This window comes from Epithele typhae (assembly GCF_022376455.1).
Source record: "Epithele typhae strain CBS 203.58 chromosome Unknown BXZ73scaffold_5, whole genome shotgun sequence".
NCBI classification, from domain to species: Eukaryota; Fungi; Basidiomycota; class Agaricomycetes; order Polyporales; family Epitheliaceae; genus Epithele; species Epithele typhae.
The window spans coordinates 334,499-1,343,829 of record NW_025954196.1 but is presented as its reverse complement, the minus strand read 5'-3'; the positions used below and the strand labels follow the sequence as shown (position 1 = coordinate 1,343,829).

The window sequence follows — 1,009,331 nt, the reverse complement described above, 5'->3', positions numbered from 1 at the left end:
GCGAGGAGCTCGCGATCCTCGACACCACGACCGGAATCGTGGTCGCCGCCGCCTCGTTCGACCGGTGTGGGGATTCCTTCGCGTAGTCTTCAGACCTTGTAGAAATGTTCGCGTTGAACGCGACTAGTCTGAGCGCGACGGACGCGCGTTGGCTGATACGACGGATAAACGGAAAGACGGATACGACGGATACGACGGTTACACGGGCACGGATAAGACGGATGCGCGGGGGAGAACGAGCAGCGGACACGACAGAAACCGAGTGAGTGTGGGGGAGAGGAACTGACATTCTTCGTGTGTGCGTACTACTTTTATACATGTGCAGGTACTACTTCTTCACCAAGTGTGCTCGGTGACTTCTGGCCGCTCGGACGACACGTGACCGCGTTCTGTCGCGCACGCACGTGCTTCAGAGTGCCCGCGAGCGCGGGACTCCTACAACTGGGGGGCCCTTGAGATCTCGACCCCGAGATCCTGACAACCATCAAGGAGACTCGTCCATCGCGGTAGCCTCGCGAGTGTCGCCATCGGGAGTGAAGCGACTGGAAACTGCGTCGTAGACAGCACGGACCTGGGGGCGGGGCGCACGTGGCGGCGGAGTCGGCGGTCGGGGGCCGAAGGACGGACCGGCGTAGGGCCACGCGACGAAGGACTTTGCGAGCCGACCCAGAGCGATCAAGTTGGAGGGGGAATTGACAGTGAGCCAGGGCGTCGCGCCGAGAGGGTCGACTGCGGGGTCGAACGTAGTGGTGTAGAGCGTTGGCGGGAAAGACAGGCGCAGGTCGACATTGATGCCCGAACCATCGTCGCTATCAAGGAGGTAAGGTTCCATATCAGGCGCCGCGAGGCATGCGCCGTCACAGGTTACGGACGCGCGACCGTCGCCGAAGGCATGTTGGACTGGGTTGCAAGAGTAGGTGATGGGCTCGGAACGCGGCGGGCAGTGCAAGCGGTTACTGAGGGAGAGGACTTCGATGGGCGCGGCGAAGGCGCTCACGTAGCTGGAAGCCGCAGTGGAGCGAGGCACGATAGGGAACGTCGTCTTCACGGCCTGGTAGTCGTCGCGGTAGTAGAAGAGCTTCAAGCGCGCACCTGGCGCGGTATGACGCATTGGCGTGCCGGAGATCTCGCGCAGCTTGTAGGAACCCGAGGTGAGGCGTTCATCGACGATGTAGGGACCGGCCCAGCGGAGAGCACCCTTCATGCCCATCTGAGTATCGAGCCAAGACTCGAGCAGCAGGACCCAGAACCCGGGCTGGAAACCTTCCTTGTTGATGAGGGACTCGTACCGGCGGTGGAAGTCGTCGATCGCCTTCCGGCGGCTCTTGGTCAGCTTCTGTACGGCATCGTCCAACACGGACTTGTGGCGGGAGATCTGCAATAGACGTGTCGCGAGAAGGGACACGTCGTCGGTAGCTTCAGCCCAGTCGAGCGCGAACCAGGTGGCATCTTCGAGGTCGAAAGGGAACATGCACTCTTGACCGTAGACGAGGTAGTAAGGCGTGTACCCAGTCGCGCGGCTAGTCGTAGTGCGGACGGAGAGCAGAGCGGAGTTCAGAAAGCGGTACCAGCTGAAACGGTCACACTTCGTGAGGTCGCAAGCACGCCAGATGGCTTGTTGAAGAGTACGCCCAGAGCGTTCTGCGATCCCGTTGGCCTTCGGGTTGTACGGAGATGTACGGATCACTGTCACACCATGGCGACGTAGAAGGATGGCGCAAGCGCCGTCAAACTCGGGGCCGTTGTCGCAGACGATGACCGGGATGCAGCCGAAGCGGCAGATAATATTCTCCCACAAGAAGGCAGCCCAGGCTTCAGCCGTGTTCGCTTTGACAGCCTTCGCCTCTTCCCAGTGGCTAGTGGCGCAGACAGCGTGGAGGAGGTAACGGAAGCTGCCGTTCATGAAGATGGTGTCGATGTGAAAACGCCGGAGGACACAAGGGGTGATCTTGGTCTTGGACGACAGCGGCGCTAGCTCGCGGTGCTGGGATCGGAACTGGCAGTTGAAACAAGAGCGAACGAACCAGACACAAGCTGCATAAAGATTGGGGAAGAAGTAGCGCTCGCGGAGCAAGGCGAACGTTGCCGCAGCGCCGCGATGGCCAGTGGTGTTGTGCGCCGCAGCTATGATTCGCTTTCGAGCGAGGGTGTCCGTGACCACGAGGAGAGGGTGCCGGTTGGCGCGAACGCGCCAGATGCGCCTATGCCCCACGATGTAGCAGCGACGCATGCGGGCCACCCGCGCCCTCAAGGCGGGGTCGGTGGGCTCGATGTTCTCGACTTCCGCGCGCCAGAAAGCGGCCCATGGAGGTTCGCGGTCGCCAAGATGTGCCTCGTGGAGGGTGTCCCCCGGAGAGACAGTTGTCGTGGGAGCGGGAACCGTCTTCGCCTGTAGCGACGAGGTGAACGTCGGGATCTCGTCGCCGAATTGTTGCGGAGCATGGTGGGGGCCGTCCAAGTCCGCTGGCGGGAAGTAGGAGCGCGCGGAGAAGCCAGAGGGCAGAGAGTGTCGCGGCTCGCGGAGCATGGGTCTGTAGATGGTGATTGGGAAGACACACGCTTCGCCACCGAGGTCACATTCGCACTCCTCCGGTTTTGAAGGCACTGCGCGGATGCGCCAGTCGTTGAAGAAGGGCGCCATCGATGCGGAGGACAACATGGATGACGAGGGGGAAGTGGAGCTCCAGCCGTCGGTGTAAACAGAGAATTGACTCAAGTGCACGGGCGCAGTGTGTGAGAGCCCCCCAAAGGTAAGGCCGACGGAAGGGTTGAAGGCGTCGTAGCCCCAGCTGGAGCGTCGCCAGAGAAGGTCGGCCGCCGGTACTTGAGCCATAGTGCGGAGACTCGTGAGGATTGAGTGGACTGTCCCAGATGAAACAACTGCGGAGACGACGGCGGGGCGAAGGGAGGGCACTGAGCGGGCAGAGGACGGGCACCGGGGGCGAGGCGCAGCTGCCGGTGGGTTTAAGAGGGCAACCGCACGACCGAAGAACTCGTCGAGGTGCTTCTCACCATCTGATTCGTCCGAATCGTCGGGAGCGGGCGGCCGACGGGACAGGGAGTCCTGGGGAATCCCCCTTGTGGCTGGGATGTGCTGGAACGCAAAAGTGAAGAGTGCCAGCATCAGGAAAACCCCAAAATGCTAATTAGGACTAATGGCACTAATTTACTTGATTAGCAGTCATTAGCTCGGATTATCTGTTAGTCACTAATTAGATCGGTCCTCTCCTAATTACGACCATTAGACAGAATAGTTACAGAATACTCACACAATAGCTTCATCAATACTGCCTGAGATAACGTGATTATGACTTCATTAGTTGCGCAATATCAGCTTTTACTGAGTGAATATCACAGCAGTAGCAGAACACAGACCACAATTAGACCAGCTTATCAGTTACTATCGGGCCATTATCACACTTCTCCGAGTACAGCGAACAAATTAGTGGGATTAATGAATGCACTAGTAAGGTAAGAACAGCACTATCAACAGAGAGATCCGACTGCCGATAGGGTATCACTGGAGATATCTGGCATGTCAACCTATATACGTGTCAGAGCGATGTACAGCACAATCATATACAGGGCTGCGCAGGCGGGCTGGCAGCAGCGTCAGAAGTCGGTGGACATGGCAGATAAGTCGAGGAGCTTCTTGGTGGTGAATTCGGAGGTCTTATCGGTAGTGGGATCAACGGCATCGGAGCTATGAAGCGAAGGTGTGTTAGCACGCAATGACAATCAAACTCAAAATGAAGCATACGAGACGCTCCGCTTCCAAAGACCATGCATCAGAGAGTGATATCTCTTGTCGTCAGGCTGGATAGTGCACAGGAGGTCGATGATGTCCTCATACTTCGATGTGAACAAGTTCGAAGCAAAGTCTTGGCCCTTGCGGCGCTTGTCAGGGTTCTTCGTCTCCTGGAGCACTGCAAAGATCTACAATGCATATTTGAATGAGATAAGCATGACACAGCGCAGTGTGGACCTTACCGCAGTTGCGACTAATGCGAGCATCGGTGCGGGAATTTCCTTCTGGTGAGGGTGAGAGGGGAGCGATGACTTGAACTCCGAAGCGAAACGTTCGCCGTATGAACGAGCCTTGTCGAAGAAGCAGGCGTTCAGAACCTGACTGTATATAGGGTGACCAAACGGGCGACCCGTATCCACATTCTCAGTCTACCAACACATGTTAGCTCTGCAAGGCGAGATAGCGTAAGAGAACGGAGACTGACCGCGAGATCCTTGATATAGATATACCGCTCATTGTGCTGCAACCAAGCAGCCTTCGTAGCGTCAATTATCCTGACCCCAAAAGCGCCACACATAACATTTGCAACGGTCGCCTTGACCCTCCCGCGGAGAAGTGTGATGCGATGAAGAGGCTGATAAACGTGCCATAGGGTTAGCATAAACGAGAGGAATAGAGAAGACACGTACATGCTTGGCTAACTTCTGACTGTAATCGTCGTCCCGAGTGATTCGGCGAGCAAGTTGGGGGTCTCGTTCGCGCTCGGTGATCGCAAGGAGCATGGGGCGCATGGCATCGTCCTTCTTCGGGCCGTCGGGGAATGCGTGAACAAAGAGTGCATGCTTGAGAGCCTCCGGCGTGGACAGCTTGAGAATCTTCGAAACTCGAGCTGTCTGGTCGCCGAGATTAAGCCGTTGGTTGACAATCTTGAGCTCGATGCCGATTTTGGGTTCGGTGTCAGACCCATCAGTCTCAGTTTCACTCGAAGCGTCGCTCTGATCAGTGTCGCGTGCGCCAGATGAGATGACTTCGGTTCGAAAAAAACCAGGTAAACTCACGGTGACAGGCGTCTCTGACCGGGAGGCTGTGGATTTCTTTTCACGGCTGCCAGCTTCAGGTGCGTCGTCAAGAATCTTCGGTTGCTGCAGGGAATGTCGATAATGTATCACACAGTTGAAAAGAGCGACACTTACTTCATCAACCTTGCGCGTTGACGCGGGAGCGGGCCGCGAACGCCAATCGGAGGAGAGGGAGGGGTGGATGGGTGTAGATGGAGGTTGGATGACCTCGATGTAGTGGTGCAGAGGCGTTGCCGGCACTAGGCGCAAAGCAGACGCAAACTAGAGTCACACGAGGGATGTCTAGCCCACAAAGACCAAGTTAACATAGCTCTACATACATACAGGCAATTGAGATACTCACCTAGCCCACAAAGACCAAGAGGTCGAGATGAGGGCTAGGACACGAAGTGCAAGTGCTAAGAGAGTCCGCGATACGGGCGCTTAAGCGCGGGAACAACCTTCCAATATAGTAACAGGCAGAGAAAAGGCAGAGAAATGGCGAAAAATAATACATAGGGCGAGTCCAGAGTCCGTTCCATGACACGCGTCTTCGGCTTTGGTGCGGCATCCTTCTTGCGAGCAGCGGTCTTGCCAGGGTTCGCCTTGCCACCAGAGGTCGACGTAGAGCGTGGAGTATTGGGCGATTGAGTCGCGGTACTCTTGCTAGGCCTTGAGGGCTTCATCGCGGTCTTGTTCCTCATGTCCTCGCTGTTCCTCGCGTCCTCACGGTGAACCTGTGTTGTCGTCATGCATTTACACAATAAGTGACAAGTCTGCGATGCGCACCTGAGACAGACGGGAACGCTTTCGAGTGGATCAGCATGTGTGCCGACTATTATGAAACAACCAGGTCATACCTTTGCATCTGGCTTCGACCTTTTGTCGTCGTCAGAGTCGTCCTGGTTCCCGCTCACAATCAGATCGCCCTCATCGTCGCTTAGCCTGTGCTTGCGAGATCGCTTGGGAGCACCGCCGTTCTGCTGAGACAAGCCTCGCGCATTTGAGGATGGTGTAGCTTCCGAAGCGTAGACCTGCGTAGATGTGTGCTATTCGCTACGCATCAAGACCGATTTGCAAGTAGAGCTGACTGCAAAACATACCTTCGCACGCGCGCTGCCATTCTGCGCACGCGCGTGGCCATCCGTTGTGTGTGCGCGGCCGTCCGTTGTGTGCGCACGGCCGTCCGTTGTGTGCGCGTGGCCGTCCGTTGCGTGCGTGCGGCCATCCGTTGCGTGCGAACGGCCACCCTTTACGCGCGAACGGCCGCCCTTGGTTTGCGCGCCACCATCCTTTGCATGTGCGTGGTCGTCCTTCACCAAGGCTCGTGTGCTCAGTCTCGTTCGATTGTAGCATCGCAATACAGAAAATTAGAGCTCACCTGTGATCCAGAGTCGGGATCCTCCATGTTTGACTGCTCCGTGACCTCACTGATCGTCTTTGAGGACTTCGTCTTCGTTTTTGGTGTTAGTCTAGACTTGGAAGCCTTCGATGGCTTCAACACCCCCAGACTGCTCTCAGTATTTATCCTCTGCGCATAAAAGCATCGAACTACACACCTGGAATACGTCGTCGTCATCAAGCTCCCCATTCCCATCGCCCGCATCCGAGTTCTCCAGAATGTTGGTATCCTGTGGCCGTTCCGCATACAAGGTGTCGTCCTCTTCCCATAGTAATGTCGGAGGGGTTGTGTTGCAGCGACGAATACGAGAGAGGGTAGGTGGGGAGTCATCTTCACTCTCAGACCCACCGAGCAAGGTGGCAGTCTGAGAAGAGAATGTGAGCCAGGACGTGTGAAGCGAGAAGACACGCAGGCTGTTGACGTGCAGCCACACTCCAGATGCGCCCACTCACCTCACGTTCGAGCGTTCGCGCGACTTGAGTTTCCGTTCCACCTAACGCATTTCCCTCTTCCTCTTCTTCTTCACCACTGCTGTTTGGCTCACTGATGTCGCCGCCTCCATCACCGCTCATGTTAAGATCTTCGTCCAATGTGCCTTCAACGGGATCCTCAGCACGAACGGGTGGTGCACGCTGGTTTGCCAGTGCAGTGCCATAATATATTCGCATGATGCGCTTATTTGCGGTGCAGGAATAAGCAGATGTTCTGCTTATATGCACTCAATTGAGCTTGACATCTGTTTTCGATATTCCTGCTCATATGAGCTTATGGTGGTAGACAGTGCTTTTGCTCATGTGAGGTGCTCCCCCAAAATGTCCGAAATCCTTCATAATATCAGTTCAATTGAGGAAGGTGTTTTTAGGAGTGCTCTGCTCATATGACGGCCATCATTTCACATGAGACATGCTCACATGAGGTCAGCCTGTGCATGAAAGACAGGCTCATGTGAGCAACAGTCTGTTCACATGGCCTTCCCTTATTTGAGGTCAATCTGTTGAGCAGAGGCTTGCTCATATGAGGGCAGTCTTACATTAGAGTGCTCTGTTGACAGGAGCACTCAACTGAGAGTCGTCTGTTCATGATAGATTCACTCATTTGAGTTGGCTGGGTACTAGAGAAACCCGCTCCCATGAGCCGTGACTGGTTTGGGGAATATTCGCTCATGTGAGTGGCACTCAGTTCGTGAGGGATACGCTCACGGGAGCCTCATGGTGAGCGAAACATGCGTTCAAATGAGCAGCGAAAAATTGACATTCTGTCTGCAAGAACTACGCTCATCTGAGTAACTGTCAGTTCTCAGGAAATTCGCTCATGCGAGTGGGATTCAGTTTGCAACAAATTCGCTCATGCGAGTGTGATTCAGTTTTCAAGAGATTCGCTCATGCGAGTGGCACTCAGTTTTCAAGAGATTCGCTCATGCGAGCCGACCAGTTTGCAATAAATGTGCCCCATGAGCTGATTATTCAGCCAATCAGCCAAACAAGCAGCCAGTAGTGCCAATTGGTTCCTGATCTGATCACTTGAAATTTTGCTCTACAAAAATTGAGCTCTGGTCAGGGAAAGTCCAGAAAATGAGGCTATCAAAGAACTGGAAAAGAAGAAAAACTTTTTTTGCGGTTTCTAGAGACAGAAACCTAATTTTTGGAAGAACGGGAAAAGAAATTTCATATTTGGGGTCTGTGGAAATACTCTTCAGAGAACTGGAAAAAAAACTTGTTCTCCTAGATCCTATGGAAATCCCGTAAAATTTCTCATGAACACAAATACTGATATAAAGCTAAGTTCAAGTCCTCCGGGCCAACTTTGACAGAAATCGGGTGGTTTGGATGCCTCATGAGGCTGGCAAGAGAGCCGAGGCAGGCAAAACAAATACAGGTTGTGGCCAAGCATGGAAGCACACAAGCCTGATGCTGCTGCATAGAGGGTTCAGGCGAGGGAGATGCCAATATGTAGCCGAGGGTCAGAGCACATCAGGTGGGCTTAGTGGCAATGCAGGCGAGACGAGGACGGGTGACGCAGGCAGAGGAGGCGGCGTGGGCGGAGGAGGTGACGTGGGCAGGGAAGATGCGGAGGAGGGGGAGATGGTGGTGGTGGGCAATGTGGAGGGCCACAACGCAGCAGCAGAGATGTCCAACGCGGGCGGAGGTGAGGGAGGCACCAGGCGATAAGGGCAGACAAGGCGGTGAGCAGGTGGGTGAGGCAGAGGGGGTGAGGCAGAGGTGGGCGACAGGTGAGGCTAGAGGAAGAGGCCGACACCCCATGGAGGCAGGCGATGCGTGTGGGGGTGGGCAACTGTGTAAGGCTGTTTGTGGCCCTACCCACGGATGATCCACAGATCATGTGATCTCCTGGGGCTTGATCCAGAGCCGCGCGGCTCAGAGCCTCTGGAAGAGCCGGAGCCACGCGAGCTGGATCCGTGATCCGTGGGTGGAGCCACAAACTGAGCCGCACTCTGCGCTCATTGTGGGTCCATGGATTCTACGGATCCTTCCCACTCATGTTGTGTGATTTAAGGCAATAATTCAAAGTACACAGAGGCTATATACATCGCCCAGAACAACCGGTGGTTGCTGGGTACAGCGGCTACACAGCAAGGTGGTTGATGCGGATGCGAAGCCCAGGCAATGTGGATGCGCGAGGTCGGCAAGTCTTGTGAGGCTAGCGAGAGTCGAGGCCGAGCCCTGCAACGCGGGGCAAGACAAGCGCCACGAGGACGAGGGTGAGGGCGGGTGACGTGGAGGCAGGCGGGCGCGACGTGTGCGCGACGTGAGCAACGCGGAGGTGAGACAGCGGTGAGGCGTGCTCGGGGCGGGCGAGTTGGAGGTGAGGCAGACGAGGGCGGAGAGGGCAAGGCGAGTGACGTGGGGGTGGGCGAGGGTGACGCGGGCGATGCGGAGAGGGCGACGCGGGGGCGACACGGGGGAGATGCGGGAGGCGCGGGCGATGCGAGAGAGGCAGGGGATGCGGGCGAGGTGGGCAACGCGTAGACGCGGGGGTGGGACGGACGACGCACACGGCGACGCAGGATGTGCGCGACGTGGGAGTACACGCGGGCGATGTGGCGACGCCAGGGTGAGACGAACGATGTGGGGGTGCAACAGACGACAGGGGGGGTGAGACGTCGGGGACACGGCGACGCCGGGACAAGATGGACGAGGGAGAGAACGAGAGGCGGAGAGGGTGACGTGAACACGGGAACACGGATGAGCGCGACTAAGGGTGTTGCCCGCGCGCGCCGAGGCCAAAACCTAAGAGGGGGGACAACGGGACGAGCAGAGGGGAGCAGAGAGAGCGGGGAAAACTCACCAGGGTTGGGGCGAGGTCGGAGACGCGGAGCTCGGCGGGCGGGGTAGGTGCGGGCGACGTAGGCGAGGGGGCGAGATGCGGACGACGTGTGCAGCTGAGGGCGACACGGGGCAGGCGGAGGACGGGGTTGCGGGTGCGGGCGAGGTGGGAGACATGGGGGTAAGGCCGGCGACGCGGGCGTGGCACAGCGGCGGGCGAGGGCGAGCCGGACAAGAGCGACGCGGAGGTCGTGGTAGGCGACGTGAGGCGGAGGACGAGGGCGAAATGAGGGCGAGGTCAGCGAGGACGCAGGGAGCAAAGGAGAACTCGCCAAAAGACATCGGGGACGCGGGAGCTCACCACGACCCCACAGAACCGCGCATGCGCCCGCGAGATGACGCAAGGCGGGCGACGGTGGGGCCGTCTAGCACGCATCGGGACACGCGGGGGCGACCGAGGGCGACACGGACGAGGGCGACGCGGAGGCGAGGGTGAGCGAGGCGGGCGATGTGGGCGACACGAGCGAAGGCGAGCGGCGCAGAAGAGATCGGGGCGGTGAGGGCGACGAGGAACACGCGGAACACGGGCGAGGTGGGCGAGGTGCGGACGAAGTGGGGGCGAGATCGACGGGGCGGGGGCGGGAAACGGCGCCCGCGGAGAGCGCACACTGGAGGGCGCGATGCGGATGAACGTGAGATTACGCAAGCGCGAGCTGGGCAAGGCGTGGCTGGAACGCGGAGAGCAAAGGGGGCGGGTAGAACTCACCAGCTGAGGAGGTCGGGGCCGCGGGAGCTCACGGCGACCCCACGAAACAACTCTTAGGCTTGAGGACGGCCGCGCGCGCACGCGACGACGCAGCATGGACGGAGGGTAGAGGGTAAGCGGAGGACGAGCGAGGCCTCGGCCTTTCGCGCAGATTGACGTGCAGTAGCCCCGACTCGGGAGCTGGACCAGCTCGCGTACGCTGCCGCAATGCCGTAACGCGGGGTACACGCTGTGGGGGGAGAGGAGGGAGAAGGACAAGAAGACGAGGGCGTGGGCAAGTACCGCGCGCTGGTAGCGCAAGGTGAGCGCGTCAACGACGGAGGTGCATGGGGCGGATACACAACAGATATATAAGCATTCCGGCGAACAGAGGGGCAGCAAAAAGACGGCGTATGATACAAAAACCTTTCCAGTGGCCGGATATAATTAAAATCGTCGTTTTCGACGAGTGGAGTGCGCCTTGCTGAGGTTCAGTCAGACTCAGGGCCAGTCTTCCTCCTCCTCCTCCTCCTCCTCCTCCTCCTCCTCCTCCTCCTCCTCATCCTCCTCCTCTGGCTCGACCGGCGTCTCCTGCTTCTTGCCGGGCGGAATCCCCTTTGCCTGCGTCACCTGCTTCGCCGCCGTCGGCGTAATCGGCTCCCCCTGGGTGGGCCGCGGTGTACGCGCGGCCGGCGGCGGTGCACGCGCGGCCGGCGTTGCAGCAGAACGCGCGGCCGGCGTTGGCAGCGGAACGCGCGGCGGCGGCAGCGGAACGCGCGGTGGTCGGCGCAGCGGAACGCGCGGTGGTCGGCGCAGCGGACGGCGCGGGAGACGGCGCGGAGACGGCGCGGTGGGTGGCGCAGCAGGGCGTTCCAGGACATATTCAGGGGGCTGCGGGGTCGGCGCGGTGCGCGTCGAAGCAGCAACCGCATCCAGCATCTTCACATCGAGATCCTGGATCGGGACTGCGGGTGCGTTGGTGCGCAACGCCTGGGCAAAAACGATGCCGGCTGTCTTCACCCAGGTGAGGAAATCCTCCGGATTTGCGAATCCATTCGGGCTAAATGAATTGCGGATTACTTCTTGGCGTCCTTCGGCGTGCGCAGCGACCGATTCAAGACCCGATATGGCGGCCTGCATCTCACCCCGAAGCCGGTTGAAGTTCGTCGCAGCGCTGAGGTAAGCCTTGCGCAACTCGCCATCGATCGAAAGGTCGGCCTGTGCAGGTGTTTCGGCGGCCGAGCGAGTGGCGGAGGACGCCAGGGACGACAAGGGAGGGCCGAACAGCGACATTGACGGTTCCAAAGGCGACAGGAAATGCGCGTAGGACGCCGACGAGGACTGCGTGGATCCAGTTCTCTTGGGGCGTGGCGGAACCTCGATGTAAGGCACGGCGCCGGTCTTCAAGCGCTTGGAGGGCTTCGACGTGGAGGGCGGGGAAATAGGGGCGGTGCGTTTGGATGCTGCCTGCGTCGTGGCCCGTGTGGTACGACGAGTCGAAGACGACTGCTGGGGTTGTTCGTCGTCCGACAGCTCGATCACTTTCGGCGTGCGTTTCGGCCCCGCGGCTGCCTTCGACTTCCCTGCAGGCTTCTGCTTGCGCTTGCGGGGGGACTTCTTGGTAGTTGTGGCAGTCGTCTTCACCGTCTTCGGCCTGGATTGTGGACGGGATGGGCGGAGCGCACGGGCTTCCTCGTCCGGAGCACAGCTATCGCGCACGCATTCGCGGCGTCTGCCGTGGATTGTCTTGAATTCGGCGGCCGTAACTCCGATATGCGCCCTTGGTCGGTCAACAAATAGGTGTCGCCAAGCGATTCGGCGGCTGTCAGCGCGATGGTACTGCCATTTCAGCGTTGTGACCTTCTCGGGAACCTCGATGAGGTCGGACGTGAGGAGCGCGAAGTCTTCCTTCGTGATAGCGTGGAGGAGAAAGTCGATGTATCCCTCAGCGACTGCAAGTTGTGCGCCGACCAGCGCTTTGAGGGGATAAAAGGTCAGGCCGTCGAAGAACGCTATGACACCGAGCCGTTTCACTGACCGCCAAACGTCAGGATGTGGCTGTATCGAGGTCGGCAGATGCGACATACCAAGAACCCATCCGTCCCCACGGATCCCAAGCAACGAGCAGCGGATCTTCTCCAACTTGCACAGTCCGCATGGTTGCACTCCGCCGTAGCATGTTCCTCGTCCATCCGGCATCTTCTTGTGGCAGTTGTCACACTATCACAATAATCGCACTCAATACATCTTTGGGGTGCGCTGGAAACGAGTGAAGTACTTACAACACGGCGAAAGTGAATGAATGTCGTCTCGGGAGGCCCGGTCGCATTTTCCAACGAGGCGACTGTTGATGTGGACTCGATTCGGCAGCCGGCGTCGTTGGAATCGTCGTACTCAATCACCTCATCGCTGCTTGCTTTGTCGACGTCCTGTTCTTCGTCACTGTCCTCTTCCTCGTCGTCGTCGGACTCGTCGACCCAGTTCTGTGCGTCTTCGGACTTCGAGGACCCATGTGCGTCGCCGAGATCGAAGTCCGGCTCGGGCTCGTAGGAGAACACCACGCCAAACTTCACGGCGATACTGGCGGCGGTGTGCGCGCGCATCGCCTCGAAGTCCGCCTCGGATGTATCGAGTTTGAAGAATAATGCCCATAGTCGGCGTTCCTGGGATGTCATAACATCCCCACTGCCACGGAGGACGATAACACGGCGTGGATACGCCGTGGTGACATCAACAAGATCGAAGGTGGAGGGGGATTTCGCGGCGCGCCTCTGGATAGCGTCGAGGTCCGCTTTCATGAAGTCGGACAGGATGGGGGACGAGAACTTCGCAGATTCAGAGCGATATCGGCCTGCCGATTGCACCATGACGCACCTTATACAAAATGCTCCCAGCCGCCTTCCCAAGTTCGGCAGCCTTCGGCCGCGTCCATTGCCCCATCGGCCCGCTAGGGATTTTTCCTGTGAACGTTTCATGAATCCGGCGGGCTCTTTCTCCCTCGATAGGCTCGGGGGTGTTGCCCCAGGTCGGCAGCACATGGGTAGCGCCGAGACGGGAGGGGAATGTCGGCGGCATAGACATGGTAGGGGAAGGAACGGCGAGTTCAGTGAGAGGGAAGAGAGCAGCAGAGGCTGGGGGGCGCGTCGGTGAGCCCAGGGCTTATCTGACCCGCCCGCGTGAAAGAAGCAACGACAACGCCAAACAGCACAAAGTTCAGAAGCGCAAAGTGTGGCCACGCGAAACTGCAGGGCACAAACATGCGCAAATACCAGTGGAATCTTCGCATTAATCTGCTCACCGCTCCTCTGGAGTGTTTTATTCTGTTCCGCCAGCCACCCATCTCAGTTCTGGCAGGTGTAAGTGGCTGACCTACCTGATTCGGTGTCGGTTCCGGCAGGTTCCGGCGGTGCCCACGCCTGCTCATTCCTTCCTCAGAAATCGGGTATTTGATATATGCAGGGCTGAACATGGAAGTGCCTATACGAAGCCGAAATCACTGATCTGCTGAACTAGGTAAGTGAAATGGGGAAGCGGTGGAACAGAGAGACCCAGCGCAGCGGACCATGCCTCAACTACCTCCCGACGATTGTACCATGAAATACAAAACCGCTCGCCATCCTTGGTTGGCGGCGCACCATGTTCTAGAAGCTTAGTGAGCATTAAGAGGACAGTCCCAGGTTCATACGGAAGTGCCAGCCCGAGACTCCGAAGTGATAGAAATGTCCCATCATAATCCCCCAATGTAAGCAAAAGATCGTAGAACCAGTCAAAACTGTTGAGGTCCCGATGATAAGGCGTCTCCCGGTTCGCTATAATTTGGAGAGCGACGGCGGTAACCGGCCAGTCCTGGAATGCAGGGCTGAATGCATTGAACATTTGAACCAGGGCTTTGTATTGCTCAGGGGCCAGAACGGCTATGACTGCATCCAGCACCGCAGCGCAGCACTCAAAGGATTTAAGCCAAACTTCCGTGCGGCGTTCTTGATGGGGTCGCCTGCGCATGAGATTTAAAGACGGTCGTATATTTTCAACCTTGGTGATTTGGTAAGCGATATTCCTGGGAGTGGACGATGTTCCCTCACCAAGTTGGATAGACCTTGCTGTACTAAGGCTGTTTGCGGCTCGATCCACAGATGATCCGGATCCGAACCCACGGATCATGTGACATCTGGGGGCTTGATCCAGATCCGCATGGGTCAGAGCCGCTGGAAGAGCCGGAGCTGCGAGATCCGGAGCCGTAATCCGCGGATCGAGCCGCCAACTGAGCCGCACTCTGTGGCTCAGTGCGGCTCAGCTGCTTCTTGCGGATCATTCTCACTCGAGTATATTATATCGGACCATTCATGGTTGTGAAGAGCAAGCAAGGGGGTATTTCATTGACAGATTACTACTCTACATAGTAAATACATTTGGTAGATGTATTGTGGGCTACAGAAATATCACTACAACACCAGAGAAGCGGGTGAGGCAGGCTACATAGGCAATACCGAGGCGAGATAGAGGTGAGGCATGGGAAGCGGACGAGAAGCGAGGTGGACGCTGGCGAGCGCGACATGGGCAGTGGGCGCGCGAGGCACGCGCGCAAGGACAGATGATGTGGGTGAAGCGGGCAAGGGCGACGAGGATGTGGGCGAGGGTGGGCAACGCGGGCGAGATGAGTGACGTGGGTAAGACGGAGACGATGCGGGCGACCTGGGCCCCAACGCGGGTAATGTGGGCACAAATGCGGGCAAGGGTGATGCAGGGGGGAGGCGGGTGACACGGGCGACACAAAGGAGGCGTGTGGGTGATGCGCGCGAGACGGGTGCGAGGTGAGGCGGGCGGCGCGGGGGCAAGACGTGGGCGACGCGGATGAAGTGACGACACGGGCGAGGTGGGGTGGACGACGTGGGGGAAGGACGTGGGAGGGTGAGGGCGGTACACGGACGATGTGGGCGATACGGGCGAGAGGCGGACAACATGCGGGTGACGTGGGGGACGCGGAGGTTGGCAGGCGAGGTAGGTGCGGGGGACGCAGGCGGGGGAGCGAGGGCAAGACGCGGACCACGCGCGGACAAGGTGGGTAATGCGGGGGACGCGGTGCAGGCGGGGGACACGGTGCAGGCGGGGGACGTGGGGGACGCGGTTGAGTGCGAGATGGGTGAGGAGACAGGGACGACGCGTGCGAGGTGGGTGACGCGGGAGCAGCACAGGCGAATGCGAGCGAAACATGGCGGAGAAGGCGGGCAAGAGCGAGGTGGGCAAAGTGGGCGAGGACGAGGAGGACGAGGAAGAGGGCGACGCGAGGCGGAGCCGAGGGACGCGGAGGTGAGAGACGCGGGCCGGGATGAGGCGGAGGAGGTGGTGGGCGAAGGCAACGTGGAGGACAAGGGTAACGCGGACGAGGCTGAGGACAAGAGCGAGGTGGGTGGGGACGTGCGCACAGAGCAAAGGGTATAACTCACCAAGGGAGATCGGGGTCGCGGGAGCTCACCGCGACCCCATGATGGAAATATTGGGCTTGAGAACAGCCCCGCGCCCGCGTAAGGGCAACGCGAACGGGGGGGCGATGTAGGGCGAGATGGGTGACGGAGAGGTAGCGAGGCGGAGAGGTCGAGAGTGAGGTTGACGTGGGCGACGTGGGCGACACGGGGACGAGACGAGCGAGCACGATGCGAGCAAGAGCTTTGCCGGCGCGGCTGGAACATGAGGGGGAGGAGGCGACGTGGGGAGCAGAGAGGGCGGGGAGCACTCACCATAAAAAACTGGGGCTGCGGGAGCTCACCGCGACCCCACGACGTAGCTCTCGGGTTTGAGAACGGCATGGTGCCAATGCCAGGGCGGAGGACGTGGAGGGCGGACAGTGTAGGCGCGAGGAGGGTGAGACAGGCGAGGGCGCAGCAGGCGATGTGGGGGCAAGATGGGCGAGGGCGAGGCGGAGAACGCGAGGTAAACAAGGGCAACGCAGATGAGCCCGACGCGGACGAGCGCGAGCGCGAGACGGGCAAGGGCGTTGTGGGCACGGCCGGAACCTGGGAGGGGAAGGGGACGCGGGAGCAGAGGGGGCGAGAAGAACTTAAGTACTCACTAGAGGAGGCCACGGAAGCTCACCGCGACAGCCAGGCGCGCGAGCGCGATGGCGCCGGGTGGACGAAGGATCAGACGACGCGGGGCAGGCCTGAGGCTGGGGACACGGGCAACGCGGGCGAGGGCAAGAGCGACGCGGAAGATGCGGGAGACGCGCGGCGGACGTGAGGCGGATCCGGTTGATGAAGCGGACGGCAGCGTGGGAGGAGGGCGAGGAGGCGGAGGCAGAGGACGAGGGCTCGCCAGGGGCTCGCCGGGGGATGGCGATGTGGCAAGACGGATAGGCCCGAGCGTGAGGTGGTGGACGAGCGCGGGACGAGCGTGAGCGCGAGCTAGGACGCCGCGCGGGAGCACTCAGCAACTCACCAAGGGAGATCGGGGGCGCGGGAGCTCACCGCTACCCCACAAAACAACTCCTGGGCTTGACGACGGCCGCGCGCGACGACGACGCAGCATGGATGGAGGGTAGAGGGTAAGTGGAGGACGAGCGAGGATAGACTGAGGAGGACTCGGATTGAGGACGAGCAAGCGGCGCGCGAGATGCCGCGTTCAAATCCGAACATTGCCCGATCTGGACGGATTCCCGCGTGCAGACGCCAGACGCGGGCGCCAAATGCACTCGAAGTGAACATAGGTCATGTTTTGTCTGTCACTCGGTCAATTCTTCGCCAAATCACACGAATATAATATCGTTACAACGACGCTTCAAATAGCTTTCGAACGGTATAGGGCTTGTAGTACATAAGTACAAATATAAGCTATTACTCAAGAATCTGCGGATAATCCGTGGATCGAGCCGCAGATCCGCCAAATTTCAGCCCACTCGATCCGGAGCCGCTGGGAGCCGGAGCTGCAGAGAGCTGGAGCCGCCCGGCTCATGATCCCTGGCTCACGGCTTCGGATCATTGCGGGTTTACCCGCGAAGTGAGCCGGAGCTGCAAACAGCCTTATGCTGTACCATCGCTCGGGCGATTAAAATAGTGCCCTTTATTACACCCTTTTCACTAGAGTAGAGGACAGTGTTATCCCACCACACCTTGCTGTTCTCGGAAGGCTTTTTAACCTCCCGAGCCAAAAGCCACTGAGTTGCAGTGAGAAGCTCATGCTTGCGGCCACTGGGTTTCAGTAAGTGCTGTGTCGTGGAGTGATACACACACCTGCAGCTCTCCGGTGAGTAGATCCGGCAGATACCATGCGAGGACCTTGTCATGGATATCCACTGCCACAAACCCAGACTCAGGTCGCTTCAGTTCTCCCTCGATTGACGAGAACAATGGGGGAAAGTTGGAGGAGAGCTTCTCCCATTCTTCAGGTGTCGGAAGCCCATGCCCCTTATTCATAGCCTTATGATAATCCTCTGCAGCCCATGCTGTCTGGTCTAATGAGAGTAAAAATGAGAATGAACATTGAAATAATGTTCATGAGGACTCACATTTGTGTTGCATTGCTTCAAAGATTGTATCCGCAGCATCAACGCACCCATGCCAAACCTTTAGGTTGAACCCAGGCGGACAAGGGCAAAGGTTCTCGGCCCGAAAACCACCAGTGCGGCCTGGGGTGACCCACCATTGCAGGCGGGCAGCTAGGACATCTTGAAGAAGAAGAGCAGCTTTTTCATGGAGGGGGCTGTCAGACGGGACGGACATCTCCCCAGAGATAGAGAAGGGTGGAAGAAGAGCTATTTCCCAGTCAATGTTCCCACATACTATTTTAGAGGGCCGCAAAGCCACGTGATATCACTAACGAAAGGTCTGAGGCTAGGATTGTAATTTTTGATGCAATGGAGCACAGCAGAGCACCACAAAGACATCTGGCGAAACCTAGCGGCACCCGGCAATTCGGCATGTCTCAAAATCGCACTAGCGCTCGCCGGCGGTTTCCCGCATGTGAGAACCGCCCTAGCGCTCACTGGGCACATTTCCGTGTCCAAGCCACCCTAGCGCTCGCCGGGTGGTTTCTCGCGTGTCAAAACCGCCCTGGCGCTCACCGGCCAGTTTAAACGGCCCCGAAATTTCGGCCCAGGCCAATATGCCTGTGGCGAGTACAATTCGGCCTGGCACTCGGTCACAGGAAACCGGTGGGGTACGCACATTGTGGTGCTCTTTTCCTTACCGACTTGCCTGAATTTTAAGAAACGTAGCACTGAGCGTTCTGGAGTAGCTGGGAGGCTATCCATGTCAGAGTATTCAGCTGTTCAAGAAAACATTTCATCCAGTCCAAAACATAGGATGCATCTGGATTATGGAGACGAAAATACAACAGACTAAGTGAGGCAGTTCTAAAATCTACTTGGCGACATATAGGTATGGGCAGGTCAGGGGATGAGATAAACTCCCCAATTACTGGGCCTAAGAATGGAATGCTGACGTCCATGGCACGCGCAGGATCAATGGGTGATTCTGACCCAGATGCTACAGGGGGGGGCTGGGGCTTCGAAATGTCTTCTCCTTGGGGCATTATATCAGCAAGCTAAAAATGAGTATCAGGCAGAGATATGCCAGATTGATATGAAAACCCACTGCTTTTTCATCAGTGCCTGGGGGAGCGCGACTGGGATCCGTCGAAGGGGCCTCCATTTCTCCGTCTTCCAATGAAAGAAGAATAGCAGTTAAAGGGGAAAGTGAGGCCGTCGGTGGGGAAGATGGCCCGGCGGCCAGATCGGCGGTGGTATTCCGCGGCGGATGTTGGGGATGGTGGAGAGAGACAGCCGGATCAGTGGATGAGGGGCCGGCGATTGGAGTTTTAGGGGTATCGGCCGATGCATTCTCAAGCGCATCCGGCTGGAAGAACCTTGCCAAAATTTCGGAAGGGGATGGATCCAGCAAAGGGGGATTGAAGGGAGGCTCATTGCTCTGGTGAGTGAAACTATGGCCACCGGGCGACATATCGGCGCTGTGTTTCATGAGCGACGTCAGTTCGACCTCTGGAAGTGACGAATAGTCGGGCGGATTTTCCCTGGTCGTCTGCACAAGCGAGCACCAGGCCGAGACATGGAATGCGATGTGCTTGGTGAACTCGTTGTGAGAGACCATGGAACGAGCGGCGTCCTCAAGTCGGCTCAGTCGGGAGGTCGACGATGCTTGCTGGGAGCGAAGTTCTTGCAAGGAGCGGTTCAGACTGGAGCGATGTAGCTGAAGTCGGACCAGGAGCTTTTCATAGCGAGTCAGCATGGCCTTGTCGGTGCGTAATTGACCGGCTTGCGATTTCAGCTTCTCCAAGACGACAATCGAACCCTGTTCGAGTTGAGAGACGGACACAGTCAGTGCCGATAACCTTTGATCCTGACTTTGGTCGGTTTCTTGCGAGGCTTCAAGAACCCGCCGAAGAGACGCCATCTCCTCAGTCAATGCATTGAATGAGTCATTTGTCAACTCAGCCTCCGTTTTCATCGCCTCAACAAAGGCGTCGTACTTGGCCTGAGACGCTTGGTCGTTAGCGACGACGGCTTTTGCTACTGTTGCCACCTCTCTCGTCAGGACGGCAGTTGACGCTTCCATGGCTTCGGACTTAGTGGCTTGTTCAGCGACTTGCTGTTGCAGTGTCTCCAATTTTGACCGCGTTGCGAGAAGCTGACTGCGGAGTTCAGCAATCTGCTCGGTGCCGGTGTGAGATTCAGCAGCGGCTTGTTTGGAAAGCCGGATCGCCTCTTCAACCTTCTCAGAGAGCATCCGACGGCCCCTGGCAAGATGAGGGGCAATCGCATCAAGAACAGGCTCTGGTTTGGGTGCAAGCGAAAAGTGCTCCACTGATCCACCTGCGGGCGCGGAGTTGGCGTGGCGTTTTTAATGTGAATGCATCGGAGAGTACTCACCAGGTGGAGGGGAAACTATGTTTTCCTGGATATTTCCGCCGACGTTCCGATTCTTCTCTCGTTCGGTTGACTCGGAAGGGACAGCATTATCACCCGGCCGGGCGCGAGATACCCCTGTTGATGATGAGCCTGCGACCAGCGCCGAAGAGATATTCGGCCGCTTCTTGCCTGCCATCTTCGAAGGGCCGGCGACTGATATAAATGAGGGAGGATAAGCGACAATGCAAACGGCCGGCTTCAAATGCAACGCACCGTCCGAACGGCGGAAATCCTCCAAAGGGAGAGAAATATTTCCTGGCGTCGCCTTCGCTTTGCCCTTCGCTTTTCGGGCTGTCGTCTTTGCGTCCTCGGAATATTCGTCAGACAAGGATGAGGAAATTAACATTTCCTCATCTGAATCGACGACTGCTAATGCCACGGAAGATCAGACGAAGTACACATTTCGGCCCGATGGAGAAGCGGCACCTGGACTAGCCTTGACGCCGGCGTTGGCCCTCAAACGGGGATTGACCCCCCTTCTTTGATACGGCTCGGCCGCATCCTCTGCTTCGACTGGGGCCCGCGATGCAGTTTTTCGGTTTTAAACAGCATAGTCCGCGGCAAAGGCGGCAACCCAGAATCAGCTACAAATGATGAACCGCCCGGTTATCCTCGGTCGCACGCGCTGAGGCTCTACAACGCACCTGTCTTGTGAACACGCTCCGTGTCTTTGCTAAGCATAAACTCGGACGAAAATCCTTGCGTGTCGGTAGATGCATCCATTGCTTCCTTTGCTGCGTCCTCTTGAAACACGGCGAGGGGCTCTTCGTATGCGGGACTAACAACAGTCTGTTCGCATTAAAACATAAAGTGAGTCCGAATATATTCTATGTCACGAAATCAGCTGACCTTCATATCGAAATTCTTGAGTTGCCCCATGGGATCCTCTCCTTCCAATGGGCCTTGCACAAACTGCCCGCCGACACCCGCAGCGATATACTCTTGCCGTATCTCTTCCTGCATTATCTCGTCAGATGTTTGATGGCATCTAAAAATCACGAAATCGGCTTACCCATGGGACTTCTTCATCGTCGGCCGATGCCAAAACATCTGGGGAAGAAGCGGCCGGATACGGGCGAAGTAACGCAGGATTATCGAGGCCGAGACAGGTATTCCTGGTCTCATGAAAAACGTCACACCATGTCCCGTAGAACGTCGGCACACCGTCACGGCCCTTGATTTGTCGAAGCGCTTTGGGAACGCGGACGAACTTCCCGGAACGGCTGTGATTGGTAATTGCGACTCCGAACTCAAAGGCGCGATATGCTTGCACCAGAGGCGAGCCCCTCCATCCTGAGATGTACGCATTGGAACACCTTAGATGCGCCTTCTTGCAGCAGATACAGGTAGAGCCGACGAGGATAGCCATGAGGCACCTATGCCCCCCTTCTCGGCAACGAGTGCATCGGTGGTCCAGTCCGTCAGGCCCCTAGAGAATATCGGATGAGAACCGATGAGACGTGTGCATGCACAAGTGGAATGGCCCACCTTCTCCGGCATTTCTACCACTGCCCACTCGCCGTCGACAGATTCAGCAGGGGGAGGACAAGACGGCCGTGGAGGAACAAATTTGTTTTCCCTCGATTTCCTCACAGCTTTCTTCCGTGAGCCGGACACCTTGCGCGCCTGCCCAAGCACCCGTTTTTTCGCTTGCTGATTCGGCCGTTCTGACGAGGAAAATGAGCGTTGACCAGCCGACTCAACTGATTCATCGGCTAGCATGGTGTCAGAAACTTCGGAGCCTGTGGTGAGTTTTCCCGATGTTGAAGGGGCACAGCCGGCCGGAACGGAGGATCGAAGGCGTTTTCGCGGGGTAAATCGGCTGGCCTCTACACTGGCCGCATCGGCCCGGTCTCCATCAACTGCACTGGGGCCTTTGTGGGAAATAAAATATTAGTCGGGGACGCGAAGCCTCTGCCCGAACTGGTACTCACCAGGATTGGCCGATTCGCGACGCCGCCGCATCCGGCCAGATGATGTGGAGTACACCTGCTCCTCAACGCCGGCCATTGCATCAACTGGAAAGCCGTCAGAACCGTCGCCATAAAATAGTCTAGGTTGAGCTCACCTGGAAGAAACCACTGATCCACAACCTCTTCCAACAAGAGAAGTTTGATGTTCCCTTGGTCGTTGCCAGCTAACCGCATCCCGTCCGCATAGGTTACGTACTTCTCAGGGAGCGGTTCCTTATCCTGCACCGGAATGATATTTTGAATGGATGGGTGGGTGTTCTCAAAATGCGCCTTCTCCCATTCGTAGAATGCTCCGAGGGCCGAACAAGGTAGAGTCGAGAGGGAGCTTCGATGGACCTGCACGTATCGCCTGAGCAGAAAGAGACGACGAACAAATTTCTTTTCCCAGGCATCAGACTCCTCCTGCGATATGTCTTGAGACGGACGGTTTTGCAGGGCGTAATGGATCTCAGAGGCAAGTTGATGCATTTGTGGTGTGGCGGATTCAAGCGATTCGGATGCAGAAGGTAGGCCGATGCAGCCGTGCGGCGGCAGTGTTGAATGAGCAGGCATGGCGATGTAGAGAAGACGAATTGAGCAGGAGTGAAGTCGGCGCGACGGGGAAGCAAGCGGGAGCGACTGCGAGGAAAGGGGGAGGGCAGGCTGCAATTCGCGAGACGGGTAAGATTAAAGCGGCCGGCGTGCGACCGCCTTAGCGCTGATGGTTCTGATTGTGGGTGCCGGATTGGCGTCGCTTCGGGAGGATCTACATCGCTTCGCAACGTTGCTGATCCTGGGCGCTCGGCATTCTCCAAATGCGGCTGCCGTCGGCCCGGATGCATCATAAACCCCGCCCAGGGACCTCCGCATGCCTCAAAGTGACTTTCTTGGTGTTGCAGCCTGGTCCCTCAACCGATACCCTCTATGACTAAGAAGACCATGACGGTGAGTGTTCGGATGCCATATGAGTGGGAGAGGTGCTGAAATCGGCGAAGTTGGATATCTTCCCTGGCCGACTCCTGATCCGTTGCCGTTCAATAGGGTGAAGGCGAACAAAGACTGCCGCAAGGTCCCGGCGGGTGTGGCCGAAGTCTTTGCCATGCCCACCTCTCTGACGGTCTCCGAGCTATTGAAGTGGAAACCGCTGGACAGGCCGACGGACAGCCGAATCGGGCTGGAGCAATTCTGTACCACTCATCGGATGCTGTAGGGCTGAAAGAAATCCCCCGGTACGTCTATCATTGCAACCCAACTTGGTTCAAGGGCGAAATACTCGACGGTGCTGCGATCAAAGCCCACAGTGAGAAAGGCAAGCGGTCATTCGATCACCCTTGCGCTCCTGGTATCCTCCTCCCCCTCTGGATGTTCAAGGTTTGGAGCATAATATCGCCTCTCCACGAGCCACGCCATGGACTCCACCGAAGCATCAACTGGGTGAGGAAAATGGCCGAAGAGGAGAAGTGGTCCACCGGTCTCTCAGATGCAGTCATGGCCGCCATCCAGAACGTTCCTATCAAGAACAGGACCCTCGTGAATACCATCTACGAGCTTCTGTCCAACCGCATGATCTCGGACGAATCTGTCACGGCGGCATGTATTTCGATCAATATCCTCATTCGCCGACACCATCAGCACCCATCCGCTTACGTCGCCAATCCGTACGTCGGCACACAGTGCCTGGGAGGTCGAGAGGCGAAGGCTGTCTCCGACATCTTCAAGTTGCATAAGAAGCAGGCCGATATACCGAACGCATCATTGTCCCCTGGTACTTCAAACCCGATGACCGCAGGCCTGGACACTGGGTTACAGTCATTCTGGACTTGGAACACACAACATTCTTAGTCGCTGACTCCCTTCCGCACTACACTGAGCAAATAATTGGCGCCGAACTGGTAAAATCCGCTCGCCGATTCGGAGAGATGTTATATCAGAAGCGGCATTCGGCGCAGTCTGGAAGTCTAAGACGTCGCCGGAATGGAGACAGACGCAAGACATCGACTTCACTAGCCCTCGTCAGAACGATAGCATCTCCTGCGCAGCCGTTACGCTTAACAACATCGTCGCATACGTCTTTCCCGGTGCACAGCGATGGACGGTAGACAACACCTGGACCTCACATCAATCAGGTCCCCTTAGCCTGGGGCACGGGGGGGATGGCCCGGGCTAAGGAGACCTGAATCCGTGCTCCCGCGCATGTTTGAATAATGTCCTCAATAAACCCGAGGCAGTTTCCCTGAAGGGAAGTATTCGAACGCCCTCCCTTCCAAGTCCCCCAGCCCATCACGTGTCCCCATCCTTCAGATCTCCCATCAGTCCGCGTTATCTCTCCCGCCCCCGCACGCGTTATCTCCCGCGCCCGCGCCCACGTTATCTCCCGCGTCGGCGCCGCGCGCCTCCCTGCCCCGCCACCCGTGCTCGCTGTGCCCGACAGTGAGCTCGCTGTCCCTGCACCCTGCCTCCCCCTCCGCTCCGTTTCCCTCCGTTCTTTTTGTAATCTACTTGCATTCACAATGCGCACCTAATGGTACACAATTCAATGGCCACACCTTCCTGGGTGTGCCTGCACTGAGCCCTCAAACCTCCCAAAATGCGTGCAATACAGGAACATATACAAGCACTCAAATGATCGGCTAAGTGCTGCATCAGATAGTTGTAGATGAGAGCTACTCTATCATAAAATCGCAGTTGGATAGCTAGAGGGGTGCAGGTATGATGTCATATGTTATTTCAGAATGACATACCCCACAGTGATATGGTATATGCATATATCGTCTTATGTACACCCCGAATCGTACCTAGAGGTCATTCAGAGCGCGTTGCAAAAAGAAGCAAGCGAATAAACGATGTCGTGGTGAGGATATGACATATGCACAGAAGGGGGAGTTGGCTCGAAAATGCGGCCTTCATATGTTTTTGTGTAGACCTCTGATCACTTCGCATCTTGTTGCATTACGTTTATATGTATATGGAGAGCTCAGATCGTCAGTTTTATGCTTATCGGTGAAGGATTGAATACAGGCCATGATATGTCATTATTCTATGACATAGAGTATAGCGAGATAGCATGCGCTCCGATTGTTGTTCTGAAAGGCGGAACAGAACGGGGTGTTCTTCTGCTCAACGATGCAGAAAGAATATTGAAGAATGGTCGAGAAGTGGTTGAGATATGCCATATGAGCTTGAAGTGTGCAAAGTAGTGTAGGTGGTTCAAGGGCGTCCTTTGTGCAACCTGCCGTTCTAGACCCATCTGACATATCTCAACCACTTCTCGACCATTCTTCAATATTCTTTCTGCATCGTTGAGCAGAAGAACACCCCGTTCTGTTCCGCCTTTCAGAACAACAATCGGAGCGCATGCTATCTCGCTATACTCTATGTCATAGAATAATGACATATCATGGCCTGTATTCAATCCTTCACCGATAAGCATAAAACTGACGATCTGAGCTCTCCATATACATATAAACGTAATGCAACAAGATGCGAAGTGATCAGAGGTCTACACAAAAACATATGAAGGCCGCATTTTCGAGCCAACTCCCCCTTCTGTGCATATGTCATATCCTCACCACGACATCGTTTATTCGCTTGCTTCTTTTTGCAACGCGCTCTGAATGACCTCTAGGTACGATTCGGGGTGTACATAAGACGATATATGCATATACCATATCACTGTGGGGTATGTCATTCTGAAATAACATATGACATCATACCTGCACCCCTCTAGCTATCCAACTGCGATTTTATGATAGAGTAGCTCTCATCTACAACTATCTGATGCAGCACTTAGCCGATCATTTGAGTGCTTGTATATGTTCCTGTATTGCACGCATTTTGGGAGGTTTGAGGGCTCAGTGCAGGCACACCCAGGAAGGTGTGGCCATTGAATTGTGTACCATTAGGTGCGCATTGTGAATGCAAGTAGATTACAAAAAGAACGGAGGGAAACGGAGCGGAGGGGGAGGCAGGGTGCAGGGACAGCGAGCTCACTGTCGGGCACAGCGAGCACGGGTGGCGGGGCAGGGAGGCGCGCGGCGCCGACGCGGGAGATAACGTGGGCGCGGGCGCGGGAGATAACGCGTGCGGGGGCGGGAGAGATAACGCGGACTGATGGGAGATCTGAAGGATGGGGACACGTGATGGGCTGGGGGACTTGGAAGGGAGGGCGTTCGAATACTTCCCTTCAGGGAAACTGCCTCGGGTTTATTGAGGACATTATTCAAACATGCGCGGGAGCACGGATTCAGGTCTCCTTAGCCCGGGCCATCCCCCCCCGTGCCCCAGGCTAAGGGGACCTGATTGATGTGAGGTCCAGGTGGTAGACAAACGCGGCTTCCATAGGGCGAACCTATTGATCGCAACCACAGAAGCGGTTGCTTTGGTGCGTACGCTGTTCAGCTCCTAAAACATTGAAAGTAACGGCATTTCAGAACGATGGGGCTGGAAAATCTCTCTCTGAGAAATATCTGGGGTTGACCAGCCAAAGCATCGTAATCGAGTCTTCGTCATCATCGTCTGACACCAATGGAACATCTGCTCCAAGGGCGTCTGGTACGAATACTGCTGCGGAAGATGAAGGCGATCTGGAAGACGGCTTCTCCGATCTGACCGACGGTGCGGAAGATCCAGCCGACGATGAGGATATCGAACCGGCCGAATCCGGCGAGTCGGATTCCGGCGGAGACTCGGCGCCCCCTCTGAAACGCAATTCACGATCGCCTGCCCCCTCCGACATCAAGGGAAAGCGCACCAAAATGAGCGAAGCTGAGGACGACCTCATGGATCTTGACGACGATGCGGCCTGGGAGCCCATGAGCCGACCCTCCGACCATAACGCCCCCGCCTCCACACTGCCATCTAATCCTTCGAACGATACAAAGCCACCGGTGGGCCCTACTGACCTGTTCTCCGACAAGAACGACGGAGCCGCGACGGGGAACTCTCCTGCACCCGAAACCGCCCATATGGGCCCCGAGTCCTTGCACGGGCCCTGGTTTGTCAACCAAGGCCAAGTCCCAACGGCGAGAGCGAAGCCTGTGGCCGCCTCACGCTTGACGCACATCATTGGGGAGCCTTCCAGCGTTTCGGCACAATCGTCCTCGGCCCGCCCCTCCTCCAAGCTAGTTGATTCCGGAATCAGCCGTTTGCCGATTCCACTTCCTTTTCAACCAACCGGGAAGCGGCGTGAAACACGGCAAGACAACCCAGCGTTGGATCCTTCGGTTGATTTACGCCGGCCGCATTCCGGCGGGATCGGCACGGAGGACCTCGCGTCTCCAATTCCTCTGAGCCGGCGGGGACGTTAATGTCTCCAGAAACCCTAGGAACGCATTCGGCAGCTCTAACTGGTACGGCCATAGCAAAAGAGATAGCCCCACCCCCCTCCTTCCTCGGGTCAACTGCAAGCGTTGAGCCGGAGCGCATTTGCGATCACAGGGCTGCCACATCCGCAGGCCCCTCTGGAGGCTCTGCAAACCGCCGTTTACCGGCTTCGCCCCTCCCCTCGTTTCCCCACTCTGGCAGCGCATTTACGAAACCCGACGGATCGCGACTCAAAGCAGACGAATGGGAATGTGGTGCTTGCGGGCGAGTCTCAAAAGTGGCCGAAACTGCAGATGGGGAGCAATCCCTTCATTTGGCGGAGGAAGGGTCGGCCATCACCTTCCATATTCAGGCGATCAGAATGTTGGAGAAAGAGGCCATCAAGATGTTGGACAAAGAGTCGGCCAATCCCAGGGATTCTGCGGCGGGACGGCCGGGTGTTCTGAAAAGGATTCGGGGGTTGTGGCAGGCAGTGGATGGTCACGTTTCTGCGTTAGAGAGTTATGTTGACCCTAGTAAATAGGTAGCCCAGTAGGTTTTGTTAGGCTGTGAAGAAATGAGAATGGAAAGAAAAGCGAATCCGGCCTGATTTGGTGGCTGGCTTTTCTCCGTGCAGTGGGAATAAAATCTGAGGAAGCCTATGCAGCCGAAAAGGGAATATGAGGTGTCCTTCGTAGCCGAAACATACTATGAGACGGAATTGGCAGTCGAGAAATCAATCTGAGTCAGCGCATCTGAGCATCCAAATTCAGTTTCCTAGTGCTTAGCATTTCGGCCGCTTTTTTGGCTGAGACCTACGATGCCGGCCTGAGCGCTCTTTTTGGCTGAGACCTATGATGCCGACCTGAGTTGTCCTGAAGAGAAAACAGACGGTTTTCCCTTTCTTATTCTCCTAGCGCCTCCAATTGCCCATGAGAAGATTACCCATTAGAATGAGATGCATCTTCTTGCTCTGTCAGTGATTGTTTGATTTCAGATACTCTGTGTGCTTGAGGTGGATTAAGCCTAGGCCAAGAAATTCCCAGAGCTAGTGAGTCCGGCAAATGCCGACAATGCGAGCCATATAAGAACCTTGCTCTTTCTGGCCAACCTGTTTCGCTGTGCCCAACAACCTCCCCTCTGCCTATTGTCTTTCAATCTGTCTATTGCTCACTGAATTAGTCAAAATGAACCATGTCTCTCTCACAGGTAAATACTCTTTCTAGTGCTTGAAGTGTCTATTCCATTGCTCACTTGTAGAAACAGTTGGATTTCTTCCCTGGGCGACTCCAGACCCCTTGCGGCTTGATACTTGGGTTTCTAAGAAGCCTAACCGTATACCAATGCCAGTCTGCAAAGTATTCACCCTCTCTGAGAATGTCACAATCTTGGACATCTTGCAATGGACTCCTATTCAGGACCCTTCAGTCAGACTTGAAATGACAGGACATCAACCTGGTGGACTTGTTTTCTGTGACTCCCAGCCTGTTAATCCCAGCCAAATTCCGATATATGTCTTTCACTGTCCCCCTTCCTGGGCTCCAAATGCCATTCCTGATGACAACACTGTTCGGCTGGAAATCCGAGACCGAAACACCCATTCTCTTATACATCCGGATTATCCTGAGCTCTTGCTTCCCCTCTGGATCATCAAAGTCTGGAGGGCCATCAAGCTCATTCTGGAAACTAGAGCAAGGCTTCAAGACTGCACAACATGGGTTCACCAGGTCTCAAAGACTGAGAATTGGCCTTCAAGCTCATTGATAACCCTGTTCGAAGCATTTGAGAAGACCCCAGTTCTGCTGGGTGGCATGTCATGGCCAGTCCTCCAAAACACTATCATTGGGGTTACTACCGAACTTCTCTCAAGCAACATGATCAGTGATGATAGCGTCACTCTTGTCCGGAACCAGTTCAACCTCTGGATTAGTTTGCACAAAGGGGCATCCAAGAGACTCTTTGTAGCCAATGCCTTCTGTGGAACTCTAGCTATGCAAGGGAAACACAGAAAAGCAGTATCAGGTATTATCAAGGAGAGCAGGCAATTGGGGTTCTTCCCTGAGTCTGTGATTGCTATTCCTTGGTTTGTCCAGGGGAATCAGCCATTTGGACACTGGATTGCTGTATTCCTTGATCTCTCAGATGCCACCATCCATATTTCAGACTCTTCATTTACATTCACCAAGGAGGCTGTAGGAAAAGGAGTAGAAGAAGCGGCTAAAAAACTTGGTCAGGCCTGGGATGAAGAAATCTCTGACCTTGGTCGTCATTGGAAGTTGGTCCAAAATTCCAACAACCCCACTGTCACCCAACAAGACAATATCTCTTGTGGCCCCATTTCTCTTAATTCAATATTATGTGCAGCCTTCCCTGCCATAAATGCCTGGAACCATAGTCAGAGGTCCTTTGTTAGGAGTTTTTTATGGCTCACTGCTATGGAAAAGAGTGATCTGGTCTGTTTTATTCTTTTCTCTGTTTTAGATCACATTGTGCTTATATATTCTGTATTCTTCACAGATACTGGGTAGCTTTCTTGGACAGCCAGCCAATGTTCCTCTGTCATTTGTTGAATCCTGATTGGGACTGTGATGGACGTGCACAGAGTTTGTCTCTAGTTTACTGAAACATATTTCTAAACACCCTATGTTGTTTTCAAGTGTTTCAGAAAAAGAATTTCTATGTGTAGAAACCAAAGCATTGGTTTGATTTTCCAGTTCTTTACTGGGTTCATTTTTCTATTGTCTAGTGATCTAAGTATAAATCAATTGGCAATGCCCGTTTGTTGCAAACCTATCTCTTGAACATAGAGCATCACTCAAATATGGGGGAGACTTTAACAAACTGTTGGCTGCCCTAGTAGTACTGGAGTGAATTTTAATAGAAGGGAGAAATTCAGCAAGTGGTGTGCTACACAACATAATGTGACTATAAAAAAGGGTTCCACCAACCAGAAAATACCACCCTGAAAAAGTTCTAAGAAATCTTACAGAAGCTGGGGCCTGCAGATCACATTAGTTGGCGAGAGTAGAGACTCTTGCATGAAGTTCTCTCTTAGCCAATCTGTATTGTAGGTAGTCAAGAAAAAAGAAAACATTGCTATAAACTCATCTTACCTCCATTCAAGATATTAGCCCACAGCTGTCTCAATAATTCTAAGAGATCTTTTTCTATGTTTGAAATCATATGGACATAAAACATGAATGGAATAACAACTACTTGGATTTCTTTAACACCTTTTGAGCTCTCTTCTTGACTGCCTTAGCCTGCTCAGAACCCAAAACTGATTCACTAGAGTTTCCTCTAGGTCGTTTACGACGTTTCTGAGCCACAGATTCCACACTGCCAGAAGAGTTCCCAATAACAGGCAGACCAGAAGGACCAGACTCTGATGAGTAGACTCTGGAAGGAGGGGGCTTTTTGATTCCTAGAGCCTGAAAGGCTGCAGCTCCTCTTTCAGTCTGGGCGCGACTTCTTGGTGGAAGCTCTTCAACCTCCTCCTCCTTATCCTCCTTGCTAGACCTAGACTTTGTCTTCTTGGTTAAGGAGTCGGCCTTCTTAGTGGAGGGGATGAAGGAGCCAGACGGCTTTGGGAGCAGCTCCAGTGGTGTGGATATCTTCTTGTCTTCTATAGGATTACCACAGACAAAGAGAGCCATGTCTGCAGCCTTCTCTATAAGATTATTGAGAAGATGATCATAGTCTGTAGGTTTGGGCAGCATGTTGATTTTTCCTTGTTGCAACATGTAGTGAAGCCTAGTTTCCATAACACCTGATTTCCTCTGGGTGGGCCGGTAGGAATGCACTAATTCCAGATCTCTGACCAAGAGACCAATTGCAAGAAGGAACTGTTGAAGTTCATCATCTTCCAGTGGGGTGTCTTTCTCAGCAGATTCCAGAAGATCTTGTAAAGCATCCATTACAAGTTGCAATTGACCAGGTTTTTCATGGATTGAAGAATCTATATGCCCAAACCCATTTTGCCACGTAGCCCAGCTTAGAACACTATCGTCGTCAATGGGCAGAGGCTCAGAAAGCTATAAGAAAAATCAGTTGAAAGCTCAATAAGTATGGTTTCAAGCATACCTTGGATGCCAACAAACTTAGAGCAGTTTGCCATTGTTTGTTGTTTGGAATCAAAGACCTGAGATAGAAATAGGGCTGAATAGATTCTGAAAAAACAACACTTGGAGGGGTATGCTCTAAACCAGGCTCTGTGTCATGGTGGCCAGTGGAAGTTGAACCAATGATGAGGGTAGATGAATGTGGAGAAACAATGGTGGAAGAAGTTATTCGAGCCATTCTAGCTGGAACAGCGTTGACAGTGGATGGTGCTTCTTGAATAGGATGATCATCTAAACCAGAGATATCATAAACCTCTTCATCTTCTACTAACGGGGTGAGGTTGACATTTCCAAAAGGAGGAGAATGAGAGGAATGAGAGCTGCCTCTATGAGGGGGATCAGAATATTCCTTATTTGATTGGTCAGGAGCCTTTTCCCGTTGACGAGCAGTTAACGTTGATGTTCTTGAGAATGACAGAGGGCCCTGCACATCTATAGTCTGAGGTTGGGGAGTTTGGCCCATTTCAAGAGACGACAAAAGTGGCTCCCCCATATTGTCAATAATTCCCTCAGACAGATGGCCATTAAGAAAAAGAGACAACCGGTCTTCAGCTGGATTTTCATCTAGGTGGGATTCAAGTATTCTTTTTCTTGGCCTTGGTCTTGGTGGTAGAGCCTTCTCTATAGTTTTGCCATTGGACTGCCCCTCTCCTGTTACGTCGAAGTCCGAGTTCCGTCGGGAACGAGGCCTAGACGCCGAGTGGTTATGTCCGTGAGAAATCTCTTGATGCCGACGCGAGTAAGCACGGTGCACTATCGAGTGGACCGGCGAGCGGGCGAGGTAGAAGACAAGTAAGAGATGTATTGGCACTAGGCCAGAGGGACGTAGCTAGACAGGAGGTCGAAAGATGGGGAGCGCTATGCTGCGTCGTCCCTCTTATAAGTACAAGGCCTTGAGGCCACGGTGTGTGAGGGGTGAGGTAGTGGTGCGTGTACAACGAGTCCATACGAGTCAGCACGAGTCATGGTAACCGTATGTAAGGGGTATGGTACCGTGAGGTTGCCATGAGGCGTGTGCATGTCCGAAGCAAGGCTGCGCAGCAGCATGAGGCAGGGGATAGGGGTAGTGTTACAGTAGCCCCTGAGGGCACGAGGCATAGTCCGTGACGGAGATGACGAGGGGGGAGGAGAAAAGGGTAGGCGTACGCATGGTGTTCATAACATCAGCTCCCCTCTCGTGAGGGTTGTCCCAACCCTTAGTTACCGAAGATGTCGTCGGCGTCGAGGTCGGGGTCTTCACGAGGACGGTACCCGATCTGGCGAAGTCGTACGATCAGGTTGACGATTACTTCGTGGACCGTCCCTTCGAGCGACATTTCGGGTTCGCCGTGTAGGGGGATACCCGCCCGTCGGTACTGGCTGTAGTACGTGAGGAATCGTCGCCAGTGTCCCGCGTCGATTACATGGTCGTCGACGACTTCTTCGCAGTGGGCGTTGCACCATTGCGCTACGATGTTGAGGACATGGAGCTCAAGGCTGAGGCGGATGCCTGGAGCTACGTAGGGGAGGGCGGCGGCGATCCTCAACTCGATGTTCTCGGGCGAGTACTGTGCTGGCCAATCGAGAATGTACACCCCGATGAAGTGGTTGGCGGAGAGGTAGCCGCGGAGGGCGTAGCGGCTAGTAGCTCCCTCTAGGCGAAACGGTTGGGCCACGGGGTTGTAGGCACGTAGGAGTTCCATGCGCGGGGCGTTGCTCTCATCCTCGTGGTCGCTGGAAGAGGCTTCTCCCCCTTCCGAATCCGCCTCGTTGCCCATGTCGTCGTCATCGTCGTACGGGGGTGGGGCCTGGACCGGGACGACGAGTTCGTAGTGTACTTCATCGTCTGCGTAGTGGTGGATTGTTCGTGCGTCCGGGGATGGTGTAGATGGTGTTGGGGTGGGAGGACGGGGGGTGGGGTGTGGGACCCACGAGGTCCGAGGGCGGCGATCATGTCGGAGAGGGTGAGACCCGGAGTGGGGGTAGTGGGTTCCTCGTCGTTGTCTTCTTCTTCTACTGGCGACCCCCATTCGACGGCTGAACTCTCCATGCCCATCCATCCTCCAGCGACGGCGCGTTCCCGATATTCCTCCTCTTCCCATGCAGCCCTGTTGCGTTCGGCTTCGTTGGGGGTGGGTGACGCTTGCCCGTACCGCGTGTGGTCCGTGTGTTGCTTGCGACGGGGAAGGAGGTCGGCGAGGGCGCGTCCCACCTGGTAGGTGGCTAGTTGGCGTACTGCGAGTTCAGCACCTCGGATGTGGAGGTGCATGGTAGCGCATGCGGCCCGTTGTGCGTTCTCCTTGACTTGCGCTGGTCCAGCTGCACGGTGTACGAACGTGTTAGCTTCTAGGTGGGTTTGGTAGGCGTCGACAAAGATCCGGTAGGTTTCGATGGCGTAGGTGGCCCCGGGATGTGTTCGGTGCGTACGCGCACTTGGTCGTGGAGATCGGGGTGTGCGATGACCCATCCGATGCGAAGACCGAAAGGGGCAGGGGCGTCGTTGCGAAGGAAAGTGACGGGGAGGTGTTGGTACGAGATGAGGGGTCTATCGGTGATAAATCGCGGGACGGTACGTCCAGTGGTTGAGCCGGGGAGGGGGCAGTGGAGGTCGCCCGTGAGCGAGTGGAGCGTGAGTTGGAAGTGGGGTTGCGAGTGCGAGGCATGATTGTGGTGGTGCGAGTTTGTGTGATCGAGTCAGGTGTAGCGAGTGGGGATGGGGGTTGGTTCATAGTCGATGCTTCCTCTTATATGCGTGGAGAATGTCTGGCGCATTGGTCAGGTGGTGTTCTGGTTCCCATGAGTTTTCTGCTGGTTCCCAGCCCTTCCATGCGACGAGATAATGGAGCTTCGGTTTCGATCGGCTTCCCCGCAGTTGGTGTTTGAGAATGGCTTCCACCTCGTGTTCTTCTTGACCTTCTAAGAGGTCAGGTGGTGGTCTGGGCAGGTCTGGGCCGTGTTCTTTTGTCGTCCGGTACGGCGTGAGCAGCGTGGCATGGAACACGGGGTGTATCTTCCAACTGCGTGGAAGTACAAGTTTGAATGTGACTGGCCCCATGACTTCGGAAATAGGAACGGGCCGAGTCGCTTTGGCGCCAATTTCCGATAGGGGTATGGAAGCCGGAGATTTGTTGCTTCTAACAGCACTTTGTCGCCCTTCTTGAATGTGATTGGGTGTGCTGGTGACCGTCGTGCCATTGCTGCGGCAGCCTGATTGTGCGCGGCGATCGTGTTTTCCTGATCGGCCTTGAGCTGTTTTAGCCGTTCCTGCGTGCTGGGATGTTTGAGGTTGCTGCGGACTGTCCCTACTATGTTTGGCTGGTATCCATAGAGTAGTTCGAATGGGGATTTCCCCGTTACTGAATGGGTGCGTTGATTGTGTGCGAATTCGAATTCTTTGAGGCGGTCAGCCCAGTGGTCTGGGTCATTCGCAGCGTAGATTCGTAGTGCTAAGTCAAGTTCTTGATTGACTCGTTCAGTTTGTCCATCCGTTTGTGGGTGATAAGCCGTGCTCATCGTGGTTTCAATTCCCATGGCCTTGTGTAATTCTTTGAATGCTTCTGCTGCGAATTGTGGACCTCGGTCTGATATGATTTTGTCGGGGAGTCCGAAACGGCTGAAGACTTGTTCCCATAGGAGTTTGGACGCTCCCACTGCTGTAATAGTTTTTGTGCATGGTGCAAAGATCGCCATTTTGGTGACGTCGTGGTCAACGATTACTTGCACTGCATCAAAGCCGTTTGAGGGTGGGAGATCGGTGATGTAGTCGGTGGTGATTACTCCGAACGGCCGTGTATTGCCGCTATGTGCGATAGGGATCAGGCCAGGTTTCGTTGGGTGTGTGTTAACTTTGAGTGTCTGGCATTTGGGGCATCCTCGGACGTATTGTGTGATGAAGTTCCGCATTCCGTTCCATATATACTCTCTTCGGACTAGGTCGAACGTCTTCTGAATGCCTGGATGGCCCATTACTGCTGGGTCATGGTAGAGTTTGACTATGTCTCGGTAGAGTTCTTCATCTGGAGGGACATATACTCTATCCTTGAAGAGTAAGAGTCCGTCTTCTTCTGTCCAATCTTCGGGGTTTCCCCACGTTGGTTGCCTCGTTTTTGCGTCTTTGGTTGTGAGGAAATGCACTAGATCCGCGTCTCGTGCCTTGTTATTGCGGATTCGTCGTTGTAGTTCGATATTGATTGTATTGATGGTGAAAATTTGTTCTGGTAGCATGACGATATCTTTGTTATCATCCTCCCCCTGTTCATGGTCTGTTCTCCTGGACAGGGCGTCTGCTTGTGCTATCGTCTTGCCGGGGTGGTGCTTCAGCGTGAAGTGGAATTCGTTGAGGTAGCTATGCCATCGTGCTTGTCGTGTGTTCAATCTTTGAGCTGCTCTGAAGTACGTCAAATTTTGATGGTCCGTGATGACGTCTATTGGGTGTGGTGATCCTTGAAGCAAATGTCTCCATTCCTTGAATGCTCGTACGATGGCCAGTAGTTCTCGATCATATATTTGATAGTTCCGTTCTGCTTCTGTGAACGATTTGGAGAGATAGGCGCAAGGGTGCCATAGTCCATCTGGTCCTTGTTGTCGGAGTACCGCTCCGGTTGCGACTTTCGACGCATCACACTCTACTTGAAACGGTCTGTGTGGATCTGGCATTTGTAGTATCGGTCCGTTGGTGAAGCGATTCTTGAGTTCTTGGAACGCTGCTTCGCATTCCTCGTTCCATACAAATGGTGTGTCTTTCTTTGTAAGCGCCGTGAGTGGTTTAGCCACCTTCGAGTAGTCCTTGATGAACCGTCGATAGAAATTGCCGAAACCTAGAAACGCTTGTACTTCCTTGAGTTTCTTGGGTGTTTTCCATTCCAGTACTGCTTTGACTTTAATTGGATCCATAAGGATTTGGTTTGGTCTTATGATAGATCCTACGAATTCGACTTCGGTGACATCAAATTCGCATTTTTCTCCTTTGACGAATAAGTCCAACTCTTCAAGTCGTTTGAGGACTCTTAGTGTTCGTTCGTGATGTTCTTTGATGTGGCGGGAGAAAATAAGAATGTCGTCCATATAAATTACGATCCATCCTTCACGAATCATGTCTTCGAATGAGTAGTTCATCATGCTTTGGAAAGTTGCCGGGGCGTTGCATAAGCCAAAGAACATGACCGTAGGTTCAAATAGACCGGAAGGGGTGATGAAGGCAGCCTTCCACTGATCCCCTTCTTTGATGCGTACGTTGTTGTATCCGGCCCGTATATCCAATTTGGTAAAGAAGTTTGCTCCTTTGAGTTTGTCCATGAGATCGCTGATGAGAGGTAGTGGGTACGCATTTCGTATAGTGCCTTCATTGAGTGCTCGATAGTCTTGGACAGGTCGTAGTGTACCATCCTTTTTGGTCACGAAGAAGAATGGTGACGCGATGGGTGACTTGGACCTCTTGATGTATCCTTTCTCTAGGTTCTCGTGTATGAACTTGTCTAGTTCGTCTTGTTCCGTGAGCGTCAGAGGATAGATTTTGTTCCATGTACGACTCTTGTTGAAATCAAAATCTGGTTTGAGATCAATTGCATGGTCCCATGGTCGTGTTGGAGGGAATCGTGCCGCCGCTTTCTTTTCGAATAGTTGTCGGTAGCCTTTCACAAAGTCTGGTAGTATTTCGTCTAGTGTTTTCTCTACTTTCGCTTTGCTTGCTTCGATTGCAATTTCCGCTGATTTGGTAACCTTCTGGATTTGTGCGGTTTCGTATAGTCGCTGGATGATTTTGGAGGGGTAGTGTGTGAGTCCTTCATCGTCTTCATCTATCTCCAGATAGGCCAGTAATCTGTCCTGTACTTCGCCCTGGAGTGGATAACCCCACAGTCTTCCTTCTGGAGCTGGCCGGCTTCGTCGTAGTTTGTCAATCTGCTGCTGTCTTTTGATATGCGTAGCGTCGATGGTTATTCGTCCTGATTCCCAATCGATCGCTGGGTTGTATTTTCTTATCCATGGCATGCCAAAGATGACGTCGTCTCGTCCGATGTTGGCGACATACCAATTTGTTGGCAGCAGCTTGTTCTGGAGTCGAAAATGTCCTTCTACTCGGTGGGTGATGTTTCCTGTACTGTTGATGGAGTCGTCCGCGTTTCTGAATCGTATGGGGACGGGGAGTTGGACGGTTGGGAGATTGTATTTGTCCACCAGTCTTTGATTGACTATGACTGCGTCTGCTCCCGAATCGAGGAGTCCTTTGATTTCGACGGCGATTTTTCCCACTTCCATGTGACCAGAGAGCAAGAGCGCGTGCCTGCGTCGCTCTGTATTTGATACTAGCGTTACATGAAAGCTGGGGGTACTAGGCAAGTCCGGCGTCGACTCGTCTTGCCTGTTCAAAAATCCTGTTCGTCGTCAAATCGTGCTGCGTTCACTTGGACATCTCCGTCACTCTCCCCTTCCTCGGCCTCGTCTTCTATGGTGACTTCTCTGATCTTCTGTTGCGGTTTTCCCTTCTTTTTGTTGGGGCAGAACCTGGCGAGGTGTTTTCCCTTCTTGCAGAAGAAACAGAGTCCCTTATTCATCAACTCCTTCTGTTCCTCGGCTGAGAGTGCGTTGACATTTATCTCGTCCGTTCGTGTGGCCTTGACAACTCTGGTTTTGTTTCTGGGTTGTCGGTCGAGTGCCTTGTCCAGCTCCTTCTTGAGCTTCCAGTTGCGATCTGAATCCACTGCTCTTCCCATCCATCCTTCGAGATCGGGTGGCGCTGGGAGTAGACCCATAATCTTATCTCGAATAACTGGTGGCAGTGCTTGTTGGTACCAGCCAAGCTGTGCTTGTGGGTCCGTGATACCCGACTTGCGTATGAGATGGATGAATTCTCCGTTGAGATCGTCGATGGAGTCGAACTGTTTCTTGCCGAGCATTCGGAGTTGATTGGCTGCGGCGAAGGCTTCATTGATAGGGGCAAATGTAACCTGGAGTTTGTTGAGGAAATTGTCCCAGGTTCCGTAACCTTGCCTTCGCCCTGCCGCGTTTCTAACCCATGCATTGCGTAGGATAGATGTCTTCCAGACTCCTGCCGTCCCTCCTTCCATGTAGGAGAGGGCCGTGGTGATCATTGTTTGATCGTCTGGGAAGTCGATAGGGCGGGCGTTGAACATGAGTAGGAGTGATTCGACAAAAGTGTCGAGTTTGTCGCGTGTGCCGTCGAATACTTCTGGTACTTTGACTTTGCCCTTGCCTCTTGGTATTCCGAATGGTCCTCCTGGGGGGTCTCCTCCTTGGTATCCGTCTCCTCCCCCTCCTCCTGGAGGGTCATTTCCTCCACCGGGGGGTCCTTGTGGTTTTCTTCTGTATGGGTCTCGTCGTCCCCTCCTGCCGCCTTGAGAGTTGTCATCGTCCGATGGTTCGTCATCTGGGTCTCCCCTTCAGTGACGATGGTGACCTCTCCCCCTCGGATCGTGTCTTTCTGGTATAGGGTCGAGGACGACTGCTTGAGGGCGGAGTGTGATGGTGGCGAGGCTCGCTGCCGATTCTCCTGCATCTGTTGGTCTCCCAATTGCATAGCTTGGGATTGCTTGTCGGCGGATTCCCGATAGGTGTCGGAAGTGAAAATCGGCTTGATCCCTTTCTTCTTCCATCTTGGCTAGCTTCTCTTTCATTTTGCGTATTTGCTCTTCCATGTCTTCACGCTTTCTTTCAAGCTGTTGTCCTATGGGTTTGTTGGTGTCTATCTCGTCCTCCGGTGTGGTGAATCCAGAGGTTCTCGGAGAGCGAGTAGGGGGGTGTCGTGATATTGACCCTGGGTCTGGTACCGTTCCTGTCGGTTCTGTCATGGTTTGAGTGGCCATGTACGCTTCTTCTGGAAGTGGTTGTGCGTGGGTGGAGAAGTTGCTCTCGGGTTCTCCGGCTGGAGCCTTCTCTCGGGCTTGTGTACTTGGTCCTGGTTCGGACAAATCTGGTAGCGGGGTAATTGCTACTGATAGTGGTGAACTCCTTGGTGTGTTTTGATTACTGGATGTTATTCGTCTGGTAGCTCCTATCCTTCCTGTTTGTGGGGCTTTGAAAATCGGTTTCTGTTGACCGAATATTTTCGTAATCGCTCTTTCCTGTGCTTCAATACAGGCTTTGTACTTGTCGTCTGTTCCTGCTGGAAGCGTTTGCGCGTTCCAGTATCTAGCTGGGCACCTTGCTGATGTGCAGCTGCTCCACGTTCTGTTATTGTGATGTACGTCTCTTCCGGTGTCGGTATTGAATGCGTGAATTCTATTCTTGCAAGCCGTGTCTGGTTCAGTCATGGAAGTAGTCTTGGATAACTCCCAACGCGGTCCGGAACTCTTGAAGCTCCTGTAGTCTTCCGAGGTATTCCGGGTGAACGAGGTTGTTGGGGAGGTCGAAGACAAAGTTTTCAAGGTCTTTGATGTCGTACTCGAGCCTCTCTGTTAGGACGTGAATGGGAGCGGCGGGGTTCAGGGGAAGCTGGATGTGGTCTGGCGCGTCCTGCGGTGCTTCTGGAACTTGCGGGAGTACGTTGATGATGTTCTCGAGATCGCGTAAGTGACCACCGAAGTCCAGGAAATCCTCTTCGTTGAACCTTGCGAGTAGGAGTGGGTGGTCTGCGAGAATTTCAAAGTTCTGCACTCCTTGTTGTACCGCTCGAGAGAATGTGTGGAGGTATGTGTCCGAGCTTCCGCTGTTTGATGTCGCGACGAGTGTTTCTTCGTGTTCCTCGTTAATAGGTAGGGTGTGACCGCTGCCTTCCTGTCCTGGTCCTTGCAGTTGTGCTGCGTGTCTTTCCTCTGGGGTTGGTGTGAGGATAATGGGGAGTGGGTGTACTCGAGGGGTGTCCTGTCGAGCCTGGGTGTTCTGTGTGGAGTCCGTGGTGCCTGTTCTTCTATTGCGTTCTGCTATCGAGCAGTTCGCAACCTTCTGTCCTGGTAGATGGGTCCTCTGCACTTGAATAAGTGGAGGGTTCAATCTTTCGACCTAATGTTACGTCGAAGTCCGAGTTCCGTCGGGAACGAGGCCTAGACGCCGAGTGGTTATGTCCGTGAGAAATCTCTTGATGCCGACGCGAGTAAGCACGGTGCACTATCGAGTGGACCGGCGAGCGGGCGAGGTAGAAGACAAGTAAGAGATGTATTGGCACTAGGCCAGAGGGACGTAGCTAGACAGGAGGTCGAAAGATGGGGAGCGCTATGCTGCGTCGTCCCTCTTATAAGTACAAGGCCTTGAGGCCACGGTGTGTGAGGGGTGAGGTAGTGGTGCGTGTACAACGAGTCCATACGAGTCAGCACGAGTCATGGTAACCGTATGTAAGGGGGTATGGTACCGTGAGGTTGCCATGAGGCGTGTGCATGTCCGAAGCAAGGCTGCGCAGCAGCATGAGGCAGGGGATAGGGGTAGTGTTACAGTAGCCCCTGAGGGCACGAGGCATAGTCCGTGACGGAGATGACGAGGGGGGAGGAGAAAAGGGTAGGCGTACGCATGGTGTTCATAACATCTCCATCATCATCACCACCATCTTCTGATCCTTCCTCTGAGCCATCTGAGCCATCATCATCATCGTCATCATCATCATCATCATCATCTAGCTCTTCCCATCCATCAGAGTCCGAGTCAGATTCTGAGCCAGCATCAGAAGCTGGAAGAAACAACTCTTCTTCAGAGTCCTCAATAACTATAGCCTCTTTATCATCAGCCATGAAATTGTCCTAAAAATTATTGAGCAAACAGCTTTTGAAAGGAAGAAAAGTGATAAAGCACCTTGGAGGTTTTATTCTCCTTTTTAGCCCTGGCCAGCTTTTTGGCCTTCTTCTTCTGTTCCTTCTTGGAGGCTCTCTCGGCCCTTTTTGAGGAGTTTGAAGCAGGATTAGGAGGTTCTTGTCCAGTAGCCAATTTGGAAAGCTCCTTCAAAGCCTTTTTCCCCGCTGCTGCAACTCCAGGCCCTTTCACAGCTAGATTGGGTTTTCCAGAAATGGTGATTACTCCAGGTTCCTCTCCCAGATGCTTATAGATATCCGGGTAGTTAGCTGGTATGGTGACCCTCTTTCTATAAGTACCAGCAAAGGTTTTGAGAAGCTTGAACCTTTGAGGGTTAAGGGTGCCATCTGGATCTTCTTTTTCAGCCACCAGTTGAAGAAATTCAAAGACATCAGAAGAGTCCATATTCTTGACTTTGGAAAACTTTTCAAGAAAATTTTCAGAAACCCATCCAGAGTCGAAGATTTCTTCCTTCTCTTTGGAAAGTAGCCCCCAAGGAACATCTGTTCCAGGTAAACCCAATCCTTCGTTTGCTGCTCCTAAATGCCAGACATATTAGTGTAGGTAGACCAAAATTCCAATTTGGTGTAAAATTGGCCATGAGAAAGACAAAGACAATGTTAGAACTCAGGAAGATTAAAAGCAGAGATCAAGTATCTTTCTGAGTTGAAATGGAGCTGATTGTTAAAGAGAGATTTTCTTACCTAAGTGAACTCTGATAAAAGCCTCACCCATCTCCAAAATATGAGAGGCTAGAAAAGGCTTTTCTCCAGGGCCAGGAAGTTGGATTTTAGGGAGGCCAGTGTCTTGATATTGTTCAAAAATGATGTCTGCCTTTGCTTGAACTGCCTGAAAGTCTTTCATGGCCTATAAAAAGTGTTAAAAAATCAACTAGAAATAGAGTTTCTAAACGAACCTCTAAAGCAGCCTCAGTCATATTCTCTGGAAAAAGTAGAGGTCTATAAACAGTGCCCAAGGTCTGAAGCATGTTTGAAGACCAGTCCTTTTTGTCGGTGAGTTTAAGAATTGGACGAGGATTGTCTTTCTTCATCTCATCTCTCTGAAGATAAGCTGCTGTATCCACACTGGAAGCATTTTGAGAACTGGAATGAGAGGCCGAACTAAGTGACATACATATGGATTTGCATCTTCTTGGATGATGGGCTTCTAGAAAACAGAGCCCCTCCTAGAATCATACCATATTGCTTATACATATAGTTGGCCATGTTTTCCATAGTTCGAACTCCATGTTTGTTGGCCTGACTTCAAATACCACTATAAGTTGAAACTAGTAATGAAGATATCAGGAAATAAAAGCCTACCTATGTTGAACAGCTGGGGGAGGGCCTTCTTCTTCCCACAACTCTGCTTTCCTCTGGAGTTCATCTTGCTGGTCAGAAGGTAACAATTCCAGTCTTCTTCTAGCCTCATTCATATAAAGATCCACTCGGCCTTTCGTCTTGGTTTTTTCTGCCCAAATCTGCAGGCTGGACTTTACCTCATCATCTTCAATAAAGACAGAGAGCTTGTTCCAAGGTTTACGTCTGTTCCATTTGGCCTTTTTCTTCTTCTTCCTACGAGCGGCAGTGTTGTTTTGTAGCCAAGTTCTTGTTTTCTTTACTGATGTCAGTGGCTATGGAAAAAGAAAGAAACCATAAACTCACTTGGAGAACCATTGCTGGCAGGTGAGGGTATTCTTGGGGAATATCATGGGCTTTCAGCAAGGTGAAAGTGAGCTTTTCTTCGAAATTCCAACGTTCTTTTTCCTCTAGAGACTTCCAAGAGTCCTTGTGACTATGAAGCAGCTCCAAATCCTTCTCTGTCCAGTTCCATTGTGCAAATTCAGGCTTTTCAGGCCTTTTCCGAGGGTTGGGGTGACCGACAGGCATGATAGGGATAGAGTTGTTGTTGGCAGTGAGGTGTTGTTGTGTTGAGGTTGATGTTCACTGCCTTAATGATGGTGCCTAAGAAGCCTGCCCTTAGTCATTATTGATGTCACATGACCAGATACCATATATCTGACAGGCCAGGGCCAGTGTCTCTTAATATTGATCACATGGTCAGTCAAACAGTTTTATGTTCTCACTAGTGCTAGACTCTTCCAAACCTTCAACAGAGTCAATAAGTACCGCAGTAGTGTGGGTAACGGTAACCTCCAGTCAACGGGACAGGCATAGATTATGTAAGATGCAACGAAAGTGAATGAGCACATAATGGATATGGGGTCAGCATATCGAGTTTGTGATATATGTGGTGAAGTTGGTAATATGAAGGGAGGAAGCATGGCGCCGCAGTAAAGAAGGCCTTGCCGAAGATTGGGGAGCGAACTGATCACAGCAGGAAACCGGGCGTTCAAACGGGGTGATAGAAGGGAAAAAAACGGGCCGAAGCACATGCGAAAAGACATGCAACAGGCGAGATGCGAGGGCAGGACGAAGGGACACAGAAGGAAAGAATATGGCAAGGCAGACACGCACAGATCGGCTTATCATTGACACAGACCATGAAGATCCGTCAGAAAGGTCTTGATGGGAGGACAGAAGGAACCAGACCGTGTCGCAAACGAGCTTTGAACTATCGAGAGATGGGGCATCAAGTCAGCGACATACCAAGCATTCTTCTTTCACACAAGACAACTCGCAGCCGATGATGCCGGGCGGATCCCGAAATGGAGCAGCCCTTCGGAAAGAGAGGGAAAGCACGCACAAAAAAAACCAGATGGGCATTGAACAGGGGAGAACACGGGGAAGGGCAGGGTCACAGTCAGCTGGAGGAGTACCTGGGCTAATGCGAAGGTCAGGCCGATGTCGAGAAGTGCACAAGAGGAAGCGCACAAATGCCAATCACAATGTGGAAGCACTCACAAGGAAGCCTATGATGACGGCTTTGAGGCGGTAGTGCTTGTGTCGGCGAAAGAAGCCAGGATCACCAAATACGAACCAATGGGGGCATGAGATGCCGTGATAGGTGGGAGGAGAGCAGTCTTTGAGCACAACTGCCTGTGAAATCCGGCCAGCAGAAATCGGCTGTTCCGGGCTCGATAAGACGGAGGGCGCGAGAGATTTCGAGTGCGAAAAGAACGAAGCGCGTGCGACAAAAACCGGCCGAGATACGGCCGAATTTTCACTCCCCTGGTATCCCTGGAATAGCTCTTTGGGTCCTCGGATGACTGTGTGGCGAGTTAGGGGCGCATCGATACGATAAAGGCATCTATGGAAAGGTATTGATGAGACGGATCGAATGGTACCAGGGGCCGAGGTGAACGGACGGGCTGAGGCAGAGTAAGCAGAAATGAATAGAAACAGCAAAATGCACAAGGACTGAGCTCTGATAGTGAAGTGGGGTGCTCAAATCTCAGGGGAGCCCTAGAGGAGGCCACTGTGCTAAGTACATGGCTGACTAATAAAACCTTAATCTAGCTCTAAATGATAGGGCAGGGCCCTACACCGAAAAGTGGCTGAGATACAGTATGAGCGCTCCCTGCCACTGGTGCCTTACTGGGTCTCACTTCTTTCATTTGATCTGAACCATCTACCCTCATCCCTGTACAACCACTAGAAGGAACCAGACTGTGAGGAATACTGTCAAAACCTGCATAAGCCTTACTTACACTGAGTATGATTCAGCATATACCATGTCTAGGAGGTCTTATCAGGTCCATGTTGAAGACTTCAACGAAAACGGTGAAGAGATCTATGGCACTCCGGAGTATACAACTTCAGGAAGAAGAAAAAAGGCAGCTAGACTAAGGTCCTTTAAAGAACCTCCCTCTCAGCTCCCTCAGCTTTCTGAAACAAGTTCCCAAAATCCAAGCTCATACAATGATTCCACTCAATTTCTGTTTCCAGATATACCAGCTCTCCCTGTGGACTTGGGGAACAATGTGGAATGGGCATTGGCATATGACGATCAACCCAAAAAAAGAAACAAGGTTGGTGTTCGCTGTGAATTTTATTAGCTTCATTAATAATTTTCCTTCAACGAAGTCTCAGGCAGACTACATGAGGGATTGGCTGCCTTTCCAGAATGACTTCTTGGTGACTCTTATAGAAATGTCAAGGCCTCCACACCACAGTACCTCCTCTAAATGCGACCCAAGCCATGGAAAGATAGAATGGAAATGCAAATCCTGTAACTCCTATCCTTTGATGTGTACTACCTGTTGTCAGGAAATCCATCAAGACCAACCTTGGCACCGGCTCCAACATTGGGAGGGGAATCATTGGAGAAAAGCGTCTGTACAAGAGCTAGGGGTTCAAGTTCATCTAGGCCATCAAGGATCACCTTGTCCTCTTTTAACTCCTTTGAATGGCCTTAGAAAGGAACTTGGAAACATATCTGATGACCTAGAGAATATGGAAGACTCCACTTGGATGACTATGACAACAACCCAGAATGGCTAGATGAAAACAACGACCTAGATGGCTCTGCTGAGGACAATCTTCAAAAGACAGACTTTTGGTTTGAAAGTCAAACTATCATGTCAAAATATTCAGGCGGGGTTCCCTTGAAGGTTGTGCACACCAATGGGATTCATCGGCTGCTTTTCACATTTTGTGAATGCCCAAGCTCCCCCCCTCATAGGCTTCAACTCCTGTCTCTTGGTTTCTATCCTGCATCTATGGAAAGGCCTAGAACAGTTTTCACTCTGGCCTGCTTGGAAGACTTTCTTCTCACAAATAAGGAATGCAAAACATCACCTCTTAGTTATCATACCAAGCTTCTAAGGGCTACACATGGTGCCTTTTTTGGATCAATGAGAGTGAGTTGTTTAAGGTCTACTAAAATCATGGAGCTCATTCAAAACAGGTGGCCTACAAGTCCTTTTTGAGAGTTACAAGACAGTATAGAGTGCTCAAGTGGAGAATGTATGGAGGGGTGGCCTATCAAGACGGACCCATCCAGCCAGGGTCTTTAGCTTTAAGATGCCCAACATGTCCATTCATTGGAGTTAATACCCCAGAGAAATGGACTTCTGAGAGCCAAAGGTAGCTGGGGCTCTCTTTCTGACCAAAGCTTTGAACTGACTTCATAAAGGAAAAACTTCCCTATAGGAATTGTTACAGATGCCTCTTTTTCAGCCCAGCACACTAGAATGAAAGACTCTGGGAATAATGTGCCTTTGGCAGAGGGTCATCTTATTACAGTTGCTGATCAACCTTACAAGAAACATCTGGTTGATGCTTCCAAAAATACTATAGAGGTTGGTCTAGGCTTGAGGTTTGTTTTGTAAGCTTCTAAAGATTATATTCAAACAGACTATCAAGGTTACATGCAACGACCATAAGGCTGCTCAAAACAATCATGGTTCAAAATCTAAGAGCCATCTGGATGTTACAGGCATAGGTGCTGCTGCATGTTCAAGACATGGCATATTTCTCCCTCACACATGTGTGGATCTTCAATTAGGAGAAGCGTGGGTTTATATTTTGCTCTTTTTGAACTGTGCCGTTAATATACTGTATTGAAGCCAAAGGAACATGGACTACTGTCTATTTTGGGCTTTTCAGGCCTTCCCTGGAGTTGCTCTCTTCATTCTCATCTATGACATTGTCTGTCAATATCACATCAATATGCGCAAAAGGTTCAATCAGTACTCCGAAATATACCTCCCTGAAACTGCAAGGTTTCTGTGGTCTATTGGACAGTTCCATGTACATGGGCATATAAACAAGTGCTTCTCCAGGTTTTCTCTCAACTTTGTCAAACATGCTGGTGCTCAAGATGGTGAAACCATGGAAACCTTATGGCCAGATGCTGTCAACGCTATTAAGGATAGCACGAGAGGAATGACAGACTCCCATCGACATGAGGTTCTAGATGATAACATGACAGATTGGAACTGGAAGAAGTTACTCAAAATGCGTAAGTTTCAACATCCTTAAAGTTTTATATAAACTGATGATGAAAATCCTTTGTAGCTGACACCCTTATTGGGAAATGGAAAAGGGCTATCATAGAGTCCAAGGCAGCAAATGAGGCCTTCGAAAGGTTCAACAAAGGAGCTACAGAAGCTGAAAGGAAGGACTGGCAGAAAGAGGCTGAAGAAGCTCATAGACAGAGGGAATTAAATGAGAGCTCTGAAAGCATGGATATCTTTAATGCTGAGGAAGCACTTCGTGAGTCACTAGACTTCTAATCTAATTCAAAAGTCTGATTTTTATTTAGTTCCAACTCTGAAGGAGACTGCTCACCACATGATTCTAGCTGAAGGGAAGGCCTCAGCAAGGGGTGATGTTCAAGCTGTTTCCTCCCCTGATGCCTCATGGCTTTCAGAAGGAATACTCATTGAACATAGAAGGTAAGTTTATCAACATCTTTTGGTTGGTATTCAAAGGTGGTTGCTTGAACTAGCCTAAGGCTATTTTAAACAACCATTTCTTCATAAGTCTCTTTGAACATAAGAAGCTCTCTTGGAAAACAAACTACTATATTTCTGTTTTTCTGAACCTCTAATAAAAGTTCCTTTGCAGACTAGAAGTGGCTCATTGTGCTAGGAAACTTGGTCCCAATCCTTCTGACAAGGCAAAGCTTAATCTCGCTCAGAAAAGACAAAGACTTCAATCAGATCTTAAAGACTTCAATCTCAAAGGCTTTTCTCGTTACAACCTGGAAGGGTATCAGATTCTTGAAAGCCTACCAGGGGTGTCAAGTCTTGGAGAAGCTTGGGATGATGATGAGGAAGAAATAGCACAGGATGAGCTTTTAGGACAACAGGAAATCCCCAACCACAGCAACCTCACAACAATCTCAGAAGAGCCATGGAATCCAGAGAAACAGCCTGCTGCTATGCCCTCTACCTTAGGTTTTCCATACATGAAGAAAATCCAACGGGTAGATTTGGTTCAAAAGGAAATCAAGCTCAGAGTAGCCGAGATGAATGACTGCATCACAGCTATTAGAGAGGGAATAGTGGCAAGAACCTATCTCTATCAAGGAAGGGTCAAAAATCCATCATCCTACAGAACTAGGCTGAGATCTCAAAAAGATGTTCAAGTGGCAAGTGAAGCGCTTATGAGACATGTTCGGTTCTACACTGGAGCTAGACAATCTTTATTCAACCTATATGACAAAGAGGATGAAGAAGATACAAAGGCCCATAGTGCAAGAATGGATTTATATCCTGAACTGACAAGTCAAGACCTGAAGGCCAACCCCGTATTGATGGAACCATCTACTTCAGGACTAAGAAATGAACATGGTTCTTGGATCTGGAGTTTTTCTGGTGGGATAGAGGAAAGAGCTAGTTTTGTTCAATCAAGTAAGTGGAGTATTTTATAAAGTTTTGGATCTTTACTAACCAAAGTGAAGTCAAAAAGTCTATGTGGCTTAGAGCCTATGAACGAAAATGCAGATGGGAAGAGGAGCTCTTGTGGGTGCCTTTCGAGATGGCATGCACTGTCAGATCCCAAAGAATAAGGCTGAGGAGTGGAAGTCTAGGGCACAGCTTACCAGACTGGATGATGAGGGACTTCATGGACATCAAGTATATGCTTATGGTCAGGCAGCTACTTGGGAGAAGCTTGCCGAGAATGCACATAGAGACTTTGTTCAGAAATGCCCTCATTATCAGCTTTAGATAGTTGACTTGATTCAATCATGTCTATGTTTTTAATAAATCTGAGAAGGCCTTCCTAATTCTACTTTCCGTCTTTATGTTCAAATAGTGGTCCCAAAAATTGATGCCTCTCAATGTTAGTCCAGAAGACTTTCAATGAAAAGCCTACTAAAACTCTTTTGGTTTCCCAAACTGAACTACAATCATTTACCATGATCGCCCTTGGCCTTGGTATAATAACAAAAAGAGCCTCTAGGCAGTTCACACAACAATGCACTGATGAAGGGACAAAAACATTTTTCAATGTTTCTCTCAAAAGAATCTTGCAAAAGATCAACACTAGTTTCTTAGTTGGTCTCTTCTATGAGAGAGCAGTTCTAAGCCTCAACTATGTAAGAACATCTCATTTTCTCTACAAGAAAACATCATTTCTGTCCTGAGACTTTTTTGGACTTATTATCAATGTAAGAAAATACTGAAGATCTGTGTTCTATTTTTCTGCCCCTAAACCTTTCATATTTTTGTGAGCCAAAAGTTTGTCAAATTTTCACTTTTCCCCATATTTCTTCCCCACCCCCCTAAAAAAACCTATATCTGTCTTTCTGTGCCTTTGTTCTCACGGAAAAAAAAAACTTCACTTGAGAGACTTTTTCAAGGCATGTTTCTGATTGCCTGGGGCTACAATATGTTTGACTGTGCAATAGCTCTTGAATCAAGTTGAAACATATTTTGAAACATTGGGAAGTTCTGACTAATCAGAAGAGGCACAGTAGCTGTACTTTATTCATAAACCATGGTTAAAAATGACTGCCTTCAAAGCGGAATCTATAAATAGAGCAGTCAGTAAGGAGAAAGATCAATATGAATTTAGGAAGCTCTGACCATCTTTACAGAGTTCATCTTTTTCAGCATGTAAAATGCCATCTTCTCCAATGATGCCTCTTATAAAGACTTTGTTTCCAACCTCATAGAAGATGTCCTAAGAATTATTCAAGGATCAGTAAAGGGGCAACACTTCTGCACTAAGAAACTCACATCTAGCAACTCCACAGGAGAAGGTTTATTCACCAACTTCATCGAACTTAAAAAGGCCTCCTCATTCCTCTCCACCCAATTCAGACCAACCACTGGTCCAGTATTGACATACATGATGTCCTTGTCCTCATCAATCTATGAGAGTAACTCAGCAAATTGATATAGTGTGATAAACATAACACATACAGAGACAACGACACCAACCATACTAATGGTGCATCCATGAAAGAAGGATAAAAGAGTAGGCATGGCAGAAAACCTAGTAAGGAAGAGTATCGATCTGTCTGTGAGAGTAGAGTGTGAAGTGAAAGAGACCTGTGAAAAATGATGGACCCATGGTTTTAACTACAGGCACAAGGTTTTCTCACGACCAGGTGGCTATAGAAGTTGTTGAGAAATCACTAGTGTTTCACCAACTAGAGAGTCTCAAACAAGCTAACCTCCCAGTGATCATAGAAGCTCAACCAAGGCGAGGCCATCAGAAACTAGAACAGCTCAATCAAGGTCAGCCATCAGAAACAGGAACAACTCAATCAAGCCAGGTATTCGGCAACCAGCTTAGCTCAATTAAGCCAGGCAACCGGCAACCAGCTTAGCTCAATTAAGCCAGGCAATCAGTGACTGACTTAGCTCAATCAAGCCAAGCAGTCAGTGACTAGGTTAGCTCAAATGACTAGTAGTCTCAATAAATAGTGTAGCTCAATCAAGCCAATCAGTCAGTTACCAGCTTAGCTCAAATGATCAAGAAGCATTAGCATTTGATACAAGCCTTGCTATATCAAAATGTGTATGGGTCTCATTTGAACAAAGGTACTGCCAACTGAGGAACGTCTCAAATGAGTAGATCTATCAAGAACTGATGAATGGCTCAAATGAGCAAGAACATCAGTAACTGAACACCAGCTCAAATGAGGGCAAATAAGCGAATACATCAGGGATTTATGTCACACTTATAAGCGAGTCCTTCAGTGATTGTGGGGCAATCTGGTGAGTATGGTGGACCGCTTAAGCTGCAGCATGGCGATACGGGTCGTGCTGCAGCAAGGAACTTCCCTGCGGCGTTAGCGCGACGCGAAGACCTGTGGGAAACCACTGACAGTTCGCATAGGTGACTGGGAACGTCGGGGACGGTGCAAAACAACTCACCAGGCGGACGTAAACAGGGCCGACACGTCGTGGGGTGCACTGACGCAGCTGGAAGCACAGCGGTACGCCACGCAGCCGCGCTGCAACGACGCGGTCACGCACCGCGAGCCGCAATGACATACTGCAGCAGTCCGCCGACCGCACATGCGTCCCATGGTCTCGCCGATCAAAGCCAACAGCTCATCGCCCAAGTCCCAGAGTAGAACTTCAAAGTGCGCAACTGCACACAGCGCCAACACGTCTCGATTCCTTGCCGCATACCACTCAACGGCACCCAGTGCCAGCATCTAGGTGTCGTCCCCAGGGAGCCTGATCCGCCGCGGCGTTGACGTGTGTGCTGAGCGTGCACTCGGTGCGGAAGTGACTGGGGACGAGGATGAGCATCAGGCAAAAACGACTTGTCTCCAGAGTGCACCGGAGTCTCCAGAGTAGCCAGAGCAGCCTGAGACAAGTACCCTTTTATGGAGCATCCCGGAGCTTGGCAGGCGGCTCCCGCGTGCTCTGGAGTCTTGGCGCCAGCTTACCGAGTGCTCTGGAGTAGCTCCGAGCACCCTCTCCAGAGTACTCTGGAGCAGTCGCGAGTACATTTGCACCGGAGCAATTTATGGGGTCTGGTCATCCATATCACACATTCGTTGAACAGGCACGAAATATATTGATTGCTACCAAGTACTGAACACTGGTCACCTACAACACTAACGAGGTAACGACACATCTGACATGGTACTACCTCCTACCCACTCCCTGCAGGCCTCGCGGGTGGAAGAACGGCTCGAGCGCGCTGCACTCCATCTAACTCACCATGTGGACGTCCTGGTGACTACGAACCTTGTCTCAAGCTCGATGTACGCGTGCTCGCCGCCACCGCGCCTTGTGCAGAGCACACCCTCAGCTCCGTTGCACCGAGCGATCCCCGCACCCCTAGCCCGGGGCACCTCTCCCTGGCCCCAACAACCACGACCTGCACGACGTTCAGGCGCAGCACAGCTCCATGTGCCGCATCGCCCGCGCCCTCCGCCCGGACCCAAACAGCACCCCGCTCACTGGCGATGCGTTCTTCGCACTCCAAGCTCCATCTCCGTGTCGCGCCCGACGACCGTGGACTGGCGCCTGCAGGCGATCTGGGACCGCTTCGGGCGCGGCGACGCGCACACGTTGGTGCGCACGTAGTCGTGCTCCTCGGGCTTGTGGCCGCATCGGGCATGGCCCAGCACTTGCTCCAACACCGTACGGAAATGACCGTGATGACGAGAGGCGCAGCGCCCATCTCCACTGTTGTGGGCCTAACCGGGTGTGACGTGCAACGGCAGCTCACCGGAGGAGCGCACGAAACTACGAGTTCCTATCTGTCAAAGACTGTCAGTGAGGGAGAGGGAGACGAGCGGGAGGAGACATACCTTATGGGCGTGGTGATGTTATTGTATGCGGACACAAGCAGAGGCCGACTGGGCCGGAGGGGATCGTGGAGGTTGCACATGAATATGCAGGTGCAAAGGAAACGTGCAGAATTTGTACTTACATATGGAAAGAACACAGCCGCTTATCGTCGTCGAACAGGGAGGGTGGTGTCGGGCTAGGGCATCAAACAAATTGCGTGTCAGACGACAATGCGGGCTGGGAACACGGTAGCGGAGCATCAGAAGGGGGAAAGGCTCACCGTGTCAGTCTCTGCGCGTTAAATTATGCATGTCGCGCCATTGCATTCGTGTCGCCCCCGAGTGGCGTGGGAGACGCTTTCAGTCTCCGTTATAGAATAGTGTGTGCGGAGCGCTATGGAGATGGTGAGAATCGGGGTGGAGGGGTAGCTTGAGAGTCGAAAGGAAACGGGTTTTTAAAGACAGGCCTAGGCACATCGAAGACAATGCGTGGATAGAGACGGTGGAGATGTCGTGAATGGGAAGGCTGTGAGGGAGGCCGTCGAGAAAGGCGTGGTCGGGGGCGATAGCGACAGGCGGAGAGGAGTGGCGAGGTGGAGGAAAACAAGAAGAGATGTGTGCGCTGGCAACGCCGACGGCGCACACGCGGCCTGCGCTTGCCGTGGGAATCACCTTCCCCCACCAACACAGATCTCGTCTCCCACCTCGCTCAGGCTGTCTACTTCGCTGCGCTCAAGATGTCCGTCTCTCCACGCCTGTCTCGCCGCGCTCAACGCGTACACCTCGCCACGACCAACACGCCTACTTCACTGCACTCAACGTGTTTGTCTGGCGCCCTCAACGCATTTGTCTCGCCACGACCAACACTGCAGTCTCGTCATGCTCGACGCGTCCACCCCGCCACACTCAACGTGTCTACCTTGCCGCGCTCAATGCGTCCATCTTGCCGCGCTCAATGCGTCCGTCTTGCCGCGCTCAATGTGTCTACTTTGCTGTGCTCGACGCCGTCTTTCACCTCACCACACTCCGAAACGCGACCACCTCGCACGCGTCCACTTCCCTGCGCCCGGGGTGCTTATTTGAACGTTACACATCCAGTATCTTCTATGTAATAGTACACTACTTCATGCAAATGCCGTTTCTAAATCGAGCACATTTACTATTTGCTCACGTCCGTCAAAGTTCCCGATGCGAAACACCCGAGCACCCGGAAGCTCCTGACCCCTGGCTGACACTATCGAAACATCCTGAGTGTCCAGCTGAAGCTCCTGAGATCCACCGTGCACCCAGCAGAACACTCAAGGCCAACTGAGCGGTCTGCAAGACTCTGAAGAACGCCAGAGTCTCCCACACTGCTCAGGCGCCCTCGAGGTCATCGGTGGTTGCTCCAGAGTGCTCCGGAGCCCTCCCGCGCATCACTCGGGGCACGTGAGTCTCCGCGAGTTCGGCCCGGCGCTCTCGTGCAAATGGTTTTTTCCTGATGAGGTGGACGACATGACTATCGAGAGGCCAGGTGTGGTGGCAGACGTTTGTGCGGCTTGCGGTGCCGAGACGGTGAGGGGCCGGACTCGAAGGCGTGGTTGTCGGTGCGCCGGCTCCCAACTTGCTAGTGGTCGTTTGAACGCGTACCGTGCACGCGTGCTGTGAACACAACCGCGGCGCGCGGCGCGTTGCAATCGAATCGCTGGCTTACACGGAGCCGTTCGGTGTCTTCAGCGACAACTGCTGCGCGAATTGGTGCTGACGGCGACGGCACGCGGGACAAGCCTGTCCGCACGCAAGACGTCAGCTCGTGGACGACACAAAGCACCTACGACGCGCTCCAGAGACGGAGTTTCGAATCTCCCCTAACCAAAATCACGCACCGGGACTAGTGTTGCGACAGGCCGCACGGGCGGCCACGGCGTGTCAAGTGACAGACGAGGATCGGTTGTCAAGTCGTGCGAGCAAGGTCGGATGGCGATTCTGTTCTGCATGACGGCCGTGTATGGTACCGTTAATTGGGTGCGGCTGCTGGGCAGATGGTTGACACGGTACGTTCCGAGTCCGTGGGTACCACCTGCAGAGAAGCGTCATCGACATTGTACGAGCCCGCACAGGTTCCTGATCGAGAACACGCGCATATAGCCACCACCGCGGAGGCATGTTAGTGTGTTCTGCAGGCAGGGCCACGGTGGGTAGAGTGCTGGTGGATATCGCGCTGAGGGCTGGGCCACGGGCGCGGTCCATGCGATGAGCAGAGGATTGGCAGCATCAGGCGCGACGGGCTGCGCGTCATTGGTGCGGACGAGCAAAGACGACACATGGATGATGACGGGGCGGCGGCCGCTTGAACAGGTGGGTGTCGGGCAGGGCGCGAGAGTGTGGGCAGGACGTCGCCGTCGACGTCGCTACCGAGCCTGTGGGGCTCAAGCACGTCCTGCAGCCCGTTTAGCGATGTCAGTCACCGTGCACAGCGGTGGAGCGGAGGAGCGGAGGAGCAGCTTGGCCGGTATCCGTGGTTGAAGCAAACTTGCGGGCGAGACCCACGGTCAAGGTACGCGCAGGCAGTGGACATGTTCGGGTTCCTGTGCGAGTGAGGGAGGTCAGTTTTGTCATGGCGATGGCAGGAGCGGGCAGGGGCGTGCGCGGAGAGAAAGAGCTGGGGGAGGGAGGGAGGAGGTACATAAGCACACGCTCGGGAGGGCTCGTCCCAGCATGAGAGGCCCGTGTTCGTCACTGTGTCGGCCGCGCAGAGGTCGTGAGTGTGTGAGGGTGGGTGCGGGCTGGGTACGGGGCGAGAACGAGGTGCGTCGGACTGCTGCAGCCCGGGTGTTTTCGTCACTGACGGGGCGTTTTCGCGTGCACAGGGAGAAAGACGGCGGGCGAGAGGGCGGACGGAAGGGACGAAGGCCGAGCGGACGGCTCGAGACGGGCTTCGCTGGCGGTCGGAGGTGGCTGTATGCGCCTGGCGGAGGTCGGTGTATGCGTCTGGCTGTATGCGGTCGAGCTCGGCACGGGCACGGCGAAGGCAGCTCGTGTGCGCATCGTCAGCGCGTCAGCACCCGTCTGGACGTCGGAATGGAGCCGGTCCCGATCTCGCACGATCTGGGGGATAGCGGGCAGCGGCTGTGCCTTCAGAGAGCGAATGGGCGACCCCGCGCTTCCCCGCGCTCTGGGACGCGCACGGACGTGCCGTCATCCGGCCGAAGGCTCTGAAAGCTCGCTCCTCCGTCATAAGTGCCGTTTGCCACTCCATCCCACCTTCACCTCGGCCCATCCACATGACCCCCCCGCTCGTCTCCGTTCCTGATCCTCTTCCTCCCTCGCGCGTCGAGACTACCAACGATCGGACACCTTACGACGTTCACGGCGGACCCGCCTGAATCACGGACGTTCGCCCGCCAAGGCGAACTCCCAAAACTCCCCATACCGTCACTCGAAGAGACGTGCCGACGATACCTCCGCGCGCTCGAAGGTCTGCAAGACAAGCGAGAACATGAGGATACGAAGCGTGCGGTCGAGGAGTTCCTGCACAACGAAGGCCCGCGCATACAAGAGAAACTGAAGGAGTATGCGAAGGACAAGGCAAGGTGCGTGTTTCCACTCCCTCGGTCCCCGCCTTCTTTCGCTCACTCGCGGTTGTCCACGATCAGCTACATCGAAGAGTTCTGGTGAGTTCATTTCGGTTGTGTGTCCCCTGCTCCTCCGACTTACTCCTCGGCAGGTACGAATCATACCTCTCGCACTCCGACCCCGTGGTCCTTGCTCTCAATCCGTTCTTTGTGCTTGAGTGAGTCTTCTGCCCTCCTCGCATCTATCCCACCCCACGGCGCTCTCTACCCCGCATTCACTCTGTCACCTTCGGAAACCAAGTTCCGAGATGCGCAAGATCGGGCTATACAGTGCAGTCGCTCACTCCCTTCCCTTCTCCCGTAGGAACGATCCAACCCCCGATCGCGGCCAACAGCTCCCTCGCGCCTCGTCTCTCATCGTCTCCTCCCTCGGCTTCATCCATGACCTCCGCGCGGGGATGCTCCAGCCCGACACTGTTCGCGGCGCCCCGCTCGACATGGACCAGTACTTGCGCCTCTTTGGTACCGCCCGCATTCCCACCGAGGTACGCCGTCTGGCCTAATGCCTGCCTGACCGTAACTCTGACATGCGGGGCACCGACAGCGCGGCTGCAAGATGGAGACCCACCCGGAGTCGAGGCACATCATCGTCCTCCGCCGCGGCCAGTTCTGTGCGTCTCCCCTTCTCTCCTTCTCTCTCCCCCGCTCCGCTTCCACTTCCACTCCCACGCCGAGTCTATGTGACCCCGGTCTGCGTTGCACTTCTCCCTCCCGTTGGGTCGTCTAACTCCGCACTTCCCGGACATGCCTCGCGGACCACGAACGCTGACATGCCTACGTTTTCCCTCTCCCAGATTGGTTTGACGTCCTCGACGCCGAGAACCGGCCGCTACTCACCGAGCGTGAGATCCTCCGGAACCTGCAGGCAATTGTGTCTGACGCCGATCAGCTGCCAATCCACGAGGTGCGCACTTCCCTTCTCCCCGCACGAGCGAGGCGCTAAGAATACCTTCCGTTCGCCTTCCGCGGCTTGCAATTCAACGTAATATTGGGCACGTAACAGGTTGCGCGCAACGCCATAGGAGTGCTCTCGACAGAGAACCGCAAGATCTGGTCGAGCCTGCGGAAAGCCCTCATCAGCAACCGCAACAACGAGTCGTGTCTCGAGGTCGTGGATAATGCGCTGTTCGTCGTGTGCCTGGACGACGCGGCCCCGGAGAACCTGGCGCAGCTGTGCGACAACTTCCTCTGCGGGACGTACGACCTCAAGGGCAGTACCCAGATAGGTACCTGTACCAACCGGTGGTATGATAAGGTGCGTCTCTTCTAGCAATTCTCTTTGCGTAGTGTGCTCAATCATCGTGCAGCTTCAAATCATCGTCTGCGCAGACGGGGCTGCCGGTATCAACTTCGAACACACCGGAGTCGACGGTCATACCGTCCTCCGGTTCGCTGCAGATATCTTCACAGAAGGCCTCATGCTCCTCGCGCGTTCCATCAACCCCTCCGCGCCCACCCTCTTCCACGCCCAGCTCTCTCCCTACGCCCGCTCCTACCGCCCCCCACGCGGACAGTCCGCGCCCGCCCACCCCGCCTCCATCATCGACACCGCCCCCAAGAAGCTCGAGTGGACGCTCTACCCGAGCTGCGCGCCGGGATCCGCTTCGCCGAGACGCGCTCTCGGACCTCATCTGCCAGAACGACTGCCAGGCGCTCGAGTTCAAGGCGTACGGCAAGAACTTCATCACCGCGAACGGCTTCTCGCCCGACGCGTTCGTGCAGATGGCCTTCCAGGCGGCGTACTACGGCCTCTACGGCCGCACCGAGTGCACGTACGAGCCCGCGATGACCAAGGCCTTCCTCCACGGGCGCACGGAGGCGATCCGGACGGTGCAGCCGCACACCGTCGACTTCATCCGGACCTTCTTCTCCGAGGCGCCGAACCAGCAGAAGGTCGCGTCCCTCCGCAAGGCGTGCCAGGGCCAGGTCGAGCTCACGAAGGAGTGCAGCAAGGGCCTCGGCAGGACCGGTGCGTCTCCCGCTCTCTCCCGGGCTCGCGCGTCCCCGGCTGACCGCCCGCGCAGGCACCTGTACGCGCTCTACTGCCTGCTCCAGCGCGAGCGCGAGGCCGCGGCGCGCGAGGCCGCGGTCGAGGAGGAGGGGCGGCCGACGAGCCCGGCGAGCTCCGCGTCGAGCGGCGAGCGCGAGAAGGTCGCGCTCCCCGCGATCTTCACCGACAACGGCTGGCTCGTCCTCAACCGCTCGATCCTGTCCACCTCGAACTGCGGGAACCCGGCGCTGCGCCTGTTCGGCTTCGGGCCCGTCGCCGCGGACGGGTACGGGATCGGGTACATCATCAAGGACGAGGGGATCTCAGTGTGCGTTCGCTCTCCCCCCTCCGGGCGGTGGTGGCTGACGGCGGGTGTTTGTTCGTTCGCAGATGCGCGTCCTCGAAGCACCTCCAGACCCGCCGCTTCTTGGACACCCTCCAGGGATACCTGCTCGACATCCAGCGCATCCTCATCCAGCTGCACCTCGCCGCCAACCAGCGCGCGGAGCCGTTCATCGACCACGCCGGCGTCCTCCGCGACTCGAAGACCGGGCGGCCCATCAACGGCCTCCACGGCCGGGAAGACGCCTCGGGCGAAGGCGAGGCGTACGACGACATGATGCGTGCGTCTTTTTTCTTTTCTGCCACTCTGGTTTGTCACGACGTCCGGCTGACCCGCGGTCGCCCTTGCGCCAGCCGGCTACTCGTTCTTCGACAGCAGCGAGGTCGCGATGCTCGGCCGCCGCAAGACCCGGCCTTCGTTCTACAACACGGGCAAGATCATCCCCATCGCCGAGTACTAGTCCCCCGGAGCCCGCTCGCGCTTTCCCGCCGCATCGCCAGACATGTGTGCTTGTACGTTTTTGGGAGGGAGGGTGTACGATGCGTCCGTAGCAGCCGCGCTCTTGGATACCGTCGACCGACGGGAGGCGCGCGGTGTGTACCAGTATAGTTCAGTTCAGTCCAGTTCCGTCCCGGGGGGCGTTTTGTACGTATGTCGCTGTGTAAGGATGCCATGATGTACCACTATTGCTGTTTATGAACATATGTAGCCATTCATTTCGGACTCGTGAGAGCCTAGTCCGATGGCGCGGGGGGAGGTGGAGGACAGCCCTTGGTGGCTCGACAATGCGGGGCACGCTGAGGCCTCGACCGCCACGTGCGTACTGGCAGGGAAGCCGCGGGACGGTGCACCGCGCGCCCTGGGAGCCCGCTTCTCGCATCTCAGTCGTGACGCAGCGCGCGGCGCTCGCGGAGCTCCTCCTCATACACCAGGTCAGGGTCGCGCCCGCGGACCTCGGGCAGGAGGAGCGTGAAGCCCGCGCCGGCGATGCAGCAGCCGAAGAAAACTGCGACGAGTGGGTCAGCGACGTCGCGCGTGCCGTATATGAAGACGGGAAGGGGGGACGGGACGCACTCCAGAGCACGGCGGGGGTGCCGATCTGCTTGGAGAGCGAGTTGAAGGCGAGCGCGGAGAGGATCGCGCCGGCCTTGCCGCACGCGGCGGACATGCCGTGCGCGGACGCGCGGAACTTGGTCGGGAAGACTTCCGCGGGGTAGCACTGCGAGGGGGCGGGGTCAGGTGGGAATGTGCGCGGGGTGGGGCGTTGCGCCGAGGTGGGGTACGTACGTATGTCGTCCTGGAGGAGAAAGAGGTGTCAGCGTTCCGGGCTCGGCGGGATGAGTGGGAGGACGGTGGAAGTACGGGGGACAGAAACGGCACGCACGTGTTGGCACCGAAGTTGAAGAAGAACTGGAGGAAGGCGAAGCAGACGATAAAGGCAGGGGTGCTCAGTTCATGGAACTGGCCAGCGAGGATACCCACTGTGCGCGATGGATGTTAGCATCCGTCGCACGGTCGCCGTGCAGGCTGCTGAGACCCTTGTGCTTACAGAAGAGCGCGGCGAGGAGGAAACCTTGGATTTGGATCCACTTGCGGCCGAGGTACTCGATGGTGAGCACGGAGACGTAGTAGCCGGGCACGAAACCGAGCGCGGTTATGATGAGGCTGCCCACACCGATCTTGAAGAGACGTTCCCAAGGGGTCCCGCTGGAGCCGTCGAAACCGATCTGCTGGAGTACCACGTTCTGGTTGAGGTTGATGCCGTAGAACCTGGGTGTATGCGCGTCGTCAGCGCTCGTGAAGACGAGAGACCTCCCTCGATCGGCCGCTCACGCAATATCCAGGAGGAACCAGCAGGTGCAAGTGCCAATGAGGATTTTCAGATGGCGCCATTCTGAGAAGTAGGCGAAGAACTCTTGAGGTGGTGCTTCTTCGCGGTGGCCACCGTCGCAGGTTGGGTCGTCTCGGACGTCGGTGAATCGGCAGGCTTTTCGGTCGTCACTGCGTTCTTCTTCTCGAGGTCTTCGGCCGATCGGTCGTCAGAGTGGGGTTCTTGCGACTTTGTGTACCGAGTGGATTCGGGCAGCGTCAGACGCTGGTAAAGCGTGCCGAAGGCGGGGATGAGCGAAAGTCCGACGAGGATGCGCCATGCTGCCGTTGCCAAGCATAGAACGCGAGCACACGAGACGGGTGGTCAGCACTGAATGTGACGGACCGCGGGCAGCCTATTGCCGCATCGGGTAAGTCTGGCGCACCTCCGTCGACCTTGCTCGTGTGACCCCGGCATCCATGGTGGGCTTGTAACAGAGGAGGATGATGATGAAGGCGAGGCTGCCCACGAACGAGCCCCATCCCTGGTTGGCGAAGATGTAGGCGAGCAGGGTGCCGCGGCGTTTTACATTTGCGCGGTCGGTCGCGACCGAGGCAGACATGGGGTAGTCGCCCCCGACGCCAATTCCGAGAATAATTCGCCACACGCCGAGCCAGATGAGCGCACCGTTGGCAGATATTGCGCCTAGCAGGCAGTGTCAGTGGGCGTGCATATACCTGGTTGTGCGGGGCAAAACACACCAGTCGGATCGCAGATGATGCCGATGGTGGCGAAGATGATTAACATGAGTTCTTTGCCGTCTGGGGGATGTTTTAGTAGCAGGACGCGCATACGATGCTATCTTACTCACAAACAGCCTTCCGACCGAAGTAATCTGCAGAGTAGCCTACGGACGAAGGAGGGTCAACGATTTCCCAATGCCAACGGGCACAGATCGAGATGTAGATAACTTACCAAACGCGAATTGACCGATGACACTGCCGATGTTTGCCCCTGCCTTGATGAAGCCTTCAAGACCGGGTGGGAGTGAGTGACCGCCATAGAGACGATATTGTAGCATTGTGGCGACAGGCTAGAGAAGGGCGTCATTGGGGGGTGAGATCGGGACACGTAGCGGACGCGTACGTTGATAATAAATAGATCGTAAGCTTGGAGGAATCAGAATGAATTTGGACGGAGAGAGAATGAACAGAACAAACCATCCAAGAAGAATCCGACCTGCGGGGGATGCGGGTGTCAGATACGGAGTGGTCGTGTGAGCAAGAGTGGACGCCAAGACTTGTGCTTACGCCAGCGATGCCAAGCAGCTTGACCTCGGTGTATGAGAGGATGAAAGGGAAGCGGGGATTGTGCTCATTCTCCAGGTCCTCCAGGTTGGAATGGTGCTTGCGTGCCGGAGCGGTGGAGTGAGACGAGGCGTCCTGGGCATCGGATGAGGCTGGCGCGGACTCGGCTGACATGGCGGGGAGGAGAAAGGGGACGGCAAAGGAGAGACTGGTGGACGGGGTGAGTATATGACGGCGTCGGCAGAGGAGAAAGACGCACGTTCGTCTGCTCTTTGCGGACGCTCCACCGCGACTGCAAAGCGGCCGTCGGAAAACTGGGTTCGTCAGGCGCTTCCTCCTTTTCTGCTCCGCATCATGCGACCACGTGATATCCCGGCGCGCCATTGCACAGCCACCTGCCAGCCTCGATCGTGGGCCGACAATCGTCGTGGCCCGGTCTCGAACCCCGCGGCTGAGATTCGAGATCTGTGGACTGTCCCTCAGCCAGGTCCTCTTCGACGATATGCGAATCCCTGGCTGCGGCACAGAGCGTGCCTAGCTTCGGATATCGCTGACGTCGACTCCCCCCGCTCATCGCACTGTCAAGTTTCGTCACAATCAGCTTCTCAACACTATGATTGCCATGGACGCAAGGCGATGAAATTATAACAGCTTACCCACATGGGCCCCATGTTGGGCCGTTTGAAAACCGCCTCCTCCACGCGGTACACGACTCTGCCCACACACGTCCCGACTCCTGACTGTTCAGGGCGATTTCATCATCCCTGGTTGAGAAGCGCCGAGTGTCGTTCAGCGTATCAAACCACGCACGTTCGTTGACTGCCTTCCCCATTTGGTACACAGCAGCAACGTCGCCGTCGCCCGGGCCGCCACATCCTGTCACTCAGGCTTCTGCGGTCTCTGGCTGTGTTGTCTTTCAGGCGTAGGTGTCTCTGGCGACGTCAAAGTTTTCGACCGCGAGTAACCGGATTGCGAACAGTGCATTAGGCAGTTGACCGGAATGTTTTATCGCAGTAAACATGTACAGCATATATACTCACCTGGTGCCTGACATTTCGACGTTGGATCTGCCAGTGGCAATGGCATAGACAATTCAAGGGGGACGGGACATCCCCTGTAATGTCTCGTTCGTGGAGGCGGCTATATCCGTGCATTGACGCCGTATCCGCAACCAAGTTGAGTAAGTATATGAATCTATGATCTCGATCCATTCTCAAAGCCAAGCCGTGGCGTCGAGATATCGATCGTTGGAGGGATTTTGGGCACAGTGCGAACAAAATCACAATCCGGACATCGTGTGTCAGCCTTGAGCAAAGGATAAGTTGCGCCTCAACATAATATCAAAAACCCAAGAATCAACCAGCAGCAGCAAAGGTGCTGATATGGCCGAGTCGTTAAGGCGAGTGATTTGAATGCACATTCAGTTATCACTTGGGCATTGCCCGCGTAGGTTCAAATCCTGCTGTCAGCGTAGTGGTTCACTTTTCGAGCATCAGTGGCTGCATGCAGTGACTTGGCCTAACTGTGAGCACAACAGCTTAGGTTACGCACTCGTTTTGTGCATTTCGGACATGTTCGGGTGGGGCTTTAATACCAGTACTGCTTCGTTGTTGTGGAAGAATGCTCGAACATAGGCGGATGCAGTCCGATTGCCCGGAGGAGTTCCGTCTCTGCGAGAATGCTCTGCGGTGTACGTATCTACGCGCAGAGACCCGGCCACTGGTGGTGTATTGTGGGCAGCAATCGATTATCGAGGCTGACCGGAATGATGGAGAACAAATTGTACTCCCACGAGCGCGGCACAGTACTACTAGGGAGCGTCCTGACGCGATTTGTGGGGGACGAGAGGAGAGAAAGAGCGGGCGATGCTATGAATTTGCATACAGGAGGAGAAACATGGAGCGAGGAGCGGCCAGAGTGGCGGACAGGAAGGCCGTGCCGGAATGGAACTCAGGTCAGCACGGCATTGTCCCGGAAAGGAAGTCTTTCAGACTCCGACTGTCGAGCGGCTGGGAGGGTCGTCACGCCGTCCGTCGTCTAAAGACCTTCCGCCAACGTTCTCGTCGCTCCTGCGACAACCCCCGTCCCCGCCGACGCCCCCACCCATCCCTCCTTTCTTCTGCTCCGTCGTTTCTACTGCCTGCGCTCTCTCGGAGGTCGCCGAGCCATGCTTCGCCTGACCTCTGACAAGTTCCCCGTCTGTGAGTACCCTCCTCATCGCCCTCGGTGCTCACACTGAGCTTCCTCGTTCGCAGTCGTGCCATTCGGGGTCATTGGGTGAGTGCCCTGCACTTCTTTCTTCTCTGCTTGCGCTGACATCTCTTCAGCTTCTATCGATACTTGTGGTACCTAATCCGTATTGTCGCCTCTCTGGTCTACCGCCCTATCCCCATCCCCGAAAACCCGACGTACATCGCTGAAGAGGATGTCACGATCATCGTCCCCACCATCGACGCCGGCGAGGAGTTCAAGGAGGCTGCACACTCCTGGCTCGTAGGCAAGCCCAAGGAGATCATCATCATCACCGAGGAGAAGATGCTGGGCCCCCTCCAGGACCTCGCCAACGCCGTCGACCCCGAGCGCATCCGCGTACTCACCGTCCCCTTCGCCAACAAGCGGCTCCAGATGTCCCACGGCATCAAGAACACCACCACGGACATCATCGTCTTTGCTGACGACGACGCTATCTGGCCCCCCACCCTCCTCCCCTCCGTCCTCGCATGCTTCGAGGACCAGAAGGTCGGCGGTGTGGGCACGTCCCAGCGCGTGCAGCCCGTCGGAAATTCGATGACGGTCTGGGAGGTTCTCGCCGCCTTCCGGCTCTCCATCCGGAACATCGAGATCATGTCCTCGACCCACATCGACGGCGGCTTGCCGTGCCTGTCTGGCCGTACCGCCGCCTACCGCACCGTCATTCTCAAGGACCCCGAGTTCCTCCACGGCTTCACCCACGACTACTGGCTCGGGAAGTACCAGCTCAACTCCGGCGACGACAAGTTCCTCACCCGGTGGATGGTCAGCCACGGCTGGAGCACCTACGTCCAGTGTTGCAAGGAGGCGGAGCTGCTCTCGACGATGAAGCCCAACTGGCGTTTCCTCAAGCAAGTACTCCGGTGGACCCGTAACACCTGGCGTTCCGAATTCGATCGCTGTTCACGGAGCGCTACATCTGGACCTCACACCCATACGTAGCGTACACGATGGTGAGTCGATCTCTCCATGTGTTCCTGCTTGTCCCCGTCGTCCCCGCTCGTTGTCGTTTCTTCCACACGTTGCGATGGCCGTTCTCGGCGCCTCGCCCACACGTCGTTACCCGGCTGTTGGCTGTGGAGAGGCGATGATGGCGTATATCACAGCGCGCTGACGTGACGGGCTTGGCACAGGTCGACAAGCTTTTCAACCCCATCACGCTACTTGCAGGCCCATTCTTCGTCGGTGTTGTCGTCTACAAGTCGACGATCCCGGTGGAGCAGGGTGGTTTCCACTTGCCGTGGTGGTGAGTCTCTTGCACACTCAATCTAGGCTGGAAGCCTTGACGATTCGGATGCGCAGGAATGTCGTCGTCTCCTACTTCGTGTGGCTGTTTGCAACCCGTACCGCGAAGCTGCTCCCCCATCTCTGGAACCGGCCGCAGGACATAATTCATGTCCCGGCGTTCATTCTCTTCGGCTACTATTCTCTATCATGAAGCTTTACGCCCTCTTCACGCTTCACGAGGTACGTGTCTTTGCAGATGCGGCTGTCCGTCGTACCGTGCGAGGCTGACATGTGCTGTCCAGACTGGTTGGGGTACCCGTGCGGGTATTGGTGATGCGCGTGCTGCCACCGCTGCTGCGGACGGTCCTGCTCCGGCGGCCCCGGCGAACCAGGGTTACACGGAGAAGCTGCCATCGACGCCGAGCTACCCGCAGTCCCAGTACCCTGGACAGCCGTTCTCGCCCAACCCGCCACAACAGCAGCAGTACTACCAGCAACCGGCTGTGGAGTTGCAGTCCGGTTACGCGCGGTGAGCCGTTCCGGTCCGCGACGGGGAGGAGGAGGAGGAGGGGAGGAGGGCAGACGACTCGAGCAATGACTATGTGCTGCTACCCGTACTGGATAGACTGGACTTTGACTGGACGCAGAGACCGAGACCGTGCGCGTATTCGTGTGTTCGTGGCGCCCCTCCTCCCTCGCTCTCCCTGCCCCTCGCCCCGCCCATACCCATTACTGCCACACGGTCCCCTACAACCCCGATGCTCAACGCACCGAACCAGAATATACCCACCGCCCGCCCCCGCACCGCCCGGGGCGGGCGCACGGATATCCATCGTTCGCGCTCGCTGCCCGCCACCCACCGTCTCCCCCGCCCTTTCCCCGTCGCGTCGTCCGCCTAGACCTCTAATTCAGCCTGTTGCTTCGGGGTACGATTTGTGCCGTGCGGGTGGTGCGCTTGTAATGTGTACAGTCCCTCTCGTATCTTAGTATCTCTTATGGACATTTTGGTTATTCTGCTCCAGTTGTTCTGCGACGTCGGCGTGCGCCCGAAGAGACGAGCTTTCGACTTCGGTCAGCCAAGGAACTGAGATCGCGATCCCGAGACGCAGTGGTGCTTGGGTATGTGATCGTACGTACTCGAGACGAGCCGCAGCTTCGCGGGTCGGAAGTGGGCCACGGCGGCGCACGCGAGTCCACCGGTCGGCTGGTGTTATATTGGTGGTGATTTGTGAGTTGCAGTGCGGCGCGGTTAAACGTTCAGGCCTCAGCTCCGTGCAGAGCCGAGCGTAAAAGCACCGCGTACGTTTGCACAAGCACAAGCGCGTCGGGCGCGCCGAGTGTTTGTCTGCTATAGCCTATGTGCGTGGGGCGCGCCGCCTCGAAAAGCCTCCGATCCCAACCCCTCCGTCCGCGGCGAAAAATGGATATGTACAGCAGTAACACCGGTGCTCTCCGAGCGGCCCCGGCTCCTCCACAATGCGCATATGCGTCGCGCGCGACACCACGGGCCACCGCGATTCTGCGACACACTGGGACGCGGCGCGGCGGACACGGCGCAGAGCGTTCGCATATGTATGCATGGCAAGAATCAAATCCATCGGCAGCGACGCCGCCCAGCGCCGCCCCCGCTCACATATGATGCAGCCCCGCAGCCCCCTCCCCACGCTAACGAGCCGATCGCTGCCGCGTCGCGTCCGTCTCCGTCGCGTCGCCGCGGTTCGTGATCTTCCAGATCCAAAGCTTCTGCAAGCGCATCATCGTGCGTAACGTACCCGCCGGGGGCGACCGCGCTGGCAAGCCGGGACCGGCGGCGTGTGCCGCGGCGTCTCTGCGGCCTGTGCTGGCTGAGCCTGGCGGTGTTTGGCCGCGGGCCGAGCGGCGAGGGCGCGAGCAAGGGTAGATGCAGGGCTGGGTGTGGCGTGGTAGATGGATGCCGTACTTATGCGGCGTGCAGAAGGCGTGGTCAGGGTATGTGGCTGTAAGCAATGGTACCGTCGGTGTCCCGATAGGCGGCGTGGTGCTCGTTGTTGTACCCATGCGATCCGTGTTCGGGTGGGTCGGGTGCTGATGTTGTGATTCAATATCCGCGCGTCCCGAGTTCGGTGAGTGGTACATCAAGCACTTCAAACCCTGAGCGGGAGGGGCGAGTTGGTAGCGCAGTTCCGATTGAGAGGAGGATCAGAGCTTCCCACGGTTTGATTCTGCGCCGGGCTAGCGTCTGCTAGCGTTGAGACGTTGAGATGCCGGAGGTGGCTCCAGGCCGTTGGAGGCTGGTTGAGGCTAGCGGGCGAGCCGAGCTTCTAGGACGAGCAGTGTGTATACGCCGTGGTCGGATGACAAGCTGCGAGTGCGGCCCGCGGTCGGCCGACGGCGTGCGCGCCCCAGAAGTTCTCCAGCCGCGGGCGGGAGGATGTCGGATGATCTGGACTGGTTTGCCGGAGATGGGCTTCGCTGTAATGGCGGGGCACGTGCCTTGCCTCGCGTTCGGCGTCCCGCCTTCTTTCGCCCACGGTGCGCAACGCCGAGCGGGCCCTCGCCGCGCCTGGGGCGACCGGCGAGTTTTCATGCCCGAGCGAGGGTGCGTATCGTCCCTTGCTTGTCGCACCCAGACTGGCCCTTCCGGACGAACAGCATTCCAGCCATTGACTTTGAGTAAGCGCAGTGACTTTGATTGGTCCATACAGCCAGTTTTGTACCGGAAACCTGAAGCTTCCAGAGTGGGCCTGAGATTTGCCCGCACGAACCGACAGCCAATTGCAAGGCAGATGTGCGCCAACAACTCACCAGGGACCGTCCATCGCCCGTCGTCGTCGCCGTTTGCCCACCATCCAGGCCACACGAATGCTTCACAGTACTGCGTGGTGTGATACCAGAGAGAGATGGAGGGAACAGATCGCGATTCGCGAAGCGGAGAAGTTGCCAATCGGTGGGCGATTCGCGGGATGGGCGAGCGAAGCCGGCTGCCCACGTTTTCCGCCGACGAAAGATGGCCAGAGCTGCATAGACCGAGCGGTGGGAGGGCGACAGGCAGGCGAGAAGGCCAAGGCGCGCGCGAGTCCCCTCCCGAGATTCCATCATACGTCCCGCTCTACAAAACCCGCCCGTACCTGCTCCTCGCTTCCTTCTTCCCGTCAGCTCCCTCCGTCCCTCTCTTCCTCCGCCCGCTAACATCCCTCAGAGGCCCCAGCGCATTCTGCCTCACCACCCCCGCCTTCACGCTTCCCACATCCCCACCGCCCTGGTTATCTGCCCTCCACCTTCAACCTACACAAGCGTGGGACGTTCTCCCGAGCTTGGCCTCTATGAACTTCAACATGAACGGAATCCGTCCCGTTCGCCCCCGCTCTCCCTCGACTTTCTAGTGATCGGTGGAGGTAGTTGCCAACATCCACGCCACTATCCCGATCGCGTCTCGCCTTCCCCCTGTCCTGCCCCTTGTTTTTTCCGTCACAGCCTGAGCGCCGCACTTGATGTATGCGCATCAGTGCGCGCTGCGCCTCGTCCCGAGAGACCACCCTTCGCCACAACGCGTTCGCTGACCTGCGTTCTCGTTCTTCCAGGCGTCGGCGGCCTCTCAGCCGCATACACCCTCTCCAAGGCAGGCCACCGTGTCATGTGCTGGAGAAGGCGCCAAACCTCGATGCGTCCGCACAAGGCGCAGGAGTCCGCATCCCCCCGAACATGTCCAAGATCATCCGCCGCTGGGTGGACGAGGAGGAGCTGTTGAGGATCTCCACGCGCTGTGTCGGCACACCCTTCCACCACCGTGAGTCTCCCTCCGTTTGGCGTCTCGATTCCCATCGTGCACTCCGGCTTCCTCTGCTTCTACCGCCTTCCCATCCCGCACTTCTTCCCATCCCGCGATCTCCACTTCTCTCCCGCATCGGGGCCATCGTGGGCGTCGCTCCGCCGTAAACCCTGGCGATCCCCTTCTAGAGCCTCGGTGCGGTGCCCGGAGACCCTCGTCGCTGAAGGTGTCTTTTCATTTACACCATCGCACCGGGCTCCGCGCGCCCCACTCCGTCTCGTGTATTTCTGGCGCAGGCGTCCCGCCCACCTCGTAGCGGACGTCGTCCGCTTTGGCGCTTCCCCACGGCAGCATCCCCCGGATGCCCCGGGGCCGTGCGCGTGATCGCAGGCCCCTCCTCTTCCGACCGACCCAGGACGCTCGCTCGCGCGGGCCTGCCGTGCGTCGCGCATTGCATCAGACGGTCCTGACGGCCCCGCGCTCTGCTCTCGAGGGGCTAGCATGTGAGCGCAGGCACTCCGCCCGTGGACCCCCGCGCGCGGCGGGGGACACGCGGGTCCGTGCCTCGATCTTCCCCCGCTCCGGCGGGTCTAACGCGGGCAGCGGACGATGACGGCTTTTATTGCGCACGTCCGGGTGATCGGTCGAGGCCTCGGCCGTGCCCGCAACGGAATGGGATTGTTTCCTTTTGATGCCCGGGCGGCGGCGGCGGCGGCGTGCTGGTGCGGATGCTGACTTGTTCGCTCTTTCGCAGTGAAGGACGGCGAGTTCGTGGGCTACGTCCACTGGAAACCGGCCGTCATGGCCGAGACCGGCGGAGACTTCCTCGTGACATACGTGCGTCGCTCATCATTCTCGCCCGGCGCGCACAATTGACGGTGGGCGCACAGCGGGGGGACCTCATCCGCTTATTGTACAAGACCGCGAAGGAGGCCGGCGCACAGATCACCTTCGGCGCCGAGGTCGTGTCAATACACAAGGCACAAGTTCTCTGCCGAACCCCAGCGTCACCTTGGCGAACGGCGACGTGCTCACCTGCGATATCCTCATCGGCGCGGACGGCGTCCGGAGTAGGGTGCGGGAGGTCGTTCTCGAAGATGATGACGATTGTCTCGAGCCCGCGGGGATGACTCTTTACACTGGTATCGTCGACGCTGAGGACATGCTCAAGGACGACGATCTCCGGCCGTTTGTGCTGTCGGACGAGGTACGTGCCTGTCGCTTGTGCGCGCGCTGTGCTGACCCCGGCCGCAGTGGCCGATCTGGATGGGTGAACATCGAAGTCTCGCCGGTAGGTCCCACAGCGTGCCTTTCTGCCCGTCCCCCGACCTCTAATCTGTGCCTGCCCATCGAATTCTCCCAGGCCACCCGATGGTGAGTGCTCCATCGATCCGCGCGTCCGATTGATGGGGCCTGGCTGATGCCCGTGCGATTGCAGTGCGGGAAAACAAGTTCTACTTCCACTTCTATTCCCATCAGCACGACACGATCCCCAAGGCACGTACGAGGGCTGGGACGAGGTCGTGCCCAAGAGCACGATTGACAACTTCGACAAGCTCGGCCCATAGTGCGTGATCCATCGCACGATCCCGCCCCCCTTGCTGATGTCCGATGCTTCTTCGGGCACGTTGCTCTCCGCAGCATCCAGCGGTTGATCAACTTGCGCCCGAACTCGTCCGCACCACCTCCATGCGACACGACGACATTGACGACTGGATCGATGCGACCGGCGCATCGCCCTCCTCGGCGACGCGGCACACCCATCAATGGTGCGTCTTGTGCCACTCGCGCCGTGCACTCCGAACCGCACGCTGACCACGCGTGCCGTCTTGTTCTCCCGCCCCGCCTGGCCCGCCCGGCCCGCCTGTCCCGACTCTCGCCCGACAGCCCGGCGGCTCGCACGCGTGCTCGATGGCGGTGGAGGACGCGACGGTGCTCGGCTCGCTCTTCTCGCGCATCACGCTCCTGGACGAGATCCCGACGCTGCTCTCCGCGTACCACGAGCTGCGCGAGCGGCGGGCCGCGTTCGGCGCCGCCGCGGACTGGTCGAACGCGCGGATGCTGGTGTGGCCGGAGGGCCCCGCGGCGGCGGCGCGGGACGAGGACATGCGGCGGCGCAAGGACGAGTGGGACGAGGGCACGGTCAAGAAGGAGTTCGAGGAGATCGCGGAGCTCTTCCTCTACGACGCCTACGACGCCGCGGAGGAGTGGTGGCTCAACTGGGGCCGCTTCTCCGAGAGCGCGCGCGCGCGCCCCGCGCTCTCGTTCGACTTCTTCGCCGTCAGCACCGTCCAGTGCGAGTCGTGAGCCCCTTTGCGCTCCGTCTCGCGTTCGGCGGTGGGGGTGGGGATGACGGACGATGACTGTGGTGGGGGCCCGTCCGCGGAGCGGGGCAGGGCGGGCGGGCTTAGAGGCCCGGGCGGGGGACGCCCGGGTGTGTACGGCATGACTACGACGCTCTGCATGATTTTCCTATCCTTTTCCTCCACACTATCTCTCCGGTCGCTGTCCAACTTGCTCTAGGTAAAGTCCACCATCTATCCTGCATATAGCACCCATGGTTCTCCTCCTTCTGGTGTATACCTCGTGTCGCTGGACCCTTGGGTTCGGTCCTTCGTCGGATTAACATGTGTACAATGGTTCCAACACCTCGCTCAAACCGCGCAGGCTCACGACGAGTGCTCCCAAGCGACTGAGTGCAGTCGGCTCGGCATCCGCTCCAACAGCTCGAAGTCACTCTCACCGACTTGGACGCAACAAGCTTGAATGTGCGACAGCCCGCGTCCCCCCAGCGGTCCAAACGAGAGCGCAAACGTTACAGCCAGTGCCCGAGAAAGCGCAAGAATAAGTACACAACCAGGAAACGAAGCCGACGACCTGGAACCACGACGGACGTCCGCACGCAACGCAATCCCCAACCGCCAACCACCCTCCTACGAAACATACTCCGGCGGCGGCGCGAGCCTCTGCCCGCGAGCTCGTCCATCACCGCCCGCAGCTGCTCGACCTCCTCCCGGAGGTCGGACATCCCCCCGCCGGACGTCACCGACTGGTCCTCCCAGTCCCTCCCCACCCCACATGCGGCGCTGGGGCGCGGCTGCCGTCCGACGAGGCCGAGTCCGGGTCCGAGGCGGAGGCGTGATGGTGGTACTGCGCCTGGTTCATGGCCGCCTCGCGCGCTTTCGAGTATCTCCCTCCGACCGTCGCAGGCGGGGGCGGGGGCGGCGCGGGGCGGCGGTTGGGCACGAGGGGTGCAGGGGCGCCCACGGAGGCTTCGGGGACGTACAGGGAGCTCCAGGGCGCGCTCTGGGGCGATCGTGCGGGAGAGGTGCCGGTGAGGAGCGTCTGCGTCTCGAACGAGGCCGGGCCGCCGGGCGGGGTGCGCGGCGACGTGAAGGAGGATGCGGGGTGCGTCATGGACGGCGGCACGGTGCTGCCCTCGGAGCGGGTTTGCGAGAACAGGGGCGCGGCGCGGTCGTACGGGTCGGCGACGGCGTCGGAGGAGGGGGCGCGGCGCAGCCGTTGGAAGTACCAGAAGGCGACGCCCGCGATGATGAGGATGACGACGCCGCCGACGACGCCGCCGACGATGGGGCCGACGTTGGACGTCTTGGAACCGTTGTTGTTCTCGCCGTTCGGATTCCCGCTACCGGTCCCTGTGGAGGTGGAGTCCGTGGCACCGGTGGAGCCGTTGAATGGAACGTTGATAGAAGAGCCGTCCATCACGTTCAGGGCGAGGTGTGCGTACGTTGCGCCCAGTCCAGGCCTGAGTTGAGGTCAGTACATTTCGCGCGTGCAGAAGGCCAGTCACATACCCTGCCGCGCCAGTACCACTGGCCCCGGTCGCGCACTGGTAGTCGTCGGGCATCGCACCCTGGACGCCGTTGTAGGAGGCCCGATTCCATGCCCCGGACATCATGGAGTCTCTGATCGATGTGTCGCTTTCGGAGAGAGTGGCGCTCGTGAACAAGAGCCAGGCTAGATGGACTTGATTAAAACGAAGCGCAGCGGGGGCACAGATGATATAAAACGTACACAAGCTGCACGCGCTATTTGACGTCGAAGTGATAGGGAGTCCGTAGATCCCAGCTGACGGAACAGCGTTCAGAAATGATTCGTGTAGGGAAACAGCTAGAAGGCTCACCGTCGTTCTGAAGCAGCGATTTGTAGTACTGTGTCTGGCTGGCAAGAAGCTGTGGAGGTTGAGCTACAGGGATATTCGGGAAACGCGGCAGCGGTACTGACCGATTGCGGAACGAGGCCTGTCCCGAGCAGCACATCGGGGTAAAGGTTGTACATGAGCGCCCATGAGTCGGAGCTCCCGTACTGTCCGAGAATGCGCTTGCTGGAGTCGCTAGATGTCGCGAGGGACATCCACGTCTGCACCATTGCTGTTGCGTTGCTCTGAGAAATTCCCGTGAGCACGCAAGCCACCATGGAGGTGCGGAGAGAGACGTACGTCGTACATGTTTGCGTCGTCGACCGCGCCGAACACGCGACTAATCTCAGCCATGGCCTTTATTGCGATGATACCCTTGATCGCGAGGTTCGTCATGTTGGCTGCTATCATGCCGTCGGGAGACACTCTGACTAGCGAGTGGTCAGTCACCTCTGTCGCCGCGCAGACAGAGATAACGCACTGGTTGGGTATGAGGACGGCATTGTTGTTCGACACAAGGTAGTCAGCCCACTTCTTGGCAAGATGGTACTGTACAGACGTGTGGCGTTAGCGCGATGAGCACCTAGGGAATGCTGAACGTACGTTCTGCGCGAGCAGTGTGCCATCGCCAGAAGCCTTGGCGTGCGCGTACATCATGATCAACATATTTCCGGTCTCTGCAGACATATAAAGTCAGATGGAGTCGAGCGAGGAACGGTGTCGGTCACACCTTCCACGCCTTCGGACTGTCCTCCTCGACCCCCCGAAGCGATGGGATACTGCAAACCTGTGCAAATCAATCGGTTTGAGGCCACTACAGTTCGACAATGAAATTGCGTACCGAGATCTTGCACCGCATAAGGAAGCGTCAGTTGCGATTGCGACTGCAGCAGCGGGCGCAACATGGCCCCAGCGAGCGACGCATTTAGATAAAGGAATGCCGGGAACGAGGCGTACATGCGCTCGACAGGGTTGATGCGCCTGAAAGAATTGACGTTCACAGGATGAACAAGATGATCCAATTGAGAGGCGAAAAGGAACTACGTACGACGAGGTGCCGATGTCGCGCATGAAGACCATCACGTCCGACGCATTCACGCTACCGTCTGCGTTCCGGGAAACAGTGATGTCGAGAGTCGCAAGCACCGGACGCGTGCTGAGCGAGACCAAGTCGACGTATTCGGACGAGATCTTGCCCGCGTCTCCCGTGATCTTGTTGTCTAGCGCAATCGCGCGCGCCAGAGCATCCGAATAGCCGGTGGTGAACGCGTCGATCTGAACGAATCACATCAGCAGGGCAGTGGGTGTGATTGTGGCTCAGCACGGGGTACGTACCACGTCGGCGGCAGACGAGTATTGCGTGGCGTAGTAAGGGACTCGGTCTTGAGTCTCTCCGGTGGGTGTCACATACCGGATTGTCGGATTGCGGAGGTTCCCCACCACCCAAGACACAGGCTGCGAAGTCTTGCTGATTGTGCCCAGGTCGATGGCGAGGCCGAAGGCGAGGAAGTCGCTGCAACAAACGAGTCATTTGGAATGGCTCAAACACCATGCATGCAACTTACAGCCCGTCGGATGGTTGCGAGGTCAAGGCAGTGTTGGGCAGACGGCCGTTTGTCTTGAAGTTGTTGTGGACGATCTGAAACTCTTGGATCTGCCATGAGAGGTTCGGTACCTGACAGTGGAGATAAGATCAAATGTCCGATGCGCTCGGAGACAGCGACTGTACGCACTGCTGCCGTCGCGTGGAACGCGCGCCCGTCCATCGCGCGGTCGCTGAACTCTGTGAAAGGTGCGGGGGTGATGAAGTCGACTTCGTGGTAGACGCTGCTGCTCGTGGTCACCGAGGTCCAGTTCACCGGGCTGGTCAGGTTGGGCGAGAGCCATTCTTCGAACACAGCATGTCAGCAAACGTCCACATGGCGATGTCACAGGGACGCACGGACGGCCGTGATGTCGCTGTATACTTGCACAGTGTGGACCGCGTTGTCGTTCGCGGTCGCCTCCAAGGCAACGTATGACAGAGGAATGGACTGCTTGACCCAGTCGGAGGGCTTGCGAGGTCGCGTAAGAAGCGTGAGACACGTGAACGACGATAGCAGCGTACCTCGAGAGGGGATAGGAAAGTGATTGTGAGGGTCATCGGGCCCACCTGCATGGTGTAGATACTTCTTGTCGGGGTGACTTGCACAGAGGTGATGTTTGCTGACGGAGAGTCGAGGTCGCGGCCCATCCAGGTGTACATCGTCCCGTCAATCCGAACCTTGCCTCTCCAGCCCACGTCCGGACCCTGCCTTTCATGCTCGAGGACAAAACACCTGCGCAAAAAATAGGACGTACCGTTTGAGACCAGAACTTAGGCCACGAACTGGAGAGTGGTGCTGATCCATTCGTCGAGATCTGCCAGGCGTTGACATAGGGGGCGCGAACTGCAAGGGGGATGCTGGCAGGAGTGAAGGAAGCAGCGCGTACTTTGGAGCAAGCAAAGAGCGGAAGGACGGCGAGAAGGAGAAGAGGCAGCATACTGAGCACGGCGTTCCCAGCAGCTGGTGGAGAGAAAGGATGTCGGCGTGTCGGAGCAGCAGATCCTCTTCACGGCACGGCATCTAAGTTGCAACTCTATTAATTCCGCAGCCGGATTCTGGGTTTGATGTCGGATGTCATGATCCTGGAAACTTTGAGCTTGGCCAGAATGGGCTAATTAAGTTAAAGCGTGCTGGCAATGAGGCACTTCACCCCTTCAAGTTCATCCGAGACGTTGGCGTATTATGTCTAGGACGAAGACCTTAGCTCCGTATACAAGGACGAGAGAAGGGTGGAGACAACGCGCCTGCAACACTCTGCAACATCGCCAATGACCGATGTGCGTTTCGCACGGCTGTCAACGTTCAAAGTTCAACAGTGTTCCCATTGTTCTACTTCATGATGGCGGCTGCCATTTGAGGTTGGGAAAGCGCGCGAAGATTAATGCAAAGAAATCGTCCGGCGAGGATTCCAATGGCACACACACCATCTTGAGGTGCTCGACGGGTTGTGGGAGCAGCGGCAACGAAATTTTGAGCAAGCGGCGTGGTTTGACATCGAAGTGGAAGTGCGAGAGCTTAAGAGTGTATACCTATAGCTAGTTCTGAAGGCGTGCCACAGTGGTGAGTCCAAGTCAGGACCGCGGAGCGCCCGGATGTTCACATTACCTGGCGCTTGTGCGCCGAGACACAGCACGACACGTTTTGTACACGATTCCCGGATACATGACCTCGAACACTGCCAGTACTTATCTACCACTAGAGCCACAAACTGTGAGTCCTAAAATTCTTTCATTCTTTCCTTCTGTTTCTCTGATCCATTCATCCCCTTTAGCGAACAATTCAACACATCACTCCCCGCACCACTTCCTCGCGCTCTGGAACAGCTGGAACCACGGCCCCACACCCTTCCACGCCTCCGCCAGCTCCGGCGGATACCAGCTGTTGCTCTCCATCGTCACGACGCGCTCCGGGTGCGGCATGAGCGCGAGCACCCGCCCGTCAGGTGTCTGCACGCCCGTGATGCCCCCAGGGCTCCCGTTCGGGTTGAGCGGGTACGCCTCCGCCTCCGCTGGCGCGCCCTTCCCATCGACGTACCGCACCGCGACGAGCCCGGCTTCCTCCAACGCCGCGCGCTGCCCCTCGCGCGCGAACACCGCGCGGCCCTCCCCGTGTGCGACAGCGACGGGCAGGCGCGCACCCGCCATGTCCCGCAGGAAGACCGAACGTGCAGTTGCGGGCCCAGGTACGACCTCGACGACGGCAACGCGGGCCTCGAAGCGCTCGGAGCGGTTCGCGCGGAACGCGGGCCAGTCCGCCGCGCCGGGGATCACCTCCGTGAGCGCGGCGAGGAGCTGGCAGCCGTTGCAGACCCCGAGCGCGAAGCTGTCGTCGCGCGCGAAGAACGCGGAGAACGCGGCGCGCGCGGTCGCGTTGAGGAGCACGGAGGACGCCCAGCCGCGCCCCGCGCCGAGCACGTCGCCGTAGGAGAAGCCGCCGCAGGCGGCGAGTCCGCGGAACGAGGAGAGCGAGACGGCGCCGGAGAGGATGTCGGACATGTGCACGTCGACGGCGTCGAAGCCGGCGGCGTTGAAGGCCCAGGCCATCTCGATGTGCCCGTTCACGCCCTGCTCGCGCAGGATGGCGACCTTGGGGCGGCGGAAGAGGTTGCGGGACTGGTGCGGGGAGAAGGTCAGGTCGTAGTAGAGCCCGCGGTGGTCGGGGGATGATATGAGCGCAAACTCTTCTTCTGCACAGTCCGGGTTGTCGCGAAGGGATTGCATCTGGTAGGACGTTTCGGTCCATGCCGACTGCAGTTGCGCGCGGGTGCTGGAAAACACGTCGCCGGAAGACGTTGAGAACTTGACGGTCTCCTCACGAGTCACGCTGCCCAGAACGTGGATGGAAGACGATGGGAAACCTTGCTCGACGAAGACTTCGGAAACAGTGGAAACGCTGCGCTCGAGTACCTGAACAACCGCCCCTAGTTCTTCGTTGAAGAGTGCCGAGACGTAGTCCTCCTGTGCGACGGCGTCGAGCTTGATGTCCACTCCGCATCGTCCAGCGAAAGCCATCTCCGCGATGGTCGTGAACAGGCCACCGTCGGACCTGTCGTGGTATGCGAGGATGGCACCTGGATGGCTTTCACGAATGGCCTGGCACGCCTCGAAGAACGTCTTGATGTCCTGGGCCTCCACCACATCCGGGGCCTCCGAGCCGACCTGCTTGAACACCTGCGCGACCGCCGAACCTCCAAGACGCTGCTTCCCGCGCGCAAGGTCGAAGAACAGCAGCACCGTCGGCCCGTCCACGTCCGTGCGCAACTGCGGCGTCCACGTCTTCCCCACGTCCTCGACCGCCGCGAACGCCGTGACGATGAGCGACAGCGGCGCGCTGACCTCCTTCCGCTCCCCGTCCCGCTCCTGCCACCGCATCGACATCGACATCGAGTCCTTCCCGACCGGGATCCCGACCCCGAGCGCCGGGCAGAGCTCCATCCCGACCGCGCGCACGGCGTCGTACAGCCCCGCGCCCTCGCCCGCCTTGCCCGCCGCGCACATCCAGTTCGCGCTCAGCTTCACGCGCCCGAGCGCCCCAACGTGCGCCGCAGCGAGGTTCGTGAGCGCCTCCGCGACGGCCATCCGCGCGGACGCCGCGGCGTCGAGCACCGCGAGCGGCGTGCGCTCCCCAACGGCCATCGCCTCGCCCGCGCGGACGTCGAAGCCGTACGACGCGCGCGTCACCGCGACGTCTGAGACGGGCACCTGCCACGGCCCGACCATCTGGTCGCGCGTGACGAGCCCGGTGACGGAGCGGTCGCCGATGGTGATCAGGAACGCCTTCGAGCCGACCGAGGGGAGGCGGAGGACGCGGTTGGCGGCTTCTGCGAGGCGTGCGGGTGCGGGGGTGTTGGGAAGGGCGGCCGCAAGGTCGGGCAGGAAGGGCGTCGCGGGCGGCGGGACGTGCGCGTCGCGGCGGTACATGCGCGGGGGCTTCCCGAACAGCGTCGACATCTTCAGGTTGATCACGTCCTGGCCGAGCAGCCGGTCGGTGACGACGAGCGCGTCCGAGTCCTGCGCGGTGCCGACGACGGAGAACGGGCAGCGCTCGCGGGCGGCGACCGCGCGAAACTGCGCCTCGCGCGCGGGCGCGACCGCGAGCACGTACCGCTCCTGGCTCTCGTTGCACCAGATCTCCATCGGGGACATGCTCGAGTCCGCGACGAGCACGTCCCGAATCTCGAACGTCGCGCCCAGCCCGGAGTCGTGCACGAGCTCCGGGAGCGCGTTCGAGAGCCCGCCCGCGCCGACGTCGTGGATGGACTCGATCGGGCTCGCGTCCCCTCGCGCGATGCACGCGTCGATCACCTGCTGGCAGCGCCGCTGCATCTCCGCGTTGTCTCGCTGCACGCTCGCAAAGTCGAGCTCCGCCGACCCCGCGCCCGACACCTGGCTGCTCGCCGCGCCGCCGCCGAGTCCGATGAGTAGTCCCGGTCCGCCGAGGACGACGATTTTCGCCCCGTTGGAGATCTTCGACTTGTGCGCGAATGCCGGGCGGACGTTCCCGAGTCCTCCGGCGAGCATAATCGGCTTGTGGTACCCGCGGACCTCGGTGCTGCCGTCGGGGAGCCGGACGCGCTCCGCGAACGTGCGGAAGTAGCCCGCGAGCGCAGGGCGGCCGAACTCGTTGTTGAACGCGCTCGCGCCGAGCGGGCCGTCGACCATGATGTCCAGCGCAGACGCGATGTGCGCAGGGCGCCCGAAGTCGGTCTCCCATGGCTGCACGAACCCGGGGATGAGCAGATTCGAGACGGTGAAGCCCGCGAGTCCGGCCTTGGGCTTCGACCCGCGCCCGACCGCGCCCTCGTCACGGATCTCTCCGCCAGAACCCGTCGCGGCCCCAGGGAAGGGCGAGACGGCGGTGGGATGGTTGTGCGTCTCGACCTTGACGAGAATGGGCATGTCTTCGACGTGCGAGCGGTACGTCAGCGCGGCGGTGGGGTCGGTGTCGTCGGACGCATGCGAAACGGAGAAGCGGGGTGCACTGTGGCCCTCGAAGACGGCAGCGTTGTCAGAGTAGGCAGAGATCGTCCCAGTGCTGTTCAACTTCTCGGTGTTGCGGATCATTTGGAAGAGCGACGTGTCCCGGTCCTCGCCGTCGATCGTCCACGACGCGTTGAAAATCTTGTGGCGGCAGTGCTCGGAGTTGACCTGTGCGAACATGAAGAGCTCCGCGTCCGTCGGGTTGCGGCCCATCGCTGCGGGGCCGGAGACGTAGGCGTCGACGAGATAGTCCATCTCGTCAGCCGAGAGGGCGAGGCCGAGCTCCTTGTTCGCGACGGCGAGCTTGTCCCTAGCTTCGTCACGAACGTCGGTGGTGACGAGATCGATGGTGAGGAGGGGACTGGCCCCTTTGTGGGAAAAAATGGCTTCTTCCTTTGGGGGGGTTGACTGGACGACCTGGGTCATTCGGTCATGGATGAGCGGTGAGATGATGTCGATGAGAGCCTGGCTGAGATGTGAGTCATTATTGAAGGTGAACACGTAGGCGACGCCGCGCTCGAGACGCTCGACGTGATGTTCGAGTTTGCAGATGGTGGCAATATCGGTCGCTTTGCTGGACCACGGCGAGATCGACCCCGGTCGAGGAATCACGTAGGCCAGATCGCGATGCGATTCGAGGGCGAGGTGGGTATTTTCGAGCTGATTGCTGTCCCCGTAACGTAGGAGCTGGTCTAGTGCACAACGTGGCTCCGATTCTAGATTCTGCAGCTCTTCTTTCGCGACGGTGGACCGGCAAGAGATGAGGTGGATGAAGACGGCATCGACCGCGGCCACTTGGGGGCAGACGTCCTGAATTTTGCGCGCTAGGGCGTCGCGTTTGGACGGAGAAATTGCGGAGCTGCCTGGCAGGACCAGCATCCTCGACTGCGCGCGTCAGATGAGGGCATGTGTCTTGCTGTCGCTACTCACTGGGTGGTGGAAGGAAGAAAGTGGCTAGGGCACTGCATGGCGATCGACCAGGCGGAAAATTCCTCTTGTTCTTATCTTATCTCTCGGGATGGGCGGCCCGGTCCCAAGGGCGTCTAGATGCCTCTTCAGATCTTGGAATGAAGCCCTACAATTGTTAACAAAACCATAGATGATCAACGTGTACAGGTCACTCGGAATATAATCTCCGAGGTGAGAAAATGCAAGAGATGAACACAAAGCCTTTGAATTGCGCCTGCAGCGATCGCATCTTTGGACGCCGAGACAGGAACACAGGTACCTATGAGCGGATCTTGACAAACCGTATATGACAGGGATGCCCTTGACAGACTGCAGATACTGGAATGCTGACTGAGAAATGCAAAGATTGAAACCCAGTCCTACAATGAAATAATTGGTGCACTTTGCAAAAACCATGAAGAGCTCACAAACTTTGGGATATCATAGTTTAAGACCATTGGAAGGTGTGTCAACCTGGGCATTGATAAAAGTGCTCGGTAGTCGAGTTTGGGGTATCCGGGACGAGGAGTGATATGTTCGAGCAATAACTAAGCTCGGTGTTAATCAGCTGCTACACTGTGCCTACACAAGGATTTAAGGACACGATCTTGTCAGACAAAGCAGTCAGCTCAAATTACAAGCGCCGAAGGCCAGACCTGCTGACAATGGGAGGGAGGAGGAGGGACGGCGTGCATCACGTGCAGCCGTGCGTCCATGCGCGCCACGCGTCCCTGCCGCCCACCAAAGCGCGTCTCCCGTGGCGCCTATCCTGCTGATGAGCATTGGGATCGGATGCTCCCGGCGATTACGAGCTGCTCGAGTCATTCGCCCTCTTGCCTCCTCTTGCACGTCCGTCGCGCTCAGAAAGTTTGTCATCACTGGACATCCAGAACTGTCATGACATTACGTGTCGAGGTACAAGAGGCCGACGGGGGTGCGTATGAAGCTCTGGCCAGCATGACCTCACAGTAACAGCAACAATTACGCAATCCACCCAACCACCCTCCAACACCACTCAGCATGTCTACCGTGCTCAAGGCTTCCACGTCTGCGCTTTTCCAGCCCATTCGCATCGGCGACATCACTCTCGCCCATCGCGTGGTGCTCGCCCCGATGACGCGGTACCGCAACGACGACGCCCACGTCCCCACCGACCTGATGGTCAAGATGTACGAGCAGCGCGCCAGCGTCCCAGGCACGCTCCTCATCACGGAGGCCACCATCGTCCACGAGAAGGCGGGCGGGCAGCCGAACGCCCCAGCTATCTACGGCGACGCACAGGTCGCAGCGTGGAAAAAGGTGAGCACGTATTTCAGCGCTTCCAGTGAACGTTCGCCGACAATCAAGGCGCAGATCGTCGACGCAGTCCACGCCAAGGGCTCTCACATCTACCTGCAGCTTTGGTCTCTCGGGCGCACGGCGCGCCCAGACCTGTTCAACAAGGAGTTCCCCGACTACCCCTACGTTGCGCCTTCGCCGATCGCGCTCAAAGAGCACGCCGAGCACGCTCCTCGCGCCTTGACTGTCGAAGCTACGCTGTTTTGCAAAGCCTGATGCGGATCTCCCGTAGTTCTCACCATTTCACCCACAGAGATCAAGGAGTACGTCCAGTGGTATGGCCAGGCCGCGAAGAACGCCGTCGAGGGCGCGGGTTTCGACGGCGTCGAGGTCCACGGCGCGAACGGGTACCTTGTCGACCAGTTCCTCCAGGACGTCTTGAACACCCGCACGGACGAGTACGGCGGCTCGATCGAGAACCGTGCGCGCTTCGCTCTCGAGGTCATGGACACCATCGTTGGCGCCGTCGGTGAAAGCAAAGCGGCGATCCGCCTGAGCCCGTGGAGCACGTACCAGGACATGCGCATGGAGGACCCAGTGCCGCAGTTCACGTACCTCGTCGACCAGTTCAAGCAGCGCTTCCCGAAGTTGGCGTACCTCCATGTCGTCGCGCCCAGCGCGCTGGAAAACGTAGGGCCGAAGAACCCTTCGGTGCGGAGTGCGGCTTTTTTGGCGATGGTTCCGAAGCTGATGAGGCATGCAGCAAGTGAACTTCATTCGTGACCTCTGGGCGCCCCGCCATATGATCTCCACCGGTGGGTACGACCGCGAGTCTGGGGTGAAGATCGCGGAGGAGACGGGGCAGATAATCGACTACGGGATGTCATTCCTCGCGAACCCTGACCTGCCCTTCCGCCTGAAGAAGAACCTGGCGCTCAACGCACCGGACTACAGCATGCTCTTCACGGCGAAGACCGCGGAAGGTTACACAACATACCCGTTCTCGGAGGAATTCTTGAAGACGCAGATTGCATGAGCTCGGGCGATGTAACTTACAGCAACCTCCTGATGGTCGTGGATTGACGGCATTATTGGCGCGCGTTGATTGATGAATGTTTTTGCACTTTCTGGTCGTTAACGCGTTGACTACGGTCCACTTTCCTTCCCGCGCTTCCCGCGTTTCGCAAGGGTCCGTGTTCTCCGCTTGGCTCCGAGGCGTCAAAGGCTACCTGTGCTCTAGGACAGGCAGGTGGCAGGAAACCTATGGCATGTCTATGTATGCGACAGGAAAATGTGATGTCAAAGGTATGGGCACTCGGGATTGGCTCAGCGGAGCCACGGCCACCGCCGACGGCGGTAAGAGAAGTGAGTGGGAAAACATCCATTTTTATAAGTTACGGACATTCAGAGCCCACAAACCGTAACCCAATGTGAAACACCGCTCAGAAGGCTCTTCCCGTCTGCTGGTCTCGTCCGCTCCTGTACCGCACTCCACCACCGCGTGCATTCCGACAGAAGCCTCGTCTTGTCTCCCTCTCAATGCCGCGGGCGCCTCCGCGCGCAGATTGCGTCGACCAATCGCGCATCATGTCGTACTACACCCCCAGACGGCGCGCCGCCGATTTCTTGCTGGCGCCCCGCCCGCCAGAATTCCGGTGGAAAGACAGGTGGATTCTACGTGGCTACCGCTGGATTCCACGGGTGCGTCAGGAAAAAGGAAATCCGCCATAGCTCGGCGCCTCCGCCATGTACCTCCTGTAGTCCGTGTAGCGCACTGCCGCCGTCCCGTAGCCCTCCATCGCGGCACATATCTGGCTTCCGTGAGAACTTAGCACACGTGTAGCTATACTATAGATGAATTATATCTCTCGCGCACATGCATACCACGATTCGACGCAACCAGCCGTGTCATCTGGAATCAGAGGACCGCCGCTTGAGCTGCCTGGAGGGCGCTGTTGGCTGCGCGCTCTGCTGATTCCGGACGACGCGCCCAGAAGCGCCGCCTCACGATAGGCAGGTGCAGACTCGGGTACTCCAAGTTTGTGGCTGAGGGGGAATACGAGGGAGTGTGCATGCACGCCCGCAGTTCGTGACGCATGAGCCAGCTCATCCGGCCCCCTGGCCGCATCATCCTGTTGAACGGCGCACTCACTGGGCTGTGGCTTGGGGCGAGGTTCTTGAACAACGGCGGATGGGAGGGAGGGAGGGAGGGAACTTGGCGGAGAGGGACAGCAAGACACAAAGAACCTGGATGGGCAGAGCGAAGTGTCATTGATTGCACTCCGCCGCGCGCCCGGGTCCGAGCTAAGCATCCGCAGCGCCGCATACGCCCTCACATTCAGGCGCACGGCATGAACTTGAACTGCGGCCCCTCGCAATCGGGAACACACTCACTCTGCGCCCGAGAGGTGTAGAGTGTCGGCCAGGCCTTGCACCCGAGCGCGAGGTGCGCATGCGCACAGGAACGGGGTGGCCCCCTGACATCGTCGGTGTGGGCGCTGCCAAGCGGGATTCAAACGAAACGTAGTAGTGTTCAGTACTGTAGTAGAAATTTAGAATGCATATATCTATGTATCGAGCGAGTCTGTATGTCGAGGGTCAAGATATCTAAATAGGACGAAGTCGTGATGTCGAAGATATGGGTTTACATAGAACCGAGTACACATATCGAGCACGTTTTCCGACGTCCACGAAGGGTTCATAGTCTTCCCAAACACAGGGATGAGATGACACGTACGTATAATGCGGGAGATAGGAATTATTGATACATTACGGAGATGCTGACGAGTGGAATGAGATACAACGTACATCCCGGTCGGGTTGTCGTACACTTGCAACGGCGTGAACCACTCGACATACGCCAGTGGTTCTTGAAGACCGAGAAGAGCGGCGTTGTAAATGGATGGTGTATTGAAGATGGCGCGTACTCGAGCCACTTGAAGTCCTGGAGTAGTGAGATCAAACCGTTAGCCAGGCCGCACGGCGACGCCAAAAGCGATTCCAATGACGTCACCTCGCAGCGGGTTGGAAGGGTCGAACGGCGGCGACGAAATGCCAGGAGCTAGATCAGGGTCAAGCACGAGAACTGTTGACATGTTCGCTGGAGTTGCGGACATTCCGGAGTGAGCAGCAGCGTGCTCAGGTGAGGCGTGAACGGTGTCCACAAGCACCCCTGCTGAAACTTGACGGACGATTGGAAGATCCAGCTTGAACTGGTGGTAGCCAGAGATCCAGCTCCCGTTGTGGAACAAAATGTCGTTGATATGCTTGAGGCGTTGTGGGTGGCCAAGCGCGACCTTGCGAAGGAACACGTACCATGCGGGGAGAAGCTGCAGCGTACCGTGACTGTCTATCAGCTCCCGAAGCGTCTTCTTGAATGCTGGAGACTTCGCAACACGCCGTGAGTTGTGGTCCTTCCGGCCATCAGCCGATTTGGTCGCAGCGGCGGTGGCGGAAGCGGGAGCCCGAGGATGTGAGGTGCGAGGTTCTAGCCTTTCTCCCGGAAGGACAGCAGCCGCAGACGATGTGGTAGTAGCTGGATGCTGGATAGTATCGTAAGACAGATTGTAGAGCATGTCAGAACGAATAATTACTCACATTTGTATACAGCTCAGATGACACGCTCGGAGGATCAGCGGCGAGTTGAGCGGCACTGATTCCCCTCCACTCCAAATACGACTTGAAGCGTTCCAACGCCTCCTGCCGCTCGAGCCAAAGCGCCATCTGTTTGAGGTAAGTATCTTGTTTGTTGCTAGCATTGTACGGAATCTTCGTCAGATCGATGTGGAGGCGTTCAGACTGTTCGGTGTTGAAGCCGTCGGCAGTTCCGCTCTGCCGGATAGAGCGTTCGTAGTGCTGCATCGAGTGCGCTTTGGGGAAATTGAAGTGTTGGCGAATGGTGAGGTCGACAAATGCGTGCTTGAAGCGATGGTAGTGCTGCCAGGCAGAGTGAAGACGGTGGAGGGAGGAGTCATCTTGAGTTTCGAAGTGAGCATAGTGGATGAAGTCGAGGATGGCGCGCGCAGCGCGCGTCACATTCTCATCGCACGCGCCAGCGATGACGCCGAGGAAGACGCGCTCCATATTCTTGTACTCCATCCCCGTCCACTGAGATACGCCAGAGATGCCGTTCTTGAAGTGGCGTATCCCAGCATGTTTCGGCATCGCCTTGAACCTCCGATCGACCTCCTTCTCCCCACCTGGACCTAGCGCTTCCGTGCACCAGCTGACAAGGTGGTCTTTGAACATGCCCTTGTGAAGTTGATGCAAGATATCGGGAGTGATGGCGGTGAAGATGTCGCAGTGAGGTAAGTCAACCCAGAACGGTTCAACAGGGCGCAAGCCTAGGTTGTCAAGCTCCGGAGGCTGAAGGCCTGCCCAGGCACGGCGATAGATGGTGTGGATGGCGTCGGGTTTCTTCAGAGGGTGAGTTCCTGGTTCACCTCGCTCGTTCGGCGGCACTGAGCACTTCGGACAGAAGTTCTCCTTGCATCCGGACACCATGCATTGTTCTGGATGGTCCGCAATATACGCCGCCAGGATAGGGAAGACTCGCCGAACATATCCGTCAGCGCAGACCATCTCCACACCCTCCTCCCCCGCCTTGACCAACGACCGAAGCATGGAGCTCATGCACCTATGGAAGACGCGGTTGATTGCTATCGACTGCTGCGCTTTGGAGAAGCACGATCCCAACTTGGTGGCAGGGAGATACCCGAGAAGGAGCGTGGCACGAGACGATGGCCGCCGACGCTCTTCTTTGTCGATGTTGCCAATGGTGAGATAGACTGGCCACCCAGTCTTGTCCCCGCTCATTCTTGACAGGTTTGTCTTGTCCGACGCGATAATGACAGGCGCAACTGTAGCACCTTCGGGAAGTTTAAGCTACAACCGTCCGAGACCGTCACATGTGAGCATTTTGCGCTCCGAGTCCGAGATTATGAACTGATATTCACCTGTACCGTCCACCACCAGTCTGCTGTCTCCATCCCACGATACACCCTGCACCTCCCCTCGCGATCCGCGTACTCCCTCCTTGGCTCAAAGTGTATGGACTTGCAGAATCGGGGATCGCCAATGAGTTCTTGGACACACTCAACTGGGTCGCGCATCCAAAGTTCGATCGTCTCGGTGAGTTGCTTTCCTGTCTCCGGGTCCACCAGGTCTCCCTCCACTTCAAAGATCTCCACTTTCCAGGATGCGTGGCCTTGCGGGAGGGTGTCGACCTTCTTCAGCAGCGTGTATGCGCTGGTCCAAGACAGCTTTGATGCGCTCTCGGTGATCTGTGCAGTCGGTGAGCCACATCTGTCATTGAAATCAAGTATGACACTCACGATGTCGAGCTTCATTAGTTCATCTATCGCACTATGGCTCACCCCGGCAGTCCTCAAAATCCACATTGCGAGCTGCCAGTCTGCCCTAGACTTGAACGGAGCCCACGTTGGAGAACCGGAATTTCCAGCCTCAGCACCACCACCGTGTTGAGCTGCATGCGCCCGCTGGATCTCCTCGAACTTCGTCTCACCCATGCGAAGTGGTTCTCCTGCCCGAGCCGCATCGTCGAAGTCTTCGGTCCACAGAGTGCGGGCCATCCCTCCATCGTCGACGTCCGGAACATCTTCGACGGTTGTCGCGCGCCGGTTTGACGGGCTTTGAGTTAACCCCGGGCTGTGGTCATCTTGAGCGACACAACTGGATTGGTGAGAGTTTGTTCTTGTAGTAACGATAGGCTGGTGTGTGCTGAAATTGTCGTCCATTTCCACAGGAGAGGATATCGGTGACACCTCTTCGGACCCAGGTATTGGCGACGTCAGAGTGGGTACGTTGGTGGTGATAGCACCGACACTGGCAGCAGCCGCAGCCGCGTGGAGAGACACAATAGCAGCCGTTGTTTCGGAAGCCTGGGTGAGTTCGTGTGCTTGGCGGCATGGTTTCTTCAGTCGAATGTGGGCTCTGAGGCCTTGTACAGTGCTGAGAGTCTCTCCGCAGTATGGGCAAGATGTGGGCATGATAGGGGATGGAGAACAGTGTGGAGTAAGGAGGAGGAGATTTCGGATTTCAAGGCACGAGTCGGCGGTGAGTTGTAGCCCGAACCCCTAAATTCGAGTCCCGCGCTTAAGCCAATCACATCGCAGCATGCACACTTGCCCCATTTCAGGGTGCATTCCGCTGGCAAACCTTTCACCACCACCATCCCCCTCCACTGTCGCCACCCTCTCCCATCCTACTCACCACACCGACATGGGGCCGCGCGGCCCAAAGCCACGCCGGACACGCGCTGTCGACAACCCCAACTTCCCACCTGCCCCTCCGCCACTACCTGATCAGACTGAAGAACCAACAACGAGCAGCGCTGGACTTGAAACCACCGCCCCACCTCGTCAATCTACTCGGCCACGCACTGCGACTAAAAAGCTGGCACAACAATGTGATTATCTCTTTGTTGCTCATCACCGCCATTACCGTTGTGGTTGTTCTTCAACGTAACTGAATATTTCATACAGATACAGACCAAGAAGAGGCTCTTCGTGCTCAGCTCGAGAAGGAGAAGCGTCGAAACCAGCGCCTTCAAGCCCGGCTCCTGAATCAACAACTCCAGCCTGACGCGTCGGACCATGGTGACGACCGACCCGAGGACATCGAGAGCGAGGAAGAGGATCCGACTCACAGTGATGTGAGGCGGTATAAAGCAAGCGTAAGTACACCTGTCTATCTGTACGAGTACACCTCTCTGATCTTCTCGCAGATGGAGTCAAGAGGCATTTACGACCCACAGCCAGAACGGACAGCGAAGCGACTCCGCCCCAGCACTGCACCCCGCCTTCCAGCACCGTCTAGTGTACCCGCTGCCACCAACACATTACCCGACGGCCATCTACCATCTGCCCCTCCACCTCCGCCTCCTTTCACAATAAACTCTGCGAGATCATTTCGTCACACACCTTCACCGCCCCTGCCGATGCTCAGCTTGTCCGACATTCCTCGTTCAACTAGCCAGTACTACCGGATCCGCGATGACGATATAGATCCAACATTGCGGTGCGATTTCGCTATCTTGCCAGGATCTGTGTTCAGTGGTCTGAGAAATCTACAGATCCTTCTCGGATGCGACTCCCTTGTTTGATCATGCTGACGACTCTGTTATTATTCCTCACGTCCCCCTTGTATCTCGTTCTAGCACACCATCTTCAAGTCGATCTTCCCTCCGCAACGTGTCCAGTCCTCCGTCAAGTCGAAGCCCTAGTCCTGGAATCCGGCATGGGATTGGCGCACCTACGCAGCATGGTGAGATTTGTTCCGTATCCCCTATGATCATGGTGACATGTGTATGTATATTCACACACAGAATTGCAGGTGTGGGACTCGCACCTCAACGTCCTCAATCAATTGAGCAGCCTCAACAGCCTCGCCAACCGCACCCGAATCTGCCGCAGCACAGACCGCCACCTCCACCCCTCCCTTTATTGCCACAGCACTCGCCGCCACCAGTGACGACTCCCGCTCAGCCCATTATAGAGCCCCCTTTCCGCGACAACCGCCCTCCTCAGGGCGAACCGAAGGCTACTGATTACACGGTGCATGTGGCCACAATGATTCGTCACGCATGTCACCTCTTTCAGGTTCTTGTCGTCACCCAGGACGCATTTCCAGACACGGAAACTCAGTCCAAATGGGCAGCTAAAGTCTGGGAAGAATCGTGCACGAAGAGCAAGACTTTCTACATTCTCACTGATCGTGTGAAGGGTCTCGTGAGTGCACTCCCCGTCTGACTGTTACGTATCCTTGCTGGTGTCGCTCTCAGCTGATGGACAGACAGATAACCGAGAGGACAGCGAATGCCCGAAGCAAGGTCCGGAATGCCGTACTCCCACTCATTGCGCTCAGCTATGGGTTTTCAGGTGCATTGACCGAGCCAGCCAAGAGTATGAACCGTGCTCTTTACATCAAGCTACTCGATCTCGATGCAGCAGAGGCGGACGTCCGCTTTCATTATAAGGTAACTGGTCAGTGCCACTTGTACTATCGTGACGCACTAACGATTTTCACGAGGCAGGACGTCGACGCACGCAAGGGATTTGCTCAAAATGACATCATTCTCGCCATCATCCAGTCCGCGTGGTTCGCTCCCGGAAGCAAAGGCAAACATCCACCCGGGGTTGAATTCTCAACGTATTTCTCGCCAATATCGGAGGTTACGTTGGCCCTCGTGTTCACTGCGGTACGTGTTTCTATCTCATTCAGCATGCACACACCCTTCTTCGCGACCTGGCAATGCTGGGTTGCCATGTTGGATAGCGAAGCATGCCTCGAGCTGAGTCGTGCTCTGCTTTCCTGCATGGCATGGCACTCGGCCGCATTTCGTCAACGCGGGGCCACCACGCGGACGATACTCTCCCTCAGTTGTTCCAGGCTCAATATGCACAATACGGCCCGCGTTGGCGTTGAGGTCGCGCGCTCTGTGCGCGGCAGGTGGGCGCAGCGCTTGCGAAGCCCGCGTTCTTTGAATGCTCGTGCACACACGCGTGGCCGTGCGCTCACTCGCGTTGGCCTGTGGATGACGATTGCGCCGACTGTTGTGGTGTTGAGGTCACGCGCTCTGTGCGCCGTGGGTGGGCGCAGCGCTTGCGAAGCCCGCGTTCTTTGAATGCTCGTGCACACATGTGTGGCCATGCGCGTGCTCGCGTCGGCCTGTGGATGACGATTGCGCCGACTGTTGCACCTGCCTCCTTTCATTGAGCATGGCTGGTCGCGCGCGCACTCATGTCAGCCTGTGGACGATGACCGGCACACCCGTCGTTCCACCTGCCTCGTTTCCTTCCCGTTCTGTCCATGGCCAGCAGCGTCACCCGTGGTATCATCTGCCGACTCCCTCAATTGGGACGCTACGCCTATGGACTCCGGGAGCTCACGGCTTCCGATGCGGCAGCGCCAGCCTTCCCACTTGTTCGTTGTGCCCACTGCCGGCTGGCGCACGCGGCGCCGTCCGGCGTGGGCATTGCGCACCGCTAGTAGCAGCAGCATTACACCATCATTGACTTGTGTACCACAGGTCGATTTTGGACTCAACCAATGGGGAGATGGAGTGTTCGTCACGGATGGCGACCAAGCTCATTTCACGGAGAAGATGTACAAGTCGAAGTACGACACATACCTCTCTGAGATCCTCGAGTGGAGCAAGGAGCTTGCTCCGACTAGGTCGTTGTCACTGCGGAGAAGTTTGTATAATCAAGCCCGGTGAGTCTTCGTGGTCATTAGATGTGCTAACGAGTCGCTCTGACACCTCAACGACTGTAGTGAACGCGCGGGGGCTCCGACTCAGCATGCACCGAGACGAGGGCTATCCGAATCTGCCCGTCAAAGGCTCATAGCTGAAGAGTCCGAGGCTGCTGATGAGTGGCATGGTAGTGATCACTAGGTCTTTTCGGTGAGTTTTCGTTTGGATTTGCTTGCAAGATTGATCAGCTCTAATATCGGATCCCTGCGCACTTAATGACAGACAGGGGTCTTCTGGTCCCGTGTGGCACATGCTTGAGCACGCAGCGGAGTGTGCACGTGTGGCCCTGGGCTTTTTAGAGTGCGACACATTACTTCATAGACTTCGTTGAGCTTGTGCTGGATATGATATATGCGTACAATTCATACTCGACCCCCGCTCTATCGTGCTCGATGATAGATATGAGTAACAATGTGTGATATGCGTCGCTACGTCATCTCTACGGTGTATCTACGGCCCCGCTACCGAGCACCTACAGAGAAGTGGTGGGCGGCTATGAGTCGGTACGGAGGCGCAGCTGCACGCGACTCGCGGCAACCAACACGGGGGGTTGTCTACGGCGCTACCGCATCTCTGTAGCCTCTGTAGACGCACATAGCTAGCCCCATTTTTCCTGACGTGGGGCCGCAACGTTGATTCCACATTTCATCAAGCAGAAATCCACCTGTCGCTCTGCTTGCTGCCAGAGGCCATCATGCCCTCTGTTTTCATGCTGCTCGTCAGCCCGTTTTCCAGTACAATTACGTACACATGACTGAATCGACGAGTGGCCGCGGAGATCCTTGGAACGGCTAGGCGCCCAGCCAAACCTGGGTCCAGTGTGTCACGCTCGAGTACAGTGACACAGAGAATCTCACCGTACTTCATTCTGCATGAGAGTCCTCGATATTGTCCTCCTATATGAGCAATAACGCGCCGCACGAGGTGTGCACAAAATTTGTTCACACTCATTTATTTTCCCACAATCAGGAAGCCGGTAACTGAGGACTTAGGAAACGCCAACGGCGAGTTTGACGGCATGAGACGGTCGAACCCCATCTGTGGAAGGTTGTTCCCACGCACAGACCTTTGGGCCGCAGCTGCCAGCAGCGCGCTGCGCGGCTCTTGTTCGTCTTCAATCCCTCCTCGCTGTTTCTACCGCCACCTCCGATCTTGCACCACAGCTGCTTCCTCCTAAGGGCTGTTTCACAGACATGTAAGCCCAAATTTTGCTCATGTGCCTTACCTGATAGAACGTCACATGAACAGGCTACCAAAGAAGAAGGACAGCAGCTTGAAGTCCCCATTATCGACCGGAGGACATGTCAGTGCCGAGAGTTATCGGGTTACGTCGGCACCACCCCGGTATGTAATGTCCACTGTGCAATCACACATGTCTACTCCCCTTTTGCTGTCAAGGACACCGCAGTTGTGCGAGGTCTGAGCGGCTTCGTGACCTGCTTCTGGCATCCATCATCCTCAGCCCACTGACAACAATGCCACTGAGCGGCTCGACGACCTGGGTGATCTTAGTATAGAACCCCCTCCTGTAGTCGTTCCTTCACTGCTGTCTTCGATAGAGGTCTAATGCATTTGTTCTTCGAGTAATTGCTAGTGCGCGGACCAGTTTCGTAGCTCCCGCGTGATGCCGAATGCAACCGACACGGTGGCTGACAAACATATGTCACACTGGTCACTATTTTATTCATTGTGACTCTCAAAACAAAGGGCCTGCGCGGTGTCGGGTACCTTTATCGGGGGCAGATCTGTCAGGTGGAATCCACGTATCAACCAGCTGTTTACCACCTGTCGAACACCCGACTTCCAGCCATCCCCTCCCTGGAAACTGCGTTGCGGCCCGACAGCTTGAATCCACGTTTCGTGCGAGGAATTCCCCGCCCGCATTCTTACACGTTGTTTCCGGCGGCGCGCCGCCTGGGGGTGTAGTAGCTGTTCGCTCAGCCGTATCGCATCGCGCACCGCGTTTCTCTTCCCTCCGCGTCCTCTAGCCTCCCGCTCCTTCCCTCAGCCTCTCCTACTTCCCGGGTAGCTTCGGGAATACGTCTCCGGCCCGCGGAGATGGGATTTCGGCGATCTCGAAGGAGGCTCGGGCCATGCGGGCACTCGGGCGGAATGAGGCCAACTCAAACTCTATTGGATCCGGACAAGTCGGCGATCTGCGCGGGCGGAGACGCGGGCGGCATGTGGAGGGCCGAGTCCGAGGATATACTATTTGGAATTTGGGGACAGGTTTCCCTGTCGAAATGCGCCAGACGTTCGTGTAGGCGCTGGGGTTAGTATCGGTTCAGACCCAGCGCACAGGGCTCGGTGGCTGAGATCTGAGACGCATCTGACACCCGCGCGTCTGCGCCTCACGCTATCGCCGCGTGTGGCACGCGCCCGTGAGTAGGTGTTGTGCCACCATCCCATCCGCCGTTTCTCAGTGCTTCCCTGCCTCCGCTGCTGCCCCCCACTCGCCCCTCCATCACTTGCACTGGTTCAAGGCATGGGCGCTGGCCGAGCAGCGCGGATTCGTCAAGCACGCGCTGCCGATCTACGGTTTCAGGCGTCCGCCACTATCCGTAAGGATTGTTCTCATAGATGGTTCCCAGTACGCCGCGCGTTCAGAGAGGCCCCTGTTCTGCTTCGCTGACAACGAACATTGATTGTGGTGGCCGTCCTATGTATAAAGAGCTGAAATTAAAACGCTTCTCCCGCGCTCGTGGCCTGGCCCGCTCCTTTCACCCTACCCTGGCCCCCGTACGTGTCTCGCTCGTCGTAACAGACGGAATCCCCTTCTTCTCTGACGACATACCCTTTTTCAGCTCACTAGCGCGACAATATGCGCCTCCTTGCCACCGACACCGGGCTCATGTCCGAATTCACAGACCCGACTGAAGTCAAGTATGCCATCCTCTCTCACGTTTGGGCCAGGAAGACGAGCGACAACGACACATCCTACGGGCCAGAACTCACCTATGACGACTACATCCGCATTCGCACAAAGCAGGGCAACAAACCCATCTTGAAGAAACTTCCTTCGAAAGTACGACGCTCTTGTGAGGTTGCCAAACGTCACGGCATCTCCTTCATCTGGATCGACACCTGCTGCATCAACAAGTCAAGCAGCTCCGAGCTTTCGGAGGCGATCAACTCCATGTATCGATGGTACAGCCTCGCGCAAGTCTGCTACGCCTATCTCTACGACGTCGACCACGCCAAGACCAAGTTCCACGATAGCGAATGGTTCGAACGCGGGTGGACGCTGCAAGAACTCATTGCGCCCCCAGTAGTCCTCTTCTTTGACAGCGAATGGCAGATGATCGGATCGCGCTACGACCTCTCGGACGAAATCCAGTCGATCACCAACATAGACCGCGCCGTCCTCCGGAAGGAGCGCCAGATTTCCGACGTCTGTGTCGCTCAACGCATGTCGTGGGCGGCATCCCGGAAGACGACACGCGAGGAGGACAAAGCGTACTGCTTGGTTGGAATCTTTGACGTCCATCTCCCCCCCTCTACGGCGAACGCGAATACGCCTTTATCCGCCTCCAAGAGGCCATCCTCGCGAAGATACCCGATCAGAGCATCCTGGCTTGGGGCCTGAACCAATACGACAAGGAGCTCACGCTCGACAGGCCCTATTCATGCGCCCCCTCCAAAAGTGTATCTCTCAAACATAGTCCTCAGTCCTTCCTTCTCGCTCAATCTCCCAACGACTTCGCGAAATGCCACGAAACCACCAACATCACCTCCGACACGCTCACCTGCACTCTCGGCTGGTCCAACATCCCCTACGCTCGCTTTACAGTGACTGCGAACGGAATCTACGTCAAACTCCCTCTGATACCCTGCTATGATCGCTCAGGGGCCCAGCATTGTCTCGCCATCCTCACCTGCCAAGTGCCTTTACCCCCGAGAGACGAAAGCCAGGATCACCCTGATCGCTTCGAACAGCGCAACCCTCAAGTTGTATGCTTAGTTCTCCGCTCGTATGGCGAAGCGCGACCGAGCGAGAGCACGGAGATGTTCGTAGGACTCGGCGCGTCCACCGCTGGCAGGTTGCAAATCGACGCTCGGAATCCTACCAAGGCCGCGCTTGACAACATGGCGGGCTACTTCCGCCTGGCAACGCTTCCTCTAGAACGCCTCAAGGAGTTCCGCGATAACGCTAAGGTCGAGTCAATCTACATCCACCATCTCCTCTCCGCTGGTCACCACGACCAAGACAGCCCCGAGTCCACTTTCCTCCTCCAGACGCTTGCACGAAAAGGCTCGGACGATCCCGGGTTCGAGCTGACCAAATGGTGCTCGGAGGTTCTCACCAAGCAGGGCTTCACCGTCAGCCAACCCCGCGCTCAAACGGCCACGATCTCCGACGTCGCGTCGAGGTCGGAAGAGCTCACCATCGAGCTCACCCGCTGCGACTGCGCGGGTCACTGGTACCGCATCCTTCCCCGCTCCAACAGCATCGACTCAGTATCCCCGCCGCAGTACTGGTCGTGGGACACCGCCGCAGACTGCCGCGATGCCGGCTCGCGCACAAACTCGAACTGCTACAGCTACCACGTCTACTCGTGGGACATCAAGGACGGCGTCGCGCACCGCACGTTCAAGCCCCTGACCCGGCGCAGGATCGAGCGCATCAGCATCCGGGTCAGGCATGTCCCGCAGACGGAGCGCTTCGTCGTCGACCTCAAGCTCGTCCGGCCCCGGTCTGACGAGTCGGCGTTCCAGCAGACGAGGCCCGCGGGGGACTTCTCGCCCGGGCGGCCGGCGGCCTCGTCCTCGCTTGCTTCGGAAAGACCTACTCTGAATCGAGCCCACACTGTGGTCCCCCAGCACGACGAGACGTGCGAGCCCTCGACTCGAATCTCGAAGCTCAGAAGCGGCCGCTCGCACACGTGGGCGTCAGAAGCCATGATGGCACAGCCCTCAGGGAGTCAACAACCGCCTGAGCCGAAGCGGGAACACAAGCACACCGCTGCGTCATCATCTTCATCTTCACCCCAGCCGTCGGTGGCTACATGGTTTCGTAAGTCTCCGGTTCGCTCTCCAAGTAAGCGTCGAAGCTCATAGTCCAGTAGCGTCGAACGATGGCAAGCCGCTGCTTCCCGTTGCCGACTCGCCCGAACCCTTCGGTGGATCAAGTGCTCGAATGCCTAACACGAGGGCCAGCCCAAATACGGGAGAGGCTAGGTATGAACGTCTGAACTCTCGTGTTGTTGGACATACCTAATTTTTACGTCCCTACGTAGAACGGTCTCGTCGACCGAGCCGGAAGGTCCCCTTCCACCTCCGGGTCACAGACTCACGCTGCCCGTAGCGAGTATGCCACCACCGCCGAAGATTGGTGACGAGCTCAAGAAGCGGCGCACTGCCAATGATGCTGCAAGTCGTGGTGAGTATGGGATCAAGTACCTCCGCGCTGCCCATCGTTTAAAGCTGAGTATATCAGGTGACTCCAATAAGTCCACAACCCCCCGACCTGCTCAAGAAACTCCCGCCGCATCCCCCGTAAACCAGCCTGCAGTGCCGACCAACCCAGACATGCAACCCGTTCAGAATAGTTCCGCTGGTATGAGACCGTTTGATTGGATGATGGCGGCGATGATGGTGTTTATGGTGGTGGTGATGACGCTCCTTGTAATACGTGCTCCGCCCGTAGAACACTAGCCATGACCATGTATTTATATGCCATTCTCACGAACAAGTGACGACTAGAGCGCTTCTTACGGCGTCCGTAACGCGAGGAACTGCATCAAGAAGGGGTACGTGGCGTATCCCTTTTCTCAGTAGTCGGGTCGTTGGCTGGAACGGAACACCAAGTGATCAGGCTCCAAATATTGGCGTCAGATTTCCTCTCCGCGCATACGGTCTCAATGAGACTCACCATCGGCAGGAACATCTGTCCTCCATGTCTGCTCCTTCTGCTACGCCAGGCTCAACGCCATCTCCCGTGTGTATGTGCCTGCGGAGATTAGTGACTACGGCGTCCAGAAAATTGGTAGATGAAGTACAACCTCGGATCCTTGGACGAGCCTCCGCCGAGCGCGTTCGCGGTGACGTGCCAGGCTGTCTGGTATGACAAAGCGTACGGATAATCGACTGGAACTGTCGTCTGTGTTGTCGCGGCAGCCGCACAGAACTTCAAGCAAGTGAGCGATTGAAGTCGCGGCCACGTATACCGGTGCTACTAATTGACACCTGTGCATCGTCACATCGCCGAGTGCTTGTGGAACACACTGCACCACTACAGTCCTCTGTGTCAGCTCACAGACCCCTAAACTCGTACGTGTTCATGCTTTCCGATAACCTCCTCACGCCTCGGCCAACTCTCTGTCTTCCTCCGAGAATCCGTTCGTTCCTCCATCTCGTTCTCCCACGAATGGAAGCACATCCACCTCGCACGTCGCCCCTTCCTCCGGCAGCACCCCCTCGTCAAATACCGCCTCACCACCTTCGCCGTGCACACCGACGGGCTGCTCGTCGAACAGTGCCCGCGCTCTCCTGCACCAACAGCCCCGCGCCCCCAACCGCGCCCCGTCCTCCTCGCCTGCGCGAGCGGCGTGACCGGGTCGAACCTGTTCGACAGCAGCAGCAGTGGGTGCGCCGTGCGCTCCGCCGCGACCGGCGCCGTCAGCCTCCTTCGCGCGCAGCGGCCACGCCGCGCAATGGACCCACGACGTGCCCCACACGGGCGCGAGCAGCGGCGAGGTCTCACGAGGGCGTCCCAGACGCGCGCGAACGCGGTCGCGTTGTACGCGTACGCGTCCCGTCCGCGCACTCCACCGCCCAGCGCGCCTCGTTCGCCACCGCCGCGTGCGGGCCCGCCTCTGCGCACGCGCACGCGGTCGGGGAGACGATCGAGGGCGCGAGGGCGCGGAGCGCGGTGGCGTTTCCGGTCTCGAGCGCGTGGTAGGTCGCGGCGACGACGGGGAAGGTGTAGATCGGGCGGTAGGTCGCCTCGAACAGCTGCTCGGCGAGTGCTTTGCGCGTGACGACGAGCGGCGGTTCCGCGAGGGGGATGGCGACAGGCGAGGCGGTCACGGCGTCCAGGATGGCATAGAACCGGTCGCGAATCTTGGCGGGCGTGCTCTCGTAGAGCACGCACTTGTCCGCGCCCGCGGCGTGGCAGAAGGCGAAGAAGGTGTCTGCGACGTTCTGGACGTCTTCGATGTCGGTCTCGTAGCGCGCGCGGCGGTAGCTGTGGCCGTCGATCACGCCATCGAGGATGATCCGCTTCACGTTCTCCGGGTACATCGCCGCAAAGTACTGTCCCAGCGCGGTGCCGTAGCTCTGTCGGAGGTGAAATCCGTGAGTTAGGTGCTAACTCCACTACCAAAACGCACGCACGAAGCCCCAGTATTGCAACTGTTCCTGCCCGAGAATCTTAGTCATCTCGAGCATGTCGCGCGCGACGTACGCCGTGCCTGCGAACCGTCCAATGCCCCACTCGCCGCCGAGCTTCACAGCACAACGCTGTCCGAGCGCTTCCGCGCGGGAACGGTAGGTCGCGAGTGATGCATCGGTGAAGTTGAGAAGCATGTGGCCCTCTTGCGTCTTCCAGATATCACGCTGCGACTTGGAGTCGAAGCAGCTTGCGAGAGGGGTCGTGTAACCGATGCCGCGAGGGTCGAACGAGAGCACATCGTACGCCGGGCCCAAGACGCGAGAAATGTCCTTCCCGGAACGCTCGATGAGGCGATGCCGGAGCCTCCGGGCCCGCCGGGGTTGAGAAAGACAGTCCCTCTGTAGTTCTCCTTGTCCGTGGCGGGGATCATGCGGATGGCGATGGCGGTCGTCGGTCCGTCGGGGATGTCATGATCGAGAGGAAGCAGAAGACGCGCGCACTGCTGGTCCGAGTAGCAGGGCACCCATTGGAGGTCGTGCGTGGGTTCGACCTGTTCGCATGAGGAGTTAGCACATAAGGAAACAGAGAGCAGGAAGTAGCTGACTTTGTTCCAGTTGAATTCGGATTGATGTGCCAAGGAAGTGTTGACGTTCTTTTCGTCTGTGACAAGCCCGATGTTGAGATAGACGACGGCGCCAAAAAGCAATGCCAACAGCGCAGACGGAACTCGGCCGCGAGTTCGTGGTCGACTTGGCTCAGAAGACGGCATGAGAACTGTGTTGTCCCCGTATAACTTCTCCATACCGCTACGATGCGCGTGAGCTCGCGGGACGACAGCAGGAGAAGGGAAGCAAGCAGATCCCAGTGCTCCAACAGCCATATATGTACTTGATCCATGTGAAGTGAATGATAAGCAGAGAGCGATAACACCAGGAGTAAGCGTGAACCGTACACCCGTGTTCGGTGACTCTTTACCGCCACCATCCTCCAGGAACGGAACTGATAAACGAACGTACTGATATACCCATGTTTCTTCCTGCTCTCTGTAGTCCTCACGCGTGCGAAGGGGAAGTGGGAGGGAAATTAGAGACGATGAGGACTAAGCTGAGCTGTGGATGAATGAGTCAGCAATCAAATCTGCATAAGCGCCAAGTACTGGGTTGGTAGCAGTCTTTGGCGCTTATTCCTCTTCCGCTAACTCCGTCACTGAGCAACGTGAACATGTGCATGAACGGCCCTGAGGGTGCGCCGAACGTGAAGAAGAAGTCCTACACATCTTTCGGCAAACTTGGTATGTACCTTCTCCGCCTGACTATCGCAATGCACAGTGACTCCGCACACAGTATGCCAGTGGTGTGCGTAGAGCAGGTGTCAGAAGATATCTCAATGAGTCGACTACCTGAAGCACTGCTCACATATCACGTCAAAGGTCGTTCCCCTCGGCTTTTTAACCTCTCCAGGTATCAATGACCATCTGCCACACGTAAGAAAGCGGGTTTTTGATGTGCGCAAAGGCGGTGTTTCGACCCCCAAGCACCACAAGAACCTCCGTCCCTCTCTGCCGTCAAAATCCAATGCTGACACATGCCCAGAGTGGGGGTCGCTCAAGGAACACAACCGTTGGAAGTTTCGCGCGAAAGCCATCGAAGCTGACGCGTCGCGTTGAGACGGAGTCTCCGACCTCACTTGGTATAAAAGCCTGCTCTGTCTGCCTTTAGTCCAGCACCACTGCATCCTCACCTCTGCTCTCAGTTGCGCCGCACCTCATTTCCCAACGATGTCTACCCCCAAGCTATCCACCCCCATTAAAGTCGGCGACATGCAGCTCGCCCACCGCGTAGTCATGGCCCCCATGACGCGCTATCGCAGCGACGACGACCACGTCCCGCTCACCGACATGATGATCGAGTACTACACCCAGCGCGCATGCGTGCCCCGCACGCTCATCATCACCGAGGCCGTCTTCGTCCAAGACAAGGCGGGCGGGATGCCCAACGTCCCCGGGATCTACACCGCCACGCAGATCGCGGAGTAGAAGAAGATGCGTGCCCACCGACCCTCACCCTGTCGACCGTTGACTCGACTGACCTCGCTGCACAGATCGTCGACGCGGTGCACGCGAAGGGCTGCTTCATCTACATCCAGCTCTGGGCCCTCGGCCGCACCGCGCGTCCGGCTCTGTTCAACAAAGAGTTCCCGGACTACCCCTTCGTCTCCGCCTCGGACATCCCGCTTTCCGACTAGCCGGGCCACACGCCCCGTCCTCTCACCATACACGGTACGTTCGCCACTCCCCAGCTCATCGTATTCTAACCCCTCCTGCGTAGAGATAAAGGAGTACGTCTCCTGGTTCGGCGAGGCCGCCAAGAACGCCGTCGACCTCGCAGGCTTCGACGGCGTCGAGATCCACAGCGCCAACGGCTACCTCATCGACCAATTCATGCAGGACGTCACGAACAAGCACACGGACGCGTACGGCGGTTCTGTCGAGAACCGCGCGCGTTTCCCACTCGAGGTCGTCGCCGGCGCGATCGGGGCGTCCAAGACCGCGCTGCGGCTCAACCCGTGGACGCGGTACCAGGACATGCGGATGGACGACCCGGTCCCGCAGTTCACGTACTTCGTCGAGGAGCTCAAGAAGCGCCACTCGGACCTCGCCTTCGTGCACTTCGTGAGCGAGAACGCGCTCGGCGGCGACCCGCCCGAGGACCCCAAGCGGGAAGACTTCATCCACGACCTGTGGAAGCCACGGCCGCTGGTCTCGACGGGTTCGTAGACGCGGGAGACAGGGCTGAAGAAGGCGGAAGATACCGGGCAGATCATAGGGTTCGGGCAGCTTTTCCTGTCGACGGTCAGTCTCCCTCGTGGGTGCGCGTGCGGTGATAGTTCTGACCTCGAGGTTTGCAGCCCGACCTGGTGTTTCTCTGCAGAATGATATTCCGGCAACGCCCCCGACTACGCTACTTACTATGCTGCGAAGGCCGTCGAGGGATACACCACGTACCCCTTCTCGGAGCAGTTCCTCGCATCCCAGAAGGCGTAGACGTCGCTCGTAGCAGCTTGCCGTGGACTATCGTATTGTAGACGTGCTCAACTAGACAATGTTCAATTGTTCCCAGATACAGCTCGCGAGTGCCCCGCCAGGATCCCTGCCTGGTCAAAGTTCCACCAGTTGCTTCACCCTCCAGAGGGCATCCAAGTTCCGCAACTAGGCGACCATGAAACACGATCAACGCTGAATTCCCGCAATGAAGCGCCTTGCTTACCAGCTCCATAAATCCCTCTTCGCGCACCACTTGCGAAACCAGCACCTCGAGGTCCTCACGCGGAAGGTCGTATACACCCGCGCCCTCCTTCAGCGTATCAAGCACATCGGAGCGGAGCGTAGTCGACGTCGAAGAAGGTTGAGTAGACGGCGGTACCAAGCCGGAACACGATCCAGCGCCGGTCGCATTCATAGCTAACGATTTGGCAGGCGGAGTTGGGTCAGGACTAGGCAGCGACAATGCTGGAGGAGCAGAAGGAAATCCGGATCGTGCTGCTTGACTCTGAGGTGGGACAGGCGGAGGGGGCATGCGTCGCGGCGAGTCACTGGATGGCCAGACAGGCTGGGGAGACGAAGACGGGAGTGGGGTACTAGAGCCGGCGCCGGCGCTGGAAGAGCTTTTGTTAGACGATGAGGACTTCTGGGGAGGAACTGGATCTTGCGAGCCTCCGAGGACGGTGTCGAAGAATCTAGACGCGGAAGGCTGGCGAGACAGAGCGGGCGTCGGGATCGGGTCCGAGGGGGGCAAGTCAGAAGACGGGTAGTCGGCGACAGCAGATGAGGGGCGAGATCCGGAGCTGTGCGCATTGGAGTCGTTGGCTTGCCGCTGTTCCAGTCCCTTGATAGAAGGCAAGTCGTCCCAAGAAAGCCGGCGTTTCGGAATCTCCCACGCAGACGGCGTTGTCATGGTCGTGGCCGGACGCAGCGAGAACGAAGGAGTAGGAGCAGGGACGCGTCGCCGCGCACTTTGAGGCGCATTTGAGACCGGTTGCACCAATGGGGGCGCTGGGGTCTGAGAAGAAGCAGAAGCGGGCTTTTGAGTGGCTGTATGCGCGTTATCCGAGCTTTGGCCAGAGTCGAGAGGCCTCTTCCGGCCCTTGACCGCCGGTGGGGGACGCTGAGTAGTGGGGTTCGGGACGCAGACGCATATGAAGCGAATGGAGTTCAAAAAAGCGCTCGCGGCTCCCTCGTCTTGAAAAGTGATCTGAAACCTGCGATATTGCTGTTCAGGACGAGTTTAGCAACGCATATAGTCAGAACAATAGGCGTGGGTCCTCACTGGAGCTTGTCCGAAAGAGACGTCGCGTGGACTGGGATGCTGATAACGGAAGCCGACCATAGGACCTTCGTAGACCGCTTTGAGGGGTGGTGTAAGGGCGCCTGCAGATCGGGCACGGATGAGTACACGACAAAGTCCAAGTCTTCCTGCAAGGTGCATTCAGCAGACAAAGCAAGGAGCAGTAATCTAGGGTACGCACAAATACGATCTCTTGCTGATCTACGTCCATCGCGTCTCGTCCGAGAGGGCATATCCATATAATTTTGACTCTGAAAGAGTGGAGACGGCCGTCGGGTGCTTGGTGGCTTCAATCGTCAGGCGTATGGTCGGGGTGCTGAAGGTCTGCCATTCGCCGTTTCCTGCCGTGCTGGGACCCGCATTGCGCGCGCGCGAGTACTTCAACAGCTCGCGAGAAACCGTGGTGGTTGTGGAAAGGACATGGCAAAAGGACCGAGTGACAAGTAGAAGAAAGCAATTAGCCACGGAATAGCATCAGGAGAGGCCGCGCGCGGTCATGTGATCGAGTCCGATGTTCGAATCCCGTATACGGTATCATCCAGACATACAGATTCGAGGATTTTTGCAAGAGCGAATCTGACATACATAGAATACAATCCAGGCATAAATCAAAAATTTCACTGCTGGCGCGTCTGAGGGACCTGAGCCGCGATCCACTCCCCAGGACTTCAGGGTTCCTGACTGGATGTACACCGTTCCGGGCCCAGTGAATCTGTATCGGGGACCTCGAATAGCACACTTCCCTCACGGGGGAAACGAACGTGGTGGGACGCACCGGCACACAAGCCCCTCGTCCGTATGCGAGCTCGAGAGGAAGCCCCCGGCGCCGATGCGCTCAACCTTGTACTGCGCCGTCCAAGCGACGAGATGGCCGTTGTCGACTGTAACGCCGCACATCAGCCATTTCCAGTGCGAAAGTAAGGAGGCAATGCAATGCCGATGACGCACCAATCCACTGCTCGCCTGGCTGGAGCGTGCGCGACGTGACGGCACCCAGGCTCTGCACCCACATCACGCCCTGGCCGGTGGCGTGGTAAACAAATAGGCCCTCTCCGGAGACTGGACGTGCCGATAAACGCAGCAGTAGGGCGGGAACGAGGGGAGAATAAGCGAGGTTAGCTCGGACAGCGCTCCAACAAAACGGGGTAGGGTACGCACAGAGAGCCTTGCCAAAGCCTTGGCTCTTGGTGGTGCGCGCGACGCCGCTGGTGCAGGCGAGGAACGCATCCTTGCCGATCATCCATGGAGTCTGGCCGTCGAGGTGGATGGGGACGATGTCGCCCCAGGTCTCAGGCGCGAGCATGACCTCGCCCGGGCCGGTGAACGTCGACTCAGACATCTGCGCAGCCGTGCTCGTCAGTCTCGGTCGTCTCCAGATCCGGCACAGTGTATACGCACATCGCCCCCAGTAAGACCTTCTTGAAGCTGAATTTGAAGTTGCCCTTGATCTGCACGGATGCATCCATGGCGACCATGCTCCCGGGTTTGCCCTTGATCTCGTACCCAGGCTGGAGGCGGAGGTAGAGCATGCTGTTGCTGTCCCGGTGGTCGATCTTGTATGACGCCCCCTCGACGTTGCCCGTCAAAGGGCCACTGGTGGTCCCGTGGCTGGCAGGCGGGGCAGGCGAAACAACAGGGCGCGAGCTCGGTGAGGGCATGGGGGGCATAGAAGGTTGGTGGTGACCGTGCTGACCAGGGTATCCAGGCTGGTAAGACATGATGAACGGCGAGAAAATGTGCTGTTGGTGGGAGATGGGATGGCGAGGGTGATAACAATCGAGCAGTGGGCTTGCTTGTTTAAGTAGTGTTGTGCGACATGAGCCCCTGATGGGCAAGCGCCGGATGCTGTACGTCGCTCGCGGCTAGAGCGCACACTGAACGTCGCCGAGTGGAGGAGGCGATGAGCGGCAGGGCGCTCAATGCGCCCATCAGAGAAACTGAACGGGTTACGGAGCGAGGCGCTGTGAGTTGTGCAGGGTATGATGAGTATCCATGATCCGGTCGGTGATAGATGCGTGGCAGTACTGAGGCGTAGGCAGCCGCAAAGCCCGAGTCCTCACAGTCATCAGCGAATTCAACTCAAGGCTGCTTGTCCTTTCAGAATGCGCTTTTGGAGCACCTGAACTCTGAGGCGGGTGCTGCTGTGTGCTGACAAACCTCTTTCGGGCAATCGTCCGAATCGCGCGGTGCCGTCAGTATCACCTTAACGTCAACAAACCACACTCAAGACGTCGATCGAAAGGATTTCGAGGAGCTCACGAGAGGAAGGAAAGAAGTTCGAAGTTCAAATATTGCAACTCGTGCCAGCATGCAAGATCTATTATCTAAGTCTGCACAGTAGATTAGATAAACTAGACGCTCTTTCGAGCGCTCGACGACGTTGCCCGCGGTGGTCTCCTATGTCATGTCCTCCGACCTGGGGGCTTCCATCCTCCTCAAGGCCGCAACTGTTCCTCATCCTCCGTCGCCTCCGCCTCCTGCCCTCTTCCTCCGGCTTCTAGCCTTCCCTTCTGGCCGCGGACCTGGCGTATGCTGCTGCGGCCTGACGTCACTGCCGTACCGAAAACTCCCGCCACAAGCGTTTGAGCTCCAGTCCGCCGACAACCCTCCTCCGCTCCCGTCCACCAGGACCACCCCATCCTCCCCATGCCTCCCGCAACGTCAATAATCGATGCACTCACGTCCTCACAGTCCGCAGAGATCGCACTCCACGGGTACGTCTCTCCTCACCCACCCGCACACACCCGCCCGACTGAAACCCTGCCCTCGTCTTCCCTCCTTTTTTCGCCCACCCAACCCCGCAGCCAACGTGCGCTGACGCCAATCCTCTCCGGCGCCATCTCCGGTGGGCTCGTCGGCGTCGCCTGGATAATTGGGATCATCGTCTGGCTCTACAAGCGGCACCGCCGCTCGCGCGCGGCCAAGGCCGCCGGCTTCCGCTCGCACCGCGAGTACCTCAAGCCGGCGAAGAACGAGGACGCGTTCATCCTCCCGCCGGACCCGGCCGTGCTCCGCGGCGTCGCGGCCCCGGGAGAGAAGTTCATCGTCGAGGAGGACGAGGACGAGGAGGGGGCGGCGGCGCATGGCGACGGGGAGAAGCACCACCACGGCAAGCGGAAACATACGCTCAAGCACGCAAGGACGGTCCCGGAGGTCGAGGCGGAGGGCGAGACGAGGGTGCATGGGGAGAAGGAGCTCGTGCCACCAGGGATGGACCACCGCTCGTCGGCGCCGACTCGGCTGCCGGATGTGCATTCTGGTGAGACGAACGGCGACGGTAAGACGCCATGATGTGCGCCGGGTTCTGGTTGGAGTTTGATGGTGTGTGCAGTGCGCGTATTGGTCATTTGCCTCTGTGCGCTGACCTGGATCCTCCGGTCTTTGCAGATCGAGTTCCCGTTGATACCGACGCCATTCACGACGCTCATGTTTCGGACTTTGTATCCCTAGGCTATGGCCGTGTAATGCCGTGTAATGTCTTCCTGCTTTTCATACCCATATTTTTCATAGATTCTTTGAGAGGCCTCGATCACATGGCTGTCAGTCTGTGAAGAAATCGTTCGTTTTGGTCAAGAGACTAGTTCCCATACATGAGCGGAAAAGTGACATCTCGGCAGTCATCAAATACAGAATCAAAAATTAAACTGTTCTACATATTCCGACTGCTGTATCGCGAATCTCACTCGCTGGAGTCGGCAAACGCAGCTGCATGAACAGAAGAACTTCGATCGACATGCGGGACTTGCACCCCCTGACGCGTATTGCTCCCGGCTCTATCTGCCAAAGCACTACCGCGAGGCGCACTGGAAAGTTGTGATGCAAGCATGATGCATGATGTCGGGTTGTATACAAGAGTGAGTACATCGTTGGTTTCAGCGCTCCATGAGCCATGTCTACAGCACAAGCCCCAGCTCCCCCAAGCTCTGCCTCCACCTCAATCGAGGTATGCTCCAAAGTTCGCGGGCTGCAAACGCACTCCGTCAGATCACGCCGCAATGACACGATCCACCGTGAAGAACTCACCGCAACGTCCCTCGCGTAGCGGTACAGCACCCCGCGCTTGATGCGGTACTCCCTGGGCTTCCACAGCGCGCGCCGGCGAGCGATCTCCTCGTCGCTCACGAGCCAGTCGATCGCGCGAGTCTCGGCGTCGATCACGATCTTGTCGCCGTCCTCGACGAGCGCGATCGGACCGCCGACGAACGCCTCGGGGACGACGTGGCCGATGATGAACCCGCGCGACGCGCCGGAGAAGCGGCCGTCGGTGACGAGCGCGGTCTTGCCTCCGAGGCCCGCGCCCATGAGCGCCGCGGTCTGGCCGAGCATCTCGGGCATCCCTGGGCCGCCCTTGGGGCCCTGGTAGCGGAAGATGAGGACCATGCCGGCGGTGATCTCGCCTCGCTCCAGCGCGGTGAAGAATGGCGGGATGGAGTCGAAGCATTTGGCCACACCCTGAGGGAAATCGGGAATTAGCAAGCGAGGCGGGGGCAACAATAGGGGAGCGCACCTCGAAGCGGAGACCCTCCTTGCCGGTGATCTTCGCGACTGCGGTGTCGGGTGCGAGGTTGCCGCGGAGGATGGTCAAATGACCGGTCGCCTTGATCGGGTTGCTCAGCGGGCGGACGACGTCCTGGTTGTCGAACTCGAGGTCGGCCGCGTCCGCCACGTTCTCCGCGAGGGTCTTTCCCGTCACCGTCATTTGCGTGCCGTCGATCAGGTTCGTGTGCTTGAGCAGGTACTTGATGACGGCGGGGATACCGCCGACCTTGTGCAGGTCCTCCATGTTGTACTTGCCGGAGGGCCTGTGGGGACATGAGGTGTGCAGGACAAGCAATGCGAGGAATATACTTACTTGAGGTCAGCGAGATATGGGGTCCTATCCTTGATCATTTGGAAGTCGTCGATGCTAAGGTCGATGTCGGCGGCACGAGCCATGGCGAGCATGTGGAGGACCTGGTAGACTGTGAGTGTATGCGCCCATAAAGACATGGTGTTGCGTACAGCGTTGGTTGAGCCGCCAATGGCATTCACGACGGTCATGGCGTTGAAGAAAGACTGCCGGGTGACAATGTCCCTGTGTTCACTCCGTCAGTAAGAGAAGCGATCCCAAACAATCGACACATACCTCGGCTTGAGGTCGAGCTCGAGGAGGCGCTTCAGATACTTGGGGACCTTGAGACACTCCTGGACCTTTTCGGGGTACGTCGCGGGGATACTAGCAGAGTAGGGAAGGGAGAGACCGATGACCTCGAGGACACTCGACATGGTGTTGGCGCTGCACCCGGCATATGAGCACGAGAGCCACATGGAGCGCCCTGGAACAGCACGTACGTGAACATACCACCGCAGGCACCAGGACCAGGGCATGCGTGGAGGACGTGGTCGAGACGTTGCTCCTCGGTCATCTTGCCGGTTGCGTACGCGCCGTAGGACTCGTACACATCGCCGATGTTCGTCTGATCGCCCTTCTTCGCGTTCATGGCAGGGCAGTCGTCGTGCCATACACCCGGCTGGATCGTGCCGCCGTAGATGAAGATTGTGGGACGGTTATGGCGTACGGCGGCCATAAAGACGCCGGGCATGTTCTTGTCGCATCTGTGCGGGTAGATGAACACGGCACGCTCTCTGAAGGAGTATTTGGAGGCCTACCCAGGGATAGAGACATTGCCGTCGTGATATTGTGCCTGCCTAATCGTCAGCACGTTCAGGGGTGTATTTGCAGTGGCGTCCACCGACCATGGTGAGCTACTAGAAATGAGCGTCTGCACAACGGAAGGAGACGGAAAACGGCTATACCAGTTCGATGGAATCTGCGATGAGGTCTCGACTGGGGAGCCTTTGTTGTTACCACGTCAGCTTGGAGTACCCTCCATCTTTGCAAGCTCCTTACGAGTAGCACATAGCTGAGATGTTTTGTCAGTCTCTTCACACTTCGGACACAATTCAGCAAGGCAACTCACCGTCGGTACCCATCGTGATACCGTCACTAGACAACCAAATAAATCACTGTCTATCCAAAACCAAACCGTACACTCACCTGACACCGACGGTGCTGTACATCAGCCCGACAAGACCCTCGTTCGTGCACCCCTGCTTGACATGCTTCGCAAGGTCGAGCTGCGCGTGTCTTCAGCACCCCCTTTCCCTCCACGGACACGCTGCACGACGCACCAGATGGGTGTTGCACGGGTTTCCTGGCCGCCCATCAGCGCCCGCACCCCCTGTACGCAGCAAGCGAGCGAGCACTCACCCTCCCACCAGACGGGCGAGATGCCGATCTGCACGGATTACGGCACGACTCGCATCAGACGCACGTCGCAGAGACGAGGGGACGGGGATGGGGAGTCGGGACGAACCTGCGGCTTCGCCAGATCGTCGACCTCCAGGCCCGCGCCGAGCACTGCCGCGCACGTCCTCCGTCAGTTCCTCCTAGATGCAGAGGTAGCCATTGAGGACGCACTCATCGACTGGGCGCCTCCGCGGCGCTGCGCGATCTCGGCGTCAGCGACGGGCGCATATATATGGGCAGAAGACGCGTACCTTGTCCTGTGTGAGCTGACTGGAGATCTTGTTGAGCACCGCGCCGCCCTCGGCGGGCTTCGGGATGGAGTGGCTGCGCGATAGGTGGAGGTCGGAACACGACGATGAACGTGAAAGGGCTGCACGCACATCTGGACGTCGCCGTCAGACATGGCTGCAGCGTGGGGCAAGGTGGAAAAGAGTAGGGTGGAAGGGAGGAGAAGAGGCGCGTCGAGTTCTTATGAACAGAGTACGCGCACGGGTTGAGGAACGTGTGCGTGCGCCGCGGGACGACCACGGACGAACGGTTTCCTCCTCTGACCCTGCCCGGCGGGAGCGGGCCGACATGCGGGCCCTCATTCGCGTCAGATCGATCTCTGTCACGCCATTCTGGGCCGTTTGCGTCTTCGGCCCGTTATCAATTCCGCACGTTCCATTGGCTGCGACCCCGCACGAACCTCTGTGCAGTACCTGACCTGCTTGCAATGATGCGCCCAACCTGGAGCCGTTTCATGGAGAAGGAAGCATAATACTGTGTTTGTTCAAAGCACTGGCTGCGTTAGATAGAATAAGTCCTAGTTAGTGTTCAACGACTCTAAGACAGATAGTACAATGCGCTTCGAAACACGTTACCCCTCCCCAGGCCTGCATCGTGACCCCTATCGTGATTCGCGTGCGTCCGCACGGAACCCCGCGCACCGCCGTTCACCTGCGCGTGACGATCTCCGTGTCCAGAGGAACAACTCAGAAATCATAGCCCTTGTCGCGGAACACATCCAGGCTTGTGCCAGGCTTGGCCAGATCAACCAGATCCGGCATGTTCTAGTCTCGACTGTCAGTTGACCGGAAACGATGACGAGCATCAGTGACCGGAGGGGGGACGTACGATAGCCTGGAACGCCCGCCGCAGCGTCGTCCACAGCTGCTCACTCTTCTCGCCGCCTGAAGACTCTTGAAGAGCGAGTGCGCTGAGGAAGTGCTCGATCGCCTCTTGGTGCGCTCCAATATTCAGGCCTGGATTGAGAAGTAGTCATCAGCACACGACTCAACCTAGGTGTCTGAAGCTGGTACTCACAGGCAACGCCCACGTTATATATAGCGCGAGTATATGTTGGGCGGAGCTGCAGAGCCTCGCGGTAAGCTCCCAGGGCCTCTTCAGGCTTGTTTCCATTCGAAAGCGAGGATCCAAGCCTATTCCAAAGCGTGTAGTCCTGGTGTCCGCTGATAAGTAACCGGATTCCTGGGGTGAGTCCAAAGAGCACACGAAAGCTCACCTTAGGTCTCATGCTCAGGGCGGCTTCGAAACAGTCCTTCGCGCGAGCGTAGTCACCAGTCGTGTAGAACAGCACCCCCAGCCCGGTTTGTACCTCGGGGTCGAGCTCGCCGCGTGCATACTGTTCGCGTGTGACCTTGAGGTACATCTCCGTGACCTGCTCTTGCGAATGCCACGCCGAGTTCTCGAGCGACTTCCACGCCTCCAGCGTGATGCCGGCGTCCGGGAACCGGGCATTGAGCCAGCGAAGGAGCATCGAGTGCGCACCGCGCTCAATGGACTCGTTCGTAAACGAGATCGCGAGGGGCTAAAAAGACCCATGAGGAAAAGAGTGGTGTGGGGTATGTGACTACTCACCAGCATCCCTTGCCCCGCCGCACCGGCAGCTTCTGCCCTCTTGACACCCTCCGTGAGCGCAGGCATGGCCATGTCGTCACGCTCGTCCATACTCCGCGTCTCACCAAGCAGAATCCAAGCTTCATACCCTCCTTCACCAAGATCCCCGTGCTGTATAGCAGCTTCTAGGAGAAGCGCCGCCTCAGATAGAGAACCGTTGGCCGCTAAAAGGTCCTTGGCTTCCTGGAGCGACGACTTTGAGTGTGACGGGTCGAGGTACTTGTTGTCCTTCTCTGCGGCAGATCTTAGAACGACACCACAATAACGTCACAAATACTCACCAAACTCGTAAGGCTTCAACTCTGGGATTCCTTGGGCGTCGAACTGCAAAGGCGGCTCCGTGGAGAAGTCCGAGTTTGGCATCCGATCCCAAGCGTCCTGCATCATGCCCCCGTAGTCGAAGTCGAGGTCTTCGCGACTCTCCGCCATCATCCGGTTGAACTCGGCCTCCCACTTCGCCATGTCCTCTTGAGGTGGGGGGATGTCCGAGTCTTGTAGCTGCTTCCACACCCTGCGCGTTTCTCGAGTCAGCATGAAAGTACTTGCAGCACGGTGACAAATGTTCCGACATGGCCGGAATATGTGGCCAGATACTGGAGTCTCAGCCGCAGTAGCGTCATGCCAGGCACGAAACATGACACAAGGCTAGGCATGGCGTAGACTCCGTCGAGTTCAGCTGTCATACTGCCTCCCATGCGAAGTCACTGCGAGACCGCGACGGTAGCTTCCGGAGGCTGAAGCACCACGTCCGGCCCAGGGGGACACCAAACACCACACACGAGATATGGCAGAGCACACTCACTCGCCATATGCGGATCCCTCTTCCGCCTTCTCCTTGCCCTTGCCCAAATTCGCACTCTTCATATCTTCCACCAACACGGCCAAATCGTCGCCCTCCGCCACCTCCACGATCCGGGCGCTGCTGTCCTGCTGTTGGGCCGCGAAGGAGGCGTGGGCCTGCGCAAACGCCGCCTCGAAGTCGATCTGTTTGCCTTTCCCCTTGCCCTGGTCTGCGACCATCTGCGGCACACCCATGCCGTATCCCTGCATACCAAACTGCATACCACCATAGTTTCTCGGGTAGTAGGACTGCGAGACTAGACCGCCCGCGTGTGCACATCTCAACCTCGGATGCACAGGTGACGGGTGAAAGCACGGGACTCACAGTTGTTCTGCATCGGCATCCCCGACTGCTGCATCTGACCTTGAGGGGTGGGATGCGCCATCTGCGATCCCCCATCGAACTCCGCGCTCCATGCCCCAGGGGCGGCCATAGGTGCGTTCACGCGAAGCATCTCGCCGTGAGGCATACCACCGTGAGACGCCTGTTGCCCGTCGTTCCAAGCTTTCATAAGATCAGGACCGGCGTCCTGAGGGATGTTCATGTGGTGTTGCGGCATCGCGAAGGATGGGTGCGCGCCGGCGTGTTGAGAGCCGCCCTCAAAGAACTGGCGCGCCGCGGCCATGTCCTGTTGAGAGCCATGGGAGGACGATGAGGGGAGATGATGCAGCTGAGAACAAAGCGACAGTGAGAAAGAGAGAAAAAAAACAAAAAGATGGGGTCGTACTCTAGAACCCGACGGTCCTGCGACTCTGTCCTGGCGAACGCTCAGCTTATGAAGATCGGTGCGGGTGCGCAGACACGCACCTGCTGCAAGCTCCGATCTCCATCTGTGTGTTTGAGCACCTGGGAGAGCGGGTTGAACGGCACAGCGCATTCTGAGCCCGAGATGAGACCTTGGAGAGACATGGTGGTCGAGGGGTGAGGAAAGACGAGGTTGCCGGGAAGACCGGAGAGCGTAAGTCCGGCGGAGAAGCGGGGAGCGGCAAGCCGCGGCATCCTCCGGACCCCGCACACGTGAATCCGGCTTGGCTCCTCGAGGCGCCCGATAGACGCGCGCTCTTCGTACTCAACACCGTATGTAGTTGACCGCCCTGGACCGAAACAGGTGCAAGTCTACAGCAGGAGAAGCGGCGGAGAGCAGAAGCCCACGGCTTGTCCCCCGCCAGCACGCTCCTCCCGTCACATCGTCCGCCTCGCGCCTCCGCCTCTGCCTCCATCCATCGCCATCGCAGCAAGTTTCGACCCGCCCTCCTACTCCTTTTTTCTGCTCTGTCCCGGGTCACTGACACATTTAGTTTTTATTATGGCAAACCCTTGCCCCCGCCCCGTGGTCGGGACTCGTCACTCAACTTCCTGTCCTCAAGTTGTACCTCAGGGCGCGGCCGCAAGCTTGGCAGCGGGTCTGCGCGTGCCCCGCGCGGCGCGCGCGAATCTCAGTCACGCGCGCGGCAGCGCTGCAGAGCCGCGGAGCATGCGTCCGCTCTTGTTCCGTTTAGCGTTCGCACTGTATACCTCAACTGTGAAACATCACTGTCTTTCATGGCTCGCCCATCCGCCAAAGTGCGTCCGGAGCTGGACGGGTCTAAGGCAAGTGAGAATTCTGAAGAGGTGCCCCCACTCCGTTCTTGCGCAAATTTGGCCGACGAGCAGAGTTTACATCTCAAGATCTCACCACAGGAATGGCATCAAACCACTTCTCGACGGGCTCCACTTGCAAGCTCCCAAAGTCCGACCTTTGTCAGTCCGCCTGACTCAAGACTCGTCATCGTCCGGAGTGCTCGCATATAGTCATCGGCAGCGATCGTCAAGAGATTCTTGTATGAACCCAGCCGAGCTTTGTGAGCTCTGAAAACCTCTGTACGCGTGTGATCTGCGTAACAATCACGACTACACCTCTTTGATGCAGTGGAGCTCATCAAATTTGCGCGGTCACCGACGGAAACGCATCTGCGTTGTAGCTCAGTCCGACTCCCGGGGCATCCCCGCGGCTAATTCAAAAGCGCAGCCTTACGTTCACCCTCCGGCATTCCGACTTGAACTTGAACCATCCCTTGCCCTTGCCCTGTCCCTCCTTCCCTTCTATTACTTGCTACTCGCCATGCCCCGCCTCAGGTCGGCTAGTATTCTAGCTCTTTCTCTTGCGCTCTCAATGTGCGCCAGGGCCTCGGATGCTTTATCGGACTGGTTCCCATGCCCAGATACAGACACCCTTTCCTGTGCATACTTTTCTATTCCCCTCGACTACAACGACGCGTCAGCGGGAAATGGCCAGCTTCTCGTCGTCAAAGCAAATGCCACCGGAGCAGAGCCCAAAGGGACAGTCTTCCTTAACCCCGGTGGGTTGTCCCTTGCTAAGTTCTACATCTGGACCTTGTTGACGCTGTCTTTACAGGTGGACCCGGGGTGTCCGGTCTCCAGTCGCTCATTGACGACACCCCCGCGTTGATGAACAGGACCGGTGGAGCCTACGACTTCGTCAGCTGGGACCCTCGTGGCGTCGGCCCGTACACTTAGTGAGCGGATCTGGCGGAATTCCCCATCACCTCATCGGCTAACCTCAGTCGCAGCCCAGGAAACGTCTACTGCATCGGCGACGAGGAGTACGACTACTTCTGGGCAGGCACCATCGAAGCCGACGGTCTCAACTCCCTCGGCGACTTCTCGAACTTCACCGACCTCACTACGCTCTACGCCCAAGTCCCTCTCATGACCGAGAAGTACGCCGCGCTCGGGAACAAGTGTCTCCAAGGCCCCAACGGAACCACCCTCGAGTACGTCGGCACCGCCGCAACGGTGCGCGACATGGTCGCGCTGGCGGACGCCATCGTTGGGCCCGACAGCGAGATCAACTACTGGGGCCTTTCATACGGCACGTACTTGGGCATGGTCTTCGCCAACAGTGCGCCGCTTTTCCCCTCGAGCATGCTCCACTCGCTGATGGCATGCTTTCTTCGTACACCCAGTGTTCCCGGAGCGCGTCGGGCGCGTTATCCTCGATGGCGTAATCGACGCAACAAAGATCGCCACGCTGCAGTCTCACCTGGTACCCTGCCTCCTCCTCGTCCCGCTTTCTCCTCGCTGACCGAACGATACACAGCTCTGGCGGGACCAAGTCGCGTCGACCGAGGACGTGTACAGCGCCTTCGCAAATGCGTGCGCCATGGCCGGCCCCAGTGGGTGCAGCCTCGCCTTTGATGGCGTTTCTGGGGCGGACGTCGTCAGCCTGCTCTCCACTGTAGTTGAGGTACGCGCCTCCGCAACGACGCAGCCGGCGAAGATCTCACGAATCACCTCGGCTGCAGGAGCTGCACGCCCATCCTAGTGATGCGCGCTTGCGCCTGATGCGGGGTGTGTGTCCGAACCCCCGGATTCATTCGGGTCCTTTGATTCCTTCGAGTCCTCCTTACTCATCTTGTCTGTGCGCGTTTTGTAGGTGTGATGTATGGGAGCATGTATCAGCCTCAGATGTGGACCGCCGTTGCGAACGAGACGATTCCGCAGACGATCAAGGTGGTGCTCAACGGCACGGAACTGGACGATACGTTCGCCAGGCGTCGCTCACTCGCCAAGCGTGACACGTTCACTCAGAACAGTTTCACACAAGCCGCGGTCGTGTGCGCGGACAGCGTCGACGCAGATCTGGAGGTCACGATGTCCGTGCTCTTCGACGAGATCGTCGAGGTCACCAAGAATGTCTCACATACCTGTACGTGTTCTTGGCTTTTTGGGCACGCGCAAAAGACTCAATTTCCACCCACAGTCGGTCCCCTCTGGCCTGTCCCATGGTTCCATTGCTCCACCTGGCCAGTGCGCGCCGTCGAACGGTACCAAGGCCCGTTCAACGGCACGTTCGCGAACAAGGTCTTGGTCATCGGCAACACGGTGCGTCACTACATTCATCGCGTCTACCATTCACTGACCTAGCATATACCCACAGTATGACGGTGCGACCCCGTTCTACGAGGCACAGGCGACTGCAGAGGTGCTTGGCGACCAGGCCACGCTCGTCCAGCAAGATGGATTTGGGGTACGTGCACTCCTGTGCTCGGCGTAACACCCCACCGTGAAAGCTGACGCGGTTTCCGTGTAGCATACCACTCTCTACCAGTCGTCGCAATGCGTGACAGACATTATCACGGCGTATCTCGATGATGGAACGGTGAGTGTTTTATTCGCGTCTCTTCCTGCTACCTCAGTGGACTGATGATGAGCAGATGCCCCCTGGGACTGCGGCGATGCCGACGGTGTGTGCGATTGACGAATCGGTTGAGCTATTTCCGGGGGTCACTGATCCGTGGACGTCCCCGCAAACGGCACGCTTGCCGATAGGATGTGATGGACATTTAGGCCGTTCGAATTCTCTCACTTGGACAGTGGACGCTTTCCAGAGTTAGTAAAATGCTACAGATAAATCATCTGCAGGTCACGGTCGGTCGAAAGCGCCGAGAAGCATACATGAGGTTATAACAAAACGAGAAGAAAGGTAATGTGCGCGTAGGCTGTGTCTCCAACCACGTTCCAGCCCGTCTCACCCCCTCTGCACGATCTCATACCCATGATGCGTCCTCCACAGCACGTCCGTCACATACGCACTAAACGTGCTCCCCTCCGTCCCCACCACCGCCCACGCCTGCCCCGCCACCATCGCGTCCAACAGCGGCATCAAGAACGGGCCGAGCGCCACCCCGTCCGCGGGGTTGCGCAGGCCGCGCAGCGCGCCCGTGTACCGCGTGTCTCCCGCAAAGTCCTCGAGGAAGAACGCGCAGGGGAAGGTGCGCACGAACCGCCACAGCGGCGCGGCGAGCGTCGGCTCTCGCGCGTCCGTCGCGACGTACAGCGGCGCGTTCAGCGCGCGGAGGTGCGGCGCCGTGTGCAGCGGCCCCCGGCACTTCGGACCATCCTCGGGCACGCCGCTCCCCCACATGCGCTGCCCGCGCACCGGGGCAGGCCATGGGAACGGGGGGCGCGGGGGCACGGGCGCGCGGAGCGCGGGGACGTCCGGGGACAGGGCGGGAGGGGCCCCCGAGGCCTCGTTCGGGAAGAGCGCGAGTTCGAGCGCGGCGACCGCGTCGTCGTCCGGGAACGCGTCGCCCAGGGGCCCGCGGAGGAGGCGCCACCACGCCGCGCGCGCGTTCTCGTGCGCGTGCCACGCGAACGCGCCGTCCCCGACGCGGAGGTGCACGGCGAGGTACGCGCCGCGGCCGGCGGGGTCGAGCGCGCCGCGGATGCGGGCGGCGACGAGGGCGAGGGGCGCGTTCGCGAGGGCCATGTGCGCGCGGATGCGCTTGCGGAGGAGGTAGTGCGCGGGGGCGCGGAGGTGCAGGCGGGAGGAGCCGAAGAGGGTGCCGAGGACGAGGAGACGTTCGGGGCGGCGGGCGAGGGCGGCGATGTGGATGCTCTCGTTGTACTTGCGGAGGGGGGTGGGGTCGCGGCTGAGGAAGTCCTGGAAGGAGTAGTGGTTGCGGTTGGCGTCTTTGAGGTAGAAAGTGTCTTCAGGCGGGATGCCGAGAACACCATGAAGCCAAGAGTCGGTGAAGTTCCAGCCTTCTAATAGATGTTGGTGTGTTCGAATGCTAGATAGATCCACAAGCCAGCCCCATGGAACGTAGGTATAATCGCTGTAGCCTTCGCATTCTGGGGATAGAGCAAGATCGTCCTGTAGGAGACGAGGGCAATGATCCAGCCCAACTTTGCTCGAATTTGCAGACATTGCGTACAAGTCGTCGAAAGGAGCATATGTGAGGGGGGCACCAAGGCGGACAGGAGGAATCAAGAGGGTGCGATTCGATGCTTCGGCCAAGAACAACGCATTTTCCAGAGCGACGCGTTGGTTGTGGAATCCGCTGTGCGGAAGGTATGCCAAGTATTTCTCCGTTGAGGTAGGCGGTGGTGTTATGTTGTGCCGAAAAGGAAGAAACCCCGACAGAGAGTGAAAATCTGGAGCCTCCTCGTACAGGCTCGCCAAAGGGATGTGGTGCCAGGTCAGACGTAGAGAGCACTGGTTGAACAGCGAGAGCGAGAAGGTGCCGGACGCCGACGCCACCAGAGCAACTAGTAGAATCGCCATGAGAATCTTGCAGCCGGAACTCTTCCTTGGATTCGCCCTCTCTTGTGACCTTTTCCGCGGGCTGAAGGAGCGTTTGCAGGAACCTCGGGGCTGAGAATGAACCCCGTCACGCCGCCATGAAGCGGAATTCTCGGGGTATCCGGTAGGTTTTCCGCCTACGCCTCTCATGTGTCCAACCGTCTAGTGAAGTAAAGTGTATGCCCCGTATACTGAAAGAGTGTCGAAGTGTTGTCGTGAGGATCGGGGTAGTGAGTAGCAGAGAGTGAGCTCACTGTTCGTCAGCCCGCCGTGCCGCCGGCGTACTGTCATGGGCGTCTATCTAATCTACCACGCTCTGACAATCGCAGGCCGGGCGCGTCACCCTTTCTTTCCACATCCGAGAGCGACGCTACCCAGTTTTATCACATTCCGATCATCCAATTCTTTGGTAGCTCATGAAGATTCACGTTTAACGTTAAACACTGACCACTGATCAATGACCCGGTCAACGTCGACATCGCAAGCCAGCAGTAAGACGCCTAGAAAATGCCACTGTCATGAACTAGTTACAAGTTACAACCTACAAGCCTGCCTGCCCAGTGTGCGCTTTCATCATCGGGAAATATGTAGCGCGGCGAAGCTCACCTCATAAGTCCTTCATATATAGTACTTGCTAGCCAGTGACGCTCTGTGTAAAATCAGATCACCGGGTAAATGCGGTGCGCTCAGCCCGCGCTGGTGGCGACGCAGTAGGGACCGTAGTCAATCAGATATCTCAAAGAGCTCAGTATCTGAAATTGGGAATGACTCATCCGTATGATGAATCCGGTGGAACGACTGAGTACTGAGTACTCACTCAGTGACCGTCTGCCTTGATCAGATCTTAATCGATTACATAAGCCATAATGCGCTGGATGACTTGAAGCAGCGCTTGCGTGAGAGTTGCCATCCTGTCATAACTCCCTCTTTATCCGCAGACCAAGTTGTGTATCATTCATCACTAACGATTCTGCGTAACCATTTACCAGACCAACAGGAGTCAACCTACATGTTCCAACTTTGCGTCTTACGCCGTACGGTTTCCATCATTGCTGGGTCCCCCTCACAACAGCATACCACGGCGGCGCAGAGGGGACAGACAATTTCCTCGACTGACGACGACAATAGTCCGCCAAGACATGGGCAACCACGGCCGGTCACAGAGTGTCTTTCGTCTTCACCGGCGCGCTCTCTCAATGCGTTATGTGAATGGTGCAGTGGGGCGCGAAGAGGTCTAAAGGATCATCATCCCTTGTATGTTGTGGACCTGGTCATCGCTTTGACCGGGGCGTTCACACAGGTCCGGAAAACGCCTGTCACCGACGCCATCTTACAGCTTCCTGTGCGGCGTCTCGGTACAGCCATTGCGGACGATGGTGTAGTCAAGGATACCTAATGCCCCCCTGCCTGCGGACACGGACATTTCTACTCCGTGTAATTGCCCCCAACTCTTGAGTTCACGCCGTAACCATTTTGATCAGCCTGCGTTTTGCATCCGAAATCCGTCGTTATTGATAGTTGCATCAAACAGAAGACAGCTCGCGATGGAGGTGGTACATAAACCTACTTAAACCAAGAACTCAGCTTGTGTGGTCGTCGCCCTCCGTCTTTCGCCCTTTACGCCTGTCCTTCCAATTTCAGAGCTGGTCTCTTCTACCCCCTTGTTGTATTTTTCACGATGTACGCCAAATCTTTCGTCGCCATTGCTCTCATTTCCCTCTTCAGTGCGCAAGCTGGTGAGTTTCCTTTTGCAATACGTGTTGGTGATATCTCAGATACTCTCAGGTGCTTCTCCCATCTCGTTGTTTATCCCTGACAGTGGGAACAGCATCGATGTACCCTTAGCGGCGTCGGCCATCGGCACGGACAGCACTGGACACACAACCTACATTCTCGGCGTCGGAACAGCGAGTGGCTCGCTGACCGCGACCCCCACAATACCGGTCACAGCGAGAGGTGAGTCAATTTCCTACCAGCGTCGTTTGCCCACACTCATGGTTCTCTCTCACGCGCAGCGACGCTCGTTGTGGGTGCGACCGATGCCCACCTCTTTGAAGCGCTTCCTCTCGCTGCTGGAACCGGCGTGATCCAGGACGACTGTTCGATGTCCAACGGGGTCGCGGTGTGCACCGCAGTGCTCTCCACGAGCGGCGGACCCCCTTTGCCCCTCCAGACCACCACCGAGACCATGGTCATGCTCGAGGTCCAGGTGCGTCGAGTCTTTTTTCTGACCGCATTGATGAAGCAAACATCTGATCCTCACGATTTCCACGACCAGAACCTTGTCGCTGCTAGTGGGACGGACTCTGTGTCCGGATCAAGTTCGGTCTCCTCAACAAGTTCGACAAGTGCGACTGGGACGACGACGACGGCGTCGAAAGGGAATGGAGAGGGCAAGCTGACGGGGAGCGCCCTGCTGATCGCTGCGGGTGTCTTTGTCAACGCTTTGCTTTGAATGTAGGACTCGAGCCAGACGGCGTGGCTGTACTGTACATAACTATGGCGAATTTGATGACGGCGTTGGGTGAAAGTCGCGATGAGGTTTGCAGGCCGACCGGCGGGCCGCCGACTGCCCGTGATGTCGACGTGGTCAAGACTTGGTGGCTGCTGCATAACGATCTCGTGTCGGCTTCAGGCGCGAAAATGCAGCAAATGGGGACGAGACACGACTGCAGTGGTGGTGGCTGGAGACGAGCTGAGACGAGTCGCCCGTGCACGAGGCGCCGGTGGACTGATCCGACGTCGGCGGCTAGCGTCCAGTGGCTCGATCTCGAGGGCAGCAGCCTCCATCCTCATCTCCTCCTCCCCCGCGCTCCCGAGAGCATGTCCGCCCGCCCGCCGCCTGCCCGGCCACACATCGGCCTGAACCCGACGACCAAATTCTCGTCCTACTCCATCAACGACTGGGGCGAAGACGACGCCTGGGACTCCGCCTCCGATTCTGAGTCGACCTCCAAGCCGGACTGGAAGCGCACCAACGCCCGCGCGTCCGCATCGACCGCGACCGCGACCGCTCCCAAGCTCGTGCCCCGCTCGCCGACGGTGCACGACTCCGACTCGTCCTCCGCCCTCGCGTTCTCCTACACCCACGTCCAGGCCCCGAGCTCGTACCCGCCCAAGGGCGACCCGCCCGGCGGTGGCGGCAAGAACGGCTGGACGATCGTCCGCAAGTCGACGGAGCGCGGCAGCGTCGACTCGCTCTCCGCGTCCGCGTCCGCGTCCACCGCGGCGGCGCCGTCCCACAGCGCGGCGTCGAACGACTCGCTCGACGCGGGCATGGTCGTCGGCGACATCGAGCCCGACCCGGACTCGGTCGAGGCGTCCGCGGGCCCGGCGAAGCGGGGGTTTGCGACGGGCGTGCTGCGAGACGATGCGCAGGCGATCGCGCAAGGTGCGACTGGTCTCGGCTGCGCTGTTTGCGTCGTCTGACTGCCCTTGTTCGTTGCACGCAGATCCGCTGCGCATGGTCACCCGTCCCAATCCAAACCTAAGCAACGGCAAGGGGAGGGCGGATGCGTATCCGGGCGAGTCGGAGAAGGAGGCGCGAGAGCATTCGATACGAGAAAACAGGCGGCGCAAGTTCATTGACTGCATCGACAGGGAGAACGTGGACATCGGTGCGTGCCATTGCCGCTGTGGGTGCGTATACATGGGCTCATGCGGGTCTCGTCCTTGTTCAGCGCATCTGCGGAAGCTGGCGTGGAACGGAGTGCCCGCCGATCTGCGACCTCTTGTCTGGCCTCTGCTTCTGGTGGGTGCTCTTTTCCACACATGCGCCACATTTGTCTTCATGGAAGACATAGGGATATCTCCCACTCCCAAAACCCACACGTGCGTCAACAGTCGCCCGCAAACGGCGAGAATACGCTTCCCTCGTCGACACAACGTTTGCTCGCGGCCGGGACGGACTTGACCAGCAGATCTGGCACCAAATTGAGATCGATGTACCAAGGACACGCCCTGGGGTGATGTTGTGGATGCAGGGGTCGACACAACGGGTGAGCTTAGCAGCCGTGATGATATATGCCCACGTGCTAACTTGGTGGGAGTAGAGTCTGGAGCGAATCCTGTATGTCTGGGCGATCCGCCATCCGGCGAGCGGGTACGTGCAGGGCATCAACGATCTTGCGACACCCTTCTTTCAAGTGTTTCTATCCGCATACATCGGTGCGTAGACCCTGCTGATCGAGTCTCGCGTTTGTTTCCTGAGCCGGTTCTCTAGACTCTGACCCTGAAGAGTTCGACACTACACTCCTCCCCGAGGAGATCCGAAAGGCCGTTGAAGCCGACACATTCTGGTGTCTATCACGACTCCTCGACGGCATCCAGGACAACTACATCGCTGGGCAGCCTGGCATTCACCGAAGCGTAAAGCGGATGGCAGAGCTGGTGGCTCGAATAGACTGTGCGTTTTCGTCTTCCCCAGTTTGAGATTCATGGATCTGAGCGAGCAATTCGTAAACAGCACCGCTTGCGGCGCATCTGGAGGCGGAGAACGTCGAGTTCATGCAGTTCGCGTTCCGGTGGATGAACTGCCTGCTCATGCGCGAGATCAGCGTGCAGAACACGATCCGGATGTGGGATACGTACCTCGTAAGTCCTGTCGCTTCCACCTGTTTTAGTCCCATCCATTCATGTTTGTGATGTCTAGGCGGAAGGCACGGACGCATTCTCGCAGTTCCACCTGTACGTCTGCTCCGCGTTCCTCGTTCGGTGGAGTAAACGACTACGAGAGATGGATTTCCAGGTATGCCAAATCCTCCGATATCGTCTTCATCCTCATGGGCATGCTTCCAGGGCATTATCATGTACCTTCAGTCCCTCCCCACGTCTGGCTGGTCTGATCATGAAGTCGAAATGCTCCTCAGCGAGGCGTTTGTGCACTATTCGACGTGGCACAACGCGCAGAGTCATTTCGGCAGCTAATTACGTTCTCGATGTGGGCTCTCTGGCATATCAGCGAAAGGCGGCAGTATATAACGCATGTATCATTGTTCGGGCTTCAGGCAACAGCGAATCATAACACCACCTAACTCTTCGGCTTGTGCAAGCGAATGGTATAGGCGGACAGCATACCAACAGGTCTACATGACGTGGACGTATGTAGGGGTACATGGGAGAACAAGAAAGCATTATGCCGAATCCTTGGCCTTGACGAACTCGATCTCGCGGTTCACAGCTTTGAGGAGCTCGTCGGCCTGGTCCGTGGTCTTGGTGCGTATCCGGTACGGTGTCTGCTTGCCGGCCTCGTGGCCCATGAAGGAGACGACATTCTTGGCCACACTCGCGTTCATGCCTGAGTATATACGGAAGTTCTAAAGACACACGGTAGATGTCAGCCCAATCCACTGCATGAAAGAACCGGCGCAAGAGACAAGCGAAACGCGAACTCACGATCGTGATTTTGCCCGTCCCGCTGTTCCGCAGCAGCATCCTCCGCGCGTCCGTCTCCTTGTCGCGCTTCAGCCGGAGTACTCCAACCCCCAGGTCGCTCCACGTCGGGTTCCCGTCCTTGTCCGCCGACATCCGGAACACCTTGGTCTTGATCTCGTGCACCGTCTCCTCGCCCTGCTCGCCCTCGCCCTCGGCGTCGTGCGCGGACTGCGTCGCGAGCAGCGTCGTGCTCGAGCCCGCGGACCCGTCCTGCGTCTGCGACTCCGTCTGGCTCGCCGGGGGCGTGGGCGTGGACGTGCCCTCGTCGCCCTCGCCCTCCGACGCGAGCGTCGGCGTCGCGGACTTGGACGCCGGGCCGAACGAGAAGGGGAGCGCCTTGATGGGGCCCTGCGCCGCGTCGCCCGCGTCGGGGGTCTTGGGCGGACTCCCGCCCCCCGCCCCGAACCCGAACCCGAAGCCCACCCCGAGCGAGCCCGCGGGCTTCGGCGGCGCGAACGAGAAGCTGCCGGCGGGGGCTCCGAACAGCGAGCCCGCGGGCTTGGACTCGCCGAACGCGGGCGTCGAGGCCCCGCTGCCGAAGGGCGACGGCGAGGCGGGGGTGGAGCCGAAGATGGAGGTGGGTGCGTCCGCGGGTTTGTCTTCGTCGGGCTTCTTGCCAAAGAGCGACCCGGCGGAGGACGCGCCGCCGAAGAGGGACGAGGGCGTGGACGCACCCATGCCGGACGACGAGCTGCCGAACGAGAAGGCGGAGGGGGCGGAGGGCTTGCCGAAGATCGAGCCGCCAGAGGTTGAGGCAGGTGGAGCACCGAAAGAGAAGGAGGAGGATGTGGGGGCGGGGGCGGTCGTGGAGGTGGTGCCAAAGGAAAATGCGGACTTCGGAGGGTCGGAGGGTTTGGGTGGGTCCTCAGAGGCGGGTGCTGGCTTGGGCAGGCTGAAGGGGCTACCTAGTGAAGAGGTACCAGTGTCGAGCTTGGGTGTGAACCCAGCGAAGGTCGAGGTGGTGGTAGACGAACTCGACGATGCCGTAGCACCTTTCGGGCCTCCGAACGAAAAGCTGGAAGGGGCCGAAGGCAGAGAGAAACTGGGTTTCGGCGCTTCGGGGGCTGGAGCAGGGCCTGGGGACTTAGTGGCGGGTTTCGATTGGGATTTGTTGTCGAAATCAGCCTGTGTGGTGATGCGTAACGCCTTGTACCGCTCGAGGATTTCGGCGACATCGACAAAGGGATCCGATTCGATGGCCTTGTGTAGCGCTGAGAGGAAAGAGCTGTTGAGACCTCGGAGAGCCTTGTAGTACTCAACTTCGCTGTCATCATCCTTGGCTGCTCCCTCAAAGGTCTTTGCCGTCACAGGTGGTGTTGACGAGGAGGAAACGATGGATGCAAATGCCTTCGTTGCCGCAGAGGCAGTGGAGGAAACCGATGGCCCAAAGGTCGAGGGCGTGGCTGTAGTCGAGGTCGAGAAGGGAGATGATGCGGGGACAGCTGGGGAAAGCTTGGGCGCGCCAGGGGGAGGTCCGAAGGAGAAGGCCGACGACGGACCGCCTGTACCAAAACCGCCAAAGCCATTGAATTTGGGGGCAGGAGGGGCCTACTAGTGTTGCCTGAGCATACACCCACTGCATATGCTGACTTGGGAACGTACCTCTGAGTCGCTTGAGGCGGGTGCTGCTGCCGCTGCTCCCTTGCGTTTAGGAAGCCCTCGAAACCTATCCACACGCCTCAGACAACGAGAGAAGCCGGCCATCATAATACGCACTGTCTTCCAGCGAGCACAGTATCGTCCGCCTTCTTGAAGGGCCCTGAGGTCACTTCCTAACCGCAAGTTTAGAAGATGTGAAGCTGGAAAAGCGCGATATCGCTCACTTCGATGTCGTTTTCTTCATCATCGGCATCCTTAATAAGCTGCTTTTCTGCCGCGCGTTTCATACGGAAACGGAACGGGCGTATAGGAAGTACAGAGGAAGGTTGGAGGAAGGGGTTGGAGGAGGACGCGAAGGTGGCGCAAGACACGACGCGCCCTGGAGCACGTGCCACGTGCCTTGAGGACAGAGGCGCAGTCGGAGTTGGATTCGGAGTCTGAGTCTCAAAGTTTCTGTTGGATCTCAAACTTTATGTATCACACCAACGACAAGGCTCACTACGCGCTACGCAGTAGTGGCTTGTAAGTACTAGCTTGCAACGTGCAGCATTCCTTATCGCCATTCGCGCCCGCGGTGCTGGTGCCCTTGATGACTGAAGCGCTGAGGAGTGATCGCTGAGTATTTGTCCCAGAGGGATTTTCTTACCCGCGCGGGCCTGTCATTTTACCGCGTTTATACGAACGAATATTGTATGTCGCAACACGTAGCAAACAGGTAACATAGCAGGCAGCTTGAGCATGCCAATGGCGTCATGTACGCTTGGCGGGCGCTCAAGGTTGCGCTGCGCTTCGGTGGAAGGATTGATGGGCGTCTAAGAGGCACGGCAGCGATCTTTTTCTCTACGGAAAGACTAAGCAAGTACTTGGAGAGAACGGGCTTTGGACAAGTATGATTTTAACATGCGATGAAGGCACTCATGGGATGAGATGGGTTGAGGGCGCAGTGGAATCCGAACACAGATGCCGGTCCAGCCGACGTGGCTCATGGACGCTTAGGTCAGCAAATGCGCGTCCCGTTAGGGGCCAGCTTCCGACCCGACGCACCAATCTCTCCGCCGTCCACCATGTCCTCCTCGTCGACGACCGCATGCTCGCGGTCTCCGTCCCCCGTCCCCACCACTCCTGATGCTTTTGACGCACGCAGTCCGGAGGAGCTTTCTTCCTGGTGCAAGTCGCTCCCCAGCACCGAGTTCCTCCTCAGCAGTGGACTGCAACTAGCCGCGGACCACGCGATCCGCAAGACTGAAGAGCGGCCATCCCTCAGTCTAGAGGATCTGTTGCAGGCGCATGCATATGAAGAGTGAGTTATCGCTTCTTTGGCTCCTTCTCCCGCTTGACGCGCGTCATCAACAAAGCGCAACTCCCGCCGCCCGCGACCTCTCTCCAGAATCCATGTTCTGTCCGGTAGTCAGCCCGTCATCCCCCGCCCCATCGGCCGATTATGCACCTGGCCATCGTTCTTCTATTTCCAGCTTAAAGCCCATACCACCTCCCGCACCCGTCCGTAAGGATCCCCAACACTTCAACGCGTCGTCTTCCCTGAGAAAGCGTCATGCTCAAAGTGCGTTTCGTCTCTTTCCATCGGTGTTAGCGTTCATTGCGCATTTTTGCTCATCGGCTGCTTGCCTCAGTCTTCCCATCCTGTTTCCAAGTTTACCCGACAGCGGCACCAAGTCTCGTGTAGAGACTCAGATTCGTCTCACCGTTGACCTCGCACACGCGAGCGCTTCATCCGGGGAGCCGCTCAAGTACGACAAAGTGGGTAGTTGGAAATGGTTGAGGCTCCCCAAAGGTACCACGACGAAGAAGCGGACAAGGAAGGAGGGCAAAGTCGGTGAGTAAGACTCGATCATCCCCAAGAAACCGGCCTGACGGAGTGCCCCAGACGCGCCTCTCGAGGAGTGTCTCTATCTCACGGCCGAGATAACGTGCGCTACGCCCCCTCATACCCGGGTGACAGTCTGTTCGAGTTGCCAGACTCGCGAGGTGAGTCGTATATATCCAATGCGTTCAGTTGTCTCCGTGCCGGTCTGTGTTAGTGTGGTCTACGTGCCTAGCGATAGCCGGCCACGGAGGCAATAAGCATTCGACCTGGTTCTCACCCTTTGTACAGGCGAAGAGAGTTGCGCGCAAAATCGCTGCTCGTGTTAGGCCCACGCGCTCCGACTCCGAGTCGGCAGAAGAGCCGCGTGTCCTTCCCGGCCAGGGCAAGCATGAAGACACATCAAACATCATCCAGTTCAACTGTCCCGAGGTGCTCGACTTCTCGTCGGGTTCTGTTGTTCTTCCCCTGCGCATCACATGTTACTGCCGGCACCACCGCGAGAAAATAGGCTTTAACCTACGCTTCTGGATGCTGGACCACACCGGGCGGATCGTCGGCACCGGGACCACTAAGCCAATCATGATCACCGATGACCACAAGAGCACCGGCGTCAACACGGCGAAGGCCAACACTGAGTTCGGCTCGAAGCTCGACTGGACCGTGTCTGGGATGGAGCCTCAAGCAAGCGCCCCGAAGCGCAGGAAGGCCGGCGGGTCCGAGCGGGCCAAGAAGCGTGCAAAGCCGTACGACTCCAACAGCCGGCTTTCACGGCTCCAGCGACAGAGTAGCAGCGGAAGCCTGCAGTCTCCTTCAGAGATGCCTTCGGCTTTCGCTACTCGAGCGTCGTCTCCTCAGCTGCACCTCCCCTCCCAAATCATCACCTCCGTCGTATCCCCGTCCCCCTCCTCTTACAGTGTCGGCGATCAGCCACATTCCGCCTACCCGGATGAACCTCAGCCCCTTCTTTCCCCTTCCTACGACCTCCACGAGCCGCTTGCGCACTCGCCATACGCTGTCCAAAGCGTCCCACCGCCCCTTGCCCACCCCTACTATGGGAACGAACAACCTCTTCAACCTACGCAAGGAATGATGCCGGACTCGCTCGACAGCTCGGCTTCCACTGCGGTCGCTAGTCCGCTTTTGTCGGCGTACGACTCGAACCCCTCCATGGCGGAGATTATGCACTCCAACTTCAATATGGACGTCGTCATGCCAGACCTCGAACCTCCCATGCCGGCCTTCCAAGACCCTTCCACCTCATCCTACGTACAATCCCCTCCCGAGATGGCGCAGCAGTCGGCGGTCGAGCCAATGAACCTCGCGATGTCACATGCTCCCGCCCCCACCCTACCACTGCCATATATGCTCTTCAAACACGATCCGCCGCCGCCTGTCACACTCCCTCTGCCCCGCATTCATCGATTGATTCCTGCGGCCGGACCGACCTTCGGCGGTATCGAGGTTACGGTTCTCGGTGCCAACTTCCATAGCTCAATGCCGTTGAACTGCGTTTTCGGTTCCACCGCGTCGACGTCGACACAGCGCTGGAGCGACAACACTCTCGTGTGTATTCTACCGCCCAGCGTCGTCGCGGGTCAAGTGCATGTATGGTTCGAGGGTCTCCCGAAAGAGGAAGACGGCACTCCAGCGTGCCTGTTCACATACACGGATGAGACAGACAGGGCTCTGTAAGTACCATTCTGTCCAACCCGGCGCTTTTCGAGAGCTCACTCGCTTCTCAGCATGGAGCTCGCGCTTCAAGTAGTTGGTTTGAAGATGACTGGCAAGATCGAAGATGCCAGGAACATTGCGATGCGCATCGTCGGGAACACTGGCGGTCCGGACCCCAACGCTAGCATGCCCACAGAGAGCGCAGGAGGCGCGATGCAGCTTTCGGCGCGTCTCCTGCTCGGCCGCGCCGGTGAAAGCAGAGACTTCGAGAAAACCCTCTTGGACTTCCTCGCTCTTCTCGACGTGCCTGTCGGTCCCGACACGAACTCATCGGTCCTGTCCAAGCAGACCCCCAGTGGACAATCGCTCCTTCACCTCGCCGTCCTTGCCAAGTTCCCGACGCTCACTCGCTTCCTGCTCTCGCGGCACATCGATATCGATGCTCGCGATAACAACGGCTGCACGGCACTCTTCCTCGCCGCTCTCACCTCCTCTGCAGAGTGCGCACATGTTTTGGTCGAGGCTGGCGCCGCGATGGACGTTGTCAACGCCGCCGGAAAGACGCCCGCGGAGGTCGGTCCGGCCGGTTTCTTCGACTTCATCACCTCCGAGAGCGAGCGCTCGTTCGGCGCGCCAGACTCTGACTCGGACGACGGGGCCTGGGCGGACATCGACGAGCAATCAGAGGACGACACCGAGCTGCGCAACGCACTGAGGCGCCGCCGCGTGCGCAGACCATTCAGCCGGAGTACGCACCCACGCTCGACTCCCCAAACATCGACGGCCCCTGAACGTGTCACGCCTGCGCCGCCCCCAACGGAATGCAGCGTGGGCGACGCGCCCCTGCCATCACCCCCAGCCCCCTCCCCGCCCGCCGAGAAAGCCGCGCCGCTCCCCAAGTCCGAGAAGGCTGCGTTGGGGGCCGTCGTGGACGAGAAGGAGGCCGCCGCTGCGGCCACGTTCACGGACACGCTCTACCGCACGCTCGCACAGCTGCAGCACCCGCAGGACATGATCGCGCAGATGCAGATGCAGATCCCCGGCCTGCCGCTCCCCGCGCTCGGCCTACCGACGGCTGCGTGGGGTGCGCTCCCGCAGGTCGCGGCCGTGTTCCCCGTGCTTGTCGCGATCCAGCAGCTCTGGGGGGCGCGCGCCGAGGAGAAGGGCAAAGGCGTTGAAGGCGAGGGCGAGGGCGAGGGCGAGGGCGCGCAGATTCGGCAGGATTGGAAGGCGTTCTGGGAGAAGTGGATGTTGGCCGCGTCGCAGCAACAACAGGGGCGCCGCGAGCACGAGAACCCGCCGCCTGCGTACACCCCGCGACATGACAACGCGGACTCGTTCCCTGCGGACACCAAGTGCCCTGAAGGGCCTAGCGCAGAGCCCCAGTCAAGCATCGTCGAGGTCGACGCCCCCACTGTCGAGGTGGAGAAGAAGGAGCAGCGCGAGAAGGCGGTCGCGCCCCGGCAGGCGAGGTACGCTGCCGCTGCAGTGCCCGAGGAAGAAATGCAGCTGTATGGATACAGGAAGCCTGCCCGTCGGGCACAGAAGAAACGTACGTTTCCTTTCTTACTCAAGCTCCGGGAAGAGGCTAACCTGTGTTGAACGCAGATGACCGGATGTTGGTCCTCTTCTGGATCCCCATTCTTATCGTCGGATTCGGGTGGGCGTGTCTGCACGCGCTCCGCATCGCGCTCCACGCCACGAAGACGATCGTAACCTTGAAGGTCTCCACCGGACTCCACGCGTGAGCGTAGAACCGACAGTGCCATAGCACCCCCTTCTTGGAACCCCTTCGCTTCGCGTCGGTGTATGATACATTCGAATATTGTCTCCCTGTCTCGCTGTTCCCCAATCCGCCGATACACATAGGATCGTATAACGCCCCACAGTCTGTTTTATTCCCCGTTCGCTCGCATCTGCCGTCTTTACTCGAACACCCTCGGCTCCCTGGAAATCTGTTGCCTACTTATCATCCGACCCCCGAGTCCGTCGCTGCGTTGACGCCAGCCTCGCCCACAGCTCTTTTCCGATATCCCTCGCTTGCCCCGTGCCCCCTGCTCCCTCCCACTCGCTGACACGTAACGTTATATGCCGAACTCCCGTCTGTCCCTCCATGTCTCCATAGAAGCACACGCCGCCCTGTACGTATGGCCGTTCTCGTAATCCACTATGCACCTTGAGCTCTCGCATTGAGGCCGCCGATCCTACCCGTCCTGGATCTAACGCGAGAATGGGAGCCCTGAAGAACACGTGCCTTTTTCCTCTCCAAGGGCCTTGTCGACATCGGAGATCATCCTGAGCTGGCTGTGATTGGGTACGGTTCGCTGCCTCTAAGCGCCGTTTCGCGGGTACCGAGCTCAACGTCCAATGCGGCTCGACACCTTGCATAACCGTCTCGTCCGCGTCGTTCAACCATGTCACGCATCATGTCTCTTCACCATCAGTCCGCGTAGTATACTTCATGTGCCTACTGGAACCCCGTCTTCGCGGCGAGAAGTTCCATGAGCGTACGCATGGTGTGGGGGACCACTTGGACTAAAGTTTCGACACCACTGTGTCTGGAATTAGCCTCTAATGCGATACTCTCACGGAAAATCAACTCCTCGCGACTTCACGGACTCTATTCCCTCGCCGTTCTGGGCATCCAGAAATGAAGCAAAGGTGATGAACGAGTGTGGCAATTAGCAGAAGGTACATTGAATCCGATCCTCTCTCAATTATCTATGCGTTGATATTCCTCCAACACTGGAAAAGACAGGCAGCGCTCAAGGAGTGCAAGGTCAAAGGCTCATAGCGGAGCGTCGAGCACGGTGGCCCGCGGCTCGACGCTGCACATGGAGCGCGCCGGACGCCTTGGAGGCGACGCACGCCTCCCCGTCTTCGGAGAGCGCGAAGCCGGACGCGCACGATTCTGCACAAAAGCCCCACCCACATCAGCCTCGCCGACGAAGCACCGGCGCATCGGGGGGAAGGGGCTCACCGATAACACACGCACCCCCACGGCACGCCACCCGCCCCGTGTCCGGGATCGCGCTGCAGTCGCGCCCCCCATCCGCGTTACGCGCGCCGAGCGGCGAGTCGTCCGCGACACACCCGCCGCAGCTCTCCAGGTCCGTCCGGACGTCGACGCACTCGCTCCCACGGACGTACCCGTGCCCGTTCGCGGAGACGCCGTAGACCGGGCAGCTTCGCTGTCCGAGGGCACACGCTGCCCGGCGTCGGACGGGGGCTTGGTGAGCGAGGCTGGAGGGGTTCGCGCCGCCGACGTCAGCTGCGGACGGGACGAGACGTCAGTACATGGGCGAAGAGCAGGGAAAGTGGAGGGGGGCGCACGGCAGGTAGGCCCGGAGCTGGGGCAGGAGAGCTGGCCGCCGAGATAGTAGGAGGAGCACGCCGACGCGGAGGTCGCCCCGACGACGGAGTATGCGCCGGCCGTGGCGCACTGCGTGCAGCTGCTCGCGCCGGGATGGTCGGAGTAGAACCCGGAGCAGCTGCGAATAGGTGTCTGTGAGCACACGCGCGCAGTGTACAGCGGATGGAAAAGGACGCACCAGGAGCAGCATGCGGATGCGCCCTCCCACGAGAACTGGCCCGCCGGGCACTCCTCGCACTGGGTCGCCCCGTCGCCGCTGTACGACCCGGCGGCGCAGGGCGTGCACGCGTTTCCGTTGAGGTATGTCCCCGCTGTGCACGTAGGGGGGTCGGCGATGCAGGTGGCCGAATCCGCGTCGTAATAGGTCCCGTCCGCGCAACCGTGGCAGGACGATGAGGCGGGGTCGCTGACCTCGTTGCTGGCGCAAGGAACGCACTCGGTACCGTCGTTGGAGTAGGTGTTGGCCGGGCACGACGAGCACTCGCCGTCGAGCGGGTACTGGCCGGGAGTACAGGTGGGTGTGTCGGTGACACAGGTGGCCGAGTCCGCGTCGTAATGGGTCCCGTCCGCGCAGCCGTGGCAGGACGATGAGCCGGGGTCGCTGACCTCGTTGCTGCGGCAAGGAACGCACTCGGTACCGTCGTTGGAGTAGGTGTTGGCCGGGCACGACGAGCACTCGCCGTCGAGCGGGTGCTGGCCGGGAGTGCAGGTGGGTGTGTCGATGACGCAGGAGCCGGAGTCGTAGTGGGTACCGAAGTCGCAGGCGTGGCAGGACGAGGACCCCATGTCGCTGATTTCGCCGTCGGGGCAGGCCACGCACGAGACGCCGTCCGTCGAATACGTGTTGGCTGCGCACTCGTAGCACATGTTGTTGTTCACGAACTGGCCCGGGGTGCAGGTGACGGCGTCGACGACGCAAGCGCCAGAGTCGTAATGGGTCCCGGAAGCGCAGGCGTGGCAAGAGGAGGACCCCGCGTCGCTGACTTGCTGGCCGGGGCATGCCGTGCACGACGTCGCGAGAGGGCCGGAGTAGGTGTTGACTGGGCAGGACGGGCAGCCGCTGCCGTCGAAGTGCGTGCCGGGCGAGCAGTTGTTGTAGGGCGTGCACGAAGTGCTGCCGGGGGTGCTGATCGAGCCGGAGGGACAGGCTGTGCAGCTCGGTGCCCTGGCCGCGCTGTAACTGTTTGCGGGGCATACTGAGCAGGATGCGGCGTTCCCATCGTTGTAAGTGCCCGCTGGGCAGCTCAAGCACCAGGTACCGCCAAGGAGGTAATACCCGGGGGAGCATCCGGCAGCTGAGGCTCGCTGTATGAGTGTGAGCACGACGACGAAGAGGGCGGTCGCCGTCACGAAGGATCTTCCCGAAGTCTTTGACATAGTGCCGTGAGTCAATCCAAAAAGAGTGTATGGAGCCTGGTGGCCCGGAGGGGAGAGCTGAGAGGCAGAGAGGGGGATCGGTGACGAGAATCGAGTGCAATGTCCGAGGAGCTTTGAGGTCGCCGGGACTGGGCAATTTTGCTTCGGGCGAAATGGGACAACTATGTCCCAGACAGCTTGTGACGGGACGGCGGTTAATGTGGCAGAGGGACAGTTCCTGAATATCTTGCAAAGTGGGTGGCTCCGACGATTACGAGTCCATCAAACCAGACGGAACTGCACGAAATGTCGGCGGAGTCATATACCTTGACGGTCATCGGAGACTCGGAGTCTTCGCGTTCTCTGAGCAGAGAGTTTCCCTCGAGTAAGCCAGAGCCTGGCTGTGTATGACAGCTGAGTAGAGTGCTGAGCGCTGAGTCCACAACAGCGGCCGCCGAGTCGATCAGTAGCACACGGCCGATTTGGGCGGAGTTTGATCCGGCGGAGTCTGTGGAGAGACCGGCAACCGCCGCGTCGCTCTCCCACGTCCGGGAATCCTCCGTTCCTCGCTCTCTTTTCTGGAGGGGGCACATGTATGTAGGGGTGATGTTTCGGTCCACACCGCCGAATATCCTGGCAGGCAACCGTGCCGCCAATGCGCGCAAGGCGGAAGCAGTCGCGCATACTTGCCTGGCTCTACGGTCTCTCATGGGGGTAGAGACCGCCCCCGCCCACGCTCGCCTCCTGCACAACGCGCATGTTGATCCACATCTCGTGAAGGGCGCCGTGGTCGACGTCGCCCGATCAACGGATGACCTGGACGGCCTTGTGCGGGTACAGCGATAGTTCGCTCGACGGGTGCTCAAGCGCTCACCCTTCCGGTCAACTCCACTGTCTCTATCATTCATACCGACCTTGGCCTTGGCCAATACGACACCGCCGTTTATTGCTCGCCATCCGCTATCTGGAGTACCTCTGCGCAACAACGACTGTCCTGCCACGAGCTGCCCTCTCAACAGCTGTCGCTGTAGCACGCGCAAGACACGCCACGTGGTACTCTGACCTCCTGGGAGCGCTTGCGGGCCTTGACCCGCCAGTGCTCCTCGCCCTAGTCTTAGCTAGACGTCGAGCCGTCCCCCGAGGTCTGCTCAGTCCTGCAGGCGGCGCTACAGGCGTCCCTCGCGGAGGCTCTCGTGCGCGGGGTCTCCCAGAATGCCCGCCTCAAGGTCTGGCGCGAATGCATTCTCCCCTCGCTTGGCCGGGCCCACAGCCCACGCTTGCGAGGATTCGCGCGTACCGATCCTACCTCACGATCCTCCCACGGGACGACCGCTCGGCAGTCGTCCACCTCCTTGCGGGCTGCCACCCCTATCATATCGAAACTGGACGCCATACCGTACCCTACACTGTCAGAGAGGTCCGCCTCTGCCGCTTCTGTGCACGCGACGCCGTGGAGACGGAGCTCCATGTCCCCCCCGGCTGCGACGGGACGGCCATCTCCGAGGCTCGAGATGAGTACCTAGTGGCGCTGGAGGAACGACAGCCGCGCATATACCACGTCTGGGTTGAATCGGAGGGCGACGAGGCGTTCCTGGCGGCGTGGCTGGCGGCCGACGAGGTGGTCCCCCTTCTGGGCATGCGGGTCCGCTGGACTTTTGAGCAGTGCGCGGCGATCCAGCCGCGACGTCGCGTCCCGGACGGGAACTAGTATGTATCAGCATCGGACATCCTGGACTGGTGGTGGCTGGGAAGTCATCAGCAAAAGGTGTTTTTGACGGTAGCGCCCGATAGCACGCGACACTGCCATATCGGGACAGGTCGTCTATTGTCTGCGCAACAAGTGATGGTAGCAGAACGGTAGCAGCTGGTATTCATTCGTCTTTACTATGAGGTTCGATCAAATATTGTGGCCGCAGACAGGATATGATGGATATACTACAGGCACAAGTAGCTTGAACAGAAGGCTGTAGTCGATGATAGTAAACGATCATGCGCTCCTTCAAGGGTGAATCACGGGGCGCGCGGGGTGCATAAGAGGTTCGTATTTAGCTATACGGCCGGCTCGTGAGGACGCGAACACTGCGCGCGGCAGAGAACGCGATGCGCGCGAAACTATGCGGACGGACGTCAGCGCGGGCGCCTGTTCCGCTTACGCGCCGCGCACGGAGTCCTCTGTCCGGCATCGATGGCGAGCCCCATCCTCTGTTCCCTTAATATTTCTTGACGCCTTTTATCCCTTTCGTTGCTCTATTTACATGCGAGCGCGAGCTCGTGAACTGGAGCAAGGCCTACTCCGCGGACCACCACTACGAGAGTCAGCGGAGCGCTCTGTTTGATGCTCTCATTGTCACGAGCTGCGCAGCAAACTCTCGCACAGGGCACTGGGCGAGGGGTTGAGAGTTAAGTCAAGATATATACATCGCTGGGGCCCGAGACGTACAGAGGTCCGTGTTAGTAGCGACATTCTGAAGTCTAAAAGTTTCTTGCAGTGATTTCTTTGCTAATTGTTGTGACCCGATGCGGCGGCGCCGCAGTGGCGTCCCGCTTTGGCCTCTCTATTGTTTCCAGACACGGGCGCGTGTGCTGGGTTGCGCGCCTACTGGGCTTTATTTGCGACCACCATCATCCCCCAAGCGCAATGTGCCACTCACACTCACGCGCGATGTATCAAGACACGGTCAGTTCTTCCTCACTCATCAGCATAGGCTCGCTCACATACACACTTCTGTCGACATCGACATGGCTTTTAACACCGCACTCACACCGGCAAAAACCTGCGCCCTCAAGACTGCGGGTACAAAGGTACGCTTGAGTACTTACGTTGCTTATGGACACGGGTCGGTCACATGTGAGGCCTGATTCCTCAGCCTCGCCGACAGTTTCGACGCGGTGCCGCGCGCTCCCATGCGAGCCAGCGACCCAACACTGACCATTTGCTTGCCACTGGGGATTCAAGGCGATGTGGAGGTGGTGCGGCAGCCACCGGCTCCGTGAGAGCACGGTGTACAGGTATGTCTTCAGAACGTCCGAGCGCGGCAGGCGAGCAGGATATCACGGTGTACCGCATGGTCGAACCCGCGCATCCTGGGCTCCTGCTGCTAGATCTGCGCGCGACCGCTTCCGGTAGGCGTTGCTGAACGCGCGCGACGCGTCCGCCCCGAGCAGCCACCCGTTCTGCAGAGGCAGCAGCTCACTGGTTTGTGTTCCTCTTCCTTCTCTACCGAGATCAGTTCTACAGCCGCTCATTCCACCAAGTCCACAGCGGCCTCGACCGACGAGTCACAGTACTCGCACTTCACCTGGGCGATTGCCCCGCGCAAGCAGCGGTCTCGAGTCGGCCCACATGTCTGTCTCCCACGACTACGGTGTCCTCATTGAGGACGAGGGGATCGCCCTCTGTGGGCTCCTCATTATCGACCCTATAGGGTACCCTCAGGTACGTCCTTGATGGAGCGGCATACGTCTGGGAATCACGACTGATTGTGCGTTCGGTGGAGCTGGAAAAGTAAATTATGATCAACGACCTCCCCGTGGGCTGCTCTGTCGAGGGGACGATCCGGCTCGTGAAGGCATTCCAGTTCTCCCGGGTGCGTCTCTTTTCCTCCGCGCTCCCTGTGGCCGTTCCCGCTGACTTCTCCCGCCTCCCTCCCCCTTCCCCGACGCAACCATCCGCCTCTCCACGCCCAACCAATTCACCCTTTCGCGCCCATGGCGCCCCTCCATGCCCGATCTGTCTATCTTGCCGCGCTCAACCGACCTTTCCGCGCTCTCCACATTGATTTCTCTATCAGGTAAGCAATCCCCAGATACGAGTTTTCTACATTACTGACCACTCCGATAGTACTCACAATAGGGAACACTCCGTCAATTCGGGGAGACGTGCTGGACGAGAGGCTTCAAGCTTGGCCACATCGCCGACCATGTAAGTTCTTTGTTCTGCTCATGTTTCCGTTGCGTAGAATACCGGCTGTTTCGTATTTACCCCGAATGGATTACTGTGTGATTGGAATTATACGTGCGCCCCAGTGTGCGACGGAAGGCGATAGTGTTCCGCAGTTATCTGTCATCTCCTCCGCTAAATCTGACACTTTATCGTGAGGTGCTATCATTTCATGCGCCACAGATGACCGATATATGGTCGCACGCGCACCCAGAAATGATAGCACTGTCCGCGAGGTACGATCATCATTTGATAGTGGAAGAAGCAGACAATAATACACTATGAGTTACTGCAGTACTTGGATGCTCAGCTACTGTCTATTGTCTTCGCTATCACTAACTATCGTACGCTACGAATGCCCTCGTCCACTATCAGACGCTACCGTTTCCGCGCCCATTTTGCTGATGTCAACGTTGGAGGTTCGCTCCTTCTAAGCGCCGATTCACGGGTATCGGGCTACTAAGCGCTCGTTCGCCACCCACCGGGGCCCGGCGCCTTGAATCCGCGTTCATTTCACGTATCATGTCAAGCTCTCCCCATGAGCGTACGCACGGTGTGGAGGACTATTTAGACTCAAGATTCTACACCGCCGTGTCTGGAATTAGCCTCTGATGCAATGCTTTCGGAGCCGTTAGAACGGTTTAGAAGGAAGGACCGTGGACATTGAGCAATGCACGGAAAACCAACTCCTCGCGGCTTCACGGACTCTATTCTCTCGCCGTTCTAGGCATCCAGAAATGAAGCAAAAGTGATAAACGAGTGTGGTGGTTATCAGAAGGTACATTAATCCGATCCTCTATGCGTTAATATTCCTCCAACAGAAAAAAAGGCAGCGCTCATGGAGTGCGAGGTCAATTTAAAGGCTCGCAGCGAAGCGTCGAGTACGATGGCCCGCAGCTCGACGCTGCACATGGAGCGCGCCGGACGCCTTGGAGGCGACGCACGCCTCCCCGTCTTCGGAGAGCGCGAAGCCGGACGCGCACGATTCTACGAAAAAGCGCCCCTCGTTAGCCTGGCGTCGAAGTAACAGCGCATCGGGGCTCACCAATAACACACGCGCCCCCGCGGCACGCCACCCGCCCCGTATGCGGGATCGCGCTACAGTCGCGCCCGCCGTCCGCGTTGCGCCCACCGAGCGGCGAGTCGTCCGCGACGCACCCGCCGCAGCTCTCCAGGTCCGTCCGGACGTCGACGCACTCGCTCCCGCGGACGTACCCGTGCCCGTTCGCGGAGACGCCGTAGACGGGGCAGCTGCGCTGGCCGAGGGGACACGCTGCCCGGCGTCGGACGGGGGCTTGGTGAGCGAGGCTGGACGGGTTCGCGCCGCCGACGTCGGCTGCGGAAGATACGTCAGTACGTGGGCGAAGAGCAGGAAGGGTGGAGGGAGGCGCACGGCAGGTGGGCCCGGAGCTGGGGCAGGAGAGCTGGCCGCCGAGATAGTAGGAGGAGCACGCCGACGCGGAGGACGCGCCGACGACGGAGTATGCGCCGGCCGTGGCGCACTGTGCGCAGCTGCTCGCGCCGGGGTGGTCGGAGTAGAAGCCGGAGCAGCTGCGAACGCGTCTGTGAGCATGGCACGCGCGCGCACCGCGGATCGGAGAGGACGCACCAGGGGCAGCATGCGGACGCGCCCTCCCACGAGAACTGACCCGCAGGGCACTCCTCGCACTGGGTCGCCCCGTCGCCGCTGTATGACCCGGCGGCGCAGGGTGTGCACGTGTTTCCGTTGAGGTACGTCCCCGCCGCGCACATAGGGGGGTCGGCGATGCAGGTGGCCGAGTCCGCGTCGTAATAGGTCCCGTCCGCGCAGCCGTGGCAGGACGATGAGGCGGGGGCGCTGACCTCGTTGCTGGGGCAAGGAACGCACTCGGTGCCGTCGCTGGAGTAGGTGTTGGCCGGGCACGACGAGCACTCGCCGTCGAGCGGGTACTGGCCGGGAGTGCAGGTGGGTGTGTCGGCGACGCAGGAGCCGGAGTCGTAGTGGGTACCGAAGTCGCAGGCGTGGCAGGACGAGGACCCCATGTCGCTGATTTCCCCGTCGGGGCAGGCCGCGCACGAGACGCCGTCCATCGAATACGTGTTAGCTGCGCACTCGTAGCACATGTTGTTGTTCACGAACTGGCCCGGGGTGCAGGTGACGTCGACGACGCACGCGCCAGAGTCGTAATGGGTCCCGGGGGCGCAGGCGTGGCAAGAGGAGGACCCCGCGTCGCTGACTTGCTGGTCTGGGCATGCCGCGCACGACGTCGCGAGAGGGCCGGAGTAGGTGTTGACTGGGCAGGACGGGCAGCCGCTGCCGTCGAAGTGCGTGCCGGCGGAGCAGGTGTTCTGGACTGTGCACGAAGCGCTGCCGGGGGTGCTGGTCGTGCCGGGGCGACAGACCGAACAGCTCGGTGCCACACCGTTGCTGTAAGTGTTTGCGGGACACGCTGAGCAGGATACTGCGCCTGCGTGGCTGTAAGTGCCGGCTGGGCAGCCCGAGCACAAGCCTGGCTGCATGCTATAAAACCCAGGGGCGCAGCCTTGAGCCGAGGCTCGTTGTATGAGTGTGAGCCCGACGACGAAGAGTGCAGTCGCTGTCACGAAGGATCTTCCCGAAGTCTTTGACATAGTGCCGTGAGTCAATCCAAAAAGAGTGTATGGAGCCTGGTGGCCCGGAGGGGAGAGCTGAGAGGCAGAGAGGGGGATCGGTGACGAGAATCGAGTGCAAGGTCCGAGGAGCTTTGAGGTCGCCGGGACTGGGCAACGTTTTCGCAAGATCTGGCCTAATGGGACAACGATATCCCCGACAGCTTGTGACGGGACGGCGGTTAATGTGGCAGAGGAATGGTTCCTGAATATCCTGCAAGAGCGGGTGGCTCCGACGATTACTCCATCAAAACAGATGGAACTGCACGCCGATCGAAGTGTCGGCGTACCCTGATGGTCATCGGAGTCTTCGCGCTCTCTTAGCAGAGAGTCGGCCTCGAGTTGGACTGGTTATGGTATGGTCAACACGTACCGATTCACGCGTTACCGGCGCGTGGATCAGCCTCGTCCACGGCCGAGCCTGGCTTTGTTTGACTGCTGAGTCGGAGTGAGTCCACAACAGCCGCCTCGATTAGCACACAGCCGGTTCGAGCGGAGTTTGATAGTGTTGCGGAGGGCTCGGCTCGAGCCGGCTCCGGAGCCGGCTCCGAGCCAGGGTGAAGCCGATCCACGTGACAAAACCGGCTCCAACAGGGCCAATTCTGAGCCTCAAATTAGACGCCAAAGGCCGATCCGAGCCATGATCAAGCCGGGTGGGCGAGCCGGGTCAGGGCGTCTATCTGGAAATCGCAGCATGTCATGTGAGCGTCTTCGTACTTTTATATGCGTGCCGGATGCCCCACTACCGCCAAGTCTTAGATTTATGAGTGACCATTGATTTATGGACTATTAAAGCTTTTTAAAGTGTGTTGCACCGCTTGGGTGCCTGACCAGGACCTGCAGAATAGGGACCAATAACAACTGCAGCCTGCAGGCAGATCCCAGATTTTGCACGAAATTTGGTTGTTTGGTTGACTTCTTCCAATCATCCTTTCAGCAACTTCAAAACTTCCTATACCTCATGTGAGTATATAAGAAGTGATTCTGCTACTCTCCTCTCGCTCTATTGCCTCGCAAAGTTCAAATCTCTGTCTCTGTCTCGGCGCTAACTGAAGACGGCGGCTCGTGGCGGCCCGCCACGGCTCGGACCTGGCTTAGGTCATCGGAGCCAACTTTTGGAGCCATGGCTCCATTTTTGGCTCGCCTGAGCCATCCGAAGCCGAGCCGAGCCGAGCCGAAGCCGAGCCGTCGCAACACTAGAGTTTGATCACTGCGCGTCTGCGGAGGGGCCGGCAACTGCCGCGTCGCTCTTCCACACCTGTTCGGAATCCTCCGGTCCTCCTCCTCCTCCTCGCTTTCTCTTGAAGCTGTATCAGCTGCACCATTTTCCCCCGAGTTCTTGCACGAAGTATTGGCTCCCTGCATCTCTTCGTACTCTTTGTATGCCAACCATGCCTGGCACGGAGCGCCCAGCTCCCGCGCTGCATCACAGCTGTCAACCTTGTGTGCACGGGTGTACCACGCCCGACTCCCATCCTGACACCGCGACATGCGACAGAGGACAGAAGATGTCCGGCTGCTGGCCTCCCTTTTCCGCCACGTGTAGGCCCCCGGACTTGATCTCCCCGGAAACGGGACCAACCTAGGCCTCCGGGCACGAGGCAGTTGTTCGCCGGGAGTGCTCGCCGCCCCTTCTCGTCGACATCCAACCTCCCACCCGCCGGCCCCCGGAATTCCGCCAGCGATGGCCATCGCGCAAGTCAGGCCGGGGAGGTTCGCTCGCGCCCCCGCCTGCGCGACGCATGACTCGGTCGCAGGACGGCGAGAACGCACCGAGCGGTGGTCGCAGAAACGCCGCCCCGCTGCCGTCGGGTGGCGGTCCTACGCGCGGACAGAGTGGTACGAGGCAGCGTGCACGGGCCGGAAATTTCCATCTGGTCTTTGCCGCTCGGAAGGGTGTGGGTCGAACGCGAGCATTCAATTCTGAGCACTAAACTTGTAGTACATACAGGGGCCCTTCCTGCGGGTTTTCCCGACATACTCATGATTGGCCGACGAGAATAAGCTAGTACATGAGACGCGCCACGAGCGGAAGAAACACGAAAGTACGGTTGAGACGGCTGGGGTGTCCGGCTTCGATCGAAGCGGGAGCCAGTGGTGCTGAGGCTTCGCGCCTCGCGAGACAGGTCCGCGAGAGTCCGAGGAGTCGGACTCCGAGCCGTCTTCGGAAGACTGCGCCAGGGACTCCACTGAGGCCTTGGGTTGAAGAAAGGCGGACTCGGGCTGCCCGCTGGACGTCTTATCATGGGCAGGGCTACGGTCGTCCGCATAGTCTATCACGAACGACTCCACGACCTGATGCAGAGAAAGCGCGTCCGTGGGCATGGCGAGCGCGCCGCGCTCTTTGGGGGAGTGACCTGCAGGAAGATGGCCAAGAGTCAGTCGTGACACGGAGGAACGCTGCGATGCGACTCACCGTCTGGATCTACTGCGCCGGACGGAGGTGGCGAGCACGTTGTTACGCCGATCGACTCGTCGTGCGTGCTGTGCCGGGGAACGGCGTCCGCGCCGCGAGGCCATCGTGGAGCGTGCTGCCCTGTTGCCCTGGGAGGCGTCACAGGCGAAGGGCGTGGAGGTTCAGCGCGCTGGACGATGGGGTCTGCGGATCGTCCGCGCGAAGAGATCGAACGCTCCAGAATGTGTGAAGAGGAAGGTCCGAGGGGAGACAGAAGGGAACGCGACCGGCGCTTGGATCTGTTGTCAGCGCTGCTGCGGGGCGAAATCTCGAGTAGTGCGAGGAGGGTCAAGGCATCGGGGCTAACATCCGCGCGGCGGAGGGAAAGCTGGAGCTGAGACATTAGATTGAGAGAAAACACCCTGGATAGGGTGCCGTCGGCGGTTGCAGACCAAGCCTCCGAGCCAACGTGGGCATCTTGGCAAGTTGACGCTTCGCTCTTGTCCGGAAGAGGGCTGGACATGTTTCGGTGGGCAGGTCGTGAACTTGACAAGCGCACCGAGATTGCACCCGATTTACAGAGCGTGCAAGGACCGACGAGGATCGTGATCATCAACGGATCTCCATCCCGTGAAAGGAGGATGGTGGATAGCTGGGGGGACAAATGAGGAGACGAGTGTGAGGTGACGGTGTATCCCTGCGTCTTGAGGACGTCGGAGCACCATGCATCGACCTTGATGACAAGGGGGGGAGATTTGACAGGACAGAACGCCGATGCAAGCTCGGGACCATCCCGACCCGTGGTCGTCCCGGGGGAGAGCTCGTAGCGGATGTAAACGTCCTCTTGACGAAGCTTGGGGCGGATCCGGATGATCTCCTTCGGGCTGAGCGATACCACTCGAAGGTACTGTCGTTTTGAAAGCGCTTCCAATCCTGCGTCAGCCCATCCGGAACGTGGAGGGCAAAACGTGGTGCCAACGGCCACCGCGACGTCTGCTTCCTGTACTTGAGGCTCGCGCAGGACCAGCCCCACTAATTTTCCCGCGCCGTCCTCGCATGCTAGAAGGGCGAGCTGGTAGCCCGAGATCCGAACGATTGGAAGGGACATACGGATACCATACGCGCTGATGTGTGCTTCAGGATGAAGAATGGAGATGCCCAACCGACGGGAGAAGACTTTGGGAGGGATGATGCGGAGATCGAAGGAGGCGGAGAAGTCGCGAGGAGACGTGGCAAAGAGGCAGGACTCGTGTGTGCAGCTCTCAGAACGGGAGATCTGGGGCGAGGTGTCGCCGGTGAGGGACCTGAGCCGATGGCGTGGGCCCCAAGCGAAGAGGCTCTGGTCGGGGATGTGTTTGAGGATCGCCTCTTGGAGTCGTGAGAAGGAGTTTCGCCCTTCTCCGTAGTTGAGACGGAGATGGACACCGAAGATCCCGAGCAGACTGTAAGCTTCGTCCTCGACCCTGCTCGCCTCCCGACGCGACGCCCACGACATCCGCTGCGCAACGCAGACCTCTCGGAGCGTCCGGCGCCCAGTGAGGACATCGATGTCGATGTTGGTGACCTCCTTGATCGTGTGTGCGAGGCTCGACTTTGATCCAATGACGTTCCAGTCCTTAGAGAGGAAGACGACGTTGGAGGGAGCGATGAGCTCTTGCAATGTCCACGCGCGCTTGAACCATCGACTGCGGCGAAACTGAGATTGAGGGTGCTCGGGGCGATCGCCGTCCTCCACGTCTGCGAGATAGGCATAGCAGAGGTGGGACCGAGCGTACCACGCGAACATGGAGTTGATAGACTCGGAGACTTGAGCGCTGCTGGATTTGTTGATACAGCAGGTGTCGACCCATAGGTACTGGTATCCATGGCGATTGGTTATGGCGCACGAGGCCTGGATCTTGGGGCTGAGGGAAGGGAGGATGGAGTGTTCCGGGTGTGAGAGAGCTGAGACTTCGACGACGTCTTGATAGGATTGCTCAGACACGTGGCCGGGATCATCCGGCCTAGACCACACGTGGGAAAGGATGGCGTATGGAGGAATAGATGGACCATCGAAAGAACACAATTGACCGGTTTGTGTGTGAAGCAGGCGCATGCGGGCTGTGACGAATGGTCAGTACAGAAAGCACAGATTATTGGCCAGCAATGCGTACCAAGAGAGATGTTGAACGTTGAACGTTGGACGACGGAGGGATGCGACGAACATTCGTGATCCCCTCTACGGTTCATATACCTACGTTTCTCGATCGAGAGATTTGGGGAACCACCCGTGCCATCCGGATATCTACGCGTCGGCGGGCACCGATCCCGCCCCCGTGGAGGCCGGGCATGCGCGGAAGGCATCGTTCAACTCTGTCCGCCATGGTAACAGCTTCTGGATACCTGCTGGAAGCCAGGGCACTTCTCGACCTCGACCTGTGGATGGATATCTGGATAGAGGAGGAGAGCACGCGTCCCACCGGCGCCCGGGCATAGCGGCGTGGGCGGTGTTTGGTTACTTTCCCAGCCGGCCCGAACGAGCACCGACACCGCCCGTGCTCCACTTTCTTCGGACGTCCACCACATTGAGCTCGACCCGTGGCACGCGGATTCCTCCTTTCTCAACACACCCCCAGGCAACACGGCACTTTGAGCGAGCACTGCCACGAGCACCGTGCATGATACCATACTCAAGTGACTCGGAAGTCTCAGTGATAAGATTCTCTATAGATATCTGCTTGCAGCACTTGCTGCGCAGTGGCACATCAGGAAAAACCTTGCATGCACATGTGATCCAAAGGATAACAGACGACAATCCGTTACCATACAGTGTGCACGAGGTCATTTCCCTCTAATATTCTGCTGTGGCTCTCATTTCTGTCTTCTATCATCAAACCGTCGTGCTACCTTGATACGTTGGCGTTGAAACAGGAGCTTCTTGCACCCCCCCCCCCCACTTCGAACGGATGATGCTGGCGCAAAGCACTCGAAGTCCTCCGGAGTCGAGAACAATGCGCATCTATTCGTCCAACCCGTTCACGCACCACACCGCCGAGACCCGCCCCCCTGCCCTATACCTTCTGCGCGTTCAGGAACGCGTCCGAGAACGGGTAGTCGATGTACCCCTTGGGCTCCATGCACGCGTAGAACGTCGACGGGTCCGGCGCGTTGAGCGGCACGTCGTGCTTCAGCCGGAACGGCAGGTCCGGCTGTGGAGAGATCCGCCGTCTGCGTCAGCCTCGACGCCTGCTAGCTTATGGTGGGAGCGACACTCACGTTCGCGATGAACAGCGAGCCGTAGCCTACGAGCTGGCCCGTCTCCGCGACCGCGAGCCCGGACTCGCGCGTGTGCCCGCCGGTGGCGATCGTCGGGCGCGGCGCCCAGTGCCTCCAGATCACGTCCAGGTCCTACGGCACCACCCGCCGCCCGCCAATAAGTCGACCGCACAAACGCGGTACTGAACAAGACGCACCTCCGGGTCCTTCGGGGGCGCGTTGAGGAACGACGTGCCGGTGACGTAGTGGAGGTACGCGAGGCCGGGGTGGCGCGCCTTGAGCGCGTCGACGACGTGCGCGAACGTCGCGACGACGTCCCCGTCGTCCGCCATGCGCATGTCCTGGTACGTGCTCCACGGGCTGAACCGGTACGCGACGCGCGCGGCCCCGACGGCGGCGACGAGCGCGTCGACGACCTCGAGCGCGAAGCGCGCGCGGTTCGCGGCCGCGCCCCCGTACTCGTCCGTCCGCGCGTTCGACCGCGTTTGGAGGAACTGGTCGGGGAGGTAGCCCGAGGCGCCGTGGACCTCGACGCCGTCGAAGCCGCAGACGTCGACCGCGGTCTTGGCCGCCTGGTGGAACCAGCCGAGGTACTCCTTGATCTCTGTCGTGCGCGGGCGTCAGCATCGACTCGAGCGAGCAAGCGGGGCGGGGCACGCACCCTCCTTGGTGAGCGGCTTGGGGACGTCGTTGGGGCGCGCCTCGAGCGGGATGTCGGACGCGGAGACGTAGGGGTAGTCGGGGAACTCCTTGTGGAAGAGCGCGGGGCGCGCCGCGCGCCCGAGCGCCCAGAGCTGGCAGACGAGGAAGCAGCCTTTGGCGTGCACGGCGTCGACGATCTGCGTCCGCGTTAGTGCGGGTAGGAAGACGAGAGCGTGGGGGGACGGGTAAAGCTTGCCTTCTTCCAGCCCGCGATCTGCTCCTCGTTCCACAGCCCGGGCCCGTGCGGGAGCCCGCTCGCCTGCGGGGAGATCATGATCGCCTCGGTGATGAGGAGCGTGCCGGGGACGCTCGCGCGCTGGGTGTAGTACTCGAGCACGATGTCCATCGGGACGTGCTCGGCCGTGTTGCGGTAGCGCGTGAGCGGGGCCATCACGACGCGGTGGCTGACCTTGCCGATCTTGCCTATCTGCATGGGCTGGAAGAGGGCGGGCTCGGACGACATCGCGGTGTGACTGTCGGTGCAGAGTAAAGCGGGCGGGGTGTGGGGTGTGGGGGCTGACGGAAATCATCTGCGACGGGGCAGGGGTTTATATCAGCATACGCCTCTTCGAACAGAGCCGGACAGACTCGCCTGTGCCAGCCGCCACGGCCACCTGGAACCTGCTTGGGCGGCTGCGGCTGGAGGGAGTGCAGTAGGGGACTCGTATGTTAGAAAAAAAAGGCACGTCAATGAAGCTGCTGAGATCATCGCCTGATCTTACTTACCAGCACTAGCGATTTTGGGACACAGTCCTCGCCTGTGGCACTGCTCACTGGCGGCCGTCGGTCCAGGAAGGCGGAAATGTACCGGTGGGAAGTAGGATGGAAGGATGAAATCAGTGCAAGACACTTCACACACACGCATCGCACTTACTTTCGATATCATCTTGGCCATTGCGAGGCCGACCGAGTAGCAGTACTGTAATTTCAGGCAAGGGGGTCCAACAACAAAGGTGGGAACTTATGTCCAAGTTCCATGCCAGACTGTATGCGCTCAAGGGTGGGCTATAAGGAGGACAGACAGAATCAGCACCACATGCGTCCGATGCCATGCACGGTAAGTAACTACCGCTTACTAGGATAATCACTCACCGTCCGGGACAACATGTCTTGCGCCGGGGCTTCGGTGACCGTCGTTCCACCACAGACGCACCTTGACGCACCTTGACGTACTAGGGCAGCACAAGCGCGCAGCAACCCGCTCGCGCACCGCTCGAGGGCGCCGCGACGTGAGTACGACTCGACCGCGTGGACCGCCGGGGCCCTGCCGCCTTTCTCCGGGACCCGAGGTTGGCCTGCGTTCACGTCATCCGGCGACGACCCCTGCGGTTGAGCCCATCGAATGAGACCGGAGGGTATGGAGTCTGGCCGCCGCACTTAAGCGATCATGTCGGGTGTAACGACGATTTCAGCGGGGGGCAATGTACAAAGGCGGGATCATACTCTCTCAGCGACCCCCACCGCCGGTCATCGAGCACGCTCGCGCAAATTGGTACGTCCGCGCACCGCTCCGTCCCCTGCAGGCTGCACGCGAGCAAGTGAGTCGGCTGGTTGGCCGGGCGTAGCAACCTTCTGCACTCGGACAGCGTCAAATCAGAGGGCGAGACAGACCTCCAAGACGACTATCATGACTCACCGGGGTGGGGTGTCTCGCCATGTGAGCTCAAGAAAATTTCAAGGCGGCCCTCGTGTGTATCTCGTACGAACGCAGCACATATCGTGTGACGCTTGCGCCGACATCGTCCAGACCTTGGCATTGGGGGCGTCCGAAGCTCCGAGCGTGACTCGATTCGTGACATGTTGACTACTCAGACATGCACAGATCAACGGGGGCAATGCCTTCATACTAATCCCAATGACGAATGCCCATGAACTCGTTCAGGACAATCATCAAGACACTCGGGCACCAGAGTCGCTCCGCACGCAGCGACGGTTCGGGCGACAGAACAAGTATAATTCTTCACCGCACTCTCGGCGGCAATTAGCCACACGACAGACAATATACTACTCCTCACAAACGCACCCTCGCGCCAGCGTGGGCCATATAGTCAATGCGCATCGCGCTCCGCCCGCGCCACCTCCAGCTCGCGCTCGAGCCACCCGAGCATCTCCCCGCCGACGGCCTCGCCCCGGAGCACGCGCAGGACGCGCTCGCCGACCGCGATCCCGCACTCCTCCGCCCGCCCGAACCCGCTCAGGCAGCTCTTCCGGTACTCGCCCGCGCCCATGCCCAGCACGCCGGGACGCTGCGCTCGCCGGGGACGAAGACGCGGAGGAGGAGCGGGAGCGCCAGCACGATCGGGACCTCGGCCGTGAGCGCGTCAGATCGGCGACGAGCTCGGGGAGTGGCGCCGCCTTCGGGCTGCTGGACAAAGCACCCACGCTGGGGAGCGCCGGCGCTGGGGCGGTGTGCACCTGGATGGCCTCGAGCAGGGCAAGGAGCGCGGCGAGCCCGTCGAAGGCTTCGTCCACCGCTTCGCGCGCCAGGCGCGTCTGCTCCTTGGTCGATGGCTTGGGGAGCTGGTTGAGCAGGTCGAGCAGCGAACGGGCGTCGCTGGCGACGGTGGGACCGCGGGAGGCGGTCGACGGCGGCGAGGGAGGGCGCGACGGCGGGAGCTTGAGCGTGAAGCGCGTCGGCGGGGGCGTCGTTGGGGGGCTCGTGAGCGCCTTGCGCGAGTCCTTGGGCTTGAGCGTGTTCGACGTCATTGAGGGGGAGGCGGGCGGTGATGGCGGAAGCGAAGGCCGGTGTGTCAGTGCCACCATGCCGCGCCACACGAGCGAGATGAGCAAGGTGGCGAGGGTGTTCTCCGCATACACCGTCGTCACAATGCGGGACAACGCGCGAGCGTAGATGGGGATGAGAGCCTGGAGAGTCATGATGGAGGAGTGGGGTACGGGAGACCGGATGACTCCGGGTGACTTGGTAGAGGTGGCGTTGGCGTTTGGGACGGTCTCCAAGGCGTCGATCAGAGGAACGAGCTCGACCTTCATGCCGTTGACGAGGGGATCCACGACACGTTGGACGATGGAAACCAAGTTATCACGGACCGGCTTCAGGTTCTCCTGCCTGTTGTCCAACTCCGTGCCGAGCCCAATCTCGTCAAATTGTTCCAACAACTCTCCAGCGAAGGTAGCGAGGGCAACCGCGTGGAGTTGGGTGGGCGTCAGCTGCGGCTCCGCGGGCGTAGGTGCAGCGGGGCTCTGGAACGCGGGGGCGGAGAGAAGAGGGATGATTGTGTTCGAGAGGTTGGTCTGCAGGACGGAGAGGGGGCGGTGGAGGGTGCGGATGACCGCGCGGTACAAATGATGGTTCTCCTGCGCGGCCTTGACCTCGCTGTTTGGGTGTGAGCAGGGCGCAGGGACGGCGCAAGAAGAAGACTCACGACACGATCAGAGCCCCGAGCGCGCGGCCGCGACCGGATGGGATGGCACGCCTGCCGGCGAGCAAAATTTCTCCAGGGACGGGAGGGCCGGTAGGTTGAGCGAGAGCCTTGGAAACCGCTTCGCTGAGCTTCAGGCTGAGGACCTCCATGAATGAGCCATCCTGGACGACTGTTGTGGGAGGAGTCGGGCCGGGAAGGACGACGGGGGACGGAGAGGCACGGCGGAAGGTGGAGAGGGAGAGCTTGGAGAGGGGGCGGGCCGCACGCTCAGCGCCAGGGGTGTCCGTGCGGGGAGCAGGAACGGGGGAAGTGGGACGGCTGGAGGGCCGGAAGAGAGACGTGGTCGTCTTGAGGCCGTACATTGCTGATGGGAGGGGTGCGATGTCGGATTCGGTTCGCGATGCCCGGGTCGTAGTGGATGGGGTGATATGTATGGTAGGGGGATTGAAGCCGTGAAGCTGCGTCTATTTGTCTATTGGGTATGGGGGCTAGGGGGTGTGCAGCGTGAGTACGACGGAGCAGGCGACCTGAAACCGAGTTGACGGGGGACGGAATCAGCCCATAGAGGAGGGGGAAGGCGTTGTGGAGGTGCGCGGGTTACGCTCGCGGGTCCTAAGGGGGGCGGTCTGTGTCGAGCAGAGGGAGTCCAAGGAGCACGAAGTGAATGTTGGTCGTCTGATGTGGAGTGCTGGACGGGGGGCGGGTGAGGGCGGAGGGCGAGGGGCGGGGGAGAAATACGCACCAGCCGAGCGAGAATCTCATAGATTGAGCGAGGAGGGGCGGGAGTAATGCCGGGGGCGGGCAGCAGATGGGCAGAACGAGCGCACCTTGACGGCGAGCAAAATTGAGCGCTGCCTTTATGGCGCCGCCCTCCCCTCCGGCGCTCCGCCCGTGCCGCAGGACCCTCCGGCGAATCGAATCGCGCTCTTCACGCGCCTCACGTCCCCCCTCCGGCTTTTTCGCGTCGTCGCCCGCCCCCGGGTCGTCGTCCAGATCAGGCAGATCGCCGCGCACCGGCGTCGGTCTCCATCCCACGCTCGCAGCTGCCCACTTTGACGTCACTCCGCCGGGCCTCACGGGAGCTTCAGCGGATCAGATTCCGCGAGCCCTACCCCCGCTGCTGCCGCACCAGGAACCTGCGGAAGATGCAGCTCACCGGGCGCAAGAACCTCATCATATGGCTCTGGCCCCTTCTCCCATACATATCCCCTGGTTCCGCAGAGCCTAAGTCACCAGCCAGGCCCCGGCCGCGAAGATCCCGCCCGGAACCACTCACACAAGGCACATGCACAAAGACACCGCAGTGGACGACTGCACTGTGCTCGCCACCGTGCGTTGCATTATCCAGACACTTATCGCGCGACGCCCATCAGCTCCGTCCACCCTCCTCCAGATATCCGCCGCAGCCCGGCGCGTGTGCCGAGTGGCGAGCGAAGCGGCCGTCGCCACTCGCCTGCCTGGGCATGGGTTGCCCTTACTTTACGCCTCTTTACGCCCCTCGGTTCCCATCCATCATCGAGCGACATCACCTTTTAGCCCCCGACGGACGTCTAGATGTCCAACGCCGACGCCAGACAGAACACTAGCCGGAGGGAGCCTTCGCCGGGGCGCCAGAACTCCGTTCCCCTTGGTCCCTTTCATAAGCCTACGCAGACCCGATCGTGTCATTCCCTGAACATTTGGAATGCCACAGGCCTACAAGTCATGTATGTATCATATCACAGACGTATCACCGCCGGGAGATGAACGCTTTGTTGTGCCGCGTGCGCAAATGATACATATATACTTCGCCGCTAGCCATACAGCGTCCAGTCGTGTGTACCAGCAGCCCGATCGGACCCCACTCTTTCCACCCTAACCCACAACTTCTAGACTCTCGACGTTCAACCTAACGTTAACTTGTACCGGCCCACGACTCCCAACCTGAGCTTGCATCTGGCACAAGGCAACAGCGCCACGTGGATTCCACCCGTCACACCTCAAGGCCTCACGACGAACCAACAACCAACTGTCAGTGCCACCCTGCAGCTGCCGCCTCGCGCGCGAGCCAATCTTTGTTCGCGCCACGCTTCTGTGGCCACCAACAAACCTCCGACACGCGAGCGACGCGCGAGAACAACACAGAAGCCGCGCGGGCTGATATGATGCATACGTGCGTGCGCGCAGCCGGGCCACACGCCGCGCGCTCGGCGCTCGGGCAAGACAAGACATGCACGTCCGGTCTGAGACAGAAGCGCACCGCGCAGCGTGGGTGGCACGACACGCCCCCGCGCGCGTCCGCCCTCGAACTCTTCGTCTTCTCAGTCTAGACCTCGCGGCCGTCGGCCCTTCGGCGCGCATCCGCTTCGACCGCCTTCGCGCCGGCTTTCGGATGAGAAGCCGGTGCGCGCACACACGCACCCGCCGTCGCCGAGTCACGACTGTCATTGGCCAGAAGCCGCTAGAGTACAGACGGTACAGCGCAGTGATGGGACGGGAGTACGCGTTTCTGGGGTGGGTTCTGCGGGAGCGTACACGCGACCGGGTGCTTCAAGAACTAGTTGACGTTGAGCTGGTAGCCTGCAAGAACTGCTCTTCGTTCCACCCGTACGTGTCCTTCAGTTTCTTTGCGTACCGTTTGAGCGCCACAGGGTGGATCGTGGGATCAGGGTGAGCTGTAGAGGTCGTGAGCGTGCCAGAAGAGGACGGGCAAAGAGGGCAGCGTACGTTTGTGGAAGACGATGGTCTACAGGGACGCAATTGAATCGTGAGTACGTCATATCGGGAGAGGAGCAGGAGTTCTCACTGGATCCCCCGGGGTGGGCGGCTTGAAGCCCACACGCGAGCCCGCCAAACCAGGCTCGTACGTGAAACCCATATCTTCCATGAGCTGATAAACACGAGTCACATCGGCCCCATCCAGATATTCAAACACATCGGATCCGTACTTTGACGAACCGTTCCCATCGCATATCCGACAGTCCCTGCGTCTTGTCGTACCCGGTGCGCAAGAGCTGGTGCATCAAGCCCGTGGTCCGCCTGCTGAGGTTCTCGAAGCCCCAGTTGCTGGGCTTTGCCTTCTCCTTCTCCTCGTCTTCGCTCTCGCTGTCGTCGTCCTGCCGGTCCTTGCTCTTCCGCGAGAACACCGAGAAGAAACCCTTGCGTTTCTTCTCCGGGATCGCATCCAGGTCTGCCTGCCCCCGGGTCTTGACCTTCTGCTTGCCCCCCGCGAGTCCCTCCTCCTTGATGTACGTCCGCGCCGACTTCGCGGTCTGCTCCGACGCGAGCGGGAGCGTGCCGTGCTACTGTTGAATGACTGCCGGGCGGGCAGGTGCAGCGGCAGCGGGCGACGACGGGGCCGGTTGGGCTTGGGCTTCTCCGCCGCTTTCTTCTTGGGCGTCGTCGGTACGACAACGGGCTCAGGCGCGCGCGCGGGAGGAGGCGACGGGTCGGCCGGCTCGATGACTTCGCTTTCGGCGGCCGCGGTCGAGGCCTTTTTCTTCTTCGGCTTCTTCTTCTTCTTCTTCTTGCCCGCCGCGCTCGGCACGTCCTCGTCCTCGACTTCTTCCAGAGTGGTTTGGAGCGGGCGCTGCGGGCCTGCAGCTTCTCGGCAAGCGTAGGTCTCGGAGAACTATGAACGACTCACCTCCAGACGGCTTCCCGGCGGGCTTCGTCTTGGCGGGCTTCGATGCGTGTTCGGGAACGGCGTGCGCGGCTGGGTCCGGTTCGCGGTGTTTATAGACGTGTTCGCAGAAAACACACGCCCGCGCAGCGCCCCGAGCAGCTTCAAGAACGGATTGTCCTTCCGGTCCTGCGCAAGCGAATCGAATTCTGGAGCGGGGCCGTGCGGATTGTAGAAGTCTGACGAGGCCACGGTGGTGTCCATCGCCTCCCGGAGCAGATCGCGCAGTTCGTCCTCTTCGTCCGTATCATAAGACTCGTCGGAGCCGGCTCGGACGAATCATCACCGTCGTCGTCATCGACCTCGTCGTCGTCGTCATCACCGTCGTCCGAATCAGATGGAGTCTGCAGCGGTGGCATCGACCCGTCGCTCTCGTCGCCGTTCGTGATCGCCAGCCCAGAGAGGTTGTCGGACAGCGCGAGCGCGCGCGACTCGTTCTTGGGCCTGCCAAATCCGTGCCAGGATGCTTTGACCTTGCGTATGTCTGCGATGCCCCAAAGGTCATCCGGGGACTTCCTGGTGGTATTGACGTAGTTCTACGTGCTTCATGTGAGCGCATATAGTGGCCTCATTCTCGTCCGACGCACCTCCCGAATCTTCTTCCACATCATTTCCACTGTCGGCTTGTGCAACGTGTTGTCCATCGGATAGATGATGTCCGCGAAATTCGCCCACTGGTTGGCCGCCGCTTGGGAGTAGATCTGCGCGTCGACCCATTGCTCATACGCTTCGGGGGGCTCGCGGCGTTCCTTCCTCCACTCGTCCCCTTCCGACCCCCACAGCACGTTCTCCAACATCGACTGAAGCTCCACCATAGCCTGGGTATATGCGCAAAATATGAGCACCTGCACCCATCTCACACACTGAACTCTTACCGAGAGGTCACCAACGGCATCCCAGACAGCCTGAGAGAACTGCTTCGTTTCCTTTGGAGACTCCTCCACGGTTTCCGAGAGGAGCTGGTACAAGACCGGACGCGGGATCGGGGAATTGGGGAGGCACAACTCGACCACGATCGAGTCCAAGAACGACTTGTGTACCGTTTTCAACTGACCCCAATCGAACATATACTCGGGCTCTTTCGTCTCGGGATCAACTATCTTCTTGAAGTATGGGCCGTAGTGTCCTGTCGCGTCGCGGGGCATAAAGAGATGGTGCTGAAGCGGTTGGGCGTGTACTCACTCGACGAGGACGCCAAGATGGCGAAATTGGCCTGCCCTGCCTCCACGAGAGTGTATACGGTGTCGTAGAGCACCAGGAACTGGGAGCGCAGCGCAGGCTCCGCTTTGAGCTGCGCCTTGATTACGGCATCGTCGAGGCCACCGTCGATGAGATCTCGTATGAGGTCCCCGACGAGGCGCCAGCCGGCGGCCATCATGTACGTGTTGTGGATGCTGGAGGTGCGGGCGGTTGAGCGCATCAGTCGGGAACTGAGTTGGAGACACCCACTAGCCCGAAATCGTGGACACGGCGTGATCGCGCGCGCGGTTGGGGCCCTTGAGGTCTGCGACGCGGAGTGGGTTCATGTGCGAGGCGACGATGGACTTGAAGCGGTCGTGGAGGAAGTCGACATCTTGCAAGGCGTTGATCTCGTCCAGGTAGGCTAGAGGGGCGCGCGACGCGTTGAAGAAGAGCTTATCGCGCGAATGAGGAGGTCTTACAGCCAAGCTGTCCATCTGCGATGCGCAGACAGACTTCGAGCTTGAACGGGGCGGCGATGGCCTTGCGCATGAGATCCTCTATGGGAAGGGATTGTTTCGGGGGGCTCGATGATGGCGGTCAACACGCACCTGCGAGGAGATCCAGCTTTTCTCTCCCGCTCATCCGGCTCGCAATCATCATCTCGCCCGTGCCCATCGCACCATGTTTGCCGTTGCGGAGGACGAGGGCGCGCGCGGTGAGTGGCTTGTTGCCATTGGCGTCCCGTTGGCGGCCCTGGCGGCTCTTGAATACTTCTCGGGGCCCGATGGGGACGAGCTCGCGCGATTTGGAGAGGGGTGGTTTCGGCTTATTCGGTGGCTTTGGCGGCATAGTGGCGTGTGTGGGGGAGAAGGAGAGGATGAGGGCAAAACGCGTCGCGCGTCTATCTACCCGACCGGACGGCCATATATGGAAAGGCGCATCGGTCTGATGGGTCTCATTTTGAAGTCACTTTCAACTGCAAAGCTTTGAAGATGCCGTACTCCGTACCACAAGCGCCATTTTCACGTCTGTAGGCGCATTGGTTCGCGGTAAATATGGATTGAGTATAAGGAAACGGCAGACAATCTCCGCAGACAGAACCTTGGAGAGTCGATGCGCTCGTGAGGATGTCCGACCCTAGGTCATGTTTCTCAATCAAAGGTTCACGTCGCGTGCCATAGACACTAGATATCAATGTTTACGTCCAGCGCCCGTGTATTGCAGGTATTCACGCCTCTGCTCACGGCCCTTTGACTTGCCCGTGTGTCGTTTCGCTTGTGTTTCACTGCACCAGTCTTCGTCTTGGCAATGTTCGATTGATGTTCGAAACGACCCTACACGGGATCAAGCGCTCAACCAAAACTGGCAAGCACCGGCTAGGCACGGGCAATGAACGCTGTGAAGCTTCGCAAGGTTTCGCTACGAGAACTTGGAAGCCATCCATAGATGATTGGATGACGACGGTTGCCGGACTCTCAGGACCGAGGCGGCAGTGCGGGCGGCACGAGCATGTTGCCATCACTGCACGCTTGCTGGGTCTGACGCGGAGCTGCATCATATGCGCGTCCTCCTTGGTCTTCGCCCGAGTGCTTACCTTCCCCCTCCTTCGTCTCCTTCGTTCTTCCAGGGGCCGGGCCCCTTCCCCCCCTCTTTTCTAACCGCTGGTCCAATTCGGTTGGCTATTCAGGTCGGCCTTGATGGCTGCTTTCAACGTGACAAGTGAGCGCATCGTCCTCCGCGGAGCGCCACAACTTCGAAGCCCCATGCTGACGCCCGACCACAGTCGACGACACCTCGCCCTTCATCTCCTACGCGCCTCCCAACGCCTGGAACCACCACTCAGGCGCAGACGCACAGGGATACGTAAACTCGACATGCAGCAGAACCAACGTCCAGGGTGCCGTCGCCGAGTTTTCGTTCTCTGGCACCGGCTTCTGGATATACGGCGCGAAGAAGGTCGACTACGGCAACTACATCCTCCTCCTCGACAATGAGGTCATCACGTACGACAACGCCACCCTCTCGTCCGACGAGTTCAACCAGTTCCTCGGCGGCCAAAACGGACTCGAGGACACCCAGCACCTCGTGACCATGATGGCGGACGGGACGATGGACATTGACACGGTCATGCTTGAGCTTACTGGGCAAGATAAGCAACAGTTCCAGGTCCTGGGCATGTACGTCCCGTTGTTTCTCTTTCTGTGGCTATTGTCCCAACCCGCTGCAGCAACACCATCTCTCCCGAATCTACCTCTGCCATTGGGGCGGGTGCTACGTCAACGCTCTCATCGGCGTCCACCTCCGCCATTGCTCAGTCCACATTATCTGCTGCTGCTACCTCCAGTACTCGCTTGTCCACCAACCCGTACGTCGGTGTCCTCTCATTTCTGCGATGATGCGCAATTTACATCTACTCTAGCAATGCAAAGGTTGACAACGGCGACAACGGCAACGGGAACGACTCCGGCTCAAGCGCAAGCCAACCCGCCCGCACCAACCGCCCGCACAACCCAACGGTCAGAGCTCCGGAACCCTTTCCGGCACTCCCTCCGCGACCACCACCAGCTCCGCAGACCCGGGCTCAATCACCAGCGGCAATTCCGGTGGCCAGTAAGCCTCTCTCGCCTCGTCTTCTTCCCTCTTCTCACCCCGCAAGGTCGTCAAAGTCCAGCGGGCTGTCCAAAGCCGCGCTCGGCGGCATGCCGGCGGCCTCGTCCTCCTCATCTTCATCGTCCTCGGCCTCATCTTCTTCCTGCTCCGCCGTCGCCGGCGGCGCGCCACAACATGGCCGCCTCCCCTCGCCCGTCTTCCCGATGCAGAGCCGGACCGGAGCGGGCGTCGTACTTCTTCTCCGGCTTGGCACGCGCTCGAACTCGACGCGCTCCGCGCGGCGCAACACGAAACCCGCGTCGGCGTCCGCGCGCGAGATGCGCGAGAAGTACCTCGCAACGGGCCCTCCGCCGGAGCTGGGGCCGCGTCCGCGTTCCCGAGTTTGCCGCCGATCGCCGCGGGCGGGTTCCGGAACGTGTCGGGCCTGCCGGAGGAGGACGAGATGCAGCTGTCGATCGCGCGCGGGACGGCGCCTAGCCCGTTCCCCGGTGGGTACGCGTTCTCGGAGCAGGGCAGTGTGCGGGCCCCGTCGCAGTATGAGGCGTTCAGCGAGCGGGGCGTGCTGACGCCGCCTGCGGTCGTGCCGCGCGAGAGCGTACACAGCCTGCAGGGGTCGGTGTACAGCAACAACGCGGGCTACGGGGTGCGTGTTTCTCGCTCTCTGGACTGCGATGTGCATGAGCTGATTGGTGTGCAGACCCCGAGCCGTTCGCCTCGGCCTCCGGACTTGCGCCTGAGGTGAGGCCTAGCGCAACGAGAAGGCTCAGAGAGGTGAGCAGAATGGAGAAAACCACGGACGCAATGCACGGTACATCATAATTCTGTCAGTTTGGTATCCCTCACTCTGTCGTTCGTCAAGTGTACAAATACTCCGTCCTTGCTTTTGCTCGCCAACACTTGCTTCCACTGCCCGCCCCAACCAAGATCTCGTTCAAGGAGGTACGTGCTGGCGTCCCCTTACGCCCGTTGTGTCGCCGGCGTGCTTTGTGTTCCACCCGTAGTGCGGGACACAGGTACGTCGTGCTTTTCGAAGTTCGGCCCCCGGCTCTCGCAACGCGCTGAAAAGCCCCGCGCCTGGCAACCCCACTCACGCTCGATCGCACGCGTCCGCTTCCCAGGTTCGTCTGCCCCAACATCGCGGGTTCTGGATCGTGGTAGCGGAACGTCGCCGTCGTCCCGGCAACGGCGATGCCCTGCAAGGCGAGGCGCGCGTACCTCCCCTGGACGTCAACGTTCTTTCGAACGTCCTCGGGCGTTTCCAGAGCCACGCGACTGCACGCCAAGGAACAAGTACTGAGTAGATATCCGGTACACTGAGCACACGGTACACTGAGGTATGACGACGTTTGCTCAGGTGCGTTCTGCGTCGAGCTCTCGTCTGCGATCGAGCGCATTATCTCCGGAGGTCGCCTCTGCGCATATGTACTTAAGTACTTCGGACCAGACCGGCAGGTTCGTGCGACTGGTTGCGCTCATGGCACGTCCCACTCAAGTCCGCTCGAGAGTGCCCATCCGCTCTGCCACCACGACGCCTCGCGGTCGCTTTCTATCAGCTTCGCTCCACCAGTCGCGACAGCTGGAAGATTCGCGCCGTCGGAACCCAGATCTCCACACGAAAACGTACAAGAGCTTGCGTTCCAATCGATTGCCGTTCACGATGGTGTTCCATGATCTCCAGCCGTCGGCTTGCGCAGTGCAGGGAACTCACCACGGTCCTCAGTGGGTCAACGCGGGATGACTCGTCGAGTCTCGAGCAAGTGCAGTTCTAGACGGTGGAGAGGACGTCCTCGACCGACGGCCAGTGGTGGGAGACAAGGCCGAGATGAGCGGCGTAATAAGTACTTGGTGGCACGACGGAGGAGTAGGCTGATGCAGATGAATGCCGAACGCATCTGTCGATGAGCGGCCTCGGCGGGTGATGCCTGCTCGCCGCCTTTCGGCCAAGCCGGTCACGCCCTCTAACGACACTACAGCTGTTGTATGTAACAAGCTCGAAGTACTTGTGTGGCCACGCCGGAATTTGTAGCGGATGTTCTCGAACGCGTTCTAGTTTCTCGCGCGGATCTGCTGGCCGGAGAGAAAAGATCTACGGCCACGGCCCGGGATCATGATGCGGGCGTCTGGTATCAGCTTCAAGGTACGCCGCTCATCTCATCTACATTCCATGTCGTTCGTAGTTTGGGCGCACAGGTCCCCATTAAGTTCCAGGTCGTGAGAGTGCACACGGCGTAGGATCGCGCTGGGGGAGCGGACAGTCGTCGCGCCAACGCACATCCGACGGAAAGCGTCCATCGCAGCCGTTCGCGCTCTGGCATTCGGAATACGTCGCGACCTCGCTCCATCGTCTCCATCCTCGCCTGGCTCGCAGTCCTCGTCCTATATCAAGCTTCGAATGAAGAGCCTCGCATTCACCATGCGCGCACGCAGCCCGAAGAGAAGCCCTCGTCTCGTTGTGGGTCCCCGCCCCCCGGAGCAATGCGTTTCAATGCGGGCGCGCTGGCTGGCGGTGCTATTGTTGGACGTCCGAACGTTGACAGTTGCGCGCCGCCGCCTCTCTCGCGCACGCGCGCTCGCAGACCCATCCTGCGGGAACCGGCATCAGCGTACGTGGGCCGCGTCCGCCTCGCTGGGTTCTCCACAGGGGAGGCGCGTCCGTCGCCCTGAGGCTGGTTCTGCCTCGCCGGGCGGGCCACAGCCTTCTGACGGCGTTGCGGCACGATGTCACGCCGGGCGCGTGCGTGACAGGCGGTGCGGGCTTGTCGGCGAGCGAGACGACGGGGCCCGGGCGAGGGCGGCGGGGGCGAGAGTGGCGGGGCGGCAGGCGGGCGGGGTACCGGACGGCCGGGGAAGCCATGGAGACGGGTGACGGCGGGTGGCGTGAGCCGTGACCGGTCACGGCGTATATCATAGCAGGGGCGCCGAGCGCGGCTTGTGGGCCAACACTGTGTGCATTCCTTTCCCGCTTTCTTCCCGCCTTCTCCCCTTCTCTCACTCCGTCTCTTTCTCCTTGGTCGAGCTGCGCTCGCTGGACCCGGCCTCCGCCTGTTTCTGCCCCCGTCCTTGCATCTCGTTCTCCTCCCTTCCCAGAACAGAGCAGCGCTCGCCTCGCCCGTTTCCCTGACCAGACCAACTCCGGTCCAAGTTTCTGCTCCTCCAGCAACCTTCCTTCCGACACACTCCTTCCCCTCGACGAAATGGGAAACCTCGTTTGGCACGAATACGCTCGCTTCGTCTCCATCGCCGCCAACTGCTGTGAGTCCTTTCTGCTCTCCCTTCCGCAAGCGCCCGCTAATCCACCCGACGCCCAAACCAGATGCGATGTGGGCCGCGTTTTGGGGCATCTACTACCGCAAGTTCTTCTGGGACTTCCTTCACGGTATCGTTCGTGCCCCGGGTGGTATTCAGTGAGTCTCTTGCTCTTGTGCTTTCCTCCGGCCTCGGCGGACTCGAGAACTGAGCACGGCCCGCCCTAGGCCCGCCGCGAGCGACAGCATCTTTATCTCGATCATCGTCAAGGCTCCCGTCGTCCAGCTCCTCTCCTTCGTGCTGGCGTTCGTCATCCTTTCTCTTGAACGACCGCTGCCATTCTTGAAGGACTCTTCCATCCATCGGAGCTTCCCCATTCGGATCGTTTTGTTGTTGTTGCAGACCTTCCTCGGGATGTTGTTTTATCAGGTGCGTCCCACTTTCACTTTTGATCGAACGCGTCCGCTGAGCTCGCGCGGTGCTAGGGAATCAACGGGGCGTTATACTCCTTCATCGGCGCGCTCTGCTACACTCGCGCGCAGTTGAGTGGAGAGGTCATGCCTGAAGCAAAGGGCAACAAGGGGCGTGGTGGAAAGGCCTGAGCTTCACACAGCTCCTGGTTTGTGGTACGGGAGAAATGCAGACTATCCGGGCAGGCGGACTGGGTCCAGCCTAGCCCCCGCGTTCCTCCCTCCCTCCGCGGTCCTTCAGCCCGATCTCCTGTTTGTCATTCTTTATTCCCCCCTTCTTTTGCACCATCCATGCCCAGTCGTTACACCCCTCCTCCCCCCGTCCGCCGGCCGCGTGCATGCGCGCGAGCCCACGCCCCCAGAAGAGTGTGATACGAGTACCGCGCCCAGTCACAGTGCTCTCGAACGGACACTTCCGCGAGCCCTCTGCCCCTCTACGCCGCAGTCGCTATCGTCGTTTTTTCTGTTGTATTTTGGAATCCAACGCGCCGCAAGTACTTCCGCCCGTACCATCTCTTGGGCCCCGCACGCCGCTTTGCTGCCTGAAATACACGACCGCGGCCCTCTGCGGTCGGCTTCACGCCCTTTGATCGTTGGAGACCTGCGGTGGAGTGTGCTATGCCATGTCTGGAATTTCCCGGCCGCCCGTTGTCTGTGGCCTGCGGTCTGTGGCTTCCTGTTGGCAACGATTTTCCATTGAGGATGTCGCATCCCCGCGGATGGACGGACGAGTTCAGTATAACTTTGTGACGTTGAACGCTCAGCTATTTTGTTCTGTCCACTCCCATCCCGTCCATTGGGCACGCCGCCGCCCGCACACAATCCGCCCAACTCGACTCGCTCCGGGTCTGGGCTCTGCGTCGACGGCGGCACGAGCGAGGCGAGGCGATTGTCCGGCTGGGCCGTGGGCATCGGCCGTCCGGTCTCCCAGGCCGGAGTGGCCGTCGGGGAGGCTTCGCATACGCCCGCTGTGGCTTTCGCTCTTCCTCTCTCCACACCGCTCCCCTCCCTCGCGCACTCGGATCCCCCGCTCCCCCGCGGCGCATACAGACACTCACCGCGCGAACGCGAACACCGACGACGGACGCGGACGATCGATGGGCGTGCACGACGAGATCATCGCCAAGCTCCCCGCGAGCTTCGAGGCCGCGCGGGCGGCGGGCGACCTCCACTTCTTCCCCTCCACCGTGCACACCCACGCCGAGGACGGGATCGACGTGAGTCCTCCGCGCCGTCTGGATCCCCTCCCTCTTCGCCGCCCCGCCCCGTCGTCCCTGCGTTCACCCGCCCGCCCTCACGCTCTATACGCCCCGCTGACGTCCGTGCGTGCAGTTCGAGATCCGGCTGTGCCCCGCGCTGCAGAAAAAGCCGGCCGCACCCGCACCCGAGTTCGACGCGGTCGAGGACGCGAGCCCGGCCAAGGCGCCGCAAGACCCGTTCGCGCCCCCGTACACCCCGGGCCTCTTCCTGGGCGAGGTCAAGGACGAGTTCGAGGGCCGCGAGTACGTCGTCTTGGTCAGTCTTCTCCCTCCTTTGGTCTCCGAGGCTTCGAGACCACGGGCTGACGCGGGCGCGGGCAGTTCAACAAGTACTCCGTCGTACCCCACCACTTCCTCATCGTGACCAAAGGTGCGCCGTGTGTATGCGCGCGTAGGTGTATGTGCGCGTGAGGACGGTGCGGGGCTGACCGAGCGCGCGCGGGGCCAGAGTTCCAGTCGCAGACCGCGCCGCTGTTCCCCGCGGACCTCGTCCAAGTCTACCTCTTCCTCGTCGCCGCCAAGAAGGCGGGCCGCACCTTCTTCGCGTTCTACAACTGTGCGTCTCCTTCTCCCCCCATTCGCGCGGCGCTGACCAGATGCTGGGACCGTGGCACAGGCGGCGACCTGAGCGGCGCGAGCCAGCCCCACAAGCACGTCCAGATCCTCCCCCTCGACGACCCCGACGGCCCGCCCGTCGAGAAGCTCGCGCGCGAAGCCAAAACCGACCGCGAAGGTCCGTACCTGTCCTCCACGCTCCGCCCTCTATCTCCGCTCACCCCCGCCCGCGCGCACAGACCAGCCCTTCAGCCTCCCGCTCCCATACGCGAACCACGTCCGCCGCCTGCCCGCCTCCCTCCCGCGCGCCGCGCCGGAAGCGCTCGAGCCCGCGCTCGCCGCGGCGTCCATGGCCGTGCTCGACCTCGCGATCCAGACCGTGCGCCACGCGCCCGCGCACCCGCGCGGCCCGCCGTCGTACAACGTGCTGCTCACGCTCGAGCACGTGCACTGCGTGCCGCGCGCGCGCGAGTGCGCCGCGCTCGCGCTCGCGCCTGGTGGCGACGCGCTCCCCGTGAACGCGCTCGGGTTCGCGGGGATGCTGCTCGTCAAGGGCGAGCGCGAGATGGACGCGGTGGTCGCGCGGGGGGTGCGGAGCGTGCTGGCCGAGGTGGGCTCGCGGTGGGGCTCGAGGCGCGCGTGGACGAGCACGTCGTCGCGGACGAGGCTGCGTACTAGTGGACGGCCGGGGTGGAGATGGCAGATATCACACATGGACTTTCGTTGGAGAGTGTACGGTACATGACACGGAACGCAACTACTACGGTCTCCGGTTCTGGAGGAGTCACGCAGCGTGGCCCCGTTCGCACGTTCAAACGTTCAACCTCTGTGCGGTCAGCGGTCGGTGTCGGTGAGAGGAGAAATTCGGCGCATGCTGGTTTCCCTCCGCCGACGCCGATGTCGGTGTCGACGGAGGTACTCGTCCCGAGGACCACGAAGAGGTCTGCGCCAGGACGGGCCGAGGCCCGCCCTCCCTCGGGACTTACCTATGTCGTGTCTTGCGGTGTCTTGCGCGCGGAGGGGCCAGAGCCCGAACATGCCGAGCCGAGCCGGGGTCGACGAGGCGAGCTTGGTGCAGAACCGAGGGGCGAAGAGCCGAGAACTTGCATGCCCCGCGGGCGTCCAGAACGTCGAAGCACGAGGAATCGGGGCGAGCGAACCGGAGGCGGAGACCCGAGACGTCGAGGACTTGACGAACACATCACACTGAGCGGCTGGGAACCCAGGGTTCGAGAAGAAAAACGATGCCGAGGCGAGCACGAAGCGGGCGACAGGGCGACGGAGAGGGTGCTTGGAGGGCGGTGTGCGTTCGATGGTGGCTTGACACTGGGCGAGAGAGACGCGAAGGGCCGAGAAGAGGACGAAGATAGTCGGATGGTGACAGAGCGTTACCAGAAGCACAGAGTCGTTCTTGAAACGACCGAGTGAGACGCAGATTAATCCCGCAGGCCGAGAAAGCGAGAGACGATTCTTGAAGCGGAGACCAGAGCGTCAACGCCCGGAAGTATCTTGAACAACAGCAGTCGCCCCAGAGCGCCACCAGAAGAGTCCAAACAGAGTGATCCCGTAAGACAGTACCGTCGGAGATGGCCCATGTCTTGAGGGAAGAGGTCGCGAGCGAGGAAGGATGTCGCCTTGCCGGTGGCGAGTGGTCAGCCGCCTGCGAGAGTCTTCACGTGATAGATGTGGCGGCGAACAGCACAAGAGGTCCAAGCCGCCAAAGAGAAGACGTCAAGGGCGAGAACAAGCCGCATAGACACAGACGAAGACGAAAGACCGGTGGCGGTCTTGAACCAAGAGAGCACGTGAGTTACGATGTTGATGTTTGACCACCCGTGTTGCGTGCCGCCGTAGTGGCGAGCCAGAAGAAAGCACAGAGAGAAGCGCAGCACACACCAGTGATACCCCAGAGATGCAGAACACCAGTGCTGCGTCTTGATTATCGTCTAGGACCTCGAAGTCGAACGTTGAGCCTTGACCACCCGCAGAGCTTCCTGGGCTGCTAGTGCCGCCTAGACGAGAGACCAGCCAGACAGACGCAGGCAAGAACGAGTCCCAAATACCAATAGCAGTAGCGCAGAGCAAGTCACGGAAGCAGAGAAGCCAGCGAGACGCACAGACCGAGTCCAACCACCCCAACCACCCAGTATCGAAGACGATCTTGAGAGCTTGAGACTTGAAGGTCTTGCGCTTGTGATTGCGCTTGAGGGTAATAGAAACAAATGAACTGCGAAAACAGTGGTTCTTGAAGCACGGGGGCATGGGAGTAGGGAGCAGAGCGGGGGAAGGTGGTGGAGGAGGAGGAAGGATGAGGTGGGAGCGGAGCGCCCGCGTGGGCGTTACTTATGCACCCCGGGCCGCGATTGTGCCACCCGCATTTCGCTTTGTTCGCGGTCGCGGGTCAGCCACAACCACTTCGGGTAGCACGTTCGGGCCTGTGCATGCGCAGTAGTGAACGTAGTCCGTGATGCGGTCGCCGCCACTTTGTCCCAAGGCCGCAGCCACGAAGTTAAGTGAGCTCTGAGTTGCTGGGCGTTTGCCTGAGAGTGGTCAATAATTAATTTGAGCAGGGTGCTTGACTCGGAACTCCATCCAAAAGGGGCTCGGGAGTCGGGAGTCGGGAGTCGGGAGTCGGTTGGAGGTAGGCGGGGTGGCGCAACCGCCCGCAGGCATGGGCGCCAAGTTGTCCGCTCACCGGGAACTGCAGTGACCCCGACTTCGAATACGAAGATCGCGTCGAGAAACACTGGGAGAAATACAGATATAAGAAACCAGATCTGTTGCATAAGTCGGCTGCAGGGACCGGAATCGCCTGAACGACGCACCTGGTTCAGAACCAGAATCGCGTCGGTGCTATCCCAGTGCGTCACAGAGAACCGAGTGGCTTGAAAAGCGATCGGGTGAGGGCCTACTGTTGAACGGTATGCAACGCTAGAACAAACCATAACTTTTCATTTGAAGGCTGAGCGCTGAGCACCCACGGTCACCGTATGCACAGCATATGAATCGGAGCGGAAGCGTTCATTCATAACCCAACACCAGATAGGGAGAATCGGAAACATACTCCGTGAGTCCACACATCCACTTCAGGAAACGCGCAGCCATAAGAACACGTCAAGGGTTGGAAATTTCAGGTGCGTTTGACGTGTGGCGTACTCACTTGCGCACTAGTGCCCTCCTCAGCGTTGGTGGGGAAAATAGCGCGTTCGAGATCTTGACTGGCAAGACGTCCGGAAATGCACTGCATTCACCGTAAGCACGCACATAATGCTGTACAGGCAGCACATAAACTACTCGGCCGACAAGACATCGGTGTCGGCAGACTCACCTTTGAGATATAGGCTGCCAGTCGGATGCGCCGCATGGAGGTCTGAGGCTGTCAGAAGCACAGTTGCATCTGATCTCAATGGACAGTGCGCAGCGCAGCGCCGGGGCGGATAGTGCGTCCGACCGCACGGAATGATCTCTTGACGGGCGTTGTGTCATCGCTCTGAGCGAGCTGAAGGCAGCGACTGCTTCATAACAAATACACCACGCTGCCCGGGTTCTCACCGCAAAATGGTGGTTCTGAGTCGGCAGATCAGTCTTGTGTGACGCGGGTCGTGTCGCCTCGCAGAGGAAAGCAAATTGGAACACACCATGTGTACGCAGAACACGTTCGGGGGATACGTCCATTGGCTCCAAAGACACAACTTCCTGCACGTGGCTGCGAGCGTCGAAGTAAATGATCCCGAGGGGTTGCTCAAATTTCCTATGTGGGAGAGCCGGGATTCGTTCGTGGTGGAACAGACGAGTGCAGAGGAATCTTCTGTCAGGTTCGACTCCAGAAGCAAATCGAACCGCAAGTAATGCTGATGTGATGGGGGGAAATCGATCCGATGCAGTTGTGTCAGCTGAGCTGGTTGGGATGACAAGGGCCGAGATAGACGCGCGATGAGGGCCAATGGGGAGTGTGTCCGATGCCTTGGCGTGAGCAGAAACCGCTCCGGGAGGGAATCGTGCGCGTCTTGGATCGCTTCGTCTGACACAGCGAGGGCCCACCCAGCTTGTCCTCCCTCCGCCTGTTCACTCGGGTTACGAAGCGGGTTTACAAGCGTTGCCGGACACAGCGCCAGACAGCCATTTCCTCCTCTGGCAACGCGCCATGTCACCCAGATCGAGCGTTGACAGCACTGTATATAAGCCTCCTCTCGATCCCATCCTCTTTATCTCCTCCGTCCTCTCCAACCACCCACCCGCTCTTCCACCAACATGTCCATCCCCGCCCTCTTCCAGCCCCTCAAGGTTGGCACCATGAACCTCGCTCACCGTGTCGTCATGGCCCCCATGACGCGCTACCGCGCCGACGACGCCCACGTCCCCACCGACATGATCACCGAGTTCTACAAGCAGCGCGCCTCTGTCCCCGGCACCCTCCTCATCACCGAGGGCACCTTCATCTCCGGTCAGGCATCTGGCCAGCCCAACGCGCCCGGCGTCTGGACCGATGCCCAGATCGCCGCCTGGAAGAAGGTCGGTATTCGTGTCCCTCGTCTCCTCGCCCTGCTCACCCGCCCCTCCCCAGGTCACCGACGCCGTGCACGTGCAGGGCTCGTTCATCTACCTCCAGCTCTGGGCGCTCGGCCGCGCCGCCCGCCCGCCTCTCTTCAACAAGGAGTTCCCCGACTACCCCTACGTCTCCGCCTCCGACATCGGCCTCAAGGAGTTCCCCGACTGGAAGCCCCGCCCGCTGACCATCCCTGGTGCGTCGCGCCTTCCGCTCTCCTTCCGCCCCCCCCTTAGCTTGCCACTCACGCGTCCTCCCGCTTACAGAAATCAAGGAGTACGTCGACTGGTACGGCCAGGCCGCCAAAGACGCGGTCGAGCGCGCCGGCTTCGACGGCGTCGAGCTCCACGGCGCGAACGGCTACCTCCCCGACCAGTTCCTCCAGGACGTCTCGAACACGCGCACGGACGCGTACGGCGGCTCGGTCGCGAACCGCGCGCGCTTCGTGCTCGAGGCGATGGACGCCGTCGTCGCCGCCGTCGGCCAGGAGCGCGCCGCGCTCCGCCTCTCGCCCTGGTCGCTCTACCAGGACATGCGCATGGCGGACCCCGTCCCGCAGTTCGCGTACGTCGTCGAGCGCCTCAAGGAGCGGTTCCCCGCGCTCGCGTACCTCCACCTCGCGGACCTCGGCGCCGCGGGCATGCAGGGCCCCGAGGACCCGGCGCAGGCGAACTTCGTGTACGACCTCTGGGCACCGCGCCCGCTCATCACCACCGGCGGGTACGACCGCGCGAAGGGGATCGAGACCGCGGAGAAGACGGGGCAGATCGTCGGCTACGCGCGCGCCTTCCTCGCGAACGTGAGTGCTGCTTGATCTTGTTTCGGCCTGGGCACGGAGAGGCTGACGTCGTTTCTCGCTTTCAGCCCGACCTGCCGTTCCGCCTGAAGGAAGACGTGCCCCTCAACCCGCCGGACTACGGCAGCTTTTACACCGCGAAGAGCGCGGAAGGCTACACCACGTACCCGTTCTCGGAGCAGTTCTTGAAGACGAAGGCGTGACGGTAGACGACACGGGCCGGCGGCACTAATGTACTTCCTGTATCATACCGCGCAATCATAGACGTCTATCGCGATCCACCACATCCCTCCAGCAGACCCCGCTCCTCGTCGTTCTCTCCGTCCGCGAAAGAGAACACGCCAGCTACAACAGCGCGAGCCTACTCTCGCGGGGGCTCGCCGTCCTCGGGTAGTAGCGGGCCCGCAGAGCCTGGAGCAAGGCCTACCACACGAAGTGAGCACGGCGAGCGTCACAGGTTAGCTTGTGAGACCCGTTGATCCCAGGCCTACGGCCTATGACGACGAAATAGGGCGCATTCGACCGACACTCGCTTCTCTCTCTCTCTCAGAGTAACGGAGACGACGTGAATTCGTGTCGAGGGTATAATCGTTAATTACAGTACAAAGGGCCCCAGCCCCGTTAGCGCTACAAAGGTACACACGTACAATCATACACCCAGCTTTTAGTCTCCTGGGCGGCTTCAGTGCGTCCACATCGCGAGGCTCTGCGCGAACCCGTTCCGGTTCGCCGCGTTCGGCACGATCCCTGCCCGTTCACGGAGACCATGTACTCGACGGAGACGGTGGAGAGCATGTAGATCGCGACGGAGGACGACGAGTCGATGTTCACGTTCTGCTGCTGGCAGTTGAACGTGGCTAGGCAGTTCTGGTTGTAGTTCTGGAAGAAGCTGTACAGGCCCGCGCCTGTCCGTGCGAGCGGGTTTTAGCGTGGGAGGAGGGGGAACGGGGGAAGGCGAGCACGCACCGAACACGAGGATGTTGGAGGAGGAGGACACGACGAGCCCCCACGACGCGTTCGGCCCACTGCCGGGTCTTTGTACGCCGAGTTCAGCTGGAAGGGCGCGGGCGACACTGGGTTCGGCTGGTAGTACGGCTGCATGGAATCGGGGCGTCAGCACGCCTGAGAGCGGGAAGCGCGCCGCCCACGGGTGCGGCGAGAGAAAGTGACGGGGACGCACCGTCTCGGTCTGGATGAGCCCCATGTAGTGGTTCGCGGCGCCGACGAGGTAATACTGGTACATGACGTTGTGTTCGCCTGCATGCCCGTGAACGTCAACACCGAATCGAATGCAAGAGAAGCGAAGGAGAGACGCACTAGCGGTGCCGACCAGCCAGACCGGGCCCTGAGATTCGGACATTATCCCGCGGCCGGTGTAGATGTTGATCTGCGGGCCGGAGTCGAGGTCGTGGTCCGCGGTCCACACCCAGAGACCCTCGAGGTACGCGCTCGCCGACGATGTGATGTGAAGCCCCATGAACGCAGAGAAGCAGCTGTTCGAGTTCACACTGCTCGTCGGGCACTGGCTTGCCTGCAGATTCGTGCCGGTCCCTGTTTTGAGGGTGTGAGGGAAAAGTGAGAGCGGGGAGATCGAGGGACGACGTACTGCCACCGAGGATGATGTGCGTATCCCAGGTACCGGCGGCACCCTGCTGGCCGGATGGGTCGTGGACGTTCCACTCTACGACCACAGCACCGGCGGCAGGACCGCGGGTCGAAAAGATCATGTCCGTGATCTCGAGAACGCCAGTGGAACCTGCCGTGCCCGCGCGAATGACAGGCTTCGCTGTGAACGGTGCTTGTGAGTTTCCTATCATCTCACAACACACGCAGGATGCTCACGGTTGTTGTAGTCCGTGAACGCGCTGCCGGTGCCCAAGATCGTCGCCCACGCCTCACCGACAACCTGCGTGCCCGCGGGGATGGTGATGGTACCCGTGACGACGTACACGCCCTGGTCGAAGTAGATGATCTTGCAGCCCGAGAACTTGTCGAACACCGCCTGGATCGCCGCGGTGTCGTCCGTGTTCCCGTCGCCCTTCGCGCCCTGGCTCTTCACGCTCACAAATTGGCTCGGCGCGTAGCCCTCGTACTGCGGGTGGCCCTTCCCGAAGATGCGCCCCGCGGAGTCGAGGAGCGAGCCCGCCTTCGAGATGGACGAAACCGAGGCCTGGACGAACGAGCCGGACGCGCTGGTCCCCTTGTACACGTTTCCCTGGACCCAGGAGTCGATGGTTTTTGTGCCCCCGGCGACGAGCGTAGCGCCGTTGTTGACGCCGACGGCGATGGGGACGTTGTTGAGGCGGATGTTGTTGAGCACGAGCACGCCGTGCTGGCTGCCGTTGCTCGGCTGGAGGGAGCGCACGAAGATGGGGGTGTTGGTGACGACGGCGTCGATAATCGACTCGCCGCCGACGCCTTGCTGGTCCTGGGTGGTGCCGCCGGTGTTGTAGTCAAAGCCGACCTGGCAGTTGTTGATGGTCACGCCCTGGAAGGTCCATCCCCAGTTCCAGTTCATGTATACCTGTACGAGACTGTTAGCGGACGAGGTCCACGTCGGCGTCCGAAGAGCGAAGGCTTACACCTATCACCAACATCAGCCCAGAGTCAGCATAATGGACCACTAAAGGGAATGTGGGGGAGACTCACCAGTGGCAGCGTTGTTGATAGTGATGTTGCGGACTGTGAATTGCTGGTTGCCGACCCACATGCCGAACTTGCCTCCGTTGAACACGAGATCTGCAGCGAAGCATTAGCCTCTCCGCTCGGCCGATCACACTCCGTGACCCGGACTTACCGCCCATGAAGCCGCCGCTGAAGAGATCCGGTCAGCGCACGTGTCCACATTCGGGGCCGGGGTAGAACAAAGCTGTGCAGGTGCTCACCTCCCATTCTCCATCCAGATACCTGTCAGGGGAAGACGTAACGGGATGGGAATCAGCCAGAGCCGATGCCACGCCGGAAGTTATAACCGGCGCTACCGCCGAAAAGAAGACCACGAACCTTGGTGAGCATTGCCACTTGCAGTCGACATCTGGAAGATGATGTTGTGAAGAGATGTCGCTTGCGAAACTTGCCAGTGGAGACCGGTACCGGAGCTCGAGGCGGGGATACGAGTGGTGTCGAGCTTGAAGTTGCGGATGGTGTGGTAGAAGTTGTTTTGGTTCACGTACCAGCCAGGATCGGAGTCTGTAGAGGCACAGTGGGCACGAGTGGCACTTCTCGATGAAGAGCACCTACCGATGATGGCAATACCAGCGAAGTTAGCGGTTGCAGCGATGGTGGGCAAGTTCTTGGCGTCTCCGATAAGTTGGGTGTAGTAATAAGAGACAACGGGAGACGAGACGAGGTATGTGCTGAAGGGCTCTGTCAGATCGCGAGAGTCTTTGGAAGAACGATGGAATTCACCCTGGGGGGAAGTAGACGGTGGCCGGAGTCACGCTAAAATCGAATAAGTCAAGGCGAAATGACGTGGTAGAAACGTCTCGACTCACGAGGACTGGTCGCAGCTCCCACCACCGCAACGACCGCCGGACGAGATGGCGGCGCTACAAAGTCTGTAAGCATCACGCAACCGCGGGGGGGAGGAAGGAGAACGTACTTGATTGCATTGGTGTCGTCGGTGACGCCGTCGCCCTTGGCTCCAAAGTCCTGGAATATGTGCGAAAACGGCAGTCAGCGACCGTCGCACGGGAGCCTCGTGGGTGCGTGCGCTCCCCGCGGTGATAGTATTGAACTCGCGCGTATAGAGACCGGCGGAGGCGCGGAACGGAGATGAGACAGTCGCCGAGCGCGAGACAGGTGGGGGGGGCGAGGATAGAGAAAATGAAGACGGACCTTGACATTGCGGAAGACCTGGTAGCTGCTTCCGCCCGGGGCGTAGGGCGCGGAGCCTTGGTGGGCGATCTGGGACATCCAGAAGGGATCACCGGGGGCGGCGGTCCCGCTCGTAACGGGGGCGGAGCATGAGGAGCCGAGGGCGTCGACGAGGACGGCGAGCCCAAGGACGAGGAAGGGGGCGAGGGAAGCGGAGAAGCGCATGGCGGAGGCGCGTCCGGAGGGGGAGAATGGGGGAGGTAGGGACCGGCTGGACCGTTGCGCTGCTGGGGGGGCGAAGAGCGGGGAGGCGAGGTACAGCGTGCAGGCTCAGGAAGAGCTGGAGGGGCTTTATACCCGCACGATGAAGGACGCGCGCAAGCTGCCCCGGATTGGCGAGCGGGGAGGGCGGAAGCTGGTGGTCGCGCGGAGCTCGAGATCTGGCTGGGACGAGTTTCGGCCTCGGGCTCGCGTGGACGGAAGAGGTGGCCCCGGCGCCGAATCCGGGACAATCGACTCGCCGTCGCTCGCCGGAGTTTGGCGCGACGAGAGACAGCTGCGACGGCCCCCGAACGAAGAACGTCGCCATCGCGAGCCTGATCTGCGCACAGCGGAAAACGAAGCGCCCGGTTGGGCCCCGGCCGGAGGCGCCGAACAACCGCCTGACAACCGCTTGGCCTCAAACCCGTCCGAGGCCTCGCGCCGAGTACGCGTCCAAACCCCAGGCTCGGGCGCATGGCGCACCCACATGCGCAGCCTCACGTGGGGCGAGGAGCGCATGGACCGCCTGATGCCCGCCCTCTTGCGCCCAAGCTTCCACCGCGCAAGAAGGACGCGAACACGGACAGCGGGCCGCCATAAGGGAACATTCCCCATCCACATCGTCGTAACATGCCGAGAGCGCGGCGGACAAGGGCATCGCGCACCAACTTTGCCTCCTCCTCGGACACATGATGCGCCCCCTCCGTATTCTTCTCCACATGCAGCGATCATGGGAGTCTCGGGAGAGCGCCCAATGTCTTCGCAAACGGAGGGGCGGAGCGACCACGAGAGGAGACGAGGACAGCACGACGTTTCGAGTCTGCACTCCTCAATCTGTCTGCGGGGGATCAGCGGTGGTCTGTTATAACGTCCAATAACAGAGATCACCCCTTCCAAGACTCGTATCAACACCCAGTTGGATCCAAATCTCGCTTGCGCCCTGTGACTTTCTGGGACTATCGACATCAAAGGGAATCCGGGGCGGGCAGTAGCATGTGAAACTTGCCTGGGAAATCAGGCGATCTACGTTGTCCCAGGTCATGTTCGTCGACGGTATGTCTATTTCCGTGTGCTCTACGGGGCACGAGACCGCGTCATTGGTCGTCCTCGAGCCGCTCGAATGTCGGACCTATGAGCTTCGACGAGCGTCAAGGGCATTCGAGATGCGGTCTGCAGCGCCCATGTCATGAGTGAGGCAAACTGGAACACGGACCTGAACCTTCGCCACGACGTGGACTAAGCCCTCTTCGCTCACTATGGCAGCTTGTATGTCACGAGCACGCCTAACGGCACGAAGGATGCCAGGCTGAGTATGTCAGCTGGGCTGCTTGCATTTGATTCTGGCCGTATCGGTCCGGGTGCCTGGCATAATGACGAGCGGATGCTGAACCGCCCTCTGGATGCTGGGTATATGCGCAACCTTGACGAGCCTGAACGACAAGAACATCCATGTCAGCGTCTGATCCGCCAGAAGCAGCACAAGCACTATCGGAACAGATGATTCTAAGCGCGCCGATGATGGCCATGCGAACACTCGGTCACTGGGTTCCACGATACCGCGGGCGAACCGGGGCCTTCCCACTACCCGGAGAGCAGCATGTGGCAGGTTCATTGGCGACGATGAAAGCGCAGTGATATAGGACGAATGTCGGGTGATGAAGGCGAGCAAGTGATGGGGAGTGGACAGATTGGTGGCAACCAAGCACACGCACCACTGCAGTTGTCGTCAGCTTCGTGAAAAGTCTTCAGAGGATTTGTGGAAGTTGGAGGGTGGACGAGAGCGAGATTCTGTGGAGCAGTGTCGTGCCGTGAGATCTTGTCGCCGTTGCGCTTAGATACTCCGCCGATAACGAGAGTCATGTGCATGCAGAAAAACTGCATCCAAGAGAAGAAATATCTCAGTACGCGTCTTGCGGTAGAGATTCGTCGACCGGGCTATCGGCACGCACCAATCCCTAACCATCTCCACGGTTGAACACGACTGCACGTCGCCAGTGGCAACCCACCCATGCGGCGCATCAGAAGGCAGAAGAGAGGGTGATGTGCAAGCATCTTGCACAGGGAGCACAACAACGATGGGAAATATGCAAGCTGCTGGTGACGGGAACGTGTACGGTGAGGGGAACGAGGTGGACGACACATGCGCAGACGCCAGGCTATGAGTATTCTCACGTGACATTCATCGTGCCTCAAGCGCCAATCGACAAGGCTGTGACGTCATAAACTCCTTCCCGCCCAAATATTCAGCAACATACATACTGGAGTTTCAAGCAGGTGTTGGTGCAACAACGGTACTGGTACAGATCCATAGACACATCACAGGGCTACAGAACGGCTAACTTCCGTTTAAATAACGACGTGGAAGACCATGCCCACAGTGACCAGCACCGCGCTCGCAAGAAGTCCACCTTCCGCGCCAAGTCCACCTTCCGCGCCAAGTCCACCTGTGGGCACTGGGTAGCGACACAGTACTAGACGCGTCACGATCCCGAACTGTGAATGGAGTCCACCTCTTTTCAAAAGAATTCTATGTCCCATACGCACTTGAAGCTTGTGAAGCTCCACCCACACGGAAGAGACTGAATATTGAAACGTTAAAAGACCTACCGCGGGGATGTCAAACATACAGGACGCGTGAGGTGGTAATCTAGCAAGAAAAGAGGAGACTTGCGAGCATCAGAACCGAGCGCTAGATGGCCGGATATACCCGAACATATTGACGACTCCGCCCGAAGCGCGCGACGAGTCTCGGTCATTTTGCTCAACCCACGATCTGCAAGTGCAGTGATCTTGCTACTGAAATGGTGCGTAGAATTCCATTGAAACCTCGAAGCCCTCATCTTGGCTATAGATACACAGTGCTTCGAAATGCGACGATATTTCATGCAAACTCTGGTTCACGTTCATGTCTTGATGACACGCCTGCATGCGGTGTGCCAGCAACGTTTCCTCAGTGGACTTTCACACACAAAACATTTCTCTGGGCGATGCTTTGAGCTTCATGTGTGAAAAATGGAACTCAACACGGTGCCCTGCTTGAAGGTACGGAGACAGCATGTGTGTTCAGACGCAGCCCAGCCTGGTTCGGTATCGGAAGTGTCACACTTGGTTCCCTATCCTGGACATCCGATGCTGACATCCCCCAGGTCTTCCTGCTCGGGCGTCATTGAAATGAGAGTGATCATCGCCCCAGAGCTCGACGAACCGTAGGACGCGTAGAGTGTGGGGGTTCGTCATGTTCCTCTGCGCAACGGCCGTCTGATGATGCAACCCTCAGCGGAGGGCAGACCTCGCACCTCTCTCGGAGCATGCTGCACGCTGTCGCAAGCCTCTTTCACCGGCTGTCAGCACCTGCGGCTGACGCCTCTATTCTTGTTGCTGAGAGCAAAGCGTCTCTGGCGTCTCACTCGGGTATAAAGGCTCGCCCGTCGTCGCCACTAGACCCTCAGAGCTCGCTCTCCCCTCTTCCCTCTCCAGGCTCTCCTCTCTCCTCTCTCTTGCTCCAGCGGCATTCGCCTACGTGGTCGTTCTCGCAGGCGATCAAGCATCTCGCGACTATCTGGTGAGTAACCCTCACCAGCTTTCTTCTTTTGTGATTTTGCTAGCATGTGCTGAGGGCGGACCGCGGCTCGCGTTGGTCTGCAGATCCTCTTTTTCGCAAACCAGAAGCGCACGTACACCATCGAGTGAGTGACCCTCACCAGCTTGACTCTTCTTTTGTGGTTTTGCTAGCTTGTGCTGATAGCAGATGGATGTCGCCGTTCACCTGCAGCGCACCACTGAACACGAGATCTCGGTTTCGTCGATATTTTACCTGTTGTGAGTAACACTCACCAGTTTTTGCTTAGCTAGCTTGATGCTGAGGAAATACTTGCGGGGTCGTTCCCCGGCAGGCATTTCACGCTTCGGACCACTGTCAGCCCAACCCCGCAGACGCAAAAGTGGAAGCGAGTTATCTTCGTTTGGTGAGTGATCCTCACCAGCTTCTTTTTTGTGGTTTTGCTAGCATGTGCTGATGACAGACGTAGGTCGCCGTTCGCCCGCAGCTCGCCTCTGAAGACGAGACCTCGTTTTCGCGTGGTATTTTCCATGTGGTGAGTAACCCTCACCAGCTTGTTTTCTTTGTGGTTTTTCTAGTATGTCGATGCTGATAGAAGGTGACCGCTGGCGTCGTTACCCGGCCGCTCCACCAGCCCGACCCCGCAGACGCAAAAGCGGAAACGAGTTATCTTCGTCGCGTGAGTGATCCTCACCAGCTTGTCTTGTTTCCTGTCGCTTGCCAGTTTGTGCTGAGAGCAGACCCGCATCAGCATCGTTCTGCAGATGATCTTCCGACCCGCATCCTCAACTCAAGGCAGGATATGCTCCTCCATGGCGAGTCACTCTCCCAGCGCGCCTCTGTAAGCACATACGCTGAGAACGGACGCCGCCCAAGGTGTTAGTGCGCCCCGATTTCCTTCCGACCTGCACTCCCAGCATTCGTCCCCGGTGAGTGACCTCCCAGCGCGCCTCTGTAAGCATATCCGCTGAGAATGGACGGCGAGCGTTCGTTGGACTGCAGAGCACTCTACTAGGATCACCCCGGCCGCGGCAAGACCTCTTTTTCGCGTGGTATTTTCCTTGTGGTGAGTAACCCTCACCAGCTTGTTCTCTTTGTGGTTTTTCTAGTATGTCGATGCTGATAGAAGACCGCCGGCGTCGTTCCCCGGCAGGTATACCACGCTTCGAACCACCAGCCCGACCCCGCAGATGCGAAAGCGAAAGCGGGCCACCTTCGATAGTCAGGTCATCGATTTCGCACGCAAGGCACCTCGCAATGTGAGTAACGTCTCACCAGCGCACTTGACCAATGCGCTGAAGAGGGAGGACGAGCGTCCTCAGCCTGCATTCTACTTTCGAGAACGAGAACGCTATCGATCCAAGTCGCGCGGTATGCCCGCGCTTGCCAACACACTCGGACAGCAAGACGGCGGATGCCTATTGTATGCCCGTGACCCCATTGTCACCCTTGCAGACACGAAGATGCGATAGCTCCGGGTGAGTGATCCTTAACAGCTTTTCTCGTCTCTTTCCTGTTTGTGCTGGGAGTGGCAGACCCGTACCGGCATCGGTCTGCAGACGATCTTCCGACCCGCATCCTCAGCTCAAGGCAGGCAGTGCTCCTCCATGGCGAGTAACTCTCCTAGCGCGCCTCTGTAAGCACATACGCTGAGAATGGACGCCGCCCACGGTGTTAGTGCGCCCCGATTTCCTTCCGACCTGCACTCCCAGCATTCCTCCCCGGTGAGTGACCTCCCAGCGCGCCTCTGTAATCACATACGCTGAGAATGGACGGGGAGCGTTCGTTGGCCTGCAGTCCGATTTACAGAGCACTCTACGGTCGCCCCGGCCGAGGCTCCGAACGGCACTGCTGGTATGCATGGAGTTTTGCTTCCCCCTCGTTCCGTGGCATACACCACCACTCTCGCGGAGTACGCTGCACGCCATCGCCAGTCTCTTCCACCGGCTGTCAGTAGGTGCGGCTGACGCCTTTGTTCTTGTCTCTGATACCGACGTGTCTCTACCGTCTCCCTTGGCGCCCCCAGATCCTGAGAACGTGTGATCTCCTCCTCTCCTCTCCTCTCCTCTCCTCTATCCTATCTCTTCTCGAGTGCTCCCAATCCCGGCCCAGTGACGCTCGCCTGCGCGGTTATCATTGCAGACGATAAAGCACGCGAGTCGTGACTCTTTGGTGAGTAACCCTCACCAGCTTTCTTCTTTTGTGATTTCGCTTCCATGTGCTGAGTGCGGGCTGCGGCTGGTGTGGTTCCGCAGATCCTCGTTCTCGCAAATGAGAACCACACACACACCTTCAAGTGAGTGGCCCTCACCAGCTCGTTTTCTTTGCGGTTGTTCTGGCATGTCGATGCTGAGAGACGGAGGTCGCCGTTTACCTGCAGCTCGCCTCTGAAGACGATACCTCGCTTTCGCGTAGTATTTTCCCTGTGGTGAGTAACCCTCACCAGCTTGTTCTCTTTGTGGTTTTTCTAGCATGTCGATGCTGATAGAAGACCGCCGGCGTCGTTACCCGGTAGGTATACCACGCTTCGAACGACCAACCCGACCCCGTAGACGCAAAAGCGGAAGTGAGTTATCTTCGCGTGAGTGATCCTCACCAGCTGTTCTTTGTAGTCTGCCCGTTTGTGCTGATGACATACCGCCGGTGTCGATGGTCAGGTCGTCGATTTCGCACGCAAGGCACCTCCCCATGTGGGCAACGTCTCACCAGCGCACTTGTCCAATGCGCTGAAGAGGGAGGGCGAGCGTCCTCGGTCTACGTTCTGCTCTCGAGGATGAAATCGAACCAAGCTATGCGGTATACCCGCCTTGTGAGTAGCCCTCAGCAGCGCACCCGGACAGCGGATGCCTCTGGTCAGCAGCTCAGCTTTCAATACGCAACCTCATTATCACCCCTGCAAACGCGAACACCCGATAATCCCGGGTGAATGATCCTCACCAGCGTTTCTTGCTTTTGTTGCTTGCTTGTTTGTGCTGAGACCGTATCGGTATCGGTCTGCAGATGATTCCCGACCCGTCTCAGCTGAAGGCCGGCTGTATTCCTCCCCGGTGAGTAACCCTCCCAGCGCGCCTTTGTAAGCACATTCGCTGAGAAGAGAGGGCGAGCGTTCGTTGGCCTGCACATCAGCAAAACGAGGGGTGCCCGATCGAGCGCTGTGGCGCCCGGCGAAAGCGGATGATGTCAGCTCGGCAGACGCCAGACATCGTCGGTCCGGAGGTCCAATGATCGGACACGATCGACTTACGTAGTGTAGGGCTCTGCTCGACCGGTGATAATCTGGTAAGACATTTTTTGAGAGAGCACTGGGGAGCCAGTTGTACTATGGTAGATGAGACTCATTCCTTGTTTCTTCACGCTAAGAAGGAGCTAGAGTGTAGTCAAAACATCCTCGGTACGGGCGCTGGTACTACTAGTCTCCCAATTCTATCCACGCGCGCGTCCGCAGGACTCGACTCCCGACCCCGCCACCATCGCAGACGCCCGCGCGCCGGCTCTCGTTGCACCCTCGCCCTTCGCACCTACGTCGCGCCTCCCCGAAAATCGCCCTGCAAGGTGCCGCTACACAACACGCCATATCTCCGACTCACGAGGGACCCCGACACAACGCGCCGGTGTCACGCGCTCTCCGTCAAGCCTCGCGCCCCACCATCCCCGAAGTTCCCATCGTGCTTATCCTTCTCTCTGCTTGCTTTCCTCTCATCCCCTCCGTGTTCGCCCACTTCGCTCCCTTTCTTCTCCGCGACACCCTCGGACCTCCTGTCCCACGGTACTCGTGCCCTGATCAGATTCTCGGATCTCCATGTCTCATGGAATCGTCTCCCTCACCATATCTGCAATGATATTGGATTTGTCGGCCAGTTGATATTATTGCTGACGAGGCTCTCAGAGGCTCATGGGGGCCGGTGTCGCTATCAGTGGGTAAGGTGATCTAGATGTACATCCTCGTTGCCACCCGGTTCAAGCGCAGCTCATCTGGCAACAGTATCCTGGTCGACATGAACTCCGCTTAACAAGAACATTTATATCACTGGGGCCCGCACTGCAGCAGTACGAACCTCGTTTCCCCCGTTATGTTTCCCCCTGCTTCGCCAATCTTCGACAGACAGCAAGTGCGGCACCGCCAGTGGTGTTAAACCGGTTCATGAGGAGTGGAATACGACTTCTCAGGTGAGCGCCTCCCCCACACTCAACGCGTCCATCTCCCCGCGCTCAACCGATACACCCCTCCACGCCCTACGCGTCCACCTCCCTCGCTCCCTCGCTCCCTCGGTTGCCGTGTCCCTTAACCAGCTTCGGCCCCTCCGTCTGCGCCGTCCACTGGAATAACCCCAGGTTCGAGGCCCCCGCTGAGCGCGCACGTTGCCCACACACAGCTCAGCGCAGCGCGACGTCGGCATGTCGCAAGCGACTTCGCTGGTCCTCAGTGTACGTACCATCCCACTCCTCTTCCGCCCGCCCCGCGCTCACTGCGTCCCGCTTGAACCATCAACTTCAATGTCGCGCTCACTGTCCCCGCGCTACTCGGCGCCTGAGGCTGATTTGACTGAGACTGGAAGTACGTCTTCCCTCTCCCGCGCCGAATCCCAAACCCCGACGCTGATGCCAAGTGTTCAGCTTCTTCAGCTTCTTCGCCACACTCCTCTTAGTGCCTAAGAACAGAACCCGCGTCCCGATGCACACCCATGCGGCGTACCAGCTTCATGCGCTTGACCTTAACCTCCGCCGGCCGGTCCTCGGGCAGAATGTCAGGGACACGCCGCCGCCGGCCGCTGTATGAGCACACAGAGAGTCGGTCTCAATCCCGCTGACATGGCGACTACGCATTGTCAGCATAACATCCGACGTTTTCCTGTCGCTCTCTTCAATGTGTAGTATGTACCTTACTCGATATAAAGTAGCAATACAATGGTTTGTGCTGCACACCTGCTATGAGTGTGTGCATGATTTCGGTGGATTGTACCGCACCAGGCATCCGGTGACCCGTTATATGGTCTATAATGGACGTCAGCACCTGTGTCTGATCGCACTCGATAGGTCTTTGTCGGGTCAAGAATGCACTGTAGTATAGCGGCTGCGCAGATAATGTTAGATCATATACAGGCCAGCTAATGATCATACACACACCGGGATTCGATCTGACGTTCACTGGCGTCTGACCATGCCCGATCGGACGGTGTCTTGTCCGACAGATGCAGATGAATGCTGATCGTCGCCGCCGTTAATCTACCAAACATGGATACTATCGGATCATTGCTCGTCTGAACTACAAATAATGATAGCGCTATCTGACATACTACAGTGTACTACAGAGCCCTGTCGTGCATGCACCCATTTTGCTGATGCAGTCCGATTTCCGGAGCGCTGTAGGGTCATCGGGCCCTGCCGCTGGTCACGGAACTGGTACGGACGTCAACCCCTGCCCCGCCCTCTTTCCGCGACAGATCAGCGGATCGATCGTACTACCCTACCTTGGATCATTGACAATGACATTGTCGCTCTTCAGTTTCAATACGTCAATGATCCCGACGTGCATATCTGTCTACAGTGGCTGCTCGGGGCAGGGATAGCACAGCGCCGCGGTGTGGACAGGTGCCGGTGAACCCGGGCCAGCTGTTGTATTCGACGCCGTCGTTGGTGTGCAGTTCACTTTCCAAGGCACGACCTTTCTCAGCGCGCACGCGCTGCAGCTCTATGTCCGTGCCCCTGCGCCACGATTTCTGCTTTGCCCTCATGCTATACGCTCCAGTGGCCGACTGCACCGAGGCAGGCCCCGCGCGCGTCTTTCAGTTTGCCGGTAGTACTATGTACATCTACTGGGGTACCGGTTCGAATTATTATATACCCTGATCCAATGATTATCGCTCTTCTCGACCAACATCTTATACCGAGACCGAACCGTCTTCCACTGCACCGCTGAGTTCCGCCGCCCCTCATTTCTTCCGTAGTCCGGTTATGGAAGTACACCGACTGCGCTACCCTGAATCATAACACCGCACCAACAACGGAGCCAATGGCGAGCTATTGTAAGTTCGCGCCGACGGACTCGCCGCGGAGCTGGGGAGCAGAAGGGCGAACTTCCTCAAGCGCCCGCGGGCTTGCATCAAGGCCGCCGGCAATTGCCGGTGGGTACTGTACAGCAGTTCCCAAGCCACCTGCCCACGCCCAGCCGCACACAGCGTGGACGAAGGCACCATCGACGACACCGACCCAGCCGACAGCGACAAGACTCCGCTGCTTTCAAGATGGTGCGTATGCTGCCCTTGGGGTCGTAACGCCTGCGTGCTGACCTTCTGCCGTTGTGCCACAGGCCGAAAAGACGACCCCCACGAACCCCATGAAGGAGCTTCGCATCGACAAGCTCGTTATTAGTGCGTCCATCACCCCCTCTCTGCGCCCCGCCCGTCGTCCTCAACGTCCCCCTCCCCTTGCACCCTCCCCAGACATCTCCGTCGGCGAATCCGGCGATCGTCTGACGCGGGCGTCCAAGGTCCTCGAGCAGCTCACCGGCCAGACACCGGTTACCTCCAAGGCGCGCTACACCGTCCGGCAGTTCTCCATCCGCCGCAACGAGAAGATCGCCGTCCACGTCACCATCCGCGGCCCAAGGCCGAGGAGATCCTCGAGCGCGGCCTCAAGGTGAAGGAGTACGAGCTCAAGCGCGGCAACTTCTCCGAGACCGGCAACTTTGGCTTCGGCATCCAGGAGCACATCGACCTGGGCGCCCGCTACGACCCCACGATCGGTATCTTCGGCATGGACTTCTACATCGTCATGGGCCGCCCGGGGGCGCGCGTCGCACGGAGGAAGCAGAAGAAGGCGCGGGTGGGCTTCCAGCACAAGATCCGGAAAGAGGACTCGATGGCGTGGTTCAAGCAGCGGTTCGATGGTATCATCTTGGTGCGTCTTGCTGTTGTCTGTACGCATTTCACGGGTCGCTTATGCGAGCGAATGTGGTTCTGTGTCTGTGCAGGCGAAGTAGAGGTTTTGTATCATCACTGTTTATGCTGTCGCCGTATTTTTCGCTATGACCCTACTGCACGCGCCATGTACCACATGCACCAAAAGCACCCTACTTTTCCTGCGCCTCAACTGAGCCCGATTTTGTGTGAGTCTCTCCTACGGCCGCTATAGCACCAGGAGGCGTCATCGTCTACACTTGGGTGCATTCCGATATTGTCCAAGGGCTTCACCTCCTGAACAGAGCTGCGGGGGTTGGACAGAGATGTCACTGCAGTTATTACATGCCTACATGAAGACTTCAAACCGGGCTAGAGCAGTTGGAACAATGTCCAGGCAGTTGTCCTCTGTTGTACACACTTGATATTTCTACGAGTACACCGACATCTACGCCACTGAGATACTCAACCCCCGAACCGGGCCAGCCTCCGCCTCCGAATCTCTTCCATGCTGAGCTGCTCCGGCTCCGGCTCGTCCGCAGTGTCCTCTGACTCGGTCTCGAAGTCATCCGACGGCTGCCGCTGCAACGGCGGCGGCTGCAGATGACTCTGCGCCGGGACAGGCGGCGGGACCGTCTGCGTGTGTGCCTGCGCTGGCGGCGGGCGCGACTGTGGGAACGCGCCGGGCTCGGGGACGACGAAGCCCTCGGGCGCGGACTCGAGCGACGCGCGTAGCGCAGCCTGCAGCTCCGCGTCCTCGTCGTCGTACATCCGGTGCTGCTGCCACTGCGCCTGCGGGGGCGCGGGCGCAGGCTCGCGCGCCGCAGGGGTCGCGGCTCCCCCACCGTCGTCGCCGTCGTCGTCTTCGTCGTCTTCGGCGCCGGCTCGCGCCATCGCCTCGCTCTCCGCGATCGCGCGCCGGAGCATCTCGTCCTCGTCCTCATGCGCCTCTTCGCCGGCGGCGCGGCGCCCCGCGCGCGCGCGCGTCGCGGCGTCGATGCGCGCGATCTCGTCCGCGAGGCCCTCCTGCAGCGCGAGCTCCTGCGCGCGGCGCATCTGGTCCGCGACGCGCCGCTGCCGCGCGATGCTCGCCGCGACGGGGTCGACGGGCTCCTCGTGGCGCGGGGCTCGGCGCGGGGGCGCGTAGTCGTCGTCCATCTCCTCGTCCTCGTCGTCCTCGTCCGCGGGCGCGGGCGCGTGGTAGCCGCGCTCGACGGGGACCGCGGACGCCGTGCGGGAGGGGAGGCGAGCGAAGGGCGTGCCGGACGTCGACGCGGATGAGGGCGCGGCGGTGGGTCGCGACATGGCGGCGGACGGCGGCGGCGGCGGGACGTAGTCGTAGTCGCCGTTGGTGAGCGATGCTTGGAGCGCGGCTTGGAGCTCCATGTCTTCGTCCTCGAAGCCTGCGAGCGTGGCGGCCTGGCGCGAGGAGGGCTCATATGTGGAGCTGTGCGGGATGTCGTCGGGGAGCCCGCCGAAGATGTCGTCCACCTCGACGCGCGGAAGGGCGAGCCTGGTGGACAGGTCGGGCTGGACGACGGCGAAGATGGTGTAGCCTGGAGAAGGGGGGAATCGTCACGGATACAAGTGGGGCAGACGACGGGGAGACGCGCTCACCCTCTTCTTTGGCCTGCTGGAGGAACATGCCTAGGTAGAGCTTGCTGATGCGCTCGGGCGCGGCGTTGGAGGAGTTGAGGTTGAACCAGTGTCCGCCACCGGGGTCGGCGTCGAGCGCGGGGTTCGGGGAGACGTTCCCGAAACGACGGAGGGTGTACCAGTGTTGTGACTGGTTCAGGACGAACGCCATCTGCGTGCTGGGGAGCATGTGAGGACCTGTCTCTGCGTAGGGATCTCCACGACGTACTGTGGGTGATCATGGTAAGGTCTAAGCTCCCGAGCGTCCCAAGGCACAAGACTGGAGGGAATTCAGTGATGCACTAGCAATGCAAAGTTAAGGGGAAACTTACGAGAGGTTGAAGCTGTCGGTGAGGGCTTTCTGGAGCACTTGCACGGAGAAAAACCCTGGAAGAGCGCTTGAGTCCCTGGGCCGCCACTCGCCGCCACCCGCACAGAAGAGGCCTCCCCGGCATGCATGCCGCTCCCCGCAAACGACTGAACACCCCAAAAATGGACGTGCCACTCACCAGTGTCGTCCATGTTGTTGCTCGAGGTCGCACGCTCGTCGACGTCGAGCTGCGTGCTCTCGTGCTCGTCGAGCTCCCGGGCGATCTCCGAGAGATCCGGGGCGGAAAACTGGCGTGCACACTCGTCAGGCGAGCTCACAGATGCGCGCGGATCGTACGACTGACATACTGGCCTTCTGCGGGGGCGGGGGGCGGTCAGCGACGCGCACCGGATCGGCCGTAGCAGTGGCAGTGGCACTCACGGAGGAGGGAGTTGAGGGCGTGCTGGGCGCAGAGCATCTCGCCGGGCTGCTGCCGCTCATGGTAGATGAGCGGGACGAGCTGCTGGATCGTGTCCATCGCGACCGGGAGCGCGGTGGCGGGCGTGGAGAGGTGGTGGGTGCGGGGAAGGGGAGTTGCGCGTCCTGCTGGTGCTGCAGGCGGAGGAGTACGCGGCCCGCCTGAGCCACAAGAGCCGGGCGCTTCAACGGGGGACGCGACGCGCGCGTCAAGTCGCTGCTGCCGCCCACTGCCTCCAATTGGTCCGACGGTGAAGCCTGCTCTCAAGTATCTTCAACTTGCTCCCTCTTCCCTTCCTCCCCGTCCCCGCCTTCGTCATCTCTGCCGATACGTCTGCTCCAGCTGCGCTGATATCTCCTTTCATTCTTCCCGAATCCACATGACGCCCCTCCACCGCCACCCCGTCTCGCGCCTCGCACTCCTCGCCTTCACTGGCCTGCTCGCCGTCCATGCCGCGGACGACGACAAGCCGTTCGACTGCCACGTGAAGATAGGAGAGTCCCAGTTTGACCTGACGAAAGTCGCGGGCGAGCACTCGGTATCTCGCAAGCTCGACCTCCCCCCGTCCACCATCACCGACAGGCTCACTTTCAACCTCTGCAAAGACCTGGTTCCCGCGGACAAAACGCCCGCAGATGAGAAGGTGCGTGTTGCCTTGGGCTTCGTGGACAGTGGTGTGTAACGCGTGCGGTCCCTGACGGGGTTGTGTCGCATATCGCAGTGCGGAGCGAACGCGCGGGCGTGTCTCGTGCGCGAGACGTCGCGGAGCGGCGGGAGCTCCAGCGTCCTGTCTGTCATCCAGGTCGCCAACTCTTCCTCCACCACCGTCACTTCGAAGATACTGTCGTGTACGTCATCTTGGTAGTTGGGAAGGCATTGTGTTCAACCTGCCCCTTGTAGCACCGAAGGGTGTCGAACTCTCGTTTGGCGGTGCCCCATATCCCCCTGTCCACGGCGGCGATCTCATACCACAAAGTTTTCACGTCAAGCTGCTCTGTGACCCCGAACAGAGCGAGCCGAAGTTCACATCATACGACGGCAAGGACCTGTCCATCGAATGGAGCGCGCCCGCCGGCTGCTCCTACACCTCCGCACCAGACGACGACTCCAAACCATCCGACGGGGGTTCGGAGCCGAGTCCTGAGCGTGTAGGGTCGGGGCTCGGGTACTTCTTCCTGCTGTGAGCGTCCTTCCACTCCGTAATCCCCGTTTGTGGCACGCGACGGCAGAGCTTAGCCGACAAGAGACTGACCCAATCGGTCTGACAACCCAGGTTCTTCCTCGCGTTCGCCGTGTACTTTGCCCTCGGAGCGTACTACAACTACTCAACATACGGCGCGACAGGCTTGGACCTCATCCCGTGCGTACTCTGCTCCCCGCACTGCCTGCCCCCCTGCGCATCGCTCCCCTCTCCACGTACGCTGCGCCACAGCGCTGACCTCTGCGCAGACACCGCGATTTCTGGCGCGAGGTGCCGTACATGCTGCGCGACCTTGTCGCGCACCTGTGCTCCGCCGTCCGCCCAAGACACAGCGCGAACCGCGGGGGGTACATGGCCGTATGATATGCCCATCGGCTGCGGTACGTGCGCCTCGTGGTGGGGCGCGTTTCGACTTTCTGCGGTGCGTCTGCGGACCGGGTCTTGGAGGATGGGGACGAGGACGGCGACAGGGGTTGCCTGCCCCTTGGCGTCGCCACTGGGAGGATATGGGGTTCGGGCGGGTGTTGGCTATGGCATGGGCTCGGGACAGTGGGCGTGCACATTCCTTTTTCTATACTCTACATCTGCCTTGGATACCTCGTGGTACATCTGCATCGCAAATATTCCCTATGGTCATCGATTTCTAATCATCGATATCTCGTCCGATTGGTGGAGTGGAGTCTGAGTGGGTGTGGGTGGTCGATCTGGAGTGCTTTGGATCTGGGCGCGTGGCCTCGCCTGGAGAGCTTCGCGGAAGCAAAGTGGCTGCTGTGCTCGAGCCACCCCTCGAGGCTTCTGTGGCACCAACACCCGCTTTCGGTCAAATACCTGGCATTCGCCCGAGAGGACGGCCGAGCTTTCGGCGCGAAACACGAAGACACGGCCAGTTCTGCGGACGCCGTGCTCGGGCCAGGGTCCTGGGGTGTCGCGGGGGCGGCAGATCTGCTCTAGCCGAGTCGCGTCCCCCGGACGCGCCTCACTCTCTCTCTCTCCCACCCCCCGACTCCTCCTTGCCGCCTGTTGTTGTTCGAGATGAGCCCCGCGTACTACGTCGTGTTCAAGGGAGACCCCCCGGGGGTATATGCCTCATGGTGCGTCGTCCGTCACCAATCCCGCCGGTCTTTCGCATGGGGCCGGGCCCGCAGCACCGTCCGAGTCTGCTGCTGCTCGTGCCGCCCGCTGCTGTCGTCGATCGTGCCATTGACGGTGTGCGGTGTGGGCAGGGAGGAGTGCGCCCGCGCGACGCAGGGCATCTCGAACGCGGTCTACAAGCGCTGCAAGACCTGGCAAGACGGCGTGGATCGATGGATCGTCGCGCACGAACGAGGCTGGCTCGAGACGGTCGAGCGCGCCCCGGCCGCGTGGGACCCACAGAACCCGGTCCCGCGTCGCAATCCGATACCGCTGCCCGCGGTCGCAGACGCGGCGCCCAGTGGACTTGGACCGGCCGGGAAGAACGAGATGAAAACAAAACTGAGTGCGTCTGCGGCCGCTGGACCTGTCAGCCGGACGAGGTCGGGCGGTGAGAGCACCGAGGATGGGCTTGCGAAGCGACTTGCAGACATCGAGGCTGGGGTGGCGATGGGGAGGGCGGACAGGGAACGCCGCCGCTTGAAGGCGTCGGCGAGCGTTGACGAGCGAAGGATGGGGCCCGCGCGCGACCGGCAGCAAGAACGCAAGAACCCGAAGAGCAAGTCGAGGGACGGTCCCCAACCGCTGGCCAAGGCGGCCACGGCCCCTCCCCAAGTCTTCGCCTCTGCATCAACTGCGTCGGGAGCAAGGGTGATCCCGGTCGAGAGACCCTCCAGTCCGATTCGGTCCAGGTCGAAGGGCAAGGCCAAAGCTTCGTCGACGGTCCTGTCGTCGTCTCCTCCAACCGGTGTGACGCAAACGAGGAACATCTTCTCTTCCGACGAAAGCACTGCAGACGCTCTGGACTCGTCTCCCCGCTACGCGCAGACGTTAACGTACTACTCCCCGAGCATCAACTCGGAGTATAGTATGCGCTCGCCGTCGATTGCATCCAGCGACTGCCGCTCGCACCTGTCGTCCCCAGTGTCGGACTCAACGCAGTACTTCCCCGAAGACTTCTTGGCCCGTCAGCAACAGAGGGAACGACAAAGGTTGGCCGCAGAAGAGGCGAAAAGACAGCTGTCCGATGAATCTCGTGAGGTAGAAGACCGCGAACTGTCTGAGTACGACACCGCGCCCAACACGCCCATGCTGAAAGACGGCGCATTTCCCGGAAGAGTTTTGGCGGCAGGTCGTGCGGGGGGTGATGGGAATTCCGGTGCGAGTCGCAAGTCGCGTGAACGAACGTTTTCAAGGTCGTCGCCCGCTACAGGCCCCAGCTCCAGCTCCAGCCCCACGAAGCGCAAGAGGCCCGTCGCGCGCACCCAGAGCGACGCAGCGATCCAGACCGAACCTGTTCCCAAGCGCAAGCCGGTCTCTACAGGTGCTCAGACAGATGTCGTGCCGGAGAGGCATTTTGTCGACGGAGGCAATCAAACCTCTCCTTCGGTTCCCGTGTTTGCTGTCCCAAGTCCCGGTGTGCCTTCCAGTGTGTCTTCAAGCTCAAGCTCAAGCCGCCGCCCAAGGCCGCAAGCTCAAGCCGCCGTCCCTCGGGTGCCTTCGCCGCGGACAGTCCCTCTCGACACGCCCTGCGTCTGCCCGATTCCCCAGTGGATCTGCCTCCAGTGTTCGCGCCCCCCGGCCGCCGCGCCGCCGCAACCCGTTCTGCCCGCCACGTCCTCTTCGCCCACCAGCGCGTCCGGGGCGCGCCGGTCGCGCACGACACCCACCCATCGCGCCGCGAGGTCCCCGCGGACCACAAGCCCGACCGGGACCACCTCGCCGTCGCTCGACGCTGTGACCTCCTCCACGTCCTTCGCGCGCGCCCTCGCCGGCTCGTCCGCCTCCTCGTCGTCCGCGTCATGGCACTCGCCCCCGCCCGCGTCGTCGATCTCCGCGCGCTCCTCCGCGACCCCGCCCGCCTCGCCGTCGCCCTCCCCCACGCCGTCCGCCAAGACCTCCGTCGGCGGCGCCTCCCCGCACCCGCACACGCCGCTGCTGGGCGCGAGCGACCGCGCCGCGCCGCCGTCGGCGCACCTCCGCGCGCGCGCGGCGCTCGGCGCGCTCACGTTCGCCCAGCCCCCGCGCGGGTGGGCGCTCGGCCCGGACCCGGACCAGGAAGACGCGATGGAAGGCGTGGTGCACGACGGCGGGTTCGACCCGCGCTCGCCGCTCCAGCGCGGGACGGGCGTGCCGGCCAGGTGCGTGTCTTCCTTCCTTCCCTCTTGCGTGCGCCTGGTGTCGTCGTGTTGAGCTGACTAGTGGGTTTTGTGGCACTTGCGCAGGTCGGGGGTGTGGCACGCGAGGGAGCGGCCGTCGCCGGCGCTGTCGCCGCTTCCGATGCCGTCGGCGTTCGAGAGCATGCTGTTCTCGCAGTAGGAGATGGAGGCGTCGAGACCGAACGTGGAAGGAACGAAAACGAAAGGGTATTTATGCAGCACACCGGTTGATGCTGTAGGTTGTCTTCGCCCCAGGCTAAGTGGTATGGTAGAATGTTTGTGCGCTCTGACGCTTGTAGAGGTCCCAGGAGGAGGTCGAATTGGAATCGAAACATGCCTTTCGCTCTTGCAGCGGGGTCAAGCGTGGGGGACAGGCGGCACTCGCGGTGGTCATGGTGGACGTTCAAGGTCAAGTGGTGTCTTTTTCAGCGGGGGCGCACGCAAACCGTGTGCCCCTCAGTTTCTAATCTGGAATCCGGATCAACGACTCAGTCACGTGCCTCATGTTTCGACTCATTCGTGCCGCATTTGGGAGGACGTGCACAGCGTCCGTGGTGTGTCACACCCAACGGGGCCGTGGGCAGTTCGGCGATGACGTGTCTCCGAGTTTGTTCACGCGATGATTGCGACATGAAGATTGCGGCCGAGCAGTACTTGCGCGTGTGCATGTGGTCCGTGCGGGCGCCAAATGGCAGACTGGGTGCACTGCAATTCAACAAAGTAAAAATACATGGGGGCGAACAGAATGCGGACGAAAGGACAAGTGGGCATACGAGTCGCCGAACGCCCTATATTTGAAGTGCCACCGCGAACAACACAATAATATGAGTGACTCGGGGACCTTGCGGGGACCTGTTCAGATTGGACAGCTGTATTCCATGGCCCGGCGATATCGTTAGCAGCATCTCAGGGCTGGGTCAACTACCATGCGTACAGCGAGCTCGGCTTGAGCGCGCCAAGCACACACTTCAGACACATCCACGTCGGGAACATCCGCGCTGGAGAGCGACAATGTTGTCCTCAAGCGGCTCTACTCAAGCACTGGGGTAGCACGATCGACCTGCTAATATGTTGCGGGACGAGGGCAAAGTGGAAATCGACATGCGTACCAGTTCCGCGGCCGGGGTGACCCTGGAGCGCTCCGGAAAATGGACTGCAGGCCAACGAACGCTCGCCGTCCATTCTCAGCGCATGTGCTTACAGAGGCGCGCTGGGAGGTCACTCACCGGGGACGAATGCTGGGAGTGCAGGTCGGAAAGAAATCGGGGCGCACTAACACCATGGGCGGCGTCCATTCTCAGCGTATGTGCTTACAGAGGCACGCTAGGAGAGTGACTCGCCATGGAGGAGCATATCCTGCCTTGAGCTGAGGATGCGGGTCTGAGGATCATCTGCAGAACGATGCCGGTACGGGTCTGCCACTCTCAGCACAAACAGGAAAGCGATGAGAAGAGCTGGTGAGGATCGCTCACCCGGAGTTATCGCCTGTTCACGTTTTCAAGGGTGACAATGGGGTCGCGAGCTGCATACAATAGGCATCTGCCGTCTTGCTGTCAGCACATGGTCGGAGTGCGTTGGTAAGCGCGGGAATACCGCGCGACTTGGATCGATAGCGTTCGCAAAGGTGGAATGCAGACTGAGGACGCTCGCCCTCCCTCTTCAGCGCATTGGACAAGTGCTCTGGTGAGACGTTACTCACATGGGGAGGTGCCTCGCGGTGAGATCGATGACCTGACCATCGACACCGGCGGTGTGTCATCAGCACAAACGGGAAGACTACAAAGAAAAGCTGGTGGAGATCACTCACGCGACGAAGATGACTCGCTTCCGCTTTCGCATCTGCGGGGTCGGGCTGGTGGTTCGAAGCGTGGTATACCTGCCGGGAAACGACGCCGGCGGTCTTATATCAGCATCGACATACTAGAAAAACCACAAAGAGAACAAGCTGGTGAGGGTTACTCACCACAAGGAAAATACCACGCGAAAACGAGGTCTTGCCGCGGCCGGGGGGACCCTAGTACTAGAGCGCTCTGCAGTCCAACGAACGCTCCCCGTCCATTCTCAACGCACGTGCTCACAGAGGCGCGCTGGGAGGTCACTCACCGGGGAGGAATGCTGGGAGTGCAGGTCGGAAGGGAATCGGTGCGCACTAACACCTTGGGCGGCGTCCGTTCTCAGCGCATGTGCTTACAGAGGCGCGCTGGGAGAGTGACTCGCCATGGAGGAGCGCAGCCTGCCTTGGGCCGAGGATGCGGGCCGGAAGATCATCTGCAGAACGATGCCGATGCGGGTCTGCTCTCAGCACCAACTGACAGGCGACAAGAAACAAGACAAGCTGGTGAGGATCACTCACCTGGTCCGCTTCCGATTTTGCATCCGATGTGGGGTCGGGCTGACACTGGTTTGAAGCGCGAAATGCCTGCCGGGGAACGACCCCGCACGTATCTTTTCAGCACCAAGCTAGCTAGGCAAGAACTGGCGAGTGTTACTCACAACAGGTGAAATATCGACGAAACCGAGATCTCGTGTTCAGAGGTCACTGCGCTGCAGGCGAACGGCGACATCCATCTGCTATCAGCACATGCAAACAAATCACAAAAGAAGAGTCAAGCTGGTGAGGGTCACTCACCGGTCGAAGAGTCGCGACTGGCGTGCGTTGTCGCCTGCGAGAATGACCGCGATGGTGGGCGCCACTGGGGCGGGACTGATGGGAGAGAGGAGAGGAGGGAGGAGAGAAGAGAGGGAGAAGAGAGCGGGTTCTGAGGATCTGAGGGCGCCGTCGGGCGAGCTTTTATACGTGAGTGAGACGCCAGAGACGCTTTGCTCTCAGCAACAAGAATAGAGGCGTCAGCCGCAGGTGCTGACAGCCGGTGGAAGAGGCTGGCGACAGCGTGCAGCACGCTCCGAGAGAGCTGCGAGGTCTGCCCTCCACTGAGGGCTGCATCATCAGACGGCCGTTGCGCAGAGGAACATGACGAACCCCCAAACACTACGCGTCCTATGGTTCGTCGAGCTGTAGGAAAAGGATTACTTTCATTTCAATGGCGCCCGAACAGGAAGACCTGGGATGTCAGCATCGGATGTCCAGGAAAGGGAACAAACTGTGACACTTCCGGTACCGAACCAGGCTGGGCTGTGTCTGAACGCACATGTTGTCTCCGCTCCTTTGGCCAGGGTGCTGTGTTGGCTCTGTGTTGATCGCGGTGGACAGAGATGAACTGATTTGACCGGACGTAATCGATGAAATCGAAGTGCTGTGTCCCTGTTCAAGGTTCCGATCTCGTACTACGCACCGATTCAGCGCGGTAGTCGGGGCATCTGGAACAGGGGCGCACAGAGCCAAGAAGCCAGCACATGTAGAACCACTGGCGAAGCCAAGACAACAGAGTGAACGGACTCAGTAGAATCACTCAGCCAAGGTCCTGCATCTGAGGGAGGTCAGCATCCAGAGACAGGCAAGGCCGTTACTCACACGTAGGAGGGATCGACCGCGCGGCGCCATCTGCAACTGCGGAAGCGACATCGTATGTCTCATTCATCGCATTCTCGTTGAGCCCAGCATTCGTACATTGATTGATACATCTTACGTCGTACACGTCGCATCCGCTCGACTTCGCCGACACCACCGCCCCTACGCGGCCGGGTCGATGTTGAACCACTTGTTGAACACCTGCTCGGGGTCGTACGCCTTCTTCACCTCCCGCAGCCGCGCGTAGTTGCTCCCGAAGTTCACCTCGGCCTTGCTCGCTCCCGCCGTCGCAGGCGCGCCCTCCTCCCCAGCCGGGTCTACATCCCGCAATCACGAGCGCTCGTCAGCCACCGCCGCACCGAGCGAATCCGAGGCACGCCGGCGCCGCGCACTCACCGTCGCTGTAGTTCCCGTACGCCAGGTGCGCCTTGTCGCCCGCGACGAGCGCGACGAGCTCCCGCGCGGCCGCCTGCGCGTACGCCATCCGCCCCTCCCCGTCCTCCTGCATGAAGACGGTGCAGAGCGCGTTCGGGCCCGCCCCGCGCCGGTATGCCGTCTGCGCGTCCGGCACGGCGTCGACCTTCCCGAGGGAGTGGTACTCGAGCAGGAAGCCGATGTGGTAGCCCTCGGGCGCGGAGAGCTCCGCGGCGCGGGCGAAGACGCGCGGGAGGAGCGCGCGGGGGTACGTCGCGGGCGCGAAGGTGCCCTTCATGTACACGGCCTGGCCGGGGGCCGCGATCGCGTTCTGGAGCGAGTTGAGCTCCTCGTAGGGCCGCTCGGCGGTCGCGTCCATGACGGGGCCTGTGGCGGGGCACGGGATGAGAAAAAAAAGGGTGAGGCGTGCGAGGGCAGGGGGCGCACCGATGTCGAAGAAGGCCTTGAAGTTGTCGCGGCCTTCGGCCTCGGAGCCGTTGTAGAACATGAAGGCGACGATGCACGGCTGCGGGACGACGCCGAACCTGTGTCACCATTGTCTCCACATCGCATACGTGCGTGAGCACTCACCGAACGGTCCATGGGGCTGCGCGTGAACGCATGGATCATGCCCTCCTTCTCGGTCGTGCCGTTGTTCCACCACGCCTCCGTCACATCCAAAAACTGCTCGAGCTGGTGTTCGCCGAAGACGGCCATGCCGCAGAAGACGGTCCGGCGCTGCGGGTGCAGCTGGAGCACGAATTCGGTGACGACGCCAAAGTTCGAGCCGCCGCCGCGGAGGCCCCAGAAGAGGTCCGGGTGCGAGGTTGGGGACGCAGTGATAACCTGGCCATCAGCGGTGACAACGGTCGCCTGTAATAAGAAGCGCGCGCGCGAAATCAAGAACTAGAGCCCGCGCGCCGAGTAGATGTAGGAACGTACTTCGAGGAGGTTGTCGATCGCCAGCCCATGGGCGCCCGCGAGCCATCCGTACCCTCCTCCAAGCACAAGCCTGCGTGACTTTCACAAAACCCGCTGATGACCTTGGAGGACAAAGCACACTCACCCGCCTACCCCAGTCTGCCGCGCGCGAAGCCCCGTCAGCCCTGGTCGCCCGCGAAAGTGCAGTACTCACATGGTTCACCGTCCCGCCCACAGTCGCGAGCCCGTGCTCGATCGCCGCCTTGTCGACTGCCCCCCACAGCGCCCCGCCAGCGACATACGCCCTTCGCGCGGCGGCGTCGACACGCACGCCCGCCATGTGCCGGCCGAGATCGATGACGAGCCCGCCCTCGACGCTCGACGCGCCCGAGGGGCTGTGGCCGCCACCCTTGACGGCGAGTTGGAGGCCCTGCGCGCGGGCATACGCGATGGCGAGCGCGACGTCGCCGGGGGAGCGGGGAAAGGCAACGAGCGCGGCGCGGCGCGCGGCGTTGCGCGCCCAGCGGACGATCGCGGCGGGGTAGGCGGAGTCGGTGAGGCCGACGAGGTCGCCAGAGAAGGAGGATTTGAGGGACTCAAGGTTGGGGGACATCGTCGGAATTGGGAGGGCGAAAGATCGAGGATGGTGGAGGTAGAGGCGAAAGGAGAGAGAAGAGGTGTGAGAAGCAGGAGCTTGGGATATCTCTTTGGGCGGGTGAGAGCGACCACTGCCCATGGGATTACAGGTGCACAGACGAACGAGGCGAGATGTGGTTTAGTGTTGGCTACAAGGATGAAAGAACGTCCTTTGCGGGGTTTAAAGGTGCTGTATGCATCTCTGTATAACCGGTGTCGAGAACTGGCGGCCATTTCGTCGTCGATGACGGTGACGGAGACAAGATTCAGAGGGACAGTCGCGTGAGAAGTACATCAACGAAGCCAGCGTTTACATACGCTGCGACTTTGCCGCCACCACCGTCAAGTGCATGATGCATGTGTTAGAAGTCGGCGGCTCGGTCGGGGTCGGACGAGGAATAAGATGCAATCGATACGACGCGGTTGGTCCCTATGGGCACCGGGAGGCGAGTACAGACGGACGCGGGGGAGAACGAGGTGGTGGGGAAGGGCAAACGCGTGAGGCGAGTGCGGGACGAGGGGCGGCGGCTATCTACGGGATGACTAAGCGCTGGTACCGTACGACCGAGCTTGCTAAGTATGCGGGCAGATTCCAACAGGCCCCCACAAGCGAGGGCGTATAACGAGCACAAATCGAGGGGAAGACGGTGGTACAAAATGCGAAGGGTCGAGGACGAGGGATCGAGGACGATGGGTCGAGTACGAAGGGTCGGGTACGAAGGATCGAGGGGGACGCTGAATCGGTTACGCTGGTTCGAGGACGATGGATCGGTTTACGCTGGTTCGAGTACGATGGGTCGGTTACGCTGAATCGGATACGATGGATCGGGGTTTACGCTGGATCGAGGAGAGACAGGGGCATAGAATCGAATAAACAAAATCAACGTGACGAGGATCGGGGACAGGGGATCAAGACGATGATGCGGGCGACCAGCTACAACCTCAAGAGAGCAAGCGAATCACGATGTCGAGCACGCCAATGACGGCCGGCTAAAGTAACCACAACATGCCGACAGGGGAGCACGGAGGCGAGAAGGGGGAACGAGAAAATGCGCGAGGGGAACGAGAATCGAAACGTACGAATGTCCCATGAAACCTAGTAAGAGAACGCCACAACGGGGCTCTCCGAACCACTCCGGGACGACGGGTACGATGGGCCGAGTGCCATGGCGAAGGCGGCGCGCTCCTTGAAGGGGATGAGCGGATGCGGGCAGTCCTGCTGGTAGTGGCCCTTGTTCTTGCAGTTGTAACAGGTGATCTCCGAGAGCGGGACTCGACCACGAGGAGTACCGGTGGGAGCAGGAGCAGGGGCGGTGGCAGCGGCACGAGCAGCGGGGACGAACGTGCGAGCAGTGGGGGTGAACGTGCGGGCGGCAGCAGCAACGGCGGAGGACGGCAAGGGTGAGGATGCCTCCGATGGGGCCTTGCGTGATTCCTCATTGACGAGGCGGATAATGACGTAGTCGAGGGTGAGAGACGCGGAGGGGGTCGAGTCGAGGGCGACGACAAGACTGTCGTACTCTTCGGGAAGGCCCTTCGTCAGGACGATGATGATGTCTTCATCCGGGACGTTCGCTCCGCTTGCGTTGAGATTGAATGCGGCTCTGCGGACGCTGGAGATCCACGTGTTCATGGCCTGGTCAGGCTGCTTCGACATGTTGAAGAACTCGCGGCGACGAGCGAGGCGGGTGCCGAATCCGTGAGCGCGATGGACAGCTTCGAGGCGAGTCCAGATGTCGGCCGAGGTCGTTGCACCTTGGACGTGGCCGATCTGCGAGGGGGAGAGCATGAGGTTAATCTCGGATCGAGCCTGCATGTCTTTCTTGTCCCAGGACTTGACGGCGACGTGCGCAGGGGCGAACGGAGGACGCGAGAGGGCACCGGACGCAACTTCGAAGACGCCTTGACGCGTGAGGTGAGCTTCCATGTAGAAGCGCCATTCGGGGTAGTTGTTGTCTTCGAGGCGGGAGAAGTGCGGGGCCATGGTGGAGATGGAGGGGCGATTCTTGCGATAGGAGGTGTGGGGGTCGAAGATCGGCGGGGAGAAAGCGGGATCGGAGGGTCGCGAACGGGTCGGAAGTCGAAAGGGTGATCGCGGGTCGGAGGGGGCTTCGGATCGTCGAGATCGGAGGGCGCGGACAACGAGTAGGCCGGGCGCGGGCGCGGAATGACCTCCGGGCAAGGGTACGCGTTTGTGTTAGAAGTCGGCGGCTCGGTCGGGGTCGGACGAGGAATAAGATGCAATCGATACGACGCGGTTGGTCCCTATGGGCACCGGGAGGCGAGTACAGACGGACGCGGGGGAGAACGAGGTGGTGGGGAAGGGCAAACGCGTGAGGCGAGTGCGGGACGAGGGGCGGCGGCTATCTACGGGATGACTAAGCGCTGGTACCGTACGACCGAGCTTGCTAAGTATGCGGGCAGATTCCAACAGCATGTTCTGTCGCCAGCAAGCGAGACTCGTCAATCCGGGAATCATGCATGCATTTCAAACGCGAAGAGCGGTACAAACAGTCGAGTTACAAGTACAAAGCGGGATCCTCTGCCACTCATCTACTGGTTGCGGTTGCCGCCCATACCCATGGCGTTCTTCGCCTTGCTGGTAAGGGACTCCTAATCATAGACAGATATGAGCATCGCGCAAAGGGAAGCACGTGGGTTTCAACGCACCTGGTTCTCGTTGGAGTTACCGCTGATGGTGTCAGAGGCCTGCTGGCCCATAGACTTCTCGCTCTGAAGTCGAGGTGAGCTCGAGCTAAAATCTAAGAGCATGACGAAGGCCTACCTCGGGCTGAACGGTCGATGCGATCGAATCGTAGGTGCCCTTGGCGGCGTCACCAAGCTGCTCGGTGTACGACTTCTGGCTGTCGGGCTAATGTCCAACGCATAGGGCATTAGGGGCAATGATCGAAGCTAGGGAGACGACGCTGACCTTCATAGCGGAGCCGGCCTTGTCGGTGAGAGACTGTCTGCCGGTGTCGGACATGATGAAGATGGCGAAGAAGAGATGAAGTGGGCGAGAGTGGTGAGAGGTGCCGGTGAGTGCTGGAGAGAGGATGGGAGTCCGGGGGCACTTATATACCCATCTTCAGGTGACCCCACTTGGTCATTTCGAGGGCGAGTGTGGACTGGCGGGCGTGCAAGAACGAAGCCTGCGCCTGCCTGATTGGGCGTGTGCAGGATGCTGACGTCGGCGGGAGGGGGCGATGACCGCGTCGCGAGCCGCAGTGACGCACCTCCGCCTCGCCTGGTCCGATCCGCTGCCCGCTTTCCTCGCCGGTCTCTCTCTCGCGGGCGGAGGACCGGAACGCCTCGGCCGAACGCTCGCTCGATGCTCGTCCACCTCATGAGGCACGAATTCTGATCCTGCAGGACCTCCTTGATCTGCGTTCGCATCCCCACGCTCTGACACTCATCGCCTTGCTTGGGGGCGCAGAGCTGCGCAGAGACGCGCGCCCATTGAAGGAGTCCAAACATGATGACCAGCGGCGAGCGCTGCTCTCATCCGCCCTTGATAGCTGGCTTGATATCCCGGTCCCGTTCCCACTCCCGCGTGCGCGCAGCAGCGTTCGTGCATTTCCCATCCGCATTTCTACCCGACTTTTGCTCACGAGGCCCGTCGGACGTCGCTTCTCAGATCGAGAGCGACCGGGTCGGGGTCGTCGGTCCCTTGCCTGGAAACGCTCTAGCAGTGGACGCACAGCCTTCCATCCTCAACCTTTTCGCGATTATTCCTGTTCAAAGCGTCGCCAAGAGCAGCGTTTGCTATATGTAGTCCATCAAAAACAGTTCAAGCGTATGTCGAAGTACGACCTACCACGCGCACTGCGTCTCTCCACCATACTTATCCCACTTGTTCTCTCGTGGTGAGTGCTGGCCGCACGCCGAGTGCCACACTGCCAGTCGATCCATCATGATGCATCCGCACGCCGACAGCTTTGACATCTCATCTCACCGGTCATCTCATCAACCTGTCCAGTGCCCAGGGTCGGCCGCTGACCCGGTGCTGTATGTAACGTGCGCCCTGCGGACCCGCGACCAATCTCTGATCGTTTCTCTCCTGTGCCGCCGACGCCCGCCCACCATGAGCAGAGCCGACGTCCCGATGGTACATATACCCCCGCCCACCGTCCTGCCCTCCCGAGTCGCCTGCGACGCCCTCGTCCCCTGCCCTACTTCCCGTTCTCTTCGCCCCTGCCGGACCCTGGTGGTTCTCTGCCTTTTCCTTCGCCTCCCCATCTCCCATTTCCTTCCGGTTCAACTTCAGCTGTAGCACATTCCCCAACCTTCCTCGTTTCACGACCTTTTCCCGCTCACCCTCCTTTCGCGCGCCTCGATGCCTCGCCTCTTCCAGTCATTCCTCTCCCTCGCCGCCCTCGCCGCCCTCGCGCGCGCGGCGCCCGCCCCGCTCTTCGGCATCAACTTCAGCTCCGGCGACGAGAGCGACGACGCGACCGCCCCGTTCTCCCAGGACGACATCGTGAGCACCCTCACCCGGCCCGCCGAGTTCGCGCGCGCCGTCTACTGCTCGACCGGCATCGCGGACCTCTCCTGCGGCGGCCCGTGCGACGCCCTCGGCGCGAACGTCAAGATCCTCGCGAACGGCGGCGACGGCGCCTCGACGCCCTTCTGTGCGTGTTCCCGCTCCTCCTGTCTTCTTCTCGCGCTGACGCTCGTTCCCGCGCGCAGTCCTCGTCGCGTCGGACTCGGACGCGCAGACGATCTTCGTCGCGCACCAGGGCACCGAGGCGAAGCAGGTGCTCTCGGTCGCGAACGACGTCAAGTTCGTGCAGAAGGACGCGAACGCGACGCTCTTCCCGCAGGCCTCCGCCGACGTGCAGCTCCACGACGGCTTCCAGGAGGCGCAGGGCCGCACCGCGGACGCCGTGCTCGCCGCCGTCACCCAGGCGCTCGCCGACACCGGCTTCAAGAGCGTGATGGTCACCGGGCACTCGCTCGGCGCCGCGATCGCGACGCTCGACGCCGCGATGCTCAAGATGGCCGTGCCGGACGACGTCGCGGTCGACTCGGTCGTGTTCGGGCTGCCGCGCGTCGGGAACCAGGCGTGGGCGGACCTCTTCGACTCGCTGGTGAGTGTCGCGCGCGCGTCGCGCAGGGGGTGCCGGCGACTGACTCTCCGCTCCGCGCGCAGTTCCCCACCTTCGCGCACGTCACGAACCAGAACGACCCGGTCCCGAACGTGCCGCCCCACGCGCTCGCGTTCCAGCACCCGTCCGGGGAGCTGCACATCACCGCCGTCGACGCGGCCTCGGGCGACGCGACGGTGGTCGAGTGCCCGGGCCAGGAGAACGAGGTGCGTTCTCGCGCCGCCGCAGTCTTCGTTTCGCTCGCTGACGTCCCGCGCGCGCGTGCGCACACAGAACTGCTCCGCGGGCAACTCGCTCCTCGACACCTCCATCCCGAACCACCTCGGCCCGTACTTCTCCGGCATCTCCTTCGGCGGGAAGCAGTGCCCGAAGAACTGAGCGTTGTACAGCGCGCGAGACGACTCCTCGTCCACACACATACCCCTTTTCGCCCGTTGGTTCCTTGGGCTATTTATGCCGGCTGCCGGTTCTAAACACGTTCGAGGTGCGCGTGCATCTGGGATGGCAGCAGTGGCCGTCGGTCGGTTGACGGCGGTCCGTGTATTGTTATACTGTGCATAGCTCTGTACGCGTATCTGTCCGCAGGGAATTATTACTTTGGGCTTGAGGGACGAAACAATCTTGCGTGGCGAGTACTCGGAAACGTCGTGTGGAGCAGCCGATGATGCTAGTACCTCAGCATATGATATGCAGGGTCTCGACACCCCAGGTCATATGTAGGTCCAAGGTGGGTCCTGACGCGCAGTCCCGACGATCTCAAGTGTGAATCGTGCGCGGCCCTGCATGCCGCGCGCTCTCCAGTGAACAGGCGACCGCGCGCAGAGGCTGTATCTTAATCGTTAAGCCTTCAAGGCCCCAAAGGGTCCGTTCGGCAACCCATGGCCTCCTCGGACCGCGGCCCTCGCGTGTGCCTCGATCGTCCGTGCTTAAAACCCGACTCCCGAGCGGACCACACCCCCGCCTCGGCTACGCACCGCCCATCCCGTCCTCCCGCCGCGTCCGTGTGGCGGGCTCGCCAAATGTGAGTCCCTTGTGGGTCACGCGACGGACCCGTCGCGGAATGTTCGCACAGGGAAGACGCGTACGGGGAAGGATGTCATTGCGCGCAGCTGACTGGTGGTTCGTGGTTCGTGAGCGGTGCGCCCGAGGAGCCGGTCGCGGGGGCAGATCTGGGTTGGGAGCAGGCCCGGGGGGCAGGCGGCGGGCGGGGTATGAGCTCGAGCGGGGCGATTCTGGAGGGTTTCGGGCGACCGCGCCGCGTCCGGGGGGCGTCCGGGAGGGCGACGGAAGGGCGGGCTCAACGTTTCTCGCGCGGCGGACTCAAATGGGAGAGATACAGACTGAGATACGACACATAGGGCGCCGGTGCAGTACTTATTGGATCGGCCTCCCACTCTTCCGCGCACCACCACAACCACCACCACCACCACCACCTCTGCCTGGTCTCGCTGCACTCTCTGGCTTTCCCTCTTTGCACACCACCCCTCCGTCGATGCTCTCGTCCAGCCGCGCAAGTCTTGGATCTAGAGGTCTCACGACGTGAGTGAATTTGCCGCCTCTGCATTTCGTCTCGCAGTTTCTGTGCATACCACCTCGAAGAGATTGGAGTCGTGGCACGGACAGGGCGGACGTGGGACGGAGGGAGGGAGCGCGGGAGGACAGGGACGGTGGCAGCCCGATACGAGCGTCCTCAAAGACGTCATCGGCTCGCCCCACCATGCGCGTCAGTTGGCGCTGTATGCGCTGTCTGCGTTGACCGCCCCCGTGTCCTCGACCATTTTTCTGTCTTTCCTCTCAACTCCGATGAGGTCTAGGGACGAGAGGACTTGCCACAGCGGATCTCGATGCGTTCCGGAGTACCCGAGGCGGTGGCGCGCACGACCCGTGGGCGAGCCCGAGCCCCGTCCGGACTCGTTTCGTCGGAGCTTCGGCCATTGAGAACCTACGTCTCATCCGACGAGGTTCCTGCATGATGACGAGTTTCTGTCGTGCGCTTTCGGAATACCACTGCCTCGAGGCCACCTCTTAATTCACTCCTTCCGGTCTTTGACACAGCCCGCGGCACTTGCTGTCCACCGCCGCACGCACACGCACTGCGCTCGAGGCAAGCCGAGGTATCCCGTCGGGCTCAAGTAGCCACCCTTCAGGCTCCTCGCGCGGCCACCAAATCCGCAACATGGCGTCCGCCTCGAGCTCGCAGCAAGCGTCGTTGGTCCAATTCGGCCAGAAGCACGTCACCCATGGTCTCGGGCGCGTTGTTGAGGGGGTGATAACCAAGGGAGAGGGGTCGTACGTGTACTTCATGGACGGCCGGAAGATGCTCGACTTCACCACTGGCATCGGTGTCACTGGGCTTGGTATGTTTCTGTTTTGATGCGTGGGTCCGTCCGGCGGTCGCCCATCGCTTGCTACAGGGCACTGCCATCCGAAAGTCAGCGCGGCTGCGGCCGCGCAATGCGTCGATGGGATCGTGCATGTCCAGGTACGCAGACGCCGTGCCTTTTTTCGTGTGTGAACCGGGGCTGACAGAGGATTAGTGCAGCATCGCGTTTCACGAGCCGTATCTGCAGCTCATCGAACGCCTTATCCCCATGATGCCCGACCCGTCGTTGGACTCGTTCTTCTTCTGGAACTCGGGCTCGGAGGCCGTCGAGGCGGCGATTAAACTCGCGCGGACGGCGACCAAGAGGCAGAACATCATCAGCATGCAAGGCGCGTACCACGGGCGCACCTTCGGTGCGATGGCCGTCACGAAGAGCAAGACGATCTACAGCCAGGGCTTCCACCCGCTCATGGTGCGAGCGCTCGCCATCTTTCTCAGTCCACGCAGTTCATGTTCCCGTCTCTCATCTTGACAGCCCGGAGTGTTCACATGCCCCTACCCGTACTGGCACCAGCTCGGCGTTCCCGCCGACACCCCCACCGAGAAGCTCACAGAGACGTGCCTGAACCAGCTCAACCTCCTCTTCGCCCAGGCCTCCGCGCCCGCGGACACCGCCGCGATCATCATCGAGCCGCTCCTCGGCGAGGGCGGGTACGTGCCCGCGCCGGCCGGGTTCCTGCAGGGCCTCCGCGCGGTGTGCGACGCGCACGGGATCCTGCTCATCGTCGACGAGGTCCAGTCCGGGTTCGGGCGCACGGGCACGAACTACTTCATCGAGCAGGCGGGCGTGCGCCCGGACATCCTGCTGAGCGCCAAGGGCCTCGCGAACGGCTTCCCGCTCAGCGCGGTCGTCAGCCGGAAGGAGCTCACGGACGTGCTCAGCCCGGGCTCGATGGGGGGCACGTACGCTGGCAACGCGGTCGCGTGCGCGGCGGCGGTCGCGGTGGTGGACGCGATGAAGGAGGAGAAGGTGCTCGAGAACGTCGCGGAGCGGTACGTCTGCCCCCTTGCGCTGCGTTTTGAAGAAGTGAACGAGACTGAGCGCTGCCGTGTGGTCCCACAGGTCGGCGGAGCTGTTCGCGGCGCTGAACGCGGTGCGTGCGGACGCGGCGCTCGGACGGACGGTGCTCGACGTGCGCGGGGCGGGGCTCATGGTCGCGGTCGAGTTCGCGTCGCCGACGGGGACGGGCGCGCACGACGCGATGCGCGTCGCGAGCGCGCCGGCGAAGATGGCGAGCCGGGTGGCGAAGAAGTGCGTGGAGAAGGGGATGCTGCTGCTGACGACGAGCGTGTACGAGGTCGTGCGGTTCATCCCGCCGCTCAACGTCTCGCAGGAGGACATGGCGAAGGGCTGCGCGATCTTCCGCGAGGCGGTCGAGGAGGTCGTGCGCGAGGGGTGACGTGTGATGGTCCTGGAATGTCGACGGACGCATGGGCGGTGGTCGTTGCGTGGTCGCTGTTGGTTTTCTCAGCGGACATGGCGAGGTGCTAGCAGTGTACCGGATGTGCAAAATATGAGAGAAGTGCAAAATCGTGATCGTGCCCGTCCCTCCTGTACAATAAACATTGGAAAAACCAGAATACTCTTTCAATATACATTGACGAAAATGCGCCGAATTTCAGAGGGAGGTGTTGGAATCTGCTCGCATACTTAGCAAGCTCGGTCGTACGGTACCAGCGCTTAGTCGTCGCGTAGATAGCCGCCGACCCTCGTCCCGCACTGGCGCTCTGGCTCGTCACTGGGTAGACTACACATATGCATGCTGCGAAGAAGTGGATATGAGGCCGCCGACAGCGCAGTAGCCCACAGTTTATAATGATTGATATCATATACATGGATCCGGATACAATTAGCTCGTGCTGTAGTGCAACTACGCTGGATGCTGGACCTTTTGGTCGGGCGCCAGACTGGGATCACAGCAGCATGGGTTGCCTATGCCACTGAGTGGTGGGACTGCTTGCTGGGTTTCGCATTTGGCAGTAGTTCTGCTACACAGTGGTGTTGGGCAAAACATGAGGGATACCTACAGGGTGGATCGGACGGTGTCGGCGAGCACTGGACCGGTCGGTCTAAGTAGGATTCCTCGGCGCTTCTAGTGGTGTTGCGGCACTGCTGGAGGGGCTGAAGTCACCAACCTCCTCCTCCTCCTCCTCACGCGTTTGCCCTTCCCCGCCACCTCGTTCTCCCCCGCGTCCGTCTGTACTCGCCTCACGGTGCCCATAGGGACCAACCGCGTCGTATTGATTGCCTTTCAAGCCCCCTTGTCCGACCTCGACTGAGTCGCCGACTTCTAACAGGAGGGTATGAGAAAGCGTCAAGGTCGACTCTAGAGAAAGTGTGCACTTCTGCCCGCCTCAAAACCGGTGCGGATGCGCGCGTTCGTCCACATCATGGGCGATCCTCGTGATACATACCCCCGAATGTAACTGTACGCTCCCGATGTCGACGCCCAGAGGTTACAGCGTCCACAGCGTCCATACGTTCTGGACTATCCGCCATGATATCAGCGCTCGGTCGCGGCTCAAGGCGCGCGTAATACAGGGCGATTCGTCATTGCCGGCGTGACGTTTCGTGACAATGGCCTTTGCACCTCTCGCTCTCCTGTGATTAGATCTCCTCTGTTCGCTCTGAAAAAAATGGACAGGGTACCTTCCGTGATTTCAAAACTATGTATCAAATTCGGGAGCGGGACGGACAAGAGACAGCTTCTGCAAAATAAGTTTTGCACATCCAGTAAACTGCTAGTATGTAACAAGCTGCGCGCCGTGCTGTGAACATAGGATTGAATACTTGAACAACACTACTTCTTTCGGGAGTGCTTCACGGTCGTTCTCGTGGCGTGGTGTGTTGAACATGCGAGAAAGCGAACGGCGAGCTCGGCGGAAGAAGAATATTTGGCGGTGGGACTAGTTTGCGATGGCCGACCGGCCGGCCGGCACGGCACCCTCGGCAAGGCAGCTTCGGCACGAGATGGCGCCCATCCGACTGTGGACGGAGGACATCATGCGCGCAGGTCGAATCGCGAACGCTTTCTCGGGCTCACCGGCACCTGGCCAATTGTGCGCGTCCGTCTCACCAGGTTTGAAACGGCGTGCGAACCCGCGGGTGGGAGAGGCGGAGCTTCGAGTCCCGCGCGCGCCGGCCGTCGACGCCTCGCGAGATGCAGGCGTGCCGTCGCCCGGCTTCCTCTGCCGTCCCCTGCCCCGTCCCTCCATCCCAACCCAGGACCCCCGAAAGCGCCTATAGTAGGCCCGCCGGGAGTCCGGACGGCGCTTAGCGGTTTTGGGCCCCGAGGGTGGGTCAAAGTCCGGACATGGGCAATAGGCGCTGAAAATAGGCCTGCCGGGAGTCCGGACATGACACGAGAGAGGGTCGGACGGCCCGCCGAAAGTCCGGACATGATGGGAGGTAGAGGCCGGCGCCTATCGCCAGAACTTATACGATGTTTATGCGCTTCAAGCATGTTGATGGCTGTTAATAGGCCTTGTAGCAGTGATGCACTACATTATCATTGGCGAGTGTCGCTGTGGTGCGCCTCGCACGGCGTCTCTTGATGCGAATGAAAAATGAAGGATGTATGTAATGGTATCGTAGAGTTAGATCCATCAGGTAATTACAGTATGTGAGCGTCGTCTCGTTTGCAAACACGGGACAATGCAGTATACGACTGTCCGTGGCCAAAGACAGGGTCGATAAGGTCGATACCTAAGGTGTCTAACGTGAGACCTTAACAGCCATTGAAAGTGGATGCGGGAACCGCGCGCGCGAGCAGTGCGTCCCCCGCCGGCGTGGGCTCGAACGCGCGAAGGCGACGCACACGCGGCGGACCGCGCGCGGGATGGCGAGCGCGTGCAGCGCACACGCAGTCTCCCCCGCTATGCTCTCCAGGTCCGGCTACACCCTCTCCCCCTCTCGCGCGAGCTCGCGCCCTGCACCTGCGTGTGGTGCCGCAGAGGTAGAGCGGGCGCGCACCGCGGAAGGCGAGGCGGCGGGGAGCGGGAAAGGTCGCGGTCAGCGTGCGGGAACTCGATGCGGGGTGTGCGCACGCGCGGAAAGGGCGCGGCGGGCGCGCGCTAGCCGCACACGAGCACCTCGAGCGGGAGAAGCGCGGAGAGGCGTCGGGGGATTCTTGCCACCTGCGCGAGGGGAGGAGGATGAGGAACAGCGCTGGGGCACCATCCTCTTCCTCCTCCTCCCTGGTGCGCCCGCACCGTTCACCTCCTCCTCCTTGCGTCCCGCTCGACGGGGTGAGCGACGCCCCCGCCGCGCCCTTATAATACACAGCTGCACAGTTTATTGCATAGAGAGTCGTCGCTCGACGGCTCTTCTCTAAGCGCCGGTAAACGTAGGGGATGAACTTGGCTGAAATACTGCATCCAGCATTCATATTACACTACTGTGGCTTCTATATGTGTCTCTACGACGTATTTGTGGTATGAAACCATGTTCCGGAGCCCCAGGAGGCCCCAGGGAGGCCTTGGTGAGGCCCGCCGAAAGTCCGGACATGGAGGGCCTCCAGACGCCCGAGGACCGCCGGAGTCCGGACATGACGTCATCCAAAGTCCGGACACGGCCGTCTGGAAAATGTGGGCGTCTAGCGGCGGGCCTACTATAGGCGCTTTCGGGGGTCCTCCCAACCCTTGTCCCATCCCTCGCCCGTCCCCGGCAGCCTGCCGCAGCCCTCCGCCGCCGACTCCGAGTCCCTGGCCTCCCGCGCTGTCCCAGGGAGTACATGTACCGCACGCTCCCCGGACGCTGATCGCGCCCCTCCTCCTCTTTCTTCCCCGCCTCTCCTCCGAGCCACCGCCGACCCCGCCCCTCGCCTCTTCGACCGCGCGGAACCGCAAGAGCGGGGACGGACACGCCCCACGCCCAAGTAGCGAGGCCTGCCGTCCATTCATTCCGCACGCCCCTGCGCCCCCAGTCTTCAACCCTTCGCAAGCCCTCCACCCGGCCGCACGCAGCCACCCACGGTCTCCCATGATGATCATATCCCCTCCGCCGCCCGCCCGTCTCGCCCTCGCCCTCCTCCCCTTCCTGCTCGCGGCGGCACCGACCCCCGCGCACGCATACATCCCGGCCCAGGCCACGAACGACACCGCGCTCGCCCAGGCCCAGGGCCTCAACACCTCCGACGTCTCCCTGCTCACGCTCCAGTGGGCCGGTGGCGAGGCGACGAGCGAGACGGTCTCCTACTCTCTCGTGGGCGCGGACAGCCAGGGGCTGGCGCAGGTGCGTGCTCTCCTTTTGTCTCTTTCTCCTTTGATCTCTGCCCATGCGACGGGGATGGGATGGTGATCTCGAAGGGAAGACGTTTCATGGGCAGCGGGACGAATAAGGCGGGGTGCAGAGGGCGATCGCGGGTCGCTCCGGCTTTTGCTGGGATTCGCCGCAGGCTGGTACTGACACTGTCTGCAGGGAGCCCTCGTCCATTTCTCCGAGGACAACCTGAACAATGACACAAGTGAGTGCTCTGCTCGTCCTCCGCGGCGCCCCGCTTGACTGTGTCCCACTCCCGGCAGCGTCTACCCCTTGGATCGCGCTCATCTCGTGCGACAAGAACTCGACGCACTCGGACCCAGACGAGGACATCTTCACGCTTGCTAAGGAAAGAGGGGCGATTGCTGCAGTATGTAGTGCTCATGCGCACCCCTCCCTCCGCGCTCACCCGCTCGTCCGTGCACCCCAGCTCCTCTACACCGTCAATGCATCGAGCTGCCTGATCAATCCGTACTACTCCAATCCGGCCAACTTCGACCAGGTCATGGACGTCTACATGACGCAGTCTCTCAAGAACTCCGTGTACGCCCGCTTACGCCCGTCCTCCTGCTCCGCTTGCTCACCGCCGTCCGTGCTTACAGGCGGGTGGAAAGCGTTTTTAACAAAACGAACTCCACTGCACCGAGGGGTTACTATTTTAGTGCTTCCGTCTTGAACGATTCCAGTGCCGCCGTCACCAGTGCTATCAATGGCGGCCCCGTGAACAGCACAGGACTCATCTTCGCGACGCTCTCGGCGTGGAACGTCTCGGACAGCCCGTCGACGACCAACAGCACCCCTGCGGACCCAGGTTCTAATCGGCCTGGTGGTGCCCAGAGCACCAGCCTAGCCATGTACGTCCTGTCACCCACGCCCAGACTGCGGTGCACTCATCCGTCATGCGTCCCCAGGATCATCCTGTATGCCATCACGGGCTGCGTCTCCGCGCTCTTCTGCGTCGTCATTGTCTCCGGGGTGCGTCTCCCCCGTCCTTCCGCCTTCTCACCTCCGTGCCAATCCCATTTAACAGGCGATCCGCGCGATCCGCCATCCCGAGCGCTACGGGCCGCGCTCAGGTGACGCATTTGGCCCCGACGGCACCCTGGGCCCGCAGTCGCGCGCCGGCGGCCTCACTCGCGCGATCCTCGACACGTTCCCCGTCGTCAAGTTCGGCGGCTCGAACGCGAGTGCTTCGGGTGGGCCGGCGGCGGCCCCCGCCGCGCGCACGAAGGACATCGAGAGCACGGACGAGAGCGACGGCTCGCACGCCGCGGTCGAGCTCCGAGATCTGGAGGAGGACCGGAAGAGCATGGACACGATCGCGTCGGAGCGGCGAGCCGCGCCGCCGTCGCGCACGGAGTCGGCCCCGGTCGCGAGCACGAGCACGAGCACGAGCCCGCGGGCCAGCTCGTCGACGGACCCGGACCCGCACGCGGAGCCGCGCGCGCCGGTGCGCCGTCCGCAGAAGGACGCGGGGGGCGGCGAGAAGGAAAAGGACGTGGTGCCGGACGCGATCGGGCACGAGACGTGCCCGATCTGCATCGTCGACTTCGAGGAGGGCGACGACCTCCGCGTGCTCCCGTGCGAGGGCCACCACCGCTTCCACCCGGCGTGCGTCGACCAGTGGCTGCTCGAGCTCTCGAGCAGCTGTCCCATCTGCCGACAAGGTGCGTCTCCGCCTCTACCACTCTCGCGCCCGCTCCCCGCTCACCCCGCGTCCGCGCGCCCGGCAGACTTCCAGGCGCTGCAGACGATGATGACCGCGACGGACGCGACCGCGGACGCGGAGCTCGAGCCGCCTCCCGCGCTCGGCGCGGCGGCGACGCCGCACCGCCCGCTCTCCTCCGCCGCCGCGCGCTTCTCGCGCTACCTGCGCGTCGCGCGCCATCGCCGCCGCGCGGGCGAGGGCGAGGGCATGAGCGCGGCCGCTGGGCCCGACCCGACGAATCCGTATGCGCCGCTCGCGCCGCGGACGACGCTGCAGATGTAGTCTCGGAGTTTCGATTCCCGGCACGAGTCCCGCTATCGGTGTCGCTCTGTGTTTTATTACGACTTGCTCGCCGTTCGCATCTTGATGGTATTACGCCAGAGACTTGGTTTTCAGCCCGCCTGCTCCCGGACGGTCGCGACGGTTGGGTGGTCCGCGAGCCCGGACTGTGGGCGCGGCGTGTATGTTACGGTCTGTGCTTTCCACGCCGGCTTTTTTACGATATTGTAATGCCTAACTCGACCTCTCCGAGTGCACCTGAGGTCTTGACGTTCGCAGTTCCGGCCGGTCCTGATCCGTTCAAGCTTTCAGCGAGCGGTCAACGACCTGAGAAGGACAGTCCCATTCCTCGTGTGGGTGAGGCTGTGTGGGAGGAGAGCAGGACGCGTTCCGTTTCGAGCAGGACGCATTCCTCCTCCACCGCCGCCGCGTTCGAGGCCAGCTTCTCGCGCACACGGACGTCGCTGCGTGTGGCATGTACACGTACAACCCGCCACGCTCGAACGTGGTCACCTGGCCACAGCGGCGGGTGCACAATATTGCTCGCGCGCGCGCTGCAGCTCGCAACACTACGCCGGTGACGTCACATCGCGCCTCCACGCCGCGCCCGCACGATGACGCGCTCCCGCGGGCGATCGCTCGTCATCCGGGCTCGAGAGGCGGCGGGCGCGCGCGTCATGCGCCCCACGACGCGTCGGCGGCGGCCGTCGTCCGTCCTGCGCAGTGCGGGCGCGGGGGTATATAACCAGGCGCGAGTGCAGCACAGAGACTCACCCACCCGCAGATATTCGCACTCGCACTCCTCCAGCCTCTCTACACGACTCACCAGCACTTCTACCCACCCACCTACTCTAAACACCATGTCCGACACCGGCCGTCAATCGCTCACCGACAAGGCCACCGCCGCGCTCAAGGTGCGTCCCCCTCTCCGTCCCGCCGTTCGCGACGCTAACCCCGCGCTCGTGCAGCCCGACTCTGAGAAGTCGACGACGGAGCACATCGGCGACAAGTTCCGCGGGAACGTCGACTCGGCGCAGTCCACGATGCAGCCCCAGAACGACAAGTCGACGACGCAGCGCATGGGCGACGCCGTCAGCGGCAACCAGAACGAGACCCAGGTGGGTGCCGCGCACCACGGGCGTGGTGAGTGGGGCGCTGACACATCGACGCTTTTCGTAGCCGTCGTTGACGCAGAAGGCCAAGGACGCGTTGGGCTTCGGGGGCAGCAACAACTAGTGGACGGCGTGAACTTTGCGGAGGGATGTTTGGTCGATTTGTATGATTGATGAATCGGGAGGATGATCTATATTCGCACTGTACGATCATAAGTGTTCCTTGGAGTCATTAGTGGCCAATGCTCGAATTTGCTTCACACGCTTGGAATTGCACATGATAGTCTCACACAACCTCATCCGATGTTCTCGGCCCTCCGTAAGTTCGCTTCATAACGTTGGTTTGCATACATGTTTTATTCCCGTTTAACGCCGTTGATGCCTGAGCCCTGTGATAGGCGGTATATGCAGTTGATCTATTCGTCATGCGGGGTCTGGCGCATACGGGGAGGAAGAGAAGGTGGCCCTCCATGACGTCATAACAATTGGTTCGTAGCAGCGTCGCGACATTCCGCAATACTAAGATGCCTCTGGACACACTCGTTCCGTCTAAAACCAAATAAATCATTATCGTATTGAGCCACACTTGGAAGTGCGCTTGCTCGTCGCGTCCGCGGGCAGTTCAGTTGACAAATCGACGTAATTCACGATATTAACCCTTGTGCATAAATTCATGTACGGCGTCACAACTCTTGGACGCGATCCCTTTGCCTCAAGTCCCATTATCCTCCCTACAGAAGAACATGGAACACCGTCCCAACGCCCACCAACGCCCGAACGTCCAAACCCGTCGCGCCATTTGTCTGCGCGTGCCAACCCAAGAAACGTCAGCCCGCCGTGTGCCCGCGAGGTCGAACGCACGGCACGGCACGCACCTGGACCTGGACCGCCTTGGCCGCCTCGGTGTTCACCGCAGTGGAGACGGTGCTCGTGGCCGACCCGGACGCGCCCTGGCTGAGGAGGACCGCCTGGGTGCAGGTCGCGACGCCGTCGACGATCGTGCAGTCGTCCTCGACGAGCGCCCCGTTGACGTTCGCCTTGAGGTGCGCGTCCTTCGGGCCGAGGGCGAGCGTCCCTGCGTGTGCGTATACATACTAGTGTGAGTGCCGGGCACGCCCTGATGCGGAGCCGGGGGAGACGATGCGCACCGGCGGTGAACCCTGCGGTCGCGGTGCCCGTTGCGGTGAACGCGCCGCTTGAGGTGGCCGACTGCGAGCGCCCAGACGGTGTGGCCGGAGCCGTCGGTGCTCAGCTCCTTGGCAGTGATTGGGACCTTCGCGTCGGCGTAGCCGGGGATGTAGAGAGATATGGGACGCCGCTGTGGGTTCGGAGGTGAGCAGGGCTAGGAGGGACGGAAAAGGGAGAGACGTACTGGTCTGAGCGGCCAGCGAGAGGAACAGGGCGAGGGGGGCGAATACGGCGGCGTACATGATAGAGTAATCGCGGGGGGTGAAAGAAATAGCTAACAAAAAGGTGGTGTGGTGCTCTCAGAGCGAAGAAGAGAGAAATAACGAATGAGCGAGTGAGAAGTGGAGTAAGGATGGGGACACTCGAACCACTGGTTTTTATACGTGAATCCGGTCGCGTACGGCGCCAGCAGGAGAATACCCTCTTGGAGGAGGGTGTGAATAGTGCGGTACTGCATCCCCACAACCTGGTTGCGGACGCAAAACGCAGCAACACTGTGGCAGGTTATACGGCACAGCGCGAGCATGACCGCAGATCCGAGTGGGTGAGGTTCACGAAAAGTTACGCAACCGTTGACGTCGGGAGCAAGAATCTGCGGAGGGCGCGAAAGGATCTGTGATGCGGGTTCGTCGATGAGTGGCCTGCATATAGCGCCCACACTTCGGCGGAGGTCCGAGGTTGTCATAGGGTCAATCTGGGGGTCGGCGAGTTGGCTAGGTAAAGAGCACTGCGACAGCGGCACGCATTTCTAGCGCCCGGGGATTCCGAAGCCGGATTTCGCGCGATGTTCGAACCCCACACAGCTCTCTTTTCGCTGACCACACGGGCTACACCTAGTCGGAAACAGTTCACGCCACTGATCATGCACATGTCGGAGAACGGCAGATATTTTGCATCCGTTGGTCCTCGAATGTTTTGCGGAAAACGCCCCAGCGGCAGTGTGCGCGGCACCTGGCCGGCCGCCCTCCACCCCTCTAGCCTCACGCCCACAGACTCTCAGTCACAACCCTCTGCTTATGTGGTTGCCCGACATCAGTTCTCTGCGCATCGAGAGGTAAGCATCCAAAGTTCGGTATAAAGCCTTGCAAGTACGAACAGAAACCCCATGTTCTAGTAAGTACATCCGGGGTATACACCGCCTTCGTCTCCTCCACACTACACCACACCACGCCCCGCATGGAACTCCTCCCAGATTCCGAGCGCTCACTGCGGTGCGTACACGAACGCAAGCTGGTCCATCTCGTCCCCGTCCTGGCCGAGGAAGCCGACGATCTGCCAGCCGCTCGGGGCCGCGAAGCTCGTGCAGTCGTCCGTCCGCGTGCCCGCCTCGAGCGTCCGGCCCACGTTCGTCGTCGCCCGGATCCAAAAGTTGCGCGTCTGCCCGCTCTTCTCGCCCTGGCAGAGCTCCGCCCCGAGCCAGACCTCGCCCGCGCCGAGCGCGAGGCTCGCCGCGTCCCCGCCCGTCCCCCCGTGCGCGAACACCGTCCCGTCCGCGAGCGTGAGGCCGACGGCGTCGAGCCGGCTCGCGCCCCGGAAGGAGAGCAGCGTCGGCTTCGGCTTCGCGCGCAGGCCCGCGAGCGTCGGCACGTCGCTGAACCAGTCCCCGTGCGGGCCGCCCCAGAAGGCGGACTGGCGCAGCGCGCCGCCCGCCGCCCAGGCGAAGTCCACGTTCACCGGGTTGTGGTCCGAGAGCACGCTCCCGTTGCTCTGCAGGAAGCGGGCGCTCGCGTACGTCCAGCCGGCGGCGGAGAGCTCCACGAGCGCGCTCCCGCGGTAGAACACCTTGTCGACCGTCTCGCACGCGTTCGTCGTCGACGGGTTGTCGCACACGGTCTCGACGGTCGGGACCACCCCGCCCCGCTCGAGCTCGACCCACGCGTCGGTCAGGCCCGGGCCGGCCGCGTTCTCGCTCGCGAGCAGCGCGCGGATCGCCGTGTCCGCGACGCGGGTGTACCGGCTGTTGGTGTCCCCGAAGACGAGCACCGCGTTGCCGGTGCTCGACGCCGCGATGCGCGCCGCGACTTGGTTCACGTTGCTGTTCCGCGCGACCTCGTCCCCGTCCTCGGTGCCCGCGTCGGTGTGCAGGTTGTACATGTCGATGTAGGTCGAGGTCGAGTTCGAGGTCGCGATGGCGACCCGCATGAACGTGTACCCTTTCGGCGTGAGGCTGGGTGAAGGCAGGCCCACTTGTGAGTCTGTACTGGCACTTGCCGTTCTAGCTGTCGACGCTCACCAATCGTTCTCAGACGCGTCTGAGCACGTGTCCCACTTGACGCGGTCAAAGGAGACCCAGTCGAAATTGGAGAGCGTGTTTAAGCCGGACCCGATAGGGACACCGCCCGACGTTGCGGTGCGGTACGGATGGTCGTCCGTCGCGTAGATATACGCATGGTAGTTGAAGTCCTGGCCCGAAATGTGAGCATTCCTTTCATTCAACCCAGTGCCGGGGGAAACGACCGGAAACTCACCTCCTGAACGTGGATGACGTCGTAGTCGTACTCGGCGAACCTGGACCCAATGATCCCGGCGTTGGTGGTCTTGTCGCCGGGGACTTCGTTGCCGTTCAGGATCTCTGGCAGGCCGGCGACGTTCATCGCAAGGATGTTGAATTCGCCCGATGTGGTGGCAGACAGAGCCCCCTGGAGCACGAGGAGACTAGCGGTGAGGGCGGCATTGACTCTGCGACAGGGTTGGAACATGTCGAGCAACGGCGAGTGCGGGGAGCGAGGTCGACGGGGGAATAACGACGGCCTGATCGGATGCGCGGCGCACTAAACAACCGCGACGAGCAACTACCTCGGAGTTTTGTACCTCCGGGGTGACCCTGCCCACGTTCATCCGTCCCACGGGTCATGGTTACGATGACCTTTTAAGCAGTGCCTTGGAAGCTAAGAAGCTTCCGTGCATCAGCAAACCTGCATGGTGCGTGCCAAGAATCCCAGGGCTTGCACGAGGATCCGGGCCGGGACATTAGGACTTTATTCGAATGGCTTACTTGTTGACTGGTGAAATGGAGCCTGAACCTCATTGTAACTAACTGGAGTCGAATCTCCGCCGAGCGCGTAGGGTGGTGGCGAGCGGGGGAGTGCCAGAAGGTGACGCACGGTCCAGCCTCAGGTACCGTAGTTGGGGTCGACCCCGTCGTAGACTTCGTTGGTGCTCCAGTCGGAGGAGCGACACCAATCTTCACGCGTTTGTCGAGGATTACTACACCAGCAGCCGGAGCGGGTGCCGATGACGAAGGGCTCGACGGCATGGGCGGCACGCGCAACACCCAGTAGTCGATCCCGGCGTTGACGATATCCAGCTTTGCATCGTTAACCCATACCATCGAACGAAACATGGTAGTGGATAAACCGCAAACTCAGCGTACGCAGCAACAGGTAGAAGGGATAACGCACCTTACACTGCACGAACTCGCAAATGTCGGCGTACGGTCCTGGTTACGAAGCAAACGAGGGTGATTATAAAATCGTACGATGTGCAGGGTAGATAGATTTATAGCTATGGAGACCAAATAAAAAAAGATGGAGAGCGGTATCGGAAGATACGTGAAACCCAGTACATGCTGTACTACCAGGGAATCCAAGAGCGACAGAGGAAACGGAATCGATGCGATCACTTGGGGCTGCACAATGCAAGGTTAGCACTCATCTGGCGGGCGCGCATGACCGACGTTACTCACACCGAAGCGATCATCAGAGCCGGGCCGGGCATCGTCTCCAGCTTGGGGAACGGCGTCGGGCACGAGCACTCGACGTCGCTCAGCGTCTTGCCCGGGGCAGCACCGCCGGCGGGACCATGACCTGGGGGTGCGGGATCACCTCCGAGCAGTCCGTGAGCAGGCTCTCGTCCTGCCCGACCAGCGAGAGCTTGTGCATCGCCGTCGTAAAGTTGTGGATCATCACCGAGTGGTCGACTATTAGGGAGAGGGCGTCAGCAGTGCGAGACGAGGGGAGGGACGCGGTACATACCGATCATAGCCTGCCAGTAGCACGCGGTGCGCGGGTCGCGCGCGAGGAGGCCATCGGACGCGAGCCGGATCTCACCCACGAGCGGCGTCGGCGCCTCGCCCTTGCCACACTTGCCGGACTTGTCCGGGCACGACACGCCCTTGAGCAGCGTCTCGACGAAGAACTGGCGGTCGAACGTGCTCGGCGTCGAGTCGAGCGGGTGGGCCTTGAAGTCCTGCGTGCGCACGCCCCGTATGCATAGTCAGTAATGTGCGTCGAGACGGAGCGCGCGCGGACGTACGGAGTTGATGCCATCCTGGGCGGCGACGGTGTGCGAGGCGAGGAGGGCGACGAGCTCCTTGGGCGAGAACCCGGCGTCGTGCATCCGCGCGAGCATCATGTCCACGGAGTCCTCCGGCTTGGGCACGAGCCCGAGGGCGGCAGGGATGGTTTCGTTGGACCGGCCTGCAAAGAAACGGAGGCGTGGTCCGCCAGCGCAGTTGTTCACCCCGACGGCGCCGAGGAACTGGATGCTGTTGAGGGTGGAGTGAGCGGGCGCAGGTCAAAAAGAGGGAGGGAGGAGGGTCGCACATATCGGCGTAGGAGACGTTATACTTCCACGCGAACGGGCGCTGCAGATCCATGATGTCGTCGGTGCCGCCGTTCGCGGGGTCCATGAGCTCGATGTCCGTGAACTTCATGATCGATCCGTCTGCATGACCGTGTTACTTTCGTTGTGCGCATGCATCCACCGCAAATCAAGTACGCACCGGCACCTCCTCCCGCCTTGGACCCTTGCGAGTGCGAGTAGCCGATCGCGTCGTGGAAGGTGAGCTACATGCCAAACAATGGGACCAACCTGTTCTCAGCGCATTGCCTAGGTACGCTGGTGAGGGTTACTCACCCGGAGCGATTCGTGGGCTTCTTCGCCACACATGCCGCCATCGAACCTGAGAGAGCGGTGTCAGAGATGTAAGCGAGAGCGGGCGCACGAGATACTCACAGGTTGGCCTGGACGTCGTCAAGCATCTCGTACCACACACAGCACTGGGAAGCGGTCAGTCTCATACAGTGGCAGTGACGAGCGTGTGTGGCTTGCCTGCGCATTTTTGGGAACTACCCCGTTCTTGCACTTGGTCTGCTCCGTGCCGTAGCCACGCGGAAAGCGGGTGAGCGCCGCAGTGGCGATGGTGACGAGGGGTGCGAGGACAACGAGAGACTTGAGAGTAGAGGAAGGCATTTCTGAAAGCGAATGTAGAGCGTGCAGGGTACGCGGTGTGGAGTAAGGGTTCGAAGAGAGAGCAGGAGGCAAAGAGCGTAGGAGAGTGCAGGTGCTGAGGATCTGGGGGTGTTTAAGCGAGCCTTTATACCCCGCAGAGAGAATATGTGGCAGACACAACGATTGAAACGTCAGCCGTATGAGCTGACGTTGTTTGTTCGAGGCTGAAGACATGTTGGGGTGCCCTCCACCTGCGCGGCACGGTGGTCCCTCGGTGAAAAGCTGTTTGATCAGACGCTCACTGAGCAGAGGAACGCAACGAGCCCCAATACTCCATATGTTCTACAAGCCGTTCCATTGTGTTGCACTTGTTCGAGAACGAAGGACCGACGGCTAGCAGCATCGGATGTCCAGGAAAGGAAGCAACGTTTGACACTTCCGATAGTGAACCAGGCTGGGCTGTGTTCGAACCCACAGGCTGACCTCTTCCGCCATGTGTTCTACTTGTATCAATAACATTACGATACGAGTTCGACAGCAACGCACCTACCTTGAGATTTTTATACCACAACTTGAGAGTGCATAACATGTACTGTTAGATCTGAAAAGCGAAGGGCCACCATAGGCTCGTGAGTCGTGGGCCAGACACGGACGCAGTCGGCGTCAAGGAGTAGTGTTTGGGGGTGTCTAAAAACGACGTTATATCTTGTACTAGTGGTATGACGTCTTGGCGTGTGGCATTTATGGAAGGAGAGGGCCGTGCTGGATCCATAGAGAGAGCAGAAGCAGCAGAACGAACGTACCAGGCGAAGGCGAAAGCACCAGTGGCGACGCCATCGAGCACCGCAACCCCCTCCTCCACGACCGCACCGTCCAACGGTTTCATGTCTTTGGCATGAGGAGACAGTTTCGTGCGTCTCTTGCCTTCATTGAGGCGATAGGGTCAAGGCAGTAGCGACAAGGCAATCCTCCACAATAGTGGCCGAAAAGAGCGACGGCGAGAGCTTGTTAGAAGAGGGATGAGACCATAAATCGTCGTGACGTGGAGGCCATAGGTAATTTCCGCGATGGAATCGAAGGGCTTGTGACGGAAGAGCAGAGAAGAGTATGCTGGAGGATGGACTTGGAAATTGGGGCGGTGGCAGCAGGATTTATCCGTCAATGCTTGAGTATAGAGTCGCGGCGGTTAAGACCACCTCTGACATGTCGATGGTGCGCAGTCGGTATGTAGGAGTCGCGAGGAGGGAGGAAAACAGGCTTGAGATCTTGAGATGTGGCAGCGGCCTGATTGGCGCTCCGCTGAGAATCTGGAGCACGCCGCGAAGTTCGGCGCTTGCCATCAGCTCTCTCTTGAACGACACAGAACGTCGGCTGCGCATCAACGTGGTATAACAGGAACGTATGTTGTTCATTGCTATACCCTGGATCCAAGTTAACTCTTACACGGCGGTGACAGACAGTCGCATATCATTGCATCCACTACTGATGCCCTCCACGCCGTCTTTCGTCAAGACTCAACTCGAATTGAACTCGAAATCAGCTAATGCATTGTGCTGGATAGGGCGTATCGGTGGATGCCCCAGATGACGCGGCGGATGATGTGGGTCTCAATATCGTCCCCATGACTGCGCGCTGTCCAGACACTGGCACGCGCCTCGCCGCAGAGGCACCAACACACATCAGTCATATCATAGGAGGTGCCGTCCTGCTAGGCACGATGTCTGTCTTGCTCAGCAGGTGAGCCTTCGATCGGTGCTCTGCCCTAACTTTGCCCGTAAGTGCTTTCCGACTCCCGCCGTCGTGCAGTAGCAGTAGATAAGATAAGATGAAGAAAGAGACGCTGCCATAAGAAAAAACGTGGAAGGCTATTTGGGATGATCGGGATCAGACCAAAAAATCTCCGGGAGTGTATGGCATGCCCAAATGATCCTGTGAGTGCGCGAGAGGACGAGTTACACCTATGCCAAGTCAGTTTCCCCTACGCCAGCCTTCTAACGAAGATGCCAAGTAGCCATACGAGGGACTGCGCTGCTTGGCCTAGGGGAGACTACTACGCGCTGCTGCGGTCAGTGCTGCAGCCTGCAAGTTCGAACGCGTGGTCTCAACTTCTCATGCCTCTTGTCTTGTCCCGCCCATCACAGGCTGCCTTCCCTCCTCAGCATCCTACACCAGCTATGTCCAATCCACCCATACCCGCAGATGCTCCATTCGACCAGCCCTCGGCGGACATCGTCCTCCGCAGCGCAGACCACGTCGACTTCCGCGCCCACCGCGTCATTCTCGCTCAGGCATCCCCCTTCTTCGCCGACATGTTCTCCCTCCCCCAGACATCCCCACCAGACGCATCTGCACTGCCGGTTGTCGACATGTCTGAGGACAGCAAGACGCTCCGTCGGCTCCTCCTCCTCTGCTACCCAGTCGATAAGCAGGAGCTCGACTCGGTCGCCGACATCGCCCCTGTCCTCGCGGCGGCGCGCAAGTTCGACATGGAGTGGCCGATCAGGCTCCTCGCGCGCGACCTGGATGCATCTCTGTCCCGCTCACCACTCCACGCGTGGGCATGCGCATGTCGGAGTGGGCTCGAGGACGTCGCGCGCCGGGCCGCAGAGGAGATCAAGCGTCGCGTGTCCTCAAAAGCCGCCGAGACGGAGGACCCGGACCCGGATTCGTGCATCGCGCTGCTCCCTACGCTGCGCGCTGCTCTGGAAGAGGAAGGGCTGACGGACGTTCTCCAGGGAGTCAGCGGTGGCGCTTACTTCCGCCTGCGCGAGTACGTCCGCGAAGCATCGCCGCTCTTCTCAATCGGCCCTGGGTCGATCTCGGCTGTGGCTGATGAGCCGCCGCCGGAGAGGATTCGTCCCGGATTCCTTCCACCTTACCCTCCTCCCGACGCCACGATCTTGTGCTCGGACGGCGTGCTCGTCGAGGCCCACGAAGTTATAATTGCGCTCCGTCTCCCTGGAATCTCCATCGCGACCCCCGGGCAGGGCACCTACACCCTCGATGCCCCCTCGACTGCGCTCGTCGACATCCTCACGCTCTGCTACCGCGGCAAGAGCAACGCACCCGCCCACGGGACCGACATTGACGGCCTCGCGTGCGTGCTAGCCGTGTGCGAAAAGAGCCCGATGGACGCGCAGATGTTCAACGCTCCTCGGAAGCTATGGGACAAGTGTGTCCAGACCGACCCTTTCCGAGCGTACCTCGCGGCAGCGAAGCGCGGCCTTGGGGAAGAGGATGTCCGAGTTGCGGCACGCAAGACCCTAGCAATCACTCTCCTTGGATTGTACACAGAACAGTTGGAGGATGCCGAAGCGATGGTGTACGAGCGACTCCTGAAGTATCATCATGACGCCTCTATTGCCGTCGTTGGTGTCCTCGCGCAAGAGGGCGATAATTGGAGCCACAAGCTGTTGGGTCGTTTTCGTATCCATGACAATTTCCCAGAAACAGCGCTCCCCATGACCCCTGCACGGCTTATAAAGGACGCCACGCGCAAGTTGTCCGTAGGACGGTATGCCCCAGCATCGTCATTGGAAGTTATGGGCATCGGCGTATCAACACCCATCGAGGCGGCACTGCAGGAGTGGAGATCATCGTGTCCAAGCGAAACCCCTAAGAAGTACTCCAACATGATTCGAGATGTGTTGTGGGATATGGACAGCACACTGCGACGTGGAATCCGCGGTGTGTTGGATGTGGTGAGCGACCTCTGCGTAGGATACTGTCCGACTCGGAGAGCAAAGCTAACAGGTCTCCATTTCATTCAGGCGCGGCTCGCGCTGCAGACATAATTAAACTTGCTCTTATTAGAGGTTTTGAAGAAGTTCGGAGGATTTTCACCGGTGCTTGTGCGGGATCGGGAAGTGTGATGAATCGCCCAACGAGATTGTTGGATTGTACTATGTTCCGTCCGCCGTAGCGGTCGTGCAGTACAATTTGGAAAGCTACCAGGCTTGAAATGCTTCACCGTGGCATCTTTTGTTGAGGTTCATTATTGAGAGCCGAGGAAAAACTCGAGCACTTACTTTCCACGTCAACTCAATAGACCATTTCAACGACCAGCTCTTTACTCATGCCATGAAACGCCTCCCGGTTCAACGCCGCATGGCTCGCACCGCCTCCCTGCCTCCTTCACTCCCATATTCCTTCGCCCCCAAACGCGCGCTATCTACGTCGTCCATACACGGCGACAGCCAGCTCTCTGGGGGTTGGGCGTAGACAACGCACTGGAGGACCTGCACTGGCAGTCACCAGTGGGCGTCGGAGCTCCGAGAATTTGGGATAGACGCTCTCTGATGGGTTCTAGATAAGATAAGAGGAAGAAAGTAACGATCATAGATTGTCATAAGAAAAACATAGAAGGACATTCGAGACCAAGTGCAATCTATGTGCTCGAATGGTCTGGTCACACATGTACCAAGTATCTACTACTTACTGGATTCACCGAGGTCCCTCTCATCGCCTAGTGCCGCCTGGCGATGGCTAGGACTGCCATCCACGCATAACGAGCGCCATTGTTAGTAATAGGCGCGGGACATTCAGAATCAGACGGACCGCGTGATTGTCATGGGCTGGCCATGGCCATGGGCTACATTCCACATTGCTCATTCTCGCCGCACCCATGTGCATGAGCGCCCATGACAGGGTCCATGCTGTACACGATTCTACGGCTCCTGTCTACAATAGTATTTAGTCACCAGCTGCGCACTGTACAGTAGAACACAGCTGCATTTCTCGTTTTCGCCCTTCCATCACAGTGATCTCAACGACCACACGTGACTGGCACAGGCTGCCTTCGCTCCTCAGCATCCTACATCTGCGATGTCCAATCCACCCACACTCGCAGATGCTCCATTCGACCAGCCCTCCGCGGACATCGTCCTCCGCAGCGCAGACCACGTCGACTTCCGCGCCCACCGCGTCATTCTCGCTCAGGCATCCCCCTTCTTCGCCGACATGTTCTCCCTCCCCCAGGCATCCCCACCAGACGCATCTGCACTGCCGGTTGTAGACATGTCTGAGGACAGCAAGACGCTCCGTCGGCTCCTCCTCCTCTGCTACCCAGTCGATAAGCAGGAGCTCGACTCGGTCGCAGACATCGCCCCCGTCCTCGCGGCGGCGCGCAAGTTCGACATGGAGTGGCCGATCAGGCTCCTCGCGCGCGACCTGGCTGACTCCATCTCGCGCTCACCACTTCGCGCGTGGTCGTGCGCATGCCGGAGTGGGCTCGAGGAAGTCGCGCGCCTCGCCGCAGAGGAGATCAAGCGTCGCGTATCTTCCAGCGTCGCCGAGGAGGAGGTCCCTGGCCCGGGCATCGCACTGCTCTCTGTGCTGCGCGCTGCCTTGGAGGAGGAAGGGCTAACGGACGTTCTCCAGGGAGTTAGCGGTGGAGCTTACTTCCGCCTGCGCGAGTACGTCCGAAACGCATCCCCCTCCTTCTCCATCGGCCCTGGGTGTGGCGAGTCGACCTCCTCCGCGCCATCAAACACCTTGGTCGGTGCGCCGCCATTGAAGACAATTCGTCCTGTGTTCCTCCCGCCGTACCCTCCCCCCGACGCCATGATCTTGTGCTCCGACGGTGTGCTCGTCGATGCGCACGAAGTCATCATTGCGCTCCGTCTCCCCGGAATCTTCGTCGCGAACCCTGCGCCCTCTCTCAATGGATCCGTCGTCCGGCCCGTTACGGAGGGCGATGACGTTCTCGAAGCACCTCCACCACAGCAGGGCACCTACACCCTCGATGCGCCCTCGACCGCGCTTGTCGACATCCTCGCGCTCTGTTACCGCGGCAAGAGCGACGCAGCCCACGGGACCGACATTGACGGCCTCGCGTGCGTGCTCGTCGCGTCCGCAAAGAGCCCGATGAACGCACAGATGCTCAACGCTCCTCGGGAGCTGTGGGCGAAGTGCGTCGAGATTGACCCTTTGGGGGCGTACTTCGCGGCAGCTCGGCGCGGCCTTGGGGAAGACGACATCCGAGCGGCGGCACGCAAGGCCCTGGAACTCCCTCTGCTTGGCTTGTATGCAGAGCAGTTGGAGGGAGTCGACGCGATAGCGTACGAGCGGCTCCTGAAGTATCATCATGACGCCTCTGTGGCTGTCCTCCGTGTCCTCACGCATGTGGAGGCCGAATTCAGCAAGAAGCTGCCGTTTCAAAATGTCAATGAGGTCACGGTCCCTGGACGACTTATGAAGGATGCTATGCGCAAGTTATCATTAGGACAGCATGCCCCAGCGATGACAATGGAAGTGATGGGCATCGACCAATCGGCGCTCACCGAGGCAGCGCTGCAGCATGCGCAGTGTGGACACTACTTCTCAAAATCAGTTGGTTACTACGACCTACTTCGACAAGGGTTGAAGAAAGTGGAGAGCGCATTGCAACCTGGAATCCATAATGCGTTGAATGCTGTGAGCAATCTCTGCGCAGGACACCATCCGACGAGAGCAAAGGCTAACAGGTCTTTATTGCGTATAGTCGCGGCTCGCGCAGTGAACGCAGTGGGCAGTGTAACGAGTCGCTCAGCTTACCGGGCTTGAAATGCTTCACCGTGGAGAGTCGAGGAGCAACTCATGTATCTGACTTACTCCCCATATCGACTCAATAGACCATCTCAACGACTAGCTCTTTACTCATGTTAGGAAACGCCTCCTTCAACGCTGCATCACGCTGGGCCCGCAGCGCCTAGCTTGTGAGACTCGGAGACTGTCTGGCCCATTTCCTGCGTTTCGCGGCCCATAGAATTCGTGCCTGTCGCTCGCTGAAATCGCCGTGACGAGCGCGCGGCGCGTGCATCACTGTGTGTGCAGGCGCCGCCTCGCGGTGGCTGCCGACAAGCGTGGTGGATGACGTCGATCCGTTAACTCACGGCCACTCGTGTCTGCTTTGACGACAAACGCCGCTCGGGGATTCCGAGCCGACAAAAGCACTGTATTGATAGTCGTTGTGACGCAGAGCCTCCGCGACGTGATGTTACAAGATTAGTGGGTAACGTTGGTAGTGTTGGTATCGGATCTATGTGGGTGAGTCGTAAATATGGCGAAAGCAAATGAGAGCACTGGCAGCTCGAACACGCGTATCACCGTCCTGACCGCACGAGCTCGGGGATCTCGACGGTGACGTAGTGCCAGATGTACTGCGTCCAGCCTTCGAGGACCCCCGCGCCCGTCATGAAGTGCAGGCAGTCGCTCGCGACGTGCGAGTCTGGCCGGAGCAGCGCGGCGCCGTCGATCCCGAGGTAATGGATGTCCGGGTATTGCCCCTCGCGCAAGATGTCCTGTCCGCCGCCCATCAGATCCACGCGCAAAAAACAGCAGAAGCCGAAAAAGACGCACCGCAAACGCGCGGTTCATGTCCCCGATCTGCGGCCAGTTGAACGACACGACCATCTCCTTCGTGAACCTCTGCACCGGCGAGCCGGCGTTGTGGCAGCCGTCGTGCCCGGAGAGGTACGCGCGCACGAGCACCTGATGGGCGCTCTTCGGCCTCGATCCTGCGTGCGCCGGGCGGCCGCCAGGCGCGAGGTGGGGCTGCCCGCCGTCCGCGCGGGGGGTGTCTCGGTCGAGCAGGGTCTGGACTTCGTCGGCCCAAACACGCATTGCGTCGCGGAAGAAGTCGATGACGGTGAAGATGCCGTCGTTGAAGAGCGAGGCGTCTTTCAGGGCTTCGAAGAGGTGAGTGGTCCAGTGCCCGCCGGTGCTCACGATCAGGGTCGAGTATCCGCCCGCGGGACGGGGTGTGGTGAGCATGCCCACGTACTCTTCAGGGGAAAGGTTCCACAGAGGCTCGTCGGAGAAGAGGGTCGTTTTGTTGTGGAGGTACTTTGAGGTAGGGTGGATTTGTCTGTATAGAGCATCCAGCTTGGAGGGCATCAGGAGAAGATCAACCCGGCGGAAGGTGACGAGCGGGGTGTTTTCGATGTCGAAGTCTTTGGGGAGTTTGAGACTAGGGAGGATGGGCGAGGAGGAGTTGAGGTAGAGGTTCTGAGGCCATGCGCGGTCGAAGCCGCCAAGAGTGTAGTCGGGCGTTGCTCGTACGTGGGGATAGAGCATGCATGATAGAGAAAAGAAGTGGTTCTCCGTCACTGAATCTGCGGAAGCACAACACAGCAAAGTGAGCAAAGCATCTGCCGTATACCAAGGCCGGCCAGTGATGATGCAGAGCGCATGACCAGAGTCTGATCTCGACGCACGCCATCTTCCTTCCCATCCAACGCCAGCCCCCGCCAGCGCACCCGCAATCCTGCCACGAGCACACGCACCCACAAACCCGAGACGGAAGCTCACCTCCAATGAGCAGCCACCCGCCGTGCTCAACCAGATGCCTCACCAACTCCTCCCCGCTCGCCTCCTCCGCCGTGCACCCGGTCGGGGGCTCCCACCGCCAGCTCGCGACGCCCGGGAAGCGGTCATACCGCGACTCGCTGTCCGCGCCCAGGTGCCAGTACACCTCGCGCGAGCTCGCGCAGCCCTGCAGGCCGAGCATCGCGTACGCGTCCGCGCTCGTCCGCATCCCCGTCCCGTTGAGGGCCGCGCTCGTCATAGGCGGCCCCCGCGGCACCCAGCGCCCGCGCGCCCAGACGTCCGGGGGACACGTCCCGCGCGAGTTGTGCACGCGCGCGTACGCGGCGTCGGCGAAGTTGGCGGCCCAGTCCGATACGAGGACGAGGCGGGCAAGCCCGGCTAGGAGGACGAGGAGGGCAAGGCGGATGATGATGGTGCGCGGGGCGAGACGGGACGAGCGGGGAAACCAATGGCTTCCCGAGGAAGGCTGGGCGGTGAGAGGCTCTTCGGCGGGATCGTCGACGCTGGGTGTGCGTCGAAGCCACATTTTGCAGACGACCGGGGCCAGGGCACAGTGGTGAAAGCGGTAGGGTGAAGGAAGGGGAAGAAGGAAGAGATGCTGAGCCCGCGGGCATGGTACCGAGAGTGGCGGTCTGCCGAGTCCGCTTGAGTTCTGGTGCCTGATCAATCGATCACCGGTGATGTGCACATGTTCATTTGATAGGATTCAAACAGCATACGGCTAGCACAGTCACCAGTCACCAGCTCATCGATATTCGTTCTGCCGCTCAATATCCCTACTTGCGATATATCATAGCCACTAGTACAGAGAGCGACATATACTAAAACTCCACAAAGAATCCTCTTCCATTCTTTACACTTTTAATGCTGACCTCGTTCTTCACGAGCATAGGCCTGAACATAGTAATCGAGGGCTTGCTCCCCTGCACGTAGTCCACGCACTCGACCGCATCCTGTTTCTCATGCCTGCGAAGGGCTACGTCAGCCCCAATTCCAAAGACGCAGTGCTGAGAGAAGTATATTTACACTCTCTCCAGATGGCTTTTGACAACCGCCAGTTCGCCGGCCCGCCACCCACACCAAGTGCAGACATGCTGGTGGAACAACGAGTGTGTCCCCCAGCTCTCGCTCGGGGTGCGCATGAACGCGTCTTGAAGCTCGCACACGCGCGTGGCATGCGCGTCCGCGACGCGCTCCCAATGGGGCACCTCCTCGTCCGAAAGCGTGAAATGCTGCTGGGCATCGTGTGACATCTGTGGACGGCACGGATATCAGCACGTCGAGCGGTCATGGAGGCATCTAGAGAAGACCGGACGCACCGCACCCTCCCAGTCCCACACTTCCTGTTTGACGACTTGTGCGCACAAAATGCATCGCAAACACGCGTTGCACGCCGCCATCTCCGCGACCGTCGCGTGGTGAGGGTCAAGCCCACAGGCCTTCACGACTGCGCGCCGGCACTGTAAGTCCTTCGCTAAGGCAATTCCCCGCCACCTGATGTCGGACCAGGGCCAGTGGTCCGGACTTCAATTGACTTATCCGAACGATTGCCATCCTGTTTTCGAACGATCGAGTCGACTGCACAGCGGTACGGGTCCTGTGGGTACGTGCGGTACTTCAGGCAGCTGTGGGCGAGGAGGTCGTCCCAGCGGCAACCATGGCGGAAGCTGCAGTGCCCGCACCGGAAGGTGGAGACCGCGAGCTCTAGGACACCTGTGTCGGAGACCGACGCTTCGTCAACATTGAGAGCCTCGCGAGCTAGTTTAGCGAGCTGTTTCTTGAGGCCGGTCAGCCATTTCTCGTTCTGTGCTGCGAGTAGTGCTGTCATTTCGTCGTCTATGCCGTCCTCACCCGTCTCGAACCGCGTGTCGTCCAACACGAGCGAGCGCACAGGCGGCATAAAGGCAAAGTTAGAAAACCCTGCGAATATCAATGGTCCTGCTCCTGGGGACCATAGGGACTTCTGGTATCGGATGACGATGTCCCATAGGCGTTCCAGTAGCACGCTCATCTTCTGCTGGCGCTCTTCTCGTAGACGCTTTGATCGTATCTCGTTCACAACGTCCAGCACCCTTGAGCGGATTGATTCCCAGGCTGCGAAAAGTCACTGAGCCCACGCGACGAAAATACTTAAAACCCCGTACCTTTTTGACCTCCAAGTTTGGCCGGTTTAGAAACCTCCGGAAGTTCTTTGATTCGGCGCAGGTCGCCTTCCGACATAGCGTCGAGGTCTTCAGCCAACCCTTCTTCCCGGAGAAGGGCCGTCACGCTGGACAAAAGACGTAAGAGAGCAGTTTTTACCAGGACGAAATTTTCATACGATTCAAATCTCTCGGCCTTCAAGGTGGTCTTCTCTGATTCTTTTGCTTCCAATACCGAGTTGTGCCATTGTTCCAGCGCTATGGCGCTCTGGCCACCAAACAACCCATGAGCGGAGACGCATATTGAAAATCGGTGAGAGTCACCTCATGGCACTGGGCTACAAATGCTTCGCGATCGGCGAGATACTTCTGCCTCTCTTCATCGCTGCCGAGTTCTTCCCATCGACGATGGACGTGTTCCGCTTCGGGCCGGTTGTAGCGCCAACAATTACGACTGTGAACCATTTGCGTTAACAAGAGACCGATCATGGCAGCCACCTCCACGCACGTTCCGTTTACTTTGATTCGAGTGATCCATCTGTGAGAATGGCCGTATCCACTTGGGATACCGAGCACGCGGAAGGGATCATAAAGGAAACTGCAAGAAAGTTTATCAGGAGTTGGACGGTGAACGACGGACCGACGGACCATGCTTCCTTGCATTTGTTGCAGTACCTTTCGAAGATGGACACCAGGAGCGCGAAGTTCCCGGACTTTCCACACGCCTATGTGTGCACGCCGCCTGGGTGGTCAGCTCCTCGGACACGCATATAGTGAGGGTTACTCACCCGGCAATGGTTGGAGAAGAGAAGGCTGGCGTAAAGATACTCGCTAAGGTGAGGCGGAGGCGGAGGCGGCCCTTCCTCGTTCACGCTCGCGGCCTTCCAGCAAGATGCCGTGGTCGGGGCGGACAGGAGCTGGTGGAACGCTTTATTTGCGCGGGAGAGGTGCAAAAGGTCCTTGGGGTGAAGATAGCGGAATATCTGTAACAGCAAAAATTCCTCTGAGTAAAGAGCCGCAGATAAAAAGGCGCTATCCTCACTTCAAAGATGATTTCCAACGGCATGTTCGGCATGTCCTTCAGACCACCCTTTTTCCCCCGAACGCTACGGCGTGCAGGTACGTCAGAGGCTCCGTAGGTACCATCGACCGATTCACTCGAGTTGTTCTTCTTCGAAGAGGAGGCTTCTTCTGCTTCTTGCGAGGAGGCATGGTGGACTCAGATGGTGGTGGTAGTGGTCAAAGCTTAAGAGGGGAGGCGTGGCGGCTGATTTGGCGCCAGACGGGACGTCTCGTGATCTACCTGGCGCCCGATGTTTGATAGCCAATAGACGCACCTCCTTTACTACCCACTCAATGACCGTGCTTATGTGCTTACTTTCATGCACAGGTGCATTTTCGATCAAAGGGTAAGTTGTTCTGAAAATTTGACCGTCACTCCCGCTTCTTCCAGGGTGTACGTGACCGACATAGTCAGAGATTCTGCCGGACTCCGTGTCGACGTTTGATTGTTCGTCTGTGAGGCCTTTAGGACCGACTCGGAGGTACTAAGCCCCGCGTTTACATCTGTTACAGTGACCACTCGAAGGTCCAGAGCGACAAATGAGAGCCATATGGCCGATATAAGTAATGTGAGTTCATCATGTCAAACTGTCCGCAAGGGTCAACAGAACCTAATATAGATGGAGCGCTCTTATCTATGAGGTGTATTTAACGCCTTCTTCCTAGCATTCCGCCTCTGTCCGCGATCCTGGGCCGCACACCATATCGCTGCTCCTCAGCCCATAATACGGGCAGAGACATGACCACCACGCCCATTGACGAAGTCAGGGAGAAGGAAGCTGTCTGGACAGGACGTGCACCACACCGGCTGCGACCTCCGAAAGGTAGAGTTCCAATTTCCGGCTACTACAGTTCAAGCAGCGCTGATCACAATCTCCCAAGCTTGAAGCCAATCGCTCATACCCTTGGACTCAATCGGAAATTGCCTCTGGAACTCTACGCTATCATCTTAGATCACTTGCGCGATGTGGAGGAAACACTCGAGCAGAGTTCTCTCGTGTGCAGATCCTGGCGCCAGCTCTCGCAAGAACGACACTTCCAGACGCGTTCCTTTATCTCGTGCCAGGTTTTAAGATACTCTGTTGGCTCGAAGACGCGCCTCGCAGCAGGACACATTCGCAAGTTATCCCTCATCAACGCGAACCCAAGTCGAACCGCATCGAAGTCTCCGTGGAGGTCCTTGGTAAAGCGCTCGAGTACCTCGGGAAGCTTCGAGAGATCCATTTGAAAGATGTCCACCTCATACCCTCCCCCGCAACCGATCTAGCACCCCTCCGAGGAAACCCCCTCCAGGCGCTCACTCTCTCATCGGACCGTGCAGGAGACCTCACGACGGACGCCATTTCCCACCTCATGCAGCTCTTCTCGACCGGGATCACCACCTTCGCCCTCGACGGGAGCGTCGAGACCTCACAGCCTCTCACCACCGGCGCCGCGAAGCTCCCCGCTATCCCCAATGTCCATCTACGGGCCGCCAAAGGCGCTGTCCAGGGACAAACCGGCCACCGCGCCATCCTGGACATGTGTAGCCCCTCAACGGCCCCCGGGGACTCAAGAAGCTCTCGCTCGGGCTCTTCGCCGACGAGTCCTTCGACTCCGTCCTCAAAGGTGCGGAGCACCTGGAGACGCTCTTCGTGCACATCCCCCACCCGCTCGACCACCCCGAGCCCGACGGCGTTCCCGCGTACCCAGGTGAGCACCCCCTCCCGTCCCAAGTTCATCGCGCCCCCCGCTCAACCCCCGTGCGCGCTCGCGACGCAGACCCCGCCCTCTGGCGCGCGCTCAACCTCCGCGCGTGCGCCTCCCTCACCACCCTCGGGCTCTGGATCGACTCCTTCCCCGCCGCGCCTCCGACACCGACACCGACGCGGGCCGCGCCGCGAGGCTGGCCGCGCGGCACGCGCACACCTCGCGCGCGCACGCGGAGATCCTCGCCGCGCTCCCCGAGAGCGTGCGCACCGTCGAGCTCCGGTTCGTGTACGCGGCGCGCGTCGCGGAGGTGTGCGCGTCCGCGGAGTGGGCGCGCGTGAAGGGCGCGCTCGAGCGCGCGCGGACGCGCGGGCTGGAGGAGCTCAAGTGCGTGGTCTACGCCGAGCGCCCCGAGTGCTGGCTGCCGCCGTGGATGGACGGCAGAGCCAGCGCGCGTGGGAGAGCGAAAGAAGGGAGCGAAGGAGACAGGGAGGCGCTGCGGGCCGAGTATGGTGCGGCGTTGAAGAAGGCGTTTCCTGGCATGGGTAAAGAGCTGGTCGTTGAAATGGTCCACTGAGGTGATGTGGAGAGCTGCTCTCTATGGCCATCTCAACGACAGATGCCACGGTGAAGCATTTCAAGCCCGGTAGCTGTTCAGATTGTACTCAGCGACTCGTATTCACGGCGGATAGAACATAAAATCTATACATCTCATTGAGCGAATCATTACACTGCTTGCACAAGCACTCGTGCAATTCCTCCGAACTTCTTCAAGACTTCTGACGGAAGAGTGGGTTTGATTGTGTAGTACGTTCACAGCGCGAGCCGCGACTATATGAAATAAAGAGTTGTCAGCTTTGCTCTCGTCGAGTAGTGTCCTGCGCAGAGATCGCTCACCACATTCAACACATTACGGATTCTGGGTTGCAATGTGCTCTCGACTTCTTTCAACGCCTTTCGAACGCCGTCGTGGAAACCGGTACCCCACTGCTGCAGCGCCCCCTCGGTGAGTGTCGCTGTGTCAATGCCCATCGCTTCCAATGTCATCCCTGGAGCGTGCTGTCCTAAAGATAACTTGCGCGTAGCATCCTTGAGACGCCGTGTACCCAGCATTGTGCTGCCCCACTTCTCGCCCACATACGTGAGAACATCAACGACAGCCACAGAGGCGTCATGATGGTATTTCAGGAGTCGCTCGTACACCGTCGCCTCGGCATGCTCCAACCGCCCGTGTAAAATCCAAGGAGAGGGATGCGAGGGTCTTGCGTGCCGCCGCTCGGATGTCCTCTTCCCCAAGCCTTGCTTCGCCGCCGCGAGGTACGCTCCCAAAGGGTCGATCTCGACACACTGCTCCCAAAGCTGCCGAGGAGCGTCGAGCATCTGCGCGTCCACCGGGCCCCCGCACGCGGCTAGCGCGCGTGCGATGCCTTCAACGTCGGTGCAGCTAGATGCGTCGCTCTTGCCGCGGTAGCAGAGCGCGAGGATGTCGACGACCGCGGTATAGGGCGCATCGAGGGTGTAGGTGCCCTGCCTGAGGTCGCGACGGAAAGTCCGGGGAGACGGAGCGCGAGGATGACTTCGTGCGCCTCGACGAGCACGCCGTCCGAGCACAAGATCATGGCGTCGGGGGAGGGCGATGGAAGGAATTCGGACGAATCGTCCGGCAGCTCATCATGCATAGCCGAGATCGACCCGGTGCGATTGAGAAGGACAGAGATGCGCCGCGGACGTGCTCGCGCAGGCGGAAGTAAGCGCCACGCTGACCCCTGGAGAACGTCCGTCGCCCTTCCTCCTCCAAGCAGCGCGCAGCGCAGGAGCAGCGCGATGCTCGGGTCAGGATCCTCCGTCTTGCCCACTTTTGAGGACACGCGACGCTTGATCTCCGCTGCGGCCAGGCGCGCGACGTCCTCGAGCCCACTCCGACATGCGCATGACCACACGTGAAGCGGTGAGCGGGAGATGGAGTCGGCCAGGTCGCGCGTGAGGAGCCTGACCGGCCACTCCATGTCGAACTTGCGCGCCGCCGCGAGGACGGGGGCGATGTCGATGACCGACTCGAGCTCCTGCTTATCGACGGGGTAGCAGAGGAGGAGGAGCCGATGGAGCGTCTTGCTGTCCTCGACATCTCGACAACCGGAGTGCACCCTCGTCGGGTGGGGATCGCTGGGGAGGGAGAACATGTCGGCGAAGAAGGGGGATGCCTGAGCGAGGATAACGCGGTGGGCGTGGAAGTCGACGTGGTCTGCGCTGCGGAGGATGATGTCCGCCGAGAGCTGGTCGAATGGAGAATCTGCGAGTGTGGGTGTATCGGACATCGCGGATGTAGAATTCTGAGAAGTGAAGACAACTCGTTGCGCGTGGAACGACTTGCGAGCGCGTTGTGCTGAAAGATGTCTTTTCAGGACGAAGATGTGGTGGTATAGGATCGAGGTGGCAAGGCATCCGTCTTCGCGGCCCGGCGGCCCGGGCACGACTGCATAATCCGACGCCCGTCTGCCACCGCTGGCTTGAAAGTTCAACGTTTCAATAACGTTCAAACTCGAATTCCGACGCAGCCGCAATTATGACACGGTGCTTGCAACAGGGGCGAGAGGCTACAAACGCGGACACTGTGCTTCACTAACTTCGGTTATTGCGCGCATGAGCGCTGATGTACACTAGAGTTACAGCATCGACTATCGATACAGAGTCTCACTTCAACAAACAACGGTTCATGATGTCTTCGTCGTCAAACCCTGGACGAGCTCGATCTGTGGACAAGTAGGTGTCAACAACTTACTGTTGAGCCAGAGCGCATACACCCACCTCGTCCTTGGTGATCATGCGAAGTTCACCCGGAGTGGCAGTCTTTCCCGTGGCAGCGCTCACCGCGACGTCAACCGCGCGGCCGACGGCGCCGCGCGTCGCCGTCCAGTAGCGGATCTCGTCCGGGATGACTTCGATGACCGCGACGCGCGGGTCGGTGTGGTCGCCCTTGTGCGTGCCGTCGCCGAGGTCGCCAAACCAGGCGGCCGTCCTGCACACGAGGTCGCGTAAGCGCACGGGCGCACAAAGCAGAGGACACCCAACGCCAAACGCGCTTTGTGGGATGATCAAAGGCGACAGGACACGTACATCGGGTTCCAGTGCTGCTTGATCTTCTCGCGGTCCTGAGAAATCTTGGCTGTGCCGGCGAACGAGGCCCAGTTGGTGGTGCTCGGGTCGCAGAAGGAGACGTTGACATGGGCGTCGTGCTGGATTTCATCGAACTTGTGGCTGACACGGTTGGCGAGGAAAACGAGTGCGACTTGGTGTGGGGATGAGACTGGGGAATACAAGTGAGTCGATGCGATCGGTGGATGGCACGGACAAGAATATCGACATACAGCTGACGGGGGCCATGGCGCGGGAGTGCAGCTGACCAGATTCTGAACGAGTGGTCAGCATGCCTGTCTTGACGCCCTTGACGATGTGGTGGAGCCCGTCGATCTTCTCCTGAGGGGTGAGGTTGTCGTTCTCAGCCTTGGAGGTGTAGGGGTCGAGCTTGTGCGAAGACATGGTGGTGTCGAGGAAAGTTGCAGATGGAGAGCGAGGGATTATATGCAGACGAGCGGGGGGCAGGATGACAGCGCACTGACGTCGGGCAGCGCGAGGGCAGAGTTGACTGACATCATAGTCCACCCATGGATCGGACGGCCGACTGCTGCTCACTGGGCCAGGCTTCGACCGGGACCCATGTCGGCCGGGCAGGCCACGAGCCCCGGGCCAGAACCGTGTCGCCGCAGCGGGTGCGGGAAAGACCTAAGAAAGCGCAGTGAAACGAGTTCGTCAGCCGAGGCGGGCCACGCTGGATAAAGGTGGGATAAAGAAAGACGGCGTCGAAGAAGCGAAATAGACAATCGAGGCTCGAACCCCTGTCGTGGTCAGGTGACCGTGGAACAAAGCGCGATTGCGACGGACGCTGCCGGAAACACGGCGGGAAAGTTGAGCCGAGCCGAGCCAGAGTGGCAACGGGCGCCAGCCCCCTGCGTCCTCCGCCACCGGGGCTTATAGCCTTCTTCTCCAACCACCACCACCACCACCACCACCCATCGCCCCACCACAACGCAAGCAGGCACGCTCCACCCGGGCTGCCTCCTTGTAAGACCGTCGCCCTCCCCCCACCTCCCTCACGCCCCCACTAATAACGTCTCTGCCTCTGTAATCCCACCACCCACCCTCCTCCATGGCCACCTTCTACTCCTCCTTCTTCTCCTCTGGCCTCATGGCCGACGAGCCTCCCCATGGCTCCTCCCGGCTCCCAGCCTCCTCCGCCACTCCCCGCGCTCGCACCCGTTCCTCTCTTGCCACCGGCTTCTCCAGTGCGACCTCTTCTTCCGGAAGCGTGCAAGACGATCCCTCGGTCCCCTCCATCTCTGTCCCTCCTTCGGATGACAGACCCCGTCTCCGTCGTCGCCGCTCCTCCTTGGCCGGATCCTCCTCCCCTCTGGCCACCATGAAGGCCTCAGGTCCCGTCCGGAATGCTGCTGCTTCTGTCCAGCGCAACCTCCGTGCCCGGTCAGGCAGCGATGCCAGTGTCATGTCCCAGGCCTCTCGCACTCTGTCCACCGAAAATTCCCCCGCCCCCATCCCGGCGCCCAAGCCGACAGGCATCATTGGCAGGCTCAGGAGTGGCAGCGTCGGCACCGCGCTACGGTAAGCATCACCCCACATCCCTTCCCCGTGTCCATTCCCAGAAGCTGATTACGTTTATCCATTGTTCCCCATCCTGTGCCACTTCACATGCCCATATGCGTCCCTGCCTCTCGTTCCAGTCCCCGCCGCGGTCTTCGCCGCCTCGTAACAAACCTCCCAGCCTTGCCCCCACCCACGTCCCCGCTTCCTGAGGTCCCGCCGCTTCCCGAGCTCCCCGGCTCGTCCGCCCGGCGTCCGTTCTCCCGGCGCACCCAGACGATGGGCAACTACGAGCTCGTCGTTCCTGAGGGCTCGTCGCACCCCATGCCCGGCGGTTCGTGCGGTCAGCAGAGCGCGATGGAAGTCGACTACCCAAGTCCCGTCGACAGCTCGGCGTTCGAATGGACCCGTGGTTCGGCGCAGACCACCTACCACTGAAGCGGACCCAGTAGGGGACCCTCCGAGCCTAAGTGGTTCGGATCTTGCCTCTCAACATCAAAGTTCAAGTCGAGGTTCCCCTGTGTCCATAGGATGTGCTCCCGGGGAGTACTAGTCGTCCTCTTTGGAGTCGCTGTGGCGCCCGGAGCGCGCCACAACTGCATAGGCGGTCGTCCGCGCGCGTCCTCTTCGCTGAGCATGCGCGCGCCCCGCTGGTCCTGTCTTTACTCGGTCCGTCTCTAGATTGTATCAGCCTCCTAATGCTTCGGCCTCGATTCTCGTCTCGTCTCGTCTCGCTTGTCCTCGTCCTCGTTACCACCACCTCCATCATCCAAGATCAAAATCACGACTTCCCCTTCCCTCTCCCACCCCGCTTCCCCAAATATCCGATAATGCTAATGCTTCCGTCTCCTCCGCCCGCCGTTCGACACGCGCCGCGGACCTTCCCGTCCGATGCTGCCTTCGTCTCTCCGCTTCCCACACCTACGAATCCCGTCTCCCACACTTCTCCCTCCACACGAACGCCATCGCACACTGCACGCATATTGTATATTTTCGTTCCGACTTACGGCCCGCTTACGTCCTACGTTCTCCCCCCTCGTCGCCCGCGCCAGCGCGTGTGCGCGCGTAAATGCCCACCGGTTTCCCAAAGTGTAGTCCCGCTTAGACTCCCTCCCCCGTATATTATACCGGGGCGCCCCGTGCGCCCCACACATACACCCATACATACCTCGCCCGAGAGATAACCCCACGATTATACGTACGTACCTGGCCCCGTCCAATGTGAATGCCCCCGGGAGGGTGCCGGTCAGAGGGCCGCGCCCTACTCCTGCTGTCTCCCGCTGCAGATGTGTGACGTGTGATGATGGGGGCAGGGTGCCGCTGCGTGGCGGTCATCTGCGCAGCGCAAGGGCCGTAGTGTACGTATCCCACACACACCACACACCGACTCGTGGCCCGTGTTGGGACACCGTCATCATCATGCGCGGCATGCGCACGTCGGTGTCCCGCCCGGGCGCCGTACGTACGTATCGGAAGCCTCGCAGTTGAGACGACCCGACCCACGACCCGGCGCGCACAAGTGCTCGCCCGGCCGGAGCGCGAAGGGCCGCGGAGACTTGCAACGCGTGCCGAGCTCCGAGCTCGATGGCACCGGATGTTGACGAACGTTCACAACGTTGGACGACTAGCGCACGGGCTCGGTCCAGTGTAAATCTCGGTATTGCACTTCGAGCCGGGACACGAAACGAGTGCGCGCGGCGACACCTGATCCCGGTGGAGGGGCCACAGCCGCGGCCTCGGGCCTGAATAGTGACTGCTGAGGCTCTATTGCTAAGTAGTAAGTACTTACTGCGTAAAATATGAGATCTGAGACTCCGCGCGGGGAGGCGTCCACGACGCTCGAGTCGACTCGGACGCGCGGCGGAGGACGTAACGCCGTCGACGGTCGTCGTCGTCGTCGTCACCAGAACGCACCTCGCACCGGAGCCCCAACGCCCGAGCGGTGAGACGAGAAGGCGAGCGTGAAGATTGTATATATTGCGACGATGCGACTCCGAAGCCGTGAGCGCTGATACATCACCCGAAGCAGGGCAAAAGCAGGGTGCCTCGAATTCGCCGCGACCCTCGCCGTTGTCTGTCGCCCCAGCCCCGCGCGTCGCCAGGCGAGCTCACACTGCTCCGCGTACCTGGAGGTGCGAGAGTAGTTTGAACTTACTTCCGATTCTGGGTCCAGTTGCTCAGGTCGTCAAGTAGCTGCACGGCGCCACGACGACCCCGACGCTCGTCTCACGGCGAGAATGATTGAAACCGGGTGAAATAAAATGTTCGCTACGGCACGACGGGGCATATGTAACGCGCACGCTGCGACGCGTCTGGCCAAAACGGGGAGGCGTTGGTTGGGCGCGCCGAAAATTCGAACTCGAAGTGTGGGTGTGCGCACGGGGGCCGCGACCGAACGACCGGGTGGCGGTGAAGCGGGCGGTCAACCGGTCATGATCAGTCGCGGCACCATGCAACACCTCGCTGGACACCCGCGCGCGCGAGGGAGCGGGGGACGGTGCGTTCGGGTCCGGCCAAGGTAGCGAGAACGCAGGGAATCCGCCCTCTAGCCAGCCCGTGCGGCTGACCGTAGGTGGTCGCGGCGCCCACTGCTCCATCTCCGGGCCACCGCGGGCGCGACACCGCTCTCCACGCCGCAGCCCCCGGACCCACACCGCAACATGCCCCCGATGTCCGCGTCCACCTCGTCGTCTTCCCGCCCACCGTCGTCCGGCCACAGCACGAGCGCGAGCGCCCGAACCTCGGCGTTCGCCACCACCCCCGGCACCACCTGCGGCGAGGGCCGCACTCTCAGCCAAAGCACCAACTCCCCAGCAGACGCCCCGCCGCCGCGGCCACCGCGGTTGCGCCGACGGGAGACGACCAAGGAGCTGATCGGGCGCTTCGAAGCGATGGGAGGGGCCGACGAGGATCCTGAAGCTGGTGGCGGCGGCGGGCGCCGTGGGACGCGCGCTCGGAGTGGGACGATGGCCGTGCCCGCGCCGGTGCCAGGGGAGAGGAAGGACAAGGGCCGGTCGCCGATCCGCCAGTCGCTCCGGAACCTGCTCGCGGTGTTCAAGAAGGCGAGCAGGGTCGCGCCGCCGCCGCCGCCGTCGCGCAGCCCCACCCCGACCCTGAGCCTCAGCGCGCAGGTTGAGCGGCGGACGGAGGTCGTGCAGGCGGGCGTGCGGACGCGGGGCGCGCGCGCGTACGAGGACTTGTCTACACCGCCGCCGCCGCCGCCACCGCCGCGCAAGGACCTACGTCTGGAGATCCCCACCGCGCGCGAGCCGGTCCCCGACACCGTCTGCCTCACGCCCGCAGAGGACAACGCGGGCATGAAGACCGGGCCGCTTCTCTACCTCGCGCGTCTGCCCGCGTCGTCCAGTTCCGCTACGCCGCTGCCGCCGGTGTGGATGCCGTGCACGGTGACGCTGCACCGCGCACACCTGCTTGTCGTGTCTGAGACCACGGGCGGCCACCCGGTACCGCGCGTGATTCCGTTGGGCGAATGCGCGGACGTGCGCTCGCTCGCGGACGGAGAGGTGCGCCCAGCCGAGCGCGCAGGGCTGCCGGACGAGGGGGCGGGGTCGTGGAAGGCGCTGGAGCTGGTGTTCGAGGGGAACGCGAAGACGCGGGAGAGGTTCGTCGCAGGCGGCTTGGCTGAGCGGGCGAATTGGGTGTGTGCGATCTGGTGGGCCGTCTTCGTTCTTGTTGGCGTGGACGTGCAGATGCTGATGAGTTCGGGATGCAGGAACGCCGTGCTGAAGTTGCAGAGCGAGGGGTGTTCTTCGCTTGCTGCGAACGACGACGACTTGCATCTTCGGGATGATGACCTGGGAAAATCCGTAAAGCGCACCTCGACGCGCTCAAGCCATCGGCGCGAACCCGCGGAGCACGAGAGCGCGATGTCGCGTCTGACGACTGCCGACATGGAGCGCACCCGCACCCTTCCTCCCATCCCCGTTACACCGAATTCTTCCAGCCCTCGGAGATCTTGCGCCACCCCGGTCGACGCGACTCCGTCCGCACGGCCACAACTGGGGAATCGCTTGACGTCCTTCGCGGACTCTGTCCTCTCGACAATGCCCGCTCCTCCCTTGGTGCTCACGCCTAGTCCGCGTGGGAGTCGCTTCTCCACACGTCCGTCTATCCAGAACCTCGACAAGAAGTCGGTCGTCCGGCAGCGGCTGGCGCAGATCGAGTGTGGAGGTGGGAGCGCGAGCCCCGTGTCCTCGAGACCTCAGAGCCCCATCTCTCCGTTGTCAATGGCGGGCCGAAGAAGGAAAGGGACCGCGTCCGGGTCGGGGAGGGAACAGATGGAGCGACAAGACACGGACGCAAGTCGAGAAGGGTCGTTCTTGGAGGCATATATGGGGAAGGAGGAGGAGGAGGAGGACGACGACGACGATGACGAAGTCTTGCTCCGGTCAAGGTTGCTTGCCCCATTTGCGTCCGCGATGGTGGAGATCAAGACCCTGAACGACCCGCCAGCTCGTCTTTCAGCCGCTAGCAACGGGGCAAAGGAGCCTGCCGACCGGGTGACAGTGTTGAGGAACGTAGGCAGGAACACCGCCGCGAGCTCCGCCCCATCGGGTTCAGTGGATATCGCACCCGCGGCCGTGGATCCGACTGTGAAGCCGATGATTGAAAACATCCAGCACGGCATCCAGGTCCTACACGACGGCTCAGCGACGCAAGTCGACACCATGAACGGCATACGCACCCGCGTTGACGACGTCTTCTCAGAGCTACGGCACCTATCCGACTCCAATCGCGCGAACGATGCCGACATCCTTGCGAAGATGGAGGAACTCCAAGTCGACGTCCGAGGCCAAATCTCCAAGTTGCGTGCGACGGTGAAGACTGCGCAGAACGCTTCCATCAGTAAGGATCCAGTTGTCCAGCCGAGTGTCGAGCTTCCAGGGCTGGCTGAGTTGCATGAAAAGCTGGAGAACCTCGTCCAGCTTGCAGAAGCCCGACAGTCCCGCATCGATGAGGCTGGCTCCGAGGAGGGGCAGAACGTTCCAAGCAACGTGAGTCTCTAAAAGTAGGCTGATTATCAGCGACTGACCACAAGTGTTTACCAGCTCGAAGAAGTACTCATGACCCTTCGGGACGCAGAGGAACAGAGGGCATCCCAGATGGAACAGCAGACGGATAGTATCCGGTACCTCAATCAGCTCAACACGGTGAGTGCAAGCTTCTCTCATCCCCTATATGCGCTCAAACACCGGTATAGTGGCTCGAAGCCTTCGTGAAGCATGGAATATCCCAGATCGAGGGTGTGGCGGGCGGCGTTCAGCAACTCTGCAGAGACCTTGGACCCGTGCAAGAGTTGCAGGACGCTCCTCCGAACGACAGAGATGACCTCGGAGATGAAGGAGAGCCGAAGCTGGTGTATGAGAGCGGGGGCCTACTCTCAGACGTCCGCAAGCTCCTCGTGCAGAACATGGAGCGCGAGCAGAGCAATGTGGAGCTCCACGCTTCCATGGGGGGACTCATCGCCGCGGTGCAGGAGGACATGCGGAGGAATGCAGAAACGCGGAACTCGTTGAGTACGTACCGATCTGTATGCCCCTGCACCCTCGCTGATAGTCCTTGCTCAGCTACGGAGTCGGTCATCGGCCTCATTGATCGCCAACGACAGGACCAGGAGCGCCTGTTGAAAGCTGTCGCAGCGGGTTGGTCTTCACCTTGGCGCTATGCATTGCAGCTGATCCGTGGCGACAGAGCTTTCCAACGACATTCGAGGGGAGAGATTGAGATTCGTAGAAGCCATGAAGGAAGCCACGGCTATCAATGTTCAAAGTGAGCACACCACCGTAGAAGTGAGCCACGACACTCACCGCATAACGACAGGTCATGTCGAAGAGTTCAAGAAGGAGCTCACGCGCGAGGTGATGATGATGACCCAGGAGGTGACGCGGTTGCAGAGGGAGAGGCAGGGCCTTGAGACGCAGATCTCCGACCTCTTCGCATTCTACTCGAAGCAGAAACAAACCACTCCAGTGAGTACAGCTGCGCCATCTGAACAGTGCATGGCACTCACTAGACTTGCTCGATAGAGGCCGAACGGCGCGCAGCCGGCTGCGCTTCCAAATGCTGCATTTCAGCTCCCATTGCGCGCATACTCCATGATCCCTGCCCTGCCTCCATCCCCACTTCGTCGCCCGCTTCCTAGTCCTGCGCTAAGCAGTGTTCGAGAGTAGGACTGATGTTCCCGGCATCGTCATCGTGTAGGATTGGTCCAGATGTATTCACATATATGCAGTTCGACGCGTCGAATAATGTGTACCGTTAACGCAGTACTTGAGCATTTTCGAAGGTTTTTGGCGAGCATCTTTGGAAGAAGAGCTTTGGGCCCGATCGAGCAGTGAAATGGACAAAGCAGAGATGAGGGAAAGGGCCAGCCACAGTGACTCTCGCGACTCGCACAGCTGCTCCAGGCTAGACGCGCGCGCGCGCGCGTGCGCTCGAGCTCACCACTCTCCGCTTGAACTTCGACACACAGGCTGCACTGTAAGGGCAGTTCATTTGTTCCGACATCAGCAGTATCAATCCCCCCCCCCTCCATACAAGACCAGAGGATGTACAACCAAGTCGCTCTGTCCTGCAGATCTTGTTGTACTCCACTCAGTGCAGTACCCACCAGTTGGACATATATATCTCATATCAATGCTGACTGCCCCGAGATCGGCCGGGGTCAAAAAATATACATGCTTGTCGCGTACAACAAATACGCAGGTCCAACTCATACAGCAGAGCGGCGAGAGGTTACCGTACACCCCTACGCATGGAAATATGCTCGCGCGCGCCAGCCCAGATCCTCGCCGCGCTCCCCGAGAGCTTGCGGACCGTCGAGCTCCAGGTCGTCTACGCTACCTGCATCCCGGAGGTGGGCATGTCCGCGGAGTGGGTGGGCGTGAAGGCCGCGCTGGCTAGAGGAACCCAAGTGCGTGGTCTACATCGAATCCCTCAAGAGCTGGTTGCCGCCATGGATCGGCGGCGGAGCCACCGCGCGTGGGAGAGCGAAGGAACACGGGAGTGAAGGAGGCAGGGAGGCGCTGCGGGCCAAGTATGGTGCGGCGTTGAAGGAGGCGTTTCCTGGCATGAGTAAAGAGCTAATCGTTGAGATGGTCTATTGAGTGGATGTGAAGAGTAAGTGCTCGAGTTGTTCCTCGGCTTTCAATGATTGACCTCAAGAACATATACCACGGCGAAGCATTCCAAGCCCAGTAGCTGTTCAAATTGTACTGAGCGACTCGTAGTCTACAGCGTACCGGAAATAGCGATTCGCTATATTGTCCGATCTTGCACACACACTCGTGCAATTCCTCCGAACTTCTTCAAGACAGAAGAGAAGAGTATGTTTGATTGCGCCCCGTTCACAGCGCGAGCCGCGACTGTACGGAATCAAGACTTGTTAGCTGTTGCTCTCATCGGATAGCGTCCCACGCAGAGGTTGCTCACCGCATCCAGCACGCCGCGAATTCTAGGTTGTAATGTGCTTTCCATTTCCTTCAACGCCTCTCGAACCACGCCGTAGTACTTCTTAGGGCTTGTGCTCGTGCACGAGGATTTCCACTGCTGCAGCGCTGCCTCGGTAAGTGTCGATATGTCAATGCCCATAACCTCTGACGGCATTCCTGGGGCATGTTGCCCTACAGACAACTTGCGTGCAGCATCCGTTATAAGCTGTGCCGGGGTTGTGAAGAGTTCTATATTTGAGGGATCTTCTTTGATACGAAAGCTCGGCAGCTTCTCCCTCCAATTGTCGCCCACATGCACGAGGACACCGACGACAGCCACAGAGGCGTCATGATGATACTTCAGGAGTCGCTCGTACGCTATCGCGTTGCCGCCCTCCAACTGTTCTGTATACAAGCCAAGCAGAGGGAGTTCCAGGGCCTTGCGTGCCGCCGCTCGGATCTCCTCTTCCCCAAGGCCGCGCTCCGCTGCCGCGAGGTACGCTCCCAAAGGGTCGATCTCGATGCACTGCTCCCAGAGCTGTCGAGGAGCATTGAGCATCTGCGTGTCCATCGGAATCTTTTCGCACGCGGCTAGCGCGAGCACGAGGCCGTCAATGTCGGTCCCGCGGACGGGTGCGTTGCTTTTGCCGCGGTAGCAAAGCGCGAGGATGTCGACGAGCGCCGTCGAGGGGGCATTGAGGGTGTACGTGCCCTGCTGTGGTGAAGGTGCTTCGAGAATGCGATCCCCTTCCGTAGCGAGATCGACGTAGGAGCCATTAGGAGAGGGCGCGGGGGTCGCGACGGAGATTCCGGGGAGACGGAGCGCAATGATGACTTCGTGCGCCTCGACGAGCACGCCGTCCGAGCACAAGATCGTGGCGTCGGGGGGAGGGTACGGTGGAAGGAATTCAGGACGAATCGTCATCGGCGACGCGCCAGCCAAGATGATGTTCGATGGCGGGGTGGTTTCCGACTGGCCAGACTCGGGGCTGATGGAGAAGGAGGGGGATGCGTTGCGGACGTACTCGCGCAGGCGGAAGTAAGCGCCGCCGCTAACTCCTTGGAAAACGTCCGCCAGCCCTTCCTCCTCCAGAGCAGCGCGCAGCGCAGAGAGCAGCGCGACGCCCGAGTCCGTGACCTCTGTTCCGGTGACGCTGGAGGATGCGCGGCGCTTGATCTCCTCTGCGGCGCGCCGCGCGACGTCCTCAAGCCCACTCCGGCACGCGCATGCCCACGCGTGGAGTGGCGAGCGGGAGATAGATGCGGTCAGATCGCGCGCAAGGAGCCTGACCGGCCACTCCATGTCGAACTTGCGTGCCGCGGCGAGGACGGGGCCAATATCCGCGACCGACTCGAGCTCCTGCTTATCGACGGGGTAGCAGAGGAGGAGGAGCCGACGGAGCGTCTTTCTGTCCTCCGCCATGTCCACGACCGGCAGTGCATCTACGTCGGGTGGGGATTGCTGGGGGAGGGAGAACATGTCGGCGAAGAAGGGGGATGCTTGAGCGAGGATGACACGGTGAGCGCGGAAATCGACGCGGTCTGCGCTGCGGAGGACAATGTCCGCCGATGGCTGGTCGAATGGAGCATCTGCGAGTGTGGGTTTATTTGCCATCGCGGTAGGATGCTGAGGAGTGAAGGCAGCTGTGGTGGGCGGGATAAGACAAGGAGCAACGCATTCTGACTGACTGCAGCACCTACCGCAGCAGCACAGCAACTCTGAATGGCCCGCGCCTTTTAATGGCGCTTTTTGTCTGGTACATGTTGTTCCTGGGCGGGCACCGGGCGATGAGAGGGACCTCCGTGAAGGCAGTAGACGGGACTAGTACTTCATGGTGGATTTTGACATGCCGAGAGGCGCCTATGGACTTGCATTCCTCTCCTCCGATGCAACCAATCGTGACGCGTGACGGGGCGCGTGTATTGCATACAGGAAGCCGTAGATATGCTTTGGAAGCACATGGTGTATATACGAGGGATGTAGCCATGCCGTACTAAAGTACTAAAGAAAGGGCTTGAAGCTGTCGCGGACGTGAGGGCGCGGGACTGGCAGCGCGGGCGACGCCGGCGGCTTCCTTTGGGCGCCAAGAGCGCATCTCCGCCTTCATATTCTCCATGCGCGAGCCGCCCGAAAATCGGCGTGTCCAGCTCTTGCCAGTCTGTTTGCTCGTCGTTCTACGCTCCACCAGCCCGGAGATTCGGCACCAGTGACCTCGCAGGTGCGTTTTCACACCCATTTTGTGCGGACGCACCTCGAACCCACCAGTGCACGCGCGAAGGCAGACGGGCACCCCGCCGCTGGTTCCATCCCTCTAGCAGTTCTCGCCCTCGCTATATCCTCCTGACGGTCATGGAAACTTTCAAAGCGCGTCGGAAGCGTGTTTGAGTACGGTATGACGCTTTTCCGTGCCCTCAATAGCTGCACATCGTTAACGGGGCCGAATAGCGACCAGGTCACCAGGCATCGAAATTGAAGCGGATGCCCACTTGCAACCTGGTGCTTGCACCGACCTCGTCCCACCCCAAGCCGCTCTGTAAGTACCCCGCCTACACCGGTGGGGGTACAGAGCGGCAGGGAATGAGACCACCACCGACCGTATAATAACAATCCTCTCCTCCACCCGACCGCTTTCACCACTGTGCCCTGGCCCCGGTCGTCTGCAAAATGTGGCCTCGACGCACACCCAGCATCGACGACCCCTCCAAAGAGCCTCTCACCTCCCAGCCTTCATCGGGTGGCCAGTGGTTCCCCCGTCCATCCCGTCTCGCCCCGCGCACCATCATCATCCGCCTCACCCTTCTCGCCCTCCTAGCCGGGCTCGCCCGCCTCGTCCTCATCTCCGACTGGGCCGCCAACTTCGCCGACGCCGCGTACGCGCGCGTGCACAACTCGCGCGGGACGTGTCCCCCGGACGTCTGGGCGCGCGGGCGTTGGGTGCCGCGTGAGCCCCCCGCAACGAGCGCGGCGCTGAACGGGACGGGGATGCGGACGAGCGCGGACGCGTACGCGATGCTCGGCCTGCAGGGCTGCGCGAGCTCGCGCGAGGTGTACTGGCACTTGGGTGCGAACAGCGAGACGCGGTTTGACCGCTTCCCAGGTGTCTCGAGCTGGCGGTGGGAGCCGCCGCAAGAGTGCATGGCGGAGGAGGCGAGCGCGGAGGAATTGGTCAAGCATTTGGTTGAGCACGGCGGGTGGCTGCTAATTGGAGGTGAGTTTAGGCCTCGGTTTTGTAGGTGCGTGTGCTGCCAGGTGCGCTGGCGAGGGCCCGCGTTGGAGGGGGCGCTAGGGAGCATCGCGTGAAGGAAGTTGTGTCGCGCTCGGGCGCCACGTGCATTTGTTCTACGCTTTGCATCATCATTGGCCGGCCTTGGAATGTTACAGGCATGTTGCTGACCTTACTATGTTGTATTTCCGCAGATTCAGTGACGGAGAACCACTTCTTTTCTCTCTCATGCATGCTCTATCCCCATGTACGAGCAACGCCCGACTACACCCTTGGCGGCTTCGACTTCGCATGGCCCCAGAACCTCTACCTCAGCTCCTCTTCGCCCCTTCTCCCTAGTCTCAAACTCCCCAAAGACTTCGACATCGACAACACCCCGCTCGTCACCTTCCGCCGGTCTGATCTTCTCATGTTTCCCTCTCGGCTGGACGCTCTCTACCGACAAATCCACCCTGCCTCAAAGTACCTCCACAACAGGACGACGCTCTTCAACTCCAACGAGGCTGTGTGGAACCTTTCCCCCGAAGAGTACGTCGGCATGCTCACCACGCCCCGTCCCGCCGGGGGATACTCGGCCCTGATCGTGAGCACCGGCGGGCACTGGACCACTCACCTCTTCGAAGCTCTGAGGGACGCGTCGCTCGTCGGCGAAGGCATCTTCAACATCGTCGACTTCTTCCGCGACGCGATGCGTGTCTGGGCTGACGATGTCCAGGCCCTGCTCTACCAAGACGCCGCCCTCGCGGGTGGTGGGTGGCCCCACCTCGCGCCTGGCGGCCGCCTGGTGCGCGCAGGAGCGAGGTCAAAGAGCGCGCATCAGGTGCTCGTGCGCGCATACCTCCCGGGGCACGACGGCTGCCACGACGCCAGCGCGCCGGTGGAGAGGTACACGAAGGAGATGAGCACGTCGTGGAACTGGGAGCAGATCGGGGACATGAACCGCGCGTTTGCGGTGCGTCTTTTTCGGCCTCTGCTGTTCTTGCGGGCGGAGCTGACGAGCGTCGGACAGGACGTCCTGCGCGAGGGGGTATACCCGGACATCCACTACCTCGGGATCGACGGCGCGGCGCTGCTCAGGCCGGATGCGCACGTCGCGAGCGACTGCCTGCACGTCATGACAGGCGCGGGGGTCCTCGAAGGCTGGACGCAGTACATCTGGCACTACGTCACCGTCGAGATCCCCGAGCTCGTGCGGTCGGTACGATGATACGCGTGTTCGAGCTGCCAGTGCTCCGATTTGCTTCGGCTCTATTCACGACCCGCCCACATAGATCCAATACTACCGACGTCACTGATACTACATCGCGGAGGTTCTGCGTCACAACAACTATTGATCCAGTACCTTTGCTGTGGCGGGATCCCAGAGCAGCGTTTGTTGTCAAGGCAGACACGAACGGGCCGTGAGTTAACGGATCGACGTCGTCCAGCATTCTCGTCACCGCCAGCTATCGCAGAGCTAAAATGGTCGCGACCTGCGAGGTGCACACACCGTGATGCACCTTTGCGCGCGGCGCGCTCGTCACGGCGACGACGATCCCCGCGAGGTCTAGGACAACGATAGGCAAAAAATCGGTAGGCTGCGAAACGCGGGAAAAGGCGATGCCGAGGCGCTGCGGGCCAAGGATGGTGCGGCGTTGAAGGAAGCGTTTCCTAGAATGAGTCAAGAGCGCTCTGAGATGGTCTGTTCAGTTGGTAAGTGCTCGAGTTGCTCCTCGGCTCTCAATGCTTAACCTCAAACACAGATGCCACGGTGAAGGATTTCGAGCCCGGTGGCCGTTCAAATTGTACTGAGCGACTCGTATTCTACAGCGTACAAGAACATACAATCTATCAATCTCAGTGAGCGATTTGATCTTGCATGAGCGCTCGTGCAAAACCTCCGAACGTCCTCAAGACTTCTGAGAAGAGTAGGTTTGATTGTGTGCTGCGTTCACAGCATGAGACACGACTATAGACCTGTTAGCTATCTCATCGGATAGTGTCCGACACAGACATTGCTCACCATGTTCAACACATCATGGATTCTAGGTTGCAATGTGCGCTCTACTTCCGCCAACGCCGCTCGAATCGTGTCGTAGTGTTTGGTTGTGATCGTGGATCTCACCTGCCGCAGTGCTGCCTCGATCAGTGTCGATATGTCGATGCCCATAGCTTCCAATAGCATTGCTGGGGCATGCTGTCCCACAGATAACTTGTGCGCAGCATCATTTATACGCTGTGCAGGGGTCACGGGGAGCGAATCCATGTGCATGAAATGGTGAGGGAAAGTATTCCGCAGGTTCTTGCTCCAATTCTCGCCCACATGCGCGAGGACACCGACGACAGCCACAGAGGCGTCATGATGATACTTCAGGAGTCGCTCGTACACTATCGCGTCGGCATGCTCCAACCGCCCCGAGTAAAATCCAAGGAGAGGGACTGCGAGGGTCTTGCGTGCCGCCGCACGGATGTCCTCTTCCCCAAGGCCGCTCTTCGCTGCCGCAAAGTACGCTCGGAAAGGGTTGATCTCGACGCATTGCTCCCATACCTGCCGAGGAGCGTTCAGCATCTGCGCGTCCATCGGGATCTTCCCAGACACGGCTAGCGCGCGCGCGAGGCCATCAAAGTCGGCCCCGTAGGCTGTGTCGCTCTTGCCGCGGTAACAGAGCGCGAGGATGTTGACGAGCGCGGTTGAGGGCGCATCGAGGGTGTAGGCACCCTGTTGTGGTGTAGATGCTTCGAGAACGCGATCGCCTTTCGTGGCGAGCTCGACGTAGGAGCCATTAGGAGAGGGCGCGGGGGTAGCGACGGAGATTCCAGGGAGACGGAGCGCAATGATGACTTCGTGGGCCTCGACGAGCACGCCGTCCGAGCACAAAATAGTGGCGTCGGGGGAGGGTAAGGTGGAAGAAATTCAGGACGAATCGTCTTCGGCGACGCACCAGCCTCCAAGGTATTTGACGGTGTGGAGGAGTTCGACCCGGGGCTGATTGAGAAGGATGGAGATGCGCCGCGGAGGTACTCGCGCAGGCGGAAGTAAGCGCCACCGCTGACTCCCTGGAGCACGTCCATCAGCCCTTCCTCCTCCAATGCAGCGCGCAGCGCAGAGAGCAACGCGACGCCCGAGTCCGGGCCCTCTGGAGTCTCGGCGGCTTTTGAGGACGCGCGGCGCTTGATCTCCTCTGCGGCGTGGTGCGCGACGTCCTCAAGCCCACTCTGGCACGCACATGACCACGCGCGGAGTGGTGAGCGAGAGACAGAGGTAGTGAGATCGCGCGCGAGGAGCCTGACCGGCCACTCCATGTCGAACTTGCGCGCCGCCGCGAGGACGGGGGCGATGTCCGCGACCGACTCCAGCTCCTGCTTATCGACGGGGTAGCAGAGGAGGAGGAGCCGACGGAGCGTCTTGCTGTCCTCCGACATGTCCACGACCGGCAGTGCATCTACGTCGGGTGGGGATCGCTGGGGGAGAGAGAACATGTCGGCGAAGAAGGGGGATGCTTGAGCGAGGATGACGCGGTGGGCGCGGAAGTCGACGCGGTCTACGCTGCGGAGGACGATGTCCGCCGAGGGCTGGTCGAATGGAGCATCTGCGGGTGTGGGTGTATCGGGCATCGCGGATGGGAATGAAAGTTGGGCGGGACGAGACAAGAGTTGAGACCATGCGTTCGAAGATTTGGCTGGAGCACTTACCGCAGCAGCGCGGTCGCCGCTCTGGATGTCCCGCGCTTCTGGCGCTCTTTGTGCGGCGCGTGCGTGCTGTCCCCGGCGGGCATAGGGCGACGAAAAGGACCTCCGTGAAGGCAGTACAGTGTCCCACGGGTCCTTGGGACACCAAAAACAGTCTAGCTGATATCTCTGCGTTTTTGTGTCAGCAGTCGCTCTGTTTTCATATCTACACAGCCCCACATAGTAGCTACATACATGAATATTTTTAGAGGAATCTGAAGAACAAGAGACGAGTGCGACACGAAATGACATATGACCCGAAAGTTCGAACCCACCCTTCCTTGGGACGGCCCATATCGGGCAATAGATCATAGATCTCCCACGACGCGCACTGGCGCTTCGTCACTTGATCCATCGGAGTCCGATGAGCCGTCCTGGCCGTGGTGCTCAATGCCATCCTCCTCTCCGTCCCCCTCGTCCCCACTGTTACCTCCATCCCGCATCTCTACCCCAGCCCCCCCCTCTTCCTCATCAACGCTCGCCTGCGCCACCGCCACCTTCACGGATGCCAAGGTGGGCTTCGGGACAGCAGACACCAACGGGCCTTGCTTCGGTCTCTTCCACTGGCATTTCCTCTTCGCCCGCTTCGCCCGCTTCGCCTCGTCGCGCTCTGCCTCCCATTCCACCACGGCGACTTTGTAACCAGCACGAGTCTCGTCATTGGCAGCTCGCCTCTCGGCGTCTTTCACCTTCCAGGCTGCGACCAGGTTTGAGTGCGCATCCCGATCGTGGTGGGCCTGCTCCTTGAGCTCCTTGGCGGCGGCCTGCGCTTTTACATGCGCGCGAACTTCTTCAACGAACTGGTCACCTGTGAGGGCTCGCGGAAGCCCGTTTGATGTGAGTTTTCCTCGCCCTTTCCCCTTCTCCTGCGCTTTCTCCGCCCCTCCTAGCTGGCTCCGCACCCCATCACAATACCGTCCTTGAATCAAGATTATCGCCCGCTGGTTATTGATCATGCTGTGTTGCTGAGCCACCAGGGAGTGCAGGGCAGCATTCTCGTTCATCAGCGGTGTCTCGGAGTTGGACAGGGGAAGAAGGGATGAGAACTGAGGAGCCGGGATCGGAGGTGCGGGAGGGTGGGTGAAGTCCGGGAGATGGGATGATGATCGGATGGGCGATGAGCTTGTGAGGAATGAGATGGATGATGATGCCATAGCACGGTGTGCTCGCTTGGCGGTGGCGGTATATCCGGTGTCGCTCTCTGTCCCGGATGAATCTGAGGAGGAATTGGATCGTGTCCGCTTTGCGTGGTGTTTAGCAAGTGCTTCGGCGACTTTGCGAACAGGGGTGGGTGGAGTGAAGGGGAGTGAGCCATGGTAGGATTTCTCTATGCTGGGGGCCATGTGCTCGGCTGTGATTTTCGAGCGATCGAAGGGTGAGATACCCGTCTTCTCGAAGGCTTTCTTCAGCAGGTTGGGAGTGACTGCTCGGTCCCAAGCTTGGGCGTAAATTGCAAGGAAGTTCTCCTTATTGACTGCCTGACCTGTGTCTTGCTCCCATTTGTCGCGTGCGTCTCGCCAGCATGTTTTGAGAACTCCGAAGACGACTACGTCTAAACCTTGACAGACATGAGTTGTGTGTGCACCATAGCAGATCACGATGATGCGAGCATTGATGGCGTAGAGGAGGAACTCGAGGGTGTAATGAGAGTTGTGCCCATCCACAACCAGTAGCCTGTATCGTTCTCCTGTCTTCGCTTTGGTGTATGTATCGAAGTGCTTGATCCATTCAACCCCAAGCTCCCCGTCTGTCCACCCTTTGATGGAATATCCAAGTCTGAAGCTGTGATTAGTTGTGGTGTTTACCAGTGCAGTGCCATAATATATCCGCATAATTCGCTTATTTGCAGTGCAGAAATATACGAATGTTCCGCTTATAAGCTCTCAATTGAGCTTGACTTCTGTTCTTGATATCCCTGCTCATATGAGCTTATGATAGTACACAGTGCTCTTGCTCATATGAGGTGCCCAACCCAAAATGTCTAAACCTTTAATAAGGTCAGTTCAAGTGAGCGCAGTCTGTATAGGAGCCCTCTGCTCAAGTGAGGGTCATCAGTTCACAAGAGACGTGCTCATACAAGGGACCTTAGTGCACAAATGACTCGCTCATTTGAGAGGCAGGCTGTTTACAAGGCCTCTACTGACATGAGCATTGTTAATTCGTGGGAAATGTGCTCACATGAGCTCTCTCAATTCACAAGATATGTAGTCATATGAGCACACACAATGCCAAGAAGAGAAAGCATGCAACGCTTCATTATATAGCCAGGAAAATTTTCCTAGAAAAAGCGGCTAGAAAAAGCTACCTAGAGAAAGTGGCTGAAAAAAAAAAGTGACCAGAAAAAAGTGACCAGACAAAGTGATCAGAAAAAAGCAGAAAAAGCAGCCGGAAAAAGCAGGAAAAGCAGCCATAAAAAACCAGCAGAAAAAGTGGCCAGAAAAAAGCGGCCGAAAACTTATATAAATCAGGGGTTTCCCCTCAAATAACTGAAAAAGGCCATGACTAGAAATATAAAGGGCTAACCATCATTGGCCAGAAGAAGTAGTAAGTAAAAAGCAGAAAAAAGCGGCCAGAAAAGTGCCTAAGAAAAAGTGGCTGGAAAAAAGCGAAAAAGGTGACTAAAAAGTGGCCCAGAAAAGAGTGACCAGAAAAAAACTTCCTAGGAAAAGCAACCAGAGACATTTGTTTATTTACTACCTATCTCTCTATTTCTAGAATTTCTCTTTCAGGAGGGTAAAATCATGCCCCAAAAAAGGACAGGGGATCATTGAGGGACTGTTCCAGAAAATGAGCTGTAGTGAAGTTATAACAGTCTTATTGAGAACTGGCTATGTCATACTCTGGAGCATTGCAGTTTCTAAACTGCCTGCAGGCCAGTTCTCTGCCTCAGCAGCTTCATGGACCAGGGGAAAATCTAACTGTTCTTATTAGTAAGCATTATAAACACTCAAAGCACTGGAAAGAATATTCACCTAAGAGCTATAGATGGGTTACTATGACTGATGCAGTTAGAAATGGGATAATGTTAAAAGGGTAGTGACCAAAGTAGAGGTGGAAGGGGTGGGGTGGTGGTTGATGATAGAGAGCAAGATTAATCAAAGTGCTAGGATCTGTGTATATAAATCTGTGGCATTTGCCGAAATTTCTAAAAATAAATGGCTGCTTTCTTTAGGAAGCTCTTGGCATAGCCAAATCCAAAAGTGCTTGAGGCATCCTTTAAGGTGCTTAGGGTAGCTAGTTCTGAGGGGGAAACCAAAGCCTAGCTAGGGCAGAAAGAAAAGCACCCTCTGGGAAATCACCTAGCAGGGGCTTGGTCTGCCAGCTTACATACAAAAATGGCTGGGTTGGCCTCAGAACTAGTTACCTGAGCACCTCAGAATTGGCTACCCCTCAAAATTCAGCTACCTACTCAAAAATTGGCTGCCACTGCAGAATTTGGCTACACCTTCTAGGTGGTTTTTTTCCAGCCACTTTTTCTTAGGCACTTTTCTGGCCGCTTTTTTCTGCTTTTTACTTACTACTTCTTCTGGCCAATGATGGTTAGCCCTTTATATTTCTAGTCATGGCCTTTTTCAGTTATTTGAGGGGAAACCCCTGATTTATATAAGTTTTCGGCCGCTTTTTTCTGGCCACTTTTTCTGCTGGTTTTTTATGGCTGCTTTTCCTGCTTTTTCCGGCTGCTTTTTCTGCTTTTTTTCGGCTGCTTTTTTCGGCCGCTTTTTCTGCTTTTTTCTGATCACTTTTTCTGGGCAGTTTTTTCTGGTCACTTTTTTCTAGGCCTTTTTTCTTAGCACACACTTTTTGCTAGACCATATTTTTTCAGCCACTTGGCTGCTCTCTTCTTTATATTTTGAGCAGTAGTTGGACTTGGACAGGGCAGTGAGGTTTTAAAAGTGTAGCCAAATTCTGCAGTGGCTATGAGATTTTGAGGAGGTAACCAAGTTTTGAAGAGCAGCCAAATGTTGAGGGGCAGGCTAATTCTAAGTTGCTCCTGCAGTCAAGTTTTCTTATTCTTAGGGTAGTCCACTTTTAAGATGGAAGCTGGCTCTCAGAATTTGGCTGCCCCTCAGAATCAGCTCTCTCCTCCAAATTTGGCTGCCTCCTTAAAGTCTGGCCACCACTTCACACTTTGGCTACTTGAGCACCTCAAAAATCAGCTGCATCTCAGAATTAGCTATCTCCTCTGATCTGAGGTGCTAAGAAAACCAATTCTTAGGCCAGCCTAGCCATTTTTATATGCAAGTTGACAGACCAAGCCCCTGCTAGGTAATTTCCTAGAGGGCACTTTTCTTTCTACCCCAGCCACACCTGATAATTCTAGCCTGGGCTACTATTGTACATATTTACTAGAGCTTTCATATTCTCTCTAAAGCAACTATATGTCTATCTACTACCTGCCAAAGCCCCAGAATGCCTTGTTGAGCAGCCTCTCTCTCTAATAGCCTGATTGCCTGAATGTGTATAGTAGCAGTGGTGTACTTTACATCAGCTGGCTGGGCTGTTTCTGAGGTTTGCCCAGAGCTGAGCAACCTTTCATCACTTCTAGCAAATTTGGTACTGAGGTGTGGAAAATTGGCAAATTTAGTGGCCAATAAAGAGTGGCCCATGGTACCCCTAAAGGAGTGCAGCACATAGCTACCCCCTCCCTTACAAAAAGAGCTTACCCAGCAGCCAGCTGCCTATATTTTGGCTCTGCAAATACTTTTTCTCTTGGGAGGAAGCCACAGGACCACTTCCTGCTTATACTAGGTGTTGCAGTAGTGCAAACCAACTACAAGCACCCAGGATACACTGAAAGAAAAAAGCGGCAGAAAGAGGCTGAAGAAGTTCATAGCCAGAGGAAATTTACTGAAAGCTATGAGAGCATGGATACTTTCAATGCTGAGGAAGCACTTTATGAGTGAACTCATCATATAATTCTAGTTGAAGGAAAGGCTTCAGCAAGGGGTGATGTTCAAGCCACCTCCTTTCTTAATACTTCATGGCTTTCAGAAGAAATACTCATCAAACACAGAAGATGACTTTTTAAAAATACAAAAGTTTCTTGTTCACTATGAACAGTTTGAAAGATAGATGCTTGCTTGAACAAGCCTGAGGCTATTTCAAGCAACCATTCATTCATAAAGCTGTTTGCACTATGAGAAACTTTTTTCAAGAAAAAACTGCTCTAGAAGAAAATAGGTTGGAATTTTTTTTTAAAACCAGCCATGGGGTGTTAGAAATAAAAGAGAAGAGGGAGTACATGAAGGAAATCTTTAAGAGTCTTCCTAATATGGGTCATTGGCTTGTAGTCCCTTTTCTGTGGCTGCAGTTTCTTTGACTGTGGTTTTATTTTGCCTGATGTTAATAGAAATCTCCAATGGTGCCTCTTAAAAAGATTTAAGAATAATTGAAGAACCAAAACTCTCTTTATAAAAAACTCACATCTGTGGCCAGGTGTTGGTATGAGTTACTAGAAAAATGGCCTTGTGTTCCAAAACATGGCAGGCTCAAGCAAGCCAGCCTTTTAGTGACCTAAGTAGCACAAAAAAGGCAAGCCATCAGAAACCAATACAGCTCAATTGACCCTGGGCCTCAGAAACCAGGGCAGCTCTGTATACCAGCCTTATAGCTCAATTAAGCCAGGCAGTCAGAAATCAAGACAACTCAATTGAACTCAGACATCAGAAACCAGGGCAATTCAAATGACCTCACTGTGCAGAAAATAGAGCAGCTCAATTAAGCTCAGGTGTCAGAAACTAGGGCAGCTCAATTAAGCCAGACAGTCAGAAACTAGGGCAGCTCTGTATATCAGCCTTACTACACCAAAGTCTCATTTGAACAAAGGTACTGCTAACTGTGTAGTGTCTCGAATGAGCTGGTCTATCACAAACTGAGCAGTGTCTCAAATAAGCAGGTACATCAGTAACTGAACACTGACTCAAATGAGGGCAAATAAGCGAATACATCAGGGATTGATGTCACACTTATAAGCGAGTCCTTCAGTGATTGTAGGGCAATCTGGTGTGTTTACACTAGGCTGGGTGGGGTGCGTACGTGGTGTTCTGAGGGTTATTTTGTAACCATTTTGCCTGAAATGCCTGACCTTTGAAAATCACAAACGGTGGAGTTGCTGTCCCGTCTGCACAGATAGCGGGGATAACAGTGATATTCTCCTGTGTGCCATCCCGGACCTGGTGTTGGATCTGCTTGCCCTGGCCACCGATGACACGCTGCTTGTGAGCAAGAGAGGGAGTGAAGCCAACCTCGTCGGCAGCGTAGATGCAGTCGACATCAAACTGATACTGCTTGAGTGTGTTTTCAAGAACGTCAAACCAGGCTTTGATGGTGGTAGGATTGACAGCTTGTCCCCGTTTACTCTCGAGGCTCCGAGACCAGTAGGTTTGAAGTCTGTCGCTGTGTCGGGACAAGAACGTTGAGCTCCAGTTGCGGCCAATTTCTGGAGTGGAAGAGCCAAGACTTGTGTCGAGCAGATTTTTTGCCACCTCAGTGAGGCAACGGTGTGTGAGAGGGTGGCCTCGGCTAGCAAGAGTGATGGCGAATTCGACTAGTTGAGTTTCTTCCTCAGTAGTGAGCAGGGCCTTCTTAGAATTAAATGAAGACATAGACTGATGGTTAGGATTGCTAACAAAACGGCTGAGGGTGGTTTTGCTGAGATGGATGTATGTGCCAGTAAGCTGCTTATGCTCCTTGGAAACCTCCTGACAGACGGCTCGGAGACCCTTTGGCTGGGGATCGGAGTGATGCTTGAGGTAGAGATCCACAGCTTTTTTCATGAGCTGGTGGCTCTCATCACGTGCACCTCGTTGTGCGGCCAGTGCTGAAGTGGTTGTGTGGCCCGGCATGATGTTGCCAGAGAGTGGAGGGGGATGGTGTGGAGAGCAAGTTGGCATCTCTCATCTCTGCCCTATGCCACATCACACCAAATTTCATGTCTGTCATGTAGGCTCAGCATGGGTTGCCATGCACAACACGGAGGGGCCAGTCAGGACGACGCGTCGTGACAACGCATGTGAGAGTGTCACGTGGTACGCGTATGTCGCCCAAATAGACGCCGGAAACGCCGGAAACGCGGGACATGTCCGGCATCATCAGCCCAGCCATGTAATCACTTGAAACCTCGCAGGGAGAGAGCTAACATTACCAGAAGTCATAAAATCCATCTCCGAGCTTCAAGATGGCTCCGCTCTCCCAACGACATGTCATTCAAGTTTGCTCACACTCTCGGAAATGGGAAAAGATGTTATCATGATCTCAACCAGCTCTCGGATCAGCTGGAATTGTCACTCTAACTGCAAGGAACATCATTGCACACTGAAGTGCCATTTATTCAAGATTATTGGGAGTGTATATCGGGAGGATTTGAGGTCTGTCCCAAGGACCCGTGGTGTCCCAAGGACCCGTGGGACACTGTAGAAACAGTGAGTCACGACACATCGGTGCGCCCAGGCGCCCAACGCCTGTATATGTCGGCTGTGCGCTCGCGCGCCGAGGACAACCAGAGGGAGACGTGGCACTGGCAAGCGCGGCGCCAGTCGCGCTTGAGCTTGACAGGTTGACCGCTCGCGGTGACACCAACCGCGACTCTGACGCGGATATTGCCCGTCTCTTCCTCCCCCTCTTCATCCAATTCCTGCTGTAGCAATCCAATTTTAATCCAAATGATCCCCGCGCCGCGCCGCGAACAGTGGAAGTCGCTGCTGGACTTGTCACGTGGAAGCGGTGCAAAGAGGCGAGCAGCTTCAGGTTGGTAGCTTCAGTTTACTGTGGCAGCTGGGAAACCAACCGATCGATAATAATGAACATTCCAGAGACTTTCTTTCCCTGGAACCGCTTCCCAGTCGAGCTGCAAATTGCCGTCGTTCTGAACAGTCCCGATGCAAACACCTTTGCTCAACTCATGCGTGTCAGCAGCGCAGTCCGCGATGTCACGGAGCCCGTGTTTTACGCCATCCTAGAACCCGCGGACGACAATGCGGTCATATCTCTCTGCCAGTCCATCTCCTCCACCCCCCGGGACCGCTTCTCGCACACGCGCGTCCTTCACTTGCGCAACGTCGCCGCCGTGGACGACCGCGTCCTCCGAAGGCTTCCCACCCTCCTCCACAGCCTCCCCAATCTCCGCGCCCTCACGATAGAACCATCCCGCCACCTGCTGTCCCTCAACATGGCCGGGGGCCTCTTCACACTCGAACATCTCGTTGAAATCGGCGTCCCGCCGCTCCGCGCATTCGCGACGACACTCGCCCTCTACCCGCCCGCCCTCTCGCGCCTCTTCGCGACGTGCCCAGACTTGCGCCACCTCGACGTGGGGCGCTCGCAGATCCGCACGCAGTCCGTGCGCGCCGCAGACTACCGCAAACACCCGGTCGCGCTGCCCCGCGCGCTGCGCAGCATGGTCTGCGCCCCGGCTTTCCTCCAACAAAATGCAGACGCCCTCGAAGACCCGGCTTCGACTTCGCCCGAGCTCTCGCGCCTGCGTCTTGTGTGCGAGACGGGGACGGCTGTATGTCTCCAGGACGTCATGCGGTCTCTCGGCGCTCAGCTCGTCTCGCTGCGGCTGGGCGAGCTCGGTCCGACGACGCCGCTGGTGCCTAGGGAGGAGGAAACATGGACAGTCGAGGATGTGACGCGCGAGCTCCCGCAGCTGCGATTCCTGCAGCTGGACATGATCCACGTAGGTCCCATCCCGACTACCTTCAAGCTATGAACAATGTTGAACGTTGACGCTGTCACCGCAGCTGCGCCTCCCATACATCCACGACTCCCTTGTCTCCTGGAACAGCGAGCGACCCGCGGGGTCTACCTCCTCGCACGCTGGCGCCCGCCTCGCAATCGCGTGGACGTACGTTCTCCCGTCCGAGAAGAAGATCGACCGGGAGGAGGATATGGCGTGGGAGCACTTCTTGCACGCTGCCGCGGTAGACGTGGTGCAGGCCTGGCCGGACCAGGTCGCCAGAGTGTTCTACCGCCACTCGAACACGGCGCCGTACACGAGCATCACTCTGCGAGAGGACGGGCTCACGGTGGTGCGTGCGCCGACCGGAGAGGCGGGGGAGGACTGCTGGAGAGACGGGGACGACGTGTGGGCGAGGGCTCCCGTGGTCCGGAAACGGTGGTCGTTGGCGAGTACGCTTGTTGAGTCATTGACAGACGAGAGGTCAAGCTGTGCAGACGACGGACACGATGATCCTACTATAGAATATTCTCCGTACTCCCGCTTCTAGCCATGGGCTTCTGATAGGATTTGCATGCGTGGATAATTTGTTGATCACTGCTATGACATTGCTGCATACCTGGGAGCCGTTTCGATCTGCAAGTCGACAACGCGATCCAATTGTCGGAATTGCTAGCTAAGAGCAACTTTCCCTTCCCCCGACTCGCGGGAGGGCTGTCGTGACCTCGCGCAGTGCTTGGTCATCTTGACGAAGTTCCCATGCCGCGACAGTTCACCGGGTTGAGATCACAGGGAACTTGCCATGTGTCCTAGTATAGCCAGGCTGTCGCCGGTTCGATCTCCAGAGTCGCAATTTGCGCCAGCGTCCTTTGGGCGTGGAAGACATTGATGGTTTCCCCAGGTATCTGTTCGCATTGGATGTTTTGCGCTCGATGTGCGCGTCTTCTAAACTCGTTTGGGTGCCCATTTGCGGATTTGATCATCTGACCTCCGCCCCGGTTAGATTGGGAGCACGAGGGACCTTGGTTCCGGTACGGATGTGTGTCCTGGTTTTCGCTGTTATACGACCACCTCCGGCGAAGTTATCTTCGCGATGGGCACTGGCCTTGAACACCTTCTCTGTATTCCCTATATTTCCGGCTCATTGGCCTTGGGATCGCACGTTACTTTGACCACGGCGCTCGTGCTGGGGTCCTACATCCTGTGTGGTCTTGAGTCCGTGACCTAATGTTGCATTTCCTCCTGCACGAGACGGTTTTCGGCTGCTGAGTGGCGCCTGTCTCGTAGACGGCGACGAGATCGGCGGCGACCTACATCGTGAGATAAGAGTGAGTATCGCGGAGTCGCAGCGGCGACTAATTACCAGGCCGGCGTGAGTTGTATGTCGGCGCAGTGCGGCCAGTGGCGTGTGGGGGTATTGTGAGGGGCAACGTCGGTGCGGCTCCCAGGGTTTATATGCACGCGGGCCCGGCGAGTGCCCGGTGGCGTTCCCAAGACCCTTGGAGGCCTATTGTCCTCGGCGCTTTTGTGGCATCGACGAGTACAAGGGCACCCACTGATGCTGTGGGCGCGGCGGATGCTTCTCGACGTCTCCGAGCCTCGAGGATGCTAGAATCCCTCGATACCATCGATGGTGATAATCGACAGATGCGTCGAGTGGCGGGGTGGGGACGTTATGTTTGGTGCAGAGGTCGGCGGCTGCAGAGTGACGGGGGCCACGTCGAAGGACGATGCAGCAAGGTTTGCGCGCGCCGCCCGACGTCTTGATGAGAGAGCGATTGTTAGGAGCGAGAAGGAGAGGATCGTCCCAAAAACTTGGCCTGCGAGGCACGGCATCAAGGCGTGAAGGGTACACAACACGCACCTTTCTCGGGCTGTTGCTCCACCGCGTCAGAGACGGAGAGGCCGACAGTTCGGCGCTGGAACAATCGCATCAGACAGCACTGGAAAAACTTGCTTCTGGTGTCCTAGGAGAAGTCGCCCTGTATTTGGGTGTCCTGCTCGCGGTCGCCGTGAGCCGGACGATAGCATCGATTGTGGGCGCGTGTGAGAAGGATGCAGTGCGATGTCCTTGGGTTACGGGGAGTTCGCGACTTATGCTCTGATCACACCGCTGGGCGCTGTTGTGTGCGCGGACCATACTGTAATGCCGAAGCCAGATCGGCCCCTGGGAGGGCTTCAAGCAGCGGAGATTTACAGAAGCAGACAGACTCTTACAGACTCTGGGCAGATTGTTAGCGGAGATGCAGATACTTAAGAACATGTGGTACATACCCTGGAGTTGTAGCCTAAAGTGACTTGTAGCGCAACGGCCTCAGAAGGGGCGACTACTTACGCCCTGCCAGTGGAACAACATGCCAGACGTTGTGTGTCCTCCGAGTAAACTTCCGTAACATTCGCAAGTACGCACACATCGCATATAGCACATGAAAGCAAACATGAGGGGTGAAGATTCAGAAGTGTCGGGAGAGAAACATCGACAGAATTATTGGCAGGCCGTAGCGGACAGCTTCGCGGGCGCCCCGACAATAGCACGTGACGACCCGGCATCCCCCGCCATGATGAGCGGCAGGCGTTATGGACGAGCTCGCTGTTGTGCACATCCCCCGTCTCCTCCAAAACTATGTCTGCTCTCCGCTTCGCCACCGCTGCTGCTCGGAGAGCACCTCGGGCCCTCTCTCTTGCCAGGCGCGGCTACGCCGAGGCCGCGCCGGACAGGCTCCAGCTTTCCCTTGTTCTCCCCCACCAGGTGTGTGCCAGCGACGCAGGTGGTGCCGGCCAGCGGTTTGACTTTGCACTCCCCAGTCCCTCTTCACCTCGCAGGATGTCGTGCAGGTGAACCTCGCGGCCGCGGCCGGTGACATGGGTATCCTCGCCAACCACGAGCCCACCATTGAGCCTCTCCGCCCTGGTGTCGTCGAGGTCATCGACTCGGGCAACGCGTCGAAAAAGTGGTTCGGTACGTGTCACTCTCTTGCTTCCCACCCGACTCCAACCAACCCGTCTCCTTGCAAGTCTCTGGCGGCTTCGCGACCGTCCACCCCAACAACAAGCTTACCATCAACGCGGTGGAGGCCGCCCCCCTCGAGTCCTTCTCCACGGAGGTACGTCTCCCTCTGCTCTCACGCGGCACCCTTGTTCACCCTATCTCCGCAGGCCGTTCGTGCGAACCTCGCGGAGGCTCAGCGGGTGGTTGCGGGCAACGGATCGGAGGCGGACAAGGCCGAGGCTAGTGTTGAGGTCGAGGTGTACGAGGCGCTGCAGCACGCGCTTGTCAAGTAAAGCCGCGTTCTCTGTCCGTTCCGTAGCATAGACGTCGTTTCCCCCGCGAATCCCTGCGCGCACGCTGTCCCTGTGCTCGCCCATCGCCTTCGCGGAGCAACACGCGTGTGAAAGGGCGCGACCACCTGGCCTTGGAGGCTGTAGCTGGAAGATGGACTGTGGAAATCGCGAGCGCCGGAGGCCCTGGGCCTCTGCGAAGTCAGGGTCGTGTGTCTTCCCTGGCCGCCAATTTGTTCCGAAGCACTGCGCCCCATGCGCGTATATCATCCCCCACCCACTGCGCGCTCCATACTCTCTCTCCGTCCACTACCGCAGCAAACACTCGTTGGGACTGAAGGGAGAGCACGACCATGGTGCTCCCGTTATCCTGGCTCGACCCGAGCCCTCTCCAACACCCATATCTCGCGAGTATGTTCGTGATCAACACCTCCCGGAACCGCGCTTGGGTTGGTGAGTTCGCTAGAGATATTTGCGAGGACAAGCCCGTACGCTCCGGTTTTGTGTATGCTCTGGGGTTCGTAGTCATCTGAAGTCATCCGTGCAGGAAATGCAGGGTCTTCGCGCCATTGCTGCGCAGTGGAACAAGCACGCATTTGAGCGAGACCCATCTGGCGGCCCCAAAGACACCGGCGACGCTCCGCTGCGGTTCGACCAAGACGCTGCTCGAATCTTTATCAAGTTCTACTACACGTTGCACCGAGATGGTGAAAGCGCGGCGGTGAAGATCGTCAACGCTGAATTCAAGCGACGCGGCTTTGATTACGCACCTAAAGTCGAGGTTTCCACTGCCGTTCCCCCGGCTCGCCAGAAAATGAACAACAGACGCACTTTGGGGAAGAAGAAGAAGGGAAGGTTTGTATTGTGCAGTCTTGACCTCACGAGTGACACTGAAGACGTTTTTGCTTTCTACCCAGCGCGAACGTTTCTGAAAAAGGAACCAATGCTGCAAGTACTACAGGGGACGCTTTGCCGCTCAACGCGTGTCTCGTCCTTGAAGAGGAAGAAAACAAAGAGATCACCACGTTTGCTACCGACCGCGAGTTGAACGTCTTCCTCGAACCGCAAGATGCTAGGAGCGGGGTAAGCTCTTGTATCAGCACTCTGGTCGCATGCTCATTCGAATCGCGCGTATAGCCGCCCTCTCGTGCACCTTCTTTCCCTTCCACGTCCGCCACTCTCGCCGCCTCTTCGTCGTCCACCACTCTGTCGGCGACAGATGTCGGCATGTCCCTCGCGGACCCTGCCCTACCGCCCTCTGAAACCACCAAGCCCCTGACGAAGAGAGTATTCTCTGCCAATACACCCCGCGAGCGTCATCCAAGGAACGCGTCGCACCCCGCGCGTTTGAAGGCGATCCTCGAGGCCGAGTCTCCCCGGAAGCTCAAGAAGCTGAAGCGCGGCATCACGGACGACTTCGAAGAGGTCTCCCCGGCCCACGGAGCGGCCCCCGACGGCTCGGTGAGCGCAGCTACTCGTAGCAAGAAAAGAAGGCGCGCGCGCGCGCTGCTTCTGATCCCGGGGACGTGGCGATGGTGGAAGGACGCGGCGGACGCGGGGAACCCATCCAGTCTGTCTCGACGCCGCTCGCGCGCGAGGTTGGCAGGGATCGAGTCGTCGAAGACAAGTCGAAGGGGATCAAGAAGCCGAAGAAGAAGGTCGCAGCTAGCGAAGATCAGAGCGAGGCGCGAATGGACGTGGAGGAACCAGGACCGTCTTCGTCACCAGTTGAAAGAGGCATCAAGAAACCGCGACCGAAGTCGGGAACGAAGAAGCCCAAGAAAGACGTGGCACTTCAAGCGGCTCATGCGTCGAAGGACGGCAAGGGGTTGAAGAAAATCGACGACTTGCCCTCCCGGCCTACGAAGAAGCAACGCGGGAAGGACTCTGAGGCGATTTGCAGCAACCCGATAGATCAGCCCGATGCTGCCATGAAGAAACATGCTCGCAAGAGCAAGGCCTCGAAGGCCGTCGACGACCACAAGGCTGGCCCCTCACAATCAGTCAAGAAACCAACCGAAGGTCGCAAGCGCAAGCGCGAGCCAGAGGAGACGCATAATGGCCTTCAAACAGACATGGCCTCGGCAGCAGGCCAACGTATGACAGCGCCGAAGCCGAAGCGAGTCAAACAGCCTAAGGCTCGCGCGAACAAGGCCCCTGTTCCTGTCGCCGGGTGCCTCGGAATTCCAGCGGACGTCAAAGAGATGAACCAGATTCTCAAAGACGGGTCGACGGAGGCGTTGATGATTTTGCACAGCACGGAAACGATTGCCGATCCTTGGGGGAATCATCCAGAAGCGAAAGACTTTCCACCAGACTCGGACGACGAAGACTCAGACAGTGAGGTTGATTGGCGTGCTGTCACTCTTCCTCCGGAACCACGCATGCGACTGCAGGTCGACCTTAGACGACGTCGCTCCGCCTCTCCGTTCTCATTGGATCGTTCAATCTCTATGTGCCGGCCTGTAGCCAGCCACACCTCTGCTTCCGGCTCGCTTTCATTCCGTGCCATACCCCCTCGTTTGTTATCACACGGCTCTACCCTTCCCTCTCTTCCAAAGCCTCCATTGCTAGTACAACCTGTCGTGTGGGCCAGGGTAAGCATTGGTCCCGTGGTTCTTGTGCTCGGCGATCGCTTACCACGTACTCTAGTCCAGACAAGAAGTATGCGAGGCATTTGACTGGTTCAGATCCTACCAGGGGGGTGTATACTTCGCCGATAACATTGTCAAGGGTTACTTGCTGAGCGCATTCTCGTCAGCGTACGTCCCCATTCAACATCCTAGTTCGTCATGGGTGTTGATTGGACTCACAGCCGAGATATGTTCCATCGAGGCGGTCGCCTCATTATCTCACATGGGTATGTCGCCTAAATGTACTAGATTAAGCGTCTTTTTCAACGCCATTTCAGAGGCGGAAAGGCCGAGAGTCTGCACCACCAGCATGGTCAGTCGGTCATGCGCCAAGCCTCGGATCAGCTTGCCGACGATAAGTCCGTCCGTGCACTGCTCAACACGTACCGCATGAAGTTGCCCGTTGCTCTGGTCATCGACGACCGGTACGCCCTCTTCCCGTACGATCTCTCCGCAAAGCCCAACTGCACGTACGCCGTTCTCGGCTTCTATCATATATCCCATGTGTGGGGTGAGTGTCTTAAATCACCGTACAACAGCCATAGAGTTTACCATATCCTCACCAGCGGAGCCGCACACTCTACCCGATGGCCGAGGCGCAGTCGTTCGCTACAAGTTTGCCTTCGAATGGTGCGAGAAGCAGCCTGCACCGTGGTGGCATCAGCAAGACTCGGAGATGCAGATCCACCGGTCAACCTCGAGAAACACTGAAGAGTACGCATCTTTCGCCACTGTCGCGGCACACTATCTAACGCCGTGGCTGCAGGCTATACAAACCTTACGTGTGCCCGGGGTGCAAGAAGGCCTCCCCGCAGGTCTACAAGGACGTCCGCGTGTGTCTCCAGCCGGCATGCGGCGAGTTCTGGAGGCTCCTCGACGGCTCGCCTCCGCTCGAACCTCTGGAGTACGACGAGCGGTTCCTGGACGCGCCGTACGACTGCAGCCATGGCATTCTGGAGGACATCGCCCCCTCGCTGCCTGTGACGGACAAGGCCGACGGCGTCATCACGACCTCTCGGTTTGCGAAGGGGTGGCACTGCAAGAAATGTGGCAGACTCTCGTCCAGGTGAGTAAAGTCCGAGGTGCTCTGGGTAGCTTTTGGCTGATGCCGGCCCGTGTTCAGGTACAAGTGGCAGCACTGGGAATGTGCCGCTTGTGGGAACACGCTGCGGATCGAAGGAAAGAACCGAGTCCCGAAGGATTTCTGGGGGCAGAAGAGCGATATATTCTGGCATTATAAGGTTTCTGCAATTTCTGGTGCGTAACTCTCGAACCTGTCCCCGCTTGGGCACCGATTCACTTGGGCTGTAAATGGGTTGTCAGGTATCCTTTGCTCCGGCTCCAGACCTTACCGAGTAGATGACCACGTCGGTGAATATTTCGTATACACCCTTCCCGAGCGCAGGTTAGTCGTGATCTCTCTTTTCCTCCCTTTCTCCCACTGAAAGTGCGACAGGGGTCGTATCTTCTGCATCACCGGCAGCGTTCCCCTGAACAAAGTTGCGAACGAGATCTTCGAAGAGTACCAGAACCAAGCAAAGTCAGGCGAACTGCAGTTGCGCAGGTGGCCGCTGCGGATGGTACGCCCATGGTTCCATCCGCTTGCGCTGGGCATCACGCTGAGACGGATTTCAGCACCAATGCCGTGGAGAGCTCCTGACCAACTACTTCTCGCAAAATAGTACGCTTTCCGGCGCCGACTGACCGATATCTCATCGCTGATCGTTGTTCTCAGCTGGCGAGCCGTATCAATATGTTGGTGGGACGAACCAAACCGTTCCCTTCAGCCAAGCCCCGTCGGCTATTGTCAGAGCGCGCGATTTGATCCAATCGCGCATGCAAACCGTCATGCAAGCGAGAGCGGCGGGTATCAGTTCAATGAGGTGCTCAGCGCCGCGTACATGGAGGAGCAGAGGATGGCAGTAGGTTTCTGCTCATGCTCCGTGAGAGTAAAGGCTAACCATTTACGCCCACAGTTCCACAGTGATGCAGAAGCGGGTCTTGGTCCGCGAGTGGCGTCGCTATCTCTTGGCTCTGCTGCTCTGATGCACTTCCGATTGTTGAAGAAGTATCGCACGGACAAGGCGGGGGGCGACAAAGTGAACGCGCTGACTCTTTTCCTGAGACATGTGAGATCCATCGCTATATCCCTCGTCACATCGGGTGCTGATTCTCCGTCGTAGGGTGATGTGCTGATCATGGACGGGGCGGAGATTCAGGAGTATTATGAGTACGTATGTGCACACCGTCCCTCTTCTGTCTCTTATATTTGCGTTAGGCACACGGTCGTCCCCTTCAACTTCCGCATCGCCGCAACAGCTCGATACATCGGCGGACCCAACTCTCGAGGTGCCCATTAGTCCTGCAACTGTTTTGTCGAGATACCCCAGACGAGATCGCTTTACGCTACGCTACACCTCTTGCTCTCTTATTTGCTCTAACGATACAGCTGTCGTCGTTTAATTCTTCGCAATCCATCGTCTCTCGCCCCCAATCAGCCGGTACCAGCCGTATCCCCTCCATCGTCCCCAACGTCGCCCTTCTTCCCGAAACCCTGGAAGTACTTCTCCCGGAAGTCTTTGTGGGCGGGCACATGCGCTTCGCCCACGACGTTCTCCGTCACTGCATGCTCCGGGTCAAACGACGGCCGCGGGAACCGCTCCGTCGTCGTCTTCCGGATCGTGATCAGCTGTACACCGCCCGCGTCAGCCCCGCCCGTCGCGTGCGTCCCACCGGCGCCCGAAGACGCACCCGGCGGCCCCACGAGCCGAAGTTCTGGAGCGAGTTCGCGACGAGCTCCATGCCGGGGCAGAGCATCGCGCGCACGTCCACCTCCGCGTACTCGTCCGTGACCGTCGGGAGGAAGAAGACGAGCCGGCCGCGCGGGCGGAGCATGTGCCGCGCGAGGAGGACGAGGTCCCGGGCGAGCTCCGAGAGCTCGTACGGCTTCATCGGCGGGATGTACGGCTGGTCGTCGCTGGGGCGCGGGTGGCTTTTAGCGCGAAGAGGCTGAGGGTGGTTTGAAGCGGAGGCACGACTACGTACGGGCGTTCGGTGTGCAGTGGGGGCGGGCCGTCTCGTGGGGCTTTGCGCCCGAGCCGTTTCGCGCCGGCGCGCACGCCGTCTGGTGGGGGGCAGGGAACATGGTTAGAGAATGGCTGAAGCGGAGGGACCGGAGGACACTTGCACGGCGGATCGGTCACGATCGCGTCGAAGAGATCTCCGCACCGCCATGGATTTTGGGTCACGTCGAACGTCAGGAGGTCCGCGATCCTGTTGGCAACGCCGTACTGCGCGGCAGCGCGCACAATGCCAGGCGGTTTGACTGGAGGGAGGCGTGAGGCAGAGACCTCCTCGAGGGGCTGATGGGCACCTCACCCTTCCCTCTCATCTGTCGCCCGTCGATGTCGGAGCCGAACACAAAGGCACCGAAGTGGGCCGCAGTCTGGCGATGAGGATGGTGAGCAGTATTCGCCGTGGCATGGTGAGAGAGGTACGTGCGTATGCCATGCTGCCGGTCCCGATAAACGGATCGTAAATCAGTTTTCCTGGGGACGCCTGGAGGACTGTCAGGATGCTGGGCGCGGCATCGGGCTGGATCTGACCAGAGTTTGGTTGGCCATGAGGAGAGACATCTCGGCCTCCATGCTGGTGTTCCCGAAGTACACGCGCTTCTTGACGTCGAAAGTCTTCACCAACGGCCGGGCCGTACCAAGCATGATCTACGGGGAAATCGTGGTTAGAGAGCGCTTGCGCTCCTCGGCCCGCTGAACATACCAACCTGCCGAACCAGACTTCGTCGAACTCGCCATCGCCTTCCGTCTTCTCGCGGGTGGTTCCGTGTTTATCAGGATCTGGTTCGCGTATTCAGTAACGTTTTCTCACCGCATTCACACAAGTAGCCGTACATTCTTCGAACACTGCGAGCGTTATTTCAGGGTTCTTCATCTCGATCTTCCCTTGGAAGTCCATGTACGAGAAGCTCTCCACGACAATCGTTTGCCTCCACTGCGGGATAGTATGGTTGAACGCAGTGATCAGGAACTTGAAGGACGTGTCGACGTAGTATTTCTCCCATCGAGGTTTTTGCAGGCGTGTATTCTCGTGAAGTTCATCGTATGTTTTTCCACGAGCGTAAAACTCGCAGACATATCTGAGACGGGGCTGCAAGTGAGCAGTACTCAACGAGACGCAAAAAACGGCTCACCTGACGAGAATGCATCGCTGCGCCAGCAACCGAGCATGTTCTTCAGCCTCAAGTCCTAGGACCATGAACGGTCGCGATGTGTCTGGATCCTCGGGAAATTTGATCTCGAAACCGTGGAGCTCCGAGATGGAGAGGAGCTCCGGTACTCGAAACTCATCATGCACCTGGGCAAAGACAAAAAGATACTCGATCAGCATTTTTCACCTTGTGAGGTGGGGTAAGTAAGAGAGGGTGCGGGTCAGCTCGGATGGGTGACTAGTACCAGTGGCGATGCGTTGACTCCATGTCGAGCGCCCATAAATAACGGCCCAAATCGAGGAATGTGAGCTCGACAATGGACCACCACAAGACCATGTCCGCGGTACACCAAGCCCGACCGCACCAACCATAATCGAGTCTTAGAGGCCAACTTCGCCACTGCCGAGCTTCTGCGCGCTCTAGACAGTCTTTGAGGCCATGGCCGACACCTCTGGCCCGGAGTTCAAAGTGATTCTGCAACAAGTTCTTGACGAGTTCAATGAGGAGACCTGTGGGTTCCCTCCATGCAATTGTGGCCAGGAATACACTGATTATAAACTGACAGTCGAGGACTCGTTGTTGAAACTGCGTTTCTTCTTTGCGGAGACGCTGCTTCTCGCTGCGCTCGACCTTGTCGATCGCGACAGCGGTGAGTGCCAGGTGGCTCCTCCGTCGGTACGCTGCACTCAAGGCGGCTCCTTCTGTACAGTGATCATGTACCGGACACCGTGGGGACGACCGCAGTTCGAGGTACTCGGATCCACCGCGACATACGTCGTCTTTCCGGGAGCCGGGCTTTCTCGAGCGTATTGCACCTGCCCGGCGTATGCATATAGCGTGCTGCTGTCCGAAACCCAGATAATGGTGCGTCCACACAGTCGACGCGTCCACGGCAACAAGCTGATGGCCCTGCCCTTCGACAGTGCAAGCATGTCCTTGCTACGCTGCTCGCCCAACGTCTGTCTCGATGTGTCGAGCGCCCTATGAACGCCGACGAACTTGTGGGTCTTATTGAGAAACAGTGCTATATCCCAGGTTAGGTCAGGTGGTCATTGGGACATCCATATCGTGTACAGTATCATAGACGAAGCGGTGGGACTCGTGGATATGTCTAGAAAGGATCGCTACGTCCTTCATCCTATCGGCCCGTGCGCAAAATTAGGTGACATGAAAGGTAAAGGAGCAATGGGTATGCAAGCGGAGAACGCTACGGCACTCTAGCTGTCAGAGAAACAAAATGGGAAAGCAAGCCATGGCCCAGCAACTCAGCCGTAGAAGCTGGCAGGGGCAATGGGCTCCGACCTGCCGACAGCCTTGCCCTTGCCCTTGAGACCGGCCTTCTCCCCGTCGTCCTTGCATGCGCGCCGGATGCGCCATTCGAGCTGCTCCGCGTACTGCTTCAGGCCTCGAGCGAGGGCCCGCAGCTCTCGCCGCGTCGGGACCGGCTCCCCGCGCGCGTTCGTACGCATCTGCACGTCCCCGTCTGCGTCCACCCCCGCGTCGTCCACGATCTCGTCCCGCTCGTCCTCCGACTGGTCTGTCAGGTCCGAGTCGTCCTCTGCGGCAGTGCGCGCGCGTGAGCTCGCGGCTGAGCTCACATTCGACGGGCGCCCGCGCGGCTTCTTGCCCTTGCCGGCCGCGGGCACGTTGACGTCGTCGATGTCGACGACCGCGTTGTCGTCCGCTGCGGCGCGCACGCGCTTGGACGCGAGATCAAAGCCGTGACGCACCGCGTGCCACTCCGCGAGCTTTGCGATCTGCTCCGGGTGCCAGAACCCCCACCAGCGCGGCTCGTCGTCGCCCTCCACTGTCGTCTCCTTGCCCTTGCCCTTCCCTTCCGTCTCCTCCTCGCCGTCGTCGATCATCGCAACGACCGCACCCTCAGGCTTGCGCCCCCACACGGCCAGGAACCAGCTCCAATGGCGCATCCGCTTCCGCTCGTCCTCCTCCACGACAGCCTTCCGTCGCCCCATCCTCACCTCGCCCCTCTTCCCCTGCAACAGCTCCTCCGCCGCCTCCCGCTCCGCCACGCCCGGGCTGAGCGCAAAGTACACCCGCCCGTCCGCGTCGCGCCCGAGAGGGGCACACCGCGCGACGCACCCCGCCGCTGCGACCGCGAGCGCATGGTCGCACGCCGCGAGCGCCGCCGCGTGGCCGGGGCGCGCGGCGTCGACCACCGCCTGGTGCGCCTTCGTCAGCTTGAAGCCCTGGCGGCCGGTCGCCGTCGGCTGCTTCGCCTTTGGGCGCCCCTTGGACGACGCCGCGAGCTCCGCCGCCTTCAGGTCCTTCCAGCGCGCGTTCTCGGCCGCCTTGAGCTCGCGCGCCGCCGCCGCGTGCTCCCGCTCCTCTGCGACGCCGCCCTCGAAGTCGTCCCGGACGAGCTCGGTGCGGAGGGCCGCCTCGACGAGCGCGCCGACGATGGGGACGAGCTGCGCGGTGCAGCCGACGGCGGCGGCCTCGGGGTTGACGCTGCGCGTGCTCCGCTGGCGCGTCAGAGTCGGGGCGGGGAGAGAGTCAGGGAGGGGGAGGGAGGTGGAGTTGCGGAGGCAGGAGAGAGCTATCCACATCTTGGAGACGTTGGCGCCGCTGCTCTGGATGCCCTCGCGGGCCTTGACGAGTTCGGCGCGGTCGGTCTCGAAGTTGACGTCCTTGATGAAGAGGGAGAGGAGGGCCATGAGGACGGCTTTCAGTGCGGTTTCGCTGATCCAGCCGACGAGCTCAGACTTCTCTTCGTCTTCTTCATCTGGAGCAGAGAGGTAGGGATCGCCCGTGGCAAGCTCCTCGAGGTCTTCACGGTGAGTCTTGGCAATGTCTAGAATATGAGAGAAGCGCAGGAGGAACTCGCGGATGTTCATCCGCTGGAGCACGCCTTCGAGGTCTAATGGAGTGGGGAGTACAGTCCAAAGCGTCTTCGGCAGAGGCTTGGAGACGGCTTTCGGCTTTGGCGGCTTGGGGGCACGAACTACCTTCGGTGCTTCTTGGGGTAACACATGAGACACTGACTTGGAGGTGGAAGATTTGCGCTGGATTTTCTTTGCAGAGGCCGACTGTTCCTGAGCTACTTTACTTGCAGCCTTCGGAGCCTTCTTGGCAGGCTTCTGGAGGGACGGTTAGAATTCTCCAGCACAAAAGACCCAGAAGAGACCCACTGTACTGATCGGCTCTTTCTCAGCTGCAGCTGCCTCGGCTTCCTTCTGCTTGGCAAAGAGCCTGAGAGGACTGCGGGATCTCATTAGAAAGTTTACGAAGCTAGAAGGCGCGTGCAGCACTCACCCAAGGGCCGCCTGTCCCCTTTTCTTCATACATACTCTGCAGTTACAAGTATCGGAGCAGAACGGACACCTGCACAAGCGTTTGTTCCTGTTGATCACAACACGAAAATGCGAGCTCACTGGAAGAAGTAGTCTTCACCCTCCACATGATCCTGCGTCTCGGACTGGGGATGGTTGTGCGGTGAATCGTGCCGAATGTCATTGATATCGCGAAGATATCTGTTGCGCAAGCAAGCCGAGCAGTACTTCTTCCCGCACCTCAGTCCTCTGTGGCGTTTATACGTGCACTGCACCATGTCTACGTGTGCGGTACTTAGGCAAGCGCTGCACAGTCGGCCAAAGAGGACTCACTATCAAGCTGAAAGCTTCTCGCGCATTGATGGCAGTACAGCTTGCGCGGGCTGTCCGAGTCCGGCGCATCCATGACATTCGTGGTGTCCTTTATTGCTTCTTTGATCTTCTTTGCTGGCGCGTCTGAAACGCCATCCCGTTTCACCTTCTTCGCAGACGGTGGGACCTCGTTCTTGTCTTTGGACATGGAGGCGATCTCTTCGCGCTGCTTGCGCTTGACACCAGAGGGGGCTGCCGAGGAGGTGGCCACGTTTGCAGCTGCCCCCTTCGAAGGCGTGTGACCTATCCTCTTCGGATCGGCGAAGCCAGAAGCGGATGCAGAAGGTTGGGAGGGTGAATGCGCGAGCTCTACGAACGCCTGCGACTTGCGCCTACGGACGGGGGCGGGGGTGCTCATGGGCGGGAGCGGGTGCGGCGGACGATGGTGGTGGTTGGAGAGAGAGAGCGTGCGACGGTCTTGATGAAATGCCAGAATGGATTCAACAACAGGCGAGCTCAGCCACCGCCGCGGCGCGTCAGGCGTCACGTGCGACGCGTCTTCACGTGTGCATTGCCCGGCCCTAAACGAAAAGTTTGGAGCCGAGCGCCCGGAGATGCGGCGCCTCCGTCACCCCCGCCACCGCCGACCCCCTGCCCGCTGACGAGCCCGCCCTCGCTGGACACCCTCCCCGCTCGCCTCCCTCTTGCACACGGACATGGCCCACGCCGACCACACCCGCGACCCCTGGTGCGCAACATGCTTCACCCCTCTGTCCCATCTGCTTATCGTGTCTGCGCAGCCCATGGGTTATCCTCTCCGACTTCGGTAGTGCGTTCGCCATGGGTGCCGTCGGTGGTACCATCTGGCACGGCATCAAGGGTGCGAGGAACTCCCCAAGAGTGCGTGCATAGCCTATTATCGTGTTTGTGTTCTCACTGACCGTGACGCACATCTAGGGAGACCGCATGGTCGGTGCCCTCTCCGTCATCAAGGCCCGTGCACCCGTAACGGGTGGTAACTTCGGTGTCTGGGGCGGTATGTTCTCTACCTTTGACTGCGCAGTCAAGGGCTGGCGGCAGAAGGAGGATATGTGGAACGCCATCATCTCTGGATTCATGACTGGTGGATGTCTCGCTGCGCGGAGTGAGTGTCTTTGTAGTCTGACAGATTTCTCGATCCCTCATCCACCATCCCTGTCCTTCCATCCATTCCTCATTTCTCTGTGTATTCGGTCAATGCTCATTCATTGTTATCCAGGTGGTCCCCGAGGTGCTCTGACTTCGGCCGTGGCATGTGGTATCCTTCTCAGCGTGTTCGAGGGTGTCGGTGTTCTTGTGTCGAGGGTGTTCAATGACGGTACTCGTCCTCAGCTACCACCACGTGAGTGCCCTCTTTCTTGTTCCAGTCGCGTGAATGCTCATGTTGCACGAAAGTACCGGAGAATGTGCAGCCCACTGCTTGATCTCTGTCCCCGTCACTGCTCTGGACCTTACGTAGATGTACCCTCCATTCCGCGCTGTATATGCTCCATTAATGTCTTCTCACATCACTTCGCTGTATTGTTTTGCATCCCCCACATCCCCCACTCGTACGTATTTAGATCCTATAATGACACCAAAAACAGGACATACGGAGTGCGCGTCCCATGCCCGCTGGATTCTCGTTCTGCCGACTCTACATATGAAGAGTGAAGTCGACGGCAACCCAACAGAGACGTGTCCAGAACACCGCCATCTGTATGATTGCTGGGCATTGTACAGCGTACTTGTACAACCGCCTGCTCCTGGGCACGCTATATCCTCCTTCCTCCTCGGCTCCCTCCACCAGCAGGAGCTCTGCGTTTCTTGAATAGACTGCCGCTAGCTGGGGCTGGAGGAGCTACTGGCTCGAGAGGCTCCGACTTGACTTCTTCCGCCTTGACCTCTGGCTCTGGAGGGCCCTTGAGCTCAGCCTCTCTCGAGATATTCGGGTCCTCCCTCTCCGTCTTGACCTCATCCTCCTCTACCCTCTCCTGACCAGCATTTCGTCCACTCGCCTCAGCCGCAGCCACCGTCTGTTCCGTCGAGTACTCCCCTGGCTTGTTCCAACCTCTCGCGCTCCATGTCGGCTTCTCCGACCCGCCCAACGGCGGCGGCGCCCCCAGCTTTGTCTCCACCGGCTCTTCCTTCTTCGCCTTGAGCTTGATGGGCAGCTCACCGGGATCATACAGCTCGCCCAGGCCCACGCCCGCCGTCTTCCGCCTCAGCTTCCACGTCCGCCCGCTCTCCTCGTCCTCGAGCAGCGGAACGGCCTCCGCCAGCCGCTTGTCCCCCACCTGCGCCTGCGCCTGCGCCTCGCCCTCTGCGGCGTCCGCGGGTGGGGGAGCGACGTCGAAGACCTGCCATTCGCCCGCGAGGCCCTCCGTCTGCCGGCGCGCGGCCTCGGCCTCGGCGCGCTCGAGCTCGGGGTCGACGTACCCGAGGGATTCGGCGGTCGAGTAGTTCGTGTACGGGTTCGACGGCTTTGGCTTCGGCTTCGGTTGGGAGGGCCCGGCGGCGGCAGCGGCGGCGGCGGAAGAGGACGCGCGGGACGAGGAGTCACCACGAGCGCGGCCACCGGCGACGTCGTCGGCATACGCGGCGTTCGCTGCCTGTGCGGGTGGAGAGCACGTCAGTCGTCGTCCCTCGCCGAGCACAGAAACGGGTGGAAGGAGGGGCTCCGGGCAGGGACTGGGAACGGGACTTGGACGGCGAGAGCGCAAGCACGCCCCCACCGTCCCGTCCGGGGTCTGGGGGCGGCGACGACTCACCCGCTCGATGCGCGCCATCTCGCGCTTCTCCTCCTCGAGGTCCTGCTTGCGCTTCTCGCCCGCCTTGTACACGCCGCGCACGAAGCGCTCGACGTTGCCCTTATGCTTCAGGCCCGTCTCGTGCTGCTTCCGCGAGGGCGCATCGTCGGCGATGTAGATGTTGCAGTACTTGCAGAAATACCGCTTGTGGGAGACCCAATACTCAGACATGGCGGGGGGATCAAGTACGCTCGATGAGATGGTTCGGTGGGTGCAAGACGTATAGGGAAGCGGAAGCAAGGCGATGAGGAGGTGAGGTTTGTGAGCAAGCAGCGGTGGCTGAAACTTCTCTGGGCATGCTCTATAGAGACGCCGAAAGTCCATATTACGCCCACGGCGCGTAGGCGCCGGCCACGCAGTATTTCGGATCATACAACGTTCAGGCATTGCTGATATTGCTACACAGAAAACAAGACAAGTGTGTGTGTGGGTGGTATGTAGTACAATTCAGGTCAGATGTAAGGCCCTAGTTGGTCCCCAGTATATCCTATAGCCGAAACACATCCACAAATTCCCCAAATACTATGGACCACTCTGAAAGCGTAGCAAGCCATCCCCGTTCTTGCCCCTCCCTGACGCCGACGCGGGCTTATTTCTGGACTTCTTCGGTCCAGAGGAGATCGGTTTCGAGCTAGAAGCCTTGAGCGACGCCGTCTGTGCCTCCTTGATCGCCTGTCTGCTCAGACAGAAGTCGATGTGTTCGTTGAGCCCTTGGTTGTCCGTCTCGAGTAACTTGCCGCAGAGGGGACATTCAAGTAGTGGCAAGTCTTCGCCGGCATGACTGTCCTGGTGTGGTTTCAGTGTACCCGTGGTACGTTCTCCCGCGGAGGTGGACGCGGGTTTGGATGCGGTACCCGACGATGGCTTCGTGGATGGCCCAGACCCAGAGGATCGTGGAGGTATCTCGCGGTTGTCTATGGATATACTGAGAGTAGACGATGAAGCAGGCTTGTGACGACCGGCTCGCCGCGAGTCATACTCGTGCGCGTCCTCGGCTTCTTCCTCTTCCTCGGCGGCAAGATCTGCTTCAGTGTCGTCAACGTAGTTGGGCATAGACGTGACGAAACCGTCTTGCGACAGTTGAGGGACCTCTTCACAGCACTGATGTTCCTCAGTGTGCGCTAGGCGTCGCTTTTTCTTGGGAGAAGGACTATCGGTTGGCGCAGAATTGAAGAACTGTAGTAGCATCTTCAGTATATGTGCCGCGAGTGACGGCGAAAAAATCTTACGCGTTTGATCCCACGCGCTTTCGACTCTTCTTCTGCGTTGAGGTCCCTGAGCTTCGTTACTCGCAGGCCAATCAGTCGAAGTGTCAAAGGAAGCTCTGGCTTAAGAAGCTCTTTTCCGATCTAGGGAGCCAAGTATGAGAACGAGGACGCTTACTTCTGGGCCGCCGGCTTATACTGACCGCGAAGAGGTCTTCTTGCTTCCTTGAGACCCAGGTGGTCAAGGACTTCGCACGCGTGTATACTGGAGGTCACTGGGATCAAATACGAATGCGAGAATCCAAAGTGTGAGCTACGCACCTTGATATGTATCAAGCTTGTATTTCAATGTGACTGTCTTTCCTGTCCAGCCATCCTCCGTCATATCCTTCGCGAGCTCCGCAGCTACGTCCTGCAACTTCGCGTAAATCTTGGTGATGTCAGATATTGGATGAAACGTCCTAAAATTCGTTTAGACAGACGACCACTCATATTCAAGTCTTGAAACGCACCGTTCAGCCCCAATGCTCTTGCGCTCCTCTCTTTGCCAGGGCTCAACGACGTTGGAGGCAATCCCGAGGTAGGTTTGCAGGAGATAGTGTAAGCCGAACTGCTTGTCCATGAGGGACAAAACAGCTCGCTGGGTGAAGATGTCCCCACAAGTCTGCACGTGACAAGATTCTCAGCGTGGGACTTAACCATAGCAAGTTTGAGGCATACCTTGATACCTATAGAATCCAATAACCTTTCATTGACACGCCCTACTCCTGGGAGCTTCCGAATAGGCATGTCTCGCATGAAGGATTTGATGACGGCCGACTGGAACTCGAGCATGAACTGTCCATCGGGCTTGTTCTGACGAAAACGGGTCAAAAACGAGACGAATGCGGCGGGGCGTAAAAAGCACCTTGTCTGAGCATATCTACGGCCTTTTCTCAGGCTTCATACAACTGAGTCCATGGGAGGAATCTTACCTTGGCCAACATCTATGTGGTAGAAGTCAGCTACGTATGATATGACTGATGAGGGCATATGGACTGACGCGATTCGGCGCAATGCCCGCGCTAGCGGTCAACTTCGTCTCTTCGCATACGACTCGGCGCATCTCCTTCACGCAGTCTTCCGGAGAAATTGAACGCTCCTCGCAGTATTGCGTGATGCTAAACCCCTGCTGAGCCGATCAACTTGGGTACTGCAAAATTGACTTACTTGAGGTAACCTTCATCGCAGCCTATTACAGCCAGGTTCGGATCGTACCGGCGGAAGATGTCCATACACTGCTTGGAAAGGGCGCTATACCGATCGAAATGCATAGGCAAGAGGATAAGATCGGGGCAGAGTTTCTTGGCGACGAATGCTGGCAAGGCCTGAGTAACTGGAAGGGTCACAATATGTAAGGACACGTACAAGCCATTCCCGAGCGAACCCCGTACTTGCGTGCTTCATACGATGCAGTACAGAGGACCCCGCCTCCGACCTGGGTATTCGTGAAAAAATGCTAACAGGCAAGCGCCTAAAAACGTACACAGAATGGTTTCGATGCCAGCTCGGGTTTGTCTAAGAGTTCGACGCTTGCATAGAAGGCGTCCATGTCGACATGAACAACATATTGAGATAAATCCCGCCGGGCTTCCAGCTGAGCGATCTAGGCACCGCGATCAAAAGTGAGAGCATGACAGCGAAGCAAACATCTTACTATCTTATCGACGCTCTCCTCCACCTTGGCTGAAATGGAATAAGGAACTTGGTGGGGCGTCGCACACCAGGCAGGGGGACGCACCAAGGTCAACGCCTTTCACCACCTCATCACGCAGCTTCAGTATGCGCTCAATCCGTTCCGTCAACTCCTTGTCTTTGCGCTTCTCGTTCTGTTGTATCGAGGTTGGGATGCAAAGCGTCCTGTGTCGGTACGGGAGGCTCTCACCTCGTAAAACTTGGAGCCTTTCGAGACCTCGGCGATGATGCGGTTGATCTCGGTCTGGTCCTTGGCTAAGCTACCGAGAAGGAGTATGGGAAACATGTGGCTGCGATTCCGAAGATGCAACTTGCCCTGCTTTATTAACGGATGCACCGGCAAGTCGTCGAACAAGACTGTCAGTGTTGGGGGTCGAGGATGGTGGCTTGTTCATCTTGGCTGAGGTTGGTAGCTCTTCTGGGCTTCATGCGCGTGAAAGCAGACGTCGAGGAGAGCGGGCGTGGTGATGGCATAAAGCAGAATGAAATACAGAACCGAGTCCGCCGAACGGTCGCGTTTCTACCAAGCGCGCGGCGGGCGGCCGGTCAGCCCGCGACGCGTGACGTAACGCGTTTCGAGTCACTCGCACGAATTCCAATTTCCGACCCCGCTGCCACATGTGGGATACTTCAAGTACCTTTTGTTCATATCCCCATCCAGCATGCCCGCCCAGTCTACATCCTCCCTGTATTCGTTCCTTGACCCCTGCTTACTTGTGTGATTTTCTCCAACATGAACGGCGATCGATTTCATGGTGCAGTATGTACATTCGCATCCTTCTTGAAGGCAGGCCTCGCCCGGCTTACAAGTCTCGTACGGCTTTCCAGGTATATCAAGTAATACGGCAGATACCAGCTCAGCGTGTCACAACGTACGGTACGGAACATGCTTCCCCGTCGATCGCCGTTCTGTGGCCAACACATGCGAGCAGGACACATCGCAAAGCTAGTCGGGATGCCTGCTTACTCGAGACATGTGGGACAGGGTACGCTTGTAGAGGACTTGCAGGCGAACCGTAGTCCTGACGCCATCGCAGCGCTGAAGTTCCTGTCTCCCGATGTAAACCCTCCAATCCCTTGGTACCGCGTTGTCTCGTCAACCGGCGCAATATCATCCCGTGGACCTGGGACCGACGGTGCGACGCGCCAACGAGATAGCCTCCTCGCAGAGGGCGTCGACGTCACCACCACTCGCGGCGGTGATTTCAAAGTCGACCTCAAGACGTATGGCTGGTTCCCCGCCGTTGGCTCGGTTGACTTGGGCGACTACGCAGATCAATCTGGGTCTGAGGACGAAGATGGGGAACCAGAGGACGGGGAAGAATCATGATGATGTTGCATTTGGAGGCAACGGATGAATCTGGAGCACAGCAAAATATAGTACGCAACAATTAAAGCAGTCGCTATGACCTTCCAGTATTCTCCCTCTCCCTCTCTTGCTCTTGGAATCGATGACGACCCACGGCGAGCAATATCTGCTCCAGGTCTCCCCAATTGAGAACTGGTGGCCCACCACGCGTCTGCGTCATTGGGATCGGATCCACGTATCGTGGTGAGGCACGGGGCTGCGTCGGAGCAGGACCCTGTGCCTGTTGTAGCTCTGCGCGTTCTGCAGGGGGCGCTGGGGCGCGCACAGATGGTCGAGGCCGAGAACCCAAATCAGAAGGAGCAGCAGACGCGGCGCGCTCTCTTGGTCGTTTCTTCGGCTGGGTCTGCTTCCGCAGTGTGGAGTTTGGACGACCAGGCGTCGAACCAATCTTGGCCGCAGAGAGCACCGGAGGGAAAATGTCCTTGGTCGACGAGGCTGGAGCTTGAGCCAGAGTCGGGGCGGCAATTTGTCCTGCCTTCGCGCCTGTGCTAGGGATGTTCGCTTGCACTGTCAGATTGCGCGCCTCCGGCTGGCGCGACGATGACCGGGAAGATGGTCGTGAGCCCTTGTAGAGGTTAACGTAGCCGTCGGACTGATGTTTGCTGAGGGAGCCGGAACGACGCGAGGGCTCGGCGCCGAGTGCGTGCATACGTGTCGACGCCGCCGTGACCTTGGTCGAAGACGTCGCGGCGGATTGAACGGAGGAGTCAGAGTCATGGCGTTGAAATGGCGTGGATCTGTGGGAGGCAGGTGCCGCCTTCGGCGCAGATGGACTGTCAGGGCGTGCGTACGGGGCAGTAAGGGAATGAACGGAAGGAGATCCACCAGTCTTGCGCTTCTTCGCCGGAGGCTCCTCCAAAAGCAGCGGGGGACGAGCAGATCGCTTCAATGCCGTTGATGTAGCATCAGGGAGAGTAGGAACTGAAGGCTGAGCTTTTGACATCGATGGCTTGAGGAACGTCGGACCCTCCCAGACAGATGGGTCATGAGCAGGACGAGTGCGGAGAGTATGCGAAGGCTGCATCTGCTTCTCGGGGGAACCTCCGCGTGCGACAGGAAGACGTGATGCACCTGCGTCCGTGGGGTGTCGCAAGGCCATGAACTTGTCCATGATCTTCTTGCGAGTGCATTCGTCGTCTGGAGAATATTCACCGCGCGGCCGCTTCTTCGCACTTGGTTGTTTCGCTGGTGTCTTGGACTTCGTCCTCCCTGCTGCCTTCACAGGACGCCTACTGCGATCCTTGCGCCGGACATCCTCCCCCTCCGACTCGGAGGACGACGTGAGGAGTTCGTCCACCTCTGCTTTGTCGCTTTCATCTTCGGAAGTGGTAGGCGCACGAATTGCTTCCCAAGATGGTTCGACTCGAGGCTGGCCCTCGCCGTCGGCAGCTCGCTCCTTTGACGCGAGAGTAAGAGAGACGTGCTTCAGCCGTGGAGAGCGCGATGAGCGTTTGACTGGCCCAGACGGCCCAGCCTCAGCCTGGCCCGGCAGTTCATTGCCGTGGTCCTCTCGTGACGGGACTTCTGAATGAGCTATGTGAGATCCGCTGTGCGCTTGGTCTCCGTCGTTCTCGTGACGCTGATCATCGACAGGGGCTGTAGAAACATCAGCCTCAGGCTGCTTGTCTTGGTCTTGTGACTGCGAGTCCTTGTAAGATAGTGACTGTCGCGACTTGCCGCCCTGGCTCTGTGAGTCGTCCTTGTAAGACAAGGACTGTCGTGACTTCTGAGACTCCTGTGACTCTTGTTCCACCTGCACCTCAGGCTGCGCATGAGTTTCGACATGAGCTTGATTGTCGTCACCACGCGGAGGTTCCTCGACAGTGCTCCCGGGTTCCACTTCGTGACGAAGAGTCGACTTCCGCTGAGATTGAGATGGCTCTTCCTGCGTCTGGTTCTGGCTCTGCGTAGATCCGTGGGCTTGGCTCTGGCTTTGACCCTGGCTCCCATTCTGGCTCTGGCTCTGAGACAAGCCAGCTCGGTGGCTTCCTGGACTTGCGGTGTCCGAGTTCTCGACGAGCACACGGCCTTCCCCGCCGGTATCTGGATCACGCTGCAGATCGGCAATACGAGGCAGAGGTACGCGCCTTTTCTGAGGCTCGCGGAAGCGGGGAGTGGAGATGTAGTTGGGGAGGCTGGAAGGCGGCAGTCCTTGCGACGAGTCTGAGGGAAACATACGGGGTGGGATATAAGGCGACGGGGTGGCAATCGGAAGGGTGCCCGGGGGAGGTATATCTGGCGAACCTTGGGCTTGCTCGGTGTCCTTGGGAGGCTCCTGTGACGGGTTTCTTGACGATATGGGTCTCTGTACTTCTTCCTCAGACTCTTCTTCCGTGGCCGATGAACTCTCCGAACCAGCCCGGTCTCGTGAAGGGGAAACGGACCAATGAGACGGGGTTTGCGGGCCTCGAGTGGACGGTGAGGAAGCCCGCGAAGATTGTCGCGCAGGAGAAGCAGATTTTGTCAAGCGATTTAATCGGTTCGCTGCCGGATCTGCGTCTACAGTGAATGAGTAGGAGCACAAGTCAAGCGATAAATCGACATACCGGGAACGTCCCGCTTGATCGACGCGTCCCCTGTAATGCATGTTAGGAACTTTCCCGGCGCAGAGGATAGAAGGCCCATACCACTGAGCTCCGCCCATTGATCAAAGATCTCGTCAGGTGGACGAGAATAGTTCACCATTCTCGTGTAAAATCGCTGTGGTGTGTCAGTACAGAACATCATCAAACCACTCTTCTCGCTTACTTTCCAGGTAGCACGTCGTTGCTCTTCGTGGCTAACGGCAGTAGCTTTCTCCTTCGGTTTCTCCGCAGGTCTTGGTTCAGATGGCCGTGACTTTCTTGACCGACGTGCAACTGGGACCTTGCCCTGCATATCCTCCATGGTGGCTTGGACACGGCTCTGGACCGCTGTGATCTTGGGGAGCTTGGCAAGCTCCGCTTGCTTCTCAGCACACGCCACTGCCTCTTGCTTGCGTAGCTTCAGTACGTTCCTGCCAGCAATACGCGTGAGTTGGGCCAAGGATCATCAAAAGCCATGGCGAGACGCACCCTGCTCCTCCATCTCGCCGCAATCCGTGTATCCATTCCTTGATGTTTTGGTCTGACTCCACCTCCACTGGCTCCCCCCACATCGGTTCTCCATACGACCCCCTAGCCTCAAAAGCATCGACCTCAAAGTACAACGTAGCTTGAGAGCTCATTCCTGTTGAGGGTCCGCGCGCGACACGACCAAAGGCAGGGCGACATTTCTTGAGGATTAGAAAGGCAGTCTTGCGAGACGTGATCGAGTGTCCCGCGTTGAGCGGGTTACTATCACAGGAGCGTGTTGGATCGCCGAAGGAGGAGGCAGAAGTGGAAACATACTCTGCATAATTGGCTACTGCATCCTTAGTGAGCCGTGCCGTGATAAGATGCTTCTTGTCTGAGAGCGTAGCCCATAGTGTACTTGGCTCGTCACCTATGGGAGGAAAAGAAATAAACTGGAGCCTTTTAGAAGATACGGGCTCCTGAAAATCAGTATCATGTCTCTTACCTTGACCAGCTGGACCTTCGCCCCCTTCGTTTTCCAAGGGATGTTGAGGAGATCGCCTCCATGCTCCTCAGCAACCGATATGCAGTAGTCGAGGATCCAAGGAGTAGAAAGAGAGTCCGCCATCACCGTGTGCAAAGCATATATGCAGCCGAGACAAGCGCAGGCAGGAAAAGAGGGATTGCTACAAACGGCGGACGGCAAGTACGGTGAAGCTCAATGCGAATTTGAGCACGCGTTCCAGTGTGTTACGGTCACAGACGCGGACCCGTGACGCGACGCGACGCGAGCGCTCCAGCGGAGATTTGGCCAGCTGGCCATGGCCAGCTGGTGGCCAGCTTCACCTTGGCCACCTCCGTCATTCCGACCATGATCAAGGGACCTCCTCGGTCTGCCTCGGCTCTCACGACCCCTATACCTCGCCCGTCTTATAGCGCGCTGCGACATTCCGCTTCAGGCACATGCACCCCCATCCTGCATATGGCCTCGCAATATGCCTGCTATCGTTGTCGACGCCCTCATCAGTCAAGCGGCCACCATCGTCGGTGACAATGCAGTAGCTCGTGACCGGGACCTCCTCCTTTCACTCTTGGAGTACGCCCCCAATGAGCGTGGAAAGGCCCAGATTGCGAGCAAAATCGTCCAGGGTGGCGACACCTATGAAGGCATCAAGGACCACCAGATGCACCTTCAGCATCTCGCCGACTTCTTCTGGCGCAATTTGATAATACCTGGTGCGTTTTTTGTTGAACAAACACACCCCGAAAATACATATTAATATTAATCACCCAGTGCGCGTTGCCGGAGGTAGGACCCCCGAGCCCAGGAGTAGAATGTCGCGCAGCGGCGCAAGCTCAAGGGGTGACTTAAACTCGCCTGCTGAGGCTGAATCCGTCGACGATCTTAAGGGAGTTATTGACGCAGTACGTCTCGCTTCTTTCTTATACCGCCTTTACCCACGTCTATCTGCAGGCCAATCTCCGTGACAGCTGTCGCTGCATCATCTCAGGCAAGGTAGATCCCGAAACCATGGAGAGTGGGTGAGTGACGAATAACATCCTTCATCCTCCCCCTCCACCCATCGCTCCGAGACGATCGTGCATGCTCCCTCGTCCGCACACGTTCAGCACTGACCCCTGCAATTTTTTCCAACACAGCAGCTTCACCCCCGGGGGCACAGGCTTTGAGGTGACGAAAGTCACTCACATTATTCCCTTTTCTCTGCGTGACGGATCCGGGGCCGCCTGCGCCTTGCACCTCCCCGCCATCCGGGGTGCCCTGGAAAGCTTCGGGGGCGTCGAGCTCGGCTCCCTAATGCACGGGGGCATCAACGCGCTCGACAACGTCCTCACCCTGTCCGCAACGTACGTCCCCCAGTCCCCCGTATTTCAATCGCAACGACTGACATCGCGCAGCGTCCACCGGTATTTCACCGAGCTGCAAATCGCGCTCGAGCCCATGCCCGGGAACCCCCTCGTGTGCCGCGTCCACACGTGGGGCAGAGTCGCTCCCCGCCTCGGACTGCCGAAGACCGTCAAGCTGAGGAGCGCAAGCGGCGCGCCCCCACCTAACTCGGCGTACCTGGCGTTGCACTGCGCCATCTGCAAGGTGCTGTGGTCCTCGGGGCGTGCTCAGGAGCTCAAGGACGTGTTGGACGACTTGGAGGAGGTCACGCTGCTCGCCCCGGACGGAAGTTCGGCGAATCTGATCAACATTGCGATCTACAAGTCGCTCACCTTGACTGACGGGGACCTGTGAAGGAATACTGCTACTCACCTGGATGTATTCTATTGTGGTTATTGTACGATATGTTGCCCCGTTCCACGCGGGATATGTATATTCATGAGTCGCCGCATTCTTGTGGTAAGCTCGGTACGGATTGCTTCATTGCCGCCGCTCATTGATCATTTGCCGTTACGGGTGAGTCAGCATACAAATCGCCATTTGAACAATTTCAGTGCTCCCATAAACGTTGCTGGAAGGTATCAAGGACTCATCCCAATGGGAGACTGCAACGGCTCAGTCTCATAACCGATGCCGAGTGACCGACATTGAAGCACGACAATCGTTATGGGTGCCGACTAAGATCATTCTGGGTTTCTCTAGGCACTCATTGATAATCAATCTGACCAAGTATACAGCGGGTGTTGGATTCAAATGGTACAAAACGGATAGCTACATAGTCGTCCGTGTGGAGCCCCCTCCACTCGATGTGCGACAAGCCTATGAGTCATCGAACGCGCTGTCGAAGAGGTAGTTTGCGGCGAGCTCTTCGTTCTTGTCGCACGCGAAGTACGCCTCGACGACAGCTTCCCTAGGGAAGCCGAGCGCCTCCAACTATAATCATATGTCATGTTAGCCTTTGGAGCAGACGTGGAAAACGAAGATGGTCCTCACCCGCTCAATCGCGGCCCGCTCCTCCTCTGTGACGTGAATGACCTGCGCGCCTGGCGGAATAGGGCCGCCCTCGTCGTCCTCCCCAAGCGCGTCTGCGCCGAGGATCTGCGCGAGCGCCTCCGGATTCTGGGCAAAGAGCTGCCCGAGACCTGGGTTCTGTGCGACAATCTCCTGGATGACGGGCTGGACGAGCGCCGGGTTCTGCATCATGATCTCGCGCAGGTGCTGGATCTGCGGGTGGTTGGCGAGCGCGGCGAGGGTTGCGCCACCTGCGCCTGCGCCCGCGCCCGCGCCTGCGACTGCACCCGCACCGAGCCCACCGAGCCCACCCGCGGGGGTGTGTTGTTGCTGCTGCTGTGCGAGCTGGAAGAGGTTCTGCGGCGCGGCGGCCTGAGCAGGTGCCGGTTGTGCGGGCGCAGCAGCAGCAGCCTCTGCGGTTGGGGCAGCAAGGGCAGCAGCAGCATCCGGTGCAGGAGCAGCGGGGGGAGCGACGGGCTGGTCAAGGTGCGCGGGGATACCCTGGACGCGAGACGACGTGTTCAAAGTTTGAATTATGTAAGAGGGAAGAAGAGCGACGCACGTTGAACAGGTATTCGACCGCACGGTCGGGGTTGTTGAAGGAAGCACGGAGCGCACGCATGACCTGTTCCCTCTCGAAACCCATCTCCATCATGTTCTGAATTGTTGACTGCAATGCGTCGCCGGTGAGGAAGGAAGTTGTGTCGCCGAAAGCGCGCTGCTCGGCCTCAGCAGCGACCGGGGCAGCCTGGGCGGGCGTTAGGATGGGGGCATTTGGCGGCTCAGGCGCGGCAGCGGGGGTGACAACGGGTGTCTCGGCGGCAGGAGCGGCAGGGACGGGGGTACTTGAGGACGCAGCAGTGGCAGGTGCAGCCTTAGGCTATAGTGGACAGGGAAGAGTTGGTCTGCATAGCGCGGATAGCAAGAATTAGAGCGGCGTACCTTGGACACCATGAGTACCAGGAAATCCTTCTCCTTGATGGCGCATGATTCCACAGTCTTAGAATCCGGGAGAACTTTGCCTGGAACAAGTTGAGGAGCTAGCTAGCATATCGGGTACACATATGCGTACCAGAGTAGATGAGTTTTTGGCTCTCCACTGTGTGGCCCTGCACTTCCTGAATCTTCTTCTTTAGGTCCGCCACCGTCTCTGCGCCTTCCGCATCGATCTGCAGCGATCCTAGCCGTGAGAAGTGGTGGAAAGCACAGAAAGCGTGTCGGAAGTACCTGAAAGACCTTCTGCTGTAGTGTCTTTACTGTGATTTTCATGGCTGGGGACGGCGATGAGAGTTGTGGAACAAGCCAGATGGGCGCTTGAACCGTGGAGGCGCACGTCCCCGACACTGACGCGTCCCGTGCACGTGCCACGTTCCTTCAGGGGCACCTCGGCTAAGGACCGGTGTGACGCCCGGTTGCAAGCTGGACGCCGGCGACTCGCTCCCAAACGTCTTGGACAGCATCCTCAGCCTCACCCCCACCACACATTTGGCGGCCTGCCGCCGCCGCGTACTCTCTCTCGCTGCTGCAGGCCCTGCTCTTGGCCCAGGTTCGTCCCCCACCGTCTGCGTCTCGCCGTGTCCGCGTTGCCGACAGGTGGATCTCGCCATGTGTCCCTATTTAGCCAGCTGGAGGCCACCCACCCTCGGGACGATCCAAACGTCTGTCTACCCCTGCCCTCCTCCCGACCACAAACTTCCCCACCATGCCTATGGAAGCCGAGCCCGGAGACGACTACGTACGTCGTATAGCGGATTACATCCGTACACACGGAGCCGGACTCGCTGCCGCGGCCCCCATCCAACGACGGCGCGCGAGGACGGCCCCGTCGTCTGAGACCTCTGTCTTCAATCCGCTAGGCTGGTTCGCCTCAGACCCCTCTGCTGCGGCGAACGTCAAGCCCGTCATCCTTGGCTTCGATCCCCACCACCTATTCTACCTCCTTATGCGCCTTGAAGCCCTGAGCTACAATGTCGGGTCACTGGACATCAAGGTGGACGACCCCGCGCGGCCGATGAACTATGTGGAGATTCCTGTGCATAGGGACAAGTCCGACGCCCTCTCCCTCACATCTCTCCGCTCTTCACTCTCCGTCGTCTCGCGGCTGTCACTCGGCGGCGGCTGGTTTGGTCGTCCGCCACCACCTAGTCTTGACGCAGAGTTGAAGTTCATCTTCAGCAGCTTCACCATCCTCCCCGCCCTGTCTCTTCACGCCCCCGAACCTAAGATCATCTCCGAACTTGCGAACGAGCCTCCTAACGAGAACGCCCTGCCCCTCGATGTGTTCAAGAACGTGCAAAACCTCCAGTGCGTCGATATTGACCCCCGGACGCTCCTGGGATGGGATCGCTTGGCGGAGGGCTTGCGAAGCTTAACGGTCAAGCGGAGTGGGATGGAAGATGTCTCGGACATCTTCATCGCGGCAGTAAAGGAGGACGAAGGGAGGAGAGAGGGCCGCGTGAGTTCCATGAAGTCGAGGCGTTTCTCTCGAAGGGCGTCGCGCCAGTCGTCATTCCACAGCACGCAGCTGCCCGAGGCTGTCAAGGAAGAGGAAGAAGACGACGAGCAGATGGCCGATGGAGAGCCTACCACACCCAAGGCCACTCCCCCTGCCCCTCTACCCTGGCGCAAGTGGGGCCAACTGCGACACCTATCGCTTGCCGACAACTCCCTCACCTTTCTTCCGACATCCTTTCTACCATGCCTCACGTCCCTCACGCACTTCGACCTATCTTCCAACCTGCTCGTTTCCGTTCCTCCCGGTCTGTCATCCCTGTATAATCTGGTATACCTCAATCTCTCCGACAACATGATCGACTCCGTCTTGGGCATATACACTATGCTCGGTGGAGTCACGACCCTCATTCTCTCCCACAACCGACTAGAGTCTATATGCGGTCTCGAGCGGTTGTTCAACCTCGAGCGGGTGGACCTTCGGCACAATTTCGTCGAGGAAAGCTCTGAAATCGGACGACTCGCCGCGCTCCCCAACATTGCCGACGTATCGATCGAGGGTAATCCACTCGTGGAAATCGAGGACGACTACCGAATACGCTGCTTCGACTACTTTGCAAAGGAGAAGAAGAACGTCCTGCTCGACGGGTCTCCCCCCGGTTTCTACGAGAAACGGTTCCTTACCTCGCCTCCATCTGAGCAGATGTCATCCTCGCGACCGTCGTCAGTTGCGTACTCCCCCCCTGTTGTCGCCGTCGGGAGCCCTTCGAAGATCAATGGGGCGCCCACCTCTTCACCCCAGGCCGCTTCGAGCTCCCCGGGGTCTTCGCACCCAGGGTCTCCTCATCTGGCTCCAGGCCCTGTTCGCGGACGGAAGAAGCGCAACAAGCGTATTGTCGACCTCGACGGTGGTAACGGTGGCAGCGATGCCGCAAGTGTTATCAGCTCGCGGCCTTCGCGCACTGTCAGTCCGACGAAGAAATCCACTATCGCGCCGTCCGAGCCGCCCTCGTTGCCCGTGTCCGCACCCACCCAGATCCCTCTAGCTTTCTCCCCACGGTCACCCCTGCCGAGTTCATTCGCAGCCCACACCCCGCAGCCCACGGCCATCTTGAAGCCCAAATCGCGTCACAGCCGGCACATGACAGAGCTCGCCCCCTCATCCCACAGCCCCTCGCCATCAGACGCGCCGTCGTTCTCACCGACGTCACCTACGAACGTCCGCTCAGTCGCGCAGCGCAAGTCATCGACACTGTCGCGTGCTCAGGCGCGGCGCGCACGAGTTACCGCGTCCGTGTACGAACCGAGTACGCCCGGGATGGAGGAGGACGGGATGGAGAACGGGTTCCGTGAGGCGGACGCGTTCCGTGCGCGCATCGAAGCGCTTCGCTCCGATATGGGCGAAGGTTGGTTGAAGGTGCTCAACCAATCGCACCTCGGGTCACCCCCAGCAGGTCGCCCGGCGTCGCCTCTATCGCACAGCTAGTCTCGTGTTGGAGGGCTGTTCCGATTCCATGACTCGGACTCGCCCTCAGAGTTGATTATGGTCGCTGCTCTGTATACCATGTGCCTGGAGCAACATATATTATGTATTCTTTCTATTAGACGTACTACGACAGGCACATACCTTTGTAATTGCCCACTCATGCCTCCGAATGTCGCACGGCGCTGATCTCATGCACACATATATGGTACATTGGTATAACACCTCGAGCCGGGCTGTTTCACGTGTCGTCAAAGCGTTTGAAGCGCGTGAGGCTCTGGCTGGTCCTGCCCGCGATGGTTTGTCGCTCCAGCGCTGCAGCATTCCACTCGAATGCATAGGTCCCCGGCGGACGTGGCCGCATTACTAGTAGTGTCTGGTAAGTAAACGGACAGCACCTGTCGGGGCGGGAGACGCCGAGTTGGGCGAGGCGAGGTCTGGTGTGGTGTGATAGCGCGTCGACGTGTGGTTCCTGGGGTCCGGCCGCGAAACCGGGCGCCCGAATCCGTTGGCGGACGCGCTTGACTCTCTAGTCCCTGCCTCCAGGCTCCTTTCTCCTTCCTCCTCCTCCTCCCCCTCCTCCCGCCCGCCCCACTCACCCTCTGTCGTTCTTTACCTTCTGCTGCCGTCATCAACCATGGGTGCCAACCTCTCGAAAGCTATGGGTGCGTGTCGTTTGGCGTCGGGCGTCGGGCGGTGGACGTCCATGACGGCGCAGAATGCTGGCAGCCGGCGGGACTGACGGAACGGGCTCGCAGGGAAGATTTTTGGAAACAAGGAGATGCGGCTGTTGATGCTCGGTCTGGACGCCGCTGGAAAGACGAGTGAGCCTTCCGCGTTGAACTTGGCGTGGGGCTACTCCTGACCTATCTCCAGCCATCCTCTACAAGCTCAAGTTGAACCAATCTGTCACTACCATTCCGACAGGTGCGACTCCTGCTTTGCTGTGCTATGCGGGCCGTCTGTTCTGACGCGGGCCTGTGCAGTCGGCTTTAACGTGGAGACTGTGACTTACAAGAACGTCAAGTTCAACGTCTGGGATGTCGGAGGACAGGACAAGATTCGGCCCCTCTGGCGGCACTACTACACCGGCACCCAGGGTCTTGTCTTTGTCGTCGACAGCCAGGACCGGGAGCGCATAGACGAGGCCAAACAGGAGCTGCACCGTATATTGAGCGATAGGGAGATGAGAGAGTGCCTCCTGCTCGTGTTCGCAAACAAGCAGGATCTTCCCGGAGGTGCGTCCTGGCATCCTTGTTTCGTTGATTTGGTTTCTGAACATGTCCGCAGCGATGTCACCCGCGGAGGTTACGGAAAAGTTGGGTCTCCACCGAATGCGCGACAGGTCATGGTATGTCCACCCGAGGTATGTTCAATGTTGTTCCCACTCTTCGACCTGTGCTTACCGTTCTCCAGTTGTGCCACAACGGGTGAGGGCCTCTTCGAGGGCCTGCAATGGCTCTCGCAGAATGTGAAGAAGCGTCAGCAGTAGAGTGTAGGCGTGGGTCTGGTTCTCTGCGAATCGGTTCGGTTCTCTCTCATCCTGCTCTATACCCCCATAAGTACCTGGTGATCTCGACCATGTAACGGCCTCCACGACGCACGCACGCACGCACGACGGACTTTGTCCACACGTTTCGCACCCCTCTGTGTACCTACCTTCCGGCTGCCTCGTTCCTCCCTTCCGTGTTCATGTGTGCTTTCCGTTCCATTCTCGACGATGCGCCTGTAATCACACTTTAATTCACAGGCCACCGCCAGCTTCTTTTCCGACTCGCCTTCGTCTCGTCTGCGTCCCATGGTCCTCGCATTCGTCCCCTGTGCTATCACCTTCCTGTCCTTCCTGCAATACATCATGGAGCTTCGGTCGCCTCCCCTTCCGCTCGATTACCACTCAGCCCGCGTTAATTCCGAATATGCATCCCATATGTCGCCGCCGTTTGCTTGCTGCGACCATTGATGCTGATGCCCATGTTAGAAAGCGTGCCGAGGCCTGGCACGAGGCCGGCCTCCGGGCGTAAGAATTAAGAGCGGTTTGAAATGGTTGAATAACAACGCGGTTAGGTGACATAATCCGACCAAGTTGCTAATCGTGACCGAAGATGACGCCTTCAGTGCTTTCCGACCTTGAAAAGGCACCTCGACCGCCGCATAGTATGAAATTCCTCAAACATCATCCCTGCGCGGGCCTCACCTCTCTCCCTCTCTTAACCGCACGCCGTCCGCCATGGTCCTCGCTGTTGTCTTGAGAGCACGCGCCGCGGCGAGGCCGGTCACGCGCTCGTTCACGTCTCGCGCCGTCGATGGGTTCGTCGGTGCGCTCGGAAACACCCCACTCGTACGTCACGCCGTTCTCCCCTGCTTCGCGCGCATACGCCGTGTTCACGCGTCGCTTCGTCTGTCACACATGTAGATCCGCCTCGAGAAGGTCTCGAAGGCGACTGGCTGCAACATCCTCGCGAAGAGTGAGCTGCAAAACCCGGGAGGCAGCGTCAAGGACCGCGCAGCCCTTGGGGTCGTCCTGGACGCAGAGCAGCGGGGGGTGTAAGTCGCTCGCTGCCTTGCACTGCGCCGTGTGTCGTGACCGCCCCTCCACAGCTTGAAGCCCGGAGGAACTGTCGTCGAGGGCACCGCAGGGAACACGGGCATCGGTCTGGCCCATGTCTGCCGGGCGCGAGGGTACCGCTGCGTGATCTTCATGCCGAACACACAGGTACGTTAACCCCATCCGCCTTACGAGAACGAAGGCCGACGCCCACTTCTTTCCCTTTCCGTCTTTCCTTTCGTCCCTTCCTTCCACCCCCTTCTTCCGGCACCCCCCGCACAGAGCCAAGAGAAGATCGACCTCCTACGCATGCTCGGCGCGGAGGTGCACCCCGTGCCCGCGGTCGCGTACGAGCACCCGCAGAACTACAACCACCAGGCGAAGGCGTTCGCCGCCGGCCTCGAGAACGCGGTCTGGACGGACCAGTTCGACAACACCGCGAACGCGGACGCGCACTACCGCACGACCGGGCCCGAGATCTGGGCGCAGACCGGCGGCGCGCTCGACGCGTTCGTCTGCGCGACCGGCACCGGCGGCACGCTCGCCGGCGTCGGGCGCGCGCTCAAGGAGAGGAGCGGGGGGCGGACGCAGGTGTGGCTCGCGGACCCGCCGGGCAGCGTGCTCCACAGCTATGTGACGAGCGGGGGGAAGCTGAAGGAGCGCAGTGGGGGGTCGATCACCGAGGGTGCGTCTGCGTCTGCGTCAGTCTGCATTACGGCGTGCTGACGGGCGGACGGGTGCGCAGGTATCGGCCAAGGGCGCATCACGAACAACCTGGGCACCTTCGTCGAACAGCTCGATGGGGCGCTGAACATCCCGGACGAGAAGACCATCGCGATGATGTATGATCTGTTGGATTCTGAGGGATTATACGTCGGCGCGAGCACCGCACTGAACGTTGTCGCCGCCGTGGAGCTCGCACAGCACCTCGGTCCAGGTTCGTTTTCTACTTGTGCGTCCATGCGAGTGCTGACGTAGCGTTCCATAGGCAAGACCGTGGCGACCATCTTGTGCGATGGCGCGTACAGGTATCAGAGCAGGCTGTTCTCGAAGGCGTGGCTGCAGTCGAAGGGTTTGAGGGACGCCATTCCAGAACATTTGCAGAAGTATGCTGTCCTAGACTGATGATGTTAATATTTCCAAGTACTGTAAACCCTAATGTCGTCCCCCCAGTGTACATGTATGCTAATGAGAATGTGTGTTGGAGACACTGATGGTGAAACGGTATCATGCTTGCCTTCCAAGCAAGCGGCACGGGTTCGACTCCCGTTCAGTGTACTTATAGGTATCAAGACTGTATTTTGGGCCGAGACGACAAATGGATAACTATCCCAGCAACCACTCATCCAACGCCAGGCGACTTGAGTGGATTTTTATAGCAGCAGAATTTTGCATTTGCGTTTTAAATATATATCAACGGCTCGCCGCTTGAATTGTCTGTCCCAGAGCCTCAATCTCCTCCTTCAGCTCTCCTACTTCTGCCTTCCGTTTGACAACCATGCCCTCCAGCCCCAAACACGCAGCGTCTGAGACACTTGTCACCCGCTGTTCCATCGTCTGGATCAAGGCGACCTACAAAGAGATACGGCCAGTCAGCACGACCACGTCCAAAACCGCACCAACAGCACGCACCCTGAGATCGCGCTCGAGCCCCTCCCCGACGCGGCCCCAGTCCCGCCACCACCGCCGCTTCGCGCGCTCCCACGCGCCGACGGCCCAGCGCACCCCGAGCGCCGCCCCAAGCATGCCCGCCCCGAGCGCGGTCTCCGCCCCGAGCCCGACGTCGAGGACGCGGAGCTCCGACGCCCAGCCCGCCCAGGCGACGCCGAGGCCGCCGAGGGTGCTCCCCGCGAGCGTGAGCACGGCGCGCTGGGCGGCGGCGTGCAAGCGGGCGGTCGGGTGAGCGAGCTGCGCCTGGCGCGCGTGCAGCGGCGCGGTGAGCGTGGAGGGGGGCAGCGGGAAAGCGGGGGCGCTGGAGAGGCGGGCGAGGGCGTTGAGGAGCACGGGGGAGTGGTAGGCGGAGGAGGGCGGGAAGGTGCGGCAGAGCGCGGTGGCGGCGTCGGTGAAGGAGGTTTGGAGCGCGGCGAGGCGGCCGGCGTGGAAGACGAGCTGTGTGGGGATGGACGGGTGAGCGGTCGGACGCTAGGGAGGGAGAGGACGGACCTTGCGCTCGAGGTCCCGACACCATGCCCGGTCTACGGCCGCGGTGACGACCTCGCGACATCGTCGACGCGCCAGAGAGTTTGTACCATTGCAAAGCGTCCATGGTCGCCTTGACGGAGCTCTTCGCGTGGGCGAGGGCCTTGACGATCTCGTCGGCGCCCTTTTGCTCGTTTCCGAATACCTCGAGGTGGACCTTCGCCTTCGCCTCCTCCATCTGCACGCGCAGAGTCTGGTGCGGGTGAGGACGGCGTCTGCCTCAATCTCTGCTTTCAATAGGGCTGCGCGACATTCATGGAGGCGTCGAGAATGAGCGCGCGACCGGTCTGGATGTGCACTTCGACGGTTGTTGTAGAAGAGGATAGGATGTCTTGGACTGCACGGGTGACTCCGGAAACGTTTGACCCGGAGAATTGTCCTGATACCGCTCTACGGAGGATGCTGATGCCAGCCCGGATGAGAAAGCGTCCAGCCCTTGCACGGCGCGTGTTGGGTCGACAAACACGACATGCAATGCCGGCTGTAAGGCGAGTGATGCAATTATGCTGCTTCCGATGTTGCTGTTGATGCTGGGAAAGAGCTGAGGTGACAGCGAGGACGGTGCCTTCACGAGATAGAGGGAGTGAGGATGCGGAGGAAGGAACGGAAGGCAGAGCGGTGGACACAGGGTTGCAAGCACTACCACGACGTCGGCCGTGTATATTGCTTTCGAAACCTCCTGGCCAGACACCAGCTGCGAGAGTTTTGAGGTTTTGAACTCAGCGATTTCGACGGGCACGCCGAACTGGCGAAGCCACGGAGACTCGAGGGCAATGACGTCTTCGGCACTTGACTCCGAGGTCCCATACCTGCTGTACGTGAACACAAACACGAACGCCGCGAAAGACACGCACCGAATCCTCACTGCCCGAGTCCCCTCTGGCGTGACTCCCAGCGAGACCGGAGTATTCGCTTCTGCTCGTCTGAGGCAAACGGATCTTCGAGCAGAGCAGTCACCAGCTCGCCCGCTCCCGACAGCTCATCCATACCGTACACTGGAAGCCGCAGGTCAACCACGCATTCGCTCAATGAACTGTAACGCTCAAAGCTCCACCCAAGACTCACCTGCAATCCTCACAACATCCTTCGCTCGCTGCTCCGACGATAGTGTCAGAACCTCATACACACCGCTCAGCACGTCCTGCCAGAACGCCAGAGACTCCCGCGGAGCGACAACACCAGGCGTCGGCTTTTGATTCGACAATATGCGAGGAATGAGGGACGTGGTTTTGTGCAGCGCGGTGAGCACTTGCGCCTTCCGTTCCTCGGTCTTCACGGAAGGCCTGGGGATGCTCGACGCGTGCCGAACGCTTCCGACAGACGTGCAGGCCGACGAGAGGTGGCCCACAGGGCTGTGGCACGAGAATGAGGCTATGAGGGTGCGCTGAAGGGCGAAGAAGGCCGGAGGAGGGAGCCAGACATGTCGGCATGGATGAGAGTCGCGATCATGGCGAAACGCGCCGCGCGACGACGCGCCTGTTTCGCGGGCCGCTGGCACGCTCCGCGCGACCCGATTCCCCGGAGGTGAAAAAGAATGAGAAAACGCCAAATATATAGCCATTATATCCAAATAGAAAGTAGAGTGTCTGTGCGCAAGGTATACAGTACATGGGTGCCCGAGAGAGTACATCGAGATAAATTAGTCCTCGGTCACCACGATCTTGGGGGTGCGCTACCCTGAGCATGGGGGCGCGGCGTGTTGAGCTCCTCGTCGCTCTCGTCGCCGATGTCGAACAGCTCTTCTCGCTCATCCCACACGTCCGAGAGGCGCGTGGGTTTATACTGCCCCGTCCGCTTGAGGCTGACCGGGGCGATTTTGCAGCTGGACCCGGCAAGTTGTGCAAGGGCAAAAGCCGTGTCCCGCTCACGTCTTCGTCATCCTCATCTTCTTCCGACATAGGGTCCACTTCCATGTCGAGCGGCCGGTATAGACGCGAAATCTGGAATTCAATGTTGTCAGTAGATGAGCGCGGTGTGCATGACAGATGCGCGGCTTACCTCGCGCCTGTGCCTGTAGTACTTCTCGAGATGATACGAAATATACAGTCCCACCGTCGACCCCAGCAAGTTCGCCTAAAGATGTGATGTGATACTCGTTAGTAATTAGTGCGTCCATGTGTGCCATGAGCGACTGACCGCAACATCGCCGACCTGGAATTCCTTGTACTATTTTTGCCTCAGTGCGTAGTAACCGAAACACGGGGTTGCGAGAACGTACCGGTAACATCGACTGGACAAACTCACTGACGATGCCCCCAGGAAGAAGCAGATTACTCCGGTGAAAACCAAGGGAGCGTTGCGCCAGAACCAAATGCGCCGGGCGTCTCTATGCAGTTTGAATGATATGTCAAGGACGGTGGGGCGGGGCAATAGAGCCGTGAATACTTACTCCTCAACATCAAAAATGAAATAGAACACCCCCGTCGAGAAGCCCATGCAAAAGAAGTGGAGCACTTTATCGTTGAGAGGTAAAGCATGCGAGAAATTGGTGAACCCCAGCAATGCAAGTCCAACGAGGATAAGGGCGGTGAAGAGGACAAACCACTGAAGGCGTGTCAGCCACATCTATGGCGAGACCTGAGGAAGGCAGCAGACGCACCGTCCTCAAGCGGAGAGGCATATCATAGTAGTGGATCTGAAAGTGGTGAGACTTCATGATAGCCTTGTTCATCCTGCGCGCCGCTTTCTTCGATGTTCGAGCAGTGCGCACCCACACCGTCTCGGACGGTGCGGAGGAGTCGGGAAGGCCAAGCATAGTGACAGCAGACTGGCGCCGAACGGAAGCTGCTTTGCGTCCCAAGGAGAGATTGCGTGAGGAGGGGGAAGCGTAGAGAGCGTGGGCAGATGGCAAGCACGGAGAGCGAGAAAGCAGGAAAGTGGTCGGAGGAAAGGTGCAAAGCTGTGGCGCGAGGAGCTTCCGCTCGCCGCTTGCGGTCGACGACGGCGTGCAATACGCGCCGAATTACGCAGGCTATTTCGCGTAAGTATAAGTCTTGCTAATGAGTTAAGCTTCCCCTCGACGTCATCTCCATTCCGGCCCCAGGAGCAGGCCCTCCTGATTGTCCGCGTCTTTGCCTCCGCACAAACTCCCGGCTTTCCGCACTCTCCGCCATGCACCTCTCAAGCTGCTCATGTCTTTCCTTATCCTCCACCATCCAGCACGCCGCCTGGCTCCTTCAAGTGCACACATATCCTCCACTGTCAGCCAGATGCAGTCCAAACTCGCAGACTTCTCGACCTGTGAGCTCTCCGATGCGCTCATCAAGCTCGGGTCTCCCCACGGCGGATACATCCCGGACATGAACATGTTCTCTCCGTCCTCCGCCTCCACACGCCTGTGCGGCCCCGCATACACCGTGCAGATGATCGCTGCATCCCAAGATGGCCCAAAGCTGTCGCAGCATTTCGTCGACACCGCGCCCGAGGGGTCCGTTATCCTCGTCAACGCACCTCCAGGTCCGTCCCATCTCTCCGCTTTATGCGCTCAGCCAAATTATATCGCGCTCGTAGGTGTGAAGAACGCTGTCTGGGGCGGTCTCATGACGGCCGGCGCGCAGGCCCGCGGGGCACTGGGCGTGGTCATCGCAGGTCGCTGCAGAGACCTCGCGGAACACCGCGCGGCGGACTTTCCCGTCTTCGCGCGCGGTCACTCCACACTCGGCCAGTCCCCCTTCACGCGTCCGTCTCAAGTTAACGTCCCCGTCACCGTCCTGCCGTCGGTGCACGGCTCGTCTGCTGGCGAGTTCCCAGCGGTGGAGGTGGAGCCAGGAGATTGGATCGTAGCGGACGAAGATGGAGTCGTGTGTGTTCCGACGAACCAAGCGGAGGAAGTCGCGGCGTTGGCGGCGAAGGGTAGAGAGATCGACGCGAAGTGCATGGAGGATATCAAGGCAGGGAAGGGCGTTCAAGCATCATTCAAGCTGCACAGAGGAAAGTGAGAGCAGCGCGACTCGGCACGGATATGAGGTGAAACGATTAGTGCATCGTGTCCTTATCAGTTTACGGAACCCAGCCAATGGTCAATTACAAGACAACTGCAATGGTCAACGATCCCGTCGCTCGCGTCAGCCCACATTTTGATATGCATACATTTCACGGGTCTCGAGCCCAGGCTAAGTACATTGCGTGAACGGGTCGAATAAATAAGCCACGACATACACAAACGACACCTCCGTAAAGCAAACAGATGCATTCATACATGGCACACAGTCAAGTCGATGTCCTGACTACCGTGATCGACGCCAGAACCGAGTCCCACTTGGTACTGTCCGGCACAATCTTCATAGTCCTAGACTTGCTGCCAGGCCCGTACAGCGACTCGACCGGCCCCGAGCCCGTCGCGGTGCCTTGCTCGAGCACCGTCATCGGAGTGTACGTCGTGGAAAGGAACAGCTTCAGGAACCCCGCGCCGCTGTCCGCCCCGTCCGCGAGCGCGAACGACAGCGCCTCGGACTCCGTCGCGCCCGAGCCGATGACCATGCGGGAGTGCGCGCGGAGCGGCGGCGCGCCCCCGGGGTCGGGGTGGTACACGAGCGCGATGCTGTACCCGCCGGCGTCCATGTAGGCGAGGTACGGCCAGAGGTCCGCGTCGGAGTCGTTGCGGAGCACGACGGCGTAGATCGCGCTCCCGGCGGGCTCCCCGCCCTTCTCGCCCGCCGCCACCCCAGACCCAGACCCGGGCGTGGACGCAGCGGACTCGACGATGCGGGCGCGGCCCTTGACGAGCAGGTTCGCGCTCGCGCGCGTCCACGTCGCCGGGTCGAGCCGGTAGAGCTCCATGCCCACCGCGTCCTTGAAGGGCCGGGCGGGGTGCCGTCGGTAGAGGTGCATGTGGAAGCGCGCGGCGGCCTCGACGGTCTTGAGGTCGCTGCGGGTCCCCGCGCTCGGTAGGTGCAGCGTCCCGCGGCAGTGCGTCGAGACGAGCGCGTCGCGGCGCTGCACGGTGAGCTCGTGGCAGCCGAGCGACACGGACGCGTCGGCGTCGGCGGTGTCGCGCACGCGCAGGACGCTCGGTCGCAGCTTGTCCGCGGCGCGGCGCGCGAGGGGAGCTTCCGCGCGAGGCGGGCGCGGCGGAGGAAGTGGAAGAGGGAGGGCTTGAGGTGCACACGGAACGGGTGGGGGCGTTCCAGCGCGCGACACGGGCCCAGCCCTCGCGCAGCGGGTGCTTTGCCGGGGACTTGGGCTTCGCGAGGCACCACGTGGGGTACACCTCGGTGACGAGGTACGTCCCCAACGGCGTGTTCAGGGAGCCGCGGCAATTGTGGGGATAGAGGCCGAGCTCGGTGCCCTCGGAGATGCCTTGGATCTCCCCGGCGTCGACTTGCATGCGCTCGTGGTCGTGCGGGGTAGCGGCGACGAAGCGCGTGTCGCGGGCGAAGGGCACGCCGTCGAAGAGCACCCGATCGACGTTGTCTCCGGCGACTGCGGCGTATTGGTGGTCGCCCATGTAGGGCGCGAGCTCGGAGGGGAGGTCGGAATAGGTGAATTTGTGGATGGGCCGGGCGTCTTTGAGGGAGAGTAGGGCGCGTGTGAGGTTCCCGCCGTCTTTGCGCTCCGTCGCAGCCCAGCCCGTGCTGCTCGCGGCCAGCACGACATGCGAGTCAGAGGTAATGCCGGTGAATCCTCGGTTCTTCATGGGTTCAGCCTTTTGCGGCGATGCACTGGGCCAGAGACCCGCCAGCAAGTCCTCAGAGGTTGCCCGACACGCAGGGGTGTAGCGGGTGTAGTGGCGCTCCTTCGGCTCCTGGCCGTCGGTCGGAGGAAGACAGAAGCACGTGTCCAAGATGAGTGTGATGTTGTCGCCCTTCACGCGCGAGAGGTCATGGAGCATGGCGTGTAGGGAGCGGTCGGATATCCCAGCATTGGCGTGCCCCTTCGGAAGCTTGGTGTCGTAGTCATGTGTGCAGAGGACAGGAACGTCACCGCGACCACGGTCAAACCAGCCCGCTGGCGCACGGATGCTGCTGCCATGCCCTGCGAAGTAGAAGATGATGGCGTCGCCGGGTTCGATGGCAGCGTTGTTGACGAGATGGCTCGTGAACTTCTCCTCGATGTTGTGCTTGGTCGCGTGGCCGTCGAGGAGAGTGCAGATGTTACTCCGAGGAACCTGGAGATCATTGATGAGCCAGTTCTGAACGCTACGAGCGTCGTCGACGGCGGCATTGAGATTCCAGGTTGTACTAGACTGATACTTGTCGATTCCGACGAGAAGTGCGAAGACCTGTCCGGCCATAGTCTGGGCAGAAGCGTCAGCGACACAGAATAAGATCAAAACCATCATGCATACATGAATACGAGAGGTCTTTGTGGTCTTTTGTGGGGGCTTGTGATAGGAAACGCGAAGGCGAGTGAGTCTTGTCATGGTTGTGGGCGGACAGAGAGCCTTTTACTCGGAATCCACAGCAAGCCATTGCCTGGAGGCATTGCAAGCATGTGTCTCCTGGCGCCCATTAATTCGCAGACCGCAGCGAAATCACTGCGCTTCGACCTGCCGATGAGGATGTTCGAGCTGTGGCATACGGATCGACAGCAATGCGCCGGCAGCAACAAGTATGAGACTGAAAGTATGACCTGAAGGAGTAGAATTCACCCGCGAAATGAGAGGGAGTAGCACAAAGCCCTCACAGCACTAATAGAAAGGACGTCATTCCAAGGCGAGTCGCGGGCCGATGCCTGGGCATCTTACTGTGTTGAATTATACCGTGATATCAGTATGGAGGGTCGTAGTCTTTCGCAGTAGATAATACATAGATTGTCATTGCTTTGGCGCGCCCAGATGAAGAGAAGGGGAAGGGGAGGTAACGATGAAGGTTGTGGTTGTGGTAAAAGTTAGAAGAACTCGAGGTAAGCAATTAGGCGCTTAGGCGCTTGCGTCACTTACGGGGGCGCTCCGCGACACATGCCACTTGTTCCGTCTCCGCCACCACGGCCAAAATCCGAGACATTCATTGTCAAGGTTCATCCAGCCTCTAAAAGCGCTTTTATGCGTGCTGAATGTATATCTTAGACACGAGCTTGATCCACCGCTCTCCACAACGCCATCGTCTGCGATACCCCGGCAGTAGTTATAACCGTTACAGCACACCATGAACTTCGTATGTCAGCAGTGTAAACAGCCATTGCAAGTAGGTCCTATATTCGTCTCGGTATTTCTGGTATTAAAGTAGGTGTACCAGCTGGATGCCTCGTTGGTGGATCTAGCGCCGTCTGCATATGACATTGTCGCGTCGTCGCTACCCCCTTCACCCTCCACACACGGCCGGCAAACGTCAGGCGCAGAGAAGCTTGCCCAACTTCCTCTCCATCGTCGGCTAAAGCGGCATGGAGAAGCTCGATGCAGAATAGCCCCTCCTCCCCCTCCGGATCTGCATTCAACTCTCCAACCTGCCTCTCCCAGCAACCAGCGGAAGCCCCCACGCGTGCCCGCACATCCCAACGAGTCGTTCGTTCTCCTGCAGGACTCCGTGATCCGCACTATCCCCGCGACGCTCCCCTCGCCCACACACAGCAAGAAGCCGTCGACGGCGAAGGCTCGAGCCCCAGCGCCCGCGCCGGCCCCTGCACCATTTGCAGAGGAGGTCGGGCATCCGAACCCATCTCCGCTGTCACACCACCTGCGCTCATCGCTGCGGCTGTTCAACCTCCTCTCCAGCCGGACGGACCTCGACCATCCGCTCTGCGCGGAGTGCACACACATCCTCCTCGGAACGCTCACGCGCCAGCTCGAGGAGACGAAGAAGGAGCGCGATGGGTACATTGCGTTCGAGAAGGAGGTCCGCAAGGAGCGCGAGCGCGAGGGAGGTCCGCAGGCGAAGGCGGAAGCGGAGTCGAAGATCGAGCGGCTCAAGGAAGAGGAGCGACTTGCGGTGGAGCAGCTCAAGGCGGCAGAGCGCGAGCGCCAACAGCTCGAGGAGGAGTTGAAGGGTCTCGAGCGCGAGGAGGAAACGCTTGAGGAGGAGGAGGCTGAGTGAGACGGGCAATCCCTTGTTCTCCTGACGCGACGTTGACTTTGCGGCGCAGGTTCTGGCGCCAGCACAACGCACAGCTGCTCAAGTCGGCCGAGCAAGCGGCCACGCTGGCGTCTCTCCGGGCAGCTTACGCAGCAGACTCGGCGGTTCTCGAGAAGCTTGAGCGTACCAACGTATACAACGACGCGTTCTGCATCGGGCATGACGGCGTGTTTGGAACTATAAACGGGCTTCGCCTTGGCCGTGTTTCAGGAGTCATGGTGCGCACGTATTAAGCGACTGGGCTCATCACACCTGACCTTTGGGACGCTTAACAGGTCGAGTGGGCCGAGATAAACGCGGCTTGGGGACAGACGCTGCTTCTGCTCTACACGATGGCGCGCAAGCTCGACTTTACCTTCGAGAAGTGCGTCCCTGCGCAGCTGCTGACTGCGTCGTCTACTGACATTAAGCATCCACAGCTATCGTCTGGTACCGATGGGGTCTTTTTCGCGGATCGAGCGCACCACGGGTGACAAGGCGACGTATGAGCTCTACGGCTCCGGCGATCTGCACTTCGGACGACTCCTCCACAACCGGCGCTTCGACTTTGCGATGGTGGCATTCCTCGACTGCCTCAAGCAACTCATGGACTATGTGAAGTCACAGGACCCGCAGGTCGACTTCCCGCACCAGTACGTCCGATATCCCCTTTTACTCTCGCCGTTCCTTTCGCGGGGATCCGCGCGGGCATGTGAGCTGGCGAACGTGGTCCGCTGCTCTGCTGACCGTCTCCCGTAGGATCGTGAAGGACAAGATCGGCGAGGCGTCGGTCAAGCAGCAGTTCAGCCAGGAGGAGGCGTGGACGCGAGCGCTGCGGCACGTCCTGCTGGCGCTGAAGATTCTCCTGAAGTGGACGACGAACGGGAGCAATGGCTGATCGTATGTTTCACGCCTGCTGTGATGCTCGTCCCGCTCACTGTTCCTCGTTGATGCTCGTTCTCTATAGATCGCTTCCGCGCTATTCTTACAGAGCCGCCGCGGGGATTCTCATGAACGGCAGCGGAGGCCCGATCTGACGAAACCTGACTGAGCTCACACCGATGAACGCGCGCTCGACCTCTAAGCTGTTAGGCGCTGTTGTGCTCAGTATCAGGATGAGTGCCACACTGTGAGATTGCCTCCCGGCGCGCTGCGCGTTATGTGTTCCGTATCATCGGTGGATTTGGAATCAAAATGGAGAAGAAGTCATCGAGCAACGAGATACAAAGGAAGTTTGATAGAATGAATGCTGAGGATATGCCGAGGGCCGAAGGCCGGTAGATGACAGAACGCTCAATTCGGAATTGGAGGCTCGCTTGAGTTCGCGAAAGAAGGGTGCTCGGTCATCGGTGGCAAGACGTGGTTACTTGGGTGCACAGACCGCTCGGATTCTCCTTTCGGGGTACAGTACCCGGAGGTCGGACAGGACACCGACGAGTCTCTCGACACCCACGCTCGCAGCCGTGCGCCGGTCGCTGACGGCATAGCACAAGGGCGCGAGATCGATGCCGGGCCGGGACGCGCACGCGGAGGGATTGAGCGGACACCCGCGGATTGCGAAGATTTGCACCATCCAAACGCAGTGCTGACTCAGACCGACCAATCCTTTTCTCCAATGCCCTTCTCGCTCTGCACGCCACTCTTTGTCATCTTGCCCGCCGCCTGAACGATATATCGACGCGCTTCCCGCCCGTCTCCCCCGCGATCTCGCTCTCTGCCCTTCCGTGCTCGCCACCCTTGCGCCATCATGGGCCTCCTCTATCTCGGCACACCCCTCACCTGGGACGAGACAAAGCCATACGCGGATCATGTCAGGACGCATGGTATCACCCAGTTCCTTCATATCTGGGATCGTCTCAAGGACCGGCACGGCGACGAACTCCTCTGGGGAGACGAGGTGCGCCCGTTCCAGAGCCTCGAGGCCGCCCGTTGATGAAATCCACGCGCCCTCGCTTCCCTTCCCACTACGCGATTGGACATGCGCCTGCCACCTTCGCCCGCGCCCGCGCCCGCAGGTCGAGTACATGGTCGCCGCGTTCGACGATCAGGACAAGAACGCGAAGCTCTCCCTCCGCCAGACCGAGATCCTCGCCAAGCTCCAGGCCATTACGGACGATATCGCAGACACCCGGGGAGACTCGTAGGTCATCGTGCTTGCGTGCCCGCGCATGCACTATACGCATTCTCTTACCCTGCGCAGGCAGTCCGTGCCCACCTTCCACCCCGAGTATGGCCGGTTCATGCTCGAGTCCACTCCCGGAGCCCCGTACACGGGGGAGATCCGTGATCTGCTCTCCGTCGAGAGCGACATGCGCCATCGGTACGTGCATCATCCTTCACTGCAGCCCATCTGTCCGCCCTTGGACTAGGCTTTCTGGGGTGTGCTATGACCTGAGCAGGCAAGGTCACGAGGCTGTGGAAGACGACCCGGCTCCCTCTGTGCCTCTTCTCTCCTCCGGTCTGGGGTGCTTATAGGGCATATATGCTGAATTTCTGCTGTAGCCGCGCGCTCGCCCGCAAGCATCTCAAGGACAATGAAATTCCGTTCACCATGACATCATACCCACGCCTCGGAGCACCGGGCGTATTTACCGAGCCGCACTACGACCCTGAAGACGCCGAGTCGAGCCACAGCTTCTTCCTCCCGGAGGAGATCACAAACCCCCATGCACGTTTCCCGTCGGTGGTCTTCCTTCTTGTGACCAGTCCAGGGCTCAAACCGCCGTGCTTTCCAGGACGCTCACCGCTAACATCAGAAGGCGGAGGGGTGCGAAGGTGGCCATCAACCTCCCGCTCTTTATTGACTCGCGCACTCCCCGCCCGTTCGTCGATCCCACAATTCCATGGCAGCGAACACTGTACCCAGAGGATCCTGGTGCGTACGCTCAACTAAACGCGCGTGACATTTACTGACCGTTTCGCAGAGGCGAAGCAGGGAGCGGCGCTTATAGACCACATCTACATGGACGCGATGGGCTTCGGAATGGGCTGCAGTTGTCTTCAACTCACGTTCCAGGCTTGTAATATCAATGAGGCGCGGCGGTTGTATGACGCTCTCATTCCGATTGCTCCACTTATGGTACGACCTGCGGGCACCGTGGTGAAGACTGCGACTAATACAATGCTTGCTTCCAGCTCGCTCTTACAGCTGCTAGCCCGCTGTGGCGAGGGTATATCGCCAACGTCGATTGCAGATGGGATGTTATCTCAGGTTGCGTAGACGACAGAACAGAAGAGGAGCGGGGCTTGAAGGTACGGTTCCAAGAATTCTCAGTTTTAACCATAATCTTCAACTTTGCATCCAAAGCCGCTCAAAGAAGGCCGCTTCAAAATCCCGAAATCACGCTATGATAGCGTCAGCCTGTATATTTCCGAGTACTGGATGAACCGTCCCAAGGACTATAACGACATAGACGCACCTCACGACCCTGCTATCTTTGACCGTCTGCGCGAACATGGTGAGTTAGCCCAATCCACAACGTCGTGGGGTACCTCATTCGTCTGAGCAGGCGTCGACGAGTTGCTTTCGAGACATATCGCACATCTATTTATTCGGGACCCCCTGGTAATATTCTCCGAGACCATCCACCAAGATGACACAGTCAGCACCGATCACTTCGAAGTGAGCCTGAGAGACGTTCTGGCATCTTTGTTGTCTAAGCTGACACAATCTTGCAGAACATCCAATCGACCAACTGGCAGACATTGCGTTTCAAGCCACCTCCCGCCGGCTCATCCATTGGCTGGCGCGTGGAGTTCCGGCCCATGGAGGTGCAGTTGACAGATTTCGAGAATGCGGCATTTGCGTGCTTCATTGTTCTCCTCTCCCGTGCCATCCTACACTTTAATCTCAACCTCTACATCCCCATCTCCAAGGTATGTCCTTGGTTTCGACTCTTCAGACCGTCTATATGATCGCACCCGCACCCTTCCATCTTAATCGATCTCCCACTCTATATTTGCCACCCAACCGTCTACACACGTGCTCACACGGTCTACAGGTGGACGAGAATATGGCTCGGGCTCAGACGCGTGACGCGGTCCGCGCGCAACGCTTCTACTTCCGCAAGGAGGTCTTCCCCTCGGCATCGTCTGCTCCATCTTCGTGCGCATCCTCCACACCGGGGTCGCCCATCAGCGAGCACGGCAACCCCATCGTTGTCAATGGGGTAAACGGAAAGGAGAAAAAGCTGCGCAACTGCTTCCCTTTGCCGCCCATGCCAGATGATGCTGTAATCGCCAAGACGGTAGCTGACGAGTACGAGGAGATGACCATGGAAGAGATCATGAACGGGAAGGTGAGCGGAGTTCTGGATGGGAGTTCGATGCGACGTCTTCTGCATCCGCGGCCGCCGCGCGACGTCTCTTCTCTTGTCCCGCGAGTCGTTCTGCCCGACGACTGGCAGATCGCTGAACCGCGCTTGGCCGTGCGATAGCTCGACCTCGTAGGCTGACCCCGCTCGCCCACACAGACCGGCACGACCTTCCCCGGGCTGCTCAACCTCGTGTACATGTACCTCGACACGCTCGACATCGAGCCGGCGGCGCTCGCCCGGATCGAGGACTACCTCGACCTCGTGCGCCGGCGCACGGACGGGCGGCTGCAGACCGCGGCGAGCTGGATCCGCGAGTTCGTGCGCTCGCACCCGAAGTACGAGTTCGACTCGGTGGTGTCGAAGGAGGTCAACCACGACCTGATGGTCGCCATCGACGAGATGTGGGTGCTTTTGCTGCGTCGGAGATATGGCACGGCTGACAGTTTCCGCGCGGGCTTGACGTTGACAGAGAACGCGGGCTGCGGGACGCGCCGGACCTGCTGCCGGCGAACCACCGTGCGAAGAGCCCGAAGGTGTGAGATTGTCATCGCCTATCCATAGAGCGCCGTCTCCTGTTCGACCAGGGACGCGGCAGAAGGACATTGGTCTGTGTCTGCAGTAACTTTGTGTGTATTGTTATATCACGCCCCATCGGTGTTTGTGTACTTAGTCGGAGCAGTCCTACATATAGTTCCGGGATCGGTATGAATAGATGCCGTACATGAAAGCAACATCGAGGATACCGAAGCCATACCAACAACCCCGAGTTTTAAATTCCAAATCCATCGACTCCTCCCTGCATGTGCATACCTACATATTGTCCGACTCTTCTGTGCGCCCGCCGGCGATGGCAACGTTCCCGCGCGATGCGCTCATCACCGTTCCGCGGGGCCTCACCCGATTCACGTACTGTATCCGCTCACCGGCGTGGGGCGTGGCTCACTGTGCGCCGTCCTTCTCGTCCTCGCTCGTCATCAACCCGCTAGCGTCGTCTGGAATGTGGCACGTTCCATACGCACATGAGCGGGTATTTACCATGTGCATGCGCAACAGGTTGCGCCGGACACGCCTGACTTTTTGCACAGACGTCAGCAGCTTTCTTTGACGTCGCGGAAGCCGGCAATCCGTCCAACTCCAGTCCGGCGATCCTGCGGACAGCGACGCCCTTCCCCACCCTCTCGTCGTCGCGCGATTCGCGTGGTTGGGCCGACCCGTGGCTCACGATGTACCATTTGCGACACCTCGAAGCCACGACTTCGAGCATAAGCAAACTCCTGCAACCGTGAAGTGCTATGGTAGTTCCTGTGGGCTACGACAATTGTGCTATGCTCCCTCCGGACCCCGGTTCTGTTTCGAGGAGCAGGGGTTTATGTCGAATATACGACATACTAATTCTTCATGACTCACTAATCGCAATAACTCGCGCACTGGAGTGAGCTGGAAAGACTCGCACAAGGGAGCTACGACATTTCCAGAGGCCAAGAGGCGCGATTCTTCCAAGTTCCGGGCGGTCCTACCAACGGGCGGCCGGTTTGAGCAGCTGGTTGGTGAACCGGCCGCCAGGGCGTGGCGGAGTTTGACCCAACCTGCTGGAGCCTGCTGGCCGTTGGATGTTGCAGCTGGGTCCATGTCGATACTAGATCCCTCACGCGAAAATTATCACACAGCCGATTCGGGCGGAGTTCGTGCAGCCGACGCGTATCAAGGCAGCACGTGCGCATATGACATCACCGACCACCGAGTCCTCGCCAGTTGCGAGCACGCACACGACTGAAGGCCGGGTTTCGCAGCGCGGTCAAAGATGGACACAAAAAAAACCGCATCGCGTGTGCGCGAGGGCCCGGATTGATGCGCATCACTTTACTACCTAGTTTACGAGGCGCATCGCGCGACAATGATTTCGCTCGGTAAGCCAGGAGGCCTACTTATCGCTGCTATCACTTTGGCACAAGAAAACGACGAAGATCCGTCCACGCGACCATCCGTGGTTGCGATCATGACTCGGCGTGCGCAGGGATTGACAGGTGAAGATGCTCGTACTAGCTACCACAGCTCGTGTATCAACATAGCACGGGTGTCAGCCGCAACATTTTAGTTGTCAGCGAGGTTCTCGCACCCCATCGCAGGACATTCATCACGAGTTCAGCGCTGGGGCGAGTGTTGGCTGGTGTGCCGTAAATCGTGAGCGCCTGTCGATGGGTAACGTCGGCCACGCAAACATCGGCTGTATGCTAATTTTCGCGCGAGGGGTTTATCGTTATGGACCCAGCTGTGATCGTCGATCGAGCCTACGTACATGAGGGATATATGTTGTTCATCCGCTAGTACGGTTGCTTCTGGTGGTCGCCTCTGTCGTGTGCCTGGAAACGAAAACACGAGATCGAGGAAAAATCCGGGCGGTTCGGAATGACTGAGCACCTGCCACCGATCATATTCTCCCTCATGCTCCCAGGGCGGCTTGAACAACCCGTGAGTAAGACAAGTGAAGTGTCAAATTCGAACGTGAATGCCCCATGAGCTTGACAGAGATCATTCCTACTCTTGTTTATTTGCTCGTTCTCGGGGACCACGCCAGAAAAGACAACGAAGAGGTCGATCCTCTGGGCTACCGATCGAGCATTCATTATTCATTTTCCCCGCGTGAGTATGTAAGGCGCTTGCTTAGGCTTTGGCGATGAGGACGATTGCCACGAGTGCCTGGAGACCCCAATGACGGCGCGGCAACCGGGCAACGAGCGCTGGAACGAGCTGGCCACACGACCGAGCAGCCCGACTTCTGGAAATGAGCATCCCTGTTGGCTGAACCGTCCAAGTATTCCGTCGAAGGGTTTCCTCTGGAGCGAAGCAACGTACTCGGAGCACCGTCGCTTTCGGGTGGTGGCGTGGTTTGAGACTGAGACTCTGAGGAAGTGCCCCTGACCGCCGAGACGCGGATCACGGAGCCGGGAGGCCACTGCCACCGGTGCCACACAGTCTCCGTCCCATCCGCCGCGCACAGTCCGTGCGAAGGAGGGCCAAGTTCAGGTGCCCACAGAAGAGCCTTTGCACCGATGCTGCCGTCCGAAGGCTATTGCAGGAGAACGGATGGCGACGCGCGGAGGGTGGATCAGGGCAGAACGGGCGCAGGCTGAAGCCGTCTGGCGGGTGATGGGGCGGCCACCGAGCCCACGATTGGACCGCTGCGGCGAGATCTGTGCTGGTGCGGGGAGATCGCAACACGGCCCACTTCCCAGGTCACGGTACAGGTGCCTGCTCCCCGCTGCTCCCCCTCCGCTGGACCCAAGCCTCTCCAAGCCTGTCCTCCAAAGCCCATCCGCACGGCCCCGCTCGCAGCCACCGTAGGCCCTTTCTCCTTCTCCACCCCCTCCCTCCCCTCCTTCTTCGCCGCGCGGGCTGCATGCGCCCCGTCCGTCCTCCATGCTGCCGGTAACACTATGGCTTTTCCTCCTTTCTCTCATCGCGGCGCTGGCTCGCGCACAGGGCCCCGTCCAGTCCTTCTTCCCCGCCGCCGTCCCGCTCTCCGTCCGCTCTCCCTACCTCTCCGTCTGGCTCAACACCCAAAGTACCTCCCCACCGGCTTCTGACTCATGGCCCGCCTTCCAAGCCACTGGCGTGAGTCCATCCCCTCGCTTTCCTCTCTCCTTCAGCCGTCCGACCGCGACTCGCGCTCTAGGGCATATACGGCTGGGCAGGCAAAATCCGGGTCGATGGCACTGCATACGCATGGCTGGGAGCGGACCGCATTCCCGCAAACCAGTCCATCGTGAACAACGTCCAGATCACCCCCACGCGTACCATCTATGTTATGCAGGCTGGCCCAATGAATGTCACCGTCACCTTCCTTTCTCCCATCGAGGTCGGTGCATATATGCGGTTTACCTCGGATGTTCCTTGACATAATCCGCGGTTTCAGCCTGACGACTGGGTCAGACAGTCGATGCCCTTCTCGTACGTTGCCGTCGACGCGGTATCGACTGACGGAAATGCACACAGTGTACAAGTCTACTGTGACATCAGTGCCGGTACGTGGCGATCCGGCGTCAGCTCAAAACACAGTCTGACCAAACGCCCCTCGTACACATAGAATGGGTGTCGGGAAATCGAAGCAGCCTGGTCAAATGGAATAACCAGATCACCGCATCCAGCGTCTTCCACCAGATTGAGCTTCAGGATCCTCAGGCCAATGTTGAGAACTCAAATCAGGCGCAGGATGGCACGGCGTACATTGCCATGGCGTCGGTGCGTCCCCATACCTCCTCTGCCTGTGCACTTCCCCCAACCTTGCTCGCAGAGACCGGGCCTTACATGGCAGATCGACACCGACACGACAACCCGAACACAGTTCGCAACCGCTGGTGCTCTTCCGAACACCATGTCGACCGCCTTCGCCTCCATTTCTCCGTGAGTTTTGTGTCTCTTATTGCACTCTCCCGACCACGCCTGAACCCCGCACCCATGCGCACAGCGTGTTCTCCGTGTTCGCGATCTCGGTCGACCTGGGCACCCTCACGTCCTTCTCATCACCCGTGTCGTGGACCGTCGGTTACGTGCGCGACCCCGTGGTGCAGTTCACAAACTTCGACGGAAGCACAGAGAACCGCCGGCCCTACTACGTCACCCAATACTCGGACGTCGGTTCCCTGGTGAGCAAATATTCTGTCCGCCCGTGGGCTGTGCCCTCATTTACAGTATCGCTTACTGCCCTTATGACACCTCGCTTTTCTCTATTTGATACAACCCCTCGTGCTCATCCCTTCGGCGATGACGGCACTTGAATAGATCGACGCGTTCACGGGAGATTACGCGAACGCGCTATCGCGCGCGGAAGCGCTCGACCAGAAGATCATGGCCGATGCTGCGCAGGTGAGCCAGCACTACGTCGACCTCGTGTCGCTCTCCGCGCGGCAGACTGTTGGCTCCATCGACATCACTGTCGGGGTCGACAGCTCGAAGAAGCCCGACCCGACGGACGTCAAGATCTTCATGAAGGACGTCGGCACCTCACGGCGCGTCAACCCAGTCGAGAACATGTACGCCGCGTTCCCGACGTTCTTGTACTTGAATGCGTCGCTGGGGGCACAGATGCTCGCTCCTCTTCTTGAGGTCAAGACAGTCTCTCAGGGCAAGCGTATGCCGCGCAGGACATTGGGTTGAACTACCCCATTGCCTCAGGCACGCGTGGGGCTCACCAACAGGGCATTGAACGTTGGTGTCCTCAGCCTCTAATACTTGTTCTAGGACTGACAAACCGGGCTGGATTCCATAGAGTCTAGCAATATGCTGATCATGATGCTCGCGCAAGCACGGACATCGGGTGACGGCACGCTCCTTGGTAAACACGTACGTGCTCTTCCGACTTCTGTGACGAGGTTGCTGACGTGTGTACAGTACAACCTCACGATGCGGTGGGCGGACTATCTCGTCAACAACACGCTCACGTTTTCCAACCAGTGGGTTCCAGGCTCCAGCGCATGTGTACGATCGATTGAGATGCTAATGTGCACGTGCAGGGCCTCGGCTGATGGCGAGACTAGTGCGAACATGACCAACCTCGCCATCAAAGGAATCATCGCCGTGAAGGCCATGGCGGAGATCAGCCGCGCTGTTGGCAAGAGCGTTGATGCTCAGACTTACGATGTGCGTTTCTGGCCTGTCATACTGTCATCTCAATGTCGTCGCTGATTGATGTTCGGGTAGGCCCACGCGTCTGCACTCGTGAACTCATGGCAGTCTCTCGCGGCGTCCTCTGACCAAGGGCACCTCCTCGGTCTATACTCCAACCAACAGTCTTGGGCGTTGCTGTACAACATCTATGCCGATCGCCTGCTCGGTACCGGTCTCGTCTCTTCTGCAGTACGCATCTGGTTCTTTTCGGCTTTCGCTCGTGCATTGATCCGTTCTTGTAGGTCTTGGATGGTCAAACACAGTTCTACAACCAGCTTTTGCCACAAGGTACTTTCCCTCGCTAATGAATGCTTTTGATCGTCGTGCTCACTTCACATTAGCCCCTGCCTTCGGCCTGCCTATCGACAGCACAGCTGGGTCGACGAGTAGCATGGGTGCGTCCCGATCTTCAGGCACTTGTTGATCCGCAGCTGACCCTGCTATGCAGCGTGGACCCTCTTCACGGCCGCGACGGTGACAGACACAGGGGTGCGCAACCAGTTCATCCAGGGTGCTTGGGCTCGCGCGAACTCCAACGCCACTGCGGGTGCGCTCCCGGATGATTACGACGACAACTCGGGGCGAATCCTCAATGGTCCCGCAGGGTGAGTTTCTATTTTCCAGCGAGTCCAGGCGATGTCTGACGTCGCATTGTCTGGTGCCTGCAGCCCCGCTGTCGGCGCTATGTTCGCACCTCTCGCGCTCAAGTAAGTATCACGTCCATATTGCATCTCACGACCACAGGCAATCCCGGTTGTCGTCCTAGATGCTGACTCTCTGCCTCTTCCTTTCCCAGCATCAGTAATGTGACGATCACCGTTCCTGCTTCCTCGACTGCTCCGACCGGGGCTGCCTCTTCCTCGAATCTCGGGCCAATCATTGGCGGTGCCGCAGGAGGCGTCGCAGTTCTCGCGATCGCATCGGTGGATTCTTTTTCATTCGCCGGCGTCGCCGCAACATGCGCGAAGACGACAACGAACGCATCGACTTCATGGACGGCCACGCCCATAACGTCCAGCCCTTCTACTACGACAATGGACGCGGTTGGCACAGGGCCAACAGATGGCACAGTACGGCGCCGGGTCCGGACAGACCCAGTCGCACGGTGGGCCGTTCCAGGACCCCCGCAGCAACCGCGCTCGGATTACTCTGCCAACAACACATTCCCGAACCCACACTCGCCCACGATGAGCACAAGCACGCGCTTCACGACGAACCACGCAGGCGTCGGCGCGACTGCCGCCGCCGGCGCGACGGGCGCGGCGCCTACGCCGCTCTGCACTCGCCCTCTCAGTCCCGCACCACCGAGGACGTCACTGCCATCTCCTCGGCGAACCCGGGTTACGCCTACACCGGCGTCGCGGAGCCCCTGCCGGCGACGCTCTCGGCCAAGCAGCGCGAGCGGCTGATGAACATGCCCGCGTCGTCCGCGGCGGACATGTACGGCGTGGCGCCGATGTACGACCACGACGCGCGCGACCTCCAGAGCGTGTCGGGCTCGTCCGACGCGCGTTCGCAGGCGCCCACGGCGTCGAGCCGCGAGCCGCTGTCGATAGGCCCGACGAGCATGAGCGGACAGTCGGTGGTGAGCCCGACGGACGTGCTCGGCCTGCGCGCGGAGGTGGAGAACCTGCGGAGGGTGATGCAGGAGATTCGGGCGGAACGAATGGAGCCGCCACCGGAGTACGCGTGATTGCCCGTCGCCTCGTGTGTGTGTTTCTGTTTCCGTGCGCCCGTCTGTCTGGATCGTCTGTTTGCTTTGCTCTCCGTCTTGGTTCTGTTGTCGTCTTCGCCGCCTAGACGTGCGGCACCCCGTGCTTCCGGCCCTCCCTTCGCTCTCCTCCCCCCTCCACCCCCCTTTACCCCGCTTTCCTTCCCAACACCCCGCACGCTGGCCAGTCATTGCCTTCCTGTACATACACGTTCCTTCCCCGCCCCGCCTAGTCTTTGTTAGTTGTCTTGTATCTCCTCGTTGGGTTTCCCCGCTGGCCACACGCGATCCTTCCTGGCGGGGCGCGCCCTCGTTGATTCCGACCTGCCTCCAAGGACGCCGACACGCTCTGGCCCTCATGTATATGTAGCAAACGTCTGCAAACGTGTTTAATAGTCGCGTATACATCGTCCGCCACCTTGCGTGGGTAACTAGTGCTTGGGCTTGTTGTGACGCGATGGTGTCGGAGTGGGACAGACTGAGTTATGATCCACACGGCTCGAAACCGAAACGCCTGTCGACAACACAGACTCGCGTTTCTACCAACCTGGCGGAGTCGGCAGCTATCGCGGATCGACGCACGCACGCACAATTAGGCTTGCATCGTACAATGGAATCATATCCCTTCTATCTTACTCTTGCTGTCTACGACTTGCATCATCATGTAGGATGCAGTACCTACTTTCCCCAGGCTCGCTCTCTACCCACAGTACACATCCAGCGGGCACCCGACGCTGGTCCCCTTCACCGCCCCCGAGACCCCCGCGATTTGGAGAACCGCGTTCGCGATCCCGCCGAGGCCCTCGCCGGCGATCATGCCCGCCGCGACCGCGTAGCAGTACACGGCCGCGCCCACGGGCCAGCGCGCGCGCCACACGCGCGCGGCGACGCTCCCGCAGAGCATCGCGACCGGGTACGTGCAGAGCGGGCCGAGGATGAGCGCGATCCCGACCGCGTTCCAGTTCGGGAACCAGTTGCGGCGGGGGGACCCCGCGCGCACCAACGTGTACTTGGCGGCGGTGGAGAGGACCGCGGCGGCGCCGAGGGCGAGCGCGGCGATGCCGGAGGAGCGCGGGATGGGGAGCGCGGGGGCGGAGACGGCGACGGCGACGGCGCGCCAGGCGCCGACGTCGGGCGCGGGGAAGGCGCAGGTGGTCTCGGTGAGGGAGTTGATGCAGGGGTAGGCCTTGACGAAGACGATGTACATGCCGGCGGAGAGGAAGATGGAGACGAGGGCGCCGCAGCATTGGGCGTAGAGCTGCACGCGCGGGGCGGCGCCGAGGAGGTGCGTCGTTTTGAGGTCGCCTGGAGCAAGAATGTTAGTGAGACGGTGGGCGCACCGGACAGATGAAGAGAACACTGACCGAGCATGTCTGCCACTTGTTCGGACGCGGCGAGGGTGATCATCCCCGTCAGGCCGTTGTTGAGCTGGTTCGCGGCGGGCGCGAGGCCGGTGCCCTTTGAGATGCCGCCGAACACGAGCTGCGCGAAGTTTCCGAGCGTCGTCACGGGAGTGACGGAGACGCGCCCGGTGCATTCCGCGCCAACGAGGGAGAAGAGGAAGGAGAAGAGGAGGGCGAGGAGCGTGACGCCGGCGTTTTGGCCAAACTGGACCTTCATGACGATCATCGTCAGTGCCATGCCCGCGGCGAGTCCCCCAGTCCACATCCACCACGGGACTTGTTGGTCGGCGGGCACAGGATCGTGGAACGGGTCTTCCTTCTCGTCGTCGCCGCCCATGGGTTCCCGCTGTTGCCCCGAGACGACAGCCCGGACGGTCTGGACGAGAGGTACGAAGGTCGTCGCGAGACTCCGGACCACTGCGCTTCCGTTCGCCGCGATCTCTGCCATGCTGGCGCACAGGAGAATCGCGCAGCCGGGCCAGATCATCCAGTACTTGGGCGACGGCGCGTTTACAGGGTCGTCGAGAACCATGTTCGCGTAATTGATGTACTCCGGGAACTCTCCTGTCTTTGAGCCCGGGGAGCCGAACGCCAGGTTGGTGGCCACGAGTGCTGGTCCTATGATAGCCCAGCCCAAGGCTGAGCCGCCGACGAAGGAAATGGACGAGTTGATGGGTACCAGGAGGCCGACGCCCATGAACGCGGGGGTCCATTCCCAAATCCAGCCCTAAAGTGTGTGCGTCAGTCGGGAAGACAAATATTTGGAGCAGAGCGGATAACCAACCCAGTTCTCTGCGGCAATGATCCACTTCCATCCCGCCCTGTAGAACCACCATCCCCAATGCCAGTCCCACAAGATTCCGGGAGCGTACTCGCTTGTGATACGCCAGAGGATGGAGATGAGAAACGAGAGGATGAGAGCGAGAGTCTTCTTGCGGGCGTTCGCGGCTGCATTTCGGCCGACGTGGAGAGAGCGTATCGTGAAGGCCGCGGCGACAGCACTGGGGAACGTTAGTTTGAGCTTGAGGATGTACAAACGGCGCAAGGGCATGGTGAAGAAGATGCCGACGTAGGCGCAGCAGAGGGTGAAAGTGATGAGACGTCTAGGGGAGTCGGATTAGTGAGCGTGAATATGAATATATGCGTAGTATCACCCACCCGAAATCAGAGACCGGGTCGTCTCCCAACAGCCCGAGTTGGTACGCAGCAGGGAAGCCGGACGTAAAGAGCAGGCCTAGGGAGCCAGCAGCCTGAGCGGGAGATGAAGCTGGTTAGTTGTTGGGATCCGCACGTAAAGGCTCCACGTACGGTCGCGGCACTTTGGCAGCAGACGTTCTCCTTGGGGCCGAAGTAGCCTCCCCCGAAGCGTTCGGGGAGGGCTTTGGAAAGCGGCTTGAGAATGGCGAAACCGAAAATGGAGCCAAAGAGCGAGGCGCCAAAGGTCCAACCTGTCTTGAGCCCAAGGTAGACACTGGAGTGGAGCTGTGAGGGAGACGAAAATAGGGCAAAGTAAACTGGCATACTTGCTGGCAGAGATGACAGCGCCCAGGGCACAACCGACAAAGACAGCGCGGAATGTGAACTGCTGTTCTTCAGGAGCATCGGGGTCTACAGGGAAGGGGACATCGGTGCGTAGACTCTGGGCTTCGTCGTCCTCGAGGTCGAATTGTGGCTGGGCAGGATATACTTGATCAAGTGTGGCTTTTTCATCGCTCATGAATTTCTCAGAGCCGATAGGAGACGCGCATTCGCCATTTTGTGGGACCGATCGAGGAGAGTCCCCGGCGGAAGGCTGTACTGTGTCTGGGAGCAGCATTCGGGATGGGGTCTGAGGTTCTGGGAAGACGACTGGTGCATTTTGAGGAGGAGAGTGATAAGACAGAAGACGGCCCGGCCGGAGAGGCGAACGATAGAGCATGTGCAGATGGTGTGAGTGCGAGTGCGAAATTGGGCAGGAGGATGATAAGGTCGGAGTGGGAGGGAGGCGTTGCGAGCTCACATGTCGCATGTGATGTCGAGGGTGGAGGACGGGCGGAAGGGGTACGGCATTTTCGTGTGCGTGCGCTATTTATGGCTGAGGAGGAAGAAGCTAGAAGATAGCAGCTGGATGAGCGCATAAATACCGCCTAGAGTGCGTATACGTACCGACTGAACATCGGAGGAATAGATCAAGGCTGTCTCGGAGTTAGGGATGTGACAGTGCGTTTGAGACAGATGCAACATTGACCGAAGTGGCCGAAGTGGCGTTTTTGAGAATATTATACGCCAGGGTGTGCTGCCCACACAATCCCGAGACGAGGGCCTGAGCGACCCGGTGAAAAGATCGTCGGGGACGGCGCACTGGGACAATCTGGGAAAACACGGTGAGCTAGAACGGCCCAAACGAGAAAGAGTGGCATACGTACCTTGCACGACGCACGTCGTCGTTCAGGACAAGCTTGGGGCAAGTTCTCTTCCGGCGTTGAGACCCGTGAGCGCCTAGTCCTGCATCCCTGCTGCCCGCGAACTAGTCAAACGCCGCAAACAGTCCGTTTGATAAAGGGTATACTGGAACATGTACAAGACCAAGCTAGCAGTGCTAGAACCGGAAGAACCCCTGTCAGACCGATAAGCTGGCCTCCTTGGCTGTCCTCTGCGGACGCGGGCCTTTCGGCACGCCCACAGGCACTTGCAGCGTGGACGCTGAGTCCGCGAACGACTCCTCCGGGACTCGTTTCCTCATCACGCCCGGCCGCCTCTCGCGCATGAACTCAGCCTCCAACCCGTCGCTCGAGCCGGTCGCGGCGAACCTTGAGTTGTCACGCTCAATCGCGAAGCAGCGATCGTCGCCGGTGTCGGTGTCGGCATCCGCAAAGACCTCGCCGAGGTCCTCGAGCGTCCGGTGTGCAGTCTCGGGGTACACGAAGAAGACGACGGCGCCAGAGAGGAGGCAGGCGCCGGCGAGGATGAAGTAGTAGCCGGCGCGGAGCGCGGCGAAGAGCGGGGGCGTCGCGAAGGCCACCGCGAAGTTGCATAGCCAGTTCGCGGCGTTGGAGAGCGCCATGCCCTTTGCGCGCGCCCGCATGGGGAAAATCTCCGCTCCGAGCAGCCATGGGGTCGGGCCCCAGCTGGAGAGCGGGTCAGATTGGAGTGGAAGTGAGATGGCTAGGAAGACTCACGTGGCACCATAGGTCCAAAGGTAGAGCGAGACAGCTACGGGGACGAATGTCAGGATGAGGTGGTGAGACAAATGTAAGGAGAGGGCGTACCCGCGAAGATGCCGTTGGCTCCGGGGATGCGAGCGGGTCCGATGGGGATGGCGTCAACATGGTGTTGCAGACTGCCGATAATCGCGAGGAACCCGGCGAGAAGGACAGAGCCAACGAGAAGGAACGGCCGACGACCGATCCGGTCGATGCCCACCATAGTCACCAGTGTGCCAGAAGAGTACACGATCGCTGCGGCCGCGGCGTAGAGGAGGGAGCGCTCAATGGGGAAGCCCGCGCGGGTCAAGTTTGAAGGGAGAAAGTAAAGAATAGCGTTGATTCCGTTGCATTGAGCGAAGACCTGGCAGGTGATGCCGACCAGGGTGCGGCGGCGATACTGGCGGAAGAGCTGACCCCACGACGCTTCACCCTGTTCGGCCTCGAGTGCGACGGCGGCTTGAATATCGACAAAGGTCGCGCGTACGGCGAGGTCGTCTTCGTTGCCGTCAGCATGCAGGTCGGCGAGGACGCGCCGGCCTTCGTCGAGGAAGCCATTCTTGATGAGGAAGCGCGGGGTTTCGGGAAGGACGAAGGACCACATTACGAGCAAGACGGCGAAAGCAGCCTGGATCGCGTAGGGGCCGCGCCAAGACGTTTCCGAAGGAAGGGAGAAGAAGAAGGCGAAGCCGATCCAGGCAGAGAGGGTGTAGCCAAGGTTGAGGCAGATGTACTCAATTGAGATGAAGAGTCCACGGGCATGCCGGGGGCGATCTCGCATTGAAGGATGGGGACGGTCATGGAGAGAATGCCGACAGCGACGCCTTGCAGAGCGCGGCCGCAGATGAGTGCGGCGAGGTTGGGAGCACCGATCTGAATGGCCGCGGCGATGAAGTAGATGATCCCTCCTATGCGGATCGCCATGCGCGACCGAGGATGTCGCAGAGGTAAGCGGCGAAGAAGGAGGCGATGAACGCCGTGATGTTGAGGGACGACACAGTGATCGCTGAGGGAGGGCGTTCGGTCCTGGTATGGATGAAGGTAGCAAAGCGAACGGTGCTCACATTGTACCCAAGGGTTTATTCCCGTATCTCCCGCCTGAATCTGTGCGAGAGTGACATCGTGCCCGAAGAACCGACGGATGAAGGGCGGTTGAACTTGGAGGGCCGCGATAACGCCTTGGCTGTACCCGAACATGGCGTCTCCCAAGGATGCGAACGCAGAGGAGCCAATGAGTAGGGGGCGACCGACCATCCATCGGGGATAGTGGCGAGGAAAGGTCTTGGGCCTAAGTCTGTCAACGAAGGTGGACATGGCGATTGCGATCAACGCAGATCACTGAACAAAGCGAGGAAAGGAATGAGCGGAAGGGAAAGATGAAGACAAGACATTTCAACGTCGACTCACCTTATAGCCTTTGCCATAGCCCGCCATGGCTGACATTATGCCAGCCACGAAGAAGTCCGAGGGGAGGGGAGCGGCAGTCTTCGGCATTGATTTTGGTACGGCCCAAGACTCAAGTATAGAAAGTTGAAGTTTAAGCACAACGTAAGCATATGAGATGCTTCCAAGCCTATGGCCTGAGTGCTGAGACGATCTATGCAGCAAGCAAAGCATCCAGGTGAGGGCGGAGAAGGAAGGAGGAAAGGCTGCCGGGTGCTTGGAGGGGAATTTGGCGCGGGCATTACGACCACGTGATGTTAGCATCGACGCGTTTGACTGCGCCTCAACTTGTTGATCCTTCCTCCGTGGTCACCCAACGCCGACATCCTCTTCCTCCCATGACTCTCGGTTGAGGACTTCACGCACGATACCCCACGACACCGCCGCCCCACAGCTTTCTTCTTGAGAATATGGCCTCCCGACGCAGACAGCTCATCTATGCTCCACTGAACGACTCACACGACAATCGAGACAACTCTCCCTCACGTCCATCGACCTTTATGCGCCTTGCGCTCGGACAAGATGACTACGAAGAAGAAGAAGAAGAAGAAGACGTCGTTGAAAACATGGTCATGAGCGTGCAGACGCGTCCTCCTAGGACATCTCCCATCCGCTACCCATCTCTTCCCATGGTCCCCGAGGTGTCAGAGGAAGGCTCCACATTGTCGGAGAGGATGTCTGTCACGACTCACAGCACCGGGAGTACGATACGCGAAGTCAGCGGGTACGATACCAATGCTCAATACCGCGGACTTCCACCCCCACAACTCCCGACAATCGACTCTGGAGAACCCTTTGACTGGGACGGGGTCCGCCATACACCTCAGGAAGACCCTTTCGCAGACTCCCGCCCTCCAGTCTACCATCAACCTGCCCCCTCTCTCACATATCAGCAGCCTGCTCTTTTGACGCACAATACGTCCCAGAGCAGCCTCTCCGACCAGTTCTATCTACCGGAACGGAACTCTTGGAATCTCCCCTCCCGGCCTATGTCCGCATACAGCGCGGTCACTTCCCAGCCCACCGGCTACACATACTCAGCACCCCCGGAACAAGCATCGGCAGTGATGTATCCCTCCGACGCCAGTATCGACCACTTCCAACACGACACAGAGGCGTACGCTTCTGGTACATTCTCTCGTGCGTCCTACCGACCCCCACGCTCGCGCTCCCCTACTCCAGGCTTCGAAGACGAAGACTACCAAATCACTGGCAACGGCAGCGTGCAGTACACCGGATACACCCCCTCCCCTCAACGGAAACAAGCATCCGTACCGAATGAGAACGAATCCCCACTTCGCCCCCGCCCATTCTCCCAAGCCTCTTCCAACACCGTCATCGGCGATGGTGGCCAACGCCGCCCTTTTTCAAAAGTTTCGACGAATTCGACGACAGAAAGCGACTTTCAGTACTCGAAGACCCTCCTCCGCGCGATGTCGGAGCCCGCCGACCCGGAGAAGGTGTCTCTGGCCAACTCTGGGTCGACTGCTTTCACCGAGCCTGAAACCCCCCTTCCGACGCGTCACTTCGGCCCTGCACCCTCAGGGCGCATTCTGCGCAGGCACAAGACGAAGAAGCGGGTGCAGCTCACCAATGGAAACCTCGTCCTTGATCTTTCCGTGCCCCCGAAGCTCGTGTTGCCCCGCAAAGGCGACCAAGAGACGACGAAGCTGCGGTACACAGCTGTTACTTGCGACCCCGATGAGTTCGAGAGGCGGGGCTTCTTCCTTCGCCAGAACCAGATGAAGCGGACGACGGAATTGTTTATTGTTATTACTATGTTTAATGTGAGTATTTCTTCAATGTGCTGTTCGTTCATCGTGTTAATGCTATTGCGTCTTGGCAGGAAGACGAAGTTTTGTTTTGTCGCACCATGATTGGCGTTATGAAGAACATTGCACATCTATGCTCGAGGAAAAACTCGCGAACATGGGGAGAGGATGCTTGGAAGAAGGTAAGAAGAGATTATGGCTTAGGCAGGGCGAGACTTACATTTAGAACAGGTGGTCGTATGCATTGTGGCCGACGGGCGGAAGAAGATCCACCCACGCGTTCTGGATTGCTTGACACTACTTGGTGTTTATCAGCCTGGAGACCACATGAAAAACATGGTCAACAACAAACCTGTCACGGCTCACGTATTCGAATACACAACTACGTTCGGGCTGGATGAGGACCTCAAGTTCAGGTATCCGGACAAGGGTATCGTTCCTACTCAGATTATCTTCTGCATGAAGGAGAAAAACCAGAAGAAGATCAACTCGCATCGCTGGTTCTTCAACGCGTTCGGACGTATGCTGCAACCGAACGTTTGCGTCCTTCTCGATGTCGGTACTCGCCCTGCGCCGAAGAGCATCTACCACCTATGGAAGGCCTTCGACGTCAACTCCAACGTCGCGGGTGCTTGCGGCGAAATCGCGGTCTACAAGGGCAAGCAGTGGCGAGGCTTGCTCAATCCTCTTGGTACGGTTCTCCGTGACTCTCATCACTCCTTACTCACATCCTGGCAGTTGCGGCCCAGAATTTCGAGTACAAGATCACTAACATCCTCGATAAACCGACGGAGTCGCTTTTCGGTTATATTGGCGTACTCGTACGTGATTCGCAAGTTTCAACATTCTGTCCCATTGACTGGTTGTACAGCCTGGAGCGTTCTCCGCATACAGATACATCGCCCTGCAGAACGATCAATATGGCCTTGGCCCGCTGGCGTCCTACTTCAAGGGAGAGGTTCTGCACGGCCGTGACACGGATATCTTTACCTCAAACATGTGTACGTTCGATTATCATCCACTTAGCCACTCTCATTGATTCCCTCATTTCCACAGATCTTGCTGAAGACGTAAGAGGCCATTACGCTTCACAAGACCCACTACTAACTTCGTCTCCAGCGTATCCTTTGCTTCGAGCTGGTCGCAAAGCGGAACTCGAACTGGTATGTGCCACTGAACTCGTTGCGGACTTCGTCTGATGAGTCTCCTCAGGTTGTTGAAGTATGTGAAGAGTGCTGTCGCCGAAACGGATGTCCCCGAAGCTCTGCCAGAGTTCATCAGTCAACGTCGTCGCTGGCTCAACGGCTCTTTCTTTGCGGCGACCTACGCAATTGCTCACCTGGGCCAGATCCTGCAATCAGGACACAGCGTCGGGAGAAAGTTCCTGCTCTTCGTGGAAACCATATACAATGTCATGAATCTCATTGCGGCTTGGTTCGCTGTCGTGAGTGATTACTTGCATATCCGCCACTACAGTAACTCACTGCAATGGATCTAGGGCAACTTCTATCTGTTTTTTGTGCGTCTGTTTGTCGATAACCACTGCACTGTGTTCTAATTTCGCTGTAGGTGATTCTGACGTCTTCGCTGGAGGCCCCGCAGTTTGGTTTTTCTGGCATCAAGTACTTCAACTCAGTGTCCCAAGTAAAGTCTCCTCTTCGCTCTTTGGAAATACACGCTGATTGTTCGGTAGTTCTTCATGGCCGGACTCGTCATCGCGTGCTTCCTGTTTTCCATGGGGAACAAACCCAAAGGGTGCGCATCTCATCCCCGCTTTCCTCGAAGCTGTGATCCGCGTCTTACTTGCAATACAGGGCACGCTGGAAGTACAAGATTTGCACCATCTGCTTTGCCGTCCTCATGGTTTACGTCCTCTTTGCGGCCGTCATGTGCTCGATCCAAGCCGCGCGCCAGAGCGACTCGGCGTACAGGGTGATGCTGTTCAGTATCATCGTCACCTATGGCAGTGAGTACGAACACAATTCATCCGTGCGCGTGGTGCTGACATGCATGTGTTCAGTGTATGTTGCGTCGAGTATCTTGGCGTGCGACCCTTGGCACATCTTCACGAGCTTCATTCCGTATATGCTGCTCTCCCCAACGTACATCAATATTCTTCAGATGTGAGTCACCTTCCGTGCTCACCGTGAGCAGGACCTGATGCCTCAGCGTGTAGCTACGCCTTCTCGAACTTGGACGATGTGAGTTTATTGGTCTCGTGAGCGTAAAGCCACTTGCTGACCCTTCCCATGTAGATCTCCTGGGGGACGAAGCAGGACACGGAAGTGAGCCACGACCTCGGCGCTGTCATCCAGAATAGCAACTCGCAAGTCGACCTCGAGGTCCCCACGGACGCGACGGACGTGAACCTGCTGTACGAGGAGGCGCTCGACAACGTTCGGAACCGCAAGCCAATCCCGAAGGCGCAGGGACTGAATAGCGCGGAGAAAGAGCAGCTCGCGCGCGACTACTACGCGAACGTGAGGACGAACGTGCTGCTCTTTTGGGTGCTCTCGAACGTACGTCGCTGCGCTTTGGTGCTGTGTGCGACGGGGCTGATGAGGAGTCCAGGGCTTGTTGCTCGTCGCGATCTTGGGTGGTGGCGACTCCGTGAGCACGTTCTCGGTCAACGACACGTTCACGCGGACGAAGGCGTACATGACCTTCATCCTCGCCTTCGTCGCCATCACTAGTATCATTGTGAGTGCATCCTACTTCATAGTATGGATGGGGCACTGACACGACTGCAGCGATTCAGCGGGGCGGTCATGTACCTCACCGCCCGCGTATTCACTGGATGATCGACCACCTCTCGCTCGAAGACGTCGAGCCACAGGGCTCTGGCCGTATCTATGCGTGTACCATACCTCCCCTATATGCGATCCCCTCCTCATATGCCACCTGGAACATCTACGAACGCTGTATATCTTGCTCTTGCTACCCACGTTCTACTTGTACATCGCCCATACGCTATACTTGCCTACATATCATATATGCATGCCCGCCCTTCCTCGCGGGCGCGTTACCCCGCTCCTTCGTCCGACGCCCCGCCGCTCAAGCGTACAGGTAGTCGTAGAACGACCGCCTCCCAGGGGCCGCCCTGGTCTTCACGGGCTCCGCGCGCTGCCTCGGCCGGTGCGGCGTCCGCCGCGCGGGCGAACGCGAAGGCGACGACGCCGCGCGCCGCTGCCGTTCGAGCAGGCGCGAGCGGAGCGCGTCCGGGCCCTGCCGTCTGCGCAGGTCCGGTGCGAGCGAGGAGGGCACGGCGACCTGCGCCTCGGCCAGGACCGGCGCGTCCGCGTCCGAGTCAAAATCCCCTCTGCGTCCCACGTTGGGGACCTCGCGGTCCGACTCGCGAGCGCGTCCCCGCGGTCCGACTCGCCCAGCACGGACCAGTCGTCGTCATCGAAGGCGTCGAAGTCGGCGGGGGCGCGCACGGCGTACGGGACGGGCGACGGGGGCATCGAGTCAGCGCTGGCCTCGACGATGGCGGTGAGCCCGGGGCCGCCTTGGTGACCCGTGACTCCGCCCCGGCCGCCCTCGGCGTCGGAGAGGTCGCGTTCGGACGCGAAGTCTGACTCGGAGTCGAGCTCGGTCGCGGAGAGCTCGGAGAGGTCGGTTACGGGGGGCGTGTCGAGAGCAGGGGCGGCGTAGCGCGCGGGGCGGGTGACGTTCGGGCGGAGGAGGTAGGTGAGGCGGTGGCCGGAGGTGTCCTTGCCTGCAGTACAGTCATGTCAGATACCGTCGCTCGGGGATGGGCAGGCACAACTCACTGAAGCTGACGATGTCGTGGTACCGCGCACAACAGTGCACGACGTACCGCGAGAACGCGTTGTCCTCGATGCTCCACACGAGTTGTAGCGGCGTCCTCGAAACCTCGAGCACGGCGCCGCCATCGTCCACCGGCGTTCCCGGGAAGTGCATCTCGGCCGCTGCGTCGGGCGCGAGCAGCACACCGCCGGCGGCGAGCCAGCCGAGGAGCGCGTCCTCACGTCGTGGACGAGCCTCTCGTGCGCGGCCTGCGCGGCGCAGCTCGCGGCGCATGCCCTTCAAGCTGAGAGAGAATCGGCCGGCGTTGGCGGACTCGGGTGTGGGGAGGATGGGAGTCGCTGCTGGTACGGGGCCGTTGCGGGCTAGATAGCCCGGGAGCGGGACGGGAAGGTCGCGCGACGCTGGGGACCGGGACGCCGAAGTCCTTCTTGGAGGGGGCGACGATGTGGGCGTTGCCCACGAAGCGGGCTACATACGTGTGGCGGGAGGAGAGGGGCGTCGGCGTCGGCGCAGTGAGAGCCCAGCGGGAAGGGCTTACCGTTCTCCTTGCGCCGCACCCAGCGTTTGCCCTCCTTATCGTCCCTGCTGTTCCGCCTGGGCGCAGTGGGTGCCGTAGGAGCCTTCTGGAGAAGGGAGAGGTGCGCAAATCTGTCGGAGAGGACTGAGGTGCGTAGGAGTGCCGGGAAGGACATGGGGATGGGGCCGCTATCTTGCGATACAGAAGGAGCTGTCGAGGCCGGGGCGGCACTGGCGGCAACTGTGGGGTTATCAAGGTCGACTCCATCGTGCACTATGTGGTCTTTGGATGTGCTCAGGGTTTAGGAGACGTTGCTGGAGGACGGGATGGAGGAGGAAGACAAGCTGCTTCCTGACGCGACTCACCTCAGGCCTTCGGATTCCGGGCCGCCCGGAACAAGCGGACCGCATACTCATCCGAATCTGGGCCTGTGCAGCCTGCAACGGGAAAGTTTGGATCGTGCGGTGTTCTGACCTGAGGAAATCGACGCACGACTGAGAGTTTTTGCTTACTCGTTGATTCTTCAGGGACATCTGAACACACCAAACATACGTTCGTGCCATTGTTTATGACAATTGGCAGTCGTTGGTGTGCGTATCTCCGGCCAGAGGCGGTGGTGCAAGGTTGAATCTTGCGATGAAGCATGTGCTTGTCTTGTGCTTCGAGAAGAAAGCAGCGACGCACAACCCTCATGCACATACACTAAGCTGCAACAAATAGATTGACGGGGCTAGTGCCCGAGTACAGAAAATACACATAATCTAGAAATACGTACTAGCTAGCAGTTGGGAGATAACACGTCGACAAGACGAGACAATAGTCATAGATGTTCTAGCGTGAAGTCGTAAAAACAAGACGAACAGAGCGCTAACGTGAGAAGCAGCGGAAATAATCAGGTAGTCAGGCTTTCCGTAGGGAAGAGCGGGAAGGGATAAGGTGTTGTGGTAGTCAGGTAATCATGTCCCGGTAATCAAGAAGGGAACAAAAGGGAATCACTAGAGACCGAAAGCCGTAGCAATGGAGGGAGCTGCAGATCCCTGCCGCATCTGCGAGAAACCGTTCACCGAGGACGGTGCCATGGATCCGTGACGCTGGCGCTCCCAGAGCTTGTCCTTGGCGCGCACCTCGATGTTCGCGAAGGGCTGGGCCTGCTTGAGCTGCACGCAGTCGCGCGTGCCGAGCACGAGCAGCTCGAAGAAGAACGCAGCGGCAGCTCTGCGAGATGCCTATGGAGAAGGCGCAAGTTGAGCACCTACTCCAGATCGCAAGATGCGAGAGAAAACTCACCTTCTGCGCCATGTTGTTGAAACTCATGTACTTGTCCTCGTCCTGCTCCTCCGGGTTTGGCTGCAGCTCTCGCCTGACCAGCCCCAGTGCCTTCGCCGTGTTCTTGCTGTACCCTTTCCCGTCGTCCGTCGCCTCCGTCGCTTGGCTCTGTGTCGCTTGGCTGCTGCCTCCAACCCGGTCGTCGAACAGCGCGATGGGGCAGGTGGCGTCCGCATGGCTCTCGTCACCCTCCTCAATGAGTGGGTCTGGCGGCGGGGTCGACAGGCGCGAGAGTGGCGACAATGGGCCGACTGACTTGCTGTGTGCGCGCTCCGCGCTGATTTCGGGCACGTCCATCTGGAAGTCGTCCATCGGCAGGCCGGTGTCGAACGTCAAGTCCGCGCCGGGCCCCACACTCCCGGGGCCGTAGATATCGCTGCCGAGGACGATGCTGGGGGCGGCGCTGCCGGCACGACGGGCCTCCTCCATCTGGTCGTCCTCGTCGACGACGCTGCCGTCAACTCGCCGCTTCTTGCTTGGGGGCTTCTCGGGAGACGCACCACGACGTTTCGCTGGTTGCAGATTCGCGAGCGGGCGCATGAACATGTCCGCGAGTTCGGGGGCGAGTCCGGGGGGCGCGGCAGAGAAGAAGTTGCCGTGGGGGGTGTTCTTGGTTGGCAGGAAGTGCGCGAGAGGGTCGTCGCGGATTTCGAGGAGGCGCATGACGAGAGAGGAGCGAGGGAGGTAGGGGTGTTCGGTTACAATGTCACTCACGTCCTTCTTGTAGGCGGCGCCCAAGCCGGCGTTGCGACCTCGGCCTACTCGCCCTCCAGGACCGTCTGCAAGCTCCGTCACGGAATCAATGATCTGCTTCTTCTCCTTCCTCTTCCTCGCAACATCTTCTGGGACCGCTTTCGGTGTAAGTTCCAGTTCGGGAGGAGGAGTCTTCGGGGGCTCGGTGAGTGGTGACACTGAGGATATATGTGAGCATTGCGAAAGGAGAAGTCTGCGAAAGCAGAAAACTCACTGTCTCGAGAAGGAGTCAAGCGGGGTGTTGGTGCGTGTTCGCTGGGAGCATGTGCACCAACCGCGTGCTCGCTGGGAGCATGCTCGCTCAATGGATGGTCACTGAGTGGCTCGTCTTCGAATGTGATGCCGAGGTCGAGATCCATGGCCTCCATGTCGGGCCCGAAGCCCATGTCGACATCTGCGCCGAAGGGGTTTTCTGAAGCTGCCCGACTCCTGACTGAGAGGAGATCCGCGTCGACCACGGATGCGCCGAGCATGTGGGAAGCTATCGACTCCTGGTACCCTCTCGTCGCCGCGGCATCTCGCCCCACCTCGATACTCATGTCGTCGTCGTCCATCCGCGAAGGTGTGCGTGCAGCCGACGCCGGGCCATCACCGAAGTCGAGATTGAGGTCGAGGTCGAAGTCGTGCGATCCAATGCCGTCAGAGGGCCCAAGGTCGAAACCGTAACCTCCGTCGTCGAAGTCGAGTTGTATATCAGCGTGAAGGGTGATATCAGCTGCTCGGGCAATGTGCTGGCCTCCCGGCTGGACATTACGGGCCTCAAAGTCTGTGGTGTCCCTGAAGAACGATGAGCAACTTGAGGTCGCTGCGTGAAGAAGCACTCACCAGTCGAGGTCCGGAAGAAGGGCATCGAGGTCAAGGTGGTTGCTCTGGAGCGTAATAGAATTCTGGTTGACCGCGAGCTGGTCTTCTGTCATGTCGACGACTCCCGGGCGGAAAGCCTGGAATGGTGGTTAGGCGGTGTTCACCCTAAGAACGGACCAACGCACCATCTTGATTTTGAGCAAGGCTTCATTGCAGTCATCAAGAAGATACTTGGCCTTACGGCTGTAGATACGGACCACACCAAGCAGCAGTTGTCCGCTAAGACGGAGGGCCATGACTTCGATCTCCTGGTGCATGATCGCGTCTGGGGTGCGTGAATGCAGGATTCGGAACAGAATGAAAGCATACATACCGACCGACTGCTCAATGTCCGTCTGTAGTGTTTGTGTCTTTGAGAGCTTCCTCTCCATGTGGGCCGCGAGCCAGACCCTGGCCAGGGGCCCGCGGCGAGACAGAATCGCCTCTGAGTAGAACTGCAGGCATGGGGGTCAACAAAACGCGACAGGTTTTGCGACACAGACGCACCATTGGTATCCAAGCTGGTTTAGATCCTCAAAGCGCGTCCAGGGGCGGGAGAGGGGAAGGGAGGGTATCGCGACGCGGGGGAGAGGAGGAAGACTGAAGTACTGAAGCCGCCGCGCCGAGCTTTCGAACCGACCACCACAGACGCCTGTACCACGTGCGGCTGCTGGCAATACCGGTCACGTGTCCGACACGAAATTCCGCTCGCCACAGTGGCAGCGACGACTGGTCGACTATACGCTTGCGCTCGACGCCTTACCCACTGTCCACCCCCCCTCTCTCCATGATCGCCTCTTCCTCTCGGAATGTGCTGAAGAGCGCACGGCGGAACATCCTGCGCGAAGCAGAGACCGCGGCAACCGTGCTCCCTCGTGCGTAGCTCCTGTTCATCCCTTCTTGAGCCGTGCGCTGAGACGGGCACAAGACCTCGGTGGGCAGCGGCGGTACGCGTCGGAGCAAACACACGCACGCCCAAAATGGATGGACAAGTCTGATCCTGGACGTTCCCAAAGGTTCGACTCTGGGGCCCGCCGAACACCGCTAGCGCGGTACAACATGATTCTCTCGGGGATGCTGGAGAGGAGTCAAACGCTGGCGATCGCGCGTACAGTAGGGGAAATGAAGGGAGAAGATATCCAGCCAGACAGGAACACCTACCACGCTCTTTTACAAGCATGCGTCCACCACAAACTTCCTGCAGAAACACGCGCTGTGTTCGAGGACATGGTTGCGTCTGGCATCCAGCCAGACTTGCACTCTTTCCACTTCCTACTCAAAGTGAGTATCCCATCAATAATGGCCTAGCTTATACTTGTGTTCAACGACTTCCCACAGTGTCATCAGGACGACTCGTCCGCCATCTTGAAGATGATGAAAGAATGGAGTCTGAGTCCCAACGAGTACACATACGAGATTCTAATCGAGGGAGCCATCGCAAGTGGGAGCCTGGAGTCTGCTCTGCAAATACTCGCCGAACTTGGACCCGCCGGCTTCTCCCCCACTATCCAGTCGGCAAGTCTTGTCATCACTTGCGCTGCTCAGCAGAATCACGCTCGGTTGGCTCTCGACTTGGCGGATAACTACGAGACGAATGCCGTTCGGAGGTTAGATGCGTCGGTGTGGGTAGATGTGTTGACTGCGTGCGCAGAGTCCCTTTACGTGCGTGATTTGTCTTCGCTGCTGGACTTTCGAGCTGACTTCGGATGCAGCCGGAAGGTACTGTGCACGCATGGCAAAAAGTCTGCAAAGAGTTACATACCCTACCGGACGAAGGATTATGCCTGCTGGTTCTCCACGCCGCCGCTCGACACGGGCTGTCAGAACTTGCACTGGAGGTGCTCGAAACGCTCAAAGCCAGCCAGGTTCCCCTTGCTGAACACCACTTCGCTCCAGTGGTGGACGCCATGTTCCAGCAGAAGCAGATCAAGGAGGCGTTCCAAGTATTCGACTTCATGCGCAGGAACGGCGTCGAGCCTTTCTTTGAGGACATCCCGAAGCCACTCAGTGATCTCGACGGGGTGGACGAGGCTTGGGGCAAGCTCGAGGAGATTCATGAGGAGGGCAAGACGGTCGATATCGTCGCCTTCAACCTCGTCCTGCAAGCCACAGCTGGACTTCGGGACCTGCAGCGAACTATCGGCATTTACAAGGCAGCCTCGAAGGTCGGCGTCGTCCTCGACGTGCGCTCATACAACATCGTTTTCGCGGCGTGCGCGGCTACGCGCCATCGCGGACTCGGCGACCGCATCCTCGCGGACATGAAGGCGGCCGGCGTCAAGCCTGATACGCGCACGTACGTGGAACTCGTGCAGCTCTGTCTGACGCAGACGACGTACGAGGACGCGTTCTTCTACCTCGAGGAGATGAAGGCGCTCGGGATGAAGCCTCCCGCATCAGTCTACGAAGGCATCATCCACAAACTTGTTTCCGTCGGCGACACACGATACAAGCTCGCGCTGGAGGAGTTCCAGGAGTGCGGACACCATATGTCGAAGCTCCTCAGGTCCTTTATCGAGTCGGAGGGACAAGGTGGACCGAGCGGACCGCAGGCGCCCCAACCTGCTGTGGAGCCGGTCGTGCTGTAGACTGGCGGTGATGGTGACGGATCTACACGTCTAATGTGCGTACATTATCTAAACCCGATGATTATCGTAATCAGCTGTCGTCGACGGTTTGGCACTTCCGCCTCTCTCACGTTTGGTCCGCCTGTGTGTTTGAGGCTTGAAGCCGTCTTTTGAGTCCAAAACCAGTGCTCCAGGATGCACTTCGTTGCTGTCCACATGAAGTATCTACGAACGCCCTCATAGTGGTTGCTGGACTGGCGAATGGGCTTGGCCAGAGCCGGATTGACCAGTCTTGCGACCCATAAGTTCTTCAGAAATGTTACCATGGTAAGCTCCTCTCCTTCACTATTTCCTTCCCACTCTGAGTGGAAGTGCGTTGGCTGACACTTTGGCAAAATTTACAGCCTGCTAAGGACGTCACTCAACTTACTGGGAGCGAGGACACGTCCACGGATGCAGGGCTGGGAAGGACAGTCAGAGCGGCGGCGCTCCGCGCGTGGCCACAGCAGGTACCGCAGCACGTTGGGGGCCAGAGGACAATCGCTGTGCAGCCGGAAGCTATAGACGACAGTGAGTGTATGCTATCCCTTGCCTGGAACTGTTATTCTTGGGCCGAACCTGACTAATTGCAGCTTTAGGCCTCTGCCAGTACTACGGGGCCGTCACACACCGTGCATACACTGAGATGCATAGTCACTGAGTATCTGTTATGGCTCTCGTTATGCCAAGCGTGTGTGTGCGATGTGCCGTTCGATAAGTAGATGGTCAGGGTCTTTCACCGATGTCGATGAGAGGCGCCTAATGTCGAGCGCAACCGCTCGTGTACGAGAAATATTATGGGCAACTGTAGTTACAAGGCTCGTTGAGTGACGGTCGAAGTTCGGGCTGGGCGCGTAATGCAGAAGAGCAATGCCCTGCGTCTTTCCCGATTCGCTGCCCACCACTCAAATCCAGTTCGATGTGAAGCTGGAAGGACGCTGATGAGGAAACAGACAATTGGGGGCTGTGGGCACGTCGCAAAGTCTCAGCGGATTCACGCGAGAGCAACCCCCAGGATCAGAAGGTTAAGGTGATAGTCAAAATTGCCGACTAGTGTCGCTTCCGCAACCTGGACACGGCGACGCAGTAGGTACATTATACACAGCAGACTAGCAGACCGGATAGCATAGCTCCTCGATTTCCGCGAACTCGTACCCGTCCTCGCGCACGCCGACAGGCAGCCCATCCACCCTCCGCTCGACACGGTACACCGCCCACCTACATCGAGCCTTGAGGAATTCGCTCGGTACCCATATCCCAACTGATTGCAGAGCCGGTGGCATGATCTGCGCAAACACGAGCGCGACCGAAGGCAGCGTCGTGATACAGAACTTGTCATAGACTGGCGGGACATGGTACGGGTTGAACCCAGGCGTACTTGCGTAGTCGAGGTTCACCCACAGCATGCGCAGACGCGTCAGCGGAGCGAGCTGATGCGCAATATCGGTCTGGACGGAAAGTTCAGCACACAAAAAGGGACGGACGCGCAGGAGCACGTACCGCAAGCTCTGGGGCGACTTCCAGGTCCGGTAAGAGCCCCGGTTATACCGAGGCTCGTCTGGTAAAAAGTCAGGTCGGTACCGGAGTAACTTGAGCTCTTGTAGATGAGGGCACGTGTCGACGACGAAGCGCAGAAGGTCTTCCCTCGGCCGGCGCTCAACGGCGTATTCGATCTCAAGACGCGTGAGATGCGTGGAGGCGAGACAACGCTGAAGTATGGACTGCAGAACTCGGAACGCAGGACGTGGCGGTTTGATGTCCCAGGTTTTGACGTGATACTGGTGCCGCTGGGCGAAATGGGGGTAGGAGAGCAGGGAGAGCGTCTGGAGCGACAAAGGAAGTTGAGAATACATCTCGTCGTCCTCCGGAAGGGGAATTGGAAGGAAGAGGTGTTCGAGTTCCGGCCACGGGAACGACGATGACGACACTGGTGGGACAGAGAGCCCGACTGGTGGCCCCTTGACGTGAAGCTCGAGGGCGAGCACACGAAGGCGAGGCATGGTGGCGAAGAGGGACGCATATGAGCGAAGCTGCGGTTGCCGATTGCGTCCGGAAAGCTTCAGAGTGTGCAACCGCGGCCATTGGGAGCGTTCCAGAATGTCAAGGGGGCCGGACCCGGCGGTCAGCTCTAGGGTTTCAAGCGTTCCGCAAACGGCTTCCAGGAAACTCGACAAAGCCTCGATTTCGGTGGGAGCCGGGGGGTCATCGAACGTGTGCAGGGTGCCGAATATGTACGTGAAAGACGTTAAAGGAGAGACATTGGCGAGGATGAACATCTCTGACGGTACGAGCTTGCGTGGAGCAAACAAGAACTTGTACACCGTCAGCTTGCGTAGGGCGGGCGCTGAGAGCACGGTCTGCAATGTTCCCCATGGGACGCCGTGCTTGCTGAACGCGTACTGTTGGATAGTAATGGATGACCAGCGTGGCATGCGTTCAAGACTGTCCGTAAAGAATGGTGGAGGGTCCAGGACTCCGCAAAGCCAGGGATTGGTGGCCCATTGAGGCTCGTCACCGCTATCTACAGTCAGAGAATCAGGGCACATACAATGCAAAGTAACGTGCCTAAAAGAGCGTCAGTGATTGTTCATCCTGCCTGAGAACCAAATACTTGCCGAACGAGGGAAAATAATGTGGGTGGCACCATCCATGCCCTCTCGTCCGGGGTCCTGAGCTTGGTGTGGGAGCGAGAGAAAAGCGCAGAAGCGGACAGCGCTCGCAGGCGTTTGCACGTCCAGGAGAGCGACATGAGAGCGCAAAAGAGGTGAGTATGAAGGATGTGGATGAGCACCAGTAGCACATCGTCATTAAGACGATGGAGTCTGCGAGCGTAGTCGGGCTAAGAACATATGCGGCAAGTGAAGGAATGCAGTAGACTTACGAGGCACCCAAAACATCCATGTCCTCTGTGACGCAGTCTTCTGAAGCGTCGTGGTTGGACGAAATCGACTGGATGTCGGTGATGTAGAGGCGACTGGGTGATGATCGAAGGTGGATGGGTGTCGAAGAAAATGCCATGAGTGTCAGTTTCCAAGGGTGCGGACTTCAGTTGAAGAGGTGGGCTATCGGGGTACAGTTCGAGTATTGCAGCAGTGGAAAGTCACGGTTAACAGTCGGTCCGGGAAACGTCGAACTTGAATAGGGGCGTTCATTTGAAGAGGGTCGTCTTGCGCCAGTTCGGAGTGGCTCTCGCCGTTCGATGACCACTTGTCCAAGCTTTAACGCAGACATTTTGTGGGTCGTCGAAGTGCGCTGTGCTTTTCTGCGACCGTTGTCTCTCGTAGTCTCCCCTAGACAGGTCACAGACCTTCCGGCGAGAGAGAGAAAGAATCATGCCGGTCCCGGGTCACCAGGCGGCCCGCGCGACGGAACGAGATCGATCACATGACGAAGCCAGACGCGTCGCGACGCGGTTCGAATTCCAGCTGCTCTTCCGAGTCCCTCATCCCTATGCACTGACATCACTACCCTTATTGGACCCTCCAGATCACTGCACTCTACATGTTCTCCAGAGGCTCTAGATTTCCTTCAAACAAACGTATGTGGCTCTGTAATGCAAATCGTACCTTGTCCCGCTCACAGATTGAAATCGTTCTAGCAAGCGAGGTCCCAGGACCTGGCACATACGACGTTCAAGGTGCGCAGTTTTGCTACGCAACATTGTAGTTCTACCAACCATCCAGGTCTGCAGACCCTGAATATGACGCCTACAAGCGAGGCGCATTCCTCGAGAAGACCAATCGGTTCAACAAAGATAAGCCCTCCGATGTTCCAGGTGCGTATTCCCCCCATGCCACATCATGCATGCGTCTTCAATCCTCCTTTCAGGCCCCGGAGTCTACGACACCGAACCCCCCAGTGCCCAGAACAGGCCGCCGACACGAAATGCGCACAACACCACCGCAACAGACCGCCTAGCGGTCCTACAACGTAAACTCGAGGACCTAGAACGCATACACGTCGAAGAGAAGAAAGCCGTGAGTCCCCGCTCCTCCTCCCCTTCCTCTCCCCTCAACCAAGTCTTCGCGCTCGCAGCACCACCTCGACCAGGAGCGGCTCAAGCTCGAGCTCAGCCGCGCGCAGCGCACTGCGGCGGAGCAGACGAACGCGCAGAGAAGCTCAAGCGGCAGACGGACGCCCTCGACGCACGCGTGCAGGAGCTCAAGCGCACCGGGGCGGCCGAGACGGCGGAGCTGCGCGAGGCCCGCGCGAAGCTCCGTACGAGCGAGCACGAGAGGACGCAGCTGCTCGCGCGGCTGGGCGAGGCGAAGGCGGAGGCGCGGCGGCGAGAGGACGCGAAGGAGAGGGAGCGGCGGGTCGGGGAGCTCGAGAAGGCTCTGGCCGCCGAGCGGAAGAAGAGGGAGGCGGCGGAGGAGAGGGCGAGGAGGCGAAGGGGGAGACGGAGGAGGGGTGCTGGAGGCGCAGAAGCAGGCGATGGATGCGCGCGGGGAGGCGGAGAGCGCGCGGGTGGCGTCGGGCGGGGGGGGACGCGAGGAGGAGCTGCTGGAGCAACTCGAGCAACACCGGTACGCCCTTTCGCGCGTCGTGCGGGAGTACGGTCGGCTTGCGCCTCTACGACGTCCGTGCTGCTTCGAGCAGGTCAAGCACGAGGTCGCGCGCTGCAGCTGCGCAACAACAGCTGGAGCGCAAGCTTGGCAACAGCGATGGCCAAGTCGTCGAGCTCGCGCACCTCATCCGCCAAGTCAAAGAGGAGAGGGCGTTCCTCGCGGAGCAGCTCGAGAGGCCCAACAAGACGTGGACGCACTCCGACTGGCCTTACGCGAAGAGCAAAGCACGTCGTTTCATACCCGCTACCGACCTCACGCTCGACCTTCAAACCATCGTGATGAACGCCTGACGCTGAAGTTGCGACTCGGCGTGTCGTTGAGGCCAACCTCGAAGCTTGGAGCAACCTCGATCGCGTTCAGGCTTCCACCCTCCTTTATCACGCCTCTGTCCTCTCCAAGGAAGCGCACCACGGCTGCTCGCAGCTCGACCGGCATGCCCAGCAGCTCGCCGAAGCTACCTCGATCCGCGAGCAGCTGTCCGAGCAGCTTCAGCAGGCACAAGTCGAGCGAGCTGACGCCAGCGTATGCTCGCGGACACGACTGCGTCGCTCGCCGAAGCAGCGGCGCGGGCGGAGACGGTGCAAAACGAGCTCGCGCGTGCGCGGACAGAGAGCCAGGTGGAGGTGGCGAGGGTCGAGGATCGCCTGCTACACGAGCGGCAGGTCGCACGCGGGCCTCGGCCGCCCTGGCACATGCGAAACAAGCGGAGCAATTCCTTCAGTCTGAGGTGGAGCAGTGAGTCGGTTTCTCGTCCCCGACCTTCTGCAGAGCTACTCTGACCCGTACGACAGACTGAGTGCGGACCTTGCGGATGCGGAGCGGTACCAGCACGCGTATGAGACGCTCATTGCGGAGGTCGACGCTCTCGTGGAGAAGAACGAGCTCGCGGAGGAGGAGGCGAAGCGACTGAGCAAGTTCAACGCCGAGATCGTCGGACACAACAACCCTGCACAGCGGATCCAGTATGTGGATCGCATCCGGCGCGAGCTGCACGAAACAAAGCAGGTGCGTGTGTGGTATGCTGCCCTGCTTAGCTACCGTCTGACAGACCGTGGCACCCCGCGCAGAAACTGCTCACGTCGACACGCGACCGCGACTTGGCGCTCGTGGACAACGATGGCCTCCGTGCGGAGCTCGGTCTCTACAAGTCTGTCGCTGTTCCGCAGGACGCGAAACCCCGAACGACCATTACGCGGTCGCTCGGCTCGCCGTTCCTAGCGTATCAGAGCAGGAGAGCGCCGCTTTCGCTTCGACAGGATCGACGAGCTCGTTGCTACTGCCACCCTCGTTTGGTGGAGCGAAGGGGAGCTGGGCTCTGCAGGCAGTTCAGTCTCGCGAGGGGCGGGCTTGACGAGCGTGCCAGAGATGGATGGGTACTTACCAGAGGACATGACTTTGGACGAGCTCAATTAGTTGTGGGTTGGGCTCCGCTGGAGGTTCTATCTTTTGCGTGCTTCTTTTTTGATCTGTACGATGGCGTGACTATCATCACTTGCGCCGTGCTCTGGGAGGGCCGAGCAAACCTGGCCATTGCTGAGTCGCATCATGGGTGCTGGTGAATGAAGCAGCACAATGTTCATGTCCATAACGGAAGGACCGTGCTTGACAAGTGTGATAAGTATAAGTCGAGCGTTTTGTGGTCGAAACATTGATGTCATTGCATCCGCGGGCGGCAAAGGTGTCCCGCCTCCTGCTGGCTGTGCAACGGCGTGGAACAAAGGTGCCACCTCCGTCTCTATCGGTGCGTCGCGAGCTTCGCATGAGACAGTCTTGCTGAAGCTGCAAGTAGCGAAGTATTCACCGTGGACGGATATCGTAATCTGACCATTGTTTTGGACGGACGAGTGCGCGGCGAGTCGTCGCGGCCGACGACTGCCAGGACTACACTCGTGACGTAGCACAGAATTGGTCCAGGAAAGCCAGCTGCGATCTAGACGGTGGACATCAGCACCCCGAGAAGGTAGACTTTCCGTGTGCGCGCTCCCCTGCGCTCCTTCCTCCTGCCCGCCACGAGCCGGCTGTATGCGCTCTCTTCTCCCCTTCCCCATGCTGCCCCTCACGCTATGGTCCACGCTCCTTCTTTCTCTCTCTTCGCTCACAGCCGCGCAGCAGACCTTCTTCCCCGCCAGCATCCCGCTCTCCGTCCGCTCGCCATATCTCCAGATCTGGCTCCCGGCCGTGAACGGTAGCACACCTCTCCCGCAATCATGGCCCTACTTCTTCGGACAGCAGGTGCGTCGTCCAGCCACTCTCCTGCATTCCAGCCGCATACAAACGCGCGAGTAGTCGATCATCGGTTGGCTCGGGTTCATTCGGGTCGATGGCGTCGCCTTCAGTTTTCTCGGTGCATCGGCCGTCAGCACCGCGACGGTCACGAATATAGAGGTCACCCCCACGCGCTCCCTCTTCGTCATGACCGCCGGCCCGTTGAACGTCACCGTCACCTTCCTCTCCCCGATCGAGGTTTGTGCTAGTGGCGTACGGAGACTGTGTATGGGCGCTTATTTGTGGCGTTGGGTAGCCCGACGATTGGGTCAAGCAGTCACTCCCCTTTTCGTACGTCGCCGTCGAGTTCACCGCGACCGATGGCAAAGCCCATGATGTCCAGTTGTACTCCGACATTTCTGCCGGTATGTGTTGTACCATGAGACCTCTCACGGCGCTCATCGTTCCGTCCAGAGTTGGTCAGTGGTAATCGCACAGCGAATGTGAACTGGAACCAAGTCACCACGGCCTCTAGTATCTATCATGAGATCGAACTGCAGACCCCTCAGGCGAACGTGGAGATCTTTAATCAAGCCAACGACGCGAAGGTCTACTACGCCATTCACACTGTAAGCCGCAGGATTCAACTTTTTACTGTCATTGTACTGACGGTCGTGCATATACAGGTCCCCGGTGCGACATGGCAAATCGCTCGAGACACTCGTGGGCAGTTCGTGACGAACGGGGCGCTCACGAATACGCGCGATCCAGCGGCCAATGGGCCCATAAGCCCGTGAGACAATGAACCTTCAAACCATCCCGTTCATGGCTCATCGAACGTTCGCAGGGATTTTTATGTGGCGGGGCTCGCAGTGGACCTCGGCAGTGTCCAGTCCAGCAGCAGCCCTGTGGCATGGACCGTGGGCGTCGTCCGAGATCCTGTCGTGCAGTACACCACGTTCTTGGGCGAAGTCCAGAACCGGCGACCATATTTCTTCACCCAGTATTCCGACATCTCGAGCGGGGTAAGTCTGCCAATCCATAACACAAGGATAGAGATTTACCGAAGGACGCCAATCAGATCGATGCAATGACTGGGGGCTATTCAGCAGCCCTAGACAATGCAAAGGCCCTCGATAGCAGCATCCTGGCCGCCGCCAACAACATCTCGCCTCACTATGCCCAGCTGGTCGCTCAGGGCACTCGCCAAATTGTTGGTTCGATGGACATTACCGTCGGGGTGGATTCGCAAAACAAGCCGAACGCCTCAGATGTGCAAATCTTCGTCAAGGACGTGGGCACGAGTCGGTGCGTCGTGCCGATTCTCATGAAACGTTTGTCACTCATCAGGGCACCGCAGGCGCGCCAACCCTGTTGAGAAGCTCTACGCCGCTTGGCCTGGATACCTCTATTTGAATGCTTCTTTCTGCTCGGCGATGTTGCGGCCTCTGCTTGAGTCACAAGACCCACTTACCGGACAGGCTTTCGCCGCGCCCGATCTTGGTACGCAGTGCTGTGACTTCAGTGGTGTCTATGTGCTCATTGGAGGCAGGCTCCAACTTTCCTGTTGCCACTGGGGCTCGCGGTGCGCCGATCGAACAAGGAGTTGAGCGTAAGTCGTTCTGTCTTCACAAGGTTCAGATGACTCACGTTTTTGCAGAGTCTGGAAACATGTTGATTATGATGTACTCGCACGCACGTTTCTCTGGTGATGGTACCCTTCTTGCCCAGCACGTACGTGTTCACATGCTTCATTATATCCAAGTAATCACATCGTTCGCAGTACGCCACAGCAAAGCGCTGGGCTGACTACCTGGTGCAGAACGCGCTTACTCCGGTCTCTCAGTGCGTTTCTCCTTCCCGGTTGGGGTCACCTTGTTGGCTAATGCGTCATCAGGACAACTGCGGACGGCATGTCGAGCTCCAACAACTCTAACCTCGCACTCAAGGGCATTATCGGCATCCAGGCAATGGCAGAGATCAGCCGTACCGTGGGCAATGATGCTGACACCCAGACGTACAGCGTGAGTGTGATTTTGGGTGTGACGCTGCTGCGTGACCCTCATGTAGATTGACGATCTATTGGTAGAATCAAGCCTCGACTCTCATCAACGCCTGGCAGTCACTGGCCGTGATATCGGGAAATGCACGAATTTCCGCGACCTACGGCGATGCAAACTCCTGGTCGCTCGGGTACAACCTGTACGCTGACCTGCTCATGGGCACCAATCTTGTTCCTTCCTCGGTACGTCGCCGCCATCGTGAGTTTTTATTTACATTGTGAACAAAATGGGTTACTCTAGGTCCGTCAAGATCAGACCCAATATCTCAGTGGTCAGTTGAATGCTGGTGAGTGCTCTCGTTGGCTAAATCAACCGTTAGTCAATTGACGCAACTCTTAGCCCCGATGTTTGGCCTGCCTATCGACAGCGCCTCCGGGCAAACCACGAGCATGGGTTAGTACGGCAGAGCTGTACCCGCGGATCCCACTGATAATAGCGCCACCAGCCTGGCTTCTCTTCACTGCGGCGACGCTGACGGACAACGGTGTGCGCGACAAACTCACCGACGGAGCGTACGCGCGCGCGAACAGCAACCTCACGAGGAGTTCATTCATGGACCACTACAACGATGCCAATGGCGCCGTGATTGACGGAACTGCAGGGTACGCCTCTGATTGCTTCTACTGCTTTGGTCTCTAACGCGGCAAACGGGCTTACAGACCTAGCCTCGGTGGCTTGTACTCACACCTTGCGCTGACGTACGTATCGAGCAATATCAAGGAAGGACCCCCAATCGCTGACCTGGACATTCAGTCTGCAGAACAAGTCCATCAGCCTGACGTCCCCTAGCGGCCCAGGCTCCGACCCTAGCAGTTCCGATCCGAACGGCCCGAAGAACAGCAACGAAGATTCATCCACACCCGTTGGCGCCATTGTCGGTGGTGTCGTCGGCGGCATCGTCATCATCGCCATCGCCATCGGCGCTGCCATCTACTACCGCCGCACCCAGAACCGCTACGAGCGCTCTCGCGAGGACCTCGACGGCCCCACCGCCGGGCAGGTGGACCAGCCGTATCCGGTCGGCTACTCCGACGACCCCAACTCCGCCACGTCCGCCACGACCTCCGGATATGCAAACGGGCAAAGGCACGGCCACGTCCCGAGGCTGAACTACGGCACCGTGGGGACCGCGGCCACGGCCGGCGCGGCGGACTCGAACTGGCACCTCGTCGACGCGGACACACCGCCAAGGACGCCGCCCCCGCCCCCGCGGCTGACGAAGGCGCAGGAAGCGGGGCTCGCCCCCGTCACGTACCCGCCCCGCCCCAGCCCGCATCCGAGCGCGCACGACGGGTACCGGCGGGACAGCGTCGGGGAGTCGTCGCACGACCCGTCCGTGTCCGGCTCGCTCGCGTTCTCGCCGCAGGGCCTGATCGGGCGCGGGCGCGGGGAACAGGACGGGGGCTCGGTGTTCAGCGGGAGCCCGTCGGTCGCGCCGTCGAACGCGATGTCGCTGTCGATGACCGAGGTCGTGGCGCTCCGCGGGGAGGTGCAGGACCTCCGGCGGGTGATGCAGGAGATCGCGGTCGAGCGGCGGATGGACGCGCCGCCAGAGTACTCGTGAGCTTGGCGGGCGGATCGGGCGGGGGTCATATATTCATACCCCATGTCCCTGTTGTTTTACGGTATATACATGTTAATCGGACGGTTGCTTGATTTTATTTAGGTACATAGCGTTTTCTTTACCCTTCCGCAACACGATCTTCCGTCATGCCACCACGGCGCCAATACACTGGTATCTGCAAGTGATGTCCACATTCGGTGAGGCGTTTGGGTACTATGCAGCGATGTTGAGCCCATGAGGCTGAGAATGTGACTAGCGCACGCAGTTCAAAGACATACGGTACGCCGGTGTTGACCTTCATCGAATGCCTCTCCGTCTGATAAGAGGCCATTGTGAAAAAGATCAAATACATAAACTACAAGTCTTCGCTGTCCATATGTCCGTCCACCTGGCCGTTCACGAAGGTACCGCATCCACGACACGGCCGCCCCTGTCTGCCGCGATCGCAAGCAGCAGCTGCTCTATCTTCGCCGTGAGCCCCGCGACCTGCGTCTCGAGCGCGCCGAGCCTCGCCTTCGTCTCCCGCTCCTCCTCGACCTTCTCGTCCGCGGCGACGAGCGCGCGGTCGATGCAGCGCACGAGGTTGTGCGACGGGCGGTGCCTGCCCTCGAGGTTCCGCGGCGCGATGTGCGTCTGCACCGCGACGCCCTTCTCGCGCTCGTCGCACTCCATGCAGAGGAACGGCGCCGCGTCGGCTGGGAGATCGCGAGGGTCAGAACGCCGGGCAAGGAGGTAGATGCGATGAGAAGCGTGCTCACTGGGGCAATCGGTGCAGTACCAGCACGGGCGCGCGACGAAGCCGCGCACGATACGCACACGAGTTCTGCGGGCCGCTCTCCACTGAGGGAGCGTCTTTCCCCACGTCCAGGGTGTGCTTGTGTTTGAGCGGCGCAGGCCTGGCGGTGGCGGTGGTAGTCGGCAGTTCAGAGGCGCCCGGCACGCAGGCTCCTCCGCATTCTTCTCGTCGTCCATACCCTCGGGCTCGCCGCTGACGCTCTCGGCTTGCTGCTTCCTTTCGTGGATATCGAACGCGCCCTCTTTCGGAGTAGTTGGCTGCTTCTCCGCGGCGCTCTTCTTCGCGGCTGCCGCGTCTAGTAGCTCGTCCGCGCGCGCCATGCCCGCCTTCGCCGCGCGGAGCACTCGCCCGATCTCGCGATAGTAGTGGATGTTCGCGCGGATCTTCACGAGGTCGTGCGCGGGGAGATGCGGGCCCTTGAGGTCGTCGCGCGCGGCGACCTCGATGCGCTTGCCGACGCACGTGGGCTTGTCGCCGCAGAGGTCGATCGTGGCATCCGTGCCACAGGTGATGCATACCATGCGCGCGCCGTACATGTTTTCCCCGCAGGCGTCGCAGACGACGTCACTATACGAAGCGATGAGCGAGGTCCAGTATACAGAGTGAGAAACGACGTACATGTTCCGATAGTTTGCGCGCTGGCGGTAGTCGCGGAGCACATAGAAGGCCCGTGCCTCCGCGCAGGTCGAACGCCGGTCGAGGAGCTCGAATGTATCGAGGTCGTCCTTCGTGAGCGCGTCGTCGTCCTCTCGGTGCGACAGCATCACGTACTGCTCGCGCCGGTCCCGGCGCTCCTTGATGTACGACCACGAGAAGAGCCGTCGGCGCGCCTCGTCGCGGCCATACGTGAGGGCGTAGGTCCATAGTGCCTTGATCCTGTCACCAGTGAACGCGGAGGGAGGAGGACGTGCGGCGAGAATCTCGGGGGCAACGCGCTTGCAGAGGAAAATGTAGGAAAGGTCGAGTGCGTCATAACCCCAGCCCCCGAGAGCGTCTGACCATCGTCGGAGAGGGTCCCGACGAAGAAGGTCGCCGTGATGCGAGCGGTGTACGTACGTGTGAATGAGTACTCGATGGTCCCGTCATCTGTCGTCTTGTAGCTGCCAGAGACGGTGAACGAACTGCCCTGCGCGCCAATGTCTTTCCCGGAGTACGAGTTGGAGTCGACGGATGCGTGGAAGCAGAAGGTGGTCATTGAGGTTACAGGCCAGCGTTCTTCGCTCCCCGCAAGCATATTCCACCGCCCTAGGCTGCGCACGCGACCACGTCAACGAATATGCAGAGATAAACACTGAGGCGTGCTCACATTGGGCTGACATGGTCATCAGCTGCTGCATCGTGCTCTGTCGGAGCATCTTCCGGGAGTGGACCATAAAGAGAGTCCGCAGCCAGTGGGTAGTTGAGGAGTTTCGCAACATCTAGCTCTGGCAGCGGCTGCGTGTTGTCATACTGGATCTCGCGAAATTCGCGTTCTCGCAGGCCCTCAATGGACCAGAACTTCGAACCGTCATGCCAGTAGTCAAACTGAACTTTCGCATGAGAAAGCAGAACAGAATGACCACGAACAACGACGAACCAGTTCGCCCGCCCAGCTCTTGAACGCCTGGGCAAGGTCCATCTGCTGCTGCTTGAATATTGCTGGACGAACGGAGTCAGACTAAGAATGTAAGTGCATATAGTTTGGCAACGCACCTAGTAGGTTGTTGTACCGCGCCTGGACCGCGTCGAAAACAAAACCATAGTATCGGCGGCGTCGAACAGCTCATCCTTATGGATCACTGTCGTCCTGCAGAGCTGGAAAATTTCCCAGTCCTTGCTGAGCAGCAAATACAGCAGAGGCATGACGAACTATCAGGTTGATATCAGTATCAGAGACGAGTGATAAGACCCCAAATGCATACGCGTTCGATCCTACCGGGCCCCGTGATCAAAGTCAAAGTGTCCATTGCGTCGATATCGTACCGGCATATCTCCAGGCCCTCTCGGAGACGGTGTTCTTCCGAGTCAACATAGCTCTGGAAGCGTTGCTTAAGGCTATCGGGTTGATCGGTGACGACCACCGCAGAGGTCAAAGTTGAGACTTGCTTCCAGACAGTGTGGAGGTAGTCATCAAGGAATTTTCGGTTCGCTTCGAGGACAAACGGGCGAATGTCAAACATCTTTGCACATAGATCAACGATCTTTCCTCGATAATAGCAGGTTGTCGTTTGCCACCCTGGCAGTACGCGTCAGATATAACGGTCGCGACACAGAAGAAATGACGCTACCGATTGCCCAGTAAGCAATCCAGTGAGGAAGACTGCATTCGAATTGAGCATCGATGGACTTCGTTGGGAAGAAGTGGACGTACCTCCATCCCTCCGGCCGTGACGACGTGAAATGGTTGATTTCGGCAATGGTGATATAGCCAGAAGCGTCGTCGTCAAACGCTTCCGATATCGCTTGGAGCCGGTTCACCGTGATCCATTCGAATGCCCAGTGATCTTCGTTGACGATCCGTGCCTTCTTCTCCTCTTCCAGCTTGCCATGCTCGTTCTTCTCCGATTGTTGAGCATAGTAATCCTTGAGTGCGAGCACGAATTGGCGGGCTTTGACATGGCCTGGCCAGCGCTATATCCACACGATCAGTTTGTGAACGGACTGTACAATGCAACCCGAGAGTTACCATATCTTTCCAGATCGTGTGGATGTCCTGCGATTGATAAGATACACGCAATGTGTTCGAACAGAGTACACGTACGGAGTCAATGATCCTGTCATGGGAACCCGCATTTATGACATCAGTCATCGCGTCAATCGCCCGGTCGGTTTCATGGTGGACCATGCCCCGCATTTCCTCCACTAGAGCGCGTTGCTGCATCAAGAACTTGCGCTCGAATTGCTTGAGGTTGTCCACGATGTCCTCCTCGAGGCTCTTCTCGCACTCCTCGCGGAGTGCCTCCAGATCCGCATTCTCGTCTCCGGTGACATGACTGCTGTGCTCCTCCAAGACTTCGCGGTCACGCTTTCCTGCCGCGGACGCCACGGACGGCTTGAAGTGCACGAGCTCTTTAAGCGCCGAGTTGTTACGCACGACGGCTGCAGGACCCCCGCGCTGTTTGACGAGGTCGGCGAGCTCACGCTGCTCCGGGGACACCGCGCGTGTGAAGAACTCGAGGACGATGTCGAGCTTCGCGTCGAGGTCCCGTAGACGACGGTTCGCGTCGTCGATCCCGGCGCCGGTGTGCATGGCGAGCTCGAAGGTGAACTCCTTCCGACGGGCGGAGAACTTGTCAACGTACGCCTTGAGCGCGCCGTCCCACGAGGAGCTCTTGATGACCTTGACTATGAGCTTCTTCTTCGAATAAACGTCGCAAGTGTTAGCGCAGGCTTTGATGTCGTCGGCGGTCTTGATGACGAGACCCTGGAGGCGCGCCTCGATTGTCTTGCCGTCGGGAGCGATGAGGGTTGGACCCTTAATCTCGCCTAGCCTGTACACGGAGGGACGTGGGCATAGCACGCAGAGGATGGTAGGACGGTAGGACGTACTGGAGAAGGACTTCCATCATGTCCTTCATCTCCGAAAACAGTACATCCACTTTTTTGTCATTGTCTCGACGCTTAAGATCCAGGTTGACCACGACTTTAAATGCACCAACAGCGACTATAAAGAGGCAATGAGATATTTGTCTGTGCCGGAGTGAACGAGAAGCGTACCGCCAATAAACGGGTGGATCTGGGCCACCGCGTCCAAGTTCTTGAGGAGCGCGGGAAGTTTGTCAGCGAGAGTGTTGAGGCCCGCACGAACTACTTTCATCGCTTCGCTATCCCCGATAGCGCTGTTCAGAGGTGCTACAATGGTCTGGGCAGATGTGAAGTCGGTTTGAATCAACTGTATGCCAGCCACGAGATTTCCTGTTGGCCCGATGAATGTCAGGATGTAGGATCGTCGACCGTCCCAGACATACCCGAATTGTTCAAGACCTGACGCATGGTGGAACCGACGTACTTCTTACTGCCGGCGATCGCATTTCCGAGAGCTTGTGAGGCTTCAAGCTGGCTTCGAGCGATCCGTGCGTCCTCGTCTTCAGCTATAGATCCAACGAGTTCCACTGCGCCGACCACGGCAATTTGCGGGAGCGCTTTATCATCTCCATTCGGGGGCTCGGAAGGGCTGTCCTTGTGTTTTTTGAAGAGAGAGGGCATATGGGAGAGATTGCGGGGGCTTTGGGGCGTGGACGCTAGACTGGCTATATGCGCCTCGGGGAGATCGATATGCAATCAGTCCAAGCTTGAATTTCATCGCGGTGAATGTGTGAAAGCTCCGAGGATCTCGGAGGACGGCTGCGGGTGGTCGATCCCTCGGCGAGGGGCGGACACATTGGCCGGTGGCTTTGCCATCTGTCCGCGAGAACAAAAGAAGCGCGGTTCTTGAGCGCGTTTAAACCGCAATTGACAGACCGTTGTCTCTTGGCCGGTGAATTTGCAATCAATGGCAGTGCACCTTTGAAGCAGATGGCTCTTGTCCTCAAACGCACACGGCTAGGCGGACGGGGAGGTGATGGTGGTGGTGAGGCAGGACAGAGTGGAAGATGGGAACAAGCTTAAGGTTGAAAGCGACAAGTCGCGGGCGCCAGGGCTGGCGCTGAAGCGCCGGGAGCGTTGCTCGTTCCAGCGATCACGCAATGCCGCCCAAGGACATCTCTTCATTAGGAGTCTTTGGGAGGCGTTGTGCGCACAATATGATGGAAAAGAAGAAGAGCCGCTCAAGAACCTCCGGCCGGGTAGATCGTTCACAGGCACAGACGCTTAGAGCGGGCTGGGGCGCTGGAGGGCGCTGGACACCCGCTCTGAGGAGACCGTACGTGTTCCAGGCTGTTCCAGGTCTTTTGGGCGGATATGGGCGCATCCTTCCTGGCATGTCGCCGACGCAGTCTCCCTTCTTCGGTATCATGAAGAGCGTTCACTCGTTGTGGAGAGCCGGCTGCCACGCCTCCTTGCCCAATGCGCTGGTTCTCGCTCCCGTGCCTCATCGTGGCTTCAATCTCCACAACCCGAGTTCTGCTCGCCCAAGGCTTCCCATGCAAACATGGGCTAGCAGCACGCGGCCTCTCTCTTCATCTTCACCTCTTTTCTGGGAACTTTCCGTACGTGAGATGCAGGGCCTGCGGCGGGCGGTGCGCGAGTTGAACGCGGAGCGGTTCGGGGAGCGGCCGCTCGAGTATTCGAGTAGTGACGGCTTGAGTATTCGCAGGAGCGCATCCCGTTTATCTATGCACGCATTATAATGTTCATTAAAGTCGTCGATGATGAGTGTACTGAAATTACGCAAGGTGGCAGCGCTCTACATCTCGGCGAACAACCCAAGACCTTCCTCGACTTTCGCAACGCACTTGGGGGTCTCGGAGAGCATGGGATGAAACATTGTGATAGCGGGCATCGGCCGCTTGCTGAGCACGTAGTCTACCCCTTCTTTCGCGTCTTCCTTCTTGTGGCTGTAGAAGCAGTGAGCACCGAGACGGGACGTAGACTGGAGAACTTACTAGTCCTTGAAGTGCTTGTCGATATAGTTCGTAGAAGTCGTCCCGCACCAGGTGCAGTCCCATCCCGGATGAGGGGTGGGTAGTTGAAGACGTGCGTCCTGGAGAGCACGCACAGTCGCCGCATGCTCGTCTGCGACACGCCGCCAGTGGCAAACCGCAATCTGAGATACTGTGTGATGGTTCGATCTATCGTGATACATCTAGATCAAATTGTAGGAATCGCAACACTCGTCTGAGTTGCCTGGGGACAACGAAGGCAGCAAGGGTACTCACCGCCGCCTTCCAGTCGAGGACCTCCCACTCGACGACACGGGCACACAGCATACAGTATAGCCGTGCGCCGCAGGCATCCATGTCTGCGACTGTCGCGGTATCGGGGTCAAGCCCGGATGCAGCGACGACCGCACGTCTGGACTCAAGCTGTTCTGCATAGCGAGCTTGAGACGCGGTAAGGTCGACGGCTCGTTCGAAGTGATTGGAGGTTTCATGGTTCATGGTATTGAGGAAATGTTGGGCTTCTTTCGTATAGTCGTCCTTCACCCACTCGAGATTTCTCACCACACAGGGTCGGTGAATAATCGCCTCTTCCCAGCGACAGTGGCGTTCAACTTGAGGGCAGTACAGGACGAATATGGCGAGCTCGATTGCATTGTCAGGGCGCACTGAGTGGTGGCTATCACCGAGCGCTGCCAATGCTCGCTTGACGAGCCCGTCTTTGACTTCTGTAACCCACTGTTCGGTCAACGGCTGCAACAGAGTGAGCAGTACATCTTCTACGCATGGCGCGCCGTCCTGAAAGTGGGAGTCATCTTCGAGGAATGCGCGCAGCTTTGGCATAATGACGTAGTCCGCGAAGCTACCAATAAGCTGGGTACCCGCTCCCGGCGCCCAGCGGGACCGTCGGTAGCGCACGAGTGCACTGTGCAGAACGCCGAAGCGCGGCGCTATCTTGATATTGAACTCTCGGCGCAGATGCTGCCGCTTGAGGTTCTCAAGGCTGTTCACCACTTCATCTTTGATAGCATTCCAACCTTGTGGCGGATCAACGCAAGTAAGTATCCGGAGCTGGAACATGTGATATAAACTTACCTCTCCTGCTGTCCAGCTTCTTCGGTTTATCTACTTCTCGCACGGCTGCGAGGGCCTCTAGCTCGTTGTCATTCAAGATGTCAAGCGCATCACCCCACCCGTCCTCACGCAGCCATTGCTGCACGCTGTGGACACTCCCTCTGAGCTCGGCATTCAATCCAAGTAAACGGTTCACGTACGACTGAAACCGTTCGTTCTTCAAGGCGATCCTTTCATCTCCTTTGTTCTTCTGCTCGCCGGCGTGCCAACGCCTAAGAACAGCCGCGCACTGCGTACGAGAAGACCGTCGCCAGCAGCTTAGAATAGGGATTATTCATAAGAGCAGGTAAGACGTACTTTCCGAGTGTCTCTCATGCGAATACTCCTAACATCGAGAAGCTTACTGATCTTTTTCTCGGACAGACCTTTGCACTGTGTCTCAATGTCCTTGGCCTCGGGTACATGCCACTGAGTTGTGGAACGACGCCTGCAATGGATATAACCCATCATCAAGAATGCCGCGTCAGATACCTCATTCGCGCACTTACTTTGCGGCAACCTCGATACTGGTTATAAAACGAGAAATCCGGCACGGACCTCTAGTACCGTATTGCACTATCGGAAGCGAACTCTCGTAAGCAGTGAAGCTGCAGATACGTGAGTACCGACGCCCTCATGATCAACGAAGCGAGCATACTTCGAGCTCTTGCAATGATTGCAGTACCTCACAAGCGGTCGAAGAGAATCGTGAAGTTCCCCGTCTTACCACAGCCCTGCATAGTTGTCGTCAGATGGGGGTAATCTGGGTGCAACACAGTGGAACGCACGTGGCAATGGTTCGAGAACAGCAGGCTCGCCCACGCAGGTTCCGACATATGCGGGGGAGGGGCAGGGAGGTTCTCTTGACGCGAACGCGCCTCTTTCCAGCACGGCACCGTGCTGGGAGCGAGCAGGAGGCGTCGGAACGCCTTGCTCGCCCGCGACAGGTGCAGCAGGTCCTTGGGGTGGAGGACACTAAAGATCTGAGACGCCGCGGCCCTTCATCGGTGTGCCGTATTTGAGAGACAGAGGGGGGAGCGTACCTCGAAGAGGATGTCTAGGGGCATGTTGGGCATGTCCTTCAGTCCCCCTCGCCGCCCCCGAACGCCGCGACGCGGAGCCGGCGTCGTGTCCTGTGTCCCAGCAGCTTCTGAGGCATCTTCCACAGTTTTGTTCGAGTCGTTCTTCAGCTTTTTCCGAGGAGGCATCTTATCTGACGTCCGAAGAGAGGGGGAATGGGAAGAAGCAAATGACTGGCGTCTCTGACGCGTCGCCAGAAAGTGGCGCGGTCTCGTGACCGTTTATCTTATCAGGTGTGATTTTCTTATGGCAAGACAATGAGTGACAACTTCGAAAAGACATCCAATGACATGCTATATTCTACTTCAACAACGTGAAGAAGGCTATGCCGTTCAGAAATCGATGAAGAACCCAAGTCCATCCTGAACTAACTCCGTGGCCTGCCAATTCTTCGATAGTTTCGGTTTGAACATGGTAATCGCGGGCTTTGGTTCGTAGTCAACAACATAGTCAACTCCTCTGCCACATCGCCCCGGCCGTGCCTAGATCAAGACGTGAGAATCTCTGTGGGGGCCCTGGAGGAAAACGACTCACTCGGCCAGCAGGTGCTTCTTGACCTCAACCAGTGTCATTTGCTCGTCGCGATCATGCCGGGGCCCGGAATCGCGATACGTATGACGGCCGCACCAGGTGCAGGCATGACGGCCAGTGGAAGTAGCGGAAAGGCCCCGCATGTAGGCGTCTTGAAGTTCGCACACCCGTGTTGCCTGTTCGGCCGCAACGGGCTCCCAGTGCGAGGTGTCGTCGTCCAAGGACCTGTGATGCCGAGCCACGTCGTGCAGGATCTGCGACGCGTCAGAATGTGAGAACCTGGACGGCAAATCCTGGCACTCACCGCACCCTCCCAATCGAACACCTCCAGCTTGTCTGGATGGGCGCGGCACAGCTTGCACCGCAGACGGACACCGCAGCCATCCATGTCCGTGAATGTCGCGCGGTCGGGGTTGAGACCGTAGCTCGCGACGATCATTCGCCGACTTGTGACCCCTCGGATGAAGTGAGTGCGGACAGATTCGACGTTGAACGCGTATTCGCACTTCATGCAACCGCTCTCGGAGACGTTGTGGAGGCTTCGTTTCGAACAGCTGTGTCGAAGAAGGTCCTTCCAACGGAATAGTTGTTTCCCGACGCACGTTTTGCACTGGAAGCAGGAAGTCGCGAGCTGCAGAATCTTCACATCTGAGTGTGTTGCTGGGTCTGTACCAAGAGCCTTGTGGACCATGTGTGCAAGGGTACTAGTGGCATGAGCCGCGAGTCGCTTGTGTAGACCTGGTAGTAGCGATGCCACTTCTTGTTCTGTGGCCAGATCACCAGCGTCGAATGAAGGATTCTGCCGCACAAACGAGCAAATCGCGGGAACGGTCGCAAGCTCGAAAAAACCTGGGAAGAATCGGAGACCAGCTTGTGGTGCCCATACCGACTGCTGATATTGCTTGACGATCTTACGCAGACGGATGAGGTTCGATCGAATCCGCTTGTCCTCCTTGTCTCTCAACCTCTTCTCGCGGTGAGGTTCCAATATTTTGATCGCTCTCTTGCGGATCGCCTGCCATTCTGGTGCAGTGATGAGAAAAGAGGCAATCATGGGCAGAACGAGGAGTATTTGTACCTCTCTCATTTTTTAATTTCCCTATGATTCCAACTCCAAAAAGCTGGACAAGAGCGCACCTGGTATTCCATTCGAGGGCGTCGAGATCGTCGCCCCAGCCGTCGTTACGGAGTCGCTGCATTATGCTGAATGGTCATGGTATCAGACAACCGCGATGAAGACAGGAACCTGACAAGGGTCCTACTCATCATATCGTTCGGCTTTTAGAGCGCTCCGCTCAGCTATCTTGGTCAGCTCGACTGCATCCAACCAACTCCGGAGAGCACTTGCATGCTATTCATCGTACCGATATGAGCCATGGGTTGTTGATACAACATATTGTCGCTCACCTCCCGACATTGCACGACGAACGCGATACGCTCAGCGAGGTATTCTTTCTTCTCATCTTCACAGCTCAAATTCGCCCATCGACGCTTGATATGCTCCGCTTCCGCGAGAAGCATCCGATACTTCGGGCCAGACCCGCTGAAATGACCAGAGTCAGCCAGAATCGGGAGACCTTGGACCAGAAACAATATACGTACTCTGTACGGACGGTGTTCACCCACTTGCGGACGGAAAAACGCTCGTCGGGAAGCTGGGAGCGAGCCGCTCGGACGAGACTGGAGGAGATTGGCTTGGAGCGTGCGAGAAGGCCAATCGGAAACGCACCATCGCTCCTCACACTCGGTGCAATATCTTGTGAAGAGCTCTACCAGTACGGGGAACTCTCCAGGCTTTCCGCACGCCTGCGTGTTCGTGTGAATCGCAGTCACGCTGAACGGGGGCGACGACCACTCACGCGACAGCAGGGGGAGAATAGAAGACTAGCAAACGAGGGCTCACTGAGATGCGGGGGTGGGGCTGGAAACCCTTTCACCCGGCACCTCGCGGCCTTCCAGAACGACGCCGCGGCTGGGTCCAGCAAGAGCTGCCGGAACGCCTTGTTGGTACGAGAAAGGTGTAGCAAGTCTTCGGGGTGGAGGAGAGCAAAGACCTGGCACAAGAGAGACATGTTAGAAGGCGATAATCGTAAATGAAAGGCAAGTCAACTCACCTCAAACAGAATGTCCAACGGCATCTTGAGCATATCCTTCAATACGCCCCGAACATTACGGCGTCGTGGGGCAGTCGGAAATGGCTTCGTAGGAGTGAACGTTGTACGTGGGCTGCGCCTCAAAGGAGTGGTTGCATCGACGCGTTGCTTCTTGCGGGGAGGCATGGTGAGGGGTGAGTGACAGACGTACAGGAAGCCTGCGGCAGCGTGCAGTGGGAACGCGACTTGGTCTCGTGATCAGATTATCTAATACTCGGTCCTCACACAGGGGGTTCGAATCCCGCTCGATGCATCCTCACAAGATCCTCCCTCGTGGCTACATTCTACGCCCCCATAATTAGCTATAGGACGTTCTTCCTCACACACAGACATCTCGACGATACAACCTGTCATATATGGCCAATATTTCCATGCGCCAACTGTGACTCGTGCCCGTGCAGTGTATCCGTGACTCCCTGGGTCGACCGTGGTTTCGCGGCCGCGCGAGTGAAGGGGGTGTCTTCGCGCGGGTGTCTCCTCGGAAGGAAAGGCTGGAAATCCACAGCGATGACGCCCCCGGCATGCATGTCCACGATTCCAGCCACTCGAGCTTCACGCCGAAGGTCGTCCACGCTACGGTGCACCCCGCCGCGCAGCGATGTGAGCGCCTGGAAGTGTCTGATGATACCAGCTCGGCAACGACCGCACATCGTCGTACAGGACGATGCGGGCGGAGGGCCCACGTCCACCAAATCTATCTCCTCATTCCCTCATCATGTACATGGTACGTCCCCGAGAAGACCGTCTTACATACACCGCCCCGCCGCGTGGGCGCACGTCATATGGCTCTTGCCCAGTATAAAAAGCGTAAACCCTCACTGCGCATTTGCCGTTCGGACAGGCTGCCGAGACGGCGCCGGGGAGTATAAAGGCGGATTACCCACATAGCACATGAACCCTGTGGCTTATCTACATACCTCGACCCCCACCGCCGCTGAGGCTCGTCTGCGACGGACCAGTTGCTTCCAGCCAATCCCCTGGATCCAGCTCCTCACTCTCGAACGGCCGGGCATCGATCCACCGCAAACACGCCCCGGGGGAGACAGCCGAGAATTATTGTTGTGTCATTCGGGTTCGTTACCGCGCTGCTACAAAACATGTGCGTCGCTCGCGCTATATACTCGCCCGCTCGCTCCCCCACCAACTTTCTTCGTTTCTAGCACACTCCCGCACTTCTGCACGCACGACGCGACGGTGGCGACACGACGCAATAGATAGTCCGCTCCACGTTCGACCCTCCCTCTCTCCCTCCCTCCTTTCTCCGCACCCCCCTACAACCCGCGTCCGAGCCCCGCGTCCCGCCCCGGCTCCTCGTCCTCCCACGGGCTGAACTTCGGCTTCCGCACCCGGGGAGCGACAGCCACGACAGCGCCGGCCCGCCGAGCAGCATGCGCCCGCTCACGACGGGCGCCGCCGCGAGCGTGTGCGCCGCCGCGGGCGACGCGGGCAGCGAGGGGGGCACCGCGGCGACCTCCGACAGCGTGGGGAGGCGCTCGAGGGACGTGTTCGACGAGCCGCTGAGCGCGCGCTGCAGCGCCTCGCGCTCCGCGGGCGACGGCGCGAACGCGCGCATCGAGATCGAGGAGAACACGTTCTCGTCGGGCACGGCGAGGTGTGCGGTCGGCGCGGGCGGGGCGAGCGCGGCGGGCGCCGGTCCGCGGGGTCGTAGTCGAACGGCGAGGGGGGCACTTGGGCCGAGTTCGGGGCGGAGAAGAGCGACTTCCGGGTGAGTGAGAACACCTTCGCCTCCGGGTTGAGCCCTTTGCGATCCTTGCTGGCCTCCTGCTGCGACGCCCACCGCCGGTGTGCGATCACCGTCTTGTCTGCGGCTGCGTCGGCGTTGTGCAGATTGGGCGGGTCCGTGCTCGTGCGGGTGGGCGGGAAGGTTGCGCGTTGGAGGTCCATGCGCTCCCGACGGTGCGGCTGCGGAGGCGCACGGACCTCGAACGGGTCTTCCTTGTCGACGGCGTCGAATGCAGGGTGAGTGAGGGTTGAGGGGAGGTCGTGTAGGTGCCCGGGACGGCAGCTACAGCAGGGCTTTCGACGGGCGGAGGCGCGGGGAAGGGAGCCATCTTGCGCCAGTCGCGCGACAGGATCGCGTCGTCTTCGGACTGGAACGAGCGTGCGAGGCCCACGTTGTCGTAGCCTGCCCCTCCATCGAGGGAGTGGATGAGGCTCGCGGGAATGTACGACGTGCTCATCGGCGAGATGCTACTGGCGGAGCTGGGTTCTTCGACCGCAGAGGGTTCGTCACTGTCGAAGGGCAAGAAACGTGTTGACGTCGAGTGCGTGGAGAGTGCACTGGTGCCTAGCTCGGCGCCGAAGCGCGGGAAGACGTTGGGCCGCAAGAGGATTTGACCGTTCGGATCCGGTTCCGTAAGGACGCGATTTGGTGGCTCGCGCAGGTTGGAGATGGCGGTGAGCGAGAGGCGGGCAGGGCGAGGAGAGAAGGATGTATCAGCGTTCTCGGCGCTGCCTGAGCCCGAAGACAGGGAATCTTTGCTTCGGGGCGCGAGGGATGGGAAAGGTTGTTGTCTGTCCATCGTGGCGAGGCTCTCTCGCGTGAGGGGGTCTTGCGTCCCACTCTGGCCTTCAGGATACGCAGACCAAGCAGGGGCCGCCAGATCGCCCTCACTCACCGTCGGGACGACAGTGAGCGGGAAGAACGAGCGATCCTGCTTCTTGATCTCGGCCTCCTCCTTCGCGCGCCGCAGCTTCTCCTCCTCCAGGGCGATCTTCTCCTCCAGCTCCTTCGCCCGGGCGTTGAGCGCGGCAATCACGTCCTCTGCCACCTTAATCTCTTTCTTCTTCCTCTCCAGCACCTCTTTCGCCTCCTGCTCCTTCTCATCGCCTTCATCCTTGCACCCCAGCGTCGCCTGCTCGTCGTCATGCATCCGCCCTCGCATCGCCCCAATCTCCTCCCCGAGTCGCTCGATGCGCGCCGCCGCGCTCTCGCGTGCGCTCTCGGCCGCCCGGAGACGCTTCTCCGCGTCCCGTTTGCTGCCTTCGGCGGACCGCTTCGAGTCCTCGAGCGTCTTCGTGCGCGTCTTGATCTCGTTGCGCGCCGCGTCGTCCTCGCGTTTGCGCTCGCGGTGCACCTCGAGCTCGCTCTGGATGCCCGCGTGCGCGTCGGCCGCGCTGCTGCGGAAGTCGGCGAGCTGCGTCCGGAGCTCGTGCACCGCGGCTTTCGACTGCGAGATTTGGCGCAAGACCTCGGCGATGATGGGAGACGAGTCCCATAGCGAGGACGAGGAAGGGGAGTAAGTGAGGACCGACGGCGCTGGCGGTCGCGAGGGTTCGGGCATCATTTGCGGCTGCGACGGCGACGGCGCATGTCGAGGGCTGTGTCCGTTGGCTTTCGGCGGTGTTGAGACCTTGGGCGCGTGTAGGGGCAATGAGGCGGACTTGGGGAGTGGGGGTGGGGTGGTGCTTCGAGGCGCGTTGTTGTTATTGCGTTGGAAAGACCGTTCGGTTGCGCGAAGTTTGGTTTGGGCGTCGGCCGGAAGACGGGATGGGGTAGGCAAGGGCAGACCTAAAGCCGGGCCAGGTATGTGTATACGAATCATACGTGGAGAGAAGTAGAATGAACACACCCTCAAAGCCCTCGAGGTTATCTAGTGCCTTCACGTCTAGTAGCCCAGAGCCACACCTCTCAGCGTCCTTGGCGTTTGCGAGCACCTCGTGCCACCAGCTCTGAATGACTCCACCCTTCCACCACCGTCCAAACGCCCCTATGTACCACACATCGGAGACAGCGGATGGCAGATTCTCGTTGTGGGCGGAGCAGTGGCCATGGTTGGTGCGGGAGCGGGGCGACCTGTTGGGTAGACTGCAGCTACCGTGAGGATGCCGAAACTGTGAAAAACATGTTTGGGTGTCCGAAGGAGACCGAGGCCCGGCTGACAAAGTGGAATGGGGAGGAGGTGTCGAAGTTGCTTCCAGTTTTACGGACAGCGGCCGGGGAACGTCGGGAGAGTGTGAAGTGTACACCAGAGTCGTCGGAAACCGAGGAGTCGTCTTGACCATTCTCGTCGAGTTGACTGAGATGCTGCTTGAAGGAGAGCTCCGTGAGGTAGGTGCGAAAGCAGGTTTCCGACGGGTTCGTCAGATACGCTGATCATCGAGACAGATGGTCGTCGAGAGGTGTTCACCAGATATAGATATCAAAGGCGAAGGAACAGGAGTTTGCATCCGCAGTACATCGGGAATGGGAGGGAGGGGCGTTGAGGGTATGTACCGGCGGGGCAAAGCGTTCGAGACATATAGTTGGATGTCGAGGGCGAGGGCAAGTGGAGAATCATGAAGTGCGTGCGTACGGCGTTGGATATGGTCCGTTTCAAGCGCGTCCCGTGCATCCCGGAGTGGCGTTGCGAGTAGAGAAGGGATTTGAAGAATGATAAGACGACAAGTTGCGAAGGTGAGGAGGATTACGCACCCAAAACCAGGACGATTATGGCGAATACGAGAGCGAAGAAAACGGAGCGGAGGTCGACCTTTGCAAAGACATGGCCCAGGGAGAGAGAGGAATGGCTGGAGAGGAGGATGGCCCCCAAACCACCGAGAGCCATGGTGAAGATGAGAAGGAGGAGAGAGGCCCCCTCTGGGCTCTGGGTGGGCGGAGTGGCGATGCGGCGGGTCGCTGAGGGGGACGACAGGGGGTGATGGTGGTTTCTGTTAGACGTTGTTGAGAGGGGAGCGCCCGCAAGCGTCCCCAAGAGAGTCGTGGGGGATGGTGGGAGACAGGGCGGGAAGAGCGCGTGCGGTCTGCAGAAGACGGAGAGGAGGAGAACGCGAAAATCCGCTCTCCCCATATCTGGCTGCCGGCGCCTGGATCGGATCAGCTGACGGGCGGCTCCGGCCTTGTCCGGGTGTTCCCCTCCGAGTCCCGTGGCTGTTCCGCCGGCCGACGGCGCTTCGTGCGGCCATCGTCATCGTCCACACTGCACGGAGCCGTCGGGGCTCGGCGGCGTCGAACAAGCTCATCCTCCTCGTCCTCTCCTTCGCGCAGGGCTGGTTGCCATGCGCGCGCTGCCCACCGCAGTGGCGCGGCACCATCACCGCGGCCGGTCAATTCAGATTCCCCGGCATCCTCATCATCCATCCGTGCATCGATCTCCATCCATCCGTCCACCTGAGGCCGCTGTGTCGCCCCCTCGAGGCGTGCCGCTCACCAGCCAGCCCCCGTGCTCGCGCGTTGCTCCACGCGCGACCGTTGCTGGGACGCGCAAGCTCCTCCCGCGCGTTTCGCGAAGCATCGCGTGCGCAGGCTCAGTCGAACGTTCTCCACCGACTCATCTGCAGATGTCGATGATCTCTCGCCATCCGGTACAAGTGTCTCGGCGATCTGCGTCTATTGACGACCTCGGTCCTGGCTGTTGGCCACTGAGATGTGGCCAATACGTGCTCTCTCATCCAATTCCCCTGCGGCAAGCTGAGGTGTTCTTCGAACTTCGAAGGGGGTGGCTGCTGCAGCTGGCCGCACCCTTGGGTGGCTATCGCAAGCGGCGCGTTTATCTCGCGCGCCGCACTGTGCATGTTCCACAGATCTACTTCTCGGTCCAATTTCCAGTGCGCCCAGTCACGATGTTGGGCAGCTCCCACCGTCCTGCTCGGGTCTGGGTTCCACATCGGCTTCTCGCCGCTGATGCTCACCCCAATCAGAACAGACGACAGAGCTCAACGTGGACTCTGCCTCATTCCAGTCTCGATGGAGCGCATTTATCCGACGCATCCCGGACGCCTGCACCGTTCTGGGGCCGACGATGCTGACTGTTCGGCCTCGACTGAATTGATTCACGGCTTCGTGTGCGCGACGCCCCGACAGTGCACACTGCTTCCGTCTCTCCTTGAGATCGCAGAACTTCCTTCGACCCAGATGGATGATGCGCGCCACATGCTCGATATCGCGAGTGAACTGGAGTGTGATGTGGATCTACTACTGTGCGAATTATACAGCGAATAAGGTCTACCGTGTAAGCAATATATGCGGACGCGAAAGCAATGAGCTCGATAACAGGTCCGGGGGTGTGGCGAGGCTATGAGGGTGGTGGGGGCTGATTTGACGCTTCGGGTTCTGGAGGAGGGGCCGGGTTTTCTGCTTCGAGATCCGCCTTGAGTTCTGCGTCCAACCGCTCCTTGGCGCGCACCACCTTCGACTGGAGGTAGTGTGAGTGGGCAGGGGCAGCTTGCCGCGCTGACGCGGGCTTCTCTTTCGGCGCCGGGGGAGAATTCGCCTTGAACAGGTGTTCGTAGCTCTGCACGCACGTAGCGCAGACCCGAGGGGGTGGGGGAGGTCGAGGTTGCGACGAAAGTGAGCGCAAGCACGCCACCGAAAACGCAAGACACGCACCTGCAGTACCTTCTCCGCCGAGTCCTCCTTCTTCACGTTCAAGATCAGCCGCGCCTCGTCCGCCGTCATCCGCATCTCCCGCGTCAGCTTGTCCGTCAGCGAGCCAGACGTGGCGTGGCCCACGCCGGCGACGTCTCCCCCGCTTGCGCCTGGTGGGCGGTACTTCGCGTCTGCCAACGGCCTGCTCTCAGCATGAACGCACAGCGAGCCACCGGGAGCGGTGACGGCGCACATTGGGGGCGATTACTCACTCGCCATAGCCTGCCTGCCTGCAGCAGCGAACGCCCTGCCAAAGATTTTCGCGCCAGCAATGGCGATCTGCACAATGACGCGTGGAGAAGACTGGCACCGACCCCTCTCAATATCAGCATTCACGCATGCAGAAACGAGCGACGGCGGAGACGCACCATGACCCAGCACCCAGCCCGCGACGGTCGACGATGGTGACAGCACTCAGAGAGCGGTGAGAGCTGGTGAGAGACGTCCCGTGGCCGGTCGGCACTGCGATGACGGCGTCGAGCGGGCCGCAAGCGCCCACTCTCACGACCGGTCACCGCGAGCACCAACCGGCGCTTCCCAAAATTTCTACCCTCGACGCCGTTTCTGCTCGACCGCCCACCGCTGACTCGCTCAATCTCTGCATCGTGTAGCCCACGTAGCGGCACCATTCCTTACTAGCCGTCCGCCTCGATTCCTCCGCATCGCCAACCTGAAGCCCCCCGAGATGTCTCAGCCCAACGCTCACAAAACGAAGAAGCGGAAGCACCGCGACGCCCCCGCTGCTGCCGACGCGGGCGCTGCACCGTCCCCACCCGCGAAGCGGCCGAAGAAAGACAAGAGGGCGAAGGAGCCCGCGAAGCCGCAGCCGAAGCCGAAGCAGGACAAGGGCAAGGGCCGCGCCACGGACGACACGTTCCGCGTCGTGCGCACCGCGCTCACCGTCGCCGTCCCGCCCGCGTTCAAACACCTGCGCGACGGGGTGGAGGAGATGCTCGACTCGATGCTCATGAGGTGCGTGGCGCGTGCGCACGGCGGTCGTCGTCGGGACTCACGCGGCCGCGGTTCTGGCGTCCACGCAGGTACATCCCGTCGCTGCAGGGCGTGGTGCTCGCGCACAACCGGCTGGAGTTTCTGGACAGGACGGCGACGATCAAGGCGGAGTGTCCGTTTGCGAACTGCCGGGTTGCGTTCGACGCTACGGTGTGGAGTCCGCAGGTCGGCATGAAGTTGTGTGAGTCCCCAGTCCCTGCACCGTCCGCATCTCACACTGATTGTGTATAATGGCACAGCTGGTAGAATCAATCTATGCTCCCCCGACCATGTCTCCCTGCTCGTGCACCGGACGTTCAACGTCTCGATACCGCGACATCACATACGGACGGACCAGTACGAATTCGAGTACGGTCCGGCGGAGAACGATCCCGAGCACGGTGTCGTACAACAAGAGGGCGAGGCGGGTGCCGAGGAGCAGGTGGACAGCGGCGGGCGGTGGGTGCACCACCTCACCGGGGAGAAGCTCGGAGGGGAGAAAGGCGTCCTCGAGTTCACGGTCGTAGGGTAGGTGTCTCGGCGGTGTGCATGTCGGTTCCACCTCGCTGACATCCTCTGCGCATGGACAGGATGACGATCGCGAACCAGATGGTCTCGCTCGTTGGCTCGATACAGCCCGACCCGTTCTCACCCGACCATGTCCCCCGCCCGACGACATCGACGGCGACCACGGTCGCGAAACGCATAGAGGGCGCTGGGCGGACGGAGTCGACGGGCATCAGCGAGCGCGAGGTCGACGCGCTGATTGAAGACGACGACAGCGATGAGGAGGATATGTTCCAGAAACTTGGTAGGCGGGCGGACGAGGCACAGCGATTGGCATTGGCGAAGGAGGAGCAGGGGGCGAAGGAGAAGAAGCGAAAACGAAAGGAGGGGAAGGTGAAGGGCAAGGCAGACGAGCCGACGAAAGAGAGAGGTAAGAAGAAAAGGAAGAGCATGGTATCTGCATAGTGGTTTGGCACATGGAAGTCCACAGTCCGGAGGATATTTGCACGCTAGATAATAGGTTCCAACAGGTGTCTCGTATTGCCCGCCTAGCTCAATCGGATAGAGCGTCAGACTCTTAAGCTGCGGGTGATCTGAAGGCTGCGAGTTCGACCCTCGCGGTGGGCTACCGTTTGGTGACATTGTCTTTTTGCCCGTCGATGCGTACATTATTCCAGTCAAATGAGTGCATTTACCGTAAAGTCAAGATGTAGTAAGTATGGTAAGGGAATCAATTAGAAGCTCTCAACACATCTAGGGTAGATCTATGCTGCACTACGCTGAGCACTATACAGGTCCGATTACTTTACTGAGTGCAATGGCAAGCTCTTGTTGCGTGTGCTTCACGACTTGCTGACGCTCGGCAGAGCCATATCGCCCCTGTGGGCCAATGTCGTCGCCGGACTCGCTCCGTCTTGAGAAGCCGTGCTTGCTCTGGAAGAGGGCGTACAGCATCCATTCCGCGCAGTCTTCCGGGTTCTTCGCCAGCGCCCCGGTGAGCATGTTGATCGGCCCGAACGCCCAGTGGTCGAAGTTGATCAGCGGGGTGCGCACCAGGCCCGGGTGCGCGTGCACAAACGCGACGCTCGGGTGCTCCTTCGACAGATGCTGCGCGCAGAACGGCGGGTGGTCACGCACCGCACGCCACCGCGACGGACACAGGGAGAGACGCACCTCGAACAGCAGGTCCGTGTACGTCGGCGACGCGAGCCCGACCTTGTACGACGCGTAGCCCTTGCGGAACGCGAGGTCGTCGACGTCGATCGCGCCGCCCTTGCCCGCGGCGAGCACGGACATCACCCTCGCGTCCTCGCCCGCCGCGGCCGCGCGCTCGAGCAGCGGGAGGAGGTCCGCGACCCACTTCGCGCGCGTGTAGTACGCGAGCCCGATCCGGCGGTCGACCCCCTCCGCGGTCTCGTCCCGCCCGCGGAGGCTCATGCCGAGCCCGGTGGAGAGCACGAGGAAGTGGAGGCGCGGGAGGCGCGCGCGCAGCGCGTCCGCGGCGGCCTGCACGTTGCGCACGAGGAAGGCGTCCGCGTGCAGGAACTCGTGCGCCGCGCCGGGGGCGGAGGGCGCGGGGAAGGAGGCGAGGATGGCGTGCGCGGCGGCCTCGTTGCGGCCGACGAGGACGATGTGCGCGTTGCCGCGGGTGTAGCGCGCGAAGGCCTCCGCGCAGGCCCTGCCGATGCCGGAGGTGCCGCCGACGAAGACGGCGACGGGGAGGTAGGAGGGGGCGAAGGCGGCGTTCGCAGCGCGGGCGGCGGCGAGGGAGGGCATTGGTGGCGGCGAGCGAGGAGGGTGGGGGCGCTGGGCGAGAGGAGGCGAGAGGCAAGCTGAGAGACTGAGACTTTTGAAGCTTGGGGGTTGTGGGTGAAGATGGACTAGCAGGACGTCGGGTGCATCATGACCGCGTACAATCGAGAGGGTAAATGGCAGCCGGTTGAGAGGCGGGTGCTGCCAGATCAATTAGACGGGAGTCTCGTACGTACGTATGTCGGTCCCGTAACTACATCAATGGACGCACGACCCTGACGGTGTTGCTACGAAACGCAGGTCGTCGTTCATACATTCCAGGGAAAGCCAAGCTCAGGAAGTGGGTCGCCAGGTTTCTCTCGGCGAGCTTGGCGTTGAGGTTTAGGACACAGGCAGAATGCCGTGATTCTAGTTTGAAATGAGATGTTGTGAAACATACCAGTAATGGACGCCTTCTTGAGCGGGTTGAAGGAGGTCGGTATGACGGAGGCATGTAATTAAGCACAAGAGGGCCGACGCGCAGCAGGAACGTAAGGTTGACCTGTGATCGCGGTCAACCTTATCCAGGAACGGTCACGAGACCGACGCAACGCTTGGGCGCTCGGAGTCACAGCGTCATGTCGGCGAAACATTGAGCGGGGGCATCGCCCAAGTTAGTGGGTGCTTCGCTGCTGTTGCTCGATCTCGCCTGTTTGGGCCCGTACAATATCAGAGTCACAGCATTGTTATGTGTTCAGTGGCGAGAAGGGAGGAGCGCTAGGCTGGTGTGATGTTGGTGGTACTTACTGAGCGGATCATCGTCAAATGCCAGTTGTGTTATGGACACGACTACACAGGACAAGTGGAGACGCACTCTCACTGGATGAGACACGAAGAACTGAACAAATTAGAAGTACATTGCGCCCTCGACCCGACGCTTACTAGGGAGCAACCAGATCCACACCGGTATCGAGCCGGGCCCTCAAGGTATTATGGTACAATTGGCACCACCCACCGAGCTTGCAAGCCCTAACACCCTCCCGCGAAAGGATTTGTCGGCGACGGTGCTGGCGGCGGCCGCACGGACGGCGTACGCACCTCCACATGCGCCCCCCACGGTCGACGCAAGCCGACACGCATCCCCGACGGCGTCCTTCGCACCCCGCCGCCTTCCGCGTCCGCACCGACCTCCATCTCCCGCATCACCACGACCCCTCCTCGCGCGCCCGGACCTCCCTCTCGGACGACGGCGGAGCGGTTCTCGGGCGGGTGCGTGCGCCGCGGCGTCGAGAGCGAGAGCGCCTGCCGCAAGTCGAGCGTCGTGTGCGCGGGCAATGGCGTGTGCGTGGGTGCGCGCCGCCACAGCCGTCTGCGGCCGCGAGGAGACGCGAGACCCTCGTGGAGGAGGGGTCCCAGGCTGCCGCGGCGCACGGGTCGTCGTAGGCCTCCGTGGACGACGGCGGCAGGGAGGACTCGGCGCCGGTCGTGGTGAGGGGCCCGGTGTGGCCGGCGGGGGGGAGGAAGGTGAAAGCGCTGCTCTTCGCCTTGCGGCAGGTGCCGGAGGTCGTGAGCGTGCTCGGCTTGGGCTGGGAAACGGCGGTGGCCCAGCAGAGGACGACGGCGTTGATGACGACGTCGGTGCCGCAGCTGGCGAGGCAGACCCAGCCGAGCTGCTGGCCGTGCTCGAGGGTGAGGACGAGGATGTTGATGCACGAGGTCGTCAGCGCTATCGCGGCGGTTCTGGGTGCGCGAGCATGCGTGAGTGTTCTGACAGAAACTTGGATGAAGTCTCGGGAGGGAGAACGTACCGGACGGAGCGTACCGCGGTGGTGCGGACAGCAGACTTGAAATGATACGATAGCAGTGGGTACACGAAGAGCAAAGTCAGCATAACGTTCACGCATCTGCACAGAACATTCAGTCAGACGTGTTCATGGAGGCGGGCCGCGACGGAAGGGCGCTTACAGGTCGTATATGAGCAACGAGAGCGAGGCGGGCTTTGAGCCCGATCACGCATGTGCCGTCTTTCTGGAAATAGGCGATTCGCCCTTTGAAGAACAAACGCCGATGAGCGCGGGTAATCCCCCGAAAAGGAGGGGAGGACACTCACCGACAATCACCACTGCTGCGACGCCGACGTAGACAGCGAAGAGCGCGATGCAGCACAGGTAGACCTTGGAGTGTAGACGTTTCTGGGGGCAACCTCGGAGTCCATTCCAAACGACATTGACCTTCTCGACTAGTAAGGGCAGTGTGACAGGTGTAGAGGGAGGCACTAGAAGGAGCACGGACTCAGGAAGATGTAGATGAGCATCTTGGACGACACGTAGAAGATGATGCAATTGAGGATACCGAGAAGACAGGCGGTCTGGTTCAATTCCAAGCCCGCTCCGTGAACCAGAACACCGGCTGTAGACGGGATGAGCAAGGAAAGTTGGTCAAGGGTGAAAAAAAAAACACTCATGAATATGAATGCCCATCTAAGAAGCGAGCGGGGCCAATTAATAAGCGCCAGGGAGACAAGAGAGATACGCACGAGTCTAAGACGTTCGCAATTACGAGCAAGCGCGGGAAGGATAAGCGAAGGACGCGCAAGGATAACAGCTGGGATATTCGAATCTTGGTCGCGAGCAGGTAGGCTAGAACAGAAACACCTGAAGAGCGCAGGGCAAAGGTGAACAGGGCAGAGAAAGAGCTGACCGAATAGATGCACGATCACACTCAAGATCGCCAGCCCTGGGGACGGGAAGTGCGCTGGATGCGCCCTGTAACTGGCGGTCGCACAAGGAGGGTTGGACGTGCCTGCGGACATCAGGAGAGTGCACTATAGAGAAGGAGAGGGAGGAGCAGTGAAGGAAGAAGGGGCGAACGATGATGGCACGACCTTTGCCCCCACTGCTATACCCAGGGAGCTGGTCCTAGCTGGTCCGGCGGGCCAGCCATCGTGCGCAAACAGGGGTGGCGATCGTCTATGCTCAGGCTCGCCGCTCATGCAGAGGTCTGGGGTAGTAGGTTCGATCATCGTTGGCGGTGGACGACGCTTGCAGCAGGACTCCGACCACCGACGACGCTTGCGGTGAGGTACCAATCGGCCGGATGATCGCGAGTATATGGTAGCAGAGGTAAGCGGGACCTTGCCGAGATCGAAAGGGCTGACACTGGGCGATATGACCTGGCGGGTACCATCCTTTGGTGACTCTGCCCGCCATTTGATCCGCGAGTGGGCCCCATATCTCCGCCCAACTCGTTTGAGCCCAGTGCCGGGAAACCTCATCTCGAACGGAATCCACGGCTTCGGTTCCCTCAAAGCCGTACGGAACCGCCGGAGCGATGGAGTAGTGGACGTTCCCTAACGGGCCGATCTGGGCTGGATAGGTCGGCGAAGATCCGTCCGGTTTAAACCTCAGACTCGGTTGGACGCGCGCATTGTCGTCGGCGATGTTTGGCGGGTGGTGCTGGCGAGCGCTGGAGCATTTGAGCAGGCGAAGGCAACATGGGCAGTAGATTCCGAAAACAACAACATGACGGCTTCTCTCGAAAACCTGGAAACTGACTTTGCTGTAGTCGGTAAGCACTGGGCTCGCGGAATGGAAACGCCGAAATGACGAGGGGAGGCCATACCTTGTCACCACCGCCCATTACACATCGGCAGACTCGCGATGTGACTTCCAACATCCAGGAGCTACTGAGCAAGGCCAATGCTCAGAGGCAGGGTATCCGGAAGATCTGTGGCCCTTGGCCAGCTGCTGAGTAGAGAAAATCGGTGGCGACGAGGGAGAGCACAGTTCGACGTGAGCCCTGGAGGATGAAGCGATGACAGAGCCTTGAAAACCAGAACTCGAGCTATAGGTGCAAGTACGGATGCTGATAGCGCTGATGGATTGTGGTCATAGCTCGAGAGGCCCGTGCGAGTCTCAGCGCTTCAGCCTTCATCAGTTGCACAGACGCGCATCACGTGCCACTAGCCCTCCGTTCTATGTTCCGTAATCATGTGTGTTCAGAACTCCTGATCCACCCATTTCCACGGAACGTGGCTGGATGTTCGCAGGGCGACATTGTACGAGCCACGACGTTAACTGAAGCTATCATCTCTCACATCGGTTTCGTGTCAAAAATCCCAATCCGCCCCAAACGAAACCCATGCCCGTGTTCCCGGGCGCCGCCGCCGGCGCGCCTGGGGCACTGCGGGGGTGAGGCCGCCCGCCGGCGAAGCAATCGCCTCGGTGGTCTGGCTAGAGAGCTGCTAGAGGTCACGTCGATCGTCCGCCCGCTGACGTACGCCGTGGAGCGACGCTAGGGGAGCGAAGGGACGCGCCGAGCAGAACTGTGATCGCGCTGAGGACAGTCGCTCCCGAGGGGAGCAAGTGAGCCGCTTTCCCGCGGTGCCGCCGGTGCGCGCGCCCCTGCGATGCTAATCCCGATGGTCGTCAAGTTCGAGGCAGACGAGAGACGAAGAAGCAGACGGGCGACAAGGGCGCCGTATATACGCACGGGTAGTCATCCGTCGACATAGGGGCATCGATCCCCACGCACGGAAGGAGGCCTCTCCTAATCGGTGCGATACTAGAAGGGGTGGCACAGGGGCGTGGGCGGAGTGGACATTGCCCGGGGCAGCGATAATCTTCTACGTTCCTGTATACAGTGCTACACTCCCGATGCATCACGCATGCATGCTACTCCAGTTGACCTCCGCGCTGTCCAAACAACACACGATGCAGGTCAGTAAGACAGCTGAATGCAAACGCAAGGCGCGTGGCAGCATGCGTACCTCCAGCTCCCGCGTCGTCCTCCTCCCACCCATCTTCACCACCAGGCTTCACTCGGTCTCCTAAGGCTTCAGGTTCCCCTCGACGTACTCCGCGAACTTGCCCGCCACGCTCTCCTCGCTCCAGTCGACCGCGCCCTTCTCGACCGCGCCGAGCGTGATCGCCTTCTTGTGCACCGTCACGAACTGGCGCTTGAGCCGCTGCAGCTCCGAGAGCGTCACCGCGCGCGGCGGGAGCGCGACCTGCGGGCGCAACGTCGCGGACAGGGGAGCGTGACGGGCCCGCCGAGCCACCGCCCGCGGCCTGCTCGCCATGATCGCGGCGACCATGCTCGTCGCGGTGGCCTCGAGCGTGCGGAGCGCGTCGGTCGGTGCTTTCGGGACCTGGCGGGGGAGCTAGGGTAAGGATAGGTGGAGGAAGGGAGGAAGCACGGCGACGGACCGCTTGGTACCAGCGTTTGGGGGTTGACGGTGCCTGCTGTGACGGCCTTCCAGATGTCGTCCGCCGGGACGTCGTCGTCCGTCCAGGGCACGGTGAAGAGCGGCGAGTCCCACCGGGCCATCGACGACGGCTCTTCAAAACGCATGAGCAGATTTTCGAGCCTGTAGTGCATAAAGGGCGCGTCAGCGACCGTAAGCTCCAGACTCCTTCGCAGTACTTGCGTCTCAGGAGAATATGAAGGGCCGTCTGGGTGGCGCGCAGCGTTCCACTGCTTGCATTGCTCGTGCGTTGCGGCCACGAAGAGCTGGCAGAGCAAAATGAGTACCTGGTGGGACACTGTGGGAGGAGGCACCCACTGTGCAGACGCGCAACTTGTGCTCGCGGGCGGCGCAGTAGATCTGATAGCGGAATCCTTTGATGTAGTTCATCGAGTCGACGATGAGGACTGTGTCCTGTCCCATCTGTCGCTGCACAGCGGTGAAGAGGGCTGCCCTCGCGGTTTTTCTGACCTCCCATCTTCAGAGTCGTCAGGGAGATCCGAAGAACGGCATGTGGACTGTGCTCACCGTCGTAGACTTCGCGAGACAGATTCAAGTTGTCGTCCGAGACGACAACAATTTTCAGTGGAGGGCCTTCATATGTCGAATCTTGTAACCTTGCCTGAAAGTGGGAACGAAGCTGTTCCGCTCTTGAGACTTCCCAGCACAAGGGAACCGCAAACTGTGACCAAGGCCATGACGGACGAGACTGGACCGACGCACGAAGAAGTAATAAGGCAAGATGTATATATTGCACGAAAACTGCTACAACTACTAACACTAGATCCCTCTGACTCAAAGAGCCTTCACAGGGGGAGGGTTTGCCAAAAATTGCTGAGAGCCGAAGCTAACAGACGTGTTCGGATGTGTAATTTGCAATCAGCAAAAGACTGTGCCTCGGTAAAGACCTCACTGGCGACAGTACGTGCCCGAGCACAAGGATAGAGAACAAGTGGGGGAGGCGCGGCCTTTATACCAGTTGCGGTGTGCGCACGGACCACCCGCTTACGCAGACCAGCCCGCGGGTGGCGATCAAATTCACGCGATCGCCGACGGGCGCTAGAGGCCGATCTGACTCGGATATGTCGGACAACATGAGGCCCGTGGCTACGATGTTCGACTTTGCAGTGCGTTCTGCAAAGCAAACGCGACTTGGCTGATGAATGATAGGTACAAACGCGATGATGTAAGTAGGACTGAGCATGTGGGGGGATGGGTGGCATGATGCCACCCGCGAGACTTGCGGGCACGCGTCCTGGCCCGCAGGAGGCTCGTGGGCTGCAGCAAGGCAGGCGGCAGGCTATGGGACGGCTCGCGTTGAACGTTCGACTGTGGCCACTGGCCACCGGCCGAGCGCAGAAAGATGGCGACGAGCGTGGGCGGCCGCACGGACCGCGGGCGGCGGATGGGCGCCTTTGGGGACGGCGGGTCTGATGGACAGCGGTCGGCGAGCGCGGCCAGAGTTGTTCCCAGCCCCTCCCCTCATCTTCTCTCTCCCCCGCCGCGCTTGAGCCCGACGAGGCCATGGCTAGCCCCGCAGACAACGCCTCTGCCCCCGCCCAGGTTCGTGTCTAGCTTTCTGCCCCTCCGTCGCCCAACCCACCCATGCGCTCCCACCCGCTCAGGCGTCAGAAGCAGGCCCGGGCACAACTCCCGCCGAGGCAATATACCACGCACCCGACAGCAGCCAGGCAGACACCGTCCGTCCCTCACCATCCTCCCCGCACCCGCAGTGGAAGCTCTCCCAGTCGCCTCTCTCTCTCCCGTCTCCGCCGAAGCCCGGTCTCCCGCAGCCGACCCCCAGACGGCAACCACCGAGTCTCACAGCACCTCTGGTCAGGACCCGCCCCCCTCGTCCTCCACCCACACCGCGGCGTCGAACCCGACGACCATGTCCGGCACCGCTGTCTCCCTCATGGCAGCCCCTGACCGCCAGCCGTCCGACACCGCGCTCACCCTCTCGGAGAAGCCGCCCCCAAGCGGCGCGTACCCGTCCACCCCCGCCGGAAAACGGCGTCGCGATGGCCAGTCTGTTTCTGACGGTGGGGTGACCAGCTCGAGCCTAACCAAGCACTCGTTCGCAGAGGAGGCCAAGACGCCTTCCAAGCGACCCAAACAGGGCTTCTTCTCCAAGCTCACCCGCCTCTGCTGCATCGGCACCCAGCACACCCATCCCGTCGACCTCGACGAGGGCGTGCACCACGACGGCGAGAAACAGCCCTCGAGGTGGTAGACTCCGATCAGAAGGACACACAGTCGTCCACTGCGACAGGTGCGCACGTTTTTCTTGCATTGACGTCGCGTCCATGCCACTCAACTCAATGCCATCGCTCTAGCCGCACCACACAACCTCGCGCCTCTCACCATTCCTCCCACTGTCGACACGGAGGTTATCGTCCCGCCGACGCCTACGAAGCAGCTTCTCCCGCTCTCGGAGACCGACGGGCTCACCTCTGGAGCAGTCCAGCCGCCGGGTTCTACTGGTGAAAATATCCCGCACCCCCACACCTTCGAGCGCAAGATCCACCGCGAACATTCGGACGATTCGGACAGTGCGTTCACCGATGAAGGGAGCTTCTCCGACCTGGTTGGTGATGAGATCGAGGATGAAGAGGCACGGTTGATCAGGATGGGCGGCAGTGGCATCCCCATTGGACCCGTGCGTAATGTGCCTACATTTGCTGCTTTCCCTTGTCTGAACTTCGTCTTTCAAGGACGGACAACCGAAGCCGCTGCTACCACCCATCCTACCCGAACACGTCGGACGCAAGTGCCTGGTGCTCGATCTGGACGAGACTCTTGTACATAGCAGCTTGAAGGTCAGTGGCTTCACCTTTCAGTCCTTCATTGCACTCACATCAATCTCCAATAGGGTGTTCCTCAACCAGACTATATCGTTCCCGTGGAGATTGAAGCATACTGGCATAACTTTTTTGTCCTTAAGCGACCAGGTGTCGACGAGTTCATGAAGAAGATGGGAGAAATCTACGAAGTTGTTGTATTCACTGCTAGCTTGAGCAAGGTGATTTTTCTTTTGTCATCTTCGCTTCATTCTAGTGCTAATGTCCTCTGGATGCAGTACGCCGACCCAGTACTGGACAGACTAGACCCCTCCCATTCGGTGGCGCACCGACTTTTCCGAGAAAGCTGTTTCAACCATAAGGGTAACTATGTCAAGGTGCGCCTCAGTGGGTTCACTGTGATTTACATGGTGCTCATAGCATACTAAACAGGATCTCTCACAACTCGGACGTCCAGTAAAGGACACCATCATCCTCGACAACTCCCCTGCCTCTTACATTTTCCACCCGCATAACGCCGTTCCGGTGTCCTCGTGGTTCAACGACCCCCACGACACGGAGCTCACGGACCTTTGCCCGTTCCTCGCGGATCTCGCCCACGTCGATGACGTGCGCGGCATCCTCAATCCTGCAGTGCCATGATATGCGCACTTGCACTTCCCGTCTCCCCTTGCGCCTGCTGCAAAGTATGCATGCCTGAAGGCGAGCACCGACTGGGCCAAAACCAGACGCGCCCACGATATGGCGCGTAGTAGCCCCTCCGTGCTTCCCCCATCGCAGTAGTGCGATGATACAAGGAGCGAGCCGCAGTCGCTGCCACCGCCCCGCCCCGGTCCCTGTCCCGGTCTCTTGTTGTTTCCCGTAGTGCGCTTGCGCATCTCGTCCACGCTCATTCTCCCACTTTTGCCACCTTCACACATCGCGTCTCGTCTGTACACGGCCGCTGCTTATACCCCTGCATCGCAGTCGGACTGCTTCTCCTTCGGCACTCGGCATGCTTTGTTGGATTATACATCCATTTCCCCCGTCTCGCTGCTCTCCCTCTTCCCGCGCCCACTCTGTTCACAGTTGCACGCTCCCACTGTCATTCACACCGCCCCCCGTTGCTTTGCACACCTCACTCTGGCTCGCGCACGGCCGCCGCTGACCCTGCGCTCTCCGCACCGCACACTGCATACTACTTGTACGTGTATTACTACCGCCGCCGATAGCATAGCGCTGCCTCCGGACGAGTCGCGAGTCTGGCAGACAGCAGTCTCCGCCGCGCCCGCGCCGCGGGGCGTACGCTGGCCGTCATCGGAATGATCTCGTCGCACGCGTGAGTCGCATGCCCGCTTCTCCCGCGCGGTTCACGATAAAGCTGACTCCGCCCTCGCTTCTCCTTCCACCGCCGTTATCGCCACGTCTGTGTAGCCTCTCAAAATCTCTGTCCGCGCCGCATCTATTTATTTCTATAAGTACATCTATATCCATACCCTACCTCCTTCCCGTCGCAGCCGCTGGATCGCTCCTCGCTCTCTCTCCCGGGTGCTCTGCCCTCTCCCGTCTCCGCTAGCTACCTACGTACCACCCCGCCTTCGCACAGCACCCACTTACTACCTTCCACCGGTCGACCCGGCGCGGCCCCTCTGTCACGAACGAAGCGACGATTCTCTACATCTCCTATCTCTTTCACTTCGCTGCGTGCGTGCGTGCGTGCTCGTGTCCGTCTGTCTCGTGGTGTGTTGGGTGGCCGCTGCCATGCGGATCTGGAGGTTCGGAGTTGCGGCGATCTACGTGGACCCAACTCTGTTCTGGGCGCCGCTCTCAGTCGCGAGGAATCCTGGCTTCGGGAAGTGTGGACCGCGTGGAGAGGTCGAGCTTCGGATAGCGATGCACACAATGAGGACGTCGGGAGTCCACTCGCGTTCCGCGTTCCCAATTGTTGCGCCGTAGACGTCCGTGAAGTGACCGTATATTTCAACGATGCTATGCGCAGACAGATCATGACTTAAGTCAGGAACACGGGCTACGCGATCTCGACGACGTCAAGCGACAAGAGCCCCCGACAGCGACATGCTCGTTCAAAAATCTGCAAAGAACCCCAACCCTGCCTCGACCTTGCTCATCGCCGTCTTGTTGTGCTCGAGTGACGGCCCGAACATAGTGATCGCGGGCTTCGGCGCCCGGTCGACCACGTAGTCCACTCCCTCCGCCGGATGCAGCTTGCAGTGCCTACACACGGCCAGCGTGAGCGTTGCCCCTTCGAACGGCTCTGGCTGCCACAGGCCACGGCGACTCACTGATCCTGCAGGTGCTGCTTCACGGCGCGCAACGTCATCTGGTCTCGGTCTCCGCTGTGCCAGCTCTTCGGGTCGCGGTACGTGTGGCGGCCGCACCACGCGCACGCGTAGCGGTCCGTGTCCGCGGGCTCGCGCGCGCACGCGTCTTGCAGCTCGCGCACCCGGGACGCGTGCCCGTCCGCGACGCGCTCCCAATGTAAGGTCTCCGCGCTGGAGGGCTTGCGGTGCTGACGGGCGTCGTGCAGGATCTGCGACGCGTCAGTTACATCGTGCGCGTAGGACGATCGAGCGGAACACGGCGCTCACCGCACCCTCCCAGTCGAACACCGCGCGTTTGTCTGGCGTCGGCCGACAGCGCAGACAGTGCAGGCGGGCCCCGCAGGCGTCCGCGTCCGCGCACGTCGCGCGGTCGGGGTCGAGGCCGCAGGCGGCGACGACCGCGCGGCGGCTCGCGACCCCGCGCTCGAAGTTGAGGCGGACGCATTGGACGTTGAAGCGGTCGCCGGAGGCTCCGCGGTCCCAGGCCGCGGAGATCAAGTGTTTGGGATCGTCGTCGATGAGGTGTTCCTTCGTGCAGTTGTGGCGGAGCAGGGGCTTCCAGCGGAACAGGCGGTCTCCACCGCAGACGAAGCATTGGAAGAACGAGGTCGCGAGCTCTAGAACTTCCTCATCCGAGTGTGACGCTGCTTCCATGCTGGTAGTTTCGTGGACCATGCTTGCGAGGATGCCAGTGGCACGATCCGTAAGTTGCTCGTCTATACCGGGCAGTAGTGCCTCCACTTCTTGACATGTGGCCGGATCGCCCGAGTCGAATAAGGGGTTCTGGACTACATACGACTGCAAGATGGGTGTGATGACAAACTCGAAGAAGCTTGCAAAGAACCGGAGGCCGGCTCCTGGAGCGCATATTGACCACCGGTAGGCCTCGATCATCGTTTTCAAACGGGTGACATTCCCTTGAAGCCGCCTAACCTCTTCGTATTTGAGTCGTTGCTGATGGTGAGCCTCCAGGATCTTCACCGCCTTCTTTCGAATCACTTGCCATTCTGTCATAGTGGTGAGATACAAGTTCATCGTAGGCAGCGTCCGAGCTCGCCCATACCTCTCTCGCTCGTCAGCCTCTCCGCCTTATCGAGACCAGGCAGGTCGTCAAAATCGCACGTGTGCAGGTCGGCGTCTTCCCATCCTTCTGCGCGAAGAAGTCGCATAACGCTGAATGATCCTTGCATGAGAGAATGACTGAAATCCAGTTTGGTGCTTACTCGTTGCGTCGCTCTGCTATTAGAGCGTCCTCTTCCTCTTGCTTGCGCTCGTCGGCGGCGTCAAACCATGTCTGGAGCGACTCTGCGACCTAGTCCGAAGCCAAAATGAGCCGACGCGCCCACTCGAGGCAATCTCGCGAACCTCGTCACACTCCATGACAAACGCCCTGCGTTCGGCGAGGTAGTCCTGCTTCTCCTTCTCGCTTTCCAGTGCTTCCCGTCGTCGCTGGACATACTCGACTTCTGCGATCAGCATCCACCGATGGCTGAACATAGTCTGGTCACAGTCAGCCGGAGACGAGGCGCAACCTGTGCACGCACACTGTGTTCACGATTCCGAATTCAGCGGGGTCATCACCATCGGGAAGGCGGAAGCTGAAAGCGGAGCCTTTTTTCCGGACGAGACTGGGGGAGGTTGGTTCGGAGAACACACGAGAAGAAGGGAGACGCACCATCGCTGCTCGCATTCCCCACAATATCTCGTGAACAGTGGGCTAGGACTCAAAGTATCCGGACATGCCGCACCCCTGCGAAAACACCGTCATTCGCCGCAATTACTAGAGGTCGTGGAGAGCACTGACGCGACAATCGGTGGAGAACAGAAGGCTGGCGTACGAGGGGATGCTGAGATGAGGGGGAAGCGCGGGCAGCCCTTCCGCTCTAGACCACGCGGCCTTCCAGAACGACGCTGCCCCGGGGTCCAGCAGGAGCTTGTGGAACGCCTTGTTAACCCGGGAGAGGTGGAAGAGGCCTTCGGGGGAAGGACGGCGAAGATCTACCACGGCATAACCATGTTGGGGGTTACGTTGCACATACATACAACATATCGACGCACCTCGAAGAGGATCTCCAGAGGCATACTGACAATGCCCTTCGGTGCCGTTGAGACTTTGCCGCGGCGTGGTGCCGCAGGTACGCTCTTCTTCGCAGCCAGTAGCGGGGCCTCGGTGGCGCTTGCACGAGCGCTACGCCTCACGGGAGGGGGAGCGGTGGTGCGCTGCTTCTTACGAGGGGGCATCGTGAAGGACCAGAGGTTCAAAAAGACACGGTTGGACGAGGAACATTCAAAACGGTTTGGAGAGAGGGTCGAGAGCAGGGACTGTGAGTACTTGAGTGATGCCACCATAGAGCGTGACTGAGCGCAGCGCAGCCGCGGAGCACGTGAGAACGACGCGTCGACGCGCATCCGACGCGCCGTCACGCGTCCGAATTCCGACCACGCACGCAGCTGCCACTCCCTCTCGTGGTCCTCCAGCCAGCCCCAACTTCCAAACATTATGAAAACACGGTCAAAACGAGCAAAGAATGCCCACCCCAATATAGAGGCGACCCTCGACGCGGCAGACTCGAAAGCCGCCACTACTAGTGAAGTTGGACGCGCAACGCGGCGCCGCACACAAGGCGGTGGTCGTGCTCAACGAGGCCATCCGGGGAATCTATCAGACATGCCGATGGAAATCCTCTACGAGGTGAGCACTCTCTCGACTTTGGCTTGCCCCTCCACCCTCGAACTGTCTCTGAGACCGTGTCAGATCTTGGCGCTGCTGCACCCGAGAGACCTCCTCAGCCTCGCGCGTGCAAACAAGGACTTTCGAGCGACGGTGCTCGCTCGAAACATGGAGAAGACGTGGCGCAACGCTCGGCTCTGCCAAACGGGTCTCCCTGCACCTCCGTCGCATATGAGCGAGCCGGCGTTCGCTGACCTCCTTTTTTCTCCTCATTGCCATGTGAGTGCTCCGTCACGGTCAGGCCTGGTGTCGGTGTTAAAACGGAGCGATAGAACTGTTTCAAAAATGGGGAGTTCACTATCTTTTGCGAGTTCTTCGTGCGGTATTGTGGTATCTGCAGGCCTGCCATGTGCGTCAAACGAAGCATACGTACATTGCTTATGGGACGCGATGGCACTGACGGGGATTTACAGGCTCGTTTCCCCGGAGAAAGCTCTTCTCGACTTTCCAAAACTAGCAGACAGACAAGGGCGGGTCTATGGCACTCTTGAGCAGATGGCGCCCACCTGCACAACACAGTGGAAGAAAGGGTGAGCGGGAAGGTGATGCGGTGTGCGTCATAGCTCATGGATCATGGCAGCTTCTCGCAGAGTCGTGTGTACCACAAGCCAGAGGTGGATTCTCTTCGCGAGAAGTTGAGCCGGCTTCAGACTCTCAAGGACAAGAAGACATTCACCGCAGAGCGGCAAGCATACGTTCAGCAGCGCGCTCAGGTGGGCACCTCACTCCAACTTCACTGTTTGCCACAGCAGGCATGTCTAACGCCCACGCATGCGGCCAGAGTGCTATTGAGCTTCATCAATGGGTCTCAAGCATGCCGCAGGAAAGACAACAGAAGTTAATCGATGCGTACGTCTACGGGCAATTGTTGCGTGTGCAGCTCGCTCTGATCGTCCCTTCAGAATTCGTGGTAAACTGTCTGCAGAGGGTTGGGTGGAAGAGATCGATTGCATGTCCAATGCTCAATGGTTGCAGCTCTGCCAGCTGGACGAGGTCAAGACGGCCAAAGAAGTCGGCCCGAAAGGTGAGAATCCCGTCGTCCACACTACCGTCGTGCTCATGGCGTTGTGACTGCAGTGTGGAAAAGGATTCGCGAGCCTTGCTTGAAGTTCATAGATGATATTCGCTTTGTGAGAATGGTCCGCGAGAACGGGGGACTGAAGCAGCGGAGGGTGGACTGCCTGATGACGGCGCTCAAAGACCTCCGGCGCACACGACAAGTTCGCGGCGCAGGCTTTCAGCTCAGTGGCCGCTTCGGTGACCTCTTCAAGCATCCAGACGTGCGCAAGGCCATCCTCGACGTCGAGACCCACAAAACGCTCGAAGACCTCACAGTGGAACTGAATAACATCCTGCCCGCCATCGAAGCCGAGTGGGCGACGCAACTGACTGCGACCTACACTGGCCTATTTCGTCGCCGGTTGAAGGGTACTGCAGCGGCTTCTGCAGAGAACCCATTCGAACTCGCGCTCGCGACATTCGAATGCACTAGCTCCTATTGCGACGGATTGCGCTGGCCCCAGATAGTCGACCATTCGCACTGCAAGGAACGTATCGAGGTCGATCGCACAGCCGGAGCCGTCAATGCGGCCTACGCACGCCACGCCCAAGCCTACCTCTCCCGAAGGCACTACGAGATCGATGAACAGTCCTTCGACGGCAGAGGAGTGTACATCAACCGCGACGGCCTGCGCGCCGCGCGCACGATCATCGCCGCGTGCGGCTTCGACCCAGACTCGGCGACGCACGCGGACCTGGACGCGTCCAGGGCGCGCCTGCGCTGCCGCCTGTGCGCGCACATCGTCAAGCAGGAGGTGTTCACCTGGCGAGGTGCGGTGCGTGGCCTCATTTACGGTTTCCGCTGCGCCCGGCGAGCTGACGGTCCCCCGCGGGTCGAGTACATAGATCTTCCACGACAAGCGCCACCATCGCGAGCCGAATCTCCCGCGTGGACCGGAGATTGAGCATTGGGACCGCGTCGGCGAGGACCATGCCGCGAAAGCACGTGAGTGCGAGGATGCGCACCGCGCGGCTGCGCTCGCCCGAGATGACAGCAGTGCTGTCACGGCGGAGTGTCTGTGGTGCGGCATGACAGGCGTGCGCGGGCGGTGGGGTGTGAAGACGCACTGTGCAAGGGAGTAGGTGTTCGGACTTGCTCGTGCGTGCTAGGGCATGCATTGACAGGGCTCGTGTGGTTGCAGGCACGGCGTGGAGAACGCTCAAGTCGACTCCGATTACTCTCTGGAGTGGACCTGGATGCGCACAGGAAGCATCACCATGTTCTCGGACATATTGTGTGAGAACGAGGGGGCCCTCACAGCGGCAAGGAGGGGACAGGGTTCTTCGTCGCGGGCGCAACAGCGTAGGAACGTATCGGTACAGTATGAGACGTGCAATCATACATGTGCGCACTTGGTCTCGCGAAACTCCGTGTCTCTACGCATTTCACTACCATCCGTCTGGACCATCCGTGTGGCTCGTGTCGACTTTGTGAGCTGAATGGCTCATATCAATACCTAATACATGACTGTTTGGAGCGGCCATTGCAAGCAGTGACTTAGCACAAGATAAAAATATCGGAAGCTCACAGCTCAATCACGTTCTCGTTGTAAATACAACGTACAAGGGGGGATCGATCTGAGCGATGCGACATGTAGACAGACCACAACTTCTACTACAGGCGGTGTCAACAACGCACAATCACAAATGCCCCGATAGCGACATGTACGTTCAGAAATCAGCGAAGAACCCCAGTCCCGCCTTGACCTTGCTTGTGGCAGTCTTATTTTCCTTGAGTGACGGCTTGAATATAGTGATCGCCTGTCTCGGCGCCCAGTCGACCACGTAGTCCACTCCCTCTTCTGCGTCCACCTTCTTGTGTCTAGGTTCGACCGTCATCAGCGTCGCCATTTGGCAGATTTTGAAGTACAAAGGATGGACCCACCGATCCCGAAGGTGATCTTCAACCACGCTTATTGTCATCAGATCGTCGTCGTTGTGCCAGCTCTTCGGGTTTCGATACGTATGGCAGCCGCACCACGAGCAGGTGCCACGGTCGGTCTCAGCGGGCTCGCACCGAAGAGCGTCTTGCAGTTCACACACCCGCGCCGCATTTTCGTCCGCGATGCGCTCCCAGTGCGACGCCGCTTTCTTCGGGCACCCGCCATGCCGAGAGGCATCGTGCAGGATCTGCAACGCGTCAGTGCGTGGTCACGTACGGGCGGCGAACGATCCCGTACTCACCGCACCCTCCCAGTCGAGCACCACCTGCTTCTCTGGGTACGACCGGCAGCGCAGGCAGCGCAGGCGGACCCCGCAAGTGTCCATGTCCGTGAACGTCGCGCGGTCGGGGTCGAACCCGCAGCTTGCGACGATGGCACGACGGCTTGCGACGCCTCGCACGAAGTTGACGCGCACAGAGCGGCCGTTGGAAAAGCGGAAGGCGTGCCGGGCCACCGCGGCCTTGTAATCGTTCCGGCCCCAGGTGGAGTAGTGGCCTGTGCGTTTCGAACAGCTATGACGAAACAGCTGCCTCCAACGGAGAAGATGGCCTTGCCCGCAAGTGAGGCACTGGAAGTAGGAGGTTGCGAGCTCTAGAATATCCGTGTCCGAGAGCGATGCTGTGTTGGTGCCCAGGGCTTCGCGAACCATCGCTGCGAGGGTGTGCGTAGCACCAGCCGTCAGTTCCTGGTTTAGACCTGGCAGAAGCGCTGCCACTTCTTGCTCTGCGGCCGGATCGCCCACGTCGAATAGCGGATTTTGCTCCACAAAGGGTTGGATAGCGGGCATGGTGGCAACTTCAAAAACGGTTGGGAAATACCCCAGACCGGCTCCAGGAGCAAAAAATGAACGCTGGTAGCGTTCGATGATACTTCTCAGACGAGTGAGGTTGCTCTGGATCCGCCTGTCCTCTTCATCTTGAAGGCGCTTTATACGATGAGCTTCCAGGATTTTCACCGCATCCGTGTGGATTGCCTGCCATTCTGTAAGTGGTGAGTTGTAAGGTCCGTCATGAGCAGCATTGACGGCTTCCAAACCTCTCTCGCCGATGAACCATTCCGGTTTGTAGACGTCCCGGATCAGCTCGAGGCCGCACCCATTGAGGTCGGCGACTTCCCATCCTTCCGCGCGAAGACGTTGCTTGACACTGAACGATCCCCGTGTGAGATAAATGAATAAGGTACAATTCAAAACGTACCCATTTAATCGTTCGACCTTCAGAGCATGTAAAGCTGCCACTCTGCGTTGTTCCGCGGTATCAAACCAGTGCTGGAGGGGCCACGCGAGCTAACATGATGCAAAAATGAGCCAATGCTTCGGCATCGCGCAATCCCACTCACCTTCAAGCATTGCAAGACAAATTCCGTGCGTTCGGCGAGGTAGTCCTGCTTCTCCTTCTCGCTGTTCAGTGCTTCCCATCGTCGCTGAACATACTCGGCTTCCGGGAGCAGCATCCATTGCTTCCAGTAACGATCGTTGAGATGATTGGAATTAACACAACTCCTTCCACCAGGAACTTTGAAATCGTAGCTGTCCTTCATGACAAGACTGAAAAGTATTGGTTTATAGAGGAGAAGAGACTCGGGAGTCGGAAGAAAGGCGTACCGAATCTCCATGCACTCATCACAATATCTCGTAAACAGTCCTGTCAGGACTGCAAAGTTTCCGGAAATGCCGCACGCCTGTGCGCGCATCTTTAGTTTCCATCAGGCTGAACGTGCATGACGAGCACTTACGCGACAATCGGTGGAGAACAGAAGGCTGGCGTACGAGGGGATGCTGAGATGAGGGGGAAGCGCGGGCAGCCTTTCCGCTCTAGACCACGCGGCCTTCCAGAACGACGCCGCGGCCGGGTCATGCAAAAGCTCGTGGAACGCCTTGTTAACCCGGGAGAGGTGGAAGAGGTGTTCGAGGGGAAGGACGGCGAAGATCTACCACAGCAGAAGCACGTTTGGGGATGCATTGCACATGCAGAAAACATATCGACGCACCTCGAAGATAATCTCCAGAGGCAGATTGACAATGCCCTTCAATTCCATTGGGACTTTGCGGCTGCTTGGCGCCACAGGTACGCTCTTCTTCGCGGCTGGTAGCGCCTCGGTGGGTCTTATACGAGCACTGCGTCTCACCGCAGGAAGGGGAGAAGTGGTCCGTTTCTTCTTCCGAGGAGGCATGTTAGTGAAGCAAATGTGGATCAAGTGAGAAAGTCAGATCAGAGCGGGAGGGAGGTCCGAGGGAGACTTGGGTTGGGCAACACTTCAAACAATGGGCATGGTCCTGAAGGCCTGACCACTGAGCCACGTGACGGCAACGCGTCGACGCGTTTGCACAGTGATTCGCGAGAAAAACTTGGTGGGGAGAGCCACTCCCACCTCTCGACGGTCTTACACTGATGTAGACATCATGTAGTTGAGGCCACTCTCAGTCGCTGTCATCCGCTTTCCTTTTTCACCGCGGTGTCAAGCAGGCTTTTCTCTCTCAAAATTGAACAGACTCTATCCCCATGAACCGAAATTCAAGAGAGTGAGGCCCGACTGGGCGCCAGAGAAGCCCAGTTCTGAGAGCACAGGTCAAGATGGAAACACCAAGAATTCGATGTCTGTCCCACAATGGCGCGCCACAGATAAGGCATTGCGGAAAGGCGGCCTCAAGAAGCTGGTAGACAGATATGTCATTAGATGTCGTACACGAGTAGTCTCGGATCCAGCCGTTCGAATGTCGCTGGGGGGACCCGTCTCCCGAACTTCTCGATGTCACTTCGGCCAAGCGGAAAGATGGTCGCAGATCACGAACGATGTATCACGAACCGGAATTCGAGATGCGCCGCGCGCAGTGGAAACAGCTCGCGTCAGATAAGAGCAAGCAAGACTTCGTGAAGCAGAGGGAGGCGGTCCGAAGACAGCAACGTAATGTGCTGGTGCCTTCACATTGTCCCTGCCAGAGCTCTCTGTGCTGACGCGAAGTTATGTTGCAGTGTGCCCGTAATATGGAACGTTGGATCAAGGCCATGACCATCAAAGAGCGGCAGGAAGAGGAAGCACAAAAGACGGACGCTCGGCGGAGAGAGAGAGAACAAGTACGTGGCTGCTCGCATGCGAACCAAGCAGGTCGCTAACATATTCTTTTTAGTATTTGCGACGGAGTGTGCAAAGAAGGATGGGAATCCGAGTTCAAGATTATGTCTGACGATGACTGAACCGGCTTTTGCACTTCAAGTCGGTCGATGTTCTTCAACAGCTCGCTGATGAAGGTACAGTACCATATTTCTTCACAAATTGATGTCGACCATACCCCAGGTTGGATCAATCGGTCAGACATTGTGATGATCTCAAACTATTGCGGACCAACGAATAAGCTCTCAAGACAATCAAACAGGTGAAGGGGCTCTTTGTATCCTCCCGCTGATTTGAATTAAGTCATTGCAGACAACAGTAGTAGCACTGTGACAGTTTATGCTTATGTATACAAGATGAAGAACTAGCCAAACAAACACACCGAACTTCAACTATCTCTGTCATTTGGGGCTATTTGCAATAAAAACGGGTTTCGGTGGGTGCTAAGGCGCTACCAGGGCTCGAACCTGGGTTTTGGGAACACATGTCTCAGAATCCCAAGTGATAACCACTACACTATAGCGCCATGGCGATACCTTCTCGTAGAATAATCATAGCCAGAAACCTACATCATCTCTATTCTGCCGTTACTGGACTTGCTTATTGCCTTGCTCCTGACCATGAATCCTCCGCACATTCTCATTGCTCGCAATTCGAGGGGACTGAACACTCACAATCCATCTGCCTCGCTTAGCTCACCCACGGAGACACATGCAGCAGCAGCCGGCATATTCAGATCCGCAGGCTCCCCGTCCTGGTATCTCGAGGAATGCGAGTCGGACGAGATGGCCTCCTCCCTAAGTACCAACGGCGACATGGACAACCCCATCGAAATCCACGAGACGTTCACCCGCACGAGCAAGTTTCCTGGGAACGTGAAGATAATCGTCGAGTCGACGACGTTCTGGTGCGTCTCCTGTAGCTCTCTCCTGCGTCCCGCGTACGACGCCTCTGCCCAGGGCACACAAGGAGGTCCTCTACTTCGCGTCCGCGTTCTTCCAGGCCGCGCTCTGCGGCGGCTGGGCAGAGACGGAGAATGAATCGGGGCGTCCTCAATCCGTGTCCTCCGTCATCACCATCTCCCAACCGCCGACGGTCCCCGGGAGCCGGACTACGCTGGAGTGCCAGTCCGAGATCACGTTCGCGCCCGTCGACCCGGACGTCGACCCGGACGATTTCAACCTGGACATCGACTTGGAGAGCGACAACATCTCGGAGGTCTCCTTGGACGACAAGGCGAAGGCCCGCGAAGACAGCCTGAGCAAGCTGGAGAAGACTGGCCCGAGCACCCCTACCAGCCCTGTAACGCCAGAGAAAGCCAAAGCGAAGGCTCCGGACGTAGATCAGACAGCAGGACCTGTGACACCCACATCCGCTCGAATCGTGAAGGTTCAGGCGAAGGGGAAGAAGAAAGACACGGGGAGCAGGAAGGAGAAGGGCGAGGAGAAAGGGAAGGGAAAGGAGCGTCCGGATGCCATCATCGTGCTCAAGGAAGAAAAGGTGCGTCGTATCGCCATCCCGGGTTTCCATGCTGGTCACCCGGTCACCACAGGCAAGCACGTTCCACGACTTCCTGAAGTTCGTGTATCCACAGTACGTACCTTGGTTCAGCCCATATGGTTTAGGTTGCGAATTATATGCCATTGCTAGCATCGTTTGCACCATCACCTGGAACAACGTTGAAGGCCTGATGAACATATCGCACAAACTGCACGTCTCCAGCCTCCAGACCGAATGCTTGACTTTCCTTTTAACGCATGCTGCCGGGCGCCCCATCAAAGCTATGCGCATTGCAGAGCTGTTTGACGAGGAGGAGCTTTACCGCGAATCTAGTAGGTTCGTTCTCGACAATCCAGGGGGATGGTCGGAAGAGGAGATGAGTGCTCTCAGCCAAGCGACGCTGTTGAAGCTCGAGAAGAGGTTTGTGCACTTTGAAGTATAAGTCAATATGTTTTTCACCGTGTTTTCAGGAGAACGTGGTTCTTGGAACGCGTCCTGAAGCTGGGTTTAGTTCAGATTGCAAAGGAGTATCAATGTGTCCGTGTCGTGCCCATGTCCCGAGATGCCATCGCTGATGTTATTCACAGTGCCCAACATGTCCGGACTCCGCTGTATGCGCTCGCTTGCTCGAGGAGAAGTGGAAGCAAGCCTACCAAGCTGTCTTCCGTTTCGGTGGGCTCCCATCACTCCGTTCGAATACGCCAACGAACACTAAGTGTGTCCTCGTAGGTCCATGTCAGCCCTCAATGGTTTATCGTTACCTCCGAACACTGGAAGGGGTCAGCCCTCCGCTGTCGCTCACCCACCTCAGTTGCCAGACAACTGCGAAGGCGTTTGTCTCTGCGTGTTCGTCATCTTCCCTCCTCATGTGATGTCTATCCTTATCTGACATTCTCTCTCCGCACTCATTCGCTATGACTCTCCCTGATGACTGCCTTAGTGTTCGACCGTATGTTCTCCCTGGGGGTGCGCGGCAGTGGCACAGATACCGCCCCGCTTGGCGCGCGTGTCGCCGCCGTCGCAGGAAGCGCACCGTCAGGACCCCGCCGGCACTTCCTCTTCTGTTCGCTGCACAATGAACCCACTACTCGCGGAAAGCGCTCGCGAGAGCAGACGTGACGCATGAAGGCCCGGACCGCACACTTCACTCGGAACCCCCACTCGGATGGACAGGACGTGGATTGGACTGTAACTTATTACTTCTCTGTACGCCTTTATCCGCAGATGTCGGGTTGTATGTCTGTCTTCTATCTTCTTTGCTGTGCACTCCCTACCTGCCTTGCCTCCGCTGGCCCAACGACATATCCCGGATTCAGTATCCAGTACCCGGAATGAGGGGCTAAGGGACGGATGCGAAATCTGAGTCCACGCGGGGCGCCGCTCCTAATTGCAGTATTCCGCATCCGCGGGACCAATAGCATACCCCTCACTGGAGTTCCTCAAAAGTACGCTGGCTTAATCAGACTATCAGCACGTTGCACTGATCCGTAGCCCACTCCGTACTCATCCTTTCCAACAGGTACCGCCACTTTCCCAAAGCAAGCTGAACAGGTTACGTTTCCATACCGTACGCGTTGGTGTTTGCATTGGTCGAGGTTGAGCCTCCCTTGAAAGTTGGAAGACTTCCTCTTACAAGACCAGACGACCAGGCGCAGAGAGTCCACTTCGAGCCCCTCGTAGCTCCAAACGTCATACTGATCATGACCGAACATCTTCGCCCTCGGTCCACACCCCCCGCGGCCACTTGCGTCTCACAACCGAAGGAGAGTACACAGCCGTGTTGCCTGCAGCCCCCGTCGAGGGGGCGCCGAGTGTATGGTAGACGGGTCCGGGCTAGCTAGTGAGGTGGTGATATACATATTCGTGACGGCTCGGGTATCGGGGAGGTCTGCATTGCGCGGGCGGGCGTACGTGGTCGTGGATCGGTGAGTGCGATAAGAGGTTGGCGTGGGCGCGGGGTGGGGCTGCTGTAGTGCGGGCGTAGACTGGGAGGGGATAGACAGATGTGTATGGGCGCGCCCGCAGTCCGACCGGACCGCGGTTGCGGGGGGAGAAGCAGAATGCAGACGGAGTTCTAAAACGCGAGGCGGCAGATCCAGCGGTCCACACCAATAAGCGGAACTCAAGCCCAAAAAAGAATAGGAGTGCATGTGCGGGAAACAAGGATAGGTGCGGCGAAACGAGTAAATAAGACATGAGAACGAGGGACGGGCGCGAGGCTTTTGGTACATAAGTGATGCGTGGCAAAAGAGGGATCTAAAGGGCTACAAACTGCACTAGGACAACGTGCATGGCAGTGGAGGGGATAGGGAGGAGGGAGAACAAATACGGAAATAAACAGGAAAGGAGCGGTCAGAGGGGTCATGACGATGACGTGGCGAAGATGAGAGGCGCATTCTCAACCAGCCACTCAATGCACAGCGCCTTGCCGGCCATATCGCTGAACTCGGCGCCGGGGTCTGGTGAGCGCATGAGCGTCGCTGAGGGAGACCAATGTCAGCGGACTGTCCAAACGCCACATGTACACGAGACTTACGTCCAAAGACGACACCCAGGTTGCGCGCATGCATAAGGTTAGTTTCAGATAGTTCACATACCCTGTGGCGGCGGACATTGAGCACGGATATTCCACACAACAAGAACGACTGGTCCTACCGGTGGAGGTGAAGCATCAGCGCCTTGAGCGTGTAATAGTGCTCGGTCGGGAGCTGGTGCACGAGATCGTTGAACGTCTGCAGTTTCATGTTCGGCTCGCGGATCGTCGCTGAGATGACGAACTTGTCGTGCAGCTCCGACGTGAGCAGCGGGTTCGGCAGCGATCGGAAATACGTCTTGAGCACCGAGGTCACGGAGCAAATGTCGTTGAAGCGGTCTTGGTCCCGGAGGTCGAACGAGTCGTAGTCGCCGCGCTCGAACAGTTGTGTGATCATCTTCGACTGCCCGGAGCCGCCCGTCTTGCGGTAGATGCCCTCGTACTCGAGCGCGATCGCATCCACGGCGTCGATGCACTTCTCGACGATGACCGGCACGCACGTCGTGTCGTCGCGCCCATCGGCGCGCACCTGCTCGACAAGGTCCCGTCCAAACATAGAGGGTGCTGTGATGGGAACGCCCGGTGATGTCAGCGACCGCAGTCAGGGTAGGAACACGAGTCGACGTACGGAGTGGAGCCATTGGCGCGTGTCCCTCGTCCCGGAGCGTCATCTGTTGTGAGCATGCCAGGTTCACGTTGTGGATGCACCGCGTGTGCACCGCAATGCTGCAGTCTGGACCGTCGCCCATTCACGTCAGCCACCTACAACCGCATCCTGCACACGATCCAAGTACTCACTGTTGCACTTGAACTGCGAGCCCCACATCTTGTCCCCGCAGTGGTCGCAGCGGGCCACCCTCAGCACGCTGATCTGCTGAAACACGTGCTCCGTTCGCCACTTCTTCTCGGTGACCCCGTTCGGGAACGCGATGTTCTCCTTGGGGGCGCGAGAGCCGGGCCACTTGAAACGCGGCTTGACCGCCTGCGCGGGCATGTCCTGCATGTCCGCGCGGGAGATCTTGATGATCTTGGAGGGCTCGACCGAGCTCTCGTCCGAGAGCGCAAGGGTCGTCGACGACAATGAGCTGTTGAGCATGGGGGGTGAGCGTGCGCGGTCAAACGACGTGTTCTGGCGCTCCTGGAAGACGGTGACGCCTGTAGGCGCGGGCTCCTCCTTGACGACGGGGGCGGTTTCAAGCTTGCGCTGGTACTGCGCGTTGAGCTGTGCGAGCTCTTCGTTGCGCTTGTTGAGCACGGTGGTCTCCTCGAGGAACGCGTCACGGGACGCTTTGAGTTCACCGACCTCGCGTAAAAGGGCTTCGCGCTGCTCCGTGAGCGGGATGAGCTCGTGCTGGTACTGGTTCTTGATGTTGTCGAACCGCATCGAGAGGCCGCGGGTGAGGGAGGCGCCGCCCTCTTCGCCGTCGGCCAGTGTGGGGGAGCTGCACATTTAAAGGAGATCGAGGGCACAAAGGCGGTTTTATCAGCACGAGCGCCTGCTGCGGCCGCGTAGCACAATGACGCACCTCTTCGACGCCGAGAGCTGCTCGACCTCGGCAAGGGTCATGTCTCGCTCGACCTGGAGCTTGGACAGGTCGCGCTCGAGCGTGCTCATCTTCTGGCTGAGCTCGCGCACCAGCTGCTTCTGCGCCTCCTGCCGCTTCGATTCGCCCGTGATCGCGGTCAGCCGCACTGCCTGCCCGGAGAGCAGCACACGGAGACGCGTGACCTCCGCCTCCGCATCGCGACGCGCCTTGAGCTCGCGGTCGTACTCAGTCTGTGCGACGGTGAGACCGTCGATGTACTGCTTGCTCGTCCGCTGTGTCGCGTCCCGTCCCGTCACGTCAGCCGCTGCCACCAAACGCAAAATGGAACACGCACCTTCACGCCATCCAAGCTGCGCCTGAGGTCGCTGTACTCGCTCTGCTGCTGATCCAGCATTGCAATTACCGCCTGGACGAGCGCGACGTCGAGGCTGATACGCCCGCCGCCCGCCGCAGCCACCATGTCCTGGAGCCGGCGCCGGAGCGTTTCCACCCCGTCCGTCGGCGCCGTGACGGTGATTCGTGCCATCCCGTTGTCGGACGGCTCGCGGTCGCGGGGACGCCGTCCGCCGTCAGGGTGACCGTGGCCAGACGAGGACGATGGGCTTATTGAACCCGGTCGTTCCACAGCGCGCCCGTTGCCGTTGCTCTTGCCGTTCTTCATCGGGGTCTTGTCGTCGTGCAGGCCGCCAGAGCCAAGGATGGTGATGTCGCTCTTGGGCGTCAGCGGGCCGGTGTCGGGAGACGTCAAACTGAGGTCGAGGTGGAGCTTCGAGCCGTGCTCGCGCTCGAAGGCGTTCCGCTCGGGGGTGTTCATCGTCTTGATAAAGTCCGCAAAGTCGGCGCCGCCCATCGAGATGCGGATGGGGGGCAGCGCGGGCGTGATAAACGTGGTCATTTGCGTGCGCTCGATCGGCGAAGACTCGGGCGAGCCCTCACTTTCGCCCGTATGCGGGCTGAGAGAGCGTCCGACGTCGACGCGAAGATCGTTTGGCCGCTGTTTGAACATTCGTCCCGGCTCTTTGGGTGGTAACGACGGTGGCCGCTCCTGCTGGTCGTCCGACGACTCCGCCTCAGTGTCAGTTCCGCTCTCGATCCCTCTCGGGACGTCGACAATGTGTGATGGAGACGGCAGCACAGGGCTTCCGCTTCGTCTTGGCCGTGGCAGCTCAAAGTCGACTCCCGCCAACACATGATTAGGGCTGCCCAGCGACTGGAAGTTACTGTCCCCGTTGAGCTCCAGATTCGGCGGTCGGCGCTGCTCCACGTTGCGGACCGGGCCCCGGTCCCAACCAAAGTTGGACGGCGACTCCGCCTCAAGCGCCTCGAACGATGATGGGATACCGGGCGAATGAGACCCCGACGGTATCCGGTCGAGGTTCAGCGTTGGACGTGGTTGCCGTGACGGTGGCTCGTAGGCGCTAGAAGACGCGGAGCGTGTCCGGCCTCCCAGCGCACCGTCGCCGCTCTTCTCGCGCTGCCGCGCGGGTGAGATAGGGGACTCGTGTTGGTCGGCGGGGTTAGGTTGGGGCGACTCGCCGTAGTACGTGCTGAAGTAGTCGCGGAGAGGAGAGCTGGGATGTGGGGATTCGGCCCCGCCGCGGGCGCTGCCATTCGCAGACGGCGTGGCGGTCCCACTCGACAACGAACGGGAGTAGTCTGTGGGCGAGGCTTTGCTGGAGGTGTTCAGAGACGCGTTGCTGGCGACTTGCCGAAGAGCATCGAGTGGCCGCGAGCTGGGGTCGAAGCTCCTCCTTTTCCTCGCCTTTTCGTCCACGTCGCCTGGAACCCCAAGCATGTTCGTCGGCGATGTCGCGGACCGCAGGTGGTCGACGGGCGAGTTGGACGTAGAGCTGCCCCGAGTGCCCACGTCGCCACGTTTCACGGAAGGAGAGGACGGGAGACCGATAAACATGCCTGAGCGTCGTTTTGACATAGGAACAGAAGACCCTCCGTTGGTTCCAGGCGATGTGAGAAAAACGCCCTGTGGTGATCCCATGGCTTGCTCTTGTTGTCGATGTTGTGCTTCCGGAGCGATGAGTTGAGACAGCAACGACCCTCGCTTCACTGCTCCGGCAGATGGCGGGTTCGACGCATGGCCATCCGCCGACTCTGCGGCGCGACTAGAACTCGATCGCGACATGCCACCGTCGTACTGCGTGTCCGGGGAAGATGCTTCGTTCGAGTTCGCCTGTGATGCGGGTCGCTCGCCGCCGTTCGCCACCTTCCGCAACACCGCTCAGACCGCAGCTCGTCGATGCAAAAGAAGGATGTGACACACCATGTTCGTCACCCTGCCCTTCTGTCCAGGTGGTCCTCGAGCGTCTCCTTGCCTACTACTCGCACCCTGGCTCGCCGCTGCCGCCTGCGCTGCCCGCTCGCGATCGCGCTGCTGCCTTACCTGCTTGCTCTTCTCCACTCGATCGCTGTGACACGTCATGCAGTATATTCCGCGACTCGTCTTGGCGAAGACGAGCTCGTCGATCCTGTTCTTGCAGACCTTGCATTTGAAGCAGTGGGCGTGGTAGGAGTCGTCACCGGTCATGATGGCCTCGTCGAGAATGGGCATTTTGCAGACATTGCAGCTGTAGGAGCAATTGGCGCATATCGGCGAGCCGTCCGAGAGCAGCAGCAGGTTGGTGTCTGCGGTGACTTGATTGCCGCACTTTGCGCACTTGAAGCAGTCGACGTGGAAGAAGGATTGGCTGGGGAAGGGGATCATGGTCAGTCTCCAAGCAACGCAAAGACGCGGGCGTGGCGAAGATAGAGTGGACGCCGTCGCGGCCAAGCAGACGCGTACAGAACCGAAGCTCACGGCCTTGCAGACACGTACACAGGCGAAGATCGCCGGAGCTGCCGGTGGTCGCTCCCAACGGGTGGGGACGTGGTCCACTAGACGATGAGCAACGACCACCCGAAGACCGAATGACAAACGCATAAAACCTTTCAAGACTTTGACGGGAACACTCGATTTCGCTTGAACCAGCGCCAAAGGGCCAAGCCGAAGGGAAGTCCAACACCCCGCAGCAATGCCTGTCGCGCATACAGATGAAAAGCTCTTGACGCATGAGCTTATGATGTATATATGCATTGCCAGGGTCGCGGACAAGCTGCCATTCGCCACCCGGTGGTCATCTCATAGTGCATAGGCCGACGCGTCGATCCTATGCACTATGAGTCTCTGTGACAAGGATACCAGGTGTGGCGCGCGTCTTCGTACCCTGCCGCGGCCATGCAAGATGAAATAATCGCCCATGTATGCGCACCGGCAATGCGAACGGGAACGTAGACTCTGCCTCCGCATACAGAGTGGCAGGAACCCGTGCTCAGGGTCTCTAAAACACGAGTAGGCGGGATGAATGGGCAGGGTCATGGCAGAAAAGGGCCCGATTTGCAATCAAGCCATTCCATGCATGTGGCCCATCCAACCTCGACGGGCCGCGCGAGAACGCGAGTGACAGGGAACTTGGGGAAGGGGGGCAGATATGTGCGTCAGAAACTCACCCGAACGCGACCACGACCCCTCCATGTTCGTCCACGACCGACTTCTTGCAGCCAGGACAGATTCGGTCGTCGGTGAGCGTCGCCTGAGAGCTTTGGGTCTCCGCGGTGAGGTAGTTGGCCATGGCGACTCAGAGGAGGGGAAGGAGAGGAGCCGCTAGCGTCGGCGGGGTCAATCGAGGGAGGAATGCGCGCAGTCAATCCACGGTGTGCGCAGAATGGGGGGAAGGCGTTCGCCTAGGCGACGGTGGGATTGGGGTGGCCGTGGAACGCGCGCGGCCAGCGCAAAAGGAGGAGGGGCCGCAAGGGTGGGGGTGAGGGTGGAAGAGAGGAGGAGAGAAGAGGAGGAGGGGGCTATCCGGAGCCAGGCGGACGAGGACAGCAACGGGACGCTGGTACAGATGGGGACAAGTCAAATGCGCGAAGAGTGCGTCGCTCGTTGGTCTCGCCCGCAGCTTCCGCACGTGCTTTGCCGCCCCAGTTTGTGGCTCTCCGAGGCCCGCTCCGGCCGGCCCGTTCTCCCGCCGTCGCTGCCAGGGGCCTCAACCTGCCTCAACCTGCGAATAGCTTTGGCCGTTGGGGGCTCGTCCGCCACCAGCGAGTACCCCGCGTTGTGCGCCGTGTGTGGATTCGCCGCCCAGTCGACGGTACGCGAGGCGCTGATTCGCCATCGGTTCGCGCGCGGGCTGAAGCGCTGATATCGCGCTAGAAAGTTGATCATACGTGTCACTGCCACTGACAGTGCGTCTGCTCAGCGCGCACTCCGAACCATCAGCGAATCAAACCAAGCACTAGTCGACTGTCGTCAAGGGCTCACGAGCGCACGGACGAGCGAATTCGAAGAAGAGGAGCGACGTGAGGAGGAAGTTAGCGGTCAGTTGCCGACTCCCCAGTCCGATATCCTCGACGCGCCCAGGGCACTCAGGGACGGGGTGCTCCTGCGAGCAGGCGAGGTGGAGCGGCTCCCGGCGGGTCGAACACGCGAGGGACTTGTTCAGCGCTTCAGCACTGTCAGGTACCCGCGGCCCTAGAGTCTAGGGTTAGTTCTTGATGCGATCTCGACATCGACAACTCGGCAATGAAAGCTGCTATAATCTAACGACTCGGAAAAGTTATCCCCGAGGTGATTGGACGTTCATTAACAGCATCCCCCGTTCGAACGTCCGGCGGTGTGGCCGTCTGATGATTCGCGAGTATGTAACAAGTCCCTGTGACGGTCGGCGGGGGCCGAGACGTTGCTGCCCGGAGGCCGTCAGGCGAGCAGGAAGGCCGCCGAGCGGTCCGTGGGGTCGTAGGGATCATAGGAAGGCGTGGAGAAGATGTTCAATTTGCTCAAAGAGTGCGCAAATACAGAATCCGGTAACCAAACGCGAGAGCGTAAGGTGGGCAACACCGGTACCGCCTGACCTGGTACCGCCTGTACAAATGTGTCAGCCAAGTCGTCCGGTACATCGCACAGTGCTCAGACTGCCAGTGTCAAAACCCCTGCAACCGAACAGTACACCCGCGCCAACCGGATGTAATCATCACACCGGCCTGTGCAAAGGCAAACAATTCCCTCCAGTAGGACCGTCTCCTAGGACCTCGCGGAGGACATCTGTTGCGGAACTCTGCAGTACCGCTTCCCTTGACTTCTTTCGGCGGTATTTCAAGGTCTTTGGAGACGACGACAACGCGGCCCAATCCAAGGTGCACCGACCGACCACCATCTTCCCACCCGCCAGCCACGGCGCCCACAGAAAGCCACACGTTTACTTACTACGCGGAACCGCCCCCGGACATCACCACCATCATCACGTGCTACGCTCTGGACGGCATCATCAACAAAGCGAGCCGGGCCCGAGCTAGCCGTCGCGCACAAAGCGGTGTCGTTATGGTTTTGAACAGGCCTTGATATCCAGGTGTAGCACAACGCACAACGCACAACACGCAAGGAAGGGGATTAGAGTACTTGTCATCGCATTTCGTACAGGTTCGTCGCGGAGGCAAAGGCGGGAACACCCAAGCAGTCAGCCTGGGCCCTGCCCCCGCCCCGCCGGTCGTGCACAAACTATATGTAGGTGAGTACGTACGTACGTAGAGTGGGTGGGGAGACGAGGACGGGATGAGGTGGAGAGGGAGAAAGAACACGGTCCGCAGGAGTCCGCAGAGGCGAGACGAAACAATCAGATACGTCGGGGCAGGCGAGGCAGGACGAGGCGGACGGCCGCCGGCGCCGGGGAATGCACGAGATATATACAGCGACTGCAGTAAATAGGGCGTCGTTCGATTAGACAGCAAATAGGGGGTCCGCGGCGGTGGCGGCGATGGTGGAGGAAGGTATGAGGGCCGAGTGCGAGGGGAGCGTCCGAGTCCGACCGTGTGCGGCGCGCGCAGGGGAGGTGGAACGAGCACGCGGGTCAAGCGGAGAACTAGGCATAACGAGCGTGGGGCCTGCATGAGAGCGAGATGCGATGAGCACGGCGGGGCGAACGAGAGGAGGCGGAGAGCACGAACGAGAGGACGAGGGCGGGTGCCGACAGCGGGAGGCCGGAAACGGTGACGCTCGTGCGGGGCACGCGTATTTCGAGTAACTATATGCGAGGAAGGAGAGGCGATTAGCGGCACGATAACGAGCGAGCAAGGCGACAGGTGAACATAGTACGAACGGGCTGGAGCGAGACGACAAGCCGGATATATGCAGAGCAAAGTCCACTGCGGCGGAAGTGCAGAGGGCGCTGGTAGCGAGAAGGTTCATACCACATGGAGGTATATCATCATGGATGTCTGCGCGGGGATTTTGTAGACGTGGAGGCGACGGTGACTACGGTAAAGGTGTGACGAGTGACGGATGTGTAGCGAGCATTGCAGGAGTGTGGGGGTATATACGAAAGCTGGATGATGGACTGGACAACGGCGTATGTGTATGTTGGAAGGCAGGAAAGCGGCGGCGCACGGATGTGGTCGTGTGGGAGGCGGGGAAAGAGACGGCATGGCGAGGGGAATGGTCGGGGGTCGTGAGTGCCAGTCGGCCATCTCGGGAGACCGAAGGCGAGAACGGAAGGCCGAAGAGTTTGTGGGAATGCTTCGGCACGTCTCGTGGCGCGCAAGACCGTGCGTGGCACGAGCCTTCAGTTCCGTATCATTCTGCCCATGTTTGAATGAGGAAGGGGTCCGAAGTTGAACTGACTACACGATGAGCGACAGAGACAGCATAGACCGGCATAGTGTAGCATGACGGGGATCCAAGGACGCGCCCCGGCTCACTGAGACCATCCCTCGAGTCATAGACCACCGTCGAGCACACCGCGAACATCGTCCACCTGCGCCAGATCCGTCAGGAAGGGGCACAGGTCCGTCAGCTCCGTATCATGCGGGTCGTTGAACCACGACGAGACCGGGACGGCGTTGTTCGGATGGAAGATGTACGAGGCAGGAGAGTTGTCGATGATGATCGTGTCCGAGATGGGACGCCCGAGTTGAGAGAGGTCCTGATACGGCATTGTAAACCGGAGGCCGTAACAGCAGCCGCGATAAGAAGCACGTACCTTGACGTAGTTTCCCCGGTGATTATAACAGCTCTCCCGGAACAACCTGTGCGAGACGACCCGATGCACGTCCAGTTTGTCGAGTACTGGATCCGCGTACTGTGTATAGATTTGTCAATCAGTCAAACGCACCATCAAAACCGACAATTCACGAACCTTGCTTAAACTGGCCGTGAAGACCACGATCTCGTAAATCTCTCCCATCTTCTTCAAGAAGTTGTCGACGCCCGGTCGTTTGATGACATACACGTTATGCCAGTGGTATTCAATTTCAACGGGAACGACATAGTCGGCCTGTTGAATGGACTGCGAAACCCGTCAAAAAGTGCCGCAGTCGTCGTATGTGGACGAGACCAACCTTGAAACTACTGTGAACGAGGGTCTCGTCCAAGTCCAAAACCAAGCATTTTCGGCCCGCGTGTTTGGGGAATAACGGCGGCAGCAGAGGCCTCGGCACACCGTCCTGCAGTCGAAGATGGGCTCGTATACCATTTCGAGGAGACGCCACCAAGAAGGTACTCACCGGTCCAATGGGTATACCCGCACCACCAGCCAATATTAGCCTCTCCTCCTCGTCCTCAATCTCGTCAATAGGCGTGTTGCTCTCGTCAAGGTCCTCATCGTCCGTAAAGCTCGTCGACCCGTCCGACTCGTCCATCACCCTCGAGCTCCTCCTCGAATGGTTGTGTATGCTGTCATCGCCCTTCGATCCCGGTGGCTGAACCGCACCCGACGTCACCCCCTCCGTCTCTTCCAGCGGCAGCGTCTTCGTCGGCGTCGGCGGCACGAGCACGTTCGGGTCGTTGGGTTGTTCGGGGACCTCGATGGGCTGCAGCGGTGGTGGGAGCTCCGCGTCTGACGTAGACGCCAGGGGGCCGTTCGGCGTCGGCCCAGCCGGTTCCTTGGGTGCTGGTGGCAGCTCCTCCGCCTGCTTCTCCTGCAGCGCCGCGGACACGCCGTCCTTCGCCTGGGCCGGCGGGGGCGCAGGCGCGGCGACCGGCTTCTCGTCCATGTCGATCGGGTGCGCACGAGAGGACGGGCCGACGCAAGGAACGAGAACGCGGAAGAGCTTGGAGAGGAGCGTGGGGCCCTTTGCGCGGCGGGGGCGTGCGTCGTCTGCGGAGCCGGCCTCGGTTACAGAGGTGGTGTGCACACCGTCGGAGACGGACTTACTCGCGTCCTTGCGGGGCGAGCCCTTGAAGGTGGGGGTGCCGGTCTGCTCGCTCTCGACGGAGCTCTTCTCACGGCGCGTGCCGCCGTTCTGGGCGGGCTTGTCGGCTTGGGGCGGGACGGGGAGGAGGTCTGAGGGCCGCGCGGCGGCGGGGGGCGGGGAGGGCGAAGGGGCCTGCCCTGCGCCGTCCGCGGCCGGGGGTGGGGATTGGGGGGGAATGTGGGCGGGGGTTGCGGTGTGGTCCGAGGTGCTCGCGGTGCCGGCATCGGGGGCGGGGAGGGCGTCGCCCGCGGGGACGCTGTTTTCGGGGCTCTCGTCGTGTCCCTCTGCAGGCTGGGCACTCGGTGGCTCTGCCGCGACTTCCTTCCCCTTCGCGGACTGGGTGACGGTGCTGGCGGTGAGCGGGCGGGGGCGCCATTACGGGGGCTTGCGGGCACGTACCTGGGAACTTGATACATCCGGAGAGGCTGCAGGGGCCATGACGGAGGCAGCACTGCAGGGGGACGGGGTATGAAGGCAAGCAAGGCGGTCAAGAACAAGGAGGCCTCAGTCGACGCGTTGCGGGTGTGCATTCGTGGGAATGGATGTCTGTTTTTGGCGCCGCTCCAGCCATGCCGAGCCCCGATTGGCCCGTGGGACACGTCGACGCCGAACTCGACGTCGACGCACCTTCGCCACTCGCCCTGCTCATCAAACGGATACGTACAAGCCCAGTCCGATGCGGGGCACAATGCTCCCCGTTGGATGCGTGGGCGGCCTGCCCTTGTGTGCGACTCGACGCCACCATGGGCTCATATACCGGGGAGCCACAGGCCCAAACCTCGTGGCAAATGCATGGCCAACGACGATGACGCGGGTGCAGAAAAGGACAGGGGTAGCATTAATATAAGTAACGTCAGCGCAAACACAAGCGTCCAATGGCCTCCCCATGGAGCTGCGGGATTGCTGGAAGCTTTAACTTAGGATGTATGCTTTCAGATCGTGGCCTACGCATATGCGTTCCGTCAACACGTTCTCGGTGAGTGCCCATTGGTCATCGGAATAGGTACTTCCCGCGGAAGCTGTACGAGTCGGACTCGGCTTTGCCGGAGGCGGAACGGCGAGCATATCATATATGCAAGCTGTATGCGTCGACGGGGGCAAAGGTTTTCGACCAGCCCCGTCAGCAGTCACACGAGACCTGGCTCACCCTCACTCATGTAGGTGTGCGCATACACAAGCATATGAACTCATAAAAACCATGCATGTGCCGAGGCCCTCGGGCCTGAACGATCATTAATAGGCTGTCTGTGGTCCTTCGTCAGATGAGATGAGAGTGCCAAAACACGCTTTGTCATCGGATTTCGAACTTCGCCGCTCGGAGATCCTAGGCGGGCATCTTGCAAATTCTTGCGTCGGGGCTTGAGCTACTGAGATGCAGGAAACTACCCGCGACCAGGATCGGGGGAAGGAATTTGGGAGAGAAGCAGGACTGAGATCTTGAGAGGCCGCGGCCGCAGCTGGACGATGGGGTTCTGGGAGTCGAGACCGAAGTGGCGGATGGGAAGAGGTGTGTCACGTGCGCGGCCGGGGACGGGAGAGGGGCCCCGGCACGCGGGGGATTTCTTACTAATACACACGACCACTTGGCCGCCCCGCATATTGCCCATGTTGGGTCACCCTCCCCCCGCGTTCCAGCAGCCGTCTGCGCAACAACTCTCGACGCAGCCCCCCACGGCAGACCCGAATGCCCTGCACCAGCCCCAGCCCCCGGGAACGTTCCAGACGCTCCGCCTCCGCGACGACCCGCCCTCTGTGACCCAGCCCGCCCCGCGCGCATCCCGCAAGCGCAAGTCCCCCGCGACGGCCTCCACCGACGCAGGCCCCCACCCGCCCCCGGGCCCGCCCAACCCGGCGATGCACCCGCCCCCGCCCCCGGGCACGATCCAGCAGCACGCGCTCCCGCCCCCTCACACCCTCATCCACCCCCCACCGCCACACATGGCCGGGCACATGCAGCACTCGTACCCGTACCCGCCCCCGCCAGACTTTTCGCCCGGGGGGATGCCGCCCCAGCACGCCCCGCCGCCGCCACCGCCAGGCCACCCAGGCGCGCCCCCGCAGCAGCAACATCCGCAAGACGAGCAGCTTGGCAACTCGTCCTCTGGCCGCACCCTCAGCCAGAGCAAGCGAGCCGAGCAAAACAGGAAGGCGCAACGTGCGTTCCGCGAGCGACGAGACCAGTGCGTGTCTTTTCTTTCCTTCCCTGCTTCCCCACGTCTGGCCTCTTGTCTGCGTGACCCTAAAAGCTGACCCGCCTGTGCCCGCGCCGCCAACCCGTCCACCCTCCCTGCCCCGCAGGCACGTCAAGACGCTCGAATCGCGGTCGCAGCTGCTCGACGCCGCGCTCGCGTCGGCCGACGAGGCGAACCGCCGGTGGGAGGAGTGCAGGACGATCGTCGATCAGCTCCGGATCGAAAACGCGACGCTCCGGGCGACGCTCCAGGCGACGCAGGCGCAGCTCATGCAGCTCAACCCGAACGCGAACGTGCAGGTCCCCGACGCGGGCGTGGCCGCCGCCGTCGCCGCGGCGGTCAACGGGGTCGCGAACGGCGCCAGCGAGGGACGCTCTGGGGGAGACAAGGACGAGCGAGGGGAGAAGGGGTCTAGCTCCGAGAAGTGATTGCTCTTATATGCATGTGTTGCTCTTCTTGGCCTCGTGTGCTGCGTGTGCTAGCCAGCACTAGAGCTTGTTGTTTTCCGCAGGATTGTCCAACTACTACGTACTGTTATTCGTCTTCGTATTTCCCATGTTCTGCGCCGCTCTCCATCGTACATACGACCTGTAACATATCCGCTTCGTCTCAATCGGATCCGTGTGCGGCGCTGCAGACGATTGACCCGCGCATGATGCATGATCGCCGGCCTTGTCGGGAACGTTGGGACGGGCAGCGGACCGGGTCGAGGTCGAGGGCGATATGATGGATCGTTGGTTGATGTCGAGCCCCCGAGCGCCAGGCCAGCTCGAGCGACGTGTTCCGCCTCCGCCACCCACTCCTCCGCTCACGACCCGCTCGACGACCCACGATGGCCTTTGTCGAAGAGGTCGACGTCCCCCCGCCCGTCCCGCGCAAAGCCCCAGCCAAACGCGGTGAGCCTCGTCTCCTCCTGCCCTCGTCCGCGGTTTCTGACCAGCGACGACGCGATCCCGCCACACAGGCTTGGCACCCGCCCTCAAGGCCTACCTCGTCCTCTACAACGTCCTCTCCGCGCTCGGCTGGGCGTACCTCCTCGCCCGCACCGCCGCGCTCGTCCTCGGCCTCGACGGCGCCGCCGCCCCGCCTCCGAGCGTCCCCACGGGCCCGCTCCAGCAGCGGCTGCAGGCGGCGCTCCCGCCCGCCCTCGCGGCGGCCGTGCGCCGCTCGCAGGGCGCGCACGCGGCGGTCGGGTGGGCGACGACGGTCGTGCAGAGCGCGGCGCTGCTCGAGGTCGCGCACGTCGTGCTGCGCTGGGTGCGCTCCCCGCTGCTCACGACGCTCATGCAGGTCTCGAGCCGGCTCTACCTCGTGTGGGGGGTCACGTATTTCTTCCCGCTGGTGCGTCCGTCTCCCCGTCCCCGTCCCCGTCCCCATCCCCATCCTCCCCTCCCCTGTTTTTTTCTCTATCTCTCTCGTTCTTTCTTGCTCCTGTGCCTGCCATGGTGCCTCTGCGCGTCACGCTGACCCCTGCTTCCATTCGATCCTCCCCGCACGTCCCCGACCACCGGACGCCAACCGCCCGCACGCTCCCACCACGCTCTCGGCCCGCCGCGCCCCGCCGCGGCCACGGGGACCGCGCTCCAGACGCACACGAACCCGCTGTACGCGTCGATGGTGCTCTCCTGGTCGCTCACCGAGGTCGTCCGGTACTCGTTCTACGCCTGCGCGCTGCTCGGCACCGAGCCGCGCGCGCTCGTCGCCCTCCGCTACACGCTCTTCTACGTCCTCTACCCGACCGGCGCGTCCTCCGAGGCGCTCCTCATCGGCGCGACGCTCCCGCCGCGCCTCGCCGGTGCGGACCCGCACGCCCTCGCCCGCTTCGCGCTCTTCCTCATCTGGTGGCCGGGTGAGTGTCTCGCGTTTGCGGTCGATGGGGCGAGGGAGAGGAGCTGACGCCGTTTGCAGGGCTGTATGTGATGTACACGCACATGATGCGGCAGAGGCGCAAGGTGTTCAGCGGGGGTCCCAAGACCAAACAGGCATGATGCACGAGGCCCTGAGAGACGCGGCCGAGATGTCGCGTGCGCACAAGGGGCACGAGTTCATTAAGTAGGTACGTCTAGGCCCGGTGCTGCATAGGCTGTACGACGAAGGAGCTGACGGCCATGACAGCGTATACGTCTCGATAATCCCATCGTTCCTTCGTTCTCCTAGTTTTCCTGTCCGGCGTGTGTCACCGCGGCGGGGGCTGGCAGGTTGTTGATGCTTGGGGCGAAGCCCACCCGGCCCGCGTAGTCGAAGACCGTGTACCCTGAATCGCACGTCGTCAGCGAACGTTCTATCTGCCGGGCGCGGCTGACCGCGGCGGACGTTCGACGTGCAGCGCTCAGGGGGCGGCAGCGGGGGTGTGGGACGGGCTACTCACACGACTTCAAGAACTCGGCGCCCACGATCGCCATGTCCGGCGCAAAGCCGTCGCCGAGCGCGAGGATGCCCCCGACGCATTCACTGTCGCACGAGGGGTCGGGGTTGTGTTAGCGTCGTGTCTGGAAAAAGGGTGGGACGGGCGCACGTAGACGCGTTTTTGACGGCGCCGAGGTTGAAGTCGGACGGGTGGATGGTGTACGAGTGGCCGTCGAGCTTGAGCGCGACGGAGACGGACGCGTTGCATGGGAACGAGAAGAAGCCTGGCAACAGAACGCTTCAGGCCTGCTGGAGGTTCAGAGCGCGGACAAGGTGAGCGGCTTACCTGGCCCGTACTCGACCGCGGGCGCTGAGCCCGGAATCTGCAGGCTCGTCAGGTCGACGTTGAGGGTTCCATGCGGGCTGGACTGTGCTTACGAGATCGTAGAACCTTTGGCCACCTCGTCAGGGACGTAAATGAGCGAGGTGCCAGTGTCAACGACCTGTCGAGCGTCGAGATCGTCAGCGCCGCCCCAACTTCAAAGAATGCAGAGCGCGCACGCACCGCGGTCAGGTTATGCGACATTCCCCTCTTGTTCACCACGATACCGTCCATGGCGATCGACCAGTACGTCTGCTCGTACGGTAGTCCGTCAGCGAGGCTGACGTGATGCGTACGCGTCGTGCTCACCCGGGACACGAGCGGGTGCCACTGCACGGCGGCATCGGCCTTGGATGTGTCGTAGCACCCGAGGCAGAGCTGGAAAATCGGTCAGCATCCCCGCGCGACGGACACCCCGCCCGGTTTGAATTTCAAGACACTCGACGCCCGCTCGCTCCTGACGAGGCTCGGGGGTCGGATCCGGGGTCGAATTCGAATTCGGGCTCGGGGCCGGGCGCACCCACCGTCGGCCCGCTCGCATCCGAAGGACGGAAGAGAACACAGAAGAACGACGCACCTCGGACCCGTTTCTTCGCCCCGGGCGAGGTGGACGGAGAAGACGCTGTCGGCGAGCGCTTTCTCGGTGAGCAGGTTCTCGAAGAACGTGGGCTGCCCCGCCGTCGCGATGCTCCCGAAGGCGAGCCCGAGGAGCCCGCTCGCGGGCTGCTCGTCGAAGTCGTCCGAGACGCGGCGCGCGGCGCAGAACGCCTGGTTCGGCACGCTCAGCGACCCGACCGCGACCTTGTCCTGGGCGAACATGCCGGAGACGCGGCCCGAGCCCTGTCCCGAGGTTTCGGTCAGCACGCGAACATTCACCGAGCGGCACAAGAGGGAAGGACGCACGTAGACGACGGAGCACTTGCCGTGGGACTCGCGGTAGGTGTGCTCTGCTCGGCTGGAACTCGCCATTGGTGCAGCGCGAGCAGCGCGAGGGCACCCAGAGGTCGGCGGAGCCGGTGTCGATGTCGACGTCGAGCATCTGTGCGGGGGTGCCGAACGCCAACGGGCCGTAGTACTCGACGTCGAGGCCACCGGAGACGAAGTCCTGGAGCGCCAACCGCTCCGTCTTGTCGCCGTCGAGAGAGGATGCGCGGTGGAGGAGATCGGGATCGGTGCTGTTGGCGTCTGGATTGTCCAAGGTGTACTCCATGCCGCGCAGCGGGGCGTTCCGGACGGTGACGGAGGAGTTGGGGGGAGTGAAGGCGGGGTAGCTACGCTCCGGGTGGGTGTCGGGGTGGAGGCCGATGCCGGAGAGGAACTGGTCGGCATTGGAGTATTTGACGAGGGTGGCCTCGCGCTCGCGCGTCTGGGAAGTGGGTTGTAGTTGAGTGGGAAGGAGAACGGAGGCACTCACGGCATACGAAGACTCGAATACATCCGTGGCGTTCACTTCTCGTCTTTCTAGGCGGATGCGAAACCCAGAGGCCGGCTCCCGGATGGGGCTGCAGAAGGAGGCGAGGCCGTAGAGGACGAGGACGGAGAGCGGGTTGAAAGCTGAGCGAGACATGGAGGAAAAATCGTAGCCAGACGATGCACCAGGCAGGGGAAGAAGGGGAGCGAAGGAGCGAAGGAGGAGCGTTGGGACGGGGCCCGGTCTTTGAGTTAAGCATACGCTCGCCCGCTGTCAGCCGCGGTGGCTGGACCCGGAGCGTTCTTGAAGACCTTCCTTCTTGGGCCACGTCGCCTCCGCCGCTCGCTGGGCGCACGTGTTATCGAGGCCGCCACAGAAATTCTCGGCTCATGCGTCTTCCCACGGTTCTACTCGTCGTCCTAGGCGGTCAATGCCCGCATCCCCATTGCGAGCCATCACACGGAGCGCGTAAGTCGACGTCCAAACGGACATGCTCCACCCGACAATGCCAACTTCTGCTCTTCAACCCGCCAACGTCCTGTCCCGACCCCCGTTCGCCACTCTCTCCTCCCTGTCCTTCGTTCGCGCTATATATCTTCTCTTGCTGCCCTCGCTCTCTTGCATTCTCTACATCCGCCTCGCCGCCCACCGCGCAACCACCCTCACTCGTCCACCCCTCCAGCTCAATCCCATCTACAATGCGTACTGGGCTTGCTCACCTCGTCCTCCTTCCCTTCCTCATCCTCCCTGCTGCCGCCAACAGACTCAGCCGCGACTCCCAACTCGTCGAGACCTTCAGCTTCGCCCAGGAGTATATCGGCAACGACTTCTTCAACGATTGGACTTGGGAGACGTTCAACGACCCCACCCACGGCACCGTCAACTATGTCGACAGCCAGACCGCCCAAAACCAAAACCTGGCCTACGGTATGCTGCACAGCCTCCCTTGCCTCCTAGCGTCCTAACGTTCCGGACGTAGTCACCGGGAACCAGTTCGTGATGAAAGCCGACTCCAAGCATGTCGTTCCCTTCGGCGCACGCGGTCGGGACAGCATCCGCATCCATTCCAACCAGGCCTTCGATGAGTCCGTCGTCGTCCTCGATATCGCGCACATGCCCTGGGGCTGCGGAACCTGGCCCGCCTTCTGGTCGATCAGCTCGGCCGGACCGTGGCCCAACGGCGGTGAGATCGACATCATCGAAGGTGAGAGCACGTGTTTCACATCCCCGCATCCCTTCGCTCATCGTCATCCTCCCAGGCGTCAACGTGAACACTGCCAACCTGGTCACCCTCCACACCACCCCCGGCTGCAGCATGAACAACGACCGCACCATGTCCGGGTCCGTTCTCTCTCCCCTCACGCCTCGGGACGCCCGGGACTTTGCTCACCCCGCTCCTCCCCCGCAGCACGGTCCTCTCGAACGACTGCGACGCCGCGCACAACTTCAACCAGGGCTGCGGCGTGAGCGCGTCGCAGCCCGGCACGTACGGCCCGCCGTTCAACGCCGCGGGAGGCGGCTGGTTCGTCATGTCGCGCTCCCGCGCGAACGGGATCAAGCTCTGGTTCTGGTCCCGCACCGACTCGAGCGTTCCGCCCGAGGTGGCCGCGGGGAACGCCTCTGCGACGATCTCGCCGAAATTGACCTGGGGCATACCCGACGCGGACTTCCCGCTCGGGTCGAACTGCGCGTACGACGCGTTCTTCAACGCGCACAGTCTGGTGTTCGACCTCACGTTCTGCGTGCGTCTCTCTTATGCTCTGAAAACGCTTTACTGACCTACCTCTGTTATCAGGGCGATTGGGCTGGTTCTGGGTATGGGGCTGCTGGGTGCCCGGGCAACTGCGCGGACTGTGAGTGTCGTGTTAGACCCTCTCAATGTTTACTGACACCTCTCGAAGACGTGATGAACAACCCCTCGGCTTTCTCGAAGGCGTACTGGGCGATCAACTCCCTGCGGGTGTACACACTCGTTTAGACATAGAGGCCCCTGTGACTTTACTGATATCTTGGACTTGATGCGGCGGGTATATCGCTTTACGACACTCACGGACTTCATGCACGGACTCTCACCCCCACATTCTCTCCTACCATCACTTCCACCATCACTACCATCGTTTTCGCCATCACCTCACCCCTCTCTGCTTCATCCTCCGCCGTTTCCCTCCTCCTTCTCGGGCCCCTCATCCCAACGAACTGTGCGCGGTCAGCGAAACTTATGTAATCATGTACATATGCTGAAAAGCGTCTTGGACAGAAACCACACATTAACTGTCTGGAACTCAGAGCCCGTTCAGTACAAGCACGAGTGGAGTGTTTAGACTCCGTGGGAAATTGAAAACCTGTGGCCGCAGACTTCAGATCGGTGTCGATTGCGGTCCTCTCTCCCCTTCGCCACGTCGTCGTCACTCATGGGCCATGGCTGCACGCCCAGACCATCACCACCTCCTGACTCTGATCCCTCCCTTTCAACTGTATCAGCCAACGACACAGCGGGACACGATGTCCGTCCTGCCGTTTGCAACGCAGGCCTCTCTGAAGAAGAAATCCATCGGCGCAAGAAATTTCGTACGAGGACGTGGAAGAGCGGGGTGCGTATATCACCGAGCTGTCAGCCATCTCGCCTGACCACTTTCGCCGCAGGAGTATCAAGTGAGGAAGCTACTCCCCGCGAGTCGGCTGCCCGATTGTCTCAACCCTCTACGCACCCTTGCCTCTCCCCGGGACCTCCCCCTTTGCTGGTTTGGCGTGCCACTCCGTCGAGACATCTTTTTCAAGGGCGCTATCAAGCTCGGCGTCGCGAAGAAGATACCGGGAACGGAGGACTGGCTTTGGCCCCACAGCTTCTACGCGCTCCGCGACGCTTTCGAGAAGGTGAGAGGCGTGTACTTCGACATGGAACAAGTCTGGGGCGCGTCCGCTCGCCACCCGCAGAAGCCCATCGTCGCGTTTTTCTCGAACCGAGGTATGCAGGGTATGACCGAGGAGATGGTGGGTCGGGTGGCGGAACTTTTGGATTTGCTGGGCTATCCTGAAGACGGACGGGTGGGAGGTTTGCGATGGTACCCTGCTCTTTTTGAGACGGTGAGTGGGCTTTTCTGCTTGCTTGCCATGACGGTTCTGCTCATCCTGTGTTCAAGCGATGAAGCCCGCGTGAATATCGATGGATACAATCGATCCTCAGAATGTTATATCACTTTGTATGTCGTCGTTTGTTCGCCACTCTATTCAGTATGTCTTGGGCCCTTGTGCAGTAGATCAGGCACCAGCGCTCTCGGGCGCCGTGCACCGGAAAACCCGGCCATGGCTACGAAGTCGCACCTGTCCTCTCTCTCTCTCTCTCTCTCTCTCTCTCATCGCGACGACCACCATCACCAGGCGCCCTGCTCCTTCCCCTCTCCGTGATCTTCCCCGTCCTCACCACGCTGGCGAGTTTACTGCTTCTGATTCTCGGCGCGTCGTTTATCCTGCTCGTGGGCGCCGCCGTCACCCGCGCACGGCCCGCGCGAGCTCTGTGGAGCAGCGGACGTCGGAATCGGCCTCCGCGAAGATTGGGCTTGAGGTGCGTTGTTCGAGGCGAGTACGAGCACACCCACTTCGGCACGCGGAGCGGCGCGTTTTCTACGTCAACTGGCGCGTTCTCGTGCCCATCCAGCGCGGCCATAATGGAAGACGAAGCGAGAGCATATGCCGAACCACTTGCAGAGGAAAGGGTACGGAACGGTTTCAACGGTGTGTGCGTGCGTGCTTCTTGTCTCGCATTCAAGGATTCTTGTAAGCCATCCATTAGACCGCAATATTGCTATACACGCCCACCCCGTCAGTTGAGTCACAATCCAGCTTCTCCCTTCTTGGTGCCGTCTCCACCCGGTCCAGTGTCGGCCTGTACTCCGGTGGCGGCTCCAGCCTGCGCTCCGCCATCGCATGCATCGCCCGCCGGAGGTCCTGCACGTCGCTCCGTAGCGCAGCGACCTCGGTCGTCGTCACCGACACCGCCGCCGACTGCGAAAACTCGGACGGGGCCTCGCCGACGGCCGCGGCCGCTGGCGACGCAAGCCCGGTGGACGGCGGGGGCGTTTGTCCATCTCGTACGTCTCCCCTCGCTCAGCCCGATCTTGCCTCGCCTCCCGCGCCTTTGTCCGCCGGGCGGGAGCGGCGGCGGGCACTGCGGCGCCGTAGTCCGACGTCGCGCGTGCGTGCGGAATGAGGTCGTGGTAGCTGCCTTGCGGAGAGCTGTGGTGGTATGCGTCGATGTCGAGCCGTGGCGACGACGTCCGTCGCATGCGCCGACGGCGGAAGCAGACGACCGTGGCGACTGCGAGGCCAATGATGACGACCCCGCCCACGACGCCCCCCACGATCGCGCCCGTGTTGGAACCTCGGTACCTATTGCCTGGAGGGGCGCTCGGCACGCTGCTTGAGACTCCGTTTGAGGTGAGGTTGATCGCTTTGCTGGGGAGTCTGTGTGCCGAGTCTGCCATTTTACCAAGAACCTGCTGACGAGAGCGACGTCCACTCACTGCAGAGCTAAATGGGAGAACATCGCGCCCACGCTCGGTCTGGAGAGGACGTCGGCGTGAACGAAGTAGGTCGCGATAGGAACCCACGCACCCTGCCGTCCCATCGATGATCGACCCGTCATTGTGGTAGTGGTCCATAAACGCCCCGGACGTGAGATTGCTGTTCGCGCGGGTCCAGCCTCCGTGAGTGAGACGGTCGCGCACGTCTGGGTCCGTCATCGTTGCGGCCGTGAACAGCAGCCATGCTATTTGGAGCGGTCAGTGACGTTTCGGCGGACCGGCGATCGCGCACCCATGCTCACGTGTCGGCTTGCGTGCTGTCGATGGGCAAGCCGAACTTCGAAGCTGAGGATGATGATGCTTGTTAGTACTCTTGTACTCGCTGTAGGACAAGACTTTGCGTACATGCGTTCAGTCGCACGCCGATGGCTTGGTGTGACTTTGAAGAACCTGATAGAAGCGATTCCATCAGCCGTAATACACCATCCAGGTCCTAAACCGTGCATACCGACTTTGGGACGAGATTCGTACCGAGCAGTAGGTCGGCGTACAGTTGTAGGCAAGTGTCCAAGACGTATCCGGGTCTCCATAGGACGCGAGGATATGTCCGTCTGACTGGGCTATGGCGAGCGACTGCCACTCGTTAATGAGAGTTGAGGCGGTGGCCTGTACTTACTCCGTCAGTGTGCGAACACTCAAGCGAGTCCGCTCACGTTGTACAACTCCACATCGGGGTCATTTCCCACTGTGTGACTGATCTCCGCCATGGCTCTGATCGCTATAATTCCCTTGAGTGCAAGGTTGGTCAGATTTGCACCGGGAGTGCTTTGGTCTGCGGTAATTCTGTGGGAGGAGATATTGAAATCTCTCGTAGTTGCCATTTCCCACTAAACGAGACTCACTGGCCGCTGAAGCTCGGTACGCTCTGAACCAGATAGTCCGCCCATCTTTTTGTGGTGTTGTACTGTAACGATGTGAGCAGCTACTTCCCGGTGAATGTTTTTGAAGACACGCACGTGCTGCGCGAGAAGCATTCCTTCTCCGGAAAAGCGTGCGTAAGAGTACAACATGATCAACACGTTGCTGGACTCTGTGAGCGCATTATAGAGAGGTGATCATAGAATAGGGAGGTACCGTCCAACACACCTTCGATACCCTGGGCAGGATTTCCCCGACTTCCCGCGTCGGTGACATTGGGATACGAACTGCCTGCTCATGATGAACCCGGGGACACATGTAACACCTGAAAAACAGCATACCTATGTCAGTCGAAGCGTATGGCTGCCCGGATTTCGCATCCTGAAGCTCCAACATGGGGCGCAAAATTGCTCCACAGAGAGATGCGTTGAGGTAGAGATACGCAGGCCACGCGGCGTACAGTTTCTCCACTGGGTTGATGCGGCTGTAGAGTAATCTCAGAAATTTGGAAAAAGAACTGAGAAAAGATGACTCACTGGGATGACCCTATGTCCTTCACGAAGATCATGACATCCGAAGAATTGATGTTGTTGTGCGAGTCGAGCCCTACAGTCATCTCCATTGTGCCCATAGTCAGACGAGTCGCGAGGGAGACCAGGTCCACGTATTCCGCGGATATCTGCACTGCGGCGTTCATGATTTGCGCGTCAAGCGCGACGGCGCGCGCGAGAGCGGCTGGAAAGTCCTGTACAACATCGTCGATCTGGAAAATGCGACATCAGCGAAGACCTCAGAAGGGCGGGGAAGATGCGTGCGGACCAGAGTTACAGATCCGAATCATCCGGGTAGCGTGTAGCGTAGTAGGGACGCCGATTTTGCTGTGCTCCAGTGGGTGTCGCGTATTGCACAACGGGATCTCGGAAGACGCTGAATGCCCATGCGATAGGTGTTGTCGTTGCCGCGACGTTCTTGAGGTCGATCGCAAGTCCGCACACCACATGAAGTCTACCGGGATCAGTAAGCATGTGCGCCCGCGATAACGCGACGGGTAGCGAATACTTGCCCAATTTGGTTTACTGTTGACGAGTTCTTATTGTTTGGGAGAATTCCACTGGCAATGTACGGCAAGCGTTGAGGGTCCCCGTCTGCTATTCCCCATGTCCTTCCATCGCCCTGCGAACTGATTAGATCTGGCCTTTTGGAATATTCTCGCGCGTACTCACAGAAGAGGTCGCCAAGAATGACTTGGCGTCGTCAGCGAGACTTGCAGTCTCTTCGAAAGGCCGAGGTTGTTCCAACGAGTACGAACAATACATGCTGCTGTCAGTCGGTGTGACTGAAGACTGCACTGGAGCTCCGGAGCTATCCGTAGCGCGATCGCCGGATACCCATTCTGTTATAAGTTGTCGGAGGTAAGCTTAGCGATCACATAACGAGTACCACAAATCGTACCTCCGGTGACGTCGCAGTAAACCTGAACATCATGGACCGCGCCGTCAAGGGAATGGAATTCAATCGAGACATAAGTCACAGGCAGCGACTGCTTGACCCAATCTTGGGGCTGATAGATGGCATTAATATGTGAAGGCACACGGTCGGTGGTCGTCGTACCTCGACAGGGGATAGGAAGGTGAAGGTGACGTTCAGAGGGCCAGCTTTCATGACAAAAATGGAGCGTGTCGGGGTGAGCTGAACGTTGGTGACGATGGCGCCGACTGCGGGCGGGTAGCTGTGATGTCCTGTGAGCTGGTAAGAGGCGCCATCGACGCGAACGAGGGCGTAGAGCCCGGATTGTGTCTTCCGGCGATGTCAGATTGAACCACAGGCGATCATCGACAGCACCCACCGCTTGTGTCCAGTCCACTAGCCATGAGTTTGGGAGTGTTACATTTGTCCCGTTTGTGGAGGATTGCCAGGCGTTGAAGTACGGAGATCGGACGGCAAGTGGGATGCTTGCCGGGAAGAAGGTCTGTATTGGTTGTTGAGCGATGACGACGGCCAAAAGGGAAGAGATCAAAAGCAGAATCGGAGCCCACAGGGCGACGAACATGATGAGAAAGGGACCGCAGATGGGGAAGACGAAGAGGCCGCTTTATTTGCGGGCAGATGGGAATCCGCAAGATGGAGGACAGAGTTCCGAGTCGTCGGAGCGCCAACGTGCGGTGCACGAAAGCGAAGAGAGGCACCGACGTGGCCAATATTAGAACGGCCCAGCAGCGTCGTGCACGTGTCCAGCTTCCTATCCCATGCCGGGCCGCCGCCCGAAGACGTTCGACTGTCAAGATAAAACAGGACTCGTCGTGATTAATTGATTGATGAGAGGAGAAAACAGCTTTCCATCATGCAGACTATGCTGTGTGCTTGGGAGGTGCATCCCTCCCGCAGGTCCTCGAACTCCTGGCGCAGCGGAGGCACACGTCCTCGGAGCGCTACTACAGCCTCCGTGAAAGACATAGACGGGCCCGGTAACACCTCCGGCGGCGGACCTGTACCAGCGCGCGACGATGGTGGCGAAGCGCTTGAACAGCGTTCGTGCCAGCTTGAATGCAAGTGGAATTGGCCCGCTTTGCTAGGAGTGGAGATTCCAATGTGTTTGGAGACGGCTCCGGAGTCGGCCGTGTGGCTGAAGATGCTTGGGGTTATTGACAAAACCTCTGGTGTAGGGGCATTCTGTGTCACGTCGTCCGTGAAAATAAGAGTTTGGGGCGCGCAACCTCCTCGGGCGCGCCTCTGGCGTTGGATATACGAGATGGCGGCGGCGGCGGCGACTATGCAGACGATGGTAGTGGCACCTAGAACACCGCCCACGACCACAAATGTGTTGCGAGGATGCTTCTTGTACACGCCATTGCCTCCATCAGAGCCAAGACCGCTGCTTAAAATGCCGTCGGCAGTGAGGTGGAGGGAAGACTGCCGGCAGGAGAACGTTACTGGTTTCGTGAGGGAAATGAACGAAGTTCACATACGTTAGCTCCACCCAGACTACGATTGTGTACGGCCATGTGTTCAGCTTCGGATCCGGGGGGACAGTGCAGCAATGGACCCACCCTGCAGATCCGTCAAATTTAACGGAGCCGTTCGACACGAAACAGTGATTCGCAAGGGCGCGCCACACGTCGTCGTTGTGCACTCGGGCGTATGCTCTCTGTATGAGGCGATGGGCTTGGAAACTTTGGTTTGTCGCAGTCGGGGCTGCGAAGAGTAGGCAGTGGCCGGACGACCCCGAGATCCAACGCCATCCCACAAACGAAAAAGTGCCCTATGGTTTTCAGCGAGTCTTTTGGAGTACGTCAATAGACGAAACTCACGGCGCGATAGGCTCATTTCTCCCAGGGTCCACCATGTTCTGGAGGACCCCGTCATGGGAAAAGATTTCACGCGTGGCTGTCTCCTCCGATTTGACACGTCCAACCAGGGCCCTATTTCGGGAACGTGTGACCTCAGATGTGCAAACCCGTTGCTACTCCGGACACTCACCGATTCGACTGCACAGAACACAGCTGCATCGTGGACTTGGTTCGCAGTTTCCACATACCACTGACCGTTCTGCAGAGAGTCACGAGAGGGATGGTCGCTGGAAAGAAGGTTTGGGCTGGGATTTGTGCGCATGCCGATGTTGTGAGCGTCGCTCCGACGAGGATCCAGGCTCACCTCGAAAGATCCATGGCCGATAAGGCGGGAGCCTTGATGCATGACAGTATGGTAGACGGGTTAAAAAAGAGGCGAGCGGAAATACTAGAAGAATAGTCCTCCGAATAGAAGCGTCAGTTATTGCGGGCTTGGGGGAGCGGTGGCTATTCTGACGTGTGAACGCTGTGACCTGGACGTCTTAAGGGGCTGCGAATATGATACGCTTCGTGAGTACTGCGCGAATATAGATAATTGTGGCCTCATCTTCAGCCGCTCTGTACCATGATCCACCAACAGCTCGGGTAGGCGGTGGCAGGGTGCGGTACAGAGCGGCTTCCATGGACGAGACCAAGAGAATTGAGATCGCATCGTGCAGTCGCATTAGATATCTTTTGTAGTTCGCCACCACGCTGCCCCGCGCTTGGCGCGAGGTTGTCACCGAGAGAAAAATGACACGGGCCGTGGTCCTGAATGTGGCACATGTTCCGAGCAGAGGCACTGAGAGAGAGAAGAGCAAGATGGCGGCAAGACGAAATCAGCAGCTGGCCCAAATATTTCTGGCCAGCGCGCGCTGGCGATGGCGCTTAATTTACTCCTGGTCCTCGGGCTACGGGCGCTCTATCCAGGATCTGTGGTCCGCGGTAAAATCTGACAGCGGTTTTCCGAAATTAACAGCCACCGCTACCCACGATAATTGGGGTCTTAAGTTGAAGGTAAAAACTGGATCCAGCCACCCGAAAACCAAAGATAGGCCAAGCGTAGTACTACCGCGCCGTGTACTCCGGAGGCGGTTGGTTTACCCTGCGCCTCGCAAGCTCATGAACCATCTGCCGAAGATTCCGCACGTCCCCACGAAGGGCCAAGACCTCTGTGACAGGAATAGAAGTGTCCGAAAGCACCTCCGATGCCGCAACACCGCCGTTGTTTCCCCGAACGCTCATTGGGGTCGGGGCATCCGAGAGGTCCATCAGTGACCCCTGCACTGTCGGATGCTGGGAGGCCAGCCCAGCCTCCTGCGCCTTCCGTCGATGAGATGCTGTCGTTGCGAAAGTTTCGCTGAAGTCTACTGTTGAAGCGAAGGTTGTGGGGATTTCGGCATCTGACTCGTGTCGATCAGTGGTGGAAGTGCTCCTCCAACAACGTCGAAAGTATATGACCACGGCAACCACAATCCCGACGAAGGCGAGAATGCCGACAAGCCCGCCGACGATGGCTACAATGTGCGAGAAGAGTTGTCACTACCCGGTCCCCCCTCGCCGGAGGGATTGCTGCCATATGCAGTAATGCGCGCGGGGGATTCCATCGGAGGAGAGGTTCACCGACGTGCTGGCTGACAGACTTTAGTATGTAAGATTAGTATATCGTCACCAGTTATGGTCCCTATATACGCACTTCAAAGCCAAATGTGCATACACGGCACCGAGGGTGGAGCTGAAGGAGAATGACGATGAATTTCGGGTCGAATCCAGTCCTTCCTGAGGGACTCACGCTCCTTGCCCATTGATATTCAAGCCGCTCGTGATGTTGTAGTGTTCCATGAGCGCCCCAATCGTCTGGTTGTTTCCTGCACGTGCATACGCCCCCTGTATCATTCGGTCGCGCACACGTACATCTGTAACAATGGCCGACACCCAGAATTGCCATGCTAGCAAGATTTGTAAGATAAGACTGGAAGTGTGACAACGTCGGATTCTTACGAAAGCTTCCTGATTCACCTGCGCCGGAATCCAGCCCTATTCCAGATGTCGAAGCTAAGAAAACGCGATATGAGCGGTTAACGTCTGGTGAATACCAGCGACTCTACTCACATATATTCAGCTGACCATCCAGGAATTCAATATGGGTTTGACGAATCTATAGAATTTGGATCAGAATATAAGAGCTCTCAGCCAACCCTTGAACAACATCGCCGATCTGTTGGGATAATTGGTCCCAAAACATCGGATCTGATTGGGACAAAGGCTTGCTACCTGGGGTGGAAACGAGCCATGTGTGCAAGTACGGGGACCGCAGGTTGAGAGGGATGCTGGCCGGGAAGAATGTCCTATTGATTTGTGCATTGCTCGAGACGAGGATGAAGGCTACGGCGACCACCAGCACGAGAGGATGCATAGCTGGGGGATGGAAACACTATGCAATGTTAGAGATGAGGGAAAGAGGCCGTCAGCAAGAGACTCGCTATATAAGATAAAGGACCTTAGCAACGCTCCCCAGCTGAGCAGCTGCGGCGCATCGTGCGCACGGATGCACTTACTGGGGGTTCTTGGACGTACGTCAGGAATCATTTCCTTGTATAGAACACGCGTGAGCGACGCATACCCACTTGATGTCGCACCCCACATGACGACCATTCTTTTGTAAAGAAAATCAGACTCGAATCGGAACCTATATTTCGAGAGAGAACGCAACAGAACTAGTCTTGAAACTGTCGAACCCGTAGTGGGTTGAGTTTGTGGCGAGCCTTCGGGGCGATTAATCGTGGGTATAGCTTCACGAAGTTAAGGTTGGTGGTCCTCCGATGACTGTTGGGAACAGCCCCGAGCAATGATATACTACGGAGTTGATAAACATCCGAGCTGCATGCGTATGAAACGTACTTGTACTTCGTACAGGAATACACCATGATCTTCCGCGAGCCTCTCTCTCTTTCCTGGGGCGCGTCGCGGCATTACATCTCCTTGGTGGACAACCGAGATGCCCTCTTTGTCCTTCAAAGCGGGCCGCCGCGACGGAAGTAGTAGACGAGTGGTCGCAGCAAACGCCCTAGCGACGACCAAACATTGAAGAGCCAGGTGTTGTGCATACCAGCGTTCGCAGTTCCTTGATACACAAATACAAACACTTGCGCGTACACTTGCACTTCCTGCACTCAACGTCGCATCAGAACCCTACGCAGAGCGTTCAAGCCACGCACCATCAAGCTCCCTCACAACCCATCCACCATCGTCACGTCCACACCCATCATATCCTCCCTCGCAAGCCTCCTCCGTCCCTGATCGCACCTCCGCAGATACTCCTCGCACCGCGCCCCGAACACCTCCAGCCCGTCCAAGAACCCGTTCGGAAGCTTGTCCTTCCGCTGCTCCCACGGCTTCACGTCCACCAGCGTCCCGCGGTCGAGGCAGACCAGGATCATCCCGAAGCTGTACGCGTCCGCCAGGCGCGCGTCCGCGCACTCCCCGCGCAGGATCTCGGGCGCGCTGAACGGCCGCGTCCCGGGGTATATCCGCTCGACCTTGCGCGCGGACCGCTGCGGTGCTTGCGCGGGCGTCGACGGGCCGTGGTACGCGAAGCGCGAGGGCGTCGGCGGCGGCGGCGGCGGGTGCGCGGGAGGGGGCGCGAACTCGTCGTCCGCGTCGTCGTCCGGGGCGAGGATGCGCGAGTCCGCGTGGACCGAGCGCCCGAAGTCGAACAGCTTCACGGTGTCGGACGCGCGGGTGACCTGGATGTTGAGCAGCGAGAGGTCCCCGTGCGAGAGCCCGTACGAGTGCAGGTGGGTGAGGCCGTCGAGGAGCTGGTCGTGGTAGCCGACCTTCTGCGCGCGCGGCATCGTCGGTTCCGGCTCGCCGGGGGGTCCTCGCCCAGGCGCGGGGACGGCGCGTGCTCGCGGATGACGTCGTAGAGCGTGCGGCCCTCGAGGTACTCGAGCACCATGCCGACGTTCTCGAGCGCGCCGAGGAAGGCGCAGATGTTGCGGTGCCGCGCGAGCGTCGTGTACACGCGGAGCTCTGCGAGGAACTGGGTTGTCACGTCCCGCGCGTTCGACTGCATTTCGCCGTTGATCTCGATCTGCACCACGTTCGGCTTCTTGACCACGCACTGGAAGAGTTCTGACGCGGACCCGGCGGCCATGGGCACGAGACTTTGTGTGGATTTGGTGGGGCAGAGTACGATGTGGGGGTGGGGAAGGAGAATATCGACGTGGGGTTCGTCGGGGGGCGATAGATGGGCGCTGAGGAGTGGGAAGTGGACTCGTACGTGCGGGGGGTTTGTCTGTGCAGCTGTCTTGGGGTGCGCTGCTGGGTGCGCTGCTGGGTGTGTTGTGGAGTGTTCTCTCCGGGTGTGGCGGAGTGCGGAGGTACGATCGAAGGCGAGCTTTCGGCCTCTTCGTCGAGCTCAACTATGCTTTCGGGCGATTATGCGTGCCGTCACCAAAATGAACGATCGGAATGTGGCTCACCCATCCACCAATTCTTCTTGGAGGTGAGCGTAAGCCGCTTGATATGCCGCGACATCTTGGAGACAGCGTGACGTGATTATTGAAGAATGAGAGTGGCTGTATGCGGGACAGGGTATATGGAGAGGGACAAAAACGAGGATGTGGGGCAGAAGCAAGACACGTTCCGCTAAGCGGCCCAATCGTGGACGCAATGCGCGAAGTCCGCGTGCGCGACAGGCGTCTATCTTATCTCAATGAACTCATCGCCAAGGCCTCTCCTACTCTGCACATGCGGGCTCGAAATCTCATCCGTACAACCTCGCACGACCATCTAGTCCGTTGAATGAATATATCCATGTCCACACTTTCCTCGCGGATAGAAGGAGATGCTTACTTGGTGCTAGTATACAATGACCGGAACTAGTAATGTACATCGAAAAGTGGAGAGAGGCGCAATGTCCGATATGAATGCAAATCCTACAGCACGCTGCGCTGCCACCCCGCGGGGCATCCATCTTTTACCGCAAGGTAACCCATCAGATCGCTCGTCAAGAACTCGCTCGGCCACTCCTTGCGGACCTGCGCCTTCAGGTACTTGCTCACGATGTCCAAGTTCTCCGCCGTCAGCACCGCGCTCTTCAGTGTGGGCGCGATCTCGTCGACCAGGCTGTCGATCCAGTCGCGGTAATGACGGCGCCGGTGTCGTTCGTGCGCATCCCCCACTTCACCCACTGCCAGAGCTGGACGCGAGTGATCTCCGCGGTGGCCGCGTCCTCCATGAGCCAGTTGAGAGGAATGCAGCCGTTTCCGGCAAGCCATGCTGCGCTATACCCCAGAGCGGTTGCGACGTTCGAGCGCACGCCCTCGACAGTAATCTTGCCGGGAACGTTGGTGTTCAAAAGGTCGGCAGCGGCAACCTTGACCTCCTCCCGGCGAACGTGGTACTGTTGGACATGAAGTCAGCAGCAGAAACGCTTGCGCTGTGAGTTGCACTGACCTGGTTGGGACCAAGCATATGCTTGTTGAAGATCTCCATCGCGATCGCGTTAATGAGGGGGTGTGCGATCCAAGTACCGTCGTGGCCGTTCATGACCTCCCGAAGCTTGTCTGCGCGAACTTTTTCCATGGCGATTTCGTTTGCCTTAGGGTCGTTCTTGATGGGGATCTGCGCCGACATACCACCCATGGCAGCAACTCTCCGCCTGATTCAAAGGTAAACACGTGTATTGTCGAGACATTCGGATCTACTCACCTGTGACAAGTCTGGACGAGGAGACGGACGTAGGAATCCATAAAACCGACCTCCATGGTCACGTCCTTCCGGTCGGGCAGCACGGCGCTGCGGTCGGCACGACGGCGCTTGATGAAGCTGAAGATGTAGTCCCAGCTACGAGACGTTAGATCTCACATTCCGCTTCAACGGGCCCTGCCGGATACTCACCGACCACAGTTGAGACCCGAGGAGTGCGTCCGGAGCTCGAACAGGATCTCCTCCATTTGGAGGGCGGCGGGGAGCGTCTCGATCAGGACGGTCCCGCGAATGGTGCCGTGCGGCATGCCGATGTACGACTGCGCGAAGTTGAAGACATCATTCCAGAGCCGCGCCTCGCGGTAGTGCTCCATCTTCGGGAGGTAGAAGTAGGGGCCGCTGCCGCGCTGGACGAGCTCCTTGGCGTTGTGGAAGAAGTACATGCCGAAGTCGAAGAGCGAGCCGGAGACAGGGGCGTTGTCGACGGTCACGCGGGGTTCGTCCAAGTGCCAGCCACGAGGACTGCAGCAGGCATGTGAGAATCAAGGAGCGTTCCTGGAGACGTTCGCGTAACTCACCGGACGATAAGCACCGCGGGGTTCTGCGAGAGCTTGTACGCCTTTCCGCCAGACTCAAAGTCGATCTGGCGCCGAATGGCGTCGTAGAGGTTGACCTGGCCGTTGATCATGTTGGCGAACGTCGGGGAGCTCGCGTCTAGAAATCTCGCTGAGCCTCCTGCTTTCCTACACGCACGTGTGGCAATGCGTACCTTCAAAGTCAGCCATGAACGTCTTCGTGCCGCTGTTCAGCGCGTTGATGACCATCTTCCTGTCCGTCGGGCCAGTGATCTCGACGCGGCGGTCCTCGAGACCCGGCGCGGGCGGTGCACAGATCCACGAAGGGTCCGCGCGGATGTGTGCAGTCTCGGGAGGGAAGTCGAGGGGCTGACCGGCATCAAGGCGCTGCTGGGCAGCCTCGCGGGCGATGAGGAGCGACTGGCGGGTCGACTCGAAGGTGCGGTGGAGGGCAGCGATGAACTTGAGCGCGTCCTCGGTGAGCACGCGTGCCTGTGCGTCCTGCGCCTGGGTGGAGTGGATGATGACGCCCTGGACCATGTTGTGGGTGTGAGTGCGTGGGTGTGGGTGTGAGGGCGGGTGCGGGGTGCGATAGGAGCTCAGGAGGGTAGTCGGGAGGCATTGCGTATAAGTAGTGTGGCGGCTCTCCGCAAGCCCGTCTTCCTTGGACGTGCTCCGGACGTCATGGCTGCTTTCACGTGCTTGCCGCCCCCGAGCTCCGCGACCAGCCCGCCTGGCTCCCGGGGCGCCCCCGGTGCTCCGCTGGACGTCGTGGTCGCGTCCCCCGCCTGCAGCCCACGCGCCGTCCGCGATCCCGTCGGACTGCTCCGACGCTGCCCCGGAAAGGAGACGGGAGCGTTTCTCTCGGCCACCGCCCGGCTATCCCCGGCGCGGGCCTCCTCGTCCCGTGAATCGCTCGCTCAGATACGTACCAGTCTCCGGTGCCCCGCATCTGCGCTCGCGGCTAGCACAATCCCGCGACGCTCGCGCGTACCGCTTCCCGTGGGTGGTTGCCGAACCGCTGCTTGATAACGTGTACATACACTGCTCACCGCGACCCTAAGCTCTCATCGCACCCCCAGAATAGCGTCGCGGCTCCGGACGCGAACCCGCAGGTCTGCACAACCTGCCTCAATCGACCTTTTTCCCGCTGCCTTCCGTCTTCGCGCCTTCCGACGGGACCGGCGTCGTGGACGACCCTATCGCGGAGGCAAGAAATGAGTCCACATCCATCACGCTCGCCACCCCGGTCTCCCGTCTCTGCGTCGCGTCCGTGAACGTGTGGTACGGCGCCCCGCCCAGGGCCTGGACGCACGGAACCCGGCGTCCCGGCCGGCGGAGCCCCGGGGAGGGGTCCAGTTTCCATTGCGCGGGCGACACGGCGGCGCGACGGAACGCACGGCGCGAGAGAAGAGGAAAAAAACAAAACGACGACTCACCGTGGCGCGCGACGACGTCGCGGACGGCGCGCTCCCCGAGCTTGATCACCCGCCTGCACGCCATCTGCCACACGCCGCAGCTCACGCTCCCCGCGGGCGCGAACGGCAGCGCGAGCCACCACGTCAGCGGCCCGAACCAGCCTGGGGGCAGGTAGAAGACCGCCGCCTTGCGGTACCACCAGCCGATCACGAACTGCGCCCCGGTGGTCATCACCCAGAGTGCGGTGTTGAAGCGCATGGAGAACGCGGTGCGCGCGGAGGAGAGGTCGCCGTCTGCGCGTGTTGGGGGGGAGGAGCGCGATGAGCGGGATGTTGAAACGGGGTCGGGGCGAGGGGACGGTTGAGGTGTGGGGAGGCGTGTGGTGGGACGTGGAGGACGGGAGTGGCGAACAGAAAGGTACTCACTCAGCTTCTCGAGATCCGCGAGACCCTTGTCAACGCTCCGCCGCAGCTTCGCCCACTTGGCGAACTGGTCCTGTGCGCTCGTTTGTAGAAGTTCCTTCTTGTTGAGTAAAATGTCCGACTTGAGCTTCCGCTGCTGCGTCACTGCAGCGCTGTAGAATATGCGGAGGTACAGGGCGTAGAACTGCGAGACCCGGACCACAGCGATGAGCAAGAACGCATCGGGGATTGCACAACGGTAAGCGTGGTGACGGATCTGAGCAAGCGATGACGACGTACGAATTCAAGCAGCACAGTCTTGCCAACCCATGATATTAGCTCAGTCACGAAGACGAGCGCAAAGAGCATCGCCATGAGAGCCATGATGTCCAAGGAAATGAAGGCCGTGAAAACCAGAGACGATACAGCGCAAGCTGGGAATGAAGCAAAGGAGATACGTGTACAAGAGCTGGTGCCACTTCACTGCGCCTGTGGCGTGTCAGAGGCCTATGAAGCGCACGTGGCCGAGTCATGATATTTGTACGTGTTAACGATACATTACCTGTTTCTCGTACTTTGGTGAAGAAGATCATTTCATTTAGGGGGTCGCGCTGCACGAGGACACGTACGTCGACATGTTTGCGGTCGGAGCAGTCTCAAGGAAAAGACGAGGACAATCAAGCGCTCGCATATATCATACGCAGTGCGCACCGCCGCAGGCAGAGCTCTCATGCTCTCGAACGGCTCCTTTGCTATTGGCTTCATGGTCGCGTTGTGTAGACACAGGGGCGAGAAGCGATAATAGCTGCAGAGCAGAAGGACGGTACCTGGCTCGAATATCCCATCTGATGAACGCCAAACAATCGGGGAGGAAAGCATAACGCATGCGGATATTTTAGCGAGGATGCCATAAGCCAGTAACAGAGCGATACATGTGAGCGTTTGCGTGCGATGTGGATGCAATATCTCGGTGATGCTGGGCGGGGCTCGGTAGCCCCCAATCGTCGTCGCCGTCGTCCAAACCCCACGGTACAACTACAGCAGCGGCGCCGGCTCCGGTGTCGTCGTCGCTGCGAGCAGAAACGTGCGGCTTAGATGTTGAGCTTGGTGCGTCTCCAGTGACGACGCTTGGCGTTGTACTGGAGCAAGAAGGGGAAGAGGGTGTGGGATGATTATGGGAGGATAGAAATATAGGCAACGGTTACGCACCTGGATCTTGGAGTCCGTCTTCAAACGGAACCACTGGGGGATGGGGCTACCAAGAACGTCTCAACCATGTCGTCCTCTTTCACCTCAGGCCCCTTCTCCTACGTACCGGTTCTGGCGCGAGGCCTTCGCGAGGATGCGCTTCGTGCGGAAAGTCTTTTGGGAAGGCTGCAAACACAAAAACCAGTCGATCAGCACACACCTACATGCACGAGCGTCGAGGATATCGGCTCGCGAAGCAGAAGGACGTACCATCGTGTCTTGATGTTGTTCGCGGGGCGGCGGCGGTTGGTGGAGAGAGGACGAAAAATAAGGTTGGTGCGAGCGTTGGCCTGTACAGTTCTGACTAAGCTTCTGTTTACGGAAAGCAGCCTTGATTGCACGTGAGATCTCTCACGAGCACACTCCGGGCCGGCGCCACGTCCGTCCCACTGCTGGATCCCAGGACTCCCTTGGCTCGCCCCTTGCACTCTGCTCTATCCCTTCACGACCTGTTCAGCATGCGCTTCTTCACCACCCTATCTGTGCTCGCGCTTGCGCTGGTCGCTGCCGCGGACGGACCTACTGAGCTTGGCATCGACCGCACCTACATCCCGGAGGACTGCAAGGTTACCTCCCAGAACGGCGACAAGCTCCAAGTCCACTATGTAAGTTGCTTCGCACGCAGGTTTGACGAGCTCGCTCGCTCAAATGTGCCACAGACTGGAAAGCTGTTCTCGAACGGCAACAAATTCGACTCGAGGTAGGCTTATGCGGCTCATACGCGCGACGGTGGGGTTGACGGATGCCCTGTCTCAGCTTGGACCGCGGCACACCTCTCCCCCTGACTCGTGAGTCCCTTGTGCGCACGTTCTTGCTTCTCGTTCTAAAGCTCTTTCTGCAGTCGGATCAGGCCAGGTCATCCGCGGTTGGGAGGAGGGTCTGAAGGGTATGTGCCAGGGCGAGAAACGCACTCTCACCATCCCCTCGGCCATGGCCTACGGTAGGCTTTCTCCATTCCTCTTCTGCGCGCGCGCGAACTTACGTTCAATCCCAGGCCCGCGTGGATTTGGCAACGTCATCCCCGCGAACTCTGCGCTCGTTTTCGACGTCGAGCTCGTCAAGCTCGACCCCTCCGGAGCCGCCCGCGAGGAGCTGTGAAAGGTCTTATGACACGATGTTAGCACGAGGCACGTCGCTGTTTGCATATTTCGCGCGCTACGGGCGATGTGCGTGGCTGTTGTAATACCCTCCCGTCTTTGTGACGTCGTGCACCGGAACTTCTGCGCGCTGGCGAAGTCGGCCTCAACGGTCTCCAAGCGGGCTTGTTACACCTGTGTTAGCAGCTCTGCTCGCCTGATTTGTACTGTAAGGTATAACCGCCCTTGTGTTGCCTATCGAAGAGCGATAGGTGCGTGCGAATGGAGACGGGAGATTGGAGGAACGACTCGGCGAGGGCGAGAGGAGGAGAGGCCGCGACGCCACTGATGACGTCGCGGCTCGCGGATGATGGGCTGCAATGCCGCGGAACGGATGGGCGGGGGACGGAAACGTGGACGTTGTAGAGCGGGACTATAGGGGAGCGGGTAAGTACCATGCTAGCCTGGATCACTATAAAGCTCGACGAGCCCTCATGCCTGTTCTTCACATCCTTCTGAGCCCACCTACAACTGCCCGCTCCGCTCACATCACGTTAACGTTGTACCTTCTGTGGACGCTCGACCCTCAGATTCATCATGGAACTTCAAAGTGGGTCGGCACATAATTTGTCTCTGCATACTCGTCAGCTCACACCCGCTCGGTTGCCAGACCGCTCAATCGGCTCCTTGCCATGCCTCCCGGTGGAGATTCTCAAAGTCGTCATCGAGTACCTCTGGCGGGCTCCTTCTTCTCTCAAAGAGCACCTCAGCATGTGTTGCGCCCTCCGAAAGGCGTCTCCAACTTTTGCGGCAGTAATTGTCTGGCTTGAGATGCAATATCCCAAGCTGTACATCGACATGGGGGCTCCTCCCCGAGAACACTTCTATTTTTCATCCTGTGACGAGCACATGAGCCGGGACGTCTCGACACCCGTCAAGCATTTCTTCATGAGTCTAGACAACTCATATATCAAGCGGTGGACGGCGACACCTTTGAAGAACCGCGCCTTTGCTTTCCCTGCCAGCCTCCAGACATGCAAGTCCGTGACCATGCGGCCCAGCAGAACGTTCATGGAGTCGAGGCCAGCTTACGAGAACTTCCGACACCTCCTCTCAATCAAGTTCCCCGCGCTCACCCACCTCCACCTCGACACCTCCCTCTTCGCAAAAGCGGCCGCGGGCGGTCGTTACGTCTTCATGCTCGGCGCCGTGCCACTGCCTGCACTCGTCTTTCTCCGCCTCTCTCACGCGCCGGAGTGCAAGTGCGTGGCGCTGGAGGGGGACCTGCACGATGAGCGCTGCGTTTTCTTCGGCGTCGTTCGGGCGTGTCCCAGGCTCAGCCGCATCCAGCTCGACGTCGTCGGAACGTTGGTTGAGGCCAAGCTCCCGCGGACGGTGCGACAGCTCACAATCGTCGCGCGACGGGTGCAAGTCCCGGGATACGAGCTGAAGAGCACGTTCGTGGGCTACAACATCGTGGTAGCGGTGCGAGAGGGACTCTTCCGTAACCTTGGGGTGCGTGGGAGGGGCGTAGTGCGGAAGGTGGAGGTGCTGAGTTCCACGGAAGAGATAATTGCACTGGACAGGGTGCGGGATGCATGCGCGGAGCACGGTATCGTCGTCGAGAGAGTGTTGGAAGACGTACGGTACTAGCGAGAGCAACGTTGTGGGTTCATGCAACAAAGTACGATCAAGGAAACGCCGTCCCATGTAGAGCATTTAGAGAAACGACTGCTATTGCACCTTCCCGTGTGACTCCCCCCTCGGCACATACATTTGGGAGAGTTTATCTGACTTCAGGTGATCGGGCACGCATATGCATCCCGCGGATATGGAATGTGGATATCCAGCGGTGGATCCAGCGGGCACGGTCATGATTCGACACGGACATGGTGGACTCGAGTCTCGCGCGCTAAGTATCCCGTCCACTGTCCAGCTGCCACAGGCATCGGGCGCCGGACGAGCGTGCCTCCGGCGCTAATAATGTGAACTGTTCTCCTCAGCGTTTTAGCTCTTGACCACCACCATCGTCGACTTCGGCAAAGATGGCGTGGCGCAATCAAGCGCAATCAAGGCGCGACAGAGGGGTCTGTCTTCCAACGCTGACTTACGTACACTAGATGTTGGCACGTGGTTTGGAAGTACTAGCGACTGCGGAATGGATATTTTTGTTTTCGTTCGATCTCCAATTCGAGGTGCCACCTCCGTTCCTTTTCCTGCTTTCTGCGTTAACCCGGAGTTCAGATTTTGCACCGACGTCATCCCCGCGATCCCCGCGATCTCTTGAATCTCTTGAATACAACTACCAATTTCGTGTCGCTGAAGGCTGTTGGTCCGCTTCAAGCACAAGGAAGGCATAGGCGCCGATTTCGACTCCCTGGACACTAGTCTATGGGACTTATCGAGAGACTTTCCAAGGCTGAGAACGGGATCGATGTTTCTACGAAGTGGGTTCAGTTGAATCTCCCTGCTTCTTACAGCTCGACTCTGACTGCTGCCTCTCAGGCTGGGAAATGGCACTCGCATTTTCTCGTCACCTATGCGAGGTGTGTCGAGAAGAAGCGGGGGGCCTCGTAGTCCGCAATTGCGTGGAAATCCGCATCCGTGCTCTCATCGGACTCGTTCCCTGTGAAGAATCGAGCAGTGGACGAAGAGAGCCGTAGAGGCGAAAGGACGCCGGATGACGGACAGGGTGTCGGATAGGACGACGATGGTGGATAGGATGATAGATTGGATATCGATCTAGGACGATACGGCGGCATAGTACTGTACAATGCGTGGGAACGTAGTATACATGACTAAGCATACTGGTAGTGCCTCGGCACCTGTACCTCACAAGATCAGAGTCAATTGATCTGTGATCACCCCCCCGGGGTGATTCCACTTTCGGTAACTGCAAACGTCTCTAAGCCTGCGTACTGTACAGTGTCCCACGGGTCCTTGAGACGCGAAAAACATTCCGGCCGATATCTCTGCATTTTCGGGTCGGCGGCCACCACGTTTTGGCATTTACATATCTCTACTTAGTGGCCACCTCAATGAATATTTTCGGGTGGATACGATGTGCGAGAGACGAGTTCGACAAGATATGACATATGGTCCCGAAGTCCGCACCCACCCCTCCTTGAGACGGCCCATTTCGGGCAATAGATCATAGATCTCCCACGGCGCGCGTTGGCGCCTAGTCACTTGATCCATCCGAGTCGTGGTCGTGGTGCTCGATGCCGTCCTCCTACTCGTCCCCCTCACACGGGAGTTCAAGTCTGTGATGTAGTTCGCTCATTCAAGGTGAGGTTTCTGTGCAGGACACGGAGAGGCCAGTCGACGCAGCACAACGCGACATCGTGTGAGAGTGTCACGTGGTAGGTGTATGTCGGCCCAACAGACGCCGTTGACCCCGGAATCCCGGGACATGCCCGGCATCACCAGCCCTGTGATATAATCACTTGAAATCTCGCAGAGAGAGAGCTAGAGGTAATGGAAGTCATGCCTCGCATTTCCGGAGTTCAGGATGTTTCCATACTCTTGATGATATGCCATTTAAGTTTGCTCACACACTCGGAAATGCGAAAACATATTCTCATGATTTCAACCGGCTCTGGAACCAGCTGGGATCATTACTCTAACTACAAGGTGCATTGTTGTGCACCGAAAGTCCATTTTTTCAACAATTGTAAGCATGTACAAGAGGAGTCATCGCGGTCTGTCTCAAGGACCCGTGGTGTCTCAAGGACCCGTGGGACACTGTAGTGCCTCTACGGATATCGACGAAGATACCTTGTAGGGAAACGTTAGAACGCGGGCACATGCCCAAGTCCCCGCCCCCTTCCCCGACGTCCCCGAGGGCTCGGCCCAGCCGTCCTCCGCGCTTCCCCGGCACGCGTGAGCAGATTCCCGCGCCGCGCCGCCGCCCGCCCTTGATGGCCCCGGTATATCCGGACGCCGCGCGCCACCGGGTCTCCGCCGGCGCCTCGCCTATCCGCCACCTGTGCTCGCCGCCCCCAACAGCGAGCTCGCTGTTCCTGTACCCTGCCTCCCCCTCCCCTCCGTTTCCCTCCGTTCTTTTTGGTACCTGCTTGTATTTTAAATGCGCACCTAATGATACACAATGCAATAGCTTCAGTTGGCTGGGTGTGCCTGCACTGAGCCCTTAAATCCCCCAAAATGCGTGCAACATAGGAACATATAGAAGCAGTCCATCGATGGGACAAGTTCTGCATAAGTTAGCTGTATATGAGAGCCTCTGTAATCTGAACTTGCAGGTGGATAGCTGAAGGGGTGAAGGCATGATGTCATATGTTATTTCAGAATGACATACTCCACAGTGATATGGAATACACATTTATCGTCTTATGTACACCTAGAATCGTTCATAGAGGACATTCAGAGTGTATTGCAAAAGACAGCAAGTCAAAGTACGATGTTCTAATGAAGATATGACATATACTCAGAAGGGGGAGTTGGCTTGAAAATGTGGTCTCCATATGTTTTTGTGCAGACCTCCGATCACTGTACATCTTGTTTCATCATGTTTACATGTATGTGGAGAGCTCAGATCGTTGTTTTGGTGCTTATCGGTGAAGGACTGAATACAGGCCATGGTATGTCATTTTTCTATGACATAACGTATAGTGAGATAGCATGTGCTCCGATTGTTATTCTGAAAGGCGGAATAGAACAGGGCACTCTGCTGCTCAACGACGCAGAAGAAATCTCGAGAAACGGTTCAGGAGTGGCTGAGATATGGCAGATGAGCTTGAAGGGTGCACAGTGTTGAAGGTGGTTCAAGGGCGTCCTCTGGACAACTTGCCATTCTAGACCCATATGACATATCTCAGCCACTCCTGAACCGTTTCTCGAGATTTCTTCTGCGTCGTTGAGCAGCAGAGTGCCCTGTTCTATTCCGCCTTTCAGAATAACAATCGGAGCACATGCTATCTCACTATACGTTATGTCATAGAAAAATGACATACCATGGCCTGTATTCAGTCCTTCACCGATAAGCACCAAAACAACGATCTGAGCTCTCCACATACATGTAAACATGATGAAACAAGATGTACAGTGATCGGAGGTCTGCACAAAAACATATGGAGACCACATTTTCAAGCCAACTCCCCCTTCTGAGTATATGTCATATCTTCATTAGAACATCGTACTTTGACTTGCTGTCTTTTGCAATACACTCTGAATGTCCTCTATGAACGATTCTAGGTGTACATAAGACGATAAATGTGTATTCCATATCACTGTGGAGTATGTCATTCTGAAATAACATATGACATCATGCCTTCACCCCTTCAGCTATCCACCTGCAAGTTCAGATTACAGAGGCTCTCATATACAGCTAACTTATGCAGAACTTGTCCCATCGATGGACTGCTTCTATATGTTCCTATGTTGCACGCATTTTGGGGGATTTAAGGGCTCAGTGCAGGCACACCCAGCCAACTGAAGCTATTGCATTGTGTATCATTAGGTGCGCATTTAAAATACAAGCAGGTACCAAAAAGAACGGAGGGAAACGGAGGGGAGGGGGAGGCAGGGTACAGGAACAGCGAGCTCGCTGTTGGGGGCGGCGAGCACAGGTGGCGGATAGGCGAGGCGCCGGCGGAGACCCGGTGGCGCGCGGCGTCCGGATATACCGGGGCCATCAAGGGCGGGCGGCGGCGCGGCGCGGGAATCTGCTCACGCGTGCCGGGGAAGCGCGGAGGACGGCTGGGCCGAGCCCTCGGGGACGTCGGGGAAGGGGGCGGGGACTTGGGCATGTGCCCGCGTTCTAACGTTTCCCTACAAGGTATCTTCGTCGATATCCGTAGAGGCACTACAGTACGCAGGCTTAGAGACGTTTGCAGTTACCGAAAGTGGAATCACCCCGGGGGGGTGATCACAGATCAATTGACTCTGATCTTGTGAGGTACAGGTGTGCCTCGGATGAGGGCGTACACCGGGACACTAGGAACCAACATTCCCGACACCCGGCGCGCGCGCTGGGAACCGGGTGCCGATTACCGGATCATAGGGAGCGTCCTCGACTACTAAGTAGTCATCTTCCCCCCGATCATGAAAATCTTGAACGACGAGTCCGAGGACGCTACCCCCGAGAAGATTTTGCCTGCGCTTTCCGAAGCGCTCCCTCAGGCCATAGCTAGACGAGTGGGTAGCACGCCGTCGCTGGCAGCTCGCCAACCTCGGCACGCCGCCTGCCTCTGACGGATGCGATCCTCTGAACCTCGCCGTCGTTTCGTTCTACTGCAAGATGTGCGGCGAGCAGGACATGCGATATCCCGCGGTACTCGGAAATCGCCGCCCGCGAGCGCCGCTGTCCGAGTGGCGCACGGACCCGGTGCCATCGCGCGGGAGTGGCGCGTCCTCAACAAGCTGGGCACCGACGACGAAGGGCGCCACTCCCGCCTGAGCCTGAACTCGGCGACATGTGAGGAGATGGACGCGTGTGGGATGCGGGGTGCGGTGCACGCTGTGCGACACGACAGAGGGCGTTTGATTGGAAGGGCGCGGTGAGTGCGCTGTTTGTACGGAGCGTTCGAACGGGTGCTCATGCGATGCTGTCTCGCGCAGACCATTCGCGCCCGGAAAAAGTATCAAGTCGATCCCCGACCTCACTGGGAGCCGGTGTCACAGACGCACGCTGCACGCGTACGAGAGATGAAGGCGAGTCTTTCGCGGGATCCGTCTTTCACCGTCGCCGAGTGTTCGTGGTGCGGTGATGCCAGCTACAACCCCTCCGAAGTCAAGACGCATCTCACCGAGAGGTAAGTGGGCTATGTAGTATGTAAGGCTCTAAGTACACATCGCTGACACGTCTGCTTCCAGACATGGAATGCCATCAGAAAATACCACCATCAATGTGGACTACAAGGTCTACAACCGCGGCAATCCGGGTATCTGGATGATATCGCCCACCACTCCTGAGGAGGTATTTGCGATCAAGGTGACGAAGTCGGGTTCTTCGTCGAATCGGACACCTCGTAGATGATGTAGATGTATGCTCGAATGTTTTCGCGATAGTTCACAAGCCGAATTTGTACAAATGCCGAGCGCTGACCCTGCCGTTACTGTCTCCACTCTGTTCTCAGTTGCATGCCCGAGGTGCCCGCACTGCGCCAGTACCGGTCAGCACAGGCGGCGTATATGATAATCATCGTGATACATCACGGAAAAAACAAGCCAGCATTGTGGCGGCGACTATTTATCCCATATCTGGAGCATAATAGATGCGTTGCGGATCACGGGACCGCCGTAGTCAACTTCCGAGCAACTATTGGCGCTCAAGGCACACAGTTCTGTTCGTCAACCACCATGATGCTCCCTGTCTCCAAACGCGCACGGACGACTATCCCCCGCAGAGACCAGCCGGAAGATGCAGTATCAACGGGTGCGTCATCGCGTGTAGTTCTTTCCAAGCTACGTTACTCACTGTGCGGCCCCCTACGGCAGCTCGGCTCTATTCCCCACCAGTGGCGCGTTCGACGAAGCTCCAAACGCTCCCTTCCGAGGTTTGGCTTATGGTGAAGCAGCAATTGTAGACCTCGTAAAGGATAATTGCTCAAATTTGAGCAGGTGTTCGAATACCTACATCCTCGAGATCTCCTGCACCTCCTCAATGTCTGCAAGAAATTCGAAGGAATTCTGAAGCGCCACGCATCGACCTGGAAGCGAGCTCGACTCCGGTTGGGTGACGAAGTTCCGCGGCGATTCTCGGGTTGTAGCGAGCGTAGGTTCGCCGTGTTGCTGTTTGCAGATCAGTGCGAGGTGAGCATCCGTTCATTGGTGCAACCCAGTGGCGCATGCTCAATGACATTCTGTGTTTCCCCAGGGATGTCGAATGACCCCGGGCGTTTTACAGTCGATCCCCGATCTTCTCGTTAGATATTGCAGTAGCTGCAAGGAACAGATGTGAGTTTAAATTGTGTTATACTCTCTACCTCAGTGATCAACTAAAGTCTCACATGCCAGGCTTGTGGCGGACACTCACTCCGCTTTTGAGCCTCTCAAGAATCATTTGGCTTGCATATCCGAGTCATGGAACAAGTGGCTCCCTTCATTACCACGCCAGAACAGGTATTTAATCTCTGACTGCCGCATATGCTTCGCTCCTGATTTGCCCTTGACAGAGAGTTCCGTTTACAAGAGGAAAACCTCTACGACTACCGTGTCGTGAAACATCTCGCCAAAGAACTCTATGAAACAGAGAGCGAATCGAGCCAGGCCAAGTTACTATCACGGTACGAAAGACGGGTTGGGAAGACGAGAAGGGTACGTGAGTCTCGACCTGTTCCTTTAAATAAACGACACTTATATGGAAGCTCACAGGCTACTTCTGACGTGAGGAAGTGGCAGAGTAGCAAGACAACAAGAAAGGCAGACAAAATGGATACAGTTCTTCAGGATATATTCGAATCGTACGCCTCGTCTCTTATCTCATTGGTACGAGGAACTGAGGATGGTTCGCATCCTTGGAGGCGGAAGCCGGAGCTCCGAGGAGACACATGGTGTCAAGATCTCGACAACAAGCTGCGAGAAACGGACGAAGTTCATAAGCCACGGCCGTTAACAGATCTCGGTATGCGCATTCGTCGTTGTGTTATCTCCGTGACTGACACGATGCTTCTCAGGATGGAACCGCATGAGCGGAGATCTAGCACGCTTAATGGGATAGATCCGCACAGGGTGCGAATGTCTGAGTCGCAGATGAAGTTGCTCGCGCGTGGTGATGTACTGTACGGAGGCCACTCTCAGTCGCTGTGTCCCCCGCCGCCACCGTGGCCGCTGTACATTGCGTGCGCCACTCCGTCAGACCAAGCAAGTATGGCCCACTTTGGCCGTACATCGCCAAGCACCTCCACCACCCCTGGATAATCGCACTGTATGTCGTATTTATTCGACTCGGAACTGCCAGCACGTCGATCCACATCATCATTCCCTCTGTCTCATGGTCGCAACTCCAGAGCACGTAGCATACCCACACTTGCGGATATCTACGTTCCGCTTGTAATGTGTGCGAAGAGATCCATGAGAGGTGTTTTCGGGGCGACACACGGGGAGGAGGGGGAGAAATGTGTGTGCAGTGGTGTTGAGGTCGATTCACTCGACTATGGTCCGACCCGTTGTGCGGCGCATCCCGGCGCCTACACTTTCTCGGCCAGCGACCGCCGCACCGGGTAAGCGATCAGGCAATTTCGCGTCCAGTCACGGGACCGCGTTGACGACGACGCGACCAATGTTTGACGCCTGACTGTGTTTTCCTCGGACATTGATCACCACCGTCGTCGACCTCGGCCACGATGGCACCGCGCAGGAAGAAAGTCAAGCGAAGTGGAGGCACGAGCTCCCAACGCGCAACAGATGAATTAGGTATGTCGCATGGTCGACTTACGTACGTCAAGTGTTAACACGTGGCGTGGAAGTACCGCCCGCCTCTCCGAAAGGCATACTTCAGCTTCCATTCGACCTCCAGTTCGAGGTATTCCCGGCGGCTACATCTCTGCTCTGCTCTGCTCTGACACCGTGTGCAGATTCTATGGCGACTGCATCCCCGCGATCTCTTGAATATGGCGCGCACCGACAAGGCGCACCGAGTGGCTCTGCTGAATAAGCGGACGATGCTCCTCGCTTGGCGCAAGTCCTTCGAGAACGCCGAAGGAGTACCAGCGGTCGTCCCGGGATTCAGCCATCCAGCCTTCGCCGCCGTTCTCTTCACAGATCACTGCAACGTAGGTCGTCGTATGTGCACAACGTCCGGGTACGCTCACATATCCCTCCACATGGTAGAATTGCGGGCGAGCTGCCGACAACCTAGAGCTCATCCCGGCGAATTGCGCAACGCTGTGTCCGATGTGCAAGATAAGACTGTGTGTCCTCGCCTGCTTCCTGAAGTTTCCCCCAGCGCAACTGATAATCGGTCACCATTCATAGGACCATCGAGTCTTGGTCGCGCGTCGACAAGTTTGAGGAGAAGCTGAAAGAGAAAGCTCCATATACCCGCTTACGTTGTCTCCTGGTGTTCTCTTCACGTGAGGTGTACGTGTCCATTTTCTAGCCGTGTTGCACACAGGTCCAGTAGGTGTGATTGGGCATATCAGTCCCTGGCCCGTGGACGGCAGGGCATTGACACGCTTTCTGCCGATGAACCTGAACTGTGGCTATTCACTGACTTCTCCTTACAGAAAAGCATCCTGGGGGAACTATACCGTATTCTTGTATCCCCGCGACCAGTTTTTGGACCTGGAAGCGAAGCTGGAGGAGCTCACTGACGACGAGTTCAAAAATTACGTGGTCAAGCAGCAAAAGTGGGCCGCACAGCTGCAGCCAGTGAGTGGTGGAGGCTTGACACGACTCTACTCCGGAACTCATTTCTATACGCAGTACGTCAACTCCCTGGTTGCGTGGGCCGAGTCCGCTGAGGCCCAGAAGGCTGAGCGCGTAAAACTCATACGGGATGGACGCGCTGATCAGTGAGTCCGGCCGTCTTACACATAATTGATGCTAAGGGGATTTGGTAGGATCATTCAACGTCTCTGCCGCGAAGGCTGGAGTGACGAGGTTGACAAGGATCCGGCTGAGGCGAAAAGGTGGATCAAACAGCACGACAAGGATCTACAGCCACGGCCAACGATCACAGACTCGGGTAGGTCGCACAGCCGGACCGCCCCACGACACTAATGACCGTTCTCATAGAGTGGCGCCGGGCCGGAAAGGGATTCCGGGATGTTATGATGGGACTCCACCAAGGCAGGTTGAGAAGCGAATGGACGAGGCGGTGGCACGTTCGGATGCTCTGTCTCGTGAAGGCCTTGGACACTTACCGGGAAGGACGCTGGGCCCCAAGAGCAGGCTACCAGCTCATCGGCGGCGCCGAGGACTACGCCTTCCACCCCAAGATCCAGCGGCTGCTCAACGTCGACTCCACTGCCAACAACGACCACGCCAAGCTGACCGCTGAGATCAGCTCCCTTCTCCCCGGCCTCATCGAGAAGTGGGCGAGCGAGCGCCGGGCCGCCTTCCTCGCCCACCCCGCGCGCTGCTCCAGGCCCACGACATCCCCATCGCGGACGACGTCACGGACCCAACGACGCTCGCGGTCGTGACGTTCGACTGCACCGAGTGCAAAGCAACAAACATGCGCTTCCCCGCCGTGCTCGGCCACAAGGGCGGGCGCTGCCTCTTCGGCGGCGACGCCGACGACACCGCGGCCGACCTCCTCTGTGACCCCGAGCACCAGATCCGGGTCCAGTTCTGCGAGCGGTTCCGCGGCCTGTTGCGGCACGCCGACGGCGAGCGTCCGCGCTGCTACCAGCTCGACCGCCTCACGCTCTCGGCCGCCGCGCCGTCCGCTTGCGCGGTCGTCGCCGCGTGCCGCCTCGACCCCTCGCGCGCGACGGTGGCGGACGTGGAGGCGAACAAGGCGCGCATGCGCTGCACGGTTTGCACGGTGGCCGGGCAGGGGTGGGCGTACGACTGGGCTGCGGCGGTGCGCTCCCTCCCCCGCTCCACGCTCGACGCGCATTCCACTGATGCGCGCGCAGGTGCGGCACGACCTGGAAGTGCACAACCTTATCGACGACAACACGGAGGACAAACCTGTGAATCCCGCGCACTGGCAGGGCATCCACCCCTCGCTCCGGGACCCGATCCTCAGGGTCGAGGCCGCGATCGCGCAGGAGCGCTCCCAAAACGCGAACGCGGGGCCGTTCCATTGCACGTGGTGCGGCGAGTTCGCGGCCAAGTCTGCGGCCGTGCTCGTCGACCACGTCAAAGTACGGTGAGCGCACTCCGCGGCCCCGTCCCTGACCGCCCCGTCGAGGCTCACCACTTGCGCGCAGGCACCGGAGGCAGCGCGCGCGCCGGGGCGCCGACTTCGCGCGCGAGCGGCTCACCCCTCAGGTCTGGCTGTTCCGGGAGCGCCCCCGAGATACTCGCATCCGCGAGCGCGTTGTGGTCGTGGACGGGGAGGAGCGCCGCGCACTCCAGGTGGACGCGGATATGTACAGGGAGTGACGGGAAGCATCCGGGCATTGCGCCTGTCTCAAACTCTGGGTGAGCACTGTGCATGGATGTCTTTATGTATGCGTCTAATTGTTTCAGGTCTCAGGCCCAGGGACCTCCAGCAGCAGACTTTTCCAAATACTTTACGTCACACCCTGTACGAATACGTGCTGGTTAGATTATACCTGGGCTCTTATAATGCGCATTTGGTTCACGCTATGATATCGTCTGTGGGAACACACTAATGCCACTTCGCTACATACCAACTCTCTGTGTCATTGCAATTGCACTTCTGAACGTGAACTGTGCCGCACCCACGCCGACCGCACCCTGCTGATGCCGCGAAGGACTGAACAGACCCCGTGCCAGGTGGGAGCGCCACGGCATTCACTCGCCCGCCGCAACGGAGCCTTCCACGCACGCCCATTGGCCCTTCCCCGCACTGGAGCAGGGGGCTCCCGCGTGTGCGAGATGCGAAACGGTTGACAGCGACAGACTGAATTGAGGTGCGGGGCAGGGCGACTGGGCGACAACAGGGGACAACAAAGAGCGTGCCGGTGGGCTAGTATTAGTACTTCTATAGCGCGTGCGGAAACGAAAGCATCTGCCCCCTCCTTCCCCCTCCCTCTCCGTCTCTCCGTCCATCTTCCGCCCCCTTCCCCCTCCCGCACGCCCTCACGCGTTGCGGGTTTGCAGCAAACTAACTTGAACCTTTTGCAGAACCGCAGACGTGCTAGAAGCGAGCAGGACGACCCGTCTACTTCTCATCGAGCCCTTCATGATCCAAGGCTCAGACGCGACGAACTGCTGCGTCGGGACACCGAGCTCAAACAGGCGCGAGACCGCCGCCGCGAAGCTGCGAGGCGCGAGGCACCGTCAGCGGGGGCAACCACAGCGAAGGTGAGCGCACGCACTCCTTGAACCAGAGCTCCTCCGAGTCGGCGTACGCCTTGACCCACTTCTTGAAGCCCTTGTCCTGCACGAGCACGTAGTCGGTCGGGAGCATCATCAGGCTCTGCGTCTTCTTGTCCTCGAGCTGCTTCGGCCCGCTCCACTTCTTCCACACCCACTTCTCGTTCATCAGTAGCTTGTAGAACTCGTTCGTCACGCTCGTCGGCGAGAACGTCCACGGGCCCTCGAACCCAGACCGGTCCGAGTGGCAGCGGCCGAGCGCGTGCGCGCCCACGAGCGCGACGATCTCCTGGTCGTTGAAGCTGCGGAACGAGGCGGGGGGTGGTCGTCAGCACCGCGTCCTACCAGCCGCCGCTGCGCGCGTGGGAGACGGGAACTCACCCCATGCGGTAGAAGATCTAGAACGGGTGGGGGCGCGGGTTCGTCAGCGTCGGTTCACACGCTCACATTTCTCCCGACAGGACTGCACTCACGTTCCGGACGTGGTCCGCGCCCTGCGCCGCGTCGGGCAGGCGGCCGTCGGGCGTGCACTGCACCGCGAAGCCGTCGATGCGGCCGGCGCGCCAGGGGATCTTGGGGCCGCCGAGCTCCTGGATGGCGGCGACGCCGGCGAGCGTCCACAGGTCGCCGTACGAGATCCACGGGAACTCGTTCTTGACGTCCTCGAGGAGGGTGCGCGCGACGTTCAGGCCGTTGTTCGCCCCGTGCTTCGACTCGGGGTCGAAGCGCATCGTGGCGTAGTTGCTGCACAGGCGCACAGAGGAGTGCGCGAAGACGCAGGGAAGACGGGCACGGCGTCAGCGGCGCGGATCAACAACATGGAGGGAAGGTGTGATATTGCGACTGACCTGCCGCCGGTGTTCGTGTCCTTATCGTAGGTGCCGGAGGCGTGCCACGCCAGGCGGACGAGGACGGGGCCGTACGAGCCGTCTATCGCGGGGCGCAAGCGTCAACGTCTCCCCGCTGCCACCCAGCGGCGCGCGCGAGTGGGAACGGGCCACGTACCGTCGTACCCTTATCGGCGGCCTCGTCCAGGATCTCTGCGACACGGTTGTACACCTGCGAAGAAGAGAAGAGACGGCATCAGCGACGCGAGCATGCGAGACGAGAATGGGCCGCGCACCTTCTGGTAGTCCTCCTTGGTGGGCACGAAGTTCGCGGCGACCTTGGCGGCCTGCGCGCCCGACTTGGCTGCGGTGCCGGCCGTCTTCGCGGCGTCCGAGTCGGAGGTCATGAACCAGAAGGCGGCACCACCGACGACGACGGCACCGAGGGCACCGTAGATGCGGCATTGGTGTTCGACTTGGGGGCCTCGGTCGAGTACTTGCGGAACGCGGGGTTGCGGAACGCGGAGCGGGAACCACGGACGACGGGTGCGGCGGCACCGACGCGACGTGCGGATGCCCTGAGCGCGGCGAAGGACATATCTAAGAAGAAGTAGTAGAGTAGAGTAGGCGGACGGTGGTGGGGAGCAGGATGAGGAGGTGTAGCAGGTTTAGTGATGACCTCTCCTCATTATTCATGGCACGTGATCGTAGTATGACTAATTCTCCCCGTTTTGATTGGTGAGGGGTCCACGTGCGTGCGCTTGACCCCACAACGCCTGAGCGGGAGAACCGGCCGAAAGTTGATTCTTCCCCCGGCCGAACGCCGAATATACGACGGTGCATTAATCCAAGTTGTCTTGCCTCAAGGCCTCATGCGTCGCTTTCAAACCCTGATATCCAAACCATAGTTACAGCAGCGAGCAAGTATAATGGCGACAATTAAGTAGTACGAATAGAAGGCACAGCAGCAGTGACGACGAGAGCGAGTGAAACAAACCGCTGTAGACGATATCTACTGAGCGGTGGGATCGAGAGCATTATACATACAGAGAATAATGCACAAGTACGTATTCAAGTAGCAAATCCAGAAACAAATCCGTCCAAAGCATCGTAATCGCGTTCGTGAGCATACCGTTAGCGTTAAGAGTCGTGGGGGTAACATAGCGTAAACGGGTCCGTGGATCCCAAGCCCAGCAACTGGGCATCGCCCGTGAGTCCAAGAAAATCTAACAAACCGCGCTGCAGAAGCCTGCTCAGAGTAGCAGCAGCCCCAGGAACGCCAGCGCGAGCGCGGTCAACGTCGCAGTTGCGCCCGCAGTGGGTGAGAATGCAGATGCCGCCGCGCCCGTGCCCCCGTTGAGCCCGGCGCCGGTCGTGATCGTCGCGGGCAGAGTGTTCGTGGTAGCCGCGGAGCCCGTGCGCGTAGCCGTGGAGACTGTCGTGGTTGAGGCAGGGCCTCCCGTGGTGTACGCGCGAACGTAGTTGATCTCAAAGTACGCGTTGTCGTACGCAGGACTTCCCGGGCCGGAGACGCTGCACAGCCCGGGGCACGACGACTGGTAGATGCTCGGGACCCCGGCCCTGTGTGTGCGTTAGCATGACGAGCGGTGGGCAGGGAAGGTGACGGGACGCACCAGTTGCCGCAGAGGGCGATGTCTATCACGATTTGCTGCGGAGTGAAGTAGGCCGTGAAGTTCGAGCAGTCGTCCGTGATTGCCGGGTAGCTCGCGGAAGGGAGGCCCCAGGAGGAGATGTCGATGGAGCCCTTGTTGTTCAAGGCGAGTGACGCGGGCACGTCAGGTCTCTATAGAGATGAAAGTCGTCATCATCATGCAGGTCGTTCAAGGCCGTTCATGAGAACTGAGATGAAAGGGACCCGGCGCAGCCACATCTGCCGAGATTGAACACAAGTCCAAGCGCGCGGCAAAGTCTCGAAATGACCGTCCTTTCGGAGCGCGGAGGGTGGGGGCAGAAGCAGTGCACACACGCAGTATCGCAGCGCCTCTGACGTGCCTGCCAGACACCCCGGACCTCAAGCACCAAGGCCTTGAGCCTCGGGCCTTAGGTCTCGGATCTGGGCCTCCCGGTCACCCATGCGAGAAGTCACCGCCGCTGAACACAGGAAACAGGACTCACGCTCCAAAACCACATGTAGATGCCAGACACATCGAACTGGGTTGCCCAAACTCCACCACCCGCGTTCGCAAAGTTCTGACCGAAGCTGTTGGGCTTGGTCTCGTGCACAGTGCATCCCGAGCCCGCGGAGCAGTTCGTGAAACCGAGGGTGCCCGTCTGCTCAATCCTGTTCGATGTGAAGCATCCCGAAGTGGTGTGAAGCGCCATCTGGTTCGAGGACTGCAGGTTGATGCCTTCGACGATGTCTGCGCGGAGACGGCGAGAGGCGGGGAATGAGAATGAAGGTTGCGAGGGTAGGGGAAAGAGAAGAGGGCAATATGCGCACCTATCTCACCGTCGTCGGGCCATAGAGGGCCTTTGGACCAGAAAGCGGGCCATACAGAGCATCCATATGGGAGGTGGGTGGCGTCGAACACCCAAATACTTCCGAAGTCGTAGAAGTCTTTGGTGGTAATCCGCACCTACAAATGTAGCGGGGTCGCCTGAGGAAAAGCGGGAGAAGTAACAGGGCGTAGACGCACCGTATTCCGATCCTCGCCAGCAGGCAAATTCGTCGTGTTGTCCACTCTGATGATCGCCTGCCCCGCACCGTTGACGTATGCCAAGTTTTCCGCCGTCGCCTCAGACTGGTTGAGCCACCAGACGGAACCTGGGCAAGCTTGATGAGACTTTTGGGAACATAGACTGAGAACTGAGTACTCACTGAGGGTCAGATTGTCCCAGGATCCAAAGAAGTCCCATCCATCGAAAAACGACGGTCCGGAGTACTCGCGGACAAGATCATATCCGAACGACGAGGTCACCAGAGACAGGACAAGCGGGGATGTAACGACGTGTCTGAAGCGCATGGAAGGGATGAGAAGGCGCGGAAAGCCGAGAGAGGACGTTCTGGGGTGAGCTGGAATGTGGAGGCCGAAGTCTTCCAATATTTGAACGCGGGGCCGGACCGCGGAAACGAGGCCGGACCAAGTGCTGCGCTGGACAAGGCCTGGGCGCGAAGGAAGGGTGGTCGAAGAGAGTTCGCCGCGGCCTGGGAGGCGAAGGCGTTTTGAGGAGCTCGAACGGCCGTCGACCTGCGGGCGTCCGACAGAGTCGGGAAGCGGGCTCGAGGGAGTCCAGGGCTGCACGAGCGGAAGTTGTCGCCATCAGCGCGTGGTCTCGGACAGACGGCCTCGTGCGACCGTGTCTGCCCCAGCGCTCCGACGCCGAGGGGGGCCTCATGGCAGCAAAACCTTGTATGCCTGCGAGGACGTCGGGGCAGTGTAGTGTGTCCAGGACGAGCTCACCTGGAGCCTCACGAAAACAGTTCGCGGTCCATCGGAGCCGGACGGATAGTAAGTGAGTTTGGCTGGGGATGCTCAGGCTCTGGAATCTTGTCCAAAGGTTCGTTGGGTGCAGTCGAAAGTGTGCAGAATGGGAGAATGTCGATGGTCATGTGGAAGCAAGGTAAGAGTTCGTCTCTGGAGAAGTCATGGAATGGAGGGGGAACGGCAGCTCGAAAGGCAGTAGGCGCGCATCCAGCTGAGCGGACCTCTGCGGGCGCTTTCATGCATGAGCTCAAGGCCGCAACTTTATCTTCATCGACACCGAGCGCTGCTGTCGTTCCAGCGCATCAGCTGAGAGCTCACTCGACGTGCTCCAGGCTGCGCCCATGATCATCATGAACCTGCCGTACTTGTACATATATGCGTGTAATCCGGGTCAATACTGCTTGGTAACGACTCCTCAGTTTCTAAACAATCATACCTAGCATTGGTTCTTGAAGGCGAGTACTCCTGATTTTTCTGCTCCTGTGTTCTTCTGAACCCGACTTCTGGCAGGAGGCCATAGGGTGCGGTCAATAGGGTTATACTCGGTAGCCAATATTAATACTACATCACCGGAAATGCGGGACACGTACTTATCCAACGTATCTTGGCCGCCGCCGGCACTCCGCGTTGACGTCCTCAACCCACTGGTATTCGGGCTTGTTCGCGGAGAGATCAATCATTTATGCATCTCAATTTCGGGTACCCTTTATAGACGTGAACTGACAAACCACCGCCGGGGACTCATTTTTGACAGATGGACGCCTATCCTTCCGCCACCTCTGTGAGCTGAGTCCATCAAGCTGTTCACCGTCCTGACACCTGTCAAGGTGCACATGAGGGTGCGGGGCGTAGGGGGTCCTTCCCATGAATCTGAGTGGTGAGGCCTTGGTTACCAGGTTCGGTTCTTCGGCCGTGGAACTGGTGTCTGGAGATCATCAGTTCGAACGCATAGGATAACTTCGGTTCGTCGGCTCTTTCGACCGTTCCCCACTTACTCACGTACCCGCCCAGTCCTCAGCTGCTTTCTCAATGGCATGGATATCCGCGTATTTCCTCCCTCTGCTTCTTTTCTGCATTACGAGCTCGCTGAATGCTCAAGCTCCTCCACAAACATTCTTTCCACTGGCTGTGCCGCTGGCGGTGCGCTCGCCATATATGAATGTCTGGTTCAATAGTGGCAACGACTCTCAGTATTTAACAAGCAATGTCCCGGTGGTTCCTTGGTCCAAGGCGAGTTTTCCTGATTGCGTCTGCGCCCTGCATTTCTCTGAAGCCGATACTTGGTAGGCGAACATGGGGTGGACCAATATGGTGGTAATTGATGGCCAGCATTACTCCATTACTGGATATGCAGACAGAGTATCCAACATCACTGCTCCTGCAACCGTCACTGGGGTACATATCACACCTACCCGCTCGGTGTACTCTATGCAGGCCGGCCCGATGAACATCAACTTCACATTTCTGTCTCCAATCGAGGTGAGCAGACGATTCTCCTGCATACAATCGTGAAAATATATGACTCGGTGTCACAGCCCGACGACTGGGTGAAACAATCGCTTCCATTCACGTATGCGTACTTCGAAGCGTCTTCCACAGATAACGCCCCACATGCTGTGAGCGTCTTTTCGACCGTGACTGTAGGTGGGTATACTTCTCGTTTCTCGCTTCTGACTTTGCTGACGTCTTGACTCAGAATGGGTGACCGGAGACAGAACGAATGCCGTTCAGTGGAGCATGAACACCACAGAAGCAAGCCGTTTCTGGCAGTTCAGTCGTCCACAACCGCCAGCGTTTCTCGAGGTCAATGGTCAAGCGGAGGATGGAACAGCTTACTTCGCGGTTTCGAAGGTGCGTACATATTCAACGCATCGAATACCGTCTCAGCAACAAACCTGTCTGTAGAATCTCGACGTTTCCTTCGAGGAAAACACCGCTTGGGAAGTTATCGTAGACTTCGTCGCAAACAGCACGCTTTCAAACCGTCTTTCCAGCCAACATGCACCCGTCGCCCCGTACGCAACCGTTTGTCTCTAGCTTTTCACAATTTTAGTCTCTAATCTGCCACGACTCCCAGTTTCTTTCCCAGTCTGGCGCTCGCTGTTGACCTAGGCTCCATAACGTCCACTTCGGAACCCGTCTCTTGGGCGCTCGGATTCACTCGCGATCCCGTTGTACAAGTGGCACTCCCATCCGGGGGTACCAAGTCGCGGAGACCGTACTATGCCATGCAGTTCTCCGATATCAACGCGGCTGTGAGCTGCTCTCTTTGACCGTCAGAATGCTAGAGCTCACTGTCTCCCCTAGATCGACTCCGTCATTATCGACTTCCCCAACGCACTCCAGCGTGCGATTGCTCTGGATGCGAAGCTCATGGATGCCGCCAGCCAAGTTTCCCCACAGTACAGCGATCTCGTGTCTCTGTCTGCGCGTCAGACAATGGCATCGTTGGACATCACCGTGGGCGAAGACGCACAGGGGAACGTCAATGGCTCCGACGTGCAGATCTTCATGAAGGACATCAGCATATCGAATACCAACTCCGCGTGAGTCTATCATGCGCATGCTGATTCATATGCTGACGTTGGTGCACGCAAGACGTGTCAACCCCGTCGACAAGATGTACGCAGCATTCCCCGCATTTCAAGTCCTGAACACGTCCCTCGGCGCAGCCATGCTATCTCCGCTGCTGGAAGCTCAAGAAGGTATCCGAGGACAGTCATTCGCCTCTCCTGATATGGGTATATTCCCTTCATCACTATCAATATTTCTTTTCTGACCCTTCGTAGGTGCTACGTATCCGCAGACCAAGATTGATTCAAACTCGGCACTAGGCGTGGAGCGTGAGTATCTTATCATGCCGCCGTCGATACAACTGACCACGCTCTGCATTCAGAAAGCGGAAACATGCTGATAATGCTGCTGGCCCAAGCGCAAGGGACAGGCGACACGTCGCTTCTCGCGCGATATGTGAGTGCCTCGGGAGACACTGCATGTTTGCTAGTCACTTACGCGAGCATCCAGTACTCGCTGGAGACGCGGTGGGCGGACTACCTTGTCGACAACTCTTTATTATCGCAAAATCAGTACGTGCGATCACGAGGTGCGAGATATTCTCTCATGTATACACTACAGGGAAACGGCAGATGCGGGGTCCGGGGCGAACAACACCAATCTTGCGATCAAAGGGATCATCGGAGTGAGGGCGATGGCTGGGATCAGCGCGGCTTTGGGCGAGAGTAAAGACGCCGCGAATTACAACGTCTGTACCCTCTTCGCTCACATCGTCGCAGTGCGCTGACCGCGATCCGCATCGAGCAGAACTCTGCCACTGAACTCTACAACCAATGGCTCTCCTTGGCTCTATCCTCGGACAAGAGCCGCATTCTGGGGAAGTACAATGACGAGTCCTCTTCGTCGTTGATGTACAATCTGTTTGCCGATCGTTGGCTCGGAACAGGCCTGGTTTCAGAAGATGTACGTTATGCTGCACATTGAATGACTCTATGTACTGACGCACGTTGTGCGACAGCTACTGAACGACGCAACTGCGTACTACAAGACGCTGCTCACAGGGGGTGATTTGTACTCTTCAATTTGACCGCTGTGAATCCGACTGAGACTGTTAATGCAGACTCATCCACGCTCGGTCTATCCCTTGACAGCACGACGGGGGCCACGAGTAGCATCAGTGCGTATCATTAATTTCGTATCAATGAAGTCCTGACGCGCTTCCAGTGTCTCAGCTCTTCTTGGCAGCCACAGTGACAGATACGTCCGTCCGCGACCAGCTCGTAGAGAAGGTGTGGGCACGCGCCAGCCTTAACTCTTCAGAGGGACCTCTTCCGGAGAGGTATGACAACATCAATGGTAACAGTGTTCTGGACGGAGTGGCAGGGTGCGTGCTCGACTTTGGTGCGCCGATTATCGCAAGAGACTAACCTTCACTTGTGTTCGCCACAGTCCCGCAGTCGGTTCGATATTTTCGCTGCTCACATTAAAGTAGGCCACCTGCCTTCATCCGCAATTCCTTCAACCCACTCACGCTTTATCAGCCTGAGAAAACAGAACCTCGCTGGTCCCGTGCATAGCACTGGAGATACTCCAGCTTCCGGGCGTTCTAACGCGGTCACGATAGTTGGAGGCGTCCTCGGTGGAGTTGCTGCTCTGGCGGCCGTTGGCGGGCTCGTCTACCACTATTGCGCGCGCCCGCGCTCGGGCTCCGCACGCGACACCAGTCCTTTCGAATCAAACGAACCGAAGGTCCGCACGGTGGCCGAGACGTACGCCTCGCCGACCACTGTGAACTTCACCTTGTCGCGCTCCTCTTCACTCTCGGCATCTGGGGAGGCGACCATCACACCGTTCATGGGCGCCCCTACTCCCGCCTTCATAACTTCTTCCGGGAAGAAGATACCTCCATTGCAAGACCTCTGCAACATACGAGAGTCTTCGGAAGTCCAGAGCACCGAGGAGCACGCATACTCCGTCTGCTCTCCGTGGGCACCCTCGTCGAGTGCCGCGCAGACTGACTCGACGTTGTTCTCGTACGAGGCCGGGGAAGTGCAGGCTCTGCGCGTGGAAATGGAGGACATTCGCAAAACGTTGAGGATGATTCGAGGCGAGGGCCGCCTGAAAATGCACGGCGACTCGGGGATGTTGCCGGACTACGCAACCGCGGCTTCGTTCGAGTGAGGCCTCGCACTGTACATACCAAATAGACTCAGTTAGACACCACGAGTTCCAATCTGACCTTGAGTAGCGTACTCGAGAGGCGCGGCACTTATGTACTAGCTGTGAAATCTACATACAGGCACGCGAACCTGTTCGTCGTGCGGGCCTGTACACGCGTCGGGTGGACGTGAACGCGTGAAATGCATTATTTACGGGGTGACCTCGTCGTTGTACGTGCACAGGAACAGCTCCCCCGCACACCCCGCCCTGCATCAGGATCCCCGGCTCAGTTGCGTACCGCAGCATCGACGTTACCCGTATCAGTCTTCTGGCGAAGGGCCTTTTGCGCGGGTCCGTCCTCGTCTGCCAGTCTCTCTACGCACTGGCTCCGAGTCCTGGCAGTTAGGCAGAGGCATGGCGTATAGCGGGACGGACGCGTCGCGGTGCGGCCCGCAGGTGGGCGAGACAAACCGTGCGCGATTTGAAAAGGACTCGGAGGGAGGGTTGGGTGGGGGGATGAGTTCGTCGGTTGTCGGGATCTCGGGATCTGAGCGCGAAGGAATGAGCGGGGAGCGACGAATTCAAGAGTAAGTAGCGTCACTAGACGCTCAGCGCTCGGCTGGACGTATGGGGCCTACCTCGCTGGCTCGGCCGGCACCGACAATAATATATGTGTCGATCGTCGTGAGCCTGTATCCCAGTCTTGCGAGTTCGTTCTTCTCCCGCGAGAATAAGGGCAATCCAGACCACGCCGCGTCTTTAGGACGCACCGCTACAGCCCAGTCGCGCCCCACATATGGCAGGGCCGCGGTGCTGGAGAGTATGTACCGTCCGCGCGGTCTTTCCTCTGCTGCCAGCTCCAGTTTACACTCACGCGCCAGGACTCCGCGCGCGAACAGGGCTGTGGTTGAAACGAAGTAGTCTTTATTTACTACCTCATGCGCCGTTTTGTCAGGACTCAGCTTGCGCAGCTGGGGCTGTCACTGTGCTTGCTGAGGCTCGGACCTTCTGACAGGCTGAAGAAGATCTTCCTGGCAGCGTGGCACCATCATCTCGGTCGGTGTCACCTGTACCTCACATCAATCAGGCCGGCTTAGCCCGTGGCACTGGGGGGGGTGGCCCGGGTCAAGTAGACCTGAAACCGTGCTCCCCCGCACGTTTGAATAATTCGTCCAATAAACTCGAGCTGTTTCCCAACAGGGAAGTGCTCGAACGCCCTCCCAAGTCCCCCAGCCCATCACGTGTCATCAGTCCGCGTTATCTCTCCCGCCCGCGCCCGCGTTATCTCCCGCGCCCACGCTCACGTTATCTCCCGCGCCGGCGCCGCGCGCCTCCCTGCCCCGCCACCCGTGCTCGCTGTGCCCGACAGTGAGCTCGCTGTCCCTGCACCCTGCCTCCCCCTCCTCTCCGTTTCCCTCCGTTCTTTTTGTAATCTACTTGTATTCAAAATGCGCACCTAATGGTACACAATCCAATCGCCACACCTGCCTGGGTGTGCCTGCACTGAGCCCTCAAACCTCCCAAAGTGCGTGCAATACAGGAACATATATAAGCATTCAACTGATCGGCTAAGTCCTGCATCAGATAGATGTAGATGAGAGCTGCTCTATTATAAAATCGCAGGTGGATAGCTAGAAGGGTGCAGGTATGATGTCATATGTTATCTCAGAATGACATATCACACAGTGATATGGTATATGCATATATCGTCTTATGTACACCCAGAATCGTACCTAGAGGTCATTCAGAGTGTATTGCAAGAAGAAGAAAGTGAATAGACGATGTTGTGGTGAAGATGTGACATATGCTCAGAAGGGGGAGTTGGCTTGAAAATGTGACCTTCATACTTCGCATCTTGTTGCATTACGTTTATATGTATACGGAGAGCTCAGATCGTCGTTTTGGTGCTTATCGGTGAAGGATTGAAAACAGGAAATGGTATGTCATTATTCCATGACATAGAGTATAGCGAGATAGCATGTGCTCCGATTATTATTCTGAAAGGTGGAATAGAACGGGGTGTTCTTCTGCTAAACGATGCAGAAAGAATCTTGAAGAATGGTTGAGCGGTGGTTGAGATACGCCATATGGGTCTAGAACGGCAGGTTGCACAAAGAACGCCCTTGAACCACCTTCACCGCTTTGCACACTTCAAGCTCATATGGCGTATCTCAACCACCGCTCAACCATTCTTCAAGATTCTTTCTGCATCGTTTAGCAGAAGAACACCCCGTTCTATTCCACCTTTCAGAATAATAATCGGAGCACATGCTATCTCGCTATACTCTATGTCATGGAATAATGACATACCATTTCCTGTTTTCAATCCTTCACCGATAAGCACCAAAACGACGATCTGAGCTCTCCGTATACATATAAACGTAATGCAACAAGATGCGAAGTATGAAGGTCACATTTTCAAGCCAACTCCCCCTTCTGAGCATATGTCACATCTTCACCACAACATCGTCTATTCACTTTCTTCTTCTTGCAATACACTCTGAATGACCTCTAGGTACGATTCTGGGTGTACATAAGACGATATATGCATATACCATATCACTGTGTGATATGTCATTCTGAGATAACATATGACATCATACCTGCACCCTTCTAGCTATCCACCTGCGATTTTATAATAGAGCAGCTCTCATCTACATCTATCTGATGCAGGACTTAGCCGATCAGTTGAATGCTTATATATGTTCCTGTATTGCACGCACTTTGGGAGGTTTGAGGGCTCAGTGCAGGCACACCCAGGCAGGTGTGGCGATTGGATTGTGTACCATTAGGTGCGCATTTTGAATACAAGTAGATTACAAAAAGAACGGAGGGAAACGGAGAGGAGGGGGAGGCAGGGTGCAGGGACAGCGAGCTCACTGTCGGGCACAGCGAGCACGGGTGGCGGGGCAGGGAGGCGCGCGGCGCCGGCGCGGGAGATAACGTGAGCGTGGGCGCGGGAGATAACGCGGGCGCGGGCGGGAGAGATAACGCGGACTGATGACACGTGATGGGCTGGGGGACTTGGGAGGGCGTTCGAGCACTTCCCTGTTGGGAAACAGCTCGAGTTTATTGGACGAATTATTCAAACGTGCGGGGGAGCACGGTTTCAGGTCTACTTGACCCGGGCCACCCCCCCCAGTGCCACGGGCTAAGCCGGCCTGATTGATGTGAGGTACAGGTGGTCGGTGTCTCAGCTTTGAGTTTGAGTATCCAAGGGAGGAGACCGCAGATATGTTTGGCGCCCGTTCCTGAACGGGCCACACGATTAGTCAGGATTCCCGCGATCATCGCTTTGGAATGGGTTCACCCATGCACTGACAGAACTCGGAAGTAGCTATGTACCACCCATTCACTGAGTCACGTCCCTGCGCCGGAATCGCCGGTCCAGTTAACGTTCAATGCGTTCTGCATGAGCTCGTCACACGCACTGCTGTGGTTGCGATGGACCGGTGATTGTCGCCTTGATTGGACAGTGCATACATCTGCATGTGGGCTTGCTCACAACTTTGTACAAGTTCCTCTCTCCTTTCTCGCACACCCAAAGACTCCTAGACGCACTTCGCTGCCTTGTGTTGACTCCGTACGTGTTCTTCGACTGATATCGGGCACTCAAGCTGATCACAGTCCTTGTCACCGAGGCTCCATCAGCCATCGCAAGGCTGTCCTTGACGTATGCCACATCGGATCCGTTGAAGCCAGTAAAATCAACTTCTTTCCGTTTCACGCAAGCTTGTCAATGGAAGACGGCGTAGTGAAATAGACACCGGTTTTCATGCGGCACAGCTCACACTCTGAAAATCTCACCTTAAGAGGTACCATCTCCCAGCTGTCCCCATCTTTCCCCTTCGACTAAGTCACCCACGACCCCCCTCCGTTGCAGGTGTTGAATTTCCTCTCTGGCGACGATAAATGCCGACCTTTGGTGGACGGACTATGGCGTGGATGCTGACACTTCTCATCTTTCTCCTTCTTTCCTGCATCGCGCAATCCCAAGCCAACGCACAGTATTCTGCCCAAACGTTTTTCCCGGCCTCTGTTCCTTTAGCGGTGCGCTCGGCATACATGAACGTTTGGATCAATGGTGGTACAGACTCCCAGTTCTTGCCCGCACATGTTCCAATTGTCCCTTGGACCAATGTACGTTCGCTCTCCAGCCTAAATGAGACTAGCTAATCCTTATAATGACCGCATTTGAAGGCCCACTTGGGTTGGGACAACATGATCGTGATTGACGGGCAGCCCTACGCCACTTCTGGGGATGCCATCCACCCCAACAACACTATCCCAGCCACTGTCAACGGCGTTCAGATCACACCTACGCGTTCGATTTACTCCATGCAGGCAGGCCCGATGGACATCAATCTCACATTTCTGTCTCCGATTGAAGTGAGTTGTACTCCGTCTCATTTCTCAGTGATCGATGTCCCGGAAGTGCTGAGAAGTTCGTCGCAGCCCGACGATTGGGTAAAGCAGTCTTTGCCATTTGTATACGTGTTTTTCGAGGCGTCTTCCCGTGATGGTGCTGCACACTCTGTCAGTGTGTCGTCAGGTATTACCGCAGGTATGTCCCGGCTTTGGATGTAGCTTCTGAGCTTGCCATAACCTCTTGCGGCTAGAATGGGCCACAGGAGACCGAAGCAACACCATTCGGTGGACCGTGAACACTACGGGAGCGAGTACATTCTGGGAATTCGGCCGTCGACAGCCCGAGCCTTTCAAGGAGATCAATCATCAAGCAGAAGACGGTACAGTATACTATGCTGTATCAAAGGTGCGCGCACATCCAGTGCTTGTTTTGACTTGTCGACTCACCTGGCTCGCAGAACCTCAGCGTTAGCTGGGAAGAAGGTGCTGCGACGAACGTCAACGATGATTTTGGCACCAAGGCCGTGCTCACGAATAACATTGCCGACCCCCCCGCCAATGCTTCAGCGTACGGATATTTTTGGATAATCGCTGTGTCGTATGCGAACCTCACTCCGTTCGTGGCAGGCCGGGTCACACTCCTCTGCTATCGTTGGCTGTCAACTTAGGAACCATCAAGAGTACTGCGGAACCGGTCGCATGGGCGCTGGGATACATCCGCGATCCTGTCGTGCAAGTGAACTACCCAACCGGGAGGAGCCAAATGCGGAGACCGTACTACGCCACGCAGTACTCAGATATCAGCTCCGCTGTACAGTCCCTTTTTCTGTCGAGTAATCTCACTCACAGAACCGTCTCTGATTTCACCAGATCGACTTCGTCATCATCGATTTCCAGAACGCTCTACAGCGTGCGATAGACCTAGACACGAAGCTCGTCAAGGAAGCGAGCCAAATCTCTTCGCAATACAGCGACATTGTGTCCCTCGCTGCACGTCAGACCATGGCGTCGTTGGACATCACAGTGGGGGAAGACGATCAAGGCGCTCTGAATGCATCCGACGTCCAAATCTTCATGAAGGACATCAGTACGTCGGAAACTAACTCTGGGTAAGCTCGGTGCGCATTCCTTGCTGCTTGCGCTCATCTTCCGTGCGCCAGACGCGTCAGCCCTGTCGAGAAGATCTACGCGGCGTTCCCCGCGTTTCTATGCATGAACGCGTCCCTCGGAGCGGTGATGCTCTCCACGCTTCTAGGGATTCAACAAAGCGGCACCGCGCAGTCGTTTGCTTCTCCAGATCTAGGTCTGTTTTGTTCTGTGTCAGTGCTCCAGATGCGAAGCTTAACTAGTCTCCAGGTGGTCAGTACCCGCAAACCCAAAACAGAGCAGACTCTGGGCAAGGCGTCGAGCGTGAGTGTTTCATGTTACGACGAGTCGTGCTTACTAACCCAAGTAACTGACCATGAGTGCAGAGACCGGAAACATGCTCATCATGCTCTTGGCTCAAGCGCAGGTTACAGGCGACGCATCCCTTATTGCACAGTATGTCAGTGCATCCAGTCACACCGTACATGCGCAGTTCTGACAAAGGAGATCTAGTATGCAAAAGAGAAACAATGGGCCGATTATCTCGTTGCAAACTCCTTGCTCTCGGAGAACCAGTACGTATCTTGACGGTTAGTGAGAAAGTTTTTAACGAGTCCGGTGCGGTGTACAGAATAACGGCAGAGAAAGAGCCAGGGGTGAACAACAGCAATCTTGCGATTAAAGGCATCATAGGAGTGAGAGCTATGGCTGAGATCAGCCTGGCTATCGGTGAGCACGACGATGCCGAACAATACAATGTAAGTCTCAATCTCGCTCTGGCTCGCTACGTCGTGCTCACCATAATCCATATCGAGCAGACCTCTGCTACGAATCTCTACAACCAATGGTTGTCCTTGGCAGTATCCTCTGACAAACCCCACCTGCTCGGAACGTACAACGACGAATCGTCATCGTCTTTAATGTACAATCTGTTCGCGGATCGCTGGCTCGGAACCGGCTTGATCTCACAAAACGTACGCTTTAGTCTGTATATCCACGACATGTGCATGCACGTACTTACGAGCCGGCAGGTGTTGACCAATCAAACGGAGTTCTACAAGACACTCCTCACGGGAAGTACAGCGTTCGGGCCGCCCATTGACAGTACGAAGACAAACACGAGTAGCATCAGTACGTCCAGTGCACCTCGTATCGGTGAAGCACTGACACGTTTTTAGTGTCCCAGCTCTTCGTGGCCGCCACAGCGACAGATGTAGCCGTCCGTAACCAGTTCATAGACGCGGTGTGGGCTCGCGCCAACCTGAGCACCACTGCAGGACCTTTACCGGAGGACTACGACAACACCAATGGAAACAGTACTCCTGATGGGATCGCGGGGTGCGTGGTCGTTCCCTGGCCCCCAGGGGTCGTTTTCAAATATTGACGTTGCGTTCGCGACGCAGCCCCGCAGTTGGTTCAATATTCTCATTGCTCGCGTTGAAGTAAGCGACCCATCGCTCGCCGGTATTTCTGGCAATTTACTTACGCCTCGGCACCCGTTAGCTTGAGCAAAAAGAACATCACTGTCGCTCCTCCAACGGGAAATGAGACCCCTTCTCCGCCGGCTTCTCACACGGCCGCGATAGTCGGCGGCGTCCTCGGCGGAATCTCTGTCCTTGTGGCCATCAGCGGACTCATATACTACTATCGCGTTCGCTCGCACTCTGCACGCGACACTTGCTTGGGTACAGACAAGCGGAAGGTGTATACGGCTGCCGAGGCGTACACCTGGCCAACAATCGACACCCCAGCACACGTCTCGCCGTCAAATGCAGTCATATATCCCTTCACCATGACCACCTCATCCACGAACTTTATCAGCTCCGCGGAGCCAGAGAAGCGGAAGCCGCCGCCCCAGGACATCGATACGTACAGGGACGCTCCACACGTCCCGAGGACCTCCGGCTCTGTTCGCTCGCCCCTGTCTCCGCCGTCGGTCGTCTCGCACGCATACACCACCTCTACTGCGAACGATCAGGTGGAGGTGCATGCACTACGCGTGGAGGTGGGGGAGCTTCGCACGCAGTTAAGGATAATCCGTGGTATGCGGATGGACGCCGACTTGGAGTCGTTGCCGGACTATGCGACCGCAGCGTAGTGGGCTCAGAGTGGAGCGTACAATGTAAACTTAAAGCAACATGCATTCTCTATCGTCAAGCGACGTTTTCATGAACGAAATCGTACGTGAATGCGAGAATGCGAGAGCGGAGGATTGAAGTGGAGGACGTTGACGCGAGGGCGGGCCGCGGAGAACATGAGGGCGGAGAACGTTCTCCGCCTGGCGTTCTCCGCTTCAACGTCCTCCGCACTGGGAGTCGATCCGCCGTCTACGGGCACCAAGCGCAGATGGTGGGATGCTCATGACCTCGACAGCGGAGTGCTGCTTGCATCCGCCGGCGTTGCGAGCGTAAACGCGCCCGCCTCATGCCGCCGCTGCTCAGCGCTCAGTGGCCTCGTCCAGAAACTTGCTCCGCGTTGGTTCGCCCACCTACTGGGCCGTGGCGCCAGCGCTCCACCCGACGTCGCTCCTCGATTAATTTACGCGAAGGAGCCGCTGAATGAGCAGCTCGCTGCGGCGGCGAAGGAGGGGACGGCAGACATGAAAGACGGGGAGGGGGCGGAGGGAGTCTAAGACGTCTTCTTTGAGACTGTCGGGTTTGGCATGGACCCGACGCAATCACGTATTTTTATGGAACAACATTTCTTTCTCTGTGATTCTCTTACGACCGAGTCCCGGTCGCCCAATTCTCGGCTACTTCTTACAAAAATGCCTCCGCCTGCATCTTCCACAGACGAGCGTAGTCTGCGTCGCGCTCGAGAAGCACGTCATGTCCACCTGACTCTACGAGTCCGGAAGCGTTCATGTACCTGGCAAAGCAATCGTCAGCCGTGCGTCGGTATTCGAAGGTGAATGACATACAAGATTAGGTCTGCGTGGCGCGTGAGCTTGCCGAAGCGATGCGAGGAAAACACCATCGTCTTCTGGCCGCGAAACTCGCGCAGGCGCGTGAACAACTCTGGAGCATGCCAGGGTTAGCACCGCCCAGGGCGACGTGCAGACACAACAAGCCACGCACCGTGCTCCGCAATCGGGTCCAGCGACGCGCTGGGCTCGTCGAAGAGCAAAAGCCCCACTTGCGACTCCGCGCGGACGGAGCGCATGAACGTCCTCGCGCTATATAGACGGCCAACATGCAGTCAGGACCCAGCCGCCATGATCCCGTCCACACGGTGGGCACTCACATCGCGAGTCTCTGCATCTGACCCCCGCTCAGATCCCGGCCCACGCTAGAAGCGATATTGGCTGCTTTGGCGACCGCCTTGCTGTCGAACGGTTTGCCCGACAGCGAACGGGAGCCTGAGCCCGGCGCGCTGATCATTGATGGGACGTGGGAGCGGAGGTACGCGTTGTAACCTCGCGGGAGTGATTCGATGAGCTCGGCGGCTCCGCCGAGGGCAGCCGCTTCGCGTACTTGTTCGTCCGTGCTGGCTCCGTCGGGGTACCCTAAGGCGATGTTGTCTCGGACCTGCAAAACGAGAAGGGAAGGCTAAGCACGCGTTGGAGGCGCGGACCCTGGGATAATAGAACGCACCGAGAGCGGGAAATGGCTGTAGTCCTGGAAGAGGACGGTCATCGCCCGCCGGACGTCGCTGAGCTTAAAGGTGCGAATATCGAAGCCGTCGAGGAGAATGGTGCCCTCGTTAGGATCGTAAAGGCGCAATATGAGCTTCAGAATCGTGCTCTTCCCCGCGCCGTTCGCGCCCACAATGACCTGCATCTCCGTCAGTGTTCGGTAGCAGAGGACCTCTCTCGGCTAATGCGCACGCAAAGTTGGCCTTGTAGCAAAGTGAATGACACGTCTTTCAGCGCGTAGTTGTCCGTCCCGGGGTACTTGAAGGACACATTCCTGGTAGAATCTGATGAGGATACGCGGACGTCGAAGGGTTGTTTTTGGAGACGTACCGGAACTCAATGTGCACGCCGGAAGAAGTTGGTAAGTCGGATGAGGGTGAGAAGGCTACAGTGCCATCAGGAACGATGTTCTCAATGTCACCTCCTTCATACGCATCTCGGAGCGCGCTGAGAGACCCTCCAATCGTATTCGCAGCATGGAATGCTCTTCCAATAGAGGACGACAAGGCCTGAGCGGATGTTTGCACAAGGTGAAGCGACGCCAGTGCCTCCGCCATGTGTCTAGGGTCACGCGCTGCGTGCAGCGTGAACGCAATCTAGAAAGAGGGAAGCAATTCAGCGAGACAGGTTGACGCCACTGTAGTGGTGTGCGTACCTGCGGAAGATTGGTGAAGAGGTGCTTTGTCGAAAAAATTGTTCTCCAAGCTCCCCTCCGCTTAGTTTGGACTTCGTTCCACGACACATCGCCCGCGTCTCCCAGCCGTTCCGTGGCTGCCCGATACTCTAAGGGAGGTGTATCAAAGAGGGCGGTGGCATGCAGTGTTCGGGGGCCGTACCTTCGATCGCAAACGGCGCGAGATTACCGGCGACGAGCTCTTTTCTATACGTCTTGTGCCCCACGATGTGCTTCCAGCCTTGAACCTTGATGTAGTCTGGATCATGGCTCGTGACGGCCGACGCTGCGCACAGTCGTGTGAGCGAACATTCTCCACATATGCATGCTCCTCCCCTCACCTTTCCGACTCGAAAACATGCCGGAGCGCAGCACAGCGAGAGGCATCAACTCCGCGGCAAGGGCTACGGCCGCGGCAGCTTTCGCGCTGTCTCCCCGGCCGCGCAGCGCATTGAACAGGACGGCCAGCTGCGATCCGGCCTGTGTGAACGTCCCGAACAAGCCTATCATCGTGTCGATGGGCGTCCATATGGGCGGGCTCCGATGCATCCTGCCCGCGATCGACCCGCCGAGGCGTTGCGTGACGTCCGGGCGCTCGAACGTTGGGACGTCGAGGCGGGCGTAGGCGGAGAAGGTGCGGAGCGCGAAGGTGCGTTGGATGTGCAAGTTCAGGGACTCCCTGAAACGATGGGAGAGGTGCGAAAGCAGATCAGATGCGACACTGCAGGCGACTCGGCCAGCGCAGAGAAAGTAAAGGTAGTCGGTGTCGATGTGGCCTGTCTCGATCGCGGTCTCCATCTGCAGGACGTGAGTCAGAAGTATACAACATGCTGTGATGGAACGCACCAGACGGATCAGCTGTCCTTGGAACCTGCGATCCAGTGGTGAGCCGGCAGGTGTTACTCCATGCATGGAACGACGAACCAGATCGATACGGCGGGTACTAGTGACTTGACGAGATTAGATCCGGTGTAGAGGAAGACGAGGCCTTTACATCCAGGGATGGAAAGGACCTCACGGAGTGCCCGCCACACGTATGGCGCGGAGTTCATCATTGCCCTCGCCTTGACGCGAAACTCCGAGAACATCGTGGCATGTTCGCTGGGGTCGTCTTCCTCGAAGAAATCCCACACACCGTACTTGGTGTGTTTGACGATCCGTATGGTGTCGTCGATTGAGATCTCGAGGGCCGTTGTCTGGGGAGCCATGGTCATGGTGACCATTGACGGTCTGGAGAAGGAGGCTTTTCGGACGTTCAAAGTCGGTTGGGGTGAGTGTATTAGGTTTGCCGTATTGGTAGCCGCGCAGTGTACCATGTGGAGGCTTTGCCCGCTCGCTGCGGTTCGCGGTGATGGGATGAGTCATGCAGATGCGCATCCGCGGAGTCCAATCAGTGATGTTGACACAGCTCACAGCCATGCCCAGAGCTCCGAACACAGATGGATGCATACCAAGAAACCACGATGGGGCCGAGCACCCCTGCAACGCGATGAGTCATGTAAGCCGTCTGTCGGTCTACTTCTGGGGCCTCTCGCCTAGAGGAGCGCCTGATAAAAACGGAATATCATAGGAAATCGGACTCGTTGACGAAGAAGTAAGGAGTGACACCAAAAGAGACGTTGAGACGACCGAGCAAGCACACAAAGACGGAGACCCTCGAAAAAAGCCATAGTGACCAGACCCGGGGGCTATGGGCACCGAGTACTGGAGGCGCATACGAGGGGAGACACATAGATCGAGACGATAACTCACAGCGGGCGTGTATCGGTATGGATTCCACTGTCAAGGTGGGGTTACGCTCCCCGCACGCGTCTTCAGACGGCCGGAACTTTGCGAGTCAAAGCAGAGTAGAGAGCGACACCAAGGGAGGGAGGGGCCTGGACGGGGGCGGCGGGGGAAGTATCATGTAGCACTCAGCTTGTGTAGGCAGGCGTTCACTGCATTCCATGGCACCAGCTGGCTGCAGAGGGCGGTGAAGACGCCAAGCCGTGCGGGCTTGGGAGCGAGTGAGTCCCATATAACGACGCGGACTCAGGAAAAGGACGCGGTTGATGTCCCGGAAGCAGCTCGCTGCACGTGCCAGCGTAGTGGGCTCAGAGTAGGCCGTATACTTAGTGTACACTCAAAAGCAACACGCATATTCCATCATCAAGGAGCATTGTCACCAGCATCGTTGCCGACGAAACCATGTCTGTGCAGTGGGATCAACGTTCATTCACGCTACCGTTTGTGAACAAGAGACTTTGGGAGGGGGCTTCAATACCGAGTAGATAGGACGAATTGCCTAAGCCACAGCAAAACGGCGTTGTTTTGTCTACAGTTGGTTGTGTGCAAATGAAGATCCCCGGACCTCGAAATACATGAACAACTACCGAACGTTCGGCCGTGCTGAATTCCGAGTGGACTTCCGAGGCACCGAGTACGAGATGGCCAGTCCAGCGGCGATCTTCTCTCGAATAAGGGCGCTCGGTGACCTGAAATCGGGAAACATCCACACCCCGCGGTCCGTGACGCTCTCCTCGTGGTCAGTAGTATGCCCAAAGAGCCGTTCCTGTCTAGGAGATGACGAGTTTAGTGCGCATTCACCACGTAAATGACCGCTGTACAATACTCACTCATCTATAAGATGCTTGCCTATCATCTCCGGCTCGGACGTGCCGCACCGCGTACAGCGATAGCGCTTTTTGCGATCCGGGGAGTTTTGAGATAACCTGGCCTCAAGGTCCCGCGACGCCGAGGCCTCGGCGTCCGTCAAGCGAGTCCAGTGACTTTGAGCACGCCTCGGCAGAGCGTCGTGGCACCGCAAGTCGTGAGAGATCTGCGCGCGTCGGGCTCAGCGGAACTCTCAATGGCAAATGCAATGCGTGTCCGTGCTCACCGCCGAATGCCAGTCGAACACTTCCCACTCCAACTTCTTCTTCGAGCAGATCCCGCACTTCAGACGCACTCCACACGCCTCTACGTCCGCGGGAGTCACCGCGTACGGGTCCAGACCGCACACGGACACGACGTCCCGCGCGACAGGGAGGGAGCGGGCGAGCTGGAGTACGCCGGTGTTGCGTAGGCGGGGCCGCTCGTGATCGGGGCATTTGCGCTTCGCGATGTACGTGAAAATGCGCTCCTCGTACGGATCCGCAGCTTTCGGTAGCTCGTCGACCTCGTTGACGCATGGGTGCCCGCATACGTCAGGGAAGTGCAGGTTTCCCTCGCCGCACTGCGTGCATTCGAACGCGGAGATGGCCAGACGGAGAGGCGCTTTGAAGTTATCCACAGCCGTCGCGTCGCCAACCGCCTGTCGGAACATCGCGACTAGGCGAGCGAGGTGCGGCTCGGCCCACAGTTGGTTGAGACCGGGGAGGACGGATAAGAGCCGGTCTCTGAGTGTGTCGGAGCTATCGGGGTCCTCGATGATCTCTTGGACTTTCGATATTCTGGCATAGTCGACCATGCTGCCGACGACCTGGTATCCAGATCCACTGTTCCAGCGCATATCCCGATAGGTCCAAACGGCGGAGTAAAAGAGCCGTGCTTTCTCCTCGGACTTTCTGGCTAGCCGAGTGGCTCGAGCAGTTGACAGGAACCTAACGAGAATTTTGCGCACGTTGAGCCAGTCTTAACGAGCGCGATGAGTTTGTGGTGACCATGTATGTGAGATGAACACGTACCAGATTCCGTCAGCTCCCGGGGTTCGACAACTATCTTCATATTCCAGAGCACACACCGGGACTCCGACGACAGTTTGTCGATCTCTTCCCCCCATCCTGCCTCTCGGAGCCGTGCCTCAATACTAAGGTTCATCGGTGAGCAGCGTTGACTAAAGGCGTGGTACAACACTTGACTGACGCATCTCGGCGATCCCGACGTTTTTGGCGATTTTGTGCTTCCCGCCTACGCTCTTCCTGAGCCTCCCACTTCCAGAGGAGATCCGCATGCTGACATGATGGGTTTGCACATAGCCTGCCTCGAAAACCGACGGGGAAACACACCTTCTTACGTGCAATAGTGGTTTGCTTCACCTCCGAAAAGAACCTCCGATTGGTTGCAAGGTTTCGCATGCCAGTTATGCTCTGCAGAAGCTTCGAGAGATCGACCTTATGGAACTCGACAGTAGCGTATGAGCTTCATAAGCGAGGTCAATGCTGGACTCTTGAGTGCTGGATAGAAAAAAGGCTCACGATGTTGGAAGCTTTGTCACACATAGCTTCCTGAGGTGAGTTTCCGACGATATCAACTTTGCGAATTTCTTTAGGATGCGACTGCATAGAGGATCCGAGTGTCGGACGCTCCTGTTAGCCGGGTCAGATGGATGACTTTTCGCTGTGCCACGGTTCGGAAGACTTACAGCTTCTCCGAACATCGCGGGCAATAGCGTACGAACCACCGCTCAATCAGCGTGAAATGACCGACTTTTGCGCAGCCCTGCATCATAATTGTGAGCAACACACTTGGCAATCGCACGAAAGACAAACGCGCATGGCAATGATCCGAGAAGAGCAATCCAGCCAAAGCGGGGCAAGACATGTTGTCTAGCACTTCCAGAACATCAGGTGAATACTTTTGGAAAGATCGTCTCCAAGGGAGCGCCATTCGTTCCTTATTAAGCAAGTCGCGTCGGTGAGCCTTGTTTGTGCGCGCAAGGCTCAAGAAGTCTTGAGGATGAAGATACGTCAAGACCTGGATGGTAGGTTAGAAAGGGGACGTAAAGCGATGGAGATCACGGTGTCACCTCCAAGAATATATCCAACGGCAGAGCGAACAACCCATTATTTAGCTTTTCTTGAAGTTTTCTCCGACTTCGTGTCATCTTGAATTGAGCTGGTCCAAAAACTGGTCTGTGAGCCTTCGCAGTGCGATAGAATCCACGGAAGTGACACGTACCTTCGCCAGGGGTGGAGGTGGGTATGAGTTCGGATGTCATAGGGGAGCGCGAACTCATTGCGAGTTCGATCTTTGCTTTCTTGCGAGGAGGCATGACTTTTCGCGTGCAAGGTGAGTTGGGTGGTGGACGAGACCGAGGATGCGAGCTCAGACGGTCTTAACTACGGGCGATGTGCCACATTGTTCGAACCCCTGTCCTGCGGCATGAGTCGTCTAGGAGCGACCATTTCTATCTTTCACTGAAAGACTCCGGAAGTCGATCCCATCACAAGCCTCACAAGAGGACCACTGGGTGGGGGAGCTCAGGCATACTATGCGCTCCACCAAAAAAAAGACTCTGGAAGTCCATTGTTCTCGGCGTCTAGAGAGCGGCCCTCGCCCGGTCCGGGTCCGTGCGCATAGAGGCGCCGGGCGTGAGAATGGCGGGGGGAATTGGCGCACAGACTTTGTGTTCGCGCACGTCGACTTTGCCCCCGCCCTCATCGTCCTCTTCGCTCAGCACCTCTCGCGCCGCCCCGGGCATGCTCAATGGACAACATAGTCGCCATCGGCCTTGGGCTTGGCCTACGCGCGCTCATCGACATCGTCACCCAACACAACCATAGGGTCGATGGCTCGCTCGTCGGTCTCTGGGAGGGCGCTGTCCTCAGACACTTCATCACCAAATACCCCTCCACCATCGACCCCTACGCCGCCTATGCCTTCCGCCTCCTCGTCGACTTCCTCTGGACAAACAGCTATGTCCGGCTCTTCATCGTCTTGCTATGGACCTTCATGGGCATGCTCCTCACCGACGTTGGCATCGACATGGCTGCCGATCGACGCTTCCAAAGGCTCATGCGTTCTGTGCGCCACGCCGTCATCTACCCTTTACTCAGCCAAGTCTCGAGCTCGAGCCCAAGTCCTCGCCGATCATCCTCTTCCTCCGCCTCCGCCGCACCCTCCCGTGCACAATACTACCAGGTCCCACCCACCACCATCTCTACAGCCTCTACCCTCCGGAGCCCCGATGGCACTGCACGAAGCCCGCCCCTCACCCAACGCACACCCAGTGCTACCGAGGCATCTGTACCCCTCCGTTCCATCTCCTCCGCAAGTTCAGGAGTACCCCGTCGTCCAGCATTGCGCGTCCCAGGCGCGTTCGCGGGTTCGGAGACGGACACGTCTGCAGATCGTGTTTCGGGCGCAAGCGCAACATCCCCTCGCGAAGGATCAGTGACCTCGCACGGCACCTCAACTTCTCGCAGCCAAGGCTCCGTCAGCTGGTCCGAACCCCTCGTCTCTCATTCACGACCTTATACGCGCGAATTATCACGACCATTACGGACCACACCTCCGGCTAGCATACTCTCCATTCTTAGCCCCTCATCCTCCGTGACACCCCTCCCTGCTCCCGTCCTCTCTTCCCCAACTCTTTCCCCGCCTCTCACTGCGATACCCATTCCCGTCCCCATCCCGGTGCCCGTGCCTGTCACCGTCCCGGTCACTGCGCCTGATCCCAACCTCTTACCTCCAACTCCTCGCCCCGTCACTCCAGAGCTGGAGTATGTGTCGATTCCTACGATCCCCGACGGCATCGAGCGGATTGCCCCCGTCAAGCCCTCCACACCAAGTAGATCCGCCCCTACTGCGAAAAATCCCACCTCCAAGCCCTCGCAACCAACGCGAACATCTCAACCACCGAAATCGTCGAAGCCTCCCCCGCCCCCTTCTCCGTCCATCAACCGTGTCTTGTCCGACGACGAACGCAGCGTCGGTTCGAGGGGATCGGGTCTCACCACCCCCGTCACGAGTGACACCGAACGGCCCGCCGACGGGGTCTACAGTCCCGAGCCGGTCAAGTCAGGGCTCACCACCCCCGCGCACAGTCCGCCCCCGCGCCGCGGCCACGCCCTGCCCCCAGTCCGAGTCATCGACGAGGTGCTGCGCACGCATACCCCCAGCGTAGCCTCGCGCGACCCCTCCGATACCGCGCCGGTCCCGATCCCGATACGTTTCCAGGACTCGGACGACTCCGCTCAAGTCCGCGCCGCGCTTGCACGACCTGAACTCATCCCGGACATGCAGACGCCCCAGCCGAGCCCCGGGATAAACGCCCCCAATCAGTTCATCGCGGACGACAAGAAAGGGAAGCGGCGCTCGGGTGCCCGTGCATCCACCACGGATGCGGCCGCTGCCAACCGCGCAAGTGGGAGCCGCCTCAGCACGGAGCCGCCCCCCGCGTACGAGCGTACGCCTGGAGATGGCGAGGTGCAGCCCCCTGAGGAGCCCGATGACGACACCCCCGGGGCAAGTGTTCTCTCGGGCGACGGGGACCGTCAGAGGCTCCTTCAACGTGCAGAATCGCTTCGCACGGACGCGGACGTGGCGGACAAGCGGCGGGCGCAGCTCAGGAAGGAGCTTGAGACGGCAAAGAGGTCGCAGGACCACTGGGCGGCGTTCAGGTTGAAGCACGAGATGGCGCGGGCGGAGAAGGAGACGAAGGAGCTGCATGCGAAGGCTGCGAGGCGGTTCTATCGAGGTGCGTAGTCTTCTCCGTCCGGGTCCAGCGCGGGGTCTGATGGGACGCATATATCCAGCACACAACCTCAAGCCGGAGCCACAGACCATCGATGTGCACCGGCTGAAGGTTGCGGAGGCTATCGAGAAAGTTGAGCAGGCGTTGTACGACGCGATGGTCACGAAGACCCCCGAGTTGCGCATCATCACCGGCCGGGGCAACCACTCGAAGAACAGCATTCCTGCAATCAAGCTCGCCGTTATCGGCGCTATGGCTGAGTACGTTGATATGCGCTACTGCTGTATAATATCTGCTAACTAGTGTTTTATATTATAGCTACCGCATTGATATCATCACGGACCCAAATAACAGCGGAGTACTTATCGTACATCCCCCTCAGACTGCCGACCTTGGTGCTGGCCCATCAAGGTGAACGGACCCTTTAGACCCCATTGTGTATCCCCCGCTCTGCTTCTCATGCCCGTCTTTACGACTACTACGTGCTGGATGTCCTCGGTCATGTATCGGATTGCGATTGTGTAGTATTTGCCGTTTCTCTCGTGCCCCCTCGCTGTTACACTGTACGATCTGCTGCTATGCACCAATGCTATCTGACATCCACGCCTATAATCGTGTGCTTATACATCCAGGCCTTGGTCCAGTCTCCCTCGCTACCTCGCACTCGCGAACCCGCCGGTCGAGATCGACTCGGGCACGCTGTTGCCGCAGCTGTTGCCCTCGTCCTTGTCCGCGGTGACCTCGATGACGATCTCGCCGCCGATGCGGAAGGTGTCGTAGAAGTCGAAGTGGCAGCGGTTCGCGAGCTCGACGCCGTTCACGGAGACGCTCTTGACGTAGGCCGCCGCGCCATCGGGGATCGGGTTCGCGACCGACTTGGGATCGAAGCCGCGCGTGGTGACCGTCGTGGACGTGTTGAGGTACGAGTTGTGGATCGTGTACGAGGGCGTGAAGGGCGAAAGGACGAGGTACTGGGACGTGGACGGGACGGGGTAGAGCCCGAGCAGGTGGAAGACGAGCAGGGTCGCCATCGCCGCCTGGTCGTCGTTGCCCGGGAGCCCGGCGGGGGTGATGTCGAAGTTGGTGAAGACGACCTCGCGGACGCGGTCGACGGACTTGGCCGGCTGGTCCACGTAGTGGTACCCGATCGGCGTCTGGAACGAGGGCTCGTTCCCGGCGAGGTAGTAGCCGGCGTCGAAGAAGTGGTCGAGGCGCTTGACGAACGTCGCGTTTCCGCCCATGAGCCCGACGAGGTGCGCGGTGTCGTGGGGGGCGAACCAGGAGTACTCCCAGGAGGAGGACTCGTAGAAGCCGACGTTGTTGTCGCCCTGGAGGGAGCACTCGCGGTTCTGGTCCGTGTCCACTGGAGAGCAGTCGACGGGGGAGGTGTTGGCGAAGCTGCCATTGGTGCGGCGCTTCTGCGAGAAACCTGTGGCAGTGTGAGCACAGGTAATGCAGGCCATAGAAGAGACGTACCCTTGAAACCGTCAGACTCGACCGTCGGGTCCCATACGTTGCGGTAAAACAGGGAGCGGTTCGTGTACTTGGCGACGTCGTCCGTCTTGCCCAGGAGGAGCGCAACATTGCGGACTGCGAAGTCCTCAAAAGCGTACTGAAGCACAATCAGTGACTGAGAAGCCAGTGTGGAAATTGGGCGTTACCTCAAGCGTACGGCTCCCCTCGCGGGTTTGACGACCAACGCTGTCGGGATCCAAGACGGCGTACGGTACATACCCGTACTCCTTGTACACGTTCACCTGTCTCCCGAGCGTGTTCCACTCCGGAGGGTTGGTCTCCGCGTCCGCGAGCATCGCTTCGTACAGCTCGTTCAAGTCGATTCCAAGCGCGGCCGCCTCGTTGTGATAAAGCATCGCGAACTGTGCGACGATGTTGTCCGCCGATGAGCCACCCTGCGTCCACCCGGGCACGTTGTTCGCGCGGCATTCGGGCATCCAGCCGAGCTTGCGCCAGCCGTCGATGTAGTTGTCGACGATCTCCGCGAACTCGACGGGGGAGTGGAGGGACATGAGTGGATAGAAGGTCCGGAAGGTGTCCCAACTGCAGTACAGCGAGTCGAAGTAGGGGTGGGTCGTGCCCGCGAACGGCCCTTGGGTCTCTCCCGTCGCGTTGTTGGGCGTGAGTGACGCGCGATAGAGCGAAGAGTATAGGAGCTCCGTTACGTTCGCCGGGGTGTTTGCAAGGTCGATAGCGATCTTGCCGAGCTTCTCGTTCCAGAGCGCCTTGGACTGCGCCATGATATCGTCGAAGGTCGCGTCACCGACCTCGCTCTCGGCGTTGGCGCAAGCCTGGTCAGGCGAAACGAAGGAGATGCCGACGCGAATGATGATCTCGCGCTCGGTTGGCTCGAAGGAGAATAGTGCACCGGACTCGTAAACACCGCCAATGAGGTTGCGTGTCAAGTTGAGCGATGTAAGACCCAGGCCCTTTGCATCAAAGTTTTCGCTGTATGCACAAATAAGTACTCAGAGGACGACATATCAAGGAAGGACGACTAACTTGGTGTATCCAGTCCATACACCGTATTCACTCAACTTTTGCGTGCCCCATTGAGCAGATCATAGCATGCGAATGCCTGGTAGCTGTAGATACCGGGCCCGAAACTAAACACGGAATCATAAGAACCACAGCACGACGCCAACAACGATGTACTCGCCTGGAACCCCATCGTCCGCCAAGAGTGATCCGGCCCGCCTCAGGATCAATCTCCATATGACCCCCCATGTACGACGCGGGAAGATCGTTGGCGAGGTCGAGGACGAAATAGGGCTTCTCTTTCCCAGGGAAGGTGAACCGCTCCAGGCCCGCACGACGCGTCGAGGTGGCCTCCATCTTGATGTTATTGTCGAGAGTCTGTGTGAAGTATCCTGGAGAGCCATCCTAGTAATACGCGAAACGGTAAGTCTCGACTTGAGGTATGAGAGGAAATGGATCCCACGTCGGTGTGGTTTTTCCTGAATCGCTCACGCTCAGCAAGGGTCACGTTGCACGAGTTGAATCCGTCGGGGCAAAACATTGGCATAATCTCAAAGTTTCCATATGTACCTGCACAAGCATGAAATCTATTGTCCGCACGGCACGAGTGAGCCGGACTTACCGAGGGAAGAACCCGTGCCACTATCGTGCATGGGACTTAGACCCCGAATGGTCTGGGTCGGATCGGTGATGTAGCCTGGCATGGAACGCCGCCGGTTCAGCACGGAGAGTTTGGGAAAGAAGTTTCCACGAGCACGGACCGGCAGGAGCATATCCCGTTAAATCCGTCGAGAACTTTACCTGCAAGACGCCCATATGTTAACGAGCAACAAGGGGAACCCCGAGGGTCACGCACCATTCCGAATGGCACAGATGCACCGGGGCTAACAGACGGATGTCGCGAAAGACGCAAGTTGTCAGCGCGGCGATTCTCAGAAGTGGAAGAACATCGAGCTTACCAGACATCGCCGTCGTTGTCCGTACCAATGAAGACGTTTACAAACTTGGTGTAGTCGACAACCGTAGAATTGGACTCCCCAGCCGCCTTGATAGCGACAGAGATGCGCTTTTGCAGCTGAGGCGTAGGTTGCGCGTGCACAAGCCCAGTGAAGGCGGCGACGAGACCCCAGAGAGCTAACGGAGCCATGGAGGTCGGCGTCGAAGGCGCGGGCGACGAATGGAAGGACGAGGGCCGACGAAATGCAGGCAGACCGCGGAGGAGCCGACGCTTTTCCGCCCCACCTTATGTATGTACCCCCGCCGTCGCCGCCACACGACCCAGGGTCTGGTCTGCAATGGAACGATACGCGATGTCGCGAAGATGGGGGTGAGCACATGCGACGTGCAGGAAACGCGGAGCGCTGTGTCCCCGTGATGAGCGTGTCGCGCTGTAACGGAGGTGCCGGTACGCGTGGACAGAGAATGGCGGGGAACGCGACCGGAGAAGCAGCGCCAACGTACCGTCGGACTGCGCCGCCGGCTTCTCTACCGTCATCAGAAGCGAGCACGACCACGCTCATGTTCTCGATAATGCAGGTGACATACGGTCGCGTGATGGCGCAACCGCCGCCGACTACTTTATATCATCAGAAGCCGCTCAACGCGCATGTGCAGCAGGGCCGCTATAAATGCACTCACATAACGCATATCACCCTAGGTGCGCCGTGCGGGGGCCCGTCCTCCTCATCCTTATCTCCCCTTCCTGAGCCCTCCCTCGAGGATTCGCATCGTCGCCCCCCAAACTAGACCGATCCCTGGCTCACCCCAAAACGCACGCTCCTCCTCGGATATAGGCCCCAGGACGAAGTTGGAGACGTCAGATCGGTCGTGGCTGCCGTGACCTCTACCCACACCCAAGCGAAGACGGTGAAAGTTCGCATTGTTGCCTAAAGCGCCGATGATGCTTCGTACGCCGTTGTGACCACCGGCCGAGCCAGCGAATTTCGGTGACACGGCACGTGGTTTGTGATCTAGAGAGTCGTGCAGGACTATCAAGCGGTCGGGATTGATGGCCGTGCGACGCAATGTCTGGACAACTGGTGGCCCAGAGATGTTCATCAATGCCTCTGCAGTGCGAGGTCAGAGAAGAAGGCGAGGAAGGCGGTCGGATGATGCTCACTCGGTTTGAACAGGGTGAGTTTGAATGTCTCCTTTCCTACTGTGATGTCTCCTGTACCTATATGCCCTAGCCGTTCGGAATGCAAAGGTATTGACAAACGTGATGCCAGCCCGTCTATCACGTAATGACCGAGACTGGTGATGCAAAGCCTCAGCCCATGGGGAGCACACAAATAGCAGCTGCCGTACCTATGTTTTGTCAGCGGGTGCGTGATGTTTCCCAGTCCAGCTACGAGATAGTGGTTGGCCATGCTGCCAGGAGTGGCTTGTCAGAGTATGCCAAGAGTCGACAGATGAATGTGGCGTACTCGGGAGATTTCTTGGAATCCCACCAAGTGGTAGCTGTATGCGGCCAAAAACGCGGCCAAGGACACAAAAATCGACAGATGTGTGATACACGAAGAAAGGCGCGAGGGAGGGATGGGTGCGAATGGAGGAAAACGAAGAGGTGAGACGCGTTCAGGGCAGAGACGCACGATGAGACGCGATCACATGCGTGCTGACATAATCGCATGGGGCCGACACCCGCCGCGGGGCTGTCGCCGGGTTTCATGCATGCACGGCTCCTCTTAAACCGCATGTATAGCCTCCCGCACATGCCATAGTCCCTCTGAGGCTCAGGTCCCCTTTCCTCTTCTTCTCCCCGACATCCATCCCCATGGGCAAAACCGCGACCACCACTGCTGTCCAGGAGCACCTATCCGACCCCCGCAGCCCCAGGTCCGCCCTCGGCGCAGACTCTCCTCCGGACGGTATGCCCTCTCCCAGCCATGTCACCAGCTGCCCCACTCCGTCGAGGCCCTCGACCTGTCGCTTGCTTCGCTCGCCCCTACCCTAGCATCTCTCCGCCTCCACGTCCTCTCCTACCTCGCCGATCTCGAGAACCGCCTCGCGCTCCTCGAAGCACCCATCACGGCCGAGTCGCTGGTAGCCAAGGGCGAGACGACCATTGAAGATGCTCGCGCATGGGCCCGCGACGGGCTTGACATGCTCCGGTCCATCCGCGAAGACGTCTGTGCCCACATCCCGGAACTCACACTCGAGGGCGTCGAAGACATGGTCGCCGCGCACATCCCGGAAGGTCCCTCATTCGCCGAGATGCGAGCCCACCTCCCAGACGTCCCGGATGTCGTCCGTTCCCATCTTCCCGACTTCACCCTCTCCGATGTCCGCTCACGACTAGATGATGTCCGCTCCCGCTTCTCCGACATAGACTTCCAGAGACCGCTCAGCTTCGTCCCCACCCTCTCGTCCCGTCTGCAATCCCTCCAGGCGCATCTGTCTGCTACCGAGTTCTCCTCAAGCACGTTGGCCCCCGCTCCATTCCCCCCCAGTGCGACGCTTTCGTCTCTCCTGGACAAAGTGCTCTCCTCCGATCTCTTGGCTGAAATCTCATCGGATATCCGAAGCGGAGAGGAAACGTTGGAGAAGGCGGCCATAGAGGTTGCACGTGCGATGAAGCGGTCTCTCGACGGGCTCCGTCTCATCGAGTATGTCGACCTCCCGGAGCAGTGGCGAAACAACCAATTCGTCCAGGGAGGTTATCGGTGAGCAACGTGCGCCCCTCTCTTTCCACGTTGATAGCCAACCCCTTCTATCTGCAGGTTCATCCCGCTCCACAATGGCCCCGGATTGTCCTCTCGCTTTTTGCTCTCCACAACGAGACCCGTGAGTAGCCGTGATCTCCTTGATGCCCAGCAGTTCGCGACGATGGTCACTGATCACGATCAACAGTCAATATCCACACGCATTTGATACCCTTTTTATTATGGTCGTCCGCATGGTTCTCTTCCTCAGTCGACTTCATGAACCGGCACAGGTGGTGTTTGGGGCATTTGCACTCCTGTGCCTTTTCACGAGCTCGCTATGGCATACCATGGCCGGTTGCGCACACCCGCAAGGTATGGAGCTCTGCGCGCGAGTCGACTATGTGGGGATTGGCTGGTACGTCCTGTACCTGATTTTCATCAGGGTGCGCGCTGATCCTGATTTTCCCCTGGATGCAGGCTCATCAGCGCGAGTGTGGGCACGGTCGTCTATTACGGCTTCCAGTGTCAACATACTCTGCGCGATGCGTTTTTGCTCCTATGTTTGGCTATTGGTGTCTCCGGCAGTATATTCCCTTTCTGCGATTGGTTTAACCAGCGCGAGTACAAGGTACGTATGTTTGCGATCACCCTTTGGAAGATACGTGATGGTATTTTCCTCATCAGAACTGGCGTATCGCGTTCTTCCTCTCCCTCGCGTTCAGCAGCCTTGCCCCGATCATCACCCTCGCCTATCTCCACTCCCCACGCGGAGCCGCCAGCTTTATCGCGCCTATCGCGCCATCCTTCCTCTCCTACATTATCGGCCTGGTGTTCTACGCCACACACTTTCCCGAATGTGTCTTGGCCCACCGTTGGCCAGCCCTCCGCGCAAACGTGCTCGACTGGCTCGGCGGCGGGTCGCACGCAATCTGGCACGTTTGCATCGTCGCCGCGATTGCACTCCACCGACGAGGGATGGTGGGGATGCGTGGCGGGATCGGGGACGGCTGCGCGTGGCGGAGTGGTTGGGAGCCTTAATTGGGTAAATATGGCACTTTGGACGAACTTAATAACATAGATCTCGGCCTCAGCACAATTGTGAAGTCAGCAATATTTGCAACAAGTTAGCTTGCGCTGCACACGAGTTCGAGGACCTGGTCACACTCACTATGGCATCGTTCTATAGCGTATGCGATGCCCGCAGCTTGCGATTCCCGGAGCCCTCGACCACCGCTATCTTGACTCCCCAAGTACCTTTCAAGTTCAACTGGAGCGATCTATAGATTGCCAGCTCGAGACGCTCCTGTCAGAGGCCTGGCGGACGAGGCGACTACAGTCACAGAGAATTACGCCGGTGGGCATACCTCAGCCCGTTGAGTCTCCGGTCAACGCACTTCATCTCCCGGATGTCGTCGAGACGTGCAAGCTCGACCCGAGCACCACGACGTGGCGACATGAATGCCACGCATGTGCGCCTGCGTTGCAGACTCTGCGCGAAATCTGGCGAGGAGAAGCAGGTGTTCACGTGGGAGGCGCGGTACGCCCCTCTGCCTCCCTGAGCTACTGCTGGCTTGAACTAATCAATAAACTACAACAGATATTCCACGCATGGGTCGAGCGTCCGTTGTGCGTGGGACACGTCGCCGCCGCCGCTGCCGCTCGCGTGCTGGAAGACCCGGATGCGAAAGGGAACACGGAGGAGTGCACATACTACGATTGCTCGTGGTACGTTCAGCACGACAGTGAGAGTATCGACCGCATCCTCTATCACTTGACGCAAGGGTATGTTCTATACCGCGGTTTTGGTTCTACCCAGTGTCCGACTAACTCGGACGTACAGGCATTACCACCCAGGCGGGCAAGTCGGTGTTGGTTACCTGCAGAAAAGCTCACGACCACAGATCTGGATGTACTCCGCACCGTTAGCGAATGACCCAGAAACGAAGGCGGAAGGCGGGGGCCGAGGCTGTGCGCGTGTTCTTTGCGCGGAGCGTGTTGCAGTGAAGAGTCTGTTTTTGCTCTGTGGACCATACACCGTCGCCCTTCTGTCAACTACGATTGGTCGTCACTCTACACTCGTGAGGAGAAGATCTTACAACAGGTGTAATGTACATAGTTGACCGGAGTCGCCATAAGTATGAACATACGAGCAAAGGCTAAAGCTCGTAGGTAAAGTCCATCACCGCAATGGTTCCATCGACGAGACCCCGGAGATCCTCACCGTTCTCTACGCCCACCTTGTCCGGGTGGCACCAGCCGACACGCCGTGTCTCCCACCCAAACCGCCCCGCGGTCGTGCTCCACGCCTCCGCGCCCCACCGCAGCTCGTCGAGACGCATACCGAGCGCGGACCGCCGCTCGAGCGCGCCCACGATCGTCGCGCGGTGCACCGCGAGCGCCGCCCTCCCTCCTCCTCCCAGCCGTCTGCGCGCATCGCCAGCGCGCACCAGAGGGCGTACCCCGGCGCACCCGGGGTCGAGGCGACCGGGAACGACACGGTGAGCTTGCGCAGCGCGGGGCAGCACGGCGGCGCGCCGGCGGCGCGAGGGCCTGCAGCAGTGCGTCGCACCAGGGCCCGTTGAGCGAGAGGGCGTGAGGGACGGGAACGCGCGGAGGAGGACGGTCGCCTGGCTGAGTGCGTCGTCCGCGTCGTGCATGGGGGAGACGGAGAGGTCCGCGGGCGGGACTGGCGCAGTCATCGCCGCGATCAGCGGCAGGAGGAGGGGGAGGAGGGTGCGGCGGTCCGCTGCGAACTGAATGTAGATCACGCCGTTCGTCTGCGACGGCCCGACCCTCAGCTTGTGGCTTCCGCATGGGCTTAAAATTTTCGAAGTCGATGCCACGGTGAACACAGAGCCAGAGAGAGGCTGGGTTAGACCTTGTGCCCCAACGTCTGGGTTCTTGAGGAGCTCGTCCCATTGCGCGCTGCTGTCGGGTAGTGCGTTGGTGAGGGAGAAGATGCGATGGAGGGCTGAAGGGGCTGAAAGTAGTCTCGAGAACGCGACGCATGTGCTGGGACCGGCACACACGAGCAGGGTCTGCAATGACGGAAGCGTGACCTTTCTGCGGGTACTCCAGTCGACCTCGGGGTCCCATCCCGGCGGCGAGAGGTTTTTATACAGTTCCCGCAAAGGGAGTGGCAAGTTCAACACAAGGCTCTCGACTCTTGTACACTTTTCCAATGCGGCCACGAGGCGTTCGCCCTGGTTCCCCAAGGCAGATACCTCTGGAGGCCTAAAGAGCGGTTTGTCGATGCGTACTTCGAGCAACGTAGGGCGGACCAGATACGGGAGGAAGTCGAGAGGGACGCCCGACAAAACGCGAAGGACAGGAAACTCGACTTGTTCGAGTGTGTGGAACGAGAAATCCTCTGGGTCGTAATTGTACAGAAACTCGACGGGATCCGGCGGCACGATAGACAGCATCTCGAGGCTTGAGACCCTGTAGGCTTTGATAAAACCGTACAGCACAACGACGGTATCGACGCTGGTAATGTGGACCGAGAGGTGGACGATTCTGCTTGCATGGCGTCCCAAGGCCGGACTGACTGGTCCAGTGGGCATGCCCTGGTTCAACTGGAGATGGAGTGGGGTGGCCTTCGACCATTGCAAGACGGCAGTGGTGTACTCGAGACGATTTGTGTGCTGTGTCTCGAGGTCCTTGTCCATGTATAACCGAAGGTCGGATAGGGGCCCGACAGAAGAGCCAGCGACGGCAGCCCACAAGCACGGGGTGTCCAGAGCGACGAGCGCCAGGTACGGCAGACGTGCGCAACTACGAGTGGGCGGGGATGTCCGCTGTGGCGTGCTGTAAAAAGATCTCGGCGAGCACCTCGGGAGGGAGGGAGCGGTGAATTGGAGCAATGGCATTATGGAACGTGACGAGGATTCGACGAGCTGACGGCACTGGTTGATGCGGGAGAGAGCCCACACCTGTGCTTCACTGACAGAGAGACCGGCAAGCTGAGCGCATTCAGAGGGTGGCATTCGGTCCACCACTGAGGGCCATGGACTTGCCGCTATGGTGTCCGTCGTTGAGGGTGCGCAGTTCAGACCCTGTGCGCTGTGCTGCAATGAGACATTGATTTACGTTGATGGATTACAGACAATGGCTCAAGAGCATACCTGCCCCGGTCTGAAGCGACCTCTTCGTCCATTTTGCCACCGTCGATTCTTTCAGCCTCCTAATTCCGTCTTGCAGAAACTTGGGCATTGGCGCAAGGAAGAGATGATGAGCAGCCCGTAACGACGACATGATGGAGGCTTCATTTAGCTCTGGAAAGGGGCGACAGCCAACCTCCTGTGGGCAGGAGGAGGCAATTTGGTGCAAATACAGGTCAGGTCATAGAATATGGGATGCCTAGGGAGACTAAGGTCAGGTTGATCAGAGACTCGGATTTGGTGACATTAGACGCGGCGCCGATTCTGGCCCGGCCCGGACCGACAGCGCCAGCTTTACGAGCCTCGATATCAACGTTCAATGTAATTACGTTCAACTGACATCAAGTACCTGAAGGATCGCCGACTTGATTCATCCGACGCGTCTTGCGAAAGTATCTTGAACGACCTCCATTATGCGGAGCTACGCAGTAGACACCCGAAGGGCGTTCGAGCGACAAGAAACGAACGGCAGAACCATGTAAAATACAAAGCGCGGACCTCCAGGGGTACAGACAACACGGCTCCAGACCAGTGTGCAACGAGCAGACGAGAGTTATGTACGTACTTACGGCGCGGCACAGCGCGCCAGGGTATTAGCGTGGGGGCAGTAGGTAGATAGATACAGCGGTTGCGAGGCAGATACTTGCTAGAGGCTACAGGGTGAGGGCGTCCGATGGGCGTAACGAGACGTGAAGCGTGCAGAAGACAGAAACGTAACCGGGAGGGGTCGACGAGCTGGGGGGTGTAGGCGTAGAACACAAACGGAGCGAGGGCGTGAGGCGTGTATGTTCATGTGGCTGGCACCTATACCGCTACCGCGGCGAACGGATTCATCACGCGGTGCTCGTCGTCGAACGGCGTCACGAACGGGTCCACCGCCTGCGAGGACTTGCGCGCGTGGTTCGTGTTCAGGTGGCGTGTGATCGGCGTCGACGCGTCCGGGTCTACCGCAAGCACGACCTGCTTGGGCTTGGGGCGTGCATGGAACGGGGGCGGACGCAAGAACTGGTTCGCCGGGATCGTTGAAACGGGTGAAGTCGGACCATCATAGCCGTAGTAGAGCGGGAGGGGCATCGGTACGGGCTGTGCGGAGCTGCGAGTCGACTGCGACACATCCTGTGGCACGTCCCGGGCGAGCTCAGGAAGCCCAAGGGGACGCATCACAAGATCGGTCTGAATAGAAAGGCCTGGCGGTGGGGCACGGGATTGGCGGGGCGCGGTCGCGGCAGACTCGAAATCGGCGAACGGATCGTCCTACGCCGTAGAGACGGGTCAGCGCCAAGGGCAGGTACGAGCAGAAGGGGGAGGGGGTACCTCGTGGGAAGTGTACGGAAGCTGGGATGGGTCAGAAGAACGTTGACGGGGCGGGAGTGGAGGTGGCGAGGGCTGCAGAGTACGGATCGGGTGCGCGGTGTATACCGGGGGCAGTGAAGTCGGCTGTGCGGAGAAAAAACAAGGTGGAGGACCAGCTCAGTAAGCGACTGCCATGTGCAGATCGCCATGTGGGGAAGCACTCACGTGCGAGTCGGTGAGATGGGTCTCGGGAGGAGGGGCGAACCAAGGGTTGACTTCGGAAGACACACTCTGGACGAACTCTTCGTTGTCGGACGAGCGAGACCGGCTCTTCTTCAGCTTGGAGATAAAGGCAGTGACCTTGGATCCCTTCGGTCGTTGAGCGTCCGTCGGAGCGGAAACATCAGCGTGGTCGAGGATAGTATCCCAGTCCTTCTGTCCTTGCTCCTCGCGGGAAGGGATGGGCGGCACCTCACCCCGGGCCTCCTCGCGCGCGATCATCCTGTGCAACGACCAGTTCTTGCGGCGGGGTGGGTCGCGGAGGGGCATGGCCTCACCCTTCTCCTCCACCGACGGCGACGACTCCTTGAACATCTTCTCGGGATAGAAAACCGTAGGCTCCTTCGCATCATACGACTTGGAGCGACGGCCGCAGCAACGACGTCCGTACGAGTTCCAGAAGAGGATCGCGAGCGCCATGAAGACGACGACGAGCCAGAGCCCGGCGAAGATGGCGAACATAATACGCTCCTTTTCGAGGGACTTGACATAAACACTGATGACGCGACCAACGAGCCCGTCGCTGCCCGTGCCGTCGCCGCTGTCGCTAGTGCCGATCGCAGCCTGGGCGATGGGTTGCGCAGCCTCGTTGACCATCTGCGGAGACAGCACGAGAACGGAGTCGTTGACGCGCGGGATGTCGACGTGGAGGTTGTCGTGAAGGAACGTCAGGGCGGACTCAATCGCGTCGACCTTGCTGCCGAGAAAGCACTGCACGAACTCCTCCACGGGCTCAGCGAGGATCGTGTTCCCGAAGATTGTGTTCACGATGTTCTGCACGTCTGTGTAGAAAGTGTTGATCGTGGTGTTCAGCGTTGTCGTCGTGGTGTTGACCCAGCCGAACATGCCGTCGTTGATGGTGCTCTGAACGAGGTCGACGCGCGTGTTGATGTCGTTGGCGTATGTCATCGAGTCGTTGTACATGCTCGCATTGATCGAGGTGGCGATGAGCGTCGAAAAGTCCGCGACGGACGCCGCCGCTTGCTGCTGGTAGTGCGCTTGGATGGGTCCAATGACGAGCAGCTGGAGCTGGACCGAGATGAGGCCGAACACGCCGATGATGAAACACGCGAGAGCCGGAGGGTGAAAGACGTAGTGGAAGAACCAGATGAGCTTGTCCTTGCGCGACTTCCGCAGGCGGAGGAGCGCCTGGAGCCAGTTGACCCCCTTGGTGATCAGCGGGTGGCTCATCGTGCCTTCGATCGACATCAGGTCGTGGTCAGACATCCCGACCATGAGCCGCCCGTCACGGCTGTGCGACTTGGCCACATCCGGGTCAGACGCCATGCCTTCGCGGATGTAGGTGAAGTGTTTCTTCATCGTGCGCCACTTGTACCACTCGAGAGCACAGTTCGCGAGGATGAGAAGGAAGATCAGGACGATGAGCAAAACAGTGCCGATCTTGACGGCCTTGACGAGGTCGCGCCCGAGATCGTCGACGATAGACGTGTCCATCTGGTCGCAGAACGTGACGCTGTTCTGGCTGGGGACGGGGAGAGCGTGGACGTCGAACTGAATGCCGGCAAAGGTGTCGTTGATGTCCTTCTTCAGTAGCTCGAACGGTGTGTCAATGCTGTTGGCGCAGAGAATTATGAGCGATCAAGCAGCCAGTGCAATGAACGAACTTACACGCTCTCTACACTGCCCTTGAGCTGAGAGACGGTCGGAATGGAGTTGTTGATGTTCTGAAGCGCACCCGTGATGTCGGACGGAAGCGCGACATTCTGCAGAGCCGACAGGTCCGGGATGTCGAAAGTCTGGATCTTGTTTGCTAACGAGTCGCCGGCACCGAGGGGAAGAGCTTGTAGTGCACTCTTGATGGTGTTCAGCAAATCGTTGGCTCCGCCAATGGTGTCTTGTATAGCTGTGCGAAGGCCGTTGAAACTCGTAGTGAGGAGAGAGTTGATCTGTGATCCATGCAACGGTCAGTCAATTATCTCTAGACCAAATGCGGTGTCAAGAGCAGGATTTCAAGAACGTATGAGCTAAAGGTGCATATATGCGCAAAAAAAGCCCGGGAACAATAGCCTTTTCGACAGGCGAGCTTCCTGGATACCGTGGCCTCATCAAGCAGAGGCACCTCATCCAATCCATGCCGATCCAAATTGACCACAAACGCGGCTCGGGAACAGAAGACGAAACGTACCTCGTTAACGCCTCCAATGAGAATAGAGAGGGCTCCCCGTATGACGAGCTCCGCAAAGCAGAGAAAAGTCGAACGCCAAATGTCGATCATGAAGTTGATTATGGCCTCCATAACGGTCAGGGCGAGGACCATGGTAGCCCGGGCGGCGTTCATCGTGCCGTTGACGGCGTCGGAGATTTGCTGGTTGGACACAACGGCGAGGTAGCGGGGCATACTGGCGGTGGAGGTGGCCGCGTGCTCAGCGGCCTTGCAGCTGGCGAGCAGATCTTGCTTCGCGTTCGCCACGGCGTCCTGGGCAGAGTCTCCAGAGAGCTGGAGGCGGAAGACGACGAAGACAAGGGAGAGTATCGGATAGGCGAGCCATGTGAGCGAGAGAAGATGAGGAAGCTGGAGGTAGGGGCGGATGTCGTGTGCGTAGTCGATGGAGGCAGGGCTGGTCATCGGTGCGGAGGTCGGCCGGCGACGAGACAAGGAGTGAGAAAGAAAGGACAGGACAAGTTCCGGGGGGAACGCGGGCAGGCCCTGAGGCCGCTGCAGGCTTTTGAGGAGGAGTGGCCATTGTGTTCGTCGCCGTAAGATGCGACGTGCTCATTGTTCTCTGCGCGCTGAGGCGACACAATAGGGCTTCCAAATGTGGGAAATTAGACGCGCATTGAGGCGCGAGACTCACCGCCTTCCCTCGACAAGACCACGAGCACGTTTCGCAGCTTCTCAGGCTTGAGCTCCGACTGTCCAATGCTTGATGGCACGCGATCCGTCCCGGATCATGTAGACAAGGCCTGAGATGTAAGTGCCGAGTTTTTGATTGCATATAGTCGTTGACGTTTGAACATGAGACTCGGTGGTGAACAGACCTGGTTTTTACAGTGCAGAGGTTGCCGCTTGCCCGGCACACATTCCTCGGTCGTCCAACCTGTGGCTCGTTGTCTGCTGGCTCGGGCGGCGGTCGTGCTGTATCTGCGCTGGGGACGACGGCGTCAGGCACGAAGCGAACAGCAGCGGCACAAAAGGCGGCCGGCGGGGTGCATCGATCGTGGGGCGAGGCTGACAGCGAGTGCGACTGGTTCAAATTCGTGCGCTCCTCCCTCCTGCTCGCCCCCATCTTTCTTCCCGACTGCCACCACTGCCCGTCGCACACATCTCTACCCCCACGCCCACACGGCCTCACAACCGTCAAGACACCCCACGATCCTTGTTTTGTCTCTTTTCTATCGTCATGCGTCCTCTCATCCTCTCTGGTCTCGCCCTCGCGCTACTATCAGCACCAGCCTATGCAGCCCCTCTTGCCATCACGACTGTCATCAGCATCCCTCCCTTCATTCCCTTGTACACTGTCCAGCTCAGCCTCCCCGATGAGATCCCCAACCCGCCGATGCCCACCGATGCCCCGCAGAATAAGGCTGGCGCGAACAACCTGGGTCACTCGCTACTCGGCGCCCGCAACGTTGGCTTCCGCCAGGCCGACTACGGCATCAATCCCACCGCCGCCTTCGTCGCTCTCGCTCCTAAGGTACCCCAGGTCAAGCAGGCTGTTCCTTCCCCCACCAGCGCTGCCGCTGCCACCGCCATTCGTTCCAGACGCGCCGATACCGATGTGGTCTACCACGAGGAACACTCGTCCAGCCAGCCGTACTCCGACAGCCCTCGATACTCTGGCGATCGTGACTACTCTGCCGAAAAGTACTACGCCGACAACGCTTCATACTCCGGCGTCGAAGACTACTCGAAGGACGCTTCCTACTCCGGTGAGAAGTACTACTCGAAGGACGCTCCCTACACTGGCGACAAGTACTATTCGAAGGACGCGCTCTACACCGGCGACAAGTACTACTCTAAGGACGCTCCTTACACCGGCGACAAGTACTACTCTAAGGACGCTCCCTACACCAGTGACACGTACTACTCGGAGGACGCTTCCTACTCCGGCATCGAAGACTACTCGAAGGCCGCTCCCTACTCCGGCGTTGAGTACTACTCGAAGGACGCTACCTACTCCGGCGACAAGTACTACTCGGATGGTGTTCCCTACTCCGGCGTCGAATACTACTCGAAGGACGCTCCCTACACCGGCGTTGAAGACTACTCTGAGGCTGTTCCCTACTCTGACGTTGCACCCTACACTGGTGTTGCTCCCTACTCCCGCGAGAAGTACTACTCGAAGGATGCCCCCTACTCTGGTGTTGAGTACTACTCGAAGAATGTTCCATACACTGGCGACAAGTACTACTCGAAGGAAGCTCCCTACACTGGCGACAAGTACTACTCGAAGGAAGCTCCCTACACTGGCGACAAGTACTACTCGAAGGAAGCTCCCTACACTGGCGACAAGTACTACTCGAAGGAAGCTCCCTACACTGGCGACAAGTACTACTCGAAGGAAGCTCCCTACACCGGCGCTGAGTACTACTCGAAGAATGCTCCCTACACCGGCGTCGAAGGCTACTCTAAGGACGCTCCCTACACCGGCGACAAGTACTACTCTGACGGCGTTCCCTACACCGGCGACAAGTACTACTCTGATGGCGTTCCATACTCTGGCGAACAGTCCTTCTCTGGCGATAAGTACTTCTCGAGGCCCGTCGAATACACCAGCAACAAGTCTTACTCCGGCGACAAGTACTATGTTCCGGAGCAGCGCTATTCTGCTGGAGGGCAATACTCCGATGACGAGATGTACTCGAAGACCAGCGCCTCCTACCAGCCTGAGTCCAAGTTCCCCTCTTCGTATGCCACCTCTCCCGGTTCCTCCGCCCCCAACGGTGGCCATGCCGCTTCATACGTCACTGAGACCCACCAGAACCAGAGGCGCTCGAGCACCCCCGCCGTGGACCCCGTCGCAGCATCGGACTCCACCGCTAAGGACGCGAGCTCCGGCGTAGGCAAGACCACGACGGCGGTCGCTGCCCCCTTCATGCTCGCCGGGACCGGGTTCAAGGCGGCAGGCGCGTCGCGCTACACCCTTGGCTACTTCACACACGACTCGCTCGCCAGCGCGTTCAACAGCGACTCCTCCCGTTCCGCCGTCGCTCCTAACTTCACCAGCCAGCAGCGCACCACGAAGCGCACCACCGGGCTCGTCCGCCGCGCGCCGCACTCGCTCGAGCTCAGCACGGACGCGATACTCCCGAGCCGCCTGCCCTCGGACCTCGACACCTCGGACCCGTACGCGCTGGAGGAGGAAGCCCGTCGCCGCCGCGTCGGGCTCGTCAACATTGACAGCAACCGCCCGGGTATCCATCCCCCGGCGGAGCTTGACGCGACGGACCTGCCGACGGACGAGGCAGAGCAGGAGGCGGAGGACGCAGAGCTCGCTGGGGAGTACGCCGAGGAGGGTGACACGTCCGGAGCAGAGCAGAAGGTGGACCAGGCCGCCGCAGGGGCGAGCGACGTTGGAGCCGACCGGCTCGAGGGGCAGGGTGTTGGCACGGTGCCACAGGGAGATGGGCAGGGGAGGAGCGCGAAAGGGAAGGGTCAGCTCGGCGGTCCTCAGACCGAGGCTTTGAGGCGGCCGGTGCAGCAGGCGCAGGGGCATATAGGGCAAGGACACGGAGGGCAGCACATTCCGTCTGCGAACATGCAGGGGCCGGTTCGTGCGTTCCGGCAGGTTCATCGCCGCACGATGTAAAGTGTCCTTTTTGTACAACTGTGGACGGAATATAGGCAATGGATGGATACTTCGTTGACATAAAAAGCATGCCGTGTGCGCGCATATATTCACCTAGGGAATGGAACAGATCGGATGGGAGTGCATATGAGAGTTCATAGTGTTTAGTGTCGGTCATCGCTTCGACCTTTGGATTGTACGTGGCCCAACATTTATGCGCTTGAATGCTCACGCCTAGCCACGACGACTCAGGAAACCGTACTGTCACTTCAAGCTGACAGACAACACCCAACACCAGCAAAGAACTTTGGCGGATCTCCCATACGCTTTCCTCCCGCACAAGATCTAAATAACACAGCCTCCACGAACATAGGCAAAGCACTACTACGCCCCCTAGTCCTGTAAGCACTGGGCCTTATGCTCCAAGTCACAAACCGCTGTGCTTAATGCGCTTCTTGAGGAAGGATCCTACGCGAAAACGCGGGGAATCCGGGACTTGAGGAAGCGACGACTGCAGTAGGCCTGGGGTTGGTTTGAGCGAACGCGCTTGGCTGTCGTTGGGAGAGAATATCGAGGGTACAACACAGATTCTGGCAAGCGGTCGCCGGCGCTGCGCGAACTTTCGGCGGGCTCGCTTTTCTGGAAACCATCAAAAGTTCGTCAGTGCGCTCAGTATATGCTTCTTGCCATAGGAAGTCAAACCGACCTTTGCAGGTACTGCCCAGCACTTGCGATGGATTTCTCGCTGGCTTTTGTTCACAGACGTGTCGCTATTGGAACTCGTGGGGGACTCCCAAAATAGCTCTTCAAGTATCTCACTTCTGCCCAGGGGTGAGTGTGCTAGTGGTGGTAAGGGTACGAGTCAAGCAGGAGTGCATAAACACCTTCCCCGATGTGCGCCATGCCCCGACAGTCAGCACAGTCCTTCATCCAACGTATGTATCACCATCATAGTACAAGGCGGGTGTATGCGTACCAACAGTCCAACAGCGTATCAGGAACGAGAGCCCTCACACCATCTACATGAGCTTCGCCTCCTTCTTGGCGAACTGAACCTGCGAGAGCCGGTGACTGCGAAGCGTCATCTGCGTGTTCTGTGCACCCTTCTTCGTCGAGGTCGTGTTTGACGCGGCAGGGGCGATAGTGGTCTGCGACAGCGATATTCGTGCCTCGTCTGACGCGAATCCGGGTATGCGAATGTTGTGGTTCCGCTCTATGGTCCGCAAGTCAGCGTCCAGCCCGCACACACGATCAAGACAAGACGACCACTCACCAAGATGCAGCTGCAGGTCCTTCACCTCAAGTGTGTCTCCGCCGCGGTGCTTCGCGAGCCGGCAGCCAAAATTGGTGACTGAGTCAATGAACTCATCCGCGATGTCGAGTAAGAGGTCCTCGACCTCGGGCTCAATCTTCACGTTCGGATCGATGCTCGACACGAGGTCCTGGATCGAGCGCCGCATGCTCTGGTCCCCGGGCGTGTTCTTCCGCCGGGTGCGGTTATCGTCGAGGTTGAGCATGGAGTCCTCCGCCTTCGCGACCTGTGGTGGTGCGCCTATGTAGAATTGGTGAAACATTGGTCAGTGTCACTCTTGCGGTGCGGTTTTGGGTGGCTCGGTGGCTCGAACGGAGGGTAGGAAACGTGAATGGAGGGTAAGGACGGGGATGCGCACCTGATATGCGTCCACTGGGCAGGCCACCTGTGAGGGATGGCCGGCCCTGTTGTGCAGGCTGCCATTGAACGGCCCCTTGTGGTGTGATTGTTGGGTTCGCGGTGATTGGGTATTGTGAGGCACTTGTGGACGTGGAGCCTAGAAAAGGACTGGGGGTTGTGGTCTTAAACGCGGTGTTTGGGATGGTTGGAGTGGAGGTGGTGGTCGACGTCGCGGCGGAGGTAGAAGCACCGGGCTGCGCGCCCTGTGACGACTCTCATCAATACGCGCGTGAACACAGGTTGTAAGAAAGACAGGACGAACAGGAGCTGCTGCAGCTGTTGATGCACCACTCGCGACCTTGTGCTTCTCCGCGTATTGCTTCAGCTATGGGATAGTGAGCACAAGTCGCCTGCAGATGACTGAGGTATGCACCTGAACAATCTGCTGCTGAGTGAGCTTGCCCTGTTTAGCGAGCTCCCCGAGCTGGTTCATGTTCGCGATGAGCAGCTGGGCGATGTGCTCGCCCGAGAGCGGGTCTCCCGTTTGCGATTTGAACGCGTTCCCGAGCGCGGTGATGATGTTGTTGGCGCCATCCGCACGCTGCTGGGCAATGTTCTGCGGGGGTGGCTGAGGGGGCGGGTTGGAAGCCATGGTGTGCGTGGAGAGCGTGTGGCGGGCCGCCAGTGAGGAGACGTGCGCGCGTGAAAGGAGCGCACGTGGCGGCGACCCGATTTAGAAGGCTTTGTTTCGGGCTCGGATTCCGGGCCAGGACTCGGACGGGGAGTACAAGACTGCCCCCGTGCAGGCTGCTCGTCCTCCTCCTCTTTGACCCCCGCGCCCTCCATGACCCCCGCCGGCAGACGACCTGCATTGCACGCGCTTCCGGACGACGTTCTCCTTCTCGTCATCAGCCATGTCGACGTCCCCGACATTCTCTCGCTCCGCGCGGTACGTCCCGCTCGCGTATCTCCTCTGCAAGCATATATACACAGCAGGCTGACCCTCTTCGCCCCCGCTCACAGACATCGCGCCGCTTCTGCGCTATGAGCAAGTTGCGCTGGGTCTGGTACGACGCGATCCAGCGGCACGTCGTCCAAAAGGGTCTCCCCATCCCCGCCGCCACCACCGACCTCAAAGCCCTCACATCCGAGCACCTTGAGGCCCGCACTGTGCATGCCTCGCGCTTCCACGCCAACTGGAACGCTCCTCGCCCCGTCACACGCGCCGCCATCGAGTTCTGTGCCGAATCGTCGCGCGACCCCGATGCCGACGGCCCCCACGCGGTCTCGCACGTCGCGTTCCTCCCTGGACACAACGGTCAATACCTCCTCACCACGGTCGGGAAGACCCTGGCCGCATGGGAGATCCCGCTTGGCTCATCCGAAGCGTATTGCGTCGCGGAGTGGGTGTCCACGAGGAAGATCGAGGGGATGGTGGTGAATGACGACCCAAAGGGCGAAGTTACGGTGGCGATCGTGAGCGCGCATCCGACCGCGTGAGCTTTCTCCCCCTTTCGCCGCTCTCGCGCGAGGCAACCACTCTCTTTCTTATACCGTCCTTCAGTGAGGGAGTCGTCGAATGTCGCTCGCTTTCCTTCGACAAGTTCCGTGGGCGGTTCTATTGCCGAATGGAACTACGCGCCCGCCGGGAGGTCGTCTCCCCCCTCCACTACCTGCATGATGACTACCTCGTGTTCGGCGACCCGATGCATGTCTGCTTCCTCGGGGCACCCACACATGTGAAGCCGCTCGGTAACGCCGCTTTGTCGGAAATGACTGTACGTCGTCACTGCGCATTCACTAAAGTTGCGTGGAGTACTCACGGTATCATGATATAGGACAACCGGGTGCTTGCTGTGAAGGTCATCAACCGATATCTCTTGGTCATACGACAACGCGCCTTTGAGGTCCTCTTTGCGCCAACCTGGAAAGGCATGCGCGCGTCCTATCCTTCACTGGTGTCAGCAAGCGTGTCGATCGAGATGGACATCTCTGCCTCAAACGCCACCATCGTCTTCCGACAATCACCATACGACGCGTCAGAAGACCAACCAGACTGGCCCTCTGAGCCCGTCACGGTGCTCTCTCGGTACTCGGACGACGGCTTCGACACCCTGCACCAGTACGACTTCCTGCCGAATCCCATGGCAAAACGCACCGAGCTCGAGAAGGGCGCACCGCCGACCACAATGGAGTACATACCCTGCATCTTCCCCTCGCGCTCGACAACGATCGTCAGCGTCGCCCCTTCGAGCTGCGACTTCCGCGTCGGCCCCAGCGGCAAGGGCTTCTGGACCGAGACGCGCAACATCACCCTCCGCCACGCGCGCACGCCCGCGCGCTGCCTCGTCGGCTTCACCGTCCGTCCAGCGACGCCGCGCGACCGGGACCCAAAAGCATGCAAGGCGCGCGTTCGGGGCAGCGCGGAGCTGCCTGAGCCCGCGCGGCGCCCTGGACCGGGGGCGGGGCCGGCGCCGACGTGCAGCGACGAGGTGGTGGCGGCGGAGGAGCGCGTGGCGCGGCTCGAGCTCTGCAAGGACGCGCTGTACTGGCGCCGGTGCAACATCCACGAGATCCTGTGGAAGAAGTACATGATGGTGTCGACCGCGTTCGAGGACACTGTGGGGCGTATCGCGATTGGGGACGCAATGGGAAGGGTGGAGGTGCTCGACCTCGCGTGAGGGGTTGGGTGGGGTGGGAGGTGAAGGTGGGGGTACTCGGCAGGATGCGCTGGACGCGACGCACACGACACAACTGTATCTATACTGTACTTTATTTCGCTGTATACTCTATCTCTATCTCTTCGCGGTGGGCTTGACCTCGCGCACGCCACGCGTTCAATGTCGAGAACAATAAGGTGTGGCTGAAGCGGTGGACGGTGCCAGGGGGTCGTTCCTGCACACGCGGAAGCGCGCAGAACTCCTGACAGCCTTTTTGCGAGTATTTTCGGGCTTCGTCCGCACCGCTCGGAGCTCGCCGTCACTGCCGACCATGAACCGCCTTACGGGTGAGGCAGCGCTGCTTGCTGCAGGTACATCTACAGCTCATATCGCCAGATGGAGCATGCGAGGACTGCCGTCGCTTTGATAACTGCTCGGCGCTCGGCGCTCAGGTGTGCCTCAGGTGAGTCAGTACTTCCACGACCCGTTTGTGCATCCGCTGAATCCAGCATTTTAAGCTCTACAGTAAGCGTGGCATCATCCCCGAACACGGCGACCGACAGCCCCCCCACAACTTATCACGACGTATGAAGTTCCGCAGACATGGCCGTACTCCGCTAGAGGCAGTACTGAAACCGGCTTGCGACGGACGGTGCATACGAACGCCTTCTGAGGTAACAACCGCGCTTGGACGTTCTTCCTGGCGATGCGGGATTACGCTTCCGAGAGCTTGCGCTTGCGATCGCCGCGGGTCCGAGAGCCGTGCAGGGCCACACGCGCTGACTTCCCCATTGTTCATCACTTCATGTCCTCCACTGCAATCAGAAAATGCCGTCACCTCGTATATGGAGCTACTGTACCATTTCGACCCAAAGTTCATCGATTTTGGGCGTGACCATGAACTTTTCCAGCCGAAAAAGTTCATGGCCCTGCGTGACCGCGGACATCAAAGTTCGCCCTGTTCATGGGCCCCTGTGACACCATGAATGTTCATAGCGCCGGTCGACCCTCTAGCCGCCCGCGACTATATGATGATGACAAACGCGCAATATTGTGAATATCAGCGGCTTGTCTAGCGGTGTCATTGCTCTGGCTGAAATAATTATGATGTGTAGGCTATAATGGTAGTGCAATTCAATCGCCAGAGACGCAGACAGCAGCCTGCATCTGTCGCATCGCCTTCGCCCGGACCTTTTGCACCTGATACCCGCGCCAGGCATCCCTCCATCTGAAGGATCCAGTCACGGGCGACCTCGAAACGCATGATCCGACCAATAGTCTCGCCATCGGCGAGGGCAGCCGTCGCAAGTCGACGACGAAGAGCACAAGAGGATGGTCGATGTCAACAGGTCGGGATATCCGCTGGGAGCGTGCTGGCGCGGATCTAAGCGCCTTGTGAGCACCTAATCCGGAAGGCGACCTCTTCCCACGCAGCCCAGAGAAGAGGATGAAGCTAGAGTGGGTATCCATCATTATATTTCCAGTCTGACTATCTCAATAGACATGTAATGCCTCCCTTGTGCATAATCCGTCGTTTTTTCGTCGCTCAGACCGCTGGAACGGCGGCAATTTAGACGCCGTGACCTTCCGTGGGCGGAAAGTACTTTCATGGCCCTCCGTGACACTTTGATCGGAAGTTCATGAGCCTCCGTGACGCGTGACATGAACTTTGGGTCGAAATGGTACAGTAACGCCGCACGGGGCAGCCCCCCGCCTCGTTCGGAAACGAGGCCTCAGCTGAGCGCTATTCCCGACGTACGGGCGGAAGCGACTCCGACGTCCCTTGCCGCGCTTTGCGACAAGGCAACATCAAGAGCGCTTTCGATCTCAGTGAGAACGGATGATTTCTAAAGTGACTCTAGGACTGTAAACTGATATTCATTATCCTGGCAGAGTTGGAGTCTTCGCTCATCGAGACTGAGAAGGTTCGCTCCCGCGAGAGGTGGGACACCTACTGTCCTGCCAAACGACTGATGCGGAGACGGACGTAGCCGGCCGTACATGACGTTATCCAGATCGTCATCCGCTGCTCAGCGGTCTCCGGTTGGTCTGCTTTGTTGTTGGCCAACGCGACAGCACAACGTCCGGAAGTCATGCAAATGGAGAAAGGACCGGCCCGGGCGTCAACGCCATTAGCAGGGACATCGCTCCTGGCGCGGGTTTCGGGGCCCGCGCTTGACCCTGGCGTTTGGAGATGGAGTCCATATGTTCTGAAACGCGTGAGCTCATGTACATGGTGAGTCGTGATCCGTTTCTACAGGTGAAGCCAAAGGAGGCTTCTGACTCACGGTGTAGAAGTTTGAGGGCGTCAGTTATGTTCTAGTCAGGTGTACATACTGACTCTGTATCCCAAAAGGCCTTCAACAAGTACTAGCCGACTGCTTGGCTTCCACGGTTCAGCAGGGTTCAGCTTAGGCGTCCGGGAAAGTCGTTAGTACGGATCACCCTGACCGTATTATCAGGGCAATAGCAGCCGAACTAATGGGTCCGCTATAAAATCCAATCTCAAGACACAGCCACCTATGTAAGGAAAGAGCCTCCAAAAATTGCTTTCGATCAATGCCCCGCTTCCCTGCCCTCTACAGTCTCAGATCTCCTGCTGCGGGAGGCCGCGGCCTCGGCTCAGGCAACCCTGATCCGCTCGCGCGCAATATCACCAGGGCTTATTCTGGTATCCCAGCCGCCGCGAATGGAGCAAGGCGTCATCTCGCTCTCTCTCTCACCAAGCGTCTTCTTCCCGTGGTTTCAAGTGCCAATGAACTCTGTTCCGTGGGGCGTCAGGATCGAATGCGCGGACCCACGGTAAGGGTTGGTTTCAACCACTATCCGGCGGTACCGTGCTCGATTGCCAAGCTCGCCTTTCCACAAGTTACAGCACAATGGCGCTAGTACGTCCTCCGTCACATGTACTTAAGCTGCAAGACCGAACCCTGAAGACAGCACCCTCGTCCCCTCAGTCCCCGTCGATCTTGTCTGTTCTTCCTCTCTGTTCACCGACAACATGTCTTCCTCGACCGCATCAAGGCGCACTTCCCACCTGCCTGAGACCTCGCTTTTTAGTCGACCCGTGCATTCAATGGACCCACTTCATCGCGCTCTTCTCTCTTACGAGAAGGCCAGAGCGATTGGACTGTCATACAGTGGGCATCGGTCCTTGGTTGTCATGTGCCCCTTTGCTCACGATCCCCTCGTGCGCCCACGTTGTAGGGATGACGCTCGACGACGTGCACAACTTGACTCCCAAATTCTGGGACATGCACAGTGATCCTGCGACAGCGATGGACCCCGCCGCTACCACCCTCCTTACCATCCAATACAACCTCTGCGCGGGCACGATTGCCCTCTACAGCAAGCATCGCCCAGAACTTGTCTCTTTAGTCGACGACCTCTTGCGGTACCGCAAGCAGTAAGCACCTCTCTATGTCCTTGTGATTTATTCTGACGTCGTTTTAGCGGTCAATACATGCTCACCGAGATCGGACACGGTCTTGACATCAGCAATATCGAAACTACGGCAACTCTTCTTCCATCGGGGGAGTTCTTGCTCCATTCCCCTACTCCGCAGGCCTCAAAGTACGTTTGCCATTACATCTGCGTGGCCCATCATTAACGATAACGCTTTCAGGTTCATGCCACCCACTGTCCCTGCCGGCCAGCCCTGTGTGGCGTCGTCTTCGCAAAACTCATCGTTGACGGAGAGAACCGCGGGCATCGCCCATTCATCGTGGCATTGAACGACGGCAAGAAAATGTGCACCGGTGTAACGTCCAAGTGAGTCTACGTTCGCGACCATTATTTGGTCCTGATTTCATGTTTGGCGTAGACTTCTCCCCTTCCGCGATGGTGCTCAGCCCGTCACTCATTCCATCACTACCTTCACCAACGTCCGCCTCAGCCACTCCGCTCTCCTCGGCAGCCTGGATATGCCCGCGAACCTTCACGACAACCTCATGCATATCACCAGCCGCATCTGCGTCGGGACGGTTGCGCTTGGTAGCATCGCCATCCCCTTCATGGAGCTTACGCGACTGTCGGCACGCTCTACTCCCTCCGCCGTAAAGTTGGGCCCGCGGACAAGCCAGACAGGTGTATGCCCATCCTCACCTTCCGCACGCAGCAAATCCCGCTCGTGGGGACCGTCGCTGATGTGCACGTCCTCCGTGCGCTCCACCGCTCCATCGTCCAGCAGTTCTGCTCGGAGCGGGACGCGCGTGTGCGCCGTGGCCTTGCAGCGGTCTTCAAGTCCGTTATGGTCCAACACTCCCAGCAGGACGCGATGGGGATCTCTGAGCGGTGCGGCGCCCAGGGCTTGTTCGCTCACAACCAGATAATTGCTCTCACGTGAGTACTCGTCGTCCCGGGCCTGCAAGGATTGGAATTCTAACATTACATCTCATCTTTAGAGTGGGATGCGCGGAGTAGCCATCGCCGAGGGCGACATCCTCGGGCTTGCCATCCGTGAGTACTTCAATTGCTCGACCTCTTCGAGCGTCCCGCTGAAGGGTGGTCTCCAGGTCTTGTGAACGAGCTCCTCCTCGACCGCTACCAGCTCCCTAAGCCCGCCGACCCAAACTCTCTCCTCGCCCGTCGCGAAGCTGTCCTCTTCTCCGAGCTCCGAGCTGCCGTTGCCGCCGCCGGGGGCCACCGCAGCAAGGCCGCATCCCGCATCGTCCTCCCCGCATGCCAGCCGGCAGTCGAGGCCATCGGGCACCGCATGGCGTACGACGCCGCGGTCGCGCAGGGCGTCGAGCCCGCGCTGATCGACCTCTACGTCGCGAACTGCGTTCGGCTTGACCCCGCGTTCTACGTGGAGCACGGCCTCGGGCGCGCGGCGCAACAGGCGCAGGCGGCGGACGCGCACGATCGCGTGCTCCCGCTCCTCGGCGAGCTCGTGCGTGCTATGGACGTGGCCGAGTACGTGCGCGCGCCGATCATCAGCGACGAGCGGTGGGGCGCGTTCGTCGAAGGGCTGACGGTGTACGAGGGCGACGCGTACGTCGACGCGTTCGACGGCCACAGTCGCACCGAGGAGCTTGAGATGGAGTTTGCTCGCTTATGACTATCTGCGTTGGAGTTGTCGTTGTAGGTTGTGCCTCGCATATGCATATAGCCATAATTCTGTAGTATAGTCGCTCCCGCTTGTACAATTGTCTCGGAGTGTCGCTTGACTCTATTCCTCTCATACATTCACTTAATAGCTCAACATTTACTCCTATTCGACGTACCTAATTTCCTTAGTCACTAGCCATATAATGTCTTTGTAGTATCCTTCAGACTTTGCATTTTTTCTGAGGCGTGCTGCGTCCTTATCGTGGCCAAGGGCCAAATTTAAGTGCTCGATCTTGAGTGCCTTGCATCCGGGCCACCGCACAGCCCGAGGGTGGACTGGTCGCAGGCGCTTGGGACGCGGGCGCATACATCCCACTTTGAACCTCGTCTTCCACGATCCCTGCTTGCCCTCTATCCTATCCTACCACAGCAGACCTCATGGAAATTTTTACAACGTACAAAATCAAACTTCAGTATCTTGAGAGGCTCTCGGAAGACAAAACCGCCATATTTCTGGTTTGCAATCCCAAGTCAACGCCCTCAGAACTCAAATTGCAACACAACAAGACCACATCGCAGCGCTGGAACACCAACTCAAAGCCCAGGAGGATTATCATCTGCAAGTGATACGTTCTCTTTTTAGCTCTGTAGGTATGGTCAACAGCTGCAGGGCTCATATAACTCAGCTGCTTTTCTGTGTGAATCTGGCAGGACCTGAAAGATGAAACAGTGCAAAACGTTGGTGCGGAAGAGAACCCGGGGATGGAAGGCATGCATTGGGATGATGTGAGTGATGGTGTGGACGTTGACGCACTTGCGCCGGGGAGAATGGTGAGCTCGTCGTACATCTGTATATATGCGCTGTGGATGATTCCTGCGACTAGATGACGCGCGGGCACAATGCCCTCAAACGCAAGCTTGATTCCCACTGTCCTCAACATTCACCTAGAATCAAGCAGGCTAGAGGTCCTTCCGGTCCTTCCACAGACTTGCAAGGCCTCCCAGTTCCGCAGCGAACTCACGTCGACAAAGGTCATCTGGCGACAGCACAACACAGTAAAGCTCGGTCACTCAGTCCTGTGATGAACAGAGCGCAACGAGTTCTCGCTACGCTAGAGTCTTAACCATCTTCTTCAATCCTGCAGGCTGCGAGTGTGTCTTCTGCCCGCGCTTGATGACTTTCCGCCTGCTTGACATTTATAGGCAAACTCGTCTCCGCCGCTATCTTCCACTCTGCAATCGCCGCTGGGCAACATCTTGGTCCTCCCACCGCCTTATTTTGTGATGATAGTAACAATTCGTCGTGGGGGGAGCAATCGAGGTCAGTACTTGTTCAAACTTCTCGTTGAACAGAAGGGTAACCTCGATTTAGACGCACCTTCCATAAGGATTAGTGTCGCATCTGTACCATGGACTTCGATGAGGCCGAATGAAATGTGCTGTCATGGAACAAGCGACATCGCCGGTCACCGGCATTTTTGTTTTCAAGCTGAGTGTCCTGTCTGCACGGCGCACACGCGTTTGCACGGCGCACACGCGTTTGCACAGCACACGCGCGTCTGCGCGGCCAAGTACGGCCCACGGCGGAAACACCCACTGACGTCGCCCTTTCGGGACTCATCCGTGGAGCATTATTTCATTGCGCGCAGTTCGGAAACCAGTATAAAACGTGGAGAGACACTCGCGCGACCATATACCCCGTTCACATGCCTTCCCTCTCCGCCATACGTGCCGCCAACCTCGCCTTCTCGCACTCCTATGTCCCCGTCGCCGTCTTCGTCGGCGGCACCTCCGGCATCGGTGCCGCGACCGCCCAGGCCTTCGCGCGCGCCACGCACGGCAACGCGCACATCGTCATCGTCGGCCGCGACCGCGCCGCGGGTGACGCCGTCATCGCATCCTTCCCCAAGCCCACCACGCCCGACGCGCGGCACGAGTTCGTGCAGTGCGCGGACGTGTCGCTGATGCGCAACGTGCGCGGGACCGCCGCGGAGCTCCGCGGGCAGCTCGACCGTATCAACTTCCTCGTGCTCACCGCGGGGTACCTGAGCATGGCGGGCCGCGTGGAGACTGCGGAGGGGCTGGACAAGCGGCTCGGGACGCACTACTACGCGCGGTGGCTGCTCGTGCGCGAGCTCGTGCCGCTGCTGGAGAAGGCGAAGGAGCGGGGCGAGCACGCGAAGGTGATGTCAGTGCTCGGGGGCGCGAACATGGTGGCGTTTGATGTGGACAACCTTGGGCTGAAAAAGAACTACATGTCTTCCAACCCGGGGATCGTCGGGCCGACGTACACCGATCTCGCGTTCTTGGTGGGTGTTCCGGTCTTGAAGGGCGTATTCGACCCTAACTGATTTGTTTTAGTCATTCGCGGAGCGCCATCCAGGGTTGACGTTCGTGCAGGGGAACCCGGGCGGAGTGCGGACGAACATCCTAAAGCGGATGCATTGGTCGACGAGGATCTTGAATCCGTTGCTCAACGTACTCCTCTATCCCCTCACGTCGTCGGCTGAAGAGTGCGGGCAAAGCATGCTGTACGGAATGTTGCAGAGCGGGCCTGGGGCGCAGAGGCGGGGCACTCGGGGGGACGATATGGGACCGACGCCGCTGCATGCAGATGAGGAAGCTAAAAGACGACTGTGGGAACACACCGAGGAGGAGGTTGAGCGTGCATTGAAAAACTCAGCCCCCGCTGCAAGCTCGTCGGAGGTTTTATGAGTAGTTCCTGTTGTCAGCTTCAACAATTCTTCGCGATCACCGATTTGTCTTTCGTTGGCACTTTTCTCGACGGCAGGGCAGCGCATTCCCTGTACGCTCCAACTACGGTGGCGCACCATCATACGAGTCCGCTAGATTACCACTATATAAGTACAAGGATGCAGATTCACCTAAATATTGGCAAGGAATCCTCGAGCTGGAACTGCTCCCGTGCCTTTGGTGGTCGTACTTGCTTGACGGGTACTTCCAAGATATTGAATGGCGAAGTATTCATCACGTCAGGCTCGAAATCGACGCAACTCGGAGCACGATACTTGGTGGCTTTACCCCGTTAATTCTGGTTTTGTATCAGGGAGTGACGAGGGCAACAAGCCAGGAGTGGAATGTCGTACCCATGTCAAGGAGGGAGAACAAGAACATGGAAACGCGAGACTGTTTCGCGACCGTCGAGCATTCAATATCCATTGTTCTGCGTGAGAAATTCGCCGCGTGTGGGAGTGGGCAAACCGTACGTGTGGGCCCGGTAGCCCTGACCCGCGTCTCCACAGACCGCTACAGCAGAGCACATCCTAAGAACTTGCGCTGAATGTCCGCTTTTACAACAGAGAACTTCAGTGCACAGACAGCGTATGTAGTGAATGGTCCCGCGAAGGTTAAGTTGGCCACAGACAAGGAGAGATAGGGGCTAGCGCCGGCCGCACGTGGCTGATATGATCTATGAGCCGGCTGTGCCACGACCCGCCACAGTTGTCGACTCCGACCTCCTCACTTCCTTCCGCCCTCCTCTTGCCTTCCGCCGTCGTCACGCCGCGCCTACTCAGGCTTGCGCGTAGGCCCGCGCACCCGGCCCTCGTCCCTTCGCCCGCCCCTTCGACGTCTCTTGTCTTCGCTCTCCTCGCCACGCCACTCACGTCGTCAAGCCCTCCCGCTGCCCACTCCTGACCCCCCACCAAGTCGCCATTCCGACATGCCTCTTCCGCAGAACGCCAGTCTGCCCCTCCAGGGCGTTCCCGTCCAACAGTCAAAGCCCAAACATGCCATGCTCTTCCGCATGTCCGCGGAGACCTTTGACGCGCTCGAAGACCTCCCTAAAGTCGAATTCAAGTTCGGGGACAATCCTGTACGTGTCAATATTCTCCCAGAGCGTCCTGGCTCTTCATTTATTGCGCATATAGGGCCTCTACATCGGCGACTCCTTCTTCCCCGTCCAGCAATCCAAGGAGAGCCTTCCGCATGAGCTCTACCTCCGTGTGGCCAGCCAAGGCAAGCCCATGGTGCCGCTCAAACTATGCGCGAACGTCGTCGGCAAGATGAAGGTCGACGCCCAGCTCTCCGACGAGATTCGCCAACGAGTTCGGGAGCGTCAGGTTGAGGCGGAGGCCTTCCGGAAGGGACGGTCCATCAAGAAACTCGATGCCCACCTACCGACCTCAGCAAACCCACGAAGAAAGCGGCGAGCAAGACGAAGAAAGAGAAGGGGCCCGTGGTTCCACGGCGAGCACAAGAGCCCTTGCCTCCCGCCAGACCCCCACCGGCGACCGCCACTTCGAGCTCTGCTGGATCCTCGAAGGAAGGCGCTGCAACGAGGTCGCGGGTGATACATTGCCTGGCCCTCAGGTCACGCCCGATGGACAAGGTCATCCAGATGTGTGCGGGAGACATGCCTCAGGCCGAGATCAAGTCCGTTATACACGCGGTGAGTATCCCGCTTCTTACGAGCTCTCATCTCGTATCTCATATGACCACCGTGGCAAAGGTCGCGGAGCATGACCCTGACGGCTCCGAGTCGTTGCCGCTGTGGCGACTGAAGATCAACTCGTGGCGCGAGGTCCGGCCTTGGGACTACCCCAAGCTCACAGATGCAGAGCGACAGCGCCTCGCCACTCAAGCGCGCTCGCTGTTCAAAGACCTCCTGAAGGTCCCGGACACGGATCCGGTCTGGGACCACGTGCGTCCACGAAAAAGCAAGGCTGCGGAGCAAGCGGAGCCTCCTCGCGGGCAGGCTCCAGCGCAGAGGGCCCGAGGAACGGGGTGCTTTCGACCTCGAAGGGGACCAAGAAGACGACGAAGGCGGATACGGCGCGCAGCCGGGTCTCCGACATCGTCGTGCCGGCGAAGGATGAGAGCAAAAAGGGGAAGGCGCGCGCGGTCGACCGCGACTTGGATGAAGGCGAGCTCAGCTCGGTGGGCACCCCGACGAGCGTGCGCCCCGGCGGCCGGCGGCAACCAGGATCGGGCTACAGGGCGAAGCCATCCGCGACACCTCCAGTGAGTGACCCCCGTGCCGCCTCCCCCATGCCGCCCAAAAGACCGTCGACGCGAGGCGACGCGAACTGCCTGCACCGTCCGGACCAGCCAAGCCGCAACCGCCCATTGCGCCCCCATCTGCGGGTGGATCCCGCGCCAACTCTGTGGCCGCCGCTGCGGCGCAGATCCGGAAGCGAAATGCAGCTGGGACGCCCCGTCTATCGAGGACGAGCGGCCGTCGGCGAGCAGCAAGGTGAGCCCTCGCTTCGCCCCCGCCACCCAACTGCCGACCTTCAAGAAGAACAAGCGGCTGCAGGATGAAATCGCAGACTCGGAGTCGGAGCGGGAGACACCCCTCAGTGCGGCGAAGAAGCGCAGGCTGGACCCTCCCTTAAGCGCTTCGGAGCGCGCCAGGGCCTCACTGCCAAAGAAGCCCGTCCAGACCGAACGGTCATCCCTGCCGCCCCCACGACCGTCGAGATCAAGAAGGAGGCATCGCCCGCGCTCGCCTTTTCTCCGCCGCGCGGGTCCGTCGCTCGGTCGCCGCTGCCCCCGCGCGCGGATACGAAGCCGACAACGTCGTCGAACGGAAAGAGCACCGGGCGCTCCGACTCGCGCGCGGACTCCATCCCCCGCCGGAGCGTGTCGTCCAAGCCGCGGCGGAACTCGCCGATATACACGTCCTCGTCCGCCGATGGAGAGGGCGACGCCGACGCCGACGGGGACGACGACCCCTCCTTCCGGCCGCCACCGCGAACTCCTCCGCGTCGTCCGACGGCGCGCCCCCTCGCGCAAAGCCGGTGAAGTCCTTCGCGCGCTTCACCCCCCGGCGGCCGTTCCCGTGCAACTCGCCCGACCTGCGCAAGTACTGGCGCGTGTGCCACGCGGCGTACACGGCTCTCTGCGAGCGGCACCAGCTCCTGCGGGACACGGCCGCGCGGCTGCTGGCGGACATCAACGCGGGCCGCAGCGGGGAAGAGACGGTGATGGACGTCGATCCGGAGAGCCTGATGCCCGAGGTCGCGCACGCGTTCGCGGAGGAGCTCAAGACGGTCGAAGACGAGCTGAACAAGATCCGGGACGCCTGGCGTCGCCTCGGCGGCGGTTTAACGGACGGGCGGGAGCTGTGTTGAGTGGACGAGGGTCTCGGAGGGTGATAATATTAGAGATTTTAACATGGATGCGTGCTTACTGTATTCGTATATTTACCTCGACTGGTGGAATCTTAAAGTCGATCGCTGTGTTGCTTTGCTTTATTATATTCTTGTGCTGTGCCCTCGTTCCACTTCGTCGGGGAGATCTGGTCACAAAGGTGCACGCAAACAACAGTGCCGTGGCAGTGGGTTGTGCTCAAGGACGGTGAACGACAGAAGAGTGGGTTCCATTATCAAATACAGTGAACTACAGAAGATCATACGAGACACAAAGCAGTCCAAGAAGCAACTACTATCCAAAAGCATCATCAATTCCTTCAGATGCAGCCTCAGTCACGGTTCATGCCATTCAGGAGACGCAGAATGTTGATGAAGAGGTTGATGAAGCTACGCGAAGAATGCTATTAGCAAGGGTAAAGGCTGCGAGCGAGACGGCTCACTCGAGGTAGAGGCTGATGGCCGCAGCCATGTACTCGTCATGCGACAGCCTCTTGGTGATCATATAGGTGTCGTAGATGACATAGCCGCTGAAGAGCAGGCACCCTCCGGCGGCATAGATGAGGTTCATGGTGTTGCCTAACGGGACGAACATGCCCACGATACCGGTCATCACTATGAAGGCTGTGAGTGATAAGGACCGCGGAGAACTCGTTAAGGTACGTACTGAGGGCAATGAGACCAGCGAAGAGCCATGCTCCCATCCCGGAGAAGTCATACTGGGGGCGACGTTCAGATACAGCACAAACCATTGCATGCAAAACGTTACCTTCGATTGAAGAGTGAACAACGTTAGGCCCAAGAAGATACCAACGGTGATCAGCCTAGAAAAGTGTAAGTCCAACCAGGGACGACGTGCACTCTCAGTAACACGAATTCTCACAGTGCCAGAAGAACAATCTCGGAATCGAAGAATGCCGTCATGATCCCGAGGGTGAACGCCTCGAGGAGAGTGAACGTGGACAGGAGGATGTAGTTGAGCGGGACATTGTGGCGTTGCCAGTACAGGAGACCGAGGTTGATGAGGGTTCCAAACAGAGGTACATAGAATGACCATGGCTATGAGGCAGGTGAGAACGAGGCGGCGAAGCAGATGGGGTATAGTGCATACTTCTCAAGAACCCACATGACCGCGCCCTCCGACTTGGAGATGAATCCGGCAACGATTGTTGTCGCTACCTGCACCGGACATGAACGGCAGTCAAACAAGAAGAGAACCTGTGCACGCACAATCTGGCAGACTGCGGAGATGCGCGCGAGTGATGAGGGGACGCGCGGGGGGATTGGGGGGACTACTCACACAGGATGGTGTACACCTTCCGCACGAACTCATGGCGGATGTGAAGAGCACACTCCGCGACTGTGGCGCCATACTAAAGGTAGACCATAAGCTTCGAAAAATCCGTATCATCGTAAACACGCACCAGGAAGTCGTCAGGGATCGCACCTAGCGGGGGCTGGTGGTAGATGGCCCCTGCACCAGACATGCCCGCTCTGTGGCTTGCCAAGAGCGGCTGGGTAGCCTCCATGTCATAGCCCGGGGGCGCGGCCTTGCCAGAGTGGCCGGGATACGGCGGCGGAGGATTGGTGTAGTCGGCCATGGTGGTAGAAGGAGAGAAGGGACGGGCGCAGCTCTGTCTGCGCGCAACCCGCTGAGAGCCGACCGCGACGTCGAGGTTAGGGGCAGCGGACCGCAGCCCGCGCTTGTTGTATCGCACTGGATGACCAACTTCTGTCAGGCCTCTTGTCTTTCACCACCACCGCCTGCAGACGTCACGCAGTCGAGGTGCTACGAGGCCACAGTCGTCTTCATCTCACCTCCACGGTGCTTACAACGCCGCTGTCGCCTCTCACCGGGGCTTGTAGAGTACTGTTTGTGTAGCTACCTTCGCATTCTGCCATATGCTCGAGAGCATTCCTAACACCCTTGATTCCTACCATGTCCTCCGACGAACAGCAACCACTTCTGGATACCCCTAGAAAACCGCGTACCCCATTACCAAAGGCTCAACTCGCCGTCGTCTATGCTATCAAGATCACTCTCCCGATCGCACAAACACAAGTCCTTCCATACTTCAATGTATTCATCCAAAACCTTGCCGCCTCTGAAGGCGCCGATACCGGCTACTATAGCGGACTCGCGGTGTGCCTAGTCACTTATTATTGTTGCTACGAATACCAAACTGATTGCCTTGGATGCAGCACAGTGTATACTACGGAGCCCAGCTCGTAAGCATGTTCATCTGGGGGCGACTTTCTGGTGTGTTCTCGACATACCTCTTCAGCATATAGGTCGCTGAGGTGTTCTGCAGATAGTATCGGACGCGTACCGGTACTCGCCATTGGGACGTCGGGAACCGCTCTCTTCAGCGTGCTCTTTGGCTTCTCGGGGTCGCTTTCCGGTGTACTTATCAACCGACTGCTAGGTAAAGCTAAGATTGACTGTGAGTCGTAGCTGAACTGACGTTCAATCTCGAAGCCGGATTCTTCTACGGGATCACCGGGGCTATACATTCGGTCGTTGGTGAGCTCTCCGACGACACCAACAAGTCCATCGCTTTCCCTTTGTACGACGTCGTCAGCGCAGTGGCCTACGTCATCGGGTATGCCTTTGGCTCAATACTGTTCAATAGACGCATTACTGATGAGATGCTGTAGTCCACTCATTGGAGGAGCGTTGGAGAGTCCCGCTGATAAGTGGCCAGACACTTTCTCGAGCCCATGTGGCGCACCTATCCGTATCTTCTTCCCAGCATGGTCTCTGCTCTTCTGTCCGCAGCGGCATCACTTCTGGCTGTATTCGCTCTCAGAGAGGTGATGGTTTACACTACACCTGACAGTGGCACATGAGCTCAATCATTTGCAGACTCTCCCAGCAAGAAGAAGCCCGAGGCTATTCCACCATCAGAGCTCGACGCACTCCTGTCCCCTTCAACGTCACCTGTGCCCAACAACCAACCTGCCGCTGCCGAACCCATGAGCGTCAAGGAGCTTATCTCAATACCCGTCTTCGTGCCGCATTCGCAGCCAACGGCGCCCTGGCTTTCTTTGGTTCATGCTTCAATAACGTTTTTGTATTGATGGCGTATTCGCCTCTTGACCAAGGCGGTCTCGCCCTCTCTGTACGTCGTCTTGAGCCATTCTGAACTCTATGTCACCGACATTCTCTTATACTCTAGCCAATTCAAATCGGAAGCTCGCTTTCTGCCATGGGATTCGTGTCGATCTTCCTCAAACTCCTCCTGCCTCCTGTTCTCCGCGCACGCGGTACGCTCTCCGTCTTCGCGTGGTGTATGCGGGTTTGGCCGCTTGCGTTCGCTGCGCTTCCCTTGGCCGCGTGGGCCGCTCGCGTTGGGACGGCAGAGACAAAGTGGACAATGGTCGCCGGGGCCCTGTTCCTCTCGCGACTAGGATGCATGGCGTTTGGGTGCGTATTGGGCATGAGTATCTCCGCTATGTTCCTAACGACGTGCAACAATAGGGTGGTTATGATCCTCACCAGAGATTACACTCCGGGATCGGCCTCCTTGGGTACCTCAAACGGGATCGCCGAGGTGTTGCAATCACTAGCGATGACGTTTGCACCTAGTGTGGTCAGGTGAGGAAGTTTCGAATTTGTTGCGACATCATTATTTAGACTGATCTTGGCTGGCCGACAAGCTCACTCTTCGCCATATCCGCGTCGAAGCACCTCATGGGCGGGTATTTGTGGGTGGTATTTATGGTTATTGCGTCTTGCTCCGGGATTTGGGTGGCCCAATGGATGCGGAAGTGTGACCACTAGACAATACAGTGCGTGTGCGTCAGCATAATTCTTTCAACGGGCGGGATTCCGTTTTCCAGTGGTCTTCGATGGCGCATTATTTCTCATTCTGTTGTGTTCTACGCGATACTCGTCATCCTGACAAATCACTGACGCGGCACAGCATTTTTTCTTTTCTTCATTTCTTTCGCCCCTTTTGCCCTTAGTTGCAGCGATGCCGACTGGCGAAACGGGTGCTTATGCGCTTGTGGATTTCCACACTCCTCAGTGTGGCCGCGCTCGGTGTGGCTGGAGTGATATACTCAGCATCTGCAGCCTAGCGTTCTCACGTTGTTTCAGATGCTGGCATGGCGTCATGCAGAACGCGACGTGCGTGCTTGACAGAAGAAGTCATATACATACGACTCTCACTTGGTAAGCCTCGCCTCCTGCGCTTGCCCGTTCCTTGTCGTCATTGACCTCTACCGACTCTGCGGCGGATTTCGCTCTGACCTTGGTGGTCTTTGTCTTTCTTCATGAGTACTGGCGACCACGTCTACCCCGACCTCGCTTCCCGCTTAGCGACCTCGACACCATACTCATTCCGGTCCATGTCTCCACGTGAAACATCCCAGGAGCGTCGACCACTCCTTGAGAGCGAGAGGAAGAGGGTAAACCCTCTTCCAAAGTCCCAATTCCTTGTGATATGCGCCATCAAGCTCACGCTGCCCGTCGCGCTCACACAAGTGCTCCCGTACGTCAACGTGTTCATCGGTAAGCTCGCTGCTTCTGCGGGAGCGGACACGGGCTACTACAGTGGCTGGGCGGTATGTCTATGTGGCTTCCATTGTTTCTAGTGTACTGAGAACGAGTTGCGTTCAGACCAGTACATTCCATGCAGCGCAATTCGTGGGCATGTTTGTGTGGGGTCGAACATCTGGTAATTATCTGCCCCGACGATTTAGACTGTTCGTCTGACGAGTCATGCAGACAAAATTGGAAGAATACCCGTCATTGCCCTCGGCACCTCAGGGACTGCTTTCTTCACGCTGCTTCTAGCATTCTCGGGTTCACTCTCCACTCTGCTGGTGAACAGGCTGTTGGGTGCGTCATTTTCTTGAAACCTCGGAGAATCCTGCTAACGACTTGCAGCCGGGTTCGTGTACGGGATCACCGGGGCGATCCACTCCGTCGTTGGGGAAATATCCGATGAAACGAACCAAACACTGGCTTTTCTGCTGTACGACATCGTCTCAGCTGTGGGCTTCACGATGGGGTGGCTACAATTTCTGTGGTTCCCACTTGCCTTCACTTCTGACATGTTGCGTACAGACCATTGATCGGAGGCTCGCTCGAGAGCCCCGCGGACAAGTGGCCGGCACTGTTCTCCAGTCCACTTTGGTGCACATACCCTTACCTGCTTCCCTGCCTGGTATCTGCCCTGTTGTCAGTAGGAGGTGCCTTGTTGGCTGTACTCGTCCTGAACGAGGTATGCTCCTTCTCTTTCATCTGTCGTGAATTCTCCAGCTTACCGATTTCTAGACCTTACCTAGCAAGCGAACACCAACTAAACCATCCGCGACCTCACCTTCCGACCCAGAAGCTCCCCTCCTCCCCGTCCCTTCAGTACCCCCAGCAGAGCCACTCGGGCCGCTCACCGTACCACAGCTACTCTCAATCCCCGCGCTCCGCGCCGTCTTCGCTGCCAACGGCGTGCTCGCCTTCTTTGGCGCTTCCTTCACCACCGTCTTCGTCCTCATGGCCTACTCCCCGCTCGCCGACGGCGGCCTCGCGCTCTCCGTGCATCTCCCCCCTCTCTCCTCTCCTCCTCCTTCTCCTTTCTATCATCACCTCCGCTGCGCGCATGCCACTGACGACGCCCCCAGCCCTCCGAGATCGGCCACGCGCTCTCCGCGATGGGCCTCGCCTCGATCCCGCTCAAGCTCTCCCTCCCGCCCGTGCTCCGCGCGCGCGGTCCGCGCGCGACGCTCGCCGCGACGATGTACGCCTGGCCGCTCACGTTCGCCGCGCTGCCCCTCGCCGCGCTCGCTGCACGCTCCTCATCGACGGGACGCGGGGAGACGTGGGCCGCAGTCGCCGCCGCGCTCTTCTTCTCGCGGCTCGGCTGCCTCGCGTTCTCGTGAGTGTTCTGTTTTGTCCGCGTGCCGCAGTGGGGGCGCTACCCCGTTCAGGGGCGAAGCTGACACCGACGGCGCCGCGCGGGGCGCGGCAGGATCGTGATGATCCTCACGAAGGACCACACGCCTGGGTCGGCGTCGCTCGGGACCGCGAACGGGATCGCGGAGCTGCTACAGTCGCTCGCGGCGACGGCCGGGCCCGTTGTCGTCAGGTACGTCGCCTTCGGATTCCGGGCTCGGAAGGACCAGTCGTCTGACCTGTGTCCGCCTTGAAGCCCGCTGTTTGCTTTGTCGGCCTCGCGGCATCTCTTAGGAGGATACCTCTGGGTTGTGGCGATGCTTTTCGCGTGCGCGCTGGGATCGCGCTCGCACACTGGATGAAGCGCTACGAGAAATGACTTCTATATAACAGGGGCGCGTGTACGTGTAGAGCGCATATGAGAGAGGCGAAGTTAGAATGAGTGTGTACGTATATGTGGGATAGTCGTGAGATGTCGTTACACGGAAAGGACAAGGGTGCACGGAAGCGCGGTGGTCACAAATTTAGAGCCTGATATCTGCTTTAGGTATGCACGTACAATACTTTTGAATATACGTTTCATGGGGCTAGGATGACTTGGTGGAGGAGCGGGAAGCCGAGAGGCACCTCAGAGGCGGCAGTCCTGCTTTCGTACACTTCGCGCAGACGCGTGGTCATGGGGTCCAGAAGCGTGCGCAGGGTTGACATGAGTGCGCTCGCGGTCATCTGGAGACTCCATGCGCCTACTGCACGCACGCGTCGTTGGAAGTTAGCTTGTGTGACGTGGTACGCCATCGCTTCATAGACCTAACAACAACCTGTGAGCGTATGTCTTGGAGTGCTGACCTGAACAGCACTGACCTTCATGGCAATGACGTCCATGAGACCCGTCTCCCACATCGTCCAGCAACCACTGAAGTTATCAAGGTCTTGGACAACGCGGCAACGAATAGGGATAAGGGTCCGGTTGGCACTGGAACCACAATAAGCATACGAGATATTAATGAAGGAGCAGATACTTACTTCATGAAAGCCACAATAGGGCGGATGAGCGCGTTGTTCACGTAGCTGAGGTCGCTCGTGAACAGAGGCACGACAGCCTTTAGGTCACGGAAGCGCAGGTCGATGTCGACGACGACTTTCGGCGTGTTGTCGTCGCCCTCGATCTGCTCGTCGTCCTCATCCGATGGTGCGAGTAGCGGCGGCTTGGCGAGCTCCCGCGTTCCAGGAATGTGATCCGCCAGACGGTCCGCAAGGCGGTCCGCAAGGCGGTCTGCGAGCTCACCGAGAAGCTCGTTCAGCGCGGGACCCTCGGACGGGTCGCGGGGGAATTTGATGTCGAAGACGGCGTCGACCTTGCCGGAGGTGAGCCACGAGAATGGCCCCCCGGAGGTGGACATAGACTGCAAATGGTCGATATTGAGGCCATCCATGCGGAAGCGGGACTGGACGAGGGGGTTAATGCGGGTGTATCCTTAACGACGAGCTGGCGGCACTTACCATACGGCTCCATTTGCCATCTTTCAAGTCCTGGTCCGTCGTTCGCCCGATGCTCTGCGGGCGGTGTAGGCTGAACAAGCAGTTGTCGTACTGGCCAACGACGTTCTCAGCGCGCAGGAAGTCGTAGAACGCCCACTGCTTCCTGAATGTGCGGATGTCGGCGCGGAAGATTGAGGCGGTAAACGGGCGGAAGTGACTGGGCTGGTACACGGTCAAGAGGAGGTCTTCTATTTGCAGTGACTCGAGCTCGAAATCTCCAGGTTGCGCTTTGTGGCGGTACTCAGCGGGATCCCATGGATGGTCAGGATCCCACGAAACGTGCCGACGGTCTTTTAAAGCCCAGTGAGTTGAGGGACAGCAAGAAAGCAAGGGGTAACGCACCTAGCACGCCACGAACACCCTTTATCACTGCATCCACCACCAGTCCCTTGCCTTCAAACCACTGTGCAAACGAGAGCGTCACGTCTATCGAGTCAACATTCAAGTCGAACATGGAGTAGTTCGTGTCTTCGTCACAAAAGTCGTCCACTTCATCGTCTTCCTCCTCGTCGCTTCGAACATGGTAGGACGGATGGTTGCTCAAGTCGTATCCCGCAGCAACAGAGTGTCCCAATCCCTCGAGTGTCTTCTGTCGCAAGCGGACGTTGTCCGGGCGACGAGTGATGAAGACGTTCTTGAAAGAGATGCGCGAGTCACGCCATTTGGGGACAATTGCAGACTCGAAGATGATGGTGATCCCAGTCTCAGAAGTGAGGTAGTCGCTGATTGCGCGTGCAATGTACTCTGAACGTTTGATTCGCGACGCCAAGACGGGAGATGGAATGAGAACTCGCGCGAGCAATCACATGGATGGGACATACCCTGGAGACTGAGACTATTTGCTATGGCAAATACCACGGAGAAAAACGTTGTCCTGGACAAATGGTCAGAGTCGGACGAAAGGGAACAAGTATCGGTCACTCACGTCCCGACAAACAGCCATAGAGTCTGGCTCATGAGGAACCAAGTGAAGAACGCTCCAATCTCGTCCGCATTGTACCGTCGGAAGGACCGTATGGTGAGCCATCGAAAGCGGATCCGTGCCCTCTGCCAAAACCCGTTCGCAGCCTTAAGGAAGTCTTCGCGAGTCGGTCTCTGCAAATGGGGGAGTGACAGAGCCAGTTGTCGGAAGAACGGAGGATAGTGTTCGAGGCCGAGGTGCTCTAAAGAGTCTTTGTGTTGTGACGGGTCCTTCTCCTTCTCTGAGGACGTGGGCTTGTTCACGTCTTGCTGGGGCTGTGGGCTGGAAGGCTGCTGGCTGTGAGAGTCCTGGAGGGGTGCGCGGATGGAGAAGAGTCGGACGCATTGTGTGGTAGGCGAGCGCAACGACAGGCGAAATCGGAGAGTGACTGAGGGTGCAGGGGAAGCCGGGATGGACTGTTGCCTGAAGAAAGTGCGGATAGTGGAGTAGCGGTCAAGGGCGACACCGCGGCTCGAGTGCCGGAGGAGCTGCTTCACGCCGTGCATGGCTGGAGCGGTCAACAGTCAAGGCATGGGAGCGACGGGCGCAGAGAGGATGGAGGAGGGGCACACGAGCGGGGCACGCGAGTGGAAGGGTCAACCGTTGGCAGTGGCGCCGCGCGCGACGGGGGTCGAGAGTCGGCGATTCATGCGGTCACGTGGTGCAAACGCGACGCGTCCACCTCGTCGGACCTCGGTGAGTCGGTGCCCTGGCCGGCTGTTCGGATGGTGGCCTCTTTGGCGACTTTCCACGGAATGTCGACTACTAGCCTGGGATCGCGCCCGTCGCTGTCTCCAATCGCAGCGCCGCACACCGCGATGGCGACCTCGGCGGCGGGCATCACGTCCGCGATGACGACCACGTCTTCTCCTTCTCACCCACCACCACCATCCCTCCTTCCTCCACCTTTGCTTTCCGCCTTACACCGCTATGCCCTCTTTCGCCGACCGCACCACCGACCGGATCCTCGAGGTTAGCTACAGTCTGCTCGACAAGGTGTGACATCCCCTCCTTGCTTGTCGCCAACAGGGCTTGAACAGGCACTCATCCTTCACAGGGTCTCATCCCCGACCCCGTTCTCAGGCTGGCCATTAGGGCCCTCTCTCGCCAGAGGTTGCGCGAAATCGACCATGGCTCTTTCGAGAAAAACTATGCCGCCAGGATGAAGTGGATAGAAGATGTTCGCAACATGCCCAAGATTGCCATTCTGCCAGAGAAAGCGAATGAGCAACACTACGAGGTAAGCGTCGTTGTCCTTGGACCCCCAACACAATTCATGAAGCTTGCACAGGTAACCACGGACTTCATGCTATCTTGTTTGGGACCCTGCGCCAAGTACTCCTGCTGTCTCTACCCCACCGGCAAGGAGACCTTGGCGGAGGCAGAAGTTCTGATGATGGAGAGTTATTGCGAGAAAGCGTCCATGAAGGACGGATTAGACGTTTTGGACTTGGGATGTGGTGCGTCGTCATTCCCCTGTGAGTTCTCATGATCTCACTCCTGTTCAAGGTTGGGGCAGTCTCTCCCTTTATCTTGCGCAAAAGTATCCCAAGTCAAAAATCACCGGACTCTCCAACTCGCGCACCCAAAAGGAGTACATCGACCGCAAAGCAAAAGAACGTGGCCTCACCAACCTCGAGGTATGTTTCTTTTGCTCACACTGAGGTACAGGCTTGATGTGTCCTTAGATCATCACTGCGGATGTCAACACGTTTGACTTCAATGGTTCACGAGCGTAAGTTCCTTACCCCCACCTTGGAACTGCTATTAACGTCCCAGTAGCTTTGATCGCATTTTCTCCATCGAGGTACATATCTTTGCTGGAGCGGAGTGTCTCACTAGCTCATACGTCTAATTGAAGATGTTCGAACATATGAAGAACTACAAAGCCCTCATGTCAAAGGTGGCCTCCTGGCTGCGTCCCACCAACGGGACAGAGGAGTCTCTCTTCTTCCTGCATATATTCTGCCACAAAAGCATACCGTATCACTTTGAACTTGGTGATGGATGGATGGCCAGGATGTTCTTTTCAGGTGCGCTGAACTCACCATACGCGCTTGGTCTCAGTCACTGATACATATACAGGTGGAACCATGCCGTCACACGATCTTATGGTGAGTTGATGACATCAAGTCTATACACAACCTTGCTCATGGCTCCGACTGGTGGTATAAGCTATACTTCCAGGACGACTTGACGCATATACGCAGCTGGTTCATCAATGGCAAGCACTATGGGCGGACGTCTGAGCATTGGCTCGAGATTCAAGACGCGAACGCCAAAGTCGGTATTTCGGAGCTTGAGAAGGATGCCGTAGCACAGGGGTTCGACAAGTCGGAGGGTCGGATAGCATTCAACCGGTATGTCGGTTTCGCGACTCCGCTTTAGTCGGGAAAATTGACCTGTGCAAAGCTGGCGCGTCTTTTACCTCACGGTCGCGGAGTTCTTTGCCATGAATGACGGACAAGAGTCAGTGTCCTAGCTTCACATTCAGCGCGGCTCTGCTCATTGACCTGGATAGATGGGGGGTAGGGCACTATCTCTTCAAACGCAAAAACTGAGGGGTACCGGGTATGTACTATCCTGTCCCATAAAGCACCTGGCATATGTCGATCTTGCTCACAGCGTTGTCAGGAACGGCCTACTGGAATGCTGTGCTTCGTAACTTTTGTTCTTGAAATTCGTTCTTGAAAGCTTGCCGAATGCAGGACGGTCTCACTCGCCGGGTTTTATTGATCCGAAGCAGCCGGATGAATAACGTGCTCGTTCTCGGGGAAAGCATCGGTTCACCACACAGGATGCGCTAGGCGTTGACGCTGCTTGTTGCCGCTGATCGAAATATGTCAAATTCACCGCCGCTCGGGCGGCGCTTCCCGTAAGTCGCTCTCGCGCGGACAGACCGCCAGTGACGGGGCGGTGATGTACCTCGGACGGGCGCGTTTGAGATTCTTGGCGATGCCAGCGGATATTGCTTGCGTGCCTCTGCTCATAGGCGGGGGCGAGCTATATAGTGTCCCTGACTCCTTCCCGTTTTCCTTGTCTATTCTTCTTCCCTTTTGATTCTTCGCGATGCTTGTTTCTTCATTCTGGCTATTTATCGGGCTCACAACCTCACTGGTCTCTCCCGTAGCTGCCTTCACACCTCTCCAGCGTCGCGTCCAGCACGAACCCCCGTCTTCCCTCCCGCACGGCTGGACCCTCCACCGGCGCGCCGACCCCGACACGCGCATCCCACTCTCGATCGCCCTCCGCCAGGAGAACATCGACCAGCTCGAATCCTTCCTCCTCGCCATCGCTGACCCCTCCTCGCCCTCGTACGGCCAGCATTGGTCCGTGGCGGACGTCGCCGCCGCGTTCCGCCCGTCCGACGCCGCGTTCACCGCCGTGCGCGCGTGGCTCGCGTCCGAGGGCGTCGCCGCCGCGCGCGTGCGTGGGGGCACGGTCGAGGCGGACGTGAGCGTCGCGGAGGCGGAGCGGCTCCTCGCCGCGCGCTACTTCGTCTACCGCCACGACGGCAGCGGCGCGGAGAGCGTCGCGGCGCACCACGGGTACCTCCTCCCCGAGGACGTGGCGGCGCACGTGGACGTCGTCAGCCCAACGGTGAACGTCGTCGAGCCGCGCGCGCAGCTGGAGGAGGCGGGCGCGGCGGTGCGCAGGCGTGACGGGGGGATGGACGGCATGGGGCCGGTGCGGTCGCCGATGCGGAAGCTCGGGCACACGGTACGTCGGTCGAGGGTCGTGGGGGAGGTGGGGGCGGGCGCGTGCTGATGCTCTTCTCAGGGCTCGTCGTTCTCCCAGTCTTCTTCGAACAGCACGGACGGGTGCGACGAGCTTGTGACGCTTGACTGTCTGCGCAAGTTGTACGACTTCGAATATGAGTTCCAGGCGCCGCTGGAGACGGTCGGCTCTGGGGCGTCTCATCTGAACGCTGTCGGTGTCGGTGCGTCGCGTCTGAGGCCTGGTGTAGAGTTCAAACATGCTAACCTGTTGACAGTGGAACTGACCACCCAGACATACACCCCCAAGGATCTCGACATCTTCTTCAAGAAGTACGCGCCGGACGTCGTTGGTCAACGCCCTGTACTCAACAGCATTAACGGGGGTGAGCGCACATGGGCCTGTCGCCAAGTTTTGCAGTCGCTCAAAAGTCTCAAACAGGAAAGATCAACGCGTCGGAGACTAACATCAATCTCATCGGCGAATCCAACCTCGATTTCGAGCTCATCATGGGACTGATTGGTGGCAACCAGTCGACGCAGCTCTACCAAGTGGGTGGGGGTGAGTCGTTGCGCGATTTGCAATCGAGTCTATCGCTTACCCTGGATCGTTGTAGGGGGGTCTTGGGAAGAGATGCTCAACGGATGGGACACGACATACTGCTCCAACAGCTCTTCAAAGTTCGACAATTGCGGCTCCGCGCCGCTGTCGTACGTTGTCTCCGTGTCCTATGCCGGCCCTGAGCTTGGCAACTCGCGGACGCTGCAACGCCAGTGCGATGAGTTCGGCAAAGTGCGAAAATCGTCTGTTTCTCTGCCCTCTTTGCTTATGCTGATGTTGGCGATCGTGGAATCCAGTTGAGCTTGATGGGCGCGACGTTCCTGTTCGCCTCTGGGGATAGCGGAGTCGCCTCGAACGTGCAGAACTACTGCAAGACGGACTCTTCGTTCGGCTACGCCGTCGGCAAGGGCAACTTCCTCCCCAACTTCCCCCAGACTTGCCCCTACATCACCGCCGTCGGCGCCACGCAGGTTCCTGCAGGAAAATCGGTACGTCTCCCCTCCACTCGCCCCACCCCCTCCAACCCACCTCACCCCACCTCCACAGGCCTCCGACCCGGAACGCGCCGTCTACCTCGCCTCCAACGACTTCACCTCCGGCGGCGGCTTCTCGAACGTCTTCCCGCGCCCGCGCTGGCAGCACCGCGCCGTGGGCGGCTACCTCGCCAAGCACGCGCCCGCGTACGGCGCGGGCGTGTACAACCGCTCCGGGCGCGCGATCCCCGACCTCTCCGCGAACGGGTGGCCGATCGCGGCGGTCGACGACGGCGACGACCAGCGCTTCTACGGCACGTCCGCGTCGACGCCGATCGTGGGCGCGATGGTCGCCGCGATCAACGACGCGCGGCGCGCGGCGGGCAAGGGGCCGGTGGGGTGGATCAACCCGGCGGTGAGTGTGGAGTGCGGACCGCCGCGCGCGTGCGTTGACTGGGCAAGAGATGCTGACGGTGGATTATGTGGGTGCAGATCTACTCGAATTTGTTCGCGGACGCGTTCCACGACATCACGGAGGGGTTCAACAGCGGCTGTGAGCGCGATAGGGCGTTCAACGCGACGCATGGGTGGGATCCGGTGACGGGGCTGGGGACAATCAACTTCCCCAGGCTGCTCGCGCGCTTCATGCTGCTTCCGTGAGTGGTTCGGAGAGGAGGAGGAGACTGTGCTCTGCATCAAGCTTTCACTTGGATATTTAGCCCTACTGATATTCTAATGGCTATCATAACTTGGACGGATTTTTTTTCCATGTCGAAGCAAGGTCGAACATGTCGTGAGAGGTCACCGGTCAACGTCCACTGCTAAGTATCGCAATCTACACGGGAAGTCCCAAGTCCAAATAGTCCATGAACACGAAGTCCGAAATCCAAAGTCCTTCCAACGTGCCCCAAAGTCCATGACCAGAAAACACGAATCCATCCAACACGAGAAAGCGGATCTGATTGCTCCCGCGGAGCGTAGTCACGATTCCCTCGAAAGGACCGGCCTCATTTTTCTGCAGCTCGCACTAATAGAACGCCAGACGGTCAGTGGACGCGTCGCACGACCGGCAGCGTCGAAACGCACCTTCAGTCCCTCCTACGGGGCACTGGCAGACCGCTGGAACTCGCGCGTCGCCTGCGCGATGACCTCCTGCTTCTCGCGGCGCACGTCCCCACTGGACCGCGCGAGCGCACTCACGCGCTCGACGTGCGCGCGGAACTCCGACGGGAAGAGCGTGCAGGAGGCGACGGGCTCGACGGGACCGTCGGGCAGGAGCCCCTGGGGGAGGAACGGGGAGTACCCGACGGGCTCGTAGTCGACGGGCGCGGCGTGCTTTGGGGTGCTGGGGGGCGCGAGGAGGGAGGTGCAGAGGAGCGGGCGGCGGGGAGGGCGAGCCTTGGGCTTGGTGTGCGACACGGGCCGCGGGGGGTTGTGCGGCGCGTCTTGGGCTGGGAAGAGGGAGAGTGTTATGGAAAGCCGAGTGCCACGACGGAGTTCCTGCATAACGGGCGCAGAAGAGTGCATCGGAAGACAGCCTGCATCAGTCGGATGCGACCAGAGAGGGTCGCAACGGAGATCTGCACACCTGGCTCGACCGCGGGGCGGTGTCAGTGCTGGAGCGGGAGACGAGCGACGGACGCTCCGCGCGCATCCTGGACGTCCGCGCGCGCGCGTCCTGCAGCTCGCACCGCAGCTCCCGGATCGTCTCCTCGCTGGCTTCGTCCGAGCCTTCCTCACCCGGAACGCCCGATTTGTCACCTGCCTCCCAGTCCAGCCCACCGCCTCTCCCGGGTCTGGCGCGGGGAAAGAATCGTTCGACGATGTTGGGCGCGGCGTGGACGAACAGGCATAGAGCGATGGTGGCGAGCGTGCCTTCGAGAAAGGTGGAGCTCGTGGGTGCCAGAGACTCGATACCAGCCAGCGGCAGCGAAACGAGAGAGTCCTGAGTGGAAGTGATGTTAAGGGGAGTCATGGTGGAAAAGAAAAAAAACACGGGGGGTACTTTCGACGAGAGGTTCCCAATTGAGTCTTTGGATGAGCGTCCAGCGTCCCAGGTGAGGCTGACTGGAGGCTGGATTGGGAGGCGGTCCAGCCCGCAGGGTTCTGATTGAAGCTTGCTCGCATGGTCCTGACCTCAAATCGCTTCAGCCACAGTGACGTAGGATCGCCCACTATTATCCGCGGTGTTTGTGTCTCTGCGAAGAAGTCGCCGAAGGGGGAATCATGGCGACTCTCACAACCATATGTTTCTCCGCCATTCATGTTCGTGAGTGTAAAGTTACATAATCAGCAAAGGATCGCCCAAGAAGCGAGTCCAACAATACGGATAGAGCCCTAAAGCCTTCACGCGACTTCACGGATCTCGTCCTCAACCGTCTTCCACTTCCAGAGGCTCTGCCCCGGGTTGATCAGCTCGTTGTCGTTGTTCGCCGAGAAGTCGAGCTTCCCCTCCCCAAGGAGCACCCTGCGGCCTCTCATCAGCGTCCTCGTCCCCGGCCTCCCTCTTACCCCCCACCTGCCCACTCACCTCAGATAGTCGCCGAGGTTGTAGTCCGCCGGCCTCTCGCTCAGCGCCTGCTTGAACGCGCCGAGGTCCTCCTCCTCGACCGCGCCCCGCGGCACCCCGCGCACGCGCGCCGCCGCGTCCGCAAGCTCCGCGAGCGACGTCGTGTTCGGCGCGAGCCGCACCGTGCCCGGCACGCGCGCGGCGGTCGCCGGGTCGAGCGCGAGGACCGCGAGCCGCGCGACCGCGCGCCCGACGTCGATCTCCGCGGACGCGGTGAAGCGGGTCGTCGCGGGCCCGAGGGACCGGTAGGCGTTGCCCTTGACGTCGAGGCCCATCAGCGGCGCTGTGGGGAGAGGCGGGCGTGAGCGAGCGTAGCAGGGTGGGGGTCCCCGCGCGCACCGTAAGGGGAGTTGAAGCACGCGCCGAGGAAGAGGCCCGCGATGAGGGCGATGACCTTCTTGTCCGGCATGGCGGCGTGCGTGTCCTTGGCGATCTCGCGCTTGACCTGCCACTCCGCGTGCTCGTACCCGGGGAAGTCGTTGAGGGCGTAGTCGCTGTTGCCGGAGAGAGCAGCGTCGGGTGAGCGAGGCCGTCTGGGATCGGGTGGGAGGGATGCACTCACCCGCCGAACTCGCTCATGAAGTACACCTTCGCGGCGCTCGCTGCGACCGCTGTGATTATCTTCTTCCCGTCCGTGGCGGGGATGTGGGTCGGGAGCGTGTTGACGACGACGTCCGCGCCGTTCAGGACGGCGTCGAGCGAGTCGTCGAAGGAGTAGAGCTCGGCGCCGAGTGCGGCAAGCTCGCGGGCCTTAGGGGAGTTAACATCACGAGTCGTGATGCGCACGGTAGGGAAGGCAGAGCGGAAATCGGTGAGAAAGGCCTTCGAGATCCAGATGCCTGGAGGAAGAGTGAGTAGAGCGGACAAAGCGGCGAAGTTGTGCGCACCGATGAGGCCCGTTCCACCGATGATTACCGCGGTGGCCTTGATGTTGGTGTTAACTTTGACGGTGGACATGTTCAAGCTCGATTGGAAGTTGCTGAGATGTGTGCGAGTGAAGACGTTGAGTGTAGTATGCTGGAGTACTGTTGTATGGCATGCGGGCCTTTATACGCGGCCCTACGCTCGAAAGCGAGCCCCAGCGAAAGCTCGGATCCGAGGACTGACGAAGTCGCTGACGCGCCGTTCACAGCGCAGCATGGGTGCTTTGACAGTGTTCAACCGGCTTCAAGGACGTGGTTCGTAATTCCCCGGTGCCAGCCTTCTTATAGCATCCGTCATCATAGCCCATCCGCAGGCAATCCATGAAATTCGGTGCCAGTGATCCGGGGAGACGCGCATCGGTGGGCGGCAAGCCCGGGGTGCGCCCCATCCTCTCACACTCTCTGCTCTCTATCTCGTTTGCACGCCTTACGCCCCGTTCAGCAGTCGATGGAGGGTACGTGTCCGAACCATTGATTGCTATTGTACTCCTCAAGGGCACTCTGTGTCCGCCGCTTCCAACCTCTACTCCCCCCTCGACCTCAACCTCCGTCCCGTCCTCCTTCGCCCACGACATCCACAACGCGGGAGGACATCCTCCCGGACGTACTAAGCACACAGATCGGAATCTCCGGGTCGCGTGTGGCAGGCCGCAGCACCCCGTCTCGGTCAGTCCCCTCCTCATCTCGGTCATCCCCTCCCCAGGCCCCGCTCGTGCCGCCGACCTCGTCCTGGCCACAACAAGAACGTCCAAACAGCCATTCGCTCTACCGGCGCGGTCGTGTTGCGCGGTCGTTGCTGCCGTGTCGCATAGGTAGCGTGGTCCCACTCTGGTTGGGGTCCTCTCCTCATCCGCCTCACCCGCTTCGCGCCCTCCGTCACGCACCCCGTCGGACTCGGTCGAGAGCACGGCCTTTGCGCCGTCCGCTCACGGACGCTCCATGCGCACGTCCACCGCGCACCCCTCCTGCTCCACCCACCCGGCCTGTCCGCATGTCGACGCCTACGACATGCCGAGGACGTCCTCCGCTCGGAGTTGAGCATTTCGGGGTCGCCGTGAGTGCCGGCGACCCTTTCTGGCTTGGTGAGTACACTTTTCTCCACCTCACTTCGCCCTCGACGTCGTAGTTCCGCCCCGTCGGTCGCACTATCGATGCCCAACATGCGCTGAGGTCGTCCATTTGGGCATCCCCGGCTCGGAGATCTCATTCCGGGGTTGCGGCGAGCTACCGCGGCCCCGCCATTACTCGATAGTACCACTGTCTAGTAGTTTACTGATAAATACATTTTAATCACTAATCATATGTTTTGTGCATCAAGTATACGAGTATACACAGAAGGCGCGGTGTGAAACAATGAGGGAGGCGGACACGACTCAGGGGACGGTGAGCTGAGACGGTGAGCACATGCACATTAGCGTTCGGGGTGTATTTAAATAATTGCACACAAAGTTTTAATAACCGTTTGCAAACACTGTTTACAAACGGGTGTGTAATGGCCCTCTCACGACGGGCAACGGCCCAGCTTAGGAGCCCGAAAAGGCGTAGAAAAAGCCTGTCAAAGGTGTCTTTTCTGCAGCCTTTTGTGCGCGTGTGAAAAAGGCACTAAAATGGGCAATTTCTCCGTGTGATTTACGGGGGGCCGAAAACGATCGATAAAGAGACCTTTGGTACCCATTCCAATAACGCGCGTTACTTATCATTCGTACTCACTTGTTTGTTACTCACATACTATACACGTTCTATTGCCTTTACAATGAATTCTATTGTCTTTGTTCTGAGCACAGTATTCTGTCGTGCCAAAACATTCGCCCAAAACGTCACCTTTCAGGATACTCTACGACACACACAAACTTGACATAAAAGTTCGCCTTTCCCACCCTTTTTCTCCCCTGCAAAAATGCCTGCCGAAAATGACACCTTTGACGGGCTTTTTCTACGCGTTTTCGGGCTCCGAAGCTGGGTCGTTGCCCGTCGTGTCTGGGAAGGTCCGGTTTTGAGTTGTTTGCAAACAAATAGGCAAGCGCGCGCCTACTATGAGATCTGGTGGTCGATGCTGAGGGGGATTGGGACTGTACTCCAGCCTCGTCGCTGGGTGTGACGGCTCTACGAGGTCGGCGGGCGTACACCGGACAGTGAGGCCTTGAGGGTTGGGCCTGGGCGCGGCAGAGCCGGGCACGGACGCGGAGCGGAGCGAGCCGCCGGATGGGCGGGATCGCTCGTGCCGCGATTTGGGATGTCCGGCGATAGCCCGTGGCACATGCAAAACATTTCAATAGGCAGCTATGTGCGAACAACTACACGAGTGAAAGGGTGTGGTGGGCGGGCGCGAGAAGACGATGGATGGTACGACGCAGAACCGGATGTAGGGGGGGAGAGCAGGCGCGCGGGCAGACGGGCAGGCAGCTGCCAGCACGGGAAAACCGCCTGGGGACTAGGCGCCCAGGGCTCGGCTGGACGTTGGGGACCGGCACTGGCATAGACGGCAGCGACGATGACGACAACGACTCAGATGACGACGATTGGGAGAACAACGACAACGACAACGAGCCGGAGGCAGGCGGCCTAATGGAGGGGAGGACAAAGATGAGTCCACTATCTCTAGCAGTGGCACGCGTGCATCTCAGCGTGCCGATGTCCTCGACGCTCGCCGGGAGTGGGTTGAGGTGGCAAGCTGCCAGCAGGTAACGCGATGTTGCTGGACTTTGTCACGGATGCGCCGATTGCGAGTGGTTAGTTTCGCGCGAAGGCCCGGGGCTACAGATGCCGCGTTCTGAAGTATTTCTTGGTGATACGGGAGCTGACGACGCCGACGTGCACATGGTCCATGGACTGGAGCCTTCGAAGCGGAGCGCTGATACTTGGTCTTGTTTGCAAACGTGTTAATTATACCTGTTTGCAAACGTGTTATTATTGATACTGTTTGCAAACATGTTCAAAATCAGTGCCCTTTTACACCCCGAACGCTAATGCACATTGTACAGGGCGATAGGGCTCGAGGCGCCGGTGTCTGGACATCTCAGGGCAGTGTCGCGGTGGATGGACTTTGTTCGATCGGTATACCGTATACGAGCTCACTTACCCGCAGAGTCAGCAGCTGAATAAAGTGTCGCTTGAACGTCGTGCAATGCTTCGACGGTACTTGGGCCCTTCCTCCAGTGCGCGACGGAGGCGAGTGTTCATAGACGCCCTGGGCCAAACGGAGTCGCCGAGGCGAAGACGCCGGACCGCCTCTTTTTTTCGTTTCGAGCCCTCGCATCCACGGACGATGATACTCCCGTCATACAAGCAGCGATAAATCGGTCAAGTATGCCGTGAAGACCGTCAAGGCTTACCTAGGCCTCGCTCTGCGCAAGTTCATGCGAGAACTCAGAACACCTTCGCGTACGCGCTTCAGCCAGAGGACGTCGTCCGTGACGCCGCGGAACTCTTACTCGACGATCTCGAGTTCCACCTCCCCAATCCCCCGCCCGTGGAGCTCTCGTTGGTGCCCGTGATTGCAACCGTCTCGGAGCCGCACTTGTATCGCAAGCAATGCATTTCCGTCGCAACCATCGCCGCTACGGACCAGAAGTGGATCCTTGGGAAACACAGCAAGGCCGCCACGTCCGTCTCGCAGCTGAAAGACTCGTGAGCGTGGGTCGCTTGCACTGTCCGTGAGAAACAGCGTGGAGAGCCCGCCACATGTTGAGCCATTGCGAACGTTGGAGACCCAACCGTCAACGGCCCTCCTTCTGTGCCGACAGGTAGATCGTGGACGGAATACATAGACTCGATACTCGCCGCCGTCCACGACCGGCCGTTGTGTGACACGATGCGCACACACGTCTTCACCGACAAGGGGCACAGACGTGCCGCAACTTGGCGCGTGGAAGTGTAGGCTGTGCCAGAAACGGGCGATCTCGAAGCCTCACGGATGCAGCTCTCTTCATGCGCAGAGAGAAAATGCTGTCAACAAGGTGAGCAGTGCGAGTCGCCTCTTCGTGCTTGCTTGGAAGTGACCTTGTCCATGTTCGCAGGTTCAACCGAACTTATCATCCGGCTAGTCGTAGGAGCGACTCTGGGAAGTGAAGATGCGAAGGAGCAATGTATTGTCATCCCAACTAATCGAACTGGAAGCGTGTCCACGTAGGTCCACGTGCGCACATGTAGATCGACCTTGGACAGCCTGCGTAGTGCTGAGTCCTGTTGGGCGTCACGATCATATCAGAGTTGGATCATGATCTTCTCACGAGTCGATGGCCTCTCTACCACAGCCAACTTCTTCCCTGACTCCGGCTGTCATCTCTCTCGTAAGTCCTTTCTCTTTGCCGGAAACCCAGCTGTACCCGGCTTCGAGCTCATAGCACGACAGTTGCGTATCTTCGTTGTCACTTTCCACCTCGTCATGGTTCCCGATCCCAACCCTACTCCCCGTGCGCCCTTCGACGACGACGACGCCGACATCACCTTCCGCTCCTCCGATGGGGACCTCTTCAACCTTCACAAACTTATCATCGCCAAAGCCTCTTCTGTCATGCGCGACACGTTCACCCTCCCCGAAGCCAGTCTGCCGCAGACTGTGGACCTCGCCGAAGATGCCAAGACACTCGACGCCCTTTTCCGCCTCATCTACCCCGCCAAACGCTTAGAATTCGCATCATTGGACGACGTGTGTGCTGTCCTCTCGGCCGCGCACAAGTACGACATCCCTACTGTCGTAGACAACCTCCATCTCTCCCTGCGGCTTCTCGTGCCCAGCGAGCCTCTTAGGGTTTACGCCGTGGCCTATGGTTTTCGGATGGAGGCCCTAGTCCGCGAAACGGCTAAGCTGCTCGCCCGCGACCCGCGTTGCCATATCCCTGTCGCACCCCCACGCGAGCTCCATACTCTTCCGGCCATAGCGATTTATCACTTGACTCTCTACCATGAGGACATTGCCGCGACCACGAAATCGGTCGCAGAAGACCTAACTTGGATGTTCACTGGAAACCATACTTGGACCGGGCTCCGCGAACACGGATCTGGATGTTCACTGGACGGCGACATTTCTTTCGTCATTAGCACGCTCTGTAAACCCTACAGCAAAGTGGCCAAAACTACGGCGTGTCGGAAAATCCAAATCGGCCTTGCAAGCCGAAGATCTCGTAACCGGATTTTAATTGGATTGCAAGCGCGCTGGTTGGCTTGCAATGACATTGCGAGTTCTGTAGCGCCTCGAGACGACAAACTGCCTCCAGCGATGCCGTCCTTTTCAACGAGCTTCTCGCGCAACGAGTAGACAAGGCGTTGGAGAATGTAATGTAACAAACTTCTAAGCTTTACTGCGCGCTGACATCGCTCCTCTTGTCTGTCGCAGGTGCTGCTGAAAGTCGCATTTTCCGAAGAACGGACTTCTGGGACGGACCAAGCTGGTCAGTGAAGGTTGCCAATTCCCAGTACAAACAGTCCGCCCGGACCCTACTCTACCCCAGAATCTTCGCCAATTCCCCTGATGTACATTCGAGTACGGAGTTGTATTCCATACACACCCTCGGAAGCGCCTGCCACCAGACTCTCCGCTGTGTGCATGTGAGTTGCCGCACTTCTGCTGCGGTACACTGTGGTGCTGATGGGGTGTGCCATATAGGCCCCGTGTCCATAACGCAGGTGGAGCTTCGCTCTTTCCCATTGATAGAATGCTTTTCTACCGCAGCTCGCATCCCCCTTCCCTCGGGTCTCATTGTCGGCTTGCCGCAGCAGCTATCGCTGTAGTCTATATATCTAGCTCAGGAGACTGAGCCTTCCGCGCTTCCGAGTTTACCGGCGCACCCAACCTGCTCGCATTTCACGTCTTCCCTCGTCATGGCTTCTGATTCCAAACCCACTCCCCGAGCGCCCTTCGACGATGCCGACGCCGACATCATCTTCCGCTCCTCCGATGGGGTGCTCTTCAACCTCTACAAGAACATCGTCGCCAAAGCTTCTTCTGTCATGCGCGACATGCTCACCCTCCCCGACGACGGCCTGCCCCAAACCGTGGACCTCACCGAAAGCGCGACGACGCTCGACGGCCTCTTCCGCCTCTTCTGCCCCGTCGAGCGCCCCACCTTCTCCTCCCTCGACGACGCCGACGCTGTCCTCGCCGCCGCGGTCAAGTACGACATGCCGGTCGCGATCGCGAACCTCTGCCCGTCTTTGCGCCTGCTCATGGTGAGCGACCCTCTGCGCCTCTACGCGATGGCGTACAAGCGCCGTCTCGAGGACCTCGTCCGCGAGTCCGCGAAACTCCTCGTCCGGGACTCGACATTCCACGTTCGGCAGAACCCCCCTGCCGAATTTGATGACATTCCCGCGATCGCGCTCCACAACTTGACGGTGTACAGGGTGACGTGTTCAAAAAAAGCGAGGGCTCTCGTGCAGGATCGGCAGTGGCCTCTCTCCGGGGACCATCGTATGGCGGTATCTCGCGGAGGCACCCCCGGCAACGGAGTGGACATTTCCGGCTCTTGGGTCTGGGCAAACACTCAGCCATACGCCCATTCAGAGTCTTGTTGCCCCGGCTCTATCATCCTCTCATATGCGCTTCGGGACGGAAACGCTGCCGCAGTCCACGCGCAGAAGTGGTGGTGCAAATACATCAATTCTCTAGCCGACGCTGTTGGTCGTTGTCCGTGTGGGGAGACAGTGCGCTCCTTCTTCCCGACTCCGGCATCTCAAAAGGCACTGAAGAACGCTTGGGGATGTCCTGCGTGTTTGTGCCACGCCCCGAGTGATGTCCAGTGCTTCAATGAGCTTCTCGCGCAAAGGGTGGACGACGAACTGGACAAGGTGGGTGGTATCAAAGTCGTCTGGCTTGGGCGCCGCCTATCTGACTTGCTTCTCGCCAGGTCGAGCTAAAAGTCGCGTTTGCTGCCGGCCGGGCAGTCACTGGGACGGAGAAGGTTGGAACGTAAAGCGTCCGCCTGGAGACATGTCTGGGACATACGGTTGGCCCCGAAGCACCCCCGCATGTAGAGAACGTTCACCCTGTACAGTATCGTTCCATGACTTCCCTCTCCCTCGCTCACGTATCCGCATCACCTTGTGCTCCGCGTCGATGCGCTCCTGCTGCAGGGAGCCCTGGGTCGCACTCCGCAGGTCCACTGTTACTGCTGAAAAAGCGTTCGGTTGACGCGGCCCGAAGGCCTGAAGTAGACCGCAGCTGCGGCGCGAGCGGCTGAGTGCGGTTTTGGAGTGCTTATGACTCCGTCCCAGTTGTTCCAGCTCCTGCTTCGCCCCCGACCGTCCCCGAGCCACGCGGGCAGGCCACAGACGTGGCAGGAGGGCGGCACCACGGCGGAGGCGCGACTTTTTTTTTTGGTCGTCCTCGTTTAACGCCCTCGAGGGCAGAGCCCTATGGTAGGCGTAATCTACAGGCAGTACTAAACGGGATAGAGTCAGAGAGCGGAGGGAAATGGCGTTATCCGAACAAATGCCCCGGGGGGCGGGAGAGAGTACGGGGGCGGCACCCGGGGTAGCCGAGGAAGGGCCCAGTGCGGAGGACAGGGCGGCACGACTTGTTCTGACGGTGCCCGCTGTCTAAGTCCGTACTGAAAACTCGGCGGGCGAGGAGCGGATGCGGGAAGTTCGGAGAGATCTACCGTGGCAGCCCGGCCGCGACGGAGCGCGGTCGGACTCGAAACGGTCACGTGGGGCGCACGAGAACGCGTCGAGGCGGACGCGGCTTTGAGCGACGCGTCCAAGACAAGTAGCGGAATGGCCGCTCGGCACGCAGAAGCAGAGCAGCGACGTCGGATGGGGGGATGCGTTATTACTGGTACTGATGATGCAGCGAGACGAGGGACGGTGAACCCAATCAAGATTCAAGACTCAGATGCGCGTCCGGACGGGATTATTGATCAGAAGTGTGCGGAGCGTATTATACAACGAACCGGCCGAGAGGTGCGTACTTAGGTGTCAATTGCGGAGTGGTGGACCGTGGGTGGAGAGAAAGAGCGGCCGTGATGGGGTGCGGTACGAATACAGAGGGCGAGAACGAACAACAAGTGGGGCAAGGAGCGGAGGGGTGGGGGCGCGGCGCGCTCGGTCTAATGTCTATGGCGAGTCGTGAGCTTTCATGATGCATGGTGAACGGGGCGAGGCAGTCTAGGGTAACAGTGGCATGAGGGGTGTCCGGATAAATACGTGTCGAGGGAATACTGGACGACGTGTGAATAGTTGAAAGACGCATGTGGATTAGGTGGGGGACGTCGCGGGAGTCGCGTGGAAGATGTGAGGGGACGAAGAATCGAAGAGGGAAGAGAGAAATAATGATACACAGCGAGCACGGCGCGAGCGGGGGGATATGTCTTGGTGGCGACAGCCGGGTATACGCAGGCGGACCTCCGCCCGACCTCCCTCACCTCACCTCGTCGACGTCGACGACCGCGCGACCCCCGACCGCGGCGGCACCGACGACGGCCGCGCCCCGTGCGCCGCGAACATCCCCGCGAGGTCCCCGTCGCTGAAGCTGCGCGCGCCCCCGGCGACGGCGCTCTCGTACGTCGGCAGGTCCCGCACGCTCTCGAGCGGCGTGATGCCCCCGCCGAGGAAGCCGCGGCTCGCCATGTCGTAGTCTGGCACCTGCGTGAACGCGTGGTGGAGCATCTCCTGCGACGTCATCGGCACCGGCGCGGCCTCCGCGGGCGTCGACGCCCCCGACGCGCCGGCGGGGTGCCCGTGCGCGACCGCGGCCGCGAGTGCCTGCAGGTTCGCGTGCGAGCCGGAGCGCGAGCCGAGCGTGAACGTCGAGCCGAGGCTCGAGAACGGCTTCATCGCGATGTGGAACAGCCCGTTCGTGTGCCGGCTCGCGGTGCTCTGGCCGTGGACGAACGTCGTCCCGGCCGGGACCGACGGCGGCGGCGCGGACGCGCCGTGCTCGGACTCGGGCGGTGTGCGCTCGGGCGAGCCAGAGCGGGACCCGGCGCGAGAGTTCGCGCGAGACCCGCGGCGCGAGGGGAAGCGGCTCCCGTGTCTGCTGGCGTGCGCGGACTCGGGCGGGGTGCGGCTCGGGGGCGTCGCGCGCTGCGTGACGACGGCGGGGGCCTCCGGGGCCTCCCGTCCGAGGCTGAGCAGGAGCTCGGTGTTGACCCACTCGAGCGGGTGCGCGCCTGGCTGCGGCTCGTGCGGAAGGTGCTCCGAGTGCAGCGGGCGCGTCATCCCGGGCCCGACCTGCCACGTCTCGAACACGGCCGGGCTCTCGATGCCGCTCGAGGAGCCCGAGTGCGCGCCGGCGCGGTCCGCGGCGATCGTGGGGCTCATGCCGTTTACGACCCACGCGTTCGCGACGCGCATCGTCGCCGCGTCCGGGAGGTAGGCGTTCGCGACCCGGTCGCGGACGTGCGAAGGGTACGAGGGCAGCGCGTCCGCGTCCGCGTCTTCGTCTCCGAGAACGGCCTCGCCGCCGTCGACGTCGCCCGCGCCGAGGAGCAGCCGGCGGGTGGCGAGGGTGGCGACGCGCGCTTCTTCGGCGAGTCGGTGGTCGAGGACGTGGATGGGGAGGGAGCAGCGGAGCTCGGACGTGTGTCCATCGAGGTTGCTGATGAGGATCGACCACCTGACACGGTGGGTCACCTGAATGGGCTAATGGGAAGGTTTGTACTAGGTTCACAGATCAAAAACAGAGATCGGACTAACCTCTAGCGAGTGGCTGGGCGTCGCGTGCAGCGGCACAGTGACGTTCAGAGAAGTAACCACATCGTTTGCCGGGTCCATCAGCAGGTCGTCTGAAGGCGACGTGAATGGTTGTGACTGCAGATCCGCCGTGCTTCCCGCCGTGGACGTCCCTACTGAGGGACCTGCGGACACATTTCAGGCGCGAGCGTGCCGGTCGACGACGACGCTGCACCATTCGACGACGTTCTTGTATGCGCCCTCGTGAGCGACGGGAGCTCTGCGGGGGGATGCGCGGGAGAATGGAACGTGGAGTGACTCGAGGACGAGGCGACGGGGGGGAAGTACGAGCCCGTGCTGTGCGAGTGCGCGTGGCCAGGGGTCTGCGCGGGGGTCGAAACGCGAGAGGTCGAGGAACCGCCGAGGATTGGGACGCGGAACCGATGGTGCTGCTCCTGGACGCAGACGGCCTTGCCGTCGACGATGTCGTGCTTGGTACTCGCGATGACCCGGGTGTTGTCCTGGCAGCCCGCGCGTGACCAGAGCTTGACGGTCTCGTTTATCGTCGTCGTGACGGCGAGCACACGGGCGCCCTTGACGAGCGGCTGGAACTTGACGATGGCGGTGAGCCGCTCGCCGGCGGCCCACGCCTTGTGGGGGATCATGATGGAATACATGAGCTTCTCGGGCCAGGTGTTCTCGATCTCGAGCGTTTGCTGGTACTCGAGCGCCTCGGTGCCGTACCCGCGCATGATGGTAATGGGCTGGAGGGCGGTGATATCACGATGGGTGAGACCGAAACCGCCGCGGACGAGCTGGGCGCGGAGCTTGTACTGGACAGAGGCACCGCCCATGGCAGAGGTGTAGATGGTGGAAGGGAGGGAGCCGCCGATCTGGAGCTGGAAGGGGAAGAGGTGGCGCCCGGCCTTGAGGGTGTGGGCATGGTGGCGGTCGCCCTCGAGGAAGGACCATTCGTGATTGCACACGACGAAGGTCAGCTGGGAGGTGCTGAGCGCGAGCCTGGATTAACGGGCGCGTCAGCATGTAAATCCGGCGGAAATGCTGTCACGAGGGCGAAAAGGAAGAGAGGGCGGGTGTGGAGAAGCGTGGTCTCGTGCACTACCCCGCACAGTGCGTAATAGCGAGAGAGTTCCAGATGGAACCCACGGCTTACGGAGCGGAAAGCAAGACGGGCAGGACGCGGCATGTGCGACGGGCAGGGCGGAGTGCGTGCGAGTCAAGAGGTGGGTGAATGCAATCAGGGTTGGCATGCGGCGGGCCGCGGACGGGAGTGGTGAAGGGCAGGGAGATCACATGGACTGAGAGGGGCGTAGGAGGGAAGACTCACGGCTCTGCGGCGGAGGCAGGGAGGCGGGCCTTGCCTCTGAACTGGAGGGTGATCTCCTTGATGGATGTGGGCTCGGAGAGGTGGAGGACGACGTTGCCGCTGAGGAGGGAGGGGTTCACATCGACGCCGGTGCCGCGGAGACAAAGGATGTCCTGGTTGACATGAATCTCGAGGTGGGGTGCTTGTCGGTCTTGTGGGGCATGTCGTGGCGGTCGTGCCTCTCCCGAGGGTGTGGGGGGTGCTGCTGAGCGTGAGCCTGAAGCTGGAGCTCTGGTGGGGGCGGGAGGGTTGTGTGGTGCTCGAAGGGGCGGAGTGCAGCATGAAGGCGACCGCGAGCGCGTCCTCCTCTGGTGGGGGAGGGGGGTCGGGGTGCGGGCGAGTACATAAGACATTGTGAAAGGGCTGGGATAGAGACAAGGGTGACGGCGGCAGAAGCCAGGAAAGGGTGCGCGAACGAGGGTTTGGGCGCAGGCGGGGGATGGTGGCAAGCACTGGGGAGGAGGGCTGGGAGCCGCTGCCGTGGAGAGGCAGGGCCTGGCTGGAGCAGAGGAGAGCAGGACGGCGGGCAGATCGCGTCCGCCGATATTTGTTTTCCGGGAAAAGCTGCAGGCCGCGCCCGACGTCATATTCCCCTCGGACCGTGCCGCCGGTCTCGCCCGCGGGCGCTCATCGAGTCGTGTCGGTTCGTGTCGGTGCAGTACGGCTCCGTGCTCGCCGCCGCGTTGCGCCTTCGCGACGTCCCCTCCGCCCCTCCGTTCCCCTCCGTCGCCCAACCGTGCGCGCGCACCGCCAGCCGTTATCGCGCGCGGTGGACCATCGATAGCAACAGGCACCGTCGCTGGCCGTAGCCTTTTCGCGCTCGCCCGAGGCCCAGGAAGCAACGCCACAAAGCCCTTGCAGGAGCCGAGCATTCTCCTTCGGGGCCACCCGACGGACGGGGCCCGCCCTGCGTCCTTCCTTGTTTGCACCTCCACTTCCCGGGCACGGCCTCCCTTCCCGGGCCCATCTCGGCCCTTCTGCGGCCATCTGTCTCCCCCAGGTCTCTCTTCTGCGCGAAGGACGACATAACTGTTCGTCCCTCGCTGTCCTTTGTTCTAGTCTGAACACTCCTGATCGCTCCCTTCTACGTCTCCTAGGATTATGTCACACCATGCACGCGGATGCTGGAAGAACTGCACGCACCGGAACACGGAATCCCGCAGAAGCGAGCGTAGCCGTACGCGCCATCCTTCATGCTCGCACCCGTCATCACAAAATCTTCTCTCTCTCGCTGTGCACACCGTCCGTGTTGTTCGTTCGATAACGAAAACGGGCCGCTACGGCACCCAACGCGCCAGAAACGTCCCCGCATCTCCGCGGACCCGTCTCGAACATGCCTGGCCACAACGACTCACGAGCATCGAGCATTTCGGCATCCTGGTGCCACCCGCGCGGAGGCTTCCCTCGCCGGTCAATTCGCTGAACGCCAGGCCATGCTCCACCGCCCGCGTTGGGACGATCTGCAGGGCCGTTTCCACGCGCAGCCCCCGTCCTGCTTCGCTCCGCGCGTGCCGGCGCGAGGAGAAAGCAGCGAGGCGAGGCGAGGCGAATCTTCGAGGCGCGAGCGTGCGTTCTGCCACTCGCCCCTCGCTCGGGGAGTCGGAGTCGCGATCGGAGCTTACCTGCACCGTCCGGCTGCGATCCTTCGTTTTCCCACTCGGAATTCGTTTCACGGCCGCGCGAGCTCGTCGACCACCCAGCTGCACGTTCGCCCGCGCCATCAGAGATACGTGCGCGCCGGCGCGAGGCTCGCGATAGCTCTCGGAGTCCGGCGCGCGCGACACCTGCAGGACGAACGAAGATTTCCAGCCTGCCTCGCGAGCGCGCCGCGGCCACGTTCGTGCTCGAAGCAGTGCCACGACCGGCGACGGTGCCTGCCTCGGCCAGTAACTACGATCGCGCGCGCACGAATCAGCCGCCGCGATCGTTTGTCGCGGCCTCCCTTGGGCCGTTGGGGCGTTTTCGCCCGTCCGTCTATCCGGTATCTAGATCGTATAACCTGCTATCTCGTATCTGAAAGCCGTCGGGCGCGCAGGTCTGAGATGGTGACTTGTTGTGCTCAGTCCTGTCGATGGGAGTCTAGACCGCGCCCGAGCCAGAGCATATGCCTCGGACAAAAGAAAGCGATCGCGCGTTCGAGGCGGTCCGAGGTCGCGACATTCGCGCCCCAAAGACCGTCGGCGGTGGTGTCATTTCTTCACGCTTCCTATCATAGGTATCTTATCGGCTGCGTGACGGTTCTTCCAACACCTTCGGGGCCGGCGGAGGCGTTTGAGTCGCCACCGCCTCCCTCGTTCAAATGTTTATCTCCCGGTGTCCATTTCGAGGGCGGGTTCTCTATCGCGCTGCGGTGCCGTCCTCTTTTGTTTCCCTGTTCGAACACGGCGGGGATCCGGTTGCGTGCTTACACACCCACCGATAGATACAGATCGCATCCATGCGCAAACACAGCGGCGTCTCGATACGGCCCCGTCGGAGGCAACAAATTCGAGGCCCTCCCCTCGAGCCTGTACCTCACCCACTCATCGACAACCATACACCTATAGATGTCTGCTTCCTCGACACACGCTCTACGCCACTATCTCTGAGGCCCTAGCCTCGTTGGCGACCACACTTCCCCACTTCCCCCGAGTCCACCGGCGGCCTCAAGTTTGACAAAGGTTGAAACGAGAGGGGCACGCATTCTGCGGTTCCGCGCGATTTCCGAGCGTGCATATTCTCAGCTGCAGCGCCGCCCTCCTGGTGCTTGTCGAAATTTGCGTGATGCTCCCGCCGCCCGTCCATCGAAAGAAGGTGAACTGGACGTTGCCCGGAGGTTTGGGGCCCGGTCAACGGGCCGGGCGCCCCGGATGTCGCCTCTAGGCACCGCGTGCGGTTCGAGTCTGTATGACATGAGTTAGGGTTTTGAGGGGGAGAACAGGACTGGGAAGGCAGAAAGGGACCGTGCGCGTGCGCGGGAGTGCGTTCGACTGCGACAATAGGCAAGAACGACCCCGAAACTCGTCTCCGCTTCGTGAACTTTCGCAGGTGGGACCCTTCGTCCGACCGCAGCAGCGTCGTCGCCGTCGCCGTCGACCGCCGGTCCAGACCCCCATCTCCACCTGCAACATAGCACACTGTATGTGTGCCTGGAGGCTGGGACGCGCTCGCAGAATGGAAGCCCGCGCACGCTGCTTCTGGTGGGCAGCGGAGCGCATACGTTGACGAGCTAGAAGGCGATTGACACGGCGAGGGTTCGCAGACCTCGGTAGTAGTATCGACAGAGATGCCGACGGGGTCGAGCGCGGCAGGGGTGCGGCATGTCGTATGGAGGAGGGCACTGGTGGCTGACGGAGATAGACATAGCCGTGCGGCCTGCCGTGTTTGGGAGGCGAGCGAGGCGTCTCGAGCCTGCGCCGAGCGCGAGCACCGAGCTTCGCGGGACGAATGGAAGCGGGCGCATGGAAGCTCGGCGGCCGTGGTTTGCGACCTCGGAGATAAGACAGCGTTTGCCAAGCGCGGGTTTGAGTGTGGGCGTACGAAACGCGACGTTATATGATCCGTATGTGCGAAAGGAGTGATTACAACAGGTATACAAGTACCCAGGGAAGAAGCATGTGTGGGAGCACGATATCAGAAAGCGCTGTCCAGTGGTATACACCCCGTTCCTGTCCACGGTGACGACATACATACCACAGCAACGGCCGAGATTCCGAGCGTTCAGTTTGAGTGTCTCGAACAATCCTTCCGAACGCAAAAGCACATTGTTCCGCGGCGGTCGCGGCGTGCGACGCGGACGCGGACGCGATCACGCCTTGTAGAGCGTGTCGAGGAACGCGGTCGCGACGTGCCCGACCATGGTGTACCCAACGGGGCTCGACTCGCCGAGACCTGCGCGCGCTCAGGGCCCGTCAGTTCACCCCTCCCGGAGTACGTACAAGAGCGCGGTCGCGAGGGCGCACGCACCGTAGACCGTGACCATCGTGCCCTCGCCCGAGGGCGAGAGCTTCGCCTCGCTGATCGCGTCCTTGAGGTCCGCGATCAGGTTGTCGACCATCGGCACCGTCAGGCGCTGCGACGTCGTCAGCGCGCGGACCGGGCGTCAGACGGGAAGGACGACGCACCGTGCAGGCGATGTGGAGCCCGGCCGGGTTCGAGAGCGCGTTGAGGTGCCACCCCTTCTTGCTCATCATGTCCCCGACCTCGTGCACGTTGAAGCTCGTCACGCCCTTCGCGGCGGCGAACGCGACGAGGGACGCGGGCGGGTCGCCGAGGATGCGCAGCTCCGGGATCTCGCTCCGGATCCGCTGCGCGATCGTCTTCGCGGCGCCGACGATGCTCTTGCAGGACTCGAGGTAGCCGCTGCGGAAGGCCTTAGATTAAGCAGCGCCCATCTCGTGGCGATCAAAGTAGGAGACTCACGAGTGGCCCATATATTGCATCGCAGCCCAAGTTCCGGCGATGAGCGCCCCAGGGCTGTGGGGTGGAGGGTAGGTTCGAGACTATGTAGACCGGAGATGAGCTACTCACCGAGAGCCGGCGATGCTAGGGCTGGCGTACACGCCGCCCATCCAGTCGGGGTTCACGTAGTACTGGAAACGGCGCAGCTCGGCATCTCTGTACATGATCACCGAGTTACCCTACAACAACACTCGATCAGTCGGCGATTCATCGTTTTCCCGAATGGAACGCACTTTGGGCGCAAAGCCGTACTGTCGCGGAAAACCACGATCGTCAGCAAGACGACGACCGCGAATGTGAGTCAGAACGCGCACCTTGTGCGTGTCGCAGCTGATGCTGGTGACGCCCTGTACAGAGAAGTCGAATGGGCGGACAGGGAAGCCGGCCTCCTTGACGAAAGGCATGATGAAGCTTCCCAGGCAGCAGTCGACGTGCATGCCGATCTTGTGCTTGTGCGCGAGCTTTGCGAGCGCGACGATGTCGTCCTGGCAGCCATCCGGGAAGTTGACCGCCGAGCCAACGAGCTGTGTACGATGTGGGCGTCAGCAGTACCATCCGTGAAGCAGAGTGGGGGACGGCGCACCATAATCGTGTTGCTGTTGATAGCGCGCCGGACCTTCTTGAGATCGACCTGGCGAGTGTCGGGGTCGATCGGGATAGTGTGAACCTTGATGCCCATGTAGTCCGCGCCCTTGTCGAACGCGGCGTGCGCAGACACGGGGACAATCCTGCAAGGGAGCCAGCATGAGAATAACCACAAGCACGCGCGGAGCGCAGCCACGTACATCTCGGGCTCCGTGATGCCCTTCGTCGCCCGCGCCCAGTCGCGGTACGTCTTCACGGCCATGATGATCGACTCGGTGCCGCCGAGGTGGTGGTGCCGGCGCCACCGGGGTTGTTGTACATCTTGAGGACCATGGCGACGACCTCCGCTTCCATCTTGCGCACCGACGGGAACACATCCGGGTGGAGCGGGTTCGAGAGGCAGTACCGGTCGAACGCGGCGACCAGGACCTTCTGTAGGTCCTCGCCGCCGTCTGAATCAAGCAGCAAGCGCAGCAGAGCGCGTCAACGTCAGCGTCCGCTCGGCCTGCGTCCGTTCGCGCAGCATGACGCCAGCGCGCGGACAAAAATGCACAGAGGGCCGAACGACTCACGGTACACGGCGCCGGAGACCTTGCCGTCGTGCCAGTCGGTATGTGTGGCGACGAGCGTGTCCATCCTCGCCATCTCGGCGAGGATCCAGTCCTTGTCGTGGCCCTGGGCGGGCAGGGAGAGGTAGCGGGTGATGCCGGGGCCCTGGGGCACCATCTTCGCCTCGACATCGAGGCGCGCCTTGCCGAGCTTCTCGTCGACCTGTTTCTTCGCGGACGGGAAGCGCAGCGCGAGCAGGATCGCCTCCTACACGCAGCCAAGGTTTCGTCAGAGGACCGCTGTGGCAGAGCAACGGAGCGCGCGGACAATGCATGCGACATGGATCCGCATTGGCGCCGCAGCAGGAAGGAAGGGGTGGCAGACGGACCTGGAGAACCCATTTGTAGAAATCGCGGACAGTGCGGACGATGCCCCGCGCGCGGAGGTGGCGCGAGATCTTGAGGGTGCGCGAGAGGAGGAGGTAGACGACGACCGCGTTCGTGAAGTTCTGCCAGTGGCTCCTGCCCGTGGAGAGAGCGCGAGCACGACGGCGCGAGCCTTGTCCATGGTGCGATTGGTGCCGCTACTGGAGACAGCGAGCAAGAAGAGGCGGGCTACAGCGCGCAGTCAAAGGAGAGGAGCGGGCTCCGTTGACGTGGTCAAAGGTCAAGAGATGAGCCGGCGTGAGCGCGCAGACGGCGGGAGGACTGTGTAGAAGGCGGTTACGATATGTACGCGTCGCCGCCGCAAGCACGGACGCGGTCGTGTCGGCGCAGGAGACGACGGGGAGCATGTGCCCAGGGCTCCGGCTGCCCGGGACTCGTTGCGGCCCGTGTGGATCGCGCTATGTCGCCGGCGCCAACCGTGCTGGGTGCGTTCTCGACGATTTGCCAGCCTGCGCGCGTGCCTTGCTTTCCGATTTCCCTCCGCCCTTCCCTCGCTTCGCCGACCACCATGCGCATGGCACGTACGCTATCGACCCCGCCCAGCCACCGCCCCCCGCTGACCGCCGCCCAGCTCTCGCAGGAGGATGAGAACGACGACAACACGGAGGTCACCTGGGGTGCGTGCCCGTTTCATCACGCGAGAGAATGCAGGGCGGGATGCCGACGGACGACGGGACAGAGGACCAGCAGCGCATAAACTCGTTCTCCAAGCTGAACAACCGTCTGCGATCGATCCAAGACAAGATCGCGGCGCTGAAGGTGCGCACACCCTCCGTTTCCTGCGCGCGTCCACTCAAACGACGTCCCCTCCTGCGCCAGACCGAGAAGGAGGCTCTCGATGACATCTCGATGGAGCTTGAGCTCGCGGACGAGGACCAACCCGTCATGTGCGCACCCTGCCCGTCATGCGTTTCCCGCCTCTCACTCGCCCTGCTCACGCGCGCCGTACACCAGGTACCGCATTGGCGAGGCGTTCATTCACCTCCCGCACGCGCGCGCAATGAAGCGGCTTGAGAGCGACGTCGCACAGCTGAACGACGAGCTGTCGCGGCAGAACTCGAACGTAGAGCAGTGCGAGAGCACGATGAAAGAGCTCAAGGTTGCGCTCTACGCGAAATTCGGTCGGGCGATCAACCTCGACGAGTAGAGGACGCACGACAGTCAAAAGACGTGCATATGGTTAATGTGTATTCTGCTAGTTGTAACAACAGTGAACGCATTTTCGTTTTACTATTGGGACGCGCGAGGGAGGACCGTGCAAAATAGGAGGACAGTAATCATGATATATCCAGGGGCCAAGCAAGTTATTGGTGCGCCTGAATGAGAGCCCATGAGAGCCATTCGAACCCAGTCGAGCTTAGAACGATACAGTGATACACATGCAGAACGCGAAACATATCCTTCAATACAGTACACAAACGAGCGAGCCCCTCAAATCACAAACCCGTCCGTGGCCAGCATGTCCACGAGATCCGTCCCCGGCTCCTTCGCGTCCTCGTTCACGAACGCGAGCAGCCGCTCGAACATCTGCGTCCGCTGCCGGTATCGCTCCGGCGACGGCGGGCTCGCCCCCGCCTCCTCGAGCTCCGCCGGGTCCGTGTCCCACTTGATCACCGAGCCCCGTTCCCTGTCGGGTTCGGGCGTGTTCGGGCGCGACCGCTTGCGCGGAGGTGGGGTGTCCGCGCGCTGGGGTGCGCCGGCGGCGGAGGGCAGAGCGATGGTGGCGGGCGTGGGCGTGGCGACTCTGGAGGAGGAAGAGGGGGCCCCGGAGGCGGCGGAAGGCAGCATGCGACTGGGCGCCGCGAGGAGGTGGGTGGAGAAGAGCGCGCGGAACGTCCGGGCCTCTTCGGGGTCGCTGTGGTTCACGACTGAGGAGACGCGTGTCTGGATGAAAGTGAGGGCCTTGATCGGCGGCCCGTCTTCGCACATCTCGCGGAATCTAGACGGGGACAGGATCTCAGTCGAGTATCACAGCGGGATGGGCTCACCAAGGACGCACTGCTGTTGCCGGACCTCATATACCGCCCGACGAACAATCTCCTCGTCGCTTGGCCTAGGGATTTCACGTCAGTCGCCATGGAGAGCTCAGAGTAGGGATCCGCAGCGTACCTCACGATCTCCAGATGCCAGAAATCGTCCAGCCGGTGCTCCCCGCCCTCCGCCGCGGCAGGCGCCCCCGCCTCCCCATCCGTACGGGCCGCCGGCTCCTCGACCTTCTCATCCGCGTCCCTGCCAACCCCCGCGTTCCCTCCATGCATCAAGACGGACCCGCTCGTCGCGTCGTACACTACCTGGTGCGCATACCGCGGCTGCGGCGTCTCCCCCTCGCCCTCCTCCGTCTTCTTCTCCTTCTCCTTCTCCTTATCTCCCCTGGGCAAAATCTTCGACCACCTGCCCGGCAGCTCCGGGCGCTCGTAGCGGTAGATCCAGTATGACCCCTCGGCCTCGAGCTCGGGGTGCGCCGTGCCGTTGCGGCGGGTGAGCCCGCAGAGGACGTAGATCTCGCGCTTCGATGGGTCGATCACCGCGCGCTGGGTGAAGCACGGGAGCGGGCCGCCGGCGAGCGAGAAGTTGGCGAAGAGCTCGGTGACGGTGTTCGTCGGGATGTGGAAGGCGTACATGTCGGCGAGGTAGTTCTCGTCGCGCTGGCCGGCGAAGATGAACAGCGTCTGGAAGGTGGGGTCGAAGACCATGGAATGCCCTAAGAAACAAGAGGCGATCGGTGAGTTTAAACCCGCAAGGGGAGAGAGAGAGCTTCGCACCCCAACGAGGAACAATGTATGGGTGCGCGGCGTACGTGTCGGATATGCTGAGAGTGCTTCAGCGATCGGCGCGAGAGAGGGCCGGCGCAAACACTCACTTGTACATCTTCCATCTGCTCGCGCGGATGTCGTAGCTGTAGATCCCGGAGAACCTGAGCGCTTCATGCTCACCCACGACGCGCCCCCCAGACACGTAGATGATCTGCTTCTCGCTGTCGATGCACATTTGGTGGTCGTATACGAGCGGCGGCCCGCCGGACGCCTATGCACTCGCGATCAGCTCAAGCCGTACGTCGCGAGCGGCTGCGGACATACCGCGGTGTCGTTCGTGAGCCGCTCCCACTTCCCGGCGTCGGGCCCGCGCGTCTGGTATCGGAAGAACTCGGAGCAGTGCGACGGCCACGCCCCGCCAAAGGGCGCCGCAGTCGACGCCATCGCCGCCGCACGGTTCCGCGCCGTCTCGGCGTCCGTCGGCGGGGCGGCCTGCGGGGGCCCGCCGCCCGTGCCCGCGTGTGCGCCGCTCGCCCCCCGCGGCCTGTGCGTCTCACCCGGGTCCGCATCGCCCAAGCGGCCGAGGAGGTAGATCGCGCCCGTCGCGTCGTCGAACACCATCTTGTGGCACGCGCGCGGGGACGGTCCGCCCGGCTCGCGGCTCGTCGCGAGGCTCAGCAGACGCCACGAATCCGCGGCGACGTCGTACGCCCAGAAGTCGTCGAGCGAGCGCTGGCCGTCCCAGCCGCCGAAGAGGTAGACCCTCCGCGCGGCGTCGTCGATGCACATCGCGTGGCCCCCGCGCCGGCAGGGGACGTCGCCGTCGGGGTCGAGCCCGCGGATGCGTGTCCAGCGCGCGTGCGCGGGGCAGGCGTGGCGGAAGCGGGTGAGGAGACCTGCCGCTGCGCAGTCGCGGAGGAGCTTCTCTGAGCCGGACCAGTCCCCACGGAGGACGAAGGCCGCGTGGAGATCGGTGAGGAGAGTGTGCTCCAGCTGGACGCCGACGCGGGAGAGGATCTGCGCGATGGGAGTGAGGAAGCGGCGCTGGCGGAGGTGTTTGAGCATCTGCCTGAGTGTGAGTGTTTCACGATACTGTATGCGTACAAACTCATGAGTATGATAAGCTAGCGTGAAGGAAGTGGGGACGACCTCTTGCTGTTTCATGCGTATCCTTTCCACATATGCCTCGTCGGTGATGCCAGATAATGAGACGTGCCAGATGGAGGTGTTGAAGGTAGGACCATGCCCACTTCACCCCCATTAGTGCCATTGCGGAGCGAGTATGTATGAATGCGCACGTCAGCGGTACAATCTCAACAAATCTTGTAGGAAATGGCATTCCGACGGGGCTAATTGACTTGAGAGAAAAGGTCTCCGCTGCAGTGTCGTTCCTGAGATTTGCATGGAGGATCTAGATGGGTACACATCTTGAACAGATGGTTGCGAACAAGTTGGGTAGCGGCATACTTCCGTCATGTTGGTCTCATGCATTCCGACCAGAACTTTGAACTCCTTCATATTACATGGGTGGCCTGAGCGGTTTGAGCACCAGAAGTACTCATGGAATTCCATGCGCTTACTGACTCTTGTAAAACTGAGACGAGCCGGTCAGAACAATCAGTCTTTCAGACGGGGGTCTCGACGGACCTTGCCAAAAGTGATGCCCTCTGTTTGCAGCGCGTCAGTGGTATGATGTAATAGGGGTCCCCGGCAGCGACCCACTGAGAATGGACGTCTGTTTCAGCTTGAGTCGGATCCATTGCTTATTGGGGGCGGGATTGTGAGCGGGGGTTGTGACGAGCGTGCCGCTCCACCTGCTGTTCTGGTCGCGCGGACGGTCAAGGATGATGTTCTCCGGCACGTATCCGTTACTGTGTTCGCCGGAAGCGCCAGCGATGACATATTCAATCGTCTGCACATCCGGCTCAGGCAGAAACTCGCTCATGGGGCGGCGGCGGCGGCGGTGGGGAGGATGGGAGAGTGAGTGAACGTGGTGGTTGCGTGCAGGTTTAAATTTGGAGGAGCAGGACGCGCCGTGCAGGCTTGCGTCAGTTGCCACGCCCCCGGCCCGGCCTCCGGAATAGTCCAAACCAAAAAGCATCAATGATCAGCTACAGGATTACGTTATCCGTATCTCTCCAACTTCGAAGCCACACACAGAATGAGTATCCTCTTCAAGGCCGTCTGTGTCACAATTGCGAAGGCTGGAGCGAGGCGCGAAACTGTGCGCCCTCTTTACACCACTGTCACTGGGTAAGGCGTCAGACGCCAACTCGTACGAAACCTTGGGTGATATCATTGAACGCTTTCCCGAACATGTGAGAGTATATTCGCAGCCCGCGGAGCCCACCAGCGTGTCACGCCCGTTGGAAGTTGAAGTACGCAGCCCTACAACTCCTAGTGATTGCGTCCATAAACCAGAGTCTGGAATCGTCGCCGCGCCGCCCAGCTGTCACTTCGCCGCGCCTGCCTTCTTGTCTGCGGGATCTGGAGCAAATGGCAGCTTGATTCTGATCTAGAAGTCATTAGATCCGAGTTACCACCAGGTCAGCTCTCAACCGACAGTGAAAACAAGCTATGAGCCCCACCCCTTGTAACGCATCTTCGATCTTCTGCGACAGCAACTGGTTGAAGTCGACAAGGTCATCGCGAGCCTTCCGCACGCAAGTAGGACAGTCTGACGCCTCTCGAAGAGCTCTCAAAGCACCTGGGTGGTCGATGAATTGGCGTACAGTCCGCGGGGTGGGGTGGAGCCTCAGCTCCTCGCAGAGCGCATCCATGTACACCAGCCACCACTCGCGCGGGGTCACCACCGCCAACACCTTCGGTCCGTAACGACGGTGGGGCGGCGCCGTGATGTCGATCTTCTCCTCCCCAAGCGGGCACGTCTCTGGCGACTCCGGGCAGGCGACCCACGCCCACGAGTTCTTGACGTCTTCAGGCGCCTCGACTGCTTTGTGGTGCCGGCCATTCACCGTCCAATGCCGGCCGTTCGCTATGCGCAGCGCGGTTCCGGCACAGTCGATGCGGTACATTTCTGCGAGGTACGTCGCGAGCGCGGGTAGAGTGCTGAACTCGGGGGGAGGGTCCACTGGGGTGATGAATCGATAGTCGTCGAGGAGCCCCCAGGCGGCCTCTCGCGCAAGCTCTTCCAACTCGAGCACGTAGGCCACGGCGTAGATCCGGAGAGGGTCCGTTGAGATGAGCTGGCGAGCTATTGGGAGCAGGTCCTCGGTGACGGCTTGCATGTCGTACTTGTGTGCGGCTTTCAGGACGGCGCTGAGAGCGTCGACGGACGTCAGGGTGGGATTCTTGACAGGGCATATGAGGCGGAAGAGGTGCTCCAAGCTCTCGGCGTCCTCAGTGAGCTCGACGATCTGCGGGGTAAGAGAAGTGTCTGGGAGGGCGAACATATCCTTCATCACCGAAGACGCTTTGGCCACAATAACCTTGTAGAGGTTGAAGTGTACACCATCTCCAGAGCGGAAGATGATGTCGGCGTCTGAATCGTCAAAAGGAGTCCTTGGTTGGATCGAAGAAGGTGCCATAAGCGTCGCGACTTAATCCAGCAGACAAGTGATGAAGGACAAGACTTGGCGGATGCCACGTCACACGCCGGCGACTCAAGCCTTGATGGAGTCCCGACCCGCCACAGCCACGGGCGTTCCCGACACTCTCGGCCCGTCTTGCACTCATCACGGCTGCCCACGCCAACATTGCGGCGGCGGCTAAGTACCCGCGTGCGAGGAGGAGAAGACGGGTGATTCCAGCTCACGAGGCCCCCTCCGTAGCCCAGTTACGAATATCCCGATATCTAAGCTACAAAGACGTATTCTACTCGCAAGCACCGAGGCGTGACACACGCGACGGTCGAAGAGAGGACCTGAAAGGCCGATCGGAGAGACCGACGAACAACGTGTTCGATTGCATCAGGTAGGGATGCTAGTGTGACTACTAGTGTGGTTTGAGGTACGAGCTATGATATTGAATCAACCAAAACGCGTCCGTCACAAGCTGAATTGCACTAATCCGCCGGAATGCATGTCCATGGCCCACAGCACGTCCCAGAGCTTGACATCTGAGCAAACCAAAACATAAACGAATGCGCCCAACGAGACTACACACCGCACGACTTACTATACGCCCTCTGGCGCCCCCTCCACCATCTCATCCCCAAAAGCTTTCTGCAGCGCCGCGAACACACCTTCCTGCGTGTCAAACACAATCCCATGGATCCCCAACGCCCTAGCCGCCTCCACGTTCTCCACCTTGTCGTCCACAAACACCGCCGTCGCCGGGTCGATATCCGCGTCCTGCAGCACCTTGTCGTACGCCGCGCGGTCCGGCTTGCGCTCCCCGATCACCGCGGACCCGTACATGCAGTCGAACACGCTCCAGTCCTCGAGCGCGAGGACGTAGTTGAGGTCGGGCGGGAGATGTTCGAGAGCGCGAAGACGCGCAAGGCGCAGCGCGCCTTGAGGCCGCGGACGAGCGCGAGGAGCGCGCTGTCCGCGCGGATCGAGCTGCGCGCCTGCCGGAACGCCTCGTCGACGGCGTCGACGGGCACGGCGAACTCGGCGGCGATGCGCGCGTACGCGGCGGCCTGCGTGAGGCGGCCGCGCTCGTAGTCTTGCCAGGTGGGGGAGCTCATCATCGCCTTGAGCTGGCGCGGGGGGATCGCGGTCGTGGTCTCGGCGGACCAGGTTAAGAGGACGTCGCCGAGGTCGAGGATGAGGGTGCGGAATGCGGACATGGCACGGGCGGAGGAAGATGAGAAGGAGGAGGAGGAGGAAGATGAGGAGGAGGTGGAGGAGGAGGGAGCACTGTCTGACTGTTATTGCTTCTCAATTCTACGAGGTCGACTCAAGTCTCAGATCTAAGGTCATCGCCCTCAACGACCTGGCACAGCCGAGAATAGCCGACCATAGTCGAGAAGGTGTCGCTGATGCAGGAGTCATGTCGCTGCATCATCAAATATTCATTCTGTATCGCGAAAACCCTGAGTTTGCGTGAGGTTTGTATCTCCCATCCTGTCTGCATGCACTTGTCGCTGTCGTATCTCCCCGTGTCATACGGCGTGGTGGCGGTGGCGTGGTGGCGGTCGTCGTCGTCGAGTGCCAATCAAGGTCTGCGACGAGTGTCCTGGGCACGCGCGACCGTCAGCTCGGCCTCTGGAACGCCAACAGCGACACGGCGAGCATAGGGATTGGGATGGAGAATGGGAGCCGGCGCATAAGCTCTTCGATCGTCGGCGCCAGGAGGGGATGCTGCTACAGGCGAGTGTGGTATGATGGCGGGGGCATCGACGCGGTCGCGCTCGATACCTTCGATCGTCCTCTTAGTACGCGTACGCCGAGCCCATGGGCGACGCCAAGTGCAGTGACTGTAGGGACGCCGGGGACGACAGGTGCGTGCCACGCGGGGACGCGACTCCTGATTCTTCCCTCGCCGTCTTCGAGGTTGTCGCCGCACTCGTGGAGCGGCGCCGTACCGCGCGCCGGGAATCGTCCGCGCTGCCGTCACGGTCGAGCCCGGAGGTTGTGAGCACCTGCGGCGAGACCTGCGGTGGGGGCTTAGGCGGGGACGAGTTCAAGTTCAACACCTCGGGCGGGAGGCGCGGCAGTGCGCGCTAGAGGATGTGGACCGCGCGCAGGTCGTTCGGGCCTGGGACGGTGCCGTATGCAATCCCAGATCTCCCTTCGAGCCTGTAAGCGGCGGCGAAGAGCTAAGTTGGGATTGCAATGTCGAGGCCCGTAGCTCAAGTCGTCGCGATGAAGGAGGCGCGCCGTCTGTGTGATGATGAGCCCCGTTGGGGCGGGGAACAGACGGCCGGGACGTACCTTTCGCAGCGGGGGCGGTGGTCGTCGGAGCCTTGCGAAATTCCCGCGACGCGTGAACCACGATCTAGGCTCGTGCCGCCAGCTCCTGAGTCAATCGTGTGGTGAAAAGGAAGAGTTCGCAACACTTCAATAATATACGAACACTTGAGATCTGTTTGCGCGACTCGCGAGAGGCTGGCTGAGGAATCACTAACCCGTCGGTGAGAGTGACAAAGCAGCTGGGGCCGGTTGAGCCGACCTACGGCATCCCTCAAAGAGCGTGATGCCACTGGTTACATATGCAGTTCGGCGCGTGGTGTAAGTAGTTGACGTGGGTGGGATGGACAGAGATGGATATGTGACCACTGACCAGTGCACGGCTGTGCAAGGGGTGTCCGAGCCACTGCTCGGGAGGTCCCGGCGCTTTCAGACTCCGCATAGCTCCGAGATGTCGCCAGCGTGCCACCCTCAGCTGCACTTCGCGTTCCTGTTCAACGTTACGTTCAACATCCACTGTTTGCACTCTCACCCGAGATGAACCGACTTACAGCACACGCTTCCCGTGCACCTGGCATCATCGGGCATAGCAAGTCGCTTGTCGACTTCAAAGGTTTGCGTGTTTTGCTTAGAACAGCCCGCCAGCGGCAATTACCCCTATAGGTTTCGGCACGATCACGCACAACAACGTGTTCATTGATGCTTCACACACTCGGAGCACAAAACATCCAAGTACTCCGGCCAAATCTTGCTTCCGAGATCGCAGGAGGACAACCTATCAAACAGGGCTGCGTACGAGCCCCCATACGTCCAGCGCCCAGGTCTGCGCTCAAGTTTAGTCACAGAAGGAGAGGTTGGAACGCTCAATCCCGCAGCAGCATGATATATACTGCGGGACCTATCTGAGGTAGAGGTCTCCACTCCTCCTTCTTTCTTCCCTTTTCCCTCTTCACTTCACGTTCAAGAGCTAGTCTCTTGCTTTCTTTGATTTATTATGTACACCCTTTCCATCATTCTCGCCGCTGTTTTCACCGCATTCTTCTCCCAAGCCAGTCAGTCATATCGCTATCTTCTTCGAAGCTCGCCTGACTAACACCCATCATCGTCAGTCGCTGCCCCCACACCAGTGTCACTGTTCATCCCCGGGTACAACAACAATTCCTTCCCCGTCACCGCGGTCAACATCGGCGTCGACTCCAGCGGGCACACCACTTGGCAGCTCGCGGTCGGAAACAGGAGCAGTACCTTCACTGGTCCTGCCCCTACTATAGTGCCCAACGCCACGACGGTCATCGGTACGTCGTCGTCGTTTCCCTCTTCCCCCTCCCTGTCACGTGGAGTTCCACCCGCTGCCGCTCTTTGTTCCCACCATCTCACCCGCTCGCCCAGCCACAATGGTCGCGGGCCCCACCGACGCACACTTGAAGATCGACGTCCCGGGCACGAACCACTCCCAGGCTCTGCTCGACGACTGCACGGTCAACAACGGCGTCGCCGTCTGCACCGAGGCGCTCTCCGTCTCGGGCAGCCCCGTGTCGACCGCGGGCGTCGTGACGGAGACGGCGAAGCTCATCGAGGTGCAGGTGCGTCGCGCCGTCGTTTGAGTTCTCCCTGACGAGACCTGTGCTGATGGACTCCGTGACCGCAGACGAGCGGCGGAGGGTTGCCGGGCGTGGCGGGTCCGGTGCTCGTGTTGAGCATGACGTTGGCTTCGGCGGGTCTTGTCCTGGGCGGGCTATTCTAGTCTCCTAGACGCCTGGTGTGTACATGGATCGTTTGCATCGCCGGCTACGATGCTGTTAATCCCACGCTCACTGGATTTCGACACATTTTGGCCGGCTGAGCGGTGCGTTGGTTGATCATATCAAGAAAGGTCGGCGGTTCCCGAGCGGGCGACACGAGATTGCGATAAGAGCATCCGGCAACTCTGCCTTGAACATCGGGGGGGCTAACATCAGCAAGTGCTTCCGGCAACTTCCGAATCACAGTGTTGCTTGCACAGCTTCAAGTCGTTGACCCGTTTGGATTGCCTCCTCTCCTAGGCTCGTGAACCTCCCTCTATATACCGGGAAGAAGATATGCGGACCGCGTCTATGCCGCGGCCTCCCATGTGAAAGCGAAAGCGTTTGGACGACCGCCGAAGCATACCCGAGCCAACGGAGTCAGCGAGTCCTCGGCCAACCGTATTACTTCGCCGGGGTGATCGCTCCAGGTCTTCCATGTCTGTACATTTCAGTTTCGATCCTGTGCAAGTGCTGAATCAGCGCCCTTTGCACAGTTTACCCAGGACGCGACACCCCTTGGTATGACTACTGTACCATCTCGACTCGTTCTGTCATCCCCGCACTTCGCCGTCGTAAATTCCGATCGCGATTCAGACCGCCCCTAGCTATGCTCATGCGACCACACACACCGGTAGCCCTCCGTTCGCGGTGAAATATCTCTCTATGCCGCGAGGGGAATTACGTTCTACGCTTTCGCATTGGCTGTCCGATCATGCGAAACTACCCCTGAGCGAAGACACAATCCTCTAGACGTCATGGCAGCTGGGGCTGCCGCTGCTATAAAGCTCGGGACATCTGTCAGAGGTAGCCCAACAACTCGACCCTCCCTGAACCCTGTCGAACACAATATGTCCAAAGTCGCCATTAACTCCACCGTGAAAGCCACCGCCGTGGTCATTGGCGGCACTGGCTTGATAGGTGTGTGCCGTCTCTACCTCTTGTTCCTCATGGAACGCGGACTAAGAGCTGTTTGTTACAGGGATTTGGATCACTAAATCCCTCCTCACTGACTACCGTTCCGTGTTCCCTACCGTTCGCGTCACCACCCGCGACGTCAACGGCCCCAAGGCCCGCGAGCTCGCCGCGCTCGGAGCTGAGGTCTTCAACTCCGACGCTCTCGAGGACGCTCTCAAGGGTGCTAACGTCGTCGTGAACACCCTCCCGACGAACTTTCCAGAGGCCGAGAAGCAGAAGCTCACTACGGCAATTGCAGCGAGCAGCGCCAAAGTCTACTTTATGAGCGAGTTCGGCATGTAAGTACTTCCCGTGGTCGTTCGCTCCAGTCTGTGCGCACTGACGCTCTGCTGTCGCGTGCAGCGATTACGCCCTGAATGACTTCCCGGGGTACGAGCACTCTGAGTGGACCACCAAGCGCGTGATGACCAAAGAGTCCTACGCCGCCATGCCCGACAAGAAGATCATTCTCCTCCTCGTGGGCGTCTTCCTCGGAACGCTGAACGCGCCCACATACGGTGCGTCGATCCCTCAGTATCCGTTCGTACAATCCTCATGTCTTGTCAGCGGCCATGCTCGGCCTTGACGTCAAGAACAACGCCTACAAGTCTCTCGGGCCTGCGACGACGCCCTTCGCCATGTCCGCGGAAATCGACATCGCGCGCTCCGTCGCGCAGCTCGCCGTCCTCGCGCTCGACCCGGCCACGGCCGCAAGCGTTCCCGACACTGTGCGTCTTGCGCCCATCACGACGTCGCACGCCGGCATTGCGGCGGCCGTCGCCCGCGTGCGAGGTGTGCCGCTCGCGACGGTCGAAAAGGAGGACCTGGCGGCTTACAAGAAGGCGCTGAGCGAGAAACCGACGAACAACCTGTTCGATTACATCAAGTGGGGATGTATTGTGCGCTGCTGGTGTTTAATGCTAATCAGGGCTGGTAGGGTGGTTACTGGGGAAGGGAAGCTCAACTTCTCCGCGAACCACGACAACGAGCTCATCAACCCTGGGCAGCGTCTGTGGAAGTGGAAGACGTTGGAGGACGAACTCGACGAGGGGAAGGCCTGAGTTCCTGAAGACTCAGATAGCGTCTTGAGTTTTTCCTGGCGTGAGCTCGTTTTGACCCTCAACCAAGTGTATCTGTGAACTGCACCATCTAGTTTGAAATGACTGTTTGCGGTATGAGCTATCGCGTGAGATTGAATCAACCAAAATGCGTCTGGCACAAGCTGAGTCTTCCAGAAGCCATGACAGTGGCCCACAGTACGTCCCACTCCTTGACATCTGGGCAGATCAAAACATGAAAAAAAATGCGCCCAACAAGACTACACACCGCACGGCTTACTATATGCTCTCTGGCGCTCCCTCTACCACCTCATCCCCAAAAGCTTTTCGCAACGCCGCGAACACACCTTCCTGCTTGTCAAAAACAATTCCATGTATCCCCAGCGCCTTCGCCGCCTCCACATTCTCCAACTTGTCGTCCACAAACACCGCCGTCGCCGGGTCGATGTCCGCGTCCTCCAGCACCCTCTCGTACGCCGCGCGGTCCGGCTTGCGCTCCCCGATCGCCGCGGACCCATACACCCCATCGAACACGGCCCAGTCCGTGTCGAGCGCGAGGACGAAGTCGAGGTCGGGGCGGGAGATGTTCGAGAGCGCGAAGACGCGGAGGCCGCGGCGCGCCTTGAGGTCCCTTACGAGCGCGAGGAGCGCGCCGTTCGCGCGGAGCGAGCCGCGCGCCTGCCGGAACGCCTCGTCGACGGCGGCGGCGGGCACGGCGAACTCGGTGGCGACGCGCGCGTACGCGGCGGCCTGCGCGAGGCGGCCGCGCTCGTAGTCGTGCCAGGTGGGGGAGTCCATGATCGCCTTGAGCTGGCGCGGGGGGATCGCGGTCGTGGTCTCGGCGGACCAGGTGAAGAGGACGTCGCCGAGGTCGAGGATGAGGGTGCGGAATGTGGACATGGCGCGGGTGGAGGGGGAGGAGGGTCCTGGAGGGAGGACCGGCGGGCGATGGGCAAGGATGATAACGCGCAGAGGAACGCCCTGGAGTCTCGCACTAGCCTTAAAAGGCGCGGCGATGACGTCACGCGTTTTGACCATTGCATGATCAGCTCAGCTGGCGGCACTGCTGCGGTCTCCCTCAAGCATGCACTTGTCTCACCATCTGCTCCTTCTCACCGACATTCGATCCTGCTTCCCTGAGTCTTCTCGTCTGTCTCGCGATGCTTTTCTTTTCGATTGACGTCACTTGGCCCAATCCTACGCAAATTTAAAAGCTTGCCGAGTCGTTGAACACAAGTCTCTACTACCGCTCAGAAGCTTTTATGCCACCGCGCTGCCTCTAGTCAATCCCTTTCCTCACCTAGCGATGCGAGAAGGATTTGTACAAGAACTGAGCTATGTTTGCCTTCTGGAGGTCTGTTCGAGCGGAACCCGGGCATTGAGAGGTCCTCCGGAGGCGAAAACCAGTTGACGGACGGCCGAGGACTTCACCGCTTTGTCCGCTCTACTTTGGCCAGGCATCTGGACCTCGAAGACCTTGCTTACCGATTTCCGTTCTGCCTTCCCTACCGTACGCATCACGATTCGCGCCGTCAACTCCCCTAAGGCCCGCGAGCTTGCTGCGCTCGGTGCCGAGCTCTACTCCTTCGAGGACTCACTCGAGACCGTCCTGAACGGCGCGGACGTCGTCATCAACACGCTCCCGACGCACATCCCCGCCGCGGACGGGAAGAAGATCATCGCAGCGGTCGCAGCGAGCCCCGCGAAAGTGTACTTCATGAGCGAGTTCGGCGGGTGAGTGTATCCCTCCCACTCGATCCCAGACGGCCTTGCTCACCAAACGCCTCTCTCTCTCCGGCAACAGCGACTACGCCCTCAACGACTTCCCCGGGTACGAGCACGAGGAGTGGCAGGTCAAGTGCGAGATCGCCAAGGACACGCACGCCGCCATGCCGGACAAGAAGGTCATCGCCGTCATCACCGGCCTCTTCCTCGACATGTGCTTCAGCCGCCCCACCGCGCCGCTGCTCGGCCTCGACATCCAGGGCAACGCCTACCGGTCCCTCGGGCCCGCGACGTCCCGCTTCAGCGCGTCCGCGGAGGTCGACATCGGGCGCGCGGTCGCGCGGCTCGCGGTCCTCGCGCTCGACCCGGCGACCGCCGCGCGCGTGCCGGGAACGGTGCGGCTCGCGCCGAACACGACGTCGCACGCCGAGCTCGCGGTCGCGCGCGTGCGCGGGGTGCCGCGGGGCGCGGTCGAGGGGGGGGGCCTCGGCGCGTTCAAGCGGGCGTTGAGCGAGAAGCCGACGGACGTCCTCGTCGACTACCTGAGGTGAGCGGACGGATGGGGGCTGAGAGGGAGGACGAGGACGCTGATAAGAGGCTGCAGGGTGCTCCTTGGGGAGGGGGTCGTCGACTTCTCGGCGAACAACGACAACGAGCTGATCAACCCGGGGCAGAGTCTCTGGAAGTGGAAGACGGTTGAGGACGTGATCCGTCAAGTCGCGTGAAACCTTCAGGGCTCCAATAGGGCTCCATCCGCATCTGGTTTCCTTTGTTGATGATGTACAATACACTCACGACCATGAACAACGGAGAAACGTCTCGCAACATATGTATGGTCGTGAGAGCCTCCGTGATCCACCCTGCGGCAACTTCTTCGCAGACAATGGTAGAGATGATTCCCCTACAGACACAACGAAGGTCAGTAGTGCACCGCATGTTTTTGAATAGATACACACGTGCCTCCCCCAACACGTCCTCCAATGTCCCACTGAGCCTAGTGTCGAACGTGCACAGGTCTTGGAAAACTCGTTTGTTGCAGCGGCAGCAGTCGAGGTCATCCGCGACTGCATGCGCATCCAGCGCATTCGGGACCGTCGTGAGTGATACTTTCAGCATGTGGTTTCACCATTACGAACCAACAAAAGAAGACACAATCACGAGAACATGCAGGGCCCAAAGGGCACGTAGTGGTGAGTCGTCAACTGGGTGAGTTGAAGAGGGCCAGCTTCAAGCTTTGAATTTCCGGCAAATGACTCTCCGACCCGCAAACCTGCCCATCTATGCTACCAGACCGTTCAAGACGTCACGACCCGCCGGAGTGCGCTGGGGCCCGTCTGTTTGCCCGGCATCTTCATCACGGACTCACCTCGCGCGCCGCTAGGGCGCGCCGCGGAAGGGGATAGAACGGCGCGGACACGCGCCAAGCGCATGTTTGACTCGCGGAAATTACCAACCGAAGCTCCACGTCCGACACCTTCCCTGCATAGCATGCATGAGGCAAACCGCACGCGTCGTCGATCCACAAAGGGCACCGCCGCTTGGACACGCCCGTCCAACGGTCTCGGCCTCACCTCTTGGCCACATGTGCAGCCAATATTCGCACTCCACCACCGACCACCGACCGCGCGCCAGTGCCGGCCACCCCCAAACGCACACTGCGGTCGCCGATGGAGAGAGAATCCTGAACCCATGACCATGCATATGCAGCGCCGGCCGGTCGCGCACGCCTCAAATTTCAAACGTCTTACCGGCGGTCGTGAGTTTCGACGGGAGCCACGACCGAGCTCGTCCGTCGTCATCCGCGGTCGTGATCGCGGCACGGCAAGTGAAAAGGGTTCGTGAGCGCAGATGTCGTGTGATTGCAGGTGCAGTGTGGTAGCTATAAAGCAAACAGAACGGCGTCCGGTCGCCTGAAGAGCGACCACGACCGCACGGGGAGGAGCGGCGAAGAAAAAGTTTAAACCAAGCAGCCGTAATACTTGGAGTCCACGTTGTAAAGTAGGCATGGGCGGGGAGGGCGAGGAAGGGGAGATAGTCGTGACGAGGCATGTCTTGTACGGAGCTGCGGAGGGTATGTACGATAAATGCCAATCACCGGGAAAGGGGGCTGAAAAGAACGCTGGGCACACGTCGCCTGGGAGCGGCGCGGCGGGGGCACCACCGGGGAGTAGAGCGAGCAGGCAATAGCGAAGGAGCACAGCAAGGCAGACGGAATCACGATGTCGGGGAGCATGCAAGGTCCGAGGGAGATGGATGCACATTCTAGTCGGTGTGCCGTGCGGGTGCTCGAGTCGGGAGAGTGAACGCGAGGAGGACTATCTGCCGGCTCGGGTGGGGGAAGACTAAGTGAGTATTTATATATGCGACAGTGTTGCTACACGGGCCTCTATACCACAGCAGCCGAAGCCGTGGTCCGCAAGTCCGTCGGGGCTGAGGTCGACCAGCCACCCGCCCCTGGCTCGGCGAGCACTTCGGTCCGAGCCGCGGGTGGGCGAGTCCGACGGCCACCCGCAGTCGCCGGCGGATCTATGTACACCTGCAGCGAGTCGTGCAGAGCAGAGAGCGCGAGCAGAAACCGGAGGCCTGCCTGGGGAGCGGGAGGCCGATCACAGTTTCTTGGCCTTCTTCTTGCGCGCGCCGTCGACGACGCCACCCGCGGCCGTGATCGCGCTCTGGAGCGTGCCCAACACGGCAAGCTCCTTGATGTCTTTTGGCGCGCCGACGACCTTGCCCCCGACGAGCAGGATCGGGAGTTCCCGCTGCTTCGTCAGGCGGAAGAGGAGCGGCGTCAGAACATGTTCGTCCGCTAGGGGAAGGGAAGCGTGTCAGTGGGACAAGACGAGGTGGAACGAGCCAACGCCACGCACGTCGCTCGTCGACCTCAACAATCGTTGGGGCCGGCTTGAGGTAGAGCGACGCAAGCGTCTGCTTGATCTCACGCGAAATGGGTGAATGGATCTAGTTGGGAGGGAGAGGGCCGGCCATCAGCACCACCGACTCGGTTGGACATACCCGCCCGCCACCGCCAAGTCCGAGAGCGCGCTTGCGATTTTGGACGCGGGGCGACGAGAAAGAGAGCGCACCTTGGAGTAGAGCATGACCGGATTCCGCGCCCAGACGTCGTCCATCACCGCCGCGAGCTCCTCCTCTGCGTGCGGGCCACGGGTGTCGAAGTCGAGGACGAGCTGCGGGTCGAGCGGGTGCGACGCGTCGATAGTCTGGGGGATCATGTTCTGTGGCAGGCTGGCTATGAAGCTTGAGAGCGCGCCGAGCTCTTCCGTCTCGTTCAGCCGGATTTGCGGACGGGACGCGGTGGTGGTGCCGGGGGGAGGTGGTCTGTGGTTGCGCATCGCGGCGAGGCGGAGCGCGTCTGGGGTCCAGCGCGACGGACCGGGATGGTCGGAGTGGTCGAAAGCGATCGGGTGGAGGACGGGCGGGGAGAGGAAGAGGACGTAGGCGGAGACGGCCATGAGGGAGAAGAGGGCGAGGAAGGTCATGCGGATCCACTGTGCCCTGGGCTTGCGGGAGAAGTCGAAGGGGGCGAGGTTGGGCATGGGGGTGAGGGGCGGGGAGTCGAGGGCGACATGGTGCATGTCGGGAAAGCGGGCAGAGAAAGTGCGCCGATGGGCCATCGTGGCCGTGCGGGATATAAAGTGAGCGACGGGAACAAAGGAGTGGAAGAGGCGTGCCCGAAGAGGTGACGGTCCGGGTCCAAGTCCTGCGCCCCCCGCTCCGCCCCCCGCCCGCCAGTTATTTGCCCCCAGGCGCCCGCCCTCAACGCCTCCTTGACGCCTCCCGTCGCTTGCCGTGGCGGTCATCGAGCTCGACATCGTCGACCCCGCGCACACCGTCGCCCGCCTCTGTCCCCGGCCCGCGTCCCACTGCGGACAGATAGCTCCCCCCGGAAATTATCCCATATCGCCCCCCGGAATGTTGGCCGTCTTGGAAGACTCCGCCGTGCCTACTTTTGTTGATCTCATCGTCACCACCACCGTGCCTCTCCCACCCAACACGCGGCGCTCGCGTGCCCGGCCAACGCTCCCGCCACGCGTCTCCTCATAAGAACAAGGGCATACCTCGCAAGTACTTGAGCATGCACCCGACCGTCATCGATGTCGCACACAAAGCCCCCGTGGCTCGGCCCGTGTTTTCTCCAGCGGCCCGCTCGACGTCTCCGAGCACGTTCATCGGATGATACGACCCATCAGCAACGCGACGGGGTTCTATCTGGTTCTATGCCAGACTGGCTCTCATCGCGCATCTCTACCATCTCCAAAAAGCACGATGCGCTCGCCATAAGGCGACGCGTGCAACCGCGCCGACTAGTGTTTTTGTCAGTCCTTTCTCGCCTTGGTCAGACAACCACTCCTCCGCCCAATCTGACACCGCACTGCGTGCCAGACGTCGTTTCACATGCGAGACACGCCCTAGGACGTCGGCTAGCTCGTCCGCCACTGGCACGATTAAAAATCCCAGCCTTGCTGCCGATCGAGCCCGCCCCAGCCCAGGCCGGCACCGTGGATAGCAGCCGCGACGGGCGCCATCAGCGCACAGCCGTATCGTCCTCTCCCGCACACGTCTTCCGCGGACGGCGGACGCGGCGAACTCAGGCCGAGCCGCGAATTTATGTCGCGGATGCGTTCGAGTTCGAACGCATCATTCGAACTCGAACGTTGATGCCCGTGTCCCGAACGGTCTCAGCCGCTGAAACCACTTCGGAGGCCGGAAGGAGTCTATGGGTATATGTATAGGAGGTACGATGATGACCCACTCTCGCCTCAGTACTTGGGGGCGCTGGTGGGCTTGCTCTCACTCCAAGATACTTATGTGTTCATTCCCTGCATGATCTCTGCTGACAACAAGCACCCGCGGAAACGGACTCGATCTCAGACCCGACATCCGCACACCCCCAGGTCTCAGTGCGAGCGTATCGTTCAGGCGTTCTCCTCTCGAGCCTCCGTGCTCCCGTATGTGGCTCGGAGGTGAGGTTCATCGCGCTTCCGAAGCCTTCTGTACATGCCGCCGAGGCTGATAATCATTGTTCGCCCTGAGGCCAGAGGGTCACTTATAAGCTTTTGCACTTTGTGTCTCACTGTCATCTGTCAGGTTGTCAAACCATTCAGATATCAGATGCCCGGTCCTTCGAGTCACTCCTCACCAATGTTCCGGGCATAGCATAGCGAAACTGCCTCTCTACCTCTAAATGTGCTTAACTGGCACATTCCGTCCAGCAGGCTCCGCAGGAACCCGCGAGAAACGCATCGCCCGGTTTGGTCAAGCGTTTATTAAAAACCTGCACATGTCCGTGGCTTCTCCGACCCGTGAGTCTTCTGCCTCTTTCTGGCCTCGTTGTCGCTGGAATGAGGACGATCTTCTCACTGGTACAGTGTGACTGTGGAGTCCACTACAGCAGCACGCTGGTAAGTCGCGGCTGAGAAGCTGCGCTGGGGAACTTTCGTCTCGCACAGCGTCAAGCGGCTGCTCCCCGCCCCACCGATCTTACAGCTATACCTTCTCAGTTGGTCATCTCGGTAATGCTCCACATCTTGCCAGCATCGTTTTGCTGTGCTCTTGTGCTCGATGGGAACACAGTTCAACTTTTCAGTGTTCCGCTGCACGTATAGAGCCACGTCGCAGCCGATACTCCGTGCCAAAGGCCAAACGCTCTCTTCTCCGCGCCATCAAACCAACGTCGTTGTCCCCAAAATCGAATCCTACAATACAGTCATTTTTGAAGCCTTCACGCACCCGCGCGAAGCTCGTCCTCCACCGTCGTCCACTTCCACAGGCTCTCCCCCGGGTTGACGAGCTCGTTTCCGTTGTCCGTCGAGAAGTCCGCCGCGCCCTCGCCCAGGATCACCCTAAGCATCGCCGCGTCCGGCCCCGGTCAGCGCCTGGCACGTCCCCGTCCCCGCCGCGGTCCGCACTCACCTCAGGTAGTCGATGATGGTCTTCCCCGCCGGCGCCTCGCGCAGCGCCTTCCGGAACGCCTCGAGGTCCTCCTCCTCGACCGCGCCCGCCGGCACCCCGCGCACGCGCGCGACGGTCTCCGCGAGCGCCGCGGTCGACGTCGTTGTCGGCGCGATGCACAGCACGTCGGGCACGCGCGCGGCGGAGGGCGCGTCGAGCGCGAGGAGCGCGAGCTGCGCGACGGCGCGGCCGATGTCGGTCGTCGCGGAGAGCGTGAAGCGGGTCGTCGCGGGCCCGAGCGACTTGAATTGGTTGTTCTTGATGTCGAGCCCGAGGAGCGGCGCTGTCGGGGCGCAGGCGGGGGGGTCAGCGGAGGCCTGGGGAGACGAAAGGGGCGAGAGGGACGGGGCGCGCACCGAAGGGAGAGCCGAGGAGGAAGAGGAACATGGAGGTGTAGAGAGCGATGACCTTCTTGTCGGAGAGCGCGGCGCGGGTCTCGGCGGCGAGCTCGTGCTTGAACTGCCACTCTTTGAACTCGTACCCGGGGAAACTGGTGCGCGCGTGGTCGCTGAGCGGGACGGAGCGTCAGCGGGGAGGTTCTGGTGTTCTGCGCGGCGTCACGCACATTCCGAACTCGCTCAGGAAGTACACCTTCGCAGGGCTCGCTGCGACTGCGGCGAGAACCTTCTTGTGCGCGTCGGGGACGCTCGTCGGGAGCGTGTTGATGACGACGTCGGCACCCTTCAGAACTTCGTCGAGCGAGTCCTCGAAGGAAAAGAGCTCGGCGCCGAGTGCGGCAAGCTCAAGGGCTTTGGCGGCGTTGACATCGCGAGTGGTGATGCGGACAGTGGGGAAGGCAGAGCGGAAGTCGGTGAGGAAGACCTTAGAAATCCAAACACCTAAAGTAGCAGAAGAGCAGTGAGGAGGTGCTTTCGTGTCGAGCTTTACTGGAGAGCACATACCGAGGAGTCCAGTTCCGCCAATGATGACGGCGGTAGCCTTTACGTTTGTGTTAACCTTGACGCCTGACATGGTACGGTAGTATTCTTGAGTGTTATCGAGAGCTTGGGTATGAACTTGAAGTTGACTGCTTGACCTGTCACGTACTTTTATATAGGGGATTCGAGCCGTACCAAACACCGACCATTTACTAATCTATGGTGTCGATATGTCGTGATCAGTGGCTTCGCCGATCGCAGGTATCGGTTAACCGACCGTCGCTACCTTGCGGCGTGCGGGTCAGCTGGTCACTACCGCCATTGCACAGCGCTAAGGTGAGACAGTGAATCAGCACCACAACGTAGTCACAACAGATGAGTAAGAGGTGATGCATTGATGGCCTGGGCCAGTAGGTGATAGCGATCGGCCTAGGTCCAAGAATGTAGCAAAGATGTTGAGGAGCATGCTGACAAATTCCCTTAGTTGTCAAGTTCGGGGGCGCCTCGGGCAGACGTTCGTCTGACACTCACCTCTCGGCCTCATCCCGCCAAACACTTGGCCATCACCCCCACCGTCAGGCGCCGCAGAGGCCAAGACATCATTATATATGCGCCAAAGCTCCCATGGCGAAAACGAGTAAACCTAGTTTATACTCGCTATGGTCCTTCCATGTGCGTGTCAACCGTGAGGGTCCTCAGGAGATTTGAGATTTCTCCGAGCTAGCCGCCGAAGTGGACGATATCCTGGGGGTCTTGAGCGATGGTAGCACAGACGATGCCCCGTTTCAAGTGGTAGAAGCCGTAGGCTAAGGATGTGGGGATTCCACATCCTCGGAGCCCAGTTAAATGCTCGATGTCGTGACTCCCTTTCATACGCGTAAGCCGCATATATAAAAAGGCTGCAAGTGTGTTATATTCTTGTGCAAAGGGGGGTGAGTGAGAGAGATACATGGCAAATTCGTGGGCTGAGACAAATTTACATGAATATACGCTTCAACTCGTCAAAGTTGTGATTGAGAGCACTGACCAGACTTCTCCGCATCTGAAGAGCCGCCCCAGCGTGTCGATATCGAGGCAGGGCGCTTCTTCCAGCGGCCAGTCGAATATTAGCTCTTAAACAAGCGTGTGTGGGGGTAGCCCACGCCATTCCAGCCTCAGGGAGGCACTTGCGCCATCACTGAAGCGTCCCATGGGTCACATATTGAGAGTGGCACGTTATCTCAGGGTGTCGACGCGAAGGGGTGCTGAGAAGGAGCTGACCTGGTACTATTCGGCCCCTAAACATTTGGTCGCAGATTCTGCACCTGGATACTGTGTGATTTAGATACGAAGTTATACTATAGGCTCACCTTTTGCCACTAGAGAAGGCAGCCTACTCAGCCTATTTAGTGGTCCGTTCGTTAGAAGACGCTAGGGAGAATTGTCTTCATAAGGGTGTATTCCGTAGCTCACCGCTCATTTCCGACTGCAGCGACGATGCATCATAAGTTATAACGAGCGATGGGGTTCGAGCAAAATGTCATCGGAGAAGGACCAGAGTTGGACGACCAGACTCCGGCGACACATCACAGGCCGGGCGCTGCGGGCCGAGTCCGTTTGGAACGCGGCCCGTTTCAGCGGTCTTCTCATTGTCCGTCCATCATCTCTTCGTACACACTGACCCCAAGACTCGGGGCACTCGAGCATAGATACCCAACATGTCTGGAGCGGCGCGACCAAAAATCGACTACGTCGTGTTTGACATGGACGGTGAGCATATAGTTGACGAACTCTTGATCGTAGCTCAGACAAGCACTCTTTCCACAGGACTGCTCATAGATTCCGAGCGGGTCTACACCGATGTCACCAGTACGCCTCCCAAGCTCCCCGCCCCATGTCGTTGACCGACACGACGCGCAGACGAGCTCCTCGCCCCTCACGGGAAAGAGATGACTTGGGACATCAAAGCTGGGCTCATGGGCAAACGTACGTCCCGCCCTTCCGCCCCCCTCGCACCACCCAGGGCTCAAGGCCGCTCCCGCCTCCCCCTTCTGGCGTAGCCGAGCGCGAAGCCGCCGCGCACCTGCTCTCCTTCTTCCCCGATCTCCCCCCGAGCTTCACGATCGACTACTACCTCACCGCCCGGCGCGACCTCCAGGACGAGCGCTGGCCGTCCGTGCGGCCGCTCCCGGGCGCGCTGAGGCTCGTGCGGCACCTGCACAAGCACGGGGTGCCGATCGCGCTCGCCACGGGCTCGCAGCGGCGCAACTTCGAGCTCAAGTCGGCGCACAACGGCGCGCTCTTCGACTGCTTCGAGGCCAAGGTCGTCTGCGCCGACGATGGGCTCTTCCCGCCCGGGAGGGGGAAGCCGCACCCGGACATCTTCCTCGTCGCCGCGGAGAAGTTCCTCGGGCTTGACGTGGGCACGGGGGAGATGAAGGAGGGCGGGGTGAGCGAGGAGGCGCGGGCGGTGAGGGCGAGGGGACTGGTCTTTGAGGATGGCATTCCCGGGGTGCAGGCGGGCAAGAGGGCCGGGATGAGCGGTGAGTTTGCTCGGCCAACTGCTCGCTTTCTTGATTTCTCAACAGACGGTGTATTCTTGCAGTGGTGTGGGTACCCGATGCGAATCTCTTGGCCGTTGGAGCAGAGACGCCATCGGGGGACGAACAGGCGGACATTACGCTAAAGTCTCTGGAAGAGTTTGTCCCAGAGGAGTGGGGGCTGCCCCCGTATGATGCGCAGCCATGATATCTGTCCTATGTAGAGACACGCAACAGTCCTAAGGATACTAAATAGAAGGTGTGTTATGGCAATGCTGTTCGTTTGACTCGTGCTGAGCTTGTGTCTTTTTCAGACCCAAGTTGTAGCTATATATCCGAAAAAAATGTGATACCTTCACGCCTAAAGCAACCACGTCTAGTCTCGTGGCCTTCACGCTCCAACCACCTTGAAAGACGTGAGCTGTCAGCTTCTCACGTTATCTAGTCATCTCCCGTCGACTATGATTGTTTGGACAGTTCCCGGTTGTTCTCCAATGTCCTTTCGGGAACTGCGCGAGCGATCGCTGTAGTCGAATTCGGGGTCAAACGTACAACACCATTACTGGCTTTCGGTGACGTGACATCCCGACCCGCGATGGTCGTATTGCCGCCAGCTCCTCCTCCTGCCCGTCGAGCACGCGGGACGCCGGAGGCGATGCGCACTGTGCGTCCGCTGTAAGTACCAGCTGTCGGGGATGAGCAGCCCGTTCCTGCCAAAGTAACTCTCGCTCACCGCGCCTTCCCTAGCTTCGCTTTCCCTGCCTGCAGCGAGAACACGTTCGACGCCCTCGCGTGCGAAGATGCCGAGGGCCTCAAGGCCTCATGACCGGTGCGTGGGCCTTCCCATTCTCTCCATCTTTTCCCACCCCACATCCTCGAAGTTCGAGGACGCAGGGAGGTTGAACGTTTGAACCTTCGCTTTTGCTTCTCCGCGGCCGCGTGCGCTTGGTGGGGGCGGCGGTGGGCGCACGTGTGCGGGGTCACGCTCGATGACGACGTTCTCGGCCGGGCATGGGCGATGTTGGACGGGCTCGAGGACGAGCCGCGGCTCGTTGCGGCCGTGAACAGGGAGAATGAACGCCAAATCCCACCAAGTGCCATCCGACTCACCGTGAAGCAAAAGTCAAGAAGGCCATGTCATGCACCGTACTATGAGCGCTATGAGCACCCATGGACCGGCGTAGACTTCGCACGGTTGTTTGCAAAGATTCCGCATGTATAAATCAGCAATAAAGTAGCCAGGCAGCCAGGTAGGTAAGCCGAGAAGCCTGAGAGAGTACATGTACCATGATACTAAATGCGCTGGGTAATGTGATGTGTGTTTGACCAGTCCTATGGTGCTGTCCGAGCAAGTGAGCTCCATCCCAAGATAGTAGTACAAAGCCTGGTAACGAGTGGATCGTCGCTGCCGATGGAGCGCGGCTGGACAGAGAGCAGAAGGGGATGGGTAGATGGGGTCCGGTAGTCCGGGAAGATTACTGGTGTGGGTGGGTAGGAGGCAGGCGGTGATGACAACGGATAGTAAAAAAGTACGTGAAGAAATGACAGAGTCTGCTGCGCAAGCGTGAAAGAGGGAAGAAGCTCCCGAGTCCCGAGTCATCATGGTTCCCCGCCAGCCCAGGATATATGCGAGTGAAAGATACGTGGGCCACTGGCCGAAGCCAACGTGCCCCATGACTCACAGCAGCGAGAGGAGTAACGCAATAGACGCTCCGGCGACCGCGGAGAGCGACGGTGAGACGGAGGCAGCGGCCGAGTTAGATCCCTGCGACTGCTTCTCCCCCGTCGTGTTTTCCTCAGAGCTCGTGAGTGTCTCAGAGCTCGGGAGCTCAGCGACAGGGTTCATTGCATGAGCGCCAATCTTGCCATTTCCGATCATGACCTGGACGCCGACGGAGGGAACTCCGTTGACAACGACGAAGAGGACTGTGGGAAGGGGTCGCTCAGAAGACTACAAGATCAGCCAGGGGTGGAAGGAGACGTACGAGCAGGGCCGGGAGGGTACGCCGCCGCGTTGGGCGGCATCTGGGAGACGTGAAGCGTCGCGCTACCGTCAGGCTGACCGGTGTACGTCGAGTCGAGCTCGATCATGCGCTGCCCCATGTTCTGGTGTCCCTTGTTCAGCGGCATCCCATGACGCAAGGAGAATAGCACGTACCATCCCATGAGTCGAGAACCCGGTCCGGATGACGACGACCTTGGCGCTCTTAACGCTGCCCTTGTCGTGGAAGAGGTCTTTCTCGCTCAACCTGACGTTGAAGTACGGCCCACCGTATGAAAGCGTCGAGGGAAGACCAGCAGGCTCGGGCCGGCGCTCATTGTAGTACGACGGGTAGAAGTACTCGACACGGTACTCGGTGGGGAAGGTGACCTTGTCGACTGCGTAGTCCGCGTGAGGGTTGGATCCAGCCACTAACACGGAACCTATGCGCATTGCAGACGCTATTAGTACAAGAGGTGGTAGATGAGAAGAAGACTCACCGTCGGGCAGGAGTGTGGCGCTGGAGTGGTACATGCGCGGAATCGTGGAGGCGGAGAGACCGTCGCGCGACCAGCGCGAGCCCTGGGCTGCGCTGGGGTCGTAGATGATGGGCATGAGGACGGGCTTGTTGGCGTACGACTCCTGGATTGTCCAGGCCTGAGTACCGTAGCCCGCAGTGCCGGTCTCCGCGCCGTTGAGCATCAGGAGCTTGCCGTTCGGGAGGTTGATGAACTGGCCCATCGAGCGGCCCTCTGGGAGCGGGTCGTCCTGGACGTACGAGCGGGACAGATCGGGGGTGATGCGGACGCATGAAGTGGAAGCGGGGTAATCTACGATTTCCCAGGCCTTGGGCGTCCAGTGGTCCGGCTGAATGTCAGAGCCTCCGCAGAAAAGGAGAGTGGCCGTGTAGTTGTTGTCCTTGGTCAGCGGGAGCATGGCGGTGGCACCGCTGGCGGGGTAAACACGGACGGCGTCGGGCATGTCGTCGAGCGGGATCTCTTTCTGAGTCTTCCAGTCGAGGAGCGACGTCTTCCAGTTGGACTGGAGGAAGATTTTCCCGGATGGGAGAGACCACGCCAGGGGGTAGAGGTTGGCAGGGAGGGTGGTTGCGAGAAGTGGGGAGTTGATGATGCCTTTGCCGTCCGGAGGGAAGATCTCCCAGGTCGGGTTGTCCTGGGATCGATCGTTGACGTACCCTCCGTTGTCGCAACCTCCCAGCTTCAAAGCATGCGTCAGTTGAATGAAAGTCCACACCTGTAATGAAAGGCTTACTATGATCGCAGACCCGTCCTCGAGCGTCTCACTGTAGGAACGCTGTATTAGCACCGCATGCCTCCACGCCCCGTACGGACTTACAGGGTTGGGTACCACCTCCTGGTTGTCATCGGAGTGGTCGTGGTCCATTCGCAGCTCCCGTCGTCGCAGGGGTCGATCAACCTACACACCAAATGTATGCTGTCACAATCACAGCGCACGAGCATAAGGCGAGCGGACTCATTTACCGGATCCTGGGGTGGAGGTTAGCCAGCTTGAAAGAGAAGACAAAATTGGACGTACGAATGGCCGCCGTCCGGGTCATCGTACAGGCCGCCGCCAGTCTGAGAGTCGGCTTGGACGCCTCCAGCGGTGACCGCCTGGTTGCCTCCAACGTTGATCCAAGTGCCGTTACCGAGGACGGTGCCGCCAGCACAGAACGTGTTGGTGATAGCGTCCATCGGACGACCATCGTTGGTGCTGATGGAGTACTCTGCGAGGAAGCCAGTGAGTAGAGCAGGGGTGATCGAACGGCATATATGCATACCAGCAGCCCATGCGGGATGACCGTTGATCTTGGTGGGGTTGTCTTCAACCTTGTCAACGATGTAAACCTTGTCAAGGGTGCCGAGGAACAGCTGGGGAAAGCGGGCATTAGACGTCGAGGCGGCAAAGTGGTGGTGCGAGGGACATGCCTGCTGAGCGCTGACGATGCTGTCTCCGACGATCTTGAAGGAGCCGAGGGGAGCATTACTGGTGCCAGGCTGACCAGGTGTGGCGGCTGCGTACGCCGAGGCAAAGAGAGAGAGGGCGGAGGTCGCGGCGCGGAGGTCGAACTGGTGCAAGCGACCCATCCCGACAGAAAAAACGACACAGGTAGCCCGAAAGGCAGGGAGGAGAGCAGACGAGAGGAGTCGCGGAGACTCGCGGAGAGGCTGGCAAAAGGAGCGATACCAGAAGGCGGGGAGAGAGGGCGTGGGGGCGATAGAAGAAACGAGGCGGGCGTGCTGAGGGAAGGACTATGTACGGCGGGGGCTGGCACCCATCCTCGACTGCTGGTCGGTGGACGTCCAGAGGCGCCAACCGCGATCGAGCCCAGCTGGAGGCGAGCATCGTCGGCGCGGCTTCCTCTTGGCTTGCCCTACCTAAGGACCTGTCAGCAGCAGCTCGATTCAGTTTGCTCACTTGCACACGTCCCACGGCTGGGACCACAGCCGGTCCGCGCCCACAGTGAAGTACTTAGACAGAAGTCACATGGCAAGCTACGCTCGTGCGGGGTGTTTGTGCGCTGGGAATGTCTAGACCGTGAATCGGTCACGCGCGGGGTCGAGAGCGCGCGCGGCGTGTGTTTCGATCGCGGGGAGAAGGGTTCATTGTCGTCGATGGTTGGCGGAGAAGAGCTCGGTGGTGGCTGCAAGCGCCCACCTCAACGCCAACTTGCCGACGCGCCAAGCCCAATTTCTGCCACAGCTATGCCACAGCCACGACATATGCGACCCACCTCCGCACGAGCCCGCTCGTCTCGCCAGCAGCACACTTTCTCCACCAGCCAACCCGTGATCTCCCGCCGGCCTCAACACCTTCAACGCCGCTACCCCCTCCTCGCCCCACCGACGACGTTGTACTAGTACAGATGCGCATTTCCGTTCGCATCCAGCGAGCTCGGAGAGATAGAAGTGCGGCACAGCACGTACGCCAGCAATCGGTAAGGATACAAGTCTGGCATTCGCCTTCGTGCACGTGAAGGACTGAGGACCTCAAAGATCCGAGGAGTTTTCCGCATCGCCCTAGTTACCCGGCGCGGCGCGGCGCGGGCCCAGATGGCAATGGCCTGGACACTCAGTTTCCTGGTGGTCAACACTGGCCGCAAAGTGGTATACTCAATGCGCCAGACGTCTCCAACACACCACAACCACGGACACGGGGTTAGTAGCGTCTCAGGTGAATCGTTCCCCAGTTCTCGATGACCGCTGATGATGTTGAGGTACATACTCCAGGTGGATGTGGTGCATTCCTGGAGACGCAGAGGAGCTGATGAGTTGACAGCACGATAAGCATCAGGGGCTGCTACAATTCCGCACGATGATGGCCAGAAGAACAAAGGTACCCCACCGCGGCCGCATTTCGACGAATGGGTACTTACGCTGTACGAGTTAATTTCGACTGGTAACGTAGCTAGGCTGCCTCGTGCCCGTCACCACATCAGTTCCAGCAGGCCCGACGCACCGATAACAGTCGGATTCTCTGGGTCAGCTGCGAAGGTCCCGAACGACGTCCTTCGGCGCGGACGGGAAGGTGGTAGAGATGTGGAAGAGTTGGTCGTAATTTTCCTGGTCTTTCCTCCCGCGCCGACGCACCAGCTCCTTCCGTATCTCCTCGGGACCAGGATAATCGTGCACCTAAAAATGAATCCAGCTGAGTGCTATACTGCCAGGTGCATGGCAAGAACTTGACGGAGATATCCGGTCGATATGTAGCCATAATCGTCGCCGCCTCGATGATCGGTCCGGACCACTGCCCGCCCTCCGCCCTCCTACACTCTCCTCGTAATCCCTTGTCATTCTCGCAAAGGCATGATACGCAAGGCGCATCCGTCCTGCCCAGAAAGCACTGGCACTCGGTCGGAAGGAACCGTCACGCGTTCGCCCCGATGACCGCCCATGCAGTGGCTAGCTGGGTGTGCGCATGCCTATCGCAGGCATCTGCCGCTCGCTTCCAACACAACGCCCCACCTCTTCCAGAATGCCTAGGAATTCCGCTCTCGTGCGGCTGGAGAAGACTGAGCCTTTCCCGCCAAGGCCTAGCGCGCGGGCGATCCGGCAACGCGCGGATCCCGAGGGTGGCGCGGCGGCTTCGCGCACTGACGAACAGCATCAGCGGTGTGCGGCGGTGCCCGAGCCTGTCCCCGATGCGCGCACACGAGGACAATGCGGCGATGGGGAAGAGCGGTTCACGCGCTCCCCGCCCGGCCGCGCGCCCGCTCCCGCTCGATGGCGGACCTGGTAGCGGTTTGGACCCCGGTTTCACGGGGGGTGCCGTGCTCGGACACGACGGAGATGCGTGGCTTACAATAGGGGAAGAGCTGATGGAAGGGATGTGTGTAGATATGGAAATTCGCTGCGGGTGGCACTTTATCTTCTCATTTGGAGCTGGGAAAACATATTTGGGGGGCGGCCACACCTTGCGGGGAAAAGTCGAGAAGTCGTTGTACGCATTCAAACGAAATCCAGAAGACCAAGGGGGAGCAAGGGCAAAAGAATGAGCCCAGCATCATGTACCTGGAAACCGAGGATTGTCTCAGCGATTGGGGCATGACGTCACACTCCGATAACCACGTGATGATTCTCCTCGAGTCTGATACTCGACGCCGCATTACGGTAATGTCGGGAACAGCAGTTAATGCGAGGTATTCATTTCACAAGAGCCTGTCGTCAAAACGCATGGCAGGCTGCTGACCGGGCTGGTCAATTTGCCTCACGCAAGGCCCGACCACGTACGGAGTCACCCCCGCTTTCACTTCCGTGTCCGGCCGGGACTCGGGGTGTTGCTCCGCACCGAACTTCTGCGCATCACTTTGACAGGGAAATTAATTCCCCGCGGAGCCTGGGTGATGCATGTCCAGTCCACAGCCCATACGTTCTCCTTTCGACGTCCGTGCTGCGGCTTCGATGTCCCGACTACGCCGACTGTAGGAACGGCCCCCTGTTGCGGGGCTCTTCCTGATACTGCACACTTCTCTCCGTCGAGGGCGCTGCCGTACGCCCCACTCGGACCATATTTGCGGCTGGACGGGTGAAGTAGAGGACAGGCGCGGGCTCCCGTGGACAGCGGGGGCGCGAAGTGGCTCGGACTCCAAGGGCGCGTCTTCTCGTGGTTCGAGGAAAAGATGCAATCGCATGGCAGCCCTGGCCCGCCGACGGTGCCACAGAGACCACAAATAAATGCCTGTGGAAGCCGCTACGGAGAGACATGATTGTTGTTGTGTTGAATGGCTTCTGGCAGCCCGACAGGAAGGTGCGGCGGCGGGCGACTGGGCACAGCATGACGTCGGTGGGCGCAGTGGGCGGGAGACGCCCAAGGGCAGCGCTGAGGGAGGGCTGGAGCGAACGGAGGCGAGAGAGCTGTCCCCCGGCCCCAAGGCACATTTGGACGAGTATAACACGCCAAAACGCCCCACAATCCTCCTGCCTTTCTATCCCGCGCAGGTCCTGCCGCCATGCCCGTTCTTCGCGAACAACCACCATCCCCTTCCCCAAAGTCTCCAACCGAGCCCCCCGCTGCACCGCGACCGCAGTCCTCCCGCCCATCGGCCTCCTCGGATCTTTCCTCCTCCTCCTCCTCTTCCTCCTCCGTGCCTTCGCTCACCAGCGAAGAGTCCGCCACATCCTCGTCGGACTCTGAAATCCTCGCCTACCCTCTCGGGCGACTATCATTGCAAGATCAGGGTCGGTCTCACCCGCCGCTCGTGCAGCCCAAGGCACCCAGCAAGGTACACTTCCCGCCCACGTCATCCCCGCCAGCACCCAACCGCGCTCTCGATCAGACAGCCACACGGAACGAGCGGTCGGTGGCCATGCTCGAGCGCGAGCATCACCCAGAATGGCGCAGTGCGGGCAGGGACAGCCCAGGTGAGCATTCCCACCCCGATTCCCCGCGCCCTGGTTCGCGCCTGCTTTCCTGGACGGTCTCCGACGGTGCCTCTTGTCTGAGGTCTCGCGTTTCCCCTGTTGGTCTGCGTTTGTGCCCGTGAAGGGGATCACGTCAGACGGGAATACCTGTGTTCCGTCGGGGCTCTCGAGGCACCGCCTGATCCGCCACGATGACGACTGCAGGGCTGCGTGGCGCGTCAGTGGAGAGCAAACTCTAGATGCTGAGCGAGCGGAGCGGTCAGCAACGGGGGACGGGAGGAGAAGGATGAGCACAGCGGGCAAGTGTGGCTGGAATATTACCTTTTGGCTTTGACTTTGGTGTTCTTATCACTCCAGTCGCCGGTCCCTCGTCCGTCGGGTGACCGGCAAGAGGCACCGTGGGTGAGGCGTCGCGCATGCATATTTGCCGAGAGGGTGGCCATGTTGCGCTCATATGATCTCCGTCACTGATCCAATAATTCTCTACTTCCCAGCTCCTTCCCCCGCTTTCGCCGCTTCTCCCCTCCCCTACTCTCCTCTCGCCTCCGCCTCCGCCTCCGCCGCCGCCGCCCGCCCGACCGCCCCTCGCCGGGCGTCGTCATACTCTAAACGCCACGCTTCCTTCGACTCGCCTAGAGAAATCCCTCTGCCATACATGCCCCACCGCGAACCCTCCTACCCCACACCATCCTCCTCCACATCCCACTCACAAGGCCCCGGCATCGACTCCAACTCGCCCACCCGCCTCACCTGTCTCGCATCGGACTCGTGGCCAGATTCGTCACGACAGGCCTACGGCGAGACCGCCGCCAGCTCGTCCTCCGACAGCACACCGTCGACTTCGTCGTCGCCCCCCACGTCGATGGGCGGCGATCCAAAAGCGTCAAGGGCGTCGGTCGCGGACTACATGGACATGTCGGACTCGGGTCCGTCCAGTACGCTCTTCCACTCCTCTCGTGGCGTACAGCACCCCCGTCCCCAGTCGCCGCGGTTAGCGTCGTCGTCGTCATCGTCGACAGCGCTGCCGCTCTTCACGCGCCCGTTCTCGTCGCCCGACGCGTCGCGGGCTATCATCTCACCCCGGCCGATGCGACCGCCCGGAGTGCCAGACCGGGGGTCGACAGCAAGTCTACCGCTCCCGGCCGACACACCGTTGCACACGCTGCCTGCGCTCGCGGGCGGACCAATCCAGGAGGATGTGGAGATGGTGTCGGCAGCGCCAACACGGCCATCGTCGAGCCGGCCGAGCGTTGGGAGTCATCAGGCGTCGACGTCATTGGTGCCGTCATCGTCGGGGTGGGCTGCGCGGCGGTCGCCATCGCTGGTGTCGGAGATGGAACATGAGGAGTTCATGTCACTCGTCGCGAACCGCATCGTCCACCGCGCCTATTCGGCCTCCGCCCTCTCCCCCCACCACCCCACATCCGCGGAGCGCCCTTATCCCCCGCCTGCGCCGCCAACGGTGCTCACCCCGCCGCCACCACCGCTGAGCCAAGCGCGCGGACCGGCAGCACCTTACGAGCCGTTCCTCGCGCACGCACCGCCGCCACAAGACAGCTATGTCGCGGTGGACACGCGTCCGACGGAATACCGACTCGTGGTCCGCTTACCAGGTTTCAGGCGGGACGCGATGTAAGTGCACGTTCCTGTCACGTGTGACCGCAGACCCTGATGCTCCACTTGCGCGCGTCCATCAGCACGGTTTCATCGCGCAAGAGGCGAATTCTGCATGTCGTCGCCGACTCGTGGGAGCCCAACGGGGGTGAGTGCCTCTCGCGCTGCGGAACGGACCTCGGAAAGCTGACGGCCGATGGGGAACCCAGGCCACTTCGAGCAGCGGATATCGTTTGGATACGACGCCATCCTCACCCAGGTCCGAGCCGAGTTCGACGGAGAACACCTCCAAGTGATCGTCCCCCGCAGGGCCGTCCCCATGACGTGAAGCCGGTCGCGCGCCCGCGCTCGACTATGGGGGCGGGACGAGGCGGATAGCCACTAATTAACTCGTCACGGCGCATATTCCCCACCACGATGATACAGCCGCCGCACGGTGCGGCCTAATGACTTACAACCACGCTAACCACGATATCGCATACACCTCATCGTATCCATCCATCACTATCGCTTCCGCCAGCCTCTCGCCATCATCCCGCACACGCACCGTACCAGCCGTCTATCGTCGCAAGCACCGCTCCCCCCGCACATTCCCCGTCCACTGCTCTGGCGCACGGACCGGACCATCGCCTGCTGCCTCGCGGTTCGCCACCGCCTCTGCCCTGGGCCCTCGTCCCGTCCTCCATGTATACCGCTCGTCGTCCCGGATCCCCAGACCGCGTCCTCAGTTGTCCTGTCCGGCACCGCACTGTACGTACCGCTCGCACCTGCTCTGTATCACTGTTGCTCCGCTGTGTCTCCTTCAAAGCCGGTGGGTTGCTCCCGCAAGTCTCTCCGCATCAAGAACAAAGCAGTCCCGAAACGGACCACAAAGAAGCGACAACGGGGGGGTTCCTGCGGTGACCCTGAAGCCAACCGGGGGAACATGCGGCCAGTACTGCTGCTGAGCGTGTCCTGCTCAGGCCCCAGCTCCACCAGCACTTGTCCAGTGGGCGGGATCGGAAATGGGAGCGGGCGGTGATGGTGCGATCTGTCCCTGCCCTTTTCGCACCTGCTCCTCCGTCCATGGCCCACATCGGGCAAGACGCACCCGGCTGTGGCGCGTCATGGGGCCACGGGCGCTCGGAAACGCTGGCCACAAAATCGTCTGGTTTGGCAAGGCGAGGCTGCGGTGGCTGTTCCTCTCTCTCGCCCGCCCGCGCAGCAGCGGCCAAGGCGTTGTCGCCGCCCGTGTTTGGAATACGAGGATCGCGCGTGGGGAGCGGAGGATCAGCTGCCCGGGCCGCGGAGAAAGGCGGCCCTGTGCTTGCTGCGCACACGCGATCGCAAGAGGCCCTCGCCGCTCGGTCAACGCTCTCGTTCACTGCGTCCCGCGCAGTCTGCTTTGGGCGGCGCGTGGTGATGTTCTTGTTCTGCTTGCCTTATATATCCGTCTCTTCCGCGTGGGCGCCGCAGGGGCCTCACCGCGTTTTCGATCGCCCTTGCCCGTTCGTGATAGTCGTTTCTCTCTGCCCCCACCCTCAGATACCAGACCTGTGCCACTACCTCCCCGTTCCGCGTCGACTCGCTGCAGTTGTCGTCACTTGCACCCGCACATTGTAAACACTCAAATACATGCTCGTTTATGTCCCACATGCTCTAGATCGCCGCGCTGTCGAAAGTCGTAGCGCGACGCCTCCCTCCGCAAGCACAATTCCGGCGAACCCTCAATCCTGTTTCCATCCTCTCCCGTGCAAGCACCTCGTGTTGTTGTTGTACCACGTACCCGTCGTCGCCTCTCGCGACCGGCACGCCGTATCCCCGCACCCCCGTACGGCCGGGCACCCACCTAATACATAGCAAGAAGCCCGTAAAAGCCCGCGCGGCCGTCCCGTGGCCCCTTACGTTCCCGGGCGCGCGTGACGCACGACGGCGCACGGACGCGGCGCGGACTCGCACCCGCGCAACGTAAGTCCGTCCGCCCGTCCTCAGCCGTCCTCGCGCTGTCTGAGTGGGATCGCCTCGAGGCCCGCGGCTCGCGGACGTGGCAGGGGCGGACCAGGGCAGACCAGGGCCAGCTGGCAGCCCCGCCGTCCGTGGGGACAGGCACGCGTTTCGCTGAATTCGTCCGCGGCGGGCGAGGCCGTCGACCGTAAGTAGCATGCTCGTCACGCCGCACACGCGATGTCCCGAAGGCCCGCAAGTGCGTGGGCGAGTGCGTCGGGCAGCACTACCGCCCCGCCGCCGTCGCCGCCTGGTTGGTTCGTGCACACACGGGAAGAGGGGCCGCGGCTCGCAGCGCGCGTGCATGGACTGCAGGACTGCAGCTCTTAGTGCGCGTGCAAGAGCGTTGAGCCGCACACGCGTTAGCTCGCGCTAGCGTCGGGTCGAGCCGGTGCACTACAGTACTTACTCAGTCTTAGTGAGTATGTGCGCGGCCGGGCAGGCGCCACCTGGGTCTCTCGAACCTTCGCTGGGGTTTGTGACCGTGGGTGCGGCACGTCAAACCCTGCTCTCGCGTCCGTGCGCGCGAGCGGGGTTGTACGCACGTCCGGTTTGTGAGGCCCCTGCGCGCGCGCATAGGTGCCCGCGCGGAACGGGGACCATACGCCAGCGAGCGGGACGCCAGGCTCCGCACGTCGGCGGGAGGCATGGCGAAGCCCGGGGACGACGCCCACCGCTCGATGCGGCAAGTAAGAAAGAACGGGCGGACAGCTGGCACAGCCGCCGCGATCGCCATGTACGCAACTGCGGTAGGCCCAGCACCCACAGCCTGCACCCCAATCTGGGTCCAGTCGTGCGGCTTTTGGACACCGGACGGCCAGGCCTAGGCCCGTCGAATTCCGGCGCACGTCGCTGGCAGGTCGGCTTTCGGACCCAGCGAGGGCCTCAGTAGCGGCAAGCCTAAAAGCTTGTGAGCCAATCGCACCCAGGGGCCCGCGGTCCAGACCGCGCGCGACGGGTGATGGACCTCTTCCAAGGTCTCGGACTGCGAGAGCCTGCGCGGGTGAGAAAAGTTTGATTGGATCGAGGGGCCGCGGCGGTCTAGGCCCTCGCCGCGGTACAGAAGCGCTCGACGGAAGGGATCTCGTCGAGATTTCGGCGCAATTGCTCGCGGGGACCCCATCGACATATGTGTGCGATGCTACATCGACCTTCGTGCGACGACGACACGGGCGTGTACCAAACGCTAGCGACTGTGGCCGATGGTGCTACCTTGCACCGCGCGAGCGCCCGCTGCCGTCCTCCCGATCCTCTTCTGTCTGTTGTGCTCCACGGTCGTAAGCGGCAGCACCACGGCCCCAAGTGCGTGCGCGGGGCCCCCAGTCTTCACGTACACCCCACACGTGGTCTGCGCTCAGCTGGGGCGCCGGCGGGCGGTCGGCGGTATGCGACGAAGGGGCGCTGGCGTTGGGAGGCGCATGAGTGTGGCCATGCACAGACGCTTCTTCGCCGAAGTCGGAGTCGTCGCCCTGAGGAAGGGCTAGCAAAGAAGGAGGCGGGGACGACGGCGACGAGAGCGGCCGTGACGTCGAGGGTGGTGAGGATGGAGGTGACGCTGCGGCTGAGGCGGATGCGGGTGCGATCGCCGGCGCGCTGGTGCGCTCCCACTTGCGCAGGGCGGCGGGCAGGGGCGCCCAAGTCTCGTCGCGGGCGTACTCCTCACTCGTCATCTCCAGTAGGCGCGAGAGCGCGCGCTTGAACGCAAATTGCTCGTCTTTCCCTGAAGATCGGATCAGGTGCGCGTACGGGCGAGAGGAGAGCAGTAGGGCGCACCAGAGAAGATGGAGAGCGTGTCAAGCGCGAGCGCGCTCGTGGGCGCACGGGGCTCCTCGGCCATGTTCGGCGCATCGTACGAAGACACGTTCGGACGGTAGACGTCTTGCGTCTCCGCGACGGCCTCTGCCATCATCACGTCGACGCCGTCGCGCATTCTCCCCGCTCTGCGCCGTCGGGAAGAGAGGTCTTCGGGCGCGGCCTCGGCGAGGACGACGATGCGGCAGCGCGCCTCGTAGAGCGCGTCGATGAGCGAGATGAAGCGCCGCGCCTGGTTCTTCGCAGAGAGGTGCAGGACGGGTACATCGGTGAGGACGAGGGTGGAAGCGCGCGGCGAGGTGATGTAGTCGCAGGGCCGAGGGACTGCAACGGGTCGGACGCGGTCAGTAGGCGTGACAGGAGAGAGGGAAGCCAGCGAACCTCGTCGCAGAGCTCGGCGAAGGTGAACCGACAGCAGCCGTTCGCTGCCCACGGCACTCGGATGCGGCGTCCGAAGACTTGCACGTCGACCGCGCCGCCTACAAATGCGGGGGTAGACATGCCGTGACCGCGATCCGAAGTGCCGACGTGCTCATCCCCTTCGCGCATGAGGTCCGCGAGCGCTGCGCCGAACTCGCGCCGTTGCGCGAACGTGAACCAGGTGCGCCGCCCCGACCGCCGCGCACCACGCGCCAGTCGCGTTCTGCCCGCATGACGATGACGGGACAGCGGGCCTTGAGCGCCTCGACGAATGGTTCGAGGCGCTCGCGCTGGACGCCGTTTCGGTAGAGGTCGTCGGGGACCCGGTTCGAGCTGCCGACGACAACGCCACCCATGCGCCAGAACCAGGAGAGGACGTCGGCGAGGAGCGTCGCGCTCGAGACGTCGAGCAGCTGGACCTCGTCGAGCACGAGCAGCCAGTGCCGGAGCACGAGTCGTCGTGCGACAGCGTACGCGATGCTCGGCTCATGCACCGATGTGACCACTGTCGGAGCGGCGAGCCCAACGAATGGGGAGTGAGCCGGACTGGACGAGACGCCGCCAGTGCGCGCGGACGAGCTTGTTCCACTTCGCGGGTGCGGGACCGTCGCCGTGGAGGAATCGCGGCCTTCGCCAGGCCAGGGGCGGCGTGCAGGGCTGTCATCCGGCGACGCGTCTCTTCCCACACGGCGCGATAGATCTCGAGCACGAGTTCATTGTAGTGCTTGCGGGCTTTGTACGGTGTCGGAAGGGTGGAGAACCAGAGGTCGGTGAGGAAGCTCTTTCCAGACCCTGGCGGGCCAGTGATAAGGAGGCCCTGCAGATAGGAATTAGTCCGTGGTATATATGGGAGGTTGGAACTAATTGCCTTCGGTGTCGTCAGGACTCTATCTCTTCTGCGTGTGTTCTAACTGGTATGAGTTCCCTCAGTGTGTTTGAGGGTGGCTGCGTCGTGTCATCTTCCGTTTTCCACCAGGGCCCATGCTTTAGATTGAGGTGACGAGCAAGAACTGCAGGTGGGGAGTATCCATTTAATTCTTTGTGCAGCCGCCTTAACTATAGGGTATATGCGTCAGTGGACTGCCTGACCGAGATCGGCACTGGTACTCGCCTGCATAATCACGCGTATCTGCTCTTCATCTTCGCGAACGCGGCCGAGAGCCACAAGACCACGATAGCGCTCGAGAAGATCAATCTGTGCGGGCAGTTGCTGCTACTGCTGCTGTGAGCGGCTCGAGGCCGCGTCGACCCCGCGCGACTGCATCGTGCAGATGTCGCTAACAGGCGTGCTTGCAGTGCGGGAGAGGTGCCCATCGGAGACGTGTCGTGCGAATTTCACCAGGAGCGAGCGTGTATCATCGGAGATAACCTGGAACGCGAAAGCAGCGGTCCAGCGAAGGGCATATGTACAGCGCAGCGGCGCCCTTTTTCTGCGCCGTCGCGGAGATGGAGGAAGCAATGTCGGACTCGACGACGGCGTTAACTGGGATCCGCTTTGGGCCACGCGGCAGTCGCCGGTGCCAGCACTCCCATCACGTGCGTGGCCCATAACAGAGCTTGCGCCTTGAGCAGCCCGGCCCAGCACCTCTCGCAACACCGTGCTTGCTGCACGGCCCCTTCGACCATCCCTACACATATCGCTCAGTCCCTTGAACCCGCCTTCACTCATTCACGCCCGGCCCACGCCAGAATTCTTTCCGCGATGTCTTCCGCGGCCCCCAACGGTCACTACGTGAATGGATCCGCGTCCGGCACAGATGCGAGTACGGAGCGGACGCAGATTATCAACGACGACAAGGAGTTCAAGTGGGTATACCGTCAATGGTCAAGTTATGGTGATACTGAGCGCAGGCTGGGGTCAATGTCAATAGCCAGGACCTCGACAAGCAGATCGAGCAGTGGGGCCTCCAGAGCGCGGGCTTCGACTACAACCTCGTCGCCGTCTTCGGCTCTCAGTCTACCGGAAAAGTGCGTGTTCTTTCCTATAATGCTGAGCGTCCGATGTACCCATACTCCTCCACGCAGGTACCCTGCTCAACCGACTGTTTGGCACAAACTTTGACGTCATGGATGAGACACGACGACAGCAAACAACGAAGGGTGAGTACTTGAGTCGTCATCCTGGGCCCTTCCACCTGTGTGGACCGCGCACTCGGTTCTCAGTCGTTCGGAGGGTGTGCGCGAGACGGCGAGGAGGTCTTGCGCTTGAAGACGGCGCTTGATTGCTTTAAGGCACGCGGTTGGGTGCACGCCTGCAGTCAGTTCATATGACGCCGCCAGGATCCTGACATGTATGCGTATTAGACGACGCGCGCAGTGAGGACGATGTGGGCTGGGATCCTGGGGTGTGAAAATGTACAGTGGAAGTTCCAGATGCTCATAGCCCCTCACAGGTATCTGGATGTGTAAGGGGAAAGGGATGAACGTGTTGGTTATGGATGTGGAAGGAACAGATGGACGCGAACGCGGAGAGGATCAGGTGCGTCTGTCAGCGTCCGTGAACCCCACTCAGAACTCAAGCGGGTTCGTAGGATTTCGAGCGCAAGTCTGCGCTCTTCTCCCTGGCCTCATCGGAGGTTCTCATTGTAAACATATGGGAGCACCAAGTTGGTCTCTACCAGGGAGCCAACATGGGACTCTTGAAGACTGTTTTCGAGGTTAATCTCGGGTTATTTGGGAAAAAGACCCCTGACAGGTACGTGCTCTCACTGAAGACATCCGACACCTCAGCTCACGCATGCGCACAGTCGCAATCAGCGCACACTGTTGTTGTTCGTCATCCGTGACTTCATTGGTGCTACACCGTTGGAGAACCTTCGGGCGACATTGACGGCGGACATGCAGAAGATCTGGGAGACGCTATCGAAACCCGCGGAGTTGAAGGACAAACAGTTGTCGGACTATTTCGACCTCTCCTTCGCCGCACTCCCCCACAAGATCCTTGCCGCTGACAAGTTCGAGACCGAGATCGGAGAGCTGAGGAAGCGATTCCTTGACAAGTCGAGAAACGACTTCCTCTTTTCTCCCTCCTACCACAAGCGCATTCCGGCTGATGGCGTCGCGTTTTACATGGAGGGCATTTGGGTGAGTATACGCGTGCCGGGGACATGTGTCGGAGACTGAATTGTGCTTCTCATAGGAACAAGTGCAAACCAACAAGGATCTCGATCTTCCGACCCAGCGCGAGCTCCTTGCGCAGTTCCGTTGCGACGAGATCTCGAGTGCTGCTCTTACAGAGTTCAACGAGCAGGTCAAGCCTCAGCGGCGACCAGTCGAGTCTGGCAAGGTGGTTAACGAACTGGGCAAGATGATGCGTGCATGGAGGACACAGGCTCTGGGTGCGCACCATGCGAGATTTCTGCAAGCTCTTGCACTGATAACGCAAAGACCGATACGACCGCGACGCGTCGCGCTACCACCAAGGCGTTTACAAGCGCAAACGCGCTGACCTCGTTGGTGTGCTCGACTCAACGCTCTCGCCGCTCTTCCTTGGGCAGCTCAAGAACCTCCACAAGGCTTGCCTAGCGCAGTACAAGAAGGAGATGCTTGACGGCATGCGCGGCGAGGGCTACAACTTTGCGGACGTCGTCAGCGCAGCACGCGACCGCCTCGAGGTGCGCTTCTTGGAGGGTGCGAAGGAGGCTATCGTCGAGGGCACCGACTGGTCGTACGAAGAGGAGCTCAGTCTGCTCCGCGAGGAGGCCCGTGTGGTCGCGGATCAATGCAGGAAAGATGAGACGAAGAAGATGGTCAACCTCATCGAGGTGCGTTATCAGAGTTGAGGCTCCCAATGCCCATTCCTGATTCCTCTTCCTACAGCGCAACTTCAAGAAACAAATTTCTGACCCGGTCGAGCTCTACTTGAACAAACCTACGGCTGACATGTGGGACAAGGTGCTGAAGGTGTTCCGTGAAACCCTCGAAAAGGCAGAAGCGGCATACCTGACGAAAGCGAAGAGCTTCGATTGCACCGAGAAGAAAACACGACCGCGCTTGCGTCGCTGCGCAAGCGTGCATGGCTCGCGCTCCGCTCGAAGATCGACGAGCAAACCGCGGACGCCGTGTTTTTGGGCCACCTGCGCACCTACTTCGAGGAGCGCTTCCGTTACGATGAGGCGGGGACTCCGCGTGTGTGGAAGCCGGATGATGACATCGATGGCGCGTTCAAAAAGGCAAGGAACAGGTTGGTCCATATGCTTCCATTGGTCCACCAGAGGGCCTTGAGCTAACGTTCGCTCTTAGACCCTCGAACTCATCACCGTGTACTGGAAGATCAAACCGCTCGACGCGTCACTTGAGTTCAGCCTTCCTTCAGAAGCTCCCGACCCGCTTACGAACTCGGAGGACTTCGACTTCCCTGTGACGCTCACGATCTTCTCCGAGACGAAGGCACTCGACCTCACTAACCGGTTCCGGAAGGACGCGGACGCGTACTACGTTGAGGCGAAGCGCAGCATGGTTTCGAGCGTGGCCCAATCCCTTACTGGATGTACGGCGTGCTCGTCGTACTCGGCTGGAACGAGGCGATGGTCGTGCTCTTCAACCCAATCTACTTCGCGATGCTCCTCTTGCTCCTCGCTTCCGCGTATGTGTATTGTTTTCAAAAGCGAGGGCGGTATGTTGACGTTCTTGCCTAGGTACCTCATCGTCCAGCTTGGAATGGTCGGGCCTGTGTTCCAGATCTTCAGGAGTCTTGGTGGCGAGGTCAGTGTTGTGCTTCTTGGATTCCTCCTTCTGGACACTCACCACGTTACATCTTCAGGTTCATCGTCAAGTCGAGGGTCGTCTCCGCGAGCACTTTTCGGAACCAGTGCGCGCTCAGCCCATTCGCTCTTCAACCATGAACCGCACCCGCACGTACTCGTCGGAAGATGGCCACGGAGGCGGGACATCAAGACCGAGCCCATGTAGACGCCTCCACATCTCGGCCTTTTTGGTCCGGGTGGATGCACGGCAACATAGTATACACACTGCACGCACTTCTTGGATGTACCGCATGGTTTTTGTCAAGTCGACGCTGTAATTATCTTGTCTGGACATGTTATTATGATAATGAGCTGAGACCCCTTTTCGCGTTCGCGCGAGCAAAGCGTTTCAGTTTTGTACCACCTAGTGGTCTTGGTGAGATTCCCAGCGTGGTGACCATGCAGCTCAGATGAACGTGCTATCGGGACAGTGTTGAGAAATGCAAGCGCCCGTGATATTAAACCACGAATATCTCGACTAGTACTTTCCGGTGTGAAATGGTCGGATTTCGTACCCATGCTAAAGCCAATGTCATGCCATGAAAGTAGCAATTTTTCACAGCGGATGAACTGGGCTCGGAGTATTCTAGTGTGGAGACTGATTTCGCTGCACAGAATCGCGACGTTCTTTTCTCAAACGAAAGGCTCTACCAATGTACAGTAGAATTTGGTTTTTGTCGGACGAGGGAGAGGAATGCCAGACCGGATTTTTCAACACTAGGGTCTTTCTCATTACGGGTCGTGCCAATAGTATGTGTGAAACAATGTTTGTACTCAAGTGTGCACCTTTGCCATTCGGCGCCTATTTGTTTATGCACGTGATCATGATCGAAATGCGCGGATGAAATTATTGTGGCTGCCCGGCTGTTTACTGGTCATTGTATGATCTCTCTCCTTCGCGCTATGGCTATCGACGACTCTAGCTCTACCACGACTCGGCTCTTGACTCTTCTCAACGTTTCGGCCACCAAAACTGGCAAGCGCAAGCGGACGTACTACGAAGAAAGCAAGCCTGCTGAAAAGCTGAACAAAAAGCGTGTGGTCCAGTTCTCGCCGGACTCGGAGAGCACTGCGACTGTGTCTGAAACTACCGCGGAGAAAGGAGCCCAGGGCGAAGAGGGAGGCGTAGAGGGCGAAGAGGTAGAGGGGAATCCTGTGGACGAAGACGATGGTGAGTCTGTTCACTCGGGGGAGTAGACTTCGACCCTTGTAGATGCTAACACAATGCGGACGAACAGCGGGCGCGGATCCGTATGAAGCACACTTCGGCCTGACTCCAAGCGTGTTGACCCAAAGCGCGCGCGAGGCAGTCGACCGACGTGAATGGGCAACGAGGAGAGACAAGTGCGGAAAAATGGGAGCCGTGGTTGAGTCAGTACCGGAAGGTGTCGAGCATTCCAGTGTGTCTGGTTCGAAGCACAAGGTATGTGGTGAACCTTGGGGTCTGTGCGCCCGAATGAATCGCTCGCCCCAGATTCCACAAAAACTTCGGGAGCCCATGGAGGCGAGGCAGAGCAAACTGCCTCGAGGTACGTCTTGTTTGAACACACGTGTTGTGCTCTTGGTCTAATCACCCGTATAGAAATGGTTGAGCTCCAGAATGATGTGCTGAATATGCTGTCATCGTACCGCGACTTGTATCTCACTCGGACGGCGCTGGAAGCTCAACCCATTGTCCGCGAAGCCTTGGCTCTACATGCACTCAACCATATCACCAAGTGGGTGCGTTCGTACCCGCTTCTACGCGACTGCTAAAACTTGTGGCTTTAGAAAGCGCCGTCGTATCATGAAGAACAACGAGCGCATATCGCACGCGACCAAAGCCGGCAACGAGCCACCTGAGGACGTCCAAGACCAAGGCTTCACGCGACCCTCCGTGCTCATTCTCCTCCCTTTCCGCTCCTTCGCCTTGCGCTGGATATCGGCACTCACGTCCCACACCCCGACCTCGCACTATCAGATCGAAAACAATGCGCGGTTCCAGACCGAGTACGGCCTCCCTCCGGGTGCAGTGGATAAGTTGGCCAGCGCGGAGCCCGGGGCGTACCCCCGAGATCACGTCGAGATGTTCAAAGGAAACGTCGACGATAGCTTCAGGTTGGGCGTGAAACTGACGAAAAACAGCGTCAAATTGTTTGCGGACTTCTACGCATGTGACGTGATTGTCGCAAGTCCTCTGGGACTTCGTATGTCCGTCGAGAAGGAACAGTGCGTGGACGTCATATGTCGTGGTGATTCGTCGCTCATACTTATGGTCCAGAAATGGAGACTTCCTCTCGTCCATCGAGATGGTCATTATGGACCAGACAGACGCCTTGACAATGCAAAATTGGGAACATGTTCAGGTCGGTCCCTGACGGGCTTTACGAACCTCCAGTGCTCTAATTACCGCAATAGTTTGTCTTCACCCACTTGAACCAAATGCCCAAAGAATCCCATGACGTTGACTTCTCTCGCATTAAACCTTGGTATCTTGACGGACAGTGCGTAAATTATCCCATACTCGATCGGAGACTATATTAAGATTGCTACTAGCTCGACATACCTCCGTCAGAGCATTGTGCTGAGCGCATACGATACACCAGAAGTACGTGCACTCTACAATCAGGTGTTGAAAAATGTCGCAGGAAAGGTCCGCGGGGAAAGGAAATGGCCTCCTATTCAAGTGCCTGAAGGCATCGATCAGAACTTTGTGCACATTAGTTCTAGTAATCCAAAGGATGAGCCAGACAAGAGGTTCCAACACTTCACGGCACAGGTAATTTATCGCCCATTCAAGTTATTGTCTCACCGGCTTACCAGTACAACAGATGCTCCCGGCGATCATGAAGTCTGCTGTTCAGAGCGCGAACACTGTCATATTCGTACCATCATCGTTCGACTTCATTCGGGTTCAGAATCATTTCCGGAAGACCGCTGGTCATTCCTTCGCTGTGCTGTCCGAGTAAGTGTGATCATGCTTTTTACCCTTTCGACACACTGATGTGACGGTCACAGGTACTCATCAAACCAAGATATCTCTCGGGCACGCCAAGCTTTCTTCTCTGGGAAGAAAGCCTTCTTGCTCGTTAGCGAACGGTTTCATTTCTTCCGGAGGTATGTTCAATGAAGATGACCCCCCCACACCGTTAACCATGTTGTTTAGATACAAACTTCGAGGAATCCGCAATCTTGTTTTTTACGCTCCCCCTGACCATCCTCAGTTCTACACGGAGTTCCTGTCTTATCCCTTTTTGGATGACGATGTTGACGCGTCGGACGTAACATGCAAAGTGTTGTACTCGAAGTACGACTGGCTGCGTCTGGAACGCATAGCAGGCACAGAGGGGGCCGCTGAGTTGATAAAACAAAACGCATGAAATCAGGTTGCATGTACCCATGTACTTCCGTCTAGCTTACTCGAAACTCGATCCACCTTGACTCTTCGCAGCGGTGCAGTCCCCATGGACGTGTACGACACTGTTGAGACTATCAAATCCATTTTGCTGGCGTATTCTTCCGACTCTGCCGCCGAGCAAGCGCAGTGAGCAAGCGACATCCTGTTCGGCGATGAGTGGAATATCGCTTGTATTGTAGGATCACATGACTACATGACATGCGTCGACGCGACGCGTCTTGTCGCGTACGCCGTCGCTAACTTGAACGCGCCCCACCACCACCCACCTTCCTCGTGTTGTAACTTCTACTCACGTATTACCTCTGCTCGCTTTCATCTCGTCTCTGTCTGCACTACCTGCCCATTCAAAGTGTGCAGCTTCCTCGTCCGAGCTCGGATTGATATATCACCTGAACGCAAACCACCAGTGCATACAAACCAGCTCCAGTCCTCCCGCCTTGACTTGAATCGGGAGCCCATCAACTGAAGACGGGGTTGCCTCAGGGGCTCTCCCCACTATTCGCGCCATTCCAAGCGTTTCATCGACACAATGAAGGTGCTGTGTGTGGCCGAAAAGCCATCCATCTCAAAGTCTGTCACGCAGATTCTCTCTGGCGGAGAATTCAGGACGGTACGTCTCTCCAAATGTAAGACATATATATTTGCTTACTCCCTTGTAGAGACCAACTGGCAACAAGTACATCAAGAACTACGACTTTGGATATCCACATGGCAATGCTTTCTTCACCGTGACCGCCGTCACTGGTCATGTTATGGATTACGACTTCTCTTCCATGTACTCCAGATGGACCTCGTGCGACCCATTTGCGCTCTTTGAGGCCGAGATCGAGACCAAGGTCAAACCCGACGCTAAAGCCATCGCGGATAATCTAAGGAAGGAAGCAAGAGGTGCGCAAAGGCTCATGATATGGACCGACTGCGACCGAGAAGGAGAAAACATCGGAGCGGAGATCATGAAGATTTGCCAGAATGGAAACCCTAATATCGTCGTGCAGAGAGCAAGGTTCAGCGCAATTATCGCACAGTAAGTGTGGCCGTCCCCCTCCCTCTCTCGTCACCAACCACGAGCACCCCAGACAAATCCACAACGCCGCACAACATCCTGTTGCGCTCGACATGGCACAGTCGAATGCTGTCGAGACTCGCATTCTGCTCGACTTGCGTGTCGGCTCGGCATTCACTCGATTGCAGACCCTACAGCTCCAGAGGAAATTCGAGGCTTTGAAGAAAGACATTGTTTCATATGGTACGTTTTGTACGCACGCCACTTCCCTGGCCGTCTGTGAATTTCGCCCTCAGACTTCTTGGCCTGACAGGTCCTTGTCAGTTCCCTACGCTAGGCTTCGTTGTTGCACGTTACAACAAGCTCAAGAACTTCAAGCCTGAGCTGTTCTGGTATATATACCTATCCTTGACACGGCCACCTGCCGATGGCGACGAACCCGTGGACACGGAGTTCACATGGCGAAGAGGGCACATCTTCGATCTTCAGACCGCGTGGGCATTGTATGAAGCTGCACTGGAGTCAGCGACAGCTCGCGTCTCGAAAGTGACGTCTAAAGAGAAGAAGAAATTGTGAGTGATCTCGCCTGTGCGTTTGCAACCAGCACCAACTCGCTTATTTTTTAGCAAGCCCTATCCACTGACAACAGTAGACTTGCAGAAAGCCGCTTCTAGAATTCTCAAAATATCTCCGAAGAAGGCTCTTGATGTAAGCGCCTTCAGGACCTTCGTGCTTGTACAAATCCTGACTTATGTGAAGATCGCCGAGAAGCTTTACCAGCAAGGTTTCCTTTCCTATCCTCGCACGGAGACTGACGTATACGACCCTCAATTCGATTTCATAACTCTGATTGGCAAGCAGAGTGCGGATCCCGCGTGGGGAGGATTTGCAGCAGGGTTCGGAGCTCTCCTTATGCTCAACCTCTGTAGCGCTTAACGACAACTTGACATAGCTTGCAAAACGGCGGCTTCAGCGCCCCTCGCCGAGGCAAGCACGACGATCACGCGCACCCCCCCATTCACCCGACAGCACATGCCGGCAATCTCGTAGGAGACGAAAAACGGGTATACGAGTACATTGCACGACGTTTCTTGGCGTGTTGTTCGACCGACGCTCTTGGTTGGGAAACCACCGTTGACGTCAGGTATGGCGAAGAAGAGTTCTACTCGACAGGTATGCAATCAAGTATCAACCTTGACAACTCCTTTGACATGTCTTCGCAGGCCTGACCATCAGGGAACGAAACTATCTCGACGTCTTTCCGTACGATAAGTGGGCGGACAAGGAGTTACCGCAGTTCCAAGAAGGGGAGATATTTGTCCCCACCGAATGCCGTCTTGACGAGGGCAAGACTTCGAAACCGAATCTACTCACCGAAGCCGATTTGGTTGGCCTCATGGACGAGCATGGGATCGGTTTGTGTATCACTCCCCCGCCATTGCACGTCACTAATGCAGCGATTAGGCACGGATGCAACCATTGCTCAGCATATACAGACCATCGTTGACCGAGGATATGTTGTAGAGCGGATGCAGGGTAAGACCAAATACCTCATCCCATCGACACTCGGAATTGGCCTCGTTGAGGGCTACGATACCATTGGATTTGATCAGAGTCTGAGCAAACCGGAGTTGCGCCGTGAAGTAAGTCCTCTTACTGTATAATCGTGTATGATCGCTCATGTTCCATTAGACTGAACGCCGTATGGTTGAGATTTGCCGAGGACTGAAGTCTAAGCGCGAAGTCCTTGACGAGAGCATCGAGAAGTACAAGGAGATGTTCATGAAGACCAAGATCGAGTTTCAGAAGCTGGTTGATGTACGTCCCTGCTGTGTCAACCTAGCACAAAAAGCTCACGTGAAAGATCAGGCTGTTGGCCAACGTATCAATGGTCAGGGGCCTGTTCCAGATGTAGATCTTGGGGAGGCCCACGAAAGTGACGACGATGATGGCGAGGGCGGAGGTGGAGGCGGAGGCGGCGGAGGGCGCGGAAGAGGAAGAGGAAGAGGGGCGCGCACAGTTACACGAGCCAGAGCACCAACCAGAAACGGCTCGACGCGAGGGTCTGCTGCGACAGGGACAAGACGTGGTAGAGGGCGTGGAGCCGCGGCCCCGACATCCAACGGCAGACCACAACCGCCGCCGCCTCCTCCTCCAGCAGTTCCAGTTCCAGCAGCACTTGCAGCGGATGACACTGACGATTGTGGGTAATTTAGTGCGCCCTTTCTGTATTGCACTTGATTGAGCTCACCTTCGTAGACTGGAGCGAGACGGAGCAAGCCCCTCCACCCGCGGCTCCTACACTTGCCTCCGCCAGAGCTCCTGCTCCTGCAAGAGCCGTTCCTGCACGACAAGCCCCGCCTCCCCCCAACGGCGGTGCACCGCCCAAATGCTTTTGTGGCAACCTTGCTGTGGAACGTACCGTCACGAAGGACACCAACGGCAACAAGGGCCGCAAATTCTGGACCTGCGAGAACAAGAGCTGCGACTTCTTCTTATGGATGGAGGGCACATCAGCTTCTACCTCGAACGGGCCATCATTCGCATCGGCATCTCGTGCTCATTCCGCCTCTACGCCCTCCATCCCAGCAAAGAGGTCCTACGGCACGCCTGCGGTTGACGGTATCGGTACTGCGCCAGGGAGGTGTCAGTGCGGTCTGACTCCGACGCTCAAGGAGGTCAAGAATGGAGCGAATCAAGGCAGGAAATTCTGGTCGTGTCCAACCCATTCTCTGAACGCGGGGTGTAATTACTTCGTGTTCGCCGACGAGGTGGGCAACGACGCGCCCGCACCTCCTCGGAGGAGCGTATCTGGACCAAGCGGCTTTGAGTCAGGGGGAAACAGTGGAGGGTGTTTCGAGTGCGGGCAGGAGGGTCACTGGGCAAGTGGTAAGTTATCGTGTAATTTAGATCGTACATCTGATGCTGACTACGCGAACAGCCTGCCCGAATAAAGATGCTCCAGGGCCACCATCAAAGAGAGCAAAGAGCTTCGGCGGTGGAGGTGGTGGCCGACGGGAAGGCGGCGGTGGCGGGGGTCATCAACCGCTTGCTACAAGTGCGGAGAAGAAGGACATTTCAGTAGTGGTGAGTGATCTACCCAATTGGGAGCAGAGCTTATGCTCATCCCTGTACTTCAGCGTGCCCTAGCGGCGGCCAGGGCGGTGGAGACGCGTGCTTCAAATGCGGCAAGTCTGGGCACTACAGCAGTTGTGAGTGCTTGAGCTCCAGCCCGAAAATCACGTTGATTACTTATTGGCACGCTTGTACTTCAGCGTGTCCTGGAGGCGGTCCTTCTCGCAAAGGTTCGCTGCGAGGGGGCAAACGTGGTCGAGGCCGAGGAGGGAAATCTGGTGGTCGAGGGAGGAAGAAGGCGACGTCGAGCTATGCCGCTTTCGATGACTGGGAATCCTAGTCAGGTCTGCATACTGTCTGTTTTCATTTGCATATCACGCTAGCGGAGCCTTGACTCGATGCAAGTCTTCGTGCCCCGAATAGGGGTGTCAATAGTCTGCCAGGACCCCGGGACTGTGAGCGCGCAAATGTGAACGCGTCGAACGCCTGCAACGCAGACGACCACCTCGCGTCCACCCCCACCACCCTCCCAGTCCCCTATCGTCTCCCGTCCTGCTCTCTGCAGTGACATTCGGTGCTTCACTGCACCGTCTCTGATTGATCTCACCGTTCTCTTCTGCTTTCGTCATGCATCTGTACAACCTCACCCTTCAACCTCCCACCGCAATTACCCATGCCGTGGCGGGCAACTTCTCTGGCTCTCGCACGCAAGAGATAGTCGTTTCGCGCGGCACTCGCCTCGAGCTTCTCCGACCCGATGTGCAAAGCGGCAAGGTCCTCACCGTCATCGCCTCAGATGTCTTCGGCTCTATTAGGTCCCTCGCGGCGTTCAGGTTGACTGGCGGTACTAAGGGTGCGCCGTTGTACGTGTTCGTTCGTTTTTGCTGTATTCACACCCTCCCGTTTTCTTAGATTATGTGATCGTAGGGTCAGATTCAGGCCGTGTTGTCATCCTAGATTACGACCCGAAGACGAGCAGCTTTGTCAAGGTCCACCAAGAAACTTACGGGAAGTCAGGGGCGCGTCGAATCGTCCCTGGACAGTATCTCGCAACAGACCCAAAAGGACGCGCCGTGATGATTGGGGCCGTAGAAAAAGCAAAGCTGGTTTACATCCTGAACCGCGACGCTGCCGCCAACTTGACCATCTCATCGCCTTTGGAGGCGCATAAAAACAATGCCATCATACACCACATCGTCGGGCTCGACGTTGGCTTCGAAAACCCCACGTTTGCGGCTTTGGAAGTAGACTACACAGAGTCTGACCAAGATTCAACCGGAGAAGCTTTCAACAACGCGGAGAAGGTGCGCCTTTGATGGCTGGTCGTAAAGCGTATCATTAATGTCTTCCCGAATCTAGATGCTCACCTATTACGAGTTGGATTTGGGTCTGAACCACGTCGTAAGGAAATGGAGCGAGCCCACGGACCTCCGGGCTAACCTCCTTGTACAAGTCCCTGGTGGCCAGCTCGCGACTTCGGACAGGTATGATGGACCCTCGGGTGTACTTGTATGCTGCGAAGACCATATCATCTACCGCCACATGGACTCCCCTCAACACCGTGTCCCTATTCCTCGGAGGAAGCATCCGCTAGAAGATTCGGACCGTGGTCTCATCATCACCTCTGCTGTCATGCACAAGATGAAGGTGCGTTTTCCCTACCTCCAGTTTGCCGACCCATTCACATGCCATGCAGGGTGCATTCTTCTTCCTGCTTCAAAGCGAGGAAGGCGATCTCTACAAGGTCACCATTGAGCATGAAGAGCAGGATGTTAGGTCACTCAAAATCAAGTACTTTGACACCGTTCCTGTCGCGTCCAGTCTATGCATTCTGAAGTCAGGCTTCTTGTTTGTAGCGTCAGAGTTTGGCAACCAGTAAGTCACCCAATACTCCTGTGTAATTCGGCTCTCATTCCTATCCATTATCGCAGCTACTTCTATCAGTTCCAGAAGCTCGGAGATGACGATGATGAACCAGAGTTCAGCTCAACGGACTACCCTGGTCAAGGAATGCTCGATCCCGCCGAACCTCTCCCTCGCGCTTACTTCCGTCCCCGAGCTCTGGACAACTTAACGCTTGTCGATGAGCTGGAATCGTTGAACCCTATCGTTGATTCGAAAGTCATGAATCTCCTTCCAAATTCCGACACGCCTCAGATCTTCGCGGCTTGCGGCCGTGGTGCAAGGAGTACGTTCAGGACATTGCGACATGGTCTTGAAGTTGAGGAGGTTGTCAGCTCCATCTTGCCGGGTATACCCAACGCGGTATGGACGACGAAGCTCAAGGAAGATGGTGAGTTAGTGTTCACATCGTCTCGAGTCCAATGCTGATATGTATGTGCACACGCAGATCCGTATGATTCTTACATCATCCTCTCTTTCGTCAACGGTACGCTGGTGTTGTGTATCGGCGAGACCATCGAGGAAGTTCAGGACACTGGCTTCCTCTCTTCCGCCCCTACTCTCGCCGTGCAGCAGATCGGCGTGGATGCTCTCCTCCAAGTCCACCCTCACGGCATTCGGCACGTACTCGCCGATCACCGTGTCAACGAATGGCGAGTTCCCGCCGGCAGGACCATCGTTTGCGCTACGACCAACAAACGCCAAGTAGTCGTTGCGTTGTCCTCGGCTGAGCTTGTGTACTTCGAGTTGGACCTCGATGGGCAGCTTAACGAGTACCAGGACCGGAAAGCTATGGGCAGTACGGTTTTGGCCCTGAGTATCGCGGAAGTTCCTGAAGGCCGTCAACGAACTCCTTTCCTGGTGAGTTGACTTGGGTGCTTCTTTTGATGAAACAGAGCTGAGTATCGTTCTAGGCAGTCGGATGTGAGGACCAGACCGTCCGAATCGTCTCCCTTGATCCTGAGAGCACCCTGGAGACTATCAGTCTACAAGCCTTGACCTCGCCGCCATCGGCCATTTGCATCGCCGACATGCTTGACGCCGGTATCAACAAAGTGCAACCAACGACGTTTGTCAACATTGGCCTTCAAAACGGTGTCTTGCTTCGTACCGTTCTTGACCCTGTCAACGGACAACTGACAGACACCCGGACACGGTTTCTGGGTACCCGCCCGGTCCGTCTCCTTCGCGTCAATGTGCAGCAGAACCCAGCCATCCTTGCACTGTCCTCCCGCCCCTGGCTCAATTACACCTACCAGAACTTCATGCACTTTACGCCCCTCATTTTCGAAAACCTGGACTATGCATGGAGCTTCTCGGCAGAGCTTTGTACAGAAGGTCTCATCGGCATATCTGGAAGCCTACTCCGGTGAGTGTATTTCTAGCATAAATGTGCATTGGGCGGGTCACCAGAGACGACGCCTTACCATCACCCTTTGAATGGGTCACACCCTCGTGATTCATCTGTTGGATACACGTCAATTGTTCCTTCTGAGGCCTCCCTGCCCTCGTGACTCCGTCAATGAGAGCCGCACGCTAATACTGTTGGTTGTCCAGGATCTTCCAGATTCCGAAGTTGGGCACAAAGCTCAAGCAAGATTCTATGCCACTTTCCTACACACCCCGCAAATTTATCCCGCATCCAAAGAACGGTCTTCTATACCTAATCGAAGGTGACCATCGCGTCTTGAGCGAGGCGGCAGCGACGAAGCATTTGCAGGCTTTGGTATGTGTTTTTCTTGTCACTCATAGGCCATTACTGATGTTCACATGTAGCGTGACAATGGCAAGTCAATCGACGATGAGGTCCTCTCGCTTCCTCCAGAGCAGTTCGGACGGCCCAAAGCAGCTGCAGGTACTTGGGCCTCGTGCATCCGGATCATCAGCCCGCTGGAGTCTCAGACGGTGAACATCATCCACCTGGACAACAACGAGATGGCCTTCTCTATTGCGATGGTCCCGTTCTCTGCCAAGAACAACGAGTTGCATCTTGTCGTCGGCACGGCGCAAGACACGTTCCTTGCTCCTCGCTCATGTACGAGTGGCTTTTTGCGCACATATCGTTTCACGGAAGACGGTCGCAATCTTGAGCTACTCCACAAGGTTCGTTGTTTCTGGATAACCCTTCTTATCAGAAGCTTACAAGCTTTGCAGACGGAGACAAACGACGTTCCCCTCGCTGTGATGGCATTCCAGGGTAAGCTCGTCGCTGGTGTTGGAAAGGCCCTTCGCTTGTACGATATGGGTAAGAAAAAGTTGCTTCGCAAAGTAGAGAATAAGGTACGCACTTTGCCGTCTCAGATCAGACGTGTACTAACGTCGATTCCCCAGACTTTCAGCTCGGCCATTGTCACTCTGAACACTCAAGGGTCGAGGATCATCGTTGGTGACATGCAGGACTCTGTCTTCTATGCTGTCTACAAGCCGCCAGAGAACAAGTTGCTCGTGTTTGCCGACGACGTGCAGCAACGCTGGGTCACATCGACCACAATGCTGGACTACAACACCGTCGTTGCCAGCGACCGCTTCGGCAACGTCTTCGTCAACCGCCTAGAGGCGAAGATCTCGGACCAGGTCGACGACGACCCCACAGGCGCAGGCATCTTGCACGAAAAGGGCCAGCTCTTCGGCGCGCCGCACAAGACGGTGATGCTCGCGCACTTCCACGTCAACGACCTCGTCACATCCCTCCATCGCGTCTCCCTCGTCGCTGGGGGTCGCGAGGTGATCCTCTACACCGGGCTGTACGGCACGATCGGCATCCTCGTACCGTTTGTGTCGAAGGAGGACGTCGATCTCCTGACGACACTGGAGCAGCACATGCGCACGGAGCAACTCAGTCTCGTCGGCCGCGACCACCTCGCGTGGCGCGGGTACTACGTGCCCGTCAAGGCCGTCGTCGATGGGGACCTGTGCGAGGCGTTCGCGAAGCTGCCCGCGACCAAGCAGAGCGCGATCGCGGGCGAGCTGGATCGCACGGTCGGGGAGGTTCTGAAGAAGTTGGAGCAGCTGCGCGTGACCGCGAGCGGGTTCTGAGCAGGTGTGTTTGGGGAGATGACGGTGCTCTACTTGTACATGTGTGTAATCGATTCCTCTAGTCGCACTGCACTGCCGTCACGTCACGCGGCAATTCGGATTATGTGTATGTTGTCCGAAACCAGGAACCTGCTAGTCCTTGCAAAGGAGGAGGAACATGACAGAACAGCCTGCAGGATTCTCATTGAATTCTTATTCTCCGCGATGCGTACTCTCCGGTCTAGTCCACCTCACTTCGTTGGGTCACATTCCCGTCTCACTCAGATCCAATGTTTCGTTCGTCCAATATGTTCTGCGACAGTTCTTCGTTGTCTTTGCGAGACCCCTATACTGCGCTCCGACCCAGTGCTCTATTTCGTACAATGTAACGTCGATGACCTCCTCTCGATGCTTGTCCTGCACAAGCTCGTTCGTGGAGCCGCTTGATATCGGGGACCCTGGTCGCTTCGCGCAAGCTTACGGAGAAAACAAAGTGCATAGAGTCCAACTGTGTGCAAAGTCCAAGATGCCATGCCAGTCACATCTAAACATCCTGCTCCAGCCCAGCCGGCGAGTCTTCAACACCGACAGTAGTGAGAAACTTCCGGGTGTTTTCCTCCGCCGTCTCATCCCACGTGGTGGTATCCCTCACGTACGCCCGCCAGGTCGGCATCAAGCGCTGCGCGGACAGAATCGTGTCGATCGATTCGTTGTCCGTAGGGAGCGGACGCCTCGCGCGACCATCGTCCGCGGTCGGTACCGGCTGGTAGAATGTGGCTTGAGGAGCAGCGAGTCACCTGGTTCGAGATGATCAGGAGCTATATGTAGGACCTAAAAACAAGAGATCAAACGCACCTTGAGGTCACTCTGGGGTATGAAGCGGATAAAGAACACGAGCCCGTCGAACATGACGTGGTGTGATGGACACATCAAGACACCATTCCTAGGATCGTGCTTCACTGATTTTTGGCAGTGGCGGGAATCCAAGAGCGTTGCCGGAGGTCTTCCCACTGTTGGAAACAGCATTGGCGCTGAGCATGGTTGGGACCCTCAGTGACTCACCGTCTCGTCTTCGCAAATTGGAATGATGTGACGATGGTTCAAACCGCACTCGCCCCCACATACGATGCAGCGTAGTCGTCCCCTGAACGCGTCCCGTCTGTCGATGCCGGTCATGAACGCGGTGGAACAGGAGGTTGCATCGGAGCGACAGTCGTCCTCCAGCGCATACCCGGAGGGAAGGGCTGCCAGAGGGAGGGAGGGGCTTTGATGGGGGCATGACGGCGACGATGTAGAGTGAGAGAAAGAGGGCAATAGAGGGAGAGAGATGCGGACAACCAGGCTCGTGCAGTGGCACCAAACCACCATGTCACATTGTGCAGGTGTGAGGTGATGCCATGGGCGTTCATCCCGCGGCATGGCGGCACCCTCGACTCGCGCGGAATCGCACGCAAGGACACCGACGCCGGTCTCGACCTTTACCTCGGCCTTGACGGGCTCTGAAAACGGTAGCACTGTCAACACCCGACTCATCAGCATGTTCACCGAACAATCCTGCAAACCCCGCGCGATGGCCAAGCTGGGTCAAGCCTCGGATCGCCACCAACCGCTTCGCTCACATTTCTGCTGCACGACCGCGGCCGGCGGCATGTTCGTCTCAAATATTATGGGTGGGGATACCAAGATGTATTCGTACACGCTCTCCTTCCACAGCTGCCTCCTCATTCACTGGGGCACCGAACGTAGTCGTGGTCAAGTATAACCCGTGTGCACACACTCGAAGCCTGTTCCATGGAAGAGAGATGGTTGAATAGGCTAGTAAACAACGGAGAGACTGTACAATGTCGATGCCGTTGCATGGATGTGATCGGTCCCCTGTCATGGTGCTGGATCGTCAAGAGTCCACTTGTTCTCCTTCACGAGTTTCTCGCGTTCCAAGAGGTATTTCCCTAACGAGCATGACGCTAAGCATGGTCTCGGAACATACGCAAAGGCACACACCTTCTTTATACTTCTGCGTATGGTCAGACGCCTTGTGGTAGTACCAGCCCATCCGGTCGTTGCAGCCCATGCAGAACACATCGGCGACGGTATGCACGCCAGTCCTGCAACAACGACATCATCGACGTGGGCTCGGGCGCATGGTCAGAGAGAACGCTGTACCGCGAGCTCACATGAGAGGACGGTCTTCTCGCTTGCCCATCTTCAAGTTCACGGTGGAATGCACCAAGCTTTTCGGGTACTGCAGGGTAAGCCCAACGCAGCGCGATGGTTGAGGCAGACGTGCGCACTAGCCACGACCGTCTCGGCCGAGAACGCTTTGCTAATGATCTCGTCTTGTAGTGCCTGGAGGTGCGCGAGCTCAGCGATCATGAGAGGTACCACTCGATCCGAGGAACGCACGATGACCGCTGCGCACCGAGCACATGAGAACGTGGGACGATCGGCGAAGGTCGTGATCACCTTCGACTTCGTGTCAGAAGTCGGCGTGATCGTCTGAGACAGCATCTGGGCCTCCTCCTTTGACTAGCACACGCGGAGTTGTGGTCGAGAGTGGCTCATCGGACGCGCGTCCCCGGTCCAGCACGGCGTTGGGCGCCTGGCCATTGGGTGGCGGTCATTCTCCCCACCGTTGTCCCCGCCATCATGTCTATGCAGGCTTTTCCCCGTTTGCCTCGTCAAGACGACGAGTTGGTGATCAGAATGCCTCTACAACCACACAGCGCGTATATCGCCTATATCCTCCCAGCTGAAGACCAGGCGATCGAGAACGAAAGTTCAAAGCGGCAGACTACGATTTCACGCGAGCGACGGAACATTCGCATTCTTGGGGGCTTCCTCCTCGAACCTGTCAACGAGCTGGCGTGTCATCGTCTCTCAGCTGAGATCAAGACCTGCCAAGGTTCGCATGAGAAACTCGTCAGCCTTGGGCAGTTCTACTACGACAACTATATTCGTCATTGTGAGCTTCCCCTATTACTGCCTCAATATTCGGCGGCCCATCGATTACGCTCCAGTCAAATCTGCTGCGGAACCCACGCCTAGGACGTCAGCTCACCCCTCTAGGCCGTCCTTCGATAGGGTTGCGGATGAGATCGAGCCCCAGCTCGTCCCTACCCCGCAAAATCACTCGAAAGCAAAGAAGCGTGTGCGTGCCTTGCATCTATCGGCGTGTATGAGTCGCATCACTCACCATGCACAAAAGGCACTCTTCCGTGATGGATGTCAGTGTATGCTGACCGGGAAATATGACACCGATATGTGGAAACAGCATCGGGACAAATTTCCGTCCAATGCTCCTATCGAATCCACCCGCTGTGCGCATATCATACCCGAGTCTGTCAACAACTTCACCAGTGACGATTTCAAGAAGGCGGGTCATCATTTCCCTCTCTGAGACAAGAACTAATGTTGGTAGCAGATCGATGTGGCGAAAGGCTTGTGGGCGGTCTTGACACGCTTTGGTTATCCCACAGCGTGGATCGAGTTGAACGGGAACAACTGCCACCGCTTGTGCAACCTCTTGACCCTCTCGACACTCGCTCATGAGCAGATGGACAAATTAGATCTTTGGTTTGAGAGCACTAGCACGGTTTGTCGATATTCTAACGCTCACAGCACCGTTCCAAGTTGATCGCACGTATAGCCGAACACCTACTACGTGAAAACACATCCACCAGACCTTCTAGAACAGTATAAGTGGCCCGCTCAAGTCACATTCACAGTTCGCAATGATCTCGACATCCCCGGGCTCGGGCCTCCTAAGGAGGGGCTTGGATTTGCCCAATCCCGACTACCTTGCGCTTCACGCGGCTGTTGCAAAGTTGCGCACATGGCGGGTGCGGCCGAGCCTCTCGAGGACTCGATATTCCATGACCCCGAGTCGCACCGTGTGCTTGCACAGGACGGTGGTTCGGCGGATCTCCTCTTTGATGAACTGTCCTGTCTTGCCGATCCTGTGTAATGCATACGGTGGACTGCTCCTCCTCACATCGCGCTGGTGTCCAGGCGCGGGGTCGCGCGTATTCTCGGCGCCGGCATCGGACGCGGTATCCAAAGGAGATGAAGAGATAGCGATGTAGCCCATAGCTATAGCAGAGCGATAGCACAATATACAGCATAGAAAACATGGAAACAGACGAACATACGACCAGCACAAGAGGCCCATACTCGCTCGAGCTCATGCCTCCACCTCCGACTTGTCCTTCTTGGACCTTTTCTCCTTCTTCTCCTTGCTCTTCTTCTCCTTGGCCGCCTTTGGCATAGGTTCAGCAATCGAGGCGGGGATATCGACGTCCACCTTGTCCGCCTCCTCTGCCCCACCTTTCTTCGACTTTTTCTTATCCTTCTTCGACTTCTTGTCCCCCGCTGGAGCCTCTACATCCACCTCCACTTCGTCGCGTTTGCGCTTTTTCGATGTGGTATCCGTCGCGGGGGGTGGCACTTCCGCGGTTGGTGCCGGATCCTCCGCCGCCGCCGTCGACTTGCTCTTTTTCTCCTTCTTGGCCTTCTTCGCTTTCATTGGTACCTCCGCGGGTGCGGCGGGCTCAGCGGGCTCGTCCTCCTTCTTGCTCTTCTTCGACTTCTTGTCCTTCTTGGCTTTCTTCTCCGCCGTCTCCGGCAACTCGACCGTCTCAGTACCTTCAGCAGCCGAAGGCACAGCGGCGGCGGCGTCAGCGTGCTTCGTCTTTTTCTTCTTCGGCTGCTCAGCCTCCTGGCCTCATCGTCAACCTCCAGCGCGATGGTACGAAAAGGTGTTCTCGACGCACCTCAGCCGCAGCCGCAGCCACGTCCTCAACCTCCCCGTCGACCGACTTCCTCTTCTTGTCCTTTTTCTCCTTCTTGTCCTTCTTCTTGCCCTCCCCCGGCGCGTCCCCCTCCACCTCCTCCACCGCCTTCTCCGGGGCCTTCGCCTTCGCTTTCCCCTTCCCCGCGGGCGACACGACCTCGGGGGCGACGGCTGTGACGGGCGACATCCGCACGGGGGTGCCCAAGGGGGTGCCGTTAGCGCCAGATGCCTCACAGCGGGTCCCCCAGCCTCGGCCGCCGTGCGGATACTTACCGCCTCCGTGGCCCGCCGCGTTCGGTCGCCCGTCGCGGTTGTAGTGCCCGCTGCCGCCGGCCGCGCTCTGGCCCTGGCCCTGGTCCCCGGCGTTGTGCTGGGGGCCAAGGGAGGACGAAAGGGAGGGTGAGTCTGGGCGGTACGGCGGCGGACGGATGGGACGGACCTTGGGACCCTTGTACAGCCCCTTCTGGTACTTCTCGGCCTCGCTGATGCAGGCGGTGTGCACCTTGAACTGCGCGGGTCCGGCGAAGGTGGTGCTGCAGTCGATGCAGCTCACGGAGCTGTGGCACTGTTGGTAGTGCTTCTCGAGCTTGGGCTTCTTCACGGTGTCGCCGCAGCCTGCGAGTGCCGACGGTGTAGAGGAGGGTACGTGTGCGGGATGACATCAATGCGAAGGGGGAGGTGGGTAAGGGGGTCAGAGGGCGTCCTGCGCGGATTATCGCATTGCAGAGAGCTAGCGAAGGCAGGGAGCTCACCATCGCACCTGAGCCAAGGTTAGCAGAGCCAAAAATACAGTGCAACAAGTCACCCACTGGAAAGACACCATTTTGGATGGCGAGGAGAGAGTGCAAAGAGTGAAGCACTTCGCAGAGACGGACGGGCAAGGCTTGAGGCCGCCTCGTCCAATCAGAAATCTAGCCGGGCAAATTTTGGGCACGTGACACACAAAAGTCGACTGCAACTTGTTTAGCAATTACAACACGAGCCAGTATGTAGTACGAGATATTATAGCAGTCTCAGAGATACAGAAACCACGAGGGTCAAGCCTTGCCACCACTCTGACTCTTGAGCTTATCCTGAACGAGCTGCTGGAACTCCTCGCGGAGAATGGCCTCGCGACGCTCGCGCTCCTCCTGCTGGAGCTTCAAGATGCCGCGTTTCTCCTCCGCGCTGATGACCTGGTTCTCCTTCCGCATCCGCACTGCGTTCATCCGCCTGTGCCTGCTCCCGCTCATCACGTACCCCACGGACTCGTACGCCGCAATCTCGTCGCTCTCCAACCCGATCTCACCACGCCGTGGGATGCGCACGTCCGTGCCGTCCTTGAGGAACGCGGCCATCGCGGAGCCTTCTCCCCGGAGCAACGCCCCGCCATACTGCCGCTCGTCCACCTTGGCCCGCCCGGACGCAGCCTTGACGTTCAACGGCTGCGGGCCCACATCGTCGTCTGACGAGTCTCCCTCGTCCTGCTTCTCCTTGCCCTTGCCAGATGGGACGGGGGGCGGGGCCATCGAGCCTGTGGGGGCGAACGAGGGAACCAAGCCTGTCGCCGGCTTCTCCACCCACGCGTCGTCGTCCGGCGGTGTCAAGGGTGGCTGTTGGTCTGGACTCCTGGTCCGCGTCGTGCTCCGTCGGCCCTCGCTCCGCCTTTGGCTGCGCGAGCGAGATGCATGGCTCCGGCGGCGGTGGCGTTCGCGAGACCCGTCGCGGTCTCGTTCCTTGTCCTTCCGGTCCTTGCGTGACTTCTTGCGGTCCTTGCGCTCGCGGCGGCGGCGGTCTGCCTCGGAGTCGTCTGAGTCCGTGTCAGAGTCCGAGTCGTCGCGACGCCGTTTGCGTGACTTTTTGTGCTTCTTCGAGCCCCGGGTGGGCGAGCTGTAGAAGTGGACTCAGCCATGGCTGGTATTGCTGAGAACTGAAGGAAGACGTACTCTACCCGGGTCGGTGCCTTCGGTGAGGGCGGCCAGACCATGATCGTGCTGGCGTCGCGCTGCTGCCTGCGACTGCAACACCCCCCACGCGTCAGCCTCCTCATCTCGTCAGCCTTTGTTGAACGAGAGACGCACCTGTCCAAGAAGTCGGACCCACCACTGCCTCCGTACCCTCCTCCTCCGTACCCGCCGCCACCATACCCAGGGCCGCCTCGCCCTCCGCGACTGGGGTACATGTTCTCCTGCTGCCGCCACGGCGCCTTCTCCGCCCCGTCCCCGTCCCCACCGTCCCTCCCCCGCTTGGGCGACGTCGGTCGGCGGTAGTCCCCATACTCCGGACTCCCCCGCCTCCCCCGTCCATCGTCCTCGCCACCCCAGTGTGGGGGCCTGTCCCGCTCTCGACGGGCCTCGCGCTCTCTGTCCCTCCCGCGATCTGCGCTGCGGCTGCGGCTCCTCCGCTTCCTGTCCATGTCCACGTCCCGGTCCCTCTCCTTGTCCTTGTCCTTGTCCTTGTCCTTGTCCTTGTCCTTTTCCCTCTCCTTTTCCTCAGCGAAGTAGTCGTCCGCCCGCGCCCGGCCCCGGTCGTGCCGCCGCGAGCGGTCGCCGTGGCCGCTCTCCCTGTCGCCGTCCTGGTTCCTGTCCCTGTTTCGCTCGCCGTCCCTCCTCCGGTCGCGGTCGCCGTCCCTGTCACGTTCGCGCCCGTCGCGCTTGTCGCGCCCATGGTCGTCCTTGTCCAGGTCCGCGCGTGCGGGCGGAGGGGAGGAGCGCCGTTTCGAGGGGGGATCTTGCGGCACGAGGCCCATCCGGGAGGGGTGGACCATCGCCATCGTGGATTAATACCTTCGAGGTGTGGATGGAAACTTGTGAAGAGGGGAGCAGGGACGAGGGAGAAGAAGAGGGTGGAAGTTGGAGCTCGCTGGCCTGGCCGCTGGATGAGTGGCTGTCGCAAAGACGCGTGGGAGGTCCGGGTGAGTCTGCGTCGCTTTCGGAGGCGACACAAGCGCCGATAGAACTGGGGCTTATAGTGGATCTCTCCATGGCTGTAGGATCGGCAACACACGGACAAGGAGAGAGAATCCATTTGAGCTTATACAACGCCAGGTGGTACTAATTGTCCTGTCACAAAATGGTCCAACGGCGGAGAGGACTAAGGAACACTTGAAATGCGAGAGATCTATTAGACTTTTCGAATGTCAAACAGACCACAACCTTTCCGGAGCGTCCGTATGCGTGACAGTGCGCCTGATGTTGCACCAGTGCATCATACACAGGTACCGTTGACCGTCTCAAACCTAGCACGGTTTCACTCAGCGGCGAGGATTACAGCATATGGATTCGTGCGAGTACTACAGTAGAAGGCGGAGCGGAGACGGCATGGGCACGCAGACTCCCGAGTACTCTACCTCCACCGTATAGGCTATCACCATCTCTAGAGCGCGCTGGCACCTGTAACATCGATGTTAAATCGCAATCCTGTTTTGACCAACGTCGGTACCTACCGGTGATAATGTCGACAAGCTCGTTCGTGATAGCAGCTTGGCGACCACGGTTGTACTGCATCGTCAAACGGCTGATCATGTCCGACGCGTTCTTCGACGCGTTGTCCATGGCGTTGCGACTTGAGACATGGGCGCGTAAACCAGTGTATGATTTCGGAGGTTACAGGCAAGACTCACCGTGCACTCTGCTCGCAAGCGTGCGCCTCGACAAGGGCGGCGTAGATGGCGTTGGCGAGGGTGAACTCGGAGAGATCCCGGGTCACGTCATCCTCTTGCTCGTACGCACGGAAGCCAGCTGTGGAAAAACTCAGGGGAGAGTACGGCGAGGAAAGCAACGTAGAACGTACGCGCTTCCTGGAGGATCTTCTCCGGCTCTACCTCCATGATGGCCGGCTCGTACGAGATGGCCGACACGAACTTGTTGTAGACAATCGCGAGGGTGTCGTACTCGACGCCGGAAGTGGTGATGAGGTCGGCGACACCAGCCGCGTCGGCGAATGTAGGGATGTCACGGCCGATCTGGTTGAAGCTCATGACGAGGTTCTTGGGCAGCATACGGGAGAGCTGGGCCTTCGACTTGTCGCCAATGACCATGATGGGCGAGTCCGTCTCAACCTTGCCCGCCTCAGCGAACTCGCGGCGGGTGGCCTTGGACACTGAGGAGTGGATACCACCGCAAAGGCCCTTGTCGGAGGAGATGACGAGGAACAGCTTGCGCTTGCCGGTCTCCTCCGGGGCCGCATGCGAGAAAATCTCTGGCCGTCGACGCGCGCGAGTGAGGTCGCGTCACGGCATGCGGAGCTAAGGGACACACCTGAGTTGGCGAGACCGTACTCCTTCCCCGCAACCATGGCGCGCTGCGCCTTGGCGAGTTTTGTCGACGCAATCATTTTCATGGACTGGAAACGCGTTCAGCATGCGCCCGGGGCCATGGCACGCGGGCGGAGACGTGCCTTCGTAATCTTCTCAATGTTGCGGACGGACTTGAGACGCAACTCGATTTCACGAAGGGTGGCCATGTTGCGGGCCTGGGAGGGTGCGGCCCCCAGCGCGGACGGCTGGGCAGCAATACGGCCGAAGGTGCTGCGAGCGAGCATAGCGGGAGGGGAGGGTAAAAGAGCGGTGGGCGTCGTGGTGCGTGCTGTCGACGTCGACCTCGGGAAATGGCGGGTGCAGGTTCGGTCGGCGCTTCGAGCGTGGGCGGGATAGATCAGGCGGAGCTTGAAATAGAGTCATCGCAAGTCGCTGATCAAGAGCAGCAGGCGATAAGTAGGCAGCCGTGCTTGCCTGCACTCTTGCTGCTCGCACTCGTCGCCCCCCATACCGCTCTTACCAACTCTCGTACACTACAGTCATGTCTGAGGAGCCTCTTTTCGATCCCTCGCTCAAGAAGCGCAAGAAGAAGACCGTCGCCTTCTCGGAGGACCCTCTCGGTGCTGACGCCGACCCTACGACTCCCGCCCCTACCGAGATCGACAACACAACAACAAATGGAGAGGCGGTAGACATGGGCACTACCACCCTGCATGAGCGGATGAAGCAGAATGGCACGGCTGATGGTGATGAGGAGGAGAAGAAGGAGGATGACGAGTTCAAGGCAATGTTTGGTGACTTGAAGAAGAAAAAGAAGAAGAAGGATATCCCTCTCGACCTCGTACGTGTTTTTGATACTGCCTGTGTCTGCTTGAATGCTCACCGACTCGGTTCAGGAGGCCGACGGGTCGGGTACCGCTACTCCGGTTGTACCAGCGGCCGGTGAGGACTTGGACTTCTCTGATCTCAAGAAGAAAAAGAAGAAGTCTTCCAAGAAGGCCGCCCTGGATCTCGAGGCATTTGAGAAGGAGCTGAACGAGGCGAAAGTGAAGGATGCGGATGAAGACGAGGGTGGAGAGGACACCCAGATACCGGAGATAGACGAAGTGGAACTCGGCGATGACCCCTTCGCGCGGGGTGGTGTGGAGAGCGTCAGTCTGGACTCAGGCAACGAGCCTTGGCTGAAGAGCGACCGTGACTACACGTACGAAGAGGTCAGTCTGTCATGTGCCTCCACGATTCGACTAAGTTAATCACATTGGACCGTTCCAGCTCCTCCATCGCTTCTATGGCCAACTGCACGCATCCAACCCTGCTCTCCTCACTTCCGCTGGCAAGCGATACACCATCGCCCCTCCCCAGATTCTCCGCGAAGGCAACAAGAAGTCCATCTTCGCCAACGTCTCGGACATATGCAAGCGTATGCATCGGCAGCCCGAGCACGTCATCCAGTACATGTTCGCGGAAATGGGTACCACTGGTTCCGTCGACGGCTCCGGTCGACTGGTCATCAAGGGTCGCTTCCAGCAGAAGCAAATCGAGCATGTCCTTCGTCGCTACATCGGTACGCTTCCATCTTCGCATACGCAACGTTGTGTAACTAGTTGTACGCAGTCGAGTATGTCACTTGCAAGACGTGCAAGTCCCCCGACACGCTTCTCACGAAGGAGAACCGTATCTTCTTCATGGCGTGCGAGTCGTGCGGGTCGCGGCGCTCCGTCAACACCATCAAGACCGGTTTCCAGGCGCAGGTCGGAAGGAGAAGCAAAAACAAGACGGGCTGAGAAGGCGGCGCTCGCCGTGCCGTGTAGAGTACGTTCCTGGCATCGCATTGTATCATCGCAGGTTGTGTATAACATCCCGGCATGTATCCTCACTGTGCTACTACCATGTCCCCACCCCCCGAAATCCAGGCGAACTACTTCTTCCCAACGATGTCCGCGAGCTGCGTCTGCGGGATCGCTGCCGGGAACGCCAGCTGCTTGAGGCGGTTGTGTGTCGCCTGTTCGTACGCGAACGCGAACGAGATGAGGTTGAATTCGCTGAACGCCGTCCCGACGAACGCGATCCCGAAGGGCATGTTCGGCCCGCTTGAGCGAGTCGGCAGCGCGGGCGAGAGCGGCGTGCCCGGTGGCATGAAGCCGAGCGGGACAGTGACGATGGGGTAGCCCGCGATGGCCGCGGGCCCGGAGGCGACGATGCTCGGCATGAGTAACGCGGCGACGTCGAAGGCCTGCAGCGCGCCGTCGATCCCGCGCGTGCCGCCGAGGTCGTGGTCGAAGGCGATGGCGTCGAAGTACGCTTGGTTCACGGTTGTGTTTTCGGACACGACGAATCTGTGGGGAGTGGGGGCAATATTGAGGGCGCATACACACCGTGGGCTCTACGGGTGCAAGGCTTACTCTGACTGATCTGTCCAGAATGGAGCGACGAGCTCGAGGTCCGCGTTGTCGGTGTTGAACTGGATGAGGTCGGCCAGGGTGCGCACGTCCGACGGGACCTCAAGGAGCTCTTGCATGTACTGAGCTACTTGCACCTGGGACGGCTCTCGGCGCGAGCTCGCGAAACGGGACGGGCGGACGCACCTTGAAGTCGGTCCGCGTGACTATCGACTCGTTCCTCGACGCCCAGAGCTCCGCGATGTCGGGAAAGTCCGCGGGGTCGACGATCGTCGCGCCCAAGCCGCGGATCACGTCGAGCGTCGCGTTGAACGCCGCGACGACGACGGAGTTCGAGTGCGCGAAGAGCATGCGCGGGACGCCGAGGCGCACGCCCTTGAGCGCGTCCGCGTTGAGCGCCTTCGTGAAGTCCGGGACGACCGCGGGCTGCGCGAGCGTGAAGTTGTCGCGCGGGTCGCGGCCGGCGATGGCGCCCAGCACGACCGCCGCGTCCGCGACAGAGCGCGCCATGGGCCCAATGGTGTCCTGATGCGACGAGATCGGGACCACTGCGTGATTCCGGAAGCGAGCCCGATGAGAAACTGCGCGCGTACGCCCGAGCGCGACTCAACTACTCACCGCCTGCCCGCGAGGTGAGCCCGACGGTGGGTTTGATCCCGACCAGGTTCTGGTTGTTGCTCGGCTGGATGATCGACCCGTCCGTCTCCGTTCCGAGTGCGACGGCGCAGAGCCCGATGGCACTCGCGATGCCGCTGCCCGAGCTCGAGCCGGACGGGTCCCCGAGCGGGACATACGGACTCGAGGCCTGCCCGCCGCGCCCGGACCAGCCCGAGGGCACGCTCCCGCGGAAATGCGCCCACTCGGACAGGTTCGCTTTGCCGAGGATGATCGCGCCCGCACCACGGAGCTGGTGCGCGACGTGCGCGTCGCGCGGGGGTACGGAGCCGAGGAGCGCGAAGGAGCCCGCGGTAGTGTTCATGCCTGGAGATGTGAGGGGAGGGTGAGTATGAGGGTAATCAGAGCGCGGGGAGGGGAGCACACACCTTCTTTCGCGACGGTTGCGATGTTGTCTTTTAAGAGGATGGGGATCCCGTGGAGGGGTCCGCGCGCGCCCAGCAGTTTCCGCTCCTGGTCCAATGCTTCTGCGTCTGCGATGGCACTGGGGTTCATCTCGAGGACGGCCCGTAATGCAGGCCCCTGGAGGTTGACCTCTTCGATCCGCGCAAAGTACGCCTGCGGAAAAGTGTCAGCGGACAGAGGAGACCCGAGGGGAAGATCGTGCACCTTCACGAGGTCGACACTGGTGAAGTGTCCTTTTTCCAACCCATCTTGCAGCTCGGAAATCGACGCCTCGTAGAGGTCGGGGAATGTCACAGCACTCGCGGCAACCGATTGCTGGTCCCCACTTGCAGAACAGGTCAGCGCAGCGAGAAGTCCGAAGACAGAGACGAGACTTAGCCAGGCAGAGACGACACGAGGGAATGATCGCATGTTGGCTGTTCGAGGGACACCTCAGCAAAAGGTGCGTGTCCGTGGTGCCATCTTGGACTATAAAGTGGCGCCTTATCTCTGAGAGCAGGGTGACGTTAGGCAGTGAGAACTTTGACCGGCATACCTACTGTTCGGGCAGCATATGGGAAGACTTCTGGAGGAATTGAAGTGGGTATCGCATACGGAAAGACCCCCCCATACTTGTCACTTGCCTCACACACCAGAGACGGCAATGGGCATCTCGCGGACACCCCATCCAATGGGCAAGACATCTATACTTGGTGTGCACCGTGGCTCCCGCGTGTTTGCCGTGTGACTGAAAACATTCCCATCCCTCAAGGTCTGGTTGCAGTGAGAAATTCACGGCAACCAGTGAAAGGCAATGCTGACCGACGTGAATTGGCGTGTAGAGACAACGGTATCCTTCCCGACTCATGCTTAACGCATGCTTATTTTGTGGGTGGCGAGGCGCAGCTCTAGATCGAGGCCACTGTCGTTGGCCAACTTGAGCGACGTTGGCCACACGCTTCAACATGGACAGTGCGCCGCACTGAGGTAGAGAGCAATGTAACAGTTAAACGTTGACGTTGAACCTCCACGACTTTGCTGACACCACTCTACTCTGGCGCTAATATCACGTAAGCATCAAATGCGTCACCTTACGGCGCCTGCGTACATCGTCCACTTGATTCCCTCGACCACTGCTTGTGGACCACAATCAACCTGGAACAGCCTGAACAGAGGCCATGCCCCTCAGGCGACGGTTTAGCGGCTTCGGGCCACAGTCTCCGGCATCCGAGCATGCCACTCGCCACTACTGGTAGGCTCGTGGTCGCTTTGTCTTTAAACATGGCGCTGCAAGCGGGCAATGATAGAGCATGCGTGCCACTTATTCATCTCGGCGACATGCAGCACTAACAGGAGGTGAAATGCAGTGTTTTTATGCTCCGTGCGGTCGTCGATCCACCGCGATGAGGCTTCCACTCGCTTTGTCCCGTTCGAAACCCGCTTTGTCTGTGGCTGACATGCGGAACCAGACGACATATAAAGCCGCTTAGATGCTACTCTCCATATCGTCTCAACGTCCAACCTCATAGCACTCTGTCAAGTCTCCCTTGACACCTCTCATTACTCTCAACGGCAAATTGAACCTCATGGTGCGTAATCACCACTGACCCTTGTCACTGCACCGTGCTGAACCTGACTCCCAGTCTCGTCTCGCCGTCATCTCTCTCGACCCGTACCTTGGTCATTACAGTGTCGTTTGGGACTCTGTTTCCGCCAAGGACCCTCGAACTCCCGGGGCCGACTTTCATGACGCCGTGATCTCTTTGACGCGTCCTGAAGTCCCGCCCGCGTGGCCCAAGGAGTCTTCGCCTTCTCCCTCCGTGGCCCCATGCTTGAGCGCGAACTTCTCCCTCACCAGCCCCCGCACCCCGTCTACCTCAGAGCCCGTCGTGCTCCGTGTCCGGGACACCCAGCTCGGCCTATACCGCGCCGCCTCGCGCATCGAACGCACCACCTCCAGCACCCGCGGCAGCCCCTCGCCCCCGCCTGCGAGCCCCAGCTCGTCGGGATCACCGCGCCCCGGGCCGCGCAGCTCGCGCTCGTCCTCCTCCGCCTCCAACTCGTCCAGTGCTTCTGGGTCTTCGGCCCGGTCGTACGTCACCGCCTCCTCCTCCTCCCGCATGTCCTCGTCCTCGTCCGCGAGCACCAAGCGCGCGCCGCGGTCGTTCTTCTTCCGCTTCGACTGGGACGCGTCCTTCCCGCGCCTCGGATTCCGCCACGAGGGCATGGACGTCTCCGCGCCCGGGGGGCATGTCCTTGCGTTCTCGCCGCCCGACCAGGCGGACGACGCCGGGCGCCCGTTCCTCGTCCTGGAGCTCCGCCCTGCGGACCCGGCTGCGGACGGCGAGCCTGTTGTCGTCGTGGCCAAGAAGCAGGTCGACGAGTACACACAGGCGGTGCTCTCGGATGCCGAGCGCGAACGCGTCGGAATGGTCGCTGAGGATGATGGTGTGGGACGGTGCGCGACGCCGTGAAGACGCAATGTGATGATTGCGTGCACGACAGCTGTGTGTGGGCTCTATTTGTATGTTTTGTATCCTCCAAGTGTATCGTTAGATCGACCGGTCCATGTGACTTTGTACTGCATTTGCTAGTGTACTGTGTTTAGAATCGAAATCTATATCGCACCTCATTCCCATCAGCGCCTCTCCTCCGCAACATACAGCGCGTGCAGTTCATCCAGGTATAGATCCGCGTCCTGGCGCGTTGTGACACCGTAGTGCACAAAGCGCCCGTTGTGTTGCGCCCAAACCTCCCTTTCCGTCGCGTCCCTGTCCAGAGCCCCAAGCCCGGGGAAAAGCCCTCGCATGACGCGGGCCAACTGCCGCGCATCCGCGACGCGCGGCGAAGACTCCTCCCGGCTCGACTCGACTGACGAGTCGGCCCGAACGACGAACGCCCGCAGCCGTGACGCGGTCTCCCTCCCCCGCGCGGCCACGAGCCTCTCGAGCTCCTCGAGCTGCTCCGCGTCGACGTCCGCGACCTGCACGGCGAGCGCCTCGAGCGCCGGGCACGCGTCCGCGAGGTCGACGAGCGCGCGCACCCGGGGGACCACCGGGGCGGCGCGGGCGTCGGGGAACGCGACGGAGGAGGAGAGCGCGAGATGGCGCACGCGCGGACCGAGCGCGCGGGCCAGCGTGTTGCAGTCTGCGTCGGAGAGCGCGCAGGCGACTTGACCGCCCGGAGTGAACAAGTTGGCGGCATCGGGCGAGCGGAGGTCGAGGTGCAGGGCGAGCGCTTCGAGCGCGGGCGCGTTCTCGATTATGGGAAGGGCGAGGCGGAGGAGGGAGGAGGAGGGGCGACGGTCCCAATCGAACACGGACAGGTCACAGTCGAGGTGGCGGAGAGTGAGGGGAGGAGGCGTCCTCGGGGGGCTCAGTGGGTTTTCGGAAGACAGAAGTACAATGGACTTCAAAAGGTCTTGGCCGGCGGAGTATGACCGCAGGGCGGTGTTAATAAAAAGATCCTCCAGAGGAGCGTACATGGTGTTGAGAAGGTGGACGATTGCTTTCGAAGACCCATACAGTGCGAGCCGTCGGAGCAAGGGCCACGACTTGCGTGGCAGTGGAGGGGGGTCGGGCGTATCCTCCTTATAGCGGAACTTGAGCCTGAGGGAATGGAGATGTGAGAGACCGGAGATCGCACGCAGTGCATCAGTGCTGCTGTCGACCGTTTCGAGTTCTAAGGAATTGACATTATGGAAGTCGCCTAGGTGGAGGTGGGGAGACACGGATTGCCAAGGTTCCGAACCCACGGAGAGATGAAATAGGTGCTTGCTCATGGATGCGACGATATCAAGATCTTGTGCAAGTTGTGTGCTCTGTGTCGGAGTGGTCCAGTAAGCTTCTAAATGGGGGGTCACAAGCATCCTGAGGAAGGCATTCTCGACTGGGTATTTTCTCGATACTGGGAAAAACAGGGCCCGCAGGTTTGGAAACAACGGAGTACTTCCCGCAGTTGCTTGAGAGATAATGGTGGAGAAGGGAGGGTGTATCCATCGATCTACGCCGTTGTAGACAAAAAACCGGACACGCTGGGCACAATGCCTGAACCGCTCCCACTCCCTGTCATTTGGAGGGAGTGAGCGATCCCAAACCTGTGATGTTGCGGGACATCAATGTCAGTCAAAATCCCGACGTCTGAGATCGGGACAGGCCTACATATTTCACCCGAAGTCTGGTGAGTCATCTCTCTCGAACGGCGTCGGTTGGGCTGGGACCATGGTGATCCTGAGCGCGGAAAACACGCGAAAGAGGGGATGGAAGCCATTCGGAAGGATTCTCCACAATGCGTTGCAAGCGGGCTCTGCGGATGTTTTGCAGACGAGGGCCAGAGAGCTCAAATCTCTCCCTCTGTTGGAGTAGTCTGCTGGAGTAAAGGAAAGCTTTCTCCACGAACTGTCTTCTGCTTGAATGAAGGAATAGCGGGGATCTTCGACGAGAGAGAAGTATTCGAGTACAGCATGAAAGATATCATCCTGTAGAAGCGGATGTGACGAGGACATGATCAAGACGAGACCACGACAGAGCAACTCGAGAGCAACGTAACAGTGATGGTCGCAACTTGCGACAGGGCTGCCAAAATATCCTGAATTTGAAGCTCCGCTCAGACCCGACTACTGTAAACCATTTAGCCCGCGGGAAAAGAATTCGGCATTATCGTTCCTGAAGAGTGCTCGTGGTCGTTATACATTGCGTGATTTACATAGCAGTACAGAACTGGAAGCAAGATCTGCATACAATCCCAGGTATCCTTCAATCTATGATGTCGCGGCATCTCCGCATCTCACTGCGCAACGAGCTGCTCCTGCGCTCACATGGCAGCAGTCGAGTCGACCTCGATCGTGGGCACGATTGAGGCGATGAACTTGAGGAAGACGACGAGGTAGAAGTCGACGCGCATGCCCTCGATCTCATCTTCCCCAGGCGTCGGCGGAGTCTTGTCGTCCTTCCCGTTGCCGGTCCCGCGGCGGAACCACTTCTTCTTGTCCGCCCCGGCCTTGCGAGCGGCCTGCTGCTCCTCGATCACGCCCTGGTTCATGCGCTCGATGACTTTCTTCATCACGCTCGCGTGCTTGCATGGGTGCACCGACGCGGCTTGGAACGACTTGTGCGGGAAGGCTTCGATCGTGACCGTCTTGAACGCGTGGTCGGCTGAGACATCTTGGAAGATTTGCGGAGGCGTGAGGAGCGTGCCGTTCTAGAACCGCGCTCAGCGACAGAGGAAACCGTTGGACAGGCCAGGAAAGCGCACCTCGTCGTAGCCGACCAGCCAAATGCGGGGCGTCTGGTAGTACTTGTCGTACGTGATCATGACATCGTACGTCCGCACCTGCAGCAGGTTGCCCTTCGCCACCTCGATCTCTCTGCCGCCACCCGTCGGTGAGAACCAGACGCGCGCGTAGTCCCAACGCAAAGATGGCACACTCACCCCTCAGCAGATGCAACCACGGGCGCCGCCGTCGCCTCGTCCTCGCCCTCCTCTAGGTCCTCCTCCATGTCTGGGATCTCGTCCATGTCCGGGATCTCCGCCGGCTCGCCCTTCGCGCCGCTCCCGAGGCTGAGTCCGCCCATCGCATGTGACGCGTCCGCGTCGTCGACGTCGGGGATGTCGTCGATCGTGCCCACGTTCTGTGGGGTGTCGTGCGAGGCGGAGCGTCCGGCGTGCGTCTCGACCCACTCCTCCTCCTTGCCCGCGCCCGGGTCCGCGAAGTTGAGCAGCCGCTCCGCGTCCTCGTCCGCGTCTGTGTACGCGAGCGTGCTCGCGCGCCGGAGGCACGCCACCCCACTCGTCTGCAGATACTGCCTATTGGCGGGGAGGTAGTCGCGCGCTTTCGACGACTCGCCGGACTCCCTGTCGGTGGCGGGACGTGTCGGTGAGATCGGCGTGGGCGGCGCGCGAGTTGGTGGGCAGTAAGGAGCACGCACCATTTCCAGACGGGGAACTTGTAGGCCAGGAAGTCGCCTGCGGCTACGAACTCCTCTGATAAACGGCGTAAGCGCACAGGAAGGAGCGGATGGAGAGATCGGGGGCGCACCGGGGGTGATGCGGCCGTGCTCTTTGAACTTGCTCTCTTTGAGGACCTGGAACGCGCGTGCGTACGGTCAAACTCCACGAGTGCAGTCGACAAGTCGGTAGGAATGGCGCACCGGACTGAGATACTCGCGGACGGACCAGAGGGAACGCTGAGTTGGCGGTAAGCGGGCGCGAGACGTCACGAAAGGAGCAAAGGCGGACCTGTAGTGAATGCATGGCGAGGACAGTCGTGTGAGGACCGGGGCGGTGGATGGCGGAGGGAGAACAAGGGAGTTTATATGGCGGGCGCACGGCGGCTGTTTCTATTGCAAGCTAACTCCCAGTAATCGATCTCCGCACGTGGCTCTCTGGCACACAACCCACACAATACCAAAGCGCGACTCACGGTGACTCCCCGCCAGGGGGTAAAATGGATGGCACCCTGAGAGACTCGCATGAGGCAACATTCCATGTTTGTCTGGGTCGGACGCCGAGGGAACAAAAGTTACTAGCCCACCGCGAGGGTCGAACTCGCAGCCTTCAGATCACCCGCAGCTAAGAGTCTGACGCTCTATCCGATTGAGCTAGGCGGGCGATATAAAGGAATGGCCAGTAACATATATAAGCATGTAATCTTAGTCTTGTTCACCCTCCATCGCGAGCAAGATCATTAATTGCTTTCTGAACCTCGACCCTCTCCAACACAGCTCGGTGCAGGCTGGACTTAGTCTTTCTCATCTTATTCTTCCCCCTCGTTGAGCTACCACCGCCATACTCATCATGAGGTACCTCGTCTGTGCCCGAAGTAGATTGAGGCTTCAAGGCGTTGGTGTCCGTGAGATGTGAGGGCACGATAATCGGTGTTGCACGTGGGGGAGGTGGCCACTACCGATGATTGTCAGTTTGTAACGATCCCACAATAAATGTTCTCACTGACCCCGCGATGAGGTTGACTGAAGTGAAGAGCAGCCCAAGGCGGATACTCTTTCTCTAGATGGACGATATGATCTTCCAAGAACCGTAAACGATCTAGAAGTGAGCGAGGAGGAGAGGGAACTTCCAGGAGCGTTAGCGAGAATAGGCTGTACACTACTGAGTCCGTACCATAGCGGATCGCAAGATGCTGCTCAATGTTACTTAACCGCTCGGCCAGCGCGGATGTTTTGCGGCGCTAGGATAATCTGCCGCTTCTTGCTTGACATCCGCGCTCCTCCCAACATCGACCCCGAGTGAATCAGATTGAGCGTCAGACCTCATCGTGCGTCGGAGGGGTCCATCTTCATTCTTTGCGATGTCATATTTCATCTGTAGGTCCCGGTTTTGGGTCTTCGCATCAGTTCGCGCACATGATGGTATGGGCGCTGTCATTTCGGAGTCACCCTCTTCATTCAAGCGTCTTCGTTTCTCCGCCAGAGACAGGAGAAATTCGCTTCGGTTTGAAGCATCGTTCCTCGCACGACTCTGAGCGAGGAACAGCGAAATGTCTTTCGTAATCTGAGAGGAGGGGTAAATGGAGCACTAACGACTGGCTAAGTGTGATTTCTCTTACAGAAGAATGGGAACGAGGCTTGGTACCGTCGCTTAAATGGAAATGGTCTAACTTGCGCTCCTCCAGTGGAGGCTCAGGCAATTCGCCTTTGGTGGGTTCCAAGGGTCGCTCTTGAAGATCCTATGCAGCACTCAGTCAAGGGCAGACGAGTAATAAGTCCAACGGGCACGCACCTTAAGACGACGCAACAGTCGTTCCAACGCCTCAGGAATTTTCTTCCGTTCCCATTCTTCACTCACGACAAGCATGTCTGCGTCGAAGCCTCTCATTGCCTGTGAGAATCCAACCTCAGAGAGGAATGATTTGACGATATGATCCCAACCCTTGCGGAATTCTGGGGGCGGGGGCGGTGTCGGCTCCTGAACTTTGGTAGGTCGGGTTGCGGCTCCCGAGAAGTTGGGCACAGAAGACTGCATCGGGGCACTTTGGAGAGGTGCCGCAGAATATGGGCGCGAGCCTCCGGAAGGATAGGAGTACGGGCTTGATTGCCACGCGTTTGACCATGCATTCTGAGGGTATTGATAATACGAGTAGCCGGGCGCAGATGGCTGGGCAGGCCCTGCAGGATGGAAGGTGGTGGATAGTACGAGGGAGCTGGCGCATACCCTGAAGGATACGACTGTCCTCCCTGCTGTGCAAAAGAGTTGGAAGGCGTGGCGCCGGGGTTTGCATTGGTTGTCGTGACATGCTGGTATTGTGCCGTGGAGTATGAGGAGGAAGCGGGTGGACCGAGGTAGGGGTTTGAGGGCGAAGAAGCAGGAGCATTGGCAGGGAACGAGTGTGTATACGACGACCAAGGCTGGGATGTTGTGGTAGGCGGGGCCGGGGAAACAGAGTTAGATGGCCCCGCCGCAGACGGCGGTGGCCCGGCGGTCATGGCGAGGGAGAAGGAAGGAAAACAACAAGAAAATGGTGCTGGTTGTACAGCGCTCACTAGCGCTCACTGCTCAGCGTTTTCAGGCGTGTACCTGTCCGTTCATGAATCGGCCCGCCTGCCGGCGCGCTGTGGCAGGCCAGTCATTTCCATTGCGAAGCTCCAACGCTCTTGAGACTCACCGAACTTTCACCAAGCCCCAGCGCAGGCTAATCCACAGCTTCGCCGATCAGCTCAAGGCTTGGGACTTCTCTTGTCACTTGTCTTCTGCCCCGGATCATACATTGTCCATGACCATGAACGCTACTCGCGCGCCTCTCTCTGCTCTAAGACTACGAGAAGACGAATTACCCCCCGACCTTATTCTCTCCATTGAACGTATCCTCAATATTCACGCGCATGAAGATGCAGACGCCCTTGACAAACTCACGAATGACTTCAATCCCGTCCCTGTCTTGAACGAGTACTTCCCAGATGGTGAGGTCCACTTGAGAACGTATGGAGTCCCGGAGCTGACGGCTTGACCTTTCTTGCGCGTAGAGGCTGCACTCGGTCAGATGGAGGCCGTACAAGCGCGTCTTGCGCAGAACGAGCGTGAACTGCAAGCGGAGATAGATGCACTTCGGGAAGAGCTGAGGAAGGACCAAGACCCTAGCCGGATGCAGCTCATCCAGGAAATGATCTCGGTGCGTCATTGTGTGTTTATGCGTTCTCCTTGATTTCAAACGTCATTCTTGGCATACTTCAGGACCTCTTGGGACAAATGTCTCGGATACGGGAGAAGGCTACCGAGTCCGAAGCTGTTGTGCGCAATATCACGCGCGAGATTCAAGTGCTGGACCTCGCGAAAAAGAACCTCATTTTGAGCATGACGACACTCAAGAGGTTGCAGATGCTTGGTGTGTACCCTTTACATCCGTTTCCACGCATTTACCTGAGCTGTTTGTACAGTGAACGTGTTGAGCCAACTGGAGGACCAAATCAAGGAGCGCAAGTACCGCGATATCGTGCAGTCGCTGGCAGTGAGTCCCGTTCTATCCGCTTGCCGCATTTCAATCGTGCCGACGCCGTATGCTAGGCCGTCAAGCAAATTGGCGCGTCATTCAAGCCGTACCTGTCAGTTCAGCGAATATCGCAGTTATGGCGGCGCATACAAGAGATTCAAACCGAGTTACGCGCCATGGTGGACCAAGACTGGGATAAGTTGTGAGTGCGTTACCGTGCCCGTCTATTCATTGCCCAACGGTGTCTAGCTATATGCAAGACCCCGCGAAGCCTATCAAGCCCTCCGTGGTTGCGGATGCATGCTTGGTCCTCGACGTTCTGGGCCCGAAGTGCGCGCGCAGTTTGTGGAGAAGTACGTCGCATTGGAGCTCAAGGAGTACCGCCGCATATTCCGTGCGACAGACGAGGCTGGGCAGCTAGACAATCTGTCGCGCCGGTTCGCTTGGTTCCGTCGACTCCTACAAACACACGAGACAGAACAAGGGAGGGTGTTCCTGCAGAGTGGAAAGTGGGCTGGTTCCTGACTGCGAAGTTCATCGAGATTACGAGGTAGGCTCCACCTTCACTTGGCCCTGTCGCATTAAACAGAGTTCGATCGTTCTTAGGGACGACATGACTGTGCTGCTCTCCAAAGCTGGTTCGAGCTTTCCGTCAAGCAGCTCTTGGATACGTTGGCGGAGACAATGGAGTTCGAAGCGTACATCTCGAAACGAGATGGAACGCCGGTGAGTAGCGTTTTCCCCGGACCCTTGCAATTGGATCCTCAATGCAAGGTAGCTACGAGAAATCCTGAAATTCGCCACCCCATCGAATGCAAGTCGACCATCGAAGCCCATCACATCCGCGTTTGAAACACACATGGGTGTTTACATCGACGCTCAAGACAAGTATATATCTCTTCTCTGTCACGTCACTATAGCTCGCTGAACATGGCTACAGGATACTGTCGGACATGCTGGCCCAGTACAGAGGAGCGAAATCACGATCGTCACTCGAGGCAACAACCACAACGACCCAAGATGAGGATGGCGAACCTCCGATCCTTGTCCTCCCTCGTCCACCGAACTGTTCTACTTCTATGCGTCCACTCTGGATCAGTGCGCAAGTCTCTTCACCGGACAGCCTTTGTTTGACCTATGTGCTCTGTTCAAGAAGTGGCTGCGCATATATGCAGGTGCGTTGACCCATCCTGACCTCCAGGGCTGCGCTTATCATCGATTTTACAGAGGAGGTCCTAGTCGCGAGTTTACGGAAACCCCAGACAGCTATGCTTGCGCCTCGACGATCAGTGGATAGCCGCTTTGAGATGTCAGAACTCAAGAATGCATGCACACTCATCAACACCGCCGATTACTGCCAAACTACGGCCCTCGAGCTGGAAGAGAATATTCGGGAGAAGTGCGACGAGGCGTTCAAGGAGAAGATCACTCTGCAGGAGGAACGTGACTTGTTTGTCAGGTAAATCTGCAGCCGTCCTTATGTTCGGATTGAGTGCGCTGATCGTTCTTCCTAGCGCTATATCCGCTGCCATCGGAGTGATGCTACGCGAGCTTGAGAACTCCTGTGATGCCCCATTCTCGATATTATCTCGCACCCCATGGCAGAACCTCAAGCATGTCAGCGGGCAGTCCGCATACGTGCCAGAACTCACGAACGCAGTTGAGCAAGTGTTGGATGCAGTCAAGCCACTTGTGGAACAGAAGAGGTATCTCCGCAATTTCTTTGATAAGGCGGCGAGGTATGTGTGAAGCAATCATAAAGGGATCGCAGCCCTTACTATCTGGCTTGTTTAGCACAATATCTGCCAAATTCACAAACGCGTTGGTTCGGAGTCGACCTCTAATGGAGATCGGTGCCGAACAGGTTGGTTGTCCCAGATTTCCTTCGCGCGTCGGGTATTGACACTTACACCCTGTAGCTCTTGATTGATCTTCAGGCCATCAAGGCGTGCTTGCTGAAGGCACCTGGGGAAGAGCTTTCCACATCGAAGTGGGCCTCTCTCTCGCCTGTCATGGTGCTTGACCTAACAGTGTTTAAAAGTTATACGAAGAGCGTCGCCAAACAGACGACGCGCTTGGAAGCTCTGCTGAAGGTCATTGTCACCCCGGTAGTAAGTGCATCTTCCTCCTGTCCTTCTAGCTCTTTTTCACCATCTTGCAGGACCCACCCGAAGGCTTCATTCTCAACTACACCTTGGTCATTGGCGACGCCTCATTCTCCAACTTCCAGAAGATCCTCGACCTCAAAGGAACGCCAAAAGCCACGCAGAACGACCTTCTTGACTCTTTCCTTACTATCACGAGCGTCAAACCGGAGCTAGAAAGCACCTCCTTCCTCTCTTCGCTCGATATGGACCCCGGCCTGATCGCCAACCTGACCAGCCCCGGCTCGAGCCGCGTATCGCTCATTCCCGGATCGGCGACCGGAGAGAGCATTCTCGCCGCGCTATCCCCTCCACCGCTCATGAACACACCTTCGGGAGGATCGGAGGGTGCAAGAGCGGATCAAGGGCGGCGGGAGGTATTTTCAGACTTCAAGCGCTTCGTGAGCTTCGGGCTCAGGAGAGAGACGCTACCACCTTCATGATGTCGCTGTGGTTCTGTTGGATATGGCGTCTGGCGCTTTTTATTGCTGTCAATGGAACGGGTTTGGAACGACTATTCTAGTGACGCGCGGGGCTGCTGAGCAGGCTGTACACTGACGCTGGGCGTTCCTCTGATTTGATACAGCAGCACTGCTCTGCGAACACTATGGCATCGATGGTGAGCATGTTTCCCTCCTATCACAATTGCTAGAAGCTGAAGATGCCCATCGAGAACACAGGGTCGCAGACCAATGGCGCATGCTGTGACAAACCGAGACCGGGGCGTGGGCGAATGTGTGCCCCGGCGCCGTAATGTCCGGAGATAACGCCACGCGAGAGTGCCTTTTATGGCGCGCCCTTACGTTACTGCCGGCACACGCGACTCGGTCTCCCCGCCGAGGACTCGGTGTCTCCAGTTTTCTCCCTCTTGAACTCCGTGCCAAGCTCACAGCGCTCACGGTTGACCTCGTTCACAGATCGAATCCAGTCCAACTCCGGCCCCCGCGACGCACCGGAGCCGCTGTACATGCGTCCGGTGCGGAGGTCAGGTGAGATCGAGCGCAGGCTTGGTGGTGTCGAGGCGCGTAGCGCGGGGTGAGTGCGGCGCAGAAACCGATGCACCCGGATCACACATCGCCTTCGAGGCCGTCCGTCGAATGCATAACTCGGGGAGGCCCTCGTCTGGGGAAGCTGCGCCGCCCCTGCGCTTTGCGACCTACCACCATCACTCTCGTCTCGGCCCGCTCCCTTCCTCACGTCCTTTCACGAACTCTCTTGACACAAATCAACAAGGTGCGCGCGGTCCTGCTTCCCACCGGTGACACACGTAGTGACTAGATTCGTGTCTACGCAGGCGCTAGGGTGCTTTCCGGCCAAAAAACCGCGGAGATTCGCTTGTAATAAGCGCCGAAACGCGGCCCGGACCCGCTTGTGAGTCCCTTGCCAGCAAATTATAACTTGACAGTGGCCACACGGGCAGTACATAACTTGCCCTTTGCAGGTGACTGCGCGGCGTCTCCCCCAGACCATTACGCTCTCCACCACGACCCCTCATGTCGAGTCGTCCACGCCCGTCTCTCTTTCGTCTCCGCCGGATCTGAACGACTCGCTGGGCCCGGTTCTCATTGGCACTTTCATTGGTCTGTTGTGAGCATCTACGGTCATGCTTTCCTCCAGGAGAGCTGCGCTTACGTGGTGTCTGCGTAGGCTATATGGGCTTACATGAACCAAGCATATCGCTATTTCAGCACCTACTCTGGAGATCCATGGCTGCTTAAAGGAGTGGTACGTTGCCGTGCATGTCTGTGATGTGTTTCAAACTCACCAGGAGGATCGTTTAACCTCAGGTGATCATTGTAATGTATGCTTTTGCGCCCCGATAAAGCAAGGTAGTGCACTCAATCTATCGCCTATAGGACCCTCGATACACTTCTCTGCGTGTTCAGCATGCACGTATCGTGAGTGTCTTGAATTCTCGCCTCAAGTTAAACTACCCCCGTGCTCATGGCCTCCAGATATACGTCTCTTGTAACAAATTACTTCAACCCCGCAAGTTTAGAATACAACCTATGGTATGTCGTTCACACGCGTGCCCTCTAGTATTCGGCATGACTGACAGATAATTTAAAAGGTCCATCAACGTGAGCATTTATCAGATGGTTCTTAGAGGAGCGCTCACCCCAGAGATAATGTCCCATCAGGTAATCCCTGCTATTTCCGTGAGTCTAAAGATAGCCTCTTCCGTGCGTCGGTCTTTTGACCATGCGCTCAGGGCCTCCTTATAATCGCATCGCAAAGGTGAGGATATCTGTGGATGTGCCGTGTGTGCGCGCACAGCCGCTGATCAGGGGCTGGTGCTGTGTAGCTTCTTCGCTAGACGGGTGTACATATGTACGTTGTTCCACTGAACCACCTTCTCATGTCTCACTCAACCCTCCGCATTTTACAGTTGGCCCTCGTTATCGATATGTGGTGGCGGTGGCGGTACGTGTCACCTCAGCCTTATACAATCGCACACGCTTATCTGCGTCTAGACCCTGCTATGCTTGCTTGAAGTTGGTGCGTAGGCGAACTACACGTCGTGATGGTACGTGTGCATTAACAGTGCGTTCGTAAAACTCACAGCTTTCTTCATCGGTGAGCACTCTTTTGCTCATGCTTTGCATCCACTCATGACTCCGTACAGTATCGTCTATGAAGGCGTAGGTCCAACGACAGTCAGCGTGCATGCATACCAACTGATGTCTCATTCAGCTTCACCTCTGTTACATATGAGGAGTTCCAACCATATACCGTTCGTAATGTGTTTTGTACTTCTGACCGTGCATTCGCTGAGGGACATACACAGTACCTAATTTCTGTTGGCGTCACTTTTGCCGTGGCGGCTGATTTCCTCCTCACCGCCGTCCTGATTTACATGCTGCGTAGGAGTCGCACCGGCATCAAGAGGTGTGTACGGGGCGCCTCTTCGGCGATCTGCATACTCACCGCCCTGCCAGCACTGACACGATGATTGACGTCATGATCATGTACTCCGTCAACACCGGTACGTCCGCACCGACTCGAATCCAGACGAGCTACACTGACGTGTGTAATCCCAGGTCTTATCACTGGGTGCGTATCCTTGGTAGGCTGAGGGCTCTCGCTTGCGGACGTTGACATGAACTCCTCGAGCACAGCATCGTCAACTTCTTCTCACTGCTCTTCGTACGTCCTCGATCTCCGACCTGACATCGAGATGCTTATCGGCGTGCTTTAAGGGCTTCATCTGTCCTAACAAGCTCATCTACGCCGCTTTGGCATCGCCGCGCCCAAATGTACGTCCACCCCAACCTCGATCTCTTGGCGCCCGTGCCGAGTCCCCAGGGCCGCTGCTAACCGAGCACTCACATTGCCATCCCACGCAGTGTACGCAAACACACTCCTCGCTGCGTGAGTCATACGTCCACCCGCGTGTAACGGCTCGGCGGTATTGACGGGAACGCTGGGGGGGACCTGTGCAGCCTGAACTCGCGCAAATCCCTCGCCGAGCGCGCGCGCGGAGACGACACCTTCACCCCGCCGTTCGGGTACAGCGTCGAGCGCGAGCCCCGGGCGCTGACCTCGACCGTGCTCCGCTTCGGCTCGACGAGGCCACGCGGGCGTCTTCGGACTCGGGCGCGAAGGTGAGCGTCGCATGCACCCGCGGTTTGTTTGTTTTGGCTCGGCGCTGACCGCGGCCCTTTCTGCGCAGACGGAGTCGACGGTCGCGACGGAGTCGAAACGTGACGCGGGAGAGTCTGCGAGCGGGTTCGAGCTTTCCCCGTTGGAGTCCGTGGTTGCGCGCGAGGACGTCGGGGCGCGGGGCGTGGCGCAGAAGCGCGGACCGCTGCTGCCAATCTGAGAGCGACTCTACTCGAAGCTGTGATTGAATGAGATAGAGTTACCTTGTATCATTACTCGGCCGTCGTGTTGTATCTGATCACACATTGCTTATAATAGCACACGAGGTCCCAGAGCTTATAGAGCACAATCCGGTGACATATTTCCTTCCCATGTAACGAGTGTGGGTGTGGACTGTACATATTGTATAAGTAATTAACAGAGACTAAAAAGACAAGAGACGACCCGAGACTAGCGTGACGGAGCGAGCGAGAACAAATGATCAAAGAAAGCAATAGAACGGCTGTATACAGTACTATCCAACAGAAAAAGCAGCGGAGAAAAGAAAGTTGCAAACCCCCTTTTTTGCCATATACAACGCTGCAGTTGAGTGATCCATCTACGACGACACGTACTTAGCATTGTAGGTGGGGCAGAGATCGTCCCACGCGCTCGGGATGGGGTTGGCGAGCGCGACGTGGGCGGGGTCCTCAGCCATGACAACGGCGAAGCCGGCCTCGAGGTGGAAGTCGATGTGGCAGTGGAGGAACCACGGGCCGGGGTTGTTGGTCCTGAAGCGGATGGTGACGTTGTCGCCAGCCGTGCCGGTGGAGACGGCGTCGCGCTGGGGCGGGTTGACGTAGTTGTAGTCAGTCTGGCCGGCGGAGCGGACGACGTGGAAGGTGTGGCCGTGCAAGTGGAAGGGGTGAGGGGCGCCCGGTGCGTTCGTGGAGGTGACCGGGAACGAGAGCTCGATGGTCGCGTTGCTCGGGAGGGTGTAGACGGAGCCGGTGGGCATGAGCGCGGACGCGTCAAGCGCGCCGCTCATGATCTGGAGCAGGACAGGCACGGTGGGAGGGGTGAAGGACGCGCCGTTGATCGCGAAGTTGGTGCCGTTGAAGCTGAAGGCCATGTTGATCGCGAGGTCGACGCCGCCGGGGGTGGGCTCGCCGGGCGCAGCGAGGTCAGTGAGGGGGACGAGGTCGACCTGGTTGAGCAACATGGTGGTCGACGACTCAGTGGTAGGCTCGATCTCCGGGGCCCCATCATAGCGGAGGATGGCCGAGTTGATGCCGCCATCGAAGGAGGTCGTGCCGATGTTGGGACGGGCACGGATCCAGTAGTTATCAATGTCCTTATCGGCGGTCAGGACGAAAGAGTAACGTTGGCTGGCAAATATCTGGATCTGATCAACGGTAAGAGGCTGGTGGTTGACCGAGTCCGCCTCGATGATGGTCATCGTATGGTTGTCGATCGAGAACATGTAGTTCGGGTCGCAGGACAGCGAGACGAGACGGAAGCGGTAGCGTTTGCCCTGGGTGACATGGATGACCGCGAGGTCGGCGACCGCACCCGCAGAAGAGGTCGAACGACCGAGGCCGTTGATGAGTGTGGCATCCGCACCGAAGCTGATGGGCGGTTGGTTGTTCAAGAGGAACACACTCCAGATGAGGGTGATGCTTACGGGAAACGGGGGCCGAGTCGAGCTTGAGTGTGGTACCAGTCCACTAAAGTGATGACAGTGGACTCGTCGTCAACGTCGTATAGCGAGGCGTGGGGGTCGTTGGGGTCGTAGACGACGAACGGGCCACGGAGACCGTCGCAGTACTGGGTCGACAAATGGCTGTGGTACCAGAAGGTGCCGGCCTGGCCCTTGGACGAGAAGTCATACAAGAACGAGTTCTCGGCGGAGATCGGGCACTGGTTGACGAAAGCCGGACCATCGGCCCAGTTGGTGCCTGACTGAAAGAAGCCGTGCCAATGCTATGAACCGAAGTGAGTATGATATTAAACCATGCGAAAATACCATAGAACGTACGATAGTAGTGGCGGTCAGCATCGTGTCGTCAGTGAGGTTGTCGATGACGTTGATCTGGAAGTTGTCGCCCTGGAGAAGATTTGAGCTAATGCTGACTTCAATGTGCACAAACAACCTACAGTGTTGCCCTTGATGAGGGGACCGGGCATCTGGCCATTGGAGAGGACGGCAGGGCGAGTGAAACCATCGGGGGTGACGTCGCCGTCAGTGATGGTGAGGTCAGCGACGGGGCCAATTGCGGCAGCAGCCAGGTGGGCGTAGGAGAGCCCCAGGAGAACAGTGGAAACGAGGGACTTGAAGTTAGTCATGGTGGGCAGAAAAGAGAAAGGAGGAGCAGAGGACGGTGGAAGGGGAAGCGACCGAAGGCTGCTGGTGAGGAGAGCGGCATCATCGGGTGGAGTTTATATGCAGGCATGCACACTCCGTGTACGTGCTTCGTGAGCTGCTGATGCTTGCGGGAGCGGGGATGCCGGTCATGCCGCAGGCAGGAATCTGGCATCTGCACAGCGCTGTGAGCGGGCCCAGGATCTGGGATCTTTGCCGTCGCAAAAGTCGCGCGGGGATCGGCTCATCCAGGGGTGTGCAGATCGTCTGCTAACCACTCGTTACTGGTTCAGGCACGACGCACATCATCGCGCCGGGCTGAGAATGACAAAGGTGGCCGCAACGGTCCGTTGCTGCCTGTTGTGGGAACACAGTGAGAGTCGCATCCGATTGGGAAGGAAGGCTGTTTGAAGAAGGATCAACTCGGAAGGCACGAGGGTAATACGGCACGGCGCGGCGTGCAAACGGTTCTCACTTTAGTTTACGTTCGAGATAGGACTGGCCGTCCGTCTGGCTCATCACCTGGATCGCTCCGTAGAAAGCGCACGGCTGACTGCGATCACTGGCAGCAAGATTGGAGAGACATCATCTGTCAAAGGTGAGAGCGTACGAAAAGGCTAGTAGAGACGCGAGAAGGCTGCCGTTGTGCGTGGAGACCGCTTCGCTGGCTGGCATTTCGAGTGGGACGACGGGCAGAAAGGGCCGGGTGGGCAGAGTAACGAGGATGGAGGGAGGAGGCAACCCGGAAAACGGTGAGGTGGAGAGCCGGCCATCCACCCACTGCCACCTCCGGCCCGATGGCAGTCCTTCCCCTTTCGCCAACACCGAAAAAACGCAGGTACGCGCAGTTGTAACGGCAGACCGACTTCCGACCTTCGTGGGTCTCGCTGCTGGGCCCTGGCGCTATTGCGTTCTCACTGTCAGGCGTACACGGCGGTGCGGCTGTAGCATCATAAGTGTCTGGTCTGAGGTGGCGCTGGATAATAGTAAATACTACTTCAATCCCAAACAGGTGAGTCCGACAGTTGGAATGTCTCGATTTCCCAAAGGTTGTATCGTCGCGGCAACATTTTATCATTCTCTGAGTCACGCTCTCCGCCGTGACCCACAATCGGGCCGCGGAATTCCCACAGTTCCGGCCGCCGCCGTGGATCCAGCTGCGCGGATCAGCTTGGTCTCCTCCACCACCGCCAGGGCCACGAGTGCTGCGGACGGCTCAAGAGTCGCTTTGCATCAGCACTGAACCAGGGAAGCCGGCGGCGGCACATTCTCGCAGTGGGACGCTGAGGCATATGTGCGGCGATGATCCAATTAGATGTAATATAAGGCCCGTCTCTCGCGTTGGGGGTCCCACAGGCTCTGCACCGAGTACTTGCTTTTCCGTCCGCTCATCTCACCTCCCTCGTTTTTCCCTTCTCTGACTTCTCCGGCGCACGCTTGCATTTTCGCACCATGCAGTTCAAAGTCTTCCTCACTCTCGCTGCTACCGCCGCCGTCGCCTCCGCTCTTGTCGTATGCCCTCTCTCGCAGCTCACGACGCAACAGTACAACTGACGCGCACACATGCAGCCCGCCGACCGCCGCGACGACGCGGTCACCGGTACCCCCTCTTTCACCACCTTCTTCACCACCCAGACGTTTACCGCGTCTCAAGTCTTCCCGGTCTTCCAAGAGGGTGCGCTATTCGTTTACTCTGGATCGTTGTCGAGCCTGCTGACTGGCGTTTTCTGTATTATACAGTGGCCCCCTTCGTCACCACTCAGACGACCATCACCACCTGGACTGTCTCCCGCACGGTCACGATGGCCGCCACCGGCACCTCCGCGTAAACATCGCCGTTGATAAGGTGTGCGTCGACATTGCGCCGCTCGTTTGTGTGCCGTGTAAGTACATCCATGCTCTCTACTAGGTAGGGGGCTCGTGTGCACCTGGCGACGGTTCGCTGACCTTTCTTGACGCTTTGCAGTCGCCAGTAGTGTGAACCTGCACTGGCTCACACGCGTCCCACTTTTTCTCATCTTCTTTCTCTCCGTTCTTCGGCCGTGCTTAGTGTCTGTCTCCGGATAATGATTGTAGTCGCTTGAATATAAATGAAGTCCGCTTATCACCCGTTTAAGTCATGAAACACACCCGTTGAACGGGGCACTATTGCCTCACTCCTGGCTTCCAATACTCATAATCCGAGGCCGCTCTTAGTACAACTCGCCGCAAACAGCCCAGGCACGGACGCGTCACGGCCGATGCGCTCCGGCGGCGGCAGTACGTTTGTCATTCAGTCCGACTGCGACGCCTGTGCTGATCTTGACAGATTGATTGGGACCTGGCCACCCCGGAGCTCTAGAGTCTAAACCCATCCAAGTATGCGAAGCCCTACTTCCGCGAACAGTGATCAACTAGACTGCGCCGGCCGGCATCCAGATAGGCCACGTTGATAGATAACGATCCTTCCGAGCTGCGCGGTGCGGAAGGCTAGCGACAGGCTGGCGAGGCACGGCGGCATGATGTTTCAATTTTGGGAAGGCACAGCGGCGGACCAGCTGGCAGCAACTCAGCAAAGTCGGATGTCGGTGCTGCGTCTGCGGGACGTTCCTGGGATCATCATTGCAACGATCGCAATGTGGCAGATGGAGAGGGGGTTGTTTGCGGGGCTTGCTGACCGGCATAGAGCCTGGAAATCGGCTCTGGCACGCGTCGGAGTCCCAGCCCACAGGACTGATATCACTACTGCTTCCGTTAGTACACACCTCTGTCAGAGAACACAACGATCGCGATACTCACAGCATGCACAAGGAGGACGAGTAAGACGAGATGGGTCAAGTGCCGCATCCGAGAGCACCTATTGAGGTCAGTTGATGCCCTCACCATGAATCTGTATCAGTTCTGACCATACGTCCTGACAGAGCATGGGATCGTGAGATGTACAACAACTCAGATGTTACATACACGTGGTACAGCAGTTGGTACAAATCCTAGCACACCGCCTACTTCGACAACTCAGCGAGTCACTCCTCCATGGCGTCCTCGTCGCGAGCAGGGACTGCAGCGGTGTTCTCGCTCTCTTGCCAGAGCTCGCACCACTTCGGGAACACTCGCTTGTACAACGCCATGCAGACGGTGTCCATCTGGCTGATCGGGCCGTCGAAGTGGGCCTTGAAGTACCCATGCGTGCCGAGCGACTCCTTGATGTGACCGGAGCGGCCGTACTTCGTGTGCAGCTGGATGGGCTTGAAGTACGCGATATCATCTGAGATCAAACATGAGTGAGAGACACAAGCGAGAGGAAGCATGGAAGGCGTGTACGCACCCGCATTGAAGAACATGTAGCGGATCGTCGCGGTCTTCTTGTGAATCTTGAAAGGGTGACCGGTCAACACGATGCGTTTTGCGACGATGCGCGTGGTGTCCGGATGAACGAAGCTGCCCATGGCGACCAGCTCGGGAGCTGGTCTTAACATTAGGCATGTGTCCGGAATTATATGTGGACACATTCATACCTTGGGCGTCGCCAGTCTCGCGCAGGAAAAAACTTGGGAGGTTGCCATACACAACAGGGCCATAGATAGTAGCAATGCTGGTGACGCCATGGCGGAGGTAACGCTCGAACTTGTGCACGTTGTTAGGTCCCTTGCCTCCCCCGCGCGTATGTTGACTGTAGACAGGGTTCACGCGCATACGACGCGGCCCCACGCAGAGAATAAGAGGATCCTGTATGGTTTGATATTAGGACATGCGTTGCAACAATCAAATTCAGGGCACGTACCTTTGAACGTACAGAGTCGTCGTACTCTGTATTCCGCTGGACTGTGAAGTTGAGGACCGTCTTTTTGTGCTCATGTTGCAGCAAAGTGAAGACGGCAAATGGCTTCCTAGAGACAACGCGGGCTGCTTCCTTTGGCGCGTCCTTCAAATAGATCGTAACACGCGTTCCGGGCTACGCAGACACATGAGCACACACATACATTCGGTTAGAGCGGGAAGTATGGCGACCTACCTCTACGCCACCCTCCTCCTCCGCTCTCCTCTTCACCGCTCGTTCAGTACGCTTGAAGTCCTCGAACTGGAAGATCCGGGCGTAGTCGCGGGGGAGGTTCTCATACGGATCCCATGGACTTGTCCGGAATGATCGCAATCCGCGATACCTCTGGAACCGTGTCCGTGCGGATACGTCTAGAGGAGTGTCGATCTCATCAGGGAACTGCGCGTCGTCCTCTTCCTCACGTTTCCTGGCTCTCCATTTCTGCAGTCTAAGTGGCTGTTTAGCACAACATCCGGAACGCTTTGGTGGAGAACATACTGTCGCGCCTCTTCATCCTCGTCCAGGTCCTGGAACATGACACTCTTTAAATCTTCGGTCTCCATCTCAGTATCTTCCGCGACAGGCAGGTCCTCCATTTCTTCTGCCTCCTCCATGTCGTGGTGACCACCCTCGCCCCCGTCTTCGTCGTCCCCACCTTCGTCGTCACTCTCGTCAACGATCCATGCTGCTTGATATTCGCTAGTGCCTTTAGGAACCCTGCGAATGACTTTCGGTGTAGTCCCGGCCTTCGCGTTGGGGACGGCATCACCGTTTTGACCATTCGCGCCTTTCATCTCCTCTTCCGTAGGCCAAGTCTGCTCGTTCGCCATGTCGTCAGGGTCGTTGCTGGACACGAGCGAATCCGCTGAGGATTCATCAGGCTCCGCGAGCAGTTCCGGCTCGACATCCATCCCGGTGGTATGACCAGCTTTTGGTGCACGAGGAAGCGGCGCGGAGATAATCTGCGAAATGACAGGTGAGCGGAGCTGCCTTCCAGCTCGACTGATGTCAGGACTCACGCGTGATATCTGGAAGTCTCCGTGGTTCGAGATGTGGATGAGTCGGTTTGCGTTGAGGTGCGCGCCGCGGACGACGCCCGTGACGCTAAGCACTTCGTCTGCCCACTCGACCTTCTCCGCGAGGATCCACGAGCGGCCGTCTCTCCACTTGACGTCCGATGGCTTGCCCTCGGAGACTGCCCGCAGCGCGTTGAGCGCATCCGACGCGTGGTGCATGTCGTATACCCGCGTCTGGCTCGGGACGAAGTACTGGACGAAGGACAGCAGGGACTTCATGACACCAGGCTTCTCCTTGGGTTCCATCGGCGTGTCGGCGGCGACGACGGTGACGACCTCGGGGATGCCTTGCGCTTGGAGGGTACGCAGCAGAGTGTCGCCCCACTGTTCCACCTCGACGTTGGGAGAGAGCACGAATATGACATAGTCGGCGACCTTGCAAGCGTCGAGCGAGGCATACATCTGCCGGTACTGGAGGGGGATGAACTGCAGCGAAGTCTTGAATCGCTCTGCTCTGCTCGTTCCCTTCTGTCACAGACCGCACCACAGAACAGTAAAGAAAGACGTACCTGAGCCTTTGCAGTCCCGTCTCGGTGTCCTCCTCCAGCGACCCATCGATGGCCTCTGCGAGTTTTGCAGTGATATCCCGTGTATTCACGTCCTCCGTGAGCGGGATAACCGCGACGATCCTTGGAGCGCCGTCGATCCCGCTGAATATCCGGGTCGCGGAGACAATCGTCTGCCGCTTCTTGAGCTGGACTTGTTTCGCGCTGTTACGGCGATTGGTGCGAAGCTGAGCGGCGGCGTGCGAGGCAATGTTCGCTTTTGGGGAGTCGCGGCGTATGCGACCTGCGGGAGAGTCGACGACTGCAGAGATCTTGATGAGAAGAGTGGAACGTACCTTTGGCAGCCTCTTTCAACGATCCCTTCGAAGCATGCTTTGATTTGAATGCCTTGTTTTTCTGAGAGACTGCGAGCGTAAATCGCGGCTGCGCACGGAGTGACGAGCCAATGAGGGGCACTGACTTGCTTGAGGGTGGGACGATGGTGGTGAACACCTTCTGTCATGTTGAGAAAGGGCGGGATGGAGGAGAAGGGAAACCCAGTAGCACGATCTCCGACGCACCCAAGGATCGGCGAAATTTCCTCCATCTTATCTTATCAACAGGAATAAGCGCCGCCCATGATCTTGAACTGGGACTCCTTGTTCGCCTTCAACGACAGACTCTGCTCTCAAGAAAACGAGAGCAAGGAAGACAGGGAATATGTACGAGGCTCGCCACTGCTCTGAGCTTCCGAAACGTAACATACGATAACTTGGCAATCATCGTCGGCAACGTGCTCGACTTTCCGACCGCCGTGAAGCCATGGGTCGCGTTTTATCCGCAAATGGCGCATCGACGAGAGAATCTTCTACCTAAAGCAAGTGGCATTCGGGTTTGGGAGAAGGCATGTCGGCTTTTGCTCGTAATCCTGACTCGCTAATGGGCTCTATGGCTATATATACATACCTACTTAGAATCTGCCGGCCTCTGTCTTGCATGTTTTTGACATCTAAATGGCTAGATATCACGTCTTCTCATTGAGCACGGACACCCCTTCAAAGCTTCGCGATTCAGCCAAAACTCAGAGTGTACTCAGCCTTTGTTTCCTGAAGACTTTCGCTGCACCATCAAACCCCGTTCGCCGGAGCATGAGAAGTTGATTGGTGACCATGCTAATGCATACAGAGCGACCGGAGGACAGTGACATTCGCGTTTCTCCACTTTTCGACGGCGCGCCAGTTCACTTCGTGCCTCCTGCAACTGTCACTGCGTGGAAACCCTATCGAGGCTTGTCCAATGCCCCTCGTTGAAATACTGCCATTGTATTATATCGTAGTGTATAAGACATAACGCTGGCGGAGAGACATCAGCCTCAAACATCCGCGAGGATGCGAACGAGGATCTCCTTCACGCTCTTCCTCTCCCACCCCAGCCTCACGCCCTCCCCACCGACCTCCGAGCCAGCAGCCGTCGCGCCCCCGGTCCCGCTATCGGGCGGCACAGCGGGCCACACGACGCTCCCCAACACCTCGTCGTCGGGCCCATCGCGCGTCCGCAGACGGTGCGACACCACCCGCGGAAACACCCTCGCCACGTCCTCCTCCGAGACATCCCACACCTCCGGCGTCCCCCGCGCGAGCGCCGCCTGCAGCTCCTCCGCCGGGCCCAAGTCCACCGCGCCCGAGTCCTTCTCCGCGCCGAACCCCACGCGGGGCAGGAGCAGGTCGTACGCGGCGGGGACGCTCGCGCCGTCCTCGCCCTGCACGCGCACCTCCGGCGAGTTCGCCCCCTCCATCCCGAGGCCCCCATCCTTCCGGTTCAAACCACCGGCGACGCTCTCCGCGCCGACCCACGCGCCCTCGTTCGCCTCCGCCCAGCTTTCCCCGTCCCCGTTCGTGCTCCCGCCTGCGGCCGCCGCCATGCGCGCCTCGTGCACGACGAGCTCCGCGCCGAGCGTGTCCCCGTGGAGGACGCGGAACGCGCGCGCGAGCGCGTCCGCGGCCGCGTGCGCGTGCAGCGTGAGCAGCGTGCCGTCGAGCGCGGGGTGGTGCCGCGCGGCGGCGAAGAGGTCGAGCAGGTACGCGTCGAGCGAGCGGTGCACGGCCGCGTGCGCGGCGGGCGGCGGGCTGCGCGGGTCGAGCGCGGACGCGGGCACCGTCGCGTGCACGGACGGGTAGAAGATCGGGGAGGCGGGCGGGTGCGCGCGGGCGTGGGTGCGGAGCTGGGCGAGCTCGGAGGGCGGGAGGACCGGCGGGGCTTGCGGTGGGGGTGGGGGTAGGGGTGCTGACCTGCGCTTCGGGGAGTGTTGAGGGGGAGCGGGGGCGGTGAAGAAGGGATTTGAGGCGTGCGGGAGAGAGAGAGGAGAGGTCAACGGAGTTCCGCGCGGAGTCGGCGAGGACGATGCGCGGTATGCGACATAGCTCTGGCGGATGGAGGGGTGGAGTGCGATGTCCGCACTCATGGAGAACTTATCAAGCTTTGAAAGAGATCAGCTGGCCAGTTCGAAACGACATGTTATTGACGTACCAGGCCACGCAAGAGTCCAGGACGTTCATGAGGGTCTGCCTTGCATACATAGACCATCACAAACCCATCGGGCAGATTCCACGTCCCATCCTCAACATCAGGATCCCGCCCCGACGCATCCGAATCGTCATCCTCAAGACCATCCAAAACGACTCTCCGCTCCGCCAACACTCTCGTCAGAGCACGCTGAGATGCCGCTACGGTGTGCTCGAGCCCTGACACCACCACCGCCTTCGGGATCGAATACACCGAGGGTACCCCCGCCTCGCATCCCCGCTCGCCGCCCGCCGCGCTCTTCTGCGCGCGCCCGCTGTCCAGCCCCGCAGCCGTCCCCACGTCCTCGTCCTCCGCGACGTCCTCCATGCCCGGCGGCGCGAACAGCGCCGGCAGCGGCAGCGGGTCCGTGCGCAGCCTGCCGTTCCCCGGCCGGCGCGGCCGGCGCGAGCGCAGCGTGGACGTCGGCGTGTGGCCGCCCGCGAGGAGCGGCCGGCGGGAGGACGCGAGGGACGCGGCGTCGAAGTACCCGTCCTCCTCCCCGTCCGTGCTCGGGGCCGGGAACGACGCGGACCGCCGCGGGGCGTGGTGCGCGGTGGCCCGGGGAGGTGGCTGCGCGGCGAGGGGGACGGGGGCCGCGCGCGGGGTGGTGTCGGCGCGGGAGCGGGGGGTTGGGCTGCGGTGGGAGGGCACGGAGCAGGGAGGGGCGCGGCGGAAGAAGAGGGCGCGGAGGAAGGCTTCGGGGCGCTCGAAGGGGGCGTGGATCGAGGAGGAGGAGCTTTGTTGCCGAGTGCGCGGACGGCGGGCACGGACGGTGGAGGGAGGGGAGGAGGATTTGGAGGAGATTTTCTGCTTGTGCGCGGGGATGCCGAGCACTTGTTGCAGGATCTGGCGTAGACATAATCAACGAGGTGGATACGACACGAACGCAGTACTCACAAGCGCGACTATATTGACTAGTAGGCTCACATCCTCCTCCTTCGTTCTCAGGATGAGGTGGACCCCGACATGAGTGTTCTTGTCCGGCCTGTTGGTCCCGACCGGGGTGCGGGGTTGCGCAATCAAGCAGAGAAGCAGAGACTGAAGCACTACCGGATCCATAGGGATGTCTGGGTGGGCAGCCCGTGCGCGCGAAAGAAGTCCTTGGAGGTAACCCGCTGTCCCGGGCGGCGCAGCAGTCTGAGAGGTACCAGTACTGGGGGGTGGGACGTTGGACTGCATGGGGGTCGTGAGGGGCGATGATGTTGAATGTGACACGAAGTTGGGACTAACGGGCCTGGGGAGCTGATGGGAAGCTATCACGTTAAGCAAGACGTGTATGGGGCGCCATGAGGCCCAAGGAAACACAATATGAGAACGTCTCGCGAAGCAGTCGTGGAGGATGGTAACAAGCAGAGCTCCCGGTGCGGTGGCGGCGGTCGCCCTACGGAGGGCCGTTGCGGACCGGACGGGCCGATCTCTTACTGAACACTCAGGACTGACATCATCGATCCATCTTGTCATCTTCCTCGACAACCCTGCCATTGCGACATCAAGCAGCGTCGGTGCTGTTTGGCTTGGTGGTATTTCTATGATCACAGGCTGATTTATGAGTGTCTAGCTCAGGCACGCAACCTCTCAAAGGACTCCTGGATCCAAGACATCGAGTCGGCTCGATCGAGCTGAGTCACGTTATACAACTCAGTGTGACGATAGCAATAACGTCTTCCCACAGCAGGGCGACCAATCATGGGAACGCACTGAGGATCGAAGTCGGAGGCCGACCGTTTGAGAGAGGTCGATGACATTTGAATCTTGGAGCGGCTCAGCCCGGGGAGAACCCTGCACGGGGCAACCATTGTCATGCGGCGGAGTCGACTATTCTGACATACGACATAGGAGGGGAGGAGGATGCAACGAAGCGGTGTCGTGCACAGCACGTCACGAGGACATACCGATTGTTTCCGGTGCCGCGATCTCGAGACTGTGGCTTCAGTGGGGAACAACTGGCTGCCGAGCCGCGGCTCAGCCACGATCGAGGTCGGCGAAGTCGGGGGGGGCGCTACTGGTCCCAGTTCGGTGCCTGGACGTTCAGGCCTCAGGAGCCTCCGTTGCCGTGTAACCACCCATTCGCGTCCTATAGATAAATCGTCTTCCAGCGCGATCAGTGCTCAAAACAAATCGCGGGCTGTGTCTCGTGCGCTGCCAGAAAGGTTTGATCGGCCCCGCAGACAAGCGTCACGAGACGTTTTCTGCATTCACCGTGCTTCTTCATCATGATCATCTAGCCCCGATCCTCAAAGCTGCCGCCAGTCCACAGACGCCACCTTCAAGACCGTGACGCCGTCGACGACCGCCTCGAACCTAGCATGGCGACAACTACATCCGCGTGATCGATATCATCAGCGCACGCTCCCCCAGTCACACGCAGATCGCCAAAATGAGACGCACGGCTAACAGCCACTCCCGGTCGTGACGGCGGACAAGAGAAGCCGCCACCACTGCGGCGATTGGGCTGGGGTAGCGACGTTCGCGAGATTTATTGCGTGGTGCGAACGCGCGTTCTGGTTGTCGGCCACGAGAACGGAACCGAGAACGTCGCGCCACCGCGCGCGCACATCTCGAGGCAGGTGGGGTGGGTTCGAGCTAGGCGCAAGGAACAAGAGGAGCGTCCGCGAGAAGCCCGGGTACGGCGTCTGCACCTGGCAGCCACGGCGGGCCCTACTGCCGCCGGTCTGTCGAGGAGATGAGCATGTGGGAACATTTGACCAAGGAGGTGTACGTGCGAGCGGGAACGGACCGGACGCCACCGGCTCTGCGACGCGATATCAAACCTACCTTCATAGGGCGGGCGCCCGCTCAGTGCTGGCTTGTCTGGGACGCAGTGGCTCCGTCAACGGCGCGGTCCCGCCCGGGTAGCAGGGCCGCACGCCCGCATTTGCTCCTGTGCGGAAAGTGGACGGCGCGGTGGCACGCGTACTATCCGAGAGGGCTTTGATCAGCTCCTTGTGGCACTGTGCAGAGAATAGAGTCCACATTTCCTGGCCATTTCAGCGCCTCGCGCATCATGCACGCTGAGCTCCTGTCGACTGCTGAAAAGGAAAACCTGTCAGCTCAGCCGCCGTGCATGGGAGCAAGGTGCGTCCAGCTGCCGCACCTGACGTGAACACGACATCGGTCCTGACGCCGAGCGCCACAGCGCCGCTAGCTGCAGCGGCAGCGTTTGAGCGACATGAATCACAGTCGCTCATCTGAGCCCGAGCTAACCTTTCGGACACCTGCGTGCGCTGGGGTGGCGGCCGCAGGCGTGGCAGGCGCACTGCACAGTGACACAGTAGCACTGGGCACAGGAAAGCAGCAGCACTGCGCGCCACTAGACCTGCTGCGCGGGTGGCGCGAGGTCACTCGGGGAGAACAACGGTGGTGGTGCGTAGCGCGTCTTGGCTCCGAGGGCGTTATCAAAACGCCACATCTGCGGTAATACCTACAGGGCGCGCAGCAGCAGCAAAACAAGCCGCTGTTTTTGTTTCAACTTGTGCGAGAATCGGAGCACAAACCTGGCGGCCAAACCAACGGCGTCCATCAGGGAGACGTGGGCATTCCGAGTGCTGGGCGGGCCGCGAGGCTGTGTTCGCAGCGTCCTGGCTGATCAGCGTCGAGCCGCGCTCGACGAGCCCCGGCCACCGATAATTAAATTTGGACGCGACGGCTCCTCGAACACCGGAGGAAGTGCGTGCTCTGGGCGTGCCGTGGTCCAAGCGAGACAGCGGGATCAGTGCAGGCCGGGGATTCTTGTCATCTTGTGCAGCCGCCGCGGTTGGGGTTGATGCATGAGGCGTTCGGGGCGCGTCGGTGTCGTCAGCGTGCGAAGCCGGCGGTTCCACAGGGTACATGAGGCCGCCTGACGACGTCGGCGGGCATACGAGTCGGAGCGGTTGGAGAGTGGAGGACGCACGGCTTGAGGTGATCGTGTCCAAATACGTAAGACGACCCGGAAGGAGGTTTGAGGCCATTGTGGGGGAGAGCCTCTTTAAGGGTGACGGGACCGTCGATTCGAATATGCAGAGGGCGAGGCCGCGGTAGAAGCCCAAGGGAAGACGCTAAGAGGTGAACGTTTGAAGTTGATTGCAAGCTCTGGAGGGAGGTGGCAGGAGACCGGCCCGAAGGCGAAGAGACAAAGATCCGACTGGGCGGAGGCTGGGGAAGACCGCCCGGGGTATCTCGGGCGAAATCACACCGCCTTGGGCGCCAGTCGATAATCGGATGGAGTGGGAGGACAGAGGATAGGCTCCTGGAGGTTGATGCGCCATGTCAGACCGTCGTCTTGCGTTCGCGCACCTGAAGAAAGAGCGCAGCTGCACGGGCTCGATGGTCCAGGCGGCGACGATCGGCTGGCGTTCAGGCTGCCCCCCGAGAACGCCCGATGGTGCCATCTCGATCTCAGATCGATCAGCCTCACCGATCGAGGATGCTGATTGGCAAAGCCTTATGTCACTCGTTGCGTCACAGAGCCTGGATGTGTCGACAGTGATTTTGGTGAGCACCCTAAAAAGATCTATGCGGGACATACGCAGGAATAGTGACTCCTATCCCGATTGTTTCCGATGCGTGCGACGAGCAAGACGACATATGCAGGGCGAACGCGCTGATGACAGGCGTGATTGTCACCTGTCACATCCACCCACACCTCCACCGGGCGGATGCATATGCGCTCCAAGTGCTAGGCCAGATGTGCATCAAGATTGCCACGGCACGTCGAACTCTCCCATGGTTGTCTTCTCTTCTCTGCCGCATTCGTCGCGCAATCGCAGCGTTATTTCCGAGTGCCTTCTGTCGAGAGGGAAAGGACCTGGAAAGCAGAGAACATTCCTACCCTGCTCTCCATCCAGTGGGCCTGGTCGACCGCGACTACCGATTCCTGCCAAACCCTCGACGCCGGTTACCGTCGACTGACAGGCGGACTTTGAACACGGACAGTCAGTCGCAGACGCTCGCAGACACGCCTGGTGGATTCAGAGACTCGCGCGCGATCAAGATGGCCCCTCGCGCCCCAGTGCGCCCCTGGCGCCTCCGGCCCCAGCAGCTGACGCGCTCCCTTGGCCTATATCCCACCTCCCTTCCCTCCGTCCCGTTCTTCCCTTCCGTCGACGCTGCGTACGGCCACCGCTCGTCCACCACCTCCGTCTCCTTTCCTTCGCCTTCCACAGGCCGGCCCTCCTTTCTCCTCCTTTCCTCTCACGACTTCCCGGCCACCTCTCCACCGCCCTCCGACCCTCGGGCTGTCGCGCTATATCTCCTCTGCTACTAACGACCCCTCCCATTCCTCTTCGCGGCCCGCGCGACCTGTCCTACATGCATGGCCGTAAATCCTCTCTTCCCCCTCACCATCGACGACACCTCGCCTCTCGTCGTCTACCAGCCCTTTGCCGATACCTTCACCATCCCCAACGTTGCGACCGGCTGGAACCCCTTCTACACGCTCACAGGATTCGCCACAGTGGCCACCGGCGCGGACTCGGAGGTTGCCTCCGCCCTCGGGAACGGCACCAGCCTGCACCTCACCGCCTGCGACGGCGCGAGCCTTCAGGTCAGCTGGAACGGTACGTCACCCTCATTCACCCATATCAGCACGCGTTTTCCCCTCTTGCCCCGACGTTCCATATATGCGCGCGCGTCGGCACGCCTGTGCTCGCTGCGGGGGCGCACCTCCCAGCGAGCACGGGATCGCGCACGGACGACGGCGCCGCGTGTGCCCGGGCACCCCGGGCACGTCGCGATGTCGTGCCAGCCGAGGACGAGGGCCTCATCCCAGATCTGCCTCTTCGCGCGTTCGGGGCTCCGCCGGGCATGTGCACCGGGCGCCTAGAAGAAGGACGCGTTTGTCCGTGCGGCCGTGCGTGATGGGAAGGAGCGCGCCACGCGCCCCGCGTCACTGCGGTCGGCGCGAGCAGATCCTGTTGCTCGGGGAGCAGCGATTCGTCGGTGGTCGCCGCCCCGAGAGTTCTGAAACATACGCGGCCCAGTGTTTTTCGTCCGCGGATCGACCGTCTGATGTTCGATTTGCGGATCCGTCGTGCGCGGTTGTGGGCGTGCCTCGCAAGAAGCTCGCGCGCGCGGCATGTCCACGCTGCTTGTCCACTTCTTGCGCTGGCTTCTGTGTTCGGGCTGTTTCAGGACGATGGGCCTCGTCCACATCCCACGGATCTATGGGACCATGCAGAGCTTGTTGTTGTGCACTTGCCGCTGCGTCGAGTAGGCGCAATCAGCACTCAAAGCTCCAAGTCGTATCTAACAGACGCCCATCGTCCTGAAAATGCTGTCACCGTGTTGCGGCCTGTTGTCGATCGAGTACAGTGCACCGAGGCTCACGCAAGTCCCCAGGCACAGACATCACGCTTTTTGGCACACTGGTGCTCCCTCCCAGTGGAAGCAATCTCGTCGCGTCATACTCGGTCAACCTCGATGGCACCGACACGACGAATTTTCTATCGAACATCAGCCATTCTTCCACCGTCGACGACGCCGTCACCGACGTCCTCGTTCAATTCAAGAATCTGTCCGATGGCGCCCATGTCCTGCAACTCACGATGCACAATTCGGACGACAGTGCGACGGCTGGGAACTCGACGACCGGCCCCATTATCGCCTTCGACCGTGCCGTTGTGATATCCGATTCCGGGAAGCCAGGGTGAGTGAACGTCTCAATGTTCCGGGTTCAATCTAGCCTCGTTCGCGCAGCAATAGGACTCCTTTCAGTATTTCTCTCCCATCGTTATGTTCTCCGCATCTGTTGTTGCTCACGCCCAGACCGTTTTGCCCCCACTCATCTCCGCCACCTGCTTCCCACCCATGTTGCGTACATGTTCTTTATAGAATTGTTCATTCTACGCCCGACGATGATCTTTACCCACTCTTTCGCCCTTGCGCCCGCTGTCGCCACGCTTCTCGCGGTCATCTTCTCATTTCGCATAATTGCCCTCGTTGACACCCTAGCTAACTCCGCTTCCGTGCTTCCCCAGACCCGCGCCGCCCGCGTCTTCTGCGACGAGCCCGTCCGCCGCCACGCCGTCTTCCACCGCGACAGCCGTGACGTCTCCCGTGCCGGACGACGACATCGCGTTCCGTGGCCGCTGGAGTTTTCAGTCTGGGCTGCTCCCCGACTCGGATGCCATATTTCATAGCAGCTCAAACGTCGGCGACCGGGCCTCGCTCACATTCAACGGTGCGTGTGCCTTCTTGTGCGAATGGCCTGCTGCGATTCGTGGAGTGGCTAGCCTTGATTTTGCTCGCGAGACCTGGGCGGGCAGTGCCCGGACTAAGGTGCAGGCCCAGCGCTTCGCACGATGGCGACGGGCGGGTGATGGGGGCGTGTCCGTGCAAGCGCGCGCTTCTGAGGCGGGGTTCTCACACCCGATTCCTCCGTCATCGTGCGAGAAGCAGCGGTGGACGAAATGCGCAAGTCGTCCGCGCCTGATCTGAGACCGACGACGGCTTCCATATAGCCTTCCTCCTCTGTGCCCCGCCCCCGTGCCTCTTGCCCGTTCCCCTCCACTGTCTTTCCTCGGAATTCGCTCTGCTGTGTGCTCATCTGCGTCGCTCTTTTCTTCCGCCTAGGCTCCGCTGTCAGCATCATCGGTCTCACCACACCCGCGTCGGGCGCGTACAACGTAACGCTCGACAAGGAGGAGCCCATCTCAATTTCTGGACGTGCTTCGTTCACTTCCAACGCCCCCACCCTCCTCTTCTTCCGCACTGGGCTCGACCCCTCGGTCATGCACGCGATCGACGTCGTTAACGCAGGCCCGGCGGGCGCGGGTGATGGCGCAGGCTCCCTCCTCTTCCTCAGTGCGGTCAACGTCACGCGCGTTGAGAGTGGGTACGTGCTCCAATTTTTTGTTCGCGCAGCGCGGATTCTGACCATTTGATCCGCTCGCCCTCACCCCGCACCGCTCGCCATATCCACTGTGCCGTACTCCTGCCAAACTTGTGGTCCTCTTCACTCCGACGTCGGACGCGACATCGACGCATTATAACATCCTTTCGCCGCCGATGCCGTACGTTCCCTCGCCCTCGTTCAGCGCAATCCCCATTGGGGCCTCCGAGTCCCCCTCGGGTCTCCCTCAAGGCGTGATCGCGGCTATCGCCATCGGCGTCACGCTCTTCGTCGCTTTGATCCTCGCGCTCGTCGTGCTTTGCCTACGCCGCCGCCGGCGACGCGAGCACCACAAGCGCTCGATGCTCGTCAGCCCGCAGATGCGCCTCGCGCGCCGGCTGTCCTTCCTCCTACCGCACCGTCGCCACGAGTCCCCCACGCCCGTCGTCGCGGGCAAGGCGCGCGAAATGTTCGACCCGGGCTACCTGCCCGGGGCCGTGATCGCGCCCGCGGGCGTGCTCGACATCTGCAGCCCGAGCACCGAGTACGGCTCGTACGGACAGGAGAAGGACGGGGACTCGGCGGACGAGTCGGACTTTGGCGAGGGCGAGGGCGCGGACGGGCGGCGGTTCTCGGCGGTGGAGAAGGGCAAGGCGCGCGCGCTGCGGCAGAGCGGCGCGTCGAAGAACTCGGACGGCAGCTACTCGATCGAGCTCCCCGACCTCACCATCGTCCAGAACCCGCACGGGTACCTGCCCCCCTCCGCGGTGCCGTCGACGCCCTCGCCGCCCGGGCACACGCTCGTGATCTCGTCCCCGACCTCGCCGAGCGGCACGAAGCCGAAGGGCCCGCGGGAGTTCCCGGGGCGGTGCGCGCCACGCGAGTCGACGCGCGGGATACTGCTCGCAGCCCTGCCTTCGAGGTCGAGCCCAGGGCCGTACGGATCGCTGCAAGACGTCGACTTGAGCGACAGCCAGATGCTGGGCGTCCCGGCGCCGTCCTATCTCCCCGAGGCGGTCATCTCCCCGTTGCGAGTGGAGTTTGCGAGCGACGTGGAGGAGCACCAACGCGACCGCCACCTGAGCGCGGGCGCGGTCTCGCTGCCACCGTCGCTGAAGCAGGCGCTCGCTGAGTACGCCCCTCCCGTGGAAGCGGCGGCGGCGACGCCCCCGTCCCCTACGCGCACCACGGGGGGCCGGATGTACTCGTTTTTGGACCTATCGTCGTCGGCGTCAACGTCGCTGCGGTCGCAGCGCCAGAGCTCATCCAACTCCACGAGCAAGACCAAGTCGCGTAGCTCGTCGCGCTCGACGCGCTCGAACTCGCACTCGAACTCGCGCTCGATGGGCACCACCGACCGCACCGATCGCAGTCAGCACGTTCAATCGCCGCCCGCGCAGACGTTGACGTGGGCGTCGCTGCCCCCGGATCGACGCATCTCGCTCGGGCTGTCGATGACGTTCGGCGGCGGTTCGTCCGTCTCGCGTCCGTCGATCTCGACGGCGAACCTCTCGATGCACCCGATCTCGCCCTCGTACGCGGAGCCGTCCCCGCCGCTCCCGACGTCCTCCGCCGCCGCCTTCCGGATCGACTCGCCGACATCCGGCGACCGCACCGACGCAGATGACGACGAGGCCGACGACGATGCGGACGACTTCCCGTACACCGTCAACCAGTTGCCCTCTCCGACGGACTCTATCCCGTACACCGTCTCCGACATCCACTTCCGCCACTCCACGCACTCCTCCATCCTCTCCGGCCGCACCGAGTCCCGCCGGGAGTCCCGCAGGCTCAGCGCGTCCCATCGCCCGCCGCACCCCCCACTACCGTCGTCCCCGGGGCTCCCTCCGAACTCGCCGTCGTCCGCGCGGCCGACGCACCACCGCGGTATGTCCCAGACCAGCGGCTCGCAGCAGGTCCCGCCGATGATCGTGCAGCGCATCCTCGGACGCGCGCCGGCGTCGAACCCGCCGACGCCCATGGGCCCGCAGTTCGCGACCGCGGCGAGCTTCGCGGCGGCACGCGCCGCAGCGAGCAGCCCCGTTGCGACCGTGCACCCTGCGACGCCTATGCCTGTGCCACGGCCGACGCCATCGCCGCACCCCACGGTGTCGCAGGGTGGGTCGACGGGCCCGGCACAGACGCAGGCGACCCCGGGATCGTCGACGAGCGTGTTCGGCTTCCAGATAGGGCGGCACCTGCGTGAACGATCGTGACCGGGTTCTTGACATTTCCCGCATACATAGCGTGTACATACCACCACTCCTTTGACGGCCATACGACACGGCTCGCATTCGCACGTCCCCCAACCACGTACCACCTCCCCTCCCCCGCCCTGGCGCGGGTTGTCATCTTAACTCTTGCGTGCGCCGTGCGGACCGGTCTTGCTTGGTGCTAACTTATCGTGACGTCCTAATCGGCTCGCGTTCCTCTTCCGCCCCTCCTCCACCCCGCCCACACATCCCCGTCCCATATCCCTCTCCGATGCTGGAACGCACGCTGCTGCCGCTGTTGCGGCGGCCGGGCGTTCGCCCGTGTACACTACTCCCCTCCTCACATGCCCGTCCCGCCCCGTGCCCGTACCATTACCGTACTGCCCCCACATTTAGTGACCGCCCTCTACGCTATGTCCTGGCCCGCACCCACAGCCTCGCCGCACCGTCCGTCACCCGGCATCGGAGACCCCTGCCCCATTCCCCATCTCACCTTGCACTTTGCATCTTCTTCAACATCTGCCTCACGCATCTCTCGCATGTTTACATTTTCACTTTTTACTCGTTCCGCCGTCGATACAGCTGCTACCACCACACTGTACTTGCCCTACCCGCTCGCTGTCACCAGGTCCCCCCGGTTCTGTTGTTGTCCGCCGCTGTTGTGTTGTTCGATTAGCGCCACGACCGGTCGCAACACGCTGCCCTCCTGCCCGTCCCCCGAGTGCGTGTGCGATGTGTCCACTGGCCACGGGTATGTCGATCGGCTCACTAACGTAAGCACTCCCATGCTGCATCCTCGACACGCCGGGCCACCATTTTTCTGGAGCTTTTCTGGAGCTGTTTATAAGGTTTAAAATCCATGCGCAGCCAGAAAAAGTATTTCTATGGTTTCTATGGCGAGAGAAAACCTTACTTGTCTTTCTTTCGGCTTTAATGTGGCACTAGAAAGATGGTCGCCCCGGCGTGCGAGTCGGGCCTAGCAAGTTTTCGCCCTGGGCCTGATGCCGGCCACTTCGGTCCTCCGCGTCATCGGATCCACGGTCTGAGAGTTCTAACCAAAACATCAGGCTTCTCGCGAGTCGCGAGCGAGACAAACCCGGACGGACACGCGCACGCGTCCGTCGTTCTGTCCCTGGGTGGCAACCTGTCCGTGACCGGCCAGCACGTACTACATACGGTACTTCACGCACATGGCCACCTGCGCGGGCGGGCATCCAGGCACATTGCGCCGACTTCTCAGTTCTGCTCGGGACGGCTATACCTAAGATCCCGTCGCCGGCGGCCGGTTGCCTGCCGCGGACCGGTCCGAGGAAGCGTGTGCGTCGAGAGGAGCGGCGACGAGACGCAGTGGGAGATCCCAACCTCTGGAGCCTGCACGCCGGAATCGCAGATGGCATCACTCCGGGGGTCGTGTTCTCGAAAACGTGAGCAGAGCGGACGCGGGCATGACGACGTCTCAGGCCGGCGCGGTAGATCATCTTTGGAGAGGAACACATGAAGAGCATGCTCTCATGTGAGCGTTGAGCGTTGCACATAGCTTCAAGTCGACGAGCTTGGATTTCGCAGCAGACGCGGCCCCGGTAGAGCTCGGGCCGGATGACAGTTACCCGCCATCGCCGCGATGAGAGAACTGAGAGCGGGCACCTGCACTGAACCGACGCCCACCGCTGCCAACATGTCCTTGTCTTCGTCCCGCAATGACCGGCTACCTCTATGAGCTTCCTACGACCGGCGCATTCTCGTTCGCCGACTCTTGCGTGGATTCCACCGCTACCTATACCACGCACATCGCGGAGACGACGGAATCTCGTGCGAATCTCCGGGCTGCTTTGAAGGAGAGCAAGCGCGCCGATATTGGCGAGAAGGACTTCCTCAAGCTCGTCAAGGTAAGTCATTCTACGTGAGATGCAGTGCGTTGGACGGCTAGGAGCAGGTGGGATGTTCATACAGATGTTGTCAGGTTCTCGACGAGTACATCCCCAAACTGTATGGCATCCTGAGCTGCGTGGAGACTGCTGAGATCGTGTTGAAAGCCGAGCCAGGTGCGTTTGCTTCAACATCACCAGATCTACACACCCTCACGTTCTCGCCAGTGTTCAGCTGGCGGACGACCCTGTCCGCGACACTCTTCCACAACTCCCCACGACTGTCCCTCCCTGCCTTCTCCACCGAAGTCATCTTCGTCCTCCTCACCTACGCATTCTCCATCTCCAACCTCTCCCGCGCCGTCGTCCACTCCCTCGGTTCCTACGAGACCGACCGCTCCACCTCCGACGCGGACCGCAAAGCCAAAGATGACCGGCTCACCTTCGCGATCACCCTCCTCTGCAAGGCCGCCGGCCTGTACGAGTACGTCGGGAAGCACGCCGTCGCCGCCTGGGAGGCCAACCGCGCCCGCCTCCTCTCGCTCGGCACCGTCCCCTGCCCGCGGCCGCCGCCCGACGTGAGCCGCGAGGTCGCGATCGGGCTGGGCAAGATGGCGCTCGCGGACGCGCAGAGCCTCGCGATCCGCAAGCTGCTCTCCCGCGCCGCGGCGGAGAGCGCGCTCACGCCGGGCCCGCCGCTGCCGCGGTCGCACCCCGCGCCCGCGCTCGTCGCGAAGCTGCACCTCGAGTGCGCGGCGCTGTATGGGACCGCGAGGTCGCTCGTCAAGACGCCTGGGGCGGCGCGCCCCGCGGGGAAGAGCAAGCTCCGGCTCGGCCTCGGACGGGACAGGGAGAAGGGCGCGGGGGCGGGGGAGGAGGCGGGCGACGAGGTCACGCCGGAGCTGCGGCGGTACCTTGCGGACGAGGCGGCGCTGCACGGGGCGTTGGCGCGGAAGTGGCTCGGGGTCGACGCTGGGGAGAACGGGGGCACGCCGAAGGGCGGCGTCGCGGTCGGCTTCCTGGCGTGGGCGAAGCGTGAGCTGGAAGAGCTCAAGAGCGGCCATGGCTCGGAGGAATGATCGGCAGCGAGCGCGAAAAGGACATGCGGGAGAGGCGGAAGGCGCGGGTGCAGGAGGAGCTGGGGAGCACGAACACGTTCTTGGTGGGGTACAAAAGGATCAACGATACGGTGAGCCGGCATCCTGTTGCCAGCGGCGGTCATTGACGCATGGATGCGTAGCTTGCCTTCCACCCGTACCCCCGCAATCGGAACTCCAAGCGATGATTCCCGCAGGTGTCGCTGCAGTGGCAGTAAAGGCATACTCGAAGCCGGTTCCAGCGTTTGGACCAGGGTCTGTGGAGTATGCCAGGAAGCAAGCCGAGGACCTTGAGCTGCTGGACGCATCCCCCGATACCAATGACGTTCACTTGTCATCGCCCCCCGGCTCGAGCAAGTCTTACGCAGGGGCGGATGCTTACTATTGAAACGTTGTATAACTGCATGATGGATGGACGATTTGCTTTTGAAAGAGTGTATGTACAGGTGAGCTTTGATTACACTTCCTATGAATTGTCGGTTGATGGTCCCATTCGGCAGTGCCAAATCATTGCAATGTATAGTTTTCTTACTCAACTGGCTGCTACACCTTCCCAGTGGTTGTATGAACGTGTGCTGCTCATCCCTTGAACACCAATATGCTTTGGTGCGAGATATCACATCACAGAAACCGGGTCGGACAGTGTCCAGACGCAGATCGAACTGCATTTGATGGAGGAAAACGAGGACGAGGACGAGGACGAGGGGGCCAGCGCGACGTCGGTGAGGAGATATCGTTTGTCCGCCGACAGCGCCGAAGTGCTCGCACGCCGATCGTGGTCCCGACGTCCGGGAACCTGCTCGCCCAAAGTTTTGTAGATGGGCGGGGGAGTGGGTGTGTGAATGCCAGATGTGGACATTCGCTTTGGAATCTTGAGCGAATATACGGCTGCTGTCCCGAAATCATGAGAGTCTCATAAGTAGGCCATCGAGATGAAGGTCGATGCGCCGGACGGGTTGAGGGTGATCTGTAGGACTGTTCGAGGCAGTCTCGATCGGAAGAGGCAAGAAGGTTATGTCGTGGCGCGATGCGAGGGCCCACTGCCTTTCACTCGGAAAAGAGCGCGAAAGAAGGCGGTAGACTTGGGTAGGAGGACGGATCTGCGAGACCCCTGCAACTACACTAGGTGAGTGTAAAATAATGGATACACGTGCGACTACTACGATACAAATGGCAGTCATTTCACTGCGATTTCTGCACAGTACTTGCAGGGCACCTAGAACCATTCCTGAGATTGGGTCGAACCGCCTGTATGCGGACTAGGTCAGCACAAGCGTTCATCCCTGTCCGTCGGCAACGCGTGCACACCTATCGATCACAGTCTATGTTGAACAAGTGACGAGTCATCTCGTAAATCGTTCCCGCGGAACACGATGTGTCCAGGTCTAGCGAATAGAGGCGGTAGTCGAGGATAAAGTTGTCGTCGGTGCCCACGTTTGAACACAGTGCTACTTGGATTTGAAGATGGTTGGGGCTCATCGTTGCTCTCTTGTAGACTGCTCACCGCGGGTGATGCCTGAGATGCAGACACAGCAGCGGGAGCAGCGTTGTCCGCTGTCGATGGCTCAGCAGTGGGATCAAAAACCGGTGGCGCCGGAATGCGGCGGGACGCCCTGCATGCAAGGCATGTATACGTGACTGAGTGTCCATGGGTGCCCTGAGCTTGAGACCAGAAACGAGATCGCGTCAGTTGGCGACAATGTTGGCGAGAAAGCACTCACGCTTTACTCGGACAGATGCAGTGGTACCTGGCAGGAGCACCGAGTCGCAGCGCCTGCACAGCGTGCGTTTGATGGAAGGATCCCTGGAGAGCGGTTTATATTCGTACGAGGCGCAGCGTGCGAGCGGCTCACATTCTAACCATGGACTTCTGGCCAACAAGGCGCATGCAGCCTGCATAGCATCTGGCCAGCTCAGCGGCGTTTTGGGGATGTTTTATCGCATTTTTCTTCTTTCCCCTGCCCTTCTTGTGGGGCCGGTCGCTCGATGAAGAGGCAGGAGAGATGGAGGAGAGATAGGAACTGGCTTGGTAGAGGAAGTTTATGCGCTGGGTGATGTCTCTGTTCGCGACGCTGCCTAGACTGGGGGCGGCGCCCTGGTCCTTGCCTTTCTTGCCCATCCGATTTGTTTGGTGGCGGGCGGAGAATGTCCGGACGGGGCAGCGCAGCGCAGTGCAAACGTGGAGGGCAGTGCACGTGAAGGCCATATAGGGACAGGGCAAATAGCCGACAACAAGGAGACATACGTGGTCCTACGTGTCCACACCGCTTTCCCAACGACCACCACGTACTCCCGCACTCCTTCAAGCAGTCTGAACGCCTACAAGACCAGTCTCGTTATTCTCTGTTCGCACCACGTACCCCTCGCCACGACCACGACCACGACCACGACCACGTCCACCCCCACCTTTACACTCATGAAGCGCCCTGCCGACATGGATTCCATCCCCTCCCCAGTCGACGCTCCCTCCCCCGATTCGCACGAGTCCGATTCGCCTGCGGGTCCCCCTCGCAAGCGCGCCCGCTCTGAAGTCACCTCCGAAGAGCGCAGAGAGGCTCGTGCTCACCGCAACCGCATCGCCGCCCAGAACTCCCGCGATCGCCGCAAGGCGCAATTCGGGTATCTTGAGCGTCGCGTCGCGGAGCTCGAGGAGGAAAACAGGCAGTTGCGCGCAGGTCAAGGTCTTCCCCACCCTTCACGTCAATACGAACAGCAGAACAGCGAGCGCGAGAAGGACAGGGCTAAGGAGAAGGAGAATGAGGAGCTCCGCCAACGGGTCAAGACCCTCGAGACCGGCTGGGAGGCCGTCATGAAGGCGCTAGCCGCCTCTGGCCTTCCCCTTGCCGTCCCCGGAGCTCCTTTGTCGGCACCCTCATCCTCGCCGATGTCTCTTTCCTCCAACCCCTCAGCGCTAGATACGTCAAGTCAACCCCTCACGACCACATTCCCCGTGCTCGTGTCCCCCTCCCCCGTCTTCCCCATCTCGCCCGCACCATCAAACTCCTCTTCCGGTTCCAGTACTCTCTTTGATTCTGACGACTTCGATTCCACTCGCCACCTAGCACGGGTGGCGATCGCCGATGCCCCTCGTTTATCATCGGCGTCCCTGCAGCGGGTGGATCTGAATGCTCGTCGAATCGCCTCCAGCTGGTCCTCAACATCCCCCCTTCCTCATATCCGCCGGTCATCAACCTCAGCGAAGGCGCGGTCGACGAGGTCGCGATGGACGACCTCTTCCGTGAAATTCTCGCGCCTTCCCCCGTATCGCCTCAGGCTCCTCTGCCTGATGGCGCCGCGCCGTCCCAACCCCAACTCCAGTCAACCTCCGAGATCAAGCTTGCGCCGCCCCCCGCGGCGTCAGTGACACAAGCCCCCGCGCTGCCGGAGATCAACTGGGAGAATGAGGTGGAGATGCAGAGACTGTTGGCCATGCTCCCCATGGTTCAGCAAGACGCAGGATCCCTGGATGCGAGCGCAGGCGCTTCGCACGACGACTTTCCGTCGGCTCTGGACTTGGAGCTGGCCGGGTGGGACTTCTCGGCTGCCTCGGCAGTCGTTGGCCCCACGTCGTCTGTGAGTGTGTTCTGATCGTTCCGCGGACAGTGTGATACCCTCTCCTTTATGGTATGCGTCTATGTCTTGTCATATGCATCTCTCCTCTATTTATCTCTACTCCACCGTCTCCTCTCGTTCCAGGGTCTCTTTTCCCTTATATCCCAGAGACAAAATCCTCTTCATCGTTCGTCAGCGATTTGTCGTCCACTCCCTACCTCCGGTTGCCGTAGTACTTGGTCTCTTACGATAGTGCTCGACCCCTCGCCTTCCGATTCCGGTCTCGATGCTGATCTCCTTGCCTCAGACGGCCGTTCTCCCTTCGGGTTGATGAACTGCTTTGTCTTTGGCTAGTGAGCGCTCGAGCTCGGTTGACGATTGTGAGCGCGGTCGCGCTACGACTCGCCTAGGTCCTCGTTCGACGTCCCCTTTATACCTACGTACCCCAACTGTGATGTACGTAGCTCAGACGTGGAGAATTGGCAGCGATACGTGTTGAGGAAAACTTGTGTGTGCTGAGGTGTGCCTGTTGAGAATTTCTGAGCTTGGCAAGAAGGTTCGCAGTTTGTTCCGCCCGAGGAGTAGATGGTACACGTTGAATATTCAAGTACTTCGAACTCTACACGAATGCACGAACCCACGTCGGCTACAGCAAGTCAGGTACAAAGTTGCTGAGCTCTTGCAGTGCAACTTCAGCCTGCTCGTCGGTCGTAGCATCAAGCGGGACAACGACAACGCCCTGCTCGCCCTCGGGGCTCTCGAGCGTGCGCAGCTGGCTGTCGAGCATGTTCGGCTTCATATAGTGTCCCTCGCGGCCGGCGATGCGCTGCTCGAGCAGCGGACGCTCGCCCTTGATGTACACGAAGTACGTCGGGAGCGGCGTCCTCGCCATCTCCCCGCCCGCTTCCTCCTCCCCCTCCTCCCCCGCCCCCTCGACCGCGCGCGTGCCGCGGAGGATGTCGCGGTAGTACGCCCTGAGCGCGGAGCACGTCACGAGCACGCCCCGCGCCCCGTGCGGGGGCGCGACGGCGCGCGCGGCCGCGGCGCGGAGGCGGGCGAGCCACGGCTCGCGGTCGGCGTCGGTGAGCGGCGTCCCGGCGGACATCTTCGCGACGTTCGCGGGCGGGTGGAGCGCGTCGCCCTCGATGGAGGCGAACCGGAGGCGGGTCGCGAGCGCGGTCGCGAGGGTGGTCTTGCCCGTGCCGGCGACGCCCTGCGGGGCGGGGGTGAGCGCGCGGGGGCGGAAGGCGGGGAGAGGTGGGCAGTGTCGGACGGATATTGGACGGACGTACCATGACGACGATGACGATAGGCTGCTTGCTCGGGTGCTCGCCGACGGGCTGCTGCTCGTGAGACTCTGATGCAGACATGTCGTTTGGCGTGCGGGGAGGGTGTACGAGGCGAGCGGGAATGCGAGATGGTCCCTCGCGATGCTGGGGGTGTAGAAAAGAAGTGCAACAAGGGTTGTCACCGACCTCGAAGCAGAGAAAGTCGGGGAGAGAGGGTTTATCAATGGACGCAGCTCGGAGCGGGACGCACAAATGTCGGGCTCAGGCTCGCCAGTCTCGATGTGGGGAACGGCATTGCGGGGCGGCACCGGCCCGCTCTGACCCGCCGGCTCTCGCGCCCGAACGGCTGAAGTGCTCTGCCTTCGAACAAGTCCCTGCCCAGATCGCGGTGGTGGGCTGCGGAAAGACTAGAGCGTATTGTGACCGCGGGCCTTGCAGGCAGCGGGAGCAGATGCCAGAGAAGGAGCACTGCGCTCGACGTGCGCTCAATCATACTGCTTCAACCTCGAAGCATATACTTGCGAGGCACCTACAGCGCTGCGTCTTCCTAGAGTTTTTGACTGTCAACAGACCGCGAGAGCAGCACGCGGCTACCCACCGCCCAGGAGGTCCGAATCGAAACTTGCAAGGCGGAGTCTCGTGCGCGCGCGATCTCGGAACTCCGGCACGCCGCCCGGACCAATTGCCCCCTTCGAGCCGCGCGCTGAACGTTGACGGTACCTCGTCCACCGCCTGGTCCACACCGAACACATCGGAGCGACGGCGGAGGAGCTCTGGCCGGCCGGTAGCAAGCAGTGCGGAGAAGTCGGGGTCGGGGAGCCCGGCTTCGGAAATCGCGATCGAACACGACGCGCGGGCGGAAGCGCTGCGGACGACGCGCATGGCTCTGGCCCTTGTACTAGTATCCCCGCACGGTGAGCTAGTGCGACAACTGGAACGGCGCCGGCAACAGCTGCGCGCACCCACAGCTGTGCGGGATTTACGGGGAAACAGTGGCCCGCGCAGGCGTCGTCCAGGCCTCAGGATTGTCGCCCATCCACAGCATGTCAAACAGGGATCATTAATCCCGGTGACTCCGCCTTTCCAACCGCGATGCTCGTCGCGGTCGCCTTTGCTCATTGAAGCGATCAAAACCAATCCGAGTATAATACAGTACTACACATGCAAAGCAGACGGGGAACGCAAGAACGGCGAGCCCACGTGAATGAGGTTGATCTGCAAGGAGAGTTCAGTCGGGTTTGAGCATGCCTTCGAGTCGCTCGACACTTCCTCTGGACTGGAATCGCCAACCCGGCAAGGACGATCACGCTGTGTACGGGAGGCCGGTGCCGACGAAGACGGCCGGGAGGGTCACACAGGCGGGTGGGGAGATGACTGCTTCATGGCAGCTCGATGAGTATTGGGGGACGACGGCCCAGACGAGAACCGTGAGGATTCAGAGATCGTATCCTATGAACACTGTCTCATCTATTCATACAGTGGGGCCCGATGATCATGTTCTGAGTCTCTTCGCGCGCTGTCCTTCCCGATGACACGGGGGCACATAGTGCTGCTGCACACGCACGGTCCCGTGGTCGTCGTCCACGCACGTACACACACCCTACAGACCACGGTCCTTGTTCTGGAATCAGCGCGCGGACGCCGAGGGCTCGGTCGCGAGGACGAGGCTCCGCGCGCCCACACCTGCGACTGAATGCGCAGCGCGCACCTCACGACGAGGCCGAACGCGGCGCCTGTTGCGGGATTTCGAGAGTGCCGGGAGACCGCGTGCGGCGGAGAAGCCGTCGACGCAGCCTGCACGCACATGCGCGGACGCGGACGCGAGCGCGAGCGTCCCTGATTGGCCGTCAACGGCGCGGGCGCACTGGCAGACCGAGGGAAACCGCGGACGGCGAGAAGATCTGGGATTGACGGTGATGGACAGTGTGTGTGACGGCCGCGTGCGCGGGGGGGGGGGGGTTCGTTAGGTAGGTAGCGGGGAGAATACGGTAGAAGTACACAGCGCGTGGGACCTGTACAATTTAAAACGGCCAGCACGCGGCGCCGCGCGACGGGAGCTAGCTAGTGGATGGGACGTCGAGGGAGGGGGCGGCGGGCGCGCGCAGTAAGATACGGTGTCTGGCGTAGAAGTAGCAGCGGACATGACCGCAGGAATAGGGACCGGATACTGTAAGGAGACGGGGGATTCGATCGAACGACAGGGAAGCAGTGCATGTAAGGGGGTAGACGGAACACGGGGAGGTGGGCGGGAGGGGCGCAGTGAGACTAGGGATATACGATAGATCCCAGGAGATCGTGAGTCCAGACGGCGCAGAACTCGTTGCGCGGCCGTGCCATATGCAATATGTACGATTGATGCGGTGCGAGGAGAGCAAGTGAACAGACGGCGGCTTCTTACGAAGGCCGCTTTACATGGTGGGGGAGGACGCGAGCCTGGTCAGACGGACTAGGGACGACTGTGGAGGGGAGGAAGTGGATATATCGGTGCGGCGGGTATGGACTGGCATTACGACGTGGCACGGGTACGATATGGGGAGCCCGAATCTTGGAGCGACCAACCGATGGTGGTCCAGGGCCAGCGAAAAAGACTACAGGGATTGAATGTAGAGGGGTGGGAGTGAGGGCAACAACGCGGGGGAAGCGGCAATCGGTAGTATGATACACTGAACAACAGCAAGATCGTCAAGATCCAATAGCTGGCGTAGGTCGGCAGAGGAATGAAGGAAATACGTGTAGATGGATGCACTAGATCGTGATTGCAGTAAAGGACGGAACATGTTATGGTCAGAGAATAGACAAGGAAATGAGTGTGGATGCAGAAAGAAGGTAGACGTAGAGAGACAACATGGCACGCGGTCGAGAACTTCTAAGGAGCGTGGAGCGAAGACGCAACGAGACCACGCGCAAGGCGCGCCCTCTGCGAGCCGACGGACGAGACCGCATGAGCCTTCTCCCAAACCCAGGCGAGAGAAATGCAACCAGTGCCCGCAACACCGGTGTCGACGGGATCATGACGCGCGTTGTCCCTCCCCTCCTGGATCCGTTGGCGGCACAGGTAGTGGGGTGATCGCCCCCGGGGCTGGATGCGACATCGGCTGCGCAACGGAAAGATGCGGGTGCGACGCCATGCGGGACAACGAGTGCATATGGGGCACTGAAGGGACTGGAGGGACCGAGAAGTCGATGGCGTCATATGCTGGGGGCGGGGCTTCGTACACGCTCTCGGCGTACGATATTCTGCCTCGCACTCGCATGTTGCGCTCGGGCAAACCTTCTTGAGACTGCACGTCGATGTTGACCACGGCGAGCACGCGCCGGCCTGTAGAGGGCGAGCGCAGCCCACCGCTGGCACCAGGGCTGGCACCGGTAGGCGCCGGAACAGGTGGTACTGATGGGGGCGCCATGTTGACGAACGAGTGCGTGTCGTAGTCGGGCGCCGGCTGGCTCGGGGCTCGTGTATGCCCGACGTGTGCACTGCGTGAGGGGGTGGTGAGCGGTGGCGGCAAAGTCGACAAGCGCATCCCGTGCATTCGCTCCGAGAGCTCTTGCGAGGTCTGTCCGGCGGCGGCGTACGGATGTAGACCGGAAGGGCCCGCCTGGGAGTACTCCCCGAACTCGCCACAGAGTGTCTTCGCCGGCCCATCCCATCAATCTCCGAAGCTGTGTGGGGTCTCGCCGGCATACGCGAACCGTGCCCCTGTTGTTCCTGAGCAAGCTTCGGGGGCAAAGGCAGCGTGTGTTGTGGAGGGGGTGGTGCTGGTGGTGGGATGTGGTTGCGCAGGGCACCTCGCATAGACGCTCTCGCAGCACGCGCGTTTGGGTTAGAAGATCCAGGACTCGACGTTGATGCAGATGGCGCTGGCGGAAGGGCAGACGATGATGATGAAGATGCAGTAGGAGTGGAGGGGTTTAGCCATGGCTGGGCAAAGGAATGCTCGGGCGCGGGCCCTGGTGGAGTAGGCAATCGACGAGCTGGCCGAGACGAGGTGGAGGAGTTGGACGACGTCGACTGAGCAGTGGGGGGTGGAGGAAGGGGTGTGGGCGGAGCTGACGTAGATAGCGAGGCGGCTATCGTAGAGCCAGGCGGCAGAGACAGCGTCTGAGAGGGTCGTGGTCGTGGTGAGGGTGTTGAGTCTTCCCCATCCTCAGTGACTCCGTATGGATGTCGCGCAGTATGCCGCTTGGACGTCGACGAACTAGGCGCGTGCGACGAGGTTTGTGGCCCTGACTTGGGACGCTCGCGAGCCTGCGAAGACGACTGCGCGTTGTAGGCGAAAGGGGACGCGCCTGACGAAGAGCCCGGTACCGGCGGAACAGGGGGAGGTTCTTCGATCCCACGGGAGAAGAAGGCGGACGAATGTGTTGACGTCGCGGGCGTGGCGGGTGTACCGGGGGTGGTCGGGGAGAAAGGGTCCTGGATGTACGACGCACCTGAACCCGAACCATTCGACCCAGACAGCGATGTAACTCCACTCTGGGTCTCCCAAAGTCCTCCGGGCGACGGGAATGTCGCAGAGTGAGGCGGGGTCGAGGGTACCGTCAGGCTCAGATCGACGGTTGGGTGTTCGGGTTCAGGGGGTGGTGGCCGATTGTGAATGAGCGCCAACCAACGCTGGACAGTGTATGAGCTGCCGCCGGGGATACGAGAGTCTCGAGGCCGGTCCAGCCACTCTTGGACGTCTGTGACCAGGATGAAGGCGGTGACGATGAGGTAGTCGAGGAGTAAGGTGGGGATGCCCTTGTAGTTGTCCTGAGAGCGCGCTACATCCTTGTCAATGAGTGTGTCGAAGATCTTTATTCGGGGCGGGGCGCTGAGGGTGGCCGCATCGAGAACCGCGACAGGACCTTTTACTGGGTTGGTGACACACTGGGATCGAGGGGAGTGAGTGAGCATGACGGTCGAAAGACGGCGGTGGACGCGTCAGAGGGGAACATACACAGAAGCAGTTGCCAGGAATGAGCTTCCACTTGAGGCTGTTGGGATAGTGGGGGAGGCTGAACTTGCGCACACTGCGGACAGAGAGGTGAGAAGAATGACAGACGGGATCGTAGACAGAGGACGGACGCAGTGTTGCCGAGGGGGCCTGACTTGAGGAACTCCTCGGCCTCTCTCCAGCTGCCGCCTCCGATCTGAACAGTCCTGCCCGACTTGCCCTTGACACGGACGGGGTGGAGGGGCCATTGGACGGTGGCGGCTTTGATGGGCTCGTCTCGAGGGTGGTCGAGGCGGTAGATGGTGGTGAGGTCGTTGGAGGTCTCGAGGATGTAGAGAGGGTCTTTGGTGCGGTCGTCGCGAATGACGGTGTCGAGGAAGGAGGAGCCGGAGAGCTTGAGGGTGAGGAGGGCTTTTGATCTGGTGGGGGCGTCGCGCGAGCGGGAGGAGCGCATCGTCTCGCGGGCGCAGTCAGGATCAGGAGCAAGCCCGGCGAGGCGGAGGGCAGAGGAGAGACGAGACGAGGAGAGCCTGGCGCTTCGTGCGGATGAAGAGCGTGACAGATTGGGCGACGGCTCAGAAGGCGGGCGGGATTCCTGTGTCTGGCGCACACTATTCCCGCGCGCCCGCCCCGCCTGCGGCTGATGGCTCCCGCTCCTGGTCGGGGTGGGGGGCGCGTCCGGGGCGCTGAGTGGGAAAGGGGTGATGGCGTTTGGGCCCGCGCGAGAGCACATCGGGAGGGGGTTCGAGACAGCCAGGGGCAAGCCGCGCATGCGCTGGCGCAGTGGACGTAACCGGCAGAAACGTGTGGCTGGGCAACCTCCACCAGCTGAGCCCGCGAGTCGTTGGCCTCCGCGGCCGCCCTCGTTACATCAGCAGCCCGTCCCTTGTCCTCCCTCCGCCGCGCCGATCCTCCGGCCCTTCAGCAGGCGGGCAGGCAGCGCGCGCGGGCGACGCACCACACCGCACGCCGCGCCCAGCTAGGCTCCTTTGGGTGTGCGCGCAGAGAGGCGATAGCGCAATCGAACCAATCCTCCTCAGGCCTGGTCGCACGCTGTTGTCCAAGTCAGTCTTCGACCTTACATTTCGCGTGCGGCACCCAATATTCCCCGCATCGCCGCCGAGCCCGGCCGACCCGTCCCCGGCACAATCCCGGACTCTGGGCGCCCCGCCGTCCCAAACACAGGCAAACAGTTTGCTGGTCAGCAGACGCGTTCGGTACGCGTCGCGTCCTCCAAGCTCTGTCACCATCCACCACAACGCCCGCTACGGTCGTCTAAGTACCTGGCTCCTCTTTTGACGCGTGCAAACATGGCCACCGACGCAACGGTCCCCACGTATGTCTCTTGTTACCCGCCACAACCTCTCTTTGACATAGGAGCCCGCACAGTTCCGCCTCCGCCAACGGCGCCGAGCCCACGTCCGCTTCGCCGCTCACCAGCAAGGGTAAGGGCAAGATGGTCGAGGACACATCCATGGACGATGATGACGATGAGGAAGAGGAAGAGGAGGAAGAGGACGAGGACGAGGAGATGGCCGAGGTCGGTGGCTTCCCTTCCCGCGTCGACGCGTCTTTGTGTCGGGGAACGCCTCTCCCATCTCTGGACATGCCCCGTACTGACCAGCACGCCCATTCGACGCGTCTAACGCGTGCAGGAGGAAGAGTTCGAAGAAATCGACACGTCTGCCATCATCACTGGGGGCCGCCGCACACGCGGCGTTCGCGTCGACTACTCCTCGGCTGAAGCACACGCGAAAGCGGGCCTTCAGGCAGGCGAGGCCGCCGAGGATGACGAGAACGAGGACTCGTTCGTCGCCCGGGACGACGACATGCACGACTAGACCACATCAAGCCCGAAGCCCCGAGCCATCAAGCGCTCGTTGGATCCCTACCTCAACCTGAAGAGCAAGTTGTTTGCCGGAAAAGCAGATCGTAACCTGCAAGGCCTGTATGCACTCGTCGTGTTGTCTGTTTGTCTGTCAGTGTTGTGTCTGTTATCCGCAGCGCTCCAGCCCCGCGCTGCTGTATAAATACGCGTATTTGCTCTTTACCCTAATGCCTGCATTGATCTCATTGGAGAATGGCGTCTCTGTCGGCGCACGCGGTCGGCTGCGCACTGTCTCGGCCTTGACCACATTCCGGCGAACATGTCTCCGGTGTCGCACCCGTGGGTTCAAGCGAGGGTCACCGGTCACCTTGGGTCATCGCGACGTACGTCTGAGTCCTACTTACCCTGCGACAGGTGCCTCCATTTCATACAGTCGGGCGGCGCGCGAGCGCATGTCGAGACCACAGCGTGGTCGACTGCTGTTTCGGAACTGAGAATTTGCTGCGGTCAGGAGCTCACGACACAAGCCGACGCCGCGTGCCTAGTGCTGCCAGCCCGGACGTGGCCATGCGTCCATTCGCGGCGGGAGCTCAGGACCTCGCGTCGCGCCCGAGTATTGACATGAGCACGTCCGCGGACGTGCGGGATCGGGACATCCACGGCAGACGCGGACGCATGGAGTTCGAAGTCCCGGAGTGCGACCCGACGCTAGCCTTCTGCGCGTCGCAGGGCCATCACTATGGTCGGGGTCTGCGGTTCTGTTCACATGCTTCCAGATAGTCGGAGGAGTTTTCGGAGCGATGTGTGCTTTGACAGCATGAGGACATATATCAGCACCTTGGCGTCGCCACACAGAAAGGTTGTCGGTAATTTCCTTTGCAATGGATCAACCCCGAAGGCTTGAAGGACTGAAAGACTGACTATCCGATCCTGCTCAACCCATGGGTATGCTCGAATCTATACCTGGAATACGACATTTCCCTATCTGTAAGCCCACTTCGGCAAACGCCGAACGCGACCGACGCGTACGCCTCGCGAGTGGGACGCGTCAACTCCCAGCTTGAGATCGCTGCCGCCACCTCATCTTCATCCATTACCTCTTGATCCTCCATCATGGTATGCCGTCGCCTATGTTCCACAATATTCATTCTGCTGACTGTTATTCTGCAGGCCAGACGCTACGACAGTGCGTACATGGCTCCGATTCGTCGAATGGCACTGACGTTATGCATGCGCGTTAGGTCGCACTACCATCTTCTCGCCTGAGGGTAAGTGCATCGCGCCCTTCTTTACCATGCTGTTCTGACATGCACTCGATGCTTTAGGCCGTCTCTACCAAAGTGAGATCGTCGTCCACCTCGTCTCGCACCGTGCTTACCCGAAATCGCAGTCGAATACGCCATGGAGGCCATCTCGCATGCTGGAACGGTTCTGGGTGTGCTCTCCAAGGATGGCGTCGTGCTTGCCGCGGAGAAGAAGGTGACAGGGAAGCTCCTCGACATGTCTGGGGCGAAGGACGGCGGGTACGGCGGCAGTGGCGAGAAGATCTTCCTTCTGAACTCGTGCGTACTCGTTTTCAATCATTGCGCTTCCCCGTCTTCATGCGCGCGGGGTGCAGAAACGTCGTGGCCGGGGTCGCGGGTATCACTGCTGACGCCAACTCCCTCGTCAACTACGCGCGGCAAGCGGCACAAAGACACCTGTTCATGTACAACGAAGACATCCCCGTCGAGTCGCTCGCGCAGCGGCTATGCGATCTCAAACAGGGCTACACGCAGTACGGAGGTGCGTCCTTGTGTGCCAGTTCTCCATCGCTTCCGTGTCTCATGTTCGCCTCGCGTCGGCAGGTCTCCGGCCATTCGGTGTCTCGCTCCTGTACGCGGGGTACGACCACATTACGAGTTCCAGCTGTACCACTCGGACCCGTCTGGGAATTACTCTGGCTGGAAGGCGACGTGCATCGGGGCGAACAACGGGACGGCGACGTCGCTGCTCAAGCAGGATTACAAGGAGGACATCTCGGTCGAGGACGCGATCGAGCTCGTGCTCAAGGTGATGAGCAAGACGATGGACAGCACGACGCTGGGGAGCGAGAAGCGTGCGTGTCTCTACCCCTCTTCTCCCCCGCGCTTTGTGCGTCTGCTCGCCGATTGCTGACATGGGGCCCCCGACGCAGTCGAGTTCGCGACACTGACGCTCGACGCGAACAAGAAGCCCAAGGCGAAGATCTACAAGCCCTCGGAGATCGACGCGCTCCTCCAGAAACACGGGCTCGGGAAGAAGGACGACGACGCAGAGATGACGGGCGCATGACCGACGCGAGGTGTAAGATTCACTTTGTAGGATGTACTATTGGCAATCGACGTCTCCCTTGCTTTCGCATCGCTGAACGTACCGCGGCCGTAGTCTTGTCATCTCTAGACATAACGGCGAGCACAGTCAACTCAGGCCCTCGCGTGAAGATCAATAGAATCAACAAGAAGGTCACGTTGAATTCGGTCAAATATGCGCTCGTCGTAGATGTAAGATTGCACCTTCGAAGTGAGGAAAGTTGGACTGGGAATTCCGTGTATGCATGCATAGCACAGAACACGCCGCTAAGGCATTTCATGGGCTGCGTCTTTAATTATGTTCAGCGTTGCCATTAATCTATCATACTACCGCCCGCAGACTGCGCAAGGAAGCTTTGCTGCGTGCGACTCTGGGGCTGGACTGATATATACCAATGCGCTCCATGTACCTGGGCGTCTGTTCAGTCTCGCTCAGACTCGTTCGCCTCGACCGTCTCACCACATCAGCCTCGATACCACCATCATTCTCCGTTCTTTCCGACCTCTTCCTTACCTCCACCACTTTCTCCCCCTCACCTCACCCATCCTAAACTCACGATGAACCACGGCGACCACGGCGGACACGGCGGCCACGACATGCCGATGCCGATGCCGGGCGAGCCCACGCCGCCGACGTGCTCGATGAACATGCTCTGGAACACGCAGATCGAGGACACCTGCATCGTCTTCCGGCAGTGGCACGTCTCCTCGACGGGCGCGTTCGTGCTCTCGTGCGCGGCGGTCGTCGCGCTCGGGGTGCTGTACGAGTACATGCGCGTCGCGGTGCGGGCGCTGGACGTGCGTGTCGCGGCGACGCTCAGCGCGCAGGGCAAGGGCAAGGCGGCGGTGAGTGCGATCCGTGCGGGGGAGGAGGACTCGGAAGAGGCGGGGTTGTTGACCGGTTCTGTGGTCGTCAAGGCGCGCGACGGGTGAGTGTCCCTTGGGCTGCTGCTGCTGCTCGCTGTCGCTGTTGCTGTGTGGCATGTCGTGCGGGTGTCGGGTGTGTGTTGGTGTCGGGACGGAATGCGCTGACCTGGTGTCGTTGTGTAGGGTGCTGCTGCCTTTGTCTGCGAGGGTCACCCGCGCGTCGCTGTACGGCGCGCAGGTCTTCCTCTCGTTCTTCCTCATGCTGGTCTTCATGACCTACAACGTACGTCCCCCATTCCTCGGGCCCTTCCGCTGGAGAGGCACTGACCAGGAGGCCGCAGGCGTACCTCATCGCGGCGACGGTGCTCGGGGCGGCCCTCGGCCACTTCATCTTCTCGCCCCGCATGGACATCGACGCCGTCCTCTCCGGCGGCGCGGACGCCAAGGGCATGGCCTGCCACTGACAGGCTCGCCTCGTGGACAGACTTGTGTGTACGATACCTGCGGTCTGGAATGCTGTCGTGCTGGATTGGGTAGATTTTATGCGATCCTTCTGTTGTCCTTCTTGCCAAATGGCCCCACAAGCACATTCCGCCGCGTCATGAGATACAGGACAAGCAAGAGCTAATAACAGTACAACTATGCGAAGACTTTTGGAGAGACAGAGACGCGCACAACATCTGAGCCTGGGCAGTTGTTCGACGCTCACCGACGAATGCCTCTTGCGGCAGGGACGCCACGACCGCGACGAGCTAGAAAAGCAGTGAGCATAAATGGAGGGGCCTGGTACATGTCGGAGTAACATACCATTCGCTGCGAAGGAATTTGAGTATCAGCCGAGGAGAGCAGTGGAACAGACGGGGCGCACGTACCGCGCATGATTGTAGCCCTTCCACGAGCCGTACCAATACCCCTTCCCTTCATCGCGTTCGGTCCCACGCGCTTGAACCTATCGACGAGTGCGCTCAGCAAGGATGCGGATGCAGGGCAAGGCAGTGAGGACTCACATGGGCGCGTTCTGCAGCATGTCCGGGACAATGAAAAATCTGACCATACTTCCCCTGATGTACACCTGATCAAGCTGGGAAATACGGCCATCGCGCTGGGTCACAGTGATCTCCTTGAGAGAGATGTTGAGGTTATCCTCGGCTAGAGAGGGCAAGGAGGGAAAGGTCAGCACGCACGCACAAGTACGCGAGGCGGAGCGCACCTTCTGCAAGCTTGCCGCGGTAGAGCTGGCCGGTCTTGAGCTCGACGGTGATGATGTGTCCGAGAGACTCATGGAGAAGCTTGACGGGAACGCCGAGTCCTGAGGTGGTCATTTTGCGTGGAGGGGGTCGTGAACGGCTTGGAAGTGGCTGATGCCCTCGATCTCGTCGGACGCGGACGCGCGTTGGGCGGGCGTCTAGTTGCACGTGCCCAGAAGAGCGCGGCAGGATCGGATGCGGTCGGCTTGGCCAGGCTCACGAGACAAGCCGTCTTTGGAGGGCGCGCCCCGCCATCCTCTCCTTGTCTGCTGCACCTCCGACGCTCGACGACTAAGGACGAAGTTGTCGACCGCTCGTTCAGGTCGCTCGACACTCCTCTAGGTCGTCGGCCTACCCACAACCTCCGTTGGACGCTGTGAGTTGCGTACCTTTTCGGTAAGTGGCGGCACCTTTTGCACGCGTTCTGGTACAGTCCTTCTGACCTCGTACTGCTTCTCTTGCCAGGTGTAGGCTTTCCGTCGCTTCTTGAGGACGCGCAACAATACCCCCTGCCCGACATAGCTCCAACACAGATGCCGCTGTCAAAGAGCCCCAGTAACGCGGCGCTCAGAGGCGACGACGGTCCATCGGGTCCTTTGAGTGGGCCCTCAACAGCCGAATGGAGGCGGCAGCGGTTGCTCCAGATTGGGACCTCGTCTTCTCAGTCTCAAGGCGCCGTCGATGGTGAGCAGACCTCTGAGACCTCCGCCCTCCGCCCCGAGCTTGGTCCCCGCCCCGCCTCCTACGGTACCCTCCCTACCGCCCACGGCGCCAATGGCAACGGCAAGCAGAAGGCATCTTTCCGCGCCCGCCATGCGTTCTCCAACCTGTCCGACATACTCGTCCCCAAAGGTCGCTGGACGAACCCACCGACGCCGAGCATGAACTCCCCGCACTCGCTCCGCAACAGCAGCTACTTCACCTCTCAGCGGCCGATCTCCGCGTACGACAAGCCCGTCGTCGAGGGCGAGGGCGAGGTTGAAGCGGCGGGGATGAAGACGAACGGCGTCCGGGTCTGGTACTCGTCCTTCACCTCCGTCGACTGGCTGCACGACGCCATCAAGGACACCGCCCGCCAAGCCGCTCTCCTCAGGCGCAAGAGCAAGCGCGGCCGCGTCCACCGACAGCTCGACCGCTCCATCGGATGGATCACGGTGACGGTCATCGGCTTCCTGACCGCCATCGTCGCGTTCTTCATCGTCCGCGCGGAGCAGTGGCTGTTCGACGTCAAGGAGGGCTACTGCACGACGAGCATCTGGCGTGCGAAGCGGTTCTGCTGTCCGACCCAGGCAGATGAGTCCGTCTTCGTCCCGTCTTTCGTCACGGTCGCTGTGGAGGAGGACTGCCCGGCGTGGCGCACTTGGGATCAACACTTCCAGCCGCTGGCGGACAGCTCGAGCTGGTTGGAGGCAGAGGCGATTGACTACGTCATGTACATTGCTATCGCGGTACGCACACGACCTCACGGCATATGGAACTCTATTAAACTCAAATGTTGTGCTAGATTTTGCTTGCCGTCATCTCGTCACTGCTGACGATCTATCTCACTGCCTCGACCTCGTTTGTCACAAGGAAGGACTCGGGTGTGCTCTCGCCAACGTTCGCATCAGGCGATGATGCGAAGAGCATGGCCAATCCTCCAAGCGGGACGCCGCGCAAAGTGCTTTACTACGTACGTACCGCAGCATCAAAGCTTGTCATGCGTATTCATTAGGGATCGCTTGCATAGGCTGCAGGCAGTGGGATTCCGGAGATCAAAACCATCCTGTCAGGTCAGTTCGTTCGAGATACGATACGAACAGTTGAATCTCATGACATTTGCAGGCTTCGTGATTCACGGATATCTTGGTGGCCGAACCCTGTTCACCAAGTCGGTTGGCCTGGCACTCTCCGTCGCCTCGGGTTTGTCTCTAGGTGAGCAGGTTCAACCTTGATGAGGTTTTCAATGCTCATCCCTCTGCCGTGCAACAGGTAAGGAGGGCCCCTTCGTCCACATCGCATCCTGCATCGGCAACATCGTCAGTCGTATCTTCAGCAAGTATGAGACCAATGAAGGCAAGCGTCGCGGAGTTCTCAGTGCCGCGTGCGCCGCTGGTGTCGCTGTTGCTTTCGGTGCCCCCGTTGGCGGTGTACTCTTCAGTCTGGAGGAGGTGTCGTACTTCTTCCCGGCGAAGGTCATGTGGAGAAGGTGAGTGTATGCGTGTCTATGAGGTTGTACGCGTACCCACAGCCAATCTCCCAGTTTCTTCTGCGCTATGGTCGCCGCCGTGACCCTTCGTTTCCTGGATCCCTTCGGAAGCGGCAAGCTTGTACTATTCCAAGTGACCTATGACAAGGTTGGTTCCTGACCCTCTTGAGCAATTCCGTGAAATAACATATCTCTCACCACAGGATTGGCACGCATATGAGCTGTTCCCTTTCTTGCTCCTCGGCGTCTTTGGTGTAGGTGTTTCACAAGCCTGTCACTCGGTCATTTGCTGATAGCGGTTCAGGGTGTCTACGGAGCATACTTCTCGAAGTTGAATTACCGTTGGAGTCGTCATGTTCGTAACGGCACCTGGATGAAGACTTATCCTGTTATGGAGGTTGTCCTCGTACGTCTTCTGCTTATCATCCCTCTGCAACCTTACTAAATACTGCATAGATAACCGGTATTACCGCCATTCTCAGCTTCTTGAACCCTTACACCAAGATGGGCGGAACTGAGTTGGTCTACAACTTGTTCGCAGAATGTCGCGAAGGCAGCAGCAACAGCCACTCCGGATTATGCGTCTTGAACCCTCCTACACAAGCAGTGCCCATCATCAGTGCTCTTTTGATCGCAATGTTCGTCAAGGGCGTCCTCACGATTGTAACATTCGGCATCAAGGTTCCCGCGGGTATCTTCATCCCTACTCTGGGAGGTCAGTCAAGATCCCTTCGTTTTCGTTGAACTATCTAATCTTCGCGTGTAGTCGGTGCCTGTGCTGGACGTGTTGTAGGAATTCTCATTCAATGGGCTCAGTTTTCTTATCCGAACAGCCCTGCGTTCAAGCCGTGCGGTGGCGATCTGAACTGCATAATTCCTGGTCTTTATGCCATGGTTGGCGCCGCTGCCACACTCGCGGGAGCTACTGTAGGTCAATCCTCACAGCACCGTATGGTTATGATGCTAATCAAATTGATCAGCGCACCACTGTCTCCCTGGCTGTCATCATGTTTGAGCTTACGGATACCCTGACCTACGCAGTTCCGGTCATGCTCTCTGTCCTTGTCGCAAAGACCGTTGCGGACGCCATTGAACCGAAGGGCATATATGACCTCGTGATCGAACTCTCTCAGTTACCTTACCTCGATGCAAAGCACGAATACATCTGGGGCGCGCATACCCTGACCGAAGTGGTGCGTTTCTTCAGCCTCCGATCGGTACCCATTTCTGACATCTTCTCGACGCGGACAGGCCGATCGAGACGTTGAAGTCATCCGCGTGGACAGGACGAACACGGTGAAGACGCTCTGCGATCGGCTTCAAAGCCTCGTCGATGCCGGCCACTCGGACAGTGGCTTCCCAATTTTGCGACCCGATGAAGAGGACAACATGCGGATGGTTGGCTACATAGGCGCCAACGAGCTTGAGCACGCTCTCAGTACGTCTTCCCTATCTCACCCCTCACGAGGACCCCACTTATTGTTATGGTACGCTCAATAGGCATAGTGGCTGACGACGCGGACGAGGTGATTTCCTTCCACCCAACGGACCCCCACGGGCACGGTCACCTCACCGCATCCGTGTCCTCGCTCGCAGAGACGGGCTCGTACATCTTCGACCCTTACGACTTCAGCCCGTACATGGACCAGGCGCCGCTCACCGTGCAGGACAACTCGCCGCTCGAGCTCGTGCAGCAATTCTTCACCAAGCTCGGTGCGCGGTACGTCGTCGTCACCGACACGGACGGGCATTGTAAGTGCTTTCTTGCTCGCGAGAAAGATGTTCATGCGCTGACACCGGTATCCAGACCAGGGCGTCATCGACAAGAAGACGTGGCTCGGATTCCTCGACGAGCTCGAACACCAACACGACTGATCATCTCGCATGTCGATCTTAACACGGACTCGCATCTCGCATCTACCTATCGATTTACCCACGTTATAACATTTTTCGCATCTTTATCCGCTCTGGCCCTTCTCGTTTACGATAGCTTACGACCACTACTTCTGGAACCCGCTCGCGGCCGTACTTGCCTGCTCAGGCACGGATGTGATACCCGTTCTTGGTCACACGTATATGCAGTTCATACCCACAAGCTGGTGTATTTGGTGGACACAGGATGGAAGGACGCCAGAGTATACAGACAGTTACGGACACTGTAAACCCTATATCGGCCGTGCCCGCTTGCCGGTCAGATTGGAAGGCGGACGCACTAGCGTGGATCTTCCATTGCGGGGCATTCGTGTGGATCTTGGAGGCTGAGCGGGTGATTGATTTCGAGTCGTTTATCGTCCTCCCGAGTCGGCTCGTTAAGCGGGCTCTCACGTACGGCCGTGTATGACGAAACACCACGCCCAAGCCGGCAGGCGGATGCTGGGTCAAATCGATAGACCCCGACTGTTATGGTTTCCGGTGCGAGTTGAGCTTCCCGCTCGAGATTTACGGTGACGAAGACTCGGACGAGGGAGAGGTGGTGATGTCGGCGTCTATGGAGCGCCCGTCTAATTTAGGGCAGCGTCGAGTTCATGCGGTCGCTCGTCGCGCCTTGTCGTCGCTCCAGGTGAGGAATAAGCGATCTTGCATGCGGCGAGTTTGATCCCAACATTCCAGCCTCAACTCTCCCAGGGCACGTCGGTTTGTCCTCCCCCTCCGTGCACATCGAGCCACCAGCAAGGACGTGTCTCCGAAGCCACTGTGCCTGGCTGTCTTCTACACGGCGTGTGTACCGTAAGGAGGACAGCATGTCAACAGCCCCGGACGGACGGCAGCGCGCAGATTCGCGCGGCTCCGATCGGTTGTTACGAGCAAGATCCCGCGCTATTCTGCATTCGTGGCTCCCTCAGCTGCGGCCATCGGAGGCCTGCGTCCTATATATCCGTCGCGCCAGTCGCGCCTCGCGCAGTTTCCTTCGCCCCACCGAACGCTCGCGGAAACCAACAAGGACGGACGACGTTGCCCACCCGCCTTGCTGGAATTCCTCGCGCGCACACGCCTTTCATACTACTTTCTGTCACCCGCCGCCGTCCCTGGTTGCCTCCGCATCGCCCCTGCCACGGGTCTTTTTGGGCTGCCTCCGGCCGCGCCTTCTGCAGCCCCCTTCCGCTCCTTCAACAAGTTCCTCCTCAGTCCCTGCTGACCGTGCAGGACCCCCTCCTGCTCGATTGCGCTGCGCTTCCGTTCACGATGAGCGGATACGCGCCCCTGGGCAGTCCCCAGGCGTCCCAGGCTCCCTGGGTGGCCCCGGCAGGCCGTTTTCGGTCCAGCCTCACAAACAGCATGTCGTCCATGGTATGCTCGCGTACAATGCCATCCGACAGGCGCCCTGACTGATACAACTTTGCCGACAGGGAGGCAGCGATGCCGCTCGTTCAGTTTCCGAGAAAGTAGAAGCCTGTTCTTATCCTAAAACGACCCCTGTTGTGACTCACTCTTGCCTTCACCTGCAGTTCACCGTTCCTTTCGACGCTTCCACCGCCATGTTCAACGGCCCCGAGGCCGACGACAAGCTCCACAACCCAGACCCGCGGCGGGATTACAAGACCGACAAAGGCGGGATCATCATCACCGCCCGCGGTTGCACGAACCTCGGCTGCATCTTCATCCTTGCCACCGGGATCGTCGGCCTGTTGTAAGCCGAGCCGCGCACGGCGAGAGACGTCGATGCTCACGGACGACCTTCTCCCCACCACAGCGCGGGGTTCCCGCTCGCGTCATACTTCCTCGCTGCGAAGCCCTCGAATCAGGGCGGCTTTAACTACGGCGGGATCAACGCCACGGGCAGGTCCCGCTCATGCCCGGCAATTGGGCGCTCGTCGACACGGACACACCACTCGAGGTGCAGACGAAGACAGACTACGTGAGCGGGCAGACGTGGGAGCTCGTGTTCAGCGACGAGTTCAACACGGACGGGCGCACGTTCTACCCGGGCGACGACCCGTACTGGGAGGCGGTCGACCTCCACTACTGGCAGACCGGGAACCTGGAGTGGTACGACCCCTCGGCGATCATGACGAAGGACGGCGCGCTCGAGATCACGCTCTCCGCGCAGGAGAACCACGACCTGAACTACACCGGCGGGCTCATGTCCTCGTGGAACAAGTTCTGCTTCACCGGCGGGCTCGTCGAGGCCTCCGTCACGCTCCCCGGCGCGAACAACGTCAAGGGGCTCTGGCCCGCGATCTGGGCGATGGGCAACCTCGGGCGCGCCGGGTACGGCGCCTCGCTCGACGGCATGGTGCGTGCGCGGGGCACTCTCCGCTCTCCTCGCGGTCTCGAGCTGACCGACGGCCTGACAGTGGCCGTACTCGTACGACTCGTGCGACGTCGGCACGGTCGCGAACCAGACGAACGGCGGCCTCCCGCTCGCCGCGGCGCAGAACGGCGACAGCGGCGCGCTCTCGTTCCTCCCCGGCCAGCGCCTCTCGCGCTGCACCTGCCCCGGCGAGTCGCACCCCGGCCCGGTGCACTCGAACGGCGAGTACGTCGGGCGGTCGTCGCCCGAGATCGACATGTTCGAGGCCCAGGTGCGTCTTCCCGCCCCGGTGTCGATCGGACGGGACGTGCCTGACATGTGTTCGTGCAGATTGGGGGGACGCCCGTGGGTACGTCGGCGGGCGGAGTGTCGCAGTCCGGGCAGTGGGCGGTGAGTGTTCTGGGCCGCGCGCACGAAGGGACGGGGACGGGCGGTCGAGCTGACGGGGCGCGCGCGCAGCCGTTCAACGCGGGGTACAACGCGACCCAGACCGGCTTCATCGTCGCGGACGACACCAAGAGCACGATCAACTCCTACCAGGGCGGCGTGTACCAGCAGGCGACCTCCGTGGTCACCGCGACCGGTGCGTCTCCCCTCCGCGTCCTCGGATCCGACCGGCGCTCGCGCGTGTGCTCACGTCGCGCCCGCGCCCGCAGACCAGACCGCGTACGAGTTGAACGGCGCGGCGTTCTCGACGTACGGCTTCCAGTACAAGCCTGGGGTCGACGGCGCCGTGAGTCCTCCTCCCCCTTCGTGAGGCTGCCGACGGCTCCGTGACGTGACTGAGGGCCTCGCGGCAGTACATCGCCTGGATCGCCGACGGCTCGCTCGCGTGGACGATGGAGGCCGCCGCCGTCGGGCCCGACGCGGCCACGGAGATCAGCCAGCGCGTCGTCCCGCAAGAGCCCATGGTGAGTCTCCTTACTTTTCTTTGTTTCGCGGCCAGGACCGTCGCTGACGCCGTCGCCCCAGTACCTGATCATGAACCTCGGGATCTCCCCGTCCTTCGGCGCCGTCGACTTCGCCGACCTCGTCTTCCCCACCAAGATGCGGGTGGACTGGATACGCGTGTACCAGGACCCGAGCGCGAAGAACGTCGGCTGCGACCCGGACGACTTCCCCACCGCCGCGTACATCGCCCAGTCAGTTCCGCCCCTCCTTCCCCTTTGATCCCGATCTTGGGCAGCGCGCTGACGACACTGTGATAGGTACCAAGAGGCGTACACGAACCCGCTGCTGACGACGTGGGTGGACGACTTCCAGCAGGTAATCCCGAAGAACAGTTTCCTTGGGCAGTGCTCATAGTGAGGAGTGCGCGGGCGGCGCGCGGGCGCTATCGTTATTTTCCCTGGGGGTGTCCGATCGTCTGTTTTCACCCGGACCTTGTACGCGTAATATGTCTTTTAGTGGATAATACACTCACTCGCTTGTGCGTCGCGGAAGACCTCGCGGGGCCGACCGAGAAAGATATCGTGCATACATAAGGACACATATGCGCACATGTCACCCGCGCGAAGGCGGGCTTCCGTCGCCGTAGAACGATGTCCATTATTGTCTACCGCCTTCGCCTTTGATCTTGGGGATCGCTCGGAATCTGGTTGGGGTGTCTAACCATGCGTAGGTGACTTACGCCTCGGTCTTTGTAGCATCACAACCAGCGTCCGGCTATACTCGCAGTTGTGACCCCAGAAGTTGGAAGAACATCGCAGGGAGACTCGCACGCTGCGCATCTGCATCAGACCGCAGCACCGTGGTCTCGGCCGTTGCCGGAAGCACCCAGCCGGCGCTGGACGTCGTTGCTGCGATCGATCCCCCCCGGTCGTCGACCACGATCGCGACCCGCTCGGCGATGCCTCCTCCGCCCTCCGTCCTGTCTCAGTCCGAGTCTCCCCTCGCCGCCCCACGTGCGGTCCCACTCCGCACCGCAGCCGCCGCGACGCAGCTCCCGTTCGACATCATCCACGCCCTGCTCGACTTCGCCTCCATCCCGGACCTCGTCCACCTCTGCAGCACCTGCCGCACCCTGCACGCCCACCTCGCCGTCGACTCCGTCTGGAAGCGCGCGTGCGCCGCGTACGGCGTCCGCGACCTCTCGCGCTTCGGCGCCCGCTCGCCCGCAGACGTCTACGCCCACCTCCTGCACCCGTACGGCCCTCTGCTCGGCCTCTGGGCGAACGACCACCCGTTCCGCGGGAACATGCTCGAGTTCCGCCTCGTCCCGGCGACGAGCACGAGCAGGCCGGCATCGTCGGCGAGGTCTGGCGCTTCCCGGCCCCCACCCGCCCCGGGCCCGGGTTCGGCGCGCCGCCGCCCCCGCTCGACCTCCTCGGCTCGCTGCGCTACGTCCGCGCCCTCAAGATCTCCTTCGATCCCCTCCGCGCCGACGGCGACCCACCCGCCGGCGTGACGAGTCCCCGCGCCCGCGTCTTCTGCACGCCCGGGGCCGCGTCCACACACACCTCGCCTCCCTTCTCCGCCTCCACGGCCGCAAGCTCCGGCACCAGCTCCGGATCCACCGCCGCCAGCCCGTCAACCTCCCCGAGTTCCCGCCCTACACCGCCGCCTGGCTCGACCTCGACCCCACCTCCTCCCACCTCGTTCCTGCCACCGCCGGCGCCGGCGGCCGACGCGCGCCATGCATCCTGGTGACGAACGAGCCCGCGCCTGACCAGCGGAAACTGGCCGACATCTTTCCCGCCGCGCGTCTGCCCGCCGTGTGCGCGTACCCAGCCCCAGACTTCCCCGCCGTCGCCCTCCCTTCGATCGTTATCCGCTGCGATTCCGCCGACCGGTGCGCGTGCGCCGCTCTCCACACCCCGTCGATCCCGTACCCCGCCCTGGACCCGCCCCCGCCACGCTACTATGCGCTCAGGTCCACCGCCCGCAAGCTTGTCGACCCTTCCTTGCTCGATCCAGCCAACCCTGCGTGGTCGCCAGACGCGCTCGAAGGCATATGGATTGGAGACTATGGACCGCACGGATTCGAAGTACTCTATCTCTGGCGACAGACAGAGTCCGCGACCCGCCGCGTCGTCGCCACCAAGATCACAGGCGACGCCCACGTCCCCCGCGGCGAGGCCAGCTGGTATCTCGAGAACCCCGAGAGACAGGACCCGCTCAGGAAATCCGAACTGAGGGGCATGTGGGCCGCCGCTCGAGGCGGAGATGAAGTTCCCGTTGTCGTCCTAGACGGACATGGGACCATGTCCCAGCCGGGATACACGTAAGTCAGCGCGATTGGTTCGTGATACCCTCGAGAACTGACACTACGCACAGGGAGCCGCGACTCGAACCGGTTATCGCCGCGATAGTGAGCGCCGACGAGATACAGCTCTGGTGGCAGGTCCTGCATGGCTTCTGCCGTATGTACCGACGGTACAAAGGCCGCGTGTTGCCAGAGTCGCTGCGACCCCTAGACACATCAGTATCCGTCGTCGAGAGCGTGGTATGAAAAACACCGACCTTTCTTCGGGCAGAGCGCCGCAGCTTCGTCGCATCCCATGGAACTTGCCATCGCGTCCTACTTGAACCCCATCTAGCACCGTATCAGTCAACGCCCCCTAGCACGGTCCAAGCGCACGAAAGACGACGAAAGCCCCTCATACCCAGCTCACAGCCGCTCCCATCTTCGTCCGCACGTGCAGCCTCCCACGCACGCCCATCCAGAGTCCCCCACCTCGGCGGCACGGACCACCGCACGTCAATCTCGCAACATCAACTCCCGGGCGGCGCCGCGGAGCCCCGCAGCCTGCACGATCTCGCTCGACTCGACGGGCGACCGTCTTTCGGACGGCCGGACACAAACACAGCTCTCGGTGCGTCGTCTCTCGAAGGGCGCGCTCCTGCCCCCGTGGCCGGCCGGAGGCGTCCGGGGGACGCGTGGAACGGGCTTGGTGTGCGCGCTCGAGCGGGCGCGCGGTGCCTCTGAGGAGGATTTGCGCGGCTGTCCGGGGCTCGCCGCATGGACGCTCCCCGGCGCTGGGCGATAGGGCTCATGGAGGAAAGGAGGACAGAGGAACTCACGACGACGCGGGTCATACTTGCGTGCACGGGGTGGTGTGCGGGGGTCGTTGTGGGATTGGGGATGGTGTATGCAGGGAGAGGGGATGTCGTCGATGGGGAGTGGGGCTCGGGCTTTATGGTGCTGGCCATGGGCCCGATTACTCGCTGCGCCTGCGTCACAGATCTCCAGATATAGATCGGCCAAGTGGTAGCATAGAAAAACTCCGGAAATCGTAAGCGAACAACGGATAGATTGACAGACGGCGAATGGATCGAGCAGCAGACGAACGGGGCTCGCGGCCTCGAAGTTCTGGATGTTGTGACAGACGATAAATGGGCCTGGAAGCGATCTTCAGGCGAACCGTGAAGCACAGTGAATGTCCTCTCTGCGATTTATTCAGGAACAGTACAGCATAGATCAAGCGTCACCAAGGCGCTGATCTACGGTCGCGTCAGACAAGCATCCAGGTCATGTTATAAGATCACGTACGTTGATAATTGGCCTCTAAGACGATCTACTCGAGTATCCGCGGTACATACGATGCTACTTCGAAGAACGTCCACCATGGTGCATCTATCTCTTTGTCAGCATCTGCGATAGTAGCCCGTGCTCCGAAGGCGACCTCGAGCCCCTCATACCCTGCCTACGGAATCCCCCGCGCAATTTAGAGACCAACTCAAGGGAGAGAGAATTTGTGGGAATAGCACGGTTCGTACAGCTGAGACGCCATGCAACGCGTGTCGACAACACGTTGCAAGCACAGCAGGCACTTCGTACTACCCAAGACCCACAAAGGCTAGATCCCCCCGGACTCCATGCGCAAGGATGTACGACTCCGCCCTAGTCACAGAAGTGTCCAGGCGTAGGGCGATAGGGCGTGTTACAGAGCACCGAACAAATGAATGCAGCGTACCTTGGTCGGACAGCGATCTTCATCGGAACACTCGCCGTGTTTGTTCCAAAGGGGGACTCCCCAACGGGACAGAACGCAACTAGATCAACATAAGTCCATCAGTCCATTTACTCGACAGGCCGAGTGACAGTAGATGGGTGGAAAGTGGAAGCGACGGACGAAAGTAAACACCCCTCATACTCGAGAGCAGGAGCTCTCCGCAGAGCAAACTCAATGGTACGACATATCGCCATCGTACTGTCTACGACCGGGTATAAATCCCCATCCCCAGAGGTACCAGTTACGGGGCCGATCGGGTCTTGGGTCCGGACGCAAGGCCCGAGAGATACCCGCAGCTGACGCAGTACCTCTTGAGATGTGGACTCGTCGTAGACGGATCGCTTTATCTTGCGCCGCACCCGTGAGTTTGTTCCGTCTAGCCTAGCTAGGGGCCGAAGATTTCCGCTCCTGCCCGAAATTCGCGTGACACGTTTCGGAATCGAGCGATAGGGCCAAGGACAATATGAGAAGCGGAGTAAAAATGTGACGTACCCGTTTCTTGCTGAGCATGTAACGCCCTTGACATCCTTGACACCCCTGGAAGACAGACACCGTCAGCTACAAGAACGTCACAAAGCACGACGAATGGGATCCCCGATCGTGAAATGAACGCATGAGGTAGATGGCCTCATACTCGGGACTGCACACGCGCACCCTCTGAAGTTGGCGAAACAACGTCGTACGACCCATCCAGCAATCGCTACGTCGGTCAGCCGATCTCTCCAGCTCGTAGCCCATACGAATATGCACAGGCGCGACACTACGCGGCGATGAGCCAAAGCACCACACTGTCCGTGGGCATCGCTGGTCAGAGTGGTCGCCGGAGGACGGACGTAGCGACATAATCCGGACTTATGGCGAAGTCGACGAAATGGTGCGCACGGCAGCATTGCAAAGGGTAGCCACCTCCCAATACATCCGAGGGGCATGACAAGCCGCACTCGAAACCCAAGCGATAGCCGACGTGCAGAAGGCAGAGGAAGACCAACGCACTGGATAAGTATAAGTTTGCGCCTCTCCGACGACCTTCATCTTCAAGCAAGTTGCATGTTGTGCATCTGAAACATCGACGCACTGTAGTCAGTCAAAAAGCACCGGGCGTGACGTCCCAAGTCAATATGCCCCTCATACTCGATAAGCGGAGTCCCTCTAAGCACCCGACGGCCGGCGCAAGTGTCGCACAGGGTTTCATTAGGCCACCGACCGCGCCCTCCTCGCGCGCCGGAGTGCCGGCTGGCCGACGCGAGACGAAGACACGATAGTGACCGAACGCGCACCCATGCTTTCACTTGCGGAAGCCAGATACGTATAATAAGAAGTCACGACTCCGTCCCCAACAGAAACGTCTGGGACTCGGGCGATAGGGCAGATAGAGAGAAAGACGCACAGAGTTGGTACTGCTCGCATCGTGACGCAATGTCGAGGTAAAAACCTGCGTAGAGATGATGTCAGCTTGCGCACGGAATGCAGGAATGGGTCTGGGGGCGACATGAACACGTCACACAAAAAAGTAACCAAGGTCGCCCCTCGTACTCGAGAACAGAAACCTCAAGGAGATTGCAATGCACCCAACATTCGCCCAGAGCTGGATCTTTAAGTGCCGTCGTCGCAACACATGGTTGACATAACGCGAAGGTGATTGGCGAAGCAGTCCATGGTAGCCTTCCGTCAAAAGCACCAGGTTGGGACAGGAGCTAGAGCCCAGTTAGGTCCGTCAGGGCCGCGCTCGATGAGTACAAGCCTCTGACCGGGATACGCCAGCAGCGCATCACGATCAAGCGATAGGGCGACGGAGGAAGAGACACCAAACAAAAACTGTCGTACTTTAACACGCACCTCATTGTGTACACCCAGATCTCCTCTGGAGATCGCCTCATCATCGCTAGCAGTGTTGTAGACCACAGGCGCCACCCAATCGAACTTGTCCCAAGCTTCAACTTGCGCAAATGGTACGATGAAGGGCCGAATGTTCAAGCTTTCAGGGTTCAAGAACCAAGAGGGCGAGTTCGATCTCGAAAGAGTCGTAGGCGGCGGGTGTAGGACATCGATCGTGGCATATCGATGGATGTAGGCAACGCTCTGAGGACACGGATCGACGACAGGGGTCCGGTTTGTGGGGCTGTGAGTTAAAGCAGGTAACATTAGAACGTGCAAAGTGGCCAGTAGATGTCGAAGCAAAGAGACAAAAACATGGCGGGAGTCTGGAACGCCCGCGCAACGCGATCCCGGGGAACGACTCGTGCCAAGCATACACCGCAGGATACCCCTGTGGACAACATCCGATCTTCTGCCACGAAACTCGAAGGCATGTGAACGAAAACAGGGGGGAAATGGCCTCATACTCGAACTGGCGGCCGCATCGTCCGAGGTGGGCTCGACCACATCGCGTAACAGGTCCTCCTCGCACAACTGCCGCAAGATTTGACCTCGCAGAAACCCTTCATTCGAGCCGACCGGCCGATGGCTCCCCGACGGTAATCCCGCACCTCCTCTCCCAAGTAGAAATACCTGGGCAGAAGCGCGAGAACCACAAACATCCGGTACAACCCAAGACCTTTTCATCCTGGAGGGTCAAACCACACAGCAAGATGTTTCAACGACCTGAAGCCACGACGCGACGATGTGGGCGACAGAACAGCAGAGGGAGCCACCCATCTGCCCCCGAAGGATAGCACGAAGCCACCTCCAGAGATCGAGCGACAGCCGGGGGGTGAAATGGGTTCGATGAACGGCGAACTCACCCTTTTGACTACGGGAATGAATTATCAAGCCCAAAGACATCGAGCTTGTGCGTCCATTGGGGCTGGAAAGGCGGGAGCAAAGTGGGTTTGCGATGGTAGCTTGGAGGAGGTCGTTGCGAGGAGGTGAAGAGATCGGATGTTGGCGACCTTTGGCGACACGCGGCGAACGGCACGAACGGCCTGCTACGGTAAGCGCGGAAAGCGCCCGTCGCTTGGAGGAACCTTCTTGCTGTTTCTGGAAAGTTTGACATTCAAATCAATCCTTGGCCACCGACACCGCGGATAACGTAAACCCGAGCTGAATGGCTTCGAGTGCAAGCGCGTTCACTAGAAGGGGTTCCAGTGTTGTGTACGTCAATCGGACTGGCGCCATTGCAATCAGTAGGGTACGGTGGGTCGGCATATTGCAGGTGCAACGAGATTAGGAACCAGGAGGCTCTGACGAGATCATCAGACACCTGTGCGGCTTTGAGAAACAGAAGGTACTGTCACTATCGGTGCAGTGTCGCGTGGTTCCTGCGAAGCTGGTGCAGCGCAGCACTGGACAGAAGAATGACTCGCACGTTGATAGGGGACATCCCAATCATGAGACGCAGACTCGGCATGCTGAGGCCCTGTCTTGCTTCACGCAACCGTGCCACACGGACCCATACCCGGTTGCATGGAGGCGAGTGGTTGGCCGAAACGTACACGAGGAACCGTAGCACCAGCGAGCTCCACGCCCATCGGTAACACAGGCCTGCACGGGTGAATCCCGCCGGCTACGCAACTGTGCCGCTGCGCCGATACCCTAACCACACGACGCCACTGCAAGATGGGCGGGTGGAGGAACAGTCACCCAATCTCCGGAGTCCGTACCTGCGGGCCAGTTCGGAGCGACCTGAAACATCAAAACCAATCGTTGTGACTTCCCTGCCACTGGATGATATCAAACCATTTACGAGTTTGATGGTCTTTGTGGCGCCGCAGCGTAGGTTGGAATAGAGGAGCGCCCTGCCACAGCTCGTGAGCGTAGATGGAATACCAACCGCGGACAGACACGCCGGTATGCCGTTCTAATTGAATAGACGCCGAGAGATGGTTTCAGCCCACACATATCCGCGGCGTGCGCATATACCTACTGACAGAGCGTGGCGGTCGGCGTCGTCCTTCTCACATTCGCTGGGCCGGGTGGCAGCTATCTGCGACTAGACTGGGCTTCCGGAGAGACACCTCAGACTTTGTGGGAAAACGGGGGAAGATCGTCGGGAAACAGCCGACCAGTACTTCGAGTGAGAAAAGCAGCTGCCTTATCTGCCACCGCGCTCGGGATCATCACCCAATGGCCGCTCGGGAGCCATTGTGGCGCGCATTCTGCGGACGGTAAGAGACATGAACCCGATACGGAAGACTGACGTGACGTGGGTAAGGAGACAAGCAAACCGGATGCGGATGGCATGACGTGCATGGGACGTACCTGCTCTCCCCGGTAATGATTCGAAGACTCTGCCCGTATGGGTCGCAAGCTTGGGTCACTGAGGGCCGTCCTGGCCGACCGGGCTTGTGCGATGGGCGACAACAATACATTAATGGCGATGGCGACCTGTCGGATGGCAGTTCTGGGGTTGGGCTGCGAGATCTCGCAGCTATCATCGTGGGTGCTGAGAGATGCGGCGTTTTTAAGAAGGCGGGGACTCATCTGTGTCGTTGATTAATTGGAGCATCCATTCGACGATCTGCGCTTCGAGGCATCGATACCACCCCCGCCACCGACGAGCAGCCGGCCAGTTTTTTCTCTGTCACAGACAACGGAACCCATCTTGTTTCCGAAAAGACCGATCGGCCCTTGGAAGACCGTCGATGACGTCTTTGTGGGCCTTCCGTCCGAATACACAGCTCGCATAAAGGCCATATTGCACCGGTGGCGTAGAAGTTCTGGATACCTTCACAAGGCTGGCCGGGAGATGCCGCCCATAGAAGCTGCGGGGTGCAACGCAGTAAAGCGGGAGATGGTCGAACAACGACGCCGGAAGGATAGCCACATGGTTGAAATGCGTGGGCGTTTACTTGGTTCGGCGTGGTTTCCATCACGACTGCTCGCCCCTCGGCTGCCTTTCACGACATACAGAGCGCGAGAGATTCGTGGAGGATGTGCAGAGGCGCGTGGTGCTGTAGGTGCTACGTGGGGCCCAGCGGGGAGGGACTGGCAGTCAACGCCGATGTACTGTGGCGTGAGAACGTGGGAGCGAGTTCTCGTATACGGCACGGAGAATGCCTGCGTGCGATAAATTCCTCTTGCCATCTGGACCTGACGCCGACTGTCGAAATCGAGTGGCTCAGGATGAATGTACAGCTGGCCTCTCTCTGGCCCGGCGCTGGATTCTCCACGGCCTGGGTTCCCTCTGCGACGCCTTCCACGTGGCCGGTCTCCTATCTCAGTTCCGAGCACTGCTGCGACTGGCCAACCGGCCAAGCCTGCGCCCGAGCCCGCTGAGGTGTCCGGGCGGCGGGCGGACGTACGGCGGATGTGGCCGCACCGAAGACGCGCGAGATCGTCCGCCACGATCGGTGTGCAGGCGGGGCGGGCGCGGGGTCGCGAGTGGCAGCGTCGGGCGTGCAACAGGCATTCTCAGGGCAGCTGAGCCCACGTCCGATCTGGGACGCATACATGGCAGGGGCGGGCCTGCGTGGCGCGGCGTCGGCTGCCTCGACACGCACGGCTCGTGTCGGGATCCGCGGGGAATGCAACACACCGCCGGGCCCCCAAGTCCGCCCGCCCGTGCCCTCTTCGCGCCTGCTCGGTCGTCTCCAGTCGCCGCCTTCTTCCATCCTTCTTCTGCTGTCTTTGGCCACTCCACGCCGTCGCCCGCCCTCCCCGCCCGCTCATTTATACCCCCGACGCTCATTCCTCTTCTCCTCCCGTCTTGTTCGCCGTCGCCCGCCTCTTGCCCTCCGCGCTCTTGCTTGCCTGCTCAGACGCGCCCACAGTGCTTGTTCGGCTCCTCGTGCCATCTTCGCACGCGCCTCTCAGAACCTTGTCCCCGCCCCGCCTTGTCTAATACCCGCCCCCAGTCCCCCCTCACCGCCATGCCCATGGACATCCACGCCATACCCTTCCCCACCACCCATCACGTCGAAGATGTTTGTACCGCTTTCCTGTCATCTTCGCACGTCCGCTAACCGCCCGCTCCCCACAGTCCCAGCTCGCCGACAAAAGGCCCTCCGTCCCGCCCCGCCTCCATTCCACCCCTTCCCTTCCTAACCTCTGGTACGCGTCCACTCTCAATGCGCGCATACATGCACTCCTCGCGCCCGTCTGACGTCTAATCTAGGCTTCCCCATCACTACGGCTCTCTCGTGCCTCCCGTCCTCTCGCCCGGCACCACTAGACGTCCTCATCTCAGGCCGCTCGATCTCGCGTCATCTCCGTCGACGTCGCCCACCACTACAGAGAGCTCTGACTCTAGCCGTAGGCCGCCGGCGCTGCTCACGCCCCCTCTAACGCCCTCCTCATTCACCTCCCACATTCAAGACACGCCGTCGACTCTTTGCGACCCGCTCACGCCCCCGCGCTGGGCCCCTGCCGAACACGGCCTCAAGAAGTCTCCATCCACCCTAGCATATCCCTCTGGCCTTGCAACTGTCATGAGCGCAGCCAAGCTCGAGAACGCTCACCAGATGGGTTATCTCACGCCCACTAGCGCCCGTTCACACTCGCATTCCTCGTCCGACGAAGACGCCGTGGCTGCTGGCGACGGGCAGGCCTACGACATCACCTCTCTGGCTTCTGGCCTCGCTGGCGTGGATATAACTCCGCGGGACGAGCGCCCACTTCAGGCCGATGGCTATGATGCTATGTCAGAGTTGGATTTTGGAGAGACGTCCAGCGAGCATCCCACGAGGCTACTTCTGGTGAGTTCCTATTGTGCCTTGCGTATGAATGGAGCTGATCAATGCCACAGGTGCGCAACGTCCCTGCATCCGCTCCCACGAGCGCTTTGCTGGAAGTATTTCATGGCTTTGGGGACGTCAAGGGTATCCAAGTCCGCTTTCAGCAGTCTCACGGAGTTGCGATCCTCGCCTTCTATGACACCAGGCATGCGGGGCGCGCCATGCGGCAAATATCCGGGAAACGAATCTCAACCTTGTCTGACGTCTGTCTGACGCTAGCTTTCATGGACCCTGCCCAGGTCCAAAAGGTACGATACTCAGCACCCCAAAGTCATTGCATGCTCACCGTCTCGCGAACCTAGTTCTTTGGAAAGTCGGACTTCGTGAGCGAGTTGGACGGCGCCTTCCGCATAACGGTAGAAGGTCGTTCGGTTGTCCCGCACGATGTGCGAACGCTGTTCGCATCCTTTGGAGAGCTTGCGTCCTTCAGTGGGGTCGGGGCGCATCCTCACGACCAGGTCAGGATCTCTATCGCTTTGCGTATTAGATACCCGTCTCATGCCTTGTCATGTTAGACTTTCCACGTCGAGTATCACGATTGCAGGGATGCAGCCAACGCTCGCAAAGCGCTGAACAATCGCATGATTTTCGGTGCTCGCTTGGCATTTGCCCCGAATACTCTTCACGGCGGTCTCCCATCATCCCCTCAGCAGATGGGTTACCCATCCTCATTGGTACGTCCAGTTTGCGTATGGAGTTGAATATTGTCGTGATGTATCTCATTTTAGGACGTCAACGACCAAACCGGTGCGACCGGTACGAAATTTATGAAGCGCCGCCGCCGTCACGAAATACTGACCCCCGTAACTCTTGTTCTAGATCGCACACGACCTCGAAGCGTCAGTGCAAGCGACGGCTCGGGCGGTAATGATATAGCGAGGAGAACGCATGGCATCGACGACGGCTGTCAAGATCATGGCCGCCGCTCATCGAACCATCTTTTCTTCGACGCCGTCGGAAAGGTACTTTACTTTGTTTTGAATATCATATCGTCGCTAAATCGTCATCGATGCAGGCGTTCGAAGTCTCTCACGTTGTACCTCCGCGACCACGCAGCATCAGCGCCAGTGCCGACGACCTCGCGGGACTACCCAAAATGCAGGCGCCCCCGGGATACTTCAACGGGCCTCCCATCCCGTACGGATACCCCGATAGCCCTTACGTGTACGGATCACCTGGTCCGGTCCCATTCCACCCCCATCCGTTCCAGTATCCTGTCTACGGCCATGACTCTACTGGGTATCGGTCTCGTGACGGCGAAACTGCCAGCAACGCTTACTGGACGTACACGGCTCCTCACCTATCCCAAGTCGACTACTTGATCCCTCCTGGTCCCCGTGGTCCAGCGTATACGTCTCCCTGTGCTCCACCTACCCGACCTTCCCCGAGCGTCGACACTATCTTCGCTAGCCCTTCGTCCTCTCCCCCTCGTCCCGTCTATGGTGGCCGCCAACCGTCGACCCCTCAAGGAAACAGGACAGCCGATCTCTCTCAAGCTGGTGGGCGCTCGCCCGGAGCGAAGAATGTCTTGGACATTGGGGCAATAGAGAACGGAACGGACACACGCACAACGGTCATGATCAAGAACATCCCGAACAAGATGACCGACAAGGATCTGAAGGCCTTCATTGACAAGGTCTGCCCTCGTCGCATCGATTTCATGTACCTTCGTATGGACTTCCAAAACGGTCGGTCATATATGTCGTGCTTCCCTGAATCACGCTAACTTGGATGGATATAGGGTGCAACGTAGGCTACGCTTTTGTCAACTTCATCACGGTCCAAGACCTTCTCCACTTCGCCAAAACCCAGATTGGTGTCAAATGGTACTCGTTCACGTCTCATGTATTGATGCATTCAGACTTACGGCCGCTTCGAAGGAACATGTACTCGAGCGAGAAAACCTTGCACATGTGCTACGCTACATACCAGTACGTCTTTGCTGTCTCCCCTAATGCGTTGTCTTGACCATTCGCATTCCTGTGTAGAGGGAAGGAGTCTCTGGTGGAGAAGTTCAAGAACTCTTGTATCATGGACGAGAAGGAAGCGTGGCGCCCGAAGATTTACTACTCCGACGGTTCTAATCAGGGTCTGCACGAACCGTTCCCTGCCCCCACCCACCTTCGACGAAAGGAACGCAGTCAGCACAACCGCGGAGCGCTCTTCGTTCCTGGAACTCATCATCATCCCTCTGGCGGTGGGGGTCTGTACCATCATCGTCCCCATCCACCTCGCATGACCAGCCGCCCTTAAACACCCCCAATCGCCAGTGATTTCGGATACGCATAAAACCTAGATTCGCCGATCCCGAACGCTTTCAGGACTATGACCGATCTCGCAGGTGCCCGTTGAAGTATTTATGAATGTACTACTATTTCTGCTGATTCCTTCGTCGCTCTTCGTTGCATCGTTCGCATTCGCTTTGTCGTTGCCTCGTACACGAGTACCTCAGTGCTTCCATCGAATTCTCTCTCCCCCTATTTGCGATCCTCGCCGTCCATACCCGTCATCTCGCCGAATGTGCATCACCTCCTACGATATACCGTTTTATTTACCGACCCTCGCCTGTCTTTCTGCATACCGAGTTTCGTAATCCGGTCCCTGTGCGCATTACTTCTCCTCGATGCTTTCCTGCCCAGCACGTAATGATCAAATGATACCAGCGACGCGCTCCATCGTTCGAACCAAGGGTCCGCAACAGTCGACCGCATGCAGCGCGGACTAGAGAACTGACGGTGCTCAGATAGTGCTGCCACATTCAAGCGAGGTGCGTTGGGGGCGCAAGCGAGTCAGGGTCATCAGATGTAGGTCCCAGTGTAGCACGTTGTGCGCCAGACGCGTTGGGATGTCGGTCACAGAGCCCGTGTGTGAGACTGGGGACCCTTGCATGCGCGCGGTGTGTTCGCCACGCTCCGGGCTCCGCGCCGCTAGGCTGTGCGCGCCGCGACAAACTCAGCGACGTTCCGACGAAGCCCGGGAGCTGGGCAGAAGCGCGGCACGTTGTGATGGGATCCCTGAGCGACGGGGACGCGAGAGACCCGGGCGGAAGGGGGATGGGACTCGGCCGGTGCGTACGGGTGTGGGCGCGCGGCCGGCGGGGGCTTCCGAGAAGGGGATAGAAGCCGTTGAGAAGCCCGCGCGGGGTGTTCAGGTGCGCTGCGTTGTGTGGGTTCGTTTGACGGCTGCGTGGGAGGCGCCGTGCCACCAGCCGTGGTTGGGGCGCTTATCAGGCGCCGCAGTACTACGGGCCGGCCGGAGCCGGTCCACGAGTTCAAGGACGCTCTCGGCCAACTTCAAGTCCAATTCCAACTCTCGTATTCATCCTCTCCCGCTTTGCCATGTCTGATACCTCGGGCTCTCTAGGCGCAAAAATGGTCGACAGGCGTCTTGAATCCTCTTCAAGGTCCGCCACAATCCGTACTTCGCCCACTCGACGCCCCCGGAGGGCAAGAGGGCACTCTTACTCTACTAGCAGGCGATCCATCGCTTTGCGCTTCAACCTATGGCTCTCTGGACTTCTCCCTGGCTTTCTGCGGCCCTGTCTAGCCCCAATCTCTTTGATGTCTCTGCTTTGCCTCGTCTACTGCACTCTGAGTCTCGCTCTGTTTTCTGGGTTCCTGACCACAAGTCTATCTACAAGACTGTTGGGCACGTCTCTGCCGCCACAAGGTATGTCCACCTATATTCGCGGCTTCTTCTCGCTAAGTACGGCTCTTTGGAACGCAGAATCCACTTCTCTGGCGCACCTGTTGTCCAAGGCTTCTCCTCTCCTCTCCCCACCTACCTCGCTTGATCCCAACGTCCTCTCCACTAAATTTGACGAAAATCCGCCACTCTCTGCTTGCTTGTGGATCACTGAAGACGAAGTAGAGCTGGTACCACGTTGGGCAGAACGGTGGACAGGTGCGTCGCGCTCCCTTCGCTCTCGTTCCCCTCTCCATGCCTCCCACCAGGCCCCATAAGCCTCCTCATCGCCACCCCAAGCCCCCGCGGCTCCGCCCGACACAAGGCCCTCCTCTCCGCCCTCTTCCTCGCCCAGAAACGGCACCCCTCCCTCCGGCGGACCCTCGTCGCGCACGTCCTGCACGCGCCCCCGTCCGCCGAGCCGCACCCGAACGCGCTCCTCAACCTCGCGCGCCTCCTCGCGCCGAGCGCGACCGTCGCGCTCTTCCCCGCGAACCTCTCCGCCGCCGCGCCGCCCAAAACGCTCTTCCGCTCGCTCTCGGGCCCCCTCCCTCACACGGACGCGAACGCTCACCGAACGGGGGGCGATGCGACGGCGACGGTGCTCACGCGGCGCGGGCGCGCGTCGTTCCCGTTCGCGGCGGGCGCGCCGCTCGTCCTCCCGCGCGACGCGCCGACGTGGTGCACGGAGCGCTTCTTCGGCGGCGGCAGCGGCGGGGATGGAGGGGCGCGCGAGCGCGAGTGGGAGCAGTGTCTGTGGCAGGTCTGGCTTGCGGCGTTTGGGGAGGTCGGGGTGCGCCAGACGCAGGGGTGGACGGCGCTCGGTCGATCGGAGGAGACGCGAGCTGGGGAGCGGCAGGAAGGCGGGATGGCGGTGAGTGCTCCGTGCTTTTCTCATGCGTCGTCGCGAGCTCATGAGACGCGGTAGGAGAGGCTGCAGGAGAGGCTGGTGGGTAGATTCAGGAGCGAGACGTGCGCGCTGGCGATCCGGCGATTCTCGGCTTTGCGAGACCTGGAGAGCAGCGTGGATACCAAGAGGATGCGGTGGCTGAAGCGCACGTGTCGGTCGTGGATGTCATAATGTACGTCTCTGAGAGCCTCATGATTAGTGGTGCGGAATTTATGTGGGCATCGTGAACTCCGCCGTCTTTTGGCGGACTTCAGCCACGCAGGATATTTCCTACAGAGTTGTGATACATTTGCTGGGTACATAAGCCGCAAGGAGGGCATGGACTAGTATGGGAGAACACGGAGGGGAATGGGAGTTTATAGGCGTTGTTTCTACAACCTTCGGGCCTTCATCAAAAGTAAGTACCGCAGTATTCGCATCTGTAATTATCATCCGGACATCCTCGCGGGCACGTTCTCATCTCTGATGTAACGGTATGAACAACAGGAAGCGGAGGCTTTACATTGAGCTTCATGATGAGCTTCATGATGAGCGAAGATAGAATATCGTGGGCGCCCCGCGGGAGGTCGCCATCTTCCATGGACTTGATCAACACCGGAAGTCGCGTCTGAATGCCTTGATCCTTGATGTTCGCGTGCAAATACTCCAACTCAACGATTCTGATCTCGTCGTATCTGCCAATTCAGATTGTAAATGCGACGGGTTGCTGAGACACGGCGCGAAGCAACGTACAAGGATGTGAAGTGGGAGAACACTTCCTCAAGAATATTGCGCGGGGACAGTTTTGATTTGATTGCTTCCACAGTCTTCGTCTTCAACACCTCAATGTTGTACTATTAGGAGTTAGCCAACGGGATTGCGTGGAAAATAACCACGCACTTCGTGAGCCAAGCGGTACATTGACTTGGGAGAGCACAAGGGGATGCCCGACTTAGTCTCCAAGACCCGCAATCTTTGCTGGGACTTCAGAGGCGCAAAGTTGATGACATCCATGTACGCCCAAAATAAAAATGCCTTGAAACTGCGCACAATCTCGGTACCATCATTTTTTGACGGAAGGGTGAGAACTCACGTCGTATGGGCGATGTGCTCCACATAAACAACGCGACCCGGCTTGCTAAGGGAAAAGACACCGTTATCCCTGCCTGCGCTATCCGCCGCCTCGTCGCTTTTGATCTCAGCCTATGGGGTACAAACAAAATTAGTCGGACTCACCTACGCCCAGAGGACATGAACATACCGTTGGAGATTCAGGTCGCATTTCCTTACTTAATGGCAGCTTCGCGCGAACGCCATGCAAAAGATCCGTCTCAGCTGGGGAGGTCTTATTCTCCGCCGCTTCGGTTGAGAGCTTGTTTGCATCATGAGATTCGTCGTCTTCGAGATCGCTGTCCTCGCAATACTCGTATTGGTCCGTCGCAGAAGCGCGGGTGGAGGGGAAGGGCGCGTCCATGTCTGACAAGCCACTCTCCGAAAATCCGCTGGAGAACACTAATATCAGTCACATCAGCACTGATTATAGTATGGCAGGTAACAAGAACGAGAGAGGCACATACTGAGCTTGAAATGATCTGTCGTCCGATGTATGAACGGACTGCTTACGAACAGCGGCAGGGGCGTGTCGACTATTCCGCCCTCGCGCCGGCGCGAGAAAGCAAAGAACTTGAGGTCTTCAAACTGCTGGCCGGATAGACTCGCTAGAAGAGTCGCGCGCTGTACCTCGTCTCTTGTGGGTGATGGGGTGGGCCGTGCGAGCATCGACGCTTGAGCCAAAGGCTGCGACGAATGGCCTCGCTCGTCTTTTGCTTTGCGCGTGGAAGAGCTCATGGTGGTGTTGGGCCGGAGGGATTACGGAGTGAACGGAGAATATAACAGGCGCAGGAACGGTTGCTCCTCCTCCATTTCGAAACTTATAATCCTTTGCGCTACCGCAGCACGCTGGCGGTGGGAAGTTTCACTCAGACGAGCATCGACGCATTGGAAATTCATACGAATTCGCACGTACTGATGGATCCTCAAAGCACCTAGCGGCCCGGAGAAGCCTGTGCCTCCGTTGAGAATATGGGATCGTGGGCGTTCTAAAAATTATCAACGTACTCTCATGAACACCATATGCGAAGACAATGAACATACATTCATGTGTAAAACAGGTCGAAGAGAAACATGAGCGTTGCACGGACAACTACAGCAGACGCAACGGAATCGCGAAGCCTGCCTATGTACTTTCACCACTTCAAAAGTTGCAGTTGCAGTTGCAGCACCTGTACTGAGACCCGCTACATCCTCGAGGGCACTTTTTAAGGTTTGGGTCACTGGGCTGGGAACGAGGCCCATTGATGATCTTGAGGAGGAGTGACGACAGGATGTCACAAGCGCTTTCCGGCAGCTCGTCGTCCTGCATCGAACGGATCCACACTGGAAGACGTGCTTGGATACCGCTATCCTTGATGTTTGCATGCAAGTACTCGAGCTCCATGTCCTTGATGTCGTCGTATCTGCATGCAAGCATAGTCAGCACACCACTCACATCAAGCTAATCAAACATGGACGTACAGCGATGTGAAGTGAGAGAATACTTCTTCGAGGATGTTGTGCGGTGACAGCTTCGACTTAATGTCATCCAACGCCTTCGTCTTGAGCACATCCACATTGTACTGTGTTCGCGGTCAGATATGAGATCGCGTACGAGTCAAAATGTGAAGGGCGTACTTCATCCGCAAGACGATACATTGATTTTGGGGAACATGTTGGAATGTGTCCTTGCTTTGGCGACACTTGCTGAGATCTGAGTGGGGCGAATTCCACCTCGTCCATGTACGTCCAGATGACGAAAGCTTTAAGGCTGAACAGAGTCAGATCGTTTGCATCTCGATCGAGGCTGTCTTTGCGTGCGACTCACGTCTTGTACGCACTGTGAACAACGTAGACGACACGGCCGGGCTTGCTGATGGTCTTACTTTCGTCTGCAGTCGATCCACGTTCCTCGGCGCGATCGGCCGTTTCCAAGTCGTCGGCCTCAGCTGCAGTCTCCTGCCGAGTAACACATCTGTCAGAGATGGAAACTGCACAAGGCTACTACGACACATGCCTCGGACACCATTTTGCTTGCTCGTGGTAGTTTCACTCCGATGCCCTTCAGCAGGTCGGAGTTTTCGGACTCATCCTTCGGCAGCGTGTCGTCCTCACCATCCTCATCGTCCTCCAGATCGCTGTCTTCGTAGTAGCCATACCCGGTCGTGCTGGACGACCGCGAGGTCGGATACGGAGCGTCCATGTCGGAGATCTTGTTCTCCGCGTATCCGCCAGAGAACACTACTCAATGCGTCAGCGCATGCGCGCCATGCTCGAGGAGAGAGAGGACGCACTGAGCTCGAAGTAGTCCGTTGTACGATGGATCAGTGTGCTGTTAGCGAAAAGCGGGAGAGGAGCGTCGACGACGACGTGTTCGCCGTCGTTGTGGCGCCGCGAGAAGGCGAAGAACTTGAGGTCCTCGAACGGCTGGCCGGTGAGACTCGCGAGAAGCGCCGCGCGCTGCACGTCAACCCGAGGCGTGGAGGCCGACGACATGAGCGGGGCGGGTCTACAGGGAGGGGAGAAGCTTGGGCTTGCTGCGACTTGGACGGGCCCGGACTTGCCCTTTCTTCTTGCCTTCATCATATTGAAGCGTCGAGAGCGGGGGGCGTGGGCAGCGTTGGAAGAGAGGTAGACCATTTAGCGGGATCTACAAACATCCATAGATAAAGGTCGCCCCGGGCCGCCCCAGCACACACGTAGGACATGTGATGCATGCAGAGCTCCGGTTCTGAGCCAGTGTGCCGTAAAATGATGCTCGAGAAGGAAACGTGGAGTACGCACCTATGTTGGAAGGCATCCCACGCAGTAGTGATCGCCCGCATTACGGGCCGAACAGATACCGCAGCACAGGGATTCAAAAAGGATGGATCAGACATGCGGTGCTGGAAAACGGCAGAGCTACGTCGACTGAACAGCGTGTGACCAAGCTTTTCAAAACCGTGTGCGCTCATGCGCAGCCCAACAACGCTGACACAACTCCCGCTGCTCCTCTTGGTAGCTCTCCCTTCTCCATGGCTTCGATCCACGAGGGCAGGCGTCTCCGGATGGTCTCTTGGTTCATGCAGGTGCGAAGAAATTGTATCTCGATGTTGCGAACATCAGGATATCTGAGAAAATCGATCTCGTTAGTCAACTTTCTGTTGCGGGAGAAAGAATACACAGCGAATACACACAGCATCGTGAAATTGGATAAGAGTTCTTCGAGGATGTTCTCGTGCGTGAGCTTGGAGCGGATGTCGTTGAGAGCGAGCTCCTTCAGCCTCGGGACATCGTACTGCGCGACGGTTAACATCCTCGAAGGCATATCAAGCAAAGCAGATCACACATACTCTATGAGCGAGACGATACATGGATTTTGGGGAGCAGAACGGCGCGTTGTACGCGTTCTGTTCTGTGGGCAACATCTTCTGCTGTGACTTGAGCGGAGCGAAATTGATCTCCTCGTAGTAGGCCCAGAAGATGAACGCTTTGAGGCTAACGAGGAACAGACCAACGTTGGGGGGTGCTGAACGTTGACGGAGAAAAATGCTTCACTCACGTATGGTACGCAACGTCCTCCACATGGACCACGCGACCCGGTTTTCTGATAGCTGCGACATTCCGACCTATGCCAGAGCCCTCCTCTTTGTGCTCTTTGCCGTCGTCCGAGTTTTCATCCTGGGATACTTCATAAGCATTTGAGTACTGAGCATAGCGCCTGCAGACCCTACCTTAACGTTGCCTTTTCCGCCTGCCGATGGGTCGACCTTGACTCCTGCGCGTGCGAGAAGGGGATCGTGCTCCACGTGCTCACCCGAAGGCCCTCCCTCACCCCCCTCGAAATCGTCTTCGTCTTCGTCTTCGAGATCACTGTCGGAGGCATAGTCGTACATGTCCGAACTGGAGGAACGCGTCGACGGGAATGGGGATTCCATCTCCACAATACCACCCTCTGCGAAACCCGTAGAAAGGACTGCGTAGAGCCTGTCAGGAAACCCCCGGCCAATCGAAACAACGAAACTCACCAAATTTGAAGTGGTCCGTAACCTTGTGTAGCAGCCCACTGTTGGCTAGCAACGGAAGCGGCTTGTCGACGACGCCGGTGTAGGATCGGCGGGAGAAAGCCCAGAACTTGATGTCCTCAAACGAACGTCCGGAGACACTTGCGAGCATGGCTGCCCTCTGGACTTGGTCTCGGGTCGCGGACGCCATGGAGAGAGGTAGTACTTCGGGTCGCTGGCTCTTATTGGCCTTCGCGGGGTCACCGTCGCGGGGCCCAGGTGAGTTCATCGGAATGTGGTGGAAGCCAGCCAGAGTGGGAGAGGAGCTGGCAATCTTACGTCCTTTCTTGGTCCTCCCAGGTACGTTCATAGTATCCCCTTGTCCCTTCTTGCTTTTTTTCTTCTTCTTGGGCGGGAGAGAGGCAACATCAGGATCGGACATGCCGAGCGACAATGTGGGGCGCGGAAGGACGCTGATTGCGGGACGGCTTTATAGCACAGGAGTGGGGACTTCAGTGCGAGTCGTAGAAGCCCACTTACCGCAGCACCGGCCGGCGATAAACTGAATTGCAGACTTCCAGGAAATTCTTCGGAGATCCCGCCAGGTTTGTGCACTGGTCGGTAATAATACGGTTGCCTTGAGTCAGTGATTCCATGTTGACTTTGAACCTCGATGAGGTGAGCCGCAACAACTTCCACTTGTCTTGCAGGTTGACATAGCAAGCGATGAACATTTTAAAGGCAAGGGCAGGAAACAACCATGAGGCCGAAGCTTGCGTGTGCGGAGTAGCATGACTACTCGCATGGGGGATTTCATGGTGGAAGACGGTGGCTCGAGCGACGAACATCTTGAGTCTGGCCGGTGGTCGGCACGACCGCGCGGCGAGGCGCGGCGCCACGCATGACGATGAATCACGTGGTCGTCATTGACTGCCATGCCTTGGCAGGCCTCAGTTACCTCAGTACTCAGTCTCCACAGGGCAGCCCTTCTATCAGAGGAGTCACTCGTGCTTAAACGTATAGACCCTCGCCTTGCTCGCCGGTCTTTTCTGTCTACACAGTTGTATGCACTGCGTGTGCTGCATGGACATCGGCAAACTTTCATCATATGGATACTAGCTTTATAAGTTTATCTACTTCAAGCGCGTTGCCTACCAATTACCGGTTTCAGTCCTCACGTTTTGTCCTTAAAATCGTCCTTCGCCTTCCGGCTCAGATCCTCAGCTTTTCTCGACTTCTCTTCGAGCACTTTCATCACGTCGTCGTAAGTTTCTTGCGCCAACTTCTTCGCATCCTCCCCATGCTCACGTGACAGCTTCACCAAGACTTCCACGTCCGGAACGCGCTTCAACACATCCTCACCTCCTGGCATCGATCGCACCCAGGTCCGAAGACCCTCCCATCCCCGCTCCGGCGGCCGCCCACCCTGCTCCTCCGCCTCATGAGCCTTCGCGCGGACGTATTCAACGAGCTCCCTCATCTTCGCTTCGTCTTTCGTGATATCGCCGTCGGCCGCCTCCTTGATCTTCCCAAAAACCTCTTCCACGCCTCCGTGACCTTGCCCCAAAGCGATGAAGTTGTCGGCGTTGTCGGAAAGGATTTGCTTCACCTCGGGAAGCTCATCAAGGGATTGGCCGTACGTTTTCATCGCCTCATTCCACGCTTGCTCTGAGTGCGACTTGGTCATTTTGCGGATCTCCGTGGTCTTCGACTGCATCAAGTCTTGGGCCTGGCTCACGCTCTCCTGCGAGAAGCCCTTGAAGAAGATCTCGTGGATCTGCATATGTACATTCATGAAGGCTAGTACTACGGGCCGGCCCGCGGGTTCGGGGACGCTTGCAGGCAAGCTTCAAGTCCAATTCCAACTCTCACATTCATCCTCTCCCGCTTTGCCATGTCTGATACCCCGGGCTCTCTAGGCGCAAAAATGGTCGACAGGCGTCTTGAATCCTCTTCAATGTCCGCCACAATCCGTACTTCGCCCATTCGACGACCCCGGAGAGCGAGAGGACACTCTTACTCTAGTAGGCGATCCCTCGCTTTGCGCTTCAACCTGTGGCTCTCTGGACTTCTTCCTGGCTTTCTGCGGCCCTATCTAGCTCCAATCTCTTTGATGTCTCTGATTTCCCTCGTCTACTGCACTCTGAGTCTCGCTCTGTTTTCTGGGTTCCTGACCACAAGTCTATCTACAAGACTGTTGGGCACGTCTCTACCGCCACAAGGTATGTCCGCGTATATTCGCGGCTTCTTCTCGCTAAGCACGGCTCTTTGGAACGCAGAGTCCACTTCTCTGGCGCACCTGTTGTCCAAGGCTTCTCCTCTCCTCTCCCCACCCACCTCGCTTGATCCCAACGTCCTGTCCACTAAGCTGGACGAAAATCCGCCACTCTCTGCTTGCTTGTGGATCACTGAAGACGAAGTAGAGTTGGTACCACGTTGGGCAGAACGGTGGACAGGTGCGTCGCGCTCCCTTCGCTCTCGTTCCCCTCTCCATGCCTCCCACCAGGCCCCATAAGCCTCCTCATCACCACCCCAAGCCCCCGCGGCTCCGCCCGACACAAGGCCCTCCTCTCCGCCCTCTTCCTCGCCCAGAAACGGCACCCCTCCCTCCGGCGGACCCTCGTCGCGCACGTCCTGCACGCGCCCCCGAACGCCGAGCCGCACCCGAACGCGCTCCTCAACCTCGCGCGCCTCCTCGCGCCGAGCGCGACCGTCGCGCTCTTCCCCGCGAACCTCTCCGCCACCGCGCCGCCCAAAACGCTCTTCCGCTCGCTCTCGGGCCCGCTCCCTCACGCGGACGCGAACGCTCACCGAACGGGGGGCGAGGCGACGGCGACGGTGCTCACGCGGCGCGGGCGCGCGTCGTTCCCGTTCGCGGCGGGCGCGCCGCTCGTCCTCCCGCGCGACGCGCCGACGTGGTGCACGGAGCGCTTCTTCGGCGGCGGCGGCGGGGACGGGGGCGCGCGCGAGCGCGAGTGGGAGCAGTGTCTGTGGCAGGTCTGGCTCGCGGCGTTTGGGGAGGTCGGGGTGCGCCAGACGCAGGGGTGGACGGCGCTCGGTCGATCGGAGGAGACGCGGGCTGGGGAGCGGCAGGAAGGCGGGGTGGCGGTGAGTGCTTCGTGCTTTTCTCAGGCGTCGTCGCGAGCTCATGGGACGCGGTAGGAGAGGCTGCAGGAGAGGCTGGTGGGCAGATTCCGGAGCGAGACGTGCGCGCTGGCGATCCGGCGATTCTCGGCTTTGCGAGACCTGGAGAGCAGCGTGGATACCAAGAGGATGCGGTGGCTGAAGCGCACGTGTCGGTCGTGGATGTCATAATGTACGTCTCTGAGAGCTTCATGATCAGTGGTGCGGGAATCATGTGGGCATCGTGAACTCCGTCGTCCTCTTGTGATGCAGTTCTTCGAGCACACAAGCCGCATGGACTACCATGGGAGGACGTGGAAAGCAACGGACGTTTACATGCGCCATTTCTACAGCCTTCAGGAGTACATCAGAAGTAAGTACCGCAGTTTCTGCATGTGTAATTCGCAGCCGAGCATCCGTTCGGGCACTTCTTGAGTTTTGGGTCACTGGGCTGGGGAAGAGGCCCATTGATGATCTTGAGGACGAGCGAAGACAGGATGTCACAGGCGCTTTCCGGCAGCTCGTTGCCCTGCATCGAACGGATCCACGCTGGAAGACGTGCTTGGATGCCGCTGTCCTTGATGTTTGCATGCAAATACTCGAGCTCCATGTCCCTGATGTCGTCGTATCTGCATGTAAGCATAGTCAGCACGCGACTTAAAACAAGCTAGTCAAACATGGACGGACAGCGATGTGAAGTGAGAGAAGACTTCTTCGAGGATATTGTGGGGTGACAGCTTCGACTTGATGTCATCCAATGCTTTCTTCTTGAGAACATCCACATTGTACTGCGTTCGCGGTCAGATTTGAGATCGCATACGAGTCAAAATGGGAAGGGCATACTTCATCCGCAAGACGATACATTGATTTTGGCGAACATGTTAGAACGCGTCCCTGCTTTGGCGATACTTGCTGAGATCTGAGCGGGGCGAATTCTACCTCGTCCATATACGTCCAGATGACGAAAGCTTTGAGCCTGAACAAAGTCAGATCGCTTGCATGCTGCCGTTGCGTGCGACTCACGTCTTATACGCATTGTGAACAACGTAGACCACACGACCGGGCTTGCTGATGGCCTTGCTTTCCCCTGCAGTCGATCCACGTTCCTCAGCACGAACGGTCGTTTCCAAGTCGTCTACCTCAGCCACAGCCTCCTGCTACGTGACACACCTGTCAGAGATGAAAACTGCACAAGGCTGCTGCGACACATACCTCGGATACCATTTTGCTTGCTCGTGGCAGCTTCACTCCGATGCCCTTCAGCAGGTCGGAGTTTGCGGACTCATCCTTAGGCAGCGTGTCGTCCTCACCGTCCTCATCGTCCTCCAGATCGCTGTCTTCGTAGTAGCCATACCCGGTCGTGCCGGACGACCGCGAGGTCGGATACGGAGCGTCCATGTCAGAGATCTTGTTCTCCGCATATCCGCCAGAGAACACTACTTGATGCATCAGTGCATGCGCGCCATGCTCGAGGAGAAAGAAGACGCACTGAGCTCAAAGTAGTCCGTTGTACGATGAATCAGTGCGCTGTTAGCGAAAAGCGGGAGGGGAGTGTGAACGACGACGTGTTCGCCGTCGTTGTGGCGCCGCGAGAAGGCGAAGAACTTGAGGTCCTCGAACGGCTGGCCGGTGAGACTCGCGAGAAGCGCCGCGCGCTGCACGTCAACCCGAGGCGTGGAGGCCGACGACATGAGCGGGGTGGGTTTACTGGGAGGGGAGAAGCTTGAGCTTGCTGTGGCTTGGGCGGGCCCGCACTTGCCCTTCTTTTTTGCCTTCATCATATCGAAGCGTCGCGATGAGAGCGGGTGGCACAGACAACGTTGCAGGAGTGGAGTAGACCATCTAGCAAGAGTTGCAGACATCTATAGATAAAGCTCGCTCCACGGCTGCCGCAGCACACATAGAGGACATGTGATGGGTGCAGAACTTCGGTGTTCAACAGTTGTGCCGTAAGATGACGCTCGAGAACTTGGAAACGCGGAGTACGCACCTATGTCGGAAGGCGTCCCACGCAGTAGTGCTGAACACCTGCATTACGGGCCGAACGACTACCGCAGCAGAGATACAAGAAGAACGGATCGGACATGCGGCGTTAGAGTAGTACGGCGGAGCTACGTCGATCGACCGAGCTTTCCGAAATCACGTTCACTCACGCACAGCCCAACAACGCTGACACAACTCCCGCTGCTCCTCTTGGTAGCTCTCCCTTCTCCATGGCTTCGATCCACGAGGGCAGGCGTCTCCGGATGGTCTCTTGGTTCATGCAGGTGCGAATAAATTGTATCTCGATGTTGCGAACATCAGGATATCTGAGAAAGTCGATCTTGTTGATCAACTTGCTGTTGCGGAAGAAAGAATACATGGCGAATACGCACAGCATCGTGAAACCGGAGAAGAGCTCTTCGAGGATGTTCTCGTGCGTGAGCTTGGAGCGGATGTCGTTTAGAGCGAGTTCCTTCAGCCTCGGGATATCGTACTGCTTGACGGTTAACATCTTCAAAGGCATATCAAGCAAAGCAGATCACACATACTCTATGAGCGAGACGATACATGGATTTTGGGGAGCAGAACGGCGCGTTGTATGCGTTCTGTTCTGTGGGCAACATCTTCTGCTGTGACTTGAGCGGAGCGAAATTGAGCTCCTCGTAGTAGGCCCAGAAGATGAATGCCTTGAGGCTAATGAGAAACAGATCAACGTTAGAGGGTACCGAAAGTTGACTGAAGAAAATAGCTTGACTCACGTATGGTACGCAACGTCCTCCACATGGACCACGCGACCCGGCTTTCTGATAGTTACGACATCCCGACTGATGCCAGAGTCCATCTGTTTGTGTTCTGCGCTGTCGTCCGAGTTTTCGTCCTGGTATAGTACGTTATAAGCATTTGAGTACTGAGCATAGCGCCTGCAGACCCTACCTTGACGTTGCCTCTTCCGCTCACCGATGGGCCGAGCTTGACATCTACGCGTGCAAGAAGGGTATCATGCTTGGTGTGCTCACCCGAAGGCTCTCCCTCGAACTCGTCTTCGTCTTCGAGATCACTGTCGGCGCCATAGTCGTACATGTCCGACCTGGAGGACCGCGTCGACGGGAACGGGGCCTCCATCTCCACAACATCACCCTCTGCAAAGCCCGTAGAAAGAACTGCGGAGAGCCTGTCGGCGAAAGGCTAACCCAATCGAAAGGACGAGACTCACCAAACTTGAAGTGGTCCGTAACCTTGTGCAGCAGCCCACTGTTGGCGAGCAACGGGAGCGGCTCGTCGACGACGCCGGTGTGGGACCGCCGGGAGAAAGCCCAAAATTTGATATCCTCAAACGAACGTCCGGAGACACTTGCGAGCATTGCTGCCCTCTGGACTTGGTCTCGGGTCGCGGACGCCATGGAGAGAGGGAGTATTTCTGGTCGCGAGCTCTTCTTGGCCTTTGCTGGGCCACGGTCGTCGTATCCAGTGGAGTTCATCGGGAGAGTGAAGATGTGGATGGGTTGGGTTATGCAAAGACGACGGGAAGAAGGAAGCGACGTGAATTAATGCGGGATCGGAAGCATCGACACTGGGTACACGTTGTGAGGCTACCGCAGCACGCCTTCCATGGGTCGCGGGCGAGTTGTAAAAAAAAAATATTCACACCATTGTGAGCATATTTATTGCTACGATACCGCTTCATGTGAGCTGCAATGCCATGGGCTTGACGAGTCTGACGAGGCTTCAGTCAGGTTGGGCGCTTCGAGGGTATTCCGGAGGTGCAGTAACAGAGCGTGGAGGTCGTAGAGAGAGTCGGTAAAATCAGAATGCGTACGTGTATTGCTGGACGACAGCGAGAAGGATGAGTCGAAGGGAAATATTGGAGAATGTCCGAGGCGCCACTCAGGCGAGCGAAAGCCCTGGTGGGCTGCCCGGCCGCACGGACCGCCCAGCCGCTGGAATCGTCAAAGTTTAGAACTTCGTCTCGGATGTACTCTACTGTGTCACTATCGGTCTATGCTCCCATTCTCTGCATCCCTGGCATGTCCAAGCGACGCGACTGAAGTCGAAGACCCCAGGCCCCACTGCAACTGATTTACCACCCTTGAAGTGATGACGCTGTCCGGGTGTGGGCGTCGTTTTGTAGAAGAATTTGTTTGGAATCTGGGGACTTTTCGAGGGAATTTCGTGCGTTGTCATTCCAATCTTCCTCCAAGCATCACTTCGTCGTATCGCGGCCTATGTAAAGGGGCTCTGGACTGGGATCAATCCCTACGACATAAACGCGTTCACGAGATTTCTCTCCCTACTACAAGGTTCCTTCCCGTTTGCTCCTCCATGAACCAACCTCCGCGATTTTCATGCTCGTGCACTCGCGCTACGATATATCTCGTACGCTTGTGCCAGGGGAGATGTTCACGTGGGAGGTGCCGCGCCGAGTCAGGCTCGCGGTGTCTAAGTGCGCATACGAATGACGGTTGGAGGAAGGTTCTGCGCACTCGAGGCGCAAGGCAGTACTATATCGTAGATACAGTATTCGCTCGGATAACTTGAACGGAGCGACGAGGTTACGATAGCTAGAGCAACGTTTGTATACGTACATCAGGAGTGAAATCGGCCGCAATGCATCAACTGTAATTATGGCCTCGGGCACATCGATAAACAGCGGCGTTGTATAGGTTACCGCCGCCGCATCCATATGGACAATTCTTCGTAGCGCTGCCCTTCACAACAATCGATGATACGATTTCGTGCGCGTTTTCAAGGAGTTCGCCATCTTGCATAGACTTGATCCAAGCGGGGAGTTGAGCCTGCACTTTCGTGTTTTGAATGTTCGCGAGCAAGAACTCCTGCTCTATGGTCCTGATCTCGTCGTACCTGTGACCATATCGAGCTGTCAGGTGGCATCACTCGTTAGCAGGAGAGTTCATACAGCGATGTAAAGTGCGAGAATAGTCCTGAGAGAATGTTGTCCACCGAAAGCTTTGACTTGATGTCATCAGCAGCCTTCGTTTTGAGAGCGTCGATGTTATACTACATATGACGATTAGAATATCGGTCTGCATTAGAATGGAGAGACAACTTACCTCGTGCGCAAGACGGTACATCGACTTCGGTGAACAAGCGGGGCTGCCTTTCGCATTATCACGGAGTTGCTGTTGAGATTTCAGAGGTGCGAAGTTGATCTCGTCGAAGTATGCCCAATAAACGAAAGCCCTCATGCTTGGCGAAATATAAAATGAAAAATCCGCTACAGCAGGTACAAGAATCTCGTTACTCACGTCGCATAGGCAATGTGTTGAACGTGGATAAGCCGCCCAGGTTTGCTTGTCACTTGGGAGATGGAGCCGTGGTCGTTTGAGGAATCTGCCTGTGCCTGCGAGTCTTGCACCTTCTGGTCTGGGATATCTGATGCGGATGGCTAATATTTCCAATGAGCATCGGTTCGCAATATAACAAGGGTGAGCGTACCGCCCCTTCCGCCTCGACATCTGCAGACATTCCTTTTACAGCCCTTTGCAATGAAACGTGGAATCACTCACGCGAGATCATCTGTTTGTCCCGCACAAACAAAGCCGGAAAAGGCAGGCCGGCAACGTGCGGCGTGACGTCGCAGTCACGCGGCGGGCGTCGCCCACGCGGATGCAGACTAGCGCTGGCGAAGATCCAACGCAACAGAACACAACAGGACGACTCGAGGGCGATTGTGGGGGCAGGCGAAGCCGAGAGGAGACGGAGTGAGCCCACTGTGCACACGGATATGGCGAGGAAGTGAGCTGGATAGGCCAGACAAGTGGAGTAGTACCCACACAGCACGTGTACAAAAAGAGATTGTACTGGTGCCAAGATACGCGCACGTACTACTGCGAGACAGAATACTATGCAGCCATGACATGTGGAAATCAGCAGGAGGGGTTCGGGAGAGCGTGTATATGAGTGTGCACTAGGTAGCAAGTCTGCCGACCAAGACAGGGAGAACTAAGAATGGCGGCGAGGGCGGTGGCTACAGGAGCAGGAACGAAACAGAAAACGGACCAGATAATATCTGAAAACGCATGGGGACAGCTACGGGGGATGCTCACGAGAGGAGGAGGGCGTCACACCATGGGTGGTGGTGCTCGGGTGCACACGGTGTAAACCACGAAAGCCACGCCCGGAGGGCACCGCGGCGAGTTCGCGTGCGTCGCGCCTCGACAGGTAGGCCTCCGCAGTGATCCTGTTGCATTTACAAGCGGGTTGCGATAGGTTTGAGAGGCGGAACGGCTCACGGATGTCGGGGACGACTCTGCTGGCGCTAGCTTGATCACGGGCGCTGGTCTCATGCGTCTGCCCGACACGTGTGTATCACCACCTAAAGACATTCACCAAAAGAGTCAGAGGTGTGGTGAAGTATGGCATGAGAGCAAGTGGCAGATGCCAGAGAGCGTGCTGGCAGCCTCGGGCCCCATCGTCCAGTCTCTGCCTGTGACTGAGATGTCACGCCGCACGTTGCCGGCCTGCCTTTTCAGGCTTTGTTTGTGCGGGACAAACAAATGATCTCGCGTGAGTGATTCCACGTTTCATTGCAAAGGGCTGTAACATCACACCGACGCCCTTGAGAAATTGATCCGGTTCGTCAACGCCGTCTGCGACCGCCGGTTTCGTGGCCGAGATATGTTCGTCGAAGGGGTCGTTGTCCTCAAGATCGCTGTCTTCATAGTAATCATACTCATCCGTGGTCGACGGACGAGAAGAGGGGAAAGCGGCTTCCAAGTCAGAGACGCGGCCCTCCGCGAACCCGGCTGAGAGAACTGGAACGTTGGGTGAGTGGCGATACACCCTCCGCGAGACGCGTGGCACATCTCACTGATTCTGAAGTGATCTGTCGTCCGATTGATGAGATCACTGTTCACGAACAGCGGTAGAGGCGTCCCGACCGAGCCATCGCCCTGGCGCCGAGAGAAAGCAAAGAACTTGAGGTCTTCGAAGGCGTGGCCTGACATGCTCTCCAAAAGGGTAGCGCGATGGACCACGTCCCGGGTGAGTGACGTGGACGATACAAACGAGCGCGGAGGAGGTTGGGTCTTCGCAGCCCCTTTTGAGCGACCTTTCTTTATTTTGGTGCTCATGTTAAAGCGAGGATAGCTGAAGATTGGATCGAGCCTGGAAAAGTTGTTGGGGGATGTGGGACCGCCGAGTGGACCCGCCTGGTAAATAGGGCCTGAAGCTACCGCAGCACCACAAGAAGTTCAGATTCTGCCAGGGTGTGATATTATCAAAGAAGCCAATATGTACGTACCGATGGCGCGGAGATGCTGGATCTGGAAACGTCTGGTGATCTGCTGGTGTCATAATACAGCGTGAACTGCATCATGGCCGTTGAGGGATATCGCGCAAGGAATAAACAAGTTCTCGCCCCGTGTTCTTATCGAGGACCGATTGGGTTTTTCTGGTCCCAGAGGCAATGGGGGAAGTCTAGAGTTGGCATGGATGTAGTAGGATCATCTGTTCACGTCTGTGTCAATCGTTCAAAAGGTGGCATTGTGCTCCATGTGAGTCCATGGAGCAGATATCTAGTACCACAACACACCTGGTCGAAAGGCTGGTTCTACCCGCCATGCATCCGTATGCTAGCCCTGCACGGCTCGAGCAATCCATGTTCGAAGCCCCCCGTGAATAATAAACTTGTACTGCGAAGCTCGGACTAAGGGCCCAAGGGGTGTAAGTGCCGCGGCTTTATTATTATTATTATTTTCATTCTATCCCTATGCGTCACATATGTGAGTGCCGCGGCGCCACTGGTCTGAGTGCCCATGTCCATGGATCACGTGATCGTCAATTGCCTTATCGCATCTCGCCGTCGTGCTTAGATGGTATAGACCCTCGCCGAAGCCTCGCCTTGCTCGCCGGTCTTTTCTGTCTGCGCAGTTGTATGCACTGCGTGTGCTGCACCGACATCGGCAAACTTTCATCATATGGATACTAACTTCAACAGCTACTTCAAGCGTGTTGCCGGCTACCAACTACCATACTGAGTACTCAATGCTCCTTGACATCATCCTTCGCCTTCTGGCTCAAATCCTGAGCTTACCTCGACTTCTCTTCTGGCACTTTCGTCAGGTCGTCGTAAGTCTCCTTCGCCAACTTCTTCGCATCCTCCCCGTGCTCACACGATAGCTTCACCAAGACTTTCACGCCCGGAACATGCTTCAACGCATCCTCACCTCCTGGCATCGGTCGCACCCAGGTCCGAAGACCCTCGCTCCCTCGCTCCGGCGGCCATCCACCCTGCTCCTCCGCCTCATGAGCCTTCGCGCGGACGTATTCGACGATCTCCCTCATCTTCGCTTTGTCCTTGGTGATATCGCCGTTGGCCGCGTCTTTGATCTTCCCGAAAACTTCTTCCAGGCCTCCCCGACCTTGCCCCAAAGTCATGGCCGTGGAAGCGATGAAGTTGTCGGCGTTGTCGGAAAGGATTTGCTTGACCTCGGGAGCTTATCGAGGGATTACCCGTACGTCTTCGTCGCCTCATTCCACGCTTGCTCTGAATACGACTTGGCCATCTTGCGGATCTCCGTGGTCTTCGACTGGATCAAGTCTTGGGCCCGGCTCACGCTCTCCTGCGAGAAGCCCTCGGAGAAGATTTCGTGAATCTGCACGTGTCGTCTCCGTGCCTCACCAAGCGTTGACTTATTGATTGGACTCACCTCCTTCGTTGTCTCGCCGCAGAGCTTCTTCGCCTCTGGGTTGGACTTCGCCAACTTCTTCAGCTCCGCGTACCCGCTTCCAAGCTTTCCCATGAGTTGTGGATACTTCGAGCTCAATGAGCTTAGCGCGTCCGACCCCGCTTTCTTCCCCAACTCCTCGAGCTCGACGCTACGCTTGCAAAGCACATCAAGAATCTTCATGGCCGTGCCCATGTCCACGCTCGGTGAGTCCTTGACGATGACGTTAACCTCGTCGTAGACATCCCCAACGATACGATTCAACTCGTCCCTGTGAGAGTTATGGAGATCGTCGATGGTGTCTAACACGGCCTTGATATGAGGATGGGCCCCGGGGATGATGATGAGGTAGGACTGGGCTGCGGAACGGAGGAAGTTGAGAGCCTCGCCTCGTTCGGGTTCTTGGGCGCGTCGGCGGCGATGGTCTCTTTGGTTTTCTTGTAGTACTGCGCGGTCGTCTTGTGCGCGTCGACTACCTCCTTGACCTCGGGGAAATGGTAGAAGGCATAGACTGCACACAACCTGTGTGTGAGACCAACGGATGACAAGCAATGCGCATACACTCACCTCCAAGCAGAGCCAGTCCACCTCCTGCTGCATCCGCGGCCACGGAAGAGGAGAGAGAGGGCCTAGCCCCAGCACCTCCTGCTTCCGTTGATTGGAACCTCTGGAATGCCAGCCACGCGACGGGCAGCAAGATATTTAGGAGAGATGCCTCGAACGGTGGCCGAGTTTATGGTGGGCGACCAGCGATGGGTTGAAAGCATATGTGTAGTATGGTTTGCAGGAACAGAGACTTTATGGAACGCAGCCGATCGTCCACGCATACCGCTCGGTCGTCACGATGGTGCGGTGACGTCGTGCATGAGCGTCGACCGAAGCATCCCCGACGCCTCGTTTGGACACTACTCACAAGGTCTATGTGACATGATTCACATTGTTGGGTCCAGGATTCAGATATACACCGCCAGTATTAGGTGAGAACTATTCGCAACGAAAAGAATCCAGATTGTTTTCGTCCATCCACAGGTCAATGCATCAGGAAAAAATACCATGTCACGGGAGTGCACCCGAGGCTCGAGAGCAGTTCGAGCGCGGCGTGACAAGTCCCCCTCTCTCGAGACACGAGAGCTTGGCAGGGCGCCTCGCGGACGCTCGGGAGACCCAGCTGCCTGCTCGGCGAGCACTCCCGAGCTGCTTCGAGTATTGCCTCGAGAGTGCTCGAGAGGCTCCGTGAGCATCAGGAGCACCGCCGATCTTGCTTGTTATTCTGGATACCCATAATTCTCCACCGCGACGTGAATTAAGAACGAGATATATTGTTCATACTAGTACAGCTATCGGTTCTGGTATCGACAAATAATCACTCAGGCCGCTACATAATTGCACATGTGCAGTCCACACTAGCAATGAGTGCGCCAGCGACAACCCCAAACACGCCCGCTACACCGTGTTGCGCACACCGACAGCGTGGCGTCGTCGGTCGGCACAATTGCTGCGGGGAATGTGGCGCGCGCGACGGACAGCTGTGTCGTCGTCGACGGCGAATGCACCGACCCAGCGTGTGCGCCGGGGACCCGCACGCGGCGAGCTTGCAGTCCTTGCCGATGACGAGTGTTTGCTGCACGTCCATGGGCAATGAAAAGACATGGTCACCTTGTTCACAGGGAGCATCGCAGTGGTGGAGTAGACGCATATGGAGGCGTCTTCGACGATATTCACTGTGCGTGCGCGTGTGAGCGGGGTGTGGAAGGCGGGAAGAGAACGAGATGGGGCAGAGGCGGAAAGGGCAGACGAAGAGAGAGACGCACAGTGGTACGTGGCCCCGGCTGATGTCGAAAGTGCTGTTCACGGATGCGTTGAGGCCGATGGCCAACTCCCAGCCGAGTGGACGCCGAGCTTGCTCGCGGTGAGCGCGACGTTGGGGTGCACGGCGCACGCTCGCGCCTGCAATGACACCAAGAGGATGTCAGTATTTGCAAATAATATGTTGTGGATGTGAGCTCATGTGTGCGAGGGAGCGTGCACTCCCCTGAAAGGGTACTCACGCGACAGCAGTTGCCCAACACGGCACGCGTGGCAGAGGGTATGAGGAGACGACTCATGCGTGATGGGCGGTGGGCGGCAGCAGAAGGGAGCAAGTGGTGGGGCGCTGTGTCGACCAGTTTCATGGCTCTGTAGCCTACATGCAGTCGTCAGTAGGGTCAAGTCCTGAACAAACTGGTTGTGGTCGCAGTCACGTACTGTCATCCTGCCACGCACTCGTCCGACAAAAGCTCGGGCTGGAAATGTCGGGTGCAACTGCCGAACCAAGTTGCGATGGCGTGAGCGGCGCACACACCCAGAAGGCCGAGCGCGAGCGTAAATGTTGCCATGCAAGGAGTTACGCAGCCGACAGTGTGCGCAGGAGGTTGTCGATATTGAGGCTTGGTCAGCACGGTGCATGTTGCGGATGCGACTTGGAGCGCGTCTGAGGAAACTTTGAGCTGGTGGAAGCAGTCAAGCTAGTACGTCCGAGGTCCATCTGAGATGCGGGCACGGGGGAGTGAGCAAACGAGGAGCGAAATGATGGAATAGGTCTGTGCTGGCAAAGAGCGCGCTGGCCAGGCCTGGTCAGTGCGTGGGAATCAGCTTCCATAGCTGCTTGGCGGTCGCTCCTCTCGTACATCTATGATCTAATACCCGCCCAACGAGACTCGGGCCCTGTCGTGTACAACACCAGGTGCGCCATCTCGACCTCCCTCCTCTGCCTCCTCTTTTTCGGCCCCGTATACTGATTATTTATTCCCGTCTTGTCGAACACCTCCTGCGCGCCCACGAAGACCAGTGGCCGAGAAGTCGCGCGAAACGATCACTTCGCCTGTCCCGCGCCGGAACACAAACAAGAAGCGGACAAGAGTCTGGCCAAGCGCGTCCGCGTGCGCGCATTGGAACTCGAGGCGGACGGCGCCTGCGTTGTCCGCCACCTCGCACGCGCAAACATGTGCACGAACCTGGACGCATCCTTGCCGTTCTCCCCGTCCTCAGGCTCGCGCAGCCGGCGGAGGGGTGCCAGCGGCCCTGAGGCTCTGCAAGCGCATTTAGCGATGGGTGGGATTGGAGAGGAGACTAGAGTGCATGGAGACAAGGTGACGTACATACCATGCATTTTTACACTCGCATACACCTCCTTGAGCTGCTTCTCACCTGCGCAGCCCCACGTCGAGGACAGGCAGTGGGCATAGGCAGTCAGGACGTCCTGGAGTGTGGCTTTGACCAGCGCGTTGTTGCTGGACCGGAGCATCCATGACGCTCTGGCCCGGCCTTCACGCGGACGCCAGCCTCACGCAGGTGTGTTTCTTCCCCTCTCCCCCGCCCCACAGGGCTATGGAATGTGTCTGCAACGACAGTGTGGAGGCTGCGGGATTGAGATCTGTGACATGCGCACGACATTGCTGTCTGCGACGAAGAGCTGGGTGACGCAGGGCTCTGCAAAGTGCGTTTCAAGCAGTGCGACGGTTTGGCGGTGCGCCTCGGCCTGCACACCTCTGCACCTTCGCGCTGTGTCAAGCGGCTCGCAACGGTGCACCAGATATACATACAATGTACCGAGTACTTATGCATCTTCTGTCAATGTTATATTAGTGGTGCAACAAATGGGTGCGCACTGTAGACCTTTTTTTCCCGAACTCCCGGGGTATCCCGTGCGCCGTGGGCATCTCGATAGTCCTCTCGTGAGGTCACCCACGCACGCGAGAGCTCGGTTGGAGCTGGTCGTGGCTCTCAAGGCGTCGTGAGCAACCACTGCGACTCGGGAGAGCTCGCGAGCTCACTGTGGTGCTCGTTGCCGCTCGGACGACCTCGGTATCATCGGTCATTAAACGAGAGCGCTCGAGTGCTCTCCCGGCCATCACTGGCAACAAGCGTGTGATCCCGAGTCCGGGCCGGGGCTCTCGCGTAACGCACTTTTTCCTGATGTGTCCCAAAACCAGTAGCGTAACACGTTCGAAACACTCCTTGCATAGAGTCGAATGGTCCCACAAACATACACATGCAACCTATTACGTCGACGTCAGTGCTGCTAGTTCCATCAGCTGCGATCATGAGGAAACGCACCTGCCATTCAGCAGCCCAATAGCGATAAGAACACGGATGCCGCGGCTGTGGGAAGTTCACCCCTCTGCATGGCATCCATCCACGTAGGAAGGCGCCGTCGGATGGTCTCTTGTCCAAGCCATCCCCTGAGGAGCCGTACCTCAGCTTCAAGGACTTCCGGATATCTTTTAATGCTGTCAGTATTTGTTATCCTGCAAGCGAATAATGCAGCACGCTCGAGACGTACAGTGAGCTGAAGGATGAGAAGACTTCCTCGAGAATATTTTCGGCGGATAATTTGGCTGAGATGTCTCTGATGGCGGCCGTTTTCAGATCCGGGATGTCGTACTGGGCGATATTCAAGACATGTTGCATGTCCAAGCGAAGACTGCGAGACGCACCCTGTGCGCCAGGCGATACATAGACTTTGGGGAGCACAAAGGTGCATCGTATGCTTTGCTCGTCGCTGGTGGAATCTTCTGTTGAGACATCAGGCAAAAACACCTTGTCTCCAGAGTGCAACGGAGTCTCGAGAGTAGCCGGAGCAGCCTGAGACAAGTACCCTTTTATGGAGCATCTCAGAGCTCGGCGGGCGGCTCGCGCGTGCTCTGGAGTCTTGGCGCCAGCTCACCGAGTGCTCTGGAGTAGCTCCGAGCACCCTCTCCAGAGTACTCTGGAGCAGTCGCGAGTACGTTTGCACCAGTGCAAATCCTGGGGTCTGGTCATCCATATCGCACATTCATTGGACAGGCATAAAATATATTGATTTGACGGGCAAAACAGCGTGTACTACTGGTCGCCTACAACACTCCCGAGGTGACGAAACACCCTCCTACCCAGCTCCATTGCGCCCAGCGATCTCCGCACCCCCAGCCCACGACACCTCTCCCTGGCCCTGACAGCTACGACCCGCACGACGTTCAAGCGTAGCGCGGCTCCATGCACCGCATCGCCCGCACCCAAACAGAATCCCGCTCACCGGCAACGCGTTCCTCGCGCCCCAAGCTCCATCTCCACGTCGCGCCTGAGCACCCGATGGCCGTGGACCCGCACCTGCAGGCCATCTGTGACTGCTTCGGGCCCGGCGGTGCGCACGCGTTGTTGCGCGCGTAGTCGCGCTCCCCGGGCTTGTGCTCATGTTGGGTATGGCCTCCAACGCCGTATGGATATGACCATGATGATGAGAGACTGGGCGCACATCTTCACTGTTGCGGGCCTAACCAGGCGTAACGCGCAACGGTAGCTCACGGGAGGAGCGAGCAAGGCTACGAGTTCTCATCTATCAAAGACTGTCAGCGGGGGAGAGGGAGACGAGCGGGAGGAGACGTACCTTATGAGCGCCGTGATGTTGTCGTATGCGGACGCAAGCAGACACAGACTGGGACGGAGGGGATCGCGGGACTTGCCCATGAATATACAGGCGCAATACAAGAGCAAACAAGTAGAAATTGTACTTACGTACGAAAGGAACGCAGCTGCGTATCGTCGTCGAACAGGGAGGATGGTGTCGGGCGAGTGTGTAGTGCCACCCGCATGGACTTGGGCTGGGGCTTCAAGCAAATTGCGCGTCAGACGACAATGCGGGCTGGGAACGCGGCAGCAGAGCATCAGAAGGGGGAAAAGCTCACCGTGTCGGCCGCCGCAGCGCCAAAGCATGCACGTCGTGCCATGCATTTGTGTCGTCCCCCGAGTGGCGTGCGAGACGCTTTCAGTCTCCGTGATCGAATAGTGTGTGCGGAGCGCTATGGAAGTGGTGAGAATCGGGGTGAAGACAAAGCTCGAGAGTCGAAAGGAAATGGATTTTAAAGACAGGAACATCGAAGGGGGTGAATAGAAATGGCGGAGAGGTCGTGAATGAGAAGGTCGTGGGAGAGGCTGCCGAGAAAAGCGTGGCCGAGGGCGATAGCGACTGGGAAGTCAAGACAGCAGGGGCGCCGAGAGGAGTAGCGAAGTGGGGGAAAACAAGAAAAGACGCGTGCGCTGGCAACGCCGACGGCGCACACGCGGCCGGCGCTTGCCGTGGGAATCACCTTCTGTACACAGACCTCGTTGCCTGGCACCTTGCTGTCTACTTCGCCACGCTCAACGTGTCCGTCTCGCCGCGCCTGTCTCACTGCGCTCCACGCGCCCACCTCGCCACACTCGACGTGTCTACCTCGCCGCGCTCAACGCGTCTGTCTTGTCGTTCTTTGTGCGTCTACTTCGCTGCGCTCGACGCCGTCTCATTGTGCTCAACACGTCCATCTCACCGCGACCGACATGTTCACTTCGCCACACTCAACGCATCTACCTCGCACGCGTCCACTTTCCCGCGCCCGAGGTGCTTATTTAAACTTTACACACCCAGTATTTACTATGTAATAGTGCAATACTTGATGCAACTGCGGTTTCTCAGTCGAGCACATTTGGTCTCAAATAGCGCTGTGAACCGGAAAGGTAGCATCTCACAGCCGAAGCATCCTATTATGTCACCAAACTATACTACTACGTGCTCGCGTCCGTCAAAGGTCCCGATGCGAAACACCCCAACACCCGAGCACCCAGGTCCCGGTCCCCGGAAGCTCCTGACCCCTGGCCAACACTCTCGAAACATCCTGAGTGTCCAGCCAAAGTTTTGAGATCCACCGTGCACCCTGTGAAACACTCGAGGCCAACTGAGCGGTCTGCAAGACTCTCAAGAACGCCGGAGTCTCCCGCGCCGCTCAGGTGTCCTCGAGGCCATCGGTGGTTGCTCCAGAGTGCTCTGGAGATCTCCCACGCGTCGCTCGGGGCACGCGAGTCTCCGCGAGTTCGGGCCGGCGCTCCCGTGCAAATGGTTTTTTCCTGATGGACTTCAGCGATCTGAAGTTAAGCTCGCCGTAGTACGCCCAGAAGATGAAGGCTTTCAGTCTGTATTTGGCCATCAAAGTTGTTGAAAGGACTCAGCGGAGGTATAACATCGAAAGATCGACTCACGTCTGACACGCAACGTCATCCACGTAAATCACCCTGCCCGGCCTCTTAGTCACCTTCGCAACGTCGCTTTTGGGATTGAGTTGAGAGGGTTCTCCGTCCTTGTCACCATCCGGAGTCTCGTCCTGATCCATGCTCAGTAATTATCCATTACCCGGTTGATGACACGGGCGTACACTCTTATGCGCCTCAGTGGACGTTTCAGAGACCTTTACGCCCACGCGGGCGAGAATGGCATCGTGCGTGAACACGCCCCAATCAATAGCTTCGTCCAGATTCTCGTCTTCCTCGTCGTCTTCATCTTCGAGGTCGCTGTCAGACTCATAGTCGTACGCCTCCAAGCCTCCGAAGCGCGCAACTGGATAAGGAGCGTCCATATCGACAATGCGACTCTCTACAAATCCTTGCGAGAGCACTGTTCGTAATGAGTGTACTGACAAGGTTCGTGGTTTGGCATGTAAACACGCACCATACTTGAAGTGATCGGTGGCTTTGTGCATCATCGTAGTGTTCGCAAAAAGGGCGCACGGCTTGTCGACGATTCCGGTGTTTGCGCGTCGAGAGAACGCCCAGATCTTGAGGTCCTCGAACGGTTTGCCAGAGATACTCGCGATCATAATCGCACGCTGGATCTGCTCCTTTTTCTCGGACGTCATCGACATGGTTTGCACGGTTGTCCTCAGCCTGCGAGTACTTTTCTGTTGAGTGTCGCCCTTTGGGTCTTTCTTAGAGCCGCTGGGGCGGGAGTGAGAGTCAGACGACATGTCAAACGAGGGGAGAAGATTGCGGTGCCAGAGGAGGCTGGGTGGGGGCGCAATCCGACGTCAGTGATATACTCGACTGAAGCTGAAGACTCGTGGGTACCTTACGACTGTGCTGCGGCATACCAGTTAGGCGGACCATCCTGCGGAGCGGAAGACACCCATTCGCAGAGACATCGGCCGGCTGGTGAAAGAGGCTCCGAGCGGGAACAGCTTCGGCCGGCCGGTGACACGTCAAGTATGGTCGCCCGTCGCCTACCGCAGCACCTTCCAATAGTGTACGTACCTCGCATAACGGAGCGACAGCCTCAGCCCGTACTAGGGATGCACGTCGCCTGCAGGTAACTGCTTGAATGCGAACCATGTGCAAGTCATGGTTGAGGCCAAGATTCACAGCGCCTATGCTCCACCCGCTTGCGCCTAGTAACTTCCCCTGAGACGTCATAAAGACATGGGATTCTCTTACGCGGCTTGTCTTTCGAAACTGCGCTCGTTATTCTGCATCTCTACCCTACCTATGCCTATTAAGCGACTTTGCAAGTTGCCCACTCCCGGTGCCATTACTTAAACTCGAGGTCACCGGGGTCGCGGAAGAACTTCGCTGTTTCGACACCACCGCGGCCATCTTCGTGATCAACATAGACATTGCTTTCGGAGCTTCTGACGGCAACCTCCCTTCGGCCATGTATCCCATCCAAATGGGGAGCTCTTTCATAATTTGAGCGCGATCTAGATTCGCGAAGAGATAGTCGACCTCGAGCTGAAGGATCTCGGGAAAACTGCAGAACGATTCAGGATTTAGTGACTTCGCACTGGTACTGCGCCTCTGGACCAGTACACGGTCCAAGTGGATGGAACCGCACCTGGACGTGAACGACGAGAACAGCTCCTGAAAGATGTTATTAGGCGTCAACTTGGAATTGATGTCGGCCGCTGCTTGCTGTTTTACGACCTGGACTCCGTACTGCAACGAAGAATGTGCCTTCAACATGGTGAACTGTAGGCCTAAGTTGATACCTACTTTGTCCGCCAGCCGGTACATCGACTTCGGGGAGCATTGGGGCGCTTTGAACGGTCCGACATGACCGGCCTCCTCCTCAGTGACTGGGTCCGACCGCAGAGGTGCGAACGAGAGGATCCCGAAGTACGTGTAGAAAATGAAGGCTCGCCACCTACAAAGAACAAGAACCTGTAAGGTGTGTGCTGGGTGAAAATGAGACAAAGCACTCTCACGTCCGATGAGCGATGTCCTTCAGAAAGATAACGCGCCCAGTCCTGCCTGGAACCGCGTGTGGCGTGAACGTCATACTCGTGTTTTCGGCGACAACGGCTTCGGCAGTGTTCTCCGCCTGTACGTCTTCTTTCTGGGGGGGCTTCTGAACGAATGCGCCCTAAGCAAAACCGTCACAAGGGCGTTTGGATTCCACTTACGACTTCCGTGCCGGACACGTCTGGAACGTGTTGTACTTTGCAAGTGGCAGGTTCACCCTCGGTCATGTCTTCGACGTCTTCAAGGTCACTATCCTCTGCGTAGACATACTCAGTGGTAGTCGACTCCCAACGACCGTCAGGGAAGCCGGCCACCATATCCGCGACGGCACTTTCTGCCCACCCCTGTGTGGCAAGCACTGATGGATTATGAGCCGTTATTTCCTACCATGACGTCGATGTCTGCCGCAGCACCGCAGACTCACCTGCATCGAAATGGGGCGCAACCTTGCGAATGCATGTGCTATTCCCGAAGAGCCCACGCGGAGCATGCGCCCTGCCACCCTTGGGCATGCGCTGCGAGAAGGCGAAGAACTTGACGTCCTCGAAGCCTCCCTCATCGATGCTGATGTTCAGCGCGTACTGCGAGACTTGGCTCCTGCTCATCGATTCGAGGGCCGTGAGCGCTTAGTAGCATTGACGAAGTGAGTGTACCACGCTTTCAACAAGACGCAGAGAGCTCACGGAGCTTGCCGGCTGAATGAGTATCTCGACGGGACCCGCGTCCCTCGGAGGGAAGGGGGTTGTCGTCTGAGAGCGAGTCCTCGGATGTCGAAGAGTCCGGCATGCTGCACGCAGGAGTGTTGGGTTGGAGTAAGAGAGGAGGCGAGGAGACGCACCGAGATATTTATATGGCGATAGTTGCTTTATTGTCTACTTCCTGTTTCCCGCATGTTCTGGCACGTTCCTGCGGGCACCTGTATGCGTCCTTCGTCGAACGGAGCAGAGGGCGGACAGATTCACCTCTCAACGCAAAGAAACCATTCACAAACATACGCACCTGTTTCAGCATGCAACCTATGACGTTGATGTCAATGCTGCTATATGTACATTCAGTAAGTACTCTCGACGGTGAAGGCAGCCTCGATTCTAACACTCGCAAACAACGCGCTCCTTCAAGCGCCAATACTCGTTACTGGAACGCCGGTATAACGCTGCCTGAGCTTCACTTCTCTCTAGCTCTGGTCCCGTGCCTCGTGCACACCTTCTCCCTAATCGCTTAGTCGCTTTCAACATGTCCGGAAAGTCTGGTGCGTACGGCGCGCGAGCCGGGGACACCGACTTCCGCAAGAAATGGGACAAGGAGGAGTACGCCGACAAGGCGCGGAAACACGACCAGGAAGAGAAAGAGCGGATGCAGGAGAACGAAGAGCGGTTGAAGCAGGGTACGTCGCGAGCTTTCTGTGAGCTATGCCCGGCTAACTCGTTGCTCCTTCGTCCATCATTCTCGGTCTGTCTCGCACGCGTCCCAGGAAAGAAGCCGAGACGAGGTCGCAAAGATGACCTGCCAAAACCCACGGAACTCATGAAGCAGCGCGAGGGCCCTCTCGAACTCGAAAAGAACCTTGGGAAGACGATGGTCGTTCAGAACGCAGGCAACCGCGGCCCTGGAGTGCCCGGCTTCTACTGCGAGACGTGTAACCGGACGTACAAGGACAGCGCAGGGTACCTCGACCATATCAACGGACGCGCACGTACGTGTATTCTTAATTCCTCTTTTTTCCGAGCACCGCCCTTGTTGCCTCCGCACCACGGCTTACTGATGTCGTTGTTCAACTCACAGACCTTCGCGCACTGGGTCAGACGACGAAGATCGCGCGTTCAACCGTCGAGCAAGTTCGCGCGCGGATAGCATACTTGCGCGAGAAGACGCGAGAGGCATCGGACGCGAAGTCATTCGACTTTGAGCAACGACTCGCCGAAGTGCGCGCGCGCGAAGCGGCACTGCGAGACGAGAAGAAGGCGGCGAAGAAGGCGCAGCGAGACCGCGCACGCGTCGAGCTCGCGAAAGAGGCGGGCGCTGGTACGGACGGAGCGGGAGGCGGCGGCGACATGATGGCGATGATGGGCTTTGCGGGCTTTGGGACGACGAAGAAGTGAGCGGCGCCGGGTTCTGGTGCGTTTCCGTGCACCGAAATATCCCACTCTCTCCGCATTCGCTCTCCCATTACACTGTACCCTGCGCTGTTCAGAGGATTGGATTTGGCTACATTGTATTCGTATTCTAGATGCACACACTACTGTATTACACTGCATGGTTTCTTCTGCTGTCTGTCATGAACAAGGCGCCGCACACCGACCCCACCGCCCACCGACTCTACCGCCACGCAAGCGACAGCGTGAACTTGACCTCCGCGATCTCCTGCTCCTCCTCCGCAAGTAACTTCCTCCCCTCCCCGCGCTCGCTCACGTCTCGGGGCACGCTCCGGACGCTGCGCTCGACGAGCTCCTGGTACTCAACCACGGCAGCCTTGATGTCGTCCCCGGCGCCGTCTTCGAACGCGTGGTAGACGTCAACGTCGTCCGTCGCCTGGAGCCCCGCGCGTTTGCGAAGTTTCTGGGCGCGGTTGATGTACTCGCGCGCGAGGTACTCGACCTGGAGCGCGGGGTACACAGTCACGTCGAGGCGGACGACGACCTCATTGTCCGTATGTGTGGCGTGCTGCACCGCGTCGGCGCTCGCGCCAGGCTGCTGCTCGGGGAGCTCAATGTACCGCTGGACGGCGAGGTCGCCGGCGACCAGCTCAATGCCGTCGACGGTGAGCTTGCCGGAGGAGACGTAAGAGCGGACGGCGTCGGAGGAGACGTTGGGGAGCGCGTTCTTGACGCGGCCGAGGTCTTTGCGGAGCTTGCGACCGAGCACGGCCCAGTCGGCGACGGCGCGGTACTTGACACCGGCGGCGGCCTCGTCGGAGGTGAAGACGACATCGCGGACGTTGAGCTCGGACTGGACGTAGCGCTGGAGCTCCTTGACGTCCTCGAGCCACTGCGGGTCGGCGTGGAAGACGAGGAGTTCTTGGAGGGGAGTCTGGCAGGCAATATAAGCCAGCGACGACGGAAATGCAGAAGGGGACAAACCTTTAACGAGAGGTTGTGACGTTCGCGAATATTCCGGGTGAGATCGATAACGCTCTGCATGCGCTTGACCTTCCGTTCGATGTCCTCGTTGAAATACTCCTCCTTGACCTTGGGGAACGGTAAGAAGTGGATAGAACGAACGTCGCCAGCCTTGGGGTCCTCCGGGATAAACGACCTCAATCCCTGGTAGATGTTCTCCGTCAAGAACGGCGTGTATGAGGACTGCGGAGACAAAGTCAGCTATAGTAATGCGGTGAGAGCATTCTTCGACGCACCATCGTCTGACACAGTGTCAGCAATGTTTCGAAAAGTGTGTTGAGAGCAACGACGGCGTCCTCTTCTCCGTCCTCTCCCTTTAACCGTCTTCGGTTGAAGCGAATGTACCAGTTGGTCAGCTCGTCAACGAGGTCGAGCAATCGAGGGATGATAGTGTACAGTCGATACGCTGCCATCTCTTCGTGCACGAGACGGATGAGGGACTGACAACGAGCGAGAATCCATCGATCCATCACGTTCTGCGAAAGAGGTGCATGCGTGTTGTACATGAAATCGCGACCAGAAGTTTTCTTCAGGAGTGCGGCTTGTCCAAGGAAGAAGCGGAAGGAGTTGAGCCATGGAAGAAGGACCCGAGAAACGACTTCGCGGACGCCAGCTTCACGGAAACGAAGGTTGTCACCGCGCACGATAGGAGAGTTGACAAGGAACATTCTAAGAGTTGCGGAGTTAGAGTAGCAAGGAGCAGGAGATGGGCCTTCTTACCTAGTGGCGTCAGCACCATACTGATTGATCACCTCGTTGGGATCAGGGTAGTTCTTCAAACTCTTACTCATCTTCTTGCCGTCCCTGACAAAATATATCCACCATAAGGAAGGGTCATCCAAGAATATGATATGAAACTCACTCAGCCAAGACGAGACCGGTGACGATGAGGTTCTTCCACGCGGCCTTGCCGAATAGGTGCGTGCCAAGGACGAGCAGAGTGTAGAACCAACCACGGGTTTGGTCAATACCTTCCGAGACGAAATCGGCAGGGAAGCTTTTCTCAAAGAGCTCCTTGTTCTCGAAAGGATAGTGGAGCTGCGCGTAGGGCATGCTACACAAGGACAGGTCGTGAGCGCCAGGGATCGAGTCCTGCACCATTTCATACCTTCCGGACTCAAACCAACAGTCGAAGACCTCCTCAATGCGCTTCAGTTCACCTTTTCCCTCCTTCGAAGGAATGGTGACGTGGTCGATCTTGTCCCGGTGGAGGTCGCTGATGCCCTTGACCCCCGAGAGTGTCTCAAGCTCTTCGACAGAGCCTACACAGACGATCTGATCAAGAATGGGTTAAAGAATCCACCAAGGAGGACGCGAAAGATATGCACCTCCTGCATGTCTTCGCTGGCCCATAAAGGGATCGGTGTGCCCCAATACCGGTTACGAGAGATATTCCAGTCGCGTGCATTGGCAATCCAATTACCGAAGCGACCGTCGCCGACGTTCTGCGGCACCCATCGCGTTTCCTTGTTGTTGGCCACAAGCTGGTCGACGATGGGTTGGACCCGAACGAACCACGCAGGAATGGCCCGGTAAATGAGAGGTGTCCCTGACCTAAACGCTTGAGTTAATCAGTGAGTCCGGAGTGTATACATCCAATACGTGCCTCCAGCAGAAGGGGTATGAGTGGTTGAGGGTAGACTGGACGATCAGACGGCCTTTCGCCTTCAAAACCTTCTGGATCTCCTTGTCTGCTGTCTGCAAAGTCCTGAATAAATGCGTGCAATTGATATACTCAAGGTCATGCGCCACACCTTAATGTACATGCCAACGAAGTCAGGGACCTCGGAGGTGAAGCGTCCAGCATCGTCGAGTGGGCAAGGCGGCATGTCCTCGGGCGCAGGACTCCGTGCGCGATGGCGACACGGTGATCATCATCACCGAACGCAGGGGCTTGGTGGACGATACCAGTGCCGTCCTCAGCGGTAACGTAGGTATCGTTGAGCACGCGGAATGCGCGGTCCTCGAACTGCGTCGGGACACGATTAAAGGTGATGGCATGCACAATAATCTGTAGAGCACACACCTGCTCCGTGAAGTACTCGAACACCGGAACGTATCTCCAGCCCTTCATGTCGGAACCCTTGTAAGTGGCGAGTTTCTTGAACTTCGCTTTCTTCGGGTCTTTGTAGAGGGTCTTGAGCAGGCCCTCGTGGATGATGAAATTTTGGTCGCGCTCATCGTCGTGGATCTTGACATATGTGAAATCTGGGTGAACGCAAAGGCCGAGGTTGGAGGGGAGTGTCCATGGGGTCGTCGTCCACGCGAGAAGAGAGGTCGTGCGATCATCGACGAGGGGGAAGGAGATGGTGACGGCGGGATCGCTCACGTCCTTGTATGATAGACCGGCCTCGAAATTTGACAGCGGCGTCGTGCATCCAGTGGAGTACGGCATGACTCGAAGGCCCCGGTAGACCTGACCCTTCTGGAACAGTTCCGAAAACGCCCACCAGACGCTCTCCATGAACGTCGTGTTCAAAGTCTTGTAGTCGTTGTCGAAATCAATCCATCGACCCATGCGCTCGACGGTGCGTCGCCACTCGGAAGAGTACCGCATGACGATGGCGCGGCATTCTGCGTTGTATTTGTCGATACCCATCTTCATCACGTCCTCCTTGCTCGAGATTCCGAGCTTTTTGTCGATTTCGTGCTCGACTGGAAGGCCGTGGGTATCCCATCCGAACCTACGGATAACATGGTGTCCACTTGCATGGGCATGACGAGTCACAATGTCCTGGTATCCAGAGTTGGACTTGGGTCACTAAGCGAGTGGGATGAGGCGCACCTTGATAGTACCAGCAAGCAAATGTCCGTAATGCGGAAGACCCGTCGCAAATGGAGGTCCATCATAAAAAGTGTAGTTGGGCTTCCCTTCAGACAGCTTCAAGCTTGTCTGGAATGCGTCGATCTCCCTCCAGTATTCGATGACCTTTTCTTCCTCCTTCGCAAAGTTGAAGGAGGCGGACACTGAACAAGGGGAACGTTAGATCGCGTGTTTTTCATGAGCTCGTGGGCTCACAGTTATGGGGAGGGAATGGCATGCTGTACGGAGGGCGGGGTGCCCCCGGGTGCAGGGATGTGAGTGGGAGTGAAGCAACCTGTGAGTCGGGCAGACGAGTCAAGCTGTCTCCTGGACAGTAGATAGACGCCCGCTGCTAATGGCGATCGGATTATCTCAGATGCTCGACTCAAATGCTCGGCCCGGAGAACTCCGCGGCACCGGAAGTGTGGCAGACTGTGGCTGGAGGCAGACTCCGGCGAAGGGACAAGGAGAATGCACGACAAGCGCGACGACACGACCCGCAACGAGAAAGACCCCAACACGCACATACATATGCGTGGCAACAGTGCATACGAGGCATATCATACTCGTACATACACAACACACGGCTCCGCATGCGCGCCTTCCTTCCGGACATACACAAGTCAGGCGAGACGGAGAGCCAAAGAGTGGAATAGAAAACATGCAGTACAGATACATTGTCTACTCATCTGGAACCTCAAGCTCCCCCTCGTTGATCTGGTCAATGACGTCGTGTGGGGGCTGGCCCTCCACGGTGCAGCCGACGCTCTGCGCAGTGCCGAGGATCTCCTTGACGCAACCCGCAAGGTCCTTGGCGAGCGATTTTGACTTCATCGTGCGCGCAATGTCGACGATCTCGTCGAAGGGAATGTTGCCGGAGTGCTTGATGTTCTTCTCCTTCTTGCGGTCGCGTGGGGGCTCTGAGGAATGCAAGCACATTTTAGAGGCCGAAAGTACACGAGAGCACAAACCACGCACCCTTAAGAGCCTTAATGACAAGGGAGGAGGCAGAGGGAACAACGTCGACCTTGGCTTGACGGTTTTGGATGGTAAGCTGGACGGTTACACGGAGACCCTTCCATGCACCAGTGGCCTTAGCGATATCTTCACCGACCTTCTTCGGCGACTGCATCGGAGAGCTTCTTAATCTCTCGCATCAAAACACCACAGAAATAAAGCGCACGTACGAGACCAAGAGGACCAATTTTGGGAGCGAGTGCTGAGGAGGCACCCACTTCACCACCCGTAGCCCGCAGGTAGATGATCTTGATTTCGTTGGGGTCCTGGAGCGCGCAAAAGGGTGAGATAAGGGGGGCGAGGAGCACAGGGATGCAGACGCACGAGCTTGGGGGCCATGTCGGAGGTCGGGGAGGTGAGAAGGTGGGGCGGCGGCGGCGGTGGGCAGGACGGTCTGGCGGGTGTGTGTGGCCGGTTCGCACGGGGAGAGAATAAGGTTCAGAGAGCGGCTGAAGAGCTGTATAGTCGGACGGGAAATGCCGGGATGGGCGGCCGGGAGCGGCGGGGCGCTGGATTGGGGGGAGCCCGCCGCGGCCGCTGGCCACAGACCGCGATAGGGTGGTAGGGTTGGCACACTCGCTCGCCGTCCCGCCCTCGCCGCGCCCCGACACCCTTGCAGCCGCTCCGCTCACAGACTCGGGCACCGGCGGACGCGCGGCCCGCAATGGGTGGATGGAATCGCCAGAGCGGGTCGAACTGCCGGCGGCCTTCGAAGATGTCAACGTCGACGTCCTCGTCCAGCTCATCGGTCCGTCCTGCTCTGCCTGACCCCGCGCCCGCTCACGCCCGCCATGCAGCCGATATGATGGAACGCCTGATGACGCACAACGACCAAATCCCACTCCTACCGTGCGTACCCGCCCACGCCGCGTCCGCCCCCCGCCCACACCGCCTTCACAGCGAATCTCTCACTCGCTTCCACTCTCGTGTCGCCCCCACGATCTCCGTCGTCGACTATCTCCGACGCATTGTCCGATTCACCAAAGCCGAGGTGCGCATCTGCCGCACCCTGCGCCCGAGGGCCCGAGCTCACCCCACCGTCCAGCGCGTATGTCTGCTCATCACACTGCACTACATCGATCAAATCTCTGTCCGAATGCCCGCCTTCGTCCTCTCTTCCCTCACCTGTCACCGCTTCGTCATTTCTGCCATATGTGTGTCCAGCAAGTGTCTCTGCGATGTTTTCTGCAGCAACACTGTCTACGCCAAGGTCGGCGGCATTTCCGTTGCAGAATTAAACGTGCTCGAGCGCGAGTTCCTGCGGATCACCGAATGGAAACTCACAGTGAGCACTGTTCTTCTTGCCCTTTCCTGCTTCCCCCCGGCTGCAGGGCACGCCTCGCCTTCGCGTTGCTACGTGTCTCAAGTGCCGTACCACGAGCGCAGCCGACGAACGTGTGCATTCGCCTCCTTGCACCGCGGCTATATGTTCAAGCCTACGCCGCGTCGACCGTCACGCTTACCCTCTCCGCCCAGTGCACACGCGACGTCCTGCAAGAATACTACGTCAACCTCGTCCGCACCTTCAGCCACGGCACCTACGTTATCGCCGACGCGCATTCCTCCAGCAGCGGCCTCTCGGACAGCGACGCGGACATGGACGACGAGCCCTCGCTGCCCGGCTCCCCGGTCCCGGCCTCAGTCCCGGCCTCGCACGCGCCCCACCCGCGCGGGGGCACCATCCTCGTCGACACCGCGACGCTCGTGCCCCCGGACGCGCCGCAGCAGGCGACGGCGGAGCAGAACCTCGCCTTCGCCGCGCTCCAGCGGCAGCAAGCGCACGCACAAGCGCATGCTCAGGCCCAGGCCCAGGTGCAAGCGGAGGCACTGCGTGGTCGCCCGGACACGGACACGGACGCAGACATGTCTGCGTAGCACGGCCGCCGACGGATCCGATGGGGCAAAGGCTACAGCGCCTCTTCGCGATCTGCTTATCGCGTGCGTTCGGCGCGGAGGAAGAGGACACGGGTGATTATATCACTTCATGCCGCCCCCTAACCAGCGTAGTTACGCAGCAGTGCGGAGATCGCGGACGTGCTTGTTCCAGCGTTGCTCAGGGGGCGGCGTTCCTGCCCCCCATGTCCAAGCGGTGGCCTCCGCAGCGGCGAGGGACGGGGTGCAGGACGGTCCAGGACACCTGGACCAGGACCCCCGACATCTCCCTCAGAGGCCGTTGGCGGTTTCCGGACATTTTCGCCGGTCTGGGGGTGCCTATGCCGTGGGGCGCTTAGGCCCAAACGGACATTTTCCGGAAGGCGGGGGGTCGATCCCGTGGTCGATGGTCCGGACAGCCGGTCAGGCAGGCTGAGGAGGCCGTTGGCACCTGTATATAGGACGTAGCGCCGGTACACCAGAAACCAGTTACCTTTGTGACTGATGCCTTGTGACTGATTTCGCCAGCACGCTGGCCAGGTAAGTAAAGGTTTATAGCCATTTGAAAGCGGTCCTTGTGGTTGTAGCTTGGCACACAAATCAGACCATTATGGCATCAATCAATGCCTGCACAGTGACTACGAGTTGTCGGGCGTCTCTTAACGTTCCCGCGCCGCGCTAGTCGCCGAATCGCCCGCGCGACTCGAGGTCTGTCCAAGGGTCTTGACGAAAGCGAGGTAGAGGAGGTTCGCGCGCAAAACCGCAATACACGAGAATGAGAGCGAGAGGGGAAAAATAGCGCGGGAATCGGGTGCCCCGGAAATGCGAAGATAGGACCGATGGGGCCGACGGATGGCTACAATGCGTGGCTGGGTGCGGCGGTGGGAGACAAAACAAAAAAGGGTTCTGGGTGAGCATAGTGGAGGGTAACTCAGAAAAACTCGACTCAAATATGGCGCAGCACGGAAAGTTATCAGTAAGACGGGACGAGCGCGAGAGGCCTGCTCAACTGACAGCAGCACGGAAAGGCTAGGCTCTGCCCGATGAGAGGGGCTTATGCCGCGCATACTCATCGGGTGACCGTCAGAGGCCGCGGACCCGGGCTGTAGCGTTGGGCGGAGACGCGTCGGGACGCGGGGAGAACGTCACGGTGCGCGCACGCCTCGGAGGGCACACCGTGCTGCGCGCGCGCACTTCCCGGAGGGCGCGCGGTGGCTGGACGAGCGTAGTGAGCTCGTAGCGTCCGCTCCTTGGGATGAACCGTCGTCGCGACGCATGGTCCGTGTTGATCAAACGGTAATATATATCAGCGGCATCGTCGGCACGCTCGTCTGGCCATTGGGTACGGGCTGGTGCCGGGGCACTCCCCGGGCGAATCAACTCTCGTTTTAAACCACTAATTATCAAAGCTATAGTCGACCACTCCTAATCTCTTCCAAGAGCTCTCTTCTCCATGGGCGGTGAAGATGATGACGGAGAGGCGACGGGCTCCGAGGTCATTGGCGCTTAGATCCTGTTGTGCTCTCGCTTGATTATCGACGTTGGACATGGTGTAGGGTGCTCATATGTGCACATTCACAGCTGTTGTAGCTACGTAATGTCTTTCTGGTGTCTCATGAACGAAAATTCGCTCTCCATAGGCCGTTTCCAGCTGCATCCGGACATTTTGACCCCATCGGCAGGCCGTTTCCGAAAATCCGGACAGAATCACGCTCAGGGCGCTGAGGCCATGCTCAATCCGGACACAAAAGGGCCGGCCGGAGGCCGTTTCTGACGGACACTGCAGGCGATTTTTGAAAAATTTGGCAACGGCCTCTGAGGGAGATGTCGGGGGTCCTCCTGGACCTCACATCAATCAGGTCCCCTTAGCCTGGGGCACGGGGGGGGATGGCCCGGGCTAAGGAGACCTGAATCCGTGCTCCCGCGCATGTTTGAATAATGTCCTCAATAAACCCGAGGCAGTTTCCCTGAAGGGAAGTATTCGAACGCCCTCCCTTCCAAGTCCCCCAGCCCATCACGTGTCCCCATCCTTCAGATCTCCCATCAGTCCGCGTTATCTCTCCTGCCCCCGCACGCGTTATCTCCCGCGCCCACGCCCACGTTATCTCCCGCGTCGGCGCCGCGCGCCTCCCTGCCCCGCCACCCGTGCTCGCTGTGCCCGACAGTGAGCTCGCTGTACCTGCACCCTGCCTCCCCCTCCTCTCCGTTTCCCTCCGTTCTTTTTGTAATCTACTTGTATTCACAATGCGCACCTAATGGTACACAATTCAATGGCCACACCTTCCTGGGTGTGCCTGCACTGAGCCCTCAAACCTCCCAAAATGCGTGCAATACAGGAACATATACAAGCACTCAAATGATCGGCTAAGTGCTGCATCAGATAGTTGTAGATGAGAGCTACTCTATCATAAAATCGCAGGTGGATAGCTAGAGGGGTGCAGGTATGATGTCATATGTTATTTCAGAATGACATACCCCACAGTGATATGGTATATGCATATATCGTCTTATGTACACCCCGAATCGTACCTAGAGGTCATTCAGAGCGCGTTGCAAAAAGAAGCAAGTGAATAAACGATGTCGTGGTGAGGATATGACATATGCACAGAAGGGGGAGTTGGCTCGAAAATGCGGCCTTCATATGTTTTTGTGTGGACCTCTGATCACTTCGCATCTTGTTGCATTACGTTTATATGTATATGGAGAGCTCAGATCGTCAGTTGTATGCTTATCGGTGAAGGATTGAATACAGGCCATGATATGTCATTATTCTATGACATAGAGTATAGCGAGATAGCATGCGCTCCGATTGTTATTATGAAAAGCGGAACAGAACGGGGTGTTCTTCTGCTCAACGATGCAGAAAGAATATTGAAGAATGGTCGAGAAGTGGTTGAGATATGTCAGATGGGTCTAGAACGGCAGGTTGCACAAAGGACGCCCTTGAACCACCTACACTACTTTGCACACTTCAAGCTCATCTGACATATCTCAACCACTTCTCGACCATTCTTCAATATTCTTTCTGCATCGTTGAGCAGAAGAACACCCCGTTCTGTTCCGCTTTTCATAATAACAATCGGAGCGCATGCTATCTCGCTATACTCTATGTCATAGAATAATGACATATCATGGCCTGTATTCAATCCTTCACCGATAAGCATACAACTGACGATCTGAGCTCTCCATATACATATAAACGTAATGCAACAAGATGCGAAGTGATCAGAGGTCCACACAAAAACATATGAAGGCCGCATTTTCGAGCCAACTCCCCCTTCTGTGCATATGTCATATCCTCACCACGACATCGTTTATTCACTTGCTTCTTTTTGCAACGCGCTCTGAATGACCTCTAGGTACGATTCGGGGTGTACATAAGACGATATATGCATATACCATATCACTGTGGGGTATGTCATTCTGAAATAACATATGACATCATACCTGCACCCCTCTAGCTATCCACCTGCGATTTTATGATAGAGTAGCTCTCATCTACAACTATCTGATGCAGCACTTAGCCGATCATTTGAGTGCTTGTATATGTTCCTGTATTGCACGCATTTTGGGAGGTTTGAGGGCTCAGTGCAGGCACACCCAGGAAGGTGTGGCCATTGAATTGTGTACCATTAGGTGCGCATTGTGAATACAAGTAGATTACAAAAAGAACGGAGGGAAACGGAGAGGAGGGGGAGGCAGGGTGCAGGTACAGCGAGCTCACTGTCGGGCACAGCGAGCACGGGTGGCGGGGCAGGGAGGCGCGCGGCGCCGACGCGGGAGATAACGTGGGCGTGGGCGCGGGAGATAACGCGTGCGGGGGCAGGAGAGATAACGCGGACTGATGGGAGATCTGAAGGATGGGGACACGTGATGGGCTGGGGGACTTGGAAGGGAGGGCGTTCGAATACTTCCCTTCAGGGAAACTGCCTCGGGTTTATTGAGGACATTATTCAAACATGCGCGGGAGCACGGATTCAGGTCTCCTTAGCCCGGGCCATCCCCCCCCGTGCCCCAGGCTAAGGGGACCTGATTGATGTGAGGTCCAGGTGGTCCAGGAGGCGAGGTGGAGGACGCGAGACCCAAACAGGACAGGACGACAGACATTAAATTAAATTAGAGCCAATACTGATGTGTTGTTTCTATTAGTGGTACTGTAACAAGATAGCTGTATACATTGCGGGTAACCCGGAACCTAGGACCTGGAACGAGACGCATCTAGCAACTTAGCGAGCTCGATAGGAGGACCGAGGAAGGGAGGTGTTGACCCGACCCGACCCGGCTGGATGGAGCAACAAGGCAGACTGATCACACGAGGGTGGAGTGGGTTGTAAGGAAAGGTTGCAAGTAAATAAGAGAGACAGAACAAGGGGTTGCAAAGGAGCGTCCGTGGTCGCGATCCTACCTACCTACTACAGAACGACGACGTAATATACAGACCAGCCAGGGCAGAAACGAGCGAGTACCGTGGACCGTGGGTCGTGGGTCGGAACGCGGCCCGGGAAGGGCAGGGGGTAGGAACGAGGGAGTGTGGGTGCGTTGCGGATATCGATGTGCGAGAGTGAGAGCGGATCCAGTCAAAGGAAGGTGCGGGGGATGACGGGCCAGAACGAGGGGGCGGATGTATACGAACGGTGAAGCCAAAATGGCGGACGGCGGGGCTAGACGGGGCTGCAGCTATGACAACGAAGACGACGCAGCGGACGGGTTCGTGGGGTACTACGTCCAACCAATGTATTCTCGACGACAGGATTATCGTACAGGCAGTTGAGACATTGGTGGCTTGGAGAGTACGCTACGGTTGGAGCCCGACAGGCAAGTTGTCTAAGCGGGAGAGGTGAGGGGTGTGGTGGCAACGGCCCGGTGTCGTGTGATGAGCTAACGCGACAGATACGGGCGAAGAGGAGGGTACTTGGATTACGGGCAGCAGGGGGAACTATACATGGGAGCGATGGATGCGGGTTGCGACAGACAGTGCCAACAAAGGAAACCGGGGCAGAGAATGTGTGCAGTCAGAACGACAATGAAGGAACGAGTCTCGAGTGTCCTTTCGAATCACGGAACCGTACATCGACGTGCCCGTCGATGCAGTACCAATACAGCGCGCGAATTGGCGGATCGCCGCGCAGTCGTGCGCAAAGATTGTTGAGATCAACGTGTACGCCGAAGTGTTGACGCAGTGACGATGACGACGGAAGAACGAGACTGGGGCCTTCTGCAACCTCCGCATCCAAGGCCCGCTCAGCGACGAAGGGCAGAGAGCATCTTCGCGAGTGCGTTGATCTGGCCCTTCTGCACCTTACGCGGAGACCCATCAGGCTCCACAGCTTCCCGTTCCCTATTGCCGTCGCCACGGTCGAGGTCGGTCGTACTGGTCGCCGCATCCTGGCGCTGGCCGAGAGGAGATTTGGGATGCATGGGACGCTCGTTGATCGTGTCCAAAGTGAGGTCCTTTGGTTTGTTGGCCCGCCGCTTGCGGGCAGGCGGACCACCAAACTTCGCGTCGTCGGGGTTCAGGTACATCTGACGGGGCAGCTGGTCCAGCTCCCACGGAGTACCGGTAACGACTATAATAAACCGGTGAGTGAGAACGCCAAGAATGGTTATCTGGCCAAGCCACGTACACTTCACATTGGCCGGCATCTGTATCGGGTTGCCTTGGGAGTCGACCGTCATCCGGCTGCCTTGGCTGCGCCAGCTCTGACCAGAGACACTAGTGGCGGCGGTCGATACACTGCGAGTGCTGTTGTTGCTGTACCTCGTGAACGCCGACGTCGACGTGCCAGTGCTGGACATAGAGCTTCTCCAGTTGGTAGACGCCATTGAACTGGCGCTTGAAGCGAGGGGCCGCCCGCTACGGGTACTGGAAGGGGAGACACCGCGCTCGGATCGCTTGTCACCGCTAGCCACAAACGAGCCGTTGTAGCGACGCTCGGGACTTCCACGCGGGTGCGAGGAGCGGAAGGGCGAAGCTGATGAAGGACCCCACGTGGCACTGCCATTGGGACTGGTGGTGTACGGAGAGTTCTTGGCACGACGACCGCGACTGTAGCTCGCATCGTCGTGGAAGTCGCGCTCGCGATCGAGGGTCACGGTATTCGGCGTTCGGGCAGGCGGCGAGGAGGGAGCGTTCAAGCTCATAAGCAGGTTCGTGACATTGTTGACCGTCTCGGACTTGTGCTTGAGAGGCTCAGTGGGCAAAGGTGGAACATCCTCGACCACTGACTTCGCAGCAGAGGCACTGCTGTTCTTACCGAAGGACAGCTTCCACTTGGACGACTTCTTGGAGATCGAGGGAGTCGTGGGGCTGGCCGATGGGGCTGATGCGGCTGCAGCAACGGGAAGGAGCGACAAAGGCGGCATGGCCATACCGGGAGAGATGGGGTACTGTGGAAGACGAACATCCGGAGCGGGGGACATCTGCGAGATTGAGGGCTGACGCGACGTCCGAGAGATCTCGCGCGCGAGCGCCTGTGAGGCTTGCGCAAGAGTGTCGAGAGTCACGTCGTGAGCAGACGAAGGCGAGATAGGGGACACCATGTTCGACACGGAACCCTTGCCCTTGCGTGCACCCCGCTTCCGTCGCTTGTGGGTGGAGGCCGAGCGCGAGTTCGACTCACCCTCCACCTCCGCATCGTGGTCGTTATTGTCGTCATGGTCGTTAAACTGATCCCCATATGTGCCCTCCTCCTCAATCTTGGTGTCGGACATCGGAAGATGAGCACTTGTGGTCTCAAGTTGGTGCTCAAAGGCAGGTCCCAGAGAAGGTGCCCGAGACAGGTTGCGAGATGCGCGGTTGGACATCCGTTCGCCGGCAACGATAGAGTTGCGCAGGGAAGGACGGCGAGAGTGGGGAATGGAGTGAAGACGGTGGCCCTGAATGGATGACATCGAAATGGTGCGGCCGTGGCCTTGGTGCGAGGGGCCGCCAAGGAGAGTAGGGAGATCCTTGATCCAGTTCCCGAAGCCGTGCGCAGAGATCCGCTTGGAGTCGTCCTTCGGGTCATCCAAGATGCAGAAGACGTTGTTGGCCAAAAATTCGGCAACAGGGAGGGTCATTCCCGAAAAGCGCTGCATGAGGAAGCTGACGGGCTGGAGGCGGTAGCTCTGGAAGGACGAGCACACGCCTAGCGTAGTGTCTGTCCAAGGGTTATAATGGTACAACCTACAACAATATTTAGGTAGGTTCTCTGTTATATGCGCGGTTCACTCACATATTGATAAGCACGATACCAAGTGACCAGACGTCGGCAGCTCGCGGAGAATAAGTAGGGTGTAGGTTATTACGGCATTCTAAAATTTTACACGGTGAGAATGTCTTAACGGTAGTGTTCATGCAACGTACCGAAACTCATGTAGGGGGCGCTGCCACAATCCATATCCGCCGACTCGACATCGGTGGTGGAAAGGCCGAAGTCTGTGAGCTTGACGACGACCTTGCGCTCCGTCCGTCCGTCGGAGAGCGTTGTCCAACCATCCGTTACGATAAAGTTCTCGGGCTTGATGTCGCGATGGAACACAGAATGATCGTGGCAGGTGGCGACGGCATCGCACATCTGTGAGAACATGGATGCGACGAGGCGCAAGCGCTTGCGCGAGAGCAACTGTGAAGGGTTGAGGGAGGAGAGGAGGCTTGGCGTGGGCGGCGTGCGTGAGGCACAACTTGAGTCCGAAGTTGATGGCGAGGTCGACAGGTCGGTCGTGGCGGGGTCGGTGTCGTAGTGGTCGCGGGCTTGTTCGAGGAAATAGAAAAGATCTTCACCTGGCACGAACTCGAGCAAAAGAAGCAAAAAGGAAGGGGTCTCGAGCGTGCGATGAAGCGTGACGATGTTTGGGTGTGCCGGAAGCGACTGGTGGACAGTCGCCTTCAAAGAACAACAGTCAGCGATCGAGCCTCAAGGAAATGGTGCATATATGCGCTCTTACCTCGAATAGCTGAGCTGCGAGAGCCTCCTCGTCGAGGTTCGCTTTCGACAGCACTTTGACAGCGTATTCGCGGCCATATTCCGTAGACCGATTGCCGGGTTCCTCGTCGAAGTCCATACGTCCGAGGGCAGTGGGGTGTCCATCATCCGAGGGCTGGGGGCGCGACAGAACTTCGCGCACGAGGTACACAACAGCGTAACTGCCGGTGCCCAACTTCCGAACCACCTCAAACTCCGTCGCCGGTTCATCGTAGTCAGGTCGCGGCTCAGACGAGCTTATCGGGACTCGGTAGATGGCCTCGCCCTGGAGATACAACCCTTCTCCGACCAGGTCTCCTTGTGAGAGGACGTCGACGATGGTGGAGGACAACGAAGACTGGCCGCTTGAGCGGCTGTCGTACGACGGGAGGTTGGCACGGAGGGGGTGCGGTGAGCGAGGGACGGGGCTGGGGAGCTGGCCAGGGGAAGAAGTGAGAGGTGAGCGATGGATGAGCTTGCCAGGGGTGGTGGAGATGGGAGACGGGAGGGGGGAGGGGTACGTGGAAGCAGTGGCAGACGAGGAGGGGGAGAAGGCATGAGGAATCGAGATGGATGTTACGGGGACGTTGGGATGGGGGCGGGGGACGACGATCCGGTCATGAACGGCGAACTTTGCGAGTCTGAGAGAGCCATTTCGGTGGTCGTCTTGCTCTCTGTCTCTGCCGGAGGCGGGTGCGCGCTTGGAGGAAGACAGGGAGAGTGGGGGGAGCTGGACTGGATACTGCAACATTAGAAGGAGCTAGGAGTCGTAGGCCGGGGAAGACGGTTCTGCGCTCAGGTCTTTCTCAAGAGAGAGAGTCGGGCGAGAGGTCCAGGGGGAGGGGGCAGGCTACAGACGGGCGAGAGCTGGCTCGATATGCATGCAGAGAGGCGGGGGGTGGGCGGAACCTGACCAGTCGACGGGGGAGTGCTCTCCGACGAGCTCCTGAGGGACGCACGGGAACTCGGACGCCCCAGGACGTCTGCAGGGGAGACGGGAGCCTGGCTTGGGGAAGCGATAGGCGGGCAGACCTGTGGGAGATGGCAGCGGGAGGCAAAGCTGGGGCGGGGATTGAAATGGGCGCGGCAGGATAACGGGCGCGAGGGAGCACATGGCGTCAGACGCGAGTCGATCGAGGGGGGCGAGTGGCGGACACTCACCGCGGGACGCTGCTGCTCCGACAACCACAGAGCTTGGGGGCCGGGGGAGAAGGGGGAGGAGGGAAGAGAGAAGACGGCACGAGGAGATTAGGCTAGGTCTATGGGGGATGGGCACGGCTTGCGCAGCACATGGTCTTCCCCTTCCACGCAACCACGCGCCTTCTTCTACCATTCCTGAGTTCGCCCAATATTATTCCTGCTTATGCCCCGGCTTATTCTCAGTGCGGTGCACGCCGTTTCAATACCATCAGCCCCCATCAATCCATCCATCCACCCACCCGTCTCTATTCCCGTCCGCGTGCTCCCAAGCCCATGTGCCTCCCTATCACCCCCTCCGGCCATCCCTCCCCCGCGACCCACCCGCCCCCACCGCTGCCCGCCACGTACGCACCGTCCTGGTGCGCTCCCCGCCCATCGAGTGCGGCCGACGAGCCCCGTGCCGCCCACCCGCCCCCTCCGCCGCGCGTGCGCGCGCGCCGGGACCGCCTGAGAACCGCCCAGGACCGTCCTTGTGCTCGTCCTGATCACGCTCCCGCCCTCTCTCACCACACCACACGACCGTTCGTGACAGTCTCCGCTCGCCCGGACGGCCCTGTCAAAAGTCTCATCCGTTACATAAAGTCGCCGGTGCTCAGCCTCCCCAGCCCAACGCCCACGCCCGCCTCTGGGCGCGTTCTGGGGCTCATCTATACGAGACGCCGCTGCGCGTCCGGTGCGCCATATGCTCCCCGCGAGCGCGCCAGGCACCTCCGTGATCCACAGCACGATCTCATCTCTGCAGCGGTGTCGCCCTCGCGCCTGCAGGTCCTCGGGGCGGGTGCGGTGCGCCTGTCCCAGGCTGTCCGCCTGCTCCCATGCAGCTGCTTGGCGACAAGGTGCTTGACGGTGTCGCACGCGCGCACAAGACGTCGTCCCTCCAACGTCCGTCCGACTGACCGTTCGCAGGCAGCGATCCAGATTCAGATCCTCGCGAGCCTCAGGCCGCCGGCAGCGCTCCTTCTGGAACGCAGCCCGCGCGGGGCGTATCCCCGTGTCGAAGCGTGTGCATGCTGCGTTCCTGCTTCGAATTCTTCCACCCCCCTCCAGCCTTTCCCGACGTCCTCCCGCAGAGGACCCTCCAGCATGACGTGCGGGCGGTGCCCTCTCCAACCCAAATACTCTGAAAGCCGGTTTATCTGTCCGGACGGCGGCTCGGGAGGAGATCCTCTTCTCAACCCGAGACTTCCGTTAACTGAAGCGCCGGTAAGACGCCCAATACGGACGAGACCAAAGACACCGGCAGCTGAGGGCGCCCACACGTTCAACTCGCGTCTTCGGATGAGCCTACGCGTTACTTTGCCCTGCGCCCACCAGTTCAAGGACGAAGAAGCACGAGGCGAGACGCTTGCAAGCGAAATGAGCACGGCTTCCATCCATCACTTGCGTCAACGCATGAACTTAGGGCACGGAGACTCTAGTCCAGATAACGCCAGAACTGTCGCTCGCCGGTCGTTCTACACAGCATAAACTTACCGATCTCCGGAGGCTGGATTGGAACAGGTTGCAGCGAACTGCAAGGTGGTTACGTGATATGCCACTATCTTTTGTTCGCGCTGCGCGAGGCCACGACGTGTTGATTGCAACCGAACCGATGTATCCGGAATGAACGAAGGTGAGAAAGCCGCCTGGTGTCCGCGTCGACCCGCGACAGAACGCTCTCTTCAACTGCTTGGACTGATGTGCACGGCGGAAAGGGCTCCAGTGATAGTAGCCGAAGGGCTGTCATACACGCTGCAGAGCTCGACGGGTGATCCGATTCCGCAGGCATGTTCACGAGTCGTGCTTGCGCAGCGCGTTCTGTCACCAGGTCGGAGGTTAATCTGGCGAGACTTATCGAATGCTGTCAATTATGGTAAGGACTTATCGTACTTCGAAGTAGGTTTATCCAGACACTTACGACATGTGTAAATGCGGCCCCGTCGCGGCCACCCTACACCTCCTCGACATCCTCCTCTTCCGCGCCATCGTCCGCCGTGTCCCCATCGAGCACGCGCTTCCACCGCCGCTCCACCTCCAACCCGTCTTGTTCGCCCAACACTCCGCGCGCCCTAGCGACGACCGCAATCGCCTCCTTGCCGTCCCCACTCCGCAGTAGCCATGCGGCCCACGCGGACATCGCCGCCACCCCGTCGCAGCGCCGCCAGCGCTCATAAATGACCTCAAGCACACGCCGGTCGCCGCCAAAATAGTCGGCGCCAGAACCCCTCGGATCGTCACCGGCGGTATCTGCTGCACTTGGAGCACCACCTCCGCTGCGCGCGTGTGACGCGGGCGCGGGCGAGGTCTCCTGCGCGAAGAGCTCCGCCCACACCCGCGCTGTTGGCCGGTACGCGGTGCCGATTTTCTGTACGCGCGCGAGGCGCGCCTCGAGCTCCGCGTCCCTCTCCGCGTTCGACGCGCGAGTCCCCACACGGAGAGAAGGCGTGCGAGGGCTCGAGATCGCGCGATCGGGCGTCATCGCGGGGACGCGGGTCGATCGAGGCGCCATCGCCGACGTGGAGCTTGGCCGTGGCGGGGCGTGCGGGTGATGCGGCAGCGCGCGGTTCGACGCTGCCGCGTACCGTATCAGGAGCTCCTCGTGGATCGCGCCCGCCACGACCGGTTCCCGGATAAGCTGGCTCTCGTGCAGCAATTGCTGTGCAGAGGGAGACGCGAGCGAGGACCGCACCGGTACCGGTAAACGTTAGTGTATGCGCAGGGAGGCACGGAGCGAAGGACTGCGCACCTCGAGGAGCTCGACCTCTGCGGTCGCTTCTGGGTCGACGAGCAGATTTCCTTCCTTGGTTCCTGGGACCGCGGAAGAAAGGGACAGAAGACGTGATAGGCTGTGCGACTCGAGACCCCACAACCAAATTTTCTGACATCCTTCGCCCTGGACTTGTCGTCGCGCGTCGTCCCATGCACGTTTGACGGCTTCGGGCTCGGCAAACTGGCGTTCGGCGTCTAAACGTGCTTGCCATACGGTTGCGCTTGCGGGTGTCTTGGTAGTGTGCCTACGTGAAGCGCGAAGGATTCCGTCAGGCGTGTTCACCTTGGGGGGCAGTAAAGCAGATCCAAGGGACGCGTGATATGTCACGAGCAACCGTATGTGTGCCGCCACTAGTACAGGTGGAGCCGGGCTGGTGAGCTTGTGGATCGTAAGATGCAGGGACGTGATCAAGTAGGCTTTCTGCGATAGAACATGTGAGGCATTAGCATTTGTACATGGTAGGTGCACACATCGGAAGAATATGGAAGAACGCAATCGGCCTTAATGTGGCGCGGGTCCCATACGACAAAGTGGAACATGAAACGAGTGTGGGGATAAAGTGCGCAGAAGACTGCGCCAAGACGACTGAATGTTCAACTCGTGAAGGGATCAAGCATTGCAACAACGGCGTCATGGGAGACAGGGCTATCGGACCAAAAAAAGACAAGGACTCACCAGGCTGTTATCAACGTCCTTCTCGCACCACTCTAGTAGGAAATCCGAGTACACGTCGGCGAGGCCTGGAACGCCATCATCCACGGCCTTTCTCACGTTCGCCGAAAGTTGCTATTCGCAAACTTCAATGCTTCTACGAGCGGCTCGCCGGAAAGATCAGGGGTAAGTCGCCGTGTTGAGGATAATTTTATCGCGGCAGGGTGAGAAGGTAGAGTCTTGTGAAGGAGATCATGCAGGTGATCGAGGAGCGATTCTTTGAGGGGAGGAGGTGAAGGGTATGTCGATATTAGTTCATGAAGTGCGACGAACATTTCGACCTTGGTTATCGCTGTGACGAGGGTATCAGTATATGTAATACAGCAAAGAACTAGGTGCAGACCCTTGACCGCGCTCGAGATGACCGACCGCACAATCGCCCCGTTCATGATTTCCCTCCGTGCGGCTTCGTCTTCATCAGCTTCCTCTGGGTCGACGTCCATGGGCAACGTGTTGCCAACAGCCTCCGCATCTTCGTCTCCCAGCCCGGCCCAAGGGTCGTTCGCTCCACCATCCGTACCCGTGGCGTGGTCCGCTCCCACCTCCTTGCCCTTTCCCTTGACGTCGATCCCTAGGACTCCCCATCGCCGGCGCAAACTTTCCACGAACCCGAGCTCCATTCGCACGTATTCCCGCCACATCTCGACGCTGTTGGCGTTCAATCGGAGGCCCCGTTGCAGTAGTGCCCGCGCGGCCGAGGGAGAAAGGTGCTCCAACTCGTGGGACGCAGCGAACACGTAGAGAGACGGCACACCGGGGTGGAGTTGCAGGGCTCTGGATGCGTGAGACCGCGGGCGTTTGAGGCCGGGAGGTGGGCATATGAACGCAGGGACATGAAGAAGCTACTCACCTTGCAGTGATACGCCCCACTAAAGACCTCGCGCCCTCCTTTTTCGCGACTTGGATGTATTGGATCCACAAACCCACATCACCCTTGAACTTTTTCAAGGTGCGCTCAAAGATCTGGAACTGCCGTCGAACGAGGGCGTAGTCGGAGATAGTAGGCGAACCCTTTTCGAGGTCTGGGAGGAATGGCACCGCATGTCAGAATATCGAAAGATGCCAGGGAAGAAAAAATTGCATACTGAGACGTTTGGCACGCTGTCTTCGTAATGTCTCCAAGCTCATCTCGTAGGTTGCATAACGGAGGAAGTCGCTCTTCTTCGGAATCCGACGAACAAGTGCAGTTTCGAACGCAGTGCGTTTCTGCATGATCTGCTTTGCTTCTTTCTGCATGTAAGTTTCTGACAGTCAATTACAACATAGTTGTTGGAATACGAGTACAGGGTGTATGCGGTATACATACTTGAGTGAAGAGACCTTTCTGGACGAGGTCCTTCAGCTCTGCGAGCATCTGCTGGGAGTTAGCGACGCTTGTATTACTCAAGTACGCGACTCGTACCTGCTCTTGCTGGAACTGTACGCGCTCCATGACGGGCAATTACTTTTGGAGATCTCGGGAGGGCGAGTGAAGGAAGGACTGATGCAATTTGGGCGCCTCTCGCTCGAAGAAATTCTGGCGGAGGTCACGTGCGCTTAACGTCATCCCACTGCGTCTGACTTTGAGGCCGAGACAGATTCCGACAAGCGGATTCAAGACGGGCAGTTCGTCTCGTGCTGACGAGTGCTTGGTGCTCTACGAATCCGCAGACTCAAGAAGGAGCCAGTTAAATGATAGAGTCTGCATGCCATGTGTCCCACCAAAGGCGCGCAGGCGAAGGGAGCACGTGCAATGCGGAGTTTTCGGCACGCAACGATTTGAGTTCCGGCCTATCAACGGAGGGCTGAGGCGCTGCAGGCGCTGCTACTCCTCTGCTGCTGCTCCGCCCCTCTCTGTCCACATCCACCTGCGACATAACTCTGCTACAATGCCAGCCAAAGCCCATCGCCCCGGCATGGTCCGCACACACTCTCGTACTTCCTCTGGTGGTTCTTCTAAGGCCGGTCTCAACCTCCAATTCACTCAGAAGGACCCACCACCCCCGCGCACGGGCGATAAAGCGAAGAAGTCCTCTCACATGCATCACGAGGTACGTCGCCATATGTTCTACAGGACGATCAGCACGCCAACGATGGCCGTATGGCATTCTGTTCGCGTCTTTACTGCATTCAGCCCATCGCGCGCGTCGCCAGCGCGCACCTCATGCGCTCCAACAGCGGCGTCCGCGTGCACTCAAGAGAGAACATCGCCGCGGCCGTTCGTCGGGCCCCGACCCCTAATGCCGCCGCCAAACATAATGGGGCTACGGCCAAACAGAAGGTCGACTTTTCTATATCAAGTCCCGAGGAAGAGGGTGATGATGACGAATGGGTTTCGAGCGAGAGCGGCGCCGCGACCCCGAACAATGAGTCCGACCAGGAGCCCACACCTATCGAGCAAGCTCAAAAGCGACTCGTAGCCCTCGCTGCGCCTTCTAAATCGTCTCAGCAGCTGAACGCTTCGGTCGGTCACGATGTCGCGACTCCGAAGGCCGCCCCACCTTCGCTGCCTCGTGTTGATACGGCACGCCAGCTTCCTGTCACTCCGACGGTGCGTCCCGTATCGGCCCAGGAGCAGAATACGGGGTCCGAATCTGCAGCAAGGCCAACGCAGGAAGATCACCTGCGCCCCCAAGTTGAAATCCAGATTTCAAGTGCCACACCGCCGGTGAGCAAGGCCCGCTCAGAAACGCACTCTCCTCCACGTCGTTCTCCGGATATCGACAACGCCCGCAAGCGACAATCCATGACGCGTCCACCCTCCACGCATTCCATCACCTCCCCGGTGACTTTACGACCACACCCTCTCATCCGAGGAAACTCGTATGGTCAAGGCGCCCTTGCCCCTCCTGGACTTGCCCCACTGGCCACTGTACTGCCAGACTCTGCCTCCGGTCAGTTGACCACCGCTTCCAATTCTCCTACAAGTCTCCGTGCCGCTTCCCCCACGAGCATCCGCACCGTGTCGGGATCACCGAATCTATCTTCCCCCGCCTCCTCACAAGCCCATCGGCAGCTCCGACGCACCTCCACCTCCTCCGTTGCATCGAGCGCGACCATGCCCGTCGGTCCATCCGCCAGCGAGAAGGTTGGCCGATCAAACCACGATCGGAATCGGACGATGTCCACCATCTCGTCCAGCTCCTCTATCGCCGCTCTGACCAACTTCACTCTGCGATCCGCCCCATCCCCCACCCGCACACCCATCATGATCACATCCCACTTCCCCCCGCAAGATCAGAACGCCACTTTGGAGACGATTCACCCGCTATTGCCTCCACCCTACCTCAGCGCACATCTCACTGTCCTGGCGTATCGAAACCCCATCGCAGAGTCATATGACAGGGTCATCCGGGCGAAGCATCGCAGATGACGGGATTGGCGGCGAGAGTTGAAGATACGACCTTCTTTCCGGTATGTCGCTTCCCTGCAGCTGAGCTTCTGGTCGGGACGCTCATCATTTCTTCAGACGGACACTCGTATAATAGTGTACATCAGACATGCTTGCTGTCTGGCTTTCTAGCCACCCGTAATATTTATCTGCTACTGTAATTCGGATCTCCTTCTTTTGTTTCCGCTTTCGTTCGACTAACTATGATAGTCTGCCTCGAGTCTATGCGAGCCGGCCTTATCGCGTACGCGTGTCAGCTGCTTGTGGCAAGAAGCTAGAAGAACACGCCGCTCAACTGCGCCCACTCACCATGACGACGATGTCCGCAAGCTTTCGCACTATCTCAGCCAAGCCTGGATTCCTCGACCCGAAGGGAACCTCGTCCGCCGACAGTCTCGATTTCGGTGAATGTGTACGTTTTCGCGGAAAGCGCCAACACGTTCTTCCACCGCGTACTGCAGACGCCGATTCCCGTCCAGCGCACCTTATCCGGTACGAGTCCCGTTCCTCCGTCCCGGAAGCTGACGTTTCGGCCCTGCAGGACCTGGCGCAAAGTTTCCGCCGATAACCACGCGCGCCTCCGTCCACGTTGACAAAGTTCCATGTCCCCGGACGGTTCACAGGCCCACGCTCCACCGTCACCGGCCGACCCTCCCTGCGCACGGACCCAGCTCGCGACGGCCACGGCGGATGCACGGCCCAACACAGAACGCTAGACTTCCGCCTTCACGGCTTTGCCGTCTTCCCGTCGTGTCACGCTTCGCAAGCTTCGGCCGCGCTTCGCAATTGAGGCGTCGGGCCTCGTGCCGCTGCGACCGCGCCGTTCTTGACATCCGAGCGTCGGGCGTTGGCTGGGAGCCTCCGACTCTGTCCAGCTCTGTCCTTTACGCGCAGGGAGCACGTTGGACGTGACGTAGCGGATCACAATACACAATACAATGCGGCGCGTGGCATCGGGCGAAGGCGTGGGGCGAGGGCGAAGACGCCCTTCGCAGACGACGGGGCAGGCGCGAGTACGTGTGCGGACGAGGGGCCGCTGTGATGGTGGCATGCTCCGCGCTTCAAATATCGAGGCTAGACTCGGTCAGGAACACAAGACGGCCTGCCTGAATGCGCGGGATGTGAAGGCGGACGAAGACCGGATGTGAAGCTTTAGAGAACTGCCCCACGAGGTCGTGGGGCCCAGCGGGACGATTGCGCTAGAGCAAGTTCAAGCTTCACTTTGTTCTGACAATAGCCGTACCGTTGCGGCGCGTAACGATAGATAGTTCTTGGCTGCATTTTTACATCCTTCTCAGTATTAGTATTCTGTCTTGAAAGCATGAAAGACAGATATATCAGTTCGCTACTCAAGGAACTCGAGGATCCGTATTAATCTTATTGATTGGGAAATTCGCGCCAATGCCCTGTCCAGGAGGCTCTGTCCGGTTGGTTCCGTTATTTCCCAATGCCACAGATCTGCTTAAAACTGAACTGCATAAGCTGGCATGCAAAAACCTCAGGTTCCCGGATAATTGAAGATAGAGGATGGCATCTGATGTGTTTTATATCGCACAATAGTGTGATTGAAACCACGCTCGGTCTTTCAGGGAATTACTACGATATAGAATGTGGAAAAAATGTGAAAAATGAGCTTTTGGATCCCAATGACCACCGTAGGGCTCGAACCTGCAGTCTCCGATAGCAGCTCATCGTAGTCAGACGCGTTGCCATTACGCCAGGCGGCCATGTTTCATTGGATATTTAAATATATTATATATCTATCAAAATTTACTCCTTGTCATTGTACTCTGAGAAACCTTCCGAGTTCTCCACGCCCAGACTAATACAGAGAGGACATTCCCAAGTAGTTGAAACGTTGAGCGGCATGAACCTCCCTAAAGACCCAATCATGAATATCACGGAACGGTCGGTGATTGACAATGATCTCGACCTCCACCTTACTACAATGTAACATGCACACCCTCACACAGGCAATAGCAACAGCAAAAGCCGTGATATCTTCCCATTGTAACTAGGTACACGTACAAAAAACATTTTGCTTCGGCCTAACCGTGGCCATAGTCCGTATACGTCCCCGACATCTATGCAAAATTATACGAAAGCGAATGGAATCTGGTGGAGCGCGACAGCGTGAGCAACCTGATGCACGGCCAGTAGTATATGTGATTTGGCCGCGAAGGTCGTGGATGGGTGGAAGATGAGTGAGATGCAAGGGGAGGTGACGGAGAAATGGGCGCCGCGAACGTAAAGTAAGGTACGGGAAAGCCAACGGGATTGGTTGTACGCGTCCTCACAGATCAAAGTTCCTAGGAGTTGCGGCACTTTAGCCATAGACGCATGCGTCAAGGAGACTGCACTCACGGTCATGTTGAGGTTACCGGACAGGAGACGGTTCTCAAGCACACAGCCGTCCGGAATGTCGATACGCTGACCCTCATTCGCCACCACGATGACGGTGCCGCGGAGCGTAACGTTGCGACCGAAGTAGACATCGCCCGTGACAGTCAGGTGGTCGAGCTCGATGATCTTGGGGATTTTCTTGAAGCGCTTCTGGAACTGAGCAATCTTCTTGAAGTGATCGCCGAGCTTGATGACAGGGGTGGTCTCGAACATGCGCTGAGGGTTGATAATGAGCTGACCGTGCTCAAGCGAGTAGATGTCGGACTTGATGAGGAGCAGGTCCGAACAGCTCTTCACAGGCAGGAAGCGACTACGGGGGACGTTGACACCGTGCGCGTTGTTGAAGTGCTTGATGGCGTCACCGGCGGCGGTCTCGAGCTGAACAACGGCCTGGCCGTCGTCGGTCGTCTTAGGGTTGACGATGATGTCAAGCTCCATGCCCTCAGTCTCCATGACGCGCCTAAGGGCTGTTCGCAGACTGTTACTACACGCCCGTTAACTTGTCAGTGTGAAAGCGTACCCTTGAGGTTGATCCACAAGTTGTTGGTGTTGAAAATCTTGAACTTGCGTACTGTGGCGCCGTCAATGAACGAACACTTGACAACATGCATATTGACGTACCCGACTTGAAGTCTTCAATGTGCTCGTTGGGCACCTGAGCGACCTCGAGCAGACGAATGGTTCCCTCATAGTCGATGAGAGTACCACCCTACATGGTAGTCGTTTCAGCATACGTATGTCATGACGCCTATAACGATCTACGCACCTTGATATCCGCCTTCGTCTTATCCGTAACCTCCATGATGAACTCCGCCTGTGTGTCGATCATGTGTTGGAGAATCTGGTGGTCGACACTACGTACCAACAACTTAGACCGCTTTGATGGCGTAAAGATGGCAATTGTACTCACACTGCACCCAAGTTATCGGAGTTGGACACGAAGAGGTACTCCTTGCCCTCCGCGAGAAGTTGGTCAAGCACGCCAGAGTGCAGGAGCGCGTTGTACAAGTCACCATGGCCAGGGGGGTACCAGTGCTTCTTGTCATCGTCTGCGGTGTGTGGGCAAGGGAGGAGAGTCTCCTTGAAGATACGCGGGTAGCGAGACTGGTTGAAGGTGGTGATGCGCAGTTGCTGGTTCGCGTACTTCTTGATGATGCGAAGCGTATCTTGGTGCGTGTTGAATGACGTCATGAGAATGAGAGGGACGTCGACGCGGTGGGTGGTGTTCAGGTGCTCAATCTGGCGCACGGTCAGGTCAAGGAAGGTCATGTCGTCCTTGACCTCAAGCGCGGACTTTGCGCCGGTCATGCCTGGGCAAGTCGGGTTGAGGACAAGCGAGAGTGTGTATGCGCGAATGACGTACCCATCGACGTTCCAAGACCACCGTTCACCTTCAGCACCGCGAGCTTGTTCAGGTTCTGGGGCGAACCCTGAGGAAGCTTGGTGTAGGGGACGATCTTGTCATCGGAGGGCGACTTGATGCGGTCCCAGTCGCTACATTGGGGAAAGGGACAAGTGAATACGCAGACGCGTGGTGATGAAGGAGACGCGTACAGATCCTGGCGACGAGCACGTTCCGAGAGATAACGGGTGAAGAGGTAGAAGAAAGATTGCATCTCGGTGTCGAAAGCCTTGATTGAACGCGATGCGCCGATCTCAATACAGCGGAGGAAGAGAATATGGAGAGCGAACGCACCTTCTTGGTCTCCGGGTCCTGCACGGTGTTGACGAGCGCGCTGAGCTCGTTGCGCATGGCCTTGGCGGCGACGCCGGTGGTGGAGGTCTTGAAGTCGATGTGAGACGCACCGCGGACGCGGGCGCTGGTGAAGGAGTCGCTCTTGGGCATGAGGGAGTCGGAGGCCATGGTTCTGGGAGGAATGAGCGGGGAACGCGTCGGGGAGGGAGGGGGCACGTACGGCTGGTTGAGACGGACAGGCTTTGTGGTGTTGGTCGAAATGAGAAGGGGGAGGTCCGGGGTGGAGGCGGAGCGGACTGGGGGGAGACGGGGCCGGTGGCGACGTTTATATACGTCGATGGAAATGTCCGAAGCGGGGTGGGGTTGGGGAGGGAATATCGATGTGGTGTCGAGGAACCTGAGCCTGGACGGACTGGAGGGCGCACTCCGCGAGTCCCTGCGGGGAGATTCGTCTCTGCCCGGCGAGGATTCTTCCCGGATAGGCTCGCAGATCGATCGCCGCTGGCCCTCCTGCCCGCCCATTCCGCCCGCCGCCCTTGGGGCTCCCCCGACGGCCCGCCCTCGCTGCTCGCCCGCCGCCTGCGCCCAGTCCTCGTCGCCCCCGAGCGAGAGCCGGCCGATGGCGGACGAGCTCGACTCCGCCTCTGGCCAGTGCACCCCCCGCCGCGCCTCCGCGCACGCCGACCAACGTGCGTGCATGTCTCTCCGTCTGTCGTCTGTCTTCTCTCGTCGAAGGTGCGGGATCAGCAGTCCGGTGGTCCGCGCGCGTTGCTCCTCCGAGATGCTCCCGAGGCAGGCAAGAGGTGGCCAAGAGTGTCGTGCAGCGCAGAGTCCAAGAGGGATGTCGCCTGTGCTTCGCCCACCTTATGTATTATGCATGCTCTGCCTGCGTCAGGTTCCGTGACGGTGGAATATATCGGGTCCTCTCTAACCTCGCTACGCGCGATCGGGCCTCTGGACCGCTGATGGCCTCCCGGTCCGTTTGAGGCTCCCTTCTCGCCGCATTCCTCCTCGACCTTATCGCTTCCTCCATTACCAGCCAGCCACCGCTCTTATTCCCCTCGCGCGCACCCTGCCCACCGCATCAACCAGCGAGCCGGTATTGCGGCTGCACCTAGCTGCACGCGTGCACACTGCACCTCGTCGTGTGCCCGGTTCCCACTCCAACGGCGGTTACCTACTACACGTCCTCCAGGCGGGCCCGCGAGGCCGCGCGGTGTGCAGGCCTTTCGGCCTTTCTGTTCGGACGCGCTCTGCCTGCGACGCGTCCGCCGTTCGCAAGTTTTCCAGGCGAATGCTGCGGCGTCTTGAACGTCATCTCTTCGCCCTCGTTCCTGTGCCTCACGTCCACGTTGGACGCGCGAGGCCACATCCTGGACGGCGCGCGCAGGATGTCGACGTCGGTGTCGGCGTCCACGACGCATCTGTCCTTGCGTCGCATCTCTTCGCGTTTCAGATGCGCGTGAGAGGTCTTCGCCCGCTCCTCGATGAAGTGGTGGCACAGCAGCCACAATCCCTTACATGGCCTTAACTCCACGCACGCCCACGTGTCTGCCACAGGTACGACCGTCCGGGTATTACGGACATTGACAGGCGGATAAGGTCCCTGTTGTCCCTGTTCTATACGGGCTCTGGAGCTTCGTGCGCTTCACATTCGCACCGAGGCATGTTGGTATGGCACTTTCGAACAGCCTTCCGGACTTGTCTCCAAAGCCCAATCCATTCGCCTTCACTGCCGATGTGCATATTGTCTGCATTCATTTTCATGCAATCCTTATAGCTCCGCCACCTGCACTTGAACATACTCCTCTTCGTTCTGCTTGCATCATGCGCACCGAATTCACAAGCTCTCCACGGCGCCATGCGGTCGGCGCGTCAGGGCCAGCTGCGCATGCTTCTAAGGACATGGCTCCCTCGATGCATGTTCTAGTTGAAACCGGGATGCTGAGTTTGGCGAACAAACGCAACGTGTGTAGCTTCTTTGCTCCATCCCAACTTTCACTCAGAACACGACTCGCGCTGTCCGAAGACTCGAACCATCCTCGCGTATTTGCACCGGGCAGCTTTACTCTGACGCTGCGGAAGTTCCGCCTTCGATATGAACATGCGCGGGGCACGCACGAGTGATCGCGCAGTGGGCGATCGCCTCTGTGACACCAGCCTTTGCGGAGGTCCCCGGCAATCTCAATAACCTGCGGCCGCCCCTAACATAATTGCCTGAACGGAAAGCCACCGCGGCGGCGAGTTACATATGATTACGATGGTGTCAGGTTCGGCGCGGCCGGTCCGAGAATCCGACTGCCGGACATGTTCGAGTTTTGGAGCTTGGCCCAGATCCATGTTGTCCGAAACCGACGCGCGATCCGTAACCACCCACAAGTCGACATAAATCTTCGAAGCTTTGCCTGTCGGTTGCTCTAGGGAGCTCTGTGAACCAACGTAGGGTCGATGCCGAACCAACAGATCGAATCCGCCACTCCGACGATGTTGTCGAGCATCTCTCTTCGTTTGGTCGAACGAAAGCTGCGGGTGGCGGGACGGTGAGGAGACCCGCTTTCGACTGAAAATTCTGTCTGACGATTATTCAACGCATTTACAGCCTTTTGGATTATGATCCTTCGTCTGCAACGGTCCTCATCCACGACGAAGCAGACGCTCTGTTCGTCGATGTATCTCTATGTTTGAACCCGGTCAAACCGACCCCCTGGCTGCGTGACCGGAGGACGGTAATCATGGCCCTGGGATACCTAGAACGCTCTCAGGTGTGCCTGCATGCTTATGTGTCCAGGATTACGAGCGTGTTGAGACTGCTGTTTACTTCAGCGTCCGCTCCCAACGCCCATCTTGAGCGCGACAGCGCCCCTGGTGCAAGTAGACCCGCGCCTCGTCCTCAGGGCTATCATCGCGCAAGAGGCGAGGGACCTCGACATGGATCTGTGGAACCGTGCCATCCAGGAACAGGAGGATGTGTCGCGGCGCGACACATCCAACGGACAAAACGGCGACCCGGCGACAGAACACGACGGCAAGAACTGAGTGTCATTCATGGTGTCGAGCGGTACATCCGTCCATCCAACCCCTACCCCCGTACAAAACGCGACACAGGAACATGACAGCACACAGCTCCCTCACGGACTGTCACCACGCCCACCACGCTATTCCCGCGAACAGGGCCAGCGGTGCCCACGCCGCTTCCCTGAAGTCCTTGAGGAACCCGACAAGCACCCCGCCGCCCCGGGTCGAGTCCGGCGCCCGGCTGCCGCCCGTCCAGAAAAAGGCGACGATGGACCGGCGAAAGCCGGCGGGAGAGAGGGTAAAGTTGCGTGGGCGGCCTCCGATAGCGATTGTCCACGTCTTTGACCAGGCTTGGCGAGGGAACCCCTTTGTCCGCCAGGCGCTGGGTGGTGGTAGATCGAAATTGACGGTGTCTTGCGTGGGGGAGGTGACGCTGCGCGGAGGGGAAGAGACGCGGCGGAAGTTGGAGACGAGTAGGGCCAATAAAGTTATTACTATGAAGGGCACATAGACGGATAGATAGATGCTGAGCTGGTTGGGGAGCAGGCATGGCTGGTGTGCGAACGAAGGCCCACTTTGGTACTGCTTCGGCGGTATAAGAGATAGTAGTTGGTAGCCGGGTTTGCGGATGCCCATGGCCATAGAGAACGATTTGACAGTTATTTCGGGGACGGCTGGTAATTTGCTGCCAGTGTAGGTGTGTTCGTATTCGCAGTAATCGTGGTCGTCGCCACTGGACGCATGTGAATACTACAAAGGGGCACAGAAGGAACGCGAAAGCACACCTGAACACGACGGAAGGCCGGATGCTTTGCAAAAGGAATTGCGAGGCCTCTGGCAGAAGTAGATTCTGGTATCCCAGCCCTCGGCCCTGGCGGAGGGTTCTCCCTTCACGGAGTGGACCACAGGGGGACATCTCAGGTCGTGAGAGAGGGACGTGCGTGAAGAGAATGGTACCGGTACGGTCAACCGCCGAGTCTGGTCTCGTTCCTGAAGGAAGAAGTATCCGGGTAGGAGCACGGTGAGCCGCGCTCAAAAGCCGACGATACCACGCCGGTCTTCCGAGCATGAAAGAATGAGACGGACGTACCTTGGACGTAAGACTGCACGAATGCGATGGTCCGGTCCGGACGTGCTTCAGCCCATTCCGTGAAGGATTTGCGGGCGATAAGACGTTCCCGGTCTTCGTCGACGAGCCCGGGCGCATCGATCATCCAAACGGTGTGGTTCGCGATGGAGACACGCTGGTTGAGGGGACCAAAGTGAGACTTATAGCGTTGTAGAGCGTTTTCATCAAACCGGTATTTCTCTGACGATACGCCTAAACTGGCAGAAGTACTTCAGTGAATATACTACGAAAACGGCAGAATGGTAGACATTTACCCGATATCGTGGTTCCCAGGAAGGTAATGCATTGGGACGGAGCTGTCGGCTGCGAAGATACTCCTGAATCTCCGAACGTAGGCTTCGTATCTGACAAACAGGGACTTGGCTTCGGTGCTGACGCAATGCATGAGGGCATGAAGTAACGACTCACTCCTGGTCAGACATGGCCAGCCGACCATTATCCATCATGTCTCCGAGGAATACAATCGCATCCGGACGACGACGAAGAACAGCACGCCAGCTCTTCCGGATGTATAGGTCGACCATGAGTTGAGTCAACGTTTGCAGCCATGGGGGACGGTCGGGGTAGGAACGCATGTCGAGTATCTGCGGGTCTGCGACGACGAGAACGTGTGTAGGAGAGTCCTCCTATACTTAGCTCAGCTGTTTCCATGAATCCGTGCTCATTGGTAACCTGCACAGAAACGTACCGGCTTTATGAACAATTGGTCCGGCCATGGACACACAGCTGTGTGATGATAGAATGTGCCGAGCTCATACCACGCGACAAGCAGCAGCCAGAATAAGCGAAAGAAATTTACTAGGCGCGGATACATGGCATATTGCGGAGATGTGGGGAGTCTCGGCGAGGGATGAGGTGGAGAAGCAGCGACCTTTGCGCTATCCGGTGACTGCGGCCACAGGATGGCAATAATGAGAGCCGGGACGATTCGATCACGTGACAAGATGCCACACGGTATCTGCGTCGCGTCGTCGAGGCCGCCAGACAGGGATGGTCGCGCTTCTCCTTCCACCCGTCCATCACACTGTCAGCACACATGTCTAAATTACACCTACTTGAAGTGAATACACGTCATTTGACGCGTCCGTACCATACTCATTCCCTTTACAGTATAGCAAAAGCAGCCGCGCCACCTGCAATGGCTCACCACCTTGCAAAGGTTCCCCAATAGAGCTGGGCTCTTTGAGGTACGGGGAGATCCACGCGGGGAAGTACGGAGAAACGGTCGAGTGGCGGCACTGGTGAGCGCACTGATGCGTCCCATGAAAAGTTGTGATTGACTTTTGCCATCAGGGGATGTGTGACGCCTGACATTCTCGCGAGACTGGCGATGGTGAAAGTAGACACCGTTCCTGGGTTCCGCGATCTCCAGTATGGGTCATTTATGCGCATATACGCGAACAATGCTGAATGCCGCGTCGTAGGGCTCAAGATCAGAGCAAGGTCCGCCTCGCCGTGGGACTCCGACGCGTTGCTCTCGAGGACGTCCCACCGTCTGCCAAGGGCGCCGAAGCCGTGCTCTCCACCCCTGGTCCTAGCCAGAAGAAACGCAAGCTGCAGTATGAAGCTTCTTTCGGGTCTTCTCAAGCTCCACCGCCCGGTTCTTCCCAGCCAAGCCTGTCTCAGCCAAGCTCTTCCCAACCACCCGCATCGCAACCCCTCCGCCGGATTTCGGGTCCCCCTGTGCCGCAACGTGTGGAAGAGTCGAAGATGAACCGCCACAAGAGGAGGCAGCGGATGAGTTGTATGTGATGACGAAGACCGGTATTGTCGGTGTACAGTACTACAAAGGTGTGTCCTTTTCCCTTAGTAAATCATTATTCTACCATATGCCCTGGCAGGTCTTGTTGGTGTCGGAGAAGAAGTCACGCTTGTCAGGGAACCTCACAACAAATACGATCGGTGTGTATTCCTGTTTACGTCCATAGCACTGACACCAAAGCCGTGCCATCACTTCTCTAGTAATGCTATCCAGGTCAAGAATATCGGGGGAGTACAGGTCCGTCGTTTGAACTCATTACTTGAACCGAACGCCGAGTGTATTCCAGGTGGGACACGTCCCTCGGAACGTTGCCTCGAAGCTCGCGCCGTTAATGGACAGCGGTCTTGTCACCGTCGAAGGTGTCATGCGCCAAGGGAATTGTATGTATAGCTCAATGCCCTATCCATGCTGTTTAGCTGACAAACCCGATGATAGTGACAAGCTTTTGTTATTCCCTTGAAATGTGGGCAACCTTTTGAAACATCTCTCGTGCTTTCCCTCACCCCCGCACACAGGATGTTGAAAATCTACGGACCGTCAGACAAGAGGCACATCTTGGAGGCGAAGCTTCTCTGGGCTACCCCCAGCCAGCGTGGTTTCCCTAAAGTCCCTCCCGGTGGCGTCCGCACCGTCCCGGGTGCCCCTGCACCGCGCTCTGCTCCGGTGTCTGCTCCTATTCCTGCCCCTGCCTCTTCGTCCTCCCAACGCGCGGCTCCAATGGCCGAGGGAGCGGTCAAGCAGCATCAGCAGCAGCTCAGCAAGCGGCTTTACGGAAGCAGCAAGAAGCGTATCAGAAACAACAGGAAGCCATGAGAAAGCAACAAGAAGCATTCCAGAAGGCGGAAGACCTTAGGAAAATGCTCGATGGCCTTGGGAAAATCGATGACGAGGGCCGTCGTGCATCACTCTTGGACACTTTATGCTCAGTTGATGACGTGCTAGCTCTACCTGTACATCCGAACCCCCCAGGAATCGCGAGCGGACATCTCAAGGTCAACTTGTTGAAACATCAGGTACGCCGTGTTCAATCTATATGCATCATATGAACCGACGCGTCGCGAGACTAGAGTCAAGCTCTTCAATGGTGTGTCGAACACGAATACCCCGTCCTTCCGAAGTCCGACTCGGACCCACCGGTTCAATTCTGGCAATTCAGGAATGGTCCAAAGGTCAACACTTTATACGTATTGTGTCACTACTCCGTTGCTGACCCGCTTCTCTTCAAAAGCCCTACTACTACAACAGTCAGTGTGGCATTGACACGAGAAAAGATTTTAGCTGATTATCTGTCTAGTCGCGACCAAGACTCCGCAGCAGACTGCCCCCGAGCTCGGACGAGGAGCGTTGTGCGCCGACAGCATGGGTCTGGGTAAGACTCTCACAATGCTCGCGCTCATACTCGCAACGAAGCAAGATGTTCCGAGCGACCACTCCAACGCGACACTTATCGGTGCGTCCGCGACCTATTTCCCTCCACTTATATCTTTCTAAGCTACAAACAGTTGTCCCGCTCTCTGTGATGTCCAATTGGGAGAAGCAGATCGAGGATCATTGTCAACCAGGCGTCCTCACATCCTGCGTGTATTATGGCAAGACGCGCGACATGGCTCCCGAAGAGCTGAACAGGTATGAGGTGGTCATCACCACGTATCAGACGGTGGTACAAGACCATGAAATGGCGCTTGCAAGTGCGACGTCGCATGCAAAGAAGAAGATGAAGGCTAACAAGGGGTTGTTCGACCTTGCCTGGAAGGCAAGCGGCTGAGTCTAAGGCGCGTCTGTCAGATATTGACGCCTCCTCATCCACAGAGAATCATCTTGGATGAAGGTCACAACATTCGCAATCCGAAGACGAAGATGGCGAAGGCGGTGTGCGCTCTTACGGCTCAACGTCGCTGGATCCTCACTGGAACTCCCATCGTATGCTTCCTTCTTCTCGGTCTCCACACTCGCTTACTGACGGGCATTGGGATAGATCAATGCTCCGAAGGTACTTGCTAACAGACACGTTGGACGGATGATGATTGACCTATTTGAAGGACTTGGGCTCTATCATCACTTTCCTGAGAATCTGTAAGCCACTTGACAACGAAGATTTTTACAAGCGGATGGTTCTTCGTCCACTGAAGAACGCCGACCCAGCGGGTGCCGAGTTGTTGAGGGTACGTCCACATCTGACGATACCGAAGACGTTTCTCTGACTGCTGGCAGGCACTTATGAGCCACGCTTGCATACGACGGACGAAAGAAGTGCGTCATTACCCATCTTCCATAGTGAATATTATCCTCATCACCTCCCAGATGCAAGACAAGAATGGGAACCCTCTTGTACCCCTTCCACCCGTATGTCCTTCCTGTGGCAAGCTTCGTAATCCGCATTCATCCGCTTCCATAGGTGGACGTCGTCGTCATCCCTGTCACTTTGCACCCCAAGGCCCGAGTATGTGGAGTTCAACTTCCCGGTTGCCCTGCATTCATGTCTTTCGTCGTAGGAACTCTACGACACTGTGGAATTGTTGACCAAAGAGCGGGTTGGAAACCTCTTGAACGCCCACGGTTCGATGCAAGCGACTGCTGTGAGTTTCTCATCTTTTCTCAATCTTCTATCCTTAATGTATATTTTCAGGTCCAATCCAACGTGTTGAGTCTACTCACTCGGATGCGCCAGCTGGCGTTGCATCCTGGGCTGCTTCCTCCCAACTACCTCGAACAATTGAGCGCGAGCCCTCAAGACCATGATGAGAATAAGCCTGCACCGACTCTAGTCACTCCTCAAGAGAAACTGCGCTTGCAAGCTCTCCTTGCTCAAGCGATCGAGGATTGCGAAGAATGTCCAATTTGTTTCGGGTCCCTCACCGAACCTCGCATCACCTACTGCGGGCATCGCTTCTGTTTCGCATGGTAAGTCTTTTATCCGCTGATCCACACAAACTAGGATTGCTCACGGGTGCTCCAGCATTACGGAGGTTGTCACACGTGACCCCAAATGTCCGATGGTAAGTGTCCCTGGCTGCTATTCGGTGCTCTTGCTCACTTTTATTACTAGGACCGTCGTCCCCTTGAAACCATGCAGCTCATAGAACCTCCGGAGCCAACCGATATGACACAAGCTCCCGTAGGATTCGACGATGACGATGACGATGACGATGACCTCAGGACCGGCTCTTCTGCAAAGATCGACCAGCTCGTTACTCTCCTGCGCCTTACCCCAGACACGGACAAGTCCCTCGTGTTTTCTCAGTTCACGTCTTTCCTGGACAAGGTAATCATCTTGCGGATCACGCTTCGGGATGTCACTCACCTCTCTCGCAGATGCGGAGGCACTGGAGAAGGCCGGGTTAGTTATTCGTCAGCCTTGCGGCTACGAGTACTGATGATTCTTTTAGTATCCCCTACGTGCGTTTCGACGGTCAGATGTCCGCCCGCCGTCGCCAGGAAACCATCGCTCGCTTCTCTGTGCCGATTGAACAAAGGGATGGTCTCCCAACTTCGATCCAAGGAGTGACGCAAACGTACGACGCACCGCGTTCTTCGCGCCGAGGCCGTGCCACCCAGGCAATCATAGACGATACTATGGACAACGACGGCGACCAGAACTTCGTTATGGGAGAAGATGAAGATGACGATGATGACTTCATTGACGACGACGACGACGACGTCCCAGCACGCGGCAAGTCGAGGAAGGGCAAGGGCAAGGCTAAAAGTAAAGGCAAAGGCAAGGCGAGGAAGGTTTCAGCGACCTCTGCGACTATGGCTTCTAGCCTTGTCGAGTCGGACGGTGTCAATCCTCGCGTCATGCTCATCTCACTGAAGGCTGGCGCGCTCGGGCTGAACCTGACGGTTGCGAACAATGTCTACCTGTAAGTCATTCTCTCGCTCGCCGTTCACATCGCTCACGCCCTCGGAACAGGATGGACCCGTAAGCATTCGCAATTCGCGATGATCCTTCCATATTCACATCGCGACATAGGTGGTGGCAGGAAGGTATTGAGTCCCAAGCTATTGACCGCTGCAACCGGTAAGCCTCGAGTGTGTATTACTGGGAGGATCCGCATTGAATTTGTGTATAGTATTGGTCAAAAGAAGCCCGTCCATGTTACCAGCTCATCGCTGAGAACACGTTGAGTCCAAGGTAATGACAATGGTCTCTAAGTGCTTCGTGCTATCTTAACTTCTTACCAGGTCATCGAGATCCAAGAAAAGAAGAAGAAACTCATCAAGGAGGTAAGCAGCGCGACGTGATGCTTTTGTTGTCATACTCATGTTGGCCGCTCTCTCAGGCCTTTTCCGGCATCAAGGGCAAAGAGACTCAACGCCAGAAGAAGGAAGCTCGCCTGCAAGGTCAGCTCTGATGTCGACTAGACTATTCGCCGATCGCTTACAGCTTTCCTTGTCCGCCTAGAACTCGTCGAGTTGTTTGGCCTTCAGCGACAAGGCAACGCACAAGACGCTGCTGGGGCACAGTCTCAGACCACGCTCGATGAATGGCGTGCTTGAGCCTGCGCTGCAGAGACCCCTATCGTAATACTATATGCTTCCTATCACTTCAGGCGATGGTCCAATAATTAGCTTAGATTAATACGTATAGACCACCAACATGTTCAAAATTCGCTTCTCAACGTCTCCCGAAAGTCGTCAGAAATCCTGTTCCCTCAAGCGTGCAACGAGAAGGAGTGGCGGTGAATTTAGCTGTCAGGACTGCAGAGAGCGAGTCGTGATTAGCTGTCTGTTGCATCGGAGACGGCCGAAGAGACCTACACAGGGGCAACGGAACCGATTGGGCCGGGGGTGGTGGCGAGCGAAGGGAAGGGAGTGGACGAGCAGGAAGTCTCGATGTCATCAAGCGTGAAGCCAGCGGGGAGGACCGCGACGTTGGACTCGGCCTTCGAAGGCACGGGATGACCTCGGAGCAGTCGACGAGCGTCGAGGGGTCGAAGCCGAGGACGGCCATCTTAGCCATGGCGGCGGTAAACTTGGTCAGCATGAGCTGCTGGTCGTCTGTAGGGAAGCCGGGTGTCTTTAGAATCCAGAAACCCCCGAAGAAGAGGGACGAGCACTCACTGACGAACGACTGCCACTCGCAGGCAGTGCGGGAGTCGCGAGCGAGGAGGCCGTCCGACGCGAGGCGGAACTCGCCAGGAATCGGAGACTGGGCCTCGCCGGTGTTCGAGCCGTCGCCGGGGAAGAGCGTGCCCTTGAGGAGGGTCTCGACGAAGAACTGGGCGTCGAACGTCGAGGGCGTCGAGTCGAAGGGCTACCGTGAATCGAGGGGTCGACCTTGTCCTGGGCGGCGACGGTGTGCGACGCGAGGAGGTCGACGACCTCCTCAGGGCTGAAGCCAGCGTCGCCCATGCGGGCGAGAATCTTGTCGACCGAGTCCTCGGGGAGGGGGACGAGGTCTGGCGGCGAGACCTGGGAGTCGTTCGAACGACCTGCAAGGAACTGCAGGCGCGGACCACCACCGCAGTTGGTCGCGGCGACGGCACCAGCGAACTGGATGCTGTAGGAATGTGAGTATCGTAGATCACCAGGATTGGGCGTAAGTAACGTACAAATCACCGAAAGACACGTTGTGCCTCAAAGCAATCGGCTTCTGCTCGCCGACAATCTCATCCATTCCGATGGAGGCAGGGAAGGTAGTCTCGTCGGTGTCAGTGCCGAGGAACTTCATGATGGAACCATCTAGGGAAGAGTAAGAATAGCGTCGAATTTTGTGGAATGGAGTGCGTACCAGCTCCACCGCCACCAAATTTCCCCTGGGAAGTAAGGGCAGGGGAGAAGCCGATGGCATCGTGGAAAGTCAGCTACATAACAATGTCAGCAATGCTCTAGCTCACGTCTACCGGAATAATACATACACGAATTGACTCGTGCGCCTCCTCACCACACTGGGCCCCGTCGAAGAGACCGTCAGGACCGTTGATGTCGTCGAGGACGTCAAACCACACGCAGCACTATATTGTATCATCTACGTCAATGGAAAGCGAAAGCGTATAAACGTCAAAACAGCACTCACCCGCTGGTCCGCAGCGGCGTGTCCGTTGCCACAGTCGGCGCGACGGCGCGGGGCGGCGTTCACAACGGAAACAACGGCGAGAAGTGAAACAAAAGCCTTGGAGAACATCGGGAAGTTGAAGGAAGAATAAGAAGGCTTCTGTGACAGAGAAAACAAAAACAGTGCGAATGCTTGGAGGCGAAGGAAAGAATGCCCGAAGAGATGATGGTGAGTCCAGCTGGAGACTGAGTGACCTTTATACCCCGCGATATGCTGTTGGCGCTATAAAACTTGGAAGCCGCGTGGGGTACGGGCTGAGGATGCGACTCGGTCGGCGCCCACTGTACGAGCCAATCCGAGAGGCGGTGATGCCGCATCGCGCCGCCGCTGGACGTGGATCCGTGCGACGGTTCACAGAGCTGTCGAGGCTGTTGCTCGCACCGATGGACGGGATGCGAGGCAAGCGTAGGCGAAAGCGCTGTGCACTGTGCAGGTTGATGATTAGGGTTGGCTGCGCGGGGATTACGGCCGCAGCGTTGGGATGGCCGCTCGAGTTCGTCAAACAGCAGCCGCGCATCGGAGCGTGCGTATTGTTTCGGCCTGGGCATTCGGATTCGGTGCGTTTCCAAGTACCTATCACTTTCGGCGCCTAGGACAGCACGTCAGTTGTCTGCTACGGACATGGGATGGAAGGTTGAGATACATACTCGGGTCGCCGCCATCGAGGCCACCGTCCAAAGGTTGCACAAGAAATCAGCGATGATCGGAGGAGGCTGGTGTCCTAGCGAGCCTCCGTGGTGGAATGGAAGAATAGCTTATTCAGCGCCAAAACATACTCCGTGACTGATCTTGGGCGGTGAGCGCAGTGATCTTTATTTCCACAGGATGCCATTACCTACTGGCAAATCTCACGGGCCACAGGAAGGAAGCTCCGACCGTTGAATTGGCACGAAGTATGCAGGGAATGGCAGCAACACAGTGGACCGCGCACAGAAATATTTCCCAGCTTTTTTCGTCGCAGTGGGATCGCACCCGGTTACGCCAACGCCCCGCAGTACGTGACTCGTGAAGCCACAGCCACCGCTACCGCACTCGTCTTTCGTACCGCTTCCTCCGTGTCCGCCCCGGCATGTCGCAGGTTCGGGATCGGAAGAACGCCTTTCGCTGGCAGTGCGCCTGGCCACTAAAAGGTCTCGGACACCATCGTATCCGCCGTAATGGCGACGTCTCTATTTTCTTCCGTCGCGACAAAATCCGAATTGCAGAAGCGTCCCAGTGCTCCGCCCGCAGAGCGGTGAGAACCGGACAAACATCAAACGGAATTGCGCGTGGAGCACGGCGCGGGTTCCCAGGACACGCGCCGTGCCCCATCCGATGTAGCGCGAAACGGTGCCGAGCCCGGTGAAGCGGTGGGCACGGATGCCCGCTTCCCACTGCGCACGGCGAGCGGGCCCGTTTACGCCGCAGACGGACCCAACTTGGGGCGGAGATATCACCGCGCCCCGCTCACAGACGGGGACACGCCGGTGGGCTGCCCGCGCCTCGTAGTATGTGCACGCCCAGGTGGGCGTGCACACCCTACGTTAAGTCTGCTCGAGGTCGTTTCTTTCGTGCATCGGCGCAGACCGACCTGGTCACTTGGGGCTAGGAACGTAGGGAAGACCCACGGTGCACTCCGCTGCGCGTGCTGTTCACCTCACGCGCTCCAAACCCGGGTCCATTCCTGAGAGAGAGGGGGCGCTTGATCATCCTGTCGGGCTAGGCAACGAGAACCGGTAGGAGAGAGGGGACTCTCGCAACATCAACGTGATGTCTCTTCGGAGGGACTCGTGGAGGCAATGCAATGCCGGCGGCAGCTACTCTGGTCGTCCTAGGCGACACTGCAATCAAAGTTTACATGGGAGTAGCGGCAGTAGACAGGGGTGCGTCCATATCCGGTTGGGAGGAGGGAGGGGAGGTATCCGGAGAATCTGAGCCCAGCGCTGTTCGCATGAGAATGTCCCGGTGGCCTCGGAGAGCTCGAGTAGCGATCGTATGCCCATTGGAGGCGCTGCGAGTTCCGCGTCCGGCGTCCACTTCCGTCCGTGGACTCCGATTGTTGATACAGAGCGACACGTGCGTCGTCGGCGCGAACCATGAACCGTATCCAAGACTCGTAGTCCGTGAATATGGACTGTGGGTCACGGAGGAGTTGTTCGCGGGGGATGCGGAGAACGTCAAATACATCGAGGAGAGCGTCGAAGTGAACAGTATGTGTCGCCGGCGGGTCTGAGGAGTGGTCCCATAGGTCATTCGGTGCGGGTAATGGGGTCGTGCAGCATCCAAGAGAAAGTCGTAGATGGTCTCGTCCATATCATAGTTTGAGAATGTCACTGGCAGAGAGCGTCCAATATCGCTAGGCTCATATGCAAAATGCCTGAGGCCCATGACCTCGTCACCGTTGGTCAAAGGGATGTTTGAGAGCATATCCTAGAGAAGTAGAGGTAATGAGTCGATAACTTGCAGCAAAGCTGTGAAATGATGGGTCACTCACACACAAAAGCTCGTGCCTGGGTCGCCGCAGGCCACTGTCTGTGAAAGAACAGACTTCCATCGCCCAGGCCACGCGTCTGAACTTCTCTAGGGAGCTTCGCGCAGCATCGGGATCGCAACGGGCCGAAGCATATTCCCCTGTACTAGAAGGCGTATGGATGCCTAGTTGTAGTTGACTGATAGCGCGTCGAAGATCCATTTGGGGCCGCGGAGCACCATTGGGATGTAGAGTGTGGTCTCCAGAGCGACTTAGATATTGGAAGGGACCTGTGGCGCCCACAAACAGCTCCTCTGCCATTGCTGCGTCCAGAAGACAGTTCCCTGAGAGACATATGGCGCGGAGATACGAGCCCGCAAGTGAAACTGCGCAGGGCGAGAAGTGCAGGGTCGTCTGCAGCGGAAGATCGAGCACTGGTACGAGCGCGACGTCTGCCAGAGAGCTCAGCAACGGGAGCCACCAAGTTCGTAAGGGTAATGGTCTAACCTGTGCACGTCAACACAACGGGGCGCTTGCACTCTTTGATGATCCTGATGAGGGCCGGCCAAAAACTTGCATCCTCACGGAACAGCACGTCGACTTCTTCCACGAGCACAATGGACTGCGATACTTCAGATGCCGCTGCAGGCAGCCCCTGTACCGTGGAGTCGGATTCCGGGTGAGGGTCAATCCCGCAGTCGAGCGGGGTCTCACCCTCGTTGTCCGAGTGGACCACACCGCGCTTGCGGAAGAAGTTGCGCGTCGGCCCCTTTTGGTTCGGCGCGGTCTGTGTCTGGCGTACGAGGTGACTCTTTCCCACTTCGCCGATGAGCTTCAGCAGTGCCGCTCCACTGCGCTCGCCGATGCCGGGATACACCTCAAAAACGTCCCAGCCTAGCTCTTCTGCGCATGCGTATACAGACGCGGTCTTGCCGCATCCAGGAGGACCAGTTAGGAGGATCGTATTGCAAACTGTGGGCCCAAAACGAGGTGATCTGTAGGTGAAGGGTAGAACTGCATCATCAGGGGAGGGTGTGGTAGGGTGACCAGGAGGATCAACGTCCGGGACATGCTCTTGTTGGGCAGCTGTGGAGAAAAGCCAATCGTCGTCCGGCATGTTGATGATATCTAAGGGGTCCTCGTCCTCGTCAGAGTAGTCGTGCACAATCCACTCCAGCTCCGCGTCAAGTCGCCGTCGTTTTCGTTCAACGTCACGAACAATACGAGGACGTTTGATGCCGCGGGGAGCCTTCCCCTTCTTCTTCGCCTTCGTCGCCTTGCCGTTGATGTTCGCCGAAACTGGCTGAGGAACATTCCCAGAGCCAGCGATGTGCAACTTGAGAGTGACAAGCCAATCTCGCAAGTACATGGCAGATTGTTCGTTTCCCAGTACCTCATCAGCACGTCGTGGACGCCATCTGTCGCTCCAGAGAACATTGGGACTCGATGAGGCCTCCAAGCTGGATGGGAGGGAGTCGTCCAGTACTCGCCGAATAGCAGGATATCCACGATGGGTCGTTAAAATCCTTGCTGCGTGGTCCTCTTTCTCGGATAAACTCAAGGAGTTGACGTGCTGGAGTGGGATTGGGAAGGAAGGAGGGACATCGGCGGGGTGAGTTGACGATGAGGACGCAAGCTTCGAATAGATCGTAGTATCCTCCGGGAGTGTATTCAAAGGACGGTGGCGTTCGCGGCGCGAGTATTTCCATAACGTTGTGTCAGGTACAATCTGCGGTCCGCGCACATGCTGGGTGGTTTGGTCTGGGAAAGGAACGGAGGGCTTGACAGACGGTTTGCCGTAGACCGCCGTGACTGGAGAAGCTTTCTCGCCTGCTTGCTTGCGAGGAGCAAAGATCGAATAGGCGGCTTTCGGAGGTGGTCGAAGAGACTTTGCCTCGCAGACTGGGGAGGTATTGGGACTGCTGTCCGCGACAACAATTGGGACATCCCGACTGCTGCCTCTTTGAAGAGTACCGCCTGGAGGTTTCGTTGCTCTAGCGAGGGATGGTGGGTGGCAACATGTTACTCACCGGGTTGAAGCTTCAAAACCAGATTTCCCGTGTCCTCCACGCCATCATTGCTACTGTGTGTCATCGGACTGGATGGCGCTACCTCTGCGACGCTGAGAGGGGGTTCGGAATCTGATGAGGGGAGGTCGATGACATCGTCGCCAGTGACGGAGCCGTCGAGGGAAGGTGCGGTGGATGGGGCCGCAGAGGCTGCAGAACCGGCTTGGCTGGCGGCGGAGCGGAGGCCAAAGGCGTCGAGAAGGGAGGTCTGGCGAGACTACACCAAATGAACAGTACGGAGATCAGACCAACAGCAGGCGTCGAGAACGTGAACACGCACGAAGCTGTCCTTGTCCTTGGCTTGCTTTTTGCGCCTCGACTTCCTCGCTACAGGCGGCATCAGGCGAAGTAGGAAAAGACGGAGAGAGGATGGAAAGTCGTGGCGCGAGTGTCCAGCTGGGAGGGCGCGTCGCACAACACGCTCGCGTCCACAACACGTGACGGCCACGACCGGCCCTGAAGACAGGTCCTTATCAACCGCTGTGCGCCTCGTATCCGGCCCTCCAATGGACTCCTCACTTGTACACACGCGTGCCTTGTGAGAGGTGACCCAGATGCCACCAGTAAGCCTCTATTGTCCTCATCCCGTATCCCTCCCTTATGCATGCCTCTCAGCTGCGTCAGGAGCTCAGGGGTCGCGTCCAGGGCCGTGGTCGAGCGCCAAGGAGGCGCATCGAGACGAGCGAGAGACGGACCGAGAGCAACTCCGAGGACGAGTGGTAGAGAGCGCCGAGTACGTCGTCCTTGCGTCTTGTCGGTTTCTACTCACGCTGACCCTATTCACAGTGCGGTCGGTTGGCCGAGAGCGCTGGAGAAGGAGACGGGTCAGCTGAGATGGACTCAGACAGGCACCACGTCCAATCCCAGCAGCCAAGAGCAACGACTGTGCATACCATGTACGGTTCTCCGTTCCCTCCCCGTCGTTGTTGTTGCTCAGTGTCCCCTTCGCAGCGAGCGTGCGTTTAGCAGACCCCCGCAACGGGTCTGCACCTGTGGACTGGTTGAGTCCACCGTCCGCGATGGAGATATCTCCTTCGTGTGGGCCTGAGTTGAGGAGTTCCTCGAAGAAGGCCACCAAACAAATCAATTACCCCAGGACCTCCGCGAACGCGCCTTGCGAACTGTACTACATCTGAGTTCTTCTGGATGCCTCCCAGGTCTGTACGTGCCTGTGCTCGGAAGCACTCTAGTCGGTAGTAGGGTTGAGTTTGCATGTACGAATCAGTCAGGTCAATCACACTGTCTTCGTGCCCTTGGTCTCAGTCATCGTGAAGTAGCACTCTGAACTGCTGATGGGCAATGTTGAAGCTTTGAAGCCTGTTGGTTCATAGAGACAATAAGATTACCACGCTGGAGACGAGCGTACATGCATACAGATGGTATGTAGAGTGTCCAAGGATACATCCAAACTTGCACGAAGCTGGAGTCTATAATATCTATTGGTGATTGTCCATCCCGGCATTCCAGCCGGCGTCCTATCCTATACATATGCGCCCCAACATCACCCATGCATGCTCGACCCCCTGGTCATCCCATAGGGCACTCACCGGAACACGAACGCCAGCACCGCCCACAGCAGCACCGCTGGCGCGAGAACGTACAGCACATCCAGCCCGATCCTGCGCGCAAATGACTGCACTGTCGGCTTCCGCGGCCCCGCCCTCGCCCTCGCGCCCGCCATCCGCCCCGTCCTTGCTCTCGTCACCCATGCCCACAAGCGGCGCGCCCACCGCGGGACGAGCGCGATCCGCCTTCTCCGTCCTCCGAACGAGTACGTCATTCCCAGGCCTCCGTGGACCGCGAAGCCGTTCCCCTCGCCACCGCCGTGCTCCCCATCCTCGCCACGTCGGGGTCGTGGTGCGGAAACGGATAGTCGTCCGCGTGCGAGTCTCCGCCCGGGCCGCGCTCCCACTCCTTCGGGCGGAACGGGACGCGTTGGTCGTAGCGGCCGTACGCGAACTCGTCCTCGAGCTCATCCGCGTCAAGGTGCGCGGGCCCAGTAGGGAGCGCTCCCGAGAGACTGCCGTCGCGGGCGTGCGTCTGGTGGCAGTCGCGCGGAACGTGGGCGTTGCAGGGACGCTACCACTTCCGTTTCCGGTCCCACCGTTCACGGAGGTGCCGGAGACGGAGCGGGAGATAGTGGGGGCGCGAAGCGAGTCCTTGGGGAAAGCGTCGGTGGGACTGCCTGGGGTGCGGGAGCGGAAGAACCCGGGGGTGGAGGGAGCCCAGTCCTGGGTGAAGGGTGTCGGAGGGTGGGAGGTTTGTGTCCACGAGGGGATGGGAAGGGAGGAGATGGAAAAAGATTGGGCGAGTGTGGAGCGGCGGTGATGTGTAGGGAGATGATGCGGGGTCTTAAGTTTGCGTTGACGGAGAACAACAAGAGTGATCGCTGTGAGGAGGAAGAGAGGCAAGTAACGCCATGCGTAGATTGAGGGGTAGTCAGGGAAGAAGCAGGCGTTCGTCGAGACGAATGGTCTATCGACGGATGTGGGGGTGGCGAGAGAGAGGAGCTGGAATCCAGGATAGTGAATGCCTGTTGATGGAGAAAACGCCTTAAGGGTGACCTCGCGGACTTTCTGCGCTCTTGAAGATTCAGATTGGTCTTCTGAGGTAGTGGAGGCGTTAGAACCGATGTTGCGAGGAGGGACGTGGATATAGTCGCAGTAATCCTTGTCATCCGCACTGCTAGATATTAGAAGTTGCTTTCCACGCAAAGTAGAGCCACCTACCTAAATACCATCTGCGGATTGAGGGTCTGGAGCATGTAGGTGGATGTCTTCTTGCCCAATGTGTTTTGGTAGCTGGACCCGGCTCCGCGGCGAATCGTCCCTTTCTCCCGAAGAGGTCCACATGACGCTGTATCGGGTCGATACAACGGTATATGCGAGAAGAGTACGGTATGGCTCGACTCATTGGCTGGTCGTTCAAGCTCAATCAGATCCGCGACATGTTTACCCCGCCCGGTACGTAACGTACCTTGTCGTAGCGACTGGATGAACTCAACAGGCCCGTGGGGCTTCGGCGTCCAGTCCTTATACTCTGTGGACTTTGCAGCCCGTATGTAATCTTCCTCAACGAGCCCGGGTGCGTCAACCATAACGAGTGTGTGGTTGCGAATGGAAATCATTTGGTTCAACGGCCCAAAGTGCTTGGTGAATCGCAGCCTTGCTTGGCGGGCGGCAGTGGGGTCGATGTTGAGTCTGTGGGAGCTTAATATTGCGCCGGAGTTTACGGCCACGCGATACGCACCCCACGTCATTGTTCCCTGGGACGAAGTATGACGGCACGCGTCGGTTGCGCCCGAAGAGGTCCATAAACTTGCGGTAGTGTATTTCGTATCTGGACGAGAGCCAGGTCGGCTTGCGATCCACGCGGGGGCACGAACTCGGTATTCGTATGGAAGAGCACTTACTCTTCGTCCGTTCTTATCGTCCGCCATGAGGCAAGGATGTCTCCCAGAAAGACAACCACATCTGGGTTCTTGCCCGAAGCGAAGAACCAGTGGCGGCGGAGGGTAAGATCGGAAATCCACCGCGAAAGCGAACCCACAAAATTCGAGGGTAGCGGGACCTTCACCTGCGGGTCTGCGACAAGGAGGACGTGCGCAGGTCTCTCATGGGACTAGGGATCGCGGTGCGAGAGTAAGTGTAAGGGTTGTTCCAAGGGCTCGCGGGGCGCAGAGGAACGTGACACATACCAGAGAAAGCGCACTGTCAGGCCAAGAACATGTGCGGAGGGCCCAGAGGAAGGAAGCAAGTTCAAACCAGAGCACGGCGGCGCACCAGAGGAGGCGAAGCCAGTCGAGGAGACCCCAACGAGCGAGCCAGGCGTCGAGTGTGGACGGCCTACGTGATGCCGTTAGCATGGCCGCGGGCGCGGTCAGCGAGTCGACGACGACGAGAGGCGTGTGCGTGGCACCACTGGGGCGGCGAAGACAGAGCGGGCGTATGAAGCGGAGGAAAGAAGGTAGTATGGCGCGCACGACGTTGGCCGACGGTGTACCGAGTCCCAACCCCGGCCGGCCAGGGGACACCAGACGCTCGTTAAATTAGCGACGGCATTCCGAAGTTGCACCATCTATGTACCAGCCTCGCAGCCACCGAGTACGTCTCGTGAACAAGCGTGAAGGATACAGGAAAACGGTACATCACTTGAAGAGACTGCGACCATGTGGAATCAGTCTCAGTCTGTAAGGCAAGTCGAATGTGAGTCGCTGCAGTCCAATGTATGACCGAAACGACGTATAATAGAAAGATTGTAACACTCATCGTGGCAAGATGGCCGAGCGGTCCAAGGCGTGTGAGTCAAGCGAAAGCTTGCCTGCGTGTGCAGGTTTTATTCTCATCTAGGTATCTGGGCGCGGGTTCGAATCCCGCTCTTGTCATCTTTTTCGCGTTAAACATTATATGCTGCGTCCGGATCTGATTCCCATCCTTGAAGGCGAGGTTTCCAACGATAGTGGGTCAAGTCCAGCCCACCCTACACCGGTGGCATGCATGCTGTCTTTGCACCCGACTCGTAGGCTCAAAGTGCATGAGAAGCAATCGAAGACGAATGGGCGTCCGATTGCCGCAGGGCACAATATGGCAGCACTCACGCTTTATTCTATGGAAGACATGGATGAATCAATCCTGGCAGCAGAACGTTCGCAGGCGCCGCCATGTTAGGTTTGGGAAAAACGATAGTGTCGAACACTCGCCGCCAGCTCCTCGGATCGTCTGCAACTCTCTTCTCCTCGGGCCCGCCGGGCACAATATCTCGCCTTACACCTCAGGGTTTGTCTCTTCTCTTCGGCCCACGGGATCTGTTTCACGCCAACACCTCGAGCGTAAGGCTAGGGGTCCCACTGGCTGACCGGGGCCGTCTCCCATCGGTCACCCATAGCCGTCCGGCGACATGTGGTCTCCACTGAACCTGGTGGCACCGGTCTCACCCTCTAGCCATTGAAAAGGAGCTACGAGGTTGATACAAAAGCTGCATTCGCCCTGTCTAAAGATCACAGAATGTTAATCGTGACATACGATGAACCTCGGGCAGTGATCACGAAGGGGCAGCAAGATGGCAGATATGCCTTGTTCACACTCGCCCACGCCCGAGATACAGTCCAGGAAACATGGCATTTCGAAGAAAGACAGCGATATACATTTTCTCCACACACATCATGCAGCGACAGCCACAGGCTTGAGAGTCTCGACAGCTGGCTCAGGCATGACCTCCGCAGCGGCCATGGGTTGCGACGTTGACAGGTTGAGCTGGAGCTTGTGGGCGCGGCACTCCGCCAAGAAGTCGGTGAACATCTGGAAACACCCGCACACAATCAGCACCCGCGCGCGCAACCAGACTCGTCGCGCGACACGCACCTCAATCGTATCCAACGGCCCGCCGGCGCTCTCGGGGTGGAACTGGACACCCCAGACCTTCCTGCCCGAGTCGGAAGTGGACTTGATGCCCTCGACAGACGAGTCGTTGCAGTTGATGAAGAACGGCTCCCACCCGGCCGGGAACGGGTCCTCCAGCTTCAGCGCGTACTGGTGGTTCTGGCTCGTCACGTACACGCGCCCGGCGCGGATCGAGCCCGCGGACGCGAGCGCGAGCACGGGCTGGTTGTGCCCGCGGTTCCCGAACCGCATCCGATACGCCTCCAGACCGGCCGCCATCCCGATGACTTGGTGGCCCATGCAGATCCCGAACACCGGCCGTCCCACTCGTGCAGCGTGCGGCGAAGGTGAAGTGCGGCCTCCATGCAGTGATTCGGGTCGCCAGGGCCGTTGGTGAGGAAGAGGCCGTCGAAGCGATCTCGGATTTTGTTGAAGTCGTAGTTCCAGGGCAGGACGGTGACCGCGGCGCCACGGCGGATGAGGGAGCGGAGGATATTGGCCTTGGCACCAAAGTCGAGGACGGCGATCTTGACGTCGCCAGTGGGGTTGAGCTCGTAAGGGGTTTTGGTAGAGACTTGGCTGACAAGGTTCTCGGTCGTAGGATCCCAGTACTCCTCGGCGGAGGGAGGGGCGAGAGACGCGTCAGCGCCGATGGCGAGGCGGCCGAGGGTTGTGCCTTGGTCACGGAGGAGGGTGGTGATCGCGCGAGTGTCGACGCCAGTGATACCGGGAACGTTGTTGCGCTTGCACCACGATGCGATGGACTCAACTGCAGCATGGTGCGAAAACTTCTCGGCTACGTCGGCAACGACAACGCCGTGCATTGGATGTTGGCTGATTCAAGTAGAACACCGACGTCTTGGCTGTCGATGGAGTAACGTTTTTGGGAACGCCATAATTGCCGATGAGAGGAGTGGTAAATACGAGGATTTGACCGCGGTAGGAGGGGTCGGTCATAGACTCGGTGTCTAGTACGATGACGCGTCGGTGAGTCATTCGCTGCCACCTCGAGAAACACAAGACGTACAGGAGGTGATCGACGTCGAAAAGACAGTCTCTCCAAAGATGCTCTTCGGGGCGCCGAATGAACGGCCAGTGAACGACTGCCCGGTCTTGAGGTGCAGCACGGCGGGTAGCATAGTAGATGACGAGGGGGCATGGGTTGCAAGCCCGCGCGAAGACGCGCGAGCGATATGGAGAAATTTACGGGCGAACATGGTCGTGGAGGAGCTGCTTTAGTGGCTGAGGAGAGAGAAAACGAGGTCGCTCAGGTAACTGCAAGAAAAGAGACGGGTCAACACATGTGCCCGTGGTGGATTGACGAGACAGCGAGCGAAGAGGAAGGACTGACTCGTCGCGTGTGTTCTGAGTGAAAACCATGAACGAGCGAGGACGCTCAGGATGGACGGGGCTTTGGGGCGAGGTCGTGGAGCGTGTGCAAGAAATTTCCTGACTCGCGGCCGAAGACGTCAGATTTTGTCCTTCCCCGTGGGACCAATATTAAGCGTCGCATACATCCTCATCTAATCTCCCTTACAGCACAGATAATCTCTGACAATAAGCATCTATAATAAGCACCATCGGCATAAGCCGCGCAGTAATAACCCGAGGACCGAGATAAGCCGTTGCTATACTCGCCATGGCCGGCGATCTCAGCACTTTCTCGTACCCATCCATGACCTCTATTACCTCACCTCACTCATCGCAATGAACTTCTTTGACACCTATGAGCTACCGGGGACGACGACGCCCCCCGCCAATCCCCAACCGTCGCAGAGCCTGAACGAGGAGGTTGAGCAGGTCGTCGGGCAGCTGTCCCGGTTCTGGGGTGGGTTCAGGAAACAGGTACGTGCTCTTCTCCATCGCTGCTTGTGTGGTCCCCGACCGTTCATCGCGTCTCATGGATGCTGTGTTCGCTCCCACCGTAGAGCCAGACTGCACTCGAGACCGCGCGCAAAGACCTCGGATCCGTCGTGCAGCAGGCACAGAAGGAGCTCACCAAGCTCACCGCCGATGGCCTTGCCACCCCCACCGCCTCCGCCGTTCCAGACTCCGGAGCATCCGCGACCGAGCAGGCCGCCTCTCTCCCCTCCGAAGCCAGAGAAGCAGCAGCCTCCGCCAGCCCCTCTACACCCACCGCATCGCCCGAGAAGGAGAAGGAGAAGGAGACGGAGACGGCCACGGCAGACCGAAGCCCCGAGGGCGCTGCCTCCCCCTCAGCGCCGTCCGCAGCACAGACACAGAGCCTGCTCTCGCGCCTACAGGCGTCGCTCCCACCCGCGCTGCAGCAGCAGCAGGCGCAGCTCGCGGAGACGTTCCGTGAGACGCTGCACACGGCGCAGGCGCGCGCGGAGGCGGCGGGCGCGCAGCTCGACCTCCAGCAGCTCCGGGGCACGGTCCTCGCGGAGCTGCAGCGCGTGCAGGGGGCCGCGCCCGGGGCGCTGCAGGAGGCGCAGCAGCGCGCGGAGGGGCTCCTCAAGGGCGCGGGCGAGTTCCTCAAGGACGCGGTGAAGGTTGTCCCTCCGGAGGAGGGAGATTCGTATGCAGGCCTCATCTGGGACGGCACAGACGTGTGGATGTTGCCAGGGACGGTCGCGGCGGCGAGCGTGGAGACAGCTGGGAAGGACAAGGGGAAGGGGAAGGAGAGGGAGAAAGAAGTTGGCGGGTCGGGCCGGCCGTCGGTGGACACGCTGCGCGCGGTGGCGACCCGGGCGGAGTCGATGCTGAAGCAGCTGAGGCACGACCCGGAGGTGATCAAGGCGGACCCGACGGAGGACGGGAACGTGCGGGAGATGCATGCGACCTGGCTCGCAACTGAAGCCGCCTCCGAGGATCGCGGGCTCGGGACGTCCGCCTGGGAGAACAAGGTTGCGCGCGCATTCGCGGATCCCGTGGACGGAGACGCTCTCAAGGCGACGATGGATGCTTTGGGTGCGTGTTGTGCTCGTCGTGCGCGAATGAGATACTGAATCATTTGACATCTGCGGACAGTCCCTGAGCATCTCACTGCCGATGAGTTCTGGACCCGGTACTTCTTCCGGGTGTATCAAGTGGAGAGGGAGGAGGCGCAGAGGAGGGCTCTCATTCAAGGTATGTACGGCACATTTGATATCCTGTTAATTGCATACGAACTCCGCCCGTCCACCTTAGGTACGAACGACAAGGAAGAAGAGTTCAGCTGGGAGGATGACGATGATGAGACGTTATCTCCGCCGACGAAGCCCGAGACTGCTCGCGCCGCTCCGAAAGAAGTGGCGAAATCATCAGCGCCGTCAGCAGGGCTACTCACGGCCGACGGGAAAGCAAAGGGACCTGCGTCTGGAACGACGAGCCCAGCAAAGCAGCGAAGACAGCTACGATGTGGTTTCATCGCAAGTCAGTCAAAGCGGGACTGCTGATGCTGCTGGTGCAAAGCAGGACGCGGGGAATCTCCAGACGACGAAGAGAGCGACGAAGATGACGAAGAGAGGAGGATGAAGAGGGGAGGGATGACGACGAAGATGATGACGAAGAAGAGACGAAGAGAGGAGGATGAAGAGGATCTTCAGAGGAGGCGGAAGCGGCCGGTTCGAGCACGGCCAAGGCTGCGAAAGGTGGCAAGGACACAAGGGCCGGGAAATCGGGGGAGTCTGATGGAGACAGTGATTGGGAGTAGGTACCTGGCGGTTGCGTGGACTGTGCGGGCACGTGTGAATGTACGAGAGAGCGAAGTGTGTGGAGGGGTGCTCTCGCAGCGTTGTTCTGTGGCACGCCTGTGGACGGCGTTGGGGAGCGTAACCACCAGCTGCGTTCCCAGGGCGAGGCTGGGAGTCGGGACGGGAGGGGTATGTTTCACGCTGTCGTGCGTGGCTGTACGATCGGACGGAGGCAAATTGGCGTGTCCGGCCGTGGGCGGCAGAGGTTGCCGGGAGCGCCGGAAGGATGCAGGGTCACGAAGTGCGCTGCCTGGTTTCAAGTGCCCGCAGCCCTGCTCTCTTCCTGGTCCCCGCCACTTCCGCCGCGGGTCTCGCTCACCTTTTGCGATGGCTGCGAGCGACCACCTGTCCTTCTACTGCGACGGCGACCCCAGCTTCATCGTCGACCCCGCCATCTTTGATCCCACCGCTGCCCTCGGTCTGCTCTCCGCCCCGACCGGCCCCAGTACATTCCCGGCCCCGACTGCCTCCCCGCACTCCCAGTCCGGCCTCTCCTCCGACCTCACCTGGTCCGAGCCCTCAGAGTCAGAGGCAACACACCCGGGCCCAAGCCGCCCACGCACCGCTCTCGGCCCCACGGAGCCCGCCCGGAAGCGTGTTAGGTCCAAGGTCGAGCTTGCCCCAGGTCAACCACCAACGGCCCGCGGCAACCCCCGCATCCGCGTGTTCGTCGCATGCTACCAATGGTCCGCCTTCTTTCATGTTCTTTCACACTCGTGTTTACCCCCACTTCTTCTCTTCAGCCGTGCTCGCAAGGTCCGCTGTGACGGCGCCAAGCCTGTCTGCTGCAACTGCGAAAAGAGGCCCAACGGCGCTGACCCCTGCTCTTACGACAAGGGCCCCAACCGCAAAGGCCCTGACAAGGGCCGCCGATCCCGTGGCGCTACTGCTACTGCTCCCGCCCCAGCCCCAGACCGCGCAGAGAAACAACCTGCCCGACCGAAACCGCCTGCACGCCCCGCAAGCCCTCAACCTGAGAGCGTCAGCTCACCATCCGAATCCGATGCCCAGTCCCGTATCAACGAAGAGGACCCGTTCGTCGAGGGATTGCCGCTTGACGACGATGTCGCCATGCTCGACTTGGGCGAGGTGAGTGCCACATATGCTCGTTGTATGCGCCGCTAACAGATTCCATTTGCTTAGGAAATGGTCTGGGAACATCGCGACCCTATGCTCTTCGACGCCAACATGTACAACAACATGTTGATCACCGACCCCCAGCTCTCTATGACTCTTCCCTGGGAATCCGGCCAAAATGTAGACCAGTCCGGCGCCAACGAAACCGAGGACGAACCGACGGACGAGTTCGCCAGACCGCCGAGCAGCAGATACGCTCGAGATTCATGGTGGGACGCTCTTCTTGGCTTTTACAACCAGGAGTTCGGGTCCCCAGAAGATCGTCTGGCCATTGTACTCTCTCAGCAACAGCGCAGCTCAGCAATGAGGCTTATCGTCAGAGACCTCCGGGTTATGTTCCACTCGTCTCCCTGTTGGATCTCATTCATACACATCCCTCGCTTCTTCGATACTCTTTTCAGCCCTATCCGCAGGCACTCCATGCAACCTAGTTTCTTGCTCGGTGCTCTCGCTCTGGGGACATTGGCATTGGGGTCTGAAGCAGAGTCGGGGCCGAGGCACGGGACCGAGCACTGAAGCTGCTTGATATGGCCCATGCCGCTCTCGAAGGTTCGCTAGTCTCGGGCTGGGTCGACATTGGCCTCGCCCAAGCTGCCCTCGTGAGCTCTTCACTGCATTCCCTCGTCTGAAGTCCGCTGATTTCCAGCCTTGCCTAGCTGATCGCGAATTTCGAGATGCAGTCGCATCCGCGACAGACCATCGAGCGCTCCAACTCGTCGCTACTCCTCCTCGATTCCCTCGTCAGACTCTTCGGGCTTTCTCAACTCGACGCATCCGTGAAAACCAAAGGCTCCTCGCCCTTCGTCGTCACCAGTGGCGGCGGGCGCACTGCGAATCCGGCCGCGACCCTCGGGCTCATCACCCCTGGGCCCCGCTACGACTCCTACATCAACGCACCCGCGACGAGCCACGGCCACTTCCCCCGCTCCCCGACGTCCGCAGAGGACCCTTACCACTTCCTTCGGAGCCTCGCCCATCCGTCGTACACCGCGGGCAGCACGCCTGCCACGGGGCTGCCGCGCGGGTGCACCTGCCGGAGCTACTCGCTCGGCAGACGTGGCCGCGGTCCAGCGCATCGCGCCGAACTGGACAGTGACCACGATGTGGCCCGAGGGCATGCCCGAGGCCGAGTTCCTCCGCGAGGAGGCCCGCCGGCTCGTCTGGGCGAGCGTGATGGTCGTCTCCAACCGGACCGCGTACACCTGCTCCACACCCGCGAGCCTGCGGCTCGGGCACAGCAAGCTGTTCGTCACCGAGCCGGAAACGGTGCGTCCCTCCGTTCTCTCCCCTCGTCCTCGCTCTCGTCGCCGTGGGCCCGTGCTGACCGACGCCCGGCGACCCGCACCCGCAGTTCGCGCTCCTGCTGCCGGGGAGGCGCTCGCGCGGGCGGGCGCGCAGGTGGACCCGGACGACATGTGGTCGCTCGCGCTCCGGACGATGCTCCTGCTCGAGGTGTGCCAGCGCGTGCGCGAGGACCCGACGCTGGGCGCGGCCGAGCGCGCGCACCACGGCGTGCAGGCGTGGCTCGAGATCGACGACATCGAGGCCCGCCTGGCCCGGCACACGTGCGACATGGACAGCAGCTTCGGCTTCCAGGGCCGCGAGATGCTGTTCCTGCTCCGGCTGCTGACCTCGTACGACTTCCAGCGGTTCATACCGCAGATCACCACGTGAGTTTCAATATCCTTGTTCGGATCGAGTGCGGGGAGGTGCTGACGGCGCACACAGGACTGGGAGGCTCTTCTACCGTGACAAGGCAATGTCCTGGTGTGAGTGGCAGAGGCTCCGGCGGCCCGTGCTATAGCTGACCGCGCCCGGGACAGTGCGATACATCACGGCGGTCGCAAAGTACATCAACCGCGCGATAAACGACCCACGGCCGAAGATGGCGAAGGACCACCGCAAGTCGATGCTCCTCTTCTGGTACATCGCCAACGTCAAAAGGTGCGCGCCCGCCTCTCCGTCCTCCAGTCGCAGTGCCCGCCGCTGACGGCAGACCACGCCGATCCCGCTCTCCCCACGCGTAGAGCGATGAGCCTGTGGGAGGCCGACCCCGAGCTCACCGCGGCGCTCACCGTAGCATGCCAGTTCTCGGAGTTCGTCGAGCACTGGATGCTGCTCTGGCCCCCCGGACGTGCGTATCTTCTTCCCCCCTCCCGTCTGCCCCCCTTCTCTGTGCCGCCGCGCTCACGCCGCCTGCCCCGCCGCAGGCGTCCGCTTCGCCTGGCAGGACCTCCGCTACAAGCTCATCGACGCCTGCCGCACCGCCGAGCTGCCCCCGCCGGCGACCACGCTCCCGCGGCGCCCGCGGCGGCGGGACGTGTCGCCGCCTCCTGGCCCGGGCCAGCTGAGAGGGGGAGGTGAGATGCTGTCCGGGCCCCCCGCGTCGTCGTCGTCGTCGTCGACGCCGGCGTCGTACGCCGGCGGGGCGGCGCAGCCGGAATGGCACGCAGGGATGTACAGGGGCAGCTTTTGAATTTGAGTGTTGTGGACTGATCGGACTCAGTGTGGACTATCGATCTCGATCGGAATGTACTGTACTCATATTGATTATGGGATTTTCGTTCTACAAAGGCTCTGAGCGGGCAGGTGAGCCGTCGTGTGATGGGCCCAAAGGGTAAGGTAGCACTATGGGTGGTGGAATGGGGACGACGGAAAGTACAAGAGGACAGCTGCTGCCGTCATGATTAGGAATGCAAACGCAAACGAGAAAGAGGGATATGGTGGGATATCATGCAAGATGTACGCATGTTGGGAAACGCGATGCGGTATGCAGGGAGGCAGGATGACGGAGTGATAAGACATACGTGCACGAAAACCAAGAGAAGAACAACACATGCAAAGAGGAGACACCGCAACACCACTACTTGTACGCAGACAGGAGCCCTTTCTTCTTTTTTTCTGCACCGTGGCACCGGCGCGCCTGCTCCGTGGGATGTGTGATGCCTTCTTCCCTGCGTCGACGTCCGAGTCCGACTCGCTGCTCGAGGACGAGTCGTCGTCGTCGTCGTCCTCTTCCTCCTTCTCATCGGCGATGGGCTTGGCGGCGCTCTGGCTCTGCCGTGGGGTCTGGGGGAAGTGGATGGGAGAGGAGAACTGCGACATGGGCGTGTTCGCGAACAGCTGCTGGGAGAGGTTCGAAAGCGACGGGTATGACGATTTGGAGTACCAGCCCTGCCGGGCGGGTTGACTGGGCAGCTTGAGCCCTGCGTGGGCTCGGGTCCGTCGCCACCGTTGCTGTCGTCGTCGCTGTGACCGGCCTCGCGCGAGCCCATCGTTGGGAACGGCGTGCTGGCGTCCGCAGGTGCGAAGCGGCCGAACGGCGTCTCCTGCTGCTGGCTGCTGGAGGGAATGAACAGCGGCTCCTTCCTGCCCGACTTTGGTTTAGGCGTGACCATGGTCAAAGGGTCGTCCTCGTCGTTCTGCGCGTCTCTCGCATTCTCTTTGAGGGCTTCCAGGGTAGATATGTGCTCGGGCACGGGCACGGGTCGCGCTTTGGGGGGACGTCCTCGCCGCTTCGGCTGGCTCGGGACGACGGGCTCGGGACTGCTGGGCTGCAGCTCGTCGATCATAGACATCTCGCCGACAGACTCCGTCTGCGCCCGCGGTTCCGTCGACGGCAGCGCTGTCCACGAGATTTTTGCGGTGGCTGGGCCGTCCTGTGAAGGCTCGTTATCTTCGCTCTTCTTATCGTCTTCGGCATCCTCTTCCTCCACCGTACGCTGAGACTTAGTGGACACTGGCCTCGCCGAGGCTCCTCGCCCTCTACCCCTGCCTCTGCCCCTCCCGCGCGTGGACGCTTTGGCCTCCTTCGCCGCCTCCTTCTCCAGGCGCCTCGCCTCCCGCTCCGCAGCCTTGCGAGCCCGCTCTGCCTGCTTCTCCGCCTCGCGCTGTGCCTTTTCCTCCGGCTTGAGGCGGACGTACTTGCGCTTCGCGAGTGGGCGTGACAGCGGCTCCTGGGAGGGGTCGAGCGAGACGCGCGAGACGGCACGTGTAGAGCGGCGAGGGCGGGTCTCAGGGACCCGCTCGGGAGCGTCCACTTCGCTTTCGCTCTGGTTCTCGTTGGGAGCGGTTTCGGCTGCTGGCTGAGTGGCATTGGTGTCGGGCACGACAGGCCCCTCGTGCTCCTCCTGGTCTTCACGCTGCTCCTGTCCCTGTTCCCATTCCCGTTCCCGCCCCTGCTCTTGGTCCTGGTCCTTCTCTTGTTCTTGTTCCCGCTCCTTCTCTTGCTCGTGCCCGTTCTCCAATTCTTTCTTATGCTCCGGTTCCTGCTCGTCTTGAGCTTCTTCAAAGTCCTTGATCGGCTCCTCAGGAGATATGGGTCGGCCTTCTACCGAAGCGTGAGCCAGGTCCCCATCGTCGATGATCTCGTGGGCAGTCCCGTCGCTTCCGCTGAGAGTGACGTCCTCTTTGGCAAGCTTTAGTTCACCGAGGACCCGCTGCGAAAGGCGCGAGGCATAATTCCGGCGACTAGGAGTGAGTTGCCCATGCCTATCCCGCATGCGGTGGACCGTGCCGGGAGTGCTAGGAAGAGGTGGCGTGACCTGCCCGGAAGCGGGAGCGGGGTCTTCTTCGTCGTCCTCGAACTCCTCAATGGAGTCGCCCGTGTCCTTCTCATCCACGGAGCTGAAGGACTCGATGGGGTCGTTGGGATCTTCAGTGTGGTGTCCGGTGACGATGATCCCTGCGTCCATAGTGGCGTCCTCTTCGACTGGTTGATCAGGTAGACCGATATCAGGAGACATTTCGTGAGGTTCCAAGGCAACTTCTGCACCGCCGTGCGCCCCTTCGTCCTCTTCTGCTTGCTCGAGGCTTTCGTCTTGTACGGGTGCAACGACTGCAGGCTCTTCTATCTCATCCAGCTCTCTTGGTTCTCCGTCCTTGGTATGATCGAGGGCCGCTAACACTGCGTCGGGCTGCAGCGAGTGAGGATCAACCTCTGCTGGATTCTCCGTGGAATTGGGTTCACCTGCAACTGCAGACGGTCCTGAGGGCCTACTCTGGGGGGACTCTGGGACCTCGGCCCGGGAGTCGTCACCTTCGTCCTCATCGCTCTGGTGCGCATGGTCCTTCGGCTGCTCTCCATCTGAGTCGTCACCATCAGAACGCCGTGTGACTTTGGTGTTGGCAGAGATATTCTTGAGCAGCATGTCGTTCTCAACCTCACGGGCGTCCTGCTACACATTAGCGGGGATTTACGAGTGTGTTGATAACAGTACACTTACTGCGTTGTCGAGGCTCTCATTGGGATCTGGGACAACAAGAGAAGAACTGGCGGACTCCTCGTCGTTGGAGTTGTCGCTGTAGGCATTCTCCTGGCCAGGTTCAGCGTCGGGCTGTGGCTCGTCCTCCGAGGACGCTTCGCGGTTGAACTTGCGCGACATCCGTCGGAAGGCCTTGTCGTTCTTCTCCTCTTCATCCGTGTCGGCGTCCTCGTCGTGTGGTAATTCCTCGTCTGAGTCACTGTCGGAGCTCGACTCGGAGGACAAAGGGATCTGATCAAGGATGCTCTTGCGCGCCTTTGGGGGTGCGTAGAGGAGAGACTCGAGGTTGCCGGGTCTGCGGTAAGCGTGCTGGGCAAGATAGAGGAGGCGGTCGCTGCGAACGGTGAGTCTTGGCCGTCCATGTCGCTGTCGCTGTCAGAGCTCTCATTGCTGCTGCCTTCGTCTCTGCTTTCAACAGCGACTTCGGATATCTCAGAACCCGCAGGGAGACGAGGGGATGAGACAGAGCGATATGAGAAGGAATGGCGTCGTAGTGAAGACGGCGCAGGAGTTTCTTTCGAGCGGTCGAGAGAACGCGGCGGGGTGAGCATGGTTGTCGAGAGTTCGAGCTGTGGGACAGTGGCGGCAATGTTGACAATGGTTTCCTCCTGTTCCTCTAGTGGTGAGTTATTGCAGATATGGGAACACAGCTGAACGCACCCCTACTGGCTCCGTGACGTCCTGCAATACAGCTGCTTTACTACGGCGTCTAGGCTGCCCCCGTTAACAGGCTTTGGGTCGGGAGATGCAGGAAGGTGAAGCGAAGATTCATAGGCCCGATTTATCGCGTCAGCTAGTGCACTGGCACTGTCCGGCAAGTTTTCATCTATTGAAAGGTCGTTAGGACCCCACGTCTGACTCAGTTTCGACCTGGTCGTCTTTCGTTTCCCGGTAGGTAGAACTTCGGGCGTGGACGGCGAGAGTGATGAAGCGGAAGGTAAAGCAGATGAAGACCCAGGTGATAAAACTGAAATATGGTAAATCAAAGGCGATATGGTACTAGAAAAATGAGCTCACTCAGGGCCTCTGTACTTGTGCCTTTCTTCTTCCGTGTGGATTCCCCACTTGGAGCAGGAGGCGCTTCAAGATAATCCTCGCCGGTTGCTGGTAAATATAAGCCACCGTTGATAATATAGACGAGGTGTGAGACATACTCGTAGAACTGTCCACAGCCGGAGGATCGGAAGAAGCTTCGCCAGTGCCTACAGACCGCATATGCTTCGTGGTTTTCTTGCCTGCGAGTAGTCGTTGGTGTCACAAGAGTTAAAGACGCGTAAGAGTAAAGTCTACCTTTCTTGGCAGAGGTTGGATCACCACCATAGCCTGCGACATCTACTTGAGTGACATCTATGGCTGGGATGGCATCAAAGTTGACACATGGGATTTGTTGTTATCCTGACATACCAGAGGTCTCTTCAGGAATCTGAGCCGACGGGACGTGCAAGTCCATTTTCTTCCCGCGCTTGGAAGCCAGTTTCTCAACTGCATGAGCATCTTCAGGAGATTCCTGGGAGGGAAAGGTATATGATATAGGAGGAATCGTTTCATTGTCAGCGAACTTGGACTTCTTCTTTTTCTCCTTATCGACTAGACAAGTTGTTCAGTAATCAGAGTGTACGCTATGGCAGGTACCGGCATACCAGAATGAGATGACGGCGCAGCTTTCATAGTTCGTCAGCAGGTATCTTTTGGACCTCGCGAAGATCTGCTCACCTGGCACTTGGATGGCAGGGATTGGCGCAGGGTCTGCACTAACCCGCTTCCGTTTCTTGGAGGACCGCGCATCAACTCTTGAAGCTTCGAGGGATTCCTCGACTGAGGCATTTTCTGCAAGCTCGAGGTCCTTTCTCGTGAGTGGCTTGCGGATTTCTTCGTCATCTTGAGATGTTGAACGTGAGCTCCCGGCTACGGCGTGCTCTTCCAGAGACACGTGTCCTACTTTCCGCTTTCCCTTCTTGCCTGCTTCAGCAGAAGGTTCCGCGGAAGCTCCAATAGTCGCATGGAACACGTCGAAAATATCTCTGTCCTTCTTATGTTTCTTCTTGGGAGGGGAAGACGATGTGTTCAGTTGCACCGCCGAGGACGAAGCAATTGGGGGAAAGGGCATCGAAGAGTTTCCGCCACACGATATCTGCTGACTTTGCTCGCGAGTACGCTTATCTGCAGTGACGACATGCAGGGGATATGCAAGTATAACAGGGTGCGAGTACACGGTAATAGCACTTAGAGCATTTACGAGAACTCGGGTTGGGAAAACATACCTGGTGGATCGAGAACAGTGGACGCTTTCCGCTCGCGCTTCTTCTTTGGTAGGCCGTTTGCGTCGATGGTAGGGTTTGGGGCGGGAGATTGGGAGGAAGTAGGATCAGGCTCGGACTGTTCGGCTGGTGGCGTTCCAGTTGTACCGCGGGAGGGAGTGACAACATCCGACACGTTCTTGCGTTTGATACTGCGTTTGCGAGATGAATTCTGATCGATGTTAGTTCGAAAGCATACACCTCGCGTTGTTATTTGAAAACACACCGGGACGAGAGGACCCGGAGCAGGAGACGAAGCGAAAATGGGGGAAGGTTGGGACCCCACAAAAACGGAAACATCAATGGAGTCGCAATTCCGTGCAACATAGCGGAAGGCTTCAAAGTCATCCTCTTGAAGGGGTATGAGACGAAACGGCGCGCAGAACAAATTGTGGCCGGGACTCACCATCGTCCAGCACGATCACGTTTCCCTCATGCATCCTCGCAAATCGCATGGACGCGTCATTCGGAAGATCCAGCTTTTTGCGCACTTGCTCTCGTGTCTCGCTCAGAGATTCGCCTATATTGAAGTGAAAATATGGGCAAAATGCAACACGAGGGACGGTGGCTAAACGCACCCTTGTACACCCTGGAGAACACCTTGTCCGGAGCATGAAAAGTGACAAGCGTGCCTTCCTCATAGCCATCCCGCTTCCGTTTCTTCTGCCCCATCACAGCAGTACCGAAGAGGGGAGAGTAACAAGAGGACAGCGGAGAGTGCGGGAGAGCCAAGCGGCGCCTGCAGGATTTCTTGCGCACAGGAAGCGCTCCGTTGAACGCCGGCGACGAGGGATGAGCCTGAGTGCGCGTCAATACCACCAAACACCTTTTCCCCGCTCTCCTCCATCATGGCCGGCGGTCCTTCGAGTATGCTGCTCTACATGTGCACGACGTGACTTTCGCTCACCGCGATGCATCTCCTCGCAGGCACCGGGTTCCACCCGCACCTTCCGGGCTTCACGCACAGGTTCCTCGCCACCACGCTGGGTGCAACGATGTGGTTCTTCATCTTCTACCGCGCGAGGTACGTGCTCCTCATCCGCTTATGCATTCTATGTCACTCATTATCTTGCAGGAAAGATGGTGCGAAGCTTCTGGTATGTCTTTATCACCCATCCAGTTCCGAGCATATGCTCATTCGCTGCACAGGGCTTGAGACATCCATGGGAGGGTCATCACGATGGTCATCACGGTGGCCACGAAGAGGGTCACGGGCATTCAGAGCACCACTAGACGGAATACATGTGACGGGTTGCAAATGCCTCACTCTTGTGTGGTCCGACGTTTCTGTCGAAAGCTGAAGCTGTGACAACCTCAAGTGTGTACTGTTTGTTCGACTTTCTTCTGCCTCCCCGTTCTCCCCATAAAGACATCAAGGCATACATGGATGCACCTCTATCTTTCGGAGGTAGCCATGCGGACTAAATGTCCATGGCAAGGCTCGCCTCAAGCGTGTCCTCATATAGACCCTCTGCACTCCAAGCTTCGTACTATTCAAAATGTGTATTCGTAATCAGTGTAAGTGGATTAGATGCGTCAATGTGGATATCCAGTGTAGAGGAGTATACGTGGGTATTCAATACCGTGCTAGTGCAAACGAGACGGAGAGATGAGTGTGCGTAGGAATACATGTCTGTGTGGAGAGGCCTAATTGTATAACGACACTTCCGAGCGGAAAGTCGGCGGAACGGGGGACACTACTACTAGAGACTAACCGTACAACAGCAAATTATGGTCGAGTTCCGTGGCGGCGATATGAATCGAAGGGAAGGAGCGATAAGTAGAGGATAAATTTGGATCGATCACAGTGCTGGGCGAAGGAGTGTGTGGACCGCTGTCCGTGCGGCCTTCAGGGTGTCGTTGTGTACAACTTCACCTGCGAAGCCGGCGGGGTACCTGTCGCCGCGGACTTCACAACAATGATGTCTCTTGGAGGACGTTGACGAGAACCGTGTCTCGGACTGCGAGAAGTGAGAATTGGTAGGCCGGTTCGAGCATATGCAGAATGATCACTCACTGCTGATTAATACGGTGGCCATGATCTTGGGCTCCTACTCGAGAAATAAGGGTTTGCCGAAGAAGAGAGAGGAGAGGATACGCACAACTGCACATGTAATGTGAGCGTGTAGATGGCGTTTCTTCGGAGAGTGTATGCGATGTGTTCGGATCATCTGATCGCGAAGGTCTATCAAAAGTCAGCACGCTGCTCACCCCATTACACTAAGAATCTTGTCTTACATTCTGCAACATTTTCGGCTTTGTTGGGGCGACCGCGGTAGCTCGACACGTAGTCTTCAAACTGAATGCCAGATTTCAACTTCGCAAATAGTACGTCGGCCTTGTTGAGGAGAAGAATGAAGGTCGCATTCGTCAAGAGCCTACTCTTGCATACTTGCTCCCATAAGGCTAGCGAATCTGCCTACATGGAACCCTCAGCGGATGAACGACTTGGTACAGACAACAACATACCAGTCGATTGACCTTCCTGTCTTCTTCTAGCCGCTGGTTGAAGCCGCTCATTGGACACAAGAAGACGACAGCGTTCACTGAGACTATTATCAGTGGATATTTCTTCTGAAGACTCAGACACCCTAACCATCGTCGAAGTATGATGCCCACGCAGTACGTTGACTGCGCGAACCACCAACGTCGTAGAAGAGCCAGTCGTTGCCTTTCTCTGCTGCGGTCTCCATCGTTAGCCGGTACTCTTCGACGCCGACTGTGCGCAGCCGGGCCCGAAGAATATCGTCTGTTGTAGGGAAATACTCAATGTCCGCGACCCGCTGCACGTCGTCCAGGAAACTGCCCAAACATAGAAAACGCGCAATCAGCCAGTCAACTTGCTCTCACATAAGAGCGCTTCGCACGTACTATCTCGCATGGTGGTGGGTGTCGATCCCTATTTCCCCAATGATCTCCGCGCCCGCCGTCTTCCACAGCGCAGCGATGTCCTCCTTGCACGCGTCGATGACCTTCCGCGTATCGTCGAGTTCGTCGAGCTGGATCATCACTGGCCTCTGTGTCTGCGACCCGCGCCGCCGGCGCATCATGTTCTTCCACCCGGACCCGCTCCTGATCGAAATTTCGGTCGCGGGCACCTCCCCGGTCCACGGCGCGTTCACGCGACTGTCCGTGGGAGATAGCGTGGGGGATGACACGGGCGAGGTCGCGACTCCAGTGCCGTCGGGGGAGAGCGCGCGCGAGAGGATAATTTCAACCTGCTTGAGCGGGGAGAGGCGCATCTGCAGGATGCGCACGTCGCGCGCGACCTCTGCCGTGGTCGTCGAGGTCCTTGGGCGTCTGCTCGACGAGGACCGGGGGTTGGTGAGGATGTGGAGGAGGAAGTTGACGAAGCGCGCGAGGTTGAGGTGGATGACTGTGCGCCAGGCCTCGGCTTCGGCGAAGAAGGCGGCCGGGCAGAAGTAGAGTTGGAAGTTCTTGATCATAGTGGACTTGCCCGACTCCGCTTGACCTGCGCCCCGAGAGGAAAGGGAACGTGAGCGGATGCACGCGCTCTCGAACTGGGGTGGCTGTACAAACCAAGGAGGAGGACCTTCGTTTGAGGTTTGTTTCTCCGCAACTCCTGCCGCTCCGCCTCGATGGCTTTGTCAATGTCATCGCTGGTGCGCAGTCAGTGCTCTGCTCTGCGAGAAGGGAAACCACGCACCTGATCTCCTTTGCTGCGCGCTCAGCCTCGAGTCGGGTGGCCTTCTGCGCCTCTGTCTCGTTCGAGGGTGGCTCTGGGGGCCACGCATTGCTGACTGTGGCGCGCATGCGTAGCGGGAGTTGGGATGGACAGCGGCGCTGCGTCCTGGTGAGAGAAATTGGACGGCGCTCGGGGGGAAGGAGGCCAAACCGCGGGGAGGAGGATGATTATGAGAGAGCGGAGGAGGTCAAACGATCGGGGAGCATCGCGTGGCTGTTGTTGGCAGGGGCGCAAGAACGGTATAAGTTAATGGTAGCGTTGGGTGGCGCAGCACGCGTTTCATGGAAAAGGTGCTAAAATACTGATCGCGCCGTCGTCGCGCAGTTCCCTTTGACGATTTGCCTTTCCAGGTATCGCCCTGATGCGCCTCCTCTTCGGCGTGGGGTGCGTCAGAGTGGCCGCGCGGCTAGTGCCTGGAGTCGACGATGAACGTGACGGATTGGTCCCAAGAGATCCGTGCCGGTGTTAGGTGGAGGAGAAGGCTTCGGCAGATTAGTCGTTGGAACGTCGTTGGCCCCTCCTCGGAGGGCGGCGGCGACATGACGTCCCCCCCACCTTCCGTGCGTACTGTCTACCATAGCCCCTCCCCCTCACAAATTGGATAAAAAGGAAGGGAGCAAACAAACATCGCTGGCAGGGGGCGTTGTGATGGCGTTTGTCGTCTCTGTAGTGGGTTGTCCTTGGCGCAATAGACGCGCATGACGTTGGCGGCCGTGGTGCAAAGGGCGTGGTCAGCTCATGACGGAAGCATTCAATATTGTCTCCGCGTGCCTGCGCAAGTGGATGCCTAACGCGAGGGCCGGTCCCGCTGGTGATCGATCAGAGTTTGGGTCTTACTAGGTCGGAGTTCACTGCATCCCTTCTCATTCAGCGTATTGAGCGAGCACCCTGGCGTTATGTACGGAGAGATGTCCAATGACGGGGCTGAGCCGAGCGTTGAAACTCAAAACTTGACAGAGAGGTTGTGAAAGGGGTCGGGCGTCCCGGGGTGACCTTGTGGGCAGATCTAGCCATCAATACCTGGTGTTCGGACAAACGGGAATCGTGCTCCCGTCTCTCCACTGATAAAAATACATACCTAGCTAGAGTATCTTCTCGGACACCTAACGTGGGTGAAGTTTCGCGTCCCCTCAGCGCAAGTTGCGTCCGATCTCGAGGATACACTCATCTCGGTGGGGGAAGAGATCTCACCCTTGATGTGTCTCGGCTGAAACATCTTTCCCGGCGCTTCAATTGGAATTTTGGGAGTGTGGTCCTCACGCGTTTGGCGAATTCCCCGAGCGAATGCGCGCGCCTTTGTGGGCGTGGACAGTACTTACAGAATTGGGCTCTAAAGGTTGTCTAAAGGCGTGACAGTGGGCAAGCGCCTGCAAGCGCGCGCCGGGGCGGGACCCTATCGAGACCCTCCAATCTGATAGACACATTGTAAATGTTTCTATGTCGGCACTTATGCAAACTATAGGGGGAGTGGAGGACATATGTGTGTATGGTCGTTAAAAGAGTGAACTGACCCTAGTGTTCAAACACAAGGCCCGGTCGTGACGCCGACGTCAGAACTGATCATAAGCGTGCCCTTGCCAAGCCGTGGCACGGCCCAAGCGAGCCCAAGCGTCGGCCCGCACTAGGAGCTCATCCCAGCTCATCCCGCGGCCGGTGTTCTGGAAGATCGCGTCGCCTGACCGCGGAGTGGACGTCCGAGGTGCGCAATGCCACGGCGCACGCACACGAGTTGCAGGGACGATCTTGCGACCACTGGACCAGGCCGTTTGTGGTCACTTCCGCACGGCGATTCGGGCAAGACTCTGATGGATAAAACGATCGTTGTTCGGCGAATGCTGGGGAATGTCTCCGTATGCTGAAACGATGACTCATGTTGTAACAAGGAACGTCATAGTACAACACGCAGGCCGGCGGCCAGGCTCCCCCGACCACGGATTCAGATTGTCCGCCCGTCGGTACGAGCTTGGTTTCCTTCTCGTTTTCCGCGGCACAGCGCTTGTGTCTACTGTAAACCCGGTTAGCCCGGCAAAGCTTTCCTGCCAGTCGCTCGGCTTGGCTCGGCGATCTGACTTACGGTCGTACCGCATCTACCCTTCATGGGGTGCTCTTCCAAGATGCGGATTGTTTCTTGTTCTTCGTCCTCGTTAGGGGCGATACTATCGCTCGCCGCGGTCAAGTTATCTCTGTCTCGTGCCTTCGACCTGTAAACGCACGCCGCACAAACGGAGCTTGCGTCAACTTCGAACTCCCCTTGAAGCGATCATGGCACTAGAGCGAGTGCACTCGTAATGATATCGGCAACGGAAAGACCTTGTCTCCGGGCCTGAGGTCGCCGACCCATACGATGCGGCACGGCAGAGTCAAAACGGTCACGGTGTCTTGGATGGCGAGGAAAGACCTAAAGAGTACTTTGACGGTAAGGAAAACTCCTGTCGGCGAGCGGCGAAGCCAGGGTACTTGCCGAAGATCCGTGCAATAAGCTCCAGGTTGCAGGGCAGAGTCCTTCATGGCACATAGAAAGCAGCTTGTTTGTCAGGTTAGATAAATGGTGGTTTGATATGACGAGCAACACACCGCGATTGACGACCATCTTGACATCCTCGTAAACGGCATCGATTCCAGCCTTGATGGTCTCGAACGCTTGCTCATCTGAAATGAGAACTTATCCCTAGCCATTGAGATACAGTGGTTGAGTGCATGGTATGGACGAGTGAGAGAGACCCGTACGTCATCATCGTGAAACCGTGCTTAGTAGATCGTCTTAGAACGGGATGCACTAAAACACCTGTATACTCGAGTCTGCAACTTTGACGACGCGAAGTCGGAAGCCGTTCGTCTTAATTTCGTGACAGCAACCAGGCTGGAAACAGGGAGGTGGGTTTAGTCGACGCAGCCGCTGTTGCGCATGGATCTACGACCATCCCGAGTTTTCATATATATACCTGGGTGAAGCTTAGATCCCGTCTTATACGACAGCGGCGACGTAATCATACTGTGGATTTGCGAGAAGAGTCCGACTCAGGGAATATGTGGGGTTTGGGGGGTTATTAAGACGCTCCAGTGAAGCTGTGAGCGAGTCAATGGTCTACGTGAGAAGCCCCTACCTCCCTCTATCAACGTACCCGAAGGACAGTGAGCACCAATCCTTCTAGGCATAGGAGGTATCTTACCTCGTAAAGGGCTTGATATAAGCCGCGGCAAGAAGCCATTACTTGTACTTGGGAAGCCGAGACCCGCCCATATAAGTCCTCGAAGTTATCCTTCAATTATCCTTACCGCAGTGGCATGAGATCAGAGACGGGCTGTCTCGTACAGGAATCCATTCCCAAATGTACGAAGCCTTACAGTCAACGACCCAACCACCTAAGAATGGCAGACATAGGGAGCATGTGTAAAGGGATGGCCCTGTTGGAGCCTCAGGCTTGTTAAAGCCGACAAGTACGACAAGTGGCAGTTCGGATCAAGCGCCCAGTCTCAATTTGGCGCATTAAACGCCCACGGCGTTTGCCAGACGCCCATCTCTGTGAGGTGCGTCGTCTCTCGCCACATTCGTACCCAACACAGGCCGTCAAGACTCTCGGTGAGTAGATGCTGCCCTCACGCCCCCTACATCGATGTATGGGCCGTATGGTGTGCCGTCAGAGAGCTTCTGAACGGAGGATTGGCGGGATGGCTGGGTCTTGAGGGTGGATGGGATCCCGGAACTCTGGATGAAGTTATGTGAGTACGGACTTCACTGACTCTCTTGCTATATCACAGGTCCCTTGCCGTTGCCCATCATGTCTCTCCATGTCCCCGAGGCCCACCAGCAGTTCCAGGTCCGTCATACTGCGCCGAATTCCCCCAATCCTCAGAAATTCATTCATTCACTGTAGCACATTCTGCGTCTCCTCAACACCAACGTCGATGGCAAGCGCAAGATTATGTACGCCTTGACTGAGATCAAGGGTGTCGGTCGCCGTTACGCCAACCTTGTCTGCAAAAAGGCCGATGTCGACCTCAACAAGCGGTGCGTTCGCTTCTTGTCTAGACCTTGAATCGCCATTCATATCAGGGCATTTGCAGTGCGGGAGAGCTCAACTCCGATGAACTTGAGCGGCTTGTCACCATCATCCAAAACCCCACGCAGTTCAAGATCCCAACGTGGTTCCTGAACAGGCAGCGGGACATCGTTGACGGAAAGAACTCGCAGATTCTTTCCAACGGTGTTGACTCGAAGCTCCGTGATGACCTCGAGAGGCTGAAGAAGATCCGGGCGCACCGTGGTCTCCGTCACTACTGGGGTCTCCGTGTCAGGGGTCAGCACACCAAGACGACCGGTATGTCTTTCAGCCAACCCGCGCATAGGTCTTCTGGCTCATCTACTGGTCAGGTCGTCGGGGTAAGACTGTTGGTGTATCGAAGAAGCGTGGCTAGACGCTTTTTCTGGAGCTACATATGCATTATCTCATCGACGGTGGTATTATGATCGCTATGCATTGTATTTGTCCCATGCAGTAACGCACGCCACCTTGACATGCAGTCTTTTTTGCTACTCTATTTTCTGTGCGATTGTAGGCCGTTCGACTCGAAGCACTTCTGGTACGTATAGTGGAGAACGTTCCTGTGAGAGCCAGATTCCCACACTTCCAAAGTGGGCACGGGCGACTAGAACGTTCTGGGACTGTTCGCCGGGCAGCCACCGCATAAATCTCCTTCCTCGCAGCCTGAACGCATACATAGACCAACACTCCCGTCTGTTGTACTCTTCACCATGACCGCCACCACTGCTTGGGCTGACCCACACGCCTTCCACCCGTGGTTCCGTATGCCTTCCCTCAAACGACAACTCAGCGATGATGACGAGCAGTCACCTTCCCCGCCATCCGCCTACACCAACCCATCCCTTGTCGACTCGCGCCGGTCGCTTTCTCCGGCCCCGAGCCCCAAGAGGCGAAGATGCGACGTACTCGAGACAGGGCTGTCGAAGCTCACGCTCGCGCCAGCCGCCACCGTTTCGCCCGTGGTACTTGCACTCTGGCCCGGAACGAACACGAACGGGCCGGTGGACGGCATGCCGGTCTCCGCGTACGCACCAATCACGACGAACATGAACACAGCGTTCCCCGGGTCAGTCGAAGAGCCTGTCGAGGTGTTGAATGGCATCGTCGAAGAGGTGCCAGAGCTGCCGGAGGTGTCGATGAAGGGCCCGTCGTGGTATGAGGTCGAGAAAGACCGTAAGTCCGCGTTCCTCCATCCTGCACGCGCATTCTTCACGCGCGACGCGGTGGTCTTCACTGTCGATCGCGCCGTATCTGCCCTCGCGCCCTTCACCTCGCCTAAGTCACTCAAGCTGGAGGCTGCTGTCTCCCGCCACGTCGTCAGAACGCCCGCTCTTCCCCCGCCTTCCCCGTTTTTCCCGCCCCCGCCGAGCACGACGGTAGCTAACGCGTTCTACGCTCTAGGCATCGTGATCACCGACCTCGAAGACTCGGACGCCGAAGACGCGCCCGACAGCGAGCGCGAGAACGTCCCGCCCCGCGGCGCAGCCGCCGCGGACGCGCCGGCGTACGCGATTTCGAGCGCGCTCCTCGGCCGCCTCGCGCGCCCGCCGCTCGCGCCCGTTCCAGTCCCCGCGGGCAGCGGCGCCCTTGTGCTCTACCGCCCGCTCCCCCCCTTGGCGGTGGTGACCCCCGGCGCGGTGGAGGAAGCGGAGGCGGAGGATGAGGCGGGGGTGGTCACGCGCCCGCGTTTGCAGACCGGGACCGGGACCGGGACGCGCGACGGCGGAGTGGGGGAGCCAATGGGCGGGGGCGACGGCGACGACGACGCGATGGCGCTTGAAGACGTGGGCACGCCAATGGCGTTGGAGGACGCGTCGGCAGCGGAGGGGGACGTAGAGTACGAGCCAATGGACGTCGAGATGCTCTGAGTCGGGCCAATCGCTGCGTGTGCCGCGCGGGCCGCGCGAGACGAGTGACTGGGAGAAGATGCGGTGCGAGATCTCGAGGCCTACGTACTGCCTGCACGCGACTCGAGGCATCGACGTCTGCGTCCATTCGTCGGTCGACGCGATTGGCCCCACGTGCGGCGGCGAATTCTGGCGTGCCGCGATAGGGCCCCGCTGCCGCACACTAGCCCAGACACAGCGCGCGACGGAATTGGGCGAGTGATGGCGCCGGGTAGATTACTTCGTTATTGGCGATGTGGGCGAATGAAGGCAGTCAGCGTTAACAAGGGACGATTGAATTTGATCGGATAACGAAACCTACTCCCAACACCGTGGCTAAACACGACAGGCCAACGTGCGCGTACAAGTACGATTCGACTGCACAAGTTACGGCTTATATTTGTTTGTGCAGGAGGTTGGTAAGCATTTGTGGGGTTTGTGTGGGCAAAGGGGACCGAGAACTCTAAGGTACGGGGCCGGAAAGCATGGACACGAGCGAAGTGAGCAACAAATATCGAGGTTAGCGCAATAAGTACGGATGAGCATCGACACAACTGCAACGACTGTAAGTTGCGAGCGGAGACAACAGGGAGAAGTAACAGATTCGAATACACCGCGAGCATAGATACGAACGAGGACTCGAGACAAGATTAACACATTGCCAAGGAAGAAGCGCGAGACAACAGAACGACGGACAGACTCGTTAACTTCTGGTTGGGCACTGCCCACGAGACCTGCGACTGCAGGCCTGTGGCCGCCCTTGCTTTGCTTTACTTCGCCGCGGTGCCTCTCATTTCGAGTTCGCCGCATTCCCGAAGCGCATGAGGGAGTCGCTCCCCCGGCGCTGGATGTCGCCTTTGATGCCCTCGGCGGAGATGTTCATGACATTGTGGTCGCCCTGCGCGCGATAGAGCCGGTTGATCGACGACGCGTGGTGGCGCGCGTGCGCGTGCGGATGGGGGATGTGGTGCATCTGCATCGCGGCGTGGTACTGCTGGCGCATCGGCATCTGCGACCCCTGCGGCGGTGGGGCCTGTCCGACTACGGAGCTGGAAACCTGTCCCGGCTGTCCAGGGTGTCTGTGCGCCGCTTGCCCCGGCTGGCCTGGATGTGAGTGCGCGTGAGAGTGGCCACGGCCGTGACCGGGGTGCATCGGGTGCGGATGAGGGTGTGGGTGCGACGGCTGCGGGTGCGTGTGGTAGGGATCCTGCGGTTGCACTTGCAGGTGGTCAAGGGGGTCGGACGGGGAAAGCGGCGTGGGGGTCGTAGGGTGCGACATGGACGGGGAAAAGGCCATGCTCATCAGATTTACGGGGGCAGCGGTGTGCCCAAGCTGGAGGTTGAACGGAGAAGCGGTCTGCGGCGGCTGGGGCTGGCTGTGGGACTGCACAGGGAGTGGGGATTGTTGCATGCCCCGCGAGGGAATAGGAGTCGGCGACGGCTGGGGTTTTGGCTGAGGAGTCTGTACCTGCAGCGTCATCGCCTGCGCCGTAGAAGGTGCCTGGAGCTGGGGCTGGAGCGTCGGCTGCATGGCAGACGAGGTCGAGATGGCAGACGAGGTCGAGATGGCAGACTGAGGGCGGGGCTGCAACAGAGGCTGGCCTGGTGCGCCTGCGGGCACACGGATCTCGCGCTGTGTGTCTGGCAACTGGCCTTGTTGAGGCTGAGGCAATTGAGATATGTCCGGCTTGGGGGGCTCGCCGGGGCTATCGATGGTCATTTCGATGTCTTTGAGTGGGTCGTCGGCCGCATCGTCTTCCTCGCCCTCGCCGTCGACAGAGGCCGAGGCTGAGGGCCCAGCCTCTGCCTCTTGCTGCGCCTTTTGGGCCGCGATCTCTTCAGCGGTCAGGAAACGGCCCCCTGGGCCTCGGGGCCGGCGCATCGCATGCTTGTGGCGAGATTCATGCAGGTAGGGCTAGGAGAGGCGGGGATGGGTGTCTATCGCCGCAGGAGACGACAATGCAACACAGGGGACGCACCTTTCTTTGTTTGGAGAGCCTGTGAACCTCTTCGAGTCGGGCACGAGCGACACGACGCTTGAGGATGCGATAGTATTGCTTTGCGTTCACGTAGAGAGGCTCTTCGTCCATAGGCGCATCATCCTGGATCTGATCTACGGAGGATCCGGCTCGCGTGGAGGCTGTTGGAGCTGCTGCTCCTGCGGAGAGGGCCCTTGGGGGAGGTGGTGAGGCAGGAAGAGGTGGGGGGAGTGCGGGATGGGGTGGAGGGGGGGAAGGGCCGGGTGAAGGGTGACGGGAAGCATGCGGGTGTGGGTGAGGCAGGGGGTGCTGGAGGTGCTGTGGGCATGTGGGTGCGGGTGCGGAAGGGGATGCTGCTGCTGATGGTGGTGGAACGGGTGTGGGGTGCTGTGGGTGCTGGGGTGCTGTGGGTGCTGGGGATGTTGGGGGTGCTGGGGTGGTTGTTGGGCGTAGAGGCCGTAGAGCGCACTGTTCGCTGGCGGGGGGTGAGCGGGGGTTGGGGGCAGGAGGGAGCACGTACAGTAGTCGTATGCGTTTGAATTGAAGAGATGATTGACGGAGTCCATGATTCTTGGAATGAGTATGTGATTGGTCGGGCTGAGCGTTGGCCAACCAGCTGCTGCTGCCGTCGCCCAGTAAGAACCGCCGCCCTCCGTCCCGATTGGTCAACCGGTCACCCCTCGTCACGCCCCTCCACTTCCCAATCCGGAAACCCCTTCTCGCCACCTACCACCACCATGGAAGCAAAGCTGCACGTCTGTCCTTCCCCTCCCCCGCGCTCCCGCTCACGCCCGCGATAGGAAAGCCCTCAAGGTCGTTGACCTCAAGGACATATGCGCCAAGGCCAACCTCGCGCTCCCCGCCCGCGCGAACAAGGCTGATCTCATTGCCAAAATCCTTGCTTCCCCCGACGCCGTCGCCGTCTACAATGAGAACCATGGCGGCACCCCGGCCCAAGCCGCTCCGGCCGCGCCCTCAGCCGCAGCGACCTCTCTTCCCAAAGCTACTCCAGTATGTCCTCCGACGTGTTCTTCTCGCGCCATCCACTCACTCGTCGCGTCGCGTCGCGTTTCAGCCACAACCACCTAAAACGTGAGTACTCTTGCCATCTGCCTCCTTGCGCGTTTTAAACCCCCTGTAGTGTCGCTGCACCCTCGAGCTCGTCCGCGCCCAAGTCTGCGCCCTCCTCCCCACCCAAACCTGCGTCACAGGTCTCACCGAAAGCGGTAGGTGTCACGCCTTGTGCAGCAACACATGCCGTAATGTCGTACACTTTGCAGCCCGACGCGTCCAAAACGTCTACAAAGCCTGCGGAGGATGCTGCGGCGCCAGCAGCCGACAAAGTGGACGGGGTAGTGGACGACGAGGCCGAGAAACGAAAGGCACGCGCTGCGCGCTTCGGCATTGCGTTGGTAGAACCGAAGGTCGCACCCGCGAAGAAGGGTGGCAAGGGTGCGGCGAACGGCAAAGCCTCCAAGCCTGCTCTGTCCGAGGTGCGTGGCGTCTTGCCCTTTGCGTGTTTCTTTGTTCACCGTCCCGCACACAGGACGAAGCCAAGATTGCTGCCCGTGCGGCACGATTTGGTGAGCAGGCACCCACGACGCAGGTGGCGAAGGAGACCGGCAACAAGAAGCGTTCCGCAGAGCCGGTGAATGAGGATGAAATAGAACGGCGGAAGAAGCGTGCTGCACGCTTTGGCATACCTCTAGTGGTGAGTGCTGCACTGTGTCTATGCTCTTTGCAGGTTATTGACTGTCTCTGTAGTAGAGTGCATCACCATCCTGTAACTGGTGCATATATGTCCCTCGTTTGTGCCACTGTCTTTGCTATCGCCCACTGTTTTGTATTGTACCTCTGTCATCTCTGGATTTCCTCACACTAGAGAATGTTCATGTCTCTTGGGAATCATGTCTATATCTGTGGCCAGAAGACTATACACTCAGGCCTCAGCGGACTGAATCTCGGCAACAACAATAATATGCCATAGTGCATGGGCTTTAGTCCCGGGTCCATCAACCTAGGCCTCGCCGAGACGGGTTTTTCACTTGCATGCTTCCTGCATCCGCGGTTGCTGCCCAGAGAGTCAAAAGTGCGTTAGCAGTCACCGCTGTGCCCAGAGCGGACTGCTATACGCCCACGCCCAGCACTCGCTGACTCTGTCTGTTCTCTCGTTTCATCGTGAATCATGCGGAGCCGGTTGAAGCAGTACTTGCGAAGACCGAAGTGGGTCAACCGAAGAAGCGCGGAAGAGAGACATCACGTGGATGACGTTTTCTGCGGTGTTTTGTAATCGGCGTCCGTAATCGGCGCGGGGCCGTAAAAGACTCCCCAGCCACTGTATATAAGCTCTCTCTCCCATTGTCCACTGGCATTCACCACACTCATCTCATCCACCGCAAACCCAGCGACAACACACTTCATATCCGTAGCATACCCCTAGTCCACCCCCTGCCATGATGGACGTTCTACCGGCTCAGCCAGAGGTCCACCAAAATCTCTACACCTGCATATCATGCACAATCGCTTTCCTCACCGCGCAGGATCAGAGTGAGCCGCATCTACCTCTTGTGATCTATACAGACTAATCTGTGAACCAGGGGAGCACTACCGTTCCGATCACCACAGATACAACATGAAGCGTCGAGTCGCGAGCCTCCCCCCTGTCAGCGCTGCGTTGTTCAACCAGAAGGTCCTCGAGAGGAGGGCGGAGACCGCGGTTATGGCCTCACCTAAAGGATCGTCGTGCGAGGTCTGTGGGTGAGCAGAAATAAAATTTCTTTATGTCGCCCAGCGGCTCATTGTGAGCGCAGGAAGAGCTACACAACCGAGAACGCCTACCGGTCGCATCTAGCCTCGAAGAAGCACAAGGAAAACGAGCTTCGCGCCGCGACCAAGGCACAGGCCCCCCAGGCCACCCCCGAAGACACCCGCGCCGAGCCCGTGGCCGGTCCCTCGACGCCCGCCCCGCCCCTCCCACCGACGCCGCAGTCACCGAGGTCGCCTCCCAAATCCAAGGCGTCTCGCTCTCCGTCGACGCCGACGCGACCGAGGACGAAGTGAACGCGACGATCGACTCCAAGATCGCCGCCGCGCGCGCGGCGCTCCTCCCGACGCAGTGCCTCTTCTGCGCCGCGCCGGCGAGCGAGAGCCTGGACGCGAACCTGGAGCACATGTCGCGCGCGCACGGCTTCTTCGTGCCCGACGCGGACTTCCTCGTCGACCTCGTCGGCCTCGTCGGCTACCTGGGCGAGAAGACCGCGGTCGGGAACGCGTGCGTGTTCTGCGACGCCGCGTTCCGCACGCACGACGCCGTGCGCCGGCACATGCGCGACAAGGGCCACTGCAAGATCGCGTACGACACGGACGAGGAGCGGCTCGAGGTCTCGGACTTTTACGACTTCGAGGCGTCGTACCCCGACATGGAGGAGCGCAAGGCGCGGAGAGAGGCTCGCGAGACGAGGCGCGCGGAGCGCCAGCGACGCAAGGATGAGAAGGCGGCGGCGAAGGCGGAAGGCGCTGGCGACGATGCCACGGAGGAGTGGGAGGACGACGACGGTGAAGGTGACGTCGACGAGGTCGTCGAGGAGGAGGCGTCGTCGACCGAAGACGAGGACGATAGCGATGAAGACGAAGAGGACGTGCCCGACAACCAGGTCACATACGGCGACTCGTCCTACGAGCTCGTCCTGCCCTCGGGCGCGCGCATTGGCCATCGCGCGATGCGCCGCTACTACGCGCAGTCGTTCCCCGGGGCACCGCGTGGGGGACGGGTGGAGGACCCGAACTCGGGCGCCGCGCTCGTCCGCCGACTCATCGCGGACAAGAACTCGGCGCTCGTCCCCGTCCGAGGCGGGTTCGGCGCGTACGGGCAGGGCACGCAGGTGGTCAAGGCGCGGAACGCGGGCGAGGCGCGGCACGCAGGGCGGCACATCCGCGAATTCCGCGACCAGCGTCGGAGGGAGGAGTTCAGGACCAAGGTCGGGTTCATCCACAACAACCAGAAGCACTTCCGGGACCCCAATATGCCCTAGGAGTCACCCCCGTCGACCGTGTATCTTCTCTCACGCATGTTCTTCTATGTTCACTGCATCTCTTTGTATTATGGCTCGTACGTAGTGTAGCCTGTACGCGACGAAGAACATCATGAATATCGAATCTGTAGTAGGAACAGCTAGAAGTGTCATATGCGCCGAGATTGACTCGAGTGTCTGGATACGAAGCACAAGGGGAGGAAGGGGACCTAGCGCCAGGGAAGGTGTTGGGACGGGGAGCCAACATAAGCGAACGACCTGAAGGTCGATCTTGTCATGGGGTATGGGGGGTTGTGTAGACGAGACGGACCGAGTTGGGAGTGGAGGAGAGGGCAGGACATGAAATGACGACGATGCGACGAAAGCATTCTCAATTGCGAACCAAGCCAAAAACACTGGAAAAATAAACTAGTACACATACGCGGCGGGAACGACGCCCTCCTGGCCTGTGCGCGTGTCTCTCGCGTACCACCAACTGAGCGAACGTAAAACACATTAGCATTGAGCGCGGGAGCGTAGAATATAGAAAAAGAGGGACGTACGCAGCGTCTCTATCATCGAGAATCTCGAGCTCCTGACCTGTCCGCAGGGGCAGCTCACCCTCACCCTTCCCGTCGAACGAGTAGCGGGCGTGGGCTGGCCGACTGTGGTCCTCACCATCAAGTGCACCGCCGAGGGCGTCCGACGGTGTGTCCGCGCGGACGTAGTTACTCGCGTCGGGGCCACCGAACGGATCGTCCTGCGTCGCTGCGGGCCCGTACCCGGCCCCTTTCTCATGGTGCGCGGTGGCCGCGGCCGCGGCCGCGGCTCCACCGAACGCTGTTGAGCCAAGGATCGTCGTGCGCGTCGCGGCGTTGATGTGCTCGAGGAGGGACGACGGACGGTGAGTCGAGTCGTCGTCCGCACCGGTGTCGGCTGGGTCGTAGTTGTTGATACCCTTGTCGTCGCGGCGGGCGAAGAGCGTCCAGAGGATCTCGACGAGCGCTAGGAGGAAGACGATACCGGCGGCGATGGCAATGGAAATGAGGATGACGACGCCAGTGGCGAGGAAGTGGCGCTGGTTGAAGTTGAACGAGGAAAGCGAGGCGAAAAGGCCAGCGACGACACCGGGGGAGCCGGACTGCGAAGTCGAGACGATGTACGGAAGGAAGGAGCTGCCGTCGAAAAGTGCGGTGGAAGCGTTGCCGAAGGACGAGTCGGAGATCGTGCCAGAGACCATAAGAACACGGTCTGTCTCGATCACACTGTTCGCGTTGTGGTTGTTCTGAAGGGGCACCATCCTGAGCTGGGTTACCTCCGTGGTGCTCTGGAGCGTGGAGCCTATATACAACAATCAGCGCGTGCCGGTAGCAAGCGATTGGATTACTCACCAACTGAGGTCCAGGACACGCCATTCCAGAAGGACAGGAACGACGTTGTGTTGTCCGTAGAACTATGAAGTGCATTAGGCTATGAATGGCGCCTGTGGATGCGCCCAACTCACCGGCCGGCAGCGAAGATGCTGCTCGCGTTGTTGTTGTTGATCTCCACAGCAGTAACAGGACCAGGCAGGTCACTACCATCACCGACGGCTGACCAAGTCGAGTTGGCGAAGGCGTAGGTAGCCACGTTGGCGCTGGTACCGTCCGCCAAGGCGATGGAACCACCAACGATGAGCGCCTCAGACTGCGAGTAAAAACGTCAGCGATCGCTCAACGAACTCCAAGACACAACTTACGCCAGAGTACACGACGTTAGAGACATCTCCCTGAATACCGTTCCCAAGCGCCGCCCAAACCCGCGTTGTGCTGTCGAGTGAGCAGACGGCGCGGCACGCGGCGGAGCCCGCCTGCGCGAACGAGCCAGCGACAATGATCTGGTTGCCGTCTGCGGTGGACTTGCTGATCGAGCGGACGACGACGGCGGCGCCGTCGCTGCCCTGGAGCGAGTCGACGCCGGACATGTCCCAGACCTGGGTTGCAAGGTTGTAGAGCGCGAAGCCCGAGGTCGAAAGCCCGTCGATCGAGAACTCGCCGCCGACGAAGAGCGAGTCGCCAGAGACGAGGAGGGAGCGGACGACGCCCTTCGGTTGCGAGCCCTTGAGTGCGGTGACCGTCTTCGCGGCGTCGTCGTACACGGCAATGTTCTGCGCGTTCACGCCGTTGGCGATGTAGCTGAAGTTGCCGCCGATGATGATGACATCCTTGGACGATGAGCTGTTCGTCCAGAACGCGCCTGCGAGCACCGCCGGAGCGGAAGCGCTGGGAGCGCTGGGCAGCGGCGCGAGGTTGGTTGAAGTCGTGGCGCGCTTGAAAACGTTGACGATGTTGGAAATCCAGCCAGTGGGAGTGCGACGATGGTGCGAGCGGCGCGCATTGGAGGACGAGTTGGAGGAGGAGGAAGCGCCATTAAAGGAAACCGCGAGGGGCGTGATCTCCGGCTCGCCGTTCTTGCCGTTCTGGATTGTGACGAATCCGGACGCCCCGAACCCGAGCGAGGCGGACACACTACCAGCGACAAACTCGGTGTCGCTCGACGTGCCGTTCCCAACGAACGTCATGGAACCGATGAGGAAGCCACCGCTGTTCGTCCACTCCTTGTTGGCGATGTCCCACGCGGCAAGGCCGGAGGCGTCCTGACCGGAACCACTATCTGTCGACGTGAAGACTTGCGTGAAGTTGCCCGTCATCAGGAGCTGGTTGTTCGCGATGTCAAGGGAGGTGACGCCGCCGTTGAGGCCACCGTCGAGGGCTTGCCAACTGTTACTGGACACGGAGTAGGCAGCGATGCCGCGGAGCGCGCTGTTGGACGGTTGCGCAGTGTCGGAGAAAGAGCCGCCCACGAAGACGAGGTCTCCGTCAACCACCAATGACGTTACGGCGCCGTTGAGACCACCGTTGGGAAGCGCAGCGAGAGCACCGTTCTTGAACACCATGATGTTGTTCGCGCCTGAAGCGGTGCCGTTGGACAGACTGAACTTGCCGCCAAGGAAAACCATCCCTGATGGGTGCTGACCAACAGCCGCGATGGACGCCGCTGCACCAGTCAAAGAGGTCGAACCCCCGAGATCGTTGAAAAGGTCGAAGCCAGCATTATCGAGGCTGGTGATCGCGGCGGTCGGGATCGCGCTGTTGTTTGTGGTCGTTGCACTGCTACCCAGAGGCCACTCGATGAAGCCAAACCCACGGTTGGAGATGCTCGCGGTCGAGTTGGAGCTCGAAGAGCTGGTCGAGGTCGTGTTCGCACTAGTAAGGATGAACTGGATACGGTCCGCGACCATCTCGACCTGCTTGGTAGTGTCATCGTTGAGCGCCATTGAGACGGTAGTGACAAAGTCTGGCGTGGTGGGGAAGATAGGACCGCTGTAGATGAGAGTGGTCTTGTCCTCCTTGTTGGTCTGATCGACATCGGTCACCCAAGGGTCCATGTTTTCTCCGGGGAAGACGTGCACAGACACGGTGGTACGGAGGTCGCAATCCTGGAAGTTTGTGCAGCCGGGAACGAGCATGTTGACCTGGTACTCGCCGGACGCGGAGACGTAGGGCTGCCAGGTGAAACTCGGCGCCTTCTCGACGGAAGTGTTGGCGTCCACATCAGCGACAAGCACAGTTTGGGTCGTGCCGGAGATGCTCGTGGAAGATCTCTTCTGGGTCCACGTTCCTGTCATCGTCGTGTTCGACGCGACAGGCGCAAAGCACGACGGGAGGTTGTCATCGGGAACAGCAGAGGCGAAGGCACCCGACGACAGCAGCTGCAGAATGTGCAAACCCGGGCCCGCACCCTGGAAGCCCGAGAGCGTGAGTTGGAAGCCAGTGATGTCCAGGTCCGCATCGAACAAGAAGTCTTGGTAAAGAACGCTGGAATCGGTGGAGAGAGGGCAGCTGTTTGTGCACGTTTTGTTCTTGTTGTCGGCCGGGTCGACATAGGTGAGGGTTTGGACGGCATTGTCAGGAATGGTGGCGACGCTGCGGAGACGCGCTAAATACCTCGGCTGCAATCCGAGGGAATATTAAAAACGCACCTGAACGCCGTTGTCCCGCGACCGTTGAGGAAAGTGTTGCCAAGGCGGATACCAACCGCGCTCAGGAAAGAAAACTTGCGTACGGTGATCACCGCGGTGCCTCCGTCCGATCCGAACCACGTACTGCCCGCACCATCGACACCTGCGGGGCAGAGGATGTTGGAGATGTTGGAGAAGCCGGTCTGGGTGGTAGAAGGGCCAGCGTCGACCTCCGCATCCTGGAGGGGAATAGGAACGAGAGAGGATGTGAAGGGCGTCGCGCCGGTGGAAAAGGGGACGGCGGGGTTGTTGGTGTTGTTGGCGCGACGGATCCGCTACCGAAGGAGGCAACGAAGCTACCGGAAATGAAAAGACTGGACTGGGACGAGTTGGACGTTATAGACAAGACTTGGGAGGACGCGCCAGGAAGGCCGCCGAAGGGGGCAGCAGACCAGGCCTTGGAAGCCACATCCCAAACGGCGACGGCGGAGCCGGGAGACGTGAACTGGCCGCCGCCCAGAGCTGCTTGCGGCCGGTGTCGCAAAAGAGTGCGCGCACGACGCCGTTGGGGGCGTTGACGCCAAGAGCGGCGACGGATCCGCCCGCGAAGGACGCGACGTTGCTCGCAGTGGTCTCGCCTACGGAGGAGAAGGAGCCGGCGAAGTAGAAGACGTCGTCGATGGCGCACCCTGCGAAGATGCTCCCTCCCGTGTTCGTCGAGGCGATCTTGGAAAGGGAACCATCGGCGGTCCGAGACAGAAGGGATGCGGTCTCTGGGTCGAAGGAGACAGAGGAGGCGTTGGTGACGACATCGAGACCTGCGAAGGCTCCGGCGACACCGACGGTACCCATGCGGTTGAAATCGACGAGAGGAGTGCTGGAGGCGGCGAGAGCGGCATTAGTGAGGAGGGCGAGGACAGCGAGGGGAGCGAGGGAAGGGGGACGGCCGTCGGGCGTGATCTGCGGCGGGAATCGCGCGCCATGGTAGGAGCACAGCGTGTGCTAGGGAAGGGGTATCGAGCACCGAATGGTGGAAGAGAGAGAGCCGTCGGCACCGTCGGTCAACGATTTGGCCTTGTTGTCGTGTTCGGATGCGTGGAGAGCGCGTTGGCGACCCGTCCTGCTGACTCAGCGCCCATTTTGGCCACCGCGACCCACACAGGCACGCTTGTTGCGATGAACATGCAGCCCGCCGCGAATGCTGCCTCAGCCACAAACGCGCACCCGCCTCGACGAGCCTCGATTCCCCGCCACGGGCAACGCAGCAGCCAGCAACCGCCCACACTCGCGCGCGAGGGTCGCAATTAATGCCCGCGATGCGTGGCTAACACGGGTTCATTTGCTTCCGCATTCGCTCACGGCCCGCCGAGCGCCCCATACCACGAACGTCGCCCCGCTTCTGTCTGCCCGCCGTGGCCAGGTCTGTTCTGGCTGCCTTGCCCGGTCACAGGACGCGTGGGCGTGAGAGCTCGGGCGCCGGCTAGGCTCTCTTCTTCACCCACAGTGACCACGCCGGGCGCACCGCAGCCCCACGACACGGCGCGCGAGATAGACAGTCACCTGCGCGTCGCCCCTCCAGCCACCATCGGATAATAGTATTGCGGCCGCCGTCGTCCCTGGGCTGCACGCTGGGGATACTTAAGCTCAATGTTGGGCCCCGGCCGAGCTCAGTAAACTCTTGATCTCTCTTGCATCCACCACACATGGCTTCCGAGCAGCAGATGAAGAACCCGCTCCTCGTCGGGCGCGCCATTCGGGCGCAGCTCGAGAAGGAGATCCCCACCGACCTCCCGCTCGAGCGCGACTTCCGGGAGGAGACGGACTACACCATCACCGACCAGTGCGTCTCTCGTGTCCCCGCCGACCTCATAATGCTCATATATGCGTCCCGGTGTGCTCGCGCAGCGTCCAAGGGCTGCATCAGAGCCTCTGCAAAGACCCCCGCTCGCTCGAGCTCATCACGTCGCTCGTGTCCCACCTGCACGCATTCGCGCGCGAGACGCAACTAACGCACGACGAGTGGCTGCGAGCGGTCACCTTCCTCACGCGCGCGGGGAAGGAGAGCACGGAATACAAGAACGAGTTCGTCCTCCTCAGCGACTGTCTTGGTTTCAGCGCGCTCGTCGACGAGGTCAACCATCCGAAACCTCCGGTGCGTCTTCATTTGATCTCGCGCGAGACAAGGGAGGTTCACGATTGGGGATGTGGGCCTCAAGGGTTGCACGGATGGATGCGAGGAGGGGCCGTTCTGGACGAAAGACGCCCCTACTGTGCCCTCAGGCTCGTCACTTGCCAAGAAGGGGACCACAGGAGAGTCCATGTACTTCGCCGGTACGATCAAGAACTTGCAGGGAGAAGTCGTCAAAGGCGCAACTGCAACATCGTGAGTGCTTGTGCGTCGCGAGAACATTTCGTCTGTTTACCTGCGAGACAGTGGCAAGCGGACGGAGACGGCTTGTATGACGTCCAGTACCCAAACCGCGAGGAGGCCAACGACCGCGGCACCATCGTCGCAAACCCCGATGGGACCTTCAATTACCGCGGTATCCTGCCTACTGCGTATCCCATCGTAAGTCCACAGATGCATCTCCATCGAGTATTGAGGCTGACAGCCTTGATGCACCAGCCCGGTGATGGACCCATCGGAGATCTGTTACACGCTCTGGGTAAGCCTTCAGTCCAGAGAGTACTGAGTTGGAAATGTCCTCACAGCCAGCGTGCCTACATAGGACGTCACCCTCACCGTGCATCGCACATTCACTTCAACGTCAAAGCTCCCGGATACGACGAGTGCGTTTGCGACTACCCTCTTCCATTGCTCCCCGCTGATACGCCAGTGCTCATCAGGCTGACTTCGGCGCTGTACCCATCACACTCGCCCTTCCTCGGCACGGACCCTGTCTTCGCCACCAAGAAGTCGCTCATCTGTCAGCTCGTCGAGGAGCAAGATCCGCGACGCTGGGCGGCAATGGGTTTCGCGGACGGCGAGGTGCAGTCCGGGCGCGTGTGGGTGTGGAAGTACGACTTCGTGCTCCCGACGCTCGGTCAGGTCGAGGAGCTCAAGAAGACTCGGGCGCAGAAGTACAGAGCCGCGGCGAAAAACTGAGGGAGTACGTCTTGGTCTGTACACACTAGAGTGATAGAAAGGCGTCTATGCTCAACCAAGCGCCTGTTGGATGTTCTTCAGCATGTACATTATTGACGCCACGGATGGATTGAACACGCACGAGCCACGGGTTTCATGTCGGTTGTTAGATGAACGGTTGTTGGAGTGATTACCGGTATCATGGTTGCTTCTTGAATCAGCGCAGCTCGGAAAGAGAGCACATATCATACAGACGGCAGATACTCGATATACTCTTGATGACGGGCGCGCCGTGGTCCGAGCCATTCCCAGAACGTGCCGCCTTCAAAGGGGCCGCATTTGTGCCGAAATAGAGTGATTTGAAGCGGAGAACACACTGAAGAATGGGACGCTCGAGCAGCAATGTATTTCGGAATCAACCCTGTCCTCTACAGCTTGATACCTACAGGGTGCGAACTCGGAGCATACATTTCAATCCGCCTATGCCGAGATGGAACCGTAAGCGGGCGAGCGTTACGAACGACGCCGAAGCACTCACTGAGGGAAACGGAGGCGGTGGACAGGCGGGGGCTTCGCATCAGCAGTCAAGAGGTTCACCACCGCACGCTCGGCCGACTTGTAGAGGTGGTCGAGAGAGTTGTGTTCCCAGACGTCGGAGGAGATCATGTTGGCGGCGATGGACTTGGTGATCGCGTTCTCGTCGTTGGGGGAGGGGGCGTACTTGTAAAACGCGACGACTCCAAAACTGGCGAGGACAGCCCTGCGCCAGAACGGAGTGTTCCACGCTGCATATCCGCCACTCGTTCAAGACGCAACCCGCGCGCGCAGGGGTGAAGATACGCACATTGCGGCTCGTACGTGTCCGAGTCCTGGTGCTCCTCGTGGTGGTGCTCGTCGTGCGAATGGGACGACGCGGCACGGCGCTGGAAAAGAGAGGTGGTGGCCCTCTGGGAGGGCCGAATGACGGCGCCAGCCGCCCGGGCGAGAGACATTGGGAGGAGAGAGATGCGGAGGAGGGCGTTGGGGACGTTGAGCACGGGTGCCGCCGCGAGCGAGGAGGGTGCTTACATAACCCGAAGCATCCGAGACGCCTTTGCGAAGTTCCCAGCGCTGCGATCGGCCACATGCTCGACGCGTCTTCTAGCTGCGTTCGCGTCTGCCACCGGTTGCCTTTGGCGGCGCGAGCAACGATGGAGCGATATCTGGAGCTGGTGCCCGACGCTGGTGCCAACGCAGGTGAGCCCGCCGCACCATCTGAAGCGACATCGCCCGCGTGCGGCGCGTGGACACGTCCCATCGCTCGCGATGGGCCAGGGCTATATAACGGCCACCGACCCTCCTCGCCCCATCAGCACTTCTAGCATACCACCGCCCTCTATTGCTGCCCACCTCGGGCCTCCACGGCCGCGCGCCCCCCTCCACCCCCCACAGCACTACCACGCTCCTTACCAAGACGCACCCGCGAGCCATGTCCACTCGCGCCCGCACCCGCACCCAAACCGCGCCCAACCACCCGGGCCCGACCCGCACCTCCCCGCGCTCGCCCTCCGCCCCTCCTCTCGGGCGACCTCGCGCTCCCGAGCGACCTCTTCGCGACCCTCGCCGGCCCGCTGCCCACCATCACCATCGGCACCGCGCCGTGCTCGCCCTCCCCGCCCCGCCTCCGGGGCGCACCCCGCACTCCGCGCCGGCGTCGACGAACGCGGGGAGCGCTCTCACAACCACCAGCCACCTCCAGCACCCCGGCTTCGCGTTCGCGCAGCGGCCCGCGCGCTCCCTGTCGCCTCGCCGTCCCCGCGCTCCCCGTGCTTCACGCCGGGGTCGGGGTACGCGCCGCCGAGGGGCGTGCTGGACCTGTTCGAGCTGCTCGAGAGCATGGACAGCGACGTCGAGTCCGAGGTCCGGCGCGTGCGCCGCGGCATCCAGGAGACGCGGATGCTCGTGCGCGCGTGCCGCGAGGACTCGGCCGCGCGCCGGCTCAAGACGATTGAGCCTGTCCGGGGACGCCAGCAGTAGACGGCAGGTCGAGAGGTCGATGGGGTTCAGGCATCTGCTGTTCGTACGTACATACTATCGTGCATGACATGGATTCGGGACGAGACTTTGGCTAACCAGGCTTGGACTCTGGCGATACTGTACTTCGTTATGGTTCTGTGTAATCTGAACGGTGTATGGATCCAGATTGTCCTCTTCCTGAGCGCTTTTGGTGAGTTCTGTTCGACGTTCATAGTTGCGACAAAGCAGCAGACAAGTCGGTGATTATTGGGTCCACGGTGTGTCCTCTTTGAACGTTCTAACCATGGGTTGTTGTACATGTCGTTACGACACTGACATGAGCTGAATTGACGTCAGGCTCCATGTCGATGAATGTTCTGGTCGTCGAGAACTTCTCTATATCCATGACATCCATACCTGACGATTGCGATGGTTTCAGAGTGGGCAATCGCTCTAGGTTTCACTACTTACCAGGAAGTGAAGCGTTGCACACCACGGAATTCGGGGTCTGCAATCTTGACATTACCTCGAAATTCGTCCATCACCATGGCACCTCCCAGACCGAGGTGCGGGTTACGGTGGCCCCGCCGCGGTGCCCTCGAGACAGGCGGTCGTGGCCCCAGTCGACCTCCATTTCGCCGTATCACTGCACTCTCCCTTCGACCCCCTTGGTGCTGTGATCTTGCAGCGAGGGTGGCTGAGATTGAGCCACCGCCTATATACTCGGGGTACTTGTTACGACAGTGGCGGCGCGCACCACCCACCTACCACCAGTCCACATGCTGCGGTACCAGAGTCTGCGAATCGAGTGCGCGCGGTGCGAGGGCCGAGCCATCCATGCAAGTCACGGGACGGAGGGCGCCCCCCGATCTGGGCCCCTTTCAGCAGCCCTATAGAAACCGAAGGCGTTCGCCTCCCGGCGCGCCTCGCTCCTTGACCTCCCTGCCCCAAGCCAACGCACCGCACCATACCCCCTCCGATCAGCATACATATAGCCGCAACGATGGGTGCGTACCGCATCTGCCCCGCGCACCCGCCGCCTCACTGACCTTTGCGGCGGATGATATCATCGCCTACAGCAAGCATTGAGACGCCCGTGAAGCTGGCCGCAGAGCGCAAGCAGTCCATCGACATCGCGACGGTCCAGGTGCTGGAGAAGAACCTTGCGCACCGCCCGGAAAAGAAGGATCTCATCGACCGCAACATTCTCAAGGTACGTGTGTGGCTACTTGATCCCCGGGGCGTATGCGTCGAGCGGCGAGGGTACCCGGGGGGAGCTAAGTTTGTCTATGTTCTAGATGACACCGTCGCCCCGGCGCTGCAGGCAGCGAAGGAAAAGCTGCAACGGTCGCAACTTGAGGTGAGTAGGGATAGGATCGGGCACGCACAAGTTATGCTGAATGGACTTGCACCCGCAGGACAAGCTCGAGCATGCACTCCAGGCCCGCCCGAAACCTGAAGAGCTTGTGAAAGAGGGGATTCTTAAGGGTACGTGCATCTAGACACTCGCCGCCATCCGTACCAGTAACCAACAAAACCATGCAGAATCCGAAGCTCCTCCTGCTTAAGCGACAAGCGCAACGGTTTGCCGTGTCATCGAGTCGTGATTATTAGCTGTGGGCGTCTTGCCGTAGTGTATGAATGTGTATGAGTAGTGCGCGAAACCCCTGTGCCCCCATTCAACTCATGAGCAAGGAAATTCAGGGATGAGCTTGGCGCACACGCACCTCAAGGCGTCGGCGATGTCTCCGCCGACATCAGACCCGTCTGAACAGGAACATGATGCGCCGCACACGGCGCTCAATCCCTGTCTCTCCTCTCTCGGATTTTCTCCCGGACTTCCTGCGCCGCCCGCCTTGCACCGGAGCTCCCCGCCCAGCCGCGCGCGCGGAGCCAGTGGACGAGGCGCGGGGTGACGGCCGCGGTGAGACCTATCCGCACGGGGAGGAAGAGGGTCTTGTGGATCGTGTACGCGATGACGATCATCGCCATGAGGCCCTCGTGGCCGGTCCCGCCCGCGGACACGGGCTCCATCTCCTGGCGGCCAGGCTCGGGAGGGGTGGTGTGGATGAGGGAGGTGAAGTAGCCCTTGACGTCGGCAGCGACGCGGGAGACGTGCTCGGCGCCGAGCACGTTCACCGCGGCGAAGGCGACGGTGAAGTCGACGGCGGACAGGATGATGTAGACCCCGAGCGCGTACCAGCCGTAGGACTTGATGAGGTGCTTGAGCCGCTGGGAGAGCGATGCATTGGGGGCAGGCCTGGGTCAGAGCCCGCTCCCGAGCCAGCAGAGGATGTCGAGGATGAGGAGCCGTGCGAGTCGGTGAGGCGGGCGGAGAAGTGGGAAAATGGACGCGAGCCTGCAAGCGAGGACCCAGGGGAGTTCCGGGGTGCGGTAGCGGCGATGCGGGAGAGCGGGAGGAGGGGTTGGGAAACGCGTGCAGTGAGGGCTCGGACGGCGGGGATGCGGAGGAGGTAGCTGCGGACCATGCTCGCGGGTGAAGATACCGTGCAAAGAGCGGGAGTGTGAAGGCGTAAAGGAGGAGCTGCAGTGGACGTCGGGGACAGAGGCGAGAGACCGACGTCGGGTGCTGGCGGCTCGAGAGGCAAGAGAACCGGAAGCGCTCGTTCGGTGGGCAGCGTCATGGCTCGGCTCGGGGCGCCCGGGGCAATGCTTGAAAGGGAAAAGGGCACAGCCACTCGCGCGCCGAGTGGCCATCGATCGGCCGGGTTTTCGACCTGCGCACTCAGCTGAGCACGTCCTGCTCGCCACCGCTCCAGTTCATGCATTCCTCGTCTCCCGTTCCCGACGACGCCTGCTGCCCCGCGCTGCGCTAGCGTTCCCCTCCACTCCCTGCCACAACTCTCAAATTACCCTCATCCCGTCCATGGCCGACAGCGAGCCCCAAGGCCCGTTTGAGGGGCCGGAGAAACTGCTTGAAATTTGGTTTGCGCCCTCCCCCGCAGACTGCCCTCAACCGCGCGACAGCGCGGATGGCAAGACTGGGCTTCGCACCGTTCCCCGCGCCGTTTGGGAAGAGATGCTTGACATCGTCAAGTGCAAAATACTATCCGTAGTCGAGGGCACGGAGCTTGACGCGTATTTGCTCAGGTCAGTCCACGCATCGCTTCTTGAGCATGCCATTCCCCGCATGCAGATGCTCATCTACGAGCCGTTTTGATGCATCGTATTTCAGTGAATCTTCGTTCTTCGTCTCCCCTCACCGACTTATCCTCAAGACGTGCGGCACGACGCTCAACCTTCTCGGTCTTCCCCGAATCCTCGAGATCGCTCGTGAGCACGCCGGCTTTCCGTCCGTGTACCGCCTTTTCTACTCGCGCAAGGCGTTCATGTTCCCTGAGCGCCAAATCGGGCCCCATCGCGAGTGGACGACGGAGATCGAGTTCCTCGACAACCTCTTCCCGAACGGCTCCGCGTACACCGTCGGAAAAGTCAACGGCGACCACTGGTTACTCTATCTCACTTCCCCCACCGAACTATGCGCGACATCTGCCCAAAGCTCTCCCTTGCTCGCATCAGCGCCTCCGCCCGAGGAGGCGACCACATCCACACCCGCACCGGAAAACGCAAACGCGGACGACGCGCTCGCCTCGGACTACACCATCGAGATCCTGATGACGAACCTATCCCGGAAGGCAGCGCGCCGTTCTTCTTCAGCGAGCCCGCGGAGGGCTCCGCCGGCGCGCGCGCGGACGGCCTCGCGCTCTCCGCCGCGCTCGGAATCAGCGACATCTTCCCGGCGCACATGACGACTCTCGACGCGTACGCGTTCGCGCCGTGCGGCTACTCCTGCAACGCGCTCCTCAAGTGGCGGCCGGACGCTCCCGCGGCGGGCGCGTCCGCGGAGGGTCCTGGGGAAGGCTACTACACGATCCATGTCACGCCCGAGGCGGGCTGGTCGTACGCGAGCTTCGAGTGCAACGTGCCGCTGCCCGCGGCGCCGACGGACCGGCCGACGCGCGTCCCGGACCTGCGCACGCTCGTCCGCCGCGTCGTCGACATCTTCCGCCCCGGCCGGCTCACCCTCACGCTCTTCATCTCGAGCGACGCCGCCGAGGGCGAGGACGGGCGCGCGGTGGAGGCGGCGCAGCGCGCGTTCCGGAGCGCGCTCACCCTCCCCGCGGCGAGTGGCGCGGGCGCGGGCGCGGGGGAGGGGCGCGGGTCCGCGGGCCTCTACAAGCGGACGGACAAGATCAACTACGAGTTCGGCGGGTACGACCTCGCGTTCGCGAGCTTCGAGCTGCGCGATGCCCCGCCCCCGCCCGCGACCGCGCCGCCGGTCTGAGGCTTCCCGCTCCCCTTTCGAGAACCCCGCCAAAACCTTCGCCCTCGCCCTCTCCTTCGCCTTCGCTGTCGTCGTGGCCGCCTTCGCCTTCTTCCCCGCTCTATCGCCCGGTTTGACGGCACTGGTGCCGATCACCGTGCGCACAGCCCGGCGGGCGCGGGGGGCACGCGGGAGCGGGCGCAGAAGCAGAAGCCGCGGATAACCACGCGCGTACGCGGGCGTAGGCTCGTCGATGCCCTTCCCGGCGGGCGCGGGCGCGAGGGGGGCCGACACGCTCAAGCTCAAGAGCTCAAGGTTTGCGTTCCGTCACGCCAGGCCTATGATGGACACGGGTGCAGGCGGGGACGAGGCGGGAGGGGAAGACGGGAAGGAGGGCAGATCTGGACGTGCGGCTCGCGGGTCGTCCAGGGCGTGCCGTGATGTATCGATAGATGTATGTGCGCTGCACATGTACATGCAGGACCTTGTACGACGCTCGGAGGGCGCGCGCGCGGGGCAACCTCGGTGCAGAGGTGTATCGATGCCGTCGCCCGCTGTGGCACTGGGTGCGATCACGGTCGGGCCACGATGGGGAAGAAGTTGTTGCGATTGTACGGCGCTGGCGCGAGGACCGGACGGTGCTGTCGTCCCTTGGCGTCACTCCCGTGCAGAGGCTGCGTGGATGACATTGATTGCGTTCGACCGCATTGAACTGTCGCCGTCTTCGTCGCATCAGTGTTGTGAAGGGTGTTGTCAGGAATGGGATAACGAGGCATATGTACAGCAGATCGAAGTTTGTACGGATGGTACCGTAGCGCCAGATAGAAGAAGGATACATACCTCGCGCCCGGTGGAAGAGGGTTCATTTTGACAGAGCGGCGTCCTGAAGGCAAGAATTAGAGCCCCAGAAGTCGGGATAAAATGTGGCTTGTTATTGGTTAGCGCACGCCAAGTTTTGAACGTTTAGGTTTGAACACCGGAAGCTTCAGTAGGCGAGTGAAGAACCGCGATCGGGGCCGTAATGAAGGCGACGGAGACGGAACAAAACATCATCTGTCCGCGTCAGCATGCGATAAGCTCTATGGGTCGGCTTGACAGTCGTTTTCAGCGGTGGTGATCCGGAGCCCTAGGGGGCGCTGTTGAAGACACAAGTAGTGGAAGGGTAGGCGATTGGCCTTGGAAACGGCGGCCGCACGAGCTTCAGCGGGGACGGTGCCGCAATCGATCCTGGCCGCAGGGGGTACGGTCGGCGAACAGGAAGCTTGGATCAGCGGGCGCCAAATCCTCGACACAGTCCGCGAAGCCTCAACCACCTAGCGTACGTGACGTACCGCGTACGTACGCGTATGAGTGCGCGTACCAGGCATCACGTCGCCCTAACGTACGTCCCGTCCATCGAAAGGCGGCTTGCCCTCACGAAGCAGCCACGTCTTGGGGAGGACTGGCCTGGCCGTCTGACGAAGAGCGGACGGACGCGGGGAGGCCTGCGGATGGGGCGGACCGTGCCGCGGAGTTGGGGACGAGGATGTGCCGTGAACATTGGCATGGATCGTTGCGTTGTCCTCATGGTGCTGCCGTCACCGTCTTCCCTAGTGGCGCCGGTCTGCCGTGAGTGCGGGTGGGCTGGAATCGGCGGAGTGCTGTAAGGAGGACGGAAGGAAAGGAAAAGGGAATGAGCGTACCTGTAGAGTGCCGAAGTACGCGTGCCAACGTGATCTGAAGGGCGACGCGGGGCGATGATGCACCGGGCTCACGTACGTGAGCCTGGATCTCGCTGGAATCCGTCGGAGGACGCTGCGGCGGCTTGGGCGGGCCAGTCTTCTACGCCGTGAGTCAACCCTGAACGCGTGGATGAGCGCAGAAGCGCTGACGTCGAATGATGGAACAAATAATTTACAGAGAAGGGGGACGCAAGGGCACGAGGCTTGCGCTTGAATCGTTGGTACACAGGTCGCGGTGGCGGCGGTTGCCGCACGAGGGCAGGAGTGGTCCGTGTTAGTGCTTGCGTTCGGCCGGTCTGGGCTGGGGAGGCAGATGCACGGCCGTGCTTCGAGCTTCGTTTGTAAAGCCCCCGAGGGAGGGTGGGGTCTATGATCGAGGAGAGATGCTGCGAGTGTTTTGAGTAGTTGAGTAGGAGTTCTCCCGAGGAACGGGCGGGCGGCGGTTCCCGTGGGCTTCGGCACACCGCAAATGTAAGTGCTAAATACATGAGGATCAGAGTCTGTGGGCTGGGGCGAGCCGTTTCCGAATGGTGGGGGGATTACGTACCAAGAAAGCGGCACGGTAAGGCTCACGAAGTTCGCAGCCAGGAGTGCTTCGTCAAGTATTTGTTTTGGCGCCCTGCGGAGTAAGTGTATTATCGCTCCAGGATGGCCTCGAGGCGCATGAGACGAGGTGCGGACGTCGCTGAACGCGGCCGCGTGGTGAGATGGAAGGCGTTGTTGAGCAACGTCGATGATGAACGCGCGCGCGAAGAGCGGCGAGCCTGCGTCGATGGATCAGCTGTCTAGCGAAGGGGAATCGGTGATGTTGACAGTGCATACAGCCATCTTCTTGCATCTGCGTACGTCTTCCCTCTGCTCTCTCGCCCGCGCTTGGCCAGCGACGTCTCGGACAGGGAAGCTGCCAGAGTTGATCATAGAATGCCGGCGGCATGTGGACGAAAGGACGTGACGCGCTTTGCGCTGTCTCTCTGGCGCGCTGGGAGGGAGAGGATGAGAGTCGGGAGAGAGATGTGGGTGGGCGCGCGCTGCCGGCTTTGGGCAGGGGGAGCAAGCGTGGCTGAACGAGCTGCTTAAGCGAGGGGAACGCCCACGACGCGCAGCGGGCTCGCGCGCCTTGCTCTCACCCTCCTCTCGCCACAGACACGGACGCTCCCCAGGCTTCCCCAGGGCTCGCCGGCAACCTACTGGGCTCTCCCCGCCGGCGTTCTCCCGCGCATGGCTCCTCGCGCCCCGCTGTCCATCTTGTGCGCCGCGTTCCCAGCCCTCGAGGCGACACGCGTCGGGCGTGCACGCGCTCCGTCTTCGCGTCCTTTGCTCGCTCGCGCGGTGCTGGTCGTCATGTTGCACGAGCGCCGTAGGACAATCGACAGGCTCTGACTCGAGCTCACGCCGGGGAGCCCAGGCCCAAGCTCATTGTGCAGCACACGGCCGCAGCGGGGCGGGCGCTCCGATGGCGCTGGCGGGGGCGTCGAGGCCGTTGGAGACGCTTCGCCCGCGACGGCTTCGCGCGCACGCATTCGGTCGCCCAATTCCTCTCTTCGCCCGCGCCCGGTGCCGCTCGTGCGGCCTCCTCCTGCCCCCACATGCATCCCCAGCATCACCCCCATAAATCAGCGGCATACCCCAGGGCCCGCGACCCCGCTGCCCCGCCCGCACCTCCCCCTCGCCTTCCTCCCCGCCCTGCCCCGACGCCTCCGCCGCTCTCGGCTGAAAACCACCCCTAGTCCAGGCCATCGTCCCCCATCCCATCCCCGCCCAGCTCCCGCCCGCCCCCGTCCCCCGCCTCCCCCCAGCACGGCTACAAATGGGCATGCGCGTCATTACCCTCACACCAGCCACGAGCCAGGAGCAGCAGCGCGCCCTCGAAGAGGTCAAAGACTTCGCGCTCACCGACATGGACCGCGGCGGCCAAGAGCGCTGGACGTACCGCATGCTCCAGGAGCCTGCCCTCACCGAACACCTCGAGAGGATTGCCGAGCCGCGCACCTTCCCCTCCACCTCGAACCCACGTCCCAGCTCTTCTGCCCTCGCCGTCGACGCTGTCTCCTTCCAGCCCTGTCGCTCGTGGCACCATCGCTCCCAGGACCGCTATGTCGTCGAGGAGTGGCCGCTCCCCGGCGGGAGCTGGACGTACACCGCCGTGTTCGACGGTGCGTCTCGTCGTGATCTCCCGGATTGCCGCCTCCCATGTCGCCTCTGTCTCTCGTGCCCTTGCCCCCTCACCCTCGAGGCTGGTGTTTCTGCCTCGCTGTGGCAATCCATGCTTTTGGGACACGGAGCGCGAGCGAAGCTGATATCGCTTCTCCCGCCGCAGGTCACATGAATCACGACGCAGTCGACCACGTTTCCGCCGTGGTCGGCCCCCTGCTCAGACGTGAGCTCGATGCCGCTCTGCGCGCCGCCCCATCGCCGTCCTGCCCACCCAACGCCGTCGCAGACCTCCTGCGCCGGACGCTCGAGCGCGTTGACGCCGACCTCATTTCCGCCTTCACGTCCCTGTTCCCCGCCGACCCTACACACGCAGATCCAAGTCATGCACACGCTCTCCTCAATGACAAGGGCAAAGGCCCTGGGGATGGAGCGGCGGGACACTGGAGGGCTGCCCGCGCGTTCGGAGGCTCGACAGCGCTCGTTGCGCTCGTTGACCCCACACAGGCGAACCTGTGGGTGGCCAACATAGGAGACTGTGTCGCGGGTGAGTGTGAGCCACTTGCAAAGGAGTTTCAGGACGCTTACTACTGGTTGTGACGCCGTTGCTTGGCTTGTCCCTCAGTTTTAGCCGAGAAGGACGGACGAGAAGGGTGGCGAGGCACGGTGCTCAATGTCATCCACAACGGTGGTAACCCACAGGAACTGGCACGCATCCGCTCCGAACATCCAGACGAGCCTGAGTGCACATGGAACGACCGGGTACTGGGCTTCCTTGCCCCAACGCGTGGTGAGTGGCTCTGCTTGCGCTTGCGCCCAGCGTCGGCTCACCAGTGCTCCACCACTATCATGATTCGGATGTTCTTGGCTACTCCCCTCGCCGCTCGTTGCATTATGGGTCACCCGCTCTGCCGCCCTCAATCGACTACCGACCCTTTTGTTCCCTGGCTCGCATCCCCCGGCGGTACATGGCCCGATGGTGCGTCATCTTGACCCCACGCACCATGTGGCCGTCCTCGTTGCGTCCGTCACTCTTCTCGACTGCCGATATCGAACGGCGTGCTTCCGCCGGCCTCAATCTTCGACCGCATACACGGACCTTGCGGCTTTCCTCGGTCGTCCTCATGTCGTCAACGCGACCTTCCCCGTCCCGCACGCCGTCCCGGTATGCCGCGCCGGATCATCGTCCTTTTTCCACCGGCCCGCCTCCCGCCTCCTCATCTTCACTTGGCAATGACCTTCGGAATTAACTTGAACCGCACGAACTGGAACGACGACTCCGCCCCACTGTACAACTTTCGCGACTTCCTCCATGCACCTTGGCAGCGCTCGGCGACGCATGGCTCAAGCTCCCCGCGCCGTACGCCGCGCTCGTCTTCGGCCATCTCGACGCCGACTGGCTCGCCGCAGAGGCCATGGCGCAGCACGTCCCGCGCATCCGCTCCCCTCCGTACCTCTCCGCCGCCCCGGACGTGTACCACCGCGCGCTCGATCACGGGGCGCGGGTAGAGCGCGTGCTCGTCCTCGCGAGCGACGGGCTCTCGGACCTGTACGACGGGTGCGCGTTCGGGGAGATGGCGCGCGAGTGGGCGGGCGCGGTCGGGGGCGCGGCGGACGCCGGCCCGAGTCCGGGAGGGAGACGGGCCAACCTCGCGCTCGCGCTCCTCCGGGAGGCGATCGGCGGCGCGGACGCGCAGCTCGTGTCGCGGACGTTGACGGTGGAGATGGAGGAGCGGTGGATGGACGACACGACGATCGTCGCGCTCCGGCTCTCGTAGTACACCAAGCCTGCCGTCGACGCCGGCGCACGTCGCCTCGCCATGATTGCGCAGGTGGCTGTTGTTGCATCGTCATCTCGTGGGCAGGCGTCATCGCGTTCTTATCCTTGAGCCCATTGACCGTCCTGATCGCCTGTCCGCCCTACGTTCGCGTCGTCGACGCCTAGACCTTATCATCCTTCACTGTAGCGATAGTTCAAGCCACGTTCAATACATAGAGTTCAAACCACTGTCTCTGTGTAGCGCCTGATAACACGCGGAACCACATGGAATGAGAAGTGGATGCCCCGGGAGGACATGGTAGGAAATGGAGAATAGTTGCGAAGGTGGCGATCACGCAGCATGTTGAGACATGCTCGTTTTCTCTGCGGGGTGACGAGCGCGAGCACGGACCCGACGCCCCGCCGGACGGAGAGCGGTGCGCCTGTGCCTGCCATGGTCATCGTCGTTGCGGCCACGGATACGGTGCCAGGCTCCAGCCGTCGTGACTCCACGGATGGCAGCACTTGAAGTGCAAGTATATGGAAGCAGGACACCGCGAAGTTGCGCGGGTGAGGCCACGAGCAGCCGCGCCGAGCACGACGTCCGCCCAGAAGTGAGTTCGAATGTGTAGATAGCTGTGAATTATCATTGAAGGCACATCGTCCACAAGTACAGCCTTCACACGCGGAGGATCGGCCGGCGACGACAGCCCCATGAAAACGTCTACGATGGTCTGGAGGTATCGGATAAGAAGGTCCTGGTCTTGTTGGGAAGACTCGAATTCCAAGGCAGGAACATCGTCGCCTGAGATGGTCATGAGAAATACGTCGCGCAAATTCATGGGAAGACAACACACCTTGTTTAGATGTCTGACCGGCCTTCGCCGAATCCTGGTCATTCCCTTGGATGACGGCTGAATGAAGAGATCAGCACGGCTGTAGAACAAACCGAGACAGCCAGTTGGAAAAATACTATTTTGCGGGCGTTATCCAACTCCTTGATGGTGCCCACGCCGCTCGGGCCCACCGTCGTCAAACCGCCGTGATATACAAGAAAGGACGCACTTCTGACTTGATGGCCGTGGATAGAAAGGCCCACAAAGGGAGGAGAGAGATGGGTGGCGTCTGCCCGCTGGGAGACGTTGCGAGAGAGAAGCACACCGATCTCTTCACGAGTTGTGCGGCCCGTCACAGCGACAACTTTGGCTCCCACACGATCGGTCTCCTCATCTCCAGGGACCATAATGAGGGAGGTGGCATGCCATACGCCGGCTTTCCTGTTATATGCGTTCTTGTCGCATGACCTCAGGGTGTTGGGGCGAGCCAAGTTGAGGAGGGAGGTGATGAAGACGATCTGAGATCGCAGGTTGTGAGGGGAGGTGGACTCAGAAGAGGGATCGGCTACCATCACGACGGGCAACGGCCCAGCTTCGGAGCCCGAAAACGCGTAGAAAAAGCCTGTCAAAGGAGGTCAAAGGTGTCTTTTCTGCCGCCTTTTGTGCGCGTGCGAAAAAGGCACTAAAATGGGCAATTTCTCCGGATGCTTTACGGGGTGCCGAAAAGGATCGATAAAGAGACCTTTGGTGCCCATTTCAATACAGCTGTTTTCATAACGATAGGCCCTTCGGCTAATCGTCCTCGAATAGGCTGTTTAAAAGTTAAAACCCCGCCCGCTACGCGCGCACGGCCCGATGGCCCCATCACGCTGCCGGCTGCTGCCGGGCTGGCGCTAGAGCCTTGCGCAAGCGTTCTGCGCATGATGCTGATGGGTCGCATGTTTTGTTAAGACTCCGACTCAATTCGCTTATGCGTCTAATTCCCATCAAGGGCCCATCGTTATGAAAACAGCTGTAACACGCGTTACTTATCACTCGTACTAACTTGTCTGTTACTCACATACTATACACGTTCTATTGCCCTTTAATATGATTTCTAATGTCTTTGTTCTGAGCACAGTATTCTGTCGGGCCGAAGAATTCACCCAAAACGTCACCTTTCAGGATACTCTACGACTCACACAAACTTGACATAAAAGTTCGCCTTTCCCACCCTTTTTCTCCCCTGGAAAAATACCTGCCGAAAATGACACCTTTGACGGGCTTTTTCTACGCATTTTCGGGCTCCGAAGCTGGGCCGTTGCCCGTCGTGCATGGGCCGCGGTAGGTATCAAGTGAGACAGGAAGGATCTGGTCGCGGAACAAAGTCTGTCGGTCTTCGAAGTCCATCTTCGCGCAAGGTATGAAAGCGCCAGATAAGATAGGAGCTACAGGTCACGATGCCGCTGCAATGGACGGTGGCACGTCCGTGATTTTGTGGATGTTCGAAGCTGCCGGGCGGGTGTATCCATGCCCTATACTACGGGCGACATACATGATGACGGCTCCATTAGACGAGGCCAGATCTTCCTGGACACAACAGATGGCGGAGAAGGAGGCGGCGGAGGTCTGTTTCGCAAGTACTGTCGGCGTTTCGTTGTATACTGTCCTTCCGTGAGATGTAGACAATCGAATACTTGGAATATGACTGACTTGGTAGTGATCCAATGGCGACGGCCCAACGTTGGAGAGTTGGCTCGGAGACTCAATACCACATATTGACTTCGACTCCGATCGACCCGTGTTAGTACTGTTGGGTATCCTGGTCTCTGAAAATACACAATACATAGCACTTAAGGAGCACCAAGACTTGCTAGAAGTACAAGTTCGAGTGACGAGCAGCCAATATGGGCGAGGCCCACCATGCCACAGAAACAAAAGCGTATGTGAGGAGGAATGCGAGCACCGTCAAGGGAACAGAATATACTTGTTATCGTACCGTATCCATAAAAGAGCTAACGAGCAGGAACCCGAGAGACCGAGAGACCGAGAGCCCGTGCACCCTGGACAGCGAACAAGACGAGGCGAATGGCGGGGAGGGACACTACCGCTTGAGGATAGCCACCGACGCGGACGTCGGAATCAACACCGGGGGCGCCGATGGACGGTAGATGGCGACGGGCGCCGAAACGGAAGGCGGCTGCGGCTGCGGCTGCTGCACTTGAGCTTGCGGCAGCGGCTGCTCCTCCGCTGGCGGGGTGCGCCCACCTCGGGCACGGAGCTTGCAGAGCGGGCAGAGACGGATGAACATCTCCACCATCGGCCACGTGATGGTCGCCTGTGGGTCCAAGTCAGCCGCTGGTCCAGAGGAAGATAGAAAAGGACTGACCACGCCGATGCGGCGCGACTCGAAGAGCATCGTGTTGGACGCGCCATGGTTGCGGTGGGTGTAGACGAGCACGTCGAAGATCTGGTTCTGGACCGGCACGCGCTCGAACACGGCGGTGGCCTGCGCGGGGCTGAGCCCGGCCTCAGCGGCGTGGCGGAGCGCGGTCTCGGAGCGGTCCTCGCCGTCGGCCTGGGCGACGTAGTTCCGGCGGAGCTTCTCCTCGTCCGCACGGGCCATGTGGTAGAACGCGTCGCGCGGGAGGAGGAGCAGGTGGCGCTTCGCGGACCCGGCGCGCGCGTGGTGGCACGCCGTCCAGAGCTGCAGGCGTGGCGGGAGCTCGTTCGCGCGACCGCTCGCGACCGCGGTCGCCATGTCCGCGTAGATTTCGAGCGGGAATGTCGCCGTGTCGCGGAGCTCGGGGGTCAGGCCCTGGAGGAACTTCTGGAGCGCGTCCTCGAAGTGGTGCCGGGAAGGCATCTCGATGGCGTTTACGTTGCGGAGGCCGCGGAGCACAACGTCGGGGAGCGGCACGAAATGCGGGTGCATCCAGGGATCGACGTGAGGGGTCGTGACTATCATCCCTTGTTCGGGCTGAAGGGAAACAATCAGAGGATACACAGTTGGCGTGACATCACACGACGCACCCATGAGAAGGTACCGTCAGGCGCGCGGTGTTGATATGGTCGGTCTTGGTCAATATCCATTGAGTCATCTTCCGCAGGCGTCCCGCCGGAAGTCGAGCGATCCGGAGGCATGTACTGCCTGATGCGCGGCTCCGCCAGATTCTTGAGATCATACGAAGGCCCTGCAGAAGGCCCTGGTACGGCGTTATCCAGAGGCATTTCTTCATCTTGGTGGTCATTGACCAGGAAGGCAGCCGTTTTAGACGCGTAAGGCATTACAGGGCGGGCTCCTATCGCACCATTGTCGTTCGGGACTTTGTGGCGTTTCTTGGGGGTGTAATTACAGTCCGGTTGGCCATTCTCTGTACAGTGGTTACATATGGGAAGATTTCGGTCGCACTGAGGCGACGATATGTGAATATGGGGTGGATGGCGCACAGCATTGATCCGAAATGAAACGCACCTTCAGGTTGTTCAGACGACAACGGTCGCAACGCGGGATGCCACGGTGGGCAGGAGTAGGAAGCGGGGTGTATTTGCACTCACGACCTGCCGCCCAAGAGCAGTGGTTGCAGGTAGGCAAGACCCGATCGCACTGAGCAGGATTGAGACAGACTAAGATGAGTGTGCGGGATGAGGCGCACCTTGAGGTTATTCAACCGGCAATGGTCACAGCGCGGCTTCCCCCTCCTTCCCTTCCACTGCGACTGCCTCGCCATAAAAACCTTGGGGTTCGGTATTCGGATGGTCAACTGGCCATCGTCACCGGATTCGTTCGCCGATTCGCTTTGGGCTGGTGAGTCGGCCATGATGGAGCCTCCTGGGGCAAATGGTTGAGCCATTTGGGATGAAAAAAAATTGGGAATGAAGGGGGAAGCAGGGGGAGACGTACAGGAGCCAGATCACCGGGGGAGAGCTCAGGACTGGAAACCCGGGAGAAACGGCAATGATATTTGTCTTGCACGTGAAAGGAGTTTCGCCGTGGTTAGCCGTTCAAAGGAAGAAAGCTTGCGAGTCGAGAGATATATAGCGAGGCAGTTTATGCCTGTAAACCCGAGAGCCACGGAAGCGGCCAGGGAGAGAGGGAGAGGTGAAGGGGAAACGGGAGGTTGTACAGACAAGAAACCAAATTGGGCGAAACGAACCTAGTCAGCGCTGTGACCGTGATGGAGAAATGTCACACATGGATCCGCAAGCTTAAGCTGGCTTGAGTGCCGCCAAGGTCTCGAGCCCCTCTTCTCTCCGGCCACCGTGATTTCATACGCCAGATCCGGCAACATCCAAACAGTCCCCAGCCACGCTGCTCGCGGGTTTGCGCGGTTACTGGCGACGAACTCTATATGAAAATTGGGCTCCATTGGGTCGCAATCAATGCTGAACCGGTAAATCCACCCGGTCTTCCGAACTGACCAGCCTGACTTCTTTGGGTATTAGCACGCCACGCTGTATGGTCTACAGTCTACGTAGAGTCCAGTCGCCCCTGGGCAGCTGGGCGATTGCACACGCGGTGGGAGTGGGTTCAAAGGCCGAAACCGCAGTGCTAACGAAGCGAGAAGGTCTCGAAAGCGGGCACACGCGAACGTTGCTGCAAGCGAGATGGCATCTGTGCTAGTACGGACTGGGGAATAACAGGTACGGAAAGGGTGGCGAGAGACTGACGGACTGGAGAAGACAGCAGCATGCACACAAATATTGCAGCGGGCGAGGATTTAATGAACGTGTGCCCCTGCGAACCTGTCGGGCACGAACGTGGCGAAGCCCGCTCATGTGCATTGCAGGAAGAAGCAGAGCTGAACAGGCGTCTATCAGTCTCACCTCCACCAATGCCGGCGCCTGCCGAGGTGGATCTCAGGTCTGCAGCTACACCTTCCCTACACCCGCTTCGCAGCGAGGCCTTCTGCCCATATCAAGCGACCCGCCCCCTCCGAACCCGTCATGTGGATGCCGACAGGCCCGCCCATGCACGCGTGCATGCCACACTCGCCCTCTTCCAGTCATTGCTCCCCCTCCAGCCCACATGCTTTCCCCGCTTCAACCGAGCTCTCGATTCCCAGCCCTGGCCTGCGCTTTAGTTAGCAACGCCATTCAACCTCGCCCTCTTCTCTCCTCGTATAAATACGCATCACCCGCCGTCCCCGCCTCCTCGTGAGGTTCTCTCCCTCCATCCTCCCCCACCCGCGCCCGTCCCGAGTCCGAGATGCCGATGCTCACTACCATCTCCTTCCTCGCCATCGCCGGCATCGTCGCCGTGGGCGCACCCACCGTCTACTCCCGTGTCGTTCCCCTGGCCCACAAGCCCATGAGGCGCGAGCCGGCGGGCACCGTCGCCTTCTTCAACCCCGCAGACGGTGGAGGTTCCATGTTCATCGACGCTGGTAACGGGCTCGGCGAACCCCTTAACGTGAGTCGCGTTCGCGCCTGTTGTATGCGCTTTCTTTGCTCATCCAGCTCACACACACTGCTAGGTCATCGTCTCGGGACTCAGCTCAGCTGACGTCCTGACCACCGATGGCATGACCAACTTCGCCAGGGCGATCGGCCTGTGAGTCGTCTTCTGCACTTCGGCCTTCAATATTTCAAGCCAGCGCACACGGCTACGCTTCGGGCTCTTCGGGCTCTGCGGTCCCACGCCGCTTCTCTGCGCCCAGCTGTCCCACAAAGAGCACAGCGCTGAACGCCCTTTTACAGGTCGACGGAGTGTCTGGGCATTCACCTCGGCAACCCCTTCGCCGCCAACCTCGGCGACGGCCACGGGGCTGTCAATCAGACCTCCGAGCTCCGCGAGGACTTTGGCAACGCCGAGCTCGGCACCTGCCTTGAGTCTCTCTTCGGCGGCAACCACTTCCGCCTCTACTTCCAGAACGGACCCTCCGCAAACAGCGGTGCCGCGTTCCTCGCGTAAGCCGCTCCCTCCCCCTCTGTGCGCGCGAGCACGCAAATGCTGATCAACGCACGCGCGGACGCCCCAGCGTCTCAAAGGAAGAAGACGCGTCCCAGAACCACAACATCGTCCCGGACGGCTACAACGTCGGCCGCGACCTTCTTGTGTCCTCTGCGGTCGGAACCACGTCCTTCGGCGGTGTCACGTACTCGACGACCGCGCAGAACGTCACCGGGCTCATGCCCGCCGGCTCTGCGGGCGTCAACCACGGTGCGTGCAATTGGATCTCCGTGCGCTCTTCGATCGAGTCTGACCTGTCGCGTCACAGGTATCGCCGTCGACGGCATCGTCACCGTCCTCACTGTGACGATCCAGTGAACGACGGCCTGTGGTACTGCTCTTCGTCACGTGCGTGCGTACATGCGCGCACACGCAGACGTCGATACTCTCCGCGCCTGTCTCACTACTTCACGACTAGCCCTTGTGGCTTAACGATTCCAGTCACTCATCGTGTACCACGTAGCTCTGTAGCATTAGTTCTCTGGGGATTTACAGCGATGTAGCGCCGCATATTGCGGTGGCCGACGAAACGCACTGAACGATCATAAACACGAGCGTGACATAGTATCTTCACCCTGCACACACGCCACATGTGCTGCGGGCCCATCGCGCCGTCAAGCCCTGTCGCCGCAGCCCCTTCGCGGTCTTCCGGGACCGGGTGCCCTTCAGCGCCAAAATTCGCCTTCTCGATCGTCACCCTCGTTTGGATCCCCACATGGGAATAGTCGCCCGCGGCAGAATGGGCTCGGTGGCATTCTCGCGGGCAGCGCGATGTTGACACGGCACATATCCTTAATATTGGAAAGCGGTTCGCGGCTGCGATTACGGGGCTGGGGCTGGTGGTCCTACAGGTATGCACGGGGAAGGGAGGTATATACGGGCCAGGAAGAAAGCGACGGGACGCCGGAGAGCGGGACGTGCGAGATGCGATGTGACTGCAGTGCGGAGGGGCGTGCGGGCGTGCGGACGAGGTGGTGGTGTTGTACAGTGCGCGGTGCAAGAAAGCGGGGGACGGGGATCCAACCGGCGAAATGGAGGTACGAGGGCGGCATGGGGGGCATGGATAAGATCTTGAGAGCGAGGGCATGGGGGGTCATACGCGTGCGGATCGGTTCGTGGCAGAAGGACGGGGAAAGGGGTAGCAAGAGAGACGAAGACGGACCGTGGTTAGACCCTCAAGCTTCCATCTCGGTCTTGCCTGCATGCAACCACTCGTCCCACTGCACATCCTCGTCGGTGCCAGCGAGCTGCGGGAGGACGGAATCCGAATCGCCCTCTACGTCCTCGCCCTCCGCATCGGTGTCGTACGCCTCCCGCAGGAAGTGCTCGTTTGCGATGCGCACCTCGTGCACGGTGCGTCGACGAACGCGCGCGAGGCACTGGTCGAGCCGGCGGAAGTTGTTATCGTCCGCGGCGAACTTGCGGTGTTTCTTCGTGAGGACGTGCTGTTCGGAGCAAGTATAAGTATCCGAAGGACGGACGGCGAGTGGGGACGGAGACGGGGACGAACCTCACGGAAATCCTCGAACTTGAGGCGGCAGCACTCGCAGTAGCCGGGCTTCGTCGCCTCGTCGCGCTGCGGCAGCTTGAGCGTCGTTGTACTCTTGCTCTTCCGGAGCGGCTTGGCCTGCGCCGGAATCGTCGTTGGGGGGCCCATGGAGTTCTCCTTGTTTGCCCGGTCTACGGACGGGCCCACACCAGACCCGAGGCGCTTCATTGGTACTTGGTTCTGCATCTTCTCCTTGAAGCCCGGGGGGAGTTGCAGCGAGCGGAGGAGAGTGCCCCCGGTGGACGTGGTCCCGGTTGTGGACGTGAGGCTTACGCTGTTCCCAGAGGCGGCCATGTACGCCCCCGAAGCGAGGTAGCCCGAGGCGATGACGGACTCGTCGCGGGCCTGGGCTCCCTCCCGCTCGTCGTCTGGGAACTCGTCGTCGAGGTCGATGTCGGGGTGCTTGGAGGCTGCAGAGGCGTCGGGCGCGGTTGCGCGGCGGCGAAGGTTGTTGAGGGACGCGCTCCGGCGGAGATCGTGCTGGTGCTGCGCATGGGCTTGTGCCTGCGCATGGAGCTGGTGCGTCTGAAGCGCCCGGGCGCGGACGAGCTGCTGCTGCGCCTTGCGCTTGTGCAGTTGCAGACGGAGCTTGCGCCGCGCGCGGTCCTCGATGCGCTCCTTCTCGGACCGCTCGGCTTTGACCCGGCGACGCTCTTCACGTTCATCGTAGAGGAGGAACGGGCCGCGGGCGAGCGGGTGACAGTGCAGGACGGGCCAGCCGCCAATCTCGCGGCCGTCCTTGGTGCGAGTGATCGGGTACTCTGTTGCGTTGATCGTGGCGAGCTCTTGACGTAGGTCCTCAATAAGAACGAAGTATGTGTTCTTGCTAAAGTAGGTCCAGTCGGGTCGGCGCTGCGTCGGGTCACGTTCCATCGTGCCATGCAACTGCTCGGACTTGAGTAGCGTTGCGAGGGGATCATGGCGACTAGGGAGAGAGCCGGTCGTCCCAGACGGACCACGAGGCGCATCACAGCGATCGAGGATGTTGTGCAGTTTGTTTGCAGACCAGATCTTCATGTTGAACGATCTTGCTTTGTCCAGCAAGGAGTCGCCCCCAGCTCCAGCAGGAGCGCTTCGACCGGAAATGAGCCGGAGTTAGTACGAAGTAGGAGAAACTTACCGTCCACGCAGTTTGATGGGACTCCCAAGCAAACCACCAGGGGCTGCTGAGGTCGATGCCGACGCCGACGCACCTCGTTTCGTGGTGCTCTTCTCCTTGTTCTCTTTGTCGTCAATGTCGTGCAGGGTGATGAAGTGAGTGATGTCTTTGGAGAAGAAATCCTCGGATTTCTGTACGTCACATCACAAATGTTCACATGAGCAACCGCGCTGGACCATGGCATGAGCACTCACGCTTGCATGTATGAGACCCTTTTCTCCAACTGGCTCCTTATCGCAGCAGTCTCCGGAGTGTTCGAGTCGAAATCGAAGTAGAAGGTCCACGAAGGGAAAGCCCGACTGTACTTGGCCTTAAAAGTCTCTTCTCGAACCATGCGTTCCTTGTCCTTCTGCCGTTCACGTTCCCTCTTCACCTCCGCACGAGCCGCCGCGGCCGGGAGAGGCGATTCATCGACGACAACGAAGCGTGATGTTGAAGTCTTGGCGCGCTTCAGGCTCTGGTCGTAGTCCTCTGCCGCAGGCTCAGGAGACAGAGGGCGTTTGAGGGCCGAGGAGGATTTCTTGTATGATGTGCGGCATGGGGAAATGGACATGACTGCGTCGTGGGGCTGGGAACGAGTGGCCAGGGGTTGCGGGGGAGGGGACCGGACGTGGCCATGCGTGTTTGGGGAATAGCCACGCGGGAAAGCGTAGCGAGAGGGAGGAGTGTGTATGCAAGAAGGCCAAGGGGCGGATGCAAGAAGGCGGGAAAGGTTGAAAGGTCGTGGTTGGAGAGAGGAGAGGGCCGAGGTGAGGCAGCGCTGGGTGAAGGCGCGTGACGAAATGGGCAGCTGGTTCATCAATCCAAACAAATAACGCGTGCCTTCGAGTCTCGACGCGTCGCATCCACCACTCCGCACCTCCCACACTTTGACACCGACCAAGTTACAACTCATATTTTCTGGTTCTGTGGTAGAATACGAAGTCCGGATAGTCTGCCGTCGTATCTACATATTATTTTGCATGATGAACCGTATTCCAGTAGGCTGTTACGCATCGACTAAGGGGGTTGAGCTGAGAGGTGTTCTTGTGCATCCCTGGCAGTCCACAATGCACACTCCATCTTCTTCCCGTCTTAGGTGCAGACGCATGGTCACCGGTTGGAGCCCACGGTGCTCGTTTGGGGCGGGCGGAGGACGGGAAACACGTTCCGATATAATCGGATTGAAAGGCGTCTAAACCAGGCACCTCAACTTCCCACGCAAGCACCTGACCGCGTCGCGTTGCGTGATTTAGAGACACGTCCTGTCACAGCCCGTCACGCTTGCGCACGTCCTGCATGTCGACTGAGTATCTGGGCTGCCTTGGTCGTAGGTACTAGGAACACTCCCAACCCACTCGATACCTGCTCGCTATGGATGGCACCATGCACTTCTCTCAGATGATCCATTCAGAGGAGGCCATCTTGGTCCCTGGTCTTCAAGCCCTCCCTGAGCTTCCTCCGCGTTTCTTCATCCCTCGCCTAGATGACAAGCCACAGAACCCTATCATGGATACCCTTCGTCTCCTCGAGGAAGACACTCTGCTCCACCGCCCCTGGTGCGCATCTCGTTACCTCCGGAGCTTCAAGCACTTTCCGCGGACACCTTGAGATTGGTCGAAGTCAGGAGGCAGGAGTCAGCGGATTCCTTGTGGCGACAAGCAGTCTCTCGTGAGCATGGGCATATGGTGAGATTTTGATTGCTCATTCCATATATGCGGTCACGAACGAGCGAGCAGAATCAAGTCCTCTCATGGGATGCGCTTCGCTCGTCCTATGACCGTCACGCTGCTCCGTCCCCTTTCCTGTCTGAACAGAACACCTCAGCGTTCGCGTCAGCTCGATATCAGTGGGTGCGATGACGCTTGGATCTACGTTCCAATGTTGACTGCTCTCTAGCCTTCGACCGCCAGTCCAACGCCCAGATGTGCGGCTTGTCTACGTTCATGTGCCTGAATTATTTCAGTCCTTAATCCTGACAGTATGCGGCACGTCGTCGTCTCTACACATCTGGGACCATGTCTCAGAGAATTTCAATGTCAGAAACCTGCAAAATAGGCCTCGAGGAGAGATTGTAATCGTAGGGAAAGATGAGATCGTGAGCTCAAGGTAAGAGACGACCTGGACTGCCGCAAGCTTTGTGCCGATGCATGAACAAGTCTTTTGAAGCGCTTCCTTACCATTGGAAACCTCATGCGTCGACTCGAGCTGCTCACGGAGCAAGCAAGGCAAGACAATCTGAAATTCGCATTGCTTCTTCGTCTCATTATCCACATGCAGCCGTCCAAAAGCGCACTCAACTCCGGTTATCCATGCATTTGTGCATACGCTTTCGACTATCCTCGCAAGCTTAAGGAGGAGTGCCGAATGTATACCTGCGGATGTAAGGGCCATACCTGGCGCAGACGCCAGGCTAACGGCACTTTGGACACAATATGAAGAAATGGAGAGGATCCTTGAAGCTCTAGCACGGCTGTGTCGACGGGTATGTCATGACGCACAGGTTGATCTCGTATCTGACGCTGATCTTCAGGAAGAAAATATACAACCCTCTGACTACGCCGATTTACCACAATCACCGGCCCCCCTTCTTTCGCTCATCTACAGCCATCTTTCGGACCATATAGAAAGTGCCTCCCCACGCATCGTCATCGCAACACTTGCATACACGCTTACAGTCACCTCCCGTGGCTATTTCCAACACCTTTGTACCTCAGTCGGATACAACACAGAAAACTCGCGCAGACATATTTCACATCCGTCAAAACGACGACAACCCGGTAATCGGAACCAGCTATTGCCCGACGACGACGATCATGAGAGGAACGCACTGGAGATGACGATGAAGATAGCGAGCTGGAGTTCCCGGATTTCATCGTCCCAACCTCGTTGAGGTTCTCACGCGAGCACGCAAATCTCTTGCCTTGTTGCATGCGGCAGACTCCCAACACGCGCTGCTCACCGACCACCAAGTTCGTGCGGACATCAATTGGCTTTGGACGGAAGAACAACTAGAGAACATGGAAGACGATCTCGCGATCAGCCCATTCATCCCCGCACTCGAAAAAACACCCTGCAAGACACTCCACATGAGGCCGCAGCAGATGATGTGATAAATGTCATGCAAAGCTTCAAGATCTTCGATCTCCGCCCTGGTGACCCTGCTCCAGCTCACAATCCCACCCAGGGGAACACGCCGGCTTACTTTCGGGATTGAGTCCGAACAGCTCTCTCCGAGTTCCTCAACGACTTCCCACATACTCTTCCTCGTCCACACCGTCCCTCGCCCATTGACCGTCCGCGTACTAGCCCCGCTGGTCACTCATGCGCAGGCGCTCTCAGGCGCTCTCGTGCGAGGTTCCTCTCGCCCTCCACACCTCTTCACCTCCACACCCATCTCGTTCTCCTCCGCGGATACATCCTCATCACCTCACATTCGTTCAAGGCGCGCCTTCAAGATGCCCTCTTTTCGGACGCCGAAGATGTCAGCGCTCCAGCGTGGGCTCTCGCACATACGCCGCAAGCGAGGCGAGGGAGCGCTCAAGGCGCCAGAGCGGCAAAAGCACCAGTCGAAGCAGGGCGGCGAGTGAGGCTGGAAAAGCGGAGGCCAAGAAGGCAAGACGGGCAATTGCGCTCTCCCCGGCATTGACCATTGGCGACAAATGGCCACCCCTAGGATCCGATCTCAACTTTTTGCTCAGGACGGTCGTTGTCGATGCGTTAGAGGAGGGCCGGGTCGTCGGCGGTAGCGAGGAGAGAGACCATGTTGATGCGGCTACACAGGCGCATGCGGAGATTGTCGAGGAGGCGGAATGGAGGCTCGGGTTTGCAATCCGTGATCTGCCTATCGGGACGGGCAAGGAAAAGTGGCTGAACCCACTGTGTGAGTTTCTACCTGGCACTCGTGTCCGATCACTAATATTTTCTTCGCAGCTATAGAGTGCGTATACGGCTGCAGAAGTCACCACTATTCTGACAGTATTACAGGGCTCTGGACTTCCTCTACATGCACTACCAACCCCCATACCCCCTCGACGTCCTCATCACGCCCGCCGTCCTGTCCAAATACCACCGCATGTTCGCGTTCAACCTCCGCCTCATGCGCCTCGAGAACGTTGCCCGCACCCTCTTCCGGCTCACCCGCGCCCAAGCCACCCCGCTCTTCCCAACGCTTGCGCCCGCCAACAAGCTCCTGCTCCACTTCCGCTTCGTCGCGCAGGCGTTCACCATGGCGCTCGCCTCGTACGTGTACGACGTCGCGATCGGGAGCAACATCGATGGCCTCCTCGCCCGCCTCAACGCCGCCGCTGCCGCGACCGACCGTCCGCACGCCGGTGTAGCCGGGTCGCTCTCCGCCAGTGGTCTCGGGGACGCTGCGCCCGAGCGGGCTGAGGCAAAGGCGTCGTTCGCGGACGTCTTCGCGCTCGCGGAGCACCACTCGCGGGTGCTCGACGACGTGCTGAGCGCGTGCCTGCTCCGCTCGGGCCAGAAGGTCGTCGGGGACATCCTCCGGGGGTGCATGGAGCTCGTGCTCGAGCTCGGCGTCCTCGCGGGCGGATTGCGGGACGGGGCGGTGGAGGAGTACGAGGCCGCGCCGGCGCTGGAGGATCTGTGGGGCAGGTTCCGGGGCAGAATGGCGACGTTCGTGAGTATTTGTCATGCTGCTCAATGCGCGGGAAAAGCTAACGTGTCCGGGTTACCTTAGGTGAAGGTGTTGACGGCGTTGGTGGAGAAGGAGGCGGACAGCGCGGGGCTCGTGTTGGGCGACATTCCGCTCCACTTGATGCAGGGGCGTCAGCGGGTCTCGGGGACCACTGCCAATCTCCATCAGCTCTCGCTCAGGCTGAACATGACGGAATGGTGGACCAAGAAGGGTATTTCGCAGGAGATCCGAGGTAGGCCACTTGTTGCAGTCCGCTCAGGAGCATGCGTGTACATATTGTTGGAGACGAGATGTATTGGTACGACTGCAGTCGATCGCGATTCTACCGCGTACAAAACGATGCCTAGAACAAAGCAAAATATGGGATGGAGGTATACTACAGTGATTGATGAGGATACTACTAACACTACTTGATGAGTTCCGGAGACGGAGCACCGACTGATCACTGCATGAGAGTCCCGGCACAACATATGGCGAGGCAGCGGATGCGATAATAAAGCGATGGGGGATGTGTGATGGGGAGGCATACGAGGAAGAGCACGTAGCGAGCATGTATAGTGTGACAAGCATAAACACGAGAGAGGGGGAAATAGGAGACTGGGGCTGGGGCTGGGAAAATAATGAGAGATCATAAAGATGTGGGGAGATACCGAAGGAAACCATCCATTCCATGATATCATGATTTGGGCCCTTTACGATTCCATGGCGTCCTCGAAGCCAACAACCTCGACGGCACGGGCCGGCCGCGGGCTTTCGCCTCCCGGGCGATGCGGGCCTGCTCGCGCTGGAAGATGGCCCGGAGTTCCTCTTCACGTGCGTCAGTCGGTGTGTCATCTGCACCGAGGCCCAGGCCACGAGTAACCTCATCCAGGCGGACGTCCTCGACGAAGCGAACATCTTGAGTACTGGGACTGCCAGTAAACGACATTGTGCGGCTGAACGACTTCTTGCCGGCCTTGCGGGGAGTGGAAGGCAGGCTGCTGCTCGACGAAAGGGCAAGGAGACCGATGACCTCCAACACGCCAGCGAGATCACCGAACTCGCTACGAGAGACGGGTGCGAAGACGCTGCTCTCTGCACGAGCTAGGATTGCGGTATAGAAGGCGTGGAGGTGGCCCATGTCGAAGGCTGCAATCTTGCCGGTCGAGGGCTGCGCAGCCGCGGTCGACTGCGTCCGTTTGACCGGGGAGCGCGATGGCGATGATGCATTCAGAGAGACACCTGCATCCGAGGACTTGGTGGCAAGCAGCGCAGCCAGAAGGACGAGGCGTTGCTGAAGGCCAAGTTCACGGACCTTCGTCACCGTCTCGCTATCGCTGGCCTTGCGTACAGTCGAAGGCGCAGATGAGGGGGTGGGAAGGGGGCCGTCTTTCCAGCTGGCGAGTATGACTTGAGAGCAGCGAGGATATGAGCAGGTGCGACAGAGGGAAGCGGAGCGCCGAGGGGTTTTCCGAAGAAACGTTATTCATGACGATGTTGATTGCACTGCGCAGCACTTCGAACACCGCACGAACATCGCCGGTCTGGGCCGCGATCTTCTTCGAGAGCAAAGTGAGAGCCGGAAGAGGAAGAAACTTCTGTGCTCGAGCCGCGAGGTCTTCATCATCGGCAGAAAGAGGTGCCAACCTGGCTCGGAGAATGCCCAACAGCTGCTCTCCACTATACGGTGCGAAGTGAAGCGTATCAACCCCGGCAAGGGACTGGACCGAGAGTGTCGTGGAAGACGCCGCTGTGAGAGTGTGCGTGTTGGCGATACCGACAAGGCGTATGTTTGCGGAAGACGCGTGCGCAATGCAAACAACGGAGAGAGCGCTTGAGATGAGGAAGCAATATGATCCAACTCGTCAAGTACAACAATGCTGTGACACTGAGTTAGCACCGGCAAGGATTCCACTAGACACTCTCCACTTACCACTTCCTCTCGCTGGTTGTGAGAGCCTTCTGCACGACTTGCTGAGGGCTGTCCTTGCTTTTCTTGCCACGACCCTTCGGCTTCGCGCTCGCAGAGGTCATGTCCGCAAGCTGCTGCCAGACCGCGTCGACGCCGTTCAAAGCCATGCAGTTGACAACCATAAGCTCTATGTTCGCCTTCATGACGTCATCTTTGAGAGCCTCAAGCACAGTATTGACGAGCGCCGTCTTGCCTGTCCCCGGGGAGCCCGAGATGTAAAGGGCACTTGAGCTTCTGTTGGAAACGCCGTGGATGAAGTCCTGGAAGAAGGCTTCGATCTGAGACCGCTCTTGTTCGCGACCAGCCATCTCAAGCCCGTCGTTGCACGTTGGGCGGAGAAGTGCCTTGACGCGAACATGCAACGGTTGGAGGATGATAGGGGGACTCGGGGGAGGCGTGGCTAGAGAGAGCTGGGAAAGCGAAGTGGCGGGGGTCGCCACTGCGTGGCGCAGGTTGGATGTTGATGAATAGCGGCGAGGCGCTGACGACCACGTCAGTAACGATCAAGCACGACCCAATGTTTCTTACTGTTGGTCCGCGACGGAGACTCATGCACCATAGTGTTCATACGGCGAAGTGAACGAGTTCGACGGATGGACGTGGGAGAGGATGAATTGATGACCTCGGTGACGAAGGGGGGGATGTTCTCCTTGTTGCCATCGCCTTCAACGAGCGCACCTGTCGTTTTTGCACGTTTCGGGTTCGGACTCGGGTCGGGGGTGGGGAGGGAGGCGAGGTTCTCGCCATCGCAGACGGAGGGAAAGTCGCGACCTTCGACGTGGGCGGTTTGGTGGGACCGCTTTCCGAGGACGGTGCCGGTGCTGTCCGACTTGGGGCCATTGTCAGAGACAAACAACAAGGAGAAGAGCCAGAGAAAGGAAAAGAGCGCGTCGCAACCCGGGCGAGGACACGAGCGAGTCGGGGATGGTGAGCAAGAGGCGACAGGCGCGGACCTGGCGCTTATGGCGAGAAAGACGCGCTTTCGAACTCCGCCCAGTCAACGCGACGCGTCTCCCATTAGCGCACGTGACCGACGCGTCGCGCGCGTGCGTCTCGATCCCCAGCGCCACCCGCGGAGTTTGTGCGGTCGTGCGAGTTTGCAAAGCTCCTTCTCTTCCTCCCGCCGAAACAGATGCCGGAAAGCGGCCCCCTCGTGGTGCCGGCCCGCGACGCTTCCCACCAGAATGTCGCACAGAGACCTCGAGTCTCCTGGGTTCTACTACGGCCCCAGCGCAGAGACCCATTCTTGAAGAACTTCATTGGTCGATTGGTATCAGGATTGCGGTATACACGGGATACTGCGCGAGGAATTCTATCAACTCCACCTCTGATCGGCCCTTGCATTCACAAATCCGCTCGTAAGCCGAGTTCGAAGTCTCTAGGCGGCGCCGGTGCGCCGGGCCCATGCCCCAAATACCGTGGGCCGAATGCGAGCACTCAAAATACCTCCCCCTCGCGGCTTGCCTCAGGCCTCCATGCTGCTCCCCCTTCCCACCTCGTACCTGCTCGCGCTGTTCATCGCCCTTCTCACCGGCAGGAGCAGGGCAGCTTCTATCGCACTTCTCTTTCTGCGGTGAGTCGTGTTTGCATGCCGACACCTTCGTGAGAGCTGAACAAAAGGCAGGGGAGACGATGGGATTCGGACTCCGACTCGGATTCGGACAGTGATAGCGACAGCGACAGCGATTCAAGTTCGAGCTCGGGCTCTCACCAACATCACGGCGTAACCCCTGCTAGTGGATTGAAAAGCGGGCAGGTCGCTGGAATAGTGATCGGTTGTTGTGAGTGTCAGTGGGTCTCTGATTTAGACATTCTACTCACCCGGCGGCCAGTGATCCTGATCCTGCTCCTGCTATTACTCGCGTGGTGCTGCTACAGGAGGAGGAGAACTAGGGTATTGGCGATCACGGCGTCAAAGGAGAGAGAAGCCGCGATGGGGCAGTCACCGATGAGGGAGGTGTCCTCGCCGCTCCTCTCGCAGCCCGGCCACTCGAGGAGTCCCACATTGCTCAGCTCGTCCGGCGGCCTCCCGCCCCCCGTGTACTTGGAAGCCAAGACCGGCAACGGGATGCCCATTTCCCAGACCCAAGCCCAGCCTCATGAGATGCGCAACGTTGCCGCGAATCGGCAGGAGCAAGACAACGCAAGCACCGAAACCCACGAGCTGGCCCCGCTTCCGAACCCGTACGACAGCGACACCCCGCCACGGCCCCCGCCGCGCGACTCGTCTCGCTCTCGCCGGTGTCGCCGGTCTCGCGCCACGCGTCTGCGTCGTACTACAGCGGGACCTCGCTCTACAGTGGCGGGAGCAGCTCGAACAGACGCTCGTCGACCGCGCCATCTGCGTGGACCCACGACGAAAGCGGCGTGGCGCTGCTCGCGCGCGGGTCAACACAAACGTCCCACCGGACGACGGACTCGACGCTCACTGAGGAGCTGGCGGTATACCAGAAGGAGTTGGAGGCGCATCATAGGAAGGACTCGGAGGACGCGGTGATGCGCGAGGGGCGGATCGGAGAGGGCTCCAGCGTCCCAGCCGACCCCCCACCGCGGTACACGCCTTCGGAAGGAGCATGAGGTATGCATGTGATATGTGCATGGTGAGAAGGACATGGACAGATAGCGCACGCCCTTTTGTAGTCTGCGTCGGTCATGTTACGATTCTGTACGGATGTGGAATACCATGATGCTCCGTTGCGATTATATCAGAGTACGAGCAGTGAAGTACGTTTTCCCAGGGTCAGAAGGCGATGACCGTGCCCGACTTTAGTGGATGCTGAGCGGGCTTCGGCGCACGCCGATCGTATTTTCCTGGCGATATATCGCACGAGGGGATTCTCAGAACCGCCCTCTTCGCGGGAGTGGTCCCCGGCTGAGCTGCCAAGATCCGAGGCCCTGGTAGTCCCAAGACCTCGATCTCCGCCTTACGCCGACAGAAGAGCATGTGCTGGATTTCCCTCCTGGCAAGGTCACAGGAACGATAAGACGGATTTCCGTTTCAGTGAACGTGGGCGGAAGAGACGACTGGATCGCTCACCTCCAAGCCGCTGGCACGCCGTCGCGCTGGAGCAGCTTGCGCGCCTGGGAAGAAACGTTCAGTAGGTGCTTGCACGAATGCTAGTGGAAGAAGCTGCACCTTCTTCTCGTCGTACTTCGTGATTGGAAGCAGCGCGTCCTTCGGGATGCCGAGCCTGTGAATGGGACCGAGACGATCGGTGTCAATAGGCGGAAGCGGAATGCTGCGGGTACGCACGTCGTGAGTTCGCTAGACCAAAGCCCGAGCCATTCAACACGGTTCGCTGCGAGACGGTCGTTCTCATGACGTAGGGCCGTGCTTCCATGCTTGTAGACGGACAGGATGTCGATGCCGTAGGCGTCGCCATCAACGAGTGCGAGAATAGGAACACTGAGGGCATGTCAACATCAGTCATCGGTAGGTAACAGATACAGACGGACTTCATGGGAAGGTTGTCAGATAACGCTTTGACCAGCTGCCTTGTCGCCATGTCCGGGTATCCTTTGCCCTGCAGAGTGAGGTCTATATGAAATCGCGTACGAGTGAAAAGATGCCTTGCCGTCACAATCACTCCAGGACCTGGAGCACTCTCGTGAATTGCGAATCGAGTCGTGCAAAGAGTCTGGAAGACAGCCTGCGAGGACACGATGAGACAACGAGGACCGAGATCGGGCGAACTACACCGACTTCTTTCTCCACAACGAGCACCCAGGAGAGGTTTTCGCCGACTTCGAATCGCGCAACGTCTTCTAGTTGAGGAATGAGTGTGCCCTGTGCAAGGATGAGGATGGATCCGAGACGCCTGACCGTGAAGGAAGGAGACTGGCCTTGCCTGGGCTGATCTCAACGCACTCTCCGCTTCTCATGTGGACTGCGAAACCGTATCCACAGACCAAGCCTTTCGAAGAAGCTCGCTTTGGAGGGAGAATCAGCTGGAGGAGGTGTGCATACGGGATGCATACGTACAACATTCAAATCTGATCGGCTCAGGTGCAAAGTTGCTGCGAGATCGTCGACGAGCTGCGAAGCAGGGCTCGGCTAGAATGCGTCGAGTGAACGGCATGGAGACGTACTCGGTCGACCTTGACCTGACTTCCGAACAATTGTACATCATTGTAGTAGATGTCGCTGCTCCACAATGTCATCACAAAGCAGCCAGTGCGATTGGGAGGGGAACTCTACCGTTTGGTAATTGATACGCCGGATACCAGGGCTTCATGAATGTGGTCGATCACCTTGAATAGTTGAGCTGAGTAGATGGTCAGATGGGGTGTACGCCTGCGGTGTGTGAAGCAGACCTAAAGAGTTTGCATTCCCTGGGAAGATCAGTCGACGCATAGCCGTTTCGCCGCTGCGAGGTTTATGACCACCTTAGCTGAGATCGGATGTTCGGCAGTGAAAAAAATTCAGTACTTCTTAAATGTCCCTTTGGATCGGTTGACCAGAAGGATTTTCACTTTTTGTTCATTTGAATCCTTTGACTTGTTCTGACTATATGCGCTCTCAAGCGCACTGGACAGTTGCTCGAGGAAAGACAATACGAAGTCTTCCAGGATCTCGAGGACTTCATCTCTGTGGAGCTAGTTAGTTTGACACGCATCATCGGGGGAGGAAAACTTGAGTACCTGGACGAATTACATTCGGCGGGCTCATCGAACTCATCCAAGATGATATCATCTCCAAAGTCAACGTCAACAGCATCCATTCCATCGTCAAGTTCGAGCAGATCCGACTCATGTGGCACCAATTGTTGCGCCGGTACATATTCTTCGTCTTCTAGCATCATGTCTGACTCGTAGCCTTCGGTTTCCCAGTCCCAGCCGAGCTCCGTAAAGTCGGTATCATGGAGGGTAATATCGGTCACTTCAGGCGAGAACATGTTCAGCGGCATCTGAAAAACGTTCAGAACCAGTTCATAAAAAGTTTGGCAACTTACGTAGTGGTGCAACAGGGCAGCCGAGAGAACAACGTCGCGCATTCTGACTGCTTGATTCAAGAACGACTTCGGATGCGTCCAGTCACACTGTGACCAGACGTGTTCTGTCACGCATGAAAGTGCAGAAACAACAGATGCATGTCATCGCGAACTTGTTGTGCATACAAAGGACCAGCTGTAATAAACAAAAGAGATCCCATACAAGACAACATACCAAAGAAGGGAACCTCAAGCCCACGTCTTCAGATCCAGCTCAAACCAGCTCGGCAAGTTCCTCCAGAACTCCTCCCGTCCCGCATCCACCACAGCGCGAAACTCCAGACGGCACGCCTCGCAGGCCCGATATGCCACCCTGTTCTCCACGCCCGGCTGGTCGTCGCGTGTTTGCATCGCGACCGATTCCAGGATAGAGAAGAGGGGGTCGCTGTTCCGGTTGCAGACCATGCCGTTCACGTCGCGGATGAGCTCGAACGTGACCGCCTCGAACGCCATCTGGCAGGAGCGCTTGACGGAGGGGTGGATCTCGTTGCGGTGGACGCATAGGGAGGAGTACGGCCGGCCCTCGAGTTCGGTCACGATGAAGGTGGAGAAGTAGCGCGCCGCTTGCTCCTTCCCGCGCAGGGCGCGACAGAGGTCGTCGTGGCTGAGAGTGTAGTGTGTGCCGTCCGAAGCCATATGTCCTTCCATCATCTGGCTGGGGAGGTATCGAGAGAGATCGTAGAATGCGGATGGGAGAAGTTGCGGGGCGCCGATCTCGCGTGCAAGCTCGATAAGGGGGCTGATTGAAGTGTCAAGAGAATGATACTGTTCGGTAAACACGGATGTACTCACATGGGATGGGGTAAGATGGGGCGAGGCGCGTAGACTCCGTCGACAGTGGTGGCGGCCTTTTCGCGGCACTCCCAGAGTTGCAAAGTCGTGGGCCAAGAGAGAGACAAGCAGCGCATGGCGTTTTCGCGTAAAACTTCGACTTCGTACTTGGTTGCCAGACGGAGGATGGCCGCAGTCACGGTAAACTCATCAGCGATGTTGTTGTGAGGTAAGCTGCAAAAGGCATGAGAAAGAGGTTTGGACACATTCGAGGAGGCGCGCACCCGTACAGAGCCTGGAGAAAATGCGCGAAGTCCTCGGGAGAGTCATCCAGATAGAGCACCGCCAGTCCTTCCAGCAAACGGTCATCCCCCGACTTGATGGCTTTGATACGCTTGTGGAAGACCTGCGAATGCAGGCACAAGACACCACGGTGGACGATGAAGTACTGCTTCCCAATGATGATGGAGAGGTTCCCGTCTTCAAAGCATAGCTCCGAGTGACGGGTAGGCACTTCGTATTCCTCAAGAGGAGTGGCGCACCGATTCGAGCTGAAGTCTGCATCCATGGTGAGGCGACTTGACGAGTGAACCTTCAGGTGGAAAGATTAAGCAGCTCGGCCAAGGACCTGGTGTGTCGTCCGCTTTGGCTGACATGTTCGTATGGCAGACAGTGCGACTGAGGCTGACACGGCGGCATTGGGGTGACTGATTGCGTATTGGACGAGCAGAGTGAAGGCAAATACATCGGTATCATCTGAGGTCGCCGCGCACTCGAATGAGTATCTATGGACAGGTGGAATCGTGCACCATGAAGCTCGTTGAAAGCATTGTCCGTAGAATGGGATGGCAGGCCGAGGTGAGTCGCGTGTCCGCCTTGTTCCCTTCAGAATACACACGCCTTCGCGCGGATGAGGCAGGAGCCAAGGCGTGAGGACGGAACAGAGAAGACATTGGCGGCGAAGGTCAAAGGGCAGCTTGGAACCGCGTCAAGATGGGTGCGTCCGACGGGGATCCCGACGCAGAGGAGCATCCGTGGGAATAGGACCGCCGACGCTTTCCTGGTCTCGCCACTGACCCAAACCCAAATTTCCCGTCCCGCTGTCCGCTCGACGGTTTTGCTCCCTCGTCTTGTCGTCGCCCGCACCACCGACACCTCGCTCGAGACCCGCGCCCAAATCCATGCCCGACTCACCCGCCCCATCTCCCCGCATCGTGCCAGGTGCCCCGCCTCCTGTGGCCCCTCCAAAATCGCAGAAGAAGAAGCGCAAGGGCGGCAAGGCCAAGGAGGACGGCGAAGGGACCCCTCAACTCGTCGTTCCTGACTCTACGTCTGCCGCACTGCTTGAGAAAGCTCCAGAGGCCTCAGATGTTCAGGAGGGGGCTGTTGCGCCTCAACTCGTGTCTCAAATGTCCGAGGGCGGGCTCACGCCCACGCCGGACATCAAGCTTAGCCCCATCGTGGACATGCTGAACAAGAGGCTAAAGGCGAACAACAAGAAAATTGTGAGTAATGATTCGACTCGCTGTCCGCTCCTGTGCCTCCAACTTGCATACGTCATGCCTCCTGCCTGTCCTCATGCACGCAATGCCTGCTCACATGGTGTAACGAAAAGACCCGCATACAAGGATACAGGAATGAAGATCCCGAGAAGTTGAACGATGACCAGAAACGTCTCTTGACAACGCTTCCCGTCCTGGAAGCCGTAAGCAAGGAACTTGATGAAGTCAAGAAGGTGATCGAGGTATGTTGAGACCCACATGCACTTGGCCTGCGGCGTTTACACATTATTGCAGGCTCACGAAGCCGATCTTGTGCACGAGATCGCTTTCCAGCGTGCCAGCGCTGCGAGGGCTGAGGCCGAGCGGATCCAGGAAGCAGTTGCTGCTGCAGAAGTACGTATACATACATCGCTCTATACGCATCTTACTGATGAACATGCCTGCTTCAGGCCGAAAACCTCCAACGGACCGCCGAGCTTGTCACATTTTTGAGGTTGCAGGGTATGCTTGCTCAGAGGCATCCTATGGCGCTGGCGTTGAACCTAAGCGATTCGGATGGAACGGCGATCCATTCAATATCGGAGGTCCTTTTCCTCGAGAAGCCGGAAAGCAAGACTGAAACGATCCGGAGAATGTTTTCTGGAGAAGGAGAACATGCTGGTGTTCCATGTAAGTGTTTCTGTGACAGAACATCGATATCGTCTGACATGAAATCCAGATTCGCGCATCAGGGAGATTCAGGAGCAATTCTTGAACCCGCCTCCTCAGCTCCATTCGGAAGCACCGGAGGAGAGCGTCCCCTCTGTCTCTGTTGGCGGCGTCCCACCTTCTGTGACTGCCGCGGGAGGCATTCGCTTTATGATGACGGATGAGCTCGCTGATGCCACCGAGCCTGAGGCGGAAAGTCGTGATGAAAGCTGGGTGGATGTCCGAGCCGAAGGGCCGAGGCCTTCCGAGGTGGAAGTCACCGACGCAATTATCGAGGCCGATGTCAACGGGCACCACGTTGGTGAAGAGACGATCACCGTTACGTCTACAACCGAGGTATGTGTTTTCCTGCTTGCCATTAGTAACGGGGTGATTCTTACGTATATATTTTCGTAGCTCAACTGGGCGGACGAAGATCAGGGCGATCTTCCTCCACTGGAGAACCTCCAGGCTCACTACGGGACGTCGGGGGAAGCGTCTCCGGTCCCCGAAGCCGCCGCCTCTGCTCCTTCCGAGGCGCCTGTCACTCCGCAAGTGAATGGGCGAGAGGTGGTGGACGAGGATGGCTTCACTCATCATCGGGGCCGGGGACGCGGTCGCAGTGGCTTCCGAGGAGATCGGGGTGAAGGTCGAGGCTTCCGAGGAGGCTACCGCGGCGAGCGTGGTGCGTACCGTGGTGGTGACCGGGGTGAACGCGGTGGATTCCGAGGTGACCGTGACGGTGACCGTGGTGGATTCCGAGGTGACCGTGGCGGTGAGCGCGGTGGACGCGGTGGATTCCGTGGTGGTGAACGTGGAGGTGCGTTTATCTGAATGATGGAATGCTGAGATCTCCGCTTACACTGCTCTTATTAGGATACCGTGGCAGAGGTCCCTCCGATGGCGATTGGCGAGGTCGTGGAGGCCGGGGTCGAGGGCGTGGTGAGCCTTCTTATGTCCATCTCCGGGCACGGGTACTAACCTCTGTGACGCCACAGGCTCTGGGTTCCACGAGCCTCGCGGAGAAGCTCCTCCTGCTGCCGCATAAGGGAAACCTGACGCTGGAGATAGGGAAATGATTGTCGTGTTGACGGTGATATGTAGTCGAAAAAGGCCAGCAGCCCGTGCTCTCCGGACTTGTTACTTTATCGCGCCAACTGCTGTCCTGTTGCTCGCATCTCTTGAGCCTGTGTATTTAGTGCTTCTCCCATCCGATGCTGATGGTTCAGCTCCCCGATGCGTGGACGACGATCCGCTTGTCATTGAGCTGTTTGTGGAAGGGCATTCGCCGACGGTTGCCGACAACGTTCCGTGAGAGGTCTGCGCGGGGTAGCAGGGGTAGCCCTAGGTCTGTGGCACGTGGCAAAATTGCGCGGACCGAAGGCGCGCTGGAGTCCTGTCCGAGATCCGTTTCGTTTCCTGCAGCCCTCCGGCGCCGCCTCCCCCGTTCCCGCTCCGCCACGCCTCACTTGTTTGACACCGACCACACTCTCTGCCCACCCTGGTCGACCCCCGCCCTCTCGTCCCCCTTGGATCCCTCCGCCGCGGCCTGGGCGACCCGAAGCAGAAGCCCGACGCAATTTGTATTCAGTTTTAAGCACACCTAGGTATGACATCACCGCACCGTTCGCCTGTGCTGCCACCGACGCTGCCCCTCAGACGCACAGAGACTATCATTTATAATATCCCTTGAACTACAGTCACTATGACGGAGCAGGAGAAGAGGAAGCAGGCTGTGGCGTGGCTGAGCCCACAGCTCTCATCTTATTTCATCGCGGGGGGCGTCGCCGGAGCGACCTCACGAACGGTTGTGAGCCCGCTAGAGAGGTTGAAGATCATTCAGTGAGTGTGCCCTCAGTTCCGCGTCCTTCCAAGTCTTGAATCTAGCGGTGTTCGCTCGGAACTGTGCAGACAAGTGCAACCCCAGGGAGGCAACCAGTACAAGGGGGTGTGGCGAGTCTTGTTCGGATGTGGAGAGAAGAGGGATTTAAAGGCTTTATGCGAGGGAATGGCATCAACTGTCTACGGATAATACCCTATAGGTGCGTTTGTATGCTTTGTGTTCGAGCTTTACTCTGGAGGCTGGCTAACCGTCAGTACAGCGCGGTTCAGTTCACAACATACGAGCAGCTTAAGAAGGTACGCCGAGATTCTTTTGACACCAGCCCCTTGACCAACCGAGAGGCTTCAGTGGTTCACTGGATACGGAGCCAAACCATTGGATACCCCTATACGTCTATGTGCAGGTGCACTAGCAGGCATCACCTCAGTCTGTAAGCACGTTCACTCGCGCGGCCCGACAGCTATGTTGAGACTGATGTGTCCATGTGGTGCTGGTCCCTCAGGCACAACATATCCCCTAGATCTTATACGGTCTCGACTGTCCATTGTCACGGCGTCCATACCTATGCAGTCGGCGGGCACATCGACATCAGCGGCAGCCCCCACGGGCACAATGAAACCTGCGCTCGCATCCGGATACCACACCGCATCTGCCGCAGCGAAGAACTCGTCGGTCTTCACTCCCAGGGATCTCACCGTGCTGGGCATGACTTTGAAGGTGATGCGGGAAGAAGGCGGGCTCAGGGCGCTGTACCGCGGGTTGATACCCACCGCGATGGGCGTGGCTCCCTATGTTGGTGCGTAGATGCCGCAACCCGCGTCCGATCCTTCTCACGGTGCGAGCTCATCCAGGGATCAACTTCGCGACATACGAGGCCCTGAGGGGCATCATCACACCTCCGGGCAAGACAGGTGCCCATCGCAAGCTAGCATGCGGCGCGCTGGCTGGGTCGATATCGCAGACGCTCACATACCCATTCGACGTGCTGCGTCGGAAGATGCAGGTGACCGGCCTGGATGCGCTCGGGTACAAGTACACAGGCGCGTTCGATGCATTGAAGCATATCGTCAGGAACGAGGGCATTCAGGGCCTGTACCGGGGCTTGTGGCCCAACCTTCGTGAGTGCTTAGAACGGTCTGAATTGCGTCATGGGCAAACGGGCGTGCTGATGGGAGATCACAGTGAAAGTTGCGCCGAGCATTGCCACGTCGTTCTTCACGTACGAGCTCGTGAAGGAGCTTCTGGGTGCATCATGACGGGGGTGTGTGCGGCGGCGGGGAAGGCGCGTAGAGCACGCGTAGAGGGGGCGGCGAGCGTGCGTAGTGGCGCGGGGCAGGCAGATGGAGTATTCGCATTGTACTACGTAGATTTACAAAGGCAACTGAGGACATAGCAACAGGCTCAGTGCGAGCGACTGGATGGGCGCCGATGCGAAACTGGCCACGGGCAGTCGACCAGGGGCGAGATCGTGCGCACGAGTCGGGAAGTTCCGCCAGTGATTGGCCTGCAGCCGAGTCTGGTAGCCGCGTAGTTGGCTTTCCCTTGCACCCCGACGGTCGACGCCCCCGTTGCACCACCCCCTCTCGCCCATCTACGCTCGCAACGTGCACGCCCGCAGCGTGCTCGCAGGCCTTGTCACGCCCGCACAGCCAGTGGCGGTGGTTTCAGTCATCGTGAGTGTCCCGTGCGCGCATGTGAGCATGCCTCACCGCGTCCTCGTTGCGCTGGCCTTGCTTCGGTCTGTTATCTGACTCTCGGCCCCAGCTCCAGGCGTTGGTGGCTTCGATGCGCACTTGATCCTTCAAACCACGTATCTTTATAGTTTCTTCGCCCTATTCTCGGCCTAGGTCCAAGCAAAATGCCTTCCTCGCAGCACCGAACTACGGATACACATGTCCTGTCCAGCAGCGTCCCCACGTCCATTTCGTCCTCTTCCTCTCTCTCTTCCTCCCTCTCCTCATCAAGGGCGTCTTCCGATCTCCTCCCCGCAGCCTCGCTCTCGAATTCCAGTCAGTCCGATATCATAGCCTCCGATCGCTCCGTCTCCTCGCTTTCCTCCTCCTCCAAGCCCCGTTTCTTCCCTCTCACCCTCTCGCCCTCCCATCTCTCTCCCGCCCCCCGCACGGCTTCCCCTCGAAGCATGGGTCAAGCGCCAGCTCGTCCCGTCGGTCCCGCCAGTCCCCCACCAGTCTCTCCCTGTCCCAGCTCAAGCTCCAACGGCGCGGGCAACCGGATCAAGCGCGCCTGGGTGGGGCGCAGGAAGAAGTCGGAGGACCTGTCCGCCATGCTCGGGGGTATGTACCGGTCGGTGAGCAGAGAACGCGGTGCGGGAGGGGCAAGCACCAGCAACCCGCCGTCTACGATGTCCGACGTCGAGCGCGGAGACCTCAGGCTGGAGCGGCAAACATCGCGAGGGCTCGCGGGCCCGAAGCTGCTCAAGCTGCCGATAAACGTCTTTGGTACACGCAAGGCAAGTCCTGCGGCTCTCGAAGGCCCCGCCATCGTCGCGCCATGGAATACGCCACATGTGTCCCCCACGTCCCCTCCGCCTCCCACCCCGCCCCCCAAGACCGCGTCGGCTGCGAAGTTCAGTGCGGCAGCGCTGCCCCCGCAAACCCCACCCAAGGCCGCTCAGGTCCCTACGGTTGGGCCAATCCCGAGGCAGACACCTCCCCTCAGTCACGTCCAATACATGAGGCGGCCATCGGAAACCGGTGATGCGGCTTCACAGCCGCCGGTCGAGCAACCGACGACCTCGCCGGAACGGCAGGAGAGGCCGGACAAAGAGAAGATGAAGGACGACTGGAGGAAGAGTGATGCGACCATGACAAGTCACTCAACAGCTCGGCCGGGTTCCTTGTCTGGCAGCCGCTCGCCGCGTCCCGTCTCGCTCGCAGAATCATCGCATTCAGGCAATACCATCGTCCCGCCCGTCAACAAGCGGCTGAGCGTGCTCATCACGGATGCAGAGTTCACCATGTTTGAAGAGGCAGATGGTTCGGTGTCTGAGCAAGATTCCATCTCCCGTCCACCTGCATCGGGCCGTCCCTCCCCGACGCCTTCATTGAAAGCCAGGAATCGACGGTCCGCGTCCCTCAGTTTAGTCTCAGCTCGTCGACCCGACACGGCAGCTTCGCATCCGCCCTTCCAGACCCCCGCCCGGACTACCCCCGAGAAGCCCCTTGCGTCTTCTCGCGACACGCCTACATTAACGCGGACTGCGGCTGCTGGATTCATCGCCCCAGTGGGTTCCGCTGGTACGACGCAGTCGGCTAGCAACAACATTCGCGGCAAACTCGCGGCTTGGACAGCGGCGTCAGCCCCGTCACCACAAGCGCTAGCCGAACGACCCCTTCCCCCTCCCCCCGCTCCGCAGCCAAGACGACAACCTGGTCAGCCCCATCCCCCTCCCGTGAACCCCACCTTCCGCCAAACCGCTGTCAGTATGACCGGCTCCCTGGCCCCAGCCGCTGGATTCGCGATGGGCTTCGGCAAGCGGGCCGTCGAGAAGGTCGGCCGAGCATTCACGGGGCTTGCTTCTACGGCGTCGAACCACTCGGGCTATTCATCCTCCTCCTCTGTCGGCGTATCCGACGGTGCTTCCGGCTACGCTTCGTCGCACAACTCCGGTGCACACGGCCGCAAAGCCAGGCGAAAGGTCCCGCAAGTCTCGAACACGTCAAGCATCTCGTCTCTGGCGTCATCGTCGTCCGAAGACCATTATTCTCCGTCCGGGCCCGTCCTCGGCCGGCGTATACGGAGTGCGAAGGCAAGAGGGCTGGTATTCCAGCGAGATCTGAGGAACTGCGTGAGGGACACGGCTATCGACGACGTGCAGGATCGCTTGGGCTCTGAGAGCGAGGAGACGTTTGGTTTCAAGCCCCTGGAGACGAGGTTGCTTCCCGCGCTAGTGGTGCGTTGTGCGCAGCACATTCAGCGTTGGGGTATCCAGGAAGAGGGCCTATTTCGGTCAGTCTCATTCTGGTCATGCGATGATGCGGGCATTCACGTTGGTCGCCATGAACAGTATCAGTGGACGGTCATCCCACGTCAACCAATTGCGGTCCGAGTTCGATGCAGGTGAGACCACGCATGTGTTCGGACGTTCGCTGGTTTCTAATCATAGCGTTGCATGTTAGGTGCGGACTACAACCTCGCCGAATGTGATCCCGGCGATCTGGATCCGCATGCCGTCTCCTCCATTCTCAAGACCTTCCTCCGCGAGCGTGAGTGGCCATGTCGAGTCAAAGTGGACTGCGTTGCTGATGTCATCCTAGTCCCGGAGCCTGTGTTGACAAGAGCATTGCTCCCCTACTTTGAGTCCGCGCTCGTGGACGACGCTGGCAGACGGAGCGAAGATGTCACCAAGCAGACGCCGACTCGGAACGGCTCCAACCTCCCCCTGCGCAAGCCACCATCATTGTCGACCCTCGCTATGCCCACTTTCGCTGGACAACGCGCCATCTCGGAGTCCCAGCTCACTGCGTTCTCGTGGCTGATCTCACGTTTACCTCAAGAGAACCGCGACCTCCTTTTCACCGTTGTCGAACTCATCAAGCAGACCGCTGCCCATTCGAAGGAGACCAAGATGCCCCTCGGTAACTTGTTGCTCGTGTTCTGTCCTAGTCTGAACATGTCCCCGACGCTCCTTCGAGCTCTCTGCGAGTCCGACTCCATTTGGAACGGACCTCCAGCGCAAATAGATGTCGCCGCCGTTTTGCGAGGAAGCGCAGCCGCGCAAGGCGGCACGGCCAAACGTTCCGAGCCTCCGCCCCCTGACCAGGTGATCGACATGCGCCTACCTGTGATCGAGTTGGACGATGCGCCGGATACTCCCCGCGACAGCCCGGACGATTCAGCCTCATTCGTATCCGCCCTCGAGCCCACCTCTAATGTCCCCACCCGCACTCCTAGTCCCCTAATTTACGATACCACTGTTCCACCTCTGTCCTCATCCGACTCCCTAGATTCCTCGTCGGTTTCCGAGGAACTAGTATCTCCTGAACCCCCTTCATTCCGGCCTGAGGACGCTAAATTCCTTGGTTCCGCGCATTCCTTGGCTATCCCAGAAGTCGCCGCGCTCTCCCTCCCGTCACTCGCCCCACAACCCAGAGACATCACCGTCCCCTTCCCAACACAAGGCGGCAGCGTTCCTCACTCACCAGTAACCCACGCGCCTCTCTCACACCGCAAATCCTACACCCTTCTCTCTTTCCCCCATCTCCGCTCCGAATCCTCCCCGACCGAGACTACTTGCGACGAGATGGGCGTCATGAAGCGTCCCAAGCGCCCTTCGCTCAACCTCCTCTTTACGAAGAAGTCAACCTCGTCGCTTCCTTCCGGACAGTGTCGAGCAGTTCGTCAGCTGCTGGGTTATACATCAGCGCACCCATCTCCGTCGACCAGCCAATCCTCGGGAATGCCCCTCCACGACTGGAGACTACCATCACCTCGTCACCCATACGCCTCGGCTTCGACGGCGGTCTGAATCAGTTGCGCGACATCCATAACATGCCTGCTGCGCGGTCCACCGGCTCCTTGGCTTCACGCTGCAGGCTCGAGGTCCCTGGCATGAATTCGCGGTCGGATTCCGGCGGCTCCTCCGTTTTCTCAACCCCACAGTCAACGCCCATCGCCGATTTCTACCGCGGCAGGACGGCGTCGTTGTACGTCCCCGAGGTATCCACCGCACCCGCAGCAGCGGGGCGAGCACGGTCCGCCTCGCAGGTCTCGGTGACGCCCTCGATCGACATCAAGGTTGAGGAGACTCCGCAGGACGACTGGACGCAGAGCGTACTGCTGGCCGCTTCCGTGGGCGAGAGCTCTCGGCCCTGAAGCGAGGTCGCTTCCCCCATATCCACGTTCATTGGGCTTCTTGTGGCTGGTTCTACATTCAGTTGTATAGCCGCGCCGCCGTATGTCGCGGCGTGCGCATCGGCAGGGCAGGGAAACCCGCCGCACCATTGGGTCTAGCTATGGACTGCCGTTTGTTTGGTGACGTAGTCGGAGGTCTCGCTTTGTTGTCTCGCCCGCGCTCTTGTATACACCCATCTGACCGCACTTCTGCCTACCTACACGCCGTCTCCCCATTCACGTATGCCCTGTCTCCCGTTACCATTCACGTTTGCATTCTCTAGCGTACCGTCTGTGTCGTCGCATCCCAGGTGCAGCATTTTATGACATTAACTAGTATTACATCCTACAACGCCCGACAGTCTGATCGGACAAACCGTGTGAGCACCATGCCCCCAACTAGGTGCAGAGCGACGAGCATGACGTACAGCAGAACCAGGCGGAGCCTCGTTTGTCTGATGAGCGGAGAGAACGGCGTTCGTGGATCAGAGGCAGAGATATCGCGCGCATGACGTCAGAACGAACCCGGACTTCGCGGGCACCCAGGCCTGACAGGCGATTTATTAGATTCGAAGCGCGATCTCTTCTTAAGCCGCGTCCGCCCTCCCTCAGCGTCTTCGCGTCTCTCCCTCCCCCCACCCCACGCCGTCGCTGCCATGGCGCAGCAAAGCGCACACATCAAGAAGCTCCAGGCGAAGATCTTTGGCGGCCAAGGCGAGGCCCCGCCCGTCCCCCTCGCGGACAACAAGGACAAGGACGCGAAGGAAGATGGCAGCAAACCCACGCGGTCCAACACCGAGCCGCTCACAATCAATATCCCCAACCCCGTGCTCACAGACTCGTCGCAGGCGGGCCCTGCCCCGCCGAAACTCAACAAGCCCGAGGGCGCGCCGAAGGAGGACGAGAAGACGTTCCGCGAGCGGCTCATGGAGCAGCTCGGCGACCAGTATCGCGGCGTCGAGAGGTTCCGCCTAGATCAGGATGGCAAGAAGGAGGCGCACTGGAAGCGGTGGGGGCCCTATCTAAGCGACAGGCAGTGGGTGCGTCGGCTGTCCTGCTGCTCGCGATAATGCGTGGATGTGCTGACACGAGGCTGTGACGCGATCGCGCGCGTTTTTGCTTGTGCGTCCCTTCTCTTCCTTTGCTTTAGGCGACGGTCCGCGAAGACTACTCGAGCAATGGCGATGCGTGGAGCCACTTCCCCCACGAGCATGCGCGGTCGCGAGTGTACCGCTGGGGTGAGGACGGCCTGGGGGGGATCTCGGACAATCACCAGCGACTGTGCTTTGGGCTCTCGCTATGGAATGGACAAGACCGCATCCTCAAGGAGCGGCTCTTTGGCGTTACAGGGCATCAAGGGAACCATGGAGAAGACGTCAAGGAGCTATACTACTACCTGGACTCGACGCCGACGCACTCGTACATGAAGTTCCTATACAAGTACCCGCAGAAGGCCTTCCCATACGAGGAGCTCGTTCGCGAGAACGTCAACCGCGACAGGGAAGTGGCGGAGTTCGAGATCTTGGACACGGACGCATTTGCGGAGGACAGGTACTGGGATGTCTTCATGGAGGTGAGTCTTGATCTTTTGTAGATAGTCGGAAGAGCTAACGAGACGGCATACAGTACGCGAAGGACGAGCAAGATCCCGACGGCGTCTACGTTCGCATTACCGCGTACAATCGCGGCCCCGATCCTGCTACGCTGCACATCATCCCTCAACTGTGGTTCCCCAATACCTGGTCGTGGTCCGAGAACCCTCCTCCCAAACCTCACATGTCCGCGGTCGGCGAGAATGTGATCAAGACCGTTCATCCTACGCTCGGCAAGTATAATCTATACTGTCTTCCTTCTCCCCCATCGGTCGACAACCAAGGCCAGATTGAGATGGGTCCCAACGGCGAGGTGGAGGCTGTGGAACCAGAGCTGTTGTTTACGGAGAACAACACTAACTACAACCGTCTGTACGGAGGTCAGAACGAAACGCCATACGTCAAGGATAGCTTCCACGATCACATCATTCCCTCCATCGCCCTCACACTGAAGGCGACGAACCTGGGTTCTTCAAGACTCGGATCCGCTCCACTTACGCCAGTCAGTGCCTCCCGGAAGATAGTCCGGATGTGGATGAAGAACTCGGTCCTCGTACTCCCTTCCCTACTGGTCCGTCCTTCGTTAACCCGGAGAAGAAGGGCACCAAAGCGGCAGCCCACTACGTTTTCAAAAACGTTCCGCCTGAAGGTGGATGTGTCGTCGTCAGACTCAAGCTTACTCCTCACTCGCCCGCTGAGGACCCCAGTATCGTGGATGAATGCATCTTTGACGACAACGTGGAAGAGCGTCGCGAGGAGGGCAACGAGTTCTACTCCGGACTTATCACGGGTCCTACTAGCGACGATCTCAGGCAGATCATGCGGCAGGCCATGGGTGGTATGCTCTGGACGAAGCAGTATTACCAGTTCATTCAAAAGGACTGGTTGAAGGGCGATTCCGCTCAACCGCCTCCTCCGCCAGAACGGAAATGGGTTAGGAACAAGGTAAGTAGCGTGATCGTCGCATGGAACATTGGCTCATGCTCCGTCTGCAGGACTGGAAACATCTGCACATCGCCGACATCCTCTCGATGCCCGACAAGTAGGTTCTCGTTTTCTGTAGCGACCACCCTGGGACTCACTCTGTGACAAGGTGGGAGTACCCCTTCTTCGCCGCGTGGGACACCGCGTTCCACTGCATCCCTCTTGCCATCGTCGATCCTGCCTTCGCCAAGAAGCAGTTGGACTTGTTGACGCGCGAGTGGTACATGAAGCCCGATGGACAGATCCCGGCTTACGAATGGAACTTCGGCGATGTTAACCCTCCGGTACACGCATGGTGAGCATTCATGCTCTCGCTCATGGTTGCAAGGTTTTCATCGCTCGCAGGGCGACTTTCCGTATTTTCAAGATTGAGCGCAAGGTGTACGGTCGCGAAGACTTGTCGTTCTTGGAGCGAGTCTTCCAAAAGCTTCTGTTGAACTTCACTTGGTACGCACTCGAGGACCTTTTCCTCCTCGCTTATCTGATCTATCTCGATAGGTGGGTCAACCGTAAGGATACAGATGGTAACAACGTCTTCGAGGGCGGCTTCCTGGGTCTCGACAACATCGGAGTGTTCAACCGTTCCGAAGCTCTGCCCACGGGAGGAACGCTTCGTCAAGCAGACGGAACATCGTGGATGGCGTTCTACTGTCTGAACATGTGAGCTTTTTTGTCTTCTCTCGTCGTGGGCCATACTCAGCTTTTGTAGGCTGAGCATCGCTCTGGAGTTGGCCAAGCACAACCCAACCTACGAGGACATTGCGTCCAAGTTCTTCGAGGTACGAGTGCAGCTCATCGACGAGTTTACTGCTTCTGATTGTGCTGTAGCATTTCATCTTCATCGCCGATGCCATGACGTATCGCGGACAAGGCGAAGACGAGTTCAGTCTATGGAGTGAAGAGGATGGCATGTACTACGATGCTATCCAGTTTGCCAGCGGTCACACTATGCCGCTTCCCGTTCGCAGTCTCGTCGGCCTCATTCCTCTTTATGCCACGCTCGTTCTGGAGCCCGCCGTCGTCAACCGCTTCCCTGGCTTCAAGAAGCGCATGGAATGGTTCATCGACAACAGGCCCGAGATGTCTGATCGCAACATGGCCAACATGAAGGGTCGGTGTCTCCCACCGCATTTTTTTTCCATTACCTGATGGCTTGACCCAGCGAGAGGTCGTGGGGAGCGCCGTTTGCTCGCGCTGGCCAGCAAGGAGCGTCTCATCCGGATCCTGGAAAAGATGCTCGACGAGGACGAGTTCTTCAGCGAGCATGGCATTCGATCGTGAGTCCTGCCACTAGTTTTCTTCGACGGTAATTGATCATTCTGCAGGCTGTCGAAGAAGCACAAGGATCAGCCGTGGGGGATGGATGTCAACGGCGAACGCTACGAAATCAATTACTGGCCGGGCGATTCCAAGTCTGGCATGTTCGGTGGTAACTCAAACTGGCGTGGGCCCATTTGTATGCACATCTCCTCGTGCATCAATGTTCTCCGTGCTGAAGATCTTTCAGGGCTTGCTGTCAACTTCCTCCTTATTGAAAGCCTTCAGCGCTTCCATCAGTTCTATGGCGACGAGTTGCAGGTTTGTTTTTCTAGTGCCAGTCCGCTTCATCATTAACCCGGGCGTCCAGGTGGAGTGCCCGACTGGAAGCGGCGATTACATGAATCTGGTGCAAGTAGCCGAAGAGATTCAACACCGCATCATCCATATTTTCGGCCGCGACATGGAAGGGAAGCGTTCTACGAATGGCGGTAATCCGAAACTCGATCACGATCCCCACTTCCGGGATTACGTGTGGTTCTACGAAGTATGCACGCCCTACGGTCCGCTTTTGAAACAAGTTGGCTCACCCTGCAACAGTTCTTCCATGCTGACGACGGACGAGGATTGGGTGCATCTCATCAGACAGGATGGTAAAGATCCGGTTGTGACATCGGTCTCGGCCGCAACTCACAAATTTTGTAGGTCCGGTCTCGTGGCGTATCACATCCTGCAGAGCGGTGCGACGTGCAGGCTAGCTAGGACTCCGAAGAGTGAGTGTCATTATTCACCATCATATGTTTCCGTTGCTGATGTGGGATCTCGTAGCTCCTCGTAGTCTGGCTCGGCACTACTTCGATGTGAGTCATTCGTCCATCCCAATATGTGTAGTCGAACTGATCGTCGCGGTTTGCAGGACACAATCGACTTGCAGTCCGAGTACGACGAGTCGAAGTCGCTGTTAAGCGCACATAGCGTTGCGGACCGGAACACCCTGGGCGACATCTCTCCTGATGCCTTGTAGTCCTCAGCCCTCGTTTCATTGCTCGTCTTCATATCTACACCATACGGTCCTCGCAACATCACACGCCAAGGCCATACACGGACAACACGGCCATTAGAGTCTTCTGTACAGTATGATACATAGATGCCCCTATCTTGCAGCATACATCGAATGGATGGAAGATGGCGGGATATTTGTCGGAAAGTGGGTCAGATGTATTACTAGCATGGTCTCCTAGCACGCAATACACAGTCAGTCTCGCAGCAGGCCTAAGGCTGGCGATGAATCGATGACGTACAGTACATGCACCCGACTTGCTCGGCTAAACAAAGACGAGGCTTCGCGTGTCGGCAGCCTCTTTCTTCCTGACGACGACGACAGCATGGCAGAGCAGGCTGCGGTCGTCCTTCACCATCCGGACACTCACACTCCGCCTATCGACTTGGATCTGCACAAGTTCATGGGGACATGGTGCGCTTCGCTCGCTTGGCGATTGTCCTCGGAGCTCACTCATGTATGTCGGCAGGTATGTGACCCACTCGACATTGCCTCTGTGGAAGGTGAGCGCATATTGCCGGAAACCCGGCAACCTTCCAGTCACACACGGTCCCTCGCAGAATAAGAAAGACGTGACGATCACCTACGCGCTCAAGCCGCAGAAGGCGGCCGACTCGCCCGTCAAATTCGACGACGTCGTCGAGTACCGCGCCAAGGCCGCCCCGCCCTCCGCCCCGCGCAGCCGCGTCGTCGGCGTCGACACCCTCGTCGTCCCGCCGCACGTCGCGAGCCCGCGCAGCGCCTCCCCGCCGACCGGTGACGGGCCCGCCGCTTCGGAGCGGGAGGGCGCGCTCGGCAGTGCCGGCGCGCCCCCGACGCGGTACAAGTGGCGCGGCAGGGGCCTGCTCGTCATCGCGTCCTCGCGCTGGCAGGTGCTCGGGTGCAGCGCGGACCCGTCGCCGCCCGAGGGCCCAGCGGACGGCGAGGACGGGGGCGGGGGCGAGCCGGCGTGGGCGGTGACATTCTTCGAGAAGACGCTGTTCACGCCCGCCGGGCTGGACGTGTACGCGCGCACGGCGGCGGGGCTGCCGCGCGCGATCGTCGCGCGCGCGCGGGGCCTCGGCGGGGACGTCGGCCGACTCGCGGAGGGCTTGTTCGAGGTCGAGCGCAGCGGGGTGCCGCTCGTGGGGCCGAGTATTCTTGCGCCGGAGTAGCGTACGTATGCCAATTTCCGAGGCGGGCGGTTCGGGCGGCTGCGGACTGCGCGGGGTTAGCTGTAGAAAGCGCTCCGAAGACCCTGGTTTCTTACCCCAGTGTGTACGAGCCTGAAGCGACCCTGCAGCGCCGCCGTGTGTACTTTCTTGTGATCTCCACTTCCCCATGAACACCCATGAAGCGCGTCGCTAGCGCGACCTGCTAGTGCCATCTAATTACGTAGGCTCCATATGTGCCCTTCGCGTACCTGGGCCGATGAGTTATTCGCCGGTTTTTGGTCACCGACCATTCAGTCCTCCCAAGTAATCAACGCGGCAACTTATGTTTTACAGCAAGCGCTCCACCCCGAAGTCCGGGCGCGTCGATACCATCAGAGAGCGTCGGGCACCATCGTGGAGTGTGCGCGATTCAATAAGATAATATATTCCATGAAGGCCAGCCTAAGCAACCGTTCGACTCTAGTAGATGATACACATAGTAGTAGTAAAGGAGACCTGCACAACACGGGCGCGGGCGCGGACGAGGACGGGGACGGGGCATCCCACGTCCCTGCCGCCTGTTCGCAGTGCACGCTCCGGCAATTCGTGGTTCGGATGAGAGTGGGGACCAACCGCGCGCGGGACTGGGACGGGGGGCAGGGAGAGGTGGTACGAGGGTGTGGAGGAGCGTGAGGACGGCGCGGGGGAAGGGTTGGTCGTCGACGTGAGGGGGGACGTGGCCTGGCCTGGGGGCCGAGGGGAAGAGAAGGACGAAATGAGAGTGTGCTCCATAGGTGGAGGACGCGCGAGTAAGGACGCGCGAATAACAATGTACGCGAGCGACGACATCGAGAGGCGATAATGTACCGAGAGCGAAGGGAATGCTAATAACGATCGTACATGCCGTGGGAGAGAGGGAAGAGCGGAAACAGAGAGAACGAGTGTGTGCATATGTGACGGAGGCCCCCAGTTGATAAAGATATTGCCGGACGTCGGAATGGGTGTGTTGAATTGACGGAGGCGGCTATGCATACGAGGCGTATGACGGATAGCCGGAGTGTGGGTGCATATGAGTGAGCAGGGCGGGCAGGGATGAGTGCGGCGGGCGATGCGAGAGAGACGAGGATGATGTAACGCAGGCGGAGGGATGCGGGAAAAGGTAAGTGTACAAAACGCGACTCAGAGCACGATGCTCATTGCACGTAGAGGGTGACCTGGTTGCCAGGTCGGAACGACTCGAATGCCATTTGGACATCCTCCGTCGACCCCAAGGAGACCAGGTCACCGTCCTCGTCCTTGTACTTGACGCGGAGCGGGCCGTCGTCTCGCCGGGGACCGCACAAGCGGATCTTCTTTCCGACCTTGTCGACGAGCTCGGCGTATTCGGTCGCACGAGGAACTTGGATGACGAAGATGTCTTCGTGGAAGTGCACCTTGATCTTGACCGGCGGCGACAGGCGGAGCTCTTCCTTGAGCGGAGGTGGCGCAATGCCCGAGTGCATCCCGCGGCTATTGGACATGCCCGCGAGCGATGACTCGCTCGAGCCGTATGGTGTGATCGGCGAGCTGCTTGTGTGTGGCGAGTAGTCTGCTGAGTCCGTCGACTGACTGGAGCCGCTCCCGCGCTTGCTGGTTGACATCGAGCCCTGGGCCCATTCGCCGCGGTTCGATGTCGGGAGCGGCGGCGGGATCGATTGTGGTGGGGGGTTGTAGGCTTGGGGTTGGCTGACGCTCCGCGAGCGCATCGGCTGATGCATCGGTGGGGGCATCGGACTCGCGCCACGCGAGTCCGGCTGGTCGTAGGCGGCGCGCAACCGCGTTGAGCTGAACTGGCTCCGGAGTCCCGGCCGAGAGGACTGGTTCAAGCTGGCCTCGGATGCATAGCTTTGCGTGTTCCGCGACATCACCGGACGAGCTGACGCAGGTCCTTGGAGGCCACTAATGCCATTTGGCATGACCGGTGACATTGCGTGTCCACTGTGACGTGCGCTCTGGGGATACGGGTAGTCTGGACGCCTTGGATTGCCCATGGGCGTGCCGCGACCTGATGGGGAGCTGGCGCTGGCCGGAGGGTAGTCCTCGTAGTCGTCGTCTGGGTCGACATCGAAGCCCTCGTGCGGTGGATAGCCTTGTGGGCCGTGCGCGTAGCCGTTGCCGTATGGATGCGAAGCGGACGACGAAGGCACAGCCTCCTCGCTGGCATAGGGATGGCGCATGCGACCGTTGAGAGAGGCAGTCTGTGGCATTGCTGCGTAACTCGAGGCATTCGAGAACATCGAAGCGCGCTCCTGTGTGAACGAAGAGTGTGCGGACCGGATCTGAGGGGAGGGAGCGTTCATGGCCTGTGCGAGACGGGCGAGGTTGCGGTCTGATGTCCGGCGGTTCGCAGTCTCCTGAATGAGGCGGTTCAACTGAGATTCCCACTTCTTCAGTTGCTCCTCGTTGCGGCAACGGAGAGTGAAGAACTCGAGGTCGTCGTCCCCACGCCAGTAGACAGCGAGAGAGTATTGACCTGATCGAACGAGCGGGACAGTGTGAGCATCGACAGATTATCAGCGGAAAGAAGCAAGCGTGGAAACGCACCAGCGTTGGTCTTGGGGACGGCTTGCGTGACATTGTTCAAGAAGATGCGGCCCTTGAGGAGAAGAGGCGTGCTTTTCTTCTTAGATGAGCCCGCGCCCGGAAGGCCAATGGGGGTAGACGGGGAGGACGGCTTCTTTAGGATGGAATTGCTCTTTCCGACCTTCTTGCCGTTCCCTGGCTGCGGGACATACTCCTTGCAGCAGAGAATGATCTTCTCGAAGAGGAAGACGTGGTACTCGCGGTCGACCTCTGATTTAGTGACACTGAAGATGTCGTCGAGGAGAAGAGCACCGAAGTTGGAGATGTGGTGGCCCTTCCAGTCCTCGACACGGCTTTCAAGGTTCTTGACTGTTGCGTCGTTTTCTGCGCGACGCTGGGCCTCGTTGATCTTATCGGTGATGCGTTTGGCGGCGGCAACACCCTCCCCGAGCTCCTGAATGTGCGGGTAATCGGACTTGCCGACGGCTTTGAGGAGAGACTATCATTGGAATATGAGTACGACGGCCATCGGAGACATCGGCAAACGCACCTCGAGCAGGAGCGGGTACTTGCAGACTCGCTGAATGGGCTTGATCAGGAACGCAGGCAGCTCCCCTCTCACGTTGATGATGTGATTAAGCGCCTGGCAAATCAGCGTGAGCGCCCTCCGCAACCAAGGAGACCGCCAAGTCCACACGACAGTCGCGGCGAAGAGAGGTGCGCACCATCAGATTATGCTCCTCCTGCTGCATGATCTCCGACGCCATTGTGTAGTTCGCGCAGTACGGCTCGTAGACGGCAAAGTCATCCTCCTATTGTTCCCCAATCGGCCAGTCGATTGTCGGAGCGGAGACAACACGCGTATGCGCACAAGGGCAATTCCACAATCAGCACCCTCCCCGCGCAAGAGCAAGCGCGGATACACTTACGTTGTCCGAGAAGAGGAAACCCCACCGCTGGTCGTTCCACGCCAGCTCGGCGATGCTCTCGACTTTGATGAGGAACTTGCGTTGGAAGTTGAGAAGTTTGTTCAGACCTGGGAACAGCAGATGCAGCGTGTCCCTATCGAGAACCTGGACGGCTTCGTCGCAGTATTTCTAGAGCGGCAGGCCGGTAAATCCCGGCGTGCGCGACCGACACCAAAAACAACGCACCTGCATGACTTCCAGGTCCTGCACATACTTCCGCTCCGTGTCGACAAGCTCCTTGATGATGTTCGCCCTTGCGCCTCCGGGCTCAACGACGGTCGCCATCGCTGAGCTGTCCGAGGGCAGAGACTCGGTCGAGGCTAGTGCGGACGCGAGCGTGGGTGACGAAGGCGGTGTTTCAAGGAACAGATCCTCAGGAAGTTGCTGGACAAGGTTGATCACGTTGTTGACGACCTACGGAAGTGCGGGTGAGCACGACGAGGGGAGCAATGCGGTGGGGGGCTCACCTTGACGAAACCGTCGGTGGAGTTCCTGTCATAGATGTCCCTCACAGTGAAACCCTCGCAACTCTGGACCTGCTTGAGGTTGATGGAAAAGAGCGCGATGGCATGCTTCTTGGCACGCTCGTTCGCGGGGTCAAAGGAGTGGACGTCGGTTTCAACGGCAATGGGAGGGACGGAGGGGAGGAGATTGAAGAGGAAGCAGAGCGGGACGCCGAGGGCGAAGACGTCCCAGAGTTGGGTGACGGGGTCAGTGGAGCGACGGGAGGCCTCTGGGAGGGCAGCGATGGAGAACCAGTCCGAGAAGCCCTGGAGGTGCATTAGACGAGTGCGTAGGGAGGAGCATTGCTGATAGAGGGAGGTGGATTGGGAGGCAGCCTTGTTGAGGAGGGTATTGTTGGCGACGGGAGAGTCGATGCTGGGGGGGAGGGAGGTGACCAAGGACTTTTTGCGGCCTGCGACAGTGGCCATGGTGGGCGGGGGGAAGGAGCCTCTGGAGGGCGTGGGGAGGAGGAGGAGGCGGGCAGAGCACAGTTGCTTGAGAGATGGAAGGGGGATGGAGACGGGATCCTGGCCTGGCCGGTGGGAAGACGCCCGTTCCCGTTCTCACAAACAATCAACTCCGCGTCCTGTGTGGCCCTGTTTGGCCCCCATCACAGACGCCAATGCCCAGGCGCTCGTCCGCGGCGCCCGAGCCCCGCCTCCCGCCTCTCCCCGCGTCGTCGCCCTGCCCTCCGCCTTCTCCGTCGTCAGCCCCCGCCCCCGCCACCGGCTCTGTCGAACGCGCTCTGCACACCCGCGCGCCGTCCCACGCAACATCTCCTCCGCCCCCGCCTCCCAAGTGCTCCCCCAGCCCTCGACCGCCCAGACCCCGCCCCGATGCTGATAGATGGACGGTGCCCGCGCGAGATGCTCGGCGGCCCGCGCGGCCGCACAAACTCTGCGAATCTGCTCCCCCCGGATGGACGCACGCGAGCATCATCGAACCTTCCTGATCCCAGGCGCCCCCCTGCGCTCGCGCCGCACCATGTCGTTCCCACTGCAACGTCAGGTTCGTCATGCACCGCAACCATCTTCGCATCTCGACAGCACGCCCAGGTCGCGCACGCCTCCCGTCTCGGCGCAATGTCGCGAGGGCTCGCAGGCGGTGGGGCGGACGCATCGCGCACCGCACCCGCATCGCATCGCATTCATTGAGCTGCCACCGCGCCTTTGCTTCCGGGGGTTCTCCTTAAGGCCTTAAGGCGGGGCGCACCCTGCCGGCGACTTGGGGGCAATAGAGTCGCTGGTAGGAGATCGCACCCACTTACGCTTTCGGTGGACGCGCACACATGCATGATGGCTCCCTCATCCCACACCGCGCCCGCTCTGACAAGTATCACGAGAAGCGTCCGTGGGTCTCGCGACCGAGGAGCTTACGGCACGCACCAGTTGTCCCGGCTTTCTTCCCATCGTCGTTCCGTCAACATTGACCAAGGTGGGAAGCGCGTCTTACCGTTTGTGGAGCTTACCCTCTGTCGGTCTTCACTCGCTGGTTCGAGCGGCAAGATGCTGGGGCTCGCAAGTCGCCGAGGCCGAGTATTCAATATTCAATATCCAGCACTCTTGCTACGCAACTTGGGAAGCTGCGGCACTTCCTTGCTCTCAGCACGCACGCGGTGATAGCGCACACGTCCCTCCCGGTGCGGTGTATGAGCGGTGCACACAAACTCCACCCCGGTCCTTCGTTGTGGCTGCCCCACAAAGTTCAAACCTCAGTGTTCCACCGACCGGACAGACAGACGGCGGAGGACGGCGTGCATGGAACATGATCGAGGTCCCCTCAGAAGACAACGAGGCTGCGCGCGTAGCGTGGAGGAGCATTCTCCGCCAGTGGAGCCTGTGCAGCACAAGCATGCACGGATTTCCGACAGCCCCCGCTTATCCCTTCCTCCACCCCCGTCGAGGAGCGAGCATCGATCGACATCGAGCGAGGATGCGTTTCCGTGCAGCTCAGCACTGGGAAAGCGGACAAGACGGACCCGCCCTCCTGGAGCGACGGTGCGGGAAGCAACGCGGGAACGTTCCCCGCGGAAGCAGGCGACGGCAGCTTCCACCTCCCACCTCCCACTTATCGCACTTCCGCGCTCCCGCGCGCACGGCGGGCGGCCTCCTTGGTCCCCTTAGCTACGGCGCGGGTGTTGGACAGCTGCGCGCGGGATCCCAGAGCTTAACGCTAAACCGCGGGCCGCGACGAGAAGCTGGGACGAGAGGGTGGGCGGACACCAAAGACGCCTTCGGAGTTCCCCGCGCGCTGCAACTGGGTGCAATCGGCGCTGGCCCCGCGCGATATCTGCGGCCGTCGCAGGTCTTGCGCCGCTCCCGTTCCGTGATCCTCCGGGGCGAGTGCGGTGGGTGCCCTGCGCGCTCGAGCCGGACTCCACCGAGCCGGGCGGGCAGCCTCCGGCATGCGCTGTGCTTAGCCAAGAGCGAACTGTAAAAATTGCGTGGCGACGGTGGACGACCAAGGAAATCTGCCCAGAAGGGCGACGTTTTGGACGCCTGGACCCTCGGGCTTCTTCGGGCCCAGAACGGGCAACAAGAAAGACAGAAGAGGCTGGGCGCGCGCACTCCATTCTTCGAGGGATGTGGGTCGAACGGGGAAGAGACAAGGGTGAGAGGAGACGCGTCTAGGCCGAGGGGATTGGTATTGGCCGCTAGGCATTCACACGAGCTTCATCTTCCCCAAGCCCCCGCGAGCGTGTCAGAGCAGGAACTTGGAAGAGGGCGACCAAGAGTGCGCTACTTGTTGGGCACCAACGGATTTCAGTGCCGGGGCAGGAGTGGGTGGTGTGCGCATGCATGATAAACGACCAACTTGTTGGGGAAAGTCGGCTGATGAATAGTTCCGTGATACATAGTACTATCCTGAGTATGTTAACGATCCGGATGGCGTCACCGTGTACTGGCCCTGCGAAATATTCCGCGCGGACGGGCGTACGGGACAATAAGGCCCGAGGAAACGGGCCCGCTACGCTGTCTGCCCCTTCTCGAGGCTCGGCAGAGGGATCCAGGAACGGGTAGGGAAGAGAAGCATGTGCTGCCGCAGATCACCTGTGCGAAAGAACCCCTGCATCAAGACGGATTGCATGGCATCTGCTCCGACCTTGGTGGTGATGTCGGGTGTATGGCCGATACCAGCTGTCTTGTGTGATCGTGTAGAGATCAAACATAAGCCCACAGGGCTTCTGTACCCGTGCGAGAAGCACGCACGAAAGATGAATCGATGGCGCTCGGCGTGCCTGCTACACCGTGACGGGGCCATACGGGGTGCTGATGAGCGCACAAACCGCCGCGTCCGTGATGAACACCTATTCTCGAGTATGTCCGAGGTTGAACGAACGGACGCTCATCCGCCAACACGGCGGAGAGTGCCCATGGCTATTGGGCGGACGTCATCGAGATCATCGGGCGCAGGTGGGGTGAAACAGCGAGAGCGTGATGGATGGAGTTCGTCCAAACTCTCAACATGTAGAGGGCAGACATACTGATGCGTACCCGTCGGGAGGACCGCCCTGTGCACACAACCCTCGGCACGGAGCTCAAGAGGCCAGCAGTATTTGGCACGCCGTTAATGGCGTCGAATCGACGAACCCCTCCGCCCCGTTGTGAGGGCCGAGGCGGTCAGACCCTACGCCACCGCCGACCAGCTTGCGCTGCTTTGCGCCGTGTGCATCCTGTGGATCAGGTCCGGCGGGCCATGTAAGGCAGTTGCGAATGCACGGGTCTGTGGGTCGCGTTTCATGATCAAGGTAAGGCCTAAGGCTCAACGTCTGGGGCTGGCCAGCTGTCGCGCCCAAGGCTCGCCATTTTGGGACACTTGCGGTGGTCTCGTGAGCAGTGCGAGCCCACTATTTGTGACACAGTGTGCTCGCTATTCGGCGCCGGGGGCCAGTGCCAGGCTTTTGTCCACGACGTTTGCAATGAATCGCTTGTGGGCGGAGGACGATGAGGCTCACTGGTCAAGCGCGCGTCATGTTCGCTTGCGTGCATGAAGGTTGACTAGAAGTTGTGGAGAACCTTGAACAAAAGACCATCCACCTTGGCGTAAGGACCAACACAAGCACGTCGGAAATTGGCCTGTCATCGATACGTATCGAGGGTCGCATGAATGGTCATATGTTCGCCTTGCGCGTCAACTCTTTTGTGTTCGTCAACCATCGCGGTGCAGTTGCTCGATCTAGGCGACATCGAGCTGTGGAAGATTGGAAGAAAGAAAGACGCTTCTGGTAATCGCCTGATCAGTCCGGGTTTGTTTGTCAGTGCCGTTGAACAAGTTCGAAACTGACTGGCTCACACCGTTCGTCGCATGCAAGTCCTGATCTTGTTGCTTCGCATGAAGTGTAAATTCCCTCACAACACTGGTAATTTGCACGTGCCAGGCTGACAGACCTCATGGTAGGGGCTGGGGAGTGGCATTCAAGACGACTTCAATCCCATGTATGATGACGAGTTGGTGAGAGCTGCGTGGGAACCAAAAGCAATCGTTTGATGGGAAATTCATCAAAGAGCAGGCGCCCATTAAGTACAGGCCTTCAATTCCGCTTCGGCCATTCCAAAAATAAGATGAGCACAGAATTCCTCGAGCCTCCTCGATGCATGCTTTTAGGGTCAGAAAGAGCTTTTGGACACCATCCGAATTGACTTCCTCCACCACCCTGCACTTTGAACATGCAGCAGGCACCATCTATTCAAGAAAATAAATTAGTCATTCGTTCCCTCCGTCCCCCACTCTCCTTCGTCGCTCTCTGAACTCCCCCAAACGATGTCTGCGATCCCTATGATGTTCGGTTTCACGGTGCTCGATATCTTCACCGCTACTGGCCAACTCTGCCTACGACGCTGCCGGAGGGGCCGTCAAGCGAATGTCAGGGTTGTCTCATTGTATCGCAGCCGGGATGAACGACAAGATTAGGAACGACTAAGATGGTTTCTGAGAGAGTGATGCTCATGGACCTGGGGATCTATTACTCAATGTGAGTGAAAATAAGGATGCAGTCAGATTCGATTCCCTTTACGACGGATTGGTCTTGTTTACAGCCCCCGAGAGTACGTATTTCCACCTGAAAGCTGCCCCAGACCTGCTAGAGGCGCAGATTTCGCGTGAATGGAGCGCAAAGCAAGTTTCACGATAAGCGCTCAAGCGTTGGCTGCGGACGTTGAGTTGCAGTGCCTAGGCCGTTGAAACTCCGCCAGGGAGGCCAAAGGGGCAAGCGCCCGGTCCCCCTTGGACTCGCTCAGCGCGACGACTCGGACCCCGGGCGAAGACCCATGGCACCCACACGCACTTCCAACCGCGCTCGCCGCGACCATGCACACGCCCAGCACCCGCCCCAAACACACGGCGCAACATCCCCGCCCGACGACGAGCACGGGGCACAGAATGAGCTCTTCCTCGACCCGCTTATGGGCACCCCCCTCGCGATCTACGTGGAGAAGGACGTCGACAACCGGGACCAGCTCGTGGACCTCATTCAGGTATGTCGTCCGTGCGGCGTGCGGCGACGCGTCTTTGGCATGTCTTTGGGTTCGTCTCGTATTGCGGAGGCGCAAGGACGGCAGGCTTGAGACTGGGAGACCGTGGACGCACGCCGTGCCGCTCCTGCTCATGTGAGAGGGTCTGATATACTTGGTTAACAGAAACATGGCGGAATCGTATCCCCTGGGTATAGTGGAGTAGCATATATCCTAGGTGGGTGACTCTCCAAAGGCGCATGTTGCATATAGAGCGGCAAGAGCTCATTCCGACGACTTCTGATACGCCGCCCCGTTAACAGTGGACCCGCACAAGGAGTCAGGACAGAGCCTCTACCGACAATATGCGGGTAAGAAGGGGAAAATCGTCCTCAGCGCCCAGTGGGTTGTGCACTGCGTCGAGCAGGGTGCCCTGCAAACCTACCAGACCAACTTCGGGGGATGCAAAGTGACTGGCACCGAGGAGTGGGTTGTCCCATTGTCACCATCTACCAATGAGCTATATCTGAACTGACTCTACCTGACCCTCTGCCTGCCTGCAGGGTACGTCCCGTTGTTCACCACCCGCCGCCGCCGCTGCAGGAGCCGGGTCCGTCGATGCAACACGTGCCCCCGCCTCCCCACGAAGAGATGGTGCACCAAGTTCATCCGGATCAAGTCCTACAGCAGCAGGCTCAAGCTCAGCAGCAGCAGCCCCCACCGCCTCCGCATCATGCACACCCGCAACCTACGCATATACACCCCTCGGCGGTCCCGACGCCCTCATCAATCTCAATGGCCCACCCCGCGCCCATTGTCGCGCACGCGGGCTCGTTCCCGTTCGCGGTGTACACAAACCCGATGGATGTCGCACCGCGGGCCTTGCAACCCCCAACCTCCGGCCCACCACAGACATGGCAGGCCCCGAACGGCATTGCGCCGTCGCAGACGCACTTGGCCCCGCCTCCGCCTCCACCCCCGCCACAACCGGCGGCCCCTCCGCCTCAGCCCCAACCTGAACATCACATTATTGAGCGACACCCTGGGTATCCGGAGGAGCAACCAGCATGGAATGGCTCGTACCATCCAATCCAACAGCAACCTCCAAGCATGGTTCCCCCGCCCCCACCACCTCCGCAAGAGTACAGCGCGTACAGGTACCGCGAAGACCAGGGGGCGGCAGGGTGGATACCACCGGAGCCTAACTACTACGGCCAGCATGTAAGTTATCCTGGACGGCCGGTTATCGCCCGCTTCTGATCATGTGCTTCTAGTACGACCAAGCGTATGCTGAGGCACCAGATCAGTACATGGATGATGCTGGTCCCTCGACCTCCGAAGCTAACGCCGAGCTGAACGCGGAGGGGTCGGAAGAGAGGATTACCAGGGGCCGGAAGCGTACCAAGACTCACGTACGTCTCCTGTGTTTGTGTTTTGGTTGCATACCGACCCCGATGCAGCCCCAGCCGGCGCCTCCTGCTTCCACCTTGGTTGCCAATCGACGCAATACGCATGTGCGCTCGCCAACGCCTCCCACTCGCGTTATCAAGAGCACGTACGGCGGCAACTTGTTCACCGCCGATGATATCGAGTATCTCAAGCGCTACATTGACTATTGTCAAGAGCAAGGCTTGGTCCTCAGTTTGCGTGAGATCTGCGAGCGGATAGCGATCAAGGTTAGCACCTTTCTGTACTTGCCGTTCCTGCTTGTGTGCTGAGCACGGGACTAGGCACCTCATCACACGTGAGTTGACGACCGATGGTGGGGGACGCCTATCTAATCGCGAGTGCAGATTCTATTCGTGGCGTCGATATTGCAACAAGCACAAGATTCGACTGGGAGGATATGCCATGGATTTCGGCGACGACGGCGACGACCACGCCGGTGCGGTACCAGATCACGAACCCGGCCCGAGCGAGGTCCCGCACGACCATGAAAGTGCTGGTAGCATCCCCGCAGGCCACGGACCCCAGTCCATCGCAGCCGCGTACCGAGCCGTCTCGAACGACGTCAGCACCGGTCGCGCGCGGTCCCCCACGCCGCCTCGGGCGCTGTACCGGAGCACGACGGGCAAGGGTGTCGCGTTCACGGACGAGGACGTTGTGTTCCTCGTCCGCTTCTACGAGTACCGCAGCCGGACACAGAGCGGCAAGCTGGACATGGTCACGTTTTGGAAGGACGTCGCGATGAAGGTGCGCCGGCCCCAGATCGGGGCTGCTGGGACTGTTAGCTGAGCGGTCTGCCTCTGACCAGGCTCCGCACCACTCGAGGGCGTCTTGGATGAAGTTCTACAGGCGGCACAAGCACGAGCTGCACCACACGACAGGGGACGAGCCCCTGCCAACGCCTCCGGATAAGAAGATGCGGTACAGCCGGCAGGACGATGTGCTCCTCGCGAAGTTCTTCTCCTCCAAACCGGACGGGACCTCGGACAAGATCTTCCAGGAGTTCGGTCGACGGGTGAGCACGCGTTCGTGGGGTCGCAGTGACTGGGCGGTGCGCTGACCGTCTTGCGCACCGGCCAGCATCCGCACCATCCGTGGAAGGGGTGGCAGGAGCACCATCGGATCCACAAGGTCAAGATCGACCACCTTATGGGCCGCCTCGCGCGTGGCGAGAACATCGATGACGACCAGGACTAGTAGCAGTTCGAACTTTGTAGCATAGCTTCTTGCCTTCTGTTATCCGCGCGTTAGTGCGCGAGCCTTGGACCGACGGTAATCCTGCACCTGGACGGACCGGACCGACCAAACCCTCTATTTCCCGCCACGCGCAACAACAAGATTTTGTCAAGCTTTGCAGAGCAATGCCACAAGGAGGGCCACCACTTATTGGCCCACTCGGCTGACCCCGCGCCCCGTCGTTTCCGTGGTGGGTGGATTACAGATTACGTTCGCCCAGACAAGGGCCTCCCTGAATTAGTGCAGACATCAGGTAGGCTCGTACCGGTCAAGATGCATGTGGCATAAGAGAGAGCAGCGGGCACTCATTAGATCATGTCATCCAGAGCACCGTGATGGGCCACGACGAGCGCAGGCTGGTGGTTTGCCGCGGTGTTGATTTAAGCTCGTCCTTGGCGCGCTGGTTGCCCTCCGTTGGCTTCTTCTTCAGCCTGTGTGGCTCCTTTGGCCACTACAGCCGCCGCAGGGCAGTTGCGTACTGGGCAGACGTGGAATCGCGTATACGCTTTCTCTGAACCCCGTCTGTTCGTCGCCTGCAAAACTGTTTGGATCGCCTTACGAAGGGCTGAACGTCTGAGCAGCTGAGATGGGCTATGGAGGTGATGGAGTTGCAGCGCAATCATATTCCACAAGATGTTCCCAGATGGTCTAAACTTTGATCAATGAACTCCGTGTGCATGCGTGGGTGGACATCCGAAGAGCGAGTTTCCCAGTGTTCAAGAAACGTTGACGTATGCTCGTGTGAATCACGTCTCGTGCGTTCCCTGACCTGGCTTGATCAGGGTCAGCTGGGCACTGCCGCTGCCGGCTTATCGGAGCGCTACTCACGAGCGCGCTTGAACTACAACCGCCAACTGCAAGACTCTGGGCAGGTGCAACCATTATGAGCGAAACACTCGAGTATCTTACTCCTGAACAAGTTGCGCAGGTACTTCTCTGCTCGCTTAATCATCATCGCCGAATGACATCATTGCGTTCATAGTTCAGGACAAACGGGTCCGTGTGAGCTCCTGCGTGCGACGTATTCACCAATAACAGCTCTGAACAGCTACCTCAAAATTCCTGGTTTCTTGGAACCCGCCGAAGTCGAGACGCTGCTCACGCGTACTCAAGAGCTTTTGGAGGAGTTCAATGTCGAGAGCCATCCTCTCGTACGTTCCTGCCTCGGTGGAACGATACAGGGCTGACACGTGGCTGCACAGACAAAGTTCACCACCGGCGACGACAACCACATCGGGGATGACTACTTCCTGACGTCGGGGGACAAGATCAGGTACTTCCTCGAGGAAGACGCGGTGGACAAAGACGGCAAGCTCAACAGAGATAAGACGAGAGCCGTAAACAAGATCGGTCACGGTGAGGATGTTCTCTGAACACAGAGTAAGCTCGGTCGTGATCTTAACAGAGGCGGGCAGGGCTGCACGAACACGACCCCAGCTTCCGGAAGATCACGCTGGAAAACGAGAAGATGAGAGCCGTGGTGCGGGACCTCAAATTCCATCATGATCCAGTTGGTGCGCCGTGCCGTGCCCTCGTTTCTGCTCGTTGGCTTTGACATTGGAGTGCTGGAAGCGCTCCAATCGATGGTCATCTGCAAGCAGCCACAGATTGGAGGCGAAGGTAAAGTTCTTCAAGTCCGGTTGGTTGGCATTTGGGCTGATCCAACTCCTGCCTATAGTCCCGGAACACAACGACTCGTAAGCATTTCTTCTGACACGAGGCTCATGTACAGATCGTTCAACTGCGGTGCACCACGCTTTCAGGACGTTCCTGGTGAGTGTCAGCGTCTGTGTACCATCTGGGAGATGTAAAGCCGATCGATCTCTTGCGCAGTACACCAACCCACCCACCGCCCTTGGGTTCTGGATGCCGCTGGAGAGATGCACACCCCAGAACGGCGCGCTGTCCTTCCTGCCGGGATCCCATCTGTCGGCACCCATTACGAAACGCTTCGTCCGGCTGCCCGGGGGCGGGACTGGGTTCGAGCAGCTCGTCGCCCCCGAAGAGGCCCCGAAGAGCCCGGAGGGCACCTACGTCCTCGAGGAATGCATGCCCGGTGCGCTCCCCGTCTGGCGGCTGCGCAGCCGGCGCCGTCGAGACTGACGTGTGTCTACAGGCGACCTGGTCCTCATCCACGGGAGCGTGCTCCACAAGTCGGAGCGCAACACGAGCGCGCACACCCGGTACGCGTACACGTTCCACATGGTTGAGTCGGCGCCATACGCGGAGTACGACGGGAAGAACTGGCTGCAGCCGACGCCCGGGACGCCGTTTCCCCACATCCTCGATGTCCCAAACGCCGCGGTTGTCCCAGTGGGGGCGTGAGGAGCGGAGGTCACGGTGACGAACGAGGAAACGAGCAAGGGAAATTGGAATAGAAGATGTTATTGAACGTTTGTAGCAATTGAGATACAATACAAGCTAGGCTTAGTCTGGCTTTCGTGCTTCTCGTGGTCTTCACATCACCTCCACCTTGGCATGAATAACAATCTTCTCGGGGGTAAGCGCACCTAGCTCGTCTATGAGAGCCGGGAGGAACGTCCCGCTTCCTCGGACGATGTCGGATTTAGCCGCAGCAAGCTCAGATGCTATGGTGATGGCAAGCACCCTAGGAACAACGTGAGCCATCACCTCCTCCTCGCGAAGAGCACATGCACGAGAAGAAGAAACTGCCACACCATGTGAACCCAGAAAAGGGTGCGCACAGATGAGTGGGGAGACGGAAAAAGGAGGTGCAGGAATAGACTGGTGATGGACGCCACGCACCCCCCAACGGCGGCGGTGAACATGTCGCCGCGCGCAATTTGAGCATCCTCAGGAGCATCGGGCGCACGGCTGTTCATCGCGGCGATGCTGGCGGCCGCGCAGAACGTGGCGACGGCGGTACCGACCATGCACCCGGAGCCTGTGATCTCCCCTAAGAGGGGGTGCCCGTTGGACAGCCGCACAACACGGTCGCCGTCGGAGATGTAGTCGTCCTTGCCGGTGAGCACTGCGATCGCGCCTGGTAGGTGTTCTCGGGGTGAGGGCAGAGCGATGCGGAGGAATGCGGGACCGAAGACGCACGCTGCTTCTTCGCGAGATGGCGCACGAAGCCCGCCGGGTCCGCGAAGCCTTTGCCCACACTGTCGACCCCCTTCGCCTCAACCTGCGGGAGCAAATCCGGCGCAGCGTTAGCATATAAAATGGGGGGCGGATGCGCGGTGAGGCCGTACCTCAGCCCAGTTCGCGAGCGCAGCGAGCTCGCCGGCGTTGCCTTTGATGACCGTTGCCTGCCATGCGTCGAGGAGGGCGGCGGCCGAGGACTTGCGGAACGCAGTCGCGCCCACGCCGACAGGATCGAACACGACGGGCTTGCGGCGCAAGTTGTAGTTGCGGCCTGCGGTCCGGGCGTGCGCGTCAGTTGAGGCTCTATGACAGATCGATACCGCGCGGGGACGCACCTGCGGAGAGCATGCCGTCGAGGTTCTGTATCGTGCCGAAGTTGACGAGCAGCGCGCCGGCGGCGGCGCTGAGGTCTGCCATCTCCTCCGGGGCGGTGGCCATTATGGGCGACGCGCCGAGGGCGATAGTGGCATTGGCAGATTGCGTGGTGACGACGTTGTTGGTTATCTGCCGCCGCGTTACAGTTAAGAATGAATTGGGAAAGGATTCGAGATGATGCACTCGGACCGCACCTGATGAATGAGGGGCGAGTGCTGCCTTACGACAGAGAGCAACTCGCCCACGGCGTGCTTGATGGAGGCTGGCTGGTAGGCCGAAGGTGCATAGGAAAAGGTAGTGATTGGGTTCGTCTTGAATGCCTGGACAACGGATGCAATCCTGTTCGCAGCTGCACGTGGGTCATTGGAAGCCACGATGTCGCTGACAACGGCAAGTCCGTCCAATATGCGGCCCGATGGCGATACGGACCCGTGGAGACAGTGCAACGCGTTGGTTGATTTGATGCCTCCTGGTCAAGGAATGAGAGCGATTGAGGATGGAAAAGCAGCAGAGCGCACCGATCGAAACGGCTCTGATTCCCCGACCCTCCGGGACGGTCTCAAGGATCTCCAACATAGCTCCTATGCCTCGCACACCTACAGCTCCCTGGGCGTCCTTCTTCGTAGTCGTGGGCCAAACAGGACCTAGACCGATGTAGTCGACACCATCCTTGATGGCTTGCTGGACATGTTCAGACGTGTTGCAGGTCATCCCAATGATCGCATTGGGGGGCAGGAGCTTTCGGGCGATGCTCACGGGCATGTCGGACTGGCCTATGTGAACGCCATCTGCTCCGATCGCAAGGGCAACATCTATGCGATCGTTGATGAGGACAGGGACTTGGTGTCTTCGACAGACTTCCTTTGTGGCTTGTGCGATTCGGATGAACTTTGCAGGGCGTTGGGATATGGAGATTCATGAAAGGAGAAAGTGGAAACATACCTCGCCCGTGTCAACCTGTTTCTCCCGAACCTGCACCAACGTAACGCCTCCTATAAGAGACTGGAAAGGATTGAGAATGCGTGACTGGAGTATGCATACAACGCCAGTACCTCTTCCAACGATTCAAGATAGGTCTAACGTAGCATATATCAGTAGCGCATTTGTTGAAAAGCGACCGGATGCGCACCTTTCCTGTTGGCAGCAGTTCTCTTCCCGTAACCAGATAGACCGAATAGTCCAACACCGGTTTATCCTCACTCATGACTCGTACGTATGAAGTCGGTACGGAGCAGTGTGCAGAAGGGCGATGTGGCTGGCGCCGAGAGCCTTGAGGGATTGGGTCGGAGTCATCTCCGGACGAAATGCAAGCAAAGCAACCCTTGGAAAGGACCGCACTTCAAGGCATATTACATGTGCAAGTGCATGAAGTGGGGACGATTATGATGTCGGCGGAGAACGAGGTCGGACACGAGTGGCAGAGCTCGCTTGTGCCAGATATCGAGCGCTTGACGGGCTCCAACTTTTCAGCGTCCAACGTCCACGTCCTTTGATAGAAGGGCTGCCTAGGGGAGACTAGTCCACACTCAACAAGACCTCGCATACCACAGTGCACAGTATCCGGACACCACCTTTTCCCGCTCGTATCCTACTCTCAACTAAGCCAATCCCGCTGTCTGTTCACCCTCGCAACGCTGTCCTCTGGTGGCGTTCCCGTCGCAGTCCCTATTCTTAGCAATGAAGCTCAAGTTGCTTGCGTCCCGAGCTCGCGCGCACAGAGTTTCCCCAGGAACGAAGCATCATCATTGTTGGCGGCCCCGAGCCCTAGTGGCTCCCGGATTGTAGGTCCGAATTCTGAGTGCGAAGATGGATGGTCGGTCACCAGAAATATATTGGCTACCCGCGCTGATGTCGCATTCGTCTGCCACAGGCTATGTGTCTCGCAACCTGCGACACGAACGGCAGGGTGGCATGCGGAGCCCTCTGGGGTCGTTGCCCTGTGGAGGCGTTGGTGGCGGCTATAAAACCCACCTGGGCCTCCTCTACGGCCCCTCGTTCGCCCCACCCTTCTCTTCTGAACGTACACGATCTGTGATCGTTTATCGGTCCTTTTTATTCCTTCTTCTGAACAGCTTAGCGTCCGCTTTCGGGCCTTCCTTCCTTTCTAGACGTTGACCGCCTTCCTCGTTTTCACGACCTCAGCCATGAAGTTGTCCGTCTGCGCCGTCGCTCTCTCTCTCGTTCTCTCCGTCTCCGCCCGGCCGCGGTACTACGCTCGTGCCGACTTCACGCTCCAGAACGGCCAGGATGCCATTGCCCAAAAGTACGCCTTCTTGACAGTCTGCTGCGAATGTTTTATTGACAATTTCTCTAAACTTTGACAGCGCGCAGTTCGCTACCCTGACCGCGTCCTCTCCCTGTACCTCGGGTCAGAATGCCTGTGTGAACAACGAGTTTGCCCAGTGCGTGAACGGGCGGTTCGTTCTTCAGCCCTGCGCCGCCAGCGAGGTGTAAGTTGATATCTTTCCGGCAGGCCGAACTTGATGGACTAAACAAACCTCTCTATCAGCTGCGCTGCTCTTCCCCTGGTCAACTCTGCTGGAACAAGCGTTACTTGCACTACTGCTGCTGACCGTGACGCTCGCATTGCTGCCACTGGCGCCACCAGTGCGGCTTCCTCTGCGGCGGCTGCTCCTCCGGCGTCTTCGGCCGCAGCGTCTTCCGCGGCGGCTGCTCCCCCTGCATCCTCGGCTGCTGTCCCTCCCCCGGCGTCCTCGGCTGCCTCCTCTAGTGCTGCTGCGGTAATTATTCAATGCCATGCTTTTATCACGATGTCTGACGACACGACTTTCAGGCTTCCAGCACTGCTGCCGCTGGTAACAACGCAGCCAACGGCACGGCGGCAACTGGCGGCACCGAAGACGCTCAAGCGGCTCAGACCTCGACCACTCTGCTCAGCTCTGTTATCGCCACCGGCTTCGCGCAAGACGGCCAGTCAACGTACGATATTCTCGCCTCTTCCGCGGGCTACCACTCACTTGTTCACCACAGTCCCTCCCCCGGCCAGGTCGCCTCGAAGACCTCGACCAACAACTTCATCAACTTCTGTGCTCTCAGCCCCCAGCTCGCGATCACAAACGGTCTCCAGGTCGCCGCCGGGTCGTGCAACCCGGCGCCGATGGGCATCATCGCCTCCTCGGACAACATGCCGTCGTCCAAGTTCCTGAGCCCGAAGAACGGAGCGACGGTCGCGGCGAACACGAACTTCACCATCCAGATGAACGTCCTCCACCTCGACACCGGCAGCTTCGTCAACCCGGACACGAACTACTTTGCCGCGCCCCAGTTCACCAACGCCGCGGGGGACATCACCGGCCACTCGCACGTCGTGATCGAGGCGCTCCCCGCGCTCGACTCGACGACGCCGACGAACCCGAAGACGGGCTTCAAATTCTTCAAGGGCCTCAACGCGCCCGCCTCTGGGGGTGTGCTCAACGTCGAGGTCGGCGGCGGGCTCCCGGCCGGGTTCTACCGCCTCGCGTCGATCAACACCGCGGCGAACCACCAGCCGGCGCTCGTCGCAGTCGCCCAGCACGGTGCTCTAGATGACATGATCTAGTGAGTGCCCGTTGCTCTCTCTTTTGCGGAACGAATCCTGACCGGGTTGCTTCAGCTTTACTGTCGCTTAAGTTTTTACGAGCCTACCTGCTGTCTACTCTAGTGGAGGGCGGGCTCCCTTGATGCCTGTATTTATACGGATGCGCTGAGCTACGGGGTATCGGTACTTGTATCCTATGTACATGTATCATCACTAGCATGTCCTACTACCACTCCTTTTCTGTCAGGAGAACGGCCTTCCGGACCGTTCATCCCGACTAGGGCACGGTTTGGGCGCCTTTCGCGCTCTGCGGGCTGCCGGGATTGAAAGGTACGACCCAGGTTGTCTCTCATCTCCCCCCATCGTTCAGAACGCTATCCGTCTCGACGCTCAGACATGCTGTGATCACATTCAAAAGTATCGAAATCCAGACAATCAAGGTTGATGTGATGTGCACTTCTACCTATCCCCCGAACTTATAACTCTAGATTCCCCACGACGGATTCCGACTATCTCGCAGGGAGATGGTGTATGTACAGCTTCAGTACCTCCTCTTCTTTCAAGGGCCTCCACAACGCCTACCAACGAATACATTCTCTGGCGCCAAGGTGGGGCTGTATGTGCACGTCAACGTGGATGTAATAAAGCGGGACCGACTGTTTCAACACATCATAGAGTCAGAACACCCATTGCGCCAACATACGTGGCTGACCGTGTATAGGGAGAGATGCTACCAAGTGGCAACGCCACCAGCCCGGTGTCTTCGTGGCGAACTGGGACCTGACGTGTCGAGAGCAGCCGAGACGGTGCTATATATCATCGCCAAGCTCGCTCCGCCCCCCTCCATCAGCTCAACGTTCTCCCAGCCCGCCCACGGACCACCACCAATGGCTCGACCCACTCGGAAACAATCGCGACGAGTGGCCTCGACTGTCGCCCTCGTCTTCCTTGCTTTCCTCGCCATTCTCTTGTTATGTCCCGTAGCCGTGAAAGGGCACGACACTACAACTGAAGATGAGCGCCCCGTCATCGTCGGCATCGGTAAAGCCCACGCATACCACTCACACACGCGGCCCAACTGATTTCGAGCGACAGACTTTGGAACCACGTACTCGCGCGTCGCCGTCAAACGTGCTGATGGGCAGGTGGAGGTGATTCCTAACGAGCGCGGTCAGCGTAGCACGCCATCGGTGGTTGGTATTCATAAAAACGGTCAATTGTAAGTGACGTCAATGTCTGACGCGGATGAAATCCTCATACGATATGGTCGAACACAGATTAGCCGGCGACGCTGCGATTGACCAGTGGATCTCGGGTCCGGACACACTCAAGAGTTATATTCCTGATGTCAAGCAACTGCTTGGGCGAGAGACTCAAGCACGCCCCGAAAGGTGGTGGGAGGTCGCTTTGTCGGCACTTGGGCTATGGCCCACCCAAAGACCGTCCAAGGTCCTCCAGCAGGACGGCCAGGTAGTGATGCAAGCTCCTCGCGGGAGCGACTTCGTGAGCCACGCTCCTGCATTCTGCAACGCTCGATCTAAAAGCAGAGCTTCAGACCCCCGAGGAAATGGTGGCCGCGATTCTCTCGAAGCTGAAAGCAGACGCAGAAGCATTCCTCGGCCAACCGGTCGCCCAAGCCGTCGTGACGGTCCCCTTCCGTGCGCGCCTCCCGCTCCCTCCATCTCTCTTCGTCCTCACGTCCTCCCGACAGACTTCAACGACGCGCAGCGCGAAGCGCTCAGGACCGCAGGCTCGCTCGCCGGGCTAGAGGTCCTGCGCCTCATCAACGAGCCCACCGCCGCGGCGCTCGCGCACGGCCTCGAGCTGATGCAGCCCGCGCGCGACCGCCTCGAGGCGCGCGTGCTCGTGCTCGACGCCGGCGGCGGCGGGCTCTCCGCGACGCTGCTCGCGATCGACGACGGTGTGTTCGAAGTCCTCGCGGACGTGCGCGACGCGGGGCTCAGCGGGCGGGCGCTCGATGCGCGCGTCGCGGCCCAGCTCTGGGGAGGGAACACGCGGGAGATGGCGCGGGTGCAGCGCGAGGCGGAGCGCGTGAAGATGGCGCTGTCGGACGCGCTCGAGGCGGTCGTCGGGCTCGAGGAGCCTTGGGTCGACGGCAGGCCGAACTCGGTCTGGAGGACGTCGAGGGCCGAGTTCGAGGATGCCAACGCGGACTGGTTCGAGGGCGTGGTGAAGACGATCGAGCGGGCGATGGCAGAGGACTCTCCGACGGACGGCGTCGACGAGGTGGGTTCGTGTCTGGATCGTCGACGCGCAGGCTCTGACGCCGGAATTCCTCTCCAGATTCTCCTGGTGGGTGGCGGGGCGCACATCCCTCGGGTGCAAGAACTGGTGAGAGACTGGTTCGGCAAAGACCCTCTCAACCTCAACGCAACCTCGGCCGGTGTCCCCCCACTGGAGGAAGCGGCCGTGTACGGCGCCGCGCTCCAGGCCGCGATTCTCGCCGGCTACACCGACGTCGACCTCTGCACGGGAGACTTCGACATCAACATATTCACTCTCGGCATCGAGGTCGCAGGGGGCATCTTCGTGCCGCTCATCGCGCGCAACTCCGTCCTGCCGCGCGAGGTGAGGGCGAATTTCTCCACCTCGATTGACGGCCAGGACGCGGTCGTGGTGCGCGTCTTCGAGGGCGAGCGGCCGCTCACGACGGACAACAGGGAGATGGGCCGCGTAGAGCTGAAGGGAATAGGACACGCTCCCCGAGGGGTGCCACAGATCGAGGTGGCGATGGATGTCGACGCGACCCGTGTAATCACGGTCAGGGTGACGGACTTGGGGAGGTAAGTGAGCGCCTTCCTATACGCGGGGATAACACTCACGACTTGGTTTGCTGTGGTGTCCAGCGGCAAGTCGGAATCCATTACTATTGTCGACCCGCCACATGACCGGCTCACGTACGAGGAAATCGAGGAGATATTCAAGGAGATGTACGACAGCGACGAAAAGTACGTGAACCAGCGGCGACAACACGCCATCAGCGACTTGCGGGGCGTTGCCTCCACGCTCATGACACAGATTCAAACGATGAGCGCAAACACGGACGTGGTCAGCGTCCGTGAAGCCATCGGGAGCGCACTCGCTTGGTTGGAGGAGCACCAAGACAGAGCAAGCGGCGACGAGCTTCATTGGAGGGTACAAGACCTGCGACAGATCGGGCGGCCGATTGCTTCGTTGCCTCCGCTCGCAGAAAGCACCGGGGACGGACCGAGCGTTCCCCACAAGGAGCTTTGATGACCGCGCAGATTTCTTTTTCATGTACACCAAGTTCATGTACACTAAGCCTGTGGTGATGTCTACGAAAGCGAGACGAAAGCATTTGCCCCACACATCATGCAGATCCGCCACAGCTGAGCAGCCACACGGCGCCGAACCGCTCCCGCGCGTTCGCACACAGCAGAACAGCGATCGCCATCCACTCCGCTGCGGCGTGGAAGACGTAGAACGCCATCTTCGAGCCGACGCCGTTCAGGCTTCCGGCGTCCGTCGAGAGTATGTCGTCCGTGAGGAGGCCGACGACGACGAGCCTGTATATCCCTACCACGGACTGCGCGTCATCATCTGTGAGCGGATCGCGGACGCCACGTAGACGAGCGAGCTCACCAGCAGGGTGCACACGGCGGAGATGAGCAGGACCGAGGACAGCGCGACCGCGGCCGGATTCCGCACCCACGCCCAGTACGCCAGGACGTGCACGACGGAGACGAGCGCGAGCGCGAGGCCGGCGCTCGCGTACCTATCGCCGGAGCGCGTCAGTCCAGGATATCCGCGGTAAGCGTGGGGCGTACGCACCGGAGAGAGACCGTCTGCGCCGCAGCGGACTCGAAGAAGAGCGCCCTGGCGTACGTGGCGCCCGAGGAGAGCGCGAGGGCGAGGGCGACGAGGAACGCGAGCGAGAGCGCGACGCTGGCGGTCTCGTACGCCACGCGCTCGCGCTCGCGCGTCATCCAGGGACCCGCGAGTGAGGCCGAGGCCGACTGCCGCCGGGACCATATCCACGACACCGGTAGCAGACGCGGGAGGCCGGCATGCGCTGAGGGGAGCGGCGCAGGGACGAGTGTGACGCGCGGGGGCTTGACGGGCTCGTCTGCGAAGCTCGCCGTTCGCGGTGTGGGCCGGGCGAGCGGAGGCACGGGCGCCGGCACGCACGAGGAGAGCGCGCACGGCACCGACGAGATCCTTGGCGACGGAGACGAAGCCAGCGGCGAGGGTGCTCTGCGCGTAGGCGAGGTAGGCCGGGGACGCGCGCGTCGACGTGGAGAACGAGCGCGAGATCGCGGCGCGGGTGGAGAAGAAGGCGACTCTGCGGCGCACCGTAATTAGCTCAGACAGGAAGATCGTCGTGGACGGAACGGAGACGTACCTTTCCACAATGACCACGAGCGAGAAGATCACGATCAGGTTCCGCGACTTGCGCGCGCACGAGCGGTAGAGCGCGAGTGGGACGAGGAGTCCATAGAGCACGGCGAACAAGCAGGATGGCGCGAAGTCGGGCGGGGCGGGGACGCCCCCGATCGGAGCTGGAATGCGCGCCAGCACGGGTGGGTATGCTTGGTCGTCGAAAGCTGAGCTCGGGAAGCTCGAGGAGGGAACGTCAATCGGCAGAGCTGCGGCGGGGCTCATAGAGAGGAAGAGGCGCTTTTTCGACGAGACGTGGGACTGGACGAGTACGAGGGCGGAGTGGGTTCGCCGAAGGTCTCCGAGGGACTGTCGGGCCTCCGACGCGGAAGGAGGGTGTGTGGACCCGGCTGAGTATTGCTGCAGCGATGGCGGCGGGGTTTTGTCCACAGGTCTGTAGTACTGCGTGGGTCAGATGGAAGTCTGTGTGAAAGATGGAAAAATCGACGTACTCAGTCCCAGTCGAGATGGCCACGCCCATTATACGAAAGAGTAAGGTCAGCGTGCACGCCGTTGTATGCGCGCGGTTGCGAATGTGTACGCCATTCCCGTTGCCGAGGCGTTCCGGAGTGAACGTGGATCAGTCACAGACGCTGACTGGAGAGAGCACTACGGGAAAGTGGTGCTAGCGGTCTAGCACATGAGGCTGCCAGACCTTCGAAAATCGTCGGAGGTGAGGTGGTGATGAAATAAACGCAACGACAGCAACATGCGCACACTTATCTTGAGACGCGATCACGTGTCCATGATGGTAATACAGCGTTGGATTAGCAAAAGATCTAGTGGTACATGGTACTGATGGTAGCATATGAGGGGAAGCAAGTCACAGATAATACAGTAAATAAACAGCGTCAACGCAGGGAAGAACAAGCGTGACTATCGGAATCGTCAAAGTATGTCGAAAAGTCGTGAAAGCGTTCGTCTCAGAAGGCAATCCAAACAGTTTTGGAGGCGACGGGGATCAGAGAAAGCGCATATGCGCGATTCTACGTCTGCTCAGTACGCGGCTGCCCTGCGGCGGCTGTAGTGGCCAAAGGATCCACACAGGCTGAAGAAGAAGCCAACGAAGAGGGCAACAAGCGCACCGAGGACGAGCCAGTTGGCGTTCCCCCACTGTGCGTTGATGCCGCGACTCCGCATGTCGTGGCGCGCGGTGCCAAAGAGAGCCATCTCGATGACCCAGGCGACAAGAACGTCGAGGAAGGCGAGGGCGGAGACGAGAGTCATGAAGACGGTGCCAACGCGGTGGTAAGCTGCGCCGCACAGGCCGCAGAGGACAGCGATTCCAGCCAAGCCGGCGCCTGGACGTGGACGTGTGAAGAAGATGAGAATGCAGACGAGTGGCGCAACAGAACTGTGCACATACCGACAGGGATGAGGACGAGGACGAAGGTGAGGCTGTGGAAGACGTCATCGTTGAGACGCTGGCTACTGTGGATGGGGTGAGAAAGTCGGAATGGGGAGGCGGTAGGCAAGACGTACGCCAAGGCATTAGGGAAGAACCATCCAACACTTGTTTGGGAGCCCGTGAACCCGAAGCAGCCAAAGTGAAGGCGTCCAACATTGAGGAACGATACGCTGTTCCATGTCGGAGCTGATACTGAAGCCTGAAAACCACCTCATCAGGATTGCACGACAATCATGGAGAGGGCGGGCGGCGCACAAAGATAAGGAGGACCATGGCGGCGAAGGTGAAGAAGAGGCCTGGGACAGCAGCGCCGGCAGCCATTGTGACGAGGTCGTTAGGTCGTGAGGGTGGGTGTGCGTGCTGGAGAGAGGACGGGTGAGTCGAGATTCGGAGGAGGCACGGGGTACTCACGAGGGGCGGAGTGCGGGAGGAGAGGATGGGGACGAGGGATGGCGTGAAGGGGCATATAAGGCGAAGGAGAGTGACGTCAGGAGGGCACGCGTCTAGATGGAACTGGTGCGGGGTACGTCACTGCGCAGAGGCAGGCGCTGACCTCACAGGAACACCTGCCGCTCACCGTCATCCTCCTGTTTTCCAGCCCCTCCCTCTTGCTTCCGACCATCCCGCCGCCGCTCAAAGCCCGCCCGGGAACATCTGGAACGCGCCTCCCTCGCGCCGAGGTCCGCCACGCGCAGCCCACGGCCCTCATTGCTTCGCATGCGCAAAGCGGTGCGTCAAGGGCTGTGGTCTTGCTCGTGCCGGCCACATCTGAAGATCGCGCGAGTGGCGCACTGCCCCGTGGTCAACATATCTGCCTGAAGCAGCACCGTGTTTGGCGCAGCAATCCAGGAACAAGGTCCAGTTTCTGCCTCCAGAGTCCATGCACCGCACGTAAGCCGACATTGGTACGTAGCCTCTCGGGGACTTCAGTAAATACATCGCACCACTCTACGTATGTCGGATATGCTGGCACACGCTCAAGCCTTGTTACCTGTGAAAATAGCAGCAGCCGCTCCGTCCGTCCTACATAGTCCGGGTTCTGTTGAGATCTCATCGGCCTCCGCTCCGGTCGATGACGATGACCTGATGAACTCCTTTCCTTTTGCGGCTAATTTCAGCCGCGATGACGTTCCGCGAGTTCGCATTCAATAGAGATAGGCTCGATCATCCATCCGTTTTCGTCGTACCTCCTCAAACGGCTGGTCGAACTGGTGGGGGGTTTTGGCAGGTGCACCATAAAAGGAGAGCACGTGACATGAGTGCCCTCCCCTCGCTCCACTCCCCCGCCCAAACGGGCTCGTTGGGGCACGCCGCTCCCCCGTGCGCGACGGCTTGTGATGGCGGTCGCGTCGGGAGGCGTCACGGAGGGCGCGCGACTGGTCTCTCGCGCGACCAGTCTCGCGCGCGACAGACCTCCGCGCACGCGTGCGCGCCACTGCGCCCGCGCCCCCCTCGACGCGGACATGCAGCTCCTAGGCCAAAGTCTCTGATATGTGTTGCGCACGCATGCTTGCAGGAGTCTACGGAGACGCTGACTCAATCCTGCATCTCGAACTCCTCGCTCACTGCCCGGCTGCGTCTGCCTCGGAGGCAGCAGTACAGGTTTGTGTTCCCACCTTCCTCGTGCGCCACACATCCAATTACGACCTCGAGGACATTGGAGACGGCCTAATGGAAGAGCGTGAAGCCGAGGGACTCGGTACGCATACTAGCGCGGCCCCCTTTGTGCAGGAAGAAGTCCCGGATTCATTATTCATTACTAATTAGAGGGCGCTATCGACTACGACTAGTGGCTAGTTATATGTGATGTTCCTTTTTCGTCCGTCTGTGAGGACTCTGTGCCTTCGTGGGCGTCGAGGGGGGCGCGGGCGCAGTGGCGCGCACGCGTGCGCGGAGGTCTGTCGCGCGCGAGACTGGTCGCGCGAGAGACCAGTCGCGCGCCCTCCGTGACGCCTCCCGACGCGACCGCCATCACAAGCCGTCGCGCACGGGGGAGCGGCGTGCCCCAACGAGCCCGTTTGGGCGGGGGAGTGGAGCGAGGGGAGGGCACTCATGTCACGTGCTCTCCTTTTATGGTGCACCTGCCAAAACCCCCCACCAGTTCGACCAGCCGTTTGAGGAGGTACGACGAAAACGGATGGATGATCGAGCCTACAATAGAGAACGACGTCTGCTTGCAATAAATAAAGCCGCTCGAGTCCCGCCACGAGATCCGGAACGGGAGAGAAGAGTGGCCACCGTGGAGGCGCCCTCATAGGCGCCGGATGATGCCGGCCCGGTGGCAACCTACGTCATCATCATCAGCAAAACGGGGGATTTGAAGATAATGCGTTGCAGTGCGTGATCAACGGCCGTATTGCATGGTAAGTAATCACAAGACATATCACGTATTACAGGGTGGTAGCCGTAGACGGCCATCGGTCGTCTGGCATGGCAATCTACCGCCTGCTAGACGCCGGTTGGTCGGACAATTGTCTTCTCCCGCCGCGCATTGTAATACACGAGGGGGCCGATGGCAATACACGAGGGAGACGATGGCAATACCTGGCTGCACGCATGGTAGTTGTCCGATCATACACAAGGCGGGACATGGTAATCTGACGCAATGATTTTAGACCGTTGTCATAGGTTGGCATGTAAGATCGCATCTTGTAGCACACACAGGCTGGATAGTGGTCGATTAAAACACACAGTAATCATTCAGAAGAAGCTATCAGATAATGACAGATATAGTACGAGACTACTGGAGGTATGGAGACGCAAGAACAAAATTCAATCGCGAGCTTTCCGCACTTTGAACGCCCATCGGAGTCTGTAAGACGAGACGATGAGTGAGTGCTGCCGGAGATAAGCGCATGCAATAAATACCGTTCAATCCTTGCCGCCCGACGCGTCGCCGAAAGGCTCATCGATGTCGCAGGTCTCCGCTTCGTTGTCGCTCTCTTCAAGCATCTGATCGCCTGCAGTGGTCGGGGGACGGACTGCACACTTTTCGTGGCCGTTCCCAAAAAGCTCTCTGAGGTAGTATAAGTCAGTCGACGTCTCGATGAGCAGTGAGACTGCACGGAAAAGCGATACTCACTTGACTCACCAAGACCTCAGCTTCATAGCCCAGTTGGGCTTCTGCCGCATTGACTTGAGTAAACCGTTGACGAAATCGTTGACGTCCCAGCGCCCATCGGTGTCGCTCCAGGTTGGCTCACTTGTTACGTAGAAGCGAACCTGACGCAATACACATCAGCAAACGCCACACGAAGTCGCCGAGGAGCTCACCAGCGCTGCTGTAGCGACGACGGAGTACAGCGTGAAGCTGTCGGCATCCACGTTGGTCTTCTCGGCGACGGACTTCTGGCCCGGCTGCTTCCGAGTGAGAAACCCGCCGGCATCGCCGCGGATCGCAGCCGTCGGGTTGCCGTACAAGGCCTTGCCAGTAAGCCTGGTAACAATATGTAACTGTTAATTGAGTCGTATGGTACAAACCTGACGCTTACCTTGAGTATCAACTCGCCCTTGAGGAGCCCTTTTCGAGCCCGTGGCCTGGTCGGGTCGACCTCACAGAGGTTCTACATTGCAGTAAAGTAATTTTTGGCCTCGAAAGTCTCGATTTTCGCATCAAGGACTTTCTGGCAGTAACTGAGCGACTAGTCATTCATCAACACAAAGAGATATAGAATAAGACGTACTTATCCGGGTGCAAGAAGAGGGGGCGACGAGGACCATCGGCGCGACGAAGCGGCTGCATTGGAGCGGCAGGGGCGGGACATGAGCCGGAACGGGGCGCTTGCTGTGAGTCCGACTGGAGGCACCAAGGGTAGCCTGATCGCGTGATTGGACCTCAGATAGACACATTCGCATGACTGGGCTACGTACCGGTGTGCGCCTGATCCCATTCTCTGAGCCACCTGCCACCCGGGGTGTGGTGGGACCTGTGGCCGTGTCCGACTCACCCCGGGCGTTGCATAAGGCTGGGGAAGATCGTGATCAAATGAGAGGAGGAAATGGGGATGGAGATGTCGCACCAGGTATGTGCTCTTCATATACCTGACTGTGAGGCGAGTGGCACCAGGAGTGATGATGGCGGTTGCGGGAGGCGTTCAGTAGACGCGCAGCCCGCGCCGACGCGTCTTATTGTCTGCACAGGCGCTGAACGCGCGCAATGGCCCCCACCTCCATCTATCATGGGCCTCCGCTTTTACCACCACCCTAACAAAGTATTTAAAACTATGCATGCCTATCGCGATGCGGCGCTTCTGGGTGCGTTGTCCGGAATCAGCAGAGCGCGCAGCCAACAGCGCCCTCCAGGCAGCTCAAGCCGTGCTCAGCCTTCGATTCCGGACGACGCGCTCCACGTCCTCGCCCACTTCGCCCACTTCCGCACGCTCGCGAACAACGTCGACCACCCCACCGGCCGCGAGCCCTTCTCCCTGCCCGAGCTCGTCGAGCTCGACCTCTCAAAGGCGTACGATGTCGACCGCCTCGACCGCCCCCGCCCCGACTCGCCCCATGCGGCACGCCTCGACCGCCGCCTCCACGCACACCGACGGCACGCCCGACACGCCGCCACGGCGCTCGTCCTCCCGCTCGTCACGCGCGTCCAGGCGGGCGTGCTCCGCGCTCACCTCTTCCCCCGCCTCCGCCACCTCGTCTTCGAGGGCCGCGAGAACGACGTCTCGGACGCGGACCGCCTCCCGCCCCACCCGACCCTCACCTTCGTCGACGTCTGGGCCAGCGCGCCGACGGCCACGGCCCCATTGCCCGCCCGTGCGCATGCTCGACCGCGCGCTCGCGAGCCATGCGGAATGCACGATAGGAGTGTGCAATATATATAATGTGCCAACCAGTATTCCCATCTCACCATACGTTATCATACATGTCAAACTATCGTCTTGCGGGCGTTGGTCCATCTTCCGTATGCCATGCTCTGCAAGCAATAGTAGAGCAGACAATTGATTGCCATGTATTACCATCAGCTGTCTAGCAGACAAAAGACGGTATGCCCTTATCAGGAAGCGCCGAGCGCGGTCAGACCCCGCGATGCGTGACAAGAAGATACGCCCTTTGCTGATGATGCACCTCCGAGCGTGCACTCCAGTAGTACCGCAGTGAGATCTAGCTGAGATCTTGAAAAATCGATTCGAGGCCGCTGACGCGGTAGGTACCGTTGGCGAGAGCTTCCCTCTCGCGTGACCCTGCCTCTGTTCACCACGTGCAGACGAGTTGAGCCACCAAACCCAAGCCGAACTAGTAGTATGTGTACTATGGCACGACAGAATCCACGCAGCACCGGAAACAAAAAAGGCCAGAAATTGTCCTTCGTGAGAGCGCTACATCATGTCCGTCACTTCCACCGCAGGTGACCGTCCACAGAAGCCTCCGCGTAACTCTCTACCACCGGTCACCACGGTTGATCTCTCGCCGCACTCCCTGGCAGCAAGTGGCAAGCCAGCCGAGGGTTACAGAAAAGCCGAGAATGAGCCCCGCCGAAAGCACAATCCAGTTGGCGTTCCCCAGCGTGGCGTCCACGCCGCGCTCGCGCAAGTGGCTTCGCGCAAGGCCAAAAAGGACCATCTCGAGGATGAAGGCAATCTCGAGGATGGCAAAGGCGATCGTGGACAAGATCGACGCGAACGCGGTGGCCACCCAACCGGCGCATGTCGCGCCTAACAGGTTGATGAGGAAGGCGGCGCCGGCCAGACTCGCACCTGGAAAGGGGAGGAGCACTTGGTGAGGGGGGGAGCATGCGGTGCCAGGGAATTGCACGTACAGACGGGTACGAGAACGAGGGCGTGAGTGAGGTCATGGAAGACGTCTTGGTTGAGGTAGTCGTCTCTGCTCAAGGTGTGAGGGCGTGAGGGTACGCGCGAGAATGCAGGATGCTTACGCCACTGCGGCGGGAAAGTGCCACCCGACGGTCTTGGGGGAGCCGGTGTACCCAAACACTCCGAAGTGGAGGTCTCCGCCCACGTCGAGGAACGAGGAGACGTTCGACGTCGGGGGCGTCGCCGAAGCCTTCAGAAGGGAACGGTGAGCACGTCGCGGTGTAATGTATGAACGCTACCGGGGCATTCGACTCACGATGACGAGTAAAATGAACGCCACAAGTGTAAAAACGAGACCGGGGACAGCCATATAGAAGCTCGTACGATCCATAGTGTGGCACGGGCACGGGAGGCGGAGAGCGGAGGGAGTAGGAGACGGTAGGGCTGACACCGTGGGCAGGGTGGAGAGACTTGGGTGTATATATGTTTCGATGACAATTGCAAATGGCAGTGGCCTGTCGCATACCGAGTGGTTGAAGGAACAGGTCAGTGCCGATGCCAGATAATAGGAAACCGGAAACACAATGACAGCGCCCGAGAAGGCAGGGTTTGTGGGCGCCGACAGCTGTGTCCTTCATACGGATCTGGACGCGCGCAGTTGACGATGTCTTATCCGAAAAAGGAAGCTGCCTCCCTACGCATCCGGAGCCTGGGTACTATTCGCTGTGTTGAGGCTTTCAGTTGACATTCGCATCGGGTCTCCAGTGGCGCCAATAAGTTGTCTTATTAGGTTCAGTGAGTGGCGCAGTCGGTCTTGATAGTCGCAGAATGGAGAACTCTGATGTTAGGCGGTCGGTCGACGGGGGAGATGGAATGAGCAGTATGTCCAGAGCGACAGCACACCGGGTGGCAAGCGATCCAGGACGTTATGTGAAGCTTTGAAGTTTGAGGTGTCGACGGCAGAAGACACGGCAGATAGATATTCCACATAGTGGTGGCGTTCGAGACGGCCGTCCTGCGATCTTCAAACGCTGGCACCGTCTCGTGAGCAGAAGTGACCGCTGATGGAGACACAGAGCTTGAGACCGAATGTAGACGCCTAGACGTAGCGGCAGTGGCGGAGGTGGGCAGAAGGCGTTAACGCAGCCTCGGGAAAACTAGCCGCCCACTCAGCCGGCCCGGCCTGGCGATGCTTTCATGGCCCTGGCAGTTCTGCATTCCAAGTACGTTCACGTCTTGGCATAACCGAGGGCGTGTGTACCAGGATGAATTATCCGTACAGCCTAGTCGTGCCAACTACTGGCAGTACTTGTGGACGACCGTCGGTGATGAGCGCTTGAGCCTGCCCGCTGTCCTACAAGTTGACCACTCGGTGACGTCCGGGCCCTATGCTACCGTACGCCCGTCCCACTATCCTTTTGTGTAACCACAGTCAACGACCGTAGAGTCGCTGCTGTCCGTAGACTTGCGATCGCCCTTCGAGGACCCATCATCCTGCGCCTTCGGATCGTCGCCTCCGTCCACCGGCCCGTTCCGCCGAGTCGTCACAATTTGTCCGTTATCCTCGAGACGAACGGTGAACACGTCCGGCGGACCATTCACGGCGTTGTCGATGATCGTCACACCAGGCTCCAAGTCCCGGTCGCTTCCGCAGCACCCGTCGCAGACCATCGACAGAGCGACAGCGAACGCGAAGGTCGCCAGCCCGACGAGGAGGGTGAAGAGCGCCCCGAGCACCATCCAGTTCGCGTTCCCCCACGCGGCGTCGACGCCGTGGCTGCGGAGGCGCTGGCGCGCGACGCCGAAGAGGATCATCTCGAGGATCCAGGCGACGAGGGCGATGGGGAAGGCGAGGAGGGAGAAGGCGGCCATGAGGATGATTCCCGTGGCGGCGAAGCTGCCCAGCGGGCTCCGCTGGTGCAGTATCTCCCACATCGGGAGGAAGACCATGCCGATGGTACCGGAGAGGGCAGCGGCGCCTGCCAATGCAGCACCTGGGCGGCGGTGAGAACAACCGAAGGGACGGTAGGAGGCGTGCGTACTCAGGGGGATGAGGACCAGGGCAGGGGTGAGGCGACGGAAAAAGTGCCCGTTGAGAGCACCATCTCTGTAGTAGGGTGCGCGATGAGGACGGCCTCTGCGGGGAGACGCGGCGGAACACTTACGCCAATTCGGTAGGGAAAGACCATCCGATGCGCTTTGACGAACCGGTGTACCCGAACACTCCGAAACGAAGGCTCCCAACGTTGAGGAATGACGGGGTTTCCGCTGATATAGATGCCTAACAAGTCCCTGGTGAGTTTCGTGGCATGCTATGAGAGAAAGACGGCACATACCGCGATGAGAAGATACGCGGTCAGCAAGAAAATGCAATAGCACGGGAGGAAGTAGAATGTGTACTTCATGATGGTCGAAGTTAGGCCAGTCTCGCGAGAAAGGGGACTGGAGATATACGAGGCACCCAAATATGCAGAGAAGGCGTCTTGCCACCGGAAAGGGGCTACTTTGGCATCGACCCCTCAAGCATCAACGAAGAGGTGAAAATGTAAACTCTGTATCCATGGATGAAGCAGAAGGGAGATATGAGTTGTGTAGCACTAGATCACAATTGATTCAGACTCACGTAGCATCAAAGTGGCGCGGCAGTATCTACGTAAGGAGGTGCACAGAGCTTGCAGCTGAAAACAGGAGTTGGCAGGCGATCTCGGGGGAGCATGCACTTGTCGAGCATGGTGAACTCAGTCGGTTTAATAGAAACCAAATAGTATAGGAAGTGTCCAACAGCAAAGGTTAATAATTTACGATCGCGATATATCATCATCGCATTAAACTCGGCCCATAGCCCGAGATTGCCAGATACCATCAGGCGACAGTGAAGCTAGGGAGGTCCGCGCCGTCAGAATGGGAAAGTACATGGAAGTGACGGGCCGGGTACTCACTAAACCATATCGTCGAGAGCACCGTGCTGAGCGGGTGCGACGAGCACCGGCTGGTGGTTCGTCGCCACGTTGACAGACGCCATGCGGTACGTCCCCATCGGCAGGCCGCCCCCCACGGTGACGGAAAGGATGCCGTCCTTGGCGGGCTCGCCGAGCGCGGCGAAGAACACAAAGTCATTCTTCGGGTCCGTCGGCGCCGTCGAGTCGAGGGCCGGGAGGCGGTCAATGACGACGTGCGAGTGGCCCTGAATGTCGTTCGTGGCGGCGTCAAGCGTCTGCGGCGCGGCGTAGAAGTTCGTGAGCGCATTCGAGGCCCAGCCGGTGGTGAGGTGGCGGACCGCCATTTGGACGGTGAAGTTGGTGTTGGGGGCGACCGTGCCGCCGTTCTTTGGGTAGACGAACTTGACGGACGGCATGTTGTCGATCGAGGCGAGGAGGCCCATCGGGGTCTGGTTGCAGGAGCCCTCGTTGATGAGCCTGCCGTTGGTGATGTTCATCTTGGGGTAGAGGGCGCAAAAGTTGATGAAGTTGTTGTTGGACGTGAGTGAAGGAGTGAAGCCGGGTGTGCTGAGGCCGGAACGGCGTCGAGTGAGCGAGGGTAAAAGCAGCGAGAACGAAATGGGTACTTACCCGTCCTGTTCGAAACCCTTCGCAATTACCGACGACAGAAGGAGGCGGGAGGACTGTGCCGCCTCTGGGGAGGGGGAGTGACGACCTGGAGCATTGAAGATATCGATCTCGATGATGGCAGCGTCGGTAAAAGCAGCTAGGATGAGGTTTGAGAGGGCCGAAGCGAAGACGGTGACAGAAGACTTCATGTCGAACGGGTCTGAAAAAGGGGCAGTCGACGGAGAAGGTGAAGATGAAAGAGAGCGGAGAGCAGTCGACCACTGCAGAAGGGGAGTGGGATGAGGATAAAAGGGCCCGGACCAGGCAGGTTTTATACCGCAAGGAGGAGGTTACGGCAAAGTTCGCGGGCGAGGGATCGTTGTCGCGTATGCCATCCAACTAGGACCGCGGTACAACAAGCGGCTATTCGAGATGATGTTTCGGCGTCAGCACGGTGATCGTGAGCATGATGGGCAACCTAATACAGCGCGCAAATCGGACGTTTAGCTTACACGCAACCGGAGAACGGGACTCACGGGCCGTCTTGGCAAGGAACGGGGTACAGCATTGGTTAGACAGCACAAGTACGGGGCTTGCGGAGACCCGAAACAGAGAGAAGCGAAGAAATGGCGTACAGAGAATCAGGCATGGAGCAACTGATGACGAACATGAGAGAGGTGGATCTTGTGAATGTCTGGATTGTTATGCATTATGAAGAGCTTGGACCGGATGTTCGATGTCTCTGCGTCAGGGTGCGAGCGATGAGGGCGTGAACGACGGGCAACGTTCGTGAGCAAGCGAGAATCTCACCTGTCGACACGTCAATCTTGACTGCGCCCGCTGCCACTTTGGGGCCCGGTAGAGGACGAGAGTGGTCAGCACGCGCAGCCTCGGGGGCAAGAGTGCGCACAAATCGGACATGTTCGTCACCGCGCCGGCCAGCTCCCACGCTCTGCGCGTCTAGACCCGGATGCGGAAAGTTCCGTAAACTCAAACTTGAAGCTTGAAGCTTGAAGCTTGAAGTTCTTGAACGTCCAACGTCCAACTTCCAAGCAGCACAGTTGCTCTCGACCACCATTAGCCCAAGCCATGACACACATGCAAGAAAATCTGACCATGATCTCAATCCGAGATCCGAACTGTACCGGTGCCGGTGCTTGCCCTCGCTTGTCACGGCTTGTGGTCAGTCTACAGAGTACAGACTTGTCCCCGGTCCGTTTACTTGACGGGTTTACGGGATGCATATAGGTATGTCTGCTGATCACCGAGAACACACTATGACGGTCTGATCAGATTGCAGCGTGTCATTATGATTTGCCCGACATACGTCTTTGTGAGCGCATGTTTCGCGGCGACTGGGCCCATTCGATCTCAAGATCAACAAAGCACCCCTGAGCGCATTCCACAATGACCCTTTTGATGGTCCTCTCTACTCTGCTTTGGTCAGAATGGTTAGCGCTCTCCTTAGTGCTCTTTCCAGCTGAGCCACTCCTTCCAGGATGAACCAAGCGACATAGGCGCAAGCGACCACATATAAGGTCAGACCACTGCTTTGACGGCTTGCCGCCACATCGCTTAAGTCTCTGCGATAGCTACCGCTGGCAGACGTGCGCAAAGCCCAAGCCACTCGACCACAGTGGCAGGGCTGAGTGTCGAAGAGAGTCTCGGCCTCCTGTCCAGAAGCACCAGCGACACCCTCCTCGCCACTCGACCTGTTTCCCTCAAGCATAAATATACCCACAAACCCGACCCGGGCCCACTCTCGATCTTCCCTCGCAAGCCATCCCTTCGGGGATCGCACCGCAATGCAGCGAATTCGCAAACTTTCCGGCTCCCTTCGGTTAGTGCCCGCATCGGCCGTTGACTGGATGCCATATTGATATACGTCTCCACTAGGGATGCGTTCACTTCACGTCCCACGAAGCAGGATGGTGAATCTTTCTTTGACGACGACAAGAAGAACAAGAGGCATAAACCCAATATTCTGCCCTCCCTGAGCCGGCAGACATCGCGTCAGAAAGTCTCCAAAGAGGACATCCATTTCCCGCACGTTAAACCATTCGACGAACTCAACGTGTGGAATGGACGCGGGGCGCAAGGATCAGCCCTCCCATCCGTCGTCCTAGCATGGACGGCCGATCACCTGTCGTACGCGATCACACAAGCAGGGAAGTCGAGGAGCGGGTAACCCGGAGCATGAATACCTCTCGGAGGCCCGAGCGTCCTCGTGCACTCGCTCTGGACGATGGTCGCCGCACAAGCACCGTGCCGTTCCCAGACCACTCCAGCGGCACAAGAAAAGGTAGCGGACAAGATGACCTGCCGCCCGATCCCCCGTGTAAGGACGTGCGGTACGACCCTTTCGCCCCATACACCCGTCCCGCACACTGGCGCAGCCCGTCCCAAGACAGCACCTTCGAGTGCGCAGCAACCCTCCAGCCCCTCAACCCGCGCAAGACCAACCTTCCCCCACCGGCAACAGCCCGCCCCGCCCGCAAGCACAGAGAGCGTCCCAAGGCCCCGTCGCACCAGGCGCACGCGCAGTACCGCGCCCCCGCCGCCGAGCCACCGCTTGAGACACAGGTGACGGTGCGACGAAGCGGCGCTATCCGCCGCTCGTCTTCCGCAAGCGAGGCCGAACTGCCCCCCATGCACCGTCGCGCGCATTCACGCGACCCATCCGCGGACTCGACCCTCAACGCGGAGCCCGCGCAGACGCGTGGGCGGGAGCGGGAGCGGGAGCTGGAGCGGGAGAGGGAGAGGGGGAGGGAGAAGGAGAAAGAGAAGGAGAAGGAGAGGGCGCACGATCCCGACCCGAAGCTGCGGACAGTCAAGTCCTCCCCGATGTCCTCCAGCGGGCCCTCGCCCGCGGACGGGCACGTCCCCGCGCTGCCTGCGCACCCCACGATGCACCGTCAGCGCCAGCCGAGCGAGCGGTCCGTTGAACACTTCGACAACCCGCAGCGGCTCCCGACCCCGCGCCGCTCCGAGGAACACGAGCGGCGCGGGCACGCACACGCACGCGAGCGGGTGCTCCCGCCGCAGCGCCCGCTGCCCGCGGCGGCGTGCGTGCTCATCAAGGACAGCGCGCGCCCGCATGCGGTGCGCGTCGAAGAGCCGGCGCTGCTCCTCGCGCGCGGCGCGTCGTGCCGCGCGCAGGTCATTTACCCCAGCTACGGCCCGAGCGTGCCCATGCCCGCCCCGCCAGGCCTGCGCCCACGACACTCGGCCGTCGCGCGACGGCCGTGCGCACGCCGGTGCGGCCCAGGGACACTATCGCACCCCGTCGTCGTCCGCGGACCACGCGCACGGATCCCACCCGGTTCAGCCCGCCGGCTCCATGCAGGCGGCGCGGCGCGGCTTCGAGGCAGCGCGCGACAAGCGGCAGCGGGAGGTCTCGAACCAGACGCAGCGGCTGCGCATTCGAAGAAACAGAACTAGACGAGCACTTCCGGCTTCTCCATTTTTCTCTGCGCATTCGGCATTCGACTTCCCGGTTCGTCTTCACCGTTACGTTCTCAGCAAGGGCCTGGAGTCCTCTGAGTCCACCGCACACTCCTTCACCCCGTTACGTCTTCTAGTTGTTGATCCTAGATCATCCTCCCCACCGTTAGAGCTTCGCATATTTGCCCTCATGATTCTCCGTTGTTATAATGTTGTAGCATAGGTTCCATCTGCGCCATCGCGCCACACACACTCCTTGTACTATTTCCCCTGTATCTCTTGTATCGCTAGCAGCCCACTCTTGTGTGGATTGTGTACGATGTAGTTGCGCCCTTATCAATGGCGTTATTCTATCCGAGCGTTGTATGTGTGCACAAGGGTACGGAAGGTCATCATTATACGTCGTGACGGGCATGCGCATCGCAACTGCAGTACATGAGCGGCGGAGCGAGATCACCAGATGCGCTTGACCATCGTGAAGCGCGTAATCTCGTCGAGCTGCAGCCGCTTCTTCTTTCCCCCGGGGTCGCCCGGCTTGCGCTCGCCAATGTCGGGTACGGGGCTCGCGTCGTCGCGTGTGCTGTCGAGGAGCCCCTTGAGCTCCTTGTTGTACCTCTGGCGCAGTCGAGCCGTAAGCGACCGATGAACAAAGGCCAAGCCCACCGAAGACGCACCTTCTCTTCCTTGCCCTCCCCAATCGGATCGCGCCCAAAGTCGTTGATCTTGTCTACGTCCTCGCGCGCCTCCATGCCGGCGCGCCGGCGAGTGGCGTACGTGACGAGCTGGACGCCGAGCATGATCTTGAGGACGAGGAAGCTGGCGTCCGTGGGGTTAGCAGAAACGTGAGGAGAGAAGCGGGCAGACGCACCAGCCCCAACAGAGGACGGCGAGGGCGGCCCATTTGGCGAAGTTCGTCCAGTCGTTCGGCGTGTACTCATTCCACGGGCGCGTCCAGAGCGGGGACTCGTCGGCGTGCATGGAAATAAGGAGCGCCACGGACTGGTAGCCGATGAGGATCGCATGCACGGCGAGGGGCAGGGACGCGAAGCCCAAACGCCGAGCGACCAGAGGGGACTGGTCAACGTAGGTGTGCTGCGAGCAGATAATGAGCTTGGGAACGAGCGGGTCACTGAGAGGGGAGAACTGCCTTGCGAGCCCCACGGCGACCGACCGCGCTCCCGCTTGCGAGGTCACGACAGAGCACGTCGGTGTAGCGTTCGTACACTGAGGGCCGGATGTGGTTGAACTTGGTGATAAAGGCATGCTTAAGCCAGTCCACCAGAGTTTCTGAGACCATGACCGTAAGTACAGGCTGGAAAGGTTCGGTGAGTGTCCAGGGTGCGGAGACAAGAGCAAGAGATATGTACGTATGAGATGGTCCACACAACGTTGTTTCCGCGGAACCAGCCAAAGCTCGTGGGCAAGGCGAAACCTTCACCGAAAGTAAAGGTAGACCCCGAGAGTTCTATGAGGTTGCGGAAGGCGACAACAATCAACATGAGAACGAGGGTGAAACGTTCCACGATATCTGAACACTGTTGTGAGCTATCTTCTCTTTGTGGGGAGAATGAGTACGGACCTGCACATGTGATCTGGAAGAGGTTATCTTTTTCAAACTTCTTGAATACGCTGCCCTTGATCTCGACGAATTGATTGGACACCAAAAGAGTGAGGAGTGCATGGTCGTAGGAGTTTACTGCTACGTTCAGTGAAATCATCTGATACATGAGGACAAGGGCGTGTGACACTTTGGATGGCATGGTTCAAACAACGAATACTGAACAGGCTGAATGCCACTCACCTGTGTAGACCAAGGCGAGCATGAAGTAGACGAAGGTCCAGAGCAATTGCGACGTGGGGCGCTTTCTATGGGAAATAGCTTCAAGGTTCGATCGGGAGAAGAGACAGTCTATCACGTCCTGGCCTATTGAGGCGCAAAGACGATCGGCGATCTTGTCAGAGGCGACATTTAGCATCCTTGGGCGCTAGTCGGACTACTGCGGCTCACCTCGAGCGCATTGAAGATGACATAGAGCTTGATGGTCTCCTGGCCCCGAATAAAGTGGTAGAGCTTGCTGGCATCCGTCAACGGAGCAAGGACAACGACAGAGAGGACAAGCAGCAGAGCACGCAACAGGTCTGCCTTTTGGGACGGAGGAAGGGCTGGTGCACTGCAGGAGAAGGTATTGAGGGAGAGTCGCCAGGCGGCAAGGACGAAGCGAATGGGGAGGATGGTGAAGGTGTACATGAAAGAGTCGAGGCAAACGATGAAGCCGAAGAAGAAGATCTAAGGAAGAAGATATATTGAGTTTGTCTGCTAAGTTACAGGACCAGGTATGGCTACAACCTTCTCGAGCGCAATGGGCATTCGGAGGAAGTTTCCCACTCGTTCCCATTTGAGCTCCTGGTGAGAGTCGAAGTCGGTAGCCAGAATCTCTTCCCGTAGATAGTCCCATATTGAAAAAGGAGGCTCGTGGATGGAGTCAAGACTCGGGAACGAAGGAAGAGGGGCTGTAAGGGTGGGCTGAAGGGGCGGAGAAGGCGAGATCGGAGTGGGAGGCAGAGACGCATAGGTCAACGGTTGGCGTTGTGGGGTGGGCTCGGGATGGATATTGCGCGAGGAGAAGGCGTGGGCAGCTTCATTATACACGTACTCATCGGGCTGGAAGTTATCTTGAGTGTGGTCGGGCGGAAAGTCGAAGGTCTCGTCACTGGAGACAGATGCGCTCCGTTTGCGCGGCTGGGACGAAGAAGAGCCCCCGGGAACAGCAAGGAGCTTGGGGTTCCAGCGTGCGCCAGTAGCGGCAGAGGCGGAGAAGTATCGTCGGAGGCGTTTCCGCTTGGGAGAACCTCGAGTGGTGTGAGGCATTGAAGCGAGCAGGGCCGCGGTAGGAGGCTAGGAGAAGAGACGACGGGCTGCGCAGCAAGTACACAGAAAGGATGGTGCTCGATGGACGAGCAGTCTCGAGATGAGGATGAGGCGGTCGGGGACAGAGAGCCGAGACGCGTCCACTGCGACGCGCTTGACGCATGCGCACCGCGGCGCAGTCCGCCACTGGTCCGCCCTCGTCACTTGTGTCAAGGGCAAATGCAAGATATTTAAGTCGTTTGGTCGTACTGCCATCCTGGTAAATGCGCCACATTATGATGGTTCTAATCATAGTGATACAATCCTGGTGGTACAATGATACAACGATAGCGAACAGAGCAGATGACAATCGACGTGGACTGGGAGTCAACAACAGGTCTATACAGGGTATCACTGAGCTTGCGCTTCCTGCTCGACGAACTCCATCGCCTCCTCGCGCTTGATGGCTCGAATGGTACTAATCTTTTGGGCGTTAAACATGACACCATAGAACTTGTCTGCAGTCGCCAACATCTCGGGACGGAAAGTGGTGGTGATGAACTGAGCCGTGGCAGAGAGCTCGTGGATCATGGCTACGGGGGATCTCGTTAGTCTACGAGTAAGAAGCGCCGGGAAGTGACCTTACCTGTGACTGCCGTTCGGTATTGGGCGTCGAGGTTGGCGTCGATCTGACAATAGTTGTGAGCCTGAGGCACAAGCCTACGGCGCGGGGCCAACTTACTTCGTCGAATAGATAAAATGGCGCAGGGTCGCATTTCTGAATAGCGAAGACTGTTGCAAGGGCAACGAGAGACTTTTGTCCACCAGACAGCTGTTGAATCCGCAAACCTTCGTCGACTTTGGAGTTGAACGAGACCTGATAGCCAGTTAGTGTCGCTCAGCCAGGACGAGGACATCAGCGCATACTCGTATCGAGACGCCAGTGTAGTTGTCGATCGTGCTCTGCTGCGTCTCATCAACTTCGTCGGCATCTTCCTCGTCCTAGGTCGAACGATGAGCAGAGAACGATATGGATTATCATAGTCACATACCTGGTCTATCCGCCTCTGAATGACGAGTCGCCCACGACCTGCTGGAACCAGCTTCTCAAAGACCTCTTCGAAGTTGCTGGCCACCTGCTTGAAGGTGCGTTCAATGGCTTCGTCCTTGCGCTGGTCAAGCACATTGACGAGGTCTTGGATAGATTCCGCCGACTTGTCAAGGTCCTCTCGGCGCTGGATAAGCTGGTCGCGTTGCTTGGTGAAGTTGTTGTACTGCTCAAAGGCCTTCTTGTTCACGTGGGCGAACTTCTTCAAGCCTTCGTTGATTGCATGAAGCTTCTTCACAAGCTGTTGGAGTGAAGCCATGAGCCAGAGTCGTGCGCGGTGTTGAAGAGGAACGTACCCTATCCAACTTTTCGCTGGTGTACTTCTCGAATGCTTCTTCCGGCAACACTCCAAGGTCTCGGATACTCCGGTTGCACTCGTCCTTGCGATTGAGGAGCATCTGACGCTTGGCGAGGTACCGCTCCGTGTTCTTCTGTTGCCTCGAGATACCACGGACGTCTTCGGCTTGCTGCGTTTGCACCTTCTCAAGTTCTTGACGTTGAGCCTGCAGCTGGCTATTGGTCTTCTCAATGTCCTTGTCCGTGTCCGCGATCTTCTTCTCCAGCGAGTCGATGGAGTTGTTGAGAGCTTTCAGTTCTCGGGTTTTTGCGGTGAGTGTGTCCTCCGAGCTCGCATCTCCAGCTTCAGAAGCTCCGAGGCCTTCGATCTTTAACCGTAGCTCCTCTCTCCGACGCATCAGCCCCTCGTTAAGCTCGATCTCCAGCAAGTTCTTCCGGCCCCCAATCTCGTTCTTCTCCTTGCCGAGCTCCACCACGGTCTTCTGAAGGTGCTCCAGCTCGAGACCGAGGCTTTCGATGAGGTCCTCTTCCTCGCTGGTAAGATTCTGCGTCATCGGGCTTCGCAGCTCAGTCTTGAAGCCCTCGATCTTCGCGTCGAGCCCGCCCAGCTCCGAGCGCAAGTCCTCGATCTCGCCTTCGAGCCGGGCGATACGCGACGTCTGGCGCTCCTTCTCCCGCAAGAGCGCCGCGACCTCCTCCCCAACGCTCTCGCGCACCGCCCGCGCCTGGTTCTGGCGCGCGGTCTGCACCTGGATGTCACCTGCGAGCTTGGTGATCTGCTGTTCGAGCGTCGCGATCGTCTGCTTGACCTCCTTCAGGCGGGCGTCGTTCTCTGCGAACTTGGCGCGCCAGACGGTGACGTTGCGGATCGCCTCGATACGGGACCGGCGGACGTCGTGGTAGCCGCCAGTGAGGGCACCCTTGCGATCGACCTTGTCGCCGTCGAGGGTGATTGTGTTGATGTTGTGCGACTTGACATAGGCGGAGGCGATAGTGAGGTCGCGGCAGACGCAGGTCTTACCGAACACTTGTTGGAACGCCTTAAGGTGATTAGGGTCGAAACGGAGCTTCTCCATGAGAGGGATGGCGTCCTGTGCATTCGGGACGTTGGGAATCTTGGGCTTCAGACGGTTCAAGGGCATGAAAGTCACCCGGCCGTTCTTCTCGCGCATCATGATGTCGAGTACGCGTGAAGCTGTTTCATCTGTGTCGACGACCACATGGAAAAGACTGGAGGAGTGTAAGCACCGTGCTGACGCGAGAACACGGTCCAACAGCACATACCTGTTTCCCGCGGTAAGTTCGACAGCGGTGTTGAACTTGTCGTCCGTGATTTCGAACAGTCGGTACAGTGGACCGTAAACACCGTCGAAGTTCGGCGAGTTGGCCACGATACGATCGATCGCCCGAAGACCGTTCCCAGTATCCTGTTGCTGGTTCAGGATCGCAGCGAGTGCTCTAAGATGGAGAACATACCTTGTCCATCATACCAGCCAGAGACCGATCCGCACCTCGCAGCTCGTCTGCGGCTTGTGTCACCAAAGACTCGAGCTTCGCGTCCTCTCGCCATAGCTCCTTTCTCCGCTCCGTTTTCTCCGCTTGCTCATCCTTTAGGGCAGCGATCCTCTCACCAATTTCCCGGACTTGCGTTCGACCATCTTCCGACTTGGCCTGGGTCGCTTGGATGCCTTCATTGACCTCTGCTAGCGACTGGTGTGCTCTAGCGAGGTCCTGCTCGAGGTTCACAAGAGCCGCCGCCTGCGTCTTCCGGAACTGCTCCATTCCCGCAATCTCTGCCTTCAGGTAACGATCTCGCTCGGCTTTCGTGCGAAACTTGTCAAGTCGTCTTCGTTTGGCGTAGAGAGCATCCAGTTGCGCACGGGCACGATCGAGCTGCTGCTTCTCGTTGGCCTCGGAGGCACGGATACGATCCCAGTCGGGTATAAGGGCGGCCAGCTCGTGCTGCTTCTGAGTGATAGTCGTCTCTATGCTGGCCAACTCAGCTTCGAGGCCCTCCCGCCTTCCGCCAGCACGCTCCGCTGCAAGTCTAAGATCATCGAGTGTGCATTCGAGCTCAGTACGTGCACGAATGAGATCTGTAAGTTCCGACTGGGCACCCTGACGAGTGAGATTGAGTGTCGTCGAAGTCGTTCGCAGCTGAGTAATGGACCTTTCGAAGTTCTGATCGAGCCTAGTGAGTTCAAGATCTCGCAGAGGGGGTGTGGAAAGCACTCACCTGCAGCTGCTTCTCACGGTCGTTGAACTGCTCTCGCCTGACATTGGCACTGTGCACCTCTCCTCTCCTCTCCTCTTCAATCTCTTCTAGCGTCGCCCCGACTTCCTCAAGTTCCCGTTGGTGCAGAGCATACTCGAGACACCGCCGCTCTTTGTCCTTCTCTTGGAATTCCTTTAGCTCTTCCTTCTCCTCTTCAAGTTCTGTGAGTCTCGTGTCGATATACTCGAGGAGTTCGCCAATCTTCGCGCGTTTCGCGTCGGTCTCGGCCATGATCCTCAGAGACTCCGCTCGTCGCTGCTCGTAAACCTTGGTTCCTGCGACCTCCTTCAGGAGCGCAAGCCGTTCATGATCTTTGGCGTTTGTGAGGGCCGTGATCTATGAAGCTGTCAGTCGGACGAGCATGGGGCCTCAAAAGATCTAAACGCACTCGTCCTTGCGGCACAATGTAATAGGGGTTGCTCTTACTAAACCCTGCGCTTTCCAAGAGGTTCATGACGTCGGCTTTGCTGGCGCTCTTCTTGTCCAGACTGTATTCATCCTTCTTCAGACCGATGGTACGACGAAGTATTACATCCTCTCGGCCTGTAGGGAAGCGATTGTCGGAGTTATCGAAGATAATCTCCACTGCATTGGTCGGTGACAATGTGAACGGACGGCATGAAGGTGACACCGGTATGACATACCAAAGGCCGACAGTGTCTGGGTGGTGGAGACGCCTTCATGCAGGAGGGCTTGCCTTTCCTCTCGAGACATGGATGTGTACGCATCCGACAAGACAAACCGAATGGCTGAACCGAAATTTTCAGCCCTTGAGCGCAACGTTTACTGGAAGCCTGCTCACCGGCGAAGAAATTACTCTTTCCTGACCCATTCCGCCCTACCACGACATTGTGCCTAGGAGAGAATGGCTCGATCTGGGTTTGGTCGCGGTCTGACACAAATATCAGAAATGAAGCCGTCGTGCATACCTGAGTCTACTTACAGGACTTGAACCCCTGGATGGTGAGGGTCTTGATGTACATGCTGAGCACCTCGGTGGTATCACGGCAATGATGCTCAAACGGAGGGAGCGCGAGGATAGTACAAAAGAGACCACCCTCTAAGTGGTGAGCGGCGGAGAGGGAAGACCGGAAACCGGTCGAAGGACCTGGTGGTCGTTGAAGTGCACACAAGCTTCGCGCGGAGCATCAACACTGCAAGACGCGGTCCGTTACGGACGCGTCCGTCACATTCGGTCACAACTTTGGGTGCGCGCCAACGTGACGAGACTGGGGCGGTCGCGTCGTTCTTCCGCCCCGAAAGCCTCGCCTTGACGGTCACCCACCCTCTCGGTGTCCAAACTTCCTGCTTTGCACACTACCCTGAGGATATGCTGCGCATCCTTGCTCAGCGTGTCGTGGTCCGCCCATGTTCTCCCTGTCGGAAGTTTGCGACCGCGCCGGACAACCTCGAGCTTCCTCCGCTCGCGCAATGGCGGACACAATTCCCTTTCAACACTGTTGTTACCCGAGATGCGGTGACTATCAAGAATGCCGACATGGCTGACGAAATTGCAACTGCATTTCTCAAGGCGACACCAGGCCACAGTGGCGAGGGCAAAGTGGTCATAGAGGCTTTCCCAGGTGCGTCGAACCTCCGTTCGACACTGCGCTTAAAAACCTAATGATGGTAGGGCCGGGTGTTCTCTCCCGCGCTCTGCTAAAGCATCCCCCGTCAACGCTACGAAAGCTCATTATAGTAGAACCACTCCCTCACTTCCTCAAGTATTTGAAAGTAAGTTGTCTGCTTAGCATACGGTCTTGGCTCACTTAACATCCTAGCCTCTTGAAGAATTAGACTCGCGTGTAACTGTTCTTCCTCTAAGCGGACACGTCTGGGACACCTACTCTAATATCGAGGAACGGGGTTTATTGCAAGACGTCCAATCAGTGCCATGGGAATCTGGAAGTGAGTCTTCTTATCCTAGTCTGACCTTGTCGCAGTGTTGAATACGTGGCCGCAGCATCCGACTTGCAGTTCATCGCCCAATTACCACACACTGTATCCGGGGAACAGCTGATTTCCCAGTTGTGCCGTACAGTGCCGGAGCGTTCGTGGCTGTTCCAATACGGCCGTGTCCCCATGAGCTTCATTACAAGTCAACAAATCTGGAACGTATGTGATAACCACGCTGATGCTCTATTCAATTAACCACGGAACATGCGTTTCAGCGTCTGACTTCACCAATGGGTTCCCGCTTGCGTTGCAAGTTGGGCGTCATCGCAGAACTCTCCTGTGAAATAACTGCGGCCGTTGACAGCAGGCGACTGGGGCCCTGGGATGATTGTTTCTATCCTCCAGCACGGAAATCCTCGAAAACTATGGGAAAGCCTATGCACGCTTTTACATCGATTCCATACGTAGATCAGGTCAGTCTTTGAGATTCATCACGCTCAGCTTTGCTCCCGCTCACCTGGTGGGCCCAGATTATTACACCGGGCGCCATGGAAGAATGGGACTACGTCCTCCGAAGACTTTTCGTTACGAGGAATACTCTACTCAAGGATGCCTTGAAGTACGCGATACCTTTCTTGACTTGACGCTCCTTTAATCGTTGTCTGCAGCTCCCTTGCCCCTGGCGCCTCCAGTCTGGTCAGCACTCTGACAGATACCATGTTGCCACGCCACGAGCGAGTCAATGTCACCAAGAACATCTCAGAGTTGAACGCATCCGATTGGGCTTTGATCTTGCGAGCATTCCATAACTGGCCGTTCAAGCCCCAGGTATGATCTCTTCCATGTCCATGCGGGCAGTTGCACTTACAGTACACTCATCCAGAGCTTATCCATTATTATGGATGGGTGATATGATTCTATATTGTGATCGTCGTTTTTCTTGCTTTTCGGCAAACAACACTGATTCGCTATGCAACCTCGGTTTACGTCGACTCCACCGCCCGACCGGATCGACCGTATGTAATCAAGCGGGCTTGTTCTGCAATACAATAGCCCAGAGGGTATTGTGTTTATAGCGAATGCGCATAACAAGATTTCCAGGGCAACCAATTCAACATAATACATATGGACAATACGATAGATAGATCCGCTTGCTGAGCTGAATGCATGATCAATCTGCCTCTACCTCGAGCTGTTTCCCATTAGGCTCAGGGGAGTCAGGCCATTCAATGACCTCGTCATTCTCAGCCTGCCCATTCACCAGCCGAGTGGGCTCTTCCAGTTGCGTGTCGCCCCCAGACAAGGTGTCTGCCTGAGAGTCCTCCATCGCGACGTCTGTTTGTGGCTCATCAGTTGCCTGGGTCTTCAACTCTGACTCTTGCGAGTCCTCTGCAGGAGTGCCGGCCTTCTTCTTCCGCCCGGCCGCCTTCTTCTCTACAGTCTGACCGGGCGGAAGACCGAAGAGCGTTGTCTGACGGCCGATCTCTTTCTTCTCCTTCCCTTTGCCTTTCGCTGGCGCGGAGCCTATACATCAAGTTCGTTAGACGTGAACGTCCCATAGATTCGGGAGACCATCACGTACGTTTGCCTTTGTCGGCTTCCGCAGCGTCGACTTTCGTGAAAAAGCTCTCGCTCTTGTGCAGCGACTTGTTCGCATCCGCGCTCCGAGAGAACGGGTTCCGACCGTTGTCTGCGCCCGGCTTACGGGCGAAGGGGTTACTCCCTGCGGGACAAAAGTAACAGCGACACGTCAGCACGACACAACCCGCACCACCGGGCACCAAAACCCGAGCACTCACTGGCGGCGGGTTTCAACGTGGTCGAGGCGGACTCCGGGGCGAACGCGCGACGCTTCGCGCCGGCATCAACCTCAGTGGCAGCGCCCTCGTCGTCCGCGGCGCGCTTCCGCTTGCCGTCGGGTGACGACCAATCACTATCCTGCGTCTGGGTGTTGTCCGCGAACGACGGCCCGAAGACGGTGCTGTCCTCAGACATCTGCGACGGCACCTCCGCCGCGCGCGCACGCTCCAGCCCGGGACGGTGCAGCGCGGGCGGCGGGCGAAAGTCCTGGAACGGTTTCGGCTTGCTCGACCCTTGCCCCGAGGCTCCGGCCCCAGGGAGGCGGAGCGCGGGGACGGGCGCGAAGTCGCCGGCGAGCTGGCGGCGGCGCTCGCGGAGGCCCTCGAGGCGGTCGTCATCCTGGCGGTCCTCCTTGAGGATCTCCATCTTCTCCTGGAGGCCGATGAGGTGGTAGAAGCCGGCGATCTTGATCGCGGAGTCGAAGGAGGGGAGGAGGTGGAGCATGCGCGTGAGGTCGAGGGCGCGGGCAAGGCGGTCGGTCTTGCAGGCGTGCTGGATGAGCTGGATGAGGACCTTGTCGAGTGCGAGCTCGCGGGAGGTGAGAGAGTCGGAGGTGAGCTCTTCACCGAGGCCGTCGCGAATAATGTCGAGAAGCATGCTTTCGCGCGCGAACCTGCGGTCCTCGTCAGATACCCCTGCCAAGTCTAGGACAAAGCCAACTCACTGTTCCTCTAGCGGTGCCTCCTTGGGCTCTGTTCGCTTGAAGGGCAACCGGATTGGCAGGTCTTGGATGAGAGGCCGAGGGAAAGATGGATGTACTTGCCGACCCTTCAGGATTAAACACATGAAGTTCTCACCCACGACGCCTACAGGCCAGTAAGACTCGTCCTTGCCCTCGCGCCGTTCCAGTCGGTTTGTATCCAGTACTCGCATCCACGTCGCAGAGAGTGGTATGCGGAAGCGGGGCATAGTATTGAGTATGCCAGCGGAATCGTAAATGGCTGGAGCCTGCAAGCGAATTATTTCATTACTATCGCGACCAAGTTCGATTGTAGGCCACTCACCCCTTCCTCCGTTACACCAACCCATTTCAGTGTATGCCGCTTGGGGATTGGGAGAATACCTTGTTGCAGTATGCAGAAATCGTCGAACTTGATCAGTCTACTCATCAAGTTCTGTGATCCTGAGGAAAGCAGAGTCAGTCTTGAACAGAAAGATTGACAAAGAGTGCGTTACATACCGTCCATCGTAGTGCTGCCATCACGCGTGACGACAAAAACCCATTCGCTGCCAGCCACCATCGTGACGAAGTCACCGGGTATGCTGAGACAGGTGCGCTCGATGCCGCTCCCGCTCAAGAAGATGAGCTCGCCGTCACTGGTAGAAATTACGACGTTGCCCTGGCCTCCGATGTCGACGTCATTCCTGTCTCGCAATGACTTGGACGGTGGAGTTCCACCGGCAGCAACTCCCAGTACTCGCACGCCCTTCGGTAGCTCGTAGGTCCATTCCGACTGGGAGGCCCATGAACCATAAGGCTTGTAGATGACATGGGCGGGGTGCCCGGTCTCAGGTTGACAGGCGTAGAGTGCGCCACGTTCACCTAGCGCCTGTCAGCACACGAGTTCGAAGCGATGAAATGTTGCGCTCACCGAGGGAGGCAATGTCGTAGCGGAAATGATCGGTAAAGTGATAGCTTTTCCGTGCAGACCGATCGTGGAATTCGACGTTGACGATGTGGTGAGTATCTTGGTCGGTCACTTCGATGACACCAACCATGTTGTAGGCTATCGGAGGCAAGAACTGAGAGGTAACTTAATCGCTGAATTCAACTATCCCTACCAAGATAGCGCTTCTTGTTGTCCATTGGCGTTGAGCCGGTTTGGAAAGCAGTCTGAGCTTTGGTCACGCTGACTGCGCAAGACTTCAGCAGGAGTCACGGATGACTGACCGATGGATATTCATACCCATTTCTCTGACACCTCCTTCGGAGGCCAGACGTCTTGCTTCCCCGTCATCATCATTTAGCCCTCCGTCAGTGTCGTCCAATACCCAATCGTCGTTGTCCAGGTCGATGCCTAAGTCGTCGTCAAACTCCACATGTTTCTCATTTGCTGAGCCCGCGGCTGCTACATCGGCGTCATCGTCGAACAACGTTGGGGTGCCCCTCCGTTTCACGACAATTCCCATAGTAGTGGTACCCGCGCTCAACTTGACCGGGTCAGGGCGCGATGAAGGGATAGGGTCTCGCCAGCGGGTCAAGTCACCGGAAGAATCTACCCAGACGAGAAGATTCTTGGTGGGGGAGAAGAGCATTTGGTTGATTGGCGAGGTCAGCGAGCCCTGGTATCTATCGAATTTCTGAGTCCTCGATGCAGACGTGTGTGGGTAGGGGATACGTACCGAATGAGCATCTGCTTGGTCTGTGTTGCCCAAATGAAAATGCCAGACTTGGACGCGGCTGCCAGGTACACCCCGTTCTTCGACAGTGTAAGTGCGGTAATCGCACCGGTGCAAGCATCATCCGACAATGTGGAGGACTTGGACCAATTGCTTCGTAAGACCGTGGCAATCTCTGCGGAAGTATGAGATGCCATACGGCAGAAATCCACCATTCGTACTCACCATGCGTGCGAGTTGCGGTGAAGAAATATTGTCCTGATGTATGCCATACCGCGGAGCAGTCGTGTCCAAACTCTTCCGACCTAGAAGACGCGCATAAATATGGAAGACTTGCACAATGGCTGCGAAACTTACTCTGTGTCTGAGACCGAGGGGGCCAAGCCCTCGATCACCTTCTCTTCTTTCGCGTCGTTCCCTGAGACATCCCACACAATGATCTTGCCATCTGCACCAGTAGTAGTCTTATGGGGATTGAGAGACGGGAACGCTAGAGAACGTGATAGAACATACGAGGAGAGCTCCAGATGGATGCCAGGTTGCCCTTCGAACTGCTTTGGTGTGGCCTTCGAGTATGACGACTTTCGTGATATCGTCGAGGTCCACGAGTTTTATATTGGGTTCACTGAAGAAACCGGGACTCTATCAGAACGACAGCAAAGCTTGCCGTGACGCCATAACTCACTCTGAGGTGACTGCGACCCTCTGTCCCTTAGGATCCACCGCAACACATCGGATCGCAACTCCTTTTGCGCTTGCAACAAGACCGGTAAAAATGGGTGTCGACTCGGAGCCAGGTGCCAGATTCTTGTATCGTCTGACGTCGCCATCCTTGCTGCCAGAGAGCCAGCAGCCAGTCTACTCGTACGAAGTGAGCGAGTGAAGAGAGCACGGCGGATGCTACACACGTACCGCAGGTGCCAGTGTACTGATCTCATCGGCCGCCTCGGCAGCGCTTGGTGGTTCCTGGTCCTCTCCTTTCTCCGCGTCCCATAACCGGACCAAACTGTCAGCACCGCCGGTGTAGACGCGTCTGGGACAGGAGGGTAAGTATTCGGAGAAGTTGCAAGAGAAGTGGCTTACAATCCGTCAAGGGAGAAGGCAAGAGAAGTAGTTCCTGGGCCGTGAGCAGAGTTTACATGGACAACTGCCATGTCGGAACGCGAGAGGGAGGGAGGAGGAGAAGGTAAAAGTCAGGGCCGTTGACGCGTCTTAGCTACTGGCACCGGCAGTGGACGTGCTGGAGCGTGACGAGCGAGAAGACGCGTGTCGTAACGCGTCAGTCACGCGTCATATCACGCATTTTGCGCTTGTGAGGGCGCTTGTGAGGGCGGGATCTGGAGTGCGTCTTTGCTCACGCGTCCTTCGAGCGAGATAACAAACATAGGCGGGATGCCGGCATCTGGGCTTTTCCCCCTCCCTATTACAAGAGTGGCCCCACGATGAAGTCTCTCGCAGCTTTTCTTCGGCTCACTGCCTTGTCTCGAATATTGTCTCGGCCACCGCGATGTCGCCTCAGCGCACTGGTACTGCCAAAGAAGCTTAAGCCTTCAGAGAAATCCCCAACAATGACTCTCACTTGGTATCTTGGTTTGATCTTGCATCACCATGACCACGCTATACTCACTCTACTTCAGCCTTGGTACAGAAACCGAGGCAAGTGTTAAATCTCCATGGTATCGCTGATTCTGTACGATAGTTCACGCTTTCGTTGGTCTCTGGCTCACCCAAATCATCAACCGCCGCCCCCGGCTCCTCGGGACGTGGATCGCTGTCTTCTGTACAAATGTCGGCCTCATCCTATCCACCGCCGTTTATGAACAGACGGGCAGCAAAAGCGCTGGGGTCGCCGCCGTCGCGATGGTGTGGGTCTACAACGGGGCCTTCTTCTTATCCTGCTCCTCTATCTTCTTCACGTACCCGGCCGAAGTATGCGCGGAAAGGGGATGATGGTCTAGTCGCTGACTGTCAACGCGCTGTCTGTGTTCAGTGCATACGCGAATCCGGTCGCAAGTGAGTCTGCATTTCATCCGACCTCATTCCACCTGCACTACTTTACTGATCCACTGAGCAGTGCGGTCGATCGGGTGGAAGTTGTACCGGTTCTAGTGAGTCGCTCCGACCTGTCTTTGTATGGCTTGTACTGAAGCACCGCAGCACCGCAATTCTCGTCGTAACCGGCATCCTGATATACTTCGTGATCGTCGAAACGCGAGGCTACACCCTACAGAAGTGAGCGCGGCGCCTCTGGTATACTGCTTGAGTGCTGACAGTGCGTTTACATAGAATTGGAGAACTATTCGACGGGAAGCGGGTCCACTTGTGGGTGAAGTCTCCTGTGGACGACAAGGAGAGCGACGGTCCTGATGATGGGGAAATAAGGGCTTGAATGTCTGTGAAGGTTCCATCGTTCATACACCGTGATTCTTCACATGAAGATCCATTAAGTACTACCATGCACGACTGAACAAAGTGACTGGTGGAGTGGAGGGGGGCGCATCGGCACACGATTCGGCTTCTGAAATTGAAGCAAGAGAATGAAGCAAGCGCTCAAAGCGCTGTACGCGGGTGCGGAAGCCAGCCAGTTAGCTCGTGAAGAGATAGATAGCTCCGAAATGGAGACCTACGCAAATGCTATACCCCCATACCGGTGTGGCTGCAATTCATGTCCGAACACCAATCGGAATCGTGCACGGTGTATAACGGTTGACCACAACACATCAAGCGAAGTTGCGCTTGACTGCATAGCTGCACGGGTACTTGGTTCAGGATACGAATAAGAGGGTGTTACGTGGTCGCATACCTGAATGCACCCGAGGGCCGAGGGCCGCGGTGCGAGGCCGCTGTAATGATGCGCACGTATCATCGAGCTGCGCCAAACGAGATAAGCTCGAGTCATGTGTTTAGAATTCGACAAGACGAACGGATAGAACGGTCATGTTCAAAGGCCTCGCAAGCCCGCTGCTAAATCGTGAACGGCAACTTCAGGTAGAGGAACCGGAGCTTTCAGCTGTTGTTGCGGCGGTTGCTGAGCGGATGTAGGTCAAAAAATCTGGGGAATAGATATGAGGAGATGCGCACTTTGGTCTTCAGAGACCGGATCTCTGAGGACATGCTGTTGATGTCTGCAGCGACATCGGCAGCCTGGCCGCTGGACAAACTTTTCCGGTGCTTTGACTTTTTCTTCAAGGCGGCGACCTTGGTAGAGGCGCGCGCATGGTCCTTAGCCTTGACGCTGAGCAAACTTGATCCCTGCTTCCGCTGCTTGGACACCATCGTCGATGATATGCGAGAGACCAGCTGCAAAAGCAGGCGTAAGAGCAGAACAAGAGCGGAGGAAAAAGAGACGACGCAGGAGGGCGTCTGGCCCCAGACGCCGACTGACGCACCAGAGTGGCACGCGTCCTCGCCTGTCTTCGCGCATCCATTGAAGTTGACCCCATCTTCCACCACATCCCTTCACTGGACCCCCCTTTCTGCGTCACTCCTGCAGGCTTGAATATCTGAGCCGACATGTCGGACGTGCCCAAGCTCAGTATTACACCCCTTGGAGCTGGACAGGAAGTCGGTCGGTCATGTTGCGTGCTGCAATATCGCGGGCGAACAATCGTCTGCGACGCGGGTGTTCATCCCGCATACAGCGGCATTGCCTCCCTGCCGTTCGTGGATGACCTGGACTGGAGTACGGTGGACGTTTTACTCGTAACACAGTGAGTGTATACTACTCGCTGGCCCGAGTCGAAGCTCACGTTCGCGCGTTAGCTTCCACCTTGACCATGCAGCCGCATTAACATACATCATGGAGAAGGTGCGTCATCTGTTACCTGACTGGTGGTCTGTGGACTGAGATGCTGGGCAGACGAACTTTCGGGACGGGAAAGGCAAAGTGTACATGACCCACCCGACGAAGGCCCTCCACAAGTTCATGATGCAAGACTTCGTTCGTATGAGGTGAGCGCCCTTCGTTCCGCTTCCCAACTACCCTCACCGCTTGTGAATCATTAGTTCGTCTTCGGCCGACACATTGTTCACGCCACTGGAAATGTCCATGTCTCTTGCCTCCATTATCCCCGTCTCCGCGCACCAAGTCATCACCCCCTGTCCTGGTGTCTCCTTCACGCCTTACCACGCTGGGCACGTCCTCGGAGCTTGCATGTTCCTCATCGACATTGCTGGCCTCAAAATCCTCTACACTGGTGACTACTCTCGAGAAGAAGACCGTCACCTTGTCAAAGCGGAGATTCCGCCTGTGCATCCAGACGTGCTCATCGTCGAAAGCACGTACGGAGTCCAAAGTCACGAGCCTAGAGAGGACAAGGAAGTGCGTTTCACTAACCTCGTCCACTCGATCATTCGGAGGCAGGGTCATGTGCTCCTCCCCACCTTTGCTCTGGGGCGAGCACAAGAGTTGCTTCTTATTCTGGACGAATACTGGGCGAAGCATCCGGACTTGCACAATGTACCAATATACTATGCCTCAAGTCTGGCCAGGAAGTGTATGGCCGTGTATCAAACATATATCCACACCATGAATGCGAATGTGCGAACCCGATTTGCCAAGCGCGACAACCCCTTTGTATTCAAGTGCGTCTGCTCATATCCTCGCGTTCAATGCTAATCAGGCTTTCAGACATATTACGAACGTCTCGGGCCAACGAGGATGGGAACGCAAAATCGCGGAGGGGCCACCCTGTGTCGTGCTAGCCTCACCAGGTTTCATGAACTCGGGCGCGAGCCGAGAGCTTTTCGAGCTCTGGGCCCCTGATTCGCGGAACGGCCTCATCGTCACAGGGTACTCCGTCGAAGGGACGTTGGCGAGGGTGAGTGACAACCATCAGGGCCGGCCAGTGTCGGGATCTTTGAGTACCTCTTCGACCGCGTTGTATGTACACTGCGAAGCAATGGACATGTTTTCTCGCCCCCCCTGTGATGCGCCCCCTCTGTGAGAGAACGTGAGTTGATGTTTATTCTTCCTTCGTCGCCTCCTAGGATATCCTCAACGAGCCGGAAGAGGTTCAAACTATGAAGGGAGGGACTCTACCGAGGAAGCTTTCTGTCGACTACATTTCCTTCAGCGCCCACGTCGACTACTCGCAAAATTCCGAGTTCATGGAACTGGTCAAGCCACAACACATCGTGAGCATCCATCTCTGGAGAGCCTACAGATATCTAACAGACCTCCAGGTACTGGTGCACGGAGAAGCCACAGGTATGGGTCGTCTCAAGGCTGCCATGCAAGACAGGTATCGGAGTCGAGACGAGGAAGTCAAGATCCACATGCCACGGAACCTGGAGACGCTTGAACTGACGTTCCGTAGCGAGCGTGTTGCGAAGGCAAGTGCACATCTCGTGCAGGACTCTTATCTTCTAACGGATATGTATTGTACAGGCAATCGGTACCCTCGCCGCGAAGCCCCCCCAACCCGGAGCGACGGTGTCGGGTCTGCTTGTTGCGAAGGACTACTCGTACACTCTCCTCGACCCCCGCGACCTGCGCGACTTCGCCGGCCTCACGACGTGCGCCGTCACGCAGCGCCAGACGGTCGCCCTTGGTGTCGGCTGGGAGCTTGTTCGGTGGCACCTGGAGGGCATGTACGGGACCGTCGAGGTCGGCTTGGACAAGGACGGCGTCCCCACGATGCGGGTGCGTTGCACTCGCCACACTTCTCCCCGGGAACCCATCTACTGACACCTTCTCCCCTCGTGATACAGGTTATGGGTGCGGTGGACGTGAAGATGACGAAGGAACAGGAGCTTACGCTCGAGTGGGACTCGAGCGCGAGCAACGACATGATCGCGGACTCGACCCTCGCGCTCATCAACGGCATCGACTCGAGCCCCGCCTCCGTGAAACGTGCGCGCTCTCGCCTCGCTCTCGCCGCTTCCCCTCGCTGACCGTACGATGGCGATGCGGTCGCAGTGACTACCCACCCGCACAAGCACGCGCACGCGCCTGAGGGCCCGCACCCACACGCGGACACGGACCCGGACGAGGAGCGCACGGCGCAGCAGCGTATCTCGCGCCTCGCGTGGTTCCTCGAGGCGCACTTCGGCGACGTCGAGCTGCACATGCCCGAGGCGGGGGACGACGTGGAGCAGGGCGAGGACGCGCACGAGCCCGCGCTGCTCGTCACGCTCGACGACGTCGACGCCGTCATCAACCTGCTCTCGATGGTGAGCCGCCGCGTGCTTTCTCCTTGTGTGCTGCTGGAGCACGGCTGCTGACGGACCGGCGCAGACTGTCACGAGCTCGAGCGACGCGCTCAAGCGGCGCGTAGAGGCGGTCCTGGACATGGCGGTTTCAACGGTCGGCTCGCTCAGCGAGGTGTTCACCGCGGGCGTGCCACTGCAGATGGATGATCCTGCCATGGCGGTGGACGGAAAGTCTAGCTCCCCGGACGGCTTGGAGGCGATCCCTGAAGATACAGAAGACAGCAAGGCGGACGGCGTCGATGCAGATATTGAGGCCGATGCTATCGAGGATGGGACTGTCAAAAATGGCACAGGCGAAGAGGAGAGCCCTTTGCAGGCCTGAGACCACTCTACTAGACTAGGAGTGTAGCATCGATCGCTTTCTTGTTGTTCGTTCTTCGCAATCATAATCGGTCGGCTTAATTGCAAACAACACGGTGAGATACACTAGTACAATTATGTTTGGTCTCGGCAGCGTCCCGACCTCTACTCCATAAGGGCCGCGATCTCCCGCGGGATAGCAGGCCGCTTCTCCCACTCCGCCTCCCAACCTGGCGCGGCACCCTCCGCGCCCGCCTTGCTCGGCAGCCCAAACACGCCCGTAACGAGCCAGGTGTCCCCGCCGCCCGCCTCATGCGAGTCCATGAGCGTCGGCATCACCGCGCGCGGCACCATCAGGTTCGTGTTCGCGTCCGTGCGCATCGCGCGCCCCACCCGGCTCGGCCTCGCCCGCGGCCGCAGCTCCGCGACGCCCACGACGCCCGCCGCGCTCGCGGCGCGCGCCTCCCCGCCGCCCTCGTGCGTGCCGAACGCCTCCCCGGCCGCGGGCTCGAGCGCGCGGCCGTCGCGCGCCTGCCCGTGCACCTGCCAGCCGCCCTCGGCGGATAGCAGCGCGCGCGCGGTGCGCACTCGGTGCACGCGGAGGTGCCAGAGCGGCGCCGCGGGCGTCGGCGGGACGAGGAAGGTCTCGACGACGACGTCCGGCCAGGGCCGCCAGTTCGAGCGGAGCCACGTCGTGCTCCCGTCCGCGGAGGACTCGAACCGCGCGTCCTCGGTCGCGCGGCGGACCTTCCAGCCCTCGGCGGCGTCGTCGGAGAGTGCGAGCGTGTTGTCGGCGCCGTACTCCTCGAGCGTGAGGGAGCCGACGGGAACGGAGTACCCGAAGGCGGCGGAGTACGCGAACTTGCCGTACTTGGCCGCGCTCTGCTTGACGGGGTAGGAGCATTGCTGGCCGGAGGAGAGGATGTAGGTGTGCCCGCCGAGGTTGGTCGCGATGTGCAGGGGCTTGTACAGGGACGCGACCGAGTTTTTGAGCGAGTCGGGGTAGGGCTCCTCGGCGGAAGCCCAGAAAGGGTGCGACTCTGGGAGGGAGAGCGTGACGAACGCCTTGCAAAACCAGTACGGGCTTCCGGGCGAATTGTAGTTCTCGGTCATGTTGAGGTTCGGGTAGCAGTAGCCAATCGTGAAGGTACCGTCGCTGTAGTACGCGCCGGGCTGACGGGCCCAGAAGCGCAGGTTGCGAAGCTGCAAGCCCTTGATGACGCCCCATGTGAGCGGCGCCGGGGGTTCTACGTCTGCGAAGGCGAGAGCCCCCCAGAACGAAGACATGGCCGCACGGTATGTGAGACTCCTGCCGAAGGGGACCGCCCGGCCTTGAGACGGAATGTCAGAGTTCGTCGACGGTAAAGGGTATAAAAGGTCCGCTCACCTTCGTCATCGAAATAACGCACAAAGTCAAGGGCGAACTTGCGTGCGCGGTTCCTAAATTCTTCGCAACGTACCGGGTCCTCTTTTTGCGCGAGCTTGGAGTAGACGAGCTGGGCGAACTGAATGGCAAAGGAGGAGGAATAATAGTCCAGTTGCACGACGCCCTCTGGGCCATCCCGTGACCAGCCTTCGCCGATGTAGAAGGTATCCAAGTGATCGATGTCTGCCTTCAGACGGCTCGCATCATAACGAGGGGAGCCAACTTTGGACAGCCCAAGGTTGGAGAAGACCTGGGGCCATGGTTCAGACAAAGTATGCAAAAGATGCGGGGTTGGTTACGCACTCGGAACCAGAGCCAATTCGTGTTCGGCATCTCTTTGTCGTTCATCCCTCCCAACCATTCTTCGAGATGGCGTTTCCCCTCGTCTGGCAATGGATCCCATATATGCTCCCTCGCGACAGCAAGCGAAAAGCCGATGGCGGAGCACTCGACCATCCGCTGGTCCTTGTTGCGCATGGGGCCCCAGAACTCTTCGTGGTCGGGATTTGTGCCGCTGGCGAAGCCTCTGACCCAGCGCTCTACTCCAGCGTAAGGCGTTCCGCCGGCAAGGAGAGATGCCAGACCCCAGATGGGCCGAGAGAAGCCCTCGAGCTGGGCAGCGGTTTCATCGTAGTGGGTGCCAGTGAACCCGAGATGAATACGGGAGCCACCAGGAGATGTGTGGGGGCCAAAGGATCTAGCAGACCGATGAGGTACTCAGCGAGCTGTGTCTTTGTTTCAATCGGGTTGGACTGGAAAGGAGTCGTGTCGGCGAAGGAAGACATGGCGGAACGAAGGTGGAGGAGGACGGCATTCCGCCGAGTTTAAGAGGAGAGATAAAAACGGACCCCGGTCCGCAAGATGATGCTTGAACGGACCGATGGTGCGCTGTGCATCGATCGAGATGCGTCCAGGTGAGCGAGGTTGAGGAGTAGTGCAGAGGTCGACACAGCGACAGGTCCCCATGCAGGCGGCAAGGTAGCACGAGCGGAAGTCGACAGTCTGGACACGACGCTGTTGACGCGAGCAAGCTGGGGTGCAAGGCGTAGTATGGGAGGGAGAGGGTGGAACTCGCACTTACCGTCGCAGTCCACTGCACGAGGACCTGTGACCGAATGGCGGCTCACGGAGGGCCGGGGCCGGGCCGGGGGATCCGTTCGGGCAAATTGGCGCGCGGCGGGTGAGAGGTCACCGAGCTCCGCCGCGGCAACTCCAGTCGTGCAACCCAGCTCATGACTTCCTACAACTATCTCGAGTCACCCAACCCGAATCTTGTAAGTAGCACCATAGCTGTGTGTCTGTGCAGCTCATTCAGGCAATACAGTGCTGTTGCATTTGCAGGTGCGCCCATCCCGGTAGTCACCAACTACTCACCGTCTGAGTGGTCTGCCGCCATTCAGATCACCATTCATTGGTCCTTACACCACCCGCACATGTTTCCACACTTTTTGTTACGAGTGCATTGCCAGTGCCATCACCGTCAATCAACAGTGTCCCATCGACCGCACCCCTCTCGCCCTCGCCGATCTTCAGCCCGCCGATCCTCTCATCCGCAACGTACGTCTTCTCAAAATTTTCAAAATGACGGTATCTAAAACCCGCACAGCTTGTAGATGAGCTGGTCGTGAACTGTCCTCGACAGTCTCTGGGGTGTCGAGCAGTCTGCCAACGACATTTACTCCCTGTCCACCTCAAGGACGCTTGCCAGTATCTTGAAATCACATGTCCAGAGGAATCATGCTCTTGTCGCGTCTTAAAGAAGGACTTGCAAGACCATAAATGCGCCCTCTCGTCTGCTCAGAAAGACCATACCGAAGGAGTAGAGGATGTTGCGAGGGACGAGCACGAGAGTCCGGAGGTGCGTAGTCTTTTGTTTCACGCTTTCGTATGCCAAGCATCCACCCCTGGACAGGACGTTGGCTCGTCGGACTCTTCTTGCCCACCCCCCACCAGTACTTCTCGTGCTTCAACGGATCTAGTTGCAGAGAATGCTATGCTGCGAGTCCGCCTTTCCGCATTGGAGAACATCGTCCACACCCTCCGGAGCGAGATGTTCGCCGTCAAGCACGCCCTTGGCCCATGGTATCCCCAAGATCTCCAGGCTCGCATCATGGCCCATTCTCAATTTGAAGATGCAGATGCTTCCATGCACCTGTCTGCAGGAACGGTCGTTCGAGATCCTATGCAAACTCCTCCCGCTGTCCCAGAGCACACTGCTTCACCAGACCCCACAGACATCGCTTCGTATTTTCCGCCAGCTGAGGATGTTCTGGAACAACCGTCTGCCACCGATGACCGCCGTCGAAGTATGTCGAACCCTGCGCGACATTCCACCCAGCCATCGTCCTCGTTACAACCCCCAGGTCCGGCCAGTCCTCCTACTGGGACCTTCCCGGCTATCTTTCCGGGCGGCCCGCCCACGGGGATGTATGGTACACATGCGTTTGCGACTTCCGGCCAGGCGCATGGCTCCTATCCACATGGGGCATCGTCATATCCGGGTAGTGCCTACGCCATCTCTTTGCCACCACTCGATCCGACCATGCCCCTTCCTGACACACTCGCTTCTCTTCATTCGTCCCTCGGAACTTTGGCAGGCGCGCTTGGGGCCAATGCATCTGCCAGAGCGGCGGAATCTCTACGAACAACGGAGGAGCTGAGGGGTGTGCGAGCTGCCATGCATGGACTACGCATGCAGGTATGCTCTTCTTTGTTCGTTCAGGCGGAACTGGTGGAAGTATTGATTGGTGTGGTTATTTAGATGCACGACATCCTCACGAACCAGGCACAAGTCTCTGGAACTGGTGGGAGCAATTTAGCTGGCGAAGGACGAGAAGGAACGCCTCTCGGCGGTCTCATGACGCCCTCTTGGTTGGCGTATGGTCCTAGGTTCCCTGGTATTCATTCGCATTCACATGGTCCCCCACCGTTCGGTCCTCCGCCAATTCCACCGCCCACCAATATCACTAAATTGTAATTCGAAGCAGCGTCGATTGTATACTACCAACTATGACAGTTGGGAGCAAGCGTTGCCGTCTGCCAATCATTGACCGTATCAAGCCTCGGGCGCCCGACCAGGTTCCCCGGGCCATCTGTAGCCCACCAGCTTGCAATCACCCAGCATCGCACGCACAAACTCCATATCCTCCCACATCTCCAAGTCCACAGCAGCGTTTCAAGTGTTTTAAGCTCATCAACACTACTCCCGACGATCGCCTTCGCATTGCGCAGGGCTCGCGCCGTCCCCGCGGTGCGCCGACCTCCCGGGCTCTGCGCGGACCCTCCCGCCGTGGGTGAGCGCGCGGGCTCGGTCCCGCCGCACGGCGCGGCCACGACGACGGTCGCGACGGGCTAGCGCGCGCTCTGCGGGCGCGCCTCCGTCTGAGGGCCGCGCGCATGGGTGTCGTCGGTGCGTGTGCGCTCACTTGCCGTGTACGTACTCGGCCCTGTCGGGTGCTCGTGCGCGACGCGACCCCGGGCTGGCGTCTTTCAACGCGCGGGCGGGGCGGTCGTCGTCGCCGCGCGGCCGAATCGCGAACGAACCCCTCGAACCTCGTTCATGATCATCGAGACGTCGACGCTTCTGTGACGGCCGTGCTGGGGCCTCGGACTCCGCGTTCGGGGGCCTTCCCGCCCAGAACGCGGGGCGCGCCGGTCGATCCATCCACAGACGTCGCCCCCGGGGGTCGTTCTGCGGCCCAGAGGTCATCGACATCATCTTGCGACGCGCACCGCGCCTCGAGGCCCGCGCCCGAACGCAGCGCGCTCACAGCCACAGCCACTCCGCGACGTCGTCTCCCCCCTTCCGATCCTGCAGTCGTCCGCGTCACCCGTGACGGTGGCCGGGTCGACCCTCTCCGTCGACGTCCGACCGTCTGGTTTCACCGACAAGTCCACGGCCCTGGCGCAGGGCGACTGGCGGCTGGCGTCGGCCGACGGCGACGGCGACGAACCCCGTCCTTCGCGGAGCTCGCGTGCGCGCGCGTCCGGTGCCCTCGGTCTCGGTCTCGCCTGTGGCCTCCAGCGGGGACCGCGAGCGCTGTCCCTGCGCGGTCACGCGCCCGCCCGGAGTCGCGTAGCCAGCTCGAGGGTCCGCACGACAGGGAAGCGGGCCGCGGTCGCTCGTTCCGCGAACGCTCGCGCTCGATCGGATGCAGGAAGGGCTTCCGCGTCGAAGGAGTGAAGCTTGAAGCTTTGAAGGGTGGGGGCGCTCGCCTGCCGCAGGGTTCGAGCGCGCGACGTTGCTGCACCGTGTGCAGGCCCGTGCAGGGTCGCGTCGCACGTACGGCGTCGGGACTCGGCGGCGGTCGCGTGATCGCGCTGCAATCTGCCCCGTTCCGCGCGCCTTGGGTCCAGAGCGGAGGGGTCAGCTGGGGTCTGGTGCATGTATTGCGTGGGACGGCTCTTGGCGTCGGGCTCCTTACGAAAGGTATGTACATACGCAGCGCTTCAAGCAGCTCTGGGAGCGAAGATTCGGGCCCTCGGGTCTCGGGTATGCACGCCATGGAGCCCTTCAGTCCTGCCAGATACGCACTTACGTACGAGTGACCGCCGCCCCCGCATGCGCAGTGCGCCAGAAGCCCTCTCTCTCTCTCTCTCTCTCGGTCTCCTTCTCATCAGTGCATATGTACATAGTCAGATGCTCCCCCCGAACCAGTGTCCAGACGTCCACATCTCGCATAGCCTCGGTGCGGCGAACCAGGCGGCACGTACGGGCACCGCCGCGCGCGCGCGATCTCAGATTTCGGGCAGTGGCTGTTGCGCGCGAGCACACGCACCTGATCGGCACCAACGCATACGGGGGGTTCGGAGCCGAACGTAGCGGAGTGCATTTCAAGGCACAAAACAGGAGCTAGTGACTTTCTCCACTTGTTCGACAATAACACAGGTTTCACTTGTATTCTTTGTTACTCGCATACTATACACGTTTATTGTCTTTTTCTTAGTTACATCAAGGAAGGTCACTATTCGTTTTTGTCCCTTGGATGTGATCTCTCACAGTCTTTTTCTACGCGTTTTCGAGCTCCGAAGCTAGGCCGTTGCCCGTGTGTAGCGGGTGTCTGGTTCGAGGTTCGATATAAGGTCGGTTGTACAGTATGTACAAGAAGCCCGGGCCGCCCGCCGGTCGGCGGGTACGGAGGGACGACTCGACGAGTCATTACCGGAGCGGCGGGCGAACGCGGCTCGCGGGAGGGGGTACGGTAGGAGCGATAACTAGCTATGCACAGGGCAGCGAGCGGAGATGAAACCGGGGAATGGCGCGGGCGAGAGTGAGAGGGAGTGAGAGCTGGAGAGTCGCAGCGAGAGTGAGAGTGAGTTAGGAAACACAGACGAGAGGAAACAGTGCGAGGCCGGGCGCGACGTAAAGATAAGAGTAATAAGGGAAGACGAAGACGAGAACGACCGGGCGGGCAGACGAATGAGCGTGGACGGGGTCGTGAGGGCGGCGCCGACGCGGCGGAGCGTCGGTAAGGGAGCCTAAATGAAGGGTGGGTGTGGGTTGGGGGCCAGCCAGCGCGGCTGGGGAGAGGGCGGGCACTATACAGAGGTGTAGGGTACGGACGCGGTCACCTGAGCGCGCACCAGGCAGGGTGGGCAATCGAAGCTCGGAGATCGGGGGTCGTCGGAAATCAGGAGGACGGGGAACGGGATGCATGCAACAGGCTGGTGATTGCGCGAGAAGGAAGCGAGGGTGTGAGTGTGAGCGTGAGTGTGGGACCGGACGAGCGAGCAGGGATGGTAGGGTGGTGGTGTACATGGGCCGCAAGGGCTGTATTGTAAAGAGATACCTTACGGATGTAAATAAGAGACAAACGGCCCGAGGACGACGCAAGTCCGTGATAAGTCGTTGGGTGCCAGGGGCACGCGCGCAGAAGGACGAACGAACGGCGGGCGGCGCGGGGAAAACGGTTGCGAGGAGCGGATGAGGCGAAAGCATGCGCGTAAGAGGAGCATTAAGACAGGGTTAACAGCAGGGGACGGGCAGGTGCAGCAAAGGTGGCACAACGGCCAGGTACAGCCGGCGGGGGTGACGGCGGCAGAGCAGCAGAGCAGGAGAGAGCACAACAACAGGACATAGTACACGGCGGCCCGCGGCGGGCGCGTTTTGATCCAGGAGCGGGCGGCGGGCGTGTCACGACGCGTACTGCAGGTACCCGCCCATGAAGTGCACGCCCTCGGACGCGGGCACGCACATGTGCCCGAGCTCGATCGCGCCGGTCGGGTATCCACCGCCCATGCCGTCCGTGCCCTCGCCCGAGATGTGGCCCTCCGCGGGCGGCGGGTACACGCACTCCTCGTACACGGTCGGGAAGTGCGCGACGTGCTGCTTCATGTACTCCGGGTGTGCTTGCTCGACTGGGTAGTAGTTGTGCATCTCGCCCTGGGTCTGCGGCACCGGGTTCGGGTCATATGGCGGGTACCGGAAGTGCGACGCGCTCTCTTGCTTCACGTTCGCCGAGGTCGCCGACGGGTACTCCGGCGCAGCCTGCAGCGCGTACGCGAGCTCGCTGGAGGTGCTTGAACGAGAGTGGGTCATGTGGCTCTGACCCATCCCATGCTGGAGCTGCTGGCTGTTGTGATCTGCCATCATGGTGTGCTGGTGGCTGTGTCCACTGCCCGCAGAGATCGTCGAAGATGGCGACGGATAGCCCCCGTCGGCGTCTGGGGACGAGTGCATTTGAGGGGACTGGGAACCAAGAGCATCGGGAGAGTGCCCTTGCGCGAGGTGCTGAGGATAGGGGATCGGAGACAAGTGCGACGACGACGAAGACGACGACGCGTGCTGGAGGTGGTGTGATTCGTGGCCCACCGGCGGCGCGGGCGTACTCCGGCTGTTGACGTCGAGGTCGGAGAACATCTCGAGGAAGGGCCCCGACGTGCTAAAAACGGACAGCAGGTCAGCGGGAGATGCTCGCAGTGCAGCGGCCGCCGCGCCCGTCGGAGGCAGAAGCGACGGCGCTTAGGGGAAATGGGAACGCAGAGACGAAACGCGACAACGAACAGGACACTCACCAGCTTTGCCGCCTGCTCGCGGAGATGTTCGCGTCCTCCGCGCCCTCGACGTGCCCTCCGTCCGAAGTGAACGCGCTCGTCCAGCTGACCTCGCTGCCCGCACCCACGCTCGCCACGCTCCCAAACCGCGACAACGGCCCGCGCTGCTCTCCTCCGTGTCCGCGTCGGAGAAACCGCCTTCGCTGTGACGCCTGGGCAACGACAAGAGCGGGGGCGACGACCCGTGTGGGGGCGTCGTGCTGGCCGAGTTGCTCGACGACGTGGACGCTGAGTTGGCCGGGGGCGCGAACGGGTTCCCGAACGAGTAGTTGGGCGACGGAAGCGGGCCGGGCGGCGGCGGCGCAATCGACCGCTGGGAGATCGCGTACGCTGGCTGGTGCTGCTCGTGGGGCGCCACACTGCCCATGCTCATGTTGAACCCTGCGCCGTTGTCGAGCGGTCCAGGCCCGAGGTGGCCCAGGTGGGCGTGGGCCTGCATGAGACCGCGGGGAGAGCCATCGATCGAGTGCCGCGAGACAGAGAGATCGTAGTTGTGCGGGTGGTGGACAGCCATCGCGATGGGCGACATGTCGTACTGCGCCTGGGTCGGGAGCGTCGGGGGCTGCTGTGCCTGCGAGGACATGAAGGTGAACGAGTGCGCGTGATGGAGGTTGTGCACGCCCGAACGGATGCCCTGGCCGGTGTACGAGGACGGCCGACGGGTGAGCTGAGGGGGCGGGCACGCGTCCTCGTTCTCCGGGATCCCACCATGACCGCTCGCTGTCACGGCATGGCGCGCGTACGGATGGCTAGAGTAGCGGCTCATGTCCGAGGAGCCTCTCCGCGCCGAGGGACTAAAGCCGCGATTCTGGAGGGCGCCGCTGATGTGCCCGGTGCCAGCAAGGATCGTGCCCGGAAGCGAGGGACGACGGTGGAAGACGTCGGCCGGAGCGATGTGGGAGTGCGAGTACGCGTTCGGAGGGGGCGGGGCGGACGGATTGCGTACATGAACGGGCGCATGCGCGTGCGCGGGCAGGCTCGGGCTGCTGAGAGAGGAAGGCGTCGTTGCAGGCTGAGGGAGGGCGGGGGCCGAGGTAGAGGGGGACGGCGCCCATGTCGGAGGCGGGAGGGGTGGTGCGATAGACCCTCTGCGACTGTCGGTAGCTGGCTTGATGAGCTCTTCCTCGCTCGAGACGGGCGGGACGTCTGAATGGGCAGCTTGCGCTGCGTCCTGGCCCCTGCTGTCCTCGGCTGCGTGGGGTGGGAGGGGAGTCGCGGGAAGCGCCGGAGAGGGCGCGTCCTCGTCCTTGAGTTCATCATCGCAATCGTCAAGAGCAGCGGTTACAGGCTGTTCAGGGAGCGTGTCAGTCGAGGCGGATGCGCCCTTGGCGGCCGCGGCGGTCTGAGCCTCCTTCTTCTTGAGCTGCTGCTTCGTCTTGGCTCGTCTGTTCTGGAACCAAACCTGGGAGAAGGTAGACGATAAGAGCGTGCACAGGGGCGGGAGAACAACAGAGGGAGAATGTCGGGGAGGGGGATGGAGGGGCGGACAGCGCGTGAAAGGTTGAGGAAACACGAACCTGGACACCGCGAGGGGTCATCTCGAGCTCCTGGGCGAGGCTCTTGCGAAGGGACGCGTTGGGCTTGGTGTCGTAGGTGTAGACATCCTCGAGGACCTTGAGCTGGGAGCGGGTGGTGCGCTTGCGGTGCTTGACCTCGTTGGGGGTGTAGGGGAAGAAGGAACGGACGTCGACCTGCTGGGCAGGGTCCATGCCGGAAGGAGGAGGGCGGGGACGCAGGTGTGGGTGTGGAGGGGCGGGAGTCTTGTGGGTGGTCGAGGGGGTAGTGGGGGGCGGGGTCGAGGGACGGCGTGGGGATGGGGAAGGGGTGGTGGTGGATGGAGTTGTGCGGGAGAGAGACGGAGTGGGGGTAGTGGTATAGCGCGGGCTGGGGATGTCGGGGGTTCTGATGGGGCGCACGATCGTGGGCAGGGCTGTCGAGCATCGGAGGACGGCCGGGTGGTCGCCTGCGCGGGGGGGAGGGGGACGGGAGGAGGAGGGGGGCGGAGGGAAGAAGAAGACGAAAAGTTGGCGGCGCTGGCGAGGCGGGAGTGGTGGCAGGAGGGACTTGGAGGGCTCTTGTCCGGGGCGGTTGCCGTAGCCAGCGGTCTGATCAGGAACCCTCGGGCGCCTCTCGCACGGAAGCCTCGCCCACGGGCCATCCACGCGCGCTCCCTGCCGTGGCCCTGCCCCCGCGATCTGCACGATCTCCCGCCCCGCGCCGACATCGCCCCCGCGCCCTCCTTTCCTCCATCCCACGCGCCGCCCCCCATGACCGCCCCTCCCCCCGCGCGCTCCCTCCTCCTCCCATCCCCCGACCCACACTCGACGCAGGACGGCCATGTTCACGCCCTGACCCAGCCACCCAGCGCGCCGTTCGCACGGCGGGGGTTTGAGCGGGCGATCGCGGGCATGCACGCTCCTCGCCGGGAATGGCTACATGCCCCCGTCCCTGTCCGCCGCTGAGCTCGCGCGCGAGGCCTGCCTGCGGCCTCAACGCGTCAACGCGTCCCTCCTCCAGCACGAGCGCGCGCCCGCGCACGACGCCCGACGCGTGCGCAGACAGCCTCCGCAAAGTCTATTCCTCGCCCGCCCGACGTCCCCGCGACCCTGCGCGTGCTGCGACTTCGCGAGTGCGCCCACATGGTCGTCCGCCCCAGCGCACTCGATCCGCCGCCGCCGCCGCCGTCGTCGTCCCCGACTCGCCTCCGAAATTCATAATATTCATTATCGGCCGGCGGGGTGCACGAAACACTTGGCCCGCGCGCGCGCAGCGCAGACGGCGGGTGGTCGACATCGACGTCGACTCGTGCGGGGCCGCTGCCGCTGCCGCCCCGCGCGGGCCCGCGGCCTTCCTGCGGCCGAGCACTCGACGAGTGCTGTCAGCGCGAGGCCTCGAGCGCGATGGTTCGTGTCACGGTGTCATGCGTCTGCGCTGCTTCCCCCACCAATTCAGCTCGGGGCTCCAGCGAGTGCCGCCGTCGCTCGCGACTGCGAGACGGTGATGGCGACGGGCGACGTGCCGCGCGAACGCGCGCGACGCCTGGGCTCGCGCGCAACTCAGTCCTGCGAGTCCTTTCGCGATGCGGTCGAGCACCAACGCCGGCGGGTGGGCGGTGATTGGCTGGGCCGCCCGCCCGGGCGTCTCCGGGCGTGCGCCCAGGGTCGCGTTGCAAGATCATCGCCATCGGGAACATATCTACGGCGATAACCCTCGTCCTGTCACGTCGGCTCTCCCCCTTTCACTCCCGCGTCGTCTCCGTCCCAGCGCCCTGCGTTCTAGCAGCCCTCGGTCGCTCGAGAGAGGCCACAGGCCGGAAGGTTGTCCATCACCGCCAGTCCCGACGTGCGTGTGTTCCGGCAACCCAAACCAAGGCGGACCTGTGGCGCACCTAAGGACGAGCCTAACGTCGACCGCAGGCACCGCACCGCACACCGGACGGTCAGAAAGGCTGCCTGGGGCAGCCTACACCGGACGACCGCCCCGTCTCGTGAGCCGCCACCACCACTAGACTATCGCGGCACCGCAGGCTTCCGGCCGCTGAGCTCGCCGCGCCCGTTGTGCGAGCGCTGACAAGCTCACGTCGGAAAGCGACTGGGAGGCGCCGCACCCGGACCTGTCGCGGCCCACGCGTCCGATCAAAAAACAAGCAGCGTTTGCTTGGGCAGCGACAGTGCGGGCGACACGCACAGCGTGTGTCCGCTCGCGCTCCGAGAGCGCATGCACGGACGGGAGGACGTGCGTGCACCGCCCCGGGGCGGGGCGAACGCGCGGAAGACGTCATCCAGCCTGGCGCACGCTTCAAAGCTTCACGTATGTGTGTACACGCCTTCGCACCTTCGAGCTTCGCGGGCTTCGGAGCTTCGCCGCATGTGCCACACGTAAGTGCTCCAAGTACGCTCGACCGCACCGTATGCGCACAGCTCCCAAGCGCACACCGCCGTCCCCAGACGTCTCCGGCTGGCAGCTCGCAGGCAGGCGCGTGAAGCGTCCCAGGCCAGCGTCCGGCGTTCGCGCTTGAACGTTTATGTACAGTGCTCGTCATTCGAGGTTAGTGGCCGCGCGCGGGAGCTAACGTGCCCTCGTGCACGGCGACCGGCCGGCGGTGCGGACATTAGTTAGCACTTGGAGTGCTCGTTCGGCGCGGAACCGAGGCCCGAATGAACGCCAGCTGAGGGCGAGCGGTCGACTCGAGAGCGGCGTCGACGTTCTGCGTGCGATCGCGAGCATAGTCCAGGATGCGGACGTGGGGCGTCTGCTCCGCCGGGGTGTTATCGGAACGCTCGGCGCTCGTGGAACTAGTCACTACCAGTGCTAAGGTGGCGAGACACACGCTAACCACGGCGCGACGACGTGACACGCCGGAGCCGTGAACCGCGCGGCCAGGGCGGTGCCAGTGCCCGGTGCCCAGCACTTACATACTGGCAGCTCCCAGACCCCAGAGCTCACGGACGCGGGTTCCGCTAAGAGCGAGCTCGCGCGCGCGAGCCGCCGACGTAGCAACGCACGTCCTCTGTGGTAAACTGTGTGATTTGTATTGCTTGATAGCGTAGACGGCTTATTCATCTCTCTCTCTACCCGACGCGACCTTGACGTGCGGGCGCGGAGGGAGAGAGGGCTAGAGACGGGGCAGGGCAGGCGGGGCGCCCGACGTCGATCGCGACGTGTGTCTGTCGTGCGAGATTGAGATTCGGTTTTGCGCTCGCACGGGCGCACGGCCGCTAGGCCCGCGCGAGCTCGAGCCGCGGCGGCGTGCCTTTCCGTGCACGGTCGTCGCTGGACAGAGGGGCGCAGTCTGCAGAGGGGGGCAAAACCACCCGGCCGGTCGCAGAGCCCGCCGCCGATCCCTCGATCTCCGTCACTTCTTACATACGCAGTCTGCCCCCCCCCGGGCCGACGTTGGCGCAGCGATCCCGCGCGCGCGAGGGGTTCCGGACTGGAGCCTGGCGCGATCCTCCTCGAGCGTGCGCTCCTGTTCGCGCAATACGGGGCGCGGCCCCCCCTATGAACACGACGACGTACGATCGCCCGGCGGCTGAGCGCCAACTCTAAAGGTAAACCGACTGCTACAATTCGCGACCGAGCGCCCCGCCAGTCAACGCGCTCCGGAGCGCGCCGCGAGCCGCCTCCAATCCGTGCGCACGTCGACCCCACCGGACGCCCCGTGCGGCCGGCCGCGCGCTGACTGAGACCCGCTCGATCGCAGTTCTCATGCTTGTAACGGAGGACGAGTGGGGGCGGGTCAGGCCGGCGGCGGTCCGCGAGCGCCACGTGGGATTGTCTTGAGTGACCGACACGACACGCCTCTCGTCCGGCGGTGGCGCGGTGAGACACCAACGTACGGACCCGCGCGCGTGCGCCGGCAGGCACGCACGCTCGGTCCTACTTACCGCCCCGCCACCCGCGAGCGCGGGCGGCGTCCGACGGCAGCGGTCGTTCGGGGCTCCGGATGGGCGAGAGATCCGAGGCCTGAAGCGGTTCGTCTGGGATATGTCTTGGATCAGCTGCACGCGGTGGCGGCTGGTGGAGGGGTGAACTCACTCGTGACGAAGACGCAGCGGATACGCGCGCGAAGTCGCAGAGGGATCCGCAGAAGCCTCCCCCGGCACGCACCGGGGCGTCTGTCTGCACGTCGTGACAGTGCGCAAGGCGACAGACGGGCGGGCGGAAGACGCGTCGTCGGAATGGCGATGTCCCACACGCTGTGTCTTCTCTCGTGCAGATCTACGTCGACCACAGAGACGCATGTACATGCATCGCGTCGGGCGCAGGGTGGGAGCGAGGAAGCAGGACCGTGACGATCCCACTGCCTGTCGAGGGCTCGCGACGTTTTGCACAGTCTCGACGGCGAACTTCGCGGAGGGGGTGGGGCCGCCCCCACATCGCTGTGCGCCCCGTGGCACTCGGCCGGGCAGAGAAGCCGCGCGGGTCCAGTCGCGCTCTCCCCGGCTCCCAGGCGCGCGTCGAGCGACCCACCCTGCAGCAGCACCTGGCGGAGCTCGCGCGGAGGGCTCGCCGTCGGGGGTTCGTGCGCCGGAGTGCCTGGGGCCGCTAGTGCTCCGCCTGTGCTGAGTGCGTGCGTGCCCGACGGTCGACCCTTGCACTGCTGACCCGCACGTGCCGGCAGGCACCCCCCTGCCCGCCGTTAGATCTGAATTTGAGTTCGCGCGGTTGCGGTTCGTGCCTGCTCTCGATGGGCGGGGGGCAGCGCAGCACAGAACGGCGGGGGGGCCTGACGGTGTTCGGAGATCGACCATCTTCGTTCTGGGTGCGCGGCGAGAGGGACGGGCCGGGGCAGGGCAGGGCAGGGAACGGGATCTGCAGGCGGCTTCCCTGCGTGCTCGATCGCACTTGCAGTCCTGCCTCGGCGGGTGCAGGGCGCGGGCGGGCGGGCTGGCGTCGAGCGCGGCGCACCATACCTCGACGACCCTGCGTCGGTGTCCTCGCGCGTCGCGCGTCGTCCGGCGCGTTCGACTCCGTCGTGCGCGTACACAGTGCGCGCGACGCAGGGCCCGGGATGCAGTGGGAGAGCACATGGTCCCCCCGCGCGCGCACCCCGGACGGTGGACGGTACGTGCGATCGTGCAGTGGGTGATCCTCCGGGGTCGTCGCACGTCCTCGTCGGACGTTTGATCCCGCAGCGCGTGCTTGCCGCGGTCGGTCGGGCGTGGTCCCGAGTGCGGTGCGGCGTGTACGACGAGCGCATACACGGCGCGCACACACCACAGCGACGGGTCCAATTAAGGAGAGCGGGATGAAGTTAAGAAGCCGGGGGTCCTGCGCACACCACATGCGCTCATCACATTAACATTAAGAATCGCCAGCTGCGCCAGGTGCGATGCCGTACTCGTCGGCGGCGCGCTCGCTCGCGCGCCGGATCGCCCACGTCTGAGAGCGTTTGTAGTTAGATTCGCACTCGATGAGGGGGAGTGGGCGCACGTACCAGCTCGTACGTCCCGATGGCATCTGCGTAGCTGCTCTGGATGGCGTCGCGGGGGCGCCGGCCGTCGACGACGTCGATGAACGTTGCGAGTTCGGTCTCGAAGGGGTCGTCCTATGGCGGCCATCACGCGCAACAAGCTCGTAAGCGGGAGGCACGGGCGCACGAGTGGGAAAAGAGAGGCTCACGTCCCCGAATCTGATCATCTCTGACGGCATAGATCGCAATGGTAAGCGGCGGGGAGCATGTGCACAGGAAGCAGCAGTCTCTCACCGAGCTCGACTGCTCCGGGCATGCGGATGGAGAGCGTGGGGGCGGAATAGAGGTCGACGAGCTTGAAGTGGTAACCGTCCGCGTAGACGTCGAGCTCGGTGTCGTACGTAGTCCCTGGTCCACCGCGGGTGAGGCAATCGATCCTGCTGCTTCAAGAGGGGATGCGCACGAACCGTGGAGCGCGATCACGTGGGTGAGGGTACCCACGGCGCCGTGCGTGTATTTCCAGGTCGCGCTGGTGAGCCTGGGCAGGCGGTTTTCAGCGGGGATTGGGTCCTCGTCGAACCGTTTGGCGGAAAGATGGCCAGGAGGCTCGTGATGCTGGACGGAGTGGGCGACGACGGACGGCAGATGGACGTCGCCCGCGAAGTAACGCGACAGATCGCCTGGAAACAAATGAGAGAAATGGGAGCGCTGGATTGAGGGCACTCACAGAAATGGGTCGCCTGCTCGACGATGGCTGGGCCCATCGGCGGTCAGCGCTGTGAGCAGTTGGCCGAGCCCGACACGCTCGCGCTCACCCCCGCCCGAGATCGTTTTGTCCCACCAGGCCTGCGCCGGAAGCGTTTCAGACGGCGACGATCGACAGCTCCCCGCCGGCACTCACCGGCTTGCGCGCGTACTCGCTCCAGCGCGCGGGGAGCGATCAGACCCCCGCCCGGCGGGACGAGCGGAGCACTCACTAGGCCATGACGTACCGCACATTCGTGCCCATGACGACGAGCCCCTCCGCCGCGATCGCCTCCCTGCCCCCTCGAAATCAGCGAGAACCATCGATCGACCGGCGGAGGCAGACGTGCGCACTTGATCGTCTGCACCGCTGTCCGGTGTGTGTCTCCTCAGCGGCCGCCATATTCGTCCCTCCAGAGATCTCCTCTCCGACGCACCTTTCAGATACCGGAGCATGTACCCGACCCCGACCAGCGTCCCGCGCGCCGCGAGCTCCCGCGCGACCCGCCAGCACCCCTCCGCCCCGCCGCTGCTCACCGGCTTCTCGACGAACAGCGCGCACCCCGGGAACGCCCGCGCGAGCTGCAGCTCCAGATCCCGCCCGGGCTCGTCGCTCCCCCGCACCCCCGGCGGCGCCCCTACGATCGCCAGCCTGTCTCGCCGCGGGTCAGCCTACCTGCTAGCCAGTTAACGTGGGGTGGAGACGGACCGCGGAAGGGCGCCCAGGGCGAGCACCCCGGCAGCTGCGGCGACGGACGGCAACGCCTTGCAGTCTTTCCAGGAGCTGGCGGCGGGAGAGGCGAGTTTCGACGTCAACGCGACGTCAGCCCGGGCAGCGTCGGGGTCGATGAGACCGACGACGCGGAGACGTGGGCCGAGGATCCTGGATCGCGCCGCGTGGTCGTCAGCGAGCGCACGCACATGGAGAGCTGGGACGAGACGGGTCTCTTGCCTTTCGAGTCGGAGGCTCTGTGACGGGCGTGCTCGTCAGTGCGAGGGTACCTAAAGCAGCGAGTGCACAAGACTTGCGTGATTCCACGGTCCTTCCACTGACCCTGCGGCGCGGCGTCGTCAGCGACTGTGCGGAGGAGCATGTATGCGCCACTCGCGACATGCCAAAGTTAATTTCTCCAGCACCGACGATGAGTACGTTGAAAGTGCTGTCCATCGCAGGAGACGGTTGCTAGAGGAAGCCTCGTCATGCGAGCTCTCTCGTGTCGTCCATATCGATATGAATCCCACGCGAGAGGCGGTCCGAAGTCCGGCGGTTCAGGCGATATCGAAGAAAGCAACTGGCGGCCAGAGGCGTTCGAGTCTGGATATCTGACTTGAGGTCACAAACAGCGCGTTCATAATAACATGTTGCAGATGACATGGTGAGAAGGAAGTTCGAAATCTGGGACTCCGCGCCGTAACTCGAACCACTCGACGCCACCGACGCCTTCAGGGCCGGCCAAACCCAGTTCCAAACACCACAAACGGCACACTTCAAGCCCACTGATCGCGCGAGAGGTGCATTTCCGTATCTTCTACTACTACCTACAGTGCCCGACGGGGAGACTGACTACCAACAAATGCAAGGTGCGTGCGACAGGGTGCGATAATAACACAGGGTAAACTGAACGATTCCGGGGTCGTGTCGAGTGGGGAGAGGATGGGCGGTCGTGCGGTCGTGAGTCGTGAGTAGTAACCAAGAGGTGGACGTGCTGAGGGGACGAGGGACGAGGGGTAGTGGACGGACGGGTGGACACGAAACCGGGGGGACGTACGGGCGTGCACGCAGCGTGAAAACCAAATGATCTATCTAGTGTACCAACATTGAACATTACGCATCACCCGCCAGGACGCGGGGGCGACGGCGAGAGATGGACGGGAAGAAGAAATCCGGGTGCGAGGGATTATGTAGCGATAGCGGTAGGGACGACCGGGTGCGAGGGTATAAATACGTTGTCCGCATGTGGGAGGTGGGATGAGGTGGATGCAGGTGATCGAGCGATTGCAGATACTGTATGTGTGGTGAGAAAGGAAACAGCCATAGGCAAGTCATGATGAGACCGGGAATGTGAATGGGCATACGAGAGGGGAAGGTAGGCGGCATTGCAAATGGTGGTACATAAGTAGGCAAGAATATGGGTCATAACCAAGGCTGGCCCGTCCCTGCGGCGCGAGCCAGCGATAGAACAACGAGCAGGGTCATAACGAGGAATAAAAAGTAGGCAGAGGAAAGCATAGCCCACAACACTACACAGCGAGTAATCGCTCACATCCACCCCATCACCACCAGCGGCTATGTACAACCCAACGAGGTCGGCAGACGACGGGGGACTTCAGAGCTCGAGATCCATCTCCCAATCGTCGTCTGCGTCGTGGCCGCCGCCGCGAGCGAGGATCTCGTCCAAGAAGCCTGGAGGAACAGCACCGAGAGGGGAAGCACCGAACACGGGACCATACTGAGACCGCATGCGCTCCATCGACCGACGGGCCCGCATTACGACGGGGTGCGTATCCACAAGTGCGATCCCGATCCGCAGAGCGGGAGCAGCGCGCATCATGCTCTTCAGCAGGTCCCACAGCTCGGGACTGGTGTCAAGCTGAACTTGGCTGAAGTCCTCTCGACGGAGACGGTGCCATGCTTCACCTCTGCAGGGAGCTTGTTAGCACGAGAGCCACTCGAGGAACTGTAAGTACGTACTGGTCGGGTACCACGATGTTGGAAGCAGTTTCCAGCATAGTCATCCCAAGGCTGAACACGTCTGCCGCCTTGCCATACCGGCCTTGAAGAACTTCCGGTGCGAGGTAAAGCTTGTCGCCCTCACGTTCGAAGCCTTTTGGTCTTATACCGGGGATGATAGGGGTCTCGCCCTCCCCGACGGGACGCGGCCACAGCGACGCCATGCCGAAGTCCCCGATCTTGAGCCGCCCCTCGCCTGTGAGGAAGATGTTCGCGGGCTTGAGGTCGAGGTGGATGACGTTGGCGTCGTGGATAAAGCGGAGTCCAGAAGCGAGTTCGGCCATGATTTTCCAGACGCGAGCCTCATCGAGAACTTGGAAGGCGCGTCCGTACTCCCAGAGGAAATGCGAGAAATTGCCGAGCTCGCAAAGCTCAGTTTGAATGTACAACGTCTCGTCTTCTTCCCAGCCATCGATGTAGCCAAGGATGTTTGGGTGACCGCCGCTGCCGTGGCGTGAGGCGATGTCCGAGAGGTGCTTGAGGATCTCAACCTCCTCACGAAGTCGCAGTCTAGAGGGCCAAAACAAGTCAGACACAAAACCAAGCCTATCGAGATGCCAACCACTTACCGATGCTTGAAACCCTCAAACCGCTTCGACTTCTTGATAGCGAAGATATCAGCGCCGCGACTAGGGTCCTTGTACCGGACCTTCATCGCGCGGCCGAACTCCCCACTCCCCAGCTCGTCGATCTCGGCGAAATCGCGTCCAAAGCGGCCCACGTGTTCCTCGCTCGATGGACCAAGGAGACGTGCCTGACGAATAGGTACTTGTGGATGTACTTGCCGGGCGGGATGTGCATGGGTGTGAGGACGTTGGGTGAATAGAGACAGCGCGGGCGTTTGGAGGCCGAGGGGAAGTTGACTGTTGTGCCTCTCTCGAGGTGCAACATTGCCGAAAGGATGCCGTGTGAGGAGAGTGGGAGAGTTCGTAGCGGTAGTGGTGCCAGATGATGAGCCGGAGGTTGTACCAGAGCGAGCAGAGTCTTCATGACCACGCTTCAGAGGGGACGAAGGGGTGGGCACGCGAGCAGGAGGGAGACCCCACTCTACGAGTAAACGTTAATCGTTTCCACAGTAGACAATCGTACGTCGGAACGTACCTTTCGGTGTCAGTCTCGTGGGGGTAGCATTGATGGAAGATGCATCGCTGGAGCTAGAGAACGCACCGCTGCTGCTTCGCCTCATCAACCAATGCCCCTTCGCCGGTCGCCCCTCGCCTGAGGGTCGCGCGAACTGGGGAATCCCAGTCGTCGGACGACCCAGCCCCAATCCATCGTATCTGGCATCCCTCCGCATAGTCGGGCTCTCCACATCCTCCTCCGCCTCCCCGTCTCTGTCCACCTGAAGCGGCGGTGGCATCTCCTTCTTCGCGGTCTTGTTCTCTTTCGCGCGGCCGAGGCCAGGGAATGCCGCCGGAAGACTCTTGCGAGGCTTCGCCTTCTTCCCCATCCCGTTGACGGAGCCGTCGTCGAACTCTTTAAAGCCGATCTTGTGCGCCACGGCGCTCTGCCACGGGCGCTGGACACCTCCGACGAGGTGTGCGGTCTTGAGCTTCTTCACGGGGGTGCCTGGGGCGCGTTTGGGATGCTCGTCGTCCCCGCGGGTAGCGACGGTGCCGCCCTGCGCGAGCGTCTTGAGGATGAACGCGTCAACGCTGCGGCCCATGCCCATGTGGGTCGCGGGAGCATCGTCGCTGGGATTGACGACCGTTGGCCAGCCGGACTCTAGAGAGGGGCCGACCCCAGGGGTAAGCAGCCCATGGTCGTCGGATGCCACCGTGCTCACGGAACTCGAGGCTCGCGGCATAGCGGCCATGAGGTAGTTCTTGTCGGTCTCCAACGGCAGATCGAGGTCTTCATCGCTGTCGGTGAGGACAACACCGGAGTCGCGCGACCTAAATTTCCTGGGCAGTGGGTCAAGTGACTCGCGCTTCTGCTTCTTCTTCGGGCTGGGCGTGCTAAGTCGCTTCAGACTGATGGCAAAGGACGAGTCCGCGGCACCGCTGTTGAAGAAAAGATCGGCTTCTGCGTCGTCCGAGTCCACCCGCTTCCGGCCAGCGGCGGGAGGTGGCGTTGAAGGCAGACCTGGGGTCGCGGGAGAGCGACTGACCCAGGTGGGCGAACCGTCTGCCCCAGCGTAACTGTGGCGGTTAGTGGCCTTTGCGGACTGTTCCGCCCGGCGCGTGCGCGGAGCGACAGGAGTGTTGGTCGTCGACACAGTCCTCGTCGACTTCTTCTCCTTTCGCGCAGTGTTGGGGATGGACGGACCAAAGAACAGAGTGGCGGAACTCGTGCTCTGAAGGCGATTGAGGGTACGGCTAGTGTGAGACTGCGTCCTTGTGCGCGTAGCGCCGGCAGCGCTGGGGCGACGAGGAGACCCGGCATCAGATGAGGCAACTGACGAGTCGGACGTCTTGCGGGGGCGCATGTTGCGGGCGGAAGGGAAGGTTACAGTGCTCGGAGACGCTGGATGGCTTATTCGTGGAGTAAAGGAAACCTGCAGTGGTGAGGCCCGCGGCTATCAGGAGCGTGGGGCGGGGAGGAAAATGAGGACTCACCTGACCGAAGGGGTTCACGGGCGTATTGTGGACCGCTTCAAGCAGCTCTAAAGAGACGGGGCGGGAGCGAGCACGTCGTTTGGAAACGTGGCCGTCGGGAGAGACCGCCTCGGCCACCTCATCGTCCTTGGTCGCTACGTCGCTGAGGCTTGAAGACTCAGGGCTAGGTGACTCCGCCCTGGAGAGTTCCTTTGTCTTCATGCGAGCCTTTGTCGAGGCGAAGGGGCCAACGGAGCCGCCGGGGCTGTCCAAAAGCAGAAAGGGCTGGTGTCCCATTGTCCGCACAGAGCCAATTTGATGGTCAGAGTCATAGCCGCTCTCGTCTCCCGAGCCGTCCAGGTCGCGAAGGCTCAGCATGGTCATTGTCTCTGCCTGTCGCTTCAGGTGAAGTTCCGTCTCCACTTTATTGTGTGGCGTGTGCAGTGCGAAACGCGGAGCGGAGAGGGGGGCGAGCCGGTCAAAGAGCAGTGAAGAGGGATCTCCCTCAACCAGGACCACGTTGGAGGCGACGTTCAGCGGGGTCATGGTGCGACTGCGCGACGGCGTGGTGGTCGACTTGCGCTTGACGCTAAGGCCGGCGGGCTGGAACGGTCCCGATGAGCCGTTGAGACGCTTGAGGGACAAAGCAGGGCGATCGGGTGAGAACTGCGGGGAGCCGCCCAGAAGATCTCGCATGGGAATTCGACGCGGCGTTCGAAAGAAAGCAGGGGAGGACGATGCGAACGGGGCGGAGGAGGATGGGGAGGGGCCCAGGAAGAGATCCGTATCTTCGTCGACGAGCATGGACGAATCTGGCGGCCCCGGGGGCGTTTGGTGGGAGTGGAAGTTGTAGCTCCGCAGAGGAGACTGGAAGACATCGTCCGGGTCCACTGGACCGGGACTGGGGAGGGCTCGTCGCTTGCGAGGGGATGGGGAAAGCATGGGCGTGTCGTACGTGAGGGAGGAGTTGGCGTTGGGGGGTGTGTGGTGGAAGAGGGGGGATGAAGCTCGACAGGGAGACATGCTGGAGTCGCGTTTTGATTGTCTGAACGAGACGTACTCGCGGTTTGGAGAGAGGAGCATGACTGCGGAGGACAAAGGAGGGTGTGGAGGGTGGTTCGGACTGGAGAAAATGCTAGAGGCGGGCCGGGAGACAGGCTTGACTTGTCCGGAGGGCGGCCAGGAGCGGAGAGGAACGCGCCGTCGTCGGGACGGGCGGGGAGGTGAGCGGGACGGGATGTGGTTGGGGGAGTGGCACCTTGCGGTATATGCCACGGCCCAGCTGGCGGTTTCCAACGCGTGTGAACCCAATGTCAACATGGTCATGTGATCGCGCTCCCGAGTCCCGGGTGTGACTTCGCCAGCTCCGCTTTAAATTTAGCCTTTGCCTCCGTTTTCCACTCTTTCGTCGCCGAGTTGTCAGCGCTGACTCGAAAGATCGCGACTGTTCCTGCGTCCACAGTGTGTGCACCTCGCGCACAGACGTGTCTTTTCACATTCACTTTGGCGTTCTACACTCAACACCAGACTTGTTTGGACATGCCCGAGATCCGCGCCAACAAAGCCCCCGCGACCGCTGGCGACAATGGAAACCGACCGGCCGACCAGTCTGATGTGCCTACGTACCCGTAATGACCATTAGTTGCACTGCATCACATCCACACTCCCTCTAGCTAGATACTATATCATGTTTCCTTCACCTCATTATCCGAGCACAGGTGCCTTGGCGACGGGCGGATGAGCACTGGACGCCGTGACTCGCCTCTGCCGCTTGCTCTGTTACCGCGCTCTCGCATCGCCAAGAGGACGCGCCACAACGTTAGTCGTCGCGTAAGCAGAGCCCCGAACGAGAAATCGCCAGACCGAATATCGTCTCACTCTCGTGGGGCAACATATCTCTCAGCTGCGCGCAGCGCGCCGTGCTGACATCCCGAGGCCACAATCCGCAGTCTTCGGAGGGCGGCGGCACGATGGAACGGACCGCTGAACGTTGAACGTTTGAACGTCGAACATTGGGTACCGCCCCCGCATCTCTCCCGCCCTCCGGGGCATTTGTGTAGCTGACGCTTTCCCCCCCCGTGTCGAGAACCCACTCTGATCGCGTAGATTTAGCTTGTGTACTGTACGCCTACCATAGGGCTCTGCCCTCGAGGGCGTTAAACGAGGACGACAAAAAAAAAAAAAAAAAAAAACGTCGAACATTCAGGGACGCGCTTCGTAACTTATTCACGAACTGTGTCCGTCTACCGCGAACAGGAACAAGGTGTCCAGTGCACACAGCCCTCCGCACGCCCCGCAGTCTGTGTCCTAAGTATGGTCGCACAGCTTGCTGCGGACCGCACAACGGTGAGCGTGCGGTACACACGCGCCAGAGCGGAGCGTCGCGTGTATAGGTGGAGTATATTGCACTAGACCATGGCTCATACAATAGACGTCCGAGAGCCCGCGATCCGATCCGCGACCTGCACGAACGCGAGAGCGGGGCGTCAGCGGACGTGCGCGCGAGGGGAATGAAGACGGCACTCACATCCCGAATGTACGGCATGTTCAGCAGCTGGCCGACGAACGGCAGCTGGCGCAGGAAGGTGAGGATGACGGGGAAGAAATCCCTGCGGCCGTGCGTCAGTCGAGCCCTGGACGCGGGGGACACAGGCGCGAGAATGACGTGGGAGGTAGGGGGATGCGGTGGGGAGGGGAGGGGACAGGGTGCGTGCAGGGTGGGCGAAGAGCGTGATACGCACCCGAAGAGGTTCAAGAACCCGAAGGTCTCTACGATCATGCCCACGAACGGCCATTTGAAGAAGACGAGGAGGATGCCGCCGATGAAGCAGGCGTCCCACGCAGCTTCTGTTTCCGCGCGAAAAAGTAGAACGTTTTGTGGGGCCCGATGATGAGGGTCAGCCCTGAAATAAAGAGGATCTGCGGTGAAGGACGTGTGGGGCACACGACCAGGCGGAGTGTCAGGCGAGGCGGATCCACGAGAGAGGGCGCGGTGGACATACGTTTCCCAAGGCGAGCAGCGCGCCGTCGAAGAAGAGCATCACCCCCAGGAGCATGAAGAGGCCCCCGAATGTCGTGAGCGCGACACCGATCTCTGCGGAGCCGGGGGTGAACAAATCATGAGGCATGCGAGCATATGGACGACGCACTTTGCCCATCTGAAAGCCACATGCTGGAAGACGAGAGAGTAGGAAACTAGGATGGAATACAAACGCCGCCTGCAGCAGAGGGCTGAATATCTGCCAAGGCCGGGTAGCGCAGAGAACACGTCGAGGGACGGGGAGAACGTTTCAGTGCGCGACTGGTCCGAGGACGTGTCACTTCGCGCCGCCACGTGACATGCGTTCTACGGCCACTCTTCTGTGGACGTCGCATACCACTTATTAGGTCACTCGGAACGGTTTTGACGCGAATATCACATTTAAAGACACCATAAGAATATGTAGACATTACACATCCACCTGCGCACGCAAACCAGTACGTCGCGAGGATGGATGAACCGTATATACATGCGTGCAATATACCGCGACTATGATATATAGTTGCAGCCGGAATCCCCGTCGCCTGCGAGCCCGACGCATACATCATGGACGCCAAGCAAGAAACGACAAAGTACTCGCCCCTGGCGTCGAACGACATGCAACATGGCGCGAGTCACCCATCGCGAAGGCCCCGGTCACAGCCAAAGCCCAACACCAAGCTCCACGACCAATCTATCCACCGTAACAGCTGTCCGGACGTCGGTAGGAGATATGCACGTGCGAGGTACATCGTGTGGATCGGGTTGGAGGCGAAGTGCGAGCGGAATGTGTGGTCCTGGAGCCGCAGACGACGTCTTGGTGGGTAGGTGTGTGTGCTGGGAAGCGTCGAGACGAAGGATAGTAGCGATGGGGTCTGAAGATGTTTGACCCCGGTATAAGCCAGGTGGTTGACGTCTGAAACCGGGCGAAGCGGCCAGTACATGCAGACGAGGCAAATCAGCCTCGAGTCCGCGAGCTGTGGTGTGGGGCCCGTGTTCGCTGAGGGTCTACGACGTTGGCTCTTGATTTTGAGCTTCGATATGTGCTCGGATACGAGCCTCGCGTGCCTCTATCGCTTTCTCCACCCACCCAGCCATGTCTACATCGCGACCGACGTCCTCAACCAGGAACGGATGCTCCTGTGACGGAGCAATCATTACGAGGCTTGATGCGCGTCAAAACGAGGGTACGAACCAGCAGTTCAGTGTACGTTGCTCGTCTATCAGGGATCTTGTGCAGGCAACGGGCAACAAAGTCTCTGGAAGTCCCCGTAAAGTCTTCAGGAAGTTCTGGGGGGTCGCCGTCGACGATTGCAGTGAGCTGAGCGAACACGTTGGCGTAGGTCTCGGGTGGGTACGGGTAATGACCGAGAGCCATTTCGATGATCGACAATCCAAGGGACCACACATCTGACGAAACGGTATATGTTCCGACGTTGTTCTGAGATTCGCCTCGTATCCGTTCGGGCTGGGGGAAGAAGTGACTTTAGTCTTGCGGTGCCAGAAGTTAGAGAGTACAAACGCACGGCCATGTAGCTTTGACAGCCGATGTTAGTTTTGGCAAGCGATTTCTCAAGCTGCCCGGAAACTCCGAAGTCGCACAGTTTAACTTGACCCTTCCGATTAACAAGAACATTGGTAGGCTTCACGTCTGATACCGTGCTGTGTGAACATCGCGTAGTCGTAGCAAATGAGTGAGACTCACCACGGTGAATGATCTGGAGACCATCCTTCAGGAACTTGAGTCCCCGAACCATACTGCTAGTGATACGGGCCAGGATGTCCTCGGGTACGCCTTCGCCTTGCAACTTGTCTAATGATCCGGCATCCATGTATTCCATGCAATAGTACACACACCTGGAGCCAACGTGATGAAATTAGCGTCAGCATTGACGATAATATCGGGTGCGCTCACGATTCGATAAAGAAGGCTCCATAAAACCCGACTATTTCGGGAGCGACTGCGCGGTGGAGGATGTCCAGCTCCATGATGATGGCGTTGAGCTTCGCATCCTCCAGCTCAAGACGGATTTCCTGCGGAAGCGTGCTGAGAATGCAATGGTCGTACGAAGGCTAGGTAACACACCTTCATCGCCATCATCACTTTGGTGGGCTTATGGAACACTTTCTTCACGGTTCCATAATTGCCCTTTCCCAATTCCTCGTCCAACTGCAGCTCAGCCATGTTGATAGAGAAGGACGCGCCGCCGACAAAATCGACGCCTTTCTCGTGCAGTACGGCGTTGTTGAAGACGAGGCGTCCCGTGGGGTCGCTGCGAGTCCGTGAGGAAAGCGGCGGACGCAAAGAGCAAGGAGGGACGTACACAATTTTGCCAAAGTTGGCGAACGGCGTCGAGAATGAACTCGAAGGGCCGTGCCGCGGAGGCTGTTCGGACTCCTGGTTGGGACGACCACCACCAAGTCCTGCGTTCTGGAGGCCCATGTCCATTCCGCTTAGCTTGGGAAGCCCGGCTTTGCCCATGCGGCGGGCGGCGAGTCCGCCCATAGCTAGCGAACCGGGACGCCCCCCGGGGGCGGGTGCTGATGCGGGAGCACGAAGGGGAGGTGGGGGCATAGCCCTTTCGGAGATGCCGGCCTTCTTGAGATCATCTGTAGCGGCGTCGACGGAGACATTGTTATTGGGGGTGCGACTAGCGAACTGGTGTGCGGGGAGGGCGCGACGTCGGACAACAATGGGGAGGCGCCGACGGGAACGATGAATAGTCGATAAGAGAGCAGAAGGAGAGTGGGCTCACGGCAGCCATCTTGGCTTGGAGAGAAGGGGGTATGGGAGTGGACCCAACGAGCCTGCGGTTGTTGAGAAGGCCGGCGACGGACCTGCCCGCAGTAGCTGGTGCAGGGCGGGTGATGGGAACGGGGGGAGGGCGGGCGACGGCGCCATCCTGGGGCGGAGGGGTGGACATGTCAGGGAAGGAGGGCGGGGCAGCGGGAGGGGAGAACACGGGCGGAGGAGGGGACGGAGGAAAGGAGATATAAGTAAGGGTGCAAGTAGGATCTGATCAATTCAAATTTGCAGCGAGCTCGGGTTCATTATACGATGACATCACACTAGCAGGAGAGGGTGTGATCCCCAGCACGAGATAACAACCGGAGTCTTACCGCCCCTTCCGGCAGGTGCTTACCACGCCCGCCAGCGCACCCGGGCGCCCGAGGACAACGCTCCGGACGCGTGCGCCAGCCCTCGTCCTCGTCCGTCCCGTCGCCTCAGTGTTTGCCCTCCCGCGCCTCGCGCCATCTGCCCACCCTGTATTCTCCCGTCCAGCTCGGTACGTTGTGCGACTCGCACCCTGTTCCGCTTCTGACTCCCGCGCAGCGGTCGTCCCCCTCCTTCTCATTCTCGCCAGCGTCGCTTACCTTCAGGCGAAGAACATCTTCGGATCAGGCAGGCGGAAGAGCAAGCACATGAGCATCAACGTGAAATGGGGCAGGGAGAAGTGCGTTGCGTTGCCACTCTGTTGCTCCCGTCCGCAGCGTACTAACGGCTCATCCACCATGCGGGCTCTCTCCGTCGTCCATCTGGCGCGAACACACGCGTTGGCCGCGCTCGCAGACTCCGCTTTACCCTGCCTCCACCGACCTCAAAATTGGGCGAGCTGCGAGATGAGATCGCGGCGTACACGCAGCTGCCGCGAGACTCGTTCAAGCTTATCCACGCCGGGGCGGTGATGAAGGACGACAACGCACCGGGTGAGTACACGCCCGATGCTGTCCTGGTCTGCTGCGGGGCGACGTGAGCCTCTTTTTGCGGACGCGCCGGGGGCGATCGATGCACGTGTCCCGAGTGGATTCATCTCCGCGCACGCACGCGTCGCCGCCTCGGGACGCAGACCGGTGGGGACGAGAGCAGATGCCGTCACTGCCGACCTCTTTCCCCCGTCTGCCGCGTCCTGTGACCTTCGCGCGCTGACGTCACTGGCTTCATCCATGACAGTGTCCGCCTACTCCCTCAAGCCGGGCAGCACCATCGCCCTCGTTGGCGGCGGCGACCCCATCAAGCCCCCCTCGTCCAGGGCGTCCCTCCAGGAGAAGCCGCCTCGCACGGAAGACACCATCCTCTCCCAGATCCGGTCCGAGCTCGACAAAGTCCGCGCAACCCTCCAGCCCGACGTCGACTCCTTCCTCGCCGCTCTCGCCCCCACCGCCTCTGCCGCCCACGTCGGCCCCGGGCCCACACCAACTGCCCCTCCTCCTCGGCCGGCCTCCGCTGCGGCCTCCACCGCTCGCCCTCCAGCAGACCTCGCCCACGAGCACGTTCGTCTCGGCGAGCTCCTCCTCCAAAGCCTTCTCCGGCTCGACGCCATCACCGCCGAGGGCGAGTGGGAAACCGCTCGCAAGGAACGCAAAGGCGCGGTCAAGGAGGTCCAGTCGCTGCTCGACCGGTTAGACAGTGGATGGCGCGCGCGGGCGAGGACTTAGATCGATACCGGCCGTCGCCCGCTTTCGATTAGACTGTATTTTGCCTTGCTGACCGTGGAGCAGAGTGGAGAATTGGATGCCCGCGCGCCTCGATGGTCGTCGATGCTGTGTAGTGCTCTTATCACCGACTATCACGTTCAGCTCTTGCGCAGGATCACACCCCCGTCGTCAGCTTCCATCGCCTCATCACGCTAGTCTACGCTTCCTCGGTCCGCGACATTCTCCGCCCCACATGACGTGGTGGCGCAGAGGCGGTGGCCACACTCAACGTTCAACGCTTCGCAAACGTGCCCCGCAGCACTACGTCTGCCACCCTCGTTCGCGGGGCTGTACGGTCCTCCTCCGCGCGAAGAGGCATAAATGTCGCCCCGTCGTGCTTCGCGTACCGCCTGGTTTCACCGGAGGTCCCCGCGTGCACCGGGGCTGCCCTGTCCGGGGAAGCCCTGCGAGCGAAGCGATGTCGAATGTTGGACACTGTACCATCTCGACAAGTTCTCGCGCTCCGTCGCGACTGCTCCCAATTTCGCGTGAACCGTGTAACCACGCCGGGCCTCCCCCGGGCCGGCGCGGAATTGTGGCAAGCCGTCTCGGCGGCTCCACAGAATGCGCTCGCTTGTGCGATCGACGCTTGTTTAAAGTGCTTCGTCCGTCGCCGCGCCCCAGTCGGCGACCAGTGCGGACTGCCTTCGGTCAGGTTCCCCCCTCGGACGTCATGGCCAGGGACGGAACCAACTCGTCTTGACACTCGTCTCGACGAACAGGGGACTTGGCGGCGTGCCCACGTCAGGCGCGGGCTTTGTGCGCGCGAGAAGTAGCAGCAACAAATGTATTCCGGCCGTGACACCGGTGCATCATACACAGCGGTGTCTGGCCCGCCGTAATCCTTTAAACTCGTGTCTAACTAGACCCTTCGGCTATAACGTTCCGTCTGTCCTTCTTAAAGGAGAGCGGCTCCGCGCGACCCTCTACTCGTAGTTCCAGGTGACCTGGATGCGGCCGACGTCGAGGCTCGCGAGCTGCTGGAACGCGGAGGGCGAGAGGTCGATGCTGCCCGAGGCGCAGCCGGGGCAGAGGTCGACGACGGTCGCGTCGACGAACTTGCCCTGGTCTGCGGAGGCGGAGTCAGCCCGGAACGGGAACAGAGGAGAAAAACGACGTACAGTGCACGCCGATGTGGCGGAAGCAGTTGGCCCCGCCGGCGTACTGGTCGGCGCTGAGCGCGACGACGAGGTCGCTGTTCTGGCTGGGGGCGCCGCAGGCACCGAAGCCGCCGTTGGGGGTGTACCAGGTGGCTGGAGGAGAGGAGGGCATGAGCTCGGTCTCGGAGGGGTACGGTGGGATGGAGAGGGCGGCCCACCGTCACCGGAGAAGGCCTGGACCGTGCCGGCGAGGGCGGCGGCGACGAGGGTGGCGACGAAGGTCTTGGAGAACATGTTGAGTAGAAGTGAAAGGGTGAGGTGGTCTTCGAATGAAGAGGAGGGTGTTGGAGTGCTGGAAGGCTGAGAGAGGCTGGTAGGATGAGATCCTGCTGTTATGGTGCGTCTTGGACCAGTCTTTATACCCGCGGAACGGCGCTGCGTTGCACATGTTGAAATCATCCTCGACTGCCAGGAGGCTCTCGCTGACATAGGAGGCCAGGCTGGACAAAGGGCGGTCGCAGCTGAAGACCAATACTCGTTCCGGGAGTGCTAGCCTGCCCGAGACCCGGTCCAACGGCGCCCATCCTGCGTCCGCGAGCGGAGCGCAGACCGCAGAAGTGGGATTACATCCTTCCAGAGGTGTCGTTGTCCATCTCTGCCTCCGGCGTATTTGCCAATATCGACTCGACGATGTTTAAGAAAGGAGAAGTTGCCCTCCTATAAACGCGAGTTCGAGCATTTGCCAAAGATGCGCCTTGGTTATGACCACCCAAGGCGAGAGCAGTCAGACTGCAGCGCGGTTATACGCCTGCTAGCAACAGCAAACCTGTAAAGGCGATGAGTAAATCAAATTGCCGCAGGTGTTGATTCTGGATTTTCCGGACTCACCACGATTTGCACCGAGGCGCACGTGCGCCGTGCTAACCCACGACTGGTTAGATGGTACGACAGGTTACAGAAGTAACGCTCTCGCTACATAATGCACGCGAGCACCCAGAGCGTCTTGTTGCCGCCGCGCGGCGCGGTGAGGCAAACGCGCAACGCTGAGTTGCTGGCTGAATGCCCGAGGGCCCTGCTCGGCTCTCGCGCACATGCATGTGCATAACACAGTAAGCACCGCGTCCACATGTCCCTACGGCGGGGCGCCGCCGTCCACGCTGTGGCAGGTTGTGCGAGTGGTTGGAAATCCTCCTGGCGAGCTTCCGCGATGTTTTACGGCACCTTTGCGACCCAGCATGCGGACAGACCACAGCCAGTGTCCAATTAATGCATGATCATCTTTGTCTGAGTTCTGCGTGCCATGTCAGAGCCTGTCTCGGCGTGGAACAGACCCACCTAGTACCCGGGCGTAAGATGTGGTTGGCGGTAGTGACGTAGCGCCACGAGAAGGCCGTGCGAGCGGACCGCCGTGGCCGCTGCCGCCAGCGCACAGACGCGGACCGAGGCTACTGAACTGCTCCCAGTGCTTCTAGCAACCCGTGTGCGCTCCGGTCGTCCGAACGTGCAGCGGTCCTGTTGAAATTGTGCGGTGTGGCCGAGGCGATCGAAAACGCCAGCTGCTGCTCTTCGCTGCAAGCACCTTGAACGAAACCTCATGATCAGAAAAGAAGTGGTCCTTGGGAAGGTGCAAATAGGCGAGGACTGGAATCATGCCCTTGGACTTGAGGTCGTCGTTCGATGAAAAGAGGAGTTGATGATCTGGCAGTGCCACCAGATTGGGCGGTCGGGACTCGGGGACTCGGCGCTTCGGAACCGGACGACCGGATGCACTGCTTTCAGATGGATTCGGCTTTGTAGTTTGCGCTCAGGGTATAGAATTCACACTGCGGAAAGCGCACACAAGTTGATGATGCTGATGAACTCGTCCGAAATACCGGAAGAGGTCTATTAAGAACCGAAACTCCACTTGGTCTGAATACATCTACTGAGACTGTAGTACAAGACGTCTAATCGCAGAATAAAGAGACGGTAGATGTGGAATTATTATTACGTCGCGACAGCGCCGCCACGACCTCAGTTGAAGTCCCACTCGACCTGGATGCGGCCCCTGTCGAGGCTCGCGAGCCGCTGGAACGCGCTCGGCGTGAGGTCGATGCCGCCGTTGCCGCAGCCGGGGCAGAGGTCCTGGACGGTGGCGGTGACGCTAGCACCCTGGACTGCGACGGAAGTCGGATTGAGTAAAGCACTCGGCGGGAGGACGGCTACAGGGGACGTTAAGCTCACAGTGGGCGGTGATCGTGCGACCGCAGTTGGCACCACCCGCGTACTGGGTCGGGTTGAGGGCAACGGCGAAGTCGGTGTTCTGGATGGGGTGGCCGCAGGCACCGGTACCGCCATTGGGCTCGTAGAATGTGGCTGGAGGAAGTCTAGGTCAGCAAGACGGGCGAGGAGGGCACTGTGTGGGGATCACCGTCGCCGTTGAAAGCCTGGACGGCGCCGACCATGAGAGTAGCGACGATAGCCGTGTAGAGGGTCTTGAAGGACATGGCGATGTAGAGGTGGGGGGCTGAAGGGAGAAGATGAGGTGGGTGTGTTGGAAAAGCGAAGAGTAGGTGTGGGATCCTGCTGTTGCTCTGTGATGCTGGGAGTCTTTTATGCACTTTCGTCAGCGCCATTTGGAGGAGGCCAAGAGGGCTGTAGCGCGCCGTCAGTGCGATGTATCGTCCGATCGGTACAGGAAGCGGTCGATTTGCCGCCAGAGGCCGTAAGAATCAGCGAGCGGTAACCACCTTGGACAGGAGGAGTAAGTTTGGTCTCGCAGTTGGAAATTAGCTCTAATTCGCACGGGCGTAGTAGCTGTATGCGGAGACGTTCTTGCAGCACGGAGACAGTCAGAGGACACGAAGAAAGATTTCGGACACCGAAATCGCTTCATTCATCCGTGAGCATACCCACTCCCTGTGCGTGAATAAGTCAAACTGTCAACACACTGTCTCGTGGGGTGAGTACCCACGATCCGGTCAGCCACATATACTCGATGGAAAAATCCTTGTTCTGTTGTTCGAGAGGCTGGTTTGCTTCCTGTAAGCTACAGCGTTTGGCGACGGCGGGTAGAGAAACAGCGCCGGACGCGATGGTCAGCGAGAGTGACGGCGCAGGAATCCGTGGAAAGCCTACGAATTCCGACCAAAGTCGGCACCCCAGCCGCCGTGCTCTACGAGAGACGCGAGAAGGGAACGTAGGGCTTCTCGGTCGGAGTGGAGCTAGCACTAGTAGCGCTACTAGTGCGAGCGAGCGCTCAACGAGCGAAATCCTGAAACTCGTCAGGGTCCCGTAGTGGATTCAGGAAGGTGGAAAACACCCGAGATGTGGCAGATACTTATCAAATAAGAGCATAGCCGTTGTGTGACAACCACATCGAACACCTTGACTGTAGTTGTCGATCTGATCAAGTGCATGACGTTGAGTACGAGAATAAGCGCCGTAACCGTGTTTCATTTTTGAAACTCCGACACGCAATCTACGCGCCCATGCCAGCAACTGTTCTCCTCTTTACGATCACAGCCGACGTAGTTCATGCGGGGAATTGCGTGCTCAGAACCTACACATGCAGCCGCGGCGCTCGATGTTAGTGATGGTGATGGTGATCTTATCTTTCTGCTTGTGGGTCATATGCCCAAGTGATTTGCAGGTTTTCGCGAGAAGAATCCTTGGTATACCCTTCCGCTGTTCCGCTCGTCATCTGCCTGCTAACTTTCTCCTTACAGTGCAAGTACCCGCATTCTAGTGCTTGCATCACATGAGACCCAAGTCTAGACATACGTTCCGGTAGAACTTCCCCTGGAGGTGGCTCCCGTTCTTGTTACAGATCTCTGATGCTCTGACGCACGAGGCTCTCAAAGGTGACTCGGAAGCCGTCCTCTGAATGAGCAGTGGTGTGCTACCACTTCGGTGCATCGTCGCCCGTAAAAGCTCCGCTAGTGCGTCATTTGTTTCTCAATCTCAATTGCCAAGATCGCGGGACCGCGGTGGACGATGGCAAGTGACACACGTCTGCGGATCAACGCTTCGTTCGGGCAATTATGCCTCGTTCACAACGCTTCTCTTTCCCCCACGGCAAGATCCAATGATAGGGATTGTCATTCACTGTGACGGACCGCTAGCAACCGTATTAACGCTCCGTGGTTCTCGACCGTCATTGCGACACTTGGCGAGGAAAACACTTGATACTCGCAATCATGCGACGTACGGATAGGCACGAACGGTAGGCTCGCACTGCGCGGTATAAAGAGCTGACTTGCGGCTCGCTGTGGGTCAGCATTGTGCCACTTCGCAAGCATGCTCTCAATTCTTTGCGCTCTTGCACTCACGGCTCTCTCCGCCACCTCTGTGCAGGCGCACGGCTACGTCCAAGACGTCGCCGTGGGGTCCACTCACTACACTGGCTACCTGCCGTACTCTGACCCATACACAAGTCCCACTCCCCAGAGGATCATTCGCCCCATCCCCGGAAATGGTGAGCGATCTCCCAATCTTTGCTCGGCCTCGTAGCATGCGCTGAGATGCTTCGTCGCAGGCCCGGTTACCGATGTTTCACTGATCGAGTAGGTTCTCTGTGAAGTCGCATTTGACATGGATTGAGAGTTTTCTTCTTCAGCATCCAGTGCAATGGTTACACCGATGGCGGCGCGCCTGGCTCGTCCCCGGCTCCAATCTATGCCACCGTAGCGGCGGGATCCCAGATGGCTCTCAATTGGACGACTTGGCCAGATTCGTGAGATACACCTCCTCGCATCGCTTTTCGCATTTACTGACAACGACGATGTGTGACAGGCATAAGGGCCCTATTATCACATACATGGCCCGCGCGCCGAGCGACGTCACGCAGTGGAAGCCCGGCACTTCGTACGTGATCCTCCTCTGTCGCACGCTCATGCACTATCCTCACTAAGAACGCTTGCAGCGCCGTGTGGTTCAAGGTGGCTGAGGCCGGCAAGACGGCAAGCGGGCTCTGGGCGGCGACCGACCTGCTCACGGCCTCGAAGTCGATTTACACATTCACGATTCCGCCGAAGCTCCAGGCGGGGCAGTACCTGATCCGGCACGAGATGTGAGCCTGCGCCTCGCCATCCCCGTCCGGCAGAGAGCAGAGCGCTGATGAGGGCGTCGGCGACACGCTCGCGCCTTCTAGCATCGCGCTCCACGCGGCGTACACGTACCCGGGCGCGCAGTTCTACCCGTCGTGCATTCAAGTGAAGGTCACTGGTTCGGGCACGGCGCTGCCGACGAGCGGACTGGTGTCCTTCCCGGGCGCGTACACCGCGACGACGTAAGTGTCTGCATTGCACAAGGGAGAGCTCGCGCTTACTGGCATCCGACAGTCCTGGAATTGCGTACGACGTCTACTCGAACACGAGTGCATACCCGATCCCTGGTCCGGCTGTGTGAGTTCTTTCGTACCTATCCACGGCTGTCTGGCTGGTTTGCTTACGGGAGTTGGAACGGTAGCTGGACTGGTGGAAATTAGGTCGGAAACTCACATCGAGTGCGCAGCGGTGAATCGGTAACATTGAATTCGGATTCGAGTACGGTGCGATGAAAGGCTCCGGTCGGTCGGAATGTGTATGAGTGAATTTGCTATATGATATATGACATTCGTATTCGGCAGTTCCACAGTCGTGGGCTCGGGGGAGAGAGGCCGAGCGCTGAGTTGGGGGCGGATGCTCGACTCCATCCGCAGACTCTCATCGGTCTGGTATGAAATCCGCCCTGTCCTGCACCACGGATGTGTTCTCCGCCGTTCCCGAGCGCGGAGGGTGGAATAAGTATGCGGTCGGCGAGCCTCAAACAGACGCGCCTAACACCACAATGCCACGTGAGCTTACACGCACGGACCTTTCCTGCCTGCCGCATGTACGTAGCCTAAGGCGCCTGGATCGTACATGTGTACACTCATACTACCTCGTCACTGCTTTCCAACATGGCCACTCCCATCACCCCAAGTCTGGTCCGTCATCTTATTCACGCTCCACGCCTCCCACAGTGGGAGGCCGCCCCAATTGCTGTCGGGAATGATCGAGAAAAGCTTTTCTCTGCCTTGAAAGAGTTACAGCCCCCGCCGAAAACTGAGAAGTGGGATCGCTCGCGGCTCACCGAATTCTCCACAAAACCGTGGAGTATAATTGCCACAGTCAGATTGTTTCTCACGGCTGCACGGTGTCGGTGTTGGCTGATCTTCGACCTCCAGGTAGCACAGCGACGACCTTTTCCCTGAACAGGTCCACCTCTTCGTGAGGACTTGGGTGACGAAATTGCGCAAGGCGCCGCCCAACCGACTTCCATTCGATGCCGAGGACGCGCTCAACGCGCTGGTCGCAAGGGCCGTGTACCTCCGACGCTCGGGCTGGACGATGGTCCAAGAAGAGGCCAGCTGGTGGGCTGTTTTCCAGGACCTCAACATGGAAGACTCGTGCTTCGTCACCGACCGCGATTATATGGTGCAGGAGCTTGTCAATGCAGGCTGCGTTTTTGCGCAACTACAGCTCTCCCAACCGCCAAACGGCGCGCACATGGAAGTCGGTCTCTTCTCCGCCAACAGGGTCGGCGAGCGGGGCGGCTGTCAACGGGCAAGTTGGGTGCGAGGGCGGGGCTCCATAAGGACTACCGCACGCGGAAAGTCATCATTAGCTTCTCAGTCCTTGTGCATTCGTGCCTTTTTCCCAGTGCGCTGTCCAGAGCTGATCACGTTTGCACCTTGCCAGCCTGTGTGACCAGTGCCGCCGCAAGGGCTCATCCGACCGCTGCGCCACCACTAGTTCAGGGTACAAGTGCATTGTTTGCCGCAACGAGGTGGACTGCGCGCTGTACGGCTTTCGCAATGAGGGCTCTGTTTCTCGTATGTCTTCCAGTGCCTTTTCTGCTTCTCTCTCGTGCTGAACTCTTGCCCCCCAGTGGCTTCGTGTGGCCTGCTTGCGGTCTTCAGCGGCACCGCCTTCGAGCTCGTTAAGGGCCCCCCCTGGCTGTCGTGCCCTCGGCGAGGGCTTTGTGGATTACATCCTCGAACGGAGCACTACGGCAGACTTTACGCTCCGCGATGGTGCAGGGTTCTCCCGCCCCGCGGGCGTCGAGACTGAGCCGCTCCAGTTCACGTACGACCGCGTTCAGGCGCGTGCTTTCGTACAGTCAACCATGGATTCCGACGCCGATATGAAGGACCTGCTTGTGGACATCCAGACCTTGTGGGCCCGTCGCACCACACGCAGACGCCCTCCAAGCGTCCCCGCCGGGACCACGAAGATCGCACTGGGGCCGCAAAGCACCACCATCTTCGATCGATCGCGCAGTTGGATGAGGCGCGATATGGCTTGTTGGCTGCATGTGCCAACTTGCGTCTGGCTCATGCCCGTGCTCAAGGGGATGTGAATGCGTTCAAGGATCTGAAGGTCCCGATGGGCTTCCGCGATGTCGACGATTTGTTCCGCTACGCCTCCGACTACGAGAAACTCGCGCGCTCGCTCCGTTTGTAGGAGAAGGCAGACAAGAATAAAGCAATGGCGGCGACAAGTAGGAGGGGGACGGCCATAAGTAGGTGGCTAAGCGAACGGAATATTTTGCGGGTCCGTATCATCAGTCTACCATCCATCCAAAGTTTCTCGTGCCCACCCACCACACCCTTTTCGTTTGCGTAGCTGTTGTTCTAACATAGCTATCTATTCAAGTGTTCTCGCACGTGGGCTATCGCCGGGCATCCATCTTGCTGTCCAGTCCTTCACGCCCAGCGACGAGGCTGGACCAGTGACACCTACATCTTTCAGTATTTTTCGAAGACGCGCGCGCCTCGGCGTGCTCCCCCCTTCCTCCCTCGCCGGCAGGGCGATACTTCGTCATCGCGCTCTCCTGCAGTCCGATCCGCACCTCCGTGGATCCGGCCATCGCGCGCCTGGGGACGCCGCGTTGGTCCACTTGACCCGCTCGCTCACCTCCGCGACCATCACGCCCATGAGCTTTGTCAGGCGTGAGGGCACCGGCACTCCGCCGTCTTCTCAACGCCCAATCGTTGATGCCGACGGGACGGAGGCCGAGCCCGCCGACCGCAGCTTGCTACACAACGCGCGCGCGAGTGCACTTCATATTTGCTTCGTTCCACCGCGCGCCATCGCGCCCCTCTAATCCAATCGCCCGGCCCGCTCCTTCTACACGCCGTAAACCGCCTTCGCGTTCGCCTCGCCCTCGCGGAGGACGCGGAGCGCGTTGTAGGGCGGCTCGCCCCGCGTCCACGCGTGCTCGTTCGCGACGTCCGCGACGAACTGCGCCGTCCACGGGATCATCGCCGAGTGCGAGAGCGGGAGGCGGCCCTTGAGCGTCGGCAGCGACGGGTAGAGCGTCGCGGGCACCATGAACGGCGCGTCGGTCTCGAGCAGAATCCGGAGCGCCGCGTCGGTCCGCAGGGACGCTGCGGCGAGGCGCCGGACGACCTCAGCCGTGTTCAGGTTCGATGCATACGTGATCACGCCTGCGCACGGGAGGGTTAGCGGAGCGCGGACGAGCGGGGCGAGAGACTGACCTGTGATGCCGATGTAGAGGTTAGGGAAGTGCGCGAGCATGCGCTCGGCCCACTTGGGAGAGTCGGTGTAGCAGTGTATGTGGACCTGCGGCGGCACGGGGTTCACTGAGCTGCGGCAGCGTGCGAAGAGCATAGAGCTGGCACCTTGTGGTCTGTTGGGACGTGCTCCTTGAGAATGCGCTCAGTGTCCTCTTCGGCCTCGCGGGTGTGGATCGTGAGCGGCTTCCCGAGCCGGACGGCGTGCTTCAGCTGGCGGATGAAGACCTCTTGCTGGAGATCGCGTGGGGAGTTGTCGTAGTGGTAATCGAGCCCCATTTCGCCCCAGCCGACACAGCGCGGATGGGCCATCGCCTCTAGACTTTCGAAGAGTGCCGGTGGGGTGAGCGAACTTGCGCGAACTTGAAGCGGCATGTGGAGACGGTACCCACATCGCGCGTTCCACATCGTCGGTGTAGTTCTTGGCTTCATGTCTGCACGCGCACGAAGGAGCTCTCAGGAAGGGGAAGACGATGACCTGATGCTTCAACTCACGGGTGAACACCTGCAGTAGACGTAGAGGCGCATCAGTGCCCCGGCCAACCTCGCGCGCCCCCCAGAGACGACTGAAAGACGCACCCATAACGAACCAATACTCGACCCCGCCCCACTTGTCGCGACGGTCCGCCTCCTCGAGCGCGGAGTCCGCGAGCTCGCGCCAGAGCCCGTTCTCTGCCGGGTCGCACCAGACGTCGACGATCGCTCGCACCGCGGCGGGAGGGTAGAGCGCGCGGACGAAGTCGAAGATGGTCTCGTGCGCGCCCGCGGCCACTTGGAGCGGTACGCGGTGTAGGTGGAGACGAGGTGGGTGTGGGTGTCGACGATCGGCGCGAGGGTCGGTGTTGGTCGCGCGGGGTGCGGGGGCAGGACGAGGTGCGACTCGGGCGGCGCGGAGGATTTCTTCTTGCCCATCTTGGGGGAATGGATGGTGTGGTGGTGGTGGTGGTGGCGCGAAGAGAGAGGATGTGGGTAGGGAGGTAGGGAGACGGCTGAGGGTGCTGGAGGATAAGTAGTGGACGGTGCTGCAGCTCGAGCGATGGGTGGTACCGGGCCGGGGGCGCCGCATGAGTCCCTGGCCAGGTACATTGAAGTTCGGGGCCGTCAAGGCTCGAAATGATAACAGTGAGTGTCAATGGCAGTGCAGGGCGATGCTAAAAAAAGGTGCACAGGGACCGCAGATTATGCGCTGACTGGGGGATGTGTGGCTCGCGACGAGACCGCTATGTCGTGGCAAAAGGCAAGAGGTTCAATGCCGGCATGTGCGCAACTCTTGCGCGGGCGCCGATTCAAAGCTGATTCGCAGGAAGGAACACAGTAACATCATATTATTAGATCCAAAACACGAGAGATTAAAATTACTGCTACAGGTAAAACGTCGTGTGCATAATGTGTTTCAATGTAGTACAACTGAAGCAGAGCCAGACGAAGACAGAGCTCAGCGATGAGGCCCAGAGATGGGCCAGAAGACTGCAGCCACGCCGGTAACGAGGCAGATGCCCATGCACACCGACGCGAAGATGCCTCCGCTGAGCGCAAGCCTTGACCAAGCGAAGCAGAGCACACCCACGAGCGCGAAGAAGAAGCCCATGATCGACAGCCACATGCAGAGCGAGTGGCAGTGGTCGAGCAAGTGCGTTGGCGGCTGCCCGCGGCGGAACGGGCCCACCTGCTCTAGGTGCGGGTTCGCCGACCAGATCGGCGGGTCGGTCTGCCCGGTCGCAGAGCGCGAGGGGCCGGTGCTGCTCGAGGGTGTGATGGCGCTGCTCTCGAGGCCTGACTCGACCTTGCGCTCTTCGCGCTTTGCGGTGGCGAGCTTGTAGCGAATGAGAAAGAAGGCGGCAAGGAAGGCGAGGATGGCGGCGAAGACGTGGACGACGAGGGCGCCAGTCAGAACCACATTCGCAAGTTGACTAGGCCATGAGTCATTCCCGGGTTCATCTGGGACGGTTGTGCCTAGGAGTTGAGATTCCATCGCTGCAAAGAATGTCGTCTATGATGACGAGTCAATGCATATATTCGCCCGGACCGGCATTCAAGGACTCAACGATCAAACTGATGAGCTGCAGGCGGTCCATCCAGGATGCCACGAGCCCATTCATGGCCTTCTGACGTGCTTTCTCATCCGTCTCGTCTTGATCCATCTGCGTCCCTATTTCGAGGCACAGTGTAGTTAGCCTACGAGGTTTTGGGATGCATGTGCATAGTGGACAAACATTTGCGTGGAGGAGAAGCGCCGTTATCCTGCGGTGGAGGAAGGGGGACGTAAATGGGCGGATGGTCTCGCTGAGGAGACGCAGCGATGTTGCTGAAACCGATGCCTTTGCCAAGAAGTCGGGTCGGTGAACGAGAGTTGGGGAGAGACGATGGCTCTTCGGTCATTGGGTATGCTTCGGGAGTCACTATGCGGGCTAAAGGGAGGTGAACGAGTGCGAGAGCATGGGGGATGGGGAGTGAGTACGCACGTATATTGGTGGACATGGGGGGCAAGAAGTTGGATGGAGCTCGGGGGCCAGGCAACAACTCCTTGGTGCGCTAAATACTTGGAGACGTGCTGCGCTCCAAGCACGCGAGCGATGGGCTTTCCCGAGAAGTGTCGGACCGAGGCTCGGAAGGAGAGCATCGTGACCAGAGCTCGACGAACTGGAGAGCGCATGATGTTGCAGTGACGCTGCGCGAACCGCTTGGAGAGGTGGGGCACCTTCTTGTGGGGCAGCTTTATGCGCCGCGCGCTCTGATGTGGTTGTGGCAATCACTTCCAGGCAAGAACTGTCAGGATCCTGTGAGTCCCTCAAGGGCGGCTCGCCGGCAGTGTGGAGTGTTGTATCCGTTTCCCCCACCACCGGAATCGGACTGCGGCCTACTTTGACCCGCCGCCCCGCCACTCTCACGCCCGCCAAAGCTAGGTGCTGTGAAAGGCTGAAATGGCAAGCAGTGAGAGTGGCCGACGTCCGTCGGTGGTCGGGCAACGGGCTGTGTGAGCCGCAAATGCATGGGACGAGAGAAAGACACGTTAACGGTGGGAAAGTCTGATCTCGGCGATAGTCCGCTTTGCCAGTGCCACACTCGCGCGCACCCATCCTGTCACCAGCGGCTTCTTTGTGCTCGTACTCGTGCGCGTGGTGAAGGGAGCGAGGTCGAGTTTACGACGGTGGTGATCAAGAGCAAAGCGAACGAATATTGCGGGGAGGACCGGAAGGCGCGCGCGGACGCTAGTCGCGCGCCCACCCGGCCTGCAGATCCAGAATGACAGGCACTGTCGCACTCTCACTGCACGGCGTGTATACCAACCGCCGCCTGGCCACGTCGCTTGTTCCCATCTCTTCATCGCTCTCTTAAAACCGCCATCGTCCTCACTGCGCTCGCACGCCCACCCTGGACTCCCCCGCCTCTCCACCACCGTCCGACCCTTACCAGCCTCTCGAGCCAATGGAAATCTCGTGAGTCATTCGCCCTCTCGCGTCCCCCACTGCCTGAGTGTATGCGCCCAGTTCGATCCTCCAGGGTGGCTACCAGCACCCGCTGTCGCGCTCCTGGCAGGGACAGCGTACGCTCACCAAGAATATGTTCATGTACCCCATCTTCATCACCGACGAGCCGGACGCACGCGTCGAGATCTCCAGTCTCCCCGGCCAGTGCAGGTGGGGCGTCAATCGCCTCCAGGAGTTCCTCGCCCCCCTCGTCGAGAAGGGCCTCCGCAGCGTCATCCTCTTCGGCGTGCCCCTCCACTGCCACAAGGTGTGTGTCCGTCTCCCGTCTCGCGCCCCCCGCCCGCTCACGCGCGCTCGCGCAGGACGAGCGCGGCGGCCCCGCGGACGACCCGAACGGGCCCGTCATCGCCTCGATCAAGCTCCTCCGCACGCTCTTCCCGGACATGTACATCGCGTGCGACGTCTGCCTGTGCGAGTACTCGTCGCACGGCCACTGCGGCCTCTTCGCGTCCGACGGCTCGCTCGACCAGGGCCCGTCCGCGGCGCGCATCGCCGAGGTCGCGCTCGCGTACGCCCGCGCGGGCGCGCACTGCGTCGCGCCCTCGGACATGATGGACGGCCGCATCAAGGCGATCAAGCGCGCCCTCATCGACGGCGGCTTCGGGAACCGCTGCACGCTCATGAGCTACTCGGCAAAGTTCGCGAGCTCGCTCTACGGCCCGTTCCGCGAGGCCGCCGGCAGCGCCCCGTCGTTCGGGGATCGCAAGTGCTACCAGCTCCCGCCGACGGCGAAGGGCCTCGCGCGGCGCGCAATTGTGAGTGTTGGTTGTTGCGCTGCGGGAGTTGTCGGCTGACGTGGGTCTCGCGCAGACGCGTGACGTGAACGAGGGGGCGGACATTATCATGGTCAAGCCTGCGATGCCCTACCTCGATATCATCCAGGACGCGAAGGAGCTCGCCCGCGACCACCCCCTTGCGTGCTACCAGGTCAGCGGCGAATACGCCATGATTGTTGCTGGAGCGCGGGCGGGTGTGTACGATCTGAAGACGATGGCGTTTGAGACTGTTGAGAGTTTCGTACGCGCAGGTATGTTGCTATGGTTGGGACCTCTGAACACTTCGGCTCACTAGCCGTATGCAGGGTGCACACTCATTCTGACGTACTTCACGCCGGACTTCCTCGACTGGTTGGAGCAGTGAACGTTGAAGGGAGTGTAAATCAAGAGTACATTAGGGCGTAACAAGGATGTAATAGTATAGAGCACGCGGTGCATCATTCCCTTGCAAATTCTAGCACCACGCGCAAGAGAGCTGGATACTTAAATGGTCCTTAAGCCTTGTTTATCGTATGGACACGTGTCGTCGGCCAATCTTGCAGGTGCAGGAGAGTTGGATGCGGCATTGAAATGGACGTTATTGCATTCAAAAAGCAAGCAACGTGTCTGGGGTGACGCGGTGAGGAGGGAGAGGGGGCTTGGTGCATGCGGCGCTCAGGCATTCGAAGGCGTCCGCAAAGCGACGTATGCTCTTGAGGTGTTTGACAAGGGACGCAAGATCGCCTAACAGGGTCGCCAATGTGCGGCCATGTCAAATTCCAGTGTCATCTAAAAGACCACACGGGGTGTGAGCAGGACAGGCGAAGAGGAAGTGCGCGACATCTTCAGAGAATCCTGCATATACCCACTACATTGTTTGTGTGCACAATTTGTGCACAGTTATGACCTATCTCTTTCTAAACAGCATGATGTACACTCGCAAGCAGCATTATTTGTTCGACAGGGTCGAGTTTACATCGCGTCATGTCAACTTCATGAAAAATATCAGAGAGGTGGAGACGATGCAGAAGACCACTCACGATGGTCAAAAATGTCCTTTTCACTGAGGGGTAGCGACAGGTATCGAGGCAGAGACGGCGTTCAAAGAGAGGGGGAGGCGGGTGATCATGAAGCACACCAGCCCAAGCACTAGCTCATTCTGTGAGACCTCTGGCTGCAATGGAACCGACTCCACTCACCGTAGCCCGTAAACTTCTCAAGCGGCGTGTGGAAGTACACGCTCGTAGTGTACATCGCGAACAGCGACGCGCCGAGGACCGCGCTCGCAAACACGACCGCGAGCGTATGCGCCGCGGACCGTGCGTGTCCGAACGACCAACGGAGTTGGTCCACAATAAGGAGGGACGAGAGCGTGAGGAGGAAGATATGGCCGGACACATCGTGGCCCTTCCGGAGGCGCGCGACACCCGTCCAGCCGTCGGAGGGGAGGTGGAGGTGCCCCGCGAAGATCGCAGGGTGGGTTCCTGGGGAGAGCGTGGTGCGCGAGACGCAGTATTCTTGCGGAACCGCGACGGCGTCGCCCGACGGGAGGTGGAGGGTGCATTCGCCGCCGGTGGAGAGGATGAGGCGGTCGAGGAAGGAGGGGCCAAAGAACCAGCTGGTGAAGGCAAGGAAGAGGGCGGTGGCCAGGACGTATTGAGCCGCGCGAGCCGCGCGGCGCGCGGGGGCGGAGGAGGTGGTGAAGAGGGCAAGGAAAGTCGCGGTCGACCAGGCCCAGAGACGTTTGGTGAAGTAAACGTTGAGTATGTTCTTCTTCGATGCGAAGCGGTGCGTCGCGGAGAGGTGATGAGGGAGTGTGGTGAGGAGTGGATTAGAGGTGTCGAGGTAGGAGTCAGTGAGCACAGAGAAGAGCGTGCCCAAGAAAACAATGGCTGCGGTGACCACGACGATGGCCTGGAGGGAACGGGGGAGAAGGGGCATGATGGGTGAGGGAAAGCCGGGTGAACCTGCCGTTGCCGTGCCGCAGAGAGCAACTTGACCGGCGCCACGCACGCGTCGCACGTACGACGGTACGTCATACATCCGCCTGCTGCGGTATGTAAGGATTTTCTGCAACACGTCTCCCGGCTTATGTAAGCTTCGTATTCACTACGGACGAAGGCGGTTACTCGTAGTGCACTGGCCATGCTCCTGCCAACTAGGCATTTGGACCAACTCCGCGGAGTTCAACGTCTGACGAATTTAGACTTCATATGCCACCTGTTCTACAAGAAGCCACCCAAAGATTTGCATGCACGAAGAGATATCTCGGCGGACAGACGAACGTTGAATCTATGTTGCTACAGTTGACCATCCTTCCCAGTACTTTACATGTCCTGGCGTATGCCCCATCGGGAGTGGTCTGGACATTCACTCGCCCTAGCCCGGGTTGCATCTCCTCCATTCTAGCACAAGTCACGCGACATTTCACGAAGAGAACTGCGGACGAGGGAGGAGTTCATTTGGTGATACGAGATATTGAGGGAATCGTGTACTCACTGCGCCGAGATATGACTCTGCTACAACACGAGCGCGTGCATTCAGGCTCAGCTTCATCTCGCTGATCTCCTTGTCCACCTCCTCCATGAACCTGGCATAGGTGTAAGTGCACACTCCTATTTCCCAGCGCCCAGTGACTAGGCAAGACCCACTGAGTGATGAAATCAACGATCTTGTGCTTCAGCATAGTATCCGTGTGGTTGTTGGTGATGAGGAAGGAAATGTCGTAGCCCTTGATGATACTTCACGTCGCATGCATGCACAAAAGAGGCAGGCATGGAAACACACCTTGACTGGTTTCCTCCGAAGCACAATAAAGCTCTCCGCTCGCTGCATCATGAACCGCGTGAACTTATGGCAAAGTATCCGCTCGATCTCGTCCGCCTGCTTGATCTTGATGCTTATCCGCACTGAGTTGACCGAGGATTCGACTAGAACGCGCTCATTCTCGTTTCGTGAGATCGTGAGAGGGTTGAGGAGGACCTCTTTCGATGCGCTGAATACAGCCTTTCAGTAGGATGATCAGCGGGTCCCGCGATGTAGACGCACCCAACCTCAACCTCTGGTTTGTTGTGCCGTTCTACAATCTGAAAAATGTAATGTCAGGCTTTTCGCGCGCAAAATGATGGCTTGAGGTACGTACTTGAGAGGAGAAGTCCTCGAGCGTGAGGGCGGCAGTCAGTGTCGACCGGACGGCGGCAAGGTAAGGGCGAAGAACGTTAGACTGCATAGGAAGATGCTCACATCAGCGTACTAAGACCCTTCAAAAATCCATATGTGCTCACCATGGCAGCGATTCAAGGGATTTGTGGGCAGCGCGAAGGGACGAGGACGAAGTGACTTCAGATCACAGTGCATCTGTCCGGCCGCGGGCGTCTCCTGGCAGCAGGTAGGCGCCGAAGCGCGAAACACGCGCCCAAATTTGTGCCGTGGGGCGCGCCTGCCTCGAGCAACTTTTCTCCAACCTCCTCCACCTCTCCCAGTCCACCATGGCCGTTGCCGTCGCTCTCTGGTACGTACGAGAGCACACTTGACGCGTAACGCACGCCTTCACATAAACGTGTCTTCTCTCGCTTTGCAGGAGTCTCGAGGTCAAGCCGGGCGTGTCTGCCTTGATTGAGCCCCCGGCGGACCTCCGCATCACGAACGTCGCGCTCGGTGATGAGGTTGCGGACACGACGGGACGTACTAGTGTGAGGCTTGTGTACCGCACTCCGGGTGCGGGGCAGGACAGCGAGGAGGAAGATGAGGACGAAGACGAGGAAGAGGAAAAGATGGAGGGCGAGAACGTCACGTCCACTATCCTCTGCTCCCTCTCGTGCGGCAGGGTGCGTGCGTGGGCTTCTCCAAAACGAATTTGTGCTGACTCATGTCTCTGGCAGATTGAGCAGGCGACTGTGAACATCGTGCTGAACGAGGACTCCGAGTATGTCGTTGAGGTCGTCGGGAAGAAGTGAGTCTCTGCGCACTGTACCTCTGACCGTGCTTGTTTAAGCCCTCGCGTCCGCCAGCACGGTTTACCTGACTGGTAATTACATCGGTACGTTCCCTTGAAGTCCCATTCGAGTTTCGCACGCGCTGACGCCAGAATGAACAGACCAGCGTTCGCCCGACCAGGATCCGTTCAGCGACGAAGAAGAGGACTTCGACCTCCAGGATGTCAGCTCGGACGTCGAGATCGACCCCGCGGAGCTTGACGGTATGAGCGACGAGGAGTACGTTTATTGCCGCTATGTATGCTATCCTGGCATTGACCGGCTCGCAGCCGTTTCGAGGAGGTTGTGGAGGACGAGCCTAAAGTGGAGCAACCGTCGAAAAAGCGTCCTCGTGAGTCGGACGTGATGGAAACGGACGGCCCTAAGGCCTCGAAGTCCGAGAAGAAGAAGAAGCAGAAGGGCACAGACGGTCAGGCTGTCGAGCCTCCGGCGGAGAAGACGACGGAGAAGAGCAAAAAGGACAAGAAGGATAAGAAGGACAAAAAGGACAAGGGAAAGGACAAGGAGGAGGGTGACGCGGGAAAGAAAGGCGACGCCAAGGTGCTGCAGGGAGGTGTGAAGATCGCGGACACCACCGTCGGGACGGGTCCTCAGGCTAAGCGCGGCAACACCGTTGGTATGCGGTACATTGGCAAGCTCGAGAACGGCAAGGAATTCGATAAGAACACGAAGGGTTCTCCTGTGAGCGCTTTGTTCATCCTGTCGTGTCATCCGGGTCAGCGTTGACAGTGATGTTCCAGTTCAAATTCCGCCTTGGTGCCGGGGAAGTTATCAAGGGTGCGTTCTCGCAATCCTATTTGGGTCCCTTTCCGGCTGCGACTGACGTCTCAATAACGTATAGGATGGGACGTTGGCATTGCCGGGATGCAGGTTGGAGGGGAGCGAATTTTGACCATTCCCGCTGCCATGGGCTACGGCAAGAAGAAGATGCCGGGCATCCCTGCCAACTCGACTCTGATCTTCGGTGCGCTGGCTAATCTCAATTGCACTGTCGGGATCACTCACGTTCACCTGTAGAGGTCAAGCTCCTCGAAATCAAGTAAGGGTTTACGGTGGCTCAGTTCTAGACACGAGGGCTGTCGGCCATCGCCTAGACTTAGTAGCCTCGATTGGTTGTCACAAAATCGTTGTAGTATTCGAACGACAACGAACATGCAGTCTTATGACTGCGATGGACAATGGATTAAACCCCTGCTGATGCCGCCCTAAATCTGGTGCGTGTGCAGACCTGTCCTTGTATAGTCTACCTCCCGAACGACTGCTCCTAAAATATCCGGATTCACCCAGCAATCTATATGTGCCGCCAGGGTCAGATGATTCTCGTTCCCACTTACCCTTGTCGGGCACCCGGGGCGTGGGAGTCGGCAGGCCCTCATATGCCCATAAGAACGCGTGCCGTCGCGCCCTCCCGCGTACTCTCCCTTCCCTGCGACTGACTCCGATGGCAGACAGCGGTGTCCAATACCACCACCACGGCCGGTTCAAGGTCCACGGGGGCGTCCTGCCTGACGCGGTGACGGCGTACCAGACATTTGGGGACGTGTCGAACCCTTGCATCGTGTTTCCGACGTGCTACGGGGCGAAATTGGCGCTAGGAAGTAAGTGTCGTCAGTTCGTGGCGCCACCCGCTGTACGATCACTGAGCGGGGGCCGACCCGGACCAGGCCAGATGTACCTTGTCGGGGAGAATAAGGTGCCGCCTAAGCCTTCTGTGGTCTCACGAATGGCGTGACGAACGTAATGCTACCGCCCAGGCCCTGGACCCGCGCAGGTATTTCGTCGTGACCTTCGCGCTGTTCTGCAACGGCGAGGTGCGTCCAGCCTCCTGTGGCTAAATTACGCGGCGCACCGCTGGGATCTGACGCGGCACGTCCCATCAGTCTTCCTCGCCGTCGAACACGGTACGCAGCGCCGACCGCTTTACACCCGCGCTGGCCACGACCGCGGCCTAAATTTATTGAACCGTGCTCCCCTAGCCGCCGCCATACAACGGCCCGTACTTCCCCGCGGTGTCGTACGCGGACAACATGTGCGTCTCTGCGACATCTGTCTTCCGCGTGCGCCTCTGTACGCCGTCACGTCGTTTGCTGATCGATGATATATGACGCGTGACGGGTGGCACGGATGTGGACCGTCCACGCTGCAGCCGCGCGCAATATGCCGTCCTCCAGCACTTGGGGGTCTCCAAGGTTCGCTGCGCGATCGGCTTCTCGATGGGAGGGCAGCAGGTGAGTGGAGCCGAGGGTCAGGCGGCGTGCGAGGGGCCTACTGACGTCGGCCGGATGCCAGGCGTACCACTGGGCGGCGATGTACCCAGACGTGGTGGAGAAGTTCGTGGCCATCTGTTCGTCCGCGCGGACGAGCCCGCACAACATCTGGTGCGCGGGGTTCCCGATGGTGCTGAACGGTGCTCATCGCGCCGGTCGGTCGCAGTTTCCTCGAGGGCCCGAAGGCGGCGATGAAGGCGGGTGCCGACTTTGCGGAGGGCCACTATACCGCGCCGCCCGAGCGGAGCATCCGCGCGTTCGGGCGGGCGTACAGCGCATGGGCGTACGGGCAGGCGGTGAGCATGCGTGCATGGGATGGACAGGCGGATGGGGGGATTTCACCCCAACGACGTGAGATATGCCTCTTTCGTGGCGATATTTTGTCTTTGCTGGAAGGAAACTCGTGCGACCGTGCAGAACTTGATAAGCCCCAAGCTGACAGCACATGGCCCACATTTCATCATGGACGTCATGTTGTCAGGACGGAGATGTATTCTCAAGCAATTTGTTCTGGTGAAATCCCCCCCTTTGCCCATCAAGTGGGCGGTTGTCGACTGGCGTTCCAAGGTGCCTTATCTGTTTGTTACAGTGGTTCCGCCAACACTTATACAAATTCGGCGGCGCGTACGTACCCTCGGTCCCCACCTGCCTGCCGAGCGTGACGAGCGGCATGCGTACCCGTCGCGGCTGACTGGTATATTGCAGGTACCCGACCCTGGACGCATTTCTCCGCGAGGTCTGGGAAGGTCGGTACGTGGCGAACTGGGACGCGAACGACATGCTCGCGCTGCTCGAGACGTGGCAGCGAGGGGACATCTCGCTCGTCGTCCCGGGTGTGGAGGACTTCGCAGGCGCGCTGGCGGGGATCCGCGCGCGGGGGCTGATTATGCCGTGCCGGACAGACCTATATTTTTGCGTGAGTGCGCGGTTCTCGCTTCCCTCGCCTTCGGCCGCTTCTCCTGCGTCTGCGAGCTGCTTCTCGCCTTTGGCTTTCATTCCGATTGTCGAGATGGAGCGCGGCGGCTGACTGGCGGGCGTTCTGTTTATCCGGCGTGCGATGCGCGCTACGCACGGGTGTAGCCGGAGGATAGCGAGCTGGAGGTGGCGGGCTTGCGAGACGGGGAGTTGGCGGTCATTGAAAGCGTGTGGGGGCATGCGGGTGCGTCGGCTTGTCGTCCCTGGGCGGGCGCGAAGTACTGACGGATGGCCCTCTCTAGCGGGTGGAGGTGCGAACGCGGAGGACGTAACGTTCGTAACGCAGCACGTGCAGGCATTCCTGGAGGACTAGGCCAAGCGAGGAGAGATGGACGAAGATGAAGGTCGCGGTCAGAAGTGGCGAACACCTCCACGTTGTGGGAGGAGATGTGATGGGGGCGACGCAATATAACTTCCTTTAGAGGACGGGGGTGCACACGCCGCGGGAGGAGGGACGTGAGAAGTGCGAGTGGGAGAAGATGGCGTGGCCGCAGTCATCCTCGCAGCTGACACAGATCTGATGGGCGGGGGCGGAGGCGGGCTGGGGTCGCGGTGTGTGACCGAGCTCGGGGATGAGACGAGGGAGTGGGTGCAACCCGGGGGTGGAGGAGTCGACCGCCGCGGGACAGGCCGCCGGGTAGCGGGATGGGCGCCAATCGGGCCGGCGGCTGAAGGTTAATTAAACCCGATTGAAGGCCCTGAACAAGCGGGTGGCTGGTGATCGTCCTCGACCGTCGACCGCCCTGTAGCCCTCTCCAGCCTAGTCCCGCTTGCCGCCTCTCCCAAACGTCCCGCTCCTCCGGTCCCATCCACAAACTCTCTTTATCCTCTTATAGCTATGCACCCGCCTCCGTTCTCTGCTCTCCGCCTCCACCCCGTCCCGCCCTCCTCGCCCTCTCGCCCCGCGCACACACCTCGACCCACTCACTCGCACTAGTCCCCCGTCTCCGCCATGGGCACCTACGTCCGCTCACACCTCGCACATGTCCCTCCAAAACCACAATGGTCCGTCTCTGAGATGTCCAACCTCGCAGGCAAGGTCATGATCGTCACTGGCGGGAACACCGGCGTAGGCAAGGAGACTGTCAGAGTACGCACCTTCTCCACCGTCTCCCGCATCATCCACCTTTAACCCTTCTTCTGTGCTAGGCTCTCCTCAGTCGGGGGGCCAAAGTCTACTTGGCTGCCCGCTCGGAGTCCAAGGCCTTTGCTGCCATCCAAGACCTTCGCAAGCTGACCGGCAGGGACGCCATTTTCCTTCACCTCGACCTTGCCGATCTCGCCTCCGTCAAGGCTGCGGCACACCATGTCCTCAGGTACGCTGTCCAACTCTGTGTCTTCGTCTTTCTAGGACCGAGTTTGCATCTGTTGTCGTCAGGAACGAAACCAAGCTCGACGTCCTCTTCAACAATGCCGGCGTCATGTTCCCCCCTGTCGAGCAGTTGACTGCCGACGGCTATGACCTCCAGTTTGGCACAAACGTCCTGGGTCACTTCTACTTCACCCAACTCCTTATCCCGCTCCTCCTTACCGGCGCCTCGACCTCGTCGGATCGACATTCGCGTGTAATCAACATCTCGTCGATGGCTCACTCGTTCGCGTCCGGCATCGATTTCGATACGTTGCAGGATCACCCAAAACGAATGAAACTTGGCAACCAGAAACTACACTATCAAAGCAAGTTCGTGAGTCGTCTCGTTTTGACATCGCGTTCCGGTCGTGATCGAGTGTTCATGCCCGCTCTCAGGCTACCGTCGTCTTTTCATCCGAACTGCAAAGACGATACGGTGACCAGGGGATCATTTCGATATCACTACATCCGGGAAACATAAAAACTGAACATCAAAGACACGTCTCTTCGTTCGAGAAAGTCATTTCGGTCAGGGTCTGCCATTCATCATGCCGCAGATCGCCATGCTCACAGCGTCTCTCAGGCGCCCATGCTATACCCAGCATCGATGGGAGCGCTGACACCATTATGGGCCGGTACGACACCCCATGGGCTCCGGCTAGGAGGCCAGGTGAGCGTCTTGATGTCGTTGCTGGCATTTCGCCTTTTCTGACACGGCGTTCCCAGTATTTGGTCCCGTGGGCGCGGCTAGGCGCAGCACGAGAAGAGACACAGGATCGACAGCTGGGACGGAAACTCTGGGCGTGGTTAGAGGCCCAGGTCCTCGATCTATGATGCACGCCGATGAGTTAACTGTTCGCGTGTATTTACTCTACCCTGCAGCCTGGATGGATACCTGGGTTTGGTCGAGACGCGACGCGGTCATGTGACCGCGTCTGGAGCGATCGCCAAAGGCACCCAACACGCACGCGGGGCTCGATCGCGCGGTGACGACGGTGGGGACGCCCTTTAAGACGGCGAGCGAGTGCGAACGGAGCGCATACATCGGCCTCCCTCGCCCTCTGCCTTACCCCATGTCTGCACCGCAGCGAAAGCGCGTCTGTATCGTCGGCGCCGGTGCGTCAGGCATGTCTGCCGCGTACGCGCTCAGCAAGCACCCCGACCGCTTTGAAGTCACTGTCTTTGACAAGGAATCTGTCGCGGGCGGGATGGCAACCTCGCTCGATATCGACCCTGGTACGTACGGTGCGGCATACATCAACGACGGGGTACAGGGGTGCAGCCCCGTGTTCTTCAACACCCTGCGCATGTTCCGCATGCTCGGCTTCGAGGCGACGGAGGTCGGTATGCAGTGAGTGTCGTTATCCCTTTCCCTTGGTGCGCAATGTCCCTGGAAGGGCGTGTTGTTCACCGCCCGTTGCGTCTGCCTCCCGCAGGATCAGCTTCGGCAAGGGAGAGCACTTTTGGTCGAACGTGTTCCCATCGCAGCTCGTCGCGGAGTACCAGAAGGACATCGCTCGGTTCGGCGGCGCGCTCAAGACGATTAAGAGACTCGAGCCATTCTTTGCTGTCGTCCCGGTGCATGTGATGCTCCGTATGTTTCGCTTCTCGACCGGGTTCGCCGAGCGGATGGTGTACCCGCTCGTCGCGCTCTTTTTTGGCACGGGCAATCAGACACCGTACATCTCGTCAGCCATTCTGGTGAGTGTGCCCCCGTGGCACATGAGCAAATATGTTAACGAGAGTACGCAGGAACGCGTGTTCATGGACCCAAGCATGAAGCTGTTCGAGTACAATGAGAAGAGCTTGCTCGCGTCTATTCCGACAATGTTGTCGTTCCCGAAGGTACGTTTTTCCCGCGCCCCGAGATCTACGGGACTTGAACGACTTGCGCACGTATCTAGCTCCAGAATGTGTACGGCGCGTGGGTCGAAGAGACTTCGTCACGCGGCAACGTTGAATTCAAGCTTGGACACCAAGTGTTGAGGATTGTGTCCCGTGCGGCGAAGAAAGACGGGCCCGTGCAGATCGAGTATCGGCAGGCTGATACCGGACACGAGTGTCAGCCAGAAACCGCGTTCTTCGACGAGCTCATCCTGGCCGTCGACGCGGACTCCTGCTTGAAGTTACTGGGAAAAGAGGCGACCTGGAGGGAACGGACCGTGCTCGGGAACGTCAAGTACCTCCACGACGTCACAATCACGCACAGCGACCTGGAGTACATGAAGCGGGTGCGCGCCCTTGCTCCTCGTTCAAACAACACCCCGCTGACTCCGCGCGCCCGCAGAACTACGAAGTTCAGTACAGTCCAAAGCACAACGCGCCGCTCAGCGCGGGCGCAAGCGCGCAAGACCGCGCGCGGATGGAGGACGCGTTCGCGTTCGCTTCGCACAACTTCCGGCCGCTGTACTACACGCGCCAATACGAACGCGACCGGGCGAAGATCGAGATGAGCTTCGACCTCACGCACTACCAGGCGCAGTTCCGCGGGGAGAAGCCTGCAGGACCCATTGACCCGCAGGAGCGCGCGGCGCACCGGAACGAGTGCCAGCCGCCGCCCGAGGCAGCGCGGCGGGCGCAGGACCCGGCGCTGGAGAGCGTAGGAGAGGAGGTGCGGACGGGGATGAACGCGGAGGGGTTGGCGGAGCCGCCGTTGGAGAGGCACGTGTTCCAGACTATCTTCCTCGACCGGGACGGGAGCCAGGATCTATGGACGTGGGGGAGATCGTGGAAGAAAAGAGGGTGCACGAGAAGTGGTGGAAGCAGCAGAGCCATCGGTGGCAGCATTATGCGGGGGTGGTGCCGTGGATGATGTTTGTGAATGGCAAGCGGCATACTCAGTGCGTTCTTCTACGTTGTGGAGAGCATGGACGCCGACTGACGACTTGCCGACAGTTACGCGGGGGCATGGTCTAGTGAGTGCCGTAGTCCTGGACGCTTGCGCCGCGTTGACCTCCGTTCTAGTCCTGAATATGCACGAGCTTGCAGTCACGTCTGGCTTCGCGGCGGCCTACCGTCTGGGCGCTGACTATCCCTTCCATGGAGATGAAGACTGCGAACGCCTTTTTAGACTGTATCTTGGTTTGAGCCATGGGACACGGATGGTAAGCTAATCATTTATCGTTTGGGAGCCTTCTGATTGTGGAACGCCTGTTAGAGGAAGGAGGATCGTCGAGGTATTTCGCCTGAGAACGCGTCGGAGGGTGTCCGACCGACCGACTAGCACAAGAACTGGGGTGACTGAATGTTTGTGGTATTAAGCGTGCATGAATATACCCGACGCGAGGTTCACCATTTTGTATACAATGTATGAACACATCAATCCTTGGTGAGCACAACTCAAGCCGCTCCCGAGAAGTTGGGACACGTAAGCGCTAAGGCGCTCTTTTCATAACTGGCCCTTCGACTACGCAATGGAAGGTGCTCGCTCGATCGGGTCGCGGCAGGTGGTTCACGCCAGCTTTCCGGGGACGACGGGGTGCGAGCTGGACAAGCCACCATCGACGGCCCACATTTGCCCATTGACATAGCTGGCCTCGTCCGAGGCCAGGAACATGGCGACATTGGCAATTTCTAATAATATGTCAGTACCCCCAAACAACAACCACAGAGGGCGTGAGCGGACAAACCTATGGGCACACCGTACCGACCAAGCGGGTTGAGCTGACCGATCTTGCGCTCGGTGCCCCGCGCGCGCGCCGCGTCGAACACTGTCGCAGTCATGCCGGTCTCGATGAGGCCTGGGCAAATGCTGTTGACGCGGATGTCGAGCCGCGCGAGCTGGTTGCAGGCGGTCATCACGATGCTGTTCACGCTGCAGGGCGGGACGCGTGGGTGAGCGGATGGGCGCGTTGTGGCGGAAGCCCTACTCACGCGGCTTTGCTGGCGCTGTCTGGAGAGACGTGAGCGCGGGGTCAGAATGCGGGCGAGGCGGTTTGGACTTACAGTCGGTGGTGCCGGCACCGGAGCGGATGCCCGCGACGGAGGCGGTGAGGATGATGCTGCCGGCACTGTGCTCCTTGCCGCGGGACGGGTTCGTCTTCTGCATTGCGGCGGAGGCATACTTGACGGCCAAGAGGCACCTGGTAGGGTACGAGTTGTGGAAGTGTGCGCGTATAGGGAGAGGAAACGGGCGCACGACAGAGCATTGATGCGCATGGACTCCATGAAAAGCTTGGAGTCGATGTCCGTCAGGAAAGCGGACGAGGCCCAGCCGGCCTAGCAAACCACAGCATAAATGCAGGATCAAAGCATGAGTAGGACGGAGCACGTGCATTGGCGAAGAAGACGTCCAGACGGCCTTCCTCCTTCATCGCCCGGTCACAGAGACCCCTGACGGTGTCCTCGTCCGCGGCGTCAGCTTGCTGAGTTGTGACCTGCGCCCCGCCGAACGTGAGGAAGGGCTCGCGGTGAGACCGGTAAGGGGGGAGCGCACCTTGACGTCAGGGTAGGAACGTTCAATTGTGGCCTTGAGCTCCGGAAGGTTTGTCGCATCGTAGTCGGAGAGGTAAAGGTGACGGGCACCTGGTAGAAACGCACCAAGATGGGCTACATGCGAGTGGGGCGTGCGCGTTTGTACGTACCTTGGTGGGCGAAGAGGATGGCAGAAGCGCGACTGTCACCGCCTGTTCATGAGCATGATTACGGAGGCAGGGGACGGCGCGACGCACCCGATGCCTTTGAGCGACCCAGCGCCGGTGATTATGCAGACCTTGTCCTTCAGCCGGTCAGCGCGCGGGGACGAGGGGAGGTGGTTCTTGACGGCCTCGAGCCTCGCGAGCGTGCGGCGGCGAAATTCGTCTGCAGAGGACATGGTTGATGATGGGTGCAAGGAATTGAAAGTGCGGTGAAGGCGGGGTAGGCCCGGTGGGGGCGAGAGCTGACCATGATGCTCAGCCGGCTACGAGATGGCTCCGTCCCCGGACCAGCGGCCAGGAGGCGGCACGAACCCGCGACTGGACGCGTGACCTTCAGCGCGACGCGCGTGCCACTGACGCGCTCTGCTTCTGCCTCGCGCGCACTCGCGCCCTTGTCCGCAGCACCGTCCCCGAACCACCTCGTCCACCCAGCATCCTCGCGCATGCAGCCGTCATGACCGCCCCAGATGCGCCCCTCGACCTATCTCTCTTTTCCAAGCCCGTTCACGCCCCCTCCCCATATTTCACCCGCAACGCCTCTCCGCGACCAGCAAAGGTTACCGCCGAATCTCCTCTTCTCCAAGCCATCCGCAAGACTCTCAGTGCCGCTCATGGTCCATCTCAATCTCCAGAATCCTCTGTTTTCTGCGTCCCCACTGTTGATGGTGGTTCTGGCGAAGAAGTCCTCGCCTGGAACTCGTCCACCGTTACCCTCAGTCATGGTGGTGTGCTCACCAAAAAGTGGTCTTTCGAAGAGCACATCCAGTGCGCATGCATCGCGACTCTCTATCAATCCACCCTCTTTCACACCGCTACCCCCAACACCCCTGCCTACTACCGCGAGGACCCGACCGAGAAGCTACCGCTCGACGTCGACCCGCTGGAACGCCCCGCATTTGGCGCATTCGCGCGCGCGCAGACGAACAAGAAACGCGGCGATGGGCAGGGCAGGGAGGAACGTCTCAAGGGCGTGTTTATCTTCCTGCGCGGCACCGCGCGCATCTTCATGGACAATGGATCAGAGTACACCCTTAACCTCCCCTTCGTCGTCCAGCGCGCATGGCCGGCAGAGCCCCACGGCCTCCTCATCCAGCGCGTCGTCGAAGGTTGGGAGCTTGCAGAGACCGGAGATGGGGACTCAGAGGACGGAGGTATCACCACGGTCTTCTCCCTCACGAGCCCTTTCTCCGAACCTGCTGCGATTGGCTTGGTCGATCGAATAAGCGGTGGGTTCGCCTCGCTGCCTCTCAAGATCGAACCGGATTACGCTGCAGACCACGACGTCGTTTCGCCCTCGGAGCGCATCGTCTGGGTGTCACAGCATGCGTGGGGCCTGACCGACAAGCTCATCGCGACCTTGAATGCGGACCTGAACCGTATCACCATCTGGCGTTATGCCTACGCTCCTCCGCCCCCCAGCTCTGCGCAGTCTACAGCTCGTCCTACACCCCACCCTCAGCATGCGAAGCGTTCTTCCATGTCCGGCAACACATCTGCGCAGCTTCGCCAGACAAATGCTGCGGCCGACAACGATATCCTCGCCTCTCCTGGACGCTCGGACCACAAACGTTCTTCCACGACCCCAGGTCTTCCGCCTGCACTCAACAATACCACGACAATGGAAGACCTAATGAATGGCACAGTGTCTGGTGCAGGCAGCAACTGGAAGGTGCCCTTCAAGGTTGGCCCTTCAGGCAAACTTGAAGCAAACCGGTCGGACCCTCCAGAACCCGTGAACCTTGACGAGGTGCCCGATCCTGCTGAAGAGCAACGGATGAGGGCTCAATTTTGGCTTGAGAAACTCTACGAAGAGACGATACCTGAAGCTGCGTAAGTGATGGTTATATGCGCCTCTGGTCCTCACACTGACGCCGCTTGGTGCAGAACGGCAGACCATGAGCACATTGCCTTGGCCGCGTTTGACGAACGTTTCGACGCTGAGAAAGTACGGTCGTTACTCGGGCTCATTTTGAGGGCGACACAGACATTGCAAATCTTCGCCGTAGAACGGAACGCAGACGGCACGATGAGCATTCAACCTGTTGCTCGTTTCCCCGCTCTCAGCATTTCGTCAATACGGGCGACCAGGGACACTATCGCGGACCTGTTGGTTTTGAAACCCGATGGAACGCTCTCGCTCCTCACTCACGGCCTCCACGCGCTTCCTTTGTCCCTGAACACACTCAACACGTCTTCACGTGCAAGCCTCGTAGACTTAGAACACCCGATATATTCGTCGGTCACTCTCAAGTACTCGAACGGCACTGCTCATCGCCTTTCCCTTGATCTCATCGCGCGTGACCACCTGGTCTCCGACAGCCTGCTCGCGGTCTCGTTCGCCCTGCCCGCGGACATGTTCTTCACGCTGCACAAGACGTTCTTACACAGGTGGGCGCAGACAAAATACTCGTTCATCATCGACGCCGAGTTCCAGGCTTTCCAGGCGAGTCTGTTGCAGGTGTTAGGACTGGAGGACAAAGAGCCCTCAGCTGCGCCAGCTCAGGACGACTTATGGACGAAGATGGCTGGGACGGAGTCGTTCGACAAGTTTCGACACGACCCTATTCTTCGCAAACTGCAGCTTCCGGGAGTCCCGCACCATGGTACATGGAAGAAGCCGGATCGCCAGCCTCATCCGCTCATCGGGTCGGTCCTCCATGCCCTGCACCTGGTGGCCGAGGAGAAGCGGGTGTTCCTCCCCTCAGTGGAGGGTGTCATCCGTCTGGCTCCGCTTATATGCCGTCTCGCGATGGTCGTCCGACCGGAGTGGGCTGATTACTGGAAGAGATACTGCCCTACCGCGTTGCCAGTATGGCCGACGTCGTCTCTCACGGGTGAGGGATTATGTTGGATGTAGTGGCTGGCTGATATTGACGGCATCCGCTACAGAACCCAAGTTCATTGACGATCACCTGCCCATCGTCCCGTCGGACATGATCAGCCACCTCTATGGGCGACTCAACAACCCGGATTGGGGTCTTCCGTGGCGAGAAAGCTGGAACGTCCTTGCGCCTCGCGATCAACACCCCTCGTTCGCGTTCGGTCGTCAAGAAGTCCTCCGACACCTGCACGCTCTTACCGTCATCTACAAAGCCCTCTCAGACAACAAGCTCGACGTCAGGAGACGTGCGGAAGCAGGATTAAAGGCAATCGAGGATACTGGCATCTCGTTGACGATCCTCAACCATCTTAGTCCCGGGGTAGCGGCGCCGCTACGAGAAGCTTTGCGGACCGCGCAGCTTTCTCCAGGCGGAGATTGGTCTATCGCGCTCTATAACCTTGTTGGTCGAAACGATCTTGCGGAGGGTTTCAGCTCCAGTCCGGCCGTCTATGCGCACCATGGGTACCGTACTGTGAGGGATGTGCTGGTATGTGCTATTGTTTTTATGATTGGATAACCTGGCTAATCGATCTTCAGCATCCAGCAGGCCCGCGGAAGACTTCACGGCAGCTCATGGAAGAAGTACGGAAGATCGTGTCCAAGGATCCGACAAAGATCACTGGCGTGGAACTCGACCACGACTTCTCCCACATCCGCTTTGGAACCGACAGACGATTGGATGAGGCCGCACGCATGCTGTGCTCTTCGGTCGTTCCGTCTGTCCGTGCCATTGATAGGCCGGAGCTCAAGTGAGCATTCATGAATCGGTGTGGTGTTGGGTGCTTACTGTCGAAATAGTGAAGCCGAGCAAATGCGGGAGCAACAGCACCAAGCGATTCGGATGGCAGAGCGCACGCTCGCTCTTCCCCTAGGTCGCGCCATTTTCACCTTCGGAACTACATTTGCCGTCACCAAGGAGTCTTTCGCAATCCCCAAGTTCGAGTTCACGGTGCGCGTTCAACCTGGCAACATGCTTATTACACCAGATAACGGCAAGGTACCCACGGACTGTATGACCTGGGGCGAATTCCACAACGGCGTCGCGGCAGGTCTACGCGTTTCCTCGCAAGCGCAGGCCCTGGAGAGCTCTTGGATCAAGTTCAACAAACCTAGCGAGCTCACCCCGGAGCATGCCGGGTTCCTCTACGCGCTCGGACTCACTGGGCATTTGCGCGAGATGTTGACTTGGCACACATTCGGCTACCTCACCCCCAAGCACGAGTTGACATCCATTGGCGTTCTCCTAGGTCTGGCTGCGGCGAACGTTGGGAACAGCAACCGTCATGTCACGAAGCTTATCGCCGTTCACACCCCTGCCTTGCTTCCTAATCCCGATGTCGACCTGAACGTGCCGCTCATCACGCAGTCTGCTGGCCTCATGGGGATGGGATTGCTATACATGGGTACCAAGCATCGACGCTTCGCGGAAATTTGCCTGAACCAGATCAGCCGCAAGGACCTCTACCAGCCAGACATCAGCAACGACTACAGGGAGGCATATACGCTGTCTGCGGCCCTAGCGGGCGGCATGATCCTCCTGGGAAAGGGCTCGCACATCCCGGCGGACTTGTCCATCCTCGAGCGCATGCGGGTGCTCGTGCACGGCGAGCCACGCGTGGTCGACAGCGGGAAAGTCCCGCGGCCGACGTTCGACGTCAACCTCACGTCTCCCGCGGCGACTGCCGCGCTGGGCCTGATGTACCTGCGCACCGAGCGGCAGGACGTCGCGGACATCCTCACCATCCCCGACACCCTCGAGGCTATCAACCACGTCCAGCCGAACTTCCTCATGATGCGCGCGATGTGTAGGGCGATCATCATGTGGTCGCGGATACAGCCGACGAAGCAGTGGACGCTGGAACAATTGCCGCCTGCGGTGAGGGCCGCGATGGAGGCGAGGTTCAACGGGAAGCAGATTGACGACGCGTACGAGCTGGCGTACTACAACATCCTTGCGGGAGCGTGTTTTGCGATCGCTCTGAAGTACGCTGGCACTGCCCGGGAGGAGGCGTATCTGCTCGTGATCCAGTACTACGACATGTTCAGCCAGTTGGCATACACTAACAGTGCGTCGTTCGATCCCTTCATGGCTTACATTACTGATGAGCGGCTCAGGTATGGCGTACGACCACCGCATAAAGCGTTCTGCGATCCGCGAAGGGCTCAACCTCATCTCTATCAGCCTGACGATGATCATGGCTGGTACGGGCGAGGTCAACACCTTCCGCCGCTTGCGATACGCGTACGGGATGTACAACCATCCTGTCCGCTACGGCTCACACGTCGCAACACACATGTCCATCGGCCTGCTCTTCCTCGGCGGTGGCCGGTATACCCTCGGGACCTCGGACGCGGCGATCGCGTGCATGATCGCCGCGTTCTATCCTCGCTTTGCGCACGTTTCTTCGGACAACAAGAGCTACCTGCAAGCCTACCGCCATCTATGGGTCCTTGCCACTGAACCTCGCTGCCTGATCGCTCGCGACGTAGATTCTCGGGAGCTGGTGTATGTTCCTGTCAAGCTCAAGATCAGGGATTTGCTCCAGCTAGGCAACGTTCATCTCATCGCACCGACACTTGTCCCACAGGTGGAAAACATAATGTCGATCAGGGTCGACACACCGCGCTACTGGCCTTTCTATATGGACATAGCGAATGCACCCCGACATCGGGAATCGCTTCTGCGCAGCCAGACGCTCTTCGTGAAGCGACGAACCGCGTTTCTCAGCTACGAAGAAGATCCAAAGGGAAGTAGGAGTCTCTTCGTCCGGTCGGGGTCGTCCTGCGGAGACGCTGCTACGCTGGACTTCCCTCGGGCGACGGACGTCAAAGCCCATCCAGCAAGCGACCTGCACGACTTCATCTCGTCCTCGTCCAACAACACTCTGTTCCTGGCCTTTGCCGACTTCTTCTGCAAAGACAATGTGGAGACGCCAGAGGAGCGACAATTCCAGTCGTACTGCCACGCGGCGCTGCTCGACTGCATCGTCCAGGACAAGCCTCAGACGCTGCAGTCGCTGCTCACGCTCTATCACATGCGGACCACGTCCCCTAAATCGGCGTACTTCACCCTGCGCCTGCAAGACCTCCGCTTCGCCGCGGACTTCTACAGCAAGATCTACGAACGACGGTTCAGCGGCCGTGCCGAGAACAACGCGCGGCCGCCTCTTATCAGGGAGAACACGTTGTCCGGGACGCTGTACGCGCTCGACACAAGCCTGGACGCAATCCGAATGACGGGCCCGTTCCAGGCGCTCCTGGGGCGGTACGCGAGGGGCGAGGAGATCGCGGAATCCGAGGCGGACGCGGCGCTGGAGCACCTGCCGTGGTACCTGCAGCGGAACAGCGTGCCGGCGTCGAGCGTGCTCGTCGCGCTCCGCAACTTTGCGCGGGAGACGCACCGGCAGGCGATGGGGCTGCCGGCGGGGGCGCAGGGGCCGCTGGACGGGGACGTGCTGGGGCTGGGGCTGAAGGAGCTGGTACACGTGACGGGGACGCAGATGTCGACGACGGTGGGCTCGGGCTGGACGATCCGCTCGCTGGACGAGGTGATCGGTGCGTGGAGAACGGACTCCTGATGGTTGGCTGCGGGCGGGCGAGCGCGCGGGTAGCGGGTTATGGACGAGGCTGGCGGGTGGCTGCGCAGTGCGGATGAGGTCGTATGAGCCGCGTGTTGTAAACTAGCATTCCTCCTTTGGACTCTTCCGACGTTGGAGGCCGGATGAGCGACCCGCCCAGGACAGGTTGCCCATCCGCGCTCACACTGCCTGGCGGATGGCTGTTGTGGTCGCGGGACAGCGTCTCTGCGTTCTCACACGATGCACAGGCGGCACACCCGCGGCGTGTGTCGTCGTCGTGGGGCCGCGCTCGCTCACCCTCCGCCTTCGTCCCCGCTCCGCAGGCTCGGACCACCTTTTTCTCTCTTTCCGTTCCGTCCTTCTTACTCTATATCATCTCCTCGCGCGGACGGTTCTTTGTCCACTTCCCCGGATTCTTCCACCTTTACGTTTTCTTCATGCCGCGCCTTTCCTCCTTCCTCGCTCTCGGTGCCTTTCTCTCTGCCGCGCATGAGCAAGTCGCCGCCATCCCCACGCATGTCGACCTCCCGCGGTCGCTCCCGCTCGTCAGGCGAGCCAGTCCACAGCTGAGCGCGATGGACAGGCTCGCCGCCCACAAGGCCGCACTGGAGACCAAGTTCGGCGTCGCCACGCCCGCTGGGCGGAAACGTGCGAACGGCTTCAACCTGTACGCCCACTACTGCAGCCCTGCACTTCGTCTCTCGCTCACATCCGCCTTGTCCCAGGCTCACGAACCAGGGCGCGGACTCGGACTACTTCGGGTCGGTGGCTGTGGGCACTCCACCCGTCGCGTACAACGTCATCCTCGATACCGGCTCATCGTAAGTCCGCCGTGCCTCTCCCGTCCTCCATAGGTCGATCAACTCGTTTGCAGGGATTTCTGGCTCGCCTCCTCAAGCGTAGCGTCCTCGCGAGCTGCTTCTGGCATCCCCACCTTTGAACCGTCAGGTATGTTTCCTCAGTCTCCTCGCTGCGCGCTTGCCATTCACCTTCCACCGCTTCCCTAGCCTCTTCTACTTTCAAGAACCTGAACACCCCCTTCTCGATCACATACGGCTCAGGAGGCGTGCAAGGCACGCTCGGCCAGGATGTTGTCCAGCTGGCAGGCTTCGAGGTGACCGCGCAGACGTTTGGTAAGCGTCCACCTATCCGTGCGCCTGTATTCGTTCTCACTGTCCTCGTGCCGGGCCGTAGCCGTCGCGACAGCGCTCGAGCAGGGCACCATATCCGCCCCGTTGTCGGGCCTTATGGGTCTCGGCTTCCAGTCGATCTCGTCGTCCGGCGCGACACCTCTATGGCAGACGTTGGCGAGCACCAGCGGGACCCTCGACGAGCCGCTCATGGCGTTCCAGCTCACCCGCTTCCACGACTTCCGCCGTCAGTCTGACGCGGATGAGCCCGGAGGCACCTTCAGCTTGGGGTCGACGAACAGCTCCCTGTTCACCGGGAACATCGACTTCCAGCCCATCCCGCAGGGGCAGGAGGGGTACTGGATCCAGGAGCTCACAGGTGCGCTCGAGTCCAAACTGCCTGTCGGGACCTCGTGTGCTCATCTTCGCGCCAGGTTTGACCGTCAACGGCAACGCCGTCACTCTGCCGTCCGGGTCGGACTCCTTCGGCGCCATCGACACGGGCACGACCCTCGTCGCCGGCCCGCCGGACGTCGTCTCGCAGTTCTACGCCCAGATCCCCAACAGCCAGGCGCTCACCGGCGATCAGCAGGGGTTCTTCGCGTTCCGTGCGTGCTCTCTCCTCCCCTTCTCAACCGCCCGCAGGTCCATCTGACGCCCGATTCCGCGCAGCGTGCGACTCGAGCGTGAGCGTGAGCATGAAGTTCGGCGCGAGCAGCGTCTCCTGGCCGGTCTCGAGCAGCGACTTCATCTTCGAGCAGCTCGACGGCGAGAACTGCGTCGGCGCGTTCTTCGCGCTCGACACCTCCGGCACGACCGCGCCGCCGTGGATCATCGGCGACACGTTCCTCAAGAACGTCTACTCCGTCTTCCGCGCCAGCCCCGCGGCGGTCGGCTTCGCCGCGCTCTCGGACGCCGCGACGGCGCAGAACGGGAAGCAGGGCCCGACCCCGGTCCCGACCGTGGGCGTGCAGGCGACGGTGAGCGGCGCGGCGGCGCCGACGGGCCCCGTGCGCTCGACCGGGGACCCCAGTGCCGCGCACAGGGTGGAGGGAGTGTTGGGAGGGCGGTCGTTGCTGCTGGGGGCGCTTGCCGCTGCCTATGCTTTGTGCTGAGACTGACGGAGATGTGTACGCTTACTATTTGTACTCACGCTGACGGACATTTGGAGCTACGAACTTCCTGTACTTACTTCCGAGACGCAATAAATACATTGACTGCTAATATGCTTCGCCCTCATGACCATTCCGCGAGTCTGAACGTGTGCTTCTTCCGGCGGGATGCTGTTCGTGTCGAGCAGCCTCAACCAAGAGCCAGATCATCGATATCGGGTCCTTCATTTCCGACAAGGCTCGACGCGGGTGTGCACGTCTAGCGTTATCGACCGCATTCTCCTCGCTACTCTCATGAATGGACGCACTCGCTCAACTTCTCCCGCCTCTCACGCACCGGCTGCTTCCGCATCTGTTGTGGGCGTATTTGAGAAACCAGAGCGTCTGCACCCACAGGCGGGCCTTCTAGCCCACAAACGAGGCAAGGCTGGTACCGTCCCTCGCCATCGAGGAGTATCGCGGAGGACGAAACTCTCAGGCATCGGGCCCGGGATCCTCGGAGGCAATAGGCCAAAAGTCCAATGACGCGTCCACGCAGGGGTCAGGGACTGCTCCGTGAGTCCGGGTGGCCAGGCCAGCAGTCTGGCCGCTGGGGAGCTGGGTCGGCGGTCGTGTATATAAGTCGCGGTCTGCGGAAGGGGTCAGACGCAGCCGAAAGCCGTCCTTCCTCCTCATACTCATACACGCGCCATGCCCGGCGAACCGACTCCCTCCGCTCCCGCCGCTCCCCCGACGCTGCGGACCGACCGGGTCCGCCTCGCGGTGCTCATGGCGCCGAAGCCGGGGCTGTCGTTCGAGGAGTTCGACGACTACTGGCTGAACGTGCACGGGAACATCTTCTCCTCGATCGCGATCGCGAAGCGGAATCTGCTCAAGTACGAGCAGGTGAGTGTCGGGGCACGGAAGCCGGGCACTCGCCTGGTGCCGCACAGCGCTGACGGCGGACGGGCAGTTCCACCTGGACCCCAAGTACGAGAGCACGATCGCGGCGCAGACGCTGGCAAAGTCGCAGACGCGGTTCCGGGGGATTGCGATCTTCGAGGCGACGAGCCTGGACAAGATCTTTGAGATCTTCCAGGATGAGGAGTATCTGAGGGTCGTCGTGCCGGACGAGCACAACTTCTTCGACCACGAGAATGCGCAGATCCTGGCGGGGCCGTTCGCTTCGATCATTGACAAGTGAGCGACGGGCCCTGGTTCTGAGCTTATGCGGAGTACGGTCAGTTCAGCACGCGTTGTGTTAGGGAAAGAGGCCTGCTGATGATGTTGGGCAGACCTTTCGTGCACAAATGGGCTTTCGGTGAAGCGTAGAAAGAGCTCGTGGGCAGCCAGGGGAGCAAAAGAGAAATGCGGATCTTTGCTTGTAACAATTTGTGCATTATTTGCGGCCTGAATGAGACTGCGAACGGTTGGACTGACGTTGTGGTGGGAGTTCGGAGGAGGAAGCGGGCCGGGCCGCGACGCGACGCGTGCGAGATGGTCGAGGCGCGCGCCCAGCTGATTTTGGTGCACTCGGATCGCTAGCCACGGCCTCTGGACCACTACCCTCCACCATGTCCTCAAGCATAGAACTGATCAACCCCAAGGCAGAGAGTGTCCGGCGAGCAGCCGCGCTCCAGGTCCGACTCTTTGTCTGTTCACCACCCTCCTGGCCCCTCTTACGCTCCTCTGCAGGTCAACACGACCGGTGCGATGGGCCTCGCAAATGTTGTGAAGGGAAACCTCGGTGCGCGTGCATGTGATCCCGCTCCGCCAACGCACTCATCTCTCCGTTAGGCCCAAGAGGCACTCTGAAGATGCTCGTAGACGGTTCAGGTCAGATCAAGATGACCAAGGACGGCAAGGTCCTCCTCTCCGAGATGCAGATCCAAAATCCGACCGCTGCCATGATTGCCCGCACCGCCGTCGCACAAGACGATCAGGTCGGCGATGGCACCACCTCCGTCGTCCTCCTCGTCGGCGAACTCCTCAAGCAGGCAGATCGCTACATCTCAGAGGGTGTGCATCCTACCGTCATCGCCGAGGGCTTTGACATTGCGAAGAAGGAGGCTTTGTCGGTACGTTTCGTTACCGTTCATGGCGCGGCCCCCAATCCACCATCCACACCCCCAGTTCCTAGACACCTTCCGCCGACCTGTGACCCTCGACCGCCCTACACTCATCAACGTTGCCTACACCTCTCTCGCCACGAAGGTCAACTCTGCCCTTGCCAAAAAGCTCGCCGCCGATGTGTCGATGCTGTCCTCACCATCCGCCCGCCCGCACCATCCACCGGTCCGTATCTGCTGAAAGCATGCCCCGTGCCCGCGTGCTGACCGCGTCCGCCAGATGCCGCTGACCAGTTCCGCGAACCGATCGACCTGCACATGGTCGAGATCATGAAGATGCAGCACCGCACCTCGTCCGAGACCCAGCTCATCCGCGGGCTCGTCCTCGACCACGGCGCGCGGCATCCGGACATGCCCAAGCGCGTCGAGAACGCGTTCATCCTCACGCTGAACGTCAGCCTCGAGTACGAGAAGACGTGCGTCTCGTTCCGTTCTGTCCGCCGCCGTGTCCCGTGTCCCGCGTCCCGTGCCGCTGACTGCGCTGCGCCCGCAGGGAGGTCAACTCCGGCTTCTTCTACTCGTCCGCGGAGCAGCGCGAGAAGCTTGTCGAGTCCGAGAGGCGCTTCACGGACGCGAAGTGCAAGAAGATCGTCGAGCTCAAGAACCTCGTCTGCGACCAGGCCGTGGCAGCGGCGAGCCCAAGAAGAACTTCGTGTCATCAACCAGAAGGGCATCGACCCGCTCTCGCTCGACATCTTCGCCAAGAACGGCATCTTCGCCCTCCGCCGCGCGAAGCGGCGGAACATGGAGCGGTACGCAGCACCGTACGGCCGTTCGCGCGCGGATCCGCTCACCCCTCCATGTTCACAGGCTGCAGCTCGTCTGCGGCGGCGTCGCGCAGAACTCGGTCGACGACCTCACGCCGGACGCCCTCGGCTGGGCTGGGCTCGTCTACGAGCACACGCTCGGCGAGGAGAAGTTCACGTTCGTCGAGGAGGTCAGGACCCCAAGTCCGTCACCCTCCTCATCAAGGGCCCCAACGCGCACACGATCCAGCAGACCCAGGACGCGCTCCGCGACGGCCTCCGCGCGGTCAAGAACGCGGTCGAGGACGAGTGCCTGATCCCCGGCGCGGGCGCGTTCGAGGTCGCGTGCGCCGCGCACCTGGCGGGCGCGGTGAAGAAGACGGCCAAGGGCCGCGCGAAGATGGGCGTCGACGCGTTCGCGGAGGCGCTCCTCGTCATCCCCAAGACGCTCGCGACGAACGGCGGGTTCGACGTGCAGGACGCCATCGTCGCGCTGCAGGTGCGTGGTTGTTTTGCGTTCGGGTTCGGTCCGGGCCGAGGCTGATGCACGCGGCGTCGTGCAGGACGAACAGTCGGAAGGGAACGCGGTCGGCCTGGACCTCGACTCTGGCGAGCCGTTCGACCCGACCGTGCAGGGCGTGTGGGACAACTACAGGGTGAAGAGGCAGATGCTCCACTCATGGTGCGCATCGCATTCTATCGCCTCCCCATTTGCACCGCGTCTGACCGGTCCGCACGCAGCTCGGTCATCGCCGTGAACCTGTTGTCGACAGACGAAATCTTGCGGGCGGGGCGCAGCTCACTAAAACCGGACGGGCAACAGTAGGCGCAGCCAGAATAGAGTACATGTACTGATACGAGCAGCAACAAAAGACCTTTGACTTCTTCATCCCTGCGGCCATGCCAGATCGACGCACGCTGAACTTCGCCATTAGACGGCCCGAGGCACACTCGAGCAGCTATTAGATACACGTATACACAGCCGGAGAAGAGGTATATGCTAACAGTGGGGGGAGGCGGATGGGAGAGCAACCGGGATGGGAGAACACGATGTGCGAGGAGTGTGCAGTAGCGGTACAATAAGGAAGCAATAAGAGAGCGCAAGCGATCTAGGTGGTTCGTGTCCAACACATTGTCTGGTGTTATAACACTACACTGGAGAGACAGGGAGAGGGGGCAGACGGTCTAATCCGTTTCGTCGGAGTTCTCCCACCCGTTCCGTATCAACTTTGACGGCGCGGGGGAGATGTCGGCGGTAACGGTCACCGCGGCGGCGGCGTGCAGGAACGGGACGTTTACGGGCAGGAGCACGGTCTGCTTCCAGCCCATGCTCGGCGACCGCTGAGGTGAGGCAGGGGCGGCGGGAGGGAGGGAACCGGCGAGCTGGGACGCGAGTCGGGAGTGACGAGGCGCTCGACCATCTTCTCCGAGTTGTCGCTGAGGTCGACAAGCGCGGAAGAAGACGAAGACGAGCGTCGGCCGGGCTTGTAGATGGACATGATGCTCGGGCCGCGGAAACCCTCCTGCGTGGCGAAGCGCGTCGACGTCAGCGGGCCAGCGGCTGGGTTTGAAGTAGCGCTCATGCGCTCACCTCTTCAGACGATGCGCCGGGGTCAGCATCGGCTCCCGCCAGCTCGTCTGCAGTGACCTTCGAGGAGAGTTTGGATCCGGCGCCAGGAGTGGGTACCGGGGGAGCCCAGCGTCGTCGTGCCATGTTGAATGGACTGGGCTTGTAGGTGTGCGCACCGGCGAAGCCCGACTTCAAGGACATCTTGGGGCGGCAGTACACCTGCTCCGACTCAGAGTCGGACTCGTTCACGTCATCATCAAGATCGGGGTTGTCCTCGGGCGACTTGTCCTCCTGCAGGGCATCTTCATCGTCGCCCGGAGTCACGGGGGCCTCGAGGTCTTCGTCCGTAGAGTGTTGAACGCTGGACGACGTGGTCGCTTCCGGGACGTCCTCCTGGTCCCCAGAGGAGACCGACAGGACCCACTTGCGGCGCGCGTATGTGTGCGGGTTGGGCCCGAGGTTGAGACCGAACCTCTTCTTGGACGGCATCATGGTAGGACGACGGAAGAGCCTAGACTCTGCTTCGTCCGCCGAGCCGCCATCCTCGTCGTTGTCGTTGGGCCCTGCTGACAAGCTGGCCTCCTCGCCCTCGATCTTGACCTTGACATCGTCGTCCTCGGTCTTGCGGCGCTTCCCTCGGTCTTCGTCGTCCAAGTCCTCGGCATCGTCGAGGACACGCTTGGCGGAAATGGACGGCAGCTCTTCACCATCTTCCGCATCGTCGCTTGGTAGGTGGTGCTGCATAAGCTGCCTGAGCCTCTTCGAGCGCACGAGACGTCGGCCCCCGGCAGTGAAATGGAAGTTCTTGCGCATATAGCGACCGTTTGTCGACTCCTTCTTGCCGAAGCGGCCATTGGTCTCGCGCGGCTGCGACGCGACGGCAAGGGACTTGGGCGTCGGCAGTTTCGGGAGCTCTTCGGTCTTGACCACGACAGGTGTGCTGGGAGGCTCCGGCGGCGGGTTCAGACCGGAGCTACGTAGATGGCGGTTACCCACGTCGCTGTTGGGTGGAGTGAGGGAGGACGACGACGGCGCCACACGCTCAGGCTCGGATGCGGAAGAGGAGGTAGACGCAGGGGCTTTGGCCGGCGAAGGTTTTGAAGGCGGTTCGCTCTCCCGGAGCTTGAGGCTGGGCACGCGAGTCCGTTCGCTGCGGCGTTCGCTGACACCCAGCAGCTCGCGTGCCTTGTTGGACATCCCGACCTTATTCTTCGGCGGGCGGCCGCGTGGACGCGGAGGCGCGGGGGCCACCTTCTGCCTTTTGGGCGGGGCAGGCGTCGCAGGTTCCTCTGACTGCTGCCGTTTCAGCGGTCGCCGGACTACAGCAGATGCTGAACGAGAGGGTCCAGCGCTGGTGCTGGCCACCTTGGACACGACGGCCGATGCACTCTTGTGGGGAGGATGAGCGGGAGTGGCGCTCCTGAACTCTCGGGGGTAGGAATGAAGGCGGGGGTGCCATCCAGAGGAGCCCGCTCAGGCCAACGGACGGCGTAGATCGCATAGTGCCGCATACACCTACGGAGAACGAAGAGCGTCAACCAGGCAGGAGGCTGAATACGGGCGACGACATGACACGCACCTGGGGCACTCCTGGTTGACCTGCTTTTTCGGCCGTCCGCGCTTGCCCGTTTTCTCTGGCGCACCATTCCAAACCACCTTGTCCTCGACCGAGATGACTGGCAACACGTTCTTGCACGTCGTGCATGTCGGCAATAGCTTGCCGTCCACGCCCCGGGGCCCGTCCTGGGGCTTCTTCGCCGCCGCCACGGCAGCCGCCTCGACCAAAGACGGGATGGTCGGCCGCTTCCGGAGGGAACGACCTTCCATGTCCGGGTCCTCCCTTCCCTTCCCCTTGATGTCAGCGACGTCGACAGTGGACTGGCAGCCTGACGCCGGTGTTTTGCCCTTGCGATCCGGCACTGGTGTCTGAACGCGCGAGCCAGATGGCGCTGCTGTGTCTCCGCGCGCACGAAGGCGTGTAGACGACCGCCGGCTGGGGCCTTCGGCTACGGAGCCGTTATCGGACGTGAGAGGGGGCGTCTCGAGCTGCCGTGCCCCCGACGCGGAGCGCGACGTCGTAGTACGTGTCTTGCCCTTCCCGGCAGCGGAAATGCTCTCGAGCTCGGACGCGGCCCTCGCCTTCTGGGCACGGGTAGAGATGATGAAGGTCTTCGGAGGTGTGGCCTTCCTCGGGGTGGACGCCGCGGAAACCGGTCTGCTCTCCGCAGGAGGTGTCTCTGTGTGGGGGGTGAGGAGCCCATTCGGTGGGACGACAGGGACCTCTGAAACAACATCACGGTCGGCGTCACCGTCCACCTCCGCGTCGGAGCCAGCCGATTCTTTCTTCAGGACAGCATACACCCCACGGCGAGTACGGCGCTCGTTGATGTTGACGGCTACGGCGGGCTGGGCATCCTCGCGATCGGTAGTCCAGTCAGATTCGTCGTTGTCCGATGAGGAGTCGCCGGGAGAAGAACCAGAGTCTGACAGCTCGTCGCTGTGGGCAGCGTATCCACCGCGCTTGTTGAGCTCACAGGTATGGCAAAGGCAGTGACGATTATTGCGGCCGACTGAGAGGCGGTTGTGAACGTTGGTAGGGAGACCGCAGAAGGATGCCACTCACAATAACCATCACCATAATGTGCTGTGACCTCCTCTCCAACTCCGATGGGCTTGATGACCCGGAAGGTGATGTAGCGGCCCTCGCGAAAAAGCTCGACGTTGTGGTCACAGTCGTGCTGTGCCGGACCACATATGTCAGCGGGACAATCGGTCAAAAGGAAGACAGTGATCGAAGCACGACGGCGTCACTCACGTTCACGAACCGGGCAGGGCCCAAGAAAAGATGGTTTTTCTTGAGTTGCTTAGAGTGGATGACGCTGAAGTCGCGACGGATGCCAACGCCTTCCGCGCGTCCAATGTCCGTACCCTTGAGCTCCTTGTCTTCTTCATCTGTCAAATCTGCCATGGACCCTTTCAGCTCGGATATGACTTGGCCCGGGACCAGAGGGCGAGTGGCCAGGATGCATAGTTCGGATTTGCCTGTTCGATGTGAATAGCGGGAGGTGTGGGCGATCTCGATGGAACCAGATGGAAGATAGAGCTCAAAGTAGCGAGAGGCGTGCCTTTGGTAGTGTGCTCGCGACAGTGAGAAAGCCGCGACCGCATGAAAGGAGGTTGCAGACAATACTTACGTAGCGAATGCATTAGTCTGCTTCTGGGTATATGGTTGAATATAGTACCGCACTGCGTTCAACCTAGTCGGGGACACAGTTGAGATTGAGACGTGGCTGAGAGACGGATTGAGGAGATGAACACGTACGTTAGAAGATCATCGACGGCCTGGCGGATGGCGGTTTGGCTGGGGCCCTTGAAAGCCACGAGCTACGCGTGGCGAAGGACGCGAGGGGAGAGGCGCGTTGAGTGGTCATGGAGCGCAACTCAGCGGCGAAGAAAGACCTACGCGACGAATGATTTGCATGAGGTCCTCCGGGTTTGTCTTTGGGAGCCTCTTGGATGGGTCCATCTTGTGGACGACGAGAGGAAAACCACCGGTCCCGAGTTTCTCAACCAGGAGGTGGCTGAGGAAGTCGTCATCATGCGAGAGGTCGCGCATGTTCATAATCTTGGTGGGCCGCCACGCGCCCTTGAGGACGGAGGAGCTGGGGCCCGCCGCATGGGGAGGCATGGCTGAGAGACACGCCGACCACGCGATGTAGGGGAGGGCGGCGGGAGGGCGGATGGGGACGGAAGGCAGTGGCAGGAGGAAAAGCCACACGCGACGTGTTGCGGACCGCCTGGGCGGGCGCCAACGGAGTGTGTCAGGGTCTGTCCGGCCGGCCACAGCACCAGCACCGACCGCGCCTCCTCTGCTGGGAACAACCGCCGGCTGGGAACAACACCCCTTATCCCCGAACCGCGCCGCCTTTTGGGACGTCTCTCGCCCCGAGCCGCCGGCCTTGTCTCTCGCCCGGTTCACACATCGTGGAGGCGCATGGGTGGTCATACTCATCATACAGTAGGGGACAGCAGTACTAGTGCAAAACATGCGTGTGCGTCGTCATCGGGCCATTTTGAATACACCCCGCGGGCCCCTCCCGGGCGGCCTCCCCCGCCCAGGTCGCGTACGGCAAGAGCACTACACAAAAAGCATCACGCGACGTCATTACGCCGCATGCGCGTGCTTCTGCTTGCCAGTCCTGATCTTCCTCAGGTAGAACTACAGGCCATGTGATAGCGTGAGCAATCTCGCGGAGTCCGCGAGCACATGCAGGTAACGCACCTCGAGCTCCCGCCCCTCAAGCACGTAACCGTCCGCACGGCCCGACTGTCCTGGCCGGCTGCTGATAACGGCGTACAACCGACCCGCGGCGAATTGCGACTCGAGCAGGGTGTCGATCTTCGCGTCTACACAAGACCGTTCAGAATGATATGTTCCGATGTCGGTGGTCACAGCGAGACAACGCACCCTTCTTCCGCTCCTCAAGCTTGCGCTGCACGTGGTTGGACTGCTTTTTCTCCTCCTCAGTCTCAGCAGGGGCATCCTTCTTCGCACCCTTCTTGGTCACAGGCTGGGCATACTACATACGTGGAACCCGATCGTCAATGGTCTGGATAATCTCAAGTGATCTTGAGGTGGAACATACGTGAGCCTCATACCACTGACGGAAGGGAGTAGCGTCAATCTGGATGATGGCACTCTTGACAAGCGTGTTCGTGCGGACAAGCTCGTTGTTGGAAGCGTTGTAGACCTGAGACAAAGTAGCAACGTCAAGACATATGCAAACAGCGCCAAATATGCGGGTAAAACAGGAGGATGGAGACATAGGGAGCTGGCGTGACCGCAAGGCAATCAACTCACGACACCGATAATCCTCGTCTTGCGAGTGACGTGCTCGCTACCCCAGGCGAAGTTACCCGAGTCGAGGCGAAGGGCGCGATACTTGAGAGAACCACCGCGGACGCGGACGCTGTGGACACGCTTGGGGCCGAGCTTGGTGGAAGCGGCTTGGCGACCGAGCTCGAACTTTCTCTTCTTGCGGTAGTGGGGGCGCTGTGCACCGGTATGTGAACGCTTGTGTCGCGAAGAGCGCGAGATACCTGCAACGAGAACGGGAGGGGCAAGATAGAAATGTTAGCGAGGGAAGCGAAGGCGAAAGCAGGGCAGAAGACTGACCCATGGCGGATGGTCTTGAGGCTTGAGGGAACGGAGGCCTGGTCGGCGAGTGTGTGTGGACGAGCGATTGCAGTTCTGACAATAAGGTTTGCAAATGTTTGATCTCCGACTGAAGGCCAGCCACCGTTATTAGCGCCCAACACGGGCGCCAATAACCGCTTCGTTCAGTGTTCAATGTTCAAACGTTCAATAACAAGATGACCTTCAAATGGAACATGTGAACGTCCTTTGGATTTCGGTCGTTTTTAGGCTCTTTGTTTTTTCCCTCGTCCTTGCAATGCGTACGGTACACCTGTGGTATTTATAATATACCCGTACATCCCAACAAACCACCCGGAGATTCGGATGTAGTCCCCGGCCAAACAAATTGCGGATGTGGTGCGTCCTGACTGATCTGGATCAGCGGAGGTGAGCATGGTGAAGGCGGAGATGGGTCACGGTGCAGCTGATAGCGCGTGCGGATGAAGGCTGGCTCGGGCGGGGTGGAGCAGAGGCGTCGAGGAAAGTCTTCTGGCGGGACAGCAGGCAGAATGGCGGTGCGAGTAAGAACTATTTTGAGGTGGGTGGTGCGCTCGCGGCGCGTCGCGGCGAACATGACGCAGCAGGCTTGCACAAGCGAGGCCACCGACGCCTCGCGCGACGGGAGCGGTGGCCGCGGGCCGTCCCCGAGCGCCGTATAGACGCCCATACCTACGCTGACGGACCAGGCGGTCACCCCACCGCGACCTGCCCAGTGCCCGTCGACGACCACATCCCTGCCGCTGAGGAGAAGCTTGTCTGCTGCACCCCAGCCCGTGGCGCGTCCTCGTGCCTGCCCCACTCCGCCCGCCCTCTTCTACCCCCGCCCGTCCGCGCGCCCAGAGAACAATGCCCACTCGGAACAATAGACTCGGTAAGTAAGAACAACGCCTCCCTCGTCCGCCCCCGCTTATATCCCCCACGGCCGGAAGCGTCCTCCTCATCTCTTGTCCCCATGTTCTCTCCTTCCGCCTGGTCGCGGCTCGCCCTCGCCTCCTTCCTTCTTACCGCCCCCCTCGCAGACGCACGAGAACAGTCCCTTTGTGAGTGCTGTCTCTGACGCCCTCAACGCCCTCTCACCTCGTGTATGCAGTCACTTCTTCCGTCACCTACTGTGCTCCTCCAGAGAGTCTTCTTGTCGAAAGATTTGACCTCGCCTACTTCCAGGCCAATGAGTCTGTCGTCTTCAACATCGTCGTCGCCAGTGTCGTACGTCTTTTTCTTTGGTTTCCTTGCGTTTCTGTTCTCACTCGCCCCAGGACTCCAACACAAGTGTCAATGCCAACCTCCTCCTCAACGTCTATGGCATGCAGCCCCTTGATCTCACCATCGACATCTGCTCGCTTTTCGGTGGCGCCCTCTGTCCCCTTCCGGTCTACACTTTCAATGGTTCGGACACCATCTCCCTCCCCGATAGCCTCGACGTCAGCTCCCAGATCCCGGGCATTGCATATGTTATTCCCGACCTGGAAGCCTTTGCCCAGCTCAATCTTACCGATGTCAAAACCGGTGAAGTCAAAGCGTGTCTCCAGACAACGCTTTCCAACGGCTGGTCAACACATCAATCTGCGGTCGAGTGGGCCACCGCTTCCATCGCGCTCTTTGCCCTCGTTCTCGCCATCTACCATTCCGTCGTCGATCCCGACACCTCTCTCCTTCCTACCCGTTTCCTCGACGTGATGTCCTTGTTTCAGTCCATCGCCCTTTCCGGCCTTCTCTCCCTTAACTACCCCACTCTCTACCGGTCATTCACTTTCAACTTCGCCTGGACTGTCGGGCTGTTCACCATGTCCTCTTCATCTCCCATCCAGCTGGCCATCAACCAAATGCGTCATTCGACCGGCGGCTCTCTCTCGAACGTCAGCAGCGACGGTGCCATCTCGTTCGTCAACCGCCAGCTGAGCCCTTACAACGTCGGGCAGAGCAACTTTGTCCTCGGCGGACAAAGCCTTGTCAAAACGGCTCCGTCATTGCCTCAAATCGATCTCGCCCAGATGTCGCTCAACACCACAGGCCTCCATTCTCAGGTCCTTAGCAGCGTCGAAGTAGCCACGGTCACGGAGGACTCGACCGACGTGCTTCAAGCGGGTATTCCGATCTTCACCAACACATTGGGCATCGCAACGGCGAATGCGTTCATGACCATTTTCCTCATCTTCCTTATCCTCGTCGCCATCGTCATCGCTTCCCTCGGACTTGCCTATGGCATTTCCCTCGCTCTATCACGATCAAAGCTGGCGGAGAAAAGGCCGGATATCATGGAGTTCCATGCCAGGTTTCCATCCTTCGCTAAGGCATGGTGCTTGCGCATCGCTATGGTGTCACTGCTGCCTATCACGGTCTTCGCATTCTACCAATGGACCCTCAAGGATTCGTGGCTCTCCGTCTTACTCTCCGTCATCGCACTCCTGGCGTTGGCAGGCTTCGTTCTTTACGCCACCTTCTTCGCCATTCGCGCATCTCTGCCAAATGCTAGATGGACCAACGAGACGCCCTCTCTCTTTGTCGCTCCCTTTACTTCCCCATACCGCTCCAACAGGGTCTACTACGTGGGCCCAGTGCTTACGACGGTCTTGGTCAAGGCCCTTGTCACGGCGTTTGGCTCGACTCATGGGATGGCTCAGGCGGTCATTTTCGTCATCTCCGAGTTCTTCCTCTTCCTTTCCATTATCGTCATGAAGCCGCACCACACCCGCGGCTCGGACGTACTCGCGGGCTATCTGACCATTTCCCGTCTGGTCTGCAGCGGGTTGATGCTCGCGTTCACCGAGACGCTCTCCGTGAAGGCCATCCCCCGTGTAGCCATCGGCGCGATTATCGCTGTCATCTACTCGGTGGCCGTCATCGTTCTGTTCCTCAACCTCCTCGTCCACCTTGGCCTCTGGCGTCTCATCATCTTCGTGTGCACCTGTGGACGCCGTGGCCGTACGGCCGCCCACCGGTCCCTCGCCAGCCACACTGGCTCTTCGGTCGAAGAGAAAGACGCCGAAAGCCCGGTCACGGAGAAGAAGAACTCGGTGACGATCACGACGACCCCCTCGCAGTACATCGTCGCACGACCGGAAAATCCGTCACCACCAAGCACGGAGTCCTTCTCGCATTACGCACCTCAGAGCGCCACATCAAGCACAACGCTCGGCGAGACCCTCCCCCGACGATGGTCGTTCCAGCACTCGCGGCCGCCATCGGTCTCGACCGATGCGATGCATTCTCCCGCATACACCCACCGCACCTCCACCGCATCATCCCCTATCTCGGCGCAACGACACAGTCGAAACATCTCATCGTCCCTTCCCACACCTCTAGAAGAACATCCCGAGCATGAAGCCCACGCGCTCTAGACGTCCCCCCGCGCTCATCCGCGCCCGGGACCTACTCACTCACATACGCAGCCTCGTACCGCATTCATCATCGGACTCGCATTGCATCTTACATCTGGGATCGGCCGTTCTCATGTTACTACTCCTCGTATAGTCGCTATTATCACGGTCTATTGTGTTTTTATATCACGTCACTCACATCCACGCCGCGCATGTGTTGAGTCGCATGCGGCACGATATCGCACATATCTTGTACATAACTCTCTAGTCATCTTAGACCACCACCTCGCATTCGTACAGCACTATAGGCTGGCTACCTTGCCGTTGCGCTCCACGATCAATGATATATTTGTACTACTACACTAACTTGGCGCATCGCGCGTATTCTTGCCTTGAACTCTCGAGATGGACGAGTATGGACTAGGCTTGCTCTTCTGCTCTTCCGTTACTTCGTTCGCCGAGTTTAATCTCGTCCAGGTCTCCGCCCTTTTTGCTTGTCTTGCCCTCGTCCGCTTTCGCCGTCCAACACCTACCGAACACTTCACCCATCATCATGATACCGATGTTCGTTCGGCAGGCACAGGCGATGTTTAATAGTACAGCCTTTACATTGAATATCCATCCAGCAGCTCCAGTACCTCAGCCAACACCACGAGCGTAGCATACATGTAGCAGTACAGTGCACATGAGCACGGGCCACCGGACAAGCTCTTACTGGACGCCTGCCGCTGCATGGTACGGTTCATCGCGCGAAGGCCCGGTTTCAGCGCCGTCGCGGGGTGCGCAATCGACGAGACTCAGGTGATGGTAGGGATGTAGCCGAAGCAACAAAACTGGGCGTAAGTACCCGGTTTGACGGCACTGGACGTATCTCCGGTGGATCGACCACTTGTTGCCTGATGGGGGCGGGAGAGCGAGCGAGAGCGGAGTAGGTGGATCATGAGATGACGCAGTCCTCCTTGAACGAGAGGTTGTACATCGTCTTGTCCACTGTCTTCTCGATCTTCTTCCAGTCCGACCGGCGTTGGATGAACTCGTAGATGTCCTGGGAAACCGGATGTCCGTCAGCGCATGCGCGTGGTACTCGAAGTAGGGACGCACCTCGGGGCGGTACGCGCCGCCGTACCGCGTCACATCCCGGACGATTTGCGCGAGGTCCTTGGCGTCTTCGACGACGTACACATGACCCAGCATTTTGAGATACGAAAATTCGGAGATGATGCTGGCCACCCGGAGCGACGTGATGAACGTTGGTATGCATTGAGGTCGGCGATGATCAGGAAACCACCGCTCAGCGAGATGATCTGCCGCTTGATGTGCTTCTGCAAGATGCTGCGGGCGGTGCGTAAGCTGAGGAGCACAGATGGAGAACAGGGAACCAAAAGACACTGACGCGATGAGACGGATCCCGACCTCCTGGTAGAACACCTCGAGGACCTCCTTGCTCGTGCTACCCTTGAGCAGCTGGCAGTGCATCTGCAGGCACTTGATTGCTTCTCGGCAGCCCTCTGTGGCACCGAGCTCCAGCGGGGTATCTTCCGACGGGTAGTACTCGCGTGGTTTTGTGAGCTTCTGGATGATGTGCTCCACCTGCGCGAACAAAGATCAGCGAGCCGCTCTCAAACGTGGTAGCGCGTCTGCGGACCTGGTTCATGAGAGCGTCCGTAGCGGCATTGAGACCCGCGGCGACGCTGTCGTCTAGGATATCCTCGAAGCGCTTTTTCTCGCGCACCACCGTATTCAAGAAGTCTGTGCGGTCGATGTGAGGCGCCTGCGGAAGCTAACGTCAGCCCTCGCAGTGTCTCGCACGCGACTGTGCTCACCAGCTCTTTATCGAAGTAGACTGGATCATGGATTGCATCGTATCACCGACGTGCACGAGCTCAAAGAACTGGAGCAGTGGTGCGACACTCTTCGTCTCGTCGTGCTCGCTGGGCTTGTACGACTTCATCCGCTCGGTTGCGCTGGGGGCCGCCGTCAGCCTGTGATGAGAGAAAACGACGAATATGGTTTACGTCTCGAAGCCTGGCTTGATGTGGCGTTCACCGAGCGAGATAAGGAGCAGGACGAAAAGTTCCTCCATCGTGTCGCGTACGCGATGTCCGTACGACCCCGGGTATCCAGCAAACGTCTCTGCGCGCTTGAGTGACTCTCGGTCGGCTTGGATGAGCTCAAGCCCAATGTCGAGGGACAGAAGAAGATCCAGCTTGTCGAGAGTGGCGCCAGGATTTGGTGTGGACACCCTCGTTGACTGTACAGACGTCGGCGCCGTGCTGGCCGAGCTCTCGGCGACGGAAACCGTCAATGACGCTACGGCTGACTGTCAGCAAGCGCTGAAAACACCGAGCACCGGAAAGATGGCGTACATCGCGGCGTCGACTGCTTCTCGTTCAACACCTCCGGCTCGTCGTCGTCGTCCGGACCGATGTCGAAAAGCATCCCATTGTCCTTGTCGAAATTGCGGACATAGCCCTCTTTCTCGTTGGCATTCCACGGGCGAGCGAACGGAAATGCGCCGGTGTTTATCCCTGGTCCTACCCACCGCTGCGGGTTGAGCATCTGGATACCCTGTACGGCAGCATTCCCGCCGGTAGTGATTGCTGCGCCCACAGCCCCGACCGTTCGTGGAACGATGGTAACGGGGAGGAGGAGGACATCGGTAAATGAGGCGAGGACGGTCCGCTTCACTTGCGCAGGGTTGTGGGAGCCCAAGAAGCGGGCGTGGTCGGCATTCGAACTGTCGGTGGCGATTCGGTGTTCCGAAAGCTGCGTGCGGTGAAATTAGTGAGCGCGCAAACGAAGTGGGGCCTCATACTTGTTTCTCCCATGAACGGCAGGTCATCTCAAAACTTTGCTTGACAAATTCGACCTCCTCATCGAGGTACTCGTCCATATTCTGCTCAAACATGCGATAGCTTGGTGAATGCATGAGCGGCGCTGTCGAAGCGACCTGGAGAATCACTTACACGACGTCCTCTGCCTGAGTCTTCGGAAATGGTGTGTTCGAGCCTTGAGAGCCGACCTTGATGATCGTATCCACTATTCGCCATGACTCTTTGAAGCTAGCCGCGGTAGCTTGGAGGAATATCGCGTTCGAGATCTCGCGGGCGCGAGTAAGTAATGAAGTGATGTAGTCCCCGACCTAGTGGTAAGGTGAGAACTGAGCCATCCACAGGATGGGAGCGCGGTAAACGCACCACTTCGTTCGCAAGTCGATCCGCGAACGAGACGAGCACGTTCGCCTCTGCCGGAAACACTCGAACGGCGCGCGCGCCGTGCTCCTCGAGAGCAGCAAGGATATCTGCGATGAACTCGTCCATGGCGTCGAAGTCAAGCTGCGAATCCTGGCTTGAGCGACAGTGAGAGGGTGGGATGCGAGGAGGAGAGAGAAGGCGTACTTGAAGTTGTCCAGCGGCTTCCACTTGCTCTGCTCGTAGAAGATCTCCCGCTTCTCCGCCCAGACTTTACCCAACTCCCACTCCCCGCCAGTGCCATCCCAGACTTCCCAGCTAGCCTCCGCAGCCTCTCGCATGGCGGTTTCGTCGTCCTTGCCGTCCGCAACATCGAACGCGGTGAGCAGCCCGTCTTCGAAACGGTCAATGCCCGCTCGGAGGGCAACAGAGAGTGTCTCCCAATGACGAAGTGGCTTGACAGTATGAGAGAGAAAGATCGAGAGCAGGCGAAGGGTGTGGGCCTGATCTCGTAGCGGCGGGGCCGGGGAAGGGAAGATTTTGGAAAGGACGGCATGGGGAGGAGCCGAGAGAGCAGGTATGAGTGGAAGCAAGAGGGAGTGGGCGCGCATGTAGAGCGCACGGCTCGTCTTCGCCTGAGGGCCGGCGAGGACAAAGGCGGGAGTGCGAGGAGTGGGCATGCTAAACGCACCGACGAAGTCGCCCATCTCGCCGGCTTGGGCGTCGATGGAGGCGAAGTCTCCAAAGTCGTCATCCAGGCTCTCTGCGGCAAGAGTAGGGGGCGCGTCGTTGCGGTGGAGACCATTCTGGACCTTGAGCCTATGCTCGAGAGAGTCGAGGACGGGTGAAAGCTTGTGCTTGTCGATGGCGAACGCTTTCCAGCGGGCATCCCAAACGCGGTCGTCCTTGGCAAGATTCCCAAGAGCACGGTTCACGCGAGCATATGCGCAGATATCAGGCACGGCGAGATAGGTGAGGACGAGTATATGGAGGTCGACGGGGAGCCTGCCGATAAGCTGGAAGGGGGCGTAGCTCTTCGTACGAACATGTGTGGGAGCGGCGGCCGCAGGGCGGTGGAATGAGAAGCGGTTCGAGGACGGGCGGGCGGAATGAGGGGTGGGTACGGGGGCGTTGTGGAGCCGGACAGGCTCGAGAGTCGTGAACTTGTCCATCGTGTACGAGGCGTCGTCGCCGTCGACGGAGTGGAGGTCCGAGGTAGCATTACACTGCCGGCCCGAACGGCAGGATCCTACAGGACCGCGCGCCTCCAAGCCAGATCTAAACGCAGCGCAGCTAGCTTGGTATCCCGCGGTGGTCTTCGCTTGTCAGCATGCCATCCATTGCAGATGCTCTCCGTATCCCTTTTGGCGATCCAGGGCTAGTTATCTACGAGGCAATAAAGTAGATTACATGCATCTAGTAGCGTACCCTCTCTATCCATCGAAAGCGTCCTCAGGCATGTCAATACCTAGGTTGGACTTCACAAACGTCCGCATGCTGCGCTCGAGCTCGTCCTCGAAACCGTTGCCCTTCCGGCCCAACCGGAGCGCGAACCATTGTTTCAGCCGCATGCTCCAGAATACAACGTCGATCGAGAGCATGACCCCCAAGAATAACACATGGCCGAATGTCTCGCGTATACGCTCTACGATCGACAAGTCCTGCGACGTCACGAGCGACCGCGACGCCCAGTAGCCCGTTATCCGTATTCGGTTCACAGGCGAGCCAAATACCTGGTTGTTCCCCTGGACTATGCTGTAGTCGGGGATCACGTCAGTAGCCCGAACCGTACGCAGAGATTGGGGATGCATACCGCATATTGCGGCCGATGAAAATCAGCTCCTTCGGCATCTTGTCAGTGTCGGTCAGGAACTGGCGCAGCTTCGCCTTCATCATCACCCCGCGGTCATACTCGTTCACTTCCTGGAAGTTGGCCGTGTCCGTCTGCTTGAACCGCACCGGGCGCATGAGGGTCGCGCTCGCGAACAGGTCCGGGGCACCAATGCCCCACGATAACGCGATGTTCTTGATGCCGTCGAAGTCCGCGGTAAGCAGCGCCTTCCACAGCCGCGCGTATTGTGCCTGGAAGCCTTCCGTCGCCTTGACATATAGCCCGTGGTCGAGGAGGACGAACTGGGCCTGGTGCGCACGCGTCGGGTGCGGGCGGATGATGATATTGCCCGGGTGCGGGTCGCAGTGGACCCAGCCCCAGTCGAATATCTGAGCGGAGAAGAGGTCGACCATCGTACGCATCACCCACTCTGAGCCACCCTTGAGCCTCGGGAAGCGGTCGGCGGGGAGCGGGGCGCGCAGGCGAACGGATGCGTCATCGCCCATGAGGCGTTCGATACCGCGGCGGTCGCTCAGCCGCACGCCGTCGATCCACTCAATGACCATGACTTTCTTCGTCGAGAGCTCCGTGAAGACGTGGGGGATGTAAACGCGGTCGGCGAGGTGGGGTTCCTGGGCGACGAAGGCGGCGGTGCGGCGCGAGTTCTCGGCCTCGGCGACGAAGTCAAGCTCGCGGCGAATGTGGTCGGTGATGAATTCTGGCAGAGATGTTAGAAGGCGGAGAAAGGAGCGGTTTGGGGACGCACCAGACGCGAAGCATGCGGGGATGTGGAATAGCCAGTGCTCGTACACCCACATGACCGCGTGGAACGCGTTCAAGTCCCATTCCACCTGCTTGGTCACGGCCGGTTTCTGGATCTTGACCGCCACCCACTGCTCCGAGCCGTCGTCGGTCTTCAGCTTTGCGCGATGCACTTGAGCGATACTCGCGCTTGCAGCGGCCTGTTCCTCGAAAACTTCGAAGACGCCGTCTGGCCCTGCAGGTGGGCGTCCGAACTCGGCGCGGAAGACGCGTTCAATGGTGGAGTAGGGCACCTGGGGAGCGTCGTCGAAGAGGGTGCCGAACTTCTCCTGCATCGGGCGCGGGAGGAGCGCAGCGTTGTTCGCGAACGCCTGGCCTATGTGCGCGATGGATGGGCATGGGGTGGCGGAAAAAGGGAAAGAACGAACCAATCTTGATGTAGAGACCGCCGTTCTCAACCAGAAGGTCGTATACACGGTTCGCGACTCGTTCCTGGAGGGCAGGAATGCCAGCAGCATTCTCCGGTGTAAAGTTGATCTTGTAGTCGAGCGCGATAATGGCACACTGGGCGAATGAGTTCAGCAACGGTTACGTGAAGAATGCAAGCTGAGAAGTGTGCGCTCGCGTGAAAGGACAGAAGGGTATATTTGTGTGCGTGAACAGCAAGAAGACGGGACTCACCGCGTAGACAGTTCGGAGGTTGCGAATGATGGCGGACGCATTCAGTTCGCGGTCAGTCTCGTACGCGACCCCCGCGACGAGGAACGAGATGACAGTGCGACGTGCATAGCGGCGAAAACGTGACTCTGGTGGCGCGTGATAGCTCTCAGAGGTCGAGTACGTATGTTGCGGTTGCTGGCGACGGCAGGGGCGGACTATATGGCGCGCGAGAGACGAAGGGGCCGGGCGTGAGAGGGCAGGGAGTGAACGCGCGAACATGTCGAAGGTATCCTCCAGAAAATCCTAGAGGGAAAGAGTTCAGGCCAGAGGGAGAGTGGGGTCTCAGCTGACGGGCATGCTGACCAGGTGGACGAAAGGACAGTTGGGCAGTTTGTTTTCCGACCGAGCCGGCGCTGTCGGAGCGCGAGGTGGGGCGACGCGCGGACTATATGTAACCAAGCCGGGGCCGCGCGTGAGAGGGCTGCAGGGAGCGAACGCGCGTACATGCCGAAGATGCCTCCAGATACCATAATCCTAGAGGAGGCCAGAGGGAGTGTGGGGTCGATCTCAGACAGGCAGGCTAAGGCCTTCGTACCCCGGCTCTGCTTGCGGCGCTCAGTCAGCACTCCTTCATCATCCTAGGTGCCCCAGCTTTGTTTGTTCGTGTGATAGGCTAGGATCGCACTCTTAAGTCCTTGAAGAAGGTGCATGCATTCACACATTCGTTTATGGGCCTGTTCCCGATGAGAATATGCGGAGCAAGAGCGTTCACTCGATCGGTCGAGCCGTGAGCGTACAGTGAGGACATGGGCGCTAGCGCTGAGCCTAGTTGCTTCCGTTCTTCTGTCTCGGTCATGTCATGATTGCGTTTCCATCCTGTTCTCTACTGTACAATGAGGTCACGAGCATGGAATACGGCCCCTTTCAACAATCTCAGATTTTCTAAGACCTTGTACCGTAGATGATGTGGGCAGTGAACCTGCCGGCACGTGCCGGGAAGGCGATGGGTAGTGGCCGTTGCAGGCGCCTAGTCTCTCACCGTTCCCGCCGTCGACCTCGTTGCCGCCTTCCTCAAGCTCATCGCTGGATACGATGAGCGACGACTTTGTTCGCCTCGTATCACAGGCAAACCCCGCCTCGCGCCAGAAGTATCAGCCCGCGAACTCCGGATATCCTCCCGCTTCTTCCCCTAACACCGGCCAGGCTCTCGACCCTTTCTTCGATGACGAGGACGAACCCGACTCTGCCTTTGGTCGCTCGCCCGCGATGGCCTCCAAGGAAAGCGGCCTCCCTCTTGCGCGCTCGGCCGCGCCGCTAGCTGGCCACTCTCAGCTCTCTATTCCCCAGACAATCCAACCCGACCAGTGGTCCTTCGACGACGACCAGCCGGGCGCGAAGCCCTTCCAAGGCTCTGCCTCCTTTCCCGGCCCCTCCTCCGCTACGCGCACCCACGCGCGTAAACCGTCGCGTTCGTTCGCAAAGTCGCTCAAGTCGCTCAAATGGCCATGGCAGAAGAAGGAGCAGGTTCTGACCGGTACCCGCGACGTCGCCCTCAATAACCCTGACGCCAACGCGAACTTCTGCAACAACTACGTTTCCACCTCCAAATACAACGTCGCTACCTTCGTCCCCAAATTCCTCTTCGGTGCGCCCTCTCTATTTTTTCTCATCGCCCGCTGTGCTTACCTTGGTTCACGCAGAGCAATTCTCGAAATATGCCAACCTCTTCTTCCTTTTCACCGCCCTCATTCAACAAATACCGGATGTTTCTCCCACCAACCGTTATACTACCATTGCTCCGCTCTCCGTTGTACTTCTAGCGTCGGCATTCAAGGAAACGCAGGAGGACCTGGTGAGTGCTTTCACTGCCCATCGCACGCACCCCTCTATCATCCTCCCACCCTCGCGATCTCCCCGCGTCCTCCTACACGCCACTGGGTGTCATTTCCCAGTGTTCCCGTCAGCGATGGGACCACTATGTGGACGGCGCTCTTGATATATTCTCGGCTGTGCATGGCTGTGGTCTCCGGCTCAGTCCCACAAGACGCTGATGTCCCTCATCCCCGCACGCTTGTTTTAGAAACGGCACCAATCAGACTCGGAACTAAACTCGCGCCTCGCGAAAGTGCTGCAATCGGATGGAACGTTTGCGGACAAGAAATGGAAGGACATTATGGTCGGAGATGTGATTCGTATGGAGAGCGATGACTTCATCCCCGCAGACGTCCTCTTGATCGCGTCCAGTGAGCCCGAGGGTTTCTGCTATATTGAGACATCAAACTTGGATGGGTGCGTTATCTCGTTCTCATTCGTAAACCGGTTCAACACTCATCCCTTACCGCATGGCAGCGAAACGAATCTGAAGATCAAGCAGGCCTCACCACAAACGTCCAGCCTCACTGCGCCGCACCTCGTGACTCAGCTGCACGGCACGTTGAGGTCTGAACATCCGAACAATTCGCTTTACACTTACGAAGGCACCATCGACCTCGTAACTGCTGGTGGAGTCCCAAAACAAATCCCGCTCGGTCCAGACCAGCTCCTTCTCCGAGGCGCGCAGATCAGGAATACGCCATGGGCGTACGGATTGGTTGTCTTCACGGGACATGAGACGAAGTTGATGCGGAATGCAACGTGAGTCCCCCTACCCAGTCCTACCCACCCCTATCTGACGCCTCGCAGTGCTGCTCCCATCAAACGTACTTCCGTCGAACGTCAGGTAAACGTGCACATCATCTTCCTGTTCCTATTCCTTCTGGCCCTGTCCCTTGGTTCCACCATTGGAAGCAGTATCCGTACTGTGAGCGATGTCTTTGCGTCTTGCACCACACCCCTAACCTCCATGCAGTGGTTTTTCTCGGGCCAACAATGGTATTTACTTGAATCTTCGACAATTTCCGGGCGGGCGAAGGGCTTCATTGAAGGTTAGGACATTGTGGTCCGTATGTATTACCTTTCTAACCATTGCGCTTAGACATCCTCACGTTCATCATTCTCTACAACAACCTCATCCCTATTTCGCTCATCGTCACCATGGAAGTCGTCAAGTTCCAGCAGGCCCAGCTGATCAACTCCGACCTGGACATGTACTACGCTAAGACGGACACCCCGGCGCTATGCCGTACTTCCTCCCTTGTCGAGGAGCTCGGCCAGATTGAGTATGTTTTCTCCGACAAAACCGGAACACTTACCTGCAATGAGATGGAATTCCGCTTCTGTTCAATTGGAGGTGTCGCCTACGCCGACGTCGTTGACGAGAGCCACCGCGGAGACGGCGACGACGACAAGGAGGCATGGCGCTCCTTTGCAGACCTGCGAGCCATGGTCTCGGGCGGCGCCAACCCGTTCGTGGACGTCGGCACAAGCGTAGACCCCCAGGTTGCGGTCGCGAACGAATTCCTAACCCTCCTTGCTGTCTGTCACACCGTCATCCCTGAGATTCACGAGGGCAAGATGCGCTACCAGGCGTCGAGCCCTGACGAGGCCGCGCTTGTCTCCGGGGCCGAGTTGCTTGGATATCAGTTCCACGTGAGTTCATGTTCTGGCTTTGCACACCTACTTGTCGGAGGCGTACTCCGCTACTTACTCCGCGACGTAGACCCGCAAGCCGAAGTCAGTCTTTGTCAACATCCACGGGCAGGCGCAGGAGTTTGAAATTCTCAACGTCTGCGAGTTCAACTCTACCCGGAAGCGCATGTCCACTGTAGTCCGCTGTTCGGATGGCAAGATCAAGCTCTTCTGCAAGGGCGCGGATACCGTCATTCTCGAGCGTCTCTCTGAGGGGCAACCGTTCACTGAGAAAACACTGATTCATCTTGAGGTTTGTCGCCTTGAATTCTCCTTTTATTCTCCCGCTCACCTCACTCGTATGAACACAGGATTACGCCACTGACGGTTTCCGTACGCTGTGCATCGCGTACCGCGACATCCCTGAGGCCGAATACAAGCAGTGGGTGACGATCTATGACCAAGCCGCGGCAACAATCAATGGCCGTGGTGATGCGCTCGATAAGGCCGCAGAACTCATTGAGCGTGACATGTTCCTACTCGGTGCGACCGCGATTGAGGACAAACTGCAGGACGGTGTCCCAGACACTATCCACACGCTTCAGATGGCCGGTATCAAGGTGTGTAAACTTGGGGGCGCGTCCTTGAGTGGATAGCTTATATAGCTGGTTAGGTATGGGTCCTCACGGGCGACAGGCAAGAAACTGCAATCAACATTGGCATGTCATGCAGGTTGATCTCTGAGTCCATGAACATGGTGAGTAGGACGTATCGTCGTTTCGACCTGTTCCGTTTTTACATGCGTGCTAGGTTATCGTCAACGAAGAAACCGCCCATGAGACAGAAGCGTTCCTCAGCAAGCGTTTGAACGCGATCAAGAGCCAACGCAACTCCGAGGGTGACCAGGAAGATCTAGCGCTCATCATCGGTGCGTGTCACGGCTTACAAGCACAATGTTGACTGACTCGGCGCGCTGCAGATGGCAAGAGTCTCGCTTTCGCGCTTGAGAAAGATATTTCGAAGATTTTCCTCGAGCTCGCCATTCTTTGCAAAGCTGTTATCTGCTGTGAGTCGCCTCAATAGTGTATCTCTATCGACCTAACCTCCGTTTGTAGGTCGTGTCTCTCCGCTCCAGAAGGCACTTGTCGTGAAGCTCGTCAAGAAGAACCAGAAAGCTATCCTGTTGGCGATCGGCGATGGTGCTAACGACGTCAGTATGATCCAAGCAGCGCACGTTGGCGTCGGTATATCTGGCGTTGAAGTACGTAGATTCCATCTGTTGTTCATGGGATGCTTGCTTATGCTGGCAACAGGGTCTGCAAGCTGCTCGTGCTGCGGATGTGGCCATCTCGCAGTTCCGCTTCCTCAAGAAGCTCTTGCTCGTCCATGGATCGTGGAGCTACACCCGTCTGTCCAAGCTTTTGCTATGTGAGTCGATGAATGCATCTCCATTAGGATGTGTCCAACCCGCCATATTTAGACTCCTTCTACAAGAACATTGTGTTATACATGACGCAGTTTTGGGTATGCCATAATTTCAGTATACTCGGGCTCCGTCTGACAAGTCTATGCAGTTCTCATTCTTCAACAACTTCTCCGGCCAAATTGCCTACGAGTCGTGGACACTTTCGTTGTACAACGTCGTCTTCACCGTACTCCCGCCACTCGTCATCGGTGTCTTCGACCAGTTCGTCTCGGCCCGTATCCTCGATCGGTACCCCCAACTGTACATGCTCGGTCAGCGCAATGCGTTCTTCACGCGTACGCAGTTCTGGCTCTGGGTTGGCAATGCGTTGTTCCACAGTGTTGTATGTTACGATCTTACATCTAAGATAACCGCGTTAGCTGATGCACTCCTGCAGATCACATTTGGCTTCTCCATCATCCTCTTCTGGGGCGACCTCAAGCAAGCTACCGGATACGACTCAGGTCATTGGTTCTGGGGAACGATGTTGTACCTTGCCGTCCTCCTGACGGTCCTCGGCAAAGCTGCATTGATATCTGAGTGCGTCATTCCCGTTTGAGCTTGGCTTTGGTCATTCTAATGTCTCATCTCATTAGCTTGTGGACCAAGTACACTGTCGCCGCAATTCCTGGTTCCTTCATTTTCACGATGGCTTTCCTCCCGCTCTACGCCTTGGTTGCGCCCGCGATTGGTTTCTCGACAGAGTACGCCAACATCGTCCCACGTTTGTGGTCAGATTTTGTGTTCTACTTCGTCCTCTTGCTCGTGCCGATCCTCTGTCTCACCCGAGACTTTGTGTGGAAATAGTAAGTGCTCTTCGCGATCCCCGTTACGCAGTATACTTACACAGTGACCGTAGTTACAAGCGGACGTACCTGCCCGAGACGTACCACATCGCGCAAGAGATCCAGAAGTACAACATTCCGGATTATCGTCCTAGGCAAGAACAGTGCGTATCTTCCCGCATGCCAGTTACGCGCCTTTTTCTCATCGATCTCGCAGGTTCCAGAAGGCGATCAAGAAGGTGCGCGCGGTGCAGCGCATGCGGCGGAATCGTGGGTTCGCGTTCAGCCAGACGGAAAACGCGTCGCGTCAGGACCAGGCGCGGCTCATACGAGCATACGACACCACGAAGACAGGTGCGCGCCCGTCGGGCTATTGAGCGAGGACGAGGACTGTTTCTGTGCCCGCTGATGTGGACGTAGATGTGGATGCGGTAGACGACCCGGACGCCCCGCTAGTTATCATTATATGGACTTGTACTGTACGGTGCCCCGCCGCTTCGCTGCTAATCTCATGAACGAACTTACGATTTCCTATGTACCTGTGACATCTGTTGTAGAGAGTTTTGTGACAGCACGGGAGCCACGTGACCGCGTCGCATACCGTGACAGCTGAAGTTCAAGTTGTGTCGATCCGAGTCGCGCGCTGAATCCTTGCTCTTTGATGGCTGCCTCGATGATTTCGCCTGGATCGTTGGGGGAAGACTATGTTGCCCGGCTCGGTTCACGACTTCAATTAGTCAAAGACGATGAATACGAAGATTTTAATGGTATCACTCGCCGCGTGTATGGTCAGTGTCCATTCGCACTGTTCGCCCATCTTCCTCTCACCTCCCAACACAAGACGCCATAGTGAAGAACGTTCTCCCCCATGCTCCTCAGGATACCTGTCCGTCTCTTCCGTTTCTCGCTCATGCCATCCGTAGTATCCTCCTGCCTTCTCTTCTGCTCAGCGACATACCCAACCTCCTGCGCCTCCTCGCGCACCTCGAAGTCCTGCGCGGCATCGCCATAGCCACCATCCAACATGCGCTTTGCACCGATAGCACGCTCTCTTCGGAAACACGGGATGCTTTAGGGAATCTGGTCCGTCCTTCGCGTCCGCCTGCTCAACGTAGGGTATACCGCGAGGTCGTCAATGGCGCTTGCCTCTTGGTACGTCCCGTCCCTTCGCGCATTCCCGTTATCGACTCACTCCTCATTCGTCCCTACATCTTAGCACGTCCATCACATCTGGCGCAGCTCCGACCCCGAAGCCGACGAGTTTCTTCTCGCCGACGTCCTTGTCCGATACTTCCCTCACTTCCTCATGGAGCGCGATCCCTCCTACGCCGACCACTGCCGCGCATCCTTACGCGCACACCCGTGGCATTACGAGATGACGGAGACCGAGGCTGCGGAGAACAACGAGGTGGGGGAAATGGCCACTCGGTTCCTCCTCCAGGCGACTAAGCACCTCGAAGACGCAGACGTGTACTGCGTAAATAACGGGTATGTATTTCTTCTCCCTCGCAGCACGCGTGCCCGCTGGTTGACCTAGAATCGTAGGTTTCCGGTGGGTACGCCCTTTGAGGAGCTACTTCCGCCACCGCCAGTCGCCCCCTTGGTTGCTGCTATCAAGCGGTATGTTAAGATAGTGACTGATGCGGTAGATGGCGTTGCCAAGTATTCGCTTCCGCCCGCAAGGTGATAGTTTCATTCGTGGTGAGCAGGGGTATTCGAGGATCCACCACCTACTCTAGCTCGTAGCTACACTTATGTTCTTTCAATTAGAAGTTTTATTGGCCGAGAGCATCCCTGGAGCCATTCGAAGCGCATGAGGATGGACCCTACAGAACGTATCTGTAGCACAGTAACAAGGGCCCACGCAACGCCGCTATAGTGTATGGTTTATCACTTGGGATTTTGATAGAGTCGAGGAGCCTCGGTTCTGCGAGGCGCCCCGACTCCCTCATTCCCAAGACCCAGGTTCGAACCCTGGTAGCGGCTTAATTTTTTCCCAACACAGCACCGACTTTGAGTTGTTGACTCATTACACGCACATGAGTCTTGCCAACTACTGCGCCACAATTCCGCCCTTGGTCATGTTCCATCCCATGTCCTCGTACGTCCACCCAAACACGGTGCCATCCTTGCGTTCAGGTGATAGCGAAGCAGAGATCGATGCAAGCCTGGTTTCTTATGGATTGCATCCATTGTTGACATGTCGTCCGCGCTAAGCGTCACGAGCTGCGCAAAGAATCACCATCCCGTTTAAGCGAGACACGGGGATAACGACGAACCGAGATGTTCTGTTTGATACGTCCCGCATTCTCGCTCTTGGGAATCACGGCCGTCCTCCTCTGGACACCCCAGCTGAGAGCAACCTGCCCTGGGGTCGTGCCACGGTCGCTTGCGATTCGCACCACATCCGGGTCCTCGAGAAACACCGGCTTCCCATCGTATTCCTTCGGTCGGCCTGGGATTCACCTTATTAGCCACAATATCCACTCTAAACTTCTCATAATACATACCCAAAGGCGAGTAGCAGTCACCAAGATCCCTTTGCTCTCGCAGTATTGCATCAGCTCCACGCTCGGTAGACACGGGTGCACCTCAACCTGGTTCGCTGCGGGCACGACGTCCGTCGCGCTCAGCAGCTCATCCAGGTTCTTGACAGAGAAGTTCGAAACTCCGATGCTCCTGACCTGGCCCGTGGCGAGCAGCTTCTCCATCTCTTTGTACGTCTCGACGAACGTGGGGCTTGTGCCGCGCGGGATTGTCGCGCCGTCGGGGCCTGCGGCCTGCGGCCAGTGCATGAGGTAGAGGTCGACGTAGTCGAGCCCGAGCTTTGCGAGCGACTCCGCGAAGGACGCGGCGACGCGGCCGTGGTCGCCGTTCGGGAGCTTGGTGACGACGAAGATGTCCGCGCGCGGGATGCTGGAGGCACGGATCGCACGCCCGACGGCGGCTTCGTTAAAGTACCCGGCAGCCTGTGTGGGGACCGGTTGAATATCAAGTTGCGGGAGCGCATGAGGTAGACACGTACGGTGTCGATGTGCCTGTATCCGACCTATGGGATCGAGGTGAACAAACTGATTTCGCGAGAAGAGGGGTGATTAGAATGTACCTCCAGTGCGGTCTTGCACATTTGCTCGACGGTCTCCTCGTGTCCAGCCGGACCGAGCCAGCACCTGCCAGATTACACTCAGTAGCTCAGCAAGTGGATTATTTGCAGATCAGACGGATCGCACGTACCCCATGCCTACGGATGGCATCTTGTACCCCGTGTTCAGCGTGAAGGATGGGATATCGGCCGCCATCGTGCAGCGTACTCCTATCACAGATGAGGACAGGAGGCAAGGAGGTGACGAAATAATCGAGCAGAGCCAGCCGCTTATCCCGAGCTAATGATAGCTTTCCGACAGAGTCAGATTCGGGGCCTGTAGAGGGCAGCTGAGAGGTACATTCATGTTGAACGGCCCGGTCATCTGGACGAGCAGAGCCTCGCGGCCCGTCGATGCTGTGCCCCTAATGCTCCCCAACTCGTGATCAGATTCGTAAAGGTCGCAAAGCGTACATAAAAACATATTAGTGCTATGTCACAAAATATCAGCGAGTGGGTAGCATACTCCTCCGCCGGCGAGCCCGCTCTAGCGGAGGCAACGAGTCTTCATCATCCACAGCCTGAGTCCGCATACTGGTATCTGGGTCGGTTTCCACTATGAACACGGGCAGCATGTCAGCTTCACCATTTGAGAAACATATGACGGTAAGCTCACTCGACACATCAGCGGAGTGATCCGCTGCGCCCTCCGCGGCGTTCCCAAGACTAGGTAGCAACTCGGAACCAGACGCGTCAGCATTGTCTGGTGAGGTCCAAGGTTTCACTGGAGAGTACTGCTTCGGCAACATCGACTTGCGTTTCTGCACACCCCACGCTGTGTTAGTTGCGGTTAACTCTGAGGGGGCGAACAATGACAGACCTTAGTGAAACCAGCAACGTTGATCCTATCGACGTCTACGAGGTATGCAGATTCATCCACCCGCTTGTGTTCTTCGACGCACTTGACGACCCAACTGACGCCTACAACGAATGGCTTAGGACCGTCGAGCATTCTATTACCGCAGTCTCGTGAGCATTCATCCATACAAAGAAATTGGAGCGACGACTTACCGATACCTCGAAAGCGTCGTCGGGCTCCCATCCTTGAACACGATATGCGTACATCTTGAGCCGACCTTCGCTGCAATCTGCCCATGCACCATCATCAACGCTGAAGAAAGCCCCGGTCCATGGAGCAGTCGGAAACTCACCTTCGCGCCCATATGCCGCAACATGTCGATGAACAGAGACCCCGCGTCCTCCGTGCCCGATACGTCCACGAATACCCGGCAGTCCTTCAAGAAGTCGCCCAAAGCTCCACCCGGCGGTGCTTTCTTCTCGGCGCTACCCCCGCCGTCAGGTCCGTTCAACGAGCTCCTGAGCGACGGCTCCTTGTATCCTTTCGGCGGCGTCGACAACGCCCCCGTTGCTAGCCGCGTCGCGCGCGAGTGCGGTCTTGGCTGGGGTGGCGCCGGCGCCGGCGCCTCTTCGGAGGCTGCCGCAGCGTCTGGGGCCTGCACCGTCTGCCCGACGAGCCACGACGAGCTGACCGCGCGACCCTTGCCCTTCACGTCGAGCACAGACGCAGAAGTTTGCGGAACCGCAGACAAGCTCTGCGCAAGCAGGTGGGAGATGCTTGCGCGTCGGTTCGCCTTCGCCCTCTTCTTGGCCAACTCCACGTCACTTGCGCCCACGTCCGACCCTGACGGACCCGCATCGGCGGCAGGGTCTGTAGCCCCTGGCTCGGCTTCGTTGTCGGAGACTTCGTTGCCGGAGGCTTCGTCGAGTTCTTTGAGAAGGTCTTTGGGCGCGTTCCTCAGCCACTCGTCAATCTTGTCCTTCGTACTCCGCTCCTCTAGAGGCTCAGCACCTGACTCCTCGGTCACCACGTCTTCCATCGGCACATCGTCTCCTGCGGCGCCCGCTCGCCCGCCGCCCTTGACCGGGCTCCCGATGACCGTTGACAAAGCGCTGGGCTTGCTGACCTTCTGGGTAACGCGGCCGCCGCGTCCTCTGAGGGATAACAAGCCACGACCTGCACCAGACATGCCGCCGCCGATGGCACCAACGCCGAAGCGCAGCCCGCTGGCGGGGGCCAAGCTCGATCCGAGCGCAGGACGCTGGACTTCTTTGGCAAGGCTTGAGCCCGTCGGTTTTGCGAAACCCATCCTGGGCGCAGCTGTACTAGACGAAGGCCCGGCCGCGGCCATCATAGCCTACACCGCACTGCCGTGAGCGCCAGTAACCCGTTATAAGAGTATCTGTGCGCACCTTCGCCAAACCATCCGCGACGATAGCGCCGTTACTCGATGAGGCCGCTGCTGGGGGAACGACCTTGGCGGAGCTTCTCAGTCCCCGGCGAGTACCAGCCGGGACTTGTGGGGGGAGCATGAGGGTCGTTTGCGTAAGCTTCTTCTGTCCCGCTGTGGGCTCCTTGCCTTTGCCCCTCGCCAAGGGAGTCGGGATCACGCCCGTCGTCGTCGAAGTCCGCATGTTCAACCGCTCCTTGCCCTTGCCCTTGACTTTACCCGGGAGCGCATCGTCTACTACGCGTAGTCTCGTGAACGAGCCCTCGCTGTCGGAATTCCTTGACAAGCTACGGTTGAAGCCAATGCTGGTGTTGGGTCGTGTAAGCGGGGGACGTGCGGGGTCGTTCACGCGTTGGAGGATCGAATTCAACCTATTCAGGCTATCGTTGGTCTCCTTGGCCACCGGGGCAGGTGCGGTCGGAGGCTCCGCGTCCGCGTCCGATTCCGTGTCCGTAAGAGGAGAGAGGGGTTCTGTCTCCATGTCAGGGGTGGGGCTGCTGGGGATAGCCAACTCAAGTGGAGGAGCATCCTCGGCGGATGCAGGTGCGAGGTCAGCAGGGGCTTGGAATCCGCTGTCGATGGTGAAGGCGTCCGTGTTGAATATAAGGTCAGGCTGTGGGGCAAGTATCTCCGCCTCTTTGTCCTGGGTCGACGTCTCCGCCTGATCTTCCGCCTGCACCATCTTGTCCTCGATAGCAGGTGGTTCTGAGGTAACTGCTGTGGAACCCGCTGATGCCGCGGAGCTTTCGGGCGTCTTGGACGCTGACGCTGACGGTGTCGCGATCCTGAAGAATCCGTCCAACGTCTTTTGCGCGCCCGCCTTGTGCTTCGCAAGTCCGTCCTGCGATGCCGATTCCGGTAGTGATGCTGGTGTTGGTGTGAGAGCCACCGACGGCGCCCTCGGCGCAACAGCAGGGGCCGGGGTTGACGTCGCCAGCTCACTGTCCGACTGATCTGTGTCGGACGCAGAGGGAGGGTCAAAGGTGGCGGGCTTGAGTCCGAACTGCATGGGGGTTCGGCTTCTGCTAGGGCCCGGCTTCGGCGTTGACGTGATCATCGGCCCAGACTTGTACGTGAAGTCGAACGGCCCCGCCGGGACTCGCACAGCGGTCTCGAGGGTGCTGCTTGAGCTGTTCGGTGCAGCGATAAGTGGCTTGCTGGGAGTGGCCGACACCTTCGCGACTGAGCTCGAGGTGGGCAGCGCGTACGACCGCGGAGCCTGCGAGTTGGATCTTGGTCTCCTTCTAGGTCCGGCATCCTTCGAGTCTGGTTGGGTTGCAAGGGCTGGACCGACTTGGCTCTTGGGGTGGGCTGGGGTATGAGGGATGGACGGGGACGAGATATTTGTGGGAGCATAGATGTGGGCTGAGATGAGCTTGAATTTGAAGATATGTGAGGACCCGGTAGCCGAGTACCCTCTGGAGAGTCGGGTGGATTGGAAGATGCGGCGCCCGGGGACCGGACACGCTTGGTTCGCGGAGAGCTGACTTTCACTGTAGTCCATTCGTCAGTCGTTGTGAATTGTAATGCATAGTACACGAGTTGATTGTGCATATATGCACCGCATTGCTCAAGCGAACACCACTGCATGCCTCAGCTTCGTGATCGATTGTGACTATGGGTAAGTGAGATTCTGCCTACCAATAACATGATTGCTTTCCGGCCATTCTCGCGGGCAGTGTCTCTGAGGAGCTAGTCTAATTACGAAAACAGTACTCACATAGGTCCGCAAAGATATCAGAAACCGGAGGCTCCGGGGCCTTCCCTATCGCCCTCTTGGTTGGAATGGGCCGCTTACCCAGGGGAGCCTTCGAGTCACCCGGATGCTTCACCTTCTTCGCGACCGCCGTGGAATTCAACGTCTGGCGCGTCCTCATCCGGCCCTTCACCCCTTTGCCAGTTTTCGCAGTAGTTGAGGGTGGCTTTGCGGTCGTGTTCGCCGAAGGCGGCTTCGCTATCCCGATGCTGGACGGCGGCTTGCTCGCCCTGCTCGGCCCCGGGACCGCATTGCGCGGCGCCGGTGCGGGTCGGAGGGTGAGAGGTGCAGGAGCGACGCCAAGCATCGACTTCGCAGGCTTGACGGACATCTGAGGCTTCGCGCGCGGTGTCGGCTCGTCCTCCATGTTCGTGACCGGGTCGGATGTGATGTCCTGCATGGTGTCGTCCTCATGTGGCAACGGTGTGAGAGGCGACTCTGGTGTCTTCGGGGGGAGCGTCTCCGAGACCTCATTCCGTGCCAGGGTTATCTCTTCAAAAACAAAGGTAGGCTCTGTCACCAGTTCTGGGGTTCCTTTCTTGGGGTCGGGAGTGTGGTCGGGCGGGAGGGACGCGATCCGGAGCTTCTGGGGAGACCGGCGCGGGGATGGGGGAACCATGTTGAGATCGAGAAGGGGAAGGACGTCGGAGGTAACATCGAACGATACTGGAGGTGGGACAGACTGTGCGCGGCGCGATGGGGAGGGCGAGGGCGTAGGGGCATTGGGGCGGGTAGAGAGCTTGTTGGTGGGGAAGAGGTTATGCCGCGGTCGCTTCTGATCTCGCTCCTTTGCCAGCGCGGCATCCTTGCCCGGCGTAGACGGTCGTTTCAAGGGAGGAGTGGTTGCATCAAGTTGAGTTTGGGAGCTAGAAGGTGGTAGAGAAGGAGGCGGAGACGAGGCCGGCGGTTGGGAGGGAGGCGGCGGTTCGATGGATTCCGACCGTCTCTTCTGGCCTTGAGAGCGGGCTTGCTTCAGTGGTGATTCGGCTAGGTTGCAGTAAAAGGCATCAAGCGTCGTCTGTGAGCGTGTGCGCTTGCCATTGGCCTTAGCGGACGAGTCCGCCATGCCGGGTGAGGAGGAGGACTGGGAGCGGATAGCAATGTGTTCGCGAACCGAGACGCGTGTGGCTTTGTTTGTCACGCGCACACGTGATCCGTGTTTGACGCGTCGCGTTCCGCTCCCCGTTTGCTTGAACTTGAAGCTTGAAGCTTCTCACCAATTGACCACTACCCCCTCTCGCTCGTTGGTCGATGCTGTCTGTATGCTTGTCGTCGTGGCGGGATTCGTGTCATCTTTGACGTCGGCGCTCACGCCTCAACTCTTCGAGCTTGCTTCAGGGATCGCGGCTATGACCTCAAGGCCTCAACCCTCCGCGTCATGGAGTCAGCTCCTCGAGCTTGGTATAAGAGTACCCCATCTCTGCTTGCTCGACGGCTGCATGCTCTGTCGCGCTCGCACTCCCCACTTTCGGACCGTGTCACTTCCTCGTCTCATGTCCGGCGCCGCACTACCCAAGGACTCCCGCCTTCCTGGCGAGCACTTCGAGGTCCGCCAGACCGCCACCTCCAATGACTACCACCCAGACCGGTCGAAGTCGCTTCCCCTCTCGCCCGCACGACAGGCTCTTCTTGACGACATTCTTGCGCTTTACTCGTGCCAGCCGACACGGCGGCGCGTGGAGCGCTACACCCGTGACTGCGTATACGATGACCAGTTCGTGTACGCGAACGACCGCTACAAGATGGCCGGGCAGTGGTTCGCGCTCCCAAAGCTGTTCGCGCGCAGCGTGAACGAGGGGTATGAGGTTGTGCGCAACGACCGGGAGCTTATTCGGTTCAAGAACGAGCAGGTGCGCTAGTCTGTCCATTTCTTTGCGCGAGGCTGGAGCCTGATATGAGGCGTGGAATGTGGGGGAAGCTGACTGGGCCTTGGGGCAGACGTGGACGTTCCCGGGGAACTTGAAGTCAACCACGATCAACGCCATCGTCTCCCTCTCCCTTGACCCGGACACCGCGGAGTCGGACTTCCCGCAGGTCAAGTACCACAAGGATCAGGCGAATGAGAAGGACTACTCGCACTCGGGTCCGGGATTCGCGTTCAAAAAATGGCAGGCGGACAAAGTCGCAGGCATGATGGATTCAGAGGACGTCGAGGCATTCAAGGACGACAGTCGTGATGATTATCATGAGCCTGTTCGCAAGCATGAGAGCGGCACTGCCGATGCTTCTCTCAAGCAGTTGTAATTCTCCACAGTAGTGTCATACTGATGTATTCTCATGTAACATCACCCTAGTAGTGGAAGCATGAGTGATACATTTCTAGTGTAGTCCATACATTTCTCTAGTCCGTACATATTCGTACACGCATAATGTCCACAACGCGAAAAGCAATGATAGCATACACATGCAATGTACAGGTGGTGGTCCAATTTCTCGACGATACCGAGATCACATTCTCTTCACCGCAATGTGACGCAAACCGGGGAAGGTGCTCGGTCTTGAGTGTGAGGGGCTCGACCGGGAGGAGCTAGGAGAGTGCAGGAGTGCGGACGAGACAGCGATGTGGAGAGTGCAGGAGGTGACGGTGAGAGACAGCGGAGGCCGGATGCAGACGGTAGGTACTGATACACTGGGGGTGGCGGTACACGGACGGGCGACAGGTGTCGACGACATGATGTTGTGAATGTGTCGGGCGAGCGGATGGAGCGGCGCGCAAGCTGGAGGTGGTACGGGTGAGTGTGGGTGTGTCGCATCAAGAATCGTTTGGAATGAGGCGCACCTGCGGCATGCGCATGATCACCGTACGAATGCCCATTCGGGCCGCTCGATGAGCGGGGACCCAATCGTCGCTGCCCCGCTGCCACCGCCCAGCGTAACAACTCGGCCGGCAGCTGGCAGGACTTGGAAGCCGACCTGCCGACACAGAAGTCGACGGCGCCGAATACAACGAAATCAAACCTCTTCAGTGCCATTCCCGCCTTCGATAAAGCCACAGACTCACCCCGATATACTTCATGAACCGATTCAGGTGGTCCTCGCGCGAGCCTTCGCGCCCTGCCCAGTCGGATGCATCGCTGAGGCCGGTGAGTCCGCTGACGGGGCGTCCCTTCTTCCCAGCTCCCGAACCACCCCGCAGTCCCTTGCCGACGCTGGCCTTCATTGCCTCCTCTTCTTCGTCCACATCCTCAACGAGCCCATAATCCCTGACTAGGGCACGTGCCTCGTCCGCCCCGAGCTGGACGAGCGTGGCGAGGTCACGGGGGAAGAGAGGTGAACTCGATGGCATTTCCGCATCGTCTTCCCCGGTGCCATGTGCGGCCGTGTCGACTGTGAGATGCTTTCCGGCCTTAGTCTTGAGGGTCGCGGGAGGGGTTGGGGCTACGCCACCAACTGTGGCGCGTGTGGAGCCACATGCTGTCGTCGCCGTCGGCGACAGCGGGGGTTGGGGAACTCCGAGCGGGCGGAGAAGTGGCTTGAGGGGTTCGTGCAGTGCGGAGCTGCGGATGAGAGCGTTGGCCCTCCGTGCCTCTCTGGTCATGGTGAGCAACAGTCACCCCGAGCGGGAAAGGAAAACCTACGAATTGTGAAGGCGCATCTTGGCTTCCAACACCTGCATCTTGTACGCTCGTAGCTGCTCTCGCGTGCGCTCAGGTATCTTCTCCTTCAACTGTATCCGCGCATGAGTCGTCATTAGAGTGCATAGACTTACGGTGGATATCGTCCGCTACTCACCTCGCGCCGCACCCGTTCTGCCACCTCCCTCCTGACGATCTCTGCAACGAGTTCGGGGACGCGCGGGCGCAAGCTCTCCCGCACATGCGCTTTGACTTTTTCTTGAACCTCTGTGCGCACCTGCTCCATTCTGTGATCTTGGTGGATGTGCTGCTGCGTCAGGTCTGACTTCACCAGGCGGATCTATAAACGGTCAGTCCACACGGGATACCCAACGTAATCCCGTCCGCGACTCACATCGTTCATCGCGCCGACCATCGGACCCAGTGCCGCCACGCGTTCTGTCTGTATTTGTAGGACCTCGAACGTCTTCCTCAGCGTGTCCAAGGTCCCCGTCATATTTCCCAAAAGTTCAGACACGGCTACAGCCGCCGCGTCCGCGCTGGGTAACTGGCGCTGCCCCGGCGTGATTGTCGTCGACCCACTCGTACTCCGCTCATGAGGACCCGCGGGGTTTACCTCGGCCTGGTTCGTCTCGGCCTGGCCGTTTGTTGTCGTGCCATCGCCGCACGGGGTTTTGGGAAGCGTGGCCCGTTTCTCTTCAGGGCTGAGTGGAGGGGATGGCGGCGTGACTTGAATCCGGGCGGATGTCTGCTGGATCGAGCTCTCCTTCGTGTCCAATTTCGTCGGGTCGCTCTTTCCCTGCTACAATCCGCCTCGCGGTCAGCGGAAGTCGAGAGCGCAGATGAGGATCCACTCACCTTAGCTTTGTTAGCCTGCGGTCCCACAGCGGCCCGTGGGTTCCCGCTAGAGTTCCTGGAGTGGTCTTTGGCCATGTCACCTTTAATCCAGCTGAGGGTGGGCTTGAAAGAAGGTAGCATGGGGGTAAAGAGCTGGCCGACAACCGGTCGCTCGAAATATATCACCGTCGCGGGAGTCTGCCAGAGTGCCAGAGAACGCAATCGGGCATCCGATGTCGATAGCCATCTGCACCCACAGCCCACGCGCCGCGGTGTGCTGCAGGATCTAGGCCAGCGGCGAAGTGCTGCGGTACTTACGCCAGATACATCGGAAACGTGGCCGCCGCGAGGCGGCGCACACAGTGGCGTGCACGCTCAGAAGCGTGGTGTCAGATGATCTTCTTGCGCGCATGCGGTCGTCGAGGCCTCGGGGGCGGCAAAGAGAGAAATTGGCAGTCCGGACGGGCGGGGAAAGTGGGATGGAAGGCGATAATTGGGGAAACCGCGGAAGAAGGGAATGCAAATGTCCGCACGCACCCAGGCAACGACGTGCAGATCGTGCGTGCAACGCTGCTATGGGTTGTCGGTGTACCGCAAACTGACTCTCATATGCGGAGCGGAGAGCATAGATGTGCACACGAGGCACCGAACCCGGTGCAATACGTATTACTGGCCATGATGTTGTCCTGTGTGGACTTGGACACCGTGGTTCGAAATTGAGAGTGCGCCCATTAGGCGCACGACGCGGCGGAGGCTGCAGGTTATCAATTTCCAACTCAGCGCACGCCCGCGAGACCCCGCCCACACCCGAAGCCCGAGCTCGAGACGATCAGGCAAGCTACAAACGTACGTCTATATTTCACCTCTAAGCAAGTGTTACACTACCCGCGGCCAGGCAGGCCACCCTCAGAAGTAGTCGACCCATCTACACCGCGTCCGGTCGAGTGAGATCTCATGGCCCTCCCGGCAAGTCGACACCAAGCAGCTCCCGCGCACGCACCGCGTTTTCTCCGCGCCCGGGATCTCCGTGCAGTCCAGCCCGACCGGCGAGTACGCGTCGAACCGCGTCGAGCACCCGCCACCTGCCAGCTCAATACGTCAGCCTCGCCCCGACACCCGTCGCGCACGCGCACAAAAACGCGAAGCACTCACAGCTCCTCTCGTCCGCCTCCGCGTCCACGCAGTCCCACCCCGGCTCGCCCCCGCCCCACGCCCCCCACGCCCCCCACGCCGCGGGCACCACCTTCGGCCGCCCCCTCCTGTCCCGCGCGATCCGCACGGCGTGAGCCCAGTCGGACACAACATCCTCCGGCGCCCCGCCGACAGCACGCCCCCGGCGCGCCGGTCGAGCGCGCGCACCCGCTCCCCCTCTTCCTCCTCCTCCTCCACCGGGCGATCCTCGGACGAGTGCAGGACCGACATCGCGAGCTGCGCGTCGCCCGCACAGCCGGCGCGCGCCGCGACGCACCGTCCGCCGCAGACGCGCTTCCCCGGCGCGTCGCACGCGCAGCGGCCGTGCGCCGCGAACGGGCCCGGGGGTGTGGCGGTGAACCCGGGCGGGCACGTGAACGCGCAGGGGTTCCAGCGCGCGCATTTCGACGTCGCGTGCGCAGGGTACTGGCAGAGCTCGGCGCTCGGCGCGTGGATGATCTGCCGGCCTTGTCAGTTGTGGGGGACGGGCGAGAGGCACGGGACGGGACGCACCATGTGCTCGAGCGCCTTCGCGACGACCTCAGGCCCTGCGCGGCGTGCGGCCTGGCGCGCGGACGTGAGCGGTGGACGGTGCGCACGATGGACGATGGGACGACGAACCTCTGCCAGAACGGAGTTCTCCCGCACCGCTGCAGATACCTCGGACTGGCACACGCACTGGGCTGGTGTCCGGCGTCAGTGGACCGCGACTAGTGGTCGAGAACAGGATGGGAACCCACCCAGTTCCCCGACGCGGCTTCCGTGGATGGTCATGCTGTCTTCGACGTATGCGCAGAGGTCTTCTCGTGCGAATTCGTCACGTCCATATGAGCCCAGCGCGACCCCGGCGCACGTCAACACCGCCCAGAACCGGCGCGAGAAGACGGCTAGGTGCATACGGTTTGGGAAGGGGAAAGTGACAAAGGGCCGAGAAGGGAAGCCCAAGGGCGAACAGAGAGGAGCGAGAAGTAGAGAGTGCAGAGAGGTCGCCACCCCGCCAGTAATATTTGGAGTGGCGGAGGGCGAAGCATGGCGCCGTTGCCCTGAACTGCCAAACATGAATTGATTAAGGCAGGGACCTCGATCGGTATGTGGACCCGGCGCAGAAAAATGCGGACGTGTCCAGGTCGTGCATGAGCGGATGCGCCCAAATGCAACGCAGCAGACGAGTTGGCTACTTATAGGGATTTGTAGCAAAGCCACGGCGCTTCCCTTACACACGTGCTTCAGGTGTATCACCTGCCACATGGGCTTGTGGTGCGCTCGTCGTAGTCGTACTCGTCCCATGCGCAAAGTTGTGGCAAGGCTGTGGATTGAAGCTATACCCTGGAACGAGTCGGCGGACAATGAGGGAGAATGAAGGCGCCCCGTGACAACAATGAACCTATTCCAGACGCCATGAAATCAACGAGTATGGCAACACCAAACGAGCCCACCTATTTTGGGTGGACTGTCCAGCTCTGAGAGTCGCTGCAAACCGAACTGGATTGAGCGCTTGCCCGACGACGCCCGCGCTCCGGCTTCGTCGCCCCTGCCTAGCCCCGACGTCCCGACTATGAAAGGTGTATATGGTCCTGTGCAGTGGCTGGCCAATTCAGCCGTTATCAAATCGATAGGCCTATTCGGAAAAAAATCACACAGAGCGGAATTCGTACGGAGTCACAATGCGACGCTTACCCGTGAGCAGCGAGTCCTGTGACCCCCTTCGCGCGAGAAGCGATGTTACCGAAAGCGACACAGGATGGGGTTCTATACCGATGCGGGAAGAAGCAAGAGAGGGAGCAGGCAGGTGCATTTGCAAATTCATAAGCACGTGCCCAAAGGAGCACTGCAGGCACAGCCAAGTTCGACCACGTATGAGCTCTCACCACAGCATGGCTGGCTGTATAATAGCTCGCCGGGTGGATCACCTCTCCTCATCCTCGCACTCTACATCTGTACCACCACACCACCGACGATATGGACGCTCCCGTCACCGAACCTCAGCAAGTCAGGACTCCGGGAGGACCCCCCACGCTCTACACCATCAAGTACAAGAGTGAGATGGCCTATGTCGCACCCGCAGCCACCTATGACGTTCGTTGTTTTCCCTTCTTCTCATTTCTGGAATCTCACTTTATCGAAAAAGGACGCACTTGAGCTCGCGCGAACTACGTTCCCTAAGCTCCGGCGCTATGCCACTGAACGAATGGGCATATACGTCATCGGTCAGCTCAACAACGTTCCGCAACGCGTCGCCATCGGTCGTACCGCCTATCCGCTCGTACTGCCTCGCTTCCGCGAACACGAGGTCCTCACCATCTATGTCTCTGGCAACGGCCTCATGGAGCGTCTTACCAGCTGGGCCCGCTCCGGGTCTTCTTCTTCATCCTCTTTTCCCGCCCCCTCTTCCGCGTCTTTGTCAACTCGTACCAAGTCGGAACATGATCTTGAGAAGCGTCCAAAAGCGCCTCAGATTGTTGTCACGGACCCCTCGGGAGACGAAAAGCACGCGGACAGCCCCAAGTCCTCGGCGTGCACCTTCGAAATCCCGCCCGCTTACTCCCGTTCCGACGCCACCCCCTCGCTCGACACAGATCGGGCATCGGTCTCTTCCGGCACGACGTCCACCTCCCCGCCATCTTCGCCCACGGCGAGCCTGCTTCAACTTGCCGATGACGACACCGTCGCGTTTTTCGCAGGGCGGTCGTCTCCAGTTGCGTCGCGTACTACTTCCCCAGCCCGGTCGAGTACGAGCTCGCACTCGCGGTCCCCGTCTCCTGCGCCTGCGCCGAAGAAGGAGCAGCCACGCCCACAGGTGTACACGCGCCGCCCGTACGTCACGAGCGTGTATCCGTCGAGGCGACCGCAGTGATTACATCCTCTGGCTTTCTTTCCTTTGTTCTCATTTTGGACAATTTGTATTTGTGACATAGAAAGGAGAGCCCGGACTCGCTGACTACCACTGGCTCCCTCGAGCAAGGACTAAGGTGCACGGCACTTCGATACCCACCGCGGCTCGTTACTACCCGTATACTTTACCCATTCACTCACTTTCAAGTGTATATTTGTTCGCATGTATCGATAACTCTTTGCTATATCATTCACTTGAACTCTACCTCGGGTGTTCCCGGTTCTGAAACTCAGGTGCGTTCTACTACACTCCTGTGCTAGTATCCCACGGCGTTGGCCGCCTTGCCACTAGGAACATGGCTCTGGGTTTGCAAATCTTATTGACTGGCGATGCAGACCTTCTTGTCGTCACGGAAACTCTCGCCACCGCAGACATTATATTGACATGGGCGTATGCTAAGGGACGAAAGCCCTGCTCTGTGCGCAGTCATACCATATGGCTGGCTGTCCAGCTAAGACGTCGGGCGCAAAAACCTGTGGCCAGCTAGACTCGACAGTGAATAGCGAATGTCAGATCGCAGACACTCGGACTAGTACATACCGGCCGCCCAGTGACGCCCAGTGACGTCAGCGTCTCCCCGAGCGCCGGGACGAGGAGCTGCGCGCCCTCGCTCGATCGACTAGCCTCGAGGCCATTCGAAAGACACATACCCAAGTCACCGTGGACACACGTACACCTACACCCCTCGATCTGCGCCGCACTTCAACTCGCAATCCTTGTACGAGATGTGGGGGAACGCGACACTGCCTGCTCATCGCTTCGAGCCTATTTAAGGCGCGCCGACGAGCATTCAACCGTTTCGACATACGTGAGCGCCCGCATAGTAGGACACGGCAGACTCCTCACCGCATGAATTGTGGACTGAGGCCGATCTCTTCGCTGGCAGCGGCGCTGTGCCCGGAGAGCGCTGTGCAGAGGGACACATGGCGGTAGTGTCGAGTACCATGTGCGGTGGCACGCAAAACTTGGAGGCGGTCCCTCGTACCGAGGCAAGTTCCGATTTCCGGCGACAGCAAGGCCCGACTTATCCGGCGGGCTAGAGAAGGGCCGCGCCCGTCGCTCCGACCGGGCCTCAAGTATGTACGACCCATCGGAACCGAGGAGCCAGAGGTCCGAATGTGCCCTCAGCCGCGCAATGCCGCGGCTGGGACTTTTGTTCCGCATGGCAGTGCTCTTGAAAGGATTCGAGAGCGGCTTTGCGCTGGAGGCGATCGAGGACTCCGGCGAGGCGCATCCCGAGAATATTTGAGCCCCATGCCCATCCAGTCTGCGCAGTCCGGGACTCGAAGTTCGCCTGCCCGCATCGCCCCTCGAGCTTCCCAACGTCGGGTCAATCTGAGCACAGGCACGACAGCTGCGCGGAAGACGTTCCTGCACCGCACCGACGTGCCGTGCCGGTGCCGCAACGGACGTGGCGCCTACCGCTACCTGGGGGAGTCGATTGCGACCGAGTCGGGACGTCTGGGTCGAATGAAGGCGGTCCTGTTCCTGTCCCCTGCGCCAATATGAGCCGTGCGAAGTCGAACGTGATGACGCAATCTGGTCACTATGTGTAGCCCTGGTAGAAAGGTAGCGGTATAGTACAAGACGACGAGAAACTTCCCGAGCACCTAGGGCAGAAACCACTTGGGCCAGCTCAACGCTTGATGTCTCCCGACTTGTTTTGGTCTCCAACGAGGCTGAGCCGAGGAGACTGGGCGCAACCCGCACATCCAATCAAGCTAGGACCTCTTCGAGGACGTCGATGACGCGCTGCACCTCCGCGACGGTGTTGTAGTGCACGAACGAGACGCGCACCACGCCGTCGTCCGTGTCCACCTTCGGCGCGAGGTCGTCGACGAGCGTGTACGCGTAAAAGTGCCCGTACCGGATCCCGATCTGCACAACGTTGCCCGCGTCAGCCGTCGTCGGCCTCGCGGAAACACTAGCACTCACGTCGCCCTTCGCGTCGAACGCCTTCACGACGTCCGGGCTGCGCACCGCGCGCGCGCCGACGACGACGAAGCTCACCGTGGGCACGCGCGCCGCGCCCGCCTGCTCGTCCCCGACGATGCGCACCCCGCGCGCCGCCTTGCCGCGGAGGTACGCGAGCAGCGGCGCGAGGAGCGCCTGCTCGTGCGCGGCGACGGCCGCCCAGCCCGCCGCGAGCGTGCCGCGGGGGTGAGGCTGCGGATGTACGGGGGCACGCCGGTGCAGGCGTACGTGAGCTCGTAGCCGGGGCCGCCCGGCTGCAGCTTGTACGGCTTGGAGTCGATGCGGAGGAAGTGGTGGCCGAGGGAGGTGAGCGAGTCGGTGAGCGAGGGCTTGCGTGCGTAGAGCACGGAGGTGTGTGGGCCGTAGACCTGTAGGGTGAGATAGGTGGTGAGGAGTCGCCTGACAGGCTGCGTTGTTATAGTGACCAACGCATCGCGGGCAAGAGACGCACCTTGTAGAACGAGAAGTAGCAGTAATCCACGTCCCAGTCCTGCACGTCTATGCCCCGGTGTGGCGCGTACGCAACGCAGTCTACGCAAACTTCAAGCTTCCGCGCCCCCAGCTCCTTCGCGCGAGTGCGCAGTGCGGCCACAATCTCCTTAACGGGGTTGATGGAGCCGAGGATGTTCGAGCACGCAGTAAACGCGACCATCCGCGTCTTGGCGGTGATGAGAGGGAGCAGAGCGTCGAGCTGCAGGCCGACGGCGTAGGGGTTGTTTGGGTATGCGGGAAGTTGGGTCGCGGGCCAGAGCTTGAGCGTTGCGTTGCGCCGCGCCGCAAGACGCTTCCACGGACCGGCGTTGGCTGCGATACCAGTTAGCACGATGAGTCAAGGGATAAGAACATACAGGCGGCACCGAGGGCACGCTCGCGCGCCGCACGACCTATCGCGACGACGAGAGACGCGGCACGCGTAGAACACATCGACGGACGCAATCCACGCCACCGTCCAACGAGGTTCCCCCAGCGAGACCACACACTCACACTCGTGCTCGCCCGTGACGACGATCTCCTCCCCCTCGCGCACGTCCGCGTCCATCGCGCGCGCGAGGTTCTCCACGAGCATCGTCGAGCTGCTCCCGTACGCGACCTCGTCCGCGCTCGCCGCGTTGAACATTTCCCGCGCCGCGTCCGCGCCGTCCGCGACGCGCGTCGTGCTCGCCACGGAGACGGAGTAGTCCGCGCCGAGCTGCACGTTCGCGCGGAGGAGGTAGTCGGACACGCGCGCGGCGACGTCGGCGAGGCACTGCGAGCCCCCGGCGTTGTCGCCGAAGAGGACGCCCGAGGCGAGCGCGGGGAACGCGGCGCGCACGGCGGTGATGTCGAGAGAGGCCATGGTGGTTGAGGGGGCAGGGGGCAGGTGGGGCGGTCCAAGTGGCTGCTGAGGCCTGGTCGGCCGCGACGGCGATAAGGCGAGGGCTGGCGACCAGGGCACCGGTCATCGATCGTGGCTCGCGATCAGCAGACCGGATATACTTTACTGTTCACAGAACGCGTGAGTATTCGAGTCGCAGAGGACAAGGAAAGGCGTGCTCACCAGAGAACATTCACATGAGCTTCTCAGATCCCTATAATCGTCGTTGGTTTCTGCGCGACGCGCGTTCTGTCAAGCCTGTCGGTAAACATTGGACGAAACTAGTGGATATATCGTTCGTGCTATCGTGTACAAGACACGTGGGGAGCACGGCCTAAGAAGTGGGCTTCGTCGGAGGGAAAGACAAGGAGTCCTACTTGAGCTTGAGCGCTGTTCCTTTACAGGATCCGAAGCCATATAATTACGTGACCGTGAAAACGGGTTCTGGGGTTCCGCGGACGAATGTATTCAGCAGTCGCCCAATCCGCCCAGTGACTGGCATGTCTGTACGGACATACACGCTTCACGCACACGACGGAGTCTCCAGTGACGGCTCGCATTACCAATAATATATAGCTAGATACAGCAGGAGCACCGACCACCGGGAGGCCGCAAGTTGGCAGCGGACTAGCCCACAAGCGAGGTGCAAGCGGGAGATATAAACAAGACGGAGAGGATATACAGTGCTATAGGACACATCACGGTTCGGCACGGATGACGACGACGAAGTGCGAGGACGGGAGAGGAGAGGATGAGAGGATACGCGAGACCGAGAGGAGATCCACCAAGAAGGCGACATGTAGTAGGGAGGGAGAGGGAGAGAGCGGAAAAGAGAGACAATCGCCACCACGACCCGACACAAGCTCACTCATCCATGCACCAGATCTCTAGGCGGCCCTCAGGCCGGCCCTTCGCGCTGTGCCGCGCCGTCTCGATCGCGAGCTCGTAGTCCATGTCGTCCCGGAGCGTGACCTTGCCGCCGTCCTCGTCCTTGAACTTCATGCCGATGGCGCCGACGACGACGCCGAACTTGCGGCTGACCATGTCCACGAAGTCCTCGAAAGGCGTTTCGGGCAGGAGCGCCATCCCGCGCACCTCTTCGCGGTAGTAGAGCTTGACGCGGATCTTGACCATCTCGAAGAAGTCCTCGTACTCGCCCGAGACGTACCCTTCCTCCTCCTCCTCGTACCCGCCGTAGAAGCTCGCGCCCGAGCGCGAGCCCACCGTCCGGCTCGTCCCGCGCCGTGTGAGCTTCCGCCGCATGCTCCCGCCGGACGCCATGCTGCCTCCGTAGCTGCTCGGCGGCCCGCCGAGCTTCGACGGTGCGCGCCCGACACCCTTTGCCCAGTTCGCGACACGTCCCTCGGTCGGGGGGAGCGGCGGCACGTCTGGGGGCGCGTCATCGGCACCGCCGTAGCCTTCGAGGTAGTCGTCGTAGAACTCCGTCATCCGCTGGTTCCCGCCACCGCCCTGCATCGGCGGCGCGGGTCCGTTCGGTCCGGTGGGCGAGCCGCCCTTGCGGACGCTGAGCCCGCGTGTGGGTCCGTTCAGACCACCGGCGGGGCCGCCACGGCCCATACCGCCAGACGTGGCACTGCGGGCGAGGCTGGGACCAGTGGGGCCGGTAGGAGACGTCTTGGGCGGGGTAGCGGGTGAAGGGGCGTTAGCGGCGCCGCGGATACGCTCGCGAGCATCGGTAGGGACCGCGATCGTCGTCTTCGCGCGCTGAAGAGCAGTGGGGGGCGGCCTCGTTGGGTCGTCGCCGTTCACAGGCTTGGGTACGCTGACGGAGGGCGCGGCGACAGTGGCGGCACGGCTGAGCCCAGACGCGGGGCCGTCCTCGACGAAGACACCAGTGGGAGTGATGCCCTGCTTGAGACGGGCAACACCGGTGAACTCCGTGAAGAGGTCGTTGGTGGACTCCGCGGCGACAAGCTTAGCTTTCCCGAGGAAGTCACGGGCCTTGGAGTTATCGATCTTCTTCTGCGCGGGACGATAGAGGACACCGACAGGCTGCAGGGTTTTCAGTGCATTGAATGCAAGCAACGAAAGAAATGCGCACAATGGAGAAGACGGTGTAACCATCGCCACGGTCCTGGATGGCATCGTCGATCACGTTGTGCTCCTCTGTCGCCTTTTCACGGCGTGCGTCCTCCATGTCGGCGAGACCATCCTGGGGGTTGCCGATGTAAATGTGGGTGAGACCACGGTTGAAGAGAACCTCGGCAGAATAGAGCTTGAACTTGAGGCCGAGTTGCTCGTAGTTGATGAATTGGTTGCCGCGCAGGTACAGGAGAGCAGACGAGAAATCGTTGAAGGCGGTGTCGTAACGTTGGAGGAGGAAGTTGGAGACGCCGCACTGGAAGTAGCTGAAAGCAAAGAGGTGAGCAAAGAGGACGATGGTAAGTGCGGAAACGGAAAGAGAGATGCCAAACAATATCGAACGCGTCGTTCGTTAACCAGTAATCGCGTAGAATCAACAGAAAGGACGTTCAAGCAGACGGTTGTCCTGGGCATATTCCCATCCGAACCGCGACGAGCGCTCAATCACGATTTATGATGAACGGAATGACAACACGACTAAGGCGGCGACCGGGGAGCGAAAGGACCGGAGCGGCATGGACGGCGACAGGGGGAGTGGTCGGTTCCGCTCTGTTGGAGCCTGCCGGGGGCAGTCAGGGCACCCGGTCGTCAGGCCAGCATGCTGAGCGACAAACGGCCGGGCGACCTGCCTGCGCGATGCTCGGGCATTGTGGGCAGCGAGGACGAGGAAAGGGGGGGTCTTGTCATGGGCGGGGAGGCAGATGGCAGGGCCGAGCGAGAAGAGTGTTGTAGGACAGACAAGCCAAGCCAAGGGTGCATGGCAGGGCAGAGGGTGAAAACACTCACGCAACAGCGAGATATTGATCGAGCTCGGTGGCTGCGACAAACTGCTCGACGGCAGCCTCGTGCTCGCCGAGGGTGGCATAGATGAGGCCGATGTTGGTGAGGATCTTGGAGGAGTCGGCGATGGTGGAGAAGAGCTCCAAGCTCTTCTCGAAGTCCTCTGCGTCGTAAGCCTGGAGCGCGGAGGCCCAGGCCTCGAGCTCGGCTTTGAGAGACATCGATGGAGAGGGGAGTGGGCGGAGGAAGGCGGAGGCGCGGGGGAGGGATTAGAAGATGAAGAGGGCAAAGACGAGAGGGAGTCTAACGTCGGGGTCGTGAGGCGTGCCGGACGCGGGAGCAAATGAAGGGAATGGGGACGCGGGGTCAACCAAGAGAGCGAACAAGCGCGAAGAAGAAAAGGCGACACGGAGTGGAAAGCAGGTCACCGTCCGTGCCCCGATCGCCCGCCATAAAGGGCGCGCCGCTGCCGCCCAGTTACGGCCACAGCCAGACACGACCAGGCCGTCCCTCGCCGCCCGATCACTCCCGGTCGCCATCCCGACGCCCTCCGTCCCCGTCCCCCGGCACCGACGCTTCCTCCGTCCGCCCAATGCCGCCACCATCCGCCGTCCTCGTCCCGATGGCCGTCCTCGCTCTCGTATCCCGCGCTGCGAGCCCAGCAAGCTCGACGAGCACCTGGCGCCCTCCCCCGGCGAAGCGTCGGAATCGTATGATGTGCCGCAGATCGTGATGGCCGTGCACAGCTCAAGCAGCTCATCACGCCGCCGTCCAGCCTGCCGGGCAACCATCCCCCGCGCAGACCCCCGACATACGCCCTTTGCCTTGGCCAGCCGTCCAGACCGCCCTCGACGCAGACCGCCCATCTCCTGTTCCCTGTCTTGTGCTCGACATGCCTCTGCCTATCTCTTCTCCGCCACCGTCAGCTGTTCGTGCTCGCTGCCCATCGATTGTCCGTCTCCGCGCCGCGCAACTGCCGTCCTTCGCTGCAACCGCTCCCACGAAACCCGCGCCGCTTTCCTCGACGACTTCGGTCGCTGATAATTATGTACGCTCAGCGCCACGATGCTTTTGTGCCTCTGTGGTGGGACGACGTCACGAGTGCTCGCCGTCTTGGCCCTCCCTTGGCCCGAGGTATACTTACCGCCCGTCATCCGTCGTCCGCCTCTTTCGACCCTGCGGCGTCTTGTTCCGGGCCACGAGCACCTCGGATCCGCCTTTATCCTTCCCATCTTATCTCGTCCGCCCCTCGGCCGATTCCCGTCGTAGGTATAGCAGCATCTCCAGCCTTCTTTCTCTCTCTCTCGCATGCTCTGCGGCCCTGCCAAGCTCCTGGCGCTACAAATTCACGCAGGCGTTGCACACCCGCGCCCGTGGTTCTCAAACGACGACGCCCATCCCCTCACGCGCACGTCGAGCCATCGTGGCATCACTCGTCCCCTGCTGTCCTCGTTTTCCCATCGCCTCCCGCGCCGCCACATCTGGCCATACTGTACTTCCTTTTAGGCCGGAGCGCTCACTAGCGCAGCCTCCATCACTTCACTCCACCAGCTATTTGTATGCGTACCATGCCTGTTTGTGTTCTCATTTGAGCTAATCTTATTCTGAGTTCCGTTCATAGTGGGCTTATCGTCTGTTCTCACCATCCGTTGCGACGTATGTCGGCACCATAGCGTGGAGCATGCGGTGAACGTGCTGCCTATCATCCAGCGGTCCAAGTAGACGTCGACGTGACCGCAGCACCGGTCGTCGTCCGAAGATGCAATCTGACTCGCTCGTGCGCTGGTCTAAATTTGTACGCCAACTGCGCCCGAGGCTCGTAGGAACATTTGTTGCTGGTGCGGAAGTCTCTCAGCGTTTCTCATGTTCATCCGCAGGAGCAACGAGGTTTGCGCTGTTCAACAGGGCCAACGTCACCGAGATTGTTGCTGGGGCTACGTTGTCGCGTATACGTGAATAGCGTATCCGCGGTGTCCATCCGCACATTCGCACGTCAGGAGAGTCTGTGCTCCGACTTCTCAAGAGAACACTCGGGAAGGCCAGATCGGCACCACTCCTAAAGGCCTAAATCCTCGGACTTGGAATGTTGCGGTGTGTTTGGCACCTTAGAAATATCCTTCTTGTCATTGTATACACCATGCGTCTACAGTTGCTCTCCGAGATAGCCGTGACAACTTGCGTTCAAAGTGAGGAAGTGTAATTCTCCAGCGGAAATACGAACACCCACAGCGCTGGCGTCGTCAATTGGGTTGGCATCCCGGACTTGTCGCCTTCGCGTGGACACCAGTCATGTTCCTAAGCACAACAGGCCAGGCAGTCAGATCCGCTGCGTATTGTTACATATCGCCACATCCATATCTCCAACATCAGGCCTTCAAAATGCCTCGGCCGAGTGCACATATCCAAAACTAAGTCATGCGTCTGCCCATAAGTAGATCGCCTCTGAACCCAGGAGGTATCCTTCGTGTGCTTCCTTCGATCTTGACATGCGTGCGTTCGCTGGAGACATCACTTACGGGACAAGACCCGAGTTTCTGCGCATGAACCTCGTGGACGATTGTCTCATTGCTATTGACTAAAGTGGGCGAGTCAAACTAACTTTGGCGGCCCTCCATCCGTGCGTCATAGAAGACAAACCAGCGTCGCAAAAAACAGACAGTGATATATGCCCATATGCACAGAGTCGCAGTGGCTCTTGTGGGAGTAACTGAGCGCGGAGTGCGCCGATGAAAGGGAGATAGTCGGAGAATGGCTTTTTTGGCCTCACAGGATTGTGAATGCTTGTGTCCCGCGAGGGCTCGGAGTTTGTACGACACAGGAGGACGCAGGAGATGAAGATAACTGATATGTGGCTGGTAAGTGCCTACTTCCCGCGATGTTCATGCCCTACGCAGTTGGAAACGAACCCCTGGCACACTTTGGACACACGCACATCGATTTCTAAGACCGCCAGAATGGGTTGTGGGAATCCGCATGAGTGGGAGAGATCAGAAACGCAATGCAAAGTGAGTCCTTTGACAAGCAGAGGACATCCTGACAAAGCAGGAAGCAAGAGGAGGATATGTTCAAGAAAGCAAGACTTAAAGAGGGTGAGCGGAGCGCGCGAGAGGAACGCGGTCACGTGTCCTGTTGTTGAACAAAGGACCGTTCCCACCCTCGTTTAAACTGACCATCGCGTCTCTCCGCTCGCCTCGTTCCTCGTCGCCCGCCGCCTCCGCTCCGTTCCTAGTCGCCCGCCGTAATGAGTGCACCGCGCCCTCTCCGCGACCGCATCCAATCGACGTCCCCGGAGCCGGACGGCGCGCGCCCAACCACACCCCTCCGGATCTCCAAGTCGCCCCGACTGGGGCTATCACCGCGCCAGCCATCGACGCGCTCCCAGCTACCCGTCGCGCGCAGGTCCTCGAACAGCTTCAAACATGTCCGCGAAGGAAACCTCGTCACCAAATCACCCTTCCGGAGCCTCTTGTCCGGCCCGGCTGCATCTCCGGCCGCGTCATCATCGACACCAACGCGAAAGGTCAGCGGCGAGAAGCGTCCGCGGCCAAACTCGATGAACGCGCAGGCGGAGTCGGACAAACCGCTTGGGTTCAAGCGCAGGCAGTCGAAGGCCTTTCAAGGCCTCATCCAGAAGGAGCTTGTCACCAACAGCACATTCCGTCGGCCCAACGACCGCCCCTCGTCTTCGTCCGACGATCCTCCTGCCGTGCCACCCAAGCTCACCCCCAGGCGTGCCACCCTGTCCAACATCCCCGTGCCCTCCCCGATCCGCAGTGCGCTCTCGAATCCGCGCAAGATGCACGGGCCACGCACCGCCGGGGAGCGCGCACAGCAGAAGCTGAGCAAGACCGTCACGTTCGACGAAAACTGCGACGTTCTGGAGTTCTCGGACAACGAGGACGTGGAGGACCTGTTCTTCGACGAGGACGATTCCGGCTATGGCTACGGTTATAGCTACGAGCACGACCCGGACCAAGATCAAGCGATGGAGGCCGCCGACGGGAGCTTCCGGCTCAACGAGGACAGCATCACGGGCATGGTGAATTCTATGCTTCAGGCGGCGGGCGCGCAGACTCCCCCACACCAAGAAGATGAGGAGGACACCGAACTCTTGCCACCCTCTCCGTCACCCGCGAAGATCGGTCACAGGCTTTCACCTCAAGTCAGCAGTCCTTCCGGCAGTCCTTCGCGTGAGTTTGTCCTTCATTGCCGAATGTCTGCATACCCCTTCCGAGTCCAGCGACATGCCGTATGCGCTCTAGGTGCGCGTGTACGTTGCCGCTCGCTGCAGTGATGTGATTTAGATGGGGGAACGACTGCGAAGTTGCAGAGGAATGGTCAGGCGGGTGAATGCCTTAGCGGCGCAATAGTTGCTCGCGTTGTTCGTCGTCACGACTCTGGGCTTCGAAGACTGGGAAATCACAGAAACAATCCATTTGCGATATAGTTTCATTTATCCTATCCCTGATTATTGACGCATACTCTTCAGCTGCGCCTCTGCCTCAACGCCCGCAAGCCCCGATCCAGGACGAAGAACCACCGTTCGAGGAGTCGTTCCGCTCCGTACGTTCCGCCGATTCCCTCGACCCCGCGAACCTTTCAATCGGTCACTCCGAGGTCTCGCTCACGACCCTCGAGACTTCCCTTCTCGCCGACACTCGCTTTGACGGCGATGTGCTCACTGGCGCATCGTTTGCTCCCCTCGCCAATTCATCACCTCGACCCCGCTCACGATCACGATCTGGCACGCCGGCCGATCATTCCTTCGACCGCTCTATTGACAGATCGTTTGAGGCGCGCTCGACCCCCGCCATCAACCCGTCGCGACTGAACTCACCTCGCTCAGGCTCGGGTTCACCATTCCAGCGCCAGCTCTTCAAGCCCCCCAGCACCTCCAGCCTGGGCAGCCTGATCAACCGACGCGCAAGCCCGCACGTGTCTATCACACGTGAGGTGATCCAAGAGCGCCTGCTCCGTCGCAAGAGCGAGGAGGTCCTTGTCGCGAGTCAGTCCGCAAGCCCCATCTCAAGCGCACCCAGTTCGGTTTCCCCTGAAGACGATGTGGACGTTGATATGTCTCACGACACAGAGCCGGACGACGCTGCCGATGCCGCCGACGCGAAGTACAGCAACCCACTAACGCACGCCAACACTTATGACGGCGTGCTCTCACTCGACCCGGAGCCCCAGCCGACCGATCCTCCTCGACCATCGCTTCCAGAGCGCGCGTCGACTATGAGAACACTGGACATGGACACGAAACGCGCCCTTGAAGGGCTGGACCTTGACTTCGAGCACGGCTTCGGGCTCGGCGAAGAAGGCATGTCCGTCAGTGCCGGGCTCACGTCGCGCGCGAAGCCGAGCAACATGCGCCTTGGCGAGGTCTCCGCCCTCGACAAACTCATGGAGGACATGGCCCAGAACGCGGGGGCGAACGGGATGAGCGCCGCAGAGCTAAGCGCGCAAGCCGACCTGTCGATGCTCTCCAACACGGACACCGACGGGCCCTCACAGTTGAACGTCATGCTGCGCGTCGAAGCCGTCACGGAGGGCGTCAAGGCCGCGACGTTCGCGCTCCCTACCATCGAGCACGACGAGGGCATGGGCTTCGACGTCGACATGGAGGCATCCATGTCCGGCATCGTGGTCCCCGCTTTCGCACCCTCCTCGTCATCCTCACCCGCTCCGCCCCCACTACCGGCCAAGGACGCCATCCGCGCGCGGGAGGAGCTCATCAGAGCGAAGCGGCGCGAGATGCGCGAGGTGGAGGAGGACGGGTTCGATCGCTCACCTGCCACACGCAACCTCACTGCGCTCGCTCGCCCTGCGCGGCGGCGCAGCCGGAGCACCGGCGACGCCGACGACCTCCTTGCGCCGCGGGCCCCATCCACTCATCACCGAGGCGCTGCCTCGCAGGACGACGGGCTTCTGGATTTCTCCCCCTCCGTGCTAATGACGCGCCTTTGGCCGAGACCATCAACCGCGAGCTCAAGAAGCGCGAAGTGCCCAAACGCAGCAGCGTGAGTCCCTCCGTTTTCTTGGCCGTTCGCCCCATTTCACTTCGTTCTGGCTGACACAAACCTTGCACCAGAAATACCATGTTCGGGAGCACACCGAAACCATATATGCTTCTGCGGATACGGGCAGGTCGTCGACCCCTGGCCTCAGTGACGACACGACGGAGAAAGCATGGCGTTCGATCCGACGTCCGTCGGATATGGTATGACCTCGTCGTGTTCTCTGTGTCATTATACTGATACTTTCGTCCGCCAGAACGAATTCGCGTCGCAAATCCGCGCTATTCGCGAGGCTCAACAAACCGGCAAAGCTCATGGCAAGGTGTTCGTTCGTGGTAAGTTTACTGCCGCAAATTAATATCGCGTTGCCCCTAATCGTCCTGGTGTAGTCATGGGTCTCCGTGGTCTGAAGGTCCCCGTCCCTAAGGAGCCTACCAAGATCACTTGTGTCCTCAACAACGGCATTCATTTCGTAGCAACCCCGGACTCCCCCTTCGACAGAGAATGCACCATCGACCAGGAGTTTGAGCTGTGCGTAATTTGTCTCTGGGGCGTCGATTTACATTTTGACCCCCTGTCAGGATCGAGCACAGCAAACTGGAGTTCACTCTTACGATCAAAGTGAAGAAGGAGGCCCACATTGCGGCGCAGATCAAAGCCCTCCAACCGCCAGCGGCCTTAGCTCGAGCTCGCCCACCTCCTCAGCCAGTCCCACCCTCGCCGTCGAAAGGCCACACTCACACGAAGAGCGGCGGGATGCGCAGCTTCCTTGGCCTCGGCTCCCATAAGAAGAACAAGACGCTGGAGCGAGAAGCCTCCCCTGCCCCGCCTCCTGCTCCCGCACCTGCACCACCACGCCCGAACTTTAAGCCGCCGGAGAATTTGGCGAGGTACCTGAAGCCCGATGGATCGCTGGCGCGGACGCTCGTGGAGTTCAACCAGATCGCCGCCCACTGCGACACCCGTCTCCTGGAGATCGCATATCCGCTCGTCGGATGCAAGTACGATACGCCAGGGTCCGCCGGCCACGAGATGACGATCGGGGAGATCGTCCTGCAAGTCTTCAGGCTCCCCCGCTCCCCGGCATCCCCGCCGCGCAACTGCCGCAGAGCCTGGAGGAGTGCACGCGTGGGTTGACGCACACGCGCTGGCACAAGTCGTGCTACATGCAAGGCACCCTGACCCAGATCGGTGGCGACTGCACGGTGAGTTCACCCTGCGCCGATCGCGTCCCGCCCCTGACTTTGTGTGCCTGTGCAGACATGGAGGAGACGGCACCTGCGGATCATCGGCTGCAGCCTCGTCGCCTACAACGACATCACGCGTCGGGCGATCGCGAGCATCGACCTCCGCAAAGCCACCAAAGTGGAGGACGAGAGCGCGCCGGTGCGCAGTCCGGCGTCGGGCCCCGCGTACGACGACGACGACCTGTACGGCGTGGGCAGCGTCGAGCGGGCGTTCCGGCTCGAATTCGGCTCCGATGTCATTAAGTTCTACGCAGACACCGATCAGGAGAAGGAGGACTGGTGAGTGCACCGTTGTTATGTGAAACTGACCCTTGTTGACCACCGAATTTCGATTCACAGGCTGAAGATCTTAACAGCCATGATCGGCCGAATTCCTCCAAACCCACTGTGGGCCGAGCTCCTGTTCCAGCGGCAGGACTACGCCAAACAGGAGCAGCAGAGACAGCCATCGCAGGCCGCCGCCGTGTCCCCTCCCGTCGCTGGACCCAGTACCCCACCCGTTCCATTAAAATAGATATTGCTTTTTGCTCCTGATCCCCCGTCCCTCGTCCTCGCATCTTCTCGACGCATTATTGTCCCACTCTCGTTGTCCTTGTTTTCATCACTCTCTCGTCCCCCGTTCGTTGACCGCTCTACTCTATCTTGTTCCTGTCGATTGCTTCTGGTGCGTCCGCGACGGATTTATGATGAAGCTCAACTACTATGTATCTATGTACCGTACCTCACATGACCTCAATGCATTCTCATGATCATGCCTCTGCCGCCATGTTGCGTTCGCGCGCGGATGACCGCCGCCAGAGTTCCTAACAATAGTTGATGTGTATAGGCGCGGGCCTCGTCATTGTCGTCTCCTTGTTCCCTCTTGTTCCTGTCTCTCTTGTCCGTATCGTGCGTGATTCACGGCATCTCTCTCAAGACTGCGCGCCCAAGGCAATCTACATTCCTACAGTGGACCAGAACCCGGAAGGCGTACTAGTGCTTCTAGAGTATTCGCTTTGTTCCGCCTCGGGCGGGAACGTTCGCAAGAAGGTGCCCTGTGGTCGGTACCGCGCACTTTCGCACTCACGCCCGCCTTCTCGCGCCAGCTGTCCTCAGCCTCATCGACGCTGTTTGCATCGCCCTAGACGTCATGCGCCGAGGGCTGGACGAGGTCGACGGCGTGTTCGTCCCGGGGACCGCGCCTGGCCTGTCCGCCCCCCGTCGGGATTCTCACCTGGAACCGTCGGTCGAACGAAGCGGTGCACTCACCGCCGGGCGTGGGCTCGACGTCTATCTGTCGGTCCTCGAGGTCTCATAGACCGTGAACCTTCGGGAGAACAGACGTCTTCTCCGTCCACTGACTCGCGACCATCGCCACCGTCTCGCCTTGTCCTCTGTCCTCCACCCCCATCCCCTCCCCTCCCTTCACATCTGCGCTGGCTTCCCCGGTCTCCACACTTGGGCCGGTGCCTGACATCCTCTGTGCGTTGTTCTCTATTCTCCATCTCGCTTTGAGACGCTTATCGTCGTCCCACAGACGCACCCGGATGTGGTTGCTCGAGACGGAGAAAGTGCTCCTCCACTGGTTCGACACTCCCACCGCGGTCTCCTACGCCATTCTCTCCCATGTCTGGGGCGCGAACGAGCAGACGTTCCAGGACACGCCCCGCTTCCGCCCCCGCACCGGTCCGGCGCAGGCGCCCTCCGCCGCGTCGCCGACCGCGCCCTCCTCCGCCCGTCGCCCAAGGTCCGCCAGGCATGCGCCCGCGCGCGACAAGACGGCTTCCGCTGGCTGTGGATCGACACCTGCTGCATCGACAAGGCGAACAGCACCGAGCTCTCCGAGGCGATCAACTCGATGTACACCTGGTACGCCGCCGCCGCCATGTGCTACGCCTACCTCCACGACGTCCCCGCGGCGGCAGCCCGGAGGCGACGCGCCAGGCGTTCTGCGCGAGCGTGTGGTTCTCCCGCGGCTGGACGCTCCAGGAGCTCGTCGCCCCGCCCTCCGTCATCTTCCTCGCCGCGGACTGGTCCGTCATCGGCCCCAAGCGCAGGCTCGCCGCGCTCATCGAGAAGGTGACCGGGATCGACCGCCAGGTGCTCACCCACAAGCGCGCCGTCGCGGACGTCAGCGTCGCGTGCCGCATGAGCTGGGCCGCCGGGCGCGCGACGACGCGCGTCGAAGACGAGGCGTACGCGCTTATGGGCCTCTTCGGCGTGTACATGCCCACCATCTACGGCGAAGGCCGCCACGCGTTCGTCCGCCTCCAGGAGGAGATCGTCCGCCGCT

General features: G+C 59.1%; 312 protein-coding genes and 8 non-coding genes across 320 annotated transcripts; 156 read left to right on the top strand and 164 right to left on the bottom strand.

The window, feature by feature from the left end:
• Nucleotides 1-10,738: 10,738 nt before the first annotated feature.
• BXZ73DRAFT_74787 (uncharacterized protein) lies at nucleotides 10,739-13,318 on the bottom strand (the record flags this gene model as incomplete). Its single annotated transcript, XM_048022096.1, has 4 exons — nucleotides 10,739-12,270; nucleotides 12,325-12,457; nucleotides 12,520-13,062; nucleotides 13,112-13,318. The coding sequence occupies 4 exons, from the start codon at nucleotides 13,316-13,318 to the stop codon at nucleotides 10,739-10,741; spliced, it is 2,415 nt and encodes an 804-aa protein (XP_047881803.1).
• Nucleotides 13,319-16,039: 2,721 nt separating this feature from the next.
• Nucleotides 16,040-16,471, top strand: BXZ73DRAFT_74786 (uncharacterized protein; the record flags this gene model as incomplete). Its single annotated transcript, XM_048022095.1, has 1 exon — nucleotides 16,040-16,471. The coding sequence occupies one exon, from the start codon at nucleotides 16,040-16,042 to the stop codon at nucleotides 16,469-16,471; it is 432 nt and encodes a 143-aa protein (XP_047881802.1).
• A 932-nt stretch (nucleotides 16,472-17,403) lies between these two features.
• On the bottom strand, nucleotides 17,404-22,678 carry BXZ73DRAFT_74785 (uncharacterized protein; the record flags this gene model as incomplete). Its single annotated transcript, XM_048022094.1, has 19 exons — nucleotides 17,404-17,418; nucleotides 17,461-17,676; nucleotides 17,736-17,750; nucleotides 17,783-17,894; nucleotides 18,048-18,060; nucleotides 18,291-18,335; nucleotides 18,420-18,471; nucleotides 18,647-18,772; nucleotides 18,823-20,057; nucleotides 20,115-20,306; nucleotides 20,367-20,460; nucleotides 20,554-20,666; nucleotides 20,798-20,942; nucleotides 21,003-21,110; nucleotides 21,318-21,446; nucleotides 21,642-21,820; nucleotides 22,088-22,171; nucleotides 22,222-22,462; nucleotides 22,499-22,678. The coding sequence occupies 19 exons, from the start codon at nucleotides 22,676-22,678 to the stop codon at nucleotides 17,404-17,406; spliced, it is 3,294 nt and encodes a 1,097-aa protein (XP_047881801.1).
• A 351-nt stretch (nucleotides 22,679-23,029) lies between these two features.
• On the top strand, nucleotides 23,030-23,947 carry BXZ73DRAFT_74784 (uncharacterized protein; the record flags this gene model as incomplete). Its single annotated transcript, XM_048022093.1, has 2 exons — nucleotides 23,030-23,050; nucleotides 23,147-23,947. 2 exons carry the CDS (start codon nucleotides 23,030-23,032, stop codon nucleotides 23,945-23,947), a joined length of 822 nt encoding a protein of 273 aa, XP_047881800.1.
• Nucleotides 23,948-26,531: 2,584 nt separating this feature from the next.
• BXZ73DRAFT_74783 (uncharacterized protein) lies at nucleotides 26,532-27,167 on the bottom strand (the record flags this gene model as incomplete). Its single annotated transcript, XM_048022092.1, has 3 exons — nucleotides 26,532-26,824; nucleotides 26,856-26,968; nucleotides 27,007-27,167. The coding sequence occupies 3 exons, from the start codon at nucleotides 27,165-27,167 to the stop codon at nucleotides 26,532-26,534; spliced, it is 567 nt and encodes a 188-aa protein (XP_047881799.1).
• A 14,029-nt stretch (nucleotides 27,168-41,196) lies between these two features.
• BXZ73DRAFT_74781 (uncharacterized protein) lies at nucleotides 41,197-43,127 on the bottom strand (the record flags this gene model as incomplete). The annotated part of the gene is made up of 6 exons (XM_048022091.1): nucleotides 41,197-41,777; nucleotides 41,970-42,105; nucleotides 42,155-42,197; nucleotides 42,373-42,501; nucleotides 42,561-42,871; nucleotides 42,903-43,127. The coding sequence occupies 6 exons, from the start codon at nucleotides 43,125-43,127 to the stop codon at nucleotides 41,197-41,199; spliced, it is 1,425 nt and encodes a 474-aa protein (XP_047881798.1).
• Nucleotides 43,128-45,290: 2,163 nt separating this feature from the next.
• On the top strand, nucleotides 45,291-48,519 carry BXZ73DRAFT_41051 (uncharacterized protein; the record flags this gene model as incomplete). The annotated part of the gene is made up of 9 exons (XM_048018691.1): nucleotides 45,291-45,525; nucleotides 45,642-45,977; nucleotides 46,034-46,226; nucleotides 46,276-46,414; nucleotides 46,473-46,654; nucleotides 46,709-47,103; nucleotides 47,160-47,357; nucleotides 47,446-47,539; nucleotides 47,790-48,519. The coding sequence occupies 9 exons, from the start codon at nucleotides 45,291-45,293 to the stop codon at nucleotides 48,517-48,519; spliced, it is 2,502 nt and encodes an 833-aa protein (XP_047881797.1).
• A 6,775-nt stretch (nucleotides 48,520-55,294) lies between these two features.
• Nucleotides 55,295-58,760, top strand: BXZ73DRAFT_88078 (acyltransferase ChoActase/COT/CPT; the record flags this gene model as incomplete). The annotated part of the gene is made up of 13 exons (XM_048024825.1): nucleotides 55,295-55,572; nucleotides 55,671-55,925; nucleotides 55,989-56,006; nucleotides 56,060-56,125; nucleotides 56,272-56,452; nucleotides 56,512-56,578; nucleotides 56,762-56,871; nucleotides 56,971-57,222; nucleotides 57,275-57,480; nucleotides 57,530-57,940; nucleotides 57,992-58,285; nucleotides 58,348-58,580; nucleotides 58,654-58,760. The coding sequence occupies 13 exons, from the start codon at nucleotides 55,295-55,297 to the stop codon at nucleotides 58,758-58,760; spliced, it is 2,478 nt and encodes an 825-aa protein (XP_047881796.1).
• Nucleotides 58,761-59,181: 421 nt separating this feature from the next.
• Nucleotides 59,182-61,591, bottom strand: BXZ73DRAFT_97946 (MFS general substrate transporter; the record flags this gene model as incomplete). Its single annotated transcript, XM_048027542.1, has 15 exons — nucleotides 59,182-59,306; nucleotides 59,375-59,519; nucleotides 59,588-59,597; nucleotides 59,685-59,781; nucleotides 59,850-60,070; nucleotides 60,134-60,322; nucleotides 60,370-60,451; nucleotides 60,516-60,525; nucleotides 60,580-60,815; nucleotides 60,872-60,931; nucleotides 60,982-61,017; nucleotides 61,086-61,203; nucleotides 61,257-61,279; nucleotides 61,331-61,349; nucleotides 61,421-61,591. 15 exons carry the CDS (start codon nucleotides 61,589-61,591, stop codon nucleotides 59,182-59,184), a joined length of 1,542 nt encoding a protein of 513 aa, XP_047881795.1.
• A 1,202-nt stretch (nucleotides 61,592-62,793) lies between these two features.
• Nucleotides 62,794-62,888, top strand: BXZ73DRAFT_t29. The gene has a single exon. It is a non-coding gene; the product is annotated as a tRNA-Ser (tRNA).
• A 696-nt stretch (nucleotides 62,889-63,584) lies between these two features.
• On the top strand, nucleotides 63,585-65,427 carry BXZ73DRAFT_74778 (glycosyltransferase like family 2-domain-containing protein; the record flags this gene model as incomplete). Its single annotated transcript, XM_048022090.1, has 8 exons — nucleotides 63,585-63,618; nucleotides 63,673-63,694; nucleotides 63,745-64,522; nucleotides 64,579-64,620; nucleotides 64,801-64,913; nucleotides 64,940-65,063; nucleotides 65,108-65,134; nucleotides 65,197-65,427. The coding sequence occupies 8 exons, from the start codon at nucleotides 63,585-63,587 to the stop codon at nucleotides 65,425-65,427; spliced, it is 1,371 nt and encodes a 456-aa protein (XP_047881794.1).
• Nucleotides 65,428-68,575: 3,148 nt separating this feature from the next.
• BXZ73DRAFT_97944 (FAD/NAD-P-binding domain-containing protein) lies at nucleotides 68,576-70,949 on the top strand (the record flags this gene model as incomplete). The annotated part of the gene is made up of 10 exons (XM_048027541.1): nucleotides 68,576-68,660; nucleotides 69,397-69,479; nucleotides 69,533-69,609; nucleotides 69,648-69,849; nucleotides 69,897-69,933; nucleotides 70,006-70,020; nucleotides 70,081-70,143; nucleotides 70,199-70,209; nucleotides 70,284-70,415; nucleotides 70,530-70,949. 10 exons carry the CDS (start codon nucleotides 68,576-68,578, stop codon nucleotides 70,947-70,949), a joined length of 1,125 nt encoding a protein of 374 aa, XP_047881793.1.
• A 735-nt stretch (nucleotides 70,950-71,684) lies between these two features.
• On the bottom strand, nucleotides 71,685-75,324 carry BXZ73DRAFT_41320 (uncharacterized protein; the record flags this gene model as incomplete). Its single annotated transcript, XM_048018749.1, has 16 exons — nucleotides 71,685-72,408; nucleotides 72,458-72,629; nucleotides 72,742-72,835; nucleotides 72,888-73,046; nucleotides 73,102-73,228; nucleotides 73,283-73,350; nucleotides 73,405-73,478; nucleotides 73,532-73,588; nucleotides 73,643-73,782; nucleotides 73,850-74,076; nucleotides 74,140-74,314; nucleotides 74,367-74,476; nucleotides 74,535-74,689; nucleotides 74,744-74,855; nucleotides 74,909-75,091; nucleotides 75,142-75,324. The coding sequence occupies 16 exons, from the start codon at nucleotides 75,322-75,324 to the stop codon at nucleotides 71,685-71,687; spliced, it is 2,760 nt and encodes a 919-aa protein (XP_047881792.1).
• An 850-nt stretch (nucleotides 75,325-76,174) lies between these two features.
• BXZ73DRAFT_74775 (phosphoribosylformylglycinamidine synthase) lies at nucleotides 76,175-80,245 on the bottom strand (the record flags this gene model as incomplete). The annotated part of the gene is made up of 1 exon (XM_048022089.1): nucleotides 76,175-80,245. One exon carries the CDS (start codon nucleotides 80,243-80,245, stop codon nucleotides 76,175-76,177), a length of 4,071 nt encoding a protein of 1,356 aa, XP_047881791.1.
• A 1,089-nt stretch (nucleotides 80,246-81,334) lies between these two features.
• BXZ73DRAFT_40866 (NADH:flavin oxidoreductase/NADH oxidase) lies at nucleotides 81,335-82,628 on the top strand (the record flags this gene model as incomplete). The annotated part of the gene is made up of 4 exons (XM_048018659.1): nucleotides 81,335-81,613; nucleotides 81,668-81,838; nucleotides 81,908-82,303; nucleotides 82,356-82,628. The coding sequence occupies 4 exons, from the start codon at nucleotides 81,335-81,337 to the stop codon at nucleotides 82,626-82,628; spliced, it is 1,119 nt and encodes a 372-aa protein (XP_047881790.1).
• A 1,531-nt stretch (nucleotides 82,629-84,159) lies between these two features.
• BXZ73DRAFT_40914 (uncharacterized protein) lies at nucleotides 84,160-86,940 on the bottom strand (the record flags this gene model as incomplete). Its single annotated transcript, XM_048018669.1, has 4 exons — nucleotides 84,160-84,536; nucleotides 84,606-85,079; nucleotides 85,246-86,476; nucleotides 86,548-86,940. 4 exons carry the CDS (start codon nucleotides 86,938-86,940, stop codon nucleotides 84,160-84,162), a joined length of 2,475 nt encoding a protein of 824 aa, XP_047881789.1.
• A 2,241-nt stretch (nucleotides 86,941-89,181) lies between these two features.
• On the top strand, nucleotides 89,182-90,960 carry BXZ73DRAFT_97939 (uncharacterized protein; the record flags this gene model as incomplete). The annotated part of the gene is made up of 5 exons (XM_048027540.1): nucleotides 89,182-89,340; nucleotides 89,394-89,588; nucleotides 89,646-89,810; nucleotides 90,642-90,807; nucleotides 90,887-90,960. The coding sequence occupies 5 exons, from the start codon at nucleotides 89,182-89,184 to the stop codon at nucleotides 90,958-90,960; spliced, it is 759 nt and encodes a 252-aa protein (XP_047881788.1).
• Nucleotides 90,961-93,687: 2,727 nt separating this feature from the next.
• On the top strand, nucleotides 93,688-94,452 carry BXZ73DRAFT_88072 (heterokaryon incompatibility protein-domain-containing protein; the record flags this gene model as incomplete). The annotated part of the gene is made up of 1 exon (XM_048024824.1): nucleotides 93,688-94,452. The coding sequence occupies one exon, from the start codon at nucleotides 93,688-93,690 to the stop codon at nucleotides 94,450-94,452; it is 765 nt and encodes a 254-aa protein (XP_047881787.1).
• A 2,713-nt stretch (nucleotides 94,453-97,165) lies between these two features.
• BXZ73DRAFT_88071 (alpha/beta-hydrolase) lies at nucleotides 97,166-98,968 on the bottom strand (the record flags this gene model as incomplete). The annotated part of the gene is made up of 6 exons (XM_048024823.1): nucleotides 97,166-97,282; nucleotides 97,303-97,492; nucleotides 97,633-98,144; nucleotides 98,202-98,540; nucleotides 98,591-98,749; nucleotides 98,804-98,968. 6 exons carry the CDS (start codon nucleotides 98,966-98,968, stop codon nucleotides 97,166-97,168), a joined length of 1,482 nt encoding a protein of 493 aa, XP_047881786.1.
• A 1,008-nt stretch (nucleotides 98,969-99,976) lies between these two features.
• Nucleotides 99,977-101,242, top strand: BXZ73DRAFT_97936 (NADH:flavin oxidoreductase/NADH oxidase; the record flags this gene model as incomplete). Its single annotated transcript, XM_048027539.1, has 7 exons — nucleotides 99,977-100,195; nucleotides 100,300-100,410; nucleotides 100,444-100,477; nucleotides 100,527-100,967; nucleotides 101,025-101,050; nucleotides 101,107-101,115; nucleotides 101,180-101,242. 7 exons carry the CDS (start codon nucleotides 99,977-99,979, stop codon nucleotides 101,240-101,242), a joined length of 903 nt encoding a protein of 300 aa, XP_047881785.1.
• Nucleotides 101,243-103,036: 1,794 nt separating this feature from the next.
• BXZ73DRAFT_88080 (DUF124-domain-containing protein) lies at nucleotides 103,037-104,260 on the bottom strand (the record flags this gene model as incomplete). Its single annotated transcript, XM_048024826.1, has 6 exons — nucleotides 103,037-103,118; nucleotides 103,225-103,254; nucleotides 103,318-103,423; nucleotides 103,491-103,601; nucleotides 103,701-103,894; nucleotides 103,941-104,260. The coding sequence occupies 6 exons, from the start codon at nucleotides 104,258-104,260 to the stop codon at nucleotides 103,037-103,039; spliced, it is 843 nt and encodes a 280-aa protein (XP_047881784.1).
• A 928-nt stretch (nucleotides 104,261-105,188) lies between these two features.
• Nucleotides 105,189-105,833, top strand: BXZ73DRAFT_41184 (uncharacterized protein; the record flags this gene model as incomplete). The annotated part of the gene is made up of 2 exons (XM_048018727.1): nucleotides 105,189-105,256; nucleotides 105,347-105,833. The coding sequence occupies 2 exons, from the start codon at nucleotides 105,189-105,191 to the stop codon at nucleotides 105,831-105,833; spliced, it is 555 nt and encodes a 184-aa protein (XP_047881783.1).
• Nucleotides 105,834-106,476: 643 nt separating this feature from the next.
• Nucleotides 106,477-109,234, bottom strand: BXZ73DRAFT_97933 (dihydroxy-acid dehydratase; the record flags this gene model as incomplete). Its single annotated transcript, XM_048027538.1, has 19 exons — nucleotides 106,477-106,506; nucleotides 106,566-106,994; nucleotides 107,050-107,344; nucleotides 107,395-107,495; nucleotides 107,544-107,616; nucleotides 107,668-107,817; nucleotides 107,880-108,137; nucleotides 108,192-108,226; nucleotides 108,279-108,287; nucleotides 108,339-108,378; nucleotides 108,433-108,445; nucleotides 108,503-108,528; nucleotides 108,580-108,659; nucleotides 108,714-108,736; nucleotides 108,793-108,820; nucleotides 108,899-108,942; nucleotides 109,003-109,027; nucleotides 109,083-109,155; nucleotides 109,212-109,234. 19 exons carry the CDS (start codon nucleotides 109,232-109,234, stop codon nucleotides 106,477-106,479), a joined length of 1,755 nt encoding a protein of 584 aa, XP_047881782.1.
• A 571-nt stretch (nucleotides 109,235-109,805) lies between these two features.
• Nucleotides 109,806-112,480, bottom strand: BXZ73DRAFT_97932 (peroxisome targeting signal receptor; the record flags this gene model as incomplete). Its single annotated transcript, XM_048027537.1, has 10 exons — nucleotides 109,806-109,883; nucleotides 109,948-110,075; nucleotides 110,137-110,272; nucleotides 110,336-110,641; nucleotides 110,692-110,963; nucleotides 111,012-111,241; nucleotides 111,533-111,827; nucleotides 111,896-112,241; nucleotides 112,299-112,328; nucleotides 112,379-112,480. 10 exons carry the CDS (start codon nucleotides 112,478-112,480, stop codon nucleotides 109,806-109,808), a joined length of 1,923 nt encoding a protein of 640 aa, XP_047881781.1.
• A 1,243-nt stretch (nucleotides 112,481-113,723) lies between these two features.
• Nucleotides 113,724-115,968, top strand: BXZ73DRAFT_40939 (alpha/beta-hydrolase; the record flags this gene model as incomplete). The annotated part of the gene is made up of 11 exons (XM_048018672.1): nucleotides 113,724-113,910; nucleotides 113,967-114,087; nucleotides 114,142-114,473; nucleotides 114,538-114,617; nucleotides 114,672-114,818; nucleotides 114,877-114,922; nucleotides 115,008-115,280; nucleotides 115,335-115,456; nucleotides 115,512-115,601; nucleotides 115,665-115,733; nucleotides 115,789-115,968. The coding sequence occupies 11 exons, from the start codon at nucleotides 113,724-113,726 to the stop codon at nucleotides 115,966-115,968; spliced, it is 1,647 nt and encodes a 548-aa protein (XP_047881780.1).
• A 134-nt stretch (nucleotides 115,969-116,102) lies between these two features.
• Nucleotides 116,103-117,284, bottom strand: BXZ73DRAFT_40857 (uncharacterized protein; the record flags this gene model as incomplete). The annotated part of the gene is made up of 1 exon (XM_048018657.1): nucleotides 116,103-117,284. The coding sequence occupies one exon, from the start codon at nucleotides 117,282-117,284 to the stop codon at nucleotides 116,103-116,105; it is 1,182 nt and encodes a 393-aa protein (XP_047881779.1).
• A 3,198-nt stretch (nucleotides 117,285-120,482) lies between these two features.
• On the top strand, nucleotides 120,483-122,585 carry BXZ73DRAFT_88065 (rab-GTPase-TBC domain-containing protein; the record flags this gene model as incomplete). The annotated part of the gene is made up of 9 exons (XM_048024822.1): nucleotides 120,483-121,050; nucleotides 121,112-121,276; nucleotides 121,340-121,410; nucleotides 121,463-121,657; nucleotides 121,712-121,826; nucleotides 121,882-122,064; nucleotides 122,125-122,252; nucleotides 122,311-122,406; nucleotides 122,457-122,585. The coding sequence occupies 9 exons, from the start codon at nucleotides 120,483-120,485 to the stop codon at nucleotides 122,583-122,585; spliced, it is 1,650 nt and encodes a 549-aa protein (XP_047881778.1).
• A 206-nt stretch (nucleotides 122,586-122,791) lies between these two features.
• Nucleotides 122,792-124,978, bottom strand: BXZ73DRAFT_97928 (uncharacterized protein; the record flags this gene model as incomplete). The annotated part of the gene is made up of 5 exons (XM_048027536.1): nucleotides 122,792-122,974; nucleotides 123,054-124,640; nucleotides 124,695-124,758; nucleotides 124,809-124,864; nucleotides 124,916-124,978. The coding sequence occupies 5 exons, from the start codon at nucleotides 124,976-124,978 to the stop codon at nucleotides 122,792-122,794; spliced, it is 1,953 nt and encodes a 650-aa protein (XP_047881777.1).
• A 777-nt stretch (nucleotides 124,979-125,755) lies between these two features.
• On the top strand, nucleotides 125,756-129,935 carry BXZ73DRAFT_88063 (uncharacterized protein; the record flags this gene model as incomplete). The annotated part of the gene is made up of 8 exons (XM_048024821.1): nucleotides 125,756-125,991; nucleotides 126,047-126,191; nucleotides 126,236-126,252; nucleotides 126,323-126,525; nucleotides 126,577-126,677; nucleotides 126,805-128,204; nucleotides 128,259-129,739; nucleotides 129,796-129,935. The coding sequence occupies 8 exons, from the start codon at nucleotides 125,756-125,758 to the stop codon at nucleotides 129,933-129,935; spliced, it is 3,723 nt and encodes a 1,240-aa protein (XP_047881776.1).
• Nucleotides 129,936-130,967: 1,032 nt separating this feature from the next.
• BXZ73DRAFT_41238 (uncharacterized protein) lies at nucleotides 130,968-132,937 on the bottom strand (the record flags this gene model as incomplete). The annotated part of the gene is made up of 6 exons (XM_048018738.1): nucleotides 130,968-131,098; nucleotides 131,168-131,458; nucleotides 131,521-131,678; nucleotides 131,739-131,816; nucleotides 132,426-132,620; nucleotides 132,669-132,937. The coding sequence occupies 6 exons, from the start codon at nucleotides 132,935-132,937 to the stop codon at nucleotides 130,968-130,970; spliced, it is 1,122 nt and encodes a 373-aa protein (XP_047881775.1).
• Nucleotides 132,938-134,153: 1,216 nt separating this feature from the next.
• BXZ73DRAFT_40838 (uncharacterized protein) lies at nucleotides 134,154-134,624 on the top strand (the record flags this gene model as incomplete). The annotated part of the gene is made up of 1 exon (XM_048018653.1): nucleotides 134,154-134,624. The coding sequence occupies one exon, from the start codon at nucleotides 134,154-134,156 to the stop codon at nucleotides 134,622-134,624; it is 471 nt and encodes a 156-aa protein (XP_047881774.1).
• A 3,088-nt stretch (nucleotides 134,625-137,712) lies between these two features.
• Nucleotides 137,713-139,466, bottom strand: BXZ73DRAFT_41070 (uncharacterized protein; the record flags this gene model as incomplete). Its single annotated transcript, XM_048018694.1, has 5 exons — nucleotides 137,713-137,843; nucleotides 137,902-138,192; nucleotides 138,250-138,407; nucleotides 138,466-138,722; nucleotides 139,191-139,466. 5 exons carry the CDS (start codon nucleotides 139,464-139,466, stop codon nucleotides 137,713-137,715), a joined length of 1,113 nt encoding a protein of 370 aa, XP_047881773.1.
• Nucleotides 139,467-142,861: 3,395 nt separating this feature from the next.
• On the bottom strand, nucleotides 142,862-143,974 carry BXZ73DRAFT_16645 (heterokaryon incompatibility protein-domain-containing protein; the record flags this gene model as incomplete). Its single annotated transcript, XM_048017536.1, has 2 exons — nucleotides 142,862-143,138; nucleotides 143,184-143,974. Coding segments are annotated over 2 exons (1,068 nt in total), but the record flags the coding sequence as incomplete, so codon positions are not given.
• A 955-nt stretch (nucleotides 143,975-144,929) lies between these two features.
• Nucleotides 144,930-146,299, bottom strand: BXZ73DRAFT_88061 (NADH:flavin oxidoreductase/NADH oxidase; the record flags this gene model as incomplete). The annotated part of the gene is made up of 5 exons (XM_048024820.1): nucleotides 144,930-145,067; nucleotides 145,135-145,266; nucleotides 145,332-145,738; nucleotides 145,796-145,973; nucleotides 146,033-146,299. 5 exons carry the CDS (start codon nucleotides 146,297-146,299, stop codon nucleotides 144,930-144,932), a joined length of 1,122 nt encoding a protein of 373 aa, XP_047881771.1.
• Nucleotides 146,300-147,884: 1,585 nt separating this feature from the next.
• Nucleotides 147,885-149,581, bottom strand: BXZ73DRAFT_88060 (uncharacterized protein; the record flags this gene model as incomplete). The annotated part of the gene is made up of 4 exons (XM_048024819.1): nucleotides 147,885-148,049; nucleotides 148,082-148,141; nucleotides 148,171-149,170; nucleotides 149,220-149,581. The coding sequence occupies 4 exons, from the start codon at nucleotides 149,579-149,581 to the stop codon at nucleotides 147,885-147,887; spliced, it is 1,587 nt and encodes a 528-aa protein (XP_047881770.1).
• Nucleotides 149,582-151,748: 2,167 nt separating this feature from the next.
• Nucleotides 151,749-154,911, bottom strand: BXZ73DRAFT_88059 (uncharacterized protein; the record flags this gene model as incomplete). The annotated part of the gene is made up of 12 exons (XM_048024818.1): nucleotides 151,749-151,873; nucleotides 152,040-152,088; nucleotides 152,147-152,500; nucleotides 152,608-152,820; nucleotides 152,845-153,135; nucleotides 153,183-153,416; nucleotides 153,468-153,698; nucleotides 153,756-154,006; nucleotides 154,063-154,274; nucleotides 154,330-154,483; nucleotides 154,542-154,619; nucleotides 154,671-154,911. The coding sequence occupies 12 exons, from the start codon at nucleotides 154,909-154,911 to the stop codon at nucleotides 151,749-151,751; spliced, it is 2,433 nt and encodes an 810-aa protein (XP_047881769.1).
• A 930-nt stretch (nucleotides 154,912-155,841) lies between these two features.
• BXZ73DRAFT_12858 (uncharacterized protein) lies at nucleotides 155,842-156,219 on the top strand (the record flags this gene model as incomplete). Its single annotated transcript, XM_048017473.1, has 1 exon — nucleotides 155,842-156,219. A coding segment is annotated over one exon (378 nt), but the record flags the coding sequence as incomplete, so codon positions are not given.
• Nucleotides 156,220-159,866: 3,647 nt separating this feature from the next.
• On the top strand, nucleotides 159,867-163,412 carry BXZ73DRAFT_88058 (uncharacterized protein; the record flags this gene model as incomplete). Its single annotated transcript, XM_048024817.1, has 10 exons — nucleotides 159,867-159,924; nucleotides 159,986-160,076; nucleotides 160,146-160,347; nucleotides 161,516-161,605; nucleotides 161,721-161,903; nucleotides 161,969-162,017; nucleotides 162,096-162,203; nucleotides 162,264-162,380; nucleotides 162,442-162,812; nucleotides 163,230-163,412. The coding sequence occupies 10 exons, from the start codon at nucleotides 159,867-159,869 to the stop codon at nucleotides 163,410-163,412; spliced, it is 1,452 nt and encodes a 483-aa protein (XP_047881767.1).
• Nucleotides 163,413-163,854: 442 nt separating this feature from the next.
• On the bottom strand, nucleotides 163,855-165,566 carry BXZ73DRAFT_74753 (uncharacterized protein; the record flags this gene model as incomplete). Its single annotated transcript, XM_048022088.1, has 9 exons — nucleotides 163,855-163,989; nucleotides 164,099-164,214; nucleotides 164,320-164,429; nucleotides 164,546-164,637; nucleotides 164,898-164,948; nucleotides 165,028-165,133; nucleotides 165,363-165,443; nucleotides 165,467-165,492; nucleotides 165,531-165,566. 9 exons carry the CDS (start codon nucleotides 165,564-165,566, stop codon nucleotides 163,855-163,857), a joined length of 753 nt encoding a protein of 250 aa, XP_047881766.1.
• An 887-nt stretch (nucleotides 165,567-166,453) lies between these two features.
• BXZ73DRAFT_41204 (NADH:flavin oxidoreductase/NADH oxidase) lies at nucleotides 166,454-167,747 on the top strand (the record flags this gene model as incomplete). The annotated part of the gene is made up of 4 exons (XM_048018732.1): nucleotides 166,454-166,714; nucleotides 166,767-166,944; nucleotides 167,015-167,547; nucleotides 167,613-167,747. The coding sequence occupies 4 exons, from the start codon at nucleotides 166,454-166,456 to the stop codon at nucleotides 167,745-167,747; spliced, it is 1,107 nt and encodes a 368-aa protein (XP_047881765.1).
• A 479-nt stretch (nucleotides 167,748-168,226) lies between these two features.
• BXZ73DRAFT_97916 (beta-1,3-glucanase) lies at nucleotides 168,227-171,585 on the bottom strand (the record flags this gene model as incomplete). The annotated part of the gene is made up of 18 exons (XM_048027535.1): nucleotides 168,227-168,250; nucleotides 168,304-168,449; nucleotides 168,511-168,578; nucleotides 168,617-168,639; nucleotides 168,725-168,801; nucleotides 168,862-169,095; nucleotides 169,151-169,330; nucleotides 169,387-170,068; nucleotides 170,100-170,128; nucleotides 170,194-170,283; nucleotides 170,342-170,358; nucleotides 170,430-170,451; nucleotides 170,548-170,733; nucleotides 170,785-170,900; nucleotides 170,953-170,985; nucleotides 171,039-171,092; nucleotides 171,146-171,195; nucleotides 171,382-171,585. The coding sequence occupies 18 exons, from the start codon at nucleotides 171,583-171,585 to the stop codon at nucleotides 168,227-168,229; spliced, it is 2,235 nt and encodes a 744-aa protein (XP_047881764.1).
• A 3,784-nt stretch (nucleotides 171,586-175,369) lies between these two features.
• Nucleotides 175,370-176,798, top strand: BXZ73DRAFT_74750 (uncharacterized protein; the record flags this gene model as incomplete). Its single annotated transcript, XM_048022087.1, has 10 exons — nucleotides 175,370-175,440; nucleotides 175,515-175,586; nucleotides 175,650-175,715; nucleotides 175,759-175,859; nucleotides 175,945-176,021; nucleotides 176,098-176,109; nucleotides 176,290-176,439; nucleotides 176,482-176,603; nucleotides 176,636-176,658; nucleotides 176,710-176,798. 10 exons carry the CDS (start codon nucleotides 175,370-175,372, stop codon nucleotides 176,796-176,798), a joined length of 783 nt encoding a protein of 260 aa, XP_047881763.1.
• A 4,392-nt stretch (nucleotides 176,799-181,190) lies between these two features.
• On the top strand, nucleotides 181,191-182,159 carry BXZ73DRAFT_97915 (60S ribosomal protein L11; the record flags this gene model as incomplete). The annotated part of the gene is made up of 6 exons (XM_048027534.1): nucleotides 181,191-181,203; nucleotides 181,347-181,429; nucleotides 181,488-181,548; nucleotides 181,621-181,721; nucleotides 181,787-182,077; nucleotides 182,151-182,159. 6 exons carry the CDS (start codon nucleotides 181,191-181,193, stop codon nucleotides 182,157-182,159), a joined length of 558 nt encoding a protein of 185 aa, XP_047881762.1.
• A 382-nt stretch (nucleotides 182,160-182,541) lies between these two features.
• Nucleotides 182,542-184,559, bottom strand: BXZ73DRAFT_97914 (Josephin-domain-containing protein; the record flags this gene model as incomplete). Its single annotated transcript, XM_048027533.1, has 7 exons — nucleotides 182,542-183,632; nucleotides 183,694-183,890; nucleotides 183,941-183,991; nucleotides 184,044-184,098; nucleotides 184,221-184,329; nucleotides 184,386-184,396; nucleotides 184,463-184,559. 7 exons carry the CDS (start codon nucleotides 184,557-184,559, stop codon nucleotides 182,542-182,544), a joined length of 1,611 nt encoding a protein of 536 aa, XP_047881761.1.
• Nucleotides 184,560-184,878: 319 nt separating this feature from the next.
• Nucleotides 184,879-186,063, top strand: BXZ73DRAFT_40936 (autophagy-related protein 27; the record flags this gene model as incomplete). Its single annotated transcript, XM_048018671.1, has 5 exons — nucleotides 184,879-185,142; nucleotides 185,221-185,347; nucleotides 185,400-185,679; nucleotides 185,773-185,859; nucleotides 185,949-186,063. 5 exons carry the CDS (start codon nucleotides 184,879-184,881, stop codon nucleotides 186,061-186,063), a joined length of 873 nt encoding a protein of 290 aa, XP_047881760.1.
• A 669-nt stretch (nucleotides 186,064-186,732) lies between these two features.
• Nucleotides 186,733-189,150, top strand: BXZ73DRAFT_97912 (uncharacterized protein; the record flags this gene model as incomplete). The annotated part of the gene is made up of 3 exons (XM_048027532.1): nucleotides 186,733-186,791; nucleotides 186,924-188,972; nucleotides 189,057-189,150. The coding sequence occupies 3 exons, from the start codon at nucleotides 186,733-186,735 to the stop codon at nucleotides 189,148-189,150; spliced, it is 2,202 nt and encodes a 733-aa protein (XP_047881759.1).
• A 3,471-nt stretch (nucleotides 189,151-192,621) lies between these two features.
• On the bottom strand, nucleotides 192,622-194,407 carry BXZ73DRAFT_97911 (FAD-binding domain-containing protein; the record flags this gene model as incomplete). Its single annotated transcript, XM_048027531.1, has 7 exons — nucleotides 192,622-192,776; nucleotides 192,856-193,260; nucleotides 193,321-193,399; nucleotides 193,465-193,746; nucleotides 193,816-193,885; nucleotides 193,940-193,953; nucleotides 194,009-194,407. The coding sequence occupies 7 exons, from the start codon at nucleotides 194,405-194,407 to the stop codon at nucleotides 192,622-192,624; spliced, it is 1,404 nt and encodes a 467-aa protein (XP_047881758.1).
• Nucleotides 194,408-196,983: 2,576 nt separating this feature from the next.
• On the bottom strand, nucleotides 196,984-197,416 carry BXZ73DRAFT_97909 (heat shock protein 9/12-domain-containing protein; the record flags this gene model as incomplete). Its single annotated transcript, XM_048027530.1, has 4 exons — nucleotides 196,984-197,043; nucleotides 197,101-197,163; nucleotides 197,216-197,302; nucleotides 197,363-197,416. 4 exons carry the CDS (start codon nucleotides 197,414-197,416, stop codon nucleotides 196,984-196,986), a joined length of 264 nt encoding a protein of 87 aa, XP_047881757.1.
• A 1,350-nt stretch (nucleotides 197,417-198,766) lies between these two features.
• On the top strand, nucleotides 198,767-199,916 carry BXZ73DRAFT_88052 (alpha/beta-hydrolase; the record flags this gene model as incomplete). Its single annotated transcript, XM_048024816.1, has 4 exons — nucleotides 198,767-199,061; nucleotides 199,120-199,520; nucleotides 199,583-199,744; nucleotides 199,812-199,916. 4 exons carry the CDS (start codon nucleotides 198,767-198,769, stop codon nucleotides 199,914-199,916), a joined length of 963 nt encoding a protein of 320 aa, XP_047881756.1.
• A 1,798-nt stretch (nucleotides 199,917-201,714) lies between these two features.
• Nucleotides 201,715-203,321, top strand: BXZ73DRAFT_40906 (acetylornithine aminotransferase; the record flags this gene model as incomplete). Its single annotated transcript, XM_048018665.1, has 5 exons — nucleotides 201,715-201,895; nucleotides 201,953-202,020; nucleotides 202,076-202,333; nucleotides 202,397-202,914; nucleotides 202,985-203,321. 5 exons carry the CDS (start codon nucleotides 201,715-201,717, stop codon nucleotides 203,319-203,321), a joined length of 1,362 nt encoding a protein of 453 aa, XP_047881755.1.
• A 3,581-nt stretch (nucleotides 203,322-206,902) lies between these two features.
• Nucleotides 206,903-209,171, top strand: BXZ73DRAFT_88050 (uncharacterized protein; the record flags this gene model as incomplete). The annotated part of the gene is made up of 8 exons (XM_048024815.1): nucleotides 206,903-207,154; nucleotides 207,341-207,386; nucleotides 207,445-207,551; nucleotides 207,612-207,724; nucleotides 207,784-208,035; nucleotides 208,093-208,156; nucleotides 208,212-208,848; nucleotides 208,915-209,171. 8 exons carry the CDS (start codon nucleotides 206,903-206,905, stop codon nucleotides 209,169-209,171), a joined length of 1,728 nt encoding a protein of 575 aa, XP_047881754.1.
• An 857-nt stretch (nucleotides 209,172-210,028) lies between these two features.
• On the top strand, nucleotides 210,029-210,404 carry BXZ73DRAFT_41174 (heat shock protein 9/12-domain-containing protein; the record flags this gene model as incomplete). The annotated part of the gene is made up of 3 exons (XM_048018722.1): nucleotides 210,029-210,082; nucleotides 210,137-210,286; nucleotides 210,348-210,404. The coding sequence occupies 3 exons, from the start codon at nucleotides 210,029-210,031 to the stop codon at nucleotides 210,402-210,404; spliced, it is 261 nt and encodes an 86-aa protein (XP_047881753.1).
• Nucleotides 210,405-211,011: 607 nt separating this feature from the next.
• Nucleotides 211,012-211,710, bottom strand: BXZ73DRAFT_97904 (uncharacterized protein; the record flags this gene model as incomplete). The annotated part of the gene is made up of 4 exons (XM_048027529.1): nucleotides 211,012-211,083; nucleotides 211,156-211,355; nucleotides 211,376-211,598; nucleotides 211,699-211,710. 4 exons carry the CDS (start codon nucleotides 211,708-211,710, stop codon nucleotides 211,012-211,014), a joined length of 507 nt encoding a protein of 168 aa, XP_047881752.1.
• Nucleotides 211,711-212,671: 961 nt separating this feature from the next.
• Nucleotides 212,672-214,167, bottom strand: BXZ73DRAFT_41247 (Endonuclease/exonuclease/phosphatase; the record flags this gene model as incomplete). The annotated part of the gene is made up of 3 exons (XM_048018740.1): nucleotides 212,672-213,635; nucleotides 213,702-213,871; nucleotides 213,937-214,167. The coding sequence occupies 3 exons, from the start codon at nucleotides 214,165-214,167 to the stop codon at nucleotides 212,672-212,674; spliced, it is 1,365 nt and encodes a 454-aa protein (XP_047881751.1).
• Nucleotides 214,168-215,086: 919 nt separating this feature from the next.
• BXZ73DRAFT_97902 (versatile peroxidase VPS1) lies at nucleotides 215,087-216,661 on the bottom strand (the record flags this gene model as incomplete). The annotated part of the gene is made up of 10 exons (XM_048027528.1): nucleotides 215,087-215,096; nucleotides 215,154-215,221; nucleotides 215,269-215,387; nucleotides 215,443-215,656; nucleotides 215,723-215,954; nucleotides 216,013-216,133; nucleotides 216,192-216,255; nucleotides 216,326-216,371; nucleotides 216,425-216,468; nucleotides 216,542-216,661. The coding sequence occupies 10 exons, from the start codon at nucleotides 216,659-216,661 to the stop codon at nucleotides 215,087-215,089; spliced, it is 1,038 nt and encodes a 345-aa protein (XP_047881750.1).
• Nucleotides 216,662-218,814: 2,153 nt separating this feature from the next.
• On the top strand, nucleotides 218,815-220,434 carry BXZ73DRAFT_97901 (uncharacterized protein; the record flags this gene model as incomplete). The annotated part of the gene is made up of 2 exons (XM_048027527.1): nucleotides 218,815-220,341; nucleotides 220,411-220,434. 2 exons carry the CDS (start codon nucleotides 218,815-218,817, stop codon nucleotides 220,432-220,434), a joined length of 1,551 nt encoding a protein of 516 aa, XP_047881749.1.
• Nucleotides 220,435-221,464: 1,030 nt separating this feature from the next.
• BXZ73DRAFT_97900 (uncharacterized protein) lies at nucleotides 221,465-223,139 on the top strand (the record flags this gene model as incomplete). The annotated part of the gene is made up of 2 exons (XM_048027526.1): nucleotides 221,465-223,054; nucleotides 223,122-223,139. The coding sequence occupies 2 exons, from the start codon at nucleotides 221,465-221,467 to the stop codon at nucleotides 223,137-223,139; spliced, it is 1,608 nt and encodes a 535-aa protein (XP_047881748.1).
• A 583-nt stretch (nucleotides 223,140-223,722) lies between these two features.
• BXZ73DRAFT_88047 (uncharacterized protein) lies at nucleotides 223,723-225,561 on the bottom strand (the record flags this gene model as incomplete). Its single annotated transcript, XM_048024814.1, has 4 exons — nucleotides 223,723-223,920; nucleotides 223,979-224,733; nucleotides 224,930-225,325; nucleotides 225,483-225,561. 4 exons carry the CDS (start codon nucleotides 225,559-225,561, stop codon nucleotides 223,723-223,725), a joined length of 1,428 nt encoding a protein of 475 aa, XP_047881747.1.
• Nucleotides 225,562-228,889: 3,328 nt separating this feature from the next.
• Nucleotides 228,890-230,416, top strand: BXZ73DRAFT_74738 (uncharacterized protein; the record flags this gene model as incomplete). Its single annotated transcript, XM_048022086.1, has 5 exons — nucleotides 228,890-228,974; nucleotides 229,244-229,608; nucleotides 229,680-229,842; nucleotides 229,912-229,945; nucleotides 230,035-230,416. The coding sequence occupies 5 exons, from the start codon at nucleotides 228,890-228,892 to the stop codon at nucleotides 230,414-230,416; spliced, it is 1,029 nt and encodes a 342-aa protein (XP_047881746.1).
• A 236-nt stretch (nucleotides 230,417-230,652) lies between these two features.
• Nucleotides 230,653-232,154, bottom strand: BXZ73DRAFT_97897 (uncharacterized protein; the record flags this gene model as incomplete). The annotated part of the gene is made up of 3 exons (XM_048027525.1): nucleotides 230,653-230,670; nucleotides 230,737-231,370; nucleotides 231,604-232,154. 3 exons carry the CDS (start codon nucleotides 232,152-232,154, stop codon nucleotides 230,653-230,655), a joined length of 1,203 nt encoding a protein of 400 aa, XP_047881745.1.
• A 396-nt stretch (nucleotides 232,155-232,550) lies between these two features.
• On the bottom strand, nucleotides 232,551-233,376 carry BXZ73DRAFT_97896 (uncharacterized protein; the record flags this gene model as incomplete). The annotated part of the gene is made up of 4 exons (XM_048027524.1): nucleotides 232,551-232,589; nucleotides 232,645-232,855; nucleotides 232,954-233,143; nucleotides 233,205-233,376. 4 exons carry the CDS (start codon nucleotides 233,374-233,376, stop codon nucleotides 232,551-232,553), a joined length of 612 nt encoding a protein of 203 aa, XP_047881744.1.
• Nucleotides 233,377-234,043: 667 nt separating this feature from the next.
• Nucleotides 234,044-234,930, top strand: BXZ73DRAFT_74736 (uncharacterized protein; the record flags this gene model as incomplete). The annotated part of the gene is made up of 2 exons (XM_048022085.1): nucleotides 234,044-234,513; nucleotides 234,633-234,930. 2 exons carry the CDS (start codon nucleotides 234,044-234,046, stop codon nucleotides 234,928-234,930), a joined length of 768 nt encoding a protein of 255 aa, XP_047881743.1.
• Nucleotides 234,931-237,152: 2,222 nt separating this feature from the next.
• Nucleotides 237,153-240,683, top strand: BXZ73DRAFT_74735 (uncharacterized protein; the record flags this gene model as incomplete). Its single annotated transcript, XM_048022084.1, has 7 exons — nucleotides 237,153-239,507; nucleotides 239,562-239,663; nucleotides 239,714-240,029; nucleotides 240,081-240,155; nucleotides 240,205-240,282; nucleotides 240,334-240,482; nucleotides 240,540-240,683. The coding sequence occupies 7 exons, from the start codon at nucleotides 237,153-237,155 to the stop codon at nucleotides 240,681-240,683; spliced, it is 3,219 nt and encodes a 1,072-aa protein (XP_047881742.1).
• A 1,176-nt stretch (nucleotides 240,684-241,859) lies between these two features.
• BXZ73DRAFT_74734 (uncharacterized protein) lies at nucleotides 241,860-243,558 on the bottom strand (the record flags this gene model as incomplete). Its single annotated transcript, XM_048022083.1, has 2 exons — nucleotides 241,860-241,877; nucleotides 241,945-243,558. 2 exons carry the CDS (start codon nucleotides 243,556-243,558, stop codon nucleotides 241,860-241,862), a joined length of 1,632 nt encoding a protein of 543 aa, XP_047881741.1.
• Nucleotides 243,559-244,926: 1,368 nt separating this feature from the next.
• Nucleotides 244,927-246,374, top strand: BXZ73DRAFT_88044 (uncharacterized protein; the record flags this gene model as incomplete). Its single annotated transcript, XM_048024813.1, has 3 exons — nucleotides 244,927-245,152; nucleotides 245,362-246,119; nucleotides 246,177-246,374. The coding sequence occupies 3 exons, from the start codon at nucleotides 244,927-244,929 to the stop codon at nucleotides 246,372-246,374; spliced, it is 1,182 nt and encodes a 393-aa protein (XP_047881740.1).
• A 238-nt stretch (nucleotides 246,375-246,612) lies between these two features.
• On the bottom strand, nucleotides 246,613-248,761 carry BXZ73DRAFT_97891 (uncharacterized protein; the record flags this gene model as incomplete). Its single annotated transcript, XM_048027523.1, has 3 exons — nucleotides 246,613-246,777; nucleotides 247,272-247,987; nucleotides 248,089-248,761. 3 exons carry the CDS (start codon nucleotides 248,759-248,761, stop codon nucleotides 246,613-246,615), a joined length of 1,554 nt encoding a protein of 517 aa, XP_047881739.1.
• A 7,912-nt stretch (nucleotides 248,762-256,673) lies between these two features.
• On the top strand, nucleotides 256,674-258,501 carry BXZ73DRAFT_97889 (uncharacterized protein; the record flags this gene model as incomplete). Its single annotated transcript, XM_048027522.1, has 3 exons — nucleotides 256,674-257,552; nucleotides 257,617-257,904; nucleotides 258,454-258,501. 3 exons carry the CDS (start codon nucleotides 256,674-256,676, stop codon nucleotides 258,499-258,501), a joined length of 1,215 nt encoding a protein of 404 aa, XP_047881738.1.
• A 1,674-nt stretch (nucleotides 258,502-260,175) lies between these two features.
• On the top strand, nucleotides 260,176-260,834 carry BXZ73DRAFT_88043 (epsilon subunit of F1F0-ATP synthase N-terminal domain-containing protein; the record flags this gene model as incomplete). Its single annotated transcript, XM_048024812.1, has 4 exons — nucleotides 260,176-260,301; nucleotides 260,358-260,511; nucleotides 260,568-260,656; nucleotides 260,709-260,834. 4 exons carry the CDS (start codon nucleotides 260,176-260,178, stop codon nucleotides 260,832-260,834), a joined length of 495 nt encoding a protein of 164 aa, XP_047881737.1.
• A 350-nt stretch (nucleotides 260,835-261,184) lies between these two features.
• BXZ73DRAFT_97887 (uncharacterized protein) lies at nucleotides 261,185-265,927 on the top strand (the record flags this gene model as incomplete). The annotated part of the gene is made up of 20 exons (XM_048027521.1): nucleotides 261,185-261,319; nucleotides 261,379-261,686; nucleotides 261,749-261,914; nucleotides 261,969-262,292; nucleotides 262,403-263,428; nucleotides 263,484-263,593; nucleotides 263,647-263,691; nucleotides 263,743-263,975; nucleotides 264,031-264,178; nucleotides 264,231-264,530; nucleotides 264,588-264,721; nucleotides 264,788-264,869; nucleotides 264,921-265,044; nucleotides 265,100-265,145; nucleotides 265,200-265,260; nucleotides 265,320-265,386; nucleotides 265,441-265,593; nucleotides 265,648-265,694; nucleotides 265,743-265,813; nucleotides 265,914-265,927. 20 exons carry the CDS (start codon nucleotides 261,185-261,187, stop codon nucleotides 265,925-265,927), a joined length of 3,594 nt encoding a protein of 1,197 aa, XP_047881736.1.
• A 31-nt stretch (nucleotides 265,928-265,958) lies between these two features.
• BXZ73DRAFT_88042 (tRNA guanosine-2'-O-methyltransferase) lies at nucleotides 265,959-267,868 on the bottom strand (the record flags this gene model as incomplete). Its single annotated transcript, XM_048024811.1, has 9 exons — nucleotides 265,959-266,153; nucleotides 266,216-266,501; nucleotides 266,648-266,789; nucleotides 266,843-266,909; nucleotides 266,966-267,022; nucleotides 267,070-267,186; nucleotides 267,242-267,318; nucleotides 267,373-267,617; nucleotides 267,672-267,868. 9 exons carry the CDS (start codon nucleotides 267,866-267,868, stop codon nucleotides 265,959-265,961), a joined length of 1,383 nt encoding a protein of 460 aa, XP_047881735.1.
• Nucleotides 267,869-268,127: 259 nt separating this feature from the next.
• BXZ73DRAFT_97885 (uncharacterized protein) lies at nucleotides 268,128-268,729 on the top strand (the record flags this gene model as incomplete). The annotated part of the gene is made up of 4 exons (XM_048027520.1): nucleotides 268,128-268,200; nucleotides 268,255-268,338; nucleotides 268,399-268,553; nucleotides 268,613-268,729. 4 exons carry the CDS (start codon nucleotides 268,128-268,130, stop codon nucleotides 268,727-268,729), a joined length of 429 nt encoding a protein of 142 aa, XP_047881734.1.
• A 225-nt stretch (nucleotides 268,730-268,954) lies between these two features.
• Nucleotides 268,955-271,709, bottom strand: BXZ73DRAFT_41158 (uncharacterized protein; the record flags this gene model as incomplete). The annotated part of the gene is made up of 5 exons (XM_048018716.1): nucleotides 268,955-270,784; nucleotides 270,824-270,917; nucleotides 270,963-271,031; nucleotides 271,082-271,259; nucleotides 271,313-271,709. 5 exons carry the CDS (start codon nucleotides 271,707-271,709, stop codon nucleotides 268,955-268,957), a joined length of 2,568 nt encoding a protein of 855 aa, XP_047881733.1.
• A 298-nt stretch (nucleotides 271,710-272,007) lies between these two features.
• BXZ73DRAFT_74726 (mitochondrial import inner membrane translocase subunit) lies at nucleotides 272,008-272,754 on the top strand (the record flags this gene model as incomplete). Its single annotated transcript, XM_048022082.1, has 5 exons — nucleotides 272,008-272,039; nucleotides 272,092-272,191; nucleotides 272,249-272,435; nucleotides 272,550-272,672; nucleotides 272,726-272,754. 5 exons carry the CDS (start codon nucleotides 272,008-272,010, stop codon nucleotides 272,752-272,754), a joined length of 471 nt encoding a protein of 156 aa, XP_047881732.1.
• A 330-nt stretch (nucleotides 272,755-273,084) lies between these two features.
• Nucleotides 273,085-274,290, bottom strand: BXZ73DRAFT_97882 (uncharacterized protein; the record flags this gene model as incomplete). The annotated part of the gene is made up of 2 exons (XM_048027519.1): nucleotides 273,085-273,921; nucleotides 274,081-274,290. 2 exons carry the CDS (start codon nucleotides 274,288-274,290, stop codon nucleotides 273,085-273,087), a joined length of 1,047 nt encoding a protein of 348 aa, XP_047881731.1.
• A 351-nt stretch (nucleotides 274,291-274,641) lies between these two features.
• On the bottom strand, nucleotides 274,642-277,453 carry BXZ73DRAFT_40999 (DNA/RNA polymerase; the record flags this gene model as incomplete). The annotated part of the gene is made up of 14 exons (XM_048018680.1): nucleotides 274,642-275,295; nucleotides 275,349-275,468; nucleotides 275,528-275,589; nucleotides 275,646-275,785; nucleotides 275,837-275,988; nucleotides 276,045-276,179; nucleotides 276,367-276,484; nucleotides 276,534-276,681; nucleotides 276,732-276,801; nucleotides 276,850-276,969; nucleotides 277,021-277,049; nucleotides 277,105-277,192; nucleotides 277,249-277,308; nucleotides 277,370-277,453. 14 exons carry the CDS (start codon nucleotides 277,451-277,453, stop codon nucleotides 274,642-274,644), a joined length of 1,980 nt encoding a protein of 659 aa, XP_047881730.1.
• A 367-nt stretch (nucleotides 277,454-277,820) lies between these two features.
• Nucleotides 277,821-278,388, top strand: BXZ73DRAFT_40837 (DNA binding methylated-DNA-cysteine S-methyltransferase; the record flags this gene model as incomplete). Its single annotated transcript, XM_048018652.1, has 3 exons — nucleotides 277,821-277,935; nucleotides 277,988-278,044; nucleotides 278,096-278,388. The coding sequence occupies 3 exons, from the start codon at nucleotides 277,821-277,823 to the stop codon at nucleotides 278,386-278,388; spliced, it is 465 nt and encodes a 154-aa protein (XP_047881729.1).
• Nucleotides 278,389-278,461: 73 nt separating this feature from the next.
• Nucleotides 278,462-282,087, bottom strand: BXZ73DRAFT_97879 (uncharacterized protein; the record flags this gene model as incomplete). The annotated part of the gene is made up of 8 exons (XM_048027518.1): nucleotides 278,462-280,702; nucleotides 280,812-280,920; nucleotides 280,970-281,003; nucleotides 281,055-281,127; nucleotides 281,176-281,422; nucleotides 281,481-281,741; nucleotides 281,796-281,911; nucleotides 281,965-282,087. 8 exons carry the CDS (start codon nucleotides 282,085-282,087, stop codon nucleotides 278,462-278,464), a joined length of 3,204 nt encoding a protein of 1,067 aa, XP_047881728.1.
• A 367-nt stretch (nucleotides 282,088-282,454) lies between these two features.
• On the top strand, nucleotides 282,455-283,719 carry BXZ73DRAFT_88040 (uncharacterized protein; the record flags this gene model as incomplete). Its single annotated transcript, XM_048024810.1, has 5 exons — nucleotides 282,455-282,695; nucleotides 282,754-282,884; nucleotides 282,934-283,001; nucleotides 283,119-283,325; nucleotides 283,377-283,719. 5 exons carry the CDS (start codon nucleotides 282,455-282,457, stop codon nucleotides 283,717-283,719), a joined length of 990 nt encoding a protein of 329 aa, XP_047881727.1.
• Nucleotides 283,720-284,184: 465 nt separating this feature from the next.
• Nucleotides 284,185-285,645, bottom strand: BXZ73DRAFT_97877 (uncharacterized protein; the record flags this gene model as incomplete). Its single annotated transcript, XM_048027517.1, has 6 exons — nucleotides 284,185-284,298; nucleotides 284,359-284,877; nucleotides 284,939-285,256; nucleotides 285,319-285,398; nucleotides 285,449-285,545; nucleotides 285,604-285,645. 6 exons carry the CDS (start codon nucleotides 285,643-285,645, stop codon nucleotides 284,185-284,187), a joined length of 1,170 nt encoding a protein of 389 aa, XP_047881726.1.
• A 433-nt stretch (nucleotides 285,646-286,078) lies between these two features.
• On the top strand, nucleotides 286,079-288,313 carry BXZ73DRAFT_97876 (L domain-like protein; the record flags this gene model as incomplete). The annotated part of the gene is made up of 1 exon (XM_048027516.1): nucleotides 286,079-288,313. The coding sequence occupies one exon, from the start codon at nucleotides 286,079-286,081 to the stop codon at nucleotides 288,311-288,313; it is 2,235 nt and encodes a 744-aa protein (XP_047881725.1).
• Nucleotides 288,314-288,947: 634 nt separating this feature from the next.
• BXZ73DRAFT_41058 (CPS1 protein) lies at nucleotides 288,948-289,802 on the top strand (the record flags this gene model as incomplete). The annotated part of the gene is made up of 6 exons (XM_048018693.1): nucleotides 288,948-288,975; nucleotides 289,069-289,134; nucleotides 289,187-289,237; nucleotides 289,297-289,548; nucleotides 289,601-289,676; nucleotides 289,727-289,802. 6 exons carry the CDS (start codon nucleotides 288,948-288,950, stop codon nucleotides 289,800-289,802), a joined length of 549 nt encoding a protein of 182 aa, XP_047881724.1.
• A 735-nt stretch (nucleotides 289,803-290,537) lies between these two features.
• BXZ73DRAFT_41163 (pyridoxal phosphate-dependent enzyme beta subunit) lies at nucleotides 290,538-291,980 on the top strand (the record flags this gene model as incomplete). The annotated part of the gene is made up of 6 exons (XM_048018720.1): nucleotides 290,538-290,648; nucleotides 290,724-290,854; nucleotides 290,909-291,023; nucleotides 291,138-291,540; nucleotides 291,601-291,792; nucleotides 291,844-291,980. 6 exons carry the CDS (start codon nucleotides 290,538-290,540, stop codon nucleotides 291,978-291,980), a joined length of 1,089 nt encoding a protein of 362 aa, XP_047881723.1.
• Nucleotides 291,981-292,062: 82 nt separating this feature from the next.
• BXZ73DRAFT_t30 lies at nucleotides 292,063-292,133 on the top strand. Its single transcript has one exon. It is a non-coding gene; the product is annotated as a tRNA-Gly (tRNA).
• A 135-nt stretch (nucleotides 292,134-292,268) lies between these two features.
• On the bottom strand, nucleotides 292,269-294,484 carry BXZ73DRAFT_88035 (uncharacterized protein; the record flags this gene model as incomplete). The annotated part of the gene is made up of 8 exons (XM_048024809.1): nucleotides 292,269-292,427; nucleotides 292,488-292,964; nucleotides 293,041-293,247; nucleotides 293,306-293,391; nucleotides 293,421-293,914; nucleotides 293,944-294,049; nucleotides 294,120-294,324; nucleotides 294,416-294,484. The coding sequence occupies 8 exons, from the start codon at nucleotides 294,482-294,484 to the stop codon at nucleotides 292,269-292,271; spliced, it is 1,803 nt and encodes a 600-aa protein (XP_047881722.1).
• A 1,779-nt stretch (nucleotides 294,485-296,263) lies between these two features.
• On the top strand, nucleotides 296,264-296,992 carry BXZ73DRAFT_41241 (RraA-like protein; the record flags this gene model as incomplete). The annotated part of the gene is made up of 2 exons (XM_048018739.1): nucleotides 296,264-296,510; nucleotides 296,565-296,992. The coding sequence occupies 2 exons, from the start codon at nucleotides 296,264-296,266 to the stop codon at nucleotides 296,990-296,992; spliced, it is 675 nt and encodes a 224-aa protein (XP_047881721.1).
• A 271-nt stretch (nucleotides 296,993-297,263) lies between these two features.
• On the bottom strand, nucleotides 297,264-299,286 carry BXZ73DRAFT_74716 (uncharacterized protein; the record flags this gene model as incomplete). Its single annotated transcript, XM_048022081.1, has 2 exons — nucleotides 297,264-298,102; nucleotides 298,167-299,286. The coding sequence occupies 2 exons, from the start codon at nucleotides 299,284-299,286 to the stop codon at nucleotides 297,264-297,266; spliced, it is 1,959 nt and encodes a 652-aa protein (XP_047881720.1).
• Nucleotides 299,287-300,139: 853 nt separating this feature from the next.
• BXZ73DRAFT_88032 (APG6-domain-containing protein) lies at nucleotides 300,140-301,940 on the top strand (the record flags this gene model as incomplete). Its single annotated transcript, XM_048024808.1, has 6 exons — nucleotides 300,140-300,178; nucleotides 300,230-301,020; nucleotides 301,074-301,281; nucleotides 301,339-301,427; nucleotides 301,483-301,695; nucleotides 301,802-301,940. The coding sequence occupies 6 exons, from the start codon at nucleotides 300,140-300,142 to the stop codon at nucleotides 301,938-301,940; spliced, it is 1,479 nt and encodes a 492-aa protein (XP_047881719.1).
• Nucleotides 301,941-302,789: 849 nt separating this feature from the next.
• BXZ73DRAFT_88031 (glutamate-cysteine ligase catalytic subunit) lies at nucleotides 302,790-305,897 on the top strand (the record flags this gene model as incomplete). Its single annotated transcript, XM_048024807.1, has 13 exons — nucleotides 302,790-302,939; nucleotides 303,058-303,182; nucleotides 303,243-303,362; nucleotides 303,545-303,721; nucleotides 303,778-303,917; nucleotides 303,967-304,121; nucleotides 304,178-304,294; nucleotides 304,350-304,500; nucleotides 304,552-304,664; nucleotides 304,721-304,918; nucleotides 305,044-305,340; nucleotides 305,515-305,759; nucleotides 305,828-305,897. The coding sequence occupies 13 exons, from the start codon at nucleotides 302,790-302,792 to the stop codon at nucleotides 305,895-305,897; spliced, it is 2,058 nt and encodes a 685-aa protein (XP_047881718.1).
• Nucleotides 305,898-308,775: 2,878 nt separating this feature from the next.
• Nucleotides 308,776-312,715, top strand: BXZ73DRAFT_88030 (uncharacterized protein; the record flags this gene model as incomplete). Its single annotated transcript, XM_048024806.1, has 18 exons — nucleotides 308,776-308,970; nucleotides 309,032-309,214; nucleotides 309,272-309,380; nucleotides 309,443-309,597; nucleotides 309,650-309,759; nucleotides 309,824-310,001; nucleotides 310,138-310,470; nucleotides 310,500-310,563; nucleotides 310,625-310,698; nucleotides 310,747-310,808; nucleotides 310,869-310,995; nucleotides 311,056-311,211; nucleotides 311,265-311,310; nucleotides 311,364-311,417; nucleotides 311,471-311,627; nucleotides 311,691-311,729; nucleotides 311,819-312,362; nucleotides 312,509-312,715. 18 exons carry the CDS (start codon nucleotides 308,776-308,778, stop codon nucleotides 312,713-312,715), a joined length of 2,793 nt encoding a protein of 930 aa, XP_047881717.1.
• Nucleotides 312,716-313,433: 718 nt separating this feature from the next.
• Nucleotides 313,434-315,853, bottom strand: BXZ73DRAFT_41306 (OPT oligopeptide transporter; the record flags this gene model as incomplete). The annotated part of the gene is made up of 6 exons (XM_048018746.1): nucleotides 313,434-314,038; nucleotides 314,098-314,863; nucleotides 314,921-315,239; nucleotides 315,295-315,386; nucleotides 315,445-315,607; nucleotides 315,660-315,853. 6 exons carry the CDS (start codon nucleotides 315,851-315,853, stop codon nucleotides 313,434-313,436), a joined length of 2,139 nt encoding a protein of 712 aa, XP_047881716.1.
• Nucleotides 315,854-316,735: 882 nt separating this feature from the next.
• Nucleotides 316,736-318,632, bottom strand: BXZ73DRAFT_88028 (general substrate transporter; the record flags this gene model as incomplete). The annotated part of the gene is made up of 6 exons (XM_048024805.1): nucleotides 316,736-317,243; nucleotides 317,295-317,328; nucleotides 317,385-318,051; nucleotides 318,075-318,226; nucleotides 318,250-318,324; nucleotides 318,383-318,632. The coding sequence occupies 6 exons, from the start codon at nucleotides 318,630-318,632 to the stop codon at nucleotides 316,736-316,738; spliced, it is 1,686 nt and encodes a 561-aa protein (XP_047881715.1).
• A 539-nt stretch (nucleotides 318,633-319,171) lies between these two features.
• Nucleotides 319,172-323,334, top strand: BXZ73DRAFT_41153 (chitin synthase-domain-containing protein; the record flags this gene model as incomplete). Its single annotated transcript, XM_048018715.1, has 18 exons — nucleotides 319,172-320,095; nucleotides 320,180-320,548; nucleotides 320,608-320,715; nucleotides 320,765-321,224; nucleotides 321,272-321,354; nucleotides 321,405-321,534; nucleotides 321,590-321,603; nucleotides 321,653-321,696; nucleotides 321,746-321,977; nucleotides 322,032-322,052; nucleotides 322,103-322,177; nucleotides 322,227-322,288; nucleotides 322,348-322,499; nucleotides 322,554-322,656; nucleotides 322,710-322,734; nucleotides 322,789-323,052; nucleotides 323,105-323,233; nucleotides 323,284-323,334. 18 exons carry the CDS (start codon nucleotides 319,172-319,174, stop codon nucleotides 323,332-323,334), a joined length of 3,246 nt encoding a protein of 1,081 aa, XP_047881714.1.
• A 253-nt stretch (nucleotides 323,335-323,587) lies between these two features.
• BXZ73DRAFT_88026 (uncharacterized protein) lies at nucleotides 323,588-324,996 on the bottom strand (the record flags this gene model as incomplete). Its single annotated transcript, XM_048024804.1, has 5 exons — nucleotides 323,588-323,884; nucleotides 323,923-324,251; nucleotides 324,307-324,666; nucleotides 324,689-324,772; nucleotides 324,843-324,996. 5 exons carry the CDS (start codon nucleotides 324,994-324,996, stop codon nucleotides 323,588-323,590), a joined length of 1,224 nt encoding a protein of 407 aa, XP_047881713.1.
• An 820-nt stretch (nucleotides 324,997-325,816) lies between these two features.
• On the bottom strand, nucleotides 325,817-328,253 carry BXZ73DRAFT_74709 (Rec8 like protein-domain-containing protein; the record flags this gene model as incomplete). The annotated part of the gene is made up of 7 exons (XM_048022080.1): nucleotides 325,817-326,047; nucleotides 326,109-327,058; nucleotides 327,115-327,677; nucleotides 327,726-327,841; nucleotides 327,890-328,029; nucleotides 328,078-328,198; nucleotides 328,251-328,253. The coding sequence occupies 7 exons, from the start codon at nucleotides 328,251-328,253 to the stop codon at nucleotides 325,817-325,819; spliced, it is 2,124 nt and encodes a 707-aa protein (XP_047881712.1).
• Nucleotides 328,254-328,530: 277 nt separating this feature from the next.
• Nucleotides 328,531-330,331, top strand: BXZ73DRAFT_40871 (uncharacterized protein; the record flags this gene model as incomplete). The annotated part of the gene is made up of 4 exons (XM_048018660.1): nucleotides 328,531-328,622; nucleotides 328,661-329,024; nucleotides 329,082-329,405; nucleotides 329,456-330,331. 4 exons carry the CDS (start codon nucleotides 328,531-328,533, stop codon nucleotides 330,329-330,331), a joined length of 1,656 nt encoding a protein of 551 aa, XP_047881711.1.
• A 1,127-nt stretch (nucleotides 330,332-331,458) lies between these two features.
• On the bottom strand, nucleotides 331,459-333,367 carry BXZ73DRAFT_97861 (uncharacterized protein; the record flags this gene model as incomplete). Its single annotated transcript, XM_048027515.1, has 4 exons — nucleotides 331,459-332,866; nucleotides 332,898-332,914; nucleotides 332,961-333,171; nucleotides 333,231-333,367. The coding sequence occupies 4 exons, from the start codon at nucleotides 333,365-333,367 to the stop codon at nucleotides 331,459-331,461; spliced, it is 1,773 nt and encodes a 590-aa protein (XP_047881710.1).
• A 483-nt stretch (nucleotides 333,368-333,850) lies between these two features.
• BXZ73DRAFT_74707 (uncharacterized protein) lies at nucleotides 333,851-336,330 on the top strand (the record flags this gene model as incomplete). Its single annotated transcript, XM_048022079.1, has 9 exons — nucleotides 333,851-333,887; nucleotides 333,948-333,986; nucleotides 334,041-334,124; nucleotides 334,178-334,875; nucleotides 334,989-335,192; nucleotides 335,216-335,652; nucleotides 335,709-335,922; nucleotides 335,985-336,136; nucleotides 336,174-336,330. The coding sequence occupies 9 exons, from the start codon at nucleotides 333,851-333,853 to the stop codon at nucleotides 336,328-336,330; spliced, it is 2,022 nt and encodes a 673-aa protein (XP_047881709.1).
• Nucleotides 336,331-336,963: 633 nt separating this feature from the next.
• On the top strand, nucleotides 336,964-340,749 carry BXZ73DRAFT_41115 (uncharacterized protein; the record flags this gene model as incomplete). Its single annotated transcript, XM_048018708.1, has 19 exons — nucleotides 336,964-337,149; nucleotides 337,204-337,380; nucleotides 337,439-337,547; nucleotides 337,597-337,751; nucleotides 337,809-337,915; nucleotides 337,970-338,147; nucleotides 338,204-338,430; nucleotides 338,483-338,625; nucleotides 338,675-338,734; nucleotides 338,783-338,856; nucleotides 338,906-338,967; nucleotides 339,020-339,146; nucleotides 339,212-339,367; nucleotides 339,426-339,471; nucleotides 339,525-339,578; nucleotides 339,631-339,787; nucleotides 339,845-339,883; nucleotides 339,939-340,538; nucleotides 340,608-340,749. The coding sequence occupies 19 exons, from the start codon at nucleotides 336,964-336,966 to the stop codon at nucleotides 340,747-340,749; spliced, it is 2,799 nt and encodes a 932-aa protein (XP_047881708.1).
• A 396-nt stretch (nucleotides 340,750-341,145) lies between these two features.
• On the bottom strand, nucleotides 341,146-345,730 carry BXZ73DRAFT_88023 (uncharacterized protein; the record flags this gene model as incomplete). The annotated part of the gene is made up of 14 exons (XM_048024803.1): nucleotides 341,146-342,112; nucleotides 342,164-342,480; nucleotides 342,522-342,795; nucleotides 342,852-343,069; nucleotides 343,122-343,183; nucleotides 343,238-343,259; nucleotides 343,283-343,393; nucleotides 343,447-343,760; nucleotides 343,846-344,155; nucleotides 344,211-344,237; nucleotides 344,286-345,015; nucleotides 345,074-345,188; nucleotides 345,242-345,416; nucleotides 345,479-345,730. The coding sequence occupies 14 exons, from the start codon at nucleotides 345,728-345,730 to the stop codon at nucleotides 341,146-341,148; spliced, it is 3,894 nt and encodes a 1,297-aa protein (XP_047881707.1).
• A 1,138-nt stretch (nucleotides 345,731-346,868) lies between these two features.
• Nucleotides 346,869-349,382, bottom strand: BXZ73DRAFT_74704 (uncharacterized protein; the record flags this gene model as incomplete). Its single annotated transcript, XM_048022078.1, has 9 exons — nucleotides 346,869-347,019; nucleotides 347,181-347,236; nucleotides 347,341-348,098; nucleotides 348,157-348,424; nucleotides 348,493-348,622; nucleotides 348,684-348,701; nucleotides 348,865-348,908; nucleotides 348,963-349,157; nucleotides 349,218-349,382. 9 exons carry the CDS (start codon nucleotides 349,380-349,382, stop codon nucleotides 346,869-346,871), a joined length of 1,785 nt encoding a protein of 594 aa, XP_047881706.1.
• A 204-nt stretch (nucleotides 349,383-349,586) lies between these two features.
• On the bottom strand, nucleotides 349,587-352,064 carry BXZ73DRAFT_97857 (uncharacterized protein; the record flags this gene model as incomplete). Its single annotated transcript, XM_048027514.1, has 11 exons — nucleotides 349,587-349,713; nucleotides 349,789-350,039; nucleotides 350,090-350,324; nucleotides 350,388-350,808; nucleotides 350,923-350,978; nucleotides 351,048-351,136; nucleotides 351,193-351,328; nucleotides 351,388-351,465; nucleotides 351,515-351,591; nucleotides 351,645-351,839; nucleotides 351,900-352,064. The coding sequence occupies 11 exons, from the start codon at nucleotides 352,062-352,064 to the stop codon at nucleotides 349,587-349,589; spliced, it is 1,830 nt and encodes a 609-aa protein (XP_047881705.1).
• A 1,145-nt stretch (nucleotides 352,065-353,209) lies between these two features.
• Nucleotides 353,210-356,506, bottom strand: BXZ73DRAFT_74702 (uncharacterized protein; the record flags this gene model as incomplete). The annotated part of the gene is made up of 6 exons (XM_048022077.1): nucleotides 353,210-353,264; nucleotides 353,285-353,767; nucleotides 353,880-355,470; nucleotides 355,532-355,755; nucleotides 355,778-356,051; nucleotides 356,374-356,506. 6 exons carry the CDS (start codon nucleotides 356,504-356,506, stop codon nucleotides 353,210-353,212), a joined length of 2,760 nt encoding a protein of 919 aa, XP_047881704.1.
• Nucleotides 356,507-357,973: 1,467 nt separating this feature from the next.
• Nucleotides 357,974-358,521, bottom strand: BXZ73DRAFT_88018 (uncharacterized protein; the record flags this gene model as incomplete). Its single annotated transcript, XM_048024801.1, has 2 exons — nucleotides 357,974-358,192; nucleotides 358,288-358,521. 2 exons carry the CDS (start codon nucleotides 358,519-358,521, stop codon nucleotides 357,974-357,976), a joined length of 453 nt encoding a protein of 150 aa, XP_047881703.1.
• Nucleotides 358,522-359,011: 490 nt separating this feature from the next.
• Nucleotides 359,012-360,288, top strand: BXZ73DRAFT_88017 (uncharacterized protein; the record flags this gene model as incomplete). Its single annotated transcript, XM_048024800.1, has 4 exons — nucleotides 359,012-359,298; nucleotides 359,367-359,518; nucleotides 359,577-359,844; nucleotides 359,907-360,288. 4 exons carry the CDS (start codon nucleotides 359,012-359,014, stop codon nucleotides 360,286-360,288), a joined length of 1,089 nt encoding a protein of 362 aa, XP_047881702.1.
• Nucleotides 360,289-360,365: 77 nt separating this feature from the next.
• On the top strand, nucleotides 360,366-360,450 carry BXZ73DRAFT_t31. The gene has a single exon. It is a non-coding gene; the product is annotated as a tRNA-Lys (tRNA).
• Nucleotides 360,451-360,609: 159 nt separating this feature from the next.
• On the bottom strand, nucleotides 360,610-361,599 carry BXZ73DRAFT_88021 (NAD-P-binding protein; the record flags this gene model as incomplete). Its single annotated transcript, XM_048024802.1, has 2 exons — nucleotides 360,610-360,930; nucleotides 360,997-361,599. The coding sequence occupies 2 exons, from the start codon at nucleotides 361,597-361,599 to the stop codon at nucleotides 360,610-360,612; spliced, it is 924 nt and encodes a 307-aa protein (XP_047881701.1).
• A 629-nt stretch (nucleotides 361,600-362,228) lies between these two features.
• On the bottom strand, nucleotides 362,229-363,868 carry BXZ73DRAFT_74699 (uncharacterized protein; the record flags this gene model as incomplete). The annotated part of the gene is made up of 8 exons (XM_048022076.1): nucleotides 362,229-362,263; nucleotides 362,362-362,452; nucleotides 362,653-362,923; nucleotides 362,986-363,294; nucleotides 363,363-363,397; nucleotides 363,520-363,602; nucleotides 363,665-363,793; nucleotides 363,847-363,868. The coding sequence occupies 8 exons, from the start codon at nucleotides 363,866-363,868 to the stop codon at nucleotides 362,229-362,231; spliced, it is 975 nt and encodes a 324-aa protein (XP_047881700.1).
• Nucleotides 363,869-366,382: 2,514 nt separating this feature from the next.
• Nucleotides 366,383-367,497, bottom strand: BXZ73DRAFT_88015 (chromatin associated protein KTI12; the record flags this gene model as incomplete). The annotated part of the gene is made up of 5 exons (XM_048024799.1): nucleotides 366,383-366,715; nucleotides 366,772-367,065; nucleotides 367,118-367,270; nucleotides 367,308-367,439; nucleotides 367,468-367,497. 5 exons carry the CDS (start codon nucleotides 367,495-367,497, stop codon nucleotides 366,383-366,385), a joined length of 942 nt encoding a protein of 313 aa, XP_047881699.1.
• An 826-nt stretch (nucleotides 367,498-368,323) lies between these two features.
• On the top strand, nucleotides 368,324-370,242 carry BXZ73DRAFT_97851 (NIF-domain-containing protein; the record flags this gene model as incomplete). Its single annotated transcript, XM_048027513.1, has 9 exons — nucleotides 368,324-368,362; nucleotides 368,425-368,499; nucleotides 368,640-368,993; nucleotides 369,056-369,071; nucleotides 369,136-369,458; nucleotides 369,514-369,618; nucleotides 369,672-369,821; nucleotides 369,879-369,977; nucleotides 370,033-370,242. 9 exons carry the CDS (start codon nucleotides 368,324-368,326, stop codon nucleotides 370,240-370,242), a joined length of 1,371 nt encoding a protein of 456 aa, XP_047881698.1.
• Nucleotides 370,243-371,372: 1,130 nt separating this feature from the next.
• BXZ73DRAFT_74696 (uncharacterized protein) lies at nucleotides 371,373-374,162 on the bottom strand (the record flags this gene model as incomplete). Its single annotated transcript, XM_048022075.1, has 11 exons — nucleotides 371,373-371,568; nucleotides 371,683-371,814; nucleotides 371,883-372,130; nucleotides 372,189-372,928; nucleotides 372,985-373,094; nucleotides 373,145-373,233; nucleotides 373,287-373,410; nucleotides 373,466-373,549; nucleotides 373,597-373,671; nucleotides 373,760-373,919; nucleotides 373,961-374,162. 11 exons carry the CDS (start codon nucleotides 374,160-374,162, stop codon nucleotides 371,373-371,375), a joined length of 2,160 nt encoding a protein of 719 aa, XP_047881697.1.
• A 427-nt stretch (nucleotides 374,163-374,589) lies between these two features.
• Nucleotides 374,590-377,151, top strand: BXZ73DRAFT_74695 (uncharacterized protein; the record flags this gene model as incomplete). Its single annotated transcript, XM_048022074.1, has 10 exons — nucleotides 374,590-374,613; nucleotides 374,677-374,871; nucleotides 374,925-375,001; nucleotides 375,066-375,182; nucleotides 375,233-375,365; nucleotides 375,476-375,501; nucleotides 375,555-375,676; nucleotides 375,730-376,487; nucleotides 376,558-376,790; nucleotides 376,854-377,151. 10 exons carry the CDS (start codon nucleotides 374,590-374,592, stop codon nucleotides 377,149-377,151), a joined length of 1,983 nt encoding a protein of 660 aa, XP_047881696.1.
• Nucleotides 377,152-377,382: 231 nt separating this feature from the next.
• Nucleotides 377,383-379,691, bottom strand: BXZ73DRAFT_97848 (uncharacterized protein; the record flags this gene model as incomplete). The annotated part of the gene is made up of 8 exons (XM_048027512.1): nucleotides 377,383-377,533; nucleotides 377,597-377,841; nucleotides 377,896-378,799; nucleotides 378,851-378,939; nucleotides 378,993-379,200; nucleotides 379,258-379,334; nucleotides 379,389-379,583; nucleotides 379,644-379,691. 8 exons carry the CDS (start codon nucleotides 379,689-379,691, stop codon nucleotides 377,383-377,385), a joined length of 1,917 nt encoding a protein of 638 aa, XP_047881695.1.
• A 1,520-nt stretch (nucleotides 379,692-381,211) lies between these two features.
• Nucleotides 381,212-381,291, bottom strand: BXZ73DRAFT_t28. Its single transcript has one exon. It is a non-coding gene; the product is annotated as a tRNA-Gln (tRNA).
• A 94-nt stretch (nucleotides 381,292-381,385) lies between these two features.
• On the top strand, nucleotides 381,386-383,384 carry BXZ73DRAFT_40907 (uncharacterized protein; the record flags this gene model as incomplete). The annotated part of the gene is made up of 9 exons (XM_048018666.1): nucleotides 381,386-381,672; nucleotides 381,725-382,154; nucleotides 382,200-382,265; nucleotides 382,318-382,358; nucleotides 382,416-382,685; nucleotides 382,736-382,802; nucleotides 382,853-382,937; nucleotides 382,995-383,111; nucleotides 383,206-383,384. 9 exons carry the CDS (start codon nucleotides 381,386-381,388, stop codon nucleotides 383,382-383,384), a joined length of 1,542 nt encoding a protein of 513 aa, XP_047881694.1.
• A 1,242-nt stretch (nucleotides 383,385-384,626) lies between these two features.
• On the bottom strand, nucleotides 384,627-389,968 carry BXZ73DRAFT_41270 (RhoGAP-domain-containing protein; the record flags this gene model as incomplete). The annotated part of the gene is made up of 9 exons (XM_048018744.1): nucleotides 384,627-384,745; nucleotides 384,802-384,863; nucleotides 384,921-385,362; nucleotides 385,427-385,531; nucleotides 385,597-386,240; nucleotides 386,325-386,617; nucleotides 386,680-388,566; nucleotides 388,624-389,047; nucleotides 389,847-389,968. 9 exons carry the CDS (start codon nucleotides 389,966-389,968, stop codon nucleotides 384,627-384,629), a joined length of 4,098 nt encoding a protein of 1,365 aa, XP_047881693.1.
• A 3,138-nt stretch (nucleotides 389,969-393,106) lies between these two features.
• On the bottom strand, nucleotides 393,107-395,021 carry BXZ73DRAFT_40904 (NIF-domain-containing protein; the record flags this gene model as incomplete). The annotated part of the gene is made up of 7 exons (XM_048018664.1): nucleotides 393,107-393,313; nucleotides 393,371-393,469; nucleotides 393,527-393,676; nucleotides 393,729-393,833; nucleotides 393,894-394,486; nucleotides 394,544-394,919; nucleotides 394,983-395,021. 7 exons carry the CDS (start codon nucleotides 395,019-395,021, stop codon nucleotides 393,107-393,109), a joined length of 1,569 nt encoding a protein of 522 aa, XP_047881692.1.
• A 1,167-nt stretch (nucleotides 395,022-396,188) lies between these two features.
• On the top strand, nucleotides 396,189-397,203 carry BXZ73DRAFT_97844 (uncharacterized protein; the record flags this gene model as incomplete). Its single annotated transcript, XM_048027511.1, has 2 exons — nucleotides 396,189-396,763; nucleotides 396,882-397,203. 2 exons carry the CDS (start codon nucleotides 396,189-396,191, stop codon nucleotides 397,201-397,203), a joined length of 897 nt encoding a protein of 298 aa, XP_047881691.1.
• Nucleotides 397,204-397,607: 404 nt separating this feature from the next.
• On the top strand, nucleotides 397,608-398,763 carry BXZ73DRAFT_97843 (PTPLA-domain-containing protein; the record flags this gene model as incomplete). The annotated part of the gene is made up of 4 exons (XM_048027510.1): nucleotides 397,608-397,671; nucleotides 397,740-398,116; nucleotides 398,363-398,624; nucleotides 398,684-398,763. 4 exons carry the CDS (start codon nucleotides 397,608-397,610, stop codon nucleotides 398,761-398,763), a joined length of 783 nt encoding a protein of 260 aa, XP_047881690.1.
• Nucleotides 398,764-398,928: 165 nt separating this feature from the next.
• On the bottom strand, nucleotides 398,929-401,070 carry BXZ73DRAFT_88010 (acid protease; the record flags this gene model as incomplete). The annotated part of the gene is made up of 10 exons (XM_048024798.1): nucleotides 398,929-399,029; nucleotides 399,144-399,226; nucleotides 399,291-399,419; nucleotides 399,452-399,504; nucleotides 399,583-399,624; nucleotides 399,687-399,755; nucleotides 399,813-399,881; nucleotides 400,077-400,343; nucleotides 400,435-400,869; nucleotides 400,918-401,070. The coding sequence occupies 10 exons, from the start codon at nucleotides 401,068-401,070 to the stop codon at nucleotides 398,929-398,931; spliced, it is 1,401 nt and encodes a 466-aa protein (XP_047881689.1).
• A 542-nt stretch (nucleotides 401,071-401,612) lies between these two features.
• On the top strand, nucleotides 401,613-402,892 carry BXZ73DRAFT_41026 (concanavalin A-like lectin/glucanase domain-containing protein; the record flags this gene model as incomplete). Its single annotated transcript, XM_048018686.1, has 6 exons — nucleotides 401,613-401,841; nucleotides 401,894-402,118; nucleotides 402,174-402,255; nucleotides 402,323-402,656; nucleotides 402,710-402,767; nucleotides 402,816-402,892. 6 exons carry the CDS (start codon nucleotides 401,613-401,615, stop codon nucleotides 402,890-402,892), a joined length of 1,005 nt encoding a protein of 334 aa, XP_047881688.1.
• A 524-nt stretch (nucleotides 402,893-403,416) lies between these two features.
• On the top strand, nucleotides 403,417-404,071 carry BXZ73DRAFT_97840 (uncharacterized protein; the record flags this gene model as incomplete). The annotated part of the gene is made up of 3 exons (XM_048027509.1): nucleotides 403,417-403,482; nucleotides 403,558-403,879; nucleotides 404,055-404,071. The coding sequence occupies 3 exons, from the start codon at nucleotides 403,417-403,419 to the stop codon at nucleotides 404,069-404,071; spliced, it is 405 nt and encodes a 134-aa protein (XP_047881687.1).
• Nucleotides 404,072-404,700: 629 nt separating this feature from the next.
• On the bottom strand, nucleotides 404,701-408,402 carry BXZ73DRAFT_88008 (uncharacterized protein; the record flags this gene model as incomplete). The annotated part of the gene is made up of 17 exons (XM_048024797.1): nucleotides 404,701-405,013; nucleotides 405,100-405,300; nucleotides 405,435-405,473; nucleotides 405,526-405,679; nucleotides 405,986-406,100; nucleotides 406,148-406,277; nucleotides 406,337-406,398; nucleotides 406,451-406,524; nucleotides 406,581-406,643; nucleotides 406,694-406,836; nucleotides 406,889-407,115; nucleotides 407,261-407,357; nucleotides 407,437-407,525; nucleotides 407,576-407,745; nucleotides 407,805-407,913; nucleotides 407,964-408,149; nucleotides 408,199-408,402. The coding sequence occupies 17 exons, from the start codon at nucleotides 408,400-408,402 to the stop codon at nucleotides 404,701-404,703; spliced, it is 2,376 nt and encodes a 791-aa protein (XP_047881686.1).
• A 4,506-nt stretch (nucleotides 408,403-412,908) lies between these two features.
• Nucleotides 412,909-414,217, bottom strand: BXZ73DRAFT_97838 (kinase-like protein; the record flags this gene model as incomplete). The annotated part of the gene is made up of 4 exons (XM_048027508.1): nucleotides 412,909-413,517; nucleotides 413,598-413,844; nucleotides 413,904-414,102; nucleotides 414,163-414,217. The coding sequence occupies 4 exons, from the start codon at nucleotides 414,215-414,217 to the stop codon at nucleotides 412,909-412,911; spliced, it is 1,110 nt and encodes a 369-aa protein (XP_047881685.1).
• A 401-nt stretch (nucleotides 414,218-414,618) lies between these two features.
• BXZ73DRAFT_88006 (malate synthase) lies at nucleotides 414,619-416,505 on the bottom strand (the record flags this gene model as incomplete). The annotated part of the gene is made up of 7 exons (XM_048024796.1): nucleotides 414,619-414,795; nucleotides 414,834-415,085; nucleotides 415,139-415,343; nucleotides 415,394-415,528; nucleotides 415,583-415,912; nucleotides 415,969-416,104; nucleotides 416,160-416,505. The coding sequence occupies 7 exons, from the start codon at nucleotides 416,503-416,505 to the stop codon at nucleotides 414,619-414,621; spliced, it is 1,581 nt and encodes a 526-aa protein (XP_047881684.1).
• A 591-nt stretch (nucleotides 416,506-417,096) lies between these two features.
• Nucleotides 417,097-418,169, bottom strand: BXZ73DRAFT_97836 (CHD5-like protein-domain-containing protein; the record flags this gene model as incomplete). The annotated part of the gene is made up of 4 exons (XM_048027507.1): nucleotides 417,097-417,164; nucleotides 417,405-417,677; nucleotides 417,810-417,990; nucleotides 418,086-418,169. The coding sequence occupies 4 exons, from the start codon at nucleotides 418,167-418,169 to the stop codon at nucleotides 417,097-417,099; spliced, it is 606 nt and encodes a 201-aa protein (XP_047881683.1).
• A 707-nt stretch (nucleotides 418,170-418,876) lies between these two features.
• On the bottom strand, nucleotides 418,877-419,162 carry BXZ73DRAFT_5864 (ribosomal protein L39e; the record flags this gene model as incomplete). Its single annotated transcript, XM_048021656.1, has 3 exons — nucleotides 418,877-418,924; nucleotides 418,995-419,040; nucleotides 419,101-419,162. Coding segments are annotated over 3 exons (156 nt in total), but the record flags the coding sequence as incomplete, so codon positions are not given.
• A 329-nt stretch (nucleotides 419,163-419,491) lies between these two features.
• On the top strand, nucleotides 419,492-420,131 carry BXZ73DRAFT_97835 (uncharacterized protein; the record flags this gene model as incomplete). The annotated part of the gene is made up of 5 exons (XM_048027506.1): nucleotides 419,492-419,638; nucleotides 419,693-419,733; nucleotides 419,790-419,821; nucleotides 419,875-419,973; nucleotides 420,028-420,131. The coding sequence occupies 5 exons, from the start codon at nucleotides 419,492-419,494 to the stop codon at nucleotides 420,129-420,131; spliced, it is 423 nt and encodes a 140-aa protein (XP_047881681.1).
• A 749-nt stretch (nucleotides 420,132-420,880) lies between these two features.
• BXZ73DRAFT_74684 (uncharacterized protein) lies at nucleotides 420,881-421,762 on the top strand (the record flags this gene model as incomplete). Its single annotated transcript, XM_048022073.1, has 1 exon — nucleotides 420,881-421,762. One exon carries the CDS (start codon nucleotides 420,881-420,883, stop codon nucleotides 421,760-421,762), a length of 882 nt encoding a protein of 293 aa, XP_047881680.1.
• A 7,652-nt stretch (nucleotides 421,763-429,414) lies between these two features.
• BXZ73DRAFT_97833 (uncharacterized protein) lies at nucleotides 429,415-432,127 on the top strand (the record flags this gene model as incomplete). Its single annotated transcript, XM_048027505.1, has 12 exons — nucleotides 429,415-429,484; nucleotides 429,538-429,593; nucleotides 429,646-429,843; nucleotides 429,902-429,981; nucleotides 430,046-430,150; nucleotides 430,297-430,441; nucleotides 430,496-430,584; nucleotides 430,633-430,757; nucleotides 430,808-431,028; nucleotides 431,079-431,600; nucleotides 431,656-431,891; nucleotides 431,953-432,127. 12 exons carry the CDS (start codon nucleotides 429,415-429,417, stop codon nucleotides 432,125-432,127), a joined length of 2,022 nt encoding a protein of 673 aa, XP_047881679.1.
• A 663-nt stretch (nucleotides 432,128-432,790) lies between these two features.
• BXZ73DRAFT_74682 (heme peroxidase) lies at nucleotides 432,791-434,452 on the bottom strand (the record flags this gene model as incomplete). Its single annotated transcript, XM_048022072.1, has 8 exons — nucleotides 432,791-432,971; nucleotides 433,030-433,329; nucleotides 433,409-433,425; nucleotides 433,501-433,771; nucleotides 433,876-433,957; nucleotides 434,041-434,086; nucleotides 434,151-434,234; nucleotides 434,279-434,452. 8 exons carry the CDS (start codon nucleotides 434,450-434,452, stop codon nucleotides 432,791-432,793), a joined length of 1,155 nt encoding a protein of 384 aa, XP_047881678.1.
• Nucleotides 434,453-435,107: 655 nt separating this feature from the next.
• On the bottom strand, nucleotides 435,108-436,838 carry BXZ73DRAFT_97831 (concanavalin A-like lectin/glucanase domain-containing protein; the record flags this gene model as incomplete). Its single annotated transcript, XM_048027504.1, has 6 exons — nucleotides 435,108-435,435; nucleotides 435,489-435,658; nucleotides 435,991-436,235; nucleotides 436,316-436,451; nucleotides 436,512-436,639; nucleotides 436,694-436,838. The coding sequence occupies 6 exons, from the start codon at nucleotides 436,836-436,838 to the stop codon at nucleotides 435,108-435,110; spliced, it is 1,152 nt and encodes a 383-aa protein (XP_047881677.1).
• A 1,491-nt stretch (nucleotides 436,839-438,329) lies between these two features.
• On the top strand, nucleotides 438,330-441,241 carry BXZ73DRAFT_40863 (uncharacterized protein; the record flags this gene model as incomplete). The annotated part of the gene is made up of 15 exons (XM_048018658.1): nucleotides 438,330-438,548; nucleotides 438,588-438,779; nucleotides 438,836-438,944; nucleotides 438,997-439,151; nucleotides 439,206-439,315; nucleotides 439,378-439,555; nucleotides 439,608-439,846; nucleotides 439,899-440,041; nucleotides 440,149-440,270; nucleotides 440,325-440,386; nucleotides 440,436-440,562; nucleotides 440,622-440,777; nucleotides 440,833-440,878; nucleotides 440,935-440,991; nucleotides 441,039-441,241. 15 exons carry the CDS (start codon nucleotides 438,330-438,332, stop codon nucleotides 441,239-441,241), a joined length of 2,118 nt encoding a protein of 705 aa, XP_047881676.1.
• A 4,678-nt stretch (nucleotides 441,242-445,919) lies between these two features.
• Nucleotides 445,920-448,874, top strand: BXZ73DRAFT_41258 (uncharacterized protein; the record flags this gene model as incomplete). The annotated part of the gene is made up of 16 exons (XM_048018743.1): nucleotides 445,920-446,114; nucleotides 446,175-446,363; nucleotides 446,430-446,538; nucleotides 446,594-446,748; nucleotides 446,801-446,910; nucleotides 446,970-447,153; nucleotides 447,213-447,451; nucleotides 447,512-447,645; nucleotides 447,699-447,752; nucleotides 447,815-447,888; nucleotides 447,942-448,003; nucleotides 448,060-448,186; nucleotides 448,247-448,402; nucleotides 448,460-448,559; nucleotides 448,607-448,766; nucleotides 448,832-448,874. 16 exons carry the CDS (start codon nucleotides 445,920-445,922, stop codon nucleotides 448,872-448,874), a joined length of 2,091 nt encoding a protein of 696 aa, XP_047881675.1.
• Nucleotides 448,875-450,187: 1,313 nt separating this feature from the next.
• On the bottom strand, nucleotides 450,188-452,949 carry BXZ73DRAFT_74678 (P-loop containing nucleoside triphosphate hydrolase protein; the record flags this gene model as incomplete). The annotated part of the gene is made up of 12 exons (XM_048022071.1): nucleotides 450,188-450,296; nucleotides 450,349-450,445; nucleotides 450,506-450,603; nucleotides 450,672-450,955; nucleotides 451,022-451,201; nucleotides 451,255-451,336; nucleotides 451,393-451,658; nucleotides 451,718-451,845; nucleotides 451,899-452,021; nucleotides 452,077-452,533; nucleotides 452,582-452,606; nucleotides 452,660-452,949. 12 exons carry the CDS (start codon nucleotides 452,947-452,949, stop codon nucleotides 450,188-450,190), a joined length of 2,139 nt encoding a protein of 712 aa, XP_047881674.1.
• Nucleotides 452,950-454,103: 1,154 nt separating this feature from the next.
• BXZ73DRAFT_97827 (uncharacterized protein) lies at nucleotides 454,104-456,092 on the bottom strand (the record flags this gene model as incomplete). The annotated part of the gene is made up of 8 exons (XM_048027503.1): nucleotides 454,104-454,290; nucleotides 454,351-454,553; nucleotides 454,614-455,347; nucleotides 455,401-455,522; nucleotides 455,579-455,667; nucleotides 455,722-455,835; nucleotides 455,911-456,021; nucleotides 456,078-456,092. 8 exons carry the CDS (start codon nucleotides 456,090-456,092, stop codon nucleotides 454,104-454,106), a joined length of 1,575 nt encoding a protein of 524 aa, XP_047881673.1.
• Nucleotides 456,093-457,141: 1,049 nt separating this feature from the next.
• Nucleotides 457,142-459,546, top strand: BXZ73DRAFT_40879 (uncharacterized protein; the record flags this gene model as incomplete). Its single annotated transcript, XM_048018661.1, has 5 exons — nucleotides 457,142-457,691; nucleotides 457,719-457,789; nucleotides 458,213-459,134; nucleotides 459,193-459,391; nucleotides 459,450-459,546. The coding sequence occupies 5 exons, from the start codon at nucleotides 457,142-457,144 to the stop codon at nucleotides 459,544-459,546; spliced, it is 1,839 nt and encodes a 612-aa protein (XP_047881672.1).
• Nucleotides 459,547-459,784: 238 nt separating this feature from the next.
• BXZ73DRAFT_88000 (glycoside hydrolase family 92 protein) lies at nucleotides 459,785-462,771 on the bottom strand (the record flags this gene model as incomplete). The annotated part of the gene is made up of 10 exons (XM_048024795.1): nucleotides 459,785-460,560; nucleotides 460,608-460,743; nucleotides 460,793-461,613; nucleotides 461,685-461,752; nucleotides 461,806-462,029; nucleotides 462,088-462,194; nucleotides 462,247-462,321; nucleotides 462,386-462,425; nucleotides 462,481-462,508; nucleotides 462,584-462,771. The coding sequence occupies 10 exons, from the start codon at nucleotides 462,769-462,771 to the stop codon at nucleotides 459,785-459,787; spliced, it is 2,463 nt and encodes an 820-aa protein (XP_047881671.1).
• Nucleotides 462,772-463,684: 913 nt separating this feature from the next.
• Nucleotides 463,685-466,309, top strand: BXZ73DRAFT_87999 (putative G-protein coupled receptor; the record flags this gene model as incomplete). Its single annotated transcript, XM_048024794.1, has 7 exons — nucleotides 463,685-463,757; nucleotides 464,434-465,282; nucleotides 465,327-465,410; nucleotides 465,477-465,516; nucleotides 465,540-465,686; nucleotides 465,749-465,899; nucleotides 465,956-466,309. The coding sequence occupies 7 exons, from the start codon at nucleotides 463,685-463,687 to the stop codon at nucleotides 466,307-466,309; spliced, it is 1,698 nt and encodes a 565-aa protein (XP_047881670.1).
• A 1,118-nt stretch (nucleotides 466,310-467,427) lies between these two features.
• Nucleotides 467,428-469,140, bottom strand: BXZ73DRAFT_97823 (uncharacterized protein; the record flags this gene model as incomplete). Its single annotated transcript, XM_048027502.1, has 2 exons — nucleotides 467,428-469,045; nucleotides 469,103-469,140. The coding sequence occupies 2 exons, from the start codon at nucleotides 469,138-469,140 to the stop codon at nucleotides 467,428-467,430; spliced, it is 1,656 nt and encodes a 551-aa protein (XP_047881669.1).
• Nucleotides 469,141-470,235: 1,095 nt separating this feature from the next.
• Nucleotides 470,236-473,590, bottom strand: BXZ73DRAFT_41013 (uncharacterized protein; the record flags this gene model as incomplete). Its single annotated transcript, XM_048018682.1, has 4 exons — nucleotides 470,236-470,661; nucleotides 470,950-472,576; nucleotides 472,633-472,910; nucleotides 473,150-473,590. The coding sequence occupies 4 exons, from the start codon at nucleotides 473,588-473,590 to the stop codon at nucleotides 470,236-470,238; spliced, it is 2,772 nt and encodes a 923-aa protein (XP_047881668.1).
• Nucleotides 473,591-474,365: 775 nt separating this feature from the next.
• BXZ73DRAFT_74671 (uncharacterized protein) lies at nucleotides 474,366-476,774 on the top strand (the record flags this gene model as incomplete). Its single annotated transcript, XM_048022070.1, has 1 exon — nucleotides 474,366-476,774. The coding sequence occupies one exon, from the start codon at nucleotides 474,366-474,368 to the stop codon at nucleotides 476,772-476,774; it is 2,409 nt and encodes an 802-aa protein (XP_047881667.1).
• A 998-nt stretch (nucleotides 476,775-477,772) lies between these two features.
• Nucleotides 477,773-479,056, bottom strand: BXZ73DRAFT_40969 (transcription initiation factor TFIID subunit A-domain-containing protein; the record flags this gene model as incomplete). Its single annotated transcript, XM_048018674.1, has 5 exons — nucleotides 477,773-477,966; nucleotides 478,027-478,305; nucleotides 478,412-478,676; nucleotides 478,718-478,789; nucleotides 478,838-479,056. The coding sequence occupies 5 exons, from the start codon at nucleotides 479,054-479,056 to the stop codon at nucleotides 477,773-477,775; spliced, it is 1,029 nt and encodes a 342-aa protein (XP_047881666.1).
• A 192-nt stretch (nucleotides 479,057-479,248) lies between these two features.
• BXZ73DRAFT_40976 (uncharacterized protein) lies at nucleotides 479,249-481,085 on the top strand (the record flags this gene model as incomplete). Its single annotated transcript, XM_048018675.1, has 5 exons — nucleotides 479,249-479,368; nucleotides 479,428-479,900; nucleotides 479,969-480,182; nucleotides 480,243-480,815; nucleotides 480,915-481,085. The coding sequence occupies 5 exons, from the start codon at nucleotides 479,249-479,251 to the stop codon at nucleotides 481,083-481,085; spliced, it is 1,551 nt and encodes a 516-aa protein (XP_047881665.1).
• Nucleotides 481,086-484,065: 2,980 nt separating this feature from the next.
• Nucleotides 484,066-486,123, top strand: BXZ73DRAFT_87995 (acyl-CoA dehydrogenase NM domain-like protein; the record flags this gene model as incomplete). The annotated part of the gene is made up of 9 exons (XM_048024793.1): nucleotides 484,066-484,204; nucleotides 484,272-484,470; nucleotides 484,518-484,637; nucleotides 484,690-484,726; nucleotides 484,765-484,835; nucleotides 484,888-485,119; nucleotides 485,143-485,405; nucleotides 485,470-485,522; nucleotides 485,579-486,123. The coding sequence occupies 9 exons, from the start codon at nucleotides 484,066-484,068 to the stop codon at nucleotides 486,121-486,123; spliced, it is 1,659 nt and encodes a 552-aa protein (XP_047881664.1).
• Nucleotides 486,124-487,819: 1,696 nt separating this feature from the next.
• Nucleotides 487,820-488,786, top strand: BXZ73DRAFT_30716 (NAD(P)-binding protein; the record flags this gene model as incomplete). Its single annotated transcript, XM_048017795.1, has 2 exons — nucleotides 487,820-488,422; nucleotides 488,475-488,786. Coding segments are annotated over 2 exons (915 nt in total), but the record flags the coding sequence as incomplete, so codon positions are not given.
• A 1,009-nt stretch (nucleotides 488,787-489,795) lies between these two features.
• BXZ73DRAFT_97816 (uncharacterized protein) lies at nucleotides 489,796-492,208 on the top strand (the record flags this gene model as incomplete). The annotated part of the gene is made up of 7 exons (XM_048027501.1): nucleotides 489,796-489,948; nucleotides 490,004-490,224; nucleotides 490,446-490,524; nucleotides 490,585-490,776; nucleotides 490,878-491,096; nucleotides 491,152-491,434; nucleotides 491,562-492,208. The coding sequence occupies 7 exons, from the start codon at nucleotides 489,796-489,798 to the stop codon at nucleotides 492,206-492,208; spliced, it is 1,794 nt and encodes a 597-aa protein (XP_047881662.1).
• A 350-nt stretch (nucleotides 492,209-492,558) lies between these two features.
• On the bottom strand, nucleotides 492,559-493,827 carry BXZ73DRAFT_74666 (UPF0005-domain-containing protein; the record flags this gene model as incomplete). Its single annotated transcript, XM_048022069.1, has 9 exons — nucleotides 492,559-492,616; nucleotides 492,670-492,841; nucleotides 492,894-492,945; nucleotides 492,996-493,050; nucleotides 493,110-493,285; nucleotides 493,349-493,405; nucleotides 493,457-493,467; nucleotides 493,527-493,599; nucleotides 493,651-493,827. The coding sequence occupies 9 exons, from the start codon at nucleotides 493,825-493,827 to the stop codon at nucleotides 492,559-492,561; spliced, it is 831 nt and encodes a 276-aa protein (XP_047881661.1).
• A 338-nt stretch (nucleotides 493,828-494,165) lies between these two features.
• BXZ73DRAFT_97814 (major facilitator superfamily domain-containing protein) lies at nucleotides 494,166-498,487 on the top strand (the record flags this gene model as incomplete). The annotated part of the gene is made up of 17 exons (XM_048027500.1): nucleotides 494,166-494,369; nucleotides 494,429-494,486; nucleotides 494,539-494,652; nucleotides 494,706-494,829; nucleotides 494,885-495,040; nucleotides 495,103-495,238; nucleotides 495,406-495,653; nucleotides 495,708-495,780; nucleotides 496,604-496,795; nucleotides 496,851-496,908; nucleotides 496,959-497,072; nucleotides 497,121-497,244; nucleotides 497,301-497,457; nucleotides 497,511-497,768; nucleotides 497,855-498,108; nucleotides 498,202-498,318; nucleotides 498,382-498,487. 17 exons carry the CDS (start codon nucleotides 494,166-494,168, stop codon nucleotides 498,485-498,487), a joined length of 2,493 nt encoding a protein of 830 aa, XP_047881660.1.
• A 217-nt stretch (nucleotides 498,488-498,704) lies between these two features.
• Nucleotides 498,705-501,131, bottom strand: BXZ73DRAFT_87992 (mitochondrial distribution and morphology proteins-domain-containing protein; the record flags this gene model as incomplete). Its single annotated transcript, XM_048024792.1, has 7 exons — nucleotides 498,705-498,932; nucleotides 498,987-499,098; nucleotides 499,149-499,570; nucleotides 499,626-499,954; nucleotides 500,007-500,408; nucleotides 500,486-500,538; nucleotides 500,590-501,131. The coding sequence occupies 7 exons, from the start codon at nucleotides 501,129-501,131 to the stop codon at nucleotides 498,705-498,707; spliced, it is 2,088 nt and encodes a 695-aa protein (XP_047881659.1).
• Nucleotides 501,132-501,555: 424 nt separating this feature from the next.
• Nucleotides 501,556-503,186, top strand: BXZ73DRAFT_40913 (S-adenosyl-L-methionine-dependent methyltransferase; the record flags this gene model as incomplete). Its single annotated transcript, XM_048018668.1, has 11 exons — nucleotides 501,556-501,621; nucleotides 501,683-501,865; nucleotides 501,917-502,085; nucleotides 502,135-502,265; nucleotides 502,314-502,360; nucleotides 502,408-502,432; nucleotides 502,487-502,658; nucleotides 502,711-502,739; nucleotides 502,801-502,985; nucleotides 503,038-503,094; nucleotides 503,147-503,186. The coding sequence occupies 11 exons, from the start codon at nucleotides 501,556-501,558 to the stop codon at nucleotides 503,184-503,186; spliced, it is 1,104 nt and encodes a 367-aa protein (XP_047881658.1).
• Nucleotides 503,187-503,694: 508 nt separating this feature from the next.
• BXZ73DRAFT_41110 (subtilisin-like protein) lies at nucleotides 503,695-506,036 on the top strand (the record flags this gene model as incomplete). Its single annotated transcript, XM_048018705.1, has 8 exons — nucleotides 503,695-504,345; nucleotides 504,424-504,565; nucleotides 504,620-504,727; nucleotides 504,784-504,903; nucleotides 504,959-505,134; nucleotides 505,200-505,391; nucleotides 505,450-505,791; nucleotides 505,869-506,036. The coding sequence occupies 8 exons, from the start codon at nucleotides 503,695-503,697 to the stop codon at nucleotides 506,034-506,036; spliced, it is 1,899 nt and encodes a 632-aa protein (XP_047881657.1).
• Nucleotides 506,037-506,474: 438 nt separating this feature from the next.
• Nucleotides 506,475-507,351, bottom strand: BXZ73DRAFT_97810 (uncharacterized protein; the record flags this gene model as incomplete). Its single annotated transcript, XM_048027499.1, has 2 exons — nucleotides 506,475-506,876; nucleotides 506,965-507,351. The coding sequence occupies 2 exons, from the start codon at nucleotides 507,349-507,351 to the stop codon at nucleotides 506,475-506,477; spliced, it is 789 nt and encodes a 262-aa protein (XP_047881656.1).
• A 371-nt stretch (nucleotides 507,352-507,722) lies between these two features.
• BXZ73DRAFT_87989 (uncharacterized protein) lies at nucleotides 507,723-508,902 on the bottom strand (the record flags this gene model as incomplete). Its single annotated transcript, XM_048024791.1, has 5 exons — nucleotides 507,723-507,843; nucleotides 507,907-508,228; nucleotides 508,285-508,439; nucleotides 508,508-508,784; nucleotides 508,833-508,902. The coding sequence occupies 5 exons, from the start codon at nucleotides 508,900-508,902 to the stop codon at nucleotides 507,723-507,725; spliced, it is 945 nt and encodes a 314-aa protein (XP_047881655.1).
• A 1,876-nt stretch (nucleotides 508,903-510,778) lies between these two features.
• Nucleotides 510,779-512,499, top strand: BXZ73DRAFT_97808 (uncharacterized protein; the record flags this gene model as incomplete). The annotated part of the gene is made up of 2 exons (XM_048027498.1): nucleotides 510,779-510,853; nucleotides 512,239-512,499. The coding sequence occupies 2 exons, from the start codon at nucleotides 510,779-510,781 to the stop codon at nucleotides 512,497-512,499; spliced, it is 336 nt and encodes a 111-aa protein (XP_047881654.1).
• A 604-nt stretch (nucleotides 512,500-513,103) lies between these two features.
• Nucleotides 513,104-514,006, top strand: BXZ73DRAFT_97807 (uncharacterized protein; the record flags this gene model as incomplete). The annotated part of the gene is made up of 3 exons (XM_048027497.1): nucleotides 513,104-513,157; nucleotides 513,220-513,874; nucleotides 513,930-514,006. The coding sequence occupies 3 exons, from the start codon at nucleotides 513,104-513,106 to the stop codon at nucleotides 514,004-514,006; spliced, it is 786 nt and encodes a 261-aa protein (XP_047881653.1).
• Nucleotides 514,007-514,688: 682 nt separating this feature from the next.
• BXZ73DRAFT_97806 (uncharacterized protein) lies at nucleotides 514,689-515,779 on the top strand (the record flags this gene model as incomplete). The annotated part of the gene is made up of 2 exons (XM_048027496.1): nucleotides 514,689-515,654; nucleotides 515,714-515,779. The coding sequence occupies 2 exons, from the start codon at nucleotides 514,689-514,691 to the stop codon at nucleotides 515,777-515,779; spliced, it is 1,032 nt and encodes a 343-aa protein (XP_047881652.1).
• Nucleotides 515,780-517,229: 1,450 nt separating this feature from the next.
• BXZ73DRAFT_97805 (uncharacterized protein) lies at nucleotides 517,230-521,232 on the bottom strand (the record flags this gene model as incomplete). Its single annotated transcript, XM_048027495.1, has 5 exons — nucleotides 517,230-518,447; nucleotides 518,502-518,662; nucleotides 518,713-519,497; nucleotides 519,826-520,066; nucleotides 521,220-521,232. The coding sequence occupies 5 exons, from the start codon at nucleotides 521,230-521,232 to the stop codon at nucleotides 517,230-517,232; spliced, it is 2,418 nt and encodes an 805-aa protein (XP_047881651.1).
• Nucleotides 521,233-523,651: 2,419 nt separating this feature from the next.
• BXZ73DRAFT_97804 (PLP-dependent transferase) lies at nucleotides 523,652-526,231 on the bottom strand (the record flags this gene model as incomplete). Its single annotated transcript, XM_048027494.1, has 13 exons — nucleotides 523,652-523,734; nucleotides 523,810-523,915; nucleotides 523,968-524,205; nucleotides 524,266-524,319; nucleotides 524,374-524,483; nucleotides 524,538-524,555; nucleotides 524,619-524,828; nucleotides 524,888-525,032; nucleotides 525,090-525,160; nucleotides 525,220-525,341; nucleotides 525,462-525,705; nucleotides 525,827-525,959; nucleotides 526,197-526,231. The coding sequence occupies 13 exons, from the start codon at nucleotides 526,229-526,231 to the stop codon at nucleotides 523,652-523,654; spliced, it is 1,569 nt and encodes a 522-aa protein (XP_047881650.1).
• Nucleotides 526,232-526,398: 167 nt separating this feature from the next.
• BXZ73DRAFT_40845 (Prefoldin subunit 4) lies at nucleotides 526,399-527,031 on the top strand (the record flags this gene model as incomplete). The annotated part of the gene is made up of 4 exons (XM_048018656.1): nucleotides 526,399-526,501; nucleotides 526,564-526,643; nucleotides 526,704-526,771; nucleotides 526,839-527,031. The coding sequence occupies 4 exons, from the start codon at nucleotides 526,399-526,401 to the stop codon at nucleotides 527,029-527,031; spliced, it is 444 nt and encodes a 147-aa protein (XP_047881649.1).
• A 284-nt stretch (nucleotides 527,032-527,315) lies between these two features.
• Nucleotides 527,316-530,582, bottom strand: BXZ73DRAFT_41076 (Muskelin N-terminus-domain-containing protein; the record flags this gene model as incomplete). Its single annotated transcript, XM_048018696.1, has 12 exons — nucleotides 527,316-527,823; nucleotides 527,884-527,937; nucleotides 527,994-528,585; nucleotides 528,647-528,693; nucleotides 528,745-528,908; nucleotides 528,962-529,729; nucleotides 529,787-529,886; nucleotides 529,936-530,048; nucleotides 530,105-530,169; nucleotides 530,222-530,231; nucleotides 530,285-530,304; nucleotides 530,360-530,582. The coding sequence occupies 12 exons, from the start codon at nucleotides 530,580-530,582 to the stop codon at nucleotides 527,316-527,318; spliced, it is 2,664 nt and encodes an 887-aa protein (XP_047881648.1).
• Nucleotides 530,583-531,089: 507 nt separating this feature from the next.
• On the bottom strand, nucleotides 531,090-533,390 carry BXZ73DRAFT_97801 (HAD-like domain-containing protein; the record flags this gene model as incomplete). Its single annotated transcript, XM_048027493.1, has 4 exons — nucleotides 531,090-531,152; nucleotides 531,226-532,139; nucleotides 532,842-533,037; nucleotides 533,094-533,390. The coding sequence occupies 4 exons, from the start codon at nucleotides 533,388-533,390 to the stop codon at nucleotides 531,090-531,092; spliced, it is 1,470 nt and encodes a 489-aa protein (XP_047881647.1).
• Nucleotides 533,391-535,447: 2,057 nt separating this feature from the next.
• BXZ73DRAFT_74654 (uncharacterized protein) lies at nucleotides 535,448-536,197 on the top strand (the record flags this gene model as incomplete). Its single annotated transcript, XM_048022068.1, has 4 exons — nucleotides 535,448-535,505; nucleotides 535,563-535,748; nucleotides 535,843-536,036; nucleotides 536,102-536,197. The coding sequence occupies 4 exons, from the start codon at nucleotides 535,448-535,450 to the stop codon at nucleotides 536,195-536,197; spliced, it is 534 nt and encodes a 177-aa protein (XP_047881646.1).
• Nucleotides 536,198-537,085: 888 nt separating this feature from the next.
• BXZ73DRAFT_97799 (uncharacterized protein) lies at nucleotides 537,086-538,252 on the top strand (the record flags this gene model as incomplete). The annotated part of the gene is made up of 5 exons (XM_048027492.1): nucleotides 537,086-537,155; nucleotides 537,217-537,490; nucleotides 537,555-537,709; nucleotides 537,759-538,077; nucleotides 538,129-538,252. 5 exons carry the CDS (start codon nucleotides 537,086-537,088, stop codon nucleotides 538,250-538,252), a joined length of 942 nt encoding a protein of 313 aa, XP_047881645.1.
• Nucleotides 538,253-538,528: 276 nt separating this feature from the next.
• Nucleotides 538,529-539,149, bottom strand: BXZ73DRAFT_41103 (phosphatase yihX; the record flags this gene model as incomplete). Its single annotated transcript, XM_048018702.1, has 1 exon — nucleotides 538,529-539,149. The coding sequence occupies one exon, from the start codon at nucleotides 539,147-539,149 to the stop codon at nucleotides 538,529-538,531; it is 621 nt and encodes a 206-aa protein (XP_047881644.1).
• Nucleotides 539,150-539,555: 406 nt separating this feature from the next.
• BXZ73DRAFT_74651 (uncharacterized protein) lies at nucleotides 539,556-540,699 on the top strand (the record flags this gene model as incomplete). The annotated part of the gene is made up of 4 exons (XM_048022067.1): nucleotides 539,556-539,603; nucleotides 539,724-539,983; nucleotides 540,054-540,521; nucleotides 540,579-540,699. The coding sequence occupies 4 exons, from the start codon at nucleotides 539,556-539,558 to the stop codon at nucleotides 540,697-540,699; spliced, it is 897 nt and encodes a 298-aa protein (XP_047881643.1).
• Nucleotides 540,700-542,580: 1,881 nt separating this feature from the next.
• BXZ73DRAFT_41357 (uncharacterized protein) lies at nucleotides 542,581-543,606 on the bottom strand (the record flags this gene model as incomplete). The annotated part of the gene is made up of 3 exons (XM_048018756.1): nucleotides 542,581-542,780; nucleotides 542,842-542,932; nucleotides 543,058-543,606. 3 exons carry the CDS (start codon nucleotides 543,604-543,606, stop codon nucleotides 542,581-542,583), a joined length of 840 nt encoding a protein of 279 aa, XP_047881642.1.
• Nucleotides 543,607-545,714: 2,108 nt separating this feature from the next.
• Nucleotides 545,715-546,916, bottom strand: BXZ73DRAFT_97795 (uncharacterized protein; the record flags this gene model as incomplete). The annotated part of the gene is made up of 5 exons (XM_048027491.1): nucleotides 545,715-545,835; nucleotides 545,906-546,227; nucleotides 546,301-546,452; nucleotides 546,510-546,783; nucleotides 546,847-546,916. 5 exons carry the CDS (start codon nucleotides 546,914-546,916, stop codon nucleotides 545,715-545,717), a joined length of 939 nt encoding a protein of 312 aa, XP_047881641.1.
• A 1,603-nt stretch (nucleotides 546,917-548,519) lies between these two features.
• BXZ73DRAFT_40965 (HAD-like protein) lies at nucleotides 548,520-549,549 on the top strand (the record flags this gene model as incomplete). Its single annotated transcript, XM_048018673.1, has 5 exons — nucleotides 548,520-548,571; nucleotides 548,629-548,670; nucleotides 548,722-548,787; nucleotides 548,862-549,344; nucleotides 549,407-549,549. The coding sequence occupies 5 exons, from the start codon at nucleotides 548,520-548,522 to the stop codon at nucleotides 549,547-549,549; spliced, it is 786 nt and encodes a 261-aa protein (XP_047881640.1).
• Nucleotides 549,550-551,019: 1,470 nt separating this feature from the next.
• BXZ73DRAFT_41142 (DUF1929-domain-containing protein) lies at nucleotides 551,020-553,430 on the bottom strand (the record flags this gene model as incomplete). The annotated part of the gene is made up of 8 exons (XM_048018714.1): nucleotides 551,020-551,267; nucleotides 551,327-551,447; nucleotides 551,500-551,765; nucleotides 551,823-552,540; nucleotides 552,595-552,625; nucleotides 552,679-552,777; nucleotides 552,880-553,069; nucleotides 553,124-553,430. The coding sequence occupies 8 exons, from the start codon at nucleotides 553,428-553,430 to the stop codon at nucleotides 551,020-551,022; spliced, it is 1,980 nt and encodes a 659-aa protein (XP_047881639.1).
• Nucleotides 553,431-556,792: 3,362 nt separating this feature from the next.
• Nucleotides 556,793-559,146, top strand: BXZ73DRAFT_74646 (uncharacterized protein; the record flags this gene model as incomplete). Its single annotated transcript, XM_048022066.1, has 4 exons — nucleotides 556,793-557,204; nucleotides 557,699-558,836; nucleotides 558,902-558,966; nucleotides 559,028-559,146. The coding sequence occupies 4 exons, from the start codon at nucleotides 556,793-556,795 to the stop codon at nucleotides 559,144-559,146; spliced, it is 1,734 nt and encodes a 577-aa protein (XP_047881638.1).
• Nucleotides 559,147-562,009: 2,863 nt separating this feature from the next.
• Nucleotides 562,010-564,297, bottom strand: BXZ73DRAFT_87979 (AFG1-like ATPase-domain-containing protein; the record flags this gene model as incomplete). Its single annotated transcript, XM_048024790.1, has 8 exons — nucleotides 562,010-562,521; nucleotides 562,575-562,937; nucleotides 563,027-563,186; nucleotides 563,240-563,513; nucleotides 563,540-563,893; nucleotides 563,920-564,089; nucleotides 564,145-564,243; nucleotides 564,283-564,297. 8 exons carry the CDS (start codon nucleotides 564,295-564,297, stop codon nucleotides 562,010-562,012), a joined length of 1,947 nt encoding a protein of 648 aa, XP_047881637.1.
• Nucleotides 564,298-564,735: 438 nt separating this feature from the next.
• On the top strand, nucleotides 564,736-568,192 carry BXZ73DRAFT_87978 (root hair defective 3 GTP-binding protein; the record flags this gene model as incomplete). Its single annotated transcript, XM_048024789.1, has 15 exons — nucleotides 564,736-564,839; nucleotides 564,905-565,005; nucleotides 565,059-565,133; nucleotides 565,427-565,512; nucleotides 565,565-565,728; nucleotides 565,781-566,117; nucleotides 566,173-566,371; nucleotides 566,421-566,797; nucleotides 566,853-566,943; nucleotides 567,012-567,220; nucleotides 567,276-567,470; nucleotides 567,500-567,618; nucleotides 567,671-567,737; nucleotides 567,796-567,940; nucleotides 568,119-568,192. The coding sequence occupies 15 exons, from the start codon at nucleotides 564,736-564,738 to the stop codon at nucleotides 568,190-568,192; spliced, it is 2,343 nt and encodes a 780-aa protein (XP_047881636.1).
• A 489-nt stretch (nucleotides 568,193-568,681) lies between these two features.
• Nucleotides 568,682-571,137, top strand: BXZ73DRAFT_40911 (digestive organ expansion factor; the record flags this gene model as incomplete). The annotated part of the gene is made up of 11 exons (XM_048018667.1): nucleotides 568,682-568,949; nucleotides 569,017-569,201; nucleotides 569,253-569,307; nucleotides 569,361-569,496; nucleotides 569,549-569,986; nucleotides 570,039-570,123; nucleotides 570,176-570,261; nucleotides 570,314-570,536; nucleotides 570,589-570,722; nucleotides 570,776-570,874; nucleotides 570,924-571,137. The coding sequence occupies 11 exons, from the start codon at nucleotides 568,682-568,684 to the stop codon at nucleotides 571,135-571,137; spliced, it is 1,923 nt and encodes a 640-aa protein (XP_047881635.1).
• Nucleotides 571,138-571,704: 567 nt separating this feature from the next.
• BXZ73DRAFT_41031 (DNA topoisomerase) lies at nucleotides 571,705-575,132 on the top strand (the record flags this gene model as incomplete). The annotated part of the gene is made up of 12 exons (XM_048018689.1): nucleotides 571,705-571,785; nucleotides 571,835-572,199; nucleotides 572,252-572,421; nucleotides 572,492-572,750; nucleotides 572,805-572,886; nucleotides 572,938-573,074; nucleotides 573,131-573,351; nucleotides 573,402-573,593; nucleotides 573,643-573,821; nucleotides 573,871-573,996; nucleotides 574,048-574,381; nucleotides 574,438-575,132. The coding sequence occupies 12 exons, from the start codon at nucleotides 571,705-571,707 to the stop codon at nucleotides 575,130-575,132; spliced, it is 2,841 nt and encodes a 946-aa protein (XP_047881634.1).
• Nucleotides 575,133-575,880: 748 nt separating this feature from the next.
• Nucleotides 575,881-580,191, top strand: BXZ73DRAFT_41027 (CPSF A subunit region-domain-containing protein; the record flags this gene model as incomplete). The annotated part of the gene is made up of 11 exons (XM_048018687.1): nucleotides 575,881-576,106; nucleotides 576,166-576,557; nucleotides 576,613-576,900; nucleotides 576,950-577,128; nucleotides 577,185-577,546; nucleotides 577,604-578,016; nucleotides 578,070-578,524; nucleotides 578,713-578,881; nucleotides 578,932-579,258; nucleotides 579,310-579,435; nucleotides 579,487-580,191. 11 exons carry the CDS (start codon nucleotides 575,881-575,883, stop codon nucleotides 580,189-580,191), a joined length of 3,642 nt encoding a protein of 1,213 aa, XP_047881633.1.
• Nucleotides 580,192-580,714: 523 nt separating this feature from the next.
• BXZ73DRAFT_97788 (uncharacterized protein) lies at nucleotides 580,715-581,079 on the bottom strand (the record flags this gene model as incomplete). The annotated part of the gene is made up of 2 exons (XM_048027490.1): nucleotides 580,715-580,933; nucleotides 581,026-581,079. The coding sequence occupies 2 exons, from the start codon at nucleotides 581,077-581,079 to the stop codon at nucleotides 580,715-580,717; spliced, it is 273 nt and encodes a 90-aa protein (XP_047881632.1).
• A 969-nt stretch (nucleotides 581,080-582,048) lies between these two features.
• Nucleotides 582,049-582,678, bottom strand: BXZ73DRAFT_41080 (yippee-domain-containing protein; the record flags this gene model as incomplete). The annotated part of the gene is made up of 5 exons (XM_048018697.1): nucleotides 582,049-582,119; nucleotides 582,172-582,275; nucleotides 582,345-582,412; nucleotides 582,472-582,516; nucleotides 582,574-582,678. The coding sequence occupies 5 exons, from the start codon at nucleotides 582,676-582,678 to the stop codon at nucleotides 582,049-582,051; spliced, it is 393 nt and encodes a 130-aa protein (XP_047881631.1).
• Nucleotides 582,679-582,816: 138 nt separating this feature from the next.
• On the top strand, nucleotides 582,817-584,134 carry BXZ73DRAFT_97786 (uncharacterized protein; the record flags this gene model as incomplete). The annotated part of the gene is made up of 4 exons (XM_048027489.1): nucleotides 582,817-583,132; nucleotides 583,188-583,318; nucleotides 583,592-583,762; nucleotides 583,817-584,134. The coding sequence occupies 4 exons, from the start codon at nucleotides 582,817-582,819 to the stop codon at nucleotides 584,132-584,134; spliced, it is 936 nt and encodes a 311-aa protein (XP_047881630.1).
• Nucleotides 584,135-585,398: 1,264 nt separating this feature from the next.
• BXZ73DRAFT_453 (uncharacterized protein) lies at nucleotides 585,399-585,575 on the bottom strand (the record flags this gene model as incomplete). Its single annotated transcript, XM_048019487.1, has 1 exon — nucleotides 585,399-585,575. A coding segment is annotated over one exon (177 nt), but the record flags the coding sequence as incomplete, so codon positions are not given.
• Nucleotides 585,576-585,996: 421 nt separating this feature from the next.
• On the bottom strand, nucleotides 585,997-586,467 carry BXZ73DRAFT_40931 (ras-induced vulval development antagonist-domain-containing protein; the record flags this gene model as incomplete). Its single annotated transcript, XM_048018670.1, has 1 exon — nucleotides 585,997-586,467. The coding sequence occupies one exon, from the start codon at nucleotides 586,465-586,467 to the stop codon at nucleotides 585,997-585,999; it is 471 nt and encodes a 156-aa protein (XP_047881628.1).
• A 1,846-nt stretch (nucleotides 586,468-588,313) lies between these two features.
• Nucleotides 588,314-589,480, bottom strand: BXZ73DRAFT_87973 (ATP synthase F1 gamma; the record flags this gene model as incomplete). The annotated part of the gene is made up of 6 exons (XM_048024788.1): nucleotides 588,314-588,330; nucleotides 588,384-588,502; nucleotides 588,561-588,678; nucleotides 588,731-589,138; nucleotides 589,198-589,282; nucleotides 589,337-589,480. 6 exons carry the CDS (start codon nucleotides 589,478-589,480, stop codon nucleotides 588,314-588,316), a joined length of 891 nt encoding a protein of 296 aa, XP_047881627.1.
• Nucleotides 589,481-589,737: 257 nt separating this feature from the next.
• Nucleotides 589,738-590,980, top strand: BXZ73DRAFT_41181 (eukaryotic translation initiation factor 2 beta; the record flags this gene model as incomplete). Its single annotated transcript, XM_048018725.1, has 4 exons — nucleotides 589,738-590,037; nucleotides 590,093-590,410; nucleotides 590,469-590,760; nucleotides 590,811-590,980. The coding sequence occupies 4 exons, from the start codon at nucleotides 589,738-589,740 to the stop codon at nucleotides 590,978-590,980; spliced, it is 1,080 nt and encodes a 359-aa protein (XP_047881626.1).
• A 134-nt stretch (nucleotides 590,981-591,114) lies between these two features.
• Nucleotides 591,115-593,086, bottom strand: BXZ73DRAFT_97782 (amidase signature enzyme; the record flags this gene model as incomplete). The annotated part of the gene is made up of 6 exons (XM_048027488.1): nucleotides 591,115-591,532; nucleotides 591,599-591,732; nucleotides 591,782-592,143; nucleotides 592,214-592,576; nucleotides 592,639-592,828; nucleotides 592,880-593,086. 6 exons carry the CDS (start codon nucleotides 593,084-593,086, stop codon nucleotides 591,115-591,117), a joined length of 1,674 nt encoding a protein of 557 aa, XP_047881625.1.
• Nucleotides 593,087-593,887: 801 nt separating this feature from the next.
• On the top strand, nucleotides 593,888-595,128 carry BXZ73DRAFT_97781 (uncharacterized protein; the record flags this gene model as incomplete). Its single annotated transcript, XM_048027487.1, has 3 exons — nucleotides 593,888-593,917; nucleotides 594,184-594,243; nucleotides 594,298-595,128. The coding sequence occupies 3 exons, from the start codon at nucleotides 593,888-593,890 to the stop codon at nucleotides 595,126-595,128; spliced, it is 921 nt and encodes a 306-aa protein (XP_047881624.1).
• A 2,338-nt stretch (nucleotides 595,129-597,466) lies between these two features.
• On the bottom strand, nucleotides 597,467-598,906 carry BXZ73DRAFT_87970 (autophagocytosis associated protein; the record flags this gene model as incomplete). The annotated part of the gene is made up of 7 exons (XM_048024787.1): nucleotides 597,467-597,853; nucleotides 597,908-598,019; nucleotides 598,085-598,507; nucleotides 598,582-598,636; nucleotides 598,692-598,737; nucleotides 598,804-598,839; nucleotides 598,892-598,906. 7 exons carry the CDS (start codon nucleotides 598,904-598,906, stop codon nucleotides 597,467-597,469), a joined length of 1,074 nt encoding a protein of 357 aa, XP_047881623.1.
• Nucleotides 598,907-599,179: 273 nt separating this feature from the next.
• BXZ73DRAFT_t27 lies at nucleotides 599,180-599,263 on the bottom strand. Its single transcript has one exon. It is a non-coding gene; the product is annotated as a tRNA-Lys (tRNA).
• A 2,119-nt stretch (nucleotides 599,264-601,382) lies between these two features.
• BXZ73DRAFT_87969 (Vps53-like protein) lies at nucleotides 601,383-604,683 on the top strand (the record flags this gene model as incomplete). Its single annotated transcript, XM_048024786.1, has 19 exons — nucleotides 601,383-601,569; nucleotides 601,633-601,778; nucleotides 601,841-601,991; nucleotides 602,044-602,114; nucleotides 602,171-602,298; nucleotides 602,346-602,412; nucleotides 602,439-602,533; nucleotides 602,575-602,646; nucleotides 602,703-602,715; nucleotides 602,742-602,822; nucleotides 602,875-602,984; nucleotides 603,037-603,142; nucleotides 603,196-603,271; nucleotides 603,324-603,555; nucleotides 603,611-603,835; nucleotides 603,891-603,960; nucleotides 604,016-604,086; nucleotides 604,138-604,207; nucleotides 604,258-604,683. 19 exons carry the CDS (start codon nucleotides 601,383-601,385, stop codon nucleotides 604,681-604,683), a joined length of 2,397 nt encoding a protein of 798 aa, XP_047881622.1.
• A 3,758-nt stretch (nucleotides 604,684-608,441) lies between these two features.
• BXZ73DRAFT_74635 (laccase) lies at nucleotides 608,442-610,168 on the bottom strand (the record flags this gene model as incomplete). The annotated part of the gene is made up of 4 exons (XM_048022065.1): nucleotides 608,442-609,450; nucleotides 609,507-609,805; nucleotides 609,861-609,929; nucleotides 609,980-610,168. The coding sequence occupies 4 exons, from the start codon at nucleotides 610,166-610,168 to the stop codon at nucleotides 608,442-608,444; spliced, it is 1,566 nt and encodes a 521-aa protein (XP_047881621.1).
• A 1,468-nt stretch (nucleotides 610,169-611,636) lies between these two features.
• BXZ73DRAFT_97777 (uncharacterized protein) lies at nucleotides 611,637-612,013 on the top strand (the record flags this gene model as incomplete). Its single annotated transcript, XM_048027486.1, has 3 exons — nucleotides 611,637-611,696; nucleotides 611,754-611,859; nucleotides 611,925-612,013. 3 exons carry the CDS (start codon nucleotides 611,637-611,639, stop codon nucleotides 612,011-612,013), a joined length of 255 nt encoding a protein of 84 aa, XP_047881620.1.
• Nucleotides 612,014-613,186: 1,173 nt separating this feature from the next.
• Nucleotides 613,187-616,064, bottom strand: BXZ73DRAFT_41317 (ribosome biogenesis protein tsr1; the record flags this gene model as incomplete). The annotated part of the gene is made up of 10 exons (XM_048018748.1): nucleotides 613,187-613,428; nucleotides 613,489-613,626; nucleotides 613,679-613,889; nucleotides 613,945-614,115; nucleotides 614,176-614,428; nucleotides 614,479-614,942; nucleotides 615,000-615,513; nucleotides 615,566-615,845; nucleotides 615,898-615,966; nucleotides 616,019-616,064. The coding sequence occupies 10 exons, from the start codon at nucleotides 616,062-616,064 to the stop codon at nucleotides 613,187-613,189; spliced, it is 2,388 nt and encodes a 795-aa protein (XP_047881619.1).
• Nucleotides 616,065-616,913: 849 nt separating this feature from the next.
• On the bottom strand, nucleotides 616,914-619,282 carry BXZ73DRAFT_97775 (uncharacterized protein; the record flags this gene model as incomplete). The annotated part of the gene is made up of 3 exons (XM_048027485.1): nucleotides 616,914-618,017; nucleotides 618,068-618,949; nucleotides 619,001-619,282. 3 exons carry the CDS (start codon nucleotides 619,280-619,282, stop codon nucleotides 616,914-616,916), a joined length of 2,268 nt encoding a protein of 755 aa, XP_047881618.1.
• A 4,114-nt stretch (nucleotides 619,283-623,396) lies between these two features.
• Nucleotides 623,397-628,129, top strand: BXZ73DRAFT_87965 (uncharacterized protein; the record flags this gene model as incomplete). Its single annotated transcript, XM_048024785.1, has 5 exons — nucleotides 623,397-623,640; nucleotides 624,422-624,728; nucleotides 625,060-625,262; nucleotides 625,655-625,916; nucleotides 626,119-628,129. The coding sequence occupies 5 exons, from the start codon at nucleotides 623,397-623,399 to the stop codon at nucleotides 628,127-628,129; spliced, it is 3,027 nt and encodes a 1,008-aa protein (XP_047881617.1).
• Nucleotides 628,130-629,823: 1,694 nt separating this feature from the next.
• BXZ73DRAFT_87964 (uncharacterized protein) lies at nucleotides 629,824-631,476 on the top strand (the record flags this gene model as incomplete). Its single annotated transcript, XM_048024784.1, has 5 exons — nucleotides 629,824-630,012; nucleotides 630,087-630,168; nucleotides 630,220-631,026; nucleotides 631,065-631,208; nucleotides 631,232-631,476. 5 exons carry the CDS (start codon nucleotides 629,824-629,826, stop codon nucleotides 631,474-631,476), a joined length of 1,467 nt encoding a protein of 488 aa, XP_047881616.1.
• Nucleotides 631,477-633,504: 2,028 nt separating this feature from the next.
• BXZ73DRAFT_41111 (uncharacterized protein) lies at nucleotides 633,505-634,676 on the top strand (the record flags this gene model as incomplete). Its single annotated transcript, XM_048018706.1, has 2 exons — nucleotides 633,505-634,177; nucleotides 634,201-634,676. 2 exons carry the CDS (start codon nucleotides 633,505-633,507, stop codon nucleotides 634,674-634,676), a joined length of 1,149 nt encoding a protein of 382 aa, XP_047881615.1.
• A 610-nt stretch (nucleotides 634,677-635,286) lies between these two features.
• BXZ73DRAFT_74629 (carbohydrate kinase) lies at nucleotides 635,287-636,010 on the bottom strand (the record flags this gene model as incomplete). Its single annotated transcript, XM_048022063.1, has 2 exons — nucleotides 635,287-635,853; nucleotides 635,933-636,010. 2 exons carry the CDS (start codon nucleotides 636,008-636,010, stop codon nucleotides 635,287-635,289), a joined length of 645 nt encoding a protein of 214 aa, XP_047881614.1.
• Nucleotides 636,011-638,937: 2,927 nt separating this feature from the next.
• On the bottom strand, nucleotides 638,938-641,317 carry BXZ73DRAFT_74628 (uncharacterized protein; the record flags this gene model as incomplete). Its single annotated transcript, XM_048022062.1, has 4 exons — nucleotides 638,938-639,380; nucleotides 639,620-640,796; nucleotides 640,867-640,939; nucleotides 640,995-641,317. 4 exons carry the CDS (start codon nucleotides 641,315-641,317, stop codon nucleotides 638,938-638,940), a joined length of 2,016 nt encoding a protein of 671 aa, XP_047881613.1.
• Nucleotides 641,318-642,173: 856 nt separating this feature from the next.
• BXZ73DRAFT_97768 (uncharacterized protein) lies at nucleotides 642,174-642,704 on the top strand (the record flags this gene model as incomplete). Its single annotated transcript, XM_048027484.1, has 3 exons — nucleotides 642,174-642,199; nucleotides 642,253-642,403; nucleotides 642,519-642,704. 3 exons carry the CDS (start codon nucleotides 642,174-642,176, stop codon nucleotides 642,702-642,704), a joined length of 363 nt encoding a protein of 120 aa, XP_047881612.1.
• Nucleotides 642,705-643,804: 1,100 nt separating this feature from the next.
• Nucleotides 643,805-645,004, top strand: BXZ73DRAFT_97767 (N-terminal nucleophile aminohydrolase; the record flags this gene model as incomplete). Its single annotated transcript, XM_048027483.1, has 7 exons — nucleotides 643,805-643,877; nucleotides 643,933-643,959; nucleotides 644,017-644,031; nucleotides 644,082-644,253; nucleotides 644,310-644,468; nucleotides 644,539-644,789; nucleotides 644,868-645,004. 7 exons carry the CDS (start codon nucleotides 643,805-643,807, stop codon nucleotides 645,002-645,004), a joined length of 834 nt encoding a protein of 277 aa, XP_047881611.1.
• A 575-nt stretch (nucleotides 645,005-645,579) lies between these two features.
• On the top strand, nucleotides 645,580-646,352 carry BXZ73DRAFT_97766 (Ctr copper transporter; the record flags this gene model as incomplete). The annotated part of the gene is made up of 3 exons (XM_048027482.1): nucleotides 645,580-645,950; nucleotides 646,072-646,171; nucleotides 646,230-646,352. The coding sequence occupies 3 exons, from the start codon at nucleotides 645,580-645,582 to the stop codon at nucleotides 646,350-646,352; spliced, it is 594 nt and encodes a 197-aa protein (XP_047881610.1).
• A 241-nt stretch (nucleotides 646,353-646,593) lies between these two features.
• On the bottom strand, nucleotides 646,594-647,210 carry BXZ73DRAFT_97765 (uncharacterized protein; the record flags this gene model as incomplete). The annotated part of the gene is made up of 5 exons (XM_048027481.1): nucleotides 646,594-646,640; nucleotides 646,696-646,701; nucleotides 646,761-646,837; nucleotides 646,896-647,037; nucleotides 647,099-647,210. 5 exons carry the CDS (start codon nucleotides 647,208-647,210, stop codon nucleotides 646,594-646,596), a joined length of 384 nt encoding a protein of 127 aa, XP_047881609.1.
• A 458-nt stretch (nucleotides 647,211-647,668) lies between these two features.
• BXZ73DRAFT_41327 (chloride channel) lies at nucleotides 647,669-651,198 on the top strand (the record flags this gene model as incomplete). Its single annotated transcript, XM_048018750.1, has 14 exons — nucleotides 647,669-648,583; nucleotides 648,640-648,807; nucleotides 648,865-648,907; nucleotides 648,960-649,049; nucleotides 649,107-649,323; nucleotides 649,378-649,471; nucleotides 649,527-649,577; nucleotides 649,628-649,729; nucleotides 649,780-650,038; nucleotides 650,090-650,250; nucleotides 650,304-650,516; nucleotides 650,575-650,761; nucleotides 650,824-651,075; nucleotides 651,131-651,198. 14 exons carry the CDS (start codon nucleotides 647,669-647,671, stop codon nucleotides 651,196-651,198), a joined length of 2,820 nt encoding a protein of 939 aa, XP_047881608.1.
• Nucleotides 651,199-652,799: 1,601 nt separating this feature from the next.
• Nucleotides 652,800-654,880, top strand: BXZ73DRAFT_87957 (glycoside hydrolase family 16 protein; the record flags this gene model as incomplete). Its single annotated transcript, XM_048024782.1, has 9 exons — nucleotides 652,800-652,940; nucleotides 653,105-653,557; nucleotides 653,619-653,846; nucleotides 653,906-653,965; nucleotides 654,035-654,158; nucleotides 654,232-654,308; nucleotides 654,376-654,486; nucleotides 654,548-654,717; nucleotides 654,784-654,880. 9 exons carry the CDS (start codon nucleotides 652,800-652,802, stop codon nucleotides 654,878-654,880), a joined length of 1,461 nt encoding a protein of 486 aa, XP_047881607.1.
• Nucleotides 654,881-664,337: 9,457 nt separating this feature from the next.
• BXZ73DRAFT_74623 (RNA recognition motif 2-domain-containing protein) lies at nucleotides 664,338-667,454 on the top strand (the record flags this gene model as incomplete). The annotated part of the gene is made up of 12 exons (XM_048022061.1): nucleotides 664,338-664,391; nucleotides 664,448-664,518; nucleotides 664,583-665,162; nucleotides 665,213-665,449; nucleotides 665,504-665,659; nucleotides 665,717-665,875; nucleotides 665,930-665,957; nucleotides 666,021-666,163; nucleotides 666,217-666,889; nucleotides 666,943-667,027; nucleotides 667,082-667,132; nucleotides 667,190-667,454. The coding sequence occupies 12 exons, from the start codon at nucleotides 664,338-664,340 to the stop codon at nucleotides 667,452-667,454; spliced, it is 2,502 nt and encodes an 833-aa protein (XP_047881606.1).
• A 1,307-nt stretch (nucleotides 667,455-668,761) lies between these two features.
• BXZ73DRAFT_74622 (uncharacterized protein) lies at nucleotides 668,762-669,966 on the top strand (the record flags this gene model as incomplete). The annotated part of the gene is made up of 4 exons (XM_048022060.1): nucleotides 668,762-668,870; nucleotides 668,928-669,104; nucleotides 669,155-669,759; nucleotides 669,814-669,966. 4 exons carry the CDS (start codon nucleotides 668,762-668,764, stop codon nucleotides 669,964-669,966), a joined length of 1,044 nt encoding a protein of 347 aa, XP_047881605.1.
• A 39-nt stretch (nucleotides 669,967-670,005) lies between these two features.
• Nucleotides 670,006-671,622, bottom strand: BXZ73DRAFT_97759 (uncharacterized protein; the record flags this gene model as incomplete). The annotated part of the gene is made up of 7 exons (XM_048027480.1): nucleotides 670,006-670,032; nucleotides 670,298-670,469; nucleotides 670,528-670,628; nucleotides 670,675-670,816; nucleotides 670,868-670,977; nucleotides 671,036-671,286; nucleotides 671,352-671,622. 7 exons carry the CDS (start codon nucleotides 671,620-671,622, stop codon nucleotides 670,006-670,008), a joined length of 1,074 nt encoding a protein of 357 aa, XP_047881604.1.
• A 2,194-nt stretch (nucleotides 671,623-673,816) lies between these two features.
• On the bottom strand, nucleotides 673,817-675,060 carry BXZ73DRAFT_87961 (uncharacterized protein; the record flags this gene model as incomplete). The annotated part of the gene is made up of 6 exons (XM_048024783.1): nucleotides 673,817-673,976; nucleotides 674,043-674,143; nucleotides 674,199-674,343; nucleotides 674,408-674,534; nucleotides 674,681-674,821; nucleotides 674,874-675,060. The coding sequence occupies 6 exons, from the start codon at nucleotides 675,058-675,060 to the stop codon at nucleotides 673,817-673,819; spliced, it is 861 nt and encodes a 286-aa protein (XP_047881603.1).
• Nucleotides 675,061-676,023: 963 nt separating this feature from the next.
• Nucleotides 676,024-676,644, bottom strand: BXZ73DRAFT_97757 (uncharacterized protein; the record flags this gene model as incomplete). Its single annotated transcript, XM_048027479.1, has 1 exon — nucleotides 676,024-676,644. One exon carries the CDS (start codon nucleotides 676,642-676,644, stop codon nucleotides 676,024-676,026), a length of 621 nt encoding a protein of 206 aa, XP_047881602.1.
• A 318-nt stretch (nucleotides 676,645-676,962) lies between these two features.
• BXZ73DRAFT_97756 (uncharacterized protein) lies at nucleotides 676,963-678,164 on the top strand (the record flags this gene model as incomplete). Its single annotated transcript, XM_048027478.1, has 4 exons — nucleotides 676,963-677,071; nucleotides 677,129-677,305; nucleotides 677,356-677,957; nucleotides 678,012-678,164. 4 exons carry the CDS (start codon nucleotides 676,963-676,965, stop codon nucleotides 678,162-678,164), a joined length of 1,041 nt encoding a protein of 346 aa, XP_047881601.1.
• A 175-nt stretch (nucleotides 678,165-678,339) lies between these two features.
• On the bottom strand, nucleotides 678,340-681,355 carry BXZ73DRAFT_87955 (uncharacterized protein; the record flags this gene model as incomplete). The annotated part of the gene is made up of 7 exons (XM_048024781.1): nucleotides 678,340-678,601; nucleotides 678,660-678,760; nucleotides 680,504-680,648; nucleotides 680,714-680,758; nucleotides 680,845-680,932; nucleotides 680,972-681,115; nucleotides 681,169-681,355. The coding sequence occupies 7 exons, from the start codon at nucleotides 681,353-681,355 to the stop codon at nucleotides 678,340-678,342; spliced, it is 972 nt and encodes a 323-aa protein (XP_047881600.1).
• A 4,600-nt stretch (nucleotides 681,356-685,955) lies between these two features.
• Nucleotides 685,956-687,408, bottom strand: BXZ73DRAFT_87954 (uncharacterized protein; the record flags this gene model as incomplete). Its single annotated transcript, XM_048024780.1, is given in 8 exon segments — nucleotides 685,956-685,997; nucleotides 686,028-686,410; nucleotides 686,433-686,434; nucleotides 686,454-686,569; nucleotides 686,624-687,025; nucleotides 687,118-687,152; nucleotides 687,209-687,308; nucleotides 687,364-687,408. 8 exon segments carry the CDS (start codon nucleotides 687,406-687,408, stop codon nucleotides 685,956-685,958), a joined length of 1,125 nt encoding a protein of 374 aa, XP_047881599.1.
• A 3,504-nt stretch (nucleotides 687,409-690,912) lies between these two features.
• BXZ73DRAFT_74616 (uncharacterized protein) lies at nucleotides 690,913-692,371 on the bottom strand (the record flags this gene model as incomplete). The annotated part of the gene is made up of 7 exons (XM_048022058.1): nucleotides 690,913-690,927; nucleotides 690,963-691,063; nucleotides 691,117-691,264; nucleotides 691,347-691,426; nucleotides 691,695-691,903; nucleotides 692,046-692,116; nucleotides 692,174-692,371. The coding sequence occupies 7 exons, from the start codon at nucleotides 692,369-692,371 to the stop codon at nucleotides 690,913-690,915; spliced, it is 822 nt and encodes a 273-aa protein (XP_047881598.1).
• A 1,046-nt stretch (nucleotides 692,372-693,417) lies between these two features.
• On the bottom strand, nucleotides 693,418-694,329 carry BXZ73DRAFT_74615 (uncharacterized protein; the record flags this gene model as incomplete). The annotated part of the gene is made up of 4 exons (XM_048022057.1): nucleotides 693,418-693,604; nucleotides 693,671-693,792; nucleotides 693,844-694,025; nucleotides 694,137-694,329. The coding sequence occupies 4 exons, from the start codon at nucleotides 694,327-694,329 to the stop codon at nucleotides 693,418-693,420; spliced, it is 684 nt and encodes a 227-aa protein (XP_047881597.1).
• Nucleotides 694,330-694,939: 610 nt separating this feature from the next.
• BXZ73DRAFT_74614 (uncharacterized protein) lies at nucleotides 694,940-696,303 on the bottom strand (the record flags this gene model as incomplete). The annotated part of the gene is made up of 6 exons (XM_048022056.1): nucleotides 694,940-695,207; nucleotides 695,292-695,392; nucleotides 695,450-695,600; nucleotides 695,662-695,819; nucleotides 695,860-696,032; nucleotides 696,123-696,303. 6 exons carry the CDS (start codon nucleotides 696,301-696,303, stop codon nucleotides 694,940-694,942), a joined length of 1,032 nt encoding a protein of 343 aa, XP_047881596.1.
• Nucleotides 696,304-696,931: 628 nt separating this feature from the next.
• BXZ73DRAFT_40840 (uncharacterized protein) lies at nucleotides 696,932-697,797 on the top strand (the record flags this gene model as incomplete). Its single annotated transcript, XM_048018654.1, has 3 exons — nucleotides 696,932-697,082; nucleotides 697,170-697,391; nucleotides 697,481-697,797. The coding sequence occupies 3 exons, from the start codon at nucleotides 696,932-696,934 to the stop codon at nucleotides 697,795-697,797; spliced, it is 690 nt and encodes a 229-aa protein (XP_047881595.1).
• A 217-nt stretch (nucleotides 697,798-698,014) lies between these two features.
• On the bottom strand, nucleotides 698,015-701,855 carry BXZ73DRAFT_87952 (tRNA synthetases class I-domain-containing protein; the record flags this gene model as incomplete). Its single annotated transcript, XM_048024779.1, has 13 exons — nucleotides 698,015-698,725; nucleotides 698,776-698,997; nucleotides 699,051-699,483; nucleotides 699,535-699,618; nucleotides 699,677-699,868; nucleotides 699,923-700,089; nucleotides 700,143-700,368; nucleotides 700,421-700,522; nucleotides 700,567-700,659; nucleotides 700,701-700,783; nucleotides 700,841-701,548; nucleotides 701,600-701,781; nucleotides 701,834-701,855. The coding sequence occupies 13 exons, from the start codon at nucleotides 701,853-701,855 to the stop codon at nucleotides 698,015-698,017; spliced, it is 3,225 nt and encodes a 1,074-aa protein (XP_047881594.1).
• A 443-nt stretch (nucleotides 701,856-702,298) lies between these two features.
• On the bottom strand, nucleotides 702,299-702,973 carry BXZ73DRAFT_97749 (ribosomal protein L12; the record flags this gene model as incomplete). The annotated part of the gene is made up of 4 exons (XM_048027477.1): nucleotides 702,299-702,537; nucleotides 702,596-702,743; nucleotides 702,805-702,900; nucleotides 702,959-702,973. The coding sequence occupies 4 exons, from the start codon at nucleotides 702,971-702,973 to the stop codon at nucleotides 702,299-702,301; spliced, it is 498 nt and encodes a 165-aa protein (XP_047881593.1).
• Nucleotides 702,974-703,306: 333 nt separating this feature from the next.
• BXZ73DRAFT_97748 (cyclin-domain-containing protein) lies at nucleotides 703,307-704,509 on the top strand (the record flags this gene model as incomplete). The annotated part of the gene is made up of 5 exons (XM_048027476.1): nucleotides 703,307-703,382; nucleotides 703,432-703,483; nucleotides 703,535-703,625; nucleotides 703,680-703,919; nucleotides 704,021-704,509. 5 exons carry the CDS (start codon nucleotides 703,307-703,309, stop codon nucleotides 704,507-704,509), a joined length of 948 nt encoding a protein of 315 aa, XP_047881592.1.
• A 5,238-nt stretch (nucleotides 704,510-709,747) lies between these two features.
• Nucleotides 709,748-713,200, bottom strand: BXZ73DRAFT_41018 (kinase-like protein; the record flags this gene model as incomplete). The annotated part of the gene is made up of 5 exons (XM_048018684.1): nucleotides 709,748-710,073; nucleotides 710,131-711,671; nucleotides 711,721-711,799; nucleotides 711,852-712,371; nucleotides 712,433-713,200. 5 exons carry the CDS (start codon nucleotides 713,198-713,200, stop codon nucleotides 709,748-709,750), a joined length of 3,234 nt encoding a protein of 1,077 aa, XP_047881591.1.
• A 2,379-nt stretch (nucleotides 713,201-715,579) lies between these two features.
• Nucleotides 715,580-718,541, bottom strand: BXZ73DRAFT_87948 (U3 small nucleolar RNA-associated protein 6-domain-containing protein; the record flags this gene model as incomplete). Its single annotated transcript, XM_048024778.1, has 10 exons — nucleotides 715,580-716,284; nucleotides 716,375-716,768; nucleotides 716,802-716,818; nucleotides 717,074-717,184; nucleotides 717,211-717,401; nucleotides 717,453-717,883; nucleotides 717,960-718,131; nucleotides 718,195-718,339; nucleotides 718,416-718,463; nucleotides 718,512-718,541. The coding sequence occupies 10 exons, from the start codon at nucleotides 718,539-718,541 to the stop codon at nucleotides 715,580-715,582; spliced, it is 2,244 nt and encodes a 747-aa protein (XP_047881590.1).
• Nucleotides 718,542-718,977: 436 nt separating this feature from the next.
• Nucleotides 718,978-720,461, top strand: BXZ73DRAFT_41112 (uncharacterized protein; the record flags this gene model as incomplete). Its single annotated transcript, XM_048018707.1, has 2 exons — nucleotides 718,978-719,139; nucleotides 719,223-720,461. 2 exons carry the CDS (start codon nucleotides 718,978-718,980, stop codon nucleotides 720,459-720,461), a joined length of 1,401 nt encoding a protein of 466 aa, XP_047881589.1.
• A 1,665-nt stretch (nucleotides 720,462-722,126) lies between these two features.
• BXZ73DRAFT_t26 lies at nucleotides 722,127-722,206 on the bottom strand. Its single transcript has one exon. It is a non-coding gene; the product is annotated as a tRNA-Arg (tRNA).
• A 573-nt stretch (nucleotides 722,207-722,779) lies between these two features.
• On the bottom strand, nucleotides 722,780-724,746 carry BXZ73DRAFT_97744 (UTP-glucose-1-phosphate uridylyltransferase; the record flags this gene model as incomplete). Its single annotated transcript, XM_048027475.1, has 9 exons — nucleotides 722,780-722,788; nucleotides 722,844-723,349; nucleotides 723,403-723,453; nucleotides 723,504-723,591; nucleotides 723,649-723,736; nucleotides 723,793-724,192; nucleotides 724,246-724,376; nucleotides 724,437-724,513; nucleotides 724,579-724,746. The coding sequence occupies 9 exons, from the start codon at nucleotides 724,744-724,746 to the stop codon at nucleotides 722,780-722,782; spliced, it is 1,518 nt and encodes a 505-aa protein (XP_047881588.1).
• A 2,564-nt stretch (nucleotides 724,747-727,310) lies between these two features.
• Nucleotides 727,311-727,614, top strand: BXZ73DRAFT_97743 (uncharacterized protein; the record flags this gene model as incomplete). Its single annotated transcript, XM_048027474.1, has 2 exons — nucleotides 727,311-727,340; nucleotides 727,402-727,614. 2 exons carry the CDS (start codon nucleotides 727,311-727,313, stop codon nucleotides 727,612-727,614), a joined length of 243 nt encoding a protein of 80 aa, XP_047881587.1.
• Nucleotides 727,615-727,716: 102 nt separating this feature from the next.
• Nucleotides 727,717-729,536, bottom strand: BXZ73DRAFT_41108 (Metallo-dependent phosphatase; the record flags this gene model as incomplete). The annotated part of the gene is made up of 6 exons (XM_048018704.1): nucleotides 727,717-728,326; nucleotides 728,379-728,571; nucleotides 728,684-728,919; nucleotides 728,977-729,066; nucleotides 729,131-729,348; nucleotides 729,411-729,536. The coding sequence occupies 6 exons, from the start codon at nucleotides 729,534-729,536 to the stop codon at nucleotides 727,717-727,719; spliced, it is 1,473 nt and encodes a 490-aa protein (XP_047881586.1).
• Nucleotides 729,537-729,758: 222 nt separating this feature from the next.
• On the top strand, nucleotides 729,759-734,981 carry BXZ73DRAFT_87945 (SNF2 family N-terminal domain-containing protein; the record flags this gene model as incomplete). The annotated part of the gene is made up of 28 exons (XM_048024777.1): nucleotides 729,759-729,782; nucleotides 729,833-729,963; nucleotides 730,016-730,093; nucleotides 730,147-730,417; nucleotides 730,450-730,513; nucleotides 730,651-730,721; nucleotides 730,771-730,864; nucleotides 730,920-730,947; nucleotides 731,000-731,271; nucleotides 731,292-731,497; nucleotides 731,552-731,653; nucleotides 731,713-731,728; nucleotides 731,779-731,934; nucleotides 731,987-732,237; nucleotides 732,294-732,404; nucleotides 732,460-732,474; nucleotides 732,524-732,646; nucleotides 732,696-732,734; nucleotides 732,786-732,827; nucleotides 732,880-732,924; nucleotides 732,977-733,060; nucleotides 733,111-733,385; nucleotides 733,441-733,480; nucleotides 733,531-733,746; nucleotides 733,827-734,344; nucleotides 734,455-734,502; nucleotides 734,765-734,825; nucleotides 734,847-734,981. 28 exons carry the CDS (start codon nucleotides 729,759-729,761, stop codon nucleotides 734,979-734,981), a joined length of 3,516 nt encoding a protein of 1,171 aa, XP_047881585.1.
• Nucleotides 734,982-735,238: 257 nt separating this feature from the next.
• On the bottom strand, nucleotides 735,239-736,608 carry BXZ73DRAFT_74604 (heme peroxidase; the record flags this gene model as incomplete). Its single annotated transcript, XM_048022055.1, has 8 exons — nucleotides 735,239-735,367; nucleotides 735,388-735,482; nucleotides 735,546-735,738; nucleotides 735,762-735,984; nucleotides 736,037-736,166; nucleotides 736,216-736,288; nucleotides 736,343-736,438; nucleotides 736,501-736,608. 8 exons carry the CDS (start codon nucleotides 736,606-736,608, stop codon nucleotides 735,239-735,241), a joined length of 1,047 nt encoding a protein of 348 aa, XP_047881584.1.
• A 1,764-nt stretch (nucleotides 736,609-738,372) lies between these two features.
• Nucleotides 738,373-741,397, bottom strand: BXZ73DRAFT_74603 (P-loop containing nucleoside triphosphate hydrolase protein; the record flags this gene model as incomplete). The annotated part of the gene is made up of 5 exons (XM_048022054.1): nucleotides 738,373-738,948; nucleotides 739,013-739,374; nucleotides 739,496-740,965; nucleotides 741,019-741,274; nucleotides 741,338-741,397. The coding sequence occupies 5 exons, from the start codon at nucleotides 741,395-741,397 to the stop codon at nucleotides 738,373-738,375; spliced, it is 2,724 nt and encodes a 907-aa protein (XP_047881583.1).
• A 1,436-nt stretch (nucleotides 741,398-742,833) lies between these two features.
• Nucleotides 742,834-744,922, bottom strand: BXZ73DRAFT_97737 (uncharacterized protein; the record flags this gene model as incomplete). Its single annotated transcript, XM_048027473.1, has 7 exons — nucleotides 742,834-743,097; nucleotides 743,169-743,739; nucleotides 743,787-743,973; nucleotides 744,034-744,257; nucleotides 744,307-744,396; nucleotides 744,470-744,678; nucleotides 744,755-744,922. 7 exons carry the CDS (start codon nucleotides 744,920-744,922, stop codon nucleotides 742,834-742,836), a joined length of 1,713 nt encoding a protein of 570 aa, XP_047881582.1.
• A 406-nt stretch (nucleotides 744,923-745,328) lies between these two features.
• BXZ73DRAFT_t32 lies at nucleotides 745,329-745,441 on the top strand. The gene has a single exon. It is a non-coding gene; the product is annotated as a tRNA-Leu (tRNA).
• Nucleotides 745,442-746,216: 775 nt separating this feature from the next.
• Nucleotides 746,217-747,652, bottom strand: BXZ73DRAFT_87941 (carbamoyl phosphate synthase small subunit; the record flags this gene model as incomplete). Its single annotated transcript, XM_048024776.1, has 5 exons — nucleotides 746,217-746,354; nucleotides 746,418-746,722; nucleotides 746,749-747,269; nucleotides 747,292-747,403; nucleotides 747,463-747,652. 5 exons carry the CDS (start codon nucleotides 747,650-747,652, stop codon nucleotides 746,217-746,219), a joined length of 1,266 nt encoding a protein of 421 aa, XP_047881581.1.
• A 490-nt stretch (nucleotides 747,653-748,142) lies between these two features.
• BXZ73DRAFT_97735 (uncharacterized protein) lies at nucleotides 748,143-749,833 on the top strand (the record flags this gene model as incomplete). Its single annotated transcript, XM_048027472.1, has 4 exons — nucleotides 748,143-748,280; nucleotides 748,364-749,366; nucleotides 749,427-749,525; nucleotides 749,586-749,833. The coding sequence occupies 4 exons, from the start codon at nucleotides 748,143-748,145 to the stop codon at nucleotides 749,831-749,833; spliced, it is 1,488 nt and encodes a 495-aa protein (XP_047881580.1).
• A 624-nt stretch (nucleotides 749,834-750,457) lies between these two features.
• On the top strand, nucleotides 750,458-753,743 carry BXZ73DRAFT_97734 (uncharacterized protein; the record flags this gene model as incomplete). Its single annotated transcript, XM_048027471.1, has 10 exons — nucleotides 750,458-750,816; nucleotides 750,874-751,219; nucleotides 751,274-751,709; nucleotides 751,826-751,866; nucleotides 751,924-752,323; nucleotides 752,361-752,937; nucleotides 752,996-753,036; nucleotides 753,091-753,211; nucleotides 753,295-753,401; nucleotides 753,478-753,743. The coding sequence occupies 10 exons, from the start codon at nucleotides 750,458-750,460 to the stop codon at nucleotides 753,741-753,743; spliced, it is 2,694 nt and encodes an 897-aa protein (XP_047881579.1).
• Nucleotides 753,744-753,895: 152 nt separating this feature from the next.
• BXZ73DRAFT_97733 (uncharacterized protein) lies at nucleotides 753,896-758,638 on the bottom strand (the record flags this gene model as incomplete). Its single annotated transcript, XM_048027470.1, has 11 exons — nucleotides 753,896-753,942; nucleotides 754,183-754,473; nucleotides 754,524-756,441; nucleotides 756,493-756,826; nucleotides 756,874-757,147; nucleotides 757,549-757,635; nucleotides 757,686-757,766; nucleotides 757,822-757,884; nucleotides 757,936-758,118; nucleotides 758,172-758,192; nucleotides 758,245-758,638. The coding sequence occupies 11 exons, from the start codon at nucleotides 758,636-758,638 to the stop codon at nucleotides 753,896-753,898; spliced, it is 3,693 nt and encodes a 1,230-aa protein (XP_047881578.1).
• A 125-nt stretch (nucleotides 758,639-758,763) lies between these two features.
• On the bottom strand, nucleotides 758,764-759,500 carry BXZ73DRAFT_97732 (uncharacterized protein; the record flags this gene model as incomplete). The annotated part of the gene is made up of 4 exons (XM_048027469.1): nucleotides 758,764-759,000; nucleotides 759,055-759,179; nucleotides 759,235-759,348; nucleotides 759,407-759,500. The coding sequence occupies 4 exons, from the start codon at nucleotides 759,498-759,500 to the stop codon at nucleotides 758,764-758,766; spliced, it is 570 nt and encodes a 189-aa protein (XP_047881577.1).
• A 239-nt stretch (nucleotides 759,501-759,739) lies between these two features.
• BXZ73DRAFT_41176 (uncharacterized protein) lies at nucleotides 759,740-760,061 on the top strand (the record flags this gene model as incomplete). The annotated part of the gene is made up of 3 exons (XM_048018723.1): nucleotides 759,740-759,852; nucleotides 759,904-759,925; nucleotides 759,978-760,061. 3 exons carry the CDS (start codon nucleotides 759,740-759,742, stop codon nucleotides 760,059-760,061), a joined length of 219 nt encoding a protein of 72 aa, XP_047881576.1.
• A 678-nt stretch (nucleotides 760,062-760,739) lies between these two features.
• BXZ73DRAFT_41198 (G-alpha-domain-containing protein) lies at nucleotides 760,740-762,602 on the bottom strand (the record flags this gene model as incomplete). The annotated part of the gene is made up of 9 exons (XM_048018730.1): nucleotides 760,740-760,789; nucleotides 760,846-760,879; nucleotides 760,931-761,013; nucleotides 761,067-761,247; nucleotides 761,298-761,374; nucleotides 761,425-761,630; nucleotides 761,700-762,300; nucleotides 762,369-762,448; nucleotides 762,496-762,602. The coding sequence occupies 9 exons, from the start codon at nucleotides 762,600-762,602 to the stop codon at nucleotides 760,740-760,742; spliced, it is 1,419 nt and encodes a 472-aa protein (XP_047881575.1).
• A 3,711-nt stretch (nucleotides 762,603-766,313) lies between these two features.
• Nucleotides 766,314-766,950, top strand: BXZ73DRAFT_41183 (ribosomal protein S13; the record flags this gene model as incomplete). The annotated part of the gene is made up of 4 exons (XM_048018726.1): nucleotides 766,314-766,352; nucleotides 766,410-766,543; nucleotides 766,600-766,853; nucleotides 766,907-766,950. 4 exons carry the CDS (start codon nucleotides 766,314-766,316, stop codon nucleotides 766,948-766,950), a joined length of 471 nt encoding a protein of 156 aa, XP_047881574.1.
• A 337-nt stretch (nucleotides 766,951-767,287) lies between these two features.
• Nucleotides 767,288-768,445, top strand: BXZ73DRAFT_97728 (uncharacterized protein; the record flags this gene model as incomplete). The annotated part of the gene is made up of 1 exon (XM_048027468.1): nucleotides 767,288-768,445. One exon carries the CDS (start codon nucleotides 767,288-767,290, stop codon nucleotides 768,443-768,445), a length of 1,158 nt encoding a protein of 385 aa, XP_047881573.1.
• Nucleotides 768,446-769,253: 808 nt separating this feature from the next.
• BXZ73DRAFT_97727 (CCAAT-binding transcription factor (CBF-B/NF-YA) subunit B-domain-containing protein) lies at nucleotides 769,254-770,553 on the bottom strand (the record flags this gene model as incomplete). The annotated part of the gene is made up of 2 exons (XM_048027467.1): nucleotides 769,254-770,378; nucleotides 770,443-770,553. 2 exons carry the CDS (start codon nucleotides 770,551-770,553, stop codon nucleotides 769,254-769,256), a joined length of 1,236 nt encoding a protein of 411 aa, XP_047881572.1.
• Nucleotides 770,554-772,895: 2,342 nt separating this feature from the next.
• On the top strand, nucleotides 772,896-774,473 carry BXZ73DRAFT_87937 (C2H2 type zinc-finger-domain-containing protein; the record flags this gene model as incomplete). Its single annotated transcript, XM_048024775.1, has 4 exons — nucleotides 772,896-772,989; nucleotides 773,040-773,191; nucleotides 773,294-773,389; nucleotides 773,439-774,473. 4 exons carry the CDS (start codon nucleotides 772,896-772,898, stop codon nucleotides 774,471-774,473), a joined length of 1,377 nt encoding a protein of 458 aa, XP_047881571.1.
• Nucleotides 774,474-774,881: 408 nt separating this feature from the next.
• Nucleotides 774,882-779,304, bottom strand: BXZ73DRAFT_97724 (cortical protein marker for cell polarity-domain-containing protein; the record flags this gene model as incomplete). The annotated part of the gene is made up of 8 exons (XM_048027466.1): nucleotides 774,882-774,948; nucleotides 775,016-775,793; nucleotides 775,844-775,905; nucleotides 775,957-776,138; nucleotides 776,191-778,417; nucleotides 778,474-778,787; nucleotides 778,862-778,957; nucleotides 779,011-779,304. 8 exons carry the CDS (start codon nucleotides 779,302-779,304, stop codon nucleotides 774,882-774,884), a joined length of 4,020 nt encoding a protein of 1,339 aa, XP_047881570.1.
• Nucleotides 779,305-780,155: 851 nt separating this feature from the next.
• BXZ73DRAFT_41202 (aromatic compound dioxygenase) lies at nucleotides 780,156-781,558 on the top strand (the record flags this gene model as incomplete). The annotated part of the gene is made up of 7 exons (XM_048018731.1): nucleotides 780,156-780,292; nucleotides 780,358-780,604; nucleotides 780,669-780,835; nucleotides 780,883-781,021; nucleotides 781,079-781,118; nucleotides 781,182-781,242; nucleotides 781,300-781,558. The coding sequence occupies 7 exons, from the start codon at nucleotides 780,156-780,158 to the stop codon at nucleotides 781,556-781,558; spliced, it is 1,050 nt and encodes a 349-aa protein (XP_047881569.1).
• Nucleotides 781,559-781,965: 407 nt separating this feature from the next.
• Nucleotides 781,966-782,529, bottom strand: BXZ73DRAFT_97722 (uncharacterized protein; the record flags this gene model as incomplete). The annotated part of the gene is made up of 3 exons (XM_048027465.1): nucleotides 781,966-782,017; nucleotides 782,076-782,322; nucleotides 782,382-782,529. 3 exons carry the CDS (start codon nucleotides 782,527-782,529, stop codon nucleotides 781,966-781,968), a joined length of 447 nt encoding a protein of 148 aa, XP_047881568.1.
• A 198-nt stretch (nucleotides 782,530-782,727) lies between these two features.
• Nucleotides 782,728-783,553, top strand: BXZ73DRAFT_97721 (uncharacterized protein; the record flags this gene model as incomplete). The annotated part of the gene is made up of 2 exons (XM_048027464.1): nucleotides 782,728-782,773; nucleotides 783,300-783,553. 2 exons carry the CDS (start codon nucleotides 782,728-782,730, stop codon nucleotides 783,551-783,553), a joined length of 300 nt encoding a protein of 99 aa, XP_047881567.1.
• A 1,039-nt stretch (nucleotides 783,554-784,592) lies between these two features.
• BXZ73DRAFT_97720 (uncharacterized protein) lies at nucleotides 784,593-785,100 on the top strand (the record flags this gene model as incomplete). The annotated part of the gene is made up of 4 exons (XM_048027463.1): nucleotides 784,593-784,745; nucleotides 784,857-784,892; nucleotides 784,951-785,020; nucleotides 785,078-785,100. 4 exons carry the CDS (start codon nucleotides 784,593-784,595, stop codon nucleotides 785,098-785,100), a joined length of 282 nt encoding a protein of 93 aa, XP_047881566.1.
• Nucleotides 785,101-785,332: 232 nt separating this feature from the next.
• On the bottom strand, nucleotides 785,333-785,785 carry BXZ73DRAFT_40985 (uncharacterized protein; the record flags this gene model as incomplete). Its single annotated transcript, XM_048018678.1, has 1 exon — nucleotides 785,333-785,785. A coding segment is annotated over one exon (453 nt), but the record flags the coding sequence as incomplete, so codon positions are not given.
• A 634-nt stretch (nucleotides 785,786-786,419) lies between these two features.
• Nucleotides 786,420-787,838, top strand: BXZ73DRAFT_97718 (S-adenosylmethionine decarboxylase; the record flags this gene model as incomplete). Its single annotated transcript, XM_048027462.1, has 3 exons — nucleotides 786,420-786,643; nucleotides 786,729-787,001; nucleotides 787,073-787,838. 3 exons carry the CDS (start codon nucleotides 786,420-786,422, stop codon nucleotides 787,836-787,838), a joined length of 1,263 nt encoding a protein of 420 aa, XP_047881564.1.
• A 3,507-nt stretch (nucleotides 787,839-791,345) lies between these two features.
• Nucleotides 791,346-793,467, top strand: BXZ73DRAFT_87933 (protein serine/threonine phosphatase 2C; the record flags this gene model as incomplete). Its single annotated transcript, XM_048024774.1, has 4 exons — nucleotides 791,346-791,691; nucleotides 791,856-792,236; nucleotides 792,315-792,479; nucleotides 793,016-793,467. 4 exons carry the CDS (start codon nucleotides 791,346-791,348, stop codon nucleotides 793,465-793,467), a joined length of 1,344 nt encoding a protein of 447 aa, XP_047881563.1.
• A 2,900-nt stretch (nucleotides 793,468-796,367) lies between these two features.
• BXZ73DRAFT_41313 (uncharacterized protein) lies at nucleotides 796,368-798,084 on the bottom strand (the record flags this gene model as incomplete). Its single annotated transcript, XM_048018747.1, has 5 exons — nucleotides 796,368-796,601; nucleotides 796,653-797,243; nucleotides 797,297-797,674; nucleotides 797,739-797,870; nucleotides 797,920-798,084. The coding sequence occupies 5 exons, from the start codon at nucleotides 798,082-798,084 to the stop codon at nucleotides 796,368-796,370; spliced, it is 1,500 nt and encodes a 499-aa protein (XP_047881562.1).
• Nucleotides 798,085-799,472: 1,388 nt separating this feature from the next.
• On the top strand, nucleotides 799,473-800,534 carry BXZ73DRAFT_74586 (uncharacterized protein; the record flags this gene model as incomplete). Its single annotated transcript, XM_048022053.1, has 5 exons — nucleotides 799,473-799,676; nucleotides 799,741-799,817; nucleotides 799,964-800,173; nucleotides 800,245-800,426; nucleotides 800,485-800,534. The coding sequence occupies 5 exons, from the start codon at nucleotides 799,473-799,475 to the stop codon at nucleotides 800,532-800,534; spliced, it is 723 nt and encodes a 240-aa protein (XP_047881561.1).
• An 857-nt stretch (nucleotides 800,535-801,391) lies between these two features.
• Nucleotides 801,392-803,477, bottom strand: BXZ73DRAFT_74585 (Dfp1/Him1, central region-domain-containing protein; the record flags this gene model as incomplete). The annotated part of the gene is made up of 4 exons (XM_048022052.1): nucleotides 801,392-801,661; nucleotides 801,727-802,837; nucleotides 802,886-803,055; nucleotides 803,136-803,477. 4 exons carry the CDS (start codon nucleotides 803,475-803,477, stop codon nucleotides 801,392-801,394), a joined length of 1,893 nt encoding a protein of 630 aa, XP_047881560.1.
• Nucleotides 803,478-804,304: 827 nt separating this feature from the next.
• On the top strand, nucleotides 804,305-807,980 carry BXZ73DRAFT_87930 (Spc98 family-domain-containing protein; the record flags this gene model as incomplete). Its single annotated transcript, XM_048024773.1, has 14 exons — nucleotides 804,305-804,473; nucleotides 804,494-804,591; nucleotides 804,643-804,752; nucleotides 804,803-805,012; nucleotides 805,063-805,163; nucleotides 805,195-805,388; nucleotides 805,437-805,619; nucleotides 805,756-806,012; nucleotides 806,033-806,058; nucleotides 806,122-806,401; nucleotides 806,428-806,790; nucleotides 806,891-807,548; nucleotides 807,609-807,777; nucleotides 807,877-807,980. The coding sequence occupies 14 exons, from the start codon at nucleotides 804,305-804,307 to the stop codon at nucleotides 807,978-807,980; spliced, it is 2,922 nt and encodes a 973-aa protein (XP_047881559.1).
• A 278-nt stretch (nucleotides 807,981-808,258) lies between these two features.
• Nucleotides 808,259-810,777, bottom strand: BXZ73DRAFT_87929 (P-loop containing nucleoside triphosphate hydrolase protein; the record flags this gene model as incomplete). Its single annotated transcript, XM_048024772.1, has 7 exons — nucleotides 808,259-808,276; nucleotides 808,303-808,942; nucleotides 808,989-809,378; nucleotides 809,408-809,425; nucleotides 809,479-809,998; nucleotides 810,046-810,316; nucleotides 810,544-810,777. 7 exons carry the CDS (start codon nucleotides 810,775-810,777, stop codon nucleotides 808,259-808,261), a joined length of 2,091 nt encoding a protein of 696 aa, XP_047881558.1.
• Nucleotides 810,778-810,992: 215 nt separating this feature from the next.
• Nucleotides 810,993-812,094, top strand: BXZ73DRAFT_74582 (uncharacterized protein; the record flags this gene model as incomplete). Its single annotated transcript, XM_048022051.1, has 4 exons — nucleotides 810,993-811,090; nucleotides 811,183-811,298; nucleotides 811,350-811,758; nucleotides 811,800-812,094. 4 exons carry the CDS (start codon nucleotides 810,993-810,995, stop codon nucleotides 812,092-812,094), a joined length of 918 nt encoding a protein of 305 aa, XP_047881557.1.
• Nucleotides 812,095-812,550: 456 nt separating this feature from the next.
• On the bottom strand, nucleotides 812,551-813,023 carry BXZ73DRAFT_74581 (Spo11/DNA topoisomerase VI subunit A; the record flags this gene model as incomplete). Its single annotated transcript, XM_048022050.1, has 4 exons — nucleotides 812,551-812,598; nucleotides 812,654-812,708; nucleotides 812,771-812,923; nucleotides 812,974-813,023. 4 exons carry the CDS (start codon nucleotides 813,021-813,023, stop codon nucleotides 812,551-812,553), a joined length of 306 nt encoding a protein of 101 aa, XP_047881556.1.
• Nucleotides 813,024-814,697: 1,674 nt separating this feature from the next.
• BXZ73DRAFT_41159 (uncharacterized protein) lies at nucleotides 814,698-815,847 on the bottom strand (the record flags this gene model as incomplete). The annotated part of the gene is made up of 3 exons (XM_048018717.1): nucleotides 814,698-815,247; nucleotides 815,301-815,513; nucleotides 815,564-815,847. The coding sequence occupies 3 exons, from the start codon at nucleotides 815,845-815,847 to the stop codon at nucleotides 814,698-814,700; spliced, it is 1,047 nt and encodes a 348-aa protein (XP_047881555.1).
• Nucleotides 815,848-816,460: 613 nt separating this feature from the next.
• BXZ73DRAFT_97711 (uncharacterized protein) lies at nucleotides 816,461-818,547 on the top strand (the record flags this gene model as incomplete). The annotated part of the gene is made up of 9 exons (XM_048027461.1): nucleotides 816,461-816,784; nucleotides 816,895-817,023; nucleotides 817,076-817,174; nucleotides 817,231-817,450; nucleotides 817,500-817,825; nucleotides 817,886-818,023; nucleotides 818,103-818,288; nucleotides 818,345-818,410; nucleotides 818,467-818,547. 9 exons carry the CDS (start codon nucleotides 816,461-816,463, stop codon nucleotides 818,545-818,547), a joined length of 1,569 nt encoding a protein of 522 aa, XP_047881554.1.
• Nucleotides 818,548-819,173: 626 nt separating this feature from the next.
• BXZ73DRAFT_87927 (mitochondrial carrier) lies at nucleotides 819,174-820,567 on the top strand (the record flags this gene model as incomplete). The annotated part of the gene is made up of 7 exons (XM_048024771.1): nucleotides 819,174-819,310; nucleotides 819,400-819,510; nucleotides 819,571-819,607; nucleotides 819,660-819,741; nucleotides 819,814-820,107; nucleotides 820,163-820,429; nucleotides 820,494-820,567. The coding sequence occupies 7 exons, from the start codon at nucleotides 819,174-819,176 to the stop codon at nucleotides 820,565-820,567; spliced, it is 1,002 nt and encodes a 333-aa protein (XP_047881553.1).
• Nucleotides 820,568-821,011: 444 nt separating this feature from the next.
• Nucleotides 821,012-825,146, top strand: BXZ73DRAFT_87926 (RhoGAP-domain-containing protein; the record flags this gene model as incomplete). The annotated part of the gene is made up of 6 exons (XM_048024770.1): nucleotides 821,012-821,049; nucleotides 821,217-823,280; nucleotides 823,339-823,391; nucleotides 823,451-823,537; nucleotides 823,589-824,639; nucleotides 824,669-825,146. 6 exons carry the CDS (start codon nucleotides 821,012-821,014, stop codon nucleotides 825,144-825,146), a joined length of 3,771 nt encoding a protein of 1,256 aa, XP_047881552.1.
• A 674-nt stretch (nucleotides 825,147-825,820) lies between these two features.
• BXZ73DRAFT_87925 (Six-hairpin glycosidase-like protein) lies at nucleotides 825,821-830,021 on the top strand (the record flags this gene model as incomplete). The annotated part of the gene is made up of 17 exons (XM_048024769.1): nucleotides 825,821-826,204; nucleotides 826,315-826,737; nucleotides 826,791-827,136; nucleotides 827,211-827,701; nucleotides 827,752-827,798; nucleotides 827,850-828,035; nucleotides 828,086-828,187; nucleotides 828,239-828,400; nucleotides 828,450-828,519; nucleotides 828,569-828,851; nucleotides 828,903-829,017; nucleotides 829,066-829,196; nucleotides 829,248-829,318; nucleotides 829,368-829,544; nucleotides 829,598-829,650; nucleotides 829,703-829,802; nucleotides 829,914-830,021. 17 exons carry the CDS (start codon nucleotides 825,821-825,823, stop codon nucleotides 830,019-830,021), a joined length of 3,249 nt encoding a protein of 1,082 aa, XP_047881551.1.
• Nucleotides 830,022-832,383: 2,362 nt separating this feature from the next.
• Nucleotides 832,384-835,652, bottom strand: BXZ73DRAFT_97707 (uncharacterized protein; the record flags this gene model as incomplete). Its single annotated transcript, XM_048027460.1, has 7 exons — nucleotides 832,384-833,702; nucleotides 833,774-834,251; nucleotides 834,303-834,395; nucleotides 834,478-834,564; nucleotides 834,682-834,849; nucleotides 834,907-835,134; nucleotides 835,188-835,652. The coding sequence occupies 7 exons, from the start codon at nucleotides 835,650-835,652 to the stop codon at nucleotides 832,384-832,386; spliced, it is 2,838 nt and encodes a 945-aa protein (XP_047881550.1).
• Nucleotides 835,653-840,491: 4,839 nt separating this feature from the next.
• Nucleotides 840,492-843,317, top strand: BXZ73DRAFT_97706 (uncharacterized protein; the record flags this gene model as incomplete). Its single annotated transcript, XM_048027459.1, has 10 exons — nucleotides 840,492-840,698; nucleotides 840,861-840,912; nucleotides 840,998-841,160; nucleotides 841,238-841,895; nucleotides 841,949-842,086; nucleotides 842,135-842,350; nucleotides 842,405-842,418; nucleotides 842,468-842,867; nucleotides 842,929-843,135; nucleotides 843,201-843,317. 10 exons carry the CDS (start codon nucleotides 840,492-840,494, stop codon nucleotides 843,315-843,317), a joined length of 2,172 nt encoding a protein of 723 aa, XP_047881549.1.
• A 922-nt stretch (nucleotides 843,318-844,239) lies between these two features.
• BXZ73DRAFT_97705 (phytanoyl-CoA dioxygenase) lies at nucleotides 844,240-845,681 on the top strand (the record flags this gene model as incomplete). Its single annotated transcript, XM_048027458.1, has 10 exons — nucleotides 844,240-844,284; nucleotides 844,339-844,352; nucleotides 844,405-844,507; nucleotides 844,559-844,712; nucleotides 844,772-844,870; nucleotides 844,929-844,976; nucleotides 845,035-845,053; nucleotides 845,120-845,129; nucleotides 845,190-845,412; nucleotides 845,473-845,681. The coding sequence occupies 10 exons, from the start codon at nucleotides 844,240-844,242 to the stop codon at nucleotides 845,679-845,681; spliced, it is 924 nt and encodes a 307-aa protein (XP_047881548.1).
• A 132-nt stretch (nucleotides 845,682-845,813) lies between these two features.
• BXZ73DRAFT_41190 (Hydroxyethylthiazole kinase) lies at nucleotides 845,814-848,043 on the bottom strand (the record flags this gene model as incomplete). The annotated part of the gene is made up of 10 exons (XM_048018729.1): nucleotides 845,814-845,964; nucleotides 846,123-846,360; nucleotides 846,423-846,504; nucleotides 846,572-846,735; nucleotides 846,800-846,968; nucleotides 847,034-847,308; nucleotides 847,358-847,727; nucleotides 847,782-847,841; nucleotides 847,892-847,915; nucleotides 847,969-848,043. 10 exons carry the CDS (start codon nucleotides 848,041-848,043, stop codon nucleotides 845,814-845,816), a joined length of 1,608 nt encoding a protein of 535 aa, XP_047881547.1.
• Nucleotides 848,044-848,983: 940 nt separating this feature from the next.
• On the top strand, nucleotides 848,984-850,398 carry BXZ73DRAFT_41017 (uncharacterized protein; the record flags this gene model as incomplete). Its single annotated transcript, XM_048018683.1, has 5 exons — nucleotides 848,984-849,102; nucleotides 849,164-849,289; nucleotides 849,349-849,535; nucleotides 849,634-849,779; nucleotides 849,831-850,398. The coding sequence occupies 5 exons, from the start codon at nucleotides 848,984-848,986 to the stop codon at nucleotides 850,396-850,398; spliced, it is 1,146 nt and encodes a 381-aa protein (XP_047881546.1).
• An 866-nt stretch (nucleotides 850,399-851,264) lies between these two features.
• BXZ73DRAFT_97702 (heat shock protein 70) lies at nucleotides 851,265-853,632 on the top strand (the record flags this gene model as incomplete). The annotated part of the gene is made up of 7 exons (XM_048027457.1): nucleotides 851,265-851,418; nucleotides 851,473-851,596; nucleotides 851,655-851,880; nucleotides 851,933-852,035; nucleotides 852,089-852,624; nucleotides 852,682-853,181; nucleotides 853,245-853,632. The coding sequence occupies 7 exons, from the start codon at nucleotides 851,265-851,267 to the stop codon at nucleotides 853,630-853,632; spliced, it is 2,031 nt and encodes a 676-aa protein (XP_047881545.1).
• Nucleotides 853,633-853,729: 97 nt separating this feature from the next.
• Nucleotides 853,730-855,277, bottom strand: BXZ73DRAFT_97701 (uncharacterized protein; the record flags this gene model as incomplete). The annotated part of the gene is made up of 6 exons (XM_048027456.1): nucleotides 853,730-853,945; nucleotides 854,002-854,134; nucleotides 854,191-854,485; nucleotides 854,544-854,701; nucleotides 854,762-855,190; nucleotides 855,249-855,277. 6 exons carry the CDS (start codon nucleotides 855,275-855,277, stop codon nucleotides 853,730-853,732), a joined length of 1,260 nt encoding a protein of 419 aa, XP_047881544.1.
• Nucleotides 855,278-855,792: 515 nt separating this feature from the next.
• BXZ73DRAFT_97700 (pali-domain-containing protein) lies at nucleotides 855,793-856,525 on the bottom strand (the record flags this gene model as incomplete). Its single annotated transcript, XM_048027455.1, has 4 exons — nucleotides 855,793-856,097; nucleotides 856,163-856,227; nucleotides 856,279-856,403; nucleotides 856,460-856,525. The coding sequence occupies 4 exons, from the start codon at nucleotides 856,523-856,525 to the stop codon at nucleotides 855,793-855,795; spliced, it is 561 nt and encodes a 186-aa protein (XP_047881543.1).
• Nucleotides 856,526-859,291: 2,766 nt separating this feature from the next.
• On the bottom strand, nucleotides 859,292-859,946 carry BXZ73DRAFT_74570 (uncharacterized protein; the record flags this gene model as incomplete). Its single annotated transcript, XM_048022049.1, has 5 exons — nucleotides 859,292-859,426; nucleotides 859,478-859,640; nucleotides 859,685-859,741; nucleotides 859,772-859,837; nucleotides 859,888-859,946. 5 exons carry the CDS (start codon nucleotides 859,944-859,946, stop codon nucleotides 859,292-859,294), a joined length of 480 nt encoding a protein of 159 aa, XP_047881542.1.
• A 1,643-nt stretch (nucleotides 859,947-861,589) lies between these two features.
• BXZ73DRAFT_74568 (pali-domain-containing protein) lies at nucleotides 861,590-862,333 on the bottom strand (the record flags this gene model as incomplete). The annotated part of the gene is made up of 4 exons (XM_048022048.1): nucleotides 861,590-861,906; nucleotides 861,969-862,033; nucleotides 862,086-862,213; nucleotides 862,280-862,333. 4 exons carry the CDS (start codon nucleotides 862,331-862,333, stop codon nucleotides 861,590-861,592), a joined length of 564 nt encoding a protein of 187 aa, XP_047881541.1.
• Nucleotides 862,334-863,373: 1,040 nt separating this feature from the next.
• BXZ73DRAFT_74567 (uncharacterized protein) lies at nucleotides 863,374-864,368 on the bottom strand (the record flags this gene model as incomplete). Its single annotated transcript, XM_048022047.1, has 4 exons — nucleotides 863,374-863,957; nucleotides 864,006-864,070; nucleotides 864,129-864,244; nucleotides 864,300-864,368. The coding sequence occupies 4 exons, from the start codon at nucleotides 864,366-864,368 to the stop codon at nucleotides 863,374-863,376; spliced, it is 834 nt and encodes a 277-aa protein (XP_047881540.1).
• Nucleotides 864,369-864,901: 533 nt separating this feature from the next.
• Nucleotides 864,902-865,720, bottom strand: BXZ73DRAFT_41333 (uncharacterized protein; the record flags this gene model as incomplete). The annotated part of the gene is made up of 2 exons (XM_048018752.1): nucleotides 864,902-865,469; nucleotides 865,533-865,720. 2 exons carry the CDS (start codon nucleotides 865,718-865,720, stop codon nucleotides 864,902-864,904), a joined length of 756 nt encoding a protein of 251 aa, XP_047881539.1.
• A 1,596-nt stretch (nucleotides 865,721-867,316) lies between these two features.
• BXZ73DRAFT_97695 (uncharacterized protein) lies at nucleotides 867,317-869,178 on the top strand (the record flags this gene model as incomplete). Its single annotated transcript, XM_048027454.1, has 4 exons — nucleotides 867,317-867,351; nucleotides 867,408-867,659; nucleotides 867,725-868,670; nucleotides 868,720-869,178. 4 exons carry the CDS (start codon nucleotides 867,317-867,319, stop codon nucleotides 869,176-869,178), a joined length of 1,692 nt encoding a protein of 563 aa, XP_047881538.1.
• Nucleotides 869,179-869,408: 230 nt separating this feature from the next.
• On the bottom strand, nucleotides 869,409-871,824 carry BXZ73DRAFT_87918 (eukaryotic membrane protein family-domain-containing protein; the record flags this gene model as incomplete). Its single annotated transcript, XM_048024768.1, has 9 exons — nucleotides 869,409-869,570; nucleotides 869,630-869,771; nucleotides 869,824-870,047; nucleotides 870,103-870,267; nucleotides 870,323-870,483; nucleotides 870,535-870,702; nucleotides 870,757-870,907; nucleotides 870,964-871,242; nucleotides 871,303-871,824. The coding sequence occupies 9 exons, from the start codon at nucleotides 871,822-871,824 to the stop codon at nucleotides 869,409-869,411; spliced, it is 1,974 nt and encodes a 657-aa protein (XP_047881537.1).
• Nucleotides 871,825-872,214: 390 nt separating this feature from the next.
• On the bottom strand, nucleotides 872,215-876,466 carry BXZ73DRAFT_41171 (structural maintenance of chromosome protein 3; the record flags this gene model as incomplete). Its single annotated transcript, XM_048018721.1, has 13 exons — nucleotides 872,215-872,396; nucleotides 872,450-872,492; nucleotides 872,546-872,680; nucleotides 872,731-872,805; nucleotides 872,856-873,152; nucleotides 873,208-874,438; nucleotides 874,493-874,635; nucleotides 874,685-875,389; nucleotides 875,445-875,819; nucleotides 875,872-876,068; nucleotides 876,128-876,232; nucleotides 876,286-876,375; nucleotides 876,427-876,466. The coding sequence occupies 13 exons, from the start codon at nucleotides 876,464-876,466 to the stop codon at nucleotides 872,215-872,217; spliced, it is 3,618 nt and encodes a 1,205-aa protein (XP_047881536.1).
• Nucleotides 876,467-876,813: 347 nt separating this feature from the next.
• On the top strand, nucleotides 876,814-878,294 carry BXZ73DRAFT_74563 (S-adenosyl-L-methionine-dependent methyltransferase; the record flags this gene model as incomplete). The annotated part of the gene is made up of 8 exons (XM_048022046.1): nucleotides 876,814-877,066; nucleotides 877,183-877,217; nucleotides 877,265-877,391; nucleotides 877,447-877,598; nucleotides 877,655-877,852; nucleotides 877,910-877,998; nucleotides 878,048-878,207; nucleotides 878,238-878,294. 8 exons carry the CDS (start codon nucleotides 876,814-876,816, stop codon nucleotides 878,292-878,294), a joined length of 1,071 nt encoding a protein of 356 aa, XP_047881535.1.
• A 256-nt stretch (nucleotides 878,295-878,550) lies between these two features.
• Nucleotides 878,551-882,981, bottom strand: BXZ73DRAFT_87916 (uncharacterized protein; the record flags this gene model as incomplete). The annotated part of the gene is made up of 17 exons (XM_048024767.1): nucleotides 878,551-878,903; nucleotides 878,962-879,102; nucleotides 879,179-879,852; nucleotides 879,904-880,187; nucleotides 880,244-880,362; nucleotides 880,420-880,782; nucleotides 880,832-880,966; nucleotides 881,022-881,093; nucleotides 881,147-881,529; nucleotides 881,583-881,754; nucleotides 881,805-881,884; nucleotides 881,937-882,043; nucleotides 882,093-882,204; nucleotides 882,265-882,437; nucleotides 882,492-882,612; nucleotides 882,663-882,726; nucleotides 882,963-882,981. The coding sequence occupies 17 exons, from the start codon at nucleotides 882,979-882,981 to the stop codon at nucleotides 878,551-878,553; spliced, it is 3,372 nt and encodes a 1,123-aa protein (XP_047881534.1).
• Nucleotides 882,982-883,187: 206 nt separating this feature from the next.
• Nucleotides 883,188-883,968, top strand: BXZ73DRAFT_97691 (uncharacterized protein; the record flags this gene model as incomplete). Its single annotated transcript, XM_048027453.1, has 6 exons — nucleotides 883,188-883,221; nucleotides 883,279-883,495; nucleotides 883,570-883,592; nucleotides 883,654-883,687; nucleotides 883,737-883,811; nucleotides 883,866-883,968. 6 exons carry the CDS (start codon nucleotides 883,188-883,190, stop codon nucleotides 883,966-883,968), a joined length of 486 nt encoding a protein of 161 aa, XP_047881533.1.
• Nucleotides 883,969-885,092: 1,124 nt separating this feature from the next.
• Nucleotides 885,093-888,114, top strand: BXZ73DRAFT_87915 (mRNA 3'-end-processing protein YSH1; the record flags this gene model as incomplete). Its single annotated transcript, XM_048024766.1, has 11 exons — nucleotides 885,093-885,289; nucleotides 885,342-885,387; nucleotides 885,439-885,530; nucleotides 885,585-886,163; nucleotides 886,210-886,399; nucleotides 886,569-886,715; nucleotides 886,764-886,913; nucleotides 886,969-887,223; nucleotides 887,292-887,433; nucleotides 887,500-887,753; nucleotides 887,818-888,114. 11 exons carry the CDS (start codon nucleotides 885,093-885,095, stop codon nucleotides 888,112-888,114), a joined length of 2,349 nt encoding a protein of 782 aa, XP_047881532.1.
• Nucleotides 888,115-888,257: 143 nt separating this feature from the next.
• Nucleotides 888,258-890,303, bottom strand: BXZ73DRAFT_74558 (uncharacterized protein; the record flags this gene model as incomplete). The annotated part of the gene is made up of 4 exons (XM_048022045.1): nucleotides 888,258-889,423; nucleotides 889,480-889,768; nucleotides 889,822-890,215; nucleotides 890,236-890,303. The coding sequence occupies 4 exons, from the start codon at nucleotides 890,301-890,303 to the stop codon at nucleotides 888,258-888,260; spliced, it is 1,917 nt and encodes a 638-aa protein (XP_047881531.1).
• Nucleotides 890,304-890,750: 447 nt separating this feature from the next.
• On the top strand, nucleotides 890,751-892,279 carry BXZ73DRAFT_74557 (uncharacterized protein; the record flags this gene model as incomplete). Its single annotated transcript, XM_048022044.1, has 7 exons — nucleotides 890,751-890,792; nucleotides 890,825-890,859; nucleotides 890,919-891,075; nucleotides 891,125-891,376; nucleotides 891,431-891,824; nucleotides 891,882-892,216; nucleotides 892,241-892,279. The coding sequence occupies 7 exons, from the start codon at nucleotides 890,751-890,753 to the stop codon at nucleotides 892,277-892,279; spliced, it is 1,254 nt and encodes a 417-aa protein (XP_047881530.1).
• Nucleotides 892,280-895,651: 3,372 nt separating this feature from the next.
• Nucleotides 895,652-898,280, bottom strand: BXZ73DRAFT_74556 (uncharacterized protein; the record flags this gene model as incomplete). Its single annotated transcript, XM_048022043.1, has 3 exons — nucleotides 895,652-896,399; nucleotides 896,622-897,973; nucleotides 898,089-898,280. The coding sequence occupies 3 exons, from the start codon at nucleotides 898,278-898,280 to the stop codon at nucleotides 895,652-895,654; spliced, it is 2,292 nt and encodes a 763-aa protein (XP_047881529.1).
• A 5,098-nt stretch (nucleotides 898,281-903,378) lies between these two features.
• BXZ73DRAFT_87913 (putative oxidoreductase C terminal-domain-containing protein) lies at nucleotides 903,379-905,399 on the bottom strand (the record flags this gene model as incomplete). The annotated part of the gene is made up of 13 exons (XM_048024765.1): nucleotides 903,379-903,456; nucleotides 903,512-903,622; nucleotides 903,792-903,895; nucleotides 903,955-904,167; nucleotides 904,215-904,241; nucleotides 904,303-904,333; nucleotides 904,389-904,407; nucleotides 904,465-904,534; nucleotides 904,669-904,883; nucleotides 904,941-905,114; nucleotides 905,184-905,200; nucleotides 905,252-905,286; nucleotides 905,348-905,399. The coding sequence occupies 13 exons, from the start codon at nucleotides 905,397-905,399 to the stop codon at nucleotides 903,379-903,381; spliced, it is 1,146 nt and encodes a 381-aa protein (XP_047881528.1).
• Nucleotides 905,400-906,558: 1,159 nt separating this feature from the next.
• BXZ73DRAFT_41032 (uncharacterized protein) lies at nucleotides 906,559-910,582 on the bottom strand (the record flags this gene model as incomplete). Its single annotated transcript, XM_048018690.1, has 5 exons — nucleotides 906,559-906,871; nucleotides 906,924-907,472; nucleotides 907,532-908,009; nucleotides 908,064-909,480; nucleotides 909,539-910,582. The coding sequence occupies 5 exons, from the start codon at nucleotides 910,580-910,582 to the stop codon at nucleotides 906,559-906,561; spliced, it is 3,801 nt and encodes a 1,266-aa protein (XP_047881527.1).
• A 1,337-nt stretch (nucleotides 910,583-911,919) lies between these two features.
• Nucleotides 911,920-912,670, bottom strand: BXZ73DRAFT_87911 (Got1-domain-containing protein; the record flags this gene model as incomplete). Its single annotated transcript, XM_048024764.1, has 6 exons — nucleotides 911,920-911,961; nucleotides 912,027-912,108; nucleotides 912,241-912,268; nucleotides 912,340-912,418; nucleotides 912,502-912,593; nucleotides 912,649-912,670. The coding sequence occupies 6 exons, from the start codon at nucleotides 912,668-912,670 to the stop codon at nucleotides 911,920-911,922; spliced, it is 345 nt and encodes a 114-aa protein (XP_047881526.1).
• Nucleotides 912,671-913,526: 856 nt separating this feature from the next.
• Nucleotides 913,527-915,283, bottom strand: BXZ73DRAFT_87910 (kinase-like protein; the record flags this gene model as incomplete). Its single annotated transcript, XM_048024763.1, has 8 exons — nucleotides 913,527-913,658; nucleotides 913,714-913,986; nucleotides 914,045-914,169; nucleotides 914,224-914,375; nucleotides 914,434-914,552; nucleotides 914,605-914,791; nucleotides 914,843-915,177; nucleotides 915,275-915,283. 8 exons carry the CDS (start codon nucleotides 915,281-915,283, stop codon nucleotides 913,527-913,529), a joined length of 1,332 nt encoding a protein of 443 aa, XP_047881525.1.
• Nucleotides 915,284-915,941: 658 nt separating this feature from the next.
• Nucleotides 915,942-916,955, top strand: BXZ73DRAFT_74553 (uncharacterized protein; the record flags this gene model as incomplete). Its single annotated transcript, XM_048022042.1, has 3 exons — nucleotides 915,942-915,973; nucleotides 916,090-916,226; nucleotides 916,471-916,955. 3 exons carry the CDS (start codon nucleotides 915,942-915,944, stop codon nucleotides 916,953-916,955), a joined length of 654 nt encoding a protein of 217 aa, XP_047881524.1.
• Nucleotides 916,956-917,920: 965 nt separating this feature from the next.
• Nucleotides 917,921-918,266, bottom strand: BXZ73DRAFT_40977 (RlpA-like double-psi beta-barrel-protein domain-containing protein-containing protein; the record flags this gene model as incomplete). The annotated part of the gene is made up of 2 exons (XM_048018676.1): nucleotides 917,921-918,063; nucleotides 918,116-918,266. The coding sequence occupies 2 exons, from the start codon at nucleotides 918,264-918,266 to the stop codon at nucleotides 917,921-917,923; spliced, it is 294 nt and encodes a 97-aa protein (XP_047881523.1).
• Nucleotides 918,267-920,107: 1,841 nt separating this feature from the next.
• BXZ73DRAFT_97681 (RlpA-like double-psi beta-barrel-protein domain-containing protein-containing protein) lies at nucleotides 920,108-920,580 on the bottom strand (the record flags this gene model as incomplete). Its single annotated transcript, XM_048027452.1, has 3 exons — nucleotides 920,108-920,250; nucleotides 920,318-920,449; nucleotides 920,505-920,580. The coding sequence occupies 3 exons, from the start codon at nucleotides 920,578-920,580 to the stop codon at nucleotides 920,108-920,110; spliced, it is 351 nt and encodes a 116-aa protein (XP_047881522.1).
• Nucleotides 920,581-922,372: 1,792 nt separating this feature from the next.
• Nucleotides 922,373-923,561, top strand: BXZ73DRAFT_87908 (glycoside hydrolase family 61 protein; the record flags this gene model as incomplete). The annotated part of the gene is made up of 8 exons (XM_048024762.1): nucleotides 922,373-922,550; nucleotides 922,611-922,638; nucleotides 922,692-922,808; nucleotides 922,868-922,939; nucleotides 922,998-923,144; nucleotides 923,226-923,363; nucleotides 923,416-923,478; nucleotides 923,543-923,561. 8 exons carry the CDS (start codon nucleotides 922,373-922,375, stop codon nucleotides 923,559-923,561), a joined length of 762 nt encoding a protein of 253 aa, XP_047881521.1.
• Nucleotides 923,562-924,014: 453 nt separating this feature from the next.
• Nucleotides 924,015-925,560, top strand: BXZ73DRAFT_97679 (uncharacterized protein; the record flags this gene model as incomplete). Its single annotated transcript, XM_048027451.1, has 7 exons — nucleotides 924,015-924,041; nucleotides 924,078-924,224; nucleotides 924,286-924,633; nucleotides 924,809-924,929; nucleotides 924,986-925,078; nucleotides 925,137-925,376; nucleotides 925,448-925,560. 7 exons carry the CDS (start codon nucleotides 924,015-924,017, stop codon nucleotides 925,558-925,560), a joined length of 1,089 nt encoding a protein of 362 aa, XP_047881520.1.
• A 666-nt stretch (nucleotides 925,561-926,226) lies between these two features.
• Nucleotides 926,227-927,545, bottom strand: BXZ73DRAFT_97678 (uncharacterized protein; the record flags this gene model as incomplete). The annotated part of the gene is made up of 7 exons (XM_048027450.1): nucleotides 926,227-926,546; nucleotides 926,598-926,682; nucleotides 926,742-926,955; nucleotides 927,026-927,067; nucleotides 927,129-927,138; nucleotides 927,213-927,384; nucleotides 927,435-927,545. 7 exons carry the CDS (start codon nucleotides 927,543-927,545, stop codon nucleotides 926,227-926,229), a joined length of 954 nt encoding a protein of 317 aa, XP_047881519.1.
• Nucleotides 927,546-928,068: 523 nt separating this feature from the next.
• Nucleotides 928,069-929,012, bottom strand: BXZ73DRAFT_87906 (uncharacterized protein; the record flags this gene model as incomplete). Its single annotated transcript, XM_048024761.1, has 3 exons — nucleotides 928,069-928,623; nucleotides 928,679-928,782; nucleotides 928,847-929,012. The coding sequence occupies 3 exons, from the start codon at nucleotides 929,010-929,012 to the stop codon at nucleotides 928,069-928,071; spliced, it is 825 nt and encodes a 274-aa protein (XP_047881518.1).
• Nucleotides 929,013-930,059: 1,047 nt separating this feature from the next.
• BXZ73DRAFT_97676 (tetrapyrrole biosynthesis porphobilinogen synthase) lies at nucleotides 930,060-931,261 on the top strand (the record flags this gene model as incomplete). Its single annotated transcript, XM_048027449.1, has 5 exons — nucleotides 930,060-930,070; nucleotides 930,122-930,368; nucleotides 930,424-930,876; nucleotides 930,932-931,148; nucleotides 931,203-931,261. 5 exons carry the CDS (start codon nucleotides 930,060-930,062, stop codon nucleotides 931,259-931,261), a joined length of 987 nt encoding a protein of 328 aa, XP_047881517.1.
• A 675-nt stretch (nucleotides 931,262-931,936) lies between these two features.
• BXZ73DRAFT_41100 (inositol phospholipid synthesis and fat-storage-inducing TM-domain-containing protein) lies at nucleotides 931,937-932,817 on the bottom strand (the record flags this gene model as incomplete). The annotated part of the gene is made up of 2 exons (XM_048018701.1): nucleotides 931,937-932,025; nucleotides 932,076-932,817. 2 exons carry the CDS (start codon nucleotides 932,815-932,817, stop codon nucleotides 931,937-931,939), a joined length of 831 nt encoding a protein of 276 aa, XP_047881516.1.
• A 486-nt stretch (nucleotides 932,818-933,303) lies between these two features.
• BXZ73DRAFT_97674 (actin-like protein ARPC3) lies at nucleotides 933,304-934,105 on the bottom strand (the record flags this gene model as incomplete). Its single annotated transcript, XM_048027448.1, has 6 exons — nucleotides 933,304-933,315; nucleotides 933,376-933,466; nucleotides 933,528-933,607; nucleotides 933,664-933,871; nucleotides 933,925-933,962; nucleotides 934,019-934,105. 6 exons carry the CDS (start codon nucleotides 934,103-934,105, stop codon nucleotides 933,304-933,306), a joined length of 516 nt encoding a protein of 171 aa, XP_047881515.1.
• Nucleotides 934,106-934,364: 259 nt separating this feature from the next.
• Nucleotides 934,365-935,914, top strand: BXZ73DRAFT_74545 (uncharacterized protein; the record flags this gene model as incomplete). The annotated part of the gene is made up of 9 exons (XM_048022041.1): nucleotides 934,365-934,387; nucleotides 934,457-934,703; nucleotides 934,758-934,828; nucleotides 934,887-934,915; nucleotides 934,973-935,090; nucleotides 935,141-935,552; nucleotides 935,612-935,648; nucleotides 935,713-935,835; nucleotides 935,889-935,914. The coding sequence occupies 9 exons, from the start codon at nucleotides 934,365-934,367 to the stop codon at nucleotides 935,912-935,914; spliced, it is 1,086 nt and encodes a 361-aa protein (XP_047881514.1).
• A 398-nt stretch (nucleotides 935,915-936,312) lies between these two features.
• On the top strand, nucleotides 936,313-938,426 carry BXZ73DRAFT_74544 (homoserine O-acetyltransferase; the record flags this gene model as incomplete). Its single annotated transcript, XM_048022040.1, has 11 exons — nucleotides 936,313-936,469; nucleotides 936,536-936,564; nucleotides 936,626-936,682; nucleotides 936,848-936,900; nucleotides 937,018-937,099; nucleotides 937,161-937,249; nucleotides 937,305-937,434; nucleotides 937,728-937,762; nucleotides 937,844-938,054; nucleotides 938,219-938,297; nucleotides 938,356-938,426. 11 exons carry the CDS (start codon nucleotides 936,313-936,315, stop codon nucleotides 938,424-938,426), a joined length of 993 nt encoding a protein of 330 aa, XP_047881513.1.
• A 639-nt stretch (nucleotides 938,427-939,065) lies between these two features.
• BXZ73DRAFT_87900 (NAD(P)-binding protein) lies at nucleotides 939,066-940,298 on the top strand (the record flags this gene model as incomplete). Its single annotated transcript, XM_048024760.1, has 6 exons — nucleotides 939,066-939,203; nucleotides 939,263-939,429; nucleotides 939,492-939,798; nucleotides 939,861-939,992; nucleotides 940,048-940,134; nucleotides 940,191-940,298. 6 exons carry the CDS (start codon nucleotides 939,066-939,068, stop codon nucleotides 940,296-940,298), a joined length of 939 nt encoding a protein of 312 aa, XP_047881512.1.
• A 239-nt stretch (nucleotides 940,299-940,537) lies between these two features.
• Nucleotides 940,538-942,577, top strand: BXZ73DRAFT_87899 (FAD/NAD-P-binding domain-containing protein; the record flags this gene model as incomplete). Its single annotated transcript, XM_048024759.1, has 8 exons — nucleotides 940,538-940,815; nucleotides 940,901-941,165; nucleotides 941,217-941,309; nucleotides 941,369-941,695; nucleotides 941,752-942,179; nucleotides 942,206-942,304; nucleotides 942,360-942,379; nucleotides 942,429-942,577. The coding sequence occupies 8 exons, from the start codon at nucleotides 940,538-940,540 to the stop codon at nucleotides 942,575-942,577; spliced, it is 1,659 nt and encodes a 552-aa protein (XP_047881511.1).
• Nucleotides 942,578-942,915: 338 nt separating this feature from the next.
• BXZ73DRAFT_97669 (NAD-P-binding protein) lies at nucleotides 942,916-944,277 on the bottom strand (the record flags this gene model as incomplete). Its single annotated transcript, XM_048027447.1, has 9 exons — nucleotides 942,916-943,037; nucleotides 943,094-943,278; nucleotides 943,338-943,356; nucleotides 943,410-943,546; nucleotides 943,603-943,682; nucleotides 943,754-943,840; nucleotides 943,900-943,988; nucleotides 944,048-944,079; nucleotides 944,135-944,277. The coding sequence occupies 9 exons, from the start codon at nucleotides 944,275-944,277 to the stop codon at nucleotides 942,916-942,918; spliced, it is 894 nt and encodes a 297-aa protein (XP_047881510.1).
• Nucleotides 944,278-944,712: 435 nt separating this feature from the next.
• Nucleotides 944,713-950,560, top strand: BXZ73DRAFT_87897 (uncharacterized protein; the record flags this gene model as incomplete). Its single annotated transcript, XM_048024758.1, has 7 exons — nucleotides 944,713-944,826; nucleotides 944,961-945,931; nucleotides 945,986-946,935; nucleotides 946,991-947,469; nucleotides 947,520-947,731; nucleotides 947,781-949,048; nucleotides 949,098-950,560. 7 exons carry the CDS (start codon nucleotides 944,713-944,715, stop codon nucleotides 950,558-950,560), a joined length of 5,457 nt encoding a protein of 1,818 aa, XP_047881509.1.
• A 437-nt stretch (nucleotides 950,561-950,997) lies between these two features.
• On the top strand, nucleotides 950,998-952,805 carry BXZ73DRAFT_41332 (aspartic peptidase domain-containing protein; the record flags this gene model as incomplete). Its single annotated transcript, XM_048018751.1, has 7 exons — nucleotides 950,998-951,227; nucleotides 951,286-951,381; nucleotides 951,435-951,508; nucleotides 951,568-951,693; nucleotides 951,755-952,069; nucleotides 952,125-952,298; nucleotides 952,363-952,805. 7 exons carry the CDS (start codon nucleotides 950,998-951,000, stop codon nucleotides 952,803-952,805), a joined length of 1,458 nt encoding a protein of 485 aa, XP_047881508.1.
• A 687-nt stretch (nucleotides 952,806-953,492) lies between these two features.
• BXZ73DRAFT_97667 (uncharacterized protein) lies at nucleotides 953,493-953,985 on the top strand (the record flags this gene model as incomplete). The annotated part of the gene is made up of 2 exons (XM_048027446.1): nucleotides 953,493-953,687; nucleotides 953,755-953,985. 2 exons carry the CDS (start codon nucleotides 953,493-953,495, stop codon nucleotides 953,983-953,985), a joined length of 426 nt encoding a protein of 141 aa, XP_047881507.1.
• Nucleotides 953,986-954,355: 370 nt separating this feature from the next.
• Nucleotides 954,356-956,482, top strand: BXZ73DRAFT_87894 (chaperonin-containing T-complex zeta subunit Cct6; the record flags this gene model as incomplete). Its single annotated transcript, XM_048024756.1, has 11 exons — nucleotides 954,356-954,421; nucleotides 954,477-954,528; nucleotides 954,579-954,859; nucleotides 954,915-955,080; nucleotides 955,131-955,326; nucleotides 955,404-955,533; nucleotides 955,577-955,662; nucleotides 955,721-955,799; nucleotides 955,853-956,155; nucleotides 956,220-956,338; nucleotides 956,398-956,482. 11 exons carry the CDS (start codon nucleotides 954,356-954,358, stop codon nucleotides 956,480-956,482), a joined length of 1,563 nt encoding a protein of 520 aa, XP_047881506.1.
• A 359-nt stretch (nucleotides 956,483-956,841) lies between these two features.
• BXZ73DRAFT_97665 (uncharacterized protein) lies at nucleotides 956,842-960,914 on the bottom strand (the record flags this gene model as incomplete). The annotated part of the gene is made up of 10 exons (XM_048027445.1): nucleotides 956,842-957,039; nucleotides 957,075-957,179; nucleotides 957,248-958,519; nucleotides 958,615-958,741; nucleotides 958,806-959,796; nucleotides 959,850-959,964; nucleotides 960,042-960,351; nucleotides 960,421-960,483; nucleotides 960,549-960,610; nucleotides 960,690-960,914. The coding sequence occupies 10 exons, from the start codon at nucleotides 960,912-960,914 to the stop codon at nucleotides 956,842-956,844; spliced, it is 3,468 nt and encodes a 1,155-aa protein (XP_047881505.1).
• Nucleotides 960,915-961,391: 477 nt separating this feature from the next.
• Nucleotides 961,392-962,406, bottom strand: BXZ73DRAFT_87893 (ribosomal protein S8e; the record flags this gene model as incomplete). Its single annotated transcript, XM_048024755.1, has 6 exons — nucleotides 961,392-961,445; nucleotides 961,509-961,633; nucleotides 961,695-961,806; nucleotides 961,873-961,977; nucleotides 962,088-962,326; nucleotides 962,403-962,406. The coding sequence occupies 6 exons, from the start codon at nucleotides 962,404-962,406 to the stop codon at nucleotides 961,392-961,394; spliced, it is 639 nt and encodes a 212-aa protein (XP_047881504.1).
• Nucleotides 962,407-963,375: 969 nt separating this feature from the next.
• Nucleotides 963,376-965,761, top strand: BXZ73DRAFT_41030 (TRP-domain-containing protein; the record flags this gene model as incomplete). Its single annotated transcript, XM_048018688.1, has 3 exons — nucleotides 963,376-963,463; nucleotides 963,514-963,629; nucleotides 963,680-965,761. 3 exons carry the CDS (start codon nucleotides 963,376-963,378, stop codon nucleotides 965,759-965,761), a joined length of 2,286 nt encoding a protein of 761 aa, XP_047881503.1.
• Nucleotides 965,762-966,677: 916 nt separating this feature from the next.
• On the bottom strand, nucleotides 966,678-970,103 carry BXZ73DRAFT_97662 (exocyst complex component Sec10-domain-containing protein; the record flags this gene model as incomplete). Its single annotated transcript, XM_048027444.1, has 12 exons — nucleotides 966,678-966,785; nucleotides 966,842-966,906; nucleotides 966,990-967,072; nucleotides 967,134-967,330; nucleotides 967,386-967,511; nucleotides 967,614-967,704; nucleotides 967,756-968,050; nucleotides 968,107-968,506; nucleotides 968,556-968,655; nucleotides 968,707-968,882; nucleotides 968,938-969,088; nucleotides 969,139-970,103. 12 exons carry the CDS (start codon nucleotides 970,101-970,103, stop codon nucleotides 966,678-966,680), a joined length of 2,757 nt encoding a protein of 918 aa, XP_047881502.1.
• Nucleotides 970,104-970,364: 261 nt separating this feature from the next.
• On the bottom strand, nucleotides 970,365-973,093 carry BXZ73DRAFT_87891 (ABC1-domain-containing protein; the record flags this gene model as incomplete). Its single annotated transcript, XM_048024754.1, has 6 exons — nucleotides 970,365-970,686; nucleotides 970,745-971,480; nucleotides 971,529-971,900; nucleotides 971,953-972,088; nucleotides 972,206-972,330; nucleotides 973,072-973,093. 6 exons carry the CDS (start codon nucleotides 973,091-973,093, stop codon nucleotides 970,365-970,367), a joined length of 1,713 nt encoding a protein of 570 aa, XP_047881501.1.
• A 183-nt stretch (nucleotides 973,094-973,276) lies between these two features.
• BXZ73DRAFT_41186 (phospholipid-translocating P-type ATPase) lies at nucleotides 973,277-978,318 on the top strand (the record flags this gene model as incomplete). Its single annotated transcript, XM_048018728.1, has 20 exons — nucleotides 973,277-973,829; nucleotides 973,885-974,036; nucleotides 974,265-974,473; nucleotides 974,534-974,818; nucleotides 974,867-974,984; nucleotides 975,033-975,108; nucleotides 975,159-975,712; nucleotides 975,783-976,004; nucleotides 976,063-976,311; nucleotides 976,365-976,448; nucleotides 976,502-976,619; nucleotides 976,671-976,757; nucleotides 976,807-976,952; nucleotides 977,005-977,119; nucleotides 977,172-977,215; nucleotides 977,266-977,499; nucleotides 977,554-977,696; nucleotides 977,753-977,962; nucleotides 978,016-978,105; nucleotides 978,159-978,318. The coding sequence occupies 20 exons, from the start codon at nucleotides 973,277-973,279 to the stop codon at nucleotides 978,316-978,318; spliced, it is 3,849 nt and encodes a 1,282-aa protein (XP_047881500.1).
• Nucleotides 978,319-979,810: 1,492 nt separating this feature from the next.
• On the top strand, nucleotides 979,811-979,927 carry BXZ73DRAFT_t33. Its single transcript has one exon. It is a non-coding gene; the product is annotated as a tRNA-Gln (tRNA).
• A 93-nt stretch (nucleotides 979,928-980,020) lies between these two features.
• Nucleotides 980,021-981,240, bottom strand: BXZ73DRAFT_87889 (Aldo/keto reductase; the record flags this gene model as incomplete). The annotated part of the gene is made up of 6 exons (XM_048024753.1): nucleotides 980,021-980,167; nucleotides 980,221-980,396; nucleotides 980,448-980,910; nucleotides 980,967-980,990; nucleotides 981,048-981,111; nucleotides 981,176-981,240. 6 exons carry the CDS (start codon nucleotides 981,238-981,240, stop codon nucleotides 980,021-980,023), a joined length of 939 nt encoding a protein of 312 aa, XP_047881499.1.
• Nucleotides 981,241-986,581: 5,341 nt separating this feature from the next.
• Nucleotides 986,582-987,332, top strand: BXZ73DRAFT_41090 (uncharacterized protein; the record flags this gene model as incomplete). The annotated part of the gene is made up of 2 exons (XM_048018699.1): nucleotides 986,582-986,938; nucleotides 987,027-987,332. The coding sequence occupies 2 exons, from the start codon at nucleotides 986,582-986,584 to the stop codon at nucleotides 987,330-987,332; spliced, it is 663 nt and encodes a 220-aa protein (XP_047881498.1).
• Nucleotides 987,333-987,884: 552 nt separating this feature from the next.
• BXZ73DRAFT_97657 (uncharacterized protein) lies at nucleotides 987,885-989,641 on the bottom strand (the record flags this gene model as incomplete). Its single annotated transcript, XM_048027443.1, has 7 exons — nucleotides 987,885-988,001; nucleotides 988,090-988,618; nucleotides 988,667-988,755; nucleotides 988,821-989,003; nucleotides 989,058-989,216; nucleotides 989,280-989,465; nucleotides 989,522-989,641. 7 exons carry the CDS (start codon nucleotides 989,639-989,641, stop codon nucleotides 987,885-987,887), a joined length of 1,383 nt encoding a protein of 460 aa, XP_047881497.1.
• A 765-nt stretch (nucleotides 989,642-990,406) lies between these two features.
• On the bottom strand, nucleotides 990,407-991,588 carry BXZ73DRAFT_97656 (uncharacterized protein; the record flags this gene model as incomplete). Its single annotated transcript, XM_048027442.1, has 7 exons — nucleotides 990,407-990,425; nucleotides 990,501-990,582; nucleotides 990,653-990,759; nucleotides 990,825-991,150; nucleotides 991,205-991,255; nucleotides 991,313-991,374; nucleotides 991,432-991,588. 7 exons carry the CDS (start codon nucleotides 991,586-991,588, stop codon nucleotides 990,407-990,409), a joined length of 804 nt encoding a protein of 267 aa, XP_047881496.1.
• A 1,062-nt stretch (nucleotides 991,589-992,650) lies between these two features.
• Nucleotides 992,651-993,545, top strand: BXZ73DRAFT_97655 (uncharacterized protein; the record flags this gene model as incomplete). Its single annotated transcript, XM_048027441.1, has 2 exons — nucleotides 992,651-992,767; nucleotides 992,820-993,545. The coding sequence occupies 2 exons, from the start codon at nucleotides 992,651-992,653 to the stop codon at nucleotides 993,543-993,545; spliced, it is 843 nt and encodes a 280-aa protein (XP_047881495.1).
• Nucleotides 993,546-995,300: 1,755 nt separating this feature from the next.
• BXZ73DRAFT_87887 (PLP-dependent transferase) lies at nucleotides 995,301-996,894 on the bottom strand (the record flags this gene model as incomplete). The annotated part of the gene is made up of 5 exons (XM_048024752.1): nucleotides 995,301-995,462; nucleotides 995,520-995,750; nucleotides 995,771-995,926; nucleotides 996,010-996,362; nucleotides 996,543-996,894. The coding sequence occupies 5 exons, from the start codon at nucleotides 996,892-996,894 to the stop codon at nucleotides 995,301-995,303; spliced, it is 1,254 nt and encodes a 417-aa protein (XP_047881494.1).
• Nucleotides 996,895-997,776: 882 nt separating this feature from the next.
• On the bottom strand, nucleotides 997,777-1,000,016 carry BXZ73DRAFT_87886 (uncharacterized protein; the record flags this gene model as incomplete). Its single annotated transcript, XM_048024751.1, has 3 exons — nucleotides 997,777-998,925; nucleotides 998,975-999,281; nucleotides 999,802-1,000,016. The coding sequence occupies 3 exons, from the start codon at nucleotides 1,000,014-1,000,016 to the stop codon at nucleotides 997,777-997,779; spliced, it is 1,671 nt and encodes a 556-aa protein (XP_047881493.1).
• Nucleotides 1,000,017-1,003,036: 3,020 nt separating this feature from the next.
• BXZ73DRAFT_87885 (uncharacterized protein) lies at nucleotides 1,003,037-1,007,342 on the top strand (the record flags this gene model as incomplete). Its single annotated transcript, XM_048024750.1, has 9 exons — nucleotides 1,003,037-1,003,937; nucleotides 1,004,285-1,005,741; nucleotides 1,005,768-1,005,815; nucleotides 1,005,887-1,006,015; nucleotides 1,006,069-1,006,147; nucleotides 1,006,202-1,006,343; nucleotides 1,006,394-1,006,828; nucleotides 1,006,873-1,007,017; nucleotides 1,007,073-1,007,342. The coding sequence occupies 9 exons, from the start codon at nucleotides 1,003,037-1,003,039 to the stop codon at nucleotides 1,007,340-1,007,342; spliced, it is 3,606 nt and encodes a 1,201-aa protein (XP_047881492.1).
• Nucleotides 1,007,343-1,009,331: the final 1,989 nt, after the last annotated feature.